The following is a 1,153,433-nucleotide window of genomic DNA, read 5'->3' as shown; positions in this document are numbered from 1 at the left end:
GAATGTTGCCTGCGCACCGGTAGCTTCCAGCCGTATACCATAACACACACACTTCTGAAGTATACTAACCGTGTTACTCAGCAGTGGATTACCCATCTACGAGATCATGAATGGAAAGTGTTTTGTAGACATGTAATATGTACTGACAGTCGTAGTTCGGACGGAGGGAGAATTGGTGAGGCGGCCGGAGTGATCGAGCGGTTCTAGGCGCTATAGTCTGGAACCGCGCGACCACTACGGTCGCAGGTTCGAATCCTGCCTAAGGCATGGATGTGTGTGATGTCCTTAGGTTAGTTAGGTTTAAGTAGTTCTAAGTTCCAGGGGACTGATGACCTCAGAAGTTAAGTCCCATAGTGCTCAGAGCCATTTGAACCATTTTTAGAATTGGTGATTCGTGGGATTAAAAGAGTGTAAATACGTTTCTGCAGACATGCATCGCACACAGTTACTGACTTGGACAGTAGCGTATTGCAGAAAGTATGGTCGCCGCATCAAAGGATACACTACAAGTGTCCGCCGAGAGCAGCAATGTGGGCGTTAAAACATAATTACTGACAGAATTTGAAAAATTAAATGCTACCATAATATACAGGGTGATTACAATTAAACTTTCAAAACGGTGTAGAAATAACACCACTGGTCAGAATGTCGTCAAATTGCAACGGAATATTATAGGGGAAGGGGGAAAACGTATGGCAGAAGAAGAAGACATAGTGTGAAAATTGATCGATAGATGGTGCTGTCTGTGTCAAAATACGTAAATGAAAACACCTTTCATGCGCACGACCCTTTGAAGTTTTGTATAAACACACCGGGTACACGGCTTTTTCTCCTTTCGCGTCGGCGTTCGCCTTGGCCGCCTCAATGCAGGATCGCGCTCTGCTTGTAAAGCTGTATTACAAGAATGACTGTGCACACGTCGCTCTGCAGAAGTTCCGGACAATGAAGGGTTTGAAAAAGGGCGTTGGTCTGATTGCCGTGGGTCTGGAGAAAATGATTCTGAACGACTGGTTCTTTTGGTGCGCAATCTGGTAGAGGGAAGAAACGAATTGATTCGACGTCAGTGGAAGCAGTGGCCACAGCAATGCAGGAGGAGAAGAGTAGTGGTGTACAAACGTGTGGTGCACGGAGAATTGCCCGAGCATTGGACATACCCGCAAGCACGGTGCGTAAAATCCTGCGAAACACATCTTTGATATCCATTGTAACTTATCCATGTGCACGAGTTGCTTCCTGCTGACCTGCCAGCAAGAGAGACATTTGCTTTAGAATTTCTTGATCGCATGGAAGTGAACAATGATTGCCATGGAAGATTTTGTGGACAGACGAGGTCCACTTCCATCTAACAGCATGTGTCAATACAGAGAATTGTCAAATGTGGGCAACGGAAAATCCACACCGAAATCAGCCAATACCAGTTCATCCTGAGGATGTCACTGTATGGTGCGGGTTTACGGCATCATTTATCATAGGGCCATATTTTTTTTCTGAGACAGGTGCTACCAATCCTATTACCTGTACCGTCACTGGTAAGCGCTACGAGTGTTTTTTGCGCAACCGCCTCATTCCAGCTCTCCAACAGCGTGGATGTGATAATTTTTATGCAAGATGCCGCACCTCCGCACATTGCAAATCCAGTTAAGCAGTTGCTGAAGCGCCATTTCGGAAATGCTAGTTATCAGCCTACAGTCTGGCCGTCTCGATCATCCGATCTTTCTGGCTGTGGGGATATCTGAAAGATGTTTTCAGTGTTCCGATTGCAAACTTAGCTGTATTGAAGTCACATATTGCGGAACACATTTTGAACGTGACCCCGTAAACACTTCGATCATTTGTGGAACATGCTGTTTCTCGATTTCAACTTCTTGCAGAAAATGGGGGACAGCATACTGAACATGTTTTGCGCCAGTCACACGGAAATTAATAATCCGATTTGATTTTAATCGATGCTGTTTTTGGCCACAGGACAATTAAAAACCCATTTTTCCCATCCGATGTGATATGACCTTGCCACTTTTTTATTTCGATTTCTCCATAGCCTGTGGGCGAATAATAGGAAACAAAACCAACATAATTAGGGCTTTGCTCTTCAACCATGAAGTTTAACACGCTTAATGTACAAAAAAGGTAACGTGTTAACTCATCTTTAAATAAATCGGACGCCTGAAACTGTTTCAGATATGCAACGTAGATTATTTAAAAATTTAGTGACGGTGGAGGTCAAGGATAAGCACTTACAGGTCATCGATATCTGATGTTCAAATAGTGAACACTTATCTTGTGCCACCGCGACCTAAAATTCAGTGGGCGTCGCTATGGTCAGGAGATTGGATAGGGCAATGCACTTCACTTCGACATCCGATCCAGTGTCTTGAAAGAGAGCTCTTCAGAAATCCAGCACTTATACATACTGAAGAGCGCTGGGAGTCCATTATACCTAAACCATATGATCCAGCCGCCTTGTGGACTCATTTTGCAGTAATACAAGCAACATGGTCCTGAGGGAGGTCAACAATATTCGCCTGTTCTGCCGAAAGAAAGACAAGTGTTTAACTTCCCGCTGAAAACGGGGTCATTAGTGACAGAGTGCACAACACCAAGTTCTGATTTTACTTTTGTCTTCAAGCGACATTCAACTAGATAACCTGTTTTTCTATTTATTTCTCCGTCGTGTCTTTCGCATCAGTAGAAAGGCCAATTACTCGAAAGCATCTCATACAAGAGAACTATTTCACTATGAGTGTGCTAAACTAATAACGCAATTACGACGTACACGCCACTGCGTATTACGATGAAAGCGTTTTCTGATGTTTGTCTGTGCTACTTAATCCATACAGGTTGCTCCATGGCTACGTACTATCCGTAACAACATCCGCTAACAGCTTGAGACTGACCACTGCATCCGCTCGTACGTTTTGACGGGTTTCTTCAAAGTTGTATAAGCTGACATAATGGTCCACTAGTTTTACTTACTAGCAGCGGTTCCATATAGTGCGGGAAACTGCAGCTTACCTGTAAAAAGAAAAAAATCCATTTAGTGCATTTTGACATCACTGCCGTGAATGCATAAAACAATGCTGTACATGACAAATCTTAGATAATGACTATTCAGTTTATTAATATTACCGAATTATCAGTTTAATAAGTCACCGCTGCAAAATACTAACGCGAATTGTTTGCAGACGAATGGAAAAACTGAAATGTCTTTGAAGCTGTCAGATGAAAATCCAGTTTAATTATTTTACACCCCTACCTCTGCCCAGAACATATTCGCCTTTTTTTTTGCTGCTACAATAGGAGCATCTCATTATGGTTCCCAACTTTACCATAATTTTTACATAATACCGACATAGCTTTGCAACCGATGTTGATTTTCGTTAATTCTGGCAACTACTGATTTTGTACATTTTTTTTAAATTTCGAATCATGCTGCTCATATCGTGGCAACGCATGAGTCTATCAAAAGTAACAGGGCGACCGTTAGTTACGTGTATTTGTCTACCTTCTCACAAAATTTGAATCGATCACACAAGTTTGAAACATAGAAGCGACACACCTGAAAAGCTCACAGGAAAGGTTTTTAGTATGTGATTTCTGAATGAACCTAAATTTTAGAAAGTGAGTTTTCAATTTTATCGTACGAATGCGTTTTTTATTTATTTGAATCACTTTAAACCTTAAACCCCTTCCGCGCATTCAATACACGTAAGCAGAAATTTTACTTGATACATTTAGCTTGACTTGAAACCATTGTATTATTGGATAAAAATTGGATAAAAATTTCGTTCTGACTTTACCCGTTTATCTACCTTCTTGCAAAATTTTAAGCGATTCGCACCAAGTTTAAAGAACAGAAGTGGCACGCTTCAAAAACGTCCCAGAAAAACGTTGTTTCCGCACATGTTTACACGTCAAATCCGAACGGTGCACATACAAATGGTGTCATCAGCTGAGCAATAATTTCAGTCCAATTAACATCATTTACAGAAGGTATTAATCGATTCTCACAATTTTATATATGATGTTTAAAACCTTATATGTATGATAACTGTATGAGTCATGCTCAGATGACAAAATAAAAATAATAAAATCATTGCAAAAGCGCAGAATTGTTTGCATGGCCAAAGCGAGCAGATACGCTGTAGCATGTTGGATAGGGATCAGTGATGGAAAACTACGTTTCTTTAGGACGCATCATCGCATTTACTACCTCTTCTAGGGCCATGCTCACAACTATAAATTCGCTTTAAAAATCATAAAAAGCATATGTCACATAAAAATCATGTGCACCATTTTCTTATTTCGTCCGGATTCACAATTCATGTTTCATTGGGTTGACTGCAAATTTCATTCATGGTGAGAAATAATTTTCAGTCCTGAATGTTGTGAGCACTATTAATCAGTTTGGAAGTACATATTAAAAATCAGTGGATTGTTTTGCCGCTGCACTGCGGACAGTAAGTCATTGAGCATATGTCTGAAGAGAATTTTGGACTACTGTGGTCAGTGATATATTGTTTCTGTGTAGTAATGATTGCTGCGTGCGAACCGGTATGTGCATTTATGTATGACTGTGAAATCTCTAGCGCATTTACTGTTGGTTTGGCGACTCCAATACTACAAAGTCTAATCGGTGTTCTAAGATACGACAGCGTTGCGGAACGGCTACGTAAGTTTTGTGTTTATAATTATGTTACCAATAATGTACGCTGTTTACCATCACTGCATTACATGAGGCTGCCTCAAAAACTTAAGACCCAACCACAACACCCGCCGAAAATGTGCACCACACAGCTGCTAGAAGGTGTTAGAAGACGATTCTCGTCTCCGTCCAGCTAGAAAAACGATTCATCGGTAAACATGAGATTTCTATGTAAAGAGCCATCTATATTTTGGTTTTCCAACACCCAATCAGCGAATTAATATCGTTGTAAAGCGTCATTGGCAGTTGAGGCTTGTGAGGCAGCAGATGAAGAACCTCTGTCAAAATTAGCTATATTGCCGTGTGTAGCTCCGCGAAATGTTGAGTTTTTCTAATTTACTGAGGCAAAATTTTCAGCACGCCGGCCGGTACGAAGTCGTTTTAGTGCCTTAACATTGGCGAGTCAACATTTTCCCCAAAACCCTCACTTTCTCGTCGAAACTGACGGTGAATCGGTAAAGTTTCATAGACCGAAACAAAATACGCAATTTGCACCATTTCTCCTAAGAACTTCTAAGGATGACAATACTTTCGAAGATAAAGCGATTTATTTTCAGTAAACGCAATATCTCTAGATGACAAATGAATTACACCAAGCATTGCTACCAACCTGAACGAAAATGTTGCGCAATTTACATAGTGCATCCATATTGGGACACGCTATGGAGGAATTTTATTTAAATTCTTCCCCACAGATGGTCGAACCAGGAAAACAGCACACCGCTGCAGCAGTTAGGAATTCGCCGTGAGACTTGGCCACGATACGTAAGAGCACTCCCAACGCACGCTCGGTCCAAGTTTTTCCCAGCTGCTCGCTTATTCGTTTCTTGGCGAAGCGCTAAGAAAAAAACAACGGTGTGTACAGTCGGCCCCAAAGAGGCTGGCAGCCAGTCTGTGCAGGCGGCGCGGCGGTCCGCTTAAAAGCCGAGGAAAGCCGCTTTCACCGTCCGTCAAAAATAAACGAACGGGGCCCCTGACGCGACTTGTCCGTCCGAGAAATATCGCCCGTCATTGCAAGCGGTCGCGACGGCAATGGCGCGCACTTCACTCACAGGACGAAGAAAAAAATAAAATAAACCGTAGCGGAAGTGGACTTACTTTACTATAGCAACTACGGGCATTTATCTATCTTTGTACTGTTCGAAAGTATGGCTGTCACCCAGAAAAGCTTTGCCAGCACTGGCAAACGATAAGAGGGGACAAGCTACCAATGATCGCATCGCAAAAATAAAGTACGTAACTCATTCTTTTACTGTTTTCAGGTAAATTGTCTGCACTATGTGATCAAAAGTATCCGGACACCACTAAAAACATAGGTTTTTCATATTAGGTGCATTGTGCTGCCACGTACTGCATATCAACGACCTCAGTTGTCCTTAGACATCGTGAGAGAGAGCAGAATGGGGCGCTCCGCGGAACTCAACGGGCTTTGAACCTAGTCAGGTGATTGGGTGTCACTTGTGTCATACGTCTGTACACGAGATTTCCACACTCCTCAACATCCCTAGGTCCACTGTTTCTGACGTGATGGTGAAGTGGAAACGTGAAGGGACACGTAAAACGGAAAAGCGTACAGGCCGATCTCGTCCGTTAAGTGACAGAGACCGCCTACAGTTGAAGAGGATCGGCAGACATCTCTATCCAGACAATCACACAGGAATTCCAAACTGAATCAGGATCAACTGCAAGTACTACGACAGTTAGGCGGGAGGTGAGAAAACGGATTTCGTGGTCGAGCGGCTGCTCATAAGCCACACATGACGCCGGTAAATGCCAAACGACGCCTCGCTTGATGTAAGGAGCGTGAACACTGGAAGACTGAACAGTGGAAAAACGTTGTGTGGAGAGACGAATCACGGTACACAACGTGGCGATCCGATTGCAGGGTGTGGGTATGGCGAATGCCCCGTGAACGTCATCTGCGTGTGTGCAGTGCCAACAGTAAACTTCGGTGGCGGTGGTGTTATGTTGGGGGCGTGTTTTTCATGGAGAGGGCTTGCACTCCTAGTTTTGTGTGGCACTATCACAGCACAGGCCTACACACTGATGTTTTAAGCACTTTCTTCCTTCCCGCTGTTGGAGAGTAACTCGCGGATGGCGATTGCATCCTTCAACACGATCGAGTACGTGTTCATAATGCACGGCCTGTGGCGGAGTGGTTACACGACAGTAACATCCATGTAATGGACTGGTCTGCACAGAGTCCTGACCTGAATCCTACAGAACTCCTTTGGGATGTTTTGGAACGCCGATTTCGTGAAGGCCTCACCGACCGACATCGGTACCTCTCCTCAGGGCAGCACTCCGTGAAGAATGGGCTGCCATTCCCCCAAGAAACTTTTCACCGTCTGAACGTATGCCTGCGACAGTGGAAACTGTCATCAAGGCTAATGCTAGACCAACATCATACTGAATTCCAGCATTAGCGATGGAGGGCACCATGATCTTTTAAGTCATTTTCAACCAGGTGTCCAGTTACTATTGATCACATAGTGTAGTACAGTATGAAGCTTCGCGCCACAGTATCGTAGCATGCCGTACCAAACTGGCACAGCCCACTGATAAAGTGGACTATCGTGCAGTAATTCGTTGATGGAAGCGTGCGGCAACAATGATCCGTCATATGACACAGTGGTAAGTTGGTGCAGGCGCTGCCAGCGTGGTCGAACTAGCTATGAATGGCCAAGAACAAAGTGCCTGACCATCTCTGCAAACAACCGGAATCGCGAGAGAAGTGTGGAGGACCTGGTGCACGAAATCTGCCTATCACAACAGGAGAGGTAGTAGAAGAAATGAAAAGCAGTCATGGACGACTTATCAAGATGTTGCACGACTTTTTGAATGCGACGATCGCCGTCCGCTATGTTCCGCAGCTGCCCATACCCATTCAAATAGCCCGCCGAACCGAGGCAAAATCGGCAAGTTGCAGCTGTGTGAAGCCATCCACATGACTGATTTAGCCGCCCAATCGCCACCGACTAGTGCTGTGACCTCGAGACATAAGACCAAAGTGAACGGAGCAAATCTGTGCATTCATAATCATCGAAAAATGAGAACCAACCAACCACCAAAGTGCAACATGATGCTGAGCGTTTTTTTGAGAGTGCTGTGGTTCCTAAATGTAAACCGTTCGAATCATACTACCGAGGTCTCCTGAAGAGATTACACACACACACACACACACACACACACACACACACACACACACACACACACACACACACTCACTCTACGGCAACCAGTGACTTGTTCCTCTTCCGTTGGATGAAGAATCCATTGCGTGGCAGTCACTTCAAGAATGATGACGGGGTCATTTTCGACGTGGAACTTCTCCTGCAATGCCGACCTCTGCAACCAAGATCTCCGCCAATTCAGATGTGAAAAATGTGTCGCACTGAATATGAATATGATGTGTAGAGACGGACTAACATAACGACCAAGCTTCATAGTCAGAGCCTGATGTTTTTCGAGGCAATGATCAAAAAACATCGCGTGTTACCGAGCTCAGGAAAAGACCATGTAATACCGAGATCCGGGCTCATACGGAAGCTTACCAGCAATCTATCTTCCTGAGAATCATTCGCGGCTGGAAGAGAGAAGACGGGGAAGCGACGGTAGTACACAAAGGAGCTTCCGCCACGCAACACGAGGCGGCCTGCTGCGATATCATCCCATCGTCATTCCATACGTCATGGCAACTATGCTATATAATGCGAACACGTGGCATCGCTGTAAATACATTAGAAAGCCCGCGGCATAGAGTAGAGGAATAACCGACCGCTATGCTATCGCCTGTGAGGACGGCCTAGTCTAAACGCTTGAAACATTCAGTGTGAGCTTGGCCGAGTTGCAAGATGGATGTACGCACATTGGAACAGCAAGCGCACGTGAAAATTGCCTCTCTCACCGGCACCACCGCTACTCAGTGTCTTGCAGAACTACGAACAGCTGTGGGTCTTGGCCAAAACGGGCGGCACTGATGTGTCCTACTGCGTGATAACGCTACAACCCGCACTGTAGACGTAATCAAGAATTAGGCACGGCGTTGGGGATCTTCCCTCAGTCACCCTACTCGTCAGACCCCAATTCGTGACTTCGGCGTCATTGTGTGTGAGGGGCTTTGCAATAGGGCGGATATCATCACTCCATTTCGGCGACATATGGCACATACTGATGGCAATACTAATGGCATTGAACGGCTTCCCAGTCGTCGGCAACGTTGTCTGGATCCATTGGGGGGACTAATTTGAAGGACATCAGTTGATTTTAATTCATTCTGTTCCATTCGCACTCGTGCACGATGGAGTTCCAATGCGTGTGTTTCATTTCACACATTGCCGCGACCTCCTGTACTGGGACCTTATTGTATGTTGGCATTCAGATACACACTGCCTTACCAATTTAACGCACATCGTGGAATTTCCATTTCTATGAGGGTCGTTCAATAAGTAATGCTCCACATTTTTTTTAAAGCCATTAATACACGCAGAGAAACGTTGGTGCTTCACATTTCATGTTTGTTCTGTGCGCCGGTGAAGTTTCGAACCGTTCTGGCATATGTCAGAGCCGTGCTACAGCGTCAAAGTGGCGTCTACATACGACACACATTACAAGCAGCGTGAGGTTAATGAATTCTTATGTGCAGAAAAAGAAACTGTGGTTAACATCCATAAACGTTTATGTGCAGTGTATGGCGATGCTTCTGCTGATAGTATAGTTGGGCGATGGGTAAAGATACAGCCTCATGAAATTCAGAAACAGAGCTCCAGACATTCTCAATCGTGCGGACGGCATTATTCGTGCAGGCCGGCGCATCACAACTCGATAACTGCTCGACAGTTGTTGGTCAGTATTGTAAGTGCGTCTGCAATGACCGAGACACACGGATATTCAAAGAGGTGCTCACGATGGGTTCCACGAATGCTCACGTCGGACCGAAAGATTCAGAGAAAGGCCATTTGTTGGAGCGTTTTGAGACCGACGGAGAGACCTTTCTGTCACGGATCGTGACGGGGGACGAAAGCTGAGTGCGCCACTTTGCACCGGAAACAAAAAGGCAGTCCTTGGAGTGGCATCATCTTCATTCACCGCAACGGAAGAAATTCAAGACAATCCCCTCTGCCGGAAAAGTCATGGTGACAGTCTTTTGGGATTGTGATGGCGTCATTCTAGTGGATGTGTTACCAAGAGGATCAACCCTCAATTCAGAGGCATACGTGAAGACTCTGAATAAGCTCAAGAACCGTTTCCGACGTGTTCGATAGGACAAGAATTCAGCAGAAATCTTGCTCCAACACATAATGCACGCCTACACCCAAGTCTGAGAACCCGAAAACACATCGCCAAATTGAGTTGGACATTGTTGCCTCATCCATACTCGGACTTACATCTATTTGGACCGCTTAAAGATTCTCTACGTGGAACACACTTTGAAGATGACGAGAGCGTCAGTCATGCATTGAACACATGGCTACGCCTACAGGACAAGACGTTTTACTGGCAGGGAATACATGCTCTTACACGACGTTGGCGTACGGCCATAGAACGTGATGGAAACTACGTAGAAAAATAGGGCATGGACAAGACATGTTTATGTACAGGGTGTACATTTTAAGTTGACAAACCACAATAACTCGAGAAATAAGCTTCACACGAAAAAAGGTGTAGAATCCAAAGTTGATTATTTTCGAGGGGGACATGTGCTGGTGTTAAAATTAGCCCGCCACCAAGCCCCCTATGGGTGGGGCGGGAGTAAACTTTAAAATATCAAATGGGAACCCATTTTTTATTGCAGAATCAGATTCTACTAAAAAACTACGCACATTTCGACTTAAACATTTGTTTTGATTCTTGGTAGTTGGCGCTGTAATTCAAGAAAATCCATGTTCTCGTTTTTGCGTGGAAAATGGTTACGGGTAAATACAAAATGAGTTCACTGGTTAGTAAGCAGCATGTTTGGTTAGTTAGCTAGATAGCTAGTCAGATGATTTGTTTGATAATTAAAAGTTGTGTGGCGTCTTGATCACGAAACAACTTATCCGAATCCGCGGAAGAAAATTAATATTTGGGTCAACATTTGTAAAACTAATTCCTCTCTCTCAAACCCCACACTATGGGGAGAGAGGGAGAGTTTTAATTTTAGCGAATCAAAATTTACGAAATAAATAAATATTTTTTATTTATCCGTAACAATTTTCCACGCAAAAATGAGAACATGGATTTTCTTGAATCCCAGCGCAAACTACCAAGAATCAAAACAAATGTTTAAGTCAAAATGTACGTAGTTTTTTATGTCCCAGGGGGCTGGGGTGGCAGGCTAATTTCAGCAGCAACAGGTGTCCCCCTCGAAAATAATCAACTTTCGGTTCTACACATTTTTTCGTGTGAACCTTATTTTTCGAGTTATTCTGCTTTGTCAACTTAAAATTTACACCCTGTATATTGTCACCAAACTCTGACGCTTAATAACAAATATGTTCTGAGAAAAACAAATGTGGGGCTTTATTTACTGAACGATCCTCGTAATATCGTATCATCGTAAAATATACCGTAGTTGCGCTGACTTACGGAATGGCCCTCGTATATCCCTCATGTTTTCTTCTGACCAGAGAGCCAACAAACCCCTTTGGTTTAAGGCAATCACGCCCAGACCGCGGGCCGCCATGGATCTGATGGCGACCCGCTCGTCATCGTTTGTTTTCTTGTAATTTTTTCGTCGTTTTTTCTAATCTTTCATTCCCTCAAGAAACGAAGGCAGCGGGTCCTTGTTAGAACAATTCTTTTGAGCCTAGTCTCGCAGGCATTGCGACAAGGGAATGCCAATTCGAAATGTCTCAAGGAACGGTATTTTGGGCCTTGCACCTCTTACGTAGTCACACTAAAGGGTTTGCGGCCCGCGGTACTAGCGAGCTTGTAGACCCTAGTTTAGGGCGATCCAAAGGAAGTAGTATTCAAACAGAAGAAGCGCGCCTTTTACACATTCATAGAGGTTCGCAAGAGTTGAAAGGCACGGTAAGCTTCAGATAAATTGTAAGGTTCAACTGGCGAACGAACACCGTGCTTTGTGATTTATAGTCTGCTGTGTTGTTGTTGTTGTCTTCAGTCCTGAGACTGGTTTGATGCAGCTCTCCATGCTACTCTATCCTGTGAAAGCTTCTTTACCTCCCAGTACTTACTACAACCTCTTCCGAATCTGCTTAGTGTATTCATCTCTTTGTCTCCCTCTACGATTTTTACCCTCCACGCTGCCCTCCAATGCTAAATTTGTGATCCCTTGATGCCTCAGAACGTGTCCTACCAACCGGTCCCTTCTTGTCAAGTTGTGCCACAAACTCCCCTATTCCATTCAATAACTCCTCATTAGTTACGTGATCTACTCAGCTAATCTTCAACATTCTTCTGTAGCACCACATTTCGAAAGCTTCTATTCTCTTCTTGCCCAAACTATTTATCGTCCATGTTTCACTTCCATACATGGCTACACTCCACACAAATACTTTCAGAAATGACTTACTGACACTTAAATCTATACTCTATGTTAAATTTCCCTTCTTCAGAAACGTTTTCCTTGCTACTGCCAGTCTACATTCCACATCCCCTCCACTTCGACCATCATCAGTTATTTTGCTCCCCAGATAGCCAAACTCATTTACTACTTTGTCTCATTTCCTACTCTAATACCCTCAGCATCACCCGACTTAATTCGACTACATTCCATTATCCTCGTTTTGCTTTTGTTGTAGTTCATCTTAAATCCTCCCTTCAAGACACTGTCCATTCTGTTCAACAGCTCTTCCAAGTCGTTTGCTGTCTCTGACAGAATTACAATGTCATCGGCGAACCTCAAAGCTTTTTTACTGCCATTAAATTAGTCTGCAAGGCTGATCAGCGGAACTGAGAAGTTTTCCCGACAGTGAGCCCGCCTGGCAGACCAGACTGTACTACGACAGTGGCTTTCTTGCTGCGTAGTCACGTACAATGAGATCTCGCGGATCGGCTTCGAAGGCCCGTCTTTTTCTCACGCAGCAGGTCGCCGGGGGCTGCTGGGGTGGGGGAAGCGCGCGTCATTACTGCAAAAACAGCAGCCGGAAATCCTCGGCACTCAGGGCCGCGACCAGCGTCCATACTGCTGCCTCCAACAGCCGGGCCAGGGGAACTCGGAATGAGTCAACGAGAGTGTGTGGTGCCAGGCGCAACAAACAACAAGGTAGGGACTGCAGTGAAGTAAAAGTCATGGCCAGCCCAGTGCCAGGGGCACGCCCACTGGGGTTAGCTCGGTGGGCAGGCTAAATAACAGTAGGTTTGTATGCATAACTTCTGGCACATACTGTAACACTGCAGATCACACTAGAATAGTCATGTAAGGTAGTCTAACAAGTAACTTATTAATCATGCCCGTAGTTAGTGCCATACAAGTAATACACTGCCAATTAGTAGTTTGTAATAAGGACCCACTAATTATTTGAGGTGGTGGGTTAATAGTATGGGAATAGTTTCTTGTATTTGACTTTTGTATCATACTTAGTTATATATTAAGATGTTGTATAATTAAATTAATGTTGTATTATTAATAAAGTTTAAAAAAAAAAAAAAAAAAAAAAAAATCCACCAACTTCACAGACCGAGGTGTCACACTGGTTAGCACACTGGACTCGCATTCGCAATGACGGCGCTTCACATCCTAGTCTGGGCATCCTTATTTAGAGAATGAAATTTTCACTCTACAGCGGAGTGTGTGCTGATATGGAACTTCCTGGCAGATTAAAACTGTGTGCCGGACCGAGACTGGAACTCGGGACCACTGCCTTTCGCGGGCAAGTGCTCTACCGACTGAGTTACCCAAGCCCCGTCCTCACAGCTTTAATTCCGCCAGTACCTCGTCTCCTACCGCGAACGGCAAAGGTCCCGAGTTCGAGTCTCGGTCAGGCACACAGTTTTAATCTGCCAGGAAGTTTCATCCTTATTTATGTTTCCCTGTATGTCTCTAAAACATTAGAACGAAAGCCTGTATGGGTTCCTCGAACGGCACGGCCCATTTTCATCAATAACCTGCGTCAATCCGGGGTCTCCTACGTGTCAACGGGACGTTAAACCCTAATCATCCTCATCAACTATGCATTTTAAATTAAAGTGCAACGACCTTGCCGCTTTCTCTCAATCTCAGCATTAACTGGGTGTATTAGAAATACTCTTACGAACTTTAGTGTGAGTATTCCAAACTTCTAAAGAAGGAATTTAGTGTCAATGTAAACGTCTATCTTTAAATAAGCTTTTTAAAAAGAAAATATTAACTTAATGAACGTAAATTCCTTTAAGATGTATAGCCAGAAGCTCAAAATACGCTTCAACCGCTGCTAAACAAGCGTCCTTTGAAATAGTATCAAGCTTCCGCGACATGTTGAGCTAGCTACAAGAATTTCTGCAGTACAAACTGATTGATAGCCGACCGAAAGGCGAAGAGGTCAGGCCTTGGGAAGGTTTCTCCGCTACCTCTCGCCTGTCGTCGTGTGTGTTGCAACTCCAATGTGCATTCTCGTATTTGCAAAGGTACATCATGTACAGTAGACAGTCCGGAAGTGTGTTCTGAAAATCGTCGAGAGTAGCCAGCGCAATTGAGACGTGGACCTACAAGACAGTCACGTAAAACTTCACAAATCGAATACACAATACAGCCATTTTCACCCATAATATCACTGCTATTTAACAAACGCTAATATAAAAATGAAGTGTTTCGGGACATATCTCGATACTGACTTTTTGTTTGTTTTGTTGAGAGGAGCGCCAAGTTTGGAAAACGAATTTGAGACCTTGAGCTACAGCAGCTTTAGAAGAAACTACTACGACAATTTGTCGGAATATCCTTTTTTTTACCACACTGGCGGATGCGCAGAACTTTAAACAAACAGCGTTGGCGTCCGTCTGTTGCACAATCCTAAGAATCATACTGCATATTCTAATCTCAAACACCTATTTTACCTAGAACTTCAAACGTCTTGCACTATTCTATACCGTCAAGCGCTGTTATAGGTCGACAAATCCTGTGATCTTTCTTAACGCTTGCTTCCATTATCTGCCGCGAACACTTACCGTCACCGTGACGTCACGAGTCTGACATCACCCGCCCCTTCTCCGGCAACGAGCTCCGCGACGTAGACCTTTTCCCCAATCCAAAACTTTGTTACGTGCTAAACATACTATTCATCCTTCGTATTTTGGCCACTGACAGTTATTTTATTTCCCAAATCGCGAAACTCCTCAATTAATTTCAGTGTTCCGGTTCCTAATCCAATTCCTTCAGCATCGTCTCATTTATTTCGCCTGCATTCCATTACCTTAGTTTTACTTCCGCTTATGTTCATGTTCGAATCTATTCAATTGCTCTAGCGAGTCCTCTGCAGTCTCTGACAGCATTATGTCAAAGTATTCCTTTCTTCAACTTTAATCCTCGTTCCAAATTTCTCCTTTGTTTCCTTTGCAATTTGTTCAATGTACGGATTGTGTAATAAGAGGGAGAGGCCACAAGTCTGACTCAATCCTTAACTACTGACACACTACCATGTTCTTTATCCCTCTATGATTGCCAGCTGATTTCTGTGTAAGTTATAGATTGCCCTACATTTTATTAATCAGATGTTTCATCAAAGTGGAATGAAGACGCCCTATAAATTACACAATAGATTTTTGTCCGAATTTACATAGCCAAAGGAAGAGTGGGAAACGAACAATGAACGAACGGGATACCAAATTAAACAGCGGGAGGTGGTGGTGGTGGTGGTGGTGGTTAGTGTTTAACGTCCCATCGACAACGAGGTCATTAGAGGCGGAGTGCAAGCTCGGGTTAGGGAAGGATTGGGAAGGAAATCGGCCGTGCCCTTTCAAAGGAACCATCCCGGCATTTGCCTGAAACGATTTAGGGAAATCACGGAAAACCTAAATCAGGATGGCTGGAAACGGGATTGAACCGTCGTCCTTCCGAATGCGAGTCCAGTGTGCTAACCACTGGGCCACCTCGCTCGGTCAGCGGGAGATCTAGTATTGACGAAAAGAAGAAATACCGAATTCGGTTTTTAAGTTGTTTCACCGCGGAGAATCTTAACACTGCCCCTCGTTTCAATCGTCGTCCAAAAGTCGAAATGGAAGATATTGAGATAACCGATCGCGGAATTAAAAAGCAGCTACAATCGCTAAGTAGTGGAAAGGCGTCAGGACCCGATGAGATAACTATGAGATTCTATAAAAAATATGCGAAAGAACTTGCTCCCTTCTACCAGTAATTTACCCCGTATTACTTGAGCAACGAAAGGTACCTAATGACTGGGAAAAACCGGATGTCAGTCCCGCTTTTAAGAAAGGCCTTAAGACACATCTACACAATTATAGACCTATATCGTTGACGTCAATCAGATGTAGGATTATGGAACATGTTTGATGCTCAAGAATTATGACATTTTTGCAAAATGAAGATCATCTCTATAAAAATCAACATGGATACCGCAAAGATCCTGCGAAACTCGGTTCTCTCTGTTCCTTCATGAAATCCACAGCGCAGTGGACAACGGCGCTCAGGTGATGCCGTGTACCTTGATTTCATTAAGCCCTTTGACACCGTCTCGCACTGCCGTTTAGTGAAAAAAGTACGAGCTTACAGAGTATCGCAGCAGACTTGCAATTTGAGTCAAGACTTTCTTGCAGATAGAACTCAACACGTCGCTCTTAACGGAACGAAATTCGACAGATGTTAAGGTAATAATATCCGGAGTATCACATGGAAGTGTGATAGGAGCGTTGCTGTTTAATAAATATACAGGGTGATTCAAAAAGAGTACCATAACTTTAGGAATAAGCTTTTTGTGTTATTAAGTACGGCAGAAGTGAATCGACGACAGTTGTTCAGCGTGCATTTCGAACGAAGTATGGTGTTAAACCTCCTGATAGGTGGTGTATTAAACATTGGTATAAACAGTTTACAGAGAATGGGTGTTTGTGCAAAGGGAAAAGTTCTGGACGGCCGAGAACGAGTGATGAAAATGTAGCACGCATCCAGCAAGCATTTGTTCGCAGATCAGGAAAATCGACTCGCAGAGCTAGCAGAGAGCTGCAAATTCCACAATTAACTATATGGAGAGTCCTACGAAAAAGGTTAGTTATGAAACCTTATCTTCTGAAATTGGTTCAAGCACTGTCTGCAGCTGATAAGATTAAAAGAATCGATTTCTGTGATTTTATCCTTTCTGAAATGGAAACAGATGAATCTTTCGTTACAAAGATTGTGTTTAGTGATGAAGCAACTTTCCACACTAACGGGAAAGTCAACCGTCACAATGTCTGTATATGGTGCACTGAGAATCCGCGGGAAACAACTCAGTATGAACGTGACTCGCCTAAGGTGAACGTTTTCTGTGCCATTTCAGCCAATAAAGTTTTTGGTCCCTTTTCCTTCGAAGGTGCTACTGTAACTGGACTACAGTATCTGGAGATGTTAGAGAATTGGCTGTTCCCTCAGCTCGAACAAGAAGCACAATTCATATTTCAGCAGGTTGGAGCGCCACCACATTGGCACTTATCTGTCCGTAACTATCTGAACGTCTACTACCCCAGGCGATGGATCGGCCGCCAGGCAGCCCGTGACAGAGCACTTCATCACTAGCCTCCAAGAAGCCCTGATCTTACCCCCCGTGATTTTTTCTTATGGGGGTATGTTAAGGATTTTCGGCCACCTCTCCCAGCCACCACTGATGATTTGAAACGAGAAATAACAGCAGCTATCCAAACTGTTACGCCTGATACGCTACAGAGAGTGTGGAAGGAGTTGGAGTATCGGGTTGATATTGCTCGAGTGTCTGAAGGGGGCCATATTTAACATCTCTGAACTTGTTTTTGAGTGAAAAAAAACCTTTTTAAATACTCTTTGTAATGATGTATAACAGAAGGTTATATTATGTTTCTTTCATTAAATACACATTTTTAAAGTTGTGGTATTCTTTTCGAATCACCATATATATATATAAAAAATCTGGTACAAAGCGTCGGACTATTCGCTGGTGATGCAGTTGTCTGTACTGAAGTATCAATACCAGAAGATAAGAATTTGCAGAACGACCTGTAGAGAATTGATGAATGTTGCAGACTCTGGCAGTGGACCCTTTTTAAATCTTGCATTTTGCGCACACAAAGGAAAAGAAATCCACTACTGTACAGCTACACATTGATGACAAGCAACTGGAGACAGCGTTTGCCGTAAAATATCTAGGCGTAACTATCAAGAGCGATCTTCAGTGACATGACTACGTAAAACAGATAGTGGGAAAAGCAGACACCAGACTCAGATTCATCTACATCTATACACCGCAAGCCACCTGACGGTGTGTGGCGAAGGGTACCCTGAGTACCTCTATCGGTTCTCCCTTCTATTCCAGTCTCGTATTGTTCGTGGAAAGAAGAATTGTCGGTATGCCTCTGTGTGGGCTCTACTCTCTCTGATTTTATCCTCACGGTCTCTTCGCGAGGTATACGTAGGAGGGAACAATATACTGCTTGACTCCTCGGTGAAGGTATGTTCTCGAAACTTCAACAAAAGCCCGTACCGAGCTACTGAGCGTCTCTCCTGCAGGGTCTTCCACTGGAGTTTTATCATCTCCGTAACGCTTTCGCGATTACTAAATGATCCTGTAACGAAGCGCACTGCTCTCCGTTGGATCTTCTCTATCTCTTCTATCAACCCTATCTGGTACGGATCCCACACTGCTGAGCAGTATTCAAGCAGTGGGCGAACAAGCGTACTGTAATCTACTTCCTTTGTTGTCGGATTGCATTTCCTTAGGATTGTTCCAATGAATCTGTCTGGCATCTGCTTTACCGACGATCAACTTTATATGATCATTCCATTTTAAATCCCTCCTAATGCGTACTCCCAGATAATTTATGGAATTAACTGCTTCCAGTTGCTGACCTGCTATTTTGTAGCTAAATGATAAGATATCTATCTTTCTATGCGGAACGTTTTACATCTACATGACTACTCTGCAGTTCACATTTAAGTGCTTGGCACAGGGTTCATCGAACCACAATCACACTATCTCCTTACCATTCCACTTCCGAACAGCGCGCGGGAAAAACGAACACCTAAACCTTTCTGTTCGAGCTCTGATTTCTCTTATTTCATTTTGATCATCATTCCTACCTATGTAGTTTGGGCTCAACAAAATATTTTCGCATTCGCAAGAGAAAGTTGGTGACTGAAATTTCGTAAATAGATCTCGCGGCGACGAAAAACGGCTTTGCTTTAATGACTTCCATACCAACTCGTGTATCATATCTGCCACACTCTCTTCCCTACTACGTGATAATACAAAACGAGCTGCCCTTTTTTGCACCCTTTCGATGTCCTCCATCAACCCCCCCTGGTAAGGATCCCACACCGCGCAGCCATATTCTACCAGAGGACGAACGAGTATAGTGTAAGCTGTCTCTTTAGTGGACGTTGCATCTTGTAGTGTCCTGACAATGGAACGCAACCTTTGGCTCGCCTTCCCCACAATATTATCTATTTTTCTATGTGTTCGCAGCACATTACACTTGTCTACATTGAGATTCAATTGCCATTCCCTGCACCATGCGTCAATTCGCTGCAGATCCTCCTGCATTCATCGGAAGAATCTTAAGGAAATGTAACTCATCCACGAAGGAAGTGTCTTGTAAGGCGCTTGTTCGCCCAATTCTCGGGTATTGTTCATCTATCTGGGATCCCTTTGAGATTGGACTGATAGAGGAGATAGAGCGTTACAGAGATGCTAAACAAACTCCACTGGCAGACATTACAAGAGGGGTCTTCTGCAGGACAGAGATTTACTATTGAAATTTCGGGACAGCACTTTTCAGGAGGAGTCGGACAACACATTGTATTGTATGGAGCTGGGGACCTAGAAACGACGGAGAGGCTTCGTCCCCGCAGTAGCTCACAGTGCTGATCAACCCCACAACAGGCTAATCAGTCCACCCAACCAACACCGAACCTTGGGTTATTGTGCGGTTCGGCCCCCAGTGGACACCCCCCCCCCCCCCCTTACCTCCCGGAAAAGTCTCATACACGAGGAGTGTAACCTCGGTTTGCGTGGTAGAGTAATGGTGTAAGCGTACGTGGAGCGGCCAAAGTATTACTTCCCCCTATTAGAGCCAATACAGAGGTTTACCGACAGTCATTCTTCCCAGGCACTATCTGCTGGTGGAACAGTGTTGGCGGAGTCAGATAGTGGTAACGAAAGTGCCCTCCGCCACACATTATTAAGTGGCTTGCAAAGTATGATGTAAATGAAGACCTCGAGCAGCAATCTAAGGCGCATTAAATGTTCCTCCTTTTAAGCTGGTGTGAAAAAACTGAAGGACAAAAGTAACTTTCGCACGATGTGGCAATGCTAAGTAACACAGCTCTATGGATCTTGGGCCATACATAGAAGGAAATACTACAGAAAAGTACAATAGTAACTAAAATCTGTTCGACTTAGGGATCGAGACGTGGCTGCACGATCCGTTACAACCATGCGGATAAGATGCCTGTCATCTCGACTGCTAGTGATACGAGGCCGTTGGGATCCAGCACGGCGTTCCGTATTACCCTCCTGAACCCACCGACTCCATGTTCTGCTAACAGTCATTGGATCTCGACCAACGCGAGCAGCAATGTCGCGATACGATAAACCGCAATCACGATAGGCTAAAATTCGACCTTTATCAAAGTCGGAAACGTGATAGTACTCATTTCTCCTCCTTACACGAGGCATCACAACAACGTTTCACCAGACAACGCCGGTCAACTGCTGTTTGTGTATGAGAAATCGGTTGGACACTTTCCTCATGTCAGCACGTTTTAGGTGTCGCCACCGGCGCCAACCTTGTGTGAATGCTCTGAAAAGCTAATCATTTGCATATCACAGCATCTTCTTCCTGTCGGTTAAATTTCGCGTCTGTAGCACGTCATCTTCTTAGTATAGCAATTTTAATGGCCAGTAGTGTATATATGGTCCAAGTTTCATCGAGTCACGCTACTTGGCAGTAATGTTTGGTTAGTGGGACGGCATCAGCGCCCGTTTAAAGACCCGATCTTTACACAGTCTAGTCTTTCCACTTTCATGAATTATGTGGAAGGGAAGAGGACAACACGAACACCCAGTCCCCGGCAGAGAAAAATCCCCGAGCCGGCCGGGAATCGAACCCGAGACCTCGTGATCCAGAGGTAGCAACACTAGCCACCAGATGGCGAGCTGCGGACTTACTTGGCAGTGTTGCTTCCGTCCTTAAGCTTCGCACACCAGTGTCTTTCTTACTTTTCACAAACGCCGCAGCAGAGGTAGGCAACCCCCGGCAGCCGCGCCCAGCGGCACTTGTTCCGCGCTATTCCCGTCGCGCCTGCCACGGCCACTTGCCGTCACCGTGACGTCACGCAGCTGACATCACCACGACACGGTGGAGGCGGCCAATTTCCGGGCCCTTGGAATGCCTTACATAACTGGCTCCTCACAACCGCCACCCACCACGGCCGTTTAGCACTACTGCCATTCGTACGGCCCTGCTGATCATGCTTTAAATCTACATCTCAATACGGACTCCACAAGCCGCTCTACACAGCATGCCAAAATTTTATTTGTACTAAGGGCGTTGAAAAAGTTTTGCACAGTAGTCTAATTTATTTTTTGCACGAGGAGAATGAAATTTTTCGTCAACATACTTGGAACATTTAACTATAAGTTGGCATATAAAAGTAGTTTCTTTTTTTTTAAAGGTAAGCCATAACGGCACGTGAAGTAGGTGTCTGGTTGCGACAACGGTCGGTGATGTGGCACATCGATTCACAGGAAGTTACCCCCTGTTTATGGGGAAGGCACAGTGGATCGCAGCAGTATCCAGCGGTAGTTGCAGAGGTTGGTGATTTCTCCCTACTGGACAATCCACAATGCGGTAGACCATCGACGGCAGTGAGTGATGTGAATAAGGATATCATTTATCAAATTATCCAAAATGACAGATGTGTGACGACACGACAGCTCGCTGAAATGACTCTTTTGTCGTTGTGTAGTGCAGCATCACTGGTACAGTCATAAGGCTACAGAAAAATCTGTAAATCTGTGCACGTTCGGTGCCTAGATTATTGACAAAAGAAATGAAAACGATGAGGAAGAATGTGTGCGAGGGTCTCATGAAGACCTTTACGGAAGAGTGTAAACAATGTTTTGACGGCGTCATTACCCAGGATGAAACATGGTTGTTTTTGTCCTAACCTGAGTGCAAAACCCTATCCATGGACTGGCGTCACCCGGGTTCCCTTCGGAAGAAGAAACCAACATTTTGATGAACAGCATGCCGAAAGGTGATGGCCCCTCCTCCTGAGATGAGTGTGGTGTCATTGTCATTGACAATTACCTGGGGCCATTACTGTTTGTCACTGGACAAGCTGCGACGTGCCATCAAGACCCATAGCCAACAGCTTCAGGGTCAGCTCATCAGACTACACCATGACAATGCCGAATCCCATACAGCCCTTATGACACACGAGAAAAATCAGGGAAATGGGTTGGAAAATTGATCCTCATCCTCCCTACACCTCTTTGGTCGTCTGAAGGCCCACCTGCACGGTCCAGAATTTTACCAAAGTGCATTTGTATCATGAAAAAGAGCGTTGGGCTAGATGTGTCACAGCTGATGACTGCTACAATGAGCTTACTCAATGTATAGCTAAATGTTCCAAGTACTTTTTGAACGCCCTTTGTACTAGAATTTGCCCACTCTCCGCCCTAGGTGTCATTCGACATTGAGCTACAAGAAAAACATGTGACTATGTTAAGACGTAAGAGTAGAATCATGGGGAGTATAGCAAGGCCGCAATAATCCGGAGACCGGGTAGTTCGTGACGCATGTTACGAAGCTTTCTCAACCCACAGGAGAAACCATAAAACAACAGATGATGAAGAAAACGCCTACACCTCACATCTCATGAGCTGAGGCTTCAGAAGTCAAACACTTCCGTGAGTAGCCAACAATACGACGCTTCTGAAGTAATGAATCTGATCATACAAGCTAACATTTCTGAGATGTTTAAGAGGACTCACGGAGGAAAAAAAAAATTGTAGCTAAACGATCAGTGGTAGATACCAGTCCGACATATTCCATATCTCGACAAAGACATTTACGCTATTCCTGAAGACAAATTGGTGTACAAAAAATTATGTATACTGAAATTTTCTGAAACTTTGAGCCTTAAAATTATTTAGAAGGGCAGTATAGGATCGACTTAAATTTTGTCTTTATAGGAAAGTAATACATTCTTTCAAGGTTTTTATACCGTAATCTCCTTTGAGTTTACAGTTAATGGTTTTTGTACGTTAAAACAATTAGTTTTTCTTATATCTCTTTTTTAAACCAGCTTTTTAAAAATAGCTTAAAATCCGGCATCGTCAGGTCCCCGAGTAAGACGCATTATTAACGTCCTACCGTACATATGAAGCAGGCTAGCTCAGGCTAAAAAGTAGTCCAATATAGAGCTTAATTTGAGAGAGATTTCACAGAATGCGCGTCTGATACACAGCAAGATAAAAATTATGTTCTATACAGACCCTGCGAGAAGAGGACTATATGGAAGTCAGTAGCTCGAAGAAGGTAAAGGCTAATAGGGTATTTCTTAACGCATCAGGAAGTGACACTTGCTACTAGCGGAACCTGTAGAGTGAAGATGCTGTAGGGGGAAGACAGTGTAGAATATATACGACAAATAATTGAGCTTGAGTTAAACCCTGCTCAGAGAAGAAATCAGCACAGCAGAAATCGTAACGTGTCGCATCAAACCAGTCACAAGATTGACGGGTAAAAAATTTGAAGGTGTTATAACATCTCATTCTCACCATTCTTCCAGCAGAGATATAACAGATTTATCAGAATTGTTTCAGCTTCCTCCTGATACTGCATCCTCAATGACATCGCGTTTGATCCAAAGATTCCCATAAAACTGCTGAGCGGGATGTTGTCTCAGACACCGAACATAGTGACTGCACAACTAGCAGCTATGCTCCTCTGAAAGACCGCATGTCCCAATAAATTAAAGTCGCCTATCTGCTTGTGATTTCATATACACTGATGGAAAGTATGGACACCTATTAATGGACATTAATATAGGGTGTGTTCACCGTTCGCCTTTGTGCGGCTTTTAACTCTGCTGTGGACACTTTCAACCAACGCGTCAGTGTCTGCAAAGGAATGGCAGTACATTCTTCATCAACAGCCGAAACCGCAGAAATGGTAGTCGTGTTGGATGCTGGAGCTCCATTTCAGGAACGTTACTGTCCACAAATCACTGTCGCAGATACTGCTTTATGACACAGTCATCGAATCTGAAATGCTTCTCTATCGTACGCAGTACACGATGCTATGAAATGTGTTCATATCCCTCCGCATTTAGCTCTTTTTAAGCGCTACAGGGGCATCGTACCCTAACCATGATAAACAGCGCATACTGTAACAACAGCTCCTCAATACTTTATTGTTGGTACTACACATGGTAGCGTGTACTGTACTTTCGATATATCTGCCTAGCGACATGTATCGCCTGAACGCTTCCTAGTTTCTTCTACCTCGACTCGTTGCTAACTTCTTCCAGTTTTAATGCCCATCCCCATTCCAAGCCTTATTCCTCCCTCCCTCTACACTTATCTTCCCTTCGGTAGATGGTCGTCGATAGGGCGTTTCTTCGCAGAGTACGTCCAAGCCAAGATGTTTCTCTCGTTCTAATGGTTTTCAACTAGTTTTCATTCCATTCTTATCCTCAGAAGTACTTCCTCATTCCAGTCTGTCATTCCACTTCTTTTTATGAATTATTTTGCCCATAAACACACTGAAAACTATCCAAAAGTTTACCCTCTGTTTTTGACTGTCCAATATTCATTGTCACGTAACACTCACTGCACTCCGGACAAAGCATTCGCGAATCTGCTCCACCTTTTCAAACGCATTTGCTGCCACGGGACTTCATCAGTACCTAAGAGATTTTATTTGTTCCAGAAGTCTCTCCTTTCCTGTGTTAATTGTTTATGAGTATTTTGTGTCGCAGATTTTATACTGCAAATTGCATAATAAATTGTGCTACTTAATGTCTTGCAGAGACAAATGACATGCCTAGATGTCTCTCTTCCATTTTCACAGAAACGAACGGCACATACAACGTCACGGACAACCACACGCGTCACTGGTGGAAAGATATCTTCTCTCAATAACGTCTGTGGATCGGTAGGTAACAGGGCATATGACAGCACCAGGAATGCAACTGATGTCAGTCCTAGAATTTTTTGTACCACTTGCGCCATTTGCGCAGCAAGATAATTTGCGACAGATCAAGCAGACATGATATTAAATACAGACTGGTAATAGGAAGTATGTCGAATAGAAATTTAAACGATTAACAGTTCAGAGAAGAAAATGTAAGCTTTTCAAATGTGATATTACACAAACTGCTTAAGATTAGATAGGTATTCCGAACTATTAATGAAGAAATACTGATTCGAATTGAGAATAGAAAGTAATGGTCCGACCTGAAAAACGGTTTCGGTTGATAGGGTGCTCTCTGAGGAATAAAGAAAAAGTCAGTTTGGTAATGGAGGGAAGCGTGAGGTGTAACTTCGTAGGGGAAGCGCTAAGCTGGACTGCAGCAAGCAGGTTGCAGTGGACGCCCGTCACAGTAGTAATGCACAGATGACGAGGCATGCACAAGGTAAACTAGCTTCACGAGTGCATCAAACCTCTTCGGACTAAAGAGACCAAAACAGCATTGCATTTTTCCACATCTGATGAAATTTACATGCCAAGAAATGACACGTTGCTTTGTGCTGCAGATCCTCGCTTTAACTGCAGATCGCCCTGTAACTAGGTGGGAAAATGTAGGAGGAAGGCAAGGGGCAGCCCGTGTGCGACAGGAACACGCCCAGTACAGCACTGCAGTGTTACCAACAACCTTGGGGAAAGGAGAGCGCTGTACTTGTTTATCAATCAGGTTGGGGAAATCTGAGATATCTGGGCTCTTTACTAGGCGCGCAGCACAGTACGTGTTCCCGCAGGGCTGGGGACGCACGCTAACTCGGGAAATGGCACGCCACGGACACGCGACTTCCTCATTGTCGCCACGAGCGCACCTAGCCCGGACACCGGGGGCTCTCGGCTCAGCTGGTGGCTGCCAGCAGGTGCTCTCTACACAAAGGGTACTAGCAAAGTTTTACAACACGGCGCAACAATAAGTCGCGGGAATCTGATTCTTGTTGTGTTCTGAGAATACTTCAGACTTGCATTGTAGCCGCTCTGCCGATCTGTGGGCGCGTTTGTTTGAAGTGCTATGGCAGCGTGGTCACCAAGTGATATTCGGGCAGTTTTGCGGTACAAGACCAGTGATTTGAAGAAATGACTCTTGCACTCAGCGGTGTGTGTCCACACCGTACAGTTATATTCAGGTGGTACAGAGAATTCCAAAGAGGGAATTTCACTCTGGAGGACGCTGAGGTCACGACTATCAATTACGCAGGAAAACACTGATCCTGTGAGGAAAACACTAGACGAAGATAGGCGAGTGACTTATAGGCTGATAGAGGATACCTTAGGGCTCAATGCACCAGCAAGTGGTTCGATGATGCATGGTCATTTGCATGTAAAGAAACTTTGCTGTCTCTGGAAGCTGCAAAGCCTGACGGAAGAGCAAATGACACTACGTGTGACTTGGTGCCGGCAGATGTTAAAAAGTTTAAGGGACAAATACAGTATGCGAATAACGGTTTGACAGGTAATGAGACTTAGCTGTACGATTATGACGTGCCGACTAAGATTCAAAACAAAATTTGGGACTTTGAAGATGACGACGCACTCGTAGCTTTCAGAAAGCCCACATCAGTTAAGAAGAAAATGATAGCTTTTTTTTTCATATCGAGAACAATTGTAGAGCGAGTTGTTTTTGACACAGAGCAGAGGTGAACAAAGTGATCACTTTATGTATGTTCACAGTAATACTACTCAGGGCACATATTGGTTGAAAGCAACGATGATGGCTGTTAATCAGTTGAAATCGATTTGCAAATGTGAATAAATAAAACACGATTTTGCGACTGGTTGCTGCGTATTTGGTAATTTTATGTTTTACGGTCGCTGCACGACTTGGGGAACCACACCGAGCCCACTATTCGTGGTATACAGTTGTTAATATATTGCACAGGAAGACGAGGAAAGAAAGATGAGGGTTCAAGCTACTGTTGACGACGATGTCACTGGAGGCGGGGCGCGAACTCAGATTGATGAGTGAATACGAAATCAGTCGTGCCCTTCTCAAAGGAACAATCCCAGCATTCGCTGCAAGTGATTTAGGAACATCACGGGAAACCTAAATCTGTGCGGTCGAGCAGGAGTTTGAACCGCCGCCTTCTCGAATAATAGTCTAGCGTACAACCACTGCACCAACTCGCCCCGTCAAGTCTCACATCGAGCATTGCCCCGATGTAGATCCTCCAGTTGCCGCACGTACTTTGAAACCGTCTTTGCGAATGTGTTGCTCTTTTCTAATTTCATTTCTTTCAAGGAGCTCACATTTGCAGGCTTAACCTTCAAATTACATTACACGTTACACTCCTAGGCGGTGCTGAAAAGTACAAATACGAATACACGACCAGAAGATGAATTATTACACTACTGGCCATTAAAATTACTACACCAGGAAGATGACGTGCTACAGACGCGAAATTTAACCGACAAGATGATGATGCTGTGATATGCAAATGATTAGCGTTTCAGAGCATTCACACAAGGTTGGCGCCGGTGGCGACACCTGTAACGTGCTGACATCAGGAAAGTTTCCAATCGATTTCTCATACACAAACAGCAATTGACGGGTGTTGCCTGGTGAAACGTTATGATGCCTCGCCTAAGGGGGAGAAATGCGTACCATCTCTTTTACGACTTTGATAAAGGTCGGATTGTAGCCTATCGCGATTGCAGTTTATCGTATCGCGGCATTGCTGCTCGCGTTGGTCGAGATCCAATGACTGTTAGCAGAATATGGAATCGGTGGGTTCAGGAGGGTAATACGGAACTCCGTGCTGGATCCTAACGGTCTCTTATCACTAGCAGTCGAGATGACAGGCACTTTATCCGCATGGCTGTAATGGATCTTGCAGCCACGTCTCGATCCCTGAGTCGACAGATGGGGACGTTTTCGGATGAATCCAGGTTCTGTTCACAGCATCATGATAGTCGCATCCGTGTTTAGCGACATAGCGGTGAACGCACATTGGAAGCGTGTATTCGTCATCGCCATACTGGCGTATCACCCGGCGTGATGGTATGGGGTGCCGTTGGTTACACGTCTCTGTCACCTCTTGTTCGCATTGACGGCACTTTCAACAGTGGACGTTAAATTTCGGATGTGTTACGACCCGTGGCTCTACCCTTCATTCGATCCCTGCGAAAGCTTACATTTCAGCAGGATAAGGCACGACCGCATGTTGCAGGTCCTGTACGGGCGTTTCTGGATGCAGAAAATGTTCGACTGCTGCCCTTGGTAACACAGTCTCCAGATCTCTCACCAATTGAAAACGTCTGGTCAATGGTGGCCGAGCAACTGGCTCGTCACAATACGCCAGTCACTACCCTTGATGAACTGTGGTATCGTGTTGAAGCTGCATGGGCAGCTGTACCTATACACGCCATCCAAGCTCTGTTTGACTCAATGCCCAGGCGTATCAAGGCCGTTCTTACTGCCAGAGGTGGTCGTTCTGGGTACTGATTTCTCAGGGTCTATGCACCCAAATTGCGTGAAACTATAATCACATGTCAGTTCTAGTGTAATATATTTGTCCAATGAATACCCGTCTATTATCTGCATTTCTTCTTGGTGTAGCAATTTTAATGGCCATTAGTGTATTTCCGAACAAGATACACGAACAGAAAATCATTGATAATCACCGATTAAGGTTTATTTCATCAGCAAACCAACGAAGGAATGAGTGGATAAGACGAAGTTGGAGCCACAAGGTTAGTCACCAGCACGGCCAGCGACGGAACGCGCCTCGCTGGGACGTGTGGGACCTGGGAAGCGCTCTGCCCCTAGCCGCCGCCTCATTAACAACAGGTGCGGCAGCCACACCTTTTGTCTCTGGCCCCAATTTGCGTCGCGGCGCGGCCGCCGGATGCCGGCAAACCGAGTCTAAGTCGCGCCACCTCATTAATGCGGCCGGCTACGTCATTACGGCTGCCCGAGACGCGAAAAAGGAACCGCGCCGCGCGCCTGGAGGATCCCCACCTGCCGTGTCGTTCCACAGCGCAAATAAAGCGACGAGTCTTCACATTATGCGGTAGAATACGACAAAACATGTAAGAGACGAGGAGGAGAATATGAAGCATACAGAGTATGTGACGTCTATGAGAACGAGAAGATTAAGAAAGTACCAAGATTATTCTTAGCCCTCCTTTCGTCTTTGTAAAGTCAATAGCAAAAACGAAAATACAAAAGCGAGAAGTACCAGGCCTAAACGCTGGGTCACAGTGTGCCGAGACCGAGGCGACGGTACCGAGACTGTTAGACCGATGGTTGTTTTCAAAATATAAACATTGTAGTCCTATGCACGTAAGTTAAAATTAACTTCAAGTATCTGTCTCCATTCAGGTGGTGAAATTGGATGCATCTTTTTCAAGCATGCTACATACATAGAAAAGATGACAATTCCGTTTAAATAAAGGAAGTATGTCGTTTCCCGAACCATTGCACTTTGCACTGCAGACTGTGATAGTTTCACTACTTTCACCTGCCTCTTGCTTGCAAGATGATATTCGCTGGAGTACGGGAGCTTCAGGCCAAAGCTGACTTTCTGCTCTCATGCTCCACGTGGTGCCGGAGAGCGTTTGCCATGACGCGACAGCTGGGAGGTAAACAGCTGGCCGCGCTGCTATTTCCGCGACTGCGGCAGGCGGCCACGTTGTAAATCAGCCCGTCACTGGCCCATGCTAGCCGCTGGCCAGACGCGATCACCACATGCGTTCCTGCCACGTACAATGTTGTCACAAGTACCTGTTTGTTCAGTGTACTATTTAGAGACGCGAGATATCGGTTCTTTGACAGACATAATTACATAGAGCGGAAGGTAAAGTATGCTTATACTGACCTGACTAGAGTTGAAAGAATCGACGGGCACGAAAGGCGAGAAATAACTAAGAAGGGAGTGAGACAGGGTCGTAGCATACCTCCAACATCATAAATCTGTACAATGTGTAAGCTGTGAAGAGTACCAAGAAGAAATTTGGAATGGGAATTTAAAATCAGGGAGGAGAAATTAAAACGTTTAATAAATTTTAAATATTTTGCAATCTGAGCAAATGTTAACTCACCCTCCGAAAGTAGAAGGGATATAAACTGCAGACTGGCAATATGAACCAATGTGGAAAACAGGAGTAGTGGAATGAAGCAGTCATGTAAGGCAATACCGAGGGAATTAGAAACTGAGACACAGTGGTAGTAGAGTTTTGCTATTTGTGAAGCAAAATAACTGACGATGGCCGATGTAAAGAGAAACGCAAAATGGCGCTTCCGGAAAAGTATGTCTTGCCTCAAACAATTCGGACAAGAAAAGAAGAAAAAAAAGGTTTTGAAATGTGCTTTAGAAAAAGGCTGAAGATTAGATGGGTAGATCAAACATAAGTGATACAATCGTGCTCACATTAATTGGGTAGAAAAGGAATTTATTGTCATTAAAAGTATGGATCTACTGATAGGACACATCCTAACGCGTCAATCATCTCTTTGGCAATAAAGAGAATTGTTGATTGGGGGGGGGGGGGGGGTGAGGTGTTGAAATTACGAAGGGAGACCACTGCTCAAGTACAGCAATCAGGTTCAAAATGCATGTAAGGCTGCAGTACTTACGCAGGTATGAATTAGATTGCATAGGAGAGACTAGCGTGAAGAGCTGCGTCGAAACCAGTCTCTGGACTGAAGGCAACAACAATGCCAACAGTCTTTACGAGGGTTGTTGAGTAAGTAATTCAGCACTTTTTATGGAACCAGGTTGGTTTTATTCGCGATTGCAAATGCAACATATTATTGCACAATCTTCACACCACAAAAACCCCGTTCTTCAACATCATCTCCTTTCAAGGAGACGGTCTTTCGCCACTCTACAGCGAGGTCTTGTGTGCCCTCATGGTACCACTCTTCTGGTAGACGTAGAAGCCAACGTCTTGCTGCATCAATTATGTCCCCATCATCCACGTACTGGTGGCCTGAAGTTGAGCGATTCTGGCTGTAAGGCGCGCGCGCGTGTACACACACACACACACACACACACACACACACACACACACACACACACACACACACACACCTTTGAGTACCGCAACTTGTGGACGAGTATGCCGGTACTACCAACAGACTCGTCCAGTTGAGCAACGAGGTGCTTGTTCGCGATCCACCGATCACCTCTAATGAAAGCGTCCGCTCGTACCACCCTTACACGCGGGAGATGGCACAGGTTTGCGCGACCTTCTTGCGACGATGGCAGACGTCTCGTGCAAACATTCACCGTACTCTTTTGTTCACTGCCAGGTCTCCGCAAGCATTTTACAAGCACCTGTGAATATCTCCGATCCTTTGGTTTTCCGCCAAAATAAACTATGACAGCTGTCTGCTTGGAACGCACTTCAGTTGCAGAGGCCATTTTGAAGGCTACGAATCGCGCCTCCACCCATCGGAATTTCGTGTAGCTATAGGGGCTGAAGTGAGAATATTCCACGACGTTCCACAACAAATTTGCTAGTTTTTCAATCTAAAGTGGTAGAGAGAAAAATGGGTCACATTACTTATTGAACACCCCTGGTGTTATCTGTCGGTTCGGTTTGCAATTTGGCGATGTAGCGCATACTTCATAAATTATGTCAAATGAAAGTCAGTTTCATACTTATATCTCGGACAAGTTGTAATTTCTTTATATTTTAATCGTAAAATCAATTAATGAACTAATTAAATCGGTTCTAAAGCGAAAACATTTCCTATAATTTTTCTGAAGTACACTATTTTGTAGATAGTGTTTTAGATGTTTTGGCTACTATGAATCACATTTGCTTTAGCGCCACCTGTGTGGCAGATGCGTGCTTTATAAATGATCAAGTTTTGTTTTAGAATCCTTAGCGAGAGGATGAGCTATGTGAGGGCTCATGGCCACCATATATAACGTACAGATGACGAAAATCTATAAATAAAACACCGTATCATGAAAAATCTGTATTAAAATTTACATTCATTCTGGTTTCCGCTAATCGAATTTTTAAGCACTATGAACCTGGATCTTCGTGAGAGAACAGTCATTTATCGCAGCACTTGCCACTGGAGTAGCACTTCAAGTGGCACCCCCGCGGTGCCTAGACTAGAGAAAACGTCCTGCACTTCTCTGGACCTAATCTATCTCATCTATCAGTCCCAGCAACTCTCAGGAATAGCTGAAACAAGTATTCTCTGAGCCACTACCTTACCATTCTTCTAATGAAGATCAACCTAGCATCTGCATTTTCTGTAGCTACTGTCATGTTTTCGCCTCATTTCAAGCCACTACAGACGCGTACCCCTTTATATTCTACCGTTGTGGCTGCTGCAGATGACTGACTGCCAATGTTGAAATATAACAGCACAATAGAACGAATATCAGGCAAGACTAATTTGGGTGCGCTCAATCGAAAGGGGACGTAAAATTAAGATTTAAAAATAATTTTGTTTGTAATGGGGAACAAACGGGTATTTTCTGTTCACGCTGGACGTCGTATGAAAGACGAGAGGAGCCGTAATAGTTTGCACTACTCCAGCTACATAGTGCGGAGACGAAATTGCACATTATCAGCCGGAACACCAGAGAAAATGCGCTTGCAGACCCTTGGGGGAGATACCTGGTACAAGCAGCAGCATTACCGAAGAGCCTCAGCCTTATGTAACGTACTCTTCAGTCCTTTAACATACAGCTAGTTATTAACAGTCATTTTGACATGCGTCGTCCGTGACTGTACCTTAATGATTAGGAATATTTTGCTAGCAATACACCATCCTATCTGCAAATATTTTATTCTTGGGCTTTAACCCAATTTTCCGATCTTAGAACTCCATTCTCAAGTGACTTTATGGCGTGACTATCATCTTAATTTGGCTGCGAAATGTTCGCCTTCTGTCTCGGCGGAAAACTTCATTCCCGCTTACAGTTTTTTTTAAAAAGAAAGCTACCTGTAATACCTGTATATAAGTCATTTATACACACTGGAAACAGTAACAGTATTTAGGGTACCACATGACCTATGATTTCTCCCAGCTAAGAAATACACGAGGTACACTTGCTAGGAAATTTTCAGTTCATCAACAAACCTAGAACAATATCCACTGAGCACGCACTTCACTCATTAGGCGAAGGGCAGAATAGTATCGAACTGTTCCCAGAAGACTAAAGCTGCATCTCCGTCGGCGCATGCCATCTTTCTCGTGAACAAACAGAGTGGCCCGAGTTTAAGACGATCGCGGCTTGCAAATGGGTGTTTTTTTTATTTTTGGGAAGAATTTTCGTATGCCAAAAGATTATAAACTGAAGGCGTGACTTATAAATTCTATAGCAGAGTGACAATGATGCCGGACTACAGTTACGCACGGACGTCCCACAACACTTACCGAAAAGGGAAGATAAACCTGAACGGATTCTCCTTACACAGCGTGTTTAATTGGACGCACCGCTGCAAGCTGGGCACTAACGTAACCTTTAACGATCCTTCAGTTTCACGTTCGCTGTGATTTTTTTTTTTTTTTTTTTTTTTAAGAATGGCTCACGCAGTTTTTAATAGTCGAGGCAGATAGCGGCAAACCGCGGTCACTCAGCTAGGCGGGTTGGCTACCTGCAGGGGCTGACCATCTGCTCCGTTTAGGTCAGTAGTAGATACGGTGGAACCAGATATTACATCAACGAACTACTGGTTAGCGAATTAATAAAGTTTAAGTATTTTGCTGTTTCTTCGGTAGTGTGTTTAGGAAACCACTGTTACAGCCGATTAAACTATCAATATAACGCACTCGCTTACACTTATGGTTATCGTCACATTTGCAAAAGCTACAGTCGGATAAAAACTTCGCAGGAATCCGTACCTCTCCGAAGTGTAGACTATTCTTAGACGTAAGGAAATAATGGACTCACGCACTTTCTTCATTTCAACTGAGCTTCTACGAACAACATGTGGTCGGCGAACGATACCATTTTCAGATGTCCGAACTTCGTTCCTCTTTTCTGATAGATGCGTATGCCATCTAAGTTGGTGGTAATACTTTGAAACCCTGAAAATGCACATGTATTTTGCGGATCTTAAATAACGTTTTTATGAAATTATGGACAAGTGTTGCTACTTTAACAGTGGCCTCTATTTATTTACACAAAACAAATACATGTTTCTAAGTTGCACAGACCTCGAGAGTAGTCACCAGCACATTGTGTATTTCCCGTTGCCAGCTATGTGGAAGTAGTAGCAACGCAAGTTATGTTGAAGTGCGAGTGGATCGGTTTACTGTCGAATCTCTGACAGTTCTGAAACGAATGTTAGGAAGCGCTTACTTCAGTTTGGAATCAGGTCACAAGGGCTTAGGCCCGCGGAATGTGATGGGTGGCACAGCACTTTCCAGCCCCATCGACAGGACAAATCTGTCAAATTGCGCCATACGAGTCAGAATTAACAAAGAGGTGGGGGGGAGGGGGTGGGGGATCTGGGCGGGTCCTGCAGGAAATGTCGCCGCTTCTTTCTGTAAGCCGCTCATTTTTGGAACAAGGGTGTGACTATTGAAGTTCCAACCCTCGAATGTCCCCCATTCATCCGCGTATGAAGTTACACGACCACTGCAACAAGTCGACGATATTGGAGCTGCAGGATCCAGCGAGGCTAAGCAGGACTTCTGAATGTCAAAAGGCAGACAATATTCCGCACGGAGAAACAGAAGGCAGTTGACGTCAGCGATCATTAAAGTCAACGCGCTGCAATATCATCCATCACGCTGTGTGAGCTACTACAGAAGAGTGGATTTCGAGATAGTACAGTGAATAGTGGGATCGACTGACACAGTGGAAACAGACTTTCATATTTAAACGATGCGAAAGCCTCCGGAAGTTTACGCCTGATGTAGTAGTCACAACCCTTCGTGTGATTTACCATGTTTCGATCATTATCCGCGTTTGAGGAAAGCTTTCTTTTAGAACAGGGTGGGAAAAGTAAAGCTAGCCTGGAAAATATTTCCTACACCTTAGTACAAGCAACTCAACTGGTATCATCTGCCACGTGGAACGTTGGCTTCTAGTGTTTGTTTTCACGTAAATCATATGCAACGAAAGTCTGTAACGCAACCATCTGCGTGTGGCATGTCTGTAATTATGTATTATTTATATTTTAGGACAATTAATCTGTAAAAACACACCACATGTCATAAAGAAAGCGTGTAAACCGTCTGAGGATGAATCACAACGATTCTAAACCGGTAACGCTATCCTTTGAATAAAGGAACTGAAAGTAAATTTGTGGCTGGTTGCTGTTCTAACACCATCAACATTTGTCTTCAAACAACAGTCACGGTCTCCATAATATCATATGGCAAAATTGCAATAACTGGAACAGTTTTGCAGTAATTGAACAACAGTCGCGGATTTAGCAAGTGGAGAAGCTCATGAAAGAAATTTGGCGGTGGATCAAACACTAAACCTTTGCAGTTACTTTTATGTCATCCATTATAAAAAGTTAGTAAATGCGCGCGACTGTGAAAAAAAATTGGTTTGTTTAGAAAAATAACTTTCGTAGCTGCCAATCACTTTTATTTATTTACTTCGGAAAATGATACCCATTTTCAAGGGCGTTTTTTCTTACGCTATGGTATTTGTGTGTTATTCTCGATGAGACCCTGCATTATTCTGTTGCCTCCACTGCGATGTATAACAATGTGCAATTAACGCTTTCTCTACATATGCAAATGCTATGAGCATACGTTTACCTCTCTTCAATCTATCTTCACGTGTTCGTTTGTTTCTTCGGCACCGAAACTGTTCTTCGCACAAGTCGTGTAAACTTGTCTTCGCGGTTTGTACGGGAGTGATACGAAGGGGATTGTCTCCTAATGCCGGCTCTAAAGATGCATCATTCATTACAAAATTGCGCGTGTTTATACATTATAGGAAAGACAGCAGGTCAAATAACGAAATCCTCACGCATAAATGCCGTAACGAAAAAATGCTCTTCATCTGAAAAGATACTCTGCAAAATGCCTGGAAGTTGAAAATCTGAATCAAATTCCGATATATATAAACCTTTGTATTATAGACTCTTTGCGGGACGTCCACAATTGTTGCTAAAATTTTTCCACGACGAAAAATCTGTTCCAGTTGTACTCAGCATATCTTTTATTTTGATGAAACTTATACACTACCCGGGTTTCAGATTGTAAATCCTATATTCAGGTGCTTGACAGCGTACGAGAAATTCAAGGTTCGCGCCTTGAGGTGGCATTTACCCCCTCACCCCGGGTCGTGTGTACGATTTTATCGAAATGGAGGTTCTATCTAAATGTGGGCTCAGGGTAAAGACGGCAGGCAGATGACTGGACCTGCGGAATGCCGACAGGGAAGGCGCGGCCGTGACTGGTGAGACAGCGGGCGGCTGCGGCAGCCGTGTGCGCGTTCCACCGCTCACTGGAAGCAGTTTAGCGCCGGTGCTCGGGTTCGTTATCTCGTTGCGTAACCACTTTGCGAGGTCAGTTGCGCAACCGTCTCATCAGCGACGCCTCGCGACTACGAGCGTGCAAACCCGTTCACCGCGCGCCGATACTGATTACAGGACACGCAGATGGTAAGCACTGAAGGCTGGTACGCAAGTACCATTATTAACTCTCCTAACCCCCCTCCCCCCCACCCCCCAATTCTTTGAAGTGTCGATCTCTCCTGAATAAAACCGTTCTGTTTTAATGAAAGCTATCTTCCCCCCCCTCTCCAATGGTTATGACGTCACATCTGCTGAGCTGTGTCGCGTACAGTGATTAAATTTTGAAAATATATTCAGCGGATAATGTCTACAACGTGATTTGTGAACAGAGTGAGTAGGAAAGAGGTAATAAACTGAAACGTCACACACGACGGTGAAGTTTTGCTCAATCGACAGCGAAAATGTAGTGAGCATTAAACTTAGTTTCTCTTTCATTGCTTGGGGGGGGGGGGGGGGGGGGGTGTCAGCGACAAAAAGTTCGAAAACGTTAGAAATTATGTGCGACATTTTTTAGAAGTCACTGTGCGCTCTCATTCTCAAATAATGGATGATTTTTTCTACGTAATTTGCAACCGTTAATTATCCTGCATCAAGGGATTCACACATTTTTCAACTTTAATACTTACCGTGTTAAAAGCTTTAACGAAATATTACAGTTTCCAGAATGAGATTTTCACTCTGCAGCGGAGTGTGCGCTGATATGAAACTTCCTGGCAGAATAAAACAGTGTGCCCGACCAAGACTCGAACTCGGGACCTTTGCAAAGGTCCCGAGTTCGACTCTCGGTCGGGCACACAGTTTTAATCTGCCAGGAAGTTTCAAATATTACAGTTCCTTATGGGTCGGTTATGGCAGTATTTTAAATTCAGAAAGATCAAAATAATGTTGCCCTTGGAAGTCGTTGGAAAGATAACCAGCAACTGGGACAGGATCGATTTTAGCATTTAGTAACACAAACTTCTGCCGACGTCGCCTGTGTGTTTATATGATACGTTGTGCTGGCTATGTTATGCTTGTCTGCGAGAGACAGGTCATTTCCAAATTACGTAAGCCCTGTTCTTCTAAACTGTAAAAACGTTTTCACTCGTATCATATCTGTTCAAATGGCTCTGAGCACTATGGGACTAAACATCTGAGGTCATAAGTCCCCTAGAACTTAGAACTACTTAAACCTAACTAACCTAAGGACATCTCACACACCCATCCCGAGGCAGGAATCGAACCTGGGACCGTAGCGGGCGCGCGGTTCCAGACTGAAGCGTCTAGAACCGCTCGGCCACACTGACAGGCTTCTGTAGTATGAGTATCTTATGTACCGTTACTTATACGCTAAAACTTTAAATTAAAATTTTGTGTCCTTTACTGCAATGCTGCAGTAATATTTTCTGTCCACTAATTATCTTCAAAAATTATGTTTTATAAATGGCCTTTTTGTATTACTATCTGACATAATAGTATTTTGTGAAATAGATTGTGCCTGAAACCAATAAACTAAAAAAAAAAAATCTACCTCACCAGATGTGTAAGACCTCGAACAGATCGCAAACTGGAGCGACACGGTCCAAACAGAATACGAAGCTTTGGAGGATTCACTACTGGAGAGACAACCTGGAACTGTGAACTTGAAGCTACCAGCATCCTGAACGCTGACTTACCTCGTTTCTGCAAATGTTTGAGGAATTATCGCTGCCGAATAATGGGCTCCAAAATCTATACGATGCGAGCTTGTTTTTCGGTACATTCTGTAACATGTTGTTGACACGCTATGGTGTATTACTACCACTGTCATCTGTCAGCTGAATATCTAGTTGAGATAGGTGGCCTTACCCGGTAAACCGCTACAACCGCCGTATAGGATAAGTTACAGCAGGGGCACACGAACGAGTGATAGCCGCGTATGTTCGCAGCGAACACTCAGCATCAGAAACCATTTCAGTGCACGAAGGATGACATCGCAGAGATAGTGGTGTAGCATAACTGGATTGGAGGGCAAACAGTATAGACGTAGGCTGCAGAAAACAGGCTGTGTTTTCTTATTTCTTGTACAAAGTCATTAAAAAACGCAAATGGTGGCTTGGTCCAGATCTAATGGTTACTGAAAGGAACGTCGTGACCCTGTTCATAAACTTAAAAGAAAATGACAGCAAATATGAAACTTCCTGGCAGATTAAAACTGTGTGCCGGACCGAGAGTCGAACTAGGACCTTCCGCGGGCAAGTGCACCTGCGAACCTTGCAGAAGGAGAGCTTCTGTAAAGATTGGAAGGTAGGTGACGAGGTACTGGCAGAAGTAAGGCTGTGAAGACGGGGTGTGAGTCGTGCTTGGGTATCTCAGATGGTAGAGCACTTGCCCGTGAAAGGCAAAGGTCCCGAGTTCGAGTCTCGGTCCGGCACAGAGGTTTAATCTGCCATGAAGTTTCGTATCAGCGCACACCCCACTGCAGAGTAAAAATCTCATTGTAAATAGCAGCAAAGTTTCGCAGCAAGCCTCACAAAACTTTACGCACTTCTGAAACCAAGCGGCTGTGTTAAATCATCGTGATACTCGTCGCTGGATGTGCCGCTTATTTCGAGGTTTTTCTTTACCTCTTCTACATACAATTCCACGTCCGAACCAGCGGCATCCACGGGACGCTGCCAGGGTTGCGAACACGTGTACACGGCTCAGCCCAGGCACGACTGCAGCTTTGGCGGCGACCGGCGAAGCAGAAGTGGCCGGCGAACACAGTTCTCCCGCAGCGTACTCTGAGCTCCAATACCGTAGCGTGCGTGTCTCCACCGTTTCGCGTCGACAGTTAAAACGCACGAGGATGTAATGCTGCGAGCTCTAGACACAAGTCCCCCGTCTAGCAGACAGTGCAGCGTGCTCTGCATTACGTAGATACTGTGCTTCTCTTCTTAGTTATATAGTAATTTTTGAATTTTACATAGTTTTAACGCACTCTGCGGACTGTATCGCCACTGATTGTAAAAGGACGCTGCGGAAGGGTTGGAATTGCCTATCAAGTACTGCTTGTGACGTAGAGTTGCGGACTATGTTGTTATGTACACGTACAGGTTTAGGTGTTCGTTTTTCCCGCGCGCTATTCGGGAGTGGAATGGTAGAGAGATAGTATGATTGTGGTTCTGTGAACCCTATGTCAAGCACTAAAATCTGAATTGCACAGTAATCATGTAGATGTAGATGTTGATGTAACAGCTGAAAACGTCTTTCAATACTGGGTTATACGCTATAGGAAGGTGCCCCAAATGTTAAGGTTCGAAGAAATACAGACGGTAGAGAATTATAATGTGACTGCTCTTAAGTTAGACACCAATGGCTGCAAATGAGTATCCCAGGCGGTCTAATGTGACGCATGTGTTAGAAATCTGCTTCTTTTTCTCCATCGACGTTGGGGCGCTACCTTCAAAAACTAGACGAAATCGTCTGTGACGTGATAACAGTGGAACTCGCCGAGGTTTACAATAAACTGATGGTTCGAAGACTAAGCATTAACTGTTGCACGAGCTTGCAAACATGCTTTTAATGTACGGTCACGGGGTAAAACGGTCATCCCCCTTACAAGATGACAACGCACGCGTTTGGAGCGCTGTAGATGATGCGGGACTGATAGGGGTCATGTTAACTCCATCGGTGACATGGCAGTGAACTGGTGTCTACATGTCAGTCAGGTGTGTGGAAACAGTGGAGTAAGATGGGTCGAAGTGGGGACCGCAGACAACGGCAGAAAGGAGTTATGCCCATGACCGCAAGGTGAATGAAGTTGCCCCATTTGTTGGTGTCTCAACAACGGCTGTCCAACGTGTCGGCGAGGGATGGTGCATCATCTGCAACAATATAACTGAGGTTAATGACAGCTACATCTACATGATTACTCTGCAATTCACATTTAAGTGCTTGGCAGAGGGTTCATCGAACCAAAATCATACTATCTCCCTACCATTCCACTCCCGAACACCTAAACCTTTCTGTTCGAGCTCTGATTTATTTTATTTTGATGATCATTCCTACCTATGTAGGTTGCGCTCAACAGAATATTTTCGCTTTCAGAAGAGAAAATTGGTGACTGAATTTTCTGAATAGATCTCGCAGCGTCGAAAAACGTCTTTGCTTTAATGACTTCCATCCCAGCTCGCATATTACATCTGCCACACTCTCTGCCTTATTACGTGATAATACAAAATGAGCTGCTCTTTTTTGCACCCTTTCGATGTCCTCCGTCAGTCCCACGTGGTAAGGATCCCACACCGCGCAGCAATATTCTAGCAGAGGACGAACAAGTGTAGTCCACGCTGTCCCCAATTCCTGCGGGCTTGCATCTTTTTACGAAAAGAGTCACGCCTTTTCTGTAGCAATAGGTTCCAAACCCGAGAAGAACTGCGCCGGTGTCAGTGAATGGAGGACCAACAGGACAAGCTGCCGAGCGACCATTGCGAAAGGGACGACATGCACCATCTGGAGTAGGTTGCCTCACAGTGACGCCTTCAGTGGGCCCAACGACACGGAATACAAGCGTATAACGTTAGGCAGACAGGTAGGTTGGAGGTGAGGTGAGGTGAGGTGAGCCTGCCTTGGCTCGGCTCGACTCGGCTACCCGCTCCGGCGTGAGTCACGGGCCAGTTGATGCCCGGCGCCGTTGCCAAGCGTCGCGGCTAACCTCAAACCGGCCGGCGAGCGACGGACGACGCCCAGCTCAGCCGGGCTCTCGCCGCAGTCACGCCACTCCGTGGCGGCTGCTGCTGCACAGACAGTGATGTCGATTCAAAATGTTTGAGGCACGCTGTGCTGTCACATTAACCCCCGCCCCCCTCAAAAAGTAACAGGAAAAGCGTTTATATTCTCGAAACATCAAGTTTCCAATTCCTTTGTTAACTCTCAGAGAAAGAGAACTAACATGAAAACCAAAGTGTCTCGAAAACGATTATCTGTCTTTAATACATACCAGTTGCTTGTCCAAATGGATGTGCTTGCGGTTCCAACCACGTGAAAGCTCTCCGTACGTACAACCAATAACAAATCCGACGCGATTGTGGAAACACATGCGGAAGCAGCAAACCACAGAAAGAAAAGTAATCCAAGGCAGACAACCCTACCTCCGACTGAAACAAACATCACTCCTCCCTCTTCCCTTTCCCTACATACACACACACGCTCGCAGAGCCCTAGTCGGCAAAACTGCCTTCATGAACCTAGCGTTTAGTGAAACACTGATCAATCGAGAAAACAGGAAGAAGTTGTGTGGAGCTGTGAAAAAAAATAAGCAAAATATACAAACTGAGTAATCCATCCGCAGGATAGGTAACAACAAGGAGAGTGTGAGCTCTGGAGCGCCGTGGTCCCGTGGTTAGCGTGAGCAGCTGTGGAGTGAGAGGACCTTGGTTCAAGTCTTCCCTGGAGTGAAAAGTTTTATTTTTATGTTCAGACAGTTATTATCTGTCTGTCTGTCTATCTGTCTGTCTGTCCGTCCGTCGCGAGGTTACTGCGCCGTAGTATGGGGACACACAATCAACTTCGCTCTACAAAATTCCAGGACATGTTCAAGATCTGCTTGGACATCTGCAGGATTTGACGGTCTACACACGGAAAAATTTGAAAACGTTAAAAACATATGTTTTGACAGAGCATAGGGAAAACTGTGAAACTGTGAAACTGTGAAACTGTTGCATTCATTTTTTGCAGTTTATGTGACAAACTCTTATGTTTTCATCACTTTTTGGAGTGATTATCACATCCACGAGAAAACCTAAATCGGGCAAGGTATAAGAATCTCTTTACCCATTCGCCAAGTGTACAAGCTAGGTGGGTTGACAACATATTCCTGTGATGTGACGCATATGCCGTCACCAGTGTCGTATAGTATATATCAGACGTGTTTTCCTGTGGAGGAATCGGTTGACCTATGACCTTGCGATCAAATGTTTTCGGTTCCCATTGGAGAGGCATGTCCTTTCGTCTACTAATCGCACGGTTTTGCGGTGCGGTCGCAAAACACAGACACTGAACTACTTATAGTTAACAGAAACGTCAGTGAACGAACGGACAGATCATAAGTTAAATTTCTTTATTTTCGCAAAGTTTTCACTCGAGGGAAGACTTGAACCAAGGACCTCTCGTTCCGCAGCTGCTCACGCTAACCACGGCGCTCCTGAGCTCAAACCCTCCTTGATGTTACCTATCTTACGTTTGGACTACTCAGTTTGTATACTTTGCTTTTTTTTCATAATTCCACACAACTTCTTCCTGTTTTCTCGATTGGTCTGTGTTCAGTTTTTCAAGGCCTATCCACTGTGCCAACTTACAACTAAATCTGAGGGGGGTGCGATGGGTAGGTTCCCTTGTGAGGAGTACTTCCCAATTTTCGGACGTTTTTCTAATGTTTCTCCAAACTGCAAATTTTTTGCATTATTATTATTATTATTATTATTATTATTATTATTATTATTATTATTATTATTGTTACTGGCGAATCCTCCCCAGATATAGGTGACGTTAAGCAAATATCAATTTTTCTTTGGTCTGTTCTTGTTCTTCCAAAAGGCTTTCATTCTTTCCGAAAACGTTTTTTCACGCTCATCCGACCACTTTGGTCTGTACTATTTTTCTTTTGTTTGCTCAGATAAAACTTTCCATTTGTATACTTTGCGTGTGAAGGTGTATCTTTCCACAATGTCGGCTGGTCTTATGTTTGCAATATTTGGGTTGTTTCGAATTTCATCTAGACAAGGTGTGGAATTCTTAAGTGAGTTTACATAATCTGTTATGCTCTTCGTCCATCAATTTTCTGGTAGCCGGCTGAGATGGCCAAATAATTACATTCGCCTTTTCCTAATATCAATTTCGGTGTTTGAAAACTTTTCTGTTGTTTAATTGATTGTAGCCCATAACCGTCTTGGTTATCTCTTCCTCCTAGAATTTTTCTGTTAATTTCTCTTCTTTTTTGATGTTTTCTGTTAAGTGTGAGCGTTTCACTTGCGTAGATAATTGCTGCTCTTATGACAGTATCCAGCTGTCTAATTTTTTTCCTCTTGACATTGATTTTATGTTGTAGAGGTTTTGCTATTATTATTATTATTATTATTATTATTATTATTATTACTACTACCTGGGGTACCCGGCTTCGCTTAGGGAGTTGACATGAGACACTGTGATAGTTGGAATAAAAGGATACATTTTCAAGTGTAATAGTTATCTGGGGAAGATATGTATAAGTTTTTCGAATTTCTTACTCGAAAGCAAGCCATGTGTAGTTAACCGTGAGAAGCAGGAGTCTTTGAGGTTCACGCCGCAATATTTTAAAGTTTGTCCTTTCGCTTCGTTAATATTAAAGCCATAGGCTAATTTGATTGGAAATTGCAGTCTTTTACACTGGAATGGCAGTCCACTTGAGATCAGTGGTATTCTTGGGATAAATACTGTGTGTCCTTTGTATTTTCCAGTCACAAGTTCAGCTTCTATTATCTTATTCGAAAGCTCTTTGACGATCATCCTTGCTCCATTACATAGTTTTTCGTGAGTTGCCTGAGATATAAATCAACTTTTTACTAACAAAAAAAAGAAAGGTTCAAATGGCTCTGATCACTATGAGACTTAACTGCTGAGGTCATCAGTCCCCTAGAACTTAGTACTACTTAAACGTAACATCCATGCCCGAGGCAGGAGTCCAACTTGCGACCGTAGCGGTCGCGCGGTTCCAGACTGTAGCGCCTAGAACCGCTCGGCCACGAGGGCCGGCTTTTATTAACAAATACGCCAAGTAATATAATGTTCCGATTTCTATACTGTCTCTACATCACTTCGATTACTCACACTTAACTGTTTGTTTTTATTCACTCACTGCACTTCTTTTTCGGTTGCTCCCTTCGTCACTGACGAGAAACTGATGTACGAACCCACAACGGGTCTTGATCAAAGGCTAGCCCCAACAGTGGCGAATTCCAGAACACACGAAAAGGCATCGAATAGTCCACAATTTTCCAGAGCATCCCACCACATTCGAGAAGGTTCTGGAGGTCGAGGGCTACCACCCATCGTATCGAGACTCGTTTCTGAGTTTCAGAGGAACGCACACTGTATTACAATATAAATATTTATTATTATTGAAATCTTCTCGAGGTATCAGCTCAGTGCGTCTTACAGCAACGATTCAACGAGTTTCCCACTCATAACCTTCAGACCTGAAGACGACGATTACGAAACTCGTTGGAATGTTTAGACAAGAAGACACTGCCAGCCGATTGATACCCCGAGAATATTTTATCAATGCAATTCGCCAGAAAATTCTGCATTCCCGTAATATTAATATTAGCGTTATAGTGTATGTGGTACGTTAAAGTGAAAGTGACGTCTAGTTACATTTATAGTAATAGCGGAGCGGAAGGAGATATCGTAGCAAATCTTTTGAAACACGTAACACGGGCAACAAATGAGAATGCGAGCTTATTTGAATTTAGCGTTAAAGCAACGCCTGTCACCAAATCGACGAAACGAACGATAAAAAAATTAGGACGTGTTGAATCATACTGAGAGCGAAGAGTAAGGTTAAAAACAGACCAGCGGTACGAATGCGAAGACTGGTGTCATAGCAAATAAATCGTGTTGTAACACTACCGGTTACTAGTGTCCGTGCAGTGTTTGGAATGGCACGCCCAACAAGGCTTACGCTTATCTGGTGACCGATAGAAGCTGCACAGACTATTTTACTCTATCGGCAGTTGTCCAATGAGAACTTCAGATAGACACGATCACACAAAAATTCGAATAAGCTACCGAAATGTGTTATTCGAGCTAAGTTTACATAAGAGTGACAGACCTGTCAAAAGGTGCTTCAAACTAAATTTATGTCTGTATCTTCCCAGAAAACTACTGATTTCCAGACGCACTGAAAGTTCCAATGTCTGAAGTTACAGAACAGAATCTACGACGCGTGAAAAACATTGTTGGCTTGAACCAATGTTCTAAAAATGAACGGACAAGAGTCAGATCTAGAAGCTTGTCGCCGTTTAAACGTAAGGAGGCGCAGTCGTGCGTTGCGCATGCGTGTCGGCTTATGTGAATGAGCGGCTCATGGTGTGGGCAGTGACGTCAGCGAACACCTGCTGAAAAGGCGGGCGGAAGTGACGACACGTCTGCCGCTTCTGTTGTCGGCCAGCGCGGGAGGCGACCGACAACGCTGGTCAGCTCGCTGCCCTCATTCATGTGTCCTGCGGTGCAATGTTCTGTTCCAGAGAGAATTACATCACGCTGCAGTAGCATGTCGCGTCACAGGAAATGCACCCGAGGACTCACAAGATCGCCGTTTCACTCTTGTGTTTCTTTTCCTTCTCTTCCATCAAGCAACAAATTTTATGATCGGGTGAGTCTTCACTTTTGTACTCGTTAGAAGCACCTCGTATTTGGTTGGAAAATATTTCTTACTCCTGCTGGGTAGTAATAGGGATTTCCTTCTCGTAATCGCGCTATGGATTCCCTATTTTAGTGGTTTCATCCTTCGTTTCTTCGTCTACATCATTCTTCGCAATCTATCTAATGGTGTGTGGAGGAGGGTACTTTTTGTACCACTAACGCAGCATTCCAACCCTGCTGCACTCGCGAATAGCGCGTGGGAAGAAAGACTGTCGGTAAGCCTCTGTATTGGCTCAATTTCTCAAATTTTCTCCTCGTGGTCATAATGCGAGACGGATGTAGGAGGAAGTAATATGTTGTCCGACTCTTCCCGGAAAGTGCTCTCTGGAAATTTGAATAGTAAAATCTCTCCGTGACACGCTATGCCTCTTTTGTAACATCTGCCCACTGAGTTCGTTCAGCATCCCCGTAACGCTCTCTTCTGTCAGTCCTATCTGACAGGGATCCCAGATAGATGAACAATACTCAAGAATGGGTCGAAAAAGCGTCTTATAAGCCACTTACTTCGTCGATATTTCTTTAATGTTCTTCCTATGAATCAGTCTGGCACCTGCTTTTCCCATTATTTGTTTTATAGCCTCATACCACATAAGGTCGCTGCGAACAGTTACTCAAAGACGTTTCACGGCACACACTGTTTCTAGCCGTTTGTCATGAACAGTGTAACTATACAGTAGTGGAGTACTTTTTCTACGTATGCGCAACATGTTACATTTATTTACGTTCGGAGTCAGCTGCCAGAGTCTGCACCATTCATCAATTCTCTGGAGGTCATTCTGGAAATCGTTACTATCTTCTGCCGTTGCTGCTATGTTATAGATACTTGCATCATCTCCGAACAGCCTTAGAGAGAATCCGACACTTTCTACTAGACAATTTACATATACTGAAGACAGTGACTGTTCTATCACACGGAGATCACCTTTATATCTGTCGACTTTATTCTGTTAAGAGCGACTTGAGTTCCGTCTGCAATCGTAAATCTGCTCCGATATTCGATAAGCTTGTATTTTTTTCACCAAATGGCAGAGACGGATGGTGTCGAATGCGTTCCTGAGATCAAGGAACACGGGATCAACCTGAGCGCCATTATCTACGTTACTGCAATCTTCACAATATTTTCTCCTAGATTGTATTGTATGTTAACCCTGGGTCTAGAAACGACAGAGAGGCTGCACCGCAGCCGCAGTGGTCCACAACGACTACCGCAGTCCACTTCACCCCTCCACCGCCCGCCCTATACCGAACCACTCTTTCAGGGTTATTGTGCGGTTCGACCCCCGTTGGACCCCCTCCCCCGCCCCCCAGGGAACGTCTCATAACTGACGAGTGTAACCCCAATGCTTGCGCGGTGGAGTGCTGGTGGTGTATGCGTACGTGGAGAACTTGTTTGCGCAGCAATCGCCGACATAGTGTAGCTGAGACGGAATAAGGGGAACCAACCCGCATTCGCCGAGACAGATGGGAAACCGCCTAAAAACCACCCACAAACTGGCCGGCTCGCCGGACCTCGACACAATTCCGCTGGGCGGATTCGTGCCGGGGAGCAGGCGCTCCTTCCCAATCCAGAAAGCCGGGCGTTACAGCGCACGTCTAACCGGGCGGGCTTCTCTTAGATTACAGCTGTTCAGCTTTTCTACGTTGCTTTATTATCTCTTCTGGTGTCCCCCAGAAGTAACACTCTTCCCCCCCCCCCCCCCCCCACCTCCCCAACCTCATTTCTCTCAACAGCCTTTAGTAACCGACATTCGAACTACACATGTCTGAGTGACAGGAAACACGTGGGAAACTGTGCCGCACTCCCTTACCCCCCCCCCCCTCCCACACCACAGCTATTTACTAACGAACATAACATGCAACCATTATTTAGCTCCTTTACTATACTGCTTTAGTCAACTTATCACGAATCTTATCCAGTCCACAGCACCACGTGCCTGTGAACTATTTCACCCACGCCACCAGTGTTGTTCAAATCGCGCAGCGTGACTTCAGGTATAACTTTTTTTTCTCTTTAACGCTACGCAATTACTTGGCAGGTTTTGTAGATTCTACAATGATTCTTCGTGTCGTCTTATCTACTGAATATATGAAGATGACAACTGGCTTCTCGATACCGGTTACGGCATGATGAAATGCTCGTTTAATTGTGTCTTACGAGTAAAGAAAAGAAGAACAGCATGGATCCAGTTGAGTCAGACAGACTTGGACGACAGGCTTGACTGACAGGGCGTAGCCCTGCCCAGGGCATGAGCTCTCGTGACTGGCGCTGTTAGCCGTGCTACTGCAGCGGGTGGCCGCGCCACAGGCGAGCTGCAGTCTGCGGCGTGGCCTAAAAACGTCTCTCTCCATTTGCGGAGAGGCGTACCAGAAAGAGTGCACAGACGCCGGGAGCGTGGCTCGCTTACAACAAAACACCACGCCTCTTCTTACAACCTATCCCTCCTAGGAAAGTGATGCCGCTCGTAAATTCTCTCTCTCTCTCTCTCTCTCTCTCTCTCTCTCTCTCTCTCTCTCTCTCTCTCTCTCTCACACACACACACACACACACACACACACACACACACACACACACACACAAAATATATTTTCAGGGTGGTCCATTGATCGTGACCGTGCCAAATATCTCTCGAAATAAGCGTCAAACGAAAAAAGTACAAAGATCGAAACTTGTCTAGCTTGAAGGGGGGAAACCAGATAGCGCTATGGTTGGCCCGCTAGAAGGCGCTGCCATAGGTCAGACGGATATCAACTTCGTTTTTTTTTGTAAATAGGAACCCCCATTTTTTGTTACATATACGTGTAGTACGTAAAGAAATATGGATGTTTTAGTTGGACCACTTTTTTCACTATGTGATAGATGGCGCTGTAATAGTCACAAACATATGACTCACCATTTTAGACGAACAGTTGGTAACAGGTAGGTTTTTTAAATTAAAATACAGTACATAGGTACGTTTGAACATTTTATTTCGGTTGTTCCAATGTGATACATGTACCTTTGTGAATTTATTTCTGAGAACGCATGCTGTTACAGCGTGATTACCTGTAAATACCACATTAATGCAATAAATGTTCAAAATGATGTCCGTCAACCTTAATGCATTCGGCAATACGTGTAACGACATTCCTCTCAACAGCGGGGAGTTCGCCCTCCGTAATGTTCGCACATGCATTGACAGTGCGCTGACGCATGTTGTCAGAGGATCACGATATGAAATATCCGTCAACTTTCCCCACACAGAGAACTCCGGGGATGTCAGATCCGGTGAACGTACGGGCCAAGGTATGGTGCTTCGACGACCAATCCCCATGTCATGAAATATGCTATTCAATACCGATTCAACCGCACGCGAGCTATGTGCCGGACATCCATCGTGTTGGAAGTACACCGCCATTCTGTCATGCAGTGAAACATCTTGTAGTAACATCGGTATTACATTACGAAGGAAATCAGCATATATTGCACCATTTAGATTGCCATCGATAAAATGGGGGCCAATTATCCTTCCTCTCATAATGCCGCACCGCTGATGTTCCACTTGTCGCAGCCATCGTGCATTTTCCGTTGCCGAATAGTTCATATTATGCCGGTTTACGTTACCGCTGTTGGTGAATGACTCTTCGTCGTTAAATAGAACGCGTGCAAAAAAATCTCTCATCGTACCGTAATTTCTCTTGTGCCCAGTGGCAGAACTGTACACGACGTTCAAAGTCGTCGCCCTGCAATTCCTGGTGCATAGAAATATGGTACGGGTGCTATAGATGAGGATGTAGCATTCTCAACACCGACGTTTTTGAGATTCCCGATTCTCGCGCAACTTGTCTGCTACAGATGTACGGATTAGCGGCGACAGCAGCTAAAACACCTACTTGGGTATCATCATTTGTTGCAGGTCGCGGTTGACGTTTCACATCTGGGTGAACGTTTCCTGTTCCCTTAAATAAGGTAACTATCCGGCGAACGGTCCGGACATTTGTATGATGATGTCTAGGATACCGAGCAGCGTACATAGCACACTACCGTTGGGTATTTTGATCACAATAGCCATACATCAACATGATATCGACCTTTTCCGCAATAGGTAAAGGGTCCATTTTAACACGGGTAATGTATCACGAAGCAAAACTGTCCGCACTGGCGGAAGGTTACGTTATACCACGTACTTATACGTTTTGACTATTACAGCGCCATCTAGCACAAAGCTGGGCCAACCATAACGCAATCTGGTTTCCACCTTCAAGCTAGACGAATTTCGTTGTTTGTAGTTTTTTCGTTTGATGCTAATTTCGTGAGATATTTGGCCCGGTCATTATCAATGGAACACCGTGTGTGTGTGTGTGTGTGTGTGTGTGTGTGTGTGTGTGTGTGTGTGTGTGTGTGTGTGTGTGTGTGTGTGTGGTGACCACCTAGAGTTCAAGGTCATCTACTTCTATACTCAGCATACAACTTTACGGACTGTGGCGGAGGATACTTCGGCGCCATTCTTACTTCTCTGTTCTAACCACGAATGGTGCTTCAAAAATCGTCTTCGGTGAACTTCCGTACGAATTCCAGATTTTACAATTTTATCGCCGTAATCATTTTGCTAGATGTACGCACGTGAAATCTCACCGGAGTTTCCTTGTAACGTACGCTGTCGGCATTTCAAGAATAAACGTCTCCGAGGAGCATCACGCCTGTCTTCTAGCATTTACCACCATAATTTTGTTGAGCAATTCCGTGTTGTCCTAGAGTTTACCAAAGGAACACCTAACAATAAGCACCGACGTCGTCTCTCTCTCTCATATTGCCCTACCGGTTTAGATTCACAGACTAAGAATCAGCTATGAATGTCGCCCTAACCACTGCTTTTCCTACAATTATAGGTTTACGTGCTCATTTCATTTTTGGTCACTTCGGCTGGTTAAGATATTTTACACCCGTTACCATTTCAGAATTTCGCCAACCGTATAATCAAACAGTAACGTATCTTCCAGCTTATTACGCGCAATATGTTACATTTATGTTTGAGGGATCAGAGGCCAATCCTTGCACATCGAGTCCATCTTCAGCAGAACTTCCTGCATTCAGAATTTCGCCCCCAATAGCAACGATGTGAGTTACATATGCCGGGAAGTCCTGGCCTGAATGCAGCAGTCACAAATCTCGCACGCTGTCGTAAGCAGATGGTGTTGAATTGTACGCGATGCAAGTATTTGCTACCGCTTCAGAGCGTGCAAACTTTCCTGCAGTCCCACGCGAGTCAGCAGACACTTTCCGGGATGAATTTTCACTCTGCAGCGGAGTGAGCGCTGATCTGGTATGTCCTGACAGATCAAAACAGTGCCCCGGGCCAATGTGACCTTGCCTTCCGCCGACGATGCTGCTCCTACCGCCCTAGCTATCCGGGCCCATTTGAGAAGTAGGGTACAGATACTAGCCGAAGTAAAATTCTGAGGACAGGTCGTAAGCTGTGCCTGCATAGCACAGTCGGTAGAGTATTGGGTTGGTGCTCAAGTTAGCACAGTGATGATGATGATGATGATGCTCGTGGTCTCGCGGTAGCGTTCTCGCTTCCCGAGCACGGGGTCCCGGGTTCGATTCCCGGCGGGGTCAGGGATTTTTCACCTGCCTCGTGATGACTGGGTGTTTGTGTCGTCTTCATCATCATCATCAATCATCCCCATTACGGTCGGAGGAAGGCAATGGCAAACCACCTCCACTAGGACCTTGCCTAGTATGGCGGCGCGGGTCTCCCGCGTCGCTCCCCTACGCTCGGTAAACGGAGTATGGGACTCATCATCATCATCAAAGTGTTCTCCTTCACTGTTTACAGTAGTCTGGCAACGCTGCGGTAACTTTTCGATTGCGCGACTCGAGAAATCACGTGGTTTTGAGGCGAAGAACTCGTCCACCCATGTATGAATGCAGAGTCTCGCGGCGATAACACTGAGTAAAGTGTTCGGAGCCCATTTGCATGCGTAAAAGAAGTTCCGTGGAGGTTGTTCGAAAAAAGAGCGGAAAGGGTGAAAATATGAGGCCAAAAGATCAAGTGGGTGCGATACGACTTCGCAAACCAACTCTTTTATAGTATTTTTCGTCCCGACAGATACATAATACTGTCTTTTATGGATGCGGGCAGCTCTTTGTACTCTGAGGTGCTGCTTTGTTTGGGCTTAACCTTTATTTTCCGTATCTTAACACAAATACACAATTTCTCGTCGTACAGGATAGAAATGGTCGGTGTTGTTCACAAGCCAATTGACGACGAGCCAGTAGAGATGTAATTTTGGCTTACGCGAGTGGTACCCATACATCCGATTTTTGAACTTTCTCCAATGCATACAAATGCCTCATGAAGGTAAAATGATCGCACTTCATCACATTTACCATTTCTCGAGTATACTGACGATCATTGGGGATTAATGCGCTTAAATGAGTTTTATCGAATCCTGAAGGTCACCCCGAACGTGAGAAGTCACTGGTATCAAAACAATCCTCCTTAAAATGAGAAAACCTATTTCTTGCCGTGATCTGACGAATCACATTATCCCCAAACAAGGCACAAATGTTTCTGGCTGCCTCGGCTGTCGTTACACCTCTACTGAACTCCGCTATCTGCAGATTACAAAATCGTAACATGTAAATTCAAATAGCAACAGTGAACAAATAAGAATTTATCAAACTCATAGCCACTGGAATACCAATACAAAAAAAAAAAAAAAAAAAAAAAAAAAAAAAAAAAAAAAAACCCGCTAAGACCTTACGCACGTACGTTCTCCCTTCGAGTACCAGGTCGCCATATAGGCGTGATGTGGCAGGAGGTTTCAGAACGGCACTTTGTTACCAGACCGCTGCTATGTGCCTTGTACGTTCTGCACCGTTCTGTCTGCTTGCTTCACACGCCGCAATGGCCTGAGGCAGACCAGTAACCGTTCCATCCCACTTGTTTAAAGAATCGAAGTCTCATGTATAAAACAGATTCATCACAAGAGTAGTTAGTTTCTCACGGACCACAACGTATAGAAACAATCTCCTGCAGTATGAGTCGTACAACGATATAACTTTGTAGGTACATTCAATACGTGACTACTATATTCCGAAAGTAGTAAAGAAGTAATAGAGTAAAATGTCAAGCATGATGCTCTAGCTTTTCTGCGTGGACAGTGAAAAATTCCGAAGTGATAAAACTTCTCTCTTACATTATTTTGTGAAAGTTTGTTGCACGTCGCTAACTTGTGTATCCTCAAATACTGGATGAATATAGTCCAGGTAATTTGCAAGCCACGAGTTACACTTCGTCAAGACACGCTCTCCGTTTCTAATGTTGATACGTACGTTAAATAGTTAACCCAAGATCATCTTAATGTGTAGATTATGACGGCATTTTAAATTCGGTCGGTAATTGTATGAAAGACTATTGCCTTGGAAACCGTTAGACTGGCAATCGGCAACTGCCACTGGTTGACCGCTTTAGCCGTTTAGTGAGGCGTCGAGCGCCGGAATATCGAGGGATGTTGCGAGTGAGGTGGACGAGCTGGATGGTAGTGGGTGGCAGGTAGGCCTTTGACGATGTAGATGCAGTGTGCCAAGGGCAGGCGGTCGAGCAGCAAGCCGAGCTGCGTGGGAATGCGGCCGCAGTCTCTCGTCCGGGCAGCGCGGCTCTCGTGTCGCGGCCTTGCAGAGGTAAACACGCGCCTCGCCAACAGCAGGCCGCCGGGCGTCACGTCCCGACACCAGCCTACACTTGGCAGCCGGCGCGAGCAACACGTCGTGCTCGGCCTTCGTTATCAGCTGCCGCAGAAAAACAACCGGACAGTGAGACAGGCCGCTAGAGCCAGATTGCTGCACTCAGTGGCAGTGCACCTTGTCATCTTCCAAGAGAGTTGTGGTCGCCCCTTCTACGCTGGCTTCAGGACTACTTACTTTCCCATGACGATGTCTGCATCGAAAGTTTTCTTTCCAACAGGCGCCGGTAAAATCCTGGCGGGAAGGAACATCTTTTAGAGGAAAAAAAAAATTGACCCTTAAGGGGGGTAGGACGTCAAACGGGCTGACTTCGAGAAGGAGAGGCACCACAGGACATTTTAATTTGCACTGTCTATAGGTTTACAAATAAATTCATACAACTTTGTCTGTCGTTGTTCTAGCCACGGATATGTCAGACAAGCCCGTACAGGCACCAATAAAGCTTGTCAGTTTAATCTTACTTTCGAAGCAGACGCTTTTCGTGTACGCTGTATTTTGGCAGTAGTGCGAATGGCTAAAAATATAGATAAAGTATTTTTAGTAGCCTAGAGAGTTGCATCAAACCACTATTCGGACTGAAGGTCACAAAAACAACAACACTGACTCCGACGCTGTGTTGAAAGAAGAAGAAGAAAACAAGACGCTGGTCCATTTTAAAACGAGACAGAAAAATACAACTGAAAACCTGTTAATGGAAATGTTACATTCATAATCCGATGATTACGTCAAGTTTCTGCTGATTCACAGTGAAACGTTCAACAACTTGTTTAGCGTTACTTCGCCATCATATTGAGCAAGAAGACACGCATATGTGAACATTTATTCTATTCTACCTATCCCTCTAAGACGGTTCATTGAAGTACCACGACATAAGAACATATAGCCCACATCGTCGATGGAAGAACGGCCGACTTCGTTCCCCATCCTTCCCTAATCCGATGGGACCGATGACCTCGCTGTTTGGTCCCCTCCCACAAATCAATCAACCTTTCATTCCACTTCCGTTTGTATGTGACTGTATGCGTAAAATACTGATTTTGTTCGTAACCTTTTCATGTTTGATTCATGGCTTGGAAAGATGCTACCATTATCGGCGCTATTTTGTTTTTTTACTTAACCGCAGTTTCCGTGGTTGTGGGAACTCAAGATATACTGAGAAAAACTGCAACAAAACAATTTTTCATTAAACATATGCGGCGTAACATCGTCACAAATAGCGTCCGCCATCTTGTCAGCTTTTTCGTTAAGGGTTGGTAGGACGTCAAACGAGCCGACTGGGAGCAGAAGGGGCACCGCAGGACATTTTAATTTGCACTGTCTATACCTTTACAAATAAATTCATAAAACTTTGTCAGCATGACCAGGAAGGATTCAGGATTCACACTCATAGCAGTGGAAGTTCAAAAACACGAAAAAGTAATATTTTTTAAATGTGAAATTTCATGATTTTTTACTTACTGTTGGCTGCATTTGTTGCTGTAGGTACACCTTACAGGTATATGAAACTCTAGAATTTATTTAATCTATGGAAAAATAAATGGGCTGTTAGGTTTTAAACTTCGTGTCTAGAGAAAACTCTAATTTTATAGTTAATTATCTCAATTTTTACCACAGTTTTTAACAGATTTGGGAAATTCCAGAGTTTCATACACCTGTAAGTATGGTTTGTATGCTGTGCAAAATTCATCAAAGAATCTCTCTTACTTATGAAGAAAAGTTCACCTGCAGCAACAAATGCAGGTAATACCAAGTGAAAAAATGATGAAATTTCACATGTAAAAAATGTTATGTTTTTGAACTTCCTCTGCTGTGAGTGTGAATCCTTCCTGGTCATGCTAACAAAGCTTTATGAATTTTTGTGTAAAAGTATAGACAGTGGAAATTTAAATTTCCTGCGGTGCCCCTCCTACTCCAAGTCGGCCCGTTTCACGTCCTACCCCCCTTAAGCCTGATTGGCAACAGTTTCGTGGGGCGGTTTGGAGCTCGCAAAATCGGCGACTCGGCCAGCGGCCCACGCGGTGAATCGAGCCGTGAGTAGGGGCTGCCACGGATCAACTTTGTTCTGCCACTACGGGTAACTGAGGTAGACTGGTTGGTTGGCACGTTTCTTGTTTGGGAGTTCAAGGTCTGAACAGCAAGGTGGACACCCCGTCGCTCAAGAGGCGGTTCATCTGCACGCAGTGACGTCTGCCAGAAATTCGATCAGATTATAAAAGTATGAATCAGTGGTAAAATGGAGGCATTGAAAGCAATATCGAGACGAGAGCTGATAAATAATTTGGAAAGTAAAAGTATATCTATCGGGCCAGTAAGTAGGTCAGAGCAAAGGAAAGACCCCCAAGGGCTCATCTGCGGCGAGAGACCCCACCCGCATCCGATCGCTCGCCATGTTCTGTGGATATTATCAGCGGAAGCTGCTAGGAGTTAGCTGCAACTCAGCAGTGTCCAGTGCAGTGTTCCAACTGCGGTATCTAACTGCATTGCTTAGGGCATTTATTAGCTGTATAAAAGTACTGACAATTTTGCCTTTCCTTCGCGGGTCAAAGGGAGGCAAGCGAGATTTAATGTTACTGAGTAAGCCGTTCTCACACAGGGCAATATGACGTCGACGCGGACGGAAAATCCAACTGCACGAGAGACAGCGTCCGTCACACGGAACGTGCTCGTTTGCGTGATAGCGGACTGCAGTGCTCTCCAACGGCAGCTACAGACAGTATCCGTTTTCTGGAATGGACGAACGTAAAATTCCTACGTTAGCTCCATCAACATGCACATTTCGTCCGTTGTCCGTATGTTAGCCATCACCAAAACTTCTATATCCATGAACATGTTAAAGACAAAAACGAAAGTTTTATGTCCAGTCAATAACGTCAGATTACAGAGAGAGAGAGAGAGAGAGAGATAGAGAGAGAGAGAGAGAGAGAGAGAGAGAGAGACATCACATTTATCTTTACACCACCGTCAAATGTTACAGAAGATTTTTCTATTACATAAATAACGAAGCCCAAACTTTTTCACAAAAAGCGAAGGCGGAAATAGAATTGGATACGTTAAGACGTGAAAAAGTTACACTGTATTCCGTAACTCAGCGCGTCTTTCCAATATGCCATGCTGAATTTGGGCACAAAGACCCTGTCTTATACGTCACGTTCTCCTGAAGGCTTTAATTGTAGGTATCTCAGCAACTCATTATTATATCAAATCCCATCAAGTATATCGCCGTTTTTCTGAAACATCGATGTGCGGTTTCTTTAAAGCTGCAAACCTTCAATAACATGCAAAACATAATACGAAAATAAATACTAAAAAAAATTTTACCACCACCATATCACTCCGTCATAGCCACAACAAATAGTCCCTCTAACGACCCGTTTTCGAAAGATCGATCATGAGCTGGTGCTTAGAAACGGCATGTAAGCATACGATACAGTGTAAAACCCACCAAATATGGGGTTCAAGTGCACTCTACAAAATCCAAAACGATGCCTCAAGTTCTGCCTGCGGCACGGAGAACATTCTTGTCCCTTATTAATTCACCGTTTCGTAGCACGTAACCGAAAAAACCCATTTTGTGTTTCACGTGCGACAATGGCTCGTAAGCGTGAAGTAACAGGAAATGACTAAATTCCTGCAGCTCCACGTTAACGTCAGCTACCTCGTCCCGTGTGAGGCTTACGAGTATGAATTCCGACTCGATGTTGGCATTCAGTGCGACACAGAAACCAGATGGCAGTTATAAGAGTCGAGGGACATGGAAGGGAAGCAATGGTTTGGAAGGGAGTGAGACAGGGTTGTAGCCTCTCCCCGATGCTATTCAATCTGTATATTGAGCAAGCAGTAAAGGAAACAAAAGAAAAGTTCGGAGTAGGTATTAAAATCCATGGAGAAGAAATAAAAACTTTGGGGTTTGCCGATGACATTGTAATTTTGTCAGAGAAAGCAAAGGACTTGGAATAGCAGTTGAACGGAATGGATAGTGTCTTGAAAGGAGGATATAAGATGAACATCAACAAAAGCAAAACGAGGATAATGGAATGTAGTCGAATTAAGTCAGGTGATGCTGAGGGAATTGGATTAGGAAATGAGACACTTAAAGTAGTAAAGGAGTTTTGCTATTTGGGGAGCAAAATAACTGATGATGGTCGAAGTAGAGAGGATATAAAATGTAGACTGGCAATGGCAAGGGAAGCGTTTCTGAAGAAGAGAAATTTCTTAACATGGAGTATAGATTTAATTGTGAGGAAGTCGTTTCTGGAAGTATTTGTATAGTGTGTAGCCATGTATGGAAGTGAAACATGGACGATCAATAGATTGGGCAAGAAGAGAATAGAAGCTTTCGAAATGTGGTGCTACAGAAGAATGCTGAAGATTAGATGGGTAGATCACACAACTAATGAGGAGGTATTGAATAGGGTTGGGGAGAAGAGGAGTTTGTGGCACAACTTGACTAGAAGAAGGGATCGATTGGATAGGAGGCATCAAGGGATCACCAATTTAGTATTGGAGGACAGCGTGGAGGGTAAAAATCGTAGAGGGAGACCAAGAGATGAATACACTAAGCAGATTCAGAAGGATGTAGGTTGCAGAAGGTATTGGGAGATGAAGAAACTTGCACAGGATAGAGTAGCAAGGAGAGCTTCATCAAACCAGTCTCAGGACTGAAGACCACCACCACCACCACCACCACCACCACCACAACACGGCAGCTCTGTGGACGAAAGGAATGCTTTAATGCGTATGTGTGTGTGTGTGTGTGTGTGAGAGAGAGAGAGAGAGAGAGAGAGAGAGAGAGAGACCAGGAACACGCGGCATACAGATGGTCACATGAACGAGAGCGATGCGCCTTGGCAACATTCCTGCAAACACGGCGATCGGCGTGGCGATAGGGTAAACCGGTAAATATAAAGGGCCGTCTGATCTGCAACCAAGCAGCCCGTCACCCGTCCCCGCCAAATGTGGGTCGACATCCTGCTGCTCGCACAGCAACTGGGCCACGACGGAAAACATTACTCCACCTCCATTCCAGGGGGCAACAGCATCACCACCACTGTCGTTAGCATAGCCGCGCAGGAATCACATCTTGTACAAGTAAGCGTGTTTTCGAAGGTAGTGTCCGTCACGGAATTACCACTAAAAACACAAGTCGACAACAAAAATACAACGGATCACAACGGATCACAAAGGAACGCATTTTTCAGCTGTTTATAGGTAGGAGTCTATATATAATACCAGAATGAATTCAAGTAAAAGTTTGTTTAGTGTTATGAGCTAACCGAAGAACACTATTTTTATAATTTCGAGATGAAGCTAGTTGGACAATCTTGTGCGCCGCTGATGACGCAGCGGCTAGTCGCCCGGAAGAGGTGTGAGCTTGGCTACTGCAACAAGATTCCAAAACACTAGTTCTATCACTTTCATAATGTGGAATATTGTTTACTGCTATCTGAAAGTGTTCAGCGCTTATCTTGCATGGAACGACTGTTATATCTTTCCTGGGAAAGAAAATATAAATCTATCTAAACAGTGCGTCTTTAATTACCTGGAAAAAATTTCCGGAGATGGAGGTATAAAACTTAATACCATTTCCTTATCAAAGGAAATAGAACCTACGTCGCCAAGGAACAAGGCAAAGAAGATTTATCTCTCCTAGTTCCACTGGGGTTAATATGAACCCATACGCACCTTGGGAACGTGCAGCTCCCTTAGCTTAAGTTTATCCATTATGAATCTTTAAGAACTAAACTAATGATTAAGTATTGAATAGAATTGGGGAGGAGTTTGTGGCACAACTTGAAAAAAAAGAAGGGACCGGTTAGTAGGACATGTTCTGAGGCATAGCGGGATCACAAATTCAGCATTGGAGGGCAGCGTGGAGGGCAGCGCTGCTTTAAAGGGCAGTGTTGATATCGGCATTGTCACCTATTTAGCTGCTTTAAGGTAAATGGCTGTTTAGGATCTAAGGTGGATCAAAATAAGGGACCGAATCATTGCTTGTCTTATTAAGAAACCTAAGTCGGTCCTCAGCGTGTTAAACTCTTATCTACAGTTATACCGAGTACTTTGACACTCTGGTAGTGTCCACGAGTGAACTTTGGAGGTACTGTTACGTGTTTGTAGAGAGGGAAAGCTTTTCAGTTGAACGCTTATGAATCTTGTTAATTGCAGTTCACTTCTTATGGTATCTTACGGTTCTACTAGTCGTGGCGAAATCGCTGATAGTATTTTCATAATTTAGCTTCGGACATCATTCTGTGGTTTGGTGTGGCCCTCCCAAGAGTTTAATGCGCCAAACATTTTCTTACTGCCTTTGCTGAGGTTGCCTTGCAACAGTTATTAATTTGTCTCTTGTCTACACCACCATACTGCTGGGGTACAGTGTGGTATAGTACCGCGTTTAGTCCCTCGCTAGTTTTAAGATTTGCGAGCCACATCCATATCGACGTATAATCCCAGTATGCAATTTGTGTAGGTTGGTCGCGACCTGTTAACGTTTTGTCCATCGTGTAAAATGTTTCCCGTGCCGCATGTGATCCTGAAGGGCAGCACGGTGCAAAACTATGAATAACGACGAAATCGAAAGATATTTTTTGTATATTTTTTAACGGACGTAACCAATGAGATTGAGTTGATTTGGTTGTGTTTTATATTATTTTGAAAGTAAAACATTTACATACGTGGTTAACTATAACATCTAAGCTTAATTGTCATGATTCGTTGGGTGTAGTATGCATCACATGTAGAGAGGTTTAGGGTACAGTGTTTCAAAGAAGGAAAATATTTTGTGATACGTTGCGCATCGTAACGGCTGACAGTAATCAGATTTCATTGCATTTAAGTTGTAATTAAAAAATTTGTGATTAATATTTTATTGCCTTTAGAGATCACCGGTGATATCTAGGAACAATTTTTTTCCTTGTCATGTGGTGTTCCAATCTTTTATTTAACGTTGCATTATGCAATTTGAATTTTTTTCTTTGACTTGAAAAGGGATTTTGAGAGCTGTTCTTTGATCTTTTAAAATACTTCAGGAACTTTCATTAACATACTATCTTCAGGACCTCGCTGTTCATGATAACGCATGTTCAATTACTATTTTAATATTAAGTTAATGAAGTCATAAAACTTTAAAGGTAAAAAAGCTTTTATTAGAGAAACGGCGCCTGCCCGTACTCCCCACAACTTCCACGTATTCAAAGTATTGCTCTTCGGGCGTTGTCTGATGTTTGCTCCGGTATCTACCACAGCTAACTCCCAGAGGGGCCATATCATTACATCACTTTTTTAAATATATAAACGACGGAACTTGCTGATAACACATCTTTCGAGGTTTAGGGAACTATGTCCTCCAGGAGAATAAGGTGTTAGTGGTAGAGTAGGAGATTTCTGTCATTCTCTAACTTTGTTCGCGACAGTCTCCCAGAATTTTTTTCCAGTGCTTATATTTGATGTTAGGGGTGACTTGTTTCCAAAGCACTGAAGGTGCTGGAAATGTCGGCAGAAACCTGTAGTTTTTCGTCTCTTGTGCACCTTTTCGCCGACCCAGAAGACTTTAGAGCAAATGAAGTCTCTTGATCTAGGCTTCACATTACTACTCTTACCTGCATCTCGCAAGTGTGCTAACTCTTCCTGCACAACACCGCCAAATCAGTTTCGACATAAGAAACACTTTTCCAGTATTGTGAAGCTATACTACTTTTCATAGCGTTGATAAACATGTCCTGTGTCACTGTTAGGTCCAGTCTGACTAATTGCTTTTGAATTTGCCTCTGGCTATCCACACACCACACACTCACAATTTTTACAGGCACCAGCAGAGTTAATGGAATATCGTATTTCTGAAGGACTTTGGCTCTTCGGTAGTAACTCAACTGAAAAACTTCCTATTTAAACAAAGTCAACATACACGGAGTATCAGAGGAAATATTCCAGGAGGCGAAGGGGAAAAAAAGAGGAATTTAATGCGTTATTCCAAGCACGTTCATCACATATAGGGATTCAACGACAGTGTAGAATTACTTACATTTTATAGAAAATATATTACTTGAACAAGTAGGAAGCGCTGTATTGACCTTGCAGAATGGTGGATTAGTCGTGCCAGTAACATTACCTGGTCACAAACATCTTATTTTAACACTGTTACACTTTTCTTTATTGGCTTGGATGGTGAGAAAAGGACACAGCAGACAGTCGCATGAGCGGGGTTAACTGCTAGGGGTCACATCGTGGACACTATTGCACGCAAAGGAACGTAGAGATGCTAAGACTGAAAGGACAACACGTTCTTTATACGAAACAAACGAGCATAGTAGTAGTTGACGATTTTCTGGAAATTGTGAATTGCTGGTAAATGGGGAACACGCAAGCAACATGTAACAGTGAGTTACAAATTCATAATTTGATAAAATTTCATGATCAACATTTACATGTGTACCAAATGAACAGTTCGACTCCCTGAATATAGACCTTACCACACAGGACACCCAGTAACGTCTTCAATCAGTGAAAACAAGCAATATGAATGCAACAATATGGTTAATTACCTGAAACAAGACATTTCATGAGAGGGGTGTTCTTTTTAATTTTGAAATTAACACTTACTCCCCCTTGGGCCCTATCAAACCATATCGCACCAGAAGTTCCGTCACGCTTGCAGCACATTATGATGCACACAGTAGTGCAGAAAGAACAACACTACGAGTTTTCTCTAACAAGGCTGCAGCGCAGACATGGCGAGCACGGTCACAATTTAACATAAGTTATATACATGGAGAATAAATAGGAAGCTCAAACGAAGACCAATTAACTGATATTACCAGAAGAGAGCGCCACGACGATCGTGTCAATAGCTGAAAGGAAAGAACTGTCATCCAAGAATAAATTAAATTCTAAGGAAGCTTACCTTTTCAATAGTACTGTACTAATTCTATACATCACTTCTTAACTGAAGGTGTTGGTCGAAGTGTACTGAAATGATTCTGAAGTGGCAAATACTTTGCTCCTGTGCACAGTCACGTAGAAATATCAGTCGGGTATAGGGTAATGTCAGAAAACTGTAGGTCCTTTCAACACTGTGGTCCACTATTCACTGCAGTGGGCTGCTTTTAATGATCACTTCTCTGGCGTTTTCAGTCAGTCATGAGGCAAAAGCCTGCAGGACAGAACACCAGCAGTGAGTACCCATTGCAATGGACAGTGTGCATTTGCAGCGTCAGGACTCGTTGAAAACTCCAATGAAGCGGCCATTTACAGGTGTCGACTGAAGCGCACTCTATGCGCCACAAGCTAGTCTATGCCGTCTAATTCTCTTCATTCCTGCTTAAAGTGTATTAGAGGTCGAAACAAGTACATTGTGCGTACGACTTTTAGTTTGCAAAGCAAAGTAGTTGATGAACGTGGAGTCTGTACTAATGTCCTATGGAAGTTTCCAGAAAGTATGAACTATCCGAGCTTAATTCTTGAAGTAATTTTATCTGGATCTCGCCGGATTCTGTGACAGAGCGGTTCTACGCGCTTCAATCCGGAACCGCGCTGCTGCTACGGCCGCAGGTTCGAATCCTGCCTCGGGCATGGATGTGTGTGATGTCCTTAGGTTAGTTAGGTTTTAGTTGTTCTAAGTGCTTACAGCCATTTGTCATTTATCTGGATTTCTTGTAGTATTCCTTTATTGCATAAATTCGATATCAGCGGTTTAGTTATAATTCTGAAGAAGGTAAAATCCGCTTGCGAGAATTTCCGTCAAGTTTTACAATTGAAAGAAACTATACATCCCATTAGCCTTATTGGTATTATAGAACCATCATACAAAGGAGATCGGGAGAGTACTTCACTAATTATACGGTTTTGTAAACTACAGCCTCCTATACGATTCTTGCGTTAGTGAGCCTTTTCCATATAATATGCTCTGTACAAAACTGTGACAACGGCTACTAATGCAACAGATACGGCGCACAGTTTCCAGTAACTAAAATTTGTTTCATTTCCAGTGTCTGAGATCGCTGATGGCTTCGCTGTTCTTTGCACGCGGTCTTCCTCAACTAGTTCGCCAATTTTGTATTTGTCCATCATTTCCTTCGCATCAGTAGAATGACCAACATCTTCGAAAACATCTGTAGCATCCTTCCCAGCTTGCTCTATGAGAATTTCCGCACCTCCGGGGTGATCGTCCAAAAACGCAGTGATGTCGTACACTGCGTTGTTTATTACCATGACAGTACGATTTCTCTCCTTGCACTTCGCCACGTCAGTCATACTCAACAGTTTCACAGGTTCCTCCATGGCAATCATGTACCCTTAATTACCTGCTGAAACTGCTCAGACTGACCACACCATCCGCTAGTGCAATTTGGCGGATTTTTTCAAAGTTATTGGGCTGACAGAATAGCTCACTAGTTTTACTCACTAGCAGTGGTTCGATGAAGTGCCGGGAACTGCAGCTTACCTGCAAAATAAACAAAGAAAAAGCATTTAGAATATTTTAAGTTAGGACTACCTTGACTGCGCAAAGAATGCTATGAAAACACTGAAAAAGGTAACCCTTGACAGTTTTAGTTTATTAATATTGAATATGCATTTCAGTACTGAATACTTTCTGTTCAGCTGCTGATATCGTGCCTGGATTCTGCAAGCAACGGAAAACAATGTTATCTAGCAAAGCGTCGTAGCAACATCGCATAAATCAGCACTAGGACATGTAACGGACAATATGCACATTACGATGAGGTATTCAATCTAGGTATGTCATAACTTTAATAAACTGAAATGTAGCCGTTTATGAGTTTGTTTTCGTGTTATCATTTGGTATACGTTATACACATACCGAAATAATGGGTAAAAAATCTGAAGTAAGGTCAATTGGTTTTACAGAAATTAAACCACATGGAAATTACAATGACAAACAATGAAACACAAGGAAATAAGTGGCCAGGTATGTTCATAAATACCTGCTATATATTACCATAAATACTGGTCTTTTTACCACCAATACTATGTTAGAAAGACGCGATAGCCAAATTTTTTTCTGTCGGTAGATTGGTTTGGCGCATCTCTCCAATCAAGTCTGTGCTGTGCAAGCCTCTTTATCCCTAGATAACTACTGCAACCATTTGAGACACTTACTGTTGCCAAGCGTTGGTCAAACTCTAGAATTTTTATCCACGACAAGTCCCTCCATTACCAAACTGAAGATTGTTTGAGGCCTAATGACGCGTCAAGCGATCCCTTATTTCAGTTGCGATGTGGGATACATTTCTTCTCTCTCCGATTTGGTCAATACCTCAACATTAGTTATCTGATCTGCCCATCTAATCTTCAGCAATCTTCTTTAGCACCTCATTTCAAAAACTTCTATTCTCTGAACTGTTTCTCCTCCGCGTTTCATTTCCGCCTAAGGTTGCACTCCAGACAAATTTTTTCTCAGAGAAGACTTCCTAACACTTAAATTTTATGTTCGGCATTAACGAATTGGTTTTCAGAAATGGTTTTCTTGCTGCCGATCTGCATTTTAATCACGACATATCTCCCAACCAATTTTTTTGACAGCGATTAAATTACAATCTTGCTTAATTATACTCCGCAGTCTTTTAGAATGACAATGCCATGGTTGAGAGCTCAAACGAGGGCAATCGAGTGCCCATGCGTCAACTACACTGTTTTCACCTCTCATAAAGACATGACAGTACTTGTCCTCTTATTTAAGTCGAAAACGTAGTTTCGTTATTCAACGTAATATTAATAACTTATACGCAAGTATTCTCTTAGTAAAACTGCGATTCATCTGAGTGCTACAGAAACTATTATACATCAGAAACCTTGTATGCGCTGTATTCTGAAAGTCACGAAGAAAATTTTGAGACAACGTGTTATACTTCATTATCTCACTTCCTAGAAATAAAGTTGACAATAGCATCATTCAAGTATTATGAGGGCACATCTTAACTCACTCAGCTTCTTACATTTTCTGGAAGGGTCAGAACTTTACATCCATCGCCACTCTGTCGAAATTGACAGGGAGCTGAGAAGGGAGCACTTCCAGGCTATAAAATTTTCTAAGACTTCAACAGCAGAAAGAGCGGTTCTGAAGCCTCGAGAATTTGCAAGACTTTCGGAAACCTGTCTCCTGTCTGAGAGACCGTCTTTCAATGCTTTTACTTGTTTCTAAGAGGCAGAATTTGAGGACAGAGCGTGTGTGCTTTCCGATAAAGCGGTGACGCAAGAAAATTTCCACGTGCAAACTAATTGCTCGACAAAAGTTACATTTAACGACGTCATTTGTCCGAAATCCTTTAACACTGTCTCCGAGCCAGAAAAATTTCATCCTGATGACACTATCGCTCGTTAACGAATAGCAAATGGGCATCAGGGTTGAATGATACAAAATGAGCATCCACTAACAAGTGTGTGTGTGTGTGTGTGTGTGTGTGTGTGTGAGAGAGAGAGAGAGAGAGAGAGAGAGAGAGAGAGAGAGAGAGAGAGAGAGAGAGAGAGAGAGAGAGAGAGAGAGAGAGGTGGGTGGGGGGATGAGGAGGAGGCAGGCCTTCGCTGCACGTTGATCCTGACGATTAGTATGTTTATACGTTATATCAGCGACTACATAATTAGTGTGCTTAAGTGGTATTTGCCCGCGGTTTCCTAATCCTCCTCAACTATTTAACAATATTCTCCGTCACTAATGAGAAACCCTGCTAACTAAGTATTGGGTAGCCGACAGATTCTTCCTTATACCATTAAATATTCAGTCCATGGTACACTATAGAAACTGACCTCCCTGCATTCTGCTGACATGCCCATACCATTCTAGCTCTTTCTATTCAACAATATCATTAAGCGAAATCTGAACATTCATTCCCCTCTTTATTTTTCCCCCGTTTCCTCTTTTCTTCCATATCACTGCTGGACGTCTGAAAATCATCTCCACAGCTATTAGTTAGAAACTTACTTGCCATTTCATTGTGTAAACCTGTAAAAACCCATTATAATGCTTCTAACTATTACTTCTCTATCAATTCTTACGCGCTTATCCCAGAAATTCAATTTAATAAAGCAATATGAATCTCTTCCATATTTGTTCTTGATATAATTTCTATCATTTGTAATTCTACCCTTTAGGCATTTATATTCGTCAGTAGCTGCTTCTTTCCCATCCACCACGTATTCAGTTCGTTTATATTAGCCCCTACTTTTTACACTCTTACTGCAATTTTCTGTTCATATACTCCTATCCTCATAGCCTTGGATTAAAATCAGTCGGTCATCTGCAAATATGCTTTACAGTCTCTTCTGTACATATTTTATACCAGCGCAGTAAGCGAGTTCAAATGGGTATAGGTCGTAGTAGTTACGTAGAGATGTGGCTTGCACAAAAACAAGACGACGGAGACGACAACGACCAACAATCAAACGAGCTACTTCCTTATCAATTATCTGTAACAGGTAAACGATGTGATCAACTGTTGATTTATGAGCTGTAAGGCCTGCTTATTCTTCAGGCTCCATTCTTTACATTCTTGTCCTAAGAAATGTTTAATAATTCTTCTGTAAAGTCTACTGAAGGCACTGGTATGCTGTTACACCCCCGTAATTTATCATCTTTCCGTCTCTTTCCTATTACTGAAACATATCCTATTTGCCAGTCACTTTGTACAAACTTTGTGGGTGGCGCAATGAATTCCATTTTTCTAGTGGAATCGGGAATTGCTGTAACTAGTGTCATCACATACTTTTCATTACGCGTTCTAGAAGATTACACCTCCACCGTTTGGTGGATTTACGTCAATTAACATGACACGAATGTCTTGTATGTACGTGTTTTGGGAACCTGTGGCACCTTCAGTGATCACAGGCTCCATTTTCAGTTTATTTATCTCATACTAAACATGGAACTAAACTAGAAGACTTTCCATTTTTAACATTTCTCAAGCTTCGCTCGGAAAATCCTACAACAGTAAAATCTGCTGTCTAAGGTCTTGTTAGAACGGTGATTACGATCCCAAGCAAGTTGAAATACTGAAAATGTCTGCATGACTGAATACCATCTAACACAGTGAAATGTTCCACATCGGTATTGTAGCGCGTGTGACGTACAAAACAAGCAGCGAACTGGGGCGACGTCCACACGGTCAGATCTGCAGACAGAGAGGCAGCGCGCGACACAGCTACCGCTGTATAGCGTGCCGTTGAATAGAGGCGGGCCAGAACTTTGCACCTGTTCCCATTCGGCGCAGCCACAAACAAGAGAGCCGATAAGATTAGCGGCTATCGTCCGGCGACTCTGCAAACAGAACCCGCGGCGACAAGTGCGAAACGCCGCCGGCTGTTCACTACACAGCCCAATGTCAGCGACAAACTTACGCTCGGCAACTGGGACACCACAAACTAATTACTTCGCGAAGTTCGTACTAACTGCTTTGTTCCGAGGGCAATTTTATTGTAACATAGTGACTGCTTTAGTCATTTCTGACGATCCGTTTACGCCATGATCTCACGTAGCGAGCTGCAGTTTCTCACGTAAGATGTGCTATAACTGTAATTTGATAATTAATTCCCTCAGTATCACCACTTATAATCTGCCTATACTCCATTACCCATAGTTTACTTTTGCTGATGTATATTTGGTAACCACTTTTTCAAGACCATATGAGTTCCGTTCACCCCCACCTTCTATGGCAACCACAACGTCATCTCCAAACCGCACAGTATTCAGTCTCTCTCCTCCCCCCCCCCCCCCCCCTCTCTCTCTCTCTCTCTCTCTCTCTCTCTCTCTCTCTCTCTCTCTCTGTGTGTGTGTGTGTGTGTGTGTGTGTGTGTGTGTGTGTGTGTGTGTGTGTGTGTGTCCCTTTTCCTTTATTGCTTTCTCAATGCACACATTGAATAACCTCAGGGACAGGCAACAATCTTGTTTCATTCCCTACTTAACTACTGGTTCCCTTTCACGTCCTGTAACTCATACAACCGCACTGTGATTTTTGTATAAGTCTAGCAACAAAACTGTAAACATAGTGCTGCGTTACGAAGATTACGAGCGTCCAATTCACACAGCTATTAACATTAACTGGAGATTAGAGTGCTGCCAATATTTCTCGAAAGAAGAGATCCGCGATATAGTAATCAAAGCATTTTGGGGTTGCAGTGTCATAGATATCCACGCGATGACATTTAAGTATCAGACTATTTTCCTTCCACATCCAAATCTTATGCAACATATCACATTTCCAGACACAAACTTAAGAATAATGAGCCAAGTCGACGCATGTCACACACACATACTGCCATTGTTATGAGCACTCCGGGTGACGACTTTTTATTCTTCGTTATGTTCCTGCTTGCGCACCACGTGCATTGTGGCGAGACAATAATGACGCCAGCCTTACTGCACATTTCTGGCCGCCGGAGCTGTCAGTTTTATTATCGCCATAAAACTCGGCGGGGCTAGATTGACAGCCGAGATTAGGCCGGTCAATATTTGCGACTGACGAGCTCGCCCCAAAATAACACAAGATGAGCGGCGTCGCCTGCACCTCAGTCCAATGCATTGCGTAACACCAATACGAGAAACTTATGAGCATCTGAATAAAAACGATCATTAAAGAAATAAATTATCATTATGATACGTAGCAACGTTTAAAGGCACCCGAAGCCAACTTCCGTTCAACTTATAATTCTATACATGAACTTTATCCATCCATCACGAAGTTACATAGCAATGTCTGTGGTACTAACCAGTTAAAATTCCACTTGTATTTTTAACAAAAACTGTTACATTTTTATTTATAGTTGACGCTGATAATAATTCACATATATGGCTGCAATAATTTTAAATTGAGAGTGAAAATTATTGTAAATGTGAATGTATCAGAAATACGGTAGGACGGAAACTGTCTCCGTAAAGCTTTCTATGAATGTTTTTATTAAACAGAATTTTAACACGCGATCTAGTGTTCTACATTTGAATGAATTATTTGGACTATCATGTGTTCACTTTTTCTGTATTTTGTGTGGCGTCCCTGATAGTGAAGAAATTTCTCAACTCTCCGTGAGCAGCGCTGCCTTATCAGGGGTGACTGCCATTCGTCAACAAGTGCAGTAAGCTCTTGGGTGGACGAGGTTCTTCGAGGACTTCATTCAGTCTTGACCTCAAGTGCGCTATAAGGGTTTACGTCTGTACTCTTTCCAGCCCAGTCTCTGCTCTGTGTACCAGTGTATTTAAAAACTGGTCTCTTCTGGGTTGGGTGAAAAGAACTCTGGGCGCTAAGATACAAATCAGTGTGTGTCAACTTGCGGTACACACAGTGGCCGAGACGTCCATCCGACATTCGTTGTACCAAAAGATCTCGAAATAACATCCTTCCCTTTTTCTCTGTCTTGACAGTGAACTGGACGTATCGATGCATACTGCTCATGTGCTCAGGAGCTTCTACGCCGTACTGCCAGACAACAAATGTGTCAACATAATGATTGAACATTTTGAGCAACTGATTTCTGTCTTAGCGCCCAGAGTTCTCGTCATCCGGTCCAGAAGAGGTTTTTACATACACTGGTACACAGAGTAACAGTTTCTGCCGAGGATCGCTCTGACTCCGAAAATGATCATCTTACGCACGTGTTCCGAAAGAACGGCCGTGGGTCAGGCGATATGAAGTCATCCTTCTCAAAGGGAAGTGAAAATCCTGATCAATCACGTGACGAGCTACCAAATGTAATCCTCCCTTTCTAAGGCGCGACAGTCAGCAAATTACCGCAGCTCTGGGAGGAAGGGGTGTGACACCTTTCTTACAACCTCCGAAGGAGATAAAGGAGACGATACGCCCTGTTGAGGACACACTTGGCCTCCGGATAGCTAACATCCCTTGTTAGTGCGGAAGCAATTACGTCAGTCAGTTCATCCATACCGTTTCCGGCCGCTGTGCAGATCAACAACCGCATTTTAAAAATCGAGAAGTGGAGAAATCTGCACACACATTGGCGCCAATGTCTGCGCAATCATTACGTAATTACCTATCAATCAGAAGCCGTCTATGGAATAGACAAGGCCTTCACAGCAGCAGTTTTGACAGTCAGTTGCTCCTGACGAAAAAGCTAGACGTAATCGACGAAAGCTAGAGGCTTTTCCCTGACTGACGCTGCAAGCAGTCCGAGAATGTTTTCTACAACAGTGCCGTCACGAAGGATTTCGTTCTAAACTTAACAGCTTTCTAAAGCCGGCCGGTGTGGCCGAGCGGTTCTAGGCGCTTCAGTCTACGGTCGCAGGTTCGACTCCTGCCTCGGGCATGGATTTGTGTTATGTCCGTGGGTTAGTTAGGTTTAAATAGTTTTAAGTTCTAGGGGACAGTTGACCTCAGATGTCGAGTCCCATAGTGCTCAGAGCTATTTGAACAATTCTTTTGCTTTCTAAAATTTCCTCTAGGCGCCCACCTCTATACGCAATGTTTGACAAAACATGCATTTCATCTAAAAGGGGATTCACAATTTTCTCAGGTGGATTCAATCGATAACATTCCTCTCACTAATAAGCGACCTGGTCATTTTGCCTTCACCCTTAATGTAGCCTGAAAGTTCTCATCACGTTGGGTGGGGTAAAGAAAACACGAACGAATTCCAAATGCGGGTGAAAGCAGCAAAAATTGGGAAACGGCTCCGAGAAACGGCACACAAGTGTACTATTTTCAATTTTGCTTCTAGAGAAACTGATCACTGTCACTTTTTACATGAGTCACTAATGCACTTACATCCATTCCGGAGCAAATTATGAATCCTATTAATATAGCGAAGCAAGCTGTCTAACGTAGAGCACCTGGTGCAAATTAATCACTAAGTATCAACTTCTAGATGTTGGCAGGCACTTCACAGCTATTCAGACATATTACAAACTAAAATCTTTTTAATTGTTTTGTAGAACGCAATTAAGATGCGATGTCTTTAAAACAAAGTCTGTAAAATACGAAGCAGTGTTAATTTTATACGTAAAGTCACTATAGCCATGAAATCATCAAACTATGTTATCTCGTATTACTAGCACTTTTCACTAAAATTTAGTTCCTCTCGACATAAAATCTGTTTTGTCCTTTCCTTGCAGAAGTAAGAAACGAACATGTAGGAGGGCTGTCTAAGGAACAGCAAAGTGTAAACTATGGGAACGTCCTACGAACTGTTAGCACAAAACCATCTGCGCTCCTCATTTTAACTTTCCTAACTATCTGCTCCTTGGCGAAATGTTTGCACACACACTACACCATTCTATCCAGGTGCGAAATCTGCGCGATTAACTGCTCGCAACCATTCGCTCGGGTGAGAGTAAGGAAGTTATTCGCCCCGAAACTTTAATTCATTCATGGTTTATCTTCGGTCCCTTATCAGCTACTTCCAGGAGCTGGCGCTTTATTAGCATCTGTCGTGAGCTACCAATTTCCGTCATGCTGTGCTCTCAAATATTTTTCCTTGGGCACATTTTACGTCACAGACGTACATCGGAGTATTGCTGACGACTGTCGTTAGGTAAGAGTCGCTTTTAGAAAACCGTGTTTGCACAGCATACGTAAGTGTGTTTGCAATATGATTTAACGTCAAGAGTCCAAGGATTACTCAAATTGGAAGCCAGCTTCGAGGAGCTATAACCGGTTACTCAGGTATTCGTAATTTCCAGTTCGTATCGCACTGTGTCGCATATAGCTCAGAATGTTATAGGTCTTGGCCTACGCCAACCCCACACTTCCTTTTTTCTATATATATATATATATATATATATAAAAAACACCTAATCGGATAAGGATCTAGCGTTACAAAATACGGTGAAGGATATAGCGCACCGCTCTGGTACCGTCAGTACCTGATAAACGATAGGTTAAGAGATTACTATACTTGTGTGGACATGCGCTTATCGTCAGATAATAATGATGTCCTATACTCCTTCACACAGCGGAGGAGAAAAATGCGGGAGACCCACACCGCCGTACTAGGCAAGGTCCTAATGGAGGTTGTTTGCCGTCGCCTTCCTACGACCGTAATGAGGATATCATCAGTAGACGGCGCCAGTAATAAGTTAACACACATGTATCCAATGTCACAAATTCTTAAGTGTATAATCCCTCCAAAAGCATCTCTGCTATCATTGTTTGTGTTATTTACTCATTATTCGCATAATTCAGTTTTATGTGCTTGCTCATGTTTAGCTGACCTAATAAAAATGGATAGCTCTGCAACTTGAAAAATAGGTTTTATTTACAATTATATATGCAAAAATGATTTTTCATTATACTACGTTAAAAACCTGACTAAACATTATGGAGTGATTTCACCTAGCCGCACACAGAAAGTCCTGAGAATAGGTGACACTGGATTTTTAATTGCTATGAAAATATTTGAGAGATTTAAAACAAAAACTTGGGTAGACGAAATAGATGTTAGTAAGGAAGACAACTATTCCTCGATGACTTATGCACTGCATTCACCTCACGTTTTTCATTTTAAGTATTACAATTATTTTCACTGACATTAAAAATTCACAATCACAAATTTTCAAGACTCTGTATGGGCCTAGAAGGAATTACTACATATTTTTAAGCCTAATTTAAAAACGTGGTATATTAAAATTCATTTTTATTTAAGGAACTATTTTCTGCGCTTTCGTCTTTCGCGTGCGATATTCTTCAATCAATTTAAAACCTTTCAATTTGCTTACAACAGACAAAGTTCATTTCAGTGTCAGTCTACCCGAGTCAACCAATACACCGCGTCCTCTTACAATGTCGCGAAAGTATGCAGCGCAAAGCGCTTCGAGAATTGATTTCCTTTTTTGACAGGAAAAAAAGGAGGCAGAAAAATTATCGCTCACATCTTATGAAAGAATTATGTGAAGACGCTAAAGCGGAAGTCAGCCTCCACATAAAAAACGCAACTAGTAGAATTACTTCATTATTTACACCATAACTGATAAAACTGCAAAAACATCGCTTATGATAGATGTAATTAAGTTTTTCGATCACGCATAGCACTGAAGGGCAGAACACTTAAACGTGACCGCTTTTCTGGAAGCAGCATTAAATCTTATCTGCCCGCCGATTTGTCGTCAAAAACTACACTTTGACATAGCTTCCCTAAAGTAGCTGTGCATGCACTACATCTAGCTGTAGCATTATTATTACTGTATCAACTAACACGGCCTACAACTTTGAACGACGCTATAGCAGAGAAGATACTCAATTATGTCTTTGAAAAGCCATGAACATCGCACAGGTGAGTTTGCTTTAATTTTATTAAAGCGACAGCTCATATACTTTTGAGTATCAAAAATTTGCCCCACGAAACAAGATACGAAGTTCTGTGTTACATTAGATTTTTAACTATTTGGTTTCACTACTTGTGCTACAGGAATTATTTCGAACACTGCGGACACAGAATTAAGCGAGTTAACTTATTATCCATTTCAATTAACTGGTTTACCTGCCTAGGGTAGCTTCCCATTCTGGCAACAAATATTCCATACTCAAATGAAAACAATTACGATTGTTATTCGTGGACGTGCATTTCTGCACTCATACAATTAAGTACCGTATTTGGTAATACTTACAGAAGTCTTGCAGAACATTTACTCTTTTGTGGAGTGCTTACTTAACAATACACTTCAGATTTGATGCAAATTAATCATTGCGCAAACAACGCTTTCACTCTTCCTGTAACGAATCGAAGTCTCCCTCGTGAATTGCCCAAACAACTTTGGAAATCAGTCTTCTATCATTAATTTGTTAGCAGCATAAAATTTTTTAATGCTAACTGTAATTATATCCCCTTCGGAAACATTCCTCTACCATGGAAACAATGGTCTAACAGACAAGAGTAGTCAGTTACTCATCTGTACATGGTATATACATATGAATGAACTGCTTGTTCCTCTTTGTTATATTTATCTTTAATATTATAAGTATCTATTGCTAGAGAATATTACAGTTTAAGCTTTATTTCTTCACTACATACACTATTTTGGAGACGTTTCGCCTCACACAAACCACCCGAAGACAAAAATCACCTACAATATGGTTTCGAACCCGAACTAGTTTATTTCATTCTTTCACTGTACGAAAATTCTAGTAAAGCGTAAGTTCCGATATCTGAGGCTCATGATGCACACAACTCGTACTAAGAAAGCAATCTACTAATTACACTATTTAATAACCGATACAATCCCGAGTTTCTGCGATTTCCAACAGTGCGTCACTTTTGCCCTCGTACTTCTAACAATGAGGAAATCACAAAACTCACGATGTGGAAATAACAAAAATTATCGTATTTACACGGTGTCTTTGCCACTAAAATTAATTTCTATATCGTTTTACGTACAGTAAATTAGATTAGAATTTGTGTACAGAACTAGCGCTCCAAATCCATCGTTAAGGATGGCAGTTTTATTCGCTAACATGGATTCCTTAACACTTAACACGCGCTCTGGCTAGAAGTGCCACGAGTGACATGTTGATTATGTATGATAAGTACGCAACGGATGCAGCTTTCTACTGCAAGAAAACTCCAGCTAATACTGTTTGGTGTCGACTGTACTGTGTCAACAGTGCGTCAGTAACGGCAGTTTTACAGCTACTCCAGCTGCACAGCCGTTTATCGACACGACCCTTTCCGATTAATACTCATTCTCCATTTTTCGCCAAGGAATGTTGCGTTTTAATACACGTCGTATGAAACTACTACTTGCAAAAGTAGCAAAATAAAATGCACTTTACAGTATTGTCACACTTAATTCCTGGGCCTCACGTAATTTTCTAAACTAAAAAAAAAAGCCTCAGATGCTGCTAAAATTCCGAATCCAGTGGGGAGATGAAATAACTATAATTATCATCATTTAACTCTTCACATCAGGCCTTTAGCTTACGTCTACCATGCTTTCGGGCAAACTAGCTCACGTACGACGTCCACATGACTTCTTTTGCAAACACTGACTGCCGGCTATTATTTTCGTCAACGAACGTTTCGAGAGAATTCAGGACTGATATCTTCAGCTTTCCAGTGCAGAGCTTAATATCTCGAAAACACACACACACACACACACACATTCATTCGTGGGATAAGAATGTGACGAATGGCGAATTGCTGATCTGTAAAAAGGTTATCTAGATACAAAGTTACTTCATCGCAGCTGCACACAAAACAGTTTGAATGTGAAGATTGCTCAGTTTAATAGCACACAGTCACACTGTCATCGTCGGTTTCGCGAACGCCCCTGTGACTGCCCATAGATTTCAACTTTTCTGAAACTACTGCAGGTACCGACAATGGTGGAACGCTAAAATATTTTGCACTGTGACGTTACGAGGATCTTGTCCAAACCAGCGTTAATAAACGTTACAGTGCAAACTTTTTCAACAACTGTAGAAACTAAATGCCACTAACTAAAATAAGAAACTGTGCGTTGTGATTCACGTCCGGAGGCGAAAGTCATGTCAAGGACGTCATTTTCCCGCACCCACTGCGATACCAACTATCAATTTGTGGTGGAATTATGCGAATCATAGGGAATTCCTGGAGAATTGATAGAGTGTTTGTACAAATCAGTCTGTATACCGCAAGTATCAACGGTGATAAAAGCCTGATGCTTGCTCTATTCCTTCGCGAGATGCAGAAAGTATTAAGTAGGCATTCAGTTCTCTTGACGGTCGGAGTAAAACTCTACATTGCTGTTTACTAGGTTAAGCTAGTGTATACCAAGTATGGGATAAGAAACCAGAATGGATAACGAGTTCTCAGCAGAAAGAACCAAATACGTCCTCCCCGATGTAGGCAAAGAACGTAGGAAATTGTTGTCAAATTCAATAGGAACTACAAATAATTAGCGCTTGGAGCAGGTAACTACCAACACAGCGAAATTTAACGTGAAGTGTGTAAACACACTAAATAACTATACGTTAGACAAGGGCAAATAAAGGAGAAACAGAATAAATCAAATGGTCTTACATGAAAAATTCGCGTCCTTCATGAACAGCTGATAGATTTAGTGGAAAGTACAAAGCGAATTTCATGAGACATCTCTCAGCAGTTCAGAGGTTCTTTCAATAAGAGCAAAGCACTCTGTTATAACATCTCACAGTGTAAATATAAATAACAATATCTGTGCCCTTAGTGAACTAATCTCTGACCTGCTCTATGCGCTCTAGTGTAAATATGTATTTAAAGAAAAACTGGAGCGATATCTTTGCGTGCAGTTCGTCATAAATGCGATCTATACTACTCTGAAACGTTAAATCACGGTGGCTCTCCATAACAGATGAATCACACAAAGCACATGATTACGCTATTAAATATTTCTGGTCACAGTCTATCATATTTCGGCACATCATACTAGTCTTAGGACTGAAAACCACATCACACTTTTAAGTGGAACACCGACCAAAAACTTCCCGATTTGAAGCGAGTTATTGTATCCTGTCAACACACTATTTTTTGGTGAGACAAAAAAAAACATCTAGTTTCACGCATTTTATAATATGGAGGTACGCAACATTATTTCTACTGCAATAGGATAAATTTCCGCTGCACACTGTTTCAACATATCGATGGCGCGCAATGAAACCTTCCTAACTTCATCTGTCTGTGAGAGCCTCGTAATTTCAGTAAACTAAATCTCCATTATTAGAGAGAGATTTGAAAGTGCATGGATTTCTCTAATCTGTCAATAACGCTTCTACAGTATAGTTGTACATGCAGCACCTTTATCTGTGTCATTCCATATTTTTTTTAGAAACTAGTTTGGTTTCCTGTAAAATTTAACGAAATGAAGTACAGGTATATACCGCAAGCCCTCTTATGATGTGTGACGTAGGTCTACAACAGGGACTGAACCGTACAAGTGTTTTGTATGCATACGTTGATACTGCTACAGTGTATGGGGGGGTCCTGATCAGCGTACAGTTAACGTACACAAAAAAGGCGGAGCCTTGTTCGACTGGCGAGTGAGTGCAACAGAAATGTTGAATAATAGACACACATCGTGCTTCAGAGAGGATATTACGAATACTCTCCCGCAAACACGATTAGACAAGTAACCTCTCCCAGAGAGCCGCACAAGTGCTCAACATGCGAGAGAAGGTGGGCGGAACATTAATAAATGGTACAGTAAGAATTTCCGGCGCGCTCTTGACGGTGAATCGCAGACTTTAGATCTACGAGTATTTTCGTGTATGCACCCTTTCCTATTTTACTTAGAAATGGCGCGCGGGAACATCTGTCGGTTAAGTCTCATGACGAGAAATCTTATTCCTCCCTAAAACGACGCATTCTTGGCGTTAACCTAGAGTGTCAGCAGACGGCGTGTTACACAAACAATTTTTATTTTCTTGCGTCAACAATCACAAAAGGATTTCTAAATGTAGTTACCGGTTTCGACCAGCCAGTGACCATACTTTCGGCAAACACACGCTGCGATTGGCGTCGTAAAGTTCCCCCCGTGCTGTCAACATAAGCTTACATGTGCTTTATAGTCGGACTTGATTTGGTTGGCATCTGACGTTTAAAGGTCCAAAAGTTGCTCCACAGCGTTCCGATCTAGAAGACGACAAAAAATATGAATATATATAGTGTCTCTAGGCATGACAGAATCTAGCCATTAATTAAAATTAGGGTCAGTTCTGTTAATATATTTCTTCGTTTATTATCAAAATACCTCGCTCGGCAACTGTTCTTTCAAAAGTTGGATATCACATTGCGTTTGATTCTACCGAAGACAGCTTCGTTGTTGCAAAATGGCCAGTGATTTCACATGTATGAATCTCTAAATTTCTATTTGCTGCGAAAATGACGTGAAAATTCGGAAATTCGCGTATGATGTAGACGTACATAGTATCTCCCTACGACCTTTTTCTTACTACCTTCTCGCACACAATAGAACACGCTGAGTCGTCGTTTACCCCCTAGTAAAGTCATCAAAAAAGTGGAACTGTAAATTGATTCAGAGAACATCGGTGAGCAAAACTGGTAGTTGACCCTATACAATCAAAAGGACAAGGTCCTCCACTTGAGTACTGAAAAATTCCGTTAAATTTGGGAACAAATGTTAAGGTTATCGTTTCGGCAAAGTAGCTACGTATTTGGATTACGGAAATTTTAAATTGGTACAGTCATATAGAAATTGTAGGAGAAGCGAATCGAAAACTTGAGTTTTACTGGCAGAAAATTTAGAAGATACAACAGCTATAGTGAAGAGACCGTCTAAACTACACGTCTTGCCCGTCTTCCTCTTAAGTATTTCGCTCACTGTGGGATCGTTATCAGATAGAGTGGACAGAGGACGTCGAACAAGTTCAAGGAAGGGCAGCTCGTTCAGTATTATGGCGAAACAGGGAGGAGTGTCACGGATATGATAACGAAAGTTGGGGCGTCAGTCATTAAGAGAAAGGCGTCTGCGAAAGGAAGTCAACCTGTGCGACACACACACACACACACACACACACACACACACACACACACACACACACACACTTAACAGTACCGTAAAATACGATGTCCCATAGTAAGTACTTATGACTCCAAGATATGTTCGCCGCATTCATAGCAAAAACAGATTATTTATTTTCACACTTAGCCACACTGCAGAAAAGCAACAGAGCTGATGCTAGCCGGTAAGTGGCAGTTTAAGGAGGTTGGGATTCTTCCTAATGTAACTTTCGAGAATGAACTAGTTGCGTACCAAGTGGGATGTTATTGAAGTTAGCCAACCTATACACTGAGGGATGACAAAATAAGAGAAAACAGAGGTGGGACGGAAAGATTTACGTGTTCGTTTTTCCTACGTGCTATTAGAGAAAAAACGGTCGAGAAATAGTCCGAAAATGATTCTATGAACCCTCTGTGAAGCACTTTAGTCTCAATAGCAGAGTCTAACCGTTAGGATGAGAAAACCGACCGGTTAAAAGTGATATCGGTATTTAAACTTTGAGTAACAGGTATTTTTTGGTATTTGTTTGGATCTGGTTATAACAAGTGTTTATTTTTACTAATAGCCGAATAATAAAACGAAATATCAATTAGCCAAAGCAAGTCCTAAAATTTTTCGTTTTTAAATAAAGGTTTCTGAAAAATAAAAGATAAATTTTTATTCGTAAAATTTAACCTGCTTTGAAATATTACGTTATTACACAAAATGAAGTAAAGCGATCAGTGCTATTTTAATAACAATGCCGACAGAAACGAGCAAAAAGCACTAGCATAAGAACTGGTACAGCAATGCTGAAACAATGCTCCTGTTAGCACGTGGTGAGGGCTGTCAGATGGTATGGATGTAAATGCAGTTTGCAAGAGTTTCCCCCATCTGGTCTGAATGGTAGTTCCTCAGTGTCGTCGTTGGACATCAGTTTCGTTACATAGTGTCACCATCCCTAGTCCGGCAGTATTTTACGAATTACGATGCTCCATTCGCTTTAATAGATTAAAATGGAAGGAGCCACTACACACTTGCAACAAAGAGAAAACTTTAAACATAACAATTCATTCATAGTTTACAATAAAAAATCGAAAGCTGCTGATCTGCTACCTGTGTCTACAGAAAACGACTATCTGATTTTAGCCTCTGAAAATGGTGAAACTAACACGAAAAATGTTTTCACGCTCAGTTTTCACCCTTGAGCACTGACTATTCGTAATGTCGGAACAGCGGCCTGATCCAAGATTACAACAATTTTGAGGAGAGTCCCAAAAAATTAAAAGGTGAATACTGGTGATTTTTTTTGTAGTAGTCAACCACCTATCGCCTTTCGAGAAAAAGCAGCGAATAGTCTACGGACTTATATATGCCTATTTGATTTAAAATTTTGATTCTGTGGGTCACGGAACTGAGGGAGTCAACATTCTACGTGTATTATAGGAAATGAAGGAAGTAACCGAAACGCGATTATTTCAGGAAGCGGCTATTGGGAGCGGTTTCGACAGTCCGGCCCGTGGTTTCGGCAGAGCGGCCTACCTGGAGCGCGGAGCGGTCAGCGGCAGGCGCCGAGCAGGCGGCTCATGGCGAGGACTGAGGCTGGCGCCGCGCGCCCGGCTCCACACGGCACGACGCCGCTCCACACTGCCCGCAGTGCCTCCGCAAGGCAAGCAGCCGCCGACACTCCGCTATCGACCACGGGGCCCCGCCGGCCGCTCGATACAGCACAGCCGACGCGGCGCTACCTCCACCACCACACCTGTTGCTGCCCATAGTACGCACCGACCGACGCCACACACCTGTCTTTCACTTCTCTGTGGCTCCTCTCGAGGAAACACACCCCTACTCCTTACCTAGTCGGAGGAAGCTGCACCGACGTGACAATATGCACTGGATACGAGAGCTGTTGAAAAAGTGAGGCGACTTTTCAAATTGCGCGGGCAGTGTAAATTCGTTTGTTTTCGAGATATTCAGGCTGTTACAAAAAGGTACGGCCAAACTTTCAGGAAACGTTCCTCACACGCAAATAAGAAAACGAAGTTATGTGGACATGTTTCCGGAAACGCTTAATTTCGATGTTAGAGCTAATTTTAGTTTCGTCAGTATGTACTGTACTTCCTCGATTCACCGCCAGTTGGCCCAATTGAAAGAAGATAATGTTGACTTCGGTGCTTGTGTTGACATGCGACTCATTGCTATACAGTACTAGCATCAAGCAGATCAGTACGTAGCATCAACGGGTTAGTGTTCATCACGAACGTGGTTTTGCAGTCAGTGCAATGTTTACAAATGCGGAGTTGGCAGATGCCCATTTGATGTATGGAGATGTATGGATTAGCACGGGGCAATAGCCGTGGCGCGGTATGTTTGTATCAAGACAGATTTCCAGAACGAAGGTGTCCCAACAGGAGGACGTTCGAAGCAATTGATCGGCGTCTTAGGGAGCGCGGAACATTCCAGCCTATGACTCGCGACTGGGGAAGACCTACAACGACGAGGACACCTGCAATGGACGAGGCAATTCTTCGTGCAGTTGATGATAACCCTAATGTCAGCGTCAGAGAAGTTGCTGCTGTACAAGATAACGTTGACCACGTCACTGTGTGGAGAGTGCTACGGGAGAACCAGTTGTTTCCGTACTATGTACAGCGTGTGCAGGCACTATCAGCCCAGCAGCCGATTGGCCTCCACGGGTACACTTCTGTGAATGGTTCAGCCAACAATGAGTCAATCCTAATTTCAGTGCAAATGTTCTCTTTACGGATGAGGCTTCATTCCAACGTGATCAAATTGTGAAAATTTACAATCAACAATATTTACCGGATTTGGTCCTGTTTCCAAAACTGGAGAGGCCTGTGAAAGGACGAAGATTTTCAACGACTGAGGAAATAAAAACTGCATCGATGTAAGTACTGAAGGCTGTACCAAAACGTACTTATGAGAAGAGCTTCGAGGGCCGGAAGAAGCGTTGGTACAAGTGTATTGTATCTGAGGGTGATTACTTTGCAGGGGACAACATGAATATTGATGAATAAATATTTTTTCATAAAAATATAAAGTCACCTTCCTTTTTGAACACACCTCGTATGGATGTCGCGGTAGTATCGCGTACACATGGTGTAAAAGGGCAGTGCATTGGAGAAGCTGTTTTTCGCACTCAGGTGGTTCGCGTGAAAAACTCTCACGTGATTAGGCCCCACGACGGGAATGAACAGGCTCTGAATGTCTCTGCATGTCCATCTACTACTGCTAGCCCCTGTTTTGAAGAGAACCGAGGTGAAATCTTCCTAAACGTCGTCCATTGGCCTGAAGATGGCGTACTAAATCGCCGAAACTGGTAGCCAAATAAGTAAAAGTAACTTTTAATGTGGCATGGTAGTTGCAGATAGACGCATGGAACATTCCATTTCGGAAATCGTTAGTGAATTCAATATTTCGAGATCAGCTGTGTTAAGAGCGTGCCGAGGATACCAAATTTAAGGCATTACCTCTCATCACGCAGCAACCGACGGCCTTCACGTAACGACCGAGAGCAGCGGCGTTTGCGCAGAGTTGTTGGTGCTCACAGGCAAGCAGCACTGCATAATATCCCCGCAGTAATCAATGTGAGACATAGTAAGAGCGTATCCGTTAGGACAGTGTGGCGAAATCTGGTGTTAATTGGCTATAGCAGCTGACGACCTACACGAGTGCCTTTGCTAACAGTATGACATCGCCTGAAGCGCCTCTCTTTGGCTCGTGACCATACCGGTTAGACACTAGACGGCTGGAAAACCGTAGCCTCCTCAGATGAATACCGAATTGAGTTGGTAACGGCTGATGGTAGGCTCCGAGTCTGATGCAGACCCCACGAAGTTATGGACCTTTGTCTACAAGCTGATGTCTACATAATGGTGGGGGCTCTGTTTACATACGAGTAGAATGGAGTAAGTCGTATGGCCCAACTCAACCGATCATTAACTGGAAATGGTAAGGTTCGGCTACTCTGAGACCACTTGCAGCCATTCATGGATTTCGTGTTCCCAAACATCGACGGAATTTTTATGGATGACAATGCACCATGTCATCGGGCCACAACTGTTCGCCATTGCTCTGAAGAACATTCTGGACAGTTTGAGCGAATTATTTAGCCACCCAGATCTCTCGACACGAGACATCAGTTTGTACACAAAACCCTACATCGGCAACACCTTCCCAATTACGGATGCGCTACAGTGGCAGCGTGGCTGAACATTTTTGCGGAGGACTTCCAACGACATGTTGAGTCCGAGCCACGTCGAGCTGCTACACTAAGCCAGGTAAAAGAAAGTCCGACACTATTTTAAGAGGTACTCCATGACTTTTGTCACTTCAGTAAATGGTGTTGTGTACCACACCCAAGAGTGAAGCCAACACTAGACAAGTTGCCCCAAGTCCCATGCTAAGAATATCGTTCAATAAATAATGCCTTTTTTCCGCCGTTATATATACAGGGCAGTCATAACTATATCTCTGATTTGAGAAGACGTCTACGCCAGAATTACACAACACTCAGAAAACTGGGACATATCAATGGGCATAGCATCTATACAAGTGGTAATCTCTTATTACAGGTGCTCAATATGGTCAACGTTTAGGATGTAGCACACGTCAATACGTGCGTACATTTCATTCAAGTCGGTAACACGAAATGCCCCGTATGGCCGCTTTGGGAACATGCTCACCGTGATTCCTACCCGCAGGCGCGAACCAATTCGACGTTAATACGGAGCGAATGACTTGTCTTCACGTCCTGACACGCCTGCCTCGTAGTTCAATTACGACTCGGAGCGTATTACGACTCTAAACTTGTGACAGACGCTGTATCTACTACTACTACGAGGTGTGATCAAAAAATAAAGGAATTTATTAATTTCGGAGGCTTTATACCTCCAATTTTCAAATTTTTCTTATCTCGCTGGTATAAATGTTCCTGATGTATGCATTTTCAGCGGTTTTGAACATTTACTTCATTGTTGACAATCGAAAAGGTTATTTGTATTTTCGAGTGCTCGGCTAATTTTTATTTATGAAAACATTGGATTAAAGAATGAGTGTTACATTTTGGATTAAAAAATTGAATAATGTGCGACACCGCATTTGAAACGTTGACTAGCCTTTGGCGAATCTCCTATGAGCGAGACAAATGTTTACGATTGGTATGGGCGTCTCAAGAGAATGAGTTCCACAACGATCCAGAGCTTCTACAGAAGGTGACGAAACTTGGGTGTAAAGGTATGAAGTCGAATCGTCCCTGTGGGAACTAAATTGTCAAGACCGAAAAAAAATTCAAGTTCGATTACATGTGTAGGTTCTTTTCACGGTTTCCTTTTATTCCAATGAGATAGTGCACTTTTTTATGGTCGTACGGTCAATAAGGAATACTACCTGAAAGATATGTCATTTGCGTGAAGGCGTTAGAAGACGATTATTGCAATTGTGGCAAAACAACTCGTGGATATTGCATCACGATAATGCTCCCCCTCTCACTTCAACGCTTGTTCGTGATTTTTTGGCAGAAAACAATTCAATTATGTTCTCTCAGACACTGTATTCGCCGTACATCGCCCCCCTGAGACTTCCTCCAATTTCTGAGGCTGAAGGTAAAGGACGACGTTTTGCCACCACTTACTAGATAAAAACAGAATCGCTGAAGGAACTGAACACCGTAACGAAAGAAGAGTTCCAGAAGTGTTTCCAAAACTGGAGAAAGGGCTACAGCAGTGCTGTATATCTGAGGGGAATTATTCAGAAGGGGGCAAAATTTATGTTGATTAACAAATAAAGAAAAATAAATTCCCTTTTTGTTCACAACCTCGTATGTTTCATTTTCCTGAATATCTTGCAATCTTCGTGCTCTCGTCTTCTGAAACCCGAGACGCACTTTTGCGCGTGTGCTAAAGTTTCGAACACGGCCTCTTCACAACTGGCTCTACAGCTATCGCTCAGTATTGGAAGTGCACGTGCAATCACAGACTCCTGGATACTCAGAAGTTTGCTTAAGCTGGGTTACTCGAATGCTCACAACATACCAGAAGATTCAAAGAAGAGCCATTTCATCTGAAATGGTACAGCAGTTCAACGTCAATGGAGAGAGCTTTCTTCCATTGATCGTTACAGGTGACGAAACCCGGGTGCATCAGTTTGAGCTGGAAACTGAAAGGCAGTCACTGGAGTGTGTTAAGTGCGATCATCAAAGGGAACCTCCATGCGCTTGCAGGGTCGTGACGACAGTCTTTTGGGATAGTGACTGGGTCATTCTCGTCGGTGTGTTGCTAAAACGGTCAACTAATTCAGATGCATATGTGCATACTGAAAAAAAACCCAAACAAACATTTCCGACGTACTGGTCTGAAATGAATCCAAAAGAGAGCTTGCTGCTACAAAATACACGCCGATACCCAAGTCCCAGAACTGGGAAACATCGCCAAGTTTGGTTGGACACTGTAGCCTCATCCATCCTATAGTCGAAACCTGGTGCCTTCAAACCTTCCTTCTCGGCCATTTAAGTATTCCCTCCGTGGGACATTTTGAACACTAAGAGAGCGTAATTCATGGAGTGAAAACACGGCTACGACCACAGGACGAGAGCTTTTACCAACAAGAAATACACGCTCTTGCACAACGCTACTGCAACGCCGTAGGACGCAATCGAGATTATGCAGAAAAATACTAGCACATGTAAAAGAAATCTGTTGGGGCATTATTTACTGAACGACCCTCGCACATGCCTAGTACTGCATGCTTTTGTTGTGTTGCACGGAGCAGAAAAATCCGTGGTGGTCTCGGTCAGAGGAACTCTTGTCTGATGTCGCATGCTGCAAGTTTCATGTGTTTGCTGATGTGCGTGTCAGTTCATTGAAGCAACATCAGCAAGCCAATGGTAGTAGCAGCTATGTCCTTGCTCGTAGCTGTGAATAACAGACGAAAAAGAAGGAAACCAACATAATGGCGAAGAGTATTATTTGTTGAAAGTCAAAAATCACGCAACTAATTTTAAGAAAGCTGGCTGGTGACAATGACGCTGTGTACAAAAAATTCACCCGATTGAGTTTATAACATTTTAAGTACTTACCTACTGTGATAATGTAAATGGTAAGAAAATCAGGCATCACCAATCTTAAAACAATACCGGGTGACGTCAAATTTTTAGTGCCTGCGATACTGAGTGCAAACGACTATTCTCCTTCGTTGACGTATTTGTACCGGATCACTACCAATTATTTCAGGGAGTATCACATAGGTATGCGAAACTATAATACATGTTCTCCACGATTTTGAAAGAGCCGTTCATAAATACTACAAACACTGATGAGCCAAAACGTTATCGCCACAGCACACTGCCAGACTGAATTCCGCCTGGTTGCGTTGCGGGCACGTCAGGCAGTAAAGGGAAGTACACACCGTCAGTCCTGAAAGTTCGGACACTGATTGTATCCATGGCGTATAAACAGTGTCAGCGTATTAAACTACAGTGGCTGCTTGAACCAACGACTAAATAACCGATGTGAACTCTACCAGTCAACTGTGAGCAGGCATTGGTGGGAAGCGTTTCATTGTGTCACAAATCGCAAGATACTAACTTTGTAAATCAAGTGTTCAAGACAGTGTCCAGAACGTTTTGAAGAAACGTCTACGTCTGTCGGGCACACCCGACTTCCGAAGAAAAACAACCAAGCGTGAACTACTGCTGCGACTTGCTTGACATGCAGAACACTTATTCTTCTCTGGGAAACAATCATCGTGGGTGGCTAGACTTATCAATACGAATCTACAACAAAACGGCAAAGTGTTGATTTTTCCAAGAAAGGTCAACGCTCTGGCGCCATAAACGACCTTCAAGCCAATGTGACGCGCGATTTGAACGCCATTCCACAGAAAGACTTTTATAACAGATTCATATGGTTGTATGAAATGTTCAGTGCGTTGTACTGAAGTCGGGGGCGCTATGTAGAACACCTGAAGCATTAAAACCACATCATAACTTCTCTCTATTTATTAATACAGACTCGAAAAAGTTTTATTCACCAGAGATGAGTGAGCATTCATTCCAGTGACGAAACGAGTTGCAGATGGAGAAATGCAATCACATAACGGACTGACATAATGGACTTTCCAAAGCGGCGAAGTTGGTCAGCTGTACGCGTTGCAACTGGCATGAGCATCTAAGGAATGTGGTTCAAGGGCGGTGAAATCACGAGCAGGTAACAAGTCCGCGCATCATAGAACGCTTGCCTGCTCTGTGGCAGCCCTGACAACACAGTACAACACTAGTGTTTCGGAGCACACTGTTCAACGCACTTCGTTGAATACGTGTTCGAATGCTAACACAGCAACATAGTTACGATTGCAGTGGCCACGGGACCATAGAGAATGGAGCATCCGCTCGAACGGCTGTGGACTACGTGAACATTGCTGTGGACCACATGAATCCCTTCATGCTTTATGTTTTTCTCGGCGGGAATGGCACCTTGCAGCCGTGTAACTATTCGTATCATAAGACGTGAACACTGCTATAGCCAGTTTGAGGAGCCCGTTAAAGTGAACTCACGTTGATGTCTTTGCCACCAAATTCGCCTGGTATGAACCATCTGGAACGCTATTGAGCGCCAACTCCGCGCCTGCAGACCAGAAGGGTCTGTGTGACTGTACGGCAATTCCCTCAGTCAATGAAAACCTACGTCTATACAGATTCTATCATAGGAACGCTCATTTGAAGCAAAAAATTTCGTATTAACATAAGACCTATTCGCGATGGTTTCCAAGATAGAATACCGACTGTTGTTGGTGTGGCCAGTATTTGTATGTATTATCAGGAATACACACACTTACAAGAAAGGTTAAGTATAAGACACGTGGCACATTTATGTTAGACCACCTTAGAAACTGCTTTCTTTTAATAGTGACAAGGTGTCCCCCAAGGATATATTCTCAGACCTATTGTTCTGTTGTTTATTAATTATTTGCGCTTTAGTGTCAACACATCGGAGTTTGTTTCTTTAAGTACTTCGGAGTGGAAAGGGGGGGGGGTTACTGGTATTCAAGAAACTTAATAAATATGGGTTACGCTCGAGCTGTATTTGTGGCAATGTGCCCGCCAGCCAGTACAGAAGAAACAGTGTCAGCATTCACGCGACAAGCCAACTGTGCTTAATCACTCGATTCGTGACCGTCGACCGCATAACGCGTGGTGACGCATACCCGGAGCATCCATCTGAACACCGTCCGTGGCTCACAGAAACCCAACTAAGCAAACTGTCTCGACCGGTAGGCGAAGCGTGTCAAAGGCGCAGCCCGCATCACGTTCTTGGAAATGTTCCCCCACAGAGGTCGAAACCGAAAGTCTGTCACTGCTCTGGAAATGCCTCGGCTCTTCCTCTTGGAAAGGCACCACATCGCGTTCCCTTGTGAAACTCTCAATGGCAGAGAAGCGTTACATCGTCGATCAGACCAACATGGATAGCATCTGTATTTACGTCCCACACCGCATTATATGAAGTACGTGCAAATGAATATTTTTATTGTTTAAAATATTACGTATTCGGCGTTGCGTTTGGGAGGTCACTACCACCAACTTTGCAATGTAAATCTCTCTCGAGACGGATTATCACTAGCCATAAAATTTATTAAAAGGCTACCGCTTTGGATATTATCTACCGCTAAACTCACAGGACACGTTTCCAACCTTGACTATTTCACTTTCGGCTACATATCCACACGCTCGTTCAATTAGCACGATGTTTCAAAAAGATCCATCCGATTTCACGAGCTTTCACTTCTGTATAGACCGAGATAGGAAAGTTTGGGTTAGATTTTAATTTAAACATTGAAATTAATAGTTGTGCCTGGCGGTTCGTGTAGTTTCCATTAGGGGGTCTACCTGGTGCATCTAGCTCGCTCAATTTTTCATTACCCAAAGTCCATCGATTAGGGATGGAAAAAGCGCCAGATTAAAAGCGACACCGTTATTTTAGTTCAGAATAACCGATATTTTCCGGCATTTGTTTGGTTGTAATAGCTGTTTTCTAGATTTTACTAACAACCGAGTAAAAAACAAATATCAGCGTGCCACAGCAGCAGTTCTAAAATTATTCGTTTTTAAACAAACCTTTTTTAAAAAATTTATTGAAATATTTCCAATGCTGTGAAATAGTGTGTTATTACAGAAAAATGGGAGAAACGATCAGTGCTATTTTAATATCGATGCAGACAAACGCCCAACAAACGCGTAGGATAAGAATTTGTACAGCAATGCTGAGACAATGTGTCGCTGTTGCTCTGTGTCGTGTGTGCAAGACTAGGCTCCCCGCCTGGTATATCGGCTGTTTGTCGCTGTCGTCGGCGGACATCCGTTATTTTGCAGAATGGCACCAACCCTAGTCAAAGTATTTTTTACAAAGTTGTGTAGCAACGAAGTACAATGCTTCATTTGCTTTGTCTGCCACTGGTATGAAATAATGAACGAGAAATGAAATTATGAAAATTAAAAGCTTAACAATTCATTCATAATACACAATAAAAACAGGCAATAGCTGATCTGCTGCCTGTGTCTACATAATATGCCGTGACCTGCTTGTAGCCCTTGAAGGACAAATTACCACAAAAAAGACAATTCTTCAACCTCACTTTTTACCCTTCAGCACTGGCTATTTGTATGCTCAGATAGACCACATAGATAATACTGTGGGGAAGGCGAGCCAAAGGTTGCGTCCCATTGGCAGGACACTACAAGATGCAGCGTCCACTAAAGAGACAGCTTACACTACACTCGTTCGTCCTCTGTTAGAATATGGCTGCGCGGTGTGGGATCCTTACCAGGTGGGGTTGACGGAGGACATCGAAAGGGTGCAAAAAAGGGCAGCTCGTTTTTTATTATCACGTAGTAGGGAAGAGAGTGTGGCAGATATGATACGCGAGTTGGTATGGAAGTCATTAAAGCAAAGCCGTTTTTCGTCGCCGCGAGATCTATTTACGAAATTTCAGTCACCAACTTTCTCTTGCGAATGCGAAAATATTTTGTTGAGCCCAAACTACATAGGTAGAAATGATGATCAAAATAAAATAAGAGAAATCAGAGCTCGAACAGAAAGGTTTAGGTGTTCGTTTTTCCCGCGCGCTGTTCGGGAGTGGAATGGTAGGGAGATAGTATGATTGTCGTTCGATGAACCTTCTGCCAAGCACTTCAATGTGAATTGCAGAGTAATCATGTATATGTAAAACGTTCCGCATAAAAAGATAGATCCCTTATCATTTAGCTACAAAATAGCAGGTCAGCAACTGGAAGCAGTTAATTCCATAAATTATCTGGGAGTACGCGTTAGGAGTGATTTAAAATGGAATGATCATATAAAGTTGATCGTTGGTAAAGCAAATGCCAGACAGATTCATTGGAACAATCCTAAGGAAATGCAATCCGAAAACAAAGGAAGTAGGTTACAGTACGCTTGTTCGCCCACTGCTTGGATACTGCTCACCAGTGATCCGAAAGTGCAGCGCGCTTTGTTACAGGATCATTTAGTAATCGCGAAAGCGTTACGGAGGTGATAAACTCCAGTGGACGACTCTGTAGGAGAGACGCTCAGTTGCTCGGTACGGGCTTTTGTTGAAGTTTCGAGAACATACCTTCATCGAAGAGTCAGTATATTGCTCCCTCCTCCGTATATCTCGCGAAGAGACCATGAGGATAAAATCAGAGAGATTAGAGCCCACACAGAGGCATACCGACAATCTTTCTTTCCACGAACGAGACTGTAATAGAAGGGAGAACCGATAGAGGTACTCGAAGGGCCCTCCGCCACACACCGTCAGGTGGCTTGCGGAATATGGATGTAGATGTAGATATTAACGAACGGCAAAGGAGTTTGGCGTGCGGACGGGAATGTAAAATGAGGTGACCAGATCGTTGACGGCCACTTGAGTATGTCCCTTGCTGGATTCCCGAGATGAATAAAATTTACACGACCACCTGACGGAAGGACGGGACAGAAATTGGGAAAATCCGCAGGAGCGACACGGCCGCGCGGAGCCACGATCCAGCAGCGGACGTGGCGGGCAACGTGCGCGCCTCCGCTGGCCAGCTCTGGCAGACTAACGACCTGCGACCACGCGACCCGTGTTGCTGTAGCTGCATGCGCCGCCCCGCGTCACGACAGCACCGCCCGTGCAGCCGAACCGGCGCCGGGGTATCGATCCGGCGACCCTCCTAGACTAGAGGACGAACCGAGGGCGCCGCACCTGCCCTGCAGTCTGCCCCACCGGCGCCCCGACCTGTCAGGCCTGCCGCCCTTCCGGTACTACCAACACTACAGGCAGCGCTAAGAAATTTCAGATCATCGATGCATCGGGAGTATTTAAGAATGAACGTACACTGAGGTAACGGAAGTCACGGGATAGTGATATGCGCATGTGGTGACGGCAGTGTCGCGTACACAAGGCATGGAAGGGCAGATCACTGGCGGGGCTCTCAATCACGCGAAAAGGTTTCAGACGTGAGTACGACGGCACGGAGGGAATTAATAGAATTGTAACGCGGAACGGTAGTTGGAGCTACAGGGAGGGGGGGGGGGGGGGCGCACGAAATGTGTTACCAATTGTTTCTTTCACAATTTACGACGCACATTAGATATCCCGCTGGGATCTCTACAGCAGTACCAGCAGAGCTTGGAAAAACAAATGAGTTACGAAATGACGTGTAATTCACGATACTGCCGCTAGGAGACTAGTAAGCAGCAATGGCTGACAATGGAAGACTGACGATACAGCAACGATCGGCAGGCGTGTTACTTTTTCATGAAACGAAAAGCCTTGTTGTTGACCCAGAGGCGTTTTCGACAACAGTTTTAACACACGATGGGTCGCTTGCAAGAAGACCATCCACAGGTTGTACTATAAATTTGTGCAGGAAGGAACGGTATTGGAAGCGAAGTGATCTCGGCCTAAGCCTGTTTGTTCGCCGGAGAATATTGAAGCGGTACGAGTTGCTGTACAGAGAAGTCCCGGAAATCGTATAGAAAGGCAGCAGTGCAACTGGGAATATCCAGACGATCCGTTCAACGCAATCTTAAAAGTGATCTCCATATGTACCCATACAAGATGACCTGTGCACAGAAGCTTACTGAAGAACACAAACAGCAGAGACTACTGTTTGCTCAGTGGCCGGAGGATATAGGGAAGAAACTCTCAACAACGTTTGGTTTTCAGACGAGGCGCATTTTCATTTAGACAGTGTGGTTAACAAACAAAATGTACGCTTTTGGGCCACTGAAAAAACATAAGTGCTTCACGAACGGCAACATTACGCTCCAAGGATTAAGGCGTGGGCAGCAATTTTTAGTCACGGACTTATTGGACCCTTTTTCTTTGAAAAACTGAACAGCGAGCGTTATTTGAGCCTGCTTCGCATTAGCTTCATTCCACAGCTTATTGCTACTGCCTTGCCCTTCAACACGCAGTGGTCCATGCAAGATGGAGCAAGGCCATATACTGTTGCAGTTTTTACACGAGCATTTCGACTTGCGGATCATTTCACTCAGGTTTCCAGGTAGCTTCAACGACGGACAACAATGACCTCCCCCCCCCCCCCCCCCCCAAAAGTCCAGACCTCAATCCACCTGACTTTTTTCTTTGGGGGTAGCTAAAAATTTTCCCGAAACGTCCACGTGATTCAATGGAGCTCAGATGACTTATTCTTCAAGCTCACAATGACATTACGGAAGACATGTGCCGTAGGGTAATCACTAACGTCAATGTTCGTTTGAAGGAAGTTAGGAAACGAAATAGTGGACATATTGAGCATGTGCTGAGTTAGAACAAATCTCTATGGACGGCTCTTCATTGTAGTATATGTTGATTTCAGATTGTATTGATAATAAAATTTATATTCGAAACCAAAACAGTAACACATTTCGTGCGCCACCCTGTAGACGTTTGGGACATTTCCTTACAATCGTTAGGGAATTCAATATTCAGAGATCCACAGTACCACAGGCGTGTCCACAATACCACATTTCCGGCACTACCCCTCCGGCGGATAACGCAGTAGCCGACGGCCTTCGCTTAATGACAGAGAGAAGCGCTGTTTGCGAAGACTTGCCAGTGCTAACAGGCAAGCAACACTGCGTGAAACAACCTCAGAAATCAGTGTGGGACATAAACTCATTCGACAGGACAGTATGGCGAAATATGGCGTTAATGAGCTATGGCAGCAGACAACCGAACGCGAGTGGCTTTGCTAACAGCACATCACCTTCAGCGCCTGTCCTGGCCTCGTGATCATACCGGTTGGACTCTAGACAACTGGAAAACCCGTTGCCTGGTCAGATGGGTCCCTATTTCAGTAATATATGATGGCAGGGTCCGAGTGTGGCGCAGACCCCACGAAGCCACGCACCCAAGCTGTCAACAAGCCACTGTGCAAGCTGGTGGTGATTCCATAACGGTGTGGGCTGTGTTTACATGCAATGAACTGGATCCTCTAGTCAAACTGAACCGATCATTTATTGGAAACGATTATATTCGGCTACCTGGAGACCGTTTGCAGCCATTCGTGGACTTCATATTCCCAAACAACGACGGAATTTTTATGGATGACTACGCGCCATATCAACGGACCACAACAGTTCGTGATTGGTCTGTAGAAGATTCTGGACAACTCGAGCGAATGATTTGGCCATCCAGATCGCCCAATATGAATCCCATAAAACATTTTTGGGACATAAGCGAGAGGTCTATTCGCGCACAAAATCTGGTACCGGTAACAACTTTCCAGTTACTGTCGGAAATCGAGGCAGCATGGCTTAATATATCCGCAGGGGACATAACGACTAAAGTACATGCCACGGCGAGATGCTGCACTATGTCAAACAAAAGGAGGTCCTACAATGAATGCTTTCACGACCGGATGCTACTGTTGTTGATAATTCTTCCCGGTTCTGTGGCCGTGATCCATGGAAATCTTCTATTCCTAACGTTTCGTCCAGTACTACGTTGGACATCCTCAGAGGTATGGCTGGATGGCAGGACTCAGCATGACCAGCCATACCTGAGAATGTCCAACGTAGTATTGGACGAAACGTTAGGAATAGAAGAATTCCATGGACCACGGCCGTATAACCCGGAAGAATTATCAACAACAAAAGGAGGTCCGGTACAATATTAGGAGGTATCCCATGACTTCCGACACGTCAGTGTAATAACCTCCATCACTAGCTCGACGAGGCTGTATGCATTATCCGGGTGAAGCGCTTAGAAAAAAAATACAACAGTACAAAATAAAAGAAAAATACCACATACAGGCCCTACTTATGTTACTACGTGTACCCTTACCTCGGTGTGGTGACTCCAGTACTCTATTACATGTGAAGTAACTGTAGGTAGAGGAAAAAAAATATTTTTACACGATGTATCTCAATAATGGTTCAAGCTGACACCACTTTTCATTGTGACAGTAGTTCTGCTTGTAATAATGGTTCGTACGCGTAGTATGAAATTGCGTCAAAGCCTCTACTTTTTATTACGTTTGGAAAATCTTTCATACAGTTTGTATGACATACGTTTCAGCACTGGAATCACTTTTAGAAGGCTTACCATGACAGGTGTATAGGTTTCAAGAAGTAACTGCAACCAGCCCTATTTTGTGACTTAAATCTTTATAATAGCATGACCAATTTCAGGTTGCCTAGCCGATCATCAGATGGAACATACTTTTAATGGTTGATTGTAGCACTGTACGGGTCGTTGCTTGGCTGCAACTAGACAGAAAAGAAGGAAATGAGTAGGCACTGAGTGTAGCGAGGTATAAAATTATTTATACCATTCACAATTTACATCGTCCATAATGGGGAAAAGGTTTACAGGTATATTTTGTTTGAAGTCTGAACGTTTCTTGTTCCGTATGTGCTTCGTATACAATGCATACATTCTCAGCACACGGTTGCGAGATGAGGTCTGCGCAAGGAGGGGTGGAAAATAGCGTGCGTTCTCCGCCCGTAATGACGGCGCTGCTTGCAGGTCGTTGAACCCTCATCCGCCTTCCTGACTCGCAGTGCGTTCCCTGTCTGTGCCACGCCTCACGCCACAGCCGCCGCCTACCCTGCTTACCGGCAGCGACGGCGCATCAGCTACATCCGGCCACCATTTCTACCAGTACTACTTCTGATCCTCCCTAGAAAAATGTACACACTCTGAGAACTGTCGCTGTCGCTTGTTGACGTAATACGTATCTTGTTTGCTTTATGCCACGCACAAAGAACACTGCAGTGGCCAAGCACCACTGCCACACCTAAATATGGAAATTAACGCACGCTGTAATCCAACTGGACATACGCCTATTGGTTGGAATGTCACGTGCTGCACAGTTCCTTGCCCACTGAGCATTTCCCCAACACACTTTTTGCGTGCACATTATGTAGTGGGACGCGAAATTGAAGCGTCACCCATCCACCAGTGTCAGCCCAGTTTGCAGGTGAATATAAGTTTAATTTAGTGTTTTGTTTATGTATTTTATAATATCTGTAATGGTTGTGAATTATCTAAAGTTTTGGATTTATTTTTGTGTTTCATGTACGGAGAGGGCGGCGCAACGAACGGAGACAGCATCTTTACTGCCGGGACCAGAGAGAAAATTGCTGGCCACTATACGTCACAGCAACAGAAGATCCTGAAACCGAGTTGTTGCGTCGTGCTTCCCAAAACTGAAAAAAAATAAGAATTTGTAATGTTTCTACAACAATGAAGTCATACAAAGTTTAACCATGTTGTAAATGTTCAGTCCTATCTTGTCAAGGCTCAGGTTCGCGTCTATTGGTAGTATATAGGAAGATATAAACTATTGTATACTACAAAAGTTTAAATGCGTGTTCCGAGAATTTATTTATGAAGAATTATATTAAGGAAGAAGCATTACTAATTTATTTGACAAGATTATTAATTTTTGACAACGTTCAGCGCTAGTTTGAGTCTTTAAAGTTTATTCAATGTGGTTTTAATATTTATTAAAGCAGATAACTCGCATTAATATAATTCTGAGAAGAAACAAACGACATCTAAATTGGAAAATGTTTGCGCAAACCAATATGACTGAGTGACGTAATTCTGCGCATACGACTCAAATGATGAAGTTTTAATCACAGTTTCGTTCAAGAACCATTCAGCGACAACTTTAAAGAGAGTTTAAATAATTCTGAAGTGTTTTGCAACTGACGTTGGTGACTAAGTCTGGACATGGTCATATGTCAAAAGAAAATCATTTATACAAAATTTACGTCGTTACACTACAATTAGCACAGTAATGAAAGATTTTTTTCTCTTAGCATTATTCGATTCCACTGAGATTATACAGCAGAAAAAAATTGCGTTTGTCTATAGCCGCGCTTTCGTCTACTGATGATGATGATGATGATGATGATGATGATACGGGCAATAAAGAAAATATTTTTTTCTGAAACTAACTCATGTTAACTTTCGCGCCGAATGGCCAAATAGCTCTGAAGCTCGTGACCTCCTCCGAGTCAATATCCATTATATGTTCTGCCTTTCTTCAAACTGATACGGAATTGATATGTCTGCGTGCTTGGTGACAGAATGCGTGCCATTCGTTTGCTATTTTATTTCCTCGAGGGAAAAAGGTGGTGGTGGGGTGGGGTGGGGTGGGGTGGGGTGGGGTGGGGGGAGGGGTGGAGGAGGGTGACTCCAGATCCTTTTGCTTCGCTGAGTACCGGTACGCTCTGTTACAGGACTCACCGGTAACAAACCCCAAAACTTTGGAACGTTATCTGACACAGAGCCACCAAGTCGAAGCTTGAAAACCCCGTTATAAGTTATCGCACATACTCCACAGAGGGACAAATGTTTCTATCGACCTCTCAGGCCGTGGTGCAGCAGTGAGGGCGTCGGCGCTCAAGGCCGTTACGTGAGAAACTGCCGCCAGACGCCCTTATCGACCCGGGAAAGGCCGGCGCCGGTGTATAAGCGACAGCCGCTGCACCCTATATAATCGTACCATCCACGGTGGCCGACGCCCACCACCTCGAAGCGACTCTAAACGGGAACGTTTTCTCCGGTCATCCCGAGTTGCCACTGTCCTAGCCCGTATCCTTCGCACACCTTTGTGGCATCTACATTACAAAGACCGTAGAACGACTCTTTAGAATGGTGACTTCGTCCGTTCTCATAAGAAACGAGAGCACATTGGTCAGTGATAGGCGGCTGGTCGTAACTTGACAAAGTGGCGAAAAGGGTTGATGGATTTCGACACAAAACCATCGAATACTCAGCTCCATCATTACCCATAATGACAGATATTAGGAAAACCTCTTTTCACCGGCTATGACAACAATGTCCGTCTCCCTAAGTGAGTGGTCAGCGCGGCTGACATTCACGCATGGGACTGAGTGAGTCCCGGTATTGCCAGGGTTTTTTACTTGGTCAGAGGACTGGAACGGGATGTACTCACTCTCCTGATGCCAACTGAGAAACTACTTAACAGTGTAGATGTGGAACCAAGTCCGCTAAACCGACAACGGCCAGGGGAGCGGTGTGTTGACAAACAGCTGCCGGCGGTTCTAGGCGCTATAGTCTGGAACCGAGCGACCGCTACGGTAGCAGGTTCGAATCCTGCCTCGGTCATGGATGTGTGTGATGTCCTCAGGTTTAAGTAGTTCTAAGTTCTAGGGGGCTGATGACCTCAGAAGTTAAGTCCCATAGTGCTCAGAGCCATTTGAACCATTTGACAAACTGCTCCATATTGCTTACCAATGACGGTAAAGGATGACATGGTGGTCGGTCGGTACCACTTGGTCCACCTGTTGCCAGAATGGCGCTGCTTATGTCACAGTAATATTACAGCTTTAGCAACTATAATCTCAACATAGGAAAGATATTGCGCCTACACAGCCAAGCATCCCTCCACGACGGAGGTACTCCCTTGAAAAGTTTGCTCGCCATGTTCGAACCGGTTTGAACCACGGTCGGTGGCGACTGGACCTCTGACTCACTCCGAGACTGTGGCGCAGATGAGGACATCGGCATCCATTTTCGCTAGCCACTGCCATACCACATGACAAAAAATTTACTCTAGTGCTTTGTGCAGAACTTACCACCAGGATGATACCACTTAACAGCATAGGATGTGACAGTACATAAAGGATGTGACACTACATAATGATATATGTAGTTTTTTAACAGCTGAACACATTCAATTAATATGTTTACAATCCATATGCTTGGAATGCGAGTCGTACATATAAAGTCTTCTTGTAATTTGCAGCATCTCATGTACCGTAAGGTGGCTGAGCGTATCATGTCTGAAGGTTGCAAAATAAATAAATAAACCAACGCTTTTAATCCGAAAGTGTCTTTTCCGAAGGCGCACGGAACCTTATTCGAAATTATTCGATGAGTGCGTGCAAATGATGGTTTTCACCGATGAAGAACAGATGTGCAGAACTATAGACCTATATCTCTAACGTCGATCAGTTGTAGAATTTTGGAACACGTATTATGTTCGAGTATAATGTCTTTTCTGGAGACTAGAAATCTACTCTGTAGGAATCAGCATGGGTTTCGAAAAAGACGATCGTGTGAAACCCAGCTCGCGCTATTCGTCCACGAGACTCAGAGGGCCTTAGACACGGGTTCACAGGTAGATGCCGTGTTTCTTGACTTCCGCAAGGCGTTTGACACAGTTCCCCACAGTCGTTTAATGAACAAAGTAAGAGCATACAGACTATCAGATCAATTGTGTGATTGGATTGAGGAGTTCCTAGATAACAGAACGCAGCATGTCATTCTCAATGGAGAGAAGTCTTCCGAAGTAAGAGTGATTTCAGGTGTGCCGCAGGGGAGTGTCATAGGACCGTTGCTATTCACAATATACATAAATGACCTGGTGGATGACATCGGAAGCTCACTGAGGCTTTTTGCAGATGATGCTGTGGTGTATCGAGAGGTTGCAACAATGGAAAATTGTACTGAAATGCAGGAGGATCTGCAGTGAATTGACGCATGGTGCACGGAATGGCAATTGAATCTCAATGTAGACAAGTGTAATGTGATGCGAATACATAGAAAGATAGGTCCCTTATCATTTAGCTACAAAATAGCAGGTCAGCAACTGGAAGCAGTTAACTCCATAAATTATCTGGGAGTACTCATTAGGAGTGATTTAAAATGGGATGATCATATAAAGTTGATCGTCGGTAAAGCAGATGCCAGACAGATTCATTGGAAGAATCCTAAGGAAATGCAATCCGACAACAAATGAAGTAGGTTACAGTACGCTTGTTCGCCCAATGCTTGAATACTGCTCAGCAGTGTGGGATCCGCACCAGGTAGGGTTGATAGAAGAGATAGAGAAGATCCAACGGAGAGCAGCGCGCTTCGTTACAGGATCATTTAGTAATTGCGAAAGCGTTACAGAGATGATAGATAAACTCCAGTGGAAGACTCTGCAGGAGAGACGCTCAGTAGCTCGGTACGGGCTTTTGTTGAAGTTTCGAGAACATACCTTCACCGAAGAGTCAAGCAGTATATTGCTCCCTCCTACGTATATCTCGCGAAGAGACCATGAGGATAAAATCAGAGAGATTAGAGCCCACACAGAAGCATACCGACAATCCTTCTTTCCACGTACAATACGAGACTGGAATAGAAGGGAGAACCGATAGAGGTACTCAGGGTACCCTCCGCCACACACCGTCAGGTGGCTTGCGGAGTATGGATGTAGATGTAGATGTAGAAGAAGATGAAAAATTCGAGGCCACATTGAGGTGCTAAACGTCTGACGGCCAAAAAACGTACATGCAGTTTGAATATGGAGTTGCAGCAAAACAAAATAAAGTAATGTCACTGAAGACAACGATTTACTAACAAAACTATCCCTAACCTAGAAGGTACAGCCGCCGACGGCCCTTGACGAAATGCCTGTTAATAACGCTGTGATTCAAAGTTCGGATTACGTACAGCTTTATGGAAATCGGACAGTCTTTGCTCAGGAAACCAATTTCGTGGCGGATTGAGCTTCAGACGTCACAGAGCAACGCTAAATCCTCTGGTAAGTAAGTTGCAAGTCAATATCGGATAATGTAATATCTTCGTATTTAACGTGATTCCGAAACTTTTAAGTCAACCTGTGGGACACACACACACACACACACACACACACACACACACACACACACACACACACACACACACACTCACACACACTTAACGGTACCGTAAAATACGATGTCCCATAGTAAGTACCTATGACTCCAAGATATGTTCGCCGCATTCATAGCAAAAACAGATTATTTATTTTCACACTTAGCCACACTGCAGAAAAGCAACAGAGCTGATGCTAGCCGGTAAGTGGCAGTTAAAGGAGGTTGGGGTTCTTCCTAATGTAACTTTCGAGAATGAACTGGTTGCGTACCAAGTGGGATGTTATTGAAGTTAGCATCGTTGACAGAGGCCTCTGAACTCATAATACTACCATAATTCCACTACCATTTTGCCTGTAGGTATTCTACTTTATCTTGTCTCATGATTGATTGGTTGGTTGGTTGAGAGGTTATGGGACCGCGATTCCGAGGCGAGTCACAGAAGAGGGTCTGCTAAAAGTGGACGGATCAAGTCAGGGGAGTCAAAGGCATTAAAAGTGAGACCAAATCTGGAAAAGGGACGAGGGACGAGGGGGGGGGGGGGGGTAGGTCATGGGGTCACAGACCGAGAAGACTAAAACAGGTCCCAACCAAAACCACCCTGACACTGCTCCGAGACTAACGTGGAACCTTCTATCAAAAATAAGAACCACTTACACGAAGGAAACTGAGGGCCAGTTCAACCTCCCCCCCACCCCCCACCCCACCCCACCCCAAGGAATCGTCTGCTAAAATTAAATTTAAGGAATCGGGAAGACACTACTTAACACTAACGGCCGAAAGAAGGGGACAATCCACCAATATATGAGATACCGTCAGTGGGTCGTTACGTAGGAGGCAGCAATGGGTGGGCCTGGTACGACTAGTGCTTGGACGGCATAAAACAGTGGACTCCTTTCGAGAAAAGCGGAAGGAAGAGCGCCAAAGTGCAGCAGACTCCTTGATTGTGGGGAGTTTATTTCTATGAGAGAAGCGCTCCAGATGGCATTACACTTTTGGGCAGAGAGATTTGACGTAGGTCCACATATCCGCAGCTGGAATCATGAGAGGAAATTGGGCGCAAGTATCTGCTTCTCTAGCCAAACGGTCAGCCAATTCATTCCCTGGGATGCCCACACGATTTGGGCCCCCAGAAAAAGATGACTGAACAGGCGGCACGCCCATGGGCAGAGAAAAGGTCATGGATAGCAGAGACCAAAGGGTGACGAGAGTAGCATCGGTCTGTAGCCTGCACTCTGCTCATGGAGTCGAAACAAATTAAAAGACTGTGGAGGGAGGCCTGAGGATACAAAAAGGAGGGCCCTGTAAATGGCTAGAAGCACTACACTGCATGATCCCGACAGGAAATGGTGTTCGAAGCCAGGAGGAGACGTGAAAGCGTATCCCACCTAATCGATAGTCTTAGAATCATCAGTGTAAAAGATGGTGGCACCCTGAACTCTGTAAAGATGGCACATACAAGACGCCAGTAAACCATAGGAACCACAGAGATCTTAGGAACCTGGAACAGACCGGTCCTAGGTTAGCGGGGAGGGGGGGGGGGGGGGAGGGGAAGAGGAGGAGGATGGGAGGAAAGACGTGGGGTGCAGTCCAGTGTGTGTGGAGATGAAGATCCGACAGGGGGAAGTGAGACGCATGCCAAGCTGTAATCCCACCTGTGGGCGGGTGTTATGAGGGAGACCTCACTCATTGGCAAAGAGCACAGGGTACACAGGATGGTCGGGGATTTGGCGAATGGCAATTGCGTAAGAAACAGAGTTGGCTCCGCGGAATGTGTAGAGGGGGAATCCCCTTATCTTGTCCGATAATCGCCACACTATCAACGCCTCAGTCCCAAGGCCTTTGAACATACTTTCCCCATTATCGTGTATTTACTTAAAATGCAGCCATGTATCTTTCTACCAGCCTTCCACAGTAAGCTTTTCCAGTTCTGTACAAGACGGAAATTTTTGGGCTGTGACTTTTCCATTTGTCGTTTAACTTTCCTGTCCCTTCGCGCTAGTCGAACATTAGTTGGCCTCACGTCTGGAGTTCATTGGTGCCGCTCCCGCAATTAGGTCGATTGCCAATGAGGGAAGAACTTTGCGTCATCTGGGGTGGTGCAACCTGCATTACCCGTCAACAGACCGCACGCGCCAGGAGCCTAATTAAACCTCTAGCGTGTTTCACAACTAGAAGAAGACTGGCTCGACTGTGCTGCAGTATGGAACAAAGTATCATTTGAGTATCGCATGTCTGTATCGGTCGGTAGTCCAGGTTTTGAGCTGTTTGTACCGCTGAGACTCAAAGCGTTAGGAAAGCTTCACCAGTAGCACTAAATAACAGCTCTATCGTAAATGTATGCACTGACGCTGTTTCCACCGTTTATCTATTTTATACACCTGTGTTAAGTTCACTAGTGAGTGGTGTTCGCATTAACAAGCAACCATTCTGTTTAACGTCCTCCGTCTCTTCTCCCTCCGACATTCCCATGCTCTCATGCGTCCCTCAACGCCAACCTCCTATCTCCCCCCCTCCTCCTCCTCCTCCTCCTCTAAAAGACGTCTGCCTCAGAGTTCAACGTTCCAGCTACAATAGGGGCAGGGGCACTCGGCGCTCGTTAACCTCACTGACAGCTAACCCGACTGAAAGAGTTCGGTGGTTAGCTCAACGTTTACGCATCACTTTCTGAAGATAGAGAGCGCTCTCTCTCTCTCTCTCTCTCTCGCACACACACACACACACACACACACACACACACACACACACACACACACACACACTTGTTCTTCCGCACAAAAACTTATTGACGTACATCTGTGCTCATGAGGCCGCACATATTGCGGTCTCCAGTCAGTTATTAAAGTATACAATGACGAACAGGAACCATTACTCAGTACCGTGTCAGCATCATAAAGTTGAATAGTTTGCCTCCACACACTTGCTGAATACTTTAAAGCAATCATAGCTGCACTATTTAGTACAATTAGTTTATTCAGTTGATTTAAAGGAGCTAGTCGAGGGCAGATAAACAGCGGTAGAATGGTGTTGAGCTGAGTGCGCATCACAAATGGTGAGGCTAACGATGACTGTAGTGGAGAGCACCAACCCGCAGGCTACGAAAGGGTTTCAGCAGATTACTGAAACTAAGACAATAAATGCTGGTTAAGTCGAGCATGAAATAAGAGGACACCGTCATTTGAAAGTGAACAAATTCAGGTATGCGGTAGAGTCCAGACATGCGAGGACATAAGTTGACAACCAGTCATGAATTATTGATCAATTTGAAGGAGAAGATACAATTGGGTAACACAACCTTTCAATCGTGGAAATACGCAGAGATCCACAGCTCGTCATACAGAACAGAGCAAGAGCTACGCCATCATCTGCTTAATCTTTTTCGACAACTCCGAAAGGTGGGCAACTATGAGGATAGACGGAAAGAAACAATCATCGAAGGAAATACAATGAAGGAACCTTGGACGTATTGTATACAGGGATGAGGCGAAGCTGGAGAAAAAGCAAATGGAGGAGGAGAAGATTAGCGTTTAACGTCCACTCGACAACGAGGTCATTAGCGACTGAGCGCAAACTTTGTTTATGGAGGGATGCAGGAGGAAAGCCGCCGTGTCCTTTCGAAGCAACGATCCCGGCATTTTCCTTGGGCTATTAAGATAAATCACGGAAAACTTAAATCAGAACGATCAGTACCGGGTTTGAACCGTCGTCGTCCTGAGTAGGAGTCCAATTTGTTAAGGAGGAAAAGTATACGACATGATGAGTGAAAATAGCATTATATACATTAAACAGTAAGCGGATATCATGTGGCACGGTGCGTCTGGAAAACCCATGTCCAGAGCTGCGATAAATCATCGACTCTATAGACTAAGGCTACCTTGGCAGTGCGAGCTGGAACTGGCTGGGCGCTTCGAAAGCTTAAATAACAAAGAGACTGACAATGATGAGGCAACGTGCGGTCTGTGAAGTGCATGGTGGCGGGTGCTTTATGCACAACCGCCGCTGCCACTCCCGAAGAGCGACTGTTTGTAGACCACCTCGTGAGCTAAACTCTGTGTAATTTAATCTTCAGTGTCTTTTAGCGAGATATGAGTAGGAGAAAGCAATATATCTTTTCACTGTTCTAGGAAAGTACGCTGTCGGAATTTCAACACTAAAGCACTCTGACCTACACAACGCCTTTTGCTGCGTCTGCGACTGAAGTTGGCTGAGCGCTTCCGTGACTGTTCGTGACTTTTGTGCTTACTAAACGAGGCAGTAAGAAATGCGCTGGTCTTCTTTGGTTCTTTATTTCTTCCACCAATCCTACCTGGTACGGATCCCAGATTAACAAGCACAATTCAGGCATTCGTCGAACGACTGTTTTGTATATTATCTCCTTTGTACAAGAACTATACACGGAGCATTCGTCCAATGAAGCCTAGTATCTGCCTCTTCTGCGGTTAGTTTTATGCGGTAGTTCCGCTTTAAATCGCTGCTTGCGCGTATTTCTTGACATTTAATGGTTGGGACGGGTTCCAGTGATGGTTAAGTAATCGCGTCATGATTCAATACTGGATCTTTCTGCCTTTTCATGCGTAACACGTTACCTTTGTTGAGTGTGACCTGCAAATCTCTGCGGCAGTCGTCGATCTACTTCAGGTTTTCCTGCATTTCGCTACATCTCCTAGCGCTGCCACATCTCTCTACATAATAGCACCGCCCGCGAAAGCCTCACGGAACTTCGATATAATGGTCTTGTACCACTTCCTTGAGGTCGAACCCCGGAAGTTACTTCCTGTCCGTTAAAAACGGCATACTGCGTGTTTGCTAGAATCTACAGTCCAATTGCACAGCTGGTCTGGTATTTCGTAAGCGCGTATATTGGTTCACTAGGAGGCAGTGCTTTCTCGACCTAGGCAGAGAGCCTGTATACAGAGAGAGTGGCCATGGGTGAAGTTGTCCGTGATTGGTTGATTAGCTTTGGCAGAAAAATGGCGCCAAACGTCTCTCGCGCTTCCTATGTTCGCCGTGCTTTTTAGCTGAATTGAAGTTCAGAGGACTTCTGGAAACGATTAAAAGGTATTTGAATTATTGAGAGGCTTGTTATGCGTTGTGCATGCATGTTCGATTTAGTTGTATATCGTTTTCAGTACCTAATTAGCGTTTGCGATCTTAAATACGAGTTGAAATAATGAAGCGTTTTGTGATAAAGTCGGTAGGTCTACATGTTTGAAGTAAACATGTAAGTAATTCTACAGTATTGTTTTTGACATCTGTAATTCGTTCTGCAGACGTTCGTAAACGATGCCAGGTTGTGCTGCATTTGGTTGTTCCAATAGAGGCAAAGGTTGATTTCGCATGTTAGCATTTCCACGCAATGAAGAAAGACGAAAGTAGTGGGCAGTCGCAGTCAATAGGGCTGACATAAACAGGAGCATTGTGGAAACCAACCAAGTACTCTTATCCATTTTTTATTTATTTATTGCCAATTTATAGACCTGTTACCTGATGTTTAAAACAGGTCGTACATCTTACAATTTTCGTTTTTCATCTTTTACAGTTTTCTTTCCTTTTGTTTTATCTACAACATTTACAAAGAATGATACTTTTCAAAATAATAATTTAAGGTTGAACTATAAATAATTTTTTTATGAAGAATATAAAAAGATAGGACAGATGAGAGATTTGTTAGTGCCATCACCGAGTGTGACTGACGGTGAATACCTCGGAATGGTTTGTTCGAGCCGTTGACCGCCAGTCACACACACACACACACACACACACACACACACACACACACAAATGGTTATTAGTAGAGAAATAATAATGTTTATCGTATTTGTTACTAATCCTATGTATTTACTTTAGGTTCGCATCCATGTACAGCATTTGGTGTTTTCTTAGCTGGATTGCCAACAATTTGTTTATTTACTGCCACATCTCAGCTTCCTCCTCCTGTTCCCCCTCATTGTCACTATTTTCGCTGTCACTGTGGGTATCGCTGTCCACCCTCTGGAGATTTCTGTTACGCTGCACATAGGCATGTCTGTGATGTGTCCGCATATACTCTTCATGTGGTGTTTTTGAAATACTGTTTGTCAGTGCGTTTAATTGTGCCCATTGTTGTTCGTCTCTTATTGCTGTGTATATATCTATGTCTGTATCTGTGTAATCTAAGTGTAGTGTGTGTGTGTGTGTATTGTTAGCGTATTGCCCGCAGAAAAAGACACTGTTCTGGGGAACCTTCTTCCCCGTATGCGCATGTAGGTGTCTGCCTCAGACTCACGCGGTTTAAGTGCGTGGGATAAGGTCCGTGCAGTCTACGTCCCTGATCACTTACATCCCACTCACCTTGCCATGTATCCAAACGCCAACTTGTGAGGTGACGTATCGTCTATATGGGCACACCGGTTATCTATGCGAAGTAAGTCGTTCCTGCTTTTTACTACATATAAAACAACTTGTAATATACATAGTTAAGTAGTTAAAACTTCCGGGCTGAGAGGCCGTGGTCGAACAGTAGAACTACTTCTCCCTGACATTTCGTTGCCAGCTGCGGACATCTTCCGAGGCGAGTCTACGACTGGCTACCAAGCCGCGGAGGTCCTGTATATATAGAGCGGGTAGAGGGCACCACCACTCGTCACGTGATGTCAACAGTAAAACTATCTCTGACTGGCGTCATTACTCTCGATCGAAGGTAATCGATTGTCACATCTTTTATGCAAGGTTGATCGCCATATTTTATCTAACTTCAAACCTTCTTCTTTCTTGTTAAAATTATTGTGGTGTTTAAAAATCTCTATCGCCTCTCTATACATACGTGCATGATAATGCGATGTCTTAGCTAGCACGCTTGTCTCGCTAAATTTTATCTCATGGTCTCCGTCTTCGAAAACATGTTCTGCTACAGCTGACTTATCCGTGTGTCCAAATCGGCAGTTCCTCTTGTGTTCAGTCAGGCGAGTATTGATACTTCTTTTAGTTGTTCCAATGTAAACCTTCCCACAACTACACGGAATTTTGTAAACACCCGGAGTAGCTAAAGGGTGTCGTGCATCTTTCGCCGATCTTAAACATTCACTAATCTTCTTAGTTGGTCTGTAGATTGTTTCAATTCTAAACTTGGCTAGCACTTTTCCGATACAAGAGGAACGAAATCATTTGCGGACAGTTTTTCGGAAAAATGGATATACTGATAAGGAGATAGATCGTGCACTCCACCCTAGAAAGAAAATGTCCGAAAACATGCAAAAACAACAACCTTCAGCAGGGAAAGTTTTTCTTCCTTACATCCATAATATTACGGACCGTATCGGAAAAGTGCTAGCCAAGTTTAGAATTGAAACAATCTACAGACCAACTAAGAAGATTAGTGAATGTTTAAGATCGGCGAAAGATGCACGACACCCTTTAGCTACTCCGGGTGTTTACAAAATTCCGTGTAGTTGTGGGAAGGTTTACATTGGAACAACTAAAAGAAGTATCAATACTCGCCTGACTGAACACAAGAGGAACTGCCGATTGGGACACACGGATAAGTCAGCTGTAGCAGAACATGTTTTCGAAGACGGAGACCATGAGATAAAATTTAGCGAGACAAGCGTGCTAGCTAAGACATCGCATTATCATGCATGTATGTATAGAGAGGCGATAGAGATTTTTAAACACCACAATAATTTTAACAAGAAAGAAGAAGGTTTGAAGTTAGATAAAATATGGCGATCAACCTTGCATAAAAGATGTGACAATCGATTACCTTCGATCGAGAGTAATGACGCCAGTCAGAGATAGTTTTACTGTTGACATCACGTGACGAGTGGTGGTGCCCTCTACCCGCTCTATATATACAGGACCTCCGCGGCTTGGTAGCCAGTCGTAGACTCGCCTCGGAAGATGATGTCCGCAGCTGGCAACGAAACGTCAGGGAGAAGAAGTTCTACTGTTCGACCACGGCCTCTCAGCCCGGAAGTTTTAACTACTGACGATGCCGGCCGTGAAAGCCTGCACGCTATGATACATAGTTAAATTTGAAAACAGACCTGTCAATTGGCTGTGTAAAAGTTATTATAACAGATTACTCTTATGAACAAAGGCATTTAACGAATGATTTCGCCATATTGTCTTGTGCTTTTGATTCGGTGAGTGCGTGCTCCACTACTGGCCACTGAAAAGTGCCGCCCGCAGTTTGGCAGAAAAATGGCCGCCGTATCGTCCGGTTGGCCACTCTCTCCCAATACAGGCTCTGTAGACCTAGGCGCCGGTGTGTACCGCCTTCCGGGCCCCTGCTGCAGACAGGTGGACTTTCTCAGCTAGGCGCCAGAGACGGGCGACTCGGCCGTGTGTAGGGCAGGCGGGCTACGCCGATCAATACAGGCTCGGCTCGGGCCCCGCGACCCGCACTGCGCACAGCTCTGCCGGGTTGCGGGGCGCTCAGGAGCGATGCTTCACACTACACTCGAGTTGACAGTGGCCATGTGACAGCGATGTACACACGGCGGTAGCAGAGCGCACACAACGTGTGAAAGGGCAGCGCACTGTGGAGCTCTCATTTGTACTCCGGTGATTCGTGTGAAAAGGTTTCCCAAGTTATTATGGCAGCACTACCGGAATTAACAGACTTCGAACATGGAATGGTCATTGGAGCCATCAACAGCTCGATTAATGCCTTGCTGACAACTAGGGTCCACAGCTACCGGGGTGGAGATATGCCACACACTAAAAACCCCATCAGCTTTTAGGAACTGAAACCGGGACTCAATCTGACCAGGCCACGGTTGACAAGTCTCCTAGGATCTAACTGATATGGTCAGGAGTCCAGGACAGGCGCTGCCATGTTAGCGAGGTCACTCGCACCGGTCGTCTGCTGCCGTAGCCCACTAACGCCAAATTCCGCCCCATTGTCCAAACGGATACGTTCGTCGTACGTCCCGCATTGATTTCTGTTATTTTACGCAGTGTCTGTCAGTAGCGGTGACTACTCTCAGCAAACGCCACTGCTCTCAATTGTCAAGTGACCACTGCACTGTCCGCGATGAGAGGTACTGCATGAAATTTGGTACTCTCGGCACGCACTTGACGCTGTGGTCTCGGAATATTGACTTCACTAACGATTTCCGAAGGAATGTCGAAGTACCTTTCAACTTTCGAAGGCTGTTAATATCCATCACGACGCCATGATCACGTCGGAAACCTTTTCACACGATATAATTACGTACTCTTCCGCGGTCAGTGTCAGTCAACATAAGTTTTCTGGGTATGGTACTGCGTCATAATGTAAAAAAAAAACTACTGCTGCTGGAGAAAAACCAACGTTTCAGCCACGATTGCAGCGGCCTCCTTCTGCGTCTAATGGTGCGTTCTAGCTGTGCAGTGTCCATTATATTTTGTTATTAGTGTCCACTGCGCATGCCATTACGTCAGAATTTTAAAAAAGTAGTTAGTTTCATTGGTCACTTAAGGAAGAAGGAGAGGGAACTTTAATTTAATAGGCTATTGCGGTGGAGGGAGAACGTGACCTCTGTTGTCTACTGGCTCTTGTGTTATGTACCATGATTGGTGGTCACCGACGGTGACCACCACAATAAAGTTCCCTCTCCTTCCTTAAGTGACCAATGAAACTAACTACTTTTTTAAATTTATGACGTAATGGCATGCGCAGTGAACACTAACAACAAAATATAAAGGACAACACATAGCTAGAACGCACCATTAAACACAGAAGAAAGCCGCTGCAATCGTGGCCGAAACGTTGGTTTTTCTCCAGCAGCATTAGTTTACACCCAGAAAACTTATGTCGACTTTTCACACGGATCACATGAGTACGAATGACAATTCTTGACAGTGCACTGCCCTATATACCTTGTGTACGCGATACTATCGCCGTAAGTGTATGTACTCATTTCTATCGCACGACTTGTCACTTCAATAGTGAAATACGAGGGCTATCCACAAAGTACATTACGTTTTGGAATTAAAAATAAATAAAGTATTGGAATTTTTTATTATATACAGATGAAAGCCACACTTAAATACTACTTTTCTACATAGTTGCCATTTAAATTAAGGCACTTATCGTAGCGATGGACGAGTTTGGAAATTCCTTCGTCGTAAAATTCGGTCGCCTGCGCCTTCAACCACGTGGTTACCTCTTCTTGAAGCTGTGCGTCGTCATCAAAACGCTGCACAGCCAACCACTTCCTCATTGCTGGGAATAAGGGGAAGTCGCTGAGCATGGCGAATGAGGAAACAACTCCCACTTAAAAGATTCGAGAACTTCACGAGTGCCATTTGCCGTGAATCAGCAAGATCTTTGAGCCCAACTTTCCCATGCGCTCGTTTTGTATTGCTCTTCTGAGGTTGTGCAGAGTTTCGCAATAGCTTTGAGAGTTTATTGTAGTGCCTCTTTCCAGGAAATCCACAAAAATCACACCTTTTCTGTCCCAAATGACAGTCACCATCAGCTTCCTTGCCGACATTGTCTGCATGCATTTCTTGGGTTTTGGGGGGGGGGGGGGGTGTGATTTGTGTGCCCACTGACTGCAATTTTGTCTCGCAGTTCACATGCTTAACCCATGTTTCGTCACCAGTAACGATGCGATCGAGTAATGAGTCGCCATCTTTCCCGTAAGCGTCCAAAAACGATAACGCTGCAGCCATTCGCAGATTTTTTGTGAATCTCTGTCAATATTTTTGGTATCAGTCTTGCACAAAACTTGTGGTAACCCAGCTTTTCGGTAATGATTTCGTGTAACAAACTTCGTGAAATTTGTGGAAAACTCGTAGAGTGTTCCGTTGTTGTGAAATTACGGTTTTCAGGGACCGCGGCATCGACTTTTTCGACAAGTTCGGCAGTCACTATGATGGGTCTTCCACTTCGCTCTTCGTCGTGAACGTTAGTTCGGCCATTTTTAAATTTTATGACCCAATGACGCACTCCACCTTCAGTGATTATGTTGTCCCCATACACTTCACGAAGCTGCCGATAGATTTCTATCGGTGTACAGTTTTTTTTTGCAGTCAGAAACCTCATTACAGCACGCACTTCACACAATCACGGCATTTTCAGTTAACGCTGACATTTCAAAACGTCACAGTAACGCATTTCAAACCGTCACAGTAACTCAACGGAGTACAGCACGAACCTCTCACTAGCACGGCAGGATGCCGACTGAGCGGCGGAATGCCATGACACCAAGATGGCCGCGCTAGCCCCGCCCGTAAAGGACACAAACGAAAACGTACTTTGTAGATAGCCCTCGTACATTTATAAGTAGTACTATGTTCGCGATAACTTGAGGAATGCAAGGCTGTTCGTATGCTTATCCCTAATCCCCGCCCGCCGCACAGTATTCTACACGAGCGCCTCCCTTGGCGGGGCTACCCCAGCAATGCCGAGAGCCGTGCGATCTGTGGTGCGCGGGGCCCGAGATTAGCGCCTCGTAAGCAGCCCGGGGCGCCGCAGCGCCTCATTCATGTTTCAGGCCGCATTACCCGCCGGCGACGGAGAGCCATCCAAAGTCGAGGGCCCGCCACGTCATTGAGGTCCGGCCGAGAGCCCTGGAGGGGGGGGGGGGGGGGGGGCGCACGAGCACGGGGAGCCGAGGAGCGTCCGGACACTCCAGAGCTGGAGCGTGCGTGCCGAGAAGGGCCTCGGACACGCTCCTCTTCTCTACCCCCTACTAGCTGCTTACAGCAGACGCGCCACGAACCGTCGTAGGCATTTAACAGCGAGCAGGCTGAACTGCTCCGACCAACGTCACAGCAACCAGAGTCTGGCATTGTGCTACACAAAACAATACTGAAAGGTGTAATTTCTGGAGTACTCCACGGAGGTGTTACAGTGCCACGACTATCTACAACTTATATTAATGATCTACTGGATAAATATGGAGAAGGCTATTCGCGGTCTTTCCTGTTGTGTATAGGAAAGCCTGAAAGGCCGAAGACTGTAACGAGCAACTAGGAAGACGTGCAGACGATCGATGTCAGATGCAGGAGCTAGCAGTTGGTCCGGAACGTAAATAAATGCAACGTACTGCGCATAAAGAAGCGAGGAAATGTCTCACTCAGTGGTAACAGTACTGGTGACAAGTCAATGGAAACTAACAGTCGTACAACACTAACGAATGAAGATAATCGATCTGCAGTGGAATGCCCACATAAAACAAATAGTAGGAAAAGAGGTGGTGGTGGTGGTGGTGGTCAGTGCCCGTAAAAGTTCGAAATTTTTCCATTTCCTGTCACGCCACGTCCCAAATGATGACAAGATGATGATGATGATGATATGAAGACAACACAAACACCCAGTAGCCGGACGGAGAAAATCCCCGTCCCAGACGGAATCGAACCTGGAACCCCAGGACCCAAAGGCAGCAACGCTAACCACTAGACCACGAACTGCCGACTAGGGAAAGAGGATGCGAGACAGATTCATTGGGATATTCTTAAGGAAATGTAGTTCATCCACGAATGAACTGGCTTACAAAACACTAGTACGATCTATTCGTGAGTATTGCTAGGACCCTTGTCACGTACAGTGAATACACGGTCCAGTCACATTAATGTGGCCACCTGTCAAAAGCCTGAATAATCACCTTCTGCGACGTGGACCGCTGTGAAACGTTCAGGAGGAGCGCCAAAGACGTTGTGGTAGGTACCGAAAGTGATGTGAAGCCATGCCGGCTCCAATGTCATGGCCAATTGAGCTAGATTCTCGGTTGACGATCCGTGGCGCGAACAGCCCGACCCAGGTTCTCGATTGGGTTTAAATCCGGGGAATTTAGTGTCCAGAAGAGTACAGTAAGCTAATACTGGTGCTCTTACGCTGCGAGCTGTGTGACAAGTTGTGTTGTCCTGCCGACTGGAGACGTCGTGACAAGAAAAAAAACCAACTACATGTAAGAGTGAGCATTGTCCCAAGATAGACGCAAACATACTTGTGCCTTCCACAGTAACGCAATCACCCAGGGAATGCGGCGCATGCAGGGTGTTTCCTTTCAAAGGTGTCTCGTCGTACACGCCAATGGCCATCTGACCGGCGGAGCATCAAACACGATTCATCTGAAAAGGCCATCTATAGCCACTCCGTGGGCGTCAAGTTGCGGTATCGGCGTGCAAATTCCAGCCTTCGTCGGCAGTTAGCCTGCTGCGGAGGTCCATACGCAGCAACGTTCGCTAAACGATCGTTGAGGTGACGCTGTCGATAGCCCGTTCTCATCTCCGCAGCGGTCGTTCACTGCTGTCATCTATGGTGGTCTTGAGACGGTTTTGGATAGCGCCATTTTGCCATCTACGTTTGCTTTAAACACGGCGGAACGCGTACCGTTTACAAACTTAGCCGTTTCGAAAATGCTTCCACCCCTGGCCTGAAAGCCATTCGCGAATGAACAAAGACGAGAGAGAGAGAGAGAGAGAGAGAGAGAGAGAGAGAGAGAGAGAGAGTGGCACAAGTAGGTGAAGGGTTGCCACTTCTGCTGCGGGAGCGTTATGCCAGGCAGTATTTTAGTAGGAAACTTTTTTTAACACGAAAGTTTAGCTTATTTAAAAAAATAGATTCATCTCCTGCCCTAAGTACAATTAAAGATACATTTGTACGCTAATTCAATACGACTTTTTTTTACAGTTTAAACCAGTTTTCTGTGGTTGGAGGGAGTAGTGCGCCGTAGCAGCTACCTGCACGGACCGTGGACATTACGTATCAAATAACTGAAGGAAGCAAAATTAGTGTTTAAAGCCCCGTTGACGATGAGATCATTAGAGACGGAGCGCAAGGTAGTATTAATAAAGGAAGGGAAAAGAAATATGCCGTGCCTTTTCAAAGGAACCATCCAGCCATTTGCCTTAAGAAGCTTTAGAGAAATCACGGAAAAGGTAAATCTGTATGGCTGGACGGAGACTTGAACCGTTGTCCTCCAGCATGCGAATCCAGTGTTCTAACCACTGCGCCACCTTGGTCTGTCACAACTAGTAAATCTTATTCAGAAATGTTTTGATCACTTTTGGTAGGTACATTAAACTAGTGATCAGAACTCAAAATATTTTGTTACGGAAGTAACACGCCACATGGTCACAAAACCTGGGTGAAGTGTAAAGAAAGTGAAGTAATGACAAGAGTATCTAAAAAGATTTGAAGAAGAAAGAGAATGGAAGAACTGAAGGAGCAAAAGGGAGGAAGTGTGTGGGTCATACCGGCTTACGAAATATCAGAACAGCTTGGTGTGCATTTAGGAGTATGTAGCACAAAGCTGTAGTTATAACTTAGGAAGTGTTCCAAAGGGATGATCCATGATCGTTAGTGTACACGATATACAGGAAAAAAAAAAAAAAATATTCTGGAGTGTTTAAAAGTCATAAAAAGGAAACGCGGTTTTAATGTCACAAAATGTCACAGGTGCACGTTTCCACACTAGGGGACCATGAATGTTTTGGTGCTAATGACTTCAGAGGTATTGCTGACTTGATATGAATTTCTTATTGTGGGGCGGGAGGGAATGAAGCGTTTGGTGTACAAGACGCCGACGCACATCCCAGAAGAGGTGGTTGTGTGTCTTTTTGTTTGAGCGTTTTACATGTCTGTTGTATGTTAATGCAAACGATATTTTTCTGCAATATATCTACACGGCAGAAGAACACCGTTTCCGAACACCACTACCTGCAGAAACCCCCATGGGCCCCTAGCAGAGTAATTCTGCACCTGTGAAATTTTTGCCACAATAAATTTCTCTTTTCATCTGCTCTAAATAATAAAATTTAGTGTACGTTGACTTTTTTAAGACCTTGTACACTAACGATCCAGCGGATAACTTCCAAAGTTTTGTGAGGCTGTTCGCGGACTCTGCTGTTGCAGTTGTGTTTGTGCATAGTTAAAGAAAACTTGTCAGAGGCGAGAAGACCTACACAAGACCAACGCTTGGTGCACGGAGTCACACTTGACCTTCTCCCCAAATAATTAAAACGCACTGCGCCTAAATACGCGGAAATACCCATTAGTGTTGAATTAAACAAGTGACGATGAATCACTAAGTGTTCCAACTCTAAAGCATCCAAGAGCATCCCAAAGTGCAATGATAACATAGCACTACTTACGGAGGAAATAGTGAGAACAATCGCAAGAATTAAATCGGGCACGAGGGAATTGGTTACAAAACAGTCGTTACACCAATTAAACTATTCCTCGTCAGTATGAGATCCTTACGAAGCAGGTAGGCTGTACAAGATCGACCTCATATAACATGGAGAAGTACAGTGTACGACTGCCAAGAATGAAGTTTACAAGTCAGCGTTGTTTCAGAGCAACCTAGGATGACACGCTGTAAACATGTCACCTGATTAGGCTCTAAGAACATAGCCGGTACTGCCAATAAAAGACCACGGAAAAACAGCGGAGGCGAGGTTTAATAGTTTTTTCTGTATTCTCAGCACCTGTGTTGCACTTAACACGCATGAAGTTCTTTCAAACTGAAGCAGAGAGAGAGAGAGAGAGGAGAGAGAGAGAGAGAGAGAGAGAGAGAGAGAAGTGGAAAAGTATACGTTTTCCAGAACCACGGCAGAGAACTGCTGAGTGAAACGAAACAAGATTAAATCTCGCACAGGTAGAGGTGTGTAGCGTTCAGAGGTTGGCTCAATGCTCTCTGGCTGTAACGCATCGCGCTACCGATAGTTGACTGTACAGAAAAGTGCGTGAGTGGGGGTGAGGGGCTCAAGAGGGTCAGGGAGGGGGTAGCGGCGCGGCACCAGTGCGCATGCGTACCAGTATAGACCAGGACACACACAACACACACACACACACACACACACACACACACACAGGCGCAGCAACAGCCTGACGCCCTCAGGACACAACAAACAGTTCCTGTTCGCATTCCGCCGATACGGCGACTACACCACCAGCGCGCCATAGGCCAACGTACTGAAACAATTCTGCTCACACAGTAGACTTTTACTACTATTTAACATCTGGATCAGGCGTTTCAAAAATAGTCCCTGAGTCATCGAGGCAAATCCATCGCTTTGAGAACAATTTATTTTTAGTTCCTTTAACCCCTTAGGGGCAATAATAATATTGAATATTTGTGAATATAAAGCACTGCATGGGCAGATTTAAGGCAAAATACGAGGGTGAATCAAATGAAAACCTTAAAATTATAATTACAAATCGAAATTTCGTGCAGTTATCCTGTAAGTTGGTAAACTTGCTACAAACAGCGTGCAGAATGGTCTGTAGGTGGCAGAATAGTGCAGATGCACACATACCGTGGCAGTATCAGTATAAAGATGGCCACCCCACTTGCGACTTGCACCAGGGAAGAACAGCGTTCTGTTATTCGGTTTTTACGTAGTGAAGGTGTGAAACCTATTAAATTCATCGATGAATGAAGGTTCAGTACGATGATTCATGCTTGTCACAGCAGCAAGTCTACGAATGGAGTAGGAAGTTTGCAAATGGTGTGACTTCAGTGGATGATGCCAGGTCAGGCACAACAAGTTGTGACTCCACAGAACATTGCAGCAGTTGAAGCCATAGTGTAGGCAAACCGCCGAGTGACATTGAGTCATACTGCAGCACGTTTATAGATTCGTCATGGGTCAGCGCACCACACTGTGCATGATGTGCTCCAGTTTCACAAAGTGTCTGCAATATGGGTGCCACGGCAAGTGACTCTTGAAACGAGAGAACGACGTGTTGATGCTTGTGAAGAACTTCTTCGGCGCTTTGAACTAGGTGATGGCTTTCTTGCAAGAATCGTTCACTTCCACCAACCAGAAACACGAGAGAGAGAGAGAGAGAGAGAGAGAGAGAGAGAGAGAGAGAGAGAGAGAGAGAGAGAGAGAGAGAGAGAGAGAGAGAGAGAGAGAGAGAGAGAGAGAGAAGAGGAAGAGAGAGAGAGAGAGAAGAGAGAGAGAGAGAGAGAGAGAGAGAGAGAGAGAGAGAGAGAGAGAGAGAGAGAGAGAGAGAGAGAGAGAGAGAGCGCAAGGAATGGCGCCATTCCTTATCACCAAAACCAAAGAAGTTTCGAACAGAACCATCAGCAGGGAAGGTTATGCTGACTCTCTTTTGGAACGAAAAAGGAGTCATTTTGGAGCATTACATTCCTAGAGGGACCACTGTCAGCAGTGCATCATACACAGATCTCCTAAAAAATCATCTGCGGCGTGCAATCAAATCATAGCGACGTAGATTGCTGTCAGGTGTCTTTTGCAAAATGACAATGCAAGGCCCCATATTGCCCGTACAACAGTTGCAACAATCAGAGACCTGGATTTTGAGTGTCTTCCTCATCCACCATACTCACCAGACCTTGCCCCCAAGTGACTTCCGTGTGTTTGGACCACTCAAAGACGCCATGGAAGGATAGAAGTTCCATTCTGATGAAGAGATATGCCACGCGGTGCATGAGTGGTTGCGCGGACAACCAAAACAATTTTTTTCTAAAGGAATTTATGCACTTTGTACGCGCTGGTGGACTTGCATTTAGCGTGGGGGAGATTATGTTGAAAAGTGATACAAATTTGTACTACTACTGCATAATAAATAATATTTAGAAAAATATTTATGGTTTTATTTGACTCACCCTCGTAGGTAAAGGAAAGACCTGGCCTTGGCTGACCAACAGAATACTTCAGAAGCAAACTGAAGGACTGAAATCTGCTGCATAAGAACAACCTATCAGAAATAACGGCGTTGAAGCCACACTCGAGAAATCAGCAAAAACCCACCTAAATAGAAGAGGCACAATGTTTCACGAACGATCCATTTGAACTTACGCCAAAAATTACCATTCGCGACGGCGGCGAGTAGTAGGGCAATAAGCCAGAAAAGTTGTCGAAAATGAACATGCCAAATTACTGTGGGACCTCCGACTTCAGACAGATGGCAGGCAGGACCCGCAACACACCAGACATCAACTGTCGAGAAAAAAGTGTGGCTCATTGGCATTTTTATCCCAGCCGAGAGGAAACTCGGTAAGAAACCATTTAAAAAACTTGGCAGGTACGACGACTAGAAAATCAAACTCCAGTGACCCTAGTGTAAACCAGTGGAAGAGGTCCCAGTGGTTCTGGCCACTCTGGGACAAAAGATGTTAGTGGGAACTTCAGAATCACTGTTACTGAAATTAGATCCATCTCCCCACCAGTAAAAGACACTTCACTGGGATCTCCGCGAAGTATGCGGCCATATAGCACGCACTGCTAGAAGCTCGGGAGGTGTCCGACTAGCGATAAAATACCAAACCCAGCATAGTGAATTCATTTGCTGTGTTTACTGTTATAAGCATTAATAATAATTTCGTGTGGCTCAATGACTTCGTGCAATCAGGCAGCACTTCGCCCTCCCCCAGAAATTCCACCGAAGAAACGGGAACGGCAGTTTAATGTGGAATACGAATCACATGTCGTTCGCTCCTGAAGAATCTTCTTCACACCACTGAGGCGGTACGACTAGGTTAAAGGCAGGCTGAAAACATTCGTGCTACGACCACGGTTCGATCGTCACCTTTCGCTTTGCCGCTTGAACACCAAGCCGGACTTCAGGGCCAAGACAGACAGTACTGTTGAGTCTAGTTTCTACTCATACTCATCTGAATGAGTGTCATGGAACAGATTATCCTCATGTCACTAATATTTTAACTCAGTAGCTTCCAAATTTTTTCGATGCTCTGTGATTTGAGTGAAAACCTTGGAGCAACTCAGTTGAATAAAATGCGTTTAGGTTAGTTTGAGAATATAATAATAAACGAAACAAAGATACAATTTACAGAACACAACTACTAGATACAAATCTTTCACAGGACTTCTAACATAGTTCGAGAGATATTTACTGGAATGGCAAAGAAAATCGATAATACTGGTACGATGAAACCTCCGCCATACACTGTCTTTCAGAGTACACACATGGTGCCCATGAAGTCCCTAACTATTTATGGGAAGGAGCACAATAATTCAAATTAAATGTTTATAGTATGAAAGACGACGAATATAACCTGGAAGAAGACAGGGTTGTTCTCAATATCCAAGCACAGCTGCCACTCTGCTCTGTGTACCTGAACACACGCTGCAACAATGCTGAATAGCTGTGCGCACCGCTGCCGAAATACGGTCAAGCAGGTGCTGCAAATCCCTAATCTTCGCCTTCTATTCCTTATGCAATACCATGTAAAGTAGTCCAATGCCGTTAAATCAGGCAAGCGTGGTGTTCAGAACCGTGCTGAACCGCGTCCAATCCAGCGTTCTGGAAACGTCTAGTTGAGGTAATTACACAAGCTTTGCGCAAAGTGTATTGGGGTGCCATCCTGTTGAAATACCAGCGAGCCCACAAATGTGTCGGCAAACAACTGGAGCTTCAGGAATTGGTCAACCACGTCCAGGTATGATGTTGACCTAGTAGTTACATCAGCAAAAACGAATGGACCGTAAATGCGCTGTTAGGTAAGGGCCAACCACCTTTTACCTTAGGAGCGTTCCCGTTCAATTAGATGGCGGTGTGTGATTGTTCATCGGCCCATATCCTGCTATTGAGGCGACTGACGACGCCACATCAAACTGAACGTGTGCCAACAAATGTTCATTGTTTACGGCTTCAACTCGTGGCAAGTGGCTAAGCGTGCCACATACTGCTCAGGTTCAACATGCACCTAACTGCAGTACGTCTGCATCTGGTTTGCCACAAAAGGGCTCCCCGCTGAAACGACGTGTCGAAGCTTTTGGACTCTTATTGACATTGTTGTACGCCCTGCACCGTTCCCTGCGTCGTCAACGACCGCCCAGGACATTTCTTGTTACAAAGATGTCCCTGTCGCTGGAAGAAGACACCTCATGTTCATGTTATTAGCTTGACCTCTGTCGGTCAATAGTATGTAAGTGCGTTGGCAGTGACGTTGTACGCCCTGACACACCCTACTTTAAATATTAGGCCCTTATTTCTCAGTTGTTGTCTTCAGTCCAGAGACTGGTTTGATGCAGCTCTCCATACTACTCTATCCTGTGCAAGCTTCTTCATCTCCCAGTACCTACTGCAGCCTACATCCTTCTGAATCTGCTTAGTGTATTCATCTCTTGGTCTCCCTCTGCGATTTTTACCCTCCATGCTGTCCTCCAATACTAAATTGGTGATCCCTTGATGCCTCAGAACATGTCCTACCAACCGATCCCTTCTTCTGGTCGAGTTGTGCCACAAGCTTCTCTTCTCCCCAATTCTATTCAATACCTCCTCATTAGTTATGTGATCTACCCATCTAATCTTCAGCATTCGTCTGTAGCACCACATTTCAAAAGCTTCTATTCTCTTCTTGTCCAAACTATTTATCGTCCATGTTTCGCTTCCATACATGGCTACACCCCATACAAATACTTTCAGAAATGACTTCCTGACACTTAAATCTATACTCGATGTTAACAAATTTCTCTTCTTGAGAAACGCTTTCCTTGCCATTGCCAGTCCACATTTTATATCCTCTCTACTTCGACCATCATCAGTTATTTTGCTCCCCAAATAGCAAAACTCCTTTACTACTTTAAGTGTCTCATTTCCTAATCTAATTCCCTCAGCATCACCCGACTTAATTCGACTACATTCCATTATCCTCGTTTTGCTTTTGTTGATGTTCATCTTATACCCTCCTTTCAAGACACTATCCATTCCGTTCAACTGCTCTTCCAAGTCCTTTGCTGTCTGACAGAATTACAATGTCATCGGCGAAACTCAACGTTTTTATTTCTTCTCCGTGGACTTTAATACCTACTCCGAACTTTTCTTTTGTTTCCTTCACTGCTTGCTCAATATACAGATTGAATAACATCGGGGATAGGCTACAACCCTGTCTCACCCCCTTCCCAACCACTGCTTCCCTTTCATACCACTCTACTCTCATAACTGCTATCTGATTTCTGTACGAATTGTAAATAGCCTTTCGCTCCCAATATTTTACCCCTGCCACCTTCAGAAATTGAAAGAGAGTATTCCAATCAACATCGTCAAAAGCTTTTTCTAAGTCTACAAATGCTAGAAACGTTGGTTTGCCTTTCCTTAATCTTTCTTCTAAGATAAGTGGTAGGGTCAGTATTGCCTCACGTGTTCCAACATTTCTACGGAATCCAAACTGATCTTGGTCTGTGAGAATTTCCAATAATCCTTATCCTACAGACTAATAGCCTAGTAGGCAATATCCTGAGTAGGTAACATCTGATACACCAGAGTGTGTATTTCGTCAATCTATTTAAGTGCTTAGGGGCCTTGAACCCATTACTAACTAATAATTAACATTTTCCCTGGTTCCACGTCACCCTTATGACAACATATAGTGGACGCTCTTACATATAATATTTACAACTAGTATATGTTTGGTTAAGTTATTTCAGGTTTCTGAAACACAACGTTTACCATCCGTGCATAAAGTCTTCAATGATGCCCTAAGCTTTACACACCCAGGCGATCATAAAAACTTAGTCATGTAGTGCCATAACAACAACGTTAGTCAAATTTAGCGTTAACAAATTAACGCAATACCCCATGTATAATTGAAATTATTTTATTTCCACCTTCTCCTAAACCTGAGTAGTTCTCGCATTACGGACATATAACCTCGTTCATCCCCTCACGAGATCGTGTGGAACCATACAACATAGCAGTGATCATATGTGGATTTTTTAATCTAACAAGCTGAACTTTACGTCTAAGGAAAAAAAAAATAAATAAATCATATAATAAGGTCTCGGTTTACAGTTAATGCTCATCGGGATTCTATCTACTTAGTGCCTCGTTCTCTCACAAACTACGGTTTGACATTATAGGTAGGTTCCCAGTACATAACACAGAGGGCAATGGCAGGCAGCTTTCACTTTCCGTGCGCGCATCGGCATGATCCGCCGTCTTGCTCGGCACATATCCGCGTGCCACACTCAGTTCCAGAGTAGCGTCCGCGGCTAACCGACCGCTTTCCACGCCGGTTGGGTTGGGCCCGGGCTGTTCCTCAGCTAAGTAACGTAGCTCGACATGGTACCACGGTACTGTAGCTCTATGTCTGACCGTGCCTTATTCTGGCATGCATTAGTTTATTCTATCCTTCAGAAGCATAAAATACTCTAGTTGAAACCTGGGTAAGGACCAGTAACATTTGGCAAATGAGGCGGATCTTTGACACAATTTATCACAGTTGCTGACAGGGCTGCAACTTGTTAAAAATTCTTTTGTATATGTTTAGCCGCAATGTGACTCCCAGCGTAAAATGAACCCCAGACTTCCTTGGTGCTCATCCGGTAGTTAACAGGCAGTCACATTTCTTCCGCCATGTTACACTTTCATCGTCAGTCCAATTTAACCCTTTATTTGGCAAATGGTGAAAATAAAAACAAGAATTTTTCAGTGCTTTTATTTATTTATTATGCTTAAAGAAATACAATTCAGTCAGTTTTAGAAATTTTTCTCAAAAATTATGAAATGTTGCTTACAAGCAACATTACCAGCAGTGGACCACATTTATACATATTATAGGAAAAAAAGTGTTTGCCAATAACCTCAAGCAAAAGGTATCCTGTACGTGAATAATTTAATTTATAAACACATTTATGCATTCCTGGTGTGTAATAGAACTGTTTCATTTTCCCTTCTAGTTCTTCTTGCAATGGAATTTTTGGAAACAGTTCCTCTTTGGAACGAAGGACAATATTATATTGCATTTTGAACACATGACTGTAGAAAATCCAGATTGAAAATAACAACGACCTTTGGGACCGTATACAGGCCAATGCTCCATATTATCAAATCGGACATCTTGTGTAACAGTCAGAGATGTTGGCTTCCTCCTCTTCTTTTGTGGTGGTGTTGTGTCTATTGAGGGCCTTCCTACTTTCCTTGTGGAAAATATCAAACGATTGGCAATATCTGCCCTGAATGACTTTACTGAGGTCTTCTTGTCCAGAGATTTTCTTCGAAATACCAGCCAGGTATTTACAACACTCAGATCTAGCATAAATCGAAACAATCTCATGTACCAACACCTAGTTTTTATTGGTACTCTTTAGAGCTCTATCAGCATACCAGCAATATCAATTCCTCCCATATGCTTGTTGTACTGACGTGCAATACTGGGACAGGGCACATCAATTCTTTTTTCATTGCTGTCCCATCATTTTACTGTTTCGAGTGGTTGGACACCACAAAATAAGCTTGCAAGTGTCGCGATTTTATTGTTTTGAATATCCGCCGTAAGCATACGTAATATACTGATGGCACATGCAACAATGTTGCTCACAGGCAACATAAAAGTTTTATACTATTTACGTAATTCAAAACAATATTTGATTGAATTATCTCTGCTGTAAACTCACCTCTGAGTATTTCTTGAAGAAACTCTGCTAAAATTACTGCCTTTTTTTTTTAAATTCACTCTTTCAGAGTGCTCACACGAGGAGATCTCTGTACCACTACTGCACAAACTGCCATCTCGTGTGGAAAACCTTGAACTATTACAACAACTGGCATTCGCAGTGTGTAAAGGAACGTTGCCTGGAGGCAAGAATGCCAGTAAAAGGCATTGGGAAGTGTTTGTTGCCCCCAAGGCCAACGTAAATTTGATGTTAATTGAGAGCAACACTGCCAAATAAAGGGTTAAACTGACCCAAAACGTGACGGTTGTGGCATATTCGATGTGCGTGTCCGAACGGGCAACTTAAGGCCTCTCGCCAACAATCTGCTACTGGAGTCTGTATTCGCGAGGGCACCGAGCCGGCGGCGGGTACTAATCCGGCTGATTCTGCGAGGAAACGAGATTAATTACGGAGCCGCGAGCTCGGTGTCGCAGCACGGCGGGGGGCTGGTTAACATGGCCGCCGATCGATCGTCCGTCACGCGGGACAGTCCTACAGCTCTTCACGCCCAGTTTGGGCGCTCTCTTCGCTGCAGCAGCTCCCGGTAACTGGCGCAACCAAACTTAACTACTGGTGTCCACAGGCGTTCATAAAACGGGTCCCTTGCTCCTCCTGGAATCGGGGGCGGCGGCGGGGGGGGGGGGGGGGGGGGTAAGCACACAGACATTCATTACATAACATCTAGCAGGGTTTTAATTCGGTTTCACTAAAGCGCAAGTCTAGCGTTGCCCAGCGTGACGGCACACACTGTGGTTTAACAGGAGCTGTGTACTGAATGAGATTTCACTCTGCAGCGGAGTGTGCGCCGGTATGAAACTTCCTGGCCGATTAAAACTGTGTGCCGGACCGAGACTCGAACTCGGGACCTTTGCCTTTCGCGGGCAATTGCTCTACCAACTGAGCTACCCAAGCACGACTCACGGCCCGTCCTCACAGCTTTACTTCCGTCAGTACCTCGCCTCCTACCTTCCAAACTTAACCGAAGCTCTCCTGCGAACCTTGCAGAACTAGCACTCCTGAAAGAAAGGATATTGCGGAGACATGGCTTAGCCACAGCCTGGGGGATATTTCCAGAATGAGATTTTCACTCTGCCCGCCAAAGGCAAAGGTCTCGAGTTCGAGTCTCGGTCCGGCACACAGTTTTAATCTACCAGGAAGTTTCAGGTGCTGTGTAATTGAGGGTGGTCTGGCAGTCATGGTGTTGGCATATGCGCTCTTCATGGTGCGACTGCTGTTTCGGCGCTGTGCTTCAGTTACGGCAGGTGCGGACCTTTGCAGAAAATTGCAGAAATAAAGTTTTTAATCTACTGTGGCCGCTTTCTAGTAAATCCTTGAACTGCAGAAAGCGACCAGTTCAACATCTTGCTGCGCGGAATCCGCCACCATTACCCTGGACTCCCCTCTCCTTCCCCACCACTACAACATAAACGTGTCTGCAATGAATCTGAACGACATCCGTCGCTAATTCGCCCAAGGATAAACCCTCCACCCCTCCCCATGTGTAAGAGATTGTTCACAAAAATTGTTTGCTTTTGTCCGTCGACAAACAAGAACGGTGGTGGCTTCGCGAGAATACATTCACAGTTACAGCAGAAATTTTATAGTAAACCCTGAAAAACACAACATCGTATAGCGTATGGGCTTTATCTATGGGCCCAAATGTACCAGTTGGGAAAGATTTTCTGCACTACATGTTAGGAAAAACGAATGAAATTTCACGAAGATGTCGATATCATCTCGATAAATATGCGGTGCAACAGCGAGACAACCAATGAGTTACGAGTTCTGCTGCATAATAAACCGTCTAACAGGGGAGCTGGAGACTATTTCGTCCTACGGTATTAAAGAGCCGGTTCTACTGTCCTATGTGGGTAGTTTTCGGAGGTTTTCCACAGTCATCTAGTCAAAAGGCTGGCCGTGGATTACATTTCATACAAACAATTGACAAATGTAGTTTTCAAAACATTCGTTAAATTTTAATTATGCCACACAACCTTAAAAATTTTAAGATATAAAAATGCGATAGATCCAGTAACACGACAGCTTGGTAAGCTTTCTTGATTGAGTTTTTGAAGTTTCTCTATAGGCAAATTTTTTCACAGTTTTAATTTTTTACCAACTTGATACTAGCGTATGAATATCTCTTGTCCCTTCACTTGAGTATGTAATTTCATATCATTAATCCAGAAATATTTACTTTTCGGGCATCGAAGTTATCTATCTCGGAAAAAAGAAAGAAGAAATGGTGTGTAGATTCAATACTTTTTTGTACTTGCCGTAATACATTTTTTGGGGAAGGACTCGTTCTCAGCCTTATCTAATCTGTATAAACAGCGATTTTAGAGTCTTGCCCGCTCTTCGATAAATTTTTGCTAACGCCCTGTCCAGCATCCGGCAGCCCAGACCCTTGTCAACCATGTTCTACTGGTTGTTGCTGCCACTGTTACACTCAGCACTTCGACGAACGGGACCAACTTTGTTATGCGTACTCGCTGACTAGACACCAAGCACACTGAAATGGTGTTCGTGTTGAGCCGCTGTTAATAAATTCTACTCCCAGTGAGTGCTACGTCCTTTGATACTCCTCTGTTTTTCGTACAGAGCACCGAAATTGCCACTACATTGAGTTTGATAAGAAGATTTTCCTATATTATCTTTTTCCTTCAAGCACAGGTACTTTACCAACATAAGAAATGCATCGTGAATGTGTGTGTGTGTGTGTGTGTGTGTGTGTGTGTGTGTGTGTGTCGCTTTTAAGACAACTACTCACAATCTGTCGCGGTGCTGCCAGCTTACTCCATCGAAGAAACTCCCACTTACCTGAAAATTAGAAATAGTTCTAGAGTCTCTGTTCAAATATCACAAAGTCATACAAAATACATAGTGTACAATAGAACACCGAAGAAAACAGTTCGAATGGCTCTAAGCACTATGGGACTTAACATCTGAGATCATCAGTCCCCTAGAACTTAGAACTACTTAAACCTAACTAACCTAAGGACATCACACACATCCATGCCCGAGGCAGGATTCGAACCTGCGACCGTAGCAGCAGCGCGGTTCCAGATTGAAGCACCTAGAACAGCTCGGCCACAGCGCCCGGCAAGAAAACAGTTTTACGCTTCTTCTCAAAAGCTCTCGGGAATAAGAAACACAAAACTCTGAATGATGAAAGTATTAAGTCACAGGGTCTAGTGCGCTGGTTAGTAAAGATAGACTTAACAGCTACCACGTTACATCTGGGCGACTTGTTGCGCTGGCGAACTCTTGAGAGCAAGGTATGGACGTTTCGGAACTGTGTACTAAACATCAGAAAGGGAGCGAGTAAGGGTATAAGATTGCGCGTCGCATACTGCACAAACCAAGGCGCCGCTGTTGCATTATAGCTAACGGGCTTCCTCCGTTCGCGCTGTAGTTTCGCGGTTGTGACGCTTTTGAAAACGGTGGCGCTGCGGTCGCTTCATCCTCGTTGGCTCTTTCTCTCTTGCTGACGCGTGCAGCAGTGTAAGACTAGGCGTCACTTGTTAGTGCGGGAGATGAGTACACGATCCTGCAGCTAAGAAGTAGCAAAGTTGAATTGACCGATTGGCGGGATCAGGTGGTTTTTAATGAAGCCGTGTTTTGTGAGACTGCAGCCTGTAGGACGAAAACTGATTCAGAGAACACAAAGGCAAATGTGTTCCATTACAGAAGAATTAATATCTGGAATAAATCTTACTCTATACTCCACGCTTCAGACGAAAAACACATGCAAATTTCGTGCAATCCAAACAAAATGTTTGTATTCTTACTTATTCCACCTCCACTATGAGTAAACATGCGTTCTGCGACAAACGAAAACTGGGCACAGAGCAACGTCCTTGTATACCACTGCGACAGAAAATCACGCTATTCCAGCATTGATTTGGTCACGATAACTTGCGTTTGTGGGCTAAGAGCGAGATGTGTGCCTTATAACTCATTTCTGCAATTTATTCTAATAATTAATCACGGAGGAGATATTACACCTCATCTTAATGTCTTGTTTTGTCGTTACACATTTTGTAAGCTCTCGACAGCGTGTATATGTGAACGTAACATATGTATACTCTGAAAAGATATTTAATATTAAAATAAATTTATAGCAGTCATCGTACTGTAAATATATGTATAAACAGAACAGCATTTACTGCTATCCTATCAGTAATATGTTGGTATATAATAATCGTCACGTTCAATGGTTGCATCTGACATTTAAGTAGGTCGGACCTCTCGTGACATTTCAACTTGCATTTGAGAATAGTTATGAAGCCGAAATCACGACTGCGTGACATAAATGAATAGTAATTTACAGTTTAATTGCGGAAGTTGATTTCAAAACGACTTCGTATGTAGAAGAATGCCCAGAGTCCGCGGTTGTACTTGCTAACTGCTTTCTGAGTAGAGTCCGCTTGCGCCCCACCAGACTGCTGACGAGAGGGATGCGGCGGAGATTCAAGGAGTCGACTCAACAGTACACGTAGTCGGCCAATTCGGAGATGACATCACAGTGGACTCGCTGGTACACGCAGCTCATTTCTAATCCCTTCTGTGTACTGTACCGGGATTTAAACTCGGAACCTTGTCTTTAGCAGGCAATGCTCTTGCCCACGGCGCTATCCAGACAACTCACGACCCCGCCAGTGCCTCTTCTCCCACCTGCAGTACTAGTGGTTCCGCAAGTTATGCAGAAGAACTTCTGAGAAGTTTTGAAGATAGCAGACGAGTTACTGGATGGCGTAAGTGCAGCTGAGAATCTTGTCTGCGTGTCTGAAGTGGAAAAAGAGCACTGCCCGCGAAAGACAAGGTTCCGAGATCGAACCACCATGCGGAAAACAGTTTTAGTCCGCCGGAAAGTTTCTAAACAGCGCGCATTCCACTGCAGAGTAAACGATTCACTCCGGATAAAGGGAAATGGTTTCTGTTCTTTCCGACATGTATTCATTTCATTGTAAGTAAAATGTCTGCCGAATGACTTTGAACAGAAAGAACCTAAATACAGACAGCGTACTGAAGATTACTAAACTGTATTAATGCTTATTACTGTCTTACATCAATGACGCTCGATGGTTTTATTTTATTGACGTGAGAAGTAGTAACAACACATGGTCTGATGAAGTAATTTTACATTGCATCATCTTAATTTCGACTGAAACTGGTAGCGAATGAAGGCTTACTTTTTCAGCAGCTGCTCGTGGTTCATAAATAACTTAAGCATTTGAACTCCTTTCGGAAGGCGTTCGTCAAAGGAACTTGCTCCAGGATATTTAATTCTCTTTACAGTTTCTTAGGATTGGTTTCGGGATATTAAACATTTTTCCCCGACTTAATACCTAGAAATGATATACTGCCCTGATTCATTCACAACCTGTAAGACTGATCGATTACATCCGGTGTTGATAACGAAGTGTAACACTGTTTTTAATCGGCGGTTTATGTAGATACAGTATGCAACAAGTTGCTTTTTGAATTTGAAACGTATTTATTGTACCATTAACCAGATTCCGCGCTACTTCAGGCACTTCATCAGATGGAGATTTTACAGTAACATTTTCTGGACCACCGGCAACTAGGCGCTATGTTCATGGTTCTGCAGGAAATCTTTGTCTTATGTTCACATAGCACTGCTTCGTGGTATCCACTTCATCACAAATGCATTCTGACATTTTACCAGCTATATATATATATCTCCGTCCATCACCTACGCTACGACATAGAAACACTCTTCGGTTTATACGCCATTTCGTTACCATAAGTAAAATTCCAAAATTCCGTTATTTTCCTCGGCACCATGATTCTAGCATGTAGCTGCACCTCACCCACAATATGTTCGTGTAACACCATTTGATGATGAGCCAGCAACTGCTAGAGACTGGTTAAAGTTATAATTCACTAGGTTAACAAAAGTCATTGGATAGCCATATGTACATAAACAGATGGCGGCATTATCGCGTACCCAAGGAGTAAAATGTCAGCGCAGTGGCGGAGCTCTCATTTGTGCACGGGTGATTCGTGAGAAAAAGATTCCGACGCGATTATGAACGCACGACAGGAATTAGCAGTATGGTAGTTGGAGCCAGGCGCATGGGACATCCATTTCGGAAATATGTTAGGAAATTGAATATTCGGAGATCCATAGTGTCAAGAGTGTGCCGAGAGTACCACGTATAAGGCACTACCTCTCACCGTGAACAACGCAGTGGCCAACGGCCTTTACTTACCGACCGAGAACAGTGGCGTTTGCGTAGAGTTGTCGGTGCTAACAGACAAGCAACACTGCGTGAAGCACCTGCAGAAATCAATGTGGGACGTAGTACGAACGTATCCATTAGGACATGTGCAGCGAAATCTGGCGATATGAGCTATGGGAGCAGAAGACTGACGCGAGTGCCTTTGCTAACAGCACGATATCGCCTGTAGCGCCTCTTTTTGGTTCGTGACCCTGTCGGTTAGATCCTAGACAACTGGAAAACCGTGGTCTGGTCAGATGAGTCCCGATTTCAGCTGGTAAAAGTTGATGGTACGGTTCGAGTGTGGCGAGGACTCCACGAAGTCACTGACCCTGCTTGTCAACAAGGAGCTGCGCAAGCCGGTGGTAGTTCGATAATGGTGTGGGCTGGGAATGGACTGGGTCCTCCGGGGCAACTGAACCGATAATTGACGGGCTACTTCCGTATGATTTGTAGCCATTATGGACTTCAAGTTACCAAAAGGCGACGGAATTTGTATGGATGATAATGCGCTGTCACTGGGTCACAACTGTTCGCGAATGGTTTGACGAACATTCTGGGCAATTCGAGCAAATGTTTTGGGCACACAGATCGCCAGACATGAATCCCATCGAACATTTATGGGACATAATGTAGAGGACAGTTTGTGCACAAAATCCCGCACCGACGATACTTTCGCCACAGAAGTAGCATGGCTGAATATTTTTGCATGGGACTTCCAGGGACTTTTTGGGTCACGAGCTACTGCACTGCGCCGGGCAAAAAGAAGCCCAATGCGATTTTAGGAGGTATCCCACGAGCCTCTTTACGGCACCGTAAATACGAATCTAGTTCAAAAAGCGAATGGCTGCATGCTGTACCTACATAGACCGCCAATATAAATTCGGAGCGCTGCAGTCTTCGGAGCCTCGTTTATTCGTACCAGCACTTCCCATGGGTGCTGGTCAGCGTGACTCCTCTGCCAGATTACCGCCGTACTTGCTTCAGTGTTTGTGGGTAGCTGTGAGTACTCCGCTGGCCGTCGCCGCCGGACCTCGTCCGCTCAGCAGGGGCACGCTCTGGCCCGCTGCTCTACCAAAATAATCCGAGGGCAGGGCGCGCAGGCCGGCGCGCTATTGATAGCCCAGCCGTGTGTCCTGTCGGTGGGCAGCGTCTCCCTCCAGAGAGCACACGTCTCGTGCGCGACCTCTCCGCGCGCTGCCGACATTATGCGGACGTTCCACCGCGCAAGTTTTATAGCTGGTGGGAGTTTTGAGCTATAGTTGCTTAACACACAGATGGAAAGATCTGGACCGGACTACCACAAAATGCTTTGCGTACTCCACTTTGCTTCGTACAATTGGAACGAAAATCAGCATTGGCCGTATTTTGTTTCAAAATGGTTCAAATGGCTCTGAGCACTATGGGACTCAACATCTTAGGTCATTAGTCCCCTAGAACTTAGAACTACTTAAACCTAACTTACCTACGGACATCACACACATCCATGCCCGAGGCAGGATTCGAACATGCGTCCGTAGCAGTCCCGCGGTTCCGGACTACAGCGCCTAGAACCGCACGGCCACACGCGGCCGGCTTTTGTTGTTTTATTGTCAGCAAAAAACGATTTTCGGTCAATTAATGACCATCCTCAGTGCTGTAATATAACATTAGTTTATGTGATTGCTCTAAGCTTGTGGTTATAGCTTGATACCAGTGCCTACCAATTTTAATTTTATATTACAGCACTGAGGATGGTCACTAAGTGACCGAAAATCGATTTTGCTGACAATAAAACAACAACGGCTAATGCTGATTTTCCTCCCAATTCCATCCAATATTTGGTCGTGGTGCACAGAACACTCCATGGAGTCGCCAATCAACTTTGCTTTGTGTCGTGCGTTGCTACTTTTTCTTATTATGAAATGCTGGTCCACGGCCGCCTTTGAGTACGACCCTCAAGACCAGAGCAGCTCAGCGATCCCCAGGATCTTTATGACAATATTCCGATTTCGCAGGAGCACACAACACACACCTAGGCTGCCACCCGCTCCTGTTCCCCCGGACGGTGGAAGTTCTCGTTTGTTTACACTCGTGGCCGCCTGCCACACTGTAGAGTCCGCACGCTACACCATGTCTTTGCTATAATATTGATGTTGTTGACTTTAGTTAGAAGGTTAATTTTAGTCAGCTCAAGGCGCCAGCCTACCCTTTGCAAACCTCTCCATCTCTGCGTCAATACTGCTACTTGCAGCCATTTAATGCCGTATTCAAGCCTTTGTCTCCCTCTAGATTCCCCCCCCCCCCCCCCCCCCCCCACACACACACACACACACACACACACACACACACAGAGAGAGAGAGAGAGAGAGAGAGAGAGAGAGAGAGAGAGAGAGAGAGATTCCATGTTAACACAATTAGCCTACATTGAGTTTCAGAACACTTCTTACGGAATGGCAAAAAATTTGACACTGCCTCACAGATTTCACAGAGAAAAGAATTGTCAGGTAAATATTTCTGTCAACTTCTTGAAGAAGCACCCTGAACTGTCTTAAATAAAACCTCACTCCACAAGTTTAATGAGTTGGTTCAGGTTCAATCGATCACAAGATCAAAGGTTTTCACCAACTGTCTTGTTGTTATCTTTTAGTCCTCGAATCCGAATAGATTACTTCGTTTCTGAACCGCAAACACTTTTAACCTATAGCGTGTTGTCTGACAAACTACCCAACACTTTCCTTAACATCTCTAACTGTTAACCCGTAGAAAAAGCTTTTCTTGTTATGTGTCGTTTGGGTTAGGAATCTGCTTTTCTCCATTGACAGCAACACAAATGTAAGTACAGGTTTTACATTTTATTTGGCGTAAGTGGCCCATACTAGCCGCCGCTCCCTGTGTTTGACGGGATCTGGATTGAAATCCATTTCCAGCGAAGTAACTTGTTAGATGCAACAAACGCTTGCTGACCTGATACTACCTACTTCTTTCGTATAGTCATATTACCTATATGTATCACCATTTAGAAATTTGTCATTCAATTCTGAAAGTGTGAACACTGCCAAAGCACCTCCGCACTTCCTCACAGTCATCCGACAGTGCATTCCTCCAGCGAACAATCTAATAGCGCCGTAGATCCTAATCGAGAAATTTTTTATCAATTTTGACAACATTATACTCCCTGATAAACAACCTTGGGGTACACCCGATCTTACATCAGTTTCTCTTCAATTCTAGCCATACTCACATACTTGAAAATACAGTCTGTACGAAAACTGCATTACGAAGCTTCTTCCGGATTGCAGTGGAAGAGTTGGGTAATGTAATGGTAAAGGTGAAAGAGTTCGGTAATGTACATATGAAGGCCGACAAAGCCTCGATCTGAGTGCTTTATGGAAATATTGAACCAAATTCCGCCTCAGTTCTATCATGTTTTAACCAACGGAAAAATGGTCATTTCGCAGCACAAAAAAAGGCGATTACGGCCCTCTTTAAAAGACTGACAGCAAAGTGGGCATGCAAACATATTAGCGCTCATAATATAGAACATTTTAAATCTTTTACCCAGTCTCTCTTTTTAGTTAAGACTTTATACTCAGTATAACCTTCTCAATGCCACTGTCATCTTCCCCACTATCTTCTTTTCCTCTCACTGTAACTGTCTCATGTCTTCCTTTCCCATTCTCACTGTCTCCGACAACTCAAAATTTCTGGGTGGTCCAACTTATATTTTGTCCCAAAACAGAGTGTTTAAAGTGTTGGGGAGAGCGGATTTTGTACCGAAATATAAAAGACAGCCGGTCTGAAAGAGTCCAGATCCCCCCCCCCCCCCCCAAGACTGTGTGGTTCGCATTTACTTCTGTCCCTTCCGCTGGTGCAGTCCTCTCCCTGTTCCACCGTCACTGTCTCCCTGCTACTCAGAGGCAGATATTCGCCTTTTTTGTCCGACAGTAGCATTTTTCAGCTGGTTTCCTTCTTTGCTCTGCTACAGCGGAGTGTGCTCCTTATATAAAATGTTTTCTATATGTCAGTAGGTTTTGACAGTTCATTTATATACCTTGACACACAAACAACAAATAAGTACATAGAATATAAGGTTAACACACAATCGTGTGCTTTATATTTTTTCTGGATACTTTGTTCACCGATCGCAATACACCGAAAATGCCGGGCTTGTGATTTGTATCATGAAAGGGTAAAAATGTTAGACATTTTCTGAATGTGCAGTCTGTCCAGTATTAAATAATTTTTTTTGCAGGCATTTTAATTTCTTTTAATGCTTGTTAAGACCCTTTCTAGACCATTTCGGTCATTCAGTAGCTGTTTGGGCACATCTGCATATGCTTGAAGTGGCCACTATACAGACAGCGCGACAAATTTTTATTGGTAAAAACATGATAAATAAAGACTGTTTGGTCACCTTAGAACCGAGCAGACCCTGAACCCTTGCCATTTGTTCACCACATGTTAAAAATATTTTTACGCGTCAGATATTACGTGGCTAAGTAACAACTTTAGAGCTTTTGATCTCGGGAGCGGATAATAATATCGAAGAAAGTTTGGAAGTTTCCGGACAATATCATGTTAAGAACACATCGTAAAAATTATTACAATTTGCCATGAATAGCTTTATGGAAGTGGCCATCGCCACAATTGGTACTTTTCGACCCAAAAATCATGGTTTCTCGGTGCTTTCTAAAGCACTGCTCATGAAAAAACTGTTTTATAAGCTGTCTAACGTACACCCTAAACTACACCTAATGCAAAAGTATATTTTCTCAATTCGCTTGGGCTGCAGGAAATGTGTGATTTTTACATTTTAAACCCGTACTGTAGCATTAGGTACAATATGTACAAATGTACATTTGTACAATATACATAGGTTACTAGGCCAAGGGCTATCCAAATCACTTGATCCTTTACCTCTTCGATCAATAAATCCTGCGATGTGACCCATGAGAAATCGCATTTTCGCGCGCGGCTTTTTGGCTGGCTGGCAGCTGTCGTGCACGGACCGACGGAAGGTTTTCGGCGAATATCGGACGCTGCAACTGCAGCACAAAATTAGGTTGCAGGGGTTATGTCAAACGAACAGACGATATTGCCTCAAAATATACCCGTTATTTGATTAAGTAATTTTTACTTCACAAACTTCGAAATTTTTGCTCGTTTACTGAATCAACTTTAGACTATCTAAATTATTTTCGCCTATAGTGGCTGCGTTTGTGAATCTTGACTGTGTGGGATAATTATTTATTTGTAATTTCTGCTACCAGTCACTTTTGTTTTATGTTTAATCTAACAAACCGTTTCGAACATGTTCTGTTCATCATCAGGCGTTTATACATACATGCATCCTATGCAAGCTGTGATGTCATACATAACCAACAACAAGGAAAAACGGCAGAAGACATCACTGACATCGATTTCTGACCCTCCCTTGTCCCCCTCCCCTCCAAATGCCACACCAGCCACTACAGTAACGAACAATGAAAAAAATGTTCTAGGTTAATTTAGTATAAGACTATTTTTAAGTATCATTTCTCTGTATGTATATATGTATGTCTACACGCCTGATGATTAACAGAACATGATCGAAGCTCGTTGTACTATGTTAGATTAAACATAAAACAAATGGAAGGGACTAGTAGCAGAAGTTACAAATAAATAATTAGACTATAATGTTCTCTGATTTCAGTTACCCTCCAGGTATTCGGATCTATGCGTCTATTAACTTTTATTCAATCGGTGGAATACTTTAATGTGTTCTGTTTCCAAAGACGCTGTTATGTAACGTGTATTTCTTCCACACGCTTTACTATATTTCTATTAGTGTTCGATACAGATCGTGTCCATGTTGACGTGTGGTTCCACGAATGGACTGATCGATTAATTTGCATGCCCCATCTCCTACGACATGTTGCATAGAGATACTACGTGTGCGCTTCATAATTACTTCCGTCTGAACAGCAGCAGGAAAAAATGAAATATTTTACAGCGCACAACGGACAATGTTTTCTTTCGAAATAAACTTTTTTTTTGCCGAGCACAATTCTATACTTCGGAACATTTAAAGCATGCTGCCAAAACTTGCACAACTTTGATGTCTTTCAAGACCCGACTGAATATTTCTGCATCTTTTTACGGACAATACTTAATTACTGCTAATGGCACCGCCTGTGAAAAACCTTAATGTTGCTGCTGTTTGCCAAGTCATTAATGTATCTGATGGACATGAAGGTTCCAACACACTTCCGTCCTCAGTCTATTTGGATGCTTGTAATTCTTCCTGAGTACTCGTGTGAAAGCAATATTTTTTGTAATGTTAAAAAAATATATAGGCTCAACCACTTGTTTACAGAGTAAAACACTAAGATTGGCGCGTTTCGGAAGTCAAGCTTCCATCATCAGAATAATAAAAAAGTAAAAGAACCTGTTAGATCAGGATCTCGTTGTTTTACATACAGGACAAAGGCAAAGAGCTGGATCTACTAGAACAGCTGGTAATTACAATACATAGCGTGGATAATCAGAACACACTGAATGAACAGCTAACTGGTGATACAAATAACTTTTTCAAACATTTCACTGGTTTCTTTTAGTAACTACGTTTTTAGCAATTTGCAAGATACTATCATTTCATGAGGTCCTTGGAACATGTGTACGTTATGTTTGTATAGTTATCTCTATGACTCCCTTGTTTACTTGCGCGGGAGCTCACTCTCGTTTCAGTGTCTTTTTTGGCTACGTGGGGGTGTGGTATCAACGAAGACGCACAGGCCGTTTACGACGAAAGAGGAGAGAGGAGAGAGGAGAGAGCCATGTGGTTAGATGTTGAACACCATAGGCGACAGACATTTTCGAGTTTTTTATATTCTGACTATTATGTGGAGATGCACTTTGGAAGACACGGCTGCAACAAGGGAAGTAGCCACGATGTTTTAATTTTATTATCAATTTTATTGTGTCTGATGCCTGTTCGATTTTAGCGAGTTTTAACAGATTCTTTTACTTTTTATTATTCTGATGATGGAAGCTTGACTTCCGAAACGCGTCAGTCTTGTGTTTTACACTATAAACAAGTGGTTGAGCCGATATATTTTTTAACATTGACATTCACCACCACGACCTCTCAACCAGTATGGATAAAATAAAAATATTTTTGGTTTCTGAAACCGAAGTTTCAGTGCGTATGCGGATCGTTTCGCTACGTTATTTTACAGATAAGATTTTTTTTGTATAATCGGTCGTACAACCGAGTGCTTACGGGACAGGGCGCCCCAAGTTTTGCCCAGAGCGCGCAGTGGACTGCTTTCACTGCGGCCGCCGTGGTGGGCTGAAAGTCAATCCCTGCGGCAGAGCGCAGGTACAGCAGACACGCTCTGGTTACCGCCGCAGCTGCGGCCCGCCTCAAATGTCAACCTGGGACGGCCCCTGCCGTCAAAGGGCAATACACGAGAGAGAGAGAGAGAGAGAGAGAGAGAGAGAGAGAGAGAGAGAGAGAGAAACAGCACGGCGAGATAATACACTGCAACCTCTATTCAAACATATTGAAATATTAACTGTAATATCAAAGGAATGCTTCAGTACAGCACATCAATTAAATGGCTAATAAAATGAGACACGAAGCCGAACCAAACTACTTTGAACTAAATACAAAAATGTGCACGTTAACGATGGTAATACAGTACATACATGTGCAGAAAGGGATACAAGCGATGTGCCACCGTCGACAGGGGACAAGAAACAGATGGAGAGGAGGAGGACGACGTCAACGAGCAACAGAAGAGGAGGGAAGTAAGGCGAGGATAACAAGAGAGGAAGATGGGAAGTATGAGGGGAATGGGTGTGGAAGGAACATGGAGAAAGGTGTCAAGTGGAAGGATAGATCTAAGGTGAAAGAGAAAAAACTGAATAGATCTTTTAGTATTAGGTCAAGTTATACTGAAACAATAGGTCGTAACGGTCCACGAAGCTGTGTGCTGGTAGCGTGAAGAGAATCACTGAACTGTTGCCTTAAGCAGAATGTTGGTGTTATAGGACGGTGTTTAATCGCCTGACTGGCAAATATAAGCAGCTGAACTCTTAATTGGGCTAATTCTACATTTCTGTAATTCGATGAATTTTAAGAGCAAAAACATCAAAAAATTGTTCAAATGGCTCTGAGCACTATGGGACTCAACTGCTGTTGTCATTAGTCCCCTAGAACTTAGAACTCCTTAAACCTAACTAACCTAAGGACATCACACACATCCAGGCCGAGGCAGGATTCGAACCTGCGACCGTAGCAGTCCCACGGTTCCGGACTGCGCCCCTAGAACCGCGAGACCACCAAGGCCGGCAGCAAAAACATCCACGAGTTAATATTACGAACTTTGAGAACGCTGCAGGTGAAAAATACCTCTGCAACTCGTCTTTTAACTGAAATAAATGGTTGTAGCTCTATCGTAAATTGCATTGAGAGTTAACTATTTGTTTCTTGATGGTGACTGAGTTCGGACACCTGTCTCCATTTTCAAGCCATCCGTGCTGTAAGTGTGACACTCAGGCGACGCCGGCCGCGGTGGTCTCGCGGTTCTAGGCGCGCAGCCCGGAACCGTGCAACTGCTACGGCCGCAGGTTCGAATCCTGCCTCGGGCATGGATGTGTGTGATGTCCTTAGGTTTAAGTAGTTCTAAGTTCTATGGGACTGATGACCACAGCAGTTGAGTCCCATAGTGCTCAGAGCCATTTGAACCATTTGAACACGCAGGCGACAGCCCATGACAGACTGCCTCTGCAGCAATCAAAGGGGTATATGCCCTACGTAAGGACCCCTTTGATGGCCACCAATTCGTCAGCAGTGAAGACACTGCGTCCATTCAGCGAGGAGCATATCTCACTGCACCTAGCTTGTGTATATGCAAAACCGGTTCGTCCATCGACCGTTGACCGTTGAGCTCTCAGCGTATACCATTTCTGAAACTGAAAATGCATCGAGGACAGACAGGAACAGGTGGCGAAATACTCTGGGGTCATCTGAATATATCGATCCAAAAGGTAAAGGGAGATAGGTACACGCCATGGGGACGTACGCGACTGCTCCATGACAAGAGGCGACGGTGGGGGAAGTTGGAAATAAGAGCAAACACACTGCAGTCGAACTGCAATTGTGACCCTAGTTCTTGGTCTCTGTTGTATAAGGCGCTGCAAACGAGTATACCACAACTGAGCAGCAGTTATTGGCGCTTAATCCGTAGTGAAGGGACCCCAGCTTCCACACGAGTAGGTTATTCCCAGGGCTAGTCCGAAAGGCTCCTGTTGCAAATCAAGCCCTATAGTGGCGTATAGAGTCCAGTGCCCGGTATGCTGAGGGAGATGCCGAAGATGATCGAGACTCCCATAATCAAGACGGGATAGGGTTTTGTAAAGTTGCAGGAGCGTATTTCAGTCTGCACCTCAGCTGCACAGCTAATTTTATTAAGATGTAGTCAGCACCTTTTCTTAAGTTGGCGAAGATGGGCAAGTCACGTCAAACCAGAGACAAAAAGCGGTAAATCTCCATTAAATTCAGTACCTGGTCGTGGAGGTAAAGTTCTGGTTGTGGATCAACATCTGCATCTATGTGATTACTCTGCTATTCTCAATTAAGTGCCTGTCAGAGGGTTCAATGAACCATCTACAAGCTGTCTCTCTACCATTCCATTCCCAAACGACGTGCGGGGAAAAACGAGCACTGTGCGAGCCCTAATTTATCTTATTTTATCGTGATTATCATTTCTCCTTATGTAGATTGGTGCCAACAGAATGTTTTGGCAATCGGAGGAGTAAATTGGTGTTTGAAAGTTCACGAGGAGGTCCCGTCGCAGCGAAAAACGATGGCGACAGAATTGCACGAAGAGAGTCTTGGCGGCAGAAAACAAAGGCATCGGCGAGGTACCATGACAGCACCTTTTGAATGGTGCCCTGCAGTCGGCTTTCAGCAACCCCCACATTAGAAGAGCAACAGTGAAAGTAAAAATTGTCAGTGGAACCCCATTCTCTTTTATTGTGTGTGTGTGTGTGTGTGTGTGTGTGTGTGTGTGTGTGTGTGTGTGTGGTGGATGTGTTGGATTACTGAGGAAAGCACCAACTCTAACCCGGAAAGTACTGTGTGACAGGAAGTTCTGGACAAAAATCGGAAGCGGGCCCCAACTCATGTAGGGTTGCAACGATGTGGCGTCGCGACGTGATGTCACAAGCCTTTTGTAGGTCAAAGAACACAGCAATAAGGAATTGATGTCGATCATAAGTTATACCTGAAGGTCTTCCCGAATGCGGAAGTTACTAATATCAAAACTAATGTCCTCCTTAAAACGAGAAAACCATTTTCTTGCAGTACTCTGTGCAATGGCACTATCGCCATACACGGCGCGAATGTTTCTGGCTGCTTCCGCTGCCACCACCGCTCCACTGAACTCAAACACAAGAGTACGTCGAAAGTGTTCAGATTTCTTCACTTGCCCCTATTTTCTAGCGTCCACAACTCCACTCACCAATTTCAAAATGGCAATAAAACTAAACTCCGTACAAACTGGCCAGGATGACCCAATGCTACTGACCGGCCGCCGTGTCATCCTCAGCCTACAGGCGTCACTGGATGCAGATATGGAGGGGCATGTGGTGAACACACCGCTCTCCCGGCAGTATGTCAGTTTAAGAGACCTGAGCCGCTACTTCTCAATCAAGTAGCTCCTCAGTTTGCCTCAGGGCTCGGCAGACCGGAAGATTGCCCATTCAAGTGCTAGTCCAGCCCGGTGATCTGACGGGAATCGGTAATACCACTGCGCCAAGGTCGTTGGCTCCAAATGACAATATATAGACTCAAGTAGCAACAGTGAACAACAAATGAAAAATAACAATCGATAAATAAACCCACAGCAACGAGAATACGAACATACGAAAGGCAAATCCTACGAACTGACACGCCACTCCAATACATAACTGAACCGCAAGTGATATTATCAACTGTGGTAGAGAAAACGACCTTTAGCTGTTTTGGGATCTGATCGTGACACCAGAAATCGGTGCATCAGCGAAGTCATGATTTCGCATAAGCCCACTGGAGGAAGTACTAGTCACCCTCTTAAAAGGCACAGTGGACGCCTTGGGGCTCTGTAGATGGTGTGGACCTATGCTTGGTAGTCACATGACCCTTCCACTGTTGACACGTGAGTGAAGTGTTTATCAGTCGATTGTATGGAACAAGAACACTAAGATGGGTTACAATGAAGAGACTTGACGGAATGGCACGAATGAACTGTCTTGTTAGGGCATGCTCACCGTGAATGAGATTGCCTGATCTGTCAGTGTATCAACGCCGTCCGCTCAACGTGTCCAGAAGGAACGGTGCGCAAGTTACAGCCATAGAACACGGCATACTGTCAGTTGTAAAAAGATGCTGACGGACCGGAGACGAGTGTCACGCCTTCTGAATAATAATCAGTTTCGTAAGAGTTGCTGCTGTACGCGTGCAGTGCGGTCCGAGAACAAGCGACTTCGTCTCTTTTCAAATGATGCAAAACGTAAGAGCGCAGACAGCCCAGTAAAACGTTCAACCCACAGTGGGTGGAAGATTCCGGTCGGAGGTGGTTCTGTGATGTTATCCAGGCGTTTTTGTGCCATGATTTCAAGCACACTCATCCCGATTACTGAACAACAATGTCTACGATTATTCCAATATTTTCGATGACTAAGCGTTGCCACTCCTCCGACATCTTCATGGTGATTAGATAACGAGTACTCGCTTCTTCCAAGATAACTGCCGTTCCTTGGGTTAGACGAAAACTCACGTGATCTACGCGCCCCGACTGTCCCCATAGATCGGCTGATCTTCACCTCAAATGAAATGTGTGGGACTATCTGGAACAGCGGGTGAAGCATAGCAGTCAACATCCCCATAATTAGGTATCTATGCGTGATCTTTATGAATGGCTGTAGCTGGGTATGGCATGGCATAGCTGGAGAAGCTTATGAACTTTTTCCTCTCCGAATTGAGGTCATTATCAAAGCACAAGAGACGGTGTTGCAGGCCACGAGCCTGACACAGCCAAGCTAATTTTTTATCCGCGGTGTTTACGAATAGCGGCAGTGCCGTGTTACAGACTCAGGTGTTGCCTGCTGCACATGTCCACGCTGCAACATCATCGCTGCAGACTCAAGAGCCACGTCAGCGGTGACACAGCCGCGACGGCCTCGCCCAGTGACTCACCACTGAGCGCTTTAAATCTCGCGTGGAGACTTTTAGAGGTACGTAGTATTTAATTCTGATACCCAATACTGCGTAACTCCAATGCAGAAGGGGTGTGCGTTCATAATTTAAAAAAAAAAAAAAAAAAAAAAACACGAACTCCGTCGATCCGGATGGTGTTCCATTTCCTTTACAATGATCATTTGATTTTCATTATTTCAATTAATTACTGACCGAATTTAAAACTTTAGAATGCTGTCATAATCTAAGAATGCTGTGATAATCTACTAATCAAGAGGTATAATCTTACGCTGAAGGTTTAATGGCGGAAGAAACCATAGGTGTGTCTTGTGGCAGCTTAACTCATTGCGTGGAAATTAACCCAGATGATACATACTATTTGAGAATGAGAGAAAATAGCGTCTTCCAACAAACTTTAGACATAATTTGCAATCTTTTTCGGCGCTTTTTCTGGCTCGTACCTCCCACAAAATCCTGAAAGGGAAAAGTTTCCTAAGGACTTCAGTTTCGGTGTTCAAGCAATGGAACTCCAGCACTACTAACCATCTGCAACACGTTTTGCAGACAGCCTTCACATACCACTGAATACATCTATAGAATTCTATACTTGTATGACACAAAGTTCGAGATATGGCGTCATAAACATTGAGTTGCGCGAAACGGAGTGGAAATGTTTGATTCTTTAAATAACCGGCGGTGGCGAGGTTACTAGTGTCAATCTATCCTTACTTGGATAAGGGTCTTCTACAGACATTTTTCCTCGCCTACTCTTGAGTGCGTTCTCGTATTACAAGTCACCTGCTCAATTATAAACACCCACCACGCTTCAAATGCTTCTCGTTCCTTTCGTTTTGGATTTTCCATTGTCCACGTTTAACTTGCATTTAATGCTGAACTCCGAACATACTCTTTCAGGAACCTGATTCTCATTCTCAGTTCCTTACCAAGATATGATACCAGCAGGAATTTTTTTATTGAAGAGAGCTTTCTAGGCCTGTCTCAGTCTACAAGGGCGATCAAAAAGATTCCGTTTTAGGGCACTGCTGCAGCCTATATACAACTTAGCGCGACTCCAATGCGGCTATTAAAGCACCGACGTGAAGGCAAGGGATTAGGGGGCCATTGGTGTCTTTCCGTCGTGCATACGCTAAATGCAGTACATGTGAATTATAGCTATGTTATTACCAAATGCGTACAAACAAGACCAATGTTCCTTGAGAACACCGTTGCAGCGACAAAGCTTAATTCATCATTGGGAATCGGAATCTAAAGCGGCGACAATGCAGTGGTGTCATCCACCGTCCCCTCATCTCAAAGACGTTCGAGAGTCAGCCCTCTGCCGGACATGCGATACTCACCCTGTTATTTGATTACCGGCGCCCATTGCTTATTGATTTCAGAACCCCAGATGTCTCCATCACTGAGGAACGCGACTGCGGAACACGTGAGAAATTACGGCGTGCAGTTAAGGGGAAACGTCCAGAGAAACTGCGACAATGTCTGCTGCTACTTAATGATGATGCACGTTCCCATATGGCAAATGTCATAATCCAGAAATAAGGTCAACTCGAGTGGGAGACATTTCAGCGCACGCCCTAAAGGGCCCGATCTCTCACCATGCGCTTATCACGCCTTCAGTCTCTCACTCTTTTTAAAAAAACTCTACTATTCCTGTCGGGCGATGATGTGCAGCAGACTGTTACGAACTACTACTCGCAGCACGACACGGGTATCTTCAACCTGGAGCATCGGTGCGGCAACTGTCTGGATCAGGGATTTCCAACATAATTTTCTCGAGGACCCCCTCATTGAGCACGATTGGTACCTTGTCATATCACAGTATGAAGTACCTAAAGAAGCCAAATTAAGAGTCTTTTTATACGATTTCTATTTTTGGTACTTAGAAAAAAACATTGACAATCATTATTGAAGAAATATTGAGCTTAAACTTTAATTTATCGTTATTGTTAAATGTTTGATTATTGCTCAAAATCTTTGTCTTCAAATCTGGGTGTTTAGTGAAATGCGAGTTTCTGTGGAAAGTGACTGTCAGTTGTCAGCTGCAAAGAGGCAGCGCGCGCTGTCTAACGGCATACAGCAGAACTATTTGCATGTATCTAATTCTAGTTTTGCACTAGCGTGTGTTAGTGCCAGTTGACTCTAGGAAGACGCTAGACGCAGAAGTTTGCTTTCGCTAAAGCTCTGCACATGTAGGAAGCGGACAAAACAAAAAAAGTCTGTTATCATACGAAATATATTTAATATACTCGTATTTTTTATTGTAATAGCATCTTGCGGACCCCTCTGGCATTGCTCGCGGACCCATGGGGTCCGCGGACCACCTGTTGGGGAACCACTGAACTAGATACTCATGGCGATTTTGCTTGTGTGCCATACCGATTTTGGGCTATACAGCCTTCGAATTCAAACTTTTTGATCGCCTCTCGACTTTTATATCTTCCTTGTTTCAGCCGTCCCGTGTAACCTGGCTTCCTTGACAGAATTCAGACATTTCTTACCCTACTGTAATTTTATATTCAGCAGCCCTTTATTTTATTTTCTGCTACTTTTCAAAGCCTGGAAGCGTGCTCGGATGACCTATTAATGCGATAGGCACCAGAATTTAGTTACAGTCCTCGTCTGACAACTGCTGCGAGTACAGCGTTTCTGAACGGTTTTCACTGATTTATATATTGCATCCTCGCATCTCAGTCTGGTAGACATTTTCGTATGGTTTGACATGTTCTGTTTCGTATTTTACCGCAATGGTCATTACGTCGTCAGAAGAAGGGAGGCAGAAATAAGTAAAGTAATTCTCATCGAGTGAAGACCACCATACGACATATTTTTTTCCAAATTATTTTTCCTATTCGCCTTGACAAAACGTACAGTAAAGTCGTATGAACCTACAATCTTCCCCTCTCACCGTTACTACTTTAGTTATCACTGGCAATGACACAAGAAATGATCACCTTGTGAGAGTCTCCTTTGTATATGCACCACTAACAACTCTACCAGTGCTTTCCGGGCAACTCTATTTTCAAGCTCGCGGCAGCGTACGCTACTTATTCTCGGGCGGCAACCCGCCAGTGTTTGTTATGGCAGACTAAATGAATTATCGTCTCGGGCCTAGTCAAACAAGCGGTATATTCTTCGCCTGTTGCCAAGTTATACTCCGTTGCTTACACTGAGAATAACCTTCCGAGCCTTTTCATCAATCGCTTATCTGGGAAGTCATAAAGCACGTGACAACCAGTTTTCATGGATGCCCACCTGCTGGTACACAATACGGCAATCCAGGAAATGAGTTATCTACTTGATCTACCAGCCTGCTTAGCTGGGTGGTAGCGTGCTTGCCTTCCATGCAAAGGGCCCGTGTTCGGTTCCCGGGAGGGTTGGAGTTCTCCACTCGTGGACTGGGTGTTATCATCCTTTCATCCTCACCATCGGCCGCAAGTCGCCCAATGTGGCGCCAAATGAAACAAGACTTGTACTTGGTGGCCGAACCCGAATGGGACCTCCCGGCCAACAACGCCATGTAATCTTTTTTTTTTCGTTATCTACCAGGCCATTTCACCAACACACACAGAGACAGGCATACAGATTTATTTCTTAGGCCGTTCGATGTAATTTACGAGGGTCATTCAACTGAAAACCTTAATACTGAATTATAATGCAAATACAGTGATGCACAAAAATTCCAGATGCACAAAAATTCCAGATGCACAAAAATTCCAGATGCACAAAAATTCCAGATGCACAAAAATTCCAGATGCACAAAAATTCCAGATGCACAAAAATTCCAGATGCACAAAAATTCCAGATGCACAAAAATTCCAGATGCACAAAAATTCCAGATACAGAAAAATTCCAGATACAGAAAAATTCCAGATACAGAAAAATTTCAGATACAGAAAAATTTCAGATACAGAAAAATTTCAAGATATCTTTTTCTACTAATGCAGGCATTCTGTTGCTCTGAAAGTTAACTGATACCTCTTGAGAAGAATTATTCCGTTGTGAATGCAGCCACAAACATGCAACTTAAAGAAAAGTTAACTGGTACGTAATTTATTTTAAGACACGTTCATAGGATTTGTCGATAGGGAAAAAGCGTTAAACACTGTCAAATGGCACAAGATGTTCCAAATTCTGGGAAAAACAGGGGTAAGATATAGGGGATGACGGGTAATGCACAATATGTACAGGTACCAATAGGGAACACTAAGAGCCGACGACCAAGAACGAGGTGATCGAATTAAAAAGCGTGTAAGATAGGGATGCGGTCTTTCGCCCCTATTGTTCAATATGTAGGTACATCGAAGAAACGACGACGAAAATGAAAGGAAGATTTAAGAGCGGGATTAAAATTCAAGGTGAAAGAACATCAATGTTAAGATTCGCTGATGACACTGCGATCCTCAGTGACAGTAAAGAACTACTATAGGATCTGCTGAATAGAATGAATAGGGGTTGAGAGTAAATCGAAGAAAGATGGAAGTAATGAGAAACAGCAGGAATGAGAACAGCGAGAAGCTTATCAAAGTTGGTGATCACGAAGTAGAGAAAGTTAAGGAATTCTGCTACCTACGCAGCAAAATAACCCATGTTGGACAGAGCAGGGGAGATATAAAAAACACACTATGACAGGCAAAGAGGGCAGTCCTGGCCAAGAAAAATCTGCTGGCACCAAACACAGCTCTCAATGAGGAGAGAATTACTGAGATTGTTTCTCTGGAGTACAGCATTGTTTGGTAGTGAAACAGATTGTGGAAAAACGGCAACAGCAGAGAATCGAAGCATTTGAGGCGTCGTGCTGCACACAAATGTTGACAATTAGGTGGACTGACAGTACGGAATGAGGTGGTTCTTCGTAGAATTGGAGAGGAAAGGAGTATGTGGATAACACGTACATGGAGAAGGAACAGGATGATAGAAATCTCTTAAAACATGAGGGAATGACTTCCATGGTAGTAGAGGGAGTTGTAGAGGGCAAAAACTGTAGAGGAAGACAGAGATTGGAATACATCCAGCAAATAACAGAGGTTGCAAGTGCTACTCAGATGAAGAGGTTGGCACAGGAGAGTAATTCCTGCCGACAGCCCCAAACCAGCCAGAAGACTGAGGGGGACGGGGAGGGGGGAGAGATTATTTCCTGTTTGTTTGCACATACTTCCGTAGCGGCACAGCGGAGACAATGAACTCTGCCCTGTCTGCTCTACGGAGAGGTGCAACGACTTGTCTCATTGCTTGTTAATTGCATACGCGTCCGACATCTACTTTGAACTTCCGTTTACTATTCTCACTAAGCTTTTCACTCCCTTAATATAAATTTCGTAAATTTTATCTTCTATTGCTTCGCCTGTGTTTTTAACTTTCGCACTGTCATAAGCCTTCAATTGCGTGTGGTGCGTGGATATTTCTGTTAACGGCAGTGTCTGTGACAACCAACGGCTTCGGGTTAGAATGTTAGTCCGGCACACAATTTTAATCTGCAAGCAGTGTATAAAACAGTGCACACTTCGCCACAGAATCGAAGGTTCATTCTGGAAACATTAATTGCGTCTCCCTTTCATATGGTATTATGTTTCTGTTAGGTGTTTGAGGGAGAATACTTTGTTCACTATACATTTGTGTTGATCGCAATATAAAGAAACAGACAACCTGTTCCATTTGCTGAGGAAACAAAGTACAGAGAAATGGTTGTCAGCAAGGGAAATCACTCTGGTGAGAGCTCATCCGTCCGTTAACCCTTGCAATACCAATGGAGATAACTTTGTGCCCACCTTTTGAAAATACCAGAATCTTGTCTGGTCCTTTTTATTTTAAAAGTTTGAATTCTTTTTAATGGTTTCGTGTATCAGATTCCGTAACTGTTTTAAAATTTTCTGTAAAATTTAGTAAAAAAAATTTAAGTCTTCGTGCAGCAAATGTCATTCCCATTTTCAGGTTTAGGTTCCTTCTTACACGTCTATATTATTTTAAAACGTATGTCGATAATGAAAATCACCAACAATTAATGAAATTTATATTTATTAATACTTTTGTAGTGGTCAATGTAACGCTCCACTCGGTGTAAACCTCACGAAAAATACGTTGGTGTTGATAAGATGGTCCTCGAAGATATTTTCAGTTTTGTACTTATACATCAGTACCTATTTTTAAAAAATATATTAATAAAACTAACACATTTAACGAAATCGGCCTTTTTTAATTTTTTTGTGGTGGGCACAGAGTACACCCCCCCCCCCCCCCCCCCCCCCCGCATTACGCGTTATGGACAATGCGTTGGTACTGCCAGGGGTAAGACCCCGGTTTCTCAGGAACGGGTAGACATTAAGTTGATGTCATTGATGTCAAATATTAAAGTCTGCGGGTTCCTTGGTTTGTAATATAATGTAATCAAAAGACAAGGGCGTTTACGCAACACACTTTGATACTCGCGAAGTTGCTCATCAGAACCTGTGGGTGAAAACTGCATATACATAATAAAGTTTAAACTAAACCCTTAGAGCGCGAGTCAAACTCACGCTTGTCTTTTTTTTTTTAACTCGAGAACGAGATTTCCATCGCTGATAATCGCTGCCATTTCCTTTTCGTGGATCTGAAGATGTTGTTCAAAAGCCGAAACAACATGTTTTAATTTATAATATTTCTCTTTTTGAGAGTTCCGTACTGAAGTCGGTAAAAACGGAATCCTTGTAAGACCACTTTGTTGTCCGTGTGCCTCCTTTATAATGTGATCAAGACGAACTACGAATAGCGAACCGTTACGGATCGCTTGCCTCTCCGTTAGGGCTTACACAGCATGTCTACCGGCCCTACATCCACTTTCCTCTTCCAGATCCGCACTTCGTTTTTAACGACACGGCTGCACGCGCTGACACACTCCACGGCAGCCGCTCTCTTACGCGGCCTCCCCCGCAGTGCCGTATCGCGGCCGGCTGCCAAAACAAGGCGTCGCGCTGCAGTCTCTTCGGCGGGCCGCAGTTCGATGCCAGACGGCGCCTGCAGCCAATCAATGCGACCTCTGCGGCGCCGGTGCGGCGGCATTCTGACGTCAGAAAAGCGACCACGCCCCCTTACACACACACACACACACACACACACACACACACACACACACACACACCATCTCTCTCCGTATGTACGATGGCAGTCGAGTCGTTCGCGCACGGCACGACAGCAATATACAAGTGGTCTGAAGTGCATTACTAGACGAGTCAAATCACTCGGTTCCAATGAAATGACTTCCTTTATACGTTTATACGGGTGCTCCACGCTTCTTTTTTTCTTATGACGTATATCCGGCGTTTATGTATCGCTCCTCGGCTGCGATTACATCCAATTACATCCTGATGCCTCAAGATGTGTTCACCAATCGTATAGTGTTTTGGTCGTGCCATAATATCTTTTCCTTAATTCCACACCACCTTTTCATTAATTATCCGATCCGCACCTCTTATTACAGCATTTTCCCCTAGCACTGCATTTCGATTCTTTTTTTGTCGTAACTGTTGGGTTGGTGCATAAGTTCGTAGCGTTTTTAAATAAGTTTAATACACGACACATACACAACAGTCCACCAACGCTGGGATAACTTTCTGGTTTCTAGACTGTAGTAATCACGTGGTCTTGAGGCAAACAACTCGTTGAACCGCGTTCGGAGCGCAAGATCCTTGAAAGTTGTTCGATACACAGCGGAAAAGGTAAAAATCTGAGGGCACAAGATCAGGTGAATTCAGTGGATGCGTAATATCTTCCAAATCCACCTCCTGTGTAGTGTTTTTCCAACTCTGTGTTCTTGGATCGCGTCTGCAACACGTCTCAGTTCTATACAATAAATGTCAGTAGTGACGGTTACACCTCGGGGGAGTTCTTAGTACGCCACAGCGTCGCTGTTCCATCAGATGCGTGACATCTTTTGTAGCTGCGCGCAGCTCTCTGTACGGGGAGTTACTGCTTTGTTTGGGCTCCCTTTCTTTTGTTTGCGTTAGCATGAAGACACCATTTCTCCTCACCAGTAGCGATACGGAATAGGACTCGTCGGTGGTGTTCAAGAGCCAACTGATGACACACACAGATGCACATATGGCCACCATCTCTTTTTTGTGAATTTGGCTTAATGCATGCAGTAACCATACACCTGATTTCTAGATCTTCCCCATTGCATCCAAACGTCGCACGCTGATGGAGTGAGCGCAGTCCATCACATTTGCAAGTTAACGAGTACACTGATGTGGTTCATTGTCGATTCATGCATTGAAGCGATCTTCTTCAAATTCCGAACGTCATCCTCAACGTCGAATCACTAAGTCAAAGCGGTCATCCTCAAAACGAGAAGAGTGTTTTCTTGCCGTGCTCTATCCAATGGCATTATCTCCAGATATGGCGCAAATGTTTCTGGCTGGCAGTCGAAAAAGAGAAGAAGATACTGGAAATGTCCTGATTTCTCATCTTGGCACTCCATTTTCTAGTGTCCACAACTCCACTCACTATACACGAATGACAACTGGTACATAAACCCTTGGCAACCAGAATACCAACATACAAAATGAAAACGCTACGAACTAATGCACAAATCTAATATTTGTCGCCCATGTTTCACTTCGTTACTCTCTAGACAAGTATTTGCTGAAAAGACTTCTTATCACTTAAATTTATATTAGATGTTATTCTCTTTTTCGGAAATTTTATTTCTGCTGCCGATCTGCGTTTTATAGCCTAATTTTAGCCGACGTCTTAATTTCTTCTCACTGAACCTCAGTTCCCTTCCAGATTTCTCTTTGGTTTCATTTGCTTCTTAATCAATACACAGGATAGGTTACAACCCTAACTCACTCGCCTCTTCCGTTTCAGGTCCTCTGACTGTTCCATCTGTAGTCTAGTATCAATGTAAGTTGTAGATAATCTTTTGCTCCCTCTATTTCATGTCTGCTGTTTTCAAAGTTTTACAGAGTCCATGCAGTCCAGTCAACGTACATAACACGGTATAGATAAATCGTTGGTATTCTAAAGACTTCACAGTAGTCTCAGAATGGATAAATTCAGGTCCTGTACGGGAATCTTAAACCATTCTTCTTTCCAAATAATAGCGAACTCTGGTATCGATAATGGAGGTGGACAGCGATCACGTACCCTTCTCCAAAGTAGACTACAACGCCTCCAAAACATTTTGGTCTAATGAGTGTGCTGGCCGGGGCAGATGCGATAGTTTATTCTAGCTCCACTGAAAACCAGTCCTGGACGTTGCGAACTGTGTGTCCTCTAGACACACAAGACCACTGGGGCACAAATATTGACCAAGGAACGTAGTTTATCAGCCAAAATGGTCTCATAATGCTTGAGAGTAATGTGATCTTTTACACGATCCATAGGGCCCATGGAGCGGGATATGGCTGCCCAATTTATTAACGTACTCCCGCCGTGTTTTACTCTTTGGGGCGTAAACTCTGACGGAAGTTGAAAACAATGTGAAACAAGACTCAACCGACCCATTGACATTCTTCCACTGTTCCTTATTTCAGGTTTTATGGCTTCGGCACTCGTTTCCCTGGCACGGGCAGTGGCATCACTGATAAGTGGGTTTGGAATTCCAGCTAGCCCTGCAACTCCCTACTTACGGAGATCTGTATTGTTTTGATGCTGACATGGATCTCAAGCTCTGTCAAACTCTTCACGCAGTATCATATCTCCCATTTCATCTACATCCTCTTCTTTTTCCATAATATTCTCCTCAAGTACATCGCCCCTGTATAGACCCTCTATATACTCCTTCCACCTTTCTGCTTTCCCTTCTTTGCTTAGAACTGGGTTTCCATCTGAGCTCTTGATGTTCATACAAGTGGTTCTCTTATCTCCAAAGGTCTCTCTAATTTTCCTGTAGGCAGTATCTATCTTACCCCTAGGGAGATAAACCTCTAGCCATCCCTGCTTAGCCAATTTGCACTTCCTGTTGACCTCATTTTTGAGACGTTTGTATTCCTTTTTGCCTGCTTCATTTACTGCATTTTTATATTTTCTCCTTTCATCAATTAAATTCAATATTTCTTCTGTCACCCAAGGATTTCTATTAGCCCTCGTCTTTTTACCTACTTGATCCCCTTCACTACAGCATCCCTCAAAGCTGAGACACTTAAGGTAGTAAAGAACTTTTGTTATTTGGGGAGCAAAATAACTGATGATGGTCGAAGTATAGAGGATATAAAATGTAGACTAGCAATGGCAAGGAAAGCATTTCTGAAGAAGAGAAAATTGTTAACATCGAGTATTGTTTAAGTGTCAGGAAGTCGTTTCTGAAAGTATATGTATGAAGTGTAGCCATGTATGGAAGTGAAACATGGACGATAACTTGTTTGGACAAGAAGAGACTAGAAGCTTTCGAAAAGCGGTGATACAGAAGAATGCTGAAGATTAGATGGTAGATCACATAACTAATGAGGAGGTACAGAATAGGATTGGGGAGAAGAGTTTGTGGCACAACATGACTAGAAGAAGGAATCGGTTGGTAGGACATGTTCAGAGGCATCAAGGGATCATAAATTTAGTATTGGAGGGCAGCGTGGAGTGTAAAAATCGCAGAGAGAGACCAAGAGATGAATACACTAAGCAGATTCAGAAGGATGTAGGCTGCAGTAGGTACTGAGAGATGAAGAAGCTTGCACAGGATAGAGTAGCATGGAGAGCTGCATCAAACCAGTCTCAGGACTGAAGGCCACAACAACATGGTTCTCAAGCGCGACATTCACTTCTGCAGTGACTTTTGCACCTGTCGTCCTTTTATCTTTCATCACAATCCTCTTTAATGACCGCCCATCACGATCACTCGACACACACTTTCATCGGCGTTGTGAATCGGAGGATGATATTTTTCCACTTTCTCTGTAAGAGGTTTATATCTTTGATACGGCGCCTCGGTGACGAATGCACTTACCATATGAGCGCACGTTCGAGTTCACATAACTCCGACATAACGCACTGACGAACAACACGGAACACAGTTCTGACCATCAATGACATTTGCTACTTATTTAAAACATTGTACGGGTGCTATTCGTGGCCAAATACAACAGCCAAACCTACAGGCTCGGCTAACATCGGCATTTATGAAACTTCTTGGCAGATTAAAACAGTCTGCCGGACCGAGACTTGAACTCAGGACCTTTGCATTTCGCGGGCAAGTCTCTACCATCTGAGCTACACAAGCACTACTCACGACCCGTCTTCACAGCTTCCGTAATGTCTGGAAGGTAGGAGACGAGGTACTGGCAGAAATAAAGCTGTGAGTACCGGGCGTGAGTCGTGCTTGGGTAGCTCAGTTGGTAGAGCACTTCCCCCCGAAATGCAGAGGTCCCGAGTCCGAGTCTCGGTCCGGCACACAGTTTTAATCTGTCAGGAAGTTTCCTATCAGCGCACACTCCACTGCAATGTAAAAATCTGATTCTGGAATCGGCATTTATGTTCAAGCATGCATTTCTCTCGGTGTTTCCGTGTTTTTGTGCACCCTCGCGCTTCCTCTTGCTTTAGAAAAGCGTACCCAGGTCTGGGCTAGCGCGAAGGGAAGGGTACTCGTGTTAGCTTTGTGGTGAATAATGACATTTCTGAGCTCTCACAACAGGAAAAAGATCTGGTTACATCAGCTACTAGTCATTATCCATTAATATGCTTGGCTTACTGGTAGGTAGAGTACGAGTTCGGTTTGCGAAGATTTAATAATAAGACAGGAGTATACGTTTGCTTTTCGCCGACGGAGTCACACGATCAACTACAGAACTTTTTCTGATATTTAGCTTATAAGAAAAGGATTACGAAAATTATTTCTAATCGACTGCGTCTTTATCTTCAATGCGTGATGGATATAATGTGGCAGGCTAGTACAGACATCCTGACGTTTTTACACCGCAACAGCGGATGAAATGACATATGGCACATAGACGGGTTGTTTGGCCATCTGATGCAAGTTGCTGTTGCTGTCGGTAGTCGCAATGGCTCTCAATTTTAGCATATTTGTCACATATATCTGTGATTATGTTTCTACACCAACGTTAAGATGCTTTCGAATGTCATTAAAAACTTTTATCATTTCATTAAAGGTCGTACTCTTAATTTGTATCAACAGATGCAAGAGTTAATACCCTTAATCATAAAAAAAAAACAAGCTTTGCGCCCGCTGTTTCGTTCGCATAGATTGTATGGTCTGCACACTTTATTTTCTTTAATCGAATTTGTACGTTATTACGCCCACTGTTCAAGAGTAAATCTACACACTGCGCAAACAGTGCATCTAGTCTATGTAAAACTAAGCTGTAGACAGTATTGAAATTTAATAAGAGAGAGTGTAACCTTTCACATGGCTGCTAGTCTTTACATCATTAGAATGTTCCAACGGGTTTAATTTAATTTCATAAAGAAATTTTTTTAAAAAAAAAAAGAGAATCCGATGAGTTCTATAGTTTTTAGCGCCAGTCTCAGAGCCGGTACTGAATTCGTTCATTTCAAACGGATATTACTGTACATGTAATGGCATTTAAACGTGTTACATATTTCGTCATTAGTGATGTTAGTTTGCACAGTAATTACAACAAAGATAATTTTACGAACATATTTTAGTCCTACCGAAAAATTAATGTATTAAAGACCCATTTTTCGTACTCAATTCTGACAGAGCCGATTTGTCCTGGTGACTTTTAAACAGCTTCCTTCGATTTAGTTCACAAAACTGCAACACCTAAAATTTTCACGCTGATTGAAGTCTTAGAAGCATGTTTTCTTCCGAATATATTTCGGAACAAAAAGCGATTCTGCTAGCTGAAGTTGGAGATTTTTGTTAACCCTACCTTTTGATTTCTTATTGTGATACTTTCACAGGAACCGTCGTCCCGTAACATATATTTCTTTATTTATAAAAGACATCAATTTTCACAGTTTTTAGTTTTAAAAATGTTTTAATGTAATGACGTATTTTAATAAAAAAACCTTGAAACGCGTCTTTTATTTCCGAACGAGAAACCAGACGCCAATGCCCATAGTTCTAGCTTAATAATGTAATAGAGACATCTGCAAAAAAAAAACTATCATCCCTCCCCCCCCCCCTCTCACTCTCACTCTCACTCTCTCTCACTCTCATATCTCCCCCCCCCCCCCCCCACACACACACACCCCAATTAGGTGTGAATTTCGAAAACCATTGAAACACGTATTTCTTATTTCTAACCAAAAACCTATTTATATATTTTAATAAGTTTAGCTTTAAAAGTGCTTTCATAATGAAATATTTCCATAAAACTTTTCACCACCTTTGGAGTGGAATTTCGAAAAAGCCCTTCTCAAACGATGCCTAGAGTGTAAGAAACGATTCCTAAATTACAAGATCAACACCCTCTGCAAATTTAAAGTTTCTATCCTTGGCGGTTTGGGCTGGGTGGTGGTGATTCAGTCAAGACATTTCCTTCTATACAGAGATTACGTGCGCATCTACCAAAAGTCTTGTGCCGAAAATTGCTCTTATAGCTCTAACCGTTTACCACATGGAAGTGTAGTAGTTGCGCATTAATGTGTGTCAGCAGACGCAAACGGCAAACTTGCTATCTGAAATGAAAAAACTAGGCACCTGCGAAAGATTTCAATATGCATACCTGAACTGCATATCTGAACTGACCAGGTCCAATTTGTGTTCTACCTGACACTGTTAAGCAACACCACATTCATTTTTAAAACGTTCTCTCGTTACTTCTGCGAAGTGTGATCTTGCCTAACGAACAGGTACGCACAACTAGAGACACTCACTTCAAAATATGTTGTGATGTAGTCTAAACCCAGCGTTCGTACATGTAGTTCTCTGAGTTTCTTGCCTCAAAATGCGATGTCACAATGTGGCATAGTTTTTATACAGATCTATGGGAACGTGCACCTATCATATTTTCACAAATATAAACAACTTATGCCACGACTGATATGAAACATGTTTGGACAAAAACTTATTTCTTTTGGTAGAAAATCCGTAACAGTGTTAGTTTATAACATTTACTTGGTTTGACATAGAACCTATACATAAATAATAATAATTATATGCGTTACGGAGATATTTCAGTAAATCAGGTTCAATTCCAGTTGCCTCTACGAACGTACTAACCATTAATTTGTAGTTTAACCGTCTGCAAGTTTACTGGGAAGAACATTTTAACAGTAACTAGTTTATAATTTTACTTTTGGTCCTTAAACAAAATGTAACGCATGCAGTGCTGAATACGAATAATAAGACGACTATTATCACTTCAAAATGAGTGAGTGATTAAATTTCCACTAAGCGTCACTGACCGAAATTTATCTGCTGACCAGTAAATACTCAAAGCACCAATAGGAGATGAAAAGGCTTATTTCATATTGTCAAAATGATATCACTGTACAGAGCGACAAAAATGGTGGTTTTCATACAATGAGTATTTTGAAGCTTCTGTTTGTATTTTCCGAAACGACAAAACTTGTTAAGTTGTAATACATATATTTGAGTAATAAAATTATACTCAGCAGTTTCGCTGAATAAAATTCTAAGACAAGAGCACTTCTCGAGATAAATTTTCTTGAATCTCTTGCCATCAACTTTTAGTTCTCAGCTGCTTTGACTATTTGCTTACGGTCCCATTTAGGTATTTATATTTGATCAACTGTCCGAGGTTTCCAGTTTTCCTTTGCACAATCCGAGAAACATCTGCCTACTGCTGCACAATGCGCGACATGTTAATACATACACTGCTACTACAGCGCTCCATTAAGCTACGCAGTTCCATATATCTGTATAGCACCGTACCGTTTACATTGATTTGTCAAGTAGTTTGCACAAAACGAAACGTACGTAGCGCAAAAAACTACACCAATAACCAAAATAAGGCTCCAAATCTGTCATTCTATAGTTTCCTAAAGACCACAAAAAGTACGAAATAGCGCGTTACAGGATACTGTAGTTACAATTTTCTTTTAACTTGCAGATATTTATCGAAAAATGTCCTTTTTCTTTTAGGAACAAACAATAGATAATAAACCGTAGAAAACACGATGAATTTCAGAAAGATTTCATATCTATAAAGCAACGAATTTTCTTCACTACGCCAAGAAACAAATGAGCTTACAGAAAACAAATGGAATACAATTTGCACCTATATTATTCAGATACGCCATCGTAACTGTGGCTGAAGAGAAAATTACCAACTGTTGCTGCATCACAATCACAATCACAACGTCAGAATTTTTCATGGAGACGTAATTATGTTAAACAAATAATAGTGAATTGAAAAATCGAGTGAAGCTGCAACAATGAGCAAATTGTTAGACCGCGTGCAGTGCAAAACTGTTGCATATCAAAGAAATACGTGTTTCTCGTGGATGAAATGCTGTGTTTAATTTTTTTGCTTTTATTGGGATACTCTGCTTTTATATGAATAGCGGCGCTAGTAAGTCTGCAACTGTCGGACGGAAACAGCAGTATGAATGTGTTAGACTGTGACAATACGCTTCGTTATCTTTTTCCTGTTTCGTTTATTAACACCACCGCTTCTAAAGTATGATAAAATGCACAGTTTTTCCTCATGCTACGCAAACGAGAACATTTTTAAACTCTATCCGAGAGTTAAGATTCTGAATCTCTTTCTGTTTCAACGATTATAAACGCTAATTTGTTTTAGGTTTGCTTTAACTTCTGTCACCAAATGCTGGGTTTTCATCAACAAAGTTAATTTTAAAATTTTTCCTTTTGAATTTGTTATCCATTCAGTAAAATCATACCCGCGGGGTCCTGGTGGGGTCCTTTTTCTGTAACTTGCCACACCGCCGTTTCTTAACCCTAAGATTTCTATGAATTTTCGTTTTTTTTCAATGATTTTTAATTGGAATCTCTACCAATTACCGTTTCAGATTCGTAAGTAGCTACTGTCTACACAGCTGCGTTATAATATCGAAGTTTTCCCTTTTGTGATACAGATTTCTTGTTGTATCTGTGACCAGCTGAATTTGTATGATCTTTGTAATTTTCTATTACGCACCAGTTCAATAATTTCTCCTATAAAATTTGAAGTTTTTGCGTGACTTTCGTGATTACAGGGTGACCGTTGCATTTTGATTTGCTCCTCTTCCAAATAACATCTCTTCGCATGTGAAATTTGGAGCCCAGTTTTTGTCGCTATTTCGCAGCAGCCTGCAGTGTGATCAGACTTGCAATTATTGTATTGGAAGACCTGCGGCTGGGCCCGCCTTGCTGAGCACGCCACAGCAGACGCTCTGGTTCCGCCCGGCAGCTATTAATAGCCGTGACGTCAGCAGTGCGTTACCGGCTAAACACTCGCGGCCGCGTGCGTCTGACCGGCTGCCTTCCGGCCGCACCACGCTCCAAAACGTGAGCCAGGGGGGCGCCATCAGTATCCTACGCCCAACCCTATTTATTCGTTTACTACCCCTTCTCCCTCGTCTTCGTACGTAATCACATGATCAACCGACTACTCTGCTACTACAAGGGTTGGGACTTCAATAGTGGCAACTATTTATTGACAACCGATACAAAAGAGTTACATTTTTGCACCCGTTACTGTCCGTCAAAGTAGTCACCAGCCTTGTGTAGAACCCGTTGCCAGCGATGTGAAAGGCGTAGTACACCGTACTGTTGATGGTGCGAAAGGAACGGTCAACTGCCTGTCGAATTTCTGGAACACTTATGAATCGCGTACAACGAAGTGGTTCCTTCAACTTCGGAATCGAATCACATCAAAGTTACAAGGACTTACGTCCGGGGAGTACAGTGGATGGTACAGTACTTCCCAGTCCCATCGACTAAACAGAGCAGCCACAGCTTGCACTTATGCACCAGCGCACTGTCGTACAAAATGATGAGTGGTTTGCACAGAAAATGTCGCCGCTACTTTCGCAAAGCTGGTCGCGCGTGATGCTCCAAAAACGAACAGTAGTACTGTGCACTGACGGTCTGCCATGAAGGAACGTAATGCGTTAGGATAACACCTTCACAGTCGTACACGAGAATCACCATACGACAGCTCCATTCGCTCCATAAACAGAACAGGCTCTGTTAACGGTATACTACGCCTTCCACATCACTAGCAACGGTTTCTACACAACATTGGCGACTAATTTAAAGGACAGTAACAGGTGCAAACATTTAACTCTTTTGTATGGGTTGTGAATAAATAGTTGCCACTATTTAACTGTATAAGATTCACCGCCTTCCCTTATTGGCGTCAACATTATGTGTCTGGTCTACCTATGATTTCCAGAGGATACTTCGGCGTCATGTATGCGGTGTGGCGCAATTGGGAGGGACCCTATCTATACCTGCATTTCTTAATCGTTTCGATACGTGGAACTCTTTTTAAATGTCAATTTTTAGCGTGAAACATTTTTAATGATTTACTGTGGTCCACTTAGTTGGTTTCCATTCAACTTTCTGTAAATGGGCTGTAGTATTTGCAACACAAATTAGAATTACTACCAATCATAATTTGGTTCAAGAAATGATTTCAGAATTAACCTAAAAGTTCAAGTTATTTAAATTTAAATGTAATGAATTAGTACTTTTAAATTTAAATTTTAGAAAGGTCAGAACGACTCGTTCTTATTTTCAAGGATGCGCCTAAATTAGGCTTTATGAATGAAAGTTGATTTCTCATGACAGACTCAGCATCAAGGCGCCACATAAGCAGGCGAGAACCCTGTTTTGTCATATAATTATGTATAAAGGGCGCTCGAAAAGTAACGAGCCGGAGGCATAATTACAGAAACTAGTACGTTTGTGTTAGAAGTACTGACTGACTGTTGAGACACTTGTCACACTGTGACAAGGCAGTGAACGGCTGTCTCTCAAAAGTCCTACGGCTGCGATGTTAACCAGTTTCGCACGTACAGCTGGACGTCGCAGTCCACACGAGTGCTGACGTTCTTCTTTGACCAAGATGGCCTCCTCCTGAGAGTCTTTCTGCACCACGGGACAGCAGGGAATGCCCCGCAATACTCGCAGACTTTTGCCACCCTCCGCCAACTCCAAACGGCCAGCCAATCTCGCCCATTGGGTAATTCTGCTCCACGACAGTGCAAAGTCTCATACGGCCAACAGAAATTGCAGAAATTCAAATGGGAGGTTCTCGGCCACCCTCCATACAATCCGGACCTCTGACCTGTAATTACATTCCTGGTCCCCTTAATTAGGCTCTGAGGGGTAAACTATTCACCTCCGATGACGACGTCCAACTGTACGCGAGGAACTGGTTAACATCGCAGCCCCGGGAATTTTATGAGACAGCCATTCACCGCCTTTTGTCCCAGTGGCGCAAACTGTCTTAGCAACCAGCAGTGCTTCTAACATGTTTTATTAAGCGCAATAACTCGACCACAACCGAAACATGGAGAACACACCCGTACCACATAACTACCTCCTCCTCTTCCTCCTCCTTTTACACTTCGCTGTTGGCGATTCAGATGATGGCAGATAACGTTCTCCAGACATTTGTCAAACACAAACAGTTGCATCCAATTGCTACAGGGTATAGCGTGCTCCATCACTCCAAACCATTCGTTTCTAGCTATCCACTGTTCATTGACGTCGCTCGCTACTCCACCTCAATCGTCGCTTAGCATGGACTTCACTGATGTGTGGACTACGGGGATCATTCTGTAGTTATGCCTCCGACTCGCTTCTTTTTAAACGCCCCTTATAGTTACAAATGGTAAATGTACCAACACAGCCTTTTACAACAATGGAAGACATTCATCTTACGTAGTTCACCAGCATCCAGATAAATATTCATCTTAAGTTTTCTTCCAATGACGTAACAAAAATTTAGTATTCTTGTTCCGGTATGATCGAAGAGTTCACAATGAATGGGTTTTTAATCCAGAACTCATTTTGATATTAAATCTGCCGTTAATTTCGAAAATAATGACGGAAAGCTTCCCGATGCTGAATAACTTTGATAACTGTCTCTCCTATCTCAACATTTTCCTCTTCTAAAAAGCTTTTTATTATTGGATACGAATCATACTCAGAGCAATTTCCATCTTGTGATAAATAATGCAGCTTTCTTCACTTTGTCTCACGTTCGTATCGAGTATCCATAATTCGCGGAACTAATGGTTAAATCGACTTTTTTAAAAATTTCTTAGACTAGTTTGTATTTTTTAGTTTCTTTCTCAAGTGCTTTTAAAAAGAGTACTTAAGTTTTGTGATCTCCATCGGAGCCCAGGGAAAAGTTTAAAGACACTGCTCCAAACGAATTCCTGTATCACCTCAACCAGATTTACCGTAACGTTAAATTTACTAGGGAAATTAAGGAGAAAATAATCTCATTTCTGGATGTGCAAGAGTAAAAGAAGCCTGATCGTCCTCTGGGGCATTGAACATGCAGAAAATTCACCCACACGGATATGTATCTTCCAGGGACCAGTTGACAATATCCAGGAGATCGATACTTCGGTCTGACGACAAGTGCAAAAACGGAGAAAACAACGAAACAACAGAAGATTGGGTTCCCGGCATACGCTGGAGCAGCTTCCGGAAAAATCGAGCGCGCTCTATCTAAAAGGGTCCTTGGCACGCTCAGATATTTGCACCGACTTGTCTGTACAGATAGTGCTTGCACAGTGAAGTTGTTGCGTGCGAATGAATCGCCGACTGACAAACTTGTCTGTTTTACTGCCTTGGCCTGAACAAAGCCTGGCTGTTCTTCAACTGGCACAGACCAGAAGCGCAGCCCAGATGAAATGCTTTAGTAATCATATATGGCAGGACATGTTTCCCGAGTGCTGTAGTTCAACGATGAAGGTGATACCGCAGCAGAAAATTTCACATCAGCGTAGATTCTGACAGCTGTCAAGTCTACATCTACATCCATACTCCGCAAGCCACCTGACCGTGTGTGGCAGAGGGAATGTCCATGAATGTTACTAAGAGTCTTCTGTAAGCAATTATAGATTTTCCCATTATTATTACATACGGTGTAACGCAGTTCAATGAAACAAAGAATGGCTTTTCGTCCTTGGTAATTAGATCAGCCTTTTTCAATTTTAGCACCTTTAAAAGATCGGCAGGCGAAAGCGTTATTTTTTTGGAAGCCACTCTTTAGTCCAAGTTATCCGTGGTTATTTTCTTTTTATAAGAGACCTCTGGAGAAAGAGAACCACTTGTATGTATATCAAGAGCTCACATGGAAACCCAGTTCCAAGCAAAGAAGGGAAATCAAAAAGGTGGATGGAGTATATAGAGGGTCTATACAAGGGCGATGTACTTGAGGACAATATTATGGAACTGGAAGGCGATGTACATGAAGATGAAATGGTAGATATGGTACTGCGTGAAGAGTTTGACAGAGCACTGAAAGACCTAAGTCGGAACAAGGCCCCGGGAGTAGACAGCATTCCATTAGAACTACTGACAGCCTTGGGAGAGCCAGTCCTGACAAAACTCTACCATCTGGTAAGCAAGATGTATGAGACAGGCGAAATACCCTCAGACTTCAAGAAGTATATAATAATTACAATCGCAAAGAAAGCAGATGCTGACAGATGTGAATATTACCGAACTATGAGTTTAATAAGTCACAGCTGCAAAATACTAACGCGAATTATTTTAAAATTCTAAAGGTGGCAGGGGTAAAATACAGGGAGTGAAAAGCTATTTACAATTTGTACAGAAACCAGATGGCAGTTGTAAGAGTCGGGGGGCATGAAAGGATAGCAGCAATTGGGAAGGTAGTGAGACAGGGTTTAGCCTCGCCCCGATGTTATTCAATCTGTACATTGAGCAAGCAATAAAGGAAACAAAAGAAAAATTAGGAGGAATTAAAATCCATGGGGAAGAAATAAAAGCTTTGAGGTTTGCAGAAGACATTGTAATTCTCTCAGAGATAGCAAAGGCCTTTGAAGAGCAGTTGAACGTAATGGACAGTGTCTTGAAAGGAAGATATAAGATGAACATCAACAAAAGCAAAACGAGGATAATGGAATTTGGTCGAATTAAGTCGAGTGATGCTGAGGGAATTAGATTAGGAAATGAGACAATGTAGTAAAGGAGTTTTGCTATTTGGGGAGCAGAACAACTGATGGTGGTCGAAGTAGAGAGGATATAAAATGTAGACTGGCAATGGCAAGGAAAGCGTTTCTAAAGAAGAGAAATTTGTTAACATCGAGTATGGATTTAAGTGTCAGTAAGTCGTTTTTGAAAGTATTTGTATGGAGGGTAGCCATGTACGGAAGTTAAACATGGACAATAAATAGTTTGGACAAGAAGAGAATACAAGCTTTCGAAATGTGGTACTACAGAAGAATACTGAAGATTAGATGGGTAGATCACATAACTAATGAGGAGGTATTGAATAGGATTGGGGAGAAGAGGAGTTTGTGCCACAACTTGACTAGAAGAAGGGATCGGTTGGTAATACATGTTCTGAGGCATCAAGGGATCACCAATGTAGTATTGGAGGGCAGCGTGGATGGTAAAAATCGTAGAGTGAGACCAAGAGATGAATACACTAAGCAGATTCAGAAAGATGTAGGTTGCAGTAGGTACTGGGAGATGAAGAAGCTTGCACAGGATAGAGTAGCATGGAGAGCTGCATCAAACCAGTCTCAGGACTGAAGACCACAACAGCAACTTCCGAAATAATAGCATTCGACAGACAAATTATCTTAAAAGCTAATTTATTTAATTTGGTTATTGTCACATAATATTCTGCCACTCTGACTACTGATTCAGGAGTGTGCGAAAGCTGCATTTTGGTTGGAATGTAGAAATACGAAATGAATGTCACAGACCCTATGTGCAGACGGTAGCTGCGACGATGGTCTGCTCAAGTCTAAAGGGCCCTTAAGGAAAGTGTCGAGCCTACATTTCGACCACCTGCAAAAATAATGAACCTTCTGGGCAGCGTGAGACGTAACACCGGACTTCGTCCACCTGAGCTCTACCACATTCTGCGCGAATGTGTAAAATCCTACACCGGGTAAACATTGCGCGATGTTCTCCCCACGTACGCAACTTCGTCCTCTGTTCAATGGCGACAGTTTACTTTCTACACAGTCAGTGACGAAGGTACGAGTGACAAACCGGCGACGCCTGTAGAGGCGAACCAGCGAATGAGTCAGCTGAGCCACGTGATGAGTCGCTATCGCGCGAAGATAAATTTCAGGGTCGAACGGTCGCAGTATGTGCGGGCGCTGTAAGCCGCGGCAGGAAAATGTGTAGCTCTACTACTGCAAGGCTAGACCAACGGTAAAATTCAGGTTCGACGCTCCTTCAAGAAGCAAGAACATCTTCCCATGGACCGCAACCTGGCTTGACATGTGGATATAACGCTTTGGATAGTACTTCGAGAATGGATCTACACAACCGAGCAATCACTATATAAATCGCCCCTTCTCCCGGTATTCAGTAACGCTGAGGAAGACTGATCCAATATTCTACACAATCTGTAGTAACTGCCCTTGAGATACAAGGCACCAATTCTATCTGTGTTACTATACTGAAGATTATACAAGGTGGTCGGAAATTCCCGTTACAGACATCTGAGGCTTGTAGAGGGGAGTGAGTACATCTTATTTTGAATAGGAACCCATGTCCGCAAACGTCGTCCAACGAGAATACAAAGCGCGGGCGTCTGTAAATGTACGTATACACGGAGTGATTCCGTAATGATGTTACAGACTTTCTAGAATGATGGAGGAAGGTATAAACGAAAACCGTTCTGATACCTCTGACAGTTCAATACATGTACCGGTTCTTGTGTTTCGAAGAGTTTAGGGTGGGTAACTTTCAGTGGTGGTAGTGTGGACAAAAACGAGAAAAAATTTCCAATAAACGTGGGCTCTAAATTGCATACATGAGGAGCTCTGACCATTCGTTCATCTTCGCTAATGTGAAACACATCATCTCTACTTAACAAGTGTTCATAGCTGTTAAGGTACGCACTTTAGAGCCCACGCTTATTGGACATTTTTCTCGTTTGTTTTCTCACTACCACCACAAAGTTACCAGCCCTACACTCATCTGAACACGAGAACCGGTACATGTATTGAACTGTCAGAGGTCCCACAACGGTTTTCGTTTATAACTTTCGACTCATTCGTGTACGGTACAGGGATCCTTACTTCAAATTAATACATTTATCGTTCCCCATCATCCTAGAAAGTCTGTAACATCATCACGGAATCTCCCCGTGCATACGTACATTTACAGACGCCCGTGCCTACAACTTTGACGCTCAGTAGTCTCGTTATATGACGTTTGGGTTCCTATTCAAAATAAGATGTACTCACTCCCCTCCACAAGCCCTAGAAGTCTGTAACGGGAATTTTCGACCACCCTGAATACACCAACGCGTGACTTATGCAGGTTAGTGGTATAGTCAGCATTGAAAGAATCCCGCAAATAGCTCCCACATAACCAACTGTATTCTCAGCAGTCCTACTGAAGTTGGGACTATAACGTACTTAATTTAACTTCCAAGTACTGAAGGTAGGTTGTTTATGTGGTAGACGATAATACATATCGTCAGATATATGGCACTAAGGTAAAGCTGGAGCCTATAAGAATGATACCGTGTCGTTATAATTAAAGTACAGTTACCGGCAGAGGTCCAGTGTGGCCTGTAAATATCGTACGGCAGTGAAACTTGGCAGATACGCTAAGGCTTAATGCGGAACAGATTCACGCTGTAAAAAATTAGTTCCAATTTCAGCCACAAGGTTTAATTTCTGTATGCTGTGGTCTAGAAAAGGGACCTGGGCAGAAGTTAGAAACGAGTAATGACGGTTTTATTATTAACCGCCGCTTGCACTATTTGTTCAATGTGAGCACAGGAGATGTCGACGAGATACTGCGTCCGAAATATCATCAGCAACTGCGGCAGATTTACATTTTGTGGCCAAGATAGGAACTTTTTTTCAGCGTAAATCTGTTCTGCATTACCGCATTAGCATGTCTACCAAGTTTCGCTGCCCTAAGATAATTACAGCCCACACTACCGGCCCGCCGTGAGAAGCTGCACTTTTAACAATTAATGAACAGAATCGATGTGACTGACATACGAGATTCTAAGGCCACTGCCACTGAAAGGAAATGCAGGTGCCAAGACCTGTGACAACATTATAGGACAGAATAATACGTTTCTACTGACCACATCAACCAGCTTACTTATACGTTACCGAAGTGTGAAATCTCCGTTAGGAAAAGAACCACCTTACACCAAGCACTGTTTTTTATCAATCAAAAGTTCCTTCTCGAGCACTAGAATAAAATTGCACTCGAACCCTTTCACGATTTTTGTTGACGTACCACTGGGAGACTCGGTCTCTCTTCAGTGTCAAACTTAGCTGTGCCCTAGTTGACTCTAGTTGTTGAGACATTTGTCCCACTGTGACAGAGCGGTGAATGTCTGTCTCATTAAATTCCGGGGGCTGTGATTTTAACCAGTTCCGCACTTCCGAAGGCATAGTCTCACATTGCCTTCACGAGCCACTGGTCAGCCATTGCGTTACGGTTTTGTATATTTAACTGGAGAAGAAAAGAATCGACGCATTTGCGATGCGGCTTTACAGGAGAATGCTGATAATTACGTGCCCTCCCAAACCTCGTGGTCTCGCGGTAGCGTTCTCGCTTCCCGGCGGGGTCAGGGATTTTCACCTGCCTGGGCGTCGTCTTCATCATAATCATCAAAAAATAGATTAGTAATTTCTAAACGGCATCAGCAAGGAAAGTAAAATGTGGAAAATAAAGTTCAAGAAGGGGCAGAAGGGTAAGACAACGAGTTAAGACATCAAGGAAGAACCTCGATGTTCGCAGCGGACAAAAAATTTTAGAAGACAAAGACTGGAATAAACAGAGTGAATCCGAAACAGTGTTAAAAGAGTGGAGACTGTTCAAGTATGTTAACTAACTACTGTAGTTTATGGGGGCCCGTGTTGGCTTGGTACAAAGTAATATTATTTGTCTGATTTGTTACGCTACCTGAGAATACCCTCAGAGCAGCGAAAAGGCTACAACGTAGCATGAAAGGATCGGGTTTTTTGCAGGTGCTAATGTACAGGTGCAGAAATATTGTGTTGTTGCGGAAAGGGTTCGGCACAGCGGCTTCTAGCCGCTCATGCACTACATTCAGTGAACCCACCCACGAGGAGCACATCGCCCAACTCCTCGCCAGTAAACCCTATCCACTTTGCTATACGTCACTGTTATCGCTCAACTAACACTGCCACGAAGACAAACCCGAGACGTGCAGGTATTTTTTATGCAAATACAAATACCAAAATAGTCAGAAAATATCGCCAAAAAATAAAAATCAACAGCATTGGTTATTTGGAAACTATATGCTGGCATTTCAACCGTATGACTAAGAACACAGGTTGTTCGTATCAACAAATACGCCAACTTACTTTATTGTAACTTTTCCTCATTTCTCTCTGGATCATCGAGGTATTTCAGTAACAGTTTATCTCAGACTCTTACAGAAATGAGCTCCATGTTAATATTAGCGGACATCAGGCGGAAAAGAGAACGCCACGGCAAAAACCCTTTAGATAGACTTCCATTAAAATGCTCGAGGTACAGGAATTTAATTTATTGCAGACTTTGAACGTGAGATTAAATTACTCGCGAAACGCTCACAAAGTGTTACTCTGCTGCGAGAGAAGCAGCATTAAAGTCCGCAATTAAAAAACTTCTGTTTGTGAATACTGCAATGAAGCACCGCATCAAAACAACATCCCCTCCCACCACTTCCGCTGTAACAGGCAGCATGCCAGTGAACGCTCAGGCAGTTACGAGGGGAATGAGGGGCATTATATCTGCACCACGTGGAACAAACCTCGCAACTGATCTTCGCTGAAGAGGACTTTGCAGGCAGGATGCGGTAAGGCGACGTGGCATGTTATGTTGTAACTGTCAGACACGTCATGGCAGACAGTAATCTTATGTCTCAAGCTTTACAGCAACTTTTACTGGGTCTATCTCCTAGAAGTCGTCGGTCGCGGTTTCTCTTGTGTTTCAGCAGATATTTGCAATTTCTGTTTTGTATTGTGTAACCACTCACACGAGGAAAATACCGAGTGAGATGGCACAGCGGTTATTACACTCGATCGCATTCGGGAGGACGACGGTGTAAACGCGCCTGTCCGAGCATCCTGATTTAGGTTTTCCGTGATTTTCCTAAATCGCTTCAGGCAAATGCCGGAATGGTTCCTTTGAAAGGGCACGGCCTACTTACTTCCTCATCCTTCCCTAAACCAATGGGACGAACGACGTCGCTGTTTGGACACCAACCGACCGACCGACCAACAGGCCAACGCTCATCAAGTCTTGCGACGCCCAGTGTAGACGGAAAGCGTCGTTTCGTTTCTCCTTACAAACAAAATTATTTTTAAAGCGGAATTTTACGTGCTCATTCGACAGAACGTTCCCAGATTAGTGTAGTGCGACGTTTGTTTTATCGATATGTATTAAAAAGGGACAGGGAGAAACCCTGTATAAATGCACTAAAATTTAATGAAATGCAACCAGTGGACATGAAGTAAATGTAATGGTATTAGTGCAATTCTTTCAGAAACGCTGAGTCTGCAATGGAATGAATGTGCCTCATGAAATGTAAATTTGTGGCTGACATGTATTCGAACTCAGATTTTCTGCTTACCGTGAAGAAAAGCGGTCGCCTTAACCAAGTGGACCTGCCAAGCACGCTTGCAGTGACATACAACGTTGGTTGGGTCAGTACTGGCGACGTGTCCTAACAGTGCAGCACATCTGTTGATGGTAAGGCGCGTGCTCGCAGTGACATCCTGGTTCCATTACCGGGTACCACATATTAATTCTACAATGTTTTGAGTTCAATTAGATATTCAGCACGTGTTCTTTTCCTCCCAGCGTTGCTTCATTCCTTCACTGTAATCTTTTTACGTTCTTCTGTCCATTCCGAATGTTGTTGGATTGACTACCCAGCTTTTATCTCTTTTTGAGAACTAGAGTTCTAAATTTCATTCTGTCTTGTCCGATTTCTTCTTCAGCGTTAATTTCCTTCAGATGTTCGTTAGCTTCTGTTTGCCACTTGTGGTTTTCCAGACTAAGGTTAGGTTTTTCTTTCAAAGCCTCCTGGTGTGCATTCTGTATACGTAGCCCTAAAACTGTAATCCCCCTTTCCTGGTGGCACCTGTGATTTTTCTGTACCTTGATACCGATATAGCAGTCTCATCTAAATTCCAATTTCACATTTTGTCCAATGGTTTTCCAAAAACTATTTTTTCTTTTCTTTACTTGTTTTCATTGGGGATCTGTCGCCAACTTAATTTTATACAAATTTTGCATTTGTGAACTTTGACTTTATTCAACACACAGGTATAGGAATAACAACGCCTCCAGTCTCAAATTTTACGTGTTCCATCGAATTACGCGATGAATTTCATCTCAGACCCTGTGCGTCCGTCATAAAGTTAATTATTACAGCACTTCGCAGATCTACACTATGTGATTAAACGCATCCAGACACCTGGCTGAAAATGACATACAAGTTCGTGGCGCTCTCCAGAGGTAATGCTGGAATTAATACGGTGTTTGTCCAAACATCCCCAAGCTGGTTTATAGGATTCAAGTCAGGACACTGTGTAGGGCAGTCCATTACAGGCATGTTCTTATTGTCGTGTAACCAGTCCACCACAGGCCGTGGATTATGGAGATGTGCTCAATCGTGTTGAAAGATGCAATCGCTATACCCGAATTGCTCTTCGACAGCGGGAAGCAAAAAGGTGCTCAAGACATCAACATAGGCCTCTGCTGCCACGCCAAACAACAAGGGGTGCAAGCCTGCTCCATGAAAAACACGACCACATCATAACACCACCGCCTCAGAATTTTGCTGTTGGCACTACACGCGCTCTCAGATCACGTACACCGATTGTGTACCGTAATACGTCACTCCAAACAACGTTTTTCCACTATTCAAGCGTCCAATGTTTACTCTTCTTACATCAAGTGAGGCGTCGTTTGGCATTTATCAGCGTGATGTGTGGCTCATGAGTAGCCGCTCGACCATGAAAGCCAAGTTTTCTCACCTCCCGCCTAATTGTCATAGTACTTGCAGTAATCTTGATGCAGTTTAGAATTACTGTGTGATCGTCTGGATAGATGTCTGCGTATTACACATTACGACCCTCTTCAGCTGTTGGCAGTGTCAGTCAACAGACGAGTTCCTTCACATTTCCACTTCACTATCACATCGGAAACAGTGGACCTAGGAATGTTTAGGAGTGTGGAAATCTCGCGTGCAGACGTATGACTTAAGTAACGCCGACCACGTTCCAAGTCCGGGAGTTCCGCGGGGCGCCCCATTCTGCTCTCTCAGGATGTCTAATGACTACTGAGGCCGCTGACACGGAATACCTGGCAGCACAATGCACCTAATATGAAATACTTATGTTTTGGGGATGTCCAGATACTTTTGATCACATAGTGTATATCTGAAGTGTTTTCAAAACTTTTATACAGATGTGCGCCATGAGTGACGCGATGTGCGATGACAAGGGATAAATCTGCGTCTGCTGGTGTTAATAGGTTAGAGATATTCTTCCTTGATAGTTCGAAACGTGTATTTCATCTCACTCACGACCGAAAGTAAATTATTTATTAAGACGATTTGCACTTGATGACAGACCTCACAACGTCCGAAACGCAACGTGCAATTTTCCATATTGGTATACAGATTGTTTTTCCACCTATTCCACAAAGGTTTGTATGGTCTCCATGCTTTTGCAACGCTCTCCCTCTCCCCTTCAGCGCCGCCGGTTCAACAATTTCTCCTATTGAACATACTTTAAATTATCTAGTTAGGAAATTGTCAAATATGATGCTTAGGCTACCAGTCGATTGTTGCTCTTCCATGTTGTCCATCTTCTGACGTGAAATTTATTCATTAATTATATAGATGCTGTTTCAGATCGTATTTCACTATTCTCCTACTTCATCATCATCATCGTCTAAAAATCAACCGTACATAAAAAAAATATTCCATTATTTAATAGTAACACAAACCTGAAACAACACGATGTTACACTATTTAACTGTTAATAAGATATAGCGGAAAAGAAAGTGGTCTAGAACAGAAAGAAATGGAGGGGAAGAAGCTAATACGATACGGTTTGGCATAGACAGATAGGCAATAAACCACTGAATTACAAAAATATTTTAAATGATAAAGAAGACCCTACGAGTTGTAGGGACAATGCGAAAATGCTAGGTGCAGTTTTTTCTCTCTGTGAACGTTAAAACGAATTTGCAGCTACACAATGGTGCTAAGTAGGCGGATGTTGTACTCACCGTTCTGTCACGAAGGAATCAGCTCCGGAACCCCACAGCTGTGTGCGGCTGTGTCTGCGAACACACAGGAGACAAAGACACTATGTAGTACTCCACGACACTGCGAAGACATGTTAGCACTAGCGTGCGAAATTCTGAGACCTTACCAGCGCAGAGCGGAGCTTTCCGTAGCTGCGGTAATTTCGACCGGCCTGGCTCTTTCAGCGCGAAGCAAACATTTCTTTGTTTCGGCAGAATGGTGTCACACCTTTCACAGAAAGGTTTCTTTGGCAGTTGTAACGTTCCATTTTGGAAACATCGCAACGTGGCCTCGAACTGACTCATCGACCTACAACGTTGTGTATGCTGTGGCGTTAGTATATATATGTTATTTGTCGGCTTATAGATTGTCTATTTTGAGTGCATTTCGTCAGAGTTGTGACGAAGATGACATTTGTGACTACACAGGCGGCAATACTCTGAAATGGTAATGTTTTGGAAGTAACACAGACGGTTATTAGTTAAGTACAGGTGTGATCGGGGTGAAGTAGTGCAAGCCTGCACTAGGTGAAAGTTATTTGTGTGGTGTCAAAATGGTGGAGCCGAGTAGCTTTATTAATTGCTCTTTTTAAGCTAGAGGTCAGTACAGGAAATTTAAGGTTAGAAATGTAATCAGATGTATGCGATTAAGATGGCTCTGAACACTATGGGACTTAACACCTTAGGTCATCAGTCCCCTAGAACTTAGAACTACTTAAACCTAACAAACCTAAGGACATCTCACACATCCATGCCCGAGGCAGGATTCGAACCTGCGACCGTAGCAGTCCCACGGTTCCGGACTACAGCGCCTAGAACCGCACGGCCAGCGCGGCCGGTGTATGCGATTACTCTGTTGTAATAAATGGAATAATGTGCCCAAAGGTAACTAGAATTCAACTGTAAACTCTTGTTATTCAACAGCTGCATGTCCCAAGCTATGAAGTAATTTGTAAACTGGCACTGATTTTTGTAAATTCTTGAATAACGACACTGCATGTTCTACTGCATAAACACTAAATTCACTATCGTTTAACTTTGCAAGACGTAATCAACTAATTTAAATCTACTACTCTAATTCCCGGCTGGGTAGGGAAGTTTCTCTGCCCAGGGACTGGGTGTTCGTGTTGGCCTCGGGTGTTTTTGTTATCATTTCATCATCTTTCGTACAAGTGGCGAGATTTGACTATGTAAAGATGGGCGCTGATAACCGAGTAGGTGAGCGTCCCACTAACCAATCATCTGTTTTGACTCTGCAGGCAATTGCTGTACCAGGTTTAGAGATGAACAGAGTTCGCAACATCCATTCCAGAGTACAACCATGCTCCACCAGCGGGTACGTACTCCTGTGGAACAGCTTTAGCCATTTGGATGGGGTCGCACTGTGGGCCTGCAGGAAACTAGATGGACGTACTGACGTATTGCCGAACATGTTGGGAACAACGTGTCGGTTGTGTGTCGCTGCTTTCAACAGTGGTCTATGGAACATTGCCACGCGTGGTGACCGGGTTGTGGACTCCCGCCTAGTGCAGACGTACATCACAGTCTACGCATTATGAGAGTAGCGGTGACCGACCGAATATCTATTTTGATCCCAATTCTTGTTAAATTACTGCTTTTCAATTTGACCATGAGAAAGAGGGGAGAGAGAGAGAGAGAGAGAGAGAGAGAGAGAGAGAGAGAGAGAGAGTAAATTAACGTTACACTTTTATCTTCTGCTGCGTAAACACTAAATACACTATCGTTTAACTTTGCCAGATGTAATCCACTCACTCGAAACTACTACTATAATTCCCAGAGGCAGCAACGCTAGCCAATAGAGAATGACCTTCGAACAGTCAACACACAGGGTGCACAGACAAACCCCCTGAGATATCTCTGATCGCCGATGACCGTGACAAATGAATCACCAACACTTAAGCGCCTCGGTATGCATATATCATACTCTGGTGCCTCTGAACAGTCCTTGAGGATATTCCATTTTTTGTGACAGTGTAGCTACAGCAGCCACCATCACCACCGTCTGATAGCGGAGATTCAACTGGCGTAGCACATACTCACACCCAGTAACACCATATTTAGGAAAACTACTTTTAGGTACTTAAAACGGTAAACTTAAGCTAAGTGTTAAGTAATTAGTACAAGAATAATCGTCCCGCCAGTTACATGCGTTCCACAGACTCTACAGCGCGGTCTTTTCCGTAGTTTGTCGTCGGCGACGTTGCGAACGGGTAGGGGGGGAGTGAGCTTATGCGCGCCATGAGCCAAGTCTGCTGCTGCTCTGCTTCCTTCTTGGCTGCTTTATTAAAACCTACTACTGTTAATACCCCCGCACGCGATATACGTGAGTCACGTTATTCAGTAGGAGTCCAAAGCAAACCCGAGTCACATTGCCGGCAGATGGTGAACAGCCGCTTTTCCCTGTAGGAAGTAGTTTCTTACAAAACAACTTGAAAGCCCTTGCGTACGCCGTAGATGCTTGCTCGAGGAGGAGGGGAGGGGGCACAACAGGAGGCAGCGCTGACAACACTGTCGGAGAGACTCAGCCTCCAGTGTAACAGGAGATCTGGTTATTTTTTCCGGCTGCGCTCGGTGTGTTTTGACTGCTTCCTCACTACTGACGGGCCACCAGCGCCGCTTCTGTTACCGTACCACGTCAACTGTAACTCCCCATGCGTGCTTACTCGCCCGGCAGGAAGAGGCCCAAGGTCCGCGAGAAAACTACCGTTACCTCTGATAATACTTAACAGGATGCAGATTTGAAGTGCAACTCGCAACTCCCACATATCATACCGGAACGTGTTCAGTCTTCGTCTATGCGTGGCTCAGTGGGCAGACGTGTGTCGTAAATAGCATTCGGCGTGGGAGAGGGGGTCAAACCATTTTACGAAAATAAGAGTTTTTAGTTGAATACTTTTATATGGATTACCTTAGGGTATGTATGCTATTTTGTGCATACATAGAGGATCGGTGACCTGACACCAATTTCCTGAAGTACGGCACTATTTTAAAAGCTCGAACTACCGCCTTTGAAACTCAGAATATTTCCAAGCTATCTTAAGTAACTTATTAAGATACAAAGTAACAAGTTTCTCGGTGGCTGACTGCACAGAGCAAAGATCTTCCCATCGTAAACTTGCTTGTTATTATCTCATTACTTTTATTTAAATACCATATTTGTTTACAAATACTCATTTTGAATTAAAACAAAATTTCTGTTTTGAAGCACTAATCGCATGAAAATGCTATTAAAGGTAAATTAAAATTTGGTGCAATAATCCGAAACGCCACACAGAAAATAAAACACGTATTTCTACAGATGGAACAATATCAATGATGTGTAGAGCGTGTGTTTATTTACCAATACCGCATTTCATATAGTTCGTATCAAATTTCAGTGTACTTTGAGAGCACCAGCAACGTCGTTAATGCGAGATACGAACCTGGAACTATACAACAACCGCAAGGCTTTAACGCTATGCATTCAGCATAAATTAAAACTGCCTTATATTTAACAATGCTCGGAAACAATGCTTTCAAAATAAGCCTAGTCTTAAGAACTGCCGGCCGGAGTGGCCGAGCGGTTCTAGGCGCTATAGTCTGGAACTGCGCGACCGCTACGGTCGCAGGTTCGAATCCTGCCTCGGGCATGGATGTGTGTGATGTCCTTAGGTTAGTTAGGTTTAAGTAGTTCTAAGTTCTATGGGACTGATGACCTCAGCAGTTAAGTCCCATAGAGCTCAGAGCCATTTGAACCAATTTTTTAAGAACTGGCGTAGAAAATTTATCACCTGGAGTTGGGCTTAAAATCCTGTGAGTACTTATAAAATGGCCTCACTGTCGCATGACTGTTCATATTTACTTCTTACAATTAGCTTTAAATAGAGGTGTTACCATTTCTTGCAATGTCTCTGAAGTAGCCCGTACACCATCAAACTTTTCCAAAATTGGTTTTTTCTATCCATGGGTCTGTTGAACAAGCCTGCACTGGGACCAACAAAGCTTGTCAATTTAACATGCCTTTTGAAATAGACGCTGGTCATGCTGCGGTGAGTTTTGAAACGTGTGGACATGTGTACCAATGCAGAGGAAGTAAGTAACGTGCGTAGAGAAGAGAAAGAAAATAAGACGCTGGTCCAGGGAATGGGGGAGGGGGAAGAGAGAGAGAGAGAGAGAGAGAGAGAGAGAGAGAGAGAGAGAGAGAGAGAGAGAGAGAGAGAGATTGGGGAGGGGGGAGTGGCTATACCGATGAAAATCTGCTAACAAAACTATTACAGCTGCTTAGCTCTCACACTGGAAAAGAAGTCAAGTATGAGAAAATTTATTCTCTCCTACTTGGTCCTGTAATTCTATTCTATCGCTTGAGCCTTGTCCCGCAGTTACGCACAGTCAGCCATTATTAATCGGATTTGGCACCACCGCCTCCCCCCCCCCCCCCCTCCCCCTGGACGGAATTAGTGTACCCAACTGTCTGCATCGAGTGTAATCCATTGAATAGAGCGAAAGTGTTCAGATGTCTGCGAGCCGTGTAACTGAGGCAGAACATGGGTACCAGCTCGGTGTTCACCTAGCGGGATGTGGAAAACCGCCTAAAAACCACATCCCGGCTGGCCGGCACATCGGCCCTCGTCGTCAATCCGCCGGGCGGATTCCATCCGGGGCCGGCGTGCCTACTCGAGTCCTGGCGGGTCCTACTTGGTCCTCTAATGATTTATTAAAATACCACGAACATACACAATGTCCGTGAAAGGGGAGATTTTTCTTTATTTTATAGCATCCTCGCTTGTGTGTTGCGCGTACATCACTGAGCTTCTTCCTAATCTTTTCCTGCGTCATATATGGCGGGGTAAGACGCAGCACCTCGACCATTTTGGTAAATTCCTGTGCTATTTTTTATCCTTGATCTTACAGGGTGACAATTATTGAACTATATGAAAAAATTAGTTACGAACTACAGCCTGCACACACTTTAGTCAACATGTAAACGTTACTATGGATATTCGGGTTTAGGTTATGACATGTTCGATATGCCTGCCACCCTTGGGATGAGTGTCGGAACATCGATGCCGTCGATGACCACCTAAATGGCTGTTTTCAGCTCAGCATTGTCTTTAATATAGCCCCCAAAAAAGGAGTCACATGGCTCAGATCCAGAGAATATGGAGGCCAACCCAGGCCCATGTCAGTGGCCTCTCGGTACCCCACAGCCAGAATGCGGTCCCCAAGGTGCTCCTCCAGAACATCAAACACAATCCTGCTTCGATGCGGTTGAGCTCCGTCTTGCATGAGCCACATCTTGTCGAAAGCAGGGTCACTTTGGAAATGGGGTTGAAATCATCTTTCAAGACCTTCACGTACCGTTCGGTAGTCACGTGCCATCAAGGAATATCGCACCGATTATTCCGTGACTGGACATTGCACACCACAGTCATCCATTGAAGGTGAAGAGACTTCTCGATCGCGAAAGGCGGATTCTCAGTCCCCCAAATGCGCCTGTTTCGCTTATTGATGAACCCATCCAAATGAAAGTGGGCTTTGTCAGTAAGCCAAACCATGCATGCGCTAAGTAATTCCCATCATGCCCCGTGGCCAACCGTGCATTTTGAACGCCCCAACGCAAAGCGTTCAAAAGTTATGAAGATATTATTTCGTAAAGTTGGATAGTCGTCATCCTGTAGTTTTTCAGTTTTGGAAAAACGATACACTGAGATGAATTGCAATAAGTTTCGCTAAACGTGTTCAGCGAAACACTAATACAAGCAACTTCCATCATGTCAAACATGCTGTCAATCAAAATGTGTGTCCAACACGTTCTACGTTTAACAAACAAGTAGCGCCGTACAAAATTAGAAATTTGCCAAACTAAGTAAAGTTTGACATTGTTTGATGGCCTATGGGGGGGCCTTAAAAGAAGATTCCAGTTTCCACTACCCGGTTTCCATCTGAGTCAATTTTCTTCGTGATCTGGGAACAGGAAGAAAATCAGCACTTTTCCACTCGAAATTTGGTAAGTGAGACTTAATGCAATGTCGCCCACTACGTAATCCCGTCTTCGTCATAGACAGGATGCCGACGACGGCAGACGCGTCCTTCAAACGCTTACCATCTGTCATCGGCGAGGCGCCAGCAGCTCTGCCACTGATATTCTCCCTTGATGGATGGCCGCCGTAATTTGAAAGCGATGGTGCGACCGCGAGCTAATGGCTACCGTCGCCTCGCTTAAAGGAGAACTCGTGAAGTCTGGCGGCCATGCTGAAAGCAACTGCCAATGCGAAGACAATGACGAGAGCTACACTGCATACTACCTTTCCCCTCACACACTGTCCTCGCAAAGGCGAAGCAGGTGCTTTCTCCAGAGCGCTACATTCCCATTCTAGCAAGGCACGATACGCGAACAATGAGCGGTTTCTACGATCCGAAAATGACTTCTTATGGATGATGAACGTTGTTTCTGGGGACTTAACAGCATGGTCAACGAACTAACAGAAGAGACCGGAGAGAAATATTCACAGAATCGGGTCAAGAGCTGTGACAGAAATAGCGAGGACACCTGAAGAGTATCGGTAAAAGAAGTTGTATGACATACTCTGATGAAGGGAAGTGCAGGGCCAAACGTTTCTCTGGAAAAGAGCTGGAGTGGAAAATGTATCTTATGTCTCCTCCCCCCACCTACCCCTTCCCCTACATATCGACGCTAGGAGCGAATATCACACTAAGGGAAAGTCATTCAATGCATTACGCATGAGATGGGCAACAGACTCAGCGTTCAAATGTGGAGTGGTAAGATTTTGGGTTTCGACTTTTGATTGATAGAACATTTAAACACTATCGTCGGAGACATACCTTCACACGGATTCTTTTATTTTGTTTTTAAACTTACGAGAAGCCTTCAGCGTCATTCAGCACAAAAAAGAAGCACTTCCTTAAGGAATACCTGAACATCAATGCGGGTGAAATAAAGATTCCACGCCAACAGTACCCATCGCTTCTTCCTTGGGCAGGATTCGTCAGGAGTTAAAGTAACGTCCGATACGAATGAAAGAGATGTGAGGCTGTTCGCAAATAGCTCGGCTGTATTCAGTGAGTTTAGGTCGCCAGATATTTGTTACCAAAAGCACGTGATCATAACTTCGTGGAAAGATCAAAATTGAGCCCTCAATATAATGATGTCTGTAAATAGACTGAACGACCTGATGTAATTGCGCAACATCATCTGCGATGAATTACAAAAACCAAATAATTTTTTATCGTTTTATGGTGTGTGATTAGGTAGCCACATGATAGGCTAAATGTATCAGGCTGCCAATAGTATTCGCCTAACTACTTTCTCTGTTATAAAAACGCAAGTGCCAAACACCTGCCTATAGAAGATCCGCTTCTGCAGTCAGGAGCGAATGCGGCGTAGTTTTAATTCATCAAGAAGTGTGGAAACAACACGCTCCCTTGCTACTGCAGACTCAGCCATTTTTCGCATTATATTTGCTTCCTCGAGCGCTTATCCAGCAAACTACGCAGTAGAGATTCTGCGAAACTTTCGATTACTAGACAGGCACTGGGAGAAGCAAAGCTGACAATCGGTCGCAAGGTGGTGCCTGGATAGCTGATACTGAAGGAAGGAAGGAAAGTTTGGGTTCAACGTCCCGTGGACATAGAGGACATTAGAGATGGAGCACAAACTCACTGTTTCACGGGTGGGGAAGGAAAACTGTCCGTGCACCTTCAAAGGAACCATCCTGACATTTACCTAGAGCGATTTACTGAAATCACGGAAAATCTACTCTGGATGCCGTTCGGGTATTTGCACCGTCAACCTCCCGAATGAAAGTCAAGTCACACTAACTGATAGCAAGTTTCAAACCCAACAGATGTTTATGCGACGTAATGATCTATCTTGCCGAGTCACGTGAAACTATATTGTTGACTATAGCCAAAATGACGTCAGTTTCACAAGGACATTTACAGCATTCCAGAATTCAACTGCTTCTTTCTCGCGAAGCTATACGGCACCCTGACAGTTAATACCGGTGTGTACGAAGCACTGGAATGTGTGAGTAGCAAATACCAGCAAGAATGAGCGCTGACGAGACTACCGTTGTTCTTATCTATGTATAGTTCTAACAGCCTTCCCCGACACGCCAAGCAGTTTGTGCAACTCAACCTCGTGACGCAACATTCTCGCAGGCTCACTAATGAAGTCTAGTGTAAACTCATAACGCTGTTGCGTGTGTCCTGTTACAGTAAACAACTCGTTTCACGTTTCGTTGTGCCGCGCAACTACAACCAGACCCAGTGTTCGTCTTGTGAAGGTTAAGTAGATAGTAGATAGCTAGATAGATAAGTAAGTAAAGAGGGGGTGAGAGAGAGAGAGAGAGAGAGAGAGAGAGAGAGAGAGAGAGAGAGAGAGAGAGAGAGAGAGAGAGAGAGAGAGAGATTGGCTAAAAAAATGGGGGCACTTACTGACAAATCAATCAACAAATCAATCACAGACCCAAAAGATTTTATATACTATCTTCGGATAAGTCCTGCATCGTATGACAAGTTATTAGTATTGTTATTGTTGTTGTTGTCTTCAGTCCTGAGACTGGTTTGATGCAGCTCTCCATGCTACTCTATCCTGTGCAAGCTGCTTCATCTCCCAGTACCTACTGCAACCAACATCCTTTTGAATCTGCTTAGTGTACTCATCTCTCGGTCTCCCTCTACGATTTTTACCCTCCACGCTGCCCTCCAACGCTAAATTTGTGATCCCTTGATGCCTCAAAACATGTCCTACCAACCGATCCCTTCTTCTAGTTAAGTTGTGCCACAAACTTCTCTTCTCCCCAATCCTATTCAATACCTCCTCATTAGTTACGTGATCTATCCACCTTATCTTCAGTATTCTTCTGTAGCACCACATTTCGAAAGCTTCTATTCTCTTCTTGTCCAAACTAGTAATCGTCCATGTTTCACTTCCATACATGGCTACACTCCAAACAAATACTTTCAGAAACGACTTCCTGATACATAAATCTATATTCGATGTTAACAAATTTCTCTTCTTCAGAAACGCTTTCCTTGCCATTTACAGTCTACATTTTATATCCTCTCTACTTCGACCATCATCAGTTATTTTACTTCCTAAATAGCAAAACTCCTTTACTACTTTAAGTGTCTCATTTCCTAATCTAATTCCCTCAGCATCACCCGATTTAATTTGACTACATTCCATTATCCTCGTTTTGCTTTTGTCCTTTCAAGACACTGTCCATTCGGTTCAACTGCTCTTCCAAGTCCTTTGCCGTCTCTGACAGAATTACAATGTCATCGGCGAACCTCAATGTTTTTACTTCGTCTCCATGAATTTTAATACCTACTCCAAATTTTTCTTTTGTTTCCTTTACTGCTTGCTCAATATACAGATTGAATAACATCGGGGAGAGGCTACAACCCTGTCTCACTCCTTTCCCAACCACTGCTTCCCTTTCATGCCCCTCGACTTTTATGACTGCCATCTGGTTTCTGTACAAATTGTAAATAGCCTTTCGCTCCCTGTATTTTACCCCTGCCACCTTTAGAATTTGAAAGAGTATTACAGTCAACGTTGTCAAAAGCTTTCTCTAAGTCTACAAATGCTAGAAACGTAGGTTTGCCTTTTCTTAATCTTTCTTCTAAGATAAGTCGTAAGGTCAGTATTGCCTCACGTGTTTCAACATTTCGACGGAATCCAAACTGATCCTCCCCGAGGTCCGCATCTACCAGTTTTTCCATTCGTCTGTAAAGAATTCGCGTTAGTATTTTGCAGCTGTGACTTATTAAACTGATAGTTCGGTAATTTTCACATCTGTCAGCACCTGCTTTCTTTGGGATTGGAATTATTATATTCTTCTTGAAGTCTGAGGGTATTTCGCCTGTCTCATACATCTTGCTCACCAGCTGGTAGTTTTGTCATGACAGGCTCTCCCAAGGCCGTCAGTAGTTCTAATGGAATGTTGTCTACTCCGGGGACCTCGTTTCGACTCGTGTCTTTCAGTGCTCTGTCAAACTCTTCACGCAGTATCGTATCTCCCATTTCGTCTTCATCTACATCCTCTTCCATTTCCATAATATTGTCCTCAAGTACATCACCCTCGTATAAACCTTCTATATACTCCTTCCACCTTTCTGTCTTCCCTTCTTTGCTTAGAACTGGGTTGCCATCTGAGCTCTTGATATTCATACACGTGGTTCTCTTCTCTCCAAAGGTCTCTTTAATTTTCCTGTAGGCAGTATCTATCTTACCCCTAGTGAGATAAGCTCCTACATCCTTACATTTGTCCTCTAGCCATCCCTGTTTAGCCATTTTGCACTTCCTGTCGATCTCATTTTTGAGACGTCTGTATTCCTTTTTGCCTGCTTCATTTACTGCATTTTTATATTTTCTCCTTTCATCAATTAAATTCAATATTTCTTCTGTTACCCAAGGATTTCTAGCAGCCCTCGTCTTTTTACCTACTTTATCCTCTGCTGCCTTCACTACTTCATCCCTCAGAGCTACCCATTCTTCTACTGTATTTCTTTCCCCTATTCCTGTCAATTGTCCCCTTATGCTCTCCCTGAAACTCTGTACAACCTCTGGTTCTTTCAGTTTATCCAGGTCCTATCTCCTTAATTTCCCACATTTTAGCAGTTTCTTCAGTTTTAATCTACAGGTCATAACCAATAGATTGTGGTCCGAGTCCACATCTGCCCCTGGAAATGTCTTACAACTTAAAACCTGGTTCCTAAATCTCTGTCTTACCATTATATAATCTATCTGATACCTTTTAGTATCTCCAGGGTTCTTCCACGTATACAACCTTCTTTCATGATTCTTAAACCAAGTGTTAGCTATGATTAAGTTGTGCTCCGTGCAAAATTCTACTAGGCGGCTTCCTCTTTCATTTCTTAGCCCCAATCCATATTCACCTACTATGTTTCCTTCTCTCCCTTTTCCTACACTCGAATTCCAGTCACCCATTACTATTAAATTTTCGTCTCCCTTCACTATCTGAACAATTTCTTTTATTTCATCGTACTTTTCTTCAATTTCTTCATCATCTGCAGAGCTAGTTGGCATATAAACCTGTACTACTGTAGTAGGTGTGGGCTTCGTATCTATCTTGGCCACAATAATGCGTTCACTATGCTGTTTGTAGTAGCTTACCCGCATTCCTATTTTCCTATTCATTATTAAACCTACTCCTGCATTACCCCTCTTTGATTTTGTGTTTATAACCATGTAGTCACCTGACCAGAAGTCTTGTTCCTCCTGCCACCGAACTTCACTAATTCCCACTATATCTAACTTTAACCTATCCATTTCCCTTTTTAAATTTTCTAACCTACCTGCCCGATTAAGGGATCTGACATTCCACGCTCCGATCCGTAGAACGCCAGTTTTCTTTCTCCTGATAACGACATCCTCCTGAGTAGTCCCCGCCCGGAGATCCGAATGGGGGACTATTTTACCTCCGGAATATTTTACCCAAGAGGATGCCATCATCATTTAATCATACAGTAAAGCTGCATGTCCTCGGGAAAAATTACGGCTGTAGTTTCCCCTTGCTTTCAGCCGTTCGCAGTACCAGCACAGCAAGGCCGTTTTGGTTAATCATGGCCAGATCAGTCAATCATCCAGACTGTTGCCCCTGCAACTACTGAAAAGGCTGCTGCCCCTCTTCAGGAACCACACGTTTGTCTGGCCTCTCAACAGATACCCCTCCGTTGTGGTTGCACCTACGGTACGGCCATCTGTATCGCTGAGGCACGCAAGCCTCCCCACCAACGGCAAGGTCTATGGTTCATGGGGAGTATTGATATAAGATAAAATGAAAAAGGAAAATGCGTTAATGAGAGGGGCCATCGTATTCGATAAGAGATTAGGGTTAAGTTAGAAATGTTTGGCGACTGATAGCTCATTCTGATGATCTAAGTTTAGTTCCGTAATACAAGCTAGCACAATTAGTAAAATTCTATGGATACCTATGAAGCATAGCCTGGCAAGTAGCTGTCCAGGAAATTAACTTTTTGCTCTTTCTGATAATTTGGTGAAACTGATACGCATTTGCCAGAGACCTTACTTGTCACTGCAAATATACGGCGTACTTATCGAAATGGGAGCGAATTTCAAAACTGGTATGTTATACAATATTTTCAAATTAATGAAGTGAGCAATGTTATGCCAAAGGCCTTGCCGCAGTGGTAACACCGGTTCCCGTCAGATCACCGAAGTTAAGCGCTGTCGGGCTGGGCTAGCACTTGGATGGGTGACCATCCGGTCTGCCGAGCGCTGTTGGCAAGCGAGGTGCACTCGGCCCTTGTGAGGCAAACTGAGGAGCTACTCGATTGAGAAGTAGCGGCTCCGGTCTCGTAAACTGACATACGGCCGGGAGAGCGGTGTGCTGACCACACGCCCCTCCATAGCCGCATCCAGTGACGCCTGTGAGCTTAGGATGACACGGAGGCCAGTCGGTAAAGTTGGGCCTTGATGGCCTATTCAGGAGGAGTTGAGTTTTGTTTTAGAGTTTAGGAGTTTTAAGCAATGTTATACAGAATCCTCCGTTAAACGCATGTACAATGGGATGACGGGATGAGAAGTTCCGTCTTATACAATGATTACCCTTGCATACGCCTATTTAAATTATTTGGTGTTAAAAGACTCCTTAAAAATGGAATCTAATGTATGATATACGTACACCACGGCGAACTAAAAAAAATAAACAGTGCACGCTAACGCCACGTGGCAGGTTCATGAAGCTCTGGCAACATCTGAATTGAGAATATTGTCAGTCAATATTTGATCTCTCACGTCCAATAATACGAGTTGGAATCCAAAATTTTCGGGACTGGTGCTGCCATCTGGAATGGAGTAGTAGATGTTTGCACCGCTAGGTGGCGGGAGCTGCGTATCTGATGAGTCAGTGTGCGGAGTGGCATTTAGCTGGGAGGACGTGTTGCGTGTCCACAGTGATTTCCGTAATAAGCTGTTTTGTGTGTGGCGATTTTACGATGGATCCGCGAACAGAACAGCGGACCTTCATCAGACCGCAGCTGATGATCCAACCTTCTTGTCACGGGTTATCACCGGCGGCGAGAGCTGGATTTACGGCTATGACCCAGAGATAAAGCAACAATCGTCCCAGTGTAAGATCCCAGGCTCTCCGAGACCCAAAAACGCGAGACAGGTAAAGAAAATGATGCATCGTTTTCTTTGGTACCAAGGGAATTGTGCACAAAGAATTCGTCCCACCCAACCAAACAGGACAACGCACCCTGTCACGCATCCTTGCTCACCAGGATATTTTTTGGAAAAAACAACAGGGCGATTATACACCACCCACCGTACTCTCTAGATTTTGCACCATGCAACTTAGCGCTGTTCCCAGAACTCAAACAAGTGAAACGCCGTCGGTTCGACACTCTTGAGAGGATTCAAGAAGCACCGCTGGCGGTGATACACTCAAAAAACAGGACTTAACGTTTGACCAGTGGCAGAAGTGCTGGGACCGGTGTGTACGTGCGGATGCGAACTACTTCAAGGGTGATGGTGACCATTACGTCAAAGGTAAGGTTTTCAACAGATGGCAGCACCAGTCCAGAAAATTTTGGATAGCGCCTCGTATTGAGGCGCACGTAGTAGCCGTGCGGTCTGGGCGCCTTGCCACGGTTCGCGCGGCTCCCCCCGTCGGAGGTTTCAGTCCTCCCCCTCTGACATGGGTGTGTGTGATGTTCTTAGAGTAAGTTTAAGTTCGGTTAAGTAGTGTCTGCAAAATACTAACGCGAGTTCTTTACAGACGAGTGGAAAAATTGGTAGAAGCCGACCTCGGGAAGAGCAGTTTCGATTCCGCGGAAATATTGGAATACGTGAGTCAATACTGACCCTACGACTTATCTTGGAAAATAGATTAAGGAAAGGGTAAACCTACATTTCTAGCATTTGTAGACTTACACAAAGCTTTTGACTATGTTGACTAGAATACTAGCTTTCAAATTCTAAAGGTGGCAGAGGTATAATACAGGGAGTGAAAGGCTATTTACAATTTGTACAGAAACCAGATGGCAGTTATGAGTCGAGGGGCATGAAAGGGAAGCAGCGGCTGGGAAGGGAGTGAGTCAGGGTTGTAGCCTATCCCCAATGTTATTCAATCTGTATATTGAGTAAGCAGTAAAGGAAACAAAAGAAAAATTCGGAGTAGGTACTAAAGTCCATGGAGAAGAAATTACAAATTAAAGGTTCACCGATGACATTGTAATTCTGTCAGAGACAGCAAAGGACTTAGGAGAGCAGTTGAAGGGAATGGACAGGGTCTTGAAAGGAGGATATAAGATGAACATCAACAAAAGCAAAACCAGGATAATGGAATGTAGTCGAGTGATGCTGAGGGAATTAGATTAGGAAGTGAGACAAAGTAGTAAAGGAGTTTTGCTATTTGGGGAGCATAATAACTGATGATGGTCGAAGTAGAGAGGATATAAAATGTAGACTGGCAATGGCAAGGAAAGCGTTTGTAAAGAAGAGAAATTTGTTAACATCGAGTACTGATTTTAGTGTCAGGAAATCGTTTCTGTAAGTATTTGTATGGAGTGTAGCCCATGTATGGAAGTGAAACATGGACAATAGACAAGGAGAGAATAGTAGCTTTCGAAATGTGGTGCTACAGAAAAATGCTGAACATTAGATGGGCAGATCACATAAATAATTAGGAGGTACTGAATAGAATTGGAGAGAAGAGAACTTTGTGGCACAACTTGACAAGAAGAAGGGATCGGTTGGTAGGACATGTTCTGAGGAATCAAGGGATCACCAATTTAGTATTGGAGGGCAGCATGGATGGCAAAAATCGTAGAGGGAGACCAAGAGACAGGATAAAACAAAAACAACAAGTAGTGTTTAAGCCTAGGGACCGAAAACCTCAGCAGTTCCGTCCGATAAGAACTCACCACAAATTTTTTAAAAAAGGAAAAAACTGTAAATGGTTTGTGGTCCATCAGTTCTGCCCATCAGTATTTTACGACTGAAAATACGTCAATACGCGCCCTCGGACAGTCTATATATTGACGGTTTGACAATATTATTGTGTGTCAGCCTCTTTATTCGGTAACGAGGAGTGAAAGGTGAGTGTGTTTCGGGCTCGGAGCAGTTCGCTGGAGCTTTTCCGTTACACTGAGGGCCTCGGTTCACTCCACTGCGGAAACATGTAAAAAGCCGCGGCCGGAAGGCGCGTGGCGCGGGAATGCGGAAGAGGCGATGACGTCCACCAGCGGAGCGGAGCGGCGCGGCGCCGGCGCGGAAGCGATAGTGTCAGAGGCGTCGCGCTGTGCCGTGCCGTGCCCTGCTCTGGTCTGGTCTGGTGTCAGCGACAGGTGCTGCGGGCAGCCGCGGCGCGCCTTTTGTCTTAACGCCCCCACGGTCACTGCCCCCGCGCGCGCATTTTCCGCCGCCATCTGGGTCACCGCTCTGACCCGCGCGCGACGAAAAAAGACCCTCCCTGTCTCTCTTTAGCCCGACACGCGCCACGGCGAGCCGCCGAAAACGGGGCCAATGCGAAACATTCCGTACTCTGGGCGTCCCCGTCAGTTGTAGGTTGCACGAGGTGTGACTGGGAAGTTTTAAGAATGGATCTGCTACTGCTTACTGGTTTGGGAGTGGGGAGTGAGTCATTGCCTTGTCATTGAACGCCCTCGGACAGGAAACTGCATTTCCTTTATTCACTTCGTTGTGGCAGCAGGATGAGTGCGGGTCTGTTAGGGCTTGTTGCCGGATTCTGCCCGCGTGAAAATGGACGTATGAACGGTGCAACGAGTTTGTGTGAAAATGTGTGTTAAAACCGGAAAAGCAGCTTCTGATACTCACTAACTATTAAAAACAGCGTTTAGTTGGTTTGTGCAATTGAAGGGACCAGACTACTAGGGCCATCGGTCCCTTTTTCGACGAACTTTAAACATCTACAAAGAATAAAAACAATGGAGATGACAAGAGACGACACAGGACAAGAAAGATACAGAGACCAGAAAAAAAGGAATTAAAATCACACCGAGTGTGACAGTGGTTGGCGTCCAGAGAAACAAAAAAAGAAAAGCCAACCACCAAGAAAAGCATAAAAAAACAGTTTAAAATCATAGGCCAAAGGCAAGACTCAACACAAAAAAGGAGAAACACTTACAGCAAGCGATAAAAAACCTCTGCACGAATAAAACTCAAAACTAAATCTGCCATCGCAACGTCATCTGATGAAAGTGCAGGAAGTGTATCAGGCAGCGCAAACGTCTGAGCGGAGTTAAAAGCGGGAAGTCCAACAAGATGTGGACTACCGTCAAAGCTGACCCGCAGAGACATAAATGTGGATCCTCGCGGTGCAATAAATAGCTGTGCGTTATCCAGGTGTGGCCAATGCGCAGGCGGCAGGGGACAACAGAATCCTTGCGAGAGACCCGCACGAAGGAGCGCCGCGCACAGGTAGCCTCTTTGATGGCCCGTAGTTTTTTGGGTGAAAGAAGGGGGCGCACCTCTGGTGCGAAGTACCTTCTGCCGCAAAACTGACCTGAGGTCACTATCCTAAAGGCCAATCTCCAAGGCTGGTGCACCGACAGCCTGTTTGGCCAGCGTGTCAACACGTTCATTTCCCGGGATGCCAACATCACCCGGGGCCCAAAGAAAGACCACAGAGCGGCCGCAACGGGAAAGAGTATGGACCGACTCCTGGATAGCCATCACCAAACGGGAGCGAAGGAAACACTGGCTGATAGCTCGTAAACCGCTCAGGGAGTCACTACAGATAACGATGGTCTCACTTGAGCAGGAGCGGATATACTCTAGGACGCGAGAGATGGCGACCAGCTCGACAGTGAAAACACTGCAGCCAGCCGGCAATGAGTGTTGTTCATAGTGATCCCCTAGAGTAAGAGCATAACTACCAGCAACCATTGCATGCACCAGTCAAAACTTTTTGTCTGGTTCAACAGATTTGAAAATGGCCGCTAATCATTTGAAGATGAACCACGGTCTGGTCGTCCTTCCACCTCAAAAGCGAGTGAAAATGTTGTGAATGTTCGCGACTTAGGGCGCTCTGATCGTAGACTTACACCATTATGGAGATGGCTGATGAACTGAAGTTTCTATGCGGTTCAGTCAATTTTAACTGAAGATGTGAACATGGGGGGCCGCAAAATTCATTCCACAAGTGTTATCAAGTGACCAGAGACAATACCGACGTGAAGTGTGCCAAGAACTGATTAATTGGACTAAAAATGACCCAGATTTGTTAAATAGGGTAGTTACAGGTGACGAATCGTGGGCATATGGATATGATCCTGAAACCAAAGTGCAGTCTTCGCAGTGGAAGACTCCAGGTTCACCACGACCGAAAAAAAAACACGGCAAAGTCGGTCGAAAGACATGCCGGTGCTTTTTTTTTTAAATTCTACCACTATTGTGCATCATCAATTTACCCCTGAAGGACAGAAAATTGGCCAGGAATACTACAAAAGTGTACTTTGCGTGAAAAGGTGCGAGAAGAAAAGGCCTGCATTGTGGAAAGACGGGCGTTGGGAGCTACACCGTGACAATGCTCCAGCTCATCTTGCTTTCTCCATCTTTGAATTTTTGACCAAATTCAAAATTCCTGTCCTTCCACAACCTCCATATTCCCCTGATTTGGCCTCTACGGACTTCAACCTGTTTCCTAAACTGAAATTTTCACTGGAAGGGAAACGATTTGACGCAATTGAAGACATCCAGGCAAATAAGGAGAGCGTACTTAACACACTTCAGGAAAAAAAATTCCAGGAATGGTTCCAAATGTGGAAACACCCTTGGAGTCGGTGTGTTCAGTCAGAAGGGGACTAGTTTGAAGGATATACATCTCAGTGGCATGTAAGTACCACCATTGCACAATTACAAGCCCATTCTTAAAACTTGGATTGATTGAGATGAGACCAATCGGCGAAGTCATTAATCCCGCGATTCCAAAGTGACTTACTGAAGAAAGAGGACCGCTAAAAGTGGGCGGATCCAGCCAGACGAGTCAAAATATAAAATAATGACCACACACAGTGAAAAGTATGAAAGGCGAGACAAAAACTAGAAAAAAGGGCCGTCTTTCGATAGGGGAGTGGCCATTGGTCGCAACGAGAAACGCCTTTGTTTTAATGAAGTCCATCCCAAATCCTGTATCGTGTAGGTGACACTCTCTTCCCCTATTTCGCGATAATACAAAACGTACTGCCTTTCTTCGAACTCTTTTGATGTACTACGTTAATCCTATGTGGTAAAGACCCCAGCCCGCGCAGCAGCACTCAAAAAGAGGACGGACAAGCGTAGCGTAGGCAATCTCTTTAGCAGATGTGTTACATTTTTTTAAGTGTTTGGTTCGCTTTTATCACAACATTTTCTGTGTGTTCTTTCCAATTTAAGTTGTTTGTAATTGCAACTGCTAGGTATGTAGTTGAATTTACGGCCTTTAGGTTTGACTGATTTACCGTGTGACGGAAGATTGGATTCCTTTGAGTACTCATGTAGATGGCCTCGGACTTTTCATTATTTAGGGTCAATTGCCCATTTTCCCACCATACACAACTTTTCTAAATCATCTTGCAATTTGTTTTGACTTTATGATGACTTTACTAGACGTTAAACTACAGCCTCATCTGAAACAACCCAAGAAGGCTGACTGGCCGGCCGAAGTGGCCGTGCGGTTCTAGGCGCTGCAGTCTGGAACCGCGAGACTCCTTCGGTCGCACCTTCGAATCCGGCCTCGGGCATGGATGTGTGTAATGTCCTTAGGTTAGTTAGGTTTAACTAGTTCTAAGTTCTAGGGGACTAATGACCTCAGAAGTTTAGTCCCATAGCGCTCAGAGACATTTGAACCAACCATGAAGGCTGTTCAGACTGTCTCATATACACTCCTGGAAATTGAAATAAGAACACCGTGAATTCATTGTCCCAGGAAGGGGAAACTTTATTGACACATTCCTGGGGTCAGATACATCACATGATCACACTGACAGAACCACAGGCACATAGACGCAGGCAACAGAGCATGCACAATGTCGGCACTAGTACAGTGTATATCCACCTTTCGCAGCAATGCAGGCTGCCATTTTCCCATGGAGACGATCGTAGAGATGCTGAATGTAGTCCTGTGGAACGGCTTGCCATGCCATTTCCACCTGGCGCCTCAGTTGGACCAGCGTTCGTGCTGGACGTGCAGACCGCGTGAGACGACGCTTCATCCAGTCCCAAACATGCACAATGGGGGACAGATCCGGAGATCTTGCTGGCCAGGGTAGTTCACTTACACCTTCTAGAGCACGTTGGGTGGCACGGGATACATGCGGACGTGCATTGTCCTGTTGGAACAGCAAGTTCCCTTGCCGGTCTAGGAATGGTAGAACGATGGGTTCCATGACGGTTTGGATGTACCGTGCACTATTCAGTGTCCCCTCGACGATCACCAGAGGTGTACGGCCAGTGTAGGAGATCGCTCCCCACACCATGATGCCGGGTGTTGGCCCTGTGTGCCTCGGTCGTATGCAGTCCTGATTGTGGCGCTCACCTGCACGGCGCCAAACACGCATACGACCATCATTGGCACCAAGGCAGAAGCGACTCGTCGCTGAAGACGACACGTCTCCATTCGTCCCTCCATTCACGCCTGTCGCGACACCACTGGAGGCGGGCTGCACGATGTTGGGGCGTGAGCGGAAGACGGCCTAACGGTGTGCGGGACCGTAGCCCAGCTTCATGGAGACGGTTGCGAATGGTCCTCGCCGATACCCCAGGAGCAACAGTGTCCCTAATTTGCTGGGAAGGGGTGGTGCGGTCCCCTACGGCACTGTGTAGGATCCTACGGTCTTGGCGTGCATCCGTGCGTCGCTGCGGTCCGGTCCCAGGTCGACGGGCACGTGCACCTTCCGCCGACCACTGGCGACAACATCGATGTACTGTGGAGACCTCACGCCCCACGTGTTGAGCAATTCGGCGGTACGTCCACCCGGCCTCCCGCATGCCCACTATACGCCCTCGCTCAAAGTCCGTCAACTGCACATACGGTTCACGTTGACGCTGTCGCGGCATGCTACCAGTGTTTAAGACTGGGATGGAGCTCCGTATGCCACGGCAAACTGGCTGACACTGACGGCGGCGGTGCAAAAATGCTGCGCAGCTAGCGCCATTCGACGGCCAACACCGCGGTTCCTGGTGTGTCCGCTGTGCCGTGCGTGTGATCATTGCTTGTACAGCCCTCTCGCAGTGTCCGGAGCAAGTATGGTGGGTCTGACACACCGGTGTCAATGTGTTCTTTTTTCCATTTCCAGGAGTGTATATATCAGAGCAGAAGGCTTTTGACACTACCTTGAGGAACACCCGAAATCAGTTCTGTTTTACTCGATGACTTTCCATCAATTGCTAAAAACTGTGACTTCTCTGATAGGAAATCATGAATCCAGCCACGTAAGAGAGAGACGATATGCCGTAAGCACGCAATCTCACTACAAGTCGCTGGTACAGCGTCAACAGCCTTCTGGAAATCTAGAAATACGGAATCAATTTGAAATCCCTTGTCAACAGCACTCAACACCTTGTGTAAGGAGCCAGTTGTGTTTCACAAAATCGGTGTGTTCTAAATCCGTTCTCTTCGAGGTAATTCATAATGTTCGAAAACAATGTTTTCCAAAATCTTGCTGCATATCGAAGTTAATGTTATAGGCCTGTAATTTAGTCGGTTATTCCTAGTACTTTTCTTGAATATTGGAGTGACATATGCAACTTTCCAGTCTTTGGGTACGCGTCTTCCGTAGAGCGAATTTTCTTTCAGAATCACTTTTCGCTGTAAATTGTGTGTTTAGCTTCTCTCGTGACCAGTGTGTGCAAGGGATAGGCCGACATTATTTTAAACCTAGAGTTCAGCTCTACTACTGGACTGTGTTGTAAACAAGCACTGAGACTAAAGGTGTGTGGAGATTTATGGAATTGTGCATGCTTGCAGTAAACGTACATACGGACTGTGGAATGTAGACGTAGATTACCTTACCTTATTGGCAAGTTTTTTGGTTGACTGGGGTATGGGATCAAACAGTGAGGTCATCGATTCCATAATCTAAGATTGCAGAAAGCAACGGTCGAGTTAAACGAACAGCATAGTCCAGTCAAGGGGAAGGGAAAACGGTCAAACAAACTGGTAAAAGGAATGAAATTTTCCTGGCATATTAAAACTGCGTGCCGGACCGACACTCGAACTAGAGACCTTTGCCTTTCGCGGGCAAGTGCTCTACCAACTGAGCTACCGAAGCACGACTCTCGCCCCCGTCCCCACAGCTTTACTTCTGCCAGTACCTCGTCTCCTACCTTCCAAACTTTATAGAAGCTCTCCTACGAACCTTGCACAACTAGCACTCCTGAAAGAAAGGATATTGCGGAGAGATGGCTTAGCCACAGCCTGGGGAATGATCCATAATGAATTTTCACTCTGCATCGGAGTGCGCGCTGATATGATACTTTCCTGGCAGATTAAAACTGTGTGCCGGACGGAGACTAACTCTACCTTGGTAGAGCACTTGCCAGCGAAAGGCAAAGGTTCCGAGTTCGAGTCTCGGTCCGGCACACAGTTTCAATCTGCCAGGAAAGTTTCATATCAGCGCACACTCCGTTGCAGAGTGAATGTCTCATTCTGGTAAAATGAATATTTGGGCAGCAGGAAGAGTAAAGAACAGGAGGGGGGGGGGGGGGGGGCGAGAGCAACGGCGCCCAGAGACGCTACACGCGTTCGGGCACCAGCACCACCGCCGAACCTTCCCGTTTCCCATACCATACCATACCGACGACACAACGGGGACAAAGCCAGAGGAAGGAAACAAGGAAAAAGGAAACAAAACGTCACAAACGACCAGACAAAAATGGAGGAGAGAACCTGGCTAGTATGGAGGCAAGGCCAAGGCCTCTATAACCAATGCCAACGCTAACGGAGGGACTCCAATTCAGAGGGAAATTCAGGTAGTTAAACCTGAGAGGAAAACCCATTTTCACGAAGCAAACCGAGGACCGACGTAACCATACGAGCGTCGACCGCTAACAAGGAACATCTGGAGTACAGTTTTCCTGTTACAATGTAAAGCGGACATCTGCAAAGCCTAGACACACACTTCCTAGCCACACTGTGCTGACAGGCGAGGCGACATCCGCACGGGCGCGCCACACAACCGTTACGCGCTGCTTGTACGGCCTCCGTGCGGATTTCCTGCTGCGTTGTGCAACAACGGGGGCGGTCTGCCGACCGCTCGCGCGACCATTTGTGGCATCGTCCTTCCTCGATATACCGGGCGATCAACAGGTCAGTATAAATTTGAAAACTGAATAAATCACGGAATAATGTAGATAGAGAGGTACAAATAGACACATGCTTGGAATGACGTGGGGTTTTATTAGACACACAAAAATAGAAAAGTTCAAAAAATGTCACGGCGTTTGGAACGCGGATGTATTGCAAACTTCGTACACTCATAGTATTCCATTACGACAACAAAATGTGAAAGCAGTAGCGCGTACTTCTCAAACGTATTGAGAAAATCGCAAGATAATCCTCGGTCGTCAAATATATACCTGTGCGTGGCCATTTTTACCATTAAGCGCCGAAAGCCGAGTGGTTAGTGTTCAAGCTCTGTAATCGCTGGGTTGCTGGATCGAGTCCCGCTCGCCAGTTTTTTATTTATTTATTTCCAAAGGGATACTGAAAATGTATGCTAGTCCGTGTCTTCAAAATTGTTCGTATTGAATCTAAAGAGAATGTGAAATTTCTTCTAGTGAAGACGCTATTAAAATACACTCGATACTGCATGACAAATGATTAGCGCCGATATTTAAGGAAGTGCTGCGTTATGCACGGTTTGCTTCCAAATTATCGGCTGCGGAAACATAGCATTTATTCAATGCAATTGGAGCCAAAACGCAATGCGCGTTCCTCAAAATGCTCCAACTTGACGCGACAAGTAAAGTGAGAATGTTTTATACGAGGATGTCGTCGCGAGAAAAATTACTGTGTACCCAGTTCTCTGAACAGGCCACAAATACAATGAGAAAGGGAGCTAGAGAGCTAACCGACTGGCACGACAATGCACGCCCCAGCTGCCTCCCAGAAGGCTTCCCTGCACGTCATCGGTTTCCTTGCCAGTGTTGCGCTCGCAGCAGGACCCACTTCGCGAGGCTGGTGTGGGTGGACGGGCCCCGGAGGTGGCGCCGCGGCACGTACCGATCGGTGCGTCGAGTCACGCGGATGAGCGGTCCGTTACGTCAGGCGTGCGCCGCCTACCCAGCAGCCGGCTGCGTGTGTCACGCTACCGCACCACACGGCCCCGTCTGCCTTCACACACAAACCCAGACTACTGGCACCACCGCCTCCTGCTACACCTGACAGCTACAGTGGCGACTCCCGTCACGTCACGAGCATCACACCCGAGCCAAAACACACACAGAGCCAACCAGTGGCAGCCCCGCTGACACGTCCCTCTCGTCCGTGCGTCGCACCAAGTGCCACACCCGACCGCGACCACAATACACGCACTCAGCTGACAAGGAGAAGGCCTCAGACACGGCCAACAGATTCGGCTCAAATTTGGCAGGTCGCTTGTGTACAACCTAAAACGAAGGAATCTAACATTTTGGGTCAACACCCCCTCAATTTTGAGAAAATCACCCCTAAAGGTTATGACGAGCAATCGACTCAAAATTGGAAGACAATAGTAAATAGATCATTTTTCATCATCTGGTATGGGGTCCGCAAACGCAAACACTTCTAGAAATCGAGGAAAGAAGCTTTTACAATTGCCGCGTCTGTACCTACATGGTTAACGCTTTTTCGCCGACAGCGCCCTTAACGCAACGGCCAAGGTAACTGACTGGGAATCTTAAAAACCCGGGTTCGAATCTCGTAGAAACCTAGCGGATGTTCTTCCTTTCGTTTGTATTATTCCATATCTCAATTGATAGGGATAGGAGGGTTAATAAGGTAAGTAAATCAATAAGGAATGATACTGATAAGGTATCATTCCTTATTGATACTTACCTTATTAACCCTCCTATCCCTATCCATTGAGATATGGAAGAATACAAACGAAAATAGCCGCTAAGTTTCTCTGAGATTCGAACCCGAGTTCTCCGATTCCTAGCCAGTTACCTCTTTTCTTCGTTCTTTGCATCTGCTCGGGGCGGACGTCACGAGACACCCGTTTCAGTTCGTCGTTGACCTATTAACTCAGTTTTTTTTATTACAGAGAGTAGCTAACCCTCTGACCGAACACGCCGGCCGTTGAACTATCGGTGCAGTCAGTGAACAACGTGTACCACGTGGGTACAGAAGCGGCAGTTGTAAAAGTTTCTTACCTCGATTTCTGGAAAAGTATGCTTTTTCGGACCCCATACCTGATGATGAAAAATGCTCTCTTTACAATTATCTGTCGATCCCGCCCATTTTGTGTCTATTGCTCGTCATGGCCTTTAGGGGTGATTTTTCTCAAAAACGCGGGGGTGTTGACCCAAAATCTCTTAGATTCCTTCGTTTTAGGTTTACACAAGCGACCTGCCAAATTTGAGCCTAATCGGTTGGCCGTGTCTGAGGCCTCCCCCTTGTGAGTGTGGCGCTCGAGACAAACTACCCGACGTATTGCTCCGCCGATTTGGTGGGAAACGTTTATTGCCGGAACTGGGTTAATTCTCCGCACTGCTACACGTACAGCCAACAGCCTCGACGCAGTGGTGACACAGGTTCCGTCAGATCACCGAAGTTGAGCGATGTCAGAGTGGGCTAGTGCTTGGATGGGTGACCATCCGGTCTGCCGAGCGCTGTTGGCAAGCGGAGGTACACTCAGCCCTTGCGAGCCAAACTGAGGAGCTACTTGACAGAGATAGCGGTTCAGGTCTCCGAAACTGACGTACTGCCGTTTTTTTTTTGTGGGTCATTAGCGCCCAGTCACAAATGTAAGTGCACAAATAATCTGGTAACACTCAAGGAGGGGGGGGGGGAGGAGATCCCCAGAAAGTTCTTACAAAGACGCAGATAAAATAAGAGAGATGTCTTTGGACAAGTCCGTCAAAGTAATAAAACGGAGAACACGAGCAGCTGCTCGAGCGTCATCAGCTAAAATTTCCTGTAAATTAGATCGCAGAGACAGGACAACACGAGATTGACTAAAACGGGGACACGACAATAAAACATGGCGCACTGTCAATGCATGACCACAAGGGCACTGCGTGGCGGGGTCACCGGAGAGCAGGTAGCGGTGGCTAAACCGGCATTGCCCAACCGTTAGAGGAAGATTTCGCTGGCGGCAAATTAATTACACCAACAAACACTTTGCCATTTTTTTTATGACCAAGAGAGAACACAGTAACACAGCCCAATTTCAATTACACTAGATCTTTAAAAATGCCTCCTATGACACGTAAACAAAGTTTACACCGTCGAATCATGTTCTGTCTGACTTGGGCAAAAATCTCGGGAATGTCCTGAATTGTTCCTGCTGCTGCTGCTACTATCCGGGCAATCAGATCCTCTTCTGATGCAACAGTGGTTGCGTAAACAAGGTTGCTCATCTCTCACCATACAAAAAAGTCCAGAGGGGACATATCTGGGGATCGAGCAGGCCATGATACATGACCACCTCTGCCAATCCACATTTCTGGGAACCGTCGGTCGAGGAATCGACGCACACGACGACTGAGATGTGCCGGCGCCCCGTCAAGTTGGAACCACATGCGTTGCCTTGTAGGTAGCGCGACGTCTTCCAACAATTCTGTCAACGCTCTGGCGAGAAAACTGCAATAGTACCTGCCACTTAATGGCCTTGGTAGCAGATATGGCCCAATTAAATAGTCCCCTACAACACCGACCCACACATTAACGAAGAACCGAACTTTATGAGCGTTAGTAACTGTGGCATGTGGGTTATCCTCACTCCAAACATGCGAAATGTGCATGTTGAAGACTCCACCACGCCCGAACGTTGCTTCATCCGTAAACAACACAGAGAATGGAAATGTAGGATGCATTTCACACTGTTCCAGATACCACTGTGAAAACTGTGCTCTGGGTGGATAATCAACTGGTTCCAGGTTGTGGACACGGTGTAAGTGAAATGGACGTAACAACTGCTTTCTAAAGACTGTTCTTACATTCGTCTGATTCGTCCCCATATGTGTAATTGCATGAGTGCTGATTGAAGGATCCCGCTCCACATGCTGCAAGGCAGCTTCCTCAAATTGCAGCGTTCTTACCGTGCGACAGCGACCCTGTCCAGGTAATCTGCTAAATGACCCGGTCTCATGCAGACGTTGGTACACAGCAGCAAACGTCCTATGATGCGGGATACGGCGATTAGGATACTGTTGTTGATAAACCCGCTGTGCAGCTCGTCCGTTGTGGTGTGCTACGTAGTTCGCCCCAACCATATCTGTGTATTCACTCCAGGCGTATCGCTCCATTAGTAAACAGAGACAATGAACAACTACACTGGTGGACAGCAATTGCCTTCAACTGAAGAGCGTAATATGGCCTCCACTGGTTTAAATAATCCTCATGGGAAAAAATGACATTAGGGAAAAATATTTGTTTTTATGTCCCCTACAACCTCCCAGAGTTTGTCGGTTTAGATGCTTTTCACCCTGTCGAAGTAGAGTGCTTAACTCCGCATCTTGACCACTAACACTGTCTAAAATCGGCATAAAGACGTGAATCATCATTTCTACACAACGAGAAAAAGGGATCACCACTTTGTAAAAAAAACCTCTCAATCATTGTGGCGCATGACTAAACTGTCATAGTAAGACGGTAACGCGCTATTATTTTACAAAATCATTGAATCAGGGTGTAAACGTGGATAAGGAAAAAAAATCATGATTTTTCCCGGATTTCCAGATTAAAAATACACTTTCTCCCGGGTGAAAATACACTTTTTCCCTGTTAAGTGACAGTATACTATTCCTCGGCACTGTAAAACTCAATCCTCTGAATGTTTATGGTTTCATATACCGACTTAGAATTTCCTGGCACTTTAGAAAACGAAACTCAGGGAGGAAAAACACATTTTGAAAGACATATGATGTGCAGCAACATGTACGCTGCATATTTTCGTATTACGAAGCTATAAATTTGAATTACACCAAACACTGCATGTCACTTTCCGAAGCACTGAAATCGAGTTTGCGATGCGCGTCTGTAAGCCAGTCATAGCTCATGTCACGTGATCTCGCCAGCTGACAGCATAGGACACGTAATGTAGTCAGCCAATAGCAAGATCACTCTTAAGTAGCACTAACAGACAAATAAGAAAAGTTAATGGTTTAAATTAATATACATAGCATTCATATATAATACTGGTCTCAGACTAATAAGCTGGAAGAGAACCTAAGCTTCCACATATAATATTGATCTTTTTTGCGCGAGTTACACTTTAAGATACATTACACAAATGTGGCAGTAATTTTTTTAATAACGACGTAAATGTCTGATCTGGGCTCAAAAATTCTTCTAAATGGTCGTCTTCAAAGAGTTGATTTTTAAACGAGAGTCAAATGCTTGGTGATTTAAGAAATTCATCGTACATTCTCGCACATAGCTCATCTTGCGTAAACGGAAATTTGCTTTAAATGTAACGCATTTCAAACCACCATTCGTAATATTTTCCCACGACCTGTTAGGAATAAGTTCGTTTCAGCAGTTGCAAGAGAGCGCCAGGCAACAAGAGTCACCGCGCTTGCGCAGCTACGATGACGCAGGAAGCCCATATGTTCGTACGTGTAAAACATTAAAGGATCTTGCATATGTCATAAAAGAAACAACACATAAACAACACATCAGAGGAAACTTCAAAAGCGTCGGAATTTCGTGAATCATACTAAAATGCACATTCGTATGTAGATTATCGTGGAGCACCAGTACCTTATTATCTCATGTTGGTTCTTGATTATGGCATAATGCCACACGTGCACTTGAAATGCAGCGAACACTTGAAACTAGCCAACAGTGTGAAATTAAACACTTCGTTTCAAATAAATTGACTGTCTCAGCAGAAAAGATTAATAAAAGCCAAATCTCTTTAACATACCGGCAAAAATAACTTTATTGTTCTGCAAGTCGATTAATGCTTGACTGTCAGAGAGGAGGAAATAAAATCTGAAACTAACAACATATTTTAGCCTTCCGTAATTATGCGAACGTATTTTAATTCATTCGATAGCTCCCGGCCACAAAAATTCGTTTGTTATTTAACGTGAGGAATAAACGAAGAGGAAACAAAATCACTGAACATAAACAAGGGTCACGTGGCGACACAACTTAGACCGCTCAGTGCATCAGCCCCAGATTTACTATACTTCCGAACCCGGGCAATATTATTACATTATATTTATGAGTCGTAACGATACGTCCTATTCATAAAGGTGGTTAGTACAATTATCAAAATTCGTGAAATGTAAATGCGAACGTCCAAGCTTTCCACCCATGGGAAAGCCTGCTGCAATACGAATGCATTCGTTATTTGTACCACGAAAACAATTAACACTGCGTACTTCTATCTTCCGCTGCATAACAAATGTACTCGATCAAAGTTTCAAAACCGTCCGCATCTTCAAAATTCTGCAATAGCTCTGAAGCGTGTTGGGAGTAAAGTATCGTGACTGAAGAAGGTACATTACTGGAATCTCAAATATTGAATCCATAAACAATAGTGCTACATATGCGGTATCATTCTCTTTCAGTACCGTTTCGACGTTTTACTGTTTTCCTTGTTAGTGTCAACACCGACAGCAAATCTTGCTGCGATCGAGTGAAAGCGAGGGAGTGCATACTGATTATAGCGAGCGCGGCCCGTAAGAGCGGCTCGCCTAGAGAATAGAAGCGCTTTTGATACTCCGTGCCGCGCTGCTGCTATTCACTCCGAAATTCCGTTATGAACAAATGCCTGCGGCGCTATGGCGCCTCGGGTGGCCGCTTTCAGGGCGCTAATGCAGACGGCGAGAGAACATCGATAAAGTAAACTCACTCCGCGCATGCGCGCTCCATACCCCTACTCTTGTCCCCCTCTTCGCCGCAGGCGCTTTCACCAGCGAGTTCGTTCGTGACTGTGTAAACAATACGCCACGTTACACTTTTTACTCCCGGGACCGCTGCTAAAAATAAATTACTGAACAAGAATCAATGATTCCACTACCCTGCCTGTTAAATAGCGTTACAGTAAACGACTATTACAGCGATAATTTTAACACTTCCAAGCGCGAAAATTTTGGGATCAAAGAATCTCTACTGTAGTATCAAAACATGACATGCAGAAAGAGAACAACACGTAAATAACCCTTCAGTCGAATTCAAATGGAATGTCGACAGCGTTATGATCAGAAACTGTGCACTAAGCACAACTGCCCTACGACCAGGATGAAAAATAAAAAGACGAACGCTTCCTTCTATTTCACATTGTCCTAAAATTATAGCTAAGTCCATGTTAAAATCCGATAGCTATTGCTTCGACTCTAATTCTCAAATGGGCCTTTTCTATTGATGTTCCTTTACTGCTCCAAAACAGAATCCAAAAATTGTGTGCACTGAAATATCACTACTCTTTCACACGAGGTTGTCTTAAGACTCTGTGGAAACAGATGTAAAGGAATTTGGGCTGTAACTGTTTACATTAAATACTTATCCGTTGTTAAAAAGTACTCGCGGTAATGAAGATTTTAATTTATTTAGCATCCGCGGAATAGAATGACTGACTTTTTGTTTGAAAAACGAAAGTAGTGCTAACATGGCAGAATAAACATGTGAAACCGTGCCAGTCACGTGTGTATTATATATATACATAATCCCATTTCCATTTAAGTCGTGTTAAGGGGCACATTATTAATGTTTCAAATGGTCCTGAGCACTATAGGACTTAACATCTGATATCAGTCCCCTAGAACTTAGAAAGTACTTAAATCTAACTAACCTAAGGATACCACACACATCCATTCCCGAGGCAGGATTCGAATCTGCGACCGTAGCGGTCGCGCGGTTCCAGAGTGAAGCTCCTAGAACCGCTTGGCCACTCCGGCCGGCGCACATAATTAATATCTTGGCTTTCTTTTTAGAATCCTGTTGTGGAAATGACATCTAAAAACCACTTTTTATTTTTTCCATATTGTCGCAAAACCTTCCTAAAAACATGTTAGTGAAAGAGTGATCTAATTTCTCGATACATTCACTAGACTTTAAAAGGACATGTTTTAGAGTTAAATATGCTAGTCCTATGTGAGGCAGTAAGGCAGCTGAACTGTTACTCAACAAGAGGGGCTCAAATTCCTGGCCGACTATTCATATTTAAGTTCTCTTCTGTACCACTCACTCCCCCACTTTCCCGTTCCAGTCACGAATGATTTGCGGGAGGAACGATTGCTGGTAAGTCTCCTCGGGAGGTCGAATATCTCTAATTTATGGCCTTATCAGGAGATTACGTAGCGCAGAGCAACTTTTTAACGCACAAAGCCTCTCCGTTGTAACTGGCTTTTGCGGTTACTAAATGAATGCTGGGGGGCTCCAAGGCTCACAACCTTGGCAGGATCTTGGTCGGTGCGAAACATCGTCGACCCCAAAAAACCGTTTTTCAACTGAAGAAAGCATGGAGAAAAACTCAGGAAATGCTACTACCCCAGGTGGTATCTAATCCACCGTCGACTTTGACGACACATGCAGGCCTCCGGAGTCTGGAGACCTTGCGCCAACATGCTTGGAGGTATCTGTGACTCCTGCAAAGATTAATCACAAACGCCCAAATTACTTTGCCACCTTTAATGTCAGCTCACTTCTGAAGGCTGGGAAACTAAAACAGCTTACATATACTCTCCATCAACATAAGATACTAACTGCAGCGATTCAGGAAACAAAATTCACAGATGACTCAGAGGACTACAGAATATTTAAAGGTAAAACTGGCAAACGCGTTGTAAAAACTATTCCTCATCTTGGCGCGGGATTTGTAGTCAACAAGACAATTCTAGATTCCATCATATACTTTAGCTCACTACATAACCGTGTATCTACTAATTCTTTCCGAAGCACAAACAAAGTTTGCAGCATTGTGAATGTTTATGCACCTACCAACCAGGCAAACAAGAGAAATCCGAAAGGAACAGATGAATGTTGGGAAGAACTAGAATACCTCATATGCAAGATCCCAGACAATCATCATCCTGGTCGGAGATTTCAATGCGCAACTTTGCAAAGAGAGAAAATTCCAACACATCGTTGGAAAATACGCAGCACATAAAACTATCAACCGTAATGGAGAGACTCGTGGAATTGTGTAACGTTTTTAACCCAGTCATGAAATCAACAGCATTGAAACACTTGCCAAGGAAACAGAAAACTTGGTCATGCCCAAATCCGAATCTTGGAGAATACCAAATTGATTACTGCCATCCCTCGAAAAGCACAACGAGAGATCCAGAATGTTAAAGTTCTGAGGAATGCCAATTTGGATTCAGATCGCCATATTTTGAAGATTTGTTAATTCTAAGTAATTCCAGAAAAACACAAGCAAAGAAGATAGATTTGACACGGAAATGCTGATGTCCAATCGAGAATTCACTCGTAAACTTGAATCCTTAGATCCAGAGTGCTGGGACGAAATACAACAAGCCCTGGTCAGAACAGCAACGGAAACTGTTCCACTCTGTAACTGAAGCAGCATTCTTGGAACAGTGATTGTGAGGCAGCACTGTATCAAAGACAGCATGCGTGGCAGAGATGGAATGCCAAGAAAAATGAAGCTAACAAAACTAACTTCCTGGATGCTAGAAAACATGGTGCAAAATAATAATAATAATAATAATAATAATAATAATAATAATAATATCATAAAGGGAGTGTAGCTTACATTTGAGAAAATTCAGTTGGCACAAATTGAACAATCCAGAAGCTAAATACACGAAACTTCTATAGAACTTTAAATCCAGTCTCACCAAGTACAATCCTTCAAGCCTACACTTCAAAACTCCAAACGGGAAGCTAAAGACAACTGCCAGATATTAGCGAATTACTTTACAATTCTTTTGTAATTGTGAATCTCCAAACTCCACATTTCCCTTTACCGACTATGTAGAAGTACACCCAAATTCATCACCACCCACGAAAGAGAAATCAAGCTAATTATTCACTTGTTTAACAACAAAGCTTTGGAAGTATGTAGGGGATACGACAGTAGATAAGCTAACAGAAATTATCAGCCAAATTTTCAGAACTGAAAGACTCCGGCATGGCTGGAATTCTGCTCCAATTCATCCTTTTCAAAAGAAAGGCGACAGAAGATATGTAAATAACTATCGTGGCATCTCTATCATATGAACAACCTATAAGATTGTGCCGAAAGCTCTGCAAACTAGGACAGAAGAACAGTTAGACCCACAGCTGGGAGAGTATAAAGGAGGTTTTAGGAAGGGGGCGACCATGCGTCGAACAGGTAATGAACCCTAAATCCATCCTTTCGTACCTGACGCTCAAGAATAAAAATTTTGTTGTGACCTTTGTGAATTTCGCAAAGGCATACGATTCGATTGATCGTCAAACCCTGATCAGAATTCTAGAAGAAATTAGCCTAGACAAGAAGACCAAAGCGATAGTCCAATAAACACTAACCAACACACCTCAAAAGTGAAATTTAGAGGAGAAACACCAGAAGCTTTTGAAATAAAGACTGGAGTGATGCAAGAAGATGGGATCTCAAGTCTGTTCTTCAACTGTGCCTTCGAGAAGGTGATTCGTGAGTGGTGCCAAGAACTGGAAAATCGAGGGATTAAAAATGGTGTCAGGCTCCGTTACAAGAAAAATCTTGAAATCGATTGTCTCGCTTTTGCAGATTCCATGGAAACAGCTGAGACAGACAGATTAATGAGCTTTACGTACAAGCACAGAAGACTGGCCTCCAAATGTCATTTGAGAAAACAGAGTTTATAACTAAAATAAATTCACCACCAATGGAACTTGCAGTGGGTCAAGGTAAAATTGAGCGAGTTGAAGAGTTTAAATATCTCTGAGAATCGGTAACAACCACATTGTCAGGGAAAGAAGCCTTCATATCACGTATGAACAAAATGGAAGTAGCATTCCATTTAACTAGAATGTATCGTTCAATGCGATGTTAAGGCATTACTGTAATGTTATCCGTATAGGTCTTGTGCGCTTGTGAACGGCTAGTAAAGAACAAAAAAGGCCTAATCGAAAAACTGGAGTCCAAGGAAAGGAAGATTTTAAGGAAGATATTAGTTCCCATCAAAGAATGGGGAATACAGAAGACGTCATAAACCTGAACTGTATTCCCACAAAGAGAAGATAGCCGATAAAATCGGGAAAAGATATGGATATGTGACCTGAATAAGCCCTGGAAGACTCACCAAGCGTATGATTACCTACTTTCAAGAGAAGAAAACAAAATGGGCCTGATTCACAGAGGTGGAGGAATATCTTAAAGAAGTGGGGATCACCCGTGATGACATCTTGGAACGTGTCCCATTTAAGAAACTTGCGACGTGGCAGAGTTTTCAAGATAAATACCAAAACTAAAAACAGGAAAGGCTTGGACCCACGAGAGGAAGGAGAAACACCGAGAACGAATGCGAGGGCACTGGACAAACATCAGAACACAAAGCAAGACAGTTGAAATAACGTAGTCCAAACATGACCTATACGAAATGAATGAAATGAATCTAACGAAATGTGAGCCAGTGATTGTTGTGTAATCATTCAATAGTGAGGTTATCTGCCTATTTATGCTGAGTATGTTACACTAGTTTATGTCTAAGGTCGATTGTCAGTGTCTACGACAAGCATTTCGCTACAGTTTTCTAACGCCGCTACTTTTACACATGAAGACTTTTCTCCGTTGAGAATATCATGCTGTGTTCCGTTTGATCTTCAGTGACATAGTTGGTCTGGCATTCCGTACGCTAGTATCCTGTTGATTAAGCGGTAATGCGGAACGTTCCGTTAAATCAATGAACATGCAATCTATCTGCGCACTTTTATCTACTTCTTTCCACGTCTCGTACGTATAGAGCGCACTGCGTTCCACATGACTTATTCTCGAAACCCATGTTGGTTCCTAGAAAGGAGAATTTCGGCGTCCATAAACTTCACAAAAAGTAAGCATAAAACATGTTCAAATATTCCACAACAGAGCAACATCAGAGACAAATGTCCCATTTTAAGCGTGTGTTCTACGACTCTTGTTCAAAACGGGAATGACCTGACCTTTTTTTCTTGCAACCTTATTACATCTTCGCTGCTATTACACACCGACTCTCGGCACATTCTTGACACTGTGGATCGCGGAACATTGAATTCTCTGACGATTTCCGAAATTGAGTTTTCATGCGTCTAGCTCCAACTGCCACCCCGCTTTCAAAGTCTGTCAAGTTGCCGTCGTGCAGCCACAATCACTTTGGAACGCTTTCCACATGAATCACATTGGTACAAATGGTAGCTCTGCCTGTTCACTGCCCTTTTATACCACGTGTACGCGATACTGACGTCATTTCTATATGTGCATACCGCTATCCTATGACTTGTTACCTCTGTGTATAGGATGATTCGCAAGTCATATCCCTATAAACTTTCAGAGACCGTGGTATGGATCGAAATAAGAAAATACCAGTAAAACATACATACCTTAAAGCGTCACGAGCTGGTGTTCAGTAGACGTATTTCACAGCATCGAAGATGATCAAGTGCTCATAGCTCGTAAGGTATGTATTTTACAGGCTATGTTTACTAGCAATTGTGTCTTGTGGTCGATAGTAGCACCTGTGAAAGTTAGTCGGATTTGTGGCTCACCTCATTTGCCCTTTTGGTCCTGAGTTTTGAACCACACTATGGTCCCACCAACAATACCCTGTCAGAGCTGTACTGGTGTTGTCGGCTCCCAATGTGTCGCAATTGCACTGCGCAAAGCATTGTCCCGATTAATTCTACAGCAGGATGAGTAAATTTCGTCCTTTTCAAGGAAACAGTTCTAGGGATTTTTAAAATTAAAAAAAAATTACATTTTTCGAGATCTGTTTCACACGTGAATTTCAGAATTTGTATTTTTGTACGTGACGTGTTGACGAATTTTAATAGTGCTTTATCTCTCCTTGGAAACGAGACATTAAATTTCCAGTCTTCCTTTTTTTTTGTTTTTTTTTTTGTTTAAGCGCTTTGACATGCTTCCCCTTGAGGAAAGTTTTACAACTAGAATTACAAGTAATGCCTAGGTCCTACACACACCGTTGGGTGGCTTGCGGAGTATAAATGTAGATGATGTAGATGAAGAACCAAAGAAACAGGTTCACCCGCCTAATATGTACGGCCTCCGCGAGCACGCAGAAGTGGCGCAACATGACGTGACATGGGCTGGACAGCATGAATCCTGCAGGGCTGTCCATAAATCCGTACGAGTACGACCGAGTCGAGAACAGGACGTTGTAAGGCATCCTAGACATGCACAACAATGTTCATTTCTGGGGAGTTTGGTGGCCACAGGAAGCGTTCAAACTCAGAAGAGCGTTCCAGGAGCCACTCTGCAGCAATTGTGGACCTGTGGGGTGCCGCAAGTCCGTCGGAAAGCACAATGGACATGAATGGACACACGTTGATCAGACAGGATGCTTAAAGTACGTGTCCCCTGTCAGAGTCGTGTCTAGACGTATCAGGGCTCCTATATCACTTCAGATGCACACGCCCCACACCACTACAGAGCTTTCACCAGCTTGAAGAGTCCCCTGCTGGCATGCAGGGTCCATGGATTCACGAGGTTCTCTCCATAACCGTACACATCCATGCGCTCCACGGAATTTGAAACGAGACTGGTCCTACTGCGGAACATGTTTCCATTCATCCATCAACAGTCCAATGTCGGTGCTCACGGGCCCAGCCGAGGCGTAAAGCTTTGTGTCGTGCAGCCATCAAGGGTACACTAGTGGGCCTTCGGCTGCGAGAGCCCATATCGATGATGTTTCGTTGAGTGGTTCGCACGCTGACGCTTGTTGATGGCCCAGGGTTGAAAACAGCACCAATTTGCAGAAGGTTTGCACTTCTGTCACGTTGGATGATTCTCTTCAGTCGTCGTTAGTCCCGTTCTTGCAGGATCTTTTTCCGGACGCAGCGATGTCGGAGATTTGATGTTTTACCAGATTCCCTGACATTCACACTCGTGAAATGGTAGCAACGAGAAAATGCCAACTTCATCGCTAACTGGGAGATGCTGTGCCCCATCGATCGTGCGCCGACTATAAGACCACGTTCAAACTCCCTTGAATCTCTATAACGTGCCACTGTAGCAGCAGTAACCGAGCAAACAACTGCACCAGACACTTGTTGTCTTATATAGGAGTTACCGATCGCAGCGCCATATTCTGCCTGTTTATATATATCTCTGTATTTGAGTACGCATGCCAATACCAATTTCTTTGGCGCTTCAGTGTACTTCAAAATAATGGATGAGCTAAAGTAGGAATGGGACGTTTAGCGAATAGCTGTAGCTTGGAATGACATAGGTAACTTGCTGTCTGCATAAGGATCATTGGACGTGCGGTTCTGTTTGTGGGCGAGTTGCGAGAGTAGCGACTTTTTCATCCGAGACCGCCCGCACCTGAATGAAACCGACGCCGGGACCTGGCGGCCCTAGGGCTTTCGCAACTGGCGGCGATAACCAGCCGGCGACCCAGATGCGGCATTTAGAGGCGACCCTGTAATACAGACAGCTTTCCACTGGCCGCCGGCAAAAACAGCCCGCGGGCGGCCGAATCCACTACTGCCGCAGCAGCACCCACAGACGACTAAAGCGTGACGTACTGCAGAAATCACGCTGAAGTTACGGATAATGAGTAACATTCTACTTGAATAACATTTCAGTCGCCTGTTACCGTGTTCCTCGACTTCTGGGAAGTCGTCGACAGTACTCACTACATGAATCCCCTGTTACGGAATGTAAGGAGAAGTGTTGCTGCCTGCCTGAAATACACTACTGCCCATAAAAATTGCTACACCAAAAAGAAATGCAGAAGATAAACGGGTATTCATTGGACAAATATGCTATACTAGAACTGACATGTGATTACATTTTCACGCAATTTGGGTGCATAGATCCTGAGAAATCAGTAACCAAACACCTCTGGCCGTAATAACGGCCTTGATACGCCTGGGCACTGAGTCACAGCTTGGATGGCGTGTTCAGGTACATCTGCCCATGCAGCTTCAACACGATACCACAGTTCATCAAGAGTAGTGACTGGCGTATTGTGGCGAGCGAGTTGCTCGGCCACCATTGACCAGACGTTTTCAATTGGTAAGAGATCTGGAGAATGTACTGGTGACCGAGACGTGTAACCAATGGCACCTCATACCATCACGCCGGGTGATACGCCAGTATGGCGATGACGAATACCCACTTCCAATGTGCGTTCACCGCGATGTCGCGAAACACGGATGTGACCATCATTCACCTGGATTCATGCTGCTGCAAATGTCGTGGATCTGTTCGTGCAGATGATTGTTGTCTTGCAAACGTCCCCATCTGTTGACTCGGGGATCGAGACGTGGCTGCACGATCCGTTTCAGCCATGCGGATAAGATACCTGTCATCTCGACTGCTAGTGATACAAGGCCGTTGGGATCCAGCACGGCGTTCCGTATTACCCTCCGGAACCCACCGATTCCATGTTCTGTTAACACCCATTGGATCTCGACCAACAGCAATGTCGCGATACGATAAACCGCAATCACGATAGGCTAAAATTCGACCTTTATCAAAGTCGGAAACGTGATGGTACGCATTTCTCCTCCTTACATGAGGCATCACAACAACGTTTCATCAGACTAGGCCGGTCAACTGCTGTTTGTGTACGAGAAATCGGTTGGAAACTTACCTCGTGTCAGCACGTTTTAGGTGTCGCCACCGGCGCTAACGTTGTGTGAATGCTCTGAAAAGCTAATCATTTGCATATCACAGCATCTTCTTCCTGTCTGTTAAATTTCGCGTCTGCAGCACATCATCTTCGTGGTGTTGCAATTTTAATGGCTAGTAGTGTATCTTTGCAGCCAACAAATACTGGCAGTAGCCTAACTAGCAGCCGAAGGTGGGCGAGCGGAGAATCAAACACCTGCCAGCGGCGCGAGGGTGCACAATTTACGAACTACGACGAGCGTTCAGTAAGTCATGCAACATTTTTTCTCGGCCAGTCTCGGCTGACAAAATGCGAAATTTGTTGTTGGACATCGTGGAATATTCCACCTTTAGCCCCTAAAATGGCGTCTTTAACTGAGGTGCGTTAGAAGCAGAGAGCCGTCTGTTTCTTTTGGCGGAAAATCAGGGCATCGCAGATGTTAACAGGTGCTTGCACAATGTCTGCGGAGACCTGGCAGTAAACAAAAGCACGGAGGGACGTTGGGCGTAGCGTCTGTCATCATAGCAACAAGGTCGCGAGCGCAAACCTGTCTCATCTTCCGCGCACCAGCCAGCCGCGCACAGCTGTAACTGCCGCAGTGCTAGAATGTGCAGACACTTCCATTCGAGGAGATCGACGGATCCCAATCAAACATGTCGCTGCTCAGCTGAACGTCTCCGTTGGTAGTGCTAACACGCTCGTCCACTCTGAGGTACTCGAAGGTGTCATCTCCTCGCCTAATAGAAGACCATAAAGAACGAGAACCGTCTGTACCGAATTGCTTGCGCGCTGCGATGCTGATCGCCTTTTTTTTTTTTGTTACGCATCGTCACAGGCGATGAAACGTGATTTGGGTTCATCATTTCGAACCGAACACAAAACGGCAATCCATGGCGCCATACGACCCCTCCACAGAAGTTCAAAACACAGGCGCGCGAGCACACACACGCACACCTGGCGAGATCACCTAGGAATGGGAAGAGTAATTCATGTCCTCCCTCGTGGTGCAACGATAAACTCTTAAATGTACTGTGCTACCCTCAGGAAACTGAAGAAATGACTTCAGCGTGCTCATCATCACACAAAAGCAAACGTACTACTACTACTACTACTACTACTACAATGCAAGACCTCACAGCAGTCCGCGGACCCGCGAGCAAGCTCACAAAATTTAAATGGACTTTCTTCTTTATCCTCCCTACAGGCCGTATCTCGCACCTTCCGACTCCCTTCTGTTTATCGTGGAAGTCCGTATGCCAGTGGAGGGCAGGTGAATGGTAGCTAATCGACAGCTCGTACCCATGAGGGAGAGCACCACAAGCAATAGCCCAACGCCCAGCGATCGCTCCACAAACATCTCTCCGGACGATTCACTGACATAGGAGGCTGGAACTCATGATAACCGAAATAATGTGGCACATACAGAGAAGAATCCTCGAACGGAGCATTTAGTTGCCCCAAAGAATTACGCACGAAAAACAGCCCGAAAGTCGGATTTACAGTTATTTCAGTGCTTCATAATGATTTAGGCTAGCACTCCAAATTATTTCACTCAAATGTCGAAGCAGTGTTCGGACACTGTAGATAGAAACATCACCGACCAACAACTCTAATTGGTACCATTGCACAGATAGTACTATAGGGAAGGCGAATCAAAGACTTTTAGTGGCAGAAAGCTTACAAGGTCATCAAGTCTACCGAAGAGGCTACCAACACTAATACCGTGCGTCGTCCTCTGGCTTACTGCTGCGCGGTGCGGGACAGTTACTGGGTAAGATTGACGGACGACATCGAAAATGTTGGAAGAAGGGCAGCTCATTTTGTGTTATCGCGAAATCGGGACGGAGTGTCATGGATACAAGCAAGTTTTTTTTTTGGGGGGGGGAAGGGGGAAGGGGGGTAACAATGATTAAAACAAAGGAATTTATCGTTGCGTTCACGAAATTTCCCGGCCTGGTGCAGGTTTTCAACTCTCAACACGCACCATTAAAGGAAGGTCGATAACGGGGCGCCCTCTGCTTCACGTACGCTACGTTGGACGACGAAACCGCTAAACTTGTAATCGACATCTGCATGGCAAAAGGTGTAAGGGCAAGTGGTGAGTTGTGGTTGCTGTGCTCGGTCGGTTTAAGGAGTTGCGCGTGAAATGCAAGTTCCCATGTTCGAGTCCCGTCGTGGAACACACTTTCAGTCTGCCAGGAAGTTTCAAATCAGCGCATACTCCCCTGCATAGAGTGAACATTCATCCTGGAAGCAGCGTGAAGAGGAGGGAGGGAGAAACAGAGAGAGAGAGATCGAGAGACAGTGAGAGAGAGAGAGATCGAGAGACAGTGAGAGAGAGAGAGAGAGAGAGAGAGAGAGAGAGAGAGAGAGAGATTCTTGTTTTTGGATGTTTTAGGACGTGCATGTAATATCTATATTTTTTTGTTATGCGCGCGCACTCTCGAAAGAGATGCTGCACTGCCCGGAGACTAGTTATGTCATCTTCACTCTGTGAAAAAGGGCGGGTGTGAAGTGTTGGGGTCGAGGAGAGGAGGTAGGGGATTTGCAGTGGGGTGTCGTGGGCAGTGAGCTTGCATAGGGAGGACTCAGAACATGGTGCTCTGGGGAATTATTTTCTGATCTCGCGGAAGATAATATTACAAAACAGTACTATCATTTAGCACTAAATAAGATGGATTTACTAAGGCAGAAACTATTTTGAGAAGATTGCTATTTAAGTTCACGAACTGACATTTTTCTTTATTGCAGCAGCATTTAGTTAGACAATTTTTGTTTAATACAGACATCCACATCGGATATTTCTTGCTATTTTTTGTAAAGTTTGGTCACAGTCAATGTTAATGGATTTCAAAAGGCGATAAGAATTTAATGATTCGTATGAGGGCTGAGTTATTACATTTCCGCATTTCAGCAGTGTTGATCTTGCTTAAGTGTCATTTGCAATGAAATTTCTCTCATTGCTTGCTAGGCCTTCGATGGTGAAATTTTGTAAATGGAAGAGTGTCAAGAATCCTACATCATAATCCCGCTCCTGTTACCTGATGAACATTCTTTTCCATGAGAGGGAAATTTTACGAGAACCAAATTTGCATTGCACTTATTTACGAGACCGCAGTGCTCTATCGCGATTCTCTCTGCAGCAGCAGCTCAGAAACTGAGACGCGCCCTTCATTCTTTTTCTACGAGAGCAGTTGCAAGGTGTTTTCCATTGCGACACAGGTATGCCAAATATGGTAAATTGAGTTGAATTATTCTCATTAATGTTCAGAGTTTTTATTCTTTTTTTTAATTACTAGTTCGCCGTAGATGTAGGCTGGAGATGTAAGTGCATCTGATAATGGAAATATGGTCTCATCGTAAATGATTATAAAATAAAAACCATTGAAAGAGTAATGTTGCTGGCATTCGTAATATTCATGTCATTAGAAGCCATATTTTGTACCGCGTATTATATCTCTTAAAAAAGTTATGTAACTTTATTTTAGTGGAAACACTCTCCTAGTAAATTTGTTTGTCCTTTGATTTATCGTGATATGTTACTGATTTTTAGTGAAGTTAGTTTGTACGTTTAGCTTTCAAAAAAAAATACGAAAGAGATATAATAAGCAAAATAATGAATTTTGTAGGTTGTCAATTACGTATTATATCTGGCTTTATCGAGCGCCAGGCTCCCTACAAATTACTGTAAATGCAATAGCGTATATTACTCAGCTCCAGTTCACTGATCTGAAATTATTACTATCACAGAAAATAGCCAAGTTTTAATAAAATTATTTCACTGGATTCCTTCAATTAATCTCACTGGATACTTTTACATAATTTCTTCCGCTTCGGCTATCAGACATGGTGCTGTGAAAAAATATTTTTAAATGTACCGCGTAATGGCGGCTAATTGTTAACAGTCAGATCACTGTTACGCGCTCCGCAGCAGCTGGAAACATGCTAAATAATTTTCATTAAATATTCTTTTCATAAGATAAATGTGGCGTAGGTTCTTGAAATAACACACAGAGATCACTTTATACAAATCTATTCTTACTAGGACACAGTTTACACCATTAAATATTTGCAATTACGTTGCGACGAAAAACATATGCTAGCGCAACACAATATCTTGCGTACCTTCTTCCAGCTAACACCAGAACGAACAGAACAAACGGACTAGACAGAAGAAGAAGCATTGCACTGTGTTTTATACTCTTACAAAAATAATACTTCTTTTAATTTCTTACACATTATAATCTCGTGCAACAAAAAATGTCTTTTCTGCATCTATCGATCTATATTGTATATTTTTACAGTTAGTGTTACTACCTTTCGCAGATAAATCGATGTTTGCAGTTCATTTTGAGTCACATAAAGTCATTTTTATTTATGTTTCACCTCGATAATGGTGAAGATTGCAAAAGGGACACTACACGCGGTTACCAAAGAACAAAAAGTTATCAGAATAAGATTTTCACTCTGCAACGGAGTGTCCGCTGATGTGAAACTTCCTGGCAGATTAAATCTGTGTGCCCGACCAAGACTCGAACTGGAGACCTTTGCCTTTCACGGGCAAGTGCTCTACCATCTGAGCTACCGAAGCACGACTCACGGCCGATACTCACAGCTTTACTTGTCAGTATCTCGTTTCCTACCTTCCAAACTGTACAGAAGCTCTCCTGCGAACCTTGCAGAACTAGCACTCATGAAAGAAAGGATACTGCGGAGACGAGCTAATGGCAAAAGTAAAGCTGTGAGTACCGGGCGTGAGTCGTGCTTCGGTAGCTCAGATGGTAGAGCACTTGCCCGTGAAAGGCAATAGTCCCGCGTTCGAGTCTCGGTCGGGCACACAGTTTTAATCTGACAGGAAGTTTCAGCAAAAGTTATGTCAACGTGATGCTAGCTTATGCACACATTTCTCTTCGCTGAATAGTTTTTGGTATGCAACAGCTTACATTCATAAAGAGACTACATATTCAGAAAGGGAGAAACAAGAAGAAAAAGCAAATAGGTGCACATTCGCTTTACAACATCCAAGCGACAGCGGTTCGCTAGCCATATCTAAAGCGGCTGGCTTTCACCAGGTCGCCCACTGCGACGGGCCGACGGCGGCGCGGAGGAAGTGCAGTTTCTGCATGGGCGAGCGGGGCGGCGCGACGTTCCTCCATCGCCATCGCCCCGCGTCACGCCGTAGCGGCCACAACAGGGGCGCCGACCTCCTGCGGCAGCCAGCCGTTTCAGGGTCACCGCCGGAACAACCCCGAGAAAGGTGCTGGCCTACTGCGCCAACCTGCGTTTGCAGTCCTCACAATCCACCCAGGACGTCGAGCGTGTGCGGAAGAGACTGGCTCATCCCACTTCCGTTATTCGAAAAATAATAACTGGCGCTGCCATATATGGTGTTACAGAAAGGTACGGCCAAACTTTCAGTAAACATTCCTCACACACAAATAAAGAAAAGATGTTATATGGACATGTGTCCGGAAACGCTTAACTTCCATGTTAGAGCTCATTTTAGTTTTGTCCACCAACGCTCAATGGAGCACGTTATCATGGTTTCAAACGGGATACTCTACCTGTGCTGCTAGAACAAGTGCCTTTACATGTACGACACAACATGTGGTTCATGCACGATGGAGCTCCTGCACATTACAGTTGAAGTGTTCGTACGCTTCTCAACAACAGATTCGGTGACCGAGAGTTTGGTAGAGGCGGATGAATTTCATGGCCTCCACGCTCTCCTGACCTCAACCCTCTTTGCTTTCATTTAGGGGGGCATTTGAAAGCTCTTGTCTACGCAGCCCCGGTACCAAATGTAGAGACTCTTCGTGCTCGTATTGTGAACGGCTGTGATACAATACGCCATTCTCCAGGGCTGCATCAGCGCAACAGGGATTCCATGCGACGGAGGGTGGATGCATGTATTCTCGCCAACGGACATTTTAAACATTTCCTGTAACAAAGTGTTTGAAGTCACGCTGGCACGTTCTGTTGCTGTGTGTTTCCATTCCATGATTACATGATTAACGTGATTTGAAGACAAGTAATAAAACATGTCCACATAACATTTTCTTTGTGTGTGAGGAATGTTTCCTGAAAGTTTGGCCGTAACTTTTTGTAACACAACATTATATTTTACGGAATGAGCCGTGTAGTAAGTCGTGGCAGCAGATACACGAATTATTTACAGAAGAATCCAAAGTCTGGTAGAAGCCGACCTTAGGGAAGTTCAGTTTGTGTTCTGCAGGTGAAATTCAGGTACTATGTACGAGGAGCGTTTGAAAAGTCCGTGCAAAGTCAGATGGTACCACCGGCGCGTATCGAGGTCATGTTTACTCCGTAGCATCATTGGAAAGAACGTACACCACGTTTCAGGCATATTAGTCTATTTCTTTGTGTTTGGCATTCGTGTGAATCAGGGAAGTCGAGTGACTGTAAAAAAAAATGTACGAAAAAGAATTTCGTGTTGTGATTAAACATTGCTTTAACAAAGACAAAACGCCTCAGGAGACTAAAGAGAAGCTTGATAAACATTACGGTGACTGGACCTTCGATTAGAACAGTTTATAAGTGGTTTCCAAATTTTCGGAGTGGCCATATGGGCACAAGTGATGCTGAACGTTCTGGACGCTCTTTGAAGGCTAAGACTCCAGAAATCATTGATAAAATCCATGATATGGTGATGGATGACAAAAGAGTTAAAGTGCGCGAGATTGCTAGTGCTGCGGGTGTCTCGAACAGGTACATAATATTTTGCATAAACATTTGGACATGAAAAGCTATCCGCAAGATGGGTTCCGCGTTTACTCATGCTTAACCAAAAACGGAATCGTATGAAGTGTTGCAAGGATGGTTTGCACCTGTTCAGGAAGAATCACAGCAGGACTTTTTAAGCGTCGTTTAGTCACTGAGGATGACACATGGATATATTACTATACTCCTGAGAGCAAACAACAATCTAAACAATGGGTTACCAAGGGATAATATGCACCAAAAAAGGCGAAGACCAGTCCTTCGGCCGGAAAGGTTATGGCTACTGTCTTTTGGGATTCGCTAGGTATAATCCTCATCGACTATCTGGAAAAGGGTAAAACTATTACAGGTGCATATTATTCATGGTTATTGGACTGTTTGAAAACAGAGCTACAAGAAAAACGCCGGCGATTGCACCGCAAAAAAAGTCATTTTCCATCACGACAATGCACGAGCACACACCTCAGCAGTTGTGGTTGCAAAATTAATGGAAATAGGATTCCAACTCGTTTCACATCTCCCCTATTCTCCAGACTTGGCTCCCTCGGACTACTATTTGTTCCCCAATTTCAAGAAGTGGCTGGTGGGACAAAGATTTTATTCAAACGAGGAGGTGATTGCAGCAACTAATAGCTATTTTGCAGACTTGAACAAGTCCTATTATTCAGAAGGGGTCAACAAATTAGAACAGCGTTAGACGAACTGTGTAAGTCTAAAAGGAGACTACGTCCAAAAATAAGAAAGATTTACCCCAAACACGAAAGTAGTTTTTATTTTTGCACGGACTTTTCAACCGCCCTTCGTAAAATCGCTAAGTGGGTGTATGCTTCTATCCCGTCACTTTATGATCAGTCTCGTGTGGGAGTAGAAGGTAGCAAATGAAGTCGAAGTTTGAAATTTCTCACTCAAGAAGTCGTTCACGCAGGAGAATCGTACAAATAACGACGTTTGACAATAGAACAGTCTTCCGTATGGAGGACGCAGTAATAGGCATCCCTGGTGCCGAGAAATAACGGAAAGAGTTTAAAGCAAACACGTCGCCACGTTTTTTACGGAATTCCAATAAGGTTTTACAGAGAGCACTTCACGGCATTGGTCCCTTACCTAGCTTGAGTTCATCGCGAATCTGCTGCGCAACGCTAAGTCCCAGGCGACTTGGGAGAAAAACGCATATAACTCCTGTATATAAAGGTACAAGAACGGACCCGCGAAATTACTTACCTACATCTGTTCGCTGCAGAATTCTACAACATATTCTGAGTTCTCATTTAAAATTTCCTTCAGAGGGCGAAACTTCTGTCCACATATCAGCGCGGTTTTAGAAAGCATCGCTCGTGCGAAACTCAGCTCGCCCTTCTCTCACATCAAATCCTACGGGCCATGGATGAAGGGCAACAGGTAGATTCCATATCCTCAGATTTCCGTAAAGCATTTGAAAACACGCCACACAGCAGACGTAACGAAGATAAAAGCATGCGGAATAGGTTCCCAAGTATATGAGTGGCTCGAACCCCTCTTAAGCAACAGAGACAATTACGCTGTCCTCTACAGACAGGAGTGCACCGAGCATTCGTGATAGGACTGCTGTTGGATTCTACATACATAACTGACCCGGCGGGCACAATAAGCAGCAGCCTGAGCCTCTTTGCCAGTGATGCAGTGGAATATCGGAAGGGAAGGATGCAAGATGACTTGGACAAAATGGCAGCTAGCTCAAGAGTTCGAATACAGCATCAGTAGCGTGCTACCTGACAGTCAGGTCGATTAAATGTGTGTACGCGTGACGTTGGGAAGCGATATGAAATGGAGCGACTGTGTAAGGATTGCTCTGGGGAAGTTTGAATGGTCGACTCTGTTTACTATGAGAATTTTAGGAAAGTATGGTTCATCTGTACGGGCGAACGCATGTAGGACACCAGTGCAATACATTATTGAGTACTGTTCGAGTGTTTGGGATGCGCTCCGGGTCGGATTAAAGGAAGACATCAAAGCAATTCAAAGGTAGGCTGCTAGATTTGTCGCTGGTAGGGTCGAACAAGACCCAAGTGTTACGGAGGTGCTTCGGGAACTCAAATGGGAATCCCCGGAGGGAAGGCGAAGTTCTTGTCGCGGAACACTGCTGATGAAATTTATGGAACTAGCATTCGAAGTTGTCTGCAGAACGATTCTACTGTCGCCAACATACATTTCGCGTCACGACCATGAAGATGGGATTAGAGTCGCTTTTCCCTCGCTCTATCTGCTAGTGGAACAGGAAAGGAAGTTACTAGTAGTGGCACAGCCTGCCTTCCGCCATGCACCATACGGTCGCTTGCGAAGTAAGTATATGTAGAATACTGACACTACAATTCATTGTGGAAGTTAGACTGAAGTAAAGCAAGACAGACTGACGAAAGCACATCAAAGTTGCTTCAGAGGCAAAAAACGGAAGTGATTTCTGCATCGTGTTGTGACGGGGGATGAAAAATGGCTTCAGTACGATAACCCTAAACGCAAAAAATCATGGGGATATCCCGGCCGTGTGTCAACGCCGACGGCCAAACCGAATATTCACGGATCCACGATCATGCTCTGCATTTGGTGGGATCAGCTCGGCGTCGAGTACGATGAGGTGTTAAAACCAAGTGAAACGATCACAGGTGCTGGTTATCGAACGCAATTAACGGGTCTGAGCAGACTGACAAACGGCCGCAATATACCGACGGGTACGATGGAGTGATTTTGCAACACGACAACGCTCGACCCCACGTTGCAAAAGAGGTCAAAACGGACTTTGAAACGTTAAAATGGGAAATCCTACCCCACCCGCCGTATTCTCCAGCCTCTATCACCTGGTTAGATCAATGGCGCATGGCCTGGGTGACCAACACTCCCGATCTCACGATGAAGTCACAAATTGGATCGATCCCCGGATCGCTTCAAAAGATGAACAATATTTTTTTCGACGCGGGAATCTTACACTCCCCGAAACATGGGAGAAAGTAGCGGTCAGCGATGGAAAATACTTTGAATGATACATGTGTAACCAATTTGTTTCATTAAAGCCTCAAATGTTGGGGTAAAACGGCGGAAGCAAAGTTGTACACCTTGTATTATATCTTTTATAGGCACGGAAAAAACCAAACACGAGTGGCTGAAGTTGTCCAGTGATTCCAGGTAGTAGGGATTGCAATGTCACACTTTTCAAGAGTGTGAGTTTTCTCTAAAGGAGTAAGGTTTTTTAAATGCGTAACAGGAGCCGACCAAAAGCAAAGTCGAGGGGGTGTTTTCTTTCGCAATGCTCGCGCTCTCATGCGGCACAGGACAGAGTCACATATGCGGCTTCTCTGGCCTCTCAAATTTTGTCTCCCTTCTCTGTTCTCATGACATGGCTCTTAGTGACTTTCCTCTTTCCAAAAAATCATTGCGTGACATGCATTTTCAGAATGGTGACGACGGTATTAAGGGCTCCTACTACCAAAGTCAGTGCAACCTTTCCCATCGTTGGAGGAAAATGTCTCACTGAATGGTGTATGAAGGACATCAGAGTTTCATGGATGCAGCTTAATTTTATCGACGCGATGAAACTATATGATTATGGTTAACCCTCGTGCGCTGAAAAAGAAAAAAAAAAAAAGTGACTGAGCACTATGGGACTTAACATCTGAGGTCATCAGTCCCGTAGAACTTAGAACTACTTAAACCTAACTAACCTAAGGACATCACACACATCCATGCCCGAGGCAGGATTCGAACCTGCGACCGAAACGCCTAGAACAGCTCGGCCACTCTGGCCGACTAGCTGCAGGTTTCCTTGTAACTGTGTGGGTAAGTCAGTTCAAACATCGGAGGAAGACAACGGCAAACCACCTGCAGTACGACCGTGTCGAGTAATGTACACGAGTGTTCGAAAATAACCTTCAGGTAGTGATGAGAAAAATCGACGGGTTAAATGAGATACCGATATTTTAATTCTGAATAACAGGTATGTTTCGCTATTTGTTTGGTGTAGGTTATAACATGTGTATTTTTACTAATAACTGGGTAAAAACGAAATATTAACCATAGCAGCAACGCCATAATTTTTGGTTTTTAAATTAAATTTGTTTAAAAATGTTTATTCGCAAAAATTCATGTTGCTTTGAAATGCTGCGGTATTACTGAAAATGTGAAACGCGATCAAAAGCCGACGGAAACTTGCAACAAACGCGTGGTTTAAGAATTAGTAGAGCACTGCTTAGGCAGTAATAAAGCTATTCCCATGTGGCGTGGCGCACTGAATGGCATGCGTGTACAAGCAATGTGCGAGACTCGCTCCATCTCGTCGACATGGTAGTTTCACGCTGTCAGACAGACATTAGTTGTACTTTACAGAACGGCGCCATCCCTCGTCTGGAAGTATTATACGAAGTGCGGTAACAAGAGTACAATGTTCCATTCCCTTGAAAGATTAATAACAGGAGGAACCGTGACAAACTTGCGACATCATATAAGGAGGAAACTTAACAGCTCATTCATGGTTTACGATGAACACTGAAAATAGCTAAGCTATCGCCTATGTCTACGTTATATGCCTTTATCTGCTTGTAGTCCTTCAAAATGGACAAATTAACATGAACAATAGAGCTCTTCAACCTCAGATTTCACACTTCAGCACTCACTACACCTAATGCCCAAATGGTGGTATGATTCTTGATTACATTATTTTTGAGCAGAGTTTCAAAAAATTAGAATCAACAAGAGAATACAAGTGATTTTTTTTTGTAGTATTCAACCAGTCGTCCCTTTCCGTGAAAAGCAGCGAACCTTGGACGGACTAAGTTTTCTTGGCTTTTCCTATTTATTTTGATTTTGTGTATCTTAGAATTGAAGGAGTCAAATTTCTTCAATCTTTCTTTGATTTTTACGTTTTTTTTTTACAGGAAATAAGAGGAATACAAAATCGGATACCTTATTTCAGAAACCGGTCAGGTGGGACGTTTTTAACACTTCATTGTCAGGTTCAACTGCCGTTGAAAAAACCGATATATCCAAAAATCAGTTTCAGCGACAACCACCATCCCATCTTCATATTTTTTAGTCTACACTGGAATGTCTGACCCGCTGGCGATCGACCCACCTCCGCCAGGCAGCCTTGTAAACCAGCTGTAGCTGTCGACCGTAACGAATACAGTGTTTGTTGGATAGGAACAATGTCACACGCAGTCACGGCTAATTTGCATACGATTTGCAATTACAGCGACTATATCACGATGGCACGTCACAGTGACCCTAGCGTCTGCTGGACATCAACACACCTCCCACACGAGCCACCGGATAGCTCGCCGATGTCTAGCTGTTTCTTTCCTCCACTCTCCCTCACACACACACACACACACACACACACACACACACACACACACACACACACACATCGGTCGTATCTCTTAATATTGACATATCGCGCTGAATGCCTTCGACAGATTTGACCGCATTTCATCTGCAGGTCAAAAGGAGTTGCTACTTTTGCTGCCTAAGAAACATCAAAAATAAATGGAAAGTACCTGAGTCAATAAGAAATTAACTATTGATAAGACGCGAAGAAAGCAGTTAATCATCCGGCTGACTGAAGGCAAGAAATGTGCCCTTACGAACAACACACCAATACCACCTCCATCGTCTACCACCACTGAACACACACTTAATACTTTGAACCATTATTCCTCACTTGCTAAAATCAATGCAGTTTGCGTTTAGACAACGTTAATTATTACTGGACTTTCGCCGCACTTTGCTATCCAGCGGTAAAGCGCGTTTCTGGAAACCGCGAGGACGCGGTTAGGATTTCCGATCGGGTTACGATTTTTTCCCCCACATTTGACACTGTCCCGCATTGCTGTTTAATGAAAAAAATACTAGCTTACGGAGTATCGGAGCAGACCTGCGATTGGATCCATGACTTTCTTGCATATAGAACTCAACACGTCGCTCTTAAAGGAAGTAAATCAACAGATGTAAAGGTAATATCCGGAGTAAGACAGAAGTGTGATAGGACCGTTGCTATTTACAATATATGTATGTGATCTAGAAGAAAGCGTCGGATACTCTTTAAAGCTATTCGCAGATGATGCATGCGAAGGGCTTTGTTGTATATTTGCCAGTCGGTTGAATGGGGGTACACATGAAGACGTGAGAGAATTGCAGAAAGGTGCTATTCCGCTTCAAGTAGCCTATGACCAAACCGTGAAAACTTAAGTTTATAATGTGATGTAGCACGGAACAAAATGCTGTAACGTGTCTCCATTATCGGCACAAGCATTGAGAGAACCCGATGTTGTACTGAAACATGCGCAAAATTTTTGTGTACGTAAAATCACGTCTGATGTGTAGAATTATTTTTTCGATCGTTCAGTTTCACAAAAGTACACGATGAAAATTCCACTGGACCATAAACTTCTTTTCATATGAATGTGACGCCCTGACGTAACAGTGAAAAGAAGAGAACCGACGGAAAAATGTTCCTTACGGAGCAAGTTGCAGTTAGCGGAGAGAGCGACAGACGAGTTGCATATTAAGAAAAAGTGCAACATGTTAGGATGGCAATATTTTTGGGAAATTGTGCTGAGGAAGGCAGAATGAGGAAGTTCGTACCCCATTTATTCAGTGAGAGTCATTTAAATGGGAGCATATACGCCATTTTTATGCGCCAACAGGAGTATTTTTCCACTAGTTTTATAATCCGCCGATAACTTAGCGATTACCAGTGATTTTAAGCATAATTTCAAACTCTTCCTTTACTTATCTTGCTCACATGCTTTTAAGACAAATGTTTAACTCAGCCTCATTGGTAAAGTAATCAGTCGATTGTAGCTGTTTTATGCACTGAGTTCAATTCTCTAATGACTCAGAGGTTTACTGGTCGAATAGTGCAGGGTGTTTCAAAGATAATTACCTGATTCCAAACCTCCATATTTATTGATAACACATTAAAAACAATGGATGGATGGATTGAAAAATACTCAGAAAATCTTAGTTTTACTATGCTATTACAAATGCTTTACACATCCACTACCAGTAGAAGCGGCAGGGACAACATCTAGACGTTAGATAAATTGTTCTTAAAAGTTACACAATGTATCTGCTTTTACAGAAATTAAAGAGGCTCTTTTGTTCTTCACTACTCCTACGCTCCGATGTAAAGGGGAGATGAACGCACTTTCCTTCAAATATCCCCAACAGAAAATTTAGCATGGGATAACGTCTGGCGATCTTTGAGGCCAAGAATACAGGGCAGTATCGGCGTCCCGTGTTCCCTATCCAACGTTGTCATTGAGAAACTGACGTACGCTGTTACAGTGCGGGGGAGCTCCATCCTGTTGAAAAAAAAATTAAGTCATCGCAGTCATGAATTTTTAGAAAAATCCAATTCCGCAGCATTTATAAAGGTAGCTCGAGACTTGTGAGGGCGCACGGGACTCCCAAAACACCGTCCTGCATTCTTGGCCTCCAAGATCGCCAGAAATGACCCACGCGATTTTTTTCTTTTGGGGATACTTTAAAGAAAGTGTTTATCTCCTCATTGCCCCGTGAGACAGAACCAGCGAAAAACAGAATAACATCTACCATAAATTCTGTAAAAGCAGGTACACTGTGTAAAGTATATGACCAATTTAACCATCGTATAGATGATCTCCGCGCACCTGCTACTAGGCTTGTAGAGCATTTGTATTTATGTTGTCTTCAGTCCTGAGACTGGTTTGAAGCATCTATCCACGCTACTCTATCTTGTGCAAGCTTCTTCATCTCCCAGTACCTACTGCACCTACATCCTTCTGAATCTGCTTAGTGTATTCATCTCTTGGTCTCCCTCTACGATTTTTACCCTCCACGCTGCCCTCCAATGCTAAATTTGTGATCCCTTGATGCCTCACAACATGTCCTACCAACCGGTCCCTTCTTCTAGTCTAGTTGTGCCACAAACTCCTCTTCTTCCCAATCCTATTCAATACCTCCTCATTAGTTATGTGATCTACCCATCTAATCTTCAGCATTCTTCTGTAGCACCACATTTCAAAAGCTTCTATTCTCTTCTTGTCTAAACTATTTATCGTCCATGTTTCACTTCCGTACATGGCTACACTCCATACAAATACTTTCAGAAACGACTTCCTGACAAATCTATACTTCAGAAACACTTTCCTTGCCATTGCCAGTCTACATTTTATATCCCCTCTACTTCTACCATCATCAGTTATTATGCTCCCCAAATAGCAAAACTCCTTTACTACTTTAAGTGTCTCATTTCCTAATCTAATTCCCTCAGCATCACTCGACTTAAGTCAACTACATTCCATTATCCTGGTTTTGCTTTTGTTGGTGTTCATCTTATATCCTCCTTTCAAGACCCTGTCCATTCCCTTCAACTGCTCTTCCAAGTTTTTTCTGTCTCTGACAGAATTACAATGTCATCGGTGAACCTTTAATTTGTTATTTCTTCTCCATGGACTTTAGTACCTACTCCGAATTTTTCTTTTGTTTCCTTTACTGCTTGCTCAATATACAGATTGAATAACATTGGGGATAGGCTACAACCCTGACTCACTCCCTTCCCAGCCGCTGCTTCCCTTTCATGCCCCTCGACTCATAACTGCCATCTGGTTTCTGTACAAATTGTAAATAGCCTCTCTCTCCCTGTGTTTTACCCCTGCCACCTTTAGAATTTGAAAGAGAGTATTACAGTCAACGTTGTCAAAAGCTTTCTCTAAGTCTACAAATGCTAGAAACGTAGATTTGCCTTTCCTTAATCTAGCGTCTAAGATAAGTCGTAAGGTCAGTATTGCCTCAGGTGCTCCAACATTTCTACGGAATCCAAACTGATCTTCCCCGAGGTCGGCTTCTACTAGTTTTTCCATTCGTCTGTAAAGAATTCGCGTTAGTACTTTGCAGCTGTGACTTATTAAACTGATAGTTCGGTAATTCTCACATCTGTCAGCACCTGCTTTATTTGGGATTGGAATTATTATATTCTTCTTGAAGTCTGAGGGTATTTCGCCTGTCTCATACATCTTGCTCACCAGATGGTAGAGTTTTGTCATGACTGGCTCTCCCAAGGCTGTCAGTAGTTCTAAAGGAATGTTGTCTACTCCCAGGGCCCTGTTTCGACTTAGGTCTTTCAGTACTCTGTCAAACTCTTTACGCAGTATCATACCTCCCATTTCATCTTCATCTACATGGTTCAAATGGTTCTGAGCACAATGGGACTTAACATCTGTGGTCATCAGTCCCCTAGAACTTAGAACTACTTAAACCTAACTAACCTAAGGACATCACACACATCCATGTCCGAGGCAGGATTCGAACCTGCGACCGTAGCGGTCACGCGGTTCCAGACTGAAGCGCCTAGAACCGCACGGCCACATCGGCCGGCTTTTTATCTACATCCTCTTCCATTCCAATAACATTGTCCTCAAGTACATCACCCATGTATAGACCCTCTATATACTCCTTCAACCTTTCTTTGCTTTGAACGGAGTTTCCATCTGAGTTCTTGATATACATCCAAGTGGCTCTCTTTTCTCCAAAGGTCTCTTTAATTTTCCTGTAGGCAGTATCTACCCCCTAGTGAGATAAGCCTTTTTCATCCTTACATTTGTCCTCTAGCCATCCCTGCTTAGCCATTTTGCACTTCCTGTTGATCTTATTTGAGACGTTTGTATTCCTTTTCGCCAGCTTCATTAACTGCATTTTTACATTTTCTCCTTCCATCAATAGCGAAGCAAAACTACTATTTTATGAGTATTTTGCAATCCATCTATTTATAGTACGTTAATCAGTTAATATGAAGATGTGAAATCAAATTCTTCTTTTTGAAAAACCCTATATTTGATGATGCTGAATACTTAACTTTTTTTAATGCACGTATAGCACCCAAGACGTGTTGGTATTAAAGTCGACTCAGTCCAGCATTTCAGTCGAAAATGAGCACGAGATGAGCGTTACATTAGTTTTGAGGGGAAAGGAAACTCCCGATAGTTCAGTTTGGGACCACAGCTTCCTGTACGCCTGCCGTGTATGGGACGATGACTCACAGGCGGTTTGCTGCTAATCCACGGCTGGCGCCACCGTCCTCCTTGACCTTTCCGCAAAAAGTAACTGCAGCCAGCATCGATCGCGCCCGCTGTCTTTGCTATTTCGAGTTTCGCGCGAGTGATGTCATGCTTGAGGTCCGAACTGCTACAGTGGCGGCATCACCTACACACACAGAAATGTGTGAGGCCCAACTCGTATGGATGCAGACAGCTTTGATACAGTTACACCTGCGTATGTTGTGGCAGTCCAGCTGTAGCCGTAGTACTTCGATTACGTGTGTACGTTGTACTGTGGTCGGTGAGCTATTCGTCTTTATTAAGGGAGTGCGCAATGTTTGGTTGATCAGTGATGTCTAAGTACAGGCAGTGGTTCCAATGGCTAGCATCAAAGACGCGTGTTGGCCGCACCCAGAGCCCTATTTAAAGTCTATAACGCCGCTGACTGAACTTATAGTGCAGGCCTTATCAAGGAAAATTTTGTGATAATTGAGCAGCAGAAGTAGCATTTTAGAGCAACTTTTGAATTGAAAGCCTATAAAACGGCATTTACGGTCTATTGCTTAAACAATAATACTTCTGAAATAAGAAATTGGAAGACGTGAGGCAGCCAGTAGTTTGTGTATGACTATTATTATTATTATTATTATTATTATTATTATTATTATTATTATTATTAGTAGTAGTAGTAGTAGTAGTAGTAGTAGTAGTAGTAGTGCCCTACAGCATTGTAGTAACCATTACATAATTGCTGTTGCGTTGCCATCTTAATTAGTTCGTTTATTAGTGTGAATTATGAACCAGTTTGTGGTCTACTGCAGGTACTACTTACAACTCGGGAAAGGAACTTTCGTGACATACGTATGTATCTCAACTTTGTCATAGGTGCATGGTACAAAGTACGAAATATATATATATAGTGTGTGTGTGTTAGGTGGATTATCTGAGGAAGATTATGTTCACACGTTGAAGCCTCCACTATATCGTTATGCTTTAATGCTAGTATCTGAAAACATAACTTACATAATCAGTATTAGTCTTAAGAAATTGTAATAAAGAACGGGAACAAGAACTGAAAAATCGAAATATCTGGAGACCCAACAGGCTAGGACAAGAAAAGGATAACATCGACGTCGGATGCCCAGCCTTCGCTGACAACTTCGCGATCCTTTCTGGTGATGAACAAACAGCAACCCAACAGACTGAAGTCCTCAAAGAACGTGCCTAGAAAGTTGGACTGCAAATTTCTTTTTCTAAAACCCAATTCGTGGCTACAAAACACATAAAAACACTAAATTTAATCAAAAGTATGCCGCGGTATACAAGGTTAACCACTTCAAGTACTTAGACGAAATTATTGAGCCTACAGGTACAGAAACATAAGCACAAAATACACGGTAACTCAAAATGTGGAAAGTATATGGGAAAGTTGCTAACACCTACAATAGAAAAGGCATAAACACAAAAGTTCGACACTAGACGACTGTTATCAAACTTTAAACAATATATGACGGTAGTATCTGTTCCCGAAGGAACAGTTACCGTTGATTACCATGCGGCTTTGCTAGAATGAAATGATAATTTAATGGACACCCTGTCTACAAACAGGCGTTGATGTACTTCATTGCGGACATGTTGAAAATGTGTTCCCCGATCGGGACTCGAATCCGGGATCTCCTGCATACACGGCAGATCCCGGGTTCGAGTCCCGGTCGGGCCACACATTTTCAACATGTCCCCAATGAAGTATATCAACGCCTGTTTGCAGCTAGGGTGTCCATTTAATTATCATTTCAAATTTTTAAACATTCTACGCCACCGAGACTCTAAACCTTAATTACAAAGGAGACCATGAAAATAACAAAAAGACTTAAAAAATCACCAGAAAAATCTTTGGCCCAGAACGTACAGACGAAGGATACCGTCTACACTCACACAGTCACAGAAAGTTATTCCAACATCGAAACCGATTTCTGCAAATGACGACTGAAATACTATGGGCGCATCACGAGATTAGATGACAACCGACTAACAAAATTATGGCAAACTTACATAAAGTGAAAACGACAGTCTGGATAAAAGAGGTCCAAATTGATCTACAAAAATGACAATCTCACAGACATACATCGAAGAACGAAATTTCAGACATAAGGTCTATAGCTGGGAAATTTCACCAGAAGACAAGCCCAAGTTACCTAGGAGAAAGTGGTCAAATGAACGTCGTGCTATACATAGCGAGATGGTGAAACAATTCTGGAAGAACAAGAAAAATAGGTCAATTTGCTTTGTGAGAGCCTCTGTGTGTCTAAAAAATGTAAATAATTAATAATGATCGTTTAAAAATAATTTAGTTGGTGACCGAAACGATTCCTTTTTTTTTACCCATTATAAAATTTTAGTTTACTTCTCAAGTGGTTACTGCGTGCGCACACACATCTATGGACTAGAGGTAAATTTAAAATTTTCTCCTTCAATCGCAAAGTATACCTATTTACAGATTAACGGCTTCACTCAGGTATAAAATGCATGATTAAGAATACATCTGAGCCTGCTGCTTATGAAACTGCTGCAAGTTAGGTGGCGTAAGGCTGTCGCATTGATCGGTGGTTATGTCGAAAAATATGATTTTGTAGCCAAAAGAATGATGAATGATATTGTTTACTGGAATCCTGAATAAAACCAACCTGATATCTGAGAAAACGTGTTTCATTACTTATTGAGCGCCCCTCGTACTATTCGCAGCCAGGCATTTAAAATCTGGCACAGTGTGTGAAAAATAGCGAGTTCCAGCAGGTCGCAGTCCACGTTAAATTGTAGGTCGTCCTATGACTGGGTGGGTCAGTCAGTTCACAGGTCGGAGGAAGGCAACGCCACGTCACTTCCAACACAGCCATGCCTGGTAAAGCACTGGGGTGTTCGATACAATACATGGATTGATGACAGCTTTACTTATGGGTGCATAAGACATTGAAACAGGTTACGTATTAATAAAAATACTTTGCGATCGAGGTAATCGTTTTATTTAAGTAACAATAGGGGGATCGCTACGTTCCAGTGGCGATATCAACATTTCTATCTATTGAGCAAGTTGTCACGGAAGGATACGAGTGTAGTGAAGATAGTCATACAGCCGCTCTGTTACGTCTGACGACAACGTTGTCACCTTTTATGCAGCTACTATTAGATCTGAAGGTAGTCTTTGGCCGTAAGATAACGATCAGGCGAATCTTTCTTTACTACTTTCACACACTTTGCATTTCGTGGTTATATGTTCGTCCGCCGATGGAAACCACTACTTTTCTCACTGTGGTCTGTCGTTTTCAAGTTCCTAACATGTTGACTGGATTACACTCTCTAAACTTCTGAAGTTAGTGGGGGTAAAACAAGGGGCGCGAAAAGTTAATTACAACATGTACAGACACAAGACGGCAATTTTAAGAGTCTAAGTGCATGAAAGGGCAGTGGTTGTTCAGAAGGGGGTGAGGCGCGTTTGTAGCCTATCCCCAACGTTATCGAATCTGGACACTGAGCAAGCTGCGAAGGAAAGAAAGTAGAAATTTGGAAAAGGAACTTAAGTTATGGAAGGAAGAAATAAAAACTTTCAGGCTTTACGATGACACTGCAATTCTTGGGAGTGCAGCTGAACGGAATGGATAAAGGAGGGCAAGTTAAACATTAACAAAAGCGAAACAAGGACACTGGAATGTAACGTAATTAACTCAGGCGATGTTGAGGGAGTTAGGTTTAGTAAACGAGACAAAAGCAGCATACGAGTTGTGCTATCTAGGCAATAAAATAACTTACGGCAAGAAAAGCTTTTCTCAATAAGAGGAATTTGTTAACATCGAAGATAAATTTAGTTGTTAAGAAGTTTTTCCGAAGGGATTTGTCAGAAAAGTGTAGCTTTGTACATAAGTGACACGTGGACGGTAAACAGTTAAGATTGCTGAAGATTAGACAGGTAGATATCGTAACCAGTTAGGAGATACTAATAGAACTGGGGAGAAAATTGTGGCAATTTATCTAAATGAAGGAAAATAACTAAAAGAAGGGATCGGTTCATTGCACACTTTCTGTGACGTCAAGGAATCCTGAATTTAATATTGGGGATGAATGTTGGGAGTAAAAATCGCAGAGGGGCACCGCGATATGGATACAGCAAGCAGGTGCTAATTAAGTGTGTGTGTGTGTGTGTGTGTGTGTGTGTGTGTGTGTGTGTGTGTGTGTGTTGTAGTTAGAGATGACGATGCTTGCACAGGATAGACTAGCATGATTTAAGTAATAATGAAGCTTTCAGTGTGAGAGCCAATTGTATCCTTTATTAAGGGAGAGCTCAGCTGCAGGTTAGGTTACAAAGGGTTATACCACCAGCGTGTCTACTATTCAGTTTGTCGACAGCTCCATGTCCCATCATTATAATCTTACAACCGACACTCAAGAAACAGGTAGAAAGCGCTTTCACAGTTAAGATGTGTGCACTATCTTAATCCATCGCTGTTGGCCGACCACGCCTTTTATCGCGGCTCTGTAGCAGTGGATAAGCTATCTTTACGTTATCTCCACCCGTGACGGGAGCATGTGTACTCATTTCCGAGCTCTACCTGCAAAAAAAATATTTCCACCGACACCCAGTACTGGAATACAAAGTACCGCCGCCATCATGCCGAAGCCTGGTTGGAACACAGAGGTTTACTTATAGAAAGTGCTTATCACGATGGTTCGCTTCCCTTCCTCGCAAGGCTACACTGCACCACAACAAACGATATATACAGTACCTAATACCCGTCCACTCGTGATAAAGATCACACCAGAAATCGGAAAATATGGTCTGAACAGGTCTAGAAAAAAACGGACCAATGAAAGACTAACTACGCCCATTTACGATTCAGCACAACCCACTTCATACCCCCCCCCCCCCCCCCCCACTCACACACACACACACATGTAATATTGCCCGCTAAAAAAATTTCCCCAAGACCTAGGAATTACGAACATGTGAACTGTGAGAATAGTGAATTGGGAGTGCAAAAGTAGTCCTCCCCTTCTAGCCAAAATGGGTTAGAATAGAATTAGATTTACGGTAGTGAAGTGCTATGTTGACAGATGATCAATAGTCACAGCTAGAGCAAAGATAGAAAATAATTCCAGCCTTTATCCCATGTGTGGCTATTGCGCGAACAAGACAGATGACAGGTTTAGGTAATCTAAACAGAATGCATGTAAACTAAACAGCAGCTAACATATACACAAGATAGTAAAATAAACGATTGGTCAGTACAGCAACCAATTTCCTTCCCAATTGAGTTTTTCACTGGTGGCTCCCCTTATGTGTAAATACCGGGATGTAGAATTTCACCAGGAAAAGAAATGTAGAGAAAAATACGTAATCTAAAGAATAAGAACAAACAAATTGGCTGGGAGCCTCAACAGAACAAAATTCCTAAACCCAAATTTCTAAGGGCATCAATGCCCTTAAGAGCCCCATAAGCTGAGAACATATGGCAGATTATTTAAAAGAACCTGCTCATCCAACCCTTACACGGCAGGAGCTTGCCATTTAACGAGGAATCCTTGTGACAGATACCTAGAATTTTAAGGGGGAAGAAAATTAGGATTTAACGTCACATCTACGACGAGGCCATCAGAGACTGAGAACAAGTTAGGGATAAGAAGGAAATCTGTCGTGATTTTTCGAAGGAACTATCTCGCCATCAGTGATTTATGGAAATCACAGAAGTCTGACTGGCCGGCCAGGTATCTCAACCATGACTCTCTGGAACACGTATCTAGTGTCTTATCATTGCCTTAAGCCTCTTCGTTCAGTGCCTGGAGCTGTCCCAAAAAAGCAAATACGATTAAGTGCCAACGTCGATACTATATACGATACGATTAACTGTGGATTTGCGCTCGGAACTTCTCCGTGGCCTACACATTATTCTAGAAAGCGGAGTGTAGCTTATTTTGCGCATTACAACATCCAGGATCATAAATACCTGAAAATACCACTTGGTACTAACAACGTTCAGCATACCCTCATAATTATAAGCCTGTGAAGTGACATCCCCTTCTTGCGAAATTGCGCTGAATTACCTTTCACAATGCTTTAAACTGAATTATTATTAGATTCATTAAATTGTCCCAATGGCAACAGTGTATATTATCACACCGAAGTACTTAACATGCTTTTCTACCACAAATCTCACATTATAGTCATTTTTGTTCTCATCAAATGAAACAATAGTCCCATCAACACTTTACATCTGCAAACGTGCTTGCCGACTTTTACGCCTCAGGGTGTTAATCTCCCTCAGGTGAAGACTTTTTATAAAACCTTAATAACATACCTTTTTCATATACTTAGCCTCAGGAAAATTTCCTCTAGAACCATATGTCTAGTCTGTAAAAACTTAACTGGAAGCCTGGGATTTTGTCCGAATTTAACGCGACATGTTAACCGAGAAATTTTTTGCAAGGACTCCGTCGCAAAAGACTGTTTCCATAACAGTTCTGTTTATTAAAATGAGCAACTGTTCTTGCAAACAATAGTGGACGACCGTCCGAAAACCCGAACGAGTACACCAAACGTCTGTATCTATGTAATTAACTAGCTTAAATACTCCGTCTGGTTGATATTGTCTGCCCATGTAGCCACCCACTCTGCCCGACATTTCTAGTTGCCTTACACTCACAACGAAAGGCCCTTGCCTGCAATGTTGTTATTACGGCAGACTCATTATTCGGAGCAACACTTTAAACTTCTTAAAAACTGTCAGTCTTTTACACTGAGGAGTAAATTCAGTGTTCGATGTATGTTGCCTGGTAGTGTCAAAAATTATACACCAAATAAGGTACCAGTTTTTGTTACGAATACGAATCATATTTAGGGCTAGAAAACAAACTGCGTTTCTGCTCTGTTTTATTTGTTTACTGGCACGTTTTCGGCTTATAAGGCTACTGTCGGTTGTTGCGTGACTGAAGGCCCAATAAGCCGCAAACTGGCTCGTAATAAATAACGCTTTTCAACCTCTGCCAAAGAAGACTTAATATGAATCACTTTGCTACAACAGAAACTCTGCTACTCATTTGATTTGCATCTTTTTGTAACTACCAAAACAGTGTCGCAATGTCACAAAAATCCGCGTAGATGGGTTATGTCTGCTCTGGTGATTAAGTCGTTAAACTTGCTGGCGGCAAATGTCTGGAAACTGGAAACCGGTACCTTTTCAATACTAAAGTAAGTTTATTTGTTACACATCCTTATAGTTTATCGCAATACTTGAACTTCGGCATCTGAATTACCACTAATTTTCTCATTAGAAGCTTCAACTTTACCACGAAATAGACAGCTGACGTTTGTTTTGTGTAGCTACAAAGTACGCCAAGTATAAAGTTTTAAACAAAAAGTGTGTGTTAAAAAAAGGTTTGAGTTGCTGGAGATTTTTGTTGTTGTGTTAGCTCACTGACCAACAACTGGTGGTAGAAAGACTGTAATCCTCCGTAAGAAAGCCGTATAACTGTCGAAATCTGATCCCACCCTACCGGAGTGAATTCTAGCAAGCTGAACTACTGTGTTGCCACACCTGCCACTTGAAAAACATGTCTACGTTTAAACAAGCGTATATGGACATCAATAATGATGCGGGCTTTCTTGGAAAAGATCGCTCTCTTAGTGGAAACCTCAACATTATCATCGACACATTTCTAATGCTGAAATGCCAAACTGAACAAAAAACATGCAGATGGGTTTAGGTGCCAATTGTTTATATTACGCGAGGAAAAGACTTGGAAAACCCAAAGTTAATTGTCATTTTAAAGCCAATACATTGGAAAATTTAATGTTGACAAACATGTTACCCACAATAACATTTTTTAGCACAAATTCCAACAATTCGTTCGAAAAAATTGCTCTCTCATATTAAGACCTAGGACGTTAACAACCGCCAGTTAAGCTTACAGAAATGCACTTTGATTACCTTCTCTCTTCCAAAGCAGTACAAATGGCGTCACTACTGTATGTCACATAAACCAATGATTTATTACTTGTTGACTACATATGTAATAACTCTGGGATAGAAAAATCCTATTTCTAATTTTTACAATACAGTATAGTATAGTATATCGGTACATGTCCTTCTCGCAGGAGACTTTTATAGCAGTCTGAAGACACTAACATTTTTCATTACTTTGCGTGCCACAGACAACTACACCGGCAAAATTATGGCAACTTAATGGCACTCCCTTTGATTCTTGCACCCTGTTAGTAAGTATTCTTCAGCCAAGGATCATATTACATTGACAATGGATTTGTCAAATTATTACTAGGAAAGAGATGAGCCTTATAGACTGATATATGAATACGCAAAAGTGTTTAGTCTGGAGAGGACACGTGAATCGATAATAGGCTCAATTCCCCTTATGTTTCATTTCTGCAAAATCCGTCCTATTTCGCCTATGCGTTGGCACTTTACATACAGTGCCACTACTGCCGACAAATTCTGTGCACTAATGACTTAGTTGCATTAGAAATGCTCTTGATAATAGCAAGACCATTTTTATTGCTTCTTCAAATATTGAAATCATTTCATTAATTTCTTAGCGCTAGTTAAATTTTATTTAACGAATTGTATCACTCTTCGTGTCCCGGATAACTATCAATTTAATTTAGCGTACAAGGAAAATATACTTCAGTACTCGCCGATCAGTCAGTACTTCAAAAATAAGTACTACTTAGAGCCAGCCGCACTACTACAAATTATTCTAAGCACTTTATAATTTTGACCGCATACTTTGACAGGAACTATTCTTCAAAGATTTCGTTATGTACAACTAATGTTCAGTAACTGTTTATTGCATTTACCGTCTTTAACCTAAAGTGCTGCAGACTCTTAAACATGGCGTTTATCAAAATTAAACTTACGTTATAAAGATCACTTTCATTACTCTGAAGTCTGCGGAGACAGCTTGCAAACGTTTTCAACGAATGAGAGTCGTCTACATAGCGGAATGAGCACTTCACAATTAGAAATTTCCGGCAGACGGGTACTATGAAGGCGCGGGTGACAGAAACAGTTCGGTCGATTCACCGAAAAACAACTTAATTTCTTAAGTGGCACAATACGTGCTTACCTTGTATATCGGCGGGTCGTTCGGTGTCGCAGACACACAGGGACTAACACACACGCCACACACACCCCTGCAACAGCACACTACCAGCCCGAAAATTACCTACACTGCAACGAACTCGCTTTGCACCTAGTCGGACGACCGCTCAACTGCACAGTACAAAGATGGCTGCGCGGCGCAAAGTAGTCGTGGTTTTTAAGCACTTTACGAGGCACAGTTCAGACACTACCGACTGTAGAAGGAAATGTTTCACGATTCCTCTTATTAATTTGTCCAGTAAAGATTGTAGAATGTGTTATAGATGCAATAATTCACAATGCCGATTATAAGCGGATAGCTACAAAACTACCATGATGTCACCGGCCCCTTTAGGTTACTGACTGATGAATGAACAAGAAAATGAAAGTGGGCGTGGCACTACGGCAGCAAAAGAATTGGAAATTCCTTTTCTTTGAAACATCGCTCATAGGAGATCTATTAAGACTACAGGCTAAACTAACATTAAATTCCCGTGACGACATGTTTTTGATGAAACACCCAAAAGTGGGTCACTCGAAAAGGCAGAAATGGTAGAAGGAAAGTAATTGGTTGCTCTTGTTTATAGAGAGAAAGTTAACCTGTAATTTGAACTTACTTACTTCCTCAGTGCTCTGTATAATGACAGCAACCACTAGCCGAACTGAAATCTCTAGAAAAACGAGCATTAGCAATATCCTCCCCATACACTTTATGCAAACACTAGTCTTTTGCACTTAAATAAACTTGTGATTTGTGTACTTTATAAAACTTTAGTGAGCCTCCACTATTCCATGTTAACACCAGTTAACTGATATGAGAGCCCTCAGCCCCAACCCCTAGTAGTTATCGTTTTCAGTATTCTATCACAATGTATTATGAGCTTGATTTAACAAGGAAAGCTATGCAATGAGGGTCTGTCAATAAAATAAGAGCAACAAGTTAATTTTCATATAGCTTGCACTGCTTGTGTGTCAGGGTCAGGTCACTATCACAACAGCTACAAGAATGTGTTACAAATATCTGACAAATCTCTTGGAAAAATAAAATGACCATAAGTATATAATTTTAGGTGAAAAAACTTGACAGAGTGTGAACACAATATGACACTAATGCACATTCTTTTCTTACCCACATCATCCAAAAAGCACATTTCTCTCACCAACATATTTTTTTTGTCCTTTCTCTATATAGCAGTCTCATGGTCTTTTTATGATTGGAGAATCAAAAGTGTGCAGATGGGGAAAGATATGTAGGAGAAAGCAGTATTGCCTGTTGTGCTATAAGGAAGTGTGCTGGGGGCACATCTGATGGGTATCTGTGGCGAGGCAGATTAATGTGATCCCTGAAAAGGAGTAGCAGCCATTTCATACCCACGAGAATCATCTCATTTTTTGGGTCTGTGGAACTAAAACTGAATCAATCTAATTTAATCAGAACTTTAAGGGGCACCAGTCTGGAGAATTGATTTATGTAGCCTTGTAACATTAACAATTATGGCCTTTCTATGATGATACTGTGAAAGTTAAAAAGCATGGGAAAACTGCAGCTGCTGTATTCCTTGGGGATATGCAGCTCTACCATATGGTTTAATGATAATAGCATCCTCTCAGATTAATTTTTTTGGAGATACAGTAGTCCCCTATCCAGGCAGGAACTTTGTCAGAAGGATAAATGTATATGATGTTCAGTGGGTCAGAACATGGGATTTTAGTTCTATTAATTGTACAGAGAGATTAGAGAATTTGAATCGAGAAATTAATAGGCTGAAATTATATGTACTGAGAATTAGTGCAAAATGGTGACAGCAATAACACAATTTCTGATCAGTTAAGTACAATTATACAAGATGATCAACACACAGTGAAATAGGAGAAATGAAAAGCTATTGTCTTTTTATTTACTTATTTATTTATTCTTGAACCATTCAGCACAACAGTATCAGACATGTCAGACTCATTACCACAATAATATGCATGGTTACGGAAGACAGTGTGTCAAGTTAAAAAATTCGACTTCGTGCAAAATGCCGTAATAGTCACAAAAAATTATTTTGTTGCTTAGTGTACTCTAAAATTAAGTATCTCATCAGTATAAATTGATTTTTCCATTAAAAATTGAGTTTGGTCACTGGTGTTCAACATTAAAGTTAGTGCGCAATAAAACTTGTGGGCGTGACCCATTTTATGCTCTAAATCGGAGCTTTGATGTTAACTTATGAAAATGTGGTTCTGTGAGCTCTCATGAATGATTAATTAATTAATAGATGAAGCATAGGGTATTCAGGAACATAATCATTTATTCTATACTAATCCAGGAAAAATCACAGTAAACAAAAATTATAGTTATGTACAAAAATTCCATGCATCTTCATCGTCTGGACCAGGGTAAATACTCCCAGCACTGCTCAGCGCTGTTTTCCCCACCTGCTGAAGCTCACAGGTTTAAATTGTTCTTCTTTTACCAGTGATGTTTTATAAAGAATTATCCCTGATTGGTGTTTTTTCAGCTGAAGGCCATTGGAATGGACTACTGTCATTGTCATTTGTGTGATTTTGTAGTTGGGTTTTCAAGACAGCAGCTTAGTCAGGAAAACTGCCTTTTTATGTATTTTGATGGCAGTGGAACTTCCCCCCCCCCCCCCCCCCAGTTTGTCTAGTCAATTATGTCTACTACTGTGGGTGTTCTATAGATCCACTGAAAGTTTTTCTCTTCTGCTCTGTCAAATTGTGCGATGGAACATGCTAATCACACTCTTTGGGATGTGTCCAGCAATAAGAACTTTAGGATCGATTATTTCCAAGGGTGGGGACTCCTGGAGGGCAGATGTGCACATCATTGCAATATCGCTGTTCTTATTTTGCCTTTGACAGTGGCTGGAATGCATTATCGATGTTTTCTCTTCTGATTTGATATCCTGATTGAATCTGTATTTTCAGGATTCCACTAATCATCTCTTCTTGCAGCATCAGCCTCACGCCACAAATAAGTGTGTCAGTATCTCCATACAGCTGTATAGCATTACATTATTTGTCCATAATACCCATTTGTAAAATTATATTGAATATTTGAGTAAAACAATTGGGAGATATTGCTGCAAATCACATGTAACGGTCTGTGTTTTGTTACTGTTCTTTTCAATTTCTTTATCGGCATTCTTACTTTTGAAACTGCATGAGCTTCCTCACGATGTCCTTTGATAGCTTTCATTAACTCAGGTTATTCAGTTTCTGGAGCAAGTTTCAGGTGGATTTTCATTTTATCACAAGCTGCACGTGTGTCCATACTGAGTTTCATGTTCGGGAACTCCACAAAAAAAAAAAAACTTTGTAGGCTGCATTGCCATTAGCCCTTATTTCTTTGGCATATTGTTCACACAGGGATGTAATCATAAAGTATGGGACAAAAAATTTTTACTACAATGTCTTCTTGAATAGTGATTCTTGTAGCTTGGAATTTTTCTGAGAAATTCTCTGACACTGACTGTAACAGTTTCACATTTTCACTCTTGAGTATACCTCACGTGTCTGTCTGAATTACTCCAGATGAAACCATTCTTTAAAAAAAACTGTTTCCACAAATCTCCTGGTTTCAGAAATACACCCTAGAAACATGAATTGCACAGTTGTATCATTTCATCATTAAATAGTATACGGGACAAGACCATAACTGCCTTGTAGCTGTGTTCTATCCAGAATCTTGTTCCTCCCGGGTCTCTCAGTTCTATAAGTCTTGATATGTACATAAGTGCCAGTGGAAATTTCCCTCTCCCCATTATTCCCTAAACAATATTTCAGATCTTTCACCAGTTAATTTTTCTGAACACTTGTACCTACACAAACGTACAGTTTTTGATTCTCTCTTGGGGTACACTTTATTTTTACTTCCCTTCATCTCGTATTTCAACCCCAGATTTCAAAGTATTTTATGAGAATCCCTTTTCTGCCATGTCTCTCACTTCGGCCCTCCTTCCCTCCCTCACTCCCCGATAGTACCCTTTTCCATAAGATGGTTCAATGGCAAATCATCTCACATCATCATCAGATTCACTGATGGTAGGATGACAAGTCTTCTCTTTTTCTTTGGAATTATTGGGCTGCAGACATCACAACCAAGGGATCATATCTGTATTTGGTCTGCTGTTGGTATACAGTTGGATGTGCTACGACCTGGAAAAAAGAAGACACAAAATGTTTTACTTATGAGGGAATTTTTAGTTGATCTCTGCTGCTATAAGCATACAAAGGTATGTATGTAAGTAGGTAGGTAGTTATGTTCTACAGATACAATTGGTGCCAAACTAAGATTCTGAATTTTCAGCCTGATTTTGAAAAAGCTGCTCCTTCTGATGTTCCATCACTGATCAGTTATGTACGAGATCTCAAGTTACAATACATATTGCAATTGTTAGCATTTATTCTTCACAAAGTGCAGGACTTAGCTGACGACCACGCGGTACATAGCACAAGTCAGCAGACTTCACCCATTATACATACTCCCATCTGCACTGAGCTCAGGGAAGAATGTGTCATATCAGGATGGTCACAACTGACATACTGTTTTCTACACCAGGTCAATATCTACAAACATAATCCACTGTACACTAATGCACCACTCAGCAACAGGTGCTAATAGGACCTGACTCAATGTTTCCAGACAAGGAGTGAAGTGCCTGGGAAGTAGAGCACTTAACTTGTTTTCACCACTTTTGGACTTAACACAGGATCTACTGCAAGCACAGATAGATGTAGATATATGCATATATAACATATATGCGAAGTAGAATAGGCTTAGGCAAGGATGTGGCATGAAGTTGGCCATGGCCTTATCAATGGAACCATCCCAGCATTCATCTTAGCAACTTGGGAAAACCATGGAAAACTTAAGGAAGTATGATGGGACAAGGTACAAACCCCACTTATCCTGAATGAGTCCAACACTTAATACAGCTTTTACCACCTAGCCACCTCACTCAGTATATGATTTGGAAATAAAACATATGTACCTAGTCCACAAGGAGCTTACATCATGGAGAAGAATTATTATAAATTGTATTTCTAGAACATGAAACTTTGATACAGTACACTTCTGAAAAAATGAAAGCACAGAATACATTATATAACACTGCTGAAAAGAATAACACATGGACACAGGAACAAATGCCAACACTATATACATAACACCTAATTTTTGAACTGCTACCTTCTCTGAGGAACTGTATTGCACTGGATTTGAAACAGAAAAAACTGAAAACTAACAGCAGAAACATTGTTGTTCAAAGACAAACATAGCATGGATGTTACATCCGTCAACAGATTAAAAAGTACTCAACAATAAATGAGGGCATATATTTCTGTAGCCTAATACATTCATTTATGCTGCAAAATACTTCTCAGTAAGAAATGGTTTTTTACTCTGCTCGAAAAGTCATGTACGTTGGCAATGCATTACAAACAGTAACACCAAAGTGGCTGACATATGAGTTGCTTCTGTTCACTGTACATAGGGGGAACCCACAGTTGAGAGTGTCACAGCTAAGATAACCACTCTTAGTTTGAAGGTCTCCAAGATTAGCTCTTGTCATCAAAAAACATTTTGTTTAGACACAGGAATGATACATTAAGCACACTCAACTTTTTAAATAGGGACTTGCAGTGAGTCCTTGTAGAGCTTCATGACAAAATTCAAATAGCATTTTTTCTATAACATAAAACTTCCACTTAATCAACTATTAATTTTACCCCAGAACACTATCCCACAACCTAAAAAGGATTGGAAGTAACCAAAGTAAGCCATTTCAGGACCTTCTGCAGAGCATGCTTTAGAAATGATTCTCAGACCAAAATGTGGAGAACTGAGTCTTTGGAGAGAATCTCTTGATCAACATATATTCCTGAAGCTTTGTACATCATACCCTTTCCAACTTATCTCAGCCTAGTACCAAATTTAGCTCATGGTTTTATTTCACTCTTACAAATTTGAGCAGTTGTGGAGAGACGTTCCGTAACATTGCCTACTATTAGTCTGATGTCACTTGCAAACAAAATGAGTTTCTGAAATCTGTCTGTCATTCACATAAATAAGAAACAGAAGAGAGCTTAACAGATTACTTTGTGGTACAGCTACTTTGACTTTTTTTTTGCATCAGATACTAGTCTGATTATATGAGTAAAATGAGCTGAAATGGATTTCACAACTTGTGATCTATTTTGAAAATATAATGGAAACCACTTGTTTGCCATCCCACTTATCCTCATTGCTTCCAACTTATCTAAAAGAATTTCATAACAGTAATGAAAGATTTAGAAAGGTCGAAATTTACTCATGCACCACTATTTTTGTTATTTATGTTTCTGGTTATTATGTGTGTAATTCATTATTGTTGTTTCTGGACCACTATGAATGACGAAGTAAATGAACAAATGTAGCCGTAGGTATTTACCAGTTTCAAGTGGATGTGGGTTGCAGTAGTATCCATTGTAGATCTATCTTACAACTGTATGCACCAGTTGTCCAATGTATAATACATTGATCACACCATTTTTTGTGTCTACACTATCCCATTATCCAGTACTATAAAATAAAGAAATCACTCAATACATTGCAAAACTACACATACTGACAACAGAGCAAATATCTAAATTTTCCTGCAGCATGACATACCCTAAAAGTTTGTGCCATTAAGCACTATCAAAAGGAAAAAACCAGCAGGATAACATGCATTTATTTATTTATTTATTTATTCATCCATAGACCATTTATTACAATACATGAATAATATTCCACAGAAATAATATATACATATAAAACATTAACAAAATAGGATAGGATAAGATAGGGCAAGAAATCAGCCATGGTTTAATCAAAGGAACCATCCCAGCATTCACCTTAGTGACAAGGGGAAGCCATGGAAAACCAAAGTCTGGGTGGCTGGATGTGTAATAAAGTCTGATTCTCCAAATGCTAATCCAGTACATGAAAACTGGTGTAGCCACCTTGCCTGGTACATGATTGGATGGGGAGTTACAAAATACGTCATCTACATTGTGAGTACAACATGCAGAATAAGCAAATAAGTGAAAACATATGAACAAATTACATAACACTGGAGAAAAGTGCAGAATCAACACTAATTCAGTCAATGATGTAGGTAACTATGAAACTTTGATTTAAGACACCCCTAAAAAAACACCCAAGCACATTACGTAACACTGCTAAAAAGCATAAACACATATAACACTTGTCGACACTGTAACCATCGCTATGAGGCTAGCACCAGAAACCTTCTCAGCGGTATCACACTGTATTTGAGGGAACAGAAAACCAACAGTGGAAACATTCTTTTCAAAGACAAACACAGCACCAATGGCACATCAGTCAACAGAAGCAGAAGACCCAAACAATGAATGATGGTCTAGTGATCCTATAAGCTACCATATTCATTTACATTTTAGGAACACTTCTCAACAAGAAGTGATTTTAACTCAGATCTAAAAGTCATTTCTGTCTCCAATGTCTTTATAAATGTTGGCAGAACTACTATATACTGAATACTATATACAAGATCTAAGTTATGCCACACTAGTGCCTAAAAATGTAAGAATAGCAACGGTTTGAACTGAACACGTGTTTAAGAAGCAATAAATATGAAATATGTATGATACAGACATTCTAGGTTGCACTGTTCTTGAGTGGTGCAGCACAATCATGTTTAAAATAGAATTTCTGACATGAAATTAATCACAACTATTCCAAAGCGATTATAAGGTTAGCAATGGAAAAAAAAAATGAAAATATGACACAGACGTAGTTTGCACTGATAGTTAAGTGGAACATCACAGTCATATTTAGATTAGTTGTCCTGACACAAAAATTATCACATATAGTTCTAAAATAATGATAAGTTTAGAAGTGATATTCACTTTCAGAAATTCCATCAACCATATAAAAAGATCTATTAATTACTCTCTGAGAGTTAGTTTGAATTTGGGCAGTTGACTATGAAGACATTTAATATGTGATGGAAGTGCATTAAACAGCTTAATGCTGGAGTAATAAACTCCTTTTTAGATCAGATCAAGACTTTTAACGTCAGTATGCAGACTGTTTTTGCTTCTTGTGTTGCTGTAGTAACATTTGCTGCTGTCCTTGAAAAGACATAAGTTAATGCAAGAAAAGTCAACAAGGAAAAAAATATACTCTGAGGAGGTGGTAAGAGTCCCCATCCGTTAAAACAGGTACCTGCAAGAATGCCTATGGCTGATACCACTCACTATTGTAATGGCTTTTTATGTACAGTGAAAATTTTGTGCCCCAAGAATATAATCATGCACGGCAATAATTAAAGTAGTCAAAGTAGGGAGCCTTAATGGTATCAGCTTCAGCCACTGAAGCAATAATCCACAGTGCAAATGTTTCTGCACTAAATCTTTTAAAAAGCTGGAGAATGTGGGTTGACCAGTTACATTTGCTGTTACATAACCACCCAGGAATTTTGTATCCTCAGCTTTCTGTATTGATTGATCTCTACCTTTTATGTCAATACATATAACATATTCTATCTGTATTGACTGACAGGCCATCCAAAGAAAATTGATATAATATTTTGGTGAAAACTTTGAGAGCAGTTTGTTCAAGACTATTTTGTGACAATTAGTGTATGACAGTATGTAAAGGATAAATTTGCTCTTTGATTTGGGACAAAGTGGGAGATCATTAATAAAAATGAGCAATAACAGTGGACCTAAAATAGAGTCTTTGGCCACCACAACTTAAGGTACTCTACTCCCATGAAGCACGTTCTCCAGATAAGCCCTTCAGCATTACAGTGTTTTTGATCCTTAAGGTATGACTGAAGCCAAGAACCAACAGTACTTGCTGCATCATTCAAGAGAATTTGATGGTATATACAATTGAAGGTTTTTGAGAGACCACAAAAAATACCTATTAATAGCATTTTCTTATAATTGGCTTCCAAAACGTGTCTGTTAAAAGAGAATTTTGCTTCAAGAATGAGATTTTCACTCTGCAGCGGAGTGTGCGCTGATATGAAACTTCCTGGCAGATTAAAACTGTGTGCCAGACCGAGACTTGAACTCGGGACCTTTGCCTTTCGCGGGCAAGTGCTCTACCAACTGAGCTACCCAAGCACGACTCATGGCCCGTCCTCACAGCTTTACTTCTGCCAGTACCTCGTCTCCTACCTTCCAAACTTTACAGAAGCTCTCCTGTGAACCTATTTGCTTGTTTGGTAGAAAGACTGGCATGAAATCCAAACTGATTTTTGTTGAGGATATTGTGGAAGCTTTTTAGATGATTGACAAAAATTCTGTGCACAAGTTTTCCAAAAATTTTTGAAAATACAGTTAAAAGTAAGTTTGAATGGTAGTTTGTGTCATTACTTTTATCGCCATTTTTAAAGAGTGATATCAATGCGGCCAGTTTTAGTTTTGAATGTGTTACATAAGACTAGACTTACATCTTTCTAACAATATTTAAATACTTTACTAGAAATATTGTCACACGGGCAGACTTTATTTTTTATTAGCTTAACTACATTTTAAACCTCATTCACTACCTCATTCACTATAATGGGACTGGCCACAGCACGCCAAACTTCACACGTATATTTATTTAGTGGTACTGTACGAGCTGAGCATGGTAACTTATTGAAAAATGTTATGCTTAAATACTTATAGTTATTATGGACTACAGCAAGTCTTGTGGAAGGCAAGTCTTGTGGAAGGCAAGTCTTGTGGAAGGCAAGTCTTGTGGAAGGCAAGTCTTGTGGAAGGCAAGTCTTGTGGAAGGCAAGTCTTGTGGAAGGCAAGTCTTGTGGAAGGCAAGTCTTGTGGAAGGCAAGTCTTGTGGAAGGCAAGTCTTGTGGAAGGCAAGTCTTGTGGAAGGCAAGTCTTGTGGAAGGCAAGTCTTGTGGAAGGCAAGTCTTGTGGAAGGCAAGTCTTGTGGAAGGCAAGTCTTGTGGAAGGCAAGTCTTGTGGAAGGCAAGTCTTGTGGAAGGCAAGTCTTGTGGAAGGCAAGTCTTGTGGAAGGCAAGTCTTGTGGAAGGCAAGTCTTGTGGAAGGCAAGTCTTGTGGAAGGCAAGTCTTGTGGAAGGCAAGTCTTGTGGAAGGCAAGTCTTGTGGAAGGCAAGTCTTGTGGAAGGCAAGTCTTGTGGAAGGCAAGTCTTGTGGAAGGCAAGTCTTGTGGAAGGCAAGTCTTGTGGAAGGCAAGTCTTGTGGAAGGCAAGTCTTGTGGAAGGCAAGTCTTGTGGAAGGCAAGTCTTGTGGAAGGCAAGTCTTGTGGAAGGCAAGTCTTGTGGAAGGCAAGTCTTGTGGAAGGCAAGTCTTGTGGAAGGCAAGTCTTGTGGAAGGCAAGTCTTGTGGAAGGCAAGTCTTGTGGAAGGCAAGTCTTGTGGAAGGCAAGTCTTGTGGAAGGCAAGTCTTGTGGAAGGCAAGTCTTGTGGAAGGCAAGTCTTGTGGAAGGCAAGTCTTGTGGAAGGCAAGTCTTGTGGAAGGCAAGTCTTGTGGAAGGCAAGTCTTGTGGAAGGCAAGTCTTGTGGAAGGCAAGTCTTGTGGAAGGCAAGTCTTGTGGAAGGCAAGTCTTGTGGAAGGCAAGTCTTGTGGAAGGCAAGTCTTGTGGAAGGCAAGTCTTGTGGAAGGCAAGTCTTGTGGAAGGCAAGTCTTGTGGAAGGCAAGTCTTGTGGAAGGCAAGTCTTGTGGAAGGCAAGTCTTGTGGAAGGCAAGTCTTGTGGAAGGCAAGTCTTGTGGAAGGCAAGTCTTGTGGAAGGCAAGTCTTGTGGAAGGCAAGTCTTGTGGAAGGCAAGTCTTGTGGAAGGCAAGTCTTGTGGAAGGCAAGTCTTGTGGAAGGCAAGTCTTGTGGAAGGCAAGTCTTGTGGAAGGCAAGTCTTGTGGAAGGCAAGTCTTGTGGAAGGCAAGTCTTGTGGAAGGCAAGTCTTGTGGAAGGCAAGTCTTGTGGAAGGCAAGTCTTGTGGAAGGCAAGTCTTGTGGAAGGCAAGTCTTGTGGAAGGCAAGTCTTGTGGAAGGCAAGTCTTGTGGAAGGCAAGTCTTGTGGAAGGCAAGTCTTGTGGAAGGCAAGTCTTGTGGAAGGCAAGTCTTGTGGAAGGCAAGTCTTGTGGAAGGCAAGTCTTGTGGAAGGCAAGTCTTGTGGAAGGCAAGTCTTGTGGAAGGCAAGTCTTGTGGAAGGCAAGTCTTGTGGAAGGCAAGTCTTGTGGAAGGCAAGTCTTGTGGAAGGCAAGTCTTGTGGAAGGCAAGTCCAGCAGGTGACTGTTTCTTGCACTGTGTGCATGCACATCACATCTCATGTACCCAGAACAGTACAACATTTCATTTAGCTTTGCAGTGCAGTGTTTTGTGGTCGGCACAACTCTCCGAGTTCGGCAGAATCATGGTGTCAATGCCATTTCCCTTTTGCTATTTCTCACGGTATGAAGGTTATTCACACGTTCAGTGGCTGTTGGCACAATAAGAGGTGTCTAGCAATCTATCATCACAGATGTTTACCAATGAATGGGAATGACAAAAGAGAGGGATGAGATTTCTCAATCTGCATAATAAGTGGGTATTGCTTCTCTGCTATGAAACGGAATTATAGTACCATGCAGAAGGAATTTAAACATTTCGATGACAATGAAAGAGCAAAAAATTATTATAGTTGACATACAATATTCATTGTTCAGTACATCAAGAAGCACTCTGTCATAAATCTGCAGGCATGGAGCACTCGAAGAAATTGGTGGCGTGAATAGTAAATTTGCTGAAGCTGCACCCATTATTCCATCTTCAGTTGCAACAGTTTTCTGTGGAAATGACCAAAGAGTTTCAAGACATCATATATTACTGAAAAACATGTTGGTTAAGTCAAGGGATGACTGGAATGATTTTTTTATTTAAATCTCACTATTGTTGAATTTATAAAGGGAAAAACCATGCAGGAACAAAAATTTTAACATCCAGATTGGATTGCAGTCTTTACATTTTAATTGGTTGCACACTGCCCACAGTAAATGCTTGTAAGGTAAGATCTTTCTGATTTGATGGGGATGCATTTAAAAAGAAAATCATGTTGCAGGAGTTAGAGTTCAAATGAGTACGGCGAGTGAGGGAGAGCATTATGCGGACGGAGCATGAGCTCCACACGCATCGCCTCACTCAGCAGATGTGGCTGAGGCCACACAGATGCAAAGAGGTAATGGTAGCACCTCTGATGTGCCTGATGGGTTTGCAGAGTGTGATCCCCCATGATTGTCAGTGGCAGACACTGCACCACCAGCTGTATAAGGTGACAGCTGCAGCTGCGATACGTTACGTGACTTTCCACAGCATGCTGCTTCCCTAACAGCAATGGCTGCACTGTGGCGGATGAGCTCACGGGTTCACATGCTACAGATGCTGTTTGATGGTGGTACGTAGTGGGGGAAATGCTGTGCTAGGGTATCGTAGGGACATTGGCTGTTGGCAGTCGGCAGTCGGCAGACAACTCGATCCGGCAGCGAGAAATGTGGCTTAGCAGATAGGACCATGGTCATACCTGCTCCTGTGTCTGCTGAGTGGTAGTTGGGCATTGAGCACACACTGCCTCCTGTCGTTTCCACTGGCGCAAATGACATGGCACCAGCACCAGTGCCAATCGTAATGACTAATTTGGGCAATGTCAAAGTGGCCAAAGAAAACATGGTTTTAGATGAGTGCAGTGCTTTCATTGCTATGACATGTACAATGTGGCATAAATCTGTATTATGCCCAAAAATGTGTGTAATATGCCAGGAAACATCCCAGTAAAGAATGCACACTTTTGTGGACAGATACATTGAAGTGTTGCAGCTGCCCAGAAAAGCATGTTGCAAATTACAGAGGCTACTCACATTTTAAATGTTTGTTGCTGTGGTCTTCAGTCCTGAGACTGGTTTGATGCAGCTCTCCATGCTACTCTATCCTGTGCAAGCTTCTTCATCTCCTAGTACCTACTGCAGCCTACATCCTTCTGAATCTGCTTAGTGTATTCATCTCTTGGTCTCCCTCTACGATTTTTACCCTCCACACTGCCCTGCAGTACTAAATTGGTGATCCCTTGATGCCTCAGAACATGTCCTACCAACCAATCCCTTCTTCTAGTCAAGTTGTGCCACAACTCCTCTTCTCCCCAATTCTATTCAATACCTCATTAGTTATGTGATTTACCCATCTAACCTTCAGCGTTCTTCTGTAGCACCACATTTCAAAAGCTTCTATTCTCTTCTTGTCTAAACAATTTATTGTCCATGTTTCACTTACATACATGGCTACACACCATACAAATACTTTCAGAAACGACTTCCTGACACTTAAATCAATACTCGGTGTTAACAAATGTCTCTTCTTCAGAAATGCTTTCCTTGCCGTTGCCAGTCTACATTTTATAATCTCTCTACTTCGGCCATCATTTTAAATGTGGTACTGCAAAAAATAATTCCTGCACAAATTCTATGAAATTAAAATTGAGAAAGAGCTTTACTCATGCTGCAAAAGCTGCAGGTCATTCCAGTGCTCTGCAAGCAGTACTCCAACATCACTGACATTGGTGACCAGGCAAGGGTGCGAGAGGCAGCTCCAGCTACTGGGGCAGTCGTTCAGGGTAGCAGACAGCAGAGAGAGCCTCCTATGCCACCTGCAGCTGCTCACGGGAGGGGACGGCGAACAGAGCATTTTCTGTAGCTGCCACAATAGCAGCTGCATACTGTCCCTCTGCCAGCACAAACAGCTCCAGGTTCACAGGTGACCCATTTCGTGAGGCTGCAGTCCCTTTGTCCTCACCAGCCACCTGCGTAAGTACCACATGAACTTCTTTCTGGTAACATCTGGGATGGCATCTGTGTTGACCTATTGAAGTGGTACCGACATCATCTTCTGTCGAGCAGTGTAGCAGCTAAGTTGTTGTAACGGAGTATTATGTATGCTGACTAACCATCATCTGTCCGTCTTGCTTTATGTCTTCTTTCCCCCTTGAAGGACCTCATCATGCCTATTTGTTGGAGGTGTTTATTCGGTGTTTTTGCCAATGTTTGCCAAAGTTGATCTGTGCTTCTCAAGTTGGGCCATCACTCCATTATTTTACCTCTATGCTGGCATGGTCAGGCATTGCCTTTTCGTCTTCCTCTGCATCACCAGATTCACACATGTGAGTTCAGTAAGCTGACAGTTCCTGGAGCACTGACCGCTAGTGTGCAAACCAGCCGTTGTTCTCCTTGAAATATTGCTCGTATTCTTGGTTGTTGATCTGTTGAAGTGCTGACTGCTGCTGAACAAACACCACTGGTCATCGGCCTTCTTATGTTGAGCAGAAATGTGACCAATGTCGACACATGTGCTAGCTTTTCTTGTTCGACAGCTGCTGCAATCGAATATCGTGGCTTAACGTGTCAAAGTCTCCAAAATGTTCACTTAATTTATAATAAGTGTATGTATTTTTCTACTCTGAACAACCGTAAACAACACATATAATTACTATACATAATTATTATACAGGCACCCTATAACATTTACAAGTATGGTATGCCCCAAACATAATGAATATAGGCAAGTCACACATTAACTACCATTATGTAAATATTTATTACCACTAGTGTATTGCAACATACAAAATAGGACTATCAGTAATAGAGAATCTTTGACTGATTATAAACATCTTTTAATTAACAACTGTTTCAACTTGCCCTTAAAAGAGTGTTCCACAGGGTTGTTTCACATTATTAACAAAATGTTATAGAATTGTCTTCCAGCTACAAGAAGACTGTGATATGTAGCTCAGAATATGCAAAGCAGGAACTTACAATGCATGCCAATGACAATAAATTATACATGCAGCTGAGACAAAGGAGGAGCTTGAATAGGAAGCACTTCTAAATATTGAAATTGAAAATAAGTATGTAGTATGAACAACCTTACAAACCAATCTTTTAGTGTTCATGGCTGAGGGGTATGATGAACAACAATTGAAAGCTACATCTACATCCACATCCACATCTATACTCTGCAAACCACTGTGAGGTACATGGCAGAGGGAATGTCCCGATGTACCAGTTATTAGGGTTTCTTCCTGTTCCATTCACATATGGAGCATGGGAAGAATAAATGTCTGAATGCCTCTGTGCATGTATTAATTATCCTAATCTTATCCTCACAATTCCTATGTGAGCGATACATAAGGGGTTGTAGTATATTTGTATAGTAATCATTTAAAGACAGTTCTTGAAACTTAACAGACTTTCTTGGGATAGTTTAGGTCTATCTTCAAGAATCTTCGAGTTCAGTTCCTTCAGTATCTCTGTGACACTCTCCCGTGGATTAAACAAACCTATGACCATTCGTGCTGCCCTTATCTGTATAAATTCAATAACCCCTGTTAGCCCTCTCTGGTATGGGCCCCACACACTTGAGCAATATTCTGGAACTGGACATGTGAATGATTTGTAAGCAACCTCCTTTGTAGACTGATTGCATTTCCCTAGTATTCTACCAATAAACTGAAGCCTACCATCTGCTTTACCTATGACTGAATCTACGAGGGTTGCCCAGAAAGTAAAGCACCTCATTTTTTTTCTTCAACAATTCTTTATTGAACGTAATGAGAATCATACACATGAAAGAATGGTGTTTTATCAACACACCCTATTTTCCACGTAATCTCCAATGGCACATATGCCCTGTTGGTACCAATCCTGGTCCTGGTGAGAGCCAGTACTTCATTGTGTGAATCACCTCCTCATGATCTTCAAAATGTCTTCCACAAATGGCATCCTTTAATGGCCCAAACATATGGGAGCCCGAGGGGGCTATGTCAGGTGTATCAGCCATGGATAGTCTCCCCAACTGCTGCAAATCGTGGAGAGCTGCTGAACTGCCTTCGAATGACCTCACCCTTCATGCCCAACAACTAACTGTATTCCTGTCAACAGCAGATGCTTCATAGACTTTGCACAAGTGTTTGTGAATATTCCTCACAGCTTCCTTCTCTGCAGTGAGAAATTCAATGATGACATGTTGCTTGTAATGTACATCACCTACAACCGCCATTTTGAAACTGTCCTGCAGCTACGTTATCTGTCAGAAGTGATGGAAACTTTGTGTGCTCCCTCAGGAGACTTCAGATAATACATATGTAACATTCTGCACTTGTAACATTGTTTTTGGCTGAGAAAAAAAGGTGTGGTGCATTACTTTCTGGGCAACCCTCAAATGTGATCATTCCATTTTATAGACCAGTAAAATGTTACACCCGGATATTTGTATGAGTTGGTCGATTCCAATGGTGACTCATTGGTATTATGGTAATAGGATACTATGATGTTTCATTTTGTGAAGTGCACAATTTCACATTTCTGAACATTTAGAGCAAGTTATCAATCTCGACACCATGTTGAAATCCTATCAAGGTTTGACTGAATATTTATGCAACTTCCTTCAGATAGTACATCAATATAGATAACTGCATCATCTGCAAAAAGTCTGAGGTTACTGTTAATATTGTCTGTAAGATCATCAATTTACAACATGAACAGCAAGGGCCCTAACACACTTTCCTGGACCACACTCGAAGTTATTTCTGCATCTGACAGTGACTCCCCATCCAAGATAACATGCTGTGTCCCACCTACCAAAAAGTTCTCAACTCAGTGACAAATTTCTCTTGATACCCAATATGATCATACTTTTGACAGTAAGCGTAACTGTAGTACTGAGTCAAATGATTTTCAGAAATAAAGAAATACTGCATCTATCTTTTTGCCTTGATCCAAAGCATTCAGTATGTCATGTGAGGAAAGTGAGAGTTTAGTTTCACACACTTTATGTTTTTGAAATCCATGCAGGTTGGCATTGAGGAGGTCATTCTGTTCAAGATACATCAATGTATTTGAGCTCAGGAAATCTGTGTCAAGGATACTGGACAGTAGTTTTGTGGATCACTTCTACTACTTTTTTTTTTTATACAGGACTGACCTGTGCCTTTTTCCAAGAACTGGGCACAGTTTTTTGTTTGAGGGATCTACATACATCTACAGCTACTTCTACAGCTATACTCTACAAACCACATAAGGTGCATGGCAGAAGGTACATCCCATTGTACTAGTTATTAGGATTTCTTCCTGTTCCATTCACGTATGGAGTGGGGGAAGAATGATTGATTGATTGACTGCCTTTGTGTATGCAGTAATTATTCTAATCTCATCCTCATGATCCCTGTGTGAGCAATATGTAGGGGGTTGTAGTATGCCCCTAGAGTTGTTATTTAAAGTTGGTTCTTGAAACTTTGTTGATAGGCTTTCTCAGGATAGTTTACGTCTGTTTTTAACAGTCTGCCATTTCAGTTACTCCAGTAGTTCTGTGACTCTCCCCTGGAGTAAACAAACCTGTGACCATTCATGCTGCCTTCTCTGTATATGTTGAATATCCGCTGTTAGTCTTATATGGTGCAGGTCCCACACACTTGAGCAATATTCTGCGATAGGTTTCACAAGTGATTTGTAAGCAGTCTCCTTCGTAGACTGATTGCACTTCCCTAGTATTCTACCAATAAACTGAAGTCTGTCACCTGTTTTATCCATGACTGAATCTATGTGATCATTCCATGTCATAGCCCTACAAAGTGTTACACCCAGTATTTGTATGATTTGAACAATTACAACAGTGATTCATTGAAATTATAGTCATAGGATACTATGATTTTTTGTTTTTTGAAGTGCGCATTTCTACATTTCTGAGCACTTGGAGGAAGTTGCCAGTCTTTGCACTGTGTTTAAATCTTATCAACATTTGACTGAATATTTATGCAGCTTCTCTCAGATAGTACTTCATTATAGATACCTGCAGCATCGGCAAAATCCTGATTTTATTATTAATATTGTCTGCAAGGTCATTAATATACAACACAAACAGCAAGGATCCCAACACACTTTCCTGAGGCACACCTGAAGTTACTTCTACATCCGACGATGACTCTCCATCCAAGATAACATGCTGTGTCCTCCATACCAAAAAGCCCTCAATCCAGTCATAAATTTCACTTGATTCCCCATGTGATCATACTTTTGACAATAGGTGTAGGTGCAGTGCTGAGTCAGGTGCTTTTTAGAAATCAAGAAACACTGCATCTAATTGGTTGCCTTGATCCAAAGCTTTCGATATGTCATGTGAGGAAAGTGCGAGTTGGTTTTCACATGACTAATATTTTCAAAATCTGTGCTGGTTGGCACTGAGGAGGTCATACTGAACAGTAGTTTCATGGATCATTTCTACAACCCTTCTTGTAGAGGGGTGTGACCTGTGGCTTTTTCTAACAACTGGGCACGATTTTTTGCTTGCAGGCTCTATGATAAACTATAGTGAGAAGAGGCACTAACTCAGCCGCTAATTCAGTATAGAATCTGACAGGGATTCCATTGGGCCCTGGAACTATATTCAGTTTCAATGATTTCAGCTGTTTCTCAACACCACTGACACTAATACTTATTTCACTCATCTTTTCAGTAGTATGAGAATAAAAATAAAATTCTCCTGGGTTTTTCCTTTGTAAAGGAACATTTGAAAATGGAGTTAAGCCTTTCAGCTTTTGCTTTGATACCCTATATTTCAGTCCCTGTCACATTTGCCTGGGGCTGGACACTAACTTTAGTGCCACCAGTGGCCTTTTCATATGACCAGAATTTCTTTGGATTGTGCAAAAGATCACTTCACAATATTTTGCTACAGCAATTATTGAAAGCTTCACACACTGCTCTCTTGACAGCCAAACATGCTTCATTCAGCATCTCTCTATCTATATCCCTTATCCCTGTTGTTCTTGTGGTCTTCAGTCCAAAGATTGGTTTGATGCAGGCCTCCATGCTACTCTGTCTGAGCTAGCCTCCTCTTCTCCAAGTATCTGCTTCAACCTACATCCCTATGAATTCACAGCCTTAAAGCTTCAAGTTCCTCTTGGAGACATTACACTAACAACTTTTTATCTAGTTTACTGAACTTGTATATCTTTCTGCTTGTTTTATTTGTCATTTCTACTTTGTTAATGATTTTTGCCACAACAGTGCCATGGTCACTGATACCAGTTTTGATGTGGCTTTACTGAAAGAGGTCAAATCTGTTTGTTACCATCAGATCCAATATACTTCCATCATGAGTTGTATTCCTAACTATCTGCTCTACGTAGTTTTCAGAGAAGGCATTTAGTAAAGTTTCACAGGATATCTTATCACACTCACCACTAACAAAACTGTAATTTTCCCAAGTAATTGTTGGATGATTACAGTGTGATTGGGGATCTTACGTGCAAGTGGACTGAGGTTTTCTCTAAAGTGTTTGGTTACATTAGGAGGTGAGTCTGGTGGGCAATAGAAGGATCCGATTATCATTTTATGAACACCCCTGATACTGACCCTTGCCCAAATAATCTCACATGCAGCTTCAATTTTCATGTTGGTGGATTTGAGTTTCTTGTGTACTGCAACAAATGCACCATCTCTATTTCCCATTTGCCTAACCTTTCAATGTATACTTCCCCCCGAAATCTCACTTCTGTCAATTTCAGGTTTCAACCAGCTTTCTGTACTTAGTATTACAAGAGCTTCTCTGCTTTTCATGAGCATTTCAAACTCTGGCACTGTTACAAATGTTTTGGCAGTTTACCATTAGCATTTTAATACTCTCACCTTGGGGAGGCATTTCTTTCAGTCTTACACTGATACTCCTGGGTTTCCTACAGCTATAATTATCTGTATTGGATGGAGAACCACCTAACCTAAAAATCTTGTGCACACCACACAGAGTCAGCTACCTGAGTAGGGACTCTACAGTCCTCAATCCTAAGGCACAAGTCCAGAAAGTCACAACCTAGCTTGTCGCAGAACCTTGTCCTGTCCTCCCACTCAAGTCAGAACCAAAGGGACACAATCAGTTCTGGGGACAATGCCGCAAGTTGAGAGCTTCGTTGAAACTCCATGCGCAAGGTTGGTCTTCACAACCTTCTCTGCCAGTCACAGGAATGACCCAAGAATGACCTCGGAGCCCAGACAACAGGCATTATTTGTTCCAATGTGCACCACAGTCTGCAGTTGTTTGCAACCAGTTTCCTCAAGGGTTGTTGGAATAGTCTCTCCAGCATGTTGAATGAGACCCCCAGGCATACGAACTGCGGATATATGGTGTCTTTTCTGTCCATTGCTGTCATTTCCCTTATGTGTACCACCATTTGCCACATGTTTGAACTACTGGTGATTAATAAACCCCTACTCTTTTGCATTTGCCTCCTCCTGACACTGGACAAAGCAGGTTTCCCCAAAACAATTGAAGTGAGACCCACTGGCTCAATTTCAGTTTCAGTAAAAGACAGCACCTCAAACTTGTTGGTCAGGGGGATCTGTACAACACACTGACTTCTCCCTGGCCCCTGGCCATCCTGTACAGGACACCTAGATCTACCATTGACATGCCACTTGCAGTGAAGTGGACAGGTAATGACAGATCCTGTACTTTCTGCAGAAGAGAGAGGATCCACAGGAGAGGATAGTACTTCCTCTGGTACAGGTATTACAGGTACACAATTCTTGGGAGCTCTTCCAACACACTGATTCACAGCAGCTGTCTATAATTTGACAGCTACTTACAAAGTCAACCAATCCATCGTGTGTTTGATAACAGCATTCGTAGTAGGGATGCATTTTGACTGGTGCAACGTATTACAAGGCAGTGAACAAATGACTTTAATTTAAACCTGCTGATTATCTTTTAATCTGTAGAGCTAAAAAGTTGCTAATTCCCAATAAGAATTGAAGCAGATACACAAAATGTGATTTCTATTAAGGCAACACAGAAACCTGTGGTTAAAATTACTAGTTTCCTAAAAATTTACATGTTAATTATAGTTGCTAGCAAAATTTATGATAAATGCAGATAATATATCAAGCTAGTACTCTTTGTGGGAAAACTAGGTGTAACACAACATATTAGTTAGAAAATCTGCTACAGTAACTAAATCACAAACATTGATTTGCTACAAATTTCTGGTAAATTATGCAAAGGATAATGGTAGCTTCCAAACATTCTCAAAAACGAATGTTTATTTGCATTGATATACAATGAAATTCATGTGTGATGTATTCTTGGGTGAAATGAGAACCACAGACACTGATTTTATATTAAACAAATTATGTGTCCAAAACATTCATACCAATACGAAAATAGTTTTTAGAGCATCCAAAAATTCTCAAACTAACCTATTTCTCACATTGAACAAGGGTAGGCATACTGTTCTCAAAAACTGTAAAGGACTCAATTCAGTTTAAGCCTACAATTGACGAAAACAGTGCTAGTATATTGCGGCACTCGCAAATGTTCAAAATTTCGCAATATGTCACTATACAAATGGGTGCTGATACAGTCAATAAAATATTACTGCAGTAGCAACATGAACATTAAAATATGCGGATCTAGAACTTTAAATTAGCACAAGCTCTTGTGCATATGATATCACACAAGGGAAAATTCATAAGTTGGCGTTTATATATACATAAATCTGTGTATTGCACGAATTTTCACTTAGGTGATTCTGTGTACACTTTTACACTGGCATGCAGAAGAAGAACACTGCAACAAAAGTTTATCCCCATCAAAATTGATAAAATGTGCAGCACCAACAAAGCATGTCTTCTGCCTGTTGCAGCTAACAGTGTATAAGTAGCAATAACAACTCTTTATTGTTGACCTAAGAAACAGAAACCAAAATACAGTTTACGGTAGCTGTTGGTGGGATGAGAATGTCTCCAGACCATTGGGCATCAGTGGACATTGAATGCGTGTCTGTGGGATGGTGTGAGATAGTCTAGCATAGTGGTGCATCTGGGAGTGGCTGAAGAAGTCCATTGTAGTGCTGATGCCAAGTGCTCATTACAAGAGCAAAGAAGAATCTGATTGGTGGCTTGCAGATGCAGCTGTTATGAAGCCTAGAGTGTGCTCTCACTACAGTCTGATTAGCCAGCAGCCTAAATACCCGCCCAGTGGAAGGATACTGGCATGGCACTGAGTGGGCATGTGACATTGCATAGAAAAGTGGCATTTGCAACTGCAGCAATGCTTACTGTGAAATATGCACTGCCTATTGACGAAGTTGGCACTGTCTGACACCGTGAAAGATGCGTGAGAGTTGTGTCAGTGTGAGCTGTTGATGTGTGATGTGCTGTACAGCTGGCAGCTTGTAATACATGTCTATTCTATGTAGTCACAATAAATCTAAAACAATTATGGTAGTGTTCCAAACAAAACAGACTGAAATGTATAACATAAATATTAAATTACATGCAGAGGTAATTAAAGAAGTAACTAGCACAAAATTTTAGGAACTGTTATAGGATAAGTGTTTGACAGAGAGAAGCACATAGATGTAATATGTAAAAAGATAAACACACAGATTTTTCTCATGTGCTGCAAAACAGCAAAAGTGATTGATGTTAAAGTTCTCAGGACAATGTACTATGGACATCAAAATCTCAAATTGACAATGAGTACTTCAGATATAGTAAACAAAAAGTTTTTTAACATGCTACTGAAATCACATAAGGAAGAAAATCATTTAAAAGCCTCTCTCATAGAGAAATGTATACACAGTATGAGAAGGTATTAAATATCAAATTAAAATTAGAACAAAAATGATCAGTTATTGACGGTATAATGTAAATGGATATATAAAAAAATCGCACTATGTGGCAAGACAACAAACACTCAAAAATGTTTAACTTTTACAAGTTTTTGGAGTCGGTGGCTCCTTCTCCTGACAGAAGAGTTGAAGGGGAAGGAAGAGGTGTGACGGAAAATGACTGGAGAGGTTCAGGAAAAGAGGTACAGTTCAGAAAAGTCAGCATGAACTGCGGGTCAAGGGATACTTACCAGACGGGATGAGAAGGAAAGACTGATTGTTGGGGACTGCACCGGATGAGATTTGAAAAAACTAAGAGCTTAACAGTGGAAGACAGGGATTACTACTAAAATATTGTGCACAAGTTAATAAGAGTGAAAAGCTAAGTGTATTGTATGTAACAGAGGTGCGAGGGGTGTGGCAAAAAAATAGACAGGTCTAGAAATGACAGATGTAGAAAACTAAAATGGATTGAAGAAAGGAGCATTAATGTGATTAAATGCTGCAATGGAAGGAATTAACTTAAATTAAGGCCAGGTGGGTGGCAAAAACCATGAACATGTTGTAGTGCTAGTTCCCACCTGCAAAGTTCTGAGAATCTGGTGTCTAGTGGAAGCCTCCCGATGGTGCACGTGGTGAAACAGCACCGAGATCATGACTGTCATGCTGTGGAGCATGCTCTGCAACAGGACATTGCGTGTTGCTGGTATACACCCTCTGCCTATGCTCATTTGTCCTGACTGATAACTGGCTGTTAATCATACTGATGTAAAAGGCCAAACAGTGTTTACATTACAGCTGGTGTATGACCTGTCATTTCACAGGTGGTTCTCCCTTTGATAGTATATGTTCTGCCAGATACAGTGCTAGAATAGGTGGTGATAGGAGGGTGCATAAGGGGTGCATAGGGCAAATCTTGCAGCATGGATGGTCCAGCTCTATGGTAAGGAGATGGGTGCAGGAGCAGCATATGGTCTGGCAAGGATATTGCATGGATTTGGAGGGCAGCAAAAAGCTATTCTAGGTGGATGGACAAAACCTCAGACAAAATGGATCTCATTTCAGGGCATGATTTTAATAATTCATGTCCTTGTCAAAGAACCTAATTGATACATTCAAGAGCAAGATAACACTGAGTGACAAGTGGTGTGCTCTGAAGTTGTTTTTTGGATGGATCAGCAGTATCAGGATTGGATGTGATGACTTGGGAAAACTGCCTTTGAACTAGGCTGTTGGATAATTATGTCTAGTGAAGGCTGAGGTGAGAATGGTGGTGTACTGCTGTAAAGAATCTGCATCTGAACAAATGTTTGCCTCGAATGCCAAGGCTGTATGGGAGGAAACATCTGACACGGAAAGAATGGCAACTGTCAATATGTAAGTACTATTGTTTGTTAGTAGGTTTAATGTGGACAGAAGCAAGTTGCTGTCCTTTGGTGATGATGAGATCAACATCAAGGAAAATGGCATAGAATTCGGAATAGGACCATGTGAAATTTAATTAGGAGAAGGTATTTAGAGATTCCAGGAATTTTAACAGGTCAGCCTCACCATGAGTCCATATGGCAAACATGCCATCAATGTATCTAAACTAGACCAGGGCTGAAGGCTTATGGATCCCAGGGACACACCCTGCAAGTGATCCGTGAAAAGATTGGCATAGGAAGGAGCCATTCTGATTCCCAAGGCCATACCCCTTATCTTTTTGTAGGTCTGCCCCTCAAAGGTGAAGTAATTGTGGGAAGTACAAAGTTGATTAAGATGAGGAAGAAGAATGTCATAGGCTTGGAATCAGGTGCATGTTGACTCAGGAAGTACAAAGTTGATTAAGATGAGGAAGAAGAATGTCATAGGCTTGGAATCAGGTGCATGTTGACTCAGGAAATGCTCAGCAACAGACAGACCATGTATGTGGGGGATGTTGATTTGGAGGGAGGTGGCACCAATGGTGACAAGCAAGGTGGTAGTGGGATGGGCATGGATTTCAAACAGTCTAGGAAATGGTTGGTATCTGTAATATATGAGGGAAGTCTTTCTACTATGGGTTGCAGCTCTTGATCAGCTAAGGCAGATATACATTTGGTGGATGGTTTGAAGCCAGCAACTGCACTACAGCCAGGATGATTGGGTTTGTGGATCATGGGAAGAAGGTAAAAGATGCGGCTGTGTGGCTTGGGTGGGGTAAGAAGTTCTATGAATTGAGGTGTAAGTCCTTGTGAGGGGCCTGAGGTTTTGTAGGAGAGACTGCAGGTCAGTTTGAATCACAGGGATGGGATCTTGATGGCAGATACTGAATGTAGAGGTGTCAGACAGCTGGTGTAGACCTTCACTGACATACTCCTGTCCATCAAGTACCATAGTGGTAAATCCTTTGTCTCCTCGGAGGATAATGATGGGGTCATCAGGTCTTAGGGAACATAGAGCCTGAAGTTATGCAGAGGATAGGTTATGGCCATGTTGTAGGGACCTGAGGAAGGTTGTGAATTGATGCAGGATGTGAGGAATTCTTGTAAGGGATGATTTTGAGGTAGTGGTGGTGGATCAAGTTGGGATCGTGATTGGAACTGTTCAAGACAGGGTTCAGTGTCAGGTCTGCTGTTGGAAAGGTTTTGGGGTTGGGTTGCAAAGTGATATTTCCAGTTGATATTATGTATAAAGGAAAGTAGGTCCTTCACCAAAGCAGAATGATTAAATGCAGCTTTAGGGCTGAAAGTGAGACCCCTGGATAATTCAGATGATTCAGGAGGGGACTGTGGTTTAGATGAGATGTTGAGAACACTGTACTGTTGTGACTGGTTATGAGTTATTACTGGTCTGGGAGGCAGTGGTGAGGAGGCTGGCCAAACTCAATTTGTAGGAGAGGAGTGGTGGTTGATGGTGTGGCTGCTTGGGGCGCTATGGAGGGCCAGGAAGGGAAACAGCACTGTTGAGGTAATTTAGTGTAGGGATGGATAGCTTTTTGACGTGAAGTCCAGGATATTGTTGCAGTCTGAAGTTGGCTTGGCAGATGATACAACCCAAGGACACATGAGGGGCAGATAAATGCAGGATATTGTAGAAAGGCTCAATTAAATTTCACATGGTTCTATTCTCAATGCCATGCCACTTTCCTTGGTGTTCATCTCATCCTCTCTTAAGGCCAGCAACACATTTCCATCCACATTAAACCTACTAAGGAACAAAAGTACTTACATTTTGACAGTTGCCATCCTTTCCATGTCAGATGTTCCCTCCCAAACAGCCTTGGCTTTATGCAAACATATTTGTTTGGATTCAGACTCTTTACAGCAATACACCGCCATCCTCACCTCAGCCTTCACTAGACATAATTATCCAACAGCCTAGTTCAAAGTCAGCTTTCCGAAGTCATCACATCCAATCCTGATACTGCTGATCCATCCAAAAAACAACTTCAAAGCACACCACTTGTCACTCAGTGTTATCCTGCTCTTGAATGTATTAATCAGCTTCTTTGACAAGGACATGAATTACTAAAATCATGCCCTGAAATGAGATCCATTCTGTCAGATTTTGTCCACCACACCTAGAATAGCTATTCGTCACCCACTCACTCTACGTAATACCTCTACATCTACATCTACAAACATACTCAGCAATCCACCATATGGGGCGTGGTGGAGGGTACCTCGTACCACAACTAGCATCTTCTGTCCCTGTTCCACTCCCAAACAGAACAAGGGAAAAATGGCTGCCTATATGTCTCTGTACGAGCCCTAATCTCTCTTATCTTTGTAGTCTTTCCGTGAAATGTAATTTGGCGGCAGTAAAATTGAACTGCAGTCAGCCTCAAATGCTGGTTCTCTAAATTTCCTCAGTATTGATTCATGAAAACAACACCTCCTTTCCTCTAGAGACTCCCACCTGAGTTCCTGAAGCATTTCCGTAACACTCGCGTGATGATCAAACCTACCAGTAACAAATCTAGCAGCCTGCCTCTGAATTGCTTCTATGTTCTCCCTCAATCTGACCTGATAGGGATCCCAAACACTTGAGCAGTACTCAAGAACAGGTCGTATTAGTGTTTTATAAGCGGTCTCCTTATAGATGAACCACATCTTCCCAAAATTCTACCAATGAACCGAAGACGACTATCTGCCTTCCCCACAATTGCCATTCCATGCTTGTCCCACTTCATATCGCTTTGCAATGTTACGCCCAAATATTTAATCGACGTGACTGTGTCAAGTGCTACACTACTAATAGAGTATTAAAACATTACAGGATTCTTTTTCCTATTCATCTACATTAATTTACATTTATCTATATTTAGAGTTAGCTGCCATTCTTTACACCAATCGCAAATCCTGCCCAAGTCATCTTGTATCCTCCTACAGTCACTCAATGACGACACCTTCCTGTACACCACAGCATCATCAGCAAACAGCTGCACATTGCTATCCAAAATATCATTTATGTAGATAGAAAACAACAGCGGACCTACCACACTTCCTGGGCCACTCCAGATGATACCCTCACCTCCGATGAACACTCACCATTGAGAACAACGTACTGGGTTCTATTTCTTAAGAAGTACCCTTGTCAGACCCTATGCTGCTTCTGGACTGATCTTCCTACCCTATGACTGCTACCCCTTTGACCATCCCCACTGCAAAACTTGACCTATGCACTCTTGTGCCATCTCCTATTCTAGCCCTGTAACTGGCAGAACAAATACTATCAAAGGGAGAGCCACCCACCTGTGAAATGACATGTCATATATCAGCTGTTATGTAAACATTGATCAGCCTTTTTATCCAGAATGACTACCATCCAGTCATTAGTCAGGATGAATGGGCATAGGCAGAGGGTGAATACCAGTAACACACAATATCCTGTTGCAGAGCATGCTCCAATACATGACAGTCATGACCATGATGTTGTTTCAGCACACGAAGCATCTGAATTCTTGTCCCATGCACCTGTTTCTCAGAGCACCGCACTTGGGAACTAGTACTACAACATGTCCTTGGTTTTCACCACTCATCAGGCCTTAATTTAAGTAAATTCCTACCATTGCAGCATTTATTCACAGTAACTACTCCTTTCTTCACTCCATTTTAGTTTTCTACATCTGCCATTACCAGACCTGTCTATTTTTTGCTGTCCCCAATCCCACCTTCGTTACACACAACACACTTAGGTTTTCACTTTTATTAACTCATGCACAATGTTTTAGTAGTAATTCCTGTCTTCCACTGTTAAGCTCTCAATTTTTCAAATCTCATATGGTGCAGTTCCCAACAATTAGTCTTTCCTTCTCATTCCATCTCGTAAGTATCCCCTGATCCGGGTTTCTGGGTGACTTTTCTGAACTGTATCCCTTTTCGTAGACCTCTCCAGTCATTCTCCTTCACACCTCTTCCTGCCCTTTCAACTCTTCCACCAGAAGAAGAATAAGCCGCTGGCTCTGACAGCTTGTAAAAGTTAAATGTTTGTCAGTCTGTGTTCTCTTGTCGCCACTTAATAGTAGATTTTCTATGTTGTTGTTGCTGTGGTCTTCAGTACTGAGACTGGTTTGATGCAGCTCTCCATGCTACTCTATCCTGTGCAAGCTTCTTCATCTCCCAGTACCTACTGCAGCCTACATCCTTCTGAATCTGCTTAGTGTATTCATCTCTTGGTCTCCCTCTATGATTTTTACCCTCCACGCTGCCCTCCAATACTAAATTGGTGATCCCTTGATGCCTCAGAACATGTCCTACCAACCGATCCCTTCTTCTAGTCAAGTTGACCCACAAACACCTCTTCTCCCCAATCCTATTCAATACGTCCTCATTAGTTATGTGATCTACCCATCTAATCTTCAGCATTCTTCTGTAGCACCACATTTCGAAAGCTTCTATTCTCTTCTCGTCCAAACTAGTTATCGTCCATGTTTCACATCCATACATGGCTACACTCCATACAAATACTTTCAGAAACGACTTCCTGACACTTAAATCTATACTCGAACAAATTCCTCTTCTTGAGAAACGCTTTCCTTGCCATTGCCAGTGTACATTTTATATCTTCTTTACTTCAACCATCATCAGTTATTTTGGTCCCCAAATAGCAAAACTCCTTTACCACTTTAAGCGTCTCATTTCCTAATCTAACTTCCTCAGCATCACCCGACTTAATTCGACTACATTCCATGATCCTCGTTTTGCTTTTGTTGATGTTCATCTTATATCCTCCTTTCAAGACCCTGTCCATTCCATTCAACTGCTCTTCCAAATCCTTTGCTGTCTCTGACAGAATTACAGTGTCATCGGCGAACCTCAAAGCTTTTATTACTTCTTCATGGATTTTAATACGTACTCCGAATTTTTCTTTTGTTTCCTTTACTGCTTGCTCAATATACAGATTGAATAACATCGGGGAGAGGCTACAACCCTGTCTCACTCACTTCCCAACCACTGCTTCCCTTTCATGCCCCTCGACTCTAATAACTGCCATCTGGTTTCTGTACAAATTGTAAATAGCCTTTCGCTCCCTGTATTTTACCCCTGCCGCCTTCAGAATTTGAAAGAGAGTATTCCAATCAACATTGTCAAAAGCTTTCTCTAAGTCTACAAATGCTAGAAATGTAGGTTTGCCCTTCCTTAATCTAGCTTATAAGGTAAGTCGTAGGGACAGTATTGCCTCACGTGTCCCAACATTTATACGGAATCGAAACAGATCTTCCCCGAGGTCGGCTACTACTAATTTTTCCATTCGTCTGTAAAGAATTTGCGTTAGTATTTTGCAGCTGTGACTTATTAAACTGATAGTTCGGTAATTTTAACATCTGTCAACACCTGCTTTCTTTGGGATTGGAATTATTATATTCTTCCTGAAGTCTGAGGGTATTTTGCCTGTCTCATACATCTTGCTCACCAGATGGTAGAGTTTTGTCAGGACTGGCCCTCCCAAGGCCGTCAGTAGTTCCAATGGAATGTTGTCTACTCCGGGGGCCTTGTTTCGACTTAGGTCTTTCAGTGCTCTATCAAACTCTTCACACAGTATCGTATCTGCCATTTCATCTTCATCTACATCCTCTTCCATTTCCATAACATTGTCCTCAAGTACATCGCCCTTGTATAGACCCTCTATATACCCCTTCCTCCTTTCTGTTTTCCCTTCTTTGCTTAGAACTGGGTTTCCATCTGAGCTCTTCATGTTCATACACGTGGTTCTCTTCTCTCCAAAGTTCTCTTTAATTTTCCTGTAGGCAGTATCTATCTTACCCCTAGTGAGATGAGCCTCTGAATCCTTACATTTGTCCTCTAGCCATCCCTGCTTGGCCGTTTTGCACTTCCTGTTGATCTCATTTTTGAGACGTCTGTATTCCTTTTTGCCTGCTTCATTTACTGCATTTTTATATTTTCTCCTTTCATCAATTAAATTCAATATTTCTTCTGTTACCCAAGGATTTCTACTAGCCCTCGTCTTTTTACCTACTTGATCCTCTGCTGCCTTCACTACTTCATCCCTCAAAGCTACCCATTCTTCTTCCACCGTACTTCTTTCCCCCATTCCTGTCAATTGCTCCCTTATGCTCTTCCTGAAACTCTGTACAACCTCTGGTTCTTTTAGTTTATGCAGGTCCCATCTCCTTAAATTCCCACCTTTTTTCAGTTTCTTTAGTTTTAATCTACAGGTCATAACCAATAGATTGTGGTCAGAGTCCGCATCTGCTCCTGGAAATGTCTTACAATTTAAAACCTGGTTCCTAAATCTCTGTCTTACCATTATGTAATCTATCTGAAACCTGTCAGTAGCTCCAGGCTACTTCCATATATACAGCCTTCTTTTATGATTCTTGAACCAAGTGTTAGCTATGATTAAGTCGTGCTCTGTGCAAAATTCTACCAGGCGGCTTCCTCTTTCATTTCTTAGCCCCAATCCATATTCACCTACTACGTTTCCTTCTCTCCCTTTTCCTACTACCGAATTCCAGTCACCCACGATTATCAAATTTTCGTCACCCTTCACTATGAGAATAATTTCTTTTACTTCATCATACATTTCTTCAATTTCTTCATCATCTGCAGAGCTAGTTGGCATATAAACTTGTACTACTGTAGTAGGTGTGGGCTTCATATCTATCTTGGCCACAATAATGCGTTCACTATGCTGTTTGTAGTTGCTTACTCGCATTCCTATTTTCCTATTCATTATTAAACCTACTCCTGCATTACCCCTATTTGATTTTGTGTTTATAACCCTGTAGTCACCTGACCAAAAGTCTTGTTCCTCCTGCCACCGAACTTCACTAATTCCCTCTATATCTAACTTTAACCTATCCATTTCCCTTTTTAAATTTTCTAACCTACTTGCCTGATTAAGTGATCTGACATACCACGCTCCGATCCGTAGAACGCCAGTTTTCTTTCTCCTGATAACGACATCCTCTTGAGTAGTCCCCGCCCGGAGATCCGAATGGGGGACTATTTTACCTCCAGAATATTTTACCCAATAGGACGCCATAATCATTTAATCATACAGTAAAGCTGCATGCCCTTGGGAAAAATTATGGCCGTAGTTTCTCCTTGCTTTCAGCTGTTCGCAGTACCAGCACAGCAAGGCCGTTTTGATTATTGTTACAAGGCCAGATCAGTCAATCATCCAGACTGTTGCCCCTGCAACTACTGAAAAGGCTGCTGCCCCTCTTCAGGAACCACATGTTTGTCTGGCCTCTCAACAGATACCCCTCCATTGTGGTTGCACCTACGGTACGCCCTCCATTGTGGTTGCACCTACGGTACGGGTATCTGTATCTCTGAGGCACACAAGCCTGCCCACCAATGGCAAGGTCCATGGTTCATGGGGGCAGGATTTTCTATGTATCTCATTTTCTATGTATCTATTTACATTATATTAAACACTAGATGTCATATTATAACACAAAATATGAGTATGTAATGGCTTGGTGCATTTTTTCCATAAGTTCAATGTACACAAGAGACATACATAAAAGAGATTTTAGACATCAATAGTATATTCTCCTTCACTATTCACAAAAATCTGTCAATGCTGGGGTAACTTTTCATTCCGCAACTGTAGAAAACGTGTAGTTTTGAGATGAAGAATTTATTGGGCCTTGTTTCAAGCATATTTTTATCCAGAAAGGAAGCTCCTTGAAATTTATTTGACAGAGAGCAGAAAAAACAGAACATTTGAGGGTGCTGGATCAGGTGAATAATATGAATGTGAAATGAATTCCCAGCTCAATTTCTGCACAGTGTTTATCAGCTTAGCAGAGATCAGGTTGGCATTACTGTGGAGTAGCATCACTTCACACAGTCTTCTTATCATCTTTCTTGGTCTGCATCTGCAAGACATCTCAATTGTTGACAATAAATGTCAGCAGTAGTGGTTACACCTCAGAGAAACAATTCATATTACACCACACTGTTGCTGTTCTGCCAGATGCATAAGATTATCTTTTGTGGATGCAAGCTAGATAAGGATGGTTGGTGTTGTTCATGAGCCAATGTTGACGAGCAAGCAGAGATGCACATATGGCCCCAGTGATTTTGGCTTAGAGTATTGTTGTTGTTGTTGTCTTCAGTCCTGAGACTGGTTTGATGCAGCTCTCCATGCTACTCTATCCTGTGCAAGCTGCTTCATCTCCCAGTACCTACTGCAACCTACATCCTTCTGAATCTGCTTAGTGTACTCATCTCTCGGTCTCCCTCTACGATTTTTACCCTCCACACTGCCCTCCAATGCTAAATTTGTGATCCCTTGATGCCTCAAAACATGTCCTACCAACCGATCCCTTCTTCTAGTCAAGTTGTGCCACAAACTTCTCTTCTCCCCAATCCTATTCAATACCTCCTCATTAGTTACGTGATCTATCCACCTTATCTTCAGTATTCTTCTGTAGCACCACATTTTGAAAGCTTCTATTCTCTTCTTGTCCAAACTAGTTATGGTCCATGTTTCACTTCCATACATGGCTACACTCCAAACAAATACTTTCATAAACGACTTCCTGACACTTAAATCTATACTCGATGTTAAATTTCTCTTCTTGAGAAACGCTTTCCTTGCCATTGCCAATCTACATTTTATATCCTCTCTACTTCGACCATCATCAGTTATTTTACTTCCTAAATAGCAAAACTCCTTTACTACTTTAAGTGTCATTTCCTAATCTAATTCCCTCAGCATCACCCGATTTAATTTGACTACATTCCATTATCCTCGTTTTGCTTTTGTTAATGTTCATCTTATATCCTCCTTTCAAGACACTGTCCATTCCGTTCAACTGCTCTTTTAAGTCCTTTGCCGTCTCTGACAGAATTACAATGTCATCGGCGAACCTCAATGTTTTTACTTCGTCTCCATGAATTTTAATACCTACTCCAAATTTTTCTTTTGTTTCCTTTACTGCTTGCTCAATATACAGATTGAATAACATCGGGGAGAGGCTACAACCCTGTCTCACTCCTTTCGCAACCACTGCTTCCCTTTCATGCCCCTCGACTCTTATGACTGCCATCTGGTTTCTGTACAAATTATAAATAGCCTTTCGCTCCCTGTATTTTACCCCTGCCACCTTTAGAATTTTAAAAAGAGTATTCCGCTTAGAGTATGGGATAATATTATTCTTGATTTAAGAGCCTTTCCCATTGCATGCAAATGACGCGCAATGGTGGAATGATCACAGTTCATCACTTCTGTCGGATTTCAAATACACTGACATGGATCATTATGGATTAATGCATTTCAATGACCTTCACCAAACCCTGCATGTCTCCTGAATGTGAAGAGTTACGAGTGTCAAAAGATGCTCTTAAAAACTGTTTTTGTGCCATGCTCTGCCCAGTGGCATTATTCCCATACATGGTGCAAATGTTTGTGACTGCCTCTGCTGCAGTCACCTCTCTGCTGAACTGAAACAGGAGAATATGTCAGAAATGTTACGATTTCTCCACTTTGAACTCCATTTTCTAGCTTCCACAGCTCCATTCACTATTGACAAATGACAATAACTAAGCTCAGATGGCAACAATGAACTACAAATAAATAATGACAGTCAATAAATAAATCCATAACAATCAGAATACCAATTTGAAAAACAAAAATGCTACAAACATATGCACCAACCGAATAATAACCTTATACAGGCCTTAAAGTGTAATCCTATGGTAAATGCAGAGGCTGATCTGTCTTAGTCTGTCTGCTTACAGAACTATATGATGCATACTACACTCTTAGATGAAAATTATCAGCTAGAGTCTATGGGCAAAGTATGGACAAATAAATAAATTTTATTACTCAGTATCCTATGCTAATCACAAAACCTGTTGTAATTATGAATATGTCTAGTCATATTACTTCATTCTTTTTTGAAACATAATTTTCTTAAAGACACGCAAAAACTACATAGTCAGTAAGTTATATTTGATGGAAGGTGTCCCTACAGGAATGGCGTGCTTATATTGACACTCATTCCACCTACTCTCTTCTGAGGCCTAAATGTCCTATTCAGACAGACTACGAGTGTCCCACAAAAAATTCGAACCAGTGTTGCATATACCGCTGGATTAATCCATAGTATGTTTGTTTAATGATAGTAGCATTATTATATTTGAGCATCATTTGATTAAGTAAATATTGCAGCTAACCTTTTTACAGGTGTGGCTGATATGCACATGAATATTAAGCACTCACACGGCAACTTCCATGGAGGGCTGAAGGAATATGTAGGGGTTCTATATAAGGGAAACACAACTAATAAGATATTATAAAAAGAGAAGAGGGTGTAAATGAAGATGAGATAGGAGGTATGATACTGCGAGAAGAATCTGACAGAGATCCAAAAGACTGTGGTCAAAATAAGGTACCTCACATAGGTGACATACCCTCAAAATTATTGAGATCCTTCGGAGAGTCAGCCATGACAAAACTATTCCAGCCTTGTTTGCATCATATATCAGACAGGAAAATAACATCAGACTTCAAGAAGAATATAATAGAATGAGATTTTCACTCTGCAGCGGAGTGTGCACTGATATGAAACTTCCTGGCAGATTAAAACTGTGTGCCCGACCGAGACTCGAACTCGGGACCTTTGCCTTTCGCTAGGGCAAGTGCTCTACCATCTGAGCTATCGAAGCACGACTCACGCCCGGTACACACAGCTTTTTACAGAAGCTCTCCTGCGAACCTTGCAGAACTAGTGAATACTGGCAGAAGTAAAGCTGTGAGTACCGGGCGTGAGTCGTGCTTCGGTAGCTCAGATGGTAGAGCACTTGCCCGCGAAAGGCAAAGGTCCCGAGTTCGCGTCTCGGTCAGGCACACAGTTTTAATCTGCCAGGAGATTTCACATCAGCGCACACTCCGCTGCAGAGTGAAAATCTCATTCTGGAAACATCCCCAGGCTGTGGCTAAGTCATGTCTCCGCAATATCCTTTCTTTCAGGAGTGCTAGTTCTGCAAGGTTCGCAGGAGAGCTTCTGTAAAGTTTGGAAGGTAGGAGACGGATACTGTCAGAAGTAAAGCTGTGAGTACCGGGTGTGAGTCGTGCTTCAGTAGCTCAGATGGTAGAGCACTTGCCCGCAAAAGGCAAAGGTCCCAAGTTCGAGTCTCAGTCGGGCACACAGTTTTAATCTGCCAGGAAGTTTCATATCAGCGCACATTCCACTGCAGAGTGAAAATCTCATTCTGGAAACATCCCCCAGGCTGTGGCTAAGCCATGTCTCCGCAATATCCTTTCTTTCAGGAGTGCTAGTTCTGCAAGGTTTGCAGGAGAGCTTCTGTAAAGTTTGGAAGGTAGGAGGCGGATACTGGCAGAAGTAAAGCTGTGAGTACCGGGCGTGAGTCGTGCTTCGGTAGCTCAGATGGTAGAGCACTTGCCCGTGAAAGGCAAAGGTCCCGAGTTCGAGTCTCGGTTGGGCACACAGTTTTAATCTGCCAGGAAGTTTCAAGAATATAATAATTCCTATGCCAAATAAGGAAATTGCTGACTGATGTGAATGTTACCAAACTATTAGTTAAAGAAGTTATGGTTGCAAAACACTGATGCAAATTATTTACAGAAGAATGGACAAACTGTAGAAGCTGATCTCAGAGAAGATCAGTTTGAGTTCTACATTCTACATTCTGGAGAAATGTGGGAACACATGATGCCACACAGTTTTTCTTTGAAGAGACTGAAGAAATGCAATCCTGTGTTTCTAACATTTGCAGATTTAGGAAACGCTTTCGACAATGTTTATTGGAATACACTTTTTGAAGACAGCAGGGGTAAAATACAGGGAGTGAAAGATTATCTACAGAAATCACATCAAATTTATAAGAGTCAAAGGACAAGAAAGGGAAACAGTAATTGAGACAGGAGTAAGACAGGGAGCAACCAGTACAGGACACGAAGCAGAAATTTGGAAAGGGAATTAAAATTAATGAAATAAAAACTGTGAAGTCTTCTAATGACATTGTAATCTGTGTTACTAAACAGTTATGGTCACCCATTCCCAGTTGCAGGTTGCTTACCTAATAGCTTCAAATGACAATAAAATGTGATTTTCAGTATTTCAAATACTTATTGATAGAATTTAAAATGTTGTAATCTACCCATTAATTTATTAACAGTTGTAGATACTAGGTCAAGTATTAAAGTGAGGAATCGTATTTATGCCTTGAGGCATATTTGAGAACGAGGGTACTTAATGGTTTCCAGCATCTTTACACATAATTTCAAAACTTTCCGAAACTTTTTCTCACAGACACACCGCTCCCTCTCCCCATCATGTTTTATAAATCAGAGTTTGATTATTTAAGGAATCAGCGATGATGGGGTTACTGGTTCTGACAGAGATGGCAAGATATTTTGAAGAGTAGTTGAACAGAATAGGCAGTGTCTTAAAGAGAAGTTATTAGATGATTATCAGTGATGGAAAAGAAGGAAATTAAATCAGGCGATGCTGAGGGAATTAGATCAGAAAAGAGACAATAAGAGTAGTTGATATGTGTTGCTATTTGGGCAGCACAAAAACTGATGATTGAAGTAGATAGGATATACAGTGCAGACTGGAAAGAGCGGGAATAGCATTTCTGCATTTCTGAAAACAATAAATTTGCTAGCACTGAATATAAATTTCAGTATTAGGAATATTTTTCTGAAGGTATTTGTCCACAATGTAGCTTTGTAAGGAAGTGTAGCACAGGTGATAAACAGTTCAGACAAGAAGAGAATAGAAGCATTTGAAATGTGGTGCTACAGGAGAATGCTCAAGATTAGATTGCTTTGTATGATAACTAATGAAGTGATACTGAGTCAAATTGGGGAGAAAAGAAAATTTATGGCACAATTTGACTGAACAAAAGCACATTCATGAGGGTAAGGCATAATAAAAGTAACTGAAGAGTGAAACATAACTTCATGTTTAGAATTCTATGTCATTTTAGAGACTTCTAGTTTTTGTGACCTTCCCAGCCAATTGAGTCCATTCCTGAAAAAGGTTATGAATCACATTACATTATATGAATAGATTATGTCTACCAATAACTGGTCTGTCCATGATCATGAAACAAAAGGAAGAATTAACTTACATTTATGAAGGAAAAAATAAACAAATAACTGAAACAATGTTTTCCATCTGGGAATAGATTGTATAATAAACTGCCCATATAGATAAAAAGATAACAAAACCAACATTAAAATATGTGAGTTAAAATAGACTTCTTAAACAGTAAGTAATATACTTTAACTATAACCACCTAGGAGTGATTGTTAAAACAATAACATAAATAAATACAAACCTCTCTTTTCTCTATGTAGGTGTTGTGGGGGGGGGGGGGGGGGGGCGGCAGGTGCCCAGCCTCCATCCTTACTGGGTATGATCTTGCTATTGACACTAGTTGCCAATCAGCATAGGGGAGATGGGGGAGACACACTAACTATGTTACATGTGGCATAGTGATTGTGGGAAGGATAATAGGTATACATCATAAATTAATTGAAATGCAGGAAGTAAGCACACTAAGGCCCTATTCACACGGGGGTACTAAAATCAGGTCTCCAGCTATCCAACAACCAAGAGGCTGGGAAACTGAACTGGACAACTCAAGTAGCCGATCACATTCACTCAGGCACGACATGAGTCTCATGTACTGCCAAGTCACTTGCAGTGTGAACAGAAAATTAAATCAGTTTCATTGGCTTCAGGCAAAGGACGTGTGTAATGCACTTTTTTGTGTACCATGGCCCCAGTAGTACAACGTCTAGTGACTCTATCAGTGATGATGATATACTACAGTAATATTATTACTGTCAGTACAGAAGGAGCAGCCTGAGATAGTTGTGGGTCCATCCTTACACTGAGAATAATATAAATTGTACGTTACAAATTCTTGAAAAAGAACTGCAGGGATCTGATTCAAAATTCCTCAAGATCTACAAGATGAAAAAGGAGACTTACTTAGAACTAATATGGATGATTACTCCTTACCTTCGTTGTACTGACACAAACATAAGGGAATGTCTGAGCCCCAATGAGCAACTTATAATAACACTGAGGTAAGTCTCAAAACACATTGCACCAATATTTTGAATTTTATTTTTTCCACCTGTGTTTGCACAAAAGCGAATAATGTATGTGTATATTTATATTAAAGAAAACAAAATATTAATGTAAAGCTCAATCTAAATATTATGTATAGATAGAATGATACACAAAAATTAAGTGGCTGATGGTTGCAAAAACAAATTCTGGAGTGGTATCGGTGGAATCAAAAACATCACACACAACTTCATACTACACTCCTGGAAATGGAAAAAAGAACACATTGACACCAGTGTGTCAGACCCACCATACTTGCTCCGGACACTGCGAGAGGGCTGTACAAGCAATGATCACACGCACGGCACAGCGGACACACCAGGAACCGCGGTGTTGGCCGTCTAATGTCGCTAGCTGCGCAGCATTTGTGCACCGCCGCCGTCAGTGTCAGCCAGTTTGCCGTGGCATACAGAGCTCCATCGCAGTCTTTAACACTGGTAGCAGTGTGGACGTGAACCGTATGTGCAGTTGACGGACTTTGAGCGAGGGCGTATAGTGAGCATGCGGGAGGCTGGGTGGACGTACCGCCGAATTGCTCAACACGTGGGGTGTGAGGTCTCCACAGTACATCGATGTTGTCACCAGTGGTCGGCGGAAGTTGCACGTGCCCGTCGACCTGGGACCGGACCGCAGTGACTCACGGATGCACGCCAAGACCGTAGGATCCTACGCAGTGCTGTAGGGGACCGCACCGCCACTTCCCAGCAAATTAGGGACACTGTTGCTCCTGGGGTATCGGCGAGGACCATTCGCAACCGTCTCCATGAAGCTGGGCTACGGTCCCGCACACCGCTATGCTGTCTTCCGCTCACGCCCCAACATCGTGCAGCCCGCCTCCAGTGGTGTCGCGGCAGGCGTGAATGGAGGGACGAATGGAGACGTGTCGTCTTCAGCGATGAGAGTCGCTTCTGCCTTGGTGCCAATGATGGTCGTATGCGTGTTTGGTGCCGTGCAGGTGAGCGCCACAATCAGTACTGCATACGACCGAGGCACACAGGGCCAACACCCGGCATCATGGTGTGGGGAGCGATCTCCTACACTGTCCGTACACCTCTGGTGATCGTCGAGGGGACACTGAATAGTGCACAGTACATCCAAACCGTCATCGAACCCATCGTTCTACCATTCCTAGACCGGCAAGGGAACTTGCTGTTCCAACAGGACAATGCACGTCCGCATGTATCCCGTGCCACCCAACGTGCTCTAGAAGGTGTAAGTCAACTACCCTGGCCAGCACGATCTCCGGATCTGTCCCCAATTGAGCATGTTTGGGACTGGATGAAGCGTCGTCTCACGCGGTCTGCACGTCCAGCACGAATGCTGGTCCAACTGAGGCACCAGGTGGAAATGGCATGGCAAGCCGTTCCACAGGACTACATCCAGCATCTCTACGATCGTCTTCATGGGAGAATAGCAGCCTGCATTGCTGCGAAAGGTGGATATACACTGTGCTAGTGCCGACATTGTGCATGCTCTGTTGCCTGTGTCTATGTGCCTGTGGTTCTGTCAGTGTGAACATGTGATGTATCTGACCCCAGGAATGTGTCAATAAAGTTTCCCCTTCCTGGGACAATGAATTCACGGTGTTCTTATTTCAATTTCGAGGAGTGTATGTTGAATAGCTCTGTCACTGCTCCTCGTCTAGTTACATGTGGCTAGGGGCCTGTCCGATCTGTACTTTATGATGGTTGCAGTATATTATGTCATCAATTACTTGCAGAACTCTATGCCTGAGTGACCTCATCTGTGTATCCATCATTGGTTCGATTTCTGGCTGAGATGAGATGTTCTTTTGCCTTGGAAGTCAATTGCAGTAATAGCAGGTTCCCTTTTTTTGGCATCAAGATATTCCTTGAAGGATTATCCACATCTGTGAGAGAATGTTGTTTTTGTTTAAGGAATTCATGGGTCTGGAGCACTTCTTGCTGTGGCCTCAAAGTGATTGAAGAAGGTGGTGGTGATGGCAACGATGATATGAGTATGAAGATATTTTCTTCCTCCTCTGCTAGATTTTTGTTGTGAGACAATTAAAACAACTGCTGTGACACATTACATGTAATTTTGCTTCCCCCGACAAATTTTCGTCGGGTGTAATCATTGTCTTAATAAACGAAAGCATGACCTTCATTGCCTCTGACAAATAATATGGTTTCTTACTTCTACAAGAACCACTGGGCAGGAGCTTCAGATGGCATACAAATATGGATCATAAGTTTCGCCACTTGTCCTTGCACTCATTCACTGAAAAAACCAAAAAGTATTATAAGTAAATAACATCATAATTAGCAAAAAATGTAAAATATGGCAGCACACACATAGGTTGTCAAATACAAACATATACACATGTACCTATGGTATGGATGTTTGTGTGCTACAACTCTATTATCTCTTGCAGGTACCTGGCAACAATGTGTACTTTTGCATTGCTATCACTGACTTTTCTAGAGGCCACAGCACAATTACATACATCAGTCATGAAACTACCGGAATCATTTGGGAAGTGTTGAATCAAAACTACGTGCATATTCCAAACGAAGGGCGGTGGAAAATTGTAGCTCAACGTTTTTATTCATTATGGAATTTGCCTAATTGCTTGCGTGAGTTGGGTGGGAAGCATATCTGCATTAAAAGATTGCCCAAAATGGGTTCAACTAACTTCTGTTATAAACAGTACCACTCCATAGTACTGTTTGCATACAATATTGCTGATGGTTTTTTCCCTGTCACTGAAATTGGTTATGTGGGTATAAATAATGATGGAGGGATATTTCATGCTTCAGCAAAGAAACACTAAATTACAACTGGAAGATCAAACTAGCCAATGCCTTTGAGATTACCACATGGTGAAAATGAATATGATGTCCCTTATTACTTTGAAGGAGACAAAGCGTTTCCATTATCACATTACTTGAAGTGATTGAAGCCACAAAGCGCACTTAATAATGTGAGGAGAACTTATGATAATAAATTTAGCGGAGGAAGAAAATCTACAGAATGTGCATTTGGAATGATGGTACTGAAGTTCCAAGTCCTGAGAAGTTCTATTTGTTCTTGAACTATAGAAATAATGGTTGACATAATAAAATCTATGTACAGTCTACATAATTTCATGCCAAAACATGAAGGGATTCAACACAGTTGTGGTGAACAACACTGCAAGAATTCCAAAATGCCAACAATCAGAATACAGCCAAGTAGAGACATTGTGCAGCATCCTCATTCTACTGCTTATGAAGTGAGGAATTATTTAGCCAACTACCTTCTGACACCTCATGCTTTCCTCCCATGGAAGTGGAAGTACTACACCAACAATAATCTACTGTAATTGTCTTTTTTTACAATTCTGTTTGTTTGTAATGTGTATTTCTGTAAAACTTATGATTTTGTGTACATTTTTATTTACGTATTAATAGTATTTCATCCATCCTCAGCAACTTTAATTGTATATAATGTGTTGTGATTGGCACGAGAGCCAACCCCTTGGTACTAAAGGAGGCCGAAATGCACGTGTTTAATCTCACGCAGGCTGGCGTGAGATCTGGAACATGACAAGGGAATTAGAATTGAGAAAAACGGACATAGCTGGTGGAATACTTAACTTTAATCCATTAATGACGAACATCGCTCTTGACGGTACATGATTTACACTATGAATAGAAACTGATCATGGCGCCTTGCTAGGTCGTAGCAAATAACGTAGCTGAAGGCTATGCTAACTATTGTCTCGCCAAATGAGAGCGTAGAAGTCAGTGAACCATCGCTAGCAAAGTCGGCTGTACAACTGGGGCGAGTGTTAGGAAGTCCCTCTAGACCTGCCGTGTGGCGGCGCTCTGTCTGCAATCATTGATAGTGGTGACACGCGGGTCCGACGTATACTACCGGACCGCGGCCGATTTAAAGGCTACCACCTAGCAATTGTGGTGTCTGGCGGTGACACCACATTCCTCCCCCGCAAATCGGCATACGGTTGTGGCATAAGGCCTCCACCCGCCGTGGGGAGGACCGCATGTTGACGTATGCAACGAGGTGGGGAGCTTAACAACAGGCGAGGCTGTGCCACCCGCACCCTGCCATTCGGACTGCGGGGAGCTAGGAAACGCCTGAAAACCCACTCCAGGGTGCACGCCAACATGCGGTGTATGCGCCCGTAGAGACACAGGAGGGACCGAAGTGTCGACCTCCATCGGTCCAGGGCACCCGACGGGTGAAGACGACATATGGTCCGGAGCGGGCAAGAGTTCCATGTCGGAGGACAACTGGTCACGGGAAGCGATCGGCTGCGCGTGACCCAGGGAGGCACCTGTCGGTTGCAGCGATGCGTCCACTGCAGCCGTCGCCGGCAGGAGAACAGGCAGCAGCGGCGGCGGTGGCGGTGCGTCGCCATGGGGATGGAAGGCAGCGTCGGTAACAACTGGGGCTGATGCAAGCCAGTAGATGGGTCCCCAGGGCGCTGACCAGACGGCACCGTCGCTGAAAGCAGACAGCGAGCGGCAGATCCCGTGCGACGACAGAGGCGCAGCTGATTGAGATGTCGACGCACCTCACCAGAGGCCCCCAAAACCAGATACATAGCGCGGCCGAGGCAGCGAAGTATGCGCACTTCAAGCCAACGCCGTGAACGTCGATAGTGGCAATAGTAGGCAACGTCGCCTCGAGGAAAAGCAGGTGTCTGCCGCTGCACACGTACCTGATACAGTGGATGTAGCAAAGACATCAAGGTTCGATGATGACGACCATGGAGCAACTTAGCCGGCGAGCGACCATCTCGGGGCTGAGAGCGATACGAGGACAAAAAGAGCAATGACACGTCCTCCCGAGAATGCGAGTCTTTCAACTTCAACATCTGTGACTTGAAAGTTCTGACTAATCGTTCAGCGGCACCGTTTAACCATGGCGAAAACGGCACGGACGTCAGATGTTGAATACCATTGGCCTTGCAGAATCACTGAAATTCTGCGGACATGAATTGTGGGCCATTGTCGGAAAAAATAGTCTGTGGAAGACCTTAAATGCAAAAGATAGCGGATAACGCTGGGATGGTTGCAGATGACGTCGTGGAAGACATCCGGACAACAAAAGGAAAATTACTGAATGAATCTACCACAACCAACCATCGAGCATTCCAGAATGGACCAGCAAAATAAATGTGTAAGCGTTGCCAAGGGGAAGTGGCTTTTGGCCATGCAAAGAATTTCCGCGGTGGTGCTGATTGTTGTTCGGCACATGCCATGCAAGAAGAGCACATATTCGTAATCGCGGCCTCGATTCTGAACCAAGTACAGTACTGACGAGCGAGTTGTTTCGTTCTCACTATACCCCAGTGTCCTTGGTGGAGAAGCTGTAAGACAGAGGACTGTAACAATGTGGTACCACGACCCTAGATTGATCATTATGAGAACGCAACAGCAAAACACCTCGTCGTACAAGAAGTGTCTCCTTGTGAGCAAAAAATCGGCGAACCAACGGGTCCCCGATCCGTGACTTTGACAAGGGCCACTGCGTAGCAACAAAACGCAGAATGGTAGCAAGGACAGGGTCGGCAGCTGTGGCTGTAGCTACGTGACGAAAATCAATCGGAAACAATTCGACCATATCATCGGTTTCAGAATCAATGTACACGAAAGCAAGTTAGGAGGAATCGAATGCCCTATCCTCAGCTACAGACAAGCGGGACAATGCATTGGCGTTTCCGTGCTTAGCAGTGGACCGATAAAAGATATCGTAGTGGTACTGCAAGAGGAAAATAGACCAGCGAATGAATTTCTGCGCTGTACGTGGAGGTACAGGCTTGGTCGGATGAAAAACTGATGTCAAAGGTTTGTGGTCTGTGATTATGGTAAAGAGACGACCATACAAGAAATCATGAAACTTTGTAACAGCAAATACGAGAGCCAATGCTTCTTTCTTGATCTGTGAATAATTTCTTTGCGCAGACGAGAGCAATTTGGATGCAAAGGCAATCGGGCGGTCATGCGATCCATCTTTGTGCGCAAGCACAGCACCGATCCCGAAATCCAATGCATCCACCATCAACAAAGGGGGCTTCTGGGGATCGAATGGCATAAGGCAAGTATTGGAAAGCAACGCCGATTTCAACTGGCGAACGGCGCATTCGCATTCCATCGTCCAGACGAACGGAACATCTTTACGGCGTAAGCGATGAAGCGGAGCTGAAATGGAAGAGGCATGCAGAATAGATTTATTATAATAGTTGATTTTTCCCAGCACACTCTGTAGCTGCTTCAAATTCTGCAGCGAAGGCAAGTCTTGTGTGGCACGAAGGTGTGTGGGACTGGGATGTATGCCTTGGGCATTGATTACATGTCCCAGGCATGGTAAGACCTGAGCAAAAAACACACATTTGTCCTTCCGCAAGCGAAGACCATTTTGTCGCAAGACCTGAAATAATGTCCGGAGATTGGCCAAATGTTCTTCTTCCGTCTTTCTCGAGATCACAATATCGTCTAGGTAATTAGCTGCAGTAGGGACCGATGCACAAACAGTTTGTAGATATTGCTGAAACATTGCAGGGAAGGATGCACATCCGAATGGCAGTCATTTGAATCGATACAAACCAAGATGCGTGTTAACCACCAAAACGCGCTGGGATTCTACGTCCACCGGTATTTGCATGTACGCATCTGCTAGGTCCAACTTCGAAAATATTTACCCGGGCACAGTTTGTCAAAAAGATCTTCCGGGCTGGGTAAAGGAGAAGTTGCAATCACTAGTTGTGGATTCACTGTTGCCTTGAAGTCCACGTAAAGTCTCAATTTTCCGGAAGGTTTTGGCAAAATTACTAAGGGTGATGCCCAGAGAGATTTGTACAGAAACCAGATGGCAGTTATTAAAGTCGAGGGGCATGAAAGGGAAGCAGTGGTTGGGAAAGGAGTGAGACAGGGTTGTAGCCTCTCCCCAATGTTATTCAATCTGTATATTGAGCAAGCAGTAAAGGAAACAAAAGAAAAATTTGGAGGAGGTATTAAAATTCATGGAGAAGAAGTAAAAACTTTGAGGTTCGCCGATGACATTGTAATTCTGTCAGAGACGGCAAAGGATTTGGAAGAGCAGTTGAACGGAATGGACAGTGTCTTGAAAAGAGGATATAAGATGAACATCAACAAAAGCAAAACTAGGATAATGGAATGTAGTCAAATTAAATCGGGTGATGCTGAGGGAATTAGATTAGGAAATGAGACACTTAAAGTAGTGAAGGAGTTTTGCTATTTAGGAAGTAAAATAATTGATGATGGTCGAAGTAGAGAGGATATAAAATGTAGACTGGCAATGGCAAGGAAAGCGTTTCTGAAGAAGAGAAATTTGTTAACATCGAATATAGATTTATGTATCAGGAAGTCGTTTCTGAAAGTATTTGTTTGGAGTGTAGCCTTGTATGGAAGTGAAACATGGACGATAACTAGTTTGGACAAGAAGAGAATAGAAGCTTTTAAAATGTGGTGCTACAGAAGAATGCTGAAGATTAGATGGGTAGATCACATAACTAATGAGGAGGTATTGAATAGGATTGGAGAGAAGAGAAGTTTGTGGCACAACTTGACTAGAAGAAGGGATCGGTTGGTAGGACATGTTTTGAGGCATCAAGGGATCACAAATTTAGCATTGGAGGGCAGCGTGGAGGATAAAAATCGTAGAGGGAGACCGAGAGATGAGTACACTAAGCAGATTCAGAAGGATGTAGGTTGCAGTAGGTAGTGGGAGATGAAGCAGCTTGCACAGGATAGAGTAGCATTGAGAGCTGCATCAAACCAGTCTCCGGACTGAAGACAACAATAACAACAATGCCCAGAGAGAAGCCTGCACATGTTCAATTACACCTTGTGATTCCAAATCGTGTAATGTTTTTGCGACCTCATCACGCAGTGAGTGGGGAACATTATGCGCTCTGAAAAATTTCGGTTGCGCGTTTACTTTCAGTTCCAAATGTGCTTTATAGTTCTTAGTGCAACCGAGGCCCGGTGCAAAAATGTCTGCAAATTCTTCACATACACGAGAAACACTGTCTGAAGGCACAGCCTGGTTCACTGAAAGTACCTGATTTACTACAGACAAGTTAAACAACTGAAATAAATCGAAACCAAACAAGTTCACTGCAGAAGAAGAACGAAGGACGTAAAATGACACAAGTTTTGTTTGTCCTTTGTATGTTGCAAGAAGGCTGCACTGTCCTAACACAGGGATAGCTTGACCGGAATAACTACTTAAATTAATCTTTGCGGCACGCAACGGAGGTGTGCCCAGTAGTTTGTAAGTGTCTTGATTGATCAGTGAAACTGCAGCTCCGGTATCGAGCTGGAATGGTATCACTCGGCCGTTAATGTCCAAGTCTACAAAAAGTTTATCGTCCTGCTGACGACAAGAGCGACTGTCTCGTGCAACGTGACCTGACACTGGTACATAATCACTTGCGACTTGACGGGAGTTCCGGCGATGTCGACGCACACTGTTTTTGGGACGAACACTGTTAGAGAGAGTGGCACTGGGCAGAGTGGAATGAACTACATGAATTTCCATGAGCGAAGTTTCGCGAGCCTGAATATCCTTGGTTCGATTCCGATTTCGGCGCGAAGCAAAGGGCCTGGAACAGGTTTGAGCTTCCGATCTGAGCTTTTTCTGGCAAACACTCTGAACGTGTCCTTTATTACAATAAAAGCAAATAGCTTGGCATGACGGGCAATACTCACGCGAATGTTTAGTAGCACACCGCTGGCATGATTTGATCACTGCATTTGCTTGCTGGCGCGGCACACGTGGCTGAGAGCCTGGCGGCAGCGGCGCGGCCGGGCGCGAGGGCTGTTTACTGCTCCATGCAGCTCACCCGGTGGGCCGGTTAACCTGACACACTGCTGCCGAAGTTTCAAATGATTCCTGAGCAAAGTCAAGTGTGTCCTGCCGATCCAATATGTCCATCACTTGTTGAAGGGAGGGATTTACTAGTTTCAAAATCCGTTCCCTTATACGAACATCTGAAACATTCTGTGCAATTGCATCACGTACCATAGAATCTGAATAAGGGAGTCCACATTGACACTCAAAAGCACAATCCCTAGTAAGGCCTTGCAGGGTAACAACCCACTCCCGATTAGTCTGACCTGCCATACGTTTTGTGCGAAAGAAGGTATACCTTTTCACAACTACATTGACTGATTCTTTGAAATATGCATCTAATGCAGACAAAATTTCTTCGTAGGACAGAGTTGCTACGTCGCGTCGGGAAAATATTTTGACTATCACACGGTACATGGTCACACCTACGGAAGAAAGGAGAAAAAGCTGCCACTCGTTACCTTGAATTCCGTAGACAGCGAGATGGAATCCAAATTGGCGTGACCATTCCGTCCAGCTTTCCAGTGCAGCATCAAAAGGTCAAAAAGTGGGTGCAATAGCGTGGTGTGGCTGCATTAGCGGTGGAGGGGCTGCTGCCGCATCGTTTTGCAGTGCATGTTGACGCTGGACGAGCTGTCCAAGGGCATCCAGTAAGGCCTGCGTCTGCTGATTCTGTAAGCGATAAAATTCGGACAGTACATCTGGAGATTGTGGCGAAGCCATTACACAAATAAATCAGGGCAATTTAGATAAGAACACTTTTACTCTCGTCGCCAATGTTGTGGTTGGCAGGAGAGCCAACCCCTTGGTACTAAAGGAGGCCGAAATGCATGCGTTTAATCTCACGCAGGCTGGCGTGAGATCTGGAACATGACAAGGGAATTAGAATTGAGAAAAACGGACGTAGCTGGTGGAATACTTAACTTTAATCCATTAATGACGAACATCGCTCTTGACGGTACATGATTTACACTATGAATAGAAACTGATGGCGCCTTGCTAGGTCGTAGCAAATAACGTAGCTGAAGGCTATGCTAACTATCATCTCAGCAAATGAGAGCGTAGAAGTCACTGAACCATCGCTAGCAAAGTCGGCTGTACAACTGGGGCGAATGCTAGGAAGTCTCTCTAGACCTGCCGTGTGGCGGCGCTCGGTCGGCAATCATTGATAGTGGTAACACACGGGTCCGACGTTTACTACCGGACCGCGGCCGATTTAAAGGCTACCACCTAGCAAGTGTGGTGTCTGACGGTGACACCACATAATGAAATAAGCAACCAGCAGTGAAAATGAAATTGAATTTCTTTACCAGTTTCGGGCACGTAGTGCCCTTCTTCAGAAGGTTATACCTATTGCATTATTTGTGAGTGTCAACAAAAAAGTGAATACGGCAAAATGGCATGGTCAAATGGTTCACAGTGTCTGTAACATTTTTGTTGCAATTAGTTGATACTTGCAAATAATGCAATAGGTAATACCTTCTAAAGTAGGGCACTAAGTGTCTGAAACTGGTAAATAAAATTGAATTTCTTTTTATGCTACTGATTGCTTATTATTTCTTTACATTAATGACTAATTGAAATTATTTTAGTTATGTATTTATTACATACATTGTATAGTGGGCGTTTATAAATTTTTTGATTAATTTTTTAATAAAATGCATCATAAAGTATTGTAAGTAGGCCATATTTATTTTCTGTTAAAATTTTAATTACTGGTAATGAACTTATCAGATAGATTAATCCTCCTTGGCTACTTCGTGCCATGCTCTCTCTGTTATCTCCTTCCTTGATTACCCCTTTGTTGTATAGTTCTGGATATTTCTTCACTCTGCCATGAACTTCAAATTGAACACTTGTTTGCAAATTAAAGAACTCAAAAATACAAATGCAACAGAGACTGGGAGACTCAGCTATTAGCTTGTCAACTTGCATAGTATCCCAGTCTCGGCGACTCTGGTGTCCTCTTCTGAATGTCCCCACCTAATTACACGTGCTGGGAGTCTTGGTCGCAGAGTATCCCAATCATTCAGAGACTTAAATATCCCTATGTGAATAGGGCCAACATTCATATGGGGAAACTCAAATCGGATCTCCAACTACCTGACAACCAACAGATTCGAAGACTCGAGTAGCTGATCACATTCACATAGGCACAACATAAATCTCCTGTATTGCCAAGTCAGTGTGAATGGAAAATTAAATGTTTCATTGGCTGTGGGCACAGAACATATGTAACATGTTTTTTTGTGTGCCATGACCCTACTAGAATGATGCGCAGTAACTCTATTAGTGATAATGATATAATAATGTACTATTATAATTACCATCAGTACAGAAGGAGGAAAGTGAGAAAGTTGTGCGTTTATCCTTACACTGAGAATAATATACTCTGTAGGTTACAAGTTGCCTAATTGCTTGTGTGCACTGGACGGGAAACATATCTGAATTGAAAAATTACCTTGGATGGCTTCAATTAACTTCAATTATAAACATTACCACTCCTTGGTACTATTGGCATGCAGTGATGGATGGTTTATTCATTATCATTAAAATTGATTATGCAGGCAGAAATAGTGATGGGGGTATATTTCGTGCTTCATCAACGAAAGACTGTGTGGTCTCGACAAGTGCGAATGACATATCTCTACCATCGCTAGTTCTTTGACTTGGCTTCCTAACAGCTCATGCCATCTTGTTTGTCAGTTGGCCGTACGACTTATTGTAATTTGAATGTCTGTAATAAAATATACCAAGTCTTACAAAAATGTGTGTGTTACCTTGGACTACAACCCAACCAAGATCCCATAGTGGTGACTCCAATGTGATTTGAACATGCAACAATCTGACAGCCCGGCAGGAACATGTTATTTTGTTGCTCCATGCTGTTTCCTTGTAGTGCAAGTATTTTCACATCTACCATGCCTTCATTCCACTTGGCCATGTATCCTGCCATGCAGCATGTGAATACCGAAGATCTTGCACCTACAATGGGGCATTTTGTCACTTCACCACCACCTTGATTCTGCAACACATTTCCTGCAGTTTTGTTACCTCAACACTTTCAGCACTCGACACTGCAACATGTGATTGCAGACTCAGGCTTTGCCTTTCCAGTGAGTGTGCATCGACACATGCATTTCAAAAAGGACAATGAGGAGAGCAAGGTTCCTGCATTTCATCATGTTGACATGAATTCTGTATTTTATGTACAGATGCTGGTTGCACAGGTGACTATTACAACAGTGCTGTGTGCAACCTTGCCTTTGTTATGACAGACCATGAGTACCGATCATGCTCCCACGACGCCCGAGTGCTTTACCGCTTCATCGGTTTACAAAGTGGACAACGTCCAGTGTATATCATGAACATTTCCTGTCCAGTTTCTGCCCCAGGGACCATTCGACCCCTCAGTGTACTTTACGAGCCACCACTTGATGTGAACAATATCCTCAATATCCTTTGTAGTGATACTAACTGTAGTTTCTGCCCCTCCAAACATGCTCCAGCTTGTCATGTCGAAAGCCCAGCGGGAACATTTTACTGTGCCGCTCTTCCACGCCACCCCCCTCTCCCCCTTCTGCCACCACAAGTAAACTTGCTGGAGGTTTCAGCTGCAGCTGTTCACCTGCTCACTTTTCCCATGGCACCAGCCATGCCTTCCGCATCAGACTGCTATGCCGCGAACATTGCATTGGATAGTCCTACATCATCATTCCCTAGTGCTTCGGTGCCATTCTCATCTGCTTCAACAGACTGCTTGCTTGCACTCTACACAGTGCCATGTGCATCGACCGCACCAGTCCAGCATCCACATCATACGAGTGATACGAGGGACTCAGATAGAGGACTAGCTGCGCCTACGTCGCCGCCACCAGGCCACTTAGCAAAGCCTGCCTCCGCTATCCGAGGACAACCCAACAACATGGTTTGCACTGGTGGAGAACTTGTTTGAGCTGAACAATGTCACCGACGACAATTCAGAATTCATGACTCAACTGCGTGGGCATACAGACTTGATCTGCGATCTACTTCTCACGCCGCCACTAACTTCAAAGTGCAATTTCGCGAAACAGACTATCATCGAGTGCCTCCGCATTCCCCCTCGTACAGTATTCTGTGAATACTGTACAAGGGACAGATCAACGACCGCACCCTGTCTCAGCTTTGGCGCCATCAGTGCCTCCTGGTCAGCAAGCAGATGATGCCGGATGAAACCCTGTGGTCGGTGTGGTTATTAAAAATGCCTACAGGTCTCCAAGTTCCTCCCCCACGACCTGGAATCCATTGGTTCGCATCTGCAGATGGCTGACCAGGTCTATTCGCTCACACACCAGTGCCACCAGCAGGAACTGATGCAACAGGTTGGCACTCTTGCAATGGTAGCTCAACGGGATGCAGGCTGGGCTGTGTGGCACCGACAAGTACGAATGACATCTCTGCCATCACAAGTTCTTTGACTCTGCTTCCTAATGGCACACACCATTTTGTTTGTCAGTTGGCTGTACGACTTATTGTAATTTGGATATCTGTAATGAAATATACGAAGTCCTATCCCTAGACTGCTGCGTCTCCTGGCACCCAGCATACGCACTCTCTGCCCACCAAGCTGCTGCATATTGTGCCTGTGCCGACCACCCCGGTGTATGAACCTGAACACATAGAGGATGAGCAGCCACCTCCTCTCCCAACGTACCCTCACTATTGGCACCTCAATGTATTCGGTGACGATGCAAAAAAGTGCCGCCGCCTGTGCACGCATCAGAAAAGCCAACCGTGTCATAAGCGCAAACCCCGCTACATTCTATCCATGCTTCCATCCTACTGAATGGCCGCATTTACGGCAAAGACTATTCTTTGAGTTGCTACTTCCTCATGGACACCGGCACTGACGTCTCAATTGTACCCAAATCGATGGTCACATGCCCTTCACATGCAGACGCTCTCTCCTGCAAGTCGTAAACTCATCTACACTCCAGACCTTTGGCTCCACCTCTCTAATGGCCTCTCCCTCCCCTGGATCTTCCACGTGGTGGATATCTCAGCACCAATCCTGGCAATTGACTTCTCATCACACTACCGCCTGTCTCCAAATGTCGTTCAAGGTTCTCTGTTTCACCACACCTCTAAGTCTGACATCCTGTGTGACTGTACTCCGCCACCTGCTCCAAATGTAAATGCCATTAACTGTGTAGTGCTTAATTGTGTGGCTCTTGCAAGCAAGACTTATGCACCCATGAATCGTGTCCTGGCGGAATGTGCCAAGACGTGCACCCTCCACTGTGAGAACGTCGCTTTGAAATATCATGTAGCACGTGCCAAGGATGAGCTTGTTGCGATCACTGCCTACATCAATTCACACCACTCTGCAACGCTAACAACCGAGCCTTCAGCCACAGCACCTGACACCTCCGCTGACCACAGTACACAGGTAAGTAACAGCACACTTATCTCGTGTGACTTCAGTGTCAACCACACAGTGCTACCCCCGCCCCTATCAAGTGTGTTCTGCTCAACGTCTCTCTCAACTGTTTCACAAACTGACACACGTGGGGGACACAGCCCCTCCCCACGCACTCCATCCGTACGCGTGGTAACGGTTCCACGCCATCTTGTTTGTTAGTTGTCTGTGCGACTTATTGTAATTTGGACATCTGTAATGAAATATACTGAGTCTTACAGAAATGTGTGTGTTTCCTTGGGTTACAACCCAACCGAGATCACACAATTGGATTACAAATGGAAGACTAAACTTGCCATTGTCTTCAAGATTTCAAGATGATGAAAATGACTATAATTTCCCTTATTACTTTATAGGAGATGAAGCGTTTCCATTATCACACTACTTGATGTGATCATACCTATAAAGAATGCTCCGTAATACGACAGAATTTATTATCATACATTAAGCAGAGGAAGAAAATCTGCGGAATGTACATTTGGAATGCTGACACAGAAGTTACAAGTCCTGAGCAGTCCTATTCATTCTCAAACTACAGAAAGATTGGTGACACAATAAAATCCGTGTGCATACTGCATAATTGCATTCGAAAACATGAGTGTGTCCAATACAGTTGCGGTGAACAACCACGGAACAGTTCCGAAACGCCAACAGTCAGAATCCAGCCTAGGAAAGACATTGTACTGCAACCTCATTCTACTGCTTATGAAGTAAGAAATTATTTAGCGAACTAGTTTCTGATGCCTCGTATTTCCCTGGAAGTACTGCATCAACAATAATCTAATATGATTGTCTTTCTTTACAAAATTTTTTATGTGTATAAACGTATTAGTGACTTATTAATTACATTTATTGTATAGTGGATACTTATAAATCATTGATTAGTTTTTTAATAAAATGGATCTTAATGCACATTTTTTATGTTAGTAATTTTAATTATTGATAATGAACTTATCTGATAGATCAACCTCCTCGTCTACTTCGTGTCATGCTCTCTCTGGTACCACCTCACTTGAATACCCTTTCAGTTTGTAATTTTACTGTTGAGCATATTTCTCCACTTCTCCCACGTATTTCAAATTAAACATTTGTTCGTAGACTGCACAACTAAATGGTACGAATGCAGCTGAGAGTCTGGGAGACTAGTATGTCGGGTCGCATAGTATCCAAGTCGTGGTGTCTCTGTGACGCCGCTACGGTAGTATTCCCGTCTGAACGACCCTACCTAATTACACATGCCGCGTCTTTTGGTTGCAGAAAAAAAATGTTGTGAATTCCTAAGGGATCAAACTGCTTACGTTATCGGTCCATAAGATTACACACTACTTAAACTAACTCAAACCAACTTGCGCTAAGAACAACACACACACCCATGCCCAAAGGACTCGAACCTCTAGCGGGGGGAAAGGGGGGGGGGGGGGCGCAGTCAGTGTCATGTAGCCTCAAACCACGCGGTTTTGGTTGCAGAGTATCTCAGTCGCTCGGAGACCTAGGTATACTCTTGTGAATAGGACCTACAGGTAATATATCAATCGACCTGCCCAGATAGCCGAGAGCACTAATGGCCAAGGATCCATGAAACTGGGCGATGAGCCCAGGTGAAATCCGACTCGCGGTTTAACGACGGGAGGAGACGGTGAGCCGGCCACACAGAATGTGGTATTCTGGAGATTTCTCACGTCAAGCTCGGTAAATACCACTGTGGTAACCGTTATCTCACTTGGACGGGATGGAGGCGGACGGGGTACACTGATTTCCTTCCTGAGCCAACTGTGGCTTCAGAAACGGTATTCCGCCACCAAGGCATTAAATGCTACCAAAAACACTGCCGATACCAGGTGTATAGCAATGCCGACCCCGACGAGGAAACGGGAAAAAGACAAAAGCAAAAGTAGAAGAAGATGCGTACATTCCAACTTGTCAGGATGCAATTGGCGTTTTCCTCCAATTTATGAGCAACTGCTTTGTAAACCTTGTCCATCATCGGCATTCTCAGTTAACAATAATAATTATTGTTGCTTGCAGCGCCACTGCAACGATTTGTTCTTCTACTGCAAAACAAAATGATCGTCAAATGAATGCCATAACGTGATATATTGCAACAGAACACCTACGAATCGAACTTATGGTATCATTGCTATCAATTAGTTGATTGGTGAGTGGTTTAAGTAGTTCCACAGTGGAATTCGTCATAATTATTGCAAACTTGAATCTGTGTTATCTTTCCAGCAATATGCTGCTGGAGAAATGTGTTATCTTTGACATAAGATCTTAGGAATGTTTACAGTATGTGTGTGTGTGTATTCAGTTGTATGCAGAAGCAATGATAGACCTGTGAAAATTTTATAGTTTCGTTAGTTTATTTTCCGGTTGTTAAACAGTAACAAACACTTACAAAGCGAGATGATTGCGTTGGAGTGTCGTTTTAGACAAGTAACAGGATTGCTACTTCGTAGATGTTATGCGAGGTACGACTGAATTTGTTCTCAGAATTATTGTCTGCATTCAAGTAATTTGCTTAAGTGTACATTGTTTACCATGGGGAAAAGGGAGAAACTGAGATTGATCTTTTAAATTACGTGCGTGGATATATGATAGATTCTATTAATATTTGACAAGGAGCTGTCGCTTGGCGATATAATATTGATCCTGTCACGACCAGCCGTTTATATTTATACGAATCGCTAACTGGAATTTTGTGTGAGGTATATGTGATTTTATTTATTCTTTCATCCTGGGACCATCCCACAATGATGTAGGATTTGCCATCGTAGACAACGAATAGATTAAAGCTTTTATTATCACATGATTTACATACTGAGATCATTGATTTAAAGTACAGGAGACTCATCAATATACATAATTTAACATTGATACATACACTTTGTGTAAAAATCGTTCTTAATTTACAAAAATCGCTGCAAATTTGTTTCATTGCACTGCAAAGAAATCTTCATACTCATGTAAAATTTATTGAAAATAGTTTTCTGTAAATAATTTTGTATTGGTATTTATAACGGCAAACAATTCGTAAAATAAATACATGGAATAGTTAAAGTTTTTAGATCCGTAATTAGATAGGCCTAATTTTATACTATATTTGATAATAATTTTTTGAAGTTGTAATATTCTATTGAGACTACTTGCATTATCCCAAAACATTATTACATAATGTACAGCCGCGCAGTCTAAGGCACTGAAGTCATGGACTGTGCGGCTGGTCCTCCCACGGGCATGGGTGTGTGTGTTTGTCCATAGGATGATTTAGGTTAAGTAGTGTGTAAGCTTAGGGACTGATGATCTTAGCAGTGAAGTCCCGTAAGATTTCACACATAATGTACAATAAATTCAAAATAGATTTGGTAAACAACTTTTCTTTAACTATTTATCTGGTAATAAAGATGAAACCAGTCACCTTTTTACGATTTATTCAACCATGAACGTGTTTTCGAGCCACTGCAGGTTCATCATCAGATGCAGGTGTTACAGGAACATTATGTTGTGGATCAGATGTAGCTAGGTGCAGTGCGGATGCTGTTAGTGGAAATGACGGAAATTTAGTAACACATGTACATATGTGTTGTCTGCAGATAAAACTGAGTGGGATATTGTATTGTCCTCCTTTGTATCCATTCAGTATCCCCTGTTAGTTGCATTTGGTATGGCTCCCACACACATGCAGTATTTTATGGTAGATCACAGGAGTGATATAGAGCAATTTCCTACACATGCCCATAATATTCTACCAATAAAGCGAAGTCTGCCACCTGCGTTAGTGAAACTGAGCCTATGTGATAATCCAGTTTCATATCCCTGTGAATTGTTACATCCAGGTATTTGTATGAATTGACAGATTTCAATTGTGACTCGCTTGTATTGTAGTCGTAAGATACTAGGTTTTCTTGTGAAGTGCACAGTTTTACATTTCTTAATATTTAAAGCAAGTTGCCAGTCTGTGCACCACATTGGAAACTTATCAAGGTCCAATTGAATATTTTTGCAGCTTGCATCATCTGTGAAAAGTTTAAGGTTACTAATATTGTCTGCAGGGTCATTAGCCTATGATGAGGTGACAAATGTCATGAGATACCTCCTAATATCGTGTTGTACCTCCTTTTGTCCAATATAGTACATCATATGGACATTGCATGTGCTGCCTCTGTAGCTACTCATAATTGTGAAAATGTTACCGGTGTAGGATTTTGTGCACGAACTGACCTCTTTTTTTTTATGTCCCATAAATGTTTGAAAGGCTTCATCTCGGGCAATTGGATGGCCAGATTATTCGCTCAAATTGTCCCCAATGTTCTTCAAACTATTTGCGAATTGTTGTGGCCCAGTGACGTGGTGCATTGACATCCATAAAAATTCGATCATTGATTGGAAACATGAAGTCCATGAACAGGTAAACATGGTCTCCAGGTACCTGACCATAACCATTTCCAGCCAATGAGTGGTTCATTTGGAATAGAGGATCCAATCCATTCTATGTAAACACAGTCCATGTCATTATGGAGCCACAACCAGCTTGTTAACAACCTTGGTCAGTGCCTTGGGGATAACAACCTGGGTCCATGGCTTTGTGGGGGAGTGTGTGCAACACTCAAACCGTACCATCAGCTCTTACCAACTGAAATTGAGACTCATCTGACCAGGCCACAGCTTTCCAGTCATCTAGAATTCAATTGATATGGTCACGAGCCCAGGAGAGGCACTGCAGGCAATCTCATGCTGCTAGCAAAGGCGCTAACATCAGTTGTCTGCTGCCATAACCTTTTAACACCAAATTTCACTGTACTGTTCTAAAGCATACAGTCATTGAATGTCCCACATCAATTTCTGCAGTTATTTCACGCAGTTTTGCTTGTCTGCCAGCACTAATAACTCTACGCAAACACCACTGCTTTGGGTCATTAAGAGAAGGCCTTTGGCCACTGTGTTGTCTGTGGTGAGAGGTAATGCATAAAATGTGGTGTTCTCAGCACACTCTTGACACTGCAGATCTCGGAACACTGAATTCCCTAACAATTTCCGAAATGGAATCTCCCATCCTTATAGCTCCAACTACCATTCTCCATTCAAAAGTCGTAATTCCCATCATGCAACCATAATCACATCAGAAACCTTGTCACACAAAATCACCCGAGTACAAATGACAGCCTCGTCAGTGCACTGCCCTCGCATTCCTGGTGTACGCAATACTACCGCCATCTGTATATGTGCATGTCACTGTCCCATGACTTTTGTCACGTTGTGTATACTACTGTATAAAGACAAGCCATCGTTTAGTATTGTTACCAAAAATTTCAGAAAGTTCCTGAATGATTGACTTCAAAGTTTCACATGATAATCTAATAAACGTTCAGACGGATATAGGCAACATGTTTTTTAAATGTATTTGACATGACACTTCACTTTTTTTTTCTTTCTTTTCTTTTATTTTTTTTTAATCATGACCTATGTAAATGGGTAACCATTATTACCAGAAATATCAAAAAGTTCTTGACCGATTTGCCTCATATTTTTGCATGGTTCTCAAATAAACATTGAGACAGTCATTGGCTGTATATTTATTAAACAAAAACTTACGTGTTTTCTGTTAAATCTAACTGTGGAAAGCAAAATGCTGTCCTGCGAAAATGTGTGGTTTTGTTTTGTTTCTTGCAATCAATTTTAACTGCAAAGCAGAGCATTTAAACCACTAAACAAATTGTTCCTTCATATATATTCATTCTCTTTATCTGTAATTTTAAACAAAAATTGCATACACAGCAATGTGCTGTTTTTATTTCTTCCTTGCAGTCAGTTTTAACAGCAAATGAGAACGTTGTATTATGGCTCATCAGCTGATGGTCAGAATAGTACTACAGAATCTGAATCATTTGAAACTTTGTAACCCTACCCATTTGCAGGTTAAAACATGCGAAATACTGTCATTTAAGCTACTGTCCTCACAGGTCGTGCAGCAGGAGAGGTCTCTCATACCCCATGTGCCAGTGATGATGCCAAGCAATTGACCCATTCAATTCATGACCATTGTTTCATTCTCAATAACAATAAAACAAAGCTCAAGGTCATCGAGGGGGGGAAAAGGGGATGGAGGGAGGGGGTGAGGAATGGACATGAAGAGGAGAAAGAACATGAGCAGAGAGAGGGGGGAGGAGGAGATGATGGGCAAAGAGAGAAGTTGTAGGAGAAGATGAACAAAGAGAAGGGAGAGGAGGAGATGGACAGAGAGTGGGGTAATAAGGTGATTAGTACATATCTCCAATTTCCATAAATATGTAACAACTACGAAGCATTGCCGGGTTTGCTAGTATATGAGGTGTATTCAAAAAGTAATGGGAATTTTTGTTTTTCTTAAAGAATCTTTATTTGTTCATCATCAATATCAACATTCCCCCTTCAAAATAATCCCCCTATGGATGCCAGCGCTTTTTCCAATCTTGGGAGCACTGCCGTAGCTCACTTTTTGTTACGGTGTTCAGCTCCTTCAGCAATTCTGTTTTTATCTCATCACTACTGGCAAAATGACATCCTTTCACGGTTCTCTTCAGCCTCGGGAACAAAACGAAGTCACTGGGTGACCAGGTACAGTGAATACAGTGACTAAGGCCATGTAACACATTTGTTTTTTCCCAAAAAATCACAAACAAGCTTAGAGTTACGAGCAGGAGCTGTATCGTGATGCTATTTCCGTGAGTAGTTTTGCCACAGTTCTGATTGTTTTCTTTGGATTGCTTCATGCAAACAGTGCACAGTCTTCAAGTAGTATTCCTTATTGACTGTGTAACCATAAGGCAGGAACTCATGATGCACTATCACACTGCATTTGAAGAAAACAGAAGAATCTTCACACATGATTGAATTTGTCGAATTTCTGTCTTGGCTGTTCAGGCAGTTTCCATTGGGGTTACTGGCCCTCGGTTTTGATGTTGTACCTGTATACCTACATTTCGTCACCTCTTGTAACCTTCTTTAGAAATTCTGGATCATCGTCAGCCCCATTCAGTGGTTCCCAAGAAATGTCCGTGCAATGTCATTTTTGGTTGAAATTCAACAATTTTGGAACAAACCTTGCTGCAGTGTGTTTCATACCGAAAACATAAAAAGAAAATCACTTGACATGACCCAAGGGATATATTGTTATCAGCAACCTCTCTGTTGGTGATTTGGCAATTTTCCAGAACAATTTTCTTTACTTTGTCCACATTGTTGTCAGTAACTGATGTTGTAGGGCTTCAAAGCAGTCGTCGTCTTCAGCATCTTCTCGGCCCTCTTTGAAACATTTATACCACTTATAGTAGCTTTGCCAAAGGCCGCAGTCAACATTCTAAACGTGGTGCTGCACTTTATTCCTTTTTCAAGGAAAATTTAATGCAAATCCTTTGTTCAATCTTTTTTGAAAATAAAAATTTGCTTAACACTCGAAAACACACACAACCATTTTGACTGCCACAATAAACTAAATTTTCAAAACAGTTGATAATGCAAACATGCACCAGGAACATGTGTACCAACAGGATAAAAAAGTGTGAAAATTGGATGTATAAAGTCCACAAAATAATAAAATAAATCCTGTTACTTTTTGATGACACCTCATACAATATAAACTCCAAGGGGCCCAACACACTCCTGCATCACACCTGAAGTTACTTTCACATTTGTCAAAGACTTTCTGTTTGAGATAAACATGGTGTGTCCTCCCCGCCAAGAAATACTTCAGTCACAAACTATGCATGGAACAAACACCCTGTGATTGTACTTTTAATAATAAACGTGTGTTATTCTGTTGACTGCTTTTCAGAAGTCATGAAACACTGCATCTGCTATCCTTCTTGTCAACAAAACTTTCAATCAAGTCCAGCAACACTTGGTACTCCAGTACCTCCTCGAACAATGGCAACAGTAAACCATCCGTTACCATGACCAAACGTATCGTTTATATCTAAACTAAAATTAAGTCTACAACCGACGAAAACTGCAGGACCATCCAGCAGAGCTTGTGCAGCGACAGACTTAACTGGAATACGATTCTTCTTGTCTCCAGCTGTTGTAGCAAATTTGATGTTCTCGATGGTCTTGTAGACTGTTTGTTTAGAACGGCGGCGATATCTCCTGTATTCACATACACCTTTGCCTTTAACCCAAATGAATACAGATTCGTTAACAGATATTTTCCTCGTGTTACGAGTATACAATGACAAGGAAGAAGGAGAAACATATGCAGATTTACCAAAATCCTTATTAGCTAATTCCGAAATATGGTAAGTGCGAAAGGCAATAATGTCTCTGTCAACAAAACTTTCAAGTCCAGCAACACTTGGTACTCCAGTACCTCCTCGAACAATGGCAACAGTACACCATCCGTTACCATGACCAAATGTATCGTTTATATCTAAACTAAAATTAAGTCTACAATCTTACAGGAGATATCGCCGCCGTTCTAAACAAACAGTCTACAAGACCATCGAGAACATCAAATTTGCTACAACAGCTGGAGACAAGAAGAATCGTATTCCAGTTAAGTCTGTCGGTGCACAAGCTCTGCTGGATGGTCCTGCAGTTTTCGTCGGTTGTAGACTTAATTTTAGTTTAGATATAAACGATACGTTTGGTCATGGTAACGGATGGTTTACTGTTGCCATTGTTCGAGGAGGTACTGGAGTACCAAGTGTTGCTGGACTTGAAAGTTTTGTTGACAGAGACATTATTGCCTTTCGCACTTACCATATTTCGGAATTAGCTAATAAGGATTTGGGTTAAAGGCAAAGGTGTATGTGAATATGTAAAATTTGTTGGTGATTGTACTGTATATTTCCATAAATAATTTTTTTTTTTTTTGCAAACTGATCTGTAGCGTAGCTTAGAATCGGACATGGGTACATCTAGAACCGGGGGGCTCAAGGAGGCAACAGCATGTCACGCCACAAAGGCGGCTGACGCAATCCGCTGACCAACTTACGTAATATTGGCAGCGCGCCCTACCGAGAACAGTTTTTTGTTTGCATTATCTATAGTAGATTATGGCTAAGAGGTGCTAACTCAGTCACAAATTCGATGTAAAATCTGATAGTGATTCTGTCACGACGTGGGGCTTTGAACCTGACTAAAGGATTAGAATCTTGGGTGACTAGGAAGGTTTCTTATAGGTGGCTCATAAATAGTTTGACATATGGTTGTATCATTTTTATTTTAACTGAGACCACTGTATTTGAGTATTTTACATTCACTGTTTACCAATTTTACCTTTAGTTCGTAAACAGTGGTTGTCAGAAGCTCAAAACCATTATTGACTTTTCGTGAGCAATGCACTTGAACTAAACACTGGAACTGCAGTGCAATACTGGATCAAAGCCTCTGAAATGTATTGTAAATAAATAAAAAGATTGGTTGCATTTCTTTCATTTTGTTGTGAAAATACAATCGTGGAAACATCCCACAAGAAGTGTATGTGCAGAGTATAAAAATTAACTAACTGCATATTTATACTCAATGTTTACACGAAACAAATAACACTTTTAGCTGTAGTAAAGGCGTGGTTACCTGCTCCGATATAATGGAGCTGGACGTTGTGGAGTTCAGTGAAGAATTGAAAAATATAGCCGTCACTGAAGTGCAGAACTATATGTGGAGAGTCAGTCGCACATTGGAAAAATCTAAAACATTTATCCTAACTTTTAGCACTCCAGAATTACATGAACAGAGCCTTGCAGGCATATCCATCTAAAGATTTGCTTGTTTGTCTCTAACCGAAAGATTTGGCCATACCACTGTGGGATGAAATAGGAAGACTACGTGTGGACATTGTGGAGGCTCAGCTCACGAAAATCAGGCAATACGTCTACACTTCCTCTGAAACGTATAAACTGCTCCATGGATCACTCATTATGGAGCAGAAACTGTGAGGTTTACATGAGGAAAGGAAAATTCAGAAGTTGAAAGTCACAAGAGTTGTACCCTATTGTGAAGCTATAAAAGCTTTCAAAGCTATGCAACCTCTGATTTTTGCTACTTTTTTTGCATCAGCCCTTAAGAAGCCAGTCCCCAAGTATGATGCCTCCACACAAATTCAGACCACAGATTCAAGTACGAGCATATGCACTTGTAAGTGTACCTGTGGGGGCAAAGCTACACTTGAACGTGAAATCATTTGGAAGCTGTCAGCGATGGGCTTACAATCTAAGCCACATACCGCTGACCACCATCAGAAACCTACTAAGCCAGCCCCTCAACCCAAGCAACCACATCCTCCCATAAGTAAGAGAAAACATCCCCCAAAAAGTAGTTCAGAGTTCAAAAAAGTGGAATTAAACCTTAGGATCAGAGAGCTCTCACCCTCTCAAATGGGGACTTTACTCTTGAGGATGTGGATTTCCACGTGGAGTAAATGTAATGTAAATCACTGCTTTTGAGGGGGACAGACAAGACAAACCATCACTAATCAATGGCTCCCACAAGTACTTTTGTGTTACAATGGAATTTAAATGGACACATTATCACATTGGGAAGAATTACAGCTCCTGGTGCAGGAGAAACTGTTCTATATCAGCTCACAAGAAACTCATTTTAAAGTTAGCACCTCTATAGGAAGGACCACATTACTGGAGACAGAGCTAAATGTAGAATGGATGATTTTAATGATGACAGATGCCACTGCTCGCCCGACACTCTTACCACGCCCATACAAGCAGGTGCTGTGAAAGTTCTAGCACCATTTAATGTCACAGTGTGCTCTTTACATCTTCCACCTTATGATCCTTTGGATGCAGAACTCTTCCAGGTACTTCCACACCAAGTCCTCCATGTGGAGGGACTTTAATGCACTCAGTGTGCTGTGGGACTCGGCTACTACTTGTTCCAGGGGTTGAATTATCGAGTGACTTGTCCATTCTGAAAATATCTGCCTTCTGAACTTGGGTCAGATGACACACTTTTTCACAGCTACAGGGTCCTTTTCAAACATTGACATTTATTTTTGCTCCCCAGGTATTGCAGGCTCAATTCAGTGCCAAGTGGCTACAGATTTATGTTCTACTGACTATTTCTTTTGTGGATCTGTCTGCCGACTCGAATGGTGGTCGACAAGAGACCTGGAAGATGGATGATTCAGAGGGCAAATTGGTTGCAGTACAGGTGACAGGCTATTTTTGAAGAAAAGGGTTGTGCACATGAGACGGTGGCCCTTATCACTTGTGAGATCCAATGGGCTGCCACAGAGTCCACGGGCTAGAAGCCACCTCAGACAATGGCCTGTGCCTTAGTGGAATGACAGCTCTGCAGAACTTCAAACACCATGCAACTACAGAAAATCTACATACCTTCAGATTTGTGAGAGCATACGCGAGCGAGTGATAAAAGAACCGAAGAGGGTTTCCTGCAAGGAATTCGTGACTTCCAACAATTGGTCCCCTTCTAGTGCGCAAGTTTGGGAATCAATAAGGTGGATTTCAGGCAAGGGTGGTACACATCCCCTTACGGCCTTGTCAAGAAATGGGGTCTTGATGGATGTGCCTAAAGATGTGGCTTAGGTTTTACTTGAACACTTGTTTTATGGTCACTGCATCATCCAGACAAGCTCCTACGTTTCAGGTGTTCCGCTGGACTGTGGAGATGGGAAGCTCCATTTCTTCCCGCATAATAAGGAAGTCTGCAATCTTCCTCCATGTGGGAACTGGAATCAACTCTGTCCATAGCCAGGGCAGTGTTCCTAGAACAGATGCAATTCATTATGCCATGCTCCGTTATCTGTGCTCCCAAGGGATAGGATAGCTCCTCTCTTGTTTCAATGGTTTGATAGACGGTACCCTAGGACTTGGAAGGATGAAATATTAATTCCATTATGGAAACTAGACAAGGACTGTAACAGTTACCAAAGTATAGCCCTTATCAGTTGTATGCGTAAGACTCTTGAACACATGGTCAACTGCCACCTCACCTGGCTGCTGGAATCCTGAGATCACCTGAGCCACTCCCAGTGAGATTTCAGGTGCTACCATTCCACACACGACAATTTAATTCTACTGGAGACTACGATACAGGAGTCCTTCTTATGCAAAAACCATTTAGTTTGTGTGTCTTTTGACCTCAAAAAAGGAAAAAGGATACGACACTACTTGGAGGTACAACATTTTTTGCCAACTTCATGAATAGGGACTACGCGGTCATCTACTGCTTCTTGTCCAGTCCTTCCTCGATGACAGGCGCTTTCAGTATCACATTGGTGATGCCTTACCTGAGGGCTATTTTCAACAGAATGGTGTCCTCCAAGGCAGTCTATTCAGTGTCACATTGTTTGCTATCACTACCAATGGTGTGTCAGGAGCCCTGTCAAATACTCTTTGTTTGTGGATGATTTCTCTATATTCTACTCTTCTTCTGATCTTACAGTGACAATGAGGCAGCTGCAGTTGACCGTCAGGAGGCTAGAAATCTTGGCCAAGACAATTTTTGGTTCTCACCAGAGAAGACTACATGTGTCAATTTTAATCTCGCTCATCAAAGTTTTAACTGACCAGCGTTCACAGTGGGGAACAATATTTTACATTTTCCGGAAGCTGTGCGCTTTTTGGATTTATTATTTGACTCAAGGTTAAATTGGTTTCCACACACGAAAGACCTACAAATAAGGAGCTTCCAGTCATTTAACATTTTGGAGTGCCTTTACGGAAAAGTATGAGGAGCTGACAGGTCCTGCCTCCTGCAGTTTTATAGGGCAGCATGAGGGCTTCGGATATTGACCGGAACCTTTCGGACCAGTCCAGTTGAGAGGCTTGTGAACCACCACTCTGGATTGAGCGACGTATCCTTTTGGCTCGACAGGCACTGAAAATTTCAGTGTCACCTCAGTCATTGGCATTTAGTGCAGTAGTTCAACTCAACTTTGAATGGCTGTTCAGGAATCGGCTCCACGTGACTGGGCTATTCGGGATACGTGCTACTAACTGTTTCAAGGATATTGATTGATCAGACCTATGAATACACAGCCAGGGATGGAACACAGTGCCACCTTGGTGTCTTCAGAGGCTCAAACTGATTTTAAGTTTGAAATGTTACAAGAAAGTTTATATTCCAGATTATGATTTTACAACTTTGTTTCCTTCCATTTTATGTATGTAATACAGTTTTATCATTGTTTATATAGATGGATCCCAACAAGAGAATGCCTTTGGTTGTTCCGCTGTTTTTCCTGATAGGGTTTTCAAAGTATGTCTTCTGGAACAATTTACAAATTATGATGTGGAGTTAGTTATATGGCATTATGATGGCATTGGAGAGGATTCACAGAGATAACTATACAAGGTTTCTTGTCTGTTCTCACTCAGTTAGCGGACTGCGAGCACTTCATCAAATGTCTCCAGTAGACCTGTTGATTCAGCTGATCTGTGACTCCTTACAATGGCCCCACCACCATAGTAGAGACGTGATCTTTTGCTGGGTACCTGGCCACAACGGGATACAGGGAAATTACACAGCCGACAAAGCATGTCGAGATGGTGTTGTGTGCCAGTGTGCCATCCCATTGCATGCCGTCATCTCATTTTCTGACAGGAGCATCAAGCATCACTGGGAGACTGAATAGTTGAAGGTGACAGGAAACAAACTGCAGTTGCTCAAGTCGACCACACAGACATGGCAGACTCCACGGTGGACTCACATCTGGAATGAGGGGGGACAGGCTGCACATTGGACATAGCCCTTTAACATATGGCATCGTCCTCCAATGGGGACGTATGTCGTCTGTGAGGTGTTTGTTGTGTGCCACTTTCAGTTCAGTGTATTTTGGCAATGTATGACTTATATACTGATAACTAGGCAGTTCTCAGTCTTGTTGGAGATCCAACCATCATCCTCGCCTATCCTGATTCCAATGTTACAAGAGTGGTGAAATTTTGTGAACAGTCAGACTCATTCCTAAATTGAGGAGGAGGTTGGCAGACTTTAATAATAATAATAATAATAATAATAATAATAATAATAATAATAATAATAATAATAATCATCACCATCATCATATAAAAGTGACTAACCTATTAGCTGTAAAACTAAAGCATTTACCTATGCAGATGATACAGCAGTTACTGCCCAAGGCAAAATCTTTGAGAAGGTAGAGATATAGCTGTCTGAAGCCAAATCCTGGAAAGACACCGTCATCCATGTACTTACAGGAACCACCTGAGGTACTCGAACAAAAGTGTCTGCCCCGGCACTATGTTTCTACATAGCAGAATATTCAGCACCAATCTGGCAAAATTCTGTATGTGCCCAACAGGTCGATTCGTCTTCGAAGGAAACTGCGCACATTATGACAGGCTGTCTGTGATGAATTACTGTTAGTAAACTCAACCAAATTATGGGTGTAGCACCAAAAAATGTTTGTAGGATGGCAGCCTCAGAAATAGAGAAGAAGAAACAGGAAACTGATGCCAATCACCCCTTGTTTGGACATGAGCCGCCGCAACTGGGGCTCAGATCAAGGAGGAGCTTCATGCACAGGACCTCACCAATCCTGTCCTGTCGTCCCTCCCCATGCTGAACTTTGATGAAGTTCTTTGCCTGTGGCAAACCTAATGACTGTGAAAGAGGAACCAGCTAGAGAGACACACCTTCGTTATGTGACATGGGAGACACTGAACAGACTGGAGACTGGAACGCCAAGACACAAAGTCAACCTCGAGAAATGGAGCTACAACAGTGACGATAAAATTTGCTGGGATGGTGACCTGTGTGACCAACAACTGCTGGTTTATAAATTCTTGTACTGCATATTAATCTTTTTAGTGTCATTACTTTCTATCTTTATTTTATTGAATTTCCTCTGTAACTGATACTTTGTATGTTATTACTGTTCTACTGTATTCTCCTGGACACGCATAAAAAAAAGTAGGGTTTGAGAATGTCTCATGCAGAAGGGAATTGATTGGTAGGCACAGAAACATGCTGTAGATGACAGCCTACTGCCCAAACCACTAACATCATCTAGACTATAAATATTGTTTGTGGAAGTCTGCATTATATGAGTGTAGAGATTTGTTGTTGTAGAATTTGGTTCAAATTGTTGATGGCCAAATTTCAGTGTAGGATATAGATAGTAGAAATTGACGTCCTGTCTGGAAGTGACCCAGTGCATGTAAATGGATGGCAATAGTTTTATTGAGGCATTGAATTAAGCTGTATCTGCCACGCAGGGTAGCTGCCACGATTCGCACGGCTCTCCCTGTTGGAGGTTAGAGTCCTCCCTTGGCATAGATGTGTGTGCTCTCCTTCGTGTAAGTTAGTTTAACTTAGATTAAGCAGTGTGTAAGCCTAGCGACCGATGACCTCAGCATTTTGGTCCCATAGGAACTTACACAGATTAAATTACCAGCAAGCTGCATCAGGTTATTGGTTGAAAGTCAACTTTGAGCGACAAGCTAATTGCCATTGCATAGAAGTACAGATAATGCATTCACACCTGCTTCTATTTTTCTTCATGTAAGATTGTTACTGTTATTACTATTATTAATTGTACTAAAGCATATGTAATAGTGTAAATAAAAGTTATGAATCACTTTTATCTTAGCCTCTGCCCAACTGCTTGGTAAATTTGTGATACTCTGTTTCACAAAGTGCTTAATAACATCTGTGTCATTTAATTTTTACTTGTGTTTTTTGTGTGTAGAAATGTGGTGTGGTCAGGTTTTTTTTACTATTTCATCTTTACATACTAAATGTATGGGAGTCATGTGTATTGACTGTTAAACATATAACATAAAATTCATAGTATAGATTTTCATACATAATCTTAATTTTGCAGCTGGTTTGGGACCTCTGAGAAGGCTACCGAATATGGAAATGTTGTGGACGGCTTGAAGACTGTGTACAGCATGAAGTTATTGCCTCTGGAAAAGAAATATTTATTTCACGAATTTCATTCACCACAATTATTCGATTCGGACTTTGCTGCGAAGCCTCTGATACTCCTCATGGGCCAGTACTCGACTGGTAAAACAACATTCATTCGGTACATCTTGGGCTCTGACTTCCCGGGTATGAGAATCGGCCCAGAGCCTACGACGGACAGGTTCGTAGCTGTCATGCATGGCAGTGAAGAGCAAGAAATACCAGGGAATGCATTAGTTGTAGATCCGAATAGACAGTTTAGGCCTCTGGCAAGGTTTGGCAACAACTTTCTGAACCGATTTCAATGTTCACTGATAAATTCTGATGTTCTGAACTATGTCTCATTTGTGGACACACCAGGAATTTTATCAGGTGAAAAGCAGCGCGTGAATAGAGGTTACGATTTTGACGGTGTTCTACACTGGTTTGCAGAACGTGTCGATCGAATAATTTTATTGTTTGATGCAAATAAGTTAGATATTTCTGATGAATTCAGAAGGTGCATAGATATTTTGCGTTCGCAGGATGAAAAAATTAGAATTGTTTTGAATAAGGCAGACCAAGTGAATCAGCAACAGCTGATGAGAGTGTATGGTGCTTTGATGTGGTCACTAGGAAAAATTCTTAACTTCCCAGAAGTAGCACGTGTTTATGTAGGTTCATTCTGGGACAAACCTCTTCTCCACGATGAAAACAGAAGGTACTGACACCCTGAATTTATTGCATGTTTCAGTGTTTCCTTTCCGCAGTCAAAATTAGGTCTCATAAGACAATTGGCATTTCTACAGGTTGTTTGAGGATGAAACAAGGGACCTTTTCCTCGATTTGAGATCACTGCCGAGAGATGCGATACTGAGGAAAATTAATGATCTGAGCAGACGAGCACGTCTTGCAAAAGTAAGTAATGAGTTACTACACTGAGGAATGCTTCAGTGAAAATTTCTATCGATAAAAGACTGTGAAAAACAACATTCTTAGGAAAAAGAAGGATTAGCTATACAACTCTGGTTTGTCTAAATGTGGATCCCTAAGTGTTCATAATTTTTAACGTTATATCCTATTGTTATAGCCAGCTACACACGCCACTGTAAATGGAGGTTTGCTCAGATAAGAAAAATTAGATACACTGTCCTAGGAACTTTATCTGCAGCCACACCATCAATCTGTGATGCACATTTACAGATATAAAAATTTTGTAAACCACTTTAATCCATTCACTAAAGAAACAAAGGTTAATTCACACTGACTATCAAGGCACCATCATGGCATGGCACCGTTGTGTCAAGATTTATTCACATTGTCCGTTACATAACAGTGCATCAAGTCAGCTTAAGTCATGTAATCTCAACTTGTATTGTTGTCCGCAACTGTATATTTCAGTCGCTATTTGATTTTAAACTGTTTTTACACTCAAATGTGCACATACATAATGCTGCAGCTTATGTACGTGGATGCTGGATTCAACATTTGTACCAAAATTATGTTTATTCGGCTCAAATATGTTGCAACTTGCATAGATAGCTTGTATGTTAGAGAACACAGACAGAAGTGCAAAACACAAAAAAAGAGCTTGAATGCAAAAAATGTTATGGGGTATGGAAGGGGATTCACACTCTAAACAAGGAGCTCAAAGGAGAGGAATCTGCATTTTATAAGTATTTCAGAAAGTTGAAGCACCCGTTGTTTCATTAAATTGCACCCAGAATTACTAAAAGGAACACAGTGTTACAAGCTGGCATCACAACCCATGAAAAGTTGGTTTCTTCAAGGCTAAGTTTTGTTGCCAGTCCAGTGCAAATTTTTGCGCAGTAGTCATATCTCCCTCAATACTGTTCCCTTCAAGAGTTACAGGTTTTCTTTACATCTTGTACTTGACTTTTAATAGTCCAAACACCTTATTTGTACAGGAGTTGGCTAGTGAAACCACATAAATATTGACTACTGATGCTTGCAAAACTGTTTCTTACACAGTTTAGAGAGGTACTTAACAATAAATAAGCTTGCCATAAATGCATATTTAAGCAAACAGCTCTAATACATTACTTGATGTATACTTTGCAAAAAAAGCATTTTGCCACAGTTGCAGTGTCTGAAGATTTCAGTCCATTTCCTTATGAAACATTACAAATGCCTGACAACAAACAATTAAATTACGCTTGCTAATCAATCTGATTCTACTCACGGTACTTTTTTCACTTCAAGTTACAGCCGTATTGCAATCCATTTCATTTTAGAATGTTAAATATGGTACCGGCACATATAAATATCCACTAGTAGATGGCAAGTAATTTAGTATGCTCATGTTGTACAGTTCAGACTGCTGTCTCACTGCTTCAATCAATTTTTGTCATTTATTATAAAATTATAAATTTTAACAAAATAAATAATGATATGAAACAATTTATAACAAATAACAAAAATAACGAGCAACAAACAACTGATATCAGACACAAAAACCATGCTGAAATGAAATATGGAGAAATGTGCATGGCTCTGTATCGGGAGGAAATGAGCGTAGGGTTATGCTATCGGCAACAGACAGGTGATGTGGGCTATCAAAACTTTCTTCCGGAGAAACATGATGGTGCCATGATGTGATGGGCTGGAATGGCCTCTGTGGATGCCACCAATTGAAATGCAGTGTAGAATGTCTGACAGTGCCAAATGCTATTTTGCTGCAGGTGGACCACTTGTGGTGGTTGTAGTGTTTGGTGGGGTGAGTAGGGGGAGGCAGGGAGAGCGACTGGGTGTGGGTGGCTAGCGGTTCGGAGGGAGGTGGCCGTTTGCCGACTAGGAATGTGAGAGGGAGGAGTGGCAGGTATATGGGCTGGCACAATTGGAGCGCCGGTGGGAAGTGGCACGTGCCGAAAGTGACTTGGTGTCACTAATTGGGAGGGGGTGACAGGATGGAGGAAGGGGAAACTGTTGGGTGGAGAATGTGGGCACAGTGGATTACCTGAGTTTCAGGCCAGGACGATTACTGGAGGGGAGGACCTGTTGTAACACTAACTTCCATCTGCATAGTTCAGAGAAGCTGGCGGTGGAGGGAAGGATCCAGCTAGCTCGAACTGTGAAGCAGCCATTGAAATTGACTGTGTTGTGCTCCACTGCACGGTGTGCCACAGTATGATCAGTTTGTTCTTGACAACAGTTTGGCTGTGGTCATTCATCCTCATCAACAGGTGGATGTTTCCAACATCCTAGTCTGTCCTTTGCCAGTCCCATTCCCAACGCCCTTGCCACAGGGATCATGTCCCTGTGGCACACAAAAGTGCAAGACCTGTCCAATCCATCGACACAGCGCCTCCTACTCCAGTCCTCTTGCAGGCTTATCCTTCCTCAGTGAGGCATCTTGTGTACATAAGAGAATGTTGTCTCTTATTCATGACTGAAACATTTTTCACTTATCTTCAAATATCTGAACAAATAAACTGTTCTGGCAGCAGGAAAATGCCCTATCGACTGAGCTATGCACAAGGAACGAAGTTAGAAGAATTGGTGAAAGTGTAACTGTGGGTGCCCCGGTGAATCAATTTTATTGCACTTGCGAGCGAAAGGTGATGGTTCTGGGTTTGAGCCCCAGTGGGCCCACTTTTAAATGTGCCGGGAAGTGGCAAATAGTGCACACTCCACTTCAGATTGAAATTTAATTCTGTAAACCTGATTGCAAAATAGTATTCTGATTTGTCTGTAGGGCAACATTATCAGATCAAGGTACAAATGTTGGAAAACAAATGCAACCAAAGTGTGTAATAATCATCATAAAGTAAAAACAGGTGCAGCTCTCTTTTTGGAGCTGAACTAAACTAACTCTGCGATTAGGTCCTCAGGACCATACAATGCCGACCACATGCTTTGTCATCCTTTGCTTAAGGTATCTGTTGGATGCTGTACATAAGGGCATACTCTCTCCCAGTTATCAGCTCTTCAAACCTTGCGGCTAATTACTGTTTAAACTACTTTCATTGATTTGGTTATCTGTTTAGAGGCGACGATCAGACTAAATACAGCAATGAAAATTCTTTTCAGGCACATGCTTGTATCATTGGAGAATTACAGCAACAAATGCCTGCCTTCTTTGGCAAGGACAAGAAGAAGCAAGAGCTCATAGACAATCTCCCACAGATTTATGCCACACTACAAAGCAAGTACATGATATCAGCTGGAGATTTCCCAGACATAGAAAAAATGAAGGTAAGACTAAGATAGATATTTGATCCGTAGAATAATTGTGATATTTGTTGTGGATTCTGACTATGTGCCAGTGCCTGGTAGTAAACACTGAATTGTTTGGTAGTTCTTATTAAAATTGGATGGGCCAGTTGGTACTTTTGCTCTTGAATAATCTATGTTATGGTGACAGACCTCATTCTTTGTCATTCTTTTGTTTCCATTGCCACACGTATCAATTCAGATGCTGATTACAGTTATATATAGGTAATGCCCTAATTGGCAAAGTAATCATTCTGGAAGAGAGAATATTGCAATAGTAACAGCTTCCACAGTTGCAAGACGCCATTTATAATTTACTGTTACCTCTAGGAATGAGAAAGCAGTCAGCATTTAATTTCGTAATCTTGTAACAGTATTTCAGAAAAACACCTCTCATTATCTCTAATAATATTTGGAAATGTTATCATTTTATGGAAATAACATTAGGTTTACTCAAATGGTACAGGTTTTCACAGCCACTATTTATGTTCTTAATGATTTGTGTTATATGAGCATTTGAAACATTAAAAGAAAAAAAATCTTATTGCTGTTCCGTCCAGAAAAGAAGAATTATTAAAATATTGGTGGGCCAGGTGAAAAGAAAGTTTGAAGCACAGTTCTTGGAGGAAGAGCTTGATTGTTTAAGACTTACTTTCAGGTGAAATGGCTGCTTTTGACAAAGAGATAAAAATGGCGCTAAGTTCTAAAGTTCTTAACCACAAGGCAGCAGCCAAGGACAAAGTTTTCCATCCATTCATAAAAACACTCATAGTTTGTATCAGCAGAGTGCTAAGAAGACACAGTATTTAAATCAGTTAGTAAGGTGTACGAACATTTGAAAACTGCAAAGGATCTACATCCATAACCTCCTATAACAGGAGTGTACAAAATCCCCTTACACATTTGGTCAAGTGTACTTGTGAACTATTGTAAGAAGAATCAACTCCTTGTTTAAGGAACATAAGAGCAATTGTCATTTGGACAAAATGGATAAAGTAGCTGAAGCTGATTACATTCAGGGACCAGAGAATCATCAAGATTATTTCTCTGAAAGCGTAATGTTTTGAAATCCAGTCATTGGAAATTGAAAAGCACAAAACTAACTTTAACAGAAAAAGAGGAGGATTGAAATGAAACAAGTTGTGGGGCTTATTGCTAAATAGGACAAACAGCCACAGTACAAGCTCCGCAACACATGTTGTCATGACTCCATCATCTCAGCCAGCGTTCAGATGATGTTAAGATTCAGCTGTTTCACTATTACGTTTAAACAGTTTTGCTTGCTGTTTTGGTTTTAGTTTGAAAATACTGCCTCTGATGGCATAGGCAGCATTAGGACCAAATTTTTAGGCATGACCTAATGCCCATATAACAAAAATGACAAAAAATTTGGTTTACTGTTTGTAAAAATCAGCCTTATACAATAATTGCATTTATTTGTGATAGTACTCTGCAAGATTTACAGGGATCCAACTCTCAATACTGAAATTGCTAAAACAGCTGCTCTTCATGAAATGTGGCCATCCGTTAGCCTTTTTAGTTCCATAAATGTCCTGCATGCCAGATCCGTAACACTCTGAGAAAGTCAATAACAGACTTCTCTCTCTCTCTCTCTCTCTCTCTCTCTCTCTCTCTCTCTCTCTCTCTCTCTCTCTCTCTCTATTTCTCTTCTAGACCATTATGCCTCCTAGAATAAACTGAGGTATGCACCCATGGCTCAAAGATGCCCCATTCAGGGGCAGTAGTAGTAGTAGTAGTAGAAATAAAAAAATAAAGGTCATACAAGAATGTGTAATAGGGAGTTACCTTACAGTGTATTTTATGGTTTTTGGTAAACTCAACTGTCATTTCCAAATATAGACTAAGTGGGCTGTTAGAATACATTGGTACACCCCTTCTGTACAAGATAATATAGTATGCAAATTCCAGGTTATAAAATTAAAGAGTAAATTAATTTGCAAGTTATCATATCATTGCCGCTGTAGGGGGATGGCTGTTTTTTTCTCTTGCACTGCAGAAGGAAAAATAATTATAACAAAAGTAACAAACTGATGTGTTCTCTTATGCTTGCTCTGTAAAATTGGGGGTTTAAAAGTTTTTGGATTTGTGATCAAATTGTTGTTTTATTTGCATGATGTTTCTACAACATTCCTAGTTCTAGGGGCTTCACATACTGCCTTCGGAAAACACAGTGATCAACTTGTATATTTAAACATCAGGTCACACAAGTGATGTCTATCCTAACCACAAGAACACACAGACAGTTATGGACACAATACGTTCTTACGTCTAGAAATAGATTGTGCAAGAGAGCCACAGAGTGGCTACATTACTAGTACAAAAATCCTAGCAAGAATGTCAACACGGAACTGAGAGCGAGGCTGGCAGGGCCCGACTTTGTAGTAAGCAGTCGGGTGACTGGCAGATTGTACAGAGGAGAAGCTGAGTGCAAATCTGTGAGTAGTGGTTTCTTAACTGGTCCTAGCATCTGCTGACGTCTATGGCACACCTTAAAACTGTGTGCCCAGATCTCGGGTGGGAAATATATGTGGGTCACTACATTCTTCCCCACTTGGGAGTGGTGTCACTGACTCCGCAGGCAAGTTGTGGGTGGCCACGATGTGGAGACGGCATCTGTGTCTCTGGAAGCCTCAGAGATGAGAGGGGAGAGGAACTCTCGGTCATTGGAGACCTTAGAAAATGGACAAAAGTGACTGGCATGAGGAGAGCACTGATGCTCTCTAGTTGGAGCATGAGATGACATTGTAGGCAACGGACTTTCTGAGCTGGGATCCTTTGTGATGTCGGGTGGCGATGTGGAAGCTGGAGGTGACTCCGTTGCTGCCGGAGGCCACACAGGAGACATCAAACAGGCAAGGGGCTTGTCCACTAGCTGGAGGGCCACCAAAGCTGCTGCCAAAAGATGTGAAGTCATAGGCTCATAGGTGGAGGCACTGACACAGGCAGAAGAGGAAGCTGTAACACTGATGGATAGGTGGTACCCAGCAACTGGGACACTGACAAAGAGGGCAGGTGCCAACACAGATGTGGAGCTGATTTCGATGGCACTTACTCCCGGTTTTCAATCCAGGTGGTGTAGACCCGGTGGTCATTCTGACCCGTGATGACTACCGATAACTAGCTGGGGCACTACCAAAACCAGGTGCCCAGACTGCCGTCCCCAATGAGAAACCCAGTATGGCAGAACACAACAGCGGGTGAGACCCTGGGTGAAGGAGATGGAGCCATGTCCTCTTCTGACACTGATGAGGGATCCCAACAAGGCGATGGGAACCAGTAGGAGTTGTCTGGTATGCCATAAAAAAACTGTAATCCTCCTTGCAGATTTTTTTTTCATCTAGATCTTACAGGTGCAAACTGTGTGCTTGATTTTCCACTTTAGATTAGGGATGAAAGTGAGGGGAGTGAACATGACAAATGCATGGCCGTACACAGAAACCATAAGAATAGGAACTGTGGTCTGTTACAGAAACAAAAGCAACTGGGAGATCTCCCACAAAAGAGCCTGAATACCGACTTTGGTAGTGGCTGAGGATCACCGCACAACGTATGGAAAATGCGGAAATGCATTGATGGCAATCAGCCAAATCACATTCAGAACCGGTCCCATAAAGTCCGCATAAATGCACTCTTAGGACTGGATTGCTGGAGGCCATGGGGAGAATGAAGCTTTGGGTGCCACCTGTTTAGCATTGCACTGGGGACATGCATCAACCAAATTCTCCAGATCCTGATCAATGCCAACCCAGTACATGTGGCTGCGAGCCAAGGCTTTGGTATGGTCAACAGCCCAGTGACCCTCATGTTATGGCTGTAAGACCTCTTGCCACAGATTCTTGAGAATAACCACCATGGGAGATTTGCTGTCCATGAGTGGACCCTGACTTAAGACTGAGAGATGATGGTGCAGACATAGTAGTTACGAAGTGGATTGAAAGTGCGGCCCTGGGGATGAGAAGACCAACCCTACTGGATGAGATGGACTACCTACTTGAGAATGGTGTCGGTGGCTGTGCCTTTGTGACTTGGGTACTGATGATGGGAAAACCTGTACCGTTTGCCGGGTGGTGGCATCAAAATGAAAACATGTGAGCTCCTCCCAATCAGATTCTGGGATAAGACATCTACAGTGGCGTGGCTCCCAGTGGGGCAGAATTGGATGTCATAGTTGTATTTGGAGAGGAGCAAGGGCCACAGCTGAAGCCTGTGGGCCACCTTATCGGGGACAAAATTAATGGCTTGAGGTCCATAATTAGTTGTAATTTGGTTCCACACAAGAAAATGTGAAATTTGGTGACCACTTACACAATGGCCAGAGCCTCCTTCCCGACTCGAGGTTAGTGGACCTGCGCTAGACTGAGAATTTTGGATGTGAACGCTATTGGCTGCTCCAAGATGTCTGCATTCCAATGGGCAAGGACTGCTCTCATGTTGTAGTGTGATGTGTCTGTAGCCAAAAGCAGTGGTTTGCCAGGATCAGATGTTAGATACAGTGCCGACCTGAGGTACTCCTTCAGTGTGGTGAAGGCCTGGTCTCACATTGGAGACCAGACAAAGGAAGGACCCTATTGGAGAAGGATGTAGAGAGGATGTATAATGCTGGATGCCCTGGGAATGGAACAATGGGGATAGGCAATTTTGCCCACAAAAACCTGCAGTTCTTGCAACGATGAGTGACACGGCAGGCGCATAATGGCCCTGAAAAGACTCGTCATGGGTTGCATGTCCTGCTGTGAAATAGTGTGGCCCAAATACTTAATAGACGGTTAGAAGAATTTGGATTTCTTCAGGTAGCAACACTGGCCCTGAGTTTTTGGAAAAGGACACAGCGATTGTGCAGGTTGTCGCTCGTAGTACGTCCAGTAATGACAGTGTCATCCAGGTAGCTAAAACAGTGCGGAATAGTGGACGTGATCTGTTCCAGAAATCGTTGAATTATTTGGTGGTGGTGGGGTGGGGGTGAGGGGGGGGGGGGGGGGGGGAAGGAAGGAAGGAAGGAAGGAAGGAGACTGGACTTGCCACCTCAAACATCAGCTGTTGGTATTGATACAGTCCGAAAGGGGTATTAAGAATCGTGATACACTTCGACTTCTCAGCCAGGGATAACTGGATATTGCTTCAGCAAGACCAGGTTTGGAGAAGAAGTGACCACATGCTAAGCATGTGAATGGTTTGTCCGGGTGTTGCAATGGGTATGTGTTGACCATGGACTATGAATTCACAGTGATCTTAAAGTTGCTGCAGAGTTGCAGTTTACCAAAAAGTTTCTTCACAATGACAAGGGGTGTGATCCATTCACTGAGGAAATGGGAACAACAACCGTGAGAGAGACAAGTTGGTCCAGCACCACCTTCACTTTGGAGTGTAGGGCTATAGGAGTGTTCTGCCTAACATGAAAGAATCTAGGATGAACCAACTGCTTCAAGGTTATGTGGACTTGAGTGTCTGGTGTGCACCATGGGCCTTCGGCAAAGATATTCTGAAATTCTGAGCATAGAGATTCCAATGATTGATTGTGAGCTTTGGCAGATATCAATTGCTCTAGTCTGTGACCAAAAAGCCAAAGGCCTGAAAGGCATAAAAACCAAAAAGGTTTACTGAACTATCATTGTGGTAACAATAAAGGTAATAGGCAGAGTCATTGATCTGTAGGTTGGCCAAGCAAGGGGATTTGCTACTTACCATATCACCTGAGGTACATGTTTAATGGCGACAGCAACAGAGAGCTGAGATTTGAATATGTTTAGGCATTAAACAGGGAAACTGCTGCGTCGGTGTCTACCTGCGGGTGCGGCTGTCATGAAATAACCAAAGTCTTGATAAAAAGTTTGTCAGAATCCTGATTGGCAACTGCCTCTGATGACAAAACTTCCTCGATATTCATATCGATGTTCTCTGATGCTACATTCTGTGCAGTTGAGTGACAGACTACCACGATGTGACATTTATTTAACATTTATGACCAACAGCCCAACAGTAGGCACCTCTGATCTGTCATGTTGGGAGTAACAAGATGCACATGAAGGCAACAGGAAGTGACGGCTGGAATGTTGTTTACGCATAGTGTGGAAGTCGCCAGATCGGCCAGCTTGCACTGCTGCAATGTCATCCACCCTGGATGCAATGGATGCAGCTGAGCAACCCTGTACCACTGCATTGCTACACCAGGCTTCCGGCTGCTGACCAGCAGGGTGTGAGACCTCATTAGGCTGGCCTACTAACAAAACTTCTTTGAAGGAGGGGTTCCCTAATTGAATGTCACATTTCCGGACTTCGTTACTTGGGGTGGAGTGGATGAGAACTGTGACGTCCGCATATGATTTTTTTGACTTGGCCGTGGCAGAATGATTTTTACAACTAAGACCTACCTCGTCACCTGTAGTGTAGGAGGTGTGTAAATGTTTCTGTAGGCAGTGTTCATACACATACCAATTCTCTGTCGCTTCATCAAACGGTGGGAACAGAGAAGGAAGCAGAGCCGGAGGTGAAGGTTTAGAGAGCAATGTCAGCAAAGCCTGTCACATGACTGTGATGAGATCCTTCTGTTGTTGCACCAACCTTTGAAACATAGTCTCTAAGTCACAAGAAGATGCAAAAAAACAACCGCTCAATGAAAAATGTGGAAATATGACCCTGCTTGTCACCATTGTATTCTAGCCACAAGAACACACAGACAATGACAAACACAACACATTACTATGTTTAGAAATAACTTGCACAAGAAGACACAAGCAATGGAGTGGCTACTCTACTAGTCTGATAATCCTAGTCTGAATGTCAACATGTAACTGAGGGCAAGGCTGGTCAGGCTCGACTCCATAAGCAGCAGTTGGTTGGCCGGTATAGTGAAAGTAGTAGAGGTTACCCTTGCATTCACAAGTGGTGGCCTCTGATGGTTCTAGCAACTGCCGACTTCTGTGGTGTGCATTACAACTGGTGACTGGGATCTCGGGTGTGGAATCTGTGTGGGTCACTACAGTATCATTTCCAGTTTTGACTTCGTACTGAGTCATCTTCTTATGGTATGTTTAAAATGAAAGAAAATGGGGATAATAAAATAATCACGTGTCAGCTAAAGAGACATTTTTGTGCTCCATTTGTTGGAACTGAAGGCTTCAGTTGCCTGCGTAGTTATACAAAGTGAATACTCTTAAATCACAAATTTAAGATTAAAGGGGACTACATACACTCTAATTTATCAGCTGACTGACTGACATATTGTGTGTGTGTTGGCTTGTTGGCTGAACAATAGATCAATTTTGCTTGTTGAGCAGTCTGTTGGGTATGACCACCTGACAGCTGAATTTCCCACCACCTCAGCCAACAAATTGTGCCGTATGTAGCACTCTTGTGCTAACTGCCTGATAGAAGTTCATTTTCTGTCACAACACAGGAGAATAAACATTGTTCGGATATGTGATGAAATAGACCATTAATGACATATTTTATGGAGAAGTTCAAAGAGTGCAGATATTTGTAGGACACGTTTAGGTGAGGAGTGGGGTAACAGAGATCTGAAAAAAGAAATGCTTGCTTTGTTTTCTAATGAATCTGCAATCATTACAAGCAGAACATACAGAGGATGACAGACATAGAATTCACGTCCCAGACTTGTTTTTTGGCTGGGATTGAGCGACCAGGTTTGTAACAAAAGGCTTAGCTGGTTGGCCGTATTGAGGAGGAGATTTTGACGTGGCTGAGATGTTACAATCTCTGGCGTGAAAGGTAAAAGACTGGGAGGTAACTGAAGTAACTCTCCAAAAATGTTTAACAACCTGAGATTAATTCAGAAATAAAGTATGTAAATCCTAACTGCTCTAACAATGCTGCTTCCACTAAGCGGCCAAGTCTCGTACAGAGACAGTGACTGACAAACACTGTTTTGTCTCTTCTAACAAATGTGACCCATACAAATAAACTCAGAGTCCTACGGCTACTGCCTACATGCCCATCAGCACCTCTTGCTAACTCTGCAACAAACTCTGGCTCCCTCAGCTTCATGCCTGCTGCGCTTCCCATCTCTTGCTCTCTTTTTGCAGCGTCCTGCTCCCTAGTTTTGTTCACATTTTCCCCTTTGCCCCCACCAGCTATTGCCGTGACGTAATGTCGAGGGCTACTTGGCTCCTTATTGGCTATGTACAGGGTGTTTCAAAAATGACCTGTATACACTCCTGGAAATTGAAATAAGAACACCGTGAATTCATTCTCCCAGGAAGGGGAAATTTTATTGACACATTCCTGGGGTCAGATACATCACATGATCACACTGACAGAACCACAGGCACATAGACACAGGCAACAGAGGATGCACAATGTCGGCACTAGTACAGTGTATATCCACCTTTCGCAGCAATGCAGGCTGCTATTCTCCCATGGAGACGATCGTAGAGATGCTGGATGTAGTCCTGTGGAACGGCTTGCCATGCCGTTTCCACCTGGTGCCTCAGTTGGACCAGCGTTCGTGGGACGTGCAGACCGCGTGAGAGGACGCTTCATCCAGTCCCAAACATGCTCAATGGAGGACAGATCCGGAGATCTTGCTGGCCAGGGTAGTTGACTTACACCTTCTAGAGCACGTTGGGTGGCACGGGATACATGCGGACGTGCATTGTCCTGTTGGAACAGCAAGTTCCCTTGCTGGTCTAGGAATGGTAGAACGATGGGTTCGATGACGGTTTGGATGTACCGTGCACTATTCAGTGTCCCCTCGACGATCACCAGAGGTGTACGGCCAGTGTAGGAGATCGCTCCCCACACCATGATGCCGGGTGTTGGCCCTGTGTGCCTCGGTCGTATGCAGTCCTGATTGTGGCGCTCACCTGCACGGCGCCAAACACGCATACGACCATCATTGGCACCAAGGCAGAAGCGACTCTCATCGCTGAAGACGACACGTCTCCATTCGTCCCTCCATTCACGCCTGTCGCGACACCACTGGAGGCGGGCTGCACGGTGTTGGGGCGTGAGCGGAAGACGGCCTAACGGTGTGCGGGACCGTAGCCCAGCTTCATGGAGACGGTTGCGAATGGTCCTCGCCGGTACCCCAGGAGCAACAGTGTCCCTAATTTGCTGGGAAGGGGCGGTGCGGTCCCCTACGGCACTGCGTAGGATCCTACGGTCTTGGCGTGCGTCGCTGCGGTCCGGTCCCAGGTCGACGGGCACGTGCACCTTCCACCGACCACTGGCGACAACATCGATGTACTGTGGAGACCTCACGCCCCACGTGTTGGAGCAATTCGGCGGTACGTCCACCTGGCCTCCCGCATGCCCACTATACGCCCTCGCTCAAAGTCCGTCAACTGCACATACGGTTCACGTCGACGCTGTCGCGGCATGCTACCAGTGTTAAAGACTGCGATGGAGCTCCGTATGCCACGGCAAACTGGCTGACAAGGATGGCGGCGGTGCACAAATGCTGCACAGCTAGTGCCATTCGACGGCCAACACCGCGGTTCCTGGTGTGTCCGCTGTGCCGTGCGTGTGATCATTGCTTGTACAGCCCTCTCACAGTGTCCGGAGCAAGTATGGTGGGTCTGACACACTGGTGTCAATGTGTTCTTTTTTCCATTTCCAGGAGTGTATTTGAAACGGCAATAAAAACTAAACGAGCAGCGATAGAAATACACCGTTTGTTGCAATATTCTTGGGACAACAGTACATTTTCAGGCGGACTAACTTTCGAAATTACAGTAGTTACAATTTTCATCAACAGATGGCGCTGCGAGTGATGTGAAAGATATAGAAGACAACGCAGTCTGTGGGTGCACCATTATGTACGTCGTCTTTCTGCTGTAAGTGTGTGCTGTTCACAACGTGCAAGTGTGCTGTGGACAACATGGTTTATTCCTTAGAACAGAGGATTTTTCTGGTGTTGGAATTCCACCGCCTAGAACACAGTGTTGTTGCAACAAGATGAAGTTTTCAACGGAGGTTTAAGGTAACCAAAGGACCGAAAAGCGATACAATAAAGGATCTGTTTGAAAAATTTCAACGGACTGGGAACGTGACAGATGAACGTGCTGGAAAGGTAGGGCGACCGCGTACGGCAACCACAGAGGGCAACGCGCAGATAGTGCAGCAGGTGATCCAACAGCGGCCTCGGGTTTCCGTTTGCCGTGTTGCAGCTGCGGTCCAAATGACGCCAATGTCCACGTATCGTCTCATGTGCCAGAGTTTACACCTCTATCCATACAAAATTCAAACGCGGCAACCCCTCAGCGCCGCTACCTTTGCTGCACGCTAATGATATACTGCACAGGATTGATGACGGCGATATGCATGTGGGCAGCATTTGTTTTACTGACGAAGCTTATTTTTACCTGGACGGCTTCGTCAATAAACAAAACTGGCGCATATGGGGAACCGAAAAGCCCCATGTTGCAGTCCCATCATCCCTGCATCCTCAAAAAGTACTGGTCTGGGCCGCCATTTCTTCCAAAGGAATCATTGGCCCATTTTTCAGATCCGCAACGATTACTGCATCACGCTATCTGGACATTCTTCGTGAATTTGTGGCAGTACAAACTGCCTTAGACGACACTGCGAACATCTCGTGGTTTATGCAAGATGGTGCCCGGCCACATCACATGGCCGACGTCTTTAGTTTCCAGAATGAATATTTCGATGATCATGTGATTGCTTTGGGCTATCCAAAAGATACAGGAGGCGGTGTGGATTGGCCTCCCTATTCGCCAGACATGAACCCTTGTGACTTCTTTCTGTGGGGACACTTGAAAGACCAGGTGTACCACCAGAATCCAGAAACAATTGAACAGCTGAAGCAGTACATCTCATCTGCATGTGAAGCCATTCCGCCAGACACGTTGTCAAAGGTTTCGGGTAATTTCATTCAGAGACTATGCCATGTTATTGCTACGCATGGTGGATATGTGGAAAATATCCTATTATAGTGTTTCCCAGACTGCAGTGCCATCTGTTGTTGACAATTGTAACTACTGTAATTTCGAAAGTTTGTCTGCCTGAAAATGTACTGTTGTCCCAAGCATATTGCAACAAACGGTGTATTTCTATCGCTGCTCGTTTAGTTTGTATTGCCGCTTCAAATATACCGGTCATTTTTGAAACACCCTGTATGTGCACAATTGTTCAGTGGTTCTTCATATGCTGGGTGGAGGGGTAGAGATGCCTCCACACACTGTGTCCTAAGCCTTGCATAGCCTTCTCATGACATAGTGCTGTCCCCACTAGAAGGCACTCTCCCTTTCTGCCTCTCATTACACGCTCTCTCTCTCTCTCTCTCTCTCTCTCTCTCTCTCTCTCTCTCTCTCCTCCCTCCCTCCCTCCCTCTCTCTCTCTCTCTCTCTTTCTAACCAGAAATGCTGTATGCCTATTATTCCAATCCTTGTCGAGAACTCCATTGTCAGTAATATACATGGCCCTATTTGTGTGTTTATAGCTTTTATCTCATTACCAAGAACAACAGCACGTCGGCCAGGCATTGGCCAGCCTGCTTCTGGGTCTGTGGTTCTTCTTGCCACACCTTAAGAGCTTAAGATTGCCTCTTTTGTTATTAATAGTTTGCCCTTCTTGTTATTAACAATGTATTTCAGACTTTGCTTTTCTCATGGATGTAACAATATTTTATGACAAAACCCGTATCGACTGTCTATATTTCGGTTTACCCTCTGCTTTATGAACAGTAAAAGTGTAGGACTGAACATTTTTAGAGTTCTGATGATTGCTAAATGCTTCATTTCTTGTGTGTGTGTTTTAAATGTATTACATAATGTGATGCACAACAATTTCTAGTCTTAATATTTCTAATTTGAAATGTGTTTCTTAAACTATAGGGGACATCTTTAATGCTACATACATTAATAATTACATAAAAGTTTTTTTGAACAGCATTTGTTGTATTTGTTTTGATTACTATGATCTGCTTCATCAGGCACTTGTAACTGAAATAGAAGGTTTCAGTCTGGCTGATGTGACAAGCAGTTCTAGGCACTTCAGTCTGGAACCGCGCGACCGCTAGGGTCGCAGGTTAGAATCCTGCCTCGGGCATGGATGTGTGTGATGTCCTTAGGTTAGTTAGTTTTAAGTAGTTCTAAGTTCCAGGGGACTGATGACCTCATATATTAAGTCACATAGTGCTCAGAGCCATTTGAACCATTTGAAGGTTTCAGGAATAATTTTATGTAGTTACTGTGAATATTGAGCCGCACTGAATTACTAGTTCTGAATGGTAAATCCTGCCAGTGGCCAGAAACCTTAACCACAGCTAAGAGCCTCTCCTCACAGCTTACTGCTTTTCTCATCACAGTACTGGTATAATTTTTGTTGAATGTGGCTTGATGAGCTTTAGCAGCTCAGAAAAATGTGTCTCACCTATTCTTAAATAATATTGGGAAATTTTTGGACCCCAACTCCTTCTATTGTAAAATATAGGTGAATTTGATCCTTTGAAGAAGCGATTTCTATGCTCACAGCTTTTTCTCACTTTTTTGCCTTTGTCAGTTCTGTAACATCAACCGAAAGTTATGTTTTTGTGTCTTTGTTACACTGATCAGTATTTCAGGTAACACAACCACAACAAACTTAATACAACCAACAAGCAGAGAGTAACAGGAACAGAATGGCACTGTGATCAATGTGTATCATTGGTTGAACAGTATGGGGACTGCTACCAAGTTGGTCAGTTGGCTGATAAATTGGTGCATGTGTAGGGCCTTAAGACTGTTCACAATGTAAAATTCATCATGAGAGGAAGTCTTCCCAAATTGAAACCTAGCAAAAAGCTACTGAACTGCTGATAAGATAGATACACACTAAAGGCAGGGTAGATGACGCCCACATTCAGATGTGATCAGATTAGTAAAATGGTAGCTGGTGACTGCAAATGTACCCCAAACATCCAGTATGAAAGAACTAGTAAATTGAGGTACTATTGGACAAAGGTGTGCCAGCAAAAAAGGAACACGAAGGGAAAAAAGCAAAAAATCAAGGAAGAGAGGTATCCTGAGGGATCAGAAAATACTGTAAAAAGACTTTATTTTGAAAATCGCTGTGTTTATTTAACAGCAGATTTTGCAAAGTTAGTAAAAAAAAAAAAAAATCAAGTTCTTAAAGTGTGTACAAATGACATCATTTAGAAACATGACGACAGATATCAAAATGTTGATCCATGCATCATGTTGTTGTATGCATTTAAAATAAAAGAAAACCAGAAGCTGTTTATTACTACCTTCATTGCAATATTCTCTGAAGTGTAAGGGGCTGAATGCAGACTTTATTCCATACAAAATGAAATACTTTGTACTATGACCTCTGTGCTCAAACCAGTGATCCAGTGCCCCCACAGTGGCATATGCAAATAGCTGTGGGGAGGGGATCTTCCATTATTGCGGCAAGTGTGGCGTCAAAAATCCTGATCAGTAAAACAGCCTTTGCTCTACTGTCCTTGTACAATAGTCGATGGCTGCAACCAACTGTGACTAGTGGCAGTGGATAAGTCCGCATAGATGGTGTACCAAAGGTTGGCGGCGACTGCGACCACGCCAACACGAGACGGAAGCCCATTGCACTGCGAGCTTACAGATGGACTGAAGTACTCGGCCTGATGGAGCTGGCAAGGGTGCAGGCACTCTGAGTCACACCCGGGCGTCTTGAACGCAGAGCAGAGTGTAAGGCGACAGCATCCGACGAGAGGCTTCACCTCGGTGGTACCAGTTTGAGTCTCGGTATTGTCAGTGCGAATTGATAGCGAGTAGACCGGCAGCTTTGCCCTGTTGACAGTGCTGCCTAGTTGAGCTGTAGCTCTTTGGCTGTACACTTGCCCTGGCTAGTTGTGTTATCACAGGAGCTCGGTTACTGTTGTAAGGGTGGCAGTTCTTATGGAAAACTGGAAATCTCAGGGAACTGCATTTTGTTTGGAGAAATCTCGGAGAATTTTAGGAATTTCATAAAATCTCAGGGAATCCTGCTTTTTTTAACCTAACATTGAACTAGAATTTTGCGAATCACAAATTTTAAAATACTTAATATTACAAAATGTGTTAGTTATGTGAATATTACTCCATATAAATTATAGATGTTTAAAACTGAGATGAAGCTACTGCTTATTGCTGGTGTATATAGCTCAGCTGAGAGAAAAGAAAAGTCATTAATGTGGTATGCTGCCCCTACCCCCCCCCCCCCCCCCCCCCCCCCCCCTCCCTGCTCCCATGCCCTGCACGGAGCTTCTTGACACCATGTACCTCCTCACTTTTTTCCAAGTTTGGGTAGCCACCCTGGTTATGTAGCTGGCTGTGAAACATTGCTTTATGCTACAGTGTGTTACAGTTCAGACTGCCGCAACAGTGTGCAGCGCATCCCGTCTGCAGTTTCGTTGCAGTCTGAAACCGAGTGATGGTATTGAAACTGAAGAAGACAACTAGGGATCTTGTTGAGATATCGTGTTAAGAATATGACAACTCATCTATCAGCCCAACAATTTGTAGTGAATTGATTTTTGTGTAAACTGTGGTGACAACACATTCTCAAACACATAAGTTCTTTCTGTGGCAAATTGTACTGCAATTTATGTAGCAACAGAGACTGTACTATGAAATTATAGTATACATTTTTCTGTAATAGTATACCATAGGCACTAAATGGCAACCTTACATACGATCAAAAATAGTGGTAATGGTACCAGTAAAAAAAAAGTGGGGTTTTGATTACTGTATATGGTTACTCATAGGACAGCCCTCATTTTTTCCACTAGTGAAGGGGCTGGATAGTATACATTCTTCAAATATAAAAGTTTGTGGGCATGGAACAGTCATTTTCAGTAAATTATTGATAGCTCTGTAATGTTCACCATGTATCTTATTCTGATATAAATCCTGAGTAAAGCCGTCCTTCCAAGTTGGCTGCTGTAAAGCCCCAGTTTTGATAGTACAGGACTGTGTAATTCGACGATGTCAATCATATTTTAGGGCATCTGTGTTGGTGGACACATTGTGTAAACCATTTGATAGTATCTCCAGATTCATAAAAAGAAATGGACACTGCTGTTGCTACATATGGCTTTATTGGAAATTAATCCATAAAGCATTTAACAACTGACTGTATATCAATGTGAAAATATTAATAACTTCACACACAATTAATGTGTGAGAATGATGATGATGATGATGATGATGATGATGATGATGATGATGATGATGATGATAATAATAATAATAATATAAACAGAAGTCTCAGAAAAGTTATAAGATACATTTCTGGCATCCAAGGAACATTTTAAGATGTACATACATAATAACTTAGAGAAATAAATCAGTACACATGATACAGCATGCACCACTTGTGTTCCAAAATGCCACTTATAAAAACAGGACTCTTTCGGGCTCATACCTTTGGTTCTGTTGGTGACAAAAAATGGGGTCAAGTGTTTCACATAGACATTGGGACAGGGACCATTTGTATTGTCCTAGTCTCACTGTCCTACACTATGACCTCAAAGTATGAATATGACACCTTTTCTCCTGCTTTGGCAAATGGAAGGAAGTGTCTGGTTCTTTTTGCATGCGATGTGGTCTATGCCTGTACCTTACAGGGTTACGGAGCCACCATTAATTCATGGGCAGCAAATGGCTGAAATTTTTATGGTGTATTCCTAAAATTCCAATCTCAAACAATGGTGTAAATTTTCTTGATGTCTTTGCCTATTTCTGAGATTTAGAGGTTCAGATTTACCCCACTTCTACATGTAAACTACACATGTGAAATCCAGTGCGAGGGAAAATCTAAATAATAAATAACGACAGCAAGTTGTGCAGATTTTAATATTATGTTCTCTAGGCATTTAGGTAGAAGTACCATCTTTTGTTTCAAAAAATCTTTATCCCTTATTGAGAAACACCCCAAAAACATCTTTACATGCTGTAAAGTTTTCCCATTATCATCTAAAGTGTTCTATAAACCCAGCATTGTAGTACTGAAGTACATGTAAAATTTTTGAGGTGTAAAATTACTGTTGTGTTATTTGAATTTCACTTAAGAAAACTATAAATATTTTACTGATCCATACATTGGTTTCCATATGAGTGACAAGCTCTGCTGTGACAGGGAAAGGAAAGGAACTAGTGGAAAAATGCTTCTGTCGGAGAACAAAGAAGGTGAATATGCTGCTGTTTAGAAGACACTGGCTGAAAAGTGGGGTACCAGCTGTCTCATTCCACCTTCTTCGGCACCTTTAAAAATGTTCCCAAAAATTTACTATGCGAAAATATTCAGACTTTTTTATGCTGAGAGAGGAGGAGACAGTGGCAGAGGGCAAGACGTGGAGAAGTAATAATACTGGAAGATGATAGACTGTGGTTGTGGTATAGAAAGAATGAAGGAGACAATGTCAGTGTGTAAGGAAGAGAGGAACACAGAGGAAGCGGATCAGAATTGACAGTGACAGAACAGTGCTAGAAAAAGAGTGAAGGAGATAGTGCCAATGGGAGAGGAGTAAAGAGAAGGAGAATGTGGAACTGGGTGGAGCTAGCGATACTGAGAGACGGAGGCTATGACAGTGACAGTGAGGAAGAGAGAGATAGTGGCAGTAGAGGAGGCAGCAGCAGTAAGAATGAGTGGCTGAGATAATAGCAGTAAGAGAGAGCAACTGAGAGACAGTGACAGTGAGAAGAGACTAGCAGTAAGAGAGAATGAAAGAGAATGTGGCTGTGAAGCAGGAGACAGTGACAGTTAGAGAGACACAAAGAGATAATGACAATGAGTAAGTGAGAATGGACAAGTGGGACTGCAACTGCGACTTACAGTGGTGGACTGGTGGGTGTGAGCGAGTTACAGTCAAAGGAGCTTGTGGCAGTAAGAGGTGAGTTGCTTGTTAAAAAAAGCACGAATATGTTCACATGCCAAAATTTTCGGGAACATTTTTAAAGATCTTGAGGAAGGTAAAATGAGACAGTTAGTACCACACTTTTATATCAGAGTCTTTTAAAAAGGAGCATTTTTGTATTCTGAGAGGAGCATTTTTTCACTGGTGTAATAGTGATGTAAAGTTTGCCAAAAGTTATAATGTTTAATTTGTAACATCCCAATAAAGTTTGAGGATGTTCATTTCCTTCCTTGCTTTGGCATCCAAACATGATCGTGTCAGTAGGTGATCTGAATCCACAACACCAGTTTTGCAAATAGGCCATTCATTTGTGGGATTTACTTATGTGTTGTCTAGATGTTTTGCTAGACAGTTGTGTCCCATTGTCATTTTAAAGCTGTCTACTGCTTTCTTCCTCAGTTTATTCCTGTATAACTCCCAGTGGTCTTGTACATTTCTCCTTATTTTCCTTTTGATTTACTTGCTGTGTCTGTTATGTGGGATTCGAAAGTTGCCACGTAAGTTTCTGAAGTGTATCAGATAAAATTGATTTTTTGTATCTTGTATACAACTTCCTTTTCTGACCAATAAGTCAACAGTCTCATTTATGTTGATTCTTGCATGTGATGGTTTCCATTGAAACACTTTTCTTATTTGTGTCCACGATGTAGGCTACTGTAAGACATGTATTATTTCAGTAATGGTTTGTAACAATATTGTGAAAAGGAAAGTTGCTACTCACCATGTAGAGGATATGCTGAGTAGCAGATAGGCACAACGAAAAGACTGTCACAAATAAAGCTTTTGGCTAGTAAGGCCTTCGTCATAAATAGATAGCACATGCACACAGACGCAAACACAACTCACACGCATGTTTGCAGTCTCAAGCAACTGAAACCACACTGCCAAACTTATGGTTTTGTTCCTGTAGAGTGGTTTGTTGAGGTTGCTTGAATGGCTGCTCTAGAATCAGCCAATATCATATCTTTTATAAATAAGTTGATTCTGTATGTAAGGTTGTTTATTGCTGGTTGTAGCGTGTATCATTGAGCATAAAAGTTTGTAATACACTGCTCAACCAGGGAGTATTGACGAAACAATTTCCAGCTGTATCATTACTCTGCAAACCATCAATATATATTGTAAGCCATTCTGGTTCTGTGTATTTCCATGTAGCATCTTTATTGCAATTAAAACTGTATCCAGAGTTCATTCTTAGTAATATTCTAAACTGTATTTTTTTTAATGCCCATGTAATGGAAATGATAGACAAGTTCTTTTTTGTGATTCTCTGTAGTTAAATTTATATCTAGGCTTGAAATACATTCATAGCATAAAGCATTTAATTTCATGATGCACTGAAGCAGCACAGGATTCATCATGTTCTATGATTTAAGGTGCCCGACAAGCTTGCACCTAATATAAAGCAAGAAATTGGGAATCCCAATTAGTTCAAAAGAAAATTTAAAACATACCCTATTAGCCACTCTTACAAATTATCTGACTATCTAGATTCATGGATTGAAATTTTCTGTTAATTATGTGCCAAGTAGCAATGATGATAATAAAGCCGCATGATAGGTATTATATTTTGAACTAGCCCCTGTTGTTCAGATGTAGGTAACTGTTTTCTTTGAAAACTACAAATATGATCAAGAAAAATTAAACTACCATTAGAAGAACTGCTATTTGACATAACACAAGCAGCAGCTTTCCTTCTAATTTACAAGGTGACATGTAGCTGTATAGGCAGGAATAGTATCACACACTATGCAGATAGTTTATTGTTAGTAGAATGTACAGATTAAGTTGTGTCCAAATAGCCACACGCATCAGCACGCCGCTTCTGGGACTCGGGGAAGCGTACTGGCCCTGTATGAAGTCCTCCCAGCAGATTAACGATGAGGGCCAATGTGCTGGCCAGCCCAGATGTCAGTTTTTTGTGGTTTCCCATATCCAACTAGGGGTATACTGGGGCGATACCCACGTCCCACCTCAGTTACCACTTCAAAAACATTCCCACAGTTTGACACAGTGTAACACTAGACACAGGTAGATGGGGTACACAAATTCTGTTCTGGGAAGCAAAGAATGGTGGCAAGAAGTACACTCGGTCACCTCTGACCACTAACTTTGACTAATCCATATGAATGTGGCAATCCTGTGGAGGTTCAGGATAAGGCCTGGAAAAAGAAGAAGAAAGAAGACAATGTACAGTTGCTTGTTAACGTAAGGCTTGACTTCTCTTTCTCTTGATGGGATCTCTATAATGTGATGAATGAATGAAGCAGTTAGTAGTGTCACATTAGATTGTATTGAAATGGTTAATTTTTCTTCTAGGTCTTGCTGAACTCTGCGAACTTCGACAGATTTGAGGGCATAACACCCAGCCTCCTGAGGTCTGTTGATGACATGCTGGCAAAAGATATATCTAAGTTCATGTCAATGTTGGCAGCAGAGAAAATTGAAGAAGAAAAATTGGGATCCAAAAAGTTTATTCACGGTAAGATTAGTTTGCTTTACAACAGCTGAATGTAAGATACTTGGTTATGTGTGCAAATCTGTTGAAGATTTTTTAGTTTAGACATCATATCCATACACCTAATATTGAAACAAGGATGTGGGTACGATGTCGAAACTACGGCTCATTTGTTCCGTTGGAAGCATTCTGGATTGCCAAGACAGAATATTGATTGGAAAATATAGTCAAGTGAGAAGATTGTAATCACTGTGTTCTTCCATTTCTTGCCACAGTGTCAAATGATCGATAGGGAGTACCCCTTTAAATTCAGCGCCATTTGCACAAAGTAGTCTTGGGGGGGGGGGGGGGGGGGGAGAGGGGGTTTCCAGGGAGACACATTTATGGTGAAATAGTTCATGGCTTTTACACCACAGTAATTCACATGCTCGAGCTTTGCTGCTTGTTCATGAATTTTTGGCCAAAGACAATGCAGTATAATAATTCCCTAATCCAGTTTTCCTTTTGATCGTTTCCAATCTGAGCGAAAGAGCTAGTTTTTAAATTTTGTGTGTTCTTTTTGCCTGGTGGAGGAGATTCAACTGTGAATTATGTAATCTGAATAAAGAACCAATGAACCATACATTGTCAGCTGTATTAAGATTAAAAGGCAGCCTGTGTACTGAGAACTAATGACAGAATTAAAAAATTCAATTGAAATGTGCACCACTGTGCCCAAAGGAACCCAGAGGGTTGGAAGTCCAGTGCTTAAGAAGGGAGGAAGCTGTCAAGCAGGATATAAGGAAAATTGGGATCGAGAATTTGAGGAGTTTGACACTACACAAGAAAGAATGGAAAGCCAAGGGTCATCCAGATCTGAAGAGAATTAATGAGGCAGATAACAGACTTGGCTGAAACACCAGCCAGCCCGAGTTTCTAGACAGTTTCCCACACTCATTTGACAAATGTTGGCCTTATCCCAAAATTATGCCGCAACAGATACGGTATACAAACAGTTAAAATATGAGATCTTGGACAACAAAGTTTACATTCACAGGCAGCTGGAGCGCACGAGTTCTCCCCCTCAAGTTACCTCATTGATTGTGGTGTCGGGAAGGGTATCCAGCCACAGAGTTAAATAATTAAATAAAATCTACCAAGTCCTGGAAAAGCAGTCTCTGTAACTGACAGGATAAATAATGGGGAAAGGAAGAAGAAGAAGAACGCCAAGGCTCATAAAGGGCTGCTATGCCATATGATTATTTATGTATGTATTTTAAAAACAAAGATTCCAAGACTTACCAAGCAGGAAAGCGCCGATAGACAGGCACAATAAAATAACACACAAACACACACACAAAATTTCTAGCTTTCGCAACCAACGGTTGTTGGTGCAGCATTATTTCTTCTTCTTTTATGGCTAGCCATTCTATACCCTGCCAGAGTTCAGCAGAAATGTGAAATATTGAAGCCTCTGAAGGTATTACTTACAGTCAGTTGTCTGGTAATATCTTAGCTCTTTCCTTATCCGAATCCGAGAAATACGTTTCAATTCTGGAAGTATCACCTGTTTTGTGGATAATGAGCCTATCAACAACAGAATCCACAAATCCAACCAGGTGCAGCATTATTTCTTCTTCTTTTATGGCTAGCCATTCTATACCCTGCCAGAGTTCAGCAGTGACGTGTGAAAAAGCTGCGTGCGTCAGTTCCAGTACGTCTGGCAGCTTAACAGTCTGTTTACTTCTCGGGCCAAATCCTGCAGCTTGGCTCCAGATCGGTTCTCTTGGGTTCATATTGTAATGGTACAGTAGCAAACGTAAAAATGCGGCATTTCTATGATGTGCTCGTTGCTGTGGAAATGATTGTTTTTCATGTTTGTACATTTACTTATCTACCTCTGTGTTATAAAATAATGGACATAGTCCAAATAAAGAGGATTTGGTTTTTCATTTTTGCCTTAAAAATTAATTATTATGTTTCTTAATTTAAACAACTTTTATGAACAGTATTTTGTAAAACATCAATAATTAAGAATTTGCATTTGAAATGGAAAAAGGAATTTCATGTCCAGTATGTAATTAGAAACAAGAAGACATGCATTATTCACAAAAAAAGGTGATACGTTTCATAATTATGAGAGGTAGGTATTTCAAATTGAATGAGAAGAAAAAAAATATACTGATGAAATTTGAACAAACGCATGAATAACTGCCTTTGCTTTACATTCCATTACCTAGCGACCGAGCTACACATTCAATGTGTGATAGTATATCAACTGAATTATAGATAAAACTGGGAAAACTTTAAAGCCAGTTATCTCCATAAATTTATGAAAAACTTAAGAATAGCCTATTTCTTGGCACTTTTTAACTGTGTTCCATGCACATGTTTTACTAAGGAACAGAAAGCAGCCTCAGCCATTTTCATACTCTGCATTAACAGCGTGACAATCAGAGGACAACTCTGCAGAGGCTGAGACTGTACACAATTTTTGAAACAAAAGCTACGTGGCTACAGCGTGATTAAGAAAAACATTGGTGGCTCTTAATACATTTGAATATCTTAAAGTTTTATTTAATGTAACTTAGTGATAAGATATCTAATACATAAGTAGGAACTACTTCCAAGAGTGTAAAAACACCAGTGTGCGTGTGCTACGGCTTCTGACCAATCATCACGTTTGTGTTTGTTTACATCGGGTTTATTCGTATGATGAATGGATTATAGTGTCTGAGCTGTGCCCATAAGTGAAGCAGAAACATTGGAAACTCCTTCTCTGTTGCCGTTGTCCGCCTCCAAATGAGTTGATGTGCGCTCTACACACAGTTTGATGCTCTTTGGCTGTTAAGAAGTAACTGAAGCACTTCCTTTTGTCACCCTCAAATGTTTCCGTAAGAATTCTCATATATGCCCAGTTTTCCTCCTATCAGACAGTGAAACAAATGCTCTCATTTTCCCCTGGGTATAATTTTTTTCTTTTCATTCCTCGGGTGCATCACTTTCTTTTCCCCTGTCTTCATACATTGCATTCTATCACATTCCTCCATCTCTCCCTCTTTCGGCCTTTCCCTCGTATCCATTTCTGCCAGTGCTCATAATTTAAGTCTATCTTCCTGTAATTGTCTTTATTGTTATACTACTCACAAATGAATGTAAACTATGTCTTTTATACACTGTCATAATTTCTAAATATTGTATTCTACATTAGATGTAATGTGTTACTCGTAACATGTGTAATGTGAAATATGTAGAATGCCTGGCCGAAATTGTGATAGTTTTTCCAATGACTAACAGTGCCAAATACTTTCAGGAGGTGCATTTGTGAGTGTCGTCGACACAGAAAATCCGTTCAGTGAGAGAGAAGGTATCAGGCAAGGCTTAGGAGAAAAGGAATGGGTTGTTGAAAAATTTCGGAGCCAGTATGATGACACGTTTGATAATCTGAAGCCACAGCACGGAAAGCTGACAAAAACAGGTAGGTCAGAAACACTGAAAACTAAAATTATAAATTTCAAATATGAGGATGTGCTGAAAACTAGTGCCTCCAAATATTTTATGTGAAAACTTAAAGCTTTTTAAATAAAACAAATGTTATTGACATTATGCGTCTTTGTTCTTCATTTCTGGATATTTATTTCTCAACATAGTCATCCTGGTGACAAACGTGTTTTTTGGAACGACAAGCCAGTTTGTCGATACAGTCACTGCAGAATGTTTGACTTTCTCGATGGAGCCATGACCTCGGCTCTGCTTGCACCACTTCGTCACCATCAAAGTGAAGTCCTTGAAGGTGTTCTTTAAATTTTGGAATCAAATGAAAATTGGATGGGGCTGAGTCTGGACTGTGTAGAGGATGACCAAAGACACTGAACACAGGAAAATGGATCGTTGCAGGTGTCGCAGTGCATGTGTGTGGTCTGGCATCGTCGTGCTGAAGGAGGTTGCTCTACTTGTGGATGAACTTTTCAAATTTGAAACTCGAGTACAGCACACTGTTTCTCATGCACCGACATAGTTACATTACGTACTGCTGTGTTACACGCTATGAATCGGAGCCCTCTAGCAGCAGAAGGCTGCAAATATGTAGACATGAGGAATAAACGTGTAGAATGTTGCTTATGTTTGTTTTATTTAAAGAGACTAAAGAATATTCACATAAAAAATTCGGAGGTGCCCTCGTTCAAAGGAGAAGAACGACAATTTGAATTGTGAAGGAGGAAAATATTGCTAACTGTTTTCAAGATGCAGTGTTACCTGTAATCACACATTAATGTTTGTTACATTAGGGATAAAGTTCAGTCTCAGTGGATGATAGAAGTTCAAGTATTTGCTAGAGGAAGCTTAATTTTCAGAACATGGAATGAAGCAGGATCATAACAAAGAACTAATTACACTCAGAAGTCCATTATTACTTACTGTTCTGTATCAAACAATGGAAAATCCAGGATAGAATGTAGCAATAGTAGAAAAGGAAAGTTGCTACTCTCCATACAGTAGAGATACTGAGTCGTGATAGGCACAACAAAAATATTTACACAATTAAAGCTTTCAGCCATTAAGGCCTTTGTCAGCAGTAGACACACATACACACACGCACACACACACTCACATAAACGCAACTTGCACACATGTCTGCTGTCTCAGAGAGCTGAAACCACACTGCCAGTGTGGTTTACTGACCAAAAACTTTAATTGTGTGAATCTTTTTGTTGTGCCTATCGCAACTCAGCATCTCCGCTATATGGTGAGTAGCAACTTTCCTTCTCTGGTATTGTTACTGTTCTGTATGATTGATTCACTGAATTTTTCACAGTAAAATTAAAATTTGCAACAAAACTACACATTATCTAGATGTAATGTCTTGTAAAGAGTAGTAGTGGTCAAGAACAAATTAATTCATTTTGATTTTGGAGATTTTTCATTGACTACCAGCATATTTAACCGCAATGGAAGAGATCAAATAATTTTATGGCTTTATAGTTTATATATTTCTATGTAAGAGTAAGACAGATTTGATCTGTATAAGGCATTTTTGTCCCTAGTATTATATTTATGAGTGCTACTACTATTTTCAAATAGGAACTGTTTCTCCACAATAATTTAGTGCAGTGCTGTAGTTAGTGTGACAAGTAGCCTACATAAAGTTCAAGTATGGGCACCAGATATTATCTTTTTCAGCATGTTTCTCTGCAATGGATACTTTGTGTCTAAATGTGAAGTTTCAGAAGAAAATGATCCCAAATCACACTCATTAATGAAAGTGTGCGAAGTAGACCAACATTCTAATGCTTTCATCATGAGACTCAACGATCATACACAATATTGCTGAACTGGGGCATTTGATAACATCTGTGATGTATGTGATTTTCAAGCGAGTACTCATCAGTAATATTCACAGCCAGGAATGTTGACCATTCTTTTTCACATATTTTCTTTTCTCTGTGCTCGGTCGTTATTGACCTTTACTAAATGAAATGACCTGTGTTTTTCTTAAGTAGAGTGATAGGCCATTTTCGGTGTGTGTGTGTGTGTGTGTGTGTGTGTGTGTGTGTGCGTACGTGCGTGCATACATGCTTGCAAGAACTTTCTCCCAAAGACTGAATGCCATCACATTAGAAAGAAAGTTCTCAGATGCCATTATGTATGTGAGACGAGCAGCTGTCGATTTCTGGAGACTCTTGGCCACATTGTCTCTGTGTTTTGATTCTACGTGATAATTATGAAAGTGATTATTTTTTAAAGTGTGTACAATTTAAAAAAATAAAAAACAATAATGTCCTGCTTTTCTTTTTACTTCTTCCACAGATGTGAAGGACGAGCTACGGAAGTCAAAGCTTCCGAGCCATATCTTGAATAGTATATGGTTACTGGCAGATGTGGACAAGGATAATATGCTCGACAAAGACGAATTTGCTTTGGCGATGTATCTCGTGAGGTTGAAGGCAGACGGTCACAATTTGCCTGAAACGTTGCCAGAACATTTGATACCACCATCGAAACGTTTAGCAAACAATGTTGAAAGCAGGGCAGAAATTCCAAACAAAATATAACTGTGAAACACATGCCCGTATTGAGAAAAATTACTGTGTTCCTATTGTACAAAGGAGTAGATAACTGTGAGAATTATTTTGTAAGATTGTTTGTGACCATTGCTTTCTGTAAATGTAAAATCTCATCTGGTTGTACCCAATGTAAAATGTTATGCCAGTTTCTTTGCTGAAATTCTTACAGGTTTGCTATGTGATACTCAATTGTCGACAAATTATGCTATCTGTGATTGATGTAAGTAGCTACTTAAATTTCCTGTTGTTATCTGTTTTTGTAACATATAAAATTTTTCAGCTGTTCCTTATTCAGAAAATACTCGAGATAATCCCACACTCATTTGATGTGTAGCAAACAAGGCATTTCAATGCATGTCACTTTTCCTGTTTTTTACTTTTTGAGAATTGTTCTGTGTTGCCAGTACCTAGTCTTCCTTCGTTACTTTGTCATTTTTATTACTTTATGCTTGTGATTTTTACTTCACTTATTCTTTATAAAAAGTATCTCTCTCTCTCTCTCTCTCTCTCTCTCTCTCTCTCTCTCTCTCTCTCTCACACACACACACACACACCTCTCTTCCCCCACTGATTTGTTGGATGAATTTGTTGCACACATTTGGTTGTAGCACTTGCGACTTGACTTGTGCTCTTTGTTGTGTACATACTATATACTTATTTCCCACTTGGAAGTGTATTGTCTTCATATTGGCTTTAATAATTTTTTCATAAATATTTTTGTGGATGTAATGTACTGCAGCAGACTCGCAGAATGTGTGTGTGTGTGTGTGTGTGTGTGTGTGTGTGTGTGTGTGTGTGTGTGTGTGTGTGTGTGTCAGAAATGGAGGGGGGGGGGGGGGGGGGGGTGGTGAGAGAGTTAGGAGGGATTGATTTGTAAATGATCAAACCCACATTGCCATGAATTACAGTACACCAGAGTAAAACATTGTCTATTGACTTCACCTGATTTTACTTTACAGTTTCACAGCAGAAGAGATCATTAAATAGGCTGTAGAAATTTTTGATACTGATGGTGCAGTGTTGTACATTTTAATATGCAGAACAGGACTGAATTACAGATAGTTCATTCATTTCATATTTATAATTACAGTGTTCACTGAAAACTATTTCCAAACAAGAAAATTTTTAAAATTAGTCCATGTTATTTACCATCATAACTATCAAATATTTAATACTAAACAATCTATTTTGTATAGAAAATGAGTTTAGCAGTAGATGGTAGAAATTTTATCCACGTTGATTTTATTATACACCTTTCCTTATTTATTCATGAAAATGTGTACAGTATTAATAAATTCTTGCCACAATACTGTTTTGTCACTATCTACAGTGGGTCCCTTCTGATCATTATGACATTACACCGCCTGAGAAGCATGAAGTGACTATCCAAACCAATACAGAATTTCCTCTGTAGTTTGAGACTGGGCTGTGTGCTTTTTTTTTAAAAAAAATTCTCATTTATTCATTTGTTTCTGAGATCCTACAAAGGAGAACCTTCAGGGATGTGGAGTAAGCCAAAGCATACATTAACAAAAAGCTAGAACATCATAAAAATGTAATTTCTGTATACTATGTTAGCAGACTACCACTATACCATTTAATTTCATTCGTGCTTAAGCCATTTAAATATAATTGAGTAAATTAAAGAAAAGCTGCTGCTTTGAGGAGGAGGGGAGTGAGGGGAAGCTACTGTCTCCACACTTGCTAATACATTAAGAGTTGCTGTTCATTTGCCATCAGTGGCACAATATTTTCATAGTTACAATTTACAGTACATTACTACTTCTGCTTCATTTGCAGCTTTTTGATGAATATTGCTATTTGCCATGTAGGCAACAGACTGTTTCATTCCCTGAATCAAGATGTTCAGATAATTTGTGGAAAGAGGGACTAATGAGTTAAGTATTTCATTTCTTTTGAGTTGGCCATGATTCACAATTTCTTGCTGTACATTAGATGGGGGCTTGTTGAATATTTTCTCCACCTGTGTACACAACTCCATTCTGATAGATACACACAGGCAGGGTCTACATTGTTTCTGTGTCTGTGTGTATCACAATTCTTTTAAAATTGATTTCTACTGTCAACAGTGTAAACATTTACAATGGGAAAATGTACTGGGAAGCGAGTGTAAGAATTCTGAGATCCTAAAAGCTTCTGCAAGATCTATATGTAAATTTGCAATGTGGTAATGAAGACTATAGAAGTAGACGTGTATGCATGTTAAAAATTTCCGTCAGTCAATATTTAAAATTCTTTCTGAACCAATGAGCCCTCTTTGTATTCATGTGATTTATAGACGTTTGCCAGTAGAAATGCTGTCACAAATGTTTCATTTATGTAATTCCTATTATACTCTGCTACATAGATTTCTATTAAGTTCTGCAGTGGCTGTCATAGCAGTGGTCTTGTTGCAGGTGACAATCTTTGTCAAAGCCATTCTACCACTATTCTTAAAATTACTTTTTCTTTTACAGTCACCTTTAGCGAACAAAGTATCTCCACGATCCCAATACACTTTCGTAGCTGTAGATGTAGTAGCTCTAGATAACCCTTTGCAAATTTCTACTCTTTCCACAGATGTACTAACTTGGGGGACTCCATTAGTTTTTCATTGTTGCAAGTCTGTAAGGTCTGTCATAAAAATAGATTGTTGTGAAACCATAACGAAAAATTTGCAGAATGTAAAAACACAATATCTGTCACAATTGGAATTGGTCAACTTGTGAAAATGCCTGGATGTAACAATTGTTGGGGATATCTAAGAGAATAAACATATAGATCCAATTGTAGGTAAAGCGAATGTTCACTTGAGGTCATTTATAGGAAACTGGGAAAATGCGAGCAACCTGCAGATGAGATTCCCCACGAAGACTCTTGCGATGTACCTTGAATATTGCTACAGTGTGAAAAAACCAAATAGGACTTATAGAGGATATGAATGTCTACAAATAACAACAGCACAAATGATTACAGGTTTGTTTGACCCAAGGGAGAGTGTCATGGAGTGCTTAAAAATTCGAATTGTGAGATGCTCAGAGATACACAGCAACTATATTGTGAAAGCCTACTTACCAATTTTCAAGAACAGGGGATGTGAGGAATTCAGCAGTTTTGTATCAAATGTAAATTCAGTTGAAATAACTAATAACTGGCCAGTACTTAGTGTGAGGAGGTGAAATGTGCAGTATTGCCAACAGACATGAGTAAAAGTGAGAGGGACCCACTACCTAGCTTTCGGAATTAATAGTTCCTTCCTCAGAGAGGAGTCAGCAATGAGCTGGGGGAGGTTAACCCTTATGAGAGAATGATTTTTTTTGTAACAATTTGACAAAGTTAATTTTTTCAGTATCATATTATAATTGTGATCAGTTGACTATATCTAATTTTTGCCAACTTTAGTTTTGTGATATAGAACCAAAAAAAATGTGGTGGTAAGTTTCCTCCCATAGGCCTTTTGTAAGCTGTTACTGGTTGCAATTATAAGACCTTTGAAATTCCCCTGAAAACACCAAATATCTGTAGGAGGCAACTTGGTGCAAGCCGGATTTGAAAAATTAACGATTTCTGTTCATTCTGACCATTGTATATGTGCACATTGGGATATAGTAGTGTATACTGTATAAACGGAGCCATGTGTTTGGGCTTCAGGAGTGACAACAATAGTGATCTTTTGACAGATGGAAACATTGTTGTAGAAGTTTTATGTGCCTGGTGCTGTGTACTGCCATGAGACTTCAGTCACATCCAGAGATGGCAAGATGTATTCCTATTAGCTGTCACAATTGTCTTGGTGGTAAGTATGCTTTCCACAGTCTGTGTAAGAAATATTAATTTTGTGGCAAGTATGCTTCCTGTGTATCTTGGAAAAATTACTTTGATGGTAAGTGTGCTTATCACTGACCTTAAATGCAATATTGTTTGGTGCCAGAAAGGCACGACAATTGGAAGATGTATTTCACAACAGACAGAAACCGCAGCTGACACCAGGAGCATACACAGGTGGCCCTGCGGGTCCGGGAGTTAGAAGAAGCCCGAGGTATTCCTGCGTGTCGTATGAGGTGACTAAAAGGAGCTCCACACGTTTCGGCCTTTATGTGATGGTCCACTGTAGGGTTCAACCTCCATTCTTCAAAATTTTCCCGAAGAGCGAGCCAGTTGGGGAAGGGTGCCTTACAAGGTACATCGTGTCCCATCATGCATAGAGATCTTTAGCCCACTTTCTCGTCGTCGCATTGCAGTCCTGCCCAGTCTCCATCTCTTGGGTGAGGACACGTTCCTGGGTGCACTTTCCACCATGCATTATGCAGTGTCGATTTCTGTATCAATGATGACCGCGGACTTCTTTGCACCTGATATCCAACATGATAGCAAGTATGTAGTGGTGGGGCCACCATGTACCCTGTTGGTTGTAGCCCCCTGACCACACAGGGATCGCTCTGCTGATGCCTACGCCTTTTAACTCCCCATGTATACCGAGGGGCAGATGCCCCCTGGGGCATTGGGACTCCCGGCAATGGCCATTCTGCCAGGTGGCCTTTGCTGTGGCTGGGTGGTACCTGTGGGGAGGGCGTCTGGTCGGAGTGGGTGGCATCAGGGCAGATGACATGCAATGAAGCGTAGTCCATTTCTTGCTGGTGGTGAAACACCAGTGATCATTAACTCAATTTAACGCACATAAGTACAACCCCAAATCGTTCCCCTTCCTGGCCACACCATGGGAGGAATGTCAGGTTAAGGATGGCAGAGGTACTTATTCGCCCCGGTACCTTGTATGTTTGAGAACTGATGGGGAATCTTTCATGACTATAAATCTTCAGTTTTTTGTTGAGCATTTAGAGGACAAGTTCGGGGAGGTGGGGAATTAGGTCAGTCTAGATCAAAACAGCATCCTCTGCCCAGTCACAGGAGTTACTCACTTGTGACAAGCTGGGGGATGTTTCTGTAACCAACACACCCCATAAGAGCTTAAATGTGGTCCAGAGTATCGTATTTACAGAGATCTTCTTTTGCAGTCTGACGATGAGCTGCGCGCCAATTTAGAGCAGCGAGGTGTACATTTTGTCCGGTGTGTCCACCGGGGTCCGAAGGATAATCAGGTTGCCACCAATGCCTTCATCTTGGCCTTTGAGGGTGATTCATTGCCCGAGAACATCAAGGTCATGGTCTACCGGTGTGATGTAAAGCCCCATATCCCTCCCCCAATGCGGTGCTTGAAGTGCGAGAAGTTTGGCCATATGTCTTCCCGCTGTACATCCAGTGCCACATGCCGAGATTGCAGACGTCCATCACATCCCAATACTCCGTGTTCCAATTCGCCTTGCTCGCCTGACTGCAGGATTCTCCAGAAAGAAGGAAAAATCATGGAGTAAAAGACCCTGGACAGACTGACCTACACTAAGAGAAAATTTGAATGCCTGCATCCTGTGCACATGACATCGTCTTACGCTCCGCCACTACAACAGTTCTGGTAGCCCCGTCAACCCAGGTCACCACTCAGAGCCGGAAGACTACACCTGCCCACTTGATTGGGGTGGGGGGGGGGGGGGAATTTCCCTCCCTGTTGCTCCTGCACAACCTACTTCAGGAGCAACACCCCCTCCAACCATTGGGGACGTCTGTCCCCACTTCTAAGACAGAGAAGTGTAAATCTTTTTCGGCTTCACTTGTTAGGAAGGGTCTCTTGAGTCGCTCTCTTCCCATGTTTCTTCTAGTGGGAAAGATGACACCTGTCAGTGGCTGAAGCTGAAGAGCCCAAAAGCAGCTGGTCGTAGGGCTTCACTCTCATCCTCAGACCCGGAGACTGAGCCAGTGAAGTACTCCAAGCAAGGGAAACCCAAGGAGCAGCAAGAGAAATCCAAAAAGGGAAACCCCCAACACCTAGATCTCGCCGGAATTGCAGTGGCACCCACACCACTGCTACCTACAAGCCCTCGCGGCTGAGGTTGGGGGAGATTTTGGCATCCGCTGAGGACCTTGATCTCGCCAGACCCTCACACACAATTGATATAGACTGCTCAGGCAATAAATCGGTGGCAGCAGGTGTCTGAGGCGTAAACTACTTCATTGAATGTTCCATGCTTTCCCAGTCTCACGATGTCGTCCTCCATTGTATTTGCGGTGGATTTTTCCACCACCTGGCTGAGCTACGGCAACTGTTTGCCCTCCGAGGCTATAAGGGATATTAAAGGGACTGTAGTGACTATAATCGAGTGTCGGGTGGAGTCTGTGTTTATGTCCTGAACTCGGTCTTTAGTGAACATGAGCCCCTTCAAACTCCTCTTGAAGCTGTGGTTGGCAGAATGAGGATGACACAGGCAATAACTGTCTCCAATGTATATCTTCCTTCAGATGGCGCAGTACCCCTGAATTTATTAGCTGCACTGATTGATCAACTCCCTAACCGTTCCTACTTCTAGGAGATTTTAATGCCCATACCGTGCTTACTGGCTGAGACAGAGATGTCGGAACTTCACTGTCGCAATTTGACTTCTGGCTCTTAAATACTGGGGCCACCACGCATTTCAGCATGGCTCATGGTAGTTACTCGGCCATTGATATATCAATTTGCAGCCCAGGACTTCTCCCATCTATCCACTGGAGAGCACATGACGACCTGTGTGGTAGTGACCACTTCCCCATCTTTCTGTCACTGCTCCAGATGGGCTTTGAACAAGGCGAACTAGGGAACTTTCACCTCTACTGTCACCGCTGAATCTCCCCCACACGGTAACATCGATGTGATGGTTGGGCATGTGACCAGCACAATTGTTTCTGTGGCAGAAAATGCGATCCCTTGTTCTTTAGGGTGCCTGAGGCGTAAGACAGTCCCTTGGTGACCGCCAGAAGTTGCTGATGCAATTAAGGAGTAACGGCGAGCTCTACAGCGGCATAAGTAGCACCCTTCCCTGGAGCACCTCATAGCCTTGTTCGCTACCATATCAAAAAACGGAAGAAGGAGTGTTGGGAGAGATACGTCTCCACCATTGGGTGCCACATGTCACCTTCCCAACTCTGGGCAAAGATCAAATGTCTTTTCGGGTACCAGGCCCCAACAGCTGCCCCCGTGTTACCATAAATGGCGAGTTATGTACCGACGCAAACGCAATTGCCAAGCACTTTGTTGGGCACTTTGCTTGAGCCTCTGTGTCGTAGAATTATCCCCCAGCCTTTCGCACACTCAAATGGCTGCTGGAAGGGAACATCCTCTCATTCACTACATGCTGCAGTGAATCCTATAACGCCCCATTTACAGAGTGGAAGCTCCTCAGTGCCCTTGCACATTGCCCTAACACAGCTCCTGGGCCTGATCGCATCCACAGCCAGATGATTAAACACCTCTCATCTGACTACAAGTGACATCTTCTCATTATCTTCAACCGGCTTTGGTGTGATGACATCTTTCCGTCGCAATGGCGGGAGAGCACCATCATTCCTGTGCTCAAACACGGTAATAACCCACTTAATGTGGATAGCTATTGGCCCATCAGCCTCGCCAACATTTTTTGTGAGCTGCTGGAATGTATGGTATGTCGGCAGTTGGGTCGGGTCCTAGCCACGTGGCTTGCTGGCTCCATGTCAGGGTGGCTTCCTCCAGGGTCTCTCTACCACTGATAATCTTTTGTCCATCGAGTTGCCATTCGAACAGCCTTTTCCAGACGGCAACACCTGATTGATGTCTTTTTTGACTTATGTAAAGCATACGACACTACTTGGTGACATCATATCCTTGCCACATTATATGAATGGGGTCTCCGGAGACCACTCCCAGTTTTTATCCAAATTTTCCTGTTGTTCCGTTCTTTCTGTGTCCAAGTTGGTGACTCCCGTAGTTCCATCCGTATCCAGGAGAATGGAGTCCTGCAGGGCTCTTTATTGAGTGTCTCTATTTTTAGTGGCCATTAACAGTCTAGCAGCAGCTGTCGGGCCCTCCGTCTCGCCTTCTCTGTATGCAGATGACTTCTGCATTTCGTACTGCTGCTCCAGCACTGTTGTTGCTGAGCGGTGCCTCCAGGGAGCTATCCACAGGTGCAGTCATGGGCTCTGCTCACGGCTTCCAGTTCTCAGCCACAAAGTCGTGTGTCATTCACTTCTGTCAGTGTCATACTGTTCATCCGGAACCTGAACTTAGTTTAATGACGATCCACTCACTGTAGTGGAGACATATCAGTTCCTAGACTGGTTTTTGATGCTCGGAAGACTTGGATCCCTCATCTTCGTCAGCTGAAGTAGGAGTGCTGGCAGCCCCTCATTGCCCTCCGTTGCCTGAGCAAGAGCCCTTGTCCAATCCCAAATTGACTATGGTAGTGTGGTTTATGGTTCGGCAGCGTCTTCATTATTGCATTTACTCAACCCTGTGCACCTCTGTGGGGTTCGATTAGTGACAGGTGCTTTTAGGACGGGTCTGGTGACCAGTGTACTGGTGGAGGCTGATGTCCCTCCACTGCAGATCAGACATGCGCAACTGCTTGCCAGTTACGCAGCACACGTTCATAGTTCCCCTGAGCATCTCAATTACCGTCTCCTTTTCCCACCCGTGGCAGTCCATCTCCTGCATCGGTGGCCCAGATCAGGGCTAATGATTGCGGTTTGCATGCGGTCCCTTCTCTCCGAACTGGAGTCCTTCCCTTTACCACCTCTACTTGCAGTCCCTTCACGTACGCCTCCATGGTGTGTGCCTCAGCCACAGCTTTGCCTGGAGCTTTTGGATGGCCCTACAGACTTCATTAACCCCGCCGCTCTCCCCTGTCACTTCCTCTCGATTCTTGACATGTTCTGGGGCCCTGAAGTGGTTTACACCGATGGGTCAATGGTTGATGGTCACATAGGCTTCGCATATGTTCATGGAGGACATATTGAGCAGCACTCCTTGCCAGTTGGCTGTAGTGTTTTCACTGCAGAGCTGGCGGCCATATTTCGTCCTATTGAGTACATCTGCTTGTGCCGTCGCAAGTCTTTTTTCCTGTGTACTGACTCATTGAGCAGCCTACAAGCTATCGACCAGTGCTACCTTCGCCACCCTCTGGTAGCGTCCATTCAGGAGTCCATCTGTGCCCTGGAACAGTTCCGCCGTTGCGTGGTGTTGGTGTGGGCCCTAGGACACGTTGGAATCCCTGGCAACGGACTTACCGAGAGGCTGACCAAACAGGCGACGCGGAGACCACTTCTGGAGATAGGCATCTCCAAAGCTGACCTGCGTTCTGTATTCCGGCTTTGGGAGACAGAATGCCATAACAGCACACACAACAAACTGTGTGTCATTAAGGAGACTATGAATGTGTGGAAGTCTTCCATGCAGGTGTCTCGCAGGGAATCAGTTGTACTCTGCTGGCTCCACATTGGCCATACGTGGCTAACGCATGGTTACCTACTCTATCGCGAGGACCCATTTCAGTGTCACTGTGGCTCCCAAATGACAGTCGTCCACCTCTTGCTGGACTGCCCACTTTTAGTCGCTCTGCAGCTTACTTTTAACTTTCCTATCACCCTGCCTTTGGTGTTGGGCTTTAATTCCTCTGCAGCAGCTTTAGTTTTTTATTTTATCTGCGAGAGTGGGTTTTATACTTCTATGTAGGTTTCAGTGCTTGTCTTTTGTCCCTCTGTGTCTTCCACCCTAGTGCTTTTAGGGTGGAGTTTTTAATGTATTGCTGAGTAGCTGGCTTCCCCTTTTTATTCTCGTGGTTGGCCAGCCACTGTAATCTGCTTTCATGTTTTACTCTCTTCTGTTTCTAGCATCTCTATGTTGTTTCTTGTCCTCCTTTGTTCCTTTTAGTGTTCATTGCCTTCCCTTCATTCTTGTGGCTTTTCCTTTCTTTCCGTTTTGTGTTATATGTTTCGTGCATTTCATTCTCACACTTGTGGCATTGTTTCAGTAGGAGCAAGGGACTGATGACCTCGTAGTTTGGTCCCTTCTCCCGCCTCTAAACCAATCAATCAACCAACTAACAGGTGGTATGACATATCCCCATAGTGACAAGTGTGCTACCTGCGGAAGGATTAAAACGGAGTGGGAGGTCACTTGGACCCTAAGATGAATAGGTTGAAGCTGTATTTAGAATTACAGTAGACCGACGGGGGGAAGCATCAGAGGTAGCAGGTCAGAGATGGTACATTGCTAAGCTGAAGTCCAGGGTTGAGTAAAAAAAAAAACCAGAAAAAGAGAGGGGAAGAGGTGTTAGCAAAGATTAACTCCGGGATGGTGTTGGGATGTTATGAGTTGTCGGAGGGAGAGTTAATTTTTCCCAAATACAGGAAAACTAATATTCACTGCGAGACTCCAAATACTCCTTGTGGTGTAGCAAGTCTTGGGGGCCCTAAAACGCATAGTCGTCCTGTGCCTGTCATCCTCAGCTTGTGTAGTGATGGTCGTGCCTAAATAAAACTTTGTGCAGTGGACACAAGTTAATTGTTGAATGGTGTGTTGTTTTACAAGCTGCTCTGCCTTTGCTATTGTAGGATTTACGAGTGATGGGGCGAGGTTCACAGTACAGATTTTACTCTGAAGAAGACTGCATGATTAGGCACCTGAAGGGTGGGAATGTTGTAGCGTTTGACAAGGATGTTACGGAAGTTAGGAGGGCGATGAAAAGTGACAGTGTGTGAGCTAGGGATGATATTGTGGAGACAGGATCTCATTTCGAGACTTGACTCAAAAAGAAATTATAGTTTCAGTGGAATACAGTACTGAGTCATTGAAGTCCTGGTCAGCACAGGATAACGAGGGCTGTGTCTTGTGTTTGTTGGAAGTGGGAACTGCATTAATCACAGGTGGAAAGCAGAAGATTTGTTTCTGGATAATATCTGTGGGGTACTGTGGCAGAGAATAGCCAGAGAAAGGTAGTTGGTGCAGATGCTGAGGGGTTTGATGGTGGAACAGATATATTTGGTTCGGCTGCCTAGGCTGTAGGGAAGGGAGCGTTTGATGTGGAAGGGGTGCCAGCTGTCAGAGTGTAGATGTTGTTGCTTATTGGTTGGTTTTATAAGGACTGACATTTGCGTACTGGCATCTGTTAGGTGAAGGACATGAAGAAAGGTGAGGTGCCTTTCCATTTTTTATTTATTTATTTATTTTTTTTTTTTTTTTTTGGGGGGGGGGGGGGGGCAACAGTAATGTGCTACAGTCCCCTACGTATTGCTCCTGTACAGACCCAGAAGACAGAAATAGGCTAATTACAACACAAACAGAACATTTAAGCAGTTATCCTCCCCATGTTCCACATACAAACAGCAGGGAAATGGAAAGTAAACTCTTGTAGGGTGGCTATAATTTTTTGACTTTGATGTTTTCTCCCAGTGTGATACAATTGCAAAAAGAAATGAGATGAAAGTATTGTTCAGAAGTAACTTTATTAGTCTCAACTTCTTTATTAATAGTACTGTATTAGCTTTAATAACACAATCTATAAAGCTTCTATGTGTAAAATTTGTGAGGTAAATAATATGTAAAAACACATTTTCTATTAAAAGTTCTTATTCTTTTATAAAGTGTTGTTTTATGCCCTGGAAATGTCTGGTAATACTCTGGTACAAGTTGAAGCATGTATTATTTTTTGTTTTCTTCTCCTAAATTATTGATGTCTGCCATGAGTGTGACATCTCTCTCAGCTGGATCATTTACAGATTTTAGTCTAATAGCTTGGAGTAGTGTGTCAACATAATCTTCATTTTTCGTGCCCATGTGAATCATCTGTCACAAGGGACTTGTTGCTCAGGTCAAATCTAGAAAAAACACTATTAACAATATTATGAGAAGAATAGGCTGCTACTCACGCATGTAGAGGAGACATGGAGTTGCAGGCAGGAAAAACGAAAAGACTGCTATACACTTAAGCTTCACACATGACAACTGTCTCACTCACTGTGGTTATTACTTTATTAAAAACAAACTAGTCACATTACTGATAATTTCTGAGATTTGATTGAGTTTTCCGTAAATCCAATTAATAGGTTTGTATGTTAGTTTTGTCTCACAATTATGTATACTGACCATTTCAATTTTTGATACAGAGTACTAATTAATATTAAAAATGACAAAGGCGATATAAAAGGAAATAGGTACCATAAATTATTTTTCAGTTTCTGTAAACCAAACGTATTACCATGGACAGTCTGATATGTATGAAGTTTTGAAATAAAATCAAAAGCCAGATATGGTGCTTTTGCTTTAGAAAGGTGCAAAATTGTATTTTGACACACACAGTGCTAAGAAAAATACAAATTAAACAAACTGCATTTTGTTCTTGAGACCTTAATTCAAATTCATGATAGAACAAAAATTTCTCAAGCAATAGGTAGCTTTCATATTTGTTAATCATAAATCACTATATCTGTGTGTAAAAAAACATAATTTAGGAAATCATTTAATGGTTAGCATGCTGCTGTATTTTTAAATGAGAAAGAGTGCCATAATTGTTAAACTGACCTCTTCCACATCATAGTTGGAGACTATAGTTATGACGCATGGGATGTGCAACCAGTGCTGGTTTAAGGCTCAAGTGACACAAGCTCCTCGGGGCACTAAGCTGAGAGGGGCACCAGAGGCACTAGAGTGCAAAATTTGTAAGCAGGCTGCATCAGAACCTTTTTTCTGGCAAGACACGACAGTACGCAGTACCAGCACCTTTCTTATTATGTTTTAAAAAATGTTTGGTTTATTTAGAGCAAAAATATTATAAATATCCTGGTAGCTGTCACTGTCTTCACTAATGAAATTTCCACTTTTATTGTGTGTAAGTTGGAATGACACTTTTGTGTTTCATATGTAGGTGCCGCAAACAGGAAGTTATGTTAAGTTCACTTGTTGCATCAGTGTTTCTTGTTCTGTAGTGTTTTCACTATTGCAAGCAAGTGCTTGGGAGTTGTTTGTGTTAGTTGAGAGTCGGTCTAGCTTAAATAACTGCAATCATTCTTCAGAATGAGTAAAATAAGTAGTTTCTTTATGCCAATTAGTAAAAAAAAAAAAGGAAGGCTGAAGAAGCAGAAACTGTCAAATGTGCACATGGTCAAGACAAGAAAAGAATATTACGACTGTTCTGAATGTTGGACAGTGTTCCACGATGTTGGAAGTCTAACCATCTACAAACAGGTATGACTGGAAATTTGAGTGCAGTGTGCAAATGGTAAAATCAGTAATTTTGGAGAATCCCGGAAACAACAATTGATGTCACTGAGAAAAAAGATACATAATCACAAGGAGAGAGTGGGGCACAGAGTGTGCCAAAAAATAATGTCTGAAGGAAAAAAAATGAAATATTGGAGAAAGTTTTCTTAAATACTTTGTCTTGCAATAAAGAAGTAAGATAAAATATTTTTTGAAGCACTTATAAAGTTGTGAAGAACTTGATGAAGTAAGTCTGGGTCTACAAGAGAGTAAAACTGACCTGAGCAAAACACACAGGAGGATAATGAACATGGTCCAAATTTTTGATGAAAGAACTGAAAACCGTAGTCCAGACTACAGTATCTCACTTTAAGTAAGGGGGCTGTGAAGCTCAGAAGGATTGAACTACACAAAAATGAAATACATATGCCTGCAATTAGTTCATCTGAGTTTTATAAGAGTCTGAAAGAAGCTGTAGGAATCTCAGATCTGGCAGATTCAGGCAAATTATCATCATCTTCTTGAAGCAGATGCTTTCTGAGTTTGGCCAGAAAATCCTGGGAAGCATCTGACATTTGGGAAGCTAAAATTAGGAAGTTAGCTTGCAAATTGAAATGAAAGAGAACCAATTTGTGGTTTCTGTGAATGTCTTCAGGAAATAAATTCCTTGTCAGACAACTTCCTCTGAAGCACACTTTGGGGACAACTGCAATATCTTCCAGTGAACGTGAAAGAGGTCTCTCTCAAATGAATCTTATAGATACTGCATCTTCATCATCGTTTGTTGTGGTTTCTGTGAATGTCTTCAGGAAAATAAATTCCTAGACAGACTACTTCCTCTGAAGCACACTTTAAGCACAACTGCAGTATCTTCCAGTGAATGTGAAAGAGATCTCTCTCAAATGAATCTTATAGTTACTGCATCTTCGTCATTGTATGTTCTAAGGACAACTTCAACACTGCTGTTCATCAGGATGGTAGGGTATCCTCTCACTCAGTTCAACCCTAACAAATAAATAGTAATGGCTGCTCCATGGTCACACTCTGCAGTCGATAGCAAAAGCCAGAAGTGGTCCAGAGACGACAAGTGTATGCCTGAATATATGCCAAATTTGTGAGTATCGGCATCTTTCCTTTTTTTAAAATCCTATATTACAAAGAGCATCTTTAAAAATTAATAAATACAAATTTCATTAATTTCTATTAACTCTTATTCACAAAATATATTTTAAAGAGATACAGATTTTTTTAAAAAAAGAAAAAAAATTGGCTGTATCGTCATTAGCAGTGAAAACCAACACAGGTGACAGTATACAATACTGGGAGCAAAATAAGTTCCAGTAAATACTGCAAATGAGCTGTTCGTTAGGTAACTGCAAAAGCGTTGTTACGAGGTGCCACTGATTTCAGTGTGAAATATAGTCCTAGTTAGTACAAGTGTATTTGAAATGTTAACTTTTTGATTATGTCCTCTTCTCATTTTTCACGAGACAATGGAGTTATGATCTTAGTGCCACTTCTGTTTGCTGAAAATTCTCCACAAAGCTCATTATTCTATACTACAAAGAGCATCCTCAAAAAATTAATAATTATAAAAGTCACTAATTTTTATTAACTTTTATTCACAAAATATATTTTAAAGAGATACTGATTTGTAACTAGTGCCCTGACCAGACCGTATTGAATATGGTGCTCGTTGTGGAAAGTCACATTTAGTACCAAAACTTAAAGCTTGTAATTGTAAAATATAAAGTACACAACTAGGTTACATTATTTTCAAAAGCTGGGTGTAAAGTAGTCACTGGAGAGAAAACTTATGTCCTTTTCGTGAAGCACTATTGACATAGTTTAGAGAACTGGCATATATGGCTAGCTGTACAACAATTCTAGTGCCACTAACTTAAATCTCATTTAAGAATCATGAAGACAATAAGAGAAAAATTTTGTAGTTACTGTACAACCTCTTGAAGAAATAGAGAATGAGAGTTCAAAGCCAGAACAGCTATTACATTTCTTTGTACATCCTGTCAACAACGACTGCTCAGTTACAAAAAGTTTAACATCTCTCTCTATCACTCAGAAACACACACACACACACACACACACACACACACACACACACACACACGGAGAGCTAAAAATGTTCGATTGCATCCCAGGACCGGCCGGAGTGGCTGTGCAATTCTAGGCGCTACAGTCTGGAGCCAAGCGACTGCTACAGTCGCAGGTTCGAATCCTGCCTCGGGCATGGCTGTTTGTGATGTCCTTACGTTAGTTAGGTTTAAGTAGTTCTAAGTTCTAGGCGACTGATGACCTCAGAAGTTAAGTCACATACTGCTCAGAGCCATTTGAACCATTTTGCATCCCAGGTGAGTTCAGTTGGGTTCAGATATGGTGAATTGGGGGACCAGCATGTCAGTTGGAACTCACCACCGTGTCTTTGAACAACTCCATCACTCTACTGGCCTTATGACATTGCACACTATCTTGTCGAAAAGTGTCAGTGCTGTCCAGAAACATGACTGTCATTGAAGGATTATACGTGGTCAGCAACCAGTGTACGGTACTCCTTGGCCATCATGGTACCTTGCACAAACTTCACTGGAAGCATGTATGCCCATGTGAATGTTTCCCAGAGCATAATGGATCTGCCACCAGCTTCTCTCTGTCTTGAAGTACAGTTGGCAATGAGCTGTTCCCCTGGAAGACAACTGATTTATGCCCTACCATCAGCATGATGAAGAAAGTATTGGAAATCATCAGACCTTGCAGTGCTCTGCCGCTGCGCCAATGTCCAGTGCCGATGGTCACGTGCCCATGTCAGTTGTAGTTGCTTATGACGTGGTGTTAACATTGGTACATGCATGGGTTGTTGGCTGCGGAGGCCCATAGTTGGGCGTGTTTGGTGCACCGTGTGTTCAGACACACTTTTACTATGCCGAGCATTAAATTCTGATGTTAGCTCCGCTGCAGTTTGCCATCTGTCCTATTCTACCAGTCTGCCCAGCCAATGACTTCTCATACCTGTAATGAGGGGTGGCCGACCAACCCCATGACTTCTGGATGTGGTTTCACCTTGTTTTGCCACGTGTTGAAGATACTAACCACAGCCCTCCTCGAACACCTGACGAGTCATGCAGTTTCCGGAATGCTAGTGCCGAGGCTGTGGGTTGTCACAACCTGTCGTCAGTCAAACTCGCATAGATCGTGCGCCTTCCCCGTTCTACACTTCAAAGGCACGCTCACTGATACTACATGCACTGTGCATATGTCTGACTCACGGTCATTTGTCATCAGTTGATGCTATCGCCTGGATGGATTTATATCAATAGTAGGCCAGTGGTCATAATGTTCTGGCTGATCAGTGTACTTTTCCTTTGTTGAAGTAAGGTAGCATAGTCTCAACTCTTTTGCTCATCATACTTCTACTTTTGGCTGATATTTATGATTTAATCAGATTTTCCTTTAATTTTGGCAAATAATGGGATTTAAATCTTGTCTGTTAGGTAATGTACAGCGTGAAGCGAAATTCATGCACTCGGGCTTCACAGTACAACTCCTCACATGCCAGCGGTAATAAAAAAAAATTTAATCCGGCAAGCACATATGGCAGAAAAAGGATGTTAAAGAGTGGCAATCTGGCAAGACTGTATGGTAACAACCTCTATAAGCACATATTAATTGTGCTGTACAGTTGGTGCAGTGGATAGAGCTTTGAGTTAGTGTGCAGCAGGTTGAGAATTTGATCCTGGGTTGGGGCGCATTTTTTTATTTGCTAATGTTATTCTGATAGTTCATACACTAATATACACCATTTCTTAGGTCACATGTATCCTAAACTCACAACATTTTGTAATGCTGAACATCACAAATGCGTGGTTAGACAAATAAGAAATAGACAATTGAAACAAATGACCTGTCATATGAGAGAGTAACTACAAAAATTATATCAATTTCGAGATAGCACAGGACAATAACACAACATCTACTTGTCAGTTACACTACATGTAATATGAGCTCTCAGATATCGCACATTAGCAGTCAGTGACAATAATAATGTCCATATTAATGGCCGTATGACCGTCTCAACGGAATACGTTGTCTTCAGAACAACAGAGGCTCAAAATGACCTCCATGCACGTCCAAACATTACGCAACCCACTGGATCATACAGCTCTGGATCCTCCGCAGTAATGCTGTGTCCACAGTAACAAGAGCAGTATGAACACGCACTACCAATTCTTCCATATTCGTTGGTGGGGTAGAGTGCACATGTTCCTTCAGGTGTTCCCACAGGAAGAAATACAGGGGATTTAGGTAAGGTGAATGCGGTGGCCATGCAACTGGACCTCCACGTACGAGCCATTTCCCTGAAATGTTCTGTCCAAATTAATTCAAGAGTGTGGATGTGCACCATCATGTTGCAACCATATCCTCTGCCGAACATGTAGTGGAACATCTTCCAGTGCATCAGGCAGATAGTTTGAGAAGAATGCATGATACCTTCATGCAGTCGATGGTCAGGCAACATGTAGAAGCCCAAACACCTGTTGCTCAATATTCCGGCCCCGTCATTTATACCAAAATGAACTTGATATCCATAGTCGCAGGTGATGTGCGGGTTTCCTCTCACCAATGGTGGGCATTGTGCATATTGAAGACACCTTCATGAGTGAATGCTGCTTCATCTGATCATATTACGGTGTTCACGAAGTCATCGTTAACTTCCTGTTGTTGTTGGAACCATTCACAGAATTGCATCCGCTGATGGTGATCTGCAGGATGTAGGTGTTGCATGAAAGCATAATGATGGGGTACAGCTCATACTCGTGCAGCATGTTAATGACCATGTGTTGCGAGACACACAGCTACCTTGCTACACTACGTGTGCTTTGCAGAAAAAGCATATCGACATATTCATTGTTTGTGTATGCCATATGTCTGCCACACTGGTTTAGTGATTTACGATGAGAAAATTCGCATGTACGTTGGAGTCCGTCACTCACAACTAGTAGCTGTCCAGTGGACAGCGCATACAGTATAAACACACCATCAGTCCTGTGTGCTGTTCCACGTAATGTGCATTACCCCTCTCACAGATATTGTTCTACATGATTCATCCCAACACTGCAAATTGTGAAATGTTCACTTTCAAATGACACTGTTTCCCTAATGGTAATAGACATGATGTTTCCTCCACAATCCCGTCAATAGAATAGTAGTAATAATAATAATAATAATAATAATAATAATAATGCATTGAGATACGTACTAAACGGCATGCGGTTACCAGACCAGACCAGAAGTCACCCAAGCAATTAATTCTACTCACAATTGGAAAGCCCCTGGAAAAGATAAAATAGCCAATTTTTTGCTAAAGAAGTTCACGTCAACACATTCACATCTAATTAAATTATGTAAAGTTACATTGCAGACCCATACACATTCCCTGATACACTTACACATGGAAACCAGAAAAATATCGCCCCATAACATGCCTACCAACAACATACAAAATATTAACTTCAGTCATTACACAGAAATTAATGACTCATACAACACAGAACAAAATTATAAATGAAGAACAAAAAGGCTGTTGCAAAGGAGCACGAGGATGTAAAGAGCAACTAATAATAGATGCAGAGGTGACATATCAAGCTAAAACTAAACAAAGGTCGCTACACTACGCATACATTGATTGCCAAAAAGCTTTTGATAGTGTACCCCACTCATGGTTACTACAAATACTGGAAATATACAAAGTAGATCCTAAATTGATACAGTTCCTAAACATAGTAATGAAAAATTGGAAAACCACATTTAATATCCAAACAATTTCAAATAATATCACATCACAGCCAATACAGATTAAGCGTGGAATATACCAAGGAGACTAAGTCCTTTCTGGTTCTGCCTTGCTCTGAACCCACTATCCAACATGCTAAATAATACAAATTATGGATACAATATTACTGGAACATACCCACACAAAATCACACATTTGCTATACATGGATGATCTAAAACTACTGGCAGCAACAAATCTACAGCTCAACCAATTACTAAAGATAATAGAAGTATTCAGCCATGATGCAAATATGGCTTTTGGAACAGACAAATGTAAGAAAAATAGCATAGTCAAGGAAAAATACACTAAACAAGAAGATTACACATTGGATAACAACAGTGACTGCATAGAAGCGATGGAAAAAAACAGATGCCTATAAATATCTAGGATATAGAGAAAAAAAGGAATAGATAATACAAATATTAAAGAAGAACTAAAAGCAAAATATAGACAAAGACTAACAAAAATACTGAAAACAGAATTGACAGCAAGAAACAAAACAAAAGTTATACATACTTATGCTATATCAATAATGACCTACTCATTTGGAGTAGTGAAATGGAGTAACACAGACCTAGCAGCACTCAATACACTTACACTATCACAATGCCACAAATATAGAATACATCACATACATTCAGCAACAGAAAGATTCACATTAAGCAGAAAGGAAGGAGGAAGGGGATTTATCTACATAAAAAACCTACATTATGGACAGGTAGACAATTTAAGAAAATTCTTTCTAGAACGAGCAGAAACTAGCAAAATACACAAAGCAATCACTCATATAAATACATCTACTACACCACTGCAATTTCATAACCACTTCTACAACCCTTCAGATCACATAACATCAACAGATACGAAGAAAGTAAATTGGAAAAAGAAAACACTACATGGCAAGCACCCGTATCATCTAACACAGCCACACATCGATCAAGACGCATCCAACACATGGCTAAGAAAAGGCAATATATACAGTGAGACTGAAGGATTCTTGATTGCAGTACAGGATCAAACAATAAACACCAGATATTACAGCAAGCATATTATTAAAGATCCCAATACCACAACAGAAAAATGCAGACTTTGCAAACAACAAATAGAAACAGTAGATCACATCACAAGTGGATATACAATACTAGCAAATACAGAATACACCAGAAGACATGACAATATAGCAAAAATAATACATCAACAACTTGCCTTACAACATAAACTTATAAAACAACATGTTCCCACATCCAAGTATGCACCACAAAATGTACTGGAGAATGATGAATAGAAATTATACTGGAACAGAACCATTATAACAGATAAAACGCCACCACATAACAAACCTGACATCATACTCACCAATAAAAAGAAAAAATTAACACAACTAATCGAAATATCCATACCCAATACAACAAATACACAAAAGAAAACAGGAGAAAAAATTGAAAAATACATCCAACTGGCTGAGGAAGTCAAGGACATGTTGCATCAGGATAAAGTTGACATTATACCAATTATACTATCAACTACAGGAGTCATACCACACAATATCCACCAGTACATCAACGCAATACAGCTACATCCAAACTTATATATACAACTACAGAAATCCGTAATTATTGATACATGTTCAATTACCCAAAAGTTCCTAAATGCAATATAACATATACCGTACAGTTAAAAGGAAGTCACGCTTGATCAAGGTCCACATCACTTTCCATTTTTAACCAGACATAACGTCTGAGAAAAGAAAGTAATAATAATAATAATAATAATAATAATAATAATGCATTGAGATACATACTAAACAGCATGCAGTTACCAGACTTAATCCTGTAAGGCATAATTAGTGGGACCATGGTGATAACACATACAAAGAGCAACATTGTGGTCATTATTCACAAAGTACATTGCTAGTCCTACTGATAATGTAAGGCCCTAATGAAATGTAATGGATGTGAAAAAGGCAAGAATAATAGTTGGCACCATTGGAGGAGGGTACAAAGAAAGCAGGTTTTGCATTAAGTAGATGAAGTGGTGCGAATAAATTCATGCCCATGTTGTGGAAATGGATTCTTTCGAAGCTGACCTCCATTTCTACGATTGCAGTATGCAAGTGCAAATGTTATCTAAAGGACCCATTGCAGTAGCTGTTGATGATTAAGGTACCAGATACCGTACCACCTGGACTACAAATAAAAAAACATATGATTCAACCCAGGATTGAACCATCTACCTCCTGCATGCTAACCCAAAACTATACGCACTGCACCAACTGTACAGCACGGCTAATACCTGCTGATAGAGGATAGAGGTAGTTACCCTACATTTGCTTGCAGTGTTGCTAGACTGCCACTCTTTAACATCCTTTATATCCTGGATGTACTCTCAGACAAAATTTTGCGAGAGACATTTTTTTATTGCTGGCATGTGAGGAGTCGCACTACGAAGCCTGGGTATGAGAATTTCGCTTCACCCTAACTTTCATGAAATTTTATAGAAATACTTCCCGAACAGTAGCAACTGAATATACAGTTTTACAGAACCTGGTAAACTGAGACTGAAGGCTTGGTATAAATTGAATGCTACTAAGGTTAAACAGGAAAGTTACCAATACCCAAGGGTCAAAGGAGACTCAGTAGGGCAGAACAAGATGGAAGTTTTTACTGTTTGTTTCTAATATTTTTGATGCCTGTTTTTATGCCATAGCCCTTTCCACCTTGGTCTGCTCGATTGTGCGGGTTTGGTTTTCAACTTGCTGTGGCTCAGCTATGTAACTTTTCTGTATCACCTTATACTGCACTGATTGTGCGAGTTCCGTGCTTTCGTTTGGCACCTGTGTTGTATCATTTTGTGACCACCAGAGAACAACAGATCATTTCAAACTTAACAAGATTATATCTGCATGGTCCATGAGGTAAACACAATATATTTTCCTACATTTCATTAGTGTAAGTCATAATTTTAGAATGGGACTTATTCATTTAACATTTATAAGGTGCCTAAAAAATGCATGAAGTGCCAGTTGGATGTTATACATGTTCCTGTTTTGAGTTGCACAGAGATGCTAGAGACTTCTTGAACACACTACCACAATGAGAACTTTTTCAGTATTTTTGCTTGGTTCTGAAAGTCATAATGTACAGAAATTGGCACATTTCGGGCAAAGTTTAAAAGAAGTTCTCTCAGGGTGGAAAGGGTTAGCATAAGATAACAACAAATTATTTGCCATAAATACATAAATTGACTATTTTTTAATATTCTTGCATACTCCCTTGCTTGTTTGTCTTTCTGCTACATTCTTAAATACCAATACCCACCAAGATTATAACTTTGCCACAGAATACATCATTTTCTGACATCTTCATGATATCTTACTCACCACACCCGTCCTAATGCTTTTTGCCAACTATATTCTGACCCGAACTGGTATGGATATCTGCATGGTAACACCCTACACCAACTTGTTTACAGGCCATCTGGGGTAATTCTTGCTATTCACTTAATACCCAAAATTGACTTGTTTAGCTTTATTGAGAACATCATTACATGGCCCAAGGCAAGTGCAGCCCCTGTTGTTACCTCCAAAATCATAAAATCTTCTTTCAGATCCACTTCACCAGGCCCCTTTTCAACTCAGCAACCTACCTTTGTCAGTTTTCACCTTCACCTGCCAGCTGGCTTCATAGAAACCACCCATATCGAATGTGCTAACTACTAACAGCAACAGCTACTGACAGTTGTCACCACATTAAAGGGTCCCTCACCTAGAGCCTCAGTGCCCATGACACAGCATCTGCAGTGGAGAGAGGCAGGTCCTGATCTTGGGTCATCTAAATGACGTGTGGTGAATAATTTGGGCAGAAAAAACACAGGGACAGACCAACATATGTGTAGCTTGAGTGGGAATAGAGTACTAATACGCTTACTAAACATAAGAAGAGGGATAGACCACATGTAAACATTTAGGTGTTCGCTATTCCCATATGCTATTTGAGAGTGGAGCAGTAGAGAAATAATCAGGAGGCGGTTCTATGTACTGTACGCCAAACACTGAAGTGTGAATTACAGGTTATTCGTGTAGATCCCCATGCCACTATGTTCGGATCCACTACCACTGTGATGGCCTGTCCTGGACTCACATCCACATTATGACCAGTGACCATTGTCTCTATTAAAGTTGGAGGTGCTAAACTAAATTTCTTTTATAAATGAATTAGAGTTAAAAGTTGTCTGAGCAAGGATCTCTTGTTTCTTGAAACTTTATCGTGTGATCATTATTTAAGCTGTGCTTGACCGACTTGTTTCAAACCGAGTCAGTGTTTACCTACTGAGACCAGTGTGCTGGACACAGAGAGGTGAGACAAGTGAAAAGCTGTGACAAAAATCTGCACGAAGTGATCTGTGGTTTACTGGTTTTAGTGATAGACACATTATCTGTTCCACTACTTTGAAACACACATTCATGAATCTCAAACTGGATACTGCACTCTCAGAAATGATCTGCAAGTGAAAATAGAGAGGCTGTCCTTTAACTTTAATTTTGAATGCTATGATTTTTCAGCAAGAAAAATGAAGAGCCCAGATTTCACTGCTTTGTTAGTCGGTATTCCACCTCATGAAGTTGTACATGCATCATAGCACTCAGGTGAGAGAATAAATTTGAACTCGCTAACAAAAATCAGTGAAGCACACAGAAGGTGAGGTGAGTGAGAGAGAAAAAAGAAACTTCATGGGTTGAGGTGGCATATGATGTTACTTCAGTGATCACAAAATCAAATTAAAATTATGAAGAACTTGGCAGTGAGGCTGTAAATCCCCGAGCACGGATGTGTGCATTGACTGGGTTGGAAAGGGTGTCATAAAGCCATTGTATCCTATGCTGAGGCAAACTGATCCTAGATACTGGCACTGGGATGGAGTTGTCACCCAAGATGGTTCTATTAGGCTGTGGTGATATCACAACATCGTGCAGACATTTTTTGTCAGACAGAGTATTCTCTTTTTAACTGTAATAAAATATTAGGTAATATATTGGTGAAATACTGGGCAAAATCCACTAGAGGATGCATCCTCTTTCACATTTGTTTACAGTACAGTCCATCTACACTCCATTATCCATTTTGTAACACTACTTCAGTAAGATTACATGCGACACATTATGTTTCATTTTGTGTTATATGCTGGGACTGTTTAGTAGCAGCACACTTCTGTAATTCCCTTAGGCTGATCTATGGTGCTCACATATATCCGTAATTATGTGCAATTATAATGTTGGATACTGTAGGCACTCCAGTGGTCCTGGTCGCCTACGGTGGAATGGAAGCCGAGCAGAGACCTCTCCAGTTGACAGGATGCTAGGAAATAACTGTGGATGCGTCAGAAATGCCAAATAAACATAATTAATTCGTGACACCTTTATTCCTGCCGAGTACAATGTGGCCTGCGTAACACAGGCTGGTGCTCGGGTGGCTGGCCGGCCCGGCGGCGGACAGCAGGCCGCTGCACTTAGGAGGCTCCGGGTTGGAGTCCCGGCGCTGTCGGCACGAGAAGCATTCTCGTAGTGTGGAGTGTACTCTATCCCACCCCGTCTTCTTCCCTGCTCCTCCTGGTGCCTCATCTGCGGTGGATGGGCGGAACGGGCTGCAGTCCCCCAGCGTCATCAGCTCACCCGGTTGTGACGGCGGATGCACAGGGCCTAGGCCCCGCATGATCTTGACGATGGCTCACTGATGTGGTCAGCATTGGCGGCGAGTGAGTCTGCCGCGATGTCTGCTAATCCTGGGTCGACGGTTGACAGCAGCAGTAGAGAGGACCAGAGCTGGTACTGTCCCCTCACTTCTGCTGCTGGATAGGCTGCCCTTACTGCAACATCTCCTTAATAAAGATTAACATGTTGATCACCGAGCTGAGCACTACGCAATGTCCCAGTACACATCTAACTGCAAGTCTAACTGCGAGTGTCTTGTTGCTATCAAAGCTGGTGTATTTAAAGGAAGCACGAGCGACGTCATGACGTCATGCTCATTTGTAATGAATGCATTTGTTCCACTTATACTGCTGATTTATCTGTCGTACTCGCCCCTTAGGTGTTCTTGTGACAGAGTTACGTGTTGTTATGGCAGACTTATGTGAAGTTATGAAATGCAGTACAGCTGACGCTATACCTCTGTCTTACACTCTACGAAAGTCTCCGTCTAACACAAACCCGCGTGCTAAGCAATTCTCTCTCACCTGTTGTGTGTAACCAGGCCACTGCCCCTGCGTGACGACACATTCCGATTCATGTGCAATCCCCTTACCTCATGGCTAACCTACTGCCTCTGGCTCTTGGCATAGGCAATGAAACTTTGACAATATTCCACGTTTCCAACTCTTTACTATTCCGCGACACTACAATACTGGAAAAGTCTGGTAGAATGTAAATAATTTAAGGAGTAAAGGTAACAGGTGGAGAGTGGTCAAAAGGAACATTAGCAATAATAAATATTTTTGAATCTTTGGGCTGAAACCCTTTTAAAGGTATAGTTTTACACACACACACACACACACACACACACACACACACACACACACACACAAATGCAGAGAGAGGGAGGGGGAGGGAGGGAGGGAGGGAGAGAGAGAGAGAGAGAGAGAGAGAGAGAGAGAGAGAGAGAGAGAGAGAGAGAGAGAGAGATTGCTGCTGGCTGATTACATTGTGCCAGCACTGCAGCTTAATTTGGGTGACGGTCAGGTGGAGTGGATAAGGTGTCAAAAAAAGGTAGGAAGTTCGAGAGGGGTTTGAGGAAGAGGGAGTAGTGGCTAGCAGTTGCAAGGCAGGCAGCAGGGATGGGGGATAGGAACACAGCAGCACTGAGCTCGTTCTGGCTACGGGCAGAGAGAGTTGTGCACTTTATCGTGTAACCATTCTTGAAGCTGTGCTTGACCAATTTATTCAAACTGAAGTAGTGGTACCTTATGGGAGCAGTGTAGAGGTAGAAGAAAATAATGAGAGAGTGCAAAGAAGAGTGTGTTGACACAGGATGGATGAAATGAGAGTCCTGGGGTGGAGGTGAGCACGGGGCAGTGAAGGATCATTTATAAAGTTTCCTGCGCTAGCGAGATTTCTCCAATGTGCTCTACTTTCTGAGACTTTGCAGGACCCGGTGCCACCTAGAGCTGCATACAAGCATAAAAGATGCATTTTTTTATCTATTCAGAATCCTGCTGATCTCTGTAGAGCAATGCCCTCATAAGGAATGGAAATGACTTTTGTGAGATAATATTTTCTGCCACAGATTTACGTACCTAATAGCTTGAAGATGCATATTGCTGTCACAGCCATTGTATCATTTTATTTTGATGGATGTACACTACTGTTTGTCAAAATTGTAACACTCAGAAAATGAAATGGAATGATCATTTGGCTTTATTGGCCAGGAGACCGTGCCCTGTTCGGCATGCCAAGAAAATTTCAACCCAGCTGGGAATACAACCTGGGACTCCACAATCTTGAGGCTGCGACACTCACCAGTAGACCAAAAGCTTCAGACAGCACCCAGAAGGAATGATGTGAATCACTCTAAAATCAGGGGATTGTTAAAACAGTGAAACTATAGGAAGTGAATATGACTGCATAGAGATGGCATGCGTATAGGACCAGTACCACTTTGTCTTTTGTGACCGGATGTATCTACACTGTGCCACAATCGGCCAGTGCAGAACTGTCAGACGAAATGGAAACCAGCAAGCAAGTACTGGTATGCCCCATCTACAACAAACGGTGCAATATCAGCATGTGAGTGAATTTCAACAGCATAGAATGATTGGTCTTGAGGAAACACATTTGCCATACAGTGACTCTGAGGCTCGAGCTGCTCCAAAAGTGACGGGTATGTGGAATCAGTGGATTGAATAGGGTAGCTCACAACGAGTGGCACTTGACCACACACTTTGATGACAGTGTGGAACGGCTCTCATAACAGGCAGAACAGCTTTGTCCACAGAATCACCTCGACCCTGGAGCACTACAATCGGTGTGGACATACCTGCGTAGACAGTTCAACACTTTCTGGTGAGTGCTGGAGTGGTGGCACGCGTGCTGTTGTATCATCTCCTATGGAGTCGAAACCACCAACTCCTTGGCCTTCAAAATGCACATGAACACTGTTACTGGCATTTCGAGTCTCATTTCGACATGATCTAAACTGGTGGCTATGCACGTGTTGGACACTATTGTGTTGAAAGCAACGGGCAGACTGTACTGCTGAATGACATAGCAGACAAAGGCCAAATCTGATGATCTGAGGCACTGTTGGGAAACCTGATCTGTAGAGTAAATGTCACAGTGATCAAATAACTCCTGTTTTGTGCTGCAGTTTTTTTTTTCATTACTTAAGCATTGCCAGTGGTGAATGAAAACACAATTTTTGGAGAACGACTACTGTCTGTTCTGGCAGATTTAAAATGGACTGTTTCCTTTGCTATGAACCAGTTTTGTTTCTGATGGAGGGGATACTTGGAAACTTTAGGTTGCAGAGACTTAATCCACCACTAACGTAGCTAGAATACTGAGACTGTCTTTCAGACAGATGTCATTTCCTGGATTTATTTAGATTATTTTAGAGAGATCTTCAAAATGTTGGAAAGAAAAATTATTAACTGAGTATCATAGGCTGGTGGACATATTAGCTTTGTTTCAGAAATAATCAGACTCCTGATAGAGAAGGATGAAGAGTTACAATAAATAATTTTGGTGCCAGACGGAATTTATTTATCCATTCATAAACAATGTAAATTGCATGGATGTTGTCAACACATGTTGTTGTTGTTGTTGTTGTTGTTGTGGTCTTCAGTCCTGAGACTGGTTTGATGCAGCTCTCCATGCTACTCTATCCTGTGCAAGCTTCTTCATCTCCCAGTACCTACTGCAGCCTACATCCTTCTGAATCTGCTTCGTGTATTCATCTCTTGGTCTCCCTCTACGATTTTTACACTCCACACTGCCCTCTAGTACTAAATTGGTGATCCCTTGATGCCTCAGAACATGTTCTACCAACCGATCCCTTCTTCTAGTCAAGTTGTGCCACAAACTCCTCTTCTCCCCAATTCTATTCAATACCTCCTCATTAGTTATGTTGTCAACACATAAAAACATAAAATATGGACACACAGATATATAAACATATACAATTGCACACATAAATAGATATATATATTTCTTGCCTTACTGTTTTACCCATTTGGACATTGTATTTCACTGTTATATTGAACATATTGTCAAATGCCTCTTGATTGCAGTAATTAATCATTAGTGTAATTGTCAACAAAATTTGCACATAACTTTAGGTAATCCTATATGCTATAAACCCCCCCCCCCCCCATGAACAATGGACCTTGTCATTAGTAGGGAGGCTTGCGTGCCTTAGCAGTACAGATAGCTGTACCGTAGGTGCAACCACAATGGAGGGGTATTTGTTGAGAGGCTAGACAAACGTGTGGTTCCTGAAGAGGGGCAGCAGCCTTTTCAGTAGTTTCAGGGGCAGTCTGGATGACTAACTGATCTGGCCTTGTAACATCAACCAAAACAGCCTTGCTCTGCTGGTACTGTGAATGGCTGAAAGCTAGGGGAAACTACAGCTGTAATTTTTCCCGAAGATGTGCAGCTTTATTGTATGGTTAAATAATGATGGCGTCCTCTTGGGTAAAATATTATGGTGGTAAAGTAGTCCCCCATTTGGGTTTCTGGGTGGGGATTACTCAGGAGGATGTCGTTATCAGCAGAAACAAAACTGGCGTTCTACGGATTGGAGCATGGAATGTCAGATCTGTTAATTGGGCAGGTGCGTTAGAAAATTTAAAAAGGGGAATGGATAGGTTAAAGTTAGATATAATGGGAATTAGTGAAGTTCGGTGGCAGGAGGAACAAGACTTCTGGTCAGGTGAATACAGGGTTATAAATACAAAATCAAATAAGAGTAATGCAGGAGTAGGTTTAATAATGAATACAAAAAAAGGATAAGCTACTACAAATAGCATAGTAAATGTGTTATTGCAGCCAAGAGAAACACGAAGCCCATTCCTACCACAGTAATACAAGTTTATAAGCCAACTAGCTGCCCAGATCATGAAGAGATTGAAGAAATGTGTGATGCAATAAAATAAATTATTCAGATAGTTAAGGGAGATGAAAATTTAATAGTCCTGTGGAACTGGAATTCAATCGTAGGAAAAGGAAGAGAAGGTCAAGTTGTAGGTGGATATGGAATGGGGGGTAAGGAATGAAAGAGGAAGCCACCAGGTAGAATTTTGCACAGAGCATAGCTAACAATTGGTTTAAGAATCATGAAAGAAGATTGTATACATTGAAGAGGCCTGGAGATACTGGTAGGTTTCAGATAGATTATATAATGGTAAGACAGAGATTTAGGGACCAAGTTTTAAACTGTAAGAGAGTTCCATGGGCAAATGTGGACTCTGACCACAATTTATTGGCTATGAACTGTAGATTAAAACTTAAGAAATTGGAAAAGGTAGGAAATTAGGAAATTAAGGAATTGGGACCTGAGATTGTTGACAGTTTCAGAGGGAGCATTAGACATCAGTTGACTAGAACTGGGGAAATATATACAGTAGAAGACAAATGGGTAGCTTTAGGAGATGAAGTAGAGAAAGTAGCAGAGGATCAAATAGTTTAAAAGACATGGTGGAGTAGAAATCCTTCGATAACAAAGATATACTGAATTTAATTGATGAAAATGCTGTAAATGAAGCTGGCAAAGGAGAATACAAGCATTTAAAAATGAGATTATCGTGAAGTGCACTATGACTAAGCAGGAATCATTAGAGGATAAATGTAAGGATTTAGAGACATATTTCACTAGGGTACCACTTACAGGAAAATTAAAGAGGAGTTTGGTGAAAAGAGAAGCAACTGTATGAATATGAAAAGCTCAGATTGTAAACCAGTACCAACAAAAGAAGGGAAAGCTGAAAGATGTAAGTGGGCATAAAGGAGGTTGAGATGGGAAATATGATACTGTGAGATGAATCTGACAGAGTCCTGAAAGATCTAAGTTGAAAAAATGCTCCAGGAGTAGGCTATAGTCCATCAAACTACTGGTAGTCTTGGGAGAGCCAGCCATGACATAACTCTTCCATCTAGTGTGCAAGATGAATGGGACAGACAAAATACCCTCAGACTTGACAAAGAATGGGGTAATTCCAATTCCAAAGAAAGCAGGTCTGAAACCTGCCAAACTATCATTCTGGTAAGTCATGGTTGCAAGATACTAACAAAAAATTCTTTACAGAAGAATGGAAAAACTTTTAGAAGCAGACCTCAGGGATGATTCTGGCAAAAGGCAGGAACACGCTATGCAATACTGACCCTATGACTTATTTTAGAACATAGGCTAAGGAAAGGCAAACCTACATTTATAGCATTTGTGGACTTAGAGGAAGCTTTTACTATGTTGTCTAGAATACACTTTTTCAAATTCTGAAGGTGACTAGGGTAAAGTACTGAGAGTGAAACACTATTTACAACTTGTGCAGAGACCAAACGGTAGTAATAAGAGTCAAGGGGCATGAAAGGGAAGCAGTTGTTGAGAAGGAAGTAAGACAGCATTGCAGCCTATCACTGATATTCAATCTATTCATGGAACGAGCAGTATTGGAAACCAAAGGAAAATGTCGAATAGGAATCAAAATTCAGGGAGAAGAAATAAAAACTTTGAGATTTGTGGATGGCATTATAACTCTGACAGAGACAGCAAAGGACTTGGAAGAGCAATTGAACGAAATGGACAATGTTTTGAAAGCAGGATTAAGATGAACATCAACAAAAGTGAATGAAGGTTAATTGAATGCAGTCAAGTTAAATCAGGTGATGCTAAGGGAATTAGATTAGGTTTGTTATTTTGGCAAAAAAATAACTGATGATGGCTGAAGTAGAGAGGATATAAAATGTAGGCTGGTAATGCAAAAAAGCATTTCTGCAGAACAGAAATTTTTTAACATCAAATATGGATTTAAGTCTTAGGAAATCTTTTCTGAAGGTATTTGTCTGGAGTTTAACCATGTATGGAAGTGAAACTTGGGCAATAAACAGCTTAGACAAAAAGAAAGAAGCTTTTGAAATATGGAGCTACAGAAGAATGTTGAACAGTAGACCACATTACTAATGAGAAGGTACTGAATGGAATTGGGGAGGCAAGAAATTTGTGACACAGTTTGACAAAAAGAAGGGATCAGTTGATAAAACACATTCTGACACATCAAGGGATCGCCAATTTAGTACTGGAGGGAAGTGTGGGGGGGTAAAAATTGTAGAGGGAGACCAAGAGATGTATACATTGAGCAGATTCAGAAGAATGTACTTTGCAGCAGTTATTTGGAGATGAAGAGGCTCATACAGGATAGAGTAGCATGGAGAGCTGCATCCAACTGGTCTTTAGATTGAAGACCACCACCACGACAACAACAACGACAACAAGTGCAAAGCTCTCTGAAGCTATTTGTTTCCCAAGGGCAGTAACAAGCCAGTCCATTTTAGTTGTGCATCAATATGCATCCCTAGAAATTTTGTTTGTGATACATATTCTGTGAGCTCATCTTTCACTTTTAAAGATTTATTTTTGGGTTTTGTGCTTATGTGGAAACTAACACTTTTTTTTTACATTTTTATGTTAACTTTTGTCATCTACCCATATACCTACACGCATGAGTTTTTCTTTAGCTTTGTCCTTTAGTACACTTGATATTTCATTGATAAGAATTTTATTATCATCAGCAAACAATACTGTTTCAACGTGTTTGATGCGCGGGGAAAATAACTGATATATGTCAAGAAGAGTATTGAGCCAATCATGCTTCCTTGGGGAAATCCAATATTAATGTATGCCGTGTTAAAAATGCCACTTATTTACTACCCCTCTTACACTCAGAGTTTTCAGTTTATTTAACAGAACTATGTGGTCTACTGTATCGAAGTCTTCGCTGAAGTCACGGAAGATGCCTTTTGTATAATCTCCTTTATGTAGTGTTTCCAGAACAACATTTAAATGAGCTATAGCTGACAGTGTGATGTTACCAGGCCTGAACCCAAACTGCTCTTTACACAGAGATTGTACTTTGTTATCTACCCCATGAGTCTAATTTTTATTATGGTTTCCATTACTTTTGAAAATGACGATGGTAAAGACATGGGCCTATAATTTTCTATATTTTTGGGGCCTTCTTTCTTATGTAGGAGCAGGAACTTTGCACACTTAAGTGCTACTGGGAAGCAAATTGTGCTAAATGATTAATTTATGATGTGCATTAACGGCCTATGATACTGCCTGTGCAGCAATTCAGCAAACACAGACACTTCATCTATACCTGCTGGGGTTTTATCTTTTAGGTTCCAAACAATGTTGCTTATTTCTTTTGAAGTAGTGAGTGACAGCACCATTGCATATGGAACATAGTTCAGTGTTTTTACAGGCTGTACTTTGTCAGATTTGTGCTATAGCTTGATGAAATATTGATTTACAAAGTTTGTAATTTTTTGTGATCATGTATTGTAGTACATTGTGCTGTAATTGTATGTTTATCTGTTTTGTCTTTTTTCTGTTTGTTTCCTGTTTAGTTACATTCCAGGCTGTTTTTATTTTGTTTTCTGCCTTTTCTATAATTTTATCATTTTTGGGACCTTTTTGCTGTTACTAAAATTTTTCTATAGACATTTTTGTATGTTTGGTAGTGTTTTTGAAATGCAGATTAATTTTGATTGTTTTTCCTACTGCTGATGTGTTTGAGTGCTACAGAGGATTTTCTTATCTCATTGGTCACCCAGTTACTTTTGTTTTATGTTTTAGTGACTCATAGTACTTTTGGGAACACTTCTTCATGCCCGAATTTAAATTTCGATAGAAACTTTGAAAACTCCCTATCTGTATTAGCCGCCATGAACACTTCTTCCCATCTTTTATTGCTCATTTGCATTGTAATTTCAACTATTTTGTACTTATCTAGTTGGCACAGTGTACTCTCATTTGGGAGGACAATGGTTCAAACCTGGGTACACCCATCCTGATTTAGGTTTCCCATGATTTCCCTAAATCACTTCGGGCAAATGCTGTGACAGTTCGTTTGAAAGGGCATGGCTGATTTCCTTCCCATCGTCTCTCTCTCTCATATAGAGGGAAACATTCCAAGTGGGAAAAATATATCTAAAAACAAAGATGATGTTACTTACCAAACGAAAGTGCTAGCATGTTGATAGACACACAAACAAACACAAACATACTAACAACAATCTTTGTTTTTAGATATATATATATAAGTTTCATTTTCTACAACTATGTTTATTTTAAGAGCTGACTGGAATGATCTGAAAGGCTCATATTACCTACAACAACATCACCATTTTCTTTCTCCAAATCAGTTAGTGTGTGGTTAGTGATTGAAGCTGAATGCTTAGTTACCCTTGTGGCTGTGTTAATGAATAGTTATATTCTATAGCTGTACATAATATTCAAAAACATGTTGTAGAACATATCTGGGTTCAATGTGTTGATGTTTAAATCTCCACAAATGATAATTTAGGTTTTAGGATTATGATTTCTGTAGAAAAATAGTAGATGTGAAACAGCAGATTAGTTAAGATTGATCTCATTTTGCCACATTCTGGTACCTTTACTTTTTTAGCATTGGATAGAGTTTGGGCAGACGGGAATATAAGTATTCATTATTTGATAACAACCATTGAAGTGAATGTTTTACTGTAGAGGAAGTGAAGGAGTTTAGTGGTTCTTCAGGGGTGTAAAAGGAGGTAAGTGAAAACAGATTGATTCCTGGCTAATTTGGACTGTGTCATGATGGTTGCTTGCATGGTATGTAAAAATTGAGTATAATTCTCACCCTTTTCAAGAGCTTGCAGTCTTTAACTTTACAATTTCATCGTCAAAACATAAAAGGAATAATAGTTTTCTTCGAGTCAGCTCATCAGAAAAGCCTCTTGTCTCCTGTATACTTATCTGAAGCTAAACGGGTATTTTCTTCTAGATCATAAAACTAACCATAATCATGAAACGTGGCATGAGGAAGTAACTCGTTCATACCTCTATGCTAATGTAAATCCCTTTCCTGTGCTGTGACTAACAATTCAATTGAGAATCATCCTCAAATTGGGGGCCTATCTGATTTTCAAATCTGTTAAATTATGTTTCTCTCACCAAGCAGTCAACAATTTTTCGATCCCAGTCAGAAAATGCAAGTCACACAGAATAATATTTTACACAGCCTACCATTTATACGATGTAAATACATACATATTAATAACATGCCTATGTCAAAAGCAACTGTACTATTGTTACATAAATATTTGTTTGTTTCGTGCTATATGCAACTGTGTGCATGGTGCCAAACAATCTACAGTAATAAGAAAATATTATCCAAAATTTTGAGGTAGTAATAGTAGAACGGAAAGATCTTGAAAAAAGCTGAGTCTGAAATATTTTCCTGATAGCAGCAAAACACCATGTCAGGCAGGTAAAGTACATAGTGCTTGTTAATGTTAAATGTGGGAGTAAAATTGATTTTTATGAGATCCACTGTGTGCTACACATTGAATTTGGTTTCTTTTCTAGTAATTTCAAAATTTATTATTTTGTAATAATTTTTCATTACATAAACGTTTCACAAGATGGCAGAAACATCCTTGCAGTAGCATACAAATATGATGCAGATGTTTTCAAAAAATGGCTCTGAGCACTATGAGACTCAACTGCTGTGGTCATTAGTCCCCTAGAACTTAGAACTACTTAAACCTAACTAACCTAAGGACATCACACACATCCATGCCCGAGGCAGGATTCGAACCTGCGACCGTAGCAGTCCCACGGTTCTGGACTGCGTGCCTAGAACCACGAGACCACCGCGGCCGGCTGCAGTTGTTTTGCAAAGAAATGTTTTTCAGTAGCAGAGGTAAGTTACAGCTAAGTGTCATCTGTGAGCAGTTTACGTAGTGAACATAAGACAAATAAGAAAGAAAAGGTTACTTAATTTCAAAAATGTATACACACTGTTATGGTCAAAGCTAAGTTGGAAACAAGAACCATGGAAATTTCAGAGGAAGAGAACACAATGTTTTGGGCCACCAAGTTACAGAAAGTCACAGCTAGTGAGTAATACTGATTCCAAAGTAGCAAACCCTGCACCTCACCCTTCTGTGCAACAATATGAAAGGATATAAGCTTTACTCAAGCAAAAACTTGATGGAAACAATCAGAAACTTGACAAAAGATTTGACAAAAACAATCAAACACTTGACAATACTTCAGCATGATTAGAAGCTGTGACTAATGATGTTAGTAATCTTACTCAGATGCAGAACACTTTGAAAACAGATATCATGAACCAAGTCAGTGAAGTGATATGCAGCAACTTAAAAGGAATAACTAATGCAATTTCACAATAAAAGACACGCCAGAACAGATTAAAAAACAGGCAAATGATTTTGACACAATGCGGTTAGAATGGTTCAACAGGTAAGCAAGCAAGTAGATCACACAGGAAACAAGTTGGTGGTTTTTTGCAAGAAAAAGAGACTGTAATTGATAACACGTTACAGACAGAGCTACAGAAGGTTGTTGAGCAAATGATTATCAGTGTGTACACAGAGCAGAATGCATCAGAATTAAAGATACAAACTGAGTTACATTACATACAAAGAACAGGATTATGTGCAAGCACAAATAGGAACACAACTGGAGAAATTGGAAGAAGAATGAAATAACATTAAGGAGGAAGCAAGGAATGATAGTAGCTATACAGGTAAGAGTAATGATGAATGTCATAGTCCAGTTTCTCATGCAAATGTATGTGCACAAGGAAGAGTAGCTATCATGAACATGGTACCAGGAAGCACAGTTATACAAAATGGGGGGGCAGACACCACACTTTCATCTTTTATACTAGAAGAAAGTCTTCTAACAAACTGAAAATTCCATGTGTTCATCCCAAAAAAACAAATACACTATGTGATCAAAAGTATATGGTCACCCGCAAAAACATATGTTTTTCATATTAGGTGCATTGTGCTGCCATGTACTGCCAGGTACTCTATATCAGCAAGCTCAGTACTCGTTAGACATCATGAGAGACCGTCTTTGTTTGGATGCCAGGTCACGTTGGCATCCCGGGGAACGAACGTGTCGACAGGCTGGTGAAAGGGACGATCGACGCCCCAGCTTTGGAGATCGGCCTCCTGGCTCATGATCTGCAGTTGGTGTTGTGCCGTAAGGTGCTTGGGATGTGGCATGATAAGTGGCGTAGCCTGACATCGCCGAATAAACTGCGGGCTGTTAAGGAGACGACCGATGTGTGGCAGTCCTCCCTGCGGGCTTCTCGCAGGGACTCTGTCGTCCTGTGTCGGCTCCGCATCGGCCATACCTACCTGACACACGGCCATCTTTTGCATCAGGAGGATCCCCCCCTGTGTCGGTGTGGGTCCCGGCTGACGCTCGTCCACATTTTGTTGCAGTGTCCCCGACTGCATACCCTCCAGCAGTCTTATAATCTCCCGGGCACTTTGCCTTTGGTTTTATGCGACGATGCCTCCATGGCTGACGACGTTTTAAATTTTATCTGTGGTAGTCCTTTTTATGGTTCCATTTAGGGAGGTCCTGCACCTTTCCCTTTCTGTGTCTCGTGTCCTCGAGTCTCTCACAATTGGTTGCAGACTTTAGTGTGTAGTTGTATGGTTGACTCTTTCCCTTTTTTTTGTTCTCGTGGTCAGTCAACCAGCCTCCGGCCCTCTTCTTTTCTTCTGTTTCTTTCTGTCTGGTGTTCATCTGTACTCTTCTTGTCTGTAGTGTTGGTTGCCGCATTTGTGTTCTTTCAGTGACTGGGGGGGAGTCTCCTTCCCCTTGGGGTTTTACCTGCTCTGCAAATTTTCGTCTCGCCTGTTTTTGGAATGGGGGACTGATGACCTTAGCTGTTTAGTCCCCCTTAAACATCCCAACAACCACCACCATCATGAGAGACCTGAATGGGGCACTCTGCGGAACTCATGAACCTTGAAAGTGGTCAGGTGATTGGATGTCACTTGTGTCATACGCCTGTACGTGAGATTTCCATACTCCTAAACATCCCTAGATCCTCTGTTTCCAATGTGATAGGGAAGTAGAAACATGAAGGGATGCGTACAGCACAAAAGCATACAGGCAAATCTCGTTTCTTAACTGACAGAGACTGCTGACAGTTGGAGAGGGTCATAGTGTGTAATCTGCTATCTAGACCATCACACGGGAATTCCAAATTGCACCAGGATCCACTGCAAGTGCTATGAAAGTTATGCTGGAGGTGAGAAAACTTGGATTTCATTGTCGAATGGCTGCTCATCAGCCACACATCATGCCGGTAAATGCCAAACGACACTTTGCTTGGTGTAAGGAGCATAAACATTGGATGACTGAACAATGGAAAAACATTGTGTGGCATGAGGAATCACGGTACACAGTGTGTCGATACGATGACAGGGCATGGGTATGGCAAATGCCCGGTGAACATCATCTGCCAGCATATGTAGTGACAACAGTAAAATTCAGAGGCCGTGGTGTTATGGTGTGGTCATGTTTCTCATGAAAGGGGCTTGCACTCCTTGTTGTTTTACATGGCACTATCACAGCACAGGCCCACATTGATGTTTAAAGCACCTTCTTGCTTCCCACTGTTGAAGCACAATTTGGGGATGGCGATTGCACCTTTCAACACAATCGAGCACTTGTTCATAATGCACAGCCTGTGGTGGAATGGTTACATGACAATAACATCCCTGTAATGGACTGGCCTGCACAGAGTCCTGACTCGAATCCTATAGAACACCTCTGGGATGTTTTGGAACGCTGACTTCATGCCAGGCCTCACCAACCAACATTGATACCTCTCCTCAGTGCAGCACACTGTGAAGTGCAAGCTGTTATCAAGGTTAAGAGTGGGCCAACATCATATTGAATTCCAGCATTACCGACGGAGATGCCACAAACTTGTAAGTCATTTTCAGCCAGGTGTCCAAATACTTTTGACCACATAGTGAATGTTCATCCAGTTATTTTGTAAAAGATTTTAGAAGCCTGTTGCCTGCAGCTTGGTCTGAACGACATAAGATCCATTATGTATAAGGTTTTACTGAAGATGAGGCAGCACTTTGGGCATCTGAGGTGGCAGAGAGCTGTCACACATTAGCACAATTTGAAACTGCATTTCTTGTGAACTATTGGTCACATTGTGTGCGAGAAAGATTAAAAAAATAAATATTTAGTCCAGTGCCATACAACATCAGGCAGGGATCATTAAGAAAGTATTTTGAAAAGTGCATAAATAAGACTCATTTCTGGGATGAATTTGTTGATCTTAGTGATGTTCTACACATTTTAAAAGGAAAACTTCCATTTCACATTAGAGAAAAAGTGGTACAGGTCCCAGAAATCAACTCTGAATACTCTTTGTCAGTTATCACTTCTGTTGACCCTATAAATGAAAATATGAAGGATAGTATAATAATGATAACCAGAATGGATATCACAGTATAACACAACAATCATGGGTGAGCACCTGATATGCATACCACGTTTGTTGACACACAGCAAGCTGTGCCGATGTCAATGCCCATCCAGGCCAGTGGCATCTCTCCACATCATAAAAGGAGATGTAGGAATGATGACAGGCATCACACTGGTTATTCAAACCATGGTAATGGCAACTGGGAAAATCAGAACAATAGCAGTCAGTGGGGACCACTGCCAATAGTCACTCACAGTACAGTAAGAATAGGGACTTCCAGGCTCTACAATGGCAGTGCCACCAGGAAAACCAGCCACAATTTAATCAGGGAAGAAACACTTATCAGCACAGATGGTACATATTTGGTGGCTATAAATATGTCGAACAAGAATTGGTCACATTACACCCTCCACTGCTTACTGTGGGAGGGAATGGCGCCCTCCATATGTCAAGAGTGACCTGTTCAGATAAGCAAATCATTAAAATTATTCCATTGTATACTTCAGTGTATAGACCCTCAGATATAATACACAGAAACAAGGAAAAGAACAAGTGGTTTACACTGATCCTGCTGATGCCTACAGAGAAAGTATCCCTTGAAGAAAAGGTAAGGTATGTATACTACTGGCCATTAAAGTTGCTACACCATGAGGATGATTGCTACAGGTGCGAAATTTAACTGACAGGAAAAAGATGCTGTGATATGCAAATGATTAGCTTTTCAGAGCATTCACACAAGGTTTGCGCTGGTGGTGACACCTACAACGTTCTGACATGAGGAGAGTTTCCAACTGATTTCTCATACACAAACAGCAGTTAACCAGTGTTGCCTGGTGAAACGTTGTGACGCCTCGTGTAAGGAGGAGAAATGCGTACCATCACGTTTCCGACTTTGATAAAGTTCAGATTGTAACCTATCGCGACTGCAGTTTATCGTATCATGACACTGCTGTTCACATTGGTTGAGATCCAGTGACTGTTAGCAGAATATGGAATTGGTGGGTTCAGGAGGGTAATATGGAATGCCGTGCTGCATCCCAATGGCCTTGTATCACTAACAGTTGAGATGACAGGCATCTTATCCACATGGCTGTAACGGATCATGCAGCCATGTCTCGATCCCTGAGTCAACAGATGGGGATGTTTGCAAGACAACAACCATCTGGTCGAAGAGTTCGATGACGTTTGCAGCAGCATGTACTTTCAGCTCGGAGACCATGACTGCAGTCACCCTTGGCACTGCATCACAGACAGGAGCACCTGCGATGGTGTACTCAATGACAAACCTGAGTGCACGAATGGCAAAACGTTATTTTTTTGGATGGATCCAGGTTCTGTTTACAGCATCATGATGGTCGCATCTGGGTTTGGCGACATTGTGGTGAACTCACATTGGAAGCGTGTATTCGTCATCACCATACTGGCGTATCACCCGGCGTGATGTTATGGGGTGCCATTGGTTACACGTCTCGATCACCTCTTGTTTGCATTGACAGCACTTTGAACACTGGATGTTACATTTCAGATGTATTACGACCGTGGCTCTACTCTTCATTCGATCCCTGCAAAACCATACATTTCAGCAGGACGATGCACGACCACTTGTTGCAGGTTCTGTACAGGCCTTTCTGGATACAGAAAATGTTCGACTGCTGCCCTGGCCAGCAGGTTCTCCAGATCTCTCACCAACTGAAAATGTCTGGTCAATGGTGTCTGAGCAACTGGCCCGTCACAATAGGCCAGTCACTACTCTTGATGAACTGTGGTATCGTATTGAAGCTGCATGGGCAGCTGTACCTGTACACGCCATCCAAGCTCTGTTTGACTCAATGCCCAGGCGTATCAAGGCCAGAGGTGGTGGTTCTGGGTACTGATTTCTCAGGATCTATGCACCCAAATTGTGTGAAAATGCAATCACATGTCACTTCTAGTATAATATATTTGTCCAATGAATACCTGTTTATTGTCTGCTTTTCTTTCTGGTGTAGCAATTTTAATGGCCAGTAGTTATTAATATCTTAAACAGAAAGTGCCAAAGTATAAAGATTCAGCTTCCCATGGTTAATCAATTCTCTGTTGAGGAAATTGTACTACTAAAGACTGTCTGTAAACCATCATTATTACAAAAGAAAAATAAGAAATGGGAATTGATGTATACTGATCCTTTTCACACTGTGCGAACACCACATGATGGCAGCTATTTACTCACATACCCACAGAGCAGGAATATAAAATGTTTGTATGCACAACATGATCTGAATAAGTATACTTCTAGTAGGAAAATGTAAAGAAAACTAACGGCAGAGACAAAGGGCCGAAGAAAGTAAGGCTATAGATCAGAGCACAAGATTAAAGAACAAAATCACAACAACCCAAAGATGCTGATGCTGTTCTATTTTTCTCACAGTACTTAAGTAAAACAGAAAATTAGTACACTTATGTGGGAAATAACGCTGGATTATAAAAAGGAAATTGGGCTAGGCTACATTTGTTACTAGCAGTTAAGCAGTGAGGAAATGTAATTGTTAGGCAACATAGTATATTAATCACTGTACATAATAATAAAGGAATCCAGAGACTATTGGCATGGACCTTGCAGTGTTTTACTACAGGTTGATCAAGACGAGTGGACAAAGCATGGGACAAGAACTGACATCCTTGAATAAATGGAATAGAAAAATGGATACAAGTAGGTTTTTCTTTGTGTTTGTATAAATATATGTACTCCATCTGCCTTTCAATGCTAATATTACTCTTGATGCTAATAAGGACTAATTTTTCAAATAATATAGAAAAGTGTGAATACTATTAAGCACAGTAGATACTTTTACCTTTGTTGTTAAGAGGAATAAATGAGTATGCAGGTCTAAATTTTGGAACTGGGAGGCAAAACCGCTTCTAATGTACAGAAGAGAAGAAGTACAAGCCACTTGAGAAGAACCGGCAATGAACTTTGTTTTGTAATGCAGGACAGGACCCGAATGTTTAACCTTTTTTTTTTTTTTTATAGAAACACAGAAACAAATGAAATGAAACATAAATATATGTAGCAGTATGACAAGAGCTCAGCTCTAGCACACACTATTTTGTTTAATAGGTATGATATGCGCAGTAAGCCACAGAAGGTGAGTTATTGTAAAAGTAAAAGACACAATGAAATGAACATGAACCACAAACATAAGTGACACAACCAGATCAGTGATTCACATTTTAAATTTGAGATGGTTCTGAGTGTTTGATTGTGTCCCAAAATTTTGATGCGAAAGTAGCCAAACATTTAAACAAATTGCATTTATGATGAGGAAAATGAGTACAGTGACTTTACAAGACACACTTTCCAGATGACCTGTGTGTGCACACAGTTCGCATTTCGGTATGCTGAAAGCACAAGTCAGGCTCATGTCATCCATTTTTTGCGTATACTCTGAATAATAGTAAAGGGAGCAATACCTAAAATAATTGTTTCTTAAATAATAAATTGTAAATAAATGTGTATGTTGCTGGTGATGTTTTCAAACAAGTAAGGATTGTGTTCATGAGTGAGTGTGTTATGAAGAAAGACTGTTATGAAGTTAAATTAAAAAGTGACTATAAACCGAGAGACTACATTCAAGCAGCACATATATAGTGAAGCAAAAACTGTGATTTAAGAAAGTTTTGTCCCTGTTATGGAAGACAGGTTGTTCTGGACATGCAACAGTGGAAAGTAAAAGTAAGTAATGAAGCATCAAACATCAAGCTGTGTTGCTTACCTGGATCTAGTAGTAAAGAAAAGATTCTCAATTTCTTCAAGTGCTACTCTTCTCTGGATGTGGTGGAGCCCAATGCAGTTAAAACTATGATGAAAGAAAGTGCTAGGAAACCCATGCTTGTAACACATGTACTGTTATAAAATATGCTACACCAATCAACTGTGGTGGATAAGAAGACCAGTTGCCACTGTACTGTACTGATTGTTACATATGCACTCACATACAGGGTGTTACAAAAAGGTACGGCCAAACTTTCAGGAAATATTCCTCACACATAAATAAAGAAAAGATGTTATGTGGACATGTGTCCAGAAATGCTTAATTTCCATGTTAGAGCTCATTTTAGTTTCATCAGTATGTACTGTACTTCCTCGATTCACCACCAGTTGTCCCAATTGAAGGAAGGTAATGTTGACTTTGGTGCCTGTGTTGACATGTGACTCATTGCTCTACAGCACTAGCATTAAGCACATCAGTACGTAGCATCAACAGGTTAGTGTTCATCACAAATGTGGTTTTGCAGTCAGTGCAATGTTTACAAATGTGGAGTTGGCAGATGCCCATTTGATGTATGGATTAGCACGGGGCAATAGCTGTGGTGTGGCATGTTTGTATCGAGAAAGATTTCCAGAATGAAGGTGTTCCGACAGAAAGACGTTCAAAGCAATTGATCGGTGTCTTAGGGAGCACGGAACATTCCAGCCTACAGCTCACGACTGGGGAAGACTTAGAACAACGAGGACGCCTGCAATGGATGAGGCAATTCTTCATGCAGTTGAGATAACCCTAATGTCAGTGTCAGAGAAGTTGCTGCTGTACAAGGTAACGTTGACCACATCACTGTATGGAAAGTGTTACGGGAGAACCAGTTGTTTCCATACCATGTACAGCGTGTGCAGGCACTATCAGCAGCTGATTGGCCTCCACGGGTACACTTCTGCGAATGGTTCATCCAACAATCTGTCAATTCTCATTTCAGTCCAAATGTTCTATTTACGGATGAGGCTTGATTCCAATGTGATCAAATTGTAAATTTTCACAATCAACATGTGTGGGCTGACGAGAATCCGCATGCAATTGTCAATCACGTCATCAACACAGATTTTCTGTGAACGTTTGGGCAGGCATTGTTGGTGATGTCTTGATTGGGCCCCATGTTCTTCCACCTATGCTCAATGGAGCACGTTATCATGATTTAATACGGGATACTCTACCTGTGCTGCTAGAACATGTGCCTTTACAAGTACAACACAACATGTGGTTCATGCACGATGGAGCTCCTGCACATTTTAGTCAAAGTGTTCGTACGCTTCTCACCAACAGATTCAGTGCATGGAAAGTATGCATTTCCGGACATATGTCCACATAACATATTTCCTGAAAGTTTGGCCTTGCCTTTTTGTAACACCCTGTACATGCCAGCATTTTTCCTGCCCAATGGACATAGGTACAATTTGAATTTAAAAATAGGAAGCAAACTTCACAAAGACACTTATGCAAGTGCATATTGAGGATGTGTAAGGAAGGCAATGAATGTGTCCTCATTAAAAGCTCATGAGTTAACAAAAAAGGAGAAAACTCAAGACATCACAGATGTAAGCTTACTTAGGATGAAATCATGATGTAATAAGGAGAACATAGTATTTTTATGTGTATTTATGTATGTTTGTAGTATAAGGTGTTACCTAATTTCTGTTTGAATATTTGTTCGGGTACCAGAAAACTCCTCCCCATGAACCATGGACCTTGCTGTTGGTGGGGAGGCTTGCATGCCTCAACGATACAGATAGCCGTTCTGTAGGTGCAACCACAACGGAGGGGAAGAATGGCTAGCTTTGAGAGATGAAGTAGTGAAGGCAGCAGAGGATCAAGTGGGTAAAAATACGAGGACTAATAGAAATCCTTGGGTAACAGAAGAAATATTGAATTTAACTGATGAAAGGAGAAAATATAAAAATGCACTAAATGAAGCAGGCAAAGAGGAATACAAATGTCTCAAAAGTGAGATCGACAGGAAGTGCAAAATGGCTAAGCAGGGATGGCTAGAGTACAAATGTAAGGATGTAGAGGCTTATCTCACTAGGGGTAAGATATATACTGCCTACAGAAAAATTAAAGAGATCTTTGGAGAAAAGAGAGCCACTTGGATGAATATCAAGAGCTCAGATGGAAACCCAGTTCTAAGCAAAGAAAGGAGAGTAGAAAGGTGGAAGGAGTATATAGAGGGTCTATACAGGGGCGATGTACTTGAGGACAATATTATGGAAACGGAAGAGGATGTAGATGAAGATGAAATGGGAGATATGATACTGCGTGAAGAGTTTGACATAGCACTGAAAGACCTAAGTCGAAACAAGGCCCCGGGAGTAGACAACATTCCTTTAGAACTACTGACAGCCTTGGGAGAGCCAGTCCTGACAAAACTCTACCATCTGGTGAGCAAGATGTATGAGACAGGCGAATTACCCTCAGACTTCAAGAAGAATATAATAATTCCAATCCCAAAGAAAGAAGGTGTTGACAGATGTGAAAATTACTGAATTATCAGTTTAAAAAGTCACAGCTGCTAAATACTAACACGAATTCTTTACAGATGAATGGAAATACTGGTAGATCAGTTTGGATTCCGTAGAAATGTTGGAACACGTGAGGCAATAGTGACCCTATGACGTATTTTAGAAAATTGATTAAGGAAAGGCAAGCCTACGTTTCTAGCATTTGTAGACTTAGAGAAAGCTTTTGACAATGTTGACTGGAATACTCTCTTTCAAATTCTGAAGGTGGCTGGGGTAAAATACAGGAAGCGAAAGGCTATTTACAATTTGTACAGAAAGCAGATAGCAGTTATAAGAGTAGAGGGGCATGAAAGGGAAGGAGTGGTTGGGAAGGAAGTGAGACAGGGTTGTAGCCTCTCCCCAATATTGAGCAAGCAGTAAAAGAAACAAAAGAAAAGTTCAGAGTGGGCATTAAGATTCACTGATAAGAAATAAAGACTTTGAGGTTCACCGATGACATTGTAATTCTGTCAGAGACAGCAAAGGACTTGGAAGAGCAGTTGAACGGAATGGATAGCGTCTTGATAGGAGGATATAAGGTGAACACCAACAAAAGCAAAAAGAGGATAATGGAATGTAGTCGAATTAAGTGGGGTGATGCTGAGGGAATTAGATTAGGAAATGAGACACTTAAAGTAGTAAATGAGTTTTGCTATTGTCGAGCAAAATAACTGATGATGGTCGAAGAAGAGGGGGTATAAAATGTAGACTGGCAATGGCAATGAAAGCATTTCTGAAGAAGAGAAATTTGTTAACATTGAGTATTGATTTAAGTGTCAGAAAATCATTTCTGGAAGTATTTGTATGGAAGTGAAACATGGACGATAAATAGTTTAGACAAGAAGAGAATAGAAGCTTTCGAAATGTTGTGCTACAGAAGAAAGCTGAAGATTAGATGAGTAGATCACATAACTAATGAAGAGGCATTGAATAGAATTGGAGAGAAGGGAAATTTGTGGCACAACTTGACTAGAAGAAGGGATTAGTCGGAGGCATCAAGGGATCACCAATTTAGTACTGGAGGGCAGCGTGAAGGGTAAAAATCGTAGAGGGAGACCAAGAGATGAATACACTAAGCAGATTCAGAAGGATGTAGGCTGCGGTAGGTACTGGGAGATGAAGAAGCTTGCACAGGATAGAGTAGCATGGAGAGCTGCATCAAACCAGTCTCAGGACTGAAGACCGCAACAAGAACTAGGAAACTATGCTTTGAAGGCTACTTCACAGATGGATCAATGGGCAATTCAATTACCCAACCTATTCACGATTCATCCAACGATTTTAATCATCCAATATGTTACGCGAAGAGAAAATATACCTATGTAGGAATTTTTTCTTGTTTCCATTTCGGGTAAAAAGAACAGGAACTATTTTTCTGAAAAACACTTGTTTTATCGTATTATTGAAATATGAATGTATAAAATGTGTACAAAGAGGGAAATCAAATTTTATGAAGCTAATGTGATAAGACATAAGTTGTGTCTTGTAATTAGGTAAGATAGAATGATTTTTTATATCTAAAGACAATATTGTTAGTTTTAATTTAATTGAAAAACTGAAAGAAAGACCATTTCATATTACTGAACAAGCTGATATATAAATGAATCTCTAAGCAGTATGGACAACGATGGATACTAAGATTTTAAAATATGCAAGAACACTATAGCACATGTTAAAGATAGTACGTAACAAGCATTTTGTGAAGTGAAACATTGGGCTCAACAGTGTGAGTATGAACTACACAGACTTTACCCAAGGGGATAGTGTAGAGTTCCAATAAATAACTTCAGTGACAGATGGAATATTATGATCTCTGTTTGAAAAGATTATATATGTTAAGGTTGATCTTGTTTTGTCTCATTCTGGTTTATTATTTTTTTAGCATTGAATAGAGTTTGGGCAAATGGAAATATATTTGTTCATTATTTAATAATAATAATTTACCTTTTACTGTAGAGAAGGCAAAGGAGTTTACTGATTCTTCAAGGCTGTCAAAAGAGGTATGTGAAAAGAGACTAATTCCTGGCTGGTTTCGACTGTGTCTTGGCTGCTTATGCAGTATGTAAAAATTAAGAGAGTGTAATGTTCACCCTTTACAAGAGCTTTCAGTCTGTAACTTTCCAGTTTCATGCTCAAAACATAAAAGGAATAAAAGTGTTCTCCAAATCAGCTCATCAGAGAAGCCCCCTGCCTCCTGCATACTGATATAAAGAAAGACAATTATTTTTTTTTTTCTAGATTATAAAACTAACCACAATCGTGAAATATGGCACTAGGAAATAACTCATTTGTACCTCTCTCACTAATGTAAATCCCTTTAATGTGCTGTGGCTATTATTCAATCATGAATAATCCATGTCTGACTTTCTAACTTATTAAATTATGTTTCTCATACTAAGCAGCCAAAAATTTTTCTATTCCCTTCAGTACATGCAATTCACACAGAAGGAGATTTTACAGGGAGTGTTAAATACACACAGTTCTGGAGTAGCCAGATAAATCAACAATATTACTCATTTCAGTAAAAAAACCTGTAATTACTATATTTTTATTTGAAGTCACAGCTATCTTTATACTTCAAGTTTAGTGCTTTCAACTGTATGTTAAGATTTAAAGATAACTATACTATTTCTTGTACACTACTTGACAAATGCCAAGGAACATAAGGAACAGAGACATTGTTAGACAAGGATAATCACACAGAATGATGGATGACATGAAACACAGTACACATGTAATAGAGGTGGAATGGAATACTTTATAACGAAAAATGGTACACATTTCACCACATGCAAAAGCAGGATAACAGACATAAACAAGGTCATGTTTGGCACAGTTCAGTCTCCCAACATAAAGGTTGATGCTGCACTCTCAGTGAGGAGTATCCCCCCCTCAGGCTCTAATGCAAAATTTGGCCCTGTTTTTCATACCAGCTACTAAACTGTTGGGGAGTTCTTTGGGAATAGTGTCTCACTCCTCTCTCAGGGTGGTTTTCATTTCTTGCAGTTCGGAAAGAGGATGTTCATTGAGAAACACATCTACTCAGGCATGTGCCTTATGGTTTAGGTCCAGACTGTATGCAGACCTTTCTGTGCATTCAATATCTTGTAAAGGTCTATGGGTTGCATGCAGCCATATGCTACATAACGGGAACTCACCAGCCGGCCTATCTGGAATGCTGACAATTTGCTTGGTCAGTACAAAGCTGTCCAGCTGGAGTGCAAACCTTCACAGGAGAGCTTCTGTTAAGTTTGGAAGGTAGGAGATGAGGTACTGGCAGAAGTAAAGCTGTGAGGACAGGGTGTGAATCATGCTTGGGTAGCTCAGTTGGTAGAGCACTTGCCCATGAAAGGCAAAGGTCCCGAGTTCAAGTCTCGGTGCGGCACACAGTTTTAATCTGCTTGGAAGTTTCATATCAGTGCACACTCATCTGCAGAGTGAAAATCTCATTCTAACAGACAATCTGCCAGATCTTTAAATGAGTACAGGGATGTAAGGGCCACCACTCTGTCTGCCCCTTCCAGAGACAGTGATTCCTGTTAGTTCCAGTGAAAATAAGACCAAAAATGACTTTGTGATAGGTGCTGTATATTGCGGGAAAAACATCAAACTACTTATTGACACAGGAGCACAGACCTCATTAATGTGGTGCTGCATAGATAAACAGGATACATTGAAACCGCCATTATTAAAAGTGTGAGGATTAAACGGAGGAAAGCTACATAACAATGGAGAAGCAGCAAGGGTACCAGTAGTTTCTAATAATGAAACACAAAACTAAGGTGTACTTGGATCTAATTTCTTGTCCATTAATGAGGCAGAGATATTTGTCACAGAAAGAAAGATCAGACTAGGCCGTAAGAACTACAATCTAGGAAATAGTTCTTCAGATCATACTTGAAGGAGCAGCAATACTGATGTTGTGGGACTGGACCACCCAAACGATGCATCAGTTCAGACCATCCGAGTTGATGTTCAAATTGATCAGCCTCAGCAAAGTTGAGTCACCCTGATTCAAGGAAGAAACTTTGTTATTAATTGACCGATCCGAGAAAAGTGAGTTACTGGATACAATGCATTGTTATGTTGCCAGAAGTGTAGGTGTCGCTACAATGATGAGACAGAATGTCATGAAAACCTCGGTTACAATAACGAATATGAGCAACGAGGATGTTGTTTTGCCATGAGGAACGAAAGTTGCTGAAATGTCAAGCATAAGTAAAAGTGACGTAATACAAATTCCAGATGAGGTAACAAATGCTGCAGTTATGAACACAGATTTTAGTAACAGTTCCACAAAATTACAATGAGGAGACAAAGTTAATAATGAACTGAAGCGCAAGATTTGAAAGAAGATAGAACATTTGACAGATGATGAACGGAAGATTTTAGTTCCTGTTTTGTTGGAGTACGCAGATTTATTCCGAGAATGTGCAAATTTACCTGTCACTCATTTAGTTCAGCATCGTATTCATACAGGAAATGCAGGCCCAATCACACGGGAACCTTACTGAATATCATTTAGTCAAAGAGAGTTTGTAGAAGACATGGGTAAAGAACAATTAGAAGCCGGAATTATAAAACCAAGAGATCCTTCAGATGCACCGTGGTGTTTGCCTGTTGTAATTGTAAGGAAGAAATGCATTTCTGGTGACCCCCACTTCCGTTTTTGTGTTGATTACCGATCTTTGAATGCTGTGACCACACCTGGCATTTACCCCTTACCAAATTTAGTGGAAACCTTGGATTACTTGGGAAGATGCAGAATTTTTTCAGTATGTGATTTAACAAGTGGTTATCTCCAGTTAACAATGTATCCAGATGATCAAGCAAAAACTTCATTTGTAACTGCAGCAGGAATGTACAAGTGTCTTCGTATGCCATTTGGACTTTGTAATGCTCCAGCTACATTTCAACGCCTGATGGATTCAGTTTTATTAGGACTCACCCCAACAGAAGTGCTTGTTTACCTTGATGATGTAATAATTTTTGTTGAAAACATGAAGCAGCATACTGAGAACTACAAGCTGTTTTTGGGCATATGAGAAGCACAAATCTGTCTTTATAAATAGATAAATATCATTTTGCACAAAGTGAAGTTAACTATTTTGGTCATGTTATAACCAGTGACGGTGTTCAACATGATACAAAATTAACTGATGATGTAAGGAATTTTTCTGAACCACAGAATTTGAAAGAACTACAATCATCATCTGTCAAATTTCTGCAGACAATTTACAGCCAGTTATGTGAATATAGCATGTCCAGTGACACACTACTGGAGAAAGGAGCTGCATTTAATTGGTCAACAGAATGCAAAAAGGCAATGGAAGAACTTAAGACTGCTCTAACCACAGCACCAGTGTTAGCCTGTCTGGATTTTAGTAAACCTTTTATTCTTTCAACAGATGCATCCAATTTTGCCATACGTGCAATCTTGTCTCAAGAAGTTGATAGTCATGAACATCCAATCTCATTTGCTTCCAGACAATTAAAAAAAGCAGAATGTAATTATACTACTACTGAGAAGGAGCTTTCTACTTTGGTTTTTGGTATAACACATAACAGATGTTTCTTAACAGGAAGGGAATTTACAGTTATTACAGATCATTCGGCACTTAAATAGTTGTTGTGCGTAAAGCATCCAAGTTCCAGATTAACAAGATGGGCATTAAGACTGAGTGAGTACCCATTTAAGGTTATTCACCGACCTGGTAAACAACATATGAATGCTGATGCAATGAGTCGAAAAGTCTGTGTTTGTGTTACAATAAGTTGAGAAGAAGAGTTAAAGGCAGCTCAAGAAGAAGATCCACAATGCAAATTATGGAAAAATGATGAGCATTTTGTCAAAATAGATTGATTATTGTAAAAAATTACTAGTGAAGGAAACCACTTAGTTACTGCACAAAGCATGAAAGAGCAAATCGTGAGAGAACAACATGATTCTTTATTATCAGGACATTGCAGTAAAAAATCAATAAACATTAAAATAGCTCAAATGTTTTGGTGGTCGAGCCACAAAGCTGATGTCTTTGACTTTGTTTCGCAGTGTGATTCCTGTAACAGATGGAATAATGTAGGAAAAAGTAGAGCACCATTGTAAGAACTGCCAGAGACAAGTGAACCATTTGAACGAGTAGGATTAGATGTCATAGGACTGTTGCCTTAGACTAAAGATGGAAAGAAATACATATTGACAACATTAAATCATTTCTCTAGATACCTTCTCGTGATACCATATCTGATCAGAGCGCTGAGACTATAGCTAAAGTTTTTGTAAGAGAATGGATTCTTAAGTTTGGATCGCCATTAAGTATAATTAGCAATCAAGGAACAAATTTTATGAGTGAATTACTTAAACAGTCTTGTAAGCTCGTGCAAATAACTCAGTTAAGGACTACACCAGCACACTGTGAAGGAAAGGGAAGAGTTGAGCGAGTCCACGGAACAATTATTAATTGATGTCTGTTTACCGTACATGGTAAGTTGTTGCAATGATAAAATGCACAGCTCAACTGGTCTAAGTCTGTATGACATTGTCTACAGAAGAAGAATGCATTCGCTCTTGGACTTTGCAAGATCGACTGCCGGAATCAGCAACAAACACGTAAGGGATCTAGCACACGAGCTAAAGGAAGCATGGAGGGGAGTGAAACAGCAAAATCATCAATCCTTTCTTCAGAAAGCAAGACAACACAGCTGCCAAGCAGCAGTGCCACAGTATTGAGTTGGAGATCTGGTTTGTCTAAGCAACATGGTGTTAAAGAAGAGCCAAGTCAAAAAGTTTAAGAAGTTTTGGAAAGGACCATATCCAGTCTTGGAGGTGTTGTCGCCAGTCACTCTTAAGCTCCAACTGCCCTTTTGTTTGATTCCTGTAGTGTCGTTAGGCGACGAGGACCGACTGAGAGGCACACCTGCTGTTCTCAAACCCAGGAAGCGAGAATTGGGAGGTTGCAGTCCAGACTTTGAGGCCGAGGCATTGCCACATTTCGAGCGATCCTGTTTTGGACACCACTACAATCTGTATAAACGTGTGTAGTATGTGAGAGTGCAATGTGTGTGTTTATTTCTGCCATGTGCTTATGTGAATGTGTTGGGAAAATTTAGTATTGAAGCTATTGCATGAGGGTACCACAAGAATCTCATTTATTTTATGTTCATTGTTAACTCTAGTATTTAGAACTAATTAACCATGATCATTTTTATTCTAATGTTTGCTATGGTAGTGTATTCTACTAACACTGAAATAATAGTACCACAGAGTACAGGTTTTTGTTTTTTTTTTGTTTGAACCACTATCAGACACAGTAGTTTCAACAAGTATTGCAAAACTTGTCCTCAATTACAATCTGAGTGAAATCCAGCAACAGTTAAATTCTATAAAGAAGCTGATTGATCTAATTCATTCTGTTAACAACTTTTGAAATGAGTACATCTTGGTATAATAACTGGATCACAGCCAAAATGCGGGTAGAGTCTACATTTGCTAATTATGAACAAGAGATTTACTGTTTTTGAAAGCTTTTGCCACACAAAACTTTAATTAGGCAAAAATGTGCCTGGTTCAATGTTGGATGGAGTATCCTTCATACTGTATTTGGTACTTTAACTAGTTGAGATCTACTGGAAGTTAAAGGCAAAATATTAGCTCTTGAACAACAGCCCAGTACAGATTCAACTACCCTCTCTAATAAAATTATTGTATTAAAGAATATGCAAAGAACCGTTACTAACCACACAGTTTGCACTGAACAGATTGTAAATCAATTTATCTCACATTTCCATGTAATCTGTAATGAAATGAATGCAAATATCCAAGAACTATTCCAAGGATTAAATGCTGTGAGTGCACACTTAAACACTCCTTTAAGGATTACTGATAGTTTATCCAATGCTAGGATTGATGCCCTTAACTTAAGAACAGCCTTAGAAAGTAGTTAAAATGATTGTTTGAGCAGTGTACTGCTACATCCAGAATAATTTTTACAGATCCTACTATCTATTGAACGAAAGCTAGATGCAACCTATACTACGATTTACCCTGTTAACTCTTACAATTTATATGATTACTATAAGTCAACCACCACAAACTCTTTAATGATTGAAGATGAATTAACTGTTATTGTTTCTATACCCATTGCTATATCGAAGCATAATTTTGAAATGTATAAGATTTATACTTACCCTGAAATGGAGATAGGCAGGTATTCATGCGAAGTACGTACTGAATGATTATCTACTGATCAGCAAAAATCGAAGATTTTTGTGTCCTTAAATGAAAATGATTTGCATATGTGTAAACGTAGTCATAAGTTAATTTGCCCTGAACTGGCAGTATTCTTAGCTAGTAGAGTGTACAGCTGTGAGAAAGAATTGTTTATGAATCATCCTCCAAGAGATGATTGCCCTAGAATTTTAACGCACCTTTATCATCCATTTCTTAAACGATGTTCTGAAGGTATAATTTTCTCATTTAACTCCACCCTTGATATCACATTTACATTTAAAAATTATGATACACCTCAGCTACCCTTTACACTCATACTGAATAATAGGGGATTAATCTCGAATGCCACACATTGCGATTTATCATGTGAAATATTTGATATGCCTAGTGTATTGCCAACAACATTTCGTGCAACTGGACATTTACCATTAACAAAAATGTAATCTGTTTATTACAATGATTCATACGTATTAACATATGGAAAGCATTCCCTATCCATTTTTCTGAAGACACTAATTTAGTTAAGGTATCCATGAAAATGTAATTTCTTCCAATAATGAGTTAAACTTCATTGAAGCAGCACATAGAATTGTTGTTGTTGTTTTGGTCTTCAGTCCTGAGACTGGTTTGATGCAGCTTTGAAAGCTTCTATTCTCTTCTTGTCCAAACTATTTATCGTCCATGTTTCACTTCCATACATGGCTACACGCCATACAAATACTTTCAGAAAAGACTTCCTGACAATTAAATCTATACTCGATGTTAACAAACTTCTCTTCTTCAGAAACGCTTTCCTTGCCATTGCCAGCCTACATTTTATATCCTCTCTACTTTGACCATCATCAGTTATTTTGCTCCCCAAATAGCAAAACTCCTTTAGTACTTTAAGTGTCTCATTTCCTAATCTAATTCCCCTCAGAATCACCTGACTTAATTCGACTACATTCCATTATCCTCGTTTTGCTTTTGTTGATGTTCATCTTATATCCTCATTTCAAGACACAGTCCATTCCATTCAACTGCTCTTCCAAGTCCTTTGCTGTCTCTGACAGAATTACATTGTCATCGGCGAACCTCAAAGTTTTTATTTCTTCTCCATGGATTTTAATACCTACTCTGAATTTTTCTTTTGTTTCCTTTACTGCTTGCTCACTATACAGTTTGAATAACATTGGGGAGAGGCTACAACCCTGTCTTACTCCTTTCCCAACCACTGCTTCCCTTTCATGTCCCTCGACTCTTATAACTGCCATCTGCTTTCTGTACAAATTGTAAATAACCTGTATTTTATCCCTGCCACCTTCAGAATTTGAAAGAGAGTATTCCAGTCAACATTGTCAAAAGCTTTCTCTAAGTCTACAAATGCTAGAAACGTAGGCTTGCCCATCCTTAATCTAGCTTCTAAGATAAGTCGTAAGGTCAGTATTGCCACACGTATTCCTGTATTTCTACAGAATCCAAACTGATCTTCCCTGAGGTCGGCTTCTACTAGTTTTTCCATTCGTCTGTAAAGAATTCGTGTTATTATTTTGCAGCTGTGGCTTATTAAACTGATAGTTCGGTAATTTTCACATCTGTCAACACCTTCTTTCTTTGGGATTGGAATTATTATATTCTTCTTCAAGTTTGAGGGTATTTCGCCTGTCTCATACATCTTGCTCACCAGATAGTAGAGTTTTGTCAGGACTGTCTCTCCCAAGGCCGTCAGTAGTTCCAATGGAATGTTGTCTACTCCGGGGGCCTTGTTTTGACTCAGGTCTTTCAGTGCTCTGTCAAACTCTTCACGCAGTATCGTATCTCCCATTTCATCTTCATCTACATCCTCTTCCATTTCCATAATATTGTCCTCAAGTACATCTATATACTCCTTCCACCTTTCTGCTTTCCCTTCTTTGCTTAGAACTGAGTTTCCATCTGAGGTCTTGATGTTCATACAAGTGGTTCTCTTATCTCCAAAGGTCTCTTTAATTTTCCTGTAGGCAGTGTCTGTCTTAGAACATAGAATTAAGTCCTTCAATTCATCCAGTAATGTTAATGCATACTTGATGGTCAGTATCGTGTTTTTATTACTGTTATTAATTTGTCTTTTGTCAACAGCATTTGTCATGTATGAAATTGTCATCCTGAAGGCATGCTTCTCTGTACCGAACGTTACTGTGTCTGCAAATGAAATACATGTTGCAATGCCTTCTGATGCCACAAATGGCAAAACAGATTCATAACACCCAGGAGGTTGTTTTGATTCACCTATGGTTGCTCTTTTTCTCTGGAGAGAGTGATGTAAGGGTCTACGGGTTGGGTGCAGGCGTATGGTACATAACAAGCGCTCGCCAGCTGACCTATCTGGAATGCTGACAATTTTCTTGGTCAGTGTATGTGTTTCTGGCCGGAGCATGACACAGAGAGTATGCCACCGGCCACTGTCCACAGTGCACCATACTAACCAGTGTGGCCTCAGGTGCGAATATGTCTCTTTCCTTAGCTCAACCATAGAGCCTTTCGATACAACTGTATTTAGCCGGTGTTAGGATGTCAGACACAGTGATGATGGGTATGCATAGTGTGAGTATTTTATAATCTGCCTTTGTTAATAAAACTGTTTAAACTTACCTCTCTTTGTTCGTGTATTGCCATACCTTAAGGACCCACCATTTACAAATCCAGACAAAATATTCGTGTCATCTGGGGCAACAACACAAACTACTCCCTTATAATCTTCACTTTCCACAACTCACATGCACACAACTACTATCTCTGGCTGTTAGGGCTGAACTGCGATTGCATCTGACGTGACTGGCAATCTGATGTGGTCGGTAGTGGAGGTAAGGAGGTGGCATGATGTGGGGAGGGGGAGGGATAGCAAGCAAGGTAGAGCTGGGGGAAGATGCTAGTACTGACTGGGGGAACATGCAGGAACAGGAACAACATGGTGGTTACTGGACCAGGCTGCTAGGTCTGGAAAGGGGGGGGGGGGGGGGGGGGGAGAAGGAAGGGGATGTAGGGAAGAGGAAAGGGAAAGGACTTGTTGGTGGATTGGTGGGATAGAAGGTATCTGTGTATTATAGTGGGAACAGGGAAGGGGATAGGCAGTTGGAGGCCACGGGGCTTATGGGAATAAAGGATATGTTGTAGGAAGAGTTTCTACTTGTGTAGTTTAGTAAAGCTGTCGTCAGTGGGAAGAATCAAGACAGCACAGGCTGTGAAACAGTCATTAAAATGAAGTGCATTGTATTGGGAGGCATGTTCAGCAACTGGGTCGTCCAACTGCCTCACAGCCACAGTTTGGTGATATAGAGCACATGGTGGCACTGTCTTTGATGGTGTAGCAGATACCAGACGCCAGTGACAGGACTGGGGTAGGTTGTAGTAAGGGGATGTATGAGACAGGTCTTGCATCTGGGTTTATTGCAGGGATATGAGCTATGAGACAAGGGGTTGGAAGCAGAGATGAGTAGGAATGGGCAATGACATTCCAAGGGTTGGGTGGTCTGCATTATTAGTACCGTCGGAGAGTTGGGGAGGATGTTTCTCATTTACAGGCAAAATGAGAGATAGTCAAAATCCTGGCAGAGAGAGAGTGATTCAGTTTCTCCAGTCCTTGGTGGTGTTGTGTCACAAGAGGAGTGCTCCTTTGCAGACAGACTTTGGGGAGGTAGGTGACTGTGGAGACAAATGTTGGAGATCCATTTCTGGGCAAGGTTGGGAAGGTAATTTTGGTCTGTGAAGGCCTCAGTGAGACCCTTGGCATATTTGGAGGCTAGTCACTACAGATTTGACTACCATGGATGGTGAGGCTGTAAGAAGGGCTTTCTCAGTGTGGATTGGGTGGCTGCTATCGAAGTGGAAGTATTATTGCCTCCTGAAGCTGCTAAGTACTGGCCAGCAGTTCTGTTTCACGACTTATTAGACATACCGTTTTTGTTTCTCATTTCACTCAAACCTAACTAACCTAAGGACATCACACACATCCATGCCTGAGGTAGGATTTGAACCTGTGACTGTAGCAGCCGTGTGGTTCCAGACTGAAGTGCCTAGAACTGCTCGACTATAGCGGACGGCACTCTTTGCACTCCATACGACAGATACACAGTGGTTCCACAAAATCTTATTTAAATTGCTGTCCCCCACAGAGAATTGCTTGGTCTCTTTGTGGAAATAGTGAGGCCCTGACCAACAAGTGGGTATACATTAAAAAAAGTGCACTTTCATTCAAATTCATTTTCAAAACAGAGTATGAAGCTTTTCAATGAATTATATTTTTTCAAACACTCATCAGGGATGGAGAACTGGGTTTCATGTTCAAGTTTTGTATTAATACATAGTTTCACACCCACCATTTTCGTTTTGCTGTCTGAACATACAGCACAGTCCTTATGCTTTTGTTCCCAGGAAGCTTGTTGATAATGTAAAACTTTTCATTCAATTGTTGCTATTCGTCAGAAGCTGAACAATAGTGTCGTTTCAGTCCTGGATTTTTTCTTCACCAACTAAATCTCTTATAACACTTTTACAGAATACATAGTGAGGCAGTTTTTTCATGTTGTTTTTCTTGCAGTGACTCTTGTATAGCAAATAGTTTTTTACAAGTCTAACTTCTGAAAACCAGAAGTACAGTTTTTGCCAGTACTTCCCATTTTTCATTAGAAAACCATAAATGGAAATAAAATGGCAGATGAATCAACTACATCCATCTTCAAAGTATAACCAATAATCTCATCTGATTTCATTATTTCTTCCCTTTCATTTCTGTTTCTCCTTTCTATGAGTGACATTAAGTTATTTGCTTTTGTAGAAAGAATGAGAACAGTTCGTGTATCTTGCTGAGCCATAACTGTCATTTTGTTATTGCTGAGGCATTTTGTTTCACACTTCTTCAGACGCAAAATGTTACTTGATTGCAGCTGGAAAGTTCTTGCAATTAGCCTGAATCATTCCTGTGAGATGAACATTCTGTTTCAGTTTGACAGCTAATGCAGCACCTGTATAAAAATGGGCAGTGTAGAAATTATACTCTGATTTCCCTGTAGCATTTATGATATTAACCAGCAATTGTAGAGCCATTCTCTCAGAAAAATTCAACTCTGAATGAATCAATGACTGTTTTACAGCATCAAAGGAGGGTATCAAACTGCAAGTACAATTGTTTGATGAATCAGAAATCACATAAACTCTGGGTCTCTATTTTGTTGATTCTTGAGGATTGTACATTTCAAATAACACTCAACTGTCAAATGATATTGTAGATTCATCAGCAGCTAAATATCTATATGGATAATAAATTTTGAGAAACTTGCCAGACAAGTAATCTGACACATTCTTCACTTTACTTGGATGTGACTGAACCTGAGTGCTGACATGTGTAGCACTCTCTGGATTAGAAACATGAAGTGCCTAGAAAATTTACATAAATTGGCTGCAAGTAAAACAGTCTGAAAAGAAATCAGAAAATTGTAACCATTCTCTTGAAAAGCCAGTCCAGCACGTTCTTGCACTTTTGTGAAACCATATTCAGTAGCACACCATTTCTTCCTCTGTAACTTTTCTTCAGTCCCACCATGCAGAATGTTGTGGGAACAGTGTCACTATACATATTTTTGCTGTAGTGTACCTGTTGGTTTGGTCAGATATTAGTTGAAGTAGGTTACAATCACTGCAAAGATCACAGAAGTGCCACACATTTGTGTGAGACAACATTATCGACACCTGACATTGTGGGTCTCCATCTGTCCGGCTGGTTGAATGGTACAATATCCAGATGCTGGGAACTTTAGGGCAGGCACACTACTCATCAAGTTTCTGGTCAGCTCTGCCTGACCACCACTAGGGAAGATCACTATAATGTACACCGAGTGTATCATAACCTCTTCCTTCACTGGCGAATGTGGTGGTGATCTGAGGAGGTGTCCCATTCTTCCAATGCTTCGGAGAGGCATAGCAGTGCAGTGTTACTCCTGGTGTCATAGTGTGGAAAGTCATATGGTACAATTTCAGGTCACCGCCAGTAGTGAGGGAATGCTGGTGGCACAGTGGTAAAACATGGACATTCCTGTGTCTTCTCTCTTGTCACCTCTCGTATGACAGTATCATGGAATGCTTATCCATATGTGGCACGTATCTGTCTGTGTAATGCTGAGGCACTCCTGTAGCCATCAAGATCCTCAGACCTCTCCCAGACAGAACATCCACGGGACTGACTCGAATGTAAAGTATGTTATCGTGCAAGTATTCAGGATGTAAAGGGCCTGTTGTCACAGTTGGGGAACGGCTCGCCTTGGGAGAGGACAGAACAGCTTCGTGACACCCTTCCCGGCAGAATCAGAGCATGGATTCAATCTACAGAGGTGCAACTTCCTACTGATAAGTGGGCTTCAGTTGCCAAGTTCTTTGTAAATTTGACTCAGTTTTGTAACCACTGAAATAAAACCACATACCATCTGGACTTCTGAAATTTCATTTCATTTCCTCCCGCTCTCCTGGGCACTTCCCTTTTTTTTTGTCAGGCACTGTATTATAACATTCAGATACACAAACTGATGAGTTATGTGTCGGCTTCAGAATGGCCAGATCATGCACACAACAAATCTTGAGTCTGAAACTGCTAATTATCTATCAAAAACAGAGAAGCAAGAATTATTCAAGACTTTAAATATGTGTGTGTGTATGTGTGTGTGTGTGTGTGTGTGTGTGTGTGTGTGTGTGTGTGTGTGTGTTCCTAAGGGACTAAATTGCTGAGGTCATCAGTCTCTAGACTTATGCACTACTTAAACTAACTTATGCTGAGAACAACATACACGTCTATGCCAGAGGGAGAACTTGAACCTCCAGCGGGAGGGGCCATACAATTTGTGACATGGTGCCTCAAACTGCGCGGCCACTCTGTGCAGCGTAGACATAAAACACCCCATGTTTGTAAATAGACTAACACTGTTCTAAATTTTGTAGGAGGTGAATTCGAATAGAAAACCCAGTGAAATGATTAAACAGACCTTAAGTAACATGACATCCTAGGTCTACATGAAAATTTTTAGAACCTTTCGAGATCAAACCCTGACACACCCAGGGAGATGGACTCTCTTCGTTACTCTTTAACTGTGTCCCAATAATGTGGTTAGGAAATGGCGATGAGAAATGAAAGGAGTAGGGGGAATAAAACTGGGGGAAAAAAAAGAAAAAGAAAAGAGAGAGAGAGAGAGAGAGAGAGAGAGAGAGAGAGAGAGAGAGAGAGAGAGAGAGAGAGAGGAGGGAAAGGAATGTGGGTGGACTGTTTGGCATTTGCAGATGGTATTGTGATACCGTCAGAATCATTAGAAGAGACAGCTAATCAAATGACACAACTTCAGAGACAAGTGGCTAAAGCATGTCAGCAGATATCTACTGAGAAAACAAAGTGGATGCTGAACATGATGACAGTTCATAGGTAGATGACAAGAGAAGGAGAGAAAATTCAGAATGTGGAGGGATTTAAATACCTAGGAGAATGGAAGAGAAGCAATGCAAGCACGAACCAACAAAATGAATTTAGCATAAAAACTCATCTGTAATAAGAAGAATCATATGATCAATGGAAAACTGAGACATTATCAGACAGTGATCAACCGTGAAACATTGTACACAGTAGAATGTCTGAACCTAATAAGAACAGAATTACTTATGAGGGTGGAGCTAGTGAAAAGAAGGATTCTGAGGAAGATACTGGTGCAGGAGACAGTCAATACAAAAGATGAGCAAACTGAGAACTGTATACTCAGATAGAGAGAATCTTTAACACCACCTTGAAATAGAATGGTCTTTGGAAACATCCTTAAAACAGATTGGAGGAAATTGACAAATCAAATAACACAGTTTCTTGGTAACAAGAGAACCAAAATACTGAGAGGTTCAAGGGGATCTGGAGGAAAGGATGACAGGAAACAGAGATTAGAGACAGGGTGACTTTCAAAATAAAAATTCAGGCTGTCAGTGTTTCTGAGACAGAATTAGACACAGGGAAAAATCATTATTGACAGAAAAAATTTGCCCAGTATGAGACTGAAAGAGTACTGTACAAGAATAAAGATAAGAATAAACAAAGCTGACATGAGTTAATGTTGTCCTTAGATGGCCAAAACAAATAAAAGAAGAATACTGAATGTGTAATTTATCTTGTATGTCAAATTACATACAAGTTTTAATCTTTATTTTTAGATCTGTAGATGGCTGTGTGATACGGTGAAAACTGGCAATCTAAAAATTTAAATGTGATTGTGCCTGAAAATACAAATCATTATAAACACATTGTCTGTTGTGTAGCATCATCTTGCTGCAGGCATTACATTGCAAGAGAATTTATTAGTAATGTGTGTCAGACAGTATCCCTAATAGGAAAATTGGCTGCCGCGATAGTAAAACCAGGGACTCGCAATGTAATGTGGGTATCCAAAGGAGAGTAATATGGTAATCCTTCCATAAGCTGCAGAAGGCAATCAGTATCACAGGGCTCGGTTTGGGGTCTGATTGTGGACAATGTGCATCCACTAAGACAAAATCAACATGATACAAACAGTTTTCATAGTGACCATGTAAAATGCTATCTCCTATAGGTCTATATTAAGGCAAATTATCAATGCCGTTTGCTGCTGAGGTGTGGACACCTTTCTGAAACAGCTTAAAAATTCCAAATAAAATTTGAAATTAATGTTGAGAAGTTTTTCATGAGCTAACTTCTAGGAAAAATTTGTGGCTTTACACCTGCACTTATTATTTTCAAGCAAAACACAATTATTTGTTCTGATTAACCCAAGCATATTTCATGAAAATTGTGACAGCCATTCATTTATTTACTCTTTATGCTGATTTTCATTATCGTGTAGCTGTCAATCAATTTCCATTACAGATTTATAAATTAAGTAGTATATTTTAGCAGGCCTGCTGCTTTTTTTGGCTCCTTGATTTGTCTTTCTTTCTTTTTTTTTTCTTTGTGATGATGTCCTCATGCTTGTCCACAGTTTTCTGCTGTTATTCATTTGCAACACAGTTCCTAAGCTACATGTAGAAGAACACAAGGAACAAATTGGCTACTTAAAAAAGGGTGCAATAAGCTTAAAAAACTTATCTCTCTCAAGGCTCTGGGCAGGCCTGTGACGACAACAACAACAACAACAACAAAAACAACAATGGCATTCTGTATTAATTATGGAATGAAACCATTAGACAATCACAGAATGATGAAATGTAATCTGTGGAAGAAATAAACAAACACACAAAGAGGATGCCACAACAATGGCAAAACATGTAATTAGAAATGAATAACTTGTGTTTTGCTAAAAAAAAAAAAAAAAAAAAAAAAAAAAAAAAAAAAAAAAAAAAAAAAAAACCTGACCCTATTAATCCCATTCTGTTCAAGCAAAGACACACAACTTCAAAATCCAAAACAATTTGTTATTGCCAATAATAATAGCTCTTGTTATGATGAGTAATGTATTGTAAGTTGAATGCACTTTTCATCAGACATGCACAGTCACAAGAAGAAATATGGATGTAAAGGCACATACACATAGATATGTGTGGAACTAACAGAGCAAGTCTTTCTGTAGGTATTTATTCTACTCCAAACATCAGATAAATTACAATCTCAAAATACACATAAAATTTATTGTACAGGATGTAACTATATATAATATAACAACAATCAGTCAGAATTTCCCATTGTAACTGAATAAATATAAATGGCAATTTCACAATGTAATAACTAGTGACTTTCAACATGTATAAAGTTTTATAATTTGATATGCAACACATGCTGTCTAATAATGTGCAGGAGAAAATTTATGGAAGACAATGTAGTTCATGAGGATCAGTATCTCTAAGTTTGATAGTGCACTACTCCTAAGGTGTTTCCAGAAACAGATAAACTACTACAATCTGTTAAAAAAATGAACATTTTACTAGGACTTTACTGCAGTCTGTTATTGCTCTCATTGGTCAAGTGTCCATATTTTCCATATATTAGGCCGACTGAGGAAAGGTGTAAATATTTAATAGCACATCTCTCATGTGTGGGGTATAAGTATTACAAATTAGAAAATTATTTGATTGTAAACTATAAGCACATTGTGGAAAAATAATTGTTTCAAATGTTCTGATAAAAATAATGTCACAAATCAAACAGTTACTTATGAATTAGCAATAATTATTACATGGAGTCCTATAAAAAATCTAATTAAAATCTGTGTGTACCATGACACACAAAAAATCAAAATGACCTCTTCTGAGTATCCAGCATCATAAGGAAGAAAATAAAGGATCACGTACATATCAAAAGCTCTGTGAACTGTAAATGTAGAAATATGTTGCACTGCTATCCTTATCTTGTTTAGCAACAAAGTCGATTATGAGGTAACATTGTTGTATTCATTCAGATATTCACAGAAAGGGGAATTAAACTGATTTCCAGCAAAGGTGAAGGAAAGAGATGCACTGGAATAGTGCAGTATGCAGGGAGGCAGTCTCATATTTCACCATACGGCAATACCATCTAGTTTGCACTTTTTCTTCCATGTGTGCTTAATGATAACTATATACATCTACATGATCTCCCTAATGTGCTTTTCAAAGTGCATATTCCACAAACTATTTCAAAATATACTCTTGCTGTCTATCTGCTTATTCATTACACACAAGATAATGATTTATTAAGTATCACATGAGTTTTTAATCGATGCTGTTCAGACAATGGGATGGAATCTGTCAGTGGTGACATCCCGAAGTGCTACAGTTCTAAGGCATTTAATGTACAATGTGAGAGTTTAAAATACTACTAGTCTAGCGTTCATTCTATCCTTCATGTTATAAACTAGTGCATGGAGTGATACTGAAAATAAATTAAAACAAATAGAATTTGAGAAAATGTGGCAGAAGCACTGAACCAAATTTGAGAGAGAAATTAGAACTCTATAATAATAATAATAATAATAATAATAATAATAATAATAATAACAAAAATATTAATTCCCTATGCATCAAATACATAAGAATTATACAAGTGGTAAGTAACATCCTCGCTTTCTGAAAAGACACAAGCATCACCCACAATTTTTGTACATTACAGTATCCAATGTGGATAAAAATACAAGACCTCCATCTACAAATAGCCCCCAACCAACCCATCCCCAATAAATGCACTTTCTGTTTAGCACAACAATTGGATCTGTTCGATTCTAGGACAATAACAGTAGCGGACGCTTCGTGTTCACAGGTACCAGGCTTCTTTCTCGCTTCAGTCTCCGGGCAGCCTCACAGCAGACGAATCGCCGCAGATGTCGTGGCAGGTGACGTTGCCTCCAGCACAGCTGCAGCTCTGGCAAGGGTCTGTCTTCAGAAGGAACACTTGCTTCTCCTCAAACAGTTCTCCCTGGAATTTCAGTTTTATTTTGTACGTATTCAGAAAATAGAGAAGTATTTATAAGAAGGAACAGGTGTAAATTCTGTTTAACACTAACATTACTGTTTAACTTTGCCAGCTTATAGACAGTTGGTAACGTTCTGGGAAAGGTTACATAAATGCTTACTAGGGAAGCATAATCTTCATCTTTTGGCTGTAGTACATAACAGCAATATGATTGGGATAGGTTGCTACACATTACATAGAGGAGGCATTAAGCACACACACAAAGAGATAAAGCCACTGCCAAGCTGCGTGCAAATGTCCAACTGTAATCTTCCCTACAGCTTAGCCGCCTTGTGGTTGTTGCATCTGTAGTGACAAGTAATCCCTCTGAAAATATGACAAAAGTCTCATTGAGGTCTTCTCAGGCCAAAATAACCCTTAAATAATCCTTCCTGTGTAGTCTAGCAACAGATCTCTCCCACCTCGTCTCCACAGTCACGTACTGTCCCCCACATACCCACTGACCGGCCACAAAGGAGCACTTGCCTCACAGCTCTGCACCACTCAGGACTGCAGCAACCGAATCACATTCTATGCCAGGCTGTTGACTACCTCTTATAGCGCCCTGACACGGGAAGAATCCTCGCCACCCCTCTCGCAGAAGTATTCCGCCACCCGTCCAACCTACAAAATATCCACATCCCTGTGTACTCCACATCTGCTCCAAATCCCTTGCCCCATGGCTCATTTCACAGCAAAGGACCTAGATACAGGTCTGTCCCATATGTCCTCCCACTACCACCACTCCTACTTCATCAAAGGCAGGGCCACATGTGATCCACCAACTTAGCTAAAATCACTGTTACACAATGTTACAACCACTGAAAAGATGTGTCTCAGTGTGAATGGCCACTTAAAAACTGTGATTGAGAGGCAGCTGGACCACACAGTTACTCAGAATGCTGCCCAGGACAAGTGCTTGAAGCCTGCACTGTTCGAATTCTTCCTGCCAACACCAGTTTCCTGAATTATGCAGGTGGGAACCTCCCTGTAATACAACCTCCATTCTCGTCCTCCCTGTCCTCCCTGTCCTCCCTCTCTCTAGTCCTTTTCCTCTAGCTGCCTATCCCCTCCCCTAGTCCCACTATGGTACTACATATGCCTTCTATCCCACTAATATACCTGCATATTCCTTCTCCCCCTTCTCTCGTTTGCTCCCCAGCCCACTTGCCCCGAAGCACAGTCTCTCGATGCTGCACCTAGCAGCCCCATCCTGTCTCCACCACATACCTGAACATTTCCACAGGTAGAACTAGGATCACTCCCTCTGCCTATGCCATACCTCCTCCATAGCCCTATTATTCTCCCCCTCCCTGTCCCCCTCTCCTCCCAAGAAAGATAATTGCTGACTGCAGATGCAATCGTAGTCAGATCTCAGTGCCAAGTGTCAACAGTTTCCATGTGTGTACGAGCTATGAATATGTGTGTGTTTTGTCTGTGGCTGATGAAGGACTTGGCTGGTAGCTGACAATGCAGTATCTACAGGTCTTTTTTCAGTGTACCTGTCAGCCACTCAGTGCCTCCTGTTTGGGATGAGTAGTGATATATTCTTTTCATATTGTGACTATTCCACCCCAGAATTTCCATTGTTTGGTAGTAGTTCATACATAGCTGTAAGAAATGCCACTATAGTACGATTCACATCTCGAGAGATTTTAGCAAATTGAAGTTCAAAGCTTTACAAGGCTGTTGAATGCCTTACAAGATCACAAGCTTTTAAGCAGTGGCTTCAGCACAACCACGAATGCAGTATACTATGAGTTTGACCATACTGTGTTCAAGTTTCATCCTTTTTTTTCTAACCTTCCCACAAACAGTTGTAGTACTACAGTGAACCATATTTCCCTCCAAAATAACAGTAATAATAATGATAATCATTGTGGGCCATTTGTAGTGAAGAATAATCAAACTATAATAAGGAATAGTGATGAAATAAACATTTATGTATCCATACTTTCATGCACATATTGTATTGAAGTCATATTGCTCTATACCTACTCTGAACAATGTACATTGTATTTGTGAAACATACACGAGTGTATCAATAAATAAATGTTTATTTCATTGCAGTTCTTTATTATACCTCGATTATATCTCGGCACTAACGTATCACAAAGTTTTTCATTACTGCAGCCGTACAGATGTTCAGTGCAGTAAAAAATGAAGACAGAGGCATAACTCAAATGCATTAGGGAAAGATTTGTAGTCTACTGTCTTAGCAATTAGCCCTAATGTTGCAGCTAGTGATCTTGTACAGCATGAAGCTCATAAAGCTTTGAATCCAAATTTCTCAAAAACACTTGACAAGCACATCATACAAGAGCAGCATTATTTACATTTACGTAAGTGCTACAGTTATGAAAAAGGTGAGCAAATTGGTGTGAGCAGTGTCAGAGAAAGGGAATGGCATTTTCTCAAAGTACCTGCTTCTCCACTAATAGTCTACATGTCTATAAATGTAAAGAAATCTAGAAATAATTACCACAGTTGCCATTGTGTGAGTGAACCAGCACTAGATATAATTTCTACTTTACAGAAATTGTCTGTTGCTGTATAACTTGATTTGTCACACATCACTGCTCCCCTTCATGACAGGATTAATGGAACATGATGTCTGAATGAATGAATGAATGAATGAATGAATGAATGAGCGATCTCCTGGGGCAATACACCAGACATAAAGAATTTGTTGAGTGAAGGAAAGGAAGGAAGATTGGGTTTAACATCCTGTTGACATCATTACAGATGGAGCACAAGCTCGGATAGTGTCACGGAGAGGGAAGGAAATTGGGCATGACCTTTGAAATGAACCATCCTGGCATGAATTTGTTGAGCATTGGTGAGTAAGGAGAACACTGTGTACAGTAGCTAGCTGCACATCATGCAGTAGTCTCTTTAAGGATCTTGGAATTCTTACACTTACAACCTAGTAAGTTTATCCCTTAATGCCTTTTGTTGCTGATGATAAAAATCAGTTTCAGCTGAAGCACGGTTTCATGATTACAATACAAAACACAAATTTAATTATCATGTACAGTTTGATTCCTTGTTTGTGGATCTAAGTGGTTATGTACTCAGCTGAAAAAGTATTCAACAAACTCCCACCAAATATAAAACAAGACATTGGGATTTCGTATCAGTAATTCAATGCAAACCATGCAGATTTCAGCACATGCATATCTACCAATGTTTGCTAATCACATTTATAGTAAATATGTTTTTAAATATCTTACAACCTAAGGAATCTTCACATGTGTTTCATTTGAGATTGTCCTGTTTAGTGATTCCAAATAATTTTGTCTAATTTTCCTTTTTTACAATGTGATTTCCTATGGATAATTTCACACCAAAATCTGTTCATGTCTTGGTAGTTGATTACATTATTGCAGTTTTTGTAGCATGTACATGTATATAGCTTATACAGAAATACAGGACTATTTCATTGGTAACTTTCTTGCACAATACCTATAAAGGGCAGTTGTCTGGGTAGATCAGGCTGGTGAGGGTAAGGAAGAATGCATGAAGAAGGTAGCAAGATGGTGTGAGGCATGTCTTTCAACAAATGAATCTGTGGCAGCACAAGAAGACAAATGTAGTTCAATAGATAGAGCATATAAGAGGTGGAGGGAGGAAGGAGTAGGAAAACAGAAAGGGGGGGGGGGAGGAGATGAGTGTAGTGATGAAGGGGGAGACATTGATGGAAGAGAGAAAGGGTGAGAAAGAAATAGAGACGGAGAAAGGGGGAGAGGGGGAAGAGTGAGAGGGGGCAATGGTTGGAGAGAAGGAAAAGGGGGAGATGAGAAAGGGGGGGGAGATGAGAAAGGAGAGAGGAGAGAGAGAGAGAGAGAGAGAGAGAGAGAGAGAGAGAGAGAGAGGACCTGCATGGGGGAGGAGAAAGCAGTGCAGGATCTGGAGAAGGAGGGAGTAGTGGGCACAGAGGAGAGAAAGGAAAAGGTAAGGTGAGGAGTGGGGATCAGATTAGCAGAGGTTTAGGCCAGGAGGACTACGAGAGCACAGGATACGCTGGTGGGGGAATTCCCACCTGCATAGCTCAGAGAAACTTTGCTCAAAGGGAGCATCCAAATGGCTTGCATAGTGAAGTAGCCATTAAACCATTTGTATTGTACAAGTAGACAGTTTGTTACTTATCATGTCCACAAAGAATACTGCAGCATAGATGATTTATGATATGGCTGTTTTTAAATGTGGCCAAGACTTTTATAGTGTATGAAATGTCTGTGACTGGTCTGATGCTAGGGATGGTGGGACAGTTATAACATGCACACTTTATGAACTCTGTACTGCAGGGGCAAGACAAAACAGATACTATCATGGTGATATAAGTCTTTATATGTTCAGGGTTACAATTAGATTTTGAATATAGGTTTCTATTTTTTATGGATTACAAAATTTTCAGTTATTAGAAAGATTTTATACTTGGTGGAGATTTCATTTACTGTGGACGCTCACAATATGTCCATAATCTTATGTTTCTGCTTTAGTATATGCAAAATGCTTCCATGTTATTGATATCAGTACGCATACGTTAGTGTGTTCGTCCTCCGCATCAGATACCACCGCTGATAGGCTTATCAAAAACTGCATGTTCTCTATAGCAGTTATTGCTTTGTTTATTAACGGTGCTTGGCTGCTGGAGTTTACTCATTTTTGATAAAACACTCCAGTTCTCAAGTATTAGAATATTATAATTTAATCGGCACGCTGCAGCTGCCCACTCACTCGGTAGTCGCACTTGGAGCAGTCGAGGCAGCAGCTGTTGGGCAGCAGGACGCCATGCGTGCAGGGGGGGCCGGGGCAGTCGGCGGAATGGCAGTGGGCGCGGCCGCCCTCGCTACAGCGGCAGACGGTGCACACGTCCTGCGCTGGCCAGAACTGCGAGCCTAGTGGCACCACTGCCCCGCTCTCCAGGCGGCAGCCCGATGTCGTCTCACAGGGTGTGGGCGAGCAGCTCACATTGCCGTACTGTGGAAAGATGCACAGTTTGGGCCTGTAGTCCCGTGTGGTGACTCCAAAAATCTGTGTCTCGTTACTGTGAATTGCATAGTGAGTTATTCACCAATAACACTACAGAAAAAATTACAGACAGTCTGAGACTGCAAAGTCAGTAAATTATGAAGAACTACAGTCTCAACTAAAGTAGTTGGCATCTGACATTTAATGTTCAAAGTTGCTCTCTGTGGTGACAGAAAATTAGATTAAAGTCTATCTCCTACAAAAATTGAGTAAAAATTCTAAAATTCGTGTCTGTATTAGCTCTATACAGTACATCCAATCATGTCAGAAATCTATTCTTAATTTTAAATGTTGTAGGAAAGGTCTGGTAGAGTGTAAATACTTTTGAATTAAAGGAGACCACTTACCAAAAATCAGAATCTTTGAGTTGTCAATAAGTGCAATTAAAAAGAAAAAAAGAAACCAAATTGTTAGCTTTTGGAGTAATCCTTTTTTTGAGCTATAGTAAACACACACACACACACACACACACACACACACACACACACACACACACACACGTATTTACACATGTATGCATGCATGAGGGAGGGAGAAGGGGGTGACGGGTACAAAGACTAGGTATGTGAGCCAATTGGGGGTTGCACATGCTGAAAACGATGTGATGTGGTGATATGAAATTGGAAGGCGTGCCACGGCAGAGGAAACGTAAACTGTTGGGTGGAGAGTGTGGGGACAGTGTGTTATCAGAGAATGAGGGCAGGAAAATTGCAGCAGGAAAAGATGTGTTGTAAGAATGACTCCCAGAACCTTTGCCCTGAGCCCATCTTCTTTCACACCCTAACGACACTCCACACATCCACATTCATATGCTCCCCAAGATCCTATAAACCAACAATCCTGTACATTCTACTGTAGCTGGCAACTGCTCCCATTGAAAGAATTTCTGTTCTTGTTGACCAACACCTCCAACCAATTGTCCCAAACCTAGCCTTCCACATCAAATATACTAACCAGTTCCTTCACCAACTCCCCCTCCCTCTCCCCTCCTCCTCCCCCCCCCCCCTCTTTGCCTCCTGGATCCCTCCTTGTCACTGTTGATCCCACCCTCCTATACACCAACATCCCTCATGGGCACAGACTTGCTGCTATCAAGTGCTACCACTCTCCACCACCACATTCCTTACACACCTTACCAACTGTATCCTGACTCACAACTACTTTTCCTTTGAAGGAGAGGTATAGAAACAAATCTGCAGCACAGCCACCAGCATCCTCCCTTGACAACCTGTTTATGGGCCATCTAGAAGAAACCTTCCCAGCCTCCAAATTCATTCCTTTAAAACCTCAACACCTTCTCTCCCATCCACTTCACCTATTCTTCAAACCAACATGCCAGGTTCCTGGACATTGACCTCCACCTCTCTGATAGTTCCATCCACACCTCTCTATCCACATGACTCCTCCGAAACAGGACACGAAGGCCCAGTGGTAGAGACCAGCCGCCATGTCATCTTCAGCCCATAAGAATAACTGGATGTGGATGTGGAGGGGTATGCCGTCAGCACACCGCTCTCCTGGCCGTCTGTCAGTTTTTGAGCCCGGAGCCACTACTCCTCAATCAAGTAGCTCCTCAGTTTGCCTCACAAGGGCTGAGTGCATACCGCTTGCCAACAGCACTCGCCAGACCTGGTGGTCACCCATCTGAGTGCTAGCCCAGCGTGACAACACTTAACTTCTGTGATCTGACATGAACCGTTGTTACCACCACAGCGAGGCCATTGGCCTGTCCACATCAAACCCACTAATAGCTAAGAGTACCTGCATTTCAAAAGCTATGAACACTTCCACATCAAAAAATTCCTCCCATTCAGCCTAACCGCCCATGGACCATGAATCTGCAATGATAAGAACTTCCTTGCCCAGTACAATGAAGGTTTCGTGGAGGTCTTCACAGATAGGCACTACAACCAAACCCAGTACACACTCCCCCAATTCTTCCGATACCCCCAGGAATCATCTTATAAAGGAGGTCCCCCCCTCCCCAACACCCAGTATCACCCTGGATTGGAACAACTGAACCATATCCTTTGTCAGAGCTTCAGTTATCTCCCATCATGCTCTGAAATGAGGGACATTGTAATCAAGGCCCATCCCACCCCTCCTAAAGTGGTGTTCTGCTGCCCACTTAATCTACACAGCTTGCTTGCTAGTCTAGACCAAGTCTAGTCTACACCAAGGTGCAAGACCTGCCCAACCCACCAACCCACCTAGCAGTTTCTACTCCAATCCTGTCACAGGTTTATTCTACCCCATCAGAGGCCGGGCCATGTGTAAGAGGCCATGTTATACACCAACTCTGCAGTAAATGCAGCAAAGCTTTTTATGTCGATGCGACTACCAATGGTTCACTATGGTGAATGGCCGCTGCCAAACTGTTCACAGAACAAAGGAGAGTACTTGGTGGCACAACATGCTCAATTTCAATGGCTGCCAGATCCTTCCCTCCACTGCCAGATGGGAGCTATCTTTGGAACACATCCTTCACTACTGGAATTTTCCTGGCCTCAATCTCCAGTAACCCACTCTCTCCACACCTTCTACCCAACAGTTCCCCCTTCCTCCATCCTGTCACCTCCTCCCTGTACATGTTTCCATGTCACCTGAAGCATTCACTGCTCCCCACTGGCTGCGACAAGTGAGCATCACGTGCCTAGCTCATGTATCTGCCACCTCTCCCTCCTGTTTTCCAAGCCAACAAACTGGCTGCCTCCCTTTGAGCCACTAGCCATCCACATTCCGAATCCCACTCCTTGACCGCATTCTCCCTCTAACCACCCATCCAACACTACTCCACAAACTGGTCCACCTGCTGAAATGCAGCAATGGCACTGTTCATGTGGGGAAATAGCCATGTGTATGTGTGTGTATTTTATTCTAGCTACCAATTTGTCATTCTTTTTCTGTGTGCTTACTGATGATTCATGCTTCTGCTTTTTGGTGAGTGGTCTCCGGGCTCCTTTAATCCAAAAGTGTTCTTAAATTTGATTAGGGTCTGAGTTAAGTTGATTTTATGAAACAGATAAAGTTTTCCAAACTGGGAAAAAGCTTTGAAGTTCTCATATCATAGCTCAAAAACTACCACACTGAATGAAATATTTATTTTTCTTTGGTTACCAAAATATCTTGTATGGTAACAGATCTTTCCAAGTTTTTGTACTTCATTGCCTTTGCTATGTGTAAATACCACAAAAGACATTTTTTACCATATTGTCAATGTTTAGCTCCTAAGAAATATGAAGCTTAAAGTCTCTACCTCTTATGCAAATTATGTAAACATTCTGAAATTCACATAGATCACATATTTGTATAGTGTCTCTAAGCATGGCAAAAATAAGTTTGTGATTCTAATTTACCTTTTTTTCTTGAAATTTTCTTGCCTCAAAAAAATTGCTACTTAGCAAATGGAGGGCACTTTGTGCATTGGAAGTAGCAAAAGAATGAGACTCTATGATGCCATTAATACTCCCATTGTTGTATTACTGGTGAGAATAATCCAGTGCCATACCTGTCAAATATGAACTACTTTAAATAGTACTGCTTCATTGCCCAACAATACTACACTTTAGTATCCTGGAAGGTTTGGAGAGGGTGATTTTGAGGAAGAGGAGTTGGGTCCCACTGTGATGGAGGACAGAAATGAGATCTATCCTTCATGAAATCCTCCACACTCCACCAAGAGTGTCTTTCTGCCATCCACCTAACCTTCATAACCTCGTAGTTCATCCCTATGAAATCCCCAAACCACCTTCCCCACCCTCTGGCTCCCACCCTTTTAAACGCCCCCGGTGTAAAACCTGTCCCATGCACCCTCCCATCACCACCTACTCCAGTCCTGTAACCCAGAAGGTGTACATGATCAAAGGCAGAGCCACGTGTGATAGCACCCACGTGGTTTACCAACTGACCTACCTACACTGTGAAGCTTTCTATGTGGGAATGACCAGCAACAAACTGTCCATTCGCATGAATGGACACAGGCAGACAGTGTTTGTTGGTAATGAGGATCACCCTGTGGCTAAACATGCCTTGGTGCACGGCCAGCACATCTTGGCACAGTGTTACACCGTCTGGGTTATCTGGATACTTCTCACTAACACCAACCTGTCAGAACTCCGGAGATGGGAACTTGAACTTCAGTATATCCTCTCTTCTCGATATTCGCCAGGCCTCAACCTCCGCTAATTTCAAGTTGCCGCCGCTCATACCTCACCTGTCTTTCAACAACATCTTTGCCTCTGTACTTCCGCCTTGATTGACATCTCTGCCCAAACTCTTTGCCTTTACAAATGTCTGCTTGTGTCTGTGTATGTGCGGATGGATACATGCGTATGTGTGCGAGTGTATACCTGTCCTTTTTTCCCCATAAGGTAAGTCTTTCCGTTCCCGGGATTGGAATGACTCCTTACTCTCTCCCTTAAAACCCACATCCTTTTGTCTTTCCCTCTCCTTCCCTCTTTCCTGAAGAAGCAACCATTGGTTGCGAAAGCTAGAATTTTGTGTGTATGTTTGTGTTTGTGTGTCTATCGACCTGCCAGCACTTTTGTTTGGTAAGTCACATCAGCTTTGTTTTTAGATATATTTCAAAAAATGCTGTGACTTACCAAGTGAGAAAGCGAGAAAGCACTGGTAGATAGACACAATAAAAAACACACAAACACACATACAAATTTCAAGCTTTCTCAACCCACGGTTGCTTCATCAGTAAAGAGGGAAGGAGAGGGAAAGACGAAAGGATGTAGGTTTTAAGGGAGAGGGTAAGGAGTCATTCCAATCCTGAGATCAGAAACACTTACCTTAGGGGGGAAAAGTGACAGGTATATACACACACATATCCATCCACATATATACAGACAGAAGCAGACACATCCTTTTGTCTTTCCCTCTCCTTCCCTCTTTCCTGATGAAGCAACCATGGGTTGCGAAAGCTTGAAATTTGTATGTGTGTGTGTGTTTTTTTTATTGTGTCTATCTACCAGCGCTTTCTCACTTGGCAAGTCACAGCATTTTTTAAAATATTTATATGACAAGTTCCTTTGCATTGGTATTGTTGAGAAGTGTGTATTCTGATTGTATGTTAGAAAGTATTAAAGGCACTTACTGAGATAGCAAAGTTTATTCATTCATTCATGACAATGATACTCATCTGTTCATCTCTCTGTGGTGTGCCAAGGATCCTGCATCAGGAGGATCATAGCTAACAAGAAGAATTTGCATGAGCAGAGGAGGGGCGATCCAGAACTTTCTAATGCACAATCAGAATACACACTTTTGAACAATACCAATGCAGAGGAACTCGTCACATGTCCACCCACTACAACTTACAGTAACAGACAGATGAATCTAAAGAAATTAAAAAATGGAAGAGCATCTCGCTATCTCTTTTGTTTGTATGTCAATGTTATCTATGGTGCAAAATTTTCTCCACATTGGTATTGTTCAGAAGTTTATATTGTGGTTGTGTCTTAGAAAGTATTAAAGACATTTATCAAAATAGCAAAGTTTATTTGTTCATTCATGATGATGATACCCATTTGTTCATCTCTTAGCGACGTGCCGAGAATCCTGCATCAAGAGGATTGTAACTAACAAGAAGAATTTGCACGAGCAGAGGAGGGGCGATCCAGATCAGTATTGTCATACCAATCTCCATGTACAATGGTGGTAACAAGGAAAGGATGTATATAAGTTTATGAATGTTAAATGCTGAATATATGTATAGAATATTAGAGACAGTTAAAGTTCACTCAGAATAGGTGTACCTTCCAATTTTTTTTCAATCATTCTTTCAAAATTTCTCTTTTAATTCTTCAGACAGCTATTTTTAAAATCAGTTTCCAATATATATAAATCACATTCTTAGTCCCTCCATCTCTATTCTGAACATAGGATATATTGCAGGGGGAGTTCCCACCTGCGCAATACAGAAAAGTTGGAAGCTGGTGTTGGTTGGAAGGATCTGTGTGGCGCAGGCTGTGAAGCGGTAACTGGAATGAAGAACGTCATACTGGGCAGCAAGCTCAGCAATGGGGCAGTCCAGCTGTTTCTTGGCCACTGTCTGTTGTGGCCATTCATGTAGACAGATAACATTGTTGTTTGTCATCCCCCACCCCTGTTTACTGCTTACCTCCACCACCTGGTTGCCTCTCCCATCATGCACTGCTGCTTGTAGTCTGTGTGGCATTTGTGTGTGTGTTTTGTCTATTTTCAACAATGGTCTTGTTGGCTGAAACTCACTTTCCAACAATCTTTTTGTTGCAACTCAACATCTCTGCTATATGGTGAATAGTTACTTTCTTTCTCATAATATTGTTATATTCCGTCCTGGATTTTTCATCGTTTGATTTAGGTTTTATTCAGATTGTCACAGAGTACTACAGTTCTGTCATCTAACTACCAGACTGAAAGTGGGAACATTAATTATTTTTATTATTGGAGTGAAAAGTTGTACTATTATGGTGCAACTGGTGGCAGTTTGTCATGTGCTTATATGCTTTCCTAATGCATTTTTAATTTTGTTTTTGTTACTGTCACTTCCAAGTTGCTGTTTCTTGACGTGCAACTAATTGAAAACAATCCAATGTGGGAAAAAACAGAGTATATTCAGTCTGCCATAGAGGAAGAGTCATTTGCTATGAATATTTAGATTTCAGTTTGAGAACTTGCCTTGTGAATCATCACAATCAATACTTTGTCACTTCACTGACCATTACATGGACTGGCACGAAAATTCACAAATTGTTTAAGTTCACATCAGTAAGAAAGCTCTGGTTATGCAATTGGTACCCCACAAACTGGTACATATGCAATTTATTTATACACTCCTGGAAATTGAAATAAGAACACAGTGAATTCATTGTCCCAGGAAGGGGAAACTTTATTGACACATTCCTGGGGTCAGATACACACTGACAGAACCACCGGCACATAGACACAGGCAACACAGTATGCACGATGTTGGCACTGTACAGTGTATATTCACCTTTCGCAGCAATGCAGGCTGCTATTCTCCCATGGAGACGATCGTAGAGATGCTGGATGTAGTCCTGTGGAACGACTTGCCATGCCATTTCCACCTCGCGCCTCAGTTGGACCAGCGTTCGTACTGGACGTACAGACCGCGTGAGACGACGCTTCATCCAGTCCCAAACATGCTCAATGGGGGACAGATCCGGAGATCTTGCTGGCCAGGGTAGTTGACTTACACCTTCTAGAGCACGTTGGGTGGCACGGGATACATGCGGACGTGCATTGTCCTGTTGGAACAGCAAGTTCCCTTGCCGGTCTAGGAATGGTAGAACGATGGGTTCGATGACGGTTTGGATGTACCGTGCACTATTCAGTGTCCCCTTGACGATCACCAGAGGTGTACGGCCAGTGTAGGAGATCGCTCCCCACACCATGATGCCGGGTGTTGGCCCTGTGTGCCTCGGTCGTATGCAGTCCTGATTGTGGCGCTCACCTGCACGGCGCCAAACACCATACGACCATCATTGGCACCAAGGCAGAAGCAACTCTCATCACTGAAGACGACACGTCTCCATTCGTCCCTCCATTCACTCCTGTCGCGACACCACTGGAGGCGGGCTGCACGATGTTGGGGCGTGAGCAGAAGATGGCCTAATGGTGTGTGGGACCGTAGCCCAGCTTCATAGAGATGGTTGCGAATGGTCCTTGCCGATACCCCAGGAGCAACAGTGTCCCTAATTTGCTGGGAAGTGGCGATGTGGTCCCCTACGGCATTGCGTAGGATCCTACGGTCTTGGCGTGCATCCGTGCGTCGCTGCGGTCCGGTCTCAGGTCGACGGGCACGTGCACCTTCCGCCAACCACTGGCGACAACATCGATGTACTGTGGAGACCTCATGCCCCACGTGTTGAGCAATTTGGCGGTACATCCACCCGGCCTCCCGCATGCCCACTATACACCCTCGCTCAAGTCCGTCAACTGCACATACGGTTCACGTCCACGCTGTTGAAGCATGCTACCAGTGTTAAAGACTGCGATGGAGCTCCGTATGCCATGGCAAACTGGCTGACACTGACGGCGGCGGAGCACAAATGCTGCGCAGCTAGCGCCATTCGACGGCCAACACCGCGGTTCCTGGTGTGTCCTCTGTGCCGTGCGTGTGATCATTGCTTGTACAGCCCTCTTGCAGTGTCCGGAGCAAGTATGGTGGGTCTCACACACTGGTGTCAATGTGTTCTTTTTTTCCATTTCCAGGAGTGTATTAAAAAATATTAGACACAATAGCTGGCCACTAAAGGGTAAAATATTTAGTACTACAGATGCACCCACACCTAAGCCCTAGCTTTTAGAATGATTAGTGCTTTGTCAGAGAGCAGACAGATACTTTGGCCTCCTCCTCCCTCTCACTCCTCCCTCTTTATTTATGTTTATCTCATTATAGGTGGCTCCCTCTCATTCTGGTGTCTGAGTCCTTCCAAACATCCCCAGCTTGTCAAACTCTTGTTGTGAAAGTTAGGTAGTGTCTCACTTTTACTTTGATACTTTTTTCAGCAGTACTAAACATTTAGCCAGTTGGAGGTAAGGACTGGATAGCAATGCTGTCTCACATTGTTTTTAGTTTTCTCAAGTGAACTTTTGATGCAATTAAATGGGATAGGCTGCTACTCGCCTGAAAAAGGACACCGTGAGACACAGACAGGCACAATGAAAGGACTGCTATAAATCTAAGCTTTTGGCTGAAAGTCCTTTTTTTAGCAACCTATCCTTTTCATAATATTATTGTTCTTCCACTCTGGACTTTCCACTGTTTGATGCAACTGAATTATATTAGGCCTTCCGAGATTTGACACCAACTTCAAATTAAAGTCCCATCTTTTTCAGATGCAAACCCTGTGTACTTTTAATTCATGTTCCTAAGTTTTGACTGCCAACCTTTCAGCCATTCTCACACAGCAAAGTTGTTGGCTAGGAGACTTAAAAGAGCAGATGTAGCCACTTAAGTGGAAAGCTTTTCTTTGTTCTTCACACACAATGGCACCTTTACTTTGTGAAGTGGGAGAGTTGTGTGTGTAAATGTACCTGATAAGTGTAGCTGACACTAATTGATGTGTAGTGTGATGTCATGTTTGTGGCAGACTATGATGATGATGAGAGAAGAAAGAGGGTGAAACCCACTGCCAGCACGTATCCTACTCTTCTCGAACAGCACTTTAGTGGGCCACAGAGTTTAACGTACCCATCCGACTGACAGACCACAATGACAGTGCCGCATGCCCTCATATCATCAGACACTGCAGAGAGCTTTGGAATTTGTTCCAGGACACTGGCACAAAGTCTTGTGATAAGAAACAGTATGCTACCACTTCTCCTACCCTTTGCTGTAGGGAAAATGGCGAGCTGCCACCAGCATGTGGGGTACACAGGTGGTTATCAACCCAAATATTGACCAACTCCGATGTTGCTTAACTTCTGTGATCTTGTGAGAACTGATTTATTCAACAAAATAAGGCCATTGATGACCTGAAATAATAGTTCCACAACTTTTCCCCCTCGTGTCAAAAACAGAGAAAGTGGTGAGGTTGAGAATGATGACAGAGGTTTAGGAGTGGGGGAAGGGTGGTGGGTGGTTAGGGGGTGTGGGGAGGTTTAGTGAAGGATGGGGATTGGGTTGGGGGTGCTTGAGAGGGTGAGGAATGGGAGGGGGAAGGGGACAAGGATAGAGAGGGGCAGTGGAAGGGGGAGGGGGAGGGGGAGGGGAAGGGGAAGGGGAAGGGGAAGGGGAAGGGTGTGTGTGTGTGTGTGTGTGTGTGTGTGTGTGTGTGTGTGTGTGTGTGTGTGAGAGAGAGAGAGAGAGAGAGAGAGAGAGAGAGAGAGAGAGAGAGAGAGAGAGAGAGAGAGAGAGAGAGATATTCAGAAGGACTGGACACAGGTAAAAGATAGAATATGAAACCCAAAGCATCTATGTTAACTCAGATACGTGTACCTCTGTGCACTTACATAGCAGGAGCAGTTGTGGCAGGTGGTGTTGGCAGACAGCAGGAGGATGGAGGTGCTGTGCAGCAGCCTCTGTCCCTCGAGGAGGCAGTGCAGGCAGCGGGGGCAGCAGCTGCCGCTGTTGTCGCCCCCAGAGGGAGCCAGCAGGGGGTGTGAGCAGTTGGCCACTGGACACACCTCTGGATAGCATGTGATGTTTCCTTGCTGGGTGAGAGCAGAAAAGTCTACACAAACGATCTACATAAAAACGAGACTGTGTCAAAATGCGACCTCTTGTGCAACGGTTATATCACTGACTGAGAATCGTATATAAGGAAACTCAAAACGAATATGACAACTACAAATGGCTACAAATATTAAAGGCACAGGGACACATTAATAAGCATTTGAACGTAAAAGAAATTTCCAAATTTTTAAAATACTTTATAGGTGTCCTATGTGACTCACCTCAGTTACGTGGATGTAATTTTTCTTTTTCTTTTTATTGTGCCTCTGTCCAACAACCTTATGAGTTATGAGGACTTGTTCAATAGAAGGGATAAGTTTCACAGTAGCAAAGATGAACAAGTGTTCATGGCTCTTAAGGTATGCACTTTAGAGCCTATCTTTACTGGACTTCTTTCTCGTTTCGGTCCATACTATCACCTCCGAAAGCTTGTCGGTCAAGTTCTGGTTCATCCTGTATATTCCTTGTGGCAACCGAGCAACAATTCTCCACTGGCTCTGTCCCACCAATACAGATAATCCCATACATCCCATTGGTTGTGATGGAAGCTTGAGTGACAATGAAAGTTTGAGTGAAGCCTGGAAGTGTGATCAAATAGCTTAACGGTGAATGTGATTGCTTGTGATAAAGAGGGAATCCAGATTTGAGTTCCAGTCTTGCACAAAGTTTCAGTTCACATGACATATTCATTATTACTTCAAATCAGTGTAGGTCAATGTTCCAGCAAAATTTTTTGAGTGTGGTTGAAATTTTAAGGCACAAGCATTTATTTTACACATCAAGTTCGTCTATGCATTTAAATTCCCCAGTAATACGAGTATCACTCCAAAAGAAATGCACATTATTTTCGTAAAAATACAATTTTCATTCTGCATGTGTGTAAGTTTTAGAGTGTATAGATACATCCTTCCTGCTTGTTTTCAAACTTAGTTCGACCTGTTTCCGTGAGTGGCGCCATCACAACATGTCTTCAAGATGGCTGCTAAACTTGACATTCGTCAGAAGCAACATGCTGTCATAGAATTCCTGGAATGCCTGTGATGTGAAAACGAGACAGTGGGAAACATCCATAAGAGGTTGTAAAAGGTGTATGGAGATGCTGCTGTCAATTGCAGTACAGTTAGTCGATGGGCAAGCAGGTTACATGATGAAAGCAGGCACGGCAATACTGATGATTGTCCTCACAGTGGCAGGCCTCTTACTGCTCGCACTCCAGACAATGTGCTGAGAGTTGACGAATTGGTGACTGCTGACAGACGCATCACAGTGAACTAATCGTCATGCTATGTTGAGATAGGGGAAGGAAGTGTTTGCAGAATACTGAAAGTGTTGGCATTAAAAAAGGTTTGTGCCAGGAGGGTCCCCAGGATGTTGTCAGTGGCTCACAAAGAAGCAATAAAAACAGTGTGCAGTGAACTTTTGGAACAGTACAAGAATTATGGAGATGATTTTTTTGGAAGAATTGTGACAGGTGATGACACATGGCTCCATCATTTTTCATCAGAGACGAATAGGCAATCAGTGGAGGTTGGTCCAGAATTTTACCGTGTGGGTGGTATACAGGTGCTGGTTCCAAGATGGCGTAAGGCAGTTGAGAGGGATGGAAATTATGTGGAGAAATGAAAATATTGTTCCTAAAGCATGTATCTACACACTGTGAAACTTTCAAACATGTAGAATAAAAGATGGATTTAAAAAAAAAAATAGTGTGCATCTCTTTTGGAGTGACCCTCATACTAACTACACCTTAGGAATTAACGAGACATTAATTACTGTCTGAATGATGATAATTTTGAAAGCAAGGCCTTAATTAATTGTGATGTTTACAAGGTAAATGTTATCAGAAAGTGTGAAAGTCATTCCAAAACTAGTGCCTCCCATTTATTTTCACAAAAACTACAAAAGTTGTAGAAATGACAGGAACACAATTGCATAGTGAAGTATTTCAGCAACATACTGTCACATTTCCACATGGTCATCACCATTCATTATGCACATTTGCCGATGATGAAGAAGAGACTGCACACTGCACTCATAAAGACCTCAACTGACTGAGGCTAGCTACTGCCTTACAGCTCCAGTTACAGCATCTGAGTCTGGAAAATGTTGGCAATGTAGTACATCTTGTGCATGCCCATAGAGATGGAACTCTGATGACAGCAACTCAGGAATGTATGGTGGATGTGGTCAGAGACTCTAGTCAAATATGGCAATGAGTTCCACAGTCACAAAACTGTTGTGGGGCCGAGCATTATTGTGTTTTGATTGGAAGTTTGTCTTCTTTTATGCCTGACACTGGAAATTCAGGCTTCCAGCCCAAGCAGTGTGGCAGTGTAGTGTTCTGAACTGACAGTTATTGAGGCTTGCTTTACTTACTTTACTCTTGGAGACACTGAAAAGAACCATACCATTTGTATCCGAGAAGGCAGTGCATATCACTTTGCCTGCAGATGGCTTTGTCTTTAACTTACTTGCAGGAGAGTTCAAATATCGCCACTCTGTGAACTGCCTTTTGAATTCTGGCAAAAAAGCGTGTCTTTAGTCTAGGAAAGACACCAGAACCATCTTTGCCATGTTCTGAGCTGAGTGAAGCAGATGTGTGCACACCCATACCTGACAGACACAGGTGGTGCAGGGCAGCGATGGGTGCGGGAACAGCTGGCCATCGTCGTATGTGCGGCTGCCGTACTGGCAACCCTTGCACAGGGGACAGCACTCACCAGGCGTGAGCTGTGGGTGGTAGCACTGCAGTGTGCACTCCACAGGGCTGCATTCCACTTGGCCGTTCTGGAACACAATGTTTTATTTTGCAGTTTTTTGTTCCACTGTACTGTGGGCAGACACGAAATAGTGTTACGACCAATAGTGATGTACACAAAATTCCTCTCTTCATTTATGCTGCAATAAATAATTTTATTTTTAATTGAAAAAAAGAAATAAAGGGGTGATGATATGTAATCAAATCCCCATCCAGCCTTCCACATTTACATTTCCCATGGTTTCTCTATATTGCTCATGGAAAATTCCAGAGTGCTTTGTTTCGAGAAAACACAGTCCAAGTGGGATCTTAAACCTTAATCTTCCTATCTTTCACAAGACTTCAGACTGCCTCTCCTTTTCAGGTACATGTTTGATAAAAGCTTTTCTGATTATTTATGAACTGCATGTGTAGCATGTAGTGAAACGATCCTCTACTGTTGACCAATGTAAAATGGACTTCTGTAGGGTAAAATTAACAAAAGGAGTTAATGGACATGTTTGTCATGTTTCTATGTGTTAACTCTGTGAGAGTGAATTCTACTGAAGCGTGTATTGCATGGTTTGTCTCATACAGAAGAAATTCTGGGTGGGCTGAAACAACTGACAGTGGCTGCACCTATGATACACAGTGTTTCTTGCCCCACTTATTTCTGCTTGTGCAGACCTTGCTAGTTATGATAACTCTGTGAAATCTGCATCACTCCACATAAAAGATCAGAATTATGCCACTTGTTAAAGGCCAATTTTGAAAGATTTATTGTAAAGATTATTCATGCATAGAGCTTCAAAAATATATCTTGAACAGTAATATGAAATCTTAATAGGATCTTGGGCAACAAGGTTGATGTATACTGTTGAACTAATATACCACACTGTTAAAGACAGTAGGCAACTTATTATTTCAAGATATATAAATTTATTTTGGAAACTATTTGAATGTTACATAAAATGAAATAACAGCATCCAGAGTGAACATCTGACAATAGAAGACACAGTGAACATTAACTGAAAAAATGTAAGACCCTGACCATTAATTTACATGTCTGAATGAGGGATTTTTATTTAGCAGATTGAGATTACAAAGATTTTTCATGTAAGGCTGATTTAAGATTCATAAACAATTCCTATTGTCTCAAAGTAACTTATCAGTTTAGGAGCTACAGTTTAACAAGAACAGATTGTAAGGTAAACTATTTATAAGTTTAAAATCAGTCATATTTGAAAAAAATCTGCCAGTCACACACTGACACAGTGCTTCTAGTTTTTCTTATGACACAATAGAGTTTATAACTTCTCTACAAGTCTGGCCCGAAAAATTTACCTTCTTGGATGACTACAGAGAAATACAGTAATTAGTGTTTCACTTGAAACTTCCTACCAGATTAAATTTTGTGCCAGACTGGGACTTAACCCAAAACCTTCCTATTCACGACCAGTACCATTACCAACTGAGCTATCTGGGCAATATCCATGATCTGCCCCCACAGCTTTACTTCTGTCACTACCTTTCTCCCACCTTCTAAACTTGTAAGAACATTGCCCGCAAAAGGAAAGGTTTTGTGTTCGAGACCTGCCACAAAATTTCCAAACAATTCATACTGACTGTGTAATAGGTATATTTTTAGATTTATCAAAGAGTTCTCACATGGTTGACAATCAAATCAAATATTACTAAACAAACTAGAAGCACTAGGTATAGGAGAATTAGTTAATGAAAGGTTCCAGTCACTCTTAGAAAATATGGTACATAAGGTTAGAGGTGCTCTACACTTCAAATGATGCTCAATTTTGACTGAAACAATTATCATACCCTGAAGATATTACCGTAGATGTTTCTCAATAGAATATGTCAGGACTAATTCTGTTTTTAATATACACTGTCTGACAAACAAAAGTTAACCACCCAGAAGACATGGTCGGAAGTCAATGTAACTTTGCACATGTACACACTGTCGGCAGATATGTAAATGGTTGGAGCTGCAATTCTCTGTAACAAGTAGAACAGCCATTATACTGCATTTTTGTTAGTCACATTTAGTGCTGTTAACAGGCCTGACTGGAATAAAAGGGGTGTGAGCAGTGTCAGATGTCAAGTGGTCACTGAAGGACACAGCAATGCTATGCACTCATGAGAGACAGTATTATTGGCATCTGGAAGAGTTTGAAAGGGGTCTCACTGGGAGTCTGACCACCATAAGAGAGGATCACCATAATGTGCAGTGAGTGTGTTGTAAACCCTCCACATCTGTGCCTGCCATCTGAGAACGAGTAATAGACTCCCTGCAACAGTCCGTGTCATCTCTCACCACTGTTTGGAGATTAGCGACAGCTCGACTAAGAAATTACTGTCTCTCGTATAGGCTGCCATTAACATCACAACACAAATGGCTACATGTGGAGTGGTGTCGAGATCTGGAAGCACGGACTGCTGGTGAACGGTATCACACGGGGCCAGTGCAACGGTATCACACTGGGGCCAGTGCCGAATCACGGTTGTGCACTATTCCTGATGATCGGCATCAGAGGGTATGGTGGTGACCTGGGGAAAGGTCCATTTCTTCCAACATTTTGGGTAGGCACAGACACATTACTCCTGCCATCGTGATGTGGGAAGCTACCGGGTGTGACTTTGTGTCTCGGCTGGTAGAGATTGGGAAACTCCGACAGGACAATGGTACAGTCAGACATTGTGCATTCTCACATGTTACCTCTCGTGTGACAGTATCGCAGTGCAATTTTCCAATAGGAGGACAGTGCTCGTCGACATGTGGCACGTGTTTCTATGAACTGTGCATGATGGTGAGGTACTCCCGTGACTGGCAAGTTATCACTATTTGTCCCCATTAGAACATATGTGGGATCAGCTCAGATGTCAACTCCGTTCCAGGGCCAGTGTTCATGATAGTGAGGAACAGCACAACAGTTGTGAGCTAGCTTGCCTCAGGAAAGTCTACAATGATTTCATGACACACTTCTTGACTGACTCAGTGCACACATCCAGGTCAGAGGTTATGCAATATCGTACTGATAAATATTGTCACAGTGCCAAGTTGCTTGTAAATTTTGCTAGATATTGTAATCGCTGAAATATCTCGACTCATGGAATTTCGTTTTCTCCTCCAGTGTGCTTCACTTTTATCAACAGCCAGTGTATATGGGTTGGGTCATTTGGGGGAAGAGACCAAACAGCGAGGTCATCGGTCTCACCAGATTAGGAAAGGATGGGGAAGGAAGTTGACTGTGCCCTTTCAAAGAACCATCCTGGAATTTGACTGGAGCAATTTAGGGAAATCACGCAAAACCTAAATTGTGATGACCGGACGTGGGATTGAACCATCGTCCTCCCGAATGTGAGTCCAGTGTGCAAAGCACTTTGCCACCTCACTCAGAGAGCCAGTGTATATCAGTGACTTTTCACACAATATAAAACACATAGAAAATATTCGACTTGCTGATGACAACATTATAGTCACTGGTAAAACACCAGATCTCCTGGTTAGAAGACATATGGAACCCTACAGGATGTGTGCAGTTAGACAATATGTAACAAATTAACAATGAATATATATAAAAGAAACAGCACGAATTTCAGCTTACACACAGAAGACAACTTATCTTTTTAAATGTGGTAACTCTAGTTTTTAGTGATGAGTATTGATTTTCAGCTGACATTGAATGAACACAAAGATATTGGCAAATAGATTGTGAGCAGCATGTTATGGCCCTTGGATGCTATCATCAGAGTGCAAAAGTCAGGGCTTTGTGGTGACATACTACTCCTATGTACATTCATTTCATAGCTGTGAGACATTTTTCTAAGGATGAAATGTACAAAACATGGATACATTGTCCAAACTGGGGAAAAGGCCTGTAAGGATAATAACTAACAGCAGTAGTCGAGCTCACTGCAAATAAATATTAAAAAAAAATGGGTATCCATATTGTGTTAAATGAATTATTATTATGCACATAAGGAGAAACAATGATAAGTACATTACCAATAGATATACAGTGCACACAATTGTGGCACAAGAGGAACCTTGGATTTATATTCAGGAAGGAAAAACAAACATAAGAACTTTAAACAGCATTTCCTATCAGAGATAAAAATGAAGAACATATTGCCAAGGAGATGAGAGAGTTGCTGAAACTACATTTATTTAAAAAGGCAGTCAAACCTTATGTCTTAAAAATTGCATAGCTGACAGTGAAAGATTACTTAGAGATCTCCGAGTTGAGGTTAATAATAATAATAATAATAATAATAATAATAATAATAATAATAATAATAATAATAATCACACCGGTGATTCTAGAGCATAATACCAAAGTCACACCACTTTATCTCAGTCAGCAGCCCCTCATGAAGAGTTAGATGTTGAACTATTTGTCACACAGACTGAAATGAAGATATGGACACAGACATGCATAGATAACAGATAAATGGGAGTATGGACCTGGTCTTAATGTCATTTGCAGGTGTGTGTGGTTGTGTGCAGTAACAAAAAACATGATGAGACTAAATGGACAGCGTATAATTATACTGGATGACAAAAGTCATGGGATACCTCATGATATCATCTCGGACCTCCTCCTGCCTGATGTAGTGCAGAAACTCTATGTGGAATGGACTCAACAAGTCACTGTAAGTCCCCTGCAGAAATATTGAGCCATGTTGCCTCTATAGCCGACCAAAATTGCAAAAGTGTTGCACGAGTTTGTGCATGAACTGACCTCTCAATTACACCCATAAATGTTCGATGGGATTCATGTTGGGTAATTTGGGTGGCCAAACTATTCATTTGAGTAGTACAGAATGTTTTTGGATATGTCCTGTTGTGGGATGGTGCATGTAGAAAGAGGGCAGTTCCCAGGTAGCCTTGAACTACAAAATTTATTTCTCTAATGAAGCAACAAGAAAATATGGACAACAGAAACTGAATACCTACAAAGAACAAGCGAGATCATTCTGATCTTAGCACACAGTCTGTCACCATCGATTGCTCTCCAAGGTCGGAATCAGTTGTGATCCCAATTGGTGGTGCACTCGCATTGTCTTCGCCTGGAAGTGCTGTATTGGTGACTTGTTGTTTACTTGGCAGCACACTCATGAGCTCACACCCCTGGAGAGCTGCAGGAGGCAGTCCTATATAGGCCACCCGGCATAGGGGTATTTGGAAATAGCCGATGTCAAGTGGCTTTATGGATGCAAAATAGTGCCAGCTGTCCTGTGATCGCGGCACCCTCCCTGCAACAGCGTATGGCACAGTGAAGTCCAACAGTGTCAGCTGCAGGCACCTGGTGTGGCGGCAATACGCAGAGCATTGCTTTGTGGTGTCATGCCGGAATATTGAGCACTTGAGGTACAGGGCATTCCTCTTCCCTTTGAAGAAAGATGGCAAAGCCATCTCAAGACCATGGCCACAGTGGAGGTAACAGTCAAGGACATAGCATTTTCAAACCGATCACGTACTATTGTAGCCCAGTGACACAACACACATATATATAAATTTGTTTGGGAATATCACATCCTTGGATGGCTGCAAATGGCCTTCAAATGGTCGAACATCTGAGGATCCAGTTCATTCCATGTAAACACAGCCCACACCATTTTGGAACCATCACTAGTTTGCACAGTGCCTTGTTGACAACTTGGATCCACAGCTTCATAGGGGCTGCGCCACACTCAGACCTTACCATCAGCTCTTACCAACCAAAACTGGGACTCATTTGACCATGCCGCAGATTTCCAGTCACCTAAGGTCCAACTGATACAGTATGGTCACGAGACCAGGAGAGGCGCTGCAGGTGATGTCATGCTGTTAGCAAAGGGGCTCATGAAGGTCATCTGCTGCCATAGCCTGTAATGCAAAATTTTGCTGCAAATTCCTAACTGATAAGTATGTTGTGCATCCCACACTGGTTTCTGCAGTTATTTCACACAGTGTTCCTCATCTCTTATCATTGGCAACTCACAGCAAATGCTGCTGCTCTCGATTGTTAAGTAAAGGGCGTTAGCCACCATGTTGTCTGTGGTGGGAGGTAATGTCTGAAATGTGGAATTCTCAGCACACTCTTGACACTGTGGATTGTGGAATATTGAATTCCCTGACGATTTCTAAAATGGAATGTCCCATGCATCCAGCTCCAGCTACCATTCTGCATTTAATGTCTGTTAATTCCCATCTTGTGGCCATAATCATGTTGGAGACCTTTTCACACAAATCAACTAAGTATAAATGACAACTCCGCCACTGCACTGCCCTTTTATAGCTTGTGTACACAAAACCACTGCTTTCCGTATGTGAATATTGCTATCCCACGACTTTTGTCACTTCAGTGTATTTTTTATGTTAGCAACAGAAAAAGCTAACTTATTCAAACTAAGTACAAATGTAATAGAAATATATATAACCTAATGACGTGGTAAGTTTGTTCAGACATGGCCCTCAGATTCAGGAGGACAAAGGCTTGTGCTCTGTCCAGCCATTAGGTATTCCTAAATAACTTTGGCCAAATGCCAGATGGTTCGTTCAACAAGGACATGGCCGACTGCCTGCATATGCATTTATGTCTACATATAACTCTGCAATTTACAATTAATTGTTTGGCAGAAGATTAATACAACTATTTTCACACTCTTTCTCGGCTGTGCAACTCTCGACTAGCACATGAAAAAATGAAAACCTAAATCTTTTCATGCAAGCTCTGATTTACCTTATGCAAGTGGGAGTCAACAAAGTATTTTTACACTCAGCAGAGAAAGTTGGTGTATGGCATTTGTGAAAATACACTGAAGTGCCAAAGAAACTGATATAGGTATGCATATTCAAATACAGAGATATGTAAACACGCAGAAGACGGTGCTGTGATTGGCAATGCCTATATAAGACAACAAGTGTCTGGAGCAGTTGTTAGATCAGTTACTGCTGTTACAGTGGCAGGTTATCAAGATTTAAGTGAGTTTGAATGTGGTGTTATAATCAGGGCACGAGCAATGGGACACAGTATCTCCGAGGTGGCAATGAAGTGGGGATGTTCCCGTATGACCATTTCATGAGTGTATTGTGAATATCAGGAATCTGGTATAACATCAAATCTCTGACATCACTGCAACCAGAAAAAGATCCTGTAAGAACAGGAGCAACAAAAACTGAAGAGAATCATCCAACATGACAGAAGTGCAACCCTTTCACAAACTGCTGCAGATTTCAATGCTAGGCCATCAGCAAGTGTCAGCATGCAAACCAGTCAATGAAACATCATTGATAGGGGCTTCAGGAGCCAAAGACCAACTCATGTACTTTTGGCAACTGCACAACACAAAGCTTTATGCCTTGCCTGGGCCTATCCACATTGACATTGGACTGTTGATGCCTGGAAGCATGTTGCCTGGTCGGATGAGTCTCATTTAAAATTGTATCGAGCAGATGAACATGTACAGGTACAGGACTACCTCATGATGGATCCATCGATCCTGCATGTCAGCAGGGGACTGTTCAAGCTGGCAGAGGCTTTGTAACAGTGTGGGGCATGAAGTTGGAGTGATATGGGACCCCTGATACATCTAGATACAACTCTGACAGGTGACACGTATGTAAGCATCCTATCTCATCACCTGCATCCAATCATGTCCATTGTGCATTCCGACAGACTTTGGAAATTCCAGCAGGACAATGTGACACCCACACATCCAGAACTCCTACAGAGTGGCTCCAGCAACACTCTTCTGAGTTTATACACTTCTGCTGGCCACCAAACTCCCTAGAAATGAAAATTACTGAGCACATCTGGGATGCCTTACAACCCGCTGCTCAGAAATTTCCATTCCCTTGTACTCTTACAGATTTATGGATAGCCCCGCAGGATTCATGGTGTCAATTCTCTCCAGCCCTACTTCAGACATCAGCCGAGTCCACACCACGTCATGTTGCGGCACTTCTGTGTGTTGCGGGGGTCCTACATGAGATTAGGCAGGAGTACCAGTTTCACTGGCTCTTCAGTGTATATACTATGTTGACATCAGATTTTTTGTTGTTTAGGTTACATATGTACTTTAACTTTCTTTTACACTGTGTATGCCCTTTGGCTGCCACAAGAAATCTGGAAGTTGCTATTAATACTAGATGTCATCTGCAGCACAGTTGTATTTAATTTTTGCTTGGAACATAATCTCTAATCTACGTACTCCAGTAAAAGAGTGACTAATGTCCATTTTTGACACTTAGCATTACTGTGGTAACAGTAGATGTCCTTCTGGAGTACTATTTCAGTGCCATGATCTCCCCTGCTGATAAGATTGTCTTTGTCTAGTTTGGAACTGTATCACTTGGTTGCTACAAAAATATACAAAAATGTGAATTCATTTCTGATCCCCCATTTGTACAAAACATTCTCATGTGCTATTCTTCATGCAAAATGAAGCAGACTCAGTCTTTTGAAATCCCAATAACCTTGGGAATATCATATGCCTTCGGACACTGATCTTCCAAGTTCATATTGTGCATTTTTTCAACAGTATCTGATGCTGTTACTCTTTCTGGATGTCTTTACTGTGATCAACTGGAACACCTTCATGGCCTCATTTAAAATTGGCAGCCCAATTGCTCACAGTGTAAATTGAAGAAGATTCATTGTCCAAATTTATGAGCCTTAATTGAATTTCAGCTGGCGTCAAGCCCTCTTTTACAAAAAAACTTTATCACTATATGATACTCAATTTTCACCATTTCTGAGATTTCAGGTACTGCAGTTTGTTCAAACTGCTGTCTATGGTGAATTATTGGATAGAATAACTTGCACTTTCACACAGAGCATGTAGAAAATTGTATCGACCTCTGTGGAAAAAAATCATCCATCTGGCGCTGTAATCTATGGCGAGGCAAAGAACTCTACAGACTACCCTTGTAATTGTGATTCTGTGCTAAAAGCTAACAATGAGCTGCACAGAAGAAGAAAAAGAGGATATGGAAAATAATGAAGATGCAAACAAGGTTTTGACAAGAATATTTCATGACGTGTGCATGTCGCGTTCCGGGAGACTGACGTACATGTAGAAGCTGAACGATCTGCAGAGTGCACAAACTACACATGACACGAAAATGCACACCACACATTCAGACCTTGCAGAGGCAGGAGTGGCAACCGTGTTCACGGTTGAGCCACAGCTGGCCCTCGTAGAGGAAGCGGCCTCGATGGATACAGCCAGGCGAGGGTGGGCAGCGAGGACAGCACTCGCCTGCCACCAGCACCGCGTCCCGGGCTGGGCACGCAGGGGGCGGGCACTCCACATCGTGGCAGACAGTGCGCCCAGGGTTCCCCTAGCACACCAATTCTGTGTCAGCAGTCACAATAAATGGCGGCACGAAAACTGTAGACCACACACACGTGTTGTGACATGGATACACAGAAAAACAGCCACAAACTATCTTCTCATAAGAAATTGCTGCAACAGAAAATTTAAAGAAAAAATGTACTATGCATTATAAATTAGATGAAAGATTTACAAAGCAAAATAAAATGAATAGGACTTTCAAACAAAACTTCCATGAACCTTAGAGCATCAGCATCCCAACCATCACCAAATCGCTACCACAACCACCACTTTTATCACTACTGAGTTCACAGTTTGCTATGCAGAACTGCACCTCAAATTGTTGTTGATGCTGTTATTGTTATTGTTGTTGTTGTTATGGTCTTCAGTCAGAAGACTGGTTTCATGCAGCTCTCCATGCTATTTTATCCTGTGCAAGCCTCTTCACCTCCAATTAACTATCGCATCCTACATCCTTCTGAATCTGCTTCTGTATTCATCTCTTGGTCTCCCTCCACATATTTACCCACCACACTTCCCTAATTACTGAACAGATGATACCTTGATGTCTCAGAATATGTCATACCATCTGGGAGCTGCAAATTTCACATCTCCCCAATTCTGTTCAGCACCTCCTCATTAGTTGCAAGATCTGCCCAGGTAATCTTCAGCTTCATTTTATAAAACCACATTTCAAACGATTCTATTCTCTTCTTGTCTAAACAGTTTATCATCCAAGTTTCACTTCCATATGTGGCTATATTCCATTCAAAAACTTCCAGGAAAGTATTCCTGGCCCACATCCTTATTTGATGTTAACAAATTTCTCTTAAGAAATGCTTTTCTCACCAGTACCAGTCTGCATTTATATGCTCTCTACTTTGACCTTCATCAGTTATTCTACTGGCCAAACAGCAAAATTCATCTACTATTTTAAGTGTCTTCTTTCATAAACTAATCCTCAGCATCACCTTATTTAATTTGACTACATTCTGTTATTTTTGTTTTGCTTTTGTTGACTTTCATCTTACATCATCCTTTGAAAACATTGTCCATTCCTTTCAACTGCTCTTCCAAGTTCTTTGCTGTCTCTGACAGGATTATGGTGTCACTGGCAAACCTCAAAGTTTTATTTCTTCTCTGTGAACCTTAATTTCTATCCAATATTTTTCTTTTTTTTTTGACTCAAATTATCCAGTTTTGTTTTGTTTTAGAGCACAAAAACAACTAGGGTCACAGGCACCCATGTCAAAACTGTAGAACACAAATACAAAGAAAGGAGTTAAAAAAACCCACACATGAATTCTAATCAATGGAAGAGAAGACAACTAAAATCAGGGGCATGGAGAAAGATTTATAAAATACACCATAGAGAAATGGAGATCCTGAACAAAAAATTAAGTGTCCTTCACTATATGGCTACAATGGATAAAAATTAAAACACAGTTGACAGCCTGCACATCGTTTGCTAAAACGGCCATTAACTCAGACGGCAAACACAAATAAGAACATAAGTGGCTAAAAAAAGTGCATTCTGTCAGGAAATGGGGGACCGTCAAAGGTTGAGTGCATTCAGCACAAAGTGGTGGGCGAGCACCACTTAACAAGTGGCAATGGCTATAAAGACAGTGCCCAATATGCAACCTAGCTAAAATGAACTCCTCACGATGAGAGGGCTGAGAGGAGGTTGTCAAAGCTGCTGGGAGATGAAAGACCAGTGGTGATCCCAAAGTGACACCACCTGCTGACAGACGGCAACACAGAGATCATCGGAGGGAATGTAAGAACTAGCAGGCTGAGATACGAGGACTGTAACCTTGGCACCAGCATCAGTGGCCAAATTTCCTGTCAGACCGACATGACCAGGAACCTGCATAAAAATCACAGTGGCTCTATCAAGAGTGATCAAGTGACAGCTTTCCTGGACCCGTTGCACTAAGGGATGGGCGGTGTTCAGCACACAGAGGTTTTGAAGGGCACTGACAGAATAAGAATAGATGACACAATTGAAAAGCCTTTGTCACCTAATTTCATTTCATATCCCTCTAAATCTTTACACCCAAATATCTGTATGAGTTGCTGAATTACCATTGTGACACATTGATACTGTAGTCATAGAATACCAAGTTTTCATATTTTATTTAGTGCACAGCTTCAAATTTTTGAATGAGTCACATTATACAGTAACAGGCAAAAGCAGCCAGTGCAGACTACTTCTTTAAAGTGTTCTCACAACCTATTAATATACTCACACTGATAATTATGGAAATTATTTTACATATGATTAATAAGTCATGTGACAGAATTGCTGACCAGTATTAATATTCTGGAGGTGAACTGTGCAATACTGTCTACAGACATGTAAAAAGTACATGGCATTGTCCTAGCTTTCAGAAGTAATAATTTCTTTCTCAGGGACATTTCTTTAATTTTCCTATATGATGTATCTATCTTTCCCAGTTACGTGTGCGTCAACATCTTTGCATTTCTTCTATAGTCATTTCTGCTTCATTATTATTCATTTCCTGCAAATCTCATTTTTACCTAATCCATTCTCTCTGTAGCACCACCAATATTTTATTTGCATCCTCGAGTAAGACAAAGACACTGCCCGGTGTTACTGTGAGAAGCCCTCAGAAGGAGGGTGGAAGAGGGCCAGCCAGACAAAATTATAATGGGCCCACCCTGTTGATGCAGTAACAACCAGGACCACAGCACTGACCAGTTAGTTAGTGCCACAATAGACAGCAGGGCCACTGTAGTGTCAGTGCCCTGATTACCACACAGGACACTGTTATAGGTTGCAGGATAGAAATCAACAATGTGGCATAACAGGGGTAAGCTGAGCCAATGTAACTCACCTCATTATTATGTAAATAAAACAGAAAGAAACTTCCACATGGGAAAAATATATTAAAAACAAAGATTCGAAGACTTACCAAGCGGGAAAGCGCCGGCAGACAGGCACATGAACAAAACACACAAACACACACACAGAATTACGAGCTTTCGCAACTGGCAGTTGCTTCGTCAGGAAGGAAGGAAGGAGAGGGAAAAATGAAAGGATGTGGGTTTTAAGGGAGAGGGTAAGGAGTCATTCCAATCCCGGGAGCGGAAAGACTTCCCTTAGGGGAAAAAAAGGACAGGTGTACACTCGCACACACGCACACACACACACACACACACACACACACACACACACACACACACACACACACACACACACACACATATCCATCCGCACATACACAGACACAAGCAGACGTGTGTGTGTGTGTGTGTGTGTGTGTGTGTGTGTGTGTGTGTGTGTGTGTGTGTGCGCGCGAGTGTACACCTGTCCTTTTTTTCCCCTAAGGGAAGTCTTTCCGCTCCCGGGATTGGAATGACTCCTTACCCTCTCCCTTAAAACCCACATCCTTTCATTTTTCCCTCTCCTTCCTTCCTTCCTGACGAAGCAACTGCCAGTTGCGAAAGCTCGTAATTCTGTGTGTGTGTGTTTGTGTGTTTTGTTCATGTGCCTGTCTGCCGGCACTTCACCTCATTATTACATAGATGTGTACAATTAGCCAGCCACCATCTCCTAGGGGGAGTTACGCCAGCGTAAGTGCCGACACTGGTTTGCGAGCTGCCACCGCTGGATCCTACTTCTAGTAGCAGTGGGCCTACCGGCTGAGCTAAGTCCTATGCTGCTGACTTCCTGCCTTCCAGGTAGTGAACCTCTGCAGGTAAACCATCACGCACTGCCAGCCTCCTACCTCAGCAGCCTAGAGTTCGAGCCTGGGGAAGTGCAGCTGCTCGCTCATCTCGTCTAGGTGGGCAAACATTAATGCTGATCACTGTCACTTGCACATGTTGGCATTGTAGCTGAAAAACATCTCACAAATGCTCAGACACTGGCGCGGTTCTGAGTGCCTCGACACATTACGCCCTGAGTAACCGGGCTGTCTTCCATACGCACCGTGGGCAGCCATTGCTGCTGGATCAGTGCCTTGACGGATCCCCAGCTGATGCTGCTCCTCTGGTCAGGTGATGTGTGGCCACAGGCCAACCTGCTGGTGGCAAGTCTCTCCACACTCCATAAACTTATTCTTGTATTTTTCTTAAGATTTCTCCTACGTCTTACCTTTTTACCTTTCTATCCTCTACTGCCTTCACTGTTTCAGATCTTAAAGCTATTCATTTGTCTTCTGTTGTGTTCATATCCCCCCAAATTGCTTAATGCTCCCTCTGAAAATCAGTATAAAAGTGACACACTACCTCACTCTTGAAACTAATTGTTCCATCCTCAGGTAGGATGAGAGATAGGAAGGGGAAAGTTAAAAGGAAGGTGGGACACTAACAACTAAGGATGATTACATGCCACTTGTAGTGAGGGTGATGTATGTTATAAACATTAAGAGAAAAAAGGTAATAAGTCTCAGTGTACTGTGCAGAGCTGTGGCTGATCAAGAAGGCTCTGGAAGAGATGAGATTTCTGGGTGGAGGGAACTTTATTGTCTGCTTGGACTCCCTCAGCGCTCTGCACACTATTCAGCAAATGCACCCAACATATAATATAGTCCTCATAAATCCTCCAACAATCCAAGTAGTGGAAACGGCACTTAGAGAGATGAAAAATTATAAGGCATGTGGAGAAGACCAAGTTTTTTTCAGAAATGTGGAAATATTCCAGTGATACAGTTCAAATATCCTTACATGTAGCCCTAACAAAAATCTGAATAACAGAAAAGTTTCCCGAACATTGGACCACAGCCATAATCCACCCACTCCATAAGAAAGAAGATATAAGCAACCCAGATAATTACAGACTGCACATATAAGATTTTCTCCAGAATCCTATACAAGAGGATCAAAGTGCAAGTAGAGGAAGAATTAGGTAAATACCAAGGAGGCTTCAGACCTTGGAGAAGCTGTGCAGAACAGATCATCACTTTAAAATTATCCATAGAATATTACAAGAAATGAAATAAACCTCTTTTAATAACCTTTGTGGACTTTAAAAAAGCATATGACTATATCCATAGGCCTTCAGTGTTAAAAATCTTAAGAAATTTTGGGCTCGATATAAAATTAATCAAGCTGATAGAACTCATCTTAGCTAACACTGTATCAAAAGTCAAGTTCAGGGGGGACTCTCTGAGCCGTTCATCATAAAAACAGGTTTATGACAAGGAGGTTGCTTGGCATCCCTGCTGTTCAACTGCGCTTTAGAATACATAATGAGGGAATGGTAGAAGACTAACTCAAAGAACATCCAAATTGGAAGATGCAAACACAACATAAGTTTAAATTGTCTAGGATTTGCTGATGACCTAGCTTTCTTGTCCTGCAGTATTCAAGAAGCTGAACAACAAATCATCTCACTACAGGAAATGACACAGAAAATTAGTCTTTGAGTATCCATTGAAAAAACAGTCATCATGTTAACTGACCCACCACTCATACACAAAATTCCCCATAGGAAACCAAGAAATCAAAGTTGTAGATAAATTTAAATATCTGGGAGAAATCATAACAGATAACCTCAATGAAAAGCCAACATGGCGTAGCGGAATAAACAAATTGACTAGAGCACAATATATCACCAAGTACACCTACAACAAAAAGAGCCTGTCAATAGCAACAAAATTAAAACACTACAAATAGTCACTCAACCAGAAATAACATACGCAAGTGTGGAATGGTAAGTGCAACATTAAGTGGATTACAGAAATCAAGGAAGATATGGATGAGCTACAGATGACATTGGAAGACCTGAGAAACAAAACTGACAAAAATCAGGAAATTCACCGACAAACAAACCAGATTGCAAAGGAGAATTAACAGACAATAGGAAGGGTGATTTCTGATGAAGAAAGAAGGATGAGGTCCGAGAGAATGAATAAGTACTTTGTATAAAGTTGGCTAGAGTGGTCCAATGAAGGCCATAAAATTGAAAACACAAACAAACAAACACAGTCAAGATGGTGCAACACACTATCCTTCTCCTATAAAGGCTGCTAAAGAATGTGGCATACTGCTAGGCACCTACAAAGATTGGAATGGAAGTAACAAAGGTAGCTGACAGCAACAAATGCAGCCTACCGTGAAAATCTAGCTGTTCACTATAATGTGTCGCCCCCTCCCTCCCCCTCTCACAGGCTGCTGTAGTCTCCTGGGCAACAAAACAGATGATGGCTAAAAGTGGGGTAGACAGTGGCAGGAAGTTACAGACAACAAGCTGTAGTCAGTTGAACTGACTATTACCCACTTCTCAAAGCAGGGTTCTTCAAGTGGTCCTCACTTGCATTCATACAAGATACTGACTCACCCATTTTGAGTAGAAGATACATCGGAATACAGTTTTTTGACAGTAACATTCACAATGATAATGTTTTAACATCTTGGGATTTATATGCTGATTAGAAGGAAGCCTTTGGTCTACCGAGGGTCTTCCTCTCGATTTTATAATGGACCAATGCATGGCATACAGAAATAGACAACAGGAAACAGTATTCACTCTAGCTTTTAAGTTCTTGCTCTCTTTCTACACTACTGGCCATTAAAATTACTACACCAGGAAGATGACATGCTACAGATGCAAAATTTAACTGACAGGAAGGATGTGATATGCAAATGATTAGCTTTTCAGAGCATTCATACAAAGTTGGCGTCAGTGGCAACACCTACAACGTGCTGACATGAGGAAAGTTTCCAACCAATTTCTCATACACAAACAGCAGTTAACCGGTGTTGCCTGGTGAAATGTTGTCATGATACCTCGTGTAAGGAGGAGAAATGTGTACCATCACCTTTTACCTTTGATGCTGCATCACAGACAGGAGCACCTGCGATGGTGTAGTCAATGATGAACCTGGTTGCACGAATGCCAAAATGTCATTTTTTCGGATGAATCCAGGTTCTGTTAATAGCATCCTTGTTTGGCGACATCACGGTGAATACACTTTGGAAATGTGTATTCGTCATTGCCATACTGGCGTATCACCAGGCGTGATGGTATGAGGTGCCATTGGTTACATGTCTCTGTCACCTCTTGTTCGCATTGACGGCACTTTGAACAGTGGACGTTATATTTCAGATGTGTTATGACCCCTAGCTCTACCCTTCATTCAATCCCTCAAAACTCTACATTTCAGCAGGATAAGGCATGAGTGCATGTTGCAGGTCCTGTACAGGCCTTTCTGGAAACAGAAAATGTTCGACTGCTGCCCTGGCCGGCACATTCTCCAGGTCTCTCACCAATTGAAAACGTCTGGTCAATCGTGGCTGAGCAACTGGCCCGTCACAATATGCCAGTCACTACTCTTGATGAACTGTGGTATCTTGTTGAAGTTGCATGGGCAGCTCTACCTGTACACGCCATCCAAGCTCTGTTTGACTCAATGCCCAGGTGTGTCAAGGCCATTATTACAGCCAGAGGTGGTTGTTCTGGGTACTGATTTCTCAGGATCTATGCGCCCAGATTGCGTGAAAATGTAATCACATGTCAGTTGCAGTATAATATATTTGTCCAATGAATACCCATTTATCATCTGCATTTCTTTCTGGTGTAGCAATTTTAATGGCCAGTAGTGTAGTAAAAGTACACACATTCTCACACACAGACACCCAAACATACACTTGTGCAGTAATGGCAAGACTTGTTATATTAAATTCTATTGCAGTGATAGTACTAAGAAAGTTGTGGTCATAAAGTAAAAGGATTTTTCAAAAGGAGTAGAGGCTCTGAAGTATGAATTGAGCTTGGGTTGTTTGATTGGGAAGAAAGATTGGTGAGGGTGAGGGACTGATGGAATTGGAAAAGGTGAAGGTCCTTGAGGTATGATGGATGACAGCCCAAGATCCCAGTTTTAATGGTAAGCCCATTACATAGGATACCATGTCTGAGACAAGATTTGTTGGTAGAGGTAAAAGTACAAGGATTGATGATTACATGGTCAGGAGATTAAAAGAACACTGAAGAAATAGTCAGAAAATTTTGAAAATGAGAAGGTAAAAACTATGGCCAGAGTATTATAACAAAAGAAATGGTAGAGTAAATAAAATAGAAAGAAACTTCCACATGGGAAAAATATATTAAAAACAAAGATTCCAAGACTTACCAAGCAGGAAAGTGCCGGCAGACAGGCACAATGAACAAAACACACAAACACACACACAGAATTACTAGCTTTCGCAACCGATGGTTACTTCTTCAGGAAGGAGAGGGAAAGACAAAAGGATGTGGGTTTTAAGGGAGAGGGTAAGGAGTACGTATTGTATAAAGAGCTATGTAGGGAGAGAGAAGAAAGGTAATAAAAAGTTTTAAAGAATCAGGATGTAATAGATGCACTTATAAATATATATATTTGATCATAAATTGACATGTGCAACTGTAAATAAACACACACTCGCACAATGCTATTGTACATAAATATGCCTGGTGCACTAACATTCAAGTCTAGAAGCAAGAGTTGATAATAGGTAGTGTGTTAACAACAGCACTGGAATTAAATGTTTGAAAAGGGGCTGTTGCTGTGAGAGCAGGGAGATGTAGTATAGCACCTATTAGTGTGGTGGGCTATTACAACAGCAGTTGTTTATATTTTGCAACAGAGGGTGGTAAGTGTGTGTTTTAAAGGCAGATACTGTAGAGGAGAAGAAAGTATAGACATATTAGGGAGTAAATAACAGACAAATAGGTTGTAGATAAATGAAGACAGACAGTACCATAGGTAAAAGGGTATGAGAAGGAAGATAGGAATAAGCAAAGTATAACAATAGTGGAAATTCTTGGATAGAAAATTGCATAAAATAAGGAAAAAACAACCACTCACCTAAGGCAGAGCAATGCATAGCACAGAAAAACATATTCCAAGATGACTGTTTCATCCACTTAACTGTATGACCATTTGGCCACATTTACTCACCAAACTGTTTTATAAATACTGTAAATATATGACAACAGCAGAATTAGAGATCCCATTGTATGCATGTTCAGCATTTTAATCACTGAGTTTGTAAATACAGCTTTTACTTTCAATTTGAATAATAGTGGCTACTTCTACCACAATACTGAGAATGGGTGATGAACTTATGGGAACAGGATACGATTATTGGTTGAATGCAATAACTACCCCATTAAATTCCACATAGAGATATATTTCACAGTAAGTCATATACGTGTACACAGCTTGTGATACAGAACAAAACTAAAAGCTAACATGGATGCTCAGCAGAGCAATCAGAGTCCAAAGATGGTGTTAATCGTGGTCGATACGACCTATCGACGATGACACACAGCTACCCCCGCAGTATGGAGTGCCACTGGTGAGGCTTGAGCGGAGGTCACGTGGTCATTGGCATCGGTAGTAATCATGCGAGTCAACAGGCACACAACTGGGATTTCCATCTCGGTCGAGGCGGAGTGCAGAGGCGGAGTGACTGGCGGCAGGTCTACCTTGTAGTCGATTAACCAGCGGGGGCGGAATATGTGTCAATCAGCGTGAGAGCAGGTGTGTGGAATGGGCTGTGTTGTGGTGCAGGCATGTCAACCCCATATGCAGATCGAGCCTCTGATGAGATGAACACGCAGATTTATGATGGGTCGCACTCGCGGGGGAGGGACAGGCTATGCACCACACTGACATTTAACTGCCCGTCAGATGACGAGGCTGCAGTGTCTGTTAGGAGCACGAGCACACAGTCATCGAAGGGGATGATTGATACATCATCCAGGCAGTGTGGTGGCATGTTGCAGCACAGGTTCAATGTGGAAGAGTGAGTCTCCGCAGACGGTGAAGTGGCGGCAAAACACGCACATGGGGTGGATGGCGACAAGCCTGGAAAACATGTGAATGGTGATGACGGATCATGGGTTGGAGAAAACAGCACTGTGGGATGAGATAAAGCATTCTCAGGCTCCATGGTGGAAAAGTCGTCAGGAGGGTCCGACTGAGATGGCAGAGGGACGTCAGAGTCCACAAAAGCAGGTTTGAGCCTGTGCAATGAAGCAGTTTTGGGACGATCCTTAACCATAATGTCGAACATTGTCTCACCCCGCCGGAGTACTTTAAAGGGGCCAAGGTGGTGTGATTGCAGGGGTTGTCTATCGGAATCATCCCTAAGCATAACATGGGAACAAAATGGCACATAAGTGTCTGGTGGAGAATGGCTGATAGGTGGGTGTAGCCATGCATGTTTGAAGTGGGTGTGTATGTGACTAATGAAATTTGGGGGGAGGGGGGAAAATCCTCGGGTGCTTAAGGCAGGCTAAGTTCCCCTGGAAGCACTGGGTTCTCCCCAAAAACGAATTCAGAGATGGTTCCCTGTAAGTCTGGTTTAAAGGTCGAACAGAGACCAAGTAACACCCATGGAAGCACATTAGACCAGAGGCAGTCGTGGCATCTGAGGGCAGTTTTGAGGATGCGGTGCCACCGTTCAACTGCTTTGTGGGTGATAGCCTGTTGTACGAATTTTTTTAACGCTGCAGATATTAGATAAAATGGTGAACAGGGCAGATTCAAACTGCCAACCTTGGTCCATGGTGATGGTAGTCGGGCAACTGAACCTGGCAATCCATGAGGAGACGAAACCCTAGGCCACAGTTTCTGTGTAAAGGAACAGCTTCCACCCAGAGAGACAAGCAGTCAGTTGTGGAGAAAATATATCTGTGGCCCTCCAACGGTGGTAGTGGACCAATAAGGTCGATATGTACATGACGATATCGTACTTGTGGAATGTCAAACTTGCCTAGTGGAGGGGTGGTGTGTTGGCCGATTTTTTTGCATTGATAGGTGATGCAGCTGTGTGCCCAGGTCTGACAGTCCCATTTAATATTTTTCCAAATGAAATGCTTAGATATGTGACATGTAGTGGCACAGACGCCAAGTTGAGCGAGCTTATGCAAGGTGTCGAAGACTAGCCGGCGCATTGTGGGTGAGAGCAACGGCCGCAGGTTGTCGGTAGAAGAATAGCACCACACCTCATCCGAAATGCCGGGGAACTTGGCATTGGTAAACACAAGACATGTTTGAGGATCCATGAGGAGAGCTTGAGATTCCTTGTTGGAGTCCTGGATAGTGGCCAGGTTGGATAAGTTGATGATGTATGAGAAAATAGTCAGTGGGGATGTTTTCTGTGCCTTTGATGTAGCAAACGTCTGTTGTGAACTGAGAGCCTTAATCAAAGTGGCAGAAATTCTGAGGGGGTGGGTCCTTGGGAGGGTTGCAGAAAGTGTCTGCTTGTGGTTTGTGATCAGTGAGGATGGAGAAAGAGTGGCCCTCGACATTGGGGCGAAAGTGTTTGACGGCTTTATAGACAGCCAAAATTTCCCTATCAAAAGCGGAATATTTCTTCTGAGCTGTAGACAGTTTTTTAGAGAAGAAATGAAGGGGAGAAATCATGTCACCCTTGCGTTGCTGTAGTACTGCCCCCATCGCGATGTCGCTGGCGTCCGTAGTGATGAACAACTCGGCCGACGGGTTGGGACAGGCAAGTGTCACGGCATGAGGTAAGGAAGTTTTTAGAGCCTTGGAAGCCTCTAGCATAGGTTCAGTCCAGTGAACTGGTTTAAGGCCTGATGGCTGTTTGCCTGACAGCGAGTCTGTCAGTGGGGCCTGCACGGTGGCAGCAGAAGGCAGAGTCCGATGGTAGTAATTTATTGTACCCAAGAAACGTCGAAGTTCTTTGTTAGTAGCAGAGGTGGCAGTGATGTGATGGCCTGCATGCGGGATTTGGGAGGCTGTATTCCACCTGTGACGATGATACCCAAAAATGTGACAGAGGACTGGCACAAATGGAATTTGCCCTTTTTGACCTAGACGCCATTGGAGTTTGAGGTCTGGAGGATCTGGTATAAATGATTTTCGTGTTTCTCAGCCAAGTTGCTGAAAACAAGTATGTCATCCAGATATGCAAAGCAAAACTTGAGCTGTCATAAGATTGAGTCGATGAAATGTTGCCATGTTTGTGCCACGTTTTTCAGGCCGAACGGCATGAAGCTGTATTGGAACAAACTGAGCAGTGTGATAATAGCTGTCTTCAGAACATTTTCCAGCACTATGGGAATCTGGTGATAGGCATGTTTGCAGTCAATCACACTGAAGATTGTGGCACCTGATAACATATGAGTGAAATTGTTTATTTTCAGCATGGGGTAATTGTCCATGATGGTACGAGAATTTAAGCATCTGTAATCACTGCACGTTCAAAAAGAACTGTCATGTTTGGGGACGAGCTGAATCAGTTAAGACCAGTTGCTGTCCAATGACTGTAGAATACCTGCCTCCAAAAGTTCATTAATTTGCTGCCGGCCCACGTGCAACTTAATGGGGTTGAGGCATCTAACCCAGTGCCTATTAGGGGGTGGTAGTTGTAATTATCTTGTGTGTCATTCCATCAGTGACAGAAGAAACTGAGAACTGCACACGAGACTGAGTAACATCCTGACATGAAGTTTTTGGATGAATGTGGTGCAACAAGGAGTAACCGTTAGTGCGGGTGGGAAAAGGCAGCATGAAAGTTACAAGCCTATTATGTGAGAACAGCATGTGCTTGTTTGCAGAGGTCGAGATGTGCAGTGACTGTCTGTTGTCAGCCTTGCTTTGGGTAACCGGCGTGGGCGAGAGAGGTGTTGACGTCACGCGGGAAACAGCGATGGCCACCGAGTCACGTGGTTGACGCGTGTGAGAGGGCGAATGTTTATCAACATGCTGGGTGGCTGCCTGTGTGGTGGGCATTGTCGTATTGCATGTGCATGTGTTACTGTCATTGGAAGCACTGTTTGAAACACATAGTACTGAACGTTGTGAATGCATCGGGGATGCAAGTGTCTGCCAGACGTGAATCATCACACGCTATTAATGTTTTTGGTCTAAACTGCTGAGTGTCCGAGCTGGTGTCTGCTGGAAAAACAAGGTTAGGTGGCAGCACAGTGGACTGCAGTTTCAGCAAATGAGGTACGAGCTGCGACGAGCTCATTGTAAGTGTGTGCTATTCGTTGTTTCAGCTCGTTGTTTTCCTGGTGGAGTTGTGCCGCCGAGTCGTATTCTGACAGTAGGTTAGTGATGCAGGTCACAACGTCACCCACGAGAGTGAAGCACTAGCGTACTAACTCACATGTCGCGAGAGAAACAGAACGTGGAACATAAGTGCAGGAGCACAGTATCTGAGTATTGGTGTGGTTGTGTAGCACCGAGCCCTGGACCACTTTCAGAGAGAGTTTGTAATGGGAAAAAAAATTCATACTGAGAATTGGTTCATCAATGTCAGCAATGTAGAAAGTCCATGGAAAACATAAAGAAGGGGACAGATGCACTGTAACTTTGACAGAGACAGAGGTTTGTAACTTTGATGCGTTGGCAGTTCGCAGAAGTGACCTCGTCGGTGAAAAGACAGGGGGAGCCGTTGATGTAGGTATGATAGACACGTCAGCACCAGTGTCAACTAGGAAAATGAGCTATGATGAAATGTGTCGCACATAAACGACCGCTCGGCCAGGCGAACAAGTGGATGGAGTGCAATGTATGGGGACGCTTGTGAGGTTCCCTGCAGGACTCGGCGTCTTTTAGGTCCTGCGGTCAGCTTGGGTGCTGGCAAGGTAACCGGCACTTCTTAGCATTATCACCAAAAACCTTGTGGTACCAGCAGTATGGATGAGCTGGATGTGGTGGTGGTGGTGGTGGTGGTGACTGTGGTAGCAGAGGATTAATCATGGAGGTGTGTGATGAGACACAGAAATTTAGAGTTGTCGTCGGACACATGATGCAACTCAAAAAGATGCTCAACAAGTGCAAACCGTGATACAGGGTTGACCTCACATAGAGGAGGCAGCTTCAGCAGATGACCAGGGGGAGGGGACGAAGGTGGCTTCATTGTACCTTGGAAAACTGGCTGGTCCATGGTAGGAGAGGCCGTAGAACAGACCAGCACAGTAGTCGTGGATGTGTTATTGGCAAGCACATCAATAGCAATGGTGGGTTGCATTGCCCTTGATGCGTCGTGAAAACATGATGTGGCTGGCATGGTCAGTACCATGGGAACAAGTAGCTGCACAATACGTGCGGGGGTCCCGTAAACTGGACCGGAGGTTACAGGTACTGAATTGAACTCACCCACCCCAGACAGGACGCGGAAGGCCGGCGCGGTAGACAGAGGCGGTGCTGTGGGAGAGGAGAGTGGCTGAGAGACCAATACCAGGGCCTCCTGCAAGTGCGAATTATGCACACTAAAATGTTATTAATTAGTTTACCAATGAGGCAAAACCGGAACAGGTCATGGTTGATGGTGGCCAGATTTATTTTGCAATAGTGGTGGTGCTGCACATGACATGACAGTAACTGTTGTTACGGTCCCTTGAGAGTCAAAGAATGTGTGAGAATGTAGATCACTTTGAGCATTATATGATCAATCAGTAGGTACACAGTTCTGAATATTATTCATTTCACACTTCACATGTTGGCGAGCACAGTCCAGCGACATGAAACCCAAGTCCACTGTTTGTGTCAACAACTTAGCACTTTGCCACTGTAGAGTGACAAAGTTTGAAGTTAACATGGCTGGAGATCACGAACCACTGTCATTGGTGAAGGAATGAAGATGTCCGGTGATCATTGTTGTGCTTCCAAATCTTCAAACAAAGTGTTGGGTGAGGTAGCCCTGGCATTGTGCGTGTAACCTGCTGATTTAAAACACCTGGTGTGGAAGTCGCGGAAGATATAGAAACTTTGGGGTCACCACTATGGGAACAGGATACAATTATCGGTTGAATGCAGTAACTATCCCCATTAAATTCTACATAGAGATATATTTCTCAGTAAGTCATATATGTGTACACAGCTTACGATACAGAACAGAACTAAAAACTAACATGGAGGCTCGGCAGAGCAATCAGAGTCCAAAGATGGTGTTAATCGTGGTCAATACGACCTATTGACGCCACAAGCCCTTGCTGTTTAGTGCTCAAAATTAAACACATCCCATCCCATTCACTGCAGTTTTGGAATCCAGCATCCCTTCTTGAGAAGGGAATTAAGAAAAGGGGAAGGTCCAGTAGGGCATAGAGAGAAGGAACTTGCTGTTGAGAGAAAAAAACTGTGTGTCAAACTACAGATGGAATGCTATAAAATGAGACAATCTGTAATCTTTGGTTTTGGGAGATACTAAACTGTTTCTGGGGGAAGAGGGGGAGTCGAGTAGGAGAATTTTGAATAGTAAAATAAAACAAAAAAGCAGGAAAATATACAAAAAAGATATACTAATGTTCATAGAAAAGAAAACCCTGGATCAGAAGAATGACAAGGTGTAAAAGAGAATAAATTAAAAAGTGAGGTAACAATGAACATTCGGTAGCTCAGACAAAAATGCTGAAACTGGAGAGATCCATTATGAAGGCAGAAGAATGGTAGTGTAAAGGCTAGTCTGAGACACACAGGAAAATGACGAAAAGGAAAATAAGATAAAAGTTTGAGACAGGTTAAAACTGTGCCAATTTGAAAATAATTAACATAACACCAAAAAGACAGAGAACAAAGGCAAAGACACAGAGAATACAGAATGTAAATAACGAGTATTTGGATTTATGCCATCCATAAAGCTACAAGTGTTAGCACACTACTTCTGGGATTTGAGGAGGCACGCCAACCCTGGATCAGATTCAGTCAGTGGGTTAACGATGAGGGCTGAGGTGCTGGCCAGTGTGGTTGAGTTATTAGGTGGTTTCTCACATCTGAGTAGATGAATACTGGGGTGGTATCCACATCCTGACTCAATTACTGATTCACAAACATTTGGAAAATGCTCACACACTTAAAATGGGATAACACTACATGCAGACAGATGGGGTGCAAAAATTCTGCCTCAGAAGGGAAGGGGTGGTGACAGATGGCACCCAGCCATCCTCTACCACTAACATTGCCAAATTCAATATGAAATGGTGGCCCAGTAAAGACATGGGATAAGGACAGGGAACAGAAAGAAGAAGAAGAAGAAGAAGAAGAAGATATACAGATGGACATAAGAAGGAGAGTATGCTCAGTTATTCATATTATTTTGCTGATAGGGTCTTCAGTGGTTGCCTCCAAGAATAACTTTCATGTTATGAGCTGGAGCATGCAGAACTGTGGAGGTATAGGGCCAGTTTAGAAGACATCACAGAAAGTTCCTCATAAATGTGTACGAGCAGTTTTGGCAGTCTGTTCAGCCCATTTCTTGTAGTGTCAACTATCTACTCTACATAAATGCTTTGTAAACCGTACTGAACAGCATAGCAGACGAAACTTAGCACGGTACCACATGTTAAGGATTCTTTCCATTCCAGCCGTGTACAGAGCGTGGAAAGAACTCCTGCTTAAATACCTCTGTGTCTGCTGTAACTGGTGTAATTTTATCTTCCTGGTACCAGTGGGAGTGATGTGTAAGAGGCTGAAGAAGTCTAAATTCTTCACTTCGTACAGTGTCTTGAAGTTTTGTATTTTGGCTTTTAAAGAATACTTTGCATCTATCTTTTAAGAACCTGCCAATATAGGTTTTTCAACATTACTATGTCACTATCCTGTGAGTTAAACAAGCCTGTGACCATACATACTTCCCTTCTTTGTGTATGTTCAATGTCCCCTGTTAGTTCTATCTGGTAAAGGTCCCACACACTTTAGCAATATTCTAATATGAGATGCACAAGTGATTTGTAAACAGACTTAATGTATCGTCCCACTACCCTACCAATGAACTGAAGTCTGCAACCTGTTTTACCCATGACTGAGCCTATGCAATATACATCCAGTCCTATTAACTGGCACCACGGAGGTAACAGTAAAAAGCTGTGATTAGTGCACCTGAAGTTACCAAGTTCTAATCTGCAGTTGTCAAAGAAAGATTTATGGGGTTTATACTTTGCCCATAGTGAAATAAAGAAATGCTCTGATATAAAGACAATCCTTTTGGAATTCAAGTTGTCATAAAAATGTGGTGGCATTTTTAGCTCACTATCCCCTTCTGGAGAGTTTAGCCACTGACCCCACTTTGGTGACTTGAGTGTCAATGAAGATTAAATGATGAGGACACTCCCCACCCCCCACGCACACACACAGAGATATATATCTATACAAATAGAGACAGATAGATAGATAGATAGATAGATAGATAGATAGATAGAGAGAGAGAGAGAGAACAAAAACACAAAATGGACTTTCTGATTTTCCAGACTGTGCAGTCACTGGCACACGAATAGCATGTGGATAAGTTCAGAATGAATTTGAGCGCCAGGAGGCATGCTAGGGTAGTCTGTGCAGATGCAATGATCATTTGACCAAATGGCTTGGTGTTCAGAGCATCTGCCTAGTAAACAGGAGACCTGGGTTTGAATCTTGCTCTGACAAATTTTGAACTTTTGCCACTGATTTAAATCAATGCCTAGTTGCAGCCAATGTCTGTAATTCCTTTGTGTCTTAATAAAAACGAAGCTGAAAGAACACTACATACATCAAACAAGGCAAACAAGATGTACATTCTGTATAACTGCATGAGAATATATCTGGAGCATCAGAAACTCCACAAGGCACTTCTGTGGACAGTGCTGTTGTCTGTATGAAGGTTGTGATTCTAGAAGTCTGAAGTGAACTGCAGGAAGATCTGCAGATACCCAATGATTCAAGTACTGGCCATCAGCTGTCAGTCACAGTCAAAACCAAACCACTGCATTTGTATGCTGCTTTCAAGTGAGCAATAATTTCTTTCTCAGTGGAAAGATAATGTTGTGAAACGCTGTCCTTTATCATCAAATGAAGCTTTGACTTGAGAACTGCTTCCCAATACAGAGAGATATGCAACAAGTAATAGCAGTAAACTGTGGATTCACATGCCTTTGCATTTCCGTGGCAAATAACCACATCTATTTCTACATCTACATGGATAATCTGCAAATCACATTTAATAGCCTGGCAGAGGGTTCATCAAACCACCTTCACAATTCTCTATTATTCCAATCTTGTATAGCGTGCAGAAACAACGAACACCTATATCTTTCCATACCAGCTCTAATTTCCCTTATTTTTTCATGGTGATCATCCCTGTGTAGGTCAGTGTCAACAAAATATTTTCACATTTGGAGGAGAAAGTTGGTGATTGGAATTTTGTGAGAAGATTCCACCACAATGAAAAAGACTTTCTTTTAGTGATGTCCAACCCAAATCCTGTATCATTTCAGTGACACTCTCTCCCATATTTCGCTATAATACAAAACGTGCTACCTCCTTTGAACTTTCTCGATGCACTCTGTCAGTCCTATCTGGTAAGGATCCCACACCACACAACAGTATTCAAAAATAGGATGGACAAACATAGTGTAGGCAGTCTCCTTAGCAGATCAGTTACATTTTCTAAGTGTCCTGCCCCCCTCCCCCCCCCCCCCCCAAAAAAAAACACAAAACAAATAGAAAGCAGCCATGGTTATCCTTCCCCACAACATTTTCTGTGTATTCCTTCCAATTTAAGTTGTTCGTAATTTTAATTCCTAGGTATTTAGTTGAATTTACGGCCTTTAGCTTTGACTGATTTATCGTGTAACCAAATAACCAAAGTCTAATGAATTCCTTTTAGCAATGATGTGGATGACCTCACACTTTTCGTTATTTAAGGTCAACTGCCAATTTTCACATCATTTTTTACAAACATGCACAGACTAAGTTAGGCTGTATTGTTTCTTTGATGACAAAATATACAGATTAGCTATGTGCACTATTAATTCCTCACTGATGATGAAACCTTTGGTCGACAGTGGAAATTATTCATTTTACAGAGCTATTGAAGATGTAAATATTTCACATATGGTAGATTATATACTAGAAAAGTGTTTTTGAATTTTTCAAATATAGCACAGTCAGGTTTCATCATATCAGTAAGAATCCACACTATATGCATCACAAGTAAGCATGTTGTACACACTTACTGGAGCACAGCGGCAGACCCTGCAAGGATCCAGAGCCGATGTCCACGTCTCCCCCGGCAGCAGCACATCACCCGACTCCAGGACGCAGTCCTGTGGGCAGTGTCGGCAGCAGCGGCCGGCCACTGGCTCCTCGCAGTGCAGCGGCTCTGTAGGGCACTGCCTCTTCTCGCATCTCACCTCACTGTCCTGCACACGGAAAATGTGACTTACAAGCAGCTGACGACTGTTCAGTCCACACACAGCATTAACACGAAAAGCAAACACAAATCATTTCTATTATTCCTATCCCTTAGCTATCCCCATTAAGCAAGCATACACAAGCAGCAGTTTGTAATATATTGAGAATTTTCAGATTTTTAGAGGCTTGCTAAATTTATATGATAAAACCCAATAACAAAACCACTATTAAGTAATAGAAATATGAATAAAAATAATTGAACAATTATTTTTCAGAATCAGGTACAGAAATGTATTCAACAATTGGATTTTGTGAAAAGAACTTAATAATCTACCATTTTATTCCATTTGTACTCTAGAATTAGTTATACACGGTGATTCTATGGTGATGTTACAAGCTTACAGAGACAATAGAGAAGGGTAAATATATCAATTTGAAGTAAGAGACCCAGGTGCAGGAATGACTGGGCAAAAGCTAGAAGTGAAAATCATTGTGGTACTTCTGACAATAGAATACACATATTGGTGGTGTTACAAAGATTTTAGGATAGGTAACTTTCAGAGGCAAGATGAACCAAAATAAGAGAAAAAGTCCAGTAAATATGGGCTCTAAAATGCACACCTTTATAACTATGGGCACTGGTTCAGTAGAAGAGTTTGTTTTACTGTAGCTAAGATGAACAAGGGCTCATAGCTTATAACATATGTCTTTTAGAGCCCATGTTTACTAGAATTTTTTTCCTTATTACTACTACCTCTGAAAGTTGCCTACCCTAGGAACAACAGCACAGGTATATGTATTACACTTTAGCTTATAACTTTTGACTCTGTAATTAATGGACTAGGGTCCCTTCCCTCAAATGGATACCTTTACCCTTCACCATCATGCCTGAATTTTTATGACATCTTCACATAATCACTCTGTATGTTAAGAAAAGCATATTGAGAATCTCATCATTTATGCATATACTGTTCAACAAATATACCTCACAACTAATAACTAGCCAAGTCACCGAACAGTTGACACGCCGAGTTGTCAATAGGCACATTATCAAGACTGACAATGCTATTATATTTTGCACAAATCTTTTTCAGAGTTACAGAGTTCACAAACACCTGTATGGCTAATTTGTCCCAGTGGACTACACTGTGATGATGCTGCAGTTCAACTGGGATGAGAAGTTGCATCGGGTGGAGTGTGCGAGGGGGTGGTGGTAAACTTGTGTTCTGTCTTGATAATGGAATAACTCCTCCTTTTCCCGTATTAGTTCTGAATGAGTAAGCTGCTAGAGTGTTATCTTTTATAAGTAACTTATCTAACCCTGTGGTTATGTGGTGCTCAGACACACACAGGATGTCAATCTGTTCAGAGCTGTCTAAAGGAGACTGGATTCACTGTTACTTATTTACATTCCTGGATCTGCCTCTTCTCTTTTTCTCTTTGGGCTTTCCTGTAAATATTTTCCTAATACTTTGAGTATCAAACACTCTCTCTACATGTCCAACCCATCTTATTTTTCCTTGTTTGATTTTCACTACAATATTCATCTGTCCAGAAAGTGCCTGCAGTTCTGTGTTTATCCTTATTTTCCAGCTTCCAGCCTCTCACCATCCCAAATAATTTTCTTACGATCTTCCTTTCCCATCTCAACAGCCAGCCTTCCTCCTCCATCGTAATCACCCACCCTTTCGAACCATACATTTCTGTAGGTCTTAATATAATCAAATACATTTGGATTTCTGAATTCCAACTAACATTTCTGGACATGAATATATTCTGTAAGGGATAATAACATCAGTTTCCACTTTCTATCCTTTTTTAGATTTCTGCTGCTGTCCTATTTTCTTTTGTTATTTTCAAGTGAATGTTTTTACATGTTTCCACTCTTTGGTACTCTTTCCCATTTATCTTTATTCACGTCACTCATCCATCCCCACCAGAATCTCCTATCATGTATTTTGTTTTACCTATATTCACTCCTAGTCTCAACTTCTGCACTGTTCCTTCCAATGCAGCATAATTATCCTTCAATGTTCTGATGTTCCTTGCAATTACTGCTACTTGATCAGTGTATGCCACCACTTGGACATGCCAGTTGAGTATTGTTTCTCCTGTTTTTTTTTTTGTGATTTGTCAAATTACCTTCTCTAGTGCTAAGTTAAAGAGTAGCGCAGGGATCACATCTCTCAGCTGCAGCCCTCTGCCCACATAGAACTGTTGTAATTTCTGCCATCATTAATTTTAACAGGATTTTAAAAACCTTCATACTTTGGAGAATTTTATTCCTATGTAGGCTGTTGTATGCTTGTAGAAAATCAATGCATAACAGACGCATTAATTTAAACTTCCGGGCTAAATTGCCGTTGTCCATATATAAAACTATTTCTCCTTCCCGACGTTTCATTGCCTACTGCGGGCAACATCTTCTGAGGTGTTCCGCTACAGCTGATTTGTCAATCTGTCCCAATCTACAGGTCAGCTGTAGTGCAACACATTTTCAAAGACGGTGATCACAAAATAAAATTTAGTGAGACAAATGTGATAGCTAGGACTTCACATTATTATACTCGGATTTATGGAGAAGCTATAGAGACCTACAAGCATGGAAACAATTTTAATAGAAAAGACAAACAAAGTGACAGTCGATTACCTGTAATTGAGAGAGATGGCACTAGCCAGAGATAGTTTTAAAGTCGAAAGCACGTGACGAAAAAGACGGTGATCACAAAATAAAATTTAGTGAGACAAATGTGATAGCTAGGACTTCACATTATTATACTCGGATTTATAGAGAAGCTATAGAGACCTACAAGCATGGAAACAATTTTAATAGAAAAGACAAACAAAGTGACAGTCGATTACCTGTAATTGAGAAAGATGGCACTAGCCAGAGATAGTTTTAAAGTCGAAAGCACGTGACGAGTGGTGGCGCCATCTAAGCGCTCTATATAAGTGGGACCACCAGCTACTAGCAGCCAGTCGCTGACTCACCTCAGAAGATGTTGCCCGCAGGAGGCAACAAAACTTTAGGAAGGAGAAGAAGTTTTAAATATGGACCATGGCAATTTAGCCCGGAAGTTTTAATTAATGAAGATGCCGGCTGTGAAAGCTCACATGTTATCAACATAACAGATGCAGTTACTCATCAAATTCATAAAGTGCCTCTATCACACATCTTGATTAAAATATTTAGTCCAGTGTGAATCTATTACTCCTCCATCCAGCACGATAAACCCTAGTACCAGTCGCATCTTGTATTCTAGTCGAGATGCTAAAATCTTACTAGACACCTCATACGTTGCATCTATCAGAGTAATTCCACAATAATTGCTGCACTCTGCCTTGTCGCCTTTCTTATGTAATGGGCAGGTTATTCTCGTGCTCCAATTGTTACGCATTTTTTCCTTTATTAATCCATTAATTGTTGCAGATGCCACACATTAGATTCACTGGGCGCATCCAAAACTTACCCGACATATGCAACTAGTGCAGTTTGTGGCATCCTTGTAGAAGCTCTGGCCTGATGGGATCCTGCGATACTTGAAGAAGCAGTCAGCTCCAGGCTGTGGTGGGGCTCCGAGAGTAGGCAACGGTGGCAGTGTACCGGCTGTGGTCGGGGTCAGAGTTGGCAGTGGCTCCAGGAGGAACTGGAAGCATGAGAACATTTCATTTAGAACACGAGCTTCACAAATTTCTCACTAAAGCCTATGAAGGAAAATATTATACTTACTGTTGTAAAATGCTGAAATTTCTTATTTATTGTGCTAATGGATTAATGATAGCTTTTGTTTTATGCTACCATGAAATTTGTTTTATCATTAATTTACACAGGTATCATTCATTTGTGAATCCTGAGACTTCACATCTACATCTGCATCTACCTCTATCGCTTCTCCCTTCTATTCCAGTCTCGTATTGCTTGTGGAGAGAAGGATTGTCAGTATGCCTCTGTGTGGGCTCTAGTCTCTTTGATTTTATCCTCACGGTCTCTTTGCAAAATATACGTAGGAGGGAGCAATATACTGCTCGACTCCTCGGTGAAGGTATGTTCTCGAAACTTCAATAAAAGCCCGTACCGAGCTACTGAGCATCTCCCCTGCAGAGTCTTCCACTGGAGTTTATCTATCATCTCCGTAATTCTTTCGCAATTACTAAATGATCCTGTAACAAAGCACGCTGCTCTCTGTTGGATCTTCTCTCTCTCTTCTTTCGACCCCATTTGGCACTGATCCCACATTGCTGAGCAGTATTCGTGCAATGGGCAAACAAGCATACTGTAACCTACTTCCTTTGTTTTTGGATTGCATTTCCTTAGCATTCTTCCAATGAATCTCAGTCTGGCATCTGCTTTACTGACGATCAACTTTATACGATCATTCTATTTTAGATCACTCCTAATGCATACTCCCAGATAATTTATGGAATTAAGTGCTTCCAGTTGCTGACCTGCTATATTGTAGCTAAATGATAAGGGATCTTTCTTTCTATGTATTTGCAGCACATTACACTTGTCTACATTGAGATTCAATTGCCATTCCATGCACCGCGCATCAATTCGCTGCAGATCCTCCTGCATTTCAGTACAATTTTCCATTGTTACAACCTCTCGATATACCACAGCATCATCCACAAAAAGCCTCAGTGAACTTCCAATGTCATCCACCAGGTCATTTATGTATATTGTGAATAGCAACGGTCCTATGACATTCCCCTTCGGCACACCTGAAATCACTCTTACTTCGGAAGACTTCTCTCCATTAAGAATGACATGCTGCGTTCTGTTATCTAGGAACTCCTCAGTCAATCCAATCACACAATTGGTCTGATAGTCCATATGCTCTTACTTTGTTCATTTAACGACTGTGGGAAACTGTATCAAATGCCTTGCGGAAGTCAAGAAACACGGCATCTACCTGGGAACCTGTGTCTATGGCCCTCTGAGTCTCGTGGATGAATAGCGTGAGCTGGGTTTCACACGATCGTCTTTTTTGAAACCCACGCTGATTCCTACAGAGTAGATTTCTAGTCTCCAGAAAAGTCATTATACTCGAACAAAATACGTGTTCCAAAATTCTACAACTGAAGGACGTGAGAGACCTGGTTTAAAGTAGCAACACAAAAGCTGTTTGCAACCAATAAACATTAAAGAAAACAAAGACATTATCTCCAATCTATGCCTATGCCTCCACAATTTGTATTACACTGACCAGCACGAAAAATGCAACAATTCAGTTTCTTACAAAAACTGAAATTTATTTTAAATTTATGACACTAATCCACAATCTTATGATGGAATATTGTGGTACAGTCCCAACTAAGTCCCCAAAAGTGAAAAAAGAAAGATGATTATAACCAAATTTAACAATTTAAGACAGAGACACACACTTCGGGGAAATTTTGAGTAAGCTCATAAAGGTAATGCACATCTGTTTTGATGTTATATGCTTTACACTTTACTTCATAGATCTCAGACACGATCTCAGAGATATCTATTCACATCTTCAAATGTGTGTATTGCCACCTGCCACCTCTTGCATTCAACCTTTCAGGAATGCTCCTGATTAGTGCGGTAATGTCCTGTTAATGAATCGTATCCCGTTCTTCCAGGAGGGCATTCTGTAGGTCCTGTAGGGTCTCTGGATAATGCTGATGAGCTCTTCTCTCCAGTCAGACCTAAATGCTCTCTGTAGGACTCAAATTAGGGTATCAAGCAGGGCAACCCGTAGCATGACTCCATGTTTCATCCAAGAACCCTTGCACAATTCTTGCAACATGTGAGCATGCATTGTCATGCATTAGTCTAAAATCATGACCAATAAATGGAGTGAATGGCACAACATGCTCCAGAAGGATTTCCTCCACATACTGATGTGCGGTAAGACTCCCATGCTCCACAGATACCAAATACATCCTTGCAATTGCATTGATTCCTACCCACACTATGACAGAACCACCCTCAAAAGGCATCCTGGATGAGAATGTGCAAGGGTCTGGTCTTCTCCAGGCTCTCTCTCATCTGTCAGATGATCAGATGCCAAATTGCGACTCATCAGTGTACAACACTTGATTCCATGGTTGTACTGTCCAGCCCAGATGTTCCCTTCCAAAACGTAGTCGAGCTGTGCAATGCTCTCTGGGGAGTTTTGGACCTGTAGCAAAAGTCTTCTGGACTGAAGGTTAGCTTCTCCCAGTCTTCTTAGAACGGTTCTCTCACTAACATTGGCCCTCGAACCTGGTGGAGTCAATTTTGTGCTTCAATAGTGGTGGTGTGATGGCTGTAGAGAACCTGGAAGTTCTAAGAAGAGGTCATCAATCTCAGATGTTGCACTTTTGGGGCCCATTGCTGGTCTCTTTCCAAAGCCTCCAGTTGCTCTGTAACTTCATGCGGTTCTGGAAATCATGGAAGGTATAAGTCCTCAACACTTCTGCAACATAATGCATGCTGCGGCCGTCTTCCACCAAAGCAACAGCTTTTGCAGTTTATTTAAGGCTTAATGGCATGTTTACTCTAGAAAGCTGATTACGGCAATCACACAAAGATCCTACAAACTCGTGTGATTGAAAGGGAAACAATTCGCTATACAACAATAAGCGCTACAAGAGAAGAAAAACATTATTTACTCACATTTAGTGATGCGTCTTCCAGGCTGGGCAGAAACAACAATTGAGGCTAGTGCAGTAAACAATCAATACTTCATTGTTTACTTGCAAAGAAACAACAATAACATACCCCATCTCAAAAAATTTCTTGAAGTGCTTCACTTCGATTAAACTGATAATTACACAATGATTACACATCATTTACTTGGTGTTGCATTTTTCGTGCCAGTCAGTGTATATTTCAAGGAGAACATGGCTATTCCATGATGGACACAAGTAACTGAAAAATCTTTATAACACAGATAGTTGCATTACAACAGATGAATGATTAGGATTACAAAACTCTATGTGATCTATGGCTCTGACAATTCTGTATAGCATAAAGCCAGTCCACCTGCCACTGTCAGATGGTGTTGTCAGAGCCTCTAAACTTTGTGGTCCAGAATTAAGAAGATCCACATATGATTCTGGAGGAACTTGATCCATGTTTTTTTCAGGATCTTGGGGAACTTGATCCATGTTTTTTTCAGGATCTTTTTCAGTGCTTGACTGTGCATGATGTTCTTGGTTTGTCAGTTGTGTCCTAATTCACAATCTTACCACCGTTCTTCCTGTGATTGTCTTTAGGAGACACAAATTGTGGACTGCTTGAAGTGGTTGGATGTCCTCCTCATAAGCACAAAGAAAAAAGTGCAGCATCTTTCAAAAGTTGACTCAATTTACACAGCTACGAGAAGGAAAAGTCAAATAGGGCATGGTAGATTCAACCTATACCTGGGCTGAATGACACTACATAGTGCAAGGAGCTGTTGTCATCTTAAAAAGTGCTATATCTGCTTTTCTATGGACACTGAATGTTGTTCTTTGTTGTTGCTCAAAGTCCAAATTGTGTCCTGATGTGCTTATACCAATTGTTATTGTGCTGTAATGAAATATCAGCTTGCTCTTTTACAACAAAATCCCAATATGTTTTTTCTTTGGCCAAAGTGACAGCATTACATTTATAGTGCATGACTGTTAGCAAAATAGTATACTTATTCCAGAGGCATGAGTTGAAATTGGTATTCTGTCCCACTCAGAAGATTTCAGATATGTTACATCTTGTTAAAGATGATGTAGGTGACAGAGTGCCAAGTGTATAAGGTATTCCCTGTGAAACTGGCAGCATAAATAGGACAAATTACTTACTATGAAAAGGATATTGTTACATTCCACACTGGATTTTCCATTGTTTGACAAATTACATACTCTACTACTAGTAATAGAACATTAATTACTTACTTAATTAATTAATTTGTGTGTTGTGATCTGTAAATCAACAAATTATTTTTTGTTCAGGCTTTGTCTCCCTTCTTTAGCATTGAGAATGGAGTTCTGTGTTTGGGTGCACAGATATTCAACCAAGTTCCCAGATAGACAAATGTAAGAAATTGGGAATTCCAACCAATATAAAGAAAATTAAAATTTTTTTTTATTTTATGAAGTACAGTTATGAGTTTCAATTTTCACTTCAAACAAATAAAGTCACTTTTACATCCAAGTAGTTCACCACTGTCTGTGGCTAAACTAGATTGTTGACAACAAACTTCATCAGGTAATAATTACACTCTGAGCACGTAGTTAATATTCTCAATTGCTTAATTAGGAGTATGCATGAAGTACATAAGTAAACTGTACACATAATTCCTATTACTTTCATTTGTGTGATGAATCTTTTTTGCTTAATTGATGATTTATCCCAGTATGTTATCCCATTTAATAAAACATGGTAAATATGTTAATTACTGATTTTTAAGCTCACAAAGTTGATAATTATTCATATGGCAAAAGTAGCTAAACTAAATGTTGTAGCAGATATAAGCTACTATATGGTTTCCTCAGTTTAAGTTTTCATGTATGTGCATACCCAAGAACTTTGAACTTTCTGCTCTATTTATTATTCATTTTGTGGTACATTATGTTAGTAACAGATGGGGTGCTTTTGACTGTAAGAACTCAGATGAACTGTGTAAAGTTTTTCTCTCTTTATTTTTTTTCATATTTTGAAGAAAGTAAATAAGTGCAAAACTGATTAGTAATTTTAACAAATAACATTATTTAATATATTCCCTGTTGATGTTTTTGTGCTTAACTTAAGAATTTTGTATGCAGAAAAAGGCAAATTCTGACTCATGATTCAAAAAATATGGTAGTTCATTAACATGGAGCACAGTGTGGGCAAAGAAGCTATGTACCATTGATCTAGCCTGGAAAAATTTAAAAATCCAAGAAAATCTTTTGACAGGTTCAAACTGTATGTTGGCCAAGGACTTGATACTGGCTTTGCTTTAGCAGGCAATGTTCTACTGGCTGAGGCATCTAGAGATGTGTCACAAGCCACACTCTTGTCTTAGTCTTGTAGTTTCTCTCTTCTCTTCTGCCCAGCTTTACAGAAGTCCACCTTACAGTCCTGGGAAAAATATGATGGATAATGGACTAGCCCAACATTTCTTAATCTTTTCCATATGTGCAACCCTTTTTAATGCCACTTTTATTGTGGAATCCCTGGTTTGTTTCTACAGTATGGCTTTAAAGCAGCTTTTGGCAAGCAAGTTGGTTACAAATCACAATGTGGTTCACCTTTATGAGGATGGCAGTGGATAAAGGTGCACTGTGAGAGAGAACTGTGGCCTACTACAATCATGCCTTGTGGAGTCATTCCCCATTGAGTTTGCCATATGCAAGGTCGCTGTTTGCTCTCACACAAATACAGCTGTATCTACTGTCAGTGTCACATTCATACTCACTATCCAAATTAATATCTAGTTGCCACACTCTTTCTTTAATTTTGTAGAGGTGCTGATTTTTATTGTTTTTTAAGTTATTTTCCTGAACGTTGCGAGAAAGGAATGTCACTTCATGGAACACTTCAGTGATCTATATGGAATGCCAGAATTAATGGAACACAGTTTAAGAAACAATGGACAATCCGATACCTAGGAAATCTTTTGAGAATGAGTATCTCACTTTGCAGTGGAGTGGGCACTATAATGAAACTTCAGGAAGCTTCATTTTCCACATGTTTAAGTTCAAAAGACAACACAGAAGGAGTAATTATAATGTGACTTACCATTCTACTCTCGGGCGGTCTTGAAGCTGCCATGCGCCCTCTTCCCATCTCTCCACTTCTCTCTTCTTGGCTTTTTGTTTGTTTATTCATTTTCTCCACACTGGACCTGACTTTCTTCATCTTTATGGATTTGAATTTTGTTTCATCTGGCTTCTGAATATGCTGTGTCTCAATTTTTAATTCCAGTGTATCTTGTTCTTCTCTCACAAGTTCCATTTTTTGTGTGACTGTTGGCAGTGCGGTGAAATCTTGAGCTTCACTGTCAGTTGAAGGTAACGTGGTACATAACATATCCGCTCCACTGTGCTCGACCAATTTATGATCTGTGTGTAGAATACTTTGTCCGGATGTACTCGAGGCTGTCCCGATATCTGAGGTGTTTATGCTGTTCTCTGCCACATAAGAAACTGCAGGTTGTTGTAGACTGCCTGCTGAATCTTTTTCAGTCAAATTGTGTTCCCCAGGCTTGTCACTCTGAATAGTGGTTTTGTTCACAGCATTATTTTCCTTGGCATTTAAATTTCTGTCATCACTTGTTATCGATTTAGGCTCATAACCGGACTGAGTGTCATAAACATTAGATGTAACTGATGAACTGCTATTTCTACCCGTGTGTGATACATTAACTTTTATCTCTGGGTCACTAAGATTCTTTGTAGTTGAATGTTCCATTAGTGTAGAAGCATCCAAGCTTTCTGACAATTCGTTAGAAGCACTATTTATCAAAGGTACTGAATTGTGCACATTTGTGTTCAATTTGTTAGACTGTGTGTACTCTCCAGATACATATTCTTGAACAGACTCTCTAGCATTCTTCATGTTTTTGACTAACCCCACGGAAGAAACATTTGAAAATCTATGCTCATAAAGTTTAGGCACAACAGCAACAGTATAAGTGACTGCTTGAGAAACATCATCTAATGGCGTTGTTTTTGTGGGCTTCTTTGCTTGACTGCTGCTGCTGGATGAATTGCTACCAACAGCTCCTTCTGTAACTGCTGAAGTAGTGGCAAATGTCGTGGCCCTTGAGCCAGGATTGGTGTATAGTGCAAAACTGTAGGTGAGCATTTCTGATAGTATACTCGAATACTTGTCAGTGTTGTTCTGCAAAATAGCTGGAGAGGGCCCATATATTTTTAAATTACTGCTGGAGATATTTCCATCTGCAATGTTTTCTGAGCTTACACTTCCATTCTTCACCAATTCTTCCAGTGGCCATTCCCGAGTGCCCAGTTTAGGACTGACAGTGGTCACCTCAGTTACACTTTTTTCTCTTTCAGTTGCAATGCTGAAATGTTGCAGAATTGTTACATTTTCAGCAGAAGGCGGTGGCAGAGGGGTCGGCTGCCGATCCTCTATGACCATGTTCGCGACATGGAGATCGCGCCAGGCATTTTCCTGGATGCACGACGTCCCACTTGCCGAAGTGCGGTAGCCGGCAGGGCAGAGACACCGGTATGAGCCCCACGCATTCACACACAGGTGGCTGCCACACGGTCTATCTTCCTCTATACACTCATTGCGATCTGTGGGCAATAAAGGTCTTTTAGTTACCTACACTGCTGGCCATCAGACCTACCAACACTGTGAGAGCGGCGTGTAACAAATGCTAATCTGGCACAAAGTGACCTTTGTGCTTGGGGATGAAAATGACTAATATTTCTAATATTTCACTACAATGGCACAAAGTATGTAAGAGTTGACTGGTTGGTTTGGGGGAGGGGACGAAACACTGAGGTCATTGGTCCCATAGGATTAAGGAAGGATGAGGAAGGAAATTGGTCATGACCTTTCAAAGGAACCACCCCAGCAATTTAGGGAAATCATGGAAAACTTCCCAAAGCCCTGGAGGATCACATCTGCCAGATATGATTGGCCCCTTAAGGGAGAGAGATCTTTTTTCTCCATCTGTTCAGGATCATACAGTCACAACACATATCTTAAGCAGGGAAATGGGATGGTCTGTCTGGTACCTGGTTCCACCAGAAGTACTGGACCAAGATGGCTGTTTGAGAGCACAGTCTCACCACAGTGCTGCCCTTGAAGCACGAGCACGCTACTTGACTTGTGTCGTGAATACAATAGCCATGGTGTTCCTCACAGCTGATATAAATATGAAGGAAACTGGATATTTTTTAAATTTTGTCCCTCTTAGTTGCGTTGATATACAGTATTTTGCTGCAGTGTTTACCGGTTTCAGGCTGTCACACCCATTCTCAAATCATACACCTTGTGTTTAACCATAACTAGTCATAAGATATGGTGCTGAAAGACAAGAGTAGCTTCTGCACTGAAAGTTAAGCTGTGGGAAACAAGTATTCTCATAGACACTGGCCTTTGTGTCTAGTGTTGCACATTACCGGTTGTGTCAGTCAGGTTAAACAGTCGATAAAAGGGCTAATGTCAATGAGAGTATTTGTTGCCTACTGTTTAACTTTCTGTGCATAAGCTATTTGTGCCTTTTGCCACCATATTGTATAACTACTTAGGGCTAATAACAAGGTGTGTGGTTTGAGAACTGGTATGTCAGCTTAAAACCAGTAACCACTGCAGTTAAAATTGTATATCAATGCAACTGTCCCAAAGTAGCTGAAATCAGTAATCCTCTCTTTTTCCTTTCCTTTCTCCACATCTCCACCTTCAGTTTACAGATAATGTATCCCAGCTGCAGATTATGCACGATATATGTCCTTTTCGACATGTCCAGGAGAATAGACACTACACATTCGTGCATCTAATATGGGCAAAACAAAACAAAAAATATCCTATTTCCTCAGTACTGAACACTTGCAGAACTACCATCCCACAACATAATGCCTTGAATCAGCAAGATATAAATACGGCAGCCCAATGAATGGTTATCAGTTCTGCATCTGATATTATCAGTTACCATGATCGCTGTACCGTGTGCTATCAGATAACAACCTCACCTGGTACTTGATCTTTCTCTCTGGTCGAGATTTGGATTGTATCTCTCTTTACTCTCAGCCTGCCAACATCATTGTGGCAAACATTTCTGATTTGCACTTTGTTGTTTACAAAGGTTGTCTTGATTTCATCCTCGTGTGTGTCCCATCTGCCAGCATTCAGCTGTGTCTAGCTCGGCTACTGGTGGGTGTCACATTCTCTTCTACATGCAACCCTTCTGCCTTGCTACTTCACATATTTCTCTCCTGGGTTCTGAGGCATGTGCCAACATCCAGCTATTTACACACACACACACACACACACACACACACGGACAGTGTACACTTTCTGGAACACCACAGATTGACAGTGTAGCTACCACTGTTGCGGCTTTCCTCGACATAACAGCAGAGAGAGGTGTGCTACAGTAGGGCCAGTGATAACACAGGACACAGAAATGGCACCACACTGTCTTTTCATAAAAGTTACAGTCCCATTATCCTGTCATGACAGATGTATCTGTGTGAGGAGGCTCCAAGGAGAATAAACTGCGTTCGTCGCCATCATGAAGGTGGGTTTATTTGGGGTGCCATTAGGTACACAACATGTTCTCTGGTTCACACAGCTGGTAACTTGGACAGTAGTAATCACATCTGTGATGTGTCAAGGCCAGTGGTCATGTCCTACCTTCCTAGTGACTGTGAGATACCTTCAGTAAGATAATGCAAGACTGCACATTCCCCTTTCTGTCACGAACTGCCTCAACACAGAGGGCATTCAACCGTTTCCCTGGCCACCACTTTCTACAGATCCCGCACATACTCAAAACATCCTGTCACAAGATGCCAAAAGACTGGCATGCCGACACTTCCTAGCCACTCCCACTGATGAACTCTTGAATAGAGCTGAAGAACTGTGGAATAACAAACTTGTATCTTTTCTCCAAGCTGTGACTTGACACCCAGCTGCATTACAGCTGTTGTTGTTGACAGAGGAGGCAGCTCTGTGTGTTAATGTTTACACCCTCTATTCTCATAAGTCAGCTGCAAATTTAATAATATGTTCTTCTTACTATACTCTATACACCCAATACATAAAATTCTGTTAGTTACTGTCCTCCCCAGTGTTGCAAATTTTAATGGCCAGCTGCCTATATTACATCTCAGAGGAAAAAGAGTTTTTTATAAACAAAAACTGAAATTATACTGTAGCAGCAACATTTTGTCTTAAATAATTTGTGTGTTATACACCACAAAAGCAATTTCAAACAACAAGATCACAAAAAATAAAAATAATACACATACTAATCATAGCTGTAGCTTATTTCACACAGATATAAATGTAGAACTATAAGTCATTACTCATTTACTTTTTACTAGTGTAAATGCTAATGTTCTTGTAACACATACAATGTGTTGTTGCATACAACAAATGGAACATGAAACTCTTGTGACAGTCACATATGCTCATAGTAATATGTGACACACAGCATGTATAATCATAGAGATATTAGTCACTGGAATCATATAGTAGCTATTAATGTATGGAAACCTCTGGACCATCTTTGCTTCATCTTGCAAACAGTAATCAGCTGTGAAGTTGGAAGTATGTAAAGTGCATCTGCTCATAATGTTGTAAGCTCATTGTTAACACACGATGTTCCAGAAAGAATGACCCATATTGAGAGATATAACAGGAACAATCATTCGAAATGAAAAAGTTTAGTAAATGCTGGCTCTAAAATGCATAGTTTACCACTCGTTCAGTTGAAGAGACGCGTTTCACAGTAGTGAAGATGAAGTGCTCAAAGCTCTTGAAGTATACACTTTAGAGGCCATGTTTACTGGATGCTTTTTCTTGTTTTGGTCCATACTACCACTCTCAAAATATGGAGAACAGAGAGCTTCCAGTAGAAGAGATTTGTTTCACAGTATAGAAAATGAAGAAGTGCTCACAGCTCTGAAGGTAAGGCTTTTAGAGCCCCTGTCTACTGGACTTTTTTTTTTTTTTTTGTGCATCGAATGATCATTCCCATTGTATCCCTGAATACTGACCATTCCTCCTGAGATGCCTTCTATAACATGAAGGAATGTAGTGTCTGGTACATTTTTATGAGTACTAACAAGAATTTAATTTATAATATTGCTTGATGACAGGTAACACTGTATAAATACAAGCTACATCTAAGTATTTTGCAATATTTATTAACACAGTCTGTTATGTTACCTTGTTGTCATTCTTTTATTTCCAGTACTGAGTTATGGATTTTATGTTGTTTGATGTCATTGATTTTATGTTGCCTTTTAAGGGTTTAAATATGGTATGTGCTGTATGTGCTATCTTATTATGTGAGATCTTCATGAATGTGTACACCAGTTAGCTGTTTCTCGATAGTTCAATTTATAATGCCTTTCATACTCTCTTTCCCTTAGTATACAGAATACATGACCATAGTCTGTAGGCCAAAACAAACGAATTTTTATCAGCAATTCTTGGTGGTGAATCGTGACATTTTTCAAACTTTCATAGGTTGTTCAGTTACACAGTCAAGCAACGTTATTTTGACATCTCCTACATCTCTTATCAACATTGCATAGCTTCTGATAGATGTAAAATGATGTGCACTAGTGATGTAAGCAAAGATTTCACTCACTACTTATATGTTGGGTCTCTTTCTCTTAAGAATTGTCAAATGCATTTTCCCTGGCATTTTGCCATGTATTTGCAATTTAATTTTTTGTAGTGCGTGGATAGAGTCAATATTGTATCCCGGCCTACAGACTATGGTCATGTATTCTGTATACTAAGGGAAAGAGAGTATGAAAGGCAATATAAATTGAACTATTGAGAAACAGCTAACTGGTGTACACGTTCATGAAGATACCCACCAGATGGTACAGACATCCGTGGTAATTGTTGGGTGGCACTGCTGCAATTGCTGGTGCTGTGGTCACTAATTGAGTGTCACCACAACTGTGTCTGTCTGGCTGGCCTATCACAGCTCATGGCTGCCTTGCAAAGCCAGCTGCATGGCCACTTTGCCTATTACTTGTTATTTCTCTGCATAACTGTATAGATCTCGCTACACGTTATTGTGTCAGTTCTGAGTTAACTACATCTTAGTATTTGATGTCGGCTCACCCTTTGGCCTCAATATTCTGCTGTGCTGTCTGTGTGGTCTGTCGTTCTGTCATGTTATTCCATTGTCTCTCTGTCACCTCTCTACACCAGTCGGCCAACTACTGCTGGTTCTGAAGTCCCTCCCAGACTTGCCCAATTTTGGTCACTATAATTTTTGATGAGGTAAAAGGTTAGTGGCATTTCGTGGATGCCAAGCTTGTGCAACTCCTGAAACAGCAACAGTAATAGCAACAGCAACAGCTGCTCCTGCAGCAATCTTAGCTACAGCAACTCTAGCAGCTGTTTCAGCAGCAGCAACAACAATTCCAAAAACAATTTCAAATTTTGTCAGATCGTTTACAGGTTCAGAGTTCTCAACCCATCCAGACTGTGGTCACTTCCCCAGTGAAGGACCACCCACCTGCTTTTCCACCATGTAACGATGCATATGAGTTTTGGGACACATATTTGCAGTGGCTGAAACAGCACTTCGCTGCTTTTCAGGTTTTTCTCCATCAATTACCCTTCCTTTCTTGGGCTTCCCTGGAGAGTTTTGTCTTGCTAAAGAAGTTGGCTCCACTCTCAAATCTGGCTGTGCTGACATTTGACAAGATGTGTCCAATTATTATTCACAATGATTCCATGTGCTTGCATCACACCCTGAATTCCATCAATACCACAAGCAACCTGGTCAGTTGAACCACCCGTGGGTGACGGATTTGCAATGGTTGAGTCGACATTATTATTTAACTTGAACAAACCCCATTTGCATAACTTGATGTGCAGATTCACTGATCTGCAATTTTGTGGTGTAATTGGGTCCCAATCCAGAAGTTTGTATTGCAGCCTTAAAACTCTACAACTCTTCCTTAAATGACATTTTGAACATCATGCTCTCTTTCGACATCACACAAACTGTAAACTAACACCTCATGGCTCCACCCAGGTCGCAGCACTCCAGACATTGTGTTGGGGGTGGAATTCCCATAAGTCTTTTTCCCAGTGATGGCATCATGGTTCATCAAATTTGGACATCTCCATGACCTCTGAACAGCTCATCATGCTCCATTGATACAAGCAGTGTTATGTCCTGTATGGATTTCTGGGCACACTGCACCCAATGTTGGAAAGATGGGCACAGTTTGTTGTCAACCTCCACACAGTTGCCCCCCCCCCCCCCCCTCCCCATATGCATCCCAGAATGGTGCGTGAACTTCAGACAGTTGTTTCTGAGGTTGGTACTTCCTTCTCTAAGTTGTTTATCATCCTAAAAATTGCAACCCAAGATGTCTGCTTCCAGGTGGACACAGAAGCTTCAATTCCTTTCATCAACCTTCATATGTATACTCATCTCGCTGTCCCTGACTTCAACCCCACCCACCCATACAGTGGTCACCTATTGTGACAGTTCAACTCCTCTCTAGAGTCAGATCACGGTAAAAATTACATACGAACAGGTAGTCCAGCTGTTAACTCTGTTGTTGATAGTCACTCAGCTGGCAACGTTTTTGGTCTCGATGCCTTCTCCATCACTAGTGAGCTCCAGGTCATCTCCAATGCAGTTCCCTTCCAGGAGCTCGATGATTTTCTGTACCACCTTCGCACCTCTGTTTGAACTTGGGCTGATGTGCGTCACAGATTATTGTGCTGTGCATCTCCATTGCCCATCATTCTCTCGTGTTGGCCACCTGTTGTTCTCTAGCGACTCACTGCCAAAACTCTCGGCCACTTGGCCAGCCACCACTGGTTCTGAAGTCATTCCCAAACTTGTCTGGTGCCGGTCAGTGTAGTAAACACAAACAAGTACTGCTCATCAGTTGTTTCATGCAATGCCCACTGTCATCAAAAACGGTGGCTGTTTCTTGATAGAAACCTTTTCTTTAGTTTGAATTTTGTGTCTCCATTCTATAGAGCCATGTCACATTTTTCAAGTGTGATATTTGGTTTAATGACACATCTCATCAGGGACAGTAAAACATGCAGAATAACCACGGCTCCAGCAACAACTAAGCAGAGCTGTTGCATGGCAGTGGCAAATAGACAACACAACAAAATCTGGCAAAGGAAAAATGAAGGTCACAGAAGGAAACATGATTGACAAATGTTGAGCAATATGATGAGAGCTGGAGGACACTGCAAATGTGGGGTGGATCAGAAACTCCAGAAACAACTTCACAGAACAGGACAATAATATTGCAAACCGTATCCAGGTGAAGAATGGGCTGCAGAAAGTCACATTTGTACAGTAAAAAATGACATTTAAAGATAAATTGTTGATGGTGTACTGCAAACAGCCACAAATGTATTCAAAAAGCACCATTACCTGTTTTGAATTTTTCGCAATTCATTATCAGACTTTTGTTTCACCAAAACAAATGATACATTGGTTTCCTGTGTATTACTCTATGATAAACAATAACTTGCAATTACAAATGTGTAACCAAAATGGTTGCACTACAGATTTGTGTTGGAATGCAACTTATGTGGAATGTGTTGTAATTCCTCAAATCAGCCAAGACAAGGACGAAGGACAAGTGGGCATTACAAAAACACACATTTAGAAGAAACACGGTGGGGTCAGAACTGTTAAACTGGAAGAGAAAGACAGCAGTGAGCAGACACAGAACTGGGCAGTATGTGAGTAATTGATAGAGTCCACAAATGACAGAAGTGGGGGAAGATGCTAGAGAGTTGAGCAGCTCACCGATGAAGTGTGACACTGGCATTGATACACTCACCCTGAGAGGGAGATACTGAATTTGGCTGTGGACATGATGAGGGAAGTAGCAACTGAGCAATGCAGCAGTAACTGTCAACATGCAAACGTGATGACGCCTTCTCAACTGATGACTGAGAAGAAAGGACGTACAGTCGTAAGCTGGGAGGGTATATTGTACTATTGGCTAACCTGAGCACAAAAGGGCAAGTCTCACCATACATTATTCCTGATCTTGTCTACTTCTCTGTTGCACAATTCCAGCAGCAGAAAATGAAAGAACACCAAAAAATTGTTGTCGCTGTTCCATTTCCCAGGGTCTGCCAGACAATCTCAACACAGCACTGCAGAAACCTGTGTTAAAAATTACTCTACTTATTTAGTTCACTTGTGGAACTCTATCAGAGATAACAGCACCACAAACCATTGTTTCGCCATCAGACTATGGTATAAAATGAACAAACAATAATGCATGTTGAATTTGATCTGGACTTAAAGCAGCACAGACCACCAAAATTTTCTAGTAGATCATTCCTTTTAATTTTCCCTGCAGATAAAAATCTAGAGATATTAAGTCTGGTGAGCTTGCTGACCATTTTGGATTTCATGAATGACTGATGCAATAATCTCCAGACATTTGCTTAAGAAGGTATGTAACTGTTGGTGCAGAATGAATGCAATAACCATCATGTTGGAACCATAAGGTCTGCCATGTGCTCTGTGGGGTGTCTTCCAATAAGTGTGGCAGTATATTGTTAGGAAGACACTAGTGCCTATTTATAGTTCTATAAATAAAACAAAGACCAATGATGCAATTTTCAAAAAGCCTCCACCACTCATTGACAGAACAAGGTTGATGTATATCCACTTCTCCTGGTCAATGTGGATATCAACTGATCGAAGACAGATTTGCCTACGGTTTTCAAAAAATGCTTCATCCATAAACAAAATCTTCCATAGAAACTCTGCACCAATTTGCTGTTTTTGTAGATACTGTGACTGCTTTGAAAAGACATTGCCATGAATCTGTTGCTGAAGCAGATTGTGAAAAGTATGAAATGCACTGGAATGTTGTAGACACGAAAAGCACTTATATGTGTGAGTGGCTTATACCACTCACACATTCAAGCTCCCTTTGTTGATTACTGTAGCTGAAATATTAGTTGCATTTTTCTCATCAGCTGATGTTCTTTTTTGTTGGCGTATTTCATCCTCCAAACTTCCAATTCTTTGACATTTTTAATAGTATCTGCAAAGAAAGAATGTGAGGTCTTGGCAAGATCAGGATATCTTTCAGCTTACAACCTCACCACTGCTCTAACAGTCTGGCAACATTTGGCATAAACAAAAAGCATATGCACTTTCTTTACTGTTGTACACATTATGAATGTCTGAACACCTTTAAGAACATGTTGTCTGATAATTACAATCTAAGGCACAAACTGAAGTGTTCAGGTCAACTCATGAGCTGCATCTGAGTTATGTGTTTGCTTAGAGGTGCAGTAGGACAGACATTTCAGGGATTTCTTCTCCTGCTGATGAAACAATGGTTTGCATTGCTGTTATCCTGTTAGTATTTGATGAAACCCCACAATGTAATGTCACTGAAGTCCTCACCAAAGGGTCTTATCAAGTCCACTGAAAAAGTATACAGTTTAAAAAAAGTCAGTGTCATAATTATACATCTACATCAACAGCCATAAACTGAACTACATGGCTGAGGGTATCTCATATTGTACCAGTTATTATGGCTTTTTCCTGTTCCATTCACTTATGGTGTGCAGGAAGAATGATTGTTTAAATGTCTGTGCATGCTGTAACTAGTCTAATCTTGCCCTCACGATCCCTACAGGAGTGAAATGTAGGAGCTTGTTGTATATTCCTAGATCCACTATCTAAAGCTGGCTCTTGAAACTTCACAAGTAGCATTTCCTAAAATAGCATCTATCTTCAAGCATCTGACTGTTCAGTTTCTTTAGCATCCCTGAGACACTTTTCCATGGGCCAAACAAACCTGTGACCATTCACGCTGCCCTTCTCTGTATATGTTCAATATCCCCTGTAATTCCTATCTCATTTGGGCTTCAAACATTTGTGCAATATTTTAGGATGGGTCACACAAGTGTTTTGTAACCAATTCCCATTGTAGATTGATTGCATTTCCCTAGTATTCTGCCAGTAAGCTGAAGTCTACCACCTGCTTTACCTGTGACAGTGCCAATGTGAACATTCCAAGTCCCTACAAAGTGTTACACCCAAGTACTTTTATAAGTTGACAGGTTATAACTGTGACATTCATTCTGTAGTCATACAAGGGCCATTTCAAAATTCCTACGCACTGTTCATGTGCAATCATTACAGTGAAATGAACAAGTTGAAATTTGTGTCACTGTGAGTGAGACTTTGGGCGTGATGGTCTTATGTGTGTTTGCTGGTTCATGTGACTGCATCATGAGTAATTCAGTTTTAAAATGGAGGCTGAAACCAAGCCAGTTTGGATTACACATAGTGACCACCTTCCTACATCATAACTGAATCCTACATGGAAAGAATCCAATGGAGATTTACAACACTTTGAGAGAGGTGTGTAGGATCTACTGTAGTGTAGTGGATTGCAGCACAGTTTCATGGTGCTCTACTCATTTCTTTGAAAGTCCAGTAAGCACTGAGGACAAAATTGCAAAAGACTACACCTCTCATGTTATTGATAATGGCTTGAGACAGGATTAAAAAAAAAAACATGTGAGGAAGTTGCCTATGAGGCCAGAATGTCTGTCACTTAAATTTACAGAACAATAAGCAAGAAGTTAAAGATGAGAAGAGTTGCTGCCAGATGGGTTCTGCATGATCTGAATGGAGAGCAGATAGCAGATCACAGAAGAATCACAGAATTGCTTCATTGTTATAAAACAGAAGGAGAATAGTTTCTGAAAAGGATTGTTGCACTTGATGAAACCTGGAAATGAGATTTTGAGCCAGAATTGAAGTCTCAGTTATCACAAAGGTAAAGTTCTAATTCTACAAACCTGAAAAAATTCTGATGCCAACAGTCAAAAGTGAAACTGATGGTGATCTTTGTGTTTGACATGAATGGAGTCATAGCTACATACATACTACCCAAGGACCATCAGTAACAGGTGCATGCTACAAATTGATTCTGCAAAATGTTATGCATCCAAAAATTCATTGAAGAAGCCCTGACATGTTTGAAGCTCGTGTTCCCGTTTGCACAATAATGCATGACTGCATACTGCCCTGCCAGTGAGAGAAACATTTGAAAAATATGGGTGGGAAATATTTCTTCACCCACTATAACTATACAGTCCTGATATGAGCTCATCAGACTTAAATTTGTTTCCCAAATTGAAGGAACAGCACTGTGGAAAACGTTTTCAAACAATTGATGAAGCTTTCAGTGAGGTAACCTGAGTAACTCAACAATGAAGCCAAATACAAAATACAGAAGTTGCCAAAAAATTGTGAAGCTGTCATAAGCAAGAATGGACATTATGTTGAAGGTTTCTAAAGGTATTTTGTAAAATAAATTATTTTCTTCAATTTTATCTTACAGTGTGCAGAACTTTTGAAATGACTCTTGTAGAATATATTTTTCCCTTTTGTGCAGTGTAGAACTTTACAGCTCTGTATACTTAAATCAAATTGCCAATCTCTGCACCACTTTAAAAGCTTATCAAAATTTGACTGAATATTAGTGCAGCTATATTCAGGTAATATTTCATTATAGAAAACTGCATCATCTGCAAAAAGTCTAAGGTTGCTATCAATACTGTCTGCAACATCATTAATATACAAGGTGAACAGCAAGGGTCCCAACACACTTTCCTGGGGTACATCTGAGGTTACGTCTACATCCATCCATGACTAGCCATCCACTATAACATGCTGTGTCATCCCTTCCATGCTATCCTCAGTTTTGTCACAAATTTCAGTGACACTCCATATAATCATGTACTTTATAATAAGCATAGCTCAAATGCTTCTCAGAAGTCGCGATTGACTACTTGTGTGATGCATAGCTGCATCTATCTGACTGCCTCATTATATACATTCAGGGTGTTATGGGGAAGTTAGGTTTCACACAACTTGTTTTGGGTATCTGCACTGATTGCCATGGAGGTCATCCTGTTTAAGATGCATAATTATGTTTCAGCTCAGACTATGTTCTAGCATTCGACATATAATGGTTGTCAAGAACATTGGAGAACAGTTTTGTGGATCAATTGTGTTACCTTTCTTATACACCTGTGTGACCTGTCATTTCTTCCAACTACATCTACATCTACATCTACATGACTACTCTGCAATTCACATTTAAGTGCTTGGCAGAGGGTTCATCGAACCACAATCATACTATCTCTCTACTATTCCACTCCCGAACAGCGAGCGGGAAAAACGAACACCTAAACCTTTCTGTTCGAGCTCTGATTTCTCTTATTTTATTTTGATGATCATTCCTACCTATGTAGGTTGGGCTCAACAAAATATTTTCGCATTCGGAAGAGAAAGTTGGTGACTGAAATTTCGTAAAAAGGTCTCGCCGCGACGAAAAACGTCTATGCTGTAATGACTTCCATCCCAACTCGTGTATCATATCTGTCACACTCTCTCCCCTATAACGTTATAATACAAAACGAGCTGCCCTTTTTTGCACCCTTTCGATGTCCTCCGTCAATCCCACCTGGTAAGGATCCCACACCGTGCAGTGATATTCTAACAGAGGACGAATGAGTGTAGTGTAAGCTGTCTCTTTAGTGGACTTGTTGCATCTTCTAAGTGTCCTGCCAATGAAACGCAACCTTTGGCTCGCCTTCCCCACAATATTATCTATGTCGTTCTTCCAACTGAAGTTGTTCGTAATTTTAACACCCAGGTACTTAGTTGAATTGACAGCCTTGAGAATTGTACTATTTATCGAGTAATCGAATTCCAACGGATTTCTTTTGGAACTCATGTGGATCATCTCACACTTTTCGTTATTTAGCGTCAACTGCCACCTGACACACCATACAGCAATCTTTTCTAAATCGCTTTGCAACTGATACTAGTCTTCGGATGACCTTACTAGATGGTAAATTACAGCATCATCTGCGAACAGTCTAAGAGAACTGCTCAGATTGTCACCCAGGTCATTTATATAGATCAGGAACAGAAGAGGTCCCAGGATGCTTCCCTGGGGAACACCTGATATCACTTCAGGTTTACTCGATGATTTGCCGTCTATTACTATGAACTGCGACCTTCCTGATAGGAAATCATGAATCCAGTTGCACAACTGAGACGATACCCCATAGCTCCGCAGCTTGATTAGAAGTCGCTTATGAGGAACGGTGTCAAAAGCTTTCCGGAAATCTAGAAATAAGGAATCAACTTGAGATCCCCTGTCGACAGCGGCCATTACTTCGTGCGAATAAAGATCTACTAATGGGTATAATTCTTTATTTGAGGAAACTATGGAACATTATAGTTAGAAGAGGGGCTGTATCAGTTGAAAATCAGTATAAAATCTGACAGGGATTTTGCCTGGCACTGGAGCTTTTCAGTTTTGCTAATTTTAACTGTTTCTGAACACCCATATCTAGATCACTCATCTTTGAACTAAGAATTAAATTGGGACAATGCTCCTGGATTTTGTTTTATAAAGGAACATTTTGAAATTGAGTTTAACGTATTTGCTTTTGCACTGCTAACCCCTCCTCCAATTTCAGTTTCTGTCGCGTCCTTGAGTGTCTGGATTTGGGAGCTATAAAATTTAAAAATCACAGCATTCAGACACCAGAAGACTCCTGAAGCAGATTCCAACAAAGAATTTAAAATATGAACCATCAAGTTGTTGAGGAAAGTGACACAGTTTAATCACCCAGAAGATTTCACTTTCAGTGACTTACCCAGCTGGCAGTAGCGGCCACGGAAGCCTGCCAGGCAGGTACATGCTCCAGCTGCAGTATTGCACGTTCCTCCGTTCCTGCACATTGGGACGCAGCTCCGGCGCTTGTTTTGCCTCGAGTAAATTCCGAATACTGTATTTCCAACAGAGGCCGATGTTTGAGTGCTCTGATGTAATTCGTCTTGTGTCTGATGTAATTCGTCCTGTGGCTGATGACTCCGTTTTGCTGATCCGACTCCAGATACTTTTGTTGTAGGTAGGTCAGTAGCTTGAAGAGGAAGTTCAGTAGTCACTTGAGACTCAGATAGGACTCTGTTTATGTGAAACATATCTGCTGCCTCAGTTTCTTGTGCTGTTTTCATTGCCACTACTACTGTTGGTCCCAGTATATCTGTGAACTGTGGCTTACCTACATTACCATTATATCTGGTACCCAAGTCACCAGTCCTTATATTCTTGGAACTTGCTGACAGGCCTCTTTCTGCAGAAACACCATTTGCACCATACAAGTGACTGTGTTCTCTGTCATGTGCCTCACTGTCCTGAACTTGTCCCTGGTCTCGCACAGGACTAGACCTGCCAGTGTTGAAAGCAGGAGGTACTGACTCGGAGCCAGTGTCTCTGTGCTCGTCATGTGCCCCATCTTTAGGGTTTGGTCTTCTTGTAGTTGTCTGATGGGATATCTTTGTCTTGAGTGGCCTTTTGTTCTGTTTCATCCAGGATGTGGAGCTCCTGAGTGTGGCCACATTGTGCAGTGTTTCCAAGTGGAGCTTCCTCTTCTCCAGTGCTGATTGGGCACTACCATCTGCAACATTACAGAGCTATCACAAAAAACTGAAAAATATTCTTAAAGATAAATGTGACTTATGCTCAGTCAGATAAATGTTTATCAGCTGCATAAATTTGAAGCAGCATAGAAGAGTCAAAAAGATGAATTTGTAAATTTTGGTTCTGCAGCTTGCTTTACAAATAGCTCAGAGTAGAGAAGGAAGATGAGGAGGTTTAGACATGTAAGAGGTATAGTACAGAGAATTGTCAGAACCACTTATAAACAGAGGTAGAAATGGTAATGGTGTATTTCATACAATGCATACAGGTGAAGAAAAATGTTTTAGAAATGTACTTGAAATATTATCCAATTTTTGAGAATTTTTGCTTTAGACGGGTTTAAGTACATTCTTAATTTCATTGGCAGAGGATGGGGTAGCTGATTTGGCTGTATGTCTGTTACATTGACAAGGCTTCTTGCATGTATTCTATTGCCTTACTCCGAGAACTGTCCATGCCAATCTTCTGCTCTATTTTCAGAAAGTGATTAATCTATTGGTTACCTAACTATTGTTGTTTGTATTTGGCTGTTTTCTTTAGTAAAAAGTTTTCATATTCCTCAAGTGATCTTCCACTTTTTCTTTTAACTATTGCCCATTAAAATTTAATTTTATTAACTAAGCAAACACTGTTTTTGGCCTTGTTTCACAATTTTATTATTAGCATTATTTCACAACCTAGGTTTCAGGTTATAAGCCAATTTTCAAGTACATTACTGATTTCCAAAGATGATAATACACAGATAAACATAATGACCAGGCAAAGATAATCATCTCAACTTCTTAAGTTATCGATCCATAGCTTAATGTGCAATAATGTCAATGACCATTCTTTAACAAATTGCACACATTATTATACATTCAACTATTACACAACAATGACCAGACTAAAGTTATGCATCAGCCTGGAACTCTCGAACTATGATGGACTGGAGCCCAAAGTTTTGCTTCTATCATGGGGCTGTGATCTCATCTAAAAGAGGTGAATAACTGAACTGGGTTCGCTCATTTAATAATAGGTGTGGGGATATGCCCATCTGTCTTTCAATTTCTAAGATTTCTTATTGGTTGAGGTTGGCCCCCTTTTGCTCTGTGTGTAGGACTTGTATATGTATTGTGCATTTGTGGTTATTGTTCAGGCAATGTTCTGCAAATGCTGACTCAGGCTTCTTCAATCTCCAGCTTCTGAGGTGTTCGTTAAGCCTGGTACTGATTGACCTCCCCATCTGTCCAATGTAGCAAGACTGATACTCAAAGCATGTGATTTTATAAACCCCACTTTTTGTGATATCTGGTTGTTTGTCTTTTGCATTGAACAAGAATGTACCTATTGTCTGTGGGACAGAGAAATCCTTTGCCTTCAATATGTTACTTATGCTATTTGATGTTTTCCGTATGAAAGGTAATTTGCACTATTTCTTTTCCAGTTTGTTTTTCTTTTTCATTGGGGACAGCGGGGACCTGGCTTGCTTCTTCATCTTTTTACCTATAATTTTATTAACAGTGGGAAACAAGAAGGTGCTTAAAACATCAAAGTAGTCCTGTGCTGTGATAGTGCCAGGAAAAACAAGAGGTGAAAGCCTCCTCCATGAAAAACACAACCACACCATAACACTACCACCTCTGAATTTTACTGTTGGCACTGCAGACGCTGGCAGATGACATTTATCGGACATTCGCCATACCCACACCCTGCCAACAGATCACCACATTGTGTACCGTGATTCATCACTGCACACAACATTTTTCCACTTTTCAATTGTCCAATGTTTACGCTCTTTACACCAAGTGAGGCATCATTTGCCATTTACCGGTGTGATGTGTGGCTTATGAGCAGCTGCTCGACCACAAAATCCAAGTTTTCTCACCTCCCGCCTAACTGACATAGTACTTACAGTGATCCTTATGCAGTTTGGAAATCCTGTGTGGTGGTGCAGATAGATGTCTGTCTATTACACATTACAATCCTCTTCAACTGTCTCTACCGGTCAACAGACGAGGTCGACCTGTGCACTTTTGTGCTGTACGTGTCCCTTCATGTTTCCACTTCACTATCACATTGGAACCAGTGGATCTAAGGATGTTTAGGAGTGTGGAAATTTTGGGTACAGACATATTACACAAGTGACACCCAATCACCTAACCACAGTCAAAGTCTGCTCTCTCACATATAATGACTATTGAGGTCACTGATATGGAGTACCTGGCAGTATGTGGCAGCACAATGAACCTAATGTGAAAAACATGTGTTTTGGGGGGTGTTTGGATACTTTTGATAGTGTGCGCATCATTGGTCAATATGTAATTGATAAGAGCTGCAATTCTCTATGAGAATCAGAAAGCCATCAGATTGGGTACTGTTTTTCTGTTGAGTGTTGTTACAGAGCATGGGAGGGTATATAAGAGGTGTGAAAAATTTCAGATGTTGAGCGGTCACTGTGAAGGACATTTTGAGAAGCTACATACTTTTGTGAGGCAGTATTATCAGCTGCTGACAGGCAGCAGTGTGGGTCTCCATTCGGCACACTGGTCGAATCGTTCAATAATCAGATATGTCGGGTGTTCAGATGTGATGGTGACTTTATGTTGGAACATGAAACACAAGGGCAAATGTACTTGTTCTCACGATTCTTGTTGACTATTCTGACCCCCACAGGGGAGGACCACTGCAATGTGCACTGAGCACATCTAATCCGATCACATCTGTGCCCGTCATCTGAAAATGAGTAATGGATTCCCTGCAACTTTCTCTGTCATCCCACACCACTGGTCAGAGACTAGAAGCTGCTGGACTAAGGAATTACACATGTAGTCTGCCAATAACACCACGACACAAATGGCTGCATTTGGAGTGGTGCAGTGAATGGGACCACGGACTGTTGACAAAGGGCTCTGCACTGTGTCAAGTGATGAATCACAGTTCTGTGCAACTCTGGAGGACCACCATCAGAAAGTATGGTGGTGATCTGGAGAGAGGTGCTGTTGTTTCCAAAGTTCTAGAGAGGCACAGTATTGTTACTCTTGGCATCACAGTTGGAGGAGCCATGGGATACGACATCAGTTCATGGATGGTAATCATTGATTTCACGGTGGTACATCCTGCATCCTCATATGTTACCTCTTCTCCGACAGCATCATGGCGCAAGTTTTCAACAGGATAATGTGCACCCACCTGATGCTGGGACCAGATCGGATGTCAACTCCATCCCAGTGCCAGATCCAGGATGTCAAGGACTGGTTGCAGCAATTTTGGGCCAGCTTGCCTCAGGAGAACACACAGTGCCTTTATGAGAACCTCCACAACCAAACCAGTGCACAAATTGTGGTAAGAGGGGGTGCAACGAGGTATTGATATGCGGTCTCATGCTGCCGAGTTCTTTGTAAATGTGACTTGATTTTGTCACCATTGAAATAACATCACATACCCTCTCGACCCATGAAGTTTCATTTCCTTTCCTCCTCCCCATCTGATTGCTTCAATTTTTTTTACTAGGGGGTGACATGAATCTCCATCACACACACTCCTGACAGTTTTTCTTTTTAGGAGTCTAATGCTGTTGGCTAAATTTCCACAGAAGAATACATCATACCTAATAACTTATTCATAGTAGCTGTGATAAACCACGTTTATTATGCTTATATTGTAAGGGGATCTACAGTTTAATGTGGATTCCAACTCACAATTTTTTACATTAACAAATTATTGCCAGGGTGAAAGAAATAGTAAGAGACAAAAAAGCCCTAAGACTGGCCAGGGATAGAGCCACACACCTCTTGAACTGCAGAGATCTGCTCAATTGGCTATAGGCCACCCAGTTTGTCATTATGCTAGTAAGGCACTGCTCAAGACTTACCAGCATGTGCTGTGGGCAGTTCCAACATACTCTGCTCTCCTGGTGGCTGTACTGTTGATCCCCTGTGTAGCACAATGTGTGGAGAGTGATCTCTGGATTCCTGTGTGGAAGGCAGGCCAAAATAGTGTCACTTATATAAAGTAATGTAAATCTGCAGGAGCAATTGATTCTCACAGAGTGTACAGTGAAGACATAATTGTTGTACAAAAGCCTCCTTATTTGTTACATTCTTTGAAAGAGTTACTGTTGTTATGTTCATTGGAACAAATGTCTACACTTTTTTAATTGCAGATCTTTGCTGAAAGTAAACTTTATGGTTCTTTGTTATTGTTAGATTTTTATTAGTATATTATACAATCTATACTTTTAATAAAGATCCTGGTATGCTCATATATTTCAATCTTATAATTTGTTATTTCAAAATATTGATAATAATATACAATTTCTGAGTAGGTGGTCATCACATTTGGTTAATAATTTGTGTATTTTGTTTCATCCTCAATTCAAATATCAAAGGCTGCATATCTTACAATCTATAATAATAACAACAATACCATAACAATAATATGAGGGTAGAGAGATACTTCATTGTTTTAAGTCAAGTAAACCCACAATTTGTCACATAAAAATAAAAGGAACTGATATGAAACAGAGCTTCGATAAGTCTATGTAAGGTATAGTTACTGTATACATTAAAGCATTCAATGAACTTTAAGACAGGTATAAATTTATACAAAACTGAAATTTGTATCAGAGAGGCAAATTTTGCAAAAGGATTTGATGCTGACCCATTTAATGAGGAACACTGAATAGCTTGTAATATTTACCCTGTCAAAATTTTGTTTAATTACAATAGATGTAACTGAAAGAACAAACTTCAACAAAGCAAGAAATGTAATAATTGTTGAAAGATTAAAAATAGCATCACTGCTGTGACAATATGGCTTATTATCTATTACTTCAATTTTGTTTGGCTCATTATTAGTTGAGCACACTGTTGTGCTTATTATATAATGTTCGGTTTTCAGTGATTTAATGAGTTATTGTAATAAAAGCCTGAAAGTACATGAAGCATAAATGTTTTTATTTGCATCTTTACTCGCACACTAAAATCCCAGGGCAAAAAAAATCATCCTTGATTGAGCTAAATATAATTTGAGTTTATAATGAACCTCTCCACAATTAGTATTAATGCACCAAATAAGCAATAAATGCTGCTAAACACTGTTCAGGTTTAGCATGACAAAGCGATTAGGGCAGAGTTCAGCATTATATAATACAAGACAGTATTCCTCAAGCATCATTAATGGCAGCTTCATACCCAATTATGCCCTGCAACACCAATGAATATAGCTGAAGTGACAGACCCACTTGTTTGTGTGTAATAGAATGCCACTATAGAGCACCATTTTTTCTCAGTGGCAGCAAACCCGAACATAAAAATGAGCCCTAATCTATTTATATGTGTTGAAATTCTGAGCAAACAGCTCTACACGCCGTCTCAGTCATTTGCAACACCTTCAGTTTGATTTTTTTACAGTTATTTTTTCTGAAAGAGCTACAGACAAAATATAGTTACAGTTGAAACTGCTTGGAAAACAGAAGATGGAACCATGAATAAAACTGTTATTCTGAAAAAAGAGCCCTTATTTCGTGTCCTACATCCAATCGTAAAAAGTCTCAAAGATAAAAGAGATGAACTTCTAATATCAAAATATGAAATTGGAAATATTACTAGGTCTGGAAATGTGTTACATTTATAAGGATATCACTTGGAAACCAACAAAAGCATCTAGATGATTACAAATTAAAGTCATATTACAGTATAATCAGTACAGGAATAGGACAATCTTTGCTGTTTCCTCCAGAACAACAACATCCAGTCCTAAATGTACTTCAGCCAGTCATTCTCAGATAACCAAGCAACATTCCCTCGCAGGTAGTCCCACAGAAAACTCTGTTCATATCAAATGCATCAGCCTCCAGTTGCACCTTCATTGTCACAGCTGTCACTCGCTTCATGTGAAAAAAATTTCACTGATTGAAAAGGACATGTGGCTCAGTTGACCAACAGTCTTTTTTTGACATCCTAGAAGGGCAGAGACTAGAACCAAAGACAGTGAGCCTAATCCAGCAAACACTCATACATACAAAGTCAAATTTTACAAAGTCAAATTTTACTAAAATTTTAGAAAATAAAATGTGTTTATCAAGGAGATGGATTGTTGCCAGGACTCTTTCATCTCATCCGAGACAAAAATCATTAGGGCATAGGAAAAAAAATTAAAAGCATCACTGGAAGCCTAATCAAACTGGATGAACAAAAGATTGCAATAATATCTCTTTGTCCTTGGGATACTGGTGAAGAGTGAAATCACAGCAAATAAACATAATCCCTGAACGAATGTGCTGCAAAAGCTTATCTCAGTTGCACAAAATTTAATATTCAAAAATTAAACACTAATATGGATAAATCAAAAGGGACAGATACTTCAATTATCTCCATGAGATTGTAATGCCAAAGAGACTACAAAAGAAGGCACAGAGTATGATTTTAGAAATGCAAGAGTGTGTATGAAAGTATGCAAGTTACCTGCAACAAAAACTGCTTGTCCACACATACAGAGGCTAGATGTTACAACACAGTGATCAAACCTGAAGCTCTGTATGTGAGTGAAACTTTTAGTATCAACAGAGAAAGTTGTCTGGGAAACATCTTGAAGGAAGAACAATGGATTGTGAGGGAAATTCTTGGCCCATAAAAAAAATGGGCGATGAATACAGACTGAAATCCAGTAAAGCAACAGAGAAACTGCCAAACTAGATACCAGACATTGGAAAATGAAGACTGAAATTTTATGGATATATTCAGTGACTCTCAAGAATGAAGCTAATACTAGATTATGACACAGGATGCTGTAAAATTAATAGATCCAATAAGTTAAAAGGATCTCAAGAAAGTCTAAAAAGAAACAGTGGAAATAGTAGACAGGAATCTATTTAGTCAAAAGGTACAACCTATGATGGTACTGGGCACTACACATTGAAGTTTGAATAGTACGGCCTGAACCCACACGTGCTACGGCATGAAACTGTATATATTAGTTACACTCAGCTTAATTGAGTGGCCCAGACATGTGGATGGTCTCAATGTTTGGCTATGCTTTTCATCATAGGGTGCCAGCTCACATCTTGTACCGTTTCAAGAATTTCTGCATAAATTCTAGAACCACTCGGCCTTCCACCATCTCGAACACACGATATTTTAGATGTGAGTGGGAGAAAGGAACCTTATCTACTGCGCATCACCTGTCTGTGTGTGCAGGTCTGAAGTTTATAGTGAGAAGACAGTAGACATGGCGGTCGAACAGCACCGACAAGTACTTGTCGGTCGCGCCATGGAAGTTGGCAGAACCGAGGAACTGCTGTCTTATTCTGTGCTATTTTATAACTGTGACTATTGTTAGTGACAAAAGAACATTTTAGTTGAGAAGACTTAAGTAACTTTTAAGTTTAACTTGCTGGAGGCAAGACATGTATATGTTCCTGTTAATAGAGTTATGGTTATCAAAAGAACTCTGTTGTAAATGTAACTTAATTGTTTCTAATGTGAGACAACACGGGTTACTTACTAGAATCAATGGTTTACATGAGAAGTGTGAATTTTGTTCTTTGTGGAAGTTCAAATAGACCGATAGTTGTTGAAAAGTATTCTTCGAGGACCTCATCATTTCACAAAGAGAAAGAGAGAGAGAGAGAGAGAGAGAGAGAGAGAGAGAGAGAGAGAGAGATAAAGTCTTAAACGTTCCTGTGACTAGCATCATTCTATGGAGAAGTAGTTTGGAGAGATTCCAGAAGCCGGCTGTCCACAGAAGAAGATCAGCTGCGCATTCCAAAGTAAGTCAACTCATGTAGGAGAAAAGGGAGTTTGCACATACACTTCACACACTCTTAGTCATCAAACACATTAGAACCTGTCGCAAACTCAATTTTTAAAGTTGAAATAAAATATAACAAAACAATGCAGGCAGGTATTGTGGTGAAATTTAAAATATTGAGTCACTCATGTTGATTTATAATTTGAACAAGTAATTTATTTTTCCTCAATAAATTCACTTAACACTTAAAATGCAGTCTGAGGGGCTGTTACATATAGACAGACATTAATAACTTACACTACAACAGTTCACTACAAAATTCATATGTCACGATCATGACACTCGAGCCTGTTCACAGTTCACAAATACACTGTTGTCTGCTTTCCTAAATCACTATATTTTGCTCCACTTGATCAGTTTCAAATGTCGCTACATACGTACTTGTCCCCGAATGTGGCTACCAACACACAATACCCCCAGACGTGTGGCACGCCTAGCTCTTAGTGTTGCTCAAAACCATCTACCACCCCCAGCCTCGCTCAAAATCAACTTCCCAGTCATCAAAGATGGCCACCCTATGCACACTCAAAATTACTACCCAACTCAAAACAATGTTTGACAAAAAATTACGAATTTTCTAAAACTAAACACAAAAACACATGATACAGAGAAAAATATGGAAAATTACCAGGCGACAATAATTTAAAGTTCAATTTTCTGTATCTGCCACTGTTTTTTCACAAATAATGTTCTTATGGCATGATATTGCTTTTCGCGGATTTTTGATGCTAAACATAAGTAAACAAATAAAAATACATACATAATTACTCATCTACCGTTTTAAACTTTAGAATCCTGCCACTAGTTTCATCTCTTTAAATTTATTTATCACCAAAAACACAGTTTCTCTCTGTTGAATCCCATATTCCAGCCTCTCACTCAAAAATCGGCTATGACTGCTTGACGCAGCTCTACTAGCCGCATCTGTAAACAATTTGTTCATATTAATTGGCCAAAGCAGTGCAGAGATATTAGCTTTTGAACTTACATAAATTTACAATTTCTAAGACAACAGTAACTTTTAAACTATTACATATTTTTGTGGCATATCTAGATAATTTAGCTTTACATATTTTTCTGTCCATGAGTGCCAACTCATGCCTCCGTGTCACTCTAAGTTTTGTTTTTATCCATTCTTCTGTGGCATATAAATTTCTCCAAGAGTGCAAACACAGCCACATGCGCCCCTGCCAAGCATCCACTCGGGTTTTTCCAAGGCTGTGTACACGCTAGCCACTTGCCACAGCACTGTAGCAACTGTCAGCCACATGCTCCGTGGTGGGAAACTGCCACTCTAATATCCTGCCACAGCTTGTACGCTCACAAGCCAGAACACAAGATTCCAAAAACGCCGTGGACCAAGTGGACAGAAAGAAGAAAAATAGTTCATGGTGAGAGAATGAGACTCACAAAATGAATCTATAAGCACTGCATGGTCCAATAGGGTTCATACGTAAACAACAACAAAAACGATAACAAAAACTATCGCTTGATCAGTTACTAGCATCTGATGGACCCGGATAGCCGTGCATGTTGAAGCACCATTTCCAGGACAAGGCATGGTGCTGGCCCCAGACTGAAGCTGCCCAACAGATTAACGCTGGTGTGCCAGTCATCCTGGATGTAATTTTTAGGCAGTTTCACACATCCGACTAATGTGAGTACTAGGCTGGTGCTCACAAATCACTTCAGTTATACAATTCACAAACATTTACAAAAAATTTTGGACAGTTGCACATAAATCACACTGCAAATAGACAGTTGGGGTACATACATTCTGTTTCAGGGGATAACGGGGTGGTGACACGAAGGCTATCTGGCCACTCCTTAAACTAACCATGCCAAATCAATCAATAATCATCCTGACCCTAAGCAGATGTGGAACAAAGCCACAAGTAAAAGAAGAAGAACGAGAATTTATCAGCCCACTTTTTATTTAGGTACAAACAGTCATAATTTCAAAGTTCAACATCTATCTGCTTGATATAAAGATAGAGGCACATTTACAATGGATGACATTTATCCTGCTAATATGAGTTTTCAGACATTGAATGTAGGCCATAAATGATTTCACAGAATAGTGACAGGCCAGATATGGTTCAACTTTCTTTTAATTTTGTATGGATTTGCAACATATTGTACCATTCTTGTCACAATGAGAAACAGAAATCAAGGAGCATTAGTTCTGATAATGTCCCCAAAAGTTCATACTGCCAGCCCTGGAAACCAGATTTCAAAAAAGTGTTCTGCAAAAATACAAAGCTACAATGATTACTAAGATATGGAAAATTCTTTAGTGCAGTACACCCAAGAAGTGGCTATCAATAAACATAGGCACCATTTAAAAAACCACCTTGCATGCCCCCTTCCTTACCCCACATACAAGTACACATCTTATTGAATATAGTTGTGCAATTGGGAACAAAAATGAAAATTTAGAAAGTACAGTGTGAATTGTGGCACAAGATGACAATGATAGCGAGAAACGTATCTATATTTACTGACCAAAGCTTTGGCAATGCAGGTTCTGCCATCAGCATGGAGTGTAGCCCCTGGGGGACAGCGGCAGATGAAGCTTCCAAAAGTGTTGAGGCAGTTCCCGGCACAGAGTGCCACCCCCAGTGAGCACTCGTCGAGGTCGACACAGAGGCGGCGGTTGACGGTCGACAGTGTGAAGCCCCGCCGGCACCAGCATTGGTAGCTCCCTGCAAATTATACACAGTTTGTGATGGTACAAAAACATCGCGATTATAAATATCTTGCTATCTTACATATGTAAAGACACATTGTGCATTGACATTATGTAGTGTACAGTTTGTAACTGGAATTGTTTTAATTTGTTGATATATGAGAGGAGGTATGGTGCCTCCAGTAATTTGCTGATGACCCTCAAAATTTGCAGAATGGGAAGTTTACAGCAAAACATGAGTTGACTGAGAAACAGTGCACTCAAAGAGTGAACAATATATGTCCAGTCACCAGCTTCGAAAGTTACAATTATTATGTATTATGAATAGTATAAAGAGACAATGAAAGTGCTGTTCATTTTGTATAAAACTGGTTTTGGTTAGTTGTTCAGCTTTACTCAAGCCGAGTGGTTGAGATTTCCTCTGGAGTGTTCAGATGGAGAACTTACGTCTGTCTGCTGAGGAGGTAAGTATTCGATAACTCTCATAATTACTTCTTCGGTTACATTAGAACTCTCAGCTGTTGTGAAGTTTCAGTAGTTTTTTTCTATAGATTACAGTGATTAATAGGACACTCATCATTAATAAATGAGCTATAAACAATAATCACTAAACAGCAATATACATCATAAAAAGATCTTGAAATTACAATTTAGGAAGGAACAGTTTAAAGCAAGTTTAGCCTCAAAAAACAAACGGAACTTCCATGGTTTCATAAGCTGGCTTATGGATACTCACCTCAGTATCATATTCTACCTGAATTTAGTCTATTTAATGGGAAAAGGTTAGAAAAATATGATCTAATTGTGTACTAAACAAAAAAAGGAAAAATTAAAGATCACAGTCAGACACATAGTTTTCAAAAATTTTGTTTTAAAGAGAATATTGGCAAAAAGACTTTATAGCCGGTATGAGAGAAATTAAAGCTCCCAGAGATTACTCAGTTAATGGAGATGTAAAGAAAGACCAGGCCTGCTGCGGCAATAATGACATAAAATCTGACAATATATTCACTGCTGCTACACTATTCTTACTGAATTATAAAAATTGTCTTCTTTATTTTCTCCAGGAAGAACAGGGGCTCTAATATCCTCTTATGTACATGTATGGCAAATGCTTATTTGAGCTTTAAGTTGAAGCACAAGAGTATTTTCTGTTTAGGAGTACTTAATACATTACACTTTTCTGTGAATTGCAAAATTCTGGCCCCTAATGCACTGGTTAAAACATCAGATAGTAGTGTTAGTTACTGCCTGTTATGAATAAAAAAATTAATGTTTGGGGATACAAGCAACACTGGTACTAGCGCCCTGTTGCCAACACTGAAACTAAGTTTATTGTGCGGTATCTCTCTTCAACATTTTAGAAAAGCCATGCAGTAATATACTTTAGATTAAAAGTTGCGTTGTTTCATGTTCTGTGCCAAATAGCTTGCATTTACAAAGAAGACTTCTTTCTCTATACCCATTGTGTGCAGCTGTTGCCTGAAGTTCTCACGGTGAGTCATTAGACCTACCATGAGTTTCATCTGCTGTCTGGTCAAAATCTTAATACATGTTTTTGGCATCTTTTGGGTTTTGGTGCAATATTCTACGTTCTTCAGAAGGCAGGACTAGGTACTGTAGTAGTCAATTGCAAATTGGAGTTGTAAAATGGTCAATTCACCTATTTCTTGGAAAACTTATTTACAGGCTACTATTATGATGGGGTTGCCACTCGCAATTGATGTACCACTTGGGTCTGTACCTAGTGTAATCACATGATAAAATGTGATGTCATGCTACAGTGTTTGCATATGCCATGTCTGAGGCAGGTACAGTACCCAGCACAGTATTTACTTAGGTGGACGTGGAAAAGTGCCTAAAAACAACACTAAGCTGGTTAATCCATAAGGCACATTCAATCTGAGCCTAGTGCACCCTCTACGTGTATCCCAAGTTGGTGCTTTAAAAGAAAATTTAAGAACCTCTAATGTGAGAATGAATGTTGTGTATCCCACATACAGAAAGCTTATATGAGATGGTGTCCAAAAGTTAAAAAATTTTGAATTTTGTGAGCAAACAGCTACAAGTACACTAAAATACCATTAGGTGTTCCCCCATGAATTCTTCTCAAAGCAGCGTGGGAACTAGCCGTGAATTGAGAGATCCGGTTAGTTGCTGGTGAGCATATTCTCAATATAACGTTTCCCTGAGTTTGGGGTTTTGCAATGGCTGGCTGAAAATCAACTTGTGCACACAAAGTTTCATTTAAAACTTGGGGAAAACAGCTACTGAAACACACCAAGTTTTGAAGCAAGCTTTTGGAGACAGCACTGACTTACAACTTGTATACAACCATTTCAAAAATCAGCAGACATAAAGTGCTGACAACAACTGCTCCTGTCAGTGGTCAGACTAGAAAATATTCAGAAACTGAGGGATCTGATTCACAAACCATCTGAGACTTCTACACCACCTCGGGAATAAGTTGCGGTACAAGTGAATGTAGTCAGTCAGAAGTATTGAAAATGAGGACTGTAACAAAGCTTGTAACCCGACAATTCCAATATGATCAGAAACAATATCAAGTGAAAGACTTAAACAATTGCTTCAGGGTGATGTAAACAATTTTGAAAAGTTGTCACTGGTAATGACAGCTGGGTTTACAGCTATGACTCTGAAACTATAATGCAAAATCTGGGATGGAATAACTGTGGTGTCACTGCCAGACACCACACTTGCTAGGTGGTAGCCTTTAAATCGGCCGCAGTCCGGTAGTATACGTCGGACACGCATGTCGCCACTATCAGTGATTGCGGACCGAGTGCCGCCACACGGCAGCTCTAGAGAGACTTCCTAGCACTCCCCCAGTTGTTCAGCTGACTTTGCTAGTGATGGTTCACTGACTTCTACACTCTCATTTACCGAGACTATAGTTAGCATAGCCTTCAGCTATGTTATTTGCTACGACCTAGCAAGGCGCCATCATCCATATTATTGATATTGTGAAATATGTACCATCCAGACCGACGTTAATCATTAATGGATTAAAGTTAAGTATTCCACCAGCTACGTCCGTTTTTCTCAATTCTAATTCCCTTGTCATGTTCCAGACCTCACGCCAGCCCGTGTGAGCTAAAACGCATGCAATTCGGCCTCCTTAGTAACATGGTGTTGGCTCTCCTGCCAACCACAACAATAACAATAATTTGAATCAGGATAGACTGCTATTCACCACATATAGGAAGAGCTGAGCATCGTAAAGGCATGTGTAAAAGTTAATTAATCTGTTGGAGAAAGTCCTTCTTCACACACACACACACACACACACACACACACACACACACACACACACACACACACACAAGGTATTGCCTCCAGGTGTTCAGGTCCAAAACTGTAGTGAGCAATCATCTCAGCTGGGGTGGGGTGGGTAGTGCAGATACAGGAGAGATGTGGGATGGGGAAGTGAAGGGAAAGTTGGGTAGGTGTCTGGGGGAGATGCTGTATTGGGTGCCTGTGGGACAATGCAGGGACATGGGATGTGGCAGGGACAAGACAAGACAAGAGGGTGCACTGTGGGGGAAGGAGGGGAAGGGGAGAGAGGAAAGAAGAAGAGATGGGAGAAGGGCTATGCAGGAGAAGTGGAGGGGTAGAAGGCATGTGTGAGGCTGGAGTGGGAGGTGGAAAGTGCCCAGCGATGGGTGCAAGATGGAGACTAATGAAGGTAACCTTTCACAGTCCCTGCTCTCAAACTGCCTCCATGCACTTCTCTGGTCCCACTCCAGTCTCACACATACCTATTTTACCTTCTTTCTCCCCCACTCACCCGCATAGCTCAAAGCCAATCAAGTCTCTGTGGTGTTATGTGTTTTACGTGTTTCTGTGCACTGTGCCTCAGCTACAGCTGAGTGGTTGCCTTTCCTCATGTTTGTTTATAGTTTCTCTCTTAAGTATTTTCACTTTCCTTGATAAAAAGAAAGGTATCTATTCACAGTCAAGGAATTTCTGGAACAGAGACTGATCATTTTAAGAAGCACAGCAGTGAGAAATACCTGGTAAGTTGATGCAGAGCTGGTCACAAGCTGCTCCAATAGCACACTCGTCAATGTCGAAACAGTCACTGCCGATCTGCTGGTAACCGGGTCGGCAGAGGCACGTGAAGGACCCAAGGGTGTTGAGGCAGATACCGTTCTGGCAGACAGAGTCTTTGACCAGACACTCATCCACATCTGAAACACTCAACACGATGTTATTTGAAATTAAATTTAGCATCGAAAATACTGAAGAATGATCTCACTTAAATATATACGAATGGAAAATCCGGAATGGAATATAAAATACAAACATAAAAAAGTTTTGCATCATCTCAGTTCTGAGATTTCCAGAACCTGTACTGAAAATTGGAATAGAGATCAACATAAACATCATTTCTGCCCTTTTTTTTTGGTCCTGAAAACCATGCATTGCATGTTGTACCACCATACAGTGAGACATTCAGAGGTGGTGGTCCAGATTAATGTACACATCAATGCCTATAATACCCACTAGCACATCCTCTTGCATTGATGCATGCCTGTATTCATCATGGCATACTATCCACAAGTTCATTAAGGCGCTGTTGGTCCAGGTTGTCCCACTTCTCAATAGTCATTCAGCATAGATCCATCAGAGTGGCTGGTGGGTCATGTCGTCCATAATCAGTCCTCTTCAATCTACCCCAGGCATGTTCAATAAGGTTCATGTGCGAAGAACTCGCTGGCCACTCTAGTCATGCGATGTCGTTATCCTGAAGGAAGTCATTCAGAAGATGTGCATGATGGGGGTTCAAATTGTTGTCCGTGAAGATGAATGCCTTGCCAATATGCTGCTGATATGATTGCACTATCAGTCGGAGGATGGCATTCACATATCGCACAGTGGTTACGCTGCCTTCCATGACCACTAGCGGTGTATGTTGGCCCCAATAATGCCACCCCAAAACAGCAGGGAAATTCCACCTTGCTGCACTCACCAGACAGTGCGTCTAAGGCATTTAGCCTGACCAGGTTGCCTTCAAACATGTCTGACAATTGTCTCGTTGAAGGCATATGCGATACTCATCGGTGAAGAGAATGTGATGCCAGTCCTGAGCAGTCCATTTGGCATGTTGTTGGGCCTATCTGTACCGTGCTGCACAGTGTCGTGGTTGCACAGATGGAATTTGCCATGGACATCGAGAGTGAAGTTGTGCATCGTGCAGCCTATTGGGCACAGTTTGAGTCATAACACGACATCCTGCAGCTGCACGAAAAGCATTATTCACATTGGTGGTGTTGCTGTCAGGGTTCCTCCAAGCCATAATCAGTAGGTAGTGGTCATCCACTGCAGTAGTATACGTCGGGCAGCCTGAGCGATGCCTGTCATTGACAGTTCCTGTCTCTCTGTATCTCCTCCATGTCCGAACAACATTGCTTTGATTCACTCCAAGGCGCCTGGACACCTCTCTTGTTGAGAGCCCTTCAGGGCACAAAGTAACAATGCAGATGTGATTGAACTGTGGTGTTGACCGCCCAAGCATGGTTGAACTACAGACAACAAAGGTGCATGTCGCCTTCCTGGTGGAATGACTGGAACTGATTGGCTGTCGGACCACCTACATCTAACAGGTTCTGCTCATGCATGGTTCTTTACATCTTTGGACAGGTTTAGTGACATCTGGGAAATGGCCAATGAAACTGCACTCTATTCCTACATCAATTGGCAGAAAAGTTGAATCATAAAAACACTTTTCATGAAGCTGCTCATAATTAGCAAAACCATGGCATCAGTAGGTGGCCTTTGGGGCTACGAGAATTGAGTTGGGAGCCGTGTTAGATTGAGAAGATATTTTAAGTTTAACAGGTGTTTGAAGCCAGAAGTGAGTGTCTGATAAAGTTATTCTGCTGGTATGGAAGGCAACAGGAATTTGAAAGTATATTCTCATGCACATACACACATCAAAAAATGTTTTGCATCACCCCAGTACCCAGGATTATGGCTTGGAGGAACTCTGACAGCAACTCCACCATGTTCAATAATGCTTTTACACAGCCACAGGGCATCATGTTTTGACTCAAACTGTATGCAATAGACTGCATGATGTGCAACTACACTCCCAACATCCATAGCGAGGTTCATCTTTGCAACCACGACACCGTGCAGCACGGAACAGATGAGCCCAACAACATGCCAAATGGACTGCTCAAGGTTGGCATCATGTTCTCTTCAATGGTGCGTGTCACATATGCCTTCAACCAAACAATTGTTGGAGATGTGTTTGGAGGTAACCCGGTCAGGCTGAACGTGTTAGGCTCACTGTCTGGTGAGTGCAGCAAGATGGAGGTTCCCTGCTGTTTTTGGGTAGCACTATATAGTGCCAATGTGTGCCACTGGTGGTCATGGAAGGTGCTGACAGCTGTACAATATGTGAATGACAGCTTCCGACCAATAGTGTAACCATATCAGCAGCATATTGGCGAGGCATTATCTTCATGGACAACAATTCGCACCCCCATCACGCACATCTTGTGAATGACTTCCCTCAAGATAATGACTTCGCTTGACTACTGTGTACTGCATGTTCTCCAGACACAAGCCCTATCAAACAAGCCTGGGATAGACTGAAAGGGTTGTTTATGGATGACATGACCCACCAACCACTGAGGGATCTATGCTGAACTGCTGTTGAGGAGTGGGACAATCTGAACCAACAGTGCCTTGATCAACTTGTGGATAGTATGTCACAACAAATACAGGCACGCATGAATGCAAGAGGATGTGTTTCTGCGTATTAGAGGTAGTGGTGTGTACAGCAATCTGGACCACCACATCTGAAGGTCTCGCTGTTTGGTGGTACAACATGCAATATGTGGTTTTCATGAGCAATAATATGGGTATAAATGATGTTTATGTTGATCTGTATTCCAATTTTCTGTACTTGTTCTGGAACTCTCGGAACTGAAGTGATGGAAACCTTTTTTTTATGTGTGTATGTGAAACTTACCTACTTCAAAGTCTGGTGTTGTGAATGAGTGTTAAGTCAGGGAGAAACCTCATATCAGAATGTGGAGCCACTGGCTAACTGGAGGTGGTGTTTGATAAAAGTGATGGATTTTGCAAAGGATAATCAAATATATTTGGGCCTATAACTTACATTTGTTTGGTGTATTTTGTATGATTTATTTCCCTTTTGACTTTGAGTGTTTTGTGGGGCACATTTTCCAGTCTATTGGTCAGATCTGGGAGTCTGAAAGTTGTTGGATTGCTTCAGGGTATTTATTATTGATGAAGGTCTTATGCCAGTTTTGGGTATGTCTCACAGGTCAAAGCAAAGCTGGAAACTCATTTAATATCATAGTAATTCAGATGATTAATCCGAGTCCACCAATAAATGTATCAGAGTAAATCTGTAGAGCAATATTTCATGTAGTGTGTCTTATGCATTGGACATAACTAAGAGAGTGTGAGATCTGTCTGTGTCCACAACTCGGACTTAATGTGAGGCCACAGGATCTGAGAGTCTGAGACAGAAGGAACATTTCAACTTACATTCAGTTGAGTTCAGAGTACTCAAATTCCTTTGTCATCCTCATCTAATATAATCAGTAACATTTTTATTTTTTTAAAAAATAGAAGGCTGTAGCTTGCTGTGTTATAAAGGTCAAAGTACGTGTTTGTATTGGTAGCAATGTCAAAAACAGTATCATATTGTTTCATAGTATAGACACGCATTGTATGTCGAAGTGCTAATGTTTTTCCAAGGAAAAGTGATGAATAGATTGGTAAATCTCTCGAAAAGTAAAGTATGACACCAAAACAAAGTGTTTTTAAGAAATGTGGATTTCATGGTAATAAATTTTCGAATAAAGGGAAACACTGTTTTCAACATGTAGTGTGTGTTACACTAAGTTCTTAGGTGACGGAGACTCAACAGCATGTAACAGTGTAGTAGCTGCTCAGCCTTGTGGTGAGAAGATTATCACAAATCTGGAATGTGATGGTCACGTCCAAGAGAGGATGGGCACCAGGTTGAAGAAGTTGAAAGAAAGTTTGAGAGACAAGAACCTTTCTGATGGTAAAACCATAAGAGGCAGGCTGACAGACAAAATGATTGATGAACTACAGCAGTATTATAGGAAGGCTATTAAAAATAATACTGAGGATTTGTTGAAAATGAAGCAGGCAATATGGGCTACCTTCTTCCACAGACTGTCAACTGATGAAAAACTAGTACACCACCTTTGCCCTCCTGGACCTGATTCACAGTGCAATTACCACAATGCACAGTACTCAAACATTTCATACAGCCATAAACATTCCATTCCAGCAGCAGTTGTGGATATCATAAAACCCATTTACAGATCCTCAATTACTGAAGATGTGTTGTCACAGTCAGACTCAAAATCCCAATGAGTCGTTCAACAATCTTATATGGACTCACTTAACAAAAAATGTTTTTGTTGGAATGAAGACACTAAAGTGGACGGTTAGCGATGCTGTTATTGTTTTTAATGGTGGCAACATTGGTAAGGTGAAAGTGCTATGTCATATGGGAATTAATCCTGGAGAAAACTGCATCAGAGAACTTGAACAGGTGGATAAGGTTCGCATTGATAAAGCAGAGTATGCAGCACAGTTGGCCACTAAGGAGTACAGAAATAAGAAAAAAACTTGGAAACAGATCAACAGGATGAAACACAGTACAGTGCATGGTGCTTTTGAGTAACTGAAAATAAAAAGAATTAAGCATATATTAAGTGAGCTACAGTCTTTTGAAACTTTAAAGCCGTTCTTGAAAATTTACATTTTCTGTTGCATTTTTCCCTAAATCTTTGGAACCACTTTAAGTAGAGTATTCAAATTTTCAGGGAGTAATAACACACATACCCTGAGTCTATTGAACTAAAAGAATAACATAATGTTATGTATAATTAAAATTATTTGGGATAGCATACATAAAAAGTTAAAAAAATTTTAACTATGTAATTAAAAAATTGTATTTCCAAAAGCAGTGGGTGAAATGCAATTATTGTAGTTCAGTAGACTCAGAATGTACAGTTTAATGTCCTATAAAAGTTTCATGTCAATGGATACAGTGGCTCCTGAAATACAGGGAAGCCAAGTCATTAAATTTAACTTTGTTGGGATAGGGTGTTCCAACTCCCCTTAAGAACCTCAAAATCAGGTGCATGGGCCTTAATAAATTTGCAAAGAATACAACTGTATGAGTAAGCACACTGAATAAACAAAAATCAAGTGTTACAGTTGAGCAGTTCCTTTTCCACTTTGCCACGGAATTTGCAATACTTTCAGTCTCCTGAAACTTCCAGGTAGATTAAAACTGTGTGCCAGACCAAGACTTGAACTCGGGACCTTTGCCTTTCATAGGAAATTGGTAAAGCAACTGAGCTACTAGAGCAGGAGAATTTATGTCAAATTTGGCAGGTAGGAAATGAGTTATTGCCAGAAGTACAGCTGCAAGGACAGATCATGAATAGTTTCACATTTGCACATGCTCCACTGCAGAGTGAAAATTCTTTCTATATCCTGTCTCCTGGTGCACACCTCTCTGCTGATGCACACATGCCATATGGGTCTCTAAAAGAGGATTTTGTCTTAAGGTTCTATTAATAATCGTCTATTTTTTCATGCCTATACCTATTGGCAGCTCCATATCTCTTCTATCGAATAAGTACAATGTATCTTTATCTTTATGAAAAATGACATCCAATTATCAAGATTTGATACAAATTGTAAAAAATTCTGTAGAATGACTCAGTTTGGTAAGTTGCAGATTGTCTACACTGTTTTAACTAAACCTTAAAAACGTTTCAACTAGTCACTAAAACTATGTACTTCTTACTGTAAGCCTAATATGAATAAAGGTTGTTCTCTGCCATCATACTCTCTGGTTATTTGCCAAGACAGATAATACAAAATTTCAGGCGTTGACTATTTGTCACTGAACTTGTATTTGTATCCAGATATTTAAAGATGGAATTTTTTGACTTCAGAATTAGTTGACATTTAAGAGAAAGGTAATAAATACAGCTGTTTATCTCTAGAAATGAAAAGGGAATAAATTGTATGTATTTTCCACCATGAAAAGTTTATCAGCTGATGTCCCTATCTCTTATATCAGTATGGAAGCTACAATGTTCCAGCGAATGCACTTGCATTAAAAGTAAGCAGTAGGAGGAATGAATCAGTGTGAAGAGAAAACATATGGTTTCCTCTTGCAAAGACATATGCACGGTGCATGTGCAAAGGGGCAGAGTGATGGCTGCTAAAATTCTGTCTTGTATAAGTTAGAAAAGGTCAAACATTACCAGCACAATTTGTATTCATTGCTGTGATGTAACAGGTACACTGAGTCACAGGCAAATTTTCTCTGATGTGTTGGCAATATATTTAGAAGCTGTCCATTTAACAAGGACTGGAATGTACATACAACTGGGTGGAGTCCTTAAGCACTTTTAATAACCAGTGTTAAGTCTAATTTTGTTATGCGCAGAAAATAAATATCCATGGTATGGCTCAAGGCTGATTCTGCAAAGAAAAATAAATTATTAAGGCAGTTTGCCACACATGTTGTGTATGCAAAACTATAAATTGTGCCAGTTAGCAATAATGTAATTGGTTAAAAAGAACCTCCAACAGACCAATCTACTCCTTGGTGCAAAGGAAATAAAAAAAAGAAGTATTTGTACAACATGATACACATTCCGTGTATACATCACTGAAGTAATGTAACATTTACTAATTGTAATATCAACCAAAATGGTTAAATTTCTACAGTGTACAACAATTTTTAATAAGTACATCAAAAAAACCTGCTAACTTCTACAATATACAGCATTTTTTAGAAATAAGATATATCCTCAAAAGGCATGTTCAGTACAGTATAAGCATGCTGTTACGCAGCCAGTAAAAGTTATGATTACTTGTAATATACAGCTGTATCAGTAGTTACTGTTGATGCAAGCAGTTAACAGGTAGTACCATATAACTATGTTACACCACAGCTTAAATTTGCTTTCTGAGTAGGTTAATGAAGCATTTCATCTGCTGGCAGATACACATGCAACAGAAGAATAAACAAAACTACAATCAAGTTTATGGGAAGAACAGGGACCAGAAAGGTAACTGAGATCCAGATCAGGTAAAATTGTGGAGGTATTTGATCCGGCATAATTGCCACAACAGAATACCAAGCCACTCTTTATTTCAAATACTACAGCATGGAACAAGAATGTCCACAGCTTAACAAAAACAAAAAGTGGCAAAGATATAATGATTAATACACTGATTGCAAACTGCAAGTTATCTTGCACCTACTGATTTGACTGCTGGCATCAATTTAAAATTAACTGAAAAAATTAGCTTATGTAAAGCCAGGTAGGTAAACCTGATTGCAAATACATATTGTTATCATGAGATACAGCTATGGCATGTTGTCTGGGCATGACAGAATATATTTTTTATTTTCGTACTGGGAATAAAGTAACTTAAGTGCATACAGGTAATACAGTTTTTGATGATAAATGTATAAATTTCTGCAATTCTTAATAAATCTGGCAATGATAGTGTGATTCACATCTGTCAAGTTCACATTCTGCATGGCACTGGTGGTTATTCTTTCTTTCCAGAGGCAGGTGTGGCCTCTAAATAATAAAAGTTGTCTTTTGTTTTAATTTTCCTTTGAGCTAATTCTCCTCTAAAAGATTGATATGTAGTGTACACCACAGTCACTCGAATGCAAATCAAATGCATGTTGTGCAGACTGACATGCTATTATTGTACATGGCTACTGTAAATGATTCATTCATTTTCAAAGCTCTATATTTTCTGAAGTATTGCATGTGCAAATATTCTTGATGCACAAATAGGAACAGTAAACTCACCAAGTTTGCATGTTTCATTCCTAAATGTTCTGAGTGCCCCTATGGTCACACGACACACATGCAGTGGTAGTCAAGTCTTTTCCACACCTTATGTAGAAAAATCCTGTCACTGGCCATCACAGCAGCATTGATGTGTTCTCTAAGCTGCCCTGTGTTGTTGGCAGTGGAGTACAGGAACACAATCCTTAATATATCCCCAAAGGAAAAAGTCACAGGGCATTATGTCAGGTGAGCTGGAGGGAGGGTGAACAGAGTCATATCACCACCAATGCCTCTAATCGAGCAATGCTTTGTCACCATTTTGTTTGGACACTGCACTTGTAATGCCAACTGGTGTATACAATGCAAACTGGGAGAGTTTAAAGTTTGATTCACACATCAAACATATTTGTACATATAATAATTGGACAATGTAGAGCTTTGGTAATATATGAACCATTTATAGTAGCCCTGACTTGCCACTATGTTAGGTGTACAGGAAACTTTACTATTTCGATCATGTACTTCAAGCATTTCAGAACAGTGAATATTAGAAACTGTGATGAGTTCATTTTTATCCCTCCACTTGCAAATGACTTCACGTCTTCTTTTTGATTCCATTCAAACTGTCCTCACTTTCATCACACCTAGTATTTTGGTTATTCTTTATGATGTTACATGACTTTTATGAACATATGTTCTATAAGTAGATAACAGTTTTGTAACAGCACTTATTAATATTGCCCTCATAAAGGAAATATCCTTTATTCAATTAGGTTTCCATTGTATGTGAAACAATTTCCATTTCTGCCCATTCCTCTGACTTGCCACAGCAGATTTTTAATGTGATAACTGAACCACTTATTACACAGAATTCATGTAGTTCCACACCATACTTGAATTTCTCATTTCCAATAAAAACTACATGAAAAACAGAAAACCACACCACAAATTAAGAGTGTCATCATTGCATAGCTTATTGTCTCGAATGTAATTACTACTCATGGTGCTAATGAAACGTAAAAAACTGGTCTACTTTTTTAGTCTCATTACTGGAAAGCAATTAGTTGTTTGAAAAGTGACGATATCTGGAATACGTTTCTGCTTGCAATGGATTCACAGTAATGCTATATATATGGAAAACAACAAGGTCTAACCACGTGCAGCAAAAATCCCAGAAACATTTTCACTCCAGCAAAATTTCTATTCCTCCAACTTGAGAGCCTGGTAGATCTTCTCCTCCCATGTTGTTCCGATTCCTGGTCATCATATACATGCCTCTGTTAACATAGCACTTGCCAGGGGTGAGGGCATGGGGAGAGAGACAGAGAGAGAGAGGAGAAAAAGATCTGAACCCCAGCTTCTTGCTGAACACAAATACAGGTGGAATGTGAGAAATTTCACTCCACAAATCACAGTCACACTAGTAATGCCTGCCATTAGCCAAACCTGACCATGAAACGTTCTGCCAGATTAAAACTGTGCTAGATCGAGACAAACTCAGGACCTTTGCTTTTTGTGGGCTAGTTCTCAACCAACTGAGATACCCAAGCACAACTCATGATCCATCCTCACAGCTTTACTTTCAACAGTATACCTCATTTCCTACCTTCCAAACTTCTCCTGCATACCTTGTGAGACTAACACACCTGGAAGAAGGAATATAGCGCAGACATGGCATAGCCGGAGCCTGCAAAGGGCAAATGTCATGAGCTCTGAGTCTGGCACACAGTTTTAATCTGACAAGAAGTTTCATATCAGCATACATTCCACTGTAGAGCAAAAATTTTATTCTGAGAATCTGATTATCTTCATTGTGTTCACTGTCATTTGAATTCTCACATTAAGATGGTTTATAAATGATAGAGCACAGCAATCAGTCATCCTTTTTTTATTTTACATTTTACTTTATTTTTTGCAGGTTTTATTATGCAAATCCAGTTTTTGGCTAGTGCCTAGCCATTATGAATTCTAAAAATACAAGAAGTACATGGTCAGGCGATACAATAAAAAGTTATAGCTCATGGCATATCCTATATGGCCTTTATATTAGATTACATACCACTATTTTTTAATCTTGATGCATGTTAGTTCACTGTTGTTCGGGTGTCAGTCATAGCTCTTTGAATACTACTCTGTAAAGGAGGCAGGCTCTGTGGAGAACACATTGATTGATTGTATGATGCCCTCTATATAAACTACATATATATCATTTAAAGGAGAGTAAAAAAAATCAAATTTGTGTGGGAATTACATAAAATGAAACATAAGCAAAAATCTTTACATCACTGACTTATTTCACATTCTCCAGTAAACTTATTTTACTTATGTTTTATTTTATGTAATTCCCATGCAAATTTGAAGTTTTTTTTACTTTCCTTTAAATGTTATATACGTAGTGCATACATAGTGCCACACAACTAATCAATGTGTTCTCCACACAGACTACCTTCTTTCTACAGTAGTATTCAAAGAACTGTGACTGACGCCTGAACAGCAGGGAACCAACATGCATCAAGATTAAAAATGGTGGTATGTAACCTAATATATAAGCCATATAGGTTATGCCATGAGCTATAAATTTTTATTGTATCACCTGAAAATGTACTTCTTGTATTTTTAACATTCATAATGGCTAGGCACTAACCGAAATCTGGATTTGCTTAATAAAACCTGGAAGGGGAGGTGGGGGAAATGGGGGAGAGGGGGCAGGGGGTGACGACTGATTGCTGCGCTCTATCATTTATAAATTACATAACAGTCATTGAGTGCACTTACTTTCCTAATGGTAGGTAACCTGATGTTTAAGATGGTTTGTTGGCTAAACATCATTCAAATATTTTTGTGAAAATTTGTCTGATACTGATTTAGTCATGTTCAAATTTGACATCACTAAGCTTCCCATCAATACTATCCATTTTACAAGGAAACATAACTGTAGATAATGATAAATATCAGTGAATAACCTACAATGAAGACTGGGACAGTTACCAATGTAAATACGACAAAGAGAAGAGCCATATTGTTGAGTGTGTTTAGAAATATACTAGCTGGGACTTTCTCTTTACAACATGTTGCCTCACTGTTGAAATCTGAGAAGCACTTTAAGCACTTTCTACTCTGCACACAAACTATGAGATAACAAGGAGGACTTTCTTTAGTGTTAAAAAAAATCTTTTAGGTTTTGGCACCGACTGCATGCAAGCCACTGTATGAACCATTTAGCAAGTCTTCTGGGAGCAGTTTGCTCATTTTGACTATGGCAGTCAACATTTATGATGGTAATTATTGTTTCAGTTCTCCTGATCAATTAACTGAGGCAATTCTGAAGTTATGTGACTGAAGATACCACAGAAATCTACATCTATAACTGACAAGTTACCTTATTTTGTGCTGCAAAGGGATCATTGATAAATCTACATGAAAGCTCAAATCTCTCTAATTCCATCTTAGCAAAGATAAACATATGAGGAACCAATATGTTGGCTTACTCTTCTAGAAAGGAATGCTGTTAGGATTTTAACAGTAAACGACTCTGTCATGCACGACATCTCTTTTGTGGTGTCTGCCATTGGAATTCAATGAGCACTCTGTTCCACTTTCATGCTTATTAAATGAACATGTGACAAAATGCACAACTCTTCTTTGTATAATTCCTCTAGCAGTCGTATCTGGTAAGGCCATAGACTGATAAGGAATAGTCAAGTATTGGCTGAATGAGGGTTTTGCAAGCTGCATCCTTCTCTGGTGGACTGCTACTTCTAGGGATTTTCCCAACAAGTCTCAGTGCATCTGTCTTAGCTGCAATTAATTTTATGTACTCATTACACTTTAAATTGCAGATATTTAATGGAGGAGTCTGCCTCAAGTGACTGTTTGGCAATCATGCAATGATACAAGAGGAGCAATTCCACCTATTTATGTGCAGTTTGTTATACATTTGCTTATGTTGAGGATCAATTGCCGATCCATACACCAAGCGCCAACCCTCTGCAGGTCTTCATTTCATAACAATTTTCTAGCTTTTTGACTTCTCTGTATGCAACAGAATCAACCACAAACAGCCTTATGGGGGTTTGGACATTATCTGCTAGGTCATTTACAGATGGTATTCAAAAACACAAAGACCCAACTGACATATATGATAATGGAGACAAGAACGAATACATTTCATTATAGAACCAAGTCCAGAAATGCATCTCTGTGAGTATGGCATATCCAGGTTGTCATCAGGTGTTATTTAGAATAAAATAATGTTAAATATTTCAGCCCTTTATTGTTCTGATCAGTGTTACAATAAATGTCAAAAATAAGCACCATTAACTTCAGTGCAGAGCCAATACCAATGTTCAGTGGTAAATGTGAGGCATGTTCTGTATGTGTGTGACCACTGCAAGAAATTTCTCTTGCTCTGAGCCCTTAGGTGTAGAATATACTTCTATTTTATGTATTTTGAGAGATGTTAGGTCTTACACGGTGCACGCCTCTCAGTTCTCTCCATATGTAGCTCTCCATGCTTTTTTAGTGACTGTTGGCCAAGAACTATAGTGCTACATGTTGTTTACTGGCTTAATGTGAATGTCAGGACATCACAACACTATATACTTCAAAGATACCTTGGAGTAGTGATGGGTGAAAAAGGTACTTTTTTATCTCCTTCATCACTGGCATATTTAAGCATGCCTGGTGCTCCCCCAGTGCGCATTCCTGACACTAGGTTGCTTAATGAAATAAATCTGTTGTGTCTGTCACAATATCTGTCAGTTTGGGCATCAGATTTTTGAAACCCTATATATATTATGAACAATAATGGTCCTATAACAGTCTTTAGGGGTATGTCTAAAGCTACTTTTATGTTTAAAGTTTTCTCTCAGTTACAAATGAACTGCTGTGTTATGTTTGCTAGTAACTCTTCAGTACATTCATAAAGTCAGTCTGATATTTTATACGCTCATATTTTGTTAATCGGGCAACAGTGCTGAACTATGGAAAATGTGCCCTGAATGTTGAGGAATACAGCAACTTGGGAGTCAGAATCTACTGCTTCTGCATCTAACAGATGGATGGTGCAAGTTGAGTTTCCTATTATCATTGTGAAATCCATGTTGATTCCTATACAGGTGATTTTCAGGGTCCAGAATGGACACAATTAATAAGCATAACACATGTTCTAAATTTCTGCAACAGACTGCTGTCAGCAGTATAGGTCTACAGTCATGTGCATTTGTTTGATTACCCTTCTTGAAAACAGGTATGACCTGTGTGCTTTTCCTATCACGTTGAACACTTCATTCCTCCAGTGACCTATAGCACAGAGCTGCTTGAGGCAGAGCAAGTTCTTATGCGTACTCTATCTAGACTCTTATAAGTACCCTATCAGCTCCTGTATCCTTCCCTCTATTCTGCAATTTCATTGAATTTTCTAACCCATAATCACTTCTTTCAATGCCTGTCATTTTGCAGTAAAATTACTGTAAGACTGATAACTGTGATACCATTTTTTGTATACTTAATAAAGGCAAGGCCTCCAGTCCAGATTGTATACCAGTCAGGTTACTTTCAGAGTATGCTGATACAATAGCTCCATATTTAGCAATTATATCAACCACTCATTCATCGAATGAAAGTTCCATACCTAAAGACTGGCACATTGCTCAAGTCACACCAATACCCGAAAAGGGAAGTAGGAGTAATCTGCTGAATTACAGGCCTGTATCACTAATGTCAATTTGCAGTAGGGTTTTGGAACATATACTTTATTCAGACATTATGTTGTACCTCAAAGAAAATGATTTATTGACACATAGTCAGCAAGGATTCAGAAAATATTGTTCTTGTGAAACATGACTAGCTCTTTATACTCATGAAGTAATGAGTGCTATCAACAGGTGATGTCATATTGATTCCATATTTTTAGATTTCCAGAAGGCTTTCAACACCATTCTTCTAACCAAACTGCCTGTCTATGGAATATCGTCTCAAGTTGTGCGACTGGATTCTTTAATTCCTGTCGGAAAGGTCACAGTTTGTAATAATAAATGGAAAGTCATCAAGTAAAACATAAGTAATATCCTGCATTCTCCACAGTAGTGCTATAGGCCATCTATTGTTCCTGATCTATATTAATGACATAGGAGACAATCTGAGTAGCCATCTTAGATTGTTTGCAGATGATGCTGTCATTTGCTGTCTTGAAAAGTCATCAGATGACCAAAATGAATTTCAAAATGCTTTAGATAAGATATCTGTTTCATGCAAAAAGTGGTAATTGACAATGAATAAAGAAAAGTGTGAAGTTAGTCACATGAGTACTAAAAGGAATCTGCTAAATTTCGATTATTCGATAAGTCACACAAACCTGAAGGTTGTAAATTCAACTAAATACTTAAGGATTACAATTACAACTAACCTAAACTGGAATGATCACATAGATAATATTGTGGGTGGAACAAACTGAAGACTGCGATTAATTGGGAGAACACCTAGAAGGTGCAACAGTTCTAAGCTTGTCCACCCTATTCTGGAGTATTGCTGTATGGTGTGGGATCTGCATCAGGTGGGACTGATGGATGACATCAAAAAAAGTACAACGAAGGGCAGCTCATTTTGTATTATCACAAAATAGGGGAATAGTGCCACAGGCACTATACATGAATTGGAGTGCCAATCATTAAAACAAAGGTGTTTTCTGCTGTGATGGGATCTTGTCATAAAATTTCAAGCACCAGTTTTCTCCACCAATTGCAAAAACATTCTGTTGGCACTCACCTACATAGGGAGAAATTATCATCACAATGAAATAAGACAAATCAGGGCTCGCACAGAAAACTAAGTGCTCATTTTTCATACATGCCAGTCGAGAGTGGAACAGCAGAGAGGCAGCTTGAAGGAGGTCCTTTGAACCCTCTCCCAGGCACTTTATTGTGAATAGCAGAGTAATCATGTAGATGTAAATGTATCACTTGAAGTGCAATGCATAACATTTTTAGAAACATATTCAGTATTTATTCTGTTCCTTTGATTATGCACAGGTCTATACTGTCTATTTGTATCTAAATTTTCTCAATGTCAGTATACACAGCTTAATCTTCACTAGAGATTGAAAAACACATGATGAATTGACATAATCAGAACTGTGTGTCAGGCTAGGACTCAAACCTAGAATCTTGCCTTCATGGAGCAAAGTTCTTGCCAAATGTTCTGTCCAAAGACAATTCATGACACTGTCACAACTTGGTGCGTGGGTAGTGTAACAGTTCTGACACTAAATGTAACACTTGTGCTACTAAATGTAACTGGGTTTTCTCTTTTGATGCTAGGCAATTGTCAGGATGAGCATTACTGCAAAGGGCATTTGATTCTAAAGCATTATGTCAGGGTGAAAATACTAAATAAATTAATTTTTCTCTCTTAACAACAAGTGGGCAGGGTGGGTTCTTCCTTGGCTCAGGTATGAGGTAGAATGAAACAGAATTTTTACATAAGATAACTTTTATTGCAAGTTTTGTACAACTGATTCCTTACTCGATGTTCTGGCTCGGAAAACGGCAGCTGTGTCATTTGCGAAGCCTTCTGCTGTGGCAGCGGCGGCGTCTGATTAAACGTGGCAGTGTGTATCTCATGTTGCTGTCTCGCCCAGTTGACTGGAGATGCACAGTGCGAGGTGGCCCATTTAATTATTGCGAGCAAAGTCGTGCATCGGATGGTAATACCTTGGATGTGGCGTCCCAGTGTTTCTCTTCTCTAAGCGGCCGCGTGTGTTGTGCATCGGGCAGCGGAGTGGCGTGGGGGGGTAAGGCCAGTGTCTCTGACTCGAACAACGGACTCTCGCTTGCCAGTCTTCGGCTATCAGATCTTCATCCCAGCTCACAGGTGACTGCTGATGTGAGGCCGTCTCCTTCCCGTCCTCACGAGTTACTGTGGTACGTAAAAATCAGACTTCAAATGCCTTTTAACTTCTGTCTTCTGCTTCCGAGGCTGCTGCTTGCTATTCCATTACAGCAGCGGACTTGGTGCGTCTGTGTATGGTGTAGTCTCTTCTTGCATGACGGTCTTCAGCACCGAAACTGACTGAAAACTACTGCTACTCTCTTCTCTTTTCTCTTTCGTCTGTCGGGCCCACTGCGTCTCGCATATTTATTCACTTCAGTTCATTGGAGGTGAACGACTTCACAGTCATTGCCTCTTCTGTCACGTTGAAAAGCTTCTCGAAGAATCTTCTTAACGTCGGTCATTGGCTCTTGGAATGTAGGCGAGGGCCTTTGCCCACATGTGACAACTGAGAAACACGTGAGCCGGTCGGGCGATGCCCTGACAGCTGAATCAACAGCATCTGCTTATGTGGGGAGGGCGATGGCTTCTTCCGTCACGTGAAAAGCTTCTCTAAGAATCTTCTTGACGTGAGCCGGTCGGGCGATGCTCTCACGGCTGAATTGACAGCTTCTCCTGAACGTGCTATGCTGACTTGCAAGCGCTGGCCGTTCCCACTGCTGCTTTGTCCTTTGTTTGCCAATGTGTAATTCTTCTAAACTAAACCAAGTTTTTCATTTATTTTCTAATTTCTACTTCAGTTTGATTTCACTAATTTATTTACTTATCTTATGTACCACTCAACAGTAGCTCATTCAGTAAGCATACTGCCCACAACACCTGTTTCATTTCATATCATTTTGCAATCACACATGCATATTTAACTGCTGTGACTGTGTCAAACAGCACACCACCACCATCATATTAAAACATTACAGGATTTTATTTCCTAATCATCTCCTTTAACTCATGTTTTCTACATTTAGAGAATGCTGCTCAGATCTTCATTAACAGTCTGCTGTGGGACACTGTGACAATGTAGTCAGCTGGAGCAATGTGACAGTGAATGCATGTGTGTGTTTTCTGTATAAGTTAGTTCTGAAGGAAGATATGATTTTCAGTCTTGTTTATATGCCTGTCAACTGCTCAACACCTCAACTGTATAGTCTGTTGTAATCACAGCAAGCTGAAACTCTTCCAACAGAAATTATTCTACTCCTGTTGAATAATAATTTTTTTCTTTACATTTCAAATTTATCTGACTAAATGTACTGTGTATATACAATATACATTCTAAGCTGCCAAAACGCTTTCTCATTAATTTACAGTGTGATTCAAAAGTCCCTTGACATTTCCTCGAAATTACTAACCAATGTCTACGTCTTGCAGATACTCCTGAAGAATGCTCACAGTTGCAGGAAGAATGGCTGTTGTTTTGGCTTGGTTGAGAGGTATGACTTACTAAGAGATTCAGCAAGATTTCCTGAGGAAGTTTAGAAAGCCAGATACGTCTAGACAAGCTATCAGGAATTTAGTAAATAAGTTTAAAATAACAGAATGTGTTGCCTATGGAGTACATTATGGGAAGCCATTAACATCACCAGAGACCACAGACACCAAACAGAATGCTATCAACCACAGTCCAACCACCTAAATTTGATGGTTCAGTGGGGAACTAGAAACCCTGCAAACTACTGTGTGTTAGAGACTGAGATGCACGTTGAACGATTGTGCATACTAAATCCAGACTGTGCACCACCTCGATTCTGAAGACACTGCTGATTGTGGTTTCATTTGTGCAGACCTGCTACAAGCAATCAAGTATGAAAATGTAACAGAAAACATTCTGTTCAGCTAAGAATGAACATTTCACATACGCGGCAAGGTGAATAGGCACAACTGTCACATTTTGGTAGATGAGCAACCAAATGTACTTCAGGATTGGGAATCAACATCCTTAAAGTAAATGTGTGGATGGGAGTAGCCGAAACAAGGATATACAGCCTTTTAATGTTTGCTGAAAAGACAGTTATAGGAACAATTTAACAACACATACTTTGACAGTATCTGGAATCACAATTGGAACAGGATGGGATAAAAAATAGTTCAAATGGCTCTGAGCACTATGGCACTTAACTTCTGAGGTCATCACTCCCCTAGAACTTAGAACTACTTGAACCTAAATAACCTAAGGACATCACACACATCCATGTCCGAGGCAGGATTCGAACCTGCAACCATAGCAGTTGCTCGGTTCCAGACTGTAGCGCCTAGAACTGCTCAGCCACCCCGGCCAGCAATGGGATAAAAGACTGCTGTTTTCCAACAAGATGGCATACCTCTGCACTTTGCAATCATAATTCGGGTTGCCCACTCTGCTGACCTGATGCCCTTGGACTTCTTTATTCGGGATATCATAAAGTCAGGGCTGTAACAGGTAAGGATCAATAGCCAAGACCAGTTGTTACAGTGAATAACCAATGCAGCAGGAGCAATGACACAAGACATGTTGGTGACGGTGTTTTGTATCACACAGGAGAGATGGGAGCTGTACTTAGACTTGCAGGGTCACCACACAAACTATTGATGTATGTCCCCCATATAGTGTGTAATGAAGCTGTAACTTCCATTTTGTGAATAAAAGTGTTTCCCCAAAATATCAAGGGACTTTTGAGTAAGCCTACATAATTCAGGCTGTAATTTTCAGTCCACAGATTACAACTGTATAGTTAGTTCGAATGTAAACTGTGTTAATGAAGGGTAACTGAGACTGGCTCACACTATTTTTACCATTTCATGCTCTAGTTTGGGGTTGTTTGGGGAAGGAGACCAAACACTAAGGTCATCGGTCTTATCGGATTAGTGAAGGACAGGGAGGGAAGGCAACCGTGCCCTTTCAAAGGAACCATCCTGGCATTTGCCTGGAGCGATTTAGGGAAATCACGGAAAACCTAAATCAGGATGGCTGGACGTGGGATGGATCCGTCATCCTCCCGAATGTGAGTCCAGTGTCTAACCACTGCACCACCTCGCTCAGTATGCTGTATTAATAATTTCAATCAGTAGATTTGGGATGATGATGATGATGATGATGATTGGTTTGTGGGTGCTCAACTGGACGGTTATCAGTGCCCGTACAAATTCCAACCTTTGCTCAACCCAATCTTGCCACTTTCATGAATGATGATGAAATGATGAGGACAACACAAACACCCAGACATCTTGAGGCAGGTGAAAATCCCTGACCCCAACGGGAATCTAACTTGGGACCCTGTGCTCGGGAAGTGAGAATGCGACCGCGAGACCACAAGCTGTAGACAGTAGATTTGAGAGTCCAGACACCACTCATTAGAAAGCACTTGTTTCATTCTTTTCAATAACTTATTTCAATTTTCCAAAAGCTAGTTAACTTAAAAGCTGTCTGTAATTAAAGATTACCTATGCCCAAAACTATTTTCACCATTTGAGCCATTAGGCTTGTGAGATTCCAGGATTTTACATTGTATTTTTCTTGGCCTAGTATTTTTGTTGACCTAATTTTACCTGACCAGACTGTTCAAATAAGCTGTTATTTAAAGATTTGACTAAATTAACATAATTTACTCATAAAACCACATAGGGATGCAACCTGCTACTCAAAAAATACTGGGAAGTTTTACAACTTTTCACTATCTTTGAGTTGAACCATATCATTATTGGAACTGAATGGTCATCTACATTATTAAATTTGTACCCTGCAGTTTTACAAATTATAACGTAATTCTCAAGAGAACAGGCCACCATTATGCCAATCTATAAATATCTGTCCCCTCCCAAACGTCCAGGGTCTGCACAAGGCAGTAAACTGCGAAAAATTTCCATGGAAGTTTGTGTGTTAAAACAGTCAGCAGCCAGAAATCACACAGCTAGCATTTGATGTGAAAAGACCTATGTATAATATACTTGTGTGTCTCATAATCAGTGAACTTCTCTTGAGAGAGTGCATACCACTAATGTCAAATCATCCCAATGAAAATGCATTCACAATTATTGATCACATTAACAGTTTCATGTTATTCATGTCAATGAAGATCGGTGCCTGCAGTAATGTTTATTACAGCCCACAAGTGCCTTGTATCTTAACTTTTTTATCATGAATAACAGGGTATGTGCATGCAGAATATAATGATTTGTGGTTTTGTTTTGATTAACTGTGATTTGAAAGATAGTTGGGTCCACTGTCACTAAATACAGAACTTCTTTTGAAGGAAAGTTACTATTGTTATGTCGAGAGTGACTTCAACGGACTGCGGAGTAATGTTATGTACAAGTGAACTGAGTGCAGATAACAGGAGTGGGCTGTGTCAATTAAATAGCACTGAGTGCTGTTGTTTTTCATAATGTCAAGAATTAAAGACACTACTTGGTTGCTAAATGGCACTGCTTTGGATGAAAATTAACAAGACCTTTTGTGCTAGATTTACTCCAATGTAAATGACTTACTTGAATTATGGTGGATTTGTAAAACATTTAACTCAAGCTTGTTGCATTCATCACTGAACTGTATGATTACCAACAAACACAATTTCAGATTATGATGTTTCACTTCTGTGCATGTCACTAGGAAACATCAATTCACAATCAATGTGGAAACTTACAACTCCGTCCATTAATTGTGCTCCTGAAAGTTTATATTAACACTTTGAATATATCCTGCATAGAGTGAGAAATGGGAGGGAGACTGCCTAGTTGATGTATTACTAGACTGTGGGAATCTAGCTGACATGACAGAGGTGCACAGAGAATAAACACAGGACTCACTGGAACGGGATTACCTCATATCTATTAAGTGAATATCAAAGTGAGAGCCACGAGCATTTTGTTTCAAAAAACAAGTGGGATGAAGTTTTAGTGGATGTGTTTTGATAATCTCTGGTAATATATGACTAAAAACAAACATTTATGGGGATATAACTGAAAATAAAGCAGTAGTACTCTAAGTATGGTCATACAGCTCAAAACAGACAAAAAGCAAAAATGTGCCCCCATTGGATAAACTTCGGACAATATGTTAACACTCTAGTTAGAAATGAAGGAGATATTACAGGAATGTGGAGCTAAGCCTTCAAAAACTCAAGAGGATAGATTTCGAACTTTAATTTATAATAAATGCTACAAATCAAGTCTGGTTAAAAATATTGCAGGTAATTGTGTACCACTTATACTCATCCATAAATCAATAGATTTTCACCAGTAAAATTTCTTGATGATCTATAGAAAACTCAATAGCTGCTATCAGAACTGCCACATAATATGGAAATTACTATGTCAGACTGTTATAAATTCATATTGACTTGAAATGCTATTTGAAATGTCTGTCTGGAAAGATGTACCATGGGTTTCCTACTTTTTTTTTTTTTTTTTTTTTTTACAGAGAATGGGTTGATGGTCTCTGTGTGGCATATTTTTGACTTTTGCAATGCTCATTCATATTGGTTCAACATGTAGAGAAAATTTTAATACCATCACTATTTTAAAAAAGAATTGTAAATGTAGAATATGTGTAATGCTGGTTGTGTGGCATAGCTGCCCTCTTTATTACACTCACGATGTATATACAGTTCTAGTCTATTCATTCCATAGATACCCTTAGGGCAGAAAACTTTCACAGTTGTTAAAAGAAGTCTTACGGTACACTGTGAGCCATGTATACACATATTTAACTGCCATACCAGTATTCAGCCATATGTCCCATCATCAGTGTCATAATCGTGCATGTCTATAGTAAATATATTAATGACCTATAGGACTAGGAATAGTGGCAGCATAGTGTTTGATAGCAATAATGTATACATGTGTTTGTGTACCACAGAGATCTACATCTATTTTAACATCATAAAGATTTCATAGTTCACACATGCGCAGGTGCCATTTGTTTGGTATTGATGTACAAAGTGTATGCCACTGATGTTGGGCTGTATGCTTGAAAAAGGGAGAGGGGGGGGGGGGGGGGGCATTGCATCTGCTGTTATAATAAAAAGCTGTTTTTTGTGTCTTATTGCTTGCTTAATATTTAATAACTGATTTTTAGTCCAACAGATGAGAACTGTTATTTATGTGCCACAAGTGAGGGGGCTTGTTTACGATGACCATTGTAACTTGTCGTTCAGCAAAGAGTGGGGTGGCAGACTGTGTCAAGGTCTCAAGGCTCAAGACGAAGGCTGCATGGGGGACACAGGCTCCTGCCAAATCCCATGCACTTTGATTTTAGATTCGGTGTGCTATCTGATGCTGAGAGGGGAGGCTGAGCCGGATCAGAATGAATCTTCTACTAGGATAGTGGCCGCTCCTTCAGCAAGGTCCAGACAGACACGTGGGGTAGGGGTTTGTTAGTTATTGGGAGCTCCAATGTTAGACGGGTCATGGAGCCCCTCAGGAACATAGCGGGTAGGGCGGGGAAGAAGTCCAACATTCACAGTGTGCTTGCTGGGGGGGCCTTGTCCGGGATGTGGAAGAGGGTCTTCCAGCAGCTATTGAGCGTGTGGGATGCAGCCAGCTGCAGATTGTTGCACATATCGGCACCAGATAAAATATGGCTTTTAAATTCGTTAAAAGAATCTCTCATTGTACTTCTGACAGCTGCTTTCATTTTGCACTATTTCTGTTTGTCAACTGGGCAGTAACTACGTTTAAAACGACTGTGCAAAATTCTCTGCTCTCTCAGCAACTTCCTAATATGTTTGTTGTACCAAGGTGGATGCTTCCCCCATACTTTTGCTAGGCACATACTTCTCTAGCACATGGTGGACAATACCTTTAAATTCCGACCAAAGATGCTCAATATCTTTGTGTCCTGTGGTGAATGCTTGTAGCTGACTATGAAGATATTCATTAATGACACTTTTATTTGCTTTTGCAAACAAGAAAACTCAAGGATCTTGCTACAGACACTTCGACAGTTTACTAACATGAGATTAAGCATATTTAAATCCTCTGGAAAGACCTTTTTAGGCGAACTAATAATTTTTACAGTTGGCACACTCACACCAGTGTCGTGAACTGGTAATTTTTCAAGCCAGCGGTTTGTTTCCCATGGGGAGGAACCTAATCTGAAAAAGCCCCATGTGCACGCCACAAGTACTGTGCTACCCATGTAGCTGCTTCTTGTGTGTAGTGCACCCTCAATCTATCGAGAGGCATCCTACAACCTTCCACCCCATAGCATAGGTCGAGGAATCTGCAACCATTTTCGTCACAGAGTCGACGTAGCCTCTGGTTTAGATTCTCCACTTGACTCCAAACCAGGGGACCCTAGTCTACCCTGGGTACAATGCTGCAGATCATCAGCTTGGCTTACACTCCTCCAGAGGTGGAGGCCACCTTCACCAATGTAGCCAGCCATCGAAAGGACCCCAAAAAATTTTGGTCGTACGTAAAATCTATGAACGCTCCCAAATAATTCAATACCTTCTCTGCTGACACTACGGGTAATGTAACTGATGATGATAAACAGAAGGCTGAAATTCTAAACCTTGCTTTCAAAAACTCGTTTACGATAGAGGACTGCAGCACTTTTCCCCCCTTTCAATTATCGAACAAACGAAAGGATGAGTGACATAGTGTTTAGTGTATCTGGGATTGTAAAACAGTTAAGATCCTTAGACGCCAGGAAGGCGTCTGGCCCAGACGGTATCCCCGTAAGATTTTACGTTGACTATGCTACAAATATAGCACTATTCTTATCCGTCATCTATCAGATCACTGGAACAGCGGAAAGTTCCACGGGACTGGAGGAAGGCCCAGGTCATAGCAATCTATAAAAATGGTAGAAAATCGGACGCACATAATTACCAGCCAATTACACTGACATCGATTCGTTGTAGAATCTTGGAACATATTTTGTGTTCAGACATAATGACCTTTATAGACTATGAGAAGCTCATCTGCAGAAACCTGCGCGGTCCCATCTGCAGAAACCAGCACGTTTTTAGGAAACAGCAGTCATGTGAGACACAGCTGGCCCTCTTTGTGCATGATATACAACAGGCTCTAGATACCGGCTCCCAGGTTGATGCCATATATCTCGACTTTCGAAAGGCGTTCGACTCAGTTCTGCACTGTCGCTTGCTACAAAAAGTGCTCACTTACGGTCTATCCGATGACATATAAAGTTGGACAGAAAGTTTTCTAACGGACAGGGAGCAGTATGTTGTCCTGAACGGAGTGACTTCAACAAAAACAAGCGTAACTTCAGGTGTTCCCAGGGCATCGTAATAGGTCCGCTGCTTTTTACGAATTACATCAACGATCTGGCTGATGGTATTGACAGCGGCCTTAGACTGTTTGCCGATGATGCTGTAGTCTACAGGAAAGTAGTATCACACGAAAGTTGTGAACAAATCAACGAGGATTTGCAGAAAATAAATGTGTATTGTAATGACTGGCAGTAGTTGTGGTCTTCAGTCCTGAGACTGGTTTGATGCAGTTCTCCATGCTACTATATCCTGTGCAAGCTCCATCTCCCAGTACCTACTGCAGCCTACATCCTTCTGAATCTGCTTAGTGTATCCATCTCTTGGTCTCCCTCTACGATTTTTACCCTCCACGCTGCCCTCCAATGCTAAATTTGTGATCTCTTGATGCCTCAGAACATGTCCTACCAACCGATCCCTTCTTCTAGTCAAGTTGTGCCACAAACTTCTCTTCTCCCCAATCCTATTCAATATCTCCTCAGCCCACATCTCGTGGTCGTGTGGTAGCGTTCTCGCTTCCCGCGCCCGCTTTCCCGGGTTCGATTCCCAGCGGGGTCAGGGATTTTCTCTGCCTCGTGATGGCAGGGTGTTTTGTGATGTCCTTAGGTTAGTTAGGTTTAAGTAGTTCTAAGTTCTAGGGGACTGATGACCACAGCAGTTAAGTCGCATAGTGCTCAGAGCCATTTGAACCATTTTTTAATACCTCCTCATTAGTTATGTGATCTACCCACCTAATCTTTAGCATTCTTCTGTAGCACCACATTTCGAAAGCTTCTATTCTTTTCTTGTCCAAACTATTTATCGTCCATGTTTCACTTCCATACATGGCTACACTCCACGCAAATACTTTCAGAAATGACTTCCTGACACTTAAATCTATACTCGATGTTAACAAAATTTCTCTTCTTGAGAAACGCTTTCCTTGCCATTGCCAGTCTACATTTTATATCCTCTCTACTTTGACCATCATCAGTTATTTTGCTCCCCAAATAGCAAAACTCCTTTACTACTTTAAGTGTCTCATTTCCTAATCTAATTCCCTCAGCATCACTCGACTACATTCCATTATCCTCGTTTTGCTTTTGTTGATGTTCATCTTATATCCTCCTTTGAAGACACTGTCCATTCCGTTCAACTGCTCTTCCAAGTCCTTTGCCGTCTCTGACAGAATTACAATGTCATCGGCGAACCTCAGAGTTTTTATTTCTTCTCCCCGGATTTTAATACCTACTCCAAATTTTTCTTTTGTTTCCTTTACTGCTTCCTCAATATTCAGATTGAATAACATCGGGGAGAGGTTACAACCCTGTCTCTCCCCTTCCCAACCATTGCTTCCCTTTCATGCCCCTTGACTCATAACTGCCATCTGGTTTCTGTACAAATTGTAAATATCCTTTCGCTTCCTGTATTTTACCCCTGTTACCTTCAGAATTTGAAAGAGAGTATTCCAGTCAACATTGTCAAAAGCTTTCTCTAAGTCTACAAATGCTAGAAATGTAGGTCTCCCTGCCCCTAATCTTTCTTCTAAGATAAGTCGTAGTGTCAGTATTGACTCACGTGTTCCAACATTTCTACGGAAGCCAAACTGATCTTCCCCAAGGTCAGCTTCTACAAGTTTTTCCATTCGTCTGTAAAGAATTCGCGTTAGTATTTTGCAGCTGTGACTTATTAAACTGATAGTTCGGTAATTTTAACATCTGTCAACACCTGCTTTCTTTGGGATTGGAATTATTATATTCTTCTTGAAATCTGAGGGTATTTTGCCTGTCTCATACATCTTGCTCATCAGATGGTAGCGTTTTGTCAGAACTGGCTCTCCCAAGGCCATCAATAGTTCTAATGGAATGTTGTCTACTCCCGGGGCCTTGTTTCAACTCAGGTCTTTCAGTGCTCTGTCAAACTCTTCACGCAGTATTGTATCTCCTATTTCATCTTCATCTACATCCTCTTCCATTTCCATTATATTGTCCTCAAGTGCATCGCCCTTGTATAGACCCTCTATATACTCCTTCCACCTTTCTGCTTTCCCTTCTTTGCTTACAACTGGGTTTCCATCTAAGCTCTTGATATTCATACAAGTGGCTCTCTTTTCTCCAAAGGTCTCTCTAATTTTCCTGTAGGCAGTACCTATCTCATCCCTAGTGAGATAAGCCTCTACATCCTTACATTTGCCCTCTAGCCATGCCTGTTCAGCCATTTTGCACTTCCTGTCGATCTCATTTTTGAGACGTTTGTATTCCTTTTCGTCTCCTTCATTTACTGCATTTTTATATTTTCTCCTTTCATCAATTAAATTCAATATTTCTTCTGTTACCCACGGATTTCTACTAGCCCTCGTCTTTTTACGTACTTGATCCTCTGCTGCCTTCACTACTTCATCCCTCAGAGCTACCCATTCTTCTTCTACTGTATTTATTTCCCCCCATTCCTGTCAATTTTTCCTTATGCTCTCCCTGAAACTCTGTACAACCTCTGGTTTAGTCAGTTTATCCAGGTCCCATCTCCTTAAATTCCCACCTTTTTGCACTTTCTTCAGTTTTAATCTACAGTTCATAACCAATAGACTGTGGTCAGAGTCCACATCTGCCCCTGGAAATGTCTTACAATTGAAAACCTGGTTCCTAAATCTCTGTCTTACCATTATATAACAAGGCGAAAATCCCCACTAATATACGAGTACATAATAAATGCCCAGTCTTTGGAAGCAGTAAAGTCCGTCAAGTGTCTGGGTGTGACTATTCAAAATGATCGCAAATGGAATGATCAGATTACACAAATAACGGGCAAGGTGAACTCTAGAGGGCGGTTTATTGGTAGAATCCTGAAGCGATGCAGTCCTTCAAGAAAAGAAATAGCTTACAATACGTTAGCTCGTCCAGTCTTGGAGTATTGTTCGTCTGTATGGGACAGTTAACAGTTGGGTCTGATTCAAGAGATTGAGAAGGTCCAAAGAAGAGCAGCAAGATTCATGAATGGTACATTTAGCCATCGCGAGAGCGTTTCAAATCTCATAGAAAGTTTGAAGTGGGACATTTGCAGATAGATGGTGCGTTAAACAGAAGGAGCTGTCACTCCCATCTTCACAGATGATGTAGAGCTTATATTATTACCACCAACTTTCAAATCGCGCAATGATCACCATTCAAAGATAAGGGAAATAAGAGCTCGTACTGAGGCATTCAGACAGTCGTTTTTCCCTGGCGCGATCCGCGAGTGGTACAGAGGTAGGTGGGGTGGGGGGAAATAACTATGGTGTGAATTGTGTCCTCCGCCAAACACCGCTTGGTGGCTACCGGAGTATATATGTAGATGTAGAAGTCTTCAAACTTTGAATCTCAATAACCATAATTTGTAGAGGAGGTGGATGATTACCGATTAGGTTTTGTTTGATTATATTTTGTGTCTTTTGGGATCTCAGTTCATTGTACTATGCACAATGGGAGTCTGATGCGAATTTTTGCACCAGAACCAACAGAATCCTTTCAGAACCCTCACCGTGCTACCGGTATGGAAGGCAATAATTTATACAGTTGTCTCTGCACTATGAAATCTTGATTAAAAACACAAAACAGGTTAGGGGCTATTTAAATATCGCTGTACTCTGTATCATGATACACACTTCAAAATGTGTGGCCTGGGAAAATTTTATTGTTAAAAAAAAGAGCTTGTACAAATAACAAGAGCTTTGGCAAATGCAAGAACTCTCACAAAGTGAACGCTCTCAGTATCTTCGAAAATACCATTCTCTGCTCAGTTCATGCCATTTATCGAATGCTGGAAACCAAGTTTTACAATTAAAAAATCAAATTCTGTTTTGAGAATACACTATGTCATCAAAAGTATCCAGACACCCCCAAAACATACATTTTTCATACTAGGTGCATCGTGCTGCTACCTACTGCCAGGTACTCCATATCAGTGACGTCAGTACTCAGACATCATGAGAGAGCAGAATGGGGCACTCCGCCGAACTCATGGACTTCGAATGTGGTCAGTTGTTTGAGTGTCACTTGTGTACGCGAGATTCCCACACTCTTAAACATCCCTAGTTCCACTGTTTCCAATGCCATAGTGATGTGGAAATGTGAAGGGACACGCACAGCATAAAAGTGTACAGGCCGACCTCCTCAGTTGACTGACAGACCGCTGACAGTTGAAGAGAATCGTAATGTGTAATAGGCAGACATCTATTCAGACCATCACACAAGAATTTCAAACTGCGTCAGGGTCCACTGCAAGTACTAGGACAGTTAAGATGGGGATGAGAAAACTTGGATTTCACGGCTGATCAGCTGTTCAAAAGCCACGCATCACACTGGTAAATGCCAAATGATGCCTCGCTTGGTGTAAGGAGCATAAACATTGGACAATTGAACAATGAAAAAACATTGTGTGGAGTGATGAATCACAATTCACAATGTGGCGATCTGATGGCAGGGTGTGGGTATGGCGAATGCCCGGTGAACGTCATCTGCCAGAGTGTGTAGTGCCAACAGTAAAATATGGTGGGGTGGTGTAATGGTGTGGTTGTGTTTTTCATGGAGGGGCCTTACACCCTTTGTTCTTTTGCATGGCACTATCACAGCATAGGCCTACATTGACGCCTTAAGCACCTTCTTGCTTCCGACTGTTTAAGAGCAATTCGGAGATGGCAATTGCATCTTTCAACACGATCAAGCACCTGCTCATAATGTACGGCCTGTGGCAGAGTGGTTATATAACAATAACATACCTGTAATGGACTGGCCTGCACAGAGTCCTGACCTGAATCCTATAGAACATCTTTGGGATGTTTTGGAACGCCGACTTCGTGCCAGACCTCACCGCCCGACATCGATACCTCTCCTCAGTGCAGCACTCCGTGAAGAATAGGCTGCCATTCCCCAAGAAACCTTCCAGCACCTGATTGAACGTATACCCCTGAGAGTGGAAGCTGCCATTAAGGCTAAGGGTGGGCCAGCACCATATTGAATTCCAGCATTGCCAATGGAGGGCACCACAAACTTGTAAGTCATTTTCAGTCAGGTGTCCGGATACTTTCGATCATGTGGTGTATTCTGTATTTGTTGCCTTCTCAATATTACTTTTATTGAGTATTAATGATAAAGCCTACTGATATGTCTGAATGAACGATCAATGGTGAATAAATATTTCGGAAATAATGGGATGAAGCCGTTTTACAAAACTTCTATATTTTTTCATTGCACATCCACTGCATGTGGCCCACATCCAATCGGGTGTACATGTTCTATGCTGCCTTTTTTTAAAAAAATTCTGTTTATGAAAATAACTGAAACAATATTTTTACTGGAGAAAGAAATTAATAAACAGTTCTCTGACATTAGTTTTACCGGACTGTCGCAATGGTATCAAAAATGAAACAAAGTGTCACGACTGTTAGGTTAGTAGTATGCTGTGGTTTCACCATGTGGTAAGCACAGTTTACAGTGAATATTAAGTTGCATCAGCAATTGATTACCACCAAGGCAAAGAGTCAAACTACGTTAATTCACTTAAGTTAATGATTTTGTTCAGTTTATAAGTGACATTTGTATGTTAATTGTGTTCACCAAGTTTTTAACTATAATGTGGAATGTGTACTATGTTCACAGCCTTAATGTTTATGGGATTTACAAACTCCTTGTATATCAACTATATATTCACTGCAAAAAGTGTCAGAAATTTTTATTATTATTTGTGCAAAAATCGAAGCCTATTTCATCCTGTACGATCAATGGCCAATAAAGATTCTTGAATTATGGTAGACCATTTCTATAAACAACATGTGGACATCGAGGAATTCTGGATGAAAGTACTGGTACATTACATCAAAACTGTTTGCAGCCTTATCAAGATGCGCTACTTTAGATTTATGCACTATAACAGCAACAAGCCATGCTTGAATAGTGTTGTATTAGGAGCTTCTATTCGACAAGCCATTTCTTCTCAGTATACCAACAATTAACTGTTCCAATATTAGAAAATTTTTAGTGTCTCATTAGCTTCCTTGTAGTCAGATGTACCATATACGTCCAATAGTCTGACAACATATTGCTATTACTAAGTAATGTGGCTCCATAAATTGTTATGCATGGGCTAAGTTACAAATAACAGTTCTTTGTCCAGAAAAAGTTTTCCTGGCATGTCTTCCTCACTTACTACACAGCTACGTCTGAAACTTTTCGAATCTTGTGCAAAAATGGTACTCAACTTGTCTCTAGCATGAGAAAATGTTCAAAAAAACAACTTATTTTAATTTTATAGGTTAATATGTGCAGATTGTCCTATTACACTGTAATTTCAGTTTTCATCCTTAAATTCTGAAAACAGCCAACAATATTGATGTTTTTGGCAAAATATTATAGGGCTCTATCAAACTGAAAAATGAGTGCACTGTATTTGCTTTTCCAAAATACTTTATACATAAACAACAGTCGACAGCTCTCAGTGTTAGGGAATCCACATCTCTGGCTGTGGCAGAAGAATTTCAGTAAAACTGTTTTCATGAATTGAGTGTTACCAAAACTGGGTTAACGAAGTTAAAATATTAAAAAAATACTACAACAAATATAAAATTTTAAAAGAAATCTTTATTATTGAGAAAAATATATTGTTTCTAAGCAGTTTTCATGTTTATACTTACATCTTCATCTACATCTTACAACTGCATCTACATATACGGGGTGTTACAAAAAGGTACGCCCAAACTTACAAGAAACATTCCTCACACTCAAAGAAAGAAAATATATTTTGTGGACATGCATCCGGAAACTCTTACTTTCCATGTTAGAGCTTATTTTATTACTTCTCTTCAAATCACATTAATCATGGAATGGAAACACACAGCAACAGAACGTACCAGCGTGACTTCAAACACTTTGTTACAGGAAATGTTCAAAATGCCCTCCGTTAGCGAGGATACATGCATCCACCCTCTGTCGCATGGAATCCCTGATGCGCTGATGCAGCCCTGGAGAATGGCGTATTGTATCACAGCCGTCCACAATACAAGCACGAACAGTCTCTACATTCGGTACCGGGGTTGCGTAGACAAGAGCTTTCAGATGCCCCCATAAATGAAAGTCAATAGGGTTGAGTTTCAGGAGAGTGTGGAGGCCATGGAATTGGTCCGCCTCTACCAATCCATCGGTCACCGAATCTGTTGTTGAGAAGCGTACGAACACTTCGACTAAATGTGCAGGAGCTCCATCGTGCATGAACCACCCACACATGTTGATTGTGAAAATTTACAATTTGATCACGTTGGAATGAAGCCTCATCCGTAAAGAGAACACTTGCACTGAAATGAGGATTGACACATTGTTGGATGAACCATTTGCAGAAGTGTACCGGTGGAGGCCAATCAGCTGCTGATAGTGCCCGCACACGCTGTACATGGTACGGAAACAACTGGTTCTCCCGTAGCACTCTCCATACAGTGACGTGGTCAACGTTACCTTGTACAGCAGCAACTTCTCTGACGCTCACATTAGGGTTATCGTCAACTGCACGAAGAATTGCCTCCTCCATTGTAGGTGTCCTCGTCGTTCTAGGTCTTCCCCAGTCACGAGTCATAGGCTGGATAGTTCCGTAGTCCCTAAGACGTCAATCAGTTGCTTCGAACGTCTTCCTGTTGGGACACCTTCGTTCTGGAAATCTGTCTCGACACAAACGTACTGCGCCACGGCTATTGCCCCGTGCTAATCCATACATCAAATGGGCATCTGCCAACTCCGCATTTGTAAACATTGCACTGAATGCAAAACGATGTTCGTGATGAACACTAACCTGTTGATGCTACGTACTTATGTCGTTGATGCTAGTACTGTAGAGCAATGAGTCGCATGTCAACACAAGCACCGAAGCGGTGAATCGAGGAAGTACAGTACATACTGACGAAACTAAAATGAGCTCTAACTTGGAAATTAAGCGTTTCCGGACACATGTCCATATAACATCTTTTCTTTATTTGTGTGTGAGGGATGTTCCCCGAAAGTTTGGCCGTACCTTTTTGTAACACCCTGTATACTCCACTAGCCACCAAGCGGTGTGTGGAAGAGGGCACAATTCGCGCCAAAGTCTAATTCCCCCCCCTCTGTTCATATCACGAAACTATGTAATTTCAATAATGCACTGCATCAAAGACCTCTCTAAAAAGCATCGTTTTTTATAGACCCTTCGGTTTGATGTGCTACAGTGGCAGGAAGTGTGACTTTGGTATATAAAACCTTAATGAGTACATAGTGATTAATTTGTGTGGTGAAACTATGTGATGTTTCTATTACATGTATGATGTGATGCATGGATAAGAACTGTGTAGGCAAGTATTATTGACTAATTAGTGAAAGTTAATTTTTAGGTTCACAGCAGCTCATTTACAAATATTGGAAATTAATGCAGTACTGGCTGTATATTCAGATTATAGAAATGCTAATGTAAGTGCTTTGAGCCAGTGAGACTCACTTCACCTGTTGGGAACCTGCTTTTTGTGTCAAGAGGAGGCAAACGTAAAAGGGTAGAAGTCACTGGCAGTTCAAACGTATAGTGAATAATGGTACCCCTTAGGAAAATTGCGGCAACAGACCAAAAAACATCAGGTGCACTCGGTGTGTGTGTGTGTGTGTGTGTGTGTGTGTGTGTGTGTGTGTGTGTGTGTGTCTAGGGGCCTCATTCAACAGGTTGAAGAGGATATTCCAGTAGCCATTGAGGAAATAGGATGCAGCCAACTGCTGATTGTGGCACACATGCGAACAAATGATGCCTATCATTTAGGCTATGAGGTCTTACTTGGATCATTTCAGCAACTGGCAGGGAATGTTGAGAAGACCAGCTTAGTGCACAGAGTTTAAATGAAGACAATTTCCAACATTGTTCCCAGAATTGATCGTGGCCCCCTGATTCTTAGTCGAGTGGAAGTACTGAACCAGAGACTCCCAAGGTTCTGCGAGAAGCTAGGTTGCGACTTCCTTGATGTGCTCCATATGGCTGAGAACAGTAGGATCCCCTAAATGGGTCAGATGGGCACTACACATCAGAGGCTGTACCTGAGTAGCTGACTGTGTGCGAGATGCACACAAGGGTTTCTTTTTCGATTAGGCGACTCTATTCAGTCCAGGTAACAACAGCTGTAGGAGACCCAGAAGTATAAGTGTAAGTTCTAAAGGGATGTCCCCAACAGCCGAGAATATTAAAAGCCTAGTAGTTAAATGCCGAAACATTTGCAACAAACTGCCAGAGTCTGAGGCGCTCCTGAAAAGCAGTGAAGCACACATAATACTAGATGCAGAAAGCTAGTTAAAGCATGAAGTCAATAGCAGTGAGATGTTTGGTGACAATTTAGGTGTATATAGAAAGGATAGGCTAACAGTATTTGGAGGTGATGTATTTGTGACACACAAATCCACTGAGATGGAAAGTGGAGCTGCATGTAAGACTGTCAGGGCAAGACTTAGTACCAGGGGCGGGCAAAAAATGGTAATTGGATCCATCTACTGACCACCAGACTCATCTCCCGATGTAACCAAAAACTATAGGGAAAACATCAGTTCACTCATATGTAAGTTCTCTAATCACACTATAATCATCAGTGGATATTTGAATCACCCAACAATCAAGTGGGAAAATTACAGTTTTGATAGTGGGAGGCGTGACAAGACGTCCCGTGAAACATAAATGCATGCTCTGAAAACTGCCCAGAACAAAAGGTTCAGAACCCCATTCACAGTGGATGTAGTTTAGATATAATGGCTACAGACCTGCCCTCTTTGAGGGTGTCCATATCGAAGCTGGTATCAGTGACCATGCTATGGCTGTGGCAAGAATGACTACGAAAATACTTAGGGCAACTGAAACAAGCAGAAACATATATATGTTTAGTAAATTAGATAAAAAAACAGTACTCTTATTTCAATGAGGAACTTGAAACTTTCAACGCAGGGCAGGAGCATGTGGAGGAGCTATCGCTCAAGTTCAAAAGAATAATTGACCACTCACTGGGTGTGCCCACTAGAGACTCTCTATTGTGTACTGTCACAGTAAAGAAACTTCTAAAGCAACAGGGACTATTGCACAATAGGAGCAAAACAAAGCATAGAGTTATAGATAGAAAAATTGTGACTGAAACTGTTTGGCTGTCAAGAGACCAATGCACGAAGCCTTTAGAGTCTACTGTAGAAGATTATTATCAAATGACCTATTACAAAACTCAAAGAATTCTTGTCATATACACACATCAAAAAGAGTTTTGCATCACCTCAGTTCTGAGAGTTCCAGAACCAGTAGAGACAACTGGAATAGAGATCAACATAAACATCATTTATGCCCTTTTTATTGCATGTTGTACCACCATACAGCGAGACATTCAAGGGTGGTGGTCCAGATCGATGTACACACCGGTACCTCTAATACCCTGTAGCACGTCCTCTTCCATTGATGCATGCTTCTATTCGTCGTGGCATACTATCCACTAGTTGATCAAGGCACTGTTGGTTCAGATTGTCCCACTCCTCAACGGCGACTTTGCGTAGATACCTCAGAGTGGTTGGTGGGTCACGTCGTCCATAAACAGCCCTTGTAATCTATCCCAGGCTTGTTTGATAGGATTCATGTTTGGAGAACATGCTGGCCTTTCTAGTCGAGTGATGTCATTATCCTGAAGGAAGTCATTCACAAGATGTGCACGATGGGCGCGCGAATTGTCATCCATGAGAACGAATGTCTCGCCAGTATGCTGCCCATATGGAGGCACTATCACTTGAAGGATGGCATTCACGTATCGTACAGCTGTTACGGCGCCTTCCGTGGCCGCCAGTGGAATATGTCTATCCCACATAATGCCCAAAACAGCAGGGAACCTCCATGCACTCGCTGGACAGTGTGACTGACTGGTTGCCTCCAAACACGTTACCGACGATTGTTTGGTTGAAGGCATATGCGACACTCATCGGTGAAGAGAACATAATGTCAATCCTGAGCGGTCCACTCAGCATGTTGTTGGGCCCATCTCTACTGCACTGCATGGTGTCACGGTTGCAAAGATGGACTTTGTCATGGATGTCGGGGGTGAAGTTGCGCATCGTGCAGCATCTTGTGCACAGTTTGAGTTATTTAACACGACATCCTGTGGCTGCACAAAAAGCATTATTCAACATGGTGGCACTGCTGACAGAGTTCCTCCAAGCCATAATCCATAGGTAGTGGTCATCCACTGCAGTAGTAGCCCTTGGGCGGCCCGAGCAAAGCATGTCATCAACAGTCCGAACATCACTTTGGTTCACTCCAATGCGCCTAGACTCTTCCCTTGTTGAGAGTCCTTTCTGGCACAAAGTAACAATGCAGTTGCAATTGAACCACGGTATTGACCATCTAGCCATGGTTGAACTACAGACAACACGAGCCATGTATGTCCTCCTTGGTGCAATGACTGGAACTGATCGGCTGTCGGACCCCCTCAGTTTAATAGGCGCTGCTCATGCATGGTTGTTTATATCTTTGGGCGAGTTTAGTGATATCTCTGAACAGTCAAAGCGACTGTGCCTATGATACAATATCCATAGCCAATGTCTATCTTCAGGAGTTCTGGGAACAGGGGTGATGCAAAACTTTTTTGATGTGTGTATAAAGGTTGCTAATGGAATCAAAGTTAGTGTCCAGTAACTCATGGACAAGACAAGAACTGGAATTGGGCAAAAACTGAAGTGTGTAACATCATTTTAAAATGCTTCTTTACAAAGGAAGACACAAGAGAAAAGCCCCAAATAAATTTTTGTACACCTAAGAAGATGAATGACATACGTCAGTGCCAGTGGTGTAGAGAAACACCCGAAATCGTTAAAGTTGCGCCCAATGAAATAGGTGTCAGATCATATCCTGAACTTTTTGCTGACTGTAATCCATTGAAGATTCCTCAAACAAAAAAATGTGACCAGTAGTTGGAAGATAGCATAGGTCACACCCATTAACAAGAAGGGTGGCAGAAGAGATCCACAACACTACCATCCACCTGTTGTAGACTCTTAGAATATATTGTGAGGTCAAACATAATGAGATATCTCTAACAGAATGACCTTCTCCATGCCAAACAGCGTTGACTCCAAAAACATCGACCATATGAAACCCAACTTGCACATTTCTTGCATGACATATTGAACGCTTTGGATTACGGCAAACAGGTAGATGCGGTATTTCTTCATTTCTGAAAAGCATTTGACTGGCAACCACATTTACGCTTATTATCTGAGGCCTCCGCAGATGACAGTTACCAAGATGCCGGGGAATGTCATCAACATCATCAACGATGTTGAATCTGTATTGTTGATAATTGATTCGGGTTCTTCTTCGTTTGCAGTGTCGAATACTTATTGTTGTTAGCTCAAGAAGATTGTCCCTTAATATAAACGAGAGCCCACTGAAGGTTCTAAATTGGAAATGCTACCATATGACAGGAAAATGTATTGCAAGAATAATCACTGATGACAAAATGTAGCCCTTCAAATTTATCTTCTTAATGGAATGTAGTTAAAACGTTATTCTTGGATGGGACTTCTTGCAGGCATCACAAGTAGTCATATTGGGGAATATCAGAGCTCGAGATTGGTGAAGTTATTCTAACAAGTACACAGAACAAAGATTACGTTGGATACTTGCTTACATTTAAAACGTTGTTATTTTTGCCATACTCAATGAGATGAGTTCTGGTCATCAATCCAGATACTCAGTTAAACTGTGAAGCTTTTGTTGACTGCAAAAAGACGCTCGAACTCACAAAAGAAATCTATATACCATATCAAGAAGTAGTGGAGACCACTGATTTCCATAAACAGCCACAACTCATCCCTAAAAGTTGTATGCACAGTAACAGCCATACTAGTCCAGGATTGGCAACACTGCGCTGTCAGTGGAGAATCATGCTTTACTATCACTACAGAGAATACAGTGGAGGAAACTACAACTGAACTGCCAACAGAACGTGGCCTGACTGAGGAACACTGTCAGTGAATGTTAGCCATTCCGTGACAATTCTTGGAAGCTTCCGATACCAGAGTGGAGAAAACACACACCAAGTGGCCAATGACTGTATCAACACTGGGTTTTATCCACCAATTGTCCAGTTCTCGTGTATTGTGTTTTTAGCTGAACAACAGATAATCACGGAGGAAGTGGAGAAGATGTTGCAAGATGACATCCCTGAACCTATAAACGTAGAGACACGGTACTGGCAAATCGAGGGTGACTAGGCTGATCGGAGAAAGATTGCCTTCATAAATCCTGACAGCCTCTATGAGTTCAAAGTTACGTCATTTGGACTACGTAAAGCCCCAGCCATCACTCACTGTATGATGAACAACCTCCTTCAACACCTTAGATGGATGACGTGTTTTGCTCTGTGGGCGACACTGTCACTTTTTCAAAGACTTTTGAGAAAATTTAATCTGCCTGATAACCATGTTGGAGTTTGTTCAAAGTGAAGACTTCACCTGAATCCGAAAAACTGCCTCTTCATTGCACAAGAAATAAAAATCTTAGGGTACCTAGTTAATGGCTGTGGAGTCTCTCCTGATCCAGAGAAAAATCAGAGTGTCATAGATTTTACGATTTCTCTGTTCATTTGTAATGTGATACAATTTCTTGGAATAGCTTGGTGGTTATAATCAAAGTGCATCTACTCACAGAGATCCAGTGTGCACTGCAATTATCGTATGGCAGTGAAACTTAATAGATATCCTAATGTGGTAATGCAGAAAAATAACTAATTCAAATTTTGGCCACCAGGTGCAAATTTGGTGCTGTGAATGCAAGAAACACTTATAGAAATGTTTCCACATGTAAGGGGTTAGGAGGGGAATGTGGGCAGGAAATGCGAAATAAATGATAAAAGCATAATGCTGTTGATGTTATTACCTGCCACTTACACAGTTTTATCAATATGAGCACCAGAGACCTAGGTGAGATGCTGTACAGCGCCACTAGCACCTGATGGCCAAATATGGAACTAATTTTGTTCCAGTGTAGATTGGTTCTCTGTTAACACATTAGAAGATATATACCACATTTCGCTGCCATACGATAATTACTGTCTGCACTGGACATCCGTGAGTAGCTACACTTCAATTACAGCCACTTGGGACCACCAGTGATTCCTAACGGATTTTTGTACCAATGTACATTGGAAGAAATACTACAGGGTGGCCCCAAATGTTCCTAGAATGAGCTGCAAGAAGGACCAAGTTGTCCTTAAGGAGGAATTAACAGCTTTTTCAGTCCTATGACTGTATGACGAGAATGCTGAAACAGAACTTCACACCTACACTAATGCTTATGAAATATTTATTTATTTAACCTGATCAGATTAGGGTCATCAGGCACACTCTTACATCGGACCAGTGTTTCACACATGCAGCATTTCACACATCAGAGTTACATCATGACAATGGTTTAAATAAGAAAATTAGATTACTCTAGTGACAATATGAATAAAGAGTAATGACTAAGACCTAATAAAGTAAGTGCTGGCATATTTTACAACAGGTGCTATACATACAAATTATGATAAAAGCGATAATAGTCAATAATATCATATAATAATGATAAACATGAGAAAAATTGGCAATAGTAATGAAGATTTGTGCAGATGTACATTAATATCTTCGTGTGTAAAGTAGATGTTTACTAATGTAGCGAGTTTTGGGGAAGGGAGATTTAAGGAGGGGGAAAGAGGGAAGTAATGAGGTGAAGTGCATTAATGTACAGAGGAAGGCATTACTGTTGTTCAAGTAGATACATCATTAACTGTTTTTTGAAGCCGAACATGTTTTTAAGTTCTCTAACATAACGGGGGAGGTTATTCCAGAGTCGGGTTCCCGCTACTGTAAAGGACTTGGAGAAGGTGACTGAGCGATGCAGTGGAACAGAGGATTTTATTATGAAGGGAAGGTGTGTTTGTCATGTTGTTCCGACATAAGCGTTAAGGACGAGGAGAGAGGTGAGTGACAGTGTACATTTATAAGGCAGTAGACAAGAGTGTATGGAAATCTCTGCGTTTGTATGCACGCAGCCAGGACAATTTTGCATATGCTGATGAAATGTGATCAAAAAGTCGAACGTCACAGATATATCGGACGCAGGCATTCATGACCAGTTCCAGACGTCGCGAATTGTCCTCAGAGGGGCCTTGTAGGATAATATCGCTGTAGTCAATGATTGGGAGTATTTTCTTTTTCAGATCGAAAGGGGTTTTTTTATATTTTTGTAGGACATGAAGGGATGCTGATGCTTTTTTGCACACGGCAGTTACGTGCTCTGTCCAATTTATATTTTCATTTATTATTACTGCCAAACTCTTTGCTGAGGGAGTGAAGTTAATATTTGTTCCATTTAGGATAAGAGATGGTACGGATTCCTGATGTTTTGGGCTAATGAGCTAAGAGTAACCAACAAGTACCGCTTGCGTTTTAGATGGATTTAGTTTTAGTCCTATGTCCTGTGCCCATTTTGATAGTGCATCGAGATCAGTATTGAAATTTTGAGTAGCTTTCTTAAGACTGCTTGGTTTCGCACTTAGATACAACTGAAGGTCATCAGCATATATATGATATTCGCAATAGGTCAGAACCAATGACATCATTGAAGACACAGAGAGAAGAGTATGGGACCTAGTACTGAGCCTTGGGGAACGCCAGACACTATCAGCCGCCATAGTGATTTTATATTCCCGGACAGGACGCGTTGCTGACGAGACGTCATGTATGAGCGAAAGCATTGCACTGCACTTGGTGAGAAATTTAGGCCGCTAAGTTTGGCTAGTAAGATGTCGAAGTCGATAGTATCAAATGCTTTGCTGAAATCTAAGAAGCAAATGACAGTCGCTTCTTGTCTGTCCGTGACAAGTTTCAGGTCATCTGTCATAGGTGCAGTTCTAGTAAAAACTCAGAAAGCTGCTGCAAAAGGTGGCAGCTTACTCCTCCAGGGTACTATCCAAGTCCGATGCGAACTACTGTACAACTGAGAAAGGTGCCTCGCAATTGCTTGGGCCATCAACAGGTTTTGGTCTCATCTATTTGGCGAACCATTCACGGTTGTGATGGGCCACCACTACTTAAGGTGGGTGACTAGCCTGAAGGATACGTTGGACTGACTGGCGAGTTGGGTACTGAGGCTTCAGGTGTATAAGAAAATGGATGCAGTCACAAGGAAATTAACTGCCTTCCAACTGCATTTCGTCCAACACAGCAGCGTGGAGAAAATCTCAGTCATCACTGCATTAAATGACATTGCCGCTGAACAGAGGGGAGATATAGCATTGCTGAAAACCATATAAGCATTGGAGGAGGAACTAACCAAAGGAGTAGTTGAATTAATAAACAGAACACTGTATAGGAGGAACTACGAGCAGATGGGGTAGAAATGACTGCCCATGTACAGCGAGCTATCCAGAAGTTTCCATGACACTGCAACATCTGGTCACCTAGGATGCAGGATAATTTAGACAGAATCAGACACGTGTACAACTGAGCAGGTCTCTATTTGAGCCACTGTAGTGATGGAGGCACATGCTGCAGTTACTTCTGAGGCTTCTGGTGTCAACTGTCCGTGCAGCGCCACTCCTCAGCACTGGAAAACGACCTCTTGTGGTGGTTCCAGAGGTCGAAAAATGGAAAACGATGGATGATAGTGTAGTGGGTGAGGTAGTCAGTGTAGACTGTCACCAAAACCGTACTGACTGTCAGAGTTCTGGAAATTGCAAGGTTCCTTGCAGGAAACGTCATTTTGAAGCACAGACACTGAGTGACGATTTCTGTCCGCAAACAAAGTTTTCCAGTCGAGATGAGCATAAGAGGTAGTGTCATGTCAGATTACGCACAGAATGACAACTGCCTGCCATCCATACACGAATGGCCTCAGAGAAAGTTTTAATAGGCCGTTGGCAGACATGCTCACCACCAGAACCGAACAAGCTGGCTTGCATGCAGGCCCAGTACAGCTGGATAAAGACTACAACACCAAACATAGATCAATTTAGACTAGATTAGTACTTGTTCCATAGATCATGAATACGACACTTCGTAATGATGTGGAACGTGTCAGGTTAATAAAAGGTGTCTATACAAGATATTACATTACACAAAATATTACATGACAATATTTTTAATTTTTTTTGTGGGTGTTGGGGAAATTACCCACTTACTACATCCAAAGATTCATCTAATGAGTAGGAGGAGCTACCATTAAGAAATTCTTTTAATTTCCTTTTAAAGGCTATATGGCTATCTGTCAGATTTTTTATGCTATTAGGTAAGTGCCCAAAGACTTGTTACCCCCTTCTGAGCCAAAGTTAGATTTAACCTTGAGTAGTGAAGACATCCTTTCTCCTAGTGTTATAGCCAGGTACACTGCTATTACTTTTGAATGCGTTCGGATTGTTAATAACAAATTTCATAAGTGAATATATATATATATATATATATATATATATATATATATATATATATATATATATATATATATATATATATATAGTGAGGCTACAGTGAAGATCTCTAGCTGTTTAAATAAGTGTCTGCAGGACGATCTTGGATGAGCTCCGGCAATTATTCGAATTACACGCTCTTGTGCAATGAACAATCTTTAATTCAATGATGAGTTACCCCAGAATATGATGCCATACGAAAGAAGAGAATGAAAATAGGCGTGGTTAGCTAATTTATTCAGATGTATATCGCCAAAATTTGCAATGACTCTAATAGCATAAGTAGCTGAACTCAAACGTTCCAGTAGATCCTCAGTGTGTTTATTCCAGTTCACATCCTGTGGTGAGGTACGGATTTTTACGCCGTCTGGAATGTGGGACTATCGGGAGAGGTATTAAAGCTCTACTTTGGGTCGTATCGTATCCTTCTCCACTTGTTGGACGCCACATACGAAATCTAGGATTAATACCGTCGGTCAAGAAGACAACAGGGCAGAGAAGTCGTCCATTTGCTCTGTATGAAGCCTTACAACAATCCTGAGGCGCAGATCGCCGATGGGAAGCTGAAGACCTACTAAACTATCGTGATGCTTAGACGGGAGTTGCGTGGATCAGGCAGTGATGCCATACAGAGGACCACTCACAAAACCTAGATCCAGGGTGCTGTACTCATCTCCAATGCTTATAAACATGCTCTTAACGCCTTTTTAAGAGACAGTCTTCACTCCTTCCGATATGATCATGTAAGTGTAGAAAAGCTGTGGAATGTTTTCAAAGAGATGGTATCGACAGCAATTGAGAGATATATACCACATACATTAACAAGTGATGGTACTCATCCACCATGGAACATAAAACGGGTCAGATTGTCGTCTCAGAAGCAACGAAAGAAGCATGCCAAATTTAAAAGAACGCAAAATCCCCAAGATTGGCAAAGTTTACAGAAGTTCGAAATATGGCTCGTACTTCAGTGTGAGATGCTTTTAATAATTTCCACAACGAGATTCTGTCTCGAAATCTGGCGGAAAACCCAAAGAGATGCTGGTCATACATAAAGCACACCAGTGGCAAGAGGCAATCAATACCTTCACTGCGCGATAGCAACGGTGAAGTCACTGATGACAGTGCCACTGAAGCAGAGTTATTAAACATTCCTTCACCAAAGAAGACGAAGTAAATATTCCTGAATTCCAATCAAGAACAACTGCCAAGATGAGAAACATAAGTAGATATTCTCGGTGTAACAAAGCCGCTTAAATCACTTACTGAAAGCAAGGCCTCCGGTCCCTCTCAGAGTATGCTGACAAAATAGCTCCATATTTAGCAATTATATACAACCACTCGCTCACAGAAAGACCCTTACCTAAAGACTGGAAAATTGCTCAAGTCACACCAATATCCAAAACGGGCTGAATTGCGGTCCTAAATGACTAACGTCGATTTACAGTAGGGTTTTGGAACATAAACTGTATTCGAACATTATAAAGTACCTCAAAGAAAACGACGTATTGACGTATAGTCAGCACGGTTTCAGAAAATATCGTTCTTGTAAAACACAACTAGTTCTTTATACTCATGAAGCAAAAAGTGCTGTGACAGGGGATGTCAAATTGATTCCACATTTTTAGATTTCCAGAAGTCTTTCGACACCGTTCCTCACAAGCGTCTTCTAACCAAACTGCGTGCCTACGGCGTATCGCCTCAGTTGTGCGACAGTATTTGTGATTTCCTGTCAGAAAGGTCACAGCTCATAGTAATAGACGGAAAGTCATCGAGTAAAACAGAAGTAACATCCGGCGTTCCCCAAGAAAGTGTCATAGGGCCTCTGTTGTTCGTGATCTATATTAACGACATAAGAGACAATTTGAGTAGCCGTCTTAGTTTGTTTTCAGATGATGCTGTCCTTTACCGTCTTGTAAAGTAATCAGATGATCAAAACGACTTGCAAAATGATTTAGATAAGATATCTGTATGGTGCGAAAAGTGGCTTTTGACCCTGAATATGACGGCCGCACTGGCCGTGCGGTTCTAGGCGCTACAGTCTGGAGCCGAGTGACCACTACGGTCGCAGGTTCGAATCCTGCCTCGGGCATGGATGTGTGTGATGTCCTTAGGTTGGTTAGGTTTAAGTGGTTCTAAGTTCTAGGGTACTGATGACATCAGAAGTCAAGTCCCAAAGTGCTCAGAGCCATTTTTGACCCTGAATAAGGAAAAGTGTGAAGTTATTCACATGAGTACTAAAAGAAATCGGCTAAATTTCGATTACGCGATAATTCACACAAATCTGAAGGCTGTAAATTCAACTAAATACTTAGGGATTACAATTACAAATAACCTAAATTGGAACGATCACATAGATAATATTTTGTGTAGAGCTAACCAAAGACTGCGATTCATTGGCAGAACACTTACAAGGTGCAACAGGTCTACTAAAGAGACTGCTTACACCACGCTTGTCCGCCCTATTCTGGAGTCTTGCTGTGTGGTGTGGGATCCGCATCAGGTGGGACTGACGGATGACATCGAAAAAGTACGGAGAAGGGCAGCTCGATTTGTATTATCGCGAAATAGGGGAGTTTTTTGTTGCGACGGGATCTACTCATAAAATTTCAATCACCAGTTTTTTGCACCAATTGCGAAAACATTCTGTTGGCACTCACATACATAGGGAGAAATGATCATCACGACAAAATAAGAGAAATCAGGGCTCGCACAGAAAAATTTAAGTGCTCGTTTTTCCCGCGTGCCGTTCGAGAGTGGAACGGTAGAGAGACAGCTTGAAAGTGATTCATTTAACCCTCTTCCAGGCACTTTATTGGGAACAGCAGAGTAATCACGTAGATGTAGAAATGAGAACTTTTTCTCCAGGAGATGACGCAGTGCTGCAAGCTTCGCTTCTTGCAGTGTGGTGTAGCAGTGAGCGTCGCTGGCTGGCGAGCTGTCAGTAGTTGTTTATTATTTAGAATTTATCGTTTCGGAAGGTTTTCGAAACTTCATATGTTTGTGCTGTTTGCACATTCTGTAATATTCAGTATTTGTATAAACAGCAGCATTCTCCTTGCAGGAGGCTCTTATGTTCTGTCAGTACGTTTGTGTCCCTAATACAGGGTGTTTATAAATGAATATCTGGTTTTTAACGCTTTTATAATATTTTTACATGAAACTTGCAGTTACAAATGACATGTCAAATGAAAGAGCAGCTCAAACAGTTTATCCAAGAACCTTATAAATGTTCAGTGTGAGCACAATTTGTCACACGGAACAAGTATAAAGCCGAGTTCTCCCTAAGCGCCGAGTAGGCCGCAAGGGGCTTGCTTTGCATGGCGTCCACGTTCACCCGACCTTGCGCCATGAGATTGTTTCCTTAGGGGCTTCATCAAGGATCGTGTGTACGTGGCTCCGCTTCCAGCAGACCTCCCTGAATTAAGAAACCAGATTGACGCAGCTGTTGCTACGAGGGTCATTCCAAAAGAAATGCACACTATTTTTTAAAAATCCATCTTTTATTCTACATGTTTGAAAGTTTTACAGTGTGTAGATACATCCCTTAGGAACAATATTTCCATTTCTCCACATAATTTCCATCCTTCACAACTGCCTTACGCCATCTTGCAACCAGCGCTTGTATACCCGCACGGTAAAATTCTGGACCAAGCTGTTGGAGCCTCTGTTTGGCAGCGTGCACAAGGGAGTCATCATCTTCAAACCTTGTTCCATGAAGAGTGTGTTTCAGTTTCCCAAAGAGATGATAGTCACATGGAGCCAGGTCTGCACTGTAAGGCGGGTGTTTCAATGTTGTCCATCCGAGTTTTGTGATCGCTTCCATGGTTTTTTGACTAGCATGTGGCGGCGCATTGTCGTGCAACAGCAAAACATCCAGTATTTGGCGATGTGGTCGAAAACGACTCAGTTGAGCTTGAAGTTTATTCAGTGTCGTCACGTACGCATCAGAATTTATGGTGGTTCCACTTGGCACGATGTCCACAAGCAAGAGTCCTTCGGAATCGAAGAACACCGCAGCCATAACTTTTCCAGCAGAAGGTGTGGTTTTGAATTTTTTTCTTGGGTGAATTTGCATGATGCCACTCCATTGATTGCCTCTTCGTCTCTGGTGAAAAATGATGGAGCCACGTTTCATCGACTGTCACAATTCTTCCAAGAAATTCATCTCCACCATTCTCGCGTATTGTTCCAAAAGTTCGCCGCATATGAGCCACTGTCAACATCCTGGGAACCCACCTGGCACAAACCTTTTTTAACGTCAACACTTTCAGTATTCTGCAAACACTTCCTTCCCCTATCCCAAAGTAGCGTGACAATTCGTCCACTGTGATGTGTGTGTCAGCAATCACCAATTCCTTAACGTTTTGCACATTGTCTGGAGTGTGTGCAGTACCAGGCCTGTCGCTGTGAGGACAATCGCCAATATTGCCGTGCCCGCTTTCACCGCGTAACCTGCTTGCCCACCGACTAACTGTACTGCGATCGACAGCAGCATCTCCGTACACCTCTTTCAACCTCTTGTGGATGTTTCCCACTGTCTCGTTTCCACAGCACAGGAATTCTATGACAGCACGTTGCTGTATAGCAGCCATCTCGAAGACATGCCGTAATGGCGCCACTCACGGGAACAGGTTGAACTAAGTTTGAAGACAAGCAGGAATGAAGTATCAACTCACTGTAAAACTTTCACACATGCAGAATGATGACTGTATTTTTACAAAAATAGTGTGCATTTCTTTTGGAGTGACACTTGTACAATCACTGAAGACACACTTATCAACGTTTGGGAAGAACTCGGCTTTAGACTTTATGGACTTGATGTATGCCGTGTGACAAATGGTGCCCACATTGAACATTTATAAGGTTCTTGGTAAAATGATTTGAGTTGCTCTTTCATTTGACATATCATTTATAACTGTAAGTTTAATGTAATAAATATTATAAAGCATTAAAACTCCGATATTCATTTATAAACGCCCTCTATACCCCCGCCGGCGAAACATTGCACTTGACAGTTCGCTTTTTGTCTAGTTAGGTTGGCTATACTGTAATAGCGATGTTGCAACAGCAGCCTCTATACACACAGCAGACGATACAGTTTTCCGTCCCGTCTCGTAAATGCAAGCGATTGAGCAATTACAATGTATATAAAAACTCATTTTTAGTTGTACTACAATGACAGGAAGTAAACAACCGTATAACAATGCATGTAAAAGCATAACAATGCGCACCCTTTCGATAACGGAGCAAAGAAATACAAAAAACAAGCATCTGACGACTGGTACTTTAAAATCAATAATGTACGTAGTTTACAAAATAAATAATAACCGAGATTGCAATAAATAACCAATATTAGAATTTTTTCACTCACCAATTTACAGCGATAATGGCGAAATTCCATCCAGCTCGCCATCGTCACTGTTGTCCGATTCATCGCTAAAACCGTCTTCATCGTCGTCATCGGCAAGACAAATCATTATTTGTTCATGGCCACTGATAATGCCTTCTATTGTCTGTGCTGCTCGTATAAGCTTCTCGACGTGCTCTACTTTTTTTCTCCATGAGGCTGCATCCACAGTCACAAGAGCTTCACGCAACAGCTTTTCCACCTCTGTTATTGTTAAGGACTTCTTGTTGTTCCTTACATACATTTTTACGTCACTCCATACTAACTCAATAGGGTTGAAATGGCAGTGATATGGTGGCAGCCTTATTACAATATGACCCTGCTCCTTGGCAATTTCGTCTACTACGTATGTAGGTGTCGTAGGCTTATTTTCTTTAACAAGAGAATATAACAGAACCTTTGTCATACCCATATCTGCTGCAATATTTCGAGCCTGTAACCACTGCACCATAACTTCTTTCCGATCATTTGTAGTTGGGGCTTTGTTTTGTATCACCGAATGATATGGAGCATTGTCCATTACAATTGTTGTAGGGACAGGAAATTGTTTTAAAAGGTTCCTGAACCACTCAACAAATCGTGCGTGATCCATATCTTCGTGGTAATCACCAGTCTTTTTTGATCTAAAAACTAAAAATGCGTCAGGGACAAAACCACTGGAGGAGCCTGCATGGACCACAATTAATCTAGCTCCTCTTCCCGTCGGCTGATGGCTGCTACTGCTGGGTGTGTTATCCGTCCAACATTTACTGACAGCTTCCCCGGCATTAACCCACGTTTCGTCTAGCCAAATTATGGAATGAATGTCTCTGCCCACAATTTTGTGCAAGAAAATGCTACGAGCGGTAACAATATGTGCCCTCTCTAACAGTACTTTGCGATGTCTAGCGTTTTGTAACGGAAACCCATATTTTTTAGCACAATTTTTAGTGATGTTTTACCACCCCTGAAGAGTTCACTTTCTTTTAAAGAGATTAATAACTTAGCTACAGTCGGATACTCTTTTCTGCTATAGTAAGCATAAACATGCCTACGAACTGCATCAGTCTGGAAAGAATCTAAATCTGTGATAGGACTTCGCCGCTTTTTCTTCTTTCTCAGGGTTGATAAAAATGTATTATTTGATCCAGACAGCTCGGAATCATTACGGCTCACTTCAGTATCTTCCAAGTTTTGTAGTAATACTCCCTTACTTACTACCGTTCTTGCACTAATACCAAGAGTTTTCGACGTACGTTCCACCACTTTGTCGGCAGGAATTGATGGCTGTCCATGAATGCTTACGTAGTTTTTCTCCTGCTCGTAAAACTCACGAGTTCTGCGTAGCAACTCCAGTGCCTGGCTGTTTAGTGGCACCCCTCGACGCAAAGGATTGTCACTAGGTGAACGAAGTCTTTTCGGTGGCATTTTCCAAGTACGTAAACTCACAACGTAACAAAAGTCACAACGATATAGCACACAGTACAACGAAAACACGCGGTAAACACACAACTCACGTTGTATACACACGCACTAAACAAAGCCGGCAACGAGGGAACTTTGACGTCACAGCACGTGAGTAACAGCAGTGCTCACTGCGCTGTGATTGGCTGGCGCCCCACGCTGAACGCCTAGCGCCTATCGTTCTTCACTTGTTACTCTGTTACGCTGCCAACTTCATACGCAAACGTCAAGTGCAATGTTTCAGCGGCACGGGTATAAATGTCCTTTCAGTTACAAGTGTTATACTAAATCGACGACCCCGCTTTCTAATTTGGAGTTAATTGCGGTCACGATGTGACAATATAACTTCATTCACCTACAGTAATTTGCGATCAAAGTGAACTACTGTAAACTCTTAACCATATCAACAGCAACGTGACAGACAGATGAACAAAATATTGATATGAAAGTGTCGTAAATATTTCTGAAGCTGTCCGTCTTAGGCACGACACTTCATGTGAGTATGAAAACAGGGCTACAGGAAACCTGAGAGGAAGAAATAGCATAAATTTGAAATGTGACATTTAGAAACGATATTAAAATAACGTGTCAGATCAGACACAAAATAAAATCACTAAAAAAAATCCTATATGTGTCATCACGGTACTCTTAGATTATTAAATGAGCAAACTTCTTTCCATCGACACCATTACATTTTTAATTCGAACGATCCGCAGAAAGATCCCCTACTTGCACAGAAACAGGTCTGGTTTATGGTGGCTACCTCTGTGTGAAGTATTTCAGACTACTCTAGTCACGCATTTCTTATGCCTACCACATACCAAGAATAACAATTAGTTATCCTCTCAAACTGAGACTTGACGATTGCTATCAATTTTGTATCTACAAATATGTGAACTTAGAGTCAGGAACGGCGCTTCTGGATGTCCTGCCAAGCATGAAACTCACAACCAGTACACCAGAGCTAAGAGCTAAGACACCTCAAGGCATATGCTAGCAAGAATTTTAAAGTTGAGAAGTAGATGCTCTTAAGGTTGTTTCATAAATTGCCCCTGTATATCGGGCAAATGGCATTAAGGCTGAAAAACAAGCAAAAACTGTGTAACTGGCTATCAGATAACTTGTGTTGCAAATAAAAGAATGACATAGGCCTAATACGCGTAACATTAACTTTATGTTTCAGGTCATAGTTACACTTGCATTCCATTATTTTAAAGTAATTATTATAAAGTTAATTTCATTGTAACTGAACTATTATCATCTTGCAAGGAAGTTTAGGGAAAGTAGCTTGAAGGAAGGCAAAAACCACCCAGAACAAGGTGGTGTGTGGACGGCAACAATGAATGCAGCTGTGGGAACAGGTCTGAGAAGAACAGTAAGTACTTCCTGGGGTGCTGGGAATTGCTACTCTCGTGTGTCACATTATCTGAGGTTTTATTTACGACTGGCAATCTGTGCATCCCTCTTGATGAGACTGATATAGCAGAAACTTTATTCTGAGGTTTGCATTTCTTTCCACTCTTTTCTCCTGTAATGGTCTGCAAATTCCAGAATATTTTGAATAGCGCAAGAGAAGTTATGTAGATATTACACTAAGCCATTTTTTCGTTAGACACAGTAAGCAAGCATAAGCAATAGCAGAAAAGATGGATGCTACAGTCAACAGTACACAGGTTACTACACTCATTGTAAAATGTTTTCTCACTTTGTATGCGAGTAAAATGAGGATTCAGCGCTTTAGATGAAGAAAAACCCTGATTATTATACTTATCCCCTACTATGTGTATATAAAAATATATGTTAATAAGGTGTGAACGCTGTATATGTTTTAGAGATATCGTTAATTTTATTGTTGACTGCTCCCAAATATTTTTATTGTGATTACAAACGCAAAAGCTTATGACTGCAACAGAGGGGTCGTTTGGGTTACATTTCCGCCGGGCATACTTTCCCCTCAAGCAAGTTAAAGAGGTAATAAGTTCCGCCATATTTCTAAACAGTAATATAATTGTCAATAGAATATTTACCATTGACATCAATATACACATAAGATTTCACTATAGAATGTTGGGAAGCTGCAAATCATTTTGAACTAAAAAGAAGGTTATATAAGAACAGCAGGTATACTGTGCAAGAATTGAGAAATCCAAAAATAGATTCAGTAAGAATATTACTAAACTGCACACTTCTCTAACAGTTCACCATTTACATGTGGCTGCACTTGTTAATCCCAAGCATGCTTGTAATTTGTAAACACTAACAGTACTCTACTCACCAGGGTAGTCAATATACGCTGCCAACATGCGCTCAGGGCTATCCCATGCAGCATGCAGGTCTCTTCGTCAGCACCTTACCGGCACAGTGCTGCCAATCTGAAGCGACAGTGTAGCCGCGGAAACAGCCACAGCGCACTCTGCCCGCACTCCCTATTTCGGCAGTCGTGTGGTGGCACACCTGTGAGCAGGCATGACACATGTGCTCTACCTCCAGCAGGCTAGATGGCTCTGCTTTATCTCCAGCAGCCATTCTCCTAGCGCTCACTTCTTCAGTGGTGGTGCTACCAATCTCAGAGCTTTTCCTGTCATCAATACTTGGCTCGCCAACTGATTCCAGAGGTATAGAATGACCGAATTTATCAGTCCTCACATTTTGTTCATCTTTCACGCCACCTCTGTAGTTGTAATAGGCTGATGATGTGCTTGTTTCATTCCTACCTATGGCATTAATCTTTCTGGATCCAATTTCATCGACTATGCCATTTCTGTCTTGCATTTTATCTTCTGTTACAGCTCCAAAGTGACTGACAATTTTTGCTTTTGAACTGTCTATCCTGTCAACAGCGCGTTCGAGCCTTCCAGTATTAAATTCTCTGAGATTTGCACCTACATCCCTCTGGAATGGAACTTCTGAAACAGAGGAACTACCATTATAGCTGAGAAGCAATTGTGCATTACGTTTTCTTGCACTGACATCTTCAAGTCTTTGACTGCTTTCTGGTGATTTCTCAAAACTCAAGGTAGGTGTGCTGTTTATAGCATACCCTTTCTCATAACCACCAATATGTCCCTCAGGAAGGAGTATGACTGTTTTTGATTTCACTGCCTCATAATTTCCATCACCTTCCTGGAAATGTATATAGCTGTCTGGATTTTTCTGACTGGCCACTGCAATCTTGTTGCCTTTATCAATAAGATCTTCATGTACATTTTTCACAGGAGATAAGTCATTAGGCAAAAAAGACTCTACTGAGCGCCTCACATGTTCTGTCCGATCACTGTCACTCCAACTTGTTTCGAGGCCAGATAATGGCAAAGCCAAAGGTGTTGGTGCATATTCACTGTCACCATCAAAGAATAATGCTTCCTCTGTGGTATGAGGATTGGATGACAAAGTAACAAATACTTTAGACACATCATGCAAAGGCAATGACCTGTCGCTATTGTCAAACACGTTATCCACACTGTCGTTTTGGCTGGTGGTAAGACTGGTCACACTAATTCCACCATTGGCAGATTTCATCCCAGCATTATCATTCTGTCTTTCCTGAATTTTAGTTGTGAATTTTTCTTTGTTTGTATCCTGGTGTTTTGCACTTTTTGATGAGAGTAAGTAAGTATAAGAACCTTGTTTTCTGGGATAACTAATGTTTGTAATTGATACATTTGTAACTGATGTATAAGTCCACTGCAACTGCTTATTGCTTCCTACAGCACTCTGACTCAGATCCTCCTCAGACAGAACCTGATGTTTTTGATTAGGTCTTTCTGAAGCGCTTGAATGTGATAAGTTATTGCAACATAATGATCTAGTACCAGAAGATAAATTCTCTTTGCTATTAGCAAGAGAAACTTCTCCCATAGCTGTGTCTCGGGACAATTCTTCATTTGACTGTTTGAGTCTATCAACATGAGGTACCGTAGTACTGAGAATACTCTCCCTTTCCCCATTCAACGGACTGTTAGGTGTAGCAGATCCTACACTTGGTGTGTTAGTAGAATGTTGATTCACTACATGATCTGTTACTTGTAAAGTAGATTCAGTAGCAGTCACAGGTGAAGAAAACAAGCGACTTTTCAAAGTTGATTTCATTGCGATATAGCTGTTAAGTGAAACGCTACTTCCACTATGCCACGATGGTGGCTTCGTTGTTTGCAAAATATGAGCTATAAGTGGTCTAATCCTATGAAGGTTATGGACTGGCACATGATGCTGTATTCCTTGCTTGAAATCATATTTCTCCTGTACAGTCTTATAAAGACTGACACGATTATTTTGTACTTGTGGTTCATACTGTACTGTTGGATTAAACATTACTTGTTCAGTGTTTGTTAGATGTGACTCAATCAAAGAAGTTCCTTGGATCCTGCCTGGAGTTGCACTTCTTCCTGAAGCGTAGAAAACATCATCAGTCCTGCAACAAAAGAAAATGTCAAAATATCATTAATTTATGCTTTATATACATCATAACAATTTAAAAGTCAATAACTTCCTTCCTATTATGAGTGACTATTTTCGCTTCTCATACTCATTAACTAACTAAAATTAATTTATCCGGACTACATGAAGAAAAAGTACTCAAGATTCGGTGTCTATTGCCAAAAGGCAGTACAGCTACAGAACTGGAATTCAATCAAAATTTATCCTGCTGGTAAAGGGGCTATTATTTCATAAACCAAATGCTGTAACATACATTTTGAGAACACAATGGTGCATCATAATGCATACTGGCAAACTGCAGTTGTCCCACTAAATTTTTAATCACATATGCACAGAAAATTACAGCTCATGGACTAGCACAAAAGACATACCATTCAAACAATTAAAATGCAAATGCTACTGCTGGGATCAAACAAATTCTACAGCAGATGCAATGCGGCCACTGCATGAGAAAGATTCTCTGCCTGTAACTGAAACAAATATGCTACACTCGGATTTTAAAACCTCAACAACAGTGACTGCATTGTCTACCATCCAACCACCAAGTAGCACTAACATTTTTCTCAATCCCTCTGCTCTGCTCACTACAGTACATGTATGTATTCTCAAACTGAGCCAAAGTACTGCATAACATTACAGTTCCACCTGTAGGGTGTAACACACACCAGGCAAGACTGTCCTCTATGTGACTGCCCTAACACATCAGGCACCTTAAAAGTGTCAATAAACTCATTGCCTATTACTATCAACAGCAGCCATGTTCAAAATGGATCAAACATGTATCTAATAATCAACATAACACAACACATCCAAAGTGCAATCTTGGCAGTGCTATCTAAATGAGTTGACTAGAACGCCTGCCTCAAACACATTCATTAACACTCAGTGTACTATCCTATTCTCCTTCAATAATATATGTGGCAGAAATTCCGCTAAACAACATACATCAATTAACAATGCACTTGAGAATCACTAGCATGCTATGGAGGAGGACTTGCCACTACACAGAGCAACAGTTCAGTGGTCCAAAAATGGTGTTAGTATACCCCCATAGTGTTTTTTTCTTTATTGTGATTTTAATACCCGTATAAAAATAGGTAGGCTGGCAGCAGCACAATATGCCACTCTCAGCCAAAGATATTACAATGGTAAAACAGAGAAGACACATGAGTTGGAACAAAATGGCAGGTAAAAAAACAGTAGACACATGAACATAAAAAATGAAGCCGTTCACACTCGAACAATCCAGTCTACAAACTGTTGACACAATGCACAAACACTGAAGATGTCGATGGCACTGGTGAACGATGGAGTGTGACGGTGAACACTGAACACCAAACATGACACACAAGAGACACTAATGGTGACAATCTCCGGCACACGAACGTCTATGTAGCATGTGCGAGTCCAGTGACCTGCCAAAAGGGGAAGAAGGGTGAGGGGGGGGGGCAGGGGAGAACAAAGATGCCAATGGCTAAGGAGATGGGAGGAGTAGAGGAACAAGGGAGGGGAAACATGGGGGAGGAGTGGGGAAAATGGAGGAGGGAGGGAAGGGGGGACAGAAGGGAGGGAGGGAGCCTAAAGGAGCAAACACAGGAAGAGGGAGGGAGGTTCAAAGTTGGTAGGAGGGGTAGATGGAGGGGAGGAGGGCATCATTAGGGAAGGAGAGATGGCAGTAGCCACCTTGAGAGAGGGTAAGGAGGGTGGAGAGATGGAGTCCGGGTGGGACATGGGAATATAGGTTCGGAAGTGGGTGAGGGTGGGAGAGGATGGGGGAGACAAGCAGGTGAGGAGGATCGAGTTTTTGGGAGGTGTACAGGATCCGTATCCATTCAAGGAAAAGGAGAAGGTGGGGGAACGGAATGAGATCGTACAGGATCCACATGGGGGAGGGGAGACGGATGCGATAGGCGAGGTGGAGAGCATGGCGTTCAAGGATCTGAAGGGATTCGTAAAAGGTAGGGGAGGCGGAGTTCCAGGCAGGACGGGCATAACAGAGGATAGGGCTGATGAGGGATTTATGGGTGTGGAGGATGGTGGAGGGGTCCAGAGCCCACGTACGGCCGGAAAGGAGCTTGAGGAGATGGGAGCGTGCCTTGGCTTGGATTGTCCAGAGATGGGGCGTCGAGGAGAGGCAAAGGTCGAGGGTGACGCCAAGGTACTTAAGGGTGGGGGTAAGGCGATAGGACGGCCATAGATGGTGAGATAGAAATCAAGGAGGCGGATGGAAGGGGTGCTTTTGCCTACAATGATCGCCTAGGATTTGGAGGGAGTGACCTCGAGCAACCACTGGTTGCACCAAGTGGTGAATCGGTCAAGATGGAATTGGAGAAGGTGTTGGGAGAGCTGCAGGGTTGGGGCAAGGGCAAGGAAGGCGGTGTCATCGGCAAACTGGAGAAGGTGGACGGGGGTGACGGCGGCAGCATGTCCGCCGTATACAAAAGATACAGAAGGAGGGAGAGAACGGAGCCATGGGGCACACCGGCGGAGGGAAAAAAGGTGTAGGAATCTGTGTTATGAATGGTGACGCAGGAAGGATGGCGGGAGAGAAAGGAGCCGATCAAACGGACGTAATTAATGGGAAGGGCGAAGGTTTGGAGCTTGAAGAGGAGACCGGAATGCGATACGCGGTCATAAGCATCTTCGAGGTACTGGAAGAGGAAGATTGCAGAGGAGAGGACATCAATGGTCCACAAACAGTGTAGGGATTCATACTAGCACAACAGCTTACCCAATTTGAGGATGTTTTCCACTAGCTTCCAAACACTGTATACAATCCCTGAGCGAACACAGCCTAACTGGTGCGCACAGTCCCTCACAACCATCAGCCAAACTCTTACACAGCTGCACACCGTGTTTACAGACAAACACACCCTCAAACATTGATTTCATTAGACTTACACCCCCTTAGGAGCTACTAAAAATTGCCACAGAGGTGGTATTTCACATCTCTATGGCGGGGTATTGGTAAAAGTTTTCAACTAGCAATAATCGCACCTCAGTTACACTTCATTGGTTACGATATTGCCACTGCGCAAAGGTAAACAACCTTGCACCTGGAGCTACTATTTATACCTGACGCCTGACGCAAGCACCTACGGGTACTCATATCACTTCTTATCTATCAGTATCTGCCAACACTGCACAAGTCGCCTGCTGCACACAAATACAGAAATACACTCGAAAACATATGAAACACACAGTTCCCAGACGCTAACTGGTTGTTTTTCGCTCCTTCTGTCTAATCCTTCCTTGCCTAGCTACCTTCAGCCATCTTGGCGCTGTAAACTGCACAGTAGTTCTCCCACTGGCTGACAGGGGCGCTTCTGCGCGCTCGCTTCTCTTAGCCCCACACTGACAAAAGTCGTACTACCTCACCTAGTAAACACAGCTACCCCCACTACAATTTCGGATTCCATTTTTTTACTTTACGACTGCTGGCTAATATTGGACACCAAGCAAACTAACAACTTAATAAACTTCACATTCCTAAGCAATAGGGTGTGTCGTGTATTTCGCTCTTGTATGTAATTCTTCTCGTTTCTTGTGCAAAGACTGATGACTGTTCGCAGATGAAAACTTGGCCTAAGGGATTAGACACCTTGCAACCACAATGAAATGACATTTGCAAATTCGCTTAAGTCATTGAAATGTGTCTTCTCGCCAGTTAAGCACCCTCTTCAGTCAGTGCAATGCTTCATAATTATGGAAACCTATAATGTAGCATTAAACATACAAACTTCTTCCATATGGTGCCAAATACACCTGCAGAAAAATATAGTCTTGCGCTCATCTACCATTGATTATGTTCTCTCCCAAAGAAAAAAAATCATAAAAAACTATCTGGCTCCCTACCCTGCCTCATTGACCCAATCTTGCATATTGCGTGACAAGTGAAAATATGTGATTGTATGCTAAAAAGGAATCTTCAGTGCCAACCACCGATAACAGATACAAACAATACGAGACATTTTTCTATGGCACCCACCTTGTAATATAGTGGGCAGCTAATTCTGCCCACCTTACATACAGGGAACAGTCACACCCACAAATGGTGAGATGCAAAGAGAAAAGGTGCCATCAGAAGCAAACTGCCCTTGACCAGAAAAAATGTATGCCTTCTGCTAGAATTCTCACCAATGTCTATTATACCACTGCATTTTTTAATGCTTTCATTGGTTTATATTCAGTGACACGGTTACTAATCCTACCCCACAAGCCAACGAGAGACCTTTCTTTTCAGTACGCCACATGGTGTAACATACATTCTCATGGCAAAACGGACCATCATTAAGCACCAACTATTACACTGAAGCCTCTGTCACACATGCACAGCAAATCCACAGTCCAAGGAATACTATGACACACACACTAATTTCACTGATGGAAATGAAAACACCATGCCTTGAGTGGACCAATTCTGCACTGCATGAGAAACATGTTCTACCTGTTACTGAAACAAGTATGCTACATATGCAATCACAATACCTCACTCAACACCACAGACTGCATTTGCTGCTATCCAACCACCTACTAGCACTAACTCTTCTGTCAGTCCATCTGCTCTGCACACTACAATAACAGGAAATGTATGTATTCTCAAAGTGAACCAAACTCTTGCATGACATTACAGTTACACTTGTGAGATGTACCACACACCAGGCAAGACTGTCATCTATGTGACTGCCCATACACATCAGCCACCTTAAATGTGTAAACAAATTCATTTCCTACTGCTATCAACAGCAATCCATAGAGATCAGTGGTAATTATCAAGCTGTACACACATCCATATTCATAAAAGACAAACATGTATCTAATGACCATCACAACACAAAACAACAAAAGTACAATGCGGGCGCTGCTATATAACCAAGATAACCTCCCACACTTTCATCAACACTCTGTGTACTGCCCTAGTCTCCTTCAATAATTTCTGGCAGAGAATAGCCAAACACAACATACATCAGTAAACATTGCACTTGAGTACCACTTGCATCCCTCTAGACAGAACAGCACTTCAATGGTCCACAAATGGTGTAGGGATTCACACTAGCACAACAGCTTACCCAATTCGAGGATGTTTTCCACTAGCTTCCAAACACTGTATACAATCCCTGAGCGAACACAGCCTAACTGGTGCGCACAGTCCCTCACAACCATCAGCCAAACTCTTACACAGCTGCACACCGTGTTTACAGACAAACACACCTTCAAACATTGTTTTCATTAGACTTACACCCACTTAGGAGCTACTAAAAATTGCCACAGAGGTGGTATTTCACATCTCTATGGCGGGGTATTGGTAAAAGTTTTCAACTAGCAATAATCGCACCTCAGTTACACTTCATTGGTTACGATATTGCCACTGCGCAAAGGTAAACAACCTTGCACCTGGAGCTACTATTTATACCTGACGCCTGACGCAAGCACCTACGTCACTCATATCACTTATCTATCAGTATCTGCCAACACTGCACAAGTCGCCTGCTGCACACAAATACAGAAATACACTCGAAAACATATGAAACACACAGTTCCCAGACGCGAACTGTTTGTTTTTCGCTCCTTCTGTCTAATCCTTCCTTGCCTAGCTACCTTCCGCCATCTTGGCGCTGTAAACTGCACAGTAGTTCTCCCACTGGCCGACAGGGGCGCTTCTGCGCGCTCGCTTCTCTTAGCCCCACACTGACAAAAGTCGTACTACCTCATCTAGTAAACACAGCTACCCCCACTACAATTTCGGATTCCATTTTTTTACTTTACGACTACTGGCTAATATTGGACACCAAGCAAACTAACAACTTAATAAACTTCACATTCCTAAGCAATAGGGTGTGTCTTGTATTTCGCTCTTGTATGTAATTCTTCTCATTCCTTGTGCAAAGACTGATGACTGTTCGCAGATGAAAACTTGGCCTAAGGGATTAGACACCTTGCAACCACAATGAAATGACATTTGCAAATTCGCTTAAGTCATTGAAATGTGTCTTCTCGCCAGTTAAGCACCCTCTTCAGTCAGTGCAATGCTTCATAATTATGGAAACCTATAATGTAGCATTAAACATACAAACTTCTTCCATATGGTGCCAAATACACCTGCAGAAAAATATAGTCTTGCGCTCATCTACCATTGATTATGTTCTCTCCCAAAGAAAAAAAATCATAAAAAACTATCTGGCTCCCTACCCTGCCTCATTGACCCAATCTTGCATATTGCGTGACAAGTGAAAATATGTGATTGTATGCTAAAAAGGAATCTTCAGTGCCAACCACCGATAACAGATACAAACAATACGAGACATTTTTCTATGGCACCCACCTTGTAATATAGTGGGCAGCTAATTCTGCCCACCTTACATACAGGGAACAGTCACACCCACAAATGGTGAGATGCAAAGAGAAAAGGTGCCATCAGAAGCAAACTGCCCTTGATCAGAAAAAATGTATGCCTTCTGCTAGAATTCTCACCAATGTCTATTATACCACTGCATTTTTTAATGCTTTCATTGGTTTATATTCAGTGACACGGTTACTAATCCTACCCCACAAGCCAACGAGAGACCTTTCTTTTCAGTAAACCACATGGTGTAACATACATTCTCATGGCAAAACGGACCATCATTAAGCACCAACTATTACACTGAAGCCTCTGTCACACATGCACAGCAAATCCACAGTCCAAGGAATACTATGACACACACACTAATTTCACTGATGGAAATGAAAACACCATGCCTTGAGTGGACCAATTCTGCACTGCATGAGAAACATGCTCTACCTGTTACTGAAACAAGTATGCTACATATGCAATCACAATACCTCACTCAACACCACAGACTGCATTTGCTGCTATCCAACCACCTACTAGCACTAACTCTTCTGTCAGTCCATCTGCTCTGCACACTACAGGAACAGGAAATGTATGTATTCTCAAAGTGAACCAAACTCTTGCATGACATTACAGTTACACTTGTGAGGTGTACCACACATCAGGCAAGACTGTCATCTATGTGACTGTTTACACATTTAAGGTGGCTGATGTGTATGGGCAAATTCATTTCCTACTGCTATCAACAGCAATCCATAGAGATCAGTGGTAATTATCAAGCTGTACACACATCCATATTCATAAAAAACAAACATGTATCTAATGACCATCACAACACAAAACAACAAAAGTACAATGCGGGCGCTGCTATATAACCAAGATAACCTCCCACACTTTCATCAACACTCTGTGTACTGCCCTAGTCTCCTTCAATAATTTCTGGCAGAGAATAGCCAAACACAACATACATCAGTAAACATTGCACTTGAGTACCACTTGCATCCCTCTAGACAGAACAGCACTTCAATGGTCCACAAATGGTGTAGGGATTCACACTAGCACAACAGCTTACCCAATTCGAGGATGTTTTCCACTAGCTTCCAAACACTGTATACAATCCCTGAGCGAACACAGCCTAACTGGTGCGCACAGTCCCTCACAACCATCAGCCAAACTGTTACACAGCTGCACACCGTGTTTACAGACAAACACACCTTCAAACATTGTTTTCATTAGACTTACACCCCCTTAGGAGCTACTAAAAATTGCCACAGAGGTGGTATTTCACATCTCTATGGCGGGGTATTGGTAAAAGTTTTCAACTAGCAATAATCGCACCTCAGTTACACTTCATTGGTTACGATATTGCCACTGCGCAAAGGTAAACAACCTTGCACCTGGAGCTACTATTTATACCTGACGCCTGACGCAAGCACCTACGGGTACTCATATCACTTCTTATCTATCAGTATCTGCCAACACTGCACATGCCGCCTGCTGCACACAAATGCACTCGAAAACGTATGAAACACACAGTTCCCAGACGCTAACTGGTTGTTTTTCGCTCCTTCTGTCTAATCCTTCCTTGCCTAGCTACCTTCCGCCATCTTGGCGCTGTAAACTGCACAGTAGTTCTCCCACTGGCCGACAGGGGCGCTTCTGCGCGCTCGCTTCTCTTAGCCCCACACTGACAAAAGTCGTACTACCTCATCTAGTAAACACAGCTACCCCCACTACAATTTCGGATTCCATTTTTTTACTTTACGACTGCTGGCTAATATTGGACACCAAGCAAACTAACAACTTAATAAACTTCACATTCTTAAGCAATAGGGTGTGTCGTGTATTTCGCTCTTGTATGTAATTCTTCTCGTTTCTTGTGCAAAGACTGATGACTGTTCGCAGATGAAAACTTGGCTTAAGGGATTAGACACCTTGCAACCACAATGAAATGACATTTGCAAATTCGCTTAAGTCATTGAAATGTGTCTTCTCGTCAGTTAAGCACCCTCTTCAGTCAGTGCAATGCTTCATAATTATGGAAACCTATAATGTAGCATTAAACATACAAACTTCTTCCATATGGTGCCAAATACACCTGCAGAAAAATATAGTCTTGCGCTCATCTACCATTGATTATGTTCTCTCCCAAAGAAAAAAAATCATAAAAAACTATCTGGCTCCCTACCCTGCCTCATTGACCCAATCTTGCATATTGCGTGACAAGTGAAAATATGTGATTGTATGCTAAAAAGGAATCTTCAGTGCCAACCACCGATAACAGATACAAACAATACGAGACATTTTTCTATGGCACCCACCTTGTAATATAGTGGGCAGCTAATTCTGCCCACCTTACATACAGGGAACAGTCACACCCACAAATGGTGAGATGCAAAGAGAAAAGGTGCCATCAGAAGCAAACTGCCCTTGATCAGAAAAAATGTATGCCTTCTGCTAGAATTCTCACCAATGTCTATTATACCACTGCATTTTTTAATGCTTTCATTGGTTTATATTCAGTGACACGGTTACTAATCCTACCCCACAAGCCAACGAGAGACCTTTCTTTTCAGTACGCCACATGGTGTAACATACATTCTCATGGCAAAACGGACCATCATTAAGCACCAACTATTACACTGAAGCCTCTGTCACACATGCACAGCAAATCCACAATCCAAGGAATACTATGACACACACACTAATTTCACTGATGGAAATGAAAACACCATGCCTTGAGTGGACCAATTCTGCACTGCATGAGAAACATGCTCTACCTGTTACTGAAACAAGTATGCTACATATGCAATCACAATACCTCACTCAACACCACAGACTGCATTTGCTGCTATCCAACCACCTACTAGCACTAACTCTTCTGTCAGTCCATCGGCTCTGCACACTACAGGAACAGGAAATGTATGTATTCTCAAAGTGAACCAAACTCTTGCATGACATTACAGTTACACTTGTGAGGTGTACCACACATCAGGCAAGACTGTCATCTATGTGACTGCCCATACACATCAGCCACCTTAAATGTGTAAACAAATTCATTTCCTACTGCTATCAACAGCAATCCATAGAGATCAGTGGTAATTATCAAGCTGTACACACATCCATATTCATAAAAGACAAACATGTATCTAATGACCATCACAACACAAAACAACAAAAGTACAATGCGGGCGCTGCTATATAACCAAGATAACCTCCCACACTTTCATCAACACTCTGTGTACTGCCCTAGTCTCCTTCAATAATTTCTGGCAGAGAATAGCCAAACACAACATACATCAGTAAACATTGCACTTGAGTACCACTTGCATCCCTCTAGACAGAACAGCACTTCAATGGTCCACAAATGGTGTAGGGATTCACACTAGCACAACAGCTTACCCAATTCGAGGATGTTTTCCACTAGCTTCCAAACACTGTATACAATCCCTGAGCGAACACAGCCTAACTGGTGCGCACAGTCCCTCACAACCATCAGCCAAACTCTTACACAGCTGCACACCGTGTTTACAGACAAACACACCTTCAAACATTGTTTTCATTAGACTTACACCCCCTTAGGAGCTACTAAAAATTGCCACAGAGGTGGTATTTCACATCTCTATGGCGGGGTATTGGTAAAAGTTTTCAACTAGCAATAATCGCACCTCAGTTACACTTCATTGGTTACGATATTGCCACTGCGCAAAGGTAAACAACCTTGCACCTGGAGCTACTATTTATACCTGACGCCTGACGCAAGCACCTACGGGTACTCATATCACTTCTTATCTATCAGTATCTGCCAACACTGCACAAGTCGCCTGCTGCACACAAATACAGAAATACACTCGAAAACGTATGAAACACACAGTTCCCAGACGCTAACTGGTTGTTTTTCGCTCCTTCTGTCTAATCCTTCCTTGCCTAGCTACCTTCCGCCATCTTGGCGCTGTAAACTGCACAGTAGTTCTCCCACTGGCCGACAGGGGCGCTTCTGCGCGCTCGCTTCTCTTAGCCCCACACTGACAAAAGTCGTACTACCTCATCTAGTAAACACAGCTACCCCCACTACAATTTCGGATTCCATTTTTTTACTTTACGACTGCTGGCTAATATTGGACACCAAGCAAACTAACAACTTAATAAACTTCACATTCCTAAGCAATAGGGTGTGTCTTGTATTTCGCTCTTGTATGTAATTCTTCTCGTTTCTTGTGCAAAGACTGATGACTGTTCGCAGATGAAAACTTGGCCTAAGGGATTAGACACCTTGCAACCACAATGAAATGACATTTGCAAATTCGCTTAAGTCATTGAAATGTGTCTTCTCGCCAGTTAAGCACCCTCTTCAGTCAGTGCAATGCTTCATAATTATGGAAACCTATAATGTAGCATTAAACATACAAACTTCTTCCATATGGTGCCAAATACACCTGCAGAAAAATATAGTCTTGCGCTCATCTACCATTGATTATGTTCTCTCCCAAAGAAAAAAAATCATAAAAAACTATCTGGCTCCCTACCCTGCCTCATTGACCCAATCTTGCATATTGCGTGACAAGTGAAAATATGTGATTGTATGCTAAAAAGGAATCTTCAGTGCCAACCACCGATAACAGATACAAACAATACGAGACATTTTTCTATGGCACCCACCTTGTAATATAGTGGGCAGCTAATTCTGCCCACCTTACATACAGGGAACAGTCACACCCACAAATGGTGAGATGCAAAGAGAAAAGGTGCCATCAGAAGCAAACTGCCCTTGATCAGAAAAAATGTATGCCTTCTGCTAGAATTCTCACCAATGTCTATTATACCACTGCATTTTTTAATGCTTTCATTGGTTTATATTCAGTGACACGGTTACTAATCCTACCCCACAAGCCAACGAGAGACCTTTCTTTTCAGTAAACCACATGGTGTAACATACATTCTCATGGCAAAACGGACCATCATTAAGCACCAACTATTACACTGAGGCCTCTGTCACACATGCACAGCAAATCCACAGTCCAAGGAATACTATGACACACACACTAATTTCACTGATGGAAATGAAAACACCATGCCTTGAGTGGACCAATTCTGCACTGCATGAGAAACATGTTCTACCTGTTACTGAAACAAGTATGCTACATATGCAATCACAATACCTCACTCAACACCACAGACTGCATTTGCTGCTATCCAACCACCTACTAGCACTAACTCTTCTGTCAGTCCATCTGCTCTGCACACTACAGGAACAGGAAATGTATGTATTCTCAAAGTGAACCAAACTCTTGCATGACATTACAGTTACACTTGTGAGGTGTACCACACATCAGGCAAGACTGTCATCTATGTGACTGCCCATACACATCAGCCACCTTAAATGTGTAAACAAATTCATTTCCTACTGCTATCAACAGCAATCCATAGAGATCAGTGGTAATTATCAAGCTGTACACACATCCATATTCATAAAAGACAAACATGTATCTAATGACCATCACAACACAAAACAACAAAAGTACAATGCGGGCGCTGCTATATAACCAAGATAACCTCCCACACTTTCATCAACACTCTGTGTACTGCCCTAGTCTCCTTCAATAATTTCTGGCAGAGAATAGCCAAACACAACATACATCAGTAAACATTGCACTTGAGTACCACTTGCATCCCTCTAGACAGAACAGCACTTCAATGGTCCACAAATGGTGTAGGGATTCACACTAGCACAACAGCTTACCCAATTCGAGGATGTTTTCCACTAGCTTCCAAACACTGTATACAATCCCTGAGCGAACACAGCCTAACTGGTGCGCACAGTCCCTCACAACCATCAGCCAAACTCTTACACAGCTGCACACCGTGTTTACAGACAAACACACCTTCAAACATTGTTTTCATTAGACTTACACCCCCTTAGGAGCTACTAAAAATTGCCACAGAGGTGGTATTTCACATCTCTATGGCGGGGTGTTGGTAAAAGTTTTCAACTAGCAATAATCGCACCTCAGTTACACTTCATTGGTTACGATATTGCCACTGCGCAAAGGTAAACAACCTTGCACCTGGAGCTACTATTTATACCTGACGCCTGACGCAAGCACCTACGGGTACTCATATCACTTCTTATCTATCAGTATCTGCCAACACTGCACAAGTCGCCTGCTGCACACAAATACAGAAATACACTCGAAAACATATGAAACACACAGTTCCCAGACGCTAACTGTTTGTTTTTCGCTCCTGTCTAATCCTTCCTTGCCTAGCTACCTTCCGCCATCTTGGCGCTGTAAACTGCACAGTAGTTCTCCCACTGGCCGACAGGGGCGCTTCTGCGCGCTCGCTTCTCTTAGCCCCACACTGACAAAAGTCGTACTACCTCATCTAGTAAACACAGCTACCCCCACTACAATTTCGGATTCCATTTTTCTACTTTACGACTGCTGGCTAATATTGGACACCAAGCAAACTAACAACTTAATAAACTTCACATTCCTAAGCAATAGGGTGTGTCTTGTATTTCGCTCTTGTATGTAATTCTTCTCGTTTCTTGTGCAAAGACTGATGACTGTTCGCAGATGAAAACTTGGCCTAAGGGATTAGACACCTTGCAACCACAATGAAATGACATTTGCAAATTCGCTTAAGTCATTGAAATGTGTCTTCTCGCCAGTTAAGCACCCTCTTCAGTCAGTGCAATGCTTCATAATTATGGAAACCTATAATGTAGCATTAAACATACAAACTTCTTCCATATGGTGCCAAATACACCTGCAGAAAAATTTAGTCTTGCGCTCATCTACCATTGATTATGTTCTCTCCCAAAGAAAAAAAATCAAAAAACTATCTGGCTCCCTACCCTGCCTCATTGACCCAATCTTGCATATTGCGTGACAAGTGAAAATATGTGATTGTATGCTAAAAAGGAATCTTCAGTGCCAACCACCGATAACAGATACAAACAATACGAGACATTTTTCTATGGCACCCACCTTGTAATATAGTGGGCAGCTAATTCTGCCCACCTTACATACAGGGACAGTCACACCCACAAATGGTGAGATGCAAAGAGAAAAGGTGCCATCAGAAGCAAACTGCCCTTGATCAGAAAAAATGTATGCCTTCTGCTAGAATTCTCACCAATGTCTATTATACCACTGCATTTTTTAATGCTTTCATTGATTTATATTCAGTGACACGGTTACTAATCCTACCCCACAAGCCAACGAGAGACCTTTCTTTTCAGTACGCCACATGGTGTAACATACATTCTCATGGCAAAACGGACCATCATTAAGCACCAACTATTACACTGAAGCCTCTGTCACACATGCACAGCAAATCCAGTCCAAGAAATACTATGACACACACACTAATTTCACTGATGGAAATGAAAACACCATGCCTTGAGTGGACCAATTCTGCACTGCATGAGAAACATGTTCTACCTGTTACTGAAACAAGTATGCTACATATGCAATCACAATACCTCACTCAACACCACAGACTGCATTTGCTGCTATCCAACCACCTACTAGCACTAACTCTTCTGTCAGTCCATCTGCTCTGCACACTACAGGAACAGGAAATGTATGTATTCTCAAAGTGAACCAAACTCTTGCATGACATTACAGTTACACTTGTGAGGTGTACCACACATCAGGCAAGACTGTCATCTATGTGACTGCCCATACACATCAGCCACCTTAAATGTGTAAACAAATTCATTTCCTACTGCTATCAACAGCAATCCATAGAGATCAGTGGTAATTATCAAGCTGTACACACATCCATATTCATAAAAGACAAACATGTATCTAATGACCATCACAACACAAAACAACAAAAGTACAATGCGGGCGCTGCTATATAACCAAGATAACTTCCCACACTTTCATCAACACTCGGTGTACTGCCCTAGTCTCCTTCAATAATTTCTGGCAGAGAATAGCCAAACACAACATACATCAGTAAACATTGCACTTGAGTACCACTTGCATCCCTCTAGACAGAACAGCACTTCAATGGTCCACAAATGGTGTAGGGATTCACACTAGCACAACAGCTTACCCAATTCGAGGATGTTTTCCACTAGCTTCCAAACACTGTATACAATCCCTGAGCGAACACAGCCTAACTGGTGCGCACAGTCCCTCACAACCATCAGCCAAACTGTTACACAGCTGCACACCGTGTTTACAGACAAACACACCTTCAAACATTGTTTTCATTAGACTTACACCCCCTTAGGAGCTACTAAAAATTGCCACAGAGGTGGTATTTCACATCTCTATGGCGGGGTATTGGTAAAAGTTTTCAACTAGCAATAATCGCACCTCAGTTACACTTCATTGGTTACGATATTGCCACTGCGCAAAGGTAAACAACCTTGCACCTGGAGCTACTATTTATACCTGACGCCTGACGCAAGCACCTACGGGTACTCATATCACTTCTTATCTATCAGTATCTGCCAACACTGCACATGTCGCCTGCTGCACACAAATGCACTCGAAAACGTATGAAACACACAGTTCCCAGACGCTAACTGGTTGTTTTTCGCTCCTTCTGTCTAATCCTTCCTTGCCTAGCTACCTTCCGCCATCTTGGCGCTGTAAACTGCACAGTAGTTCTCCCACTGGCCGACAGGGGCGCTTCTGCGCGCTCGCTTCTCTTAGCCCCACACTGACAAAAGTCGTACTACCTCATCTAGTAAACACAGCTACCCCCACTACAATTTCGGATTCCATTTTTTTACTTTACGACTGCTGGCTAATATTGGACACCAAGCAAACTAACAACTTAATAAACTTCACATTCTTAAGCAATAGGGTGTGTCGTGTATTTCGCTCTTGTATGTAATTCTTCTCGTTTCTTGTGCAAAGACTGATGACTGTTCGCAGATGAAAACTTGGCTTAAGGGATTAGACACCTTGCAACCACAATGAAATGACATTTGCAAATTCGCTTAAGTCATTGAAATGTGTCTTCTCGTCAGTTAAGCACCCTCTTCAGTCAGTGCAATGCTTCATAATTATGGAAACCTATAATGTAGCATTAAACATACAAACTTCTTCCATATGGTGCCAAATACACCTGCAGAAAAATATAGTCTTGCGCTCATCTACCATTGATTATGTTCTCTCCCAAAGAAAAAAAATCATAAAAAACTATCTGGCTCCCTACCCTGCCTCATTGACCCAATCTTGCATATTGCGTGACAAGTGAAAATATGTGATTGTATGCTAAAAAGGAATCTTCAGTGCCAACCACCGATAACAGATACAAACAATACGAGACATTTTTCTATGGCACCCACCTTGTAATATAGTGGGCAGCTAATTCTGCCCACCTTACATACAGGGAACAGTCACACCCACAAATGGTGAGATGCAAAGAGAAAAGGTGCCATCAGAAGCAAACTGCCCTTGATCAGAAAAAATGTATGCCTTCTGCTAGAATTCTCACCAATGTCTATTATACCACTGCATTTTTTAATGCTTTCATTGGTTTATATTCAGTGACACGGTTACTAATCCTACCCCACAAGCCAACGAGAGACCTTTCTTTTCAGTACGCCACATGGTGTAACATACATTCTCATGGCAAAACGGACCATCATTAAGCACCAACTATTACACTGAAGCCTCTGTCACACATGCACAGCAAATCCACAATCCAAGGAATACTATGACACACACACTAATTTCACTGATGGAAATGAAAACACCATGCCTTGAGTGGACCAATTCTGCACTGCATGAGAAACATGCTCTACCTGTTACTGAAACAAGTATGCTACATATGCAATCACAATACCTCACTCAACACCACAGACTGCATTTGCTGCTATCCAACCACCTACTAGCACTAACTCTTCTGTCAGTCCATCGGCTCTGCACACTACAGGAACAGGAAATGTATGTATTCTCAAAGTGAACCAAACTCTTGCATGACATTACAGTTACACTTGTGAGGTGTACCACACATCAGGCAAGACTGTCATCTATGTGACTGCCCATACACATCAGCCACCTTAAATGTGTAAACAAATTCATTTCCTACTGCTATCAACAGCAATCCATAGAGATCAGTGGTAATTATCAAGCTGTACACACATCCATATTCATAAAAGACAAACATGTATCTAATGACCATCACAACACAAAACAACAAAAGTACAATGCGGGCGCTGCTATATAACCAAGATAACCTCCCACACTTTCATCAACACTCTGTGTACTGCCCTAGTCTCCTTCAATAATTTCTGGCAGAGAATAGCCAAACACAACATACATCAGTAAACATTGCACTTGAGTACCACTTGCATCCCTCTAGACAGAACAGCACTTCAATGGTCCACAAATGGTGTAGGGATTCACACTAGCACAACAGCTTACCCAATTCGAGGATGTTTTCCACTAGCTTCCAAACACTGTATACAATCCCTGAGCGAACACAGCCTAACTGGTGCGCACAGTCCCTCACAACCATCAGCCAAACTGTTACACAGCTGCACACCGTGTTTACAGACAAACACACCTTCAAACATTGTTTTCATTAGACTTACACCCCCTTAGGAGCTACTAAAAATTGCCACAGAGGTGGTATTTCACATCTCTATGGCGGGGTATTGGTAAAAGTTTTCAACTAGCAATAATCGCACCTCAGTTACACTTCATTGGTTACGATATTGCCACTGCGCAAAGGTAAACAACCTTGCACCTGGAGCTACTATTTATACCTGACGCCTGACGCAAGCACCTACGGGTACTCATATCACTTCTTATCTATCAGTATCTGCCAACACTGCACAAGTCGCCTGCTGCACACAAATACAGAAATACACTCGAAAACGTATGAAACACACAGTTCCCAGACGCTAACTGGTTGTTTTTCGCTCCTTCTGTCTAATCCTTCCTTGCCTAGCTACCTTCCGCCATCTTGGCGCTGTAAACTGCACAGTAGTTCTCCCACTGGCCGACAGGGGCGCTTCTGCGCGCTCGCTTCTCTTAGCCCCACACTGACAAAAGTCGTACTACCTCATCTAGTAAACACAGCTACCCCCACTACAATTTCGGATTCCATTTTTTTACTTTACGACTGCTGGCTAATATTGGACACCAAGCAAACTAACAACTTAATAAACTTCACATTCCTAAGCAATAGGGTGTGTCATGTATTTCGCTCTTGTATGTAATTCTTCTCGTTTCTTGTGCAAAGACTGATGACTGTTCGCAGATGAAAACTTGGCTTAAGGGATTATACACCTTGCAACCACAATGAAATGACATTTGCAAATTCGCTTAAGTCATTGAAATGTGTCTTCTCGCCAGTTAAGCACCCTCTTCAGTCAGTGCAATGCTTCATAATTATGGAAACCTATAATGTAGCATTAAACATACAAACTTCTTCCATATGGTGCCAAATACACCTGCAGAAAAATATAGTCTTGCGCTCATCTACCATTGATTATGTTCTCTCCCAAAGAAAAAAAATCATAAAAAACTATCTGGCTCCCTACCCTGCCTCATTGACCCAATCTTGCATATTGCGTGACAAGTGAAAATATGTGATTGTATGCTAAAAAGGAATCTTCAGTGCCAACCACCGATAACAGATACAAACAATACGAGACATTTTTCTATGGCACCCACCTTGTAATATAGTGGGCAGCTAATTCTGCCCACCTTACATACAGGGAACAGTCACACCCACAAATGGTGAGATGCAAAGAGAAAAGGTGCCATCAGAAGCAAACTGCCCTTGATCAGAAAAAATGTATGCCTTCTGCTAGAATTCTCACCAATGTCTATTATACCACTGCATTTTTTAATGCTTTCATTGGTTTATATTCAGTGACACGGTTACTAATCCTACCCCACAAGCCAACGAGAGACCTTTCTTTTCAGTAAACCACATGGTGTAACATACATTCTCATGGCAAAACGGACCATCATTAAGCACCAACTATTACACTGAGGCCTCTGTCACACATGCACAGCAAATCCACAGTCCAAGGAATACTATGACACACACACTAATTTCACTGATGGAAATGAAAACACCATGCCTTGAGTGGACCAATTCTGCACTGCATGAGAAACATGTTCTACCTGTTACTGAAACAAGTATGCTACATATGCAATCACAATACCTCACTCAACACCACAGACTGCATTTGCTGCTATCCAACCACCTACTAGCACTAACTCTTCTGTCAGTCCATCTGCTCTGCACACTACAGGAACAGGAAATGTATGTATTCTCAAAGTGAACCAAACTCTTGCATGACATTACAGTTACACTTGTGAGGTGTACCACACATCAGGCAAGACTGTCATCTATGTGACTGCCCATACACATCAGCCACCTTAAATGTGTAAACAAATTCATTTCCTACTGCTATCAACAGCAATCCATAGAGATCAGTGGTAATTATCAAGCTGTACACACATCCATATTCATAAAAGACAAACATGTATCTAATGACCATCACAACACAAAACAACAAAAGTACAATGCGGGCGCTGCTATATAACCAAGATAACCTCCCACACTTTCATCAACACTCTGTGTACTGCCCTAGTCTCCTTCAATAATTTCTGGCAGAGAATAGCCAAACACAACATACATCAGTAAACATTGCACTTGAGTACCACTTGCATCCCTCTAGACAGAACAGCACTTCAATGGTCCACAAATGGTGTAGGGATTCACACTAGCACAACAGCTTACCCAATTCGAGGATGTTTTCCACTAGCTTCCAAACACTGTATACAATCCCTGAGCGAACACAGCCTAACTGGTGCGCACAGTCCCTCACAACCATCAGCCAAACTCTTACACAGCTGCACACCGTGTTTACAGACAAACACACCTTCAAACATTGTTTTCATTAGACTTACACCCCCTTAGGAGCTACTAAAAATTGCCACAGAGGTGGTATTTCACATCTCTATGGCGGGGTGTTGGTAAAAGTTTTCAACTAGCAATAATCGCACCTCAGTTACACTTCATTGGTTACGATATTGCCACTGCGCAAAGGTAAACAACCTTGCACCTGGAGCTACTATTTATACCTGACGCCTGACGCAAGCACCTACGGGTACTCATATCACTTCTTATCTATCAGTATCTGCCAACACTGCACAAGTCGCCTGCTGCACACAAATACAGAAATACACTCGAAAACATATGAAACACACAGTTCCCAGACGCTAACTGTTTGTTTTTCGCTCCTTCTGTCTAATCCTTCCTTGCCTAGCTACCTTCCGCCATCTTGGCGCTGTAAACTGCACAGTAGTTCTCCCACTGGCCGACAGGGGCGCTTCTGCGCGCTCGCTTCTCTTAGCCCCACACTGACAAAAGTCGTACTACCTCATCTAGTAAACACAGCTACCCCCACTACAATTTCGGATTCCATTTTTCTACTTTACGACTGCTGGCTAATATTGGACACCAAGCAAACTAACAACTTAATAAACTTCACATTCCTAAGCAATAGGGTGTGTCTTGTATTTCGCTCTTGTATGTAATTCTTCTCGTTTCTTGTGCAAAGACTGATGACTGTTCGCAGATGAAAACTTGGCCTAAGGGATTAGACACCTTGCAACCACAATGAAATGACATTTGCAAATTCGCTTAAGTCATTGAAATGTGTCTTCTCGCCAGTTAAGCACCCTCTTCAGTCAGTGCAATGCTTCATAATTATGGAAACCTATAATGTAGCATTAAACATACAAACTTCTTCCATATGGTGCCAAATACACCTGCAGAAAAATTTAGTCTTGCGCTCATCTACCATTGATTATGTTCTCTCCCAAAGAAAAAAAATCAAAAAACTATCTGGCTCCCTACCCTGCCTCATTGACCCAATCTTGCATATTGCGTGACAAGTGAAAATATGTGATTGTATGCTAAAAAGGAATCTTCAGTGCCAACCACCGATAACAGATACAAACAATACGAGACATTTTTCTATGGCACCCACCTTGTAATATAGTGGGCAGCTAATTCTGCCCACCTTACATACAGGGACAGTCACACCCACAAATGGTGAGATGCAAAGAGAAAAGGTGCCATCAGAAGCAAACTGCCCTTGATCAGAAAAAATGTATGCCTTCTGCTAGAATTCTCACCAATGTCTATTATACCACTGCATTTTTTAATGCTTTCATTGATTTATATTCAGTGACACGGTTACTAATCCTACCCCACAAGCCAACGAGAGACCTTTCTTTTCAGTACGCCACATGGTGTAACATACATTCTCATGGCAAAACGGACCATCATTAAGCACCAACTATTACACTGAAGCCTCTGTCACACATGCACAGCAAATCCAGTCCAAGAAATACTATGACACACACACTAATTTCACTGATGGAAATGAAAACACCATGCCTTGAGTGGACCAATTCTGCACTGCATGAGAAACATGTTCTACCTGTTACTGAAACAAGTATGCTACATATGCAATCACAATACCTCACTCAACACCACAGACTGCATTTGCTGCTATCCAACCACCTACTAGCACTAACTCTTCTGTCAGTCCATCTGCTCTGCACACTACAGGAACAGGAAATGTATGTATTCTCAAAGTGAACCAAACTCTTGCATGACATTACAGTTACACTTGTGAGGTGTACCACACATCAGGCAAGACTGTCATCTATGTGACTGCCCATACACATCAGCCACCTTAAATGTGTAAACAAATTCATTTCCTACTGCTATCAACAGCAATCCATAGAGATCAGTGGTAATTATCAAGCTGTACACACATCCATATTCATAAAAGACAAACATGTATCTAATGACCATCACAACACAAAACAACAAAAGTACAATGCGGGCGCTGCTATATAACCAAGATAACTTCCCACACTTTCATCAACACTCGGTGTACTGCCCTAGTCTCCTTCAATAATTTCTGGCAGAGAATAGCCAAACACAACATACATCAGTAAACATTGCACTTGAGTACCACTTGCATCCCTCTAGACAGAACAGCACTTCAATGGTCCACAAATGGTGTAGGGATTCACACTAGCACAACAGCTTACCCAATTCGAGGATGTTTTCCACTAGCTTCCAAACACTGTATACAATCCCTGAGCGAACACAGCCTAACTGGTGCGCACAGTCCCTCACAACCATCAGCCAAACTCTTACACAGCTGCACACCGTGTTTACAGACAAACACACCTTCAAACATTGTTTTCATTAGACTTACACCCCCTTAGGAGCTACTAAAAATTGCCACAGAGGTGGTATTTCACATCTCTATGGCGGGGTATTGGTAAAAGTTTTCAACTAGCAATAATCGCACCTCAGTTACACTTCATTGGTTACGATATTGCCACTGCGCAAAGGTAAACAACCTTGCACCTGGAGCTACTATTTATACCTGACGCCTGACGCAAGCACCTACGGGTACTCATATCACTTCTTATCTATCAGTATCTGCCAACACTGCACAAGTCGCCTGCTGCACACAAATACAGAAATACACTCGAAAACATATGAAACACACAGTTCCCAGACGCTAACTGGTTGTTTTTCGCTCCTTCTGTCTAATCCTTCCTTGCCTAGCTACCTTCCGCCATCTTGGCGCTGTAAACTGCACAGTAGTTCTCCCACTGGCCGACAGGGGCGCTTCTGCGCGCTCGCTTCTCTTAGCCCCACACTGACAAAAGTCGTACTACCTCATCTAGTAAACACAGCTACCCCCACTACAATTTCGGATTCCATTTTTTTACTTTACGACTGCTGGCTAATATTGGACACCAAGCAAACTAACAACTTAATAAACTTCACATTCCTAAGCAATAGGGTGTGTCTTGTATTTCGCTCTTGTATGTAATTCTTCTCGTTTCTTGTGCAAAGACTGATGACTGTTCGCAGATGAAAACTTGGCCTAAGGGATTAGACACCTTGCAACCACAATGAAATGACATTTGCAAATTCGCTTAAGTCATTGAAATGTGTCTTCTCGCCAGTTAAGCACCCTCTTCAGTCAGTGCAATGCTTCATAATTATGGAAACCTATAATGTAGCATTAAACATACAAACTTCTTCCATATGGTGCCAAATACACCTGCAGAAAAATGTAGTCTTGCGCTCATCTACCATTGATTATGTTCTCTCCCAAAGAAAAAAAATCAAAAAACTATCTGGCTCCCTACCCTGCCTCATTGACCCAATCTTGCATATTGCGTGACAAGTGAAAATATGTGATTGTATGCTAAAAAGGAATCTTCAGTGCCAACCACCGATAACAGATACAAACAATACGAGACATTTTTCTATGGCACCCACCTTGTAATATAGTGGGCAGCTAATTCTGCCCACCTTACATACAGGGAACAGTCACACCCACAAATGGTGAGATGCAAAGAGAAAAGGTGCCATCAGAAGCAAACTGCCCTTGATCAGAAAAAATGTATGCCTTCTCCTAGAATTCTCACCCATGTCTATTATACCACTGCATTTTTTAATGCTTTCATTGATTTATATTCAGTGACACGGTTACTAATCCTACCCCACAAGCCAACGAGAGACCTTTCTTTTCAGTACGCCACATGGTGTAACATACATTCTCATGGCAAAACGGACCATCATTAAGCACCAACTATTACACTGAAGCCTCTGTCACACATGCACAGCAAATCCACAGTCCAAGGAATACTATGACACACACACTAATTTCACTGATGGAAATGAAAACACCATGCCTTGAGTGGACCAATTCTGCACTGCATGAGAAACATGTTCTACCTGTTACTGAAACAAGTATGCTACATATGCAATCACAATACCTCACTCAACACCACAGACTGCATTTGCTGCTATCCAACCACCTACTAGCACTAACTCTTCTGTCAGTCCATCTGCTCTGCACACTACAGGAACAGGAAATGTATGTATTCTCAAAGTGAACCAAACTCTTGCATGACATTACAGTTACACTTGTGAGGTGTACCACACATCAGGCAAGACTGTCATCTATGTGACTGCCCATACACATCAGCCACCTTAAATGTGTAAACAAATTCATTTCCTACTGCTATCAACAGCAATCCATAGAGATCAGTGGTAATTATCAAGCTGTACACACATCCATATTCATAAAAGACAAACATGTATCTAATGACCATCACAACACAAAACAACAAAAGTACAATGCGGGCGCTGCTATATAACCAAGATAACCTCCCACACTTTCATCAACACTCGGTGTACTGCCCTAGTCTCCTTCAATAATTTCTGGCAGAGAATAGCCAAACACAACATACATCAGTAAACATTGCACTTGAGTACCACTTGCATCCCTCTAGACAGAACAGCACTTCAATGGTCCACAAATGGTGTAGGCATTCACACTAGCACAACAGCTTACCCAATTCGAGGATGTTTTCCACTAGCTTCCAAACACTGTATACAATCCCTGAGCGAACACAGCCTAACTGGTGCGCACAGTCCCTCACAACCATCAGCCAAACTGTTACACAGCTGCACACCGTGTTTACAGACAAACACACCTTCAAACATTGTTTTCATTAGACTTACACCCCCTTAGGAGCTACTAAAAATTGCCACAGAGGTGGTATTTCACATCTCTATGGCGGGGTATTGGTAAAAGTTTTCAACTAGCAATAATCGCACCTCAGTTACACTTCATTGGTTACGATATTGCCACTGCGCAAAGGTAAACAACCTTGCACCTGGAGCTACTATTTATACCTGACGCCTGACGCAAGCACCTACGGGTACTCATATCACTTCTTATCTATCAGTATCTGCCAACACTGCACAAGTCGCCTGCTGCACACAAATACAGAAATACACTCGAAAACATATGAAACACACAGTTCCCAGACGCTAACTGGTTGTTTTTCGCTCCTTCTGTCTAATCCTTCCTTGCCTAGCTACCTTCCGCCATCTTGGCGCTGTAAACTGCACAGTAGTTCTCCCACTGGCCGACAGGGGCGCTTCTGCGCGCACGCTTCTCTTAGCACCACACTTACAAAATGTCGTACTACCTCATCTAGTAAACACAGCTACCCCCACTACAATTTCGGATTCCATTTTTTTACTTTACGACTACTGGCTAATATTGGACACCAAGCAAACTAACAACTTAATAAACTTCACATTCCTAAGCAATAGGGTGTGTCATGTATTTCGCTCTTGTATGTAATTCTTCTCATTCCTTGTGCAAAGACTGATGACTGTTCGCAGATGAAAACTTGGCCTAAGGGATTAGACACCTTGCAACCACAATGAAATGACATATGCAAATTCGCTTAAGTCATTGAAATGTGTCTTCTCGCCAGTTAAGCACCCTCTTCAGTCAGTGCAATGCTTCATAATTATGGAAACCTATAATGTAGCATTAAACATACAAACTTCTTCCATATGGTGCCAAATACACCTGCAGAAAAATATAGTCTTGCGCTCATCTACCATTGATTATGTTCTCTCCCAAAGAAAAAAAATCATAAAAAACTATCTGGCTCCCTACCCTGCCTCATTGACCCAATCTTGCATATTGCGTGACAAGTGAAAATATGTGATTGTATGCTAAAAAGGAATCTTCAGTGCCAACCACCGATAACAGATACAAACAATACGAGACATTTTTCTATGGCACCCACCTTGTAATATAGTGGGCAGCTAATTCTGCCCACCTTACATACAGGGAACAGTCACACCCACAAATGGTGAGATGCAAAGAGAAAAGGTGCCATCAGAAGCAAACTGCCCTTGATCAGAAAAAAATGTATGCCTTCTGCTAGAATTCTCACCAATGTCTATTATACCACTGCATTTTTTAATGCTTTCATTGGTTTATATTCAGTGACACGGTTACTAATCCTACCCCACAAGCCAACGAGAGACCTTTCTTTTCAGTAAACCACATGGTGTAACATACATTCTCATGGCAAAACGGACCATCATTAAGCACCAACTATTACACTGAAGCCTCTGTCGCACATGCACAGCAAATCCACAGTCCAAGGAATACTATGACACACACACTAATTTCACTGATGGAAATGAAAACACCATGCCTTGAGTGGACCAATTCTGCACTGCATGAGAAACATGTTCTACCTGTTACTGAAACAAGTATGCTACATATGCAATCACAATACCTCACTCAACACCACAGACTACATTTGCTGCTATCCAACCACCTACTAGCACTAACTCTTCTGTCAGTCCATCTGCTCTGCACACTACAGGAACAGGAAATGTATGTATTCTCAAAGTGAACCGAACTCTTGCATGACATTACAGTTACACTTGTGAGGTGTACCACACATCAGGCAAGACTGTCATCTATGTGACTGCCCATACACATCAGCCACCTTAAATGTGTAAACAAATTCATTTCCTACTGCTATCAACAGCAATCCATAGAGATCAGTGGTAATTATCAAGCTGTACACACATCCATATTCATAAAAGACAAACATGTATCTAATGACCATCACAACACAAAACAACAAAAGTACAATGCGGGCGCTGCTATATAACCAAGATAACCTCCCACACTTTCATCAACACTCGGTGTACTGCCCTAGTCTCCTTCAATAATTTCTGGCAGAGAATAGCCAAACACAACATACATCAGTAAACATTGCACTTGAGTACCACTTGCATCCCTCTAGACAGAACAGCACTTCAATGGTCCACAAATGGTGTAGGGATTCACACTAGCACAACAGCTTACCCAATTCGAGGATGTTTTCCACTAGCTTCCAAACACTGTATACAATCCCTGAGCGAACACAGCCTAACTGGTGCGCACAGTCCCTCACAACCATCAGCCAAACTCTTACACAGCTGCACACCGTGTTTACAGACAAACACACCTTCAAACATTGTTTTCATTAGACTTACACCCCCTTAGGAGCTACTAAAAATTGCCACAGAGGTGGTATTTCACATCTCTATGGCGGGGTATTGGTAAAAGTTTTCAACTAGCAATAATCGCACCTCAGTTACACTTCATTGGTTACGATATTGCCACTGCGCAAAGGTAAACAACCTTGCACCTGGAGCTACTATTTATACCTGACGCCTGACGCAAGCACCTACGGGTACTCATATCACTTCTTATCTATCAGTATCTGCCAACACTGCACAAGTCGCCTGCTGCACACAAATACAGAAATACACTCGAAAACATATGAAACACACAGTTCCCAGACGCTAACTGGTTGTTTTTCGCTCCTTCTGTCTAATCCTTCCTTGCCTAGCTACCTTCAGCCATCTTGGCGCTGTAAACTGCACAGTAGTTCTCCCACTGGCTGACAGGGGCGCTTCTGCGCGCTCGCTTCTCTTAGCCCCACACTGACAAAAGTCGTACTACCTCACCTAGTAAACACAGCTACCCCCACTACAATTTCGGATTCCATTTTTTTACTTTACGACTGCTGGCTAATATTGGACACCAAGCAAACTAACAACTTAATAAACTTCACATTCCTAAGCAATAGGGTGTGTCGTGTATTTCGCTCTTGTATGTAATTCTTCTCGTTTCTTGTGCAAAGACTGATGACTGTTCGCAGATGAAAACTTGGCCTAAGGGATTAGACACCTTGCAACCACAATGAAATGACATTTGCAAATTCGCTTAAGTCATTGAAATGTGTCTTCTCGCCAGTTAAGCACCCTCTTCAGTCAGTGCAATGCTTCATAATTATGGAAACCTATAATGTAGCATTAAACATACAAACTTCTTCCATATGGTGCCAAATACACCTGCAGAAAAATATAGTCTTGCGCTCATCTACCATTGATTATGTTCTCTCCCAAAGAAAAAAAATCATAAAAAACTATCTGGCTCCCTACCCTGCCTCATTGACCCAATCTTGCATATTGCGTGACAAGTGAAAATATGTGATTGTATGCTAAAAAGGAATCTTCAGTGCCAACCACCGATAACAGATACAAACAATACGAGACATTTTTCTATGGCACCCACCTTGTAATATAGTGGGCAGCTAATTCTGCCCACCTTACATACAGGGAACAGTCACACCCACAAATGGTGAGATGCAAAGAGAAAAGGTGCCATCAGAAGCAAACTGCCCTTGACCAGAAAAAATGTATGCCTTCTGCTAGAATTCTCACCAATGTCTATTATACCACTGCATTTTTTAATGCTTTCATTGGTTTATATTCAGTGACACGGTTACTAATCCTACCCCACAAGCCAACGAGAGACCTTTCTTTTCAGTACGCCACATGGTGTAACATACATTCTCATGGCAAAACGGACCATCATTAAGCACCAACTATTACACTGAAGCCTCTGTCACACATGCACAGCAAATCCACAGTCCAAGGAATACTATGACACACACACTAATTTCACTGATGGAAATGAAAACACCATGCCTTGAGTGGACCAATTCTGCACTGCATGAGAAACATGCTCTACCTGTTACTGAAACAAGTATGCTACATATGCAATCACAATACCTCACTCAACACCACAGACTGCATTTGCTGCTATCCAACCACCTACTAGCACTAACTCTTCTGTCAGTCCATCTGCTCTGCACACTACAGGAACAGGAAATGTATGTATTCTCAAAGTGAACCAAACTCTTGCATGACATTACAGTTACACTTGTGAGGTGTACCACACATCAGGCAAGACTGTCATCTATGTGACTGCCCATACACATCAGCCACCTTAAATGTGTAAACAAATTCATTTCCTACTGCTATCAACAGCAATCCATAGAGATCAGTGGTAATTATCAAGCTGTACACACATCCATATTCATAAAAGACAAACATGTATCTAATGACCATCACAACACAAAACAACAAAAGTACAATGCGGGCGCTGCTATATAACCAAGATAACCTCCCACACTTTCATCAACACTCGGTGTACTGCCCTAGTCTCCTTCAATAATTTCTGGCAGAGAATAGCCAAACACAACATACATCAGTAAACATTGCACTTGAGTACCACTTGCATCCCTCTAGACAGAACAGCACTTCAATGGTCCACAAATGGTGTAGGGATTCACACTAGCACAACAGCTTACCCAATTCGAGGATGTTTTCCACTAGCTTCCAAACACTGTATACAATCCCTGAGCGAACACAGCCTAACTGGTGCGCACAGTCCCTCACAACCATCAGCCAAACTGTTACACAGCTGCACACCGTGTTTACAGACAAACACACCTTCAAACATTGTTTTCATTAGACTTACACCCCCTTAGGAGCTACTAAAAATTGCCACAGAGGTGGTATTTCACATCTCTATGGCGGGGTATTGGTAAAAGTTTTCAACTAGCAATAATCGCACCTCAGTTACACTTCATTGGTTACGATATTGCCACTGCGCAAAGGTAAACAACCTTGCACCTGGAGCTACTATTTATACCTGACGCCTGACGCAAGCACCTACGGGTACTCATATCACTTCTTATCTATCAGTATCTGCCAACACTGCACAAGTCGCCTGCTGCACACAAATACAGAAATACACTCGAAAACATATGAAACACACAGTTCCCAGACGCTAACTGGTTGTTTTTCGCTCCTTCTGTCTAATCCTTCCTTGCCTAGCTACCTTCCGCCATCTTGGCGCTGTAAACTGCACAGTAGTTCTCCCACTGGCCGACAGGGGCGCTTCTGCGCGCTCGCTTCTCTTAGCCCCACACTGACAAAAGTCGTACTACCTCATCTAGTAAACACAGCTACCCCCACTACAATTTCGGATTCCATTTTTTTACTTTACGACTGCTGGCTAATATTGGACACCAAGCAAACTAACAACTTAATAAACTTCACATTCCTAAGCAATAGGGTGTGTCTTGTATTTCGCTCTTGTATGTAATTCTTCTCGTTTCTTGTGCAAAGACTGATGACTGTTCGCAGATGAAAACTTGGCCTAAGGGATTAGACACCTTGCAACCACAATGAAATGACATTTGCAAATTCGCTTAAGTCATTGAAATGTGTCTTCTCGCCAGTTAAGCACCCTCTTCAGTCAGTGCAATGCTTCATAATTATGGAAACCTATAATGTAGCATTAAACATACAAACTTCTTCCATATGGTGCCAAATACACCTGCAGAAAAATATAGTCTTGCGCTCATCTACCATTGATTATGTTCTCTCCCAAAGAAAAAAATCATAAAACTATCTGGCTCCCTACCCTGCCTCATTGACCCAATCTTGCATATTGCGTGACAAGTGAAAATATGTGATTGTATGCTAAAAAGGAATCTTCAGTGCCAACCACCGATAACAGATACAAACAATACGAGACATTTTTCTATGGCACCCACCTTGTAATATAGTGGGCAGCTAATTCTGCCCACCTTACATACAGGGAACAGTCACACCCACAAATGGTGAGATGCAAAGAGAAAAGGTGCCATCAGAAGCAAACTGCCCTTGACCAGAAAAAATGTATGCCTTCTGCTAGAATTCTCACCAATGTCTATTATACCACTGCATTTTTTAATGCTTTCATTGGTTTATATTCAGTGACACGGTTACTAATCCTACCCCACAAGCCAACGAGAGACCTTTCTTTTCAGTACGCCACATGGTGTAACATACATTCTCATGGCAAAACGGACCATCATTAAGCACCAACTATTACACTGAAGCCTCTGTCACACATGCACAGCAAATCCACAGTCCAAGGAATACTATGACACACACACTAATTTCACTGATGGAAATGAAAACACCATGCCTTGAGTGGACCAATTCTGCACTGCATGAGAAACATGCTCTACCTGTTACTGAAACAAGTATGCTACATATGCAATCACAATACCTCACTCAACACCACAGACTGCATTTGCTGCTATCCAACCACCTACTAGCACTAACTCTTCTGTCAGTCCATCTGCTCTGCACACTACAGGAACAGGAAATGTATGTATTCTCAAAGTGAACCAAACTCTTGCATGACATTACAGTTACACTTGTGAGGTGTACCACACATCAGGCAAGACTGTCATCTATGTGACTGCCCATACACATCAGCCACCTTAAATGTGTAAACAAATTCATTTCCTACTGCTATCAACAGCAATCCATAGAGATCAGTGGTAATTATCAAGCTGTACACACATCCATATTCATAAAAGACAAACATGTATCTAATGACCATCACAACACAAAACAACAAAAGTACAATGCGGGCGCTGCTATATAACCAAGATAACCTCCCACACTTTCATCAACACTCGGTGTACTGCCCTAGTCTCCTTCAATAATTTCTGGCAGAGAATAGCCAAACACAACATACATCAGTAAACATTGCACTTGAGTACCACTTGCATCCCTCTAGACAGAACAGCACTTCAATGGTCCACAAATGGTGTAGGGATTCACACTAGCACAACAGCTTACCCAATTCGAGGATGTTTTCCACTAGCTTCCAAACACTGTATACAATCCCTGAGCGAACACAGCCTAACTGGTGCGCACAGTCCCTCACAACCATCAGCCAAACTCTTACACAGCTGCACACCGTGTTTACAGACAAACACACCTTCAAACATTGTTTTCATTAGACTTACACCCCCTTAGGAGCTACTAAAAATTGCCACAGAGGTGGTATTTCACATCTCTATGGCGGGGTATTGGTAAAAGTTTTCAACTAGCAATAATCGCACCTCAGTTACACTTCATTGGTTACGATATTGCCACTGCGCAAAGGTAAACAACCTTGCACCTGGAGCTACTATTTATACCTGACGCCTGACGCAAGCACCTACGGGTACTCATATCACTTCTTATCTATCAGTATCTGCCAACACTGCACAAGTCGCCTGCTGCACACAAATACAGAAATACACTCGAAAACATATGAAACACACAGTTCCCAGACGCTAACTGGTTGTTTTTCGCTCCTTCTGTCTAATCCTTCCTTGCCTAGCTACCTTCAGCCATCTTGGCGCTGTAAACTGCACAGTAGTTCTCCCACTGGCTGACAGGGGCGCTTCTGCGCGCTCGCTTCTCTTAGCCCCACACTGACAAAAGTCGTACTACCTCACCTAGTAAACACAGCTACCCCCACTACAATTTCGGATTCCATTTTTTTACTTTACGACTGCTGGCTAATATTGGACACCAAGCAAACTAACAACTTAATAAACTTCACATTCCTAAGCAATAGGGTGTGTCGTGTATTTCGCTCTTGTATGTAATTCTTCTCGTTTCTTGTGCAAAGACTGATGACTGTTCGCAGATGAAAACTTGGCCTAAGGGATTAGACACCTTGCAACCACAATGAAATGACATTTGCAAATTCGCTTAAGTCATTGAAATGTGTCTTCTCGCCAGTTAAGCACCCTCTTCAGTCAGTGCAATGCTTCATAATTATGGAAACCTATAATGTAGCATTAAACATACAAACTTCTTCCATATGGTGCCAAATACACCTGCAGAAAAATATAGTCTTGCGCTCATCTACCATTGATTATGTTCTCTCCCAAAGAAAAAAAATCATAAAAAACTATCTGGCTCCCTACCCTGCCTCATTGACCCAATCTTGCATATTGCGTGACAAGTGAAAATATGTGATTGTATGCTAAAAAGGAATCTTCAGTGCCAACCACCGATAACAGATACAAACAATACGAGACATTTTTCTATGGCACCCACCTTGTAATATAGTGGGCAGCTAATTCTGCCCACCTTACATACAGGGAACAGTCACACCCACAAATGGTGAGATGCAAAGAGAAAAGGTGCCATCAGAAGCAAACTGCCCTTGACCAGAAAAAATGTATGCCTTCTGCTAGAATTCTCACCAATGTCTATTATACCACTGCATTTTTTAATGCTTTCATTGGTTTATATTCAGTGACACGGTTACTAATCCTACCCCACAAGCCAACGAGAGACCTTTCTTTTCAGTACGCCACATGGTGTAACATACATTCTCATGGCAAAACGGACCATCATTAAGCACCAACTATTACACTGAAGCCTCTGTCACACATGCACAGCAAATCCACAGTCCAAGGAATACTATGACACACACACTAATTTCACTGATGGAAATGAAAACACCATGCCTTGAGTGGACCAATTCTGCACTGCATGAGAAACATGTTCTACCTGTTACTGAAACAAGTATGCTACATATGCAATCACAATACCTCACTCAACACCACAGACTGCATTTGCTGCTATCCAACCACCTACTAGCACTAACTCTTCTGTCAGTCCATCTGCTCTGCACACTACAGGAACAGGAAATGTATGTATTCTCAAAGTGAACCAAACTCTTGCATGACATTACAGTTACACTTGTGAGGTGTACCACACATCAGGCAAGACTGTCATCTATGTGACTGCCCATACACATCAGCCACCTTAAATGTGTAAACAAATTCATTTCCTACTGCTATCAACAGCAATCCATAGAGATCAGTGGTAATTATCAAGCTGTACACACATCCATATTCATAAAAGACAAACATGTATCTAATGACCATCACAACACAAAACAACAAAAGTACAATGCGGGCGCTGCTATATAACCAAGATAACCTCCCACACTTTCATCAACACTCGGTGTACTGCCCTAGTCTCCTTCAATAATTTCTGGCAGAGAATAGCCAAACACAACATACATCAGTAAACATTGCACTTGAGTACCACTTGCATCCCTCTAGACAGAACAGCACTTCAATGGTCCACAAATGGTGTAGGGATTCACACTAGCACAACAGCTTACCCAATTCGAGGATGTTTTCCACTAGCTTCCAAACACTGTATACAATCCCTGAGCGAACACAGCCTAACTGGTGCGCACAGTCCCTCACAACCATCAGCCAAACTGTTACACAGCTGCACACCGTGTTTACAGACAAACACACCTTCAAACATTGTTTTCATTAGACTTACACCCCCTTAGGAGCTACTAAAAATTGCCACAGAGGTGGTATTTCACATCTCTATGGCGGGGTATTGGTAAAAGTTTTCAACTAGCAATAATCGCACCTCAGTTACACTTCATTGGTTACGATATTGCCACTGCGCAAAGGTAAACAACCTTGCACCTGGAGCTACTATTTATACCTGACGCCTGACGCAAGCACCTACGGGTACTCATATCACTTCTTATCTATCAGTATCTGCCAACACTGCACAAGTCGCCTGCTGCACACAAATACAGAAATACACTCGAAAACATATGAAACACACAGTTCCCAGACGCTAACTGGTTGTTTTTCGCTCCTTCTGTCTAATCCTTCCTTGCCTAGCTACCTTCCGCCATCTTGGCGCTGTAAACTGCACAGTAGTTCTCCCACTGGCCGACAGGGGCGCTTCTGCGCGCTCGCTTCTCTTAGCCCCACACTGACAAAAGTCGTACTACCTCATCTAGTAAACACAGCTACCCCCACTACAATTTCGGATTCCATTTTTTTACTTTACGACTGCTGGCTAATATTGGACACCAAGCAAACTAACAACTTAATAAACTTCACATTCCTAAGCAATAGGGTGTGTCTTGTATTTCGCTCTTGTATGTAATTCTTCTCGTTTCTTGTGCAAAGACTGATGACTGTTCGCAGATGAAAACTTGGCCTAAGGGATTAGACACCTTGCAACCACAATGAAATGACATTTGCAAATTCGCTTAAGTCATTGAAATGTGTCTTCTCGCCAGTTAAGCACCCTCTTCAGTCAGTGCAATGCTTCATAATTATGGAAACCTATAATGTAGCATTAAACATACAAACTTCTTCCATATGGTGCCAAATACACCTGCAGAAAAATATAGTCTTGCGCTCATCTACCATTGATTATGTTCTCTCCCAAAGAAAAAAATCATAAAACTATCTGGCTCCCTACCCTGCCTCATTGACCCAATCTTGCATATTGCGTGACAAGTGAAAATATGTGATTGTATGCTAAAAAGGAATCTTCAGTGCCAACCACCGATAACAGATACAAACAATACGAGACATTTTTCTATGGCACCCACCTTGTAATATAGTGGGCAGCTAATTCTGCCCACCTTACATACAGGGAACAGTCACACCCACAAATGGTGAGATGCAAAGAGAAAAGGTGCCATCAGAAGCAAACTGCCCTTGACCAGAAAAAATGTATGCCTTCTGCTAGAATTCTCACCAATGTCTATTATACCACTGCATTTTTTAATGCTTTCATTGGTTTATATTCAGTGACACGGTTACTAATCCTACCCCACAAGCCAACGAGAGACCTTTCTTTTCAGTACGCCACATGGTGTAACATACATTCTCATGGCAAAACGGACCATCATTAAGCACCAACTATTACACTGAAGCCTCTGTCACACATGCACAGCAAATCCACAGTCCAAGGAATACTATGACACACACACTAATTTCACTGATGGAAATGAAAACACCATGCCTTGAGTGGACCAATTCTGCACTGCATGAGAAACATGCTCTACCTGTTACTGAAACAAGTATGCTACATATGCAATCACAATACCTCACTCAACACCACAGACTGCATTTGCTGCTATCCAACCACCTACTAGCACTAACTCTTCTGTCAGTCCATCTGCTCTGCACACTACAGGAACAGGAAATGTATGTATTCTCAAAGTGAACCAAACTCTTGCATGACATTACAGTTACACTTGTGAGGTGTACCACACATCAGGCAAGACTGTCATCTATGTGACTGCCCATACACATCAGCCACCTTAAATGTGTAAACAAATTCATTTCCTACTGCTATCAACAGCAATCCATAGAGATCAGTGGTAATTATCAAGCTGTACACACATCCATATTCATAAAAGACAAACATGTATCTAATGACCATCACAACACAAAACAACAAAAGTACAATGCGGGCGCTGCTATATAACCAAGATAACCTCCCACACTTTCATCAACACTCGGTGTACTGCCCTAGTCTCCTTCAATAATTTCTGGCAGAGAATAGCCAAACACAACATACATCAGTAAACATTGCACTTGAGTACCACTTGCATCCCTCTAGACAGAACAGCACTTCAATGGTCCACAAATGGTGTAGGGATTCACACTAGCACAACAGCTTACCCAATTCGAGGATGTTTTCCACTAGCTTCCAAACACTGTATACAATCCCTGAGCGAACACAGCCTAACTGGTGCGCACAGTCCCTCACAACCATCAGCCAAACTGTTACACAGCTGCACACCGTGTTTACAGACAAACACACCTTCAAACATTGTTTTCATTAGACTTACACCCCCTTAGGAGCTACTAAAAATTGCCACAGAGATGGTATTTCACATCTCTATGGCGGGGTATTGGTAAAAGTTTTCAACTAGCAATAATCGCACCTCAGTTACACTTCATTGGTTACGATATTGCCACTGCGCAAAGGTAAACAACCTTGCACCTGGAGCTACTATTTATACCTGACGCCTGACGCAAGCACCTACGGGTACTCATATCACTTCTTATCTATCAGTATCTGCCTACACTGCACAAGTCGCCTGCTGCACACAAATACAGAAATACACTCGAAAACATATGAAACACACAGTTCCCAGACGCTAACTGGTTGTTTTTCGCTCCTTCTGTCTAATCCTTCCTTGCCTAGCTACCTTCCGCCATCTTGGCGCTGTAAACTGCACAGTAGTTCTCCCACTGGCCGACAGGGGCGCTTCTGCGCGCTCGCTTCTCTTAGCCCCACACTGACAAAAGTCGTACTACCTCATCTAGTAAACACAGCTACCCCCCCTACAATTTCGGATTCCATTTTTTTACTTTACGACTGCTGGCTAATATTGGACACCAAGCAAACTAACAACTTAATAAACTTCACATTCCTAAGTAATAGGGTGTGTCTTGTATTTCGCTCTTGTATGTAATTCTTCTCGTTTCTTGTGCAAAGACTGATGACTGTTCGCAGATGAAAACTTGGCCTAAGGGATTAGACACCTTGCAACCACAATGAAATGACATTTGCAAATTCGCTTAAGTCATTGAAATGTGTCTTCTCGCCAGTTAAGCACCCTCTTCAGTCAGTGCAATGCTTCATAATTATGGAAACCTATAATGTAGCATTAAACATACAAACTTCTTCCATATGGTGCCAAATACACCTGCAGAAAAATATAGTCTTGCGCTCATCTACCATTGATTATGTTCTCTCCCAAAGAAAAAAATCATAAAACTATCTGGCTCCCTACCCTGCCTCATTGACCCAATCTTGCATATTGCGTGACAAGTGAAAATATGTGATTGTATGCTAAAAAGGAATCTTCAGTGCCAACCACCGATAACAGATACAAACAATACGAGACATTTTTCTATGGCACCCACCTTGTAATATAGTGGGCAGCTAATTCTGCCCACCTTACATACAGGGAACAGTCACACCCACAAATGGTGAGATGCAAAGAGAAAAGGTGCCATCAGAAGCAAACTGCCCTTGACCAGAAAAAATGTATGCCTTCTGCTAGAATTCTCACCAATGTCTATTATACCACTGCATTTTTTAATGCTTTCATTGGTTTATATTCAGTGACACGGTTACTAATCCTACCCCACAAGCCAACGAGAGACCTTTCTTTTCAGTACGCCACATGGTGTAACATACATTCTCATGGCAAAACGGACCATCATTAAGCACCAACTATTACACTGAAGCCTCTGTCACACATGCACAGCAAATCCACAGTCCAAGGAATACTATGACACACACACTAATTTCACTGATGGAAATGAAAACACCATGCCTTGAGTGGACCAATTCTGCACTGCATGAGAAACATGCTCTACCTGTTACTGAAACAAGTATGCTACATATGCAATCACAATACCTCACTCAACACCACAGACTGCATTTGCTGCTATCCAACCACCTACTAGCACTAACTCTTCTGTCAGTCCATCTGCTCTGCACACTACAGGAACAGGAAATGTATGTATTCTCAAAGTGAACCAAACTCTTGCATGACATTACAGTTACACTTGTGAGGTGTACCACACATCAGGCAAGACTGTCATCTATGTGACTGCCCATACACATCAGCCACCTTAAATGTGTAAACAAATTCATTTCCTACTGCTATCAACAGCAATCCATAGAGATCAGTGGTAATTATCAAGCTGTACACACATCCATATTCATAAAAGACAAACATGTATCTAATGACCATCACAACACAAAACAACAAAAGTACAATGCGGGCGCTGCTATATAACCAAGATAACCTCCCACACTTTCATCAACACTCGGTGTACTGCCCTAGTCTCCTTCAATAATTTCTGGCAGAGAATAGCCAAACACAACATACATCAGTAAACATTGCACTTGAGTACCACTTGCATCCCTCTAGACAGAACAGCACTTCAATGGTCCACAAATGGTGTAGGGATTCACACTAGCACAACAGCTTACCCAATTCGAGGATGTTTTCCACTAGCTTCCAAACACTGTATACAATCCCTGAGCGAACACAGCCTAACTGGTGCGCACAGTCCCTCACAACCATCAGCCAAACTGTTACACAGCTGCACACCGTGTTTACAGACAAACACACCTTCAAACATTGTTTTCATTAGACTTACACCCCCTTAGGAGCTACTAAAAATTGCCACAGAGGTGGTATTTCACATCTCTATGGCGGGGTATTGGTAAAAGTTTTCAACTAGCAATAATCGCACCTCAGTTACACTTCATTGGTTACGATATTGCCACTGCGCAAAGGTAAACAACCTTGCACCTGGAGCTACTATTTATACCTGACGCCTGACGCAAGCACCTACGGGTACTCATATCACTTCTTATCTATCAGTATCTGCCAACACTGCACAAGTCGCCTGCTGCACACAAATACAGAAATACACTCGAAAACATATGAAACACACAGTTCCTAGACTCTAACTGTTTGTTTCTCGCTCCTTCTGTCTAATCCTTCCTTGCCTAGCTACCTTCCGCCATCTTGGCGCTGTAAACTGCACAGTAGTTCTCCCACTGGCCGACAGGGGCGCTTCTGCGCGCTCGCTTCTCTTAGCCCCACACTGACAAAAGTCGTACTACCTCATCTAGTAAACACAGCTACCCCCACTACAATTTCGGATTCCATTTTTTTACTTTACGACTGCTGGCTAATATTGGACACCAAGCAAACTAACAACTTAATAAACTTCACATTCCTAAGCAATAGGGTGTGTCTTGTATTTCGCTCTTGTATGTAATTCTTCTCGTTTCTTGTGCAAAGACTGATGACTGTTCGCAGATGAAAACTTGGCCTAAGGGATTAGACACCTTGCAACCACAATGAAATGACATTTGCAAATTCGCTTAAGTCATTGAAATGTGTCTTCTCGCCAGTTAAGCACCCTCTTCAGTCAGTGCAATGCTTCATAATTATGGAAACCTATAATGTAGCATTAAACATACAAACTTCTTCCATATGGTGCCAAATACACCTGCAGAAAAATATAGTCTTGCGCTCATCTACCATTGATTATGTTCTCTCCCAAAGAAAAAAATCATAAAACTATCTGGCTCCCTACCCTGCCTCATTGACCCAATCTTGCATATTGCGTGACAAGTGAAAATATGTGATTGTATGCTAAAAAGGAATCTTCAGTGCCAACCACCGATAACAGATACAAACAATACGAGACATTTTTCTATGGCACCCACCTTGTAATATAGTGGGCAGCTAATTCTGCCCACCTTACATACAGGGAACAGTCACACCCACAAATGGTGAGATGCAAAGAGAAAAGGTGCCATCAGAAGCAAACTGCCCTTGACCAGAAAAAATGTATGCCTTCTGCTAGAATTCTCACCAATGTCTATTATACCACTGCATTTTTTAATGCTTTCATTGGTTTATATTCAGTGACACGGTTACTAATCCTACCCCACAAGCCAACGAGAGACCTTTCTTTTCAGTACGCCACATGGTGTAACATACATTCTCATGGCAAAACGGACCATCATTAAGCACCAACTATTACACTGAAGCCTCTGTCACACATGCACAGCAAATCCACAGTCCAAGGAATACTATGACACACACACTAATTTCACTGATGGAAATGAAAACACCATGCCTTGAGTGGACCAATTCTGCACTGCATGAGAAACATGCTCTACCTGTTACTGAAACAAGTATGCTACATATGCAATCACAATACCTCACTCAACACCACAGACTGCATTTGCTGCTATCCAACCACCTACTAGCACTAACTCTTCTGTCAGTCCATCTGCTCTGCACACTACAGGAACAGGAAATGTATGTATTCTCAAAGTGAACCAAACTCTTGCATGACATTACAGTTACACTTGTGAGGTGTACCACACATCAGGCAAGACTGTCATCTATGTGACTGCCCATACACATCAGCCACCTTAAATGTGTAAACAAATTCATTTCCTACTGCTATCAACAGCAATCCATAGAGACCAGTGGTAATTATCAAGCTGTACACACATCCATATTCATAAAAGACAAACATGTATCTAATGACCATCACAACACAAAACAACAAAAGTACAATGCGGGCGCTGCTATATAACCAAGATAACCTCCCACACTTTCATCAACACTCGGTGTACTGCCCTAGTCTCCTTCAATAATTTCTGGCAGAGAATAGCCAAACACAACATACATCAGTAAACATTGCACTTGAGTACCACTTGCATCCCTCTAGACAGAACAGCACTTCAATGGTCCACAAATGGTGTAGGGATTCACACTAGCACAACAGCTTACCCAATTCGAGGATGTTTTCCACTAGCTTCCAAACACTGTATACAATCCCTGAGCGAACACAGCCTAACTGGTGCGCACAGTCCCTCACAACCATCAGCCAAACTGTTACACAGCTGCACACCGTGTTTACAGACAAACACACCTTCAAACATTGTTTTCATTAGACTTACACCCCCTTAGGAGCTACTAAAAATTGCCACAGAGGTGGTATTTCACATCTCTATGGCGGGGTATTGGTAAAAGTTTTCAACTAGCAATAATCGCACCTCAGTTACACTTCATTGGTTACGATATTGCCACTGCGCAAAGGTAAACAACCTTGCACCTGGAGCTACTATTTATACCTGACGCCTGACGCAAGCACCTACGGGTACTCATATCACTTCTTATCTATCAGTATCTGCCAACACTGCACAAGTCGCCTGCTGCACACAAATACAGAAATACACTCGAAAACATATGAAACACACAGTTCCCAGACGCTAACTGGTTGTTTTTCGCTCCTTCTGTCTAATCCTTCCTTGCCTAGCTACCTTCCGCCATCTTGGCGCTGTAAACTGCACAGTAGTTCTCCCACTGGCCGACAGGGGCGCTTCTGCGCGCTCGCTTCTCTTAGCCCCACACTGACAAAAGTCGTACTACCTCATCTAGTAAACACAGCTACCCCCACTACAATTTCGGATTCCATTTTTTTTACTTTACGACTGCTGGCTAATATTGGACACCAAGCAAACTAACAACTTAATAAACTTCACATTCCTAAGCAATAGGGTGTGTCGTGTATTTCGCTCTTGTATGTAATTCTTCTCGTTTCTTGTGCAAAGACTGATGACTGTTCGCAGATGAAAACTTGGCCTAAGGGATTAGACACCTTGCAACCACAATGAAATGACATTTGCAAATTCGCTTAAGTCATTGAAATGTGTCTTCTCGCCAGTTAAGCACCCTCTTCAGTCAGTGCAATGCTTCATAATTATGGAAACGTATAATGTAGCATTAAACATACAAACTTCTTCCATATGGTGCCAAATACACCTGCAGAAAAATATAGTCTTGCGCTCATCTACCATTGATTATGTTCTCTCCTAAAGAAAAAAAATCATAAAAAACTATCTGGCTCCCTACCCTGCCTCATTGACCCAATCTTGCATATTGCGTGACAAGTGAAAATATGTGATTGTATGCTAAAAAGGAATCTTCAGTGCCAACCACCGATTACAGATACAAACAATACGAGACATTTTTCTATGGCACCCACCTTGTAATATAGTGGGCAGCTAATTCTGCCCACCTTACATACAGGGAACAGTCACACCCACAAATGGTGAGATGCAAAGAGAAAAGGTGCCATCAGAAGCAAACTGCCCTTGATCAGAAAAAATGTATGCCTTCTGCTAGAATTCTCACCAATGTCTATTATACCACTGCATTTTTTAATGCTTTCATTGGTTTATATTCAGTGACACGGTTACTAATCCTACCCCACAAGCCAACGAGAGACCTTTCTTTTCAGTAAACCACATGGTGTAACATACATTCTCATGGCAAAACGGACCATCATTAAGCACCAACTATTACACTGAAGCCTCTGTCACACATGCACAGCAAATCCACAGTCCAAGGAATACTATGACACACACACTAATTTCACTGATGGAAATGAAAACACCATGCCTTGAGTGGACCAATTCTGCACTGCATGAGAAACATGTTCTACCTGTTACTGAAACAAGTATGCTACATATGCAATCACAATACCTCACTCAACACCACAGACTACATTTGCTGCTATCCAACCACCTACTAGCACTAACTCTTCTGTCAGTCCATCTGCTCTGCACACTACAGGAACAGGAAATGTATGTATTCTCAAAGTGAACCAAACTCTTGCATGACATTACAGTTACACTTGTGAGGTGTACCACACATCAGGCAAGACTGTCATCTATGTGACTGCCCATACACATCAGCCACCTTAAATGTGTAAACAAATTCATTTCCTACTGCTATCAACAGCAATCCATAGAGATCAGTGGTAATTATCAAGCTGTACACACATCCATATTCATAAAAGACAAACATGTATCTAATGACCATCACAACACAAAACAACAAAAGTACAATGCGGGCGCTGCTATATAACCAAGATAACCTCCCACACTTTCATCAACACTCGGTGTACTGCCCTAGTCTCCTTCAATAATTTCTGGCAGAGAATAGCCAAACACAACATACATCAGTAAACATTGCACTTGAGTACCACTTGCATCCCTCTAGACTGAACAGCACTTCAATGGTCCACAAATGGTGTAGGGATTCACACTAGCACAACAGCTTACCCAATTCGAGGATGTTTTCCACTAGCTTCCAAACACTGTATACAATCCCTGAGCGAACACAGCCTAACTGGTGCGCACAGTCCCTCACAACCATCAGCCAAACTCTTACACAGCTGCACACCGTGTTTACAGACAAACACACCTTCAAACATTGTTTTCATTAGACTTACACCCCCTTAGGAGCTACTAAAAATTGCCACAGAGGTGGTATTTCACATCTCTATGGCGGGGTATTGGTAAAAGTTTTCAACTAGCAATAATCGCACCTCAGTTACACTTCATTGGTTACGATATTGCCACTGCGCAAAGGTAAACAACCTTGCACCTGGAGCTACTATTTATACCTGACGCCTGACGCAAGCACCTACGGGTACTCATATCACTTCTTATCTATCAGTATCTGCCAACACTGCACAAGTCGCCTGCTGCACACAAATACAGAAATACACTCGAAAACATATGAAACACACAGTTCCCAGACGCTAACTGGTTGTTTTTCGCTCCTTCTGTCTAATCCTTCCTTGCCTAGCTACCTTCCGCCATCTTGGCGCTGTAAACTGCACAGTAGTTCTCCCACTGGCCGACAGGGGCGCTTCTGCGCGCTCGCTTCTCTTAGCCCCACACTGACAAAAGTCGTACTACCTCATCTAGTAAACACAGCTACCCCCACTACAATTTCGGATTCCATTTTTTTTACTTTACGACTGCTGGCTAATATTGGACACCAAGCAAACTAACAACTTAATAAACTTCACATTCCTAAGCAATAGGGTGTGTCGTGTATTTCGCTCTTGTATGTAATTCTTCTCGTTTCTTGTGCAAAGACTGATGACTGTTCGCAGATGAAAACTTGGCCTAAGGGATTAGACACCTTGCAACCACAATGAAATGACATTTGCAAATTCGCTTAAGTCATTGAAATGTGTCTTCTCGCCAGTTAAGCACCCTCTTCAGTCAGTGCAATGCTTCATAATTATGGAAACGTATAATGTAGCATTAAACATACAAACTTCTTCCATATGGTGCCAAATACACCTGCAGAAAAATATAGTCTTGCGCTCATCTACCATTGATTATGTTCTCTCCTAAAGAAAAAAAATCATAAAAAACTATCTGGCTCCCTACCCTGCCTCATTGACCCAATCTTGCATATTGCGTGACAAGTGAAAATATGTGATTGTATGCTAAAAAGGAATCTTCAGTGCCAACCACCGATTACAGATACAAACAATACGAGACATTTTTCTATGGCACCCACCTTGTAATATAGTGGGCAGCTAATTCTGCCCACCTTACATACAGGGAACAGTCACACCCACAAATGGTGAGATGCAAAGAGAAAAGGTGCCATCAGAAGCAAACTGCCCTTGATCAGAAAAAATGTATGCCTTCTGCTAGAATTCTCACCAATGTCTATTATACCACTGCATTTTTTAATGCTTTCATTGGTTTATATTCAGTGACACGGTTACTAATCCTACCCCACAAGCCAACGAGAGACCTTTCTTTTCAGTAAACCACATGGTGTAACATACATTCTCATGGCAAAACGGACCATCATTAAGCACCAACTATTACACTGAAGCCTCTGTCACACATGCACAGCAAATCCACAGTCCAAGGAATACTATGACACACACACTAATTTCACTGATGGAAATGAAAACACCATGCCTTGAGTGGACCAATTCTGCACTGCATGAGAAACATGTTCTACCTGTTACTGAAACAAGTATGCTACATATGCAATCACAATACCTCACTCAACACCACAGACTACATTTGCTGCTATCCAACCACCTACTAGCACTAACTCTTCTGTCAGTCCATCTGCTCTGCACACTACAGGAACAGGAAATGTATGTATTCTCAAAGTGAACCAAACTCTTGCATGACATTACAGTTACACTTGTGAGGTGTACCACACATCAGGCAAGACTGTCATCTATGTGACTGCCCATACACATCAGCCACCTTAAATGTGTAAACAAATTCATTTCCTACTGCTATCAACAGCAATCCATAGAGATCAGTGGTAATTATCAAGCTGTACACACATCCATATTCATAAAAGACAAACATGTATCTAATGACCATCACAACACAAAACAACAAAAGTACAATGCGGGCGCTGCTATATAACCAAGATAACCTCCCACACTTTCATCAACACTCGGTGTACTGCCCTAGTCTCCTTCAATAATTTCTGGCAGAGAATAGCCAAACACAACATACATCAGTAAACATTGCACTTGAGTACCACTTGCATCCCTCTAGACTGAACAGCACTTCAATGGTCCACAAATGGTGTAGGGATTCACACTAGCACAACAGCTTACCCAATTCGAGGATGTTTTCCACTAGCTTCCAAACACTGTATACAATCCCTGAGCGAACACAGCCTAACTGGTGCGCACAGTCCCTCACAACCATCAGCCAAACTGTTACACAGCTGCACACCGTGTTTACAGACAAACACACCTTCAAACATTGTTTTCATTAGACTTACACCCCCTTAGGAGCTACTAAAAATTGCCACAGAGGTGGTATTTCACATCTCTATGGCGGGGTATTGGTAAAAGTTTTCAACTAGCAATAATCGCACCTCAGTTACACTTCATTGGTTACGATATTGCCACTGCGCAAAGGTAAACAACCTTGCACCTGGAGCTACTATTTATACCTGACGCCTGACGCAAGCACCTACGGGTACTCATATCACTTCTTATCTATCAGTATCTGCCAACACTGCACAAGTCGCCTGCTGCACACAAATACAGAAATACACTCGAAAACATATGAAACACACAGTTCCCAGACGCTAACTGGTTGTTTTTCGCTCCTTCTGTCTAATCCTTCCTTGCCTAGCTACCTTCCGCCATCTTGGCGCTGTAAACTGCACAGTAGTTCTCCCACTGGCCGACAGGGGCGCTTCTGCGCGCTCGCTTCTCTTAGCCCCACACTGACAAAAGTCGTACTACCTCATCTAGTAAACACAGCTACCCCCACTACAATTTCGGATTCCATTTTTTTACTTTACGACTGCTGGCTAATATTGGACACCAAGCAAACTAACAACTTAATAAACTTCACATTCCTAAGCAATAGGGTGTGTCGTGTATTTCGCTCTTGTATGTAATTCTTCTCGTTTCTTGTGCAAAGACTGATGACTGTTCGCAGATGAAAACTTGGCCTAAGGGATTAGACACCTTGCAACCACAATGAAATGACATTTGCAAATTCGCTTAAGTCATTGAAATGTGTCTTCTCGCCAGTTACGCACCCTCTTCAGTCAGTGCAATGCTTCATAATTATGGAAACCTATAATGTAGCATTAAACATACAAACTTCTTCCATATGGTGCCAAATACACCTGCAGAAAAATATAGTCTTGCGCTCATCTACCATTGATTATGTTCTCTCCCAAAGAAAAAAATCATAAAACTATCTGGCTCCCTACCCTGCCTCATTGACCCAATCTTGCATATTGCGTGACAAGTGAAAATATGTGATTGTATGCTAAAAAGGAATCTTCAGTGCCAACCACCGATAACAGATACAAACAATACGAGACATTTTTCTATGGCACCCACCTTGTAATATAGTGGGCAGCTAATTCTGCCCACCTTACATACAGGGAACAGTCACACCCACAAATGGTGAGATGCAAAGAGAAAAGGTGCCATCAGAAGCAAACTGCCCTTGACCAGAAAAAATGTATGCCTTCTGCTAGAATTCTCACCAATGTCTATTATACCACTGCATTTTTTAATGCTTTCATTGGTTTATATTCAGTGACACGGTTACTAATCCTACCCCACAAGCCAACGAGAGACCTTTCTTTTCAGTACGCCACATGGTGTAACATACATTCTCATGGCAAAACGGACCATCATTAAGCACCAACTATTACACTGAAGCCTCTGTCGCACATGCACAGCAAATCCTCAGTCCAAGGAATACTATGACACACACACTAATTTCACTGATGGAAATGAAAACACCATGCCTTGAGTGGACCAATTCTGCACTGCATGAGAAACAGGCTCTACCTGTTACTGAAACAAGTATGCTACATATGCAATCACAATACCTCACTCAACACCACAGACTGCATTTGCTGCTATCCAACCACCTACTAGCACTAACTCTTCTGTCAGTCCATCTGCTCTGCACACTACAGGAACAGGAAATGTATGTATTCTCAAAGTGAACCAAACTCTTGCATGACATTACAGTTACACTTGTGAGGTGTACCACACATCAGGCAAGACTGTCATCTATGTGACTGCCCATACACATCAGCCACCTTAAATGTGTAAACAAATTCATTTCCTACTGCTATCAACAGCAATCCATAGAGATCAGTGGTAATTATCAAGCTGTACACACATCCATATTCATAAAAGACAAACATGTATCTAATGACCATCACAACACAAAACAACAAAAGTACAATGCGGGCGCTGCTATATAACCAAGATAACCTCCCACACTTTCATCAACACTCGGTGTACTGCCCTAGTCTCCTTCAATAATTTCTGGCAGAGAATAGCCAAACACAACATACATCAGTAAACATTGCACTTGAGTACCACTTGCATCCCTCTAGACAGAACAGCACTTCAATGGTCCACAAATGGTGTAGGGATTCACACTAGCACAACAGCTTACCCAATTCGAGGATGTTTTCCACTAGCTTCCAAACACTGTATACAATCCCTGAGCGAACACAGCCTAACTGGTGCGCACAGTCCCTCACAACCATCAGCCAAACTGTTACACAGCTGCACACCGTGTTTACAGACAAACACACCTTCAAACATTGTTTTCATTAGACTTACACCCCCTTAGGAGCTACTAAAAATTGCCACAGAGGTGGTATTTCACATCTCTATGGCGGGGTATTGGTAAAAGTTTTCAACTAGCAATAATCGCACCTCAGTTACACTTCATTGGTTACGATATTGCCACTGCGCAAAGGTAAACAACCTTGCACCTGGAGCTACTATTTATACCTGACGCCTGACGCAAGCACCTACGGGTACTCATATCACTTCTTATCTATCAGTATCTGCCAACACTGCACAAGTCGCCTGCTGCACACAAATACAGAAATACACTCGAAAACATATGAAACACACAGTTCCCAGACGCTAACTGGTTGTTTTTCGCTCCTTCTGTCTAATCCTTCCTTGCCTAGCTACCTTCCGCCATCTTGGCGCTGTAAACTGCACAGTAGTTCTCCCACTGGCCGACAGGGGCGCTTCTGCGCGCTCGCTTCTCTTAGCCCCACACTGACAAAAGTCGTACTACCTCATCTAGTAAACACAGCTACCCCCACTACAATTTCGGATTCCATTTTTTTACTTTACGACTGCTGGCTAATATTGGACACCAAGCAAACTAACAACTTAATAAACTTCACATTCCTAAGCAATAGGGTGTGTCGTGTATTTCGCTCTTGTATGTAATTCTTCTCGTTTCTTGTGCAAAGACTGATGACTGTTCGCAGATGAAAACTTGGCCTAAGGGATTAGACACCTTGCAACCACAATGAAATGACATTTGCAAATTCGCTTAAGTCATTGAAATGTGTCTTCTCGCCAGTTAAGCACCCTCTTCAGTCAGTGCAATGCTTCATAATTATGGAAACCTATAATGTAGCATTAAACATACAAACTTCTTCCATATGGTGCCAAATACACCTGCAGAAAAATATAGTCTTGCGCTCATCTACCATTGATTATGTTCTCTCCCAAAGAAAAAAATCATAAAACTATCTGGCTCCCTACCCTGCCTCATTGACCCAATCTTGCATATTGCGTGACAAGTGAAAATATGTGATTGTATGCTAAAAAGGAATCTTCAGTGCCAACCACCGATAACAGATACAAACAATACGAGACATTTTTCTATGGCACCCACCTTGTAATATAGTGGGCAGCTAATTCTGCCCACCTTACATACAGGGAACAGTCACACCCACAAATGGTGAGATGCAAAGAGAAAAGGTGCCATCAGAAGCAAACTGCCCTTGATCAGAAAAAATGTATGCCTTCTGCTAGAATTCTCACCAATGTCTATTATACCACTGCATTTTTTAATGCTTTCATTGGTTTATATTCAGTGACACAGTTACTAATCCTACCCCACAAGCCAACGAGAGACCTTTCTTTTCAGTAAACCACATGGTGTAACATACATTCTCATGGCAAAACGGACCATCATTAAGCACCAACTATTACACTGAAGCCTCTGTCGCACATGCACAGCAAATCCACAGTCCAAGGAATACTATGACACACACACTAATTTCACTGATGGAAATGAAAACACCATGCCTTGAGTGGACCAATTCTGCACTGCATGAGAAACATGTTCTACCTGTTACTGAAACAAGTATGCTACATATGCAATCACAATACCTCACTCAACACCACAGACTACATTTGCTGCTATCCAACCACCTACTAGCACTAACTCTTCTGTCAGTCCATCTGCTCTGCACACTACAGGAACAGGAAATGTATGTATTCTCAAAGTGAACCAAACTCTTGCATGACATTACAGTTACACTTGTGAGGTGTACCACACATCAGGCAAGACTGTCATCTATGTGACTGCCCATACACATCAGCCACCTTAAATGTGTAAACAAATTCATTTCCTACTGCTATCAACAGCAATCCATAGAGATCAGTGGTAATTATCAAGCTGTACACACATCCATATTCATAAAAGACAAACATGTATCTAATGACCATCACAACACAAAACAACAAAAGTACAATGCGGGCGCTGCTATATAACCAAGATAACCTCCCACACTTTCATCAACACTCGGTGTACTGCCCTAGTCTCCTTCAATAATTTCTGGCAGAGAATAGCCAAACACAACATACATCAGTAAACATTGCACTTGAGTACCACTTGCATCCCTCTAGACAGAACAGCACTTCAATGGTCCACAAATGGTGTAGGGATTCACACTAGCACAACAGCTTACCCAATTCGAGGATGTTTTCCACTAGCTTCCAAACACTGTATACAATCCCTGAGCGAACACAGCCTAACTGGTGCGCACAGTCCCTCACAACCATCAGCCAAACTCTTACACAGCTGCACACCGTGTTTACAGACAAACACACCTTCAAACATTGTTTTCATTAGACTTACACCCCCTTAGGAGCTACTAAAAATTGCCACAGAGGTGGTATTTCACATCTCTATGGCGGGGTATTGGTAAAAGTTTTCAACTAGCAATAATCGCACCTCAGTTACACTTCATTGGTTACGATATTGCCACTGCGCAAAGGTAAACAACCTTGCACCTGGAGCTACTATTTATACCTGACGCCTGACGCAAGCACCTACGGGTACTCATATCACTTCTTATCTATCAGTATCTGCCAACACTGCACAAGTCGCCTGCTGCACACAAATACAGAAATACACTCGAAAACATATGAAACACACAGTTCCCAGACGCTAACTGGTTGTTTTTCGCTCCTTCTGTCTAATCCTTCCTTGCCTAGCTACCTTCCGCCATCTTGGCGCTGTAAACTGCACAGTAGTTCTCCCACTGGCCGACAGGGGCGCTTCTGCGCGCTCGCTTCTCTTAGCCCCACACTGACAAAAGTCGTACTACCTCATCTAGTAAACACAGCTACCCCCACTACAATTTCGGATTCCATTTTTTTACTTTACGACTGCTGGCTAATATTGGACACCAAGCAAACTAACAACTTAATAAACTTCACATTCCTAAGCAATAGGGTGTGTCTTGTATTTCGCTCTTGTATGTAATTCTTCTCGTTTCTTGTGCAAAGACTGATGACTGTTCGCAGATGAAAACTTGGCCTAAGGGATTAGACACCTTGCAACCACAATGAAATGACATTTGCAAATTCGCTTAAGTCATTGAAATGTGTCTTCTCGCCAGTTAAGCACCCTCTTCAGTCAGTGCAATGCTTCATAATTATGGAAACCTATAATGTAGCATTAAACATACAAACTTCTTCCATATGGTGCCAAATACACCTGCAGAAAAGTATAGTCTTGCGCTCATCTACCATTGATTATGTTCTCTCCCAAAGAAAAAAAAATCATAAAAAACTATCTGGCTCCCTACCCTGCCTCATTGACCCAATCTTGCATATTGCGTGACAAGTGAAAATATGTGATTGTATGCTAAAAAGGAATCTTCAGTGCCAACCACCGATAACAGATACAAACAATACGAGACATTTTTCTATGGCACCCACCTTGTAATATAGTGGGCAGCTAATTCTGCCCACCTTACATACAGGGAACAGTCACACCCACAAATGGTGAGATGCAAAGAGAAAAGGTGCCATCAGAAGCAAACTGCCCTTGACCAGAAAAAATGTATGCCTTCTGCTAGAATTCTCACCAATGTCTATTATACCACTGCATTTTTTAATGCTTTCATTGGTTTATATTCAGTGACACGGTTACTAATCCTACCCCACAAGCCAACGAGAGACCTTTCTTTTCAGTACGCCACATGGTGTAACATACATTCTCATGGCAAAACGGACCATCATTAAGCACCAACTATTACACTGAAGCCTCTGTCGCACATGCACAGCAAATCCTCAGTCCAAGGAATACTATGACACACACACTAATTTCACTGATGGAAATGAAAACACCATGCCTTGAGTGGACCAATTCTGCACTGCATGAGAAACAGGCTCTACCTGTTACTGAAACAAGTATGCTACATATGCAATCACAATACCTCACTCAACACCACAGACTGCATTTGCTGCTATCCAACCACCTACTAGCACTAACTCTTCTGTCAGTCCATCTGCTCTGCACACTACAGGAACAGGAAATGTATGTATTCTCAAAGTGAACCAAACTCTTGCATGACATTACAGTTACACTTGTGAGGTGTACCACACATCAGGCAAGACTGTCATCTATGTGACTGCCCATACACATCAGCCACCTTAAATGTGTAAACAAATTCATTTCCTACTGCTATCAACAGCAATCCATAGAGATCAGTGGTAATTATCAAGCTGTACACACATCCATATTCATAAAAGACAAACATGTATCTAATGACCATCACAACACAAAACAACAAAAGTACAATGCGGGCGCTGCTATATAACCAAGATAACCTCCCACACTTTCATCAACACTCGGTGTACTGCCCTAGTCTCCTTCAATAATTTCTGGCAGAGAATAGCCAAACACAACATACATCAGTAAACATTGCACTTGAGTACCACTTGCATCCCTCTAGACAGAACAGCACTTCAATGGTCCACAAATGGTGTAGGGATTCACACTAGCACAACAGCTTACCCAATTCGAGGATGTTTTCCACTAGCTTCCAAACACTGTATACAATCCCTGAGCGAACACAGCCTAACTGGTGCGCACAGTCCCTCACAACCATCAGCCAAACTGTTACACAGCTGCACACCGTGTTTACAGACAAACACACCTTCAAACATTGTTTTCATTAGACTTACACCCCCTTAGGAGCTACTAAAAATTGCCACAGAGGTGGTATTTCACATCTCTATGGCGGGGTATTGGGAAAAGTTTTCAACTAGCAATAATCGCACCTCAGTTACACTTCATTGGTTACGATATTGCCACTGCGCAAAGGTAAACAACCTTGCACCTGGAGCTACTATTTATACCTGACGCCTGACGCAAGCACCTACGGGTACTCATATCACTTCTTATCTATCAGTATCTGCCAACACTGCACAAGTCGCCTGCTGCACACAAATACAGAAATACACTCGAAAACATATGAAACACACAGTTCCCAGACGCTAACTGGTTGTTTTTCGCTCCTTCTGTCTAATCCTTCCTTGCCTAGCTACCTTCCGCCATCTTGGCGCTGTAAACTGCACAGTAGTTCTCCCACTGGCCGACAGGGGCGCTTCTGCGCGCTCGCTTCTCTTAGCCCCACACTGACAAAAGTCGTACTACCTCATCTAGTAAACACAGCTACCCCCACTACAATTTCGGATTCCATTTTTTTACTTTACGACTGCTGGCTAATATTGGACACCAAGCAAACTAACAACTTAATAAACTTCACATTCCTAAGCAATAGGGTGTGTCGTGTATTTCGCTCTTGTATGTAATTCTTCTCGTTTCTTGTGCAAAGACTGATGACTGTTCGCAGATGAAAACTTGGCCTAAGGGATTAGACACCTTGCAACCACAATGAAATGACATTTGCAAATTCGCTTAAGTCATTGAAATGTGTCTTCTCGCCAGTTAAGCACCCTCTTCAGTCAGTGCAATGCTTCATAATTATGGAAACCTATAATGTAGCATTAAACATACAAACTTCTTCCATATGGTGCCAAATACACCTGCAGAAAAATATAGTCTTGCGCTCATCTACCATTGATTATGTTCTCTCCCAAAGAAAAAAAATCATAAAACTATCTGGCTCCCTACCCTGCCTCATTGACCCAATCTTGCATATTGCGTGACAAGTGAAAATATGTGATTGTATGCTAAAAAGGAATCTTCAGTGCCAACCACCGATAACAGATACAAACAATACGAGACATTTTTCTATGGCACCCACCTTGTAATATAGTGGGCAGCTAATTCTGCCCACCTTACATACAGGGAACAGTCACACCCACAAATGGTGAGATGCAAAGAGAAAAGGTGCCATCAGAAGCAAACTGCCCTTGACCAGAAAAAATGTATGCCTTCTGCTAGAATTCTCACCAATGTCTATTATACCACTGCATTTTTTAATGCTTTCATTGGTTTATATTCAGTGACACGGTTACTAATCCTACCCCACAAGCCACAGTACGCCACATGGTGTAACATACATTCTCATGGCAAAACGGACCATCATTAAGCACCAACTATTACACTGAAGCCTCTGTCGCACATGCACAGCAAATCCACAGTCCAAGGAATACTATGACACACACACTAATTTCACTGATGGAAATGAAAACACCATGCCTTGAGTGGACCAATTCTGCACTGCATGAGAAACATGCTCTACCTGTTACTGAAACAAGTATGCTACATATGCAATCACAATACCTCACTCAACACCACAGACTGCATTTGCTGCTATCCAACCACCTACTAGCACTAACTCTTCTGTCAGTCCATCTGCTCTGCACACTACAGGAACAGGAAATGTATGTATTCTCAAAGTGAACCAAACTCTTGCATGACATTACAGTTACACTTGTGAGGTGTACCACACATCAGGCAAGATTGTCATCTATGTGACTGCCCATACACATCAGCCACCTTAAATGTGTAAACAAATTCATTTCCTACTGCTATCAACAGCAATCCATAGAGATCAGTGGTAATTATCAAGCTGTACACACATCCATATTCATAAAAGACAAACATGTATCTAATGACCATCACAACACAAAACAACAAAAGTACAATGCGGGCGCTGCTATATAACCAAGATAACCTCCCACACTTTCATCAACACTCGGTGTACTGCCCTAGTCTCCTTCAATAATTTCTGGCAGAGAATAGCCAAACACAACATACATCAGTAAACATTGCACTTGAGTACCACTTGCATCCCTCTAGACAGAACAGCACTTCAATGGTCCACAAATGGTGTAGGGATTCACACTAGCACAACAGCTTACCCAATTCGAGGATGTTTTCCACTAGCTTCCAAACACTGTATACAATCCCTGAGCGAACACAGCCTAACTGGTGCGCACAGTCCCTCACAACCATCAGCCAAACTGTTACACAGCTGCACACCGTGTTTACAGACAAACACACCTTCAAACATTGTTTTCATTAGACTTACACCCCCTTAGGAGCTACTAAAAATTGCCACAGAGGTGGTATTTCACATCTCTATGGCGGGGTATTGGTAAAAGTTTTCAACTAGCAATAATCGCACCTCAGTTACACTTCATTGGTTACGATATTGCCACTGCGCAAAGGTAAACAACCTTGCACCTGGAGCTACTATTTATACCTGACGCCTGACGCAAGCACCTACGGGTACTCATATCACTTCTTATCTATCAGTATCTGCCAACACTGCACAAGTCGCCTGCTGCACACAAATACAGAAATACACTCGAAAACATATGAAACACACAGTTCCCAGACGCTAACTGGTTGTTTTTCGCTCCTTCTGTCTAATCCTTCCTTGCCTAGCTACCTTCCGCCATCTTGGCGCTGTAAACTGCACAGTAGTTCTCCCACTGGCCGACAGGGGCGCTTCTGCGCGCTCGCTTCTCTTAGCCCCACACTGACAAAAGTCGTACTACCTCATCTAGTAAACACAGCTACCCCCACTACAATTTCGGATTCCATTTTTTTACTTTACGACTGCTGGCTAATATTGGACACCAAGCAAACTAACAACTTAATAAACTTCACATTCCTAAGCAATAGGGTGTGTCTTGTATTTCGCTCTTGTATGTAATTCTTCTCGTTTCTTGTGCAAAGACTGATGACTGTTCGCAGATGAAAACTTGGCCTAAGGGATTAGACACCTTGCAACCACAATGAAATGACATTTGCAAATTCGCTTAAGTCATTGAAATGTGTCTTCTCGCCAGTTAAGCACCCTCTTCAGTCAGTGCAATGCTTCATAATTATGGAAACCTATAATGTAGCATTAAACATACAAACTTCTTCCATATGGTGCCAAATACACCTGCAGAAAAATATAGTCTTGCGCTCATCTACCATTGATTATGTTCTCTCCCAAAGAAAAAAATCATAAAACTATCTGGCTCCCTACCCTGCCTCATTGACCCAATCTTGCATATTGCGTGACAAGTGAAAATATGTGATTGTATGCTAAAAAGGAATCTTCAGTGCCAACCACCGATAACAGATACAAACAATACGAGACATTTTTCTATGGCACCCACCTTGTAATATAGTGGGCAGCTAATTCTGCCCACCTTACATACAGGGAACAGTCACACCCACAAATGGTGAGATGCAAAGAGAAAAGGTGCCATCAGAAGCAAACTGCCCTTGACCAGAAAAAATGTATGCCTTCTGCTAGAATTCTCACCAATGTCTATTATACCACTGCATTTTTTAATGCTTTCATTGGTTTATATTCAGTGACACGGTTACTAATCCTACCCCACAAGCCACAGTACGCCACATGGTGTAACATACATTCTCATGGCAAAACGGACCATCATTAAGCACCAACTATTACACTGAAGCCTCTGTCGCACATGCACAGCAAATCCACAGTCCAAGGAATACTATGACACACACACTAATTTCACTGATGGAAATGAAAACACCATGCCTTGAGTGGACCAATTCTGCACTGCATGAGAAACAGGCTCTACCTGTTACTGAAACAAGTATGCTACATATGCAATCACAATACCTCACTCAACACCACAGACTGCATTTGCTGCTATCCAACCACCTACTAGCACTAACTCTTCTGTCAGTCCATCTGCTCTGCACACTACAGGAACAGGAAATGTATGTATTCTCAAAGTGAACCAAACTCTTGCATGACATTACAGTTACACTTGTGAGGTGTACCACACATCAGGCAAGACTGTCATCTATGTGACTGCCCATACACATCAGCCACCTTAAATGTGTAAACAAATTCATTTCCTACTGCTATCAACAGCAATCCATAGAGATCAGTGGTAATTATCAAGCTGTACACACATCCATATTCATAAAAGACAAACATGTATCTAATGACCATCACAACACAAAACAACAAAAGTACAATGCGGGCGCTGCTATATAACCAAGATAACCTCCCACACTTTCATCAACACTCGGTGTACTGCCCTAGTCTCCTTCAATAATTTCTGGCAGAGAATAGCCAAACACAACATACATCAGTAAACATTGCACTTGAGTACCACTTGCATCCCTCTAGACAGAACAGCACTTCAATGGTCCACAAATGGTGTAGGGATTCACACTAGCACAACAGCTTACCCAATTCGAGGATGTTTTCCACTAGCTTCCAAACACTGTATACAATCCCTGAGCGAACACAGCCTAACTGGTGCGCACAGTCCCTCACAACCATCAGCCAAACTGTTACACAGCTGCACACCGTGTTTACAGACAAACACACCTTCAAACATTGTTTTCATTAGACTTACACCCCCTTAGGAGCTACTAAAAATTGCCACAGAGGTGGTATTTCACATCTCTATGGCGGGGTATTGGTAAAAGTTTTCAACTAGCAATAATCGCACCTCAGTTACACTTCATTGGTTACGATATTGCCACTGCGCAAAGGTAAACAACCTTGCACCTGGAGCTACTATTTATACCTGACGCCTGACGCAAGCACCTACGGGTACTCATATCACTTCTTATCTATCAGTATCTGCCAACACTGCACAAGTCGCCTGCTGCACACAAATACAGAAATACACTCGAAAACATATGAAACACACAGTTCCCAGACGCTAACTGGTTGTTTTTCGCTCCTTCTGTCTAATCCTTCCTTGCCTAGCTACCTTCCGCCATCTTGGCGCTGTAAACTGCACAGTAGTTCTCCCACTGGCCGACAGGGGCGCTTCTGCGCGCTCGCTTCTCTTAGCCCCACACTGACAAAAGTCGTACTACCTCATCTAGTAAACACAGCTACCCCCACTACAATTTCGGATTCCATTTTTTTACTTTACGACTGCTGGCTAATATTGGACACCAAGCAAACTAACAACTTAATAAACTTCACATTCCTAAGCAATAGGGTGTGTCTTGTATTTCGCTCTTGTATGTAATTCTTCTCGTTTCTTGTGCAAAGACTGATGACTGTTCGCAGATGACATTCTTCGGCGGACCTCGGAAGAGTTCCGCCCTTCGATACCTTGCAGAGTACTGCTACGTATCGAAGTGTTAGGGCTTCGCAGAAGTCGCAGTCGCAGTCGCAGTCGCAGTCGCAGTCGCAGTTCCGGAACCGCCAGCAGCAGCAGCAGCAGCAGCAGCAGTTTCCAGTGCCGCCAGTTTTGCAGTAGCAGTCGTCGCCGGACCCAGCCGCAGCTTCCGGACCCAGCCGCCGCCGCCGCCGCCGCCGCCGCAGCTTCCGGCCCCCGCCGCCGCCGCCGCCGCCGCCGCCGCCGCAGCTTCCGGCCCCCGCCGCCGCCGCCGCCGCCGCCGCCGCCAGGACCCAGTGCTTCGTCTTCCTCTCCTGCTTTCGTTGTCGTCGCTATTCTCGTCTTCGTCTTTGCCTTCATCCTTTCGCTCCTCGACGTCTCTCATCTGTCATCTGTAATCTGTTCCTGACTTTGTCCCTTGTCTGTCCCCATTCTTCTTTTCTGTGTTTCCAGTTTTCCTTACTGCCATCATGACCACCCCCACCACCACCGCCACTACCACCGCCATCGTCTATACGACGCCCTCCCTCGCTGCCACTACTCTTACTTGGTGTGCTCAGTCGCCCCCGTCCTACTATATCCCGCCCCTCCTCACCCTTCCCACCCCAGCTCCCTTTGTCGCCCCATCCCATGCTCCTTCTCCCCAAGCCTCCACACACGACCCCTTTCCCCCACTCCCCCACACCACTCATGCGGCCCCTGCCAGGGTTGTGTCTCGTCGGGCTACGACCCATGCCGCACCATCGCCGGCGCCAGCACCACCACCTGCAGCAGCGCCACAACCAGCAGCAGCACCAACAGCAGCACCAACAGCAGCACCAGCACCAGCACCGACACCGGGACCTGCCGCTTCCCGTCATCTCCCCGTCACTCCTGTACCCCACACCTCCTCCCATCCTGTCCCCGCTGTTAAGCGTCCCAGTGGCACCCCCGCCTCCTCTGCACCCAAGAAGTCCCAGCATCTTCCCCCTCCTCCACCCCTAGATGCCATGGATGTCTCCCCTCCAGCCCCCTCTACTTCCTCTTCTAACTCCCCCTCCTACAAGTATCTCCTCTCCCGTCCTGATCCCTCTCTCCTGGAGGCCCGCAACCTGACCTTGCTCCTCCGCCAATACTTCCCTGCAGCCCCCATCTCCCTTCTTACCCCCCGTAGGGACTCTGTCTTGATCACCTCCCCAAGCCCTACCCTACACTCCGACATCCTCTCCCGAATTCCTCTCACCCGATTTGGACCTAATGCCTCCCTTGCCCCTGCTCCTTCCCCTTCCTCCCCCCGTCAACCCCAACCCCCACGTCGCCCGCCGACCCTCACCGCCGTGATCACTCGGCTTAGCCCGACGATCACGGAGGAAGAGGTGCTGGCGGAGTTGAAGGCCCACCCGTACCTGGAGGTGCGAGCTGTTCGCCGCATTTTCAACTCTGCGGGCCCCACTCGCCTTATGCGAGTTTTCTCCGAACACGCTCCCTCCATCGACCATCTCCTTAAGGAGGGTGCCCTCCTCTTCCACCGCCGGTATAAGGTTGACCCCTCCCGCTCCCCACCACAATCCATTCGCTGCCAGAGGTGTCTGCGTTATAACGCACACCCAACATCAGAGTGCCGCGAGGCCCCAGTCTGCCCGCATTGTAAGCAAGCGCACTTCCTCCGGCAGTGCCCCAACCTTCAGTCTCCTCCCTCCTGCAATACCTGCAACCTCCAACACCCTACCTACTCCCAGAAATGCAAGGCTCGACCTCCTCCATCCGCTCCTGAACTCACTGTTCCTCTCCGCCCTTTGGATGACCCCACTCCTCCTGGCAATTCCCTCCGTCCTCCCCCCACCGCAGAGGACATCATCAGGTTCGTCACAATAGTGCTCCAGAACGTCCATCCCTTTCAGCGTCCCCACACCCTCCACCAGATTTCCCTCGCTGCCCGTTCCGTGTTCCACCTCAACACCTACGCCACCTATTCCCACAACCAGGCCCATTTCACCTTCTCCCGTCTCGACACCCTCGTTTAAATTCCCATTATGGCACGACAGCACCGTATCCTGTTCAATAACATCCGCTCCCTTCCCACCAACAAGCACCTCCTTCTGCATACCCTTACGACCCACCGTGTGGATGCCTTCCTTCTGAACGAAACCTTTCTTCAGCCCCACCACACCGTCCACACCTCGCCCTACCTCCTTCACCGGTCTGACAATCCACTCCAGATAGCGCGTGGCGGAGTTGCCATTGGCCACCACCGCCAGATCCCTGTCCGGCTCCAACCCCTCCTTCCTGACCCCACAGAACACTTGATCCTTAGTCTCTTCCTCCCCGGCCTTACCCTTACCTGTGCCACCATCTATGTCCGCCCCGCTGCACCTATTCCTTTCGACTTCCTTTCCCCCATCGACCGTACCTTCTCCTCCTACGTGATCGCCGCCGACCTTAACATCCATAGTCGTTCTGCCGCCCAGTTACGGCGGTGGCATCGGTTCCTTGCCACCCTCCAAGGCGACGTCCTTCCAATTCCCCAACACACCCGCCCTGAATCCAATACCACTCCCGATGTCGTCCTAGCCTCCCCCACCCTGCTTGGCCGCATAGCGGTGGACGTCCTTGATCCCATTGGCAGTGACCATCTCCCTGTCCTCCTCACTGTATCAGACGGTCGTCGCCCCCGTCCCGACCCGCGCCATGACCCTCCCCCGAAATATGTCCATGACTACTCCCGTGCCAACTGGAATGCCTACCGGGACTCCCTTGCTCTCCAGGTCGATAGCCACCCCCTCACCTACCACCAACCTGATGACGTTACCCGTGCTGCCTCCTTTCTCCAGCAGACCTTGTCTGAGGCCGTGGAGGCCCACGTCCCTACCATTGCCATCCATCCGCACCGCCCCACCTTACCCCCACAGGCCGTCCTTCTCCTGCGTGAATCCCGCCGGCTCTACCGTGCCTTCCTTCACACACGTGACCAGGACACACTACGACGCCACCGGCAACTACAGCGACACATCAGGAACTTACTCACGGCAAAGAAACGCCGGGACTGGCGACAGACATGCACCCGTCTTAATGCCACCTTACCTCTCAACTCGTCCAAGTACTGGTCAGCCTTCCGCCGCCTTACCGGATCTAAACCCTCTCCCTACTACCCTCTCCTTCATGATGACCACCCCTTCCCTGATGCCCTTAGTAAGGCCAACCATTTCGCCTCCTACCTCTCCGATATCCTTACCATCCCTGACGATCCCCAGTTCGATTATTCCCTCTTTCCTGATGTCCGTGATCGAACTGATACCTCTGTCCCCCCGCTTGCTCCTGGCTTCCAGTACTTGGACAACATCACCCACACAGAACTAAATACCCCAATCACCACTCAAGATATCATTGCTACACTTCGCCCTAAACGCAACACTGCTCCCGGTCACGATCGTGTTACTTACCGTCACCTCCGTGAAGCTCCTGCCTCCTTCCTCTCCACATTGGCCAGGCTCTACAATGTGGTCCTGTCCACCGGCTACTACCCCGACCTGTGGAAAACCTCCCGGATCCTGATGTTCCTCAAGCCCGACAAACCGCCTTCCGCTGTCTCCTCCTACCGTCCCATCAGCCTTACCTCGGTCTTCAGCAAGGTCCTGGAATCCATTCTTACCCGCCGCCTACACAAGCACCTTCACCAACACCGCCTCCTCCCCCCTACCCAATGTGGCTTTCGGCCGTCCTTCTCAGCCGATGACCTCCTCCTTCACCTCACTCACCTCCTCTCCGAACAACTCAATTCCCGTCGTTCCGCCATCTTCCTTTCCCTCGACCTCGAACGCGCATATGACCGTGTGTGGCATTCCGGTCTCCTTTTCAAGCTCCAAACCTTTGCTCTTCCTCTCAACTATGTCCGTCTGGTCGCTTCCTTCCTTTCCCACCGTCCTTCCTATGTCACCATCCACAACACTGATTCCTACACCTTCTACCCCTCCGCCGGTGTGCCCCAAGGTTCCGTCCTTTCCCCTCTTCTCTACCTCCTTTACACGGCAGACATGCCTCCACCTGCACCTCCCCTACACCTTCTCCAGTACGCCGATGACACTGCCTTCCTTGCCCTCGCTCCCACCCTGCAACGCTCCCAGCACCTTCTCCAATCCTATCTTGACCGGTTCACCACTTGGTGTAACCAGTGGTTGCTCAAGGTCAATCCTTCCAAGACCCAGGCGATCATTGTAGGCAAAACCACTCGTTCCTTCCGTCTCCTTGATTTCTATCTTACTATTTATGGCCGTCCCATCACCCTCACACCTACTCTCAAGTACCTTGGTGTCACCCTCGACCGTCGCCTCTCCTGGAACCCACATCTCCGGACGATCCAAGCCAAGGCACGCTCCCGCCTCCGCCTCCTTAAGCTCCTTTCTGGCCGTACATGGGGTCTGGACCCTTCCACCATCCTCTACACCTACAAGTCCCTCATCCGTCCTATCCTTTGCTATGCTCATCCCGCCTGGATCTCTGCCCCTCCTACCTTCTACAAGTCCATTCAGATCCTAGAACGCCATGCGCTCCGCCTCGCCTATCGCATCCGTCTCCCTTCCCCCACGCGGATCCTCTATGACCTGATTCCCTTCCCGCACCTCCTCCTTTTCCTCGAACGGTTACGGATCCTCTACACCTCCCGCAAGCTTGATCCTCCACACCCTCTTGTCTCTCCCATCCTCTCCCACCCCAACCCGCTGCCGCGCCTGCATTCCTATATCCCACCTGCTCTCCATCTTTACACCCTCCACACCCTCTCCCTCGGTGGCTTCCGTCAACTCCCCCTCCCTGATGATGCCCTCCTCCCCTCCATCTACCCCTCCTACCAACTTTGAGCCTTACCTTCCCTCTCCTCTCCTTTTCCTGTGGGCACCCTCTCTCCCTTCTCTCCCTCCCTCCCCTCCCCTTTCTCCTTGGGCTTCCACTCCCCCTACCCTCCCCCTTCTCCTCCATCCCTCTCCTCCACTGGCATCTTCCCCTCCCCCTCTCTCTCCTCTTCCCCACACCTTTTCCCCTTGGCAGGCCACGACTCTGCTGTCTTCCATCAGTTACTTTCATCGTCCTACGCCGAAGACCATCGCATGTGTTTGTGCCTCGACTCTCCTGCAGTGTGTTTGTGTTTCGTCGTTTGTGCTCCGCTGGTTCACGTGTGGCCATCTGCCATCTGCGTTTGTGCACCGTGTTTCTCCGCTTTTATCCATTGTGCTACGCACGTGACCGACTCCGTTTTAACTCTGTTTTGTCTACTGTTTGTACCCCGCCGTCTTGATTGTTTTTATATCTCACTCATCTCTGTTCTGTGTATACTCTGAGGCCGAAGAGCGGCATACTTGGTCCGCTGCCGGCCTACCTGTTTGTCACAGGTATTAAAATCACAATAAAGGAAAAAAAAAAAAAAAAAAAAAAAAAAATCGCAGATGAAAACTTGGCCTAAGGGATTAGACACCTTGCAACCACAATGAAATGACATTTGCAAATTCGCTTAAGTCATTGAAATGTGTCTTCTCGCCAGTTAAGCACCCTCTTCAGTCAGTGCAATGCTTCATAATTATGGAAACCTATAATGTAGCATTAAACATACAAACTTCTTCCATATGGTGCCAAATACACCTGCAGAAAAATATAGTCTTGCGCTCATCTACCATTGATTATGTTCTCTCCCAAAGAAAAAAAATCATAAAAAACTATCTGGCTCCCTACCCTGCCTCATTGACCCAATCTTGCATATTGCGTGACAAGTGAAAATATGTGATTGTATGCTAAAAAGGAATCTTCAGTGCCAACCACCGATAACAGATACAAACAATACGAGACATTTTTCTATGGCACCCACCTTGTAATATAGTGGGCAGCTAATTCTGCCCACCTTACATACAGGGAACAGTCACACCCACAAATGGTGAGATGCAAAGAGAAAAGGTGCCATCAGAAGCAAACTGCCCTTGACCAGAAAAAATGTATGCCTTCTGCTAGAATTCTCACCAATGTCTATTATACCACTGCATTTTTTAATGCTTTCATTGGTTTATATTCAGTGACACAGTTACTAATCCTACCCCACAAGCCAACGAGAGACCTTTCTTTTCAGTAAACCACATGGTGTAACATACATTCTCATGGCAAAACGGACCATCATTAAGCACCAACTATTACACTGAAGCCTCTGTCGCACATGCACAGCAAATCCACAGTCCAAGGAATACTATGACACACACACTAATTTCACTGATGGAAATGAAAACACCATGCCTTGAGTGGACCAATTCTGCACTGCATGAGAAACATGCTCTACCTGTTACTGAAACAAGTATGCTACATATGCAATCACAATACCTCACTCAACACCACAGACTGCATTTGCTGCTATCCAACCACCTACTAGCACTAACTCTTCTGTCAGTCCATCTGCTCTGCACACTACAGGAACAGGAAATGTATGTATTCTCAAAGTGAACCAAACTCTTGCATGACATTACAGTTACACTTGTGAGGTGTACCACACATCAGGCAAGATTGTCATCTATGTGACTGCCCATACACATCAGCCACCTTAAATGTGTAAACAAATTCATTTCCTACTGCTATCAACAGCAATCCATAGAGATCAGTGGTAATTATCAAGCTGTACACACATCCATATTCATAAAAGACAAACATGTATCTAATGACCATCACAACACAAAACAACAAAAGTACAATGCGGGCGCTGCTATATAACCAAGATAACCTCCCACACTTTCATCAACACTCGGTGTACTGCCCTAGTCTCCTTCAATAATTTCTGGCAGAGAATAGCCAAACACAACATACATCAGTAAACATTGCACTTGAGTACCACTTGCATCCCTCTAGACAGAACAGCACTTCAATGGTCCACAAATGGTGTAGGGATTCACACTAGCACAACAGCTTACCCAATTCGAGGATGTTTTCCACTAGCTTCCAAACACTGTATACAATCCCTGAGCGAACACAGCCTAACTGGTGCGCACAGTCCCTCACAACCATCAGCCAAACTCTTACACAGCTGCACACCGTGTTTACAGACAAACACACCTTCAAACATTGTTTTCATTAGACTTACACCCCCTTAGGAGCTACTAAAAATTGCCACAGAGGTGGTATTTCACATCTCTATGGCGGGGTATTGGTAAAAGTTTTCAACTAGCAATAATCGCACCTCAGTTACACTTCATTGGTTACAATATTGCCACTGCGCAAAGGTAAACAACCTTGCACCTGGAGCTACTATTTATACCTGACGCCTGACGCAAGCACCTACGGGTACTCATATCACTTCTTATCTATCAGTATCTGCCAACACTGCACAAGTCGCCTGCTGCACACAAATACAGAAATACACTCGAAAACATATGAAACACACAGTTCCCAGACGCTAACTGGTTGTTTTTCGCTCCTTCTGTCTAATCCTTCCTTGCCTAGCTACCTTCCGCCATCTTGGCGCTGTAAACTGCACAGTAGTTCTCCCACTGGCCGACAGGGGCGCTTCTGCGCGCTCGCTTCTCTTAGCCCCACACTGACAAAAGTCGTACTACCTCATCTAGTAAACACAGCTACCCCCACTACAATTTCGGATTCCATTTTTTTACTTTACGACTGCTGGCTAATATTGGACACCAAGCAAACTAACAACTTAATAAACTTCACATTCCTAAGCAATAGGGTGTGTCTTGTATTTCGCTCTTGTATGTAATTCTTCTCGTTTCTTGTGCAAAGACTGATGACTGTTCGCAGATGAAAACTTGGCCTAAGGGATTAGACACCTTGCAACCACAATGAAATGACATTTGCAAATTCGCTTAAGTCATTGAAATGTGTCTTCTCGCCAGTTAAGCACCCTCTTCAGTCAGTGCAATGCTTCATAATTATGGAAACCTATAATGTAGCATTAAACATACAAACTTCTTCCATATGGTGCCAAATACACCTGCAGAAAAATATAGTCTTGCGCTCATCTACCATTGATTATGTTCTCTCCCAAAGAAAAAAATCATAAAACTATCTGGCTCCCTACCCTGCCTCATTGACCCAATCTTGCATATTGCGTGACAAGTGAAAATATGTGATTGTATGCTAAAAAGGAATCTTCAGTGCCAACCACCGATAACAGATACAAACAATACGAGACATTTTTCTATGGCACCCACCTTGTAATATAGTGGGCAGCTAATTCTGCCCACCTTACATACAGGGAACAGTCACACCCACAAATGGTGAGATGCAAAGAGAAAAGGTGCCATCAGAAGCAAACTGCCCTTGACCAGAAAAAATGTATGCCTTCTGCTAGAATTCTCACCAATGTCTATTATACCACTGCATTTTTTAATGCTTTCATTGGTTTATATTCAGTGACACGGTTACTAATCCTACCCCACAAGCCAACGAGAGACCTTTCTTTTCAGTACGCCACATGGTGTAACATACATTCTCATGGCAAAACGGACCATCATTAAGCACCAACTATTACACTGAAGCCTCTGTCGCACATGCACAGCAAATCCACAGTCCAAGGAATACTATGACACACACACTAATTTCACTGATGGAAATGAAAACACCATGCCTTGAGTGGACCAATTCTGCACTGCATGAGAAACAGGCTCTACCTGTTACTGAAACAAGTATGCTACATATGCAATCACAATACCTCACTCAACACCACAGACTGCATTTGCTGCTATCCAACCACCTACTAGCACTAACTCTTCTGTCAGTCCATCTGCTCTGCACACTACAGGAACAGGAAATGTATGTATTCTCAAAGTGAACCAAACTCTTGCATGACATTACAGTTACACTTGTGAGGTGTACCACACATCAGGCAAGACTGTCATCTATGTGACTGCCCATACACATCAGCCACCTTAAATGTGTAAACAAATTCATTTCCTACTGCTATCAACAGCAATCCATAGAGATCAGTGGTAATTATCAAGCTGTACACACATCCATATTCATAAAAGACAAACATGTATCTAATGACCATCACAACACAAAACAACAAAAGTACAATGCGGGCGCTGCTATATAACCAAGATAACCTCCCACACTTTCATCAACACTCGGTGTACTGCCCTAGTCTCCTTCAATAATTTCTGGCAGAGAATAGCCAAACACAACATACATCAGTAAACATTGCACTTGAGTACCACTTGCATCCCTCTAGACAGAACAGCACTTCAATGGTCCACAAATGGTGTAGGGATTCACACTAGCACAACAGCTTACCCAATTCGAGGATGTTTTCCACTAGCTTCCAAACACTGTATACAATCCCTGAGCGAACACAGCCTAACTGGTGCGCACAGTCCCTCACAACCATCAGCCAAACTGTTACACAGCTGCACACCGTGTTTACAGACAAACACACCTTCAAACATTGTTTTCATTAGACTTACACCCCCTTAGGAGCTACTAAAAATTGCCACAGAGGTGGTATTTCACATCTCTATGGCGGGGTATTGGTAAAAGTTTTCAACTAGCAATAATCGCACCTCAGTTACACTACATTGGTTACGATATTGCCACTGCGCAAAGGTAAACAACCTTGCACCTGGAGCTACTATTTATACCTGACGCCTGACGCAAGCACCTACGGGTACTCATATCACTTCTTATCTATCAGTATCTGCCAACACTGCACAAGTCGCCTGCTGCACACAAATACAGAAATACACTCGAAAACATATGAAACACACAGTTCCCAGACGCTAACTGGTTGTTTTTCGCTCCTTCTGTCTAATCCTTCCTTGCCTAGCTACCTTCCGCCATCTTGGCGCTGTAAACTGCACAGTAGTTCTCCCACTGGCCGACAGGGGCGCTTCTGCGCGCTCGCTTCTCTTAGCCCCACACTGACAAAAGTCGTACTACCTCATCTAGTAAACACAGCTACCCCCACTACAATTTCGGATTCCATTTTTTTACTTTACGACTGCTGGCTAATATTGGACACCAAGCAAACTAACAACTTAATAAACTTCACATTCCTAAGCAATAGGGTGTGTCTTGTATTTCGCTCTTGTATGTAATTCTTCTCGTTTCTTGTGCAAAGACTGATGACTGTTCGCAGATGAAAACTTGGCCTAAGGGATTAGACACCTTGCAACCACAATGAAATGACATTTGCAAATTCGCTTAAGTCATTGAAATGTGTCTTCTCGCCAGTTAAGCACCCTCTTCAGTCAGTGCAATGCTTCATAATTATGGAAACCTATAATGTAGCATTAAACATACAAACTTCTTCCATATGGTGCCAAATACACCTGCAGAAAAATATAGTCTTGCGCTCATCTACCATTGATTATGTTCTCTCCCAAAGAAAAAAAATCATAAAAAACTATCTGGCTCCCTACCCTGCCTCATTGACCCAATCTTGCATATTGCGTGACAAGTGAAAATATGTGATTGTATGCTAAAAAGGAATCTTCAGTGCCAACCACCGATAACAGATACAAACAATACGAGACATTTTTCTATGGCACCCACCTTGTAATATAGTGGGCAGCTAATTCTGCCCACCTTACATACAGGGAACAGTCACACCCACAAATGGTGAGATGCAAAGAGAAAAGGTGCCATCAGAAGCAAACTGCCCTTGACCAGAAAAAATGTATGCCTTCTGCTAGAATTCTCACCAATGTCTATTATACCACTGCATTTTTTAATGCTTTCATTGGTTTATATTCAGTGACACAGTTACTAATCCTACCCCACAAGCCAACGAGAGACCTTTCTTTTCAGTAAACCACATGGTGTAACATACATTCTCATGGCAAAACGGACCATCATTAAGCACCAACTATTACACTGAAGCCTCTGTCGCACATGCACAGCAAATCCACAGTCCAAGGAATACTATGACACACACACTAATTTCACTGATGGAAATGAAAACACCATGCCTTGAGTGGACCAATTCTGCACTGCATGAGAAACATGCTCTACCTGTTACTGAAACAAGTATGCTACATATGCAATCACAATACCTCACTCAACACCACAGACTGCATTTGCTGCTATCCAACCACCTACTAGCACTAACTCTTCTGTCAGTCCATCTGCTCTGCACACTACAGGAACAGGAAATGTATGTATTCTCAAAGTGAACCAAACTCTTGCATGACATTACAGTTACACTTGTGAGGTGTACCACACATCAGGCAAGATTGTCATCTATGTGACTGCCCATACACATCAGCCACCTTAAATGTGTAAACAAATTCATTTCCTACTGCTATCAACAGCAATCCATAGAGATCAGTGGTAATTATCAAGCTGTACACACATCCATATTCATAAAAGACAAACATGTATCTAATGACCATCACAACACAAAACAACAAAAGTACAATGCGGGCGCTGCTATATAACCAAGATAACCTCCCACACTTTCATCAACACTCGGTGTACTGCCCTAGTCTCCTTCAATAATTTCTGGCAGAGAATAGCCAAACACAACATACATCAGTAAACATTGCACTTGAGTACCACTTGCATCCCTCTAGACAGAACAGCACTTCAATGGTCCACAAATGGTGTAGGGATTCACACTAGCACAACAGCTTACCCAATTCGAGGATGTTTTCCACTAGCTTCCAAACACTGTATACAATCCCTGAGCGAACACAGCCTAACTGGTGCGCACAGTCCCTCACAACCATCAGCCAAACTGTTACACAGCTGCACACCGTGTTTACAGACAAACACACCTTCAAACATTGTTTTCATTAGACTTACACCCCCTTAGGAGCTACTAAAAATTGCCACAGAGGTGGTATTTCACATCTCTATGGCGGGGTATTGGTAAAAGTTATCAACTAGCAATAATCGCACCTCAGTTACACTTCATTGGTTACAATATTGCCACTGCGCAAAGGTAAACAACCTTGCACCTGGAGCTACTATTTATACCTGACGCCTGACGCAAGCACCTACGGGTACTCATATCACTTCTTATCTATCAGTATCTGCCAACACTGCACAAGTCGCCTGCTGCACACAAATACAGAAATACACTCGAAAACATATGAAACACACAGTTCCCAGACGCTAACTGGTTGTTTTTCGCTCCTTCTGTCTAATCCTTCCTTGCCTAGCTACCTTCCGCCATCTTGGCGCTGTAAACTGCACAGTAGTTCTCCCACTGGCCGACAGGGGCGCTTCTGCGCGCTCGCTTCTCTTAGCCCCACACTGACAAAAGTCGTACTACCTCATCTAGTAAACACAGCTACCCCCACTACAATTTCGGATTCCATTTTTTTACTTTACGACTGCTGGCTAATATTGGACACCAAGCAAACTAACAACTTAATAAACTTCACATTCCTAAGCAATAGGGTGTGTCTTGTATTTCGCTCTTGTATGTAATTCTTCTCGTTTCTTGTGCAAAGACTGATGACTGTTCGCAGATGAAAACTTGGCCTAAGGGATTAGACACCTTGCAACCACAATGAAATGACATTTGCAAATTCGCTTAAGTCATTGAAATGTGTCTTCTCGCCAGTTAAGCACCCTCTTCAGTCAGTGCAATGCTTCATAATTATGGAAACCTATAATGTAGCATTAAACATACAAACTTCTTCCATATGGTGCCAAATACACCTGCAGAAAAATATAGTCTTGCGCTCATCTACCATTGATTATGTTCTCTCCCAAAGAAAAAAATCATAAAAAACTATCTGGCTCCCTACCCTGCCTCATTGACCCAATCTTGCATATTGCGTGACAAGTGAAAATATGTGATTGTATGCTAAAAAGGAATCTTCAGTGCCAACCACCGATAACAGATACAAACAATACGAGACATTTTTCTATGGCACCCACCTTGTAATATAGTGGGCAGCTAATTCTGCCCACCTTACATACAGGGAACAGTCACACCCACAAATGGTGAGATGCAAAGAGAAAAGGTGCCATCAGAAGCAAACTGCCCTTGATCAGAAAAAATGTATGCCTTCTGCTAGAATTCTCACCAATGTCTATTATACCACTGCATTTTTTAATGCTTTCATTGGTTTATATTCAGTGACACAGTTACTAATCCTACCCCACAAGCCAACGAGAGACCTTTCTTTTCAGTAAACCACATGGTGTAACATACATTCTCATGGCAAAACGGACCATCATTAAGCACCAACTATTACACTGAAGCCTCTGTCGCACATGCACAGCAAATCCACAGTCCAAGGAATACTATGACACACACACTAATTTCACTGATGGAAATGAAAACACCATGCCTTGAGTGGACCAATTCTGCACTGCATGAGAAACATGCTCTACCTGTTACTGAAACAAGTATGCTACATATGCAATCACAATACCTCACTCAACACCACAGACTGCATTTGCTGCTATCCAACCACCTACTAGCACTAACTCTTCTGTCAGTCCATCTGCTCTGCACACTACAGGAACAGGAAATGTATGTATTCTCAAAGTGAACCAAACTCTTGCATGACATTACAGTTACACTTGTGAGGTGTACCACACATCAGGCAAGATTGTCATCTATGTGACTGCCCATACACATCAGCCACCTTAAATGTGTAAACAAATTCATTTCCTACTGCTATCAACAGCAATCCATAGAGATCAGTGGTAATTATCAAGCTGTACACACATCCATATTCATAAAAGACAAACATGTATCTAATGACCATCACAACACAAAACAACAAAAGTACAATGCGGGCGCTGCTATATAACCAAGATAACCTCCCACACTTTCATCAACACTCGGTGTACTGCCCTAGTCTCCTTCAATAATTTCTGGCAGAGAATAGCCAAACACAACATACATCAGTAAACATTGCACTTGAGTACCACTTGCATCCCTCTAGACAGAACAGCACTTCAATGGTCCACAAATGGTGTAGGGATTCACACTAGCACAACAGCTTACCCAATTCGAGGATGTCTTCCACTAGCTTCCAAACACTGTATACAATCCCTGAGCGAACACAGCCTAACTGGTGCGCACAGTCCCTCACAACCATCAGCCAAACTCTTACACAGCTGCACACCGTGTTTACAGACAAACACACCTTCAAACATTGTTTTCATTAGACTTACACCCCCTTAGGAGCTACTAAAAATTGCCACAGAGGTGGTATTTCACATCTCTATGGCGGGGTATTGGTAAAAGTTTTCAACTAGCAATAATCGCACCTCAGTTACACTTCATTGGTTACGATATTGCCACTGCGCAAAGGTAAACAACCTTGCACCTGGAGCTACTATTTATACCTGACGCCTGACGCAAGCACCTACGGGTACTCATATCACTTCTTATCTATCAGTATCTGCCAACACTGCACAAGTCGCCTGCTGCACACAAATACAGAAATACACTCGAAAACATATGAAACACACAGTTCCCAGACGCTAACTGGTTGTTTTTCGCTCCTTCTGTCTAATCCTTCCTTGCCTAGCTACCTTCCGCCATCTTGGCGCTGTAAACTGCACAGTAGTTCTCCCACTGGCCGACAGGGGCGCTTCTGCGCGCTCGCTTCTCTTAGCCCCACACTGACAAAAGTCGTACTACCTCATCTAGTAAACACAGCTACCCCCACTACAATTTCGGATTCCATTTTTTTACTTTACGACTGCTGGCTAATATTGGACACCAAGCAAACTAACAACTTAATAAACTTCACATTCCTAAGCAATAGGGTGTGTCTTGTATTTCGCTCTTGTATGTAATTCTTCTCGTTTCTTGTGCAAAGACTGATGACTGTTCGCAGATGAAAACTTGGCCTAAGGGATTAGACACCTTGCAACCACAATGAAATGACATTTGCAAATTCGCTTAAGTCATTGAAATGTGTCTTCTCGCCAGTTAAGCACCCTCTTCAGTCAGTGCAATGCTTCATAATTATGGAAACCTATAATGTAGCATTAAACATACAAACTTCTTCCATATGGTGCCAAATACACCTGCAGAAAAATATAGTCTTGCGCTCATCTACCATTGATTATGTTCTCTCCCAAAGAAAAAAAATCATAAAAAACTATCTGGCTCCCTACCCTGCCTCATTGACCCAATCTTGCATATTGCGTGACAAGTGAAAATATGTGATTGTATGCTAAAAAGGAATCTTCAGTGCCAACCACCGATAACAGATACAAACAATACGAGACATTTTTCTATGGCACCCACCTTGTAATATAGTGGGCAGCTAATTCTGCCCACCTTACATACAGGGAACAGTCACACCCACAAATGGTGAGATGCAAAGAGAAAAGGTGCCATCAGAAGCAAACTGCCCTTGATCAGAAAAAATGTATGCCTTCTGCTAGAATTCTCACCAATGTCTATTATACCACTGCATTTTTTAATGCTTTCATTGGTTTATATTCAGTGACACAGTTACTAATCCTACCCCACAAGCCAACGAGAGACCTTTCTTTTCAGTAAACCACATGGTGTAACATACATTCTCATGGCAAAACGGACCATCATTAAGCACCAACTATTACACTGAAGCCTCTGTCGCACATGCACAGCAAATCCACAGTCCAAGGAATACTATGACACACACACTAATTTCACTGATGGAAATGAAAACACCATGCCTTGAGTGGACCAATTCTGCACTGCATGAGAAACATGCTCTACCTGTTACTGAAACAAGTATGCTACATATGCAATCACAATACCTCACTCAACACCACAGACTGCATTTGCTGCTATCCAACCACCTACTAGCACTAACTCTTCTGTCAGTCCATCTGCTCTGCACACTACAGGAACAGGAAATGTATGTATTCTCAAAGTGAACCAAACTCTTGCATGACATTACAGTTACACTTGTGAGGTGTACCACACATCAGGCAAGATTGTCATCTATGTGACTGCCCATACACATCAGCCACCTTAAATGTGTAAACAAATTCATTTCCTACTGCTATCAACAGCAATCCATAGAGATCAGTGGTAATTATCAAGCTGTACACACATCCATATTCATAAAAGACAAACATGTATCTAATGACCATCACAACACAAAACAACAAAAGTACAATGCGGGCGCTGCTATATAACCAAGATAACCTCCCACACTTTCATCAACACTCGGTGTACTGCCCTAGTCTCCTTCAATAATTTCTGGCAGAGAATAGCCAAACACAACATACATCAGTAAACATTGCACTTGAGTACCACTTGCATCCCTCTAGACAGAACAGCACTTCAATGGTCCACAAATGGTGTAGGGATTCACACTAGCACAACAGCTTACCCAATTCGAGGATGTTTTCCACTAGCTTCCAAACACTGTATACAATCCCTGAGCGAACACAGCCTAACTGGTGCGCACAGTCCCTCACAACCATCAGCCAAACTCTTACACAGCTGCACACCGTGTTTACAGACAAACACACCTTCAAACATTGTTTTCATTAGACTTACACCCCCTTAGGAGCTACTAAAAATTGCCACAGAGGTGGTATTTCACATCTCTATGGCGGGGTATTGGTAAAAGTTTTCAACTAGCAATAATCGCACCTCAGTTACACTTCATTGGTTACAATATTGCCACTGCGCAAAGGTAAACAACCTTGCACCTGGAGCTACTATTTATACCTGACGCCTGACGCAAGCACCTACGGGTACTCATATCACTTCTTATCTATCAGTATCTGCCAACACTGCACAAGTCGCCTGCTGCACACAAATACAGAAATACACTCGAAAACATATGAAACACACAGTTCCCAGACGCTAACTGGTTGTTTTTCGCTCCTTCTGTCTAATCCTTCCTTGCCTAGCTACCTTCCGCCATCTTGGCGCTGTAAACTGCACAGTAGTTCTCCCACTGGCCGACAGGGGCGCTTCTGCGCGCTCGCTTCTCTTAGCCCCACACTGACAAAAGTCGTACTACCTCATCTAGTAAACACAGCTACCCCCACTACAATTTCGGATTCCATTTTTTTACTTTACGACTGCTGGCTAATATTGGACACCAAGCAAACTAACAACTTAATAAACTTCACATTCCTAAGCAATAGGGTGTGTCTTGTATTTCGCTCTTGTATGTAATTCTTCTCGTTTCTTGTGCAAAGACTGATGACTGTTCGCAGATGAAAACTTGGCCTAAGGGATTAGACACCTTGCAACCACAATGAAATGACATTTGCAAATTCGCTTAAGTCATTGAAATGTGTCTTCTCGCCAGTTAAGCACCCTCTTCAGTCAGTGCAATGCTTCATAATTATGGAAACCTATAATGTAGCATTAAACATACAAACTTCTTCCATATGGTGCCAAATACACCTGCAGAAAAATATAGTCTTGCGCTCATCTACCATTGATTATGTTCTCTCCCAAAGAAAAAAAATCATAAAAAACTATCTGGCTCCCTACCCTGCCTCATTGACCCAATCTTGCATATTGCGTGACAAGTGAAAATATGTGATTGTATGCTAAAAAGGAATCTTCAGTGCCAACCACCGATAACAGATACAAACAATACGAGACATTTTTCTATGGCACCCACCTTGTAATATAGTGGGCAGCTAATTCTGCCCACCTTACATACAGGGAACAGTCACACCCACAAATGGTGAGATGCAAAGAGAAAAGGTGCCATCAGAAGCAAACTGCCCTTGACCAGAAAAAATGTATGCCTTCCGCTAGAATTCTCACCAATGTCTATTATACCACTGCATTTTTTAATGCTTTCATTGGTTTATATTCAGTGACACAGTTACTAATCCTACCCCACAAGCCAACGAGAGACCTTTCTTTTCAGTAAACCACATGGTGTAACATACATTCTCATGGCAAAACGGACCATCATTAAGCACCAACTATTACACTGAAGCCTCTGTCACACATGCACAGCAAATCCACAGTCCAAGGAATACTATGACACACACACTAATTTCACTGATGGAAATGAAAACACCATGCCTTGAGTGGACCAATTCTGCACTGCATGAGAAACATGTTCTACCTGTTACTGAAACAAGTATGCTACATATGCAATCACAATACCTCACTCAACACCACAGACTACATTTGCTGCTATCCAACCACCTACTAGCACTAACTCTTCTGTCAGTCCATCTGCTCTGCACACTACAGGAACAGGAAATGTATGTATTCTCAAAGTGAACCAAACTCTTGCATGACATTACAGTTACACTTGTGAGGTGTACCACACATCAGGCAAGACTGTCATCTATGTGACTGCCCATACACATCAGCCACCTTAAATGTGTAAACAAATTCATTTCCTACTGCTATCAACAGCAATCCATAGAGATCAGTGGTAATTATCAAGCTGTACACACATCCATATTCATAAAAGACAAACATGTATCTAATGACCATCACAACACAAAACAACAAAAGTACAATGCGGGCGCTGCTATATAACCAAGATAACCTCCCACACTTTCATCAACACTCGGTGTACTGCCCTAGTCTCCTTCAATAATTTCTGGCAGAGAATAGCCAAACACAACATACATCAGTAAACATTGCACTTGAGTACCACTTGCATCCCTCTAGACAGAACAGCACTTCAATGGTCCACAAATGGTGTAGGGATTCACACTAGCACAACAGCTTACCCAATTCGAGGATGTTTTCCACTAGCTTCCAAACACTGTATACAATCCCTGAGCGAACACAGCCTAACTGGTGCGCACAGTCCCTCACAACCATCAGCCAAACTGTTACACAGCTGCACACCGTGTTTACAGACAAACACACCTTCAAACATTGTTTTCATTAGACTTACACCCCCTTAGGAGCTACTAAAAATTGCCACAGAGGTGGTATTTCACATCTCTATGGCGGGGTATTGGTAAAAGTTTTCAACTAGCAATAATCGCACCTCAGTTACACTTCATTGGTTACAATATTGCCACTGCGCAAAGGTAAACAACCTTGCACCTGGAGCTACTATTTATACCTGACGCCTGACGCAAGCACCTAAGGGTACTCATATCACTTCTTATCTATCAGTATCTGCCAACACTGCACAAGTCGCCTGCTGCACACAAATACAGAAATACACTCGAAAACATATGAAACACACAGTTCCCAGACGCTAACTGGTTGTTTTTCGCTCCTTCTGTCTAATCCTTCCTTGCCTAGCTACCTTCCGCCATCTTGGCGCTGTAAACTGCACAGTAGTTCTCCCACTGGCCGACAGGGGCGCTTCTGCGCGCTCGCTTCTCTTAGCCCCACACTGACAAAAGTCGTACTACCTCATCTAGTAAACACAGCTACCCCCACTACAATTTCGGATTCCATTTTTTTACTTTACGACTGCTGGCTAATATTGGACACCAAGCAAACTAACAACTTAATAAACTTCACATTCCTAAGCAATAGGGTGTGTCTTGTATTTCGCTCTTGTATGTAATTCTTCTCGTTTCTTGTGCAAAGACTGATGACTGTTCGCAGATGAAAACTTGGCCTAAGGGATTAGACACCTTGCAACCACAATGAAATGACATTTGCAAATTCGCTTAAGTCATTGAAATGTGTCTTCTCGCCAGTTAAGCACCCTCTTCAGTCAGTGCAATGCTTCATAATTATGGAAACCTATAATGTAGCATTAAACATACAAACTTCTTCCATATGGTGCCAAATACACCTGCAGAAAAATATAGTCTTGCGCTCATCTACCATTGATTATGTTCTCTCCCAAAGAAAAAAAATCATAAAAAACTATCTGGCTCCCTACCCTGCCTCATTGACCCAATCTTGCATATTGCGTGACAAGTGAAAATATGTGATTGTATGCTAAAAAGGAATCTTCAGTGCCAACCACCGATAACAGATACAAACAATACGAGACATTTTTCTATGGCACCCACCTTGTAATATAGTGGGCAGCTAATTCTGCCCACCTTACATACAGGGAACAGTCACACCCACAAATGGTGAGATGCAAAGAGAAAAGGTGCCATCAGAAGCAAACTGCCCTTGATCAGAAAAAATGTATGCCTTCTGCTAGAATTCTCACCAATGTCTATTATACCACTGCATTTTTTAATGCTTTCATTGGTTTATATTCAGTGACACAGTTACTAATCCTACCCCACAAGCCAACGAGAGACCTTTCTTTTCAGTAAACCACATGGTGTAACATACATTCTCATGGCAAAACGGACCATCATTAAGCACCAACTATTACACTGAAGCCTCTGTCGCACATGCACAGCAAATCCACAGTCCAAGGAATACTATGACACACACACTAATTTCACTGATGGAAATGAAAACACCATGCCTTGAGTGGACCAATTCTGCACTGCATGAGAAACATGCTCTACCTGTTACTGAAACAAGTATGCTACATATGCAATCACAATACCTCACTCAACACCACAGACTGCATTTGCTGCTATCCAACCACCTACTAGCACTAACTCTTCTGTCAGTCCATCTGCTCTGCACACTACAGGAACAGGAAATGTATGTATTCTCAAAGTGAACCAAACTCTTGCATGACATTACAGTTACACTTGTGAGGTGTACCACACATCAGGCAAGATTGTCATCTATGTGACTGCCCATACACATCAGCCACCTTAAATGTGTAAACAAATTCATTTCCTACTGCTATCAACAGCAATCCATAGAGATCAGTGGTAATTATCAAGCTGTACACACATCCATATTCATAAAAGACAAACATGTATCTAATGACCATCACAACACAAAACAACAAAAGTACAATGCGGGCGCTGCTATATAACCAAGATAACCTCCCACACTTTCATCAACACTCGGTGTACTGCCCTAGTCTCCTTCAATAATTTCTGGCAGAGAATAGCCAAACACAACATACATCAGTAAACATTGCACTTGAGTACCACTTGCATCCCTCTAGACAGAACAGCACTTCAATGGTCCACAAATGGTGTAGGGATTCACACTAGCACAACAGCTTACCCAATTCGAGGATGTCTTCCACTAGCTTCCAAACACTGTATACAATCCCTGAGCGAACACAGCCTAACTGGTGCGCACAGTCCCTCACAACCATCAGCCAAACTGTTACACAGCTGCACACCGTGTTTACAGACAAACACACCTTCAAACATTGTTTTCATTAGACTTACACCCCCTTAGGAGCTACTAAAAATTGCCACAGAGGTGGTATTTCACATCTCTATGGCGGGGTATTGGTAAAAGTTTTCAACTAGCAATAATCGCACCTCAGTTACACTTCATTGGTTACGATATTGCCACTGCGCAAAGGTAAACAACCTTGCACCTGGAGCTACTATTTATACCTGACGCCTGACGCAAGCACCTAAGGGTACTCATATCACTTCTTATCTATCAGTATCTGCCAACACTGCACAAGTCGCCTGCTGCACACAAATACAGAAATACACTCGAAAACATATGAAACACACAGTTCCCAGACGCTAACTGGTTGTTTTTCGCTCCTTCTGTCTAATCCTTCCTTGCCTAGCTACCTTCCGCCATCTTGGCGCTGTAAACTGCACAGTAGTTCTCCCACTGGCCGACAGGGGCGCTTCTGCGCGCTCGCTTCTCGTAGCCCCACACTGACAAAAGTCGTACTACCTCATCTAGTAAACACAGCTACCCCCACTACAATTTCGGATTCCATTTTTTTACTTTACGACTGCTGGCTAATATTGGACACCAAGCAAACTAACAACTTAATAAACTTCACATTCCTAAGCAATAGGGTGTGTCGTGTATTTCGCTCTTGTATGTAATTCTTCTCGTTTCTTGTGCAAAGACTGATGACTGTTCGCAGATGAAAACTTGGCCTAAGGGATTAGACACCTTGCAACCACAATGAAATGACATTTGCAAATTCGCTTAAGTCATTGAAATGTGTCTTCTCGCCAGTTAAGCACCCTCTTCAGTCAGTGCAATGCTTCATAATTATGGAAACCTATAATGTAGCATTAAACATACAAACTTCTTCCATATGGTGCCAAATACACCTGCAGAAAAATATAGTCTTGCGCTCATCTACCATTGATTATGTTCTCTCCCAAAGAAAAAAATCATAAAACTATCTGGCTCCCTACCCTGCCTCATTGACCCAATCTTGCATATTGCGTGACAAGTGAAAATATGTGATTGTATGCTAAAAAGGAATCTTCAGTGCCAACCACCGATAACAGATACAAACAATACGAGACATTTTTCTATGGCACCCACCTTGTAATATAGTGGGCAGCTAATTCTGCCCACCTTACATACAGGGAACAGTCACACCCACAAATGGTGAGATGCAAAGAGAAAAGGTGCCATCAGAAGCAAACTGCCCTTGACCAGAAAAAATGTATGCCTTCTGCTAGAATTCTCACCAATGTCTATTATACCACTGCATTTTTTAATGCTTTCATTGGTTTATATTCAGTGACACGGTTACTAATCCTACCCCACAAGCCAACGAGAGACGTTTCTTTTCAGTACGCCACATGGTGTAACATACATTCTCATGGCAAAACGGACCATCATTAAGCACCAACTATTACACTGAAGCCTCTGTCACACATGCACAGCAAATCCACAGTCCAAGGAATACTATGACACACACACTAATTTCACTGATGGAAATGAAAACACCATGCCTTGAGTGGACCAATTCTGCACTGCATGAGAAACAGGCTCTACCTGTTACTGAAACAAGTATGCTACATATGCAATCACAATACCTCACTCAACACCACAGACTGCATTTGCTGCTATCCAACCACCTACTAGCACTAACTCTTCTGTCAGTCCATCTGCTCTGCACACTACAGGAACAGGAAATGTATGTATTCTCAAAGTGAACCAAACTCTTGCATGACATTACAGTTACACTTGTGAGGTGTACCACACATCAGGCAAGACTGTCATCTATGTGACTGCCCATACACATCAGCCACCTTAAATGTGTAAACAAATTCATTTCCTACTGCTATCAACAGCAATCCATAGAGATCAGTGGTAATTATCAAGCTGTACACACATCCATATTCATAAAAGACAAACATGTATCTAATGACCATCACAACACAAAACAACAAAAGTACAATGCGGGCGCTGCTATATAACCAAGATAACCTCCCACACTTTCATCAACACTCGGTGTACTGCCCTAGTCTCCTTCAATAATTTCTGGCAGAGAATAGCCAAACACAACATACATCAGTAAACATTGCACTTGAGTACCACTTGCATCCCTCTAGACAGAACAGCACTTCAATGGTCCACAAATGGTGTAGGGATTCACACTAGCACAACAGCTTACCCAATTCGAGGATGTTTTCCACTAGCTTCCAAACACTGTATACAATCCCTGAGCGAACACAGCCTAACTGGTGCGCACAGTCCCTCACAACCATCAGCCAAACTGTTACACAGCTGCACACCGTGTTTACAGACAAACACACCTTCAAACATTGTTTTCATTAGACTTACACCCCCTTAGGAGCTACTAAAAATTGCCACAGAGGTGGTATTTCACATCTCTATGGCGGGGTATTGGTAAAAGTTTTCAACTAGCAATAATCGCACCTCAGTTACACTTCATTGGTTACGATATTGCCACTGCGCAAAGGTAAACAACCTTGCACCTGGAGCTACTATTTATACCTGACGCCTGACGCAAGCACCTACGGGTACTCATATCACTTCTTATCTATCAGTATCTGCCAACACTGCACAAGTCGCCTGCTGCACACAAATACAGAAATACACTCGAAAACATATGAAACACACAGTTCCCAGACGCTAACTGGTTGTTTTTCGCTCCTTCTGTCTAATCCTTCCTTGCCTAGCTACCTTCCGCCATCTTGGCGCTGTAAACTGCACAGTAGTTCTCCCACTGGCCGACAGGGGCGCTTCTGCGCGCTCGCTTCTCTTAGCCCCACACTGACAAAAGTCGTACTACCTCATCTAGTAAACACAGCTACCCCCACTACAATTTCGGATTCCATTTTTTTACTTTACGACTGCTGGCTAATATTGGACACCAAGCAAACTAACAACTTAATAAACTTCACATTCCTAAGCAATAGGGTGTGTCTTGTATTTCGCTCTTGTATGTAATTCTTCTCGTTTCTTGTGCAAAGACTGATGACTGTTCGCAGATGAAAACTTGGCCTAAGGGATTAGACACCTTGCAACCACAATGAAATGACATTTGCAAATTCGCTTAAGTCATTGAAATGTGTCTTCTCGCCAGTTAAGCACCCTCTTCAGTCAGTGCAATGCTTCATAATTATGGAAACCTATAATGTAGCATTAAACATACAAACTTCTTCCATATGGTGCCAAATACACCTGCAGAAAAATATAGTCTTGCGCTCATCTACCATTGATTATGTTCTCTCCCAAAGAAAAAAATCATAAAACTATCTGGCTCCCTACCCTGCCTCATTGACCCAATCTTGCATATTGCGTGACAAGTGAAAATATGTGATTGTATGCTAAAAAGGAATCTTCAGTGCCAACCACCGATAACAGATACAAACAATACGAGACATTTTTCTATGGCACCCACCTTGTAATATAGTGGGCAGCTAATTCTGCCCACCTTACATACAGGGAACAGTCACACCCACAAATGGTGAGATGCAAAGAGAAAAGGTGCCATCAGAAGCAAACTGCCCTTGACCAGAAAAAATGTATGCCTTCTGCTAGAATTCTCACCAATGTCTATTATACCACTGCATTTTTTAATGCTTTCATTGGTTTATATTCAGTGACACGGTTACTAATCCTACCCCACAAGCCAACGAGAGACCTTTCTTTTCAGTACGCCACATGGTGTAACATACATTCTCATGGCAAAACGGACCATCATTAAGCACCAACTATTACACTGAAGCCTCTGTCACACATGCACAGCAAATCCACAGTCCAAGGAATACTATGACACACACACTAATTTCACTGATGGAAATGAAAACACCATGCCTTGAGTGGACCAATTCTGCACTGCATGAGAAACAGGCTCTACCTGTTACTGAAACAAGTATGCTACATATGCAATCACAATACCTCACTCAACACCACAGACTGCATTTGCTGCTATCCAACCACCTACTAGCACTAACTCTTCTGTCAGTCCATCTGCTCTGCACACTACAGGAACAGGAAATGTATGTATTCTCAAAGTGAACCAAACTCTTGCATGACATTACAGTTACACTTGTGAGGTGTACCACACATCAGGCAAGACTGTCATCTATGTGACTGCCCATACACATCAGCCACCTTAAATGTGTAAACAAATTCATTTCCTACTGCTATCAACAGCAATCCATAGAGATCAGTGGTAATTATCAAGCTGTACACACATCCATATTCATAAAAGACAAACATGTATCTAATGACCATCACAACACAAAACAACAAAAGTACAATGCGGGCGCTGCTATATAACCAAGATAACCTCCCACACTTTCATCAACACTCGGTGTACTGCCCTAGTCTCCTTCAATAATTTCTGGCAGAGAATAGCCAAACACAACATACATCAGTAAACATTGCACTTGAGTACCACTTGCATCCCTCTAGACAGAACAGCACTTCAATGGTCCACAAATGGTGTAGGGATTCACACTAGCACAACAGCTTACCCAATTCGAGGATGTCTTCCACTAGCTTCCAAACACTGTATACAATCCCTGAGCGAACACAGCCTAACTGGTGCGCACAGTCCCTCACAACCATCAGCCAAACTGTTACACAGCTGCACACCGTGTTTACAGACAAACACACCTTCAAACATTGTTTTCATTAGACTTACACCCCCTTAGGAGCTACTAAAAATTGCCACAGAGGTGGTATTTCACATCTCTATGGCGGGGTATTGGTAAAAGTTTTCAACTAGCAATAATCGCACCTCAGTTACACTTCATTGGTTACGATATTGCCACTGCGCAAAGGTAAACAACCTTGCACCTGGAGCTACTATTTATACCTGACGCCTGACGCAAGCACCTACGGGTACTCATATCACTTCTTATCTATCAGTATCTGCCAACACTGCACAAGTCGCCTGCTGCACACAAATACAGAAATACACTCGAAAACATATGAAACACACAGTTCCCAGACGCTAACTGGTTGTTTTTCGCTCCTTCTGTCTAATCCTTCCTTGCCTAGCTACCTTCCGCCATCTTGGCGCTGTAAACTGCACAGTAGTTCTCCCACTGGCCGACAGGGGCGCTTCTGCGCGCTCGCTTCTCTTAGCCCCACACTGACAAAAGTCGTACTACCTCATCTAGTAAACACAGCTACCCCCACTACAATTTCGGATTCCATTTTTTTACTTTACGACTGCTGGCTAATATTGGACACCAAGCAAACTAACAACTTAATAAACTTCACATTCCTAAGCAATAGGGTGTGTCTTGTATTTCGCTCTTGTATGTAATTCTTCTCGTTTCTTGTGCAAAGACTGATGACTGTTCGCAGATGAAAACTTGGCCTAAGGGATTAGACACCTTGCAACCACAATGAAATGACATTTGCAAATTCGCTTAAGTCATTGAAATGTGTCTTCTCGCCAGTTAAGCACCCTCTTCAGTCAGTGCAATGCTTCATAATTATGGAAACCTATAATGTAGCATTAAACATACAAACTTCTTCCATATGGTGCCAAATACACCTGCAGAAAAATATAGTCTTGCGCTCATCTACCATTGATTATGTTCTCTCCCAAAGAAAAAAATCATAAAACTATCTGGCTCCCTACCCTGCCTCATTGACCCAATCTTGCATATTGCGTGACAAGTGAAAATATGTGATTGTATGCTAAAAAGGAATCTTCAGTGCCAACCACCGATAACAGATACAAACAATACGAGACATTTTTCTATGGCACCCACCTTGTAATATAGTGGGCAGCTAATTCTGCCCACCTTACATACAGGGAACAGTCACACCCACAAATGGTGAGATGCAAAGAGAAAAGGTGCCATCAGAAGCAAACTGCCCTTGACCAGAAAAAATGTATGCCTTCTGCTAGAATTCTCACCAATGTCTATTATACCACTGCATTTTTTAATGCTTTCATTGGTTTATATTCAGTGACACGGTTACTAATCCTACCCCACAAGCCAACGAGAGACCTTTCTTTTCAGTACGCCACATGGTGTAACATACATTCTCATGGCAAAACGGACCATCATTAAGCACCAACTATTACACTGAAGCCTCTGTCACACATGCACAGCAAATCCACAGTCCAAGGAATACTATGACACACACACTAATTTCACTGATGGAAATGAAAACACCATGCCTTGAGTGGACCAATTCTGCACTGCATGAGAAACAGGCTCTACCTGTTACTGAAACAAGTATGCTACATATGCAATCACAATACCTCACTCAACACCACAGACTGCATTTGCTGCTATCCAACCACCTACTAGCACTAACTCTTCTGTCAGTCCATCTGCTCTGCACACTACAGGAACAGGAAATGTATGTATTCTCAAAGTGAACCAAACTCTTGCATGACATTACAGTTACACTTGTGAGGTGTACCACACATCAGGCAAGACTGTCATCTATGTGACTGCCCATACACATCAGCCACCTTAAATGTGTAAACAAATTCATTTCCTACTTCTATCAACAGCAATCCATAGAGATCAGTGGTAATTATCAAGCTGTACACACATCCATATTCATAAAAGACAAACATGTATCTAATGACCATCACAACACAAAACAACAAAAGTACAATGCGGGCGCTGCTATATAACCAAGATAACCTCCCACACTTTCATCAACACTCGGTGTACTGCCCTAGTCTCCTTCAATAATTTCTGGCAGAGAATAGCCAAACACAACATACATCAGTAAACATTGCACTTGAGTACCACTTGCATCCCTCTAGACAGAACAGCACTTCAATGGTCCACAAATGGTGTAGGGATTCACACTAGCACAACAGCTTACCCAATTCGAGGATGTCTTCCACTAGCTTCCAAACACTGTATACAATCCCTGAGCGAACACAGCCTAACTGGTGCGCACAGTCCCTCACAACCATCAGCCAAACTGTTACACAGCTGCACACCGTGTTTACAGACAAACACACCTTCAAACATTGTTTTCATTAGACTTACACCCCCTTAGGAGCTACTAAAAATTGCCACAGAGGTGGTATTTCACATCTCTATGGCGGGGTATTGGTAAAAGTTTTCAACTAGCAATAATCGCACCTCAGTTACACTTCATTGGTTACGATATTGCCACTGCGCAAAGGTAAACAACCTTGCACCTGGAGCTACTATTTATACCTGACGCCTGACGCAAGCACCTAAGGGTACTCATATCACTTCTTATCTATCAGTATCTGCCAACACTGCACAAGTCGCCTGCTGCACACAAATACAGAAATACACTCGAAAACATATGAAACACACAGTTCCCAGACGCTAACTGGTTGTTTTTCGCTCCTTCTGTCTAATCCTTCCTTGCCTAGCTACCTTCCGCCATCTTGGCGCTGTAAACTGCACAGTAGTTCTCCCACTGGCCGACAGGGGCGCTTCTGCGCGCTCGCTTCTCTTAGCCCCACACTGACAAAAGTCGTACTACCTCATCTAGTAAACACAGCTACCCCCACTACAATTTCGGATTCCATTTTTTTACTTTACGACTGCTGGCTAATATTGGACACCAAGCAAACTAACAACTTAATAAACTTCACATTCCTAAGCAATAGGGTGTGTCTTGTATTTCGCTCTTGTATGTAATTCTTCTCGTTTCTTGTGCAAAGACTGATGACTGTTCGCAGATGAAAACTTGGCCTAAGGGATTAGACACCTTGCAACCACAATGAAATGACATTTGCAAATTCGCTTAAGTCATTGAAATGTGTCTTCTCGCCAGTTAAGCACCCTCTTCAGTCAGTGCAATGCTTCATAATTATGGAAACCTATAATGTAGCATTAAACATACAAACTTCTTCCATATGGTGCCAAATACACCTGCAGAAAAATATAGTCTTGCGCTCATCTACCATTGATTATGTTCTCTCCCAAAGAAAAAAATCATAAAACTATCTGGCTCCCTACCCTGCCTCATTGACCCAATCTTGCATATTGCGTGACAAGTGAAAATATGTGATTGTATGCTAAAAAGGAATCTTCAGTGCCAACCACCGATAACAGATACAAACAATACGAGACATTTTTCTATGGCACCCACCTTGTAATATAGTGGGCAGCTAATTCTGCCCACCTTACATACAGGGAACAGTCACACCCACAAATGGTGAGATGCAAAGAGAAAAGGTGCCATCAGAAGCAAACTGCCCTTGATCAGAAAAAAATGTATGCCTTCTGCTAGAATTCTCACCAATGTCTATTATACCACTGCATTTTTTAATGCTTTCATTGGTTTATATTCAGTGACACGGTTACTAATCCTACCCCACAAGCCAACGAGAGACCTTTCTTTTCAGTACGCCACATGGTGTAACATACATTCTCATGGCAAAACGGACCATCATTAAGCACCAACTATTACACTGAAGCCTCTGTCACACATGCACAGCAAATCCACAGTCCAAGGAATACTATGACACACACACTAATTTCACTGATGGAAATGAAAACACCATGCCTTGAGTGGACCAATTCTGCACTGCATGAGAAACAGGCTCTACCTGTTACTGAAACAAGTATGCTACATATGCAATCACAATACCTCACTCAACACCACAGACTGCATTTGCTGCTATCCAACCACCTACTAGCACTAACTCTTCTGTCAATCCATCTGCTCTGCACACTACAGGAACAGGAAATGTATGTATTCTCAAAGTGAACCAAACTCTTGCATGACATTACAGTTACACTTGTGAGGTGTACCACACATCAGGCAAGACTGTCATCTATGTGACTGCCCATACACATCAGCCACCTTAAATGTGTAAACAAATTCATTTCCTACTGCTATCAACAGCAATCCATAGAGATCAGTGGTAATTATCAAGCTGTACACACATCCATATTCATAAAAGACAAACATGTATCTAATGACCATCACAACACAAAACAACAAAAGTACAATGCGGGCGCTGCTATATAACCAAGATAACCTCCCACACTTTCATCAACACTCGGTGTACTGCCCTAGTCTCCTTCAATAATTTCTGGCAGAGAATAGCCAAACACAACATACATCAGTAAACATTGCACTTGAGTACCACTTGCATCCCTCTAGACAGAACAGCACTTCAATGGTCCACAAATGGTGTAGGCATTCACACTAGCACAACAGCTTACCCAATTCGAGGATGTTTTCCACTAGCTTCCAAACACTGTATACAATCCCTGAGCGAACACAGCCTAACTGGTGCGCACAGTCCCTCACAACCATCAGCCAAACTGTTACACAGCTGCACACCGTGTTTACAGACAAACACACCTTCAAACATTGTTTTCATTAGACTTACACCCCCTTAGGAGCTACTAAAAATTGCCACAGAGGTGGTATTTCACATCTCTATGGCGGGGTATTGGTAAAAGTTTTCAACTAGCAATAATCGCACCTCAGTTACACTTCATTGGTTACGATATTGCCACTGCGCAAAGGTAAACAACCTTGCACCTGGAGCTACTATTTATACCTGACGCCTGACGCAAGCACCTACGGGTACTCATATCACTTCTTATCTATCAGTATCTGCCAACACTGCACAAGTCGCCTGCTGCACACAAATACAGAAATACACTCGAAAACATATGAAACACACAGTTCCCAGACGCTAACTGGTTGTTTTTCGCTCCTTCTGTCTAATCCTTCCTTGCCTAGCTACCTTCCGCCATCTTGGCGCTGTAAACTGCACAGTAGTTCTCCCACTGGCCGACAGGGGCGCTTCTGCGCGCTCGCTTCTCTTAGCCCCACACTGACAAAAGTCGTACTACCTCATCTAGTAAACACAGCTACCCCCACTACAATTTCGGATTCCATTTTTTTACTTTACGACTGCTGGCTAATATTGGACACCAAGCAAACTAACAACTTAATAAACTTCACATTCCTAAGCAATAGGGTGTGTCTTGTATTTCGCTCTTGTATGTAATTCTTCTCGTTTCTTGTGCAAAGACTGATGACTGTTCGCAGATGAAAACTTGGCCTAAGGGATTAGACACCTTGCAACCACAATGAAATGACATTTGCAAATTCGCTTAAGTCATTGAAATGTGTCTTCTCGCCAGTTAAGCACCCTCTTCAGTCAGTGCAATGCTTCATAATTATGGAAACCTATAATGTAGCATTAAACATACAAACTTCTTCCATATGGTGCCAAATACACCTGCAGAAAAATATAGTCTTGCGCTCATCTACCATTGATTATGTTCTCTCCCAAAGAAAAAAAATCAAAAAACTATCTGGCTCCCTACCCTGCCTCATTGACCCAATCTTGCATATTGCGTGACAAGTGAAAATATGTGATTGTATGCTAAAAAGGAATCTTCAGTGCCAACCACCGATAACAGATACAAACAATATGAGACATTTTTCTATGGCACCCACCTTGTAATATAGTGGGCAGCTAATTCTGCCCACCTTACATACAGGGAACAGTCACACCCACAAATGGTGAGATGCAAAGAGAAAAGGTGCCATCAGAAGCAAACTGCCCTTGACCAGAAAAAATGTATGCCTTCTGCTAGAATTCTCACCAATGTCTATTATACCACTGCATTTTTTAATGCTTTCATTGGTTTATATTCAGTGACACGGTTACTAATCCTACCCCACAAGCCAACGAGAGACCTTTCTTTTCAGTAAACCACATGGTGTAACATACATTCTCATGGCAAAACGGACCATCATTAAGCACCAACTATTACACTGAAGCCTCTGTCGCACATGCACAGCAAATCCACAGTCCAAGGAATACTATGACACACACACTAATTTCACTGATGGAAATGAAAACACCATGCCTTGAGTGGACCAATTCTGCACTGCATGAGAAACATGCTCTACCTGTTACTGAAACAAGTATGCTACATATGCAATCACAATACCTCACTCAACACCACAGACTACATTTGCTGCTATCCAACCACCTACTAGCACTAACTCTTCTGTCAGTCCATCTGCTCTGCACACTACAGGAACAGGAAATGTATGTATTCTCAAAGTGAACCAAACTCTTGCATGACATTACAGTTACACTTGTGAGGTGTACCACACATCAGGCAAGACTGTCATCTATGTGACTGCCCATACACATCAGCCACCTTAAATGTGTAAACAAATTCATTTCCTACTGCTATCAACAGCAATCCATAGAGATCAGTGGTAATTATCAAGCTGTACACACATCCATATTCATAAAAGACAAACATGTATCTAATGACCATCACAACACAAAACAACAAAAGTACAATGCGGGCGCTGCTATATAACCAAGATAACCTCCCACACTTTCATCAACACTCGGTGTACTGCCCTAGTCTCCTTCAATAATTTCTGGCAGAGAATAGCCAAACACAACATACATCAGTAAACATTGCACTTGAGTACCACTTGCATCCCTCTAGACAGAACAGCACTTCAATGGTCCACAAATGGTGTAGGGATTCACACTAGCACAACAGCTTACCCAATTCGAGGATGTTTTCCACTAGCTTCCAAACACTGTATACAATCCCTGAGCGAACACAGCCTAACTGGTGCGCACAGTCCCTCACAACCATCAGCCAAACTGTTACACAGCTGCACACCGTGTTTACAGACAAACACACCTTCAAACATTGTTTTCATTAGACTTACACCCCCTTAGGAGCTACTAAAAATTGCCACAGAGGTGGTATTTCACATCTCTATGGCGGGGTATTGGTAAAAGTTTTCAACTAGCAATAATCGCACCTCAGTTACACTTCATTGGTTACAATATTGCCACTGCGCAAAGGTAAACAACCTTGCACCTGGAGCTACTATTTATACCTGACGCCTGACGCAAGCACCTAAGGGTACTCATATCACTTCTTATCTATCAGTATCTGCCAACACTGCACAAGTCGCCTGCTGCACACAAATACAGAAATACACTCGAAAACATATGAAACACACAGTTCCCAGACGCTAACTGGTTGTTTTTCGCTCCTTCTGTCTAATCCTTCCTTGCCTAGCTACCTTCCGCCATCTTGGCGCTGTAAACTGCACAGTAGTTCTCCCACTGGCCGACAGGGGCGCTTCTGCGCGCTCGCTTCTCTTAGCCCCACACTGACAAAAGTCGTACTACCTCATCTAGTAAACACAGCTACCCCCACTACAATTTCGGATTCCATTTTTTTACTTTACGACTGCTGGCTAATATTGGACACCAAGCAAACTAACAACTTAATAAACTTCACATTCCTAAGCAATAGGGTGTGTCTTGTATTTCGCTCTTGTATGTAATTCTTCTCGTTTCTTGTGCAAAGACTGATGACTGTTCGCAGAAGAAAACTTGGCCTAAGGGATTAGACACCTTGCAACCACAATGAAATGACATTTGCAAATTCGCTTAAGTCATTGAAATGTGTCTTCTCGCCAGTTAAGCACCCTCTTCAGTCAGTGCAATGCTTCATAATTATGGAAACCTATAATGTAGCATTAAACATACAAACTTCTTCCATATGGTGCCAAATACACCTGCAGAAAAATATAGTCTTGCGCTCATCTACCATTGATTATGTTCTCTCCCAAAGAAAAAAAATCAAAAAACTATCTGGCTCCCTACCCTGCCTCATTGACCCAATCTTGCATATTGCGTGACAAGTGAAAATATGTGATTGTATGCTAAAAAGGAATCTTCAGTGCCAACCACCGATAACAGATACAAACAATACGAGACATTTTTCTATGGCACCCACCTTGTAATATAGTGGGCAGCTAATTCTGCCCACCTTACATACAGGGAACAGTCACACCCACAAATGGTGAGATGCAAAGAGAAAAGGTGCCATCAGAAGCAAACTGCCCTTGACCAGAAAAAATGTATGCCTTCTGCTAGAATTCTCACCAATGTCTATTATACCACTGCATTTTTTAATGCTTTCATTGGTTTATATTCAGTGACACGGTTACTAATCCTACCCCACAAGCCAACGAGAGACCTTTCTTTTCAGTAAACCACATGGTGTAACATACATTCTCATGGCAAAACGGACCATCACTAAGCACCAACTATTACACTGAAGCCTCTGTCGCACATGCACAGTAAATCCACAGTCCAAGGAATACTATGACACACACACTAATTTCACTGATGGAAATGAAAACACCATGCCTTGAGTGGACCAATTCTGCACTGCATGAGAAACATGTTCTACCTGTTACTGAAACAAGTATGCTACATATGCAATCACAATACCTCACTCAACACCACAGACTACATTTGCTGCTATCCAACCACCTACTAGCACTAACTCTTCTGTCAGTCCATCTGCTCTGCACACTACAGGAACAGGAAATGTATGTATTCTCAAAGTGAACCAAACTCTTGCATGACATTACAGTTACACTTGTGAGGTGTACCACACATCAGGCAAGACTGTCATCTATGTGACTGCCCATACACATCAGCCACCTTAAATGTGTAAACAAATTCATTTCCTACTGCTATCAACAGCAATCCATAGAGATCAGTGGTAATTATCAAGCTGTACACACATCCATATTCATAAAAGACAAACATGTATCTAATGACCATCACAACACAAAACAACAAAAGTACAATGCGGGCGCTGCTATATAACCAAGATAACCTCCCACACTTTCATCAACACTCGGTGTACTGCCCTAGTCTCCTTCAATAATTTCTGGCAGAGAATAGCCAAACACAACATACATCAGTAAACATTGCACTTGAGTACCACTTGCATCCCTCTAGACAGAACAGCACTTCAATGGTCCACAAATGGTGTAGGGATTCACACTAGCACAACAGCTTACCCAATTCGAGGATGTTTTCCACTAGCTTCCAAACACTGTATACAATCCCTGAGCGAACACAGCCTAACTGGTGCGCACAGTCCCTCACAACCATCAGCCAAACTGTTACACAGCTGCACACCGTGTTTACAGACAAACACACCTTCAAACATTGTTTTCATTAGACTTACACCCCCTTAGGAGCTACTAAAAATTGCCACAGAGGTGGTATTTCACATCTCTATGGCGGGGTATTGGTAAAAGTTTTCAACTAGCAATAATCGCACCTCAGTTACACTACATTGGTTACGATATTGCCACTGCGCAAAGGTAAACAACCTTGCACCTGGAGCTACTATTTATACCTGACGCCTGACGCAAGCACCTACGGGTACTCATATCACTTCTTATCTATCAGTATCTGCCAACACTGCACAAGTCGCCTGCTGCACACAAATACAGAAATACACTCGAAAACATATGAAACACACAGTTCCCAGACGCTAACTGGTTGTTTTTCGCTCCTTCTGTCTAATCCTTCCTTGCCTAGCTACCTTCCGCCATCTTGGCGCTGTAAACTGCACAGTAGTTCTCCCACTGGCCGACAGGGGCGCTTCTGCGCGCTCGCTTCTCTTAGCCCCACACTGACAAAAGTCGTACTACCTCATCTAGTAAACACAGCTACCCCCACTACAATTTCGGATTCCATTTTTTTACTTTACGACTGCTGGCTAATATTGGACACCAAGCAAACTAACAACTTAATAAACTTCACATTCCTAAGCAATAGGGTGTGTCTTGTATTTCGCTCTTGTATGTAATTCTTCTCGTTTCTTGTGCAAAGACTGATGACTGTTCGCAGATGAAAACTTGGCCTAAGGGATTAGACACCTTGCAACCACAATGAAATGACATTTGCAAATTCGCTTAAGTCATTGAAATGTGTCTTCTCGCCAGTTAAGCACCCTCTTCAGTCAGTGCAATGCTTCATAATTATGGAAACCTATAATGTAGCATTAAACATACAAACTTCTTCCATATGGTGCCAAATACACCTGCAGAAAAATATAGTCTTGCGCTCATCTACCATTGATTATGTTCTCTCCCAAAGAAAAAAATCATAAAACTATCTGGCTCCCTACCCTGCCTCATTGACCCAATCTTGCATATTGCGTGACAAGTGAAAATATGTGATTGTATGCTAAAAAGGAATCTTCAGTGCCAACCACCGATAACAGATACAAACAATACGAGACATTTTTCTATGGCACCCACCTTGTAATATAGTGGGCAGCTAATTCTGCCCACCTTACATACAGGGAACAGTCACACCCACAAATGGTGAGATGCAAAGAGAAAAGGTGCCATCAGAAGCAAACTGCCCTTGACCAGAAAAAATGTATGCCTTCTGCTAGAATTCTCACCAATGTCTATTATACCACTGCATTTTTTAATGCTTTCATTGGTTTATATTCAGTGACACGGTTACTAATCCTACCCCACAAGCCAACGAGAGACCTTTCTTTTCAGTAAACCACATGGTGTAACATACATTCTCATGGCAAAACGGACCATCACTAAGCACCAACTATTACACTGAAGCCTCTGTCGCACATGCACAGCAAATCCACAGTCCAAGGAATACTATGACACACACACTAATTTCACTGATGGAAATGAAAACACCATGCCTTGAGTGGACCAATTCTGCACTGCATGAGAAACATGTTCTACCTGTTACTGAAACAAGTATGCTACATATGCAATCACAATACCTCACTCAACACCACAGACTACATTTGCTGCTATCCAACCACCTACTAGCACTAACTCTTCTGTCAGTCCATCTGCTCTGCACACTACAGGAACAGGAAATGTATGTATTCTCAAAGTGAACCAAACTCTTGCATGACATTACAGTTACACTTGTGAGGTGTACCACACATCAGGCAAGACTGTCATCTATGTGACTGCCCATACACATCAGCCACCTTAAATGTGTAAACAAATTCATTTCCTACTGCTATCAACAGCAATCCATAGAGATCAGTGGTAATTATCAAGCTGTACACACATCCATATTCATAAAAGACAAACATGTATCTAATGACCATCACAACACAAAACAACAAAAGTACAATTCGGGCGCTGCTATATAACCAAGATAACCTCCCACACTTTCATCAACACTCGGTGTACTGCCCTAGTCTCCTTCAATAATTTCTGGCAGAGTATAGCCAAACACAACATACATCAGTAAACATTGCACTTGAGTACCACTTGCATCCCTCTAGACAGAACAGCACTTCAATGGTCCACAAATGGTGTAGGGATTCACACTAGCACAACAGCTTACCCAATTCGAGGATGTTTTCCACTAGCTTCCAAACACTGTATACAATCCCTGAGCGAACACAGCCTAACTGGTGCGCACAGTCCCTCACAACCATCAGCCAAACTCTTACACAGCTGCACACCGTGTTTACAGACAAACACACCTTCAAACATTGTTTTCATTAGACTTACACCCCCTTAGGAGCTACTAAAAATTGCCACAGAGGTGGTATTTCACATCTCTATGGCGGGGTATTGGTAAAAGTTTTCAACTAGCAATAATCGCACCTCAGTTACACTTCATTGGTTACGATATTGCCACTGCGCAAAGGTAAACAACCTTGCACCTGGAGCTACTATTTATACCTGACGCCTGACGCAAGCACCTACGGGTACTCATATCACTTCTTATCTATCAGTATCTGCCAACACTGCACAAGTCGCCTGCTGCACACAAATACAGAAATACACTCGAAAACATATGAAACACACAGTTCCCAGACGCTAACTGGTTGTTTTTCGCTCCTTCTGTCTAATCCTTCCTTGCCTAGCTACCTTCCGCCATCTTGGCGCTGTAAACTGCACAGTAGTTCTCCCACTGGCCGACAGGGGCGCTTCTGCGCGCTCGCTTCTCTTAGCCCCACACTGACAAAAGTCGTACTACCTCATCTAGTAAACACAGCTACCCCCACTACAATTTCGGATTCCATTTTTTTACTTTACGACTGCTGGCTAATATTGGACACCAAGCAAACTAACAACTTAATAAACTTCACATTCCTAAGCAATAGGGTGTGTCTTGTATTTCGCTCTTGTATGTAATTCTTCTCGTTTCTTGTGCAAAGACTGATGACTGTTCGCAGATGAAAACTTGGCCTAAGGGATTAGACACCTTGCAACCACAATGAAATGACATTTGCAAATTCGCTTAAGTCATTGAAATGTGTCTTCTCGCCAGTTAAGCACCCTCTTCAGTCAGTGCAATGCTTCATAATTATGGAAACCTATAATGTAGCATTAAACATACAAACTTCTTCCATATGGTGCCAAATACACCTGCAGAAAAATATAGTCTTGCGCTCATCTACCATTGATTATGTTCTCTCCCAAAGAAAAAATATCAAAAAACTATCTGGCTCCCTACCCTGCCTCATTGACCCAATCTTGCATATTGCGTGACAAGTGAAAATATGTGATTGTATGCTAAAAAGGAATCTTCAGTGCCAACCACCGATAACAGATACAAACAATACGAGACATTTTTCTATGGCACCCACCTTGTAATATAGTGGGCAGCTAATTCTGCCCACCTTACATACAGGGAACAGTCACACCCACAAATGGTGAGATGCAAAGAGAAAAGGTGCCATCAGAAGCAAACTGCCCTTGACCAGAAAAAATTTATGCCTTCTGCTAGAATTCTCACCAATGTCTATTATACCACTGCATTTTTTAATGCTTTCATTGGTTTATATTCAGTGACACGGTTACTAATCCTACCCCACAAGCCAACGAGAGACCTTTCTTTTCAGTACGCCACATGGTGTAACATACATTCTCATGGCAAAACGGACCATCATTAAGCACCAACTATTACACTGAAGCCTCTGTCACACATGCACAGCAAATCCACAGTCCAAGGAATACTATGACACACACACTAATTTCACTGATGGAAATGAAAACACCATGCCTTGAGTGGACCAATTCTGCACTGCATGAGAAACAGGCTCTACCTGTTACTGAAACAAGTATGCTACATATGCAATCACAATACCTCACTCAACACCACAGACTGCATTTGCTGCTATCCAACCACCTACTAGCACTAACTCTTCTGTCAGTCCATCTGCTCTGCACACTACAGGAACAGGAAATGTATGTATTCTCAAAGTGAACCAAACTCTTGCATGACATTACAGTTACACTTGTGAGGTGTACCACACATCAGGCAAGACTGTCATCTATGTGACTGCCCATACACATCAGCCACCTTAAATGTGTAAACAAATTCATTTCCTACTGCTATCAACAGCAATCCATAGAGATCAGTGGTAATTATCAAGCTGTACACACATCCATATTCATAAAAGACAAACATGTATCTAATGACCATCACAACACAAAACAACAAAAGTACAATTCGGGCGCTGCTATATAACCAAGATAACCTCCCACACTTTCATCAACACTCGGTGTACTGCCCTAGTCTCCTTCAATAATTTCTGGCAGAGAATAGCCAAACACAAAATACATCAGTAAACATTGCACTTGAGTACCACTTGCATCCCTCTAGACAGAACAGCACTTCAATGGTCCACAAATGGTGTAGGGATTCACACTAGCACAACAGCTTACCCAATTCGAGGATGTTTTCCACTAGCTTCCAAACACTGTATACAATCCCTGAGCGAACACAGCCTAACTGGTGCGCACAGTCCCTCACAACCATCAGCCAAACTCTTACACAGCTGCACACCGTGTTTACAGACAAACACACCTTCAAACATTGTTTTCATTAGACTTACACCCCCTTAGGAGCTACTAAAAATTGCCACAGAGGTGGTATTTCACATCTCTATGGCGGGGTATTGGTAAAAGTTTTCAACTAGCAATAATCGCACCTCAGTTACACTTCATTGGTTACGATATTGCCACTGCGCAAAGGTAAACAACCTTGCACCTGGAGCTACTATTTATACCTGACGCCTGACGCAAGCACCTACGGGTACTCATATCACTTCTTATCTATCAGTATCTGCCAACACTGCACAAGTCGCCTGCTGCACACAAATACAGAAATACACTCGAAAACATATGAAACACACAGTTCCCAGACGCTAACTGGTTGTTTTTCGCTCCTTCTGTCTAATCCTTCCTTGCCTAGCTACCTTCCGCCATCTTGGCGCTGTAAACTGCACAGTAGTTCTCCCACTGGCCGACAGGGGCGCTTCTGCGCGCTCGCTTCTCTTAGCCCCACACTGACAAAAGTCGTACTACCTCATCTAGTAAACACAGCTACCCCCACTACAATTTCGGATTCCATTTTTTTACTTTACGACTGCTGGCTAATATTGGACACCAAGCAAACTAACAACTTAATAAACTTCACATTCCTAAGCAATAGGGTGTGTCTTGTATTTCGCTCTTGTATGTAATTCTTCTCGTTTCTTGTGCAAAGACTGATGACTGTTCGCAGATGAAAACTTGGCCTAAGGGATTAGACACCTTGCAACCACAATGAAATGACATTTGCAAATTCGCTTAAGTCATTGAAATGTGTCTTCTCGCCAGTTAAGCACCCTCTTCAGTCAGTGCAATGCTTCATAATTATGGAAACCTATAATGTAGCATTAAACATACAAACTTCTTCCATATGGTGCCAAATACACCTGCAGAAAAATATAGTCTTGCGCTCATCTACCATTGATTATGTTCTCTCCCAAAGAAAAAATATCAAAAAACTATCTGGCTCCCTACCCTGCCTCATTGACCCAATCTTGCATATTGCGTGACAAGTGAAAATATGTGATTGTATGCTAAAAAGGAATCTTCAGTGCCAACCACCGATAACAGATACAAACAATACGAGACATTTTTCTATGGCACCCACCTTGTAATATAGTGGGCAGCTAATTCTGCCCACCTTACATACAGGGAACAGTCACACCCACAAATGGTGAGATGCAAAGAGAAAAGGTGCCATCAGAAGCAAACTGCCCTTGACCAGAAAAAATGTATGCCTTCTGCTAGAATTCTCACCAATGTCTATTATACCACTGCATTTTTTAATGCTTTCATTGGTTTATATTCAGTGACACGGTTACTAATCCTACCCCACAAGCCAACGAGAGACCTTTCTTTTCAGTACGCCACATGGTGTAACATACATTCTCATGGCAAAACGGACCATCATTAAGCACCAACTATTACACTGAAGCCTCTGTCACACATGCACAGCAAATCCACAGTCCAAGGAATACTATGACACTCACACTAATTTCACTGATGGAAATGAAAACACCATGCCTTGAGTGGACCAATTCTGCACTGCATGAGAAACAGGCTCTACCTGTTACTGAAACAAGTATGCTACATATGCAATCACAATACCTCACTCAACACCACAGACTGCATTTGCTGCTATCCAACCACCTACTAGCACTAACTCTTCTGTCAGTCCATCTGCTCTGCACACTACAGGAACAGGAAATGTATGTATTCTCAAAGTGAACCAAACTCTTGCATGACATTACAGTTACACTTGTGAGGTGTACCACACATCAGGCAAGACTGTCATCTATGTGACTGCCCATACACATCAGCCACCTTAAATGTGTAAACAAATTCATTTCCTACTGCTATCAACAGCAATCCATAGAGATCAGTGGTAATTATCAAGCTGTACACACATCCATATTCATAAAAGACAAACATGTATCTAATGACCATCACAACACAAAACAACAAAAGTACAATGCGGGCGCTGCTATATAACCAAGATAACCTCCCACACTTTCATCAACACTCGGTGTACTGCCCTAGTCTCCTTCAATAATTTCTGGCAGAGAATAGCCAAACACAACATACATCAGTAAACATTGCACTTGAGTACCACTTGCATCCCTCTAGACAGAACAGCACTTCAATGGTCCACAAATGGTGTAGGGATTCATACTAGCACAACAGCTTACCCAATTCGAGGATGTTTTCCACTAGCTTCCAAACACTGTATACAATCCCTGAGCGAACACAGCCTAACTGGTGCGCACAGTCCCTCACAACCATCAGCCAAACTGTTACACAGCTGCACACCGTGTTTACAGACAAACACACCTTCAAACATTGTTTTCATTAGACTTACACCCCCTTAGGAGCTACTAAAAATTGCCACAGAGGTGGTATTTCACATCTCTATGGCGGGGTATTGGTAAAAGTTTTCAACTAGCAATAATCGCACCTCAGTTACACTTCATTGGTTACGATATTGCCACTGCGCAAAGGTAAACAACGTTGCACCTGGAGCTACTATTTATACCTGACGCCTGACGCAAGCACCTACGGGTACTCATATCACTTCTTATCTATCAGTATCTGCCAACACTGCACAAGTCGCCTGCTGCACACAAATACACTCGAAAACGTATGAAACACACAGTTCCCAGACGCTAACTGGTTGTTTTTCGCTCCTTCTGTCTAATCCTTCCTTGCCTAGCTACCTTCCGCCATCTTGGCGCTGTAAACTGCACAGTAGTTCTCCCACTGGCCGACAGGGGCGCTTCTGCGCGCTCGCTTCTCTTAGCCCCACACTGACAAAAGTCGTACTACCTCATCTAGTAAACACAGCTACCCCCACTACAATTTCGGATTCAATTTTTTTACTTTACGACTGCTGGCTAATATTGGACACCAAGCAAACTAACAACTTAATAAACTTCACATTCCTAAGCAATAGGGTGTGTCGTGTATTTCGCTCTTGTATGTAATTCTTCTCGTTTCTTGTGCAAAGACTGATGACTGTTCACAGATGAAAACTTGGCCTAAGGGATTAGACACTTTGCAACCACAATGAAATGACATTTGCAAATTCGCTTAAGTCATTGAAATGTGTCTTCTCGCCAGTTAAGCACCCTCTTCAGTCAGTGCAATGCTTCATAATTATGGAAACCTATAATGTAGCATTAAACATACAAACTTCTTCCATATGGTGCCAAATACACCTGCAGAAAAATATAGTCTTGCGCTCATCTACCATTGATTATGTTCTCTCCCAAAGAAAAAATATCAAAAAACTATCTGGCTCCCTACCCTGCCTCATTGACCCAATCTTGCATATTGCGTGACAAGTGAAAATATGTGATTGTATGCTAAAAAGGAATCTTCAGTGCCAACCACCGATAACAGATACAAACAATACGAGACATTTTTCTATGGCACCCACCTTGTAATATAGTGGGCAGCTAATTCTGCCCACCTTACATACAGGGAACAGTCACACCCACAAATGGTGAGATGCAAAGAGAAAAGGTGCCATCAGAAGCAAACTGCCCTTGATCAGAAAAAAAATGTATGCCTTCTGCTAGAATTCTCACCAATGTCTATTATACCACTGCATTTTTTAATGCTTTCATTGGTTTGTATTCAGTGACACGGTTACTAATCCTACCCCACAAGCCAACGAGAGACCTTTCTTTTCAGTACGCCACATGGTGTAACATACATTCTCATGGCAAAACGGACCATCATTAAGCACCAACTATTACACTGAAGCCTCTGTCACACATGCACAGCAAATCCACAGTCCAACGAATACTATGACACACACACTAATTTCACTGATGGAAATGAAAACACCATGCCTTGAGTGGACCAATTCTGCACTGCATGAGAAACATGTTCTACCTGTTACTGAAACAAGTATGCTACATATGCAATCACAATACCTCACTCAACACCACAGACTGCATTTGCTGCTATCCAACCACCTACTAGCACTAACTCTTCTGTCAGTCCATCTGCTCTGCACACTACAGGAACAGGAAATGTATTTATTCTCAAAGTGAACCAAACTCTTGCATGACATTACAGTTACACTTGTGAGGTGTACCACACATCAGGCAAGACTGTCATCTATGTGACTGCCCATACACATCAGCCACCTTAAATGTGTAAACAAATTCATTTCCTACTGCTATCAACAGCAATCCATAGAGATCAGTGGTAATTATCAAGCTGTACACACATCCATATTCATAAAAGACAAACATGTATCTAATGACCATCACAACACAAAACAACAAAAGTACAATGCGGGCGCTGCTATATAACCAAGATAACCTCCCACACTTTCATCAACACTCGGTGTACTGCCCTAGTCTCCTTCAATAATTTCTGGCAGAGAATAGCCAAACACAACATACATCAGTAAACATTGCACTTGAGTACCACTTGCATCCCTCTAGACAGAACAGCACTTCAATGGTCCACAAATGGTGTAGGGATTCACACTAGCACAACAGCTTACCCAATTCGAGGATGTTTTCCACTAGCTTCCAAACACTGTATACAATCCCTGAGCGAACACAGCCTAACTGGTGCGCACAGTCCCTCACAACCATCAGCCAAACTGTTACACAGCTGCACACCGTGTTTACAGACAAACACACCTTCAAACATTGTTTTCATTAGACTTACACCCCCTTAGGAGCTACTAAAAATTGCCACAGAGGTGGTATTTCACATCTCTATGGCGGGGTATTGGTAAAAGTTTTCAACTAGCAATAATCGCACCTCAGTTACACTTCATTGGTTACGATATTGCCACTGCGCAAAGGTAAACAACCTTGCACCTGGAGCTACTATTTATACCTGACGCCTGACGCAAGCACCTACGGGTACTCATATCACTTCTTATCTATCAGTATCTGCCAACACTGCACAAGTCGCCTGCTGCACACAAATACACTCGAAAACGTATGAAACACACAGTTCCCAGACGCTAACTGGTTGTTTTTCGCTCCTTCTGTCTAATCCTTCCTTGCCTAGCTACCTTCCGCCATCTTGGCGCTGTAAACTGCACAGTAGTTCTCCCACTGGCCGACAGGGGCGCTTCTGCGCGCTCGCTTCTCTTAGCCCCACACTGACAAAAGTCGTACTACCTCATCTAGTAAACACAGCTACCCCCACTACAATTTCGGATTCAATTTTTTTACTTTACGACTGCTGGCTAATATTGGACACCAAGCAAACTAACAACTTAATAAACTTCACATTCCTAAGCAATAGGGTGTGTCGTGTATTTCGCTCTTGTATGTAATTCTTCTCGTTTCTTGTGCAAAGACTGATGACTGTTCACAGATGAAAACTTGGCCTAAGGGATTAGACACTTTGCAACCACAATGAAATGACATTTGCAAATTCGCTTAAGTCATTGAAATGTGTCTTCTCGCCAGTTAAGCACCCTCTTCAGTCAGTGCAATGCTTCATAATTATGGAAACCTATAATGTAGCATTAAACATACAAACTTCTTCCATATGGTGCCAAATACACCTGCAGAAAAATATAGTCTTGCGCTCATCTACCATTGATTATGTTCTCTCCCAAAGAAAAAATATCAAAAAACTATCTGGCTCCCTACCCTGCCTCATTGACCCAATCTTGCATATTGCGTGACAAGTGAAAATATGTGATTGTATGCTAAAAAGGAATCTTCAGTGCCAACCACCGATAACAGATACAAACAATACGAGACATTTTTCTATGGCACCCACCTTGTAATATAGTGGGCAGCTAATTCTGCCCACCTTACATACAGGGAACAGTCACACCCACAAATGGTGAGATGCAAAGAGAAAAGGTGCCATCAGAAGCAAACTGCCCTTGATCAGAAAAAAAATGTATGCCTTCTGCTAGAATTCTCACCAATGTCTATTATACCACTGCATTTTTTAATGCTTTCATTGGTTTGTATTCAGTGACACGGTTACTAATCCTACCCCACAAGCCAACGAGAGACCTTTCTTTTCAGTACGCCACATGGTGTAACATACATTCTCATGGCAAAACGGACCATCATTAAGCACCAACTATTACACTGAAGCCTCTGTCACACATGCACAGCAAATCTACAGTCCAACGAATACTATGACACACACACTAATTTCACTGATGGAAATGAAAACACCATGCCTTGAGTGGACCAATTCTGCACTGCATGAGAAACATGTTCTACCTGTTACTGAAACAAGTATGCTACATATGCAATCACAATACCTCACTCAACACCACAGACTGCATTTGCTGCTATCCAACCACCTACTAGCACTAACTCTTCTGTCAGTCCATCTGCTCTGCACACTACAGGAACAGGAAATGTATTTATTCTCAAAGTGAACTAAACTCTTGCATGACATTACAGTTACACTTGTGAGGTGTACCACACATCAGGCAAGACTGTCATCTATGTGACTGCCCATACACATCAGCCACCTTAAATGTGTAAACAAATTCATTTCCTACTGCTATCAACAGCAATCCATCGTTGTTTACGATATTGTCACTACGCAAATGTAAACAACTTTGCGCTTTTTTTTTCGTTTAGTGCACTTTGATTCCCCCCAAAATGGGGCGGGCTGCCTGCAGCGCAGTATGCCACTCTGCAGCCTGCAGGAAAGTTAAATACAAAATTAGGAGATATAACAGTAAAAGCAGGCGATAAGGGGGCGACTGATAAAAACTGATGCATGGCGATAAAGTTACAAGGAATAAACGAAGACAAAAAAATCAGTGATGCTAATTATAACACATAGTATGTAGACAGGCACTGTTTAAAAATGTGCCAACAGGATGGTTTCTGTCCTTAACAGTTAAAAACACACCCTGTGACAGCATGGTGGCTGGTTGTAACACCAACAGGGGGCGCACAACACTGAACATGAAACAGCACTGTAGAGGCGACACAGTGGCATATGGCGGCGGGGGCACGTCCCAGTGCATTGGGTAAAAAAAGGGGGAGCTGAGGAAAAGAAAAAAGTGGGGAGCCAATGGAGGGAGAGGACATAGAAAAAGTGGGGCATGACGTGAACGAGAATGGAATGAAGTGGAGGGGAAAGCAAAAAGACTCTTGGGAGAGATTGGAGTCAGAGACAGGGTGTGTGATTAAAAACAATATGGAAGGTGGGGGGGGGGGGGGGAGACGGAGCCTGGGATAAGTACAGAGGAAGAGAGGGGGAGATGAGGATCATAGTTGATAGGAGGGATAAATGGAGTGAGAGAGGGCGTCATCTGTGTGGCATAGTTGATGGAAGCCACCTTAGAAGAGGAGATGAAGGATGTAGAGGTTTAGGGTAGTGGGGACACAATGGTGAGGCACAGCATAGGGTGGGGGTTGGAGACGAGAGGAGCAACCATCGGATGAGGGAGATCAGATTGGTAGGAGCTGTATAGGTTGTGAATATTTTCAAGGAAAAGGAGCAAAAAAATTGTTCAAATGGCTCTGAGCACTATGGGACTTAACTTCTGAGGTCATCAGTCCCCTAGAACTTAGAACTGATTAAACCTAACTAACCTAAGGACATCACACACATTCATGCTCTAGACAGGATTCGAACCTTCGACTGTAGCGGTCGCGCGATTCCAGACTGTAGCGCCTAGAACCGCTCGGCCACTCCAGCAGGCGAAAAGGACCAGATGGGGTAAATCAGTTAGGTTGGAGAGGATCTGCCTGGACAGGAGGCGAATATGGAATGAATGGCACTCGAGGATATGGAGGGACTTATAGAATTTGGTGAGGGGACAAATATCCAGGCAGGTCTGGCATAACAGAGGATTAAGGATTTGTAGGTGTGGATTTGTAGGTGTGGAGGATGGAGAGGGGTTCAGCCATAGAGGTGTTTAAGGAGTTGAAGGTAGTTGTGAGCTTTGGATTGGATAGAGCGGAGTTGGGGATCCAGGTGAGGTGATGGTCAATGGTGAGTCTAAGGTACGTGAGGGTGGGGGAGAGGCAGACAGGGCGGGTGCAGATGGTAAGGGAAAAATCAAGGTGATGGAATAAAAGTTTCTTTTCTGAGGTCATCAGTCCCCAAGAACTTAGAACTTTTTAAACCTAACTAACCTAAGGGCATCACACACATCCATTCCTGAGGCAGGATTCGAACCTGTGACCATAGCAGTCGAGCGGTTCCAGACTGTAGCGCCTAGAACCGCTCGGCGACAGGCCGGTTAGTGAAACCAGGTGACCATTGTGTCCACTTGCCTTGGGAGGCAAGCTATGAGTTGATCAGAATTTTGGCCAGTCATATAAAGCTCTGCGTCATCGGCATATTCAGCCAAATGGCAGTGGCGGTTGAGGGGAATGTCATTGACATGGACATTAAAAAGAAGAGGGGATAGTACAGAGCCCTGAGGGGTACCCATCGAAATGTGGCATACACTGGAGCACTTTCTCCTCTGAGCAACGAGGGAGGTCCTCTGATGGAGGAAACCATACACAATCTTTATGTATATGTCAGGGATGGTCGCTTGCGTCTACATGTTGTACACCAGGTTCTCCAGCCAATTCTTATCATAAGCATTGTGCACATCCAAGAAGACCGCTGCTGTCCACATGCTGGAGTTACAAACCATGCACATGTGCTGATGTGCTCCGTGATTCGGAGAACTTGCAGTTCAGTGGAGATGTGTAAGGTAAACCCAGACGGTTCAGAACAGATCGTTCCACTTGCTGTCAGAGGCTGGAAAATATGGTGTAGTATGAGAGACTCCAGGACCTTTGCCATGGTGTTCAAAAGGCTGATGAGCCTGTTGTTGGTAGGGACTTTAGGGTCCTTAGAAGGCTTTGGGATGGCAGTAAGCTTTGACTGTTTCCACTGTAAAGGGGAAAGGCCACTCTGAAGACAACAGTTCAATATCCTAGTGAATAAGACCAGAGGTTTATTTGGTAGCCATCAGAGATGTTCTTTGATGATCCCATCCAGGCCGATGGCCAGATTACGTTTCCTCTGGAGGATTCGGAGCGCTTCCATCATGGATGTTAAGTTGAGGGGCTATAAGCGGTGGTGTTTCAGAAACCCTCAGGATATCTTGGTCATCCTGGAGTTCATCACGTGTGGGGTCCAGGACAAGCAGTTGGTTTTGGGCCTCAAATGCATCAGCCAGGGTTTCCACCACACGGAGGGTATCATACATGAGACCTGTGTCTGTCTGGACAGTGTGGTGGGTCTGCAAGTTGGTACAATGCAGGGCTTGAGTGACAGCCCAGTCCAATTTATTCTCGAGGAGAAAGGTGGACTTTCTATCCTCCCACTGCTCTGACCTCCAATCTGCTAGGCTACAACTGAACTCCCATTGGAGATGCTCCATGTGATGCCTGGCTGAGGGTCACAGTATTGTTTCCACCAGCGGTGGTAGCGGTTTTCCTGAATTTCAGTTCACGTAAACGTGAAGGTAAATCATCCAGTGGAGTTACAACCCTCGCAATGTGGGAAATGGAGACTTTTACCGCTCGCTGGATTTTCGCGCTAAGGTAATCAACTGCACGAAGAAGATTGGCAGGAGTCGCCAGGTCTAGGTCTGGTTGGGTGCTGTTGTTGCAGATTCTTGCAAAATTTGTCCCAATCAGTAACTGTGACAGTAGAATGGACGTCAAAAGACAACACAACATCGGTAATGAGTAGAAGTACCATTTCATGGTCAGATGTTAGGTCATGGACTGTTTCCAAGGAAAAATGCACAGCAACGTTTCTACAAATAGTCACATCCAAAATATCTGGTTGGCAGTGGAGCAGACTTGTGTGTGGGTAGCCTTTAAATCGGCCGCAGTCTGGTAGTATACATCGGACCTGCCTGTCGCCACTATCACTGATTGCAGAACGGACGCCGCCACACGGCAGGTCTAGAGAGACTTCCTAGCACTCGCCCCAGTTGTACAGCCGACTTTGCTAGCGATGGTTCACTGACTTCTACGCTCTCATTTGCCGAGACGATAGTTTGCATAGCCTTCAGCTAAGTTATTTGCTACGACCTAGCAAAGTGCCATTATCTGTACTATTGATATTATGAAATATGTACCGTCCAGACCAACGTTAATCATTAATGGATTAAAGTTAAGTATTCCACCAGCTACGTCCGTTTTTCTCAATTCTAATTCCCTTGTCATGTTCCAGACCTCACGCCATCCTGCGTGAGCTAAAACGCATGCATTTCGGTCTCTTTTAGTTACACAGTGTTGGCTCTCCTGCCAACCACAACACACTGCTCAGATATCTTCCAGCTCAAAGAGGAGGAAACCCTTGGATTTGGCGATATGAGATGTTTGGCATTGAGGTCAGCCCCAATGATAAGCTTGTCAAAAGGTGTTAGCTTGTGAAGTTCTGTCTCAAGGAGTGTTTGGTTAGGGCTCAAATAAGCTGCGGCAAAAGTGATGGCTCCAAGACAGCTGGAGATAGTGACAACTGTGGCCTCTATGTAGTCCAGTGGCTGCACAGCCTCTTGGTTGTGGACCGATGCGCTGTGGAGGAACATGTCTGTGCCTCCACCATGGTGATTGAGCCAGTCAGTCCGATAGCACACTATTTGGGTAGGCGAAACCCGTCAGTTGGCTTAAGGTGTGTTCCAGTAACAAGGAGAATGTACAGATGGTAGTCATGAACGAAGGCGTTCAGTATAGTTTCATCCTTTTGATACCATTGGCATTAAGGATGCAGAGATACCTAAGGGAATGGTGGGTCGTGTGGAGGGCGATCTGCCATTAATTATGATCTGACTAGGCCCTTGAACTAGGGCGATGATCTTCGTGAGCCTGTTCTCCGACTGTTGGATTTTTTGAGCCGTGTAACCAATAACCGCCCTGATGTGGTGTTTCGTGAAAAAGGAGACGACCTGTTGGATTTCACGCATGTCGTCCTGAAAGGATGTGTCAGCTTCCCCAGCTGGGGGTACTTCCTGGGTGGGTCGCTAGACCCTGGAATGAGCAGGCATGGGAGTTGGCGGAGGAGGTACCACCTCGACAGATTGAGACACTTCAGCAGGTGGTTGTGAGTTTGCTGCAGCTGGTCTTTTCATTTGGTGATCGTTAGCAGCCACCACAGGAGACAGACAAGGAGCAGGAGATCGAGCTACATCACCAAAGGTAAGCATATGGGACTGACCCAAAGGGGGCTCCTGTGTTGCAATTGCAATTGGAGTTTAACACCCGCTATTGGAGGAATCTCAGGTCAGCTCCAAACGAGTGGGAAATGGGCGAGGTCTTTTTTCCTGGAAGGGCAGGGGAGACTTTAACGCCTTTTGATACATAGGGCAACCCTTCCAGGAGGCCAGGTGGTGGCTGTCACGAGAAGTGCCTTGACATCTGGCACACGTTGGCTTCTCTGAGGCTAGGTGTGTGCACATCTCTAACACGTTCTATGCCAATGAACAGTAATTAGGAGTGCGGCCCATGTGGTGGCATCTAGGACAAATGGAGGGCCTGGAGCGACCTTCATAGGATTCAATGCACACTCTAGTGCTCAGAAGCTACCGGATTTGGTAGATCCTTTCAATATCATCCCTTCTAGAGAGGAAGACGACATGTGTGGGCAATAGGATTAACCTCTGGGTCTCAGGGTCCCTCTTGCTGTATTGATGAACCAAAGGGCCCGCAAAATTGAGATGGAGCAGTTCGCTCCTGACATCCACTTCTGTAACTTCATGAGGCAAGTCTTTAATAGTAATTTTCATCTTCCTGTCACCAGAAACTTGATGAGTGTAGTAAGGCATTTCCCGCAATTTGATGAAGTCAAGGACAGTAAGATAACCTTGTCTGCTATGAAGGAGCTACTGGACATGGTCCTTCTGAAAGACAGTCTGCAACTGGCCACCGATGAGGCATTGCGTTCAGCTTTAGGTAATTCTTTGGATGGTATACCACAACTGGAGGGATTTTTCTCCTTCTTCAGTGGCGCAGATTGTGGTAACTGAGAAGTTGGACGGGGGGGGGGGGGGGGCTCTACGTCAATGGCATCATCGAGCGCGGCTTCCACTTGAGAGGGCACATCAGATTCGGAACCATCGCCACCGCGACGAGCGTGTTTGGATGTTCGTGGACTGACAGGAGTGAAGTCCTAACAAGGCCTGTCAGGCCATTTAGATGGAGTAGATGCAGCAGCACTCAGGGGGCTGCAAATTGGTGGTGCTGTGGTGCGGCTGTTGGTGCAGCCCGAGAAGAGAGATCAGCAGCAAGACCCACGTCCATAGCTGCAGCAGGTGTTGCTTCTCCTGGAAGAGAGGCATCTGAGCCGTAGCTATCGCCGCTGCAACGAGCATGAGTGGACGAGCTGTAGGATGTCCAATAACGGCATAATCAGACAGGGGTGACAGCCTCAGAAAGCCCATCCGGTTGGTGTAAGGAAGCAGACGGCACAACCCTGAGAGGTGCATCCAAGTGGAGGTGAGTTACAGCAGGGATGGACAGCCAGCAGGTGAAAGGTCAACAACCAAGAGACCAGGTGAACTGTCAGGTGACAATGAGCATTCCCACATATAGGGGTGCAGAAGAGGCACACTTTGATCAATGCGAGTGCTGGAGGTGACCGGAGACTTTTGGCGGTCGGCCTGCCATGTACAGTTCTTAGCCTGTTGGAAGGTGGTAGTATTAGCGCCACTGGCAGCATACTGCTCGACAGGAACCACATTGCCACATGGAGTGATGGGTAAGTCGCCTTGCCGCGGCCTCGACGGCCGGGCGTCATCCATACGAAATCCTGGCGATAATGACGCCACTGACCAGCGTGGTATCTACAACATCGCCAGAAAAGACGCACACCAAAAATAACGTCAAAGAAAGCAGTGAACATAACGAAAGATCTACGCATACAATCGCAAGGAAATGTGTAGTCAACACTACAGGACTCTGACCCTTTCTTGCAAACTGCGCGCGATTTTTTAAATTATATTTTCCCTTTATACAAAGGTGGGCCAGCAGTGGCATACAGACGCTGCTCTTCGGCCAACAGAGAAAACATATAGGAAACATGGAGACATAGAAAGAGAAATACAAGAAAGTCAAAAACAGAAGACACACACAAGAATAGTGATGAATGCGTTCATCGGAAGGCACTGTTTTCAGAAACAAGGTCCACAAAAGAAGGTAATCAGTTTTACACTCGAACGAAGGACCACACCGAAGATAACACTGACTCACAGAAATGAAGCAAACACCATTGCACTAAATACTCGTGACGATCTTCGGCACAGAAAACGGTGAACACACTTGATGAGGGGATGGCGCCACTGGGTGTAGGGGACAGTCTGGGGGGAAGGAGGGAGGAAAGAGGCCAGTGGGAGGAAAGAAGGTAGAGGGGAGGGAAGAGGGTAGGGTGACATGTGGAAGCTTGGCTAGGGGGGAAGAAGAGGGAAAATGGGAGAGGGGGGATGAACAAGAAAGGATGGTGAAAAAAAGGGAGGGAGCCCTGGAGGAAAGGGGTGGAAAGGGGAGAGGAAGTGGAAAGAACGAGGACATCAGCAGGAAAGAGGAGTTGTCAGATGCCACCTTGTGCAAGGGTGTGGAGAGTGTGAAGATGGAGAGCAGTTGGGATGCAATGGTACAGGCACAGCAGCAGGGTGGGGTGGGAGAGAATGAGAGAGACAAGCGGGTGGGGAGGATCAAGTTTGCAGGAGATGTAAACAATCTGTATCCGTTCAAGGAAAAGGAGGAGGTGCAGGAAGGGAATCAAGTGGTATAGGATCTGCATGGGGGATGGGAGATGGATGCGATAGGTGAGGCGAAGTGCATGGCGTTACAGGATTTGGAGGGACTAGTAGTAGGTGGGAGGGGCAGAAATCCAGGTGGGGTGGACATAGCAAAGTATGGGGTGGATGAGGGATTTATGAGTGTGGAGGATGGTGGAGGGGTCCAGACCCTATGTGCGGGCAGACATGTGTTTAAGGAGGCGGAGTCACATATCTGCCTTGGCTTGGACTATCCAGAGATGGGGGGTCCAGGAAAGGTGGCAGTCGAGGGTGACGCCAAGGTACTTGAGGGTGGGAGTTAGGGTGATGGGACAGCCATATATGGTGAGGTAAAAATCCAGGTGACAGAAGGAAGGATTGTTGTTGCCTAGAGTGATTGCCTGGCTTTTGGAAGGATTGCCCTTAAACAGCCACTGGTTGCACCAAGTGGCGAACTGGTCAAGGTGGGATTGGAGAAGGCATTGGGAGTGTTGGAGTGTGGGGGCGAGGGCAAGGAAGGTGGTGTCATCGGCGTATTGAAGGGGGTGGATCGGGGGTTGGGGTGACGGCATGTTCACCGTATAGAGGAGGTAGAGAGGAGGGGAGAGAAAAGAACTTTGGGGCATGCCGGCAGTCGGGTAGAAGGTATGCGAGTTGGTATTGTAGTGGGTAACATAGGAAGGACGATGAGAGAGGAAGAGGCAATCAGGCAGATGAAATTAATGGGAAGGGCGAAGGTTTGAGGCTTGAATAGGAGACTGGAATGCCATATACAGTCATAGACATGTTCTAGGCCAAGGGAGACGAAGATGACGGATCTATGGGAATTTAGTTGTTTGGAGAGGAGGTGGGTGACGTACAGGAGGAGGTTATCAGCAGAGGAGGAGGGCAAACCGAGCTTTTTTTTCTTTATTGCGATTTCATTCCCCTGCCCATATGGGCAGGGGAGGGCTGTCAGCGGCACAATCTGCCGCTCTTCAGCGGAGTGGCATGACAAACGTAAAATAAGAATAAAATGTTACATACATAAGGCGATAAAGGAAAACTTAAAACAGAATAACAGGAGAAAATGGAGGTAGAAAATATAGACTAACATGGAATGTTGATGGAGGACAGTTAAAAAAAGGAGGACAGTTAAAAAAAGTCACCAGAAAGTTAAAAAAACACAGTTGGCGATTCTTCAAAACTGAATGGACATGCACACATTAAAAGTCGGCCATAGTAGTAAAAACACTCCGGAACAACACACTTAAAACCCACTTGGAGCACAGACAATGATGAATAAAAACTGCCAGGCGGGACCTGACGAGGGAAAGGGCAAAGAGAATGGAAAAGGGGCAGCAGGGGAAACGGTGGGATGAAGAGAGGAGGGGCATCAGTGGGTATGAAGAGGCGGGAGACACGTGGGGCAGGAGATGAAGAGGGAAGACAGAGCAGGAGGGAGTGCAGAGACACTGACACGAGGCACAAGAGATGGGGGGAGGAGGAGGGGGAAGCCGCTCAGGAGGAGGGAGGGGGAGGAGAGGAAGCCCTGAAGAGGAGGCAGGAAGATGAGGTTAGAGTTGGTAGGAATGGTAGATGTCAGGGCGAAGCTCATCATCCGGGACGGTAGACGGTAGAAGTTGCATCGGGAAAGGAGATGAAGGGAGTGGAGATGGAGAGAGGGTGGGACACAACGGTAAAGGCGCGGCAACTGGTTGGGGGTGGAAAGGAAGGGAGACACCAGGGGGTGAGGGGGACCAAGGCAGCGGACAATATATAGTGTGCAGATGTGTTCAAGGAAAAGGAGAAGGTGGGGGAAGGGGATGAGGTCGTAGAGGATGCACTTGGGGGACAGAAGGCAGATGCGGAAGGCAAGAAGGAGTGCATGGCGTTCGAGGATATGGAGGGCTATATAGAACTGGGGAGGGGCGGAAATCCAAGCTACGCTGGCATAACAGAGGATGGGGCGCATCAAGGATTTGTAGGTGTGAACGATGGTGGAAGGATGCAGACCCCACATCCAGCCAGACAGGTGTTTCAGGAGGTGGAGGTGGTTGTGAGCTTTGTTTTGGATGGTAAGGAGATGGGGAGTCCAGGTGAAGTGGCGATCAAGTGTGAGGCCAAGGTATTTGAGGGTAGGAGTGAGGTGGATAGGACGGCCATAAACGGTGAGGTAGTAATCATGGAGGCGGAAGGAGCGGGTGGCGCAGCCTATGATGATCACCTGGGCCTTGGAGGGATTAACATGGAGGAACCACTGGTTGCACCAAGCAGTGAATTGGTCAAGGGTTTGGAGGGTACATTGGGACCGTTGAAGGGTAGGATAAAGGGCTAGGAAGGCGGTGTCATCAGCGAACTGGAGAAGATGAACAGGAGGAGGAGGTTTGGGCATATCAGCAGTGTACAGGAGATAGTTGAGAGGGGAAAGGACAGAACCTTGGGGCACGCCAGCAGTGGGATAGTAAGTACGGAAGTTGGAATTGTGGATAGTCACATAGGAGAGACGATGGGAGAGGAAGGAAGTAACAATACGGATGATGGGGAGAGCATAGGTCTGGAGTTTGAACAGGAGCCTGGGATGCCATACACGGTCATAGGGGTTCTGGAGATCAAGGGAAACAAAGATAGTGGAGCCACAGGAGTTAAGTTGGAAGGAAAGAAGTCGGCGGAGAAGGAAGACCGGAGGCCACATTGGGTAATAGGAAGGAGGTGGTGCTGGTTAAGGTAGCGGTGAATACGGCGAGAGAGGATGGCCTTGAAGACCTTACTGAACACGGACGTGAGGCAGATTGGACAATAGGAAGAGATATCAGGGGGGGGGGGGTTGTTAGGTTTAGGGAACAGCAGAACATGGGAAGTCTTCCACAGGTTGGAGTAAAATCCAGTGGAGAGGAGGACATTGTACAGGGTAGCAAGGACAGACAGGAAGGATGGAGGAGATTCCTTGAGGTGACGGTATGTGACGCCATCATGACCAGGGGCAGTGTTGCGTTTGGAGTAGAGGATGAGTGTGATGTCTTGTGTGGTGATGGGAGTGTTGATGTCTGAGGCGGGTAACCGATCCAAGTACTGGAAGCTAGGGGCGAGCAGGGGGACAGAGGTGTCAGTGTGGTCAAGGACGGTGGGGAAGAGGGAGTAATCAAAATGAGGATTGTCAGGAGGGGAGAAGACCTCGGATAGGTGAGAAGCAAACTGGTTTGCCTTACTGAGTGTTAGGAAAGAGTCGATCGTCATGGAGGATGTGGTAATGTGGGGTGGGATGGCTACCAGTAAGACGGTGGAAGGCTGACCAGTACTTGGAGGAGTTGACAGGGAGGGTGGGGTTGAGGTGTGTGCATATCTGGCGCCAGTCCCAGAGTTTCTTTGCTGTAAGGAGGTTCCTGATATGTCACTGTAATTGCCAGTGGCGGGTGAGAGTATACCGGCAACGAGTGCAGAGGAAGGGGTGGTAGAGCCTGCAGGATTCATGCAGAAGCAGGATGGCCAGTGGAGGAAGTGTAGGGCGGTGAGAGTGGATGAGTTTGGTAGGGACATGAACCTCCACAGTGTCAGTGATGGTCTTCTGAAGGAAGGAAGAGGCATGGGTGGTGAAAGGTGAGGGGGTGGCTTTCGACCTGTAAGGCAATGGATTCCCGGTAGGCATCCCAATTGGCACAGCAGTAGTCATGGACAGACTTTGGAGGGGCATCTGGGCGGGTGGCTGCAGTGGCAGGATGGGTAGAGGAGATGGTGAGAAGGACAGGGAGATGGTCACTACCGACGGGATCGAGGACATCAACAGGAATGCGACTAAGGAGGTTGGGTGAAGCGAGGATAACATCAGGGGTGGAGTTACTTTCAGGATGTGTGTGCTGTGGGAGAGGAACAAGGTCACCATGGAGGGTGGCAAGGAACTGATGCCACCGCCAAAGGGTGGCAGGGTCACAACTGTGGGTGTTGAGGTCAGCGTCAATCACATAGGTGGAGAAGGTACAGTCAACATGGGAAAAGAAGTCAAAGGAGAGAGGAGCTGTGGGGCAGATATAGATTGTGGCACAGGTGATGGTGAGGGAGGCAAAAATAGGCTGAGGAGAAGGTGTTCAGTCGGGTCATTGAGGAGGGGTTGTGGCCGGACAGGGAGATGTCTGTGGCCTATAGCGACCCTTCCTGGGGCTAGGGGAAGGGGGTTGTCTGTGCGGTGAAGGAGACAGGGGGAGGTGTGGACAACATGGTGGGGTTGGAGGAAGTTTTCATTAAGGATGAAGGAGTGAATCTGGTGCTGGGAGAGGGTATGCATGGAGAGGTATTTGTTTGCAGGGAGGGAGCGAATGTTAGAGGAGACGATATTGTTGACGTGCCAGGAGGTTGAGGTGGGAAGGGTGCGGGAAGGGGAGAGAGGTGCTTAAACGAGGGTGTCAAGGTGGGTGAAGGTAAAATGGGCCTGGTTGTGGGAGTAGGTGGTGTAGGTGTTTAAGTGGAAAACAGAGTGGGCAGTAAGGGAAATCTGCTGGAGTGTGTGGGAGTGCTGCTAGGGGTGGATGTTCTACAGGAAGATGGTGAGGAACCAGATGATGTCTTCTGCTGTAGGAGGATAGCTGAGGGAATTAGGGTGGATAGGTGGGTCGATGGGGCGAATGGGGACAGTGAGTTCAGGGTTGGTGGGAGGGGGCTTGGCTATACATTTGGAGGAATAGGTGGGGTGAGGTTCATTGCAGGTGTTGCAGGAAGGGGGGAGGCGAGGTTGGGACACTGTTTAAGGAAGTGGGAGGCTTTACAATGGGGATAGGTGGGTGGGTACTTGTAGTTTTGGGTGAGGTGGTCATTGTACAGAAGACAGCGCTGGCAGCGGTAGGATTGAGGAGGGTAATGGGACGGGTCAACAGGGTGGCAACGGTAGAAAATCAGGGCTCCCTGTGTGAGAAGGTGGTCAATGGAGGAGGCAGACTGTAAATATATGGATGAGGAAAGAAGGGCCAGAGGAGATGTAAATACGGCAGGCAGAGCGGACTTCCAGGGCGGAGTGGGAGTTCAGTTCCGCTAACAGCTCAGCCTCCGTGATCACAGGGCTGAGTTTTGTGATGATGGCGCTGAGGGTCGGCGGACGACGAGGTGGTTGGGGCTGATGAGGAGAGGAGGATGTAAGGAATGGGGTGAGGGATGCATGGGGCCCAAAGGTGATGCGGGGAAGGCGACAGAGGAGATCAGTGTGGAAGGATGGAGAGGGAGACTTGATGAGAACAGAGTCTCTGCGAAGGATAAGTTGGGTGATGGGTGCACTGGGGATATACTTCCGGATTTCAAGGGTGAGGGTGCGGGCATTAAGGAATTTCGGATCGTGATTGGCTAGGAAGAAGGTGCAAACCGCGCGCCTGGCGCTCCTACTTATACCTGACGTTTGCCCCAAACACATACGTGTACTCACATAACTTCTTATTTATCAATATCTCCCAATACTGTACAAGTCGCCTGCTGGACACAAATACAGAAATACACACACAAACATATGAAATACACAGTACTCAGACGCTAACTTTATGTTCTCGCTCCATCTGTGTAATCTTTCTTTGCGCAGCAACTTTCCGCTGTCTTGACGCTGTAAACTGCACATTAGTTCAACCGCTGGTCGACAGGGGCGCTTCTGCTCGCTCGCTTCGCTTAGCCCCACACTAAGAATCATAGTTCTACCTCATCTAGTAAACACAGCTACACCCACTAATATTTCTGCTTCCATTTTATTACTTTACGACTGATGATTAATATTAGACACCAAGCAACTGCCAACTTAGTAAATTCACAACTGCCACCCTAAGAAATAGGGTGTGCTAAGATTTTCACTCTTAAATGCGAATTTTCTCTATTCTTGCACATACCCAGTGTGGCTTTAGGCCGTCCTTCTCTTCCGACGCCCTTCTCCTTCACCTCACTCATCTCCTTTCCGACCAGCTTAATTCCCATCACTCCGCTATCTTCCTCTCCCTGGACCTCGAACGAGCTTACGACCGCGTATGGCATTCCGGTCTCCTCTTCAAGCTCCAAACCTTCGCCCTTCCCATTAACTATGTCCGTCTGATCGGCTCCTTTCTCTCCCACCGTCCTTCCTACGTCACCATCCATAACACTGATTCCTACACCTTTTTTCCCCTCCGCCGGGGTGCCACAAGGCTCCGTCCTCTCCCCCCTTCTGTACCTTTTGTATACGGCGGACATGCCACCGCCGTCCCCCCCCCCCCCCCATCCACTTTCTCCAGTTTGCCGATGACACCGCCTTCCTTGCACTAGCCCCCAACCTGCAGCGCTCCCAACACCTTCTCCAATCCCATCTTGACCGGTTCACCGCTTGGTGCAACCAGTGGTTGCTCAAGGTCAATCCCTCCAAAACCCAGGCGATCATTGTAGGCAAAACCACCCCTTCCTTCCGCCTCCTTGATTTCTATCTCACCATCTATGGCCGTCATATCGCCCTCACTCCCACCCTCAAGTACCTTGGTGTCACCCTCGACCGTCGCCTCTCCTGGACCCCCCATCTCCGGACAATCCAAGCCAAGGCACACTCCCGACTCCGTCTCCTCAAGCTCCTTTCGGGCCGTACGTGGGGTCTGGACCCCTCTACCATCCTCCACACCTATAAATCCCTTATCCGCCCTATCCTTTGCTACGCCCATCCGGCCCGGATCTCCACCCCCCCCTACCTTTTATAAATCCCTTCAAATCCTTGAACGCCATGCTCTCTGAGTCGCCTATCGCATCCGTCTCCCCTCCCCACGCGGTTCCTGTACGATCTCATTCCTTTCCCCCACCTCCTCATTTTCCTTGAAAGGATACGGATCCTGTACACCTCCCACAAACTCGACCCTCCCCACCTGTCTCGCCCATCCTCTCCCACCCCTGCATGCAGCCGCGCCTGTATTCCCACGTCCCAACCAGTCTCCATCTCTCTACTCTCCTAACCCTTTCCCAAGGTGGCTTCCGCCAGCTCCCCATCCCTGATGATGTTCTCCCCCCTCCATATACCCCACCTACCAACTTTGATCCTCCCTCCCTCTTCCTCTGTCTGTTCCTTTGGGCACCCTTCTGCCCTCCTCCCTTTCTCCCCACCCCTCCCAAAGGCTTCCCCTCCCCTGTCCCTCTCCCCCTCCTCCCATCTCCTCAGCCATTGGCATCTTTGTTCTCCCCTCCCAAGACTCTCCCCCCTAACCTTTCTTCCCCTCTTGGCAGGTCCCCGGACTCACACACGCTACGTGGACTTTCGCACGCCGGATATCATCGCCATCTGTGTCTCGTGTGTGTGACGTCGTTTTGTGTTTTTAGTGTCCGCCGTCACGCTTCTACGTTCACTTGTGCCGTCGGATTCATCAGTGGTCTGTGTGCCGTGTCAACGTGTTTTCAGTATCGTTATCGTCGAGTGTCAACGGCTCCGTGTTTTTTGTGTATCTGTGACCACTATTTTTTTAGCCCGTCACTATGTTCATTCTGTTTCTCCAACCTGTGTTCTGTCATTGTCAACACTATGGCTGAAGAGCAGCGTAGCATGCCGCTGACAGCCTACCTGTTTGTATAGGTATTAAAATAACAATAAAGGAAAAAAAACTATTTTTGCACATTTGTAATTTGCTCGCGGCAAAGAAACGCCGGGACTGGTGGCAGACATGCACCCGTTTAAATGCTACCCTACCTATCAACTTGTCCAAGTTCTGGTCAGCCTTCTGTCGCCTTACCGGAACTAAACCCTCCCCCTACTATCCTCTCCTCACATATCCTGATCTTCCTTAAACCTGGTAAACAGCCATCCACCATCTCCTCCTACCGTCCCATCAGCCTTACCTCGGTATTCAGCAAGGTCGTGGAATCTATCCTCACACGCCGCATCCACCAGCATCTCCGCCAGCACTGCCTCCTTCCCATTACCCAGTGTGGCTTTCGGCCATCCTTCTCTTCCGACGACCTTTTCCTTCACCTCACTCATCTCCTTTCCGAACAGATTAATTCCCGTCGCTCTGCAATCTTCCTCTCCCTGGGCCTCGAACGTGCTTATGACCGCGTATGGCATTCCGGTCTCCTCTTCAAGCTCCAAACCTTCGCCCTTCCCATTAATTACGTCCGTCTGATCGGCTCTTTTCTCTTCCGCCGTCCTTCCTACGTCACCATCCATAACACGGATTCCTACACCTTTTTTCCCTCCGCCGGTGTGCCCCAAGGCTCCATCCTATCTCCCTTTCTGTACCTTTTATATATGGCGGGCATGCCGTCGCCGTCACCCCTCGTCCACCTTCTCCAGTTAGCCGATGACACCACCTTCCTTGCCCTTACCCCCACGCTGCAGCACTCTCAACACCTTCTCTAATCCCATCCTGACCGGTTCACTGCTTGGTGCAACCAGTGGTTGCTCAAGGTCGATCCCTCCAAAACCCAGATGATCATTGTAGGCAAAACCACCCCTTCCTTCCACCTCCTTGATTTCTATCTCACCATCTACGGCCGTCCGCCTCGCCTATCGCATCTGTCTCCCCTCCTCCACGCGGATCCTTTACGATCTCATTCCTTTCCCTCACCTTCTCCTTTTTCTTGAAAGGATACAGATCCTGTACACCTCCCACAAACTCGATCCTCCTCACCCGCTTGTCTCGCCCATCCTCTCCCACCCACGCCTATTGCCGCACCTGTATTCCCACGTCCCACCCGATCTCCATCTCTCGACCCTCCTAACCCTCTCCGAAGGTGGCTTCCGCCAGCTCCTCCTCCCTGATGATATCCTCCTCCCCTCCATATACCCCTACTACCAACTTTGATCCACCTTCCCTCTTCCTGTCTCTGTTCCTTTGGGCACCCTCCCTCTCCCTTTCATCCCACTCCTCCCCCAGGCTTCCCCTCTCCTGTCCCTCTCCTCCTCTCCCATCTCCTCAGCCATTGGCGTCTTTGTTCTCCCCTCTCCGCCCCCCCCCCACGCTTCTCCCCCTCTTGGCAGGTCCCTGGACTCGCACACGCTACATGGACATCCGCGCGCCGGAGATCATTGCCATCAATGTCTCGTGTGTGCCGTCATGTTTAGTGTTCAGTGTTAACCATCACACTCCATCGTTCACCTGTGCCATTGCCGTCTTCAGTGTTTGTGTGTCGTGTCAACAGTTTCAAGTGTGGATTATCGTCGAGTATGAACTGCTCCGTGTTTGTCTTTCTGTGTCAACTGTTTTCTTGCCCTCCGTTCTGTAACCTATGTGTAATCTTTCTGTTTTTTCTCATTGTGTATCCTATGGTTGAAGAGCAGCATAGAACGCTACTGACAGCCTGCCTGTTGTACAGGCTTTAAAATAACAATAAAGAAAAAAAATCTATTCTTGTGGCCGTGGAGGCACACATCCCTACTGTCGCCATCCACCCACACCGACCTACCTTACCTCCACAGACTGTCCTCCACCTTCGTGAATCCCGCCTTCTATACCGTGCATTCCTTCACACATGGGACTGAGACACACTACAATGCCACCAGCAACTCCAACAGCACATCCGAAACTTGCTCGCAGCCAAGAAACGCCGGGACTGGCGACAGACAAGCACCTGCCTTAATGCTACCCTGCCTATTAACTCATCTAAGTACTGGTTAGCCTTCCGCCGCCTTACTGGGTCTAAACCCACCTCCTGCTACCCTCTCCTTCATGATGACCACCCCTTTCCTGATAACCTTAGTAAGGCCAACCATTTTGCTTCCTGCCTATCCATTATCTTTACCATACCTGTTGATTCCCAGTTCAATTACACCCTCTTCCCTGATGTCCATGATCGAACTGACACCTCTGTCCCTCCACTCGCTCCTGGCTTCCAGTACTTGGAAAACATTCCGCATACTGAAGTCAACTCCCCAATCACCACTCAATATACCATAGCTACACTATGCATGAAACACTGCATCCGGTCACAACCATGTTACCTACCGCCACCTCCGTGAAGCTCCCGCTTCCTTCCTCTCTACCCTGGCCAGACTATATAATGTGGTCTTGTCCACTGCCTTCTACCCTGACCTGTGGAAAACCTCCCAGATCCTGATGTTCCTCAAACCAGACAAACCGCCTTCTGCTGTCTCGTCCTACCACCCCATCAGCCTTACCTCAGTCTTCTGTAAAGTCCTGGAATCCATCCTCACCCAACACATCCTCCAGCACCTCCACCAGCACCGCCACCTGCCCTCTACTCAATGTGGCTTTCGACCATCCTTCTCTGCCGATGACCTTTGTCTCACTCACCTGCTCTCTGAAGAACTAAATTCCTCAGCCATCTTCCTCTCTTTCGACCTTGAGCGTGCCTATGACCGTGTATGGCATTCTGGTCTCCTCTTCAAGCTCCAAACCTTCGACCATCCTGTTAACTATATCTGTATGATTGCTCTTTCCTTCCTCACCGTCCTTCCTATGTCACCATCCGTAATACGGATTCCTACACTTTCCTACACTTTCTCCAATCACATCTTGACCAGTTCACCACTTGGTGTAACCAGTGGCTGCTCAACACCAATCCTTCCATAACCCAGGCAATCACTGTAGTCAAAACCACCCCTTCCTTCCGCCTCCTTGATTTTTATCTCACCATCTATAGCTGTCCTATTAATCTCACCCCCACCCCAGATGAGAGAGGATGGAGTAAATCTGGTGAACGAGTTGGTGAAGGAAACTCAGCACTCTTTCTTGCTTTCCTTAATAGTGCGACGGCACTGCGCACTTAGTTGCTTGTAGCGGATGCATTCGGTAAAGTAGGATGACGGTGAAAGACACGAAGCACACGTCGTCGGGCACGAATCGCATTACCGCACTCCACAGTCCACCAAGGTACCGGGACCCGACTTAAAGAAGTAGTAGTACGTGGGATAGAGGGTTCGGCAGCCGAGAGAATAACGTCCACGAGGTGCTCGACCTGATCACCACAGCTGGGAAACGGCCGTTCTTCAAAGACTGCCAAGGAGGAATATAGCCCCCAGTCAGGATATGATTGTACAGGCGAGTAACACAAGGGAAGTGGTCACTCGAGTAAGTATCGGAAAGAGCACATCACTCGAGACGTCGAGCGAGCTTGGCAGAGCAGATCGAGAGGTCTAAGTGGGAATAAGTGTGCGTGAAATCAGAGAGAAACGTGGCTACGCCGGTGTTAAGGCACACGAGATTAAGATGATTAAGAAGATCCGCCAGAAGAGAACCTCTCGGGCAGGCGACAGGCGAGCACCAAAGAGGATCATTGACACTGATGTCACCGAGGAGCAGAACAGGTGGAGGAAGCTGAGCAACAAGCTGCACCAGGTCCTCCCTAGTGACAGCAGAAGGCGAAGGGATATAAATGGTGCAGAGGGAAAAGGTAAATTCGGGAATGAAAACAAGGGCTGCAACTGTTTGCAGGTGGGTGTGCAAGGGGATAGGATGATGGCAAACATCATCTCGTAAAAGCACCATGACCCCACCATGAGCGGGAATTCCCGCCGTAGAGGGAAGGTCCATCTGTAGCGAAGTAAAATGGGAAAGAGCAAAATGGTCTTGAGGATGTAGCTTGGTTTCTTGGAGACAGACTACAAGCGGACAGTGCAATCGCAGGAGCAGCTGGAGGTCCGCCCTGTTAGACCGAAGGCCAATGATATTCCATTGTAAAAGGGCCATAAAATTTAGGAACACTGGAGAATGAAGAAGAAACACTCACCTCGACGGCCGCTTGGGGGAAGACTGTTTGCCTTTGGATGATTGTTTTGGCTTTCGGCGATTGGCAGAAGAGCCAGCCGGTTGTGAACTCGGGGTACACAAGAAATCTTCCCAGGAATAATCCTTTCTGAATTGACGGTTCGCTGGCTGCGTTGCAACCGTCTTCGCCGGTGAAGGCGAAGAACGGGTAGCAGAATCTTCAGGAAGCGGGAGATGGAAGGCGAGGCACTTTGTCACCATCGAACTGAACTGTAAGTCACAAGTTTGTGGAGCCACGTTTTTCGTGGGACAGGGAGAGGCTAACATGGTGCTGTATCTTCCAGACGAAGGGACAGTCGGTGTATGGCTCGCCAACAGTTTCCAGGCAACAGGAAAAGGTATCTTCTCCTTCACCCTTATCTTCTGAACAAACCGCTCGTCTTGATAGATGGGACAAGGGCGAGAAGAAGCAGCGTGGTCTCCATGACAATTAACGCAGCAGGGGGAAGGAGGTGGACAGGCGCCCTCGTGTGCATCCCTGCTACAAATGACACATTTGGCTGCGTTTTTACATGACGTGCTGGTATGATTGAACTGGTGGCATTTATAACACTGCAACGGATTGGGAATGTAAGGGAACACAGAGATGGCTTCATAGCCTGCCTTTATCTTACTAGGAAGTGTTAACCGACCTAAAGTCAGGAATAATGTGCGAGTGGGCACCAAATCGGCAGCTTCCTTCTTCATAACTCGACGAACAGCAGTAACGCTCTGATCCCATAGATAATTAGTTATTTCGTCCTCCGTCAAACCATCCAACAGCCGTGTGTAGATAACACTGCGGGACGAGTTAAGTGACCTGTGAGCCTTTACTTTCATAGGATATTCGTGTAGGATTTGGGCCTTGAGCAGTTTCTGGGCCTGGAGAGCACTATCAATTTCCAAAAACAGAGTACCATTGCGGAGATGAGAGCATGACTCCACAGGGCTGGCAATGCCATCCACGCCTTTCTGTATAACAAAGGGAGTAACAGTAGCAAAAGTCTGGTTTTCGTCTAAACGTGAGGCTACTAGATATCGAGGCGCAACAGGAAGAGACGTTGAGACAGGAGCCAAATTCCACTTTCTTTTATGGGAAACACTCGGAGAAAGAGAAGGAAAGTCAGTCATTGGGAAGAAGTCCCCCACGATTGCCAGCGTTTCTGATGGGGTGCTCCTTCCAGCCAGGGGCCCTCCAAAGGGGAGCCCCTCGCCTTAGGTGATTGTCCTCATTTAGGTCACACCTCCCGAACGACAGATGGAAGGACCAATCGGCAGAGGAGGAAGGTAACAGCTCAGGCAATCACCTCTCCCTGAGCCTGGCCTGTACCAGGGGATATGTGCGGGCCCTACATGCCAACCAGGGGCTGGGAATGACCCGTTACCCAGTGTCCTGCTACGCAGCACACGCTTGGGTGGTCGTCAGGTGCACACAGGGAGGAGAAGAATAGATAAGAAGCAAAGGAGGAAAGAAACAATGGTCTCAAACGCCGCAGTGGAGGAAAAAGAGATCAGAACAAGGAAAGAGTAGAACAAGGAAAGAAAGGAACACGGAAAGAGCGGAACAGGGAAAACTGAACAGGAAAAGAGAAAACAGGAAAGGAGCAAAATGAAGAAAGAGAAGGACAGAGAAACGGCAGTACAGAAAAAGAGTAGTGCAGGGAAAGAGCGATACAGGAAAAAAGCAGTGCAGGGAAAGAGCGATGCAGGAAAAGGGCAGTGCAGGGAAAGTGCGATGCCGGAAAAGGGCAGTGCAGGGAAAGTGCAATACAGGAAAACGGCAGTGCAGGCAAAGAGTGATACAGGAAAAGGGCAGTTTAGGGAAAGAGCAGTAAATGGAGAGAACAGTATAGAGAAAGAGCAATACAAGAGAGAAGAGTCGTACAAGTAGGCCAGCTCAAATTAGCTTCAAGAACCCATGGAGGCAAGAGACATCTCCCCAAGAAAGGGTAAGGACAGAAGAAGAGGAGATTAGGCAGCACTGAAAGTGAAGTGACGCTACAAGGGCTGGGGCCCCGTAGTCGCCAAACATGTACTAACCAAAGAGCGGTGAGACCCCAGGCGGGATTTCACTGTCATGCGGAGTATGTCGCCAACAAGGAGAAAAAGCTGACCAGGGCTTTGTACTCCCTCTTCCACAGTAGGGAACTTCACTTACATACCAAGCTCCGCATCTACCAAGCAGTTAAATGGTTCAAATGGCTCTGAGCACTATAGGACTAAACTTCAGTCCCCTAGAACTTAGAACTACTCGTACTTAAACCTAACTAACATAAGGAGCCGGCCGAGGTGGCCGAGTAGTTCTAGGCGCTTCAGTCTGGAACCGCACGACCCCTATGGTCGCAGGTTCGAATCCTGCCTCGGTCATAGATGTGTGTGATGTCCTTAGGTTAGTTAGGTTTAAGTAGTTTTAAGTTCCAGGGGACTGATGACCTCAGATGTTGAGTCCCATAGTGCTCAAAGCCGTTTGAACCATTTTTAACCTAAGGACATCACACACAGCCATGCCCGAGGCTGGATTCGAACCTGCGACCGTAGCGGTCACGCAGTTCCAGGCTGTAGCACCTAGAACCGCTCGGCCACCCCGGCCGGCACCAAGCACTTACCCTGCCTGCCCTCACGTGTCAATCCGCTTCAGGGGCCATGATTAGTGTCACCAGGATGCGGACGTTGCAGCGCCTGCAGAACAAGTTTTTCAGGTGGAGCCTGCATGCACAGCCACTCACGAGAATTGTGACTCTCCATGAGGAAGCGGATATCGTCCCCCTCAAGATGACTATACACAACAATGCACGGCAGCTCTTAGAGAACGTGGATGCTGGCCATGGGTTACGCCACGTTGGAGCCACACATCCACGCCACTGGCATTGGCATTGGCATCCAGTTTCTCTAACCGTCCTAGAGGAATCGGCTACCGACCTTGACTAACGATGGGCCTGGCACGCTCACTGCAGCTACATGCTTTGGCTAGACTAGCCCCCATTCTATAGTTTCCCACCCTACCTGCCAATGTCGGACTAATTTTTTATGCCTGACTAATGAGTACTGTCACCATGGGTGGAGGGGGGGGGGGGGGAGGTACGGGATTCCAAGTCCCACTGCCACACCTCCAGAGTGTATTGCAGTGATACATCGTCTCTACCCTGTGGTTAAATTTACAGCCACAGCAACACAGTTAGACTGCGAAAGACCAGTGATGCTGTATTGTACCTGTTGTGTACATAGTTCCGTGTAGTCAGCGCGTACATAACTTTCCCACTAAAGCGCGCCCCATTAAGCACAACAGCGCAGGCGCAGTGCTCATCCGTCTCCGCACTACGAGATGGCAGTGCCATAGAGACGGACCAAATTCTGCTTCCGCCGATCCGCGTATTTATATGTAACACAGCCAATGAGATTGCTGGTTACGTGAACCTTTTCTCCTCGCGGATCACACTCGTGCAGTGATACATGAACGCGCAAGGTATTATAATGAGTGTACAGACTTCCGATTAGTAAGTCTGTACCAGTCTGCATTAGTCTGTACCAGTTCTACATTTGTCTGTACCAGTCTATACTAAAGATTCAGTGTGTGCTTAATAAGATTACCATATTCCTGTACATTGCAATGAAGATAAATGTAAAGACACACTTTGCCGGCCGCGGTGTCTCGCGGTTCTAGGCGCTCAGTCCGGAACCGTGCGACTGCTACGGTCGCAGGTTCGAATCCTGCCTCGGGCATGGATGTGTGTGATGTCCTTAGGTTAGTTAGGTTTAAGTAGTTCTAAGTTATAGGGGACTAATGACCACAGCAGTTGAGTCCCATAGTGCTCAGAGCCATTTGAACCATTTTTTAAAGACACTTTTGTCAAGTATCAGAGGTATATGTGAGAATAAGATAAACGTACCAATACCAAAGGAAATGCAGATTGTCAATTGTAAATACCATCCAGAACCAAGTTAAGTAATTTTTATGCTCGTTATTATTTTAATAAATGTGTGTGAAAATTAATCAAGTTCTGTTTAAAGTTGGTCACCTTCAATCTGCTACTATAAGCGTGCAAATGGCATTTCTATCGTCTGACCTAACAGCAGAAGATAAACACGCCACGATAAGACCACGAGACATATTGCTGACACTCGCCTACTTCGTTAGAGCGACAAGTCAAATAATCTGATGTGTGTGTACTGAAGGTCATACAGTACGCACACCACAGTACCATGTCACATAAAAAAAGAAAAAAAACGATTCTTGGCGTCAGACTGATGGCTTTCTATTGATGAAAGGCTAGTGTAAGAGATTAGACAACCTGAAAGCACAATGAAATGCCATTTGCAAATTCACTTAAGTTATTGAAATGTGTCTTCTTGCTAAATAAATACTTACTGAAATCAGGCAGTGCAAAGTTTCACAAGTGTGGGATCACATATTGTAGGTTTAAATATACAAACTTCTTCCATATGGTACCAAATGCACCTGCAGAAAATTAATTCTTGGGCTCATCTACCATTGTGTATGTTCTTGTCAAAAAACTGTCTCCTACCCCTGCCTCAGATCTCATTGAACCCATCTCACATACTGTATGACAAAAATGAAGATATATGAATCTGTGCCAACTGCTCTTGATCTCTAAAGTGTATCACTTTTGCTAGAATTCTCACTAACACCTTTTACCTTTTTAGTAATATGTTCAAAAATGCTACCAAAACTCTGAATGATTTAAAATGTATTTTAACTAATGGTGATGGTGTTGACATAAAAGGGGGAGAAGTAGCTCAGAAAACTTGAGCAGTACTTGCACTTCTGGGCAAAAAGGAATGCCTAAGCTATGTACTGAGCTTATTTACAAAGGTAAATTTTGTCCCAATCTTAGTAATGCCTCCAGAATATTGCTAACGATAGCAGTAATAGCCTATTTTGCTATGATAAAATTACAGTTCGGATTGTTGTTATTCTGACTGATTATAGCATTTAAAATGCTTTTACGATCAATATCCTCACAAAATATGTAATTAAAGCTTAAAAATCATTAAATATCAAGATCTGGTCACGTGATCGAACACACTGTGTTACTAGGCTCGTGGCTCTGAGCACTATGGGACTTAACTGCTGTGGTCATCAGTCCCCTAGAAGTGTTACTAGCTGATGCCTTAACAGACTAGGAGTAATAAGAAGCTATACATGTATTTTATGAGCGTTACACGAAGTTTCGAGATGACGTACTTTTTCCGCAAACAGTTTAGCTACTTAGTGATGTAGAACGCAATTACAACTTCTAAGTAACAATATAAAGAAATTTGGTGAATGGTGGTTGTGGAAGCCTTGCAAAAGCTGACGCGTCTGTACCCCGTATGTTGTAACTATATTGTCCCCTATAGGTCATAAGCCGCGACCCAGATCACAATGAAATAATTCATGCAAAACTTTCTAGAAGACACTCAGCAGAGATGCTGCATGCAGCAGGCGTTCTGGGGCGCAACGGATAGCGCATCGAAGAGCAATCTAGGAAGGGTCATTACACAGACAAATGTAATGTATTGCGAATACATAGAAAGAAGGCTCCTTTACTGTATGATTATATGATAGCGGAACAAACACTGGTAGCAGTTACTTCTGTAAAATATCTGGGAGTATGCGTGCGGAACGATTTGAAGTGGAATGATCATATAAAATTAATTGCTGGTAAGGCGGGCACCAGGTTGAGATTCATTGGGAGAGTCCTTAAAAAATGTAGTCCATCAACAAAGGAGGTGGCTTACAAAGCACTCGTTCGACCTATACTTGAGTATTGCTCATCAGTGTGGGATCCGTACCAGATCGGGTTGACGGAAGAGATAGAGAAGATCCAAAGAAGAGCGGCGCGTTTCGTCACAGGGTTATTTGGTAACCGTGATAGCGTTACGGAGATGTTTAACAAACTCAAGTGGCAAACTCTGCAAGAGAGGCGCTCTGCATCGCGGTGTAGCTTGCTCGCCAGATTTCGAGAGGGTGCGTTTCTGGATGAGGTATCAAATATATTGCTTCCCCCTACTTATACCTCCCGAGGAGATCACGAATGTAAAATTAGAGAGATTAGAGCGCGCTCGGAGGCTTTCAGACAGTCGTTCTTCCCGCGAACCATACGAGACTGGAACAGGAAAGAGAGGTAATGACAGTGGCACGTAAAGTGCCCTCCGCCACACACCGTTGGGTGGCTTGCGGAGTATAAATGTAGATGTAGATGTAGTTTTAAAATTTTTACACAAAATACGAAAATAGTGTTAACAAAAATTGAATTTAGCAGTTGGTTCGATTGTGGGATGGATTATACATAGCTTTACTTCAGTCTCAGTCTGAGAAATGAACAACAAACGACAAATGCATTTACTTTGCGAACGAACAATTCACTTTGTTGGAAAACAATGCTAGTAGCGAAAGTATCACCAAGGGCGCACGGTACGAGGTGTAGGACGTAGACGTTATAAGGGTATGCAACATGCAGGCTACACGTGAGTGTAAACGAACGTTGGCGTCTGAAGCAGACTGACTTCATCTTTATGTAAGATGATGAAACTGCAAAAGTTTAAACAATAATGATCCTAGCTAGACAGCACTAAGATAAAAACATTGTTTCTAAGGAAGTAAAAAGCATGTGGTCACAATAACTAGAAAATATCTATTTGAATTTGACGTGTGTGAACAGCTATTTCAAATGTAAGCGCATGCAAAGAGCAAAGAAAACACAATAATGAAATCCGTAGGCTAGCAGGACAGCAGGTTGCGGTTATATTTGTGGAAAGGGGCCAAAATAAGTTACTGTCAGTTACACTCAACTTATAAACTTCATTTCTTAAAACTCACAATCACACAAGCAAGAATAAAAACTCTCAAGGTTTTAACGAAAGACCTCCTTTGATTTAATTTAGATCGCCTGAAGGCCACATCGAAAATCCAAGGCACAAGGCCTAAACAAGAAATTGAGGTACAGATTTCACTTCACTAGATTTTTTTTTTATCTTCAATATAAATAGGCTGAAAGCCTTAGCTTAATTTTTTTTTCATAGAACTCGGCTGAAGGCCTCACTTTAATCAAGAACAATGTTACGGCTTAAGGCCTAAAGGGAAGAGCTTCTAAATTTCAGCTAAAATAGGTTAAAGGCTTTATCCTAAAATGCTTTACATAACTCTCGACTGAAAGCCACATACGAAACCCAAACAATCTCACGGCTTAAAGCCCAGACAAAGAAAATTCGGCTGAAGGCCACATAGAAACTAGAAAATATTTCTTACGGCTTAAGGCCTACACAAAATTTTCAACTTTTCATTTGAAAAGGCTGAAAACTCGGCTGAAGGCCACATACCAACTTGAAACAAATTTACGGCTTAAGGCCTAGACACAAGGAATTTTCAATTTTAATCTTAAAAGGCTGAAACTCGGCTGAAGGCTACATACCAAACAAGATATATATATATATATATATATATATATATATATATATATATATATATATATATATATATATATTACACCTTAAGGTCTAAGAGGAAGCCTTGCAATTTTAATAAGCTAAAATTCGGCTGAAGGCCACACAGAATACTTAAAACTAAAACGGAAATCACTGTGTAAAACACAAGGAGCGGCGCTCAGAAGGCACCAAGGGTCGGTCTGGGAAGGTAACACTAATGCACGTTTAGGTGAGACAGGCAGTCAGATTGCCAACTTCTGGATCGTAAGGGAACCCAGTCGAAAGCCAGCCGACGAACCAACCAAGAAAATCAGTTCTGCTCCACCCGACCAGCAAAACGACAACAAGATGTCAATAGCACAACGTTCTGGATACTGGTACCCAATCCAGCCAAGTCAGAATAAACGCCCAAAACTACCAACAACATCTCAGCTATCGAACTACACGCCGTGCTGGACAGAATCAACGGGACGAGGAAAATACACTGCCGAAAACTACGTCATCGACCAGGGCAGATCACCGGAACGCCAACGGCCACAAGGCAGATGATACCGCTCGTACACTTCACTAATGAAGGAATGAATTGCATTAAGTTAAACACCACGCAGGAAGACGGCTGCAATTCTAGCCGACTTCAATGCACACTCGTTGTTGCCCGCGGGAATCTCCCAGAAAGCGACAACCATGATCAAACGAAGAGATGTGATAGTTGAGAATTGATAGTAGGTTAAGTGAGCACTCAACTTTAGTGTCCCGGATCGGTGGGCTAGGAACTTCGTGACTCACGCAAGAAGCGCCTCACAACTTCAACCGCGCGTGCACGCCGCAATGGGCTCCGGCCTCACTTAGCGCCACGGAGACCTCTTCGCTGCTCTGCCCCAACCGACCGACTGCCCAGGCCCGGAAACGGTCAAAGGAGTAAATACACGTCGGCCGATGAGACGACCGGCCGGACGACCAACCAAGGTCGTTCCAGCTCCAGTCTCCTTCCGTCGGGCAGTTCAGGTGTGTCGCCAGCGGTCGGCGAGCACTGGCTGTCCGCGCCTCACCGGCGCTCCGTCCCCGACTTCACTGCTGCTGCGTCCCGACGGAGCTCCAGACGCATTTTTTTTCCTTTATTGAATTTCGATTCCCCCCGAAGGGGGTGGGCTGGCAGCAGCTTAGTATGCCGCTCTTCAGCCTACAGACTTTGTTTTACAAAGGTGAAGATAATATATAACAGGAAAGCAGGCGATAAAATCGAAGACTTAAAGGGTAACATGGCGAAAAAAAATCGTGGAACTTAAAACATAGAACAAAGGGACGATGATGCTAATAAAAATACATACGAAGCAGACAGGTAAAATAATAGAAAGACAATTAAAAAAAAAACAAGGCGACAGTCTGGTTTCTGTTCGCGAAGGACATAAAAGTCACACCCAGTGACAGCATGGTTTCTGTTCGCAACATGGGAAAAGATGAAACAACACTGAACATTCACTGGAACACTGCACTAAAATATGACATGCCACAGCCGAGAGCACATGGGGGGGGGGGGGGGGAACTAGACAGATGAGGGGAAGATAAAAGAAAAGGGAGGAAGGTGGGGAAAGGCGAAGGGGGAGGGGGGAAAGGAGCCAATACAGAATGAGGACCCATAAGAGGGGTGGGGGGTGTTGGGCAGACGCGACAGGGAGTGCGGAAGGCAGAGGACGGGAAATACAAAGGGACTCGGTGGAGGGGGAGAAGGGAAGTAGGGTTAGGAGGGGAGAAACACAGGATGGAAGGGGGGAAGAGGGATCCCAGGGAAAGGATGGAGGAAAGGGGGGGTGAGGATCAGAGTCCATAGCAGAGATAAATGGAGGGAGAGAGGGCATCATCTGGGAGGGGGAGTTGATGGAAGCCACCTTGGGAAAAGAGATGAAGGGTGTAGAGATAGGGGGTGTAGAGGTAGGGGGAGCACAACAGTGAAAATGTGGCAGGCGGCGGGCATGAGAGAGGAGAGGAGCAACCAGGGGTGAGGGGGATCAAGGCGGCGGGAGGTGTAGAGTATGGAGATATGTTCGAGGAGTTGGAGAAGATGGGGGAAAGGAATCAGGTCATAGAGGATCCGCGTGGGGGACCTCCAGACACACGGCGACCCGGAAATACTATCGATCGCTCCAGAGATGGTACCACAGTGCACTTATCGATAAGCGCTGCTGCCCCCACTCACGGCAGGTAAGGCAGGAATTCAGTGACGCCAGTAAATGGAATAAGAAAACCAGGCGGCAATACCGTAAGAGAAGATTACAAACAATAAACGGGATGAACACGAGCCGCGCACGGCTCAAATAATATTCTGTTTCTGATCGGTCTGATGAAATGTTGTAATTGCGATTTGGTTTCATATGAGCGGACGTTTAGCAAATAAGTAAAAAGGTACTTTCGCGACAGATTCGAACCAGCGATCTATGGACGTCATCTCATAAAATTCAACGTTGTACCGCTCTAACAACCGAGCTACCGAATAATTCAGGTGTGGTTGAGTTAAACAACAATTTTCACTAGGAGTTTAATTTCGTTGAATGATGCTATCCTCCGTTGCAACAGTGGGAGAGCATATCTCGGAGATAAGTTAATGTTAACTTCACAGTGCAACACATTTTTAATTAACTTAGTGAATTTACGAGTCGACATAGTGGCAATTTGTCGGTACAGTGCAACCACATTTTACACATGTTCTCGTTCTCTGGAACCCTCAAAAACAACTTTGCAGGAGCTGTTATACATGTATTTGTACAGCATGGTACTACACACCATTTGTAACACAATTTTCAAATCTGCATTCCACACAAGACTGCCTTGACATGACACGAATGGAGCGTTTTAGTGAAATTTCAAATTATTTCAATTTCGTTTCCGTTTTTATACAAGAATACAGAAATTCGAGAGGAAGAAAGCATGTTATGAGCGTAATATGATTTAATTAATCATTTAAGACAATTTCCAAAAAAAGTCAAATACTCTATTGCAGCAAGCGGCGAATGGAATTTCTCTAAGTTAAAATTAATTAAGATTAGTTAAGAACATATTATATTCGAGCACTACACGAGATTGTCTTAACGGTTTGGCCATTTTGACAACTGAGCACGAAGTTGCTGATCAAGTAAATTTAAAAGATGTAGTAAAGAAGGTCTGCAGAACTAACCGTAAGAAAACAGTTTTTCTTTTATATTACCTTGTCTTATTTTCAAAAAATGACATTTAAACATGTAAAAAATTATATGGTCAACAATTGTGGCTAGGTACAGACATTTCTTAATTGATTTCTACTGTTTTGTAATGCTTGGTTGTCAATCTTATCTTATGTTATGTTTTTCTATCTAAATACAAGGCGTGCAACTTTGCTTCTGCCGTCTTTTCCCCAACATTTGAGGCTTTAACGAAACACATTGGTTACACATGTATAATTCAAAGTATTTACCCTCGCTGGCCACTACTTTCTCTCGTCTTTCGGGCAGTGTACGAATCCCGCGTCGAAAATATTGTTCATCTTTTGAAGCGATCCACAAATCGATCCAATTTGTGACTTCTTCATGAGATCGGAAGTGTTGGTCATCCAGGCCATGTGCCATTGGTCTATACAGGCGGTAGGAGCAATGTTTGGAGAATACGGCGGGTGGGGTAGGACTTCCCATTTTAACGTTTCCAAGTACGTTTTGACCTCTTTTGCAACGTGGGGTCGAGCGTTGTCATGCTGCAAAATCACTTTATCGTGCCTCTCACTGTATTGCCATTTGTCTTTTAACGCTCTGCTCAAACGCATTAACTGCGTTCGGTAATGAGCACCTGTGATCGTTTCATTTGGTTTTAACACCTCATAGTACACGACGGGGCGATGGAGGGGTGAAGTGGACTGCGGTAGTCGTCGTGGGGTTGTGAACCACTGCGGCTGCGGCGGGGACGGAGCTTCTCCTTCGTTTCTAGGCCGCCGGTTAACATACAATACAAGAGCACTGTATCTTATATTGAGACATATGACGTAGATTTTGATTCCAAATATAACAGAAACATTGGTACAGCAGAGCTAGCTAACGAAACAGCTCCTTTCGAACTCCAGCAGAAAGAGCACTATCAGACTGCCATTTGCATAATTTGAATTTTTTGTTTTCGGTGTATGGGTTGCTAGATGCTTGTGCAAACATCGAAATAACATTGAAGATATTTATGACAATTACAACGCACTTTCAGCAAATTAAAGATGATGAAAAACCTACTTAGGGTCTAGTGTAATTGAAGCAGACTGTCAAATTCAACTATCTTGTAGCTGCTAAATTTGATTCATGTGACATTATGAATGTGTTTCCTGTGCTCAAAGCAAGGAAATGGAAAGTAAGAACATAATTCTTGGACAGGAATGTGTGCTCAACTCGGGGTTATAGCCATTTTTCTTTATTTCCTATTAATGATTCATACACTGTTAATAATTTAGTAGGAACAATAAAATTTGTTCTTTACTTTGCACCACCATAAAATCAATGTACAGTAGGAGCCACAAACAGTAAGTCATAGATTTTATTTTCAATTCTTTTACAAACTTTGGACGATTTGTAGTTTATTTACTGCACTGACACATTTAATTTGCTGGGTGCAATATTTGTCTTGATGTTCGCTAAGTAAAAAGACGGCAACAGAAAAGAAAAGAAAAAGCACAGAAAATATGTCGCAAACAGCGCCAATAATTGCTTCAAACATGTTGTAACATAGAATCAATAAGGTAGTATGAAAGTATCAATAGAAAACTATATTTCAAAAGACGAATTGTAAAAATGTAATAATGCTTTACTGAGTTTGTATAACCATGCCATTTACTGCATGTTTTTGATTAAAAAACCCCACTGATGATGGTGATATTTGTCGCCGAAACTAGTTTGGGATAATAAAGAAGTAAACGAATAACAAGGTGTTTTGCATCGAGGCGGACTCAGTCTCTGATATTACTGTTTTTTTTATGCAAACACGGACCAAATGGAAGAGTTGCAAGATAATTGTTGACACATTTACTTTGTACGTGTAGCGCAGTCGGTAGCGTAAAAGAAAGATAATCGTTAACAGTTCCTGATTCGTTAGTTCAAACCTCTCCCTGAATCTTTTTTTTTTTCTAGTTCGATTTGAAATACCTACTTTTATGAATAATGCACGTCTTCTTGTTCCTAATTGCACAGTGGACGCGAAATTGCTGTTTTCATTTCAAATACAAATTCTTAATTATCGATGTTTGATGAAAGATTGTTCATAAAAGTTGCTTAAATTAAGGAAACACAACAATTTAATTTTTTAAGGCAAAAATGAAAAACCGAACCCTCTTTATTTGGTCTTTATCCATCGATTTATACCACAGATTTAGATAAGTGTCGTAGAAACATAAAACAATCATTTTCGCAGCGTCGTGCACATCATACAGATGCTGCGTTTTTACATTTGATGCTGTACTATTACAATATGAACCCAACAGAACTGATCTGGAGCCAAGTTGCGGGATTTGGCCCGAGAAGTATCAAGACTGTTACAGCTGCCAGAGGTACTGGAACACGCACGCAGCTTTTACACACGTCACTGCCTAATGCTGGCGGGATGTAGAAGAAGAAGGGAAAATTCGGCTCCTGGTTGGCTTCGTGGATTCAGTCGTTGATAGGCTCGTTATCAAGGTAGCAGTAGACACTTCCAGAACTGAAATGTATTTCTCGGATTCGGATAAGGAAGGAGCTAAGACAGTACCACACGACTGACTGTAATTAATTCCTTCAGTGGCTTCAGTATTCAACAGTATGGTGAAATCCCTGCAATACGCTTTTGCATCACACACAGCTCGCTCAGAAAAAATTACCCTATGTTTAACTCTTCTTTGTACAGGGCGACGTACGAAATGTGTTACCATTTTGCATTTGAATATAAACTTTATTGTCAATACAATCTGAAAGGAACATATACTACAACGAAGAGCCGGAGATTTGTTCTAACTCAGCACATGCTGAATATGTCCACCATTTCGTTTCAGAACTTCCTTCAAACGAACACTGAAATTAGTGATTACCCTACGGCACATGTCTTCCGTAATGTCACTGCAAGCTTGAAGAATAAGTCTTCTGCGCTCCATTCAATCACGTGGACGTTTCGGAAAAATTTTTTCCTTAAGATACCAACAAAGGAAAAAAGTATCATGGGTTGAGGTCTGGACTATTGGGGGCCAATTTTGTTCGTCATTGAAGCGACCTGGAAACCTGAGTGAAATGATCCGCATGTCGAAATGCTCGTGTAAGAACTCCAATACAGTGTTTGCAGTACGTGGCCTTGCTCCATCTTGCATGAACCACTGCGTGTTGAAGGGCAAGGCAGTAGCAAGAAGCTGTTGCGAAGCATGCTCAACTAACGCTCGCTGTTCACAGTTTCTTCAAAGAGAAAGGGTCCACTAAGTCCGTGACTGGAAATTGCTGCCCACGCTGTAATCCTCGGAGGATATGTTGTCGTTCATGAAGCACTTGTGTGTTTTCAGTGGCCCAAAAGCGTACATCTCGTTTGTTAACCACACCGTCTAAATGAAAATGCGCCTCATCTAAAACCCAACGTTGTTGAGAGTTTCTTCCCTATCCTCCACCCACTAAGCAAACAGTAGTCTCTTCTGCTTGTGTTCTTCAGTGAGCTTCTGTGCACAGCCCATCTTGTATGGGTACATATGGAGGTCACTTTTAAGAATGCGTTGAACGGAGCGTCTCGATATTCCCAGTTGCACTGCTGCCTTTCTATACGATTTCCCGGGACTTCTCTGTACTGCAACTCGTATCGCTTCGATATTCTGCAGCTAACAAAGAGGCTTAGGCTTAGGCTTCAAATGTTGTTCCTTCCTGTACAGATTTATCGTACAACCTGTGGGTGGTCTTCTTGTACCGGACCCATCGTATGTTAAATTGTTGTCGGAAACGCCTCTGAGTCACAACAAGGCTTTTCGTTTCATGCAAAAGTAACACAGTTGTCGATCGTTGCTGTGTCGTCAGTCTTCCACTGTCAGCCATTGCTGCTTACTAGTCTCCTAGCGGCAGTATCGTGCATTACACGTCATTTTGTAACTCATTTGTTTTTCCAAGCTCTGCTGGTACTGCTGTAAAGATCCCAGCGGACTATCTAATGTGCGTCGTAAATTGTGAAGGAAACAATTGGTAACACATTTCGTGCGCCACCCTATAATTAGAATACTATGTCAGGTGAGAACGAGTGCCTTTTGTGCTTTCTGTCTGGTCACCCAAGAAACGTATGGAAGTGCTGGAGTGTCTCCGAATGTTATTTTATTCTCTTTAAAAATTAAATGACATTGTTTCCCAGTCTCTTTTTACATCTGAATTGCAACTGCTCGCATCATTGCAGGTTAGTTGGACAGCTGGCTGGCCACTGCTGTCGAAATTTAATGCGCCGGTAAAGCTGTTGTCCCACATTATCGCTCAGTCTACGTGCGTGTAACACAGCACAAAACGTATCCTTACGATCGTACTTGACTGGACTGCTCACAGATCGGCTTCCGCTCCACATCAAAGGAAATCCAACGAGAGTCAAGCAAACGCGGAAGAATACATGGCGTTATGCTTACATCAGGTTTACTTGTATGATGAACGGATTATAGTCTGTGTCACTTGTACTACATCAAAGTTATGCCATACTCAGACTGTAAATATTGAGAAAATGTACCGAATAAAACTATATCACAAAATCTCTGGCAGGGCCAGGCCCTTCTGGCCCTTTGGGATGGTAGGACGTCAAACGGGCCGGGAGCAGGAGAGGCACCACAGAACATTTTAATTTCCAATGTCCATACTTTTACAAATAAATTCGTAAGGCTTTGTCAGCGTGTCCAGGAAGGATTCGGGATTCACACTCATAGGAGTGGAAGTTCAGAAAAAAATAACAAAATATTTTTTTACTTCTAACAAAATAAATTTCTTTTACAACCCCAAGCAGTAAGCCATAATATATCTCAAATTTTGATGGAGGAGGTGGAATATTCATCATTGGTAAAATGTTCTTGCTACCAATACAGCACATTCCATATGCTACCCTCAAATTCACATCACAACCTTTGTTTACGATTTCAGATGTCATGCAAGACGCACCAACGTTGCATTTTCTGCATATCACAGATAAGTTTGTAGCAAGGCCTTTTCTGGCACTCTCGTCTTCCACCACAGAAACACACTGCACACCAAAGCTATGTTTGCACATAACATTGTCTAATATTAACTGTGACAGCATGTTAACTTTTTCCTTTTCTTTTTGCTACGGCCTTTATCCCGCATTGTGCGCAGGGTCGGCAGGGTTAAGTACGGAATTGGCGTGGTTAATTTGAAGGGGTGGTCGGATGCCGCCCTTCCTGCCGCCACTCCATACCCCTCAGGACAGAAGAAGTGTCTGCATCTAGTGTAAATCGTGAAATAGTGTGAATGTGTTTCAAATATCTGCGAGTCGTGTAACTGAGGCGGGACGTGGGGACAAGCCCGGAATTTGCCTAGCGGGATGTGGAAAACCGCCTAAAAACCACATCCAGGCTGGCCGGCACATCAGCCGTCGCCATTAATCCGCCGGGCGGATTTGATCTGGGGCCGGCGCGCCTACCCGAGTACAGGAAGCAGTGCGTGAGCGCTCTCGGCTACCCTGGCGGGTTGTGACAGTATGTTAACACCACAATGATATTACACGAACCTTCAGATTCACAGTCTCCATTTTCATTAGCAACAAGAACAAGTTTCCTTCTTGAAGCACTCGGTGGTGGTTTGTTTAGCGGCTCTGAGATGTTGCAGCCTTGAGCCACTCGTGTAACATTGGTTGTAGCACCCTTTACTGTGTATCTGTTGCCCTGGTGACGTTGTTCACGGTCGAAGCAACGAATTCTAGGCATATTGTGCAATAATATGCCACAAACTAACACAAAACAGCACAACCAAATAAAAATCGTTTCGAAACTTACAACTCCACACAGCAAGTCTTTCAGTGGTTCAAATGGTTCAAATGGCTCTGAGCACTATGTGACTTAACTACTGTGGTCATCAGTCTCCTAAAACTTAGAACTACTTAAACCTAACTAACCTAAGGACATCACACACATCCATGCACGAGACAGGATTCGAACCTGCGACCGTAGCAGTCGCGCGGTTCCGGACTGCGTGCCGAGAACCGCTAGACCACCGCGGCCGGCGCAAGTCTTTCAAAACAGAACATACAAAATAAGCGATCAAAACATTGCATGACGATAGCTGCAGAGAATGTATCGATATCAATAGTCCTTTGTTTCACTTATGGCAATGTTTGGAGTAAATGTAAACATTGGAATGCTACAGAGCGAAATACCCTTACGTATGATAGATGACTGCTGTACAAAGGGGTGTTGCACTGCATCTTGGTACACTTAAGACCAAGTAACGTACCTTATAATCTCTCACATATATATGTTCTGTTATTGAGGAGTGGGACAATCTGGATCAACAGTGCCTTGATGAACTTGTGGATAGTCGCCTCGAAGAATACAGGCATGCGTCAATGCTAGAGGACGTGCTACTGGGTATTAGAGGTACCGGTGTGTACAGCAATCTGGACCACCAGCTCTGAAGGTCTCGCTGTTTTGTGGTACAACATGCAATGTGTGGTTTTCATGAGCAATAAAAAGGGCGGAAATGATGTTTATGTTGACCTCTATTCCAATTTTCTGTACAGGTTCCGGAACTCTCGGAACCGAGGTGATGCAAAACTTTTGTTGATGTGTGTACTTACAAGGTTAAATTTGTCAATTTATGTCCTGACCGGTTCATGATAATATAAAATTTTAATGGCTGATGGTGGAAGAGTCTCTCTCTATTGGCCTATTTTTGTAAATAAGTCGCTTGCATAATTTATTTTCTAAAGAATTTTTTTGCAACTTCTAAAATTTTTTTCACATGTTTAAGATTTATTAATTCATAATTTCTACAATATTAAACTTAACTATTTTCAAAAATTCTTCATCGATGTTCAGACCAGTTTCTGTAAGCTGTGTAAGTTTCACAGTTCCTAAAAAAAATGTAGCTAATCATTAAAAAAATAAAATCTCAGGAATCCAAATTTAAAGATGAATATAGTTTGTTATTGACCTTAGAACATCCCTGCATCATATTCTGGGTCATCTACATTTTCTTCATCCTCCCCGGATCTCTTAGCATTCTTTGAGTGCATTCTTGCCTTCCTAGCTATCATAGTTACTTCATAATCTGCATTCTTCACACGGAAAGCATCCAATTCGAAACCTGCCGTCACCATATTTCCCCTTTCGAAGCAACCTAACTCTCCCCACATTGCCACCATTAAATGAAAGAACTACATCATTAACACCCAAATTCAATGTATCTGTACCTACAAATACTGTTTCAGGAATTCTAGATCACATGACACTGTTAAATGATTCATTTACGTTCTGTGTTTCTCCACGCAACAGGTTTTCATCAGTTAAACTTCTAAAACTTGGCTGTATTACATTGCACACTTCAACAGGCAATGAGTACCTATGACTGTACTGTTCACCAGCTGCTAGAGCGCCGTTGTATTTTCACCAGGAGGTTGGTCCTTTCGGGAACAAGGTTGCAGTCCTGTGATTTTATTTCTCCTGCGGTTATTGCGATAATGTTGCTGTCCTCTCTGTGAGTGGCAGCAGCAGTGTGTATCGATACTAGTACTGCTGTACTATCTTTGGTGTGGCGGATATTGTTTCTGGCTGGGCGACGTGTGACGAGTCGGTCAATTGTCGTGGAGCAGAAAGGAAGTCTCCAAGGCGCATGCTCTGGCCGGGGCCGCTGGCAGTGTGCGCGCGCAGTTGAAGCGTGAGGTGCTGCTTGAGAGTACTGCGAAGTTCGTCGCCCACCAATCTTGGACACGCAAGTTGAGTCCTCACTTAACCTGCTATCGAGCCACAACTGTTTACATTTCTTCGTTTGATCCTGGTTGTCACTTTTGGGACATTCCCACGAGCATCAATGTGTGTGTATTCAAGTCAGCTAAGATTCCAGCCGTCTTCCTGTGGAGTTGAACTTAATTTATTCCCTGTTATTGAAGTTGACCAGCGGTATCTTTTGCCTTCTGGCCGTTGACGTTCCGGTTATCTGCCCCGTTCGTTGTAATTTTCGGCAGTGTATTTTCCTCGCCGTGTTGTTGCTGTCCATTGCGGCATGTTGTTCGGCAGCTGAGGTGTTGTTGGTCGTTGTGGGCGCCAGTATTCTGTGTGTCATTGTATTGTAATCTTGTGGTCGTTTTACTGGTTGTGTGGAGCAGAACTGATTTTGTTGATTGGTCGGTCAGCTGTCTGTCGGTTGGGTTGACTTCAGATTAAGAAGTCTTTGGACAGGCTGCCTGTTTAACCTAAACGGGCGTTAGTGTTGCAACCCCAGGCCGACCCTTGGAAACTTCTGAGCGCCGTTCCTTGTGTGTTACATAGTAATTTCCTTTGGGTTTTACTTATATGGTTGGCGGATGGCCTTCAGCCGAGTAACAGCGTCTCTTAAATTAATGTTCTTGTCTTGCCCTTAAGGTATGAGATTGTTATGCTTTTGTATGGGACCTTCAGCCGAATTTGCATGAAATGTTTTAAGATAAGGTCTTCTGCCTTTGATTGAAACTCTTCTTATTGTTTAAAATGCGGCCTCCAGCCAAGTTTCATCAAAATTAAATTGCTAAAGCCTTCAGCTTGTTTAGATTGAAGATTTAGAAAATATTCTTGGGTGAAACCTCCAGAAGAACCTTGTATTTCAATTTCTTGCTTAGACCTTGTTTCTTGGATTTTGAGTGTGGCCTTCAGCCGATCTAAAGTTAATCAAAGGAGGTCGATTGAAGTTTTGAATGTTTTGCATCCTTGTTGTAATATTGTGTGTTGATGAATAAAGTTTGTTTTTGTTGAGTGCAACTGACAGCAACCCCCCCCCCCCTTTTTTTGCCCCTTTCCGCAACCTAATCCCCTCTGTCCTGCTAGCTCAGGCATTTCAGGCATAACAAGGCTCCTTGTCAGTTGATAATTTATGAAAATAAGTTGCCCAGATATCCTGCTTGATTTTCATCTCACTGTCAATGCTCCTTTTAATTGCCATGCCATAATAGTTCTGTAAAGTGTCTATCTCCTTGTATGTGAGCCTACCTTTCCCAGATACTGGTTTTCCATGTGGTAATTTTATGCATTTCATATCTTTCCTCTACTTACGAAGACGGGTTCCCATTCTTTTCTGGACAAGCCCAACACATTCCAGCTTTTCCACACTGACATCTCCAAATGGTTTTGCTTCTACCACACTCTTGAAGCCCTTACTGTCCCCATCCCCTAAATATTTTACATACCTTGTCCCAAACATATCAAGTGACCTGGAAAAAATGTTTACTGCACCTGCAGTCTCCATGTTCCCACTAGACACTTCAAAATTTACACTTCATTCAGAACTTTCCTTATGAGATTTAAGTTTTTATTTGTCCTTTATAAATCCACAATTATGACAGTATTTACTCAGTACCTCTAGATCTAACATGCTTGTTGTAGCTACTACACCATTCAGACTTGTGATGTCCTCTACGCTGCCATGTCCCACCAACATCTACAGCAATATCTGTGGAATTATCATTCATTTCAGTTTCGTCATTGACAGAAGCCTTCATAGAGGCGACAGGACAATGCTTAGCTGCTTCATATAATGTACCTGTATACTTCTGAAATCTTGTTGGGCCACTTCGGAGGCCCATGACTGCACATAGTGTCTTACGAGCTAATTCACCTTTACCTGTAGTATGCAGTCCCTTCATAAACCTAATATTAGTTTCATATCCAATGTCAATTGTCAATCTTCCTACTGGTACAAAATGAATTCTGAACGTTACAGTTTCTGCAGATCAAAAATAGTTTCCTTCCGAGTCCATATCCTGCAGTGGTACCTTCTGTAAGTAGGCTGTTTAGGTTTTTATATTGGTAACGCCACGTAGCGCTCTCTATGAAAATCACTGACTGTGCTGTGTGCAGTCTGTGGCTGGTTTGCATTGTTGGAATATTCGCTATTGTAGTGTTGGGAAGTTGGATGTGAACAGCGCATAGCGTTTCGCAGTTGGAGGTGAGCCGCCAGCAGTTGTGGATGTGGGGAGAGAGATGGCGGAGTTTTGAGAGCGGATGATCTGGACGTGTGTCAATCAGAGACAGTATATTTGTAAGACTGGATGTCATGAACTTATATATATATATATATATATATATATATATATATATATATATATATATATATATATATATATATATATGCCTATCAGTAGTTGGTGCCTTCAGTAGTTGGAATCTTTTATTTAGATGGCGGTATTGGCGCTCGCTGTATTGCAGTAGTTCGAGTAACGAAGATTTTTGTGAGGTAAGTGATTCATGAAAGGTATAGGTTATTGTTAGTCAGGGCCATTCTTTTGTAGGGATTTTTGAAAGTCAGATTCCATTGCACTAAAAATATTGTGTGTCAGTTTAGTGTTGATCAGAATAATTAAAGAGAGAAATGTCTGAGTACGTTCAGTTCTGCTTAGCTATTTGAAAATCAAATAACGTAAGAGGTTTATCAGCAGAGTCATTCATAAATTTTTCTACAGGGAGGTTTCACTTCATAACAAAATAAACTGTCGGTAACATGACAGACTTTACAAACTGCAAATGAAGATATGGCAGATGACAATAGTTCAGTATCTATTACAATATTGCCACTTGTGTGTTCATTATTATATTTTAGTACCTACTAACGATTCTGCATTTGAATCAGTGTTCAGCTTTATTGTGGAAGGACTCCTTCTAATACTCGTATTTTCACTGCTAGAAATTTCACTTGCAAACACTGAGGAAGTTGGAGTTGAACCTAACCTAGAACAGCTTGTAGCACTCTCACTGACAAAACCCTTATTCTTTGCACTACTATCATCATTAGCTACATTTGCTTTCGGGTATCTGCCACGCCCTCCTTTGCATCTCTTGTAATCTCTTCCAATTCGCGCCATCTTGTCACAAATACAAACTTTCCGATGTAAAAAAGCACAGACAACGCTCCGGAAACACAAGGAACAGGTGAATGTAGCATGCGAACAGGGCAGCCAACTGTGAGGACGAAATATTTTCACAAATCAGCAAATTAGGTTTTTGAAGTTCACGAAGCCGACAGAAGGCAAATGGGGGGGCGTGGCAATACGTGCTGCCCTCAAAGTAAATGAATATTTAAAGCCTTTAATGGCTAAAACGCCCTTAGAAAACATATTTGTCTACTGAAGTACACTCCAAGGTATGTTACGGGCAAAAATTTTTTTTTTTATATTTTGCCCACTACGAATGTACAATCTCTCCTTACGAAGGCTGTGCAGGGGTTGGACAAAAAGATGGAAACACAGTTAGAAATGCATGCTTGGACACAAATGCATATGCTAGGCAAACCTACACGTCGCGTTGTTGCATTTGACCACGAACGGCACTTAGGCAATGCCCTTAACGTGTGGCAAGTGTCGATTGAGGTCAGAACAGAGTTCTGTGCAAATGTGACAGCATTATGTAGGGCCTACGTGTAGTCTGACGTGGACAAATTGTTGACGCTCGTTTGGTGGGTGCTTTCGTAACCAAGGGAGCCGAAGTGTTGGTGTTTCAAGAGGCACCATTTGGAGAATCGGTAAGGTATACGAGGAAATTAAAAAAAAAAATATCACCCACTAAGCCACAAAACGGAATAAAGTGCTACTGAGTGACGGTGATGGGTGGGCATTGAAAAGGATTTTGGTGACAAATAAGGGACGGCAGTTGCAAAAAGTCACAGCAGGAACGAATATTGTCAACACCAAAACAACACGTCGGGAGCTCCAGAATCAGGGAATTGAAGGGCAAGCTGGAATTCCAAAACCACTCATCAGCAAAGCAAATGCCCTTAACTGGAAAACGCAGTGCCGAAGCTGCGAAGCAATAGGAAAATGTCACTTGGTTAAATGAGTCTAGTTTCGCACTGTTTCTAACTTCTGGTCAAGTTTACGTCCCTACGGCGAAACTTGGCGAGGGTTCAGTGAATGTTTGGCCACCCGTACAACCCGTACTGTGTTATTCCATGGGCCGCTTTTTTACGGATCAGGTCAGAATGATTACAATAATACATTGTGTGGTGTTACCGCCAGACACCACACTTGCTAGGTGGTAGCCTTTAAATTGGCCGCGGTCCGGACCCGCGTGTCGCCACTATCAGTGATTGCAGACTGAGCGCCTCCACACGGCCGGTCGAGAGACTTCCTAGCAGTCGCCCCAGTTGTACAGCCGACTTTGCTAGCGATGGTTCACTGACTAAATACGCTCTCATTTGCCGAGACGATAGTTAGCATAGCTTTCAGCTTTGTGCCCTTGCTACGACCTAGCAAGGCGCCATTATCAGTTACTATTGATATTGTGAACTATGTACCGTCAAAACCGACGTTCGTCATTAATGGATTAAAGTTAAGTATTCCACCAGCTACGTCCGTTTTTCTAAATTCTAATTTTCTTATCATGTTCCAGACCTCACGCAAGCCTGCGTGAGCTGAATCGCGTGCCTTTCGGCCTCCTCTAGTAACACAGTGATGGCTCTCCTGCCAACCACAAAACAATGTTTGTTCCCCAATGGTGATATCGTGTTCCAAAACGAAACGGCCCCTCTTCACACAGCTTGCATTGTCCAGGTCCGGTTTTGTGAGCACGAGTATCTCCCATGACCACCACAGTCTCGCGATCTCAATACTGTTGAGCCTTTGTGCCCTACTTTGGATAGGTCTCTATACTCCTTCATCGCCGTTGCCTAACCTTGCCACTACTTTGCAGGAAGAATGGTACAAAATTCCTTCAAAATCCATACTGGACCTGTATCATCTATTTGTGGGGACTGTAAGCAGTTTTGAATGCCACCAGTTTACCTACACCGCAAATTAGCAATGGTAATATGTTGAGCTTTTTAAATTTCCACATTTTTGCCCACTTTTTGTATGTGCATGCATGTAAAAGGTATTCCCTTGTAAAACAGAATGGTTCTTTTGAAAATAAAAACTTTGAAGTCCTGTGCGCAACCTAAATTCGAAGCAATCTCCTGTCTTCATACAGGCAGAAGGTACGTCATTGTGAAATCACGTGAACCTTTTAGCAAAACCCTGTATTTATTGTGGTACTCACCGCGATGATGGAGCAGCAAGCAAGCTGGCTGCCAACCTGAAACAACGAAGAAAGTCTTACTTACAAACTGCTGCCACTGTATCAGAATACACCTTTTACATTCTATTCACTTACAGTAATACTTATACAGGGTGCTCCATTAATAGTGACCGGGCCAAATATCTCACGAAATAAGCATCAAACGAAAAAACTACAATGAACGAAACTCGTCTAGCTTGAAGGGGGAGACCAGATGGTGTTATGGTTGGCCCGCTTGATGGCGATGCCATAGGTCAAACGGATATCAACTGCATTTTTTTAAAAAAATAGCAACCCCATTTTTTATAACATATTCGTGTAGTACGTAAAGAAATACGAATGTCTTAGTTGGACCACTTTTTTCGCTTTGTGATAGATGGCACTGCAATAGTCACAAACGAATAAGTACGTGGTATCATGTAACATTCCGCCAGTGCGGGCGGTATTTGCATCGTGATACATTACCCGTGTTAAAATGGACCGTTTACCAGCTGCGGAAGAGGTCGATATCGTGTTGATGTATGGCTATTGTGATCAAAATGCCCAACAGGTGTGTGCTATGAATGCTGCTCGGTATCCTGGACGACATCATCCAAGTGTCCGGACCGTTCACCGGATAGTTACGTTATTTAAGGAAACAGGAAGTGTTCAGCCACATGTGAAACGTCACCACGATTTACAACAAATGATGATGCCCAAGTAGGTGTTGCAGCTGCTGTCGTGGCTAATTGACACATTAGCAGCAGACAAGTTGCGCGAGAATCCGGAATCTCAAAAACGTCGGTGTTGAGAATGCTACATCAACATCGATTGCACCCGTACCATATTTCTATGCACCAGGAATTGCATGGCAACGACTTGGAATGTCGTGCACTGTTCTGCCACTGGGCACAAGAGAAATTACGGGACGATGACAGATTTTTTGCACGCGTTCTATTTAGCGACGAAGCGTCATTCACCAACAGCGGTAACGTAAACCGGCATAAAATTCACTATTGGGCAACGGAAAATCCACGATGGCTGCGACAAGTGCAACATCAGCGGCCTTGGCGGGTTAATGTATGGTGCGGCATTGTGGGAGGGAGGGTAATTGGCCGCCATTTTATCGATGGCTGACAACATGCGTCAGCGCATTGTCAATGCATGTGCGAACATTACGGAAGGCGAACTACTCGCTGTTGTGAGGAATGTCGTTACACGTATTGCCAAATACATTGAAGTTGGCGGGCATCATTTTGAGCATTTATAGCATTAATGTGGTATTTACAGGTAATCACGCTGTAAGAGCATGCGTTTTCAGAAATGATAAGTTCACGAAGGTACACGTATCACATTGGAACAACCGAAATAAAGTGTTCAAACGTACCTACGTTCTGCATTTTAATTTAAAAAACGTACCTGTTACCAACTGTTAGTCTAAAATTGTGAGCCATATGTTTGTGACTATTACAGCACCATCTATCACATAGCAAAAAAGTGGTTCAACTAAAACATTCATATTTCTTTACGTACTACACGAATATGTAATAAAAACTCGGGGTTCCTATTTAAAAAAAACGCAGTTGACGTCCGTTTGACCTATGACAGCGGCATCTAGCGGGCCAATCATAGCGCCATCTGTTTCCCCCTTCAAGCTAGACAAGTTTCGTTCTTTTTTCGTTTGACGCATATTTCGTGAGATATTTGGCGCGGTCACGGTCAGTGGACCACCCTGTATAACAGTGTATAGCAATGCTGATGAAATTGCTTGAGAGTGGTGCTGTTACGCATTGGTTACAAATGACATGACTTACACCTACTAGAGACAGCGATCAGTGGGCATGAACGAAATGAAATTCCGACCCTGCAATTCCTACAAAAACCGATGGATAACAAATAGAGGATAATTCTTCTTTGTCATTATCCTCCTGTCACAAATCTTGGATTAGATGGTAAAACTATATTCTGAACGCAAATCAATATGATTTGAGGAGGTACCACCTGATGATTAAGACGTAAACTTCGCAATGCATTTTGAATAGCAAATAGAAAAGGTAACTGGCGCAGAATTTCTGGATTTTTGTTTGTATTATAAGTATACGCCCATAGCCCTAAAAACCATTCCGCTATGGATGTGTACATTTTTAAGAAACTATGTGTTGTACGTAATTAATGCAGCTAAGTCAGTGATAATAATATTATTTATTACTCATAAGACAGTAAAATAATTTTTTCACATGTCGTTTTTACAGTGTTTTATTGGCAGTTCATCTTTACAATGTCTTCACTGGCATTCCATTTTTGCATAGTTTTATGCGAACTTTAAATAAAATAAGTTTGGTATATATTTGTCTTAGTTTGGCATATAGTTGTCTTGCAAAGATTTAGATTTACATAAAAGATTTATTCTGCAAATAAAATAATGTTTAAGGAGTAATTTATAAGTTTCACATAATGGGTTTCTTTCTCAAATTCAGTTGCTCTAAAAAGATGGTCACTGTTTATAAATAAGGAATTTGTCAACAATTCCAACACTTCTGTTTGGAACCTCAATAAACTCAATTACAAAGCCTTGTTTTTCAAACCAGAATCTGATGTTTCTAACTCCACTGTGATTGAATGAGTGGCTTAAGTACGTGTTAACTTAGAGCGCCGAATAAATAATAACGAAGCCCTTTAGCTGTATATCAGGAGGCCTCAACCCTCCAAGGGGGTGGAGCCTAGCCATCACTTCATACCATACTCGAAAAATGTGATCTTTCCACAGCAAATTTACTGTCAATCTGTTTAGTTTACGTGCTATCATCGCGAGAAGCGAAAAAAATTGTGCGACATACTACGCTTCTGACAAAACATAGTACCTAAAATCCTTTACATATGTCTATTTAGAATCATGGTTACTTTTAAATTACGTATCTGACATTTACTGACACAATCTATGTACTGAGTTACACTTGTTGTGCTTGTGGTCAGTTTGTCTCACGCATTGGCTACTGACAGCTAGTCTTGTGGCGCCCTGGTAGGCATGACGTGTTATGTTATGGGAACGATGTTTTGGCGATCTGCTATGCACATAGTAATTTTTATTTTGACATGCCAGGCATCGCTCATTTCATGTTTTATGTACCTGGAAATTCAGTGGAGAAATTTTATGTGTAGCTGGCACAAGAAGTTTATAATAACCATTATGAAGGTATATTGTCATTTGGTTCTTCTACGGGTTAATGTTGAATTATTCGTATAACAGTCTGTGGTATTTCTTGTAATTTTGCTAGAGATCTGAAGAAGGTGACTTAGTTTTACCGAGACCGGTTATTTACAATAAAGTTTTTATAGTGATCTTGGCTAATAAGTTCTTCTTCTACTAACTAATCACTACAGATTGGCTCTTCGAGCTCAACATGAGTGAACTAATCTAGAGAAGTGGTACAGGGTATCCTCTGCCATACACCATACGATAGCTTTTCGAGTATATATGTACATACAGGTGCACAAACAAACTCTTCAGAGGCCTATGCATTCTTACATTCACATGCTAGAGCATATGTTCCCTAATCAGATTTCTCGTTAATAATGAGAGTGAATTTAGGGTGACTTGTGAAGTTCATAACCACACTAGCAGAAGTGAAAATAATTTTCGGATAAATATTGCGTGTAATCATGTAGGATTCAGAATGGAGCTCTATATCCCGGTGTAAAAGTCTAAAATAGATTAGCGCAAACATCAGATAAGACACTGAAAATCCCACTTGTTCAAGGATAAAGTAAGAAAGAATAATGATGTACATTTTAATTTTATTAGTATATAGACAGGTGATGGCGTTCTGTGTAACACATACTAATATTATAAATGCAAAACTAATTCTGACATGTTGTCATGAGTATACTGCTAAATCGATTTTGATGAAATTCCTAAATGAGGAATATAGATTACATTAGAAAGCATGTAGTACAATATAATTATTGACTGGAAGAATATTGCACAAATTGAGGAAAAAGCTATTTAGTCTTCGACTTTTCAACTTCGTCATATTTGTGAAAACGCTTTTAGTTAAAAAAAATGGTTCAAATGGATTTGAGCACTATGGGACTTAACTTCTGAGGTCATCGGTCCCCTAGAACTTAGAACTACTTAAACCTAACTAACCTAAGAACATCACACACATCCATGCCCGAGGCAGGATTCGAACCTGCGACCGTAGCGGTCACTCGGTTCCAGACTGTAGCGCCTAGAACGGCTCGGCCTCCCCGGCCGGCTAAAATTTTCACATTTAGCGATTCATGTGCTCTATGTAATCTGATTCACCTTAATGATACAATGCTTCCAACGTGTTTACTCAGTACTTTATTAGTAATATTATTAAAAGCGAAAGTAACTCTGCTAATAACGTTTTCACAACTAAATCGTTGAAACAAATTCAGTAAAATTCGGTATGGAGACAGCAGCAATCTTGAGGATGAACATAAGCTACTTTAGATGGCAAAACAATAAAAAATCGACGCCTAAGTGGATGAAACAGGGAATGCAACACCTTCTTTACACCAGTGAACATAAACCACTTTAAAAACATTATTAAATATGTTGTATAGTGTCCACATCATATAATGTCTAGCAACTTCAATAGCACGATGCATATAGGCGCCCTCTTGCCCATGTCCCTCCACGTACTCCACTAAGTAGCGGCCACAGGAAGGGAAGGGCGGGGGGTGCTACATTATCAACTATGCTTACCTGAACAGGCACACATACACTATGTAACCAAAAGTATCCGGACACCGCCCCCCCCCCAAAAAAAAAACACACGTTTTTCATGTTAGGTGCATTGTGCTGCCACCTACGGCCAGATACTCAATATTAGCAACCTCAGTAGTCATTTGACATCGTGAGAGAGCAGAATGGGGCGCTCCGCGGAACTCTAGGACTTAGAACGTGGTCTGGTCATAGAGTGTAACTTGTGTCATACGTCTGTACGTGAGATCTCCACACTCCTAAACATCCCTAGGTCCATTGTTTTTAACGTGATAGTGAAGTGGAAACGCGAAGGGCCACGTACAGTGTTGACCAACAGAGACCGCCAACAGTTGAAGAGAGACGTAATGTATAATAAGAAGACATCTATCCAGACCATCACACAGGAATTCCGAACTGCATCAGCATCCAGTGCAGGTATTATAACAGCTACGCGGGAGTTGAGAAAACTTGGGTTTAATGGTCGAGCGGCTGCTTATAAGCCACACATCGCGCCTGTAAATGCCAAACGACGCCTCGCTTGGTGTAAGGAGCGTAAACATTGGACGACTGAACAGTGGAAAAATGTTGTGTGGAGTGACGAATCACGGAACATAATGTGTCGATCCGATGGCAGGTTGTGGGTATGGCGAATGCCCGGTGAACGCCATCTGCCAGCGTGTGTAGAGCCAACAGTAAAATTCGGAGGCAGTGGTGTTATGGCGTGGTCGTATTTTTTACGGAGTGAGCTTGAACCACTTGTTGTTTTGCATCGCACTATCACAGCACAGGCCTACAATGATGTTTTAAGCACGTTCTTGCTTCGTGCAAATCGGGGATGGCGATTGCATCTTTCAACACGATCGAGCACCTGTTCATAATGCACGGCCTGTGGCGGAGTGGTTACACGACAGTAACATCCCTGTAATGACCTGGCCTGCACAGAGTCCTGACCTGAATCCTGTAGAACACCTTTGGGCTGTTTTGGGACCCCGAATTCTTGGCAGGCCTCACCGACGGACATCGATGACTCTCCTCAGTGCAGCTCTCTACATCTACATCTACATCCATACTCCGCAAGCCACCTGACGGTGTGTGGCGGAGGGTACCTTGATTACCTCTATCGGTTCTTCCTTCTATTCCAGTCTCGTATTGTTCGTGGAAAGAAGGATTGTCGGTATGCTTCTGTGCGGGCTCTAATCTCTCTGATTTTATCCTCATGGTCTGTTCGCGAGATATACGTAGGAGGGAGCAATATACTGCTTAACTCCTCGGTGAAGGTATGTTCTCGAAACTTCAACAAAAGCCCTATTGAGTTACTGAGCGTCTCTCTTGCAGAGTCTTCCACTGGAGTTTATCTATCATCTCCGTAACGCTTTCGCGATTACTAAATGATTGAAGATTGGGCTGCCATTTGCCAAGAAACTTTCCAGCAATGCGCGCGAGAGTGGTAGCTGTTATCAAGGCTACGGGTGGGCCAACACAATATTGAATTCCAGCATTACCGATGGAGAGCGCCACTACCTTCTAAGTCATTTTTAGCCAGATGTCCACAATATTGAATTCCAGCATTACCGATGGAGGGCGCCACTACCTTGTAAGTCATTTTTAGCCAGATGTCCGGATACTTTTCATTACATAGTGTACAATAACATACTTACTCTGCATCACTCATCATAACATGGCTACTGATGTGCAAGTGCAGCTGCAGGTATGAGACTAGTGCAACATAAATACTTAGTATGTAGTGTTAGAGAAAAACAGCAGTGGAGTAATGTAAGACAGCAGTGACTTTTTTAAACAATAGCTGCCCTTTTATTATTATTATTTACATTTGGGCCCTAACGGGTCCTGTGATGTATGACGGTGTGTTGAAAAGTAATGCTTCCATATTTTTTTAACGTGAAAACTATTACAGCTTTTTAAATAAAAGCTGGGGTAACTTTGCGACTGTAAAAAAATATATGGTTTTGAGGTGAAGAACACGTCGAGCCATTTTCGGAGCGCATTTTCATGCGGAAACAAATTCCCTTGAAGGGTGTTCGACAGAGAGCGGAAAAGGTGAAAATCTGAGTGCGTAAGATCAAGTGAGTAAGGTGGGTGTGGAATGGCTGCCCAACCCAACTCCTGTGTTGTGTTTTTTGTCAGTTTAGTAGAATACGGGCGGGCGTATCGTGGAGTAGCATCGCTTAACGCAGTATTCCTGGTCGCTGTTCTTGGACTGCGTATGCTATACGTCTCAGTTGTTGACAGCAAATGTCAGCATTGATGGTTACATCTCGGCAAAGCATTCCGTAGCACAACACACCGCCGCTGCTCTACCAGATGCATAACAACATCTTCTGTGGATGCATGCCGGTCTTCGCCGGCCGCGGTGGCCGAGTGGTTCTAGGCGCTCATCCGGAGCCGCGCGACCGCTACGGTCGCAGGTTCGAATCCTGCCTCGGGCATGGATGTGTGTGACGTCCTTAGGTTAGTTAGGTTTAAGTGGTTCTAAATCTTAGAGGACTGATGACATCAGATGTTAGGTCCCATAGTGCTCAGAGCCATTTGAACCATTTGAACCATGCCGGTCTTTGTACAAGGTTGTTGCTGCTTTCTTGGGGCTCAACTATTCTTTTATTTTTCTTTTGTTACCATAAAGACACCGTTTCTCATAACCAGAAGCGATAGAGAATATGAATGGTCAGTGTTGTTCGTGAGCCACCTGACGACGAACAAGCAGAGATGCACATATCCTTTGATTTCTGAGATTTTAGCTTAGAGCATGCATCAATCATATTCACGATTTTTGAACCTTCCCTATTATATGCGGCAACAGCCTTGCCGCAATGGATACACCGGTTCCCGTGAGATCACCGAAGTTAAGCGCTGTTGGGCGTGGGCCGGCACTTGGATGGGTGACCATCCGGGCCGCCATGTGCTGTTGCCATTTTTTGGGGTGCACTCAGCCTCGTGAAACTGAGGAGCTACTCGACCGAATACTGGCGGCTCCGGTCATAAAAACCATCATAACGACCGGGAGAGCTGTGTGCTGACCACACGCCCCTCCTATCCGATCCTTAATGAGGATGACACGGCGGTCGGATGGTACCGATGGGCCACTTCTGGCCTGAAGAAGGAGTGCCTGCCTATTACATGCAAATGTCGCACGATGGTTCAAAAATGGCTCTGAGCACTATGGGACTTAACATCTATGGTCATCAGTCCCCTAGAACTTAGAACTACTTAAACCTAACTAACCTAAGGACAGCACACAACACCCAGCCATCACGAGGCAGAGAAAATCCCTGACCCCGCCGGGCATCGAACCCGGGAACCCGGGTGTGGGAAGCGAGAACACTACCGCACGACCACGAGATGCGGGCTGTCGCATGATGGGAGAATGATTACAGTTCATCACATTTGCCAGTTCTCGACTAAAATGACATGGATCATTGTCCATTAATCCGTTTAAACGATCTTCATCAACCCCTAAACGTGTTCCTGAACGTGAGGGGCCGCTAACGTCAAAACGAGCCTCCTTAAAACGAGGAAACCATGTCCTTGCTATACTCTGTCCAATGACATTCTCCCTTACACGGCGCAAATGTTTCTGGCTGTCTCCGTTGTTGTCACACCTCTATTGAACTCAGACAGAAGAAGCGCTGTTGCTTAGCGGTTCTAGGCGGTTCAGTCCGGAAGCGCGCTGCTGCTACGGTCGCAGGTTCGAATTCTGCCTCGGGCATGGATGTGTGTGCTGTCCTTAGGATAGTCAGGTTTAAGTGCTCCTAAGTCTAGGGGACTGATGACCTCAGATGTTAAGTCCCATAGTGCTTAGAGCCATTTTTGAAGAATGTGTTGGAAATGTTCCGATTTCCCTACTTGGCACGCCATTTTATAACGTCGACAGCTTCACTCACGATCTTCAAATGACAAAATGACAATATTTAAATTCGAATAGATGACAACCGATAAATAAATCCAAAGCAAACGGGATGCGAACGTGCAAAATAAAAACGCTACGAACGTATGCACCAACCTAGTAACATTCTACATCTTTATTCTCCAAGTCTACATACTTGCAGCCCTATGCTGTTAGAGATCTGCAGACTGAACTCATAACATGGCGGTTTCTAACGCAACTACGTCGGCGCGTGCGAAACCGTGCTGTAATCTATACTGATTTTTTTTAACTATGGTTGTTGTTGTTGTGGTCTTCAGTCCTGAGACTGGTTTGATGCAGCTCTCCATGCTACTCTATCCTGTGCCAGCTTCTTCATCTCCCAGAACCCACTGCAACCCACATCCTTCTGAATCTGCTTAGTGTAGTCATCTCTTGGTCTCCCTCTACGATTTTTACCCTCTACGCTGCCCTCCAATACTAACTAAATTGGTGATCCCTTGATGCCTCAGAACATGTCCTACTAACCGATCCCTTCTTCTGGTCAAGTTGTGCCACAAACTTCTCTTCTCCCCAATCCTATTCAGTACTTCCTCATTAGTTATGTAATCTACCCATCTAATCTTCAGCATTCTTCTGTAGCACCACATTTCGAAAGCTTCTATTCTCTTCTTGTCTAAACTATTTATCGTCCATGTTTCACTTCCATACATGGGTACACTACATACAAATACTTTCAGAAATGACTTCCTGACACTTAAATCTATACTTGATGTTAACAAATTTCTCTTCTCCAGAAACGCTTTCCTTGCCATTGCCGGTCTACATTTTATATCCTCTCTACTTCGACCTATGGTAAATTTTATAAATGTGGGTGAATATTATTATGGAATTGTGGAAATTTATGCTTCGGCTAGCGTAACTTACGATGGATATAACCTAAGCTTATAGTATATTTATATATTGACAATAGTAATTGACTGTTAAGCAAAATTTCTTCAAGCTTAATGTATCCCAATTAAATTTTCTATACTACTATTTATTAAAAATACGCATCAGACTAGTTACGTACAACTGTTAGTACCTGGAATAATTAGAAGTATCACGTCTTATCCTTAATTAAAAGTAAATGGATTTGATATTTCACACACACGCCACCTTTCTGACTTTATAATAAAAATTATTTTCATCAGAAAATGTATACAGTACTGTTGAACGCACAATATTATCACTTCACTTCTTACTTTATTTTACTCTTTTTAACATCTTTGCTTGAAGTGAAGATCATCAGGCAAGCAGTGTGCTGAAAAACCGTCAATTAATGTTTTTTGTAATCTCAGGGAAATTTCTAATAGTCTTCTCGCCTCGCGGAAATTCAGAATAATTTGACTTAATCTCGTGAGTATCGCGTTGGCACCGTAAGTAAAAATGCAGTCAAGGAATATCTATAACATTTATAAATTGCAGATTTGGGACTTTTATTACGAAGCGAAAGCAGAAATGTTAAATTAAACAGTTATTATTAACGAAGTAAATAATTTGTACAGAAATCTAACAGTTTGTGAATAATTCTCACAGTTTTGAACATAACAAAGAATTGTGCCGTATTTCGGCAAAATATTTGGAAATTACAATAATCTTATCTCAACTCTGGAGCGAAAGAATAAAGCATTCATAACAAGGTTATATTAGTACTCCCAAGTCGCGATAATAATAGAAAGATTAAATAAATTCCTAGCAGGAATACAAATTTAGTTCATTCGCACAAAATCGAAGAAAATAGGAGTCTGATAGCGTAAGGTGCTGTCGGAAAGGCGGTACGATTAAAGAACAGAAAGAAAAGACGAGCGCGCGTTCTTATATACAATAAAATACAGGTGATAATAATACGCCGCTCTCATTATTCTGGGCGTACATATTCGCTGACTTGCAGCGCAGTTCATTGACTTAGTGGTTAAATTATATCTTTAGACCTCAATATTCTGATAGAAAAGGAAATTAGTACGTTATTACGCCGTGGGCAGGGCACAGTATTATAAATCGAGTTTCGAATTCGAAAAGTTCATCGACCTCTCCTTCCATATGACGTTGCCAGTCCACACACGAGCATCGCGACATGTGCAACAATCAGAGGCCTTGGGTTCAGTGTCAGCCGTCAACCTTATGGCAGCATCGACTTGGCCTCATCCGATTTTTACCTGTTTCCAAAACTTAAAGAGCTCCTTGAAGGACTTCGCATTGATAGTGATGAAGCGGTACTAGCAGAGGTAAGGTTGTGGCTTCGTCGAAAAAGTCCAACATTCTACAGTGACGGCATCAACACATTAATCTATTATTAGAAGAAATATATTTGTCATCAGCGTGATTATTTTGAGAAATAAATATGTAGACATGAAGAATAACGATGTAGAACGTTAGTAATGGTTGTTTTACTTGAAAAGCATAAAGTTTTCACATAAAAAATCCGGAAGCATTACTTGTCACCTGGCCCTCGTACAACATGGATCATTGTCGGAGTTTTGTTTCATCTTTCCTTTGTGTCCACACTACTTTAATTCTCCTACGCGTTCGCGAGACCAAGCTGGTCCGGTCTTCTTGCGATTCCCAGCGAGGCCACCTGCCCGGTCGAGGATTTTCCGCCTAAACATTCTGCGTCTTGGATATAAATTTATGTTACTTCTGCTTCTTTCAGGTGTTCTTGGACTGTGCTGACCCATTTCACTGTTTCAACTTTCGTTTCACTGCGAGTTCCGTAGAATTCCACAAACATGTCTAGTTAACCTGGTTGGTTCCGTTCTTTTAATATGCCTATAGAAATTATCTTGAGTTGTTTCGTATTCAACTATGTGCTGGTATACTTTACAATTTCCTTATTTGCTCCTAGACTGTAAAGATCTTCTTCAGCATGATTTTGACCTAAAATTTTCCTCATTACTTTTCGTTCATTCTCTTGTGTTTCTTCAGTGTCCCTCTTTAGAATGAGTGCCTCAAACCCTCAAAAGTACTTTGGTTTGATGACTGCTTTGTAGTGTCTCAGTTTGGTGTACTTTTAGATGGACTTTTTGTTATAGATATTTGTCGTAAGTATGGAAGCTGTTTCCATTTTTTAACAACATATTTCGCAACCAGTCTGTTTGAGGACAGTTTCCCGAATAGTATCACCTAAATACCTGAACTAAGAAATTCTCCTGATTACCACAAACTTAGTTTTTAGAATCTTGGGTGCCACGTTGTTGCTAGACTTCTTTCTCTCAAACGATACTTGGAGCTTTACTCTTTCCGCTGTTTCTTTTAAGAATTCCTATTTGTTTCTGCACTCTCTGAACATCCTGACATAGAATCTCCAGGCCATCTGCAAAACCCAACTAGTCTGTCCTAATACGGGTGCTTCCTAATTTGTTTGTCTCGTCAATTTTAGTAATTCTGCTTTTGGTATACAACGCTCTTGGATTATTCTTTCTAACAAGGGAATGGTCAGACTTGTCATGTCGAAACCTGTGTTGCTTTTTTTACCACTGTGAGTTAACATTGCAAGAAGACTGTTTGCAGAATTTTAGCTGCTGACATGAGCTGGAAGTCTGTAGACAATTTTATGAAGTAAGACATTATTGTCGCATGGTTTCAGCACTTGTAACTGCCTCTTGTACAACCCTGACATCTCTTGCTACGTTATACCAACGCCATCTAGGGACAAGGTGGCGTTAGCTACGCGCCGCTCTCTTGCCACAACAGTGAGAGAGCTGATTCCCCCAGTGAAAGCGATCGTATGATAATTAAACATTCGTTGACAAGTATGGCTGATATGTTGTCTACAACATTCTTTCCAAATAGCTATGAAATAGACACAAATAAATATACGCTTTAGTAAACGCCCAAATTTTATTTCTTGTAATTACCGCAAAAATGCGAAATATTGATACAATGTTCAAAACATAGGTTTTTTGTGCACCAAGAACATACAAGCAAAGACGACATATGACAGCCCTGCGAATCACAGACATTGTTAGATGTCAGTGGACAAAACTGGGCTGGTGTTAGGAATGAATCAGACGTAGTATAAGTATATTTCGAGGAGTGCCACGCATATTTAAGCAAATTCTGAAACCGTAGGGAGCAAAATTGATAATGCACTACTGATTGCAACTTGAGAATATTGTCACGGTGATAGGAAATTGCAGTGATCTGCACACAATAAATTTCTCTGTTAGTTTTCTGTAAAATGCCTTCCACTGACGGAAAAATTCTCTGTCTAAAAGTTGAATTACGTTCCTCGTGCCGGGTGGAATCTGAAGTATCTCTACTTATTTGTCAGGGTGGGCTCGAAATACATCTTTTAATGAATCAGAGCTTATATGACCTGACCACGAATCTAGAAGGAGAAGAGATTTGTTCCCGCAGAACGGAAGAAAAGCGTGACGCATGAAAAGTGTAACGTTTTCATTTCCCATTTTTGCAGGCTTCGATGCGTCTATCACAAGATTGTTTGCGTAGAACGTTGTTCTTCTGGCACGTGGTCCAAAACGTCCAGTTGGTTTTTGAAGACATACATATAGTTTAGGCAGCAATGAACCATCCAGACAAATTATGGGCATTATAGTGTATGAATGGGAGAGTGCAGTCGTGGACTGCGAATCGCCTCAGTATGTTTTTCCCCTTTGAATAACACTGTTCTTTTCACACGCGTTTCTTTTTGAAAACCTGACTGATCTGCATTGTACACGTGCGATTCATTAAAACTAGCGATCTTATTTTTTGCATTCGTAAGAAAAGCTTCTGTCATTTCGATTTGTCACTTCATTTTCCGACCTGTTTCTCGATACAAATTTTGTTATTTTTCTTGGCACAATTGTATGTGATCTTTTGAAGCGACTAATCCAACTGAGAAGGTGTAAATTCTTTCGCGCCTATCGCGTTAGCAATCTCTAACGCCCAATCACGCAAAGTTGTATCGCTGACACTAAATGACTGTTGTCTGGCATCGGTAAATAGCTCAAAAAGTCGCGCATTTATCTCCGTCGCAATTTCCAGTCGACTCTTGCGTCGTCCAGCGACTTCCTTTTTCCATCTATACAATTCACGTTCAGAACGGACAAAGCGATACTTATTTTGAACAGTACTGACACGTAGGCGTTTCTTACCACTTTCGTTCAGGCAATACGTCATCGCTTTTTATTTGTCTGATAAGGTAATTGTTGTTGGTGGTGTTACTTTGGGAGATAATTGATGATGGTACGTGGCACTATCACTCGAAGAGTCTTCAAGAGTGCAACTTTCGTCGATGTCTTCGCCGTCTGTAGATCCATAGTCTGCAATTCGAGTGTTTCAGTTGTTTCTAGCCACATGTGTGCGCCATTCATGTGCTCGACTAGAAGTTTAACAATCATGTCGCACAACACATAGTCGTCTCGCGTGTTTTCTGTTGATTGCTGCATTTGGCGTCTGTGGTATATCTCCATGGCAAGTAGCAAAACATTTACAGGGTTCACCAATACCTGTGAGGGGAGATTGAATATTCACCGTAAAGTGGCTTGGTTCAAATGGCTCTGGGCACTATGGGACTCAACTGCTGTGGTCATCAGTCCCCTAGAACTTAGAACTACTTAACCCTAACTAACCTAAGGACATCACACACATCCATGCCCGAGGCAGGATTCGAACCTGCGACCGTAGCAGCAGCGCGGCTCCGGACTGGAGCGCCTAGAACCGCACGACCACCGCGGCCGGCAAAGTGGCTTGCGGAGTATAGATGAACATATACAGAACATCTTTCACATCTCTAACCAGTTTCAGGACGGTATGTTCCGAAATACGTACCAGAAATTAAAAGGATGTGCATACCACAGAAACGAAAATTTGTTTCCCCTTTCCACCAAAACCGTGCAGCGATATTCCTCTTTGGTGAACGCCACGATAAGACGGCCGCAGTTCTCCACCATGCGCACAACGCCCGCGACTCGTCATTTCCAGGGGTGGCCAGCCGTCACTGCACGCGCCAAGCAGGAAACACAGCCTTGTTCGTGATTTTTTTTTAGGTTACTTCCAGTTCATGCCAGCGTCTACAGTTTTGCATACGGACCTTTTGCACAGTTAAATAACCGTGCTAAAAAAAGCAATACATGTTTCGGCATGACAAGTCTGACCATTCCCTTGTAAGACACAGGGCACGGGTCATGGAGAGATTCTGCAACTTGTCTCACTCCTGCTTTAATTTTAAAATCTTCCAAAATTTCTCCTCAGAATTTTACCTTAGGTTTTGTACCATTTAACGTTTTACTAATAACTGTACTGGTTCTGAGGCCCAGACCTCATTCTTGCAGAATTTAGGAAACAGAGACTTGAGGCCCAATATGTAACAGGACTTCTTAAAATCTACGAAGGTACAAACTACTTTCTTTTTCGATATTTTTTGAAAGCTGAGAATTAGTTTCAGAATTAAAACTTATATTGGGCAGAGATCTGTTTGATCTGAAACCTGCTTGATGTCAATTTCGTGTTCATATTGTTGTGTTCAGTCCAGCAGACGCTGACACAGAATTTTGTGTAGGACAGAAACAAGAGAATACCCTCTATAATTACTAACGTCGGTTCTGTCTACCTTTCTAATACAGTGGATACATCAACGCTGTTCTGCAGTTATTCTAAATTCCCTCAGTTTGCTAAATGTTTTGCAAGATCAATGAAATTTATTCTTCATTCGATTACTTTTAAAAAAATATGGTTCAAATGGCTCTGAGCACTATGCGACTTTACTTCTGAGGTCATCAGTCGCCTAGAACTTAGAACTACTTAAACCTAACTAACCTAAGGACATCACACACATCCATGCCCGAGGCAGGATTCGCACCTGCGATCGTAGCGGTCGCTCGGCTCCAGACTGCAGCGCCTAGAACCGCACGGCCACTAGGACCGGCGATTACTTTTTCACCTAATGGCTGTACCCCCAGTCCATTCCTTATTTCTTCATTTCTTATTTTATCTTTTCTTGTGCAGCCTTTCATTTCCTATGTTTCAAGTTGTCTTAGGTCTTTTAGTCTTAATATCAAACTTTTTGCTCCATATAGTACCTTGGGTAATGCCACGATTACACAACATTCCCCTTGGATTTCTCCTCTCGTTTTACTCTTCAATGTTTTTCTCGCGCCACATATGTGTTGACAGGTGTTAAAATTTTCTTATTTATGTCTTTATCTTCTTCAAACGTTATATCAAATTCTAGATAATGGAAAAGTGACGCCGATTCCATTATTATTATGTTACTGGTGATTATTTTAATCCTTATGCTGTATTTTCCTAGTAAGCCCTTTTTTAGTTGTTGATAGCTTCAGGCTATAATTTAGGCTTATGATGTTTAATCTGTGTACTGCTATTTGTAGTTTGTTTCCTCCATCCTGTTGATTACCTGGTCGCCGGCAAAAAGCATCGTATTTAGAAGTTTGCCTGTCCTAATTCTTATACTTTGAGATATTTTGTCCTTCATCCAGCCCCTGACCAGATCGTCGAAGTAGACGTTGAACAGTGCAGGTGAAACACTACGATTTTGCCACACTTTCTGGTTTATCTGTATTTCTAGAGTCAGTTCTTTGTTAGTGTCTGTTTTATTTTGATGTTTTTATACAAACCTTGGCGTATTTAGAAGTTTGCCTGTCCTAATTCTTATACTTTGAGATATTTTGTCCTTCATCCAGCCCCTGACCAGATCGTCGAAGTAGACGTTGAACAGTGCAGGTGAAACACTACGATTTTGCCACACTTCCTGGTTTATCTGTATTTCTAGTGTCAGTTCTTTGTTAGTATCTGTTTTATTTTGATGTTTTTATACAAACCTTGGCATTAACAGGTGCCTGAGTACGCCTCTTTTCTCCGTTACTGGCCAGAACTTCTTCATAGTCGATAAATGCTAGGTGTGTTTCCAAATTGAATTCTCGTCCTTTTTGCATGCTTTGTCTCTTCCTTTATATGAACCTGGCTGCTGCTCTGATGAAACTGAATCAGATATGTAATTCCGATCAATATTTTTGGGACAGCTGATGTTAGGCGTTCTTTAACAATTCCGTCGTCGCCATCTCACGGTGTTAGCGTGAGGTCTCTTGAGAGTACCACATGTTTTCCTCCATTGTACTTACTACTGAATACCTACTACTCGTAGTTAGAGCTGTAAAACAATCGTAGGCCACCGCAGACTATTGTAAGTGTAGATTGCGGGCGATCAGTGTCTTACTAGATTCCCCTAAAAACTGGGAGCGGCGAACCGTCTACATACTGCGTGAGGATATACAGGGTGTCCGAAAAGTGTTTCCCAGATTCCATAAATTGATAACTCAGCCTAGAAGTAAGATGCAAATATGAAACTGGTGTCTAATTGTTTACAAACTATCAAAGTTTTTTTCACACATCAGTAAAATTCCACATGAGCGCCCTTGGTAGCACGTAGCACATCTAGGCGATATTCAATTTCCGTCCACGCATTATCCAACATCACTGGAGGGATCGATTCAACGACTGTGGTTATCCGTTGCCGCAGGGTTTCAAGATCTGGTACACGGGTTCGGTAGACCTCGTCCTTGACATAACCCCATAAAAAGAAGTCTAAGGGGTTATGTCAGCAGAGCGTGGAGGCCAAACTGTTGGCCCATCACGACCAATCCATCGCCCAGGAAAGGTCATATCGAGATAGGCACGGACGTCAAAACCCCAATGAGGCGGTGCACCGTCTTGCTGAAACAAGACATCGGGGTGATATTGAAGCAGCTGAGGAACAGCATACAGTTGCAACATGCCCAGATACACTGCAGATGTGATGGTAGCCTCAGCGAAGAAGAATGGCCTGATAATTCGATCGTGCCATAGCGCGCACCAAACATTCACCTTTGGACTGCCTCTGGTGCACTCCATGACCTCGCCAGGGGTTGTGAACCCCAAATGCGCACATTATGCCGATTCACTACTCCTCCGACAAAAAAGGTCGCTTTGTCGGAAAAGGCAATTCGTCTGATACAACCATCATCGTCCTCAATACGTGATAGCATTTCGACCGCAAAGTCATATCGACGTGTACTGACATTGGGCAACAATGGAAGTGGAAGTTTACTGATGTGTGAAAAAAACTTTGATAGTTTCTAAACACCTTACTTCTAGCCTGAGTTATCAGTTTATGTAATCAGGGAAAGACTTTTCGGACACCCTGTATATAAAGGGCCGGGTAACCCACGGAACATTTTTGTTCTACATAGTCATCCTCCCGTCTGTTTCTTAAAAGTTAACAGTATTTACAGCATTGAAATTGTCAGTGGTTAATTTAGGTTTTATTCTAAAATTGTTCATTAGTAACGTGAAACAGAGGGATATACGAGGATCGTCCACAAAGTAAGTTCCGTTTGGTTATACAGTATAAAACAAACGCGTACAGACACAGAAAAAATATTTATTGTAAAAAAATCTACAACTGTTAAAACCATGTGGTAACATGTTCTTTTAGCTCGTCATCATCGTTGAAGTGTTGAACACGGACAGATTTTAGGTGTAAGGAGAGATGGAAGTCGCTAGGAGCGAGGACGGGGCTGTGCGGTTGTGCTTTATTTTCTCTTCAATTGTGTGAACCAGTTCATCAGTAACCACAGACGGGCGTCAACTTCGCTCTTCATCGTGCACTTTATCACGTCCTTCATTGAACAGTCTGACCCATCTCCTAACCATTGAATCACTCATAGCATTTTGTCCGTAAACCTCGCAGATTTTCCGATGAATTTCCTTTGGTTTAACTTTCTTTGCATTTAGAAAACGAGCCACAGATCTGATTTCACACACGGCGGCATTTTCAATTACGGCTGACATTATAAACAAGCACCACAAGGCACATGTTGGCAGCAGCGATCTGAAAATGGCGAACATGTCTTCTGCTTGAGGCAAAGTAACTGCCGCGCTGCGACTTTAGCACTGCCGCGGATAGAAATAGAAACGAAACTTACTTTGTGGACGACCCTCGTATTTATGAGCGCTTTATTACTTACATAAAATATATTTCTGCTACTCATGAGCAACTTCCGCATTTATCAATAATAAAAGGAAATATCTTGCGTTCGGCCATGATGGTGAACGTTCTGTTGAGTACAAATTAACAACAAAAATTGTATACACTTTTTATGTTTGTGCATATAAACTGTACTTTCTTCAAAAGTAGTCGCTTTGGTAACATAAATTAATTTTTATTACTTATAATGTATAATATATATTCTGTTAGGACATAAAATACACAGTGGGCTAACACTGAATCATGTGCAATTCTAAATGTGTGAAAGAAAAAAAGAGCCAAGAGAAGTCGTCGGCTTCCAGTTTCACTCTTACACAGTCATTTGTTCCTTTTCCTGCCAATGCTACCAATACTGCCATTAATCCTACCATCTACTACGTCATTTGTGTAGTATATTTGCAGTAGTGAACAGGAGTTTTGGTAGAGGGCAACTCGTAGCTCTTCCATTAAAATAGAATAATAATAAGTTTATTGCAGCCAAAGAGCCATACAAATTCAAAGTACAGTGATAATAATAAACTATACAAAAATTTTACATATTGTGATTTGCATAGTCACTTATTCATCGTGTCCTTTTTGTACAGAGTTCTATATGGTAAAGTTTGCATATTTGATGACACAGTTTACACTCACACATTGCGTTTGGTTCATGATATGACATGTTGTTGCAAATAAGGCGGTGGAAACGATGGGCTTCCGTGCTGGTGTCTCATTTCGAAGTTTTCCTTTGTCCATATTCGGTCAGTCGAGGAGGCCTCTGCTGTAAAATTCTGGAGATACATATTCCCTTTTTTCCTTCATTGTTTTAAGTAGACTTTCCAAAGCGCTGTTATTGAGTAGCATCAGGTTTGTCCGTAGGTCTCCAGTGAAGAAGGGTTCCCACGTCAGCTGATATACAAGTCTGGATCGAGTTGTTTTGGACAGTCCTATTGCTTTCTTTATATAGGTCGCCTTCACTCTTTCTAGTGTCGTTAAATTTTTCATTGTAAGATGTGGTCCGATAATATCTATGCCGTACGTCAGTACTGAGAAGATTTGGGCTCTGAATACTGCCATTGCCATCTCTGATGTATTTCATGGATTGCCATTATTGCTTGCATTCGTTTCTCTGTCACATGTTTTGTGAAACATATGGCAGTTGTTTGCATTGTGACTCCTAAGTACTTGAGGTCTGGTACAATCTTCAGTTTCCTCTCCTCTATGAAGATGCTGGTGTCCTTCCTCCATTTCTGAGTACCATCATTTTTGTTTCCGCTACACTTATTTCGAAGCCGTGTTCCAAACAGCAGTCTTCCATATCGTTTATCACTTCTTTTAACTTTAGAATGTCCCTTGCGCCTATTACAATGCCGTCTGCATATGCATAAGCTCAGGAAATTAGATTTGGAAATGAGACACTTAAAGTAGTGTTTTGCTATTTGGGGTGCAAAATAACTGATTATGGCCGAAGTAGGGAGGATATACACTATTGATCATTAAAACTGCTACACCAAGAAGATGACGTGCTACAGACGCAAAATTTAACCGACAGGAAGAAGATGTTATGATATGCAAATTATTAGCTCTTCAGAGCATTCACACAAGGTTGGCGCCGGTAGCGACACCTACAACGTGCTGACATGAGGAAAGTTTCCAACCGATATCTCATACACAAACAGCAGTTGACCAGCGTTGCCTCCTGGTGAAACGTTGTTGTGATGCCTCGTGTAAGGAGGAGAAATGCGTACCATCTCGTTTCCGACTTTGATAAATGTCGGATTGTAGCCTATCGCGATTGCGGTTTATCGTATCGCGACATTGCTGCTCGCGTTGGTCGAGATCCAATGACTGTTAGCAGAATATGGAATCGGTGGGTTCAGGAGGGTAATACGGAACGCCGTGCTGGATCACAATGGCCTCGTATTACTAACTGTAGAGATGACAGGCATCTTATCCGCGTGGCTGTAACGATCGTGCAGCCACGTCTCGATCCCTGAGTCAACAGATGGGGACGTTTGCATGACATCAACCCTCTGCACGAACAGTTCGACGACGTTTGCAGCAGCATGGACTGTCAGCTCGGAGACCATGGCTGCGGTTACCCTTGACGCTGCATCATAAACAGGTGCGCCTGCGATGGTGTACTCAACGACGAACCTGGGTGCACGAATGGCTTAACGTCATTTTTTCGGATGAATCCAGGTTCTATTTACAGCATCACGATGGTCGCATCCGTGTTTGGCGACATCGCGGTGAACGAAGATTGGAAGCGTGTATTCGTCATCGCCATACTGGCGATCACCCTGCGTGATGGTATGGGGTGCCATTGGTTACACGTCTCGGTCACCTCTTGTTTGCATTGACGGAACTTTGAACAGTGGACGTTACATTTAAAATGTGTTACGACCCGTGGCGCTACCCTTCATTCGATCCCTGCGAAACCCTATATTTCAGCAGGATCATGCACAACCGCATGTTGCAGGTCCTGTTCGGGCCTTTCTGAATACAGAAAATGTTCGACTGGCCAGCACATTCTCCAGATCTCTCACCAACTGTAAACGTCAGGTCAATGGTGGTCGAGCAACTGGTTCGTCACAATAAGCCAGTCACTAATCTTGACGAAGCGTGGTATCGTGTTGAAGCTGCATGGGTATCTGTACCTGTACACGCCATCCAAGTTCTGTTTGACGCAATGCCTAGGCGTATCAAGGCCGTTATTACGGCCAGAGGTCGTTGTTCTGGGTACTGATTTCTCAGGATCTATGCACCCAAATTGCGTGAAAATGTTATCACATGTCAGTTCTAGTATAATATATTTGTCCAATGAATACTCGTTCATCATCTGCAGTTCTCCTTGGTGTAGCAATATTAAAGCCCAGTAGTGTAAAATGTAGACTGGCAATCGCAAGGAAAGCGTTTCTGAAGAAGAGATATTTGTTAACATCGAGTATACAGTTAAGTCTCAGGAAGTCGTTTCTGAAAGTATTTATACGGGTTGTATGGAAGTGTAAGATGGACAATAAATAGTTTAGACAAGAAGAGAATACATGCTTTAGAAATGTGGTACTACAGAAGAATGCTGAAGATTAGATGGGTATATCACAAAAGTAATGTGGAGGTACTGAATAGACTTGGGGAGAAGAGGAATTTGTGGCACAACCTGATTAAAAGAAGGGATCGGTTGGTAGGACACGTTCTGATGCATCAAGAGATCACCAATTTAATAATGGAAGGAAGCGTGGAGGTTAAATAACGTAGAGGAAGACCAAGAGATGAATACACTAAGCAGATGCAGATTGATGTAGGTGGAAGTAGTTACTCGAACACGAAGAGGGTTCCACAACAAGACAGTACCAAGGATAGTTGCATCCAAGCAGTCTCTAGACTAAAGACCACGACAACAACAACGTGCATATGACATTACACCGTCTCTTTGGCGTATTCTTACCGTTTCTTCCGCTGCAGGGATAAATAACAGAAGACTCAGACTCAGAGGGTCTTGCTGCAGTACTCTGTTTGATTGGAGTATCGGCTCCGATAGGGAGATGTTGTCTGAGATCCTTATTTCGTTCCATCGCAATATTTCGCTTATGATTCGTGTCCATGTGTTGTTTTCTCCAAAGGTTTCCTCTAGTTTTCTGCTCATTAATTTTCTGTTTATAAAGTCAAAGGGTTTTGTTGTTGTTGTTGTGGTCTTCAGTCCTGAGAGTGGTTTGATGCAGCTCTCCATGCTACTCTATCCTGTGCAAGCTTCATTTCCCAGTATGTACTGCAGCCTACATACTTCTGAATCTGCTTAGTGTATTCATCTCTTGGTCTCCCTCTACGATTTTTACCCTCCACGCTGCCCTCCAATACTAAATTGGTGATCCCTTGATGCCTCAGAACATGTCCTACCAGCCGGTCCCTTCTTCTTGTCAAGTTGTGCCACCAACTCCTTTTCTCCCCAATTCTATTCAATACCTCCTCGTTAGTTATGTGATCTACCCATCTAATCTTCAGCATTCTTCTGTAGCACCAGATTTTGAAAGCTTCTATTCTCTTCTTTTCCAAACTATTTATCGTCCACGTTTCACTTCCATACATGGCTACACTCCATACGAATACTTTCAGAAACGACCTCCTGACACTTAAATCTATACTCGATATTAACAAATTTCTCTTCTTCAGAAACGCTTTCCTTGCCATTGCCAGCCTCCTTTTTATATCCTCTCTACATCAACCATCATCAGTTATTTTGCTCCCCAAATAGCAAATCTCCTTTAGTACTTTAAGTGTCTCATTTCCCAATCTAATTCCCTCAGCGTCACCCGACTTAATTGGACTACATTCCACTATCCTCGTTTTGCTTTTGTTGATGTTCATCTTATATCCACCTTTCAAGACACTATCCATTCCGTTCAACTGCTCGTCCAAGTCCTTTACTGTCTCTGGTAGAATTACAATGTCATCGGCGAACCTTAAAGTTTTTATTTCTTCTCCATGTATTTTAATACCTACTCCGAATTTTTCTTTTGTTTCCTTCACTGCTTGGTCCGTGTATGCACCTTATTTTCCAGTAACTGTGTTGACGTACGACTGTACTTAAGTCCACAGACGCTGGCAAAAGCGTGGGAAGAGTTTGGCTATCGTCTGGATGTCTGTCATGCATCCAGTGCAAGGCACACTGAACTTTTATGAAAGGTTGGACCCTATCCGCTATTGTAAAAGGTACCCTAACAGTGACGGATGGTGCTCATTTTCGTTGGTGGGGTCCAGAAAATTGTCAATAAATTTTATAACCCAGTCACCTTTACTGCTTGCTCAATATACAGATTGAACAACATCGGGGTTTGTGATTTGCATAGTCGCTTATTCATCGTGTCCTTTTTGTAACGTCTATAAATACTAAAAGGTTTCTGTGGAGTCTATAAATACTACATCTCTCTATCTTCAATGGCTTCTGATATTCCCTTTAGCAGGAGTTCTATTACAGTCAAAGCTGATCTTCCCTTCTTGGATCCCATTTGGCTTTCGGGGAGGTGTTCTTCGATTGTTTGCTCCATTATTTCTGTTATTATTTTTGTTTTCTAGGACCGTGCCTCTGCATTTGCTAGGGTCCTTGGGGACTCCTTTCCCTGTATATAGCATAGCACCTTTCGTACTGTCTGTCTCCACTGTTCTGGAATGGAGCAAACTATTCATCGGTGAAGCAGTTTTTAGATTACTGTTATGTTCGTTACTTTTCCCGAACTTACGGAAACGAGCACATTCCTGGCCAGTTCGTTGGGCAAACAGAGGCCAGCGGTTTAGCCGGGTCATTTCATCGACTCGTACCGTACGTCTGACGTTTGCCGCCGTGGCTCTGACCGCATTCTTCACGAGACGAACTCCCGCTGCACCCAGAGACCACACTGTAAACAAACCTGCCCGCCATTGCGCAACAGGGGTAGCATTCCAGTCAACTCCAGTCCCGTCCAGTCTGGAGGCACCGTTCGTTCTCCCGGAGAAGCGACGCAGACGAGTTGCGCAATGGTGCCCAGCCGTTCCACTTCCCAGACATCGCTACAGTCTCACGCTATGCCTGTCTTCTTCACAGTAAGAGAATTACTCATTCAAAGCTGGAAGAAACTGGCAGCGAAGTCTTTCGCAACTGCGTCCATGAACGGAAAGTTCTCAGTTAGCTTGCCTCGTCAAATTTGGATAAAATCCCAGTCCTTTGATGACTGCCTCCATTACTGCCGTCAGAGGCTGTCTAGCTGTGGATAAACTTTTGACGGTATTGGAGGCAGTCATCGAAACACTGCGATTTTATCCGAATAAGAGGAGGCAAGTTAACCCAGAATATTTTTTACTCAAACGAGTTACCTTTCTCTGCCTTAACGACGACAAATTAGTACGCGACAGAGAACTCTGCAGATGCTTATAAGGGGCTCAATGAGTCTTTCCTCTGGCATCCACAGTGTGAAACTGAACTGCACGGGCAAAATTTCAGAGGGTTTTGAGAGATATGCTCTCAGTATTTCGGGAAAAGATGACCTGTGCTCTCCTGTGAGTCGTTATTAAGTAACCAGCAACCCATCCTCCATCCCCACCCGCAATTCTTTAAAGAGACCAACTGCCAGGTGTAAAACATCCGTGCCGGCCGCGGTGGTCTCGCGGTTCTAGGCGCGCAGTCCGGAACCGTGCGACTGCTACGGTCGCAGGTTCGAATCCTGCCTCGGGCATGGATGTGTGTGATGTCCTTAGGTTAGTTAGGTTTAAGTAGTTCTAAGTTCTAGGGGACTAATGACCACAGCAGTTGAGTCCCATAGTGCTCAGAGCCATTTGAACCATTTTTGTAAAACATCCGTTTCACGCACCTCACTGTACACTATGTGATCAAAAGTATTCGGACACTCTCAAAACCATGCATTTTTTATTACTTTAAAGTCAGTACCGCCATTAGACAGTTGTTTATTTACAGTGTTATATTTACACTTACACAATCGTGATTTCGGCTTCAAAGTGCCATTATCAAGTCTAATGCTGGGACTGCCTTTAAAGAAATGTATTATGAATAAACTATTATACGTTTTTCATATTAGGTGCATTGTGCTGCCACCTATGGTCAGGTACTCCATATCAGTGACATCAGTAGCCATTAGACATCGTGAGATAGCAGAATGGGGAGCTCCGTGGAAGATTTCGAATGTGGGCAAGTGCAATAGGCAGACATCTATCCAGATCATTACACAGGAATTCCAAATTGCTTCAGGATGCACTGAAAGTACTATGACAGTTAGGCGGAAGGTGAGAAATCTTGGATTTCATAGTCGAGCGGCTAGCTATAAGGCACACATCACGCAGGTAAAGGGCGAACGACGCCTCGCTTGGTGTAAGGAGCCTAACCATTGGACGATTGAACAGTGGAAAGACGTTGTGTCGAGTGAAGACTCACGGTACACAATGTGACGATACGATGGCAGGGTGTGGGTATGGCGAATGCCGGATGAACGTCATCTGCCAGCGGGTGTAGTGCCAACAGTAAAATTAGGAGGCGGTGGTGTTATGGTATGGTCGTGCTTTTCATGGAATGGACTTGCACTCCTCCTGGTTTTGCGTGGCACTATCACAGAAAAGGCGTTCACTGATGTTTTAAGCGCCTTACTGCTTCCCACTGTTGAAGAGTAATTCGGGGATGGCGACTGCATCTTTCAACACGATCGAATACCTGTTCATAATACACGGTCTGTGTCGTAGTGGTTACACGACAATAACATCCCTGTAGTGGACTGGCCTCCACAGAGTCCTGACCTGAATCCTATAGAACAGCTTTAGGGTGTTATGGAACGCCGACTTCGTCCCAGATCTCACCGACCGACATCAGTACCTCTCCTCAGTGCAGCACTCTGTGAAGAAAGGGTTGCCATTCCCCAAGAAACTTTCCAGCACCTGACTGAACGTATGCCTGTGAGAGTGGAAGCTGTCATCAAGGCTAAGGGTGGGCCAACACCTCTGAATTCCAGCATTACTGATGGAGGGCGCCACGAACTTGTAAGTCATTTTCAGCCACATGTCCGGATACCTATGATCACATAGCGTATGAGCAGCCACTCGACCATGAAATCCAAATTTTCTCACCTTTCGCCTGACTGTCATAGTACTTGCAGTAGTTACTTATGCAGTTTGGAATTCCTGTGTAATGGCGTGGAAAGATGTCTGCGTATTACACATTACGACCCTCTTCAACTGTCGGCGGTCTTTGTCAGTCAATAGACGTGGTCGGCTAGTACGCTTTTGTGCTGTAAGTGTCCCTTCATGCATCTACTTTACTAACACATAGGAAACAGTGGCCTAGGGATGTTTGGGAGTGTGGAAATCTCTCGTACAGACGTATGACACAAGTGACACCCAATCACCTGACCACGTTCGAAGTCGATGAGTTCTGCAGAGCGCCCCACTCACCTCTCTCACGATGTCTAATCACTACTGAGGTCGCCGATATGGAATACCTGGCAGTAGGTGGCAGCACAAGGAGTCGCATATGTTCAGATCCGGAGAATATGGTGGGCAATCGAGACCCATGCCAGTGACCTCCAGGTACCCCAGATCCAGTATGCTGTCCCCAAATTGCTCCTGCAGGACATCAAACACTCTCCTACTTCAATGGGGTCGAACTCCGTCTTGCATTAACCACATCATGTCGAAATCATGGTCACTTTGGATAATGGGGATGAAATCATCTTTCAGAACCTTCACGTACCCGTTCGTAGTGGCGGTGGCGTCAAGGAATAGCGCACCGATGATTCCATGACTGGACTTTGCACAACACACAGTCACCTGTTGAGAGTGAATAGACGTCTAGGTCCCGATATGCGGATTTTCAGTCCCACAAATGCGCCAGTTTTGCTTATTGACGAAACCATCCAAAGGAAAGTGGGGTTTGTCGCTAAACCAATGCGCGTGCGCGCACTAACTCCCATTATGCCCTGCAGCCAACCGTGTAGTTTGAACGTCATAACGGTAACCGTTCACAAGTTATGACGATTTTTCTTCATATACACTCCTGGAAATTGAAATAAGAACACCGTGAATTCATTGTCCCAGGAAGGGGAAACTTTATTGACACATTCCTGGGGTCAGATACATCACATGATCACACTGACAGAACCACAGGCACATAGACACAGGCAACAGAGCATGCACGATGTCGGCACTAGTACAGTAATTAACCTAAGAACATCAGACACATCCATGCCCGAGGCAGGATTCGAACCTGCGATCTTAGTGATCATGGGGTTCCAGAATGCCAATGTGCACTCACCGCGATGTCGCCAAAAACGGATGCGACAATCCTGATGCTGTAAACAGAACCTGGATTCATCCGAAAAAATGACGTTTTGCCATTCTTGCACCCAGCTTCGTCGTTGAGTACACCATCGCAGGCGCCCCTGTCTATGATGCAGCGTCAAGGTTAACCGCAGCCAGGGTTTCCGAGCTGATAGTCCATGCTGCTGCAAACGTCGTCGAACTGTTCGTGCAGATGGTTGTTGTCTTGCAAACGTCCCCATCTATTGACTCAGGGATCGAGAGGTGGCTGCACGATCCATTACAGCCTTGCGGATAAGATGCCTGTCATCTCGACTGCTAGTGATACGAGGCCGTTGGGATCCAGCACGACGTTCCGTATTACCCTCCTGAACCCACAGATTCCGTATTCTGCTAGCAGTCATTGGATCTCGACCAACGCGAGCAGCAATGGTCGCGATACGATAAACCGCAATCGCGATAGGCTACAATCCGATCTTTATCAAAGTCGGAAACGTGATAGTACGCATTTCTCCTCCTTACACGAGGCATCACAACAACGTTACACCAGGCAACGCCGGTCAACTGCTGTTTGTGTATGAGGTAGTGGTGGGCAAGAAATCGCGTATCTGTTAGAAATCACAGTGATTGAGAAGTCACAGATATCGCAGTAACAACTTTACAAAATCTAACTGCGATTTCAATCACAGTTAGCAGTCGCAAGTAGCATTTCACAATAAACACCGTGAGCCATCTGTTGGCCGAATTCCATACTGCTTTCTGCGATTTCAGTGACAAATCGCAACTATAAGAGTCGCAAGTAGCAACTAAAAAGCGCAGTTAACAGTGCCATCTGTTGGCCAAAGTTTGTACTACGCTCAACTCTGCGAAACGCTATCGAGTCTAAGTGCGATTTCCGTGACAAGTCGCAACTAAGAGTCGCAAGTAGCAACTAAAAAGCGCAGTTAGCAGTGCCATCTGTTGAGCAAAGCGCATACTATGCTATTCGCTACCGAGTCAAACTGCGATTTCCGTGACAAATTGCAATTTAGAGTCACAAGTACCAACTAAAAAGCGCAGTTAACATTCTATTCCTAGTGCCATCTGTTCAACGACGTACATACTTCGTTATAAGAGCCTTGTGCCTCACGAGATCGGTGTGCTGTGTGTGCGTATGAAGGACTTATTTCATTAGTGGTACAAGTCCATTTTTGTTCATTTTGAGATACGGAGTCGTAAAGTTACGAGGGTCAGTCAAAAATTAATGCCTCTCATTTTTTTCTACTTAAAAAAATTAAGTTAAGTGAAAAATTTGAATTTGGCGCCATTCCTCAAACCTTCTTCTGCAATCCACTGCAGTAGTAACTTTCTGTGTCAACAGGTGGCAGCACAGCAGAAGTTTGTAAGATGGCCGACATCGATGTTCGTTTGAGACAGCGTTGTGTGATTGAATTCTTGAATGCAGAAGGTGAAACGCCCATACGCATTCATGAAAGACTGAAGAAGGTGTATGGTGTTGTGACAGTGGATGTTAAGCACTGTTAGACGATGGGTTCGTCGTTGTAAGGAAGCTGAAGGGCAAACACCGTTGACTGACGAAAAGCGGAGCGGCAGGCCGGTGAGTGCAGTGATTCCACACAACATTCAGCAAGTTGATGACATCATTCGTGGTGACCGTCAGGTGACTGCAGATGAAGTGTGTCGCATTATTTCTCTTAGTGAAGGCAGTGTGATCACGATTATTAAACAATTGGGGTACTCAAAAGTTTGTGCACGGTGGGTTCCAAGAATGTTAGTGGGTCCACACAGAAATCACTGATATCGGAAAATCGCAGTTTAGCCCATCACTAGTATGAGGAATCGGTTGGGAACTTTCCTCATGTCAGCGCGTTGTTGATGTCGCCACCGGCGCCAATCTTGTGTGAATGCTCTGAAAAGCTAAACGTTTGTATATCACTGCATCCTCTTCCTGTCGGTTAAACTTCGCGTTTGTAGCACGTCATCTTCGTGGTGTAGCAATTTTGAGCAATTTTAATAGCGAGTAGTGTACTGACTACTGAGTGTCTGAATACTTTTGCCCACTGTATATTTCGATTTTCTTTCCTTTTTTTTCTTTACACAATGCGTGTTTCGTTACTCGTTGTGTTGCGTATGTTCAGACTGACGTATGTATTACGCATTTGTAAAGAATAAAATATATGTTTTGATTTAACAAAAACATTTACGGATTACTTCACTGTTTACTCCCTGTGTCTAAACACTTTTGTCCGCCTCTGTACATCATGACGTTTGCACGAACCCTAAACGTGCGAGTCCTATTAGCACTTGGACAATTTTTTTGTTAGTTCCAGCCTCGAAACTTTTTGGACTGACGGAGTACGCACATCTTGCGCGTCTTTTTATAACAAAGCAAACGCTACCGTTATAGAAGAGACAAAAGGAAGAGAAGGTAATTGAAAACGTGGCGCTCGGTGCAGCCGCTCGCTGGCTGGCTGCTCTGCTGGTGCGCGCGCCGGGTTTTTCGCCGCGGCAGCAGGCGGGCGCAGCGACCCGAACGGAGCCCGGGCGAGCAGCGGATTAGCAAAAAACCGCGCCAGCGGCGGCCCATTTCGCGATTACACCACTCTTCTTTCCTCTTCCCTCTTCTCTCCGATCTCCCGTTTTCTGTTCGCCACCTGCTGTGCACTAGCAGATGACGCTGCTGCCGCAACTGTTCGGGGCGCCGAACACCGCGCGGATTTCCCGAAGCCTCGCCAGACTCCGGACAGCCGAGTTGCACTGTCACCGAACTGTAATAGGGTGGGTGGGGGTGGCTGTTACCGTAAAAGGACTAACTTATACTAGGGATGGGAAAAACCGATCAGGGTATTTTAGTTCGGAATAACTTGATTGGATACTTCTCTGCTCTCGGTTATAACACGTATTTATATTTTTTACTAATACTTAGTAAAAAAAAAAGCCGATATATTAATTTGTCATAGCAGCACTGTTAAAATTTTTCGTTGTTAAATAACTTTTTTTAAAAAAGAAGTAATTTTTATTCGTAAAATTTGCATTGCTTTAAGATATTGCGCTACTACAGAGAAAAGTGATCAAGATACGAGTGCGTTTGAAAAGTCGGAGCAAGAATAAAAAGTACTTACGTTTTTGAGGTAAACCTTTTTTATTTTTCGACATAGTCTCCATTTAAACTTATACACTTCGTCCAACGCTGTTCTAATTTGTTGATCCCTTCCGAATAATAGGAATTGTCCAAGTCTGCAAAATAGTTATTAGTTACTACAATCATCTCCTCGTTTGAATAAAATCTTTGTCCTGCTAGCCATTTCTTCAAATTGGGGAAGAAATAGTAGTCCGAGGGAGCCAAATCTGGAGAATATGGGGGATGTGAAACGAGTTGGAATAATGCTTCCATTAATTTCACAAGCTGCGACATTGTTTTCATGAAACAGATCTGATGATGGTCATTAAAGACCGAAACCGGTAATCTGTTAACAAAAAGTTTGTGAACATAGACGTAAATGAAAGGAAAGCTTCCATTAATTTTGCGACCACAACTGCTGAGGTGCATTGTCGTAATGGAAAATGGAATCGCCGGCGTTTTTCTGGCAGCGTGGTTTTCAAACGGTCCGATAACGATAGATAATAGCGCGGGATTAGCCGAGCGGTCTGGGGCGCTGCAGTCATGGACTGTGCGGCTGGTTCCGGCGGAGGCTCGAGTCCTCCCTCAGGCATGGGTGTGTGTGTTTGTCCTTAGAATAATTTAGGTGAAGTAGTGTGTAAGCTTAGGGACTGATGACCTTAGCAGTTAAGTTCCATAAGATTTCACACACATTTGAACATTTTTTGACAAATACACTCCTGGAAATTGAAATAAGAACACCGTGAATTCATTGTCCCAGGAAGGGGAAACTTTATTGACACATTCCTGGGGTCAGATACATCACATGATCACACTGACAGAACCACAGGCACATAGACACAGGCAACAGAGCATGCACAATGTCGGCACTAGTACAGTGTATATCCACCTTTAGCAGCAATGCAGGCTGCTATTCTCCCATGGAGACGATCCTAGAGATGCTGTATGTAGTCCTGTGGAACGGCTTGCCATGCCATTTCCACCTGGCGCCTCAGTTGGACCAGCGTTCGTGCTGGACGTGCAGACTGCGTGAGACGACGCTTCATCCAGTCCCAAACATGCTCAATGGGGGACAGATCCGGAGATCTTGCTGGCCAGGGTAGTTGACTTACACCTTCTAGAGCACGTTGGGTGGCACGGGATACATGCGGACGTGCATTGTCCTGTTGGAACAGCAAGTTCCCTTGCCGGTCTAGGAATGGTAGAACGATGGGTTCGATGGCGGTTTGGATGTACCGTGCACTATTCAGTGTCCCATCGACGATCACCAGAGGTGTCCGGCCAGTGTAGGAGATCGCTCCCCACACCATGATGCCGGGTGTTGGCCCTGTGTGCGTCGGTCGTATGCAGTCCTGATTGTGGCGCTCACCTGCACGGCGCCAAACACGCATACGACTATCATTGGCACCAAGGCAGAAGCGTCTCTCATCGCTGAAGACGACACGTCTCCATTCGTCCCTCCATTCACGCCTGTCGCGACACCACTGGAGGCGGGCTGCACGATGTTGGGGCGTGAGCGGAAGACGGCCTAACGGTGTGCGGGACCGTAGCCCAGCTTCATGGAGACGGTTGCGAATGGTCGTCGCCGATACCCCAGGAGCAACAGTGTCCCTAATTTGCTGGGAAGTGGCGGTGCGGTCCCCTACGGCACTGCGTAGGATCCTACGGTCTTGGCGTGCATCCGCGCGTCGCTGCGGTCCGATCCCAGGTCGACGGGCACGTGCACCTTCCGCCGACCACTGGCGACAACATCGATGTACTGTGGAGACCTCACGCCCCACGTGTTGAGCAATTCAGCGGTACGTCCACCCGGCCTCCCGCATCCCCACTATACGCCCTCGCTCATAGTCCGTCAACTACACATACGGTTCACGTCCACGCTGTCGCGGCATGCTACCAGTGTTAAAGCCTGCGATGGAGCTCCGTATGCCACGGCAAACTGGCTGACACTGACGGCGGCGGTGCACAAATGCTGCGCAGTTAGCGCCATTCGACGGCCAACACCGCGGTTCCTGGTGTGTCCGCTGTGCCGTGCGTGTGATCATTGCTTGTACAGCCCTCTCGCAGTATCCGGAGCAAGTATGGTGGGTCTGACACACCGGTGTCAATGCGTTCTTTTTTCCATTTCCAGGAGTGTAATATGCACCTGTAATACTTTTACCCTTTTCCAGATAGCCGATGAGGATTATCCCTTGCGAATCCTAAAAGACAGTCGCCATAACCCATCTGGCCGAAGGACTATTCTTCGCCTTCTTTGGTGCAGATTCTCCACTTGGTAACACATTGTTTAGATTGTCCACAGCGATAAAACGACGCTTACAGTCCTGCGGATTCTTCCTGAATAGCTGCAAACCATCCTTGCAACACTTCACACGATTCCGTTCTGGGCAAGCGTAGAAGTCGCGGAACCCATCTTGTGGATAGCTTTGTCATGTCCAAAGGTTTTTGCAAAATATTATGTAACCGTTCATTCGAGATGCCCACAGAACTAGCAAACTCACCACCTGCACTCTTCTGTCATCCATCACCATATCATGGATTTTATCAATGATTTCTGGAGTCGTAGCCTACAGAGGGCGTCAAAGAACGTTCAGCATCAATTGTGCCCACATGGCCATTCCGAAAATTTTGAAACCACTTATAAACTGTTGTAGTCGAAGGTGCCGTCACCGTAATGTTTATCAAGCTTCTATTTAGTATCCTGAGGCGTTTTGCCTTTCATAACGTAATGTTTAACCACCACACTAAATTCTTTTTCCTCCATTTTTTGACCATCACTCTACTTCCTTGACTCACACGAATTCCCAACACAAAGAAATAGACCAATACGGCTGAAACTTGGTGTGCGCTCTTTCCAAAGATGCTACTAGCTAAACATGACCTCGACAGGCGCCGGTTGTGCCCTGTCTCGGACTTTGCACGGACTTTTCAAGCGCCTCTCGTCACAATGTTAACAAAATGAGCAACAAACACATTGTATAAGAACTGGTACAACAGCCCTGAGACGATAATGTACATATTACCATGTGGTGTGAGCTATTAGATGGTGCGCGTGTACATGCAGTGTCCACAAATTGCCCATGTGCTCTATATGGCAGTTTGTCGCTTTAGTCGAGGGACATCAGTTGTATTGTAAAATGTAAACTTTCACGGCCGGAACTGTCATGATTAATAAAATTCTTTTCCGGGCTATTTTGCCGTGGTCTGATGGATTTCGCATTGTAACCCAACGTTTCGTCCCCATCTGCGGAGGACATCTTCAAGGGGGTTCGTGGCTTCTGTTAACTTCCGAAACACACACTGTCTCACTACTGACTGCAGCAAATTTTTTGTTTTCGCGTGCTCCCGCGCATAGGCGTGACGTCACATGTTTTGAATACGCGAGCGCAATTGACCGTTGTCGGTTGCCGCCGTCCGCTGTTGCTATCATCCCATGGCGGAAGACTGGTACACATCTTCTTCAGCACCGGCATCCAGATGTCATTCAATTTCACGCCCTCCTCCTTCCTATTAAAATTCCTGGGGTGTTTCATAATCTCTATAGCCTCTCTGTAAAGCCTTTCATGATATCCGCTTGTGGCTGCCAGTACTTGAGTTCTATCAAAATAAATGTGGTGGTCTCCTGACTGCAAAGCGTGTTCCGCAACAGCTGATCTATCAATCTCTCCCCTTCTACAATTGCCCTTGTGCTCTTCTAGTCGTTTTTTGACCGTTCTTTTTGTGGTACCCACATATACCTCCCCACAACTACACGGGATCCTGTAAATTCCTGCTTTTTCCAGCGGTTTACGAGCATCCTTAGCCAATCTCAGGTGTTCTTGTATCTTCCGGGTAGGTTTGTAAATCACCGCGATATTCCGTTTTTTCAATATTTTCCTTATGCGGTCAGTGACGTCCTTAATAAAAGGCAGGAAAACTTTCGATTTTGCAAGCGCTTGTGCATTGCTATGATTTTCACGCGGCGGTCTTAACGCTCTTTTATCTCAGCAGCCGAGTAACCATTCCTGAGTAATGCATCAGTGAGGTGTTCCAGTTCCGTATCCAGTGGCCCAGGTTCACAGATGTTCCTCGCTCTATCCGCCAACGTTTTTATTATGCCTCGCTTTTGTTGTGGGTGGTGGTTCGAATCCCGGTGTAGATAACGATCCGTGTGCGTGGGTTTCCGGTAAACTGTATGGCCTAAGCTACCATCCTGTTTCTTGTAAACTAGCACATCCAGAAAATTTAGTCTCCCTTCTGCCTCCTCCTCCATGGTAAACTGAATCTTCGGATTAATACCGTTTAGATGTTTGTGAAAACGGCCTAGTTCCTCTCTGCCATGCCTCCACAACACAAACGTATCATCTACGTAGCGGAACCAGATATTCGGTTTTTTGTTGGCAGTTTCTAGAGCCTGCGCCTCGAATTTTTTTTTTTTTTTTGTATTACAGAATGGCACCAACCCTAGTCTGCAGCTTTTTACGAATTGCAGTATCGATGAACTATAACGCTCCATTTGCTTTAAAACATTAAAAACGGGGAGGAGCCACAACAAACTTGTGACGTAGTGCATGAGGAGAAAGCTTACAACAACAATTCATCGTTTGCAATAAGAACAGAAAGCAGCTGCTCTGCTGCCTGTGTCTACGTAACACGCTTTTATCTGCTTGTAGCCGCTGAAAAGGGAAAAATTTACACACAAAATACGAAGGGGTGCCCAAAAATAGCCGGAATAACATTGCCGTGGAGGGAGCTTGCGCAGTACGCATTTCTGCAGTTTAGGCTTTATAACGCCACTGAATGACAGTTCAGTGCAACCTGTGTTGTCGACCTGGCTTTCCTGTTCATCTGCAGTGACTGTTTTTGGTAGCGCTGCTAGTTTTGGTTCAAATGCTCCAAATGGCTCTAAGCACTATGGGACTTAACATCTGAGGTCATCAGTCCCCTAGACATAGAACTACTTAAACGTAACTAACCTATGGACATCACACACATCCATGTCCGAGGGAGGATTCGAACCTGCGACCGTAGCAGCAGTGCGGTTCCGGACTGAAGCGCCTAGAATCGCTCAGCCACAGCGGCCGGCTAACCTAGTTTTTCTTACAAATGTTCAATATATGCAACTTTAGTTATACGGTACCAACCTAAAATCCAATTTTTCCCACACTTCGGTTAACGTGTCCGGAGTAACAGAAGCAAATCGTTAGGTAGGACAGAATGTAGATATGATCTTATAAAAAAGTCGCGTAGGAAAATATCGCGTGGCGTGAAGACAGGTGAACGCGGAGGCGAGCGGAAAACAGTGGTTCTCATGTATTGACCATTTTTAGGGACTTCCACATTCAAGGACTAACATACAAAGAGATGTCGATGGGGAGGGTCTCCGTCTTGTCGCGTTCACCCTCTAATTGTGGAAACAGTCCCCTGTTTCAACATATCTAGATAAGCCGCCTCTGTTACGGTACCTTCAGTGTTTCGCAAACTTGACTTGGCGGCATAGCGCATGAAACTTTTAATTTTCGGAGTCTCTCTATGAAATTGTTCAAGTTCGTGAGGAAGTTCTGACCCCCAGATGCAGATACTACGGGTATCTACCTGCCCACTTAGAAGAGAAGCTGCCTCGTCACGATCAAGATAGCCACCTTCTCGATGCCACACTTCACTAGCACAGTTATGATGTATCTCATACTCATCTGGCTTTAAAGAGTCCAACCGGGACGCATGCATTACCGTTTTCGTCAAATCCTACGCTCTCTCGTCTTTGGCAACTGAAGTTCAAGACTTGCTGTCAGAACAGACTTCTTAGGACTACGAAAGTAAGACGCTCCGACAAGGTCAACATTCTCTTGAGACACTTTTTGGTCTTCCCGCACTTTTCCCTCACACACATCAGGTCGTTCCGAATTGGCATTGTCACCCTCGGATGTTTTTTTTCCATATGGAGGATCACTATTAAACTTCAAACGAAACACCTGTAAAATTGAAATTTCAAATTCATTATTAGCAACCTGCAGAACACTACACGCTAAGAGTTGCCATTTCGTTAGGTCGCGGAAAAACAACAAAGCAGGAATCGCATCTGCGCTTACCTAAAACTGAAGTACTCTTAAATTGTGACCTCGAAAAAATACTGATCAATGCTTACAGTTGATACTATTAAAATTTATAATTCGGACATTCTCTTGTAGAGGCCCCATATAATAAATATAATGTCTAGTGCTGACTGTTCTGATTTCACCGGAACTTTCTCACCATTTTTTATGTTTTACTAACTTAGTTAGGTGGAGTAGTGAGTATGGAAGTCTGCCAGGACAGGTGTCAGTTAAACATACGGTTAGGAACTTTACTACCGTAATACGTGTACTTTGGGAGGGAAAGGGTAAATGATGCAGATTCTGGCAAGTTTTACCCACAAGCTGGAAATCTGCAAGGGGTTGTCAGCTCCCCATCCTGCATACTCTGTGTACTGCATACATATGCAGGCAATGAAGTGGAACTACAGTGTATGCCCATCATACTCATCGACCACCAGTGAGCATTCAGGCAAATGTTGTTGTTGTGGTCTCCAGTCAAAAGACTGGTTTGATGCAGCTCTCCATGTTACTCTATCCTGTGCAAGCCCCTTCAGCTCCCAGTAATTACTGCAACCTACATCCCTCTGAATCAGTGTATTCATCTCTTGGTCTCCCTCTACAATTTTTACCTTGCACATCTCCCTCTAATACTAAATTGGTGATTCCTTGATGGCATAAGCTGTCGCCAGCACACTGGTCGGCAAAGAGGTTGCAAGAAGATCGATAATAGGCGCTGAATCAAGCGCACCTATCAGGAGAGAGGCAAAAGCCAGACTCGCAAAAAACGCGCCGCCAACGCCCTCTCGACCGCCAGTATTTAGATTGCCGCCCGGGACTGGAGGGGACAGTCAGCCCAGTCGCAGACAGAGTCAGTTGCTGTCGCAGGCAGCTCAGTTACTAGCTCAGTCACTTTTCTAGTTGGCGTGTGTCAGTTCATGTCACCAGCTACGAGAGTGTAGTGTTTACAGTGGGACTTGTACTTCACCTGCAGTGAGGCTCACGTGTACTATTATGAAGAGCTTGTATCACAACACATGGATTAGCTTTCTTGTTCTTGTCAATAAAGAACCCTGTTAATACAACAGTGCAGTTGTACAAAGAGGATACTGCGCACTGAACAACATCCTCTCCTTGCTTCCCATGGTACAAGATTCGACATTGGCAACGAGGTGACACAAAACTACCAATCGATCCATTCTTTTAGTCAGGTTGTACCACAAATTTCTCTTTTCCCCAATTTAATACCTCCTCATTAGTTACGTGATCTACCCATCTAATTTTCAGCATCCTTCTGTAGCACCACGTGGCTACACTCCATACAAATACTTTTGGAAAAGACTTCCTGACACTTAAATCTATAGTCGATGATAACAAATTTCTCTTCTTCAGAAACGCTTTTCTCGCCATTATATTTTATATCCTCCCTACTTCGACCGTCGTCAGTTCTTCCCAAATAGCAAAACTCATTTACTACTTTAAGTCTCTCATTTCCTACTCTAATTCCCCCAGCATCACTTGATTTTATTCGACTACATTGCAGCAACCTCGTTTTGCTTTTATTGACGTTCATCTTATTTCCTCCCTACAGACCTGTGAAGCTTTACTTTTTCACAGAAAATTATTTAATCGACAAAATCGCGGAAAATAGACTTTCGCTGCTGTCAGTATTTAGGCCGTAAAACTTTCAGCTACCTTCGAAGCGACTCGCAAAGACAACCTTTCAGGCTCGCTTCGCTTAACATCGGAAACGTTAACAGCCGACAAAGCTTGGTTTCCGCTGTATTTCCGTAATTTTTGGTTCAGACTAGAACCCTGGTTACTGAAGTGCAAAATCAAACTCACAAAAGACAAGACTAAAATTTTCAAGCATTGACGGTATGGACTGGTGGGGGATGGGAGTGATCGCAAACAAAATAAAAAAAGACGTGGAATTGCTACTCTAGGGTGAAACACTCATAGTATCTAGGGCTCACACTGGATACATCGATGCTTTGGAACGCACACGCAAATGCAACTTCACCAAATGCCAGAATCAGATGAAATACAATACAATTAATACAGGACGACTGAACAAAGCCAGCAGCTTTAGTCTGCTATATTATCTGCTTCTGTTGTGACACGAGTTGCGTGAGAGATCGAGTAGTCTCCATAAAATGCAGTGTTCCTCATAGAGGAAAAATGCTCCTATCGCAGCATAAAAAATGGGAATATGTTCCTGTTTATTTTAAAAGACTGACTGAAAAAATGGGATACCAGCTGCCGCAGTCTACCTTTCCCAGCACCTTTAAAAATTTTCCCAAAACTTTTAGTATGCCAACAAATTCACGTTTGAAACTTCCTGGAAGATGAAAACTGTGTGCTGGACCGAGACTCGAACACGGGACCTTTGCCTTTCGCAGGCAAGTGCTCTACCATCTGAGCTACCGAAGCACGACTCACGCCCAGTACTCACAGCTTTACTTCTGCCAGTACCTCGTCTCCTACCTTCCAAACTTTACTGAAGCTCTCCTGTGTTCGCAGGTCTCGAGTTCGAGTCTCGGTCCGGCACACAGTTTTAATCTGCCACGAAGTTTCATAGCAGCGCACACTCCGCTGCAGAGTGAAAATCTCATTCTAAATTCGCGTTTGTTTAATATGCAGTTTATCTCAGACTTCCACAAGCTCCCCTAACCGTAAGTCACTCATACCCACTACACCATCGCTGTAAGTCTCTCATATCCACCCACTCCCACTTGTCCTTTCTCTCTCACGCATTCAGCCCAACTCATTGTCATTTTCTCTTTGAGTCTCTCTGTCGCTGTCTCCCGTGTCACAGTCACCGTCGCCTTCGTTCTGCCCCACTACTTCTGTCTCCTCTCACTGTTATTGTCTCTCTCTTGCCGCTACTATCTCATTCCTTCCTGCCCACAGCTGCTCTTCCTTCTCACAGTCACTACCGCTCTCTTCCTCGTTGTCACTCTCATATACTCTGTCTCTCATTATCACTGGCTCCCACCCACTTCCAGTTTCTCTTTCTCTTTATTCCTACTCCCCTGTCTCCTTCATTCGTTTTGTAACACTGTGCTGTCGCTATCAGCCACGTTCCACCGCCACTGTGTCCCTCACTTTCTCTCACGTTGCCATTGCCTTCTTCACTCCTTCTATAACACAACCACTTTCTACTATCTTCCAGTATTTCTTACTTTTCCGTCTCTTTGCCACTGAGACTGTCCTTCTTTCTCGGCATAAAAGAACACGAACATATTCGCACCCCAAAATTTTTGGAAAAGGTAGAATGAGGTAGGTGGTACCCCGTTTTCAGCAATAGTCTTTTAAAACATATTAGCCTTTTTTGTGCTCAGATGAGAACATTTTTCCGCTTGTTCCCTAATTTTCCATGCTGCAGCAGTGCATGTAATTCATATGAAAAGAAATGTATTGGTCAGTAAAATTTAGATATACGAGGGTTGTCCAGAAAGTAAGTTCCGATAGGTCGCTAAATGAAAACCACAGTGAAAATCGGAAACATTTTATTTGCAAGAGCTAGCTACACTATCCAGATACTTCTCTACGTAATCGCCGCTCTGACTTAGACATTTGTCGGAGCACTATACCAAATTTCCAACATCATCGTCATAGAAGGCAGCCGCCTGTGCTTTCCGATAATTCTCTACGCTGGTCTACAGCGCGTAGCCTGCGCCCAAGTGTTGTCTTCGTATCCAGCGTTTCATGTGAACAGAGATGATACTCAGGACTAGCCAATTAGTGCTGTGTTGTGGGTGATCCAACACTTCCCATCGAAAAGGCTGCAGGAGCGTCTTCACTGCCCCTGCAGAGTGCGGCTGAGAATTGCCGTGAAGAAGGAAGTGCGTTGCAGTTGTGTTAGGTGGGCTGCATTCATTAAGGCGAAGCCTCTCAACGGGCCCTCCTACTTGGCGGGAGACATAGTTGTTCTAGTCACATTTACTCGCTCACAGTGCGCTCACAACTGAAAAGAGCGCCTTGATACGATCGACGTTCATTCTAGAGACACTATCCAATATATCTGTGCAAAACTTCATCCGGTTTTCACTGTGGTGTCCATTTCGCGACCGATCAGAACTTACTTTCTGGACAGCCCTCGTAGTTTATTTATTTAAAATAGAGACAATACAAAATAAATTTTATACTTCAGAACGGATTCTACGGCAAAAAAAAATGCACGTGCTTAGTACTAAAACATGAGATTCCCATGTGATAACTGAGACATTTACAGGCTATTTCTCCATGCTGTCACTTTATAAAGTACGTTTTCGCCTCACATCGCGTTTTGCGTGCGTGTTTTAGATATACAGTTAGGGTAACTTTGAACCTCTATATTTCGGAAACGGATAAAGGTATGAAGAAAATTTTCAAGTTTACTTGAGATTGGGATCTTAGGAATACATTGTAAAAATTATAGCCATTTGCTGTGCATGCCGTTTCGAAACCCACGGCTGGATTTGGGTATCCAAAAAACAAGTTTTTGGGGTGTTTCCTGATAACAGATAAAGATTTTTCAAAAGGGGGAGATGGCTGCTCTAGATACGTGCCTAGCAGTTTGCTGCGGTTATTTATTATTTAGATTTCGCTTCGTACTGGATTTTAGGCATGGAAGTAAGGTAACTTTGAAATTTCGTATCTTGTAAACGGATAAAAATACCAGGAAAGTTTCAAAGTTGTTTGACATCGGGATCTTAAGAACCCATCGTAAATTTTTTTGCTACTTGGTGCGCATAGTTGTCTTGGAATTCTCGGCTGGGTTTTGGTCCGCTGGTGACGGCGAAAATAAATTCCTTTCTGTGGGGTTTCCTGGGGAAATGCTCATGAACTAGTGGTGGTTCCACCGTAGACATCAAATACAAGAAGAACCAACCAATTTTCTCCATTTGCCGAAGCAGGACCCTGTATTCTAGGATAGTAACACTAAGACGATCTCCGGCCAGAGTGGCCATGCGGTTCTGGGCGCTCCAGTCTGGAACCGAGCGACCGCTACGGTCGCAGGTTCGAATCCTGCCTCGGGCATGGATGTGTGTGATGTCCTTACGTGAGTTAGGTTTAAGTAGTTCAAAGTTCTAGGGGACTGATGACCTCAGAAGTTAAGCCGCATAGTGCTCAGAGCCATTTGAACCATTTTTGAACTAAGACGATCCTTGTGTTGGGTGGCCCAAGGACTATCCAAAATATTTGACCCTAACTTTTCATCACCAGTAGACCCCGAGGTATGAGCACCGGGAAATACCGTTTCTATGCGTGATTTTTCGGAACATATTAAGGTACACCTGCTACTGCATGCATACCGATATGGTTGTCATAGCGCCTCTGCGATCCAAGACATCGATAGCACAAATGTCGAGAGAAAAGGCGTATGAAAGAATACGCGTCTATTATGCTGATTAAAAATGTATGCAAGACCTGATCGTTCTCGTTGTTTACGTTCACAGTAGCTCTAATTACTCGTATAAGGCTGTTACGTTAGTGATTTTTGATGACAAATAAAAATGGTTTACCTGGAATCACATTATCTGCCTTCTAATAACTTGTAAATTCTAACAACTTATACTACATTTTAGTTCCTGAACAGTTTTTTGAAATCGAATTGTAGATTTTTACTTATTGTATGCGGGAGCTGGCAGCTGTGGCCGAGCGGTTCTAGGCGCTTCAGTGCGGAACCGCGCGACTGCTAGGGTAGCAGGTTCGAATCCTACCTCGGGCATGGATGTGTGTGCTGTCCTTAGGTTAGTTAGGTTTAAGTAGTTCTAAGTTCTAGGGGACGGATGACCTCATTTGTTAAGACCCATAGTGTTCAGAGCCATTTGAATTGTACGCGTAGTCCACAAAGAGGTATAAGACAGCAACACCTGACAAGTTTATCACAAATAAATTGTTTCATAACTGACGCCATGTCTTAATAAATAAACAAACACCGTCTGGAGCACAATTTTGTATTTGCCTACAACGTGTTTCAATCGGCGCTACAGATCATCTCCCGGTTTGGCGCCGCAATTTGTCAACGTTGTGTGATCGAGACGGTGCTTGTTTATTTATTATAAGTGTTTTGCGTCGCACCTGCACCCCAGATTGCTGGGGCCGGAAGCGCCGTTAGCGTTGTAACTCTCCCGGCACTGTTGCTCGGTTAGCCCCGACGCGTCAAAGAAACCCGTATAGCCGCATAAGCACACGTTTTCAAATACAGAGATATGTCAACAGGCAGGATACGGCGCTGCGATCGGCAACGCCTATATAAGTAGAACAAGTATCTGACACAGTTCATGCCGCTGCCACCCCTCCCTTTCCCCACAGGGGCAAAGGAGTGAAATTACAATAAAGAAAAAAAAAACGCAGATGTTAGATCGGTTAATGCTGCTATAATGCCATAAGAAGTCAGTCTCATTCTGCGAACGGCCTTGTCAAAGAGGGCGGAGGAGCGGATAGAGGTTCAGGGCACTCTCTTGTCCTGGAGGTGGGAAATTGCCCCTAAAGGCGGAAGAATGAGCAATGATCAACGACATGAGTATGCAGAAGGCAATGGAAACCACTGCATTAAAGACACGTAACGTGTATCCACAGGACATGTGGCCTGTAGTTGAAGAAGTGTCATGATGATCTCTCCATTGGCAAAAGATTCCGGAATAGTCCCCCATTCGGATCTCCGAGAGGGGACTGCCAAGGGGGAGGTTACCATGAGAAAAAGATTGAATAATCTACGAAAGGATAATGTTCTACGAGTCGGGGCGTGGAATGTCAGAAGTTTGAACGTGGTAGGGAAACTAGAAAATCTGAAAAGAGAAATGCAAAGGATAAATCTAGATATAGTAGGGGTCAGTGAAGTGAAGTGGAAGGAAGACAAGGATTTCTGGTCAGATGAGTATCGGGTAATATCAACAGCAGCAGAAAATGGTATAACAGGTGTAGGATTCGTTATGAATAGGAAGTTAGGGCAGAGGGTCTGTTACTGTGAACAGTTCAGTGACCGGGTTGTTCTAATCAGAATCGACAGCAGACCATCACCAACAACGATAGTTCAGGTATACATGCCGACGTCGCAAGCTGAAGATGAACAGATAGAGAAAGTGTATGAGGATATTGAAAGGGTAATGCAGTATGTAAAGGGGGACGAAAATCGAATAGTCATGGGCGACTGGAACGCAGTTGTAGGGGAAGGAGTAGAAGAAAAGGTTACAGGAGAATATGGGCTTGGGACAAGGAATGAAAGAGGAGAAAGACTAATTGAGTTCTGTAACAAGTTTCAGCTAGTAATAGCGAATACCCTGTTCAAGAATCACAAGAGGAGGAGGTATACTTGGAAAAGGTCGGGAGATACAGGAAGATTTCAATTAGATTACATTATGGTCAGACAGAGATTCCGAAATCAGATACTGAATTGTAAGGCGTACCCAGGAGCAGATATAGACTCAGATCACAATATAGTAGTGATGAAGAGTAGGCTGAAGTTCAAGACATTAGTCAGGAAGAATCAATACGCTAAGAAGTGGGATACGGAAGTTCTAAGGAATGACAAGATACGTTTGAAGTTCTCTAGCGCTATAGATACAGCAATAAGGAATAGCGCAGTAGGCAACACAGTTGAAGAGGAATGGACGTCTCTAAAAAGGGCCATCACAGAAGTTGGGAAGGAAAACATAGGTACAAAGAAGATAGCTGCGAAGAAACCATGGGTAACAGAAGAAATACTTCAGTTGATTGATGAAAGGAGGAAGTATAAACATATTCCGGGAAAATCAGGATTACAGAAATACAAGTCGCTGAGGAATGAAATAAATAGGAAGTGCAGGGAAGCTAAAACGAAATGGCTGCAGGAAAAATGTGAAGACATCGAAAAAGATATGATTGTCGGAAGGACAGACTCAGCATTCAGGGAAGTCAAAACAACCTTTGGTGGCATTGAAAGCAACGGTGGTAACATTAAAAGTGCAACATGAATTCCACTGTTAAATGCAGAGGAGAGAGCAGATAGGTGGAAAGAATACATTGAAAGCCTCTATGAGGGTGAAGATTTGTCTGATGTGATAGAAGAAGAAACAGGAGTCGCTTTAGAAGAGATAGGGGATCCAGTATTAGAATCGGAATTTAAAAGAGCTTTGGAGGACTTACGGTTAAATAAGGCAGAAGGCATAGATAACATTCCATCAGAATTTCTAAAATCATTAGAGGAAGTGGCAACAAAACGACTATTCACGTTGGTGTGTAGAATATATGAGTCTGGCGACATACCACTGACTTTCGGAAAAGCATCATCCACACAATTCCGAAGACAGCAAGAGCTGACAAGTGCGAGAATTATCGCACAATCAGGTTAATAGCTCATGCATCGAAGCTGTTTACAAGAATAATATACAGAAGAATGGAAAAGAAAATTGAGAATGCGCTAGGTGACGACCAGTTTGGCTTTAGGAAAAGTAAAGGCACGAGAGACGCAATTCTGACGTCACGGCTAATAATGGAAGCAAGGCTAAAGAAAAATCAAGACACGTTCATAGGATTTGTCGACCTGGAAAGAGCGTTCGACAATATAAAATGCTGCAAGCTGTTCGAGATTTTGAAAAAAGTAGGGGTAAGCTATAGGGAGAGACGGGTCATATACAATATGTACAATAACCAAGAGGGAATAATAAGAGTGGACGATCAACAACGAAGTGCTCGTACTAAGAAGGGAGTAAGAAAAGGCTGTAGCCTTTCGCCTGCACTCTTCAATCTGCACATCGAGGAAGCAATGATGGAAATAAAAGAAAGGTTCAGCAATGATAGAAATAAAAGAAAGGTTCAGGAGTGGAATTAAAATACAAGGTGAAAGGATATCAATGATACGATTCGCTGATGACATTGCTATCCTGAGTGAAAGTGAAGAAGAATTAAATGATCTGCTGAACGGAATGAACTTTCTAATGAGTACACAGTATGGTTTGAGAGTAAATCGGAGAAAGACGAAGGTAATGAGAAGTAGTAGAAATGAGAACAGCGAGAAACTTAACATCAGGATTGATGGTCACGAAGTCAATGAAGTTAAGCAATTCTGCTACCTAGGCAGTAAAATAACCAATGACGGACGGAGCAAGGAGGACATCAAATGCAGACTCGCTATGGCAAAAAAGGCGTTTCTGGCCAAGAGAAGTCTTCTAATATCAAATACCGGCCTTAATTTGAGGAAGAAATTTCTGAGGATGTACGTCTGGAGTACAGCATTGTATGGTAGTAAAACATGGACTGTGGGAAAACCGGGACAGAAGAGAATGGAAGCATTTGAGATGTGGTGCTATAGACGAATGTTGAAAATTAGGTGGACTGATAAGGTAAGGTATGAGTAGGTTCTACGCAGAATCGGAGAGGAAAGAATATGTGGAAAACACTGATAAGGAGAAGGGACAGGATGATAGGACATCTGCTAAGACATGAGGAAATGACTTCCATGGTACTAGAGGGAGCTGCAGAGGGCAAAAACTGTAGAGAAAGACAGAGATTGGAATACGTCAAGCAAATAATTGAGGACGTAGGTTGCAAGTGCTACTCTGACATGAAGAGGTTAGCACAGGAAAGGAATTCGTGGCGGGCCGCATCAAACCAGTCAGTAGACTGACGAAAAAAAAAAAGCAATGTTATCAAGATTTAAGTGAGTTTGGACGTGGTGTTATAATCGGCCCACGAGCGATTGGGCACAGTATCTCCGAGGTACCAATGGACTGACGATTTCCCCCTACGACAAACTCACGAGTGTCCCGTGAATATCAGGAATCCGCTAAAATATCAAATGTCCAGCATTGCTGCGACCCGAAAAAGATTCAACAAAAACGGAACCAACGACGACTGTAGGAAAACTTCAACGTGGCAGAAGTGCAATCCTTCCGCAAATTGCTACAGATTTCAATGCTGGGCCATCAACAAGTGTCAGCGTGCAAACCATTCTAAGAAAGGCTCATTCGTGTACCCTTGATGATTGCAGGAGACAAAGTTTTACGCCTCGCCTGGACCCGTCAAAACCGACAGAGGACTATTGATGACTGGAAACATGTTGCTTGGTCGGACGACTCTCGTTTCAAATTGTATCGAGTGGCTGGACGTGTACGGGAATGGAGGCAACTCCATGAACCCCGCATGTCAGTGGGGGACTTTTCAAGCTGGTGGAGACTCTGTAATGGTGTGGGGCGCGTGCAGTTGGAGTGGTATGGGACCACTGATACGACTCTGACAGGTAAGCATCCTGTCTGATCACCTGCAATCATTCATGTCTATTGCGCATTTCGACCGACTTAGGCAATTCCAGCAGGTCAGTGCGACACCCTACACGTCCAGAATTACTGCAGAGTGGCTCCAAGAACACTCTTCTAAATTTTAACACTTTCCCTGGCCACCAAACGCCCCAGAGATGGACATTGTTCGGCATATCTGGGATGCCTTGCAAGGTGCTGTTCAGAAGAGATCTCTTGAGGACGTAGGGAAAACGCTACAGGATTCATGTTGTCAGTTCCCTCCAACACTACATCAAACATTAGTCAAATCAATTACTTTTGAATACATTGTGGGAGTGAACAGTGATCAATGTTGTTACAAGTATTTACTAACAAAAACAGTCTTGATCACAATTTATTTATTCCGGTGACCGGTTTCGACCACCACTGTGGTCATCTTCATACCAGTGAGTAAGAACCTCCTTCCGGTGGTAAATCACTACTCACCAGCAGTGATTGGTCTGGAGATGACCACACTAGTCACCAGGATAAATAAATTGTGATGAAGTCTGTTTTTGACAGTAAATATTACTCAAGTCCATGCGGCACTTCTGTGTACTCGGGGAGCCCTACACGATATTACGCAGGTGCACCCGTTTCTTTGGGTCTTCAGTGTGTTTGTTCAACGACGAAAAGCTAATTTTGTTTTATCTTCTGGAGACACCAGTTTAATCATGTCAGCGTAATATAAGGCTTCGTCTGTTTTCATCAGCTGCATTTTATCGAATTCGTAGCCCACATTCTATTTATTTATTATTTCGTACTTTATTGATTACAAGATGTAGATTGTTCGGTGGCTTTCCTTCGTTTCCTTTCTCCTGACAGATTTGAAGACGGTCGTTATGGACCGAAATCCATAGCACGATTACATTTTTTTTTTGTGATCATCGACTGGAATTATGGAAAAGAATTCTGCAGTTCCTCGAACACTGTTTTTATTCGCGAGTATGTCTCAGTTTGTAAAACTCACGATGTAATCATACGAGGTGCATTCAAGTTCTAAGGCCTCCGATATTTTTTCTCTGGACTGTAAAGAGATAGAAACATGCGCATCGTTTTAAAATGAGACCGCGTTCATTGGCAATACGTCCCAGAGATGGCAGCACCGTACGGCAGATGGAATTTTACCGCCAGCAGCGAGAATGATAACTGTTTTAAATACTTAAAATGGCGACGTTTTCCTTACTTCAACAGCGTGCAATCATTCGTTTTCTGAATTTGCGTGGTGTGAAACCCATTGAAATTCATCGACAGTTGAAGGAGACATGTGGTGATGGAGTTATGGATGTGTCGAAAGTGCGTTCGTGGGTGCAACAGTTTAATGAAGGCAGAACATCGTGTGACAACAAACCGAAACAACCTCGGGCTCGCACAAGCCGGTCTGACGACATGATCGAGAAAGTGGAGAGAAATGTTTTGGGGGATCGCCGAATGACTTGAACAGATCGCCTCCAGAGTTGGCATTTCTGTTGTTTCTGTGCACACAATCCTGCATGACGACTTGAAAATGCGAAAAGTGTCATCCAGGTGGGTGCCACGAATGCTGGCGGACGACCACATGGCTGCCCGTGTGGCATGCTGCCAAGCAATGTTGACGCGCAACGACAGCATGAATGGGACTTACTTTTCGTCGGTTGTGACAATGGATGAGATGTGGATGCCATTTTTCAATCCAGAAACAAAGCGCCAGTCAGCTCAATGGAAGCACACAGATTCACCGCCACCAAAAAAATTTCGGGTAACCGCCAGTACTGGAAAAATAATGGTGTCCATGTTCTGGGACAGCGATGGCGTAATCCTTACCCATTGCGTTCCAAAAGGCACTACGGTAACAGGTGCGTCCTACGAAAATGTTTTGAAGAACAAATTCCTTCCTGCACTGCAACAAAAACGTCCGGGAAGGGCTGCGCGTGTGCTGTTTCACCAAGACAACGCACCCGTACATCGAGCTAACGTTACGCAACAGTTTCTTCGTGATAACAACTTTGAAGTGATCCCTCATGCTTCCTACTCACCTGACCTGGCTCCTAGTGACTTTTGGCTTTTTCCAGCAATGAAAGACACTATCCGTGGCCGCACATTCACCAGCCGTGCTGCTATTGCCTCAGCGATCTTACAGTGGTCAAAACAGACTCCTAAAGAAACCTTCGCCGCTGCCATGGAATCATGGTGTCAGCGTTGTGAAAAATGTGTACGTCTGCAGGGCGATTACGTCGAGAAGTAACGTCAGTTTCATCGATTTCGGGTGAGTAGTTAATTAGAAAAAAAATCGGATGCCTTAGAACTTGAATGCACCTCGTGTGTCAGTTGCGAATTACAAGACAATTTAAATTTTAGCCAAATCGATGCGCAGAATCATTACTATTTATTATTCACTGTGAAGTTAAATAAGCTGATATGCTGTATCGATAAGTGTTAATTAAAATATAGGGAAAAAGTAAACGTAATTTTGTTAATTGCAGAATCACCAATGGGTACAAAATTACTTTATATTTGTTAAAAGGAAATTTCAGAAAGCTTGCTTTTCGTACGAGTTCATCACAGAAGTCTCTCGTTAGGCTGATTTTTATTTCTTGGCTGAATTCCAGTGTTTTGCGACGTCAGCGGCTGCCTGTGCGACTATTGGGCGATCTTGAATTTGTAGCCGACGACAGCAGATCTTTTTATCCGGCCGTTCCAAGCGATGATCCGACTATTGTCCTCCTGGTATTATTACTGTCGAAGTTTCAGTGCTGCAGCATTTCAATCCGCAGACGAGTACAACGTTTAAAACGCGCGAAGTTAGTTGATCACTCGGTATGTGGGCAGTGGGTGTGGGTTGTCACAGTCCGTCCTGATTACGATATCGTAATTGTTTATGCAGTTGGACAGCACAATTCACAGTTTATTCACAGTCGCTGTGCGTGTTTGTACTCTTCATACTATGATGGATGAAATATACTCATGCTCATAAATTAAGGATACTGCTGATACATGGTGAAACAACGCTCTGGTGGTCGGTTTGCTGGTTTAAATCACCTCGAGATATGACCATGCGGGCACTTGACCTGCGGTCGTCACACGGCGGCGCTGGCGGCATTCCACATATGCAGAGGTGTGTTGGTGCATGTCAGAGTAAGGTGCAGCGATTAAGTGTGCAGACGTTTTCAGACGTGCTAATGGTGACTGTGGGTTGAAAATGGCTCAAAGAACACATATTGATAATGTTATGAAGGGCAGAATAATAGGGCGACTAGGCTGGTCAGACACAGCAGGTCGTAGCACAGCCCCTCCGTGTGCCACAAAGTGTGATCTCACGATTATGGCAACGATTCCAGCAGACAGGAAACGTGTCCAGGCGCTACAGTACGGGACGTCCACAGTGCACAAGACCATAAGAACACCGATATCTCACCATCAGTGCCCGCAGACAACCACAGAGTACTGCAGGTAGCCTTGTTCGGGACCTTACCGCAGCCACTGGAACAGCTGTCTCCAGACACACATGTACGGACGACTGAGCAAACATGGCTTATTCGCCTGGAGACCTGAAAGGTGCATTCCACTGACCCCTGGTCACAGGAGAGCCCGTAAAGCCTGGTGTCAAGAACACAGTACATGGTCATTGGAACAGTGGTCCCAGGATATGTTCACAGACGAATCCAGGTATAGTTTGAACAGTGATTCTCGCCGGGTTTTCATCTGTTGTGAACCAGGAACCAGATACCAACCCCTTAATGTCCTTGAAAGGGACCTGTATGGAGGTCGTGGTTTGATGGTGTGGGGTGGGGTTATGACTGGTGCCTGTACACCCCTGCATGTCTTTGACAGAGGAACTGTAACAGGTCAGGTGTATCGGGACGTGGTTTTGCACCAGAATGTCCGCCTTTTCAGAGGTGCAGTGGGTCCCACCTTCCTCCTGATGGATGATAATGCACGGTCCATCGAGCTGCTGTCGTGGAGGAGTACCTTGAAACAGAAGATATCAGGCGAATGGAGTGGCCTGCCTGTTCTCCAGACCTAAACCCCATCGAGCACGTCTGGGATGCTCTCGGTCGACGTATCGCTGCACGTCTTCAAACCCCTACGACACTTCAGGAGCTCCGACAGGCACTGGGAGGCTATAGCCCAGCAGCTGCTCGACCACTTAATCCAGAATATGCCAACCCGTTGTGCGGCTTGTGTACGTTTGCATGGTGATCGTATCCCATAATGATGTCGGAGTACATGCGCAGGAAACAGTGGCGTTTTGTAGCACATGTGTTTCGGGATGGTTTTCTCAACTTATCACCAATACCGTGGACTTACAGACCTGTGTTGTGTGTGTTCCCTATGTGCCTACGCTATTAGCGCCAGTTTTGCGTAGTGCCACGTTGTGTGGCACCACATTCCGCAATTATCCTTAATTTATGAGCATGAGTGTATAATGCCGCCGTGTGCGTGTATTAATTCTCGTAAGTTAAAACGTATTGACATGAAATAGCATTAATATAGGTCGCAGACCACAAAGAAATTATTTAAACGTAATTTACGGTTTCTTTCGCGGAAAAATTGTAAATGAACGTTTTTTCCAACTGCGATTTAGTCGCAGCGATAACAATATATAAACTATAACGGGTGCTGCATTATTCGTGGATGCTTGGTTATCTCTGATTCATTTTATGTAATTAGTAGGATTATTTACGATTTTCTTTTGTTATAGAATGGACTAGGGTGCTCCATAAGTCTAAAAGTGTTCAGTTAGCTAGCAAACTGTTTTCTGTGAATAAATCCAAGATATTTAATAAGGCAAAATACTTTTTTTCCAAAAAAAAAAAAAAATAGCAGCTGCAGCGGCGTGTAGCATACAGAATTCTACGGAAACCGTCTTGTTAATATTTTCAACTCTACGAGATACCGAGCTGCGCGTCCAACAAACACAAAATGCTATCAGAGAAGATATATTTCTTTAGTTACTTTGTTCTAAATTCACTATAGAGACTTGAACAGATCTATAGGAAAGACTTAAATGAACTGCAATTTAATAACCTTAGTCAGCATTTAATGAATCTCAGTGCGTTATATTTGACAAGTATAATAGGCGAGTGAATAAATTGTTGATAGCCGTGCGACTAATTAGCAGAATTATCTGAAGTAAGTCAAATTGTGCCTTTCTCACTATTAAACTGTTATTTTAGTATTAATGTCGCACACGCATCTTTCCAACTTTAAGTAAGCTCTTAGTGTCTACAACAGTTGCGAAACCGTCTTTAGATATTCCTTCAAACGTCGTACTTCACCAGCAGACTATTTACCGGTATTCACCGACTTCCTATTTTCCGTATTGGTTCAGTTAATCTTATTTTCCACATTTTTGCCGGATCGTGCTACGCACAAAAACCAAGAGCAGTATCCAGCATGCCGTCGGCGTACACGATCGCTTGAAAAACTGTCCGCCCATCACATATCGAATCACCACGGGCTCTTGTTATAAGGACTGCACATTAATGCATCGTAGAAACGCTATGGTTTAAACATGCATTTCCAGGAACCAGACACAAAGATGGTGCGCTCATCGGGCAAACACTGACGCACACGAAGTCCAAAGTAAAATCTACGGCGGAGAACCAGAGCAGTGAAAACTAGTGTTAGCCAAGGAGATGGACTGTCACCATTCCTCTTCGGTCTCATCCTAGACAGAGTCACTAAGGAGCTGGAAAAGATAATTTAACAATCAACATGTCTGGAAGCTACTCGACTTGGTCGAATAAAAGATGACACTGAAATCTCCTATTTTGCTCTAGCAGGAGATTATGCTACATTAGCGGACAATGAAATCACAACAATCAAAAAGAAGACCTCAAAGAATGCACTTTCAGCATTTGTTTTGAAAAAATAAAAAAAGAACTGATTTCGTCCGTACTGTAAATTTTAATATTTATCAAGTAAAGACAAAAAATGGTCCGACTGGATCTGAGCACTATGTGACTTAACATCTATGGTCATCAGTCCCCTAGCGCTTAGAACTACTTAAGCCTAACTAACCTAAGGACATCGCACAACACCCAGCCATCACGAGGCAGGGAAAATCCCTGACCCCGCCGGGAATCGAACCCGGGAACCCGGGCGTGGGAAGCGAGAACGCTACCGCACGACCACGAGCTGCGGACACGTACAGACAAAGTAGGGGCAAATCAAGAAGGTTAGACACTTCAAGTATTTCGGTGAGACCACAGAACGAACAGGGCTGGGAAAGAAAGCGCAGGGAGTTCGATTGCAGAAACTTGAGGGAGCGTACTGGAGAATGCAAGACATCTACTACAAGAAGCTCATCTTCACACACGCAAAGCTTAGATGCTACAACAAAGTGATCAAATACGAAACTCAGTACGTGAGCAAAACTTTAACACTCAACAGAAAAAGTCATTTGGTAAACTTCCTGAAGGAAGAACGAAGTATTATGAGGAAAACACTTCGCCCAGAGAAAAAGGGCGATGGATACAGATCGAATCTCCATAAAGCAACAGCACCCGTGGTTGAGGGAGCCGGGACGGCGGCTCAACGTGTTCGGTCAGAGCTGGCTGGTCTCTGCAATAAAAAAAACTGAGTGAAGGGATCAACAACGAACTTCAACGGATATAGTGTGACGTCCGCTACTAACAAATACAACAAACAATAACGACGAAAATAAAAAAGGGGGGTAGCGGCTTTTATTACTAACCAAAACGTCCTCGGTCCTGGGTTCGAACCCATCCACCTCCTAAATTTTGAATAAAAATCAGCATTGACGGACGAAGCCTTACGGCATAAGTCACCCTCATTCTGCCAACGGCCTTGCCAAAGAGGGCGGAGAAGTGGGCAAATGATCAGGGCACTCTCTTATTTTTCGGTGGGAAACTGCCCCTAAAGGAGGAAGAATCAGCAATGATCAACGAACGGCATGAGGATGCAGAAGACAACGGAAACCACTGCAGTGAAGACACATTTCGTGTATCCGCGGGACATGTGGCCTGTAATAGAAAAAGTGTCATGATGATTGCGGGGTAGTACCCCAGTCGGATCTCCGGGAGGGGACTGCCAAGAGGGGGGGGGGGGGGGGGTGACCATGAGAAAAAACTGAATATCCAAAGAAAGGGTAACGTTCTACGAAGTCGGGGCGTGGAATGTCAGAACGTCGTAGGGAAGCTAGAAAACGTGAAAAGGTAAATGCAAAGCCTGAATCTAGGTATAATAGGGGTCATTGAAGTGAAATGGAAAGACAAGGATTTCTGGTCAGATGAGTATAATATCAATAGCAGCAAAAAATAGTATAACGGGAGTAGGATTCGCTATGAATAGGAAGGTAGTGCAGACAGTGTGTTACTGTGAACAGTGATACGATTGTTCTTATCAGAAATCGACGGCAAACCAACATCGACAACGGTGGTCCAGGTATACTCGTCGACGTCGCAATCTAAAGATGAAGAGATAGAGAAAGTGTATGAGGATATTGAAAGGTTAATACAGTACGTAAAGGGAGACGAAAATCTAAGTCATGGGGGACTGGAATGCAGTTGTAGGCGAAAGACATGTCCGAAAAAACAGATACCATCATCATATATATAGTTAAGGCTCACCGGCCATTTGACCATGTTCTGTGCGGATGCACAAACAGTGCCCGAACTCTTCCGGGAATCGGTAAATCTACGAGAAATGAGTGTAATGGGCTGGGGCACTACGAAAATAGTGCGGGACAGCAAGTTGGGAATGTGCGTCTCACGGGTGGCGCGCAGGAGAAAAGTCCCTGCAGTCGAACTGTCTTCGGTGGCTCAGATGGATAGAGCGTCTGCTACGTAAGCAGGAGATCCCGGGTTTGAGTCCCGGTCGGGGCACACATTTCCAGCTGTCCCTGTTGACGTATATCAACACCTATTTGCAGCTAAGGGTATTCATTTGACTGTATTGATTTAATTGTTATTTCTGTATCTTCTTTCTCCTGCTCTTTCGCTGCAGCTTTACGTTTTCTTCATTCGTCCATTAAATTCAGTATCCCTTGTGTTAGCCAAGGATTTCTACTAGGCCTTATCTTTTTGCCTACTTCATCCTCTGCTGCCGTCCCTATTTCGCTCCTCATTAACCTTCTATTGTATTCTTTAACTCTACTTCAGTCAATTGTTGACCTATGCTCCATCTGAAACTCCCAGCAAACTCTCTACCTTTGATTTGTCCGAAATTCATCTCCTTAATTTCTTCCTTTCTTGACTCTTAATCTGCAGCTCATAATCAATACATTATGGTCAGTGTCCACATTTGCCCTTGGGAGCGTTTTATAGTTTAAAATCTGGCTTAGGAATTCCGGTCTCACCATTCTATAATAATTTGAAATCACATGTCTTCAGGTCTCTTCCACCTATAGAACCTTCTTATATGTTTCTTAAACCAAGTGCTAGCGATGATTAAATTTTACTCTGTGCAAAATTCTACAGGAGGCTTCCTCTCTCATTCGCCTACTGTTTCTCCTTCTCTTCCTTTCCCTACTATTGATTCTCAGTTGCTAACCACAATTAAATTTTCGCTTCCCTTAATTATCTGCATAATTTTTTTTTTTTTTTTTCATCGGATTAGTCCCGTACTATCCTGAGCAGTAGTCTGTTTGCTGTTGCCAACGCACTTCGCTAATTCCCACTACATCTAACTTCAAGCTACGTATTTGCCTTTTCAAATTTTCTAACCTACTTACCCGGTTAACTCTCAACGCTCCTACCTACGAATATCAGTACTCTTTTTCCAGATGACAACACCCTCCTGAGTAGTTCCTACCTCGAGGTACGAATGGATCATTTTATTCAAGACGATGCCATGATCATTAAGCCACAATGTACACCTGGAGGCCCTCTGGAAAAATAACGACCGTAATTTCTCCTTGCCTTCAGCAGTTCGCAGTACTACCACAGCAAGGCAATGTCGGCTAACACTGATAGAGCAGGAGAGTCAATCGTCCATGCCGTTACACAAATGGTTAAAATGGCTCTGAGCACTATGGGACTTAACATCTGTGGTCATCAGTCCCCTAGAACTTAGAACTACTTAAACCTAACTAACCTCAGACATCACACACATCCATGCCCGAGGCAGGATTCGAACCTGCGACCGTAGCGGTCACGCTGTTCCAGACTGAAGCACCTAGAACCGCTCGGCAACACCGGCCACATGCCGTTACCCCCGCAACTACTCTTCGGGAACGATAGGTTAGTTTGGCCTCTCCACAGATACCCCTCGGATATGGTCGGAGCTGCGGTGCGGCTGTCTGTAGGGTTGAGTCGTGCGGCAAGGGAAGGAAAAGGAGCTACTGAATCTAACTGAGGAGAAACGCAACTTGTGCGGCACAGCTTGAGTAAAACAAGGGATCGGTTGATTTGAAAAGATCTTGAAGAATCGAGGAATCGTCGGATTGGTAATTGCTAGAGACCAACGGCCGAATATGTAGGCTGTGACAGAATCACAATTTAAAAATTTGGGAAATGGTGCAGAATGGAATACGAAATATTTTTATATCAGGACACTGTATCCGGAAATGTGAAATTAGGTTTCTACAGCATTACCCACTTTCTACGCATTCGGTAAGCTAAATAAGAACATCAGAACAGTAAAATTTGGAAAACTTTTATTGAGAAGACAGTAGGGTATAGATAAATCAAATCAGTGGCTGCACTACTTTGGAGTAAATATTCAATGTAAGAACCACCAGCTTTGTTAAATAGTGTGGAATGGCGAACTACGTTTTGTCTGACGCTCTGTAAGATGACTGGAATACTCTCTTTCAAATTCTAAAGGTGGCAGGGGTAAAATACAGGGAGCGAAAGGCTATTTACAATTTGTACAGAAACCAGATGGCATTTATAGGGGTCAAGGGACATGAAAGGGAAGCAGTGGTTGGGAAGGGAGTGAGACAGGGTTGTAGCCTCTCCCCGATGTTATTCAATCTGTGTATTGAGTAAGCAGTAAAGGAAACAAAAGAAATTCGGAGTAGGTATTAAAATCCATGGAGAAGAAATAAAAACTTTAAGGTTCGCCGATGACATTGTAATTCTGTCAGAGACAGCAAAGGACTCGGAAGAACAGTAGAATGGAATGGATAGCGTCTTGAAAGGAGGATATAAGTAAAATGAGGATAATGGAATGTAGTCGAATTAAGTCGGGTGATGCTGTGGAAATTAGATTAGCAAATGAGACACTTAAAGTAGTAAAGGAGTTTTGCTATTTGGGGAGCAAAATAACTGATGATGGTCGAAGTAGAGAGGATATAAAATGTAGACTGGCAATGGCAAGGAAACCGATTCTGAAGAGAAATTTGTTAACATCGTGTATAGATTTAAGTGTCAGGAAGTCATTTCTGAAAGTATTCCTATGGAGTGTAGCCATGTATGGAAGTGAAACATGGACGATAAATAGTTTGGACAAGAAGAGAATAGAAGCTTTCGAAATGTGGTGCTACAGAAGAATGCTGAAGATTAGATGGATAGATCTCATAACTAAGGAGGAGGTATTGAACAGGATTGGGGAGAAAAGAAGTTTGTGGCACAACTTGACCAGAAGAAGGGATCGGTTGGTAGGACATGTTCTGAGGCATCAAGGGATCAACAGTTTAGTACTGGAGGGCAGCGTCGGGGGTAAAAATCGTAGAGGGAGACCAAGAGATGAATACACTAAGCAGATTCAGAAGGATGTAGGTTGCAGTAGGTACTGGGAGATGAAGAAGCTTGCACAGGATAGAGTAGCATGGAGAGCTGCATCAAACCAGTCTCAGGACTGAAGACCTCAACAACAACTGTAAGATTCAACGCTACTCTCTCACGGCAGCCAATACCGTAAAAATGCACTAAGCTAGGTCAGGTAACGTACCTGCTGGTGTTGAGTGCACAAGGGACTTTACATGATGCCAGACAAAAGAGGGGTGAGGTCAGGGGAGCACACGGGCCAAGGGACTGGGCATCCCTTTGCCGTCATTCTCTGTCAGAAGATGTCTCATGTAGGGCACTGTAGTTGTGTGTTTACAGTCTTCCATCTGTTGCAATAGTATAACATCAGTGGATGGAAGGGAAGCTAGAATAGTGCCAGGAGGTGAAAGACCTCCTACTGTTGTAGAAACTTTATATTCGAATTTGGTTCCTCATGTCAAAGTGTTCCGAATTTCATCTCCTACAATCTCCCAAATTTTCAAAACGTCATTCCTTTACACCACGTAGAACAAAGTTTCTAATGGGTGCAGTAGCTATGCTCAGGTGCAGAGACTCGCACAACATGGACTAGAGAGGAGGGCTGCACCACAAAAATACGCAGTACACAATGAGAAAGTTGTGAATGCCCTTCGTGAGCTGCTTTAATTAGTCCCGGCTAGGGTTGTCAGGTCCAAAACCAGAAAAGCCGGACTCAGCGCTGTTCTTTCCGGTCATTTTGCCCAAAAAGCCGGACTGCGAATTTTAAATACAAATAGTCAGCTGTGTATGTTCAAGCCTTTATTAATTCTCAAATGCACACCGTTTTTTGTGTGATAAACCTTGAAAGAGCTTAATATTTTTTTTAAATCATTAAAAATGTATATAATATGGCAGTTATGATAGGAACTAAATGCTCAGTGCTCTTCCTAACGTAATCCAAAGCCACAATAAGGTAAACGTTCTCCATCAAATAAAATAAACAGAAATTTATTCTTCTGGGACGAATTTCAATTGGGCTTATAAATAAATATGAATAACCTGTAATTAAATAATGTTATTTCTCATTTGAAGCCACTGTATCAAGAACGGGACGGGTTGGCATTGGCTGATCGGTAGAATTATTCTGCTTTGACTCGCTCGTCTGCTTCTCACCTGTTTGAGGCCCGTTCGACTTACCAAGAAAAACACAGGACACAGACATGAGAGCGGCAATGACTGGTGTGCCTATATATCCTTATGGTTCATCTTCCTATTCCTCCTTATACTTACAAGGGGGGTCCACGACATTGGCATCACGGATTTACTTCAAACTTTGTACACCTTTAGTAAGGCATTAAAACAACAAAATGTGTAGAGTAGTAAGGTGCACTCATCTGGAAATTCTGAGAAAGTCGCATTACAAGTGTCTGTGCGTAGCTGCCGCATGTTAGAGTTCCCGCATGTTAGAGTTCATGGGGGTCACTTCAACGTTCAGGAACTAACGTTCATGCCTGATGTATTCAGGGGACTATATACCGTTTTTAAGTTAGCGAGAAGCCGATCTGTATACACGCCAACGGTGCCACTGCAGGATCCCGTTTTCTTTTCTTTTTTTATTCAACTCAAATTTAGACGGCGTTGAGTGCCGTTTTTACCTTATGGATATGTTGAATGGCACCTTTAGTTTCTGTACATTCTGTTTAGCACCTATAAAAGGCAAAATAAATAAATAGCTACAGAAAAAATCACCTCAAATAAAAATTAAAAAAACACAGAAAATAAATTTAAAAAATCGTCCCTTGGGCCATATCCCCAGAAAAGAGAGGGTGGACATATCGTGGCCAAGTCTGGGACTGCGACCCCTGACACACTGCCTTCGCCGGTCCATGAAGAGCTCCCTCATAAAAAAATGGTTAGTGTGTCTTAAGCGACGGTTCGACTCCTGTCCAAACGTAATTTTTAACTATATTTTTTGCATGACTGGTCCTACTATTTAATTTACGAAATTTGCATGAAATTTTAGTGAATTTCAATTTATTTGACTGCTAACTATTTGTAATTAAATGTAATTATTACTGCAAACATATTTACAACTATCGACAAGTAAATGGAGAAGCACGTAGAGTTTTCCAGAAAATGTATGCCAGTCGTGATTTGCGAAATCCCAGAGACATGCAATCTGGCAAGGTGTCCGGAACTACTTTGCACCTCGACACTTCGAGCTGCAGGCACAGAAGCAGGCCCCATTTGGCAGTTAACCTGCGAAGCGGTGAGACGTTGCTAATGCAGACAGAACGAATAGTGCGGGTGCAAATTTTCTAAGTCTCACAGATTGTACTGTAAAAGCGATGGTTTGAGCAGGAGGCGAATCGTCCCCTCACACACGTTCGTGGTACCACCTGGCCACCATGAACGATAACGCCCGGCACTAGGCACAGATACATCACACACACAATAGAAGCGTAAAACTTCTCTTGCGATTTTCTCGGAATTGCCAGAGTAGTGCACCTCACTACTTGTACATTCTATTGTTTTAATGAACTACTAAAAATGTTCAAAGTTTGAAGGACATCCGTGATCCGAGCGTAGTAGCATCCCCTTGTTAGTCCTAGAGCTCACTTTCACTTCAAATGAAACTCAGTTGCGCGTTCTTCACTTCATCGCTAAAAAGCCTAACAAACACCAGACAGGCCTAGCTTCTACATTCACTACTGGCCATTAAAATTGCTACACCAAGAAGAAATGCAGATGATAAACGGGTATTCATTGGAGAAATACATTACACTAGAACTGACATGTGATTGCATTTTCACGCAATTTGGGTGCATAGATCCTGAGAAATCAGTACCCAGAACAACCACCTGGGGATTGAGTCAAACAGAGCTTGGATGGCGTGTACAGGTACAGCTGCCCAAGCAGCTTGAACACGATACCACAGTTCATCAAGTGTAGCGACTGTTGTATTGTGACGAGCCAGTTGCTCGGCCACCATTCACCAGCCGTTTCCAATTGCTGAGAGATATGGAGAATGTGCTGGCCAGGGCAGCAGTCGAACATTTTCTGTATCCAGAAAGGCCCGTACAGGACCTGCAACATGCGGTCGTGCATTATCCTCCTGAAATGTAGGGTTTCGCAGGGATCTAATGAAGGGTAGAGCCACGGGTCGTAACGCATCATACCATCACGCCGGGTGATACGCCAGTATGGCGATGACGATTACACGCTTCCAATGTGCGTTCACCGCGATGTCGCCAAACACGGATGCGACTATCATGATGCTGTAAACAGAACCTGGATTCATCCGAAAAAATGACGTTTTGCCATTCGTGCACCCAGGTTCGTCGTTGAGTTCAGCATCGCAGGCGCTCCTGTCTGTGATGCAGCGTCAAGGGTAACTGCAGCCATGGTCTCCGAGCTGATAGTCCGTGCTGCTGGAAACGTCGTCGAACTGTTCGTGCAGAGGGTGTTTGTCTTACAAACATCCCCATGTGTTGACTCAGGGATCGAGACGTGGCTACACGATCGGTTACAGCCATACGGATAAGATGCCTGACATCTCGACTGCTAGTGATAGGAGGTCGTTGGGATCCAGCACGGCGTTCCGTATTACCCTCCTGAACCCACCGATTCCATATTCGGCTAACAGTTATTGGATCTCTACCAACGCGAGCAGCAATGTCGCGATACGATAAACCGCAATCACGATAAGCTACAATCTGACCTTTATCAAAGTCGTAAAAGTGATGGTACGCATTTCTCCTCCTTACCCGAGGCATCACAACAACGTTTCACCAGGCAGCGCCGATCAAGTGCTGTTTGTGTATGAGAAATCGGTTGGAAGCTTTCTTCATGTCAGAACGTTGCAGGTGTCGCCACCGGCGCCAACCTTGTGTGAATGCACTAAAAAGCTAATCATTTGCATATCACAGCATCTTCTTCCTGTCGGTAAAATTTCGCGTCTGTAGCACGCCACCTTCGTGGTGTAGCAGTTTTAATGGCGAGTAGTGTATTTGCCCAGACACGGCCGTACCACTGAGGTCACAGTGGCACCGACCTCGGTGCATGCCGCCGACGAACGACATCGGGCGAAGGCTGCCACTACCTACCGGAATTTGGTTGCAATGCCAAGTTCTTCTTTTGAAGTGAACCACTCAGCGGACTGTTTTCGTACATTTTCATTCGAATGGAGCGTTGTCCCAGTGATGCAAATAAATGATAATAGGACGGAGCCAAGTCTGGAGAAGAAGCCGCATGCTCTAGTAGTTCTCAACTGAACGCCTCGATCGTTTCCGAGACCCGTATCGCTGTGTGTGATGGCGCGTTATCGTGGAGCAATATGACTTTGTGTTGCCTTTTTCCATATTCCGGTCGTTTTCCAATCAGCGCTCCATTCAAATAGATCGTCTGCTGTTGGTCGCAGTCAGTGGTAACAGCTTCACCAGGTTTTAGCAGCTCATTATAGATGGCAACCTCCTGATCCCACCGAACACAGAGCATTGTCTTCTTTCCAAAGCGATTTAGTCTTGCAGTTCAAATGGTTCAGAGCACTATGGGACTTTAGGACTTAACATCTGAGGTCATCAGTCCCCTAGAACTTAGAACTACTTAAACCTAACTAACCTAAGGACATAACACACATCCATGCCAGAGGCAGGATTCGAACCTGCGACCGTAGCGGTCCCGCGGCTCCAGACTGAAGCGCCTAGAACCGCTCGGCCACACCGGCCGCTCCGATCTTGCATTGAATGTCGATGGTTTCCCTGCATTGACACATGATTTACGACGCTTAGGATTCTCAAAATACATCCATTTTTTATCGCCTGTCACTATTCCTGGAGAAACGACTTTGTTTCGTATCTGGCGAGCAGCATTTCACAAGCGGTCTTTCGATTTGCTTGCTGTCCTTCATTAGGTTCGTTCGGAACCCATTTTCCCACTTTCTGCACCTAATCCACAGCTTTCAACCGAAGAGAAACGGCTCTCTGCGTCACATTCAATTCTTCCGCAAATCTGAGTATTATCTTTATCCAATAAGGCCTGCAATTCGTAGCTTCGAACGTTTTCGGTGGTTTTCCGCGCTTGTCGTTTCTCACGTCAACATCACTGCTTCTGAATTTTTTGAACCACTTGAAACACTGTGTTTTCCCCAAGAGCATGTTCGCCGAAAGCTGCGCCAACCGATTCTGCAGCAGTTTTCTTCGAATGTAACAGAAAACCAATTATGACCGCAAATCGCTGTTCGTAGGCACAAAACTCGATATCAGTGTATGGAACTTGGGTTACTGTGTGTTGATATTCGCCTTCAGTCGTTCCAGGAAGCAGATGGCGCTGCAGACGCGGTCTCGGAGGACCTACACTGACAACTAGCATCTTGTATAGGAAAATTCCGGCTTCATACTTCTACACCTGGTACACGGTCACAATGTATCCGTTCTCATCGCCCCAACGTACAGACTTCAGACGAAAATCTGTCAAATTTAAATCAGTTTGTTTCCTTGGCTCATACCTGCCGACACAACACGGAACATGGTCTGTGAGATACTCATAAGTTTAGTCAGGGAACGCATTTGTGGCATCCGCACTATGAAAAATACAATCGGGATATAGTTCGGAATCTATGGTCTGACACTGCACTTTAATTATAAACCACACACAGGGAAAATCTTTATCCGAAATTTTAGGCGTAAATTCTAACCTCAAAAATGATTTGTTCAAGTGGGAAGGACGGCGTATGTTACACTTTCAGTTACTGTAGCGTATCTTTTTTTGGGTTGTGGTAGGTGGACATTATCTGTCTGTAAATTATGATTACTGCGTTTTTATGCCAGTAGGGTGGTGACTTTGTTGCATAAAGTACTTTACACATGTGGTGTGTGTCTTTGCAGTTTTCAGTGTGTTAGGTGTTGAGAGTGTCTTATTCCAAACTTTATGTTTGTTTTTCACGTGTATGATGAGTGACAATCATTGAAGTTTAGCTGATACATTTCTGCTCAACTTCAAATAAATTCAGCAAAACAGAGTGTTTGTAAGTTTGCTTTTTAAGGTCACGTACTCATAACAGTGTTTAGTGTACAGTACTCGGAACGTTCTTTTCGAGATACATACAGTTGATTCACATGCCTCTGGAATCTCTTTAACAGCAAACGCCATATTACAGCACCCGTCTCCACGCACTGAGGCGACATGGTATCCATCCAAACATAGGAGGTTAAAATCTAACCAACTTTATGGATAGAATAGAGTCTACGCTAAACTAACTTCCTTAATTCCAGCCAAAACTGTGGATTGGACGCAGTGTGACGAAGCTGTCGCCCAGTGTTATCAGGCGACCTCTAGCGACTGCATCTGAAGACTGTTGTCGGAGCCATTGTGATTGTAGCTCAAAGGCGGACATGACCGTAGATGGCCGGGCATGTGGCAATCCTATAAAGTGTTCATCGTAAGAATAAATCCGATGTAAACAATACACCATGTAATCTTCTGCATTTACTGGAATCTCAGTGGATTTCGTTTCACATGGAGCGGAAGCCAAGCTGTCTCGACTATAGTCAAATTCGATAATATGGATATGCTGTGCGTCATGCGCGCTTCTCTGTTTTGCCAGCTTTGCCTGGATCTCTGCACCCACCCACTGTTACAAGGCCCTCCAAATCCTCGAACGCCTTGCGCTCCCGCCTTCTGTATCCGCCTTCCTTCCCCCACACAGCTCCTGTATGACCTCATCCCCTTGCCCCATCTCCTCCTTTTCCTCCAGCATCCCTGCATCCTTTACACTGTCTGCAGGCTTGATCCCCCCCACCCACTGGTTTCTTCCTTCTTCTTCCCCCCTCCCCACCTGTTGCCGCGCCTCTATCGCTGTAATCCCCTCTCCACCTTCACACCCTTCCATCTCCTACATCAGGGCGATTTCAAGCACCTCTGCTTCCCGAATGTCGAACTTCGCTGTGGCATCTCCCCTTCCTTCCAACTGTAACCTGGCCTTGTCCCCCCCCCCCCCCCCGCTCCCCATGGCCCCCTTTCTCCCTTTCTTCCTCTCCCTCCTTCTCCCAGAGCGGATTCTTCTCTCCATAAGTCCCTGCACCCCCTCCTCAACTGCTTCCCTCCCACATCCTTCCCACCCCAGCCTTTCGGTGCATGCCCCACCCATCTCCCCTCTCTCCTCCCCTCGCTCCCTTCATCCCTCCTCCCCCTCTCCTCCCCTCTCTTCCCTCCTCCCTTGTCTGTATGTCCCTGGCAAAATCTCTCTCTTTGCTCATCATCATCAGTCTACTAAGTCACTGTTGTGTTTGGTGCTGTTCCCCTGTGCGTCAAGTGCTGTGATTTTAATTGTGTGCTGGACTTGTATATTGCGTTATTGTTAGTGATTGTTATATACCATACCGTCTGTCGATACTTTTATGATCCAGTGTGTGGTTTTGTTTTGTGTGTGCTAATTTTTTACGGTTTTTATCTCCATTTTAGAGTCCCCCCTTTTTGTCTGTTCTCTTCCATAATGTTCCCCATTTTTTATGTCTATGTACGCCATATTTTCTCCATTCTGTTATTTTAAATGACTGTCTTTCGGCTGAAGAGCAGCGCATATGCTGCTGCCAGCCTGCCCCCAATTGGGGTACTGGAACACAATAAAGGGAAAAAAAATGTCATGGGCACATCAACTGAGAGATACCGGCGCATTTAACTCTGACAGCACCAGTGGCAGATACAGAAAAACCTCAAGGAGGGGTCGCTAAAGATATCTTGAGCTACCTTTACTTCCACCGTAATAAAAAATAATCAAGTCACATGCAAAGTTCAAGAATGTTTTATTTAAACTGATTATACACTTACACAAGATGAAGCAATCTTATGATATAAAAAAGTTACAATTGTGGTTCTCTTATTTAAATAATGAATTCTATACACCTCTTCATCCTGGAAAATTGGTTAATTACATTGTCAATAGGACAATCAGTCAGGGTGAGTGTTCAACAGAGCTAAATTAGTAAGCAGATAGTCCTTCGCCGGATGTGGTGGTCGAGCAGTTCTAGGCGCTACAGTCTGGAACCGCGCGACCGCTACGGTCGCAGGTTCGAATCCTGCCTCGCGCATGGATGTGTGTGATGTCCTTAGATTAGTTAGTTTTAAGTAGTTCTAAGTTCTAGGGGACTGATGACCTCAGAAGTTGAATTCCATAGTGCTCAGAGCCATTTGAACCATTTGTCCTGCCACCGTTCGGCAGTCACGCCTGACAAGCTTCGTGCGTTAGTTCCAGTACGTCTGGAGCTTCGAAGTCTTGTTACTTCTCGCGACAAATCCCTTACCTTGGCTCCAGATCAGTTCTGTTGGGTTCATATCGTAATGGTACAGAGGCAAAAGCAAAAATGCAGCATTTGTATGAAGTGCTCGATGCCGTGAAAATTATTGTTTTCCAAGTTTCTACGACACTTTTGACTCTGGCTCGTGTGAGACCACATCTGTGGTATAAAATAGTGGACACAGACCAGATAAAAATTATCCGATTTTTCATTTTTGTCCTAAAAATTTAAATCATATTTTCTCAATTCGAAAAATCTTGCATAATTCAGAATTTATATTTGCAATGAAAAATGAAATTTTGCGTGCAATATCTAATTGTAAACAAGAATACGTGCTTTTTTCATAAAAACGGTGGTTATGTATAAGTCAAGTAGCATATATTTGATACATTTTATATTTAAAAGATTCAGGTATTCCAAACTGACCAAAGCTAGACTAGTCCAGCTTACGATTTTACAACGCTACTGATTAGTCATACATCCTCTTTACAAAAACGCCTTAAATTTAGTAAATACAGTCCTCAAAAATTTCAAAGCAGACTTTTTCTGTTAAGTTGCGAAAAACATTAATAACAGTCTGTTTCTCACCACCTTTTAGCCGTGTTCCACGTGCATGCTCCACTAAGGAGCAGGAAGCAGCCTCAGGCGTTTTCACACTGCGTATGAACACCGAGACAATCAGAGCACAACAGTACAGAAAGTGCCACGGTACACGACTTTAGATATGAAAAATCGACCGGTAAAGCATCATTAAGAAAATTTTTGATGGCTGTTAATATATTAGAATATTTTAAAGTTTCATTTACCGTAACATACTAACAAAATATCTCAATAGGTAAATAGGACCTACTTCCAAGAGCGTAACAGCGTCACTGCACGTGTGCTACGGTTTCTGACCAATCATCAGGTTTGTGTTCGTTTGGATTGGGTTTATTCTTATGATGAACAATGTGTATACTCTATTCATCAATGAATAAAGGCGCAGTTAATAAAGTCTCTTTTATTTACAAAGCCGTAAGGGTTCTCACATAAACAATTCTGAGGCCTTACCTGATGTAAACAGACACAAAGACGATGATTGGTCAGAAGCCGTAACACACGTACACCGTGTTGTTACGCTTTTGGAAGTAGGTCCCACTTACGTATTAAATGTCTTATTACTTAGTTACGTTAAATGAAACTTCTCGATATTCTAATGTACTGACAGCCATCAACGTATTTCTTAATCAGACTCTAGCTATGTTTCCAGAATGAGATTTTCACTCTGCAGCGGAGTGTGCGCTGATACGAAACTTCCTGGCAGATTAAAACTGTGTGCCCGGCCGAGACTCGAACTCGGGACCTTTGCCTTTCGCGGGCAAGTGCTCTACCATCTGAGCTACCGAAGCACGACTCACGCCCGGTACTCACAGCTTTACTTCTGCCAGTATCTCGTCTCCTACCTTCCAAACTTTACAGAAGTTTTATTTTAGCTATGTTGTTTTTACTTCAAAAATCTTGTAGTCACAGTCTCTCTACCATTGTGCTCTGATTTCCGTGGGTCTGTATCTGATACATTAGATACACAACTTTGCATCGGTTACATAGCGCAATCGTAACGTAGGAGATATATACCCTGATGCAGTTCCTGGATCGCTGGTTCAAGTCTCGCCTTGGTCACTTTTTTTTCGCTCGATTTGAAACACCTACATCTCGTAATCCTAAAATTCATTATCATTTTTTGTGAATAATGCACGTCTTCTTGTTTCCCATTTCATTTTACACGCAAAATTCCTGTTTTCGTTTCAAACATAAATTCTTAATTACCGACATTTTATTAAAGGTAGTGTCCGCCACTGGTGGCTGAGTGGTCAGTGCGACGGAATGTCGTACCTAACGGCCCGGGTTCGATTCCCGGCTGAGTTGGAGATTTTCTCCGCTCAGGGACTGCGTGTTGTGTTGTTCTTATCATCATTATTTCATCCCCATCTAAACGCAAGTCGCCGACGTGGCGTCAATTCGAAAGACTTGCACCAGGCGAACGGTCTACCCGACGGGAGGCCCTAACCACACGACATTTGCATATTAAACGTCGTTAATAAAGGTTGCTTATATTAAGAAAACTTAACAATCTAACTTTTTAGGACAAAAATGAAAAATCAAGTATTTGGACTATGTCCATTGTTTTATACCACAGATGTAGTCTCACACAAACCGGAATGATAAGTGTTATAAAGACAAGAAAAACAATCATTTTCACAGCATCGTGCACACCATAAAAATGCCGCATTCTTACATTTGCCACTGTACCATTACAATATGAAGCCAGCAAAATGATCTCGAGATGAGTTAAGGGATTCGTCGAGAGAAATAACAAAATTGTTAAGCTGCCAGACGTACTGGAACTAACGCACTCAGCTTTTCCACATGTGAGTGCGGGTCGCTCGCTAGATATAGAACGGCTCGTCAAAAGAGATAAGGTGAAAATGTGGTACCTGGGTGAATGCTGTTGTTGATCGACTCGTTATCAACATAGCAGATGACAGTTCCAGAACTGAAATGTATTTCTTGGAATTGGATGAGGAAGTAGCTAAGAGATTATCAAACGACTAACTGTAATTAATACCTACAGTGGATTCCGTATTCAACAATACGGTGAAATAACTGCAGTATGCTTCTTCATCACACAAAGTTCGCTCAGAAAAATCACCCTGTGTTTTAGTCAGGGCTTTTCATCGCCCTTGTTTCTAATTAGAATACAATGTTATGTGAGAACCAGAGCATTTTATGCTTTCCAGCATTTTATGTTGGTCAAGATGCGTGCGGTAGTGCTGGAGTTTTGACGAAAATTATTTCATTCTCTTTAAAAATTAAATGACGTTCGAAGCTATATTGTTCCTTTGCTCGTTTCCTTTTATGTCTGAACTCCAACTTTTCACATCATTGCATGTTAGTTGGACCAACTGGCTGGCCAGTGCTGTCCAAGTTAAATGCGCCCGTAAAGATGTTTTCCCGCATTATCGTTAAGTCTTCGTGCGTGTAAAGGCGCCCGTAAACGATCTAACACGTCTGACAAAATCGCTCTTATCTAGCTACGGACTTGTCAAGCAACCCCTACACGTTCAAACATTGTTTGTCAGCTTAACCTCACTTTGAACCAGGCGCTATTCGTGTTCGTGTGTATTCCGAGCGTAGTGGGTACGGCCACAAATGCAGACATAGCAGTCCTGGAGCTGACTTTGCCACTGTGTTTAAAGAAGAAGACAAAACAAGAATCTGGTTCGGGGAATGGCTTAAAATGATATACCCATGAAAATATGCTAAAGGAAATTTTACTCCAAGAACCGGATGATTACGTCAACTTTCTTCGAATGGACGAGGAAACCTTTTTTAAATTTAAAAGTCCCTCCTAAAAGAGCAAACTTGTCACGGTTGTGTCAAACAAGCTTGAACACGCACTAAGAAATGATTCAAATGGCTCTGAGCACTATGGGACTTAACTGCTGAGGTCATCAGCCCCCTATAACTTAGAACTACTTAAACCTAACTAACCTAAGGACATCACACACATCCATGCCCGAGGCAGGATTTGAACCTGCGACCGTAGCGGTCGCGCGGTTCCAGCCTCTAGCGTCTAGAACCGCTCGGCCACTCCGGCCAGCGTACTAAGAAAGCTCATCAATTTTACCTTACTTTTGAAGAAGACACTTTTCACGTATGCTGCAGTTTGGCACTAGTAGGAATGGCTACAAATGGAGATAACGCGCTTCTAACATTGCCTCTGGCACTGTGAGTAAAGAAGAAGAAGAAAACAAAACGCAGTTACAGGAAATGGTTTAAAATGAGAAATATGCAACTCAGAGCCTGATGATGATTACCTCAACTTTCAGTGAAACGTTCAATAACTCGTTTGGCGTTCCTTCACTCCCACATTGAAAAAGAAGACACAAGTACGCGAAAATTTATTTCCTTCTACTTGGCCTTCTAACAACAGGTTATTAAAATACCGCAACGTGGGGACATGTAGCCTACATCGTTCGTGGATGAACCAGAGAACTTCGATTTCCTTTGTTTCATTCCATACTGCTTGTATGTCACTTATGGGTAAAATATTGATTTTGTTCAGAACCTCTTCATGCGTACATATGGCTGGGAAAGATGTGGTATTTCTACCAGTTTGGTAATTGTCTGCAGTATTTTGTCTTTATACTCGATTGTGATTTTCATAGTAGTGGAAACTAACGATACAGAGAGATAAATCGCAATAAAACAATTTTTCACTAGTCATACGGAGCGAAACGACAACAGAAACAACGTCCGCCATCCTGTCAAACTTCCTGTCAATGTTTCTGTCAAACGCGACCAATGCTTGACAAACATATCAAACACGACCTACGAGATGCGACGATAAAGTAATGAGACTGATTTTCCTTGCAAGATGTGGCAATCCTACAGGCTTGCATAGGCACAATATCTTTGACCTTGGTCTATAAGCTGCTTCTAGTCCAAGCAGGACATCGATACAACTGCTCAGCCGTGAATTGTGCTGTAATATGTTAACTTGTGTTTGTGTCTCTCGTCACGAAAATGGAACAGTATAATAATGCGCAACGGTATATCATTTCTTTGAGCCTTAAATTGGGTGAAAACGCGACAACTTACGGTAAGCTTCATAAGGCTTTTGGAGAGGAAGTTATGTCAAGAGCTCAAGGTTTTCGTTATCATAAAATGTTTAGTGAAGACAGAATGAATGTTCAAAATGAAGACCGCAGTGGACGACCATCAACGTCACGGACGGATGTCAACTTGGCCAGGGTTCGTGAACACGTACGATCTGATCGAAGATTATCAGTGAAAATGATTACAGAAGAACTGAACATCAATCGAGATACGGTTCGTCTCGTAATAACTGAACATCTTGGTACGTAAAAATGGTGCCCAAAAATCTCACACCACAACAGCGAGAAACACGGAAAAATGTGGCAGCCGATCTATTAAAGCAAACGAAAATCAATCCAGAACTGTTGAGCCGTGTTATGATTGGTGATGAAAGTTGGTTTCTTCAGTGAAATGAAATGTCGTGTGACTAGGGCCTCCAGTCGGGTAGACCGTTTTCATTTCATTTCACCTAGACCAAAAAGCAGTTCGCATGTCGAAAGTGAAATGTATGGTTGTGTGCTTCTTTGATTCCAAGGGAATTGTTCAGAAAGAGTGGGTGCCTCTTGGACAAACAGTTAACCAATATTAGTACAAAGAAATTTGAGAAAGACTTCGTAAAATAGTTCTTCGTGCCCGTGCCAACATGGCTGATAATTGAATTCTGCATCACGATAATGCGCCATCCCATACTGCTCTGTCAGTACAGCAATTTTTAACCTCAAAACAAATTTCATTACTACCACAGCCACTTATATCACCAGATATCGCTCCGTGCGACTTTTTTTTATTTTCAAGAGTCAAAACGGCGGTCAAGGAACACCATTTTGAAACAACACAAGATGTCCAAAAAGCTGTGACGAGTGTCTTGGAGGGTACTACAGAAGATGAGTTCCAGAAATGTTACCATCAATGGCAGAAGCGCTGGAAAAAGTGTGTGCAATCAGAAGGGAACTAGTTTGAAGGAGACAACACTAAAATTGACTAAAACGGTAAGCAACTTTTCTTTTCCACATCAGTCCCATTACTTTACTGTCGCACTTTGTATGCTTGCCAAACAGGTCAAAGTGGACCAGTCAAATATTTGGCAAGCATATTTATGTTTGAAACTTCCTGGCAGATTAAAACTGTGTGCCGGACCGAGAATCGAACTTGGGACCTTTGCCTTTCGCGGGCAAGTGCTCCACCAACTGAGCTACCCAAGCACGACTCAGGCCCCGTCCTCACAGCTTTACTTCTGCCAGTACCTCGCCTCCTACCTTCCAAACTTTACAGAAGCTCTTCGCAGAAGAGGACAGGGCGTCAGTCGTGCTTGGCTAGCTCAGTTGGTAGAGCACTTGCCCGCGAAAGGCAAAGGTCCCGAATTCGAGTCTCGGACCGGCACACAGTTTTAATCTGCCAGCAAGTTTCACACCAGCGCACACTCCGCAGCAGAGTGAAAATCTCATTCTGAATATTTATGTTTGATAAAATGTTAGACGGTTTACGGGGGCCTAAATCACAATAAGACGTATCCATATGATCGGACTTGAGCACAATAAGACGTATCCATATGATCGTACTTGACTGTACTGGACACGACTTGGCTTCCACTCAACGTCAAGCGAAATCCAATGAGATTCTAGCAAATGCCGAAGAATACGTGGTGTAATGTTTACACCAGGTTTATTCTTCGATGAACAGTATAGTCCCGGCGACTGGAGTGAACGCACAGGTGCATCTCCTGCGTTTCCGCTGGGTGCAACGCACGTACGTTGCGCGGGTTGCCGAACGCGCTGGCGATACTGCGATACGAGCATAACGGGCCCGCCTGCTGTACTGTGAGGTGCGGCCAGTAGAAAGCTGCAGCCACGGCTGGTGAAGTGGGCCACGCCGTAGCTGCGGCCCGCCGTCGCAGCCAGGGGGCGTCAGTCGCAGCCGCGACGCCGCCGCACCAGCAGCTGACGAGGCGAGCACCGAGCACACCTGCACACACCGCCGGCGCACACCTCACAGCGATGGTGAGTACAGCGGCTGCCCGGCGCGCACCAGCGTATGAGCTCTGGGGACCCTCACACGTGGGTTTCAACCGCACGACTGGGTCACCTGAACGCGCACAGAACCGTGACGCGCAGATGTGAAGAGTGAAGTTACTGGCCACGTTCTTAAGCCCCTACGATGCGCCTAAACCGTACAGCTATGCACCAGCGCCCAATCGTGCATATCTGTAACTACAGACAGGTTACCTGGCGCACATGCGCAGTAGACGATAATAACGCGCGGAAAGCAATGATCTCTTGTCAAGTCGTTCGTTCTACCGCGCGAAACACTAAGGGGACCGAGTGATATATTGGAATGTCATTCGTTTCAATTATTTCTGTGAGCTCAAGGTTCCTTTTTAATAAGAAATGGTGTTTTATTGTATTGTATTGTACGCTAACCGGGGGCCTAGAAATGACGGAGAGGCTCCGTCCCCACCGCAGCCGCAATGACCCCATAATTCCAAGGTTTGCGTGGTAGAGTATGGTGGTGTACGCGTACGTGGAGAACTTGTTTGCGCAGCAGTCGCCGACATAGTGTAGCTGAGGTGGAATAGGGGGAACCAGCCCTAATTCGCCGAGGCAGATGCAAAACCACCTTAAAAATGTTCAAATATGTGTGAAATCTTATGGGACTTAACTACTAAGGTCATCAGTCCCTAAGCTTACACACTACTTAACCTAAATTATTCTAAGGACAAACACACACACCCATGCCCGAGGGAGGACTCGAATCTCTGCCGGGACCAGCCACACCGTCCCTGACTGCAGCGCCGGCCGGATGGGGCCGAGCGGTTCTAGACGCTTCAGTCTGGCACCGCGAGACCGCTACGGTCGCAGGTTCGAATCCTGCCTCGGGCATAGATGTGTGTGTGATGTCCTTAGGTTAGTTAGGTTCAAGTAGTTCTAGGAGACTGATGACCTCAGAGGTTAAGTCCCATAGTGCTCAGAGCCATTTTTGAACCTGACTGCAGCTCACCAGACCGCTCGGCTAATACCGCAACCGCCTTAAAACCATCCATCTACCTACATGGTTACTCTGCAATTCACACTTAAGTGCCTGGCAGAGGGTTCATACGAACATTTTCATGCTACTTCTCTACTATTCCACTCTCGAATGGGCCGTGGGGAAAACACCTAAATCTTTCCGTTCGAGCTTTGATTTCCCTTATTTTGTTATGATGATCATTTCTCCCCACGTACGTGGGTGTCAACAAAATATTTTCGCATTCGGAAGAGAAAGTTGTTCATTGAAATTTCGTAAATAGATCTCGCCGCAAAGAAAACCGCCTTTGTTTCAGTGATTGCCACCCCAACTCGCGTATCATATCAGTGACACTCTCACATCTATTGCGTGATAACGCTAGACGAGCTGCCCTTCTTTGCACTTTATCGATGTCCTCCGTCAATCCTAATTGGTAAGGATCCCACACCGCGCAGCAATGTTCCAGCAGAGGACGGGCAAGTGTAATGTAGGATGTCTCTTCAGTGGGTTTGCCGCATCTTCCAAGTGTTCTGCCAAAAAAGCGCAGTGTTTCGCCTTCCCCACAATATTATCTATGTGATCTCTCCAATTTAAGTTGCTCATAATTGTAATTCCTGGGTATTTAGTCTAATTGACAGCCCTTAGATTTGTGCGATTTGTCACATACCCTAAATTTATCGGATTTCTTTTTGTTCCCATGTGGATCACCTCGCACTTTTCGTTGTTTAGAGGCAATTGCCACTTTTCGCACCATACATAAATTCTCTCTAGATCATTTTGTAATTGGAATTGATCGTCTGGCCGGCCGAAGTGGCCGTGCGGTTCTAGGCGCTACAGTCTGGAACCGAGCGGCCGCTACGGTCGCAGGTTCGAATCCTGCCTCGGGCATGGATGTGTGTGATGTCCTTAGGTTGGTTAGGTTTAATTAGTTCTAAGTTCTAGGCGACTGATGACCTCAGAAGTTAAGTCGCATAGTGCTCAGAGCCATTTGAACCAACCAATTGATCGTCTGATGATTTTACTAGGCGGTAAATTAAAGTGTCAAACAATTTAAGGGGGCTGCTCAGATTATCACATGATCATGTATATAAATCAGGAACAGAAGAGGACCAATGACACTACCTTGCGGAACGCCAGATATCACTTCTATTCTTCTCGATGATTTACCGTCTATCACTACGAACTGTGACCTCTCTGAGAGGCTCACCGGACTTCGACACAAGTCCGCCGGACGGATTCGTGCCGGGGACCAGGCGCTCCTTCCGAAACAGGAAAGCCGTGCGCTAGACCGAACGGCTAACCGGGCGGGCACATTATTTGTTAAGTAATTGTTATTCTCTTATTTAGGTTACTACTATTCTGAATTGCAGACTCAACAGTAAAACTATATTAGAACACTTGATTACACAGATATATGTGTTCCTTAATTTATATTTGTACATTATTTTGCACATGGGGTTTTTTGGAGCTATTGCTCTGGCAATGGCGATAAAACTTCGGATTAGGACAGAACGACGACGAAAACGAAAAGCCAGACGTTGTTGGTTTCGACCCTGGCTGAACAGATGGAAGGAAGGCAGGGAAATATACTCACTTACACGTGCACTTGTTCTGTTTTTCCTGATTTGGGACATACATACTAGGTGCTACTCAGAATTTTGCAGTGCTCGTCTGTCGCACTGAGCAAAACTGCACAGAATCTCTCTCCTTTCACTGCCAGATTCTCTTTCCTGGCATGCTGAATTAATGCAAGAGATGCAATCAAATGAGCATGAACTTTCGTAAGCTAAGGCAATACGAAACAAATCGAAAATCACCATGTAATGTTGTATGCATATTATTCAGAAGCAAACGATTGCTGACAGAAATTATTACGACACAGCGGCTCGTGCGGGCATGCATACACATTTCCTCGCTGTACAGCTATGCCTGAATTAAGACTCTTAACGCCTCTTTGCTCCATTCCATTTCTACATTACGATGCTGCCAAAAAAATGTTATTTCTGCATTTATGAAAACCTACATGCAAAAAATCAGCAACAAGAAATTACGCACTAACCACCTAAAAATAAGCGCCGCGCGGAGTAGCCGCGCGGTTTGAGGCGACATGTCACGGACTGCGCGGTCCCTCCCGCCGGAGATTCGACTTCTCCCTCGGGCATGGGTGTGTGTGTTGTTCTTAGCGTAAGTTAGTTTAAGTAGTGTGTAAGTCTAGGGACCGATGACCTAAGCAGTTGGCTCCCTTAGGAATACACACACATTCCAACAACAAGCAAATAACAAGCAGAAAGCACTGCAGTACCTCCCTCTGCACTTGCGCGAATCATCGCTGCCTAGTGCCCACTCACAGATTCACACCAGTTCAGAACTGCACTCTAAAGCGCGCGTTCTAAAATCTTGCGTGGCGTGTGCGCGGTGAGTACGTTAGCTGCAGTCATGTTCCGTGCGAAAACGGATCGCACACGTATTACTTTCGGTACTATACCAGTAGGTGTTGCAACTGTGAACATGAACATAATCCAGTCAAAATGTTTAAGAAATACAATTACCGTCACAATCATTGTTCTTTGATTAAAGAGCTGGAAGATAGCTACCGAACTGTTGAAATTATTTGCGATGTTTCATTGCCGGACACCGTCAAGGACAAAATCAGCCGGACTAAAACAGTTATGAGGAAGAGTATTTCTGCAGAGGCACGTGTTAGAGTTACTCTCAGGTTTTAGCAAGGATTAAAATTTGCACAGCCGTTTGCAAATCGTCGCTATCTGATACAATGTGTTTCTGTAAGAGTGCAAAAATGTAACAGGACATTGTGGATGCTCCACTGAACAATTTGAGAAAGGGAACCTGAGGTCGGAGAAGCCAGCTTAAGGAGATATGGAAGTAGTCTACCGCTTATCTGCCATTACTGTTATCCATCTTGTTTACAATTAACATGCGTACAAGTCTACATACACTGTGTTGTTAATTTACAAGTACATTCTTTATTTCCTGGAAGGAAACTTAGAGGACGAGGCTGGTTACCAGGAAGTCATGATACAGGTTTTGTTTACTTTACTTGTCCACAAGGTGGCTCTGTTGTATCGTATTTATATTGTCCCATGGCAGATCGTGCTACGGATCAACGACAGACCCATTCATTGCTCAGTGCTATTCAGAGACGTACAATACAATACGACGGAGCGGTACCGCTTGCGTATTTCCTGGTCGCTGGACTGGAAGGGGGGTCCTATTCCATGGCCTGCGAGGTCACCTGACTTGAATCCCCTAGATTATTCCTTATGGGGATATGTAAACTCATCTGCATATGAGACCGCGGTGGATACAGAGATGAAATTAGCCGCCATAACTGTAGCTGCCTGTGATGTGATTCGAAACACACCTGGGATATTTGTCAGAGTGAGTCAGAACCTTGTTCGCCGATATCATGCTTGCACTGAGGCTGATGGCCCTCAGTTCCAGCCCATTTTATAAGACGCAGTACAAATGGTGCGTTCATTGTGTCACTGATGGTATTTGGATACCTAATGTAAATAAAAAAAGTGCACAGTAGTGTGATATTATTCCTTTTATCTCCTTAAACTGGCTTCTCCGACCCAAGGTTAAGTACCTCAAATTGTTCAGTAGAGCATTCTCTATGTCCTGTTAAATTTTTGCACGCTCTTACAGAAACTCCCTGTGTAATTCTGAAACATGCGAAGTGTTTTATGAGGCACTACGGCCAAACGTCATGAAAGTAAATAATTAAAAATATTAGTTATTGTGTTAATATTTTTTATTTAAGAAATTGCTGATTATTGTACGAAAGGAAATTCATACAGACTCACAAGCTGCGACATTGTCGGGAATAAACCAGTGACCCGTATATAAAATAAGTTTCCTTTAATTTACGTCTATGGTCACAAACAGTTTGTTAACAGATTACCGGTTTCGGTCTACTAATGATCATCAACAGATCTGTTTTATGAGAACGAAGTCCTACAAAGCAGTACATTAGGGCTTTGTTTTTATAAAACTGATCTGATGATATTCATTATAGAACGAAACCGGTAATATGTCAACAAAAAGGTTGTGACCGTAGACGCAAATTGAAGGAAACCTATTCATACAGACATCCAAGTAACTTTTTTTAGTGACGTCACTGCTTAAAAAGGAGTAAATAGAGTCGCCACTGTTCCTACTCTGTGGTCAAATATTAACGATACAGGTCGTAAAAAGTGTTACGGGAAACGGTGTCTTGATGTTGAATACAAGTGTAAGACCCAACAAATGTAGAAGGAGACGACTGAGAAAAAGTTGCTGAAGCATGGAACGGTCCTGGTAAAAGCCTTACTTTACGCATATTATTGTCACACAAATCACTCTATCTCTCTCTCACTACTTCCTCTCCTCCAAGCTCTACAACATTAAGGCGTACTGGCCAGATAAACAGAGGCCAAAGGCTCTTCGATCTCAGGAAGAAAAGATTGCAATAAATTCTTGAAATTAGTAGAACTCATTCTAAAATACCTTAGGAATTTCACAGCATCATCAGCGAATCTGTTAAATATCGCTTGGAATTCTCCCTCTTCCTCCCCAGCTCTGGATAGAGGGTGAACGTAGTAACGACGTTTCTTTCTCTCTCGCTCTTCTCTTCTCCTCAAAAGAACTAATTAAATCCATAAGAGTACCCTCGTCCGTTTGCTCCTTTGGTGACTGAACACAGCTCGCACACAGCATGTTATGTGGGAAGGCACGCGACGCGACAGGACAGGAGCACAGCCGAAGCACGGTCGGAACTCGGTGCCCCACGCGGAAACCGCCCCTGTTATTCTCTGTGGCATAAACGTTGGGCGGCAGCAAAACGACACGACCCGCAGGTGTCCTCTCGTTCCGTCTTTCAGGGATCCATCGAAGAACGTTCAGGTGGTCTCCTCGTTGGCCAATGCAGCACAATGAACGTCCGTCTGCTGAACTGTGCGTAAAGTGGAAAGGAGCGTACGGCATTGTGGGCGGGGAGTCCCCCATTCGGGGAAGATCGGCAGCCGAGAGCAAGTACTTATTGCATTCGACGCCACATTGGGCGACTTGCCCGTCGGAGATGGGGATGAAATGATGAGGAGGACAACGCAACACCCAGTCCCTGAGCGGAGAAAATCTCCTGCCTCAGCCGGGAATCGAAGCCGGAGCCATTGGCGTGGCATTTCGCCGCGCAGACCACGCGGCTAACGAGGACGGGCTGAACTGTGCGTGAAATAAGCTCACCGGATAGCGACGACTCACCCTCTCACAATAACACTCTGGTCAAACTGGAGCACTACGCATGTCGCAGAAGTGGTACTGGGCGCGCGCTTCAGCCTCCACCGCTGACTGAAGTCACAGCGGTAAAGTGGTGCGCATCTGTCTGTCGGATTTTGGCCTTTCGAGTAGCAACTCGATTTAGCCATCAATTACACAAAGCTACAATGTACGTAGCATTGAACAACAGAACGCAGAAATGCGTATTTACAAATAGAGAAAGCTGAAACCGTCACAGCTGTGCCCACCATACTTTTGCAACAATTACATTAAAAGAAAGTTAAAACTGTGTTGGGTTACAGGTCACATACTTCCTGAAATACCTTCAGAAGCAAGACAAAAAAAAATAGAATATGTACACCATTAAAACTTATAGATTTTGCTCAGTACTCTTAACGTACTTAACGATCGCTTTATAAAGGCGATTGTTGTTAGTAAAGAAAAGAAATTAATTTGAAATTAACAACAGCCTCAGTTGCAATGTTTTGCTACATTTACCTAGGTTTCAGTTGGGATGACCCAACCTTCTTCAGAATAAAAGGAACTACGATTTGTCCACAATGTACAACGTCAAAAACTAAAAACTATAATACAGTAATACTTCGTCACATTGCAATAACCTATCTGGGAAACAGCTTCGGCCCCACTTTGCGACCGCAGTACGGCAACAACAGCCGAGGCTGTTTCCCAGATACGTTATTGCAATGTGACGATGTATTAATGTATTATAGTTTTTAGTTTTTGCCGTTGTCCATTATGGACAAATCGTTGTTCCTTTTATTCTAAAGAATCTTGGGTTATCCCAACTGAAACCTAGGTAAATCTAGGTAAACGCTGCAAAATGGTTCAAATGGCTCTAAGCACTATGGGACTCAACTTCTGTGGTCATCAGTCCCCTAGAACTTAGAACTTCTTAAACCTAACTAACCTAAGGACATCACACACATCCATGCCCGAGGCAGGATTCGAACCTGCGACCGTAGCGGTCGCGCAGTTTCACACTGTAGCGCATACAACCGCTCGGCCACCCTGGCCGCCGTAAACACTGCAACTGAGGCTATTGTTAATTTAAAATTAATATTTATACAGCTGCTGACAGGGCTGCGAAATGTTGAAAATATTAAAAGAAAAGAAAAGTAGCTGACTGAGGAACGTGGTTCCCATACTCAGCAGTATCTTCAGAAAGTCCAACCGTCCACAGCCATATTTGCGACACATTAACAACACGTGGCTGACATCAGCTTCCCACTCAGGATCACACTCACATGCCGGCGAAGCGCACACGTTGATTCGATTCAGATGTTGAGGAAAAGAGGTGTGATTGAAGCGAAGTCGAGTGACAGTAGAAATCGTTGATCAGTCCAGATGTGTCCTCATGAACCGCGACTGTGAGGTAATTCGTTTGCCGGGGAACGTTCGACATATCTTGCCATTGTTGGTTTGAGTGACCCTTCACTTCACCCAAGTGCTCAAAAAATGGTTCAGGTACCTCTAAGCACTATGGGACTTAACAGCTGAGGTCATCAGTCCCCCAGAACTTAGAACTACGCAAACCTAACTAACCTAAGGGCATCACACACATCCATGCCCGAAGCAGGATTCGAACTTGCGACCGTAGCGGTCGCGCGGTTCCAGACCGAAGCGCCTAGAACCGCTCCGCCACTTCTGCCAGCAAGGCGATTGCACGTCTTCAGTTTGCCCGACAATACAAAAACTGGCGGTATCTGACTGCAGGCGTGCAGAAAAAGTTCAAAGAAGGGCAGCGCGTTTCGTATTATCGTGAAATAGGGAAGAGACTGTCACTAAAATGATACAAAATTTGGGATGGACATCATTAAAATAAAGGCGTTTCTCGTTACAGAGAAATCTTCTCACGAAATTCTAATCAACTTTCTCCTCCGAATGCGAAAATATTTTGTTGGCACTGACCTACATGGGAGAAACGATCACTATGATAAAATAAGGGAAATCAGTGGATGAACCCTTTGCCAGGCACTTAAATGCGATTTTCAGAGTATGTACGTAGATGTAGATGTAGAGTGGTCAGACAAGTCACTCGTTTTGCCTCTTTTGAAACAATGCAAGACACTGAGGTCAATGAACGACCAATGAGGCTTTTTTATTTCTGCTTTTTGGTTTTGCGCTACAAGGACCATACAGCCAATAATGGTTATAAAATGCCAAAGAAACATAATCGCAAAAATTACGAATAGCCCAAAATTACGAAGTTAGCCACAAACACAAAGTAAACTAAAAGCTAATTAGACAAACATCAGACAGCCGGCGGCAGTGATGACATGAACATTGGAGCAGAATTACAGACAACACAATACAGCAACATATGACAAACATGCATATGCTCGAATAGTAAAAGACAAATTATGAAATAGCAGGTACCAATGAGGCGTTTAACTGGCAGTGAGCGGATGGTGTAGTTGAAGCCAGGGCTGGTAGTGTGATGTTCTGGGGGTGTTTTTCGTACCGTGACTTGTACACCGTGAACATGAACGAGGATGGTTATTTCAGGACACTCGGCCACCACGTCTTGTCCTTTCTTCTACGTCTTCATGATGAGTTTGCTGTTTTTCTAGCTTTCTTCACTGTTCTGCGTGCTTACGTTCCATGTTGGGTGAACATCCAGGCACGTTATCACACACTGACTGGACGGCTATTTCAGCTGATCTTCCTACAGGAAAGTCTAGGTCTATATGGAGCAGCTGGTGAAACGTAGCAACCGACGTCCCCTTTATTTGGTAGCTGTAATAAATCTAATCTTCAATGAGCGAATTGAGGCCGTTATCGAGCCTACAGCCCATATTGCGCGTTATTAACATCGCCTCTCTTACGACTGTAATTTTATGACCAGTAAGCTCATGTGTATTGTACTGAAATGCGTGTTTTGAAACGGATGTACGAATGGATGTGTTATTTTCCATTTATGCTCAAAAATTTTGGTTCTTTCTCGAGTTGTTGATGCTGTACTGTGCAACCTGCAGTGTGGTTCTTACAAGTTGTTTTGGGGCTACCGTTTTCATTTATGTTTGCTTCAAGTTTGTGTAATGGTATTGATTTGAATGTTCAAATGTGTCAAGCATTAAAGATTTTTAGGAAATGTACGAGCCTTTAACAGTTTTCGGCGTTCATTGTAACTTCAAACTGTTACTTGATTCTGTCTTTAGGCTGACTCCATGATGATGTTACAGGCTTTCAGAGAAGATGGAAAAATGTAAATGTATCGATTTTAGACAAGGGACCCTAGTCCGGAAATGACCGAGTCGAAAGTTATAAACGAAAATCGTTCTGTCACCTTTCACAGTGGATCTCTTCTACTGAAAGCTCTTTGGTTTCATATTTTGGGAGGAGGCAGTACGGACCAAAACAAGAAAAAAGTCTCCAGTAAACATAGGCTCTAAAATGCATACCTTAACAGCTATGAGCACTTGTTCATCTTCGCTATTGCTAAACACATCTCTTCTACTGAATACGTGCTCTTAGTATTTTAGAGTCCAAGTTAACCGGAGATTTATTTTGTTTTACTCCCGACTACCTCCTCCAAAAATACGGATGCCGAAGAGCTTGCAGCACAAGAGATCCACTGTCAGAGCAATTAGAACGATTTTCGCTTATAACTCTGTTGTTTCCGAATAAGGGGCACTTACCTCAAATTGATGCATTTACCTTTTCAACTACCCCTGAAAGTTTGAGTCATCATCACGGAATCGGCCTGTATGCGTGTATTTGATTTGCAGCTGTTTTTAAAACTGATACGCGCAAAAAGGTAACGGCTTACGAAAGGTCAAATTTTATATGAGGTTAGTCGGCAGAACAGCATCATAAGAGAACATTCTACATCTACATCTACATCCCTACTCCGCAAGCCACCTGACGGTGTGTGGCGGAGGGTACTTTGAGTACCTCTATCGGTTCTATTCCAGTCTCGTATTGTTCGTGGAAAGAAAGAGTGTCGGTATGCCTCTGTGTAGGCTCTAATCTCTCTGATTTTATCCTCATGGTCTCTACGCGAGATATACGTAGGAGGGAGCAACATACTGTTTGACTCCTCGGTGACGGTATGTTCTCGAAACTTCAACAAAAGCCCTATTGAGTTACTGAGCGTCTCTCTTGCAGAGTCTTCCACTGGAGTTTATCTATCATCTCCGTAACGCTTTCGCGATTACTGAATGTAACGAAGCGCGCTGCTCTCCGTTGGATCTTCTCTATCTCTTTCTATCAACCCTATCTGGTACGGATCCCACACAGGAGAGCAATATTCAAGCAGTGGGCGAACAAGTGTACTGTAACCTACTTTCTTTGTTTTCGGATTGCATTTCTTTAGGATTCTTCCTGTTACAAATTCGCGATCCACTTGCTGCACAAAGACAGTTCGAACGTTTCACTAAACTTACTACTTTAAAAATACTGCCACTTCGGCAATGATTTCTTTTTGCAACTTGATAAACTTCTTCGTCTCCCCATGACAGCGAAATGCATGTACCCTGGCAGTTCCGCTACATAACTACTTCGTCAGTTTCTCAGTATAACGTCGCTTGTCTAGTTTCAGCTCCTTTCATGCTGTCTCCCATCTTCTCCTATCAGATGCTACCTTTTAAGCTGTACCAACTTCTGCGCCCAGCTTTCTATACGAATCTACTCCTACTTTCACCAACATGTTCAGTTTTTCTGGATACAGCCCCTTCTTCTGGGAAGAGTCTTTCACAAACTTCTCAAATCTCACCTGCTCTTTTTCGTTCTTCTTCACTCCGTATTTAATCTGCCCACTTCAGTTTTAACATTCTTCGAGAGAACCACATTCCAGAAGCTTCTAGTTTCTTCTTCTTCGTATTACAACGTAACTTTTAATAAGTCCTGATTGGAATAGGGTTATTCATATGACCGCTTTCGGTTCCTCCAGAACCATCTCCAGATCTGATATTTGAGTTACAGGAGTAACCCGTCCAAATACCGCAACTTCCACATGCTGCGTCACATATGTGAAAGTTGCTGTAATATCAGATCTGGAGATGGTTCTAGAGGAACCGAAACCGGTAATATGAATAAAGATTTTGCAATCAAGACGGATTAAAAGTTACGTTGTAAAATCAATGATTGCGGCTATCCTATCAGACATTATGTCTGTTTTTGCAAAACTTCTTCGTATTTCCAGTGGCCTACGATGTACTTTCTTACAATGTCGTGCTCCAAGTTTCTTTCCTCTCTGGTAATTCGATTCACACTTTATTAGCACACTTCATTTATAACGGATGTCACTCCTAACAATCGTCAGGTGCTTCACTTTGATGTTACCGAAGACTTGTCAATTTCTTTTTTGGGCATGCCTACGTGTGAACTCGAATAAAATACTCGTACCATCAAACTGACGATGATGTTATCTATAGGATACTACCGTCGTTGGATGATCTTAACTAAACGCGGAACTGGACGAGACTTTCACACGGTTTAATTAAAAAAAAAAATGGTTCAAATGGCTCTGAGCACTATGGGACTTAACATATATGGTCATCAGTCGCCTAGAACTTAGAACTACTTAAACCTAACTAACCTAAGGACAGCACACAACACCCAGCCATCACGAGGCGGAGAAAATCCCTGACCCCGCCGGGAATCGAACCCGGGCGTGGGAAGCGAGAACGCTACCGCACGACCACGAGATGCGGGCACGGTTTAATTAACGGCAGCTCTCTTTATTAAATGTGTGGAGAAAAGAGGGTAATGTCGACAACGATTATAGCTTACACAGATGCTTAACAGCACTCGTTCTTCCCAGGCGCCATTCGCTAGTGGAACAAGGAAGGGGGACACGTCAGTGATTCCAGAAGTGCCCTCCCCGGTGGAGTATACATGCAGATATTTGCGCCAAATAGCACGAAGTGAAAGCGTAGGTGTTTTTGGGAGAAGAAGACCTGGGACGTGTTATAGACTGGTACAGGATGCGGCTGTGGAGAAAGTAGGTGGGTGTGGATCCCGAAGGAGAGGTCGTCTGCCTCCAGGAATCCGGTGAGTAATAAAACCACAGCAGCGGCCCAGATGCAGCTGCCACCAAGATAAATCGGGACATAGCGAAGCTGTAGTTGGCTGTTTATTTTAGAAACTGGTTAGTTTCCCACTTCACCTCTGACTTTCTCCCAGCCTCTGCACACTCCCCGTCTACATGTATATCTGTACTAGTCCATGGAACTTCTGGCATACGAATACACAGCTGGACAAAGAGAAGCACCCAGAATACATGTGGGAAGGCGTTGTCGTTCGTATTGAGTGTCATTACAAGGGCAGGTAGGGTATACAGGGTGTTACAAAAAGGTAAGGCCAAACTTTCAGGAAACATTCCTCACACACAAAGAAAGAAAATATGTTATGTGGGCAAATGTCCGGAAACGCTTACTTTCCATGTTAGAGCTCATTTTATTACTTCTCTTCAAATCACATTAATCATGGAATGGAAACACACAGCAACAGAACATACCAGCGTGACCGCAAACACTTTGTTACAGGAAATGTTCAAAATGTCCCCCGTTAGCGAGGATACATGCATCCACCCTCCGTCGCATGGAATCCCTGATGCGCTGATGCAGCGCTGGAGAATGGCGTATTGTATCACAGCTGTCCACAATACGAGCACCAAGAGTCTCTACATTTGGTACCGGGGTTGCGTAGACAAGAGCTTTCAAATGCCCCCATAAATAAAAGTCAAGAGGGTTGAGGTCAGGAGAGCGTGAAGGCCACGGAATTGGTCCGCCTCTACCAATCCATCGGTCACCGAATCTGTTGTTGAGAAGCGTACGAAAACTTCGACTGAAATGTGCAGGAGCTCCATCGTTCATGAACCACATGTTGTGTCGTACTTGTAAAGGCACATGTTCTAGCAGCACAGGTAGAGTATCCCGTATGAAATCATGATAACGTGCTCCGTTGAGCGTAGGTGGAAGAACGTGGGGCCCAATCAAGACATCACCAACAATGACTGCCCAAACTTTCACAGAAAATCTGCACTGAAATGAGGATTGACACATTGTTGGATGAACCATTCGCAGAAGTATACCCGGGGAGCCAATCAGCTGCTGAAAGTGCCTGCACACGCTGTACATGGTACGGAAGCAACTGGTTCTCCTGTAGCACTCTCCATACAGTGACGTGGTCAACGTTACCTTGTACAGCAGCAACTTCTCTAACGCTGGCATTAGGGTTATCGTCAACTACACGAAGAATTGCCTCGTCCGTTGTAGGTGTCCTCGTCGTTCTAGGTCTTCCCCAGTCGCGAGTCATAGGCTGGTATGTTCCGTGCTCCCTAAGACGCCGATCAATTGTTTCGAACGTCCTCCTGTCGGACACCTTCGTTCTGGAAATCTATCTCGATACAAACGTACCGCGCCACGGATATTGCCCCGTGCTAATCCATACATCAAATGGGCTTCCGCCAACTCTGCATTTGTAAACATTGCACTGTCTGCAAAACCACGTTCGAGATGAACAATAACCTATTGATGCTACGCACTGATGTGCTTGATGCTAGTACTGTAGAGCAATGAGTCGCATGTCGACACAAGCACCGAAGTCAACATTACCTTCCTTCAATTGGGCCAACTGGCGGTTAATCGAGGAAGTACAGTACATACTGACGAAACTAAAATGAGCTCTAAGATGGAAATTAAGCGTTTCCGGACACATATCCACGTAACATCTTTTCTTTATTTGTGTGTGAGGATGTTTCCTGAAAGTTTGGCCGTACCTTTTCGTAACACCCTGTATAAGGGTACTGAACAGCGTCAGTAGTCGAGTGATCAATGCGAAGCTGGCGGAGATGCCACTTCCGCGCGAGACAGCGTTATCAGTACCAGACAGAAAGACCTTTCACTATAGTTATCCACTTGGCAGGGTGGTCGAATCTTGTAATATACGGAACTGTACGGTATTTCGATGTATCAGCTGCCCGACACCGGATTGCATACGAGCGTCAGTGCAGGCACGTTCGGGGTGAAGCTTCCAGCCGACCACGTTTGTGTCATCCTGCTCTATTGGTCCGAGACTAGCAGCTGTCGGACCAGGGAATCGCAGTCCCATGCGTAGGCTGTCGTTAACAGACGGCTCCGGTTGTTGCCGCGACCAAGGCTGCATGGACTGCTCGTGGATGACACCGCACTGTGTTCAGTGATGAACCGTGGTGCTGCAATACCCAGGACGACCACTGTCGGCGGGTCTAGCGGCGACGTCTCATTATTCCAGTGTTTTAGAAAGGCTGCGCGATGTCACTCCTGACTTCATGGTTTGGGGAGCCATCGGGTACGACTTTAGGTCGTGGACGGTAGTGATTGGGTGAGCTCTGACGGTACAGTGATACACCATGTGATCAAAAGTATCCGGACACCCCCATAAACATACTAGGTACTTTGTGCTACCACCTACTGCCTGGTAGTCCATATCAGCGACCTCAGTACTCATTAGGCACCGTGAGAGAGCAAAATGGGACGCTCCGCGGAGCTCATGGACTTCGAACGTGGTCAGGTAATTGGGGTGTCCGATGTGATAGTGGATACGTGAAGGGACACGTACAGCACAAAAGCGTAGAGGCCGGCCTCGTTTGTTGTCTGACTGACACTGCCGACAGTTGAAGAGGGTCGGAATGCGTAATAGGCAGACATCTATCCAGACCATCACACAGGAATTACAAACTGCTTCAGGATCCACTATGACAGTTAGGCGGGAGGTGAAAAAACTTGGATTTTATGGTCGAGCAGATGCTCCTAACCCACACATCACGCCGGTAAATGCCAAACGACGCCCCGCTTGGTGTAAGGAGCGTAAACATTGGACGATTGAACGGTGGAAAAACTTTGTGTGGAGTGACGAATCACGGTACACAATGTGGCGATCCGATAGCAGGGTGTGGGCATGTTGAATGCCCGGTGAATGCCATCTGCCAACGTGTGTAGTACGAACAGTAAAATTCGGAGGCGCTGGTTTTATGGTATAGTCGTGTTTTTCACGGAAGTGGGCTTGAACGCCACGTTTTTTTGCGTGACACTGCCACAGCACAGCCCTACATTGATGTTTCAAGCATCTTCTTGCTGTCCACTGTTGAAGAGCAATTCGGGGATGGCGATTTCTTCTTTCAACACGATCGAACACCTGTTCTTAATGCACGGCGTATTTCGGAATGGTTACACGACAGTAACATCCCTGTAATGGGCTGGCCTATACACAGTCCTGACCTGAGTCCTATAGAATACCTCTGGGAATTTTGGAACGCCGATTTCGTGCCAGGCCTCACCGACTGACATCGATACCTCTCCTCGGTGCAGTACTCCGTGTAGAATGGGTTGCATTCTCGAAGAAACCTTCCAGCACTTGATTGAACGTATGCCTGCGAGAGTGGAAGCTGTCATCAAGGCTGAGAGTGGGCCAACATCATATTGATTCCAGCATTACAGATGGAGAGCGCCACGAACTTGTAAGTCATTTTCAGCCAGGTTTCCGGGTACTTTTCATTACATAGTGTACCCCACGGACATCCTACGTCCTCATATGTTACCTCTCAGGCAACAGTTCCGTGATACCATTTTTCAACATAACAATGGTGGTCTACATATGCCATGTGTCTATATGTGTCAACGTGACGTTGAGGTACGCCCGCGTCAGCAACTTCCTCACGCCTATCCCTGATAGAACATCTGCGCTATGATTTCGAAGGTGAACTCTGTACCAGTGACAGACAGCACCCAGGACCAGGTGCAACAGCTGAGGTCCAGTTTGCCACATGAGAGGATACAGAGGCTTGATAGCGACCTTCGCAACCCACTGCCAAAAGAATATTAGAATTCCTTGACGCATTTTTTGTGGAGTCCCTGCTACTAGTACGTGTGGGATAGCTTTCCTCAGCATTCTCTCTGTCGAGGAGAGACTGCTCAGGAGATCAGCAAACAGAAGTTAGAGATATTGGTACGTAATTTTGTGGGTCCATTGCGTTCACCTGTCTTATACACTGGAGTCACCTGCGCTTTTTTACAGCACTTGGTACTTTGTGCTGGGCGAGAGATACACGAAAGAAGCAACCTAGGTAAGGGGCCAATGACGTAGAGTACTCTTTGTACAATCGAACTGGGATTCCATCCGGACCTGGTGATTTATTTTCTTTCAAGTCTGTCTGTTGCTTCTCTACGCCATGTATGCTTATTAATGTGTCGTCCATACGGGAATCTGTCCGATAGTCAAAACTACGCCTTTCGTTTTGCTATCTTCAACTGCCACACCACACTGATCGACAAGAGACTGAGTGGAAGCCTCAGACTCGCTGCACTACGCTGTGGTTCTCTGTTAAAGTTATGAAAGTGCACGCCACTAGAAGTGTCAACCAACATATTGATTCCGCCTGCGTATATCTCAGGAAAACATGATGACGAATAAATTAGAGAAACTGGAACCCGCACAGAGGTATACTAGCACTCGTTCCTCGTGCGAACCATAAACGAATGAAACAAAAAAAGGGGAAAGCGATAATGACGGACAAAGTACCCTCCGCCATACACCATGTCTTGCTGAGTATAGATGTAGAGGAGTAGATTAATCTACTGAAAAAATGCGGAAAAGGAAAAGAGCAGATGGATGTGCAACGTTTTAAAACCGAAGGTATAACAGATGCCTATGGTCTGTAGCTTGGCAAAGGAGGTAGGAGAGGGTAAGAATAAAAACATAGGAAACAGTAATACTTGTACGCCACTGGCCATTGAAATTGCTACACAAAGAAGAAATGCAGATGATAAACGGGCATTCATTGGACAAATATATTATACTAGAACTGACATGTGATTACATTTTCACGCAATTTGGTTGCATAGATCCTGACAAATCAGTACCCAGAATAACCACCTCTGGCGGTAATAACGGCCTTGATACGCCTGAGCATTGAGTCAAACAGAGCTTGGATGACGTGTACAGGTACAGCTGTCCATGCAGCTTCAACACGATACCACAGTTGATCAAGAGTAGTGACTGGCGTATTGTGACAAAGCCAGTTGCATGGCCACCATTGACCAGACGTTTTCAATAGGTCAGAGATCTGGAGAATGTGCTGGCCAGGGCAGCAGTCGAACATTTTCTGTATCCACAAAGGCCAGTACAGGATCTGCAACATGCGGTCGTGCATTATCCTTTTGAAATGTGAGGTTTTGCAGGGATCGAATGAAGGGTACAGCCGCGGGTCGTAAAACATCTGAAATATAACGTCCACTGTTTAAAGTGCCGTCAATGCGAACTAGAGGTGACCGAGACGTGTAAGCAATGGCACCCCATACCATCACGCCGGGTGATACGCCAGTATGGCGATGACGAATACACGCTTCCAATGTGCGTTCACCGCAATGTCGCCAAACACGGATGCGACCATCATGATGCTGTAAACAGAACCTGGATCCACCCGAAAAAATGACGTTTTTCCATTCGTGCACCCAGGTTCGTCGTTGAGTTCAGCATCGCAGGCGCTCCTGTCTGTGATGCAGCGCCAATGATAACCGCAGCCACGGTCTCCGAGCTGATAGTCCATGCTGCTGCAAACGTTCGTGCAGATGGTTGTTGTCTTGCAAACGTCCCCATCTGCTGACTTAGGGATCGAGACGTGGCAGCACGATCCGTTACAGCCATGCGGATAAGATGCCTGTCATCTCGACTGCTAGTGATACGAGGCCGTTGGGATCCAGCACGGCGTTCCGTATTACCCGTCTGAACCCACCGATTCCATATTCTGCTAACAGCCATTGGATCTCGACAAACGCGAGCTGCAGCAATACGCGATAGGCTACAATTCGTCCTTTATCAAAGTCGGAAACGTGATGGTACGCATTTCTCCTCCTTACACGAGGCATTACAACAACGTTTCACCAGACAACGCCAGTCAACTGTTGTTTGTGTATGAGAAATCGATTGGAAACTTTCCTCATGTCAGCATGTTGTAGGTGTCGCCACCGGCGCTAACTTTTTGTGAACGCTCTGAAAATCTAATCATTTGCATACACAGCATCTTCTTCCTGTCGGTTACATTTCGCGTCTGTACCACATCTTCGTGGTGTAGCAATTTTAATGGCCAGTAGTGTATTTGTCATTCGTATTTCGCTAGTGCTACCGTGGATAACTACGCAATCACGCGGAGGCGACGGCCTGTTAGTAGTGGAGTGAATGCATACGGTACTGCAGACGTTCCGCCTGGGTTCTTTACCGTTGTTTGGCGCTCGGCAGATAACTCGTCCCCGAATGCCGTAACGGTGGCTGTCTCTCTTTGGTCGCGGGAACGCCTCTCCGATGTACCTTGCGCAACGGCCGCTCGGACCCGGCTACCGTTGCGTGTCTCACACACGAGAAAACTCGCACACACCCGCTTCCGTTTCTCCCTAAAGGAGACACACAAGACATCAACAATGGCACACCTAACCAACTCCTATTCCAAACGCACAAGTCTATAACAGTAAGCGGCTAAACGCTCACTAATAGGCGGCCATTTACATTGACGTTTGCCTATCTAACAGCCTCCTGGTGAAAAAGAGAAATTAATTTCATTATTTCATACGGAGTGATGGATTGGGGGGAGGTGGTGCATAAGTAGGTACTGAAAACTCCGTCCGAACAGGTATCCGAAGGACCAACTGTACCGACCGACCGCCGCGTCATCCTCAGTCATAGGCATTACTGGATGTGGGTATTGAGGGTCAGCACACCACTCCCTGGCCATGTTAGTTTTCGTGACCGGAGTCACTGCTTCTCAATCAAGTAGCTCCTCAGTTTGCCTCACAAGGGTTCAGCGCTGGTCAGACCCTGACGGTCACCCATCTAAGTGTTAACCAAGACCCATAGCGCTTAACTTTGGTGATCTGACGGAAACCGGAGTTGTCACTGCAGCTAGGACTTTGGCTTGGTGGGTATACAGTAGGTATTATTATTATTATTATCACATCTTGGTAGAGCATTTGCCCGCGAAAGGCAAAGGTCCCGAGTTGGAATCTCGGTCCGGCACACTGTTTTAATCTGCCAGGAAGTTTCATATCAGCGCACACTCCGCTGCAGAGAGAAAATCTTATTCTGGAAACATCCCCCTGGCTGTGGCTAAGCCATGTCTATGCAATATCCTTTCTTTCAGGAGTGCTAGTTCTGCAAGGTTCGCAGGAGAGCTTCTATAAAGTTTGGAAGGTAGGAGGCGAGGTACTGGCAGAAGTAAATCTGTGAGGACGGGGCGTGAGTCGTGCTTGGGTAGCTTAGTTGGTAGAGCACTCGCCCGCGAACGGCAAAGGTCCCGGTCCGGCACACAGTTTTAATCTTCCAGTAAGTTTCATCTAGAGGACTGTTTCTATTCCAATAGAATGGTGGCTGCTTTTAACGGCATTGTCTACGAATATATAGTGTGTGCTGTCGCTTATCAGTTCTTTTGAGGTACTCGGAACATTTAATCAATGATCTGCTTGTTCAACACACACACACACACACACACAGATATATATATACAAAATGAAAAGAATTCGGAAAAAAAATCAAATTTCGTGGCTTCCAATCGAAAACAAAGTAGTGAAACAAACGACGTTCAAAAGAGCATCAATGGCGTAAATTGTGCAGTCGAACGTGAGCAAGCCACAGCAACATAACAACGCCTATTTTTCACCAAAGATCAGGATAAAACGTAAGTAAACTCTGTTAAGATACGCTTATCTACTTGCCGAAAACTTACAAATAATTACCGACGGTTCAAATGGCTCTGAGCACTATGGGACTCAACTGCTGTGGTCATCAGTCCCCTAGAACTTAGAACTACTTAAACCTAACTAACCCAAGGACATCACACACATCCATGCCCGAGGCAGGATTCGAACCTGCGACCGTAGCAGTCGCACGGTTCCGGACTGCGAATTACAGACGTCCACAGGTCATTTTATGTGCACAAACAACGACAGAAACACGTTTTGACAAGCAAATAACAACCAGCAACACCCCAGGACAAGTCAAATGGATCACTGGCAAGCCAAAAAATAAGCATAGGCCACGATTTTACTCGAATATATACTACTACTTTTTGGCTTAACATCCCTATGTTTACAGACGACACAGTTTGTCAATATAGATCTGTCCTGTGTGGGCACACATGACGTACAGGAAACGTGAAGTACATATGTAATTTAAACAAACACTAAAAGCAATTATAAAATACACACCCTGTAATCTTACTTGCCACACATCTCCAGTAATTTATCAGTCTGCATTAGTTCAGTCTGCATCAGTTTCAAAAACTTCGAGAGGCGTAAGATCTACAAAATAATTTTTTTTACTTATCTTCATTTTCTCGTTGTTGGCTTCAGTACGTCTAGGTGTAGATTCTTAAGGTTGCAATTTTGACTTTGTGGGTTCCAGTTCACATAATAATTAATGAAGTACTTTATGTTTTATGACTTTTTTTATTTTATCCCATTCTTCCTTATCACACTGACTTCACGTTATCCATTTTCATAAAACCAAAAATTACTTTATTATTACGAAAATTAAAAAGACGTCAGAGTCACGCCCACTACTACTAATTCTTTCCGCGATACTAAAACATTCCAAAGAGTTTACAAAACAAAAGAGTTTACAAACTTTCTTGGCAAAAGAAAAATCATCACCACGCTATATCATTATTTTGTAAATGAATGTAGAAATAAATTTAATAATTAGCGTTAGATTTTAAGTATGCCAGCTATTTCGTAAGTTCAAATATTTCTAAAATAAGAATAATTTTAGCTATACAAATAGAGCTAGTAAATATCGATTGTAACAAACTAATTCCTTTTCTTAATTTGTGTGGCCATAGTGTCCGCAGTGGTTTTATAATTCTTGAGGGTATTTTTGTTCTGTCGTTTCGCTTTATTGAGTTAAAGCATCGTCAGTGGTCTATAATTAAATTACTTGGACTTTGATTTCCTTTTCGATCCAAAAACAGTTCCCTAAGAATAAATGGATTCGTACTTTCGATGATTTTTCGGTTGATTCCTCGCTTACACCGGGAAATGCTGTCTGCTAGCATATCGTTGTTTTTATGTGTTACATATTGATAATTTTTGGTCTAATTTTTAGGTGTTCTCCAGCACTATGCATTTCTTATGTTTTTCACAACACACTTTTATGCACACCACTGAATTCTGTTTGTTTTTGTACTTCAATTATGTGTTGTGGTTTGTGTTTTGTAGTGTTACCAACATCCAACATCAGCTTTCCACTACTTTGTCTATAATATTTTTTTAAATAATTAGATTATTGTATGTGTGTAATTCTATTTAATTATGTTTCTTTGTCTTTCTGTACTGTATAAGAGTAGAGAAGGAATAGCGATGGACAGCTTTTTTTTTTTTTTATGGGGGGGGGGGGGTGGTTCCATGATGAGTGGACATAAGTATATAGCAGTGTGAAGGAGTGTGAGTTAGAGGAGAAGGTAAGGAGCGAGAAGTGAAATGAAACTGTGTGGGGGGCGGACGGGGGGGGGGGGGGCGTTGTCGGACAGTAAGAGTGAAGAATGGAAAAGACTCTTTTCTTTTTCATGTAATTTCATCAGCTATTCTATATAGAGTATGGATTCCAATATTTATTTGGTCATTGAACAACTGTTCCTTTTGTGTTAATGCTTTTTCTGTATGGAAATTTTCTTGCAAAGGTAGGAGGTGTCTGTCTTTACTGATTTTTATGATATTCATATCGTTTGCAATATTGCTTGGTCTATCATGTTCTTGTTTTAGATGATCTGCAAAGGTTAAATGATTTGTACCGTATTTAAATGTTCTGATGTGTTCTTTATATCTTGTATTGAATGCCCTGCCAGTCATTCCAATGTATTTCTTCTCACAATCTCTGCAACTGAGCTGATAGATACCACATTTTTGGTATCTGTCTGGTTTTGATTTCAGTTTTGGCATGTGCTTTTGTATGTATCTGAAATCAAATCAAAATTTAAACAACTTAATTACAGACCACTGCTGATGCCTTACCTCAGTAAAGCGTATCGCGTCTGGTGAAAAAAAATCACGTATTTTTGTAGCTGCAGCGACAGAACAAAAATACCCTCAATAATTTATTTTCAGAACTGGGGAGAAGAGGAGTTTGTGGCACAACTTGACCAGAAGAAGGGATCGGTTGGTAGGACGTGTTCTGAGGCATCAAGGGATCACCAATTTAGTATTGGAGGGCAGCGTGGAGGGTAAAAATCGTAGAGGGAGACCAAGAGATGAATACACTAAGCAGATTCAGAAGGATGTAGGCTGCAGTAGGTACTGGGAGATGAAGAAGGTTGCACAGGATAAAGTAGCATGGAGAGCTTCATCAAACTAGTCTCAGGACTGAAGACCATAACAACAACAATTTATTTTCATACATTTTAGCCTGAAATACAACACATCGTATACAAAATCATATGAAATCTTTCAGTGAAACAGCCGAGATAATATTCACCTATGGGAGATTCGAAAATATCCCAGGTATCGCCTACTTCCATAAATGAAATGCAATGTTAGAGGAGGGTGTCCCATTACAACACCCTCCCACCCACCCACCCACCCACACACACACACACACACACACACACACACACACACACACACACACACACACGTTGTCGCCTTCCCGTGGTTTCATCGACCGTCGACCACGTTCCATAGGTGCCTGCCACTGCAGCACACCAACAGCCGACCATCTCCGCCATTTTCGAGATGATCGTAACAGCCTGGCCTTTGTCAGAGTCGGTCACGCCACTGGACTTCCCCATCAGCACGTGTGCTGCAAGTCAAATTGAGACGACAGTCTTACGGCGGTCCGGTCTCCACCTCTTCCGCGTTCCCCACGTCTCGGATCTCAGTTTTCCTCACGGAGCTCCAGGCGCGTGCCCGAGATGCGGGGATAACTTGCTTGTAATTACTGGCTGGCGGTTTCCAGGTCGAATAATCAGACTCACGTGTCTGTAGGACTCGGAGGGCGACAATAGCGAAGGAAACATCGGACACTGCACCTCGAGAACTAGAATTTCCCCTAGACTACAGCCAGAATTCTGTTGGTTGGTAAATGATGCAACCATCCACAAATGCTTCTTAAATGCGTCAGTTTAGCGCCATAAGCTCGCGAATACTTTTTAAATGTTTCAATTTAGTGCCATACGCGCTTTCGGACTACCATGCCCATCTTCAGATTGCTAATATTTTCAGTTATACTGATGTTTCCACCAATACCATGTCGGCTGCTCCCACAGTGCACAGGAATATTTAAGTATTTGTTGGGTTGGGTTATTTGGGGGAAGAGGCCAAACAGCGAGATCATCGGTCTCATCGGATTAGGGAAGGATGGGGAAGGAAGTCGGCCGTGCCCTTTCAAAGGAACCATCCCGGTATTTGCGCGATTTATAGAAATCACGGAAAACCTGGCCGGACGCGAGACTGAACCGTCGTCCTCCCGAATGCGAGTCCAGTGTGCTAACCACTGCGCCACCTCGCTCGGTATTTAAGTATTTAGAAGTTGTGTCATTAATAAAAATACGCTTCAAGTGCTTGCATGACCCAAAACATTATGACCACCTCCTTAATAGCTTGATTATTCGTCTTACATACATCACTGATTCTGGGTATCAGGGATCCGACTGATTGGTGGTAGGTTTGTGGATTTATGTGGCATTAGACGTCTACGCACAAGTCATGTAAATCGCGTAAATAACGGGCCGCTAATATGTGTACGTGGTGATGGCGCTCGATAGCGACCGAGGTGGGATCCATAGGATTTACATCAGACTAATTTGGTCACCGAGACATAAACGTGAGTCCACTATAATGCTCATCAAACCGCTGTAGCACGGTTCTGCCTCCAAGACACTTATACTGCTGAAAGGTGACATCGCCGTTGGGAAAGACATCACGCATGAAGGACTGCAGGTGGTTCGGAGGTGACAGCGAGTCTTCTGTTACCACCACAGGACCCATGCAGGCGCAGGAGAATGTCTCCCATAGCGTAATACTGCTCCCACTGTCCGTGGCGCGCTGCACGTTTCGAGCCGCCAGTCACCTCGATGACGGCGTTTGTGGATACGACCATCGACCCAGTGCAGCAAAAAATGTGATTAGCCGTTTTGATGGACGGTAGAATCCCGATGGTCCCGTGCCCAACGCAGTCGCAATTGACGATGTCATTGGGTCAACACGTGAACACGTAGGGGTTCTCTACTGCGGAGCTCCAATAATGCACGATGAACGGTGCGCACCGAAACACTTGTGCGTGCACCAGCATTGCGCTCTTCCGGCAGAGATGCCACAGATCGCCATCTATCCCACTTTACAGAGCAGACAAGCCCCCGAACCCGACGTTCTATGAAAAATCGTAGACGTCAAACCATTTAGCGCCTAGTGGTAGCTACACAGTCCTTCTACCTCTTTCTGTAGATGCTCACGACAGCATAACGTAAACATTCGACCAGCTTCGCCGTTTTCTAGATTCTCGTGCACAGGCTCTACATACTAATAAATTGCCCTTGGTCAAAGTCGCTTATCTCCATGGATTTCGCCATTTGCAGCCCAGCTAGGGCGATCCCCCGTCCGTGTCTGCCCCGCTTACATACTTTTGTTACCGACTCAAAAGACCCCGCACCGCCACCAGGCGCCGTCCAACGTCGCGGTGGGCAGTAGTCATGTTTTGGCTTATCAGAGTACTGGCAGGACGGGGAGTGAGTCGTGCTTGGGTAGCTCAGTTGGTAGAGCACTTGCCAGCGAAAGGCAAAGGTCCCGACTTCGAGTCTCGGTCCGGCAGACAGTTTTAATCTGCCAGGAAGTTTCATATCAGCTCCGCTGCAGAGTTAAAATCTCATTCTGGTATCAGAGTAGTTCTACACACATCAAAAAACGTTTTGTGTCACCCCGGTTCCCAGAACTCCTGAAGACAGACGTTGACTGGGGATGTTGTATCACAGGCACAGTCCCTTTGATTGTTCAGACATGTCACTAAACCCGCCCAAAAGGTGTAAACAACCATGGATGAGAAGCGCCTATTAGACGGAGGTGGTCCGACAACCGATCAGTTCCAGTCACTCCACCAGGAAGGAGGTATACGGCTCGTGTTGTCTGTGTTCAACCATGCCTAGACGGTCTATACCGCGGTTCGATCGCGTCCGCATGTTACTTTGTGCCAGGAAGTGCTCTCAACAAGGGAAGTTTCCAGGCGTCTCGGAGTGAACCAAACCGATGTTGTTCGGACATGGAGGAGATACAGAGAGACAGGAACTGTCGATGACATGCCTCGCTCAGCCGCACAAGGGCTACTACGGCAGTGGATGACCGCCACTTACCGATTATGCCTCGGAGGAACACTGACAGCAACGCCACCATGTTGAATAATGCTTTCTGTGCAGCCGCAGGACTTCGTGTTAAGCTCAAACTGTGGGCAACTTCACTCCCGACGTATATGGCGAGGTCCATCTTTACAACCACGAAACCATGCATCGCGGTACATATGGACCCAGCAACATGCCGAATGGACCGTTCAGGATTAGCATCACGTTCTCTTCACCGATGAGTGTCGCATATGCCTTCAACCATACAATCGTTGGAGACGTGTTTGAAGACACCCCGGTCAGGCTGAACGCCTTAGACGCACTGTCCAGTGACTGCAGCAAGGTGGATGTTCCCTGCTGTTTCGGAGTGGCATTAAGTGGGGCCGACGTACGCCGCTGGTGATCATGGAAGGCGCCGTAACGGGTGTACGATACGTTACGCCATCTTCCGACTGATAGTGCAACCATATCGGCAGCATATTGGAGAGGCATTCGTCTTAACGGACGACATTCGCGCCCCCCATCGTGCACACCTTGTGAATGACTCCCTTGACGATAACGATATCGCTAGACTGGAGTGGCCAGTATGTTCTCCAGACATGAACCCTGTCGAACATGCCTGGAATAGCTTGAAAAGGGCTGTTTATGGATGGACGACGTGACCCACCAACCACTCTGAGGGAAGTACGCCGAATCGCCGTTGAGGAGTGGGACAATCTGGACCAACAGTGTCTTGTTGATCTTGTGGATAGTATGCCATGACGAATACAGGCGTGCACCAATGCAAGAGGACGTGCTACTGGTATGTACAGCAATCTGGACCATCACCTCTGAAGGTCTCGCTGTATGGTGGTACAATATGCAATGTGTGGTTTTCATCAGCAGTAAAAAGGGCGTAAATGATGTTTATGTTGATCTCTATTCCGTTTTTCTATATAGGTTCCAGAACTCTCGGAACCGAGGTGATGCAGTACTTTTTTTGATATGTTTATATATGATGCATATTATTTGTGCTGTACTCCGAGAGTAAACTTATTATCAAAAGACAATAGGACAAATTGTTTTTGTAGATTTTTTCCTTTTTTCTGGTAGTGGGAATTTTGATGAAATAATTTAAAGCCTATTGAGTGCTGCTGTAAATTAGATGTGCATATACACACATTTATATATACAGATATTTGATTGTTATCACGGTTTATAAGTTAGTTGCGAGAAATAAAAAAATTAAAAAAGTTGGAGGATGGAATGCGAGCAACAAATCTGTTCACCACAGTGATATTTATACTGTTTTACACTGATATCTTAAACTGCAGTGTCGTGACTGTTAGGATGCCCTTTCGTGTTTGATTTTTGTAAACAGGCCAAGTAAATTACTTAGAAAATGTTTTCTGACTAGCTCCGGCCACTCATTTAGAATGTATTGGGGTGAACTGAGGGTGTGAGTATATTTTCCTTTCCTCTAAGAGGTCCATTTTCGTGCGTTTGTTAGTGGCATGTAATGTCTGTAAGTTGTCATTAATGTTATAAACATAGTGTCTATATTGATTCAAGTGACTGGCTAGTGCAGATTTACACTCCTGGAAATGGAAAAAAGAACACATTGACACCGGTGTGTCAGACCCATCATACTTGCTCCGGACACTGCGAGAGGGCTGTGCAAGCAATGATCACACGCACGGCACAGCGGACACACCAGGAACCGCGGTGTTGGCCGTCGAATGGCGCTAGCTGCGCATCATTTGTGCACCGCCGACGTCAGTGTCAGCCAGTTCGCCGTGGCATACGGAGCTCCATCGCAGTCTTTAACACTGGTAGCATGCCGCGACAGCGTGGACGTGAACCGTATGTGCAGTTGACGGACTTTGAGCGAGGGCGTATAGTGGGCATGCGGGAGGCCGGGTGGACGTACCGCCGAATTGCTCAACACGTGGGGCGTGAGGTCTCCACAGTACATCGATGTTGTCGCCAGTGGTCGGCGGAAGGTGCACGTGCCCGTCGACCTGGGACCGGACCGCAGCGACGCACGGATGCACGCCAAGACCGTAGGATCCTACGCAGTGCCGTAGGGGACCGCACCGCCACTTCCCAGCAAATTAGGGACACTGTTGCTCCTGGGGTATCGGCGAGGACCATTCGCAACCGTCTCCATGAAGCTGGGCTACGGTCCCGCACACCGTTAGGCCGTCTTCCGCTCACGCCCCAACATCGTGCAGCCCGCCTCCAGTGGTGTCGCGACAGGCGTGAATGGAGGGACGAATGGAGACGTGTCGTCTTCAGCGATGAGAGTCGCTTCTGCCTTGGTGCCAATGATGGTCGTATGCGTGTTTGGCGGCGTGCAGGTGAGCGCCACAATCAGGACTGCATACGACCGAGGCACACAGGGCCAACACCCGACATCATGGTGTGGGGAGCGATCTCCTACACTGGCCGTACACCTCTGGTGATCGTCGAGGGGACACTGAATAGTGCACGGTACATCCAAACCGTCATCGAACCCATCGTTCTACCATTCCTAGACCGGCAAGGGAACTTGCTGTTCCAACAGGACAATGCACGTCCGCATGTATCCCGTGCCACCCAACGTGCTCTAGAAGGTGTAAGTCAACTATCCTGGCAAGCAAGATCTTCGGGTCTGTCCCCCATTGAGCATGTTTGGGACTGGATGAAGTGACGTCTCACGCGGTCTGCACGTCCAGCACGAACGCTGGTCCAACTGAGGCGCCAGGTGGAAATGACATGGCAAAGCGTTCCACAGGACTACATCCAGCATCTCTACAATCGTCTCCATGGGAGAATAGCAGCCTACACTGCTGCGAAAGGTGGATATACACTGTACTAGTGCCGACATTGTGCATGCTCTGTTGCCTGTGTCTATGTGGCTGTGGTTCTGTCAGTGTGATCATGTGATGTATCTGACCCCAGGAATGTGTCAATAAAGTTTCCCCTTCCTGGGACAATGAATTCACGGTGTTCTTATTTCAATTTCCAGGAGTGTATTTAGATATTTTAGTGTAAAGGTATCCATGTGTTCACGATCTCTTATACTGAAGCTCAGGCCGGTCTGTCCACGATAAAAGTCGAGACAATTGTCACATTCAATCTTGTAAAATCCTGATTCTTCTAGACGTAGACTGGTGGTTTTGGTGCTGTGGATAATGTTATGTTGCCCAGTATTATTGGTGCGAAAACTTATTTGAACTTCTGTCCTTCGGGAAAGATTGGCAATTTGGTATGAGATTATGACTAGGAATGGAATGCATACAAATAGTTCCTTTTCTACTGCTGGTTCTGAGTTTAATGCTGTGGATTAGTATCTTCAGTTTTATTGTACAGGCGGACAATTACTTGTGGTGTATAGCCGTTATTTTTAGCTACAGTTCTGATAATTCTGATTTCTTTCTCCTTGCAGATGATCTGGGGAATTTTATGTATACCGTTTAACACGGATCTGAAAGAAAAGTATTCGTGGCTGGTTGTGGCATTCACCAACTGTCATTAACGACTGCGGAGTTCACAAGACCCAACGAGTATAAAAAACACGAGAATTCAGTTGAATGCCACACATATGGCGCTGTACTAGAGAAGCCGCAGACTGCGCAGAGCTTTCTGTTTGGTTACTCACTCTGACGGCGGCTCCGAGGTAGCTGCTGCGGAGGACCTGCAACAGACAGAGATAATCCACTGTAGTCACCCACTTGTCAGTTTATTTTACTCGTGGCCAGCTGAGTACAAGCAGAACGCCTGTAGGAACGGACATTTACACAATAGAGATGGGCAAAGTCGTTCATCCTTGGCAACTAATTCACTGATGATCGTTCTTTTTTTGCTGAACCGTTCATTTTTACTCGTTCATCGTTCATTTGCCCTAATATGTGCTTCTTATGAAAAATTGAAAATTAGTAGCATAGGTGACTCAAGATGGAAGGCGCCAAGTGGGCACTTGCCTCCCCCCTGGAGTACAGAGTTTTTATTTATAACAGAATTCTCACACATTTGTAATTTTCGTGATTCTGCAAAACATCTCGTTTAGCCAATGTAGCGTTATGTGGCTGATCGCAGTGAAATAATATAAGGTAACCCACGAAAAACCTACCCCGAGTACAGACTGCTCGCCAATTACGCACGATTTCTTGACCGCTACGAGCAGAATAGATAAACATGTAATAATTAGGCAGTGAAGGAATAACAATAAGAAACAATAGATGACGAATGGTAAGCGACAATGAGCAGTCTAGTACTCGGGGCTGATTTTTCGTATGCCAACCTGTACCACTGAAATAATGTTGCAGGAGATGCCATATTCTCTTTACAAAATGTGAGACCAGACACTCGATTACGGTGCGCGACCTTCATTCGGTTGTAAGTCGGTCTGCCTTCCATAACAATGAACATGCTCTTTTACCTTGCATCAACAAAGACGGAAAATGGCCGCTCGTGTGTGCCGTGCCGACGTCCTTTGCATGTCTACTAACAAAAAATCTTGCCTTCTTACAAGTATTGCTTCTGATGTTTATCGAAATAGTGGCGTAAGCGGATACGCCGTATTGTTACCTGAAGATGTGTGTATTACATACCACGTAATTTTTATGTAATTAACGTAATTATAAAATACATTTTAATTACCGATCGTGGACGCTGAATAGAATACGAAGAGAACCAGAAATCCAGAGTTCAAAAAAGGTTTGAAACAGATCTAGAATGAGCGAGCGAAGCGAACGGAACAGACAACAACTGGATACTGAACTATGAGGAGTCGGCAGTGGAACTGCGACGAGTGGCCACGTGAAGAGGGACGAGTCCGGCCGAGCGAGACCGAGAACGAGACAGGCGGGAACGGGACCGAGGCTGGAACGAGACCGGCCGACGCGCCGTTCGGGAACGAGGCCAACCGTTTCCCTTTCCCGGGAACTATAGGTAGGAAGCCGCAAACTAAGTGAACTATGAACGACCGTTCCTTCGAATTCGTTCCTCGCTCGTTTCGTTCATCTTGGTGAACCGTTCCTTCGGACCCGTTAGTTCGCGAACGACCCATCTCTATTACACAACTCCATACCTGTTAACGAATATTCAGTCTCGAACTACGGCGAACCTTCAAGAGATTGCTAAATTAGAGAATAGAATATTACTAGATAGAAACGGAGGAGTCGAAAAAGAGCTACTTTTATTTCTTAAACTCAAATTGTTCAAATGGTTCTGAGCACTATGGGACTTAACTTCTGAGGTCATCAGTCCCCTAGAACTTAGAACTACTTAAACCTAACTAAGGACATCACACACATCCATGCCCGAGCCAGGATTCGAACCTGCGACCTTAACAGTCCCGCGGTTCCAGACTGTAGCGCCTAGAACCGCTCGGACATTCCGGCTGGCTCTTAAACTCAATTTCAGACGTTAGCATTGCTTTTTTTTCTGAATACGATACATCACTTTGACTATAAATGATCTTATTGTGTTCTAACAGCAGTGTTAAATTGGCCCTAACTAACTTTCGTAACTTAAATTCCGGCAGTAGAAGCTCAGTACTGCTCGAAAGTGATGAACGCTAGAATGCAGCGCAGCAGCAGACCAGATAAAGAGAAACATTCCCCATGTGCAATGCAAAGAAAAGTAGCTATATCATACTGTCCCACTAAGTGCAATGCGATGACACACGATTACAAAATGACGCTTCGGTCAGGGGATGGAAATAATCAACGACGGACGGAAGGAACAAGGAGGACGTCAAAAGCAGACTAATACTGGCAAAAAGGGCATTCCTGACCAAGACAAGTCTAGTAGTAGAGTTTAATTTGAAGAAGAAATTGCTGACAATGTACCTTTGGAGTACAGCATTGCATGGTAGTAAAACATGGACTGTGTGACAAACCGAACAAAAGAGAATCGAAGCAATTGAGATGTGGCGCTACAGACGAATGTCGACTGATAAGTTAGGGAATGAGGAGGTTGTGAGCAGAACCGGAGAGGAAACGAATATGCGGAAAGCACTGACAGCAAGAAGGGTCATGACATCAGGGAATGACTTCCATAGTACTGGAGGGAGCTGTAGAGGGCAAAAACTGTAGAGGAGGACAGAGATTGGAATACGTCAAGCAAATAATTGAGGACGTAGGTTGAAAATGCTACTCTGAGATGAAGAGGTTGGCTTAGGATTCGTGGCTGGCAGCATCAGACGAGTCACAAGACTGATGGGTCAAAAAAAAGGGGGATGGTGAAAGAAACTCAACTTACTGAATGATGCACGTTAAACACTGACCACCACCACTACTGAATGATGCAGAAGACACTAGAATTTAAAGTGTGTAACGCAGCTAGCTTTTATGTACTGCAATTATCTTTACAAAATTCATTTCTTGTATAAAATATTACTCTGCCACGTAATTCGTTAATGAATAGGTGAAGGAGTGGTGAATCTACAGCTGTGAGTCCAAGTCATGTGAGCAGATAATTTGGCTTAATTTAATCTCGATAATCAGACTAACTGACACGAATAAATATAGAAACATCATACTGAAACTTTTACTTTCAGGAATTCTTCATAAATTATGCGCGAGCAAGCAGTGCAGCGACGTTAGCTGAATATCTTCACACTCCTAAAATCAATCTTTACAAAACCATATTTCCAAAAATCAATGTCCTCTGTGTTTGCATAAGTGTGTCCCGATAGCCGGCCGGAGTGGCCGAGCGGTTCTAGGCGCTGCTGTCTGGAACCGCGTGACCGCTACGGTCGCAGGTTCGAATCCTGCCTCGGACATGGATGTGTGTGATGTCCTTTGATTAGTTAGGTTTAAGTAGTTCTGAGTTCTAGGGGACTGATGACCTCAGAAGTTAAGTCCCACAGTGCTCAGAGCCATTTGTCCCGCTAGATATTCCTAGACCACTTGGAAATGTGACCAACACCAGACTCTCTCACTTACCTCTCACTGAATGCTACACTCGCAACAACAACGCTGCTGACATCAAAGATCGCATTGCATGTACTCAGTATCTCTGTGTAGCAACATATCGGCCATGAAGTATCCAATGTAGGAAGTATGAATCATTGAATAAATAAGATAACTGTCATCACTCTTCTCAACTAGCAAAAATACGCTAGATGCCTTGCAGCTTCGCAAAAGGAAGTTCTTAGATAGTTGTTGTTGTATCTTCAGTTCGAAGAGAGTTTCGACGCAACCATGAACTTCAGTCTGTGCTGCGCCAGCCTCTTCACCTCTGCGTGGGCAGTGAAGCCTACGTCCTTTTGAACCTGTATGCAAGTCTTTGCCTCTCTTCAATTTTTATCCCCCCACACACCTCTCTCCATTGCAGTACTGACAATTCCTTCATATCCTAGCAACCAAAAAATTCTTTTACTGAATATTACGGTATATTGATAATTTTTACTTATGGACCGTCTGACAGCAACTGAATAAAACACAATTTTCGTGCCATACGCGTTTCGCCTTTATTTTCTGCAAGGCATCATCAGTGGCCTGGAATATGTACATATGTTAGCTATCTTATTTACATTTTTGTCATTGTGCCTATAGGTATGACACACGTGTGGTACACAAGCTCAATCAAAAAATAAAAACACAAATAAAAAACAAACAGCTCCACAATACAAAAGAACTCACAACCTGAAAACTTACAAACACACTCAACAAACACACACAATGACAACACCACACAGAAAAGAACCAGATGGTACACCATGACCTACACACATAAACTAACTCACAGACTTGCAAACATCCTAAAGAGACAGGGCTTCAAAATACCATATAAGCCTGGGCAAACCCTTCAATCACACTTAAGCCAGCCAGCTACCAAGGGGGACAAATTCCAACAATCAGGAATATATAAACTTGAATGTCAAAGTTGTGATGCAGTATACATAGGTATGACATGCAGGAATTTTGAAACGAGATACAAAGAACATATCAGATGTTGGAAGTATGAAACAAACCATTCCACATTTGCAGAGCATTTAAAACACTACAACCATCATCCTACAAACATGGAACAAGAAATGAAAATAATGAGAATAAGCAACCATGACAAACATCTTATACAAACACAAGAAAACTTCCACATCCAGAAAGCCATAGCAGAAAACAAACATGTGATAAATGAACAAACACACATCAGCACAGGCTCCCTACTATACTTAATAAAGGAACCACACACACACACACACACACACACACAGCACAAAAAAGATATATCACACCAAAAAACACTCACACACACACACACACACACACACACACACACACACACACAAATGCATACACGAACAGACCACAGATACTTCAATAGTTACACTCATAAGTTTGGCAATAACATTCGATCTTTGGCAAAAACATTTGACAGTCGGCAACAGAAACCAAAACATTGCATTACAACAAGCGTTCAGTGCATAGTGCTGCGGAATGTGGAAAAAACCGCAGATTGGCGTTCATAAGAAGAAGAACAACACCAAAAATGCAACAGGAGCGTAATATGTAAGAAATTGTCCACGCAACTTGTAAGTACAGTTCAAAACATTACAACCTAATAGGAAATACCAACCACCAGAACTGTTTATAACTTATAGGCACAATGACAAAAATGTAAATAAAATAGCTAACATATGTACATATTCCAGGCCACTGATGATGCATTGCAGAAAATAAAGGCGAAACGCGTATGGCACGAAAATTGTGTTGCTGTCAGACGGTCCACAAATAAAAATTATCAATATACCGTAATATTACACGCAACCGAGGAAGACAGGACTATAAAAGTTGAAGATGTCTTTTACTGAAGTTTTATCGCGAACATATTTTTTCTCCTATTCAGTTACACACTACTTAATCACTTATCCGATCAGTCCATGTAATTTTCAGCATTCTCCTATCCTCTTCTGGTGTGAACTGTTTTGACTTTTGCACACGGCAATAGTGTATATACACTGTGTATCCGGACTCCCCTAAAAACGTACGTTTTTCATATTAGGTGCATTGAGATGCTACCTACTGGCAAGTACCCCGTATCAGCGACCTCAGTAGTCATTAGACATCGTGAAAGAGCAGAATGGGGCGCTCCGCGGAACTCACGGACTTCGAACGTGGTTAGGTGATTGGGTGTCACTTGTGTCAAAAGTCTGTACGCAAGACTTCCACTTCCTTAACATCCCTAGGTCCACTGTTTGCGATGTCATAGTGAAGCGTACAGGCCGACCTCATCTCCTGACTCACAGAGACTGCCGCCAGTTGAAGAGGGTCGTAATGTGTAATAGGCAGACATCTATCCACACCATCACACCGGAATTCCAAACAGCATCAGGATCCACTGCAAGTACTATAACAGTTAGGCGGGAGGTCAGAAAACTCGGATTTCATGGTCGAATGGCTGCTCATAAGCCACACATCACGCTGGTAAATGCCAAACAACGCCTCGCTTTGTGTAAGGTAAACATGTGGTGATGCGCTGGTGAGCAGGGTCTAGCCCAAGGCTTTGACGAGGCAGTCGGCGGCTAACGGAGCGACCGGAAAGCAGGCAGCCGGAGAAAGCCGACACACACACAGGCAGCTAGCTTAGTTCCGCCCAGAAGCCGGCGTGGGCGCAGGCAAGCGGGTCGACACCTCTTCCTTCCGACGGCGAAAGGCCGATAGAAGGAGCAGGGCCGAGACCGCCTCCTTTGTAGGTCACCCCGCGGGGCTCTGCAATTCCGCCCAGTAGCGAGATAACAGACGCCGCTGTCACAGGCAGGGCTGTTGATATACGAGACCACCATAATCGTCCTTCCATATACCGAGGAAAGGTACCGACGTTCCTGGATATAAAAATACCGGCTGCATATTGTAAATGTGCTGTATACTTTAGTATTGATTTATTATTACACCACTGGCCATTAAAATTGCTACATCAAGAAGAAACGCAGACGATAAACGTGTATTCATTAGACAAATATATTATAACAGCACTGACATGGGATTACATTTTCACTCAATTTGGGTACATAGATCCTGAGAAGTCAGTAAGCAGAACCACCATCTCTGGCCGTAATAACTGCCTTGATAGGCCCGGACATTGAGTCAAACAGAGCTTGGATGGCGTGTACAGGTACAGCTGGCCATGCAGCTTCAACACGATACCACAGTTCATCAACAGTAGTGACTGGCGTATTGTGACGAGCCAGTTGTACGGTCACCATTGATCAGTCGTTTTCAGTTGGTGAGAGATCTGGAGAATGTGCTGGCCAAGGCAGCAGTCGAGCATTTTCTGTATCCAGAAAGGCCCGCACAGGACCTGCAACATGCGGTCGTGCATTATCCTGCTGAAATGTAGGGTTTCGCAGGGATCGAATGAAGGGTAGAGCCGCGGGTCGTAACACATCTTAAGTGTAACGTCCACTGTTCAAAGAGCCGTCAATGCGAACAAGAGGTGACCTTGACCTATAACCAGTGTCACCCCATACCATCAAGCCGGGTGATACGCCAGTATGGCGATGATGAATACACGCTTACAATGTGCGTTCACCGCCATGTCGCCAAACACGAATGCGACCATCATGATGCTGTAAACAGAACCTGGATTCATCCGAAAAAATGACGTTTTGCCATTCGTGCACCTAGGTTCGTCGTTGAGTACACCATCGGAGGCGCTTCTGTCTGTGATGCAGAGTCAAGGGTAACGGCAGCCATGGTCTCCGAGCTGATAGTCCATGCTGCTGCAAACGTCGTCGAACTTTTCGTGTAGATGGTTGTTGTCTTGCAAACGTCCCCATCTGTTGACCCAGGGATCGAGACGTGGCTGCACGATCCGTTATAGCCATGTCAATAAGATGCCTGCCATCTCGATTGCTAGTGATACGAGGCCATTGGGATCCACCACGGCGTTCCGTTATTACCCTCCTGAACCCACCGATTCCATGTTCTGCTAAGTCATTGTATCTCGACCAACGCGAGCAGCAATGTCGCGATACGATAAACCGCAATCGCGATAGGCTACAATCCGACCTTTATCAAAGTCGGCAACGTGCTGGCCGCATTTCTCCTCCTTACACGAGGCATCATAACAACGTTTCACCAGGTAACGCCGGTCAACTGCTGTTTGTGTATGAGTAATCTGCTGGAAACTTTCCTCATGTCAGCACGTTGTAGGTATCGCCACCGGCGCCAACCTTGTGTGGATGCTCTGAAAAGCTAATCATTTGCATATGACAGCATCTTCTCCTGTCGGGTAAATTTCGCGTCTGTAGCACGTCATCTTCAAAAAAATGGTTCAAAAGGCTCTGAGCACTATGCGACTTAACTTCTGAGGTCATCAGTCGCCTAGAACTTAGAACTAATTAAACCTAATTAACCTAAGGACATCACACACATCCATGCCCGAGGCAGGATTCGAACCTGCGACTGTAGCGGCCGCTCGGTTCCAGACTGTAGCGCCCAGAACCACACGGCCACTCCGGCCGGCACGTCATCTTCGTGGTGTAGCTATTTTAATGGCCAGTAGTGTAGATATTCTGTATAACAACAAGCTAGCAGCCTGCCTATCCCCTTTAGAGAAATAATTGAAAGGAAATGTTTTTTATTCCAGTCTTTGACGACAATATCAATTCTTTAGGCGATGACCGGTTTCAGTCCATAGTGACTATCATCAGATCTTTTTTACACCATGTCCTAAAGTGATAAGGCCATAATGGCTTTTAGTACATGGTGTATAAATGACATGAGGATGGTCATTACGGACTGAAACCGGTCATCGTCTAAAGAATTGATATTGTGATCAGAGACTGGAATAAAAAACATGTGACAGTATTGGATCACTGTTTGCATACGCTGCTATGTCGCAGTTGGTGAAAAATTGAAAGGAAAACGATGCACGTCCGTGCTTGACGATAACGAATTTGCTAACAGTGGTATCTGCATATAAATGGCGCAACAAAAGATGTCCGATGGGTCCGCCGTTCGGCTTCGTCACATATCGGTTTTGTCCAGCACACTTCATGTCGACTTTCCTATTTTTTCATTTCTGCGAACGCCAGCAACCTAGCAGTCGTAATGTCAAAATTGTGTACTGAAGCTAAACGTTGCAGTTTTATTTGGTAACGCCGAGAGCCGATTACGTCTCTGCCCAGCACGAAGACCAATCTTGTGATTGAGATTTTTGTTCATTCAATGCCTGGAACGTTGGTCTGATCATTTAATATTAAAAGACTACGACCAAGGTGTGGACGGGGCCAAGGAATTGACATATCAGACGTGATTTAACACATAAATAATTTATTCATAACAATACATAACACCAACTATGTAAATCCTGCTTCGATGCTTACAACTGCCCAAAATGGGAGGGCCACCACTTTCGATTTGGAAAGGCTATAATTTAAGAAATTAAAACGCCTAATGTAATTTTTTGAAATATATTAATAATACAACACATAAGTTAGCGCTAAGTGAACGCACTCTTAAACCTTTAATTATTAATCACAAAGCGTGGGTTTACCACATTTAAATTCTCATTGCAATATAAAACATAAATACATGAATTCACAACACAGCATGACTTCAAATTTCAACCTGGACAACCTATGCTCCTTAAAACTTTCGTATTATATTCCAGGCAATCACATTAATAACTTACAAACGCGGTTGGTAAAATACAAACGTTTGCACTACAATGAATTTTAATAATCTACAGTCACTCAAAAAACAACATCAGAAGTTCGATACGGAGCATGTAAGCCTGTTTATACAATTTTTCGGACTAAACTAGGCACGTGGGCCACAACCATAACAGAATTGCGCTAGTTGCTTTTAGGAAATGTGCTCCCATTCGCTTAATCACTGAGCAGATATTTACTCAAGTGACAGGTAAGATAGTTAATGCAAATAGAAGGTATTTCTAAAAAATTTTTCTCCCTTTTAACTAGCGGGTTTTAGTAAGGTGGAAATTACACTTTGAGGAGACGCAGTAGCAATCTAGAGGGCACGCCTTCACGAGGACGCCATGTCACTACACACGTACTAACTAGCCGTGTGTCCGCTGTTCAAGCCAAACATTAATAACACAGTTCCATATTCCTGACACCCAATAGTCAGGGTCAAAACAAAACCAAAAATCCCAAGAGCGCAAGATCCAGCATAGCTTCAGAACAGATCCTACTTCATGTGCTTGCCTTCACAAATACAGATATAGAAAAGAAAACAAGAACGTGTAACAACATTTCCTAATCAGCACAATGTTCTTCTATAGGTCCCGGTAGCGCTAGAGAACGCTCACATGCCAATGTTAACAAACCTCTAAGGCAACACCCTCCAACTGACAAGCCGAAACCAATGTGACCACGTATCAGCTCCGTGACAGGACTCGAACCGCCAACTACTGTCAGTGCAACGCACTTAGAATAAATACAGCGCAAATAGTATGGCGGACACATATACCCAGGGATTAACAAGGTGTATCTAAACATGAGTTAGTAATTTTAAGGATTTATTGTAGACATAAAAAACATTAGATAAAGGACACATGAACATGAGTCCGAAATTCCATCGCTGGGAAGGTATGGAAGGATTTATCATTCATGGAACAAAAATGATTCATTTACCAAATACATCCACTTTTACAAAATTAGCACAAAGTGACTTCATCCTACTTCCGTGCATTCCCTGAACAGAAGTACAGTAGTTGAACACACCAAGGATTTTAAATATCCCCACATAGAAAGAAACAACTGGATTCAAATCTGGCGATGGGGCAGGTCAATCGACGTGTTCGGAAAATTGTTATCGAGATACTGGCATTTTTTTTTTGTCATCAGTCTACTGATTGGTTTGATGCGGCCCGCCACGAATTCCTTTCCTGTGCTAACCTCTTCATCTCAGAGTAGCACTTGGAACCGACGTCCTCAATTATTTGCTTGACGTATTCCAATCTCTGTCTTCCTCTACAGTTTTTGCCCTCTCCAGCTCCCTCTAGTACCATGGAAGTCATACCCTCATGTCTCAGCAGATGTCCTATCATCCTGTCCCTTCTCCTTATCAGTGTTTTCCACATATTCCTTTCCTCTCCGATTCTGCGTAGAATCTCCTCATTCCTTACCTTATCAGTCCACCTAATTTTCAACATTCGTCTATAGCACCACATCTCAAATGCTTCGATTCTCTTCTGTTCCGGTTTTCCCACAGTCCATGTTTCACTACCATACAATGCTGTACTCCAGACGTACATCCTCAGAAATTTCTTCCTCCCTGGCATACAATCCGTGGAAAGTGAGCTGGAGCACCTTTCTGCATAAAACGTATTCGTCAGATGACGTCGAGAAGTACCTATTCTCTGAGAAACTTGTCCAGTAAGACGCTGACAAGGGACCAATGAGATGGTCACGAATAATTCCACCCAACACGTTAAGGCTGAACCTCTGCCGATGCTCTGCTGTCGGTCTTCATGAGTGGTTTGATAAGCCCAACGTCATTGTTATGATGACTGAAAATCCCTGCACGTGAAAATCCTGCCTCAGCAGTGACTGGGGCATATGCTGAGAGCTGCGGAAAGAGAGCACACTGCCCTAACGTGCGTTAGACTGCTCATTTAATCTTAGAACCTGCTGAAGACGACACGGGAGCAAAGGATTTCACGCAGAATGTTTGTCTTGTGATTAATGCCTTCCCTTCTAGCAGTTTGAACTGACTCGTAGAGTTTCATTTACAGTGTGAAAAACCCGTTCTCCAAGCTGAGGCGTTCCTACATCGCGTGACCTACCACAATCTGCAACTCTCTCCTCAGACGAGCCTCTCACAATCGTTGGTGGAGTCGTGGAACCCTTCTTGCACAAGGTGACTGCCTCCCACGATAACTTTCAGGATAAAGGTGACGTGTAGCGTGCGGATTCGCCGTTACGCTGCACTTGTAATGCATATCCATCATTTCAGGCACTCAACCCATAATTCTGATATTTTGTAATGGAAGTTAATCTAAAACGGAAGAAACGGGAATGAGACAAAACAAATGACGTGACCAACTCTAAACAAGAAAGTGACTAAAAATGAATATTAGAGGCAAGTTACACAACCAGGAGTCGTTTTAGGTAATTCCTTTCATATCGGGCGATTATAGGTGAAGTGCACACTCACGGAGCTCCAGTAGTGTGGGCTGTAAAAATCGTATGGCACGGAAACTTGGAAGGTATGGTAATGTGGAACCGATTTACACTGGAAGAAAATAGTTCCGAATTTGGCCACCAGGTATAATAACGTCGTGCGACTAGGGCCTCCCGTCGGGTAGACCGCTCGCCTGGTGCAAGTCTTTCGCTTTGACGCCACTTCGGCGTTTGTCGATGGGGGTGAAATGATGATGATTAGGACAACACAACACCCAGTCCCTGAGCGGAGAAAATCTCCGACCCAGCCGGGAATCGAACAAGCGGGCCCTGAGGATTGACAGTCTGTCGCGCTGACCACTCAGCTACCGGGGGCGGACGGCCACCAGGTGCAAATCTAGCGCTATACAGCATCTTGTCGATTGCGGTGTTCATACTGAACAGTCGGTTAGTAATGAAATCATCATTCAGGATGCGTACGTACGTGTCACCTGTCAGAGTCGTATGTAGACGTATCAGGGGTCTCATATCAATCCAACTACACACCATCACAGAGCCTCCACCAGCTTGAACAGCCCCCTGGTGACATGCAGAGACCACGGATTTATCAGATTGTCTCCATACCCGTACGCGCCCATCCGCTCGATACAATTTGAAACGAGATTCGTCGGACCAGTCATCAACTGTCCAATATCGGTGTTGACAGGCCCAGGCGAGGCGTATAGCTTTGAGTCGTGCAGTCATCAAGGATACACGAGTGGGCCTTCTGCTCCGACATGCCAAAAAAATGGTTCAAATGGTTCTGGGCACTGTGGGACTCAACTTCTGAGATCATCAGTACCCTAGAACCTAGAACTACTTAAACATAACTAACCTAAGGACATAACACACATCCATGCCCTGATTTCTCAGGGTCTATGCACCCAAATTGCGTGAAAATCTAATCACATGTCAGTTGTAGTATAATACAGGGTGTTACAAAAAGGTACGGCCAAACTTTCAGGAAACATTCCTCACACACAAATAAAGAAAAGATGTTATGTGGACATGTGTCCGGAAACGCTTAATTTCCATGTTAGAACTCATTTTAGTTTCGTCAGTGTGTACTGTACTTCCTCGATTCACCGCCAGTTGCCCCAATTGAAGGAAGGTAATGTTTACTTCGGTGCTTGTGTTGACATGCGACTCATTGCTCTACAGTACTAGCATCAAGCACATCAGTACGTAGCATCAACAGGTTAGTGTAAATCACTAACGTGGTTTTGCAGTCAGTGCAATGTTTACAAATGCGGAGTTGGCGGATGCCCATTTGATGTATGGATTAGCACGGGGCAATATCCGTGGCGCGGTACGTTTGTATCGAGATAGATTTCCAGAACGAAGGTGTCCCGACAGGAAGACGTTCGAAGCAATTGATCGGCGTCTTAGGGAGCACGGAACATACCAGCCTATGACTTGCGACTGGGGAAGACCTAGAACGACGAGGACACCTGCAATGGACGAGGCAATTCTTCGTGCAGTTGACGATAACCCTAATGTCAGAGTCAGAGAAGTTGCTGCTGTACAAGGTATGGAGAGTGCTACGGGAGAACCAATTGTTTCCGTACCATGCAAAGCGTGTGCAGGCACTATCAGCCGCTGATTGGCCTCCACGGCTACACTTCTGCGAATCGTTCATCCAATAATGTGTCAATCCTCATTTCAGTGCAAATGTTCTCTTTACGGATGAGGCTTCATTCCAACGTGATCAAATTGTAAATTTTCACAATCAACGTGTGTGGGCTGACGAGAATCCGTACGCAATTGTGCAATCACGTCATCAACACAGATTTTCTGTTAACGTTTGGGCAGACATTGTTGGTGATGTCTTGATTGGGCCCCATGTTCTTCCACCTACGCTCAATGGAGCACGTTATCATGATTTCATACGGGATACTCTACCTGTGCTGCTAGAACATGTGGCTTTACAAGTGCGACACAACTTGTGGTTCATGCACGATGGAGCTTCTTCACATTTCAGTCGAAGTGTTCGTACGCTTCTCAAGAACAGATTCGGTGACCGATGGATTGGTAGAGGTGGACCAATTCCATGGCCTCCACGCTCTCCTGACCTCAACCCTCTTGACTTTCATTTATGGGGGCATTTGAAACCTCTTGTCTACGGAACCCCGGTACCAAATGTAGAGACTCTTCGTGCTCGTATTGTGGACGGATGTGATACAATACACCATTCTCCAGGGCTGCATCAGCACATTAAGGATTCCATGCAGCGGAGGGTGGATGCATGTATCCTCGCTAACGGAGGACATTTTGAACATTTCCTTTAACAAAGTGTTTGGAATCACGCTGGTACGTTTTGTTGCTGTGTGTTTCCATTCCATGATTAATGCGATTTGAAGAGAAGTAATAAAATGAGCTCTAACATGGAAAGTAAGCGTTTCCGGACACATGCCCACATAACATATTTTCTTTCTTTGTGTGTGAGTAATATTTCCTGAAAGTTTGGCCGTACATTTTTGTAACACCCTGTATATTTGCCCATTAAATACCCGTTTATCATAGGCATTTCTCCTCGGTGTAGCAATTTTAATGGCCAGTAGTGTATCTACGTTGAGAGTGAACCGCCACCCGCCGATCCTCGGCATGTCTTCCGTGCAGTACTTCCTCACTGCTTCGTCACTGGACGCCCCCCCCCCCCCCCCCTTGCTGCATACCGTGATGCTGGGGAGACACGCCGCATTACGCTCACGACCCGATGGCCGACTAGCCGCCTGTCGACGCACCGGGTTGGCGGATGCCTCACGACGAGAACACGGCCTGCCGTCACCCGATTTCCCAGAAATTTCGTCCGGTGGGAGAGGGGTCAATACAAGGGGCTCTACCGTATCTACTCGACCGTTTCTGAAGAAACGGCAATGACAGTTGTCATAGTGTTTTCAAGGTATGTGACCTGCATTTTACCCCGCGATATTCTCGGACAAAATGGTGGAAGCCGGCCGCTGTGGCCGAGCGGTTCTAGGCGCTTCAGTCCGAAACCGCGCTGCTGCAACGGTCGCAGGTTCGAATCCTGCCTCGGGCATAGATGTGTGTGATGTCCTTAGGATAGTTTGGTTTAAGTAGTTCTACGTATAGGGGAATGATGACCTCAGATGTTAAGTCCCATAGCGCTCAGAGCCATATCCACATTATTGACAATGTAGGTACACTGCTTAGCGTGACGGCCTTGTAAAATTTGCGTCAGAATCCCCATGATTACTGTTATTTGTATTTCTCATTTATACATGGTGATTCAAAGATGCGGAAATATTTTAATGTCATATTGTACAAGTAAAACTAAAGAAAAAAGTTCATATAAACATAGGTCCGCAAATGTTTAGTTACGGAGTTAAGGCTAATAAAAGATTTTGTCTGAAATGTAGTGTTGTGTTCATAGTTGCGCATAGTCAGCACGTACACAACTTTTCCACTAGAGCGCGCCCCGCTAAGTACAACAGCGCAGGCGCAGCGCTCGTCCGTCTCCGCACTACGAGATGGCGCTGTCTTAGAGACGGACCAAATTCTGCTTCCGCCGATCTGCGTATTAATATGTAACGCAGCCAATGAGATTGCTACTAACGTAGAACCTTTTCTCCTCGCGGATCACACTCGCGCAGTGATACCTGAATGCACGAGGTATTATTACGAGTGTACAGACCTCCAATTACTCAGTCTGCATTAGTCTGTACGAGTCTGCATTTATCTGAACCTGTCTGTACCAGTCTATATTTGTCTGTACCAGTCTATAGTCAAGTTTCAGTCTGCGCCTAATAAGATTATCATATTTCTGTACTTAGCCATGAAGAGAAATACTTTGTCAAGTATTAGAGATGTGTGAGAATAAGATTAACGTACCAAGACCAAAGGAACTTCAGATTGTCAATTGCAAATAGCATCCAGAATCAAGTTAAGTAATTCTGTGCTTTTTATTATTTTAATAAATGTGTGTGAAAATTAATCAAGTTCTGTTTAAAGTTGGTTACCGTCAATTTAGGAACCAGGTTTTAAATTGTAAGACATTTCCAGGGGCAGATGTGGACTCTGACCACAATCTATTGGTTATGATCTGTAGACTAAAACTGAAGAAACTGAAAAAGGTGGGAATTTAAGGAGATGGGACCTGGATAAACTGAAAGAACCAGAGGTTGTACAGAGTTTCAGGGAGAGCATAAGGGAACAATTGTTAGGAATGGGGGAAATAAATACAGTAGAAGAAGAATGGGTAGCTTTGAGGGATGAGGTACTGAAGGCAGCAGAGGATCAAGAGGATCAAGTAGGTAAAAAAAACGAGGGCTAGTAGAAATCCTTGGGTAACAGAAGAAATACTGAATTTAATTGATGAAAGGAGAAAATATAAAAATGCAGTAAATGAAGCAGGCAAAAAGGAATACAAACATCTCAAAAATGAGATCAACAGGAAGTGCAAAATGGCTAAGCAGGGATGGCTAGTGGACAAATGTAAGGATGTAGAGGGTTATCTCAGTAGGGGTAAGATAGATACTGCCTACAGGAAAATTAAAGAGACCTTTGGAGATAAGAGAACCACTTGTATGAACATCAAGAGCTCAGATAGAAACTCAGTTCTAAGCAAAGAAGGGAAAGCAGAAAGGTGGAAGGAGTATATAGAGGGTCTATACAAGGGCGATGTACTTGAGGACAATATTATGGAAACGGAAGAGGATGTAGATGAAGATGAAATGGGAGATACGATACTGCGTGAAGAGTTTGACAGAGCACTGAAAGACCTGAGTCGAAACAAGGCCCCCGGAGTAGACAACATTCCATTGGAACTACTGACGGCCTTGGGAGAGCCAGTCCTGACAAAACTCTACCATCTGGTGAGCAAGATGTGTGAAACAGGCGAAATACCCTCAGACTTCAAGAAGAATATAATAATTCCATTCCCAAAGAAAGCAGGTGTTAACAGATGTGAAAATTAATGAACAATAAGTTTAATAAGCCATAGCTGCACAATACTAACACGAATTCTTTACAGACGAATGGAAAAACTAGTAGAAGCCGACCTCGGGGAAGATCAGTTTGGATTCCGTAGAAACACTGGAACACTTGAGGCAATACTGACCTTACTACTTATCTTAGAAGAAAGATTAAGGAAAGGCAAACCTACGTTTCTAGCATGTGTAGACTTAGAGAAAGCTTTTGACAATGTTGACTGGAATACTCTCTTTCAAATTCTAAAGGTGGCACGGGTAAAATACAGGGAGCGAAAGGCTATTTACAATTTGTTCAGAAACCAGATGGCAGTTATAAGAGTCGAGGGGCATGAAAGGGAAGCAGTGGTTGAGAAGGGAGTAAGACAGGGTTGTAGCCTCTCCCTGATGTTATTCAATCTGTATATTGAGCAAGCAATAAAGGAAACAAAAGAAAAATTCGGAGTAGGTATTAAAGTCCATGGAGAAGAAATAAAAACTTTGAGGTTCGCCGATGACATTGTCATTCTGTCAGAGACAGCAAAGGACTTGGAAGAGCAGTTGAACGGAATGGATAGTGTCTTGAAAGAAGGACATAAGATAAACATCAACAAAAGAAAAACGAGGATAATGCAATGTATTCGAATTAAATCGGGTGATTCCAAGGGAATCTGATTAGGAAATGAGACACTTAAAGTAGTAAAGGAGTTTTGCTATTTGGGGAGCAAAATAACTGATGATGGTCGAAGTAGAGAGGATATAAAATGTAGACTGGCAATGGCAAGGAAAGCGTTTCTGAAGAAGAGAAATTTGTTAACATCGAATATAGATTTAAATGTCAGGAATTCTTTTCTGAAAGTATTTGTATGGAGTGTAGCCATGTATGGAAGTGAAACATGAACGATGAATAGTTTGGACAAGAAGAGAATAGAAGCTTTCGAAATGTGGTGCTACAGAAGAATGCTGAAGATTAGGTGGGTAGAACACATAACTAATGAGGAAGTATTGAATAGGATTGGGGAGAAGAGAAGTTTGTGGCACAACTTGACAAGAAGAGGGGATCAGTTGGTAGGACATGTTCTGAGGCATCAAGGGATCACCAATTTAATATGGGAGGGCAGTGTGAAGGGTAAAAATCGTAGAGGGAGACCAAGAGATGAATACACTAAGCAGATTCAGAATGATGTAGGTTGCAGTAGGTACTGGAAGATGAAGCAACTTGCACAGGATAGAGTAGCATGGAGAGCTGAGTCAAACCAGTCTCAGGACTGAAGACCACAACAACAACAAACAACCGTCAATCTGCTACTCTAAGCGTGTGGCATCTTTGTTGTTTGACCTAACGGCAGAATATAAACATGCCATGGTAAGACCACGAGACATATTTCTGACACTCGCCTACTTCGTTAGAGCGACAAGTAAAATAATCTGATGGTGTGAGTACCAAAGGTCTTACAGTACGTACACCACATTTAGCAACTTTGAAACTAAGCCTTTAATGTTTTTTTTTTTTTTTTTTTTTTTTGCTTTTTGGTTTAAGCACTGACCTAGAGAATTTTGCCTGACAAAGACAATTCAAACTTAAGCTATTTACTTATTACCCACAATATACAAGCCCAACGCAATCTGACTATTGTGTAATGACAAGACTTTAACTCAGGAGAATGGCCCTGAATTAGAAGAAACCTTAACAATAACCCATACATTTCATAGCTCACTTACCTCACAGAAAATCTTCGTAACACGAACTAAAACAATTACAAACAACACAAACCGTGTACCTACTTCCTGGTTAAATGACTGGAACTTATCGGCTGTCGGACCCCCTCCGGCTAATAGGCACTGCTCATGAATGGCTGTTTACATCTTTGGGCGGTTTTAGTGACATCTCTGAACAGCAAAAGGGACTGTGTCTGTGATACAATATCCACAGTCAACTTCAGGAGTTCTGGGGGATTGGGGTGATGCAAGACTTTTTTTTTTGATGTGTGTAGATAACGCGAATATTTCTTATGAAATTAGGGGATATAATAACATTATACTAATTGTAGAATTATGACTAGATTTCACATCTATGTGTGTGTGTGTGTGTGTGTGTGTGTGTGTGTGTGTGTGTGTGTGTGACGGTCACTGTGAAATCCAGTTGTAATTCTACAATTAATATAATCTTTTTGTAACCCTTGATTTGTTTTCCCCCATCTGCTTCTGTTCTGTTCCTCGAACATATCCGCATACTCTACAGCTCCCGCCTTGATCCCCCTCACCCCCTGGTTGCTCCTCTCCTCTCCCATCCCTGCCCCCTACCACGTTTTCACTGTTGTGTCCCTCCTACCCTCCATCTCTACACCCTTCATCTCCTTTCCCAAGGTGGCTCCCATCAACTCCCCCTCCCGGATGATGCCCTCTCTCCCTCCATTTATCCCTCCTATCAACTCTGATCTTCACCCCCCCCTCCTTTCCTCCGTCCTTTTCCTGGGCTCCCTCTCTCCCCCTTCCGTCCTCTTTTTTTCCCCACGTACCCTCTCCCTGCCCACCTTCTCTCCCCCGAGTCCTTTTACATTTCCCTCCTCTGCCTTTTCCCATTCCCTCTCGCGTCTGCCCTGCCCCCCTCTCCCCCTTTATGAGTCCTCTCCTCCTTTGGTCCCCCCCTTTCGTTTTTCCTCTCCTCCCTCCTTGTTTTCCCCCTCATCTGTCCAGGTCCAACCCCCCCCCCCCCCCCTCCCATCTTCCCTAGGCTATGGTATATCCTCGTTGTGCCGACATTTTAATACAGTGTTTACAGTGAGTGTACAGTATTGTGTGTCTTTTCCAAAGTGTTGCGAACAGACATCATACTGTCGCTGAATGTGATTTTATATCTCTTGCGAACAGAAACCAGACTGTCGCCGTGTTTTTTGATTGTCTGTCTACTATGTTACCTGTCTGCTTCCTGTATATTTTATTCGCTTTGCCAACCCTTTGCTTTATGTTTTAACTTTCCACAATTTTCCGCCGTTTTACAATTTAAGTCACTGTTTTATCGCCTGATTTTATTGTTTCTTAGCTTCTTTCGTTTTAAAAGGTCTGTAGGCTGCTGAGCAGCGTGATAGGTTGGTGCCAGTTCGTCCCCTTCGCGGGGAATCGAAATTCAATAAACGAAAACAAAAAAACGTAATTTACTAATAAACATTCGTGTAGTGACCTTCTACAGACGTGACTAGATAAATGAAAACAATAATCTGGATTCGAATAGGAGGCGCAAAATTAAGAAGCCGCGACCGTGACCACTGTGCCGCAGCTTCTTCTGAGGATGTCGCGCGCTAAAAGGCTCATAAAGCACCTCGAAATATCTCGAAAACTTACATCGTAGTTTTTTCAGAAACTCTCGAGTGTCTAAGTATAAGCCGAGATACGTGACCGTTTATTTTCACTCCTCTTCCATTGAGCGAAGTTCTAGGGAAATGGGGTCACGGCTCCTGCCGTCTTCTCCTCGTCAATGTCGGGAGACACACAGCGCGACCGCATTAGGTTCCCGTCGCCTCCCACCTGCTACGCAACGCGTAAGGAACCGTGTAACGAAAAGTTCAGTCACAGCGGAACGGAACGCAAGGCGAATGCCGATGTGTTCACAGTACACTAAAACAACTTCCGCATTTAGCTCTTTATTCGCACGAAGTAATGGCCGCTATCGACAGGGGATCTCAAGTTGACTCCGTATTTCTAGATTTCCGGAAAGCTTTTGACACCGTTCCTCACAAGCGACTTCTAAACAAGCTGCGGAGCTATGGGGTATCGTCTCAGTTGTGCGACTGGATTCGTGATTTCCTGTCAGGTAGGTCGCAGTTCGTAGTAATAGACGGCAAATCATCGAGTAAAACTGAAGTGATATCAGGTGTTCCCCAGGGAAGCGTCCTGGGACCTCTACTGTTCCTGATCTATATAAATGACCTGGGTGACAATCTGAGCAGTTCTCTTAGACTGTTCGCAGATGATGCTGTAATTTACCGTCTAGTAAGGTCATCCGAAGACCAGTATCAGCTGCAAAGCGATTTAGAAAAGATTGCTGTATGGTGTGTCAGGTGGCAGCTGACGCTAAATAACGAAAAGTGTGAGATGATCCACATGAGTTCCAAAAGAAATCCGTTGGAATTCGATTACTCGATAAATAGTACAATTCTCAAGGCTGTCAATTCAACTAAGTACCTGGGTGTTAAAATTACGAACAACTTCAGTTGGAAGGACCACATAGATAATATTGTCGGGAAGGCGAGCCAAAGGTTGCGTTTCATTGGCAGGACACTCAGAAGTTGCAACAAGTCCACTAAAGAGACAGCTTACACTACACTCGTTCGTCCTCTGTTAGAATATTGCTGCGCGGTGTGGGATCCTTACCAGGTGGGATTGACGGAGGACATCGAAAGGGTGCAAAAAAGGGCAGCTCGTTTTGTATTATCGCGTTATAGGGGAGAGAGTGTGGCAGATATGATACACGAGTTGGGATGGAAGTCATTACAGCATAGACGTTTTTCGTCGCGGCGAGACCTTTTTACGAAATTTCAGTCACCAACTTTCTCTTCCGAATGCGAAAATATTGTGTTGAGCCCAACCTACATAGGTAGGAATGATCATCAAAATAAAATAAGAGAAATCAGAGCTCAAACAGAAAGGTTTAGGTGTTCGTTTTTCCCGCTCGCTGTTCGGGAGTGGAATTGTAGAGAGATAGTATGATTGTGGTTCGATGAACCCTCTGACAAGCACTTAAATGTGAATTGCAGAGTAGTCATGTAGATGTAGATGAAGTACTTGCTTAGGTGTTTACATCAGAACAAAACCTTGCGCAAGGTTTACTTCTGCAAGTCAGGTGACCACTTGATTTCAGTAACATGCTTGCAGAAGTGTTTCCTCTAGAGTCTCGGTCTAGTGGCTAGCGTTGCTGCTTCTGGATCACGGCGTCCCGGTTTCCATTCCCGGCCAGTTTGGGGATCTTCTCTGTCCGGGGACTGGGTGTTGTCCTCATCATCATCATTCGAGTCAGTGGCTAGGCTGGTGTAAAACTTGGTCTGTGTACAGATTGGGAAGTAGTACGGCCGCTGATGACCGCGCAGTTGAACGCCCCACAAACCAAGCGTCATCATTCTACTGACCACGCGAACCGCAAACGTGGAGTTCCTCTGACATAAGCAACTTCGACAAAGGGCAGACGTGAGGCGTCTGCGATTGGGCATCTCGGGACTACAACCGATTGGGTCGAGGGTTTTCATTCCGTTGTTGGCGTAGACTGGTTTTACAGAAGCTCTCCTGTGAACCTTGCAGAACTAGCACTCCTGAAAGAAACGATATTGCGGAGACATGGCTTAGCCACAGCCTGGGGGATGTTTCCAGAATGAGATTTTCACTCTGCAGCGGAGTGTGCGCTGATATGAAATTTCCTGGCAGATTAAAACTGTGTGCCGGACCGAGACTCGCTCGGACCTTTGCCTAACGCGGGCAAGTGCTCTACCAACTTAGCTAGCCAAGGACGACTCATGCCGCGTCCTCTTCTGCGAAGAGCTTCTGCAAAGTTTGGAAGGTAGGACACGAGGAGGTACTGCCAGATGTAAAGCTGTGAGGACGGGGCGTGAGTCGTGCTTGGGTAGCTCAGCTGGTAGAGCACTTGACGGCGAAGGGCAAAGGTCCCGAGTCTCGGTCCGGCACACAGGTTTAATTGGCCAGGAAGTCTCATATGAGCGCACACTCCGCTGCAGACTGAAAATCTCATTCTGGAAATGAGCGATTGATTCAGTCGATACGTGTAACTACAACTGCATCTGTCTATCGTTTCCCAAGAATCGGCTGCATCGACTGTTTCCATTGTCTTCTTCCCGTCACTAAGCAACGCCCCAGTTACTTGCTGGATACATCCTCCTGCCTGCCTTGCCCTACAGTTTTTGTTCCCCGGCGGAGTTGCCTCTTTTGAGGCGAGACGGCAGCAGGTAGGTGCCAGGTAACAGGCGGTAGCTGTGAGATGAGGTGAGCTGGAGGCGCGCGTGGCGTGCAGTTTCTGGCAAGCGCCGCGCCGTCTAACTGTAGAGAGGCGTCGCGCTTTGCCTAGTCGGGGTCGCCAGCCACTTAGCGGCCGTGTGCAAGCACCGAGCGTCTCTCCTCTCCCTGGGAAGCGGTGAACCCACGCGTGCAAACACGCCGCTGCATACGCGACTCGCAGCATGCCACTATACGCTACCTCCAATAGCCAACACTCTCCGATCACACCCAGTTACAGCAGTAATCGGTAAACCCAAGAGCATTACTCATATGTACGCTACTAGCCATTAAAATTGCTACACCAACAAGAAATGCAGCTGATAAACGGGTATTCATTGGACAAATATATTATACTACAACTGACATGTGATTACATTTTTACGCAATTTAGGTGAATAGATCCTGAGAAATCAGTACCCAGAACAACCACCTCTGGCCGTAATGACGGCCTTGATACGCCCGGGCAATGAGTCAAACAAAGCTTGAATGGCGTGTACAGGTACAGCTGCCCATGCAGCTTGAACACGACACCACAGTTCATCAAGAGTAGTGACTGGCTTATTGTGACGAACCAGTTGCTCGGCCACCATTGACCAGACGTTTTCAATAGGCCAGAGATCTGGAGAATGTGCTGGATAGGGCAGCAGTCGAACATTTTCTGTATCCAGAAAGTCCCGTACAGGACCTGCAACGTGCGGTCGTGCATTATCCTGCTGAAATGTAGGGTTTCGCATGGATCGAATGAAGGGTAGAGCCACGGGTCGTAACACATTTTAAGTGTAACGTCCACTGTTTAAAGTGCCGTCAATGCGAACTAGAGGTGACCGAGACGTGTAACCAATGGCACCCCTACCATCGCGCCGGGTGATACGCCAGTATGGCGATGACGAATACACGCTTCCAATGTGCGTTCAGCGCGATGTCGCCAAACACAGATGCGACCATCATGATGCTGTAAACAGAACCTGGATCCACACGAAAAAATGACGTTTTTCCATTCGTGCAGCCAGGTTCGTCGTTGAGTACACCTTTGCAGTCGCTCCTGTCTATGCTGCAGCGTCAAGGGTAACCGAGCTGATGGTCCATGCTGCTGCAAACGTCGTCGAACTGTTCGTGCATATGGTTGTTGTCTTGTAAACGTCTCCATTTGTTGACTCAGGAATCTAGACGTGGCTGCACGATCCGTCACAGTCATGAGGATAAGATGCCTGTCATCTCGACTGCTATAGTGGTACGAGACCGTTAGGATCCAGAATGGCGTTCCGTATTACCCTCCTGAACCCTCCGATTCCATATTATGATAACAGTCATTGGATGACGACCAACACGAGCAGCAATGTTGCGATACGATAAACCGCAATCGCGATACAATCCGACCTTTATCAAAGTCGGAAACGTGATGGTACGCATTTCTCCTCCTTACACGAGGCATCACAACAACGTTTCTCCAGCCAACGCCGGTCAACTGCTGCTTGTGTATGAGAAATCGGTCGGAAACTTTCCTCATCTCAGCAGGTTGTAGGTGTCGCCACCTTGCTCTGAAAAGCTTATCTTTTGCATATCACAGCATCTTCTTCCTGTCGGTTAAATTTCGCGCCTGTAGCACGTCATCTTCGGGGTGTAGCAATTTTAATGGCTAGTAGTGTAGTTCCGGGTGCCACAGTCGGTATCTGAGATATTTTCTCCTAGTCTGGACGCCGTGTTTTGGGTAACGGGTGTGAGGTAGCTTAATGGGTGGGAGGAGGGAGACTGTCTGCCTCTCACCGGCGACCTGCTGGCCTCCTGAGCGCTCACGAACCGAAACATGGCCGCACGCTCAGCACTTATAGTCTGCCGGCAGTTAATCGCGTTATACCGAGACGCAGTTACTGGACGCGCTCTCACTGCTGCTACGGGAAATTGGCACATTGGTTTCTCACCACATCACTGAATCAAGCAGCGCGCTACCAACTACCAAGCATTTCCGGAAACTAAAAGTAGTAAGTTGACATAAAAGTTTTCTGAGTGTCATAGCGCGTCATAATAGACACATCAAATTAGGTTTTGCTTCACCTCGCTTCCGAGAGTTCCGGAATCTGTACAGAGAATTGGAATAGAGATCAACATAAACACCATTTCCGCCCTCTTTAGTGCCCATGAAAAACACACATTGCATGTTGTACCACCATACATCTAGAGCAACAGATGTATTGGTTCAGATTGCTGTACACACCGGTACCTCTATTACCCAGTAGCATGTCCTCTTGCATTGATGCACGCCTGTATTCGTCATGGCACACTATCCACAAGTTCATCAAGGCACTGTTGGTCCAGATTGTCCCACTCCCAAACGGCGATTCGTCGTAGATCCCTCGGAGTGGTTGGTCGTCCATAAACAGCCCTTTCCACTCTACCCCAGGCATGTTCGATAGGGTTCATGTCAGGAGAACGTGCTGGTCACTCTAGTCGAGCGATGTTATTCTGAAGGAAGTCATTCACAAGATGTGCACGACGGGGGCGCGAATTGTCGTCCACGAAGACGAATGCCTCGCCAACATGCTGCCGATATGGTTGCACTATCGGTCGGAGGATGGCATTCACGTATCTTACAGCCGTTACGCCTTCCATGACCACCAGCGACCTACGTCGGCCCCACATAATGCAACCCCAGAACAGCAGGGAACCTCCTCCTCACTGCACTCGCTGAACAGGATGTTTACGACGTTCAGCCTGACCGGGTTGCCTGCAAACACGTCTCTGACGGCTGTCTGGTTGAAGGTATATGTGACACTCATCGGTGAAAAGAACGTGATGATAATCCTGAGGAGACCATTCGGCATGTTGTTGGATCCATCTGTACCGCGCTGCATGGTGTCGTGGTTGAAAAGATGGACCTAGCCATGGACGTCGGGAGTGAAGTTGCGCATCGTGCAGCCTATTGCGCACAGTTTGAGTCGTAACACGACGTCCTGTGGCTGCACGAAAAGCATTATTCAGCATGGTGGCGTTGCTGTCATTGTTAAAAAAAATGGTTCAAATGGCTCTGAGCATTATGGGACTTCGCTTCTGAGGTTGTCAGTCCCCTAGAACTTAGAACTACTTAAACCTAACTAACCTAAGGACATCACACACATCCATGCCCGAGGCAGGATTCGAACCTGCGACCGTAGCAGTGGCACGGTTCCGGAATGAGCGCCTAGAACCGCTAGACCACCGCGGCCGCCGCTGTCACTGTTCCTGCGAACCATAATCTGTAGGTAGCGGTCATCTACTGCAGTAGTAGCCGTTGGGCGGCCTAAGCGAGGCATGTCATCGACAGTTCGTGTGTCTCTGTACACAGCGCTTGTCCGTATCCGCACTACGAGATGGCGCTGCCTTAGAGACGGAAAAATTCTGCTTCCGCTGATCCGCGTATTAATATGTAACGCAGCCAATGAGATTGCTGCTAACGTAGAACCTTTTCTCCTAGCGGATCACACTCACGCAGTGATACCTGAACGCTCGAGGTATTATAATGAGTGTACAGACCTCCGATCAGTTCTATCTTACCTTCTATGGCCGTCCTATCGCCCTCACCCCCACCCTCAAGTACCTTGGCGTCACCCTCGACCGTCGCCTCTCCTGGACCCCCCATCTCCGGACAATCCAAGCCAAGGCACGCTCCTGACTCTGTCTCCTCAAGCTTCTTTCGGGCCGTACGTGGGGGTCTGGACCCCTCCACCATCCTCCACACTTATAAATCTCTCATCCGCCCTATCCTTTGTTATGCCCATCCGGTTTGGATCTCCGCCCCCCCCCCCCCTACCTTTTATAAATCCCTTCAAATCCTTGAACGCCATGCTCTCCACCTCACCTATCGCATCCGTCTCCCCTCCCCCACGAGGATCCTGTACGATCTCATTCCGTTCCCCCACCGCCTCCTTTTTCTGGAAAGGATATGGATCCTGTAACCTCCCGCAAACTCGACCCTCCTCACATGCTTGTCTTGCCCATCCTCTCCCACCCCCACCTGCTGCTGCGCCTTTATTCCCACATTCCACCCGGTCTCCATCTATCCACCCTCCTTACCCTCTCCCAAGGTGGCTTCCGCCAGCTCCCCCTCCCTGATGATGTCCTCCTCCACTCCATCTACCCCTCCTATCAACTTTGATCCTCCCCTCGTCCACTTCCTGTGTCCTCTCCTTTAGGCACTCTCCCTCCCTTCTCTTTCCTTTTCCCCCATCCCCTTCCTCCAACCCTCTTCCCCCAGGCTGCCCCCCTTCCCCCCTATCTCCCTGCCCATGGCATCTGCTCTCCCCTCTCCCTCTCCCGCCCCCCCCCCCCTCCTCCTCTCATGGCAGGTCCCACGGTTGGTGAACATTCCCGCGCCGGAGATCAACTAACGCCTCGTGTTTCTGTCTGTGCAGTCGTTTTGTGCTTAAGTGGTTCAGTGTTATTCGTTTTGTGCACCTACGTTCACGTGTGACAATTTTCGTCTATGTATCTGTCGAAGTGTCTGAACAACTTTTATCTTTGACTCTACGCCCGTGAACGGCTCGATGTATTTTAAAAAGTGTTTGTCTCCGTTTCTATGTCCACTGAATTTTTATCTCACATTGTCATCATTTGTATCTTGTATGTTTCTCTGAGGCCAAAGAGCGGCGTAGTATGCTGCTGCAGGCCTGCCTGTAAACTGATTTGAAAATAACAATAAAGAAAAAAAAAGTCCGATCAGTCAGTCTGCATGTGTCTGCATTCGCCGGCCGCGGTGGTCTCGCGGTTCTAGGCGCGCAGTCCGGAACTGTGCGACTGCTACGGTCGCAGGTTCGAATCCTGCCTCGGGCATGGATGTGTGTGATGTCCTTAGGTTAGTTAGGTTTAAGTAGTTCTAAGTTCTAGGGGACTAATGACCACAGCAGTTGAGTCCCATAGTGCTCAGAGCCATTTGAACCATTTTTGTGTCTGCATTAGTCTGTTGTCAAGTTTCAGTCTGCGCCTAATAAGATTATCATATTCCTGTACATAGCCATGAAGATAAATGAATAGACACTTTGTCAAGTATCAGAGATATGTGAGAATAAGATTAATGTACCAAGACCAAAGGAACTTCTGATTGTAAATAGCATCCAGAATCAAGTTAAGTAATGTTATGATTATTATTATTTTAATAAATGTGTGCGAAAATTAATCAAGTTCTGTTTAAAGTTGGTCACCGTCAATCTGCTACTCTAAGCGTGCAAGTGGCATTTCCATCGTCTGACCTAACGGCAGAAGATAAACGCGCCACGGTAAGACCACGAGACATATTGCTGACACTCGCCTGCTTCGTTAGAGCGACAAGTCAAATAATCTGATGGTGTGTGTACCGAAGGTATTACAGTACGCACACTACACGTATGAAAATGCGCTCCGAATATACGAATTCTTCGCCTCGAAACTACGTGCTTACTGCAGTCGCGGAATCATTATTTTCATCATGGCAGCGAGAACAACAACCGTTACGAAACTGTCTCGAATGAAAAACAGCCCACAGTTGCACTAAATTATGTTTATTTTAAACCTTGATCATGGTTTCTGCTATAACAATATAGCCTTCTTCAGAAGTCCTAAAATTGTCGGCCGGTGTGTCCGAGCGGTTCTAGGCGCTTCAGTGTGGAACCGCGCGACAGCTACGGTCACAGGTTCGAATCCTGCCTCGGGCATGGATGTGTGTGATGTCCTTAGGTTAGTTAGGTTTAAGTAGTTCTAAGTTCTAGGGGACTGATGACCTCAGAGGTTACGTCCCATAGTGCTCAGAGCCATTTGAACCGTATGTCCTCCGCCACTACCTCTGTTATCTGGGCGCACGGTCGCCAGATGTGCTGCACCCCGCACACCATAGGTGGCGCTCACCACAATGAGTATGTAAGTAATATGTTATCACTTACGCAATTTTGAAGTTTGTGTGTAGATTGTATCACTGGTCTAGATGTTATTTTGATGATTTTAAGACCTCCTGAAGAAGGCTATACTATTATAGCAGCAACCACGGGCAAGGTTTAAAATAAACATAATTTAGTGCAACTGTGGGCTGTTTTTCATTCGAGACAGTCGCGGAATCGTAAAGCTACACCAGCGTTGGCAGACTTTGAAATAGTGAAGGGGCATATATTACTGATGACTAAAGTCTCTGCTATGTGTATCTGTTGTGTTTATTAAACATACGGAGAAACGCTGGCCAGAACACCTGCCGCTGGCTGAGACGCGCCAGCGCCCGCCACCGTGACGTCACAGGGTCCCTGGACTCACCGAATCGGCCGAGCAGACCTCCTCGCGTGCTGCCGGCTGCCGTCCTTGAGAAAGCTGCTGGCGCGGCTACTTTCTTCTGCGCAAAAACAAAAAGAAAGTCCAGACCGCAGCTCGCGGCGCTGCCGGTCGCTGTGTACGCACGAGCCGCTGACCCACATACGAGGCCGGGACACACCGGCTGTTGCGTCACTGCACACAGTGCAAGAACCCCGCGGCGGGACCTACCGGCCGGTTACCTGTACCCGGTGAGAAGGGGCCGTGCATTCTCCTTGATGACTTATTCTTCTAATTTGGGATGTGAGGATGAAAGGAAAACACTTTATTTATTACACATTCAGTTAGGCTTGGGCACTCAACGGGTCCTTTAGCCTGCTGTCTTTGGTGATGTCAGTCTGCTGTGGAGGGTGAAATGTGTCTAGGCTGTTATCTGTGACTGCTTCGTCGTGTTATGACAGATTGCCTATGGGGGTGAAACGTTATTGACTTCGGTACTCGATAGTTGTGCCATCTTGCAGGGTTTACCGTTCCTACCGATTATAATTGTCGAAATTCGTCCATAAGGGCATCGATTTTGTCAAAAACTCGTAGAGCCTTGTCATGGACGTTATCCTGTATAGTGGTCTCGTGGAGTGCGGTGCGGATGTCGACGTTTCTTGTCCACCACGGAGCTCCTGTGATCCATCGATAGCAAATGTTTTGCAGCGCTTGCAGTTTGTTGGAGGCGCACGTAGTTCCCCACGAGGCGGAGCCATACAACATTGTGGGTTCCACCGTTGCCTTATACAATTGGAGTTTAGTCTTAGGGTTGAGATCCTTACTCTGAGGGGACAAAAGTCATGGGATAACGATAAGCACATATCGCACATACCGATGGCGGTAGTATCGTGATCATGGCCAAACGACGGGAGTTAACAGACTTTGAACGCAGCGTAATGGTTGGAGCTAGACACATGGAATATTCGATTTAGGAAATCGTTGAGCCGTCGGCGCACAGACCGTGGCGTCGAACGTTACCGTTGAGCGTGCCAAGTTCAACGTGCTGCAGAACGCTCAGGAACGATACGACTCGTGCATACGGTACGTGGGCCCGAACGTGGTATACGCGATTTCAACGCACTCCAGCGGCAGTTGAGGGATATTTCTAGTTCGTAAACCACACACTTTACTCAACGGGCGCGCGTAAAATTCCCACGTGAGTTCTATTAAAGCACACATTTCCTCCAAAGCCCACGAAAAGTACCATGTCCAATCCATAAGGACACAGGCTTATAAAAGTTCCATTACAAACACTGCGTTACAAATTTGGAATACTTCTCCGCATAAGATAAACACTATTTCATCATTTACACATTTTAGTAAAACCCCAAGGTCAGTCTTACTTGATCACCCAGTAGCATAATCTTTGCAACATGTGAATTACGAAGCGTAAAAGAAAAAGGAGCAAAATATCTTTATACAAGTAGCGCAATCTGTCCTGTAGATTAAGCCAATCGAAGGAAGTCACCCCTCAAACAAAGGTGAACTTATATTTACATAACATCAAATATTATAGTATACACTTACATTAAACTAATAATAAAGTATCAGAACCTAATAAAACGCGAATGTTAGGAAAAAATTTGGAAGTGTCAAGACGCGAGCCACTGCCCCCACAAACATTTCAAAACAAGACAGTAACTCTAGTCATTAAGCTTTTTTTTTCCATTTTGTTCGATATAGTTCGTTGCGTTTGGTCTGGGCGGACGTCACAAGACATCCTTTCAAGTTGAGGAGCTACCGTGCCGGCTAAACTGAAGCAACATCTCACCTTCTGTGTCTAATCATATTCTGTTACCGCTTGCTGAAAATTGAAATTTAATTATAACAAATTGTACCAATAACAATGCGTTTTGGGTGGATTTTCTGCGTGTCGCTGCCTTCAAATAGGCTACTCTCATAATACGCCACGAATATGATGTTTCTCATTATTTTATTTGAACGAATCACACAGTTAACAACGGGTTTTGCAGTGATTCTCAATTTGCTGGTGCCCAGAAACGATTTATTTATATATGCTTCAAATGAATGCCAATATGGCGCCTCACAACCCTGCACTGAAGGGAGACGGCGTGCGTCTGACGTAGGTGGCGTTGTGCCATCTCATTGGTCAACGCTCAGACGCACGCTCAGAATATCTGACACGCCAGATATTGCTCCCGAGGGTGCTATTCCACGCTATGACGTCAGAAACTCGGCACGCTCAACTTTCGGATGCACGGTCCTTGTGCCGACGGCTTTAGGGAATTCAATGTTCCGAGATCCTCAACGCCAAGAGTGTGCTAAGAATACCAGATTTCTGGCGCTAGCTCTGACCACGGCCAACGCAGTGACCGACGGCCTTCACTTAACGACAGGGAGCAGCAGCGTTAGCGTAGAGTTGTCGGTGCTAACACTGCCTGAAAGAACCGCATAAATCAATGTCCTAACGTATCCGTTAGGACAGTACAGTAAAATTTGGCGTTAATGGGCTACGGCAGCAGACGACCGATGCGAGTGCCTTTGTCAAGAGCACGACATCGCCTGCAGCGCCTCTCTTGGGCTCATGACCATACCGATTGGACGCTAGACGACTGGAAAGTGGTGGGCTGGTCAGAGGAGTCCCGATTTCAGTTGGTAAGAGCTGATGGTAGGGTTCGAGTGTGGCGCAGACCCCACGAAGCTATGGCCCCAAGTTGTCAACAAGGCACTGTGCAAGCTGCTGATTGCTCCATAACGATGTGAACTGTGTTTACATGAAATGGACTAAATCATCTGGTCCAACTCAATCGATCATTGACTGGGAATGGTTATGTTCGGCTATTTGGAGACCATTTGGAGCCATTCATGGACGTAATGTTCCCGAACAATGATGGAATTTTTACAGACGACAATGCACCATGTCAGCAGGACACAGTTGCCCGTGATTGGTTTGAAGAATATTCTCGACAATTCGAGCAAATGGTTTGGCCACCCAGATCGCCCGAGATAAATGCCATGAAACAGTTATGGGAGATAAGTTAGAGGACAGTTCCTACACAAAATTCTGCGCCGGCAACACTTTCGCAATTATGGATCACAGTAGAGGCAGCATGGCTCAGTATTTCTGCAGGGTACTTCGAACCCCATCCCACATTGAGCTGCTGCGGGCAAAAGGAGGTCCGAGACGATTTTAGAAGGTAACCTTTGACTTGCGTCACCTCAATATACAGTGTCGGTTCAGACTGCGGCCACAGTTGTATCGATATCGGCCGAAGATGGCCGATCTTTACAGATCAGTACACCACTGAGTCCGCATTCTACAGTAGGGTCCATCTCATCGCCAGAACGTACCGACCGCGGATGACAGTCGGTGAAATTCCTTTGAGTTTGTTTTCTGCGGCAAAATCGGCCTACGCTCTCAAAAAAAAAAAAAAAAAAAAAAGAAGAGAAAAGAAAACCGCTTTGGGACTATCTGTCGTCAGTCCCCTAGACTTAGAACTACTTAAACGTAAGTAACCTAAGAACATCACACACATCCATGCCCGAGGAAGGATTCGAAACTGCGACTGTAGCAGCTGCGCGGATCCGGACTGAAGCGCCTAGAACAGCTCTGCCACAGCGGCCAGCTTCTACGCTCTCAGACACAAAATATGGAATTTGAGAAACTGACACGTTTAGTCGAAAATATAATGTTTACTATCAAAAACAGTCTTGATCACAATTTATTTATTACAGTGACCGATTTCGACCACTACTGTCGTCATCTTCAGACCAATGAGTAAGAACCTCCTGCTGGAGAATTACTACAGTAAATTGTGATCAAGACAGTTTATGATAGTAAACATTTGTAACACATTCATCACTCTCACTCCCGTAATATATTCAAAAGAAAACATAATGTGTTTGCAGCATCCTGAGGAGTAAAAATATCATAATCGGGATATAGTTCGAAATCTACGGACCGTAATCGCAGCTTTATTGCAAATCACAAGTAGGTAAAATCTCTATCGGAAACAGTCTAGCAGAATGCGGGCAGGCGTTATCGTGGAGTAGACCGCTTCACTCACTCTTCCTTGTCGTTCTTCTTGGAACGCGTCTACAAGACGATCAGATGTTGACAATAAAGGTCAGCAGGGATGGTTAACTCTCCGGAAATCAATTCATATAGACACTACACCAATGCTGTCCCACCATATGCATTATTATTATTATTATTATGTAGTATTCTGCCTAGTGGCAGGTCCATGTCTTCGTAAGGAGAATTTCTGTAGTCAGCTTCTTCGTTCTGTCTGCTGTACCTTCTTCCATCTTTCATGTCGTCCAGATGTTGAATTCTTCTTCTTCTTCCTCGTCCTGCGTTTCCTCTGAGTTTCCCTTCGATGACATCATGTATGAGGCCCTCGTGTCTAAGTACATGTCCAATCCAGTTGGCCTTTCTTTGAAGAATTGTACGCAGAATACTTCTCTTCTCTCCTATTCTTCGCAGTACATCGTCATTTTTTATGCGATCTGTCCACTACATCTTTCCATTCTCCTCCAGCACCACATTTCAGAGCTCTCCAAGTATTTTTTCTCCTTCCTTCTCATGGCCCACGTCTCTGCTCCATACAGTGAAATGCTCCAAATGTAGCACTTTATCAGTTTTTTCCTCAATGCCAAACGTAACTTGCTGGTCAGCAGGGTCGTCTTCTTGTTGAAAGCAGCTTTGGCCATGGCGATTCTTGCTCGGATTTCGTTGGTGCAGTGGGCATCCTTTGTGATAAGACTTCCCAGGCACTTGAAATGATTCACATTTTCCAGTTCCCGATTGTCGACAGTTATCTTCAAGTGTTTCTCACGTTTTGATATGCGCAGCACTTTTGATATGCATAACATTACCTTTTGGGGATTCGCGCAGGTCTTTGCGCGGGGAACTGACCGTTTGTTCGGGCTCAACCACTCCTTTCTATTCCTTAAGTTAGCATAAAGACACCATTTCTCTACGGGATAGCAATGTTCGCTGTTGTTCACGAGCCAATTGACGGCGAGCAACCAGAAATGCACATATGGCCACCTTCTGATTTTTGTGCGGCATGCGATACCGATTTATGAACCTTCCCCATTGCACGCATACGTCGCACTATGATGAAATGATCGCAGACCATCACATTTGCGAGAACACTGACTGCATCATTGTGCATTGCCACATAACTTCAAAAAGTAATTTCTTCAAATGAGAAGGAATGTAGTGGATCTTTCTCGGATTATGGTAGGTGGCCAGTTTTGCTGTCTATGAACTGCGACTATGAAAGCCTCAATTATGACCTCAAAAAATAATTTGTTCAAGTGAGAGGGGTAGTGTATCATACGCTTAAAGTTACTGTAGCGAATCTTTTTTGTGCCTGCAGTTGAGGACGAGCTGTCTGTGAATTATTATCACGTGAAGGGACACGTACAGCACAAAAGCGTACAGGCCGACCTCGTCTGTTGACTGACAGAGACCGCCGACAGTTGGAGAGGGTAGTAACGTGTAATAGGCAGACACCTATCCAGACCATCACACAGGAATTCCAAACCGCACCAGCATCCACTGCAAGTACTGTGAAAGTTAGGCGGGAGGTGAGAAAACCTGGATTTCATGGTCGAGGGCTGCTCATAAGCCACACATCACGCCGGTAAATGCCAAACGACGCCTCGTTTGGTGTAAGGAGCGTAGACATTGGACGATTGAACAGTGGAGAAACGTTGCGTGGAGTGACGAATCACGGTACACAGTGTGGCGATCCGATGGCAGGGTGTAGGTATGACGAATTCCCGGTGAACGTCCTCTGCCAGCGTGTGTAGTGCCAACCGTAAAATTCGGAGGCGGTGGTGTTATGGTGTGGTCGTGTTTTTCATGGCGGGTGCTTGCACCCCTCGTTTTACGTGGCGCTATCGCAGCACAGGCATACATTGATGTTTTAAGCACCTTCTTGCTTCCCACTGTTGAAGAGCAATTCGGGAATGACGATTGCATCTTTCAACACGATCGAGCACCTGTTCATAACGCACGGCCTGTGGAGGAGTGGTTACACGACAATAACAGCCCTGTAATGGACTGGTCTGCACGGAGTCCTGACCAGAATCCTGTAGAACACCTTTGGGCTGTTTTGAGACATCGACTTCGTGCCAGGCCTCACCGACCCACATCGATACCTCTCCTCAGTGCAGCACTCCGTGAAGAATGGGCTCGCATTCTCCAAGAAACCTTCCAGCAGCTGACTGAACGTATGCCTCCGAGAAAGGAAGCTGTCATCAAGGCTTAGGGTGGGCCAACGCCATATTCAATTCCAGCATTACCGATGGAGGGCGCCACGAACTTGTAAGTCATTTTCAGCTAGGTGCCCGGATACTTTTGATCACAAAGTTTATTAAAAAATGAAAACATAACTCAAATTTAAACAAAGTACATAGCCTGAAGGTAGTAATTTTACTTATACTATACTTCTGCAAAAAGTTAGAGTAAAGCTACTTTATCCATAATGATATTAATTAGGATTGAGAAATGTGCCTATTCCGATTCCACGAGTCCAAGAACTGCCGCTTGTCTAGGAATCGACTAGTATCGGAATGGAACGATTCCATCATCTTAGGCATCCATTCTTTGTTATTAAGTCTTTTTTATATTAGTGTTCTCGTTTTATCTTCACAGCAGTGCAGTCACATGAAAGTAGATAAAGAAAGGAGCACAACAGAAATCTATATATAGTCTGTATTAAATGTCAGTAATTTGACAATGAAGCATTTTTTGTGTTTTTCGCTGAAAACAGTTTTAGATTTAAGAATACATCTATTTTCAAGATACTGCCAACTACTTAATACATTCACTAATAATGTTTCATTAATAATCATTCTTCAGTAATATTCAGAGACTTGAAAAGCTTTATAAAGTGTGTTCCGTTACAAAGCAATCACCTCAGGACAGTGCTGCTTAATATTGTCTTCTGTCCACACAGCCGATCAACGCGGTGTGTGTGTGTGTGTGTGTGTGTGTTGGGGTGTGGGGAGGGGGTGGGGGAGAGCGAGAAAGAGAGAGAGGGAGAGTGAGAGAGAGAAGAGCAGAACTGGAAATGCAGCTACCAGTAACGAGCACCCTTACTTGGTACACCAAGCTGAATGCTACTTAAAAAAAAAAAAAAAAAAAAAAAAAAAAAAAAAAAAAAAAAAAAGCTCCTCTCTCCTTTCTTTCTTAGCAATAAAGACAGTGTATGGCATATGTATGTTTAAACACAACATTTACTGACTTCTAATATCGGGGGTATCGTTCCATCCCTTATTTTAATTGGTAAATTATACATTCTAGCAGCAAAAATTTTAAAAAGTACTTTTTTTGAAAAAAAATGTTTTGGGCGAATTCCCACGCGGAAAATGTCCATTTATAAATGTCCTGCACATTGCGCATTTGCCGGGTCCACATCAATAATCCTGTAGACACAAAATTTGGTTGGAATTTCCCTAAATACGCTTGAGTTATGGTTGTTTGTCCCCGCCTTTCCACCCCCACCCCTGTGGCAGGTGACTGGTTCTCAGCCCCACAATGCGTCTTTCCAGATAATGGGCGACAAGGTGAAAATTATTGAACTACATGAAAAAAACTTAAGTTAGTTACAAACTACGGAGTGCACACACTTTATTCAACACGTAAACGTCTCCACCGATATTCGGGTTTACGTTATGACATGTCCGACATGCGTACAATCATTAGCGGTGATGTGGGCCAGACGAACAGAGAAAATGTGCATGACCCGCTGTAGTGTCGGAACATCGGCGCTGTCGATGACGGCCTGAATTGATGCTCAGCAATCGTCTTGAGGTTATTGCTGTACACCTTGTCTTTAATACAGCCCCACTCCAAGGAATCGCAAGTCTTCAGATCCAGAGAATATGGCGGCAAGTCGAGATCCATGTCAGTGGACTCTGGGTACCCCGGAGTCAGAGTTCGGTCCCCAAAATGCTCCTCCAGCTCCGTCTTGCATGAACTGCATGTTGTCGAAATCAGGGATGAAATCATCTTCCAAATCTTTCACGAACTACTCGGTAGTCACAGTTCCGTCGAGGAATATCACACTGATTAGTCCGTGACTGGACAGTCACCCATTGACAGTGGAGAGACTTCTAGATTGCGAAGTGCGAATTCTCAGTGCTCCAAATGCTCCAATTTTGCTTACTGACGAACCCATCCAAATGAAAGTGGGCTTCGTCGCTACATAAAACCATACTAATTCCCATCATAGCCTGCGGTCAGTTGTGCACTTTGAACGTTCTAACGCAAACCGTTCAGACGATTTTATTTCTTATAGTTCAATATTAATTGCCACCCAATCAGAAGTTTAGTTGAAATCGATCAAAAAAAAAAAAAAAATGGTTCAAATGGCTCTGAGCACTATGGGACTCAACTGCTGTGGTCATCAGTCCCCTAGAACTTAGAACTACTTAAACCTAACTAACCTAAGGACATCACACACATCCATGCCCGAGGCAGGATTCGAACCTGCGACCGTAGCAGTCGCACGGTTCCGGACTGCGCGCCTAGAAGCGCGAGACCACCGCGGCCGGCTGAAATCGATCCAGTGGTTTTAGGAGGAGACGTGGAATGTGTACACATACTATGATTTTTATAAATAAATACAGAATAGATGGCAGACAGTTGTGTGCAGTTCCGCGCGTCGGTTTTTCGACCGTTATTACGGACTGGAGCGACGTGTGGCTCTATTTTTTCGAACCATTTGGCTTGCTCTCTTATTCCTGCGACCTTCGGTAGCTGAACTTTGCTTCTGTTTACCGGGCGCCATTGATTTGGCTGCTTGATCTACAGGCAGTGTGTTACGTGAGACCTATTGAGAAATGCAGCGCCCACCGTTTTTCCTTGTGGTATTTCTGCAGCGGCAGCTGTTGGCACAATCAATGAGCAACGCAATGACGCGTCAGCCGGTCGTTAATTAAGCACGCAGACTGTTTCTTACCCCACTCGCCATTTGCCACTTTCACCTGCAGCTGTTGCAAGATCTACGGAGAAGGGAACAGTACGAACCTCTCACAGGTACCACTGCTTTCCGTTGTTGGCCTAAGACAAATAAAGCCAGCGCAGCTGTGGCAAAGCGCGTGCCTGGGAACACAAAGGTAGCGGCATTGAATCCCTGTCAAACCACAGTTTTTTTTTCAGTCTGCCTTTAACCTGTCAATGGTTCAAATGGCTCTGTGCACTATGGGATTTAACTACTGTGGTCATCTGTCCCCTACAACTTAGAACTACTTAAACATAACTAACCTAAGGACATCACACACATGCATGCCCGAGGCAGGATTCGAACTTGCGACCGTAGCGGTCGCGCGGTTCCAGACTGTAGCGGCCAGAACCTCTCGGCCACCCCGGCCGGCTTTAAACCTGTCACTCACCTCCCAATGCAATGCTCACTCGGCAGAAACAAATGTCGTTCGTATTCCACGTTAAACTGTAGGTCCCCTTTTCGCGACAGGACTACTGGTGTAGGATAGGGACAAGAGAGCCACCAAAGTGGCGTACAATAGGAAGACTTCATTGAATCATTGACAGAAAGGGCGTACCACTCAAAAGAAGTGCATCTGGGGCAAACTGTCTTAGATAATCAAGAAATGAGAGCTCTTCGAAAGCTTTTTTTTATTATTTTTTTTTTGTCGGACCAAGCACAGCTACTGACAATATCTGCAAACTTCTGTATCTTTTTACAAATTTTCTTATAATTTACAGTACTGTATATAAAAATGCTTTTGCATCCTTACTTGTTCTATCTACTTTTTGGTTTTTCTTTTTTACGTTTTTAGGGTACTAGACTCGGTGCCATTAGACTCGCTGTTAATTTGACCCCAGTCCGATTTTTTTAGCTTTCTTTAAAATCTTCAACAATTTTTTCAGTAACTAGCCCCACTTTTTTCTTTGGGTGTTTCTGTCTGCATATACAGCTGAGTTCTGTAATGCGACTACCTGTGCATCATGATATGACGTTCCATGTAGGAACGCGTCTCTTTAACCTCTGAATACATTAACCTATAAGAAAAATGTATAGAATCATTGACAGAACAGGGGTACTACTTAAAAGAAGAGCATCTGTGGCAAACACTAACCTATGAATACACCAGTCAGATTAGAACTATCTTGAGGAACTCAGGCAGTGTTTTTGTTGTGTTTTTTGTAATTCCTCTCCTGTGCCAACCATTCCATCTCAGACTATCAACTACAACCTTCGTTCTCAATTATTTGCTAAATGTATACCGGTCTCTGTGTTCCTTTACAGTTTTCACTCTCTACAGCTCCCTCGTACCATGGAAGCTGTTCCGCGATGTCTTAACAAATGTCCTACCATTCTGTCTCTCCTTCCATATACTTCTTTCCTCTCCAATTCTTCCAGAACCTCCCCAATCCCGACCTTACTAGTCCACTTTTATTTTCAACATTCTTCTGTAGCGCCACATTTCAAATACTTCGATTCTGTTCCGGCTTTCTCACAGTCCATATTTCACTGCCATACAATGATGTACTCCAAGCGTACATTCTCATACATTTCTTCCTCATAAAAAATTATATGTGGCGAACTGCACCTCAAGATCAATGTTCCTCTCAGATTCCTTCAAGAAATTCGTGTTGAAAGCACCACAAATCAAAAATGCCTTCTTTCTGTCTGACAGGCGACACAATAAGGCATCAAAATGTTTCATGAAAATTTCCCAATTAGTTAGCGGGCATTAGTATACCGTATTATCCCTACTTTTATAGTGTTTGTAGATTTAGAGAAAGCTTCTGACCATATTCACTGCAATACAATCTTTGAAATTTTGAAGAAAGCCGGGATAAAATAGAGGGAGCGAATGGTTGTTTGAAACTTGAACAGACGCCAGAATGCAATTACAATAGTCGAAGACAATGAAACGAAAGTAGTAGTTGAGAAGGGAGTTAGGCAGGGTTGTAGGCTACCCCGATGTTATTCAGCTTGTACACTGAGCAAGAAGTAGACGAAATCAAGAAGACATTTGGAGAAGGAATTAACGTTGAAGGAGAAGACGTAAAAACTTTGATGTTTCCTGGTGACATTGTAAACGGCTTCGAAGAGTAGTTGAACATAATGAATGGCGCCGTGAAAATTATAAGATGAGCACTTACCAAAGTAAAACAAGGAAAATATCACGTAGGTGAATTAAACCAGATGAAGCTGAGGAAATTGTGTTAGCAAATGTGACACTAAAGATGGTAGACGAGTTTTAATGTTTCGGTAGTAAAATAAGTCATGGCGTCCGAATTAGAGAAGATATGAAATGCTGATTAGCAACAGCTAGAAGAGTTTTTTTGAAAACGAATGTAAAATTAAGTCTTAGGGTGTCATTTCAGAAGGTATTCATATGAAGTACAACGTTGTACAAAAGCAAATCGTGGACGTTAAGAAAAGAATAGAAGTCTCTGAGATATGGCACTACGGAAGAATATTGAAAATTAGATGGGTAAATTGAATAACTAATGAGGATCTGGTGAACCGAACTGGGGAGAAAAGAAATTTACGGCAGAACGTGACTGGAAGAAGGGATCGGTTGACACACACATCCTGAACCATCAAAGAATCGTCAGTTTGGTGATGGAAGGAAGTTTGTGGACGGGAGGGAGGGGGAGGGGAGGGGATAAACTCTAGAAGGAGACCAAGGCTAGAATACAGTAAGCAGGATCATATGGATGTAGGCTGAGGTTTCGGAAACGAAATGGTCGAGCAACAGGAAAGAGTAACGTGAAAATCTGCATCAAAGCACTCTTTGAACTGAAGATAACATCAAACTGATAGAGCACTTGTCCGCCAAAGGCAAAGGTCCCGAGTTCGAGTCTCGGTCCGGCACACAGTTTTAATCTACCAGGATGTTTCATCAAAGTGATGTTTGGAAAACATGGTAAGCCTAAATCTGGATGGAATGACGGGTACTAAAAACTGCGCCCACTGAAATTTGCGCCCAATGAAATCTGCGTGCAAAAAGGACCGAGGAAGTTTTCACTAATCCCCTTGCCCGGGAGGTAGAAGACCTTAGGGGCGCTGCCTAAAAGTTTCAAGACATTGTAAACAGAACGCTGAGAGCTGACGAGGTCATTGTTAAGAGCATTGATAGCTTACTACAAGAAATCGATACACGTTGCAAAACTATGGAACGAATATCAGATGCTGTTTCAGATCCAGATTCGATTCAAATTCAAGAAACGAAACTTTCCACGATTACACAAAAGTCAGTTTAAAATTATCATGAACCTCCTGAAGACGGTAACCTTGCACAAATTTCAGGACTAAGAAAATTTTTTCCTCAACTGCTCACAACTTCATTTTGGCGCTACGATTTGTGTTTCGATAGCGTTATGTAAGGGAATTCCTTTTTTTCAAAAGTAGCATTAACTACGAATTATTTTGGGTCCTCTATCAATCAAGAACGACTGTCTAATTTAGCAGTTAGTCAATAAAAAATGTAATAGTTAGAGATGTCGATATTGAGGAGGCAATTTCCAAATTTAGAGCCGAAAAAGAAGGAAGAACTTCTATGTTTAATAACCAGTTAAGCTGTGTGTGTTTTTTAAATACGTTTTACTTACTTGTTTTCACCCGTAAAAACTGCTTGCGAAGTAGTTAACATTACACTTTGATTATTTAGTCACTCACATGAAAAAGTCCTGCACACAAATGTTATAAATGATGACAGGTGTTGTTGATATACCTCGATGTGGACAGGTGAAAATGTGTGCCCCGATCGGGATCTCCTGCTTACTACCCATCTGAGCCACTGAGGACACACATGAATAACGCGACTGCAGGGACTTATCCCTTGCACGCTTCCGGTGAGACTCACATTCCCAACTGTCCACAGTTCTACATATGTAATGTACCTTATTGACATTTGCTGGAGATCCCGGGTTCGAGTGCCAGTCGGGGCACACATATTCAGCTGTCCACATCGAGGTATATCAGCAACACCTGTCGGCAGCTGAGGGTTTCAGTTACACATCATTCCAGGGAAAAGCTGCACGGCCATATACAGTATTCTGTTCTTTCGAGAACAGTTACTATCTTCATACATACAAATGTTATATTTTATACTTTTGTGAGTTTCCCAATTTTCTTTTTTTTTTTTGGGGGGGGGGGGGGGAGGGGTGGCGGGAGGGCGGCAATGGAATGAAAAATTAAAAGTCTGCACCAGGTACCGAACTATCTAGCTTCACCAGTGCGTAAACGTCAGTCTGAATGGTCGTTGAAACTTCCATATCGGAACTATTGTGATAGAAATACTTAAGTCGCACGATGTCAACTGAAAGACAGCTAGAGCGCTAATAAGGTTGTTTGTACAGATAGTCCGCTACTGTGGTAGAGGGGTCCTATAGGGCTGCGCTTCGGCCGTGTCTGGGGAGCAGGTAACTTTGTGGCAGGTAAGCCGTGACACAAAGGAAGCACAGATTTCACCGGGCGCAGTTTTCATGGACTCTGAAGGACGGTGACTTGATCCCCTTAACATCCCATTTTTTGTAACTGCTCCACGTCTCGGCCAGTTCGCCTGGGACATGGAGACCCGCTGGCAGGAGCGGGGACTTTCACTGCCTGCCGTGCAGAAGCTTCGCGTGACAACTAGCGCCACTCCACTACTGGCCTACACCCGCAATTACGTGAGAACGGCGCACGCCACTGTGCGGTGCGTGGCGGGGGGCACCTGGCACAAACTGGTGCTCGCCGCCTGGTCGCCTTAAATTTTCTCCATACTTATATGAGTTCAGTATTGGTTAAAAACAGTCTTGGTTGCAATTATTATTATTATTATTATTTCAACGACGCGTTTCGCCTTATTTAGGCATCTTCAGGTTATCTTTTCTAGATGGACGCGAGATTCCTGTTCCTGTGAACAGGAACGCGTTATGCAGATTTTGGTGCCTCTCGCGTCCATCTAGAAAAGATAACCTGAAGATGCCTAAATAAGGCGAAACGCGTCGTTGAAAAATAAAAAATAAAAATAAAATTGCAACCAAAACTGTTTTTAACCAATACGGTTAAGCACTGGTTTGCTGTTATGCTACATATGGACTGGAAGAATTTCTATCTGAGTTCAGGCTCAGTACCCGGTCGTGAGCTCCCTAAAGCAGTACGCTACAACTCTTTAGAAAAACTCGAAAAAATCAAAAGTTTTCCAAGCGCTGTTAAGTGCAAAAGTGTCGGCGGTAACAGAGTCTGTAACGTATATGACACGTAATCGCGAAATCACCGGTCCGTTACTCGTTAGTTTCAACCTTCTACTTAAATTCTGCATCTATTATCAAACAGATTAATTAACACTTACTGACTTACATGTTAATAAAAATAAGTTTCTAATTACTAATAGCTTCTTATTGCGAATAGTCACAATAAACTGAAATTTGGTGGAAAAATGCGGAGATTCGAGTCCTCCCTCGGGCATGGGTGTGTGTGTTTGTCCTTAGGATAATTTAAGTTAAGTAGTATGTAAGCTTAGGGACTGACGGCCTTAGCAGTTAAGTCCCATAAGATTTCAGACAGATTTTAACATTTTTTTGAAAAATGCGGAACATTAAACAGAAAGACAAATACGTATTTGTTTGCAGTGACTGAACAGTATTATTGACGCAGATATTCTTTTTAATTTTTAACAACGATGCCTTTCAGTTGTTGTATAAACTTTTCAGTTGATAATTAAAAATAAACAGAAGTTCTTTTTATTAAAGATGTCACGGAATATTTGTTAATTAACATCATTAATAGATAATAAATACAGATTTATATAACGCTCTGAAAAAATGTTATTATTAGCAATAAGAATAGAAAGCAATAGATCGAAACACGGAAACAGAACTCTGCAAATTTAAACATTTAGATGGTGCAATTCGGAGACATCTGAAAAGTAAAGCCGGCCGCTGTGGCCGAGCGGTTCTAGGCGCTTCAGTCTCGAACCGCGCGACATCTACGGTCGCAGGTTCGAATCCTGCCTCAGGCATGGATGTGTGTGATGTCCTTAGGTTAGCTAGGTTTACGTAGTTCTAAGTTCTAGGGGACTGATGACCTCAGCTGTTAAGTCCCATAGTGCTCAGAGCCGTTTGAACCATTTTGAAAAGTAAAACCAGAAAGAAAAGTAATTAAGCTTTGCAAAACAATGGCGGTTAATGCACTAAGACGTGGGTATTCTCGAAGCAGGGCAGAAAGAAAATTATGTCACCTGAGATGAAATTTGTCACGGCAGTCAAAGGCTGCATACTGGTGGACAAAATGCGAAACTCGAAAATAAGACAACAACTACCCTCCGCCACACACCGTTGGGTAGCTTGCGGAGTATAAATGTAGATGTAGATGTAGAGTGTATTCGTCCGAGACACACTGGACCCACCACAGGCCTTGAGGTCTGGCGTGCGATAAGCTACAACCCTCATTCACCTTTGGTGTTTCTGGAGGAGACACTAACCAGAGCTCGGTAGTTCAGAATGTTTATACCCCTGTTCTTTAGCCGTTCTGCCAACAGGAGGGCGACGTGTTGTTCCAACAGGATAACGCTCCCCCACAGACTGCCCGAGAAACTCAACGTGCCCTGCAACAAGTGCAGGAACTTCCCTGGCCAGCACGATATCCTGACTTGTCTCCAATTGACCACGTGTGGGCTATGATGGGATGAGAAGTGATCTGAGTGACACGCCTACCAAAAACTCTTACAGGGCTACGTGAACAGGTCGAGAAGGCGGGGAATAACGTATCCCAGGATAGTATTCATCATCCGTACGATCGACTGGACGCCACAGTCATCGACTGCATTGCTGCGCTTGGGGGCTACACCACGTACTAATATGCGTGTTTTGGCATGAGTCGATACCTGGCAACACAGGACCTCTTGTGTCACTGATCCGTAAATGTAATCATTTCATGTATTTCATATGCACTTTTGCAAAAATAAAGGTTGAGTGTATTGGAAACATCTAAAAAGGAGTGCTAATTTTTCTGGCAGTGTAGGCCTATATGTTCAAAAATGGTTCATATGGCTCTGAGCACTATGGGACTTGAGATCTCAGGTCATCAGTCCCCTAGAAGTTAGAACTACTTAAACCTAACTGACCTAAAGACATCACACACATCGATGCCCGAGGCAGAATTCGAACCTGTAACCATAGTGATCGCGCTGTTCCAGACTGCAACCGCTAGGCCACCGCGGCCAGGCCTGTATGTATTAGGATGCATACGTCCAGGTGCAGACTGACGAATTATTTAAGTATGAAGAAAACTGAAGAGAGTAGAGTAGTCCACGAAGCCGCCTTCTAAGTTAAATTTCACTGCCTCATGCTGAAAATCAATTTCTTCTTTGTGTTATTACAGCGTCGTTCATAAGCACCTCCGAGGTTTCAGAAGTAGACTGCGCAAGAAAAATAATACTGTACAGGATGGGCGTATAGGCAGGCGGTGGGCGTTATGGAATAATAGGGTAATTTTTAGAGAAAGGCCATTTATTGGCTAAAGCATGTTGCAAGGGGCTACATAGGCCTAGGGAGGTGAGGGTAAGCCAGAGCCTAGAATTTGGAGAACATTGTTCGCGAAGCTACCGAAAGTTGCTGTCTGCCAAAACTAAGTCCACAGTGCCGCAGCACCGGGAGAAGCGGGAGATGTTCAATGTTACAGGGTGCGCATCCGACTCCGGGTGAGCAAGAATACAAGAGAGCGAGCCCGGCGAAGGGGGCCGAGTATATTCGACGCACCACGCGGCTTCCTCCGCTCTGATTGGTCAGCACCGAGCAAACCGTGCGGGCGGCATGGAACTTTCCAGAGCGTTGGCTGCTAAGCGACGCCTGGGGCGGCGTTACCTCGTAAGCAGACGAGAGAGACGCGTGTCCAAGGTGCCCTTCCTCGGTGTTGACTTCCTGTTATTAGACCGTGGGACGAAAGAATTTACAGGCAGCTAACACTGCCGATCGTGGCTTGGCCGCAATGGAAAACGAAGTTACCGTTTGGAAGCAATAAAGTAAAATCTCTTACTGTCTCGCTCATCCTTTACAATACCCTTGAAAACCAGAGAGATGTATCAGTGGTCAGAACATCTTTCCAAGTTCTGAACTAACATTACAGTTGCTCGGGATGGGCACCGTTTGTGTGACGGCAAACGTCAATGTGCGTGAAGTTCACTGAAGCCGATGTCTCTCGCCTTCCCAGGCAGCAAGGGCACCAGCCTGCTATTGACAGCTGTTCATTGGGTTGCCTATCTACAGGTGCGATCTAAATCGATGCGCGGATGATTTGCATACAGGTTCTGACACGCCTGTCCGTTAGCGAAACTACGACATTGCGTGTATGGCGAATCGAAACTTGGTGAGCTGCCGCTACCCGTGTTCCTCTATAAAAATCAACATGGACTCCGCAAACAGAGATCCTGCGAAACTCAGCTCGCTCTGTTCCTCCAAGGGATCCACAGTGCCGTAGACAAGGGCGCCCAAGTTGATTCCGTGTTCCTTGACTTCGGGAAGGCATTCAACACGGTTCCGCACTGCCGTTTAGTGAAAAAAATACGATCTTATAGAGTATCAGAGCGGATTTGTGACTGGATTCCATACCTCTCTGTAGACAGATCTCAACACGTCTTTCTTAACGGAACTAAATCGACAGATGTAAAGTTAATATCCGGACTATCACAGGGAAGTGTGATAGCACCTGTTCTGTTTACAATATATACAAATGATCTACTAGAAAGCGTCGAATGCTCTTTAAGGCTATTCGCAGATGATGCAGTTGTTTATACGAAAGTAGCAACGCCAAAAATAGTAAGAATTTGCAGAAACCTGCAGAGAAGTGATGAATGGTGCAGACTCTGGCAGTTGACCCTGAACGTAAATAAATGTAACATACCGCGCATGCATAGGAAAAGTAATCCACTACTGTACAGCTACACTTTGATGACAAACCGCTGGGAACAGTATCTGCCGTGAAATGTCTCGCAGCAACTATCCGGAGCGGTCTTAAGTGGAATGATCATATAAAAAATAGTGGAAAAGCAGATGCCAGACTCATAGGAAGAATCTTAAGGAAATACTAGTCATCCAAGAAGGAAGTGGCTTATAAGGCCCGATTCGCCCGATTCTTGAATACTGTTCATCTATCTGGGATCCCCACCAGACAGGACTGATAGAAAGAGCAGATCCAACGAAGAGCGGCACGTTTCGTCACGGGATCATATAGACGACACGAGAACATTACGGAGATGCTCAACAAACGGGACTGGCAGACGGTGCAAGAGAGGCATTGCGCATCACGGAGAGATTTACTACTGAAATTTCGAGAGAGTACTTTCCAGGAAGAGAGGGAAAAAATATTACTTCTCCCTACATACGTCTCGCGTTATGGCCATGACAAAGAAAGTCGAGAAATTGGAGCCAATACAGAAGGTTACCGACAATAATTCTTCCCACGCACTATCCGCGAGTGGAATAGGGTTGGAGAGCTCGGTTAGCGGAACAAACTCTCATCTCCGCCACACACCGTTCGGTAGCTTGCGGAGTATGATTAAATGTGGACATGGTTCAGTTTCCTATAGCCCCTCCAGTTTTCATGTAGTCTTCTTCTGAAAGCCCAGAAATACGTAGAGTGAATAACCCTAAGTATTCAAATTTGTCAGTCCGTCTAGACTAGTTGTCGTCAAACTGGGCTCGCGGCTGTCAGTCGTATTTTGTAATAATATGGAGCTAGCCAATAAAAGACAAATCCAAAAGCGTCATCCAACGGTAAGAGCTTCTTGAGATGGTAGTTTTCCTGCTCATTAAGAAACTCGAATACTGACAGAGAATAATACATTGAGATCAGATTAATTTTAACTCAAGGTGGTGACTTCGACCGGGAGCTAAGTAGAGTTGGCCGCTTCCAAAAATTCAAATGGCTGTGAGCACTATGGGAGTCCCCTAGAACATAGAACTACCTAAACCTAACTAACCTAAGGACATCACACACATCCATGGCCAAGGCAGGATCCGAACCTGCGACCGTAGCGGTCGCGCGGTTCCAGACTGAAGCGCCTAGAACCGCTCGGCCACTCCGGCTGGCTGGCCGCTTCCATCAGTGCCTTGGCCACTGTGGGGTAAGAGGATGTGTGAGGGAGACCGTTTTGTTGTTTGTCCTACAGTACTGGCAAGTCATGGGCGTGTGCGACTCGCAACGATAGTATGCTGTGGCATAAATTTTGACACGGAAGTAATATGGATTCCTGAATGCACATTACACAGAGAATCATTCTGAAATGCGGAGGGGTACGAAATTAAATTAAAGCTGTCATAGCACAACACAGTGAGTAGAAAATAAATGTCATTAAAAATATTTGGTAAACATTTGTGATCATGTCTCATATCGTATATAAATGTCATATTGTACATAAGTAAAATTACTGTTATAAACCAGCCATCTGCTGACAGAGTCACCGGAACAATACTTCGTCAGGCGGTCACAGATTCACAACTTTGGGGCTGCTGAGGATGGTCGCTACTAAACAGAGAACTGTCTACGCGAGGTGTTCCGAATGTTGCCGACTTTTAACGGGGCCGGTGTCCAACGTACTGCACACTTACTATAGTTGTAGGTTCATAGCGTAGCAGTTTGTGTAGATTATCAATATCAACAATAAGACTAGTTCGTATGTGGCCAGAGGTGCCACCGTACAATCTCACTATTGTCTCTTGAGCAAAAAAATTGACGACCATTGACCCAGATAATACAACGAACATACGTAAGTAGCAATCCACCCTCAATGTTCTGTTGCAATACAAAAATGTATAATGAAAATAATGTCACCCATATTGTACCGCAGGTCACTTGACAATGGAAATTAGCCGAAACCTATCTGTAGTGAAAGGGGAAGAAATAAAAAATTAATATAACACAGCAGCGAGTCTGGACACTTATAAATATTTCTCACTCGCTCTACTATTTCTCCATTCTTACAGTTTTCGACTATATTTTCTACATAAAATAATTATCACATTCATTTTGTTACAAAATATCTATAGGTTGTACGACAGGCAGATCTGCTGCTCCTTCTAGATTCTAACTGTTGTCACCAACCTATAGAATTTAACTTAAAGGTCGTAGATGGCAACCCCGTCACCAGTCTCACCTGCTATAGGTTGGTGGCCCACGCAGGGACATGTCAAGGACTCTCTAACACAACAAAAAGGCAGCAGTGATTTGTGGCCAAAATAATACACTACTGGCCATTAAAAAAGAAATGCAGATGATAAACCGGTATTCATTGGACAAATATATCATACTAAAACTGACATGTGATTACATTTTCACGCTATTTGAGTGCATAGATCCTTAGAAATCAGTATCCAGAATACCCACATCTGGCCGTTATAAGGGCCTTGGTACGCCTGGGCATTGAGTCAAACAGAGCTTGGATGGCGTGTACAGGTACAGCTGCCCATGCAGCTTCAACACGATACCACAGTTCATCAAGAGTAGTGACTGGTGTATTGTGACGAGCCAGTTGCTCGGCCACCATTGACCAGACGTTTTCAATTGGTGAGAGATCTGGAGAATGTGCTGGCCAGGGCAGCAGTCGAACATTTTCTGTATACAGAAAGACCCGTACAGGACCTGCAACATGCGGTCGTGCATTATCCTGCTGAAATGTAGAGTTTCGCAGGGATCGAATGAAGGGTAGAGCCACGGGTAGTAACACATCTGAAATGTAACGTCCACTGTTCCGTCAATGCGAGCTGTGTAACCAATGGCACCCCATACCGTCACCCCGGGTGGTACGCCAGTATGGCGATGACGAAGACACGCTTCCAATGTGTGTCCACCGCGATGTCGCTACACACGGATGCGAGTATCATGATGCTGTAAACAGAATCTGAATTCATCCGAAAAAATGACGTTTTGCCATTCGTGCACCCAGGTACGTCGTTGAGTACACCATCGAAGGCGCTTCTGTCTGTGATGCAGCGTCAAGGGTAACGGCAGCCACTGTCTCCGAGCTGATAGTCCATGCTGCTGCAAACGTCGTCGAACTGTTCGTGCATATGGTTGTTGTCTTGCAAACGTCCCCATCTGTTGACTCAGGAATCGTGACGTGGCTGCACGATCCGTTACATGGTTACAGCCATGTGGATAAGATGCCTGTCATCTCGACTGCTAGCGATACGAAGCCGTTGGGATCTAGACAGTGTTCCGTATTAACCTCGTGAACCCATCGATTCCATATTCTGCTAACAGTCATTGGATCTCGACCAACGCGAGCAGCGATGTCGCGATACGATTAACCGCAAACGCGATAGGCTACAATCCGACCTTTATGAAAAGTCGAAAACGTGATATTACGCATTTCTCCTTACACGAGGCATCACAGCAACGTTTCACCACTTAACGCCGGACAACTGCTGTTTGTGTATGAGAAATTGGTTGGAAACTTTCCTAATGTCAGCACGATGCACGTATCGCCACCGGCGCCAACCTTGTGTGAATGCTCTGAAAAGCTAATCATTTGCATGTGACTGCATCTTCTTCCTGTCGGTTAAATTTCGCGTCTGTAGCACGTGATATTCGTGGTGTACCAATTTTAATGGCCAGTAGTGTACAAAAAAGACATCTGATAGTTGCAGTGTAATTTCTTTCCGCTGACTCTGAATCAGCAGAAGCCCCTGTGAATCAGACAAGATGAGCAGAAGCAGCGGTCAGCGGGCTTTCCACGAGTTCGAGTGGCTGGCAGTCACGCTCGCTTTCACCAGCGCATCATCGCCTGGTATGCCCCACAAACCCAGAACCAGGAATCGGCGCACCTGCGTGATTCTGTTCAGGCAATCAGCCGCACACACTAATAGGCTTGGTTGCCTGCATATCAGGCGCTTCCCGTCTGTCGTACTTGGTACAGTCTAATTGTGATGGCTATTTTCGTCATTTCACGGGACAGTCAGCTGCGTTCATGAGTAAGCGGTCACAAAGCACGGCGCATGTGTAGTGTCCATAGCAACATTTGTTCACTTATTTTGCACTATACGATTTGAAGCTTCTTTTGAGCTCGGCTTACATTATGCTAAAAAGTGTAAAATATTCCCATGAAATCGGTAACATAATACCTTGGCTACTGTAAAATTACAGACGAGGTGAAATAAGCAGAATATGAGGCTGTAACAAAAGAGAACATTGTCGCAAAAAACTATTCTAAACAGTCATAGATCACCATCACGAGAAAATGTTCTTAATGTTGTTGTCCAATGACTAGCTGCATGCAGCTCGTTTTGGAAGTCTATCCTGTGCAACCTTCCTTATCTGTGCACATCTACTGTAGCCTACATCCGTTTGAACCTGCCTTCTGTAGTAAAGTTTTGCTCTTGCCCCACACTTCCCTCAGTTAATAAACTTCCGATATCTTGGTGCCTGAGAATGTGTCGCATCAAACGATCCCTTCTGTGAGTTAGGTTGTACCATAAATTTCTCTTGTCCCCAGTTTGATTCACTGCCCACCCATTAGTTATATGTTATACACACTAATCTCCAGCATTTTCCTGCAGCACCACATTTCAAAAGCTTCTGTTTCTCTTGTGGAAACAGTGAACCGTCCGCGTTTCAGTTCCATGCAAGGCTACACTCCACACATAAACTTGAAGAGAAAACTATCTAACAGTGAAACTCAGACGTTGACAATTTCCTCTTTTTCACAAACCATTTTCGAGTTATATCCCGTCTGCGTTTTATATCCTCTCTGCTTCAACCATCGTCACTTATTTTGCTGCAAAATAGTAAAACTCGTCTTCTACTTTTGCTGTCTCATTTGCTAATCTAATCCACTCTGCGTCACTTGATCTGATTTAATTACGTTCCTTTACCCTTGTTTTACTTTTTTGACACTACCCATTCCATTCAACTGCTCCTCCATTTCATTTGCCATCTCTGGCACAGCTGCAATTTCGACAAACCTCGAGGTTTTATTTCTTCTCGCCGAATTTGAATGCTGCTATCAAAATACCTCAATTTCTCTTTACTGCTTGCTGAATGTACACACTGAGTAACGTAGGGGAGAGGCTGCAAACCTGTCTCACTCTGGTCTCAATCACTGCTTTCCTTTCATGCCCTTCGACTCTTTGTAAGTGCAGTCTGGTCTCTGTTCAGTTTGAAGACAACTTTTCGCTTACTTTATTATAGTCATGCTACCTTTTGAAATTTGATGAAGAAATTGTTGTCTTGGCAGAAGAGCCAACACCGTGTTACTAGTGGAGGCCGAAATGCAATCGTTTTAGCTCACGCAGGCTGGCGTGAGGAGGGATGGACTATACTGAAGTGAGGTCTGGCACATGACAAGGAATTAGAATTCAGAAAGCGGACGTAATTACTTTGATACTTAACTTTAATCCATTAATGATGAACCTCGCTCTTGACGGTACATGATTCACAATATTATCTGTTCAGAATACACTCATAGTAACTGAATATGGCGCCTTGCTAGGTCGTAGCAAATGACGTAGCTGAAGGCTATGCTAAACTGTCGTCTCTGCAAATGAGAGCGTATGTAGACAGTGAACCAACGCTAGCAAAGTCGGCTGTTCAACTGGGGCGAGTGCTAGGGAGTCTCTCTAGACTAGACCTGCCGAGTGGCGGCGCTCGGTCTGCAATCACTGATAGTGGCGACACGCGGGTCCGACGTATTCTAACGGACCGCGACCGATTTAAATGCTACCACCTAGCAAGTGTGGTGTCTGGCGGCGACACCACAAAAATATGCACAACAAAGTGCCGTAATTCGGAGGCGTAAGCTAAATCTACTGGAGTCAAATAATTAATATCTGATTGCGAGGAGACTATTTACTTCTCGAAACCAGCTGGCAGATTAAAACTGCGTGCCCGGACCAGGACACTCTGGCGGAACCCCGTTTTACAGGGCCATTGTTCTCACCGACAGAGGTATCCAAGCACGACTCACGGACCGCCCTCAACAGCTTCGCTTCCGCCAGTACCTCATCTTCTGCCTTCCAAACGTTACGGAACTTTAACAGCATAACTTTCGGGCTAGATGCGAAAGTGTGAACCGCAGCTGGATCCTCCGTCGTTAAGACAATTAATCGTGTAAAACAAAGCTCTCCATCATAAATTTCTTACTTATTTATACCAGTTTCTTGTAGATCTTGTACGCTTTCTTAAACAATTTGGCTTTGCCATCTAAACTTCAAAATGTTGTACAGTGTTTATTATCAGCTGCCAGGGTTCATTCTTTGGAAATGAAAGCATTATTTTCTTAATTTCACCTGCAATTTTTTGTACATGTTCTTCGGCTTCAGTGTTACTTCATAATTTAGCTGTGTCTACTGTTGTTCTACTTGTTCGTCAGACTATTAACTTCCTTCTTCCTGATTTCTTCATTTTTTTCGATTTCAAGTTTGATGTTTCTAATGCATAAGAGCTTAATGTTTTTCTTTCATATGTACAGGTTGACGTTTTCATTACGAACTTCTCTTGCTGAATGAATCCGAAGTGTGTCATCCGTAATCTTCCTATGAGAACTGCTTTTCCCGCACTAGACTAGACAATTTCTCCAAGATACTTATATTCATTTGTTCTTCTGAAAATTGTGCTCGAGTTTGATGGTGCAGTCTTTTTGTTTGTCATCACCTCCGTTTCTTTTTCGGATAAATTTGGAACTTCGTTTTAGAAATTCTATTTACTTTACCAAAAGCACTTCAAGTCATTCTGTTCTACTTTCGGCTTCCCAAAACAAAAACCTCCAATTTGTTTTATAATCATTGTTAATACCACACACCGAACCTTGTCAGTGAAGGAAGGTAGTTATGGCCAAGAATGAGTATCGGCACATGATGATAGTTAAAACTTCAGGCTACCCCTAGTATACATTTCCTACGGTGTGATTCGATTATAGCGTTTTCCTTTTTCTGAAAATAGCCAAATTAGTCCAGAATGAGATTTTTCACTCTGCAACGGAGTGTGCGCTGATATGAAATTTCCTGGCAGATAAAAACTGTGCGCCGAACTCGGGACATTTGCCTTTCGCGGGGTAGTGCTCTACCATCTGAGTTACCCAAGCAAGACTCAGGCCCCGTCTTCTTCTGCGAAGAGCTTCTGTATTGGAAGGTAGGAGAGTACTGGCAAGTGTGAAGTTGTGAGGACGGGGCGTGAGACGTGCTTGGGTAGCTCCGTTGGTAGAGCACTTGCCCGCGAAAGCCAAAGGTCCTGAGTTCAAGTCTTGGTCCGGCACACAGTTTTAATCTGCCAGGAAGATTCAGCCAAATTAGTGTTGACTTAATACGCGATTGAAAATCATCCAGTCGGACAAGGTATAAGACTCGAAACAGCCGTAAAGGATGAGTTGCATTCTCAATTTGCAAATGTTTCTCCGCTAGATGCACTCCAGCTCTGCACATGGTCACGCTTCATTACTCCACGTCGCTCCTGTGAGTTTGAGACTAGAACACTGGAACGCAGCTGGTGGATGGAACGTATTATTAACAGGCAGGTAGAAAAATACCAGAGGTGAGTGGGAGCAGTCAGCGAACGTCGGCGCGGGTATATTTCAGACAGAGCCTCGGAGGCACCTGCCAGCGAACTAAAGTTAGTCCACTTCTCGACAGAAGAGGAGCTCGTTAAGTCTAACGGCGCCGAACTCCGATAGCGGCGTCGCTTATCACAAGAGTGGACGGCGCCGTTTGACGGATGTGGATCTCAGCTTCTTCTGCCACTTGCTGTTCGAGATAGCCTCGCAGTGCACTGGACCATGAGTGTGGCTCAATCAGAGTAGTGTAGTTGAGTTAACGTTAGTTTTTAGGGACTTACTGATAACGGAATTAAATTCCCACAATTAGTCGGAAAAAACTATGAACTTTAATGAGTAATCATGTCTAAATTTACAAACGATTTATTATCAAACAAATCAAAAATTATTAAGGGGAGGAGGAGGTGGTCAAATCCAAAAAATTACGATTTTTTTTTTGCTACCGAAAATTAATTGGAACATTCCTCTTTAATGTAAACTTTGAATTATTGTTCTACTCGCCCTAGAAGTGGAGTTATTACCATTTTTCCCCACGCCTGCAGATGAAATGGGCGGCCGCTGAATGCATCTAACACCCTTTCGTGACTTCCTGGCGAACTGCTTGGGATTTTATCGGCCTGTTACGCATACAGCGCCTTATGTTACGCATACAGCGAGTGTGCAAGGGTTGGCTACATTGTTTTCTATGACAAATGAAGCGCTAAGAGCGTATGTTTGCACGGCTTCGAAGGCTCAAACAAACTTTAGGTTCAAGTAAGCTCAGTGATGGAAAGACAATGGGAAGGAGAGGCAGGCTTACTGATAAGGTGATTGAACGTCTACAGAGATACTATGGGTATCCTATAAGGCAAAACACTAGTAATGTTAGTGACATGCGAAAAGCAGTGTGGGCATTGTTCCTTCATACTGCCTCTTCCAATACCCTCAACACAGCCTGTGCCCAAAAGATTCCAGGTGCAAATATAATGCAAAAAAGGACTATGATCACAAACATGGTTTGCCAGCAGCTGTGATAAATGCAATAAAACCAATTTTTCATGACTTAGCGCAGCCAGAATTGTTACACAATAGTCTACACGGAAAGACACAGAATCCTAATGAGAGCGTAAACAATTTGATTTGGAAAGTGATTCCTAAAAGGGTGTTTGTAAGCATAAAAACACTGCACTTTGGCATTTATGATGCAACAGCAACCTACAACCAAGGGCACAGTGTGAAGTGTGAAGTTCTGAAGGCATTAGGATTTACAGCTGGGGTGAACACTGTACGAACACTAAGAAATATTGACAGAGAAAGGATAAGAGGAGCAGAAAGAACAGAAAGGCATATGAAGTATGATGGAACAACAGGCCAGAAAAGAAGACAGAAGAGGAAGCTTTTGGAGGATGAAGACCCTGATAATCCATCCTATAGTGCTAGAATGTATTGAGAAACTTTGATAGCCATTTCCCGTAAATTAGAATTTTTCGAATATAAGGAACATTTTCTCAAAATCCACTCAAGCTAGAGAAATGAAATTTTTATACAGCACTCCTAGTGGTCAAACTTACATTGTAACACAGTCACTTGGCAATATGTTCAGTAGTTTCGTTTCAGTTTAATTATAAAGCAATTATTTGTAAAAAAAAATTGGGTCAGTAATACAAAAAATAATTGGAAGGAAACTAGAGAAGATACTCCAAAATCCCTCTGTCATAACTGCAATATTAAACCACTCTATATGCAAAAAAAATTCAAATTTTTCTATTTGGTAGTTTATTCATAAATGTTCCTCAAACTTAGTGATTTTAACATGGGCAGCATAGGCACCTCCGACTCCCTTTAAAGTGATGTGGACAGGATCACTAACATACTGGGTGCATCAGGAGGAATGTTCAATATTAACAGACACGGCAAGAACGATCGTTCGTAGCAAAAAGGTCCAACAAACATGAGCTCTAAAAAGCATATCTTTGAATACGGACTATTTCTCCTGCGACACCCTGTACATTCAGAAAAATTATACTGTAACGCCCTGACAGAATGAACAAGGCACAAGGCAATACGTACGTCGTCTTGACACACATTTAAAGACGCAGCTTTAAGCGGGCTGAGCTAAGAAATTTATACATCGATATTACTTCCACACAAACATAGATTCTAGGCGCATCATTCCAGAACCACGCGGCTGCTACGGTCGCATGTTCGAATCCTGCCTCGGACATCGATGTGTTTGATGTCCTTAGGTTAGTTAGGTTTAAGTAGTTCTAAGTCTAGGGGACTGATGACCTCACATGTTAACGCCCATAATGCTTAGAGCCATTTGAACCATTTGACAAACATCGATAAGTATCAGCGACACTACGTTTACCGATATGTTGTTGTTGTTGTTGCGGTCTTCAGCCCAGAGACTGATTTGATGCAGCTCTCTACACTACCCGGTGAAAGCTTCATCCCCGAGTACCTACTGCAACCTATATCCTTCTGAATCAGCTTAGTGTATTCATCTCTTGGTCTCCCTCCACGATTTTTACCCTCCATGCTTCCCTCCAATACTAAATTGGTGATCCCTTGATGCTTCCGAACGTGTCCTACCAACCGATCCCTTCTTCTAGTCAAGTTGTACCACAAATTCCTCTTCTCCTCAATTTATTCTGTACCTCGTCATTAGTTACGTGATCTACCCATCTAATCTTCAGCATTGTCATGTAGCACCACATTTCGAAAGGTTCTATTCTCTTCTTGTCTAAACTGTTTATCGTCCATGATCCACATCCATACCTGGTCCGCCCCATTATCGAAACGGTCAGCTCGTTGGAGTACCACGCACGCGGGCCCGGGTTCGATTCCCGGCTGGGGTGGGAGGTATTCTCTCCTCAGGGACTGAGTGTTGTGCTGTCCTCATCATCATTTCATTCACATTCTCGCCGGACAAGCCGCCCAGTGTGGCGTTGTACACAATCAGACTTGCAGTTGGCGGCCGAACTTCCCGCCCGAGAACTCCCGGTCGCTAAAGCCATACGATCATTTCCATCCATACATGGCTACACTCCATACAGATACTTTCAGAAAAGACTTCTTCACACTTAAATCTATACTCTATATCAACAAATTTCTCTTCTTCACAAACGCTTTCTTTGCCATTGCCATTCTACACTTTATATTCTCTCTACTCCGACCATCATCAGTTATTTTTGCGTTACCGATATATCGATATTGAAATGGCTTCGAATACCGATATTTTTATTTTATATTAAATTTTCTTCGGAATTTTTGGTAAATATTTGAAGTCGTTCTTTTGAAATGATAGTAGAACATAATTTTACTTTCATTGTTTGAAGGAATCTTAATACTTCTCGAGCTTTCATCACGTCCTACCTTTCTCTTTGACCGTGTGAAGTGAGTGTAGGTGGCACAAAATTCAAATGGCTCTAAGCACTATGGGAATCAACATCTGCGGTCATTAGTCCCCTAGAGCTAGAACCACTTAAACCAAACTCACCTAAGGACATCACACACATCCATGCCCGGAGCAGGATTCGAACCTGCGACAATAGCGGCAGCGCGGTTCCGGACTGAAGCGCGTAGAACCGCTCTGCCACAGCGTAGGTGACACAAAAGAAGTCCGATTGCACTGGGAGTGTCCGTGTGAATGGAATAACAAGATTTCCGATGTGAAGAAATAGCACTCCGTAAATATACTGCCGATTTCAGAGTTTTATATTTAAGGCCACCGTATTGGGGAAGACCAGAGAGGGTTTAAGCAGAACAGATCATGTACAGATAGCTTATTAATTTTACAACAACTAATGGTGAAATTTATTGCAGTAAGGAAGGAGCTATACATTGCCTTTGTAGATTTAGCAAAAGCTTACGATACAGTCACTAGATCTAAGCTGTGGGAAGCTATGAAATATATAGGTATGGATGATCACCTTTTACAAATTATTATTGAAATGTACAGAGATAATGTGATACAGATTAAATGAGGTTCAAAGTTATCAGAACCTATTAATGTCACTAAAGGTTTGTGACAAGGTTGCAGTAAGTCACTCATCTTGTTCAGTTTATATGTAGAAGTGGCTCTCCGAAATTGGAAGAACAGCTGCAGAGGAATGGGAATCACTGTCAGCAGTGTACAGATATTTTCATTAAGTTTTGCTGACGATCAGACTATTACAGCACAAGATGATTAGGACCTTGAGTTCATTATATGGCGATTATATCAGGAATACAACAGACGGGAACTACAAACGAGTCTAACAAAAACAGAGCATCTGGTTGTGAATAGTGATGCTAAATTTGAAGTACACATCAAGGACAAAGCACTTATGAGACAGGTAGAGAAATTTAAATATCTCGGGGCACATATGGATAAAAATGGGTTGGGCCATACGGAAGTAAAATACAGAATACAGCAAAGTAGAAAAGTGTTAGGGTGTATGGATTCGTTTTGTTGGGATAAGAATATTTCCAACAGCAATCAGAAAATATAATGGTTAAATGAGGGCTATGCCATGGTTCATAACTATGGATCTTAAATGCATATCTCAAAAGAAGACTAATAGCTGTGGAAATGGATTATTTGCGTAGGAGTGTCAGAATATCAAGAATCGAAAGGAAAACTAACGATGAAGTAAGAGCTAGAAAAAAGGTAAATGATAAGGTGATAGAATTAGAAGAAAATCATGAAAATGGTACGGGCATATGATGAGAGTGCCAGGTCATCCGTGGCCAAGGAAGGTTTATGAATGAAAACCACCCGGCAGGCGAAGGCGCGGAATACCACGACGTTCCTGGATGGACCACATACATTGAGTAATGGAACATTTATGCTGCAGACGGGTAGGTCGATATCTTTTTCGTCAATATGCCGATATTTTTCTTGTTATGTCGAAGCCGGCGACGAAATTCTTTGAAATATCGTTAAACCGGTTTCCTGATATTTTTAAAAATTCCAACAGTCCTCGTGCGAAGAGCCGCGCGATGACACCAAATTTTGGAAGGAGGCCATTACCTGTTCTGGAATAGCTGGGGCGTCCGCCCCCCCGTAGATAAATGGTCAGCGTGACGGATTGTCAGTCCTCTGGGCCCGGGTTCGATTCCCGGCTGGGTTGGGGAATTTTCTCCTCCCAGGGACTGAGTGTTGTGCTGTCCTCATCATCATCTTCCGCAAGACGTTCGATACAGTTCCCCACAGTCGTTTAATGAACAAAGTAATAGCATATAGACTATCAGACCATTTGAGTGATTCGATTGAAGAGTTCCTATATAACAGAACGCAGCATGTCATTCTCAATGGAGAGAAGTCTTCCGAAGTAAGAGTGATTTCAGGTGTGCCGCAGGGGAGTGTCGTAGGACCGTTGCTATTCACAATATACATAAATGACCTCGTGGATGACATCGGAAGTTCACTGAGGCTTTTTGCGGATCATGCTGTGGTATATCGAGAGGTTGTAACAATGGAAAATTGTACTGAAATGCTGGAGGATCTGCAGCGAATTGACGCATGGTGCAGCAGGGAATGGCAATTGAATCTCAATGTAGACAAGTGTAATGTGGTGCGAATACATAGAAAGATAGATCCATTATCATTTAGCTACAATACAGCAGGTCAGCAACTGGAAGCAGTTAATTCCATAAATTATCTTCAAGTACGCATTAGGAGTGATTTAAAATTGAATGATCATATAAAGTTGATCGTTGTTAAAGCAGATGCCAGACTGAGATTCATCGGAAGAATCCTAAGTAAATGCAATCCGAAAACAAAGGAAGTAGGTTACAGTACTCTTGTTCGCCCACTGCTTGAATACTGCACAGCGGTGTGGGATCCGTACCAGATAGGGTTGATAGAAGAGATAGAGAAGATCCAACGGAGAGCAGCGCGCTTCGTTACAGGATCATTTAGCAATCGTGAAAGCGTTACGGATATGATGGATAAACTCCAGTGGAAGACTCTGCAGGAGAGACGCTCAGTAGCTCGGTACGGGCTTTTGTTGAAGTTTCGAGAACATACCTTCACCGAAGAAGTCAAGCAGTATATTACTCCCTACCACGTTTATCTCGTGATGAGACCATAAGGATAAAATCAGAGAGATTAGAGCCCACACAGAAGCATACCGACAATCCTTCTTTCCACGAACAAAGGGAGACTGGAATAGAAGGGAGAACCGATAGAGGTACTCAAGGTAGCCTCCGCCACACACCGTCAGGTGGCTTGCGGAGTATGGATGTAGATGTAGATCTTCATCGACTGCAGGTCGCCGAAGTGGCGTGAAATTAAGAGATCGGCACCCGGCGAACGATCTGCCGGTCGGGGGGCCCTAGCCATACGATTAAATAAATACGGCAGGGGCAAATGTGAAGGAGTTACAACGTGCTGGGTGCACAGTACTGCGATCCACTCATATGGTAGTGAGAGGTGGTCGCTCTCGGCCTCTGCGAAAGGGGTGCCTGCCCTCAGGGTCCCATGCAATCCGATACTGGGCCACAGTCACTCTCGAATGCCCCACAAATCTCGACACTGCACGGTTCGACCAGTCGGCCAAATGAAGAGTCTCAATACGACCCCTTTCAAACCGTGTCTGTTGCCGAGAACAGTCTCTCAGACAAGTAAAAGGCACTCCGTGTCCTTTATTGTGATCATTCAACATTTTTTAATTAGGTGCCTGGATTCACTTTATTATGAATAACCGTTGGGGTCAGCTTCTTAGGGCCTGTATATCGGTCCGTCAGATATCACCAGTTGGGTGTTATAATGCCGAGGACAATGGTACCTTATACCGATGCCACGGGAGGGGCATCGTGCAGCCCAGAGTTCTTATGTGGTACACGGAGTTACGCAAAGTGTCCAGTTTGTTTGTGCAGGGTCGTCGTCCGTTCGCGAACTACTGCTAGTACAGGGAGGACAGCGTGCAAGTCAGCGATGCGGTTGGCACGAAGTATCCATCTCAGTCCTTTCAGATTACTTTTGAATACATTACGGGAAAGTCAGTGATCAATGTCTTACAAATATTTATTATTAAAAACAGTACTAATCAAAATATCCACGGGTGTACTGCCGGTCTATAGTGTCCAACGGGCACAATATTTCGGCGATCAAACATGTCGCCATCATCAGGTGAACTGACGGACTGAGCTCCTGGGAACGTGCCGGCACGGAGATCCGTACGCTATGGCTGCTCAGGGGGAACTGGGTTCGGTCGCGGCGGCGGCCGATTTAAATACCCTCGGCCCGCGGCGCACTCTCTCCGCCGTCCGTGCCCCGCGGCACGGTAGCGCGGTGGAACAGATTGCGACGGCGTCTGAGATGACGTCGGTGTGATGGCTCTGTCCGCCGTGGCGACATGTTTGATCGCCGAAATATTGTGCCCGTTGGACACTATAGACCGGCAGTACACCCGTGGATATTTTGATTATCAAATACGCCGGGAGAAACTCAAGAATCACAAAAACAGTACTGATCACGATTTATTTATCAAGGTGACCGGTTTCGACCACTACTGTGGTCATCTTCAGACCATTGAGTAGGAGTTTCCAGCTCAATGGTCTGAAGATGACCACAGTAGTGGTCGAACCCGGTCACCTTGATAAATAAACCGTAATCAAGAGTGTGATTCTCCAACAGAAAGAAGTTCCTACTGAATGGTGTGAAGATGACCACATTAGTGGTCGAAACCGGTGACCTTGATAAATAAATCGTAATCAAGACTGTTTTAATAATAAAAAAATCTTTCAGGTTACGCTCATACAATAGCTCCCTACTTAGCAACCATATACAATGGCTCTCTCACCGATAGATCTGTACCTACAGATTGGAAAATTGCGCACGTCGCACCAGTGTTTAAGAAGGATAGTAGAATTAATCCATCGAACTACAGACCGATATCATTGACGTCGGTTTGCAGTAGCGTTTTGGAGCATATACTGTATTCAAACACTATGAATCACCTCGAAGGGAACGATTTAGAAAAGATTTCCGTATGGTGTGGCAGGTGGCAGTTGGAGCTAAATAACGAAAAGTGTGAGGTGATTTACACGAGCTCCAAAAGATTACTCGATAAATAATAAAATTCTCAAGGCTGTCAATTCAACTAAGTACCTGGGTGTTAAAATTACGAACATCTTCAGTTGGAAGGACCACATAGATAATATTGTGGGGAAGGCGAGCCAAAGGTTGCGTTTCATTGGCAGGACACTTAGAAGATGCAACAAGTCCACTAAAGAGACAGCTTACACTACACTCGTTCGTCCTCTCTTAGAATATTGCTGCGCGGTGTGGGATCCTTACCAGGTGGGATTGACGGAGGACATCGAAAGGGTGCAAAAAAGCACAGCTCCTTTTGTATTATCACGTAATAGGGGAGAGAGTGTGGCAGATATGATACGCGAGTTGGGATGGAAGTCATTCAAGCAAAGCCGTTTTTCGTCGCGGCGAGATCCATTTACAGAATTTCAGTCACCACCTTTCTCTTCCTAATGCGAAAATATTTTGTTGAGCCCAACCTACATAGGTAGGAATTATCATCAAAATAATATAAGAGAAATCAGAGCTCGAACAGAAAGGTTTAGGTGCTCGTTTTTCCCGCGCGCTGTTCGGGAGTGGAATGGTAGGGAGACAGTATGATTGTGGTTCGATGTACCCTCTGCCAAGCTCTTACACGTGAATTGCAGAGTAATCATGTAGATGTAGATGTAGACACGGAGTTACGCAAAGTGTCCGCTTTGTTTGTCCAGGGTCGCCGTCCGTTCGCGAACTACTGCTGGTACTGTATCCACAGGGAGGACAGCGTGCAAGTAGACGATGCGGCTGGCACGAAGTATCCATCTCAGTACCATTTTTGTAAAACTTGTAACGGCCAGTTTGTGTTGGACTGGGAAGAACCCAGACCGAGCTTACATAGAGTATCTTGGAGAGCACCGCCGTCTTACATAATCGAAGCTTTGTTGTGGTATTGAGGTCAGCACTCATGAAAAGAGGGAGCAGTTTCTTGGCCATTCCAAAAGCTTTGTTCCTGAGAAAGTCAACATGTTTATGGAGAAAGAAGTGTTTGTCCAAAGTGACATCCGGCCCATGCAGTCTCAAGTTGGTAGGCTTCGAGGAGCATCTCTTGCTGAAATAGATGGCAGTCGTCTTGGCAGGATTTAGTTGCTCTTTATTGGTCTTCCATCAAGCGCCTGTGCATCTAGCTGACGCTGAAGGCGTAGAATATTGGCGTGAATGTGTCTGCCGCTGGTGATAAGGCCTCATAATCTGCAAATTGCCCTATTTGTACCCCTGTGACAGTTGGCATGTCATTGACATAGAGATTAAATAGTAGTGGGGGTAAAACGGACGTTTGAGGTAGCCCCAGCTGCGCCAAACGATTGGCCCTCTACTCTAACAACCATCTTTCTGTCTGCCAAAAAACTAGCTAGAAGTTGCTAGTTGGGTATCGACGTCAGTTCATCCAGTTTCCGAATTAGTTGTTTCCTCCATGCTTTATCGTAGGTCCTTCCAGTATCTAAGAAGACCGCTGCAGTAGCACTAGACACATTGAAAGTTCTGGCAACATGTTCCGCCAAACGAAGGAGTTGCAGCTCCCCGGATAGTTTACGTTGGAACCCATACTGTTCTGCTCGGATTGCTACCAATGGTTCCAAAATGCGGGCATGGATGATCATCTCGAAGATTTTGCCCGAACCACTAAGACGACTAATGATCGGTAATTTGTGGCTGGGGTAAAGTCCTCCCAGGTTTGGGGATAGGAACTACCTTGGCGATTTTCCACACTGTGAGGAATTACTTTGTCAAGAGACAGACATTGTAAATTCTTGTCAAGTGTACCAGTGATTTCAACATGAGATGCTGTTCGCGCCCCTTATGTACCCAACAAGGTCTGGAAACAACACTATACACGAACAACACTAATGCCCTCTGGTGGCCATTCTATCTGTTACAAAAAGCCCCATACACTCTCCGATGGTATGTAGACTACCGCTCGTTAATTTCAATACACCCAATAAATGACATCTAGTTCTCTGTAGGTAAGGTCTAATACCGCGGGCACGGTTGAGGAACCAGGAATAGTACAACAGTTGTATACATGTCATGATTTTTGTTTTTGGTCATCCAGACCTGTGCAGTTTGAAACAACTGTATTTCCACCAACCACTCCCTCTGAAATCAGTAAAATAATAAACTCACTGAAAAGCAAAAGCTCTTACGGAATTGATGGCATTTCCAGCAAGATACTTAAAGCTTGTTCCCCACAGATAAGTAGGATTCTCAGCCATGTATGTAATACCTCTTTGGAGCAGGGTGTTTTCCCCGATAGACTGAAATATGGCATTATAAAACCGTTGCATAAAAAGGGGGATGCGACGGATGTCAACAACTATCGCCCAACCTCTCTTCTGACAGCTCTATCAAAAATGTTTGAGAAAGTAATGTATTCCAGAGTAGCCTCCCATATTTGTAAAAATAAAGTACTAACAAAATGTCAGTTTCGTTTTCAGAAAGGCTTTTCAACAGAAAATGCTATATACGTTTTCACTGATCAAATATTAAATGCTCTGAATAACCGGACATCACCCATTGGTATTTTGTGATCTCTCAAAGGCCTTTGATTGTGTAAATCATGGAATTCTTTTACATAAGCTAAATCATTATGGTTTGAGGGGGGCAGTGCACAAATGGTTTAATTCATACTTAACTGGAAGAATGCAGAAAGTTGAAATAAGCTATTCATGTAATGTTAAAACAACAGCTGATTCCTCAAACTGGGGGGGATATCAAGTACGGGGTCCCACAGGGTTCGGTCTTAGGTCCTTTACTGTTCTTGATATACATTAATGACTTACCATTCCACATTGATGAAGATGCAAAATTAGTTCTTTTTGCTGATGATACAAGCATAGTAATAACATCCAAAAACCAAGAACTAAGTGATGTAATTGTAAATGATGTCTTTCACAAAATTATTAAGTGGTTCTCAGCAAACGAACTCTCTTTAAATTTTGATAAAACACAGTATATACAGTTCCGTACAGTAAATGGCACAACTCCAGTAATAAATATGGACTTTGAACAGAAGTCTGTAGCTAAGGTAGAATTTTCAAAATTTTTAGGTGTGGCCATTGATGAGAGGTTAAACTGGAAGCAACACATTGATGGTCTGCTGAAACGTCTGAGTTCAGCTACGTATGCTATTAGGGTTATTGCAAAGCTTGGTGACAAGAATCTCGGTAAATTTGCTTACTATGCCTACTTTGATTCACTGCTTTCGTATGGCATCATATTCTGGGGTAATTCATCGTTGAGTAGAAAAGTATTCATTGCTCATTGCTCTTTCGTCGCCTACCAAACAGCATCAGAAGCCTGACAGATAGTCAACCTACATTTAAAAATAAATTAAAAGAATTGTTAGATGACAACTCCTTCTACTCACTGGCTGAATTTTTAGATATAAATTAAGGAAGGGGGAAAAAACTAGCTTAAACATTAGTGTCATGCAATATTTTGTGTAACGCAACATCTTTTATTAACCTGACACGTTCCACATCATTACGAAGTGTCGTATTCATGATCTATGGAACAAGTATTAATCTAATCTAATCTAATCCAGATACAATAGTATCCAACAAACAGTGTTGTGTACATAAACGTTATGTACCTAATTTATATGTTTGTTTACCAATTTGCCGACGGACGCAGAATTTGGTGCACCTGTGTTGTTCCCTGTAGTGATGTGATGTCCGCAGCCAACGGAAAGCGTTGCTATGATTCATAACATGTGGTTCCTGCGGTTTAGTTCCTTCGTGACTTTGAAGTATGCACATCGCTAGTATGACTCCACGAGTGGAGATATCCACAGAAAAACGTGCTGCAATCATATCACTTAGCCAAGCAGATTTATCTATTCGCCAAATTGCGAAACAGTGTAGTGTGTCTATAGGGGGAGACAGCCGGCCGTAGTGACCGAGTGGTTCTAGGCGCTCAGTCCGGAACCGCGCGACTGCTGCGGTCGCAGGTTCGAATCCTGCCTCGGGCATGGATGTGTGTGCTGGCCTTAGGTTAGTTAGGTTTAAGTAGTTCTAAGTTCTGGGGGATTGATGACCACAGCTGTTAAGTCCCAAAGTGCTTAGAGGTACTTGAACCATTTTTTGAGCTCATGGGTGAAGTCAAGGGTCACGCAAACCAACAATGGCAAGATATGTCGAACGTTCCCCGGCAAACGAATTACCTCACAGCCGCGGTTCATGAGGACACATCTGGACTGACCAACGATTTCTACTGTCACTCGACTTCGCTTCAATCACACCTCTTTTCCTCAACGTCTGTATCGAATCAACGTGTGCGCTTCGCCTGCATGTGAGTGTGAACCTGAGTGGGAAGCTGATGTCAGCCACGTGTTGCTAATGTGTCGCAAATATGGCTGCGAACGGTTGGAGTTTCTGAAGATACTGCTGAGTATGGGAACCACGTTCCTCAGTCAGCTACTTTTCTTTTCTTTTAATAATTTCAACATTTCGCAGCCCTGTCAGCAGTTGTATAAATATTAATTTTAAATTAACAATAGCCTCAGTTGCAGTGTTCACGCCGGCCAGGGTGGTCGAGCGGTTGTAGGCGCTACAGTCTGGAACCGCGCGACCGCTACGGTCGCAGGTTCGAATCCTGCCTCGGGCACGGATGTGTGTGATGTCCTTAGGTTAGTTAGGTTTAAGTAGTTCTAAGTTCTAGGGGACTGATGACCACAGACGTTAAGTTCCATAGTGCTCAGAGCCATACAGGGGGAGACAACAGGTAGCAATAACGACATACTACGACCAGGACGACCTCGTAAAATAACAAAAAGTGAAGATAAATACATCAGTAAGAGAGATAAATTCAAAACATCGGCCCAAATTCGTGCAGAACTGGCAGAAATGAACACGACAACAATATATGTTGCAACAGTAAAAAGCAGACTGACTGAAGCCGGATTGAAAGGTTTTCACAGCAAGGAAACCTCTTCTAAGGCCCATAAATAAACAGAAGAGACTTGAGTAGGCTAGAAAACATTGTAATTGAACATCGGAAGAGTGGACGAAGGTGTTACTCATCGATGAGATTTTTGGAACCAGAAGGAGAATAGTTGTTCGCCGATTTTTAGGGCAAAAGGTAGCCCATCAGTGTATTCTACGTACAGTTAAAGCACAGAGGAGGTTCTGCTATGGTTTGGGGGTGTTTTGCCTGAGATGGAGTTCGCGACATTGTGAAAGTAGAAGTGTATGGATCAGAAAAAGTACTGCGCTTAGTAGCAAAAGGGTTCACCTTACAGCAGGATAATGATCCAAAACATCGGTCGGCATACTGTCGAACTACATTGCATCAAAGGAAAAACAGAAAGAACTGAATGACATGGTATGGCCGTCCCAAAGCCCCGATTGTAATCCCATTGAAATGGTCTAGGATGGACAGACGTATCAGAGAAGTTAATATATCCAGCAAGGAACATATTGTTAAGGATGTGTGGAATCATATAGATTCACGTTACCTACAATAACTGATTGACCCCATGCCTCGAGTTTGTGAGGCAGTCATTAACTCCAAAAGAGGATAGTTTGATGAAACTACTATAAAAATATTTACGTGGAAGTTACTATAACTATATTTTGTGAAGAGTAACGTTTGATTTGTGTGTGTATGGTGTATTGAAATTAATGAGCGGTTGTGTATGTGTACAACGTTGCAGTGACGTCCTTTCGTCTCTTCTGGGTTCTTCACTTCTTTTGTCAGGCAGTGAACATTCATAACCCGACAGAAGAATGGCGTGTGTAAATACAGCTTAGTACGCCACTCTTCAGCCAACAGAATTTGTTTTAAAAAGATGAAGAGAATAAATAATAAAAGCTGGCGATAAAATCGGTGACTTAAATGGTACAATGACGGAAACTTGTGAAACTTAAAACATAAAACAAACGGTTGATGATGTTAATAAAATAGACAGGAAGCAGAAAAATAATAGACAATTAAAAAACACGACAACAGTTTGGTTTCTGTTCGCAAGAGATATAAAATTCACACGCAGCGAAAGCATGATTTCTGTTTGCAACACTGGAAAGATGCACAACACTAAACACTCGACACTGCAGTAAAAAGTTGGTACAAATATGACATACTACAGCTGAGGGCATATGGGGGTAACCGGGACAGATGATGGGAAAGAAAAGGGAGGAAGGAGAGGAAAGACCGAAGTTGGGGGTGGGGGGAGCCGATGGAGGATGAGGACCTATAAGAGGAGGGGGGCTGAGCAGATGCGACAGGGAGTGGGGAAAGGTAGAGTAGGGGAATACAAAAGGACAGGGGGGAGAAGGGCAGTAGAGAGGCGTTAGGTGGGGAGAAAACAGGATGGAAGGGGGGAAAGAGGGAGCCCGGGGAAAGCAGGGGTAATGATCACAGTTGATAGGAGGGATAAATGGAGGCAGAGGGAGCATCATCCAGGAGGAGGAGTTGCTGAAAGCCACCTTGGGAAAAGAGATGAAGGACGTAGAGATGGAGGGTAGGGAGTACACAACAGTGAAGGCGGGGCAGAGGGCAGAGGTTGGAGAGGAGCAACCAGTGGACGAGGGGGATCAAGGTGGCGCTAGGTGTAGAGTATGCGGATATGTTCAAGGAATACAAGCAGATGGGTGAATCAGGTCGTAGGGGGTCCGCGTGAGGGACGGGAGGTGTATACGTAAGGTGAGGCGGAGTGCATGGCGCTCGAGGATCTGGAGGGACTTATAGAATTTGGGGAGGAGGGGGGTAGATATCCAGATGGGACTGGCATAACAGAGTACTGGACGGATTAAGGATTTGTAGGTGTGGAGAATGGTAGGGGGGTTTAACCGCCATGTCCAGCCAGAGGGGAGTTTGAAGAGTCATAGGCGGTTGTCAGCTTTGGATTGGATGGAGCGGAGATGAGGGATCCAGGTGAGATGATGGTCAATGGTGAGTCCAAGGTAGGTGAGGGTGGGGGAGAGGCTGACAGTATGGGCACAGACGGTAAGGGAGAAATCCAGGAGCCAGAAGGTGCAAGTGGTACAGCCTACAATGATTGCCTGGGTCTTGAAAGGATTGATTTTCAGAAGCCACTAGTTACATCATGTGGCAAAAAGGTCAACATTATTCTGGAGAAGGCGATGGGACCGTTGGAGGATAGGAGCGAGGGCAAGGAAATCGGTATACTGCAGGAGGTGTAGAGGGGGGGAGGGGGTTGGGGCATATCTGCCGTGTACAGAAGGTAGAGGAGAGGACAGAGCCCTGGGGCACACCTGCAGAGGGGCAGAAGGTGTGGGATTTGGCATTATGGATGGTAACATAGGAGGGGCAGCGGGAGAGGAAGGAGGTCATCAGACGGTTGTAGTTGACAGGAAGGTCGTACGTAGGTTTGGGGTTTAAACAGGAGACCGGGATGCCAGTCACAATCGTAGGCCTTTTCGAGGTCGAGGGAAATTAAAATGGCGGAGCAACGGGAGTTAAGCTGGAGGGGGAGGAAGTGCATAGGAGTTGGCCATCGGCAGAGAACGAAGGTCGAAAGCCACATTGTTATTTTATAATCTCGCTGGCTTAATACCGCAAGTGAGAGTGTACCACTGACAGCCCATCGGAGGCCGATTTCCGCTTCAAGGCGCATTCGCTTTCGACAAGAGGAACAGAGAAACCGCACAGCACCCGAGGGGCTTGCAGTCTCAGTTTAGCACCAGGTGGCTCTTCGATCACTCACAGCGTCCCTGGGACGCCTCGGAGGACGCAGGCATCCGGCCGTGGCTTCGCTCCAACACGTCACTCCTGTCTCCCGACATCAAAATAAACCGCGCCTGGCAGACGGATTGTTTGTGGCGCGCTGGCCGTTTCTGACCGCCAGAGGCAGGGAATGTTGTTCTTGATTTTTTTCCCCTGCTCTATCGGCGGGCTCCGAGAGTCAGCGAACCCCCCCTCCCCGACCTCCTCTCCCTCCTGTATCAAACCTTCACCCTGTAGCGCTCGCTCTGTCTGACCGCAACTGCGGAATTTGCTGCCATTTTTTTTCTGGTCTCCGGACGCGCGCGGGGTACGGGCCATTTCTTTCAGTAATGAGGCTGTCTGCTCCTCGCCGCCATGGGGAGGTTGTAAATATGCTGAAAGGCATCCTTCCGACACATTCAATTTATTCTCCGCAGACAGCGAACGCTGCAATTAAAATAGTTTCGCACTCCGTCTACAGGATGGACAAAATAGACATGGCCTGGAACATACACTACTGGCCATTAAAATTGCTACACCAAGAAGATGATAAACGGGTATATTGTTCTAGATCCGACTTGTGATTACATTTTCACGCAATTTGGGTGCATAGATCCTAAGAAATCCGTACCCAGAACAACCAGCTATGGTCGTAATGACGGCCTTGATACGACTGGGCATTGAGTCAAACAGAGCTTGGATGCCCATGCAGCTTCAACACGATACCACAGTTCATCAAGATTAGTGACTGGCGTATTTTGACGAGCCAGTTGCTCGGCCACCATTGACCAGACGTTTTCAATTGGTGAGAGATGTGGAAAATGTGCTGGCCAGGGCAGCAGTCGAACAGTTTCTGTATCCAGAAACACCTGTACAGCACCTGCAACATGCGGTCGTGCATTATCCTGCTAAAATGTAGTGTTTCGCACGGATCGAATGAAGGGTAGAGACACTGTTCAAAGTGCCATCAGTCCGAACAAGAGGTGACCGAGAAGTGTAACCAACGGCACCCTATACCATCACGCCAGGTGATACGCCAGTATGGCGATGACGAATACACCCATCCAATGTGCGTTCATTGCGATGTCGCCAAACACGGATGCGACCATCGTGATGCTGTAAACAAAACCTGGATTCATCCAAAAAAAATGACGTTTTGCCATTCGTGGACCAAGGTTCGTCGTTCAGTACACCATCGCAGGCGCTCCAGTCTGTGATGCAGCGTCAAGGGTAACCGCAGCCATGGTCTCCGAGCTGATAGTCCATGTTGCTGCAAACGTCGTCGAACTGTTCGTGCAGATGGTTGTTGCCTTGCAAACGTCCCCATCTGTTGACTCAGGGTTCGAGACGTGGCTGCACGATCCGTTACAGCCATGCGTATAAGATGCCTGTTATCTCGACTGATAGTGATACGAGGCCGTTGTGATCAAGCACGGCGTTCCGTATTACCCTCCTGAACCCACCGATTCCACATTCTGCTAACAGTCATTGGATTTCGACCAACGCGAGCATCAATGTCGCGATACGATAAACCGCAATCGCGATAGGCTACAATCCGACCTTTATCAAAGTTGGAAACGTGATGGTACGCATTTCTCCTCCTTACACGAGGCACCACTACAACGTTTCACCAGGCAACGCCGGTCAACTGCTGCTTGTGTATGATAAATCGGTTGGAAACTTTCCTGATGTCAGCACGTTGTAGGTGTCTCCACCGGTGCCAACCTTGTATGAATGCTCTGAAAAGCTAATCGTTTGCATATCACGGCATCTTCTTCCTGTCGATTAAATTTCGCGTCTGTAGCACGCCATCTTCGTGGTGAAGCAATTTTAATGTCCAGTAGTGTATTTTATGCACCTCAAGATAGCGAACGCAACATATGTTATCCTCTCCTGGGGCAGATTATGTAAACTGATATGGCTATCTTACGGTGAGTCGAATGTTTTGTAGGTCAGGTTTACGAAATTTCTGGAAATTTGTGTTATGTTCCTACTGGGCCAAACTACTGAGATCATCGGCCCCTTGGGATTACACACTAACTTTAGGGAGAACACACACACACACACACACACACACACACACACACACACACACACACATGCGCGAGAGAGCACTTGAACCTCCGACGGGGGAGGCCGCGCGAACCGTGGCAAGGCGCCCAAGACTGCGCGGCTACAACGGGCGGCCAGCTGTACGAGCGCAACTTTTTTTTTTCTTCTTCAACCTCCAATCGCTCGTGAAATTAAAACCACAGTGAAAATCCGATTAAGCTTTACGCAGATATGTTGTGCAGCTACTCTAGTATTCCCGTCGTTCGTGCCCGTCACACTTTTCAGTTCTGAGTGCTCAGTGGAGCACGTTAAGATACTAAGAGCAATAGAAAGCCCCGCCAAGTGTGAATGGGCCGCTAACGCGTTCAGCCTGATTTTATGCAGCCCGCATGACGTAACACACTGCACGATCATGCACTAGCACTGTTCATATTTCATAAAAGTATTGGAAATCCGGTATATCGATATTTAAAAAGATACCGTTATCAGACTTCTGTATGTCAGAGCAAATTATCGATATATTGACGGGAAACAAATCGACCTACGCCTCTACAAAAAGATCAGCAGCACATTGTAAATACAATACCGGTTTTAGAGCTTTATATTTAAGTACTGATTTATTATTACACTACCGGCCATTAAAATAGCTACAACACGAAGATGACGTGCTTCAGACGCGAAATTTAACCAACAGGAAGAAGATGCTGTGATATGCAAACGATTAGCTTTTCAGAGCATTCAAACAAGGTTGGCGCCGGTGGAGACACCTACAACGTGCTGACATGAGGAAAGTTTCCAACCGATTTCTCATACACAAACAGCAGTTGACCGGCGTTGCCTGGTGAAACGTTGTAGTCGTGCCTCGTGTAAGGAGGAGAAATGCGTACCATCACGTTTCCAACTTTGGTAAAGGTCGGATTGTAGCCTATCGCGTTTGCGGTTTATCGTATCGCGACATTGCTGCTCGCGTTGGTCGAGATCCAATGGCTGTTAGCAGAACATGGAATCGGTGAGTTCAGGAGGGTAATACGGAACGCCGTGCTGGATCCCAACGGCCTCGTATGACTAGCAGTCGAGATGACAGGCCTCTTATCCACATGGCTGTAATGGATCGTGCAGCCACGTCACGATTCCTGAGTCAACAGATGGGGACGTTTGCAAGACAACAACCATCTGCACGAACAGTTCGACGACGTTTGCAGCAGCATGGACTATCAGCTCGGAGACCACGGCTGCGGTTACCCTTGACCCTGCATCACAGACAGGAGCGCCTACGATGGTGTACTCAACGACGAACCTGGGTGCAGGAATGGCAAAAAGTCATTTATTCGTATGAATTCAGGTTCTGTTTACAGCACCATGATGGTCGCATCCAAGTTTGGCGACATCGCGGCGACGCACATTGGCAGCGTCTATTCGTCATCGCCATACTGGCGTATCACCCGGCGTGATGGTATGGGGTGCCATTGGTTACACGTCTCAGTGACCTCTTGTTCGCACTGACGGCACTTTGAACAGAGGACGCTACATTTGAGATTGAGTTACGACCCATGGCTCTACCCTTCATTCGATTCCTGCCAAACCCTACATTTCAGCAGGATATTGCACGACCGCATGTTGCAGGTCCTGTACGGGTCTTTCTGTATACAGAAAATGTTCGACTGCTGCCCTGGCCAGCACATTCTCCAGAATTCTCTCACCATGTGAAAACGTCTGGTCAATGGTGGCCGAGCAGCTGGCTCGTCACAATACGCCAGTCCATAATCTTGATGAACTGTGGTATCGTGTTGAAGCTGCATGGGCAGCTGTACCTGTACACTTCAAGCTCTGTTTGACTCAATGCCCAGGCGTATCAAGGCCGTTATTACGGCCAGAGGTGGTTGTTCTGGGTACTGATTTCTCAGGATCTATGCACACAAATTGCGTGAAAATGTAATCACACGTCAGTTCCAGTAGAATATATTTGTCCAATGAATACCCGTTTATCATCTGCATTTCTTCTTAGTGTAGCAATTTTAATGGCCAGTAGTGTAGATATTCTGTAAATCGACAAACTAGCGGCCTGCTTATTCCCGTTAGAGCAAGAATAGAAAGGAGAACTATTCACGCTTCGCGATAACCACTTTGCAAACAATGGTAACTTCATGTACGAGGCACAATAAAAGGTGTACGATGGTCCGTCGTTCGGTTTCATCACGTATCGGATTTATTCGGAACACTTCATGTAAACTTCCATGTTTTTTTTTGTTTTTTTTTCATTTTTGCTAACGCCAGCAACATAGCAGTCATAATGTCACAATTGCGCGGTGAAGTTAAACGCTGCAGTTTCTGTTGTTAACGCCGAGTGCCGATTATGTCAGCGTTTCCCATCACACGTGTCTGCCCAACGCAAACAACAATGTTGTCATTTAGATTTTTGTTCATGATTTTCAGCAACCGTTTACGAAGTATGCCGATGTGAAGAAACAGAACACTGGCTGCGTTAAAAACAATTTTTTAACGCAACCAGTGTGCTATTTCTTCACATCGGAAACGTTGTTATTTCATTCACAGCGCCATTCCCCTAGTGCAATCGAATTTTGTGACACCTATACTTGCTTCACACAGTCAAAGAGAAAGACTGGACGTGATGAAAGTAAAAAAAAAAAAAATGTAGTAAGACTCCTTCACACAGTGAAAGTAAAATTATTTGTTACAATTTCGAAAGAACAGCTTCAAATATTTATTGAAAACTGCGAAAAATATATAAAATAAAAATAATCGCCTCTCCATATTTCCATTGCGATATTGATACACCGATGCATCAGTGAATAGACGAACGCCGACGTATATCGATACGTTTTGGAAAACTTATCGACATGTCGATGTTTTGTAAACAGCTGCATGTGCAACGAGGATGTTCCTGCAGCGTTTTCGACGGGAAGTGTTTGATCAGCCACCATAAAATCCGGAAGTAGCTCCCTGGGATTTTCGTCTCTTTTCTCAAATGAACCGCTAACATGAGAACAGCATTTTGGTATTACCAACGAGCTCCAGACCAGCGCAGGGAACTGGCAGAAATCGCAGGCAGCTGCCTTCTGTGACGAGGGTACTGGAAAGTTGGTACCTACCACGCTATGACATATATCCAAGTCGGAGTGGCGACTTCTTCTAGAAGGGATTCAATGTCACCCTCAATAAATTGCGATACTTCTGGCCTGTTAGGAGACGTGGAAGGAAGATTGGTAGCAAAATACTGTTGCCAATTATCCCGGCCCACACATTACGTCTGCAACGAAGCTGATGATTCGCCGTCACCATGGCACGGTGTTCTTAATACTACCCCACAGATGACAGTTATGAAAGTTGAAGATTCCACCGCACGTAGGTAGTAGGATGGATGACACAAATCCCGGAATCGTGGTTCCGTGGTGAAAAAACCAGTGACTGAACTGCTCGCGATGTGAAAAGTCTGTCACTAGTAAGCCCTGCACACGCTGCAAGTAATAAGGGTAGAAACAATCGTCATGGAGAACGTTCCACACCGTCGTCTGGCTTACCCTGTACTGGCGGGACAACTGCCAGGTACTGACTCGGCGGTCGCATTCCACAGTGTTAATCACATTTTCCTCCAAGTCTGGTGTCAGAACATTTCGGGTACGCTCTTCATGATTTCGTGATTCCTGAAACGACCCTGTCTCAGAAAAACGATACCCTGTTCCAAACATTGAATGCCGCGGCGGGGATAGCTCTCCCGATACACCCTTGCTGCCCTCCGCCCGTTGCGACTTGGCTATCTGTAAGTAAACACCTTGTCAGCAACACGTCGATTCGAATACGTAACTATTGTGTACAACACTGTACGAGGGATATTTGAAAAGTCCGTGCAAAAATAAAAACTACTTACGTGTTTGGGGTAAACGTATTTTATTTTTCGACATAGTCTCCCTTTAGACTTAGACACTTCGTCCAACGCTATTGTAATTTGTTGATCCCTACCGAATAACAGGAATTCCCCGAGTCTGCAAAATAGCTATTAGTTGATGCAATCGCCTCCTCGTTTGAATAAAATCTTTGTCCCGCCATCCATTTGTTCAAATTGTGGAACAAATAGTAGACCGAAGGAGCCAAGTCTGGAGAATAGGGGGGATGTGAAACGAGTAGGAATCCTATTTCCATTAATTTTGCGACCACAGCTGCTAAGGTGTGTGCTGGTGCATTGTCATGATGTAAAATGACTTTTTTGCGGTCCAATCGCCGGTGTTTTTCTTGCAGCTCGGCTTTCAAACGGCCCAACAACAATGGATAATATGCTCCTGTAATAGTTTTACTCTTTTCCAGATGGTGAGGATTATCTCTTGCGAATCCCAAAAGACAGTCGCATTAATCTTTCCGGCCGAATAAATTGTCTTCGCCTTGGTGCAGATTCTCTCTTGATAACCCATTTTTTTGATTGTTGTCTGATATCAGGAGTATAGTAATGTATCCACGTTTCACCAACAGTGACGAAACGACCCTTCAGGTCCTGCGGATTCTTCCTGAACAGCTGCAAATAATCCTTGCAACACTTCACACGATTCCGTTTTTGGTCAACCGTGAGAAATCGCGGTACCCATCTTGCGGATAGTTTTCTCATGTCCAAATGTTTATGCAAAATATTATGTACCCGTTCATTCGAGATGCCCACAGCACTAACAGTCTCACGCACCTTAACTCTTCTGTCATCCACCACCATATCATGGATTTTATCAATTATTTCTGGAGTCATAACGTGCACAGGGCGTCCAGAATGTTCAGCATCACTTGTGCGCATATGGCCACTCCGAAAATTTTCCAAACCACTTATAAACTGTTCTAATCGAAGGTGCAGAGTCACCGTAATGTTTATCAAGCTTCTCTTTAGTCTCCTGAGGCGTTTTGCCTCCCATAAAATAATGTTTAATGACCACACGAAATTCTTCTTCATCCATTTTTGACAATCACTCGACTTCCTTGATTCACACGAATCCCAAACACAAAGAAATAAAAACTTGGTGTGCGTTCTTTCCAAATATGCTAATAACTAAACATGACCTCGATACGTGCCGTTGGTGCCATCTCTCGAACTTTGCACAGACTTCTCACTCTCCCCTCGTTGAACAACCACTTCAAGGTGAGTCAGCCAGAGAAGTGAATGGGACACGACATTACCACTTAGTATGGCAGAAGGGGGCGCTAGGGCATGACCTACGAGGAACATGGCTGCATGGTATAGCGTGTATTAGACTTCAGTCTCTGCAACGAAGTATGATTGAGTAAATGGTCTCTAGCATGGAAACCATGCACTTCTGGACATAACTTCATTAGACCTTTTTTGTTCCGTATCCTCTCATCGATAAATCCCTAAGGTTTTTACACCGTGGAAAAATCACTCTATATGCTATATGGCCCCAACGACAGATATAGAACACTGCGAACAATGGGTTGTTGATTCACTGGTGGAAAGGTACGTTTTAAGAGATACTGAAACCTTCACGACAGTAGTATCCTAAAGGACGCAATGTGATATTTGGTAACGCATCAAATTTTAGAGCGACGTAGGTACCCGATTACTGTTTTTGCTAATTTTCTTCTTGTGTTACAATTACGCCACGATGCCCCTGTGACATATTTTCATCCAATTGAGTCGGGGAAGTGAGAAAGTAAACCTAATAGGCAGAACATGTGCTGCAGACCCTAGTTTAATATCTCGACGTTTAATACTGATAATGCCCTCACTATAGGCATTTATTCGTTGACGAGTATGAAACGTCCTTTGGTAGCGTTATCTGTGGTGGCTAAATATTTTGGAGTCACAGATTCACCCACAGTAATGGCATACTCGGTTAGTGTTGGCTGAATGGCGTGACAGGTTTGTTCCACTCAAGAGCTGTTGTTATGCGATCTCTTTCTATTCTCCTGCCATTGTCTCTGCTTTTCAAAATTAAGTGTTCCTTGGTGAACAACTTGCCGCCATATCGATCTATCTAGGACTGCAGTTTCCCAACCATTTGTGTTTATTTGACATTTTGTTATATTTGACTTGAGGACATTTTTACATCGCTCTCTTTACCCTCCCTGATTGTGATGACCATTTTTCAATTGGGAGAACATGAATTGCTTACGGAGACGGGAGTTCGGCATGCAGATGATATATGACCAGCCTGGCGAAGTTGGTGTAAGACAATTTTTGCTTCAATGCTGCTAGAGTTGGTTTCTTCCAAAATGCTGTTGTTTTTTCGCCGATCCTGCCACTTTATTTTCAGTATTCTCCTTATGCAGCGATGGTGGCATTTTTCTAAGGACTTTAAGTGACGCCTGTAGGTGGTCCAGGTTTCACACCCATAAAGAAGTGTAATTCCCTTGGGATATCCCTGATAATACCACAAACGTTACTGCACCCCTCCTCTTGCTCCAATCTGTTCACTATACTTCCCCAGTGATTTTAGAAAAGTGCTATTTCCTTATTTGGTCGCATGTCTTCCAATGCTCTACCAAACTGCCTCCTCCAAACTGAGTCCTCCAAACTGATGCCCATTTCAGCTTCCACACTATCTGATCAAAATCATCTTACCAGTGGACATTAATATGGTGCGTGTCCATTTTACTTGGCCTATACAACGGTCTGAACTGTGCTTGGGGGACTTTCAATGATGTGGGTAAATGCCTCAAGATCCGAAACCAGACACGGTAGTGATGTTAGATGAAGTGGTCGAGAACAAACCCGATGTTCTCGCTCGTCCCAAAGGTATTCCATTACGTTTGTTTAGCGACTATGGGTAGGTTAGCACGTTTCAGGAATGCTATAGGTCGCAAACCAAAACTTCACACATGCAGTTTTATGATAGGATGCGTTGTCACTAGGTAAAAAACCATGTTCTACTGCACACAATACACAATGTTACATATGTGTGTTGATATCCAGTAGCGTTTAGTGTTTTCTTGAGAGCAGTAATGCGAACGCACCTCAACCACGAAAAACACCCGCATCTCCTCACACTACAATTCCGAAAGTCACTGTTAGCACTTCTTCTGTAGTGGTCAATCCAAGGATTGGTTTGCAACAGCTACAATGGCAGCTTGTCTCCACTTTGTGCGTCTTTCAGCTTTTCTCTTCATTTCTTTATAGGTGTTACATCCCACACCTTTCAAGATTTGATCCATGTACCTCATTCGTGTTCTTCCTCTTGGTCTTTTTCCCTCGACGTATGCCTCTATGATTGTGTTCAGGAGTCCTTTATGTCTTAATAGATGGCCTGTAAATTGCACTCTTCTTTTAACAATGAAGCTCCAGAAGCTTCTCTTCTCACCTGCTCTTTCCAGAACCACTTCATTTATGACCTTGTCGATACATTTTATTTTTAGCATGAGTCTATAGCGCCACATTTCAAAATAATTTAGCTTCTGGTCTTCCTCTGTCCCAAGAGTCCATGTTTCACACCCATAGCATGCCACACTCCACACATATGATTTCAGAAATCTTTTCCTGATTTCAAAGCTGATGCTCTTACATGTTAAGATGTTTTTCTTCTTGTTAAAAGCAGCCTTTGCTTGAGCTATTCTACTTCTTTCTTCGCCTTCCTCCTTGCATTCCTAGTAATTTTACTGCCCAGATAAGTAGATTTATCAACTTGTTCCAGCAGTTCACTAACTAAATGAACTTGGATTTTCACTTGATCTTCTTTGTCGCATGCCATTACTTTTGTTTTTGCTTTATTAATTCTCATATTATATTCTTCACCCATAACTTTATCCATTCTATTCAGTAGGACTACAAGATCTTCTTCACTTTTAGCCAGCACAGCTATATCATCGGCATATCTTATCATATCTATTCGTTGGCCATGAATTACTACACGTCTCTGTGAATTTTCCCTTACTTTTTTCAGCGCCTCTTCAATGTATAGGTTAAAGATAACAGGGGATAGTGCGCAATCTTGTCGGACACTTTTCCGTATCTGCACCTCTTCTTGTTTTGTCCGTCCACGGATAACTGCTGTCTCGTTTTTGTACAGGTTCCATATCATTTTTCTATCTTTATGGTCTATTCCTACTTCTTTGAGTACCTCAAACATCTTATCCCATTTAACGTTATCAAAGGCTTTCTCTACATCTACGAAAGCTATATATGTTTTCAGGTTCTTATCTAGTCATTTCTCTATTATTAGTTTTAGAGCAAATATTGCTTCTCTGTTAGCACTATATATTATATATGATGGCAGGTAACGTTCTACACGTATTCACCACACGCAGACCCGTAGACCGATACATCAGATTGCCACAGAGTTTAGCGTGATTCATCACTCCAAATCACTTATTTCCAGGCATGTGTTATACAGTGGCGTCCCTATTTTCATATGTTAAAAGTATGGTTCGGATTATTACTATTCTGACTGATTACAACATGTAAGTAGCATTTACGGTCAATATTCCCACAAAATATCTGTTAGTTTAATGTAATTACAGCTTAAAAATCATTAAACATAAATATCTGGTCACGTGATCGAAAGCTCTCTGTTACTAACTGATGCTCTGGTGACGTCAGAGACTAACAGTAAGCCGGAGCTGCATTTGTCTTATAGGAGCGTTAGCCGCAGTTACGAGGTTTTTACGTACTTTTACTGCAAACAGTTTAGCTATTTAATGATGGAAAACACAACAGAAACGAATTTTGTGAGCGCTGATAGTGGAAGCCTTGCTAAAGTTGATGCGTTTATATTCCACTCATTTACAGCGGCAATGTGGCCAAAGACGGACATTCTCTTCCCTGCTCCATGAAACATCCTAGACTCGCCCCAAACTAAGGAATTGTAGATTTTTTGCAAGTGGGTCCGTATATTATAACTAGAATGTCAGCTATCAGTCATGCGCTACGGCCCAAAGCACAATAAAATTATTCATGGCAAAACTTAGTGCAGATTTCCTTCGATAAGTGCAGAAGAGATAAAGAATACCACTGAATCCATCATAAGGAAATTGCAATAGTTCGCGTGTAGACAAAGAGGTCACATGTTAGAATCCTGGATGGGTCATGTACTTTTTTAAAACTTTCACACGAGATAGGAAAATAGCGGTAACAAGAACTGATTTTAGCAGTTCTTTCGACTGTGGGATATATAACTTCATTGGTGTTAGTCTGAGAAATGGGCAACAAAGGATAAATCCATTTATTTTGAGAACAAACAATTCACTTTTTTAAAAAAGAATTGCTAGTAGTGAAGATCCCACCATACGCCCAAAGTACTACACGGTGCAGTACGACGAGGTAATACGGAGAGATATAAAGCGTGTACCACATGCAGGTAACATTAACGTAAGGACTGTGATGTTTGTGAGTGCAACCTAACGCGAGCATCCGAAGGAGACTTACTTCATCTTTATGTAAGATGATGAAAGTGCAAAAGTTTAAACTATAAGGATCCTAGCTAGACAGTACGAAGATAGAAACGTTGTTTCTAATAAAGCAAAAAGTGTGTGGTCACTCTAGCTAGAACACATTTTTTTGAACGTGACGTGTGTGAACAGCGATTACAAATGTAAGAGCATGTGAACAGCTAGGAAAAAGACAATAATATATAATATATAATAAGAGAGAACTGTAGTGTCGCCGGCCGCAGTGGCCGTGCGGTTTAGACGCTACAGTCTGGAGCCGAGCGACCGCCACGTCGCAGGTTCGAATCCTGCCTCGGGCATGGATGTGTGTAATGTCCTTAGGTCAGTTAGGTTTAATTAGTTCTAAGCTCTAGGCGACTGATGACCTCAGAAGTTAAGTCGCATAGTGCTCAGACCCATTTGAACCATTTTTGGCTGTCGTGTCGTTTTACAAAAAAGTTAAGATGTTTTTTCGGGTTAGATTCGAATCAGCGATCTGTGAACATCGTCTTATAAAATTCGACGGTTTACAGCTCTAACAACTGAGCTACCGAATAACTGAGATGTAGTTGGATAAAACAACAATTATCACTAGGAGTTTAATTTTGCTGAATGACGTGATCCTTCGTTGCAACGGTTGTAGAGTATGTCTCGGAGGTAAGTTAATTAAGTCAGTGAACTTTTGTGTCGACATGGTGGCAATTTGCCGGTAAGTGATACCACATTTTACGCCTCTTCTCATTCTCTGCAGCACTCAAAAACAACTTTTCAGGAGTGTGTAAACATGTTTTGTAAACAGTGATACTACATTTGTAACCCATTGTGCGAAACGTAAGTTCGAAAACAATACACCGCTGTCAATTAGCAGAGTGCTAGCCAGTGACGTCACAGGCATCACATGACGAATGGAGAGTCTTAATGGGCGTTCAAATTATTTGGATTTCATTTCCGGTTTCATAAAAGAATATTGAAATGCAAGAGGAAAGAAGCATGATAGGAGCAAAAGATGACATATTATTACTGATTTAAGCCCACTAAGGAGCGCTTATGACTGGTTCCTCTTCGATGCTCTCTTCCGTTCCCAATATCTCTTAAGCTCTGCTGATAATTCCTCCTTCCTTTCCTGTGAAAGGGGCTTCCGACGTTTAGGGACTCCGTGTGGTGGGGTCCAAGACTCTACTATAGCACAAAATTGGAACGATATTCTACCTCAAGATGAGAGATCCCAGCCGAATCCCTTTAGTACTTCATTAAGCCACAAGTTTCCAGTCTTGTAGCTTTTAACCAGTGAGAAGATCTTCTTGCTAAGCCTATTGTTGTTAATTCGTTGCAGGTGCCCATAGAACTTGAGCCTCCTATGTCGCATACTGTTCATACAGTTCAGAATTAGAATCCAATCGGTAGGTTCCACCTAGGAGCAATACCGGGCCATGAATTTTTTTTTCGGCTTTCTCCAGGTCATTTATCGTGCCTTTTCTGTTCAGCAAGAGGATCTCTGCGGCATACAGAAACTGTGGTCTGACAGCAGTTCTGTAATGACAGACCTTAGCATTCGTCGAAATGCACTTCTCGTTGTACAGATTGTGGGACAGGTGGTATGCTGCGTTGAGTTTGTTACGCCTCTCTGAGGTGCCGCCATCACTAGGGTGGACCCATTCACCAAGATAACGAAAGCGATTGATCCAATCGTTCCGTGTATAGTCGTCAAAGGAGTGTTACTTGAGTGCCGGTTCTCAAAGTATTTGGTCTTGTCATACCTGTAACCCTGACTTCACCGCTATCTCATGCACGGCTTGACCAGCAATGACAGCATCCTTAGAGTTGTTGGTTAAGACTGCAATGGAATGATCAGATTACACAAGTAACGGGTAAGGCAGACTCTAGACTGCGGTTTATTGGTAGAATCCTGACGCAATGCAGTCCTTCAACAAAGGAAATAGCTTACAATACATTAGTTCGTCCAGTCTTATTGTTCGTCTGTATGGGACTCTTACCAGTTGGGTCTGATTCGAGAGATTGAGAAGGTCCAAAGAAGAGCGGCAAGATTTTTGACTGGTACATTTAGCCATCGCGAGAGCGTTACAAATCTCATACGAAGTTTGAAGTGGGACACACTTGCAGATTGACGGCGCGCTAAACGGAAGGGGCTGCTCACTAAATTCTGAAATCCGATCTTCATCGAGGATATAGAGCATTTATTATTACCACCTTGATCACCATTCAAAGATAAGCTAAATTAGAGCTCGTACTGGGGCGTTCAGTCGTTTTTGTCTCGGTGACCCGAGAGTGGAACAGAGGGGGAGGAATTTGACTGGCGCAAGTTGTGTATTCCGCCGTACACCGATTGGTGACTAGCGGAGTATATATGTAGATGTAGATACGAAAGCAAAGCACCTTATCTCGATTCTTCGGGTCAAGACAATTTCCAGAAAACAGTTAAATAACTCGTTGACTACGGAAGTGTGCGTCTTAAGACCATCTTCTCGACCAAAGTACCACATTCCTTTCACCTGCGTAAGGACAGTCATTGCGCTAGCTAGACTGCTGGTAACACTTTGGAACTCACGAGTTCCGCTGGTTTCATGAGATTTTTTTTACAACCGCCTTCCGCGGTGAGCGACGTCCCCGTCCGTCAGCATACGAGGTGTGCTTCGTCTTTGTTTACCTGCGGTTGTCTCTGCGCTTTCCCACTTCAGGATCACATCGCCGACAGTCGTCCTGGGGACCTTTAAACTAAACTCCGCTCGGTCATCAAGGCCCAACGGCACCGACCGGCCGCCGTGTCGTCCTCAGCCCACAGGCGTCACCGGATGCGGATACGAGGGGCGCGCGGTCAGCACACCGCTCTCCCGGCCGGATGTCGGCTTACGACACCGGAGCCGCTACTTCTCAGTCAAGTAGCTCCTCAGTTTGCCTCACAAGGGCCGAGTGCACCTCGCGTGCCAACAGCGTTAGGCAGACCAGATGGTCACCCATCCAAGTGCCAGCCCAGCCCGACAGCACTTAACTTCTGTAATATGACGGGAACTGGTGTTACTACTGCGGTAAGGCGTGGAGACGTTTAGAAGGATTGAAATGTCCGTGGCGGAGTTGTTAGGCAGGTGATATCCAGCGCCTAGTCCAAGCATCAAGTCACTGAAATTTTGTTTCCAATGGGCCCGCACCTCGATATAGGTCGTGTAAAGACATTATGAATTAAGTCCAAAAAGGTGCTTCTTTTTTTGAGATGTTTATTTAATCACGACAGGCCTGTTTCAGCACTTGCCACCATCAGGCGATCTACAACAACGCTGGTTAGTCACTTAAGCGTTTTTCTTACGTCTTTTAAAGTTATTTTATGACGTAGCTTTCACAGGCTATATTTGTTGGAAGTTATAGCCTGAATTTTATTTGTTGTGTGTTACAATTCTTTGTTTGACGTTCTAACAACCCTACCACAACCAAGGCCAAAAATTAATTATGATTGTAGTGTTGCCTCACGCTGCTAAATATTGCTTTTTCGGTCAACAACAAAGTTATATTATGTGGCAGGTATCATTAGAGGACAGTTAATAGTCATTTCTTGAAATAATGGATAAACTAGGCACTCATCTTTTCGCGTTTCCCACGCTGGTCTCGTTGCGAACTCATGGCTCAATCGTCGAAAATCTAGGTAGCGATGATTCCAAGCTCGGACGCAAAGAGGCGTAGGTGTTATTCTGCGTTATTCAAAAGTTTTATAGATGTGTTTCATAAACTATTCTTGAAGATTAAACTTTTGCAAGTTAAGACAATGGTGATGTAAAAAAGTAATCAGCACTCCGAATTTAAGTTACACTTCTTTTTTATTACTTTTGTTGCAACATCACTTCACAACATGAAACATACTTGAAAATATCTTCCTCACTCTTAAAGTTCACATTTCATAAACTGACTACAATTTCCGTCTTTTTAACATGACGACCAAGACTTGACTCTCTAATAACCGCTTACGCGCCCAAAAATCAGAGTTACAAGTACGTCAAAGATCATGGTTTAAATGGTTCAAATGGCTCTGAGCCATGGGACTTAACATCTATGGTCATTAGTCCACTAGAACTTAGAACTACTTAAACCTAACTAACCTAAGGACATCACACAACACCCAGTCAAAAATCATAGTGGTTGGTTGGTCATTAGAGACGGAGCATAAGCTCGGGTTAGGGAAGGATTGGGAAGCAAATCGGCCGTGCCCTTTGAAAGGAACCGTCCCGGCATTTGCCTGAAACGATTTAGGGAAATCACGGAAAACCTAAATCAGGATGGCTGGAGACGGGATTGAACCGTCGTCCTCCCGAAAGCGAGTCCAGTGTAGATGATAGTGACAAAAGAAACAATACACATAAGAATAATATCATTGCAATATAAACATATCGATGTATCAAAGTACCTCTACATTAATGAAATCAAATCTGAATGTTGTCACAGAAATATGTTAACTGTTTTACAGAAACACAGTAGAATGTTGCTGGTATCGATAGGTTGAGGTGAGGTGCCGTAATGGTTACGTAATTAAAGTACCATTACAACGTCAAACAAAAAAGTCACTAGAAGCACTTCTGTACGACCCACTCTGCTGCCACTGTTTCTATACTGACACCAGAATACGCCCTGCATCACTTTACACTTACGGGTCTGCCTCTCATGTTACATAGCACTGTGCGGATGCTTTTGATGAGGCAGCGTATTCCGTAATCGGAGAGTTCCTGGCTTGTCCTCAGTGTACTCCTCCCATCTGCCCGCTTTCTTCAGCGCGTTTAGCAGGCTATTAGGTGGGTGAGAAAATCCCGCCGCCGCAGCCATCTGGAAATGAATGTAGCCGGCGGGTCGCTGTCCAAGTTTCGTACGCTCGCAGACAGCGGACATAAACAAACGGGGCCACAGTGTTTGAGCGGCAGAGTCCGTCTCCCTAGCTCGTCTGTCCGCTTCTGCTTTCATCCCACACGCGGCGCGATTTCTCCCACTGGCGGCTGTGCGGCGTGCCAGGTGCGTCAAAGTGTATTTTCGACCATCTGTTTGCTCTCAGAGGCGGCGAGAGCGAGAAATACAGTGAAGTGTATACACTCCGCGTCCGTCCGGCTCAAGCATTTCCAGATTTTCTGCAGTCCCAGGGACGCCGTTCATTTTTGGGGTTCGGATAAACTCTACGAATAGCATTCGCATTCAGCAGCAGGAAATTCCGCTCGATATGCACACTGCGCCATCGTTTCTCAGCTGGAACGAGATGATGATGTAAAAACCCCCGCAAACGATCAAACATTTTGATAAACTTAACTATGGTTGCCAAGTATTTTACCGCATACGGTGCTGTTTGACGTGTGCGTGAAGCATAGGTCGTGTGTGACGTGTTCACCAGAAATTTTGATTAAGGGAGATAGGAAGTCAAACGGGCCGACTTGGAGCAAGAGAAACACTACATGACATTTTAATTTCCACTGTCTATACTTTTACAAATAAATAAATAAAACTTTGTCAACATGACCATGCAAAGGATTCAGGATGGTTCAAATGGCTCTGAGCACTATGGGACTTAACATCTGAGGTCATCAGTCCCCCAGAACAGAAATACTTAAATGTAACTAACCTAAAGACATCACACACATCCATGCCCGAGGCAGGATTTGAACCTGCCATCGTAGCGGTCGCGCGGTTCCAGACTGAAGCGCGTAGAACCGTTCGGCCACCAAGGCCGGCAAGGATTCAGAATTCACACTCATAGCAGTGGAAATTCAAAAACATGACAAAATACATTTTTTTAAATCTGAAATTTCATCAAATGGTTCAAATGGCTCTGAGCACTATGCGACTTCTGCCGCCTATAACTAAAAACTAATTAAACCTAACCAACCTAAGGACATCACACACATCCATGCCCGAGGCAGGATTCGAACCTGCGACCGTAGCGGTCTCTCGGCTCCAGACTGTAGCGCCTAGAACCGCACAGCCACTCCGGCCGGCGAAATTTTTTCACTTACTATCGGCTGCATTTGTTGCTATAGGTACACTTCTCTTCATAAATAAGAGAGATTCTTCGATGAAAACTGCTGCGGAAGCAAAGGGAACTTCACAGCAAACATAAACATAGCCAAAGCCTTGCAGACAAACAAAAATTACGCGAAGCGAAATGTAGTGTGAGGAGTGCTATGTGAAAGGCGTTCAATGAATCCGAAAGTAAAGTTTTATGTATTGACTTGGAAAAAAATCCTAAGAAATTTTAGTCTTATGTCAAAGTGGTAGGTCGATCAAAACAAAATGTCCAGACACTCTGTGACCAAAATGGTACTGAAACAGAGGATGACAGACTAAAGGCCGAAATACTAAATGTCTTTTTCCAAAGCTGTTTCACAGAGGAAGACTGCACTGTATTTCCTTCTCTAGATTGTCGAACAGATGACAGAACGGTAGATATCGAAATAGATGACAGAGGGATGGAAAAACAATTAAAATCCCTCAAAAAAGGAAAGGCCGCGGGACCTAATGGGATACCAGTTGGATTTTACAAAGAGTACGCGAAGGAACTTGCCCCCTTCTTGCAGCGATGTAGCGTAGGTCTCTAGAAGAGCGTAGCGTTCTAAAGGATTGGAAAAGGGCACAGGTCATCCCCGTTTTCAAGAAGGGACGTCGAACAGATGTGCAGAACTATAGAAATATCAATTGTAGAATTTTGGAACACGTATTATGTTCGAGTATAATGACTTTTCTGGAGACTAGAAATCTACTCCGTAGGAATCAGCATGAGTTTCGAAAAAGGCGATCGTGTGAAACCCAGCTCGCACTATTCGTCCACGAGACTCAGAAGTCTATAGACACGGGTTCCGAGGTACATACCGTTCCCTGACTTCCGCAAGGCGTTTAATACAGCTGCCCACAGTCGCTTAATGAACAAAGTAAGAGCATATGGACAATCAGACCAATTGTGTGATTGGATTGAAGAGTTCCTACATAACAGAACGTAACATGTCATTCTCAATTGGGGGGGGGGGGGGGGGAAGTCTTCCGAAGTAAGAGTGATTTCAGGTGTGCCGCAGGGGTGTGACGTAAGACCGTTGCTATTCACAATACACATAAATTGCGGATGATGCTGTGGTATATCGAGAGGTTGTAACAATGGAAAATTGTACTGAAATGCAGGAGGATCTGCAACGAATTGACGCATGGTGCAGTGAATGCCAATTGAATCTCAATGTAGACAAGTGTAGTGCTGCCAATATATAGAAAGAAAGATCCTTTATCATTTAGCAGTGTGGGATCCGTACCAGATAGGGTTGATAGAAGAGATAGAGAAGATGCATCGGAGAGCAGCACGCTTCGTTACAGGATCATTTAGTAATCGCGAAAGCGTTACGGAGGTGATAGATAAACTCCAGTTTGAAGTCTCTGGAGGAGAGACGCTCAGTAGCTCGGTACGGGCTTTTGTTGAAGTTTCGAGAACATACCTTCACCGAGGAGTCAAGCAATATATTGCTCCCTCCTACGTATATCTCGCGAAGAGACCATGATGATAAAATCAGAGAGATTAGAGCCCACACAGAGGCATACCGACAATCTTTCTTTCCACGAACAATACGAGACTGGAATAGAAGAGAGAACCGATAGAGGTACTCAAGGTACCCTCCGCCACACACCGTCAGGTGGCTTGCGGAGTATGGATGTAGAATTACGCACAGCATACAAACCGTAATTGCAGGTGTATGAAACTTTAGAATTTATTTAATTTATGAAAAAATGAATGAGCTGTACATTCTAAACTTCATGATTAGAAAAAACTCAAATATTATAATCAATTATCTCAATTTTACCACAGTTTTTAATAGATTTAGAAAATTCTACAATTTCATACACCTGTAAGTATGGTTCCTATGCTGCACAAAATATATTGCAGAATCTCTCTTATACCTATGAAGAAAAGTGTACTTATAGCAACAAATGCAGCCAATAGTAAGTGAAAAAATGATGAATTTCACTTGTAAAAAATGTATTTTGTTATCTTTTTGAACTTCCACTGCTATTTGTGCGAATCCTGAATCCTTCCTGGTAATGCTGACAAAGTTTGATGAATTTATTTGTAAAGGTATAGACAGTGAAAATTAAAATGTCCTGCGGTGCCCCTCCTGCTCCAAGTCGGTCTGTTTGATATCCTACGCCCCCCTCCCCCCCCCCCCCCCCCCCCCCCCCCAACGAAAAAATTGACAAGATGGCGGACGTTATTTGTGACGATGTTTCGCCGCATATGTTTAATGAAAAATTATTTTGTTGCAATTTATCTCAGTATATCTTGAGTTTCCACAACCACGGAAACTGCGGTGAAGTACAAAAACAAAATAGCGCCGATAATGGTAGCATCTTTCCAAGCCATGAATCAAACATGAAAAGGTTACGAACAAAATCAGTATTTTACGCATACAGTCACATACAAGCGGAAGTGGAATGAAAGGTTGATTGATTTGTGGGAGGGGACCAAACAGCGAGGTCATCGGTCCCATCGGATTAGGGAAGGATGGGGAACGAAGTCGGCCGTTCTTCCATCGACGATGTGGGCTATATGTTCTTATGTCGTGGTACTTCAATGAACCGTCTTAGAGGGATAGGTAGAATAGAATAAATGTTCACATATGCGTGTCTTCTTGCTCAATATGATGGCGAAGTAACGCTAAACAAGTTGTTGAACGTTTCACTGTCAATCGGCAGAAAGTTGACGTAATCATCGGATTATGAATGTAACATTTCCATTAACAGGTTTTCAGTTGCTTATTTCTCTCTCATTGCAGACTGGACCAGCCCCTTGTTTTGTGCTAATTTAAATACAGCGCTGCCGTCAGTGTTGTTGTTTTTGTTGTCTTCAGTCCGAATAGTGGTTTGATGCAACTCTCCATGCTACTAAAAACGCTTTATCTGCATTTGTACCCATTCCCACTACTGCCAAAATACAGAATACACGAAGAGCGTCTGCTTTAAAAGTAAGATTAAACTGACAATTTTTCTTGGTACTTGTACGGGCTTGCCTGACATATCCGTGGCTAGAACGACAGACAAGTTTGCTCTTTTAGGAGGGCATTAACAAGTTTAAAAATTTTTCATGGGTATGTTTCTTATTTTAAGTCTTTCCTTCGACCAGGGTCTTGTTTTCATCATCATCTTCTTCTTCTTCTTTAAATACAGTATGAAAGTCAATACCAGGACTGCTTCATCTGCATTTAGGCCTTCTGTCCACTGTCTGTAGACATTGATTACGGTAAGGTCCCGAGCAAGGCTACCTGCAGTACTCCGTGACCGTCTGCGTGCACTGATGGTGACGTGAGATATCGGTCTTCTTGTGGTGTTGTACACTGTGGCCGTCCCGTACTGTAACGCCGGGACACGTTTCCTGTCTGCTGGAATCGTTGCCAGAATCTTGAGATCACAATTTGTGGCACACTATGGGCCCGTGCTACGACCTGGTGTGTTTGACCAGCCTCCAGTCGCCCTAGTATTCTCCCCTCGTAACTTTATCAATATGTATTCTCTGAGCCATTTTCAACACACACGCCTTCCTGAGAGGCAATCTCCACTCATTAGGTGCCTTTCGGAGTATGCTGATGCATTAGCTCCATACTTAACAATCATGTACAGCCGTTCGCTCGACGAAAGATCCGTACCCAAAGACTGTAGAGTTGCACAGGTCACATTAATATTCAAGAAGGGTGGTAGGAGTAATCCACTAAATTACAAGCCCATATGGTTACCATCGATATGCAGCAGGATTTTGAAACATTATGAATAACCTCGAAGAAAACTGTCTATTGAGACACAGTCAACATGGGTTTAGAGAACATCGTTCCTGTGAAACACAACTAGCTCTTAATCCACATGAAGCGTGGAGTGCTAACGGCAAGGGATTTCAGACTGATTCCGTATTTCTGGATTTCCCGGTGGCTTTTGACACTGAACCACACAAGCGACGTAGTGAAATTGCGTGCTTATGGAATATCGTCTCAGTTATGTGATCGGATTTGTAATTTCCTGTCAGATAGGTCACAGTTCGTAGCAACTGACGGAAAGTCATCGACTAAAATAGAAGTGATTTCCGACGTTTCCCAAGGTAGTGTTATAGGCCCTTTGTTGTTCCTTATCCATATAAACGATTTGGGATGCAATCTGAGCAGCCGTCTTAGGTTGTTTGTAGATGACGTTGTCGTTTATCGACTAATAAAGTCATCAGAAGATCAAAACAAACTGCAAAACGATTTAGAAAAAATATCTGAATGGTGCGAAGAGTGGTAGTTGACCCTAAATAACGAAAAGTGTGAGGTCATCCACATGAGTGCTAAAAGGAACTCGTTAAAATTCGGTTACATGATAAATCAGTCTAATCTGAAAGCCGTAAATTCAACTAAGTACCTAGGAATTACAATTACGAACAACTTAAATTGGAAGGAACACATAGAAAATGTTGTGGGGAAGGCTAAGCAAAGACTTCAGTAAGAAAATGTAACAGCCCTACTAAGGAGACTGCCTACACTAAGCTTGTCCGTCCTCTTTTTAGAATAGTGCTGCGCTGTGTGGGAGCCTTACCAGATGGGACTGACGGAGTTCATTGAAAAAGTTCAAAGACGGGCATCGCGTTTTGTATTATCGCGAAATGTGGGAGAGAGTGTTACTGAAATGATACAGAATTTTGGCTGGACATGATTAAAAGAAAGGCGTTTTTCGTTGCGACCGAAATTCTTATCACCAACTTTCTCCTCCGAATGCGAAAATATTTTGTTGACACCGAACTACACAGGAAGAAACGATCACCATGATAAAATAAGGGAAATCAAAACTCGTACGGAAAAATAAAGATGTCTGTTCGTTCCGCGCGCTATTCGAGATTGGAATAATAGAGAATTGTGAAGGTGGTTCGATGAACCCTCTGCCAGGCACTTAAATGTGTTTTGCAGAGTATCCATGGAAATGTAGATGTAAAAATGGAAAAAAATACGAAAGTAATTAGAAGTAGCTGAAATGAGAACGACGAGAAACTTAAGACCAGGATTGATTGATGAAGGTTTCTCGGGTCTCCTTCAATAGTTTACGCCGGAAAAGCCTACAGTCACATATCAGAATTAATGTTCGCGAATCAGATGAAGTTAAGGAACTCTACTATCTAACCAGCAAAATAACCAAAATACGACGGAGCAAGAGATGCATCAAAAGCAGACTAGCACTGGAAAGAAAACGCATTCCTGGCCAAAGCTTAATTTGAGGAAGAAACATCTGACAATGTACTTTACGAGCACAGCATTGTATGGTAGCGAAACAAACTGTGGGATAACCGGAACAGAAGAGAATCGAAGCATTCGAGATGGGGTGCTACAAAAGAATATTGCCGATTAGGTGGATTGATAAGGTAAGAATGAGGAGGTTTTGCGCACAGTGGGAAAGGAAAAGACTATGTGGACAACACTGAGAAGGAGAAGGGACAGGATGATAGGACATCTGCTAAGACGTGAGGGAATGACTTCCATGGTACTAGAGGGAGTTGTAGAGGGCAAAAACAGGAAGACAGAGATTGGAATATGTCCAGAAAATAACTGATGACGTTGGCGGCAAGTCTTACCTGCATTTGACACGGACGCTAAGTTCGGTTCCGTACTGGTGGGTCCTGATCAGCATCGGTGTAGGCGCCACTGACACGCGACCCTCGCTGTGCCGCCTGGCTTGTTTGTTTTTCTCGGTCGGCGGCCTCTCGCGGCTTGGACCACGGCCCGGAACGTTAGGCTGCTCCCAGCCCTCTGGGAAATGCGCCACCCGACTATGCCACTTCGCTGACATCTGGACCCCGTGTGGTTCACAGCGACACGGAGAAACTAATCAGGTCCACGTCTACGAGTATTGCACCCACGAGTGAAGGCACTTTGGTCGGATATTACGAGTCAGCGCTTAATCGCGGTTGCGTAGTGAAGGAAGGACGGGACGACTATAGCTATGTAAGGAAAACTGCACCAATGAAGTACACTACTGGCCATTAAAATTGCTACACCACGAAGATGACGCGCTACAGACGCGAAATTTAACCGACAGGAAGAAGATGCTGTGATATGCAAATGATTGATTACCTTTTCAGAGCATTCACACAAGGTCGGCGCCGGTGGCGACACCTACAACGTGCTGACATAACGAAAGTTTCCAACCGATTTCTCATACACAAACAGCAGTTGACCGCCGTTGCCTGGTGAAACGTTGTTGTGATGCCTCGTGTTAGGAGAAGAAATGCATACTATCACGTTTCCGACTTTGATAAAAGCCGGATTGTAGCCTACCGCGATTGCGGCTTATCGTACCGCGACATTGCTGCTCGAGTTGGTCGAGATCCAATGACTGTTAGCAGAAAATGGAATCGGTGGGTTCAGGAGGGTAATACGGAACGCCGTGGTCGATCCCAACGGCCTCGTATCACTAGCAGTCGAGATGACTGGCATCTTATCCGCTTGGCTGTAACGGATCGTGCAGCCACGTCTCGATTCCTGAGTCGACAGATGGGGACGTTTGCAAGACAACAACCATCTCGACGAACAGTTCGACGACGTTTGCAGCAGCATGGTTAAAAAAAATGGTTCAAATGGCTCTGAGCACTATGGGACTTAACATCTATGGTCATCAGTCCCCTAAAACTTAGAACTACTTAAACCTAACTAACCTAGGGACATCACACAACACCCAGCCATCACGAGGCAGAGAAAATCCGCGACCCCACCGGGAATCGAAACCGGGATACCGGGCGTGGGAAGCGAGAACGCTACCGCACGACCACGAGATGCGGGCCAGCAGAATCGACCATCAGCTCGGAGACCACGGCTGCGGTTACCCTTGACGCTGCGTCACAGACAGGAGCGCCTGCGATGGTGTGCTCAACAACGAACCTGGGTGCAGAATAGCAAAACGTCATTTTTTCGGATGAATCCAGGTTCTGTTTACAGCATCATGATGGTCGTATCCGTGCGGTGAACGTACATTGGAAGCGTGTATTCCTCATCGCCATACTGGCGTATCATCCGGCGTAATGGTATGGGGTGCCATCGGTTACACGTCTCGGTCACCTCTTGTTCGCATTGACGGTACTTTGAAAAGTGGACGATACACTTCAGATGTGTTACGACCCGTGGCTGTACCCTGCGAAACCCTACATTTCAGTAGGATAATGCACGACCACATGTTGCAGGTCCTCTACGGGCCTTTCTGGATACAGAAAATGTTCGACTGCTGCTCTGGCCAGCACATTCTCCAGATCTCTCACCAACTGAAAACGTCTGGTCAATGGTTGACGAGCAACTGGCTCGTCACAATACGCCAGTCACTACCCTTGATGAACTGTGGTATCGTGTTGAAGCAGCATGGGCAGCTGTACCTGTACACGCCATCCAAGATCTGTTTGACTAAATGCCCAGGCCGTTATTACGGCCAGAGGTGGTTGTTCTGGGTACTGACTTCTCAGGATCTATGCACTCAAATTGCATGAAAATGTAATCACATATCAGTTCTAGTATAACATATTTGTCCAGTGAATACCCATCATCTACATTTCTTCCCTGGTGTAGCAATTTGAATGGCCAGTAGTGTACAATCGTTGCCGACCGTAGCGCGGTATCCTGCCTGTTTACATTTCTCTGAGTACGCGTGCGTATACCAGTTTCCTTGACGCTTCAGTGTGGAAACAGTGAACGGTTCCTGCGGAAGAATGCAGAGCAGCCTGGAAGATGAACATCGTCCTGGGGGCGCTATGACTGCATGGCATCCCGCGCCACTGTTGGTCCGCCCGGCACCGGCTGCCCCACCCCCGCCGAGTCCCGCACTGTGCCTCTTTCCCTTATTGTTTTTGTGTTTCCTTTATTGTTTTGTGTTGCGCCTCCCGCCGACGCCTCCCAAATTAACCAGCGCCGCCGCCGCCCCCTGGCACCCGTCCCGTCTGTCGGCCGCCGCGCTCGGAAAAAACCGTCCAGTTAAAACCGAAACCGACATTTTCATTCTTTATAACTGGTATTTCCCGGTACAGTAAAACTTCGTTAACACGACTCCGAAGGGACCGAAAAATCAGGAGTTCGTGCTAAAATAAATTCGTTTTAAGTGAAAAACACAGATTTTAAAAAGTATACATGTACAACAGTACACTACTGTGTAATACACTACACTATCACTCACGTTATTGGAGACTTATAACACTGTAAAGTAATGAAATTTTCACTCTACAGCGGAGTGTGCGCTGATATGAAACTTCCTGGCAGATTAAAACTGTGTGCCGGACCGAGACTCGAACTCGGGACCTTTGCCTTTCGCGGGCAAGTGCTCTACCATCTGAGCTACCCGTGCACGACTCACGCTCCGTCCTCACAGCTTTACTTCTGCCAGTACCTCGCCACCTACCTTCCAAACTTCACAGAAGCTCTCCTGCTAACCTGCAGAACTAGCACTCCCGGAAGAAAGGATATTGCGGAGACATGGCTTAGCCACAGCCTGGGGGATGTTTCTAGAATGAAATTTTCACTCTGCAGCGGAGTGTGCGCTGATATGAAACTTCCTGGCAGATTAAAAAGTGTGCCGGACCGAGACTCGAACTCGGGACCTCTGCCTTTCGTGGGCAAGTGGTCTACCAACGTTTGTACATTTTTTTTTTCGTTTTGTTCGATATAGTTCGTTGCGTTTGGTCTGGGCGGACGTCACAAGACATCCGTGCAAGTTGATCGTTGATTCTTTGACTCAGTTTCTTTTTTTTTAATTACAGGGAGCACGTAGCCCTCTGACCGAACACGCTGAGCTACAGTGCCGGCTACACGACTCACGCCCCGTCCTCGCAGCTTTAATTCCACCAGTACCTCGTCTCCTACCTTCCAAACTTCACAGGAGCTCTCCTGCCCACGAAAGGCAAAGGTCCAGAATTCGAGTCTCGGTCCGGCTCACAGTTTTAATCTGACAGGAAGTTTCACTATAAAGTGATTGTAAAATCCAAGTACTCACAAATTATGTACGTTACTTTCTTGGAAAAAAATCGGTCATGGTTCACGATCCTACGACACTCCCCTGCGGCGCACTTCTCTCCATTGAGAATGATATGCTGCGTTCTGTTATCTAGGAAGTCTTCAATCCAATCACACAATGGGTCTGATAGTCCATATGCTCTTACTTTGTTCATTAAACGACTGTGGGGAACTGTATCGAACGCCTTGCGGAACAAACACGGCATCTTCCTGTGAACCCGTGTCTATGGCCCTCTGAGTCTCGTGGACGGATAGCGCGAGCTGGGTTTCGGAACCTATGTTGATTCCTACAGAGTAGGAGCGACAACGCTAATTCTTGTCGAAGGATCCACACACCGATACGTCCCTCGTAGTGCTGTATGCATAACTGGGACGTGCGGGAAGACAACAGGGCCCCACTCTTCTATCTGACTGTCCGTGTGGGTGCTTTTGATGCAAACAAGCCTATTTCATGACTGAAAGCATCTGAAATGGCTGCATAACCCTGCACAGGCGAATGAATCTGTCCTCTTGGGTACTCGTCTGTTAAGATCCACAACGAAGTTATCGTCTTACAGCACCCATCTATTCCATATTCGCATCACAGTCGTAAGATACTGACCAACGCCAGCAGCAACACCACAGAACGATAATCTACAGTCTAGACATGCCATGCTGCCATTAGTGCCAGATTTCTTCATATACGCGCCGTACACCACCTTCTCACAACCAATGTTGAAATGCAATTTCTGATTTAGAAACTTGCACTATAATCTTGCTTAATATCCAGAATGTAGTTGGCGTCATTCCTATGTTTACTAACCAGTTGTACTGAAATGTTTACTTCTACTTCTTCTCCTGCTTTTACTAGTGCATATCCGTTTCGTATATTGGTGATCATTATTGATATACTCACCTTTGCTTCTTCAGGAAAGATGCTTTGTTTTTTGTGAAGTCTATGTCCTTAACTTTCTGAGCCTAGATGTTATTTTTCTTCCTTGTCCTTTTTTTTTGCGAGGTATCGTTTCTCGAAGAACTCTCTGCAGCAGTTTACATCTGTTTCCATTGTTCGTCACACTGCCGAAATATTGTACTTTCCTGACTTTTGCTGTATTAAGGACTTCTTTCCACATTTCGCGGAGAGTGTCGTTGTTACTAATTCTATCTGTCCACGGTACTCCTAGCATTCTCTTGTACTGCCACGTCTTAAATGCCCTCGTTTACTCGTTGCCTCGGCCAAAGCCCTCGTCTAAGCCCCATAGAAAAAGGTAGGACATTGTTGTTGTTGTGGCCTTCAGTCCTGAGACTGGTTTGATGCAACTCTCTGCTAAGGTAGAGCATGTGCAGCATCTTAAGTCTACTTCGGTTGAGAGGTGACGGCTCATGGACACATTAGTCATTGTACAATAGCAGCTCTCGCTTCTCATCACTGATTTTAATTTCTTGCCAAAAAATTCAAATATTTTTATTGCGTGGTTTATTAGATTGATTCTTTAAGATTTACATCGCAAGGTTTCATAATCGAATTCTGTGTAGAAATATGTTAAAAAAGTTTGTGTGGGCGTCTGAGTGTGGCTCGCCCCTCTTTCTACGCTATGATTCACATCTTCTCTACACTAAAATTTTTTTGTGTGTCAATTTTTCGTTCACACAATCGAACGAAGTGTAGATGAATCTATAAATGTGCGAGAAAGAATATCTTTTCTTGTTCCTTGTTTTTTTTAAATAATACGTGGTACAAAATTATTTCAGTTTTTAATTTCGCATATATCAACTTGTTTCGCTTAAAATGGATCATAACAGTGGACGCATATTCAAAAAAGTGACGAAATGTCGAATTTTATGTGTAAAAATGGCTCAAATGGCTCTGAGCACTATGGGACTTAACTTCTGAGGTCATCAGTCCCCTAGAACTTAGAATTACTTAAACCTAACCTAAGGACATCACACACATCCATGTCCGAGGAAGGATTCGAACCTGCGACCGTAGCGGTCGCGCGGGTCCAGACTGTAGCGCCTAGAACCGCTCGGCCACTTCGACCGGCATTCATGTGTAAAAGGTACAATATACTTAAATAAGAGTGTTGCTGACATGAAAGATCCATGAATTCATGAGGTTGTCTCCGTACCCGTACACCTCCATCCACACAATAAAACTAGAAACGAGACTCGTTTCATCAACGGTCCAAAGTCGGTGTTGAGGGGCCCAGGCGAGGCGTAAAGGTTTGTGTCCTGCAGTCACCAAGGGCACACGAGTATATCTTCGGCTCCGAAAGCCGTATCGATTACGTTTCGATGAAAGGTCGCACGCCGGCACTTGTTAATGGCCGAGCATTGAAATCTGGAGCAATTTGCGGAAGGGTTGCAATTCAGTCGCCCCGAACGAGTCTCTTTAGTCGTCGTTGGTCCAGGTCGTGCAGGATCTTTTTTCGGCCAAAGTGATGTTGGAGATTTGATGTTTTACCGGACTGTTGATATTCACGGTACATTCAAATCCCCACTTCATCCCTACATGGGAGATGGTGCGTCCCGTCGCTCGTGCGCGCACTACAATACCACGTTGAAACTCAGCAGTAACTGATCTTAACAACTGCGCCAGACACTTGTTGTGTTATGTAGACGTGGCCGACCGCTGCGCCGTATTCCGCCTGTTTGCATAACTCTGTATTTGAATACGCGTGGCTGTACCAGTTTCTTTGGCGCTTCGCTGTATAATAACGCAACATTTCAAAGGAATGCAAATTTTACGAATAGAAATCATTGCTTTTAAAAGAATTTTTACTTAAAAAGGAAAAATTTTAGCAGTACCGCTAGGGCTAATTGATGTTTTGGCTATTGGTAACAAGTACAAAAAAAACACGTGTTACAAAAGAGACCAAACAAAATACAGTATAACCTCGTTAGCGCGAACTCGCATAAGACGAACTCGCGGTTAACGCGAAAAAAATATTGGTCCCACCAGGAATACATTAGTTCTTATGGTATGTTTTATTGGTTAACGTGAATTTCAGTTAAAGCGAATTACGAACTCCGTTTCAGTTCCTAGCGTAATTAAACTTCACTGTAACACAAACTTCCGACCTTAGAGTATTCTAAAACCTAATTTTTTTTCGAAATGAATGTACGAAATGTAGCTACAAAGCGAATTATACTTATTGTTGACTCGTTTTTAACGTACTGTAGGTCGGTAGCCGCGATTATCACCTCAACAATCAGCGTATGCTGTACATTGTAAGACATTCAATGACGTGTGCAGCAGTGTTTAGGGACATAGACAGTGCCAGATTAGACAGGTGTTCTGTTAGTCGTAGACGTAGCGAGTTGGAATACTAAATAAAAGCTACAGTTACAACCGGTACCGTAGCACGCGAAAATGGCAAAGAGGAAACAGAGAGCTCTAATTGTACAGTTAAATCTTAAAATTCTAGATGAAGTGGGCCGTGGGACCAAGAATACAGCAAATTGCAGAGCAGTTTGGAATACCAAAATCTACTTTATCTACGATTATTAAGAACCGAGGAAAAATTATTGATACTGCGGCATAGGGGCTCTGGAAGCAAATCTAAAAGACTTCGTATCGCCAAGTATGAAGATATCGAGACGTTACTGCTAGAATGGTTCAATCATACGCGTGCATCGAACATACCTTTAACAGGCCCTGTGTTTCAGTCAAAAGCAAATGAGATTGCTAAAGATATGGGCATCGAAAACTTCCGTTGTTCTGCTGGTTGGTTGTATCGGTTCCAAAAGAAACATTCAATTTCATCTGTACAAATTTGTGGTGAAGCAAATAAAGTTGATGAAGAAAGTGCGAACAGCTGGTTGCATGAATTCAACCGAGTGAGGGAAAAGTATGCCTCGTGTGATGTGTTTAACATGGATGAAACTGGATTTTTATACAATCTTTTTCCAAATCACACCCCGGGGATAAAAGGTGATAAGTGTCACGGTGGAGCACGAAGCAAGCAACCTGTGACTGTTGTACTGTTCTGTAATGCTGATGGCAGTGAGAAGTTTCGTCCCTGGGTTATCGGTAAATGCGAGAAACCACATTGTTTTTAAAGATAAATATGGACACTTTACCTTTCACCTACTCTCACCACAAGAAAGCTTGAATCGATGGCACATCATTTCGCAAGTGGCTTCTTCGTTTCAACAGTCAAATGGTTCCTCAAAATAGACATGTTCTACTTACATTGGACAGACGTACTGCCCATAACGTTCATGATCTGAACCTATCCAACATAAAGATTCAGTTTTTTCCACCCAACGCCACAAGCCACCTTCAACCTTTGGAGCAAGCCACAATCTCTCTTATAAAGAGAGCTTATCGTAAGCGACTTGTAGGAACTGCAGTTCGTGCTGCTGAAAACAATAGTGCAACCCCAAATTGGAATCTGCTTGACGCAATGAAAGCCATCGCAGCAACCTGGAACTCAGTATCGCCACATCATATAGGGAAGTGCTTTAACAGAGCTTGGAGACATAGCAACACTGAAGATGTCCACGAGTTAGAAGATGCCACTTCACCTGATGAATGGACAGTTCTGCAGGACGTTGCGAACCCTGGGATTAGTTTCGAAGAATTCATTAGTGTAGACGACGATGTTGCCTTGTGTGCTTCTGTGGAATCGGATGTTCCAAAAGCTGTGAACGAGGTGCAAGAAGGGCCATCAGAAGAAAGTGAGGAGGAAGAGAATACAGATACCATTCCACCTACCCGTCAGGAGATGTTTACAGCCTTGGACTGTTTAGAATGGTTGGCTTCTGTGGTGTCACCACCAGACATCACACTTGCTAGGCGGTAGCTTTTAAATCGGCCGCGGTCCGTTAGTATACGTCGGACCCGCGTGTCGCCACTATCAGTGATTGGAGACCGAGCGCCGCCACACGGCAGGTCTAGAGAGACTTCCTAGCACTCGCCCCAGTTGTACAGCCGACTTTGCTAGCGTTGGTTCACTGTCTACAAACGCTCTCATTTGCAGAGACGACAGTTTAGCATAGCCTTCAGCTACGTCATTTGCCACGACCTAGCAAGGCGCCATATTCAGTTACTATGAATGTATTCTGAACAGATAATATTGTGAATCATGTACCGTCAAAAGCGACGTTAATCATTAATGGATTAAAGTTCAGTATCAAAGTAATTTCGTCCGCTTTCTGAATTCTAATTCCTTGTCATGCTCCAGACCTCACATCAGTGTAGTCCTTCCCTCTTCACGCCAGCCTGCTTGAGCTAAACGCGTGCATTTCGGGCTCCACTAGTAACACGGTGTTGGCTCTTCTGCCAACACAACAGCTTCAACATCCAACGTCACTGCTGGGTTTACGGACGCTATCATTACAATTGGTTGCGAAATTACAAAATATTATCGTTCCCATCATCTTGCTGAAAGTAAACTTGACGTAGACCTACAAATGTGCGGTCAGCAGTCCAGATTACCAGCTGTGCCTACTATAAGTGATTATGCAGTGTACCCAATGGCACCCCATACCATCACTCGCAATGCTGGACGTGTATGATGATGACAGATGCAATATCTACATCTACATCTATATCCATACTCCGCAAGCCACCTGACGGTGTGTGGCGGAGGGTACCCTGAGTACCACTATCGGTTCTCCCTTCTATTCCAGTCTCGTATTGTTCGTGGAAAGAAGGATTGTCAGTATGCTTTTGTGTGGGCTCTAATCTCTCTGATTTTATCCTCATGGTCTCTTCGCGAGATATACGTAGGAGGGAGCAATATACTGCTTGACTCTTCGGTAAAGGTATGTTCTCGAAACTTTAACAAAAGCCCGTACCGAGCTACTGAGCGTCTCCCCTGCAATGTCTTCCATTGGAGTTTATCCATCATCTCCGTAACGCTTTCGCGACTACTAAATGATCCTGTAACGAAGCGCGCTGCTCTCCGTTGGATATTCTCTATCTCTTCTATTAACCCTATCTGGTACGGATCCCACACTGTTGAGCAGTATTCAAGCAGTGGGCGAACAAGTGTACTGTAACCTACTTCCTTTGTTTTCTGATTGAATTTCCTTAGGATTCTTCCAATGAATCTCTGCCATCTGCTTTACCGACGATCAACTGTATATGATCATTCACTCCTAATGCGTACTCCCAGATAATTTATGGAATTAACTGCTTCCAGTTGCTGACCTGCTATATTGTAGCTAAATGATAAGGGATCTTTCCAGAATGAGATTTTCACTCTGCAGCGGAGTGTGCGCTGATATGAAACTTCCTGGCAGATTAAAACTGTGTGCCCGACCGAGACTCGAACTCGGGACCTTTGCCTTTCGCGGGCAAGGGATCTATCTTTCTATGTATTCGCAGCACATTACACTTGTCTATATTGAGATTCAATTGCCATTCCCTGCACCATGTGTCATATCGTTGCAGATCCTCCTGCATTTCCGTCCAATTTTCCATTGTTACAACCTCTCGATACACCAGAGCATCACCTGCAAAAAGCCTCAGTGAACTTCCGATGTCATCCACGAGGTCATTTATGTATATTGTAAATAGCAACGGTCCTATGACACTCCCCTGCGGCACACCTGAAATCACTCTTACTTCGGAAGACTTCTCTCCATTGAGAATGACATGCTGCGTTCTGTTATCTAGGAACTCCTCAATCCAATCACACAATTGGTCTGATAGTCCATATGCTCTTACTTTGTTCATTAAACGATTGTGGGGAACTGTATCGAACGCCTTGCGGAAGAAACGCGCCATCTACCTGTGAACCCGTGTCTATGGCCCTCTTAGTCTCGTGGACGAATAGCGCGAGCTGGGTTTCACACGACTTTTTCGAAACCCATGCTGATTCCTACAGAGTAGATTTCTAATCTCCAGAAAAGTCATTATACTCGAACATAATACGTGTTCCAAAATTCTACAACTGATCGACGTTAGAGGTATAGGTCTATAGTTGTGCACATCTGTTCGACGTCCCTTCTATATCCGGTTTCCTTTACAGGTGAACCACACTTTAGTACAATTCACCCAATTAACGGAACTCGACCATTCGCCTTCTCTACCACAGTTCTCACATCCTTCTCATATCGCCTTGCAACGCTATATCACCCTCCATACAGCCTCTGCGGCCGGCCGGAGTGGCCGAGCGGTTCTAGGCGCTTCAGTCTGGAACCGCGCGACCGCTACGGTCGCAGGTTCGAATCCTGCCTCGGGCGTTAATGTGTGTGATGTCCTTAGGTTAGTTAGGTTTAAGTAGTTCCATGGGACTGATGACCTCAGAAGTTAAGTCTCATAGTGCTGAGAGCTATTTGAACCACAGCCTCTGCATTACGTCGAATGGCAGAGGATTGCACAGTCGGCGGTGCACGTACCTTGTGGCCCGAGGACCTGGTACAAATGACGTATTGTTCGTGCTATATTGTACACTCTTCACACGTAAAATGTTATTTGCTATATCGTTCTTGCTGCAGTTTTAATAGCTGACAGTTTATGCATTCCACACTAAGTTACAAGTCTTCTACAACGTTCGGAAGTATCTGTTTGATACTCGCCAATATATGTCATAGCTCGCACGTTTTAATGCTCAAATTGGTGACGAAAAAGTGAAAGTCGCCACATTGCAGACTTAACAGCTTCGATGGGTAATTCCTTACATTGGGAATAGAATTAGGGCTATTCATATTTTAAAAAATACGATATATCGATGATTAAGAAAACATCATTATCGGTGCTCTATATATCGAGAAGAAATATTGGTCTATCGACTTATCGAAAGACAAAATATCGACGCACCGACATGTCAAAATATCGGCTACATATTGTAAATACACTGCCAGTTTTATACATGTATATTTAAGTACTGATTTATTGTTAGATATTCTGTACACAACAAGCTAGCAGCCTGCCAGCCCCCCTTAGAGCAAGAATTGAAATGAAAACGATAGACGTTCACGCTTGTCGATAACCACCTTGCTAACAATGATTAACTGCATGTAAGTGGCACAGTAAAAGATGTCCGATAGGTCCGTCGCTCGGTTTAGTCACATATCGGATTTTTCCGGACCACTTCATGTCGACTTTCCTGTTTTTTCATTTCTGCAAACGCCAGCGACTTAGCAATTGTAGTGTCAAAACTGCGTGTTGACACTAAACGGTGCAGTTTCTTTTGGTAGCACGAAGCGCCAATTACGGCAGTAATTTCTACCACGCGTCTCGACTCACAATGAAGACCAATGTTGACATTTAGCATTTAGATTTCTGTTCCTCATTTTCAGCAGCTGTTTTTGAAGAACGAAGATGTGTGCAAACAACACATTAGTTGCGTTATTTTTTTTTAAAGGCAACTGATGTGCCGTTTCTTCACATCGAAACTCTTGTTATTCCATTCACAACCCCATCCCCCAGCGGAATCGGACTTGTTTGTGCCACTTGTACTTGCTTTCACATAGATGAAGTGAGAGACTGGACGTTATGAAAGGTGAAACAGTACTACTTCACAGATTGAAAGTAAAATAATGTTCTACTACAGTTTCAAGTGAACACTTTCTAATATTTACCGAAAATTGAGAAAGAAATATAGGATAAAATAAAAATATTGGCACTCGATATTACCATTTCGATATCGATATAGTCGGAGTTTGAACGGAATGGACAGTGTCTTGAAAGGAGGATATACGATGAACATCAACAAATGCAAAACGAGGATAACGCAATGTAGTCGAATTAAGTCGGGTGATGCTGAGGGAATTTGATTAGGAAATGAGACACTTAAAGTAGTGAAGGAGTTTTGCTATTTGTGGTGCAAAATAACTGATGATGGTCGAAGTAGAGAGGATATAAAATGTAGACGCAATGTCAAGGAAAGCGTTTCTGAAGAAGAGAAATTTGTTAACATCGAGTATAGATTTAAGTGTCAGGAAGTCATTTCTGAAAGTATTTGTACGGAGTGTAGCCATGTATGGAAGTGAAACATGGACGATAAATAGTTTGGACAAGAAGAGAATAGAAGCTTTCGAAATGTGGTGCTACAGAAGAATGCTGAAGATTAGGTGGGTAGATCACATAACTAATGAGGAAGTATTGAATAGGATTGGGGAGAAGAGAAGTTTGTGGTACAACTTGACCAGAAGAAGGCACCGGTTGGTAGAACGTGTTCTGAGACATCGAATGATCACTAATTTAGCACTGGAGGGCAGCGTGGAGGGTAAAAATCGTAGAGGGGGACCAAGAGATGAATACACCAAGCAGATTCAGAAGGATGTAGGTTGCAGGATAGAGTAGCATGGAGAGCTGCATCAAACCAGTCTGAGGACTGAAGACCACATCAACAGCAACATATTCGGAGTAAGTGACGTTGGCAGTAAATACCGATATTTTCTGGGAAAGGTATCGGTATTTAAATATGTCGAGATTTTATCAAGAATCCTAAAACGAACCAGAAAGCAGTTGACCTTGACTGGTGGACTGGAATTCGGCACGGGAGAAAAAGATTTCTGCGCCGTAGAGAGAGAGAGAGGGAGAGAGCAAGAAGTGTGCCGTGCCGTTCGCGGTTTCGTGTTTGGACCGCGGCGTCACGTATGCGGCTGGGAATGCCGCACTGGCGGACGGCGCATATTTTTAGTGGGGGTTGCAGCAAGCTGGCCCGGTGCCGGAGCGGCCGCACCGCGGATATGAGGAGTAAGGGCGGGGCGGCTGGCCTGAGGTACGCCATACATCTCCGTCGTGGCACTCCGGCTCGCTTGTTGCGCTTTAATTTCTCCCGCTGCAGATTACTCCCTTCACAAGAGACACGCATATATGTCACGCACTAGTACATCCTCTGAGTCTAATAATAAATTTTTCTCAAGTACCGCACCCACTACTCAGGGCGAAGTAGGCACGACAAACCACCGAGAATATATCAAGGTTACGAAACCACACTGCTGGAAAAAAACGAAATTTACACTACTGGCCATGAAAATTGCTACACCAAGAAGAAATGCAGATGATAAACGGGTATTCATTGGACAGATATACAGGGTGTTACAAAAAGGTACGGCTAACCTTTCAGGAAACATTCCTCACACACAAATAAAGATAAGATGTTATCTGGGCATGTGTCCGGAAACGCTTAATTTCCATGCCAGAGCTCATTTTAGTTTCGTCAGTATGTACTGTACTTCCTCGATTCACCGCCAGTTGGCCCAATTGAAGGAAGGTAATGTTGACTTCGGTGCTTGTGTTGACATGCGACTCATTGTTCTACAGTACTAGCATCAAGCACAACAGTACGTAGCATCAACAGGTTAGTGTTCATCACGAACGTGGTTTTGCAGTCAGTGCAATGTTTACAAATGCGAAGTTGGCAGATGCCCATTTGATGTACGGATTAGCACGGGGCAATAGCCGTGGCGCGGTACATTTGTATCGAGCCAGATTTCCAGAACGAAGGTGTCCCGACAGGAAGACGTTCGAAGCAATTCATCTGCGTCTTAGGGAGCACGGAACATTCCAGCCTATGACTCGCAACTGGGGAAGACCTAGAACGACGAGGACACCTGCAATGGACGAGGCAGTTCTTCGTGCAGTTGACGATAACCCTAATGTCAGCGTCAGAGAAGTTGCTGCTGTACAAGGTAACGTTGACCACGTCACTGTATGGAGAGTGCTACGGGAGAACCATTTGTTTCCGTACCATGTACAGTGTGTGCAGGCACTATCAGCAGCTGATTGGCCTCCAGGGGTACACTTCTGCGAATGGTTCATCCAACAATGTGTCAATCCTCATTTCAGTGCAAATGTTCTCTTTGCGGACGAGGCTTCATTCCAACGTGATCAAATTCTAAATTTTCACATTCAACATGCGTGGGCTGACGAGAATCCGCACGCGATTGTGCTATCACGTCATCAACACAGATGTTCTGTGAACGTTTGGGCAGGCATTGTTGGTGATGTCTTGATTGGGCCCCATGTTCTTCCACCTAAGCTCAATGGAGCACGTTGTCATGTGCTGCTAGAACATGTGCCTTTAAAAGTACGACTCAACATGTGGTTCATGAATGATGGATCTCCTGCACATTTCATTCGAAGTGTTCGTACGCTTCTCAACAACAGATCCGGTGACCGATGGATTGGTAGAGACGGACCAATTCCATGGCCTCCACGCTCTCCTGACCTCAACCCTCTTGACTTTCATTTATGCGGGCATTTGAAAGCTCTTGTCTGCGCAACCTCTACGCAACCCCGGTACCAAATGTAGAGACTCTTCGTGCTCGTATTGTGGACACAATACGCCATTCTCCAGGGCTGCATCAACGCATCAGGGATTCCATACGACGGAGGGTGGATGCATGCATCCTCGCTAACGGAGGACATTTTGAACATTTCCTGTAACAAAGTGAAGTCACGCTGGTACGTCCTGTTGCTGTGTGTTTCCATTCCATGATTAATGTGATTTGAAGAGAAGTAATAAAATGAGCTCTAACACGGAAAGTAAGCGTTTCCGGACACATGACAACATAACACATTTTCTTTCTTTGTTTGTGAGGAATGTTTCCTGAAAGTTTGGCTGTACCTTTTTGTAACACCTTGTATTATACTAGTACTGACATGTGATTACATTTTCATGCAATTTGGGTGCATAGATCCTGAGAAATCAGGAACCAGTAACATCGTTTGCTAGGATGGTGCACACCCTCACAATATCATGTTGTGTGTTTGGTGTAACCAAAGTGGCATTCTGCACCGTTAATTACTACCAAGACACGAAATGATAAAAGCTGCCACAAATACTCAACAGCTAAGACAGCTCACTGTTGCTGTTGAAAACAAATCTACTGGTAAAGCTGCGTTTTTAGAATTGTTAAAAAGGGTACGAAATTATGCACCGACCTGTTGCTCGTTTTTAAAAGTTGTATTAAAAAACTAAAAACCCGCCTCGACTGCCGAAAAAGCACCTAGTTTTAAGCGTTAACCCAGGTTTCGACGTAGATAACTACACCTTCTTCAGAACAACAATAAAACCCACACGTGCCTAAGAAGACCTCTGTCAATGATTAAAAGAACACCATATCTATACATTTATAAACGAAAAAGAAAAGGAAAACACAAACAATCATACGTCCAAAGACAAAACCACTACTTAACTTGATGGTGTACGCTCCACCTCACAGCGGCCTATGTACGATGGGCCATGACCCGCCATAAACTGCAGCTACAAACGGTCAGTCACTCACAAGCCTGACCCGCTGCCTATGCAGTTGAGCAGGACAAGGGAACTGGCTTTAGGTATAGTTCTTAAGAGTTCCTCCTGTTGTCATAGGTACCTTCATACGTATATAAGTTTCTTTACCAGCACAAGCAACTGTGTGCGGTTATTTTTTAGGTTTCCTCTCCTATTTATCTCGTCTCTTGTTCTATGCATTTCATTTTTTCATATACGTTGATTCACGGTTGGGAATATACGGGCTATTTAGCCCCGCCCATCTATAAACTTTCTCGTATTCATATGCGCATGCGCATTCAAGGAACTGCCCTTGTCTTGCGCATGTGCGTACAAAGCGGGTCAGGCTTGTAAGTGAGCGACCGTTTGTAGCTGCAGTTTATGGCGGGTCATGGCCCACCGAACGTAGGACGGTGTGAGGTGGAGCGTACACCATTAAGTTAAATAGTGGTTTTGACTTTGTACATATGTACTGTTTGTGTTTTACTTTTCTATTTCGTTTATAAATGTATAGCTATGGTGTTCTTTTAATCTTAGGCACTTGTGGGTTTTATTGTTGTCCTGAAGAAGGTGTAGTTATCTACGCCGAAACCTGGGTTAACACTTAACACTAGGTGGTTTTTTTCGCAAACGAGGCGGATTTTTAGTTTTTTAATATGTTAACCAACGAATGCTGACACGCTGCGATGTTGAAGGTTTTTAAAAGTTGTTTATCCACATGGGGTTTTGGAAGGATAGTTCCTGTGGTGTGCGTACTGGAAGACCTTCGGTACACACACTATCAGATTATTTGACTTGTCGCTCTAATGAAGTGGGAGAGTGTCAGCAATATGTCTCGTGGTCTTGTCGTGGCGTGTTCATCTTCTGACATTAGGTCAGACGATAGAAATGCCACTTGCACGCTTAGAGTAGCAGATTGATGGTGACCAACTTTAAACAGAACTTGAATAATTTTCACACACATTTATTAAAATAATAACTAGCATAGAATTACTAAACTTGATTCTGGATGCTATTTACAATTGATACTCTGAAGTTCCTTTGGTCTTGGTACATTAATCTTATTCTCACATACCTCTGATACTTGACAAAGTGTCTATACATTTCTCTTCATGGCTATGTACAGGAATATGATAATCTTATTAGGCGCAGAGTGAAACTTGACTATACACTGGTACAGACTAACGCAGACTGGTACAGACAAATGCAGACTAACCAATCTGTACACTCGTTATAATACCTCGCGCGTTCAGGTATCACTGCGCGAGTGTGATCCACGAGGAGTAAAGGTTCTACGTTAGCAGCAATCTCATTGGCTGCGTTACATATTAATACGCAGATCTGCGGAAGCAGAGTTTGGTCCGTCTCTAAGACAGCGCCATCTCGTAGTGCGGAGACAGACGAGAGCTGCGCCTGCGCTGTTGTGCCTAGCGGGGCGCGCTCTATTTTGGGAAAGTTGTGTGCGCACTGACTATGCGCAACTATGTGCACAACAGTTCCCCATCTATAGACCAGCCTGCAGTTACTGGTAGTGTGTATTCTCTGTCAACCACTGCATCCTGTCATGGCAGGAGGAGAGGAGTTGCAGCCTCGCTAACAGAAGTATTCCGTCTGCCCCTTTTGCAGAGGACGCATCGACATCGACTGGCCTCTGTGGCGATGGTGGCCATGTTGGCAGCCCTGGTGGGATTCCCCTACGCCACGGCCAGACCGGAAGGCGGTGGCGCCGAGCAGCCCGAGGTAGCGACGGCCGACCCCGCCGACAATGACGTGGACGGCGCCGGGCTGGGTGTGGACGTGGAGGAGACCGTGGCCGAGGTGCAGAGACGGCTCAAGGAGAACCCGCACCTGCCACGGCTCACGCCCGACGAGATTAAGGGGCTCATCCGCGAGATCACCGCCAACGAGACGGGCCAGCCGGAGCAACCAGCGGACGACGCCATCGCCACTACCGCCACTGCTGCCACCACAACCACCACGACCGCTAGCAGCAATAGCGACACCAACAGGTAGTGTGCACATGTCGGGGCCAAAATATCATCTGTAGCATTTTCATAACCACGAGCTACATTTACCCACAATATACGAGAGTTTATGTGAAACATAAAATTTGCAGTGGTTCTGGTGTTATTCAATCTCTATATTGAGCAAGCAGTGTAGGAAACAAAAGAAAAATTCGGAGTAGGTATTAAAATCCATGGAGAAGAAATAAAAACTTTGAGGTGTGCCGATGACATTGTAGTTCTGTCAGAGACAGCAAAGGACTTGGAAGAGCAGTTGAACGGAATGGATAGTGTCTTGAAAGGAGGACATAAGATAAACATCAACAAAAGAAAAACGAGGATAATGCAATGTATTCGAATTAAGTCGGGTGATTCCAAGCGAATCTGATTAGGAAATGAGACACTTAAAGTAGTAAAGGAGTTTTGCTATTTGGAGAGAAAAATAACTGATGATGGTCGAAGTAGAGACGATATAAAATGTAGACTGGCAATGGCAAGGAAAGCGTTTCTGAAGAAGAGAAATTTGTTAACATCGAGCACAGATTTAAGTGTCAGGAAGTCGTTTCTGTGAGTATTCGTAAGGAGTGTAGCCATGTATGGAAGTGAAACACGGAAGATAAATAGTTTGGACAAGAAGAGAATAGAAGCTTTCGAAATGTGGTGCTACAGAAGAATGCTGAAGATTAGATGAGTAGATCACGTAACTAATGAGGAAGTATTGAATAGGATTGGGGAGAAGAGAAGTTTGTGGCACAACTTGACTAGAAGAAGGGATCGGTTGGTAGGACATCAAGGGATCACCAGTTTAGTATTGGAGGGCAGCGTGAAGGGTAAAAATCGTACAGGGAGACCAAGAGATGAATACACTAAGCAGATTCAGAAAGATGTAGGTTGCAGTAGGTACTGGGAGATGAAGAGGCTTGCACAGGGTAGAGTAGCATGGAGAGCTGCATCAAACCTGTCTCAGGACTGTAGAACACAACAACAACAACAACAACAACACAATGAACAGACACTTCAAACTCCCATGAACAAAAAACAAATGATATGACCACACATTGACATGACGTTGTGCATCATTGCACCGCTTATTCTTAAGATTCCGCCGGCCGGGGTGGCCGAGCGGTTTTACATCTACATCTACATCTGCATTTATACTCCGCAAGCCACCCAACGGTGTGTGGCGGAGAGCACTTTACGTGCCACTGTCATTACCTCCCTTTTCTGTTCCAGTCGCATATGGTTCGCGGGAAGAACGACTGTCTGAAAGCCTCCGTGCGCGCTCTAATCTCTCTAATTTTACATTCGTGATCTCCTCGGGAGGTAAAAGTAGGAGGAAGCAATATATTCGATACCTCATCCAGAAACGCACCCTCTCAAAACCTGGACAGCAAGCTACACCGCGATGCAGAGCGCATCTCCAGCAGAGTCTGTCACTTGAGTTTGCTAAACATCTCCGTAACGCTATCACGGTTACCAAATAACCCTATGACGAAACGCGCCGCTCTTCTTTGGATCTTCTCTATCTCCTCCGTCAACTCCTGGTACGGATCCCACACTGATGAGCAATACTCAAGTATAGGTCGAACGAGTGTTTTGTAAGCCACCTCCTTTGTTGATGGACTACATTTTCTCAGGACTCTCCCAATAAATCTCAACCTCGTACGCGCCTTACCAACAAGTAATTTTATATGATCATTCCACTTCAAATCGTTCCGCACGCATACTCCCAGATATTTTACAGAAGTAACTGTTACCACTGTTTGTTCCGCTATCATATAATCATACAATAAAGGATCCTTCTTTCTATGTATTCGCAATACATTACATTTGTCTATGTTAAGGGTCAGTTACCACTCCCTGCACCAAGTGCCTATCCGCTGCAGATCTTCCTGCATTTCGCTGCAATTTTCTAATGCTGCAACTTCTCTGTATACTACAGCATCATCCGCGAAAAGCCGCATGGAACTTCCGACACTATCTACTAGGTCATTTATATATATTGTGAAAAGCAATGGTCCCATAACATTCCCCTGTGCCACGCCAGATGTTACTTTAACGCCTGTAGACGTCTCTCCATTGATAACAACATGCTATGTTCTGTTTGCTAAAAATTCTTCAGCCACACAGCTGGTCTGATATTCCGTAGGCCCTTACTTTGTTTATCAGGCGACAGTGCAGAACTGTATCGAACGCCTTCCGGAAGTCAAGGAAAATAGCATCTATCTGGGCTGCCTGTATTTAATATTTACTGGGTCTCATGAACAAATAAAGCGAGTTGGGTCTCACACGATCGCTGTTTCCGGAATCCATGTTGATTCCTACAGAGTAGATTCTGGGTTTCTAAAAACAACATGATACTCAAGCAAAAATATGTTCTAAAATTCTACAACAGATCGACGTCAGAGATATAGGTCTACTACCTGTGCTCTTTTCCAATCATTTGGAACCTTCTGTTCCACTAGAGACTTGCGGTACACGGCTGTTAGAAGGGGAGCTAGTTCTTTCGCGTTTTAGGCGCTACAGTCTGGAACCGCGCGACTGCTACGGTCGCAGGTTCGAATACTGCCTCGGGCGTGGATGTATGTAATGTCCTTAGGTTAGTTGGGTTTAAGTAGTTCTTAGTTCCAGGGGACTGATGGTCTTAGAAGTTCAGTCCCACAGTGCTCAGAGCCATTTGAACGATTTTGAACCTTAAGATTCCAGTAGGGCACGTTTCTAGATGAGTCAGCCAAATTAAAGCTTTTAATTACTTGTAGCTCGTTAACAGATGGTGAAGGCACAAAGAGAGAGAGTTTGGAGCGCAGACGATGGCTTACCAACAGTCGCCAGAGGTGAGATGGACTTTTTGAAACCATCTACACAATGAGGTAGGTTAAGATCCCAAGTATGACATCCTGCTGCTATTCACCCTGATCAGCCCTCGTTTATCGACAAAAATAAGAATTCGGAATTTTACATCACGCCTGAACCGTGGATTTACTTTCTAAATATTTTCTTAAGGAATTTACTGTATTTACTAGCGACTCATCACGAACATTAACACATTTCATCACACTAAATGAGCGTGGAAGTAATACCAGTGGGTAACTGATGAAAACAAATTTCTTTCAACCAACAAACGGAAATTTTATTCCTAAAAACCCATTCCTTTTTTAAAAACAGATTTAAAAATTATAATCAGAAAGCACCCTCTAAATATCGAGTTACAATTTATTCAAAGGCAGGAATAACAATTTTTTATATAGTATCAGGTTTCGGGCTGAGAAGCTTGCCGCTCCCTTTTAACACGGCCGTAGTCACGACCGCTCACCACAACCTCTGAAAGACTACACTGGTGCAAATCTGCAACGCACCACATTACTTTAAACTAGAAGTCTTAACAACTCACACAAACACATACACTATGGTGCAACTTGTTTTTAAAGGAAAACTCTTACGGTGGAAGGGTGGCAACTTTGTGTACTAAAACGACCAATTAAATAAAAAGCCATGAAATGCAGTCTTACATAAAATGTACAAACATGCTCTACATTACTCATATAGCGCCTCTCAAGATGATAGGCAAGATAAAAACATATTTCAGGAATTCGGCCTTTACACCTTAAGCAATAAATTCGTCAACAAGAAATCCGACAAACATGACAGAGGCAGCTATTAACGAACGGCAGACCGACCGACAGACAGACAGACACTAACTGCCTAACAGATGCCGACGGGAGACAGACGAGCAAGCTGGGGACTAGAGACTGACCAAGAAAACCAGTAGAATTTAACAAGTAAACGAAACAACATATCACGAATCACTTAACTTCTAGTAAACTGCGATGTCTGGCGAAGACCTAGCGCAGCACGCCAAAACGCTCTCTCGAACCGTCCACTGCCAGCCGCTTCAATGGACGCAAGAAAGCGCGCCGATCTCCCGTCTCACGGCGTCGCAGCTCTTACCGGCCAGACCGATGTCATGGGTTGACTCCTGTTGCTCTCGTGTCGGCCGCGAAGCCACTACCCCTCGCTATACGGCGTGGCCCACTGGACTGACGTGGTGACCTCACCTGCGCCAATGCTCAAGGCGGACAAGTCATCACGTGTCCAAGTGCGCGACCGATCAACCGAAGGATCCAACCTCCAATCACCATTGCCTGAACAAACTCGAGAAGACTGGCGGCCTAACACATACTAGCACTCTGGACGACAGACACTGACTGCCCCACACTGACCCGGCTGACCACCTGACCAGGCTCTCCCAGACTGACCGACTGCTGATGTTTTTTTTGTTTTTGTTTTTCTTTATTGTGATTCCATTCCCCTGCCCCATATGGGCAGGGGAGGGCTGTCAGCGGCACAATCCGCCGCTCTTCAGCCGAGTGACACTACAACTAAAACAAGAATAAAATGATACATACATAAGGAGATAAAAAAGGGGAACATAAAGCAGAGTAAGGGGAGAAAATGGAAGTGAAATATACACTGACATGGAGATGTTCATGGGGGACAGTTAAAAAAAGAAAGTTAAAAAACAATTGGCGATTCTTAAAACACAGAGAAGACACTGAATGCGCAGGCACAGGTTAAAAGTCGCCCACAGTAGTAAAAACACTCTGGAACAACACACTTAAAACCCACTTGGAGCACACACGACAAACAATAAAATTGCCAGGTGGGACCTGCCGAGGGAAAAGGTCAGAGAGTATGGAAAGAGGGGAGAGCGAGGGGCAGCTGGGGAAGCGGCGGGATGAAGAGAGGAGGGCCATCAGTGGGTTCACGAAGAGGCAGGAGACACATGGGGCAGGAGAGGAAGAGGGAAGACAGGGCAGGAGGGAGTGCAGAGACACTGGAAGGAGGCACAACAGATGGAGGGCGAGTAGGAGGGGGAAGCCGCTCAGGAGGAGGGAGGAGGAGGAAAGGGAGCTCAAAGGAGGAGGAAAGGGAGCTCAGAGGAGGGGGCAGGAAGAAGGGGTTAGAGTTGGTAGGAAGGGTAGATGTCAGGGTAGGATAAAGGGCTAGGAAGGCGGTGTCATTAGCGAACTGGAAAGATGAACAGGAGGGGGAGGTTTGGGCACATCAGCAGTGTACAGGAGATAGAGGAGAGGGGAAAGGACAGAACCTTGGGGCACGCCGGCAGAAGGGTAGAAAGTATGGGAGTTGGAATTGTGGATAGTCACATAGAAGGGACGATAGGAGAGGAAGGAAGCAACGAGACGGACGAAGTTGATGGGGAGAGCATAGGTGTGAAGTTTGAAGAGGAGCCCGGGATGCCAGACACAGTCATAGGCGTTCTGGAGATCAAGGGAAACAAAGATAGCGGAGCGACGGGAGTTAAGTTGGAGGGAAAGAAGATCGGTAAGGTTAAGGAGCTAGTCGTTGGTGGAGAAGGAAGGCCAGAAGCCACAATGGGTAAGAGGAAGGAGGCGATGCTGGTTAAGGTGGCGGTGAATACGGCGAGAGAGGATGGCCTCTAAGACCTTACTGAACACGGAGGTGAGGCAGATTGGACGATAGGAAGAGGTATCAGAGGGGGGTTTGTTAGGTTTAGGGAACAGCAGGACACAGGAAGTCTTCCACAGGTCGGGATAAAATCCAGGGGAGAGGAGAACACTGTACAGGGTAGCAAGGGCAGACAGGAAGGATGGAGGGGATTCCTTGAGATGACGGTAGGTGACGCCATCATGACCAGGGGCGGTGTTGCGTTTGGAGCGGAGGACAAGTGCGATGTCTTGTGCGGTGATGGGAGTGCTGATGTTTGAAGGGAGCAACCGATCCAAATACTGGAAACTAGGGGCGAACGGGGGGACAGAGGTGTCAGCGCGGTCAAGGACGGTGGGGACGAGGGAGTAATCAAATCGGGGATCGTCAGGAATGGAGAATACCTCGGTTAGGTGGGAAGCAAAATGGTTAGCCTTACTGAGGTTGTCAGGAAAGGGTCGATCGTCATGGAGGATGGGGTAATGCGAGGTGGGATGGCTGCCAGTAAGGAGGTGGAAGGCTGACCAGTACTTGGAGGAGTTCACAGGGGGGGTGGAGTTGAGGCGTGTGAATGTCTGGCGCCAGTCCTGGCGTTTCTTCGCTGTAAGGAGCCTCCGCATATGTCACTGTAATAGCCGGTGGCGGGTGAGAGTATCCCGGTCATGAGTGCGGAGGAAGGAGCGGTAGAGCCTGCGGGATTCATGCAGAAGAAGGACGGCCTGTGGAAGAAGCGTAGGGTGGTGAGGGTGAATGAGTTTGGTACGGACATGAGCCTCCACAGCGTCAGTGATGGTCTTCTGAAGGAAGGAAGAGGCATGGGTGATGTCACCAGGGTGGTGAAAGGAGACGGGGTAGCTTTCGACCTGTAACGCAATGGATTCCCGGTAGGCATCCCAATTGGTACAGTGGTAGTCATGGACAGACTTTGGAGGGGGCTGCTGGTGCTCATAGCGCCCCTTAAATGCACATGAACTGGCAACCTTTCCCCTTTCCCACCAGAGGGAGACACCAAAGCTGCGATTGCCACAGCGGCGCCACCGCCAGAAACGGAAGGCGACTGCTTTACACTACGCGCTGCGGCGCGCTCTTCAAAACAGCAGATTTTACCGCGTCTCAACGCCCATTAACTTTAGAAAAGCAATCCTGTCGGGCCTGGTTGCACAGCAGAATGGGTAGAGTAAGGGTCTCACTTTCAAAAGGGTGTGGGATCAAATCTTGTTAGATCATTTTTTTATTTTTAAGTCTTTATTGTAATGTTTTATTTTTATTCACTTAATTGGTTTAAATGTAGTTTTTTATTTCTATTCCTTTATCACATTTTTTTAATCATCGAATGAAGTTTTTTATTATTTTACATTTTTCTCTTTGTATCACTCTTTTTCCACTCGGAAATTCTGCGAATATGAATTCAATTATATTTGTTGTTCCACAAGCTGCGACATCGTCACAAAAAAACGATGACCCGTATATGTGATAAGTTTCCTTTAATTTACGCCTATGGTCACAAACTTTTGGTTAACAGATTACCGGTTTCGATCTTTAATGACCATCATCAGGTTTGTTTCATAAAAACAAAGTCCTAAAGTGCTGCAGCACTTATATTTGTTGTTGCTGTTGTGGTCTTCAGCCCAGAGACTTGTTTGAGGTAGCTCTCCATGCTACTCCATCCTGTGCAAGCTTCTTCATCTCCCAGTACCTACTGCAGCCTACATCCTTCTGAATCTGCTTAGTGTATTCATCTCTTGGTCTCCCTCTACGACTTTTACCCTCCACGCCGCCCTCCAATACTAAATTGGTGATCCCTTGATGCTTCAGAACGTGTCCTACCAACCAATCCCTTCCTCTACTCATGACACAAATTTGTCTTCTCCCCAATTCTATTCAGTACCTCCTCATTAGTTATGTGATCTACCCATCTAATCTTCAGCATTCTTCTGTAACACCACATTTCAAAAGCTTCTATTCTCTTCTCGTCTGAACTATTTATCGTCCATGTTTCACTTCCATACATGGCTACACTCCATACAAATACTTTCATAAAAGACTTCTTCACACTTAAATCTATACTCGATGTTAACAAATTTCTCTTCTTCAGAAACGCTTTCCTTGCCATTGCCAGTCTACATTTTATATCCTCTCTACTTCGACCATCATCAGTTATTTTGCTCCCCAAATAGCGAAACTCCATTACTACTGTAAGTAGCTCATTTCCTAATCTAATTCCTTCGGCATCACCCGATTTAATTCGACTACATTCCATTATCCTCGTTTTGCTTTTGTTGATGTTCATCTTATATTCTCATATTTATCTACTATAACATTGAAACATTTGAAAATGCCGATCAGTCGGTAAAAAAAAAAAAAAAAAAAAAAAAAAAAAACCACGAGAAAGAATGTATTGCTATTGACTGTGTAGTGATGTCAAAAATGTATCTTTTGTTACAACATGTGTATTTGTTGGCTAGTAATTGCCTTACAAAGATTTAAAGCATAAATTCCTATTGCGCTACGAGCAAAATAAGGCAGAAAGACTGGATTTATAAGCAAAACGAAATTCAGGAAAAATTAAATCAATATTTTATACACAAATTTAATTAAATTCACATGTACAAAATTTCCAAGTGGTAAAAATGTGATACGAAGCAACATGAGAGCAAACGACTGGCTTCGCTGTGCAAGTCACTTGGGTCCTGTCTTACATATACACTACAACCCCTTACACACTCAGGTATCAACTCAGCTGGTAGTAAAGTTCTTGTGCCACTTTGTAGAGAGCATATCACATTGCTGCCAAGGGAGTTTCGTATCTACATCTACACTCCTGGAAATTGAAATAAGAACACCGTGAATTCATTGTCCCAGGAAGGGGAAACTTTATTGACACATTCCTGGGGTCAGATACATCACATGATCACACTGACAGAACCACAGGCACATAGACACAGGCAACAGAGCATGCACAATGTCGGCACTAGTACAGTGTATATCCACCTCTCGCAGCAATGCAGGCTGCTATTCTCCCATGGAGACGATCGTAGAGATGCTGGATGTAGTCCTGTGGAACGGCTTGCCATGCCATTTCCACCTGGCGCCTCAGTTGGACCAGCGTTCGTGCTGGACGTGCAGACCGCGTGAGACGACGCTTCATCCAGTCCCAAACAAGCTCAATGGGGGACAGATCCGGAGCTCTTGCTGGCCAGGGTAGTTGACTTACACCTTCTAGAGCACGTTGGGTGGCACGGGATACATGCGGACGTGCATTGTCCTGTTGGAACAGCAAGTTCCCTTGCCGGTCTAGGAATGGTAGAACGGTGGGTTAGATGACGGTTTGGATGTACCGTGCACTATTCAGTGTCCCCTCGACGATCACCAGAGGTGTACGGCCAGTAGGAGATCGCTCCCCACACCATGATGCTGGGTGTTGGCCCTGTGTGCCTTGGTCGTATGCAGTCCTGATTGTGGCGCTCACCTGTACGGCGCCAAACACGCATACGACCATCATTGGCACCAAGGCAGAAGCGATTCTCATCGCTGAAGACGACACGTCTCCATTCGTCCCTCCATTCACGCCTGTCGCGACACCACTGGAGGCGGGCTGCACGATGTTGGGGCGTGAGCGGAAGACGGCCTAACGGTGTGCGGGACCGTAGCCCAGCTTCATGGAGACGGTTGCGAATGGTCCTCGCCGATACCCCAGGAGCAACAGTGTCCCTAATTTGCTGGGAAGTGGTGGTCCGCTGTGCCGTGCTTGTGATCATTGCTTGTACAGCCCTCTCGCAGTGTCCGGAGCAAGTATGGTGGGTCTGACACACGGGTGTCAATGTGTTCTTTTTTTCCATTTCCAGGAGTGTATGTTCGATTACATTCTAGAAGTATCCACAAATGTCAAGAATCATGGTACTGGAATGTTCTGTAACTGTATAATACCGTATATGTTCTGGCCGGAGGAATTTCGCTCCGCGCTCTTGTATGTGCAAGTGCTGAATAAACCTTCGTTAAGTGAAGTCAGTGTTCACCGTTCATCTACTTACACCTTCTTCTACGTGACAATATTGGCAGATCCGTACCAGGTCGAAATGGAGGAAAATATCGAAGCTATTCGGAAGTGGGCTGCTGGATCTGTTTTCGGTAGGTTCGAACAACATGTAAATGTTTTGGAGATGCTTCGGGAACAAGTGGGAATCTCTGGAGGAAGACGACGTTCTTTTCGAGAAACGCTATTGAGAAAAATTAGAGAATCGCCATTTGAAGCTGACTGCCGCCAAAATGCCTTGTTCCTAAGAACCACGAAGATGAGATACGAGAAATGTGGGTTCATACGCTCTATTAGCGAGTGTAACAGGGAAGGAAATGACAATTAGTGACAGGGTAGCCTCCGCCACGCGCCGTACGGTGGTTTGCGTAGCATCTATGTACACTCCTGGAAATGGAAAAAAGAACACATTGACACCGGTGTGTCAGACCCACCATACTTGCTCCAGACACTGCGAGAGGGCTGTACAAGCAATGATCACACGCACGGCACAGCGGACACACCAGGAACCGCGGTGTTGGCCGTCGAATGGCGCTAGCTGCGCAGCATTTGTGCACCGCCGCCCTCAGTGTCAGCCAGTTTGCCGTGGCATACGGAGCTCCATCGCAGTCTTTAACACTGGTAGCATGCCGCGACAGCGTGGACGTGAACCCTATGTGCAGTTGACGGACTTTTAGCGAGGGCGTATAGTGGGCATGCGGGAGGCCGGGTGGACGTACCGCCGAATTGCTCAACACGTGGGGCGTGAGGTCTCCACAGTACATCGATGTTGTCGCCAGTGGTCGGCGGAAGGTGCACGTGCCCGTCGACCTGGGACCGGACCGCAGCGACGCACGGATGCACGCCAAGACCGTAGGATCCTACGCAGTGCCGTAGGGGACCGCACCGCCACTTCCCAGCAAATTAGGGACACTGTTGCTCCTGGGGTATCGGCGGGGACCATTCGAAACCGTCTCCATGAAGCTGGGCTACAGTTCCGCACACCGTTAGGCCGTCTTCCGCTCACGCCCCAACATCGTGCAGCCCGCCTCCAGTGGTGTCGCGACAGGCGTGAAGGGAAGGACGAATGGAGACGTGTCGTCTTCAGCGATGAGAGTCGCTTCTGCCTTGGTGCCAATGATGGTCGTATGCGTGTTTGGCGCCGTGCAGGTGAGCGCCACAATCAGGACTGCATACGACCGAGGTACACAGGGCCAACACCCGGCATCATGGTGTGGGGAGCGATCTCCTACACTGGTCGTACACCTCTGGTGATCGTCGAGGGGACACTGAATAGCACACGGTACATCCAAACCGTCATCGAACCCATCGTTCTACTATTCCTAACCGGCAAGGGAACTTGCTGTTCCAACAGGACAATGCACGTCCGCATGTATCCCGTGCCATCCAACGTGCTCTAGAAGGTGTAAGTCAACTACCCTGGCCAGCAAGATCTCCGGATCTGTCCCCCATTGAGCATGTTTGGGACTGGATGAAGCGTCGTCTCACGCGGTCTGCACGTAAAGCACGAACGCTGGTCCAACTGAGGCGCCAGGTGGAAATGGCATGGCAAGCCGTTCCACAGGACTACATTCAGCATCTCTACGATTGTGTATATTTTCAGTTTCAGAAGTTTTCTGATTGCACGTTTTGGATACTGTTGCGTGCTGCAGATCTTGTGACTAAACTGTTCTGCTGTTTCTACTGATAATTTGCCGATTAAATACCATTCTGGCAAGAGGGCATCACTTTTGCTACTCTAAACCAGTGTCCAAAAGAAGAAATGAAATGAGCTGTAACCATCAGAGTCCAGACGAGTGACTAGGAGCTTTTCTTTTTATATTTCATTTTCTGTCCCTGAACAAAGTGTGGGCAGATCTGCACACGTTCAGGACTCATTGTAGCGTCAGCGTCTTTTCAGCAAAATAATAGCCGAGATGGTACCTGACAAGAGGGAGTTTCAATCGGGAATTTTTTGGGAGGGGATTTAGAGTTCTGGCGCTGGTTCTAAAACCAAGGAAAACCTCCTGAAAACACTGTTCAGAACTGATTCATGGGGACTACTATTAATTTCGTCGTCGAACGATATGTCTCAAACAAAATATGTCAAAAAGGATTTTTTATATATATACAGAGTGAAGTCAATGATATGCTCGTCGGGTGCAGTGTACGTAAGACATTTCCATTTACAAGCGTTGTAATCGACAGCTATGGTCGATGACCGAATGTGGCATCACATTGTCTTCAACCTCTCTCGGTGTGAGAGGCTTCGCTTTGCACACATGACGCTCCAAAGGGCGTACTGGTGACGTCATATGGGAAGCGGATGAACTGTCATTGCTCTCGGTTTTCTGTTCTTCAACAGCTGGAACTAAGGGTGTGTGTGTGTCTGACGGCTGTAAGTGCGGACAGGCTGTTGATGTTTCTTGGAAGTAGGTGCACGTTTACTCCTTTCATCTTGAATGACGGCAGTGCCCTTGTTACAGCCGCTGCAAGGGTATTCAGGACGTGTTTTGACTAGAGGTTTGAAAAGTCGCTCTGTTAATCTGACATAATCGTTAGCCTCCACAATAATGAGTAAGGAAATCGTTTGCTTATTAAATTAAACAAGAATCACAGTTACTTCAGTTTATTGCATTTAAAACGCACGATAAAACATATGAAAATGATTGACCAATCAAACCCATACCTCGGCAATGCTGATTAAAGGATCTGCGATCTGATTGTAATAAACGCGTAAAAATACAGAACGATTACATTCACGAAATCATACCATGACTAACGTTAGATAGCGCTAAAGAAGGATGTGTGTCTGCAGCTGTAGCCAGAGTCGAAAGTATGTTAACGTAAAATCGTCTTCCGGACGAAGCTTGAAGTTACTGAAATTCGGTAAAAATGATATGGCTGCCTCTCTACAGCTCACATGACTGTCTCGCCTACCAGTTCAAATGGTACAAAAGGCTCTGAGCACTATGGGACTAAACATCTGAGGTCATCAGTTCCCTAGACTTCGAACTACTTAAACCTAACCAACCTAAGGACATCACACGAGGCAGGATTCGAACCTGCGACCGTAGCAGCAGCGCGGATCCGGACTGAAGCGCCTAGAACCTTTCGGCCGTAGCGGCCGGCTGGCTACCAATAGTCTCATGATGTTGATGTGCAAATGGAGGCTGATGTGGCTCCGAAAACAGTCGCTGGTCGCGTTGGCGACTAGGTTCAACTCAGCAGGATAATTTTCCAAGTCGCCAGGTCACCTATTCAGAGAGGTTGCTCGGCTAACGAGGTGTGGAGAAGTATCTGGTGGTGACGAGTCCCGGTGGTGGAGATCTACATCTTCATCTACATGACTACTCTGCAATTCACATTTAAGTGCTTGGCAGAGGGTTCATCGAACCACAATCATACTATCTCTCGACTATTCCACTCCCGAACAGCTCGCGGGAAAAACGAACACCTAAACCTTTCTGTTCGAGCTCTGATTTCTCTTATTTTATTTTGATGATCATTCCTACCTCTGTAGGTTGGGCTCAACAAAATATTTTCGCATTCGGAAGAGAAAGTTGGTGACTGAAATTTCGTAAAAAGATCTCTCCGCGACGAAAAACGTCTTTGCTGTAATGACTTCCATCCCAACTCGTGTATCATATTTGCCACACTCTCTCCCCTATTACGTGATAATACAAAACGAGCTGCTCTTGTTTTCACCCTTTCGATGTCCTCCGTCAATTCCACCTGGTAAGGATCCCACACCGCGCAGCAATATTCTAACAGAGGACGAACGAGTGTAGTGTAAGCTGTCTCTTTAGTGGACTTGTTGCATCTTCTACGTGTCCTGCCAATGAAACGCAATCTTTGCCTCGCCTTCCCCACAATATTATCTATGTGGTCCTTCCAACTGAAGTTGTTCGTAATTTTAACACCCAGGTACTTAGTTGAATTGACAGCCTTGAGAATTGTACTATTTATCGAGTAATCGAATTCCAACGGATTTCTTTTGGAACTCATGTGGATCATCTCACACTTTTCGTTATTTAGCGTCAACTGCCACCTGACACACCATACAGCAATCTTTTCTAAATCGCTTTGCAGCTGATACTGGTCTTCGGATGACCTTACTAGACGGTAAATTACAGCATCATCTGCGAACAATCTAAGAGAACTGCTCAGATTGTCACCCAGGTCATTTATATAGATCAGGAACAGCAGAGGTCCCAGGACGCTTCCCTGGGGAACACCTGATATCACTTCAGCTTTACTCGATGGTTTGCCGTCTATTACTACGAACTGCGACCTTCCTGACAGGAAATCACGAATCCAGTCGCACAACTGAGACAATACCCCATAGGTCCGCAGCTTGATTAGAAGTCGCTTGCGAGGAACGGTATCAAAAGCTTTCCGGAAATCTAGAAATACGGAATCAACTTGAGATCCCCTGTCGATAGCGGCCATTACTTCGTGCGAATAAAGAGCTAGCTGCGTTGCACAAGAGCAATGTTTTCTGAAGCCATGCTGATTACGTGTCAATAGACCGTTCCCTTCGAAGTGATTCATAGTGTTTGAATACAGTATATGCTCCAGAACCCTACTGCAAACCGACGTCAATGATATCGGTCTGTAGTTAAATGGATTACTCCTACAACCCTTCTTAAACACTGGTGCGACCTGCGCAATTTTCCAATATGTAGGTACAGATCTATCGGTGAGCGAGCGGTTGTATATGAGTGCTAAGTAGGGAGCTATAGTATCAGCGTAATCTGAAAGGAACCTAATCGGTATACAATCTGGACCTGAAGACTTGCCCGTATCAAGCGATCAGAGTTGCTTCGCAACCCCTAAGGTGTCTACTTCTAAGAAACTCATGCCAGCAGCTGTTCGTGTTTCAAATTCTGGAATATTCCATTCGTCTTCCCTGGTGAAGGAATTTCGGAAAACTGCGTTCAATAACTCCGCTTTAGCGGCACGGTCGTCGGTAACAGTACCATCGGCACTGCGCAGCGAAGGTATTGACTGCGTCTTGCCGCTTGTGTACTTTACATACGACCAGAATTTCTTCGGATTTTCTACCAAATTTCGAGACAATGTTTCGTTGTGGAACCTATTAAAGGCATCTCGCATCGAAGTCCGTGCCAAATTTTGCACGTCTGTGAATTTTAGCCAATCTTCAGGATTTCGCGTTCTTCTGAACTTCGCATGCTTTTTCCGTTGCCTCTGCAACAGCGTTCGGACCTTTTTTATGTACCACGGGGGATCCGTTCCATCTCTTACCAATTTATGAGGTATGAATCTCTCAATTGCTGTTGCTACTATATCTTTGAATTTGAGCCACATCTCGTCTACATTTGCATAGTCAGTTCGGAAGGAATGGAAATTGTCGTTTAGGAAAGCTTCTAGTGACACTTTATCCGCTTTTTTAAATAAGTTTATTTTGCGTTTGATTCTGATGGATTTGGAAGAAACTATATTGAACCTAGCTACAACGACCTTGTAATCACTAATCCCTGTATCAGTCATGATGCTCTCTATCAGCTCTGGATTGTTTGTGGCTAAGAGGTCAAGTGTGTTTTCGCAACCATTTACAATTCGCGTGGGTTCGTGGACTAACTGCTCGAAATAATTTTCGGAGAAAGAATTTAGGACAATCTCGGAAGATGTTATCTGCCTACCACCGGTTTTGAACAAGTATGCCTGACGGTGGAGCATCGAATGCTTGCTGAAAGGAAGACTCGCGTTTTCTCGGTTTCGTTCGCCACGCCAATTCAATTGGCTAAACTATGGATATTTCGAACGCCAACCAGTAAAAAGATGCCTTAAAACAGTGGTTGTCAACCTGGGTAATTGACAGCACGACACAGCAGTAACTAAATAAGGGGTGTTATTGTGCTGTAAACATTGTTATTATTATTATTATTATTATTATTAGTTGCAAAGCTCAGAGAGTGGAAAATAAAGATGGTTCATTTTTTGTTCTTCTTATTCTTCTAGTTCTTTTTATTTGCCCGCCGGTTTTTATCATTTGCGAGAATTTAGCTTTTCTTTCTTCGCGCCATTTTGTTCCGGTTCTTCGGCTTTTGTCTCTGGTTTAACCTCCTATTTTTCTACTTTTATTCTAAAATTGTTCTTTACGTCTATTTCTTATTTGGTAATTTTGGCTAATTCCAAGTCATTTTTCACATTTTGGATCCATTCTCCTCCATTAGCGAAGTAATTTACGTATATTGCTGTTCTTGAAAATGGTTCAAATGGCTCTGAGCACTATGGGACTTAACATCTATGGTCATCAGTCCCCTAGAACTTAAAACTACTTGAACCTAACTAACTTAAGTACATCACACAACACCCAGCCATCACGAAGCAGAGAAAATCCCTGAACCCGGGAACCCGGGCGTGGGAAGCGAGAACGCTACCGCACGACCACGAGATGCGGGCTTGCTGTTCTTTTTGTTTGTCTGTCTTCGGGAAGCTTCATTTTGTGGACATAGAATTTGAGGCGTATTTTCCTCATGTCTGTCTCTGCGTTAGAATATTCCTCAATTTTGGACGTTTTCTTATGTGTTTGATAATTTATTCTTCTGTTGGCGGTGTAGAATCGTTTTGTTGCAGGGCTTTGGTGTTGGATATTGGGAGGGTGTCTGTTGGTTCTGGACAGTTTAGTAGTGTTTCAAAATATTCGGATAGTACTTCACAATTTTCTTCATCGCGTAGTGCTAAACTACCATAAGGTTTTCGGAAGCAAGCATTTTGAGGGTTATACCCTTTAAGGTTTGCGAAGGTCTTAGTATTGTTATTGCTACTACTATTACTATTTGTGCCTTTGGTCAGACACAAGGCATTAACAACGTGAAGTCATCCAATTTCTGCCAGTTCAGGAGTGCAGAAATCAAGCGATTAACGAACATTAAGAACAGTGCACACATTTTAACTTGGTTAATTTTAAATGGGGTTGCAGTTTGCAGGTCTTGCAAGTGCCGCAATGGAGACGCGTAATGCAAGGGAAGCGTGTTTTGTAACAAATGTCAACCCTCACTGTCGACAGTAAGTTTTCTTACCCGAGAAGACGTTTGGGTAGCACTTGCGATGCTCCACGACTTCTTTCGTCATGCATTCTAACACCTTCGTTCCCCCCCTCCCCCCCCCCCCCCCCCCCCGACACATACACCCACACACACAAACAGACGCACAAACTAAATATCATACAGGTTTCACCATTTTAAAAATAAAAGTGTTCCTAGAAAAGTCTTTCATTCTACAGTTTAGTTAGGTGCTAAAGTTGGTGATAATGCGGGGGAGTCCAGGGGAGGGGGGGGGGGGCGGGGAGCCGGAAGGGGGGGAGAGAAGGTCGGGGGTACCAGTTAATATCTGACTGCTCCCAGGGGTAATGGTCTAAGAAAGTTTGGGAACAACCGCCTTAAAATAAGTGGTCCGTTTCTCTGGCTCTGGTTTCAGGCGGCTAATCAGTACTACACTCTCTGACACTTGGCACTGAAAAACTGTGTCCTGATATCTTTCTGTGTCGGTCTGTGGCCCAAGAGGTGGAACCTCAACACAGTAGTCGAGAGTTTTTCTGTCTGTAACTTCTAAATTATTTATGTTAGTCAGGTGTGGCTTTTCTTAACCCGCCAGGATAGCCGAGAGCGCTAACGCGCTGCTTCCTGGACACAGGTAGGCGCGCCGGCCCCGGATCGAATCCGGTGTGCCGGCCAGCCTCGATGTGGCTTTTAGGCGGTTTACCACACCCTACTAGGTGAATACTGGGCTGGTTCCCACGTCTCGCCTCAGTTACTGGACTCAAAGACATTTAAATCACATTCACACTATTTCACGATTTACACTAGAGGCAGATAGCTGGGGTACACTGATTCCGTCCTGGGGGGGTACGGGGGCAGGAAGACCATACGGCCACGGACACGGCGCAAGCGATAGCTAGATAGTCATGGCTTTTCTTACACTGCATTAAACGTGCGGTTTTTGTAGTGCCCCTACTCGGTGGTGCCCCATGTTGTGAAATATGACCTAATTTTTGCGTTCTCCCTTCTCTTTCTGATTTTATCTGCTGGGGACGATGTATATTGGAGAAACTGTTTTATGCATTCTGTTCGTAAAAGTGCCGCTGCGAACCTCACCAAAACGGGATATCTCCCCCTCCCACTCTGGTGGTGGTCCTACACTACAGAAGATCGTATCTGTATAGTGGATTCAGCGGTAACTTCTGAAAGAAAAGCTGGCCAATAGAGGGCATTGGCATGTGCAGCTGGCGGCTAGTGGCTTCTGAGGATTCTCCTGGGGATGGGCTCCGCTGTCCGGCTAATTTACCCGCTGTGCGCCTGCAGCTCACGGCAATATGCTTCCAGAGTTGCCTCTTACTTACATGAACCATGCAGTCTACTATAAAAACGTAACCTCTGTTTTCTATGGCAATCGCTCATACTGATACACATCTCATTTCTCCGTGGGGATTAATTATTCCGATTTCATTCCTCTTTTTAACTCTGGTTTACGAGGTCTGTTCAAAAAATTCCGGAACATTCGTAATTCCGCGCCAATGGTGTGTTGGAGCGAAATGCCGTTGGCACCCCTTCACACGTCTCCGTTTAATGTGTAGCTGCAGGAAGTTTCATTGTTTTACGTTTGCTAGCTATTGTTCAGTGCTGTATTGGGTAGAAAGTTCTGTCGCACAGATTGGGAATTTCGAGATGGCAGACTTAAAGGAGCAACATCTGCATTTTGCGTGAAACGCAAGAAAACCTTTACAGAGAGATGCCAAATGGTACAGGAAGCCTACGGTGATGAGTGCTTGAGCCGTACTCGCGTGTTGCGAGTGGTTCACGCAATTTAAAAATTGCCGCACGGAAGTTACAGATGACCCTCGTTCAGAACGTTCTTCTACGTTTACCGACGACGCTCGTGTCGGGAACGTCAACGAAATTGTGCATGCCCATCGAAGACTGACTGTGCGAGAGATTGCAGAGGAATGTAACGTTTCAGTTGGATCATGTCACGAAATCCTGACACAGTATCTTGGAAAGCATCGTGTTGCCACCAAGTTCGTCCCACAGCTCATTAGGGAAGACCAGAAAGACCATCACCTCGCATTCTGAAGAGCTTTTGGATCGCTCAAATGAGAACCAGATGTTCCTTAAGAGCATGATAACTGGTGATGAGCCGTGGGCCTACGATGTTGAGACCTCGATTCACTCTTCACAATGCTAGAGAAAGGCTCTCCAAGACCAAAAGCTCCTCGGGTCAGGTCAAATGTCAAATCCATGCTGGTAGTTTTCTTCGACTCTACAGGATTAGTTCATCATGAATTCGTGCTACAGGGACAAACTGTTAATCGATGGTATTATCGGGACGTGTGGCGGCGCCCGCGAGAAAATGTGAGATGGAAACGGCCTGAAATATGGCGACGCATTTCATAGCTCTTGCGTCACAATAACGCACACCCACATTCGTGTTGGTGCGTGACTATTGGAGAAAAAACGAACTCACAGTGTTGCCTTATCCTCCGTATTGTCCAGACCAGGACTCTGGAGACTGTTTTTTGTTTCCAAAGTTGACAATTCCGTTGAAAGAACGAAGGTTTGCAGCGACAGACGAGATAAAAGAAAATTCGCCAACGGCACTTCGCTCAACCAAGCACGAGTCGTACCAAGACTGCTTCCAGAATGAGAAACGGCGTTGGGAGCCGTGTTTCAATTGTGCAGGAGAGTATGGCTCCGAGCACTATGGGACTTAACTGCCTTGCTTATCAGTCCCCTAGAACTTAGAACTACTTAAACCTAACCAACCTAAGGACATCAGACACATCCATGCCCGAGGCAGGATTCGAACCTGCGACCGTAGCTGTCGCGCGGTTCCAGACTGAAGCGCCTAGAACCCGTCGGCCACTTCAGCCGGCGTGGAGGAGAGTATTTCAGAGGAGACCACCCACACTGAGTAACAGATAAGCGTAGGAAAGCTTTGTGGACAAAGTTCCGGAATGTTCTGAACACACCTTGTGTGGCGTCGATAGTTACGACGCCACAACGTAGGTGAACGCTCTCGTAAGTCGGCACTACGGGAGAAGATTGACGACGCCGACCACAGCGCTCTCTGGCCGACGCTCTGGAGCTCAGGGAGTGCCGTCTTGATTTCGGCCCATTTTCGTCAAGAGCAGACATCCTGGAAATATCGCTTCTACTACCGAATGGGCTAACTTGCAATTGAGACTTTGTATTAGTTACGTTCAGTTTAAGTTTGGACAGCAACGAGTATCTGTTAGTTTTGAGATTATACAGAACAGTCATCCTAACTTCACAAGATTAGACATGGACTACGGCTTCACACCTCCATGCTCATCCTAGCCAAAGTTATCTTGTTCTTGTTGTGGTCTTCAGTCCTGAGACTGGTTTGATGCAGCTCTCCATGCTAATCTATCCTGTGCCAGCTTCTTCATCTCCCAGTACCTACTGCAACCTACATCCTTCTGAGTCTGCTTAGTGTAGTCATCTCTTGGTCTCCCTCTAAGATTTTTACCCTCCACGCTGCCCTCCAATACTAAAATGGTGATCCCTTGATGTCCTACCAACCGATCCCTTCTTCTGGTCAAGTTGTGCCACAAACTTCTCTTCTCCCCAATCCGATTCAATACTTCCTCATTAGCTATGTGATCTACCCATCTAATCTTCAGCATTCTTCTGTAGCACCACATTTCGAAAGCTTCGATTCTCTTCTTGTCCAAACTATTTATCGTCCATGATTCACTTCCATACATGGCTATACTCCATACAAATACTTTCAGAAATGACTTCCTGACACTTAAATCTATACTCGATGTTAGCAAATTTCTCTTCTTCATAAACATTTTATATCCTCTCTTCTACGAAATCATCAGTTATTTTGCTCCCCACATAGCAAAACTCCTTTACTACTTTAAGTGTCTCATTTCCTAATCTAATTCCCTCAGCATCACCCGACTTAATTCGACTACATTCCATTATCCTTGTTTTGCTTATGTTGATTTTTATCTTATACCCTCCTTTCAAGACACTGTCCATTCCGTTCAACTGTTTTACCAGGTTCTTTGCTGTCTCTGTCGGAATTACAGTGTCATCGGCGAACCTCAAAGTTTTTATTTCTTCTCCATGGATTTTAATACCTACTCCGAATTTTTCTTTTGTTTCCTTCACTGCTTGCTCAATATACAGATTGAATAACATCGCGGAGAGGGTACAACCCTATCTCACTCCCTTCCCAACCATTGCTTCCCTTTCATGCCCCTCGACTCTTATAACTGCCACCTGGTTTCTGTACAAATTGTAAATAGCCTTTCGCTCCCTGTATTTTGCCCCTGCCACCTTCAGAATTTGAAAGAGAATATTCCAGTCAACGTTGTCAAAAGCTTTCTCTAAGTCTACAAATGCTAGAAACGTAGGTTTGCCCTTCCGTAATCTAGCTTCTAAGATAAGTCGTAGGGCCAGTATTGCCTCACGTGTTCCAACATTTCTACGGAATCGAAACTGATCTTCCCCGAGGTTGGCTTTTATCAGTTTTTCCATTCGTCTGTAAAGAATTCGTGTTAGTATTTTGCAGCTGTGAATTATATGAAGTTGATATTTACTTGTTTTTTTTACTCTTTTAAAAGTGTTACATGCAGCACCGAAGTGCTTCACCTCTCCTACCTCTACTCGCCTCCTTCACTCTCGGCCTATATTACAGAAGCAGGTCACAGGAGTAGACCCACGCATCGCCTATCCAGGCGGGATAAAAAACCTTGTATGCTAGTCACAGGACAGTTTTGCAAAAACCGCACTGTAGGCAGGTGCGGAAATTACTCCTGGTTCATATTGTGGGGAAAGAAAACTATGAAGTTGTGCTGAAAAGTAACACATTCGTCTTCTTTTTGTGAAAACTCTTAACTATTTTTAAGTAAAACAAACGTTAACATTCTACATCTTTATTCTTCACATCTACATATTTATTTCTGAACATAGTCACTGTGGCAATTAACATATTTCTCCCAACGAGAGACAGGGTTGTCGATACTTTCGCTGTACGATGTTTGACTCTGTTGATGGAGCAACAATCTCACCTCTGCCTGGACCGCTTCATCACTATCCAACGTAAGGCGTCGCATTGTTGTAGCTGCCGCAGCAGTCGTATGTCGTCTAGCATTGTCGTGCTGAAGCAGCGGGAGATCCATGTGTGGAAAAACTCTTCGAAAGTCTGCTTTCAGTTTTCTGGGGGTCTCTTGTGCACGAGAAGTGAGAAACTTGACTGAGTAATATGCATGACATGTAATACCTCATCTGATATTGCCAACAGCGCAAAAAATTCGGAGGCATTACTTTTCACCATGCCCTAGTACATTTTATCTTTCGTTCTTATTTTTACCTCCAACCAGCCATATATATCGATTTTGATTAATTGCAATTGATTTCAATGATGCACATAGCATAGTAATCGATGTATTTGACTGTTGATTGTATTCCAATCTCTGTCTTTCCCCAACAATTTTTTACCCTGTAGCGTAAGGAGGTCATTCCCTGATGTTTTAACACGTCCTATCATCATATCCCTTCTTCATGTCAATGATGTTCATTTCTTCACTCACCATAAGATACCATCATAAGGACCTCATATGACAGCATCCTGTAATAGGGATACAAGTTTTACTCTCTGTAAGAAGATACATTGACAGAAACGGAAATGGAGTCACCATGAAGCACCACCCCAACAGTTACCGAAGTTTGTGGATATGTGCAGCATTTAACGGGTGTTAAAATTATTAAACTTCGAGTCTATTCAGAAATAATGTCCATCAGCAGCAGTATCACGTGTGAAAACCGTAAACATGAATATATACTAGTAGTCGTTGTGGCATGAAAGCAAACAGCCTTTGAAAGTCATAACGGAAAACTTTTTGGAATGCTGGAAAAACACTCTTCGTGTATCCTCTGCCCGGATTTCGGCTGGTGTCATCCGTCAGTTAGTGGAAGCCAGTCAAACATTCCTATGATCTCCTCCTGGTGTAGTATTTCTGGAAGGACCAGTGCCGACTTTTCTTCCGACATTGTTATCCTGACTCCATATCTTCACCCCTCGTTCTGAGATGCTCCCATGCCCGTCATGTCAATGACTCGAGCTTTCCCTATATTTGCCGCGCGGGGTAGCCGAGCGGTCTGTGGGCGTCTTGCCACGGTCCGCGCGGCTCCCCTCGTCGGAGGTTCGAAATGGTTCAAATGGCTCTGAGCACTATGGGCCTTATCTTCTAAGGTCATCAGTCCCCTAGAAACTTAGAACTACTTAAACCTATCTAACCTAAGGACATCACACACATCCATGCCCGAGACAAGATTCGAACCCGCGAACGTAGCGGTCGCGCGGTCCCAGATTGTAGCGCCTAGAACCGCTCGATCACCCTGGCCGGCTCCGAGGTTCGAATCCTCCCTCGGTCATAGGTGTGTGTGTGTGTGTGTGTGTGTGTGTGTGTGTGTGTGTGTTTGTGTGTGTGTGTGTGTCGTCCTTAAATTAAGTTAGTCTAAGTTGGATTAAGTAGTGTGTAAGCTTAGGGACGGATGACCTCAGCAGTTTGGTGCCATAAGACCTTACCACAAATTTCCACAATTTGAAAGATGGCTATAAGCTATACATGGACGTGCTCTGGGCATTCCGTGTTGGAATCTCCACCTGAAAATTTTCAGTGATATCAAAGGCACCCAACAGGCATTAAATGCTTACTGTTTTTTTTTTCTATACTGCAGACCAACTTCCATTAGGGTGAAATGTTAGTCAACGTATCCCACATTTATTGTTATTTATCGTAATACAAAATGGTTCAAATGGCTCTGAGCACTATGGGAGGTCATTAGTCCCCTAGAACTTAGAACTAGTTAAACCTAACTAACGTAAGGACATCACACACATCCATGCCCGAGGCAGGATTCGAACCTGCGACCGCAGCGGTCTCGCGGTTCCAGACTGCACCGCCTAGAACCGCATGGCCACTTTGTCGGCCTATCGTAATACAGCCCAGGAGCATATTTACAAAAATTATCATTACATTGCAAAGCAATATACAAGGTGTCCCAGCTAACTTGTCCACCCAAAATATCTCTGGAACAATAACAGCTATTGGAAAACGACTTTCACCGGTATCAATGTAGGGCTGGGGCCCATGAATGTACATATTTGGAAACATTGTAAAACGAAAGCATATGTGTTTTTTAACACAAACTTATGTTTTTTTTAAATGAACCTCCTATATTTTTTCTTCAGCAATCCATAGCATGAGAAAGCACATACACAATGGCGTTGATTGCATCGCTATATTCTCACTACATCCCGAGATATTAAGACGCGAAGTTGACGCTTGAAACACCCGACATGCGCTGCTAGCGCACGTCCTGAGGCTCAGGCGTGAACCCCATGCAGCACACCGTATTATTCGTTTCGGACCTCTTGATAAGTATGGAAGTGTGATTACGCATGTCAATCACATCGCGATTACAGGCAGCATGGCGTTCACGCCTGAGCCTCAGGACGTGCGCTAGTAGCGCAATTCGGGTGTTTCAAGCGTCAACTTCGCGTCTCAATATCTCGGGATGTAATGGGAATATTGCGATGCAATCAACGCCATTGAGTATGTGCTTTGTCATGCTATGGATTGCCGAAGAAAAAATATAGGAGGTCCATTAAAAAAAACATAAGTTCGTGTTAAAAAACATATATGCTTTCGTTTTACAATGTTTCCAAATATGTACATTCATGGGCCCCAGCCCTACATTTAAACCGGTGGAAGTCGTTTTCCAATAGCTGTTATTGTTCCAGAGATATTCTGGGTGGACAAGATAGTTGGGACACCCTGTATATAAAAATATATTTAAAATAAGGAACTAGTGAATCAAATATTTCTGGTATATGCAAGTGCTCAATGTGATATGATGTACAGAAATATGACATGTATCATGCGAGACTAGAAGTTATTGGTTACACATCGATGTCCAAGTCTTGGATCCACTTCATAGCTGGAGGTGTGGCTTCCATGAAGTCCTCTTCTGATCCACTGAATTCCCTAGTAGGGCACATTTTTGTAATGTGGTCCAAAGTTTGCTCAGCTGCTCCACGGTCACAGCTTGGGTTATCCACGAATCCCCATTTATAGAGCGTGGCCTCGTATGTACTGCGACAACTCCGGATACGGTTGAGCTTAACCCAGTCTTTCCTACCAAAGTCGAATGACGTGTCGACATTCTCCAAGATAGTGCACTGCAGGCAGAGTTCTTCAATAAACGTCGACCGTACTAGATCAGCGATCTCTCACGGTCTCCACCGGCAGCAGCGAAAACAAAACAAAAATGTCATTTTTAAATACCAACTGACAAGTCACTTCAGCCCCAAATCATACATATCCAACAGGCGTGGAAATACTGGAGCATCAGTATGGTATTCTTCAGACACTGTGTGCATGCTATAGCAATGAATGTAACAGCTGACATGGTGATATCTCCAAGCATTATGGAAGCAAGAAGACTCCTGGTTCAGTTTCTGACGAGGATACAAGACTACCGTCCATCTAGCAGTCTGTTCAGAATATATCCCCCAAATTTTTGATTAGGCTTAACTTTTGGCCAGGTCCAGATTGTATGCCGATTAGGTTCCTTTCAGACTACGCTGTTACGAGGTGCATTCAAGTTCTAAGGCCTCCGATTTTTTTTTCCTAACTAACTACTCACCTGAAATCGATGAAACTGGCGTTACTTCTCGACGTAATCGCCCTGCAGACGTACACATTTTTCACAACGCTGACGCCCTGATTCCATGGCAGCGGCGAAGGCTTCTTTAGGAGCCTGTTATGACCACTGGAAAATCGCTGAGGCAATAGCAGCACGGCTGGTGAATGTGCGGCCACGGAGAGTGTCTTTCTTTGCTGGAAAAAGCCAAAAGTCAATAGGAGCCAGGTCAGGTGAGTAGGGAGCATGAGGAATCACTTCAAAGTTGTTATCACGAAGAAACTGTTGCGTAACGTTAGCTCGATGTGCGGGTGCGTTGTCTTGGTGAAACAGCACACGCGCAGCCCTTCCCGGACGTTTTTGTTGCAGTGCAGGAATGAATTTGTTCTTCCAAACATTTTCGTAGGATGCACCTGTTACCGTAGTGCTCTTTGGAACGCAATGGGTAAGGATTACGCCCTCGCTGTCCCAGAACATAGACACCATCTTTTTTTCAGCACTGGCGGTTACCCGAAATTTTTTTGGTGGCGGTGAATCTGTGTGCTTCCATTGGGCTGACTGGCGCTTTGTATCTGGATTGGAAACTGGCATCCACATCTCATCCATTGTCACAACCGACGAAAAGAAAGTCCCATTAATGCTGTCGTTGCGCGTCAACATTGCTTGGCAACATGCCACACGGGCAGCCATGTGGTCGTCCGCCAGCTTGCGTGGCACCCACCTGGATGACACTTTTCGCATTTTCAGGTCGTCATGCAGGATTGTGTGCACAGAACCCACAGAAATGCCAACTCTGGAGGCGATCTGTTCAACAGTCATTTGGCGATCCCCCAAAACAATTCTCTCCACTTTCTCGATCATGTCGTCAGATCGGCTTGTGCGAGCCCGAGGTTGTTTCGGTTTGTTGTCACACGATGTTCTGCCTTCATTAAACTGTCGCACCCACGAACGCACTTTCGACACATCCATAACTCCATCACCTCATGTCTCCTTCAACTGTCGATGAATTTCAATTGGTTTCACACCACGCAAATTCAGAAAACGAATGATTGCACGCTGTTCGAGTAAGGGAAACATCACCATTTTAAGTATTTAAAACAGTTCTCATTCTCGCCGCTGGCGGTAAAATTCCATCTGCCATACGGTGCTGCCATCTCTGGGACGTATTGACAATGAATGCGGCCTCATTTTAAAACAATGCGCATGTTTCTATCTCTTTCCAGTCAGGAGTAAAAAAATCGAAGGCCTTAGAACTTGAATGCACCTCGTACAATAGCTCCCTACTTAGCTCACCGATAGATCTGTACCTACAGATTGGAAAATTGCGCTGCTCGCAGCAGTGTTTAAGAAGGGTAGTAGGAGTAATCCATCAAACTACAGACCTATATCATTAACGTCGGTTTGCAGTAGCGTTTTGGAGCATATACTGTATTCAAACATTATAAATCACCTCGAAGGGAACGATCTATTGATACATAATCAGCATGGTTTCAGAAAACATCGTTCTTGTGCAACGCAACTAGCTCTTTATTCGCACAAACTAATGGCCGCTATCGACACGGGATTTCAAGCTGATTCCGTATTTATAATTTCCGGAAAGCTTTTGACACCTTTGACCACAAGCTGCGGGCCTACAGGGTATTGTCTCAGTTGTGCGACTGGATTCGTGATTTCCTGTCAGGAAGGTCGCAGTTCGTAGTAATAGAAGGCAAATCATTTAGTAAAACTGAAGTAATATTGGGTGTTCTCCAGAGAAGCGTTCTGGGACCTCTGCTGTTCCTGATCTATATAAATATCCTGGGTGACAATCTGAGTTGTTCTCTTAGGTTGTCTGCAGATGATGCTGTAATTTACCGTCTATTAAGGTCATCTGAAGACCAGTATCAATTGCAAAGCGATTTAGAAAAGACTGCTGTATGGTGTGGCAGGTGGCAGTTGACGCTATATAACGAAAAGTGTGAGGTGATCCACATGAGTTCCAAAAGAAATCTGTTGGAATTCGATTACTCGTTAAACAGTACAATTCTCAAGGCTGTCAATTCAACTAAGTACCCGTGTGTAAAAATTACGAACAACGTCAGTTGGAAGAACCACATAGATAATATTGTGGGGAAGGCGAGGCAAAGATTGCGTTTCATTGGCAGGACACTAGAAGATGCAACAAGTCCACTAAAGAGACACCTTGCACTACACTCGTTCGTCCTCTGTTAGAATATTGCTGTGCGGTGTGGGATCCTTACCAGGTGGAATTGACGGAGGACATCGAAAGGGTGAAAGAAAAGCAGCTCGTAATAGGAGAGAGAGTGTGCCAGATATGATACTCGAGTCGGGATGGAAGTCATTAAAGCTAAGACGTTTTTCGTCACGGCGGGATATATTTACGAAATTTCAGTCACCAACTTTCTCTTCCGAATGTGAAAATATTTTGTTGAGCCCAACCTTCATAGGTAGGAATGACCATCAAAATAAAATAAGAGAAACCATAGCTCGAACAGAAAGGTTTAGGTGTTCGTTTTTCCAGCGCGCTGTTCGGGAGTGGAATGGTAGAGAGATAGTATGATTGTGGTTCGATGAACCCTCTGCCAAGCACTAAAATGTGAGTTGCAGAGTAATCTTGTAGATGTAGATGTAGTTTACTCTTGCTTTAGAAAGTGTACTGTGGACTTGCAGATATGTTCATTTCTTTCTTTCCTTGTAGTCAGAGGAATAAAACAGCAGTAACGGTCCAATCCGGCGTTGTTCCGCAGCTCTGACCGCGGCGACCGCTCGCTGGTGCTGGTGATGAGCCACAGTGCTGCCAACATGAGCGGCGAGCGCCTGCAGTCTCTGTTCACGCAGCCACCAGTTACCAGGGTGGTGCCCGATGAGCTGCTGCACCAGTCACCAGGGGCCCAGCATCAGTACCAGCCACCAGGTAGGCTCAATAATATATAATGTTTGAAAAAGTACTCCCTACTTTTCATGTGTGCTAGAATCAGTACAAAGTGACATACACTATTGTAGTTTGTGGCGTTTGATTTATCAAGTCTCCAAGTTTGGCACCCCTGCAGTTGGCAGGTCTGCTTGACCTTGAGATGGCACCAGTGCTGTTTTTTTCCTGTTTCCTCAGTTCGGTCCAGGTGTGCATGCACCCTTGCAGTTGGCAGGTCTGCTTGACCTTGAGACGGCACCAGTGCTGTTTTTTTCCTGGTTCCTCAGTTCAGCCCAGGTGTGCATGCAGTGCAGTGCAGAGCAACTCAGTAACAATGTGTACTCCATAACAGTAAGCACACTGTGTTATTTGGCTTGTGAAAGCTGAGTCATAATGCAATGTACTTTTAGACGTCAGTGTGGTGGTGAACCACCTACAGCAAAAACTATCCGTCACTGGCTAAAGTCTTTCAAGGAAACCGGTAGTGTTTTAAATGCAAAATCACGAGGTAGACCTGGTCCACCCATGGTAGCTGAGTGGTCAGCAACACGGAATGTCATACCTAACGGCCCAGGTTCGATTCCCGGCTGGGTCAGAGATTTTCTCCACTCAGGGACTGGATGTTGTGTTGTCCTTATCATCATCATTTCATCCCCATCGACGCGCAAGTCGCTGAAGTGGCGTCAAATCGAAAGACTTGCACCAGGCGAATGGTCTACCCTCTGGGAGGCCCGAGCCACAGTGCATTTCCATTTTTACCAGGTAGACCAAGAACTGAAGATGTTGAACAGGGCCGTGTTTCGTGTGTTCAGAGCCCGACGAGCTCATTAGCCGGACATAGTCTACAATTAGGAGTACCTAAAGACGCTGTGTATCATGTTGTGTGAGTTGCGTGCCTACAAATTGCAACTATTACATGAAATAAAACCTACTGATAAAATCAAAAGGTATGAATTTGCTGTTGACTTTCTACACAGAACTGATGATGATGTCAATTTTTTAAAAAAGATTCTCTTTTCTGATGAGCTACATTTCAGTCAGTGGAACAGTTAATCGCCATAACTGCAGAATTTGGGAGGCAGAGCATCTACATGAAGTTACTGAGCTTCAACGTGCCCCCCCCCCCCCTCCAAACTTAATGTGTTGTGCGGTTTTATGGGAGATCGTGTGATTGGTCCTTTCACTTTTGAAGAAAAAACAATAAATAGGAACGTTTACTGTGACATATTGACAGAGCACGTCTTTCCCCAAATGGACGATATTGAGGAGGAAAAGGGGCTTGTGAATTTCCAACAAAATGGCGCCCCACCTCATTACAGTACCCATGTGCGTACGGCTCTACCGAGCGAGGTGGCGCAGTGGTAGCGCACTGGACTCGCATTCGGGGGGACGACGGTTCAATCCCGCGTCCGGCCATCCTTGCCTAATCTGATGAGACCGATGACCTCGGTGTTTGGTCTCTTCCCCCAAACAATCCAATCCGTACCGCTCTTGACACTCGCTGTCTAGGAGCATGGATAGGCATGGTTGGCCCAATACCTTGGACACCACGAAGCCCACACTTAACCCCACTGGACTTTTTCTTTTGGGGCCGCATAAAAATGTTGTCTACAGAAAAAAGATCAGAGACATCAGTCATTTATGGGAAAGAATCGTCGCGGCGGTTGGGACAGTGACACCTGAAATGTTGGTGAACACGTGGCGAAAAGTGGAATATCGTCTCGACGTGTGCAGGACAACGAATGGATCCCACGTTGACGTCTACTAACATTAAACAAAACTTGAAGGAATTCTATTTTATGATATGTAATCATTGATGTAATTTTTCATTAATTTCGCCATTAAATTTATAATTAAAACTAGTTAGTTCGTTTTCAAACACCCTCTATATAAAGAAAGGCACTGGATCCATTGCAGTAACGAGTGGTAGACGCCGCCCCTTCCATTTTACATGACCCCAGTCAGATTCCAATTTGTTTGCTGAGTGTTGACTCTGAAGCATACCCTTCTGATCACTGCTTTTCAGATATCATGTGAATCATTGTTCAACTTCCTCCCTAATCCCGTGATGTTCCAACTTATGCAAAAGCATTGCTTTCTCCATACAACCGGATGCTTTAGCTAAATCAGAGCCTATTGTTTAGCCTCACTAATGCGTCATACACAATATGATTAATTTTCTGTGTGGACCCTTCTTCCTTTAGCTGTACTGCCAGCCGCACAGTGAATTACGATTATTGAGATGTGGCACTGCTCCCTCATACATACACTCACGCTCATAAATTAAGGATAATTGCAGAATGTGGTGGCACTACACAAAACTGGCTCTAATAGCATAGGCACATACGGAACACTCACGACAGAGATCTGTAAGTCCACGGTGATAAGTTGAGAAAACGGTCCCGAAACACATGTGCTACAAAAATGGTTCAGATGGCTCTGAGCACTATGCGACTTAACTTCGGCGGTCATCAGTCGCCTAGAACTTAGAACTAATTAAACCTAACTAACCTAAGGACATCACACACATCCATACAAGAGGCAGGATTCGAACCTGCGACCGTAACGGTCGTTCGGTTCCCGACTGCAGCGCCTAGAACCGCACGGCAACGCCGGCCGGCCATGTGCTACAAAACGCCACTGTTTCCTGCGCATGTACCCAGACATCAATATGGGATATGATCACCATACACACGTACACAGGCCGCACATTAGGTTGGCATACTCTGGATCAGGTGGTCGAGCAGCTACTAGGGTATAGCCTCCCATTCTTGCACCAGTGCCTGCCGGAGTTCCTGAAGTGTTGTAGAGCTTTGAAGACGTCCAGCGATACGTCGACCGAAAGCGTCCAGACGTTCTCGATGGGGTTTAGGTCTGGGGAACAGTCACGCCACTCCATTCGCCTGATATCTTTTCTTTCAAGGGTACTCCTCCATGATGGCAGCTCGGTGGGGCCTTGCGTTATCATACATCGAGTCGTCTGTGAACATAGCCTGCGACCACTGTTCTAATGACTATGTACTGTGTTCTTGACACCAGACTTTAGGGGCGCTCCTGTGACCAGGGATCAGTGGAATGTATCTTGCAGGTCTCTGGGTGAGTAAACCATGTCTGTTCAGTCATCCGTAAACTGTGTGTCTGGAGGCAGCTTGCTTTGTTTCTGGGCCGTTATCGTAGCAGTCTGACTCATCACCAGTAATGACCTTGGACAGAAATCTGGATCAGTTTTAAGCTGTTGTTTCAAAGCATCACATGTTTCAACACCACGTTCCTTTTGATTGTCAGTCAGAACCCGAAAAACATGCTTGGCTTCAACCCTTTTCACTCCCAAATCTTCCGTTAAAATTCGCTGAACCGAGTTTCAAGTAGCCTACTGATCCCTGACATTTGATCAATTGTTTGTCGATGAATGCGAGAACAAGCTCTCGAATTGTTTAAATATTTTCGTCGATTCCGGCAGTTGATATGCGTCCGGAACGAGGTTTGTTACCAACTGACATGTTGCCATTTTTAAACTGAGCAAACCACTCGTACACTTGAGTTTTTCACATAGCGTCATCTTGGTAAGCTGTTTTCAACATTAAAACAGTTTCAGCAGCATTTTGACCGAGTAGAAAATATAATTTCACAGCTGCGCGTTGTTCACTTAAACTTGCCATAATAAAAAACGAAACAAAATACAGCTAGCAAATACGATCACTGCGGGTGAACAGGGCAAGCCAGGTCGACAACACAGGCGGCCTTTTAACTGGCAATGAGTTGCGCTATGCACGGTTAGCGGCAGAAATACATACTACACGCCTAGCGGCAGAAATGCGTACTAAACAAGCTCCGTCCACGGAAAAGTTATTCCGGATTTTTTTGGGGTGTCCCTCGTAAATATTCTTCTTTTAGTGATTTTTTTCATTTACGTATTGAAATGTACAGTATTCTGTGCTGAATTAAAGTCGGAGAAGCTTGTATTAATAAGTCAAACTGCCTGCTGTTACGGGCTTACAGGCGATTCGGTATCTCAGTCGACGAGAACGTGTTCTAGTGTGTACGCCATGTGAGCTGTTGATGAACCGTGTGAGTTACGGGGGTCAGAGCAGTTGCGCATATTCTTCATTACGGGGCTGGCAGACGTCCACTTGGTGAGCTCTCCGTACGCTCGGGACTAATTGGCAGAGTTAGCTGGCGCGCCAATAAAACGCTCACACCGCAGGACGCGCCGGCAATGTGGAGCAGATCAAAGCGGCGCTTAGCCCGCTGACTGGCTGCTAATGCCTGTGTAACAACGCAGGAAAGAACGGCACTCGCGCTGCGATTGACCGGGTAAGAGTGGTCACCTGACCCGCACCGGTTGAACTCCCGCCCGACTGTCACCGCGGCGTCCCTAGATCGCTCGAGGGAAATCCCGGGGCGGTTGTCTTGAGAAGGGCACGACCTATGTCGATCCCGAATCCGTCTCAAATGACCCCATCGTCGACGGAATGCTAATCCCAGCTTATTCAACCATACCAATATAATAAATCGGAAAGTAACTCTGTATGTTACGTTTCCGCGACTAAACTGCTGAATCGATTTCTTGAATTTCTCTATGGAGATAACATGAACCCTGAGGAAGAACATAATACTGCTTTATGAAGTGATTTGCACAACATTTCTTTTGCTTTAATGAATATATGGTGAATTAGGGAAACAAGTTGAGCGGTCTCAGGCGTTGCAGTCATGCACTGTGCGGCTGGTCCCGGCGGAGGTTCGAGTCGTCCCTCTGGCATGGGTGTGTGTGTTCGTCCTTAGGATAATTTAGGCTAAGTAGTGTGTAAGATTAGGGACTGATGACCTTAGCAGTTAAGTCCCATTTCACACACATCTGAACATTTTTAGGGAAACAATTTACTCTTCGAAAAAGTTATTTTCTCTTTGACATTTGACCTGTATCATACACTGAAGCGTCAAAGAAACTTGTACAGATATGCATATTCAAATGCAGAGGTATGTAAACAAGCAGAATACGGTGCTGCATCCGGAAACGCCTATATTAGTCAAGTGCCTGGCTCAATTGTTAGATCGGTTACTGCTGCAGGCAGTGGCAGGTTGATTTAAGTGTCTCAACGTGATATTGTAGTCGGCGCACGAGTGATGTGATACGGCATCTCCGAGGTAGTGATGGAGATTTTCCCGTACGACCGTTTCACGAGTGTACCGTGAATATCACGAGTCCGGTAAAACGTCAAATCTCCAACATCGCTGCGTCCGGAAAAACATCCTGCAACAACGGGACCAACGACGATTGAAGAGAAACCGTTCAACGTGACGGAAGTGCAACCGTTTCGCAAATTGCTGCGGATTTCAATACCGAGTCATCAACAACAGTCAGCGTGCGAGCCATCCAACGAAACATCATCGATATGGGCTTTCGGAACCGAAGGTCCACAGGTGTACCCTTGATGAAGCTTTATGCCTTGCCAGGGTCCGTCAACATCGACAATGGACTGTTGATGACTGGAAACATGTTGCCTGGTCGGACGAGTCTCGTTTCAATTGTATCGAGCGGATGGACATGTACGGGCATGGAAACAACCTCATGAATCTATGTAGCCTGCATATCAACAGGTGACTGTTGAAGCTGGAGGAGGCTCTGTAAAAGTGTGGAGCGTGTACAGCTGCAGTGATATGGGACCCCTGATACGCCTCTGACAGGTGACACGTACGCACGTATTCTGTCTCATCACCTGCATCCGTTCATGTCCATTGTGCATTCCGACGGACTTGGGCAATTCCAGCAGGACAATGCGACACCCCACGAGTAGAGAATTGCTACATAGTGGCTCCAGGAAAACTCCTGAGCTTTAACACTTCCGCTGGCCACGAAGCTCCCCGGACATGAACATTATTGACCATGTCTGGGATGTCTTGCAAGGTGCTGTTCAGAACTGATCTCCACCCCCTCTTACACTTACGGATTTATGGACAGCCCTGCAGGATTCATGGTGTCAGTTCCCTCCAGCACTACTTCAGACATTAGTCGAGTCCATGCCACGTCCTACTGCGGCAGTTATTTGTGAAAATGCTTTTATTGCTTGATATGTTCTACTTTGCACAATTCAGGGTAATGAACACAATGCCTTTACGAAATCCATAATTCAAAAGTAATATCATTAAATGTGAAAGTAACTCTGTTACGTCTGGTTCAGATGGATCTGAACACTATGGGACTCAACATCTGTGGTCATCAGTCCCCCAGAACTTAGAACTCCTTAAACCTAACTAACCTAAGGACAACACACACATCCATCCCCGAGGCTGGATTCGAACCTGCGGCCGTAGCAGCAGCGCGGTTCTGGACTGAAGCTCCTACAACTGCTCGAACACCGCGGCCGGCTAACTCTGCTACGTTTTCACGACTAAAGTGCTGGACTCATTTTGAAGAAATCTGGTATGGAGATGGCTTGCACCCTGAGAAAGAATAATGGCTACTTTAGAAAGTTAAAAGAAAATCGAGCCCTAACAGGGTGAATGTTTTCTTACTTCAGTGACCACAAACCACGTTGGAAAAATAATTAAGTTTCTTAAATATGTTGCACACTGCACGCGTTGTATAATATACGGGTGCTTCAATAGTACGATGCGAGGATGCGCGGTTTTGGTCACGCCCCTCTGCATGTACCTCTCCGCGGCGCGCTTTGGGGCAGATGTGGGGGCGGGAGTTGCGCACACCAAGAGCTATGCTTACTCGAAACTTAGCCAGCGTAACGCATCACCACAAAACTACTTGTTACTGTATTTTTAAAGGTACTTCTACGTATTCAAATATTTCGTCATGTTCCCAGAATCGGAACAGACCTCGTATCACGAATGCGGGTAAAAATCATACCTCTTCGTAATTGTGGAAACATACACTGACAGAAAAAAATCACAACACCAAAAAATAATCAGTGTAGACTAATGACGTTTCTGGAATACATTTGTCTACGCAACTTATTTAAGTCACTAACATTACAAGATCACAGTTAATGTAAGCACGAGATAAGCCACTGCGAATGTGTATAGCTTGAAACGTCCCCTTGGAAAAATTAATGAATGACAGTGCTGGAAAAACTCTTACGTTATATGATAGAGAAACAGCTGAGTAAAACTAAACGTACTCAGACAGTTTTCTGATCATCACTAAACTGACACACAATGTTTGTAGCGCAACGCAATCTTTCAGTAATCCCTACAAAAGAATGGCCCTGACTACAAATAACCTATGTTGTTGTGGTCTTCAGTCCTGAGACTGGTTTGATGCAGCTCTCCATGCTACTCTGTCCTGTGCAAGCTTCTTCATCTCCCTACTGCAACCTACATCCTTCTGAATCTGCTTAGTGTATTCGTCTCTTGGTCTCCCTCTACGATTTTTACTCTCCACGCTGCCCTCCAATACTAAATTGGTGATTCCTTGATGCCTCAGAACATGTACTACCAACCGATCCCTTCTTCTAGTCAAGTTGTGCCACAAACTTCTCTTCTCCCCAATCCTATTCAACATTTCCTCATTAGTTATGTGATCTACCCATCTAATCTTCAGCATTCTTCTGTAGCACCACACTTCGAAAGCTTCTATTCTCTTCTTGACCAAACTATTTATCGTCCATGTTTCACTTCCATACATGGCTACACTCCATACAAATATTTTCACAAATGACTTCTTCACACTTAAATCTATACTCGATGTTAACAAATTTCTCTTCTTCAGAAACGCTTTCCTTGCCATTGCCAGTCTACATTTTATATCTTCTCTACTTCGACCATCATCAGTTATTTTGCTCCCCAAATAGCAAAATTCCTTTACTACTTTCAGTGTCTCATTTCCTAATCTAATTCCCTCAGCATCACCCGACTTAATTCGACTACATTCCATTATCCTCGTTTTGCTTTTGTTGATGTTCATCTTATATCCTCCTTTCAAGACGATATCCATTCCGTTCAACTGCTCTTCCAAGTCCTTTGCTGTCTCTGACAGAATTACAATGTCATCGGTGAACCTCAAAGTTTTTATTTCTTCTCCATGAATTTTAATACCTACTCTGAATTTTTCTTTTGTTTCCTTCACTGCTTGCTCAATATACAGATTGAATAACATCGGGGAGAGACTACAACCCTGTCTCACTCCCTTCCCAAACACTGCTTCCCTTTCATGTCCCTCGACCCTTATAACTGCCATCTGGTTTCTGAACAAATTGTAAATAGCCTTTCGCTCCCTGCATTTTACCCCTGCCACCTTCAGAATTTGAAAGAGAGTATTCCAGTCAACATTGTCCAAAGCTTTCTCTAAGTCTACAAATGCTAGAAACGTAGGTTTGCCCTTCCTTAATCTAGCTTCTAAGATAAGTCGTAGGGTCAGTATTGCCTCACGTGTTCCAACATTTCTACGGAATCCAAACTGATCTTCCCCGAGGTCCGCATCTACCAGTTATTCCATTCGTTTGTAAAGAATTCGCATTAGTATTTTGCAGCTGTGACTTATTAAACTGATAGTTCGGTAATTTTCACATCTGTCAACACCTGCTTTCTCTGGGATTGGAATTATTATATTCTTCTTGAAGTCTGAGGGTATTTCGCCTGTTTCATACATCTTGCTCACCAGATGGTAGAGTTTTGTCAGGACTGGCTCTCCCAAGGCTGTCAGTAGTTCTATTGTAATTTGTCTACACCTGGGGCCTTGGTACGACTCAGGTATTTCAGTGCTCTGTCAAACTCTTCATGCAGTATCATATCTCCCATTTCATCTTCATCTAGATCCTCTTCCATTTCCATAATATTGTCCTCAAGAACATCACCCCTGTATAGACCCTCTATATACTCCTTCCACCTTTCTGCTTTTCCTTCTTTGCTTAGAACTGGGTTTCCATCTGAGCTCTTGATGTTCATACAAGTCGTTCTCTTTTCTCCAAAGGTCTTTCTAATTTTCCTGTAGGCAGTATCTATCTTACCCCTAGTGAGATAAGCCTCTACATCCTTACATTTGTCCTGTAGCCATGCCTGCTTAGCCATTTTGCACTTCCTGTCCATCTCATTTTTGAGTCGTTTGTATTCCTTTTTTCCTACTTCATTTACAGCATTTTTATATTTTCTGCTTTCATCAATTAAATTCAATATTTCTTCTGTTACCCAAGGATTTCTACTAGCTCTCGTCGTTTTATCTACTTGATCCTCTGCTGCCTTCACTACTTCATCCCTCAAAGCTACCCATTCTTCTTCTACTGTATTTCTTTCCCCCATTCCTGTCAATTGTTCCCTTATGCTCTCCCTGAAACTGTGTACAACCTCTGATTCTTCCAGTTTTACCGGGTCCCAACTCCTTAAATTCCCACCTTTTTGCAGTTTCTTCAGTTTCAATCTACAGGTCATAACTAATAGATTGTGGTCAGAGTCCACATCTGCCCCTGGAAATGTTTTACAATTTAAAATCTGGTTCCTAAATCTCTGTCTTACCATTATATAATCTATCTGAAACCTATCAGTATCTCCAGGCTTCTTCCGTGTATACAGCCTTTTATGATTCTTGAACCAAGTGTTAGCTATGATTAAGTTGTGCTCTGTGCAAAATTCTACCAGGCGGCTTCCTCTTTCATTTCTTAGCCCCAATCCATATTCACCTACTACGTTTCCTTCTCTCTCTTTTCCTACTAAAGAATTCCAGTCACCCACGATTATTAAATTTTCGTCACCCTTCACTGTGAGAATAATTTCTTTTACTTCATCATACATTTCTTCAATTTCTTCATCATCTGCAGAGCTAGTTGGCATATAAACTTGTACTACTGTAGTGGGTGTGGGCTTCGTATCTATCTTGGCCACAATAATGCGTTCACTATGCTGTTTGTAGTAGCTTACCCGCATTCCTATTTTCCTAATCATTATTAAACCTACTCCTGCATTACCCCTATTTGATTTTGTGTTTATAACCCTGTAGTCACCTGACCAGAAGTCTTGTTCCTCCTGCCACCGAACTTCACTAATTCCCACTATATCTAACTTTAACCTATCCACTTCCCTTTTTAAATTTTCTAACCTACCTGCCCGATTAAGGGATCTGACATTTCACGCTCCGACCCGTAGAACACCAGTTTTCTTTCTCCTTTTAACAACGTCCTCTTGAGTAGTCCCCGCCCGGAGATCCGAATGGGGGACTATTTTACCTCCGGAATATTTTACCCAACAGGACGCCATCATCATTTAAGCATACAGTAAAGCTGCATGCCCTCGGGAAAAATTACGGCCCTTGCTTTCAGCCGTTCGCAGTACCAGCACAGCCAGGCTGTTTTGGTTATTGTTACAAGGCCAGATCAGTCAATCATCCAGACTGTTGCCCCTGCAACTACTGAGAAGGCTGCTGCCCCTCTTCAGGAACCACGCGTTTGTCTGGCCTCTCAACAGATACCCCTCCGTTGTGGTTGCACCTACGGTACGGCTATCTGTATCGCTGAGGCACGCAAGCCTCCCCACGAACGGCAAGGTCCATGGTTCAAAATCACTAACCTCACAAAAATCTTCGTTACTCGAACTACTGCAATACAGCGAGCGCCAATACTGCCAGCTGAATAAAAGATCCTAACTACTGAAGGCACTAACTACTGATAGGCATAACAAAATGAAAGATCTTGGTATAGAACAAACAATGAACACAAGCGAATATTCCAACAATGAGCCCAACCAGCCACAGACTGCACACAGCGCAGTCAGCGATTTTCCTACAGAGCACTACGTGGCGTTACCAGTTGCCATAAAAATCTAAACAACCTACTTACAAGCTGGTACATTCATAACCCAAGTAACCGACAGAAGGCTGAACGCAAGCATGCAATCGTGCATCCATTGTGCTGTACAGGTGCCGGATGTCAGTTTTCGGGATCGAGATCCACGCCTGTTGCACTTGATCTGTCAATACAGGGACGCGTAATGCTGCTTGTGGATAACGAACTGTCGTCGATGACGTCCCATATATGCTGGATTGGAGACAGATCTGGTGATCGAGCAGGCCAACGCAACATGTCAACATTCTGTAGAGCATGTTGGACTGAAACAGCGGTATGTGGTCGAGCATTTTCCTGTTGGAAAACACCCCTAGGACTGCTGTTTAGCCGGCCGGTGTGGCCAAGCGGTTCTAGGCGCTTCAGTTTGGATCCGCGCGACCACTAAGGTGGCAGGTTCTAATCCTGCTTCGCGCAGTGTGTGTGCTGTCTTTACGTTAGTTAGGTTTAAGTAGTTCTTAGTTCTAGGGGACTGATGACCTCAGATGACTGCTGTTTACGAATGGCAGCAAAACAGGTCCAGTCACCAGAATCATGGACAGTTTAGCAGCCAGGCTGTGTGGGATAACCACAAGACTGCTCCCGCTGCCATGCGAAATCACGCCCCAGAATATAGCCCCGGGTATAGGTCCAGGTTGTTTGGCACGCAGTTTGGTTCCAGGCTGCCAACTGGTCTCCTTCTACCCAACACCCGGCCATCGCTGGCACCGAGACAGAGCCAGCTTTAGTCAGAAAACACAACAGACCTCCACATCCACACTTCCCTCCAATCAGGTCTCGTTTGACTATCACTGAAGTCGCAAACTGCTGAAGTATGGGGTCAGTAAGATAAACAGAATTTAAAAGAGCTTTTGAGGACTTACGGTCAAATAAAGCAGAAGGGATAAATAACATTCCATCAGAATTTCTAAAATCATTACGGGAAGTGGCAACAAAACGACTATTCACGTTGGTGTGTAGAATATATGAGTCTGACGACATACCATCTGACTTTCGGAAAAGCATCATCCACACAATTCCGAAGACGGCAAGAGCTGACAAGTGCGAGAATTATCGCACAATCAGCTTAACAGCTCATGCATCGAAGCTGCTTACAAGAATAATATACGGAAGAATGGAAAAGAAAATTGAGAATGCGCTAGGTGACGATCAGTTTGGCTTTAGGAAAAGTAAAGGCACAAGAGAGGCAATTCTGACGATGCGGCTAGTAATGGAAGCAAGGCTGAAGAAAAATCAAGACACGTTCATAGAATTTGTCGACCTGGAAAAAGCGTTCGACAATATAAAATGGTGCAAGCTGTTCGAGATTCTGAAAAAAGTAGGGGTAAGCTATAGGGAGAGACGGGTCATATACAATATGTACAACAACCAAGAGGGAATAATAAGAGTGGACGATCAAGAACGAAGTGCTCGTATTAAGAAGGGTGTAAGACAAGGCTGTAGCCTTTCGCCCCTACTCTTCAATCTGTACATCGAGGAAGCAATGACGGAAATAAAACAAAGGTCCAGGAGTGGAATTAAAATACAAGGTGAAATGATATCAATGATACGATTCGTTGATGACATTGCTATCCTGAGTGAAAGTGAAGAAGAATTAAATGATCTGCTGAACGGAATGAACAGTCTAATGAGTACACAGTATGGTTTGAGAGTAAATCGGAGAAAGACGAAGGTAATGAGAAGTAGTAGAAATGAGAAAAGCGAGAAACTTAACATCAGGATTGATGGTCACGAAATCAATGAAGTTAAGGAATTCTGCTACCTAGGCAGTAAAATAACCAATGACGGACGAAGGAGGACATCAAAAGCAGACTCGCTATGCCAAAAAAGGCATTTCTGGCCAAGAGAAGTCTACTAATATCCAATACCGGCCTTAATTTGAGGAAGAAATTTCTGAAGATGTTCGTCTGGAGTATAGCATTGTAGTGTAGTGAAACATGGACTGTGGGAAAACCGGAACAGAAGAGAATCGAAGCATTTGAGATGTGGTGCTATAGACGAATGTTGAAAATGAGGTAGACTGATAAGATAAGGAATGAGGAGGTTCTACGCAGAACTGAAGAGGAAAGGAATATGTGGAAAACACTGATAAGGAGAAGGGATAGGATGATAGGACATCTGCTAAGACATGAGGGAATGACTTCCATGGTACTAGAGGGAGCTGTAGAGGGCAGAAACTGTAGAGGTAGACAGAGATTGGAATACGTTAAGCAAATAATTGAGGACGTAGGTTGCAAGTGCTACTCTGAGATGAAGAGGTTAGCACAGGAAAGGAATTCGTGGCGGGCCGCATCAAACCAGTCAGTAGACTGATGACAAAAAAAAAAATATAAACGCTACAGTGCGTCTGGCTCGGACCTTTCCTTAACGTAACCGCATTGTACACTCATGCTCATAAGGGTAATGCTGATACATGGTGAAACAACGCTCTGGTGGGCGGTTTGCGAGTTTAAATCACCTCGGGGTGTGGCCATGCCGAGCAACTGCCCAGCGGTGGTCGCGCTGTGGCGCTGGCAGCAGTCCACGTGTGTTGGTGCATGTAAGAGTACGGTGCAGCTAGTAAGTGTGCAGACGTTTTCAGACGTGCTAATGGCGACTGTGGGTTGAAAACGGCTCAAAGAACATATATTGATGACGTTATGAGGGGTAGAATACTGGGGCGACTGGAGGCTGGTCAAACACAGCAGGGCCCCCCGTGAGCCACAAAGTGGGATCTCAAGACTATGACAACGACTCCAGCAGACGTGTCCAGGCGCTACAGTACGGGACGTCCAAAGTGCACAATACCACAAGAAGGCCGGTATCTCACCATCAGTTCCCGCACACGGTCACGGAGAACTGCAGGCATCCTTCCTCGGGACCTGACCGCAGCCACTGCAACAGCTGTCTCCAGACACACAGACGAGCGAACAGACATGGTTTATTCGCCCAGAGACCTGCAAGGTGCATTCCACTGACTCCTGGTCAGAGGAGAGACCGTAAAGACAGCTGTCAAGAACACAGTACATGGCCATCGGAACAGTGGTCCCAGGTTATGTTCACGGACGAGTCCAGGTATACTCTGGACAGTGATTCACGCTGGATTTTCATCTGGCATGAACCAGGAACCAGATACCAACCCCTTAATGTCCTTGAAAGGTACCTGTATGGAGGTCGTGGTTTGATGGTGTGAAGTGGGATTATGATTGGTGCATGTACACCCGTGCATGTCTTTGTCAGAGGAACTGTAACAGGTCATGTGTTTCGGGACGTCATTTTGCACCAGTGTGTCCACCTTTTCAGGGGTGAAGTGGGTCCCACTTTCCTCCTGATAGGTCATAACGCACGGCGCCACCGAGCTGCCATCGTGGAGGAGTACCTTGAAACAGAAGATATCAGGCGAATGGAGTGCCCTGCCTGTTCTCCAGACCTAAACCCAATCGAAAACGTCTGGTATGCTCTCTGTGGACGTATCGCTGCACGTCTTCAAACCCCTACGACACTTCAGGAGCTCCGACAGGCACTGGTGCAAGAATGGGAGGCTATACCCCAGTAGCTGCTATACCACCTGATCCAGAATATGCCAACCCGTTGAGCGGCCTGTGTACATGTACATGGTGATCATATACCATACTGATGTCAGGGTACGTGCGCAGGAAACAGTGGCGTTTTGTAGCACCTGTGTTTCGGGACGGTCTCCTCAACTTATCATTACTACAGATCTGTGTCGTGTGTGTTCCCTGAGTACCCATGCTATTAGTGCCAGTTTTGTGTGGCATCACATTCTGCAAATATCCTTAATTTATGAGTGTGAATGTAGTTCCTTGTGTCACTGTGGTGCCAACTGCTGCTTAGACTGCTATTGCAAATGTACTACAATGCACCAGAGCCATAAACCGGAAGCGATTATCTTCCGTCTCGGTAGCGCCGCTTCACCGCCTGGAGCCCCAGTCTTCTTGCCACGGTAAATTCTTGTAACCACCGCTACAGTTCTGCCAAGTCTCTGCAGTATTGCAGAAGGTACATCCAGCTTCTCACAGCCCTTCTCACAGTTCAAACTCAGTGAGGTGTTGATCATGGAGTCTTTGTCGCCTTACAAGGCTTTCTTGACTAACATAAACTCGACACGTCCAATCTCAAAGGTAACTAACCCTTACGACAGTTACAGCGCGTATGTAAAGGAAACCTGATTTGCCGCCTCATAGCGGCGCCACTAGCGCCTGGCGTGAAATTTAAATAGACCTCATCTTCCAGATGTAGAAACCATGACTACCAGCTTTGGTTAACGTTGAACAACTCCTTCTTAGTGTTACAATTTTTGTCGTCGTTGTATAATAAAAACAATACAGCAGTGTTTACTAAAGAATGTTAAATAATGAAACTTGATAGATAAACTCCGGTGGAAGACTCTGCAGGAGAGACGCTCAGTAGCTCGGTACGGGCTTTTGTTAAAGTTTCGAGAACATACCTTCACCGAAGAGCCAAGCAGTATATTGCTCCCTCCTACGTATATCTCGCGAAGAGACCATGAGGATAAAATCAGAGAGATTAGAGCCCACACAGAAGCATACCGGCAATCCTTCTTTCCACGTACAATACGAGACTGGAATAGAAGGGAGAACCGATAGGGGTACTCAGGGTACCCTCCGCCACACACCGTCAGGTGGCTTGCGGAGTATGGATGTAGATGTAGATGTAGAACTTCCTGGCAGATTAAAACTGTGTGCCGGACCGAGACTCGAACTCGGGACCTTTGCATTTCGCGGGCAAGTGCTCTAACAACTGAGCTACCCAAGCAAGACTCACGCCCTGTCCTCAGAGCTTTAATTCTGCCAGCACCTCGTCTCCCACCTTCCAAACTTTACAGAAGTTCTTCTGCGGCACACAGTTTTAATCTGCCAGGAACTTTCATATTAGCGCACACTCCGCTACAGGGCGAAAATCTCATTCTGGAAGCATGTTCCATAATGATTATAATACAAAGACTGAGGAGCTGAATTTTGACTTTTCATTTCTTTTAATAGAAAATTTATTCCCCCGTGGCGAACATATCAACCTGAAACGGCGCACAGGACTGGTGGGTCACCCGTATGACGGATTCCATGGGCAACAAAAGTTTGATTTTCGACATTTCACTTAATTACTGATAGAATTTAAAAATTTAAAATGCTGTCATAATCTGCTCATGAAGACGTATTATCTAACTTCAAAGGCTGAATCCAATGAAGGTGTTAGAAATTGCGTAGATGCCTTGAGGCATCGTAAATCATTGTGTGCAAATCAACTACACTACATACGAATAAGTAATGCAACACTTTGTTGTTTTTTTTCCTAAAATCGGGTACTGTTTATTCCGATGTCCTCTCGCCACATTAATAGGGGCGGGGGGGGGGGGGGGGCTATATGCTCTCATGGTACCAGTCTATTGTTCGAAATTGGAGCCAGCATCTTCCTGCATCAATAACCTCCCCGTCAGTTAGTTAGTAAGGTAGTTTGTTAGTAAGTTACGGGTTCCATTGATCAATAGCACGGAAAACCGTTATGATGTGGAACGTGCCAAATGCACAAGAAGTGCGCACTGGAAACAAGTTTTTTTTCTTGTTTACAAGTGGTTCAAATGGCTCTGAGCACTATGCAACTTAACTTCTGAGGTCATCAGTCGCCTAGAACTTAGAACTAATTAAACTTAACTAAAGACATCACACACATCCATGCCCGAGGCAGGATTCGAACCTGCGACCGTAGCTGTCGTAGTGTTATACCTAAATATTTCTATTATCTATCGCATTCCCTTAAATGGAACAAAACGCATATAATATATGTCCAGATTTATTTACTCATATTCAAGAATTCATTTATGGTATAGAAGGAGTTCTCAAGGAGGTATGAATTCAATTTGTTAACTGCTGATGTCAGACGTTTTATTTCATCTGGTAATTTATCAAAAAGTTTTATAGCAGCATATTTTACCCCGTTCTGTGTCAGATATAAGTTAAGCAAAGTATAGTGTAGGTCTTTCTTTTTTTCTGGTATTGCAGTCATGAATGTCGCTGTTGATTTTAAACTGGTCCATGTTATTGAGAAAAAATTTAGTTACTGAGTAAATGTACTGTAAAAGTAAATGTACTGTCATCGGCGTACTGCTTCCCGCACAGTCAGTTCTGCACAGACTGTCCGTCGTTGTTCTTTATGGTCTTCTGCCAGGTGGAACCAGCGACCACACACCTTTGCGTACCACAGCTGGTGGACGAGTGTTGGTTCAAATGGCTCTTAGCACTATGAGACTTAACACCTGAGGTCATCTGTCCCCTACACTTAGAACTACTTAAACCTAACTAACCTAAAGACATAGCACACATCCACGCCCGAGGCAGCATTCGAACCTGCGACCGTAGCAGCAGCGGGGTTCCGGACTGAAGCGCCTAGAACCGCTCGGCCACAGCGGCCGGCTGTGAGAGATTCTATCCAGGTTTCGAATATCTCACTTTGGCAGAAACATTCAGTGTGTGTTTGCGGGAGCACAGGTGCTCCCAATGGGAAACCACCTTGACCCATTCCCACACCAATTTGCTGAGGTCTGGCTGAAGAGAACAAAGTCCGACGCAGCGCCAAGTTCTAAAACAGACCGCTCTCCTCATTTGGGTAGGGAAAGGAGAGACTTGCAAGACAATCAACGATTCAACTTGAATGGCTGGAACTTTCGCATTTATAATATGCATGCGATTTAAAAAATTTAAAATGCTGGTATCCTCATTAAGAGGTGTAATCTTATGTTAGAGGATAACACAATAAGACGAGCGTTAAAGCTACAAGTTGTGTACACTGATCAGACAGAACATTACGACCACTGACCTACCGCTGATATAAACCCGTCCAGGCGAGGAATGACTGCAAGTCAGACTCACGCACGGTGCACGTAGTATCAGAGAGCTGTAGAATGGGGAAGGCGCGCATCTACACTCATGCTCATAAATTATGGATAATTTGCAGAATGTGGTGCCACACAACGTGGCACTACACAAAACTGGCGCTAATAGCATAGGCACATAGGGAACATACACGACACAGATCTGTAAGTCCACATTATTAGTGATAAGTTGAGAAAACCGTCCGGAACACATGTGCTACAAAACGCCACTGTTTCCTGCACATGTAATCCGACATCAGTATGGGATATGATCACCATGCACATGTATAGAGGCCGCTCAACTAGTTGGCATACTCTGGATCAAATGGTCGAGCAGCTGCTGGGGTATAGCCTCCCATTCTTGCACCAGTGTCTGTCGGAGCTCCTGAAGTGTCGTAGGGATTTGAAGACGTGCACCGATACGTCCACCGAGAGCATCCCAGATGTGCTCGGTGAGGTTTAGGTCTGGAGAACAGGCAGGCCACTCCATTCGCCTGATATCTTCTGTTTCAAGGTACTCCTCCACTTTGGCAGCTCGGTGGGGCCGTGCGTTATCACCCATCAGGAGGAAGGTGGGACACACTACACCCTTGAAAAGGCAAACATACTGCTGGAAAATGACGTCCTGATACATCTGACCTGTTACAGTGCCTCTGCCAAAGACATGGAGGGTTGTACGTGCACCAATCATTATCCCACCCCACACCATCAAACCACGACCTCCACACAGGTCCCTTTCAAGGATATTAAGGGGTTGGTATCTGGTTCCTGGTTCATGCCAGATGAAAATCCAGCGTGAATCACTGTTCAGACTATACCTGGACTCGTCCGTGAACATAACCTGGGACCACTGTTCCAATGACCATGCACTGTGTTCTTGACACCAGGCTTTACGGGCTCTACTGTGACCAGGGGTCAGTGGGATGCACCTTGCAGGTCTTCGGACGAATAAACCATGTCTCTTCAGTCGTCTGTACTCTGTGTGTCTGGAGACAATAGTTGCAGTGGCTGCGGTAAGATCCCGAGCAAGGCGACCTGCAGCACTCCGTGGCCGTATGCGGAACTGATGGTGATATATCAGTCTTCTTGTGGTGTTGTACGTACCGTACTGTAGCGCCTGGACACGTTTCCTGTCTGCTGGAATCGTTGTCATAATCTTGGGATCACACTTTGTGGCACATGGAGAGCCCGTGTTACGACCTGCTGTGTTTGATCAGCGTCCAGTCGCCCCAGTACTCTGCCCCTAATAACTTCAATATGTGTTCATTGAGCCATTTTCAACCCACAGTTACCATTAGCACGTCTGAAGCGTCTGCACAATTACTCGCCGCAGCGTACTCTGACATGCGCCAACACACCTCTGCTGCCAGCGCCACCGTGTGACACCGCATGGTCATATCCCGAGGTGGTTTAAACCCGCAAACCGACCACCAGATCGTTGCTTCACTAGGTATCAGAATTATCCTTAATTTATGAGCATGAGTGTATGTTGTGTTCACCAAATGCACTCCGTGTCAAACACATACATGCAACGAGAACCCCTTCCATTGAAAGTAGTTTCTGTTCTGACGCTGCAACTATACAGTTTCGTCACACGGACAAATAGGGTTAGGCAAGAGCTGTTGCAAAAGAAGATGGCAATATAGATTAGCAAGAGTTTACAGTGACTTATTAGTAGATGTTTGCACGATACTTAATAGGGCTATAAAATTTGTATGTAGCAAAACAGTTCCAATTTTCACTTGTACGGATCTGTCGTTAACTCTAGTACAGTCCTACATACAGTGAACGATAACTAACATCACTTGTACAGTGGCCAGTATGGCTGTTCTTGGCGGTAATTGTAGATGAGTCGTGAGACACTCGCCGAGACACTGTCCCGAGGCACTAACTAACTATCTAAGAGCTCAGTGCAGCCGTGTGTCTGCGGATTTGGCGGATGGACCTCCAGTTGGGAACTGCAAGTATTTGCGTGACGTAAGGCAAGAAGCAAAACATAGTCGTTATTGTGTGTGGCCGATCTGTAGTGTCACTTTAAATATGTCGCCGTTGCATCTCAGTGGTAGACAAATCCGTGGTCGTCATTGTAGGCTGTCCCCCGTGTCCTTCTACACAGCATGATGCAAAACGATTTTAAAACAGTGAATGGCTAAGTTTATTTTTTATGAGCATCTGAAGTATTGAGATTATTTGTGATTTATAGAGTGTAGTTTCTCGTATTCCGCTAATAAAAAGCGAGTGGCATACCGTAAAAACAAATTTAAAACTTTATTATTCATACTGCATCAGAAACTCGCTAACAAGGTAAAGTCCCAGCAGTACGATCGACTTTTTTGAAACTATCTGTACGCTGATGTATGTTAAGATCCGAGGTATCACACACTGCAGCCATTCACCCTGGCAGATCCTCGTTTGCGACTGTTTGACGAAAAAATAAAATTCAGAATTTTGTGTGATAGTCAACGGCGTTATAAAAGTTGATTGTTGAGAGTGGTTGTGTGGTATAATGGATAGAATAACAGCTGTGCATGCAGGAGGACGTGGGTTCGAATATCATGAGATGCATATTTTTTTTATTTTCAAATCTTTTTGGAAAAGACTTTGATCATCATTTTTATTCTTCAACTTGGTTTAAATGCAATTTTTTTAATTCCTCTTCCTTTGTCACATCGTTTTCATCGCCGTATGATCTTGTTCTTTTCTTTCATTATTCTTTATATCATTCTCTTTCCAATCAGAATTTTTGTGAAAGTAAATTTAATGATATTTATCTGTTATCATATTCAGTTATGTGAAAATCACGATCTATCAGTTAAAAGACGAAATAATCCATTTATATTTCTCAGTGACGTGAAAAATTTATTTTTGTTATCAGATGTGGTATTTTTTTTACACGGTAATAGTCATACAAACATTTCAAATATAACGTAAATACCTATTCCACTATGGAAAAAGTAGCACAGATGAAAATTTAAATGAAAGAAAGGTTGCTAAGTAAAACTAAATTCAAGCAACATGTGAAATAGATGTAATGAACGCAATAATGTTGTCGAAAAAACACGATGATAAACCAATAGTAATTAAATCGAAATTAATGCACAAAATTAATTAAAAACACATAAATAAAGGTTTCAAGTGGAGAAAGAATGATGGGAAGAAAAATGAGAGCAAATGAAGTAGTTGATATGATTAGAATCATGTGAGGAAGAAGTGGAATTCAAAAATTACATTTAAAGGAATTAACTGAGCAAAAATGTTGATCAAAGTCATTCCGATAAGGATTAAAAAAAAACTTTTGCACGCAAAGCTGTTATCTTATCCGTTACAACACGCAACCAATTTCACTTTTTAACGCTATTCAGTGTCACACAAAATTTAGAATTTTTTTCATCTACGTAAATGTGGGCCCACCAGGATGAATGACTATAGTGTGTAACTCATGGGATCTTAACCTACATTAATGTATAGATAGTTTCAAAAAATAGACCGCACCGATGGGGACCTCTGCTTCTAAGAGGATATTACAATCTGAAGATAACGGATTCCCGAACTACGGGCTATTTTCTGCGCAGGGGGCAACAACTATAGAAGTCTGCAGGGTGGTGAACATTAATTAGAACTTATGCATTCACCTCAGGGCGGGGGAAGCAGGTAGGAACCTAGCGTGTGTATTGAAATCTCAATACAAATGAAATCATTGAAACGTCATCTGTGGTAACACAGAGGAAGGAGAGAAATTTTCGAGGGAAGGGGTTTATCACACGCGCACATATCTCACCCTCTCTAACTCTCTTTTTTAAACCTGCCGTGGTCTGACTGCTACATACATACCACCCGAGTGGTGTGACTTGCGTGGAGGGTCACGATCTTTTCTCACTTTCTCCCTCCCTCCCTCTCTCTCTCTCTCTCTCTCTCTCTCTCTCTCTCTCTCTCTCTCTCTCTCTCTTTCCACCAGTGTCTTCTGATTGGTTTGGTGCTGCCGCCACAAATTCATCACCTGTGCCAAACTCATGATCTCCGAGTAGCACTTGCAACCTGAATTATTTGCTGCATGTGTTCCAATCTCTGTCTCCCTCTACAGTTTTTACCCTCTGTAGCTCCTTCTAGTACCTCGATCTCTTAAGACATATCCAACCATCCTGTCCCTTCTACTTGTCAGTATTTTCTGTATATTTCTTTCCTAGCTAATTCTCGTGTGAACCTCCTGATTCCTTACATTCTATCCTTCTATCTATCGGTTGAGCCTTGTCCTGCAGTTACGCAGGGTCAGCCATCGTTAATCGGATGTGGTATGTTAATGTTCAAGGGGTGGAGAGATGCCCTTCCTGCCGAAACCCCATACACCTCCCCCCCCCCCGACAGAATTAGTGTAGGTACCACAACTGTCTGCGTCGAGTGTAATCCATCGAATAGTGCGGAAGTGTTCAGATGTCTGCGAGCCGTGTAACTGAGGCGAAACATGGGGACCAGCCCAGTATTCACCTAGCGGGATGGGGAAAAACCGACAGAAAACCACATCCAGGCTGGCCGGCACATCGGCCCTCGTCGTTAATCCACCGGGCGGATTGGATCAGGGGCCGGCGCGCCTACCCCAAGTCCAGGAAGCAGCGCGTTAACGCTCTCGGCAACCCTGTCGGGTCTTCTCATTCCTTAAATCAGTCCACCTAATTTTCAACATTCTTCTGTAGCACCACAAAAAATCAAATGGCTCTGAGCACTATAGGACTTAACATCTATGGTCATCAGTCCCCTAGAACTTAGAACTACTTAAACCTAACTAACCTAAGGACGTCACATAACACCCAGCCATCACGAGGCAGAGAAAATCCCTGACCCCGCCAGGAATCGAACCCAGGCGTGGGAAGCGAGAACGCTACCGCACGACCACGAGATGTGGGCTGTAGCACCACACCTCACAAGCTTCGATTCTTTTCTGTTGCTGTTTTCCCACAGACCATGTTTCACTACCATACAATGCTGTGTTCCAGACGTTCATTCTCAGATTTTTCTTCCTCAGATTATGCCCTATTCTTGATACTAGTAGATTTCTCTTGACCACGAATGCCTTTTTGCCAGTGCTAATCTGTTTCTTCGAGGCAAACTTCCTCAACTTTGGCTACTTCGTGATCACGAATCCTGATGTTTTATAGCTGTTCTTATTTCTGCTACTTCTCATTACTTTCCTCTTTCTTCTACTTACTCTCAATCCACATTATGTACTCATTATACTGTCCATACCATACAGCAGATCCTTTACGCATGCCTTCTTCACTTTCACTGAAGATAGCAATGTCATTGTTGTGTACATAGTTCCGCGTAGTCGGTACGTACACAACTTCCCCACTAGAGTGCGCGCCGCTAAGCACAACAGCGCGGGCGCAGCACTCGTCCGTCTCCACACTACGAGATGGCGCTGTCTTAGAGACGCACCAAATTCTGCTTCCGCCGATCCGCGTATTAATATGTAATGCAGCCAATGAGATTGCTGCTAACGTAGAACCTTTTCTCCTTGCGGATTACACTCGTGCAGTGATACCTGAACACGTGAGGGATTATAACAAGAGTACAGACCTCCGATTAGTCAGTCTGCATTAGTCTGCATTTGTCTGTACCAGTCTATAGTCACGTTTCAGTCTGCACCTAATAAGATTATCATATTCCTGTATCAGAGATATGTGAGAATAAGATTAACGTACCAAGACCAAAGGAACTTCAGATTGTCAGTTGCAAATAGGATCCAGAATCAAGTTAAGCAAGGTTTATGATTGTTATTATTTTAATAAACGTGTGTGAAAATTAATCAAGTTCTGTTTAAAGTTGGTCACCGTCAATCTGCTACTCTAAGTGTGCAAGTGGCATTTCTATCATCTGACCTAACGTCAGAAGGTAAACACGCCAATGTAAGACCCCGAGACATATTGCTGACACTCACTTACTTCGTTAGAGCGAAAAGTCAAATAATCTGATGGTGAGTGTACCGAAGGTCTTACAGTACGCACACCACAGTCATCAACGAATGTAATCACTGATAGCCTTTCACCTTTAGTTTTAATTCCAGTCTTAAATCTTTCTTTTATTTACAACTTTTACAGCGCTGTAGAGCGACCAGTGTCTCTCCGGTTAGCTTACTTACTACGTGGCAACAAAACGACGTATTTAAACAGTGGGGAAACTTTTACTAACATAGCTTATCATTTGCCGGCAAAGCTTCAAAAATCTCTTTCATCTCACAGTCCAAAAATGTGTTTTCCGAAACAACATTTCACAGGGTCGCCAGTTTTTTGTACGCGCGACGGTGGCTCGGACAGGGGTTCGCTGTATGGCGGCCAATGCACAGTTGCTGGCAGTCCTACAACGACGGTAGCCAGCGCCTCACAACGCCTCGCATTGTGTTCGATGCTAGCAGTTAATTATACACCACCTGCCGCACACGCCGGATAACAGGACAAAATTTACAATTTCCACCACGCTGAAGAGCATACCTGTGCGCGAAAGTGATTACTCTTTGCGTTAACTGACTTCCGTCGGTTGCTGGTCAAATATTTTATGCCTACTTTATGAATGAAAAACACGCGACATATCTGTGCAATATTTTACAATCCTTGTTATTTGACTAATCGGTTTCCTTATTTTAGTTAGATAGAAATACAAATTTTTCTGTTGGCAGATGAGCCAACAGCGTGTTACTAGAGGAGGCCGAAATGCACGCGCTTTAGCTCCGGCAGGCTGGCGTGAGGAGGGAAGAACTATACTGACGTGAGGTCTCGAACGTGACAAGGAATTAGAATTCAGAAAGCGGACGTAATTAGTTTGATCCTTAACGTTAATCCATTAATGAGGAATGTCGCTCTCGACTGTACATGATTCACAATATTATTTGTTCAGAATACATTCTAGTAACTGAATATGGAGTATACTAACGGGCCGCGGCCGATTTAAGGCTACCACTTACTTAGCAAGTGTGGTGGCTGGCGGTGACACCACACAAATATCTCTAGCTGTGAATTTGTAAACAAGACCCATCGAAAGGGTCTCTCGATTGGCCGACAGAGGTGACAGCTATTAATCTTCGATATGACACTAAAGTGAGAAGAATTATTTCGACAAAAATATAAAGTAAAACTTATTTAGCTTAGGTAAAGTATATGTCACGCTTAGTAAATAAATCACAACAGTAGTTAATATACCAAAAATTATCAAGACGCAGTAGACTTTGGCGATATGCTTCTAGAGCGTGACCAAACAATATAATTTTGTCGTAAAGAAATACAGCTTTACAATATGACACAAGATGAGACTAAATTGCTGGGTTAAGCAACTATAATTATACAAAGTACACCGGAGCGCCAAAGAAACTGGTACAAGCATCCGTATTCAAATACAGATATCCACTACCTGCCATTAAAATTGCTACACCAAGAAGAAATGCAGATGATTCATTCGATAAATATATTATACTAGAACTGACATGTGATTACATTTTCACGCAATTTGGGTGCATAGATCCTGAGAAATCAGTACCCAGAACAACCACCTCTGGCCGTAATAACGGCCTTGATACGGCAGACCTTGGATGGCGTGTACGGGTACAGCTGCCCATGCAGCTTCAACACGATATCACAGTTCATCGATAGTATTGACTGGCGTATTGTGACGAGCCAGTTTCTCGCCCACCATTAACCAGACGTTTTCAATTGATGAGAGGTCTGGAGAATGTGCTGGCCAGGGCAGCAGTCGAACATTTTCTGTATCCAGAAATGCCTGTACAGGACCTGCAACATGCCGTCGTGCATAATCCTACTGAAATGTAGGGTTTTGCAGGGGTCGTAACACATCTGAAATGTAACCTCCACTGTTCAAAGTGCCGTCAATGTGAACAAGAGGTGTCCGAGACATGTAACCAATGGCACCCCATACCATCAAGCCGGGTGATACGCCAGTATGGTGATGACGTATACACGCTTCCAATGTGCGTTCAGCGCGATGTCGCCAAACACGGATGCGACCATCATTATGCTGTAAACAGAACCTGGATTCATCCGAAAAAATGACGTTTTGCCATTCGTGCAGCCAGGTTCGTCGTTGAGTACACCATTGCAGGCGCTCCTGTCTATGCTGCAGCGTCAATGGTAACCCATGCTGCTGCAAACGTCGTCGAACTGTTCGTGCAGATGGTTGTTGTATTGTAAACGTCTCCATCTGTTAACTCAGGGATCGAGACATGGCTGCACGATCCGTTACAGCCATGCGGATAAGATGCCTGTCATCTCGACTGCTCCGTTGGGATCCAGCACGGCGTTCCGTATTACCCTCCTGAACCCACCGATTCCATATTCTGCTAACAGTTATTGGATATCGACCAACGCGAGCAGCAATGTCGCGATACGATAAACCGTAATAGCGATAGGCTACAATCCGACCTTTATCAAAGTCGGAAACGTGACGGTACGCATTTCTCCTCCTTACACGAGGCATCACAACAACGTTTCACCAGGCAACGCCGGTCAACTACTGTTTGCGTATGAGAAATCGGTTGGGAACTTTCCTCATGCAGCACGTTGTAGGTGTCGCCACCGGCGCCAACCTTGTGTGAATACTCTGAAAAGCTAATCATTTGCATATCACAGCATCGCTTACTGCTGCCACAAGAGCAGGTCAACGAGATTCAAGTGAGTCTGACAGTGATGTTATAGACGCGCACGAGCGATAGGACACAGGATCTCCGAGGTAGCGGTGAAGTGTTGATTTTCTCGTACGACCATTTCACGAATGTTCCGTTATTATCAGGAATCCGATAAAAAATCAGATTTCCAACATCGTTGCGGCCGGAAAAAGATGCTGCAAGAAAAGGGACCGACGATGACTGAAGAGAATCGTTAAATGCGGCAGAAGTGCAACCCTTCAGCAAATTTCTGCATTTTTTTTTTTAATGCTGGGCTATCAAAAAGTGCCATTCAACGAAACATTAATGATATGGGCTTTTGGAGCCGAAGGCCCACTCGTGTACTCTTGATGACTGCACGACACAAAGCTTTACGTCTGGGCCCGTCAACACCGACGTTGGACTGTCGATGACTGCAGACATATTGCTTGGTCGGACTAGTTTCGTTCCAAATTCTATCGAACAGGTGAACGTGTACGGGTGTGGAGAAAACCTCATGTATCCACGGACCCTCCGTGTCAGCAGGGTACTGTTGAAGCTGGTGGAAGCTCCGTAATGGTGTGGGACATGTGCAGTTGGAGAGATATTGGATCCCTGATACGTCTAGATACGACTCTGACAGGTGACACGTATGTAAGCACCCTGTCTGATCACCTGCAGCCATTCATGTCGATTGTGCATTCCGACGGACGTGGGCAATTCCAGCAGGACAATGCGACACCCAACACGTCCAGAATTGCTGCAGAGTAGCTCCAGGAACACTCTTCTGAGTTTAAACACTTCCTCTGACCACCAAACTACCCCGACATGAACACTATTGAGCTTATCCGAGACGCCTAACAATGCGCTGTTCAGAAGAGATCTCCATCCCCTCGTACTCTTACGGATTTATGGAGATCCCAGCAGGATTCATGGTGTCAGTTCCCTCCACCATTAATTCACACTTTAGTCGAGTCCATGCCACGAAATGTTGCGGCACGTCTGCGAACTCGCAAGGGCCCTACACGATATTAGGCAGGTGTAACAGTTTCTTTGGCTCTTCAGTGTAAAAGGCGTTCGACACAGTTTCGCACTTTTACCTAATGAATAAGATATGAGCATATCAGGTTTGTAATTAGATCTTGCTAGAAAACAAAACCCAGCATGAAACACCCTGGCAGATAGGAGATGTGTGCCGGATCGAGACTCGAAATCGGGACCTTTGCCTTTCGCGGCAAGTGCTCTACCGACTGAGCTACCCAAGCACGACTCACGACCCGTCCTCACAGCCTTACTTCCGGCAGTGCATCGTCTCGTCCCAAACTTCACAGAACCTCTTCTGCAAAGCTTGCAAGACTAGCACTCCTGGAAGAAAGAGTATTGCGGATACATGGCTTAATCAGAGTGTGGGGGATATTTTTCCGAATGAAATTTTCATTATGCAGCGGAGTGTGCGCTGATATGACACTCCCTGGCAGATTAAAACTATGAGATTCGAAAGGAAAGGTCCCGAGTTCGAGGCCCTGTCTGGCACACAGTTTTAGTCTCCGAGAGAGTTTCATATCAGCGCACCCTCCACTGCAGAGCGAAAATTTCATTCTGAACACAAACCACGTCACTCTTAATGGAGAGTAACCTTCAGATATAAAAGTAACTACGGCTGCACCATAAAGATGTGTTGCAGGATCATTACTTTTCACAGTATGTAAATGACCTCGTGGATAATGTTGATAGTTCCATGAGGCTCTTCGTAGATGATGGAGTTCTACACAGAGAAGTCGTAATGCTAGAACATTGTAGCGAAATGCTACAGTCGTAGATTCGAATCCTGCCTCGGGCATGGATGTGTGTGAAGTACTTTGCTTAGTTAGGTTTAAGTAGTTCTACGTTCTAGGGGACTGATGACCTCCGATCCCATAGTGCTCAGAGCCATTTGAACCATTTTTGTAGCGAAATGCAGGATGACCTGCAAAAGATCTACCCCTGATGCAGGGATCGACACTTGGCCCTCAAAATACAAATTTATTATGCTTCAAAAGGCTAAAGACGCATTATTGAATAATTACACGATTTTATAACGATCATTGGAGGCAGTCACATCAATTAAAATCTAGGAATGGGCTTCAGGAGCCATTTAAAGTGGAAACGACCAAATAAAACCGCAGGTAGGTAAGGCTAAAGACGCATCATTACACTATTTTATAACAATCACTGGAGGCAGTCGCATCAATTAATAAAATCTATTAATAGGCTTTAGGAGCGATTTAAAGTGGAAACGACCACATAAAACTAGCCACAGTTAGGTAAGGCAGATGCCAGACTGAAATTCATTGTAATCAAGAAATGTAGTTCATCTACAAAGTGGGTAGTTAACAGACCCCTTGCTGACAATATTTAAATACTGCTCGTGAGTCTGGAATCCGTACGAGATAGGACTGATGGACGAAATAGAGAAATCCAAAGAGGAGCAGCGCATTTCGTTACAGGTTAGTTTATTAATCACGAAAGCATTGTGGAGAGTCTCAGGCATCTCCAGTGTTAGACACTGAAAGAAACGTGTAGTCAGTCATGGTGTAGTCTAGTGTTAAAATTCAGAGTGCGTACGTTTCTAGAAGACTCGAGCAACATTTTACTTTCTCCTGCGTATATTTCCCGAAAATAGCACAAAAATAAAATTATAGAGATTCGAGCACATGTGCTGGTTTATCAGCAATTGCTCATCCTGCAGATCATTCGCGACTAGAACAGGGAAGCAGGGAAGTGACTGCGGTACACACTCTCCGCCACACACCACTAGGCTTGCGGACTACAGATGTAATTGTTATATTTTATGTTCTTTATCACGGAACGATATTAACATTTTTGTCTAAACACTTCAGAGCAGTGGTTGGGGCTTAAGCTCGGCCTATTTCGGCTATGCTCGGACCTTCTCGGAAGTACCCGGAACTTCGCTACGTTCATTTAGTGTTGTGGTGTGGCATTTTTCAGTTCGCACAGCTCTCTTCATTTCGCATAATCGTGGCGTCAGCACTGTGAACCCTTCCCTGTTTGTTCGTAGCATCAAGGACATTCACAGGTCCAGTCACTGTTTGCACAAAAAGTGGTGATCTAGTCATGTGTCGTTACAACTCTTTAAAAATGAATGTAAGTGACAGAGGAGAGCGACGAGAATTCTCATTATCTGTTATGCAATCGTATGATGGATGGCTATTACAAATTTGCTGTGAAACGCCATTAAAATACCACAAAGAAAGAATTTAAAGGTTTAGTTGACAATGAAAGAGCAAAAAACTACCATGATCGACTGACAGGGTACATTGTTCTGTACATCAAGAAGCACTTTGTGCTAAATTTGCAAACATGAGCACGTGAAGAAAATTGTTGGTATGAATAGTAGGATTTCTGAAATCGCGTGCACTATTCCACCGTCAGTTTCAACAGCTTCTGAAGAAACGAAAAGAAGAGTCTAAAGACTTCACACACAGACTGAAAAAATCACTACAACAAGAAGGAGTTTTTTCAATTCAGTAAACTTTACCAACAGCCGTACACTTTACAATATTTTATTTATAAAATAAAACCTACATCTACATGGATACTCTGCAAATTACATTTAAGTGCCTAGCAGAGGGTTGATCGAACGACCTTCACAATACTCTATTATTCCAATCTCGTACAGCGCTCGGAAAGAATGAACACCTGTATCTTTCCGCACGAGCTCTAATTTCCCTAATTTTATCGTGGTGATCGTTCCTCCTATGTAGGTCGAGGTCGACAAAATATTTTCGCATTCGAGAAGAAAGTTGGTGATTGGAATTTCGTGAGAAGATTCCGTCGCAACGAAAAACGTCTTGATTTTAATGATGTTCAGCCAAAATCCTGTATCATTTCTGTGACACTCTCTCCCATATTTCGCGATAATACAAAACGTGCTGTCTTTCTTTGAACTTTTTCCATGTACTCCGTCAGTCCTATCTGGTAAGGATCCCACACCGCGCAGCAGTATTCGAAAAGAGGACGGACAAGCGTAGTGCAGGCAGTCTCCTTAGTAGGTCTGTTACATTTTCTATGTGTTCCTTCCAATTTTTGTACGTAATTGTAACACCTAGATATTTAGTTGAATTTACGGCTTTTAGATTAGGATGATTTATCGGGTAACCGAAGTTTAACGAGTTCCTTTTAGCACTCATGTGGATGACCTCACACTTTTCGTTATTTAGGGTCAACTGCCACTTTTCACACCATTCAGATATCTTTTCTAAATCGTTTTGCCGTTTGCCGACTTTATTAGTCGATAAACAACAGCGTCATCTGCAAACAACCTAAGACGGCTACTCAGATTGTCTCCCAAATCGTTTACATAGACAAGGAACAGCAAAGGCCTATAACACTACCTGGGGGAACGCCAAGAATCACTTCTGTTTTACTCGAGGACTTTCCTTCAGTTACTACGAACTGTGACGTATCTGACACGAAATCATAAATCCAGTCACATAACTGAGACGATATTCCATAAGCACGAAATTTCACTACGAGCCGCTTGGGTGGTACAGTATCAAAAGCCTTCCGGAAATCCAGAAATACAGAATCGATCTGAAATCCCTTGTCAATAGCACTCAACACTTCATGTGAATAAAGAGCTATTTGTGATTCAGAGGAACGATGTTTTCTAAACTCAAGCCGGCCGCTGTGGCCGTGCGGTTCTAGGCGCTTCAGTCCGGGACCGCGGGAGTGCTACGGTCGCAGATTTGAATCCTGCCTCGAGCATGGATGTGTGTGATGTCCTTAGGTTAGTTAGGTTTAAGTAGTTCTAAGTTCTAGGGGACTGATGACCTGAGATGTTAAGTCCCATAGTGCTCAAAGCCTTTGAACCATTTTCTAAACCCATGTTGACTGTGTCTCAATAGATCGTTTTCTTCGAGGTAATTCATAAAGTTCGAACACAATATATGTTCCAAAATCCTGTCGCATATCGACGTTAACGATATGGGCCTGTAATTTAGTGGATTACTCCTACTAACTTTCTTAAATATTGGTGTGACCTGTGCAACCTTCCAGTCTTCGGTTACAGATCTTTTGTCGAGCGAACGGTTGTATATGATTGTTAAGTATGGAGGTAATGCATCAACATACTTCGAAAGGAACCTAATTTTGGTGAGCGTTCTGTGAGACCTTCAGTACACACACCATCAGATTATTTGACTTGCCACTCTAACGAAGTACGCGAGTGTCAGCAGTATGTCTCGTGGTCTTATCATGGCGTGTTTATCTTCTGCCGTTAGGTCAGATGATAGAAATGCCACTTGCACGCTTAGAGTAGCAGATTGACGGTGACCACTTTTAAAAAGAACTTGATTAATTTTAACACACATTTATTAGAATAATAACAAGCATAAAAATTACTGAAATTGGTTCTGGATGCTATTTACAATTGACAATCTAAAGTTCCTTTGGTATTGGTACGTTAATCTTATTCTCAATATATATCTCTGATACTTGACAAAAGTGTCTATACATTTATCTTCATGGCTATGAGCAGGAATATGAAAATCCTGTTGGGTGCAGACTGAAACTTGACTATAGACTGGTACAGACAAATGTAGGACTCGTACAGACTGTTGCAGACAAATGCAGACTGTCTAATCGGAGGTCTGTACACTCGTTATAATAGCTCGCGCATTCATGTATCACTGCGCGAGAGTGATCCGTGAGGAGAAAAGGTTCTTCATTAGTAGCAACCTCATTGGCTGCGTTACATGTTAATATGCGGATCTGCGGAAGCAGAATTTGGTCCGTCTCTATGGCAGCGCCATCTCGTAGTGTGGACACAGACAAGCGCTGAGCCTGCGCTGTTGTGATCAGGGGGGCGCACTCTAGTGGGAAAGTTGTGTACGCGCTGACTACGCGGAACTATGTACACAACACTAATTGGTATACAGTCTGGACCAGAAGACTTACTTTTATGAAGTGTTTTAAGTTGCTTCACTACTCCGTGGGTATTTACTTCTACGTCGCTCATGTTGGCAGCTGTTCTCGATTCAAATTCTGGAATATTTACTTTGCCTTCGTTTGTGAAAGTATATCGGAAGGATGTTTTTACTAACACTGCTTTGGCAGCACTGTCTTCAATAGTATCTCCATTGCTATCGCGCAGAGAAGGCATTTATTGTGTCTTAAAGTGTACGGCTGTTGGTAGAGATTATTGAATTGAAAGGTACGTACCAGCCGATTTCCCCTGGCCACTTGGATCTACAGGGACAAGAAGAAGTTGCGCGACATAAACGAAAATGGCAGTCATGCTAGTACACATGAAAGATGATGTCTACGTATATTTCGCGACAGTCACATACGAGTGGTTCCAGTAGTGTCACAAGGACTGTCAATCCCCTGGGCCTGGGTTCGATTCCCAGCTTGGGTGGGGAAGTTTCTCCGCCCAGGGAGGATGCTGTCCTCATCATCATCTTATCATCCTCATCGACTGCAGGTCGCCGAAGTGGGGTCAGATTGAAAGACCGGCACCCGGCGAACGGTCTGCCCGACGAGGGGCCCTTGACATACGAATAAATAAAATAAAACGGTCATGAGCGTTATTTACCTTTGAAATTGGACGTGGTGAGTTGGTGCTGACTAAGAACGCTTTTAAGGCAACAGAGACACCATTACTTTAGTGGCGTTGACCGAGAGCTCATTGGAGAGCAGGGTGGAGGTCTGTTTTGTTTTCCATTTAATGCCGGTTCTGCCTCGGTGCCAGGGTTGTGGTTAGAAGGAAACCACACTGAGGGCATGCAGCCAACCTGTCTGCGTGCTAGACAAACTGGACCTACATCTGGAGCTATAGTCTGGGGTGTGATTTCGTATGACAGCGGGAGCACTCTCATGGTTATCCCACACACCCTGACTGCAAAACTGTCCATGAGTCTGGCGATTCGACCTGTTGTGCTGAGCCCGTTCCTGAACTGCATTCGAGGGGATGTTTTCCAATAGAATAATACTCGCCTGAATACTGCTGTTGTAACCCAACATGCTATACAGAGAATCGACATGTTGCCTTGGCCTGGTCGATCACCAGATATGTCTCCAATTGAGCACATTTGGGACATCATCCAGCGCCATACACAGCTAGCGTTAACCATCCCTGTACTGACAGACCAAGTGCAATAGGAATGGAACTCCATCCCACAAGCTGACGCCAGACTACATAACACAATGCACGTACATCTGAACGCCTGCATTCAACATTCTGGCTGTTACACTGGTTATTAATGTACCAACATTTCACATTTGCGATGGCTTATCTCACACTCACATTAGCCTGTGATATTTTAATTTTAATTACTTAGATGTGTTACAAAGGTATTCCCGAAATTTCATTAACTGACATTAATTTTTTTTTGCTGCTGCAATTGTATTTTCCGTCAGTATATATTACTGCAAAGTACGTTTATTAAGACAAGGCGCATGCCTCGATCATTTTTTCGTTTTTAGCCCCATTATGTTCAATTTTCGAAGGAAAAAGGAGAGCAGGAACGGAAATTACAACATCTGAAATGGATCACAGACCTCAAAATTTGAGCAAACTTGACTGCATACTGCCCTGAGTAAGACACTGGAAGGTCAGAAATAAATTGCTTCTGATTTGTCGAGGATGAATTTAAAAAGAAATCGCTTTCTAGACGGGACATTCTGACAAACGCATTCCAGTTCCCTAACCTCACTGGCGTTAAAAAACGCAAGGTTGAAGAAGTCATTGTGACCTTGAAGGAATTAGGATACTTTTCTAAACTTTTTAGGACTCTACCAAACTTACACCTATTTTCGAGACTGTTTGCCATTTCAGTTGAAAGCGATGTTGTGCATGTGCATGACGAACTGATTCATCTGCAATGTAATTCCTATTTTAAAGACAAATCCCTTTATGTTAAAATTGTTCAGGACATCTAAATTGTCAGGTACAGTTTCCAGATCTCCATAATGACGTTGCAAAAATGCTACAATACTCCAAGCAACATATGTGTAGGAAAGACCTATTTTTTTTTTTTTTTTTTTTTTTTTCTTTATTGTGATTTTAATACCTGTGACAAACAGGTAGGCCGGCAGCGGACCAAGTATGCCGCTCTTCGGCCTCAGAGTATACACAGAACAGAGATGAGTGAGATATAAAAACAATCAAGACGGCGGGGTACAAACAGTAGACAAAACAGAGTTAAAACGGAGTCGGTCACGTGCGTAGTACAATGGATAAAAGCGGAGAAACACGGTGCACAAACGCAGATGGCAGATGGCCACACGTGAACCAGCGGAGCACAAACGACGAAACACAAACACACTGCAGGAGAGTCGAGGCACAAACACATGCGATGGTCTTCGGCGTAGGACGATGAAAGTAACTGATGGAAGACAGCAGAGTCGTGGCCTGCCAAGGGGAAAAGGTGTGGGGAAGAGGAGAGAGAGGGGAAGATGCCAGTGGAGGAGAGGGATGGAGGAGAAGGGGGAGGGTAGGGGGAGTGGAAGCCCAAGGAGAAAGGGGAGGGGAGGGAGGGAGAGAAGGGAGAGAGGGTGCCCACAGGAAAAGGAGAGGAGAGGGAAGGTAAGGCTCAAAGTTGGTAGGAGGGGTAGATGGAGGGGAGGAGGGCATCATCAGGGAGGGGGAGTTGACGGAAGCCACCGAGGGAGAGGGTGTGGAGGGTGTAAAGATGGAGAGCAGGTGGGATATAGGAATGCAGGCGCGGCAGCGGGTTGGGGTGGGAGAGGATGGGAGAGACAAGAGGGTGTGGAGGATCAAGCTTGCGGGAGGTGTAGAGGATCCGTAACCGTTCGAGGAAAAGGAGGAGGTGCGGGAAGGGAATCAGGTCATAGAGGATCCGCGTGGGGGAAGGGAGACGGATGCGATAGGCGAGGCGGAGCGCATGGCGTTCTAGGATCTGAATGGACTTGTAGAAGGTAGGAGGGGCAGAGATCCAGGCGGGATGAGCATAGCAAAGGATAGGACGGATGAGGGACTTGTAGGTGTAGAGGATGGTGGAAGGGTCCAGACCCCATGTACGGCCAGAAAGGAGCTTAAGGAGGCGGAGGCGGGAGCGTGCCTTGGCTTGGATCGTCCGGAGATGTGGGTTCCAGGAGAGGCGACGGTCGAGGGTGACACCAAGGTACTTGAGAGTAGGTGTGAGGGTGATGGGACGGCCATAAATAGTAAGATAGAAATCAAGGAGACGGAAGGAACGAGTGGTTTTGCCTACAATGATCGCCTGGGTCTTGGAAGGATTGACCTTGAGCAACCACTGGTTACACCAAGTGGTGAACCGGTCAAGATAGGATTGGAGAAGGTGCTGGGAGCGTTGCAGGGTGGGAGCGAGGGCAAGGAAGGCAGTGTCATCGGCGTACTGGAGAAGGTGTAGGGGAGGTGCAGGTGGAGGCATGTCTGCCGTGTAAAGGAGGTAGAGAAGAGGGGAAAGGACGGAACCTTGGGGCACACCGGCGGAGGGGTAGAAGGTGTAGGAATCAGTGTTGTGGATGGTGACATAGGAAGGACGGTGGGAAAGGAAGGAAGCGACCAGACGGACATAGTTGAGAGGAAGAGCAAAGGTTTGGAGCTTGAAAAGGAGACCGGAATGCCACACACGGTCATATGCGCGTTCGAGGTCGAGGGAAAGGAAGATGGCGGAACGACGGGAATTGAGTTGTTCGGAGAGGTGGTGAGTGAGGTGAAGGAGGAGGTCATCGGCTGAGAAGGACGGCCGAAAGCCACATTGGGTAGGGGGGAGGAGGCGGTGTTGGTGAAGGTGCTTGTGTAGGCGGCGGGTAAGAATGGATTCCAGGACCTTGCTGAAGACCGAGGTAAGGCTGATGGGACGGTAGGAGGAGACAGCGGAAGGCGGTTTGTCGGGCTTGAGGAACATCAGGATCCGGGAGGTTTTCCACAGGTCGGGGTAGAAGCCGGTGGACAGGACCACATTGTAGAGCCTGGCCAATGTGGAGAGGAAGGAGGCAGGAGCTTCACGGAGGTGACGGTAAGTAACACGATCGTGACCGGGAGCAGTGTTGCGTTTAGGGCGAAGTGTAGCAATGATATCTTGAGTGGTGATTGGGGTATTTAGTTCTGTGTGTGTGATGTTGTCCAAGTACTGGAAGCCAGGAGCAAGCGGGGGGACAGAGGTATCAGTTCGATCACGGACATCAGGAAAGAGGGAATAATCGAACTGGGGATCGTCAGGGATGGTAAGGATATCGGAGAGGTAGGAGGCGAAATGGTTGGCCTTACTAAGGGCATCAGGGAAGGGGTGGTCATCATGAAGGAGAGGGTAGTAGGGAGAGGGTTTAGATCCGGTAAGGCGGCGGAAGGCTGACCAGTACTTGGACGAGTTGATAGGTAAGGTGGCATTAAGACGGGTGCATGTCTGTCGCCAGTCCCGGCGTTTCTTTGCCGTGAGTAAGTTCCTGATGTGTCGCTGTAGTTGCCGGTGGCGTCGTAGTGTGTCCTGGTCACGTGTGTGAAGGAAGGCACGGTAGAGCCGGCGGGATTCACGCAGGAGAAGGACGGCCTGTGGGGGTAAGGTGGGGCGGTGCGGATGGATGGCAATGGTAGGGACGTGGGCCTCCACGGCCTCAGACAAGGTCTGCTGGAGAAAGGAGGCAGCACGGGTAACGTCATCAGGTTGGTGGTAGGTGAGGGGGTGGCTATCGACCTGGAGAGCAAGGGAGTCCCGGTAGGCATTCCAGTTGGCACGGGAGTAGTCATGGACATATTTCGGGGGAGGGTCATGGCGCGGGTCGGGACGGGGGCGACGACCGTCTGATACAGTGAGGAGGACAGGGAGATGGTCACTGCCAATGGGATCAAGGACGTCCACCGCTATGCGGCCAAGCAGGGTGGGGGAGGCTAGGACGACATCGGGAGTGGTATTGGATTCAGGGCGGGTGTGTTGGGGAATTGGAAGGACGTCGCCTTGGAGGGTGGCAAGGAACCGATGCCACCGCCGTAACTGGGCGGCAGAACGACTATGGATGTTAAGGTCGGCGGCGATCACGTAGGAGGAGAAGGTACGGTCGATGTGGGAAAGGAAGTCGAAAGGAATAGGTGCAGCGGGGCGGACATAGATGGTGGCACAGGTAAGGGTAAGGCCGGGGAAGAAGAGACTAAGGATCAAGTGTTCTGTGGGGTCAGGAAGGAGGGGTTGGAGCCGGACAGGGATCTGGCGGTGGTGGCCAATGGCAACTCCGCCACGCGCTATCTGGAGTGGATTGTCAGACCGGTGAAGGAGGTAGGGCGAGATGTGGACGGTGTGGTGGGGCTGAAGAAAGGTTTCGTTCAGAAGGAAGGCATCCACACGGTGGGTCGTAAGGGTATGCATAAGGAGGTGCTTGTTGGTGGGAAGGGAGCGGATGTTATTGAACAGGATACGGTGCTGTCGTGCCATAATGGGAATTTAAACGAGGGTGTCGAGACGGGAGAAGGTGAAATGGGCCTGGTTGTGGGAATAGGTGGCGTAGGTGTTGAGGTGGAACACGGAACGGGCAGCGAGGGAAATCTGGTGGAGGGTGTGGGGACGCTGAAAGGGATGGACGTTCTGGAGCACTATTGTGACGAACCTGATGATGTCCTCTGCGGTGGGGGGAGGAGGAAAGACCTACTCTTATTATGAAATTAAGTAAGCCATGATTTCGTGTCATCTTGAGTGTAAAACCTGTGAAATTGTATGTCTGTATGCTAATAGTTCATACCCCAGATAAAAATGGTATTGTCTTGAGCATAGAAGAAATAATTAAATAATACTAAAAATCAGTTTAGTTTGTTATCTGCGTTGTTGAGAAACATGAAACCAAGTCATTCGCAGCTATCAAATATGACGGGTTCGCAGTTTCCCGCCTGTTCTCCCTCCACTGCCTCAGACAGCATGTTGTGGTGGTGGAGCAAGCGTGCAGGCAAGCTGAGCACAGCACGGCTCGTGAGTCGAATTCCTGGCCACCACTGAGCTATAGTAAGGGCGCAATAAATTGGCCACTAGCCCACAAAGACTGATCGTTAAAAGCAGGCACCATTTAGAGCACTTCATGCCAAGTATTCTCTGTTTCAGATTGGGCGCCATTAGATACCCTAAAGTTTTGAAAATGTAGTTCCCTGATGAAGTGTTGTCATATTGTTTGTGGGAGTTCGTGATTAATAAACTAATAACAGTAACTGAACTTGTGTTTAAATGCATTATGCAATAAGAGACACAATCAGAAATGTTTGCTAAATGTTTTGCAAGTCCTTTTTCTCCTGCTCAGTGACTGTATTACCAGAGCATCAGTTTAATTTCATATCTACATCTACATTACTACTCTGCAATTCACATTTAAGTGCTTGGCAGAGGGTTCATCGAACCACAATCATACTATCTCTCTACAATTCCACTCCCGAACAGCAAGCGGGAAAAACGAACACCTAAACCTTTCTGTTCGAGCTCTGATTTCTCTTATTTTATTTTGATGATCATTCCTACCTATGTAGGTTGGGCTCAACAAAATATTTTCGCATTCGGAAGAGAAAGTTGGTGACTGAAATTTCGTAAAAAGGTCTCGCCGCGACGAAAAACGTCTATGCTGTAATGACTTCCATCCCAACTCGTGTATCATATCTGCCACACTCTCTCCCCTATAACGCGATAATACAAAACGAGCTGCCCTTTTTTGCACCCTTTCGATGTCCTCCGTCAATCCCACTTGGTAAGGATCCCACACCGCGCAGCAATATTCTAACAGAGGACGAACGAGTGTAGTGTAAGCTGTCTCTTTAGTGGACTTGTTGCATCTTCTAAGTGTCCTGCCAATGAAACGCAACCTTTGGCTCGCCTTCCCGACAATATTATCTATGTGGTCCTTCCAACTGAAGTTGTTCGTAATTTTAACACCCAGGTAATTAGTTGAATTGACAGCCTTGAGAATTGTACTATTTATCGAGTAATCGAATTCCAACGGATTTCTTTTGGAACTCATGTGGATCATCTCACACTTTTCGTTATTTAGGTCAACTGCCACCTGACACGCCATACAGCAATCTTTTCTAAATCGCTTTGCAGCTGATACTGGTCTTCGGATGACCTTACTAGACGGTAAATTACAGCATCATCTGCGAACAGTCTAAGAGAACTGCTCAGATTGTCACCCAGGTCATTTATATAGATCAGGAACAGTAGAGGTCCCAGGACGCTTCCCTGGGGAACACCTGATATCACTTCAGTTTTACTCGATGATTTGCCGTCTATTACTACGAACTGCGACCTTCCTGACAGGAAATCACGAATCCAGTCGCACAACTGAGACGATACCCCATAGCTCCGCAGCTTGATTAGAAGTCGCTTGTGAGGAACGGTGTCAAATGCTTTCCAGAAATCTAGAAATACGGAATCAACTTGAGATCCCCTGTCGATAGCGGCCATTACTTCGTGCGAATAAAGAGCTAGCTGCGTTGCACAAGAGCGATGTTTTCTGAAGCCATGCTGATTACGTGTCAATAGATCGTTCCCTTCGAGGTGATTCATAATGTTTGAATACAGTATATGCTCCAAAACCCTACTGCAAACCGACGTCAATGATATAGGTCTGTAGTTAAATGGATTACTCCTACTGCCCTTCTTGAACACTGGTGCGACCTGCGCAATTTTCCAATCTGTAGGTACATATTCCTCGCTGCAATTAAATACAGCATTTGAAGATAATCATCACTGAAATGCGCATTCAGAAATCCGAGGTTACTTCAGTGACAAACTTTGTACCACAGCTGTGATTGGTACAAGTCATGCTTAGCCATGAGCTATTAGTAATGGAAAACAAGCAATAAAACATTCCCTCTCTCACATTCTTTAAGCCCGCAGTCGCAGCCCTACTTACACCTCTGCTACAGAGGCAAGCAGCCAATTTTACTTAGCTTGTGGTCAAATTCACCAGTGTCAAAAAATTCAACATATGTTAAAATATCACAGTACCGGTAAGTATTTTTGTTTGTTACTGAGCAGGAAAACTGATCGGCCAAGTTAGCTGAGAGCACTAATGCGCTGCTTCCTGGACTTGGGTAGACGCGCCGACCCCAGATTGAATCCGCCCGGCGGATAACAGAGAGGGCCGGTGTGCTGGCCAGCCTGGATGCGGTTTTTAGAAGGTTTTCCACATACCACGAGGTGAATACCGGGCTGGTCCCCATGTCCCACCTCAGTTACACAACTCGCAGATATCGGAACACGTTCGCACCATTCCATGGATTACACTAGACGCAGACAGCTGGGGTACACTTATTCTGTCCCAGAGGATACGGGGTGGTGGCAGGAAGGGCATCCGACCACCCCTTGACTTAACCTTGCCAAATCCGTTTCTAATAATGCCTACCCTGCACCCCGGCGGGATAATGGCGTAAGGAAAAGAAGAAAGACTAAGCAGGAAAACCACACCCTTAAAAATCTCTTGACGTTTGTTGCTAAAAGAAACCACGAATCTCTGCAGGTCTTCCATGTAGGCCTCTCGCAAAGACTCTACCACTATACCATCCTTTGCCAGGCTCTGCATCGACCATACTTGGATCGCAGTCATCTCCTCCGTCATGAGAACCCACCTCACTGTCATTTGATGTTGATCCACATTTTGCAAGGCTGCCCCAACCTAGCAGCCCTGTGGCGGACTCATCGGCACCCTGGTTCGCTATTCCTGGTGCTAAGAGATGATGTCACAGCGTCTGACTTAGTTTTACATTCTATTTGTGATGTGGGCTTTTACTACTCTCTTCAAGGAAGGGCCACTTAACTTTATTGGCCAATTGAGGGATTGGAAGACACTTTATTGCTTCCTCTGCCAAGACTGGGCTATGGCTGTCTGGGCTTGGTGGTCCACCCCAGCCCTCACCCTACCTGCTCTTTTACTTTTCGTACCCCTCTTACATGGTCTGTTTGACTTGTTCATCTTCTGCCTGTGCTTCTCTTGCCCTATCTTTCCTAGGCAGTTTGTGGTTGGAGTATCTCCAGCAAGTGATGAGGGAGGGGGATGTTAGTCCCCTCATTGCACTCTGCTCTCTGGGGCTTCCAGCTTTTCCCTACATAGGGCACCTTGTCTGCATATTTTTCTATGTCTCCTTTTCTTCTTTTTTGTGCCTTATCTAGCCTTCGTTGACCTTTGGTAGATCTCGAGGTTTTTTTCCCTCGGTTGCACAGTCGGCCATCCCTCATGGACAGCCATGTAGATGGTCTCTTCAGGGAAAAAGGGACTGATGACCTACTAGTTTTGTCCCTTTAATCATCCAGCCTACCAGTCAACCAACGTTAGTTGCTGTACGGATATTTTAAATATGGCTGGGAACTGTGGGCCACACAAATACCTGACTTCGACTCACATGGCCCATGGCCGCAGTTTGAGGACCACTGCTTTAGAATGAGGTATACAGTAAATACCACCAATTTAGCCATCGTCCAAAATGGATAATTTATGTGGAAATAGAGGCAGTTATAATGAACTTTAAATTTCTGCAGAGAGCACATCCAGTCCTTTAATTTCTCCAATGGCAATTTGCCACAACCATGTTCATTATTTGTAATTAACAAGTGTGATTAACAAGTAGGTCAGTGAGCTGGATAGAATACTAAATCTTTCAGGACAAATTGCACTTAAGTATCACAATATAAAATAGCCTGTGTGCACAGGTGTAACAAGTTGTTCACCACAAGGTGACCGGCGGTCTTGTCTGTGCAGCACCTCCGCGACCAGCTCAGGACATCCAGAGGGTGACAGCTGGACCTGTCCGCAGCAGACCAGCTACCACTGTGCCACCCAACCACCGGCCATCCTATGATGAGCCGGAGCACGTGCAGGGCCTCGAGTGGAAGGAGCAACTACCAGCCAAGCAGGTACTACAGTACTCCTGCGTCACTTCACTAGTCTTCGCTGAGGTGTAGATCAACTCATTCATGAGAAGTTGAAAATTATTAGGCTTAAAACAGATGGATTTGATATCCACAAAATTTTGTTTTTGTTACTATGGCACATGACGCACAATGATTTAACTAAAGTATCAACTTGATCTGAAAAGTAACTTTGATTATATGGCTTCGTAAAATAATTATGTTGATTATGTTCCATTCAAAGCAACAAACACAGGAATGTGGCCTGGGATTATTATTAAATAGTGTATGGGCTGATGTAGAAAATCTCATCTACAGTTTCAGTGTCTCATTTCCTAAACTACTCCTCTCAACTTTGCCTGATTTAATTCGATCACACTCCATAGCCCTTATACGCTGCTGTTATTTTTTTTTTCTTCTGGACGGTTTATCACTGATGGGAATTCATCCAAAGTTGGTTTCCTACGGTGTTTTTAATCGCCTTTGTTGGCCATACCTTGAAATTATTCCTCAAAACTACCCATCTTATGAACATACCCTATTCGACTCTTCTGAGACAAAGGCCCCAACACATCTATCTCCTAACTATCGTCCTATTCACCATCCAACACCCAAGTCCAACCTGTTACAACATTCGCTTTCATACGTCCCCCTCCTTTCTACATAATATTCTTTTCAGTGCTATCATCAGTATTTGTTGACCTACAGTTATCAGCAGACCTCACCACAATCATTCCCAACAATCACAGAATGACACACGAGATATGCAATGACAATTTTATAGAATGATGAGCACTTGAACATCGCCGTTTCACAATATGTGTTAGTTTATGTGTGTAAACTGTCCTTGTCCATGGCTGAGGAGCGGCAGATAGGTCGCTATCAGATCGTTTTCCACAGTAGATATGTGAAAACTTACAAGTAAATCCAAAGTTGGTGAACACTTTTTCAACGTTTAAAATAGGGCACCCGAATTCAAAAATTGCTGTACTTATACTGAAAGCTGATCAGCATGAAAGTCGTGGCAAAACTGTAACCACATCATGTGCAATACACGAGAGCAATCCAGAAACTAATCTCTGTCACGTTGTGCATAAAATATTGAAATTATTAAGGCAAATTTATTCGATAAACCATCTTGCATAACTTCTCTACATTTATTCTTTATTATTTATTTTACTGACAGTTGGTCGATAACACCTCACATTCGTTCTATTTGACTGTTGACACCTGGATATTACAATTTGTGTTCTTATGTTTAAAATGATCAATATCAAATTTTTAAGATCAGGTGTTCAGAACAAACATCTTTCAGTGAATCAGCAACAATGATCAATAAGTTTTGATAGAATGTTAAAACACCTCGTCCGAAACATTATAACAATATGGAATATCATCTCCCAATTTACCCTCAATTTCTAACAGTAAAATTGCTTCTCGATATGAATTTAACGGCCCCTAAAAGAACTTGTGCATTGTTCACATTGAGAAGTGAAATAAATTTCTGCGGGTACTGAACATACAATACGGTGTTCCCTACATGATTACCATCCGGAATTAAGCATTTATCACGGGTTTACAAATTTCCTCTGCACAACATTCTGCCGTCACTACGTGAAAACATTGTGGCAATGCTTCGTCGGAATCGAAGCACTGAGAAACTACATTTACACATGGATGAGGAGGTGGAAGTAGCTTAAAGCCAAGTCTGCGCCGGTTTTGACGAATATTTTCGCCAAATTTTCGCATCCGTTCGTTGCTGGCTTCAGACCGACTATTTACTAGATTAGTAATCGCTGTGGCACAGTAATAACATATATTTGAGGGTCTATCTCATTTCAATAACTGTGAATTAGGATGAAGCTATAAAAGGCTCCGAAGCGATTAATAACAAAACTAACGAAAACACAGCTGAGTTTAAAACTATCCTATGTGCTCCAAAACAAAATTATTCCGCCACTCATTTCGCTGTCACTGTTTCGTATATGTAAAACACGCTATGCTGTTCCTCGGTTCGCGCCTCTCATTAAACTGAAGGCCCCCTGGCTAGATTAGTCAGTTCATAGTTTGGAAGAAGTTAACCTCCAATGAGATAGAATCTACTAAAGCAGTTCAGTACTTAAACCATCCTTCAGATAGTGAACATCTTTATTTTCCTTAAGTGGCGAAATCATGTTATGTATTTGTAAAGAAAAGACGTTACGTTAATTATTACAGAAGGAGCCGTTGATGACTGGTCCAAAAGGGTCAGGTGAAGCTCGCTTGAACATTGTCCTTTTTCTGCAGCAGCTTTTTTTAAGAGATATTTGCCTCGACACCTTACTCTCCCACACCACTCATTGTCAGCTTGGATAACAACGGTAAAACGAAGGGAAAGAACGTATAGTCGAATGACATTGTTGACTGTGAGGCCCAGAATGGCCGGTTCAGCCACCTTAACGGAATGCTTTTTACTGTCAAATTAAAGCAATAACAGCCCTCAGTCTCAAAAATGAAGTTTTTTGACCTAGGTTTTTGCAACTACTAAGAGTGCCTTCATCAGAAGTAAAACACTGAAACTGACATGTCGCATATAAAATAAATATCAAGCGACAAAGCTTTAGTCACAGAATTTTAAAAGAGAAAACACAGAAGGCAAGCCACTATGGGCTGCTCACACATGTCAAGCTACGGCAGCATCGGACTCGAAATGTGTGAGCAGCCCATAGTGGCTTGCCTTCTATGATATCTCTTTTAAAATTCTGTGACTAAAGCTTTATCGCTTGATATTTATTTTATGCATGACATGACAGTTTCAGTGTTTTACTTCCGATGAAGGGACACTTGGTAGTTGCCGAAACCTTGGTCAAAAGACTTCTTTGCGACCGAGGGCTGTTATTGCATTCATTTTACATTGTAAACGGTCGTTGACAGCGCAGCCGTGTTCAAAACTTTCTTTCTGTCCTTCGTGCAGAGTCACCTATCTTCCACGATGAAGTGTACCTGACAACAGTAGGTGACTGTAATGGGTGTGTATATGTGTGCTGTAGTGTCATGTTGGATGATGATAAAAGAGCTCCAAGCATGCGCCCTCCGAACACCAAGGCCCCAATCCCCCTTACGCACTAAGACCTCGCCCCTCGATTACCAAGGCCCCCCCTCCCCCTACAGAACACCAAGGTACCGTCCACTGTGCACCAAGACACTCCCCAGAGCACCAAGGCACTGCCCCGAGCACCAAGACATTACACCCCCTGAGCACCAAGCTAACTCTCGCCCCCTCCCCCAAGGCCCCATCCCCAGTGAGCACCAACCCCCTACCCCCTACAGAACACAAAGGTACTGTCCACTGTGCACCAAGACACTTCCCAGAGCACCAAGCCACTGCCCCGAGCACCAAGGCATTACACCCCCTGAGCACCAAGCTACCTCTCACCCCCTCCCCCAGCACCAAGGCCCCATCCCCAGTGAGCACCAACCCCCTTCCCCCTACAGAACAACAAGGTACCATCCACTGTGCACCAGGACACTTCTCAGAGAAAGCACCAGGCTACCACTTGCCCCCTCCCCCATCACCAGCGCCCCATCCCCAATGAGTACCAAGCCCCCTTCCCCCTGATCACCAACCCCCCAACACAGAACACCAAGGTACAGTCCACTGTGCACCAAGACACACCTCAGAGCACCAAGGCACTGCCCCGAGCACCAAGGCATTACGCCCCCTGAGCGCCAAGCTACCACTCGCTCCCCCCCCCCCCCCCCCCCCAGAGCACCAATGCTCTATCCCTAGTGAGCACCAAGCCCCCCTCCCTCGAGCACCAAGGCCTTGAAGCCCCATCTGATTGATGGTTTACCATCAACAATGTCACCTGAAACTGTAGACATGCTTCGAATTATTTAGTGCAGGACACACACACACACACAAAGATGGTGACCACCCCTCCAGCCCTTGCCAGCCACTTCTAGGACTCGAACCTGCTTAACTCTGATCCGAGTGCCACCGCACAAGCGTGCGTTACTGACCTTGGCTATGGACCATATAATAGTACTGAAATGTAAAACCACTTTTTATGTCTTACTAATTAATGCTGATGGGTAATGAACCAACATTCTATGTGAAACTCAATTCACATTTGGTATTAAATATACTTACAATGGAAAACATTTAAGAAATGTGTATATTGTTAGGGTTTGAACTAGCTATTTGTACTGTTTATTACTCGTGGAACAATGTTAAACCATGTTTCTTTGTTTCAGTTATGCCACACAGTGCGCTATGACATTATGAGAAAGATAATTTTTGTTTTAAAATCCAAAGCTATCTCTTTTCAGAAGCTTTACTGCGGCAGTAATAGTTCTTTCTTCCATATCTCGACAGATATTAAAAATACAACTCTATTGCATAGTACAAACGTGATCCAATATTGTGAATGTGTAAGGACTTTTCAGAGCATCCACTCCACAGATAATCGTTTAATATATTCCTGTTGTTTAAATCATGTTTCTTTGTTGTTTGGAAGAGTCTAGGAGTCTAACATGTGGTTTTCAGACTGAACGACCGCTGCTCTTCAACTTTTTTGAAGACGATGACTTTACTGGCTCTACGAGACCACCCCTTGTACCAACCACTGAACCTCAGACATCGACCACGAACAACATACTTCTAGACCAACGGACGACACAATATCCAGAGACAACTGAAGATGCTACAACCCAGAATCATGCTGCAGAATACACGACAGAGGACATCCAACGGCCCATAATCAATAAGCCACCAAGCAAGCCGAATAGATTGAGTGGATATAAGAATCAACAAAGACACTCGCCCTTGAGAGGATCAATGAGAAGAAAGAAACCAGTTCAGTCAAGCACCAGCCAATACAGTTTTGGTGTTACAACAGATCAGACCAGTATTGACCAAACACCTTCAGAAAATCATTTTAGATACAGGGAAACTTCAACACTGACTCCAACAACGACAGATACATGGAATGAAGATGCAAAGCGACAAATTAACATCACAGAAGATGTAACATCACAAACTGTGAGACCAGCTGTACCAGAGAACTTTGAAATAACTGTTGGAAGTTATAACACGAAACCAAGGATTACATTTCAGAAGGGGAATCTGAATGCAGAATCGCCTGCAGCAGATATTATTTATAGTGAAGACTGGAGACCACCTCTTGCTATCAAGCCACACAGTGAAGAGCCCATTACCGAGGAGCTCTCTGGACACATTAGACAGTCCCAGACTACCACTTCCAGGGCTAGTAGCAATACCCAAAGACCTTTCCAGGCTGTTGAAGCACAGCCATTTTACACTAGGAAAAAGCCATCATACATCACTTCAGAAAGCATCCTCACTACAGGAGGTCAACTTGAAGGAAATTTGCCTTTCATCACAAATAATGGGCCCATTTCTCATCATGGTGGAGGCGATGCCAGACCTCCAGGAAGACACCCTTATACACCACAGGGAAGTGGACCATCATCAGCCTTAGCACTGGTGGACAGTGGCAGCCGACCAGTTTTGCTCGAGGTCAGTACCCACCCTACCCAACATGGACACAGCCAGACAGATGGTCCAGTGGACAGTAGGGTAGCCTCGACGCCGTCTTCAGGCCTTGTCCAGAGGCGACCTGGAACCTCCAGCGGCAAGCGGCGGCGGCCCATCCACAGGAAGAGACCAGTGCCTCACGACTCAGCCAATGTGGTGGCCACAGTCGAGGCGTCATACATACGGGACAGTGCAGCTCAAGGAGACAGTGTCAAGGTGAGGCTCAAAGTCGAGCAGCGTATGACTTGAACTGACTGTTCTCTGCAGCACTACAGACTTCTTCCTCTGTGTACTCTTTCCAACTGCAACTCAACTGTGAAAATCGATGGTGGATGCATGATGAGGACTACCTATGAGCACTCTTATCATCTGTTCCTTCTCTTCTCTTTGTAGATGCTACATGGGAACTACAGTTTTCTCAACCTTCTGGATCTATTCATATATATATCTGTGTGTGTGTGTGTGTGTGTGTGTGTGTGTGTGTGTGTGTGTGTGTGTGTGTGTGTGTGTGTATTTCAGCGTAGGTCTGGAACACCGGGAGCAATTTCAGCTAAATTTAGTACATGGAGGCAATGACCATTGGGTAAGATGCCCCTAGTGGCGTGAGGCTTGAAACCTGTGACATTTACCGGTACGCATACCTCAAGAAAATTTTTAACAATTTAAACCAAACTTCGTCTGCTAGAAATCACGTATCACAGTTCACTCTGAAAAGGAGTAATTTTGGGTGAGATTAATCTTAATTCAGCGCCTTTCAGTCAATACGTTTATTGCTCACCAAGATGGCGGTGACCGGTAGGGAGGCTGCTTGGTTTGAAAAACGACGCTACGAGTGAAGGGATACGTTCCTGGGAGGTGTGTGGCGTTTAGAACCAGCCCAGTAATACCAACCTAACAGACCTGGAAAGTTCCTTTGGGACTCACATTTAAGAGTTTATCCTGGCAATCTGCTATTTTTTTGCTGAAACCATATTTTTAATAGCACATAGCCAAGTCACTCAGTCTCGATTTTATCGGTGTCCTGGAGCAGTTAACATGTAGCGTCCATGTAGTGTCCAGAACAGAGGGCCTCGTCGTAAGGCACTGTGTTGAGGAGAGTCTGATTCTAAAGCCTCAAGGCCTCATAGAAGTATTGAGAGCATTCGAAATTCGAGTATGATGGTTACTGTTCACGAAATGAAAATGATGTACGTGATCCACGCGATCAGAAGGAAACTGCCAGCAGCAATGTGCATAACACGACGAGATGCTACAGCCTACAGGGTAGGTGACATGCTGTCGTGCTCCAAAGTCGCTCCTCATTGCTACTATTTCTCTCTCGCTTGTCTCAATCTATAGTGGCTTCCTTGGTATTGATTTGTAACATTTTTTAATGGTGCTTGATGACATGTGAAATCTGGTCTCTATTTCTGGCTCTATTTCCTCCAGATTTCAGTGCCTAATATTCGTTTTCCTGTTTATAAATCTTAAGTGCGGAATACATAAGTAAAATTTGGACCGATCCTATTGATATGTTTGTGCTACAGCTCTTCCTGTTCACTTACATCTCCATGATAAGTTTTGATTAATCAACTGATTGCTTGATTTATGCCGGTGAGGAGGATCGAGTCAGATACTTCCAAAGGCGCACGGCACGTCAACATCTTTTTCGGTGCCAAGTCTTAGGGGAAGTGGGGAACGCAGACGAGGTGGAACACGAATCACATTTATCATTTATGGTGATGCAACTTTCATTCTGTGTGGACTGTTGCATCTCACGGCGGCTCGCATAGAAGGATCGAAAGAGAAGGAACACTGTGTTGGTCACACGAAACTGCACAATCTCACCAAAAGTATCGGGACACCCCTGTGTAATGCAGAAAACTAGATGTAATGAGAGGCGGAACACCCAGTATAAAAGGAGGCAGGGAGTATTCTGTTGTCTCTGGCAATCCATTAAGGGAAGCCAGACTGAATCTAACGTCGTTTATTCTTTTTAACAGATGCAACCAGTTTCGACACCAGCCCCCAAGTGTCACCTGCCATCCACAATCGTTTTCAATGGCAGTGAACAGAATCGTATGCAGGGGGCCGAAATTAACTGGATCCCATGCCTTCCGTGGCAACAAGCCCAGCATGGCCAGACTACATCTGACGGTGACGCCATGTGGTCTCGAAACTGGTAGCATATGATAAAAAGAAAAAAAAAGAACAGATACAAATACAGCCGCTGGTTTTGTCATCATTATTTAAGTTCTATTGTGTTGTCAGTATAGAAGCAGTAACAGCAGAATGGGTCGTTCAGGAGAGCTCAGTGATTTCAAACGTAAACCAGTCATCGGAGGTCACCTGAGTAACAAAGCCGTTGGGGACATTTTAAATGTCTTCAAATTGACAGATCGCGATATGATTGTGCAGTGGAGACGCGACGAAATAACCACAGTTAAACCAAGACCAGACAGAGCACATACACTATGCGATCAATAGTATCCGGACACTCCTAAAAACATATTGTTGTTGTTGTTGTTGTCTTCAGTCCTGAGACTGGTTTGATGCAGCTCTCCATGCTACTCTATCCTGTGCAAGCTTCTTCATCTCCCAGTACCTACTGCTACCTACATCTTTCTGAATCTGCTTGGTGTATTCATCTCTTGGTCTCCCTCTACGATTTTTACCCTCCACGCTGCCCTCCAATGCTAAATTTGTGATCCCTTGATGCCTCGGAACATGTCCTACCAACCGGTCCCTTCTTCTTGTCAAGTTGTGCCACAAACTCCTCTTCTCCCCAATTCTATTCAATACCTCCTCATTAGTTATGTGATCTACCCATCTAATCTTCAGCATCACATTTCGAAAGCTTCTGTTCTCTTCTTGTCTAAACTATTTATCGTCCATGTTTCACTTCCATACATGGCTACACTCCATACAAATACTTTCAGAAACGACTTCCTGACACTGAAATCTATAATCGATGTTAACAAATTTCTCTTCTTCAGAAACGCTTTCCTTGCCATTGCCAGTCTACATTTTATATCCTCTCTACCTCGACCATCATCAGTTATTTTGCTCCCCAAATGGCTCCTTTACTACTTTAAGTGTCTCATTTCCTAATCTAATTCCCTCAGCATCGACTTAATTTGACTACATTCCATTATCCTCGTTTTGCTTTTGTTGATGTTCATATTATATCCTCCTTTCAAGACACTGTCCATTCCGTTCAACTGCTCTTCCAAGTCCCTTGTTGTCTCTGACAGAATTACAATGTCATCGGCGAAACTCAACGTTTTTATTTCTTCTCCATGGACTTTAATACCTACTCCGAACTTTTCTTTTGTGTCCTTTACTGCTTGCTCAATATACAGATTGAATAACATCGGGGACAGGCTACAACCCTGTCTCACTCTCTTCCCAACGACTGATTCCCTTTCATGCCCCTCGACTTTTATAAGTGCATATGCTTTTCAAATTAGGTGCATCGTGCTGCCACCTACAGCCAAGTACTCTATATCAGCGATCTCAGTCGTCATTAGTCATGGTTAGACAGCAGAACGGGACGCTCCGCGGAACTCGCGGACATCGAACGTGGTCAGGTGATTGGGTGTCACTTGCGTCATACGTCTGACGCGAGATTTCCACATTTATAACCATCCCTGGGCCCACTTTTTCCGATGCGATAGTGATGTGAAGGGACACATACAGCACAAAAGCGTAGCAGGCCGTTGTGGCCGAGCGTTTCTAGGCGCATCAGTCCGTAACCGTGCTGCTGCTACGGTCGCAAATTCGAATCCTGCCTCGGGCATGGGTGCGTGTGATGTCCCTAGGTTAGTGCGGTTTAAGTAGTTCTAAGTCTAGGGGACTGATGACTTCAGATGTTAAGTCCCATAATGCTCAGAGCCATTTGAACCACAAAAGCGTACAGGCCGCCCTCGTATGTTGACTGACAGAGACCGCTGACAGTTGAAGAGGGTCGTAATGTGTAATAGGTAGACATCTGTCCAGACCATTACATAGGAATTGCAAACTGTATCAGGATCCACTGCAAGTACCATGTCAGTTAAGTAAAAGGTGAGAAAACTTGGATTTCATGGTGAAGCGGCTGCTCATAAGCCACACATCACGCCGTCAAATGCCAAACGACGCCTCGCTTGCTGTAAGGAGCGTAAATATTGGACGACTGAACAGTGGAGAAACGTTGTGTGGAGTGACGAATCACGGTACACAATGTGGCGATCCGATGGCACGGTGTGGGTATTGCGAATGCCCGGTGAACGTCATCTGCCACCCTGTGTAGTGCTAACAGAAATTCGAAGGCGGTAGTGTTGAGGTGTGGTCGTGATTTTATGGAGGGGGCTAGCACCCCTTGTTTGCGTGGCACTATCACAGCACAGAGCTACATTGATGTTTTAAGCACCCTCTTGTTTCCCACTGTTGAAGAGCAGTGTGGGACTGGCGATTGCTTCTTTCAACACGATCGAGCACCTGTTCATAATGCACGACCTGTGGCGGAGTGGTTACACGACAATAACAGTCCTGTAATGGACTGGCCCGCACAAAGTCCTGACCAGAATCATATAGAACACCTTTGGGCTGTTTTGAGACACCGACTTCGTGCCAGGCCTCACCGACCGACATCGATACCTCTCCTCAGTGCGGCACTGCCATTCCACAAGAAACCTTCCAGCACCTGATTGAAGGTATGCCTACGAGAGTGGAAGTTGTCATCAAGGCTAAGGGTGGGTCGCACCATATTGAACTCCAGCAGCGCTGCAGTCATGGACTGTGCGGCTGGTCCCGGCGGAGGTTCGAGTCCTCCCTCGGGCATGGGTGTGTCTGTTTGTCCTTAGGATAAGGTTAAGTAGTGCGTAAGCTTAGGGACTGAAGTCCCATAAGATTTCACACATATTTGGACATGTTTTGAACTCCAGCATTATCGATGGAGGGCGCCACGAACTTGTAAGTCACTTTCAGCCAGGTGTCCGGGTGCTTTTGATCACATAGTGTGTACTGACGGACATGGCCCGTAGAATGCTCCGGAGGCTCGTTGTAAGAAGTTGCATGAAAACAGAGGTAGCAATCACTCGAGAGTTCCGAAGTGCTACCAGCAGTTCAGCTAGAACAATTAGTGTGCATAGGAAGTTAAAAGAAATGGGGTAGAGTAGACTGGGAGCTCCTCGTAAGCCACGCACCTCTGTATCACTGGCAGGTGACACAGGGTGTGGTACACAGAGGGGCGCCACTGTGTAGTGGACGGCTGGAAGCGAATGACACTCCTGAATCGGCAATCCGATGGAGTTTAGGGGGTGCCTGGAGAACTTTACCTGCCATCACGTGAAGTGCCAACATGGAAGTTCGGAGGTGGTGACGTTACAGTATGAGGGTGTTCGCCGTGGTTAGGATGTAGTCGCCTTATTCCAGTTAAGAAAACTCTAAACGCGGAAGGATATGGACACATTTTAAATGACTGTGTACTACTAGGTGTACCTGGCCACGCTTTGCTTAAAAGGAAAACAAAGAAAAGAGAAAGCAAACGTTTCTAATATGTAAAGTAACTGGATATGTCCTTAACTCCTTCTCTCCTATGTGTCTGTCCGTCTCCCCTCCCCCTTTCTTTGTCCATCCCCTCCTCCTCCCCTCTCTCCGCCCATCCTCTCCACCACCCTCTTTCTCTCCATCTTCTCCTGCCCTCGCTCTATCCTTCACCCCGTTTCCTACGTCCATTTTCCCCGTCCATCAGACACTTTTCCCCATCTCTCTGACCTTGAGACTTGTTTAATGTTATTGCAAAGTCAGATTTTGTAGTCGTAATGTAATGATTAATCAATAAGCCATAAATACAACTTTTCTGTTTGCTGAAAACTATTCTTATATAATGAAAAGTATATAGTCATTAAATGCGAACATTTTACATTAGGCTTTACCGTGACTGTTGTTGACATCAAATGAAATAACAAGTTACTGTTACTAGACACTGTTTATTTATCCCCACGATGCGTTTCAAAGGTTTAAACCCCTATCATTAGGTAAATTTACATTTGTTAGTATGAAATTTGTGTGTGTGTTGAGTTGTGACTTTTTGGAGGAACTTGTGGCCTGTCTGCAGTTGCCACAGGTTTCTTTCACTGTTGTAACACATCAAGTGTATACTGTCATATTTTGCAAACAAATACGGAGACGCCTTTGAAATGCGTCGTGGAGATAAATCAACAGTGACTGGTAACAGTAAACTTGTTGTTTCGTTTAAAGTACACTCATCAAGAAAAGTTTTGCATCACCTCGGTTCCGAGAGTTCCGGAACCTGTACAGATAATTGGAATAGAGATCAACTTAAACATCATTTTCGCCCGTTTTATTGCTCATAGAAACCACACACTGCATGTTATACCAACATACAGCGATATCTTCAGAGGTGGTGGTCCAGATTGCTGTACACACTTGTACGTCCCCTTGCATTGCTGCATGTCTGTATTCATACTATCCAGAAGTTCATGAAGACACTGTTGGTCCAGATTGTTCCACTCCTCAACGGCGATTGGTTGGTAGGACACGTCGTAGCCTTTTCAATCTACCCCAGGCATGATCGATATCGTTCATGTCTGGAGAAAATGCTGGCCACTCTAGTCGAGCGATGTCGTTATCCTGAAGGAAGTCATTCAGAGATGTGCACGATGGGGGCGGGAATTGTCGTCCATGAAGATGAATCCTCCCCAGTATGCTGCCGATATGGTTGCACTATCGGTCGCAGGATGGCATTCACGTATCGTACAGCTGTTATGGCCACCAGCGGCGTACGTCGGCCCCACATAATTGCACCCCTAAACAGCACGGAACCTTCAACCCGCTGGACAGTGTGTGTAAGGCGTTCAGCGTGACCGGGATGCCTCCATACGGGTCTCCGACAATTGTCTGGTTGAAGGCATATGCGACACTCATCGGTGAAGAGAACGTGATGCCAGTCCTGAACGGTCCATTCGGCATGTTGTTGGGCCCATCTGTACGCCACTGCATGGTGTCGTGGTTGCAGAGATGGACCTCGCAATGGACGTCTGGAGCGGAGTTGCGCATTGTGCAAGCTATTCCGCACAGTTGTAACACGACGTCCTGTGGCTGCTCGAAAAGCATTATTCAACATTGTCGCGTTGCTGTCAGGGTTCCTCTGAGACATAATCCGCAGGTAGCAGTCATCCACTGCAGTAGTAGCCCTTCGGCAGCCTGAGCGAGGCATGACATCGACAGTTCCTGTCTCTCTGTATGGCCTCCATGTCCGAACAACATTGCTTTGCTTCACTCCGACACGCCTGTTGTTGTGAGCCCTGACTGGCACAAAATAACAACGCGGGAGCGATCCAACCGCGGTGTTGACCGTCTAGGCAAGGTTGAACTACAGACAACACGAGAGGTGTACCTCCTTCCTGGTGGAATGACAGAAATTGATCGGCTGTTGGACCCCCTCCGTCAAATAGGCGCTGCTCATGCATGGTTGTTTATAACTTTGGGCAGGTTTAGTGACATCTCCGAACAGTCAAAGGGACTGTGTCTGAGATACGATGTCCACAGTCAACGTCTATCTTCAGTGTTCTGGGAACCGGGGTGATGCAAAACTTCTTTTGAACGTAAAAAAAATGAAGTAAATCAGAAAGGTAGGTTTTGACATATTTGGTAACGATGTTTTCCCTTTATATATTACATATACACGTTTATACAATAACTGTATTAAAAATATACATATTTTAAAGAATTACGTGCCTATAACACGCGCCATTGGAGTTAAACGTTGTGTCAAAACTTCAACGCAATCGGTCAAGAACTTTCGAAGATGAACGAATTTGAACAAACCAGCAATTACATGTTTATAACGATTCTCCTTTTATTACATACGCATCAGATTGCGTTCCAGTAGGTACACAAAACCACTTGCCTATTTGAATACAATGTTGTGTTAAAATTTCAAAGTAGTTCGTGGAGAACTTTCGGAGAGTTGAGGTTTTCAAGAAATTTACTTGTATAGAAACTGTTAATATTCGTGATCGTAAATTTGACCGAATGATTTGAAATATTGACACAACGCTATATTTGAATACGCGTGTGTCTATAAATACCGCCGGCCTCTGTGGATTGGATTGGATTGTTTGGGGGAAGAGACGAAACAGCGAGGTCATCGGTCTCATCGGATTAGGGAAGGAAGTCGGCAGTGCCCTTTCAAAGGAACCATCCCAGCATTTGCCTGAAACGATTTAGGGAAATCACGGAAAACCTAAATCAGGATTGCCGGAGACCGGATTGAACCGTCGTCCTCCCGATTGCGAGTCCAGTGTGCTAACCACCCGGCCGCTGTGGACGAGCGGTTCTAGGAGCTTCAGTCCGGAACCGCGCGACTGCTACGATCGCAGGTTCGAATCCTGGCTCGCGCATGGATTTGTGTTATGTACTTAGGTTAGTTAGGTTTAAGTAGTTCTAAGTTGTAGGGGACTGATGTCCTCAGATGTTACGTCCCATAGTGCTCAGAGCTATATATATACCAGAAGATGTCGAAATACTTTTGATCATACTGTGTATAATTCTGACAACTTTACCGATTCACAGCATGTACCAGAAGGCTAGCAGAAACAAGATTAAAATAAAGAAATCTAACTTGGTTAGCAACCCATCTGTAATGACCTATAGGATGCATCGCAGCTAGCATGAAATATCATTATTTGCAATATCTCCGCGTCAGGAAAGAAATGTGGGGTAGGTCTTATTAAGAGTAATTTGAACCACGGAGTACCGAAAGGATCTGGGACCATGGTATTAAATGAGATTAGTACCATTCGTAATATTTTTTTTTTTTTTTGGGTCACCAGTCTACTGACTGGTTTGATGCGGCCCGCCACGAATTCCTTTCCTGTGCTAACCTCTTCATCTCAGAGTAGCACTTGCAACCTACGTCCTCAATTATTTGCTTGACGTATTCCCATCTCAGTCTTCCTCTACAGTTTTTGCCCTCTACAGCTCCCTCTAGTACCATATCTTAGCAGATGTCCTATCATCCTGTCCCTTCTCCTTATCAGTGTTTTCCACATATTCCTTTCCTCTCCGATTCTGCGTAGAATCTCCTCATTCCTTACCTTATCAGTCCACCTAATTTTCAACATTCGTCTATAGCACCACATCTCAAATGCTTCGATTCTCTTCTGTTCCGGTTTTCCCACAGTCCATGTTTCACTACCATACAATGCTGTACTCCAGACGTACATCCTCAGAAATTTCTTCCTCAAATTAAGTCCGGTATTTGATATTAGTAGACTTCTCTTGGCCAGAAATGCCTTTCTTGCCATAGCGAGTCTGCTTTTGATGTCCTCCTTCGTCCGTCATTGGTTATTTTACTGCCTAGGTAGCAGAATTCCTTAACTTCATTGATTTCGTGACCATCAATCCTGATGTTAAGTTTCTCGCTTTTCTCATTTCTACTACTTCTCATTACCTTCGTCTTTCTCCGATTTACTCTCAAACCATACTGTGTATTCATTAGACTGTTCATTCCGTTCAGCAGATCATTTAATTCTTCTTCACTTTGACTCAGGATAGCCATGTCATCAGGGAATTGTATCATTGATATCCTATCACCTTGTATTTTAATTCCACTCCTGAACCTTTCTATTATTTCCATCATTGCTTCCTTGATGTACAGATTGAAGAGTAGGAGCGAAAGGCTACAGCCTTGTCTTACACCCTTCTTATTACGAGCACTTCGTTCTTGATCGTCCACTCTTATTATTCCCTCTTGGTTGTTGTACATATTGTATATGACCCGTCTCTCGCTATAGATTACCCCTACTTTTTTCAGAATCTCGAACAGCTTGCACCATTTTATATTGTCGAACGCTTTTTCCAGGTCGACAAATCCTATGAACGTGTCTTGATTTTTCTTCAGCCTTGTTTCCATTATTAGCCGTAACGTCAGAATTGCCTCTCTTGTGCCTTTACTTTTCCTAAAGCCAAACTGATCGTCACCTAGCGCATTCTCAATTTTCTTTTCCATTCTTCTGTATATTATTCTTGTAAGCAGCTTCGATGCATGAGCTGTTAAGCTGATTGTGCGATAATTCTCGCACTTGTCAGCTCTTGCCGTCTTCGGAATTGTGTGGACGATGCTTTTCCGAATGTCAGATGGTATGTCGCCAGACTCATATATTCTACACATCAACGTGAATAGTCGTTTTGTTGCCACTTCCCCTAATGATTTTAGAAATTCTGATGGAATGTTATCTATCCCTTCTGACTTATTTGACCGTAAGTCCTCCAAAGCTCTTTTAAATTCCGATTCTAATACTGGATCCCCTATCTCTTCTAAATCAACTCCTGTTTCTTCTTCTATCACATCAGACAAATCTTTACCCTCATAGAGGCTTTCAATGTATTCTTTCCACCTATCTGCTCTCTCCTCTGCATTTAACAGTGGAATTTCCGTTGCACTCTTAATGTTACCACCGTTGCTTTTAATGTCACCAAGGGTTGTTTTGACTTTCCTGTATGCTGAGTCTGTCCTTCTGACAAGCATATCTTTTTCGATGTCTTCACATTTTTCCTGCAGCCATTTCGTCTTAGCTTCCCTGCACTTCCTATTTATTTCACTTCTTGTATTTTTGTATTCCTGATTTTCCCGGAACATGTTTGTACTTCCTCCTTTCACCAACTGTCTTGAACTTCAGCCTGCTCTTCATCACTACTATATTGTGATCTGAGTCTATATCTGCTCCTGGGTACAGATACTGATACTGATTTCGGAATCTCTGTCTGACCATGATGTAATCTAATTGAAATCTTCCCGTATCTCCCGGCCTTTTCCAAGTATACCTCCTCCTCTTGTGATTCTTGAACAGGGTATTCGCTATTACTAGCTGAAACTTGTTACAGAACTCAATTAGTCTTTCTCCTCTTTCATTCCTTGTCCCAAGCCCATATTCTCCTGTAACCTTCTCTTCTACTCCTTCCCCTACAACTGCATTCCAGTCGCCCATGACTATTAGATTTTCGTCCCCCTTTACATAGTGCATTACCCTGTCAATATCCTCGTACACTTTCTCTATCTGTTTATATTCAGCTTGCGACGTCGGCATGTATACCTGAACTATCGTTGTCGGTGTTGGTCTGCTGTCGATTCTGATTAGAACAACCCGGTCACTGAACTGTTCACAGTAACAGACCCTCTGCCCTACCTTCCTATTCATAACGAATCCTACACCTGTTATACCATTTTCTGCTGCTGTTGATACTACCCGATACTCATCTGACCAGAAATCCTTGTCTTCCTTCCACTTCACTTCACTGACCCCTACTATATCTAGATTCAGCCTTTGCATTTCCCTTTTCAGATTTTCTAGTTTCCCTACCACGTTCAAACTTCTGACATTCCACGCCCCGATTCGTAGAACATTATCCTTTCGTTGATTATTCAATCTTTTTCTCATGGTAACCTCCCCCTTGGCAGTCCCCTCCCGGAGATCCGAATGGGGGACTATTCCGGAATCTTATGCCAATGGAGAGATCATCATGACAATTCTTCAACTACAGGCCACATGTCCTGCGGATACACGTGTCTTTAATGCAGTGGTTTCCATTGCCTTCTGCATCCTCATGTCGTTGATCATTGCTGATTGCCTTTAGGGGCAATTTCCCACCGCTAGGACAAGAGAGTGCCCTGAACCTCTACCCGCTCCTCCGCCATCTTTGACAAGGCCGTTGGCAGAATGAGGCTGACTTCTTATGCCGGAAGTCTTCGGCCACCAAAGCTGATTATTTATCAAAATTTAGGCAGTAGCGGGGATCGAACCCGGGACCGAAGACGTTTTGATTATCAATCAGAGACGCTACCCTTTTTTTTTTTTATTATCAATCAGAGACGCTACCCCTAGACCACGGGGCCATAATAACAGCAAAGATTTACAATCTTGGTTATTAAAATTGCTACACCACGAAGATGATGTGTTACAGACGTGGAATTAAACAGACAGGAAGAAGATGCTGTGATATGCAAATGATAAGGTTTTTAGAGCATTCACACAAGGTTGGCGTGGTGGCAACACTTACAACGTGCTAACATGAAAAGTTTCCAACCGATTTCTCATACACAAACAGCAATACACCGGCGTTTCCTGGTTCAAAAAAATTGTTCAAATGGCTCTGAGCACAATGGGACTTAACATCTATGGTCATCAGTCCCCTAGAACTTAGAACTACTTAAACCTAACTAACCTAAGGACAGCACATAACACCCAGTCATAACGAGGCAGAGAAAATCCCTGACCCCGCCGGGATTCGAACCCGGGAACGTTTCCTGGTGAAACATTGCTATATTGCCTTGTGTAAGGAGGAGAAATGCGTACCATCACGTTTCCGACTTTGATAAAGGTCGGTTTGTAGTCTATCGCGAATGTGGTTTATCGTATCGCGACATTGCTGCTCGCGTTGGTCGAGATCCAATGACTGTTAACAGAATATGGAATCGTTGGGTTCAGGAGGGTAACACTGAACGCCGTGATGGATCCCAACAGCCTTGTATCACTAGCAGTCGAGATGACAGGCATCTTATCCGCATGGCTGTAACGGCTCGTGCAGCCACGTCTCGATCTCTGAGTCAACAGATGGGGACGTTTGCAAGACAACAACCATCTGCACGAACAGTTTGACGACGTTTGCAGCAGGATGGACTATCAGCTCGGAGACCGTGGCTGCGGTTACCCTTGACGCTGCATCACAGACCGGAGCGCCTGCGATGGTGCACTCAACGACGAACCTGGGTGCACGAATGGCAAAACGTCATTTTTTGGATGAATCCAGGTTCCGTTTACAGCATCACGATGGTCACATCCGTGTTTGGCGACATCACAGTGAACGCACATTGGGAGCCTGTATTCGTCATCGCCATACTGGCGTGTCACCCGGCGTGATGGTAAGGGGTGCCATTGGTTACACGCCTCGGTCACTTCTTGTGCGCATTGACGGCACTTCGAACAGTGGACGTTACATTTCAGATGTGTTACGACCCGTGGCTCTACCCTTCATTCTATCCCTTCAAAACCCTACATTTCATAAGGATAATGCACTACCGAATGTTGTAGGTCCTGTACGGGCCTTTCTGGATACAGGAAATGTTTGACTGCTGCCCTGGCCAGCACATTCTCAAGATCTCCCACCAATTGAAAACGTCTGGTCAATGGTGGCCGAGCAGTTGGCTCGTCACAATACGCCAGTCACTAATCTTGATGAACTGTGGTATCGTGTTGAAGCTGCGTGGGCAGCTGTACCTGTACACGCCATCCAAGCTGTCTTTGACTCAATGCCCAGGCGTATCAAGCTCGTTATTACGGCCAGAGGTGGTTGTTGTGGGTACTGATTTCTTCGGATCTATGTGCCCAAATTGCTAAAAATGTAATCACATGTCAGTTCTAGTATAATATATTTGTACAATGAATACCCGTTTATCATCTGCATTTCTTCATGTTGTAACAATTTTAATGGCCAGTAGTGTATATACATTTTCCTTTTCATTGTTCTCCAAGCCTGACAGAACAAAGTGAATACGCGACGCCTAATTATCAAATAACAAAATAACATCTTCAATCTCTTACAATTCTAGATCTGCTCATAATTAATTTAATCAGTAACTCTACACTTTGGTACAATGGTAACTGGAGACCGTTTTCGTGTGATTCTGTCTAAATGCGGACTCGAACTCTGCAAAAAGATTGATACACGTCGTCTTCCTCTGCGGATGAGTAATCGTAATAAGACAGTAGGCAGGAATTTACCTTTTCTTTCGACTTTACGCAATCTCAGACCAAGGTTACTCATTGAATTACTGCTTGATATTTTATCCAAAACTTGCGATATAATTTCTAGCCTCGTTGAAAGGTGGAAAAAATACGAGATACTTAATCGGAACGAAAAACAATAACCTATTTGTTACACTGTTTACCAAGCACATCGCTCTGTGTACAACATGCGGTGAAGCAATATGGCCGGCTCCCTTTTAATGCAGACAGAACTTATTTGAGTGTGTGCTCTGTAATCTCTTTGCGTCGACCCATGACCCTCCCTTGAGAGATACGAAGCAGCAGCGACATACTTTCCAAGTTTTTTCAGAGTACTGACTCTCGCCATTTCAAGGCTTTAAACATCTACAGCATCTTCGGGACCCTTTCACATAAGCTCATTTTCTCGAAATCGTGTCTCCTAGCTTTTTACGTTTTAGACAAACCTACGTATAAAGATGAATTTAAACGTGAGCAACATGTTAGTTTGAATCTGCTGGAAGACACGAAGTCGGCTTCAAGTAATTCGATTGGCAAGATAGTGAATATTGGGGACAGCTGAACAAAGCTCTCAAGGCATACGAAAATTTTTGTTAGTAGCGTGCCTGATCCAGTAACACTTTTTTTTCTTGTTGTAGTCCAACGCGTCTCGGAACTAAAACTCAAGTCTCAATGCATACACTGAGGCAACACTTGATTTAGTTCGGGGCATAGCATTAAATGAAGGACACACACTATGTGATCAAAAGTATCCGAACACCCCAAAAACATACGTTTTTAATTTTAGGTCCATTATGCTGCCACATACTGCCACGTACTCCGTAACAGCGACCTCAGCAGTCATTAGACATCGTGAGAGAGCAGAATGGAGCGCTCCGCGGAACTCACGGACTTCGAACGTGGCCATGTTATTGGGTGTCACTTGTCATACGTCTGTACGCGAGATTTCCACACTCCTAAACATCCTTAGGTCCCCTGTTTCCGATGTAATAGTGAAGTGGAAGCGTGAAGGGCCACGTACAGCACAAAAGCGTACATGAGTTGAAGAGGGTCGTAATGTGTAATAGGCAAACATCTATCCAGACCACTACACACGAATCCCAAACTGCGTCAGGATCCACTGCAAGTACTATGACAGATACGCGGGAGGTGAGAAAACTTGGATTTCATGGTCGAGCGGCTGCTCATTAGGTACACATCATGCCGGTAAATGCCAAACGACACCACGCTTGTTGTAAAGAGCGTAAACATTAGACGATTGAACAGAGAAAAAACGTTGTGTGGAGTGACGAATCACGATACACAATGTGGCGACACGATGTCAGGGTGTGGGTATGGCGAATGCCCGGTGAACGTCATCTGCCAGCGTGTGTTGTGCCAACAGTAAAATTAGGAGGCGGTGATATTATGATGTGATTGTGTTTTTCATGGAGGGGGCATGCACCCCTTATTTTTTTGCGTGGCACTATCACAGCACAGGCCTACACTGATGTTTTAAGCACCTTCTTTTCTTCCGACTGTTGAAGAGCAATTCGGGGATGGCGATTGCGTCCTTCAACACGATCGAGCACCTGCTCATAATGCACGGCCTGTGTCGGGGTAGTTACACGACAATAATATCCATGTAAAGGACTGGAAGGACTGGCCTGCACAGAGTCCTGAATCCTAGAGAACACCTATGGGATCTTTTGGAATGCCGACTTCGTGCCAGGCCTCACCAACCAACATCGATACCTCCTCAGTGCAGCACTCCGTGGAGAAAGGGCTGCCATTCCCCAAGAAACCTTCCAGCACCTGATTGAACGTACTGCGAGAGTGGAAGCTGTCATCAAGGCTAAGAAGGGTGGACCAACACCATGTTGAATTCCAGCATTACCGATGTAGCGGGTAGGAACTTGTAAGTGATTTTCAGCCAGGTGTCCGCATTCTATTGATGACAAAGTGTATTCATTACAGTCCGATTCACGAAAGGTGGCTGTTTGCGCAGGTCTAGAAAAAGACGTGTGTTGCACTGTTGCCTGCTCCAAGCGACAGTTGCTGTACGCGCATACACGTGCTTTGTACTCGATGAAAGCGTGTATTCTGCAAATACACTTGCATGTGTAGAATCTTTCGCTTATCACTACCTGCTCGCAATAAATGAAATAAAAATTAATGAAATATCTCGGTACGATTACGTTTAGTGCTCGTATTTCGTACGACATTCTCAGCAGAGCGTCCAGAGCACTATCGAACGCTCACAGGGTGTCGGAGAATGCGTGATGTAGGTGCGCAAACCGAGCCTAAATTCAACCACCATCGTTTGTGACTCAAACTACTGCTTCACACGAAAAACAATTTCAGAAGAGATAAACGAAATAAATACAGTGCTATTAATGGTTTCATCCATTTGGCCACGAAATGTTCATTAAGTGTATCGCTGATACACAGTTATACTTTAACTTCAAATTGTGCATCGTAACACGTTTGCGACATCACCACCCCGTTCAAATGCGACACTTTAATTCGTAAATATAGGATAAAGAAGTATTGTTCATATTATTGTCGCTTATACTAACACATCCATTTATTCCAAGTGATGAGGTCCCACACTCCGATGAGCGTAGGGGACGATGCGGGAAACCCGTACCGCCGACTAGGCAAGGTCCTAGCGGAGGTGGTTTGCCATTGCCTTCCTCCGACCGTAATGGGGATAAATGATGATGATGAAGACGACACGAGAACACCCAGTTATCTCGAGGCAGGGAAAATCGCTGACCCCGCCGGGAATCGAACCCGGGACCCCGTGGGCCGGAAGCGAGAACGCTACCGCAAGACCACGAGCTGCGGACTAATTCCAACTAGAGCCAATTAAAAATTATTTGTGATGCTTACCATCATACTGTGTGTCTATGTGACATGCTCGGACTGAAACAGGAAAGAAAAGGTATTGTGACTGAAGACGGTGTACTAGTAACGAAAATATTCCTAACCTACATGTCACTATCACGTTAATAGCGTAGGGCTCTCAATACTGAATATTCTTTGCCTGAAAAGCGTTTGTTTTCTTCCACTGATTCGTTACAGTGAGGACATTTTTCCTGGCGTTAAGTAGCTGAGATGCGCTTTTTAGGAAATGCGAGGTGTGTGAGAAAAGTAATAAGCCCGGTAACAATGCGATCTGGCAACGCTGCGTTGTTCTACTTGTGTAGACCAATGTGTTCACCCCTTCTACAGCTAACAGTTTCTGAGAGCGCCATCAACGAAGGTGTGTTTTCGTTGTGTGTTACTAAAATATTTAGAGCAACGTTATGCAAACAATTTTTGTGACACACTTGATGAATCTGTGACTGTAGCAGATGAAAAGTTGAAACAGGCCTATGGGCAACACCTCTTATAAGAGCACAAGTTTTCCACTGGCACAAATCATTGTTGGATGGCCGAAAATTTAGAAAGTTGTGGTAAGTACCTGAGGGACCAAACTGCTGAGGTCATCGATCCCTAGGCTTACACACTACTTAAGCTAACTTACACTAACTTATGGTAAGGACAACACACACACACCCATGCCCGAGGGAGGATTCGAACTTCCGACGAGGGGAGCCGCGCGAACCTTCGCAAGTCGCCCTATACATCGCGTCTACCCCGGGCGGCTTGGATGGCCGAGAACACGTTGAAGATGAAATTCGCTCCGGCAGATCTTCAACTTCAAAAACCGACGAAAATGTCGAGCGTGTGCGTACTCTTATGGGATCAGACCGGCGTTCAATCCTAAGGGCCCGGGTTCGATTCCCGGGGGTCGGAGATTTTCTCCGCTCAGGGACCGGGTGTTGTGTTGTCCTAATCATCATTTCATCCCTATCGACGCGCAGGTCGCCGAAGTGGCGTCAACTCGAAAGACCTGCACCAGGCGAACGGTCTACCCGACGGGAGGACCCTAGCCACACGACATTTCATTTCACCGGCGTTTAACAACAATGACATTTGGTGACCCGTTATAAACTTAAACACTTTCACCACCCGTCAAATTTTGACCTAAATTTTGCTCATGCGAAGGATTTGTGCCAAACTGGTGTCGAAGAAACTGAGAACTCAACAGGACAACCGAAGAAACGTGTCTTTTGATCTTCTCGAATGAGAAAATCAAAGTAAGGGAATCGTGTCTAAAGAATTTACTATTTTATTTGTTTACGCGTAAAGTTCCGTAGGACCAAATTGAGGAGCAAATCTCCAAGGTCTCCAGTACATGAAATCACAATATAAAAGTAATAACAGAAAAATAAAATGTTTATGAGCTCGAAAAAAGTCAAGCCATAAGTTTAAGTAAAAGCAATCAACAATACAACAACTCATCGACAGAATAGAAAGAGTGAGCCTTAAGGAAACTTTTCAGTTTCGATTTGAATGCGCGTGCATTACTGCTCAGATTTCTGAATTCTAGTGGTAACATATTGAAAATGAATGCAGCAGTACACTGCACGCCTTTCTGCACAAGAGTTAAGGAAGTCCGATCGAAATGCAGATTTGATTTCTGCCGATTATTAACTGAGCGAAAGCTGCTACTTCTTGCGAATAAGCCAATATTGTTAACAAGAAATGACAGTAAGGAATACATATATTGAGAGGCCAATGTCAAAATACCCAGACTCGTGGACAGGGGTCGACAAGATGTTTGTGAACTTACACCACTTACTGTCCGAACCGCCCATTTCTGAGCCAAAAATATCCTTTTAGAGTGGGAAGAGTTACCCCAAAATATTATACCATACAACATAAGCGAATGGAAAAAAGCAAAGCAGACTAATTTTCGTGTCGATCACTCGCTTCAGATACCGTTCGAACAGTAAAAATGGCAGCATTAAGTCTTTGAACAATATCTTCAACGTGGGCTTTCCAAGACAGTTTACTATCTATATGACCACCTAGAAATTTGAACTGTTCAGTTTCACTAATCATATGCCCATTCTGTGAAATTAAAACTCAAGGTTTTGTTGAATTATGAGTTAGAAACTTTTAAAACTGAGTCTTACTGTGACGTAGCGTTAGTTTATTTTCTACAAGCCACGAACTCAAGTCATGAACTGCACTATTTGTCCCTCAGAACAAAGTGTCAACCAAGTGTTTTACAAAGATGTCCTTGAAAAGTTCAGAAAATGGGTACATCGAGTGATACCAGACATTGCAGACAAGGGGATGCTGCATCATAATAACACCCCATGTCGAACGGCCACTTCCATGGCGGAGTTTTATACCCTAAAAGGATCTAGTTAGATACAAAAAAAAATTAAAATATTATAACATCCTTAGCAGCTCATATTCACGATTACTAGTTTCGTTCATAGACAATGATGTCATATCTAAAAATAAAATAAAATGTAATATTTATAATTAACCATGTGTAAAGAAATCTGGACATGCGGATTGCCTCCTTCCACTATCCTCCATACCTATAAATCCTTGATCAGCCCCATCCTTTGTTACTCCAGTGTCTCCTGGATCTCTGCCCCGCCTAAATTCTACAAAACCCTCCAAATCCTTGAACATCATGCACTCCACCTCGCTTTCCCTGACCGTCTCCCGTCCCCCACGAGGATCGTCTATGAACTCATCCCTTTCCCGCATATCCTTTTCATTGAACACATCCGTACCCTCTACACCAATCGCCGACTCGATCCCCCTCACTCCTTGGTGTCTCCTTTCCTCTCCACACCCCACCTGTTGCCGATGTGTCCCACCTTCTCCACACCCTCCACATGCCACATCCTCTCCCAAAGAAACGTCTAGCATCTCCCTTTCCCAGATGAAGTGCTTTGCCCAAATAATTAAAATAATTATCCTCCGTCTCCCATTCTCCCTAGGGCTCTCTCTCCTCTCTCTCTCCTTCCCTCCCTCCTCCGCCCCCCCCCCCACCCGTGCTTCTTCTTTACCAGTCCTTACCCTCCTTCCTCGATTGCTCTCTTCCTCAGTGTCTCCTGCCCTTTGGTGTGCTACTGGCTCCTAGTGCTTCCTTCCCCCACTCCTACACTGACCCCCTCCTCTCCCTCCTCTTTCTCTCTTTCCTCGCCTCCCCTCACTTGGCAAGTCCTTCCAGTTTTAACACAGTTACACTCTAGTGTGTTTTGGTGTTTGCCATATCCATTACATAAGTGCAGTCTATTTTAAGTGTCATCGTACTGTGTGGTTTTCATACTGTGAACACCGTTTCAGTCATGCTCTCTGCGCTGCCAGTGTCTATGTGCTGTGCACACGTTGAGTGCCGTTTTATCTATATGTGGACTTATGTAAACATGCCTCGTCAGACTACTCCTTTTTTGTAGTTTTTAACTCCCACTGTTTCCCCTTCTCTTGTGTCAACTTCATCTTTCATTCCTGTCTTTTGTATATTTGTTTCTTCTGTGAAATTTTATACTGTCTCTTGGCTCAAAAGCGGGGAACTGTGCTGCTGCCAGATCACCCCTGCCGACAAAGGGTAAGGGTATGAAATAACAATAAAGAAAAACAAGAGGATCTAAACACATAGTTATTTATTAGTATTTCATTTATTTTATTTTCAGATATGAAGATTATCAATGATTTTGATCGAAACCAGTAATAAAGTGTGCATATGTGCAACTGAGGCTGTAATAATAATTTAAAAAAAATATTTAAACTGTTCTGGAACCTCTTGAACAATTTGTCATTCATTGCCATTATATGGAAAAAATTGAATCTTATTTATAATATACCAGGTGATCAAAAAGTCAGTATAAATTTGAAAACTGAATAAATCACGGAATAATGTTGATAGAGAGGTACAAATTGACACACATGCTTGGAATAACATGGGGCTTTATTAGAACAAAAAAATACGTTCAAAAATGTCCGACAGATGGCGCTGAATAGCAATAATTAGCGTTAAAAAGTAAGACAAAGTAAAGATGATGTTCTTTACAGGAAATGCTCAATATGTCCACCACCATCATTCCACAACAATAGCTGTAGTCGAGGAATAATGTTGTGAACAGCACTGTAAAGCATGTTCGGAGTTATGGTGAGGCATTGGCGCCGGATGTTGTCTTTCAGCATCCCTAGGGATGTCGGTCAATCACGATACACTTGCGACTTCAGGTAACCCCAAAGCCAATAATCGCACGGACTGAGGTCTGGGGACCTGGGAGGCCAAGCATGACAAAAGTGACACACGATCATCACCAAACGACGCGCGCAAGTCATCTCTCACGCGTCTAGCAATACGGGGTGTTTTTTTTCTGATAAACCCGATGTCATTCCAAGCATGTGTGTCAATTTTTACCTCTCCATCTACATTATTCCGTGGTTTAAGTTTTCAAATGTTATTGACTTTTTGATCACCCAGTACATAACGTCACAAAATACGCCAGAGAAAAGAAAAACAAAAAATTTAGGTTGGGTCCCGGTATGTGAGGACACAGTATACCCTGCCACAAGGTCACTCTGTCTTTCTGCGTTTGTGGGATGGTACAACGAGGACGAAGTAAGCTGACATTGTGGTGGCTGTGCAGCCGTTCCGGCCGCTGGACCCCGGCGTGCTCGACAGCCTCGTTCCGCGGGCGCCCCTGAGCGGCGGCGCCCACCCACAGCCCACCACTACCACCGCCGCCCCGACCATCGCCTCCACAGTGACGCCCGACCTGTCCGCGGCGGCGGACGCGCTTTCGCCGGCGGTGCGCGAACTGCTGCAATCGCTGGGGCTGCTGGACCCGCCGCCCCAGCCGCCGCCCACCGCCGCCCACCCGCCAATGGGCCCGCCGCCCCCGGACCCGGCGCCGTACCGCGCCTTCAAGCCGCTGCCGCAGTCGCGCTCCGAGCCCGAGGAGCAGGACATGCGCCACCTGCTGCACCGCTTCGGACTGCTCGACCCGGCGCCGCCCACGCACGGCCGGCGCCGCCAGAAGACGCTCGCCCAGCCCCCTCAATCTGCAGGCAACGGTGAGTCACTCCCACAGCCCCTTCTTCCAATCGATACAGTTACTCGTTCTCGAAAGCCCAGAGGTATGACGTACCCAGCTAAATTATATCCAAAGCACAGAACTACTTCATGTGTCGAAGGAGAAAGTAATAAGACTTCACGCCATGTGACTTTTCCTCTTAGACCATACATGGTATAGACCCTAAACGATGTCGTTCTACTGAAATCAACGTCTCCAATCAATCGACTGGTGGTGGTATCTACACTGTGACACAAGTCATGGGATAGCTCCTAATAACTTGTCGGACTTTTCTTGGGGCAGAGTAGAGCAACAGCTCGACGTGGCGTGGACTCAACAAGTCGTTGGAAGTCCTCGACATAACTATTGAGCCATGCTGAATCCATAACCACCACAATTGTGAAATGTTGCAGGTGAAGCTGTTTGTGCCTGAGCTGTCCTCTCCATTATGTCCTATAAAAACTCAATGGGGTCCATGTCAGGTGATGTGGGTGGCCATATCATTCAGATGAACTTTCCAGAATGTTCTTCAAACCAATCATAAACAAATGTCACCCAGTGACATGCGCATTGCCATCCATACAAATTCCATCGTCGTTGGGGAAGAAATGGTCTCCAAGTAGCCATTTTCAGTCAATGATCGGTTCAGTTGGACCAGAGGACTCAGTCAATCCCACGTATTCAAAAATGGTTCAAATGGCTCTGAGGTCATGAGTCCCCTAGAACTTAGAATTACTTAAACCTAACTAACCTAAGGACATCACACACATCCTTGCATGAGGCAGGATTCTAGCCTGCGACCGTAGCGGTCGCGCGGTTCGAGACTGAAGCGCCTAGAACCGCTCGGCCACACTGGTTGGCAATCCCATGTAAACATAGCCACCACTATAATAGAGCTTGCACAATGCCTCGTTGACAGCTTCTGCCCATGGCTTCTTGCCGTCTGCGCCACACTCCAATCCTAACTCCAGTGTTGCTTGTCTGTTAACACTGACTACTCTACACAAACGTCGCTGCTCTCGGTCTTCAAGTGACGGACGTCGACCACTGCGCTGGCTGTGGTGACAGGTTGTTGTTGTTGTTGTTGTTGTTGTGGTCTTCAGTCCTGAGACTGGTTTGATGCAACTCTCCATGCTACTCTATCCTGTGCATTCTTCTTCATCTCCCAGTACCTACTGCAACCTACATCCTTCTCAACCTGTTTAGTGTTTTCATCTCTCGCTCTCCCTCTACGATTTTTAACCTCCACGTTGCCCTCCAATACTAAATTGGTGATCCCTTGATGCCTTAGAACATGACCTACCAACCGATCCCTTCTTCTAGTCAAGTTGTGCAACAAACTCCTTCCCAATTCTATTCAATACCTCCTCATTAGTTATGTGATATACCCATCTACAACATTCTTCATTAGCACCACATTTCGAAAGCTTCTATTCTCTTCTTGTCCAAACTAGTTATCATCCATGTTTCACTTCCATACATGGGTACACTCCATACAAATCCTTTCAGAAACGACTTCCTGACACTTAAATCAATACTCGATGTTAACAAATTTCTCTTCTTCAGAAACGCTTTCGTTGCCATTGCCAGTCTACATTTTACATCCTCTCTGCTTCGACCATCATCAGTTATTGTGCTCCCCAAATAGCAAAACTCCTTTACTACTTTAAGTGTCTCATTTCCCCCTCAGCATCACCCGACTTAATACTGCCTGAAATTTGGTATTCTCATCACATTCTTGACACTGCTGATCTCGCAATACTGAATTCCTAACGATTTATCGTAGCCAAGACAGGCACGAAGCCCACACCCACCACAGTAGCACAAGTTTACATGCCAACTAGCTCTGCAGATGATGAAGAGATTGAAGAATTGATCAGATATTTAAAGGAGACGAACATTTGTGACATAAGAATCAGGATTAACAGCTGGACTAAATGACAACCTGCCTTTTGTGTTGACGCGGACAGAGAGGACTGGTGACGGCAGCGCCTCTGGCGGCAGCACGACTACCTCGTCGACCCCGCTGACGCTGGAAGCCATAGACACGAGCATGCTGACGGACGAGATGCGCGCCGTGCTGCACAACCTGGGCATCGTGCCCGGAACTGGCCGCGTCGACGAGCGGCCGACGACACAGCCGCCAGTGGCGTCCCACACCACTGTTTGGGAGCCGACGACTGACGGTGGGAATGGCACCGACGACTCCACAGTCCGACAAGGTACATCCACCCGCTCTGGACCCCGTGCAACTTCCTCATACCGTAGGTGGCCAAAACAACTTTAGACTGGCCAATGATTGGGCAGCATCCTCTCCACCGTTTGTTTACAGTGCAGCCCAACCCATTAGGATCAGAACTTCACAACTGCACAAGATTCTAAACTGGGAACTTTGTGGTAAGGAGCTAAGGAAGAAACCATTAAAGGATTTCTGGCTTAGTGACCCTCACAGGGGTAGGTTTAGCCATCCAATTGCCACAGGTTTGCTTCCTTGGTGTACAGTGGTATCTTTCCTGTGCAAAGTGTCAGAGTTACGTCTTAAGTATAGCTGCCATGTGTAGAAGGCAGAAATGTGTGTGTGGATAGTGGTAGTGATAGGATGGTGTTTTTGATGATGATCTACATCTACATCTACATGATTCCTCTGCAATTCACATTTAAGTGCTTGGCAGAAGGTTCACAGAACCACAATCATACTATCTCTCTACCATTCCACTCCCGAACAGCGTGCATGAAAAACGAACACCTAAACCTTTCTGTTCGAGCTCTGATTTCTCTTATTTTATTTTGATGATCATTCCTACCTATGTAGGTTGGGCTCAACAAAATATTTTCGCATTCGGAAGAGAAAGTTGGTGACTGAAATTTCGTAAAAAGGTCTTGCCGCGACGAAAAACGTCTTTGCTGTAATGACTTCCATCCCAACTCGTGTATCATATCTGCCACACTTTCTACCCTATTACGTGATAATAAAAAACGAGCTGCCCTTTTTTGCACCCTTTCGATGTCCTCTGTCAATCCCACCTGGTAAGGATCCCACACTGCGCAGCAATATTCTAACAGAGGACAAACGAGTGTAGTGTAAGCTGTCTCTTTAGTGGACTTGTTGCATCTTCTAAGTGTCCTGCCAATGAAACGCAACCTTTGGCTCGCCTTCCCCACAATATTATCTATGTGGTCCTTCCAACTGAAGTTGTTCGTAATTTTAACACCCAGGTACTTAGTTGAATTGACAGCCTTGAGAATTGTACTATTTATCGAGTAATCGAATTCCAACGGATTTCTTTTGGAACTCACGTGGATCACCTCACAATTTTCGTTATTTAACGTCAACTGCCACCTGCCAAACCATACAGAAATCTTTTCTAAATCGCTTTGCAACTGATACGTCTTCGGATGACCTTACTAGACGGTAAATTACAGCATCATCTGCGAACAACCTAAGAGAACTGCTCATATTGTCACCCAGGTCATTTATATAGATCAGGAACAGCAGAGGTCCCAGGACGCTTCCCTGGGGAACACCTGATATCACTTCAGTTTTACTCGATTACTTGCCGTCTCGAATTGTGACCTTCCTGACAGGAAATCACGAATCCAGTCGCACAAATGAGACAATACCCCATAGGCCAGCAGCTTGATTAAAAGTCGCTTCTGAGGAACGGTGTCAAAAGCTTTCCGGAAGCTGATGATGATAAAGAAGGAAGAACGCTTATGAAATGAGGTGCTGCCACCCACAGCTGCCAATCATTATGTCTCCATCCAAAGTGAGGACCACATCCAGCAGTGTGACATATCCTTACTCCATAGGAGAATGTGGAAGGGTTTCAGATTTAATCCAGAACACTTGCGCCAAGTCTGAGACCTCTTCTCCCCTTGCTGGCCAAATACTCAAAATGAAAATTTCTTGCAATGCCATGAGTCTAACCGCATACCCCTATGACACAGGCTTGCATTATTGTTCTCAGCTACAGAGAAGGAGTAGATAACGAACACAGGGAATAGATAACGAACCATAGTGATGTGCAACTAGAGCACCTGACAAAAAAAGTGAAGGCACCCACGAAACCAGCAGAAAAAGAAATTACATTTCATGACTTAATAGCTTACATCACGTTATGACATTGTGATAAGTAAATTTTCGCTGCCGTTAGTCACATGTAGCAAAATATTACGTGCTATTATGCCGTTGTCGGATGGATTCCGCATTAAAACCCAACGTTTCGTCTCCATCTGTACTACATTTTCAAGGGGGATCATAGCTTCTTTGAGTGTCCTGTTCACACCCTGAACCGACCATAGCAAAATTCCGTTATGTGTACTCCCGCCCAGTGGCGTTATGTTACTTCCTTTGGCTATTCGAGTGCAATTGGCCATTGTCAGCTACCGTCGCATTCTGTTGCTATCATCCCTTGGTGGAAAACCGGTACACATCCTTTATGCCCAACGAGGTGGCAGAGTGGTTCTACATCTACATTTATTCTGCGCAAGCCACCCAATGGTTTGTGGCGGAGGGCACTTAACGTGCCACTGTCATTACCTCCCTTTCCTATTCCAGTCGCGTATGGTTCGCGGGAAGAACGACTGCCGGAAAGCCTCCGTGCACGCTCGAATCTCTCTAATTTTACATTCGTGATCTCCTCGGTTGGTATAAGTAGGGGGAAGCACACTGGAGCGGCATTCGGGAGGATGATGGTTCAAACCCGCGTCCAGCCATCCGGATTTCGATTTTTCCGATTTCCCTAAATCGCTTCAGGCAAATACCGGAATGGTTTCTTTAAAAGAGCACGGCCGATTTCCTTCCCCATCCTTTGCTAATCCGATGGAACCGATGACCTCGCTGTTTGCTCCCCTCTCCCAAATCAACCACCCAACTGCCTTCTTCAGTACTGCGATCCAAATATTCGATTTCACACCCTCTGCCTTCCTATTCCTGGGGTGTTTGGCAAATGGTTCAAGTGGCTCTGAGCACTATGGGACTTGACGTCTGAGGTCATCAGTCCACTAGAACGTAGAACTACTTAAGCCTAACTAACCTAAGGACATCACACACATCCATGTCCGAGGCAGAATTCGAACCTGCGACCGTAGCGGTCGCGCGGTTCCAGACTGAAGCGTCTAGAACCGCTCGGCGACACCGGGCGGCCCTGGGCTGTTTAACTGTGCCCTCTGTGTGTAGCTTTTCATGGTTTCCGCTTGTGGCTGCCAGTATTTCTTATCAAAATGAATCTGGTGCTCTCCCCGCAGCAAAGCATGTTCCACAGCAGCTGATCTGTCAGTCTCTTCCCTCCTATATTTGTCTTTGTGCTCTCCTAGTCGTTTTTTGACCGTCCTTTTCTTAGTAGCTACGTACACCTTCCCACAACTACACAAAATCCCATAAATTCCTGCTTTTTCTAGTGGTTTAGGAGCATTTTTGGTCGGTCTTCGGTCATCCTTAGTCTTCCTGGTGGGTTTGTAGATTACCCCGATATTCCGTTTTGTCAAAAAAATTTCCTATGTGTTCAGTAACGACCTTTATGAAAGATAAGAAAACTTTCGATTTCACAGGCGTTTGTGCATCCCTACGATTTTTGCCCGGCGGTCTTAAAGCTCTTTTTACCTCAGCATTCTTGAACAATGCTTTGGTGAGGTCTTTTAATTCCGCGTGAAGCAACTGTGGTTTGTAGATTTACTTGATATATCCGCCACCGTTTCTTCGCTTTTGTTGTGGATCGTGGTTAGAATCCCGGCGTTTTTCTGTAAACTATGTGGCCCAAGCTACCGAAGATGCAGTTTTTCAGGAGGAGGAGGGAGGTGGAAGATTAAATTTCCTTAACGCGCTAGTTTTCCAGAAAGAAGTTGGTAGCTGAGACCACACAGTTTACCGCAAATCTGTGCACACGGACCGCAACCGACACAGAGATTCTAACCACCACCCACAACAAAAGCAAGTCATCATAAAAACGTTGGCGGATAGAGTAACAAACACTTGCGAACCAGAGCTGCTTGGCGCGGAACCAAAACACTCCATCCATGGATTGCTCAAGAATGGTTCAAGAATGGTTCAAAAATGGTTCAAATGGCTCTGAGCACTATGGGACTTAACTTCTGAGGTCATCAGTCCCCTAGAACTTAGAACTACTTAAACCTAACTAACCTAAGGGCATCACAAACATCCATGCCCGAGGCAGGATTCGTAGCTGCGACCGTAGCGGGAGACGGAGAAATGTGGTTATTGGTCAGTCTGCGCTCCCGAGCGGTACAGAGCAGAAGGACAATTCACAGTGAAGGCATTTGATTGTTGTTCTTCTATCTAAGCCAACAGTGGTACAGGAATTTACTATAAATGTAGGTGGTGAGGCGCGGTAGGGAACTCGTTGTGGAGACTCTTGGACAAACAGGGTTTTGAAATAGTTGTTTATTCCAGACAGGAGTAACTAATACACTGGAGGCTAGTTCTAGAGTTAGAAAAAGCATGAATAACACTGTTACAACCGAAGCCAGTGCAGAGGTCCCAGGAGTGGATGCTAACCACAGTAGCAAACACTAGCAGCTTCTTAAGGCAACAACTTAGTTGCAAAACAAAACATACTGAATGTGACACTGTTCACTGAGGCACTCAGAGAGAGAGCAGACTTACGCGGAGCTGGACCGAGAGTGGTGTCGACGGACGCGGATTCGGCGCCCAGATCGTCTGACTGAGAACTCCGCCAAAATGCGGAGTTTTAAAGAGTCGCGCGGGACACTGTTTTTCCCACTTAAAGCCACCCAGCCAATCCCGCAGATTTCTTGCAAGCCCCTGCCAATCACGGTTTATTTAGGTCTCCTCTACTGCTCCTAAGGCGAGGATGTTAATGCAGTGGCACTAAGTCCGTATTTGGTATTAAAATTGTTCAGAAACGTAACTGCTCTGCCAAATAAGGCTTGCAACATTATTGTTATACGTCATTTAGCTCCGCCCCGGAGTAGGAACTACTAGGTCAACAGTTTTTTGGCGTTTTCACTCTAATTCTAACCCTTGTGAGCCTACTGAGGTTGCTGTTCTCAGGGCTGGTATCAAGCTGGCTTTATCGCTAATACGTTCCTGTAGGTTACAAAGTTCTACGGTGGCAACCTACCACAGCGTCTTGACGACACATGAAGTCACATTTTAATACCTTGAAGAGTAACTAGCGCCCTGGCACCTCGTCTGGGGGCGTCTGCATTTTTGCAAGGCTGTCCCCTTACGGTTTACTCCATGTAACAATATCTCTCCTAGTTTCCTCTGCCCTCAGCATCATCTCTGCTTCCGCGTCTGTCCTCCTTTCTCACATCTTCAAGATAACACTACAGTAGCAAGGAATAATCAATAGATTACAGTGCTACATGCCCAATTTAGTGATCTTCCCTTGTGCTCAGATATGGTCAATGGAAACCATGACAGTGAGTATGCCTGACCTCATGTTTCCATGCGTAGAGCTTTGGGCCCATGCCACCTCTGAATGTCCCAAAAAAACTGGATGCCGCACAGTTTGATCAGCCGACCAAATGGAGAGCCATAATGATGCCCCTTTCAAACACTGTCAGGTGCTGATAACGCAGTTTCACATGTCTCGTTTTCTTCACAGTGATCACTAAACATTTGACGCTTCTCACGACCCTCACACGAGTTGTGATTAAAAAGTTTTAAGAATAGGCTTGTAATTGTACAACGGTAATACTTACATGCTACTGTGATCCATCTCCTTCAAAATAGTTCCCTTCTGACTGAACACACCGACTCCAACGCGTTTCCACTTATGAAAACATTCCTGGAATTTTTTTCCTGAAGTGCGTAAAGGATGCTCTCCGTATTTGCCTGGATGTCTTCAATTGAGTCAAATCGTTTCTCTTTCAGTGAAAATGTCAGTTTAGGAAACAGGTAGAAGCCGGAGGGGCCAAATCAGGGAAATATGTCGGTTGTGGAAGCACAGGAATTTTGAATTTGGTCAAAAATTCAACGATGGAGAAGGCACGATGAGCCGGTGCATTGTCATGGTGTAGCACCCAACACCCCGTCTTTCTACAATGCAGGCCTTTTCTTCCGCATTTCGCGCAAACGCTCAACGTTTGCAGTATTCCTGGTTAGTTGTCTGTCATGATGCACAATACCATTAGAATCGAAAAAAATCACCAACGTTGTCTTCACTTTCGACCGACTTTGCCATGCTTTTTTCGCTCGTGGTGAACCTGAAGCCTTCCACTGAGAAGACTGCATTTTGGTTGCAAATGATTGCGGTCATTTTTAAATCTGTTGAACCAGACAAAAACATTTGACTGGCTCATACAATTATATCCAAAAGCTGTCTATTATAGTTCATAAGTCTCAGAAGCTGATTTCCCAGTTTTAAAACAAAATTTCACACAAACCCGTTGCTCCGTTTTTACGTCTATTTTCACGCAGACAGAAACCTGGAACAAGCCCTAACTCAACCAGCTGCCTCAACAAACTGAATTAAGACCATGCAGTTTCCTGCCAGAGGGCATTCAAGGGCAAGGCAATGACTTACTCCCCACCCTCCGTGTACCTGCCCACCAAACCAGTAAGCAGTAACAGATCCATTATTAAAACTTTCCAATCAGACCTCATATAGCCAAGCAGATGTGGTAACAACACTAAACACGAACAATACTGATATGCTCTGGTGATCATTCTAACTGTCACAGAGAATTGCAACTCTAACCATTTCCGTACCTGCCGACAGTGTATATGTACACGAGCTCTGTCTTCTGGGTGATTTACTTTTGTAATGAGCCATTGTAAGAAGGTGACTGCGTGACGTTTTCTACGCAGAGTGCGCTTAAGAATGTGTTGCTGCATCGCCAGTGTGCTCTGTGTATCTGCTGCACGCTACATGTTCCAACTGTTACCTACACCGGTAACCGGTAAGTCTGGGTAAGTGTCACACTCTGCCGTTTCTCTTTCTCACTCTCCCTATACAATTTATATACTCGGAAAACTGTCAGTATAGCTTCTTAATGTAGTGTTTGCTTTATGTCACCCATAGTGAACACCACACTGGCGAAGTACCCTTACTATACCTGAAGTAACATGAAAATCAACGCCAAGTGATCAATGCGCACCCCAAAACACACGCTCCAGATGGATGTGGCAGAATGACGCTATTGGCTGGGTTATCAGTTGGTACACTGCTCTTTGCGACTGCATATCGCCCAAGCTTCGTATGTGCACAACGATGTGATGGATGCAAATCAATATTTACTCTTTTCTTGGATTACTCGAAGTAACTGTTCCTGTTCACAGTATTATACATCTATATCTAGATGATTATGAAACAATGATAATTAATTGAAACCCTCAGCTGCCGACAGGTGTTGTTGATATACCTCGATGATGATAGTTGAAATTGTGGAGCTCGACCAGGACTCAAACCCGGGATCTCCTGCTTACATGGCAGACACTCTGTCCATCAGAGCCACCGAGGACACAGGTGAATACCGCGACTGCAGGGACTTATCCCTTGCACTCTCCCCGTGAGACCCACATTCCCAACTGTCCACAGTCTACACACGTAATGTACCTAAAAGATGTGATTCTTGAGTTTCTCCCGGCGTATTTGATAATCAAAATATCCACGGGTGTACTGCCGGTCTATAGTGTCCAACGGGCACAATATTTCGGCGATCAAACATGTCGCCATCATCAGGTGAACTGACGGACTGAGCTCCTGTGAACGCGCCGGCACGGAGATCCGTACGCTATGGCGGCTCAGGGGGAACTGGGTTCGGTCGCGGCGGCGGGTTAATCAAGAGTAAATCGAGCAAACGCATAGTTGTGACGACCACGGCGGACAGAGCCATCACACCGACGTCATCTCAGACGCCGTCGCAATCTGTTCCACCGCGCTACCTTGGCGCGGGGCGCGGATGGCGGAGGGAGCGCGCCGCGGGCGGAGGGTATTTAAATCGGCCGCCGCCGCGACGTGCGTAAACTGCGGCGGCTCGCACGCCGCAAACGCACGCAGGTGCGCATACCTGAAGCAGCGGAGACCAACAACAACAACCGCCAAGAAAGCGGTACACGAAGAAGAGGCGGCCGTTCCGCCACCCCCGCCCAAGGGGGACAACAGGGCGGCCGCAATCTCGCCCAGCGCCGCTACCGACGACGCCGTGGCAGCCCTCAAAACCGCGATGGCGGCAGAGAGAGCGGTCATGCAGAAGGAGATCGTCGGTCTAGACCGGCAGCTGCAAGAGTTGCGAGAGGAGCTGCGACTTTTCAAGAAGGCGCCGCCTGTCCCTGCTCCCGCCGCCCCCGTGAGGCGGCCAGTGGGGGTAGACGCCGCCACACAGACGTCCACTGACTCGCCTCCTGCAACGATGCAGGCGGCTTCGAGCATGGAAGTCGACGTCTGGACGCCTGCGCTGTCTACTCCCTCGGAGACAGACGTGGAAGAAGCAGCACAATCCGAGGAAGAGATGCCGCCGGCTTCTTCGCAAGCCGAAGAAGAGGAAACCGTCGAAGAACTGCCCCTTCCGCTTCCGGACGAGCGGAGCGTGCAGCCCTTCCTGAAAAAGATCGTGGCGTCGCTGAAGGACGGGACGTATCCTCGTGGGGACAACCCGTACCCCTTCACGCCGGCGCACGCAAAACCATCACTGCCTCACCAACCGTGCGACCTTCGCCACACGCGAGGCATGTTGCGTGAGGTGGTAACGAGGAAGGAGCTGATACTGCTCAACAGCCGCCCCATCTTCACCCCCTCCGACTGGGAACACATCTACCAGGTCGCAGAGAAGTGGTTGAAAGAGGAGTGGCGCTCCGGCAGGCGTAAGCCTGCCCCAGAGGACATGCCAGCGATCAACTACCTCGCTAGTTTAAACTCAGCGGGGTAGCCAGAGGCCCATTCGAATCGTGAGGCCATCCATACGACAACATAGAGGATAAAGGAGGAACAGCAGCACCGCTGCTTAGCCTCCATCATCCCCGGACAGAGGATGTCCGTGATTTAAGCGAGACGAGACGAGACGACCGAACCCAGTTCCCCCTGAGCAGCCATAGCGTACGGATCTCCGTGCCGGCGCGTTCACAGGAGCTCAGTCCGTCAGTTCACCTGATGATGGCGACATGTTTGATCGCCAAAATATTGTGCCCGTTGGACACTATAGACCGGCAGTACACCCGTGGATATTTTGATTACCTAAAAGATATTTGCCCTCCACTCATTACTCGCACCCTCTAAGGTGACGATTCCCCAATTGCAGACCCACAGGCCCCACATTTTAACCTGCAGCAGATCCACAGTGCGAGTCGGCATTTTCCATTTGTCCAGATCTTTGGATTTGTAGCCCAGCACTATGCACCAACACACTCGGTTAAAATACACTGAGGAGCCTGCTCGGTAGCATGTTTGTCCACCTTCGAAAACTAATTCTTTGCATGGCAAGGATTCGACAAATCTTTATTAGGTTTCTGGAGGTTTTTGGCACCAGGTGTTATGTGCAGATCACGCACTTCCAGTGTATTACTGGCCAGTGGTTTGTGGGCAAAGAGCCGGCACCCAATAGTGTCCCAGATGTCTTCCATCGAGTTCAGATCAGACGAATTTGGTGGCCAAGACATAAACGTCAGTTCACTATCTTGCTCCTGAAACTATTACAGCACAGTTGATGTGGTGGTAGATGCTATCGCCATTGGGAAAAACATGTGGTACACATCTGTCATGGTACCTTCGATTACTACCACAGGCCCCATGGAAACCCAGCTGAATGTCTCCCTTAGCTCAATACTGCCCCCACAGTCCTGTGTCCCTGACATGGGACATGTTTCGAGCAACTGTTCGCCTGGATGACAGTGTAACCGGACACGATATTCGACCTTGTGTAACGACAAACGTGATTCATCCGACCATGTGACACGTTTCCACTGATCCACAGTCCAATCTCGACAACCCCGTACCTCCTAATTGACGATATTGTTAGATTAACATGGGAACCCTTTGAGCTTAAAATATCTTAAATGTTGCTGTGTCCATTGTCTCTCGCATGGTGAATACTTACGTTATGCAAATATTTTATTCTTTGGACTGCTGTTACAATATTATGAAGCCAAGAGCCTTTACCAGTGGACGAATACATTTGTACATTTATTCTGAAGTATGCTGAATATAATCTGGTTGCAAGCCATGCCATGTGGTGTTTCTGGTTTTTATATCTGTTTTATATACACTACTGACCATTAAAATTGCTACACCAAGAAATGCAGATGATAAACGGGTATTTATTGGACAAATATATTATACTAGAACTGACATGTGAATAGGCCTACATTTTCACGCACTTTGGGTGCAAAGCTCCTGGGAAATCAGTACCCAGAACAACCACCTCTGGCCGTAACAACGGCCTTGATAAGCCTGGGCATTTAGTCGAACAGAGCTTGGATGCCGTGTACAGTTACAGCTGCCCATGCAGCTTCAACACGGTACCACAGTTCATCAGTAGTAGTGACTGGCGTATTGCAATGAGCCAGTTGCTCTACCACCATTGACCAGACGTTATCTATTGGTGAGAGATCTGGAGAATGTGCTGGCCAGGGCAGCAGTCGAACATTTTCTGTATCCAGAAAGGCCCGTACAGGACCTGCAACATGCGGCCGTGCATTATCCTGCTGAAATGTAGGGTTTTGCAGGGATCGAATGAAGGGTAGAGCCACGGGTCGTAACACATCTGAAATGTAACGTCCACTGTTCGAAGTGCCGTCAATGCGAACAAGAAGTGACCGAGACGTGTAACCAATGACACCCCTTACCATCACGCCGGGTGACACGCCGGGTGACACGCCAGTATGGCGATGACGAATACAGGCTCCCAATGTGCGTTCACTGCGATGTCGCCAAACACGGATGTGACCATCGTGATGCTGTAAACAGAACCTGGATTCATCCAAAAAATGACGTTTTGCCATTCGTGCACCCAGGTTCGTCGTTGAGTACACCATCGCAGGCGCTCCTGTCTGTGATGCAGTGTCAAGGGTAACCGCAGCCACAGTCTCCGAGCTGATAATCCTTGCTGCTGCAAACGTCGTCGAACTGTTCGTGCAGGTGGTTGTTGTCTTGCAAACGTCCCCATCTGTTGACTCAGGGATCGAGACGTGGCTGCACGATACGTTACAGCCATACGGATAAGATGCCTGTCATCTCGACTGCTGGTGATACGAGGCCCTTGGGATCCAGTACGGCGTTGCATGTCACCCTCCTGAACCCACCGATTCCATATTCTGCTAAGTCATTGGATCTCGACCAACGTGAGCAGCAATGTCGCGATACGATAAACCGCAATCGCGATAGGCTACAATCCGACCTTTATCAAAGTCAGAAACGTGATGGTACGCATTTCTCCTCCTTACACGAGGCATCACAACAACGTTTCACCAGGCAACGCCGGTCAACTGCTGTTTGTGTATGAGAAATCGGTCGGACACTTTCCTCATGTCAGCAAGTTGTAGGTGTCGCCACACAGCGCCAACCTTGTGTGAATGCTCTGAAAAGCTAATCATTTGCACATCACAGCATCTTCTTCCTGTCGGTTAAATTTCGCGTCTGTAGCACGGCATCTTCGTAGTGTAGCAATTTTAATGGCCAGTAGGGTATTATGCCACTATGTGAAGTAACAAGGTCCACTCCTTCTGAAGATGTTATTTTTAGAAATATAGAAACCAAGGTCAAGGATCAAGGACTAAATAAACCTTTGGTTTACAAATGGTTGGGTGATGGTCTTTGCTTTGAGTTTACCATTTCTGCGTCTCAATCGTTTGTAGAATAACTATAGGCTTTGTGTGATGCGGTAATGCGTGGTTAAAACTCCATGATTGTTAAAATATGATTACGACAGTCAGATTTGACGTTTTGAGCGCGCAGCGCTGCAGTTGTGGTTGTCGTTCAGAGTCGGCCAGAGGCATTAAGAGAATGCATTGAAACGGTGCCGTAATGTGTGTGCTAGTCTCACAATACATGGGGTTCATCACCTGCAGAGTCCCATGTTGGTCAATGTGCGTTGAATGATGTGCTCCAAAACACTTGTGCGTTGAGCACAGAGGTCTTCTGATGTGCCACAGATCGCTGCATATGGTTCTTTACAGAACAGGCAAGCCACTGACCACATTCTCCTCTAACATCTCGTCACCTACTCATAATTTCACCATCCTTCAACCACTTTCCACACACTCATGACAGTAGCACATGAGGACCCAACCAGTATCGCTCGTTCCCAGGAGCTGCCGGTCGCTGGGCTATAATAATTTGCCCTTTGTTAAAATCGCATTTGTAAGTGGCCGTCCCCTTTCCCAGAGCGTATCGTCGCTAGAATGGTTCCCCGTGTGTCTTTTCTCCACTTATACACTTTCCTTACCACCTCATTTGATCGTAATTCCGCCAATCACAAAGCGAGCAGTGCTCATAACATTTTGGTTTAGCAGTGTATGTGAGTATACTCCTTTCTTACCGCCTGCCCAATTAGCCGTGCTGTCTAATGCACGGCTTTCCGTATTTGGAAGGAGTGCCTGGTCCCCAGCACGAATCTGCCTGGCGGACTTGTATCGAGGTCCGGTGAGCCAGCCAGTCTGTGGATGGTTCTTAGGCGGTTTTCCATCTGCATCGGCGACTGCGGGCTGGTTCCCCTTATTCCGCCTCAGCTACACTATGTCGACGATTGCTGTGCAAACAAGTTCTCCACGTATGCACACACCACTATTACTCTACCACACAAACAGAGGTTACACTGGTGTGAGACGTTCCCTGGGGTGGTCCACCGGGGTCCGAACCGAGCAATAACCCTGAAAGAGTGGTTCGGTATAGGGCAGCAGGGGGGTGAAGTGGACTGCGGTAGTCATCGTGGGGTTGTGGATGACTGCGGCTATGGCGGGGATGGAGTCTCTCTGTCGTTTATAGGTCCCCGCTTAACATACAATACAATAGAATACACCTTTCTTACACACTAGTAATCGGCGAATGCGGGCTGGTTACCCTTATTCCGCCTCAGCTACACTATGTCGACGATTTCTGTGCAAACAAGTTCTCCACGTATGCACACACCACTATTACTCTACCACACAAACAGAGGTTACACTGGTGTGAGACGTTCCCTGGGGTGGTCCACCGGGGTCCGAACCGAGCAATAACCCTGAAAGAGTTGATGTGTCTTCTTCGTTTGAGCCAGTGTTACATGGAGGCTGCTTATGCTGTGCTCACAGGGCCAGAGCATGTGTTCAGCCCGACGTCCCTGAAGCATTCGGAAGAGGAAACGGCAAGGCTGCAGGCGGTGCTGGACTCGGTTCGCCAGTTTGCCGCCACACACCTCAACGTGACGTACCCCGCCAATGGCAGTGGCACCACTGAAGCGATCCGGGACAGTAGGGGCCTCCAGCCGACCACCAGCGCATCCCCACTGGCTGCGGGGCCAGACCCACTCTCATTCGACGAGCTGTTGGCGGAGATCAACAGCGAGGAGTCCAGGAAGAACGAGGTGAAGCGCCAACAGCCCACAGACACCGATACCAACAGCACTGCTCCGACTGGCGCTCCAGCGAAGGAAACTGAAGAAGTCACCAGTAAGTGTGCAGCAGAGTACCTGCTTTCTCTAGTATCCTTATTAAATCAACAGTCTTAACCATCTCTTCACAATCTCTCAGGTCTCAACCTCTTTAATAAATAGTATACGTTCTCAGCAATCTCCACTTGTTAATCACTGATCTCTTCAAAATGAAATAAAATATTCTATTACATATTTAGCTGGGCATCCCCTTTTGGAGAGTTTGGCGCCTAGTGCTATACCTTTTACTTGATTCCACTTCGGCGACTTGCGCATTTATGAGGATGACGACACACAACCAGTTCCAAGCAGAGAAAATCCCCAACTTACATGGGAATCAGACCTGGGGACCCGTGACAGAGTCAGCAATGCACGAGACCACGGGCTGCTTACTATTCGCTCCAAAGGATGCCAGACACCTAACTAATAACGTGCAGGGCCCCTTTCTGATCTCATTACAGCCTTTCCTAATATACTGATATGATGGAGGTCCAATTCGTTTCTATTCGCCATAAATCAGAGTGAACTGATGGGCCTGTAGTCAGAGGGTGCTATCCCAAACATGGCCAAGTTTGGGAAATATAACGGTTTTCTAATAAAAATGTGAAATCATATAATTTCAAAGCACAATCATTAAATCATTTGAAATAGTGGGAAAGTGCAAGTAATATGCCCAATATTGAATTTATTCAGCATGTTCACTGGGATCTGCACTGTGTAAAATCACCATGAAATTTGTGGAAAACTTGTAGGATGGAAGTTCTCGTGAACTTTTTTTACATTCTAACACTTCTGCGGTGGTATTTTATTCAGTAAAGTTCGCTGTTTTCCAAAACAGTTCTTCCCGTTTATATTTCTTTCCAACACTAGCTGTAGCATTTACTTCCATTTCCTATTCACGTTATCGTTAACCTCATGCTTTCTAAAGTTACAATGCTGAAACTTTCATAATTATGATCAAAGACACGAACAGATTTAAGTTGATTTGATACTATAAGGCTCTAAAATGATTTTGAGATCAAGAAAGTGTGACATACACTGCAAATTTTTGTTATACATAATTGAAAATAAATAGCTTCAAACGTCATTCTGTACTCCGCAGGTACATAAACAATCCAGACATCTTTAGATGTGGGATAACAGCCTCTAGTACTGAGAGCCTTACCAACTTAAAATGAGTGGCTTTACATAAATAGTTACATATAAAAGATGTTATAGACCACTTACTGCAGGTATTAAAACTTGTTGACAAAAAGGAGTGAGCGAAAACACCTTTTTCCATGTATGCGCTTAGTTCCCTCTGGCCCTGTACTGCTCAATCGATTGATGCAGATTTTTCGACGAACAGATTTCTCTCATCACCACTATCGTTTCATCGTTTTTGGTTTCAAACGCTGTGAATATTCAATGCGGATAGCCAGCCTGCCAGCATCCGGTTATCAGTTATTGCTGGTCTCTTGCAACAGCAGGCTGATATTACTTACTGCATTAGTTCCCGCCAGCATACGTTTCCATACAGAAATTCTACGCTTAATGCCGGCTCTCAATCTCTTTGAAGCTTTCAATGTACTTTTGAAATCAAATGGATTTCGCAAAGCATCTGCATCATGTCCTAGTGAATGACAAAGAACTCTGATGGAAAACTGAAAAGGTCTCAGGGCGGCACGGCAATACACTACGTCCCTCCGACTTTCACCGATCACAACTGAGGGGGTGGAGGGGGGGGGGGGGGGAATAAGAACGTGTTTAGCGTCCCATTGTGAGTTACAACGATCTATGAAGTGCAGCCTTCTTAAAGATGTGTCTCCACGAAAGCATATAGGTTTTCGTTGGACCTCCGTGTTAGGTAACAGTGCTATTGATGCCGTCAGTAGTGCAAGTGGCTTCATAAGTAAACAGTATTAATGAAAACATGAAATGAGCGTATGGCATCGTTGGCCGGGAGGCCCCACCCGGGGAAGTTATGAGTATTAATGGAATTACTCGGTGATTTGCAACTACTCAACGACGAATCCCTTGCAAATGTTATGGATAGAGCCCGTCCATACGTATTCTCCGAAAGTGTTCTTGTTAGGAGTGTGTGTGTGTGTGTGTGTGTGTGTGTGTGTGTGTGTGTGTGTGTGTGTGTACTGAAGGAGTACGTTCATACCAACAGAGTAATGCCTTCTACCTCAGTCACATTTTGTTGATTTTTGCATTCAGGTGAGATATGACTGCTTGTAACTCCGCCAGTCTCACGCAGTTCATTGAAAACTCGAGTACACTCTCCAGAATCTGGTGCTCTGCGGTTAGGAAATCGTCTGCCGCGTTTCCGTCACAAAATCCGTACACAAACACGATACTGGAGTACTGAGCTTTTGTAAATACGTGCATCATGCTTAAGGAATACGGTAAATTGGACAACAAATCGGAAACGCAATGTCGGCTGAAAAACTGATTCATGTTAAATCAAGCACATTTTCACACTTAAAAATAAAATTGACAATTGGTAAATAAATCCATATCAACTGGAGTACAAATACGCGAAATGAAAACTTATCAAACACTGGGCACAAGTTATGTGGAATTTTTTACCCTAATTAGTCTATACCACCACCTCCTACAATGTTTACTGTTTCTCTTGAGATACTTTCTATATATCGAAATTAACCTCTCTCTCTCTCTCTCTCTCTCTCTCTCTCTCTCTCTCTCTCTCTCTCTCCCTCACTCACACACACACACACACACACACACACACACACACACACACACACACACAGCAGAGAGAGAGAGAGAGAGAGAGAGAGAGAGAGAGAGAGAGAGAGAGAGAGAGAGCAAAGCCGACATATGACTCAGATTTTGTATTTACGGGGTTCCACAATCTCCATATGCTTAATAGACGTAAACAACGTTCGTAGTAGGCTGTAATGTGATCTTTACTTAATCGAGCGATTAGTTAATTTCGACTAGGCGTCATTGTCAAGCACCAAAAAAAATGGTTCAAATGGCTCTGAGCACTATTGGCCTTAACTGCTGAGGTCATCAGTCCCCTAGAACTTTGAACTACTTAAACCTAACTACCCTAAAGACATCACACACATCCATGCCCGAAGCAGGATTCGAATCTGCGACCGTAGCGGCTCCAGATTGAAGCGCCTATAACCGCTTGGCCACCCCAGCCGGCTTGTGAAGCACATTTGTAACATCATGTCGTCTGCAAATGCCTCCTAACTATGAGTAAGAAGTAGCCACATTCCGTTATTTTACGAAAGGCTCCACACTACAGTGACACCTTTTGAGATCGTATTCTGAACTTTATCTACAACAACATGTACATACGGCTACTTTTTACTTCTAATTACGCGTGATTTGAAAATGATATGAAATGCAGATGTTACTAATGTGTTTGGCAATGAGCTTAGTCGAAAGTAGACAATCGTGCGATTAAATAAACATCGCATTACAGTCTATTATGGACTATGTTTACGTTTATTATGAAATATTAATTGACACATTTAAAAATTTATTCGCGTTTGGGGATACCGCTATGATGCCTTTGTATGGCCACAGCACACACTCACAAACGAGCGATACTGAAATATACGTATTTGGCGTTGGGATGAACAAAATCGGACAAGTGCGAATAGTAATGGCGCTCTGATTGTTCCATACAACTTTTATTATGCGTATAGCTAGTTCATCCGTAGTTATTGATGAGTGTGTTTGCAAGTGTCAAAATGTGACATAAATGGCCGTATCGTTTGACTGCATTCATTTAGAAGTCTACATTGTGTAGATTGCAAAGGGACCTGTAGATTTTAATATTGGACATAAATTGCAACTTGATGCCTCTACCCATTCCTGATAAAAAGGGGTCTCAACAGACGGACAATGAAGAGATTTTATAAGGGTTCCGTATCTACGGATTGACTTAGAGCACCCTTGAAAATGAAAAGAAGCTTATGGTTTTAAAGTTCCGTGGATGGCAGGTTCATTAGAGATTGATTACAAACTCATATGGGTCCAGGATGGACAAAAAATAAACTGTTCCCTTTTTAGAAGAAACATTACACTGGGATTACAAGAACACATGTAATTGGTGTAGAAAGCAAGCAAGCAGGTCAGGACCGGAAATGGTGACGCCGATCCAGCCTCTGTACAGGTTCTGAGAGTGACTTCGGTCTGCTGAGTGCACTCTGGTCATGCATTTGGAGGAGGGCGAGGATGACCTCACAGGAAATATCTAGTGCAACAAGAAGAGTACCTATGGTGCATATGCTAATGATGTCTGCCTTTGTGGTACATGTACGAGTGTCTGGCAGTCGATGCATGATGCAAAAAGAGGCGATTTTGTATGGCACAGGATACGAATTGTATGTTTATTACATCGACACAGTATGCAGTGATATATTGTCGGTTTGGTGATCAGTTTCACTCTCTATAATTCAAACTTCCATCCTCAGTGGCAGAGCACTGTAATTGAGTAAGAGTCTTTCAGTATTTGACAATGTGTTGGCCACTTTGCAGTGTTTAATTGTCAGTCCAATATGGTTACCTGTTCAAAATAGTTTTACCACTAAAAGAAAAAAAAAAAGGCAGACAGTGCTTCCACACTGGCAGCATCAGTAATTTGGAGGGTAAATTCAGTAAGATCCAATCAGAATTCACAAGACATCCCTTTTTGCTGGGACATAGGAATCCCTACAGTGAGGTGAGAACGTTTGCGTGTATTGAAAGCAGGACTTAACGTTTTCCAGGAAGGGTAACACGTGATGGATGGGGTGTCACGTTAGGACCATCAGGAGGAATGCATTCAGGGTTATTCTGCGCTGTTTTTCTTATACAGGTTCTGTTAGGACAGGAATTTTCTATGCGGATGAGCTGTGAGAGATCACGAAAGCTTACACAAGAAGCGACCATTAACTATTTCTGGGACACAATACAATTGCCGTGAGGTTGGCTTGGCTCTTATTTTACATAGCCATGTGACATAACACTGAGAAACTTTTAGATGCTTTTGCGATGCTGTGTAGCTATGCGAGCATTTCGCAGCGATGCATCAGCCATGCTTGGCTGGTAACACGTGCACAGCAAGATGCAGTTTGCGTGTCCCATTAGGATTCCTAGCAAAATATGCAGTCGGTGCTATTCTGCAGTGTCTGTGAGGGTGAGTCGCTCGGCATTTAGGTCTTCACTGAACTGCAGGCAGAGAGAGGGATCGCGCCAGCAGTGGTGAACATGTGTGCCCAGTCCACATGCTGACTTGGAGTTTATTTACATAGACATTTGACATCAGAATAACACTCAAAGAACTGTAGAAGCGACTTTCACCTGCTGGCTGTAGGTGGCTGCGATGGTTCGCGTTCTGGCTTGCTTCTGGCTGGCCCTGCAGAGCGCATGAGTGTGTTGGAACAGTTCGCTGATACATTGCATATTTTACGTGCACTGAGTGTGTGTGTTTAAGCGTTGTGAGAATGTTTGAATAGCGTTAAAGATGCATTTTTTTTGCAGTTCTCGAGTTGTTTTCGTGTCTGTTGCATTATTTTGCAAACAGGTGAGCAGGCTGTCCAATGCATGAATTCGACAGTTGACGATTAGCAAGTGTGTTACAGCATTATTTTGAAAATGGAGGAGTTGTTCACATCTCTGCACATCAGTGTACTGCATTATTTTGGTGATTTACGATTACATTGCACGTCTGTAGACTATCTACTGTGACCTCAAGCACACGAGGGTGAGTGTTTCGTACCAGTGTAATAAATAAACTACATGAAATCCCTCCCTAAATAAACTGTATGCATTATTCTGACAGTTTACGAGTTGATTTCGTGCCTGTACAAAAGTGTACTGCATTATTTCAGTGATTTACTAGTAGTTTGCAGTTCTGTAGGCTGTTCAATGAAATATTTCGACAGTTTACAATTAGCAAGCGTATTTGCAGAGAATTATTTTGATAATTTACGGCTTGTTTGCGTCTCTGCACATGAGTGTACTGCATTATTTTGGGCTGTTTAAGTGTCATGAGCATATTTGCATAGTGTTGCACATGCATTATTTAGGTGATCTACGAGTAGTTTGCACATCTGTAAGCTATGTACTGCATTATTTCGGTAATTTACGAGTTGTTTGTGTCTCTGCTCATCAGTGTACTGCATTATTTATGAGTAGTTTGCAGGTCTGTAGCCTATTTACTGTGACCTCAAGCACTCCAGAGTATGTGTTTTGTATCAGTGTAACAAATATACCATGTCAAATTTTTCCCTAAATTGTTCTGGAGTCAATAAAGTACACTTCTCCCCCCCCCCCCCCCCCTCAGCCCAGAACAGGCTGTCCTTTTCCTGCCTTTTTACCCTCCTGACTGCCATCTTGGATTACATCACAGGAGGGACCACAGCCTCAAATGGATTAAATAAAGACTTACATCCATCCTATCCAGCACAGGCTGAGTCCTTTTGCTGCCAATTCCTAGGAGGAGGTGGTGGGTTGGATGACTTAGGTTAGTGGAGGTAGCCTAAGTGAGCTATTCTCGCGCCATTTTCTTTGGTTAGTGGAGGCAGTCGTGGTGTGTTGCATTGTTCTGGAGGAGGGGAGGGGGTTAGGTTATTGGAGGTAGCCCAATTGACCTATTTTTCGCCAAAATTTGAACTTCCACCATTGCCATATCTATCGCCGCCATCTTGAATAAATTTGGCAACAGTGGAGAGTGGGGCCATACAAACTTTGTTCTACTACTGGTGACTGTATAAACAAGTAGCCTTATAAATAGAGATGGTGGGTTTTGTTTGAATTCTGCGTGGAATCTTGATCTCTCACTTGTCAAAAAACAGAGAGACAGAGTTTATATTACCTCATCCATTGATTATTAATTTCACTATCGACAACTTCTAACGCCGCTCACCTGGTTTGTAATGGCGCTAGTGTCTGCAGCACGTGTGAATGTTATCTTTCTGGAGTTTCTCTGGGAACCAGGGTTTTAAACTGCCTTGCGCAACTCTAGTGACCTTTGTTGGTACTACCACAACGACCTGTGTTGTCTCTGTTCATTCACTATGGATTTTAATAATAAAAATAACTGTGAAACACGGACTGAAAAATCTTCTAGGGTGTAGTTCATGTGTGACAACAACTACTTAATAAATAAAAGACCCTAATCATGATTCTGTCCAATTCTCGAGCCTTCACTCGTCCCGCGATCTAGTGAGGTCTGATCGCCAAGACGAGTGTTATCTTTGTAATTCATTCTTGGGATAAAGATTAGAGCCACTTTATTACTATACATTTCGTTTTTTTTTTTCGGAATTTAATCCTTGATTAATCATATCTATTGTTTCATCTGAAATGTTGCTGTCATGTGTTCAAACTGATAATAATCTGGTAATGTTTGTATGTTATTCTAATATATGAACAGGGATTGAATTGCTCATTTGCAACCTATCATTGCCATCTCTCATAATCAAATCAAATATTATACTGGGTTCAGTCAAGTAACATTATCTGGAGGGCGATATTTTCGTCTTTGTCTGTTACTTTTTTTTTTTTTTTAAAAAAAATATCAGCTTTAAAGTTTATACATCCATACTCCGGTACTCTATGAGAACTCATATTGCAGTTTTGTTCAAACACCATAGAAGTTTGTGCAGTGGTAGGATTTAATGCTATTTCTTCCATTGTTTCACGAAATTGCCAAAGCTGATTGTTTCGGCTAGTTCATAGTTTTTTGCTTACTCCTTACACTCGCGCCGCGCAAGCTAAATTTCAAAGTGATTGATCGAAAAAGCTCGATATTGAAGCGAACGCTGCGGCATAAGGGGAAATCTCGAGGCCGTTCGAACGCGAGTATCGTTTGCCCAGCCCTAAGTGGTGCAGTTTTGCCATGAAAATGGCGGGATGTGCTGCTGTCGAAATATCTGAGGTTGACGGCGTCACCCGACTGCATTCCATAAGTTATTTGAACATTGTATACGTCGAGACAAGCTCTGTCTCACACGTGGCTTTATTATTATTATTATTATTATTTAAAATTTATAATTTCACAATGAAGATAAGACATGACAAAATAAGTCATACTTGTAGCGAAATCAAGTTCAAAACAGACAACTTGCTAGAACCTGCAAATGAAGTTATGATATACAAGGTCTGTTCAAAAAAATTCCGAAATCGTAATTTCGCACCAATGGTGTGATGGAGCGAAATGCCGTTGGCATCCCTGCACACGCCTGTGTTTAGTGTGTAATTCCCGCAAGTCTGTTGTATGTCTGTTAGTTATTGTTTAGTGCTGTATTGAATAAAACGTTGTGTCACACAGTTTCCGAAATTCGAGATGGCTGAGTTAGTGGAGCAAAGCGTCTGTATTAAATTTTACGTCAAATACAGGAAAACCTTTACAGAAAAATGCCAAATGATGCAGAAAGCCTACGGTGACGAGTGCTTAAGCCGTACTCGGTGTTACGAATGGTTCATACGGTTTAAAAATGGTCGGACGGAAGTTAAAGGTGTCCCTCGTGCAGGACGCCCTACGACGTCTACCGACGATGCTCGTGTCAGAAGCATCAACGAAACTGTGCGTGCCAATCTGACTGTCCAAGAGATTGCAGAAGAATGTAACGTTTCAGTTGGATCATGTCACGGGATCCTGATACAGAATCTCGGAAAGCATCGTGTTGCCACGAAGTTCGTCCCACGGCTCACGATCAAGACCAGAAAGACATTCGCATCGGAATCTGTTTAGAGCTTTTGGATCGCGCAAATGAGACTAACAAGGGAACCTCCCCATCGCACCCCCCTCAGATTTAGTTAGAAGCTGGCACAGTGGATAGGCCTTGAAAAACTTAACACAGATCAATCGAGAAAACAGGAAGAAGTTGTGTGGAACTATGAAAAAATAAGCAAAATATATAAACTGAGTAGTCTATGCGTAAGATAAGGAACATCAAGGACAACGTGAGCTAAGGAGCGCCGTGTTGCCGTGGTTAGCGTGAGCAACTGCCGAACGAGAGGTCCTTGGTTCAAGTCCCCACTCAAGTGAAAAGTTTTTTTCGGTTTATGTGACAAACTTATGTTTTCATCACTTTTTTGGCAGTGATTATCACATCCACAACAAAACCTAAATCGGGCAAGGTAGAAGAATCTTTTTAACCCATTCGCCAAATGTACAAGTTAGGTGGGTCGACAACATGTTCCTGTCATGTGACGCACATACCGTCACCAGTGTCGTATAGAATATATCAGACGTGTTGAACCTCTCGTTCCGCAGCTGCTCACGCTAACCACGGGACCACGGCGCTCCTGAACTCACACTATCCTCGATGTTGCATATGTCGCGCATGGAATACTCAGTTTGTATATTTTACTTATTTTTTTCATATTTCTACACAACTTCTTCCTGTTTTCTCGATTGATCTGTGTTCAGTTTTTCAAGGCCTATCCACTGTGCCAACCTATAACTAAATCTGAGGGGGGTGCGATGTGGAGGTTCCCTTGTAAAATGTTCCATGAGAGAATCTTAACTAGCGATGAGGCGTGGGTCTACGGTTATGATGTTAAGACCAAGGTCAATCAATCTTCACAATGGGTCAGGAAAAGTTGTCCACGACCACAAAGAGCTCGTCAGGTCAGGCCAAATATCAAAGATATTCTGACAGTTTTCTTTGAAGGATTAATTGGTCATGAATTCGTGCCACAGGGACAAACTGTTAATCGATAATACTACCGGGATGTGTTGCGACGCCTGAGAGAATATGTGAGAAAGAAACGGCCTGAAATGTTGCATGTCAGTTCATGACTCTTGCATCACGATAACGCACCCGCACATTCATCCCTGTTGGAGCGTGACTATTGCACAAAAAACGAAACCACTCTGCTTCCTCAGCCTCCGATTCTCCAGAGCTGACCCCTGCTGATTATTTTTAATTTCCGAAGCTGACAACCCCGTTGAAAGGAATATTTGCAACGGTAGACGAGATAAAAGAAAACTCGCAGACGGCGCTGCAATGCAGCAAGAAGGCGTACTACTTTCAGGAGTGGCAAAGGCATCGGTTGCAGTGTATCAAATGGTTCAAAATGGCTCTGAGCACTATGCGACTCAACTTCTGAGGTCATCAGTCGCCTAGAACTTAGAACTACTTAAACCTAACATACCTAAAGACATCACACACATCCATGCCCGAGGCAGCATTCGAACCTGCGACCGTAGCCGTCGCTCGGCCCCAGACTCTAGCGCCTAGAACCACACGGCCCCTCCGGCTGGCTGCAGTGTATCAATAGTGGAATAGAGTATTTCGAAGGGGGACCATGCACAATAAGTAAAAATCACGCACAGAAAAATTTGTGTACAAAGAATGAGATTTTCACTTTGCAGCGGAGTGTGCGCTGATATGAAACTTTCTGGCATATTAAAACTGTGTGCCGGACAGAGACTCGAACTCGGGACCTTTGTCTTTTGCGGGCAAGGGATCTACCAACTGAGCTACCCAAGCATGACTCACGCCCCATCCTCAGAACTTTACTTCCGCCAGTACCTCGCCTCCTACCTTTCAAACTTCACAGAAAGTACAAAGTTCCGAAATATTTGAACAGACTTCGTAACCCACTGATCCACCTGAAGATGAGGTTGTACGCTTATGAAATGCGCCGTGAAAGAAAATAAAGCTGAATGTCAGAGAAAATTGTATTAATTTATCTTCTCGGCAATGTAGATGCACCTGTTGTTGTTGTGGTCTTCAGTCCTGAGACTGGTTTGATGCAGCTCTCCTTGCTATTCTGTCCTCTGCAAGCTTCTTCACCTCCCAGTACTTACTGCAACCTACATCCTTCTGAATCTGCTTTGTGTATTCACCTCTTGGTCTCCCTCTACGATTTTTACCCTTCACGCTGTCAATGCTAAATTTGTGATCCTTTGATGCCTCAGAACATGTCCTACCAACCGGTCCCTTCTTCTTGTCAAGTTGTACCAAAAACTCCTCTTCTCCCCAATTCTGTTCAATACCTCCTCATTAGTCATGTGATCTACCCATCTAATCTTCAGAATTCTTCTGTAGCACCACATTACGAAAGCTTCTATTCTCTTCTTGTCTAAAATATTTATCGTCCATGTTTCACTTCCATACATGGCTACACTCCACACAAATCCTTTCAGAAACGACTTCCTGACACTTAAATCTATACTCGATGTTAACAAATTTGTGTTCTTCAAAAATGCATTCCTTGCCATTGCCAGTCTACATTTTATATCTTCTCTACTTCGACCATCATCAGTTATTTTGCTCCCCAAATAGCAAAACTCCTTTACTACTTTATGTGTCTCATTTCCTAATCTAATTCCCTCAGCATCACGCGACTTTATTCGACTGCATTCCATTATCCTCCTTTTGCTTTTGTTGATGTTCATCTCATATCCTCCTTTCAAGACACTGTCCATTCCGTTCAACTGCTCTTCCAAGTCCTTTGCTGTCTCTGACAGAACTACAATGTCATCGGCACACCTCAACGTTTTTATTTCTTCTCCATGGATTTTAATACCTACTCCGAATTTTTCTTTTATTTCCTTTACTGCTTGCTCAATATACAGATTGAATAACATCGTGGAGAGGCTACAACCCTGTCTCACTCCCTTCCCAACCACTGCTTCCCTCTCATGCCCTAGACTGCCATCTGGTTTCTGAACAAATTGTAAATAGCCCCTTTTGCTCCCTGTATTTTTCCCCTGCCACCTTTAGAATTTGAAAGAGTATGCTGTCAACATTGTCAAAAGCTTTCTCTAAGTGAGGGTGTGGTCTAGCGGTTCTAGGCGCTCAGTCCAGAACCTCGCGACTGCTGCGGTCGCAGGTTTGAATCCTGCCTCGGGCATGGATGTGTGTGATGTCCTTTAGGATAGTTAGGTTTAAGTAGTTCTAAGTTCTAGGGGACTGATGACCACAGATGTTAAGTCCAATAGTGCTCAGAGCCATTTGAACCATTTTTTTTCTCTCTAAGTCCACAAATGCTAGAAACTTAGGTTTGCCTTTCCTTAATCTTTCTTCTAAGATAAGTAATAAGGTCAGTATTGCCTCACGTGTTCCAGTATTTCTACGGAATCCAAACTGATCTTCGCCGAGGTCGGTTTCTACCAGTTTTTCCATTCGTCTGTAAAGAATTCGCGTTAGTATTTTGCAGCTGTGACTTATTAAACTGATAGTTCGGTAATTTTCACATCTGTCAACACCTGCTTTCTTTGGGATTTTGAATTATTATATTCTTCTTGAAGTCTGAGGGTATTTCGCCTGTCTCATACATCTTGCTCACCAAATGGTAGCTAGGGCGGACTTAATGTCGCAGATATTTTCAAATCAAGGAACTGCTTTTCCAGATCGCGCCAACCGCACCGCGGAGGACGAGGCGCGCGTGCAGGCACTCTCGGAGTCGTTCGGTGGAGACATCGGCGGCGGCGACATCGGCGACTCAGACTACGATGAGAAGGAGGGTGGCGGTGAGCAGGCGGTCCAGAGGCCCAACGGGCTCTACTTCCTCTTCGACTGGAACTCCTTCCTCAGGGTCGGCGAGGAGGACAACCCGCGCGTCAACCTGCGCTTCTCACCCAGGGCGGGCAACCCACGGAACTTCCTCCCCATCACCGTGCCCTAGGCCGAATGGATGGGACCAAGTCCAACAGACAACGTTCCAAACGGGTCCAGCTGCTCCTCTCAAAAATGGACACTTGGGTGGGGAACACCCCATTCGACAGGTGCCGCGTATGACTGCTGCTCGCTAAGACTCGGCGGTAGGGCTGCGTCGGCAGGTCTTTCGCTGTGCACTGCGTGCTGAATTACTGCCGACGCACCCGCCATTTCCTAGCTTTTTTGTACTGTTTCCAAGCTCTGGACTGACACCGAGAGAGCAAGGAGTATTTATACTGAGTGGCCAAAAGTCGTGGAAAGGCACTGGATGTGGTCTTCGGTCGTCGCCTGGCGAAGCCTATGCGGTGCCTTTGTCTCCGTACAGTCCCGATACAAATGGATTTCTGACGACCCACATCCATGTCACCAGCTACCTGACTCATACCCGGCCGACTATCACCCCATGTGTGTCTGCACCGGCGACGCTCTTGTCTTCCAGAGCTGCAGTTTACAAACACCTATAATATTTTTCTCGCGATATTGAACGGAAACCCTTTTGGCGTCAGGAACCCTAATTCTTGTCTAATTGTCCGATTCATTAGGAGGCATGTATTTTCCACCGATTAGCATTCTACGTTTAAATTTCGAGATGTGCCGCCATGTTCGTCGCACACCTGTCTCTAACAGACTGCACGTCTACACTAGCGCCATATGCTGCATCTAACAGTAACATTAGGACTTCATACATGGGGCGTCCTCAGATCTGACAACCTTTCTCCTGACTTTTCGCCACTCAGTTTATTCAAAACTGCAGCCTATTGCAACAGTAGTCACACAGCAAAGCACCAAACGCAGTGTTTATGGAAATCACTTGGTCTCCATTGAAATGCCATCTGTTGGATTTACAGGAAACTATGATGGTGAAATTCCTCCGAAGGGGCTGACAGGGAACTGGCAATTAGGTCGTGTGCAGTATATAACGGAACTACTGTTGGCTTTAGAGAAAATGATAAGGTGTGGTTCAAGTCTGCCAATAGTGCTGCAATCAAATTTATCTCATAGAGAGAAACAAATGCATGTGTCAGAATTTCCACAGGAGTCAATCTGCATCACTGAGATGCTGTTGTCAACCGCACTCAGGGCTCAAGTCACTTTGGCCGCTGTGGCGGTCCACCACATTTAAATGGTTATTACGTCAGCCAATAATTATAATAAGATGGATTACCGTGTGTTCGCGCTAAGGAGCTGCGCAGCGAACGAGGCCTTCCCATCTCATATTGCAGTGAGAAGAACAGTTTGAAAGCCCCCTCCACTGTAAAGTACAGCCCCTATGCCTGCGATTTATGCTTCAAATCGAGCGTCTACAGCACTAATTGCAGCAACCATCTTTTCTTTTCTTTAGACCGCTACCACCACTCATTTCAATACAGAGAGACAACACGGCTACGTCATTGTTTTGGAAACAGACATTCCACAGTTATTCTTGGATTTTATTTTACTTATTTACCTTTCAGTCACTATAACTAGTTAAGGTGTTGCAGCATCATTCTCAAGCAATCCTTCCTGTTGTCAGGCTGAGATCAGGTATGACCGCTCGTCACAGCCAGCTGCTACTTCACACAGCATTGTTTTATTGCTAAGGTTGGTGGCGACTGGAGATAAAAACACGAGCGTACCTAAGTCCCTACTTCTACATCAACACTTTGCAAGCCACGTAGCGGCGTATGGCGGCAGGTACTTCTGGTAACATTAATTGGTCCCCCTTCCTGACTATTCCGAATCAAAACTAGGAAACCGTGTGTGCAAGATGAAGTCAACTCCCCTGACGACTGATAATGATTGTAGTTTAGTGTTCACCAGCGTCCTTACTGAAACGTGCTAAGACAAATGTGGCAAAATTATTAAAAATAAAAATGAATCGCTCATTTCTAAAAGGTCACATGTTTATACAGACTAGTTTCGATAAAAATTTAAATATGAGTTTTAAGACAGTTGGTCTGAGGGGTTTTTTTTTTTTTTGTCAGGAGTGAACAGCGACGAATCTATTCACCAACAAAATAGTTTTTACAGTGCAATACTTGAATTATGTGAAGTAATGGTCTTTTAGCAATGATTTCGGAAACCGGTTGATAACTCACTCATTTAACTTTGTACAACCAGAAATACGCACTGGAGTATCAGAAGAACATGTATTATGTGTTTACTATGCAGATGGCGTACCATCGGCATATGTAACTGCAGCTGGTATGTGCACTTCATATAAAAATGTTTTGGTCTGAGACACTAGTCCTCTTCCACAAGGACTGTCAGGTTACTTTCACAACTGCACATACTTATATGGAATGTATTTAATAAACTTCTTGAAGACTACTCTTTCCTTATGTTTTGCTGGAACACTTCCATTGCAGAGACCGAGGAAAGGTCACGTGTTTTATCACTGCAAAACGTATCTCAAAGTGTGCTATACAAGTCCACAAATGAAGTCAAAGGTGGCTTCCACATGCGAATTGAGTTATACACGAATTCTGAATATTCTGCATCACTCTCGGTGATGAGAGTCCACTTTTCGTGCAGCAATTCCACCAGTTGCAAACTAGTTTCCTCGAAGTTCGTCATGTGCATTACAAGTTTGTCATTCTCGGTGGAATTTACAATGGCGCCTCTCCAAGAAAAGGACCTTCATGTGCCCACACCAACTGCTAGAAGGAGCCAGTGTAGCGTAGTGGGATTTACCTATCCATGAACCAGCCACGGCATTATGACGTCATCCGAACGCTATCCAAAGTGGACTGGCAGAGCAAAACTAAGCCACGGAGCTCACTTGGCAGAGAAAACAGCGCTGTTTCGTTTATTCATGGCCAAGATCAATAACTTGTCTATTGTGAGCCTCTCTTCCAGTTGTAGTTATTCTCATGTTTATTAATTACTGTGACCCCACACACACTCTACCGTCGTAATTATTTACGCTGGCAGCAATGCCTGCTGCGTTTCCTAGGTAACAATTGCTGTTGTGTTTCCCGAAGTGAGAACCGATGCTCTCTTTAGCGGATCCAATGTACACCTGACTGGCTACAAGAGAACGGAAGCCTTTCACTATTTAAATATTTTGCGCATTCTTAGTGTATGTGAGTATTGTGTTTACACTGTTTTTCGTCAGAATTGTGCTAATGCAATTGGTAAAAGCCTCTGCTCTAGAACGTTAATGTTACGTTCGATTTGAAATCGTCTATTAAAAAATAATATATTATCGGGCATGACCTACTTAGTTTATTCAAGTCTTTGTCTCCTTTTACAACATATGCATCCCACACTCCTCTCCATTAGCAAATTAACTATTGCTTGATGCTTCATGGCGTGTCCTATCCCTTCTTTTAGTCAAGTTATGCCACAACTTTCTTTTCTTGCAAATCCTTTTAGCACCTTTTCATTACTTATTCGGAATACTCATCTAATCTTCAGCATTTTTCTGTAGCAGCACATTTGAAAATCTTCTATTCGCTTATCTCCATGTTTCACTGCCGTAACCGACTACACTGGAAAAAAAACTTTCGTTATACACCCTTTAAGATTCAAATTTTTATTCGATGTTAGCAAATTTTTCTTACTCACGACGGTTTTTCTCGCTATTGCCAATCCCTAAAGTATATAGTTTATATTCTCTATACTTCTGCCGTTGTCAGTTACTCTGCTGTCCAAATAACAAAACGCATCTACTACTTTCAGCGTCTCATTTCCTACTCCAATTCTCTCAATACCACCAAACGTAGTTCGACAACACCCCAATACCTTTGTGTTCATGTTACGATCCATTTTAAAAACACTTAAGTTCGACTCAACGGTCATTTTGTCAAGTCTTTCTGACAGTCATCAGTAATCCCATAAATGCCTTTGTATCTTCTCTCAGAACTTTAAAAGCTTTTTCGAAATTTCTGTTCCGTTTACATTTTGTTCAAATGCACAGACGAATTGGTCTGGGTGATGCGCAACAACAAACAAAAAAATCAGTTAAATGTGGCTTGTTGTTCTCTTAAAGAAGATACACCAGTGAGCCAACAACCCTGAGTACAGACTAACAACCTCTACGAAGATCTGTCATGACACAGAATCTTAAAACAACAATCACGTTCGACTAATTGTCGGATCTACCACTGATCAGTACGCAGCCACTTATAGTGACTGCAGTGCCATATTCCATTGCCGGTAAGTGCCACCTGCAATCTGTGAAAAAGAGTAGGCAAAAACAGTGTTCGTCACTAAGTACATGCACTCCTGCTACTATCATGTATGCAGCTCTCCAGGAAAATCGCTGAACCAGTAACATTGTTAATATATGTCGCTTCCAGAGGAACTATTCACTGTAGAAGCAAAGGCCAAAGAAAAGTACCCCAGTAGTAAGTAAATTGGCATATAAGGTGGTACACCACACTAAGAGAACTATTAACTAAGATGATCAACTTACCAATACATCAAATACATCCACTCACCCACATCGAATATCCAGTCGACCAGGCGGTTATTACCCAGCTAACAAACAAATGACCATTCGTAAGGCCAACCACCTACCTTGCAATGGGGATGAAATGTTATCTGCCACCAATAAGTTACCGATTCATTTACAACTCTAATACTATTCCTTCAGTTACCCATAAAACTTGTGCATAGCTTTTATAATATGATAAAAGAAGACGAATCCGGAAAAGCTAAATTTCGTGTTAGAACTCATTTCCTACACCTTTTTCTAGGATTTTGGAAAATATACTGAGTTCAAACACTATGAAATACCCCTAAGAAAACAATCTACTAGTACATAACAAGCACGGATTCTGACAATATCGTTCTTGTAAAACACAAATAGCTCTTATTCACTCGAAGTAATGAGTGCCATTGATAGGGAATCTCACATTGATTCCATATTTCTAGATATACAGAAGGTCTTCGACACACTTCTTCCCAAGTGGCTTCTAACCAAATTGCGTGCCTATGGAGTTTCGCCTCAGTTGTACATATATTATATATGCCACAAATTAACAGAAAGTCCTCTAATGAAACAGAAGTGACATCTGAGATTTCCCAAGGAAATGTTACTTGCCCTCTTTAGTTTCTAGTCTACGTAAATGATTCAGGAGACAATCTCAGCAGCCCACTTCCATTTTCTGCGCCAAGTACAGTCATCAGAAGACCAAAACGAATCCCATTAGTATTTAGACTGGTGTTTCCATGGTATGACAAGTGGCAATTTAACCTTAACAATACAAAACGTGAGTCCCTCTACATAAGTACAAAAATTTCGGTTGCACGATGAATCATACAAATTTAAAAGCTGTCGATTTTAGTAAATATCTATGAATTACAACTACTAACAGCTTAAATCGGAACCATCACACAGAAACTCCTGGGGAAGGTAAACCATAAACTGCATTTTATTGTCAAAACACCTATAAGAAGCAATAAATCTACTAAAGAGGCTATCTAAACTATCCTTGTGCCTTCTGGAATCCTGTTGCGTGGAAATCGTTACTTGCCAGATTTGACTGACCGAGAACATCGAAAAAGTTCAAAGAAGCAAGAAAGGGTAGCTTGTTTCGTATTCTCGCGAAAACTTAATGTCACCAACTTGCTCCTCCGAATGAGAACATTTTGTTTGCTCCGTTCTACATAAGAAGACATGTCCATCACAATAAAATATGATAAAATCAAAGCTCGCACAGAAAGATTTAGTTGTTCATTTTTCCCTCGAGCTATTCAAGAGTGGAGCGATGGAGAAGCGATCTCAAAGTGCTTCTGGAAAACGCCTGGCAAGTAGTTAATTGTGAATTACAGAGCAGTGACTTAGATGTACATCATGGGAAACTCCAAAGAACAACGTACGACATAATACTCGAATACCTTTCTTTGAAGAAGTCTTCAAAGTATCTTACAGTAACATGCATCTACCAAGCAGCGAACTGAATCTCCCGGTCGCAATTAAGAAGCACGGCCTTGTTGTACGGTAGGTGTTATCCAGTTTCCTTCGCCTGGCTACTGATCTCACAGAAATAGCCAACTGCTGGGTAACATACCGTTTAACGTGAACTCCGAACCACGCCACATCAGATATTGCACATACGAAAATGACTGACTTAAGTGAAAGACGCGATACGTAATATCATCGATCGAGGACTGAAACAGTGACTTTTGGACGCCTATCTTGTCACATTCGGTTTCCCAGAACCACCGTAGTCCAAATCCAGGCCGCCTCACGTAACCCTACCCCTTTTTTTTCTTATTTCTCACCGATCTAGCCACTCCGTCTCTCAACGAGAAGTTAAACCCTAAAACTTCCCCACATGTTTTCTTCATCTTTAACACAATTTGCTAAACATTTATGAGTAGCATCCACGTCTGTAGCTACACGATTAATCTGCAATTCATCCTGAAGTGCTTAGTAGAGAGTGCTACACATCACTATTTCTATACCTTTCCCCCCTCTAACAGCGCGTTGGAACAACTGAACATCTACTTCTCTCCGTGTGACCCCGGATTTTCGTTATCCTATGTAGCTCAAACGCAACAAAATAGTTTACGACTCTAAAGAGAAAGTTGTTGATCGAAATTTCATGGAATCATTTCGCAAGCATGAAAAATGACTTGGCTATAATAACTGCCATCCAAACTTGCTTATTATATCCACGATAGTCTGACCCATCTTTCGCGACACCACAAAACATGCTACCCTTTTTTGAACTTTTTCGATGTCCTGTGTAGATCACCCCTGCGCAGCAACAAAGAAGGGCACATTTTAAATGTTCTTACAATAAAACGCAGTCTCTGAATCACTATCCCTACAACATGTCGTATATGGTCGCTCCAATTTAGGCTGCTCCTAACTCTAATCCGTAGCAAGCTGACTCGACAACCTCAAAATTTATGTCGTTTATCATATGCCAGTAATGCAGTGGAATTCCCTTAGTATTCATGTAGAGGGCATCGCACTTCTGTTATAAAAAATCCACTACTCGCCCAATTCAAGTCCTCGTCAAAATTATTTTGTAATTCTTTTGAACTTCTGTTAAGTTGCACGGTAAACGACAGACTCATCTACTAAAAAAAACCTAAGATGGATGCTCATGTCTCCTAAATCATCTATATTGATCAAGAACAAAGGTCCTATCACACTTCCTTAGGGAATACCGTAAATAACCTAGGTCTCAGTAGGTAAGGTGCCATCAATTACTATACATTGCCACTTCCCTGATGGCGAATCACGACTCGAATCGTATAGCTGAGAAAACATTCCGAAGGCGGAACATTCGATTAGAAGCCGCTTATGAGGAATGGTATCAAAAACCTTCCAGAAAGTCTGGCGTTTAATTTCTCCAACAGCCCTGGCTAACGACTTCTGCATTCTTTCAGTTTATGCCTTTATAGGTCCCCAGGCATCTGGCTTAAGAAAACGTAAAACATGTCTTACAGAAAGCTCATCCGACCGTGCGGCAAGTACCCCGAGGATCAATACGGCGAAAGTCGTCAATTATAAACATCTCTAACTGCGGACGTTCAAGCGCGCTGCTACAGACCAATCAATAACAGCACATCCCAACCTGTACCTCCTTGGCGGCAGCCCAAAAAACACGATGTTTCTCGCTATTCAACAGTACGATCAGTAAACAGTGTACTCTAAAGCTATCAGAAATTAATTAAGACAACAATTCGAACCGGAACGACTGCGACGCTTATGCTGGCGCTGTTTCGTCTAGTGAGCAAATATGAAAAATCTACATGAATGCGCTTCGCGATACACGAGGTAAAAGGGGAAAAAAAGGGAAAGAAAGTGTACGACAGGCGATACCAACCCAGGCAGAGGTCAGGTCAGGCGAGAGATTACGACCCAATCACTGCAAAAGAACTTAGTCAAAGGTCTTTCATAAAATATGTTTTATAATGTATCTGACTGTGTCTGAGTTACTTTTACAATAGATTTTATAAATGAACCGTCGACCTTGCTTTCATAAGAGTTTTGTCGAAGATGTAACACGGGCCGAAGTTAATGGCACACTTCTGAGTTCTGAAAGCCGGGTACACAGGGATATGCGATGCGAATGCAGCTACAATGAACCATAGTGCTGCCACGATCCGGTCTTGCTGTTGACAGATAATATCACTTTGCTAAATAGTAAAGATAAGTTGACGAGTTAACAAACACGTATTTCATCTTAAAATACCCATACAAAAATCCTCTAAATGTGACATTAACATCTGCATTATGATATAAACGAAATAATTAACATAGCGACTATCAAACTACAAATGCACACACTAATGCCGTAGTGCTATTGTTATACGCCATTGAGGAGATGAACTCAATGTTCGCCATGAGGAGCCAAGCACTGAAGTAACAGAACCTTGGAACCCCCGCCTGGAGACAGGGATGAGTAACAATCATTTCTGTATGTGGTACTGCTTCCCCATTCTTTCTTAAATTACTTCACCTACACCTCTCAGTATTTCAAATGATTTCATTCCAGCCTTAATTTAGCCTTGTATATTGCCACCCCTACATTTATACACATTATGTCTACCCTAACAATCTCCACCCCTCCCCCCCAAATCTCTTCCACTGTCCCTTTTAATACATGTTAGTTATTACAATGTCCCATAACAGTTTTCCCACAAAACTGTTTGCTAAAATATTCCTTTCTGCACTTCCACACTTCGTTCTTTACCTATCCGTGCCATTTTTAATGTACTTCTATGGTACCACATTCCAAATGCCTCCAGTCTCTTCTGTTGACTTCCCATGGTGCACATTTCACTGCAATAAATTTTACTTCTTTGGCAGTGATTTTAGAATAAAGGCATTTTTCTTTCCTGGAAGTGCAACACACTTGACAAATGCATGTAACCCAAGTATGTGAGCATTTATAGCACAGCATCTTCACACAGATATACATTTCTTAACAAAAAGTTATCTGTGAGAGTACACACTGACCTCTACTCATCACAAATATTTCCATTGCAACAATTGGTTTGGTGGAATTGCAATACAGTTTAGCAGAACAGTAACAATTCCTGAAGAGGAAAGGTTGTCCACAGGTTATCTTGGAAATAATCTCAAAATTTACTCTGTATGTTCTGGACTTAGAAGATTTTGTGCTTAAATGCTCATTTCCATCAGCATCTCCCATCATTTCATTTTCAAACTATCCTTACCTTATCAGTGTCTTCAGAAATGTAACTTGTACTACAAGCTGATACAAAGTTTTGTACAACAAACACCCATAACTGACTAGCAAGTTGCACAAGTTAGTTGCAGATTAAATGTTGTATTTTGTGAGATCAGCAGTTTGCTGTCCTCTTTGTACAAGCAGAACCTGTCTGAAAATCTATAAGCTAAGTTCATACATACACAATGACAGTTTAATGGGGAAGGAAGGTGCAAGAATCATCCACATTTCTACTTGAAAACCAACACTTTTGATAATATTAACTTTTTTACTGTAAGCATCGGGTGTTATTTACTAACTACAGCCACACTATCTCTTTTAATACAGTTTTAAACAAACATATTGACAAACTGACGTGGAAAGAGACCCACAGTAATCTAAACACAAAACAGTGGTCCAAATAGCAATATGTGCTCTGAAAAACGAGCAACCACGTATCCAGATTGTTTCTCTGTCTGTTAAGAATTGAAGTATATATAATCAATCAGTTGTGAAGCAGTGTCATAGAAATATGTCACATGACCTTGTCACTCCTCCTGGAAACAAGACTAAACATACAGATGAATTTTTACATTTACCTGTACATGCTAGAGAAACTTGCCACAGTCAGATCTATAATATTACTCTCACTCATACATAGTAAGTGGCTACAATTTTTCACTCACCATAAAACTTTCATTGTTATACTCCTCTTACCTGCAAGTACAAGTTAATTTTTTTTTCTTAAAAGATTACACAAAACAAGTGATCTTGGAGTATCATATAGCTGCAAGTTGTTTTTAAAGTACACTCATAAAATATGTAGCACATTTGTTTGGAAGAGGGGCCAGCCAATTTATTCTCTTGCTGCAACAAATTTCTTTCATTATTTTCCATTTTTTAGTGTCTAAAGGCCAATCCACAAAATTAATTGAGCCATTTATTAATGGGCAATCATATTCAGGGCAGAAGATGAGAATCTGTATAAGGACAGTCACATCATGAAGGAGCTGTGTTGTCAGAGTAAAGACCATGTTCATGTTTATATGGAAATAAAATACCTTGAATGCACTTGCTTTAAAGCTTATTTATATGGAATGAGTGATTCTATCACCCATTGTGCTTCCTCTAACCAACTTGCATCATAGACATAATACAACTTGTTATAATTCCGAACATTTATTAAATATATTCAGTTTTTTGTTTTTTTATTACCAAGCTTTGTAATCTACTGACACATAATGTGTTTTATTTATTAGCATATCTGGACAAACAAACAATGACTGAATAGCATGGCAGCACCTGTGCTAGGTTTAGGTATTCTACCTTTTAGTGACATTTGTATTTATTTCTTCTGACTGTCTATGAAGTGTTGCAAATGCAAGTTATACGTTGTTCATAAGTGTTACTGACAGTAGCTATAGTTGGCTTGTTCTCCTTGAGGTGTGTGGAAAAGGCACCATCAACATTTCAATATAAAAAGAAATTTCATATTCTGTTACTAAACATTAGATTATTTTCCAGCTGTTCTTTCTATTATACAATGCAATCTGTAATTGTATTATAACTTGTGTGTCCTGTTATATTTTTATTACTATTGCTACAAGTGCACACCCTCAAAAATAGTTGGCTATTTTTACTGAGTGTGAAGTGTTCACCTGAAGAATATAATACTCATCAATCCTGCCCTCATTTATGAATATATCACATCCTTTGTGGCTAGCTCTAAGTATTTGATGCTACAGTATTTCAAAAGTTCTCTACTAACGATTATATATTTGTTCCCAAAGAACTGTAGTTTTATGATAACAGAACAAATATTATTTACAGTGAAATGTCAGTTCATTACATGGGTTTCCGAAGAGTGTAACAATGGTTTACCATTCAAAATTTTCTTTGGTGATCAAGGGATTATGCCAGGTTAATAGAAAAAGAATTATAAGGATATGTCTGTTTATTTGTCAGCTTAAAACACAAAATGGATTTATTTCGTGCAGTTATCGAAGTCATGTAAAATATATCTGTAAATACTACCATGAACATGTAAATTAAATGTATATTTATTCCAAAATTGTTTTATTTACAGTCTTGCTTATTCTTTTTTCCTTTACTATTTTTACAACAGAATTGATTACACACAGAAACAGAAAATCGCTACATAAATGTACAGCACGCTGAGAGGCAACTCGGACAACAAATTAATATGAACGCCGAATAATGTCATTAACCATGTCTACAATGACAGCATTTGCCTAGCTCACAATCGAACGTGACAGAAGATCGTGCAAAACTAAAAGCACTGAGAACGAGATACTCACCCTGCTTTTCTGTCCTGTCGATGGCCATCGTCTTGCTGGCTAGCACTCACCAGTATGTGTAAGAGGACACTGAAAATCGTAAACTTCATCGTCGCTGCAAAACATTCGTCGGTATAGCGAACGTTTCTCCTAAACGCAATCAGACGAGAAGAAGCGATCACTCACAGTTCCCGTACGGAAGGCAGGCATTCTCATCAGCATTGTACGACGGACCGAACGTTGTAAACGCACTGAACATGCGAGCTTCAAATTCTTTTCTCGTATTAATCGCGCCGACCCCTCCTCCCTACGACACCTGACCTCTCGTGTCAGCCATGACAGCTTTGGTGGTCGCTCGTTCACTGTTTTTTTGATTGCAAGGCGCGATTTCAGTATCGACGCAAGATTCGTTCAATTGCTCTCAACTCGTTGCAAACCGGCGATTCGAGGAGAGTTTCTTTTGTACACAAGTTCACACAGATGGCTAAGACAAATAAAAAAAAACATATTCGTTCCTTCACTTGGATCTGATTGTTCACCGCACTGTGATTTTATTTTTTTTTTTTTTTTTTTTTTTTTTTTTTTTTTTTTTTTTTTTTTAGAATTACGGAAGTATTAAGCCACTGAGTCCGCAGACATTTCTGAGGCTCGCACAACATGCCACACTGTTATCTTTTTCAGTTTACACCATGAAAAGGGCAATATAAAACATCGTTCCTTGACATCTTCACAGAAAAATATTTTCACAGAGCGGCCTCCAATGCCAATGCGAGAGGATCGTTATTTCTTCTTTTATTTTTTGTATGTGTCACGTGAAGCCAGATTTTGGCGCTGTGGATTTTACAAATTCTGGACAAGAAGGACCACACTTTGATTGTTTCGGCACTTCACCAGTTTCCAGTATCTGCCATTTGTCAACACTGAAACAAAATTTATTCATTTCAAATAAACAGTTAACAATGTGTGCACAACATGTCACCGTAACCCCAAGCCCCACCTGTAGTACTTCAAATGTATTTCTTATTTTCGCTGCATTTTTAACATATTATACGTATCAGTGTTGCTGTGAATATTACCCTTAATCTGTTATGACAATGGTGCAAGAAACTGACTGTGGCCTATTGCAGTAGCGCTCTTTTCCTGGTTGAATTTAAAGAAAATAGCAACAGAACTAACCATGATGTCAGTCCTGAATCTCTGAACTGTTCAGTTATTTCTAGTCAGCATAAAATAGGGAACAGAAATGTCTGCCATAGTTTGAAATTTCAAGGCATAGTTTCCTTCAGTGGAATTTCTTCATAGCTTACTATGTCTTGTGGCAAATGAGTAGCAACATTCCTTCACATTAGAACTATTTTGTGAAAGTTACATTTTTCAGTAAATACAAATGTTTTCAGCGATTTTTGTAAACTGATTTAGCAGCATATCTTGAAACTTGGCCATTTCAAAGATACAAATTTAAAAGTGAGATTGATGAGAGGTGTGGGTCTTCCAATCATATTTTTTTCTGAAGTACTGATGGTGCTATCATTAGTAAAATGGCGATATTTCTTAAATTGATACGCAATTATGAATAACACAAAACAATTGTTAAATGTTGCTAAATCGTAAAATTACATTGCTAAAACGCAATAATCAGGATCTGGAGCAACTATGCTACTGTCATAAGTCTGATAATGTTAAAAGTCTGACATTGTTCCCAGCTGGGCACACGTGGCAAAGGCTAGAACATTATATTTTACTTTTGACAGGAGCAGAGCTGCTCCAAATTCTGACTGCTACTTTTTAGCAATGTAATTTTAAATTTGGCAACATTTATTCTGATGAAGACACCCCTAGTAGGTGTCAAAATGTAGGTCAATGTTTATGCACAAGTGGTTGGCTGTTTATTTCTATGTTGCAATAATACCAAACCTGCCACTCACATTTTAATGGGTTTAAAAGAAGGCACAGTATAGTTCTGTAATTTTGTTCTCATTTTCTACTGACAACTAATTCCAAGTAAACTAGATACATTGTCAAAATAGTATGAAGGAATCCTCCTCTTCCACAAGAAAAGTGGAGTATTAATTGAAGTGTACAACCAGTTTTGTAGCTAGGGCTGGCCAGGCGTGTGATTGCCAGGGGTGTGACCCTCTGTCGCTAGGGTATCGGGGTGGGGGGGGGGGGGCGGGGGGGGGAGTACTATCAGAGTTATTGTGTTACTTCTCTTAATAGAAATAAAGTCTTGGGGGAGAGGCAAAATAATTGCAGGGGCACTCATGACCCTAGCCATGATGCTGTAGACATTGGTTTTTTGGTATGGGTGCATACAAATGTTTTCTCAAACAATATAAGTCAGATTTCTCCAAAGTGTTTGACTTCCTTAACTTCTTAGTACCTAAAATCTATTGGATACATCTAACTGACTCCCTGTCTATAGTGAGCCTCACCATGAGAAATTTTTTTCTGTAAAATGGACCAACTAGGATGAGTGTCTACTAAAAGCCACATGCTCAGTTATTCACATGACTATACGAGAAATGTATAGCATATATTGATCCATGACACAGCTTACTCACCATTCATAAAGACAGCAGCCATAAAAAATGCAGATGAAAGTTAGTATGGCACCTAGGATAACTACAGTGATGCCCGCTATTACAACACCAACAAACACCTTCTGGTCCTCCTTTGAAAGTTTCTCTGTAAAAATGAACACAAAATTTTCAGTCCAACTGATTCCAATCGCTTAACTTGAGTAGCAGTTTTAAATGTTTTTCAGGCATTAAGTTAACTGTAAAATACTGCAGTTAATCAATCACAACTGGGATTAGTACTGTCATAGAAATACATGGAAGTAATTGTGCTTGTTCATGTGTAGTGGAAGATTGTGGTGAAACAGGCTTAGATTAATTGGTAGTAGCCTATACTAGGAATCTGTTTTTCATATTTAAAAGAGAATGCTCATATATTACTTCAACAACCTTCATTGGAAAGTTACTTATGTACATCAGATCCATACCAGGTTGGACCAAGGGAAGGCAACAAAGAATGTTATCGTAAATAGTCACAAGGACATTTCACTCAAGAAAGAATATAACAGAAACACCACAAAACATTAACTGCAAGACAATCGAAGAAACGTAATTTTTTAAAAAAAATTCATGAAAACCTGTGTAGAAAATTCCAAGAATCAGTTTCCAGACTGGAATCTATCAGCCCACAGTATATACTCCCACAGGGACCAATAAGATAAAAGCAGAAGATAATTGCTTCATTTGTGTGTGTGTGTGTGTGTGTGTGTGTGTGTGTGTGTGTGTGTGTGTGTGTGTGTGTGTGTGTGTGTGCAGGGGGGGGGGGGGGGGGGGTGGCAAGCACATGCGCACAATCCGATTAGAAGAGCTTGAAAGTTAGTGTTAACTGTTTTCTATTATGTGTTCCTGTGCTCCACACACTAATGCTCTATAGGTATGTGGTTGCCTTTCCCTTATTTTACATATTTTTACATTCAGGAATTTCCATTTTTTTATTAAGTATCTTCGAATACGCAGTCAACAGTGATTTTTCACAATAGCAAGATCAGTAGATGTGTGGGAAAACAACAGTAAGTATGGAGGATACAGAAATGCAGACCAGCAGTTATTTTGCTTTCTGAGAAGTTGCATTACTACATTCCCACAATCTGCTAAATTGTCGGAAGTTCAATTTTAATACTGGATAAACATCTTTCACATACTGGTGATGGTTCCATTCCTAAATGTGTATGTGTTATGGATTTTGATAACAGCACTTATGAAGGTGTACAGTTTGCGTGACGTGTTATTACACAATTCTTCTACCTCATAAACACATCTGTCAATTAATAGATTCTGTAGATAACCTTCAAAGCAATTGTATGGCAGGTCTCTCACTGTCAGGGGGAATTTATTATGCAGTGTTGTCTCAGTTTATTCAAAATTATTTTGGCACTTATGTGTTTAATGTATTTCAAACATAAATAATTTCTGTTCCTCATTTAATAATTGTGGACAGCACTCCTACAAGTTAGAGTCTCTGGTTGCTTTTTCATGAAGAGGAGGCAGGCTTTAATATAGAGGGAGGCTACAGTTAGTATTTTTAGTTCTTTGAACAGTAGCATGAGCCTCTGCTTGTTACCCCCTGTTCCCCCTGCCCATCTCCTACCCAACACAAACATTGTTTTCACATGAGAAGAATCGTCCCACCCCGTAGGATATTTCTGAATGTTGGAGGAGAGCAGAAGAGAGCACAGTTTGTAGACAGATGCTGTTTCTTTGCTGACAGTTTAGCTAAATCATTTTAAAATCAGTTGGGCTGCTGTGATGCTGAATCACGAGTTGCCGTATTGCCTGGTATGCTATGAGAGTCATCACAGATTCAAGTTTTGATGATAAACTCTAGCTTAGGCTGTTCCAACACTATCCAGTGTGGCATCGGTGCTGGGGGCACCCGCCAGCCCGCTTGCGCACAGGTGGGGCTAGTGTAGGCTGCCTGACAGGTAACCGTATTGCACACACTGTGCTCATACGTGCATCACTCAACCAGCCATGCCCGTGGGCACAAGGTCAGGGTGTTACAGTCTGGTGTGACACAGACCTGTTGCCTGACTGCCCACATCACGTGCTTGCCCACCACTGCCCACAGACGCCCTGCAGCTCGCAAGTGTGTATTCGAGGTGGAAAATCCTACTGCAGCTGGCAGCATTAGCTATCATCCTGTCTGTATTTTATATCTGAATACTCTTCTGAGGCAAGCTTGCCCATAACCACTGTAACTAGTCCTCGGTATCCTGGATACTACCACTGGAACGGAGTTGCCATCCGAGCTGGTCACACGCGTGTTCCGCAGGGGACAGATGTGGGGTCTTTCTGGCCACAGAGTAGCTCGACATTAAACGGACTCACACAGACACGTGTCATCTGGATGAACATTATCCAATTGAAAAATGGCACCACGATACAGTTGCATAAGAGATAACACATGAGGATGCAGGACTTCTGTAACATACTATTGCGTCATCAGAGTTCTCTAAATACGAGTTGTGACCTGAAGCCATACCGTATCTGAACACAGCTGCATTTATACAGAGGCAATCTAGTCTGCAGCCTACTCACCAGCAGAACAAAATTAAAAAGCTTTCTCCTAAATAGATACAGATACTGTAACAAGATATTCTGCATGTTAATCCATACAGTAAAGCATCTGATGACAGAATTTTGATCTGAAGTTACAATATGACTCAAATCTCTTCTCACAGTTCCTTCACCAAAGCTCATCAAAGTCACTCAAGTACTCTGTTTCTAATAATATAGCTGTAAATATACAAGTACTCTGTAAGTCCAGTGTATTGTGTGATGGATCGTATCTATGGTCGTTGAGGATGTGGCAAGTGAAGAACAACTGTCATTATACTTTTTTACAAGACCAAAGTCTTCTGATATACTGTCACAGTCAGTTTGCAATGTGTATCCTAAAGGAAGCAATGTATTTCTTGTCTACCTTGGAAAGCATGCCTATTGGAATTTAAAAGTAAAAAATTTAAGTGTTGCTCAAAACCTTTCTTGTAGCATTTCCAATAAAGATGGTTGAACATTATTGTGATGCTCACACACTGACTTAACGAAACAATTGATTAATCGTGCAGGTCTTCTCTACCTCTCCCACTAATCCAGCTAGCTTAGACTCCCAGGTTAATGAGCAACATTCAAAAAGTGATCAGGTGAAGGATTTGTAAATGACCTGATTAATGAATAAATTCCACTTCACGAGGATTATTTCAAGTAAATATATGCAGTCCTCCCACCTTAAATCTCTCCAGATGGGTACTCCTAAAGATTTGATGGTTTTATATCATTTCAGTGATTGATTTGTGATGACACAATTGAACATCTTCACATCATTTTGCTTAATTGCATGAACTATGTTACACACAATTATGGAAAAAGATCAGCTGTCAATCTTTACACAAATTGTACGTCATCTTGAGGTCTTCTAGTATTTTCTGACAGTTTGTTAATAGTTAAAATCTATATCGCACATGAATAGCCTCAGAGAATAACTTATGTTATCTACCAGGTGATGGAGATAATACGTTTAGTATCTATTACCTACCCTAACACATTTCTGTAAATATTTCATCCCTTTCTGAGATGAATGCTCCCTGTAGGGAAACGCCAGTTAGCCAGGCGTGCATTGCAGTGTGCTCTAGAGCAGAACACATTGTCCTAAAAACTCAGTCACCAGTTTCCAGTGCAGCAATCAACATCCTGTTCAACAAGACTAATTGCAATATGTTCCTGCTTCTAGCATCAACAGACTGAAGGGTCATACTGAGACCCTACTGTTCACCGATGGCTTAGTAACTGTCATTGCCTCATACCACTAGCCAGGCATCGGGGCCAGTGTCTGCTCTTCAACTGACACCACCTTCACCACAAGCCACTGCTGGACTGGCTGTCAACACCACCCACTTGCCATGCACAGAGTTTCTGCTAAACATGTAACCATAATCCAATGTTAAAATGAAAATACGAATTGCTTAAAATAAGGATAGGACAGAAAAGATTAGAATTTTAAAGAATTCAATTATGTCCATTCACTGAGGCCATTGATTTTATTTATCAAATTATTTAACCTTTTACCATTCTGCAAATAGTTTAGGACAAACCATACATTAATTCCCTCCCATCATCTCTCTCTCTCTCTCTCTCTCTCTCTCACTCTCTACCTACCTATCTCTCTCAAATATATATATGTCATACCTGAGTACTCGCTAAGTTCCAAGGAAGCAAGCATTTCAGTGATGTTCAAAGTCATCAAGCATTCCTTGCGTTCTTTGCTCCATACGTGCATTCTGTAAATAGAGATCAGCTTTATTAAAGTAATTTTCCTTAAGAACTTGTTTTGTTTAAACTATTTATGTAAACAAAGATTAAATTACATCTTAATTCTAAATACAAACTTCAAAGATGTTTAATCTACACTTATTTATTTCCAGATTAAAACATCATACGCACTAAACATAAATGAATTATTAAAAAAAAAGAAATCAGATGGCTCCATTTATTTTTTTCATTTTGTGATTTTCACCACATAGCAACAACAACTGGTCCTTATTAAAGTAGACCTATAAGTAAGTAAATACCTTATATATGAACTATATTTTTTGTCCTTAAACTGTAAAAACATAACACAGCTAGTATATTGTAAGAGTGGTCCATGGAAGGATAAAACTTCCACTCCTACTACTAGGAGAAAAGCAAGAGGTGACTGAGGCAGAGAGGGAAAACTTTTTGTTGTAAGGTGGAAAGGAGAACTAATGGCTTAATAGGACACTGAATAACAGATTGTTATCACTACCACCGAAAACTGGCCAATTGTCAACAGTTCGTATGTGTGGGGAAAAAGAGCCAGGAAATCAGAATGAATGTACAGAGCCAGGACAGAAACTCAAGGAAAGTTTGACTGTTAAAGCCACAGAGAGCCAAACTAGGTTTTCAACAAAGAACTGTTTGCACAATAGAATGTTAGGAGGAGGTGTTGGATCATTTGGGAGAAGTTTTACAAATAGCAAGTAACTGTGAACTTGCCTGTGAAGGAACACTTCATAAAACTGTTCAATTGCAGACCCAAAGGAGTGAGGGGCATTGCCCTTCTCTAAGTCCCCCCCCTCCCCTGCCCCAACCCCATCCAAAAAATCGTAGTACATATGTTTGCTTATATTTTCATGTACTATCAATTTTCATCAGATTCTACCAGTAACTTTCAGATAAAGTATCATAACTGTTTCCAAAATGGCAAGCAATTCTAGAAATTACAAGCATCATTTAACACTTATCAGTTAACTTGCACAAAGGCCTGTCCATGTGAATGTACCATTTCAAGCAGGCAGATGCACAAATTCATAGGCCGACTGTATACCTGTGGTCGACAATAAATCTGACATGGTTTGTGAGTCTAGAGGTAGAACCAGCAAAGCATATGCAGTTGAGTATGGAAAGACAGAAAGGGAGGACCCTCCATGAGGAAAAAATTAAACACAACGAGAAAAACTGTCTTCCCAAATGTAAGCAGACAAAAACAGTATATCCCTCTTTTACGCACTCACACAGGCATAGTGCTTGGACTTGTTTTTGTAATCATAGTGCTAAGTTAAAAACTTATAGTATATAAAACTTTGTTGTTGTTGTTGTTGTCTTCAGTCCTGAGACTGGTTTGATGCAGCTCTCCATGCTACTCTATCCTGTGCAAGCTGCTTCATCTCCCAGTACCTACTGCAACCTACATCCTTCTGAATCTGCTTAGTGTACTCATCTCTCGGTCTCCCTCTACGATTTTTACCCTCCACGCTGCCCTCCAATGCTAAATTTGTGATCCCTTGATGCCTCAAAACATGTCCTACCAACCGATCCCTTCTTCTAGTCAAGTTGTACCACAAACTTCTCTTCTCCCCAATCCTATTCAATACCTCCTCATTAGTTACGTGATCTATCCACCTTATCTTCAGTATTCTTCTGTAGCACCACATTTCGAAAGCTTCTATTCTCTTCTTGTCCATACTAGTTATCGTCCACGTTTCACTTCCATACATGGCTACACTCCAAACAAATACTTTCAGAAACGACTTCCTGATACATAAATCTATATTCGATGTTAATAAATTTCTCTTCTTCAGAAACGCTTTCCTTGCCATTGCCAGTCTACATTTTATATCCTCTCTACTTCGACCATCATCAGTTATTTTACTTCCTAAATAGCAAAACTCCTTTACTACTTTAAGTGTCTCATTTCCTAATCTAATTCCCTCAGCATCACCCGATTTAATTTGACTACATTCCATTATCCTCGTTTTGCTTTTGTTAACGTTCATCTTATATCCTCCTTTCAAGACACTGTCCATTCCGTTCAACTGCACTTCCAAGTCCTTTGCCGTCTCTGACAGAATTACAATGTCATCGGCGAACCTCAAAGTTTTTACTTCGTCTCCATGAATTTTAATACCTACTCCAAATTTTTCTTTTGTTTCCTTTACTGCTTGCTCAATATACAGATTGAATAACATCGGGGAGAGGCTACAACCCTGTCTCACTCCTTTCCCAACCACTGCTTCCCTTTCATGCCCCTCGACTCTTATGACTGCCATCTGGTTTCTGTACAAATTATAAATAGCCTTTCGCTCCCTGTATCTTACCCCTGCCACCTTTAGAATTTGAAAAAGAGTATTCCAGTCAACATTGTCAAAAGCTTTCTCTAAGTCTACAAATGCTAGAAACATAGGTTTGCCTTTTCTTAATCTTTCTTCTAAGATAAGTCGTAAGGTCAGTATTGCCTCACGTGTTCCAACATTTCGACGGAATCCAAACTGATCCTCCCCGAGGTCTGCATCTACCAGTTTTTCCATTCGTCTGTAAAGAATTCGCGTTAGTATTTTGCAGCCGTGGCTTATTAAACTGATAGTTCGGTAATTTTCACATCTGTCAGCACCTGCTTTCTTTGGGATTGGAATTATTATATTCTTCTTGAAGTCTGAGGGTATTTCGCCTGTCTCATACATCTTGCTCACCAGCTGGTAAAGTTTTGTCAGGACTGGCTCTCCCAAGGCTGTCAGTAGTTCTAATGGAATGTTGTCTACTCCGGGGGCCTTGTTTCGACTCAGGTCTTGCAGTGCTCTGTCAAACTCTTCACACAGTATCGTATCTCCCATTTCGTCTTCATCTACATCCTCTTCCATTTCCATAATATTGTCCTCAAGTACATCGCCCTTGTATAAACCTTCTATATACTCCTTCCACCTTTCTGCCTTCCCTTCTTTGCTTAGAACTGGGCTGCCATCTGAGCTCTTGATATTCATACACGTGGTTCTCTTCTCTCCAAAGGTCTCTTTAATTTTCCTGTAGGCAGTATCTATCTTACCCCTAGTGAGATAAGCTTCTACATCCTTACATTTGTCCTCTAGCCATCCCTGTTTAGCCATTTTGCACTTCCTGTCGATCTCATTTTTGAGACGTTTGTATTCCTTTTTGCCTGCTTCATTTACTGCATTTTTATATTTTCTCCTTTCATCAATTAAATTCAATATTTCTTCTGTTACCCAAGGATTTCTAGCAGCCCTCGTCTTTGTACCTACTTTATCCTCTGCTGCCTTCACTACTACATCCCTCAGAGCTACCCATTCTTCTTCTACTGTATTTCTTTCCCCTATTCCTGTCAATTGTTCCCTTATGCTCTCCCTGAAACTCTGTACAACCTCTGGTTCTTTCAGTTTATCCAGGTCCCATCTCCTTAATTTCCCACATTTTTGCAGTTTCTTCAGTTTTAATCTACAGGTCATAACCAATAGATTGTGGTCGGAGTCCACATCTGCCCCTGGAAATGTCTTACAACTTAAAACCTGGTTCCTAAATCTCTGTCTTACCATTATATAATCTATCTGATACCTTTTGGTATCTCCAGGGTTCTTCCACGTATACAACCTTCTTTCATGATTCTTAAACCAAGTGTTAGCTATGATTAAGTTGTGCTCTGTGCAAAATTCTACTAGGCGGCTTCCTCTTTCATTTCTTAGCCCCAATCCATATTCACCTACTATGTTTCCTTCTCTCCCTTTTCCTACACTCGAATTCCAGTCACCCATTACTATTAAATTTTCGTCTCCATTCACTATCTGAATAATTTCATTTATTTCATCGTACATTTCTTCAATTTCTTCATCATCTGCAGAGCTAGTTGGCATATAAACTTGTACTACTGTAGTAGGTGTGGGCTTCGTATCTATCTTGGCCACAATAATGCGTTCACTATGCTGTTTGTAGTAGCTTACCCGCATTCCTATTTTCCTATTCATTATTAAACGTACTCCTGCATTACCCCTATTTGATTTTGTGTTTATAACCCTGTAGTCACCTGACCAGAAGTCTTGTTCCTCCTGCCACCGAACTTCACTAATTCCCACTATATCTAACTTTAACCTATCCATTTCCCTTTTTAAATTTTCTAACCTACCTGCCCGATTAAGGGATCTGACATTCCACGCTCCGATCCGTAGAACGCCAGTTTTCTTTCTCCTGATAACGACATCCTCCTGAGTAGTCCCCGCCCGGAGATCCGAATGGGGGACTATTTTACCTCCGGAATATTTTACCCAAGAGGATGCCATCATCATTTAATCATACAGTAAAGCTGCATGTCCTCGGGAAAAATTACGGCTGTAGTTTCCCCTTGCTTTCAGCCGTTCGCAGTACCAGCACAGCAAGGCCGTTTTGGTTAATGTTGCAAGGCCAGATCAGTCAATCATCCGGACTGTTGCCCCTGCAACTACTGAAAAGGCTGCTGCCCCTCTTCAGGAACCACACGTTTGTCTGGCCTCTCAACAGATACCCCTCCGTTGTGGTTGCACCTACGGTACGGCCATCTGTATCGCTGAGGCACGCAAGCCTCCCCACCAACGGCAAGGTCCATGGTTCATGGGGGGGATATAAAACTTTATAGTGTATAAATTTTGGTGTTGCCAGTGTTGTGAGAGGTTGTTGTTACTATAGTTCTTAAACTAACTGCAAGATACAAGTACGTGTCAAATTTTTGGATGACTGTTTTTTAAATGCTATATTTCTCTGAGCTCCAATTTTTTGGATGTTATTCTAAAATGATGTACCAAGCACTGATGTAAACAAAATTTTATTGTTATATTAAAAAATTATATATTTTATTGTAAGCAAACATTTTATTATTATATGCAAGTATTTTAGATATTTTAATCTTCTTCTTTTTCTTTTTCCTGCACATATGATAAATCAACATGAGGTAGGCACGTTATTCTAGATTTGGCATATTGGTGGTGGAGGGTGGCCAGATTCACTTCCTGTTGCCACCCCTTCCTCCCTGGGATGGAATGTGTGTACCACATTTATCTGATTCTAATGTTATCCCATGTGGAAGTCCGAGACTGTTTTCAAAATGTTTGCAAATCGTGTAATGGAGGTGGTATTCACTGAGGGGCATTCACCTAACTGGATGAGGAAAACTGCCTAAAACCACATCCAGGCTGGCTAGCACACTGGTTCTTATCATTAATGTGATGGGTGGATTTGATCCGGGGCCAGCACACCTCCCAGATTTCCAGAAGAAGTGGCATACTAGTGCGTGCAGTATACTAATGCATGCAGTTATCCAGGCTCATCACTTTATATATTTTAATGCTATTATTTTTAAGATCTTAGGCAATTGTGCCACATTGAAAATAGGAACCCACCTCCCCTACAGAACCAAATCCTGGATCATGTCTGATACAGTAGGAGGGCAGCAATTATCCTGCAATGTGTGGACGCAATGGGACCAAATGATTTTGAACTCAGAATTCTGTCAAAGGATTATCCAGTGCAATTTGCGGTTCCATGCTTCTTACAGTTTATACTGTTCACATATAAGGTGTCTTTCAACTGTGATGCTTGTTTTTAATTGTTGCAAATTCATGTTTAATGTCAGAAAAACCATACATCATGTTTGCTTCAGATCTCTACCAACAGTTCCTGGTCAAATAAATTGAAGAATTCACTTTCTTGATCTAATTTTGATTTATTTAAAGATATTATCAAAATCATGTTTACAGCCATAAAAAAGAGCAACAGTGGACAATATGCATGCCTTCGTTTACAACAGTGTGTCGCTGGTCTTTTTAAGATATAATGATGGCTGTAATCCAAAATCGTAAATCTGTTTAAATAAATCAAAATGTAACAAAGACTGTGGAATATTTAGTTTATGTAGACACTCAGGCGAAGCCTATTTGTACTGTGTAGCATACAGCACGCTGCCTTGTGAGACAGGAAGGCGAGCTACACCCGCATCAAACTTTTGCGACAGATCCACAACTGTGGACTGATATACCAGCCAGCAGAAGTGCAACTTTTAAGCAGTTTCCCACACTCTTTTAGGCAAATGGCAGGCTGGTTCCCAAATTCCACCTCAGAGCATATGGTATGCAAACATTTAAAATACAGTCACACACAGAACAAAGTTTATATGATTCACAGACAGACTAGACACACAAACTTCCCTCCCTCATGTCACCATGATGATTTTGGCATCAGAAAGGCCATCCTGCCACAAAGTTAAATAATATAACGAAATTTGCCAAATCTCAAAAATGTGGACCCTGTAAAAGAGAGCTTATGTTAGGCAAAAGAAAGAAAGTAAGACATAGTTATGGAGGTCATTAGTCTCCTCCAAAGGTCCAAGTGACCACATTTGATAATTCTCTACAAGCTTGTTTACTGGAATTCTACAAATCAAATAACAGAGCCTCAAATGAATCTCTCAGTGTGAAAGGATGTGTGTACTGTTCTTAAACTTCCTCACACACTCAAAATGTGTTGTGGGGTGAGACTCAAACCCACAACTTTGCTGTTTGTGGGAAATGTTCTTACCAACTAAGCTATCCAGCCACAACCTATGGTGGGTTCATCGTAACAGAACCTTATTTGTTACCATCCAACTTCAGTAGTGCATATTACTTTGTGTTTGTTAGGAACGTGCTGCCACAGTGTCCGAGATTGTATCTCTTGTTCACACTTGGTCAATTGTAAAGGAAGTGGCTGGTCAGTAGCACAAGGTTAACAATATAAAGTATGTTTTAAGTAAACATATTTCTGCTACTGATAAATCAGATAGATGTACAGTATTTATCAATCATTTTTTGAGCATTGCTGGTGAATTAAATAAACATTTAAGTTTCTACAGAGAATCATACAACTCTCTTGGCAAATGCCTTTCTGAGATTGATGTCTGAAATACTCGTCTGTGATACAGGCAAGGGGGAGTATTTGGATCGGACTTCCTTAGCTCTTGTGCAGAAAGGTGTGCGGTATACTGCTGCATCCATTTTCAATAAGCTATCACTAGAATTCAAAAATCTTAGCAGTAATCCACATGCTTTCAAGCTGAAACTGAAGAGTTTCCTCATGAGTCACTCCCTCTATTCTGTCAAGGAGTTCCTTGAAAAAAGTAAGTTGATTCTTGTTGTATTGTTGATTACATTTAAGTAAACTTATGGTTTGACTTTTTTTGGGTTCATAAGTATTTTATTTTTATCTGTTATTACTTTTATGTTGTTCCATGACCTTGGACATTTGCTCCTCAGGTTGTTCCTACAAAACTTGACGTGTAAATAAATAAAAAGACAGTTGCAGCCTTGAGATGATGTTGCAGTCTACCATTTTGGTATTAATGTCTGTAAGCACCTAAGCATCATGAATGAATGACTGTTTGAATATATTTAGAGAGAGAGAAAGTCCCACAAAGTAGATCCACTTGAACATTAGTGCAGTAATACTGCATGCTGTCTGGACTATTATCTATCTTTCACTGTGAAAAACTTTCAAAAGTTAGATGTATATTACATTCTTTCACATTATGCCTACATGTTTGGCACCTACAGTTAACGACCACTCACTCAGTTTCGACTTAGCATTATTTATGGCTAGATGTCCTTCCTGTTTTCTAAAGATATACAATTCACTCATAGTTTAAAATGTTCTATGCTAACGTCTTGGGAATGTTTTTTCATTGTTTGTATATCAAGCTGGTTTTCACTTCTAAAATCTTGTATGTCAGTGCAGTTCTTCTTTTAATATTCATCACTGTGTACAAGGTGACACAGTAGTAAAGGGGGTTCAATTCACATTCTGGAGGAGTGAGACTGATTTAAATTCCCATCCACCTTTGGCTTTCCATTTTTTCACTGTATCAGGTAAGGCAAATGGTGGGAAGGCTGCCCTAGAAAGTGTAGTAGCCAGAATCGTGACACAGCCAGGAGATGGTGGCTGATGGGCCGAGGGTGTCAATGGTAAGACAACAACAGCAATAGATGAACAACAAGACAACACAACAGAATGACAAATCTGGTACAAAAACCAAATTGAAAGCCTTAGACATAGCAATATCAGGAACAAAACAATTTTGTGTATAATTAACAACAAGAGTGTAGTCAGAACATGACTGAGGTCCAGGCTCCTGCGCTGTAAGCCGTATAGCTCAACCTCAGGTGCTGATAGGTTGGCATCTGGGGCATGGCCCATGCCTAGCACTGAGGTGGCAACAGCAGTGCTCACAAATGTTATGAGCACTGCTTAGTCGTTGTTGTTCTAGTGGGATTTCGAACTTCTCAAGTGGGAATACCAGAGAAAGGACATGGCCAATTTCCTTCCCTGTTCATGTCCAGTTCAGTCTAGTGCTCTAGCTCTAACGATCCTTCATGAGAAACTAAATCATGTTCTTACTTCTTTTTATTTATTTATCCATCTGTAGACAATATGCATTATGTGAATGTTATCTGAATGTGTACATCAATTAAATATACACAAATAAACAGTTTAATTAAACATGAATACCTGCTTACAATTTTTCATATATTGTGTTAACTGTTTGTGGAAGCTTGTATCTCTATTCTGTTGTAAATTTTGTAAATTGTCTCTTGATCATATTGTATGCTACTGTCATGGAACACACTGCACTATTACTGAGACCATGCTATCATATGTCACTGTTGAATTAATGTAGAAATTTCATGTAATGTATTCAATTTAATACAGATGCTTCATAATTTCATCATTTCCACAGAAATTGTTGACTATCAGCCTGTGGTCAGGTTCTTTTTTGAACTTGTATAAACCTGAAATCTGCTCAAGTCTTTGAAGCAAAGCATGGAATAAAAGTTATGGTAGATGTAGCACACTTTCCTTACGTAGAGCTATTCTGTGTATTTCCCTGTGAAACTTTGTGTCTCATATTTATGAACATTAATAATAATCCTGAAATTTCCAATTGTACTTATTCTAAAGACTAACAGAGGGTCATAATGATGTCACTCAATAGAGCATGTAATTTTAGAAGGCGGACTTCTTAAGTAATAAAACCCAGTACATTGTCCTTGGTGGCAAGTGTTCATAAGAGACAAGGGTATCGTCAGGAATGCTTCAGGGAAGCTTGAAATGACTGCTCTTATTTATGTATATAATCTGACAGGTAGAGCCAGTAGCAAATTGCAGCTGTTTGCTGATGATGCTGTGTTGTACAGGTTGAGTGACTACAGGAGGAAACAAGATAAATTAGACAAAATTTCTAGCTGGTGTGACAGATGGCAGCTTGCTCTATATGTAGAAAAAGTAACTTAAAACACATGAGTAGGAAAACAATCCCATAATGTTTGAATACAGCATAAAGACTGCACTGTTTGACACAGTCATTTTGTGTAAAGACTACAAAGATAAGATAAGAGAAATTAGGGCTCGTACTGAGGCATATAGATAGTCACTTTTTCCTTGCTCTTTTTGCATGTGGAGTAGGAAAGGAAATGACTAGTAGTAGCACAAGATACCCTCCACCATGCACCATATACAATGGCTTGCAGAGCATGTGCAAAGATTTAATGTAGATGGCTATAGCTGTGAAACAAGAGACACCACAAAACATTTAGTATTGAAATGCTAATTCACTTAAAATCTGACTTGAACAGAAAAATGAACACACTGCCTATGCTACAGTAATGTGGGAATAACCTGTCACAGAGGCATCTTCTCACTGACGCGTTGGTGCTGTCTGGCTCACACACCATGCGGTGATCATTGCACTGCACGTCAAAGAAACATGTCTCACCGTAGCTTCTTACTGCAAAAAAGAACATATAACTTTAAAAGAAAAAAAACATGTAATGCATTTAAAATATTTTGTTTGTGTCTATCATCTTCTGATGTTAACTCTTTCTCATGCAGTCATTTAAAATAAATCATATCACAAACACTGAAACCTCATGTTTTTACAATTAGCACATCCATGCAGAATGCACATAAGAGGAGAGCAATTCCAGCATAACCATGTAGAGTGTAATAATCAGTGAAATATATTTTGCAGATAAAGGTACTGAATATCCATTGTCTTATGGAATTCTGTTTCTTGTGCAACACACAAGGTCATTTTTACGAGAAGCACATTCTATTTTTTTTTTTTTTTTTTTTTTTTTTCCCCCCCGTGAAACACAGTGCACGGGAGCTAACATCAAACATTCAGTTAAAAACACCCAACTACACTAAAATGAGCTGTGTTATTCAAACACATGGAGGAACATGCCAAATGAAGATCATTTACATCAACAGAAGTTTTTTTAATATTTTTAGGTGGAACAAAATAATGGTGTTTTGTTCCCTCATCACATAATGTAGAGTTACAGATCAATACATTTGCCTAGAAAGCTAATATTAATGGCCCTAAAACCTTAGTTGTTGCAGTCAGCATGTATTCATTTGATCAATCACAATTCCTATAGCTGAATCTTATACTAGCTTTCAGTTTTTGCTGACTCACTTTAGAAGGATTTACATTACTTTTATTTTCATTTTACAAAAGTGGAGCCCACACTTGTCACACACAAAATAAAATACTCACACAAAAGATTATGGGAAACATGCTGAGCAATGAAATTCAGATCACTGTAGCATAAATCTACAATTTAAACTGGTCTACACACTGTAAGAAAGATAAACACATAATATGAACATTAAAACTGCCTAAACAAATGTCTGAACCATGCATTGGCTGTGTAATATTTACAGTGCACTCTTCTAGTTCAGTTCCTAGCACATCCCCTTTTGCCACAGTAGAAAATACAGAACTGCTTTGAAATGTGCCCTGTGTTGGTTTGGAAGTTTTAAACAGTTTCTAATATCAGTGTGATGGCAAGCCTTTGAGTCTACAAACAAGAAATGAGGGCGTTAATGTCACAACAGTTGGGATTCCGTCAATGAAATGTCAAACATTTCAATTCGGTTTGCTGGTGTTACATTTAGCGGCATGTCTGTATCATAAAAACTGAAGTGCTGCAAGTTGTTTGACTTCTAGTCAGGTGGAATGGCTGCAGACTTCGTGCAGTGGCACATACTGTTGGCATTTGTCATATTATATTCTGCCAGGAAGCGTGAAATTTATGTTATCCTTTTTGTCTTGGAAAACTATGATGCATTGTAAGAAACAAGTTATCACCTACTATCTACATCCTTACAAACCAAGTAACATTTTCAACTTTGTTACTGCTCACACAGAACAACTGAAAGACCATGCCAGTACTCAAATCGATTCTCTAAATTACTTATTGCATTTTGTCTGTTAGTAACAAGTATTTGAATGCCAACAATTATTTTAAAGTGCCTCATTTACTCTAAAAAAGCAAGTATACAGCAGAAAAAATTTTAAGCTTGGATTTTCTTGACCCCTGAATTACTTTTTGTAGCAGCACTGTACATATTAGGGGAGTATCATACTAGTTTCATTTATTTCTCACTGTTTAATGTCCACTTAGCAATGCAACCATCTAATACGTGACTGTAGGACGGACGGACACATATCAATTAATAGTGTCTATGCGTGTGTGGGTTGTGCATGTGTGAATTTTTTTTTATTTGTATCTCATCTAATGGAGGACTTTGTCTGAAAGCTGATATTTACTAATAGACTTCTTTCAAATCTGACAATCTGCCACTCAGTGTCTGCTCTGTGTGGTAAGTAGCAATCTAATTCATATTGTTTTTCCACCCTGAATTTTCCATTGTTCAGATGGAGTAGGAACTGAATGGAATGTATTCTGTACAGAAAATGGTTTAAGAAAGGTTCTGAAAAAGCTTACCATATCACGATCACAGAAAAATGAGTGGAAGCTTTGGGTCACTGTAATGAGAACTGAACTGTGAAATGGGATTCTGGGATTCAAACACTGACTCTTGCATCCACAGACAACGTTGTTGAAAACTGAGCTATCACAACACATAACTAGCCTTACAATTTTCATTTGGTAGTATCAGTCTAACATTCTAAACTCCTTAGATGCTACTACTAAATATCACACATACACACACACACACACACACATTTTTGACTGGAACAATGGACAACACTGCCCCGGAAGTAAAATAGTCCTAAATCTCAGTCTGCACTACTTGGTATAACATCCATAAAAGACATTGTAACAAACTCTTCTTAAAATTGTGTGTCACAGCTTTTATAAAAGACATTTTGTTATAAATAACCACCAAATGCTGCTAAAAGTTTTCATTACTATTATTCTACAAGTAGTTTGAACCTTGTAGCCATCATCTGGGAGAACATTTAAATTTTTCATGGTGATTACAACACATCTAAATTTTATTTTGTGATCTATGACTGCACTGACAAATGATTACAGTGAGAAATAAACGTGAGTCACATTTTAAAATTAGAGACATGTGGTGTTTGCCATGAAAAAGCTTAAAAGTTCTGCACTATGATGACCTCAAAGGTGATACTATTTTGCAGAATATTAAAAATAAAAACTCTTTGCAGGTTTTGGTGTTTATCTGCAACAAAATGACAATGATAAATCATGATATATTGTCAACAGGCAAAGACTATATTCAGCTGCATGACTATTGGTACATGGGGTTACATACAGCCACAGGAAAGAAAGAACTTAATATTTAACAAATTGCAAAAAATTATAGGATCATTACAAGAGTATGTATCACCTCCACCCTAAAAAAAGAGAGAATGCCAAGTAACTGTGATAACACTGCTATGCCTCTACAAAATAATGGAAGAATGGGATTTCTACCAGGGCCCCTGCAATACTTGCAGATGTGAAGGGGTTACAGTATGTTTGGTGCACAACACCGTGACCCTCCCTTTCGGCGGTCAGATGTGGTTGACCGTAACCTTGAAGATGAGTATGCCTGCCCCCACATTCCTTTGGAGTCCAGCATCAGGCCACTGTCACATGTGAATCCCCCACAAATGCACATGCTGCATAATTCAACCAGCCAACCAAAAGGAGACTCACATGAGGACGTTTTCACCCTCTGTTGGGTGCAGATAACGCTTTCTCACACTAGTACGCACCATTTCTATGTTCTTCACAGTAATCACTTAACGTCTGACTTTGTTCAACCACATTGCATACCCTACGAGGCCTGGTAACAGCAGTAAACACAAACTGATGTTGGAATGAACTTTTTTTGCCCATCTCATGAGAGCAGGGGGAACTGTTGTGGGACATGTCATTTTCAGACAACTATCCTACCAGGCCGAGAGTGGTATAGGGGGAATCCCAACCGGGACTCTTATTAGGGAGGGGATTTACAATTCCAGTATTTATCTAATGACCTAGGGAAACCTTTTGAAAACCTTGAAGATGGAGGAACATACCAAATGAAAATCATTTACATTAATAGAAGCTTTTTTGATATTTTTGGATGGAACAAAATAATGGTGTTTAGTTCCCTCACACTAGGTGTAAGATTTTTAGCAGCCTGCAGTTGTTATTTACTACAAAATGTCTCTTATGAAACCTGTGCCATATAACTTCAAGATGATTTGATCATACTGTGTTTTATGAACAATCTACCACATGATTTTAAGAAGATTTTGTAATTGTTGTTTATGTCAGGTGTAAGATTTGAGTCATTTGGTAACTACAGTTGGTCAACAGCATTTGTGAGAGGTTGGCACATCAATGTTATTTACTGTTCCAGATAGCATGTTTGATATGGGATTGTTTATTCCTGTCAGGATTTTCAGCTGGAAGGAAGTTACCATGTGAAAGAATTAATTGAAAGTTGCGGCATAAAATTTTTTTTCAGTCATGATGTGTTTTCATTTATTGGTGGTTACGTAACAAATGACATAATAAACAAATAGTTTGCTACCCATAACTAACTGCTCGACAGCCTTCATTATCCACATCATTCTTCAATACCAACTATGCCATACTATTACAAGCAAAGTCACTGTGCTGGTCAAGCAGACAGAGCACAAGGCCCCAGCCTTAGAGGTCCTGTGTACAATCCGGGTTGGAGTGGGTATTTTTCCTCGTTCCTGTCCCTCTAGGATGGCCCCAGATACACTCAACCTTCTGTCAGAATGGGTACAGGGGATCTTTCCTGGGTGTAAAAGGGGTCCAGTACAAGGAACCTGTCACTTTCCTCCTCCCACTGCTGCACCAAACAGAAAGCTGCACTCCACTCTCTCTACAGTCAGGCCAATTGGGCGATCAAAGGCTTCCACCACAGGCTTTCCTTTACTTACCATGAAAAGCAACACTGGCCCTATAATTTATTTTAGAAGATAGGTTAAGGAAAGACCAACTTACGTTTATAGCCTTTGTAGGCTTAGAGACAATTTTTGACAATGTTGACTGGAATACCATCTTTAAAATTATGAAGGTAGCAGGAGTGAAGTACAAGGAGTGAAAGTCTATTTACGATTTATACAGCAACCAGATGGCATAAGAGTTGAGGGGTACAAAGGGAATCAGTGACTGAGAAGGGAGTGAGACAGGATTGTACTGTTTCGCCAATGTTATTCATTCTGTATAATGAACAAGCACTAAAGGAAACCAAAGAAAATTTTGGAGTAGGAATTAAAGCTCAGGGAGAAGAAATATAAACTTTGAGGTTTGCCAATGTTATTGTAATTCTGTCAGACAGAAAGACACTTGGAACAGCCATTAAACAGAACGCACAGTATCTTGAAAGGATGACATAAGATGAACATCAACAAAAGAAAACCAATGATACTGGAATGCAGTCTACTTAAACCAGGCAATGCCGAGAGACCTAAATAAGGAAATGAGACACTTGTAGTGGATGAGTTTTGTTATTTTGGCAGCAGAATATCTGACAATGGTCAACCTACAAATTAGAGAGGATATAAAATGTAGACTGGCAATGGCAAGAAAAGCAATTTTGAAGAAAAGAAATTTTTAAACATCAAATGTAGATTTAGGTGTTATGAAGTCTTTTCTGAAAGCATCTGCATGGAAGTGAAAAGTTGAATGATGAACAGTTTAGGCCAGAAGAGAATAGAAGTATGTGAAATGTGGTGCATGCTGAAGGTCAGATGGGTAGCTCACATACTACTGAGGAGATACTGTATAAAACTGGGAAGAAAAGAAATTTGTGACATAATCTGACTGGAAGATGGGATTGATTGATAGGTCTCATTCTGAGACATCAAGGAATCACCAATTTACTATTGGAAGGAAGTGTGGGGGTAAAAGTTGTAGAGGGAGACAAAGAGATGAATACAGTGAGCAGATTCAGAAGGATCTAAGTTGCCGTAATTATTTGGAGATGAAGAGGCTTGCACAAGATAGAGTAGCATGGAAAGCTGTATCAAACCAATCTTTGATCTAAAAACTACAATAACAAAAAAAACTATGCCCAGGAAATCAGGGAATTGTCACCCATAGTTTGGGATAGGATACAATAAGGTCACAGTAGGAGAAGAGAAGAGGATTAATGTACCATTCCCATTTCAGTGGGAACATTTCACTATCCTAATATACAGCATGTCACTTCTCAGTGTAGAACATCAAGTTTTGAAGAAATGCTTCTAGAGTTATTCCTCAATCCATATTCAAGTTAACGAATAATGTTCCCAGACTCATTTAATTGCTGTTTGTTCCATAGATTCAGTATGAAATGGACACTAGGAAGAAGGGAGGAAGTTTGGGTTTCATGTTCTGTCAACAAGAAGGTCTTTTGGGATAGCACTCATGCTTGGATTGTGGAAGGATGAGAATCAACATCAGCCATGTTCTTTTCAAAGAAACCATCTTGCATTTTCTTTAAGAAATTTAAAGAGACTGTATAAAACCTAAAACTGGATAAGCATATGAGGATTTGATTCTTCATTATCTTGAATGCAATTCCAATGTCCTAAACACTGTGTCACATCCATGGGTACTATATAACAAGAACCAGTTCCATACAACAGGTCATAAGATATGCATAACACTATTCTATGGGATATTCATCATAAAAGTAACAGCCTATGAGATAACTGAACAGAAACATATTTCTACTGCAAAAAGAAATACATTCCACACAAACATCTTGTCAGGATAGTCTGCATGTGTAAATACATATAGCATCACGTCACCCAAGAAGAGCTATACTCGTAAAGAGCTCCAGCCTACAGAACATCAAATGAGAAAATGCACACTAAAATTTTATGAAAATGGTGTAAACATTCAATATGCCTATTCCAGATGCCAAAATTGCAAAGGCTATCATTATCAAACATTTGTATTGCACACACTGCCAAGAACTAAGCCCAAGTTTACATGACTTGTTTGTTTCACATTTATCTTCCATCTAAATCAGGACTTGGCAGAGCAGTTGAATGGAATGGACAGTGTCTTGAAAGGAGGGTATAAGATGAACACCTACAAAATCAAAACAAGGATAATGGAATGTAGTCGAATTAAGGCGGGTGATGCTGAGGGAATTAGATTAGGAAATGAGACACTTAAAGTACTAAAGGAGTTTTGATATTTGGGGAGCAAAATAACTTATGATGGTCGAAGTGGAGAGGATATAAAATGTAGACTGGCAATGGCAACAAAAGTGTTTCTGAAGAAGAGAAATTTGTTAACATCAAGTATAGATTTAAGTGTCAGAAAGTCGTTTCTGAAAGTATTTGTATGGAGTGTAGTCATGTATGGCAGTGAAACGTGGACGATAAATAGTTTAGACAAGAAGAGAATAGAAGCTTTCGAAATGTGGTGCTACAGAAGAATACTGAAAATTACATGGGTAGATCACGTAACTAATGAGGAGGTATTGAATAGAATTGGGGTGAAGAGGAGTTTGTGGCACAACTTGACCTGAAGAAGGGATTGGATGGTAGGACATGTTCTGAGGCATCAAGGGATCACCAGTTCAGTATTGGAGGGCAGCAGTGAGGGTAAAAATCGTAGAGAGAAACCAAGAGATGAATACACTAAGCAGATTCAGAAGGCTATAGGTTGCAGTAGGTACTGGGAGATGAAGAGGCTTGCACAGGATAGAGTAGCATGGAGAGCTGCATCAAACCACAACAACAACAACAACAACAACAACATCAATCTTCCATATTCTCAATTCTTGTCAGATATCAGTTCTTGTCATATGTCTGTTTCTCCTTAATACACTAGTATACTGCAAGTTCAGCAGTGCTGCTAAACAAACACACAAACGGTAGCCCTGTAATTCTAATAATTTCTTTGTAACACTCTGCTTCAAACAACTCTTTACCCTCATTCAACGCTAAAGTAATCACTCACTACAGAAAAGAGTAATTCAGTCTTGTGTGTCCAAACATTGGATTGAAACATTTTCAGATGAGCAACCACTACACACAGTTCATGTTGGCCATTTTATTCCTTCTAATTTCCTAGATTATGTTAAGCGGAACTTTATTGTCGACTCAGTGCACAGATTAAATTTCTATAATTATCTTGTTTGTTGCTGATGTAACTCTTGACTCTCTCCATATTCCTGAACATTTTCCTTTGTGAAATGATCTGTGAAACACAATGGCTGGATTGGATTGGAGTGAAAGGAAACCGTCATATAACAATATAGCCTGACCTCAAAATTAACTGAGATTCACCTATTAGAAATTCATGGTCCCATGTATGCCACTTCAATTTCAGCTGCAAATAGATGCACACTCAGCTTGTGAAAAAAATGAATGATTGCTTGAATTGAAAAGGGTAATGTTATTGGTTGGCCTAGACTGTGACAGCAAGAATATTTACAAATGCAGAATATATATTGGTATATGACTATGGCTATTTAAATGGAAATTCAGGATTTTTGTGTTCGACTGTGGAAGTCCACATGAAACCAACCGTCAAACATTTTAATACAGTGAGTGTATGTGGTTTTCTTCCCAACACTCATCTTGTATCAAACTGACAAAGCCAAGAATATGTGATGGCATGTAGAACATTCTTCATTCAATGGAATTTAGTCCAAGTAGCAGTGGAAAAATTACTGATAAGAGTTAATGCCAGGCACTTACTATTGGTTTGGGGAATGTGGACATAGGTGTGAATGTAGAAAATACTTTTTAAAGTCTTCTCTGTCATCTGACAAATTTTCCTGAGTTTTACTTTGCAGTTTTAATTTTTACAATGACCAGTATTAAACATGGCACAAATGTATATATCCAGCCATGCTAAAGATCCCTGTCTTATCAGAACCTCTCTTTCACATTCAGATTTACTTTTGTTGCTTTTCAACATGAGTCTGTCGTCACAACCAAGATTCCAGAGGGAGGGATGGGGGGAGGGAGGGAGGGTGTCTCTATTACACTCTAGCCAAATTTTTGTGCAATTTGATATATGCTATGTATACATGTGGCATGTAGCACACAAACAGGGTTTGCATCACAATGAGTGTGGGCAGCACCATTAAGTAAAAAATAGTTGGCAGGTGAGTGGGTAGCTGAAATGACTGTGACAGCACAAGTTCTGTTAACTGGTAAATCAACATTTATGCATGATGGGATCAATGACAACAGCATGTCTAATACATGTGCAGTTCAAAATCCCAATACTACTGTGGGCAATCCTTTTTGAGGCATTTCTTAGTTGTGGCATGGTACAGTTGATATTCTGCTCATTGACTCCAGGTACTGTAGGTAATTGTCTTACCAGAAAACATTGTCTGCAGTTCCTGCAAAAACTGTTGTTGGACTACTTATACACTTTGACTGGCACCACTTTCACACTGTAATTAGGAAATGACATTAATGCCAGGATAACGCACTCCAACACCACTTCAAAATGACAGCAGAATAAATTGAACATTGTACCATGGAGAAAGTCATCATTTCGTACTTAGACATGTCCTCATACAAGTGATAGAGTGTAGAGACCACAGAATGCAGCCCCTGAAAATCCCTTAAGCAAATGGTATAGCACCTCAGTTGCAGCAGTATTGTTACATAGCCTCCAAGGGCACGATTAAAGGTGGTGGTGTTTATGGGCTTGGTTAGAAATTAAAGCCCTTACGCAAAAATTTGCTCTTGTTTACAAGCTTGTGTACTGGGTTGAAAAAGAATATAGATCACACTCTTGTTTTTGCTTCATCATTACTTTACTTGAACTGCAAATTCCAGTGAAAGTCGCTGTCACACATTTGAGCATGAGTTGTAAAGGGAAATTGAAAGTAAAGCATGTAACACCCTGTTAATATATTGTCACTTGTACCACTTCCATTTCTACTAGTTTCAAAAATATTTATACAGTATTTCATAAAACACTGTGAATACAGAATATACTTATATACTGGTACAGCTTGTCTACATCTTGAGTGTCAACGTTGTCCATTCATTAGAGGATCCTAAGCTGGATAATATAGCATAATGAAATAATTGTCAGAAATTAATATTTAGTTTAATTTCATAGCAACAACCGAAGCTTACAGTCAATAGTAATTGTAAGAAGTTTGGCACTGTGGTAACTTACTGCACTGGATAATCCATTGACAAAATGGAAGTCTAGGTACAAATAATTCGGTCCCATTATTTGTACACACTGTGCATTGTAAAGGTGTAAATAATGCTCCACCACCGTCCATAACTGAAGGATTGAATATTGCTTGACGTAGTCTGCTTTGCCAACTGAAGTCTAAATTGTCACCTTTCAACCTAACCTAGAGCTCAAACCAGTCAGATCAGTCTAGCATGACAACCAACTTTTCAAAATATAATTTAGATAGAAAAGAAATAACTTCAGCGTTTTTTCTCTTGCCGTCTGTACACATATAATGCTTCATGCCACACCATCATCATGTCATGAGACGAAGCTGACATCCGGTATCTGTATGTTCAATTGACGCCTTCCTCCCTCGACAATGTATCCTTCAAAGTGCAAATTTTATGGGTACGTTAACGAGGACATATTGATGATTCTTCTCATATACGATCTAACAGTATCTCTTCCAATTGTACTGTGCAAAAATTTACTTGTCAAGAACTTTGTTTGCGTTTGTTAAAACAAAAGCCAGTTACTTGCCAGACTTCGAAGATGAGGGACCTAACGAATGTCAGTGTTTTTTTGTTTTTTTTGTCACTTTGTATCGTGAGTTTCCACAATAGCAAAATCCACCATCAAAGAATTACGTGGAAATAACAAAAGACCTCAGCTCATTATCAAATATTACACAGGAAGACGTAGATGGAAAAAAATAAAATAACATTCGACGCGCGACACGCCCTTATCGGTTCGAGCGGCGCTGCGGCAAAACAATATGGTCCTTTAATAAGGTACTTCATTTATTGCTCCAAGTTTTTCATACTAATGTCACTTAGTGTACGACGTCCAATTCAGGAAACAAACTTTATATCTTAGACGTTCTTCTCGATCCAGATACATTCAAATAATAGATTATCGTTCAAAAACTGGAACAGAATTTCGCCTAACTGTCTTTCTCAATGTAAGATCGAAGTAATTCTAACAAGTTATTATAGGTTTGACTGTATTCGGAGAAAGTTGATGTAACTATCAGGTTCTGAGAGTGACATGTTCTTTAGATGTTCATGGATACATCTATCTCTCAATTTCAGCTATTCCCTGGACCAGCGTCTTGTCTTCTCTTTCTTCTTCATACACAGTCTTGGATACACTGTGTTAACGTCAGTCCAAGAAATGCTTTCTCTGCACTGGTAGCCATTCCTGTTGGTGTCGAAATACACCAGCCATGGCTGGGCAGACAGCGTCAAGTTTACAATAATTTTACTACAATAAAAGTAATAAAATATTGTCATTTAAGCTACGAGACTAACGTAGGTACTATAAAACATAAATTTAAGAACTAGGTTACAATATACATTACAACAATAAGACAGTCATGTAGTAAAATAGCAGTTACTACTGTTCCCATTAACATTGGTTACAGCTCAGGTAAACACTGTTCTCATATCAGAGACGTATTCTTCTATGCTGTACAAAGGTTGCTCCAGAGAAGCATTCTTCTTTATTGTACAATTTTAGCTCTAAATTGTTCGATTGGTGAAGACTGAATATCTTTAGGCAGAGCATTAAATAATTTCAGGGCCACAATTGGGAAGGTGTTCTGCGCCTTAGTTAATCGACATCTTGGCCTGTCCATACTGTCTATTCAGCGAGTGATATGTTGAACGTCATTTTTCTTCCTTTAGGTCTCATGATTTGTCTTAGTGTGAACAAGGCAGCTCAATATAATAACTCATATATTGGCAGAAAACAGTCAGAACTCCTAACCTGGAAATAACTGGTTTGCAATGGTCAGTTTTTTTTTGTTTGAGGTAATGATCCGCATTGCTGTTGCTTGCAATAAAAGCAAATACTTGCAGTCTGCAGACTGTCACGCGAGGTTTTATTTGGCAAACTTCACTGCCAGGCTGAGCGGCTATTTGAGGAATCAGTGGAGAGCGAACGGCGAATTACAGCCTGCTTTGTTATGACTACGTTTACAGCCTCCACTTGTTACGTCAGGATTCATCGTTGTTTTTGTCCCTTCTAATTTTTTTCTTCGTTGCCGCAGCTGTCGACGTAGCCACGACTGCCTAAGCTCCTTTGAGTGTTGCCCAAAGCAAGCGTTTTGAGAAGCACGTCATTGAGAGAGACAGAATGTTCTCAACCCTTGGAAGCACAACCGTGCTTGCTTGTACAGCAGCCATCACGGCTTCCACACCAAGCCACCACATACAAAAAGTGAGGTAAGAAATGCGGGTGTGAGAGATTCAGCGCGTCTTCATCGTCGACCGATTTATCGCTATATGAGCAGACACGGAGCTCACTGGAACTGGTCTGCTTTTGATGAACCAAGTTGTGACGACAGCGTAAAATACGTTAACGAAAAACCACTGTGAGTGGTGTCCCTTACATTCCCATTTTTCATTCCGTGGCCGCATCGATCTTCATTGAATCTGTACAGTTGCGTCGTATGGAAACTTACCTTTTAGTTTTGAAAAAGGAAGATGGGGGTTAACATCCTGTCAACGACAAGGTTGTTGGAGCTCAAACTCGGACTGGGTAAGGAAATCGGCCATGTCCTTTTCAAGGGAACCATAATGGCATTTACCCCTAGAAGATTAGAAAAACTATGGAAAGGTAACTCTGCTAACTCTGTATTAACTGTGGTCGTACTGCAAAAAGGTACTCAGGACCTGACTAAGGGTGCGCCTTTGGGTGTGAGAGGGGGAGGGGCTTCGAGATTTCGCAACAAATGGCTTTATGTATGCTCAATGTACACTGACGAACCAAAACCTCTTCTTCTACAATAGCGCTACAGCCCTTGGTGAGCCTTGGCTTCTTCAACGATCTTCCTCCACACTTCTCGGTTATTTGCTGCTCTTTTCCACCCCCGGACTCCCATACTGCTGATATCCATTATTACCTCGTCGATCCATCTTCTTCTAGGTCTCCCTTTTCGCCTAACTGAATTGAACATTCCTTTCATCATTTTCTTTGGAATTCTATCCTCTGCCATTCTCTCCAAATGATCTCACAAATTTTACTATGTTCCTCCCTTGTATTAGCTCTTGTTATTCGGCATTGTTGCGTATTCTCCAGCCTTCTTCCTCCCTTATTGGCCCATAGATTTTGCGTAGTATTTTCCGCTCAATGCTTCTTAGTGCATTTTTATCGTGTTCTGTCAACGTCCATACCTCTGAGCCGTATGTGGTAACTGGGCGGACTAGGGAATTATATGTTAGTTGTTTAGTTTTTCTTGTAACAAGGCTCTTTTTGAAAAGCTGCATATTTGCAAAGTAAGCTCTGTTTCCTGCTTGTATTATTTCCCTTGTAGCGTTTCCAATACTGTTATCATTTGTTATTAGGGCTCCCAAGTAGTTAAAAGAGGACACTCCACTGAAGCATTTCTCATTTATGTTTAGGTTTTTAGGGCTTCTTCTGATATCAGATTGTGACATTAAAATATATTTTGTTTTGTTTTCATTTACTATGAGGCCAATTTTTAAGGCTTATATTTCCATTGCCCGGTATGTTTCTAGGAGTGTATTGGTATTTCTTCCTACTATAGCAATGTCATCAGCGTATGCACATATCTGGCTAGTTTTCATAAATATGGTACCTCTTGTGTTGATTTTATTTACTACACTATGCAGGGCTATATTGAATAGGTCAGTGGAGAAACTATCCCCTTGCTTCACACGTTTATTAAAGTCAAAGCTTTCACTTGTTCTGCTAAGGACCACCTGCTTAACTGTTTGTCCGTCTTTGGAACGAAATACATCACTGATCCTGCGTGTCGAGGATCCGATTGTAAGTAATCAACTAACATTTCTGTATCTCTTCAAGAAAATGAAAAACAAAAATTACACCGAAGTTACATTCCTACGTCAAATATTGTTCTCACACATGTACCGTAATGCTCTGTAAAGAATTTTCTTCAAAATTATGTCGATGGAAATACATATAGCCTACAATGTGGATTTCTTTTTCTACTTCATCAACAGACAACAGCTGGTTAATGAAAATGAGGTCACGGATTTCTCCAGTCGTGGCATCAGCAGTGGATGTGACTGGATGTCCTGCTCTTGCATATACACTACTGGCCATTAAAATTGCTACACCAAGATGAAATGCTGATAATAAACGGTTATTGATTGGACAAATACTGTACATTATACTAGAACTGACATGTGATTACATTTTCACGAAATTTGGGTGCATAGACCCTGAGAAATCAGTACCCTGAACAACCACCTCTGGCCGTAATAACGGCCTTGATATGCCTAGTCATTGAGTCAAACAGAGCTTGGATGGCGTGTACAGGTATAGCTGCCCATGCAGCTTCAACACGATACCACAGTTCATCAAGAGTAGCGACTGGCGTATTGTGACGAGCCAGTTGCTCGGCCACCATTGACCAGACGTTTTCAGTTGGTGAGAGATCTGGAGAATGTGCTGGTCTGGGCAGCAGTCGAACCTTTTCTGTATCCAGAAAGGCCCGTACAGGATCTGCAACATGCGGTCGTGCATTATCCTGCTGAAATGTAAGGTTTCGCAAGGATCGAAGGTTAGAGCCATGCGTCGTAACACATCTGAAATGTAACGTCCACTGTTCAAAGTGCAGCCAATGCAAACAACAGGTGACCGAGACGAGTAACCAATGGCACCCCATGCCATCACGCCGGGTGATACGCCAGTATGGCGATGACGAATACACGCTTACAATGTGCGTTCACCGCGATGTCGCCAAAAAATAAATAAAAATAATAATACGTCTTCCATCCTAGGGGATGCGTTAGATGACAAACAGGTGGCAAGAAATTGGGGCGTTACTTAAGAGTCCATAATTTCAGAGTCGCCTGTTCTAGTAATAATAGCTTATATAGGAATTGAAGTCACTCCTTGCAAAGTAGGAGTGATAAACTTTCCCAATCAGGAGTATATAAAATTACATGCGGGAATTGTCCAAAATTTTACATCGGGCAAATGGGGCGAGCTCTGGGTCTCAGATATAAAGAGCATATTCCTACTAGATGCGGTGACGGTACTAAGGGCTCTACTTATGCGGAACACCATGTGCAAACGACTCATGCGCCGAGCCCTGCAGTTAATATCGAGTTACTTCATGCCGAGGTTAAGGGCTTAAAATTGGATGTTTTGGAATAAATGCAGATCTTTAAGCATCTGCAACATGTTAAAGACAATATCCTTAACGACCAACTCCTACTAAGAAATAGAAAATTTTTTGAAGGTTTCGCGCCTTTACTTTGTTCTTCTTACCTGTAAATCTGATGATCTGGGGATTATCACATGCGCGCGCTGATTGGCGAGCGCGGTTGGTCAAGCTGCTCATCTTCTTTCTTTTTATCCTCATTTTCCTTTTACGATGAAGGTGATTTTAGCCCGTTGAACACGTCACGTTTTATCCCTATAGCTTTATTACCACGACGTCTTTAGATTACGTCCCCTCAGCCCCCCCCCCCCCCTCCCCCATGCAAACTACTAGCTTTGGGTATAGTTTTTAAGTTCCTCCTGTTGTCATAGGTACCTTCATATATAAGTTTCTTTACAAGCACAAGCAACGTGTGCAGTTATTTTTTAGGTTTCATCTCCTATTTGGCTCGTCTCTTGTTCTATCCATTCCATTTTTTGATATGTTGATCCACGGTTGGGAATATATGGGCTATTTAGCCACGACCCATGTATAAACTTTCTCGTATTCGTACGCGCATGCGCATTCAAGTGACTTCCCTTGTCTTGCGCATGTGCATAGACAGCGGTTCAGACTTGTAAGTGCAGCTTATGGCGGGTCATGGCCTATCGAACATAGGCCAGTGTGAGGTGGAGCGTACACCATTAAGTTAAGTAGTGGTTTGACTTAGTAAATATGTACTGTTTGTGTTTTACTTTTCTTTTCCGTTTATAAATGTATAGCTATGGTGTTCTTTTAATCTTAGGCACTTGTGGGTTTTATTGTTGTCCTGAAGAAGGTGTAGTTATCTATGCCGAAACCTGGGTTAACACTTAACACTAGGTGGTTTTTTTCGCAAACGAGGCGGTTTTTTAGTTTTTTAATATGCTAACCAACGATTGCTGACGCGCTGCGATGTTGAAGGTTCTTCAACTGGGTAAATGTCAGGCTGGTACCCACTTCCCGATTCAGAACCACTCCACGTACAGAGTGACAATAATTGTATGTATGTATGGTATTCTGCCTTACGGCAGGTCTTGTCATGGGTTAAGCCTCTTCCACTTTTGTCTGTCCATTGCCAGTCTTTTCATTTCTGAATATTTGCCTCCTTTGTTATTTCCAGCATTTCATATCTTCGTTTTCCTCTTCCCCTTTTTCCCTCCACCATTACTTCTATTCCTTCCTTCAATAAACAGTCCCTCCTCAAACAATGTCCAATCCAGTTCCGTTTTCTCTTTCCGATGACTTTCAGCATGTTTCTTTCTTCTCCAACTCTTCATTCCTTACTCAGTCTTCCCACTTCACTTTTTCCATTATTCTCCATATCCACATCTCTAGTGCCTCCAACTTTTTTCGTCTTCCTTCATCAATATCCAGGTCTCTGCACTGTATAGTCCAACGCTCCAGATATAGCATTTGGCGAGTCTTTGCCTCAGATCTTTGTTTAGTGGTCCACAAAGTAATTTCTGTTTCCTCTAGAATCCTTCTTTTGCCATTGCAATTCTTTTCCTATATATTCTTCCCATCTTCTCATTATTTCTTGGGGTTCACTCACAATTACTTAACTATATGAAAAAAATGTAAATTATTCACAAACGACGACGTTCATACACTTTATTCAACATATTAACTACAGATATTCGGATTTAGGTTATGAAATGTTCGATATGCCTACTGTGGTGTCACCGCCAGACACCACACTTGCTAGGTGGTAGCCTTTAAATTGGCCGCGGTCCGGTAGTATACATCGGACCCGCGTGTCGCCACTATCAATGATTGCAATCCGAGCGCCGCCACACGGCAGGTCTAGAGAGACTTCCTAGCACTCGCCCCAGTTGCACAGCCGACTTTGCTAGCGATGGTTCACTGACTTCTACGCCCTCAATTGCCGAGAAGATAGTTAGTATAGCCTTCAGTTACGTTATTTGCTACGACCTAGCAAGGCGCCAGTATCCGTACTATTGATATTGTGAATCATGTAGCATAAAGAGCGACGTTCTCCATTTAATGGATTAAAGTTAAGTATTCCACCAGCTACGTCCGTTTTTCTCAATTCTAATTCCCTTGTCATGTTCCAGACCTCACGCCAGCCTGCGTGAGCTAAAACTCGTGCATTTCGGCCTCCTTTAGCAATACGGTGTTGGCTCTCCTGCCAACCACAACATTGGCGACGAGAGTAAAAGTGTTCTTCTCTAAATTGCCCTGATTTACTTGTGTAATGGCTTCGCCACAATCTCCAGATGTACTGTCCGAATTTTATCGCTTACAGAATCAGCAGACGCAGGCCTTACTGGATGCCCTTGGACAGCTCGTCCAGGGTCAACGATGCGGCAGCAGCCGCTTCACTGCTAACGCAGCCACAACACGCTGTTGAACCAACTTTTCCACCTTTTGATGCTGCACTGGAAAGCTGGACGGAGTGGTCACGCCAATTTGGATTCCATCTCGCCGCCTACAGAATTCAAGGTAACGAGCGGCAGCCTTTTTTGTTATCTTCCGTCGGGGTGACCACGTACCGTGTGATAGTCAAATTATTTCCCCGACGCGACGTAGCAACTGTCCCACGAAGAAATTTTGTCCGCATTAGATGCATATTTCAAAGAATCAGTCAATGTAGTTGCAAAAAGGTATAACTTCTTTCGTACAAAACGTACGGCAGGTCAGACTAATCGGGAATGGGTTGCAACCTTGCAAGGCCTTACCAGGGATTGTGCTTTTGAGTGTCAATGTGGACTCCCTTATTCAGATACTATGGTACGTGATGCAATTGGACAGAACGTTTCTGATGTTCGTATAAGGGAACAGATTTTGAAACTAGTAAATCCCTCCCTTCAACAAGTGATGGACATATTGGGTCGGCAGGGCCCATTTGACTTTGCTCAGGAAGCATTTGCAACTTCGCCAGCAGTGTGTCTCGCTAACCGGCCCGCCGGGCGAGCTGCACGGAGCAGTAAACAGCCGTCGCGCCCGACCGCGCCGCTGCCGCCAGGCAAGCGAATGCAGTGATCAAATCATGCCCGCGGTGTGCTACTAAACATTCGCGTGAGAATTGCCCGTCACGCTAAGCTATTTGCTTTTATTGTAATAAAAAAGGACATGTTCAGAGTGTTTGCCAGAAAAAGCTCAGATCCGAAGCTCAAAACCGTTCCAGGCCCTTTGTTTCGCGCCGGAATCGGTATCGAACCAAGAATACTCAGACTCGCGAAACTTCGCCCATGGAAATTCATGTAGTTCATTCCACTCCGCCCAGTGCCACTCTCTAACAATGACTGTGTTCATCTCAAAAATAGAGTGCGTCGACATCGCCGGAACTCCCGTCAAGTCGCAAGTGATTATGTACCAGTGTCAGCTCATGTTGCACGAGACAGTCGCTCTTGTCGTCAACAGGACAATAAACTTTTTGTAGACTTGGACATTAATGGCAAAGTGATACCATTCCAGCTCGATACCGGAGCTGCAGTTTCACTGATCAGTCAAGACACTTACGAACTGCTGGGAACACCTCCGTTGCGTGCCGCAGATGTTAAGTTAACTAGCTATTCAGGACACAAGATCCCTGTGTTAGGACAGTGCAACTTTCTTGCAACATACAAAGTACAAACAAAACTTGTGTCATTTTACGTCCTTCGTTCTTCTTCTGCAGTGAACTTGTTTGGTTTCAATTTATTTCAGTTGTTTAACTTGTCTATAGTGAATCAGGTCCTATCAGTGAACCAGACGGTGCCTTCAGACAGTGTTTCTCGTCTATGTGAAGAATTTGCAGACATTTTTGCACCGGGCCTCGGTTGCGCTAAGAACTATAAAGCACATTTGGAACTGAAAGTAAACGCGCAACCGAAATTTTTCAGAGCGCGCAATGTTCCCCACGCATTGCGAGATGAGGTCGCAAAAACATTACACGATTTGGAATCACAAGGTTTAATTGAACGTGTGCAGGCTTCTCTCTGGGCATCACCCTTAGTAACTTTGCCAAAACCTTCCGGAAAGTTGAGACTTTGCGTGGACTTCAAGGCAACAGTGAATCCACAACTAGTGATTGCAACTTTTCCTTTACCCCACCCGGAAGATCTTTTTGACAAACTGTGCCCAGGCACATATTTTTCGAAGTTGGACCTCGCAGATGCGTACTTGCAAATACCTGTGGACGAAGAATCGCAGCGCGTTTTGGTGGCTAACACGCATCTTGGTTTGTATCGATTCAAACGACTGCCATTCGGGTGTGCATCCGCCCCTGCATTGTTTCAGCAATATCTACAAACTGTTTGTGCGTCGGTCCCTGCTGCAGCAAATTATCTGGACGATATTGTGATCTCCGGAAAGACGGAAGAAGAACATTTGGCCAATCTCAGAACATTATTTCAGGTCTTGCGACAAAATGGTCTTCGCTTGCGGAAGGACAAATGTGTGTTTTTTGCTCGGGACTTGCCATACTTGGGACATGTACTCAATGCCCAAGGCATACATCCCAGTCCAACGCACCTTCGTGCCATACAAGACTTGCTTTCGCCGCAGAAGTTGAAGCGGCTACAGAGTGTGCTGGGAACAATCAACTATTATCATAAATATATTCCGCAAGCCGCTTCCATTTCAGCTCCACTTCATCGCTTACGCCGTAAGGGTGTTCCGTTCGTCTGGACGACGGAAAGCGAACGCGCCTTTCGCCAGTTGAAATCGGTGTTGCTTTCCAGTACTTGCCTTACGCCATTCGATCCCCAGAAGCCCCTTTTGTTAATGGTGGATGCATCGAATTTCGGGATCGGTGCTGTGCTTGCGCACAAAGATGGCTCGCACGATCGCCCTATTGCCTTTTCGTCCAAATTGCTCTCGTCTGCTCAAAGAAATTATTCACATATCGAGAAAGAAGCATTGTCTCTCGTATTTGGTGTTACAAAGTTTCATGATTTCTTGTATGGTCGTCACTTTACCGTTATCACAGACCACACACATTTGACATCGCTTTTTCATCCGACCAAGCCTGTACCTCCACGTACAGCGCAGAAATTCATTCGCTGGTCTATTTTCCTCTCGCAGTGCCGCTACGATATCTTGTATCGGTCCACTGCTAAGCACGGAAACGCCGATGCGTTGTCCCGCTTGCCTGTTGCTGAGGATAGGGCATTCGATTCCTCCGAACTTGCTTGCGTGTTCATTGATGCGGAAACCGATGACGTGGTCGAAACGTTTCCGATTGATTTTCGTTGTGTAGCTACAGCCACAGCTGCCGACCCTGTCGTTGCTCCCGTTCTGCGTTTTGTAGCTACGCAATGGCCCTTGACAAAGTCACGGATCGGAGACCCGTTGGTTCGCCGAGTTTTTGCTTACAGGGAGAGACTTTTTGAACGACGTGGTGTTTTGCTGTTGCGTTCTGATAATGATCAGTCCAGGGTCGTGGTACCACGTTCGTTACAGTCCTCTGTCTTACAGCTTCTCCACCAAGGACATTGGGGTATAGTGAGAACGAAACAACTTGCTCGTCAGCACTGTACTTGGTTCGGAATCGATGCAGCGATTACGAATATGTGCTCTTCTTGCATGGTGTGTGCCGAACAACACAATCAGCACCACCGCGGAAATTCTTTGCATGGCCAAAAGCCACTTCCCCTTGGCAACGCTTACACATCGATTTTGCTGGTCCATTCTGGAATGCTCGATGGTTGGTTGTGGTAGATGCATCCAGTAATTTTCGTTTTGTTGTCCGGATGTCTTTCACGACATCGTCAGCCACCATCCAAGTGTTGTCTACTATCTTTTGCATTGAAGGTCTTCCACAGACTATTGTTTCCGACAATGGCCCACAATTCATGTCCGCAGAATTTCGTCATTCTGCAAGGCCAAAGGTATTCAACATCTGACGTCCGCGCCGTTTTCTCCACAGTCAAACGGTGCCGCTGAACGATTGGTCAGGACTTTCAAGTCACAGATGTTGAAGTTGAAAGAGTCACATTCTCGGGAGGACGCGTTATTGCTCTTTTTGTCCTCGTATCGCTCTCAGCCCCGAGATGGTCGCTCGCCGGCTGAGTTACTCCACGGTCGCCCTCATCGAACCTTGATGTCTTTGCTACATCCGCCGCATCAGGCTCCTGTTCAGCGGCAGACACCTGCTTTTGCTCCAGGCGACGTTGTCTACTATCGCCACTACCGAGGTTCACGGCGTTGTTTCGAAGGGCGCATTCTTCGCTGCCTCGGACGCGCTATGTATCTGGTTTTGGGGGCCTCTGGTGAGGTGCGTCGGCATCTCAATCAGCTGCGCCTCTGTCGTCGCACGGGATCTGCCGCTCGCAGTCTGCTTTCAGCGACGGTGCCGTCCGGTCAGCGCCCCGGGGACCCATCTTACTGGCTCGCCTCAGCCCAACGTGTTACCGACGCTGCCTTCCATTTTGCCCCATGGCGACGCGCCGCCGCCGCCGCCGCCGCCGCCGCCGCCGCCGCCTGTTCTCCCGCCGAAGACGCCCGCAGTGAACGCGTCGCTGCAACCGCCGGGCGCCTCCCTGGGTCACGCGCCGCAGATCGCTTCCCGTGACCAGTTGTCCTCCGACATGGAACTCTTGCCCGCTCCGGACCATATGTCGTCTTCGCCCGTCGGGTGCCCCGGCCCGATGGAGGTCGACCCTTCGGCCCCTCCTGTCTCTCTACAGGCGCATACATCGCATGTTGGCGTGCACCCTGGAGCAGGTTTTCAGGCGTTTCCTAGCTCCCCGCGGTCCGAATGGCAAGGTGCGGGTGGCACAGCCTCGCCTGTTGTTAGGCTCCCCGCCTCGTCGCATACGACAACATGGGGTCCTCCCTACGGCGGGCGGAAGCCTTATGCCACAACCGTACGCCGATTTGCGGGGGAGGAATGTGGTGTCGCCGCGGCACCAGACTTGCTAGGTGGTAGCCTTTAAATCGGCCGCGGTCCGGTCGTATACTTCGGATCCGCGTGTCGCCACTATAAATGATTGCAGACCGAGCGCCGCCACACGGCAGGTCTAGATAGACTTCCTAGCACTCGCCCCAGTTGTACAGCCGACTTTGCTAGCGATGGTTCACTGACTTCTACGCCCTCTATTGCCGAGAAGTTAGTTAGCATAGCCTTCAGCTACGTTATTTGCTACGACCTAGCAAGGCGCCAGTATCCGTACTATTGATATTGTGAATTATGTACCATAAAGAGCGACGTTCTCAATTTAATGGAATAAAGTGAAGTATTACACCAGCTACGTCCGTTTTTCTCAATTCTAATTCCCTTGTCATGTTCCAGACCTCACGCCAGACTGCGTGAGCTAAAACGCGTGCATTTCGGCCTCCTTTAACAATACGGTGTTGGCTCTCCTGCCAACCACAACACCTACCATCATTGGCGATGATGTGGGGCAGACGAATAGCGAAATTCTGCATGACCTACTGAAGTGTCAGACCATCTATGCTGTTGATGATCTCTTGAATGGCTTTTTTTTTCAGCTTAGCAATGATTTTGGGGTTACTGCTGTCCACCTTGCTTTAATATAGTCCCGCGAAAAGGTGTCGCGTGTGTACAGATCTGGAGAATATGGTGGCCAATCGAGGCCAATGCTAATGGCCTCTGAGTACCCCAGAACCAGAATGCAGTCCCTAAAGCGCTTCTCCAGGGCATCAAACACTCTCCTGATTCGATGGGGCCGAGTTCTGTAGTGCGCGAACCACATCTTGACGAAACCGGCACTTTAGATAATAGGGATGAAATCATCTTCCAAAACCTTCATGTACCATTCGGTAGTCACCGTGCCATGAAGGAATATCGCACCAATTATTCCATGGCTTTCCATTGCACACCACACAGTCACCCGTTGCAGGTGAAAAGACTTCTCGATAGCGAAATGCTGATTCTCAGTCCCCTACATGCGCCTGTTTTGGGTTATTGATGAACCCATCCAAGTGAAAGTGGGCTTCGTCGCTAAACCAAACCATGCATGGACATACTAATTCCAATCATGCCTTGCGACCAGCCGTGCAGTTTGAACGTCCTAACGCACACTGTTCAAAAGTTATGATAATTTTATTTCATATAGTTCAATAAGTTACCCTGTAAACACTTATGAATCATTACCACGGTGGAACATGGCATCCACGCTAGATACAGCCAGTTGCAGATTCCTTCCCCAGAGGTTGGGGGGGGGGGGGGGGGCAGTGGTGGCATTAGGAAGGACATCCGGCCACCAAATGCCTCTAACACTGTTAAACCCGATATAACAATGCCAATCCCATAGAGCTGTGGTTCCCTGAGTGCGATTGGGCATTAGCTCGTACCCCCGCCTTCTCGCCCCCCACCCCCTGCCGTCTGGTGGCCCTCTGCCCCATTTTATCACCTACTTTAGCACCATATAATTTGTAGAATCAAAGACTTTCCTTGGAACACTTTTATTTTTAAAATGATGAAATAGGAATGATATTTAGTTTGTGTGTGTGTGTGTGTGTGTGAGAGAGAGAGAGAGAGAGAGAGAGAGAGAGAGAGAGAGAGAGAATGACGAACGAATTCGTTGCAAATCGAACGAATTCGTTGCAAATCGCAAGTGCTACTCACAAATGTTTCTCAGATTAGAAAGCTTACTATCCACAGTGAGGGTTACAAAACGTACTTCCTGTTGTGTACATAGTTCCGCGTAGTCAGCGCGTACACAACTTTCCCACTACAGCGCGCCCCGCTAAGCACAACAGCGCAGGCGCAGCGCTCGTCCGTCTCCGCTCTACGAGATGGCGCTACCATAAAGACGGACCAAGTTCTGCTTCCGCCGATCCGCGTATTAATATGTAACGCAGCCAGTGAGCTTGCTGCTAACGTAGAACCTTTTCTCCTCGCGGATCACACTCGCGCAGTGATACCTGAACGCGCGAGATATTATAACGAGTGTACAGACCTCCGATCCGCCATCACATCAGTCTGCACCAGTCTATAGTCAAGTTTCAGTCTGCGCCTAATAAGATTATCATATTCCTGTACATAGCCATGCACAGAAATGTATAGACACTTTGCAAGTATCAGAGATATGTGAGAATAAGATTAACGTACCAAGACCAAAGGAACTTCAGATTGTAAATTGTAAACAGCATCCAGAATCAAGTTACGTAATATCTATGATATTTATTATTTTAATAAATGTGTGTGAAAATTAATCAAGTTCTGTTTAAAGTTGGTCACCGTCAATCTGCTACTCTAAGCGTGCAAGAGGCGTTTCTATCGTCTGACCTAATGGCAGAAGATAAACATGCCACGATAAGACCACGAGACATATTGCTGACACTGACTTCGGTAGAGCGACAAGTCAAATAATCTGATGGTGTGTGTACCGAAGGTCTTACAGTACGCACACCACACTTCCCCTGCTTTACTCATCTGCAGCTTGTGGTCTAGTGGCTAGCATTGTTGCCTCTGGATCACAGGGTCCGGTGTTCGATTCCTGGCCGGATTGGGGATTTTCTCTGCCTGGGGACTGGGTGTTTGTGTTGTCCTCATCATTTCAGCACCATCATCATCATTCGTGACAGTGGCTAGAGTGGACTGTGTACAAAAAATTGGTCTGTGTAAAAATTGGGACTTTGTACGGGCGCTGGCGGCCCCACAAACCAAACATCATCATCCCCTGTATTACTCTTATCCACAGCAGCACTTGCTTGACCCGCACACTACAGCCTCATTAAAAATCACTACTCAATGTTCGTAAATCACTTTATTGCTACAGTCCTTTCTTCTGAATTGGCAGAAATTGGAAGATTTCAAGATGTTAATGGTTTGTGTCTGACCATCGCCACTAATAGTAATAATAATAATACTGTGTACAGCACTAAAGCAGCTCTCATGTACTTACTCTTGTATCATGCTGTCAAAATTAATCTGTCTCGAAGCGAGTAACGAAGCAATTTCTGGACTACAACAAGTAGCTTAATGCTACTAATTGAGAAAAAGTAATTATTGATAACTTATATAATTAATATTAGTCTTAGAAAATTGTGATAATAGTAACGATCTTCTGAAAATAATGTAGTTTCGTGACTAAAACAGAACCGAATCGTTTAGTTTTTTATGCCTCTGAAAATTTCATTTTACCGCTCAGTGGGTAACTACCCCCAGTTTGGGATCCATTGCCATAGAGAAACGGGAAAAGGCAACAGGAAAAGAGGAAGACAGCGAAACAGATGACAAATTATCTAACGTCCGCAAGTAATGTTTTACGCTTATAACCGCCGAGTTGTGATACCGACTATATCCTTTTTAATGGAACTGTAAACCTTTTTCTGCCTTTGAAGAGGACGTCAGCGATATAGCACAGGTGCAACCTGATCAAATAGTAATAATATGATAGCGTTACATGCCACTGTCACGCCTTCAGAAGAATAAGTCCCAAAAATTCTGCCCTCTTGTACCAGATATAAGGTGTTATACAGCATTCACAGTATTGCAAGCTATAGTTAAGAGTAAGTACATCTATCGGTTCTCCTAAAAAATTATTTAATGCAGTATGGAGCGTTGGCCATCAATAAAAACTTGGCAGTTCTCTTAAACCTTATGAGCGGCAAAACCTTTGATGATTGCTGGCAAGTTATTGGAGATGTGTGTTGCTATATAATGGGCACGTACAGGGACAAAGCTGAATGACTGAGTGTATAAGTACTTTATTCATATTCCAGGTATTATTCCAGCTGTTGGTTTCAAAGAGATATACAGGGTGATTGTTTTTTCATCGTGTTTCAACTCAAGGGACTGATCGATAAGAGGATACAGAACAAAAATGGTCTTATGAATGCATGGTTTAACATGCTAGAGACCATTTATTCAATCATACATTTTTACAGAGACTGCAGTCTAACACGCGCTATACGATGTAGCCACAGTTACAGTATGTGTTGAAACGGTTTCCATGAGCCTCAGCGCATGCGTGTGTGCACTGTAGCATGTTCTGCCTCACACGTCCACATCGGCCAGACTGCATCCGAACAGTGGCAAAGGTAGCATCAACGCGCTGCTCCAGTGTCTCCACATCTGGAATGGACTCTGTTTGCAAGATACTTTTGTGATGGCCCCATAACCAGAAATCGCACGGGTTGTGATCCGGTGAACGAGCAGGTCCAAGGAGAGAAGACGGAGATGTGTCCGGGCGTTAACGGCGAAGTGGGCTGTTGCACCATCATGTAGCAGCCACATAATCATCAATGGCATTTCTTCCATCAGGGGAGGTAAAGCCACCCGCAAGAAAAGCCGATAGTTCTGGCCTGTTAGGTGACGTGGAAGGAGGACTGGTCCCAAAATATGATCGCCACTTATCCCGAACCACACATTCCAGCTGCACCGATGATGATTCGCTGTCACCATACCAGAAGGGTTTCTGCATACTACCCCACAGATGACTGTTATGAAAGTTGACGATACCACTCCACGTAAAGGTGGCCTCATCTGTGAATAGGATGGGTGACACATATCCCGGAATCGTGGTTGCCTGGTGAAGAAACCAGTCACAAAACTGTTCGCGATGTGAAAAGTCTAATACATTCTGCAAACGCTGTAAGTAATAAGGGTAGTAAAAATTGTAATGGAGAATGTTCCATACGGCCGTCTGGCTTACCGTGTGCTGGTGGGCAAACTGTTTGGCACTGACACGGCGGTAGACTTCCACAGTGCTAATCACATTTTCCTCCAAGTCTGGTGTCCGAATATTTCGGGTACGTCTTTTACGATCTCTTGCTTCCTGAAACGACCCTGTCTCAGACAAACGGCGAAACACTGTTGGAAACACTGAATTGTGTGGTTATTGTCGATGGGCATGGGTCTCCTGATACAATCTTGTTGCCCGTTGCCATTTGCCTTTCTCCATGTCGACAAGCTCTCGATTCGAATACAGAACCATTCTGTACAACGCTGTATTACATCCACTACAAGTTGAATCTGCAAGAGAAGTGAATCGGACACAGCATTACTAATTACTATGGCAGGAGAGGACGCTAGGGCATGGTGTATGAGGAACAGTACCATCCTCTAGGAGGAAACCACGCATACTGTAACTGTGTCTGCATGGTACAGCGCGGATTAGACGCAGTAAGATTGAATAATGGTCTCTACAATTTGTACAGATGGCAGTTATAAGAGTTGAGGGACATGAAAGGGAAGCAGTGGTTGGGAAAGGAGTGAAACAGGGTTGTAGCCTCTCCCCAATGTTGTTCAATCTGTATATTGAGCAAGCAGTAAAGGAATTAAAGAAAAATTCGGAGTAGGTATTAAAGTCCATGAAGAAGAAATAAAAAATTTAAGGTTCGCCGATGACATTCTAATTTTGTCAGAGACAGCAAAGGACTTGGAAGAGCAGTTGAACGGAATGGACAGTGTCTTGAAAGGAGGATATAAGATGAACATCAACAAATGCAAAACGAGGATAATGGAATGTAGTCGAATTAAGTCATGTGATGCTGAGGAAATTAGATTAGGAAATGAGACACTTGAAGTAGTCAAGTTTTGCAATTCGGGGAGCAAAGTAACTGATGATGGTTGAAGTAGAGAGGATACAAAATGTAGACTGGCAATGGCAAGGAAAGCGTTTCTGAAGAAGGGAAATTTGTTAACATCGATTATAGATTTAAGTGTCAGGAAGTCGTTTCTGAAAGTATTTGTATGGAGTGTAGTCATGTATGGAAGTGAAACGTGGACGATAAATAGTTTAGACAGGAAGAGAATAGAAGCTTTCGAAATGTGGTGCTACAGAAGAATGCTGAAGATTAGATGGGTAGATCACATAACTAATGAGGAGGTATTGAATAGAATTGGGGAGAAGAGGAGTTTGTGGCACAACTTGACTAGAAGAAGGGATCGGTTGGTAGGACATGTTCTGAGGCATCAAGGGATCACCAATTTAGTACTGGAGGGCAGCATGGAGGGTAAAAATAGTAGAGGGAGACCAAGAGATGAATACACTAAGCAGATTCAGAAGGATGTAGGTTGCAGTAGGTACTGGGAGATGAAGAAGCTTGCACAGGATACAGTAGCATGGGGAGCTGCATCAAACCAGTCTTAGGACTGAAGACCACAACAACAGCATAGAACCCAATCATTTCCGGGCATAAGTTCACTAGACCGTTTTGTGCCGTATCCTCTCATCGATCAGTCTCTAGTTTGTAAACGCTGTATATTGAGCATGACAAACTTTGTTGCGAAGAAGCTAATACACCTAGTTGTGTGAACAGGCTATGGCTAGCCCCTCTTAATTTACAGCAGAAATAATTCGAGTAACTCACTACTGGACCAGAAAAATTACAGCTTGGCTTGATAACTTGCCTCAGGATACGATGCCTTATGAAATTATGGGATGAACTTAAGAATGCTGCAACGGATTCTGTTCCTTTTTCATTTTTAGGTCACCTGTGCCCAACCACATTCGCTCTGCAAATGAAGATTTGTTTCAGCTGTTCTGTTGTATGCTGAATTTTTTATATAGGTTTAATCCTAGGAATTTATAATTACCAACCTCATCTAACGACGTGCCGTGTTTTAACATATGTTGGATGGAATCTCTTGCAGGTTCTGAACGGCAAATAGTGACCTTCTTCAAAGTTTAATGAGAGTAAAATGCCTTGAAGCCGATTATTGGTAGTACTGTCCATGAAAATTTTATACCAGCTCTTTCTAAAAATACGTTCGTTTTGGTGCTTATTTTAATATTTATATCATCTCTAAACAGGTATCGCATCTAGTAATGTTATGTTGAATAGTCACTACGCCCAAGAAGAGTAAGGACCGTAATATGGTACCTTCTGAGACACCTTTCACTAGCTGATGATGGCTTACAAATTAATCCTGGACTCTTTTCTATTGACGCCACTGTTCCCATGTTAGGCAGATACGACACCAACCATTTCACATTTTCTGTGATATCATAGCATTGTAATTTACTAAAGAGTATGCTGTGATAGAAGCAGTCAAATAATTTAAACAGGCTATAAATTACACTACTGGCCATTAAAATTGCTACACCAAGAAGAAATGCCGATGATAAACGGGTATTCATTGGACAAATATGTTATACTAGAACTGACATGTGATTACATTTTCACGCAGTTTGGGTGTATAGATCCTGAGAAATCAGCAGCCAGAACAACCACCTCTGGCCGTAATAACGGCCTTGATACGCCTGGGCATTGAGTCAAGCAGAGCTTGGATAGCGTGTACAGGTACAGCTGCCCATGCAGCTTCAACACGATACCACAGTTCATCAAGAGTAGTGACTGACGAATTGCTCGGCCACCATTGACCAGACGTTTTCTATTGGTGAGAGATATGGAGAATGTGCTGGCCAGAGCAGCAGTCGAACATTTTCTGTATCCAGAAAGGCCCGTACAGGACCTGCAACATGCGGTCGTGCATTATCCTGCTGAAGTGTAGGGCTTCGGAGGGACCAAATGAAGGATAAAGCCACGGGTCGTAACATATCTGAAATGTAACGTCCACCATTCAAAGTGCCGTCAATGCGAACAAGAGGTGACCGAGACGTGTAACCAATGGCAATCTATACTATCACGCTCGGTGATACGCCAGTACGGCGATGACGAATGTACGCTTCCAATGTGCGTTCACCGAGATGTCGCCAATCACGGATGCTACCATCATGATGCTGTAAACAGTACCTGGATTCACCCGAAAAAATGTCGTTTTGCCATATGTGCACCCAGGTTCGTCGTTGAGTACACCATCGCAGGCGCTCCTGTATGTGATGCAGCGTCACGGGTAGCCGCAGCCACGGTCTCCGAGCTGATAGTCCGTGCTGCTGCAAACGTCGTCAACTGTTCGTGCAGATGGTTGTTGTCTTGCAAACGTCCTCATCTGTTGACTCAGGGATCGAGACGTGACTGAACTATACGTTACAGCCATGCGGATAAGATGCCTGTCATCTCGACTGCTAGTGATACGTGGCCGTTGGGATCCAGCACGGCGTTCCGTATTACCCTCCTGGAACCACCGATTCCATATTCTGCTAGCAGTCATTGGATCTCGACCAACGCGAGCACCAATGTCGCGATACGATAAACTGCAATCGCGATAGGCTACAATCCGACCTTTATCAAAGTCGGAAACGTGATGGTACGTTTTCTCCTCCTTACATGAGGCATCACAGCAACGCTTCACCAGGCAACGCCGGTCAGCTGCTGTTTGTGTATGAGAAATCGGTTGGAAACTTTCCTTATGTCAGCACGTTGTAGGTGACGCCTCCGGCGCCAACCTTGCGTGAATGCTCTGAAAAGCTAATGATTTGCATATCACAGCATCTGTCGGTTGAATTTCGCGTCTGTAGCCCGTCATCTTCGTGGTGTAGCAATTTTAATGGCCAGTAGTGTACTCTCATAATACCCTCTGTAACGAATTAAGTGCCTTTTCCTCTGCGTGTTTAAGCAGTCACATGAAAATTGTATCCAGGCCTACCAAAGACTAAAATTAGCGTCTCTTTGAGTGGCAATTACTTGCCTCATGGACCACAAATGACCGGCCCGGCGGCAGCATATTTATTGACGGAGAACCGCTGATGAAATGCGATTAAAATCGTCGCGCGGGACGTTTTTAGCAGCAGTTGTGTAAATATATCTACTCGTCCCCGATAGGAGCGGGTCGGCAGCCAGCAACTCAACAGCAGCACGCAGCTGTGACTGCTTTCTTCAGTTTGTGTGAGAGCCAGTCATCAACTCCCTACGCAAATGCACTCATCGGTCTCAGTTCCTTTTTCATTATTTTTTTTTTTTTGTTTCAAAAACGGCCTTCGAGATAATATACAGTTTCCCACTGTAGCGCAGAAAACACCTGCGAGACTAAACGCCGCTTGGTGGCATTTCCGACACGTGACGCGGTTAGGAATCTACACTGAAGCGCCAAAGAAACTGGTATAGCTGTGCATATCCAAATACTGAGATATGTAAACAGGCTTAAGACGACGCTGCGGTCGGCAACGCCTATACAGGGTGGTCCATTGATCGTGTCCGGGCCAAATATCTCATGAAATAAGCGTCAAACGAAAAAACCACAAAGAACGAAACTGGTCTAGCTTGAAGGGGGAAACCAGATGGCGCTATGGTTGGCCCGCTAGATGGCGCTGATATCAACTTCGTTTTTTTAAAATAGGAACCCCTTTTATTTAATACATATTCGGCAGTGCGTAAAGAAATAAGAATGTTTTAGTTGGACCACTTTTTTCGCTTTGTGATAGATGGCGCTATAACGGTCACAAACATATGGCCCACAATTGTAGACGAACAGTTGGTAACAGGTAGGTTTTTTAAATTAAAGTACAAACGTAGTGACGTTTGAACATTTTATTTCGGTTGTTCCAATGTGGTACATGTACCTTTGTGAAGTTATCATTTCTGAGTGCGAATGCTGTTACAGCGTGATTACCTATGAATACCACGTTAATGCAATAAATGCTCAAAATGATGTCCGTCAACCTCAATGCATTTGGCAATTCGTATGACGACAGTCCTCTCAACAGCGAGTAGTTCGCCTTCTGTAATGTTCGCACATCACTGACAATGCGCTGACGCACGTTGTCAGACGTTGTCGGTGAATCACGATACCAAATATCCTTCAACTTTCCCCACAGAAAGAAATCCGGGGACGTGCGGGCCATGATATGGTGCTTCGACGACCAATCCACCATTCATGAAATGTGCTATTCAATACGGCTTCAACCGCAAGCGAGCTATGTGCCGGACATCCATCATGTTGGAAGTACATCGCCATTCTGTCATGCAGTGAAACATCTTGTAGTAACATCAGTAGAACATTACGTAGTAAATCAGCGTACATTGCACCATTTACACTGCCATCGATAAAAGGGGGGCCAATTATCCTTCCTCCCATAATGCCGCACCATACATTAACCCGCCAATGTCGCTGATGTTCCACTTGTCGCAGCCAAGGTGGATTTTCCGTTGCCCAGTAGTACATATTATGTCGGTTTACGTTACCGCTGTTGGTGAATGACGCTTCGTCGCTAAATAGAACGTATGCAAAAAATCTGTCGTCGTCCCGCAATTTCTCTTGAGCCCAGCGGCAGAACTGTACACGACGTTCAAAGTCGAGCCATGCAATTCCTGGTGCATAAAAATATGGTACGTGTGCAATCGATGTTGATGTAGCATTCTCAACACCGACGTTTTTGAGATTCCCGATTCTCGCGAAATTTGTCTGCTACTGATGTGCGGATTAGCCGCGACAACAGCTGTAACACCTACTTGGGCATCGTCATTTGTTGCAGGTCTTGGTTGACGCTTCACATGTGGCTTAACACTTCCTGTTTCCTTAAATAACGTAACTATCAGGCGAACGGTCCTGACTCTTTGATGTTTTCTCCCAGGATACCGAGCAGCATACATAGCACACGCCCGTTGGGCATTTTGATCACAATAGCCATACATCAACACGATATTGACCTTTTCCGCAAGTGGTAAACGTTCCACTTTAACACGAGTAATGTATCACGAAGCAAATACCGTCCGCACTGGCGGAATGTTACGTGATACCAAGTACTTGTACGTTTGTGACCATTACACCTCTATCTATCACAAAGCGAAGAAAGTGGTCCAACTAAAACATTCATATTTCTTTACGTACTGCACAAATATGTAATAAAAATGGGGGTTCCTATTTTAAAAAACGCAGTTGATATCCGTTTGACCTATGGCAGCGCCATCTAGCGGGCCAACCATAACCCCATCTGGTTTCCCCCTTCAAGCTAGACGAGTTTCGTTCTTTTTAGTTTTTTCGTTTGATGCTTATTTCGTGAGATATTTGGCCCGGTCGCTATCAATGGACCACCCTGTGTAAGACAACTGTCTGGCGCAGTTGCTGGACCGGTTACTGCTGCTACAATGGCAGGTTATCAAGCGTTAAGTGAGTTTGAACGTGGTGTTATTGTCAGTGCACGAGAGATGGGACACAGCATCTCCGAGGTAGCGATGAAGTGGGGATTTTCCCGTACGACCATTTCACGAGTGTCCCGTGAGTATCAGGAATCCGGTAAAACATCATTTCTTCGATATAGCTGCGCCCGGAAAAAAGATCCTCCAAGAACGGGACCAACGACGACTGAAGAGAATCTTTCGACGTGACAGAATTGCAACGGTTCCGCAAATTACTGCGGGTTTCAAAGCTGGGACATCAACAAGTGTCAGCGTGTTAAACATTCAACGAAACATCATCGATATGGGCTTTCAGAGACGAAGGCCCACTCATACCCTTGACGAGTGCACGACACAAAGCTTTACGCCCCGCCTGGGCTCATCAGCACAGATATTGGACTGTTGATGACTGGAAACATGTTGCCTGGTCGGACGAACCTGGCTTCAAATTGTATCGAGTGGATGAACATGTACAGGTATGGAGAAAACCTCATGAATCAATGGACCCTGCGTGTCAGCACGGGACTGTTTAAACTGGTGGAGGCTCTATAATGGTGCGGCGCGTGTGCAGTTGGAGTGATATGGGACCCCTGATAGTCTAGATACGACTCTGACGGGTGATACGTACGTAAGCGTCCTGTCTGATGACCTGCATCAATTCGTGTCCATTGTGGACTCTGAAGAACTTGTGCAATTCCAGCAGGACAATGCGACACCCCAAAGGTAAACAGTTGCTACTACTGAAGGCACTAACTGCTGATAGGCATACTTAGCAAATGAAAGATTTTGATAGAGAACAAACAATGTATTTACCTTAATGGTGTTCAAAAGTCTCATATATATATATATATATATATATATATATATATATATATATATATATATATGAAAGATTTTGATAGACAATGTATTTACCTTAATGGTGTTCAAAAGTTATATATATATATATATATATATATATATATATATATATATATATATATATATATATGTGTGTGTGTGTGTGTGAAAGATTTTGATAGAGACTTTTGAACACCATTAAGGTAAATACATTGTTTGTTCTCTATCAAAATCTTTCATTTGCTAAGTATATATATCAGTTCATGACATCCAGTTTTACAAATTTATTCTTTCTGATGGACACACGTCCAGACCGTCCGCTCTCAAAATTCTGCCATCTCTCTCCCCACATCCACCACTGCTGGCTTGTCGCCTCCAACAGCGTAACGCTACGCGCTGTTCACATCCAATTGCCCAACACTACAAAAGCAAATATTCCAACAATGCAAACCAGCCACAGACTCCACACAGCACAGTCAGTGATTTTCACACAGACCGCTACGTGGCGTTACCAACAAAAACCTAAACAGCCTACTTACAGTCTACCAGTATCAAACATGGAAGTTCCTCTGTGGAAGAAATTCCTGGGAATGTCCATTTGGACCATAGCAGGGTACTGTGGGAAAATCGGAAAAGAAGAGAATCGAAGAATTCTTGACGTAGTGATATAGAAGGATTTTTAAAATTATGTGGGCTGAAAAGATGACGAATAAAAAGGCTTCCATAACTTGGGGTGATCTGGAACTACTGGGGCGAATTGAAACGCCATGGCCATTGCAACAAATCATCTTCGATGTGGAGAGTTACTATGTTGTAACTAATGGAAACCGCCTTCCATAGCCATATAAGTTGTCACAGTGATACAAAAATTGTGTTTGTCTGAGATGTACATGATTTTAAAAAAAAGATGCATTTAAGTATAAAATTCTCTGTTTTCGGAAACTCTGAGAACAACGATTGCACTGTTACTTTGGTAATAGTAAGACAGTTCTCTGATCTTGGAATGTGGAGGACACAAGTTAGCCATGATGTATGACAGATTAGGTTATGCTTGGTTACATTATGCGTTAATTACAGGCGTAATGGTGAATTAGGACATGTCGCGAGTGCACAAAGTGGCTATCAAAGACTATCCCGCTAGATAATCCTCCAGAAAGTTGTTAATGAACTCAAGGCACGCAAAATAAATCTTAGGAATACACCTCATAATATGGAATACCTGGTAGTTCACTCTCAAGGCAAATAAAAAAATCATTTTAAAATTGGTGAGCATACTGCCTTGACGATAGAAGAAGCGAAGTTTTAATCAGTAGCTTATTTAAATGTGCAGAATGAGGTCAGCCAATTACCACTAGTGGGGTTAGAGATATTGTGAAGTGCTGCTTGGGCCGAAGTGGAAGAGTAGAAAAGAGGTTTGAAGATAACAGGCCTGGATATGAATGAGTGAAATATCTGCTTCCACCTAACAAGGATCTTAATGCACACTGCAGTGAAAATATAACGAGAGCTACAGCTCAAGTGAGCAGCAGTTATAGTTTGGAGGAGATGGTGAAAGGTGTTTCATCTAGAAGGGAACATTCCCAAATGTCAATAAACGATCTTGATGAGGCTTGGAGATGTGCAGAGGGAGCAAAATAGTGCAATACATTTTTTTGTTTGTGCCCAACTTCATTTTTAGAGGAGAAAACACGCCCCGAAACGTAATTTGGCATTTCAGGAATAGAGGGAATAGCTTCTAAAAGATGGCATTCCTACAAAAGTTGATATGTAATTAATGTCCTTGGTAACTGTATACTCAACTTCTGTAATAATTTGAAATTTTTCAAAATATCCTACCACCATTAATTTACTTTTAAAAATCAAAACTTTTGTTACAACACAAATTAAAGAAGCTTTCGAGCACACACATCCTTGTGTATCAAAGATGGTTTCTGAAATACCATTTTGGAAAATGAGCTGTCACAATGTGCTGTCGGAGTATTTTCAACATACCTAATTAAATATTAAACATTCGTTATTATTCTAAAATTGTTATTTTACGTATTATATTCACAGGTTTTTTTAGTTTACCATTTAACATTCCTGTATTTTGTTAATTGAAAATAATAAGTAACTCATTTTTACTGTAGTAAATAATTACAATAATCGTAACCTGTAAAGCACTGCTTACATCATACCGTTTTTTTTACGCCATGTACATAAAATAAATTTCATCACGTAATATACGCTGTAGAGAAGACAATATAAAACAAAATTCAGTGGCATTTCAAATTGTCACAGGTGATCCTCTAAATTTCCTGATTTGTATCAGGCATATTTCAGTACACTGGTAAGCCTTGGCGAAGAGAATTGACTATGTACTAGCGGCAGCAGCTCGGCTGTATTTTTTCTCAAGTGGAGAGTGGCATCCTAGTGATTCAGCAGAACTAGATCTGAAAATCTTCTCACAAAGTTCTGCCAACTCTGAAAGCTGTATATGTTCCACAGCAGTACCTGTGCCGTCGTGGCTTTGCCATCACCAAATGTTTCTTGTCCTTGGGTACCGCGCCCAAAATGTTTTCTTTTCATACTGTCCACCAGCCTTTTTGTAATTTGAATAGAAACTAATGGTGAGCTTGGCCTGAGAATTCGAATATCTCTTTTTGAAGCTCCAGATGTCCTTGTGGCAGCATCGAAATATGGTAAACAAACGTCTGATCAAGTTAAAAGATATTTGAAAGATGTTTTCTTTCTCTGTGAGGGAGAAATGTCTGTATTGGTGATAGATTCTTGCAGTGGTCAGAGTGAAAGAACTATTTAGAGAATCGTACCTGAGATCAAGAAACTTGTTAATCTGGTGATGCCAAAGGGCTCAGTCACACAGGTACAGCTATGTCACGTACAATTTTGATGTTGGAGGAACTTTGTGAGAATATTTTCAGATCTAGTTCTGTTGAAATATTATGATTTCAATCTCCAATTGATAAACAATATAATCAAGCTGCAGTCCTTAGTACATAAACAATTCTCTTTGGCAAGGCTGACTAATGTATTGAAATACATTTGATGCAAATCAAGATTTTTAAGGGATACCTGTGACAGTTTGAAATCCTGCTGATTTTGGTTTATATTGTCTTCTCCGTCGTGTATATTACACAAGAAATTTCGTTCATTTTTTGTGCATGTTTAAAAAAAATATGTTTTAAGAATTTCTTTATTGTAATCATTTCCTGTCATAATAAGGAGTTATTTATTATTCTGAATTAACTAAATACACATATGTAAAACGGTAAACTAAAAAGAACATGAATATAAAACGTAAAATAACGATTTGAGAATAGTAATGAATGTTTACATATTTAAATAGGTATGTTGAAAATACTCTGACAGCACACTGTGACAGCAACTTTTCCAAAAACAGTATTTCAGAAACCAGCTTTATTACACAGGGATTTATGTGGCTTGAAAGATTATTTAATTTATGTTGTAATAAAAGTTTTCGTGTTTCAGAGTTAATTAATGGTGATGAGGTACTTTGTACAATTTCAAATTATTACAAAAGTTGATTATACAGTTTCAAGAACATTAGTTACATATCAACTTTTATACTAAAACATTTGTTAATTAGCATAGTTCTGAAGATGTTCTCTCTAAACCCAAAACGGCAAAAATACCTTTCATTGTGTGTGGTCGTTAAAAGTGAAATTGGGCACTAACAAAAAAAACACATATTGGCACATATTGGACTATTATGCCCCGTCTACACACCACCCAAGTTTCACCAAGATCATTTGTTGACACCTGGGACTGTTCCTTTGTTAGCCACAGAGTCAACTACGATAAAACCCACTCCACCAGTGATCCTGGTGCTGTCATAGTGTTGACCAAGAGGGGATGTAAACATTCCAACAGAATCATATACTCATACAGAACAAGTAAGTCTATGATGAAAGTGAAAGGAACTGATTTATGACAAGGAAGAATGATATTTAAAACTGTTGAAGGCATTGACATCACGTAAACTAGTGTGTGATATTATTAATGCATGTTGCAGTTTGTTTTGTACAGCATCATTATCTTAATAGAGCATTTTTAAGTTAAGCGACTAATTTTAATAAAGCCTATTGCTAATTCAAAAAATAGTAACTGGCATTACTTAATATTAAACTGAAGTAACAGAAATGGCCGGCCGGGGTGGCCGAGCGGTTCTGGGTGCTAGTCTGGAACCGCGCGACGGCTACAGTCGCAGGTTCGAATCCTGCCTCGGGCATGGATGTGTGTGATGTTCTTAGGTTAGTTAGGTTTAAGTATTTCTAAGTTGTAGGGGATTGATGACCACAGTAGTTAAGTCCCATAGTGCTCAGAGCTACTTATTTTAACAGAAATGCATTTGTAAATAAAATACTGTTACGTGTGTTTTAATTCGCCTCTCCACATGTTTTAAATGCAATTAGTGTTCAAAATACTCAGTGTTCCAAATCACCCCAGGTCCTTTGGTGATATGGGAGACAATTGAGATTAAAATTTAAAGAAGGGTTCTAGTAGGGAATTTTCATCCGAGAAACATTGACGAAAGAAGAGCTAGAGATGCCGTATTCGATATTTCAGAGCTGTAGTGCAATATTTAGATATTAATTTTCACTAGGAACTTCATTTTCTGTTCCATTTCACCCCACGTTATCTCCACAAAATGGGAGAGGAGAGTAACACACGGGAAACACTGACAAGAAGAAGGAACATTATGATAGGACACATGTCAGTAAATCAGGGAATCACTTCAGTGGTAACAGAGAGAGCTGTAGAGGGTAAACACTGTGGGAGAATACAGAATTGAAATACGCCCAACAAATGGTTGCGGCGTAGGGTGCAAGTGCTATTCTGAGGTTGTTAAAAGAGATGAACCCATGGTAGTCTGTAACAAACCAGTCAGGATACTGATGACTCAAGGAAAAACGAACAGTTTTCTAAGAAACAAACAATGGACGTTCGTCAACCCCGGTATACGTCACAGCTTTAATTTTGAGAAGGAGAAAAGAGAGGAACTCAGTGGAGGAAGATTTACGTCATATCATCGATTTACAAAACTGTTCACAATGTGACCACTCTTAATTGCTTTGTATACGTTTTTGTGTAGATAAATTACGCAGAAATACCAGGTTTCTAATCTGTCTCGAATGACGTCAGTGTTAACGCCACTACTGGTATTTGTATTATCATTGTCAGTATTACGCAGCTCTCCTCCCAAATACGTTGTCCTCCCTACCATCCATTGGACACGCAGCACTTCTTGCACCCTTTGATGAAAAAATTTGGTAATGTTGTACGCCACGAGGAGAGAGTCCACTCACGCATGTGAGTGACAGATGGCTTTTTTAGTCTCGTCACATGGAGTAAGGGCATGATCCCCTTCTAAAATGCCACTTGGGAAAGTGGATTTCCACGTACTATATGAAGCACTGAGGTTCCAAAGTCACACATCCATGTACTACGGGCGTTCAAAAATAAATGAGCTGGAGACCATTAACTGTATGTTAGAAGTACTGACCCTGGCTGTTGAGACAGTTGTCCCACTGTGACACAAGGCGGTGAATGGCTATGTCATAAAATACCCGGGCCGCGATGTTAACCTGTTCAGCATGCACAGCTGGACGTCGTCGCCCGAGGTGAAGCCTTTGCCCTCAGAGCCTATTCAAGGGGACCAAAAATGGCCTCCTTTTGATTCGCTTCCTGCAGCGCGGGACAACAGTGAATGCCCAGCGTTATTCGCAAACCTTGACCACCCTTAACCAAGCGATCGAATCAAAACGACCAGGCAATCTCACCCATGGAGTGATTCTGCTCCACGACAGTGCAAAGCCTCATACGACCAACACAGTCGTGGCACTCCTGAAGAAATTCTAATGGGAGGTTGTCGGCCACCCTCGATACAGTCCCTTTGACTACGCCATTTTTGGTCCCCTTGAAGAGGCTCTGAAGGGCAAACGAGTCTCCATGAACGAGGAGGTCCAGCTATACTTGCGGAACTGGTCAACATCGCAGCCCCGGGAATTGTATGAGACAGCCATTCACCTCCTTGTGTCACAGTGGGACAAGTGTTTCAACAGCCAGTCAATACTTCTAACATACAAGTATATGTTTCTGCAATTATGGCTCTGGCTCGATTCTTTTCGAACGTCTCTTATACAGGGTGTTACAAAAAGGTACGGCCAAACTATCACGAATCATTCCGCATACACAAAGAAAGAAAATATGTTATGTGGACATGTGTCCGGAAACGCTTATTTTCCATGTTAGAGCTCATTTTATTACTTCAAATCACATTAATCATGGAATGGAAACACACAGCAACAGAACGTACCAGCGTGACTTCAAACACATCGTTACAGGAAATGTTCAAAATGTCCTCCGTTAGCGAGGATACATGTTTCCACCCTCCATCGCATGGAATCCCTGATGCGCCGATACAGCCCTGGAGAATGGCGTATTGTATCACAGCCGTCCACAATACGACCACGAACAGTCTCTACATTTGGTACCGGGGTTCCGTAGACAAGAGCTTTCAAATGCCCTCATAAATGAAAGCCAAGAGGGTTGAGGTCAGGAGAGCGTGGAGGCCATGGAATTGGTCCGCCTCTACCAATCCATCGGTCACCGAATCTGTTGTTAAGAAGCGTACGAACACTTCGACTGAAATGTGCAGGAGATCCATCGTGCATGAACCACATGTTGAGTCGTACTTGTAAAGGCACATGTTCTAGCAGCACAGGTTCAGTGTCCCGTTTGAAATCATGATAACGCGCTCCATTGAGCGTAGGTGGAAGAACATGGGGCCCAATCGAGACATCAGCAGCAATGACTGCCGAAACGTTCACAGAAAATCTGTGTTGACGTGATTGCACAATTGCGTGCGGATTCTCGTCAGCCCACACATGTTGATTGTGAAAATTTACAATTTGATCGCGTTGGAATGAAGCCTCATCCGTAAAGAGAACCTTTGCACTGAAATGAGGATTGACACATTGTTGGATGAACCATTCGCAGAAGTGTACCCGTTGAGGCCAATCAGCTGCTGATAGTGCCTGCACACACTGTACATGGTACGGAAACAACTGGTTCCCCGGAGCACTCTCCGTACAGTGACGTGGTCAATGTTACCTTGTACAGCTGCAACTTGTCTGACTCTGACATTAGGGTTATCGTCAACTGCACGAAGAATTGCCCACGTCCATTGCAGGTGTCCTCGTCGTTCTAGGTCTTCCCCAGTCGCGAGTCGTAGGCTGGAATGTCCCGTGCTCCCTAAGACGCCGATCAATTGCTTCGAACGTCTTCCTGTTGGGACACCTTCGTTCTGGAAATCTGTTTCGACACAAACGTACCGCGCCACGGCTATTGCCCCGTGCTAATCCACACATCAAATGGGCATCTGCCAACTCCGCATTTGTAAACATTGTACTGACTGCAAACCACGTTCGTGATTAACACTAACCTGTTGATGCTATGTACTGATGTGCTTGATGCTAGTACTGTAGAGCAATGAGTCGCATGTCAACACAAGCACCGAAGTCAACATTACCTTCCTTCAATTGGGCCAACTGGCGGTGAATCGAGGGAGTACAGTACCTACTGACGAAACTAGTGATCTTCAGTCCAAAGACTGGTTTGATGCAGCTGTCCATGCTACTCTATCCTGCACAAGATTCTTCATCTCCGTGTAACTATAGCAATCTACATCCTTCTGAATCTGTTCAGTGTATTCATCTCTTGGTCTCCCCTCTACAATTTTTACCCTCTACGCTGCCCCCCAGTACTAAATTGGTGACTCCTTGATGCCTCAGAACATGTCCTACCAACCGATCCCTTCTTCTAGTCAAGTTGTGTCACCAACTCCTCTTCTCCCCAATTCTGTTCAATACCTCCTCATTAGTTATGTGATCTACCCATCTAATCGTCAGCATTCTTCTGTAGCACCACATTTCGAAAGCTTCTATTCTCTTCTTGTCTAAACTATTTATCGTCCATGTTTCACTTCCATACATGGCTACACTCCAGACAAATATTTTCACAAACGACTTCCTGACACTTAAATCAATACTCGATGTTAACAAATTTCTCTTCTTCAGAAACGCTTTCCTTGTCATTGCCAGTCTACATTTTATATCCTCTCTACTTCGACCATCATCAGTTATTTTGCTCCCCACATAGCAAAACTCCTTTACTACTTTAAGCATCTCATTTCATTATCTAATTCCCTCTGCATCACCCGTATTAATTCGACTACATTCCATCATCCTCGCTTTGCTTTTGTTGATGTTCATCTTATACCCTCCTTTCAAGACACTGTCCATTCCGTTCAACTGCTCTTCCAAGTCCTTTGCTGTCTCTGACAGAATTTCGTCATCGGTGAACCTCAAAGTTTTTATTTCTTCTCCATAGATTTTAATACCTACCCCGAACTTTTCTTTTGTTTCCTCTACTACTTGCTCAATATACATACTGAATAGCATCGGGGAGAGGCTACAATGCTGTCTCACTCCCTTCCCAACCACTGCTTCCCTTTCGTGCTCCTCAACTCTAATAACTTCCATCTGGTTTCTGTACACATTGTAAATAGCCTTTCGCTCCCTGTATTTTAGCCATGCCACCTTCAGAATTTGAAAGAGAGTATTCCAGCCAACATTGTCAAAAGCTTTCTCTAAGTCTACAAATGCTAGAAACGTAGGTTTGCCTTTCCTTAATCTTTCTTCTGCGATAAGTCGTAGGACACTATTGCCTCACGTGTTCCAACATTTCTACGGAATCCAAACTGCTCTTCCCCGAGGTCGGCTTCTACCAGTTTTTCCATTCGTCTATAAAGAATTCGCGTTAGTATTTTGCAGCTGTGACTTATTAAACTGATAATTCTGTAATTTTCACATCTGCCAACACCTGATTTCTATGGGATTGGAATTATTATATTCTTCTTGAAGTCTGAGGGAATTTCACCTGTCTCATACATCTTGCTCACCAGATGGTGAGAAAGATGTATGTAACATCTATACTCGATGTTAAAAAATTTCTCTTCTTCAGAAACTCTTTCCTTGTCATCGCCAGTCTACATTATGTACCCTCTCTACTTCGACCATCCTCATTTGTTTTGCTCCCCAAACAGCAAAACTCATTTACTACTTTAAATGTCTCATTTCCTAATCTAATTCCCTCACCATCACCTGATTTAATTCGACTGCAGTCCATTATCTTCGTTTTGCTTTTGTTGATGTTTGCCTTACATCCTCCTTTGGGGGCTGTTGACCTCAGATGTTAAGTCTCATAGTGCTTAGAGCCATTTGAACCATAGCCTCTTTTCAAGACACGGTCCATTCGTAACAACTGCTCTTCCATGTCCTTTGCTGTCTCTGACAAAATTACAATGCCGTTAGTAAACCTCAAGGTTCTTATTTCTTCTCCATGTATTTTAATTCCTACTCCAAATTTTTCTTTTGTTTCCCGTACTGCTTGTTCAATATACAGTTTGAATAACTTTGGGGATAGGTTCCAACCCTGGCTCACTCTATTCTGAACCACTGCTTCCCTTTTCTGCTCCTCGACTCTTATAATTGCCTTCTGGTTCCTACACAAATTGTAAATAACATTTTGCTCCCTGTATTTTACTCCTGTCATCTTCAGAATTTGAAATGGAGCATTGCAGTCAACACTGTCAAAAGCTTTCTCTAAGTCTACAAACGCTATAAACGTAGGTTTGCCTTTCCTTAACCTAGCGTCTAAGATAAGTCGTAGGGTCAGTACTGCCTCGAGTGTTCCTACATTCCTACGGAATCCAAACGGATCTTCCCCGAGGTAAACTTCTGCAACTTTTCCATTCGTCTGTAAAGAATTGATGTTAGTATTTTGCAACCATGACTTATTAAACTGATAGTTCGGTAATTTTCACAACTATCAACACCTGCTTTCTTTGGAATCCGTATTATTATTCGTGACATCTAGTGGTCAATTCCGGCATTGTATAGGGGTGTCCGGATACTTCCGATCATATAATGCGACTCTCTTAGGTGTGCGATTCCAAACAGTAGCTAGCTAGTCCACTATTCCAACCATTTACTTGGCATCGAGTTACTAACCCCATAAAGGTTTTATTTCATGGTGACATTTTTGCGATTCAGAATAGCGCAAAGAATCAGACTTAGATTTCATTAACTCGTTCGGGGACGAGAGTCGTAAATACCGGATGACTACAGCTTCCTAAGTTACAGCTTAACTTTACTCAGGTGAAACAGGTGAGTGCGCAGATAAATTCTTCTGTGTTACCACGGTTTACACACACGCTTCCGTAATTATCTGTTCTCAAAATAGCAGTGTGTAGCTGACACGTTTGCGAAGTTCAGTAAATATATAGACCAGGTTAAGTAGTTTAGACGGCAGTTGGTCCAATATAAATTTTATGCCACTAAACAAGAATCTCCGTACTACGCTGTCCGCTGCTACAGGCTCCGCCCACCAACTGGGAACATTCATGTCTGGTTTCTGAGCTTAATAGGTCTTGCTACTATACCTTCTGAAAATTAGCTTAAGACTCACTGGGAGGAGCCTTCGAAACTTTCTGCTTATATGCTGTCCCATATTCCAGATTTCTGAAGCCACGAATCTGCGTCACAACGCGCATTACCAGCGCGAAACAAATTATTTAAATAAAGTATCTTTCACAAAAGTTATAAACGGTGTTTCATGACCCGCTATCAATATAACAAAAAAACAATACAAATTGATAGGCTGCACGTTAATTGTTACTTGAATACTCGAAATTGACGGTTTGAAGGGTGGTCCATGGAAAGTGACCGGGCCAAATATCTCATATCTCACGAAATAAGCATCGAACGAAAAAACTACAAAGAACGAAACTCGTCTAGCTTGAAGGGGGAAACCGATTCCGTTATGGTTGGCCAGCTAGATGGCGCTGCCATAGGTCAAACGGATAACAACTGTGTTTTTTTTATAATAGGAACCCTCATTTTTGTTGCATATTCGTGTAGTACGTAAAGACATATTAATGTTATAGTTGGACCACTTTTTTCGCTTTGTGATAGATGGCGCTCTAATAGTCACAAACGTGTAAGTACGTGGTATCACGTAACACTCCGTCAGTGCGGACGGTATTTGCTTCGTGATACATTACCCGTGTTAAAATGGACCGTTTACCAATTGCGAAAAGCTAGATATCATATTGTGATCAAAATGCCCAACGGGCGTGTGCTATGTATGCTGCTCGGTGTCCTGGACGACATCATCCAAGTGTCCGACCATTCGCGGGATAGTTAGGTTATTTAAGGAAACAGGAAGTGTTCAGCCACATGTGAAACGTCAACCACGATCTGGAACAAATGATGATGCCCAAGTAGGTGTTTTAGCTGCTATCGCGGCTAATTCGCACATCAGTAGCAGACAAGTTGTGCGAGAATCGGGAATCTCAACAACGTCGGTGTTGAAAATGCTACACGTGGTGTCACCGCCAGACACCACACTTGCTAGGTGGTAGCGTTTAAATCGGCCGCGGTCCGTTAGTATAGGTCGGACCCGCGTGTCGCCACTGTCAGTGATTGCAGACCGAGCGCCGCCACACGGCAGGTCTAGTCTAGACAGAATCCCTAGCACTCGCCCCAGTTGTACAGCCGACTTTGCTATTGATGGTTCACTGTCTACATATGCTCTCATTTGCAGAGACGACTGTTTAGCATAGCCTTCAGCTACGTCATTTGCTACGACCTAGCAAGGCGCCACATTCAGTTACTAAGAATGTATTCTGAACAGATAATACAGACAAGAGCGACGTTCATAATTAATGAATTAAAGTTAAGTATGAAACTAATTACGTCCGCTTTCTGAATTCTAATTCCTTGTCATGTTCCAGATCTCACGTCAGAATAGTTCTTCCCTCCTCACGCCAGCCTGCGTGAACTAAAACGCATGCATTTCGGCCTCCTCTAGTAACACGGTGTTGGCTCTTCAGCCACAACACAACACTACATCAACATCGATTACACACGTACCATATTTCTATGCACCAGGAATTGCATGGCGTCGACTTTGAACGTCGTGTACAGTTCTGCCACTGTGCACAAGAGAAATTACGGGACGTTGACAGATTTTTTGCCCGCGTTCTATTTAGCGACGAAGCGTCATTCACCAACAGCGGTAACGTAAACCGACATAATATGTACTACTGGGCAACGGAAAATCTACCTTGGCTGCGACAAGTGGAACATCAGCGACCTTGGCGGGTTAATGTATGGTGCGGCATTATGGGAGGAAGGATAATTGGCCCCCCTTTTATCGATGGCAGTGTAAATGGTGCAATGTACGCTGATTTACTACGTAATGTTCTACTGATGTTACTACAAGATGTTTCACTGCATGACAGAATGGCGATGTACTTCCAACATGATGGATGTCCGGCTCGTGGCTCGCGTGCTGTTGAAGCGGAATTGAACAGCATATTTCATGACAGGTGGATTGGTCGTGGCCCGCACGTTCACCGGATCTGACGTCCCCGGATTTCTTTCTGTGGTGAAAGCTGGAGGATATTTGGTATCGTGATCCACCGACAACGCCTGACAACATGCGTCAGCGCATTGTCAATGCACGTGCGAACATTACGGAAGGCGAATCTACTCCCTGTTGAGACGAATGTCGTTACACGTATAGCCAAATGCATTGAGGTTGGCAGACATCATTTTGAGCATTTATTGCATTAACGTGGTATTTACAGGTAATCACACTTAACAACATGCGTTCTCAGAAATGATAAGTTCACAAAGGTGCATGTATCACATTGGAACAACCGAAATAAAACGTTCAAACGTACCTACGTTCTGTATTTTAATTTAAAAGAAAAACCTACCTGTTACCAAACTGTTCGTCTAAAATTGTGAGCCATATGTTTGTGACTATTACAGCGCCATCTATCACAAAGCGAAAAAGGTGGTCCAACTAAAACATTCATATTTCTTTACGCACTGCCGAATATGTATTAAATAAAAGGGGTTCCTATTTTAAAAAACGAAGTTGATATCAGCGCCATCTAGCGGGCCAACCATAGCGCCATCTGGTTTCCCCCTTCAAGCTAGAAGAGTTTCGTTGTTTGTAGTTTTTTCGTTTGACGCGTGTTTCGTGAGATATTTGGCCCGGTCACGATCAATGGATATATATATATATATATAAAGTAAATAGTGTCTCCGTTGCAGGAAGCTGTCTCGTCTTTGTACTCGAGCGTTCAGATTGGTGATATCGCTCGCTGTTCTTTAGTTTACTTTAAGGCGTCCATTTGTCTCGTTTTTCCCGGAACAGTCCCGTTCTTTTTCCAAAATGTTCCGCTGTCCCGTAAGTTTTTTTGACGATGCTGAAATGTCCCGCTATTTTGTGACTACGCTTAGCTAAAGTTTATTACGCTAGCAATTTACTGCGCAAGTACGTACGCTTGTACGCTTGTACTATTTGCTCTTCAGTCTTTCTTTATTTTACTGACGATGTTTTGCATGTTGGTAGTACCGATTCATGGTAAGTTGTATTTTCGAGCGGTTCACATAGTAAGAATTTCGTTTCCGTTGTGATAAGGATTCTGAACACGTTATAGTGGGTACATGACAATTTAAAATCTATACAGTCACTGTCTCATCATGCAAATACGAAAGTGTGATTTCATCAGCAATATAACAAATGAATTTACGTTTACATCTGTTAGTGGAGAAATTGTATTATGAACATGTTTTTTCCTCATTGAATTCACTGTAGTCAGATGTCAAACTAAAAAAAATGAGTTTAAGCAGTGAACGCCATGCTCACTGTCAGAACAAACTTTAATGAGGTGTTGTGCGCTCACTTCTATGACAAAATGTCCAACAAAAGTGCACTGATTGATTAAAAAGTTATTTGGGATCGTCAGTACTGTTTGTGTCCGGTTTTCTTCAATTAATCGTCTCATTTTTTTCTAAACTTTTTAGAATGACCCGTTTTTAATAAAAATGAGATGGACACCCTGAGCTAATTATTTATTTATTTTGTATGTACATCTGGTTGTGTTATGCCTTCTGTAAGTGTATTACGATACTGTAGTACACCTAGCTTGACATGCTCTTGGGTGTTTCTTACTGGAACTTAATTTCAAACTAATTAGCTGCGTAAGTATATTACTCCTCAGTTATGCAACAGTGTCGTGGATCATCTTAGCAGCTTAGTTAAAAAGGCAACAAACAGCTAGGACCTTACCGCTTCTTCAAAGATTGTTGCTAGCAGTTTGTTACATCAGTTAACTGAAAAGCTAAACGTGGGAACAACAGTCCTAAGGATAGCCAAATATGGGCAGTATCAGTAATACTATACTTTGGGGACTGTGATCGTGAAATAAACCTAGACAAAGTATTCCTTATGCCTGAAGTAGACGCCGTAATTGGTAGAAATGTTTGAAACCATTATATTCTCTTCATATTGCTAGAACTCTGCTACCATCATTGTTCAAACACATTTAAGACAAAATGCATTTGAAAGTAATTATAATCAATAAAATTCAGTTATAATCATTATCAATGATACATAGTTTAAAACTAATGTAAGTCAAACAAAAAACAGAATCCATTTAAAATACGAAAGTAACTATGTAATTACAAAGCATTACCCTGTCTGCCAAACTCAGTTTGAAAAGACTCATTTACTGAAATCCAATACATTTTTATTAAATCAAGGAAACGCGCTAGGCAGAATTTATATTCCGTATTTTACAAATAATGTACTAAAATGTAAATATGTGCCTGACTATTTTCGTGTGAATGAGACCGTTCAGTAACGAAATTCATACATTATGTAGTGTTATTTTATTTTATGGCTTATTCGTGGTTATTTAATGTACTGTTACCCGCCAAACTTCATTGTAATGCTTTAATTTTCTGTTTTTAACAAATCTATATAAGGCCCATGTGGAACTACAATTGTATGAGCAGTTTTGCTTCGAGTATCGATATACCTGTGCCATTCAGTTTAGTAAACATGTAATCGATTCTAAAAGGCACACACTGTGCCAACTTTGTACAGTTGTATGGTGAAATAAACAAGACAGAAACGTACAACTGCGTGTGGCACGGAACCCAGATAACCCTGACGTCCTTCTGGAAGGACGACGTGACTCACTGCTGAAATTATTTATTTTTGCGAATAACGCATTGTTGCAACGGACTGTGACGCATTATTATATGAAGTAGGCAGAGTCAGTTGCGCGTTGCGACAGTCAGTTTGGCGCTGTCGTTCATAGTGAGTGGGAAACTGTGTCTTGAAAATATGGCCGATTTTACCATGGACGAACTGGCTGACCTTGTCATCGATGGATATGTATATTTTCTTTCATTTTGCGACAATAATTCTGAAACTTGTCATATAATATCTTAAAGAATTAACATATGTAATTTATGGGCTCATATTACGATTGAAAGTTTTCGTCAGTTGTAATTCAATAATGTTTTCAAACGTCCTTCCAGAAGGACGTCAGGGTAATATGTTGTCATTTTGTATTCATAGAAAACGATGTACACTTATGGAACTTTTGAACATGTTAGAATCAAAAGGTGAGGAAACACCTAATACTGGTGTGAATGTAACATTACACCCTCCTCTAAATCCAACTGATGACGTAACAGATGAAGATTTGGGTGCTGAAGAAAATCCAAGTGTAGATAAATTACCAGCAAGTCAGCTCAATTTTACTGCGCTACATGACCTAAAAGAGAGGGGCGTGGAAGCAACAGGAACAATAAGAGGAAGCAGAGTTAAGAATTGTACTCTATCATTTGTAGATAAAATGATAAAAGAAAATAGAGGATCATATGAAATTTGTTCTGACTCAGCATCTGGGATTTCCATTGTACGTTGGAATAACAACAATGTTGTTACTGTAGCCACCAACTTTGACAGAGTGCAACCACTACGCTCTGTAGCAAGATTTTCCAGGGAACAAAAGAAAAGGATTAGCGTGCTTCAACCTAACTTGGGAGTCACAGATCGGACTGACCAAAATGAATCTCTATATAGATGCCCTATAAGAGGGAAAAAGTGGTATTTCCCGATCGCTGCACATTTTATAGACATTGCAGAGCAAAATGCCTGGGATCTTTATAAGCACAACGAATAACCTATAGATCATCTGACGTTTCGTCGTCGAATTGTCACTGCAATTCTTGAAAGTAACAAGAGAGTCACTACCAGCAGAGGACGTCCTAGTAACAGGGCACAACTAGATTGTAGATTTGATGGAATAGAACATTATGTTGCTGAATTACCAACGGACGAGGTAGCAAAAAAGAAGCAACTGAAATGTCGAAGTTGCCACAAAAAACTACTACTATGTGTGTAAAATGTGACGAACCACTTCATATTTGTTGCTTTTTGTCTTATCATACTAGTGCATAAAATATGTGTATAGGTTATTTTCTTTGTTTTTTGTATTTATTAGCTGTTTTAGCCCATAATTCAAATTTATTTATGTTTATTTAAAAGTATAAAAACCAAAACAAGTTAATTGTACAATGTCACATACTTTAAAAACATGTTCCCTTATTGTCCTGACGTCCTTCTGGAAGGACGCCCATTTTTGGAAACACTAAATTAAAATAAATACTCTAAATTGTTTTTACTTTCTTCCTTACAACCTTGTGAATGAATGTAGATAAGTTATAAATCAATTTTTGAAAAACAAATAATTCAGGACTGTCTGGGTTAAGGTTGGCGTTTCTACCCACTTGGTCAGTTTTTGTAGGGCCACGACTTCTGTTTATTCTTGTTTTCTACAGCAACAGTAACATTCTGATGTGGTGAGGGCGGAGGCTATTATCTATCAGCGATTACTTTTTTCCATTCGTTTATTACTCAGTATACATTGGTATAGCTGCAGCATCATACATCAATACCCTGGCAGTGAATTTTGATAATGAAGTGTAACACTGAACTGAATCTTTTCACAATTTCAGGTAAACTTTTATAAAATGTTAATTATCAAATAATCTATGCATAATCGTTAGTTCTATTCTGGCTGTAGTGGAGTCCTCAGATTCAGTGGAGAAGACGAACAGCAGCACGGTACTCTGCTCCAACGGCAATATGTTGATACCTGCCCTAAACCGCATGCAATCACCCCTTGTTATCGGGGAACCATTATCTCTTCATTTTGCATAGTTTGCTTTATCAATCTGATGTTTTCTCGATGGAAGCTTCTGTTTTAAAACTGCATTTGCTCTCACACCGGATTTTACACGACTGTTTTATTTTTAAATGTTGGTATAACTTTCCGAGTAATCTTCTATTTGCGATAAGTTGTTGAGGTACACGCAAATGGCTAGTGCACCCTCGGATTTTCCACTACATTCTTGCTTCTGTGTTGCTGGTTGCGTGCTTTCAACGGCTGCCGCAACTTGCAGGCCATGTGCGATGTGAGCCCACACTTCAGCACTCACCAGCTTTAGAGTGATTGGCTGCTAGGTGCGCAGTCGGCTGGGGAAGTGTGGGGAGAGCGGCAGTGGTGGATGGGGGGTCGCTCAGAGCGCTGTAGGGGAAATGCCAAGTGTTGGAGGGGAAGTGCCATTCTAGACTGAAGCCTACACTCACATTTTTATAAACATTAAGTAGGGCCCCTCCACGCCCATACTTGTATGGTGACCATTCGTAAAGATCTACTGTCATCTCTGTTTTCGTTAGTACCTAAAAAGTACCCCACTAGAAATGCAGCGATTTGTTTTCGATTGGATTGTTAACAATTTATAACTTTCGAAGAAGTGTCAAGAGTGGCGAAGTTTGAGTAAAATCTACACATTTCTATGGTTGCCATCTCAAAATTTCCTTCTTTTGCCAAAACAAAGCGGAGTTTACACTGCCTCACCTCACTAAAATGTTGTGCAGATACAATCGCTATCGACAGGGGATCTCAAGTTGATTCCGTATTTCTAGATTTCCGGAAAGCTTTTGTCACCGTTCCTCACAAGCGACTTCTAATCGAGCTGCGGGCCTATGGGGTTTGTCTCAGTTGTGCGACTGGATTCGTGATTTCCTGTCAGGAAGGTCGCAGTTCGTAGTAACAGATGGCAAATCATCGAGTAAAACTGAAGTGATATCAGGTGTTCCCCAGGGAAGCGTCCTGGGACCTCTGCTGTTCCTGGTCTATATAAATGACCTGGGTGACAATCTGAGCAGTTCTCTTAGGTTGTTCGCACATGATACTGTAATTTACCGTCTAGTAAGGTCATCCGAAGACCAGTATCAGTTGCAAAGCGATTTAGAAAAGATTGCTGATGGTGTGGCAGGTGGCAGTTGACGCTATATAACGAAAAGTGTGAGGTGATCCACATGAGTTCCAAAAGAAATCCGTTGGAATTCGATTACTAAATAAATAGCACAATTCTCAAGGCTGTCAATTCAACTAAGTACATGGGTGTTAAAATTACGAACAACTTCAGCTGGAAAGACCACATAGATAACATTGTGCGGAAGGCGAACCAAAGGTTGCGTTTCATTGGCAGGACACTTAGAAGATGCAGCAAGTCCACTAAAGAGACAGCTTACACTACACTCGTTCGTCCTCTGTTAGAATATAGCTGCTCGTTGTGGGATCCTTACCAGGTGGGATTGACGGAGGACATTGAAAGGGTGCAAAAAGGGCATCTCGTTTTTTATTATCAGTAATAGGAGAGAGAGTGTGGGAGATATGATACGCGAGTTGAGATGGAAGGCATTAAAGCAAAGACTTTTTTCGTCGCGGCGAGATCTATTTACGAAATTTCAGTCACCAACTTTCTCTTCTGAATGCGAAAATATTTTGTTGAGCCCAACCTACATAGGTAGGAATGATCATCAAAATAAAATAAGAGAAATCAGAGCTCGAACAGAAAGGTTAAGGTGTTCTTTTTTTCCGCGCGCTGTTCGGGAGTGGAATGGTAGGGAGATTGTATGACTGTGGTTCGATGAACCCTCTGCCAAGCACTTAAATTTGAATTGCAGAGTAATCATGTAGTTCTATTAAATTTAATGAGGAACTGAGGAAAAGCTAAGATAGAGGCTCATGAAAAAGCACATCCTAGATACAAGAAAGTGTAACGTTTTCACATATGTTCCAAAATCCACACCATTTCTCGTTTTACCAGCAATCGATGGTCCTTTAAAAGTTACACTCTTTCGCCAGAAGAGTCTGTAGTTATAGGAGTAAGACGATAGATAATGTCGTTTCGGTTAATAACTATATGGTAAAATACTCACCTCTTTACGTGCTAGGATCTTCCAAAATCTCATTTCAGTATCTGAAACTGTTTATGAAACATGAGGAATGTTGTAGATATTTCATTCTGGGCTTATTGCTACCGCAACACGATCTAGTGAGTGTACTACAACAGATCAATTTTCTTGAGATTGGTGACAGATAGATACTTCTGCCCAAGTCTAAAAACAAAAAAAAAAAAAAATTCAGTATGTTAGCTAAATTTCATACACAACAAAATATTATCTAATTTGCGCCAAACCCAAAATCATAGCGACCTCTACTTTTCATTGCACAGTTTTCTGAATTTCAGGTAGATGTCACAATAACTATGACCATTAATGACATGATGGGCATATCGTCATGAACCTGATTTTTTAAAACTAAAAGTAAAGCAAAAATGAATTTTTTGCCGAATAGTTTCTGTAAAATCGTTTGAGAAATATCACAGGGTGCGTGGCTCTATTATGTCATCGCTAACTGGCCGAAAGGTGGAAAACACTTATCGGCCTCCTCTTCCAAACAAGCGAATGAACTCGTCCAGTACTCTGAACGAAAACTGATCACTGCGCATCGGCCACCATATCCTGCGCGAGCTACACCTGGCAGAATAACCAAATCCTGCCCACACAACGGGTCCATCACGTTACAAGTTTACGACCCTCTGCAGTAACTGCTAACATAACACCAATCGTTTCCAGTTGTTCTAAATGAGATATTCTTCTGGCCTTCATAGTCCACAGTCATATTCCTCAACATGTCCCAAAAGACAGGCATCCCGTCGCCGTTGTGGTCTGATGCAGAGAAAGCAATAGTGTCTCTGCCACAATTGGATTATATGGCCCTGGAAGTTGACGAGTTTGTCAGTTAGTTACATGCTCCATAGAACATTAATGAAGACATTATCTTTTCTTAGAGCATACCATATATTAAATAGAAATTTGACCGTGGAAAAGGAGTTGACAGCTATAAATGATTTTAAATTTGCTTTGCTGCCTGTCAGACGTTTTGTGGCATTAGGCAAATGATCAAAAGTTTTTGTTGCTGCATATTGAACCTCTTTCTGAGTCACTGACACCTTTAATAACGGGCAATAAATGTCATTTTTTCCTCTAGTATTGTAGGTGAGGACATCACTATTCTTCTCAGAATGTGATGGATTCTTTATGACGAATTTCATTACAGAAAATATGTATTGCGATGCTGCAGTTAAAACGTGTCTCCGTGAAGAGGTACCAGCATGACGTTTGTGGGTGAACCCCACATATTATTCATACTGCTCGCTTTTGGGCAATCAATATTTCCTTTCTAATTGGTGAGTTACCCTCGAGAACTATTTCGTAAGACGAGCAAAAGCAGCTGAACGTAATTGTTTGAGAAGCTCAGTAATATGCTTCTTCCAGTTCAAGTTTTCATCAGTATGCACGTCCAAAAATTTGGAGCATTGTACAAGATTTACTGACTCCTATTCATGTCGTACATTAATTGTTGGTATGACTCTGAACATAATGTGTTTTATCAAAGTTTAGGCATAGTACATTTTGAAAGAACCACCCCAATAATTCTCTGTCAGTAAAATCTTCTCGCAGTCTCCGTGCTTGTGAAGTATTTCGTTCGGATAGAGGAGCCACTTCTGCGCACAAGCCTCTGGCAAAAACAGCGATTCTCACATGGAATACTGTCTGTTGTATTTCTTAAGATCTTCACAGTTTCTAGGGTTAATTGGATTATTTGTCGAGAGACAGATATCGATTCTTTCCTTCCATCTCATACAAAGGATGCAGCCCTCGCTTCAAGTTAGAGATATGTTGTAACATTTTATCATCTGTAGAAGTCCTCTGGTAAAACGTCAGCTAGCAGCTTTTTCTCCAAAGCAGTCCAACATCGCACATTAAGTTCGTCTACCAAAGTGGTCCCCAACCTGGGATTAATTACCCCTGAGGGTTTAAATGAAATTTTCTGAGGGGAAAAAACCAAACGATTCGATTCTGTTTCAGTCACAAAACTAAATTATTTTCAAAATATAAGTCTCTAATACTGATTATATCAGTTATCAATAATTACATTATGTCGTCAAAAGTATCCGGACACCTTGCTGAAAATGACTTGCAAGTTCGTGGCGCCCTCCATCGGTAATGCTCGAATTCAATAACGCCCACCCTTATCCTTGATGGCAGCTTCCACTCTCGCAGGCATACGTTCAAACAGGTGCTGGAAGCTTTCTTGGGTAATGACAGCCCATTCTTCACGGAGTGCTGCACTGAGCAGAGGTATCGATGTCGGTCGGTGAGGCCTGGCACGAAGTCGGCTTTCCAAAACATCCCAAAAGTGTTCTATAGGATTCAGGTCAGGACTCTGTGTAGGCCAGTCCATCACAGGGGTGTTATTGCCGCCACAGGCGGTGAATTATTAACAAGTGCTCGATCATGTTGAAAGATGCAATTGCCTCCCCCGACTTGCTCTTCAACAGTGGGAAGCAATAAGGTTCTTAAAATATCAATGTAGGCCTGTGGTGTGATAGTGTCACGCAAAACAACAAGGGGTGCAAGCCCCCTCCATGAAAAACACGACCGGCCGGCCGCAGTGGCAGAGCGGTTCTTGGCGCTACAGTCTGGAACCGCAAGACCGCTACGGTCGCAGGTTCGAATCCTGCCTCGGGCATGGATGTGTGTGATGTCCTTAGGTTAGTTAGGTTTAAGTAGTTCTAAGTTCTAGCGGGCTGATAACCTCAGATGTTAAGTCCCATAGTGCTCAGAGCCATTTGAACCATTTTGAATGTCTTCTCCAAGTTGCAGATATCAGTGCCTGTAGTAGTCCATAAATTGCGTCATTACTCGCTTCGAAACAGGTAAATGATTGAATCGACAGCACGACACAGGAGTAACTACATAAGGACTATTATAGTGATGTACAAAGCTTTATTATTGTTATTATTTTTAGAGTGGTTAGACACAAAGCATTAACTACCTAAAAACTTCCAATACCTTCAAGTTCAGAAGTAAGGAGTGCAACAATCAAGTAATTTACGAACAGTAAGTATAGTGCACATATTTGAACGTGTTTGACTTTATATGGGGTTACACTGTGCAGGTCAAGCAAGTCTCGCAACGGAGAGGAGTAAAGCAAGGGAAATATGTTTGGTAACAAGTGTGTACTCTCACTGTGGATAGTTAGCATTCTTATCTGAGAACAATTTGTGGGTATCTCTTGCGAAGCATAACGAATTCCTTTTTTTCATTCATGCTAACATCTAACAAACCCACTACACTTCCTACACACACACACACACACACACACACACACACACATACACATACACATACACACACACAAAACACGTAAAAGCTAAATTCATTTACCTTTCATCACTTCAAAAATAAAGGTGTTCCAAGAAAGGGCTTTCATTCTACAGTTTAGTTAGGTGCCGAAATTAGTGGTCATGTGGAGGAGGGGAACAGGAGCAACAGACGGCAGGGGGGAGGGAAATGTATGACTGCACTCAAGGTTAATGGTGTAAGAAAGGTTGGGAAATACCGGTCTATCAGTAACCTCCAACCCCGTGTATAAAACAGCTCCGCTTTTAGGTTTTTCACGCCTCTCAGTCATAATGAGCTAGTATCTCCTGAACTGCGTGTCATAGAACGATATGATTTTGTATGTACATTCTGTGGTGTACGTCGACATTGGCCGCAAAATGCTTAATGTAATTTACACTACTGGCCATTAAAATTGCTAGATGCAGCTTCAACACGATACCACTGTTCATCAAGAGTAGTGGCTGGAGTATTGTGACGAACCAGTTACTCGGCCACCATTGACCAGACGTTTTCAATTGCTGAGAGATCTGGAGAATGTGCTGGCCAGGGCAGCAGTCGAACATTTTCTGTATCCAGAAAGGCCCGTACACGACCTGCAACATGCGGTCGTGCATTATCGTGCTGAAATGTACGGTTTCGTGGGGATCGAATGAAGGGTAGAGCCACGGGTCATAACACATCTGAAATGTAGCGTCCACTGTTAAGTGCCATCAATGCGAACAAGAGGTGACCGAGACGTGTAACCAATGGCACCCCATAACATCACGCCGGGTGATACGCCAGTATGGCGATGTCGAATACACGCTTCCAATGTGCGTTCACCGAGATGGTGCCAAACATGGATGCTACCATCATGATGCTGTAAACAGAACCTGGATTCATCCAAAAAAATGACGTTTTGCCATTCGTGCACCCAGGTTCGTCGTTGAGTACACCATCGCAGGCGCTCCTGTCTGTGATGCAGCGGCAAGGGTAACCGCAGCCACGGTCTCCGAGCTCATAGTCCATGCTGCTGCAAACGTCGTCGAACTGTTCGTGCAGATGCTTGTTGTCTTGCAAACGTCCCCATCTGTTGCCTCAGGGATCGAGACATGGCTGCACGATCTGTTACAGCCATGCGGATAAGATGCCTGTCATCTCCTCCTAGTGATACGAGGCCGTTGGGATCCAGCACAGCGTTCCGTATTATCCTCCTGAACCCACATATTTCATATAGTCTTTGAATCTCGACCAATGCGAGCAGCAATGTCGCAATACGATAAACCACAATCGCGATATGCTACAATCCGACCTTTATCGAAGTCGGAAAGGTGAAGGTACGCATTTCTCCTCCTTACACGAGGCATCACAACAACATTTCACCAGGCAACGCCGGTCAACTGCTGTTTGTGTATGAGAAATCGGTTGGAAACTTTCCTCGTGTCAGCACGTTGTAGGTGTCTTCACTGGCGCCAACCTTTTGTGAAAGCTCTGAAAAGGTAATCATTTGCGTATCACAGAATCTTCTTCCTGACGGTTAAATTTCGCGTCTGTAGCACGTCATCTTGGTGGTGTAGCAATTTTAATGGCCAGTAGTGTGTTAAAACATAATTCCTGATGCTAAACTTTTATGACATGAACAGCGAAATGCAAGCGACAAATTGTTTTGCTGTCGTTATTTTGCAGGTAAAAGGTGGGGGGGGGGGGGGGGGGGTTAGTGTCAGCGCGAAAAAGTTCCAGAAATGTTTCAAGTTGGGTAATTGCGCACCAAGAGTTACGCGCCACAGGACATATACACTGATCAGCCAGAACATGTGTGACCACCTACCCAGAGCAGGTATGTCCACCTTTGGCACGGATAACAGCGGCGACGCGTCTAGGCATGGAAGCAATGAGACCTTGGTATGTCACCTAATTCTGGTAAATTCCCGGGAGTGGCAAGTGTGGGGGGGAGGGGGGGGAGGGAGGGAGGGAGGGAAGCGGTCATGAGGTGCCACGTTCGATCACATCCCAGATGTGTTGCATCAGATCTGGCGAGTTGGATGGCCAACATTTCAACTGGAACACGGCACGGTGTTCCTCGAACCATTTCATCACACTCCTGGCCTTGTGACGTAGCGCATTATCTTGCTGAAAAATGCCACTGCTGTCGGGAAACATGATCGTCATGGGGTCTGTAACCAGTGTATGATATTCCTTGGTCATCAAGATGTCCTGTACGAGCTGCACTGGAGCCATGGATGCCCAAGTGAATGTTCCCCAGAGCATAATGGATCCGCCACCAGCTGGTCTCCATCCCTCGGTACAGGTGTCAAGTAGCTGTTCCACTGGAAGACTACGGCATGATGAAGTAGGTATCAGAATTCATCAGACTGTGCAACGTTCAGTGCCAATAGCAATGTGCAGTGCCAATAGTCACGTGTCCACTTGTAATCCCGCCACAGTTCGCCGCTTGTCCTGTTTCACCAGTCTGCCCAGCCTACGACTTCCGACACCTGTAATTAGGGTTGACCGCCCAACCCCACGACGGCTGGAAGAGGTTTTCGCCTTCGTTCTGCCACGTCTTGGAGACACTCAGCACAGCACTCCTCGAACACCTGACAAATCGTGCAGCTTCCGAATTTCTCGTGCCGAGCCTCCGGGCCATCACAATCTGCCCTCGGTCCAACTCAGATACACTCATGTTCGTAAATTAAGGATAATGCTGATACATGGTGAAACAACGCTCTGCTGGCCGTTTTCGGGAAAATCGCTTCAGGGTATGACCATGCGGTACATCTGACCTGTGGTCGCCCCACGGTCGCGCGGGCAGCAGTCCATATATGCAGAGATTTGTTGGTGCATGTCAGAGTACGGTGCAGCGAGTAAGTGTGCAGACGTTTTCAGACTTGCTAATGGTGACTGTGTGTTGAAAATGGCTCACAGAACACATATTGATGATGTTATGAAGGGAAGAATACTAGGGCGACTAGGCTGGTCAAACACAGCAGGTCGTAGCACTGGCCCTCTGTGTGCCACAAAGTGTTGTCTCAAGATTATGGCAGCGATTCCAGCAGATAGAAAGCGTGTCCAGGCGCTATAGTAAGGGACGTTCACAGTAAACAACACCACAATAAGACGGATATCTCACCACCAGTGCCCACAGAAGGCCATGGAGTACTATAGGTAGCCATGCTCGGGACCTTACTGCAGTCGCTGGAACAGTTGTCTCCAGACACAGTCTACAGACGACTGAACAGACATGGTTTACTCGCCCGGAGACCTGTAAGGTGCATTCCATTGACCACTGGTCACAGGAGAATCCATAAAGTGTGGTGTCAAGAACACAGTACATGGTCATTGGAACATTGGTCCCGGGTTATGTTCACGGACGAGTACAGGTATAGTCTGAACAGTGATTCTCACCGAGTTTTCACCTGTCGTGAACTGGGAACCAGATACCAATCCCTTAACGTCCTTGAAAGCGACCTGTATGGAGGTCATTGTTTGATGGTGTGGGGTGGGATTATGACTGGTGCACGTACACCCCTGCATGTCTTTGGCAGAGGAGCTGTAAAAGGTCAGGTGTATCGGGACGTCATTTTGCACCAGTATGTCCGCCTTTTCAGGGGTGCAGTGGGTCCCACCTTCTTTCTGATGGATAACAACGTACAGCCCCACCAAGCTGCCATCGTGGAGGAGTACCTTGAAACAGAAGATATCAGGCGAATGGAGTGGCCAGCCTGTTTTCCAGACCTAAACCCCATCGAGCACATCTGGGATGATCGACATATCGCTGCACGTCTTCAAACCCCTAAGACACCTCAGGAACTCCGACAAGCACTGGTGCAAGAATGGGAGGCTATACCCCAGCAGCTGCTCGACCACCTGATCCGGAGTATGCCAACACGTTGTGCGGCCTGTGTACGTGTGCATGGTGATCGTATCCCATATTGATGTCGGGGTACATGTGCAGGAAACAGTGGCGTTTTGTAGCACATGTGTTTCGGGATGGATTTCTCAACTTATCACTAATAATATGGACTTACAGGCCTGTGTCGTGTGTGTTTCCTATGTGCCTATGCTATTAGCGTCAGTTTTGTGTAGTGCCACGTTGTGTGGCACCACATTCTGTAAATTATCCATAATTTATGAGCATGAGTGTAGATGCACGCGTTGCCCATTCTACAGTTCACTGATACTACATGCAACGTGCGTGAGTTTGACTTGCAGTCATTCCTCGCCAGGTAGCTCTGCTACCGTCTGGACGGGTTTATATCAGTGGTAGGTCAATGGTCGTAATGTTCTGTCTGATCAGTGTACACAATTTGTAACTTTAACGCTCGTCTTATTGTGTTAAACCTTTAACATAAGATTACACCTCTTAATGAGGACAACAGCATTTAAAATTTTTAAATTCCATACATATTATAAATGCGAAAGTTTGTGTGTATGTTTGTTACTCTTCACGCTGAAACGGCTGGACTGATTTGGAAGAAATATGGAATGAAATTAGCTTACACTCTGAGTTAACACATAGGTTACTTTAAGAAATGTTTAGTACGAGGCGTGTTTTTTAAGTGAGGTCCGTTTTGTTGTTAACACTAGTAGTTCGCGCGCTTACCGCAACGAGCGCGTGTGTCGTGTACCGGCATGCCTCGGGAACAACTGTGCTCGATTTCAGCTCTGTAGCTGACCTACCGGTTCTGTTCTGTGCTTTCAAAATGTTTAAGACTATCAACTCACCCGCTGCGTGTGAAATTCGCTCAGTGGTGCGGTTTTTGTCAGCAACGGACCTGTCTGCTGCAGAAATTCACAGACAGCTTTGAGAAGTGTACGGTGATACTGTTATGAGTGAAATCAAAGCGCGTAAGTGGGTAACAGAAATCGAAAATGGCAGTGGCAACGTCCATGATGTGGACCGCTCCGGTCGCTCTTCTATGATTGCAGACGATTTGGCGGCTTCAATTGAAGCGAGGATTCGTGAGAACAGGCGCTTCGCAGTAACAGCTCTCTCAAACGAATTTCCTGGCGTGTCGAGATCAGTGCATTAGAACATTGTTTCTGAACACCTAAAGTTTAGGAAACTGTGCTGCTGGGTCCCGAAACTCCTTACAGAAGACCAAGAAAACCAAAGGTTTGAGAGTGCGGTGAAGTTCTTGAATCGTTACCACGAAGAAGGTGACGGCTTCTTGAGTCAGATCGTAATTGGAGACGAACCATGGGTTTCACAGACCACGCCCGAATCGAATCCTCACACACTCGCCTGTAAAGGTGAAGGCCAAACAGACTGTCCCAGGGCAACATCATGGCGTCTGTGTTTTGGGATATGCATGGTGTTTTGTTGGTCGACTTCCTGCAACGAGGAATCACTATCAATGCAGAAGAAAACTGCCAAACCCTGACAAAGCTACGCAGAGCGATTCAAAAGAAAAGACGCGGCATGCTGACAAAGGGAATTGTCCTTCTCCATGATAATACAAGACCTCACACTGCAGGTCAGACCTGTGACTTATTGGACAGTTTTGGCTGGGAAGTCCTCAGACAACACCTCAGTGGCAACCGTTACAATGACGACGATGTGAAAATGGCAGTGACCTCTTGGTTATCGGAACAGGCGGCTAGCTTCTACGAAGAGGGCATTTTAGAATTGGTTGAGAGGTATGATACATGTTTGAACAAACTTGGCAACTATGTCAAAAAATAGAGTGAGGTATGTACTTTCTGAAAATAAATTTACTTTTTTGAAATAAACTTTCGTTGTGTACTTACCTTCAAACGTGCCTTACTTAAAAAACACGTCTCGTACAAGATATTTTTGGATTTGAAGAACATAACACGAAATGTGGGGTAATGACTACTCTTGAAAAAAGCCATTTACTCTTCGACTTTTGTACTGTATCGTATTTGTGAAAATGCTGCTATTGCGTCCTGTATAAAACGATTTAACATAATGAATACAATGCTTATACACAACTCAAAATGTTTAATCCATACTTCCATACAAGCTCGTTGCATTATAGCCACTGAGCGTCAAGCCTATCTTGTAGCTTTTGGGACACTTGAATAGTCTAAACGACGGTGTGGTTTAAATGGTGTAGGACAGAGCCGCCGTACTTGGCGTGCAGAACGTGGTAGACTTTGAGTGTGGCAGGATATGACTATGATATGCGAGCATATCTTTGCTAGTAGCAGACACACACGTGAGGGAAGATGCCATTGTTGTAGGTACAATTATTATGGGTTTTGGATTGCAGCGAACTCAAAATAAGCCTATACTCTAAATTAACACCTAGCCTATCTTTTATTCCTAAAAAAAAGCTCTTTCCGTGGGATGATAACATGACTAACTGTTCTTGTGGGATGGGTAACGTAACTGAAACGACATCTGTGGAAGTTAACTACCAAATAAATGCATTAAGTTTAGCGTGGAGATCTGTTTTTTACTTTTTTGACAAATGAAATAAGTATGTACACAAATCCAGGACACGAGAAATATTCCTCTGGGATAAAATCATCATTAAACATGGTAACAGTGTAAATTATGCATGTGGCAATATTTCGCAGCACGTAGAATGTTTTGAAAGTGTGTTGGATTGTGATATTATCGGGATCACTATAAATACACTATGTCATCAAAAGTATCCTGACACCTGGCTGAAAGTGACTTACAAGTTAGTGGCGCCCTCCATCGGTAATGCTGGAATTCACTATGGTGTTGGCCCACCCTTAGCCTTGATGAAAGCTTCCACTCTCGCAGGTATACGTTCAAACAGGTGCTGAAAGTCTCTTGGGGAATGGCAGCCCATTCTTCACGGAGTGCTGCACTGAGCGGAGATATCAATGTCGGTCCGTGAGGACTGGCACGAAGTCGGCGTTCCAAAACATCCCAAAGGTGTTCTATAGGATTCAGGTCAGAACTCTCTGCAGCCTGTCCATTATAGGGATGTTATCGTGCATTATGAACAGGTACTCGATCGTGTTGAAAGATGCAATCGCCATCCCCGAATTGCTCTTCAACAGCGGGAGGCGAGAAATAGTTTAAAACATCAATGTAGGCCTCTGCTGCTATAGTGCCATGCAAAATAACAATCGCCACATTGTGTACCGTGAGTCATCACTCCACACAACGTTTTTCCACTGTTCAATCGTCCAATGTTTACGCTCCTTACACCAAGCTAGGCGTCGTTTGACATTTACCAGCGTGATTTGTGGCTTATGAGCAGCCACTCGACCATGAAATCCAAGTTTTCTCACCTCCCGCCTAACTGTCATAGTACTTGTAGTGGATCCTGACGCAGTTGGGAATTCTTATGTGATGGTCTGGATAGATATCTGCCCATTACACATTACGACGCTCTTCACCTGTCACCTGTCTCTGTCAGTCAACAAACGAATTCGGCCTGTACGCTTTTGCGTTGCACGTGTCCTTTCACGTTTCCACTTCACTATCACATTGGAAACAGTGGACCTAGGGATGTTTATTAGTGTGAAAAACTCGCGTACAGACGTATGACACAAGCGATACCCAATCATCTGGCCACGTTTCGAAGTCCGTGAGTTCCGCGGAGCGCACCATTCTGCTCTCTCACGATGTCTAATGACTACAGAGTTCGCTAATATGGAGCACCTGGCAGTAGGTGGCAGCACAATGCTCCTAATATGAAAAACGTATGTTTTGGGGGTTCCGGATACTTTTGATCATATAGTGTAAGAGTGCAGGACAAACGTTGAAGGTGGCAGGTATTCATGTGGGCACCACCATGTTTTCAGCACGGACACATCTATGCCACGAAACTTCCTGGCAGAATAAAACTGTGTGCCCGACCGAGACTCGAACTCGGGACCTTTGCCTTTCGCGGGCAAGTGCTCTGCCATCTGAGCTACCGAAGCACGACTCGCGCCCGGTACTCACAGCTTTACTTCTGCCAGTATCTCGTCTCCTACATCTATGCTGGCTGCTCGCGTGTATCGAGAGCCAGAAATCTCTCTATATATAGTCTACGCAGACAGCAAAGAAGTCTAGGGACGTATGACAGTAGATATCTGGCTACCCATAAACAGCAAGACAATTACGGTCTTTTCCGTGCTAGACATGTCGCAGTCGTGAAACTATTTACTCCCTTTTCTAGCACATTTTGTAAGTCGCTACTCAGCCGTGTTAGAAATTTTTTCCTTCAGTGAACGAGTGAGCTGCGTGCGACATGTGTTATGTCAGATTTCCTATCCTCTCACAATTGGGTGTTTATTCATTTATTTTTCGGTGTCGCGCAGTTTCCTGGGTCGCAAGAGTGGATCGTGCTTCAATATCTTGAACAGATAACTTTGGTGATGGCGCATGGGCGTGGATAGTGAGTTTCGGCATTAATATTTCTTCATAAACAACTGTTTAACCGCGGATAACGCTGAGAGGCGCAACTAGTTCGGTCGATAATCATATGAAATACTGAAAACCAAGCATGGAAGCCTGAAGACTCGACTGGCTATTGTTACCATTTTATCTGTTTAGTAGTACTGTAACTTTTTTCATTTTCTCCGCACCAAGGAGCAGAACAGAGCATGCTCTTTCACACCCTGTCCATTAGAGAGCCATGCATCTTTTCAGCCTGCCAACTGAATAACTGCAAATTCGTATCTTAACTGCGCCGAATTCCAAAGTTGTTGACGACTTATTTTTGACGTTTTCACTCGTTAAAAGTTTACTCTTCGGTTAGAGAAAAACTACGTCTAATCTGTAATGCATAATTGTGAGCTACATTACTCAACTATCGTAGAAGGTCACATTGCTACCTCATATACAACGACTAACTTCCAAACAATAGCGATATTGTACTCTATTTAGAACAAAGGAACGAGTATGAGCTGAAGTTTCTATGAGGCGAGAATGTACCGGTATTTGTAGGGTCGCGAGATGAGCCACACTAATCTTTCGTAGCCGTATTTTGGGTAAAAGTGTGGCTTATATGCGGGATGCTGTTGCCTCATGCCCTGGTTTTCATTGGATGTCCCCATTTTTGGGCTTCTCATGCCCCGTGAACGTGTAAGCCTTACACGGGACGCCGAATTAGAAATATGATGCCTATTCACTTCAAAAATGGTTGAGTACATGGAAGTTCCGAAATTAGTTTCCGAACGAGTCGATGAACCAAGCCCAGAAAGTTAATACGGAGCGCCAGGAGGCTGCGTTCAGTCTATGTACTAATGCTGGCATGGGCAACCTGAGGGATCTACGCCGAATCGCCGATGAGGAATGGGACAATCTGGCCCAACAGTGCCTTGATGAACTTTTGGATACTATGCCACGACGAATACAGGCATGCATCAATGCAAGAGAACGTGCTACTGGGTGTTAGAGGTATTGGTGTGTACAACAATCTGGACCACTACCTTTGAAGGTCTCGCTGTATCGTTGTACAACATGCAATGTTCATGAGCAACAAGATGGGCGGAAATATGTTTACGTTGATCTCTTTTCCAATTTTTTGTACAGGTTCCGGGAATCTCAGAACCAAGCTGATGCAAAGTTTTTTTTGACGTTGTAATGTGTCAGGCAAATCCAACACCTTCCATGAAAACTCTGACATGATAAGCAAATCCAGTAGTATGTCACATAGCTCTGAATAAATCGTGACATTAAATTAACCAAAGTAATACGAGTAACGAGTGAGCAAATGGAATACCATAGACTAACACAAGAATGCCTAAATGCATGTCATACCTTCCCACCGTGAGACAGACGCAGTTACCGAGCGAGGTGGCGCAGTGGTTAGCACACTGGACTTGCATTCTGGAGGACGACGGTTCAATCCCGTCTCCGGCCATCCTGATTTAGGTTTTCCGTGATTTCCCTAAATCGTTTCAGGCAAATGCCGGGATGGTTCCTGTGAAAGGGTACGGGCGATTTCCTTCCCAATCGTTCCCTAACCCGAGCTTGCGCTCCGTCTCTAATGACCTCGTTGTCGACAGGATGTTAAACACTAACCACCACCACAGACGCAGTTCCGAGGGGAGAAACAAGAACAGAAGCCGAGAGCACAACCGTATTAAGCTAGAAGGCCCTACGATAAGGAACGGACACCCAAGTCACCAGCTAACCGACAGGACCACCCCAGCCCATGTTAAAAGCGAGAGCCCTCCAGGAGAACAGTATAGATCTTACAATAACACTAAAAGGGCCACACCAACCGCAAGTTTTAGCGTGAGACTTTTTTGCGTCTCTATTACGTTGCAAACTTTAAAAACATTGCCCCACCACGAAAAGTATAACGTTTCTCATTGGATAGACAGGATTTTTGTAGGCGGAGCTTAAGGTTAACATTGAGATCCTGATTGGTCAGATGAAAACACAGCCAGATAGTTTTTTTAAACCAACTTCTGTAAATTGTAGTAAGGAGAAGTTAGAAAGGGGGGAGTTGCTTCCGAGACGGCGAGCTGGATGGAGCTGCGTCGCCCGACGCCCCGACACTGCCTAACCAACGACAAGGTAATAAACGCACGCGGTGCCGCATAACAGCGCATAAAGCTTCACTCAGAACTGCAGAAGTCTAATCTGTTACACCTTCATTTTGCGTAATACTAGTGTCGATCGTCAATTAAAGCTCATGGTATTCACATTTGCTACGAAAGTTAAAATCTGAAACGCGATGATTTTTACGTTATATAATTATTGAAAAGCCACATCAGCCACTGAAATTTACAAGTTAGATAAGTAATTAAAGATAATTGAGGGTCACTGTAGACCATTTTGATAGTTTTCTCTTTTGTGAAACTTAATTTAAACCTAGTTTATAGATGTGATATGGCATAGGTCATCCTTCGATCCATTGTAGAACTTGGGAACCCACTCAGGGAATGTTCATTCACATTTTTGTTGAAAGCAGTTGGTTTTTATCATCCTGTATTAAAATATTTACTTTTGTCAATAGTGCAATTTATAAATAAGGTTTTGTGAGTAGAATAAAGTTTCCAATGGTAAACTTAACTGCTTTTTCGACGTTATTTTACCAGCTAACTAAAAATAGGAAAGCCTTGAATCCCTTCCACTAAATTTAGTTAGTATTAAGATTCTTTTACAGGGAGTGCAGTGGAGCTGACGCTGAAATCATTTATTATTTGGTTATATCATCGCTAGTCTCACTGAACTCTTCTGAACTCTACATGTCATGTGTGGTCTGGCGTCTCCTTACCAGCAACAGGTCCCAGGTTCAAACTAGTCAATTCCCTAAAAAACACGCTCAGTGTGTCGCTGCGCGAAAGTGGTAAGGAGACATGACATAGAACAAACAGACACACGCAGGATGTTAGAATGTGTGCATATCATGTGCAAACCTTTTCATCTCTGAGCAACTATTGCCATCCACATACGTTTGAACATGCTTACTCTACAATTTTTACCCGCTGCACTTATTTATAACGCCGAAATGACGATTCTTTGATGACTAAGGTTGTGTCTTATAATTTGCTCTCTTCTTTTAGTCAAGGTGTCCCATAAATATGCTTTTTCCCAATTGGATTCAGTACTTCTTCATCAGTTACTCGATTTACACATCCAGTCTTCAGCATTCTTTGTATTGTCATGTTTCAAAAGGATCGATTCTCTTCTTTTCTGAACTGTTTATCGTTCACATTTTGCTTCTGTACAAGACTACACTCGTTACAATTACTTTCCTAACATCAATATTTATATTCGATGTTAACAAATTCCTATTTTCCACAAATGCCTTCTCGCTATTGGCATTGTGTATTTATATTCTCTCTACTTCAGCTGTAGTCAGCTATCGCGCCTTTCTATTAGCAAAATTCGTGTGCTACGTTTAGCATCATTACTAAGTCTCTGATTTAATTCGACTATATTCCGTTTGCCGTTGTCTATCTTACAACCTCTTTTCAGCTGCTCTTCCAATTCCTTCATTGCTCTCACAGATGTGAAGGGTGGGGCAAATAATAGTGGCCCAAAGAACAGAGTTCAAGTGTAGGTTCAACACAGCAGAGGAAAGAAAATAGAGTACTAACATAGCTGCCCTCCCCATGAACCATGGACCTTGCCGTTCGTGGGGAGGCTTGCGTGTCTCTGTGATACAGATAGCCGTACCGTAGGTGCAACCACAACGGAGGGGTATCTGTTGAGAGGCCAGACAAATGTGTGGTTCCTGAAGAGGGGCAGCAGCCTTTTCAGTAGTTGCAAGGGCAACAGTCTGAATGATTGACTGATCTGGCCTTGTAACAATAACCAAAACGGCCTTGCTGTGCTGGAACTGCGAACGGCTGAAAGCAAGGGGAAACTACAGCCGTAATTTTTCCCGAGGGCATGCAGCTTTATTGTATGATTAAATGATGATGGCGTCCTCTTGGGTAAAATATTCCGGAGGTAAAATAGTCCCCCATTCGGATCTCCGGGCAGGGACTACTCAAGAGGATGTCGTTATCAGGAGAAAGAAAACTGGCGTTCTACGGATCGGAGCGTGGAATGTCAGATCCCTTAATCGGGCAGGTAGGTTAGAAAATTTAAAAAGGGAAATGAATAGGTTACAGTTAGATATAGTGGGAATTAGTGAAGTTCGGTGGCAGGAGGAACAAGACTTTTGGTCAGATGACTACAGGGTTATAAACACAAAATCAAATAGGGGTAATGCAGGAGTAGGTTTAATAATGAGTAGGAAAATAGGAATGCAGGTAAGCTACTACAAACAGCATAGTGAACGCATTATTGTGGCCAAGATAGATACGAAGCCCACACCTACTACAGCAGTACAAGTTTATATGCCAACTAGCTCTGCAGATGACGAAGAAATTGAAGAAATGTATGATGAAATAAAAGAAATTATTCAGGTAGTGAAGGGAGGTGAAAATTTAATAGTCATGGGTGACTGGAATTCGAGTGTAGGAAAAGGGAGAGAGGGAAACGTAGTAGGTGGATATGGATTGGGGCTAAGAAATGAAAGAGGAAGCCGCCTGGTAGAATTTTGCACAGAGCACAACTTAATCATAGCTAACACTTGGTTTAAGAATCATGAAAGAAGGTTGTATACATGGAAGAACCCTGGAGATACTAAAAGGTATCAGATTATATAATGGTAAGACAAAGATTTAGGAACCAGGTTCTAAATTGTAAGACATTTCCAGGGGCAGATGTGGACTCTGACCACAATCTATTGGTTATGACCTGTAGATTAAAACTGAAGAAACTGCAAAAAGGTGGGAATTTAAGGAGATGGGACCTGGATAAACTGAAAGAACCAGAGGTTGTACAGAGTTTCAGGGAGAGCATAAGGGAACAATTGACAGGAATTGGGGGAAAGAAATATCGCAGAAGAAGAATGGGTAGCTTTGAGGGATGAAGCAGTGAAGGCAGCAGAGGATCAAGTAGGTAAAAAGACGAGGGCTAGTAGAAATCCTTGAGTAACGGAAGAAATATTGATTTAATTGATGAAAGGAGAAAATATAAAAATGTAATAACTGAAGCAGGCAAAAAGGAATACAAACATCTCAAAAATGAGATCGACAGGAAGTGCAAAATGGCTAAGCAGGGATGGCTAGAGGACAAATTTAAGGATGTAGAGGCTTATCTCACTAGGGGTAAGATAGATACTGCCTACAGGAAAATTAAAGAGACCTTTGGAGATAAGAGAACCACTTGTATGAACATCAAGAGCTCAGATGGAAACCCAGTTCTAAGCAAAGAAGGGAAAGCAGAAAGGTGGAAGGAGTACATAAAGGGTCTATACAAGGGAGATGTACTTGAGGATAATATTATGGAAATGGAAGAGGATGTAGATGAAGATGAAATGGGAGATACGATACTGCGTGAAGAGTTTGACAGAGCACTGAAAGACCTGAGTCGAAACAAGGCCCCCGGAGTAGACAACATTTCATTGGAACTACTGACGGCCTTGGGAGAGCCAGTCCTGACAAAACTCTACCCTCTGGTGAGCAAGATGTATGAAACAGGCGAAATACCCTCAGACTTCAAGAAGAATATAATAATCCCAATCCCAAAGAAAGCAGGTGCTGACAGATGTGAAAATTACCGAACTATCAGTTTAATAAGCCACAGCTGCAAAATACTAACACGAATTCTTTACAGACGAATGGAAAAACTAGTAGAAGCTGACCTCGGGGAAGATCAGTTTGGATTCCGTAGAAATACTGGAACACGTGAGGCAATACTGACCTTACGACTTATCTTAGAAGAAAGATTAAGGAAAGGCAAACCTACGTTTCTAACATTTGTAGACTTAAAGAAAGCTTTTGACAATGTTGATTGGAATACTCTCTTTCAAATTCTGAAGGTGGCAGGGGTAAAATACAGGGAGCGAAAGGCTATTTACAATTTGTACAGAAACCAGATGGCAGTTATAAGAGTCGAGGGACATGAAAGGGAAGCAGTTGTTGGGAAGGGTGTGAGACAGGGTTGCAGCCTCTCACCGATGTTATTCAATCTGTATATTGAGCAAGCAGTAAAGGAAACAAAAGAAAAATTCGGAGTAGGTATTAAAATCCAGGGAGAAGAAATAAAAACTTTGAAGTTCGCCGATGACATTGTAATTCTGTCAGAGACAGCAAAGGACTTGGAAGAGCAGTTGAGTGGAATGGACAGTGTCTTGAAAGGAGGATATAAGATGAACATCAACAAAAGCAAAACGAGGATAATGGAATGTAGTCGAATTAAGGCGGGTGATGCTGAGGGAATTAGATTAGGAAATGAGACACTTAAAGTAGTAAAGGAGTTTTCCTATTTGGGGAGCAAAATAACTGATGATGGTCGAAGTAGGATGTAGAAGTAGAGAGGATATAAGATGTAGACTGGCAATGGCAAGGAAGGCGTTTCTGAAGAAGAGAAATTTGTTGACATCGAGTATAGATTTAAGTGTCAGGAAGTCATTTCTGAAAGTATTTGTATGGAGTGTAGCCATGTATGGAAGTGAAACATGGACGATAAACAGTCTGGACAAGAAGAGAATAGAAGCTTTCGAAATGTGGTGCTACAGAAGAATGCTGAAGATTAGATGGGTAGATCGCATAACTAATGAGGAAGTATTGAATAGGATTAGGGAGAAGAGAAGTTTGTGGCACAACTTGACCAGAAGAAGGGATCGGTTGGTAGGACATGTTCTGAGGCATCAAGGGATCACCAATTTAGTATTGGAGTGCAGAGTGGAGGGTAAAAATCGTAGAGCGAGACCAAGAGATGAATACACCAAGCAGATTCAGAAGGATGTAGGTAGCAGTAGGTACTGGAAGATGAAGAAGCTTGCACAGGATAGAGTGGCATGGAGAGCTGCATCAAACCTGTCTCAGGACTGAAGACCACAACAACAACAACATAGCTGCAGTTGAAAGTGACCACCATTCATCTTTTGGCATTTTTGGGGCCTGGTCAGCAAGCTTCTGAAGACAGATCGAAGCTGGACTGCTGGAATTGCTGCAGTCGCATCCGAAATGTTCTGTTGCAGATCTTGAAGACTATGAGGGTTGTTGCGGTTCACCTTGGACTTAACGGCCCCCACACAAAGTAATCGGGCACTGACAGATCAGGTGGCCTGTGTGACCAGCTAGGGCAACACCGACTCAAAGGAAGGCCTCGGCGCTTTTGTTGGTGACGCCACGTCAGCTAGGTACGGCGAACGCCAGGTCTGTTGCAGCCAGAAACGCCTGGGCGTGCTTATCACTACAAAATTTCTTATTTTTGGACTAAATGTATGGTATTGTTTTGGATTCTACAGTTTTATTTAGATGAAAGATTTTCTTTCTATCGTAAAGCTACAAATGAAGATCATAGTTCTGTATTACTGAATCCTGTCGAAACAAACGTAGATCAATATGAGAAGATGCTTTTCCCCATTGCAAGCTTCGGAAATTATTCATTCAAGTAACTATATTTACTTGATCCATTTTGTTATCGAAACTTACCCCAACTCCCTTACAATGAACTCGTTTCTTTTATTTATTTATTTATTTTCGTTTGTCATCGTCACTGGAGATGTGAACTAATTTACATGTGTAAAAGTCCAACTGTTGTCAGTCATTAGATTACAGGAAACAAAATAGCTTCATTCATCGAAGATACTGCTGAGCTTAAACTTTTTTAAACATGCACATTAGAAAAGATAAATATTCCCCTCTTGCAACTGAAAGGAGAAACTTTATAAGATAAAAAAATTTATTTGATAAAACAAGTATCTCTGTTTTGCCTCTTCTTCTGTCACCCGCCCCCTCCCCCAACGTGTACAATCGCAATATATTTCATTAACATTCAGTGCTAAATGGCTCTGAGCACTATGGGACTCAACTGCTGTGGTCATCAGTCCCGTAGAACTTAGAACTACTTAAACCTAACTAACCTAAGGACATCACACACATCCATGGCCGAAGCAGGATTCGAACCTGCGACCGGTTCCGGACTACGCGCCTAGAACCGCGAGACCACTGCGGCCGGCAAAATTCAGTGCTCCTCACCACATAGGCAACCTAGATACCTAAAGAAGAGCACCAATATGTTGACAGTTTCTTGTAAAAACAACTTACAAACGTAACTTCCTCAGAGTTACAAATAAGGTTAAGAAGAACGAATTCTGTTGCTGCTGGACCGTGAAGTTGTTTTTGTATGTCAATCCTTAAAACAGGTGGAAATTTAAGTTCAGGAGTACATTATTTGTTAAGAAGTGTAATGAATTACACAATTAATTAATTGCAGAAACCTCTCAGAACAATGTGTGTTGGTCAACTACCGCCAATAGTTTCACATTGTCCTGTGTCAGAGAGGGAGACACCACCATTACAAGTATGCCTGCAACAGACCTGGCGTTCGCCGTGCCTAGCTGACGTGACGTCACGAACAAGCGCCGCGGCTTTCCTTTGAGTCGGTGTTGGCTAGGGCCGCGAACAGACTGACCTCTGCTTACAACTGTCAGGAGTCAAGATTGTGTAAATGTGCTCCAAGATTCGGTCGGCTGTATAGGTAGTTGCTCCATCCCGTCGGAAGTAACTGCAGATCTTTTCCTACGTTAATACTAACACAGTGGTCTAGGGTGGCCGGCACGGTAGCTCAGCGTGTTCGGTCAGAGGGTTAGCAGCCCTCTGTAGTAAAAAAACTGAGCTAATCGATCAACAACGAACTTCAACGGTTGTCTTACAACGTCCGCCCCGAGCAAATGCAACGAACAAAAGCGAACAAAATGAGATTTAAAGAAAAAAAGAAAGAAAGAAAGAAGGGGGTAGCGTCTACGATTCATAATCTAAAACGTCTTCGGTCCCGGGTTCGATCCCCGCCACTGCCTAAATTTTGATAAATAATCAGCATTGGCGGCCGAAGACTTCCGGCATAAGAAGTCAGCCTCATTCCTGCCAACGGCCTTGTCAAACCTTGTCAAAGAGGGCGGAGGAGCGGATAGAGGTTCAGGGCACTCTCTTGTCCTAGGGGTGGGAACTTGCCCCTAAAGGCGGAAGAATCAGCAATGATCAACGACATGAGGATGCAGAAGGCAATGGAAACCACTGCATTAAAGACACGTAACGTGTATCCACAGGACATGTGGCCTGTAGTTGAAGTGTCATGATGATCTCTCCATTGGCAAAAGGTTCCGGAATAGTCCCCCCATTCGGATCTCCGGGAGGGACTGCCAAGGGGGAGGTTACCATGAGAAAAAGATTGAATAATCAACGAAAGAATAATGTTCTACAAGTCGGGGCGTGGAATGTCAGAAGCTTGAACGTAATAGGGAAACGAGAAAATCTGAAAAGGGAAATGCAAAAGCTCAATCTAGACATAGTAGGGGTCAGTGAAGTGAAGTGGAAGGAAGACAAGGATTTCTGGTCAGAGGAGCATCGGGTAATATCAACAGCAGCAGAAAATGGTATAACAGGTGTAGGATTCGTTATGAATAGGATGGTAGGGCAGAGGGTGTGTTACTGTGAACAGTTCAGTGACCGGGTTCTTCTAATCAGAATCGACAGCAGACCAACACCGACAACGATAGTTCAGGTATACATGCCGACGTCGCAAGCTGAAGGTGAACAGATAGAGAAAGTGTATGAGGATATTGAAAGGGTAATGCAGTATGTAAAGGGGGACGAAAATCTAATAGTCATGGGCGACTGGAATGCAGTTGTAGGGGAAGGAGTAGAAGAAAAGGTTACAGAAGAATATGGGCTTGGGACAAGGAATGAAAGAGGAGAAAGACTAATTGAGTTCTGTAACAAGTTTCAGCTAGTAATAAGCGAATACCCTGTTCAAGAATCACAAGAGGAGGAGGTATACTTGGAAAAGGTCGGGAGATACAGGAAGACTTCAAATTAGATTATATCATGGTCAGACAGAGATTCCGAAATCAGATACTGGATTGTAAGGCGTACCCAGGAGCAGATATAGACTCAGATCACAATATAGTAGTGATGAAGAGTAGGCACAATATAGTAGTGATGAAGAGTAGGCTGAAGTTCAAGACATTAGTCAGGAAGAATCAATACGCTAAGAAGTGGGGTACGGAAGTTCTAAGGAATGACGAGATACGTTTGAAGTTCTCTAACGCTATAGATACACCAATAAGGAATAGCGCAGTAGCCAACACAGTTGAAGAGGAATGGACGTCTCTAAAAAGGGCCATCACAGAAGTTGGGAAGGAAAACATAGGTACAAAGAAGGTAGCTGCGAAGAAACCATGGGTAACAGAAGAAATACTTCAGTTGATTGATGAAGGGAGGAAGTACAAACAAGTTCCGGGAAAATCAGGAATACAGAAATACAAGTCGCTGAGGAATGAAATAAATAGGAAGTGCAGGGAAGCTAAGACGAAATGGCTGCAGGAAAAATGTGAAGACATCGAAAAAGATACGATTGTCGGAAGGACAGACTCAGCATACAGGAAAGTCAAAACAACCTGTGGTGACATTAAAAGCAACGGAGGTAACATTAAGAGTGCAATGGGAATTCCACTGTTAAATGCAGAGGAGAGAGCAGATAGGTGGAAAGAATACATTGAAAGCCGGTATGAGGGTGAAGATTTGTCTGATGTGATAGAAGAAGAAACAGGAGTCGATTTAGAAGAGATTGGGGATCCAGTATTAGAATTGGAATTTAAAAGAGCTTTGGAGGACTTACGGCCAAATAAGGCAGAAGGGATCTACATCTACATCTACATGACTACTCTGCAATTCACATTTAAGTGCTTGGCAGAGGGTTCATCGAACCACAATCATACTATCTCTCTACTATTCCACTCCCGAACAGCGAGCGGGAAAAACGAACACCTAAACCTTTCTGTTCGAGCTCTGATTTCTCTTATTTTATTTTGATGATCATTCCTACCTATGTAGGTTGGGCTCAACAAAATATTTTCGCATTCGGAAGAGAAAGTTGGTGACTGAAATTTCGTAAAAAGGTCTCGCCGCGACGAAAAACGTCTATGCTGTAATGACTTCCATCCCAACTCGTGTATCATATCTGCCACACTCTCTCCCCTATAACGCGATAATACAAAACGAGCTGCCCTTCTTTGCACCCTCTCGATGTCCTCCGTCAATCCCACCTGGTAAGGATCCCACACCGCGCAGCAATATTCTAACAGAGGACGAACGAGTGTAGTGTAAGCTGTCTCTTTAGTGGACTTGTTGCATCTTCTAAGTGTCCTGCCAATGAAACGCAACCTTTGGCTCGCCTTCCCGACAATATTATCTATGTGGTCCTTCCAACTGAAGTTGTTTGTAATTTTAACACCCAGGTACTTAGTTGAATTGACAGCCTTGAGAATTGTACTATTTATCGAGTAATCGAATTCCAACGGATTTCTTTTGGAACTCATGTGGATCATCTCACACTTTTCGTTATTTAGCGTCAACTGCCACCTGACACACCATACAGCAATCTTTTCTAAATCGCTTTGCAGCTGATACTGGTCTTCGGATGACCTTACTAGACGGTAAATTACAGCATCATCTGCGAACAACCTAAGAGAACTGCTCAGATTGTCACCCAGGTCATTTATATAGATCAGGAACAGTAGAGGTCCCAGGACGCTTCCCTGGGGAACACCTGATATCACTTCAGTTTTACTCGATGATTTGCCGTCTATTACTACGAACTGTGACCTTCCTGACAGGAAATCACGAATCCAGTCGCACAACTGAGACGATACCCCATAGCTCCGCAGCTTGATTAGAAGTCGCTTGTGAGGAACGGTGTCAAAAGCTTTCCGGAAATCTAGAAATACGGAATCAACTTGAGATCCCCTGTCGATAGCGGCCATTACTTCGTGCGAATAAAGAGCTAGCTGCGTTGCACAAGAGCGATGTTTTCTGAAGCCATGCTGATTACGTGTCAATAGATCGTTCCCTTCGAGGTGATTCATAATGTTTGAATACAGTATATGCTCCAAAACCCTACTGCAAACCGACGTCAATGATATAGGTCTGTAGTTAAATGGATTACTCCTACTACCCTTCTTGAACACTGGTGCGACCTGCGCAATTTTCCAATCTGTAGGTACAGATCTATCGGTGAGCGAGCGGTTGTATATGAGTGCTAAGTAGGGAGCTATAGCATCAGCGTAATCTGAAAGGAACCTAATCGGTATACAATCTGGACCTGAAGACTTGCCCGTATCAAGCGATTTGAGTTGCTTCGCAACCCCTAAGGTATCTACTTCTAAGAAACTCATGCTAGCAGATGTTCGTGTTTCAAATTCTGGAATATTCCATTCGTCTTCCCTGGTGAAGGAATTTCGGAAAACTGCGTTCAATAACTCCGCTTTAGCGGCGCAGTCGTCGATAACAGTACCATCGGCACTGCGCAGCGAAGGTATTGACTGCGTCTTGCCGCTTGTGTACTTTACATACGACCAGAATTTCTTCGGATTTTCTACCAAATTTCGAGACAATGTTTCGTTGTGGAACCTATTAAAGGCATCTCGCATCGAAGTACGTGCCAGATTTCGCGCGTCTGTAAATTTTAGCCCATCTTCAGGATTTCGCGTTCTTCTGAACTTCGCATGCTTTTTCCGTTGCCTCTGCAACAGCGTTCGGACCTTTTTTGTGTACCACGGGGGATCCGTTCCATCTCTTACCAATTTATGAGGTATGAATATCTCAATTGCTGTTGCTACTATATCTTTGAATTTGAGCCACATCTCGTCTACATTCGCATAGTCAGTTCGGAAGGAATGGAAATTGTCTTTTAGGAAGGCTTCTAGTGGTACTTTATCCGCTTTTTTAAATAAAATTATTTTGCGTTTGTTTCTGATGGATTTGGAAGAAATGGTATTGAGCCTAGCTACAATGACCTTGTGATCACTAATCCCTGTATCAGTCATGATGCTCTCTATCAGCTCTGGATTGTTTGTGGCCAAGAGGTCAAGTGTGTTTTCGCAACCATTTACAATTCGCGTGGGTTCGTGGACTAACTGCTCTAAATAATTTTCGGAGAATGCATTTAGGACAATCTCGGAAGACGTTTTGTGCCTACCACCGGTTTTGAACAAGTATTTTTGCCAACATACCGAGGGTAGGTTGAAGTCCCCACCAACTATAACCGTATGAGTGGGGTATTTATTTGTTACGAGACTCAAACATTCCATCAGAATTTCTAAAATCATTAGGGGAAGTGGCAATAAAACGACTATTCACGTTGGTGTGCAGAATATATGAGTCTGGCGGCATACCATCTGACTTTCGGAAAAGCATCATCCACACAATTCCGAAGACGGCAAGAGCTGACAAGTGCGAGAATTATCGCACAATCAGCTTAACAGCTCATGCATCGAAGCTGCTTACAAGAATAATATACAGAAGAATGGAAAAGAAAATTGAGAATGCGATACGGGACGATCAGTTTGGCTTTAGGAAAAGTAAAGGCACGAGAGAGGCAATTTTGACGTTACGGCTAATAATGGAAGCAAGGCTAAAGAAAAATAGGATTTGTCGACCTGGAAAAAGCGTTCGACAATACAAAATGGTGCAAGCTGTTCGAGATTCTGTAAAAAGTAGGGGTAAGCTATAGGGAGAGACGGGTCATATACAGTATGTACAACAACCAAGAGGGAATAATAAGAGTGGACGATCAAGAACGAAGTGCTCGTATTAAGAAGGGAGTAAGACAAGGCTGTAGCCTTTCGCCCCTACTCTTCAATCTGTACATCGAGGAAGCAATGATGGAATAAAACAAAGGTTCAGGAGTGGAATTAAAATACAAGGTGAAAGGATATCAATGATACGATTCGCTGACGACATTGCTATCCTGAGTGAAGTGAAGAAGAATTAAATGATCTGCTGAACGAAATGAACAGTCTAATGAGTACACAGTATGGTTTGAGAGTAAATCGGAGAAAGACGAAGGTAATGAGAAGTAGTAGAAATGAGAACAGCGAGAAACTTAACATCAGGATTGATGGTCATGAAGTCAATGAAGTTAAGGAATTCTCCTACCTAGGCAGTAAAATAACCAATGACGGACGGAGCAAGGAGGACATCAAAAGCAGACTCGCTATGGCAAAAAAGGCATTTCTGGCCAAGAGAAGTCTACTAATATCAAATACCGGACTTAATTTGAGGAAGCATTTGAGATGTGGTGCTATCGACGAATGTTGAAAATTAGGTGGACTGATAAGGTAAGGAATTAGGAGGTTCTACGCAGAATCGGAGAGGAAAGGAATATGTGGAAAACACTGATAAGGAGAAGGGACAGGATGATAGGACATCTGATAAGACATGAGGGAATGACTTCCATGGTGCTAGAGGGAGCTGTAGAGGGCAAAAACTGTAGGGGAAGACAGAGATGGGAATACGTCAAGCAAATAATTGAGGACGTAGGTTGCAAGTGCTACTCTGAGATGAAGAGGTTAGCACAGGAAAGGAATTCGTGGCGGGCCGCAGCAAACCAGTCAGTAGACTGATGACAAAAAAAATGCTAACACAAATTCACATCCTTCCGTATCCACTCTTCCGGTCCATTTTTATTTGCCTCACCTGAAGAATCTTGTCTCCAAACGTTAAAAGTTTTAATTTCTACTCTGTGATCTTTTAATTCCCTTTTCAGATTACTCTTCAGTTTAATTTCGTTTGTTGAATGTAAAAACTGAGTAACATTTGGGATACGCTACAACCCTGTCTCACTCCCTTTTCAATTACTACTTTCTGTTCATGCCCTTTGACTCTATCAGCTGCAATCTGGTTTATACACGTGTGCTAGTCATAGATAACCTTTCACTCCCTATGCAGGGGGTGTCTCAGAAGGAGTTGTCAGTATTCAAGGGTATCAAAGGAACGATCATTCGAAGCAAAAATGTTTAGTAAAAATGGGTGTTGAAATGAACACCTTAAGAGCTATGAGCACTTTTTCATTTTCGATACTGTGAAACAAATCTCTTGTACTGCAAGCTCTTTGCCTTCCATACTTTTGGAGGTGGTAGTATGGACCCAAAATAAGAAAGAAAGTCCAGTAAACATGCGCCCTAAAGCACATACTTTAAGAGCTACGAGCATTTGTTCTTCTATACTACTGAGAAACATATCTCTTCTATTGTACGAGTGTTTATAGCTCTTGAGGTATGCATTTCAGAGTCCATGTTTACTAGATTTTTCCGTTTCAAATGATTGCTTTCCTGTCATATCCCTAAATACTGAATACTCCTCCTCGGACACCCTGTATTTTATGGGTGCTAGCTTTGGAATTTCCGACACCGGAAATGCTATTTTTCTTGTATTAGGAACTTCATTGCCGAAATCAATATGGCACAATTATTGATTCACCACGGAATAGTAGCAAGAAGAATACTGCCGATCGCAAAGGGCTTCGTGACGCCCACCATGAACCGGCACGTAGTCTCAAGTAGTCAGCTGCGTTCCTCGCTTGTTCGAATCGGGCTATTTTCATCTGGGGCAGCGTGCAGGTAAGAAAAAAACCACTGGCAGTCCACGTCAGCAGGGGCAGCCACAGACACCTCGTAACACAAACAGATGTTAACAAGACCAGGCGCGATAGTCACCTCTGAAGCAATGTTTGTCGTTGCGTACGTAGCCCCTGTCGCAACTGCAGTAGCCATGATAGCAGTTCTGGTGGTCGTAGCAGGTCTTCGTCTCCGAGCATTCGCTGCCTGAAACACACCACCCTCTCATGTCACATTCATTTGCTCCCTCCGGTAGGGAGAGAACAATCCGGATAACATTTAATTTTAAATTAACCCTTCAATTGGCAATTTTGCTCTCAAGCAAAATCGATTTTCAATAGTCATTGAAAAAGCACTAGCAAGGGAACCGTAAGGGCCCTAGACACGTACCGATTTATCGTCCGACCGAACAATCGACAACATACTGTCCCTCTTATAGATATCCTTCACGTTTACAACATCTGAAGATAGTGACCGACTCCGTGCAGCAGTACGATCCACGTCTCAAATACACACGAAAACATTAAGTTCGAAGATTTGAATATCTGAGCGCTGTTAAGAACGGAAAAGAGAGAGAGAGAGAGAGAAATCGATATTGGTAGTTTACTTCCGGCTTTCCTACAATGCGGGCATATCGTGAAGTGCGCCTTGAGTTATTTCTTGCGAATGAGTAGTTACTACGCGGATCTGGCTGCGATCACAATGGCACCGACAACGGCGGATTCCACCCGTAGATTCCCCATATGAAAGGACGTGTGAAATTGTGTAAAAAAAAAAACACATTCACAAGAATGATATGACGTGTACAGTATATTATGTGATGCAATGCAAATTATGTGACATCTGTAATATGAGAGAAGCTTCTGCTCGAAAGTAATAACAATCATTACTGTATGAAGTACCGGAAAATAAAACATGTGCTGCTGTCATATTAATCGCAGAAAGAAAATTAATTATCATCTGAGATTTCCATGCTATTCATACTATTTAAGAGCGCCGTTAAAAAAGTTTACTCTCTCTGTTAGTAGCTGCTTCTGTGATCGGTCGAATGTAATACGTATAATGGGTAGCATTCATCTCACGCTAGGCGAGGAGAACCCTACGTCATAGTGACGTAACACTACGTCATCGTGACGTAAGCAAGCCTAAATCGACTACATTAGTACGTATATGGTCGATCTTTGCAGTTGTACCACATATGTTGCACGATAACGTGAAGCCTAAATGTAAATACATTGGTACAATCGAAGTAACAGCAGTGGTGTGCTATGTTCATCCCAGTTGAATTAGTTATTAACCTCGAATGCCCACAATTTTGGATGTTATTGTGTGTTGAATGTCTGAACGAAGGAACCACAACAAAAGTAAAAAAAAGAAACGCTTGTAGTCATTTTTTTTAATCCGATGAATCGTCCATAAATTATGTGGGCAGAAACGTGAAACAATTATTAAGCTGTAATCTAAAGAATTTGGGAAGTTATTGGGTGTTTCATAAACATAACGAAAGACAGAAAAAACTTATAGTAATTTTTTTTTAAAAATCCCATGAAGCAAACATGATTGTGTCGACAGAAACGTGAAATAATTACTAAGCACTAATACCAAGAATGTGGCATGTTAATGTGTGTTTCATGAACATAACGAATATCGGAACGAAGGAACCAGAATCATAACGAAAGTAAAAAAAATCGAGAAATCATTTTTTTTAAATATCCGATTAATTGTGCATAAATAATGTTGATAGGAACGTGAAATAGGGAGAAATTAAATTGTTTCGTATTTTTACAAAAGCCAATGGATTGTACATAATTCTTCTGGACAGAAACATAAACCGAGAAATTAATGTGGTTCCAAAGATAATTCCGAATATTGCTCCCATTTTAATTTTGCCTTCATGTTGTAGATCACCTCAGAAAATTTTGCTCTGCAGAAGTAAGTTATTGCTGGTGATTATAATGTATTGACCTGTATATAACACACGAAATTATTTTTCTTTATACGCTGTATACTGTGAAAAAACAATGATATTTCGTCTATAATTGTCACTCACATTTTAATATTTAAGCAGTATCAACTATAAAAACATAAGTTTCCTAGTAGTTCCCAAATGATGTTGCACGTTGTCACAATGGATGAGCTACTTGACAAAATAACGTCAAAAGCCCTCCGTTTTTAGCAGCAGTAAGTCATGTTTCATATGCGATGGTGGTATACTGTGTTAGTTTATTATTTCAATAGACATGGTATCAATTTTGGGGGTGTTTGGCATTATTAGTATCGCCATTTCCATATTGCCTAAGAGTCATAAAAAAGTATCTGAAAATGGCAACAGCACTCACTCACTGCTTTCAGTTGCTTAAAATGCTGGTAAATGTGACTTGCATGTCACTGTTTCTTCACAGTATACAACGTATAAAGAAAAATAATGACGTGTGTTATAAAGAGGTCAGTACATTATAATCATTATTTCTGAAGAGCAAAGGTGTCTGAGTTGATGTACAATACGAAGACAAAGTCACAATTCCAGCAACATTCAGAATTATTTTTGGAACCACATTAATTTCTCAGTTTAACGTTTCTGCCCACAAGAATTATGTTCAATCCATTGGCTTGTATAAATATACGAAACACTTTAATTTCTCTAAATTCCACGTTTCTATCCACATGATTTATGCACAACTTATCGGATTTTTTAAAAAATGACTGGACGCTATTTTTTACTTTCGTTATTGTTATGGTTCCTTCGTTCATACATTCAAGAAACGCAATAACATCCAAAACAGCCTAATAAGTAATTAAACTAGGATGAACATACCACACAACTGCTGTCGCTTCGTTTATACACGTCTATTTACAATTAGCTTTCATGTTATCGGTGCACTCTCTATGGTACAACTGCACAGTTCCATATAAGTACTCATGTAGTCTATTTATCTTATTTACGTCAGCGTTACGTCGCTATGACGTAGGGGTCTCCTCATGTGGCGTGAGATGCTACCCATGTATATCATTATTAAAGACCATTGTAGAACAAAAGGTATATATATATATATTGTGTGTGTGTGTGTGTGTGTGTGTGTGTGTGTGTGTGTGTGTGTGTTTGTGTTGAAATTATGTAATGCAAATTGGTAGCTTTTCATGTCAAATAATTCAGCTCTTTTCAGTTCTGTTTGCAGCAACAGAAGGTTCAAATTATTTCAACTGCACGAAAGACGCCAACTAGAGTGAAGCAATTGAAATATTTTCTCTTCCAGCACTGCTGCGGACGAGAATATTGTCTTTCAAATCATCTTTTTCTAGTTGACTGATTAAAAATAACACGGGTAGGCTTTAGGCTGAACTTTCGTAGGAACATAGAATCTTTTTTGGAGAATCCGAACATTTTTCTCAGTTAAATGCATTTACATAAGCAAATCAGATTAGTAACATCAGAATTGATAGTATTTTCAGCTTTTTTAAACCAGGTTAACAGTTCTTCATTCACGGTTATATGAGAGGCTTTACATTTCTCTCCAACATACGTATAAGAGAACCTTTTTCTATAAAGGAAAAAAATCATTTCAAGAATTAATTTCATGCAGAAGAGATCACTGTAACATTTATTTTAGTCATGTTTTAAGATTTTTTTCAAACAATAAATAAAAAATTAAATTATATTCAGAAACAGGAGAGACAGTATACAACGAAGACCAATATCGACCATAAGACGAACGATCTTTTCAAATCAGTAAGCCAATACGTGTGCTGCCTCAATGCAACCGATCTCAGTCGCCCGAACGTACAGACTTTGGACGACTATCGGTGAAACTCAATTCAGTTTGTTTTCTTCTGTCGAAACGGCCAACGCACGTGCAAAATATCGATAGTGAGAAATTTTTGAGTTTAACCTAAGAAAGACGGAGTGTGGCATCCTGAGGAAGAGAAAGGTAATTACAGGGATATGTTTCGGAGTCTATGATCTGAAACGGTACTTTATTGGGTACTATAAGTTTAGAAAAACTTAAAAATTTGATTATAATTAATTCAACATTATTTTATATTACATTATTCCTTTTCTGCGGCTGTCTAGCCATTTTAGCCTAACGTCTATACTTAATGTAGCATGTCATCTGCAACATGGACAGAATCTGTATCGGAAATTTAAGGTCAAATTGTAACCTCAAAAACATCATTGACACTTGAAGTTACTGTAGTGAAACCTTTCTGGCAGGGGTCTACCACCTTTTAGTTTACCTGGGCCACGTTGGAAGAAGGCGAGTATTTTTCGGGCGCACATAATATACAGGGAATACACAAAATCAGGAAACACTTTCAATTATTTATTGCATAAGAACTAAACATTGGACAGATGTCATACATATTGCATTTCGAAAAGAAACTCTGAAAGTTGGTTTCTTTTTTTTTTTACATTCGATATGCAGACCATTAGTGACCCGGCAGTCGTCAATACAATAATCGAATTCTTGCCATACCCGTCCCAGTCGCTTCCCGTATTCCCTCTCCGAGCTCTACTGCATCACGTGGTACATACACCTGCTCTTTAATGTGTTCCCACAGAAAAAAGTCACACGGAGCGAGACCTAGTTATCGTGGAGGTTCAAATGGCTCTGAGCACTATGGGACTTAACAGCTATGGTCATCAGTCCCCTAGAAATTAGAACTACTTAAACCTAACTAACGTAAGGACATCACACAACACCCAGTCATCACGAGGCAGAGAAAATCCCTGACCCCGCCGGGAATCGAACCCGGGCGCGGGAAGTGAGAACGCTTATCGTGGAGGCTATTACATGAAACATCTGTTCCCTTCTGTAGCACGGCCAATCCATCGATGCGGCAGCTCCGTGTTCAGGTACCCACGAACTTCACGATGAAAATGGGGTGGAGCCCTATCCTGCTGAAAGATGAACGGAGAGTCCGATTGCATTTGACGCATTAACCACTGCTGCAACATGTCCAAGTAGGAATATGCAGTGACAGTGCTCTCGGCGAAGAAGAATGGCCCGTACACTTTTCGACGCGACAAGGCACGAGAAACATTTACCTTTGAGGAATCACGCTTAAATTCGGTGCATTCGTGTGGATGCTTTGTACCCCAGATTCGACAATTATGCCTGTTCACTTTCCCATTAGTGTGAAAAGTGGCTTCATCACTAAAAATTAAGCGATCAACAATGTCATCCCCATCCTCATTCAATTGTTGCAACTGCGAACAAAACTCAAAACGCTTGTCGTTGTCGTTATCTTTGAGCTTCTGCACTAGCTCCAATGTGAATGGTTTCATAGACAGCTTCTGTCACAGGACTTTCCACACTGCCACTGGAGCCATTTCGAGTTCATGGGATGCACGACGCACCGATTTCTTTGGGCTACTTATGAATGTCTCTCGTACGCACTCCACATTCACTTTCACTCAACGCCGACCGGAGTGGCAGTGCGGTTCTAGGCGCTACGGTCTGTAGCCGAGCGACCGCTACGGTCGCAGGTTCGAATCCTTCCTCGGGCATGGATGTGTGTAATGTCCTTAGGTTAGTTAGGTGTAATTAGTTCTAAGTTCTAGGGGACTGATGACCTCAAAATTTAAGTCTCCTCAGAGCCATTTGAATCATTTTGAACTTCACTCACACTTGTAACGAATTTGTTGTGCCAGTGGTAAATGGCCTTCCTTGTTGATGGCTTCTTACCGTATTTGGTTTTAAACATCTGTTGAACAGCTGTAGCACACTTGTTTTTGTCGAACTCCAGCTCGCTCCGCACCTGATCTTGCCATGTTTGCGACTAGCGCTGACTATCGGCAAGTTACCAAACTACGCTGTGGCGGTATTTAAAAAAAAAAAAAAAAAAAATCATCTTTCAGGGTTTCTCTTCAAAATGACATATGTATATCAGTACAATGTTTGCTTCTTGTGCAATAAATAATGGAAAGTGTTCCCGGACTTTATGTGCTGAGAGAGAAAACCGATCGTGTGATAACGTGGTCATTTACTGGACCACATTGATAGCTGCTTATGGCCACATGCGGGCCACGGGTTGGACAATCTGCTTTATGGCTTGTGATTAGTGGGCATTACCTGTCTACCAATTAATACTACTGCTTACTGGAATTTTGTGTCAATAAGATGGTAATTCTGTTAGATGAAGTAGATTGCAAATGTGATATATTTGTTCCCACATTTCTGTGCTTTAGGTGTTCAGAGTATCACGTTGCGGGATTTATGTTTATCTTTCATAAGTATGCTGAATGACATTCACTGAAGGTTGATTGAAATGTGTCTATTATGCTGAATTTATTTGAAGTTGTGCAGAGTGTTTGTATCTTGGTTTCCAATAGCTGGGCACACACAAGGGGTTTTTAAAGGATATTTTCGAATTTCTTCATAATCCGTAGCCCCTGCCTGTGCGTTACTGGAGGGTATCTGCAGTTCTAGAGACCACCACGCAAGCTGGGCATATATGTTGGATTTCCGTGACAGAGCGCGTCCAGAAAGTCCGTGAGTTTTCCTGTGGTCTTTAGTTACTACAAGTATAGTGAACTTCTGGACCAATGACCACATCGAGAATCATATACAATTCTGTTGTGATATTCCTTGTTTGTAACTGTGGACCAAAGCGTTGCAAATTTAAGCTAGAAAATTTGAAATAAAGTTTCAGAGAAGAAATTATTTATTTGTGAGGCCATAGTTTCCGTAGTTGTTTTATAATTATTGAAAGTATTTTAAATCCATCTTTGCAGCTACAGCTTAAGAAACAATGATGCCAAACGAGGGAAACCTCAAAAACTTACAAGCAGACGTAGTTTCCTAATGTGAGCGGAAATCATATAGACGAGGGTCATTCAATAATTAAAGAGAGAAATTGGGCTGAGGAAAAAAAATGTTAGTAGGGCAAGTTTGGACTTTTATGGCTTTAAGTTGGCATCACTGGGATTAGCCCTGATCAGCTAATGTATCAACATTGTTTTGTTTATAAACTCAAAAATACATTTCAAGATGGCGAGACCGCTTGAAACGTTCACATTAGTTGAACAACGTTCTGTTATTCGTTTTTTACTTGCTGAAGATGAGAATGTCTAAAATTTGTGGTGAAGGTTGTATGAATCGTGCAAATTTTTACAAGTAGGTAGAGCAGTTCACAAAAGGAAACAAAAATATGAAAAAATGTAAAATTCACATTCTGGAATAGCCAAATTCAGCAAAAGAATCGCATCAAATTTTTAGGATTATGGGTGGATGAGCATCTAAGATGGAAAACACATGTACAAATGCTTAACAAAAAATTAGGCAAGTACTGTTACGTATTAAGAGTACTTAAATATTGCTGCAATAGCGAAACAGTGTTAAGCGCTTAAAAGACTCCTTTGCAAAAGAGATATTTCCTTAGAACACTATTCCATACTTCAGTAGACTATGCATGAATGCATAATTTTAACTTGTGGTGAAACTTGAGTTAACTATTATGAGCCAGAATCAAAAAGACAAAGCATGGAGAAAACGAATTAAAAAATCATGACTTTACCATCTATATTTATATTTGAAAGCATATGCTTCATTAAAAACCACCAAGTTCCAGCTTTGAATAGTGAGAGCCACCATTATCAAACAAGGAACAGCGATGACTATCATAGGGGTGTGCACAGAAAGTCAATATATCAGGGCAGTGTCCTGAATAAGGAAAAGTGTGAAGTTACTCACATGAGTACTAAAAGAAATTAGCTAAATTTCTATTACACGATAAGTCACACAAATCCGCAGGCTGTAAATTCAACTAAATATTTAAGGATTACAATTACAAATAACCTAAATTGGAACGATCACAAACATATTGTTGTGGGTAGAGCAAACCAAAGACTGCGATTCATTGGCAGAACACTTAGAAGGTGCAACAGATCTACTAAGGAGACTGCTTACACCAAGCTTGACCGCCCTGTTCTGGAGTATTGCTGTGCGATGTGGGATCTGGATCAGGTGGGACTGACGGATGACATCGAAAAAGTACAAAGAAGGCAGCTCGTTTTGTATTATCGCGAAACAGGAGAGATAGTGCCACAGATATGATACGTGAATTGGAGTGGCAATCATTTAAAAAGAAGGCGTTTATCGTTGCGACGGGACCTTCTCATGAAATTTCAGTCAGCAGTTTTCTTCTCCGATTGCGAAAACATTCTGTTGGCTCGCGCCTACATAGGGGAGAAATGATCATCACGATAAAATAAGAGAAATCAGGGCGTGCACAGAAATATTTAAGTGCTCGTTTTTTTCCGAGCGCCATTCGAGAGTGGAACGGTAGAGAGACTAGGCACTTTACTGTGATCAGCAATCACGTAGATGTAGAAAGGGGGAGGAGGGGTGTGTGAATTGTAACACAATAGTGAGTGCAAATAAAAATTTGCTTGCGCCATGTTCATTATTGTATAAGGGGCAGCCAAATGAAAACGAGACAGATGGAAAAATATAAGTAAGTTGTTTATTACTTTAAAAGTAATCGCCTAATAAATTTATCCCACTGTGGGACAGGTGGCCGAGGCGTTCATGGAAAAATGTTAGCGGATCCTGCGGAACCATGAATTTATCCAGGCATGCACCTCTTCATCCGAAGCAAATCGACAGCCACGACTCTTTCTTCAGGAATACAAAAATATGGAAATCGCACTGGGATTTTATGGGGCATGTGTTACAATAGTGGTTCCGTAGGCAACCGCGGTTTTCCAAGAAGGCATTGCCTGTCTTGTCTCACAATGGAATGAATGTATTAACAGTTACGGTGACTACTTTTGAAATAGCAAACAGTTTATTTGCATCTGACTCGTATTCATTTGTCTGCCCTTATGTTACCCATAACTGTTTTACGTGCATTATTTTACAAGCATTACTGGACGTTGCAAAGGATTAACAGCATATCGAACCTTCACGATTCTCAGAGGAATGTCCGCGCTTCTGAATCAGATCCACGTGTCTGTAATGTTGCCTTTCAGCGATCCACTTCCTGACTCATTTTCTTTCAAGAAATATTTGATTGCATAGCCGGCGACGGCACAATTTTCTTCCTATTATCGTCCACGTAACTTCTTTACAATACAAAAGAGTTTCAGAATTCGGAAATGTGCTAAAGTTAAAGAATATCTTAAGAACGCTGTACTGTACATCGTACAATCGCCGAGACGTAGTCGCAACTCTCGAAATCCGTCGTCTGTGGCATTTTGTTTGTCGAGTATACACCGCATTCCTAGGTCCGCGAATAAACCTCGAAAATCCGCCGCTTTACGTCACATACGAAGGGATCGGCATCCGAAAAGATGTGAGGCACAAAATCCGACGGGTGGGTGCTGCATGTATACTGAATGGTTATTGTGTGTTATTCCAATAACATCCTTAATGGAGTAGATTCTATCCTAATCTTAGGCCGGGTTCACACACGCAACAGAAGTGTCGCCATAGCTAGTGACATACTGTAGTTGCACGTGTGAACTCCCACTTTTTAATGGCGCAACTTAACCGAAGAAATTTTTGTCACGCCTCAAAAAGTTGAGCTTGGTTATACTTCGTTGCGCCACTTTCGTACCACTTACCTGGTGGCAATATTTCTAAACATTAGCATTATGTCGCAGTTATCGTAGAGCAATTGCAGCACTACTCCATTCGATTTCAGTGTGTTTTTATTTTATTTCTGCAAAAGGTGGTACTACATGAGCAGCAGCCTATGTTTGATTTTCTACAGCAGCAGCAGTGTGTGTGCGTGTCTGTGTGTGCGTGCGTACGTGCGTGCGCGCACGCGCGCCGTCGCGCGTGTGTGTGTGTGTGTATGTATGTGTGTGTGTGTGTATGTGTGTGTGTGTGTATGTATGTGTGTGTGTGTGTGTGTGTGTGTGTGTGTGCAAACCAATGACGCATACCACAATCTTAAAAGATTTTTGGATAAATAAATACACACATCAAAAAAGTTTTGCATCACCCCGGTTCCTAGAACTCCTAAAGATAGAAGTTGACCGTGGATATTGTAGCACAGAGTCCCTTTGACTGTTCAGAGATGTCACTAAACCCGCCCAAAGATGTAAACAACAATGCATGAGCAGCTCCTATTAGACGGAGGGGGTCCGACAGCCGATCAGTTCGAGTCGTTCCACCACGAAGGCGGTACACGGCTCGTGTTGCTGTAGTTCAAACATGCCTGGATGGTGAATACGGCGGTTCGACCGCGTCCACATTGTTAGTTTGTGCCAGGAAGGGTTCTCAACAATGGAAGTGTCTGGCGTCCCAGAGTTAACCAAATCGATGTTTCTCGGACATGGAGGAGGTACAGAGACAGGAGCTGTCGATGACATGCCTCGTTCAGGCTGTCCAAGGGCTACTACTGCAGTGGATGACGGCTACCTACGCAGTGTGGCTCGAAGTAACACTGACAGCAACGTCACCATGCTGAATAGTGCGTTTCGTGCAAATGGTTCAAATGGCTCTGAGGACTATGGGACTTAACTGCTGAGGTCATCAGTCCCCTACAACTTAGAACTACTTAAACCTAACTAACCTAAGGACATCACACACATCCATGTCCGAGGCACGATTCGAACCTTCGACCGTAGCGGTCTTGCGGTTCCAGACTGTAGCGCCTAGAACCGCTCGGCCATACCGGCCGGCCGTTTCGTGCAGCCACAGGACGTAGTGTTACGACTCAAACTGTGCGCAATAGGCTGTATGGTGCTACAACATGCAATGAGTGGTTTTCATGAGCAACAAGATGGGTGGAATGATGTTTATTTTGATCTCTATTACAATTTTCTGTACAGGTTCCGGAACTCTCGGAACCGAGACGATGCAAAACTTTTTTTGATGTGTGTATATAAACTTAATATATAAAACCAAAATAGTGAGTCTTACAAACTTCGTGATTTGAGACACCAAACATTCTATCAGTTGTGAATTATACGTAGGAAATAGCTCCACAGTGTGATGCGGCAGCTGTTAAACTAAAAAGTAGTTATTCTGAATGCCCATATTAACGAATACAACAAAATTGTGGCGTGTCTGCGTGGCAGTCGTCGGTGACTGGAGACCATTTTCGTGGCCGAATAATGTTTCTATTATAAAGGTATTTGTGGTCCATGGTTTATCCCTGTGCAAAATCTGTTTTCTGATCCAACACTTAGATTTCGTCTTTCTTGTATTTAACTCTCGATACAGGTCCGAAAGGCCATAACCTGCACTATAACATTCATATCCGCTCATTTAAACTGACGCCATACTGAAAGCTCTGCAACTACGTAGAATTTGTGGCGTCCTGTGTGAACGATCGCTCACGATGCCACTATAGAAAACCACACGTTAGATACGTGTATGAAGCCGGTTAACATACTTGATGCCGCCACAAATTGACAAAAGTGATCGGAAGCTCCGTGACTGAGCTGTCACGAAGGTGTCTAGCGACAGTTGCCAGTGCCACTGTGAACAGCCTCGATTCACACGAGTGAGTACACCCGCAACGCCAGAAATTTCTGGTTTTCCTAGGAGCAGTAATTTTGCACCGCGTGAACAGGACAGGGCGTCTTGCTTGAGCAGCAATACGTAGCACACTCTCATTTTCCCAGAAAATGAAATTGCAAGCACATCAACTATTCAGTCGACGTGTGCTATCTGGGAAGAATGTACATCGTGTGAAAGCAGTTTTCTTACAGTTGTTATTAATATTTTTTTAAATATTTGCAAGAAATTCAATGAAAAGTAAAAGTTTTACAAAACTGTAAGACAAGACAAAAACCTCAGCTACATAAACCACAAAACAATTTTCATAGATTACACTGAGTTAGCAAATAAAGTGTGGGGCATTATAAGAAACATTGTCTTGTTCTGTATTATTTGTTGTATTAGTAGCTACTGCTCACCAGTACGGCAATTTAGTGAAAACCCGACTGTTGAGTGACAATGTCACCTGTCTGAGTAACTGTTCTACGAGGTGTTGTAGACGTCTCAGTGATAGACTTGGGGAATGGTGATGACAGATGCTGTGAGGACGAATGACTCATTATAATTCACTGTTAGTAAACTAGATTTGCACTGGCATTTAACATTACCATCCCTGTGATGACCTGGAAAAATCCTGTCTGGGCTGCGTAATGGGATCTGACAAATTTTTTTTCATGTCATAGCCATGGCTTTGAAGAATGTGTCTATTTCATTCTATTGTGACGGTGGTTTCGATAACTCTTCCAGACAGTTTTTGAAGAGGAATCTGTCTTCTTTATTCTCTTTGGCACAGCAAATACCCCAAGTACCTTGGTGTCGCCCTCGACTGCACCATTTCTTATAGAAAACACCTTGAAAATACTACTGCCAAGATAAAAACTCGTAACAATATTATCCAAGAATTTTGTGGAATGACATGGGGAGCGTCAGCAGGTAACGCGCGCAAATTATCCATTGCGCTGGTCTTCTCAGCAGCCGATTATTGTGCCCTGGTGTGGCTAAACAGCTGCCACACCAGCTTGACTGCGTCGAGTTGAACCACACTATGCGGTTAACAACTGGGACAATCCGACCAAAATCGATTTAGTGGCTTCCTCCATTGAGCAACATCTATCTGCCCGCAATCTGTACAAGCGAGACATTGCTTAGGGAATACCTCAAGCTACAGGATAACATGGAATTACCCATACAGGAAGACATACAAAGTTTACGACGAAATAGAATCCGTTCAAGAAATCCACCATTAGGGAAGCAGAACAGCTAGATGCAAGTAGTACCGGGATGAGAGACCTGTAGGAGCAGAACTGTCAACGTACTGAAAATCTTGAAGAGCGTCAGTGGTTCCGAAAGTATAACTGTGATAATGCTTGCACAGAAATCTACAGGAAACTGTGGGTCAAAAGAAGCAAAGTTAACGCTGGGCATGGACGATGCGCAGACTATCTTTACAAATGGGGTACTACAGAGTTTATGGGGCTCCGAATCAGACAATCAAGCGCATTAGAGATGAATGCCCCTTGCCTTCCTATCAGGGAAGTTGGAGTGACATGAAAGTTGATGACACGGCTCTTATATAGATTAGGAATTTAGATATTGACATTTAGTTAGTTTTATACACATATCAAAAAAAGTTTTGCATCACCCCTGTTCACAGAACTCCTGAAGATAGACGTTGACTGTGGATATTGTATCACAGACATAGTCCCTTTAACTGTTCAGAGATGTGACTAAACCCGCCAAAGGATGTAAACAGCCATGTACGAGCAGCGCCTATTAGACGGAGGAGGTCCGAAAGCCAGTCAGTTCCAGCCATACCACCAGGAAGGGAGGTACATGGCTCGGGTTGTCTGTAGCTCAACCATGCCTAGACGGTCAATACTGCAATTCGATAGTGTCCGTTTTGTGCCAGGAACGGCTCTCAACAAAATAAGTGTCCAGGCATCTCAGACTGAACCAAAGCGATGTTTTTCGGACATGGAGGAGATACAGAGAGCCAGGAACAGTCGATTACATGTTACGCTCAGGCTGCCCACGAGCTATTACTGCAATGGATGACTACCACCTACGGACTATGGCTCGGAGGCGCCCTGATAGCAACGTCACCATGTTGAATAATGCTTTTCGTGCTGTCACGAGACGTCGTGATACGACTCAAATTGTGCGCAATAGGCTGCATCATCCGCAACTGCACTCCCGACGTCCATGGTGATGTCCATCTTTGCAACCACGACAACATGCAGCGTGGTACAGATGGGCCCAACAACATGCCGGATGGACTGCTCAGGATTGGCGTCACGTCCTCTTCACCAATGAGAGTCGTATATGCCTTCAACCAGACAAAAGACGGAGAAGTGTTTGGAGGCAACCCGGTCAGGCTGAACGCCTGAGACACACTGTCCAGCGAGTGCAGCAAGTTGCAGGCTCCCTGCTGTTTTGGGGAGGCATTATGTGAGGCCGAAGTATGCCGCTGGTGGTAATGGAAGGCGCCATATCGGCTGTACGATACGTGAATGCCATCCTCTGACCGATAGTGCAACCATATCGGCAGCATACTGGCGAGGCATACGTCTTCATGGACCACAATTCGCGCCCCCATCGTGCACATTTTGTGAATGGCTTCCTTCAGGATAACGACGTCGCTCGACTAGGGTTGCCAGCATGTTCTTCAGACGTGAATCCTATCGAACATGCCTGGGATAGATTGAAAAGATGCGTTTATGGACGACGTTACCCACCAACCACTCTGAGGGATCTACGCCGAATCGCCGTTGAGGAATAGGACAATCTGGACCAACAGTGCTTTGATGAACTTGTGGATAGTATGCCAGGACGAATACAGGCATGCATCAGTTCAAGAGGACGTGCTACTGGGTATTAGAGGTACCGGTGTGTACAGCAACCTGGATCACCATCTCTGAAGGTCTCGCTGTATGGTGGTACAACATGCAATGTGTGGTCTTCATGAACAACAAAAAGGGCGGAAATGATGTTTAACTTGACTTCTGTTCCAATTTTCTGTGCATGTTCCAGAACTCTCGGAACCGAGGTGATGTAAAACTTTTTTTAATGTGTGTATGTAGTTTTGTGTTTTCATATTCTTGTTATTTTCATATTCTAATGTTACATACCTATATTATTAAACTGCATGTGAGCCATACGAATAAACAAATAGATAAAAATTCTCATTTAAATATTTGAGAAAGGAATCGCTTTCCTTCCTCAATTGGTTGGAGAACGATGACACATTACTTAAAGGGTCACAGTCCGATGTTTGCCGAAATTCATGGAATGTGGTTCCCGCTCAGTTGTTTCTGAATACTTACTGGCGGCGTTTCTGCAGAGGCCATTATTGAGTTCCACCGCCACGTTATTCCATATTTCGAGTTTGCGGTATAACATCTGAAAAAAGTGTTCCTTTCACCTTCCACACAGAAATCTCAGCCTGTCCCAGTAGCTGGCTCTCGTGTTACTTAGCATCGGACGCTCTGATACTTATTTCTTCTTTTCTCTCTTAATGTGGTAATCTTCCACCGTCCGTACACCAGAATGCGTGCAACGCATTAGACTCGTCTAGAACCAGATGGTCTCTAAAGTCAGATTAAGCGACGGGGCATTGCGCTGTCGGAAAACGCCTTCAGTCTTTTGTCACTGTTGAGCGTTACGTACTACGCGGCGCAAAATTCTAGCTCCTAGGAAAGACTGCATAAGGGATTCAATATGGACAGACTGGCTGTTCGATTGCTCCACAATAAAGCAATGATTGCATCGAATCGGCTGAAAGAACATAATGCATTTAAAAGTTGTTTTATTGACTGAAGGTCAGGTGAAAGCGATCTCGCCAGGGACAAAAACATTTGTCGGTAAGGGCTGTTTAAGGTTTAGAACGGCTGCATTCGAGCAAAAACATTTACAGTCGTCACCCTTCTGGCAGCCGTCGACGCGCAGAACATCTGTTGCGAGAAATTGGCCCTGTCAAAAATCAACAAAGCTCAATTCCGTCTTACTACACGCACTTTTTTTTTTTTTTCAAAGTCTTGTTATAAAGTCATCACATCCTGTGATGGTATCGATCGAGGTAATTTCGAAAGTGGTGTGCTACTTCTGTTGCTAACGCTGAAACATTTAAATTTCGATCAGTTTCCGTATATATATACAAGTATCAAAATACTCTTAGGATAAAATTAGTGCGGTACCTGGGCTATTTAATAAACTGCGTTTTAACCTAGAAATTTACGGCAGCTAAATGTTCAAAATAAATATAGCCAGGCGACAAGAAAATACAACAATACGCCATTTTGTGATGTGACGAGAAAAACTTGTAGTGTTGGTAGACAAATATTCTACAGTCTTTCATTTAATTGTGCAAAGGGACAGCTCTTGAAAATTGCTGGAGAATCGTGGTTTATCACAAAACATAAAACATATAAAATATTTATGCGAATATAGCGATTTGGTTACTAAAAATTATACAAGGAATAGGACACTTCCCAAAATTGATGGAAAGATTAATTTTTCTTTGTTTATCGAGTTCTCAGCAAAATGACCATGGTGCTCATATTATCTTTCGTTTAACTGTACATTAAGGCGGCGCACGTCAAAGCTCCGTTAAAATACTAAATTGCTTTTGTGCGAGGTGGTATGAATGAAGGGAGCTGCAATAAAAGGCCAGGAGAAATTAAGTGGTTTACTAACCAGCTACCTATAAATTAAAAAAGCTAGTGAAACTATGCTACAAATAACAGCAGGGCAATAGGACGCAAATTGTGTTCTGTCAAGCGATTTGCTAGCCTGCCTGATATGCGTTCCGTAATTACCGTACCCACAGAAAACAAACACTGCACAACTCATGCATTCCGAAGTTACTTACCAATCTGAGCCTTCGTGACAGCAAGTGACAGGACTACGACAACTATTGAGAGTTTCAGTGACGAAGCCACTTGAGGCGTCATTCTGCGGGCTTTAATCGCATCACAACGATCTTCAGTTTCAAAATTTTCTTGAGGCCATCGTCGTTCATCTGGCGTTTCCAATCTGTCGGGGTAAACTTAGTGGTAAAGGGCAGCTAAATAAAAACCTTCGCGAATGAGTTAAGAAATATGAACTAGAAGTATCGGTAGCGTTGAGTACGAAACAGAAAATTTTAAGTGCCATAGTTTCGCAAACATCTGTCGTAGATTCTGGGCTAGATTCCATTGCGTAAGTGGGACAGCATTTTGGGATACAGGCGGACTGAAGAGAATCTAATCCAAAACGTGGAATATTGCAGGGAACTTGGTACAGTTCTTAGATTACAAATTACTGTTTCTGCGCTTAACACAATCAGAATATTTGTGTCTCTTTGTCTCTACGAAATGTATAAATTTACAGAAAAATGGTTTATAGTGTGTCACATTAATGCATCACGAAAGTACTCCATATAAAGAAACTGCTGAAACTCCAAAATTGTGAGTGCGATTTTTTAAATGGTTGTGCAGCATTTTAATATGAAGAAAAAGTGAAAAGACATCTGTACTGCTAAGAAAATGACAAAAATACTGTAAGGAATGCAAAATATGAAGTAATGTTTTGTTGGTGGAAAGAAGAATGTATATCATTTTCAGGCTGCCATAATACTGAAAAGTCTAATGTATTTTCTAATTTCAGTGGTGAAAGCAAATGAGTTGGCATAGCTTTGCCAAGTATGTATGTAATAAACTGCAAAATGGATATGCCATTTAGGGACTAATAATATGTCGCATTTAGAACAAAGTCTAAGGTAGTGAAATACTTTTACTACATAGACCAATGCAGAATACAAAACAGGGAAGAATGAAATGCTATTGTTTTACTGCAAGGAAACTTTTGTTTGATGATTTAAAAAAGTTATGAGAGAGTTTTTTTAAAGGATAATGATGAGAACTTGGTGGCATAAAAAGCTGAAACAAATCAGATAACTATATCTTGTTGAAAATCTATTTGAAAAAAATATTACCACAATTTAATGCCTCACAAATGCTTAGTATTAGCTTTTTAACCAGTTGAGTTGTCTTGAACTTCTGTGACTTGCAAAAACAGCTAGAATTGTAGGGGGCTTTTGAATGAATACCAATGACAATGTCTATAGTTTTTTAAAAGTGAGTTGTGTTTGATCAAGTAGCTGTTTTCTGTGGAAATCTGCAAAATTTCCTAAAACTAGTTAAGTGTGCAGCTTGTTTGTATTAAGAATGAAAAATATTTTGCACAAATAACACTGATGTCTGTTTGCATGTCATCTCATGACTTACAGGAAGCCGAATTACTAATGGTTCAAATATTATCCAGAATGTTTCCTATATTTTGGCAAAATTTCATTTTTGTGGGTCCAGTGTTATATTAATGAATATGTTCCACAACACTTCACATTCACCTAACACATTTTGTATACAATAATGGTATCATATGCACTTCATTTGTCAGCATTTGCTACATCAGTTTGATACTGTGTTTCAGCAGCAGTGTTACACAGACCACGTTTCAAAAGCACGGCACACTGAACTCAACAGACACGTTGCTCACACGAGCTGCAGCACACTACTGGATGCTTCCTACTCAGTAAATAACTTGTGCTGTCCGCATTCTCTCTCCCTCCACTGCTCTCCCTGTCTTCCCCCACCAAGCTGCCTTTGGCAAGCTGTCCACTGAGGCTGCACTGTTTATTGGCACCGTAAGTTAGAGACCACTGCTTGCTACTGATACAGGGCATCTGGAGACCACATGTGGCACCTGTCTTCTCTTCTTCAAAATGCATAAAGGCCGTTTAATTTTAGACATATATAAAAAAAAATGGTATTAGATGTGAGATTTATTACTTAAAAATTGCACTAATAAAGAGAAGCAGCACCAATAATAAAAATAAAAGCATTGTTGACGTAAAATGTGCTTCTGGGGAAAAATAGTGAAAGTAATAGGAAAAAAAAATGTAAGAGAGATTAGTAAGAAAACTAAGTTTTCAATCATTTCATTATGATAAACAGCAGAACTGAGTGACTGACCAGATGCTATATTTCTCAACACCTGTCCTTAAAAATTATGAAGTAACTATGACCAAACAATAAAAAAAATTTGGGAAAATGCATGTTCTTTATAAAGATAGGCCTATTACATGAGTACAATAGATGTCTATTAGGAGAAATATTTAGTTGCATGCAAATGAAAATACACTGCATGAAAATATACTGCACTTGCTGAACCAGTAATATATTCTTTTCATTGATACATCAGTTATACTATGTTTTATGGGTTACATTCATCATATTCATCACAAACATTATAACATATCAAACAATGGAAAATCCAAGATGGGATGTAGCAATATTGTGAAAAGGAAAGTTGCTATTCACAATATAGCAGAGATGCTGAGTTGCACACAGGCACAACAAAAACACTGTCACAAATAACGGCTTTCAGCCAGTAAGGACTCCATCAGATTTAAACTGCAAACACACACATACACACTCAAGCAAATGCATCTCACAGACATGACTGTGGTCTCAGCTGCCTGAGACTGCAGTCATGTGTGTATGAGTTGCATTTGCGTGAGAGTGTATGTGTGTGTTTGCTGTTTAATTCTGATGAAGGGCTTACTGGCCGAAATCTGTTATTTGTGACAGTCTTTTTGTTGTGACTATCTGTGACTCAGCATCTCCACTATATGGTGAGTAGCAACTTTACTTTTCAAATTATAACATATCATTTGGAAAAAGAAATTGCATATATTTATACAGATGTATGCTGGCAACTTACATACTTGTAGATCACTACCGTACTACTCTCTTTTCAGTAATTTCTGTATGGTATAGAAAGTGTTGACAATAGGAAACAACGTTAATCGGCATTTGAAAATGCTATGGTTTTGCTGTCTCTCAGATACACTTTTTCTGCGGATATGTTGTCAAAGGATGCCAACAACGATACCCTTGTGATTGCTCACTGCTATTACAAAATGCCTATTCTAAAGTTAGCTTCACTACAGGGTGGTGGATATTATTTTTACTCTTCATATCATCACTATACTATCAAGCTTGAATGAATTGACAATAAATGCAATCAGTGAGTAAATGTACTGTAAAGCAATAACTAATGTTCATGAATGCATAAACAGTCAAGAAGTAAATGTGTGAACCACAGACATAATTCTAGTTTCTTTATTCAGTGTAAGGTAGTGTAGAGCTTTTTGCAAAAGTCAGGAATTATGTCACAATAATATCCCATACAATAATAATGAATGAAAATATGTTAACTTATAAAGATCTCAGTTTCCACAGTTGAAAATTCCTCTCATGTGGAGAAAAATAACATGAACCTCAATGTTTCACAGATTTACTTTATGTTTTTACCCTGTTTAATTTTTTATCAGTACATACTTCCAAGAAGTTTGAATGTTCTACTCTGTTTATCATTTCTTTTTTTTGAGCATTGCATAAATTGTGGTGTTATATAAGTACAAAACAGCAGAAGCAGTGTCTGTTGAGAGATACGTAATTTGTTAGTGTGTAAACTGAAATTCAGCAGATTTGTATTAATTACTTTTTGGACAAATGAACTTGTTTTAAACTGTAAAAAATATAATCTATCCTCCTTTGAACAAGCAGAAATAAAACACCTTCAGTTTACTGGAAGATAGACGCAAACTATCCTGTAAAAACCTACTTGAGTTTGAAGAACTGGTTTTAAGCAATGAGTCTGGGAACTCACTACAACCTACTACACATCGCTCTCATATGGATTGCAAATTACACAATACACAGAGCCATTTTCTGTGTATACTTAGTGGTACTGAAGAGATTAGAAAGCAAATATCTATGCTGTTTCAAGGAAGAATACTAATGAAACACAAGGTAAAGAAATCCACAAAGAAAGAGACAAGAATAAGGCAAGAAATAATAGTGCCATATCACCACAAACTTGCAAAAACATCAATGAATTGTAATATTTATCCCATTGTACTGTAGAAAATCATAATCCTCTTTACCATAAACTGAATATTCTATTCTATAACACCTTAGAGACTTCACAGAATATGTTTGATTTTATAATCATTTTGTGTAACACAGTTTTTGTCTTACTACTTATTGTTTAACCATGTTTGCTCTAATATTTTCACAGAATTAGATGGAACATTAATCTCAACATTTTTAACAAATTTATTGTCACTTCTTACACAAAAAATCAATGATACACAAAAGTAAAATGTAATCTCTCATCTCTTACATCCCTTTTTCGGAACTAACTCTGATGAAATCATGTCGAGCAAGAGGAATCAAAAAAATAAATAATTACCTGGAACTCATGATATACCTGATTTTATATAGCTGTCCCGCTCTCTAATCTGTACAATTTATTTATACTGACAGGAATATTTTCTGCTGGCAGGAGTGGCCGTGCGGTTCCAGGCGCTACAGTCTGGAATGAACGACTGCTATGATCACAGGTTCGAATCCTGCCTCGGGCATGGATGTGTGTGATGTCCTCAGGTTAGTTAGGTTTAATTAGTTCTAAGTACTAGGCGACTGATGACCTCAGAAGTTAAGTCGCATAGTGCTCAGAGCCATTTGAACCATTTTTGAATATTTCTAGCTGTATGAAAGTGGCAAAAGTTATTCCACTCCTCAAGAAAGATGAGAAAAATAATGGAGGAAATTAGATTCCTGTTTTTAGTAACCTTTTGAAAAAATCAATTAGGTTAAGTGATCTGGAAAGAACCATATTGTTTCACATGCTGAGTGCAGCCTCCAGAAGGCTAAATGTGCAACTACTGCTGTATATAAGAACATGTGTACACTACATACTCTTGAAAAAAATAAAATCCAGGTGGGATCTTACTAAATGTGGCCACAAAATTTGATTAGAGAACCCGCAGTCCTGTAACGCCAGAGGCATCCCTTTGATTGGCTCAACTCATATTATGATCCTATTTTACATCCACACACACACACACTCTACAAACCAATGTCAAGTGCATGGCAGAGTGTACTTAGCATGAAGCCACACATTATATTTGCATATGAAGCACAGGAATAATGAGTGCTTAAATCTCTACTTGCCTGCTGCCATTTAGTCTAATTTTGTCTTTGCAGTCCCTACAGGAGGTTATGGAGGCACTGAGAAAGTACCAATCCTGTTCCTTCTCAGCATAACCAACTTGCTGTTGAAGATCAGTCTCACTACCAGTTCACTCTTTGGAGATGATGTAATTATCTTCCTTATAGCAAGTACAATCATACGACTTGTAATATGATTCACTACATCATCAGCTAGTATACTAAAGGTTGCTGAGACATGGGGTATCGTATAAGTTACTGAAGGGTCTTGATATTCTGCAGACGTACTTTGGAACTTTGTATAAGTAGGACTTTCATACTACACTCTGGTCCCACACTGTATTTCAACCACAGTTTAGTGACAACAAACACTTAATTAAAACTTTGGCATTTGTTGAGCTGAAATTCAGAATAATAGGGAAGATATGATTACAAAGTTAATCAAATTATAATACATGAACTAAACCAAATATTTATTTTAAAACAATAACTTGACAATTATCTTAAACCAACGGTACAATTACATTTGCTTCAGCTGCCAGAGACTGTGGTCATGTGTGTATCATTTGTACTTGTGTGAGTGTGTGTATGTTGTCTATTTTCGATGAAGATCTTGTTGGCTGAAAGCTGGTTTTCTGACAGTCTTTTTGTTGTGTCTATCTGCAACTCAGCATCTCCGTTACATAGCGAGTAGCAACCACCCTTTTCAAAATATTGATATTTTATTTACTCACTCATTTGTGTTTATTTATTGTGTTTTGGCACCAAAGTTGCCAGGTCTATGTCTGTAAAGTAGTAATCCTTTGTTAGAGCTCAGTTTGGGTCATTCCAAGATAGAGGTCTTTGTAAAAATGCCTGTGGAGATATGATAGTAAAAACTGTTTGATCCATACACACGGAATTCTTCAAATGCAACATATTAAAGTGAATATTGTATAAACTATGGTAAGCAAAGTGGAAAATATAATAACTGGAAAAGGCATAAAACTGAAAAAGAAATTTGGAAAGGGAATTAAAGTTAAAGGAAAAGGAATAAAGACATATATAGGTTCCCCAATGGTACCATAATTATATCCAAGACAGCAAGGGACTTGGAAGTGCAGTTGAACAGAACGAAGAGTGCCTTGATAAGAAGTTATAAGATGAACATCAACAAAAGTAAAGCAAGGATAATGGAATATAATCTAATTAAATCAACCACAGCTGAGGGAATTAGATTCACAGATGAGACAGCAAGAGTAGAAGGTTAGTTTTGCTATTTGGGCAGGAAAATAACATAATGGTCAAAGTAGAGAGGACATAAAAAGCACATTGGCAATAGCAAGAAAAGCATTTCTGAAAATAAAAAAAAATGTTAATGTGAGAAATAAATTGAAATCTTATGGAGCCAAGGTATTTGCCTGGAGTGCAGCCTTGTATGGAACAGAAAAGTGGATGTTAAAGTGGACGAGAAGAGGGAAACGTGGTGCTACAAGAAAATGCTGAAGATTAGTTGGGTACATCGTATCAATAATGATTAAGTATGGAACTGAATTGGGGAAAAAAGGAATTTATGGCACAACTTGACTAAAATAAGGAATCAGATAGTAGATCATATCCTGAGGCATCAAGGAATAATTAATTAGCTAATGGAGGGAAATATGCATGTGTTTGGGGGAGGGGGGAATTTGTAGAAGCAGACCAAGCCTCACCCGTGGTAAAGTGCAGTAGCTACAGCAGAGATCAGAGGGCTTGTAGTGTACAAGACACGCTAGCAAGGAGAGCTGCATCACATTAGTCTTTGCACTGAAGACCACAACATCAACAAGAATCTGATTCCTCAGATTTTGCTAGTTCCTCAAATTTTTTTGGGACTGAGAAGAAGAGATTTTGATGCATACAACAAAACTGGAGCTAAATCAGGTAAGTACACAATCATAAAACAATTTTATTTGATGAACTTTTCGAGGTAAAAATGTTATTCTGCAAACACTTGATTGTGGGGGAATATATTGGCAAGCTACAGTCTCAAGAGGCCATGTGTAAAGGTACAGGTGAGTTGTTGGATGATTTGTCTGGCAGAAATAATGTGAAACTCATCATAAAAGGAACAAATTTTGTGAACTATCATCTAAGAAATAGGAAAATTGAGACCAATGTGGAAATTCACAGTTCTAAATATCTGCCAGATTTGAAATGAAATTTCAAGACTTGTGGATCCATGACAACCGAAAATGGCAAATACACTCCCCTAAAACTAATGACCAGCTGAATAAAATTGCTGCCCCTTCACATTCTTGTGTACAGTACAAGCCCAGACTGCATACTATGCACAGTGTCATAATGTAACACAATAAGATGTCATATTGTGGAAAAATTCATGAGCTAGCTTAAGACATTCTCCTCACCCAGAAGAGAGTGGTTTGAGTAACACATATCCAACAAACAGTTGCAGACCTTTCTTCCAAAAATCAGTTATCTCACCTTTTAGCAAGGTTTATTTTGTGTCAACTCATTGTCACTGTATGCCTGTACCGTGGGAAACGAGGAGAGGATGTTGGTTGGTGGTTGGTATCCTCTTTCTATAGCACAAACTGAACACATATATTAACTGGGTTCTTTATTCATAAGAACAGAAAGTTGCTTAACTCAAGATAGCCCAGGTGTTGTGGTACAAGTTCTCCGTAATAGCATTACCCTCACTGTTGGTGAAGTACAAGTCTGCTATGTACACTACTCTGGTTGCTATGTGCTGTCTGTGATTGTAAGTGACTGGGCTGCGACTGATGCCTCAGTGACTCACTGGTCGACAGATTGAAACTCACTGGCCCTCTCATCTGTGACAGTGATTTAAATACTGACGGCTGAGAGGGTGCTGGTGGCACATTTCGTCCAGCACCAGCTTATGCCAGCACAGTTTACATATTGAAGAAGGGAAATTTGTTACAGGCAACATTGTTAAATTCAGTACAAATGTGAATACTCATGACCAGATACGACACAGAAAATGAAACTCGATATTCATACAGCATGAACCTTTAAAATGCCTTTTTTTAGTAATGTTATTCAATTGTACGATAACATGACAACAGAATGGAGGTGCAGAAATAATAATAAAACAAAAATGAAGTCACTGGCGTCATTTAGCAGGAATCAAAAATTGCTTTTCATTTGATCATAACCTTTACATTGCATATGACTTTTTGGGCAATGTCTGAACAAATAAATATGAAACTGCCAAATGCAAGGATGATTGTCATAAAAAAATAAGCACTAATCCAAAATCTGTGTAAATATACGTTTTGTGTTTATATCATTGATGGAAACATAAAATTGCCAAAACCATGAAAGATGACTACACTGAACAGTACAATAAATTGATTTGTGCTGGAGCAAATGACATTTACAAAAATAGAGCTGTAATCTTGTTTAAACAGCTCTTGAAACTACTGTTACTACCAACTAATACAAATATCATACTTGTAAACTTTCAGCCACAGACATGACCTGCCAGAATGCTCACCTGTGAACAACAAAATTCGTTGAATAAACGCAAAACTAAAAGACACACGTAAGGTGTTCAGCAGTGTCAAATTAATAGATGTCAACCCATTTAATAAATCATGTTTCAACAGACATGGACTTCATTTGAATAATAAAGAAAAGTGGATATTAGGAAAGTTGATAAGCAAAGCAATTAAAAGTTAGTTCCAAAAGACATTCAGTGAACTGGGGTGGTACGGACCATATGCAAAAACTAC

General features: G+C 43.1%; 5 protein-coding genes, 42 non-coding genes and 2 pseudogenes across 61 annotated transcripts in view; 4 read left to right on the top strand and 45 right to left on the bottom strand.

Annotated features, from left to right (window-relative positions):
• Positions 1–235,571, bottom strand: part of LOC126291677 (spectrin beta chain) — a 462,415-nt gene extending 226,844 nt beyond the window's left edge. For 10 of the 11 annotated variants that reach the window (XM_049985267.1, XM_049985262.1, XM_049985266.1 and 7 more), the window contains exons 1-2: positions 235,198–235,571; positions 171,340–171,393 (exon numbers count right to left, since the gene is read on the bottom strand). The gene's annotated coding sequence lies outside the window, so the exon portion shown is untranslated. Of the gene's footprint in view, positions 1–80,583; positions 80,740–171,339; positions 171,394–235,197 lie in introns of those variants that run through there. The other variant, XM_049985263.1, reaches the window with a different exon arrangement.
• Trnas-cga (transfer RNA serine (anticodon CGA)) lies at positions 124,384–124,458 on the bottom strand. The gene has a single exon. It is a non-coding gene; the product is annotated as a tRNA-Ser (tRNA).
• LOC126292498 (5S ribosomal RNA) lies at positions 183,538–183,655 on the top strand (annotated as a pseudogene).
• Positions 235,572–289,988: 54,417 nt separating the features above from the next.
• On the top strand, positions 289,989–334,519 carry LOC126291680 (EH domain-containing protein 1-like). Its single transcript, XM_049985275.1, has 7 exons — positions 289,989–290,209; positions 303,538–304,323; positions 304,412–304,520; positions 307,653–307,817; positions 327,028–327,190; positions 330,459–330,623; positions 332,954–334,519. Exons 1-7 carry the CDS (start codon positions 290,145–290,147, stop codon positions 333,196–333,198), a joined length of 1,698 nt encoding a protein of 565 aa, XP_049841232.1. The 5' UTR covers positions 289,989–290,144; the 3' UTR covers positions 333,199–334,519.
• Positions 334,520–395,784: 61,265 nt separating this feature from the next.
• Positions 395,785–784,052, bottom strand: LOC126291900 (uncharacterized). Of its 2 annotated transcripts, none has more exons than XM_049985628.1 (15): positions 784,016–784,052; positions 682,422–682,457; positions 534,224–536,359; positions 483,744–483,920; positions 479,526–479,725; positions 473,083–473,182; positions 468,403–469,206; positions 453,754–455,279; positions 447,515–447,691; positions 443,867–444,052; positions 424,754–424,951; positions 415,485–415,658; positions 412,649–412,849; positions 402,389–402,631; positions 395,785–397,612 (listed from the first exon to the last, which is right to left on the bottom strand). In XM_049985628.1, the coding sequence occupies exons 3-15, from the start codon at positions 534,249–534,251 to the stop codon at positions 397,478–397,480; spliced, it is 4,149 nt and encodes a 1,382-aa protein (XP_049841585.1). In that variant the 5' UTR covers positions 534,252–536,359; positions 682,422–682,457; positions 784,016–784,052; the 3' UTR covers positions 395,785–397,477. The 2 variants fall into 2 exon arrangements, with proteins under 2 accessions (XP_049841585.1, XP_049841586.1); XM_049985629.1 differs by having other exon boundaries at positions 483,744–483,882.
• Positions 539,288–539,427, bottom strand: LOC126292473 (U4 spliceosomal RNA). The gene has a single exon (XR_007552208.1). It is a non-coding gene; the product is annotated as a U4 spliceosomal RNA (small nuclear RNA).
• On the bottom strand, positions 541,626–541,765 carry LOC126292482 (U4 spliceosomal RNA). Its single transcript, XR_007552217.1, has one exon. It is a non-coding gene; the product is annotated as a U4 spliceosomal RNA (small nuclear RNA).
• Positions 543,960–544,099, bottom strand: LOC126292472 (U4 spliceosomal RNA). Its single transcript, XR_007552207.1, has one exon. It is a non-coding gene; the product is annotated as a U4 spliceosomal RNA (small nuclear RNA).
• LOC126292471 (U4 spliceosomal RNA) lies at positions 546,290–546,429 on the bottom strand. Its single transcript, XR_007552206.1, has one exon. It is a non-coding gene; the product is annotated as a U4 spliceosomal RNA (small nuclear RNA).
• Positions 548,628–548,767, bottom strand: LOC126292475 (U4 spliceosomal RNA). Its single transcript, XR_007552210.1, has one exon. It is a non-coding gene; the product is annotated as a U4 spliceosomal RNA (small nuclear RNA).
• LOC126292470 (U4 spliceosomal RNA) lies at positions 550,958–551,097 on the bottom strand. The gene has a single exon (XR_007552205.1). It is a non-coding gene; the product is annotated as a U4 spliceosomal RNA (small nuclear RNA).
• On the bottom strand, positions 553,288–553,427 carry LOC126292469 (U4 spliceosomal RNA). Its single transcript, XR_007552203.1, has one exon. It is a non-coding gene; the product is annotated as a U4 spliceosomal RNA (small nuclear RNA).
• LOC126292474 (U4 spliceosomal RNA) lies at positions 555,626–555,765 on the bottom strand. Its single transcript, XR_007552209.1, has one exon. It is a non-coding gene; the product is annotated as a U4 spliceosomal RNA (small nuclear RNA).
• On the bottom strand, positions 557,959–558,098 carry LOC126292468 (U4 spliceosomal RNA). Its single transcript, XR_007552202.1, has one exon. It is a non-coding gene; the product is annotated as a U4 spliceosomal RNA (small nuclear RNA).
• LOC126292467 (U4 spliceosomal RNA) lies at positions 560,295–560,434 on the bottom strand. The gene has a single exon (XR_007552201.1). It is a non-coding gene; the product is annotated as a U4 spliceosomal RNA (small nuclear RNA).
• Positions 562,635–562,774, bottom strand: LOC126292466 (U4 spliceosomal RNA). Its single transcript, XR_007552200.1, has one exon. It is a non-coding gene; the product is annotated as a U4 spliceosomal RNA (small nuclear RNA).
• LOC126292464 (U4 spliceosomal RNA) lies at positions 564,973–565,112 on the bottom strand. Its single transcript, XR_007552199.1, has one exon. It is a non-coding gene; the product is annotated as a U4 spliceosomal RNA (small nuclear RNA).
• LOC126292463 (U4 spliceosomal RNA) lies at positions 567,308–567,447 on the bottom strand. Its single transcript, XR_007552198.1, has one exon. It is a non-coding gene; the product is annotated as a U4 spliceosomal RNA (small nuclear RNA).
• LOC126292462 (U4 spliceosomal RNA) lies at positions 569,646–569,785 on the bottom strand. Its single transcript, XR_007552197.1, has one exon. It is a non-coding gene; the product is annotated as a U4 spliceosomal RNA (small nuclear RNA).
• Positions 571,981–572,120, bottom strand: LOC126292431 (U4 spliceosomal RNA). The gene has a single exon (XR_007552167.1). It is a non-coding gene; the product is annotated as a U4 spliceosomal RNA (small nuclear RNA).
• LOC126292461 (U4 spliceosomal RNA) lies at positions 574,316–574,455 on the bottom strand. The gene has a single exon (XR_007552196.1). It is a non-coding gene; the product is annotated as a U4 spliceosomal RNA (small nuclear RNA).
• Positions 576,651–576,790, bottom strand: LOC126292460 (U4 spliceosomal RNA). Its single transcript, XR_007552195.1, has one exon. It is a non-coding gene; the product is annotated as a U4 spliceosomal RNA (small nuclear RNA).
• On the bottom strand, positions 578,990–579,129 carry LOC126292459 (U4 spliceosomal RNA). The gene has a single exon (XR_007552194.1). It is a non-coding gene; the product is annotated as a U4 spliceosomal RNA (small nuclear RNA).
• LOC126292458 (U4 spliceosomal RNA) lies at positions 581,329–581,468 on the bottom strand. Its single transcript, XR_007552192.1, has one exon. It is a non-coding gene; the product is annotated as a U4 spliceosomal RNA (small nuclear RNA).
• LOC126292457 (U4 spliceosomal RNA) lies at positions 583,664–583,803 on the bottom strand. The gene has a single exon (XR_007552191.1). It is a non-coding gene; the product is annotated as a U4 spliceosomal RNA (small nuclear RNA).
• On the bottom strand, positions 585,999–586,138 carry LOC126292456 (U4 spliceosomal RNA). Its single transcript, XR_007552190.1, has one exon. It is a non-coding gene; the product is annotated as a U4 spliceosomal RNA (small nuclear RNA).
• Positions 588,338–588,477, bottom strand: LOC126292440 (U4 spliceosomal RNA). The gene has a single exon (XR_007552175.1). It is a non-coding gene; the product is annotated as a U4 spliceosomal RNA (small nuclear RNA).
• Positions 590,656–590,795, bottom strand: LOC126292455 (U4 spliceosomal RNA). The gene has a single exon (XR_007552189.1). It is a non-coding gene; the product is annotated as a U4 spliceosomal RNA (small nuclear RNA).
• Positions 592,973–593,112, bottom strand: LOC126292453 (U4 spliceosomal RNA). The gene has a single exon (XR_007552188.1). It is a non-coding gene; the product is annotated as a U4 spliceosomal RNA (small nuclear RNA).
• On the bottom strand, positions 600,777–600,916 carry LOC126292481 (U4 spliceosomal RNA). Its single transcript, XR_007552216.1, has one exon. It is a non-coding gene; the product is annotated as a U4 spliceosomal RNA (small nuclear RNA).
• LOC126292484 (U4 spliceosomal RNA) lies at positions 603,112–603,251 on the bottom strand. Its single transcript, XR_007552219.1, has one exon. It is a non-coding gene; the product is annotated as a U4 spliceosomal RNA (small nuclear RNA).
• LOC126292485 (U4 spliceosomal RNA) lies at positions 605,450–605,589 on the bottom strand. Its single transcript, XR_007552220.1, has one exon. It is a non-coding gene; the product is annotated as a U4 spliceosomal RNA (small nuclear RNA).
• On the bottom strand, positions 607,787–607,926 carry LOC126292452 (U4 spliceosomal RNA). Its single transcript, XR_007552187.1, has one exon. It is a non-coding gene; the product is annotated as a U4 spliceosomal RNA (small nuclear RNA).
• On the bottom strand, positions 610,125–610,264 carry LOC126292480 (U4 spliceosomal RNA). Its single transcript, XR_007552214.1, has one exon. It is a non-coding gene; the product is annotated as a U4 spliceosomal RNA (small nuclear RNA).
• On the bottom strand, positions 612,463–612,602 carry LOC126292479 (U4 spliceosomal RNA). The gene has a single exon (XR_007552213.1). It is a non-coding gene; the product is annotated as a U4 spliceosomal RNA (small nuclear RNA).
• On the bottom strand, positions 614,801–614,940 carry LOC126292451 (U4 spliceosomal RNA). The gene has a single exon (XR_007552186.1). It is a non-coding gene; the product is annotated as a U4 spliceosomal RNA (small nuclear RNA).
• On the bottom strand, positions 617,136–617,275 carry LOC126292450 (U4 spliceosomal RNA). The gene has a single exon (XR_007552185.1). It is a non-coding gene; the product is annotated as a U4 spliceosomal RNA (small nuclear RNA).
• Positions 619,471–619,610, bottom strand: LOC126292449 (U4 spliceosomal RNA). The gene has a single exon (XR_007552184.1). It is a non-coding gene; the product is annotated as a U4 spliceosomal RNA (small nuclear RNA).
• LOC126292448 (U4 spliceosomal RNA) lies at positions 621,806–621,945 on the bottom strand. The gene has a single exon (XR_007552183.1). It is a non-coding gene; the product is annotated as a U4 spliceosomal RNA (small nuclear RNA).
• Positions 624,142–624,281, bottom strand: LOC126292447 (U4 spliceosomal RNA). The gene has a single exon (XR_007552181.1). It is a non-coding gene; the product is annotated as a U4 spliceosomal RNA (small nuclear RNA).
• Positions 626,478–626,617, bottom strand: LOC126292478 (U4 spliceosomal RNA). Its single transcript, XR_007552212.1, has one exon. It is a non-coding gene; the product is annotated as a U4 spliceosomal RNA (small nuclear RNA).
• Positions 628,814–628,953, bottom strand: LOC126292483 (U4 spliceosomal RNA). The gene has a single exon (XR_007552218.1). It is a non-coding gene; the product is annotated as a U4 spliceosomal RNA (small nuclear RNA).
• LOC126292446 (U4 spliceosomal RNA) lies at positions 631,149–631,288 on the bottom strand. The gene has a single exon (XR_007552180.1). It is a non-coding gene; the product is annotated as a U4 spliceosomal RNA (small nuclear RNA).
• LOC126292445 (U4 spliceosomal RNA) lies at positions 633,485–633,624 on the bottom strand. Its single transcript, XR_007552179.1, has one exon. It is a non-coding gene; the product is annotated as a U4 spliceosomal RNA (small nuclear RNA).
• On the bottom strand, positions 635,821–635,960 carry LOC126292444 (U4 spliceosomal RNA). The gene has a single exon (XR_007552178.1). It is a non-coding gene; the product is annotated as a U4 spliceosomal RNA (small nuclear RNA).
• LOC126292442 (U4 spliceosomal RNA) lies at positions 638,151–638,290 on the bottom strand. Its single transcript, XR_007552177.1, has one exon. It is a non-coding gene; the product is annotated as a U4 spliceosomal RNA (small nuclear RNA).
• LOC126292506 (5S ribosomal RNA) lies at positions 689,961–690,079 on the top strand (annotated as a pseudogene).
• Positions 754,727–1,029,655, top strand: LOC126291901 (proteoglycan 4). Its single transcript, XM_049985630.1, has 9 exons — positions 754,727–754,804; positions 894,111–894,493; positions 922,423–922,589; positions 964,600–964,754; positions 969,277–970,503; positions 991,556–991,982; positions 993,952–994,203; positions 1,007,187–1,007,543; positions 1,019,847–1,029,655. Exons 1-9 carry the CDS (start codon positions 754,802–754,804, stop codon positions 1,020,119–1,020,121), a joined length of 3,246 nt encoding a protein of 1,081 aa, XP_049841587.1. The 5' UTR covers positions 754,727–754,801; the 3' UTR covers positions 1,020,122–1,029,655.
• A 1,664-nt stretch (positions 1,029,656–1,031,319) lies between these two features.
• LOC126291902 (uncharacterized) lies at positions 1,031,320–1,146,218 on the bottom strand. 4 transcript variants are annotated; one of them, XM_049985631.1, is made up of 7 exons: positions 1,146,021–1,146,218; positions 1,144,503–1,144,666; positions 1,128,282–1,128,389; positions 1,048,123–1,048,231; positions 1,038,334–1,038,425; positions 1,034,134–1,034,257; positions 1,031,320–1,032,492 (listed from the first exon to the last, which is right to left on the bottom strand). In XM_049985631.1, the coding sequence occupies exons 1-7, from the start codon at positions 1,146,071–1,146,073 to the stop codon at positions 1,032,381–1,032,383; spliced, it is 762 nt and encodes a 253-aa protein (XP_049841588.1). In that variant the 5' UTR covers positions 1,146,074–1,146,218; the 3' UTR covers positions 1,031,320–1,032,380. The 4 variants fall into 4 exon arrangements, with proteins under 4 accessions (XP_049841588.1, XP_049841590.1, XP_049841592.1 ...); XM_049985633.1 differs by having other exon boundaries at positions 1,145,899–1,146,214; XM_049985635.1 differs by having other exon boundaries at positions 1,146,122–1,146,208.
• Between the last annotated feature and the right edge of the window lie 7,215 nt (positions 1,146,219–1,153,433).

The sequence above is a fragment of the Schistocerca gregaria genome, chromosome 9 (genome assembly GCF_023897955.1).
Source record: "Schistocerca gregaria isolate iqSchGreg1 chromosome 9, iqSchGreg1.2, whole genome shotgun sequence".
Lineage (NCBI taxonomy): Eukaryota > Metazoa > Arthropoda > Insecta > Orthoptera > Acrididae > Schistocerca > Schistocerca gregaria.
The sequence above is the reverse complement of the archived record's forward strand: the minus strand, read 5'-3'. Positions and strand labels throughout refer to the sequence as shown.

Coding starts and splice junctions, on each gene's coding strand:
- LOC126291900 (XM_049985628.1), bottom strand. CDS start 534,251: ATGTTGGCAGCGTATATTGACTACCCTG. Junction 469,207..473,082: donor ACTGCCCACAGCACATGCTG/GTAAGTCTTGAG, acceptor GTAATGTTGCAG/ATGGTAGTGCCCAATCAGCA. Junction 415,659..424,753: donor GCCACTCCTGCCTCTGCAAG/GTCTGAATGTGT, acceptor ATTGTGTTCCAG/AACGGCCAAGTGGAATGCAG.
- LOC126291901 (XM_049985630.1), top strand. Junction 922,590..964,599: donor GCATCAGTACCAGCCACCAG/GTAGGCTCAATA, acceptor TTGTCTGTGCAG/CACCTCCGCGACCAGCTCAG. Junction 970,504..991,555: donor CTCAAGGAGACAGTGTCAAG/GTGAGGCTCAAA, acceptor GTGGCTGTGCAG/CCGTTCCGGCCGCTGGACCC.
- LOC126291902 (XM_049985631.1), bottom strand. CDS start 1,146,073: ATGCTGACAAATGAAGTGCATATGATACCATTATTGTATACAAAATGT. Junction 1,034,258..1,038,333: donor GGAACTTAGCGAGTACTCAG/GTATGACATATA, acceptor TCATTTTTACAG/AGAAACTTTCAAAGGAGGAC. Junction 1,032,493..1,034,133: donor GGCTGCTGTCTTTATGAATG/GTGAGTAAGCTG, acceptor ATTTTGTTTCAG/TGTTGACAAATGGCAGATAC.
- LOC126291680 (XM_049985275.1), top strand. CDS start 290,145: ATGATTGCGTTGGAGTGTCGTTTTAGACAAGTAACAGGATTGCTACTT. Junction 304,324..304,411: donor CTCCACGATGAAAACAGAAG/GTACTGACACCC, acceptor GCATTTCTACAG/GTTGTTTGAGGATGAAACAA. Junction 330,624..332,953: donor CGGAAAGCTGACAAAAACAG/GTAGGTCAGAAA, acceptor CTTCTTCCACAG/ATGTGAAGGACGAGCTACGG.